Source organism: Oncorhynchus clarkii, chromosome 27, assembly GCF_045791955.1.
Source record: "Oncorhynchus clarkii lewisi isolate Uvic-CL-2024 chromosome 27, UVic_Ocla_1.0, whole genome shotgun sequence".
Lineage (NCBI taxonomy): Eukaryota > Metazoa > Chordata > Actinopteri > Salmoniformes > Salmonidae > Oncorhynchus > Oncorhynchus clarkii.
The window spans coordinates 10,557,225-11,710,657 of record NC_092173.1 but is presented as its reverse complement, the minus strand read 5'-3'; the positions used below and the strand labels follow the sequence as shown (position 1 = coordinate 11,710,657).

Sequence of the window (1,153,433 nt, the reverse complement as noted above, 5' to 3'; positions counted from 1 at the left end):
CGATACAAAAGAGAGGTTGAACAGACTAGTAATAGGAGTTGCAACAATGGCGGCGGATAATTTTTAGGAAGAGAGGGTCCAGATTGTCTAGCCCAGCTGATTTGTAGGGGTCCAGATTTTGCAGCTCTTTCAGAACATCAGCTGTCTGGATTTGGGTGAAGGAGAAGCGGGGGGTTTGGGGGGCTTGGGCCAGTCGCTGCGGGGGGTGCAGAGCTGTTGGTCTGGGTTTCCTAGTCTCAGTGCAGTGGGCTGCTGGGAGGAGGTGTTAGGAAGCTGCTATCACTGACTGTTATCATCATCTACCATCAATAACAAGTCTCCAGACATAATCTCCTGAGAAATGGAGGGTGGAATGGAGAGGGAGGGGAGAGAACAGTGCAACAAACAGGCGGAGGTGACTGCCCATATGGTTTGATAAACAAAAACAAAGTTATACAATGAATACATGAGAGTGGTCAACAGAGGAACAGAATAGACAAATAGAGACACAGTGGAGTGATCTCCACAACAGTCAACAAATCCTTTGACTGTGACCCCATTCCTGTGGGTCACGTATCCTTCCTCCTCACTTATGTCGCCGTTAGAACACCATTATCTCAGTCATTATCTATCCGCTGATAATGAATTATTGTTAGAACTCTAACAGAGGTCAACTGCATGCCAACACACAAACTGCACTTCAACAAAAGTATGGAAATGGAATTTAAGTTGCTTGCTTTGTACAATCCCCCATTTTACGTTAAGCTCTCTACTGTACATTTTCTGGACTCTTGTTTCTCTCACCTTTGCCCTTCTTCCCGATGCCCCTCTTTCTTCTTAATGCCCCTCTCTCTCTCTACCCTCTGAACCCCCCTCCTCCCTCCATCACTTTCAGTAATTCCACCACTCTCCCAGCATCCTAATCCAGCGCTGACCTCAATCCAGTGATGTAATGGGTCATGTGACGCTGGCGTGGGGAACAGGGGAGGTGAAGTGGGGAAACATGTCTTAATCTCTGCTGCCGGGACGCGGTGACCAATCACAGATGGCGAGGCGGGGGTGTATTTCCCTTAAGTTTCAAAATATCAGAGAGGACCTTTTGGAACTTCCAGTCAACATGTTTATTCATGATGACTCCAATGATTCCATGAGACTCATGAGACTCTGTGTCTGTTGATTTTCGATAATAAAGACAACTGTCAGGGTTAGACAAACAAGTACAGACACGGTATTCAGAACCAGTGTTCTCAATTTATACAGCTCTAGAACAACAAAAATAATACTTTATGTTACAGACTCTTCATTAAGCATAACTCTACCAATACCAGTTTGCCCGTCCTTTTTGGGGTTAATTTCAACTATAGGAAAATGTTGTCAGAATACACAAAGATAGTTACCAACTATACTAAGCTTGTCCTGTATAGGCCTTTTGATACTTTTTTACCACATGCCCGATCACAAATGGAGAAATGTTCAGTAATGACTTACTGGTCAATTGGCACTTTGAATGGCATGAGATGACTGACTAGTCAAGCCATTATAAAAGAGAAAAACAGTTGCCGAGACAATATGATTGGATAGAGCAAATTCAGACTACAGTGGTGTTTGCACCTCAAACACATTCTCATGTTATAAAACTAGTCACAAACAATGGGCTGTCAATACTATTAGACCGATGAGGGCCATGTTGTATTTAGGTGCTATAACAACAGCAGTCAGTTGGGGGAGGCCTAGAGTCGTGAAGTCAATGACACAGTGAGGTGGAGCCAACTGAATCCTCTGGCACGTGCTCAACCCACTCCCTCCCCTTTGGCCTGGCCTACTACTGGAACAGTGAGACCTGAGGAACACATGGTCCGGGAGCCAGTGTGAGGGCCAGTGTGAGGGCCAGTGTGAGGGCCAGTGTGAGAGTCCTGAACAATAACTCTGTTACTGTAGTCATATTCCAGCACGGCCGATGACCATATTCAATCAAACCCGCAATAACAATGTTGACAGTGTATTTGTGCGCACACACACACACACGCACTAACACACACACGCGCACATACACACACATCTATTTTTAAATTGGAAGTTGTGAGGGGAGCCTACCTGATTGGTAGTAGTAGTAGTAGTAATAGTTGTAGTAGGAGAGATAGTAGTAATAGTAGGAGGAGTTGTAGTAGTAGTAGTAGTAGTAGTAGTAATAGTAGTATTAGTAGTAGTTGTAATAGAAGTAGTGTTAAGAGTAGTAGTTGTAGTAGTAGGAGTAGTTGTAATAGTAGTAGTAGTAGTAGTAGTAGTAGTAGTAGTAATAGTAGTAGTAGTGATAGTAGTAGTAGTAGTTGTAGTAGTAGTAATAGTAGTAGTAGGAATAGTAGTAGTAGTAGTAATAGTAGTAGTAGGAATAGTAGTAGTAGTAGTAATAGTAGTAAAAGTAATATAAATAGTAGTAGTAGTAGTAGTAATTGTAATAGTAGAAGGAATAGTAGTAGTAGTTGTAATAGTAGTAGGAACAGTAGTAGTAGTTGTAGTAGTTGTAATAGTAGTAGTCATTGTAATAGTAGTAATAGTAGTAGTAGTAGTAGTAATAGTAGTAGTAGTAGTAATAGTAGTAGTAGTAATAGTAGTAGTAGTTGTAGTAGTTGTAAGTTGTAATAGTAGTAGGAATAGTAGTAGTCGTTGTAATAGTAGTAGTCGTTGTAATAGTAGTAGTAGTAGTAGTAGTAGTAATAGTAGTAGTAGTAGTGGTAGTAGTAGTAGTAGTAGTTGTAATAGTAGTAGTAGTTGTAGTAGGAGTAGTAATAGTAATAGTAGTATTAGTAATAGTAGTATTAGTAATAGTAGTAGTTGTTGTAGTAGTAGTAGTGATAGTAGTAGTAGTAGTAGTATAGTAGTGATAGTAGTAGTTGTAAAATAAGTAGTAGTAGTAGTAGTGATAGTGATAGTAGTTGTAGGAGTTGTAGTAGTAGTTGTAGTTGTAGTAGGATTAGTCTAAGGCGTCTAACACAAGACTATAACACATACTTCCAATAGGGTTGTTGTGTCAATAGGGTTGTTGTGTCAATAGGGTTGTTGTGTCAATAGGGTTGTTGTGTCAATAGGGTTGTTGTGTCAATAGAGTTGTTGTGTCAATAGGGTTGTTGTGTCAATAGGGTTGTTGTGTCAGCATGTTTCCCATAAACTGGACTGTTGTGTTTAAGTTTACTGCAGTCTATATCGTAGCATGCAGTAGAATCCTAAAATCTCAGAATACATTGAATGATAATTTCTCTTTTGCCTCAACCTGTTACATTTCAGTATAACCTTACCAGTAGCATGTCAGTATACTTGAATGTGTGACATTTTAGTGTATATGTCAATACTCTCTGAACTATACTATCATTGACTCTAGGTAAGACTAAGGTCAGTCAAAGTATGATGGGTTAATAATATATGCAGTATAATGTAGACTCCAGAATCAGTATGCTTCCCAAATGGCAACCTGTATTTTGAACTACTTTTGACCAGAGCCCTATGGACCCTGTTCAAAAGTAGTACACTATATAGGGAATACGATGCAGTTTGGACACGACCATAGTTGTTGTGGGGCCAGGTTGTGCTGTTGCTCGTGGCTGAACAAGGTTAATCTCCTGGCCCCCCCTCCCCCTCTACCCTCCTCATCTCTTTGTGCACTACGCCGTACTAATCTCTCCATGCCTCCTTGTGCTGCTCTAATCTGCCCCCCCCGCCCCCACCGTCTCTGGCACTGCTCTGATAATCTCACTGTATCTCCTCCCCTCCTCTCTCTCCCTGGTCCCTCACTCCCCCAACTCGTTCTGCTGCTGGTGGAGGCAGTGCTCTGATAATCACGCTGTGTCTCCTCCCCTCCTCTCTCTCCCTGGTCCCTCACTCCCCCAACCCGTTCTGCTGCTGGTGGAGGCAGTGCTCTGATAATCTCACTGTGTCTCCTCCCCTCCTCTCTCTCCCTGGTCCCTCACTCCCCCAACCCGTTCTGCTGCTGGTGGAGGCAGTGCTCTGCTAATCTGGGGTCTGTCCGTCAGCACTTTGAGAGGCAGACAGGCGGATGGGGCTGTAATCCCTAGAGTGACACAGATGGAGCGGCACTATGCAGACCTTGGAGAAGGTGAACACAAACACACACATGCAGCGTCCTGTTTTGGACCCACTAGGTTGACAGAGACCACTCACTGCTGCCAGACACACACACACAGTGTGCACACACCTGCTGCAGATACTGGTGAATTTAATAGCGTTTGGCCAGTAGATGAGAGGTCACTGGTTCGAATCCATGAGTCGACTAGGTGAAAAACCTGCAGACACTTAACACTAATAACTCTGGATAAGATAATTAACTAAAATGTAAAAATAAAAAAGATACAGTCCCTAATCCTCCAGCTTGATTTCATAACTAAATGATTATGAAGTTTGCTTTTTTTCTGTAAGAATATAATCGAGCGAATATTACAAGTTTACTGTAATCTGCCACGTACAAAGTTTCACACAAGTGTTTTAATGAATGGTATACTTCATGTACTCTACTTTAGACATAGGCTGTAGTGTGTTGGTGTGCTGTTACTGTAGTAAGCTGAGTAAAGGCCTTAGATGTACTGTAGTGTAAATGATCTGGGTTTTGATGTGAGGGTGCTCAGGTGAGTTAGCCATGATGATCTGTCTAGATGTAATCTACTGTACTACAGCTGGCTGCAGTTACTACCTGTCTGCCTGGACATGCCCAGATAAATACAGTGCAACACATGGCCAAGTGGTTAAGAGTGTTGTAACAGAAGGGTTGCTGGTTCGAATCCCCGAACAGGAAAGGTGGGGAAATGTGCTGTTCTGCCTTTGAGCAAGGCACTGCTCCCCAGGTTGTCGATTAAGACAGCCCCTGCACCTCTCCGATTCAGAGGGGTTGGGTTAAATGCGGAAGACACATTTCGTTTGAATGCATTCTTTTTCCCAATGAATCCAAAACCTATTTTCACACAACAGCCCCATCACCTGTTGCATTTTCCCTTTGGATTACAGTAGCCTAATATAAACAGTGGCACCCTGCAGCCTTAAATGCCCATAAAACGTCATAAAGACCATCCCATGTCCTTTTTAGCACAACAATCCAATACAGTCCAGACAGTTTGCATGGTACAATTGTTTCAGACTGTACAGGCCGTTACTTTAATTTACATTCAGTTAATTCAGAAAGTAAACTGAAATTCCAATTCCAATGTGCTCTATAAAAATGAAGTTTACTTACTGAACTGCCTGAATTTGAATGGAATTGACCCTGGATACTAGGTTGACTGACTCATTGCACTATTCCCCTTTAGTTTTGACAGAATGTGTTTTCATAAATTAAATCTGGAGTGCCTGAGTGTTCTCCGAGTGTGCTCTTAGCGTTCGTAAATTCAGAGCTGTTGTCAGACTGTCCTAAATTCAGCGCGTTTTGCTCAGCGCGTTTGGAGCGCACACTGAACGCTCTGGCCGAGGAGTAGGGTCGATCCGAGCGTTCTGGCCTCACAAAAGCAGTCAAGCACCCAAACTAACTGGATAACATTGGATAGCTTACTAGCTACTTCAAGACACAAATGAGAAAACAGCTCACTCTGAAAATTGTACTCGCCCTAGTAGAGCTCGTTCGGCTGTTTTCATGTTATACAGAGCGAGGGTGACTGTAACTGTGCTGCTGGCAACAATTTAATTACGCTTTTTTTTGCCAACGTTGACTGATACCCGGACCACATTCAACCGGTGTTGACCATATTCAACAGATGTTGAGCGTTCATAAATTCTGTTATTATCTGTCATTCTGCGCTCTGGCACACTCAGACGAGAGTGCTCTGAAACCGGAGTAGATAGCTAGAGTGAATTTACGAACGCGCCCAGTGTTGTGTCACGTGCTGTGACAGTGTTGTGGCGGTGAGGCCCATTCAAAACAACAGGATTAGAATTGTGTCTTTGATTCGATGTTTTTTGTGTCTGTATGTTTCACTGTAATGAATATGGCTGAGGCTGGCTTTATCCCAGGGGTTTACTCATCTACAATGGAGGATGGCATTTGCACTGTCAGAGTGGGGGAGATTGGTGATGATGTTTGGGTCGTAGTGCTATATTGTACGGAATAATAATTTTTATCAGACAGGGTCTATGTCGAAATGCTCCCCATATCTATCTATACGGTGCACTACTTTTGATCAGGTCCTATAGGGCTCTGGTCAAAAGCAGTGCACTACATAGGGAATCATATTCTACCATTAATAAACCTAAATTATAAAGCACATATAAATGTAGCGTGGCATTATCAACAGGCAAAAAAAAAACATCAACATGGCTATATGAAGTACCAATGAGGCACATGTGCATGCCTTGTGCTGAAGTGGCAGCAAGGCCACAAAGGGAAGGATATCACAAGTTAAGCAACATCGCTCCCCACTGGTTATCTACTGTATGTGAACTGAATTCCTATTTCCCTGATACCTGCTGAAACTCTGATCATTATCTCAATAGCACCATCTACTGGCCCAGTACTGAAGTGTAGCCTCCTACAGTGGGATTCAGGGAAAGCGTGTGGAACAGAGAAGTGAGGTCATGGCCAGTGGGAGAATTGTAATAGAATGTGTGTGTCCCTCATTTGTGCATGGATTATTGTTTGATGTCTGGGCCCATATTCACAAAGTGTCCCAGAATAGGGTTAGCTGATCTGAGATCAGGTCCCCTCTCTTTTTCATTATGATTTAAAAGGACAAATCGATCCTAGATCAGGACATGTATCCTCAAAGCGTCTCCAAGTACAAAATTGGTCGGAAGTGCTGAGAATAGAGACATTTTACACCTACTCTTATGGGTAAAAATATAAGCTATGCATGAAGCCTCTTTCGTCATAAGAGTCCCACCTAGTCAACATATATTTAGGACACCTCGTGATACCAGTTAAAAGTTACCAGCAGGTTTCTTGATAATAGAAAAATGCAGTGAGTCAGTGCTTCTGGCGTCACATGCAATTGCTTTGGAGTAGTTAGAATGTTTTGATATTTCTATATAATCAATCTATAAATAATCTAGACCTACGGATAAACACAACTGTCTCTCTTGCACTTTTGACAATGACTTCACATGAGGACTATTTCACATGATATCCCTAAATACTTAGAACCACTAGGCTAATCAATAATCAAGTTTTTCTTTTGATTATTTAATGAACCTACATCAAGTTAAATCAGGTTATCCCGTTGAAGAGCAATATCACATTGTTTAAAAATATGCCTAAATTGGGCATGACGATAAGTTGGGCCACTGAAGCCATCTAGGGCCTACGTTAACTTTGATTGTGTTCGATGAAAATGGAAGACCTTTCAAACGTTTTATGCAACATTATCGGCAAGTGACTTAATGCCTACTGTGCCAAAGCGATTAGGAGTTGTTAAACAGGAGTGACGAGTGTGTTGATATAATGGTAATATGATAAAAATTCCACTTTTTACAACCATCAGAATTAGTTGTTTTTTTAAAAAAGAAGATGGATGCTATTAGGCAAGAATTAAGAGTAGGCAAAGTGATCGCATCCAGCATATATCGTTTTACCATTGCAACATTTGATGGTTGTCTGAAACATGCTATAGAGTTCACAGCTGGCGATGCCTCATCACCAACGGTTATTCCCCATCATATGCAACAACGTCAATGAGCGTCATCACTATCTGTCCTTTGTGGTAAACTGTTGTGATTACCAGCTGAGATAAACTTTTATGAACAGATTTTACTCCTGGCTCAGAGATTGTCTGAGCAGTGTCTTAATAACATCATCCTAAAACCTACTCTGAGCTGGGAGTTTTTGTGTGTGTGTTAAAACACGTTTTAACAGGATTCCTAGGACCTTTACTGAGACGCTTTGCGGATACGGCCCCAGCACCACTACTCTAAGACACGTTGTGAATATGGACCCAGAACTCCAGTTACACGTGACGAATCAAATAAATACAAAAGGTTAAGCACTACTGTATCTTTTGTGATTCTACAGAAAACATCGAAGCATATCAGAATAAAAAAGGGATATTAGTGTTCTTTTGTTTTACTCGATGTGTTTTTATTCTGTTAGACAGTGTTTCTGTAGCAGGTGATAGATGACATGAGTAATGCTCTGGTCACAGGTAGCTAAAACCCATTTGGTGGTCATGAACAACGAGGTTCAATGAGATACAGACAATAAATAGGATGGATGAAACGATCCACACGATCAAACCATTCCAACAACAACCGAAGTCTAATTACGGCCTGGCTGTATGTCCTAGGAGCTTAGATATGCAGACTGAAGGTGAAAATCAACCTGTGCAGATGTAAATAGCTGGAAAGTAGAAAAATATCCTAGAATTGTTTAAGATGGGACCTTCTGCAACAGCAGTCTGAAGAAGATCTACTGCAGTAGTATTAATGTCCAATTACTGAACCACTAGGTTAGTTAGTCACCCTGATCTACTGTATGTGGATGGCTGCACCTCTACTCCCGCTCAGCAATGGCCACCAGGTGGGTGTCGATCTCTGTCTCAGAGAGTGTCCTGTGAGGGGGAAGACGAGAAGATGAGAGTGGATGTTAGAAACAGGATTGGGGAGAGAGAAAGAGAGAAGGATAGATGAATTGCATATTGATCACTTGGCTGTTGTTCCCTCGTCTAAAACCTTGATCATTATCATATGAGCATATGGAAAAGCACAGTGATGACGAAATGCAGTTACTGTGATAGTATAGCACCTGAACTTGGGGCTTTCCTTAGTCACCACACCCACTTCAATTTCACTGGGCTTGAAGTCCATGGACAGAATTGAAGAGAGACAGGAGATGGCCAACTATAGGAGAGGGAAAGCAACAGAGAGAGAGAGACTGAATACTGTACAGATTTTCACTTTTCGCCAGATGTTTCCATGAGTATCCAGGGGCATCCATCCGCCTACCTCCACAGTCATCTCATATGACAGCTCCGGCCTCTTCTTCAGTTTCTTCTCCAGGTAGCTGTTAGCCTCTGTCTGCTTGGCCCCCACGCTAGTGGCCCTAAAGCCACAGAAGTAGCCTGCCGGGTCACACTTATACAGCATGGGACCCAGCTGGGGGTCAATGGCCACAAAGATCATACCTGGAGATATGGGGAGGAGATGGTTATGGGTCTGTGTCCTCTGTGTGGGAGTGAGGACTCACCTACTGCACTTACTGTTTTTTTCAATCACTTTGATGCCATTTTCACAACTCTAAGCACAAAAATCTAAACAGATCATCAAAATGGCTCATGTTTCAAAACTCTAAGCACATTTTCAGTTAACTGAGTGCAGAACAAAGTGAAAAGAGTCACTCTTTGCGCTACCATTTGGAATTCTAGTGTGGTGAATCAATGGAGAGGAAGAGGAAAGAGAGACCGGGTGACGGGACGACACCACTCACAGCATCCCAGAGGTCTCATCTCAGCATTCTGTGTGTAGACCTGGGAGATGTCCGCCATTCTCCGACACAACATGTCTGCTGTGATGTCATAGCCAAACTTGTACTTCCATTCGGCGGCCTCCACTCGTGCCCTGTGGACCTGGGATCGACTGTCCGCTGAGGGGGGAGAGGAAGAGAGGGTAAACGTGTGTGTGTGTGTGCGTGTGCGCGTGTGTGTGTGCGTGTGATGTGTGTGTGCGTGTGCGCGTGATGTGTGTGTGTGTGTGTGCGAGCGTGTGCGCGTGTGTGATGTGAGATGTCATCTGTGCCATTGTACACACCATTGTGTCCTGTCATCACACATCCAATGCGTGGGGTAAGTGGGTACATGTTGGTCAGAGTGGCAGAATCCAGCAGCTTGTCCTGTAGTATAATGACAGGGTCACATATATACACACATATAATAGATGATACGTCATTGTTGTTAGGAATATTGGGTTGGTTCCACAATACCAGCTTTCCTTGGACAAGCTTTAACAAAACCATGGCTTGTGTCCTGTCAGCAGGAACCCTCGAGACACCACTCGGTCATGCTTCACTGTTCATGACTGACTCTTTCTCTCAAGCCAGATATCGGCGTTCTTTTTCTAATTTGGATGAAGACAAAGACAACCAAGAAAGAAGCTCCTGGTACCATGGAGATGTAGCTAAGGACCGACGCGGAATATCTTACCGGCACTTTCTTCTGTGTGACCACCACAGCACAGTCTGTCCCCCGCACGCCCAGTGATGTCAACCCACCCTGCGCGATGGCTTTGAAGGCATACTCTGAGGGGCAACACATGAGAACATGAGATTATACTTCTTAAATATAGGCTAACTTTTAAAATCTGCATGGGGTAAACAGGGGACTTTGAATACTATACTTCTAAAGGTGCTCTTGGGAAAGTCTCAAACATTGGTAGATCGCTTAATTGACGAACAAATAATACCACAGACAAGAAAAGCACATTTAAAACATTCGTCCCCCCGACATATTCTATGTGAAATACACAATCACTCTATGTTTACAATCACAATATACTACACGTTTGGCCTATGAAGATGCTCAACATCGGATACAGCGCAACATATTGCGAATATCTTACATTTGAGATGCTACAGAACGATACCTATACGGAGGCTAGACTAGCCTAGGTCATCCGCTGCATGAAGCAAAACCGGAGGAATGAAGCAAAATATCTCACCGACTTGATAGAGGCGGCCCTCAGGAGAAAAAATCGTGATGTGTCGGTCAAATCCAGCATTCGAACCACGGGACATTGCTTTGCTTCAAATGATGGTCACCAGAAGTGAACTTTCGGCGAGATACCTGTTACCTTTTCTGCAGTAGCCTAATAACCTTATAGGACTATATTCATAGTTTATTTTTATTTTTGTGGTACAAAAAAAGAAGATCACTCTACAATAGAGAGCAGAGGACGATAAAGACGTTTGTAGAGCTTCCCGGAGTTTTACTTTCTCTTTCTTTTTTCAATGAATCATGAGAAGGTTGGCACATGTGTGTTGTGAACAACATTAGCGTGAGCAACAATAGTGGACTCGGCGGGTTGCCTTCAAAATAAAAGTCCAGAATTGAAACTAAAGCAAACGGATAACAATTGTAGAATCATGCCACAATTCGACTAAATTGCTAAACAAGGTTGGAATGTTGCTATACAAATTCAACAAAAGTTAATAATGAGTTAATTTGACAAAAATGTAACATTTGGTTGAAATTGCACTGTGGATATATTAGACTTCAGAATTGCATTGGGGGCATACTTCCATTCCAATGTACAGCCTAACCTATGGATCTTATGTCCATGAAATGGGGCATCAGCCTACTCAGTGACATTCACAGAACAGCTATGCTAGTCAATATGATGCAAAACGCAGAATCATAAGATGCACAATGCATCATACCGGCTGTATTTCTGAATTTTGAAAGTGATATATCTTAAAAACTTGATTGCTGACATGGAAAACAGTTTGGGACTATATCAACAACAGACCAATGAAACAAATACCAAAATATATTTTTGGGGTGGATTTTCCTTTAAATTCATTCAATAAGAGCTATGATGCTAATATTTGTGTACACTCTACATAGTTATGTTCTGTGAGTGTCACTTAGTAGGCTGACACCCCATTTCATGGACCCAAGATCCTTAGGTAAGGCTGTACATTGCAATGTAAGTATGCCCCCAATGCAATTCTGAAGTCTAATACATCCATATTGCGATTTCAACAGATTTCAACAAATTAACAAATTATTATCTTTTGTTGAATTTCTATAACAACATTTCAACTTTGTTTAGCATGATATAGTCCAGTTGCGGCATAATTGTACAATTTGTACCCGTTTGCATGGTTCATTTGGGAACTTTTATTTTGAAGGCGGACCACCGATTGTACTATTGTTGCTCACGGTAATATTGTTAACAGCACACTGGTAAGGCTGGTTATAATTTGATCGCAATAAGGAAGTTGTCTGTGGAAGGATATAGGCCTACTGGCAAAATAAATCATGAGAAAACATGTATCTTATTCAACAAATGATGGTAGGGCCCCCTACAGCAATGGTTCCCAAACTTTTTCACTCAGGTCCCTCTTCCAGCATTGGGGAACACCCCCACTGTTCATGACACAAACTGTTCACACCCCTCTTGTTGATGGAGAGAATCTTTTGCAAGTTTAACGCTTATTTCTTGCCATTTTACATGTTTTGTCATGGGGTGAAGTGAACACTTTGAAGTTTTAAAGCACATTTTCATGCAATTCTATATATTTTGCAATGTGTAATGTGTATTTTTATTTATTTTTTATTTTATTTTTTATTTTACCTTTATTTAACCAGGCAAGTCAGTTAAGAACAAATTCTTATTTTCAATGACGGCCTGGGAACAGTGGGTTAACTGCCTGTTCAGGGGCAGAACGACAGATTTGTACCTTGTCAGCTCGGGGGTTTGAACTCGCAACCTTCCGGTTACTAGTCCAACGCTCTAACCACTAGGCTACCCTGTGACTCAAACATTACAGCAAAATATATGGGCTAAAAAACGTTAGCTGACACGGGCTAGCTGATCTGGGAATTACTTACAGTTCTTAGAGCTACTTACTAAATAGCTCTAAGATCTGCAATGACTGACATGACAAGAGGAAAACTGACGGTGCACAACCCAATTTAGAAATTGCACCTTGTAAATTCTACTATTACAACTTTCAAGAGTGAATTGAAGGCTGACAGAGTTCCTTAAAAGTTTCTGAACCACTGCCCTTCAGTATATGAAAACCAGTGCCTACTCCCATTTCGTAAAGAAGAGGTCTCTTTCTCGCTCTCTCTCTCTCTCTCTCTCTCTCTCTCACTCTCTCTCTCTCTCTCTCTCTCTCACACTCTCTCTCACAAACACGCCCTGAAGTCATCAGTATTGCCTACCCTTTGCACAACCAGCCTAGGCATTGCTCCTCTGCCCAAATGTCTAGACGCAGGGTAGGTTTCTGTCTGAGTGATAAGAAACGGAGACAAATTAATCTGGTTGCTTTTGCTGAGCTTTGTGCGTAAGTTTAAACTTTGAATTTATGATATTGTAAACATAATACTACTGTAGGCTAAAATGGAGCTTCTCCTGCAGCCTTACTCATATGCGTTCTCCTCGGTGTAACTGTCATAAATTGTCACCTAACATTTTCACTCAACATTGAATCCCCGCTGGTCAGGAGCCACAGTGTTGAGGTGGTTGAGGTAAGTCATTTTCCATTACATTGCATTATGTTCTCAGGTTTGTGATGGAAGACATGAGAATACTGTCATTATAAGGTTGTAAAAATACAAATTGTAGGCATGTGAGTAATACATTGGTAATTGCTTTATAGTGTAGTTGGGTAACAAGTTATGCCAGTTGAACAATTTCTGGTTTTGTTTGTATGTTAATTTGTGTCACATAGACACACATTCACACATAAAATAAAGTGTATTCCTTTGTCTAAGTTCCTTCTGTCATTCCTTTATTTGTCTAAGTTCCTTCTGTCATTCCTTTGTTTGTCTAAGTTCCTTCTGTCATTCCTTTGTTTGTCTAAGTTCCTTCTGTCATTCCTTTGTTTGTCTAAGTTCCTTCTGTCATTCCTTTGTTTGTCTAAGTTCCTTCTGTCATTCCTTTGTTTGTCTAAGTTCCTTCTGCCATTCCTTTGTTTGTCTAAGTTCCTTCTGTCATTCCTTTGTTTGTCTAAGTTCCTTCTGTCATTCCTTTGTTTGTCTAAGTTCCTTCTGTCATTCCTTTGTTTGTCTAAGTTCCTTCTGTCATTCCTTTGTTTATCTAAGTTCCTTCTGTCATTCCTTTGTTTGTCTAAGTTCCTTCTGTCATTCCTTTGTTTGTCTAAGTTCCTTCTGTCATTTCTTTGTTTGCACTTTTATTACCTTACCCCCATCTCCCTCTCCCTCTCCCTCTCTCTCTCTCTCTCTCTCACTCTCTCTCTCCCTCTCTCTCTCTCTCTCTCTCTCTCTCTCTCTCTCCCTCTCCCTCTCCCTCTCTCTCTCTCTCTCTCTCTCACTCTCTCTCTCTCTCTCTCTCTCTCTCTCTCTCTCTCTCTCTCTCTCTCCCCTCTCTTTCTCACTCTCTCTCCCTTTCTCTCTCTCTCGCTCTCACCCCCTCCCTCTCTCTCTCTCTCTCACCCCTCCCTCTCTCTCTCTGTCTCTCTCTCACCCCTCCCTCTCTCTCTCTCTCTCTCTCTCACCCTACCCCTTCTCTCTCTCTCTCTCACCCCCCCCTCTCTCTCTCTCTTGCTCTCTCTCTTTCTAACACACTCACTTACTCCTCCTTCTCTCCCTGTCTGTCTCTGTCTTGTCAGTTTCAGATGTCTGACATGCCAGTCGTTTCTGTCACTGCCACCTGCAGTCACCTGCTTGGAGGTCCTCTCAAACAGAGGGGAACAATAGCTTTTGCCTCACAAGTGCATGTCATAGCATTACATTTGAATGTCTACACATCAAGTTGTACCTGAGGCAGAGGATATTTAATTCACACTTCCCTTTCTCTTCGGATACAGATAGATCTCAGTCAGCCATTGGAGTCTCAAGGACCTTTTGCGGTCATTGTACACAAGCTCTCTGATGTCATTGTCAAGGCCGAGTATGACAGCCAGTCGCAACAGCTCCTTGACAACTTCCAGGTATGGTAAAATGACACATTTAATTCGATTCAACAGTGATAACAACATCATATTTTATCATACTAAAGTATATGTTTTTGTTTTAGGGTTATGTGTCCACCCATCCCCATACTGTTCTCCTGGACCCCCTTCCAGCAATGAGCCAGCTACTGGATCGCTTTGCCTCCTATCGGATTATGAGCCAGCTCCAGAACTCCCTGAGAGGTACAGTACAGTAGCCTCACTGTCCTTCCTCTAGACATCTACCAAGCCAAGCACTCTCTCTCTTTATGCTCTTCCTGATCCCGCCCCCATGTAGACTGGCGAATCAGCAGCCCTCCCTACCTGGAGATCAGCACCAGTGACCTGTCAGTCATCCAGCAGGACGTGGAGAGAAAGGGCCTCAGCTTCCCTCTGAGTCAGTGAGGGACTGTCTACAACCAAACACATAAACATACACCTAATTAATCTTATTATTATATACAGAGGCTCCACACTGAATCACTATGGTGATTCAGTTTTTGGCAAACTTCTTTGGTCTAATTTACAAGACATTTACGGCCGATTCCCCGTGATACAGATTCAGCCTAGTCTTGGAATAAGAAGCATGTTCAATGAAGATTGTCCATTGAAAGTGATTTTTAGTCTAGGACTAGGCTGATCCTGTGACTGGGAAAGTGTCCCATAAGATCGCGTGTTGTATTGTGTCTCCTCACACCTCACTATTCCTCTTCCTCTTAGTCTGTAAAACCAGGGTGGCTCATGGATCCTGTTCCCATGACGTAAGAGACTGCCTGTCTTTCTATTGAGTCTTTTTTTGCATATTTTCCCGTACATTCCATATATAAAAAATAAAATAAAACCAGTTCTGCCTTTTTGTGTGGCTCAGTGATTTTCTGCTTTGTTGACACTGTGAACTCTCTCTATAGAAATGTATTGGTGTTTCGTGGCCCATGGCTCTCCCTCTAGTTCTTCAGAATTTAGTGTCCCTGTTCTCTCACCATACCATAGATGTCTCTGATCTTCAGCATGGCTGGTCTGTCAGAGGCCCGCCCTCCATGTGTGCTGCAGAGCTTCGTCAACCACGGTGCCGTGCTGCACAAGGTGTTTGTGGTGGGAGAGGACCACTTCACTGTGGAGAGGCCCTCGCTGAAGAACTTCCCCCCTGGACCCTATGGTTAGTGTGGACACACCCTCACCTCTTTCTCCCTCTTCTTCTCCCTCTCTCGATATTTCTCATTCTCATGCTTATACTGTTTTTAATCATCTGTTGCAATATAACTTCTTCCTAATGTCTATGGCGTGTTTTGTGACTCCAGAGAGGAAGACGATCTTCTTCAACAGCCACGAGGTGTCCAAGCCAGAGTCCTGCTCCCACCTCACTGCAGTTAGTACGACCTCCACTCTGACAATCAACTCTGTTCAATTTGATTCACTGGCACTGATTCCTGTACAATTGAATTCAATCTCCTTTACCCTGTTCTACTTGACCCACTGTGTGCAATTGGCCTTGTACTATCCAGGGCCCGTATTCATAATGTGTCTCAAAGTAGTAGTGCTGAGCTAAGATCTTTAATTTGATTTTTTTTTTTAGATCATAACGATCACATAGACAGGGGGACCTGATCCTAGATCAGCACTCCTACTCTGATACACTTTGTGAATAGGGACCCTGAACAGATGAACTGATCATCTGTCCTGTGGTGTTGTGTCTCAGCTGGATGAGAAGGTGTCGAGCCTGCCTCCCCCCAGTGGTGAGGCCATGGTGGCCCTAGTAAGAGAGCTGAGGGCAGAGCTGGGCATGGCTCTGTTCGGGGTGGACGTCATCGTCAGCATCGACACACACACCCTTACTATCATCGACATTAACATCTTCCCAGGTCACTGGGCCATCCTTCATCTCCATTTGTCATTAACAGACACTTTTATCCAGAACGACTTACAGTCATCAACGTCACTTTATTTTGCTATATTTGCTTCCATGTTACTCTTTCACTCTTACTCAATTTAATGTTCTCTTTCTAGCTCTCTCCCTCATCAACCATATCTTTCCGTCCCTCTCTTCCAGGCTATGAGGGAGTGCCTCAGTTCTTCTCCTCCCTCCTCAGTCACATTGAGTCAGTATTGGACAACCAGGAACTGGAAGAACCCCAGGCAACATGTTCTCCTGCTCCCTCGACTCCCTAGGCTGACCTCTGAACTCTGACCTGGGTTCACCGTTCACCCTTGACCCTGACCTGGCTCATCGTCTCTGATACATACTGTACAGAAAGCTCCTGGAAGTAGGAGACCTAATTGACAACGGTTGCCTTTAAATAAATCTCATAATATGGGTCTGAGTCACCTCTCCTTGCAGACACATACAGTACCAGTCAAAGGTTTGGACACACCTACTCATTCAAGGGTTTTTCCTTCTTTCTATCTTTTTTAGTGAAGACATCAAAAATATGAAATAACACATATGGAATCATGTAGTAATCAAAAAAGTGTTTAACAAATCAAATATATTTTATATTTGAGATTCTTCAAAGTAGCCACCCTTTGCCTTGATGACAGCTTTGCATGCTCTTGGCATTCTCTCAACCAGCTTCATGAGGTAGTCACCTGGAATGCATTTCAATTAACAGGTGTGCCTTGTCAAAAGTACATTTGTGGAATTTCTTTCCTTCTTAATGCGTTTGAGCCAATCAGTTGTGTTGTGACAATGTAGGGGTGGTATACAGAAGATACCCCTATTTGGTAAAATACCAAGTCCATATTATGGCAAGAACAGCACAAATAAGCAAAGTGAAAATGACAGTCCATCATTACTTTAAGACATGAAGGTCAATCAATACGGACATTTTCAAGAACTTTGAAAGTTTCTTCAAGTGCAGTCGCAATAAGCATCAAGCGCTATGATGAGACTGGCTCTCACCAGGACCGCCACAGAAAAGTAAGACCCAGAGTAACCTCTGCTGCAGAGTATAAGTTCATTAGAGTTAGCAGCCTCAGAAATTGCAGCCCAAATAAATTCTTCACAGAGTTCAAGTAACAGACACATCTCAACATCAACTGTTCAGAGAAGACTGCGTGAATCAGGCCTTCATGGTCGAATTGCTGCAAAGAAACCAATACTAAAGGACACCAATAATAAGAAGAGACTTGCTTGGGCCAAGAAACACGAGCAATGATGATAAGACTGCTGTAAATCTGCCTGTTGGTCTGATGAGTCCAAATTTGAGATTTTTGGTCCCAACGCTGTGTCTTTGTGAGACGCAGAGTAGGTGAACGGATGATCTCCGCATGTGTGGTTCCCGCTGTGAAGCATGGAGGAGGAGGTGTGATGGTGCTTTGCTGGTGACACTGTCAGTGATTTATTTAGAATTCAAGGCACACTTAACCGGCATGACTACCACACCATTCTGCAGCGATACACCACCACATCTGGTTTGCACTTAGTGGGACTATAATTTTTTTTTCAACAGGACAATGACCCAGCACACACCTCCAGACTGTGTAAGGGCTATTTGACCAAGAAGGAGAGTGATGGAGTGCTGCATCTGATGATCTGGCCTCCACAATCATTCAACCTTAACCCATTTGAGATGGTTTGGGATGAGTGAAGGAAAAGCAGCCAACAATTGCTCATTATATGTGGGAACTCCTTCAAGACTGTTGGAAAAGCATTCCAGGTGAAGCTGGTTGAGAGAATGCCAAGAGTGTGCAAAGCTTTCAAGGCAAAGGGTGGCTACTTTGAAGAATCTAAAATATAACACTTTTTTGGTTACTACATGATTCCATATGTGTTATTTAATAGTGTTGATGTCTTCACTATTATTCTACAATGTAGAAAATAGTAAAAATAAAGAAAAACCCTTGAATGAGTAGGTGTGTCTAAACTTTTGACTGGCACGGTAGGTGTCAGAATTTTGTATGAATAGATAAGAGACAGTGATCAGTCAATGAAGACAACCAACCACTACTCTTATAGAAGTAACAATGATTGAAAAATATCATACACTGTGATTTTATTGATTGACATTTAGCATTTAAGACACAGCAGGCACAGATGCAGGACTCTGATTGGGCCAGTACAATTACAAATGTTGACCTCCAGTAATTGGTCCTTTACATCCCACTTACAAACCACAACCCTTTTCTGATGAAATACATTTGGTAAATATATTTCTAAATGTTGAAATGGCATACATTCTTGAGTAAATCTCACAACATGTAGTGAGTAGCCTGTTTGATTCCTTACATGGTGTTGATGTTTTATATATTAATTTTATATGCGTCTCAACAGTTACCAGTGTTACATAATTAAGCAATAAGGCCCGAGGGGGTGTGGTATATGGCCATTATACAACGGCTAAGGGCTGTTCTTATGCACGACGCAACCCGAAGTGCCTGGATACAGCCCGTAGTATATTGGCCATACACCACAACCCCCCAAGGTGCCTTATTGCTATTATAAACTGGTTACCAACGTAATTTGAGCAGTAAAAATAAACGTTTTGTCATACCTGTGGTATATGGTCTGATATACTACGGCTGTCAGCCAATCAGCATTCAGGGCTCGAACCACCCAGTTTAGAATTGTAAATCAATGTTCGATAGAAAAGGAGTGTTTACATTTAAAAGTCAATTCATGATGCATTTTAATTACATAATAAAGTACATTTACAGAGAATCATCATCATACATTTTGCTTTAATATGTACATTTTTATAACTTTATTGGTTTGAATAAGTTGTCTTAATATTCCTCTTCTTCTTCTTGTATTGCAGTTATTGTTATTCCTCCACATGTCATTAACCACGCAACTTATATTGATTTAACATGTGGGGGCACTGTTTCCTAATATTTCTTATTCAAACATGGCTGCGTAACAGTGGAGATCCCAAACTATGAAAAAGGATGACGGTGAACATCAATATCTTGCCAATTTAAAAAAAGTTTTAGAACTGTCATTGTTTATTAGGACCACATACCAGAGATGTCTTAGTGATGTCACTCCCCTTGCTAGACTTCCTTGGCTGGTTAAGATAGGAGTGCAAAGTTGGGAGAAGAGCTGGGGTGCCACCCTGGCCATAGAAATATAATTACTAGAACGGACATTTCCATTCATTCTATTTCTATGTCTCTTGACCACCTTGGTGACCCGAACTGCAAAAATAAAAAAAATAAACTTCAGGAACAATCATGCTCTTCTTATTATAGAACATTATGTTATGACACACTGTACATCAATACTAAAGAGGTTTCCGTGGTCACACGCCGTCTCTTTCTGAGGGAAGATCTCAATTGCATACTCCTCACGTCCTCATCTCCTTCTCAAAACCCATTGGATGAGAAAGACAGACGCTCTCCTCTCTGACCGTTTTGAGAAGGAGGTGAGGAGAGAATACGCGAGGAGTATGCAATGGAGATTGTCCCTGAGTGTCACCCCAGTTCTTAATTAACAGTCTGCTATTAACAGTGCATTAGCCAGATAGCACAATCCTCACATTTTGTTCATATACACATGGAAATCAATCACAGAAATCAATATGTCAATATTATTAATAACAGTGTAAGTTAATTGTAATAACAGTAATAACAGTGTAATAACAGTGTAAGTTAATTGCTTACATTAACAGTCTCAATTACCATAACAAATCTCACACATAGATTTTTAATTATTGCACAAAATATGTACACGAGACATACCGTAAAGGAGATGTCTTTCCCACTTAACGACCTTGTATCATGAGATGTAGAGTAACGAGAGCTTTACATGTGCAGGTTGTACATATTGCCTACTAAACAATCTTTGATAATGGCAGCACACAGACAGACACATCTAAAGAGCTTGTAATCTCTGAATGCAGGGATGGGGAGAATTGTACTTGTTTGTTTTTACTCAAATGCAACTACTTACAGAACTACATCCCATCAAAAGCATTATGATTATACTATGTTACTAAGTATGTTAGTTGTGTGTGTTTCTGTGTGTGATAGCATGAGCGAGAGTGCTGCACTGGGTCGTTATCTGTCTGTCTTGTGTTGTGTGTGTGTGTGCATGTGTGTGTGTGTAATCTAGAACTTAACGACCCCTGTGAAGCTCCCGAAGCTCTGCAGCCACTTTTCGCAGCTCTGCCTCAATCTCCAGAAGCTCCTGTAGGCACACAGAACAGATCAGAAAGTGTGTTAGGTACACACACACACACACACACACACACACACACACACACACACACACACACACACACAGAGAGAGAGAGACATAGTCAATTAGCAATTACAGTATCAGCTTTACAAGCTCAGCCGTGCTAAATCCTGTTGACTATCGCCCACTTACTTCTCCTTCATCCTGCTCAACATCCTCCTTTTTATCCTCATCCTCCTCTTCCTCTTCCCAATCCTCATTGTTTTCAACCTCATCTGCCTCATCTGCTTCTTCATCATCGTCATCGTCCCTGTTCCTCTCCTTTTCAAACTGACGGGTCGACTCATCACTTGCTTTCTCCATCACTCTCTTCTGCTGAGGATCCTTAACCTCCTCACTCTCTCCCGCTTTCAACTTCTCCAATTCCTTGCGAATCTCTCCCTCCTTCTCACGCTCATTGTCCACTTTCGCCTCATCCCCGGCAGTTTCTCTCTTCTCCTCTTTTCTCTCCTCCTCCTCCTCTTGCACACGTTTCATCTTTTTGAGGAGCTCCGCTAGTTCCTCCTGTTTTTCCTCCCTCTCTTTCTCCTTCTCCACGTTCTTCTTGCTGTCCTGTTCCTCCAGCAGCTCCTTGAGCTCCCGCTCCACCTTCTCTTTCTCCACCAGCAGCTCCACCTCGTTGTTGTTCCTCTCCTTGCTGCGTTTCCTTTCTTCAATCTCAAGAATATCTAGCTGCTCTTTCTCTCCCTTTTTCTGCTCCTCCCCCTCATCCTTGTTCCTCTCCTCCTCTGCTTCTGACCCACTATGGAGCTCTTTCTCCTTCACCGACTCATACCTTTTCTTCTTCAGCTCCTTGAGCAGCTCCTCAAGCTCCCTGTCCTCTTTTTCCTCCTCTCCTATCTTCCTTAGCTCCCTTGAGAAGAGCTCCTCCAGCTCCTTCGAGTTCTCTTCCTCATCCCCTCTTTTCTCCTCCAGTCTGGGCTCTTCTCTCATCTCCTCATTCGTTCTGTCCTTCATCTCCACCTTCTCCTCCTCTACCCCTTCTGCCTTCATCTCTTTCTCTCTCAGTTCTTCTTTCTCAGTCTCCTTCTGGTCATCATTCTGCTCCTCCTCCTCCCTCCTCTCTCTGTCCCTCTCTCCCTCGGCCTGGTTCTCCTCATTTTGCTTTTTCTCCCTCCCATAGTCTCTCTCTCTTTCCCTCTCTGTAAGAATAAAATACATTGAGGAGGTTAGTTACTGTACAATTTAAAGCATATTACAGCAAGTTCAACAAAACATGTTTAGGAAGATTTTTATCTTGATTTCCATGTATATTTACCTGACTCTGAAACCAACATAGCATAGCAAAGATATTGCAACAATTAGACTGTTTCTCTCAACAAGTCAGTATGTTATGATATTCCATATTACTGTGATGATGACACCATTGGCAGGGCTACTTCCAGAGATGGGCTGGTCCATTTGAAGCCCAATGGGCCTTTCTCATTTGGGGGTTTTATAATTATAATTCAAAGAAAAAAATTGACAGGTGTGTTAGAAATACTCAGACTAATTTCTGATCCCAGTCTGTCCCTGGGTACTTCAGTAGTAAAGTATTAGCTAATAACTGTAGTCAGACTTACCCTCCTGGGCCAGCTCCTGCAGCTCCCTCAGGAGACCCTGGTGCCTGTGGACAGCATCATCTGCACAACAGAACACAACACTGGTTGCTCAACACTGACCATGTCCATCTTATCAGACTAGACATAATCATACCTATCCGCCTCAGTGACAGGTGTTGCCATGACTATTTGTAATGGAAGATTGATTGAATTGATTAAATATTGAACCACATTATAGTCAAATGTAGCAAGATGAAATAAAGGGTATTCCTCATGTACAGTAATCAGTGTCATGATTCCATTGCCATGATAAACTAAATCTAAATTTGGACGCATTACAATTATAGTGAATATAGTTGAATAAGTGCACTGTGTGGTCTAGTGCATATGTGCAGCTGAAGGAGGTTATGTCAGATAAGAGAAATAGATAGGAGTTGTCACCAGTTTTCAGTTTGTCACAGCCAGGATGTGGCACACCGCCATTACTATTCAGGGAGTCCTGAATACAGTCAGCAACCTGAGGGCACGAGCGCGCGAGCGCGCGCGCACGCACACACACACACACACACACACACACACACACACACACACACACACACACACACACACACACACACACACACACACACACACACACACACACACACACACACACACACACACACACACACACACACACACACACACACACACACACAGAGACAATTATCAGTTACCGTGTCAATATCAATTACACACAATATGTTAGCAGTGTTATAATACACTCAAAATAAACATCATAGAGATAACACAAATGCTTTGTCTCTGACCTTTCCAACCTGTAGAGAGGAGGATAGAGGCAGGCATCCCACTAGAGAGAGAGAGAGAGTGAGAGTAGAGAGAGAGTAGAGAGGGAGATACAAATGTAATCTTTCCAAATAATTGTATATAGTGTCTGCTGAATGTTAGTTTTTTTGCTGTGTTTGCTCATTTAAACATTGTGTCTATCTCTGATAACATATGTAGCCTTAGAAATAAGGTTCACGAGGCCTCCCAAGAGGCGCAGCGGTCTAAGGCACTGCATCGCAGTGCTTGAGGCGTCACTACAGATCCGGGTTCAATTCTGTGTCTCAGCTAGCTGCGACTGAGAAACCCATGAGGCGGCGCACAATTGGACCAGCATTGTCTGGGTTAGGGGAGGGTTTGGCCGGCAGGGATGTCCTTGTCTCATCGTGCTCTAGCGACTCCTGTGGCGGGCCGTGCTCATGCCCACTGACACGGTCACCAGTTGTACGGTGTTTCCTCCGACACATTGGTGTGGCTGGTTTCCGTGTTAAGTGAGCAGTGTGTCAAGAAGCAGTGCGGCTTGGCAGGGTTGTGTTTCGGGGGACGCATGGCTCTCGACCTTCGCCTCTCCTGTGTCAATACGGGAGTTGCAGCGATAGGACAAGACTATAACTACCAGTTGGGGAGAAAATGGGGTAAAAAGTTCCAAAAAATGTATCATTAAAAATAAATAAGGTTCATGAAATCAATAACTTGCTAACATCTTGCTAACATTTTTACTAATACTGTAGAACTTTGTTCTAAAGCTGTATCTGTACCCATTGGATGCAATGATCACAGTATAGTGGCTATATCCAGGAAAGCCAAAGTTCCAAAAGCTGGCCCTAAAATATTGTTTATGAGATCACACAAATTATTTTATGTGGATGATGTTAAACATATTTGGTGGTCTGATGTGATAAATAAGGAGCATCCAGGTGCTGCACTTGATGAATTTATGAAATTGCTCCTTCCAATTACTGATAAACCTGTTAAGAAACTGACTGTTAGAACTGTTAAGGCTCCATGGATTGACGAGGAATTGAAAAACTGTATGGTTGAAAGAGATGGGGCAAAAGGAGTGGCTAATAAGTCTGGCTTCACATGCGACTGGCTGAAACCATTTGATGTTGCCAATTATAATATTTGAATGATTAGTTAATTGGCAAAGTGGGCCAACTTATGCAGGAAATGCTTACAGCGAACTGTGAGCCATCGTATTCATTCATAAAAATACAAATAATGAAAGAAAATCATTGCAAGTTTGTATTTTGTAAAGTTAATGTGGGAGAGGAGGAAAAAATATTGTTATGATTCAATAATGACAACCCTCCTGGCATTGAACACTTATATAGATGGAAAGCTACTAAAGATTGTAGCTGACTCTATAGCCGCTCCTATCTGTCATATCTTTAATCTGAGCCTTGAGGAAAGTGTTTGTCCTCAGGCCTGGAGGGATGCCAAATTCATTCCATTAAGAGTGGTAAAGCGGCCTTTACTGGTTCTAACACTAGACCTATCAGCTTACTGCCCAGCCTGGTCTCATAGACTAGACGTCACATAGTAAACGTAAATCTGGGACACTCAGATTAGTATAATATGTGACATTACATAAAACAGATAATTACTTAAGTAGGGTGGTTGGTTTTGAGTTCAAATCTCATCATCTACAACTTTAGCAATTTAGCTAATTAGCAAATACTCTACTACTTTTTAGCTACTTTGCAACTACGTAGCATTTTAGCTAACCCTTCCCCTAATCCTAACCCTTTTAGCTAACCCTTTCCCTAACACTTACCCTAACCCTTTAACCTAACTCTTAAACTTAAACCCTAACCTGAACCCTAACCTAGCAAACATTAGCCAGCTAGATAACGTTAGCCACCTAGCTAGAATTCGTAACATATCATATGTTTTGCAAAGTCATAACATATTGTAAGTTTTGATCATTCATAACATATTGTACGTTTTGTGAATTCGTAACATATAATACAATGAATACATAGCATACGATTGTAACTTATCATACTAAATGGAGTGTCACTGATTTACATACAGAATAATATGAAATGCTCCAAGACCAGGTTGTGCTGCCAGCTCTTAGCAAACTGTTGGAAGAAATTGTGTTTGGCCAAACAGAATGCTATTTCTCTGTAAAGAAATTAACAACAGACTTTCAGAATTCTTAGAAAGGGCACCAAACATGTACTGCACTAACACAAATGACTGATGATTGGTTGAAAGAAACTGATAATACCAAGCTTGTGGGAGGCGTAATGTTAGATTTCAGTGAAGCCTTTGAGTATGTGGACACCTGCTCGCCGAACAGCTCGTTACAAAATCATAGGCATTAATATGGAGTTGGTACCCCCTTTGTTGCTATAACCGCCTCCACTCTTCTGGGAAGGCTTTCCACTAGATGTTGGAACATTGCTGCGAGCACTTGCTTCCATTCAGCCACAAGATCATTAGTGAGGTTGGGCACTGATGTTGGGCAATTAGACCTGGCTCGCAGTCGGTGTTCCAATTCATCCCAAATTTGTTCGATGGCGTTGAGATCAGGGCTCTGTGCAGGCCAACCAAGTTCTTCCACACCGATCTCGACAAAGCATTTCTGTATGGACCTTGCTTTGTGCACAGGGGCATTGTCATGCTGAAACAGGAAAGGGCTTTCCCAAAACTGTTGCCACAAAGTTGGAATTGCAGAATCGTCTAGAATGTCATTGTATGCTGTAGTGTTAAGATTTCCCTTCACTGGAACTAAGGGGCCTAGCTTGAACCATGAAATATTCCATTATTCCTCCTCCACCAAACTTTACAGTTGGCACTATACATTGGGGCACTTTGGAACTCAGTAGTGAGTGTTGCAATCGAGGACAGACAATTTTTACGGGCTGCGCTCTTCAGCACTCTGTAGTCCCATTCTGTGAGCTTGTGTGGCTTACCACTTCACGCCTGAGCCATTGTGGCTCCTAGAAATTCCCACTTCACAATAACAGCACTTACAGGTGACCGGGGTAGCTCTAGCAGGGCATAAATCTGACTAATTTAATTGTTGGAAAGGTGGCATCCTATGACGGTGCCAGATCGAACATCACTGACCTCTTCAGTAAGGCCATTCTACTGACAATATTTGTCTATGGAGATTGCATGGCTGTGTGCTCGATTTTAAACACCTGTCAGCAACAGGCGTGGCTGAAATAGCCGAATCCACTAATTTGAAGGGGTGTCCACATACTTTTGTATATATAGTGTATTATTGACGACAACCTGTTGTTGAAAAAATGTTTGTGTTATGGCTTTTCCACCTCTGCCATACTGTGGATTCAGAGCTATCTATATAATAGAACTCAAAGGGTTTTCTTTAATGGACGCTTCTCTAATGTCAAATATGTAAAGTGTGGTGTACTGCAGGGCAGCACTGTAGGCCCTCAACTCTTTTCTATTTTGACCAATAACCTGCCACTGGTATTTAAAAAAGCATGTGTGTCCATGTAGGCTGATGATTCAACCATATACATGTCAGCAACCACAGCTAATGAAGTCACTGAAACCATTAACAGAGGCTTGAACTCAGATTTGGAATGGGTGACCAGCAGGGGTAAAAGTAAGGCGGTGAGGTCCGGTACGGTAGTGGGGGTATACCTACTGGTAAAACATGAGCCTATCACAATTAATACAACATGCCCCCCAAAAATATAGGCTATTACACCATTATTTAACATTACTACATGTCAGCCGCATTAGAAACATTGTGAATTGACTGGAAACCGGGTGGCATTCGCTCCAAATTGTGTTGGGGTTTAAGGAGAACACACATTTTTCAAGGCGGAGATGAGTGGCCGAGACAGAGATGCATGTGGACAACAATGGATGCATCAATTCAGACTACAAGTGTAGGCCTAAGGACAATCACAGAATTTCATTACACTATATATAGGTGTTTTGTAACAGTCTCTTTCCATTCATCAAATTGCAGGTGCACTGTGCACTGTTGGGGTTTGGATTCGGAATGTGCGTGGGTAGCCTACAGGAGTGCCTTTGTTAAGTGATAGGAGTGCCTTTGTTAAATATCATGACTGGTCGATTTTATTCCACATTAAAACGCATAGGCGATGCGTCCATAAGGCTAGGGGAAGCTTCCCCTAAAGTAAATTGAATTAAATAGCCAAAATTATATATCCTTATCAGCAATGCAGAATTAAATCAAAATCATTCAAAATAGGCTACTACACCAGAAAACATGATTTGGCCACAGAGGATCATTCGCTTCTTTAAAAGAAAGCTGTGGATTGTTTTAAATCACATAGCCCACAGTCCGAAGATCCTGCAATATGGGCAGTGCGCCCTGCAAATATCAAATAGATGATTGTTGAGTTGCGACTATCAGTGAAAAGCAGAGAGGCCCAGCCAGATATATCGCAATATTGAAAAATATAATTGCGGAAAAACTGTTTGGAAAGCAAATGGCTACCGCTGTAAAGAGATGAGAATGAAAAGACTCCAATCTGTGTTTTAGTGCCACTTTTGTTTGTTTTTGGAGAAGAATTTCCTCCTCCAGGTTAGATGAGCGTCATATTGTATTTGTGTCTCCCCTTTTTGTAGGGCGATTATATGGATCAGACAACATCGTTTTCATTGATCTGTTTGTCAGTGTCAGCAGAGTAGGCTGCCCTGTAATTTTTGTAGTATAAAAAAAATGCATGCCTGCACGTGGGTGTCCCGTACCGTAAGAAATGCAATCTTCTTTGACCCCTGGTGGCCCGTAATAAATTGGTCCCGAACATCTCTCAAACAAAAAGCATTGTATTTTGTACAAATCATTCCCTAAATTCTAGACCCGCCGAAGTCGGTCCCTCTCCTTGCTCGGCCGGTGTTCGGCGGTCGACGTCACCGACCTTCTAGCCATCGCTGATCCATTTTCATTTTCCATTGGTTTTGTCTCGTCTTCCTTCACACCTGGTTCCAATCCCATCAATTACATGTTGTGTATTTAACCCTCTGTTTCCCCTCATGTCCTTGTAGGAGATTGTTTGATTGTATGTTATATGCAAGTTATGTTTTGGTGTGCGACGGGTTTTGTACCCACTTTTATTATTTTGTATATTTTTGTTTTCAGAGTTTTGTGAGCCCTTATTAAAGGACTCCGTTTATACCAAGTTCGTTCTCCTGCGCCTGACTTCCCTCCCACCAACACGCACCCATTACAAGACCTCAGCTTAATCTGGTAATAAATGGTGTGGCTTTTGAACAAGTTGAGGAGACTACATTACTTGGCATCACCTTAGATTGTAAATGATCATGGTAAAAACATATAGTTTAAATGGTTGTAAAGATGAGAGATCTGTCCATAATAAAGAAATGTGCTGCTTTTTTGACACCACACCCACAAAGCAAGTCCTGCAGACTCTAGTTTTATCTTATCTTGATTGTTGTCCAGTCATATGGTCGAGTGCTGCAAAGAAAAACCTAGTTAAGCTGTTCCAGAACAGAGCAGCACTTCTTGCTCTTCATTGTAATCAGAGGGCTAATATTAATAATATGCATGCCAGTCTCGCTTGTCTAAGAGTTGAGGAAAGACCGACTGCATCACTTCTTGTTTTTTATAAGAAACATTCATGTGTTGGAAATTCCAAATTGTTTGCACAGTCAACTTACACACAGCACTGACACACAAACTTACTCCACCAGACATGCCACCAGGGGTCTTTTCACTGTCCCCAGGTCCAGAACAAATCCAAGAAAACAGTTATCTATGCATAGTCACTTTACCCCTACCTACATGTACATATGACCTCAATTACCTCGACTAACCTGTACCCCCGCACATTGACTTGGTACGGTACCCATAGCCTCGTTATAGTTATTTTATTGTGTCTCTTATTTTTTTATTTTAGTTTATTTCGTAAATAATTTTTCTTAACTCTTATTTTTCTTAACTGCATTGTTGGTTAAGGGCTTGTAAAGTAAGCATTTCACGGTGAGGTCTACCTGTTGTATTCGGCGCATGTGACAAAAAAAAACATTTGATTTGATTCGATTTTTATTATACAGAGCCATGGAGCTCCCTTCCATCTCATATAGCGCAAGTGGACAGCAAACCTGCCTTCAACAAACAATTAAAGCAACACCTCCCGGCACAACGCCTCTCCCCCATGTGCCCTACTTGTTGCGTGTATGTACTGACATGTATGTGTAACTAATAGATGCACACACACACTACATGCTCATGTTTTTAAATGTATGTAAATTGTAAAGTATTGTAATGTCTGTGATGTCTTTTTCGTTAAGTGTCGGACCCCAGTATGATTAACTGTCGCCATTGGCGTCGGCTAATGGGGATCCTAATAAATCAAAAACACACACATAGTGAGGTGATTGAACACTGCCAGGAAATAAAAGGAAAGTCATTGAATTGTTCGGCCTAAAAGTAGCAGGGTCTATTTTTAAGGCCAAGACAGTCACATGCCAAGCAGCTAACAGGACAGGATCTTATAATCGTCCCTCAAACAAGGAAGTGGAAATGTCCATGTTATTAGTTAACAGCCTCACATGGCATCCAATGAATTTTACACAAGTGCTAAACGACTCTGAGTCATATCCCCTGACATATCTCATTAAGGTAATTGAGAATGGAGGTCAATGGTAGGCCTTAATTCAAAGGTACGTGCGAACAACAGGGGCTGTAGGTTGCGTGGGAGAGAGCGCGTTCCTCCTAAACTGGGACACAGGTCCTTTAAAGCTGCAATCCCATGTTGATTGGCTTGGCAGACCTCCCTTCACCCTCTTTATTCACAAGGCAATTGGCAAGGAGACTGGGGTCTGTCTGTATGTTCACATGCACATTGGTGATTGTAACGCCTCTAAACATTCCACTATACACAGACCATTACCCTTAAGCTCAGTTATATTTTTTATACAACACTGTTATATAATACATGTACAGTCCCCCCCCCCCCCCTTCTCACAACATTACATCTTTACTCCCAAAACACTCCCTGAAAGGCCCCAACACCGATGCAAAACTAGTCACGTCAAACTATGGTGATGGGGTCAATGTTTGCATATTCAAACAGGACGTGGTTGTAACACCGCGCGCATTATTAATAGGTTTAACAGTTACAGGAGCGTACGTGCCCTGCTTTCATCGCGTCTTGCACGACAACATAATTTCCTTTTAGGTTGGCTGATGTAGAAATACCCTTAATTTATGATGTAATTCTTACATAAGGCTATTTCCAATACACATGCATTCAATAACAATCAATATGTAGTCACAATGCCCGGGGAAAATGTATAGCTAACGGACAGATTTTGTGACGGACTGGATAAGGTGCGCTCTAAACAAATTATGTAACAAGTCTATCTTGATCCTAAATCTTAAAAGCTAAGATATATTCTACCAATTGACCTTTTTGTACTTTTCTCCTCTTGGTTTAATTGTCGCACAATCCATTATCCCCACCGTTTTATTGATAAGCTATATTATAAAAAATGGAAACTTCCTCTAAATAACATAAACATTCCGCTTAACTGCAATCAATAGCCCACAATCACACGTTCTGGCTAATGTCCCAAGCAAAGCTATAACTAAAAAGGCTGTTAGAACAGGCAGGCTATGGATTCGGCTAACGTAAGCGTTATCTAACACTGGATACGCTCATACATTGATTGATCAGCAGCCTCACAAATGAAACCCTGATTTTCCTTACCTCCACTTAAGGTCCAAAACAACGCCGTGAAAATAAAAACTCCCATAGGATCTGAATATAAAGGCCTTAAAGAGAAGGAAATAACCTTGAAAGAATAATACCGCGACCTTATTCTCAAACCGAGCGAGCAAGGACCCGCTAAAGAGCTGATAGGCGCGTATGCTTGGCTCAAAGGGCCAGGTAAATGCAGGAGGACAGGTCGGGAGAGTGATGCCCCGTCAACGTGTAACAACTAACGCGGTGATAACGAGAGGATTGCTCGCTCCAAGCTGAGTTGACCACATCTGACCGGAGGTAACGCCAATTCCCTGCTGTTCAATCTCATGCCTCAGCAGCAGGTTTGTATTAATAAAACACATAACCCGCTATGATGTAGGCATGCATGCTTTATGTAAAGAGGGGGAACGGAGATTAAAACATGTAATTTGACAAGTAGTGTACATTTCCATGATGTGTTATTATAGGAGTGTCTAGCACAATTAATGACACATTTAGAGTTGATGACAAGTAATGCCCAGTCTAATGGGCACAGCATTTTGTCCACATCTTTGCCGGTGTTTTCTGGCTATTGGAGGGGCACGTTATACATCTGGGCTTCATTACCAATTCTATTCTAATCCATTTCCCAACATTAAGGATAGGAACACAGTCATTACAGCTCTGTTTGGAGCCTCTTCATCCAGTAATCCCAGTGTGCTAGTACTTCGAGGCAGTGGGTGTGAAGGACCCTGTGATCTCACTCCTGAATGATTAGCCCCTGATAGAGCAATCTGTTCAGCCACAGGCTCAGCACTGCACCTATGTGGGGCATAAACAGGGGCCCAATGAATGAAACCACCACATCTGAAATACTTATTTGCCGTAATATGCTGTTTCTGAGTATATAATAAGAGTCTAGATTTGTTAGAACGGAATTGTGTTCTCTGAAGGTAGCCCACTGTGTGGTTGCAGGTCTGGAATTCTTTAATGATCAACATGAGCGGTGAGAAAACATTATGACCTTTTAATTTAATGCAGTTTTAATCTTTTGCGGACCAAAACAGGACAGTTTATGATAGTGTCATCGTGACACACATTCACAAACAGTATGACGTTAATATATTTACATGGCAGAGGCAGAGCTACACAGAATAAGTCAACTTGTAGATGCAAAGGTTTCAGTTGTTCTCTTGATGTACAGTTGAAGTCGGAAGTTCACATACACTTAGGTTGGAGTCATTAAAACTCGTTTTTCAACCACTCCACAAATGTCTTGTTAACAAACTATAGTTTTGGCAAGTCGGTTAGGACATCTACTTTGTGCATGACACAAGTCATTTTTCCAACAATTGTTTACAAACAGATTATTTCACTTATCATTCACTGTATCACAATTCCAGTGGGTCAGAAGTTTACATACACTAAGTTGACTGTGCCTTTAAACAGCTTGGAAAATTCCAGAAAATTATGTAATGGCTTTAGAAGCTTCTGATGAATGATGTCAATTAGCCTGAGTCAATTGGAGGTGGACCCGTGGATGTATTTCAAGGCCCACCTTCAAACTCAGTGCCTCTTTGCTTGACATCATGGGAAAATCAAAAGAAATCAGCCAAGACCTCAGAAAATAAAAAATTGTAGACCTCCACAAGTCTGGTTCATCCTTGGGAGCAATTTCCAAACACCTGAAGGTACCACGTTCATCTGTACAAACAAGAGTACGTAAGTATAAACGCCATGGGACCGCGCAGCCGTCATACCGCTCAGGAAGGAGATGTGTTCTGTCTCCTAGAGATGAACGTACTTTGGTGCGAAAAGTGCAAATCAATTCCAAAACAACAGCAAAGAACCTTGTGAAGATGCTGGAGGAAACAGGTACAAAAGTATCTATATCCACAGTAAAACAGGTCCTATATCAACATAACCTGAAAGGCCGCTAAGCAAGGAAGAAGCCATTGCTCCAAAACCGCCATAAAAAAAGCCAGACAACAGTTTGCAGCTGCACATGTGGACAAAGATCGTACTTTTTATAGAAATGTCCTCTGGTCTGATGAAACGAAAATAGAACTGTTTGGCCATAATGACCATCGTTATGTTTGGAGGAAAAAGGGGGAGGCTAGTGTTAGTGTTGCATCAATTGAATCTGGTATCAGGACAAGTAGAACACTAAGTTACGGATTTTATTCTATGTCTGCTTTTTATTACAGTTTTTTCCAACTGCTTACACACAAAATATTTTCATGTCACACGATTTTTGAAACCTCTCACTCAAAGTGCAAAACTACACACCAAATATCCAAAACCATAGGCTATTTCTCAGCCTTTGACTCAGTTGTCAATTACATAAAACACTTTTTTCAAAACACTACACACAATTCTCTACCTAAAACACAAAAATCTAACAGGAAGTGACTTGCTTTCCTTTTCCAAACACAACCAATCAAAATGCTACACTTATTCACCAGGTCACACACACACTCCTCACATGTGCAAACACTAATAGCTTAACTGATCACTAACAAATCACTGCTTTACTGTAGTATAGGCCTATAAATAGTTCAAAGGTCAGATTACCTGTTTTGAACAATGGATGCCAACAATGGACAGAGAGCAAGAGGAGTAGGAGGGACAGGAAGAGGAAGAAGAGGACGAGGGCAAAGAAGAGAAGGAAGGAGAGCCATCTCTGATGAGATTAGGGCAACACTTGTTGATCATGTGATCAACCACGGTTTGACCATGAGAGAGGCTGGACTGAGAGTCCAGCCCAATTTGAGTCGATTTACAGTGGCGTCCATAATTCGAACCTTCAGAAATGAGAACAGGTATGCAACTATCTAATGACTATTTTAGCATTACAGTAATGTATTGTAAAATACGTATGACTGCATAGTATTGCATAAACATTTGTAATTCTAAGCCATCCATTTACTGCACTGCATTGAATGAGGTTGGTTATCATGCTGTACTACATTTTGTTGTACATTGTTTACAGTTCCTATGCTGAACACATACTGTGTTTGAATTCTGTACAGAGTGGAAAGGCAAAGACATCATGGAGGACGAGGACGCTTGTTTACAGATGTACAAGAGACTGCAATTATAAATATGGTTTTGGCCAACAATGTAATTGAGATTTGAGAGATAAGAGAGCAAATCTTGAATAATGACACCATATTTAACAACATCAATGCTGTCAGCCTGTCGACCATACAACGCATCCTCCAACGGCACCGAGTGACGATGAAACAACTTTACAAGGTGCCATTTGAGAGAAATTCTGACAGAGTCAAGAATATGCGACATGACTTTGTAGAGGTATGTATGCAACACTACTTCCAGTACTTCAGACATACCATATTTCCTCATCTGCATATCCTTTTGTCTTTTACAGAGAGTATTGGAGCTGGATGCCCATGTAATTCGCCATGAATTTATTTATGTGGATGAGGTTGGCTTCAACCTCACCAAAACTAGGCGCCGCGGAAGAAATGTAATTGGACAGAGGGCAATTACCAATGTCCCTGGACAGCGTGGGGGTAATATAACTATGTGCTGCCATCACTCAAAACGGGGTCCTCCATCACAATGCCACACGTACAATATGCTCACTTTTTTGGATGCAATTTACACAATGCTTGTCCCTGATCCAGATCAGGAGCCTGCTAGATTTGTGGTTTTATGGGCCAATATTAGTTTTCACCGGGCTGTTCTGGTCCAAAACTGGTTTGCCATCCATCCACAATTTTGTATAGTTTTGTACCTACCCCCATATTCACCTTTTCTAAATCCCATAGAGGAATTCCTCTCAGCCTGGCACTGGAAAGTGTATGATCGCCAACCCTATGCCCGCATGCCGCTTCTCCAGGCAATGGAGGACGCATGTGGGGACATAGAGGTTGCCTCTGTCCAAGGTTGGATACGCCATGCTAGGAGATACTTCCCTCGATATTTGGCAAGAGAAAACGTATCTTGTGATGTGGACGAAGTACCCCACACACACAATTGTGTATATTCTAAAGAATATACTTTTGGTTTACATATGGTTTTGTTGTATGCTACTGTATACAACAGTAATGTTTGGCCTAATAAACATTTTCTGTTACTACATTGCATTGGTGTTTACAGTGTACTTGTTACCCCTCTCAGCAGATTACTTTCACTGTAGAATATTGTATTGAAATGTAGATATAAGCCTATGAAAGACCAAAGAGCTTTAGATTTAGAACAACAGTGTTTACATGGTATATCCAAAAATGTACTATTATGAAAGCAGTGTTTGCCATTTGATGCAAATGCTTCATTCTGACATGTGTTTATGTCATTTTGAATGCAGTGTTACATTTTGAAGGAGATGTGAGGCATTTTGCATTTTGTGTGTGCAGTTTTGGAAATTGTGTGTAGAGATTTGAAAAAAAGGAGACAGTTTTGAAAACGTGTGTAAACAGTTGGAAAAAAACTGTAAGTAAGCAATAAATGGTAAATGCAATTTTCGTATATACGGGTTCAATGTGTCACCACGCAGGGTTAACAGAGAACTAACTAGAAGTAAGTATACAGCTGTTCTTATACTGTGATAGACGTAGTTCCAACTCGTCTGTTGGCCTATCACAGTAGAGGCTGAGCGTGGTTTAGACTTGCTCAGCCTATCGTAGGCGCTCAGGCTGGTCCCCACCTCTTGGAGTCCTCCCTCCATCGATGTATAGATTCTTACTGTTCTGGTATCACATTCTAGTTGCTGCAACTACTCCGTTCCTGTTATCTTGTCATTGTGTTACTCAGTATTTCTCCACATCAGTTAAACCTCGTGATGAGCCTCCCCTCCCTGTACCCGCATATCTATAGTTTTGCAACATACAGCAGTCACACCACGTTGCTCAGTTCTTGTCACACACACACACACAAAGACAAAGCAGCTGTTGAGCGGTTATCTACAGTTTTGCAACACACAGCAGTCACACCATGTTGCTCAGTTCTTGACACACACACACACACAGACAAAGACAAAGCAGCTGCTGTTCAAACAATCAATCTTATGTAATATGTATATCCTAGATGGCAATAGATGGCACCATGAGGAAAGAAAATGATGTGGCTATATTGAAGCAACATCTCAAGACATCAGTCAGGAAGTTAAAGCTTGGTCGCAAATGGGTCTTCCAAATGGACAATGACCCTAACCATTCTTCCAAAGTTGTGGCAAAAGAGTTTAAGGACAACAAAGTCAAGGTATTGGAGTGGCCCTCACAAAGCCCTGACCTCAATCCTATAGAACATTTGTGGGCAGAACTGAAAAAGCGTGTGCGAGCAAGGAGGCCTACAAACCTGACTCAGTTACACCAGCTCTGTTAGGAGGAAATGGGCCAAAATTCACCCAACTTATTGTGGGAAGCTTGTGGAAGGCTACCTGAAACGTTTGACCCAAGTTAAACAATTTCAAGGCACTGCTACCAAATACTAATAGAGTATGTCAACTTCTGACCCACTGGGAATGTGATGAAAGAAATAAAAGCTGAAATAAATCATTCTCTCTGCTATTATTCTGACATTTCACATTCTTAAAATAAAGTGGTTATCCTAACTTACCTAAAACAGGCCATTTTTACTAGGATTAAATGTCAGGAACTGTGAAAAACTGAGTTTAAATGTATTTGGCTAAGGTGTATGTAAACTTCCGACTTCAACTGTAGATGGAAAGGCTTCAGTTGTTCTGTTGATGTAAGTGTGTTGGTGCATGATGTCATCTGGGCTTTGGGACAGGGCGGGGCATGCGATTGGGCTGGTTCGGTCCGATGTTTTTCAAAAGGAGTGTACTTTGGCTTTTCAAATCACCTCCATCCCCGGGCAGGGCTGCGAGGCACAAGGCACACACACTGTCCCCTTCTTGAAAATGGACGTGAAAAATCTGCCGTTTCCAACTACAACAGTCATTTACAACATTAACAATGTCTACACTGAATTTCTGATCAATTTGATGTCATTTTAAATAAAATAAATGCTTTTCTTTCAAAAACAAGGACATTTCTAAGTGACCCCAAACTTTTGAACGGTAGTGTATATGTAAATATATGGCTATGGTGTGTACAAATGTCAAACTACACTGTACAGTGCAACTCAAAGCATAAGCTATGCATCTATCCAGCAACATTGAGTGTATGCAGAGAGCCAGAGAGGAGCACTGACCTATAGTGGAGCTCCAGGGAGGAGATCTCCTTCTGCAGGGACAGGAACTCCTCCGGCATCTGAGAGCTCTCCTCCCCAGTCTCATCTGCAGTCACACCAAACATCTCCACCTGGACAGACACAAGCAGAGGATGAGGACACAAGGGTATTTTAACACCACGCATCAAATACGGCGGACGACTTGGTCCTTGGTTGATTCTAAAAGATTTGGCTTTGTTTCCCGTTACCTTGTTGAAGTGATGTACTCTGTAAAGGCCCCAAGTCTCTCTGCCTGTGTCCGTCTCAGCCCTGTAACACAGGCCTACAATGGAAAAATCGGACCATTCATCTCTAATAATAACACATATACACTTGTACGTTACACTGGGTTGTCAGCAAATCAAACCTAATACACAGAAAGTGCCTCACATGACAGGAAGGTCCTTCCAGTTAACAGCATGGTCCATAAAATAACCTAGAAGAGAAAAGGAAACTTTGTTGATACAGCGACAACTGCACACTAGTATATCGCTGCTAGTCATTCTGGTTTTTCCATGGCATGTCCATTCCCACCCACACAGGTGACCTTACCCCACAACCTCCCCATCGCAGCCTAACTCATGGCCTCACCTGCTACGCCCATCTCCCCCGTGCCAGCCAGGTTGAGGTCGGGGAAGCAGGTGGGGTCCAGAGAGTACACCTGAGACCTGTGGGCATGAGGCTGGATTTCACAACCCTCCTGTATGTATGAGTGAGGAAGATTGAGAGAGAGCCAGAGAAGGAAAGAGAAAAATAAAGAGAGAACGTGTCAGTTTGGAGAAATGTTACTTGTGAAAACTGGCTCAAAACTAGGTACACACATCTCTGAATGCTTCACTCTCTTTTTCCAGTTTGAATATTGTTATGCATGCATGTCTGCCGTGCATACTGTAGTGTAAATGAAGGATAGAGTCAGATACTCACAAATACAGCCCCCTTCAGCATGTCTGGCACAACCATTGGTATGAACCCCTGAGAGAGAAGGAAAAAAACAGATTTGCTTTCAAAGTAGGGAGACATTTATTAATCACTGCTATAGTTGTTATGATGTATATAGTGCTGTTTCAATTTGTTGTTTTTTTATGACCATTTTCATTATTTTATTTCACATAGTCCTGCATGTTGGTATTCAAAAATGTCTCCCTATAGTTAAAGGTCTAGTAAGGTGTGTATTCTCACCACATTGTGTGTGGTGTTGGGCAGCCTCAGGGCTCAGCCATAGTGTTCTCGGGGGTAAAGCTGGCTCAGCCGGTGGCGGATCTCCCGACCGTCCTTCGTAGCCTCCTTGAACTCAGGAATCTGAAGAAGATAATGGTTTACTTACTCCACAAGGGTATTCTTTCTATTCAGCCTTTAAGTGAAAATACCATAAGGTCACAGCAGGCAAGACAGAACATACAGTACATTAGCTAGGGCTTTCTTGTAATTCTGATCCTGTGAAGAGAAGGAAAATGTTGATCACAATAATCCCACAAAATAATATCTCATCATAACATGAAAACAATGTTTCGAGGCACAGTTATTGGCATCATTGTCAATATATCAACTGACCACAAGAGCCCGAACTCTGTGACTTATCACTTTCTTCTGCACCTCCAGCTGTGAAATTTCCTCAAGCACCACCTCAAGTTGCTGCCAAACACACACTTGCAACACACACTTGCATCAGAAACACACCACTGATGACGTAGGCCTATAGAGACCAGGCAATGTGCTTGATACAAATGCAGTAGCCTACACTGCCACATCCAGGGAGGCTGTATTCATATGAATGTACTTCAAGGCAAATGACAGACAGAGCATTTGAAAGCACAGAGGCAATCTCTCTTGCACATCAAATACACTTCAATGACTTGATGGTCAAGAGAGCATGCAAAGCGCATGTAACTAGGCTGCATCTACAGTATTCAACATGGTGTGGGGAGATGGGATATACAGAAACGCTTACAATCTCCCTGACATCTTCTCCCCGTAGATCCCCTTTCCGAGTCTCCACATTGGAAATGACTTTGTAACTCTCCTCGCGGACATGTTCGTACAGACTACTTCGCATCTCATGTTTGGAGCGGCTGGGGGTAAATACTTTCGTTCCCTGCCTTGTAAAGCGTCTTGAAACCGGTTTTAATACGTTCTATGTGCAAAGCCGGGTAACCATGCCAATGCAAGTCGCCATGTTTCAATGCGGAAGTAGGTTGGTAAATAGAGGCGGAACTAAATGAGACAACCAATGAAATGACGGGACCTGAAAAGTAAATGAGCAAAATCTGTAACAAATGTATTGTTTAGAAAGTAGAAAACAAAATATCGCTTAAATTTGCTTTAGTTATCAAATAAGGCGCACGAATGAGTCCAAAACAAAACGTCACATCCGTGCACCGGTTCAAAGGCTAGCCAATGAGACTAGCTGAACTATTGCATTGCGGTAATGCAGTTGGGACAGGGGGAAAAGTGAATTGTGCGGCCGACAATAGTCAGGCAGGTCCTGGGACAATACAACCAGTTTTTCATATTTTTAACAACTGTAATGCGTTTGAGTTGTTTGTATTTCTTGCCATGATTTACTGATTCCCCGGATAAGACAGAAAGGGGTGCTTTGGCTGCATTCAGCAGTTGCTAACTAACGTTAGCTAGCCGCAGCTGGTTCTGAGAACCATGAGCCGTGCTGCACCCCACACTGGAGGGTGGGACACACGGATGGCAACTGTCAGCTTCCCTTCTTGACTGACTACAGACAATCGGGCTTAAAGGTGAAGCTACTAACTGTCTGGCCCCTGGTGACATACACACAATCGGAGCCCAGGACAGGATCACCAAGTAGGGTAGTCTCCCTTTAATCAAGGTAAAGTCAACAACATTGTTGTCATTTTGTGTCACTATTCCTGAATGTACCCTGTTGATTTTCTCAATAAGAGAGAGGACTTGGGAATGTTGCCTTTGAGAGCTAATTACTCTTAAATAGATTACTAAGATCTACCTACATCAAATCATAATTATAACTGGCCACCATCTTGTGTATCTGGAAATAATGTTTTTTGTTGTTAAAGTTTCCTGATATTCCCATGTATATTATGTCAACGCTTGACTATCTTCAGATGAGTGCAGTCCGTGGAGGAACGATCACCTGGCGGCCACAGCCCTGGCAGGATGGGGACAGTGGGGGCGGGGAGCCCCTCTCGGACAGCGACTCCGAAGAAGAGGACTTTCCTGACGACAGCTCCACTCCTTTAGGAGACTACGTCACACATGGTCCGGTGGAATGGGAACATCCAAATGAATGCATCACTCATGTGCTGCCTATATCATATAAGTCTCTTTCTATCTCCTCACTCTTTACTTCTTCTCTCCGTCAGGGTTGAAGCAGCTACTGGATGCTCAGCAGCTGTGTGACGTCACTCTGTTAGTGGAGGGGAAGAGGTTTATGTGTCACAGGTAGGGTCAATTATCTTCTCTCAATTCTAGTGTACTATAGACATCCAGACAGTGCATGTTGCTACACACAAAGGAATATGTGACACATACTCAGATGCCTGCTGCCGTTTCAGTACTCCAGTGTCCTGCAGTTCATTGTAGTTACACCCTATCTCACCCTTATGTGAATGACGTCGTGCTTCTGCCTCTCTTCAGAGTCCTCTTGGCAGCCGTCAGCCCGTATTTCCGTGCCATGTTCACTAGCCCGTTGGTGGAGTCCCGTCTCACTGAGATCCGATTGGAGGAGGTGACGCCGTCAGTCATGGAGACTGTCATCCAGTTCGTCTACACTGGGGAGGCGGGACTCTGCTTGGACACGGCCGAAGACCTGTTTGTGGCGGCCAATCGGCTTCAAGTAATGCCCCTGCAGGACCTGTGCTCTAGGTAACTATATAGTCAGTGCTGCCTAACACCGATACGTTGTTTTTTCCCCGGTCCAGAATGCTGCTGATACTCTTAATAAGCCTGTGCAGTTCATTAACTGACAGAGTTTTGATAGCATTTTTAAAAGCCATCTTTTATTGTCTGGTTTTCCATCCTCAAACATCTGTGTGTGTCCATAGGTTCCTGTTTGAACACCTGTCTGTGGACAACTGCCTGGGCATGTACTCTCTGGCCCGCTCCCACCACGACCAGCTGCTCCTGAGGGCCTCTCTGAGGCTGGTGGCCCAGCACTTCCCCCGCGTGGCCCGCCAAAAGGACTTCCTCCTGTTGGACCCAGGTACCCTGGGTAGCCTGCTGGGATCTGACCGCCTGGGCGTAGACTCTGAGGCAGAGGTGTATGACGCGGCACGCCGCTGGGCCGAGCACCGGCCCCTGGACCGTTACAGCCACATGCCGGCCCTGCTCCACCACCTCCGCCCCGGCCTGCTGTCCCTGGAGGAGAGCCGGCGGCTGAGCCAGGAGCTGGGCTCTGCGGCAGCCGGGGAGGGCCTGGGAGGCCCACTGAGGCCCCGGGAAGGCATGTTCGAGAAGAAGATTGTGTGTGTGGACCTGAAGCCGCGGGAGGATGAGTCGCTGAACGAGAGGGACTTCACTGTGGACTGCTTCGACCCACGTACAGGGAAATGGGAGAAGTTGGCTGCCCTGGGCTCTCTGCTGTGCCCAGGTTGCACGGCCATCGGGGGGCGGCTGTTCGTAGCGGGGGGCATCCTGCGGGGGGGCACGGTGTCCACGGAGGTCCATGAGTATGACTCTGTGTTGGATCGCTGGCAGGAGCGGTCGCCCATGGTGCAGCCCCGGGCCATGCTGGGTCTGCTGGGCTGTGGGGAGTCACTCTACGCCCTGGGGGGCTGCAACAGAGGAGCCATGCTGGACTCCTGTGAGATCCTGGACCTGGCCACTCTTCAGTGGGGCCCTGGGCCCCGTCTGCCCCTGCCGCTGCGCTCCTTTGCCTGTGCCGCCCTGCGCGGCCGCATTTACCTTCTGGGCGGCACCACGCTGGAGCAGAACCGGGCTGTGGTGCACGCTGGCGTGCTAATCTATCACACCCTGACTGACTCATGGACCCGTGTGGGACTGGACTCTGGCGCCACCTGCCTGGCAGGAGGGGTGGCGGTGCGGGGAGGGGTCTGTGCCATCGGAGGCTACATGAGGGACGCCACGAAGTTTATAGATGGAAACTACACCCATCTGGAACCTCTGGACGCCACGGGGCGGGTGCTGTTCTTCAGGGAGGGCCGGGGCTCAGGGGTGGAGCGGGAGGTGACTGGGGCGGTGGTGGCAGAGAGGAGTGGGGGGAGCGACCGAGCCCCTAGTCCAGTGGTTTTCCCAGGGCTGCCGAGGCGGATCGCTGCCGGGGGCGTGGCCAGGTGGAAACGCAGGATATACGTGCTGGGCGGGGAGAACGGTTCCCGTTTCTATGACAGTGTGTACTGTTGGAAGCCTGGCTGGCGCAGCTGGGTCCAGAGACGGGAGAAACTACCCGGAGACACAGGGGGAGTCAGCCAGTTCGGCTGTACCACCCTCAAGTTCCCCAAGAAACACATCCTGTCCCGACTGAGACTGGCTCGGGAGGACCGCAATCCTGATGATGACTAGCCACAGCAGGACTAATGAGCTGTGGCTAAGACCAGCATTCATGGGGTTTCAATAATGAAATGAAATGTTATTAATTTTTAACACTTGAGACAGTGGGGGGGACTCGCGTCTGAATGTAACCACCGTATGCCACAAAAATGCTCAAGTCCTTCTCAAAAATGATTTGAATGCATTTAAATGGTTTGAAAATTGTTTGCCTATTGAACACACATCCTCAGCCTTTGCCAATTTATAGGCCTATGCAGCCGTTAAATTCCTATGTTGTGAATGTTTGGCAGGGTTTACATTTGTTTATTGAAATTTGATGAGGTGTTTTCATTTTTTATTTATTTTCTATCCCAAACTTTCTGAAATTCACCAAAGGATCCCACTTTCGTGTAACTTTAGTCTTTCACTATCCAGTGATTCCAGGGCCCCATGTTCAGTAGGCACCAAACAGAAGAAAATGAGCTGAAACAGGGAAGGACCACCTACCTGGACTTGTCCAATGACCTATACATTCATTTTTGGTTTGCGTTGCAACGTGTTTTGTATTTAAAAAATAATAATTCTCTAATAAACATGACCTAGATTTTAGTCACTTGTTATTTTTGGTCAGTTTCTCTTCATCGCTATTCACCCTTAACACTCCTCCAATCAGATTGTGTTATCATCAGACGGGATAGTGTGGTTTTGTAATCACTATTGCACCCAAGTCTCCACGCTCAAACAACTGAGTAATCCAAGCTAGAATTTTAAATATTAAGGTCTTAATACAATTCATTTCTGAAAATTCTGTTTTTTTTGGTTCAGATTACAGACCACATAATTAGATGTAATTTCCAGATGTATGGTTTACTTACTTACCACAGGAGCAGGCAGATCCTGCAGAATACCTGACACCTTTTGGTTTTTAGACGGCCAAGTTTATTTGGGATTTTAGTTGAGCACGTCCCTTCGCTCCATAGAGCTGTGTGAAGAGTGCAAATGTGTTTGGGAGTGAACGTTGGATTATGGTATGTAACAACAAGGGATCCCCCCAATACCTCATACCCCTTAAGAAAAACATCCCCTCACTCATGTAATCTGATTTATGTTTTTGAACTGAAAGACAAGTTGATAATTTGATGACAGTTATTCTATCAAATGATTAAAGGACATATTTGCTTAAGATTTTTGGGATTATTCTCCTGTTTTACAATGTTCCTCTCTGGGCTACGACAACAGGTCCATCGGTCCGTTTGTCATTCTGTCATTTTGTGTATGTTACTAAAAAGAGAAGAAATCATTAACCCGAGTCACATTTAGAATGGACGGTCTCGTAGTCACTCATGCAGACATCTCGTAGTCTCGCTCAACACATTTACAGCAGGGTCTTTGTAGTGGTGTAGCCTTTGGTCAGAGACCAATATGACAGCGGATGTAGTCTTTGTTCTTGCTTTAGGCACATTTTGGGTCACGGTAAACCAAATGTTAACACCTGTAACAATTGAATTAAGTTACCAATATAACAATTTTCACATGGAAGAGAAAATCAAGTTTGTTCGACATGTTTACGATAGAAGGTTGGACTGAACTAATGGAGCTTTAATTTTTTTTACTAGAACTAAACCATGTGTATAAGTGAAGAGGCCTGCGTTAATTATTACTGTCATTAATAAACTCCTTGAGTCAGTCTCTTTTCCTGTTGACCAAAGGTCTTACTGACCATCCACTCTGACCATTCTCTCCTCTCCTTCACCTGGCATTTCTCTTATCGAACGTTAGGGAGTGAGCCCACTATTTAATAGACACTCGTATTATCATTATCCTTTCCTCCAAGTCTTGGACTGATACCCTTTGGTTTGACATTATTAGGCCCGTTGACGCCGTTGAGAAATGGAGAACCACACGTCTGAGACCACGCCGGCGACGAGGACCATTAATAATCTAGCTGATATCTTGGTCATCATCGGCTACTTCATTCTGGTCATTGGCGTAGGCGTCTGGGTTAGTAGTTACACCTATCTGGATATCTGTCTGTAGCCTACATAGTTGTAAGTTATACATGATTCTTTCCATGTATAATTTATCATAATGATGTTATGTCAAACTGGGTATTTGTATAGGTCATATTCCACTTATTGACATGTACAATACAGTCGAGTATGTCATGAGGTAAACCATTGCCTAGGGCTTACATCCAGTGAATGTCCTGTCTTCCAGTCTATGTTCCGGACCAACCGTGGAACTGTGGGAGGCTACTTTTTGGCAGGACGGACCATGACATGGTGGCCAGTGAGTTCAACTTGACCTTTAACTCCTTTGACAACTCTTGTATTTTAACTAACCCTTTGGGTCTCTTCTTCTGCTAGTTTTAGCTTCCAGTCACCTTTCCTGTCTTGCCCAGTCCCATTGTATACATTACAGCCTGTATGTGTGTTCAAGGACAATTCCACTCAAAAACTGTATTTTGGTATTTGTTTAATTAGTCCACTGTTGACACAGTCCCAATATGTGTTTCATGTCAAAAGTCAAGTTTTCAAGATATAAGATTTTCCAGAAGCAAAGTGTCACATGCCACATCATGAGGATGTGTTTCTCCTTGAACAGTTCTCCCCTGTGTCTCTCTCTCTCTCTCTCTCTCTCTAGGTTGGAGCATCACTGTTTGCCAGTAATATTGGTAGTGGTCACTTTGTGGGCCTTGCTGGTACCGGAGCAGCCAGTGGAATTGCTGTGGGGGGTTTTGAGTGGAATGTAAGTATAATTTGCCCCCTTAAAATAAGTTATGACATGTTATTACAGAGTTTTGAGTACAATACACAGTGACAATACTTTGTACCGATCAGGAAATTAAGATTCTTCTGAAATTGGAGCCCTCTTTCTCTACCCAGGCCTTGTTTATCGTGCTCCTATTGGGCTGGCTGTTTGTCCCCGTTTACCTCACAGCGGGGGTAAGTTACACAAGACCATTATATGCCAACTAACATGGCATACTGCAGAGATTTGTGTCCATTTGTCTGAAATGTATGCATTTCCCGTTGCTTAGGTAATTACAATGCCTCAGTACCTGAAGAAGAGGTTTGGGGGAACCAGGATCAGTCTGTACCTCTCCGTCATTTCTCTGTTCCTCTACATCTTCACCAAAATCTCTGTGAGTCTAGGACAGGGCTCCCCAACCCTGTTCGTGGAGAGCTACCGTCCTGTAGATTTTCGCTCCAAACCTAATCTAGCACAACTGATTCTAATGATTAGCTGGTTGATAAACTGAATCAGGTTAGTTACAACTGGGGTTGGAGCGAAAACCCAAAGGAGGGTGGCTCTCCAGGAACAAGGTTGGAGAGCCCTGGTCTAGGACAGCACTATGGGGCACTGTTTGTAACATGCTATGAACGTCCCCCACAGTCCTTTATCATGACATTTTCTTCAATATTGATTGTATCTGTGGTATTGCTATGACTCCCGAGTTCTGTATGTTTTATTGAGGTATAAACATAGCCGTGGACCAGTCTGACTGTCTCCTCATCTCTCTCTCTCCAGGTGGACATGTTCTCTGGGGCTGTGTTCATACAGCAGGCTCTAGGCTGGAACATCTATGTGGCTGTGATAGCCCTCCTCTCCATCACAGCTCTGTACACAGTCACAGGTGACATCTGTTTGATCAAATGATGCACAGAATGCTTTCATTACATTCAATCACATTGCGGTTTGGACAGGACATATTTTAAGCAAATAGGGCAGGAAAATACATTGAGATAGACCCTTTATTTAACCAGGCAAGTCAGTTAAGAACAAATTCTTATTTTCAATGACGGCCTAGGAACAGTGGGTTAACTGCCTGTTCAGGGGCAGAACGACAGATTCGTACCTTGTCAGCTCGGGGATTTGGACTAGTAACCTTTCAGTTACTAGTCCAACGCTCTAATCACTAGGCTACCCTGCCGCCCCAGATAAATAGTGATTATATAAGCATTAAAATGATTAGTGAAAATAAATAAGTTGCAGTTCTTAGGGATGGTAAATTACTGTAAATAATGTATTCCACACTATGCAACATATATTAAATGATTGATGTGACTGATTTTAAGGTTAACCCATGTTATTGTTAGATAAAATACAGTGGACTCTAGAAGGGAGAGATTTCATTAGTACAGAAAGCACATGATATGGTTAGCATTCGTTTTGGCTTCATTTGAATACTAGAAGATTTGTATTTAAATAGTATAAAGTGGACAGGGATATATGACATCTGTGGTGATTCAGGATCATTGATAGGATCAAGATAACCTTAATCAACCTATGTAAGGACTTTAGAAATTGACACCATAGACATGTTTTTTTCCCAAAAAAATCCATGAGTTCAGATAAAGCCAAACAGTGAGACACTTTGTTAATAAAGAGCTACAGACAGATAGGAAAAAGATAGGAAAAAGATAGGAAAAAGATAGGAAAAAGGGCAGACAGAGGAGTCCTCCCCGCACTGCTGAGACCTTGAAGGTTTGAGAGCAGAGAGGAGAAGGGGGCCAGGAAATAAGCAAGATAGGGGTGACACCGAAATAGGAGCATTGACTAGTGTCTGTGAAATAAGAAAGGAGAGAAAAGGGTCACTGTTTAAATAGATAAATATATCTACAATTAAGAACATACAAAGCAGCACAGATAACTCTTAAAGTAGATAAGACACTTGACAGTGAATTGATACAGGATAGACATGAATGGACGCCCAAGGGAGAATTGGACATGTGAAAAATGAAAGGAGAAGAAAAGGCTGTCCGCGATTAAAGAGAGGGCATGTTTGGAAAAGATGACCCATAGGGAAAAAACAGGGCCTCAGGCATTTTGTCTGTTACCCTCAACCCAAAGAGGTTGTAGGGTCACCTAGAGGTGAATAGATAATCATTGTATTGTGTGTGTGTATCCTAGAGGAGTGTTTCCCAACTCCGAGTTTGGGAAACACTGTCCTAGATGACCTCAGTGGTTTGTTCATTAACTGGGTTATTGTTGTCTAGTCACCTTACCTCTATACACATCTACCTCTATCACTCCAGTATCCCTGTACATGTAAAGATGGTATTGGAACGTATGCTTACTTATTTACTTTATTGTGAATTTCATATTTCTTATTCTACTTTCTTGTGTTTTTTTTCTTCTAGTAATACATTGTTATTGATCATTGCATTGTTGTGTTTTGAGTTGTCAAGAAAGGCATTTCCCTGTACTAGACATTGAAACTTTCAAACGTATTAATCTGTGTCGCTAGGGGGCCTAGCTGCTCTGATGTACACAGACACCGTCCAGACGTTTGTCATCATCGCTGGCGCCTTCAGCCTCACAGGTTTCGGTAAGTTCAGAGTCCTGTGTCCAGAGTGCCACACATTCCATCTTGTTGACTCCACTTGTTACTCAACACATGACGGAGTAACAAGAAATGGAGAAGTTTTTGTTTATGCATTCATGTGTATATACAGTGCATTCTGAAAGTATCAGACCCCTTGACTTTGTCCACATTTTGTAACGTTACAGCCTTTTTCTAAAATTGATTAAATAGTTTCCCCCACATTTACATAAGTATTCAGACCCTTTCCTCAGTACTTTGTTGAAGCACATTTGAAAGCGATTACAGCCGTGAGTCTTCTTGGGTATGACGCTACAAGTTTGGCACACCTGTATTTGGGGAGTTTCTCCCATTCTTCTCTGCAAATCCTCTCGAGCTCTGTCAGGTTGGATGGGGAGCGTCGCTGCACAGCTATTTTCAGGTCTCTCCAGAGATGTTCGATCAGGTTCAAGTCCGGGCTCTGTCTGGGCCACTCAAGGACAGTCCGAGACCTGTCCCAAAGCCACTCCTGCGTTGTCTTGGCTGTGTGCTTAGGGTTGTTGTCTTTTTGGAAGTTGAACCTCCACCCCAGTCTGAGGTCCTGAGTGCTCTGGAACAGGTTTTCATCAAGGATCCGTTTGTACTTTGTTCGTTCATCTTTCACTCGATCATGACTAGTCTCCCAGTCCCTGCTGCTGAAAAACATCCCCACAGCATAATGCTGTTACCACCATGCTTCACCATAGGGATGGTGCCAGGTTTACTCCAGACATGATGCTTGGCATTCCGGCCAAAGAGTTCAATCTTGGCTTTATCAGACCAGAGAATCTTGTTTCTCATGGTCTGAGAGTCCTTTAGGTGCCTTTTGGCAAACAGCGAGCTGTCATGTGCCTTTTACTGAGGATTGGCTCAGGTTCTTGGGGACCTTCAATGCTGCAAAAATGTTTTAGTACAGTTCCCCAGATCTGTGCCTCGACACAATCCTGTCTCGGAACTCTACGGACAAAGGGTCTGAATACTTATGTAAATAAGGTATTTCTGTTTTTTATTTAATACATTTGCAAAAATGTTTTCGCTTTGTCATTATGGGGTATTGTGTGCAGATTGATGAGGAAAATATTTGATTTAATTCATTTTAGAATAAGGCTGTAACTTTACAAAATGTGGAAAAGGGGAAAGGTTCTGAATACTTTCTGAATGCACCGTGTACTAACTGATACCAATGATGTACAGATGATGTCATGTATTATGGGTACTGTACCTACAAATGAAATACTGTACCATGTTTTGATTATGACTGCATTTAGTGTCTCAAAACATTATTTCAGCGGTCCACAATGTGTAAAAAAAAAATGTGTATTTTGTATTGTCATCTATTGTATCATTGTGAAGTGACACTTTAATAAATGTTTCTAACTCATGACTCAACTGGTTATGTTCAATTAGCTGACGTGTCTAGTGAATCTGTTAGTGCACCACTCAGTCACTCCTTCATCCAACCTCCCTCTCTCATCCACCCCCACCTTTAGTAAACCACTTCCTTGACCCAGCCTCACTGTAGACCCACTATAGACCTCCCAGTCCACTCCTCTTGACCTCTGCTCCCTATGTGACATTGTGTGTGTGTGTGTCCCTCTTCCTTTCTCATCCTTTTCCTCAGCCTTTTTTGAGGTGGGGGGCTACAATGCTCTGCTGGAGAAGTACAAGTTAGCACTGCCCTCCACGTACCAGTCCCTGGAGCCCCAGCGCTACAACATCTCCCCCCAGTGCTTCACGCCCCGAGACGACGCCTTCCAGCTGCTCAGGGACCCCGTGACCGGGGACCTGCCCTGGCCGGGGGTCCTTTTTGGCATCGCCATCGTGGGTGGCTGGTATTGGTGCACCGACCAGGTAAATAAGCTCATAGGAACACAGTGGATGGAATTCATATGTGGGTTTATTTCATAGTGCATTTAGTGTAGATGACCCATTCAAAACTGCACATTGCTGACTGGATCTAATTTGACATAATGCTGATGTCCCCTCTGCTCATTCTGTTGCTATGGTGAGAGATACTTAAATTTGATGGATGTGAAACAACATGGATCAAATGGGAAGATTAAATCGTTGGTTGAGTTGATCTGGTATCTTCCCCCATGTCTGTGTGTATAGGTGATTGTGCAGCGCTGCCTGGCGGCACGCAGTCTGACCCATGTAAAGGCGGGCTGCATCATGTGTGGATACCTGAAACTGCTCCCCATGTTCCTTATGGTGTTCCCCGGAATGATCAGCCGCGTGCTCTTCCCAAGTGAGTTCCCAAAAATATGCCATCATAGGATTGACACAGAGTTGAGTGGAGAGTTTCATGAACAGGGAAACGAGCACGCAGCAAAGGACTCTGTAAAAGACAGTTTGTTACACCTCTTTTACCCTGAATATGTGTGTGTGGTGTTCCCTCTTTTTTCCTCCTGTCATTATGGGCTCCATGGTAACAGCCTGTCTTCTCTCTGTTGACAGATGAGGTGGGTTGTGTGGTGCCAGAGGTGTGTAAGCAAGTGTGTGGGACGGAGGTGGGCTGCTCCAACATCGCCTACCCCAAACTGGTGGTCTCTGTCATGCCCAATGGTGAGAAGTCTCTTTCCTCTGCTGAACTAGTCGCTCAGATCTGAGTGACACTTTTATCGTATTACATTTCTTTTTTTTTACACACACAATTTGTCTCTCTCCCCCGTCTCCTCTCCTCTCCCCCCGTCTCCCCCCCAGGTCTGAGGGGCCTGATGCTGGCGGTCATGCTGGCGGCCCTGATGAGCTCCCTGGCTTCTATCTTCAACAGCAGCAGCACCCTGTTCACCATGGACATCTGGACCCGCTTCAGACCGCAGGCCAGAGAGAGCGAGCTCATGGTCGTTGGCAGGTCTGGGCCTTTTTTCACTTGGTTTACATAGAAAAACTTGGTTTAGGTAGAAAAGTTCAGCTGTCCCAGACCATTAGCTGGAGTTGGTCAATATAACGTATGTTCCAATAAAATGTCTGCCTCTCACTGACTCCGTCTCTCCCTCTCAGAGTGTGGGTCCTCGTCATCGTAGCCATCAGTATCTGCTGGATCCCTGTGGTCCAGGCGGCCCAGAGCGGTCAGCTGTTTGACTACATCCAATCAGTGACCAGCTACCTGGCCCCGCCTATCGCCTCAGTCTTCTTCCTGGCTGTGTTTGTGAAGAGGGTCAATGAGCAGGTGAGGTCAGAGGGTGTGTTGTGTTCTAGTTACATTGTTGTGAGAGGACATAGTTGAGAGAGACATAGGGAAAGCATTGGCAATGTAACCTATGAATGTGAGAGAGACATCTGGGCCCGTATTCACAAGGCATCTCAAGGTAGGACTGCCGATCTAGGATCAGGCCCTCCCCCCGTTCATATAACCTTATTCAATGTGATCTGAAATGCCAAACTGATTCTACATCAGCACTCTTACACTGAGACTCTTTGTGAATACAGACATATACCACTGGATGAACTTTCCCTTCTGTTTACTTTGGTACTACATTTTTATTTCTTTCAGGGGGCTTTTTGGGGCCTGATGGGGGGCCTAGCTATGGGGCTGTGCCGTATGGGGCCAGAGTTTTGGTTTGGCTCAGGCAGCTGCCTGTTCCCCTCAGACTGCCCCACTCTGGTGTGTGGGGTCCATTACCTCTACTTCGCTGTGCTGCTCTTCTTCTGCACCTCCATCCTGGTGCTGCTTGTCAGCTACTGTACACCGGCCATAGACGACATACATGTGAGTGCTCGTTGGCAGAATAGTGCGCCTCAACATTCTGTTTTATCAAATGCCTGCATCCATTAGATATTAATGCAATTTACTATAAACTCAGGATGAATAAACCTATGGTAGTATGCATCTACTCATGTAATGCTCTGTGAGTGATTTCTGATAGAACTGCTCTTCTCCTAGCTCCACCGTCTTGTGTTCAGCCTCCGCCACTCCAAGGAAGAGAGGGATGACCTTGACTGGAAGCAGGAAGTGAAGGGGAGGATAGCACGCAGGGAGGCAGAGGAGAAAAGCAGAGACAAGTCTGAAGACAGCCCAGGTATGAGAGAACATACTTCCACTTCAGTGTCAACTCCCCCCACCACTACAGTCGTGCAGATCAAATCCATGATGCGTTGTGGGTAAATTGGGACTGACTGATCTACGATTAGTTTATTTATTATGTGAGGGGATTTGTAGATTGTCTTGACGCACCTGCAATGTCTAACAAGCCCATCATCTTGTTTTATTTCCTTTGTTAGTGGATGCTGAAGAACCCAAATCAGGTATCTGTCGTCTCATTGGCTGGTTCTGTGGCGTCAGTGGCGCTCAGGTCCCAGAGCTCACAGAGGAGGAGGTTACTGAGGCATCCAAAGAGCTGCCTGACATCAGTGAGGAGCCCTTCTGGAAGCATGTTGTTGATGCTAATGCCCTGGTTATGATGGCTGTGGCAGTCTTCCTCTGGGGTTACTATGCATGAGGGGGCTAGTGACCATTGATGAAGTGCACTTTCGGTCATTCTCACACTTTGTTTAATTCAGAATCTAGTATGTCATTCGATGGGGACACACACATCTATTCATGAAAAATAAAGTAGTTCTGTGTAGCCCCTTTCTTGTAATATCATCATTATGAAATTGGGTATAACAAATAATCCACACTCCTGTGCTAAACCTGAACATTAGCACATCTCTCCCCTCTAGTGGCCATTGCATATATCAAGCGTCAACTAGTCACGTGGAGGACAAATGGTTTGCAAAAGTAAATCAATACATGTTCAAAAACCCCTACACCAGGGGTGGGCAATTTCAGTCCCCCGGGGCCTGATTGGTGTAAGTTTTGCCCCAGCTAGTACACCTGACTCCAATAATCACCTAATCATGATCTTCAGTTTAGAATGCAATTTGATTAAATCAGCTGTGTTTGCTAGAGATGGAGAAAAAGAAGAACAACAATCTGGCCCCTGAGGACTGTTTTCCACCCTGTAGCAACTTCTCTATCAAAATAAACATGTTACCAACACAGGTCATCATGCAGAAGGAAATGTCAAGGGTCAAATTCCAGTTTTAATCATTTCTGTTTATTTGAGAAGCACATTCCCATTAGCATTGTACAACTGAAACCTACAGTGGCCTCCCCTACCCAGTCAGAGGGGTCAAGTGAACAAAGTTCTCTATACTGTATTTGTCAAGGTTTTGCAGATGTAGGGATTGTGAGCAGGACCAGTGTGGTTAAGGCTGGAAGCTGGTGTAGAGAGCTCTATGGTCCGTGTTTCTTTTCACCCGCATTGACGCAAACGACGGCTTTGGCAAAGACTGCCCTCTGCCGACTAGCAGGTTGGGACTGGGGGTTAGTGGGGAGGGGCTAAAAAAATAAGAGGTGGAGGGAGAACAGTCCTAAAAAAAAACAGGAAATAACAGCAAACATTCGCTCACACACCAAAAAACTAAAATAATTGATAACAAGCAGTCAAAACTCGTACAAAGTGACATCAAATTGCCCTCTCTTGCCCCACATTGTTAGTCTCATTCATTAAAAGGCCCAGTGCAGTCAAATGTGATTGGACTGTTTTACATACATTTTCACAATATGCGGTTGCAATTATACTGTGCAATTGTGAAAATGCCCTTTTAGTGCAAGAGCGGTTTAAAAACACAGTCTGAAATTTCAGCCCATTTTCGTGGGATGGATTTTGGCCTGCCCGGTGACAACGGGTAGTAAATTTGTTAACAGACCAATAAGAAAGAGTTCTAAACCTCTCTGCCAATAACAGCTAGTTTTCCCCTCCCGAGCAGAACAGTCCCATACAATCCTATCAAAAATTGTTGCTTGAGAAATTGCTCTTTACCAAGATTATATTTTTGTTTCATTTTGACCAGTTTAATTGAACACAATTACAGTAAGGTACCTAATTGTTACCTAGAAATGATTTGATATTGAGATAAAAACAGCTGCATTGGACCTTTAAACTTTCAGTGGCTGGCCCTCTGGTCAGTAAAGTTGAGGTCAGCTCTAGCATTGACAGCATGGCTAGGACACGACTGTCAGTTGACCAATAGGCAGAAACGTTGAGCATCAGTCCCCATGCAGCACCATACCACCAAATTGGGCCCACTCATCATGAGTCCAGTTTTCACATGTACTAACATCCGAGTAGGGAGCTAGTCAACTGCTAAGAACTCAGAACAAGGTGATAACGAGCAGAGAGAGAGCTGACAACACAGGAGAGAACCCCCAACCCTGGTCTTTAGTTTAGCACCAGGGGGCAGTGGGGTCTAGAGGGAGTAAGAGGGGTGCTGGGGAGGGCCCCTTTACCTCCCGTCCTCCCTCTTAGCGCGGGTCTGCACCAGCTCGCAGGGCTGCAGTACCCAGTTGTTATCATGCAGCCCCACACGGCAGCCTGGTGTGTCCTTGTCCGTGCGCCGGCAGCACATCCAATAGGAGCGTCCATAAGGCAGGTCGTGGTGGTAAGGTTTGGGGTGCCAGCGACAGAGAGACACGTCGCCCCGTTCGTACTGCCGCTTGCACTGCTTGCAGGGGTCGTCGCGGTACAGCGGGTCCTGGTTCCAGCGCGAGTCGGTGGCAGGCACACCGTACATCTCAATCAGAACCTTGAAGTCGTAGCAGGTGCACTTGAGGGCGGCCAGCGAGCGGGTGGGCAGGTAGCTGAAGATGTTGACCATGATGTGGTCGGGCAGTAGCAGCATGTACTGACGAGGCTCCAGCAGCCGCTGGATCTGGAAGCGGATCTCCAGGAAGTCGTGAGAGACGTGGCGGTAGAGACGGCACAGAGAGGGGTCCGAGCAGTCCTCCACGCCGGCCAGGGGGGAGTCCGGCCGGTCAGCAGCATCCCCAGCAGGATTGTTGTTATTGGTGCAGTCCAAAGAGCACATTCCACTGCTGCTGCCGGTGCCACTGTCCTCGTCAGACCCTCTCTGGGGCTGCAGGAAGAACAGCTGGCCTGGAGGGGGGTCCTCTGAGCCGTCGGCAGGGCTGACCCCACTGGGCATGGCGAAACACACTGTCTCCTCTTGCACATTCTCTGTGCTGTCCTTGCCATAGAACACACATTGGTCTACAGCACCCGTGACAACCACCTCTACGTGGAAGCCAGTCACCCTCTCCCGGGCCACAGACTTCTTCTCCCCAGAGCCGAGCTCCAGGCTGGGGTCCGGGCTGCTGGAGGCTGGCCGGTCTGTATGGCTCTCCCCATGGGGGTCAGCTTTTGGAGAGCCGGACAGCAGGAGGCTGGGGTCCCGTGACGTGGGGCTGACCAGCTGGTAAAGATCACAGGTGATCTTCTCGTTGGCTCGGGCCCCCGCCTGGCCCCCTCCTCCCCCACAGCTCATGAACATGCAGCGGGGCCGGCCTGCGGGCTCTGACTGTGAGCCAGGATCTAGGCTGGATACCCGGAAGGCAATCCTCACTTCACCTCGGCCGTGGGTGGGCCCAGAGTCCCCGCTCCGCTCCCTCTCCCTGGGGGAGTCCAGGCCCGACACGGGCCTCAGTGTGTTGTTCTCCAGGAGCTGATGTTGGGACTCAAAGTGGGCTATGGCCTTAGCCACACGCCACGACTCCTGCTGCTCCTCCTCCAGGACACCGCGTGGGGGGTCAGGGCTCTCTGACAGGAACACCATGGGGCTGGGGTCGGAGACTGTGCCCTGCAGGAGCGTGTGTCCGGGGTGTTCTGTGGCAGTCTGTTCCTGGGTCACCATGCCCTGCAAGGCCATGGCTGTACGCTGCTCTACCAGGGCCACCATCTCAGCAACGGACAGCAGGTCAGGCTCGCTCACTCCCGGGATGGCCTCTGGGGTGGAGGCTTCTGGGGGCGGGGTGGCGGGGATAATGTTGGTCTGGGCCCGGGCGGGGGGGTCATAGGAGGAGCAGCGCCGCCTACGCTTGGCCTTAGTGCAGTCCGTGGCCCAGTTCCCTTTCACCTTTATGGCGCTGGGTCGAGGCAGGCCCACCCCACTGAACTGGTGGGCCACGAAGAAGGCAATCTTCTCCTTGGTGTTGCCCGGCTTGATGACGTACCAGGTGTCCAGCAGCACCCTCCCATCCTCCATCTGAGTGGCGCCGGGAGGGGTGGAGGGAGCCTGCAGTGCCGAGGCCGGGTCGGCGTCTGGGGGACTGTTCTCGGAGCCGGCATCCTCCTCCTCCTCCTGGCCATCCACGCTTCCCCCGACCTCCAGCGACGTGCGCCCCGCAGTGTCAGCCTTGCAGAGGAAGGGGGCTGCCCCACTGCCCCCTGTACCTCTGGGCTTGTTCTGGGAGTAGGTGCCAAAGGGGCGTGGGCACCACAGTCGGATGTGGGAGAAGGTGTCTCGGTCCATCACGGGCCGGAGGGAAGCATATCGGCGGCGTCTAGGCTGGGCATCTGCTGTGCACCACGTTACTCATTCTCTCTGTGCGAGACAGCAGGCACCGTCACAGGAAGAGGGCATACAATCTGAAGGGAGAGAGAGCAGTTTTATTACAGGAGCAGTATTACAATATTCACCATCATAGGTCATCTAGCCGGGGGCTAGATTTCATCAAATTGTATTCATTACACATCTTCTAAAAATGTAATTTGAGGGAGACTTTCTTCCCATGCATTCTACATGTTGCATTAGTATTAAGTCCCTAAAATGACCTCATCTAATTGTGACATGCTGATTCAGAAGCCACCACTATGGAAGGTTATTTCAACTCCTAGCCATTCAATACAGCAAGAGCACAGCAAATGACAGGCAAATCAGCTCCTAGCCTCTTGGCGGTTCAGAAACAAAAGGTCACAGTGCACAAGTCAGGAAGACTCATGCTTTCAGACAGCCTCAACAGCTAAATTCAATTAGTCATTACATACGCTCACTGTAATATAAATTCTCTCGCCTTGAAGGTTTTCAATCTAATTAAAGGCTTCCATTTCAGGGACTTGTGTTGTCTGGGGCAGATGAAAGGAGATATAAAGGAGGGGATGAGGGGAGGAAAATGGATCCCCATCCTGACGCTTCAAAGAGGACCTGCCTAATAGGAAGCAAGGAAGGCATATGCCTAACCTATTTTTAGAAGGGGAGAGTAGTGGAGTTGATGTTGAGAGAGTAAAGGACCTTGGCCTCGGCCTGCAGGAAAAGCGTTTACGCAGGGTGCCCGTGCCATTACATGTTACCATGCCAAAAATGTGGCACTGGGGGCTTAAGAGGAACAAGTGGCGCAAGACTGTTTCAAGACATTTAGACCTCTGATGGTGTCTGTTAATATGGTTTTGTAATTTCGTATATTTTATGTGTCTGATGCATGTAGGGCTCATCTGTAAAATACACCCTAGTCTCCGTATGACGACCCTGTCAAAAACATAACGTTTAAAAGTGAACAAAAATATTTGTGAGACATGCTGATTCAGAAGCAACCGCTATGGAAGGTGAGACTTTCACTGGATCAAATTTCACCTTCTAGCCATTCATTACAGCAAGAGCACAGCAAATGATAGGCAAATCAGCTTCTAGGCAGTTCAGAAACCAAGTCACAGTGCACGTGATATATATCTATATCAGCAATGGGTGTGGCTGAAAAGGCCAAATCCACTAATGTGAAGAGGTTAGAGGTGTCTACACATACACAGGGCCTTCATGAAGAGCTCAGTGACTTTCAACGTGGCACCGTCATATGATGCCACCTTTTCAAAAAAATATCTGCCTTGCTAGAGCTGTTATTGGGAAATGGAAACGTCTAGGAGCAACAACGGCTCAGCCGCGAAGTGGTAGGCCACACAAGCTCACAGAACGGGACCGCCGAGTGCTGAAGCGCATAAAAATTGACTGACCGGTAGTCTGTATATAAACATTCCAAAACCTTTGGTACTGTTTATATACAGACTATCGGTCAAAGGTTTTAGAATGTTTATATACAGACTACCGGTCAAAGGTTTTAGAACACCTACTCACAAGATTTCTTTATTTTTACCTTTTTCATCATTGTAGAATAATAGCAAAGACATCAAACTATGAAATAACACATATGGAATCATGTAGTAACCAAAGAAAGTGTTAAACAAATCAAAAATATTATATACATTTGAGATTCTTCAAATAGCCACCCTTTGCCTTGATGACAGCTTTGCACACTCTTGGCATTCTCTCAACCAGCTTCACCTGGAATGCTTTTCCAACATATGCTGAGCACTTGGCTGCTTTTCTTCACTCATCCTAAACCATCTCAATTTAGTTGAGGTCGAGGGATTGTGGAGGCCAGGTCATCTGATGCTGCACTCCATCACTCTCCTTTGTAAAATAGCCCTTACACAGCCTGGAGGTGTGTTGGGTCAAATCAAATGTTATTTGTCACATACACATGGTTAGCAGATGTTAATGCGAGTGTAGTGAAATGCTTGTTAAATGACTGTCAGAAGTGGGATATGAACCCACGCCTCCATGGGAGACTGCGAACTGAACGATGCGCCTTAGACCGCTCCACCATCCTGACTAAATTCTCTCGCCTTGAAGGTTTTCAAAAACAAATGATAGTGGGACTAAGTGCAAACTAGATGGGCTGGCGTATCGCTGCAGAATGCTGTGGTAGCCATGCTGGTTAAGTGAGCCTTGAATTCAAAATAAACCACCAACAGTTTCACCAGTAAAGCACCGCCACATGCAGAGATCATCCATTCACCCACACCGCATCTCAGAAAGACACAGCGTTTGGAACCAGAAATCTTCAATTTGGACTCCAGACCAAAAGACAAATTTCCACCGGTCTAATGTCCATTGCTCCTGTTTCTTGGCCCAAGCAAGTCTCTTCTTCTTAAATGGTGTCTTTTAGTAGTGATTTATTTGCAGCAATTAGACAATGAAGGCAGTTTGCGCTGTTCTGTGAAGGGAGTAGTACACAGCGTTGTAAGAGATTCTCAGTTTCTTGGCAATTTCTCACATGGAATAGCCTTCATTTCTCAGAACAAGAATAGACTGATGAGTTTCAGAAGAAAGTTATTTGTTTCTGGCCATTTTGTTTGAGCCTGTAATTTAACCCACAAATGCTGATGCTCCAGATACTCAACTGGTCTAAAGGCCAGTTTTATTGCTTCTTTAAACAGAACAGTTTTCAGCTGTGCTAACATAATTGCAAAATGGTTTTCTAATGCTCAATTAGCCTTTTTAAAAATGATAAAAACTTGGATTAGTTAACACAATGTGCCATTGGAACACAGCAATGATGGTTTTGCTGAGTTTGCATAGGCGCACAAAACAAACTTCCCTTTTTCAGGACCCTGTCTTTCAAAGATAATTCGTAAAAATCCAAATAACGTCACATATCTTCATTGTAAAGGGTTTAAACACTACTTCCCATGCTTGTTCAATGAGCCGTCATACTGCTCAGGAAGGAGACGCGTTGTGTCTTCTAGAGATGAACGTACTTCTGCAAAAAATGCAAATCAATCCCAGAACAAAAGCAAAAGGACCTTGTGAAGATGCTGGAGGAACCAGGTACAAAAGTATCTATATCCACAGTAAAAGGAGTCCTATATCAACATAACCTGAAAGGCTGCTCAGCAAGGAAGAAGCCAAAACCGCCATAAAAAAGCCAGACTACAGTTTGCAACTGCACATGGGGACAAAGATCCTCTGATCTGATGAAACAAAGATAGAACTGTTTGGCCATAATGACCACCGTTATGTTTGGAAGAAAAAGGGGGATGCTTGCAAGCCGAAGAACACCATCCCATCTGTGAAGCATGGGGGTGGCAGCATCATGTTGTGGGGGTGCTTTGCTGCAGGAGGGACTGGTGCACTTCACAAAATAGAGGGCATAATGAGGTAGGAAAATTATGTGGATATATTGAAGCAACAACAAGACATCAGTCAGGAAGTTAAAGCTTGGTCGCATATGGGTCTTCCAAATGGACAATGACCCCAAGCATACTTCCAAAGTTGTGGCAAAATGGCTTAGGGACAACAAAGTCAAGGTATTGGAGTGGCCATCACAAAGCCCTGACCTCAATCCTATAGAACATTTGTGGGCAGAACTGAAAAAGTATGTAAGAGCAAGGAGGCCTAAAAACCTGACTCAGTTACACCAGCTCCGTCAGGAAGAATGGTCCAAAATTCACCCAATTTATTGTGGGAAGCTTGTGGAAGGCTACTCGAAACGTTTGACCCAAGTTAAACCATTTAAAATCAATGCTACCAAATACTAATTGAGTGTATGTAAACTTCTGACCCACTGGGAATGTGATGAAAGAAATCAAAGCTGAAATAATTCTCTCCACTATTATTCTGACATTTCACATTATTAAAATAAAGTGGTGATCCTAACTGACCTAAGAAAGGGAATTTTTACTAGGATTAAATGTCAGAAATTGTGAAAAACTGTTTAAATGTATTTGGCTAAGGTGTATGTAAACGTCCAACTTCAACTGTATTAAAAAAAAAAAATAGTAAAAAGACTGAACAAGCCCCACTCTTTCCATCCTGTGATCCCAAACAAGTTGAGACAGACAGCACTAGTATAACACCTAATTTTCTCGACTCTTACCAGGAAAACATAGGCCGATATCTAGCCTATCTATACTTGTCGCCAGTTGTAAGCATGATAATATGAAATGTGTACCTTCAGCTGAATAGGAATGTCTGACTAGTCTGCTACCCAGGCTGTTTGTGTGTGTGCGTCAGAGGCCAGAACTACTCCTGGGCTGGTTAAGGGCTTTATAATCACACAGCTCCAGCTAAGAGCCTGCAGATTACTCTCTGTATGAAGTACATCCCTGGGCCACCACCCCACCGATAAAAAGATTGGATGGCGTAACAGGGACAGTGAGCGTCAGTCCATCTTTGTGACTAAAACAGGCACTTCCTGAAGCAGTGAGAGAGAGGCAGTGAGTGGCAGCCAGTGCATGATTGAATGGCTCTAGTCAGATTCCCTCCATTGACCAGTATCTATTATTCAGAGCCAGCCAGCCAACAGTGCTTCAGAAGATGGAAAGATGGAAGAGGGCGGGGGAAAGAGTCCACTACCAGTCATCCAGAGTCAGTAGCTTTAATCCATGCTGTAGTCTTCGTTGTCAATTAATAGGCTATTTGACGGTTTACCCTGTAATTTAATTAGGAAATAAGGTGGCCGATGAACAGGTGATAGTAAAATGCTACGATGGAAATAGATGGCATGCAGTACTAATGACAGGCCTAGTAGCCTATAGGCTAACTATTTTACACTTGTCTCCATACCAGGTGTTAAACAAAGCTGAACTCTGCAAGGAGACCCATCATATACAAGATGTTTAAAGACATCTATACTGGCTTAATATCAGGTAATGAGTAGCCTGAATTTACGAGAAAGTCCACATAAAATATGAGGACATGAGACGAGAAGTCCATTCATTGTATTCGAATGATATCCACGGGCCAAAACATGGCCCTGATGTTGCCGACAACCTGTATCCATGAAGAATTAATTCCGACAGATGATAAAACCTCTGTAAATGATAATGCCGTTTTCATTTCTCATTTTAAACAATTCCTGCAAATTAAGGCTGGTTTTAATCTTTTTGCATAATCCACCAAATCCTGTCCATGCCCAGCAGCAGTACAGAAATCGCTGAGTGGCGCGCCAGAGGCTCGTCTCTCACTGGCTCCCCAAGTTGTCCGACCTCTGAACTACACACACACCAATGCAGGAGGATTCATTCCTCCATCATGACCTCGCTCAAACAATCCAGAGGCTTTCTGTTGGAGGATATTCAGCAGGCTCAACATCATAACACAATGCTCCAGATTAACCAGGGAATGTATAGACACAAAACAGTTGTCAATTGGCCACATGACAGCCACAGAATAAAATGTCAATTCTAAAACTTGAGTTTCTATCTGGAGCATTCGAAAACATTGCGCCCACTAAAATACCACTGTTAGAATAGTCTCAGGCATTGAAGGAATGTTCAGCACTACACCATTCCTATTACAGAGAAAATGTCATATTGAAAAGACAACTTAGGCACAGTAAACAGGGAAGGACCTTTCAAACAAACAAAAAACACATTTTTCTTCTTCCAATTCCAGGCTGTCCTCAGATAATTCAGACAGGCCCCTCATTCACCTCTAGCGCTATACTCCCTCTCAGAGGCTTTGGGAATGGTGGACAATGCAGGGAGGTGATAAATGGCGCTCGCCTTGGCTGCGCCTGCAGAGACAATACAGCAGTAGCCCGGGCAGCAGGTGAGGCTGATGATGCTCGTCTACAAGAACAATGGACTCCACCCATCCCCGATAAAATGAACCCAGAGTGCCTTCGTCAAGAGAAGGTCAGGCAGACAAGTTGGCTATAGAAGTGTTTGGTCTGTCAGCTGTGCTTCTCTGGTAGTGAACAGAACTGCATTGAACTGCAATGGATATCGATGCACTCCTTTTAAACTATAGCTCATCAGTTTTTTCTTTCCACCATTTGGCTTCAACCAAGAGTTCATCATCCACCCCCTTACTCAAATAGTGTTGGTTGTAAGGGCCAGGACAGTGGTTGCCAAAATGGTGAATTGTTGTTTATCTGTAAACATTGGAATACAAACCCTGTCATTACAAAACTGATACACAGGCTATTCTGAGAGGATTTTAGGCTGAACCAAGCAGGATCATCAATGGATGTTCCCTGGAACTTAACTATTGAATATTTTTGGCATCTTCATGCCAAAGGCTTTCCATTTCAATACTTCTGATTCTAAAGAACCAAAATAAAGATGTATAGGCCTAGTTCTCAGTTGAATAACAGATACCAGCTCACCAACAACAAAGGTGCTCATCCTGTAGTTTGATTACTGATTTTGTCTTTGAGAAAAGATTAACGCCCACAGATTATTCATTTTTGGTCCGGTCCAGACCGGCCTTTTTTTTATAGCACAAATAGACATCCATGATTGGTCCAGACTATGTTTCACAAGTTTTTCAGAGCACAACACAAAAAGTTGAGTACAGTATACTTCAGTACAGCAGAGTAGAATAGAGTTCAGTTCAGTACACAGTAAAGCACACTAGAGTACACTAATGTACTGTGCTGAACTACTAAAATATTTAAGTGCCTTTGAAAGGGCTATGGAAGTAGGTGCCAGGCGCACAGGTTTGTGTCAAGAACTGCAACGCTGCTGGGTTTTTCAAACTCAACAGTTCCCTGCGTGCATTGAAAATGGTCCACCACTCAAAGAACATCCAGCCAACTGTGGGAAACATTGGCCAGCATCCATGTGGAACACTTGACACTTGACACCTTGTAGAGTCCATGCCCTGGCGAATTGAGGCTGTTCTGAGGGCAAATGTGGAAACAGACATCAGTGACTGGTTCAGATTTGGCCCAGTCCAACCAAATTTGGTCTCATTAAAATAGCCAGTGTGTAGAATAATACCCAAATATGCATATTTCTACATTTGTGTGCCTATTTAGGATACAACACCTTAATATCCATAATGATGCATGTATTTATGTGTAGGACAGATCAGGGACCTATGATGAAATTCTGTTAACGCAATTCTAAATCAACTTTACATACTGTAGTTTAATAACCAAAATATATTTTTCAATAACCAAAATATATCAAGGTGTCATAGCTGACACCTCATTGTTTCTGCAGACATTGTTGAATCTTAATTCAGAGTAGATATTTAACAGTGTTTGGAAAACGTGGTCACCTAGCCAATGCTAAATCAAGAAGCTGAAAAAACAAAATAGACAGAAACGGTACTGCACTGAGGAAGTACAGGTGACATGGACTCTAGCTATAAACAAAGCGCCTTCAGAATTGAAAGGCACATTTCCATTAGGTTGTAACTTACAGGTGGTCAGCATGGGTAACCATGATTAACCAAGGACTAATTATTGACATGCTCATTGGTGTTCATTCAGTTGTCTAACGCTGATCAAATTGTCAGTTGAAATGTGCAAAAATGACAATTTTACAAGAATTGCGCAATCTAGCTAGGAACAGGACGAAACAGAAATCCAGCCTGTGTGGTTGAACTATTCTTACAACTACAGTAACGTTAACTAAGTTCACCCCCGAGGTCCATATTAATAAACCAAGTTGGTTAACTAGCTAACTAATGTGTGCTTACGTTAGGTTAGTTCTGATAATCACTTATGCTAACTAGCAACTATATGATGTGCAGGCCAAAGAGGTAACGTTAAACACTCATGTTAGCTAGGTAACGTTCGCTAACCAACTTCATTTCTTAGCTGCTAGTTTAGCTTAACGTTAAAAAGTTAACGTTGGCTGTCTATCTAACTAGGCTAAGTTAGCTAGCGCGTTATAGCCCAAAAGGCCAACAACAATCTCGTTGTTACATTGATGTTACAAACACTCGCCAAGGCGCGGCTAACTGATAGGCACCAACAGATCGTCTTTGACGAAAATAAAACGAGTTAGACAACTGCATTAAGGGGTGTAACGTTGTGTGCTGACTAGCCAAACAAAATTGCAATGGAACCCATATTGTGTGTTGCTGGCTAACGACGTTGACTAGCTTTGACCCGAATTTAAATACAGCTAAGCTTCGCTAAAGTGAAGTAATTCATGTTTCCGTCATCTTACCTGTAGATCCGCAAGCACTTGACCGGCAACAGTGCTGATGACAGTAACGTTACTAGCAAGCCCCCCCCCCCCCCCCGACGGTCGTAGGCCTGTTTTCCACTCAACAACCGACCGATGAATCAGATTGAGCAAGGATAGGGGTGCAGGTGACTCGGGTTATCTTTTACTTGTCCACGTAAATTAGCTAGCTATCTGGCTGCAGAGTATCAACCTAATGTTAATATCGAAGCCTACTGTCCGTTTTTCAATTGTACACAACCTATCTATACTGATCCTGTTTCACACTCTTCCTCGTTCATCTGGCTACCTTTTCAGAGCTGACACAGGCTGACCTTTACGGTATGTTCTCTGAACAACCAAAATAATCGGAGTCGGAACATCGGTGGAGAGGAAGGCCATCTTGTTGACAGGCAGCTGCACAAGGCCCACAGCCAATAGCAAGGCAGAGTCGATGGTGTGCCCATATATGGCATATATGGCCCCACTCAACCCCCTTCGTAGGTCTCACTCCTCCGCATCTCTCTCAATTCAGTTCAATTCAATTCAAGGGGCTTTATTGGCATGGGAAACATATTGTAATGAAACAGGCAGGGAGCAGGCCTCGAACCCTCGACCTTATAGCCCGAAGTCCAGCGTGCTATCGACTGTGCCCCAAAAGCATGCTCAAGCGGCAGAATCGATATCTGCACTTATATACCAAGGGTCATTACAATATGTTAACATTGCCAAAGCAAGTGAAGTACATAATATACAAAAGTGAAATAAACAATAAAATGAACAGTAAACATTACACTCACAGAAGTTCAAAAAGACAATAAAAACATTACAAATGTCATATTATGTACAGTGTTGCAACGATGTACAAATGATTAAAGTACAAAAGGGAAAATAAATAAGCATAAATATGGGTTGTATTTACAATGGTGTTTGTTCTTCACTTGTTGGTCGTTTATTGTGGCAACTGGTCACAAATCTTGCTGCTGTGATGGCACACTGTGGTATTTCACCCCGGTAGACATGGGAGTTTATCAAAATCGGATTTGTTTTCAAATTCTTTGTGGATCTGTGTAATCTGAGGGAAATATGTGTCTCTAATATGGTCATACATTGGGCAGGTGGTTAGGAAGTGCAGCTCAGTTTCCACCTCATTTTGTGGGCAGTGTGCACATAGCCTGTCTTCTCTTGAGAGCCAGGTCTGCCTACGGCAGCCTTCTCAATAGCAGGGCTATGCTCACTGAGTCTGTGCAATGACAAAGCTTTCCTTAAGTTTGGATCAGTCACAGTTGTCAGGTATTCTGCCACTGTGTACTCTCTGTTCAGGGCCAAATAGCATTCTAGTTTGCCTTTTATGGGGGCAGCAGGGTAGCCTAGTGGTTAGAGCGTTGGACTAGTAACCGGAAGGTTGCAAGCTCAAACCCCCAAGCTGAAAAGATACAAATCTGTTGTTCTGCCCCTGAACAGGCAGTTAACCCCCTGTTCCTGGGCTGTCATTGAAAATAAGAATTAGAATTATTAGGAAATGGAAGACATACAAGACCACTGATAATCTCCCTCGATCTGGGGCTCCACGCAATATCTCACCCCGTGGGGTCAAAATGATCACAAGAATGGTGAGCAAAAATCCCAGAACCACCTAGTGAATGACCTGCAGAGAGCTGGGACCAAAGTAACAAAGCCTACCATCAGTAACACACTACGCCGCCAGGGACTCAAATCCTGCAGTGCCAGACGTGTCCCCCTGCTTAAGCCAGGACATGTCCAGGCCCGTCTGAAGTTTGCTAGAGAGCATTTGGATGATCCAGAAGAAGATTGGGAGAATGTCATATGGTCAGATGAAACCAAAATATAACTTTTTGGTAAAAACTCAACTCGTCGTGTTTGGAGGACAAAGAATACTGAGTTGCATCAAAAGAACACCATACCTACTGTGAAGCATGGGGGTGGAAACATCATGCTTTGGGGCTGTTTTTCTGCAAAGGGACCAGGACGACTGATCCGTGTAAAGGAAAGAATGAATGGGGCCATGTATCATGAAATTTTGAGTGAAAACCTCCTTCCATCAGCAAGGGCATTGAAGATGAAACGTGGCTGGGTCTTTCAGCATGACAATGATCCCAAACACACCGAAGGAGTGGCTTCGTAAGAAGCATTTCAAGGTCCTGGAGTGGCCTAGCCAGTCTCCAGATCTCAACCCCATAGAAAGTCTTTGGAGGGAGTTGAAAGTCCGTGTTGCCCAGCAACAGCCCCAAAACATCACTGCTCTAGAGGAGATCTGCATGGAGGAATGGGCCAAAATAGCAGCAACAGTATGTGAAAACCGTGTGAAGACGTTTGACCTCTGTCATTGCCAACAAAGGGTATATAACAATGTATTGAGATAAACTTTTGTTATTGACCAAATACTTATTTTCCACCATCATTTGCAAATAAATTCATTAAAAATCCTACAATGTGATTTTCTGGATTTTTTTCTCATTTTCTCTGTCATAGTTGAAGTGTACCTATGATGAAAATTACAGGCCTCTCTCATCTTTTTAAGTGGGAGAACTTGCACAATTGGTGGCTGACTAAATACTTTTTTGCCCCACTGTACATGCCTTCCCTATAACATTCTAAGTAACAGTAACAACAATCGTTTTACTTGCTATGACTGTGATATGTAGTTGTTTCTCTACCTTAGTTAAATGCTGCATATCATTTTGCCCCACTGTAGTATCATTGCGCAAAATAGTAAGCAGCATCATCTGGATATGTGTCCAAACAAAAGTTCAGCATTTGCCTTCTGCTACCATTTCTGCCAAGCCGTCTACCAGACAGTTTGACGCTTACGTTCGATAAATCCAATGGATGCACCACACAAAACGCACTGCAACTGCCTCTGCAACGCAACGCTGCAAGGCAAACACAGTGTTTCATTGGAAATTAATATAATCCTGGTGTACTGTACTAAAACGCAACGCCTCTATCGGTGTGATCGAAGGGTACTCTTTTTGAGCAGACGCTGGCGCTGGCTGGCTGCTGCAACATAGCATCCGATAGATGGGCTACACATACAGAGACAGAGGGGCGTTGTATCGCTCGCTCGTCTGCTTTTTCTGATGAGATACATTCAGCCTCTTGTGAATTGAATGTCTTATGAAAGACAGAGAGACGAAATATACATTATTTTATATTTGGTCAAATTTTCAAACACAAATACACGCCACTAAGCATCAGCACCATCCTCATGATTTTGTAACTGCATTCCAAACACTTGCATTTTGGTCCTGCTCCAACATGATACACCTTTAAAAGTTATTGGCCATTGGGTTGCCGTAGCTTCTCCTGTCACTTCTCTGATTTGTTCAGTGGACATACTTTCATCCATTAATCGTACGTTAAATAATTTAAACGTGCCGTATGATTGGTCTAATTATATTATGCCCGCCTTCTCATATTTTGCCGGGTGCAATTGGACCACAGGCACGTCTGTCAATTTAGTCAAAGCTCTATTTCCGGGTTTGAAAGTTGTTGCAAAACAGCGTCTATCTACTTCACGGGCAAGAGGACAGCCGTCTGTTACTCCACGGTTTATAGGAAGCATCCCTTCTTCTATAGTAAGTGACTGACAATTCCTCTGTATATTTTAACTAGCTAAAGTTAACTAAGTGATTAATTAGCTCTGGTGATGGGGTGTGAAGCCTAATATAGTAGCTAGTGTGAACAACAGGCTTGGGTTAAATGTATGCATTCAACGTTACCCAACTAAATGTTTTAAGTTTGCACCACTATCTTCACTCGGTAATCAAACGGTAACGTCTTTGGAAATTATGTAAGTCACTTAGCTAGTTAAAGCCTTAGCTCATGAGTGCAGGTCTCAGTCACACGTGTCTGTATTACATGTCATGCTCACTGAATCATCTTCAATGATAAGCGAAGCTTAGACTAAATGTATTGGTAGCTAGATTGTTTAAAGTGTGCATGTGTTTGTCTTTCCAGTGATGCTAGCTGAGGTGTTTCAGGTGCTGCGAGGAGCAGGGAAGGTTGGCCATGCATTTGCCAACACACAAGGGGAGATGCTGAGGCTAATGGCCTGTAACTCCACTCTGGGCACTGGGGTCAAAGCTGCCCAGGAGGTGGTCGAGGGCGTGATGGGCACAGTCATGGGTGGTGCTGCCATGGTATGTTCAAATGGGAGAGAAGGGGGGCCTTTCTGCACACATCAAATAGATAGATGGACATTGGAGACATAATCACAGTTCAATGTCCTTTACAGCTTTTAGGCTACATAAAGTGTTATAATACTCTGCCAAATACAATTGTATGCAGCATGGTGTATATTGCCTGGAGTGACATTGAATGAGGCACTGAATTTGACTTTTTCCATATTCAGCAACAGTCCATCAAGGAGGATGTGTTCCCTGATGCTGAGGGATGGGAGGAAATGGATCCGGACGAGGCTGCTAAATGGGCGGTGGGCTCTGAATTCCCACCAGGCCTAGAGGCCACAGAGATTCCCAGCGGAGCGCCTCTCAGCCCAGCTGGGGGTTCAAGGGGAGCAGGCTGGCCCGGCCAAAGTGCCCGGTTCCTGCACATTGCCTCGACGCAATGGCACAGCAGGTTTTTCCATGACTCAGTAGTGGCCAGACTTACCCCAGAGGACATCAAGAAGGCCAGGGAGTCCAAGCAGGCATTTGCCAGGCCTATTGTTAAGCAGAAGGTCAGTGGCGTAGGCTTACCTCCTGATTGTCTTTGATCTCATGTGTGGGTTGTTCCACTGACTGGGTTTTGGGCTGATGTTGTAGGTGTAAATTATGATGGGGACATTGGGGTTTAAGTTGGTCTGTGCTATATTAGGAACATTTCCCCATGTCTAAAGAAGTATGCAATGGCTGTTTTTATACGTAGGCCTACTGTATTGTGCTTCTCATGAATATTGTAAATCTAAAAATCTTTGGGATGAACCAATTTGATATATATACACACACATGCTGCGTGCACAATTATTAGGCAAATTGTATTCCTCAGGATTCATTTTATTGTTGAACAAACAATTTCTCTCAGTCAATCCAAAATGTTATAGAACCAGCCTCCCGGGTGGTTAAGGGCGCTGTACTGCAGGGCCAGCTGTGCCACCAGAGACTGGGTTCGCGCCCAGGCTCTGTTGCAACCGGCCGCGACCGGGAGGTCCGTGGGGCGACGCACAATTGGCCTAGCGCAGTCCTGGTTAGGGAGCGCTTATTTAGTCAGCCACCAATTGTGCAAGTTCTCCCATTTAAAAAGATGAGAGAGGTCTGTAATTTTCATGATAGGTACACTTCAACTATGACAGACAAAATGAGGGAAAAAAATCCAGAAAATCACATTGTAGGAGTTTTAATGAATTTATTTGCAAATTATGGTGGAAAATAAGTATTTGGTCAATAACAAAAGTTTATCTCAATACTTTCATTGCCAACAAAGGGGAAATAACAGAGGTCAAACGTTTTCTGTAAGTATTCACAGGGTTTTGGCACACTGTTGCTGGTATTTTGGCCCATTCCTCCATGCAGATCTCCTCTAGAGCAGTGATGTTTTGGGGCTGTTGCTGGGCAACACGGACTTTCAACTCCCTCCAAAGATTCTCTATGGGGTTGAGATCTGGAGACTGGCTAGGCCACTCCAGGACCTTGAAATGCTTCTTACGAAGCCACTCCTTCGTTGCCCGGTGTCGTGGAAATGTCCTCTATTTACCAAATCATGGGAGCAAACCACAACACAAGTCAGAGTTAGTTATCAAAGTCCATATTTTAATTATATGAGCTCTATCACAGTCCTGTGACTCTCAGGCAATTCAGTGTCTAACCATGAATTCTCTGAGAGCCCCTTCCACATTTCAAATGAGGTCCTTTATAGCAAAGACACACACATAGTCAGACAGCATAGACATAATAAATCGTTCAGCTTTGTCTCCTTACTCAAACCCCAGAACCATAAACCAACCCTCCATATCAACAGGCAAATATCAAATTGTCATTTAGATACAACCAACTCTAAATACAACCAATCCTATCTTGACAAGATCACAGAGACACACTGACATTGTGGAGCCAAGAGATATGTTTACACATGATGATACTTTGACCTCTCCCCTCTCTGCGGCCCATGCAACTTAGTCTTGACATAGAACAGATACTGCAACCCTGCCACAGTATTATACAAAAATAACATTCTTGATGAGAAGTAATTTACAAACATATGATGAATATGAAAAACATCTTACATGTGTTACCAACAAATTCTGATTCTTCCACGACACCGGGCGGTGTGTTTGGGATCATTGTCATGCTGAAAGACCCAACCACGTTTCATCTTCTATGCCCTTGCTATGGAAGGAGGTTTTCACTCAAAATCTCACGATACATGGCCCCATTCATTCTTTCCTTTACACGGCTCAGTCGTCCTGGTCCCTTTGCAGAAAAACAGCCATAAAGCATGATGTTTCCACCCCCATGCTTCACAGTAGGTATGGTGTTCTTTGGATGCAACTCAGCATTCTTTGTCCTCCAAACACGACGAGTTGAGTTTTTACCAAAAAGTTATATTTTGGTTTCATCTGACCATATGACATTCTCCCAATCTTCTTCTGGATCATCCAAATGCTCTCTAGCAAACTTCAGACGGGCCCGGACATGTCCTGGCTTAAGCAGGGGGACACGTCTGGCACTGCAGGATTTGAGTCCCTGGCGGCGTAGTGTGTTACTGATGGTAGGCTTTGTTACTTTGGTCCCAGCTCTCTGCAGGTCATTCACTGGGTCCCCCCGTGTGGTTCTGGGATTTTTGCTCACCGTTCTTGTGATCATTTTGACCCCACAGGGTGAGATCTTGCGTGGAGCCCCAGATCGAGGGAGATTCAGTGGTCTTGTATGTCTTCCATTTCCTAATAATTGTTCCCACAGTTGATTTCATCAAACCAAGCTGCTTACCTATTGCAGATTCAGTCTTCCCAGCCTGGTGCAGGTCTACAATTTTGTTTCTGGTGTTCTTTGACAGCTCTTTGGTCTTGGCCATAGTGGAGTTTGGAGTGTGACTGTTTGAGGTTGTGGACAGGTGTCTTTTATACGGATAACAAGTTCAAACAGGTGCCATTATTACAGGTAACGAGTGGAGGACAGAGGAGCCTCTTAAAGAAGAAGTTACAGGTCTGTGACAGCCAGAAATCTTGCTTGTTTGTAGGTGACCAAATACTTATTTTCCACCATAATTTGCAAATAAATTCATTAAAAATCCTACTATATGATTTTCTGGATTTCTTTTCTCATTTTGTCTGTAATAGTTGAAGTTTACCTATGATGAAAATTACAGGCCTCTCATATTTTTAAGTGGGAGAATTTGCACAATTGGTGGCTGACTAAATACTTTTTTGCCCCACTGTGTTTGTGTATATATGAATGTATGTATGTATGTGCGTATATGTGTGTGTATATATAACATGTCTTAAAGTGCTGTGTTGTCCTTTGGCATTAGCTCAAATTAGCAAATTTGATTGTTACCGTTTTAACGTTCTCATTTTTACAGCTTAGTGATCGTGCAAGAGAGAGGAAGGTCCCTGCCACGAGAATCAGCAGGCTGGTTAACTTCGGGGGTAAGTGTTTCACTGCAATTAATGTAAATCACCCCCAGATATTGAAGTTGTATTAGGTACACCTGTAGGATTCTATTGCTAGAATGACATACAACTGATGTCTAAGGAAACATGACCCAGCCAGCATGCAGCTATATTACAATCAATCAATATTTCTAATACTTTCTTAAATCAACTATTATAGTCATGATGTCATTGCACAGCCCTACTTGAGTCAAATATACCTCTATACGATCACTTACACCAAGCTCTCTGTGACTCATCTTAAATGGTACATGTTACTGTGTATGATCGGTGTGTCTCAGAAGTGAATGCATATAGTGGTAGGCACACTTACCGTAGTTCCTTATGTCTGCCTCCTTGGCAGGTCTGGCAGTCGGGCTGGGACTAGGTGCCATTGCAGAGGTGGCGAAGCAAACTATGGGCGCCAAGCGTGCAGGTAGGTTCCTCTATGCATCTCTGAAACAGACCCTGAGATGAAGAAGCTGCATGATAAATGGCTCTGGAGGTTGTACGGTTGGCTGCCAGGCTGGACTGACTGAAGTTTGTTTTGTTTTGTAATAAACTGTAATAAACTCCACCATGTCTCTCTCAGAGGGTGCCCTGTTGGACTCACCTCTCTTGTCTGAGGCCAATGCTGAGAGGATAGTGAACACCTTGTGCAAAGTCAGAGGGGCAGCCCTCAAAATAGGACAGATGCTCAGTATACAAGGTATAGTGATCTACCCTCCCCTCTGTCACCCACCACATTAACTTTGATGAAATTACTTGGAATACTTGTTCGATGGTTATGCTGCATCTAAATATTCAGACCACCTGACTTTTTACACATTTTGTAAAGTTGCAACCTTATTCTAAAATGTATTTTTTTCTCTCCCTGAATCAATACACAATGACAATGTTAAAACAAGTTTAGACATTTTTGAAAATGTATTACAAATGTAAATCACATTTGCATAAGTAATCAGACCCTTTACTCAGTACATTGTTGAAGTACCTTTGGCTGCGATTACAGCCTTGATGCTTCTTGGGTATGACGCTACAAGCTTGGAGTTTCTCCCATTCTCTGCAGATCCTCTAAAGCTCTGTCAGGTTGGAATAGGGAGCATCGCTGCACAGCTATTTTCAGGTCTCTAACAGAGATGTTTGATCGGTTTCAAGTCTGGGTTCTGGCTGGGCCACTCAAGGACATTTCGAGACTTGCCCCAAAGCCACTCCTGCGTTGTCTTGGCTGTGTGCTTAGGGTCTTTGTCCTGTTGGAAGGTGAACCTTTTCCCCAATCTGAGGTCCTGTGCGCTCTGGAGCATGTTTTCATCAGGGATCTCTCTGTACTTTGCTCCGTTCAGCTTTTCTTCGATCCCGACTAGTCTCCCCAGTCCCTGCCACTGAAAAACATCCCCACAGCATGATGCTGCCACCACCATTTGTTTTATTTTACCTTTATTTATACAGGTTTTTCCTGTAAAGAGAGACCTGGTCTCCAAGAGAGACCTGGTCTCCAAGAGAGTGTTTTTTATTTTGAATACATTTGCTAAAATTCCCCCCAATTTCTTCCCCCTTTGTCATGAGAGTATTGTGTGTAGATTGAGAAAACAAATAAATATTTAATCAATTTTAGAATAAGTCTGTAATGTAACAAAATGTGGAAAAAGGAAGGGGTCTGAATATTTTCTGAATGCACTGTATACTAGGTCAATTTAACACTTGTTGTGTTCTTCCCGGTAGATAACTCCTTCATAAACCCCCAGCTACAGAAAATCTTTGAGCGGGTCCGACAGAGCGCGGACTTCATGCCCGCCTGGCAGATGAATGTGCGTCATGCGTACACTCATATCTTCAGTTATTGTATAGTACAGAAAGACATTCCATATATTTGACTGTTTGCAAGTCATATTGAAATTGTGTTGGACTTCTAAACTGATGTCCACTCTGCTGGGTATGTGACTGCAGAAAGTTCTGGAGGAGGAGCTAGGTGCGGGCTGGAGGGAGAAGCTGTCGTCGTTTGAGGACAAGCCCTTCGCTGCCGCATCAATTGGCCAGGTGCATCACGGGATGCTGCAAGATGGCAGGGAGGTTGCCATGAAGATCCAGGTGAGGGATCCCATAAATATCCTTTGACATCCAAAGAAAACCAGGCTCCAATTCCAGGTTCAGTAGCTATAGTAATGGTAGCTTTAGTATAGTAATGGTAGCTTTAGTAATGGTATCAGTCACTGACCCATGAATAGAGGAGGTTTAATTTGTCATTGTAAAATCTTTGGATGAAAAAAAAACAATCTCCTTAACATCCCGACCCCTAGTTAGTGGTTGGGGGTGTTTTTTTGTTGTTGTTAAACATTAACTTGTAAAAAAAAGGTTATTGTTCTGGTGAAGAAATTCTCGCTGTGTTTTGTCATGGGAGCTCTAAGATTAAATGATTGATATTCTCAGTCTTTGATCTTCTCTCTCTCTCTCTCTCTCTCTCTCTCTCTCCATTGCAGTACCCAGGAGTAGCTGAGAGCATCCACAGTGACATCAACAACCTGATGTCTGTGCTGAAGATGAGTCTTGTTCTACCAGAGGGTAAGGGTTCAGAATCAGTTGAATTTATTCAACTTATATAGCGCTTTTCATTACAAAAATGATCTCAACGCTTAAATAATAATTGGTCCTCTGTATTGAATGCTTTGTAGTGAGAAAGTCCCAAGTGCTTGGGAGAATGCCGTGAGGAGGCTGCCTCACTGATGTTGACATTTATTTTCTTGCAGGCTTGTTTGCAGACAGTAGTCTAGAGGTCCTTCAAAGAGAGCTGGCATGGGAGTGTGACTACAAGAGAGAGGCGGAGAGTGCCAAGCATTTTAAGTAAGCCCTACACCTCTGAGTCTGTCATAAAGCATGAAGTCTCTTCAGAAGGACTGCTCATTAACTTGAATAGCCTATAGTAGTCATCTTGGTGTATCCAAATGTTACTATACAGTGACTATAAGTTAAATACCACTTAAAATACCACTTTCCTCAGATGGGGATGCTGGCCCTCATTTTATTTTCTAGATTTATTTAGTTTAGTTACTATCAAGATGATACTCTCTCTAATGCACTGTGAATCTGATGGTAGTCCACTTTGTGTGCCTGTTGTATAGTGATTCATAGTAATGTACCAGTTTAGTCCTGTTGAGCAGATTTTATTTCTGTCTGCCTCAGGTCACTTTTGGCTGATGACCCATTTTTCCACGTGCCATTTGTGGTTGACGAGCTGTCAGGAAGGAGGGTTCTGGCCATGGAGTTGGTGTCAGGGGTACCGCTGGACAGCTGTGTAGATCTGGACCAGGAGACAAGGAACCAGGTAAGAGCTGACCTCTTATCTCCACCCAGGAGAATAAACATGGGTGAATGTGGTGAATGGTCTTTTTCCTGGTAGCGCTGTGGGGTGATGTTGTGGCCACATCATTACCTACCCTTAGTCTAACTCGGTGACTGGTTGACTGACCGGAGACCTTTTTGTAGCTATGACTGCCCTTAACCCAACTTTCCCAAGGCGTGCAAGTTTTGTTTTTTGCCCTAACACTACACCGCTGATTCATATTTTCCAAGCTTCATGATTAGTTGATTATTTGAATTAGCTGGGTAGTACTAGGGCAAAAACCAAAACGGGCACGCCTTGGGGTCCTGAAGACTGGGTCTGGTAAAAGATAATACAAAGAAAAAAAACATGCGTTTTTTAAAATATTTTTATATTTGAAATGCAAGGGAAAGGCTACAATGTATTATTCCAGCTTAGGCGCAATTTAGATTTTGGCCACTAGATGGCAGCAGTGCATGTGCAACGTTTTAGGCTGATCCAATGAAACATTGCTTTTCTGTTCAAAATGTTGTATCAAGTCTGCCCAAATGTGCCTAATTGGTTTATTAATACATTTTCAAGTTCATAACTGTGCACTCTCCTCAGCAATAGCATGGTATTCTTTCACTGTAATAGCTACTGTAATAGCCACTGTAGCGCACGTTAGCTCAACCGGCCCACGGTGAGGACACTGATCCTGTAGAGGTTAAAAGGATTCTCTAAAACCACATTTCTGATGCCAAACTATGCACATGGCTCATTTGACCAGCAGAGGGCCGTAACCCGAGTTAAGTGGTGACACTATTGCTCACTATGTAGGGATGTGTCCAAAATGTCACCCTATTCCCTATAAGGTGGAATAGGTTGCCATTTGGGATGCAGGCTAAGAGTGATAAACTGACCCCTGTGGTCTCAAATGTCTCCCCCCCAGATCTGCTTCAACATCCTACAGCTGTGTCTGAGAGAGCTCTTTGAGTTCCGCTTCATGCAGACGGACCCCAACTGGGCCAACTTCTTTTACAACGCTGAGCAGAACAAGGTGAGAGGGCGAGTGATCCTGTGACAAGATGCTGGGGACGTCCCATATGGCACCCTATTCTCTATATAGTGTGCTACTTTTGATCAGAGCCCACAGGGTGCACAGATTATGTAGGGAATAGGGTGCCATTTGGGTTTCAGAGCTTTGTCATTCATCAATACCATGACTCTGACCTTCAAGCTAGTTTTTGTATGAAATAGCTTCATAATGAATTTATAACAGAATACATGTACAAAAAATGTAACATTCATTTTCATGAGAACATACCACATATTCCCCGCATTTATGAACATGTACGGTGGCTATTGTTGTGTTGGTGGGGATGTGATGTAGTTTAACCTCTGCCCACTGTGTCTCCAGATTATTCTGTTGGATTTCGGTGCGTGCCGGGATTACCCTGAGGCCTTCACAGATGATTACGTACAGGTAAATTAACCTCAGTCGTCTGCATTAACACCAAACGGAGGAAAATGGACTGAAACAGGGACAGGCTACCTGGACACCTTTTTGCTACGTGTGACCTAACAATTACAGTGCATTCAGAAAGTATTTAGACCCCTTGACCTTTCCAAATGTTACGTTACAAGCGTATTCTAAAATAGATTAAAATAAAAATACTCCTCAGTCTACACACAATACCCCATAATGACAAAGCAAAAACAGGGTTTTAGAAATGTTTTTCTAACGTATCAAAAATAAAAACTGGAAATATCACATTTACAAAAACCCTTTACTCAGTACCTTGTTGAAGCAGTGATCACAGTCTTGAGTCTTCTTGGGTATGACGCTACAGTCTTTGCACACCTGTATTTGGGGAGTTTCTCCCATTCTTCTCTGCAGATCCACTCAAGCTCTGTCAGGTTGGATGGGGAGCGTCGCGGCACAGCTATTTTCAGGTCGCTCCAGAGATGTTAGATCAGGTTCAAGTCTGGGCTCTGGCTGGGTGACTCAAGGACATTCCGAGACTTGTCCCAAAGCCACTCCTGCATTGTCTTGGCTGTGTGCTTAGGGTTGTTGTCCTGTTGGAAGGTGAACGTTTGCCCCAGTCTGAGGTCTTGAGCTCCCTGGAGCAGGTTTTCATCAAGGATCTTGCTCTACTCTGCTCTGTTCATCTTTGCCTCGGTGCTGACTAGTCTCTCAGTCCCTGCCGCTGAAAAACATTCCCACAGCATGATGCTGCCACCACCATGCTTCACCGTAGGGATGGTGCCAGGTTTCCTCCAGAAGTGATGCTTGGCATTCAGGCCAAATAGTTCAATTTTGGTTTTATCAGACCAGAGAATCTTGTTTCTCATGGTCTGAGAGTCCTTTTAGGTGCCTTTTGGCAAACTCCAAGCGGGATGTTGTGCCTTTTACTGAGGAGTGGCTTCCGTCTGGCCACTACCATAAAGGCCTGATTGGTGGAGTGCTGCAGAGATGGTTGTCCTTCTGGCAGGTTCTCCCATCTCCACAGAGGCCCTCTGGAGCTCTGTCAGAGTGACCATCTGGCTTTTGGTCACCTCCCTGACCAAGGCCCTTCTCCCCCGATTGCTCAGTTTGGCCAGGTGGCCAGCTCTAGGAAGAGTCTTGGTGGTTCCAAACTTCTTCCATTTAAGAATGATGGAGTCCACTGTGTTCTTGGGAACCTTCAATGCTGCATACATTTTTATGGTACCTTTCCCCAGATCTGTGCCTCAACACAATCCTGTCTCGGAGCTCTATTGACAATTACTTCAACCTCATGGCTTGGGTTTTACTCTGACATGCACTGTCAACTGTGGGACCTTTATATAGACAGGTGTGTGCCTTTCAATATCGTATACAATCAGTTGAATTTACCAAAGGTAGAATCTAATCATGGCTTTGATTTTGTTCTCTGTAACCTTTTTGATGACTTAAGTTGGTCCGTCTGTGTCCAGGTGGTGCACGCAGCCTCTATCGGAGATAGGGAGACTGTCCTGGAGAAATCCAAGGACCTTAAGTTCCTCACAGGGTTTGAGGCCAAGGTAAGAGGGTAGTTTTGTGCAGTGGTAACTATGGTATCATGAAGCGCATACATTTTTGATGTGTGGTTTATGACATCCCTTCCCCCTCTCGCTCTCTGTTCCCTCTATCCTCTGTTTCTACTGGGGTATATACATTGTCATGTACTGTTCTATACTTCTGAGTTAGTAAAAAAAACAAAGGGCCATGACTTATTAAAGTGTATAATATTATAAGCCATAAAGGTGCATGCATGGTTATAACAAGTAATAAAGCGTTATAGATGCAGAGTGTTACTGAGTTGTTGTGTTGAAATGCCCTCTCTCCCCAGGCGTTCCAGGATGCCCACGTGGAGGCGGTGATGATTCTGGGCGAGGCCTTCACCAACTCTGACCCCTTTGACTTTGGCACCCAGAGCACCACGCAGCGGATCCAGAGCCTGATCCCCGTCATGCTGCGTCACCGCCTCACCCCGCCCCCGGAGGAGACCTACTCCCTGCACCGCAAGATGGCCGGCTCCTTCCTCATCTGTTCCAAGCTTGGTGCCAAAATCGCCTGCAAGGACATGTTCCTGGACATCTACAACTCCTACCAACAGCGGCGGCTGGAGAAGGAGAAGGCTGCCTAAATTTAGGCCTAGATAGGGTCAAAGGTCATTACTAGTGGTCCCCCTCTCTGACTGCACCCTAGTGGGCAGAACTGACTGTCCAACTCCCATGGTTGTGTACTATGTTTATTTAAGATATATGTAAGATATACAGGTGATACACAGACTCCCAGCACTTTGACTCTGTCAGTGACTTGATGCCACTCAAACTCAGTGAGATGGTCTGGCAGTAAGGAGTGGGAGGCAGAAAGAACACAGAAAGAAACTCTGTAGCATTTGTATGATTTGAAACACTTGAGATTAGTGTTAATAATAATTGTGTATGGTCCAACTTGATGTACAAATAATTGATTTGAGCTGTCTCTCTGTTAAGGGAAAATGTCATGTTTTGAGTGTTGGATTGTGTTTTTGATGTGCCCTGGTCCAATGGTTTCCATCGAACTGTAATTTTTAATGCTAATGCCACAAACATCGCCTTTGTTTCTGAAAATGGCAGTGTTTTTCCTCAAAGCAATTTTTACACTGAAAGTGAGGTGGATGTTATTGTAACACACTACAAAGATTGCTCTTTCAGATATTGTTGCAGTCTTCAACAGGTGTTTTTTTTTTTTTTTTGCCAAAAATATAATGTAGGGAATATTTAATGCTGGAAAATAACTTCTATACAAGGCTTATTTCACTGCCTGTTTTTGGTTGCATTATTATCTGTCTTGTGAATGTATTTCCATGGCATGTTGATGAGCGTTGTTCTACGTATTTTAAAGGACTGTTTGATGGAAACCCTAATGTCCTCAAACAATATGATAAAATAGTCCAGCTAGATGACGCCGTCTGTAAAAAGCATCCGCATAAATGTGTGCGTTGATGTTCTGTTCCATGCACTTTGGGACCATACTCCACCTCCATAAGACATAATCAATTATTATTCTGTGGGTCACCATCCTTGCAATAAACAGTTGACTAAAAGGGAGACATTTTGTCATGGGATAGCTGTTTTAAAATGGGTTCAATTCAGAGTATGACGATGTAGTACTTTTTCCACCTCTGCTTCTAAGGACATTTATCAAATAAGATGTAATGACTGGCACATACACTGGGAAAGGAAAGGCTCAGTGATGTTGTAGTTTTGTGTAATGGAAAGTTGGATTGCAATGGTGCTAATAATGACCAGCTGGTTTTAGTTTATATTGGCATGAAAATTGACATTTTGGCCCTTAAACACACATTTTATTAGGCACCACTTTTCTTGCTAAATGCTGATGTCTACTGAAACAAAGTAATTTGTGGAAAAATGAAACATTTCTTATAGAAGCTAAATCTGGAGACTTTTTAGGATCTTCACAGTCAGAATTTATCTCAGAAGCTTTTTAGAACACAGCCATTCAGTAGATTCTCATCCACAATCTTGAAGGCAGGACATCATGGCATCTTCTGCCTGACAAGAACACATTTGTCAATTTAAAGGCCATTTATTGTAGTCTTCGACATCAGTTTAGGTTTAATATAATCCAATTTGAAAGAAAAGTTCTGTCACTTCAGCGCAGTCACTTTTAAAAAAAATGATACAATCACACGGTGGCGCTGTAGAGTGTGAAACATGGGTCCGTGGTGTTTTTGTAAAACATCAATGGGTAGAGTAAATTTCCATGTCCGGGCGTCTGTGCCAATAGGCTCGCTCAGAAGGCAGGGCCAGCGATTGGAGTTGGGAGAGGAACCCAGTCTGTGCGGCAGTAAGTGCACAGTCAACTAAAGCATAAAGATTACAAACAATTTATTGAAATCGTTCTTTACTGCTCTGTCTTGTTTTTTTGTTTTATTTTATCACAATCGGATTGACTCGTTCAAGTATTGGTATCAAGAAGACCACTTGCCCGCATCGAATCATCGCTTCATCCAATGTTCATGAAGACATTCTGAAATTACATGTTCTTCCATATTTCGTTGGGATTGGATTACACAAAAGGCGGCACGGACTCACAATTATTCACTCTTCTCATTGGTGAGTTCTCTCTATATTCCCTATACCGTTATTTATGGGGACTTGATGTTTTGTGGATTGTTAATGGTTAATAATGAATTAATCTCCGCGCGTGCATGTCTCCGAAGTCTTTCGTTTTCAAATCCAAGAAATGGGATCAATTATTATGAACAAGATACGAAACAATTCAGATCTTTTGAAAAATAACTGCAGATAATATTTTGAAATAGGCTATTTATATGCATGTAATATATTAAATGAATTGCGGTGCCTGCAGTAACCTATGGTTCAATCAAGACCACCCTTACAAGCCCCCCTCTGCATGGGTTTTATTTAAAGGTAAACTATGAAATATCTGTGTCCGGTGTAGCAGAGCCATATACCCACCTTCTATCGTGTTCTGTGCGGCAGTAGTTTTTGCCTATTCATCTCTACAGTAATACATTTCAAAAACGCGCCCTGCATTTTTATACGACGCATGCCTGCAATGAACCACCTTGTATTGTCATGTAGGCTAACTGTCAGCATCCTTTGATATGGCAAAGTGAACAGTCAACTGGGATAGTATAGGTGCGGCTGAAAGGAAGTGTAGTTTGCCTACTGTATCCTATTGTAATGGAATGATATAAAGCACATCAGTTCTGTGGACCTTCCTTCTGGCCATATAGGAATGGGTCAAGAAAGACCTCAGGCCAGGGCTGGTATGGAGGGATCGACACTAACATTATGCAGAATATATGACTGGTTTGTAAGCCGAATACTATGGTAATACTATGGCAATACTTTGACACAATGACTTGAGGGTTCTGATACCCTGGTAGGATGGCTGAGATATTTGTCCAGACCAGCGTCCAGACATTGACCCCAGATGTCCCCCACACAATACACTCATCCTCTTGTTAAAGAAACCAATGGTTGTTGAGGCTGGGGATGATGATGAGGATGCATCAAGTTTCTTGTCATCCCATCATGGCCATACTTATGCGCCCTGACATTGGGGCCGTGACCATTAGGCAAAATATGTGACTCAGCAGCCTGTCTGAAAGGCACGGATGACTGTAATACATTGACAGGTGGTGCGTATCTGCTGTATTGACCTGTTTCTCCGCCCCGAGACAGAGAACAGGGGTAGATCTCAATTGCGTTGTCCTCGCGTCCTCTCTAATCTCTCCTCGTCTCCTTCGCAAACCCCATTGGATGAGAAAGCCAGAGGTCCCTCCCCTCCTTGAGGCCAAAGTGTTGACAGCTCAAGACAAGTTTTACATCGATGCCACCCACCCGTGGAAAAACTCCCACTGTCAAATGTGCAAAGCCAGGCTAGGAGTACCCTATGTATTTGTAATTTAAAATGTAAAAAAACGGTTTAAATGCTTGAGTTGACATGTAGGTATGCATATCATATACCGATAAACAACAGTGCGTGAACATTCTTTACACGTGTCTTGATTGCATACCTTACATTCTTGTGCACAGCGAGTCATGTTATTTCAGGGGTCTGTCAGTCTGTTGGCCTCTGAGTGCTGTGGTTTCCACTCCTTGGTGTCACATTCCGAGTATTAACATGGGGACAGTGTGGCTTAGCCCAGGATCCAGGACCACCTCCCTGGATAGCTAGACAGCTGCATGGGCAGGAATCTCTAGGCCTGGGCTGGGTCTAACCTGGGTGCAGCACTGTGGTACAATGACTTTAAACTTAGGTCTATTGTCTTGGCTGGTATCAGACCATTTTAATGCAGTTAGTAAGAAATGGATGAGGATTTGGGTGAGGAGTATGTACAGCTGAATAAGCAACTGATTGCCTGGCAACCTCTCATCTCCCCAAACTGTTTCCCCTTCCTTTTAGTTAGATTGCAGCATTTAAAGTTGGCACCCTTTTGTTAGCCAGACGGACACACGGAGGGACAGACCAGCTGGGCTCACAAAGGGAGGGGGTCAAAGGTAATCCAATCAGTGGCGAGCTGAGCGGCAGCCAGCAGTGGAGGGCGTTGCTCCCTTTGTGATAATCAGGGTGTGACTGCTGAACAACGGGCTGAACTTCCACCCCGCTCTGACCGGCAGTGTTTGAATATACTGTTTAGGGTTTTGGCCTTGTAACTTCCAGTCTAGAACATGGGACGGGCCTTTTTTGTCTCTGAAACCAGCCCAGTGATATATAGGTTACTAAAGGAAGTGACTTTGAGATGTGCTATTTTTGTCAGCCTCTTGTCAATTCTCATGTTTGTACTCTGAGTCTGTGTGAAAGGGACTACGCTCTACTAGTAACCTAGCATTAATTATAGCAGTCTATTTTGGGTGGCTGAATTAATCACAGAAGAAAGAGGAGGAGAGAAAGAGAGAGATGGGAATTAGCCAACGGGGGAAACAGCTATTTGTCTCCTGTTTCTCTCTATGCCCGACAGAAAAATCCTCAGGTCATTGGAAATGATTACATCAACATGTGCATAGCTTTGAGCCCGAAGATTCTCTTGTCTTCCTCAATTTGTATTTCTGTCATCTGCTGTGGCCCACAATTTTGTACACAGACATTCGTACATCTGGACTTTCTTCTCTTTTCTGTGTCTATATGCTAAGTTGAGTGATTGGTTTTCTTGCTAGTTAATTGCATTCAGCCTATTGTGTCATTTTCATTAGAGCACTCAATGGCTACGTACAGTGCATTCGGAAAGTATTCAGACCCCTTGACTTTTTCTACATTTTGTTACGTGACAATCTTATTCTAAAATTGATTATATTGTTTTTTTCTCTTCATCAATCTTTCATCAAGCATCTTGCTCTGTTCATCTTTCCCTCGATCTTGACTAGTCTCCCAGTCCCTGCCGCTGAAAAACATCCCACAGCATGATGCTGCCACCACCATGCTCCACCGTAGGAATGGTGCCAGGTTTCCTCCAGAAGTGACGCTTGGCATTTAAACCAAATAGTTCAATCTTGGTTTCATCAGACCAGAGAATCTTGTTTCTTTTGGAAAACCCAAGCTGGCTGTCATATCATGCCTTTTACCGAGGAATGGCTTCCGTCTTGCCACTCTACCATGAAGTCTGATTGGTAGAGTGCTGCAGAGATGGTTGTCCTTCTTGAAGGTTCTCCCATCTCCTCAGAGGAACTCTGAAGCTCTGTCCGAGTGACCATCGGGTTCTTGGTCACCTCCCTGAGCAAGGCCCTTCTCCCCCAATTTCTCAGTTTGGCCTGGCGGCCAGCTCTAGGAAGAGACTTAGTGGCTCCAAACTTCTTCCATTTAAGAATGATGGAGGCCACTGTGTTCTTGGGGACTTTCAATGCTGCAGACATTTTTGGTACACTTCACCAGATCTGTGCCTCGACACAAACCTGTCTAGGAGCACTACGGACAATTCCTTCGACCTCATGGCTTGGTTTTTGCTCTGACATGCACTGTCAACTGTGAGACCTTATATAGACAGGTCTGTGCCTTTCCAAATCATGTATAATCAATTGAATCTACCACAGATGGACTCCAATCAAGTTGTAGAAACATCTCAAGGATGATCAATGGAACAGGATGCACCTGAGCTCAATTTCGAGTCTCATAGCAAAGGGTCTGAATACTTTATATTTGTAATAAATTAGCAAAAATGTCAAAACCTGTTTTCGCTTTGTCATGGGCTATTGTGTGTAGATTGAGGGGGAATATAATTTGATACATTTTAGAATAAGGCAAAATGTAGAAAAAGTCAAGAGGTCTGAATACTTTCCGAATGAACTCTGTCCAACAGGCATATAAGACATTTGTGAGTATGTGTTTGTGTGTGTATGAGTGAAGTGATTGGTGCGTGAGAGCAATCATACAATTTTGTTTGCGTCTGCCAATTTCCCCTGGTAATCAGTGATTCCACTGCACTGTTGGTTAAGGGCTTGTAAGTAAGCATTTCACGGTAAGGTCTACACTTGTTGTATTCGGCGCATGTGACAAACAAAGTTTGATTTGATTCTTCCGCTTCAGTGACATTTTGGCTGCAGATAACAAGTGAATTGCTGTTTCTTAGCAAGGCCAAGTAGGATGTGGTCGGCGTGTGTATGAATGCTTTGCCATCGGTGAAATAAAAAAATCGGTGTGACAAACAAGTGCAATCCTCAAAAGATGATTGGGGTCGTGATCTTGTGTGATATACAGGTTCACGGTTGAACAGGTCTGACTCTGTGCTGCATGGTGGGCTTAGTTTGAGGTAGAGCTCTCGGTCTTCTGACAGGAGAGAAGTGGAGCTTACCGGGACTTTCTGAACCACAATCTGCCAAGCACAGAGCACGTTATTCATCTCGCTCCGTCAAGAGTGGAGAGAAGGGAGACAGCGGGGGTGTGGGTAGGGTCGGTGAGGCTGGGTGCTTTTTGGATGGGGTTGGGGTTGAATTGGATGGCTTCACAGGCTGAATTATCCCAACTCATCCAGGCAAGCAACTCTGAACAGAGAGGAAGGGATGGTATCAGCCAGCAAGGAAGGACTTTTTCTGGGGTTAACAGAAACAGTAGGTCCCTGCTAGGTTGTGTGTGTGTGTGTGTGGGGGGGCTGTGTGTGTGTGTGTCTTGGTGTGCATATCTCCGTGTGTGTGTCTCAGAGCACGTCTCTGCTCTGTCAAGCGTCTAATTTTGGAACACGGTTGGTGGTTAAACATTTTTGAGATGATATTCTCCATCAGGGCCTGTCACTCTAATCACATCTGAGACGGAACTGAAGATTGACCCCTGCTCCGTCATGTCCTCCCTCACCTGGGAGGACCAGAGGACATTATCACAGTTCCTCATTTGATATTCCAGAGAAAACGACTCTAGCTATAACCTTAGAAATCAAGCTCAAGACATGATTAGTCATTGAGGTTTCAATCTTTCTCCATTTGGAACAATACAGTTCAGGCCACAGATCTGAGGCAGCTTTCCAAAATCACGACACCAGCACCTACTCAAAAGTAGTTTGGATGACACCAGTCAAACTTATTTTCCTCATCTGAAGATACTTGACTGAAGATACTTGACTGAAGATACTTGTCTGAAAGGAACTCTATATTGTTTAGTATATGCCTTTGTCTTTGGGTATTATGCCTTTGAAAACAGTGCTTTAGAAGCAATGTTTTCTACCTTTCAAGCCAGGCAGAGAGCAGAAATTGAAGAGACTGCTTTAGAAGAGACAGGTAATTGAGATCCAAAGCAGATGTGAGTGATCCCTCCAGCTGTGTAGAAAGTCAGACAATGACTCATGCCCTGAGAAAAGGTTACAACATCAAAGTTACAAAGTTACTTAGTCTGAGATGCACTCTGGCTGCACATCATCTCTGTACATCATCTCTTATCCGGTTTCCACCCATTTTAGGCTTGCTTAAATATTTTTGTTGGTAGAGTCTGCTGGCTTTGGATGACTTCTGGTTGTACAGTGCCTTGCGAAAGTATTCGGCCCCCTTGAACTTTGCAACCTTTTGCCACATTTCAGGCTTCAAACATAAAGGCTTCAAACATTGTGTCCCACAACAAGTGGGACACAATCATGAAGTGGAACGACATTTATTGGATATTTCAAACGTTTTTAACAAATCAAAAACTGAAAAATTGGGCGTACAAAATTATTCAGCCCCCTTAAGTTAATACTTTGTAGCGCCACCTTTTGCTGCGATTACAGCTGTAAGTCGCTTGGGGTATGTCTCTATCAGTTTTGCACATCGAGAAACTGACATTTTTTCCCATTCCTCCTTGCAAAACAGCTCGAGCTCAGTGAGGTTGGATGGAGAGCATTTGTGAACAGCAGTTTTCAGTTCTTTCCACAGATTCTCGATTGGATTCAGGTCTGGACTTTGACTTGGCCATTCTAACACCTGGATATGTTTATTTTTTAACCATTCCATTGTAGATTTTGCTTTATGTTTTGGATCATTGTCTTGTTGGAAGACAAATCTCCGTCCCAGTCTCAGGTCTTTTGCAGACTCCATCAGGTTTTCTTCCAGAATGGTCCTGTATTTGGCTAAATCCATCTTCCCATCAATTTTAACCATCTTCCCTGTCCCTGCTGAAGAAAAGCAGGCCCAAACCATGATGCTGCCACCACCATGTTTGACAGTGGAGATGGTGTGTTCAGGGTGATGAGCTGTGTTGCTTTTACGCCAAACATAACGTTTTGCATTGTTGCCAAAAAGTTCAATTTTGGTTTCATCTGACCAGAGCACCTTCTTCCACATGTTTGGTGTGTCTCCCAGGTGGCTTGTGGCAAACTTTAAACGACACTTTTTATGGATATCTTTAAGAAATGGCTTTCTTCTTGCCACTCTTCCATAAAGGCCAGATTTGTGCAATATACGACTGATTGTTGTCCTATGGACAGAGTCTCCCACCTCAGCTGTAGATCTCTGCAGTTTATCCAGAGTGATCATGGGCCTCTTGGCTGCATCTCTGATCAGTCTTCTCCTTGTATGAGCTGAAAGTTTAGAGGGACGGCCAGGTCTTGGTAGATTTGCAGTGGTCTGATACTCCTTCCATTTCAATATTATCGCTTGCACAGTGCTCCTTGGGATGTTTAAAGCTTGGGAAATCTTTTGTCGACACGAGATCTTCGGCATGCTCTTGCTCCCACTTCACCTCGTACTCTCCGCCCCTCTCTGCCCTCCCCTGCCCCTCTCAGCCCTGCCTCCCGGTGTGCCTGTCTGAAAACCCCCAGCTTCTCCCCAGATGTGTCCGAGTCACCCAGCTGTTACGCAGAGTTCCACTGGGAAGGAGAAAGAATGGGGGTTGGGAGAGAAGGATGGAAGGAAGGAGGAGGGATAGATTGGGAGGGAAAGATTACATCTCTCTTATTTCACAATCAACACCAATCCTTCAGCTGCAGAAGAGGCCAGATCCTAGTTGTTTGCTCCTATCGGGTCTAGAATGTGTTACTCTTGACCCCAAACCGCTGGGTGGTTTCCTTTTTAAGATGTCCGACCATGTTGTCCTCCACAGAGGGTGTGGGAACTGCATGGGAACCAAGTTGAAGTGGAAGGTTATTGCTGTGTGATGCAGAATCAGAAAGAAACCTGGTCACATTGCCTGGGAACTGTGTACATTCACCGTATGAAGATGTACAGTAGGCATACATGGTCAGGTCCCATTATTGGTGTCTTACAGGGACAATCATGGTTGCTCATTAAAGATAGCCTCCTACTTAGTCAAAAATGAGTCAGAGAAACACATTATTCTGCCGATTCTGCAGATCGTTGCACTTTAAACTGAGGACCTGCTGTATCCCTAAGAAACCTCAGGGATTTGAATGGAGAAGTTGGCCTTTTCAGGACATTGACTACAGCTAACAAGCCTGCCTGCCTGCCTCCCAATGCCCCCCTCTGGCTGACCCTGCCCTGTGACTGTCTGTCACTCACATAGACCTAATCCCTCGGCATCTAGCATTATCAAACGGGTGGAAGTGGTCGTTCCAAGACAGGGAGTCTGCCCCTACAGACAAACAGATCTGCCATTGTTTGTCGTGCTTGCATGATGAGCACTGGGGCCATCCAGGGTTTCAGTCAGTAGGCCAGTCCACAGAGAGAGGGAGAGAGCCAGCGAGAGAGCTCTGGCCAGACAGGGCTCCAGGGCTGCATTGCATCCATCACTGGGGATCAATTAACAGTAGCAGCAGCAGCAGAGAAGTGACCTCTGCTCACACACCAGACCAGTGCACTCTCTCTGCCCATAGGCTGAGGAAGCACTGATACAGAAGGTTGAGATGGAGGGGGCATGGTGAGGGAATTGAAGAGGAAGAGGGGAGAGGGGATAGAATGCTGGGGGAGCATTAGATTGTGTCTGCTGATATCTTCAGCACCCATCCTGAGTAACGAAAGCTTACAGGGACAAAGGAAAGGAGCACGAGTTGAGCTATGCAGGAGAGGACATGATAGATTTTGTAGAGAGGTGGGATGGTGGGAAGAAAGAGAGAGAGAGAGACAGACAGGCAGCTAATACATAGTGCATATGGGCCGTGGGAGATTTTCCCATTCTTCCCATTCCTCCTCTACATACTACATGTCTACCCATCATTCTAGTAGGTTATTCTAGGAGGAGTCTCGCTCATAAAGCCAGCCCCTATTGCTCTCCCTCCCTATCCATACGATCTCCTTCCACCTGCTTGTAGCCTATAGTAGTAGTACACAATCTCACAATGCCTTCCACCAGCTAAGCCAAGTGAATAAGCAGTCTCGTGTTACTGTACTCCCAGTCCCAAGGCTCGTGCAGGAAGCCTGGAATCGGGGCTAAATAGCTAAGTGACTATGAATAGCATACTGTATGTCGGTCAGTTCATGTTTCCGGTTCCTGTACTGTTGTTGACATGGAGGGGCCTGTGTGTTACAGTTCCGGCTGCTCAACATGGGGAATTTGTTATTGCTCCAGCTTCGCGGCTTGGCATTCCAAGAAACCCAGAGGAAAATCATAACCCCAAACGGCACCCTCCCTCCTCCCGCTCCTCCTCCTGACTGCATGTCTTTGAACCCTCAATCCCCGCCACAACCACACTGGTCCTTTCATAATGGGTTCTGTTGACATCCTCACAACAGCCTCGCACAATGCTTCTCTCCACAGTCACAGAGGAAGCTGTTCAGGTCTGCCTGGTCCATGTACTCGCTCTTTCCATCCACTGCCTGTGTCCATTTCCATAGAAACAGGGTTTGACATACAGCGCAGCACAGTTCCAATCCCCCAGCAGCAGCACCCGCACAAACACACACGGTGTTGGTGGCATGAATGTAGCCGGCAGTTGGGAGATATGCCTCTGTCGTTTTTTTTAGCCCACTACTACACTGTGTATATGTGTGTGTGTGTGCGTGTGCGTTTGTGTGTGTCTGCCCTTACTGAACTCCTCTGTGGTTAGTATTGGCAGGAGATTGTTGCTGTTCCAGTTCAGCTGATGAATCCAACTGATTCGGAGGAAAATCCCTGCTTGTGATTCATGGCAGCAGAGTGTTCTCCTCCCTCAGACAGATCTTGTGTACTCCTCCCGTCTGGCTTCCCATTTACAATGCAGCTACATGAATAACAAGGTGTTTAAGTCACAATGTGATCTTCATGGTATATAACTACACACATTTCGTCGGCCAGAGAGGAATCTCACAGAACAGCTCAGATCCCAAGGCTGTAGCCAGTAGGCTAGACACCCTGTATCCCATATTCATAGAGCGCTACGGAGTAGGAGTGCTGATCTAGGATCAGTTTTGAATAAGATTAGGCTATATGGACAGGGGGGACCTGATCCTAGATCAGCAGTCGTACTCTGAGATTTTTGCTTTGTGAATATGGTCACGGATCTTTTTTTGTTTTCGTTTTTTTGCCATTTACTACGAGCTGCTGCAGGGAATCCCAATCCAGGGAGTCTCACATTTCCAAATATATGAGTAGTAAAGTGGAGCCCGAGGCCCCTCCTTGAACTGGTGAAATTAAAGTAATACACTATGACTCTCTGGCTCTGTAGGAGACCTCATTTCCATCGATGAGTGATTCATTTTGCTGTGTGGGCCTGATAATGTTATTCACTAATAAAATAACACCATCGCTGCCATACTATGAGGCACTTAAGAGCCACTCTCTTCCATTCCGTCATGTGGAAATGGAACGTGGAGTGTATGCAATGTCGGTTGTTTTCCCATTCCTCAATACGATCTCTCTCAGAAGCATTGTGCTTTTTTTTTTAAAGTACAGGAAGGTGTGATCTGATCGACGTACTGTTTTGTCACCATCTCTGTCTCTTTCTCTGGGTAGTCTCAATTTAACATGCAGCTAGGAGTTGGACCAGACACGCCTGTTGTGTCTGTACTGGGTAGGTGTGTCTGTGGTTGTGTTCGAGCATCCTCCATTCCTCTCTCTCCATGGTGGTGTGTGATCTTCCCTGAGTCATGCTACTCTGCCTGGCCCTGCTTCTATCTGGGTCCCGGGCCCTTATCTAATGCAATCTGTCTATCTAATATTCAGCCATGCTGCCCCCAGGGAGAGGAGATGGCCATGGCCTCCCTCCCTCACATCGATCCGATCCAAGAGGAGAGTGAAGAGGAGAGTGCATGCCTGGCGGTAAACTACAGTCTTTCCTGGAAGACTCTCCAGGTCGTTGCATGGAAAGCCGACCAAGCTTAGATTGACAGGAGTAGGGGGCATACAGGGCTGCTCGTATAAAGATATTTAGCTATGATGGTATTCATGAGTTACTTTATTATAGAAAGCTCTATTCATTTCAGAGGAAGTAGATGGATAGAGTGGGGGGTAGAGTTGGCACACACCTCCATATGTGTTATTTCATAGTTTTGATGTCTTCACTATTATTCTACAATGTAGAAAATAGTAAAAATAAAGAAAAACCCTTGAATGAGTAGGTGTTCTAAAACGTTTGACCGGTAGTGTACATCGTGGTGGTTGGTTGGGGATTGGCCAGGTGGGAGTCTGTCTGAGGTAGGTTGGGTTTTAAGGTGCTTTTGGAAAAAATATATCCAGACACTATAGGCCTAACATGTATTTAGACTTCAAATTATCTTCAGGTAGCATTACACTATACCCAAACATGGGCCTAAATGCCTGACTGCCCAACACTAAATCAGACTTCTACCACCCCCAGAATGTTACACATTATCAAGATATTTAATTATATTTCCATTCTAGTGTTATAAGGATGTTCAAATACTGCCCGCACTGCATCTCAGTGCAAGAGGCGTCACTACAGTCCCTGGTTTGAATCCAGGCTGTATCACATCCGGCCGTGATTGGGAGTCCCATAGGGCGGCGCACAATTGGCCCAGTGCTGTCCGGGTTTGGCCGGTGTAGGTCGTCATTGTAAATAAGAATTTGTTCTTAACTGACTTGCCTAGTTAAATAAAGGATAAATACAAAAAAAATCTGAACCAAAGCCATGCTAATGCTACTTGCTAACACTGACTTCACTGACCCAGCCCTACTTGCATTCCCTGAACACTTACAGTAAGTTGCTCCTTTCTATCCCTCTGCAGACAGTGCAGTCTCTCTATAAGCACCCATTCACCATTGTACTCGTCCTCTGAGAGACTGGGCCAAGGCCTTGCGTAACAACTCCCCCATCCATACCCCGTCCCTGCTTATTCTCTGGCAGCAAAATTAGGTCTTTGGCCCACTTGTCTCCTCCCTCCCTCCCTCCCTCCCTCCCTCCCTCCCTCCCTCCCTCCCTCCCTCCCTCCCTCCCTCCCTCCCTCCCGCTTGCTCTCTCTCTCTCTCTCTCTCTCTCTCTCTCTCTCTCTCTCTCTCTCTCTCTCTCTCTCTCTCTCTCTCTGCCTTTCTGTGTTTCTGCTCCCTGTTAGGAGAATCATGTGAGAATAGTCAGACAGATAGACACTCGTTTTTCTTCCATAACTACACGTTTTCAAGCTGAAGTGGATGTGGACTGAGAGACAGGTATGATTATGATTAGTACAGAGAATGACTATGAAACAGATTCTCTGCTGTGCTGTTGTCTGTTTCTGCTGTCCGTGGTGTTTCTGGAGCCTGTAGGGCCTCATATAGTCCTCTGGGCCTCACTAGGCCTCACTAGGAGGAGGAGGAGCTGGTGTCCAGGTGCTTTCCAGTTGTCCATTCTAGAAGAGATTTCTGGGGGAAACTCTGGCTGTGGCTGGTTCAGTTGATGTTCGTCTAATGGGACGTGGTGGAAATTGCTGCAAAAATGTTGTCAGTATAGGGGGAAATCACATGACATGACAGACACGCTCTCCGACAGATGGTTGGTTGGCTTTTCTGCTTCCTTTGGCCTGTCATTTTCGTCTTCATCCTCAGCATCATTCTCCAGTGCTCACTCTAAGCCACGTGCTGGGTTGTCAAGGGAGACTGCATGAGGCTCAGTGTTAAGAACCGGGGATAGATGACCACATGCCGTGGGTTTGAGGAAAACTCCTCTCCTTAAATCCCTGTTCGCCCCTCTCCCCAGCCTACAGCTGGCTGTGTTTGGTTGGGGAGCAGTGGAGGGGGAGGGGAGGGAGGGTCATGAAAACACAGCTGGTCTGACCCCCTCCAAAACCAGCTGCTGTCACAAAAGACCCCTGTCAAGCGTTTGGAGAGGTGGCCTAGCTGCCTGCCTGAATCTGCATCTCTTTCCCTCCCCTCTTCACTTCCTCCCCCTTTCTCTCTCTTCATTGTGTCCCCCCAGACCCCACCCAGCTGTTCCAGGGTTTTTACTTTCCTTCTCCTCCGACTGAACAAACCTGACTACACACACACACTTACGCACACACACACTTACGCACACACACACTTACGCACACACACACACACTTGTGCATGCACACACACTTACGCGTGCACACACACTTATGCACATTCTCATTATTCTTGAGTGACAGATAAATAAAAAAAAACACCTTATGAAACAGTGGGGACTGTGAAGCAACACAAACATAGGCACACACACACACACACACACACACACACACACACACACACACACACACACAATAACATACGCACTATACACACACGTACGTACACATGGATTTTGCACTGTAGATATGTGGTAGTGTTGTAGTAGGGGTCTGAGGGCACACAATATGTTGTGAAATCTGTAAATGTATTGTAATGTTTTTAAAATTGTATAAACTGCATTCATTTTGCTGGAACCCAGGAAGAGTAGCTGCAGCCTCGGCAGCAGCGAATGGGGATCCATAATAAATACAAATACACACCTATGCAATCCCCCTTGAGACAAATGTTTGATCAGTCACACCAAAGGCTGTGGCTTAGTATTGGCTGTGTGCCTCTGAGGCCTCCAGGACTGGTAGAAGCCTGGAGCTGTAGTTACAATCCAGTGGCTGGCTGTGAGGCCTTGAGGGTGGGCTGTTGCGTGCTGGCCTGATGCCACACCCTCCCTCCCCTATCCCGTTGTTACAATCCCTGACAAGTTGCAAGTGCCTCTCTATTCACGCTGACTGTGGGGGGTGGGCGAGCCTTTGTGTGGCAGCCATTGCGTCGGACACACGCTCTCATTTGATAGACGCGTGCTGACAAAAGAGAAAAGGGGGACACTTCGGTTAATTATTTGCGGCGCTACAGTGAAAAGGGTAGAAGCGGCGGCCATCTGTTATTCGTGCTTCTAATCTATGCTTTTCCCAAACTGTGGACCCACACTCCTCCCGTGATCCCTCCCACCCTCCCTCTCTGCCCCAAAATCCCTGCTTTTGTCCTGGCACGCTTGTTTAGGGAGTATTTTCATTGTTGTGGTTAGCCTGTCTTCTCACTGGGTTTTGGGAGTGGACAGACATGGTGTTGTAAGTGTCCTGGGCTCTGAGTTATTCCTTTCTGCCTTGGCCATTCTGCAGGGAAGAGAAGGTCGACGTTCTCTCCTCTCACTTCCTCTCCTCCTCTCTCATGTCCTCTCTTCTCCTCTCTGCCTGAAGAGCTGAAAGTGTCTTTTGTTGATCCTGGGCCACTCTCCACTCTGACGCTTTGTTTCACAGCAACGAGACTAAACAACTGGTCTGATCTCTCTCTTTCTCTCTCTCTCACTGGATAAGTGCTTTGACTGGCACATGCTCCTCTGCCCTGTTACAAGTGTTCATTGACATTGACACACGGCAGCCCTGGTGTAGCCCACTAAATGTTTGAATCTCTGTTTATCTGCACCAATCAGGCCATTCGTTTGGGATCAATACTGTTTTTGTAGCCCGTCAAGGTCATTCAAGGCTCGAGTCTAAAACACCACCTACCAAACTGCAATCGATGTTGTTGAAGACAATTACCTCTCCTCTTATAGGGTGCAGTGACCGTTCTGAACTAAACACTTTCACAGGACTTTTTTTAAGTCGCCCTTTTTTTGCGTGGCACCAGATGTTCGTTGACGAGTCTGGCCCCGCTGGGCACAGACGTCACTTCAACGTCTATTCCACGTTGGTTCAACGTAATTTAATAGAAATGTGGATTCAACCAGTGGTGCTTTTCTGCAAGAACACTCTCCGTTAAATGTAGGATTGGCTAGGGGATGTGACTGGCTGCCTGCTTTTAGGCTGCTGCTGCCGGGAGCCCCGCTGTTCTCGTTGCCCTAGAAAATTCTGCAAGCTTTTCTCTCGGCTGCCAGTGAGAGCGCCCGCCTGTAGACAGACAGTGGAGGGAGACAGAGTCACAGAGACATGCTGACTTAAAAGCTTATCGATCTCTCAGAGCTAGCCTGACTCCACTCTCTCCAACTCCACTGTCTGATCTCCCAGTGGGTCACTACAACAGACTGCCCACCCGTCCAGGGAGAAAGCATTCCTGGCTGCCTCGCATCGCATTTGTGGGTTCACTTGGGGCCAAGGGTCACAGGCGAAGAGGGACCTGGCTTTATGGTATTTTTTGGCACGTGGGGGTGATTGTATGGGGCTCACTCAGCCTCCTTTGTGTCCCCCTCCTGTCTGGTCCCATACCCCACCTCCGCCCCCCACCACCCGGCAGCTGTCCCCCCTCCATTAACATGACAAAGTGGCGCGGTTCTGTTCCACACCAGGGGTGCTGCTAGCTTTCATGGTGGGGCCATTTGGGCCAGCCCTGCCCTGCAGTGGGCCATCTGTGTTTGGCCTCTACTCTTACTCTCTCCTCTCCTACTGTGAGTCACTCAGAGCAGGGCAGGGTGTGACAGACAGTCAGACCACTGGGGCCTCCTAGAATACCATGAGGTAATTCACATTACACCCAATCAGAGCGAGACAAAGTTAAACATGACATTGTCACTCCAACTACAGCCTTAGAGGGATGATGTAAGAATGTGAGTGTCGTTTTTAAACCAGAGCCGCATGAGGTAATGGTATGGCCCAGGCAGACACAGAAACACCCGCCACCACTGCCTCTCCATCTTTCCCCATTGAAGAGGGGCGTGTGGATGAGATGGAGAGGGAGAGGGAGGGACAGGAAGTCAATCAAGTGATGTCATACGTGAAACCCGTTGAGGAAGAAAGTGGAGACTGTAGGAACTGTCTTTTGGTAGCAGTTTGTTTTCTTCTCACTAGTCTCTTGCGGTCGGTTAACTGCTTTAGGGGATATTGTGAAATATATGTTCTGGATGTTTCCATACTGAGTGTGATGCATAGGAAATATCCTGGGGCTTGAAAGCCACACACCTTCCTCTCTGCTGAAATAGAATTGTGTCATATATTTCTACACTGTTGCATTGATATGCACTCTTATTTCCCAGCACTGTGTAGCAGTTAGTTCATCGGGTGACTAACTAGCTGGTGATCTCACTATGTGCCTCTAGGACGGTTCAGCCTATCATATCTCAGGATTAGATTCACACACCCTCAGTAATACACGACCGGTGCTTGACCCTGCGGTGTTATTTCTCTGTGCTCAGTCCTGGATGTAAATGTGATGCTCGGCCAGCAGTGGAAGCTTTAATTAAAAGTGACCGGTGTTCTCTGAGGAGACCCTAATCATAGAGAAAGGAGTACTAGGATTACTTCACTGATATTTTCCCTGACCCGGTCTGTAATACCAACTTGCCCCGTAGCACTCACATATATAGCCATTAAATGCTTTGAAAGGCTGATCATGGCTCACATCAACACCATCATCCCAGACAGCCTGGACCCACTCCAATTCTCATACCGCCCCAACAGATCCACAGATGGCACAATCGCTAATGCGCTCCACACTGCCCTCACCCACCTGGACAAAAGGAATACCTATGTAAGAATGGTGTTCATTGACTACAGCTCAGCGTTCAACACCATAGTCCCCTCAAAGCTCATCACCAAGCTCAGGACCCTGGAACTGAACACCTCCCTCTGCAACTGGATCCTGGACTTCCTGACGGGCTGCCTCCTGGCGGTGAGGATAAGCAACAACACATCCGCAATACTGACCCTCTACACGGGGGCCCCTCAGGGGTGTGTGCTTAGTCCCCTTCTGTACTCCCTGTTCACCCACAAATGCGTGGTCGTGCAAGACTCCAACACCATCATCAAGTTTGATGACGACACGAAAGTGGTAGGACTGATAGCTGATGACGATGAGACAGCCTATAGGTAGGAGGTCAGAGACCTGACAGTGTGGTGCCAGGACAACAACCTCTCCTTCAACGTCAGCAAGACAAATAAGCTGATCGTGGATTACAGGAAACGGAGGGACAAGCACACCCCCATCCACATCAATGGGGCTGCAGTGAAACAGGTTGAGAGCTTCAAGTTCCTCTGTGTCCACATCACTAAGGAATTAACATTTACATTTTTTTTTTAACCTTTATTTAACCAGGCAAGTCAGTTAAGAAGACATTCTTATTTTCAATGACGGCCTAGGAACAATGGATTAACTGCCTTGTTCAGGGGCAGAATGACAGATTTGTACCTTGTCAGCTCGGGGATTCGATCATTCAACCTTTTGGTTACTGTTCAAACGCTCTAACCACTAGGCTACGCTGCCACCCCAATGGTCCACACACACTCACACAGTTGTGAGGGCACAACAGCGCTTCTTCCCCCTCAGGAGGCTGAAAAGCTTTGGCATGGGCACTCAGATCCGGAGAATTCTACACCATTGCTGCACCATTGAGAGCATCTTGACTGTCTGCATCCCCGCTTGGTATGGCAACTGCAAGGCCCTCGACTCAACAATGGGTGGTGAGTACAGCCCTGTACATCACTGGGGCCGAGCTCCCGGCTATCCAGGACCTCTATGAGTTAAGCTGTAAACCATACTATTTACCAAATAGTTTTCATCTATATTTTACAGGCTATCTGCATTGACCCTTTTTGCACTAACTTGTTGTTTACGAAGCATGTGACGAATAACATTTTGATTTCACACACACACACACACACACACACACACACACACACACACACACACACACACACACACACACACACACACACACACACACACACACACACACACACACACACACACACACACACACACACACACACACACACACACACACACACACACACAGACACACACATGCATACTGATGCTACGCACATACACACATACAGTGCCTTCGGAAAGTATTCAGAACCCTTCAATTTTTACACATTTTGTTACATTACAGCCTTACTCTAAAATATATATATATATATATGTTTCTCATCAATCTACACACCAGTGGTCCCCAAACTTTTTATAGTCCCGTACCCCTCCATATATTCAACCTCCAGCTGTGTACTCTCTCCAGCATCAGGGTCAGCGCACTCTCAAATGTTGCTTTTTGCCAACATTGTAAGCCTGCCACACACACACACTATCCGATACATTTATTAAACATAAGAATGAGTTTGAGTTTTTGTCACAACCCGGCTTGTGGGAAGTGACAAAGAGCTCTTATAGGAACAGGACACAAATAATAATATAATAATAATTAACAATTTTGCTCTTTATTTAACCATCTTACATATAAAACCTTATTTGTTTCTACAAAAATGGTGAATAACTCAGCACAGGTTAATGAGAAGGGTGTGCTTGAAAGGATGCACATAACTCTGCAATGTTGTATTGGAGAGAGTCTCAGTCTTAAATCATTTTCCACACAGTCTGTGCCTGTATTTAGTTTTCATGCTAGTGAGGGCCGAGAATCCACTCTCACATAGGTACGTGGTTGCAAAGGGCATCAGTGTCTTAACAGTGCGATTTGCCAAGGCAAGAAACTCTGAGCGCAGCCCTATCCAGAAATATGGCAGTGACTTCAATTTCACAGAACCACTTGTTGCAATTTCGATGAGGCTCTCTTGTTGAGATATCGGTAAGTGGACTGGAGGCAGGGCATGAAAGGGATAATGTATCCAGTTGTTTGTGTCGTCTGTTTCAGGAAAGTACCTGCATAATTGCGCACCCAGCTCACTCAGGTGCTTCGCTACATCACATTTGACATTGTCCGTAAGCTTGAGTTCATTTGCACACAAAAAAATCATACAATGATGGAAAGGCCTGTGTGTTGTCCTTTAGGGAGAAAGAAAGGAGCGCCAAATTCTTCATCATAGCCTCAATTTTGTCCCGCCCATTGAATATAGTTGCGGAGAGTCCCTGTAATCCTAGATTCAGATCATTCAGGCGAGAAAAAAACATCACCCAGATGGGCCAGTCGTGTGAGAAACTCCTCATCAGGCAAGCGGTCAGACAAGTGAAAATTATGGTCAGCAAAGAAAACTTTAAGCTCGTCTCTCAATTAAAAAAACATGTCAATACTTTGCCCCTTGATAACCAGCGTACTTCTGTATGTTGTAAAAGCGTTACATGGTTGCTGCCCATATCATTGCATAATGCAGAAAATGCATGAGAGTTCAGGGGCCTTTCTTTAACAAAGTTAACCATTTTCACTGTAGTGTCCAAAACATCATTCAAGCCGTCAGGCATTCCCTTGGCAGCTGGATGCTGCAGTGTATCCAAGTGGCGTTGGGAGCAACTGCTTGCAGGCGCGTTACCACTCCACTATATCTCTCTGTCATGGCTTTTGTGCCATCAGTACAGATACCAACACATTTTGACCACCAAAGTCCATTTGATGTCACAAAGCTGTCCAGTACTTTAAAAATATCCTCTCCTGTTGTCCTGGTTTCCAGTGGTTTCCAGAAGAGGAAGTCTTCCTTAATTGACCCCCCATAAATGTAACAGACATATACCAGGAGCTGTGCCAGGCCCACCATGTCTGTTGACTCATCCAGCTGTAACAGACATATACCAGGAGCTGTGCCAGGCCCGCCACGTCTGTTGACTCATCCAGCTGTAACAGACATATACCAGGAGCTGTGCCAGGCCCACCATGTCTGTTGACTCATCCAGCTGTAACAGACATATACCAGGAGCTGTGCCAGGCCTGCCACGTCTGTTGACTCATCCAGCTGTAACAGACATATACCAGGAGCTGTGCCAGGCCCACCATGTCTGTTGACTCATCCAGCTGTAACAGACATATACCAGGAGCTGTGCCTGGCCCACCATGTCTGTTGACTCATCCAGCTGTAACGCATAGAATTCACTGGCTTGTATGGAAAGCAGGTATTGTTTCAAAACATCTCCTGCCGTGTCACTGCTGTGTTGTGAAACAGTGTTGTTTGATGAAGACATTGTCCCAGCCATATCCTCGGCAGCAGGAAGTATTAAGTCCTCCACAATAGTATGGGGCTTCCCTGTCCTAGCCGCTCTGTAGCTCACCATATAAGACTCTTCTAGCCCCTTCTTATTAATGGTATCTGTTGCTTTTATACGTCTTACTACTCGAAAGTCGTCTTTGTTCTCACTCAAAAAACTCCTGTGGCTTATTTTTCAAATTGTCACGTTTAGTTTCTAAATGTCTGAGCAAGAGTGAAGGTTTCCCACAAGAGAGTAACGGTTAATGTGATTGGATGTTAATTATTTGACCAGGCTACCTGTATTTGACATTGTGTTGTTATTTTGCTGAGCACTAGATGGTTTAATTGTATTTTTGGCAGTGAAACGAGGCGTACCCCCAACGGCATTGCCCCTACCCCAGTTTGGGAATAACTGCTACACACAATACCTCATAATGACAAAAAAAAAACAGGTTTTTAGAAACATTTGGAAATGTGTGTTTCGCTGTGTGTGGGAGGGAAAGGGTTTTCAGCATCCTATTACTTTGTCTCTCAGTCCCTGTTTCTGTTTCTCTCATTCCTCTCTCTCTGCTCTGATCCTGCTCAGGAATAGGTATTGTTGCTATAAACACTGGCACATTTCCTCTTCAGCACACGGTTGTGCTTGCGTTCTGTTTCTTTCCCTCTCGTCTCATCTCAAGTGTAAGCAGCACCAACTTCATCAGAGAGGAGTAAAGTCCCAGAAGGCTGAAGGAATTAGGAGACGAGAGAGAGAGAGAATCACACACTGCACGACTAGGAAAAACACAGGAGAACGAGGGCAGGAAGGAGGGAGGCTACAGATAATCGAGTGGCAAGGTGTACAGGAGACACGTTTTGAGAGGGACTGAAAGAGGCGACATAGGTCTGTACTCTGTTACTAGAGGGTAGCCTACCACTCCAGTCCTCAGGTGCTGAAAACAGGCCTGACAGAGAACTCAACGTAGGCTGAGGGCTCCCCTCCATGGCTATTACTCTGAAAACTGTACCATGGTCAGTGTTACAGCCGTCTGCAATGACCTGCCTTGTGGACACAATTAGAGGTTGAGTGGCCCACGTGTAATAGCTATTGTGTGTGTGTGTGTGCGCGTGCAGGCGTGCGTGTGTGTGTGTGCGCGTGCAGGCGTGCGTGTGTGCGCGTGCAGGCGTGCGTGCGTGTGTGTGTGTGCGTGTGTGTGCGTGTGTGCGCAGAGCACTGGTGTTGCATATCAGGTCTCAGGCTCACTGCTGCCCCTTTGTTAGCCCACCAGACATGTGACCCAATTCAGTCTGCCTGCTCCCTCTACACACACATACGTGCACACACACACACAAACACACACACCCTGGAGAGAGGAAAGCCATCGATCCTCTCTCTCTCAGGCAATTTACAGTCGAGAGCCACAGTTTATTTACCAGACTGTAAAAAAAGAAAGGCTGAAGCATTTCCTTCATGGTTGGTTGGTGCTGTTAAATAGGCTGCATTCTGAATGTTTTGGGATGCCGCAAGGAGGTACACACACATACTCACACATTTCTCTATCCTCCATAGTTTCTTTTACCAGATTGGTGACAATGTGTCTTTGTAGTGGGGAACAGAACAGGCTTTTGGTTGTAAAGGGGGAGAGAGAGGGAGCGAGAGGGATAGGCATTGAACAGAGCCACACATCGATCCCAGTGCTTTTCAGATGAGTGTCTGGACTTGGCTCTGGCCAGCACTGGACCGGACAGTGGGGCTGTGTCCTGAAACTCAGAAGATGATTGGACAGGAGGAGAGTCACAAGTTATTTACTTCTGTGGGCTTAGTTGATTGGTATCTGATTTGCGACAATCGTTAGGAAAGTTGAGCTCTATCTCATACAGTGTGGCAAACAGGAATTTTGGATCAAACCATTCCCAGACAATTGATACACACACTTGACATGAGCCTGGTTGAAAGCACACTTACACTGGAGCTCATCCATGCACATAATGTTTGAATCATAGTAGCACAGCAACACAAGTCAACTGCATACATAGTTACTTTCAAACTGGCCCAGTGTATCTTTAGTGTACTCTGTTCGTATACTCCTAACAGTAGAGTGCATTTGAGTATGGATGTACTTTGTGTGCACACACACTTGCTGTTGAGGTTTGGGAAATGCCTGCGGCTTGTGGTATGTTTCAGGAAATGACATCATCCAGGAACAGTTGGTGCAGGTTTCTAATTTCCATCCCAAACCCATGGAAATAGTCTGTCTGTTTGGGCTTGCCATAATATTGGAAGAATCGTGTGCAATAAAGATGAATACAAAAAGAAAACACAGGGCTATATTGTTGTCATAGACTGTGTATAGAATAACAACCACCGTTTGTCTAAAATTTGGAACGAGAGTAGGAAGAAGAGGATGATACAAGGAGGGGGAGAGTTGTGAGAAGAGATGAGGAATCGCTGACATGGATAGAAAAATGGAAAGAGAGGAAAAGAGATGCCTATAGGAGAGAGTACATGACAACTATGTACATACAATGAAAATAACTGCCAGAGTTTGAGAATGGAGAGATGAGCACTGAGGAGGAGATGTCTCTTTTGTGCCACTGAGTCTGGCTTTAATTCCATGTCTACAAATTAAAAATGGATATGTTGGATTCATTCATTCATTTTTGGTTGAGATGGAGACATGAATCCAACATATTAATTAACAATTGAAGATTACATCTGAAATCAGTCAAAGCTTGAAACCCTAGGCCTGTTTTGTCTATTTTTAGTTGAACCCTGGGTTAAATTGAAACAATAGCTGTTGATGACTCATCGATATTTAGGCCGATGTTGGATTTGCTGATACATGACGTAGAAAAGATGGTTCCGTTTCATTTGCTCTGTTAAATCTACCCTTTGGAATGCATTTGATAGCAACAGTGAATCTAGTTATAGTAAGAAATCTTTTGCTTATCATTCTCACAATAGCGCATTGCTATTAGTCAGTGACAAATATGGAAGTTAAGTAGGACTGGACTTGGTTAAAACCCTGCATGGGAGATCAAATGGAGAGCTGTACATAAATCAATTCTCCAGTAGGAAGTGCTTCCCAGCTTATTTATTATTTGTTTTGACAGTGGACATAATGTTGGAGATCTGACATTGTTTCAAAGGTACAAATTCAACATATTTTATGAAAGATTGGACTATGTTAAAAATGGGTTACCAATTGGTTACCATAACATAATCCTGTGGTTAAAATGACACCCTCAAAACAACAGTTGATGATTTTTTTTCAAATCCAATGCATTTTCCATGTAGATTCCACGTCACTATTTTTGACAAATTATGTTAAAACAACGTAGATTCAACAAGTTTGTGCAGAGTGGGATGTGTATTGTGGGTTTGCATGTGAGTCTGTCATGTTTTTTTCACAAGCACAAATGATTTAGTTTCGAGCGTTTGTACAGCACAGGGGGTTGGTGGCACCTTAATTGGGGAGGACGGGATCATGATAATGGATGGAGCGGACTCCGTGGAATTGTATCAAATCATCAAACACACATTATTATGAGCCGTCCTCCCTTTAGCAGCCTCCAGTGTTGTACAGGTGGGCTATTTGATCGGAATTGCGTGAGTGTGTGTTCGCATGCGAGCGTGTGTCTGTTCATGGACATTAAATAATATGTCTACCACCGCAGGTCCTGTGCTTACTCGAGCATAGTTAAACATCAGTAAAACATTGGAGTTTACAAGTTGCGCCACCACACATAAATACGTAGCATTGAGGCCACTCAAAAGTGAAACATCAGAGTACACACACACACACACAGCTTTGTTTTCGTGAATTTTTGGGGAGTAAAAATGTGTTTCCATTCAAAATCCTATTTTCCATAACCCTTAACCGAACCTTAACCCTAATCTGACCTCTAACGCTAAACCTAACACAAACCTAACCCTAACTGTAAACCCAAACCCTAAACCTTTCAAATTAGTATTGTATTCCTACCTTGTCAGGACATTGTGGTCTTGATAATGTAGGAAAACATGTACACACACACACACACACACACACACACACACCAAGCCAGCTCTACTGGTGGGCCCTCATTTGGGTCATGAGAAATTCAATTAACAACACCGAGCAATCAATGTTAACAGTGCCTAGGGCTCAGCACACCACCCCACACCACACCACCCCATACCATACCATACCACCCCATACCACACCACACCACCCCACACCACACCATATCACACCACAGCACACCACCCCACATCACACCATACCACACCACCCCACACCACCCCACACCACATCACACCATACCATACCATACCATACCACCCCATACCACACCACACCACCCCACACCACACCATATCACACCACAGCACACCACCCCACATCACACCATACCACACCACCCCACACCACCCCACACCACACCACCCCATACCATACCATACCACCCCATACCACACCACACCACCCCACACCACACCATATCACACCACAGCACACCACCCCACATCACACCATACCACACCACCCCACACCACCCCACACCACATCACACCACACCACACCACACCAGGCTGCATGGCTATTTCTGTTGGGGTAAAACCTTTACTCCAGGGGTAGACAACTAGATTCAGCCGCAAGACCATTTTTGTCGATGTGGATGGTCGGGCGGTCGGAACATAATGATAATATTTTTTAGACTGCAAATTGACCACAACTAAGCCCAAAAATAGATTTATTTGAAAATAAGAATCATTATATACCTTGATTACATTGAGACACGATCCCATATGTCTCTTTTTTATTTTTTATAATATAATATATTTTTTAATTATCACTCACAGGCTGTTTGGCCCGCGTGCCGCCAGTTGCCTGCTCTTCTCTTCTCCATGATCCCATGGGAAAACAGAACAACAACACAGTTGGAAAACCATAAATATCCTGTATTCTAATTCCTAATTTAAATGCAATCCACAGGGGAAGATTACTCATAGTTTCGTTTAGGTGTGCACTCCAGTTAGCTCCATAGAAAAAGAATGACTATATTCTAATTCTATGTGTAATCAACAGCAAGAACAGGGCTCTGGCGAGTGGTGAACAGCAGAGCTAGTGTTACCATGGGAATGATTAGGGTGTGATGGTGATGTTAAAACACTGGTTGATTGAATTCTTTGGAAGCCATTTTTGTTACGTAAGGAGGAATCTGAGCAGTATGTGTTCCCATCCAGCCTGTGAGGTCATCGTGTTCGATAACTATACCATTAATAGGCTTATGGGAGAGCTCAGCCCACCGCTGTACGCTTTGCCCACAGTGAATTATCAAGCTAATCTCTCTATATGACACAACACAGATGGACACACTTTCCTTCTGGCTGTCTCCCATTTTGTGAAGCTATCTCTCTTTCTTTGTCCTCCTCTCATGCACTGTCTATTTTTACAGGTCTAGCTATCTCTCGCTCCCTCTTTCTCTCCCTTCATCTCTCTTTTCTCCAGCTGAGAGAGAGAGAGAGAGAGAGAGAGTTGCTTCCTTGTCTTTGGAGCATTATAGTGCTTAGTGAATGAATGGCTCCCAGGCAGAGGTGAACGTGTGACCAGGCAGGCTGCAGGCACAGAAAAGTCCCCCCATCCCAGACCCCTGCCTACAGCCTTCAGCCTCACTGGCCATCACAGATGGACGGATGAAACTGTGTCACCGCTAGCCTAATCACCTCTACGCTCCGCAACGCTCCGCTCCTCCCCCTCTCACTCTTTCCTCTCTCATCCTCTCTCATTCTCATCCTCTCTGTGTCCCCCTGTCTGTCCTCTTCATCCTCCCATCCTCTCGGACAGGTTTTGGAGAGGCTGAAAATGAACCGTCCCTCTCACAGGCAATTCAGACAGGAGTGTGTGTGTGTTAGAGACACACGTACACATTACACACACACAGCTACAGGGGTCTGTGTGAATGTGTCGGTTGCCTTCTCTCCAAGTTAATCTCTTAAGAAGAGGTGTGGTTCTCTCTCTCTCTCTCTCTCTCTCTCTCTCTCTCTCTCTCTCTCTCTCTGATCCCCAAGCAGATTTTCATCGCATGTTGTATTAGTTGAATTCTCCTCCGCTGCTGCTGCTGCCGCTGCGAGTCTCAGGGCGTTCTCTTTTTCGCATTTTTGAACACCCATCATCATCATCTCTCCACTTCTTCTTCTACTGCTCTCTGCCTCTTCTTCTGCTTTCACTAGTCTGAGATGAGTTTGAGCGCTGAGATGGGGGAGGCCATCGAGCTAAGGTGAGTGTTTGTGGCTGGGGGGATTAGGGGGGGGGGGGGGGGTACAGTAGGATAGGCTGATGTGTTGCAGTAGCTGTGAACACAGGTCAATAGCCTAGCTCTAGCGTGTCTGTAGTTAGCGATAGCATTAGCCTTGGTTATTATTGGCCATAGCCATTTCAGCAGCTGTCAAAACTGACGGGGCGTCTACTAGCTTATTCCAGGAGCTCATAGTCTTAGCGGCTCTATTAGCCCCCGCGCCCATATGGACCCGATTAGAGTCTCAATTGATATCCCAAAATACCTCATATTTGTTTATGTGCCGCTTGTGCGACATTAAATGTTAAGGGATGTTTTCATAGCAGAAAAGGATGAATCTTAGTAATCTTACCACCACAGAAGTAGAAGAAGAAGAAGTAGCAGCAAAAGCCAAGTTAAGCAGACACAGGAGAAAAGTGGGACTGTTTTTGTCTTTTTGTTTGAGTGATTGGCAATGCAACACTTCTCTTATGTTGAGAAAAGGGAAATGCTTTTCACACGTTATTTCCTGAGGTGTGTGTTTGAGAATTGTGAGATGTGAGTGCTGTCTGCACACTTGCTCTTGTCTGAATGACTCCTTGTGGATAGAGAGCCTGTGGCCTGGGTCTAGCCTGGGCAGATAAGAGCATGTGAGAGGTCTTCACATGGCTGCTGTGTTTTAACATTAGTCCTGCTGTTTAGGGAGCCCCTACGAACACCCTGGACCAGCTGGACCGCCCACTGCAGCCATGCCCGCTCTCTCTCTGCCCGCCTGCTCTCTCTCTGCCGACTCTCTCTGCCGACTCTCTCTCTCTCTCTCTCTCTCTCTCTCTCTCTCTCTGCCCGCCTCCAAGGGCACAGGGGGATTTAGGTGTTTCTGTTGTTAATCTCCATGTCTTGGAGCACACACACAGGCGTGTGTATCTCATCTCCACTCAGAGGCCCTCGGCTAAGAGCTTAGCCTGTGTTTGTGAAGAAAGGAGGGAGGGACAGAGGAAAGAGGAGTATGAGTAAGCTATGAGGGCACAGCTGTGTGTTTGGGAGGGACATTACATTTATCTTTATTTAACTAGTCAAGTCAGTTAAGAACAAATTCTTATGTTCAATGACAGCCTAGGAACAGTGGGTTAACTGCCTTGTTCAGGGGCAGAACAACACATTTTCTTTTACCTTGTCAGCTCGGGGATTCAATCTAGCAACCTTTCGGTTACTAGTCCAACGCTCTAACCACTAGGCTACCTGCCCCCCCTAACACTGGGAAGAGGGAGGGACATCAGACAATCTTGTGGTAGGATTTACTCCACCCACACAGATGATAAGTCAAAATGTTCTGATTTTGTAGCAGGTCTATGAGATGAGAAAAGGTGACATGGCACATAGGTTCTACTTGCACCATATGTCTCTGTGTCATAGAACGTCTTACCTTCACATCGCAAACATATTACCGTATTACCGCTACCCTTTAGCTTGTTATTCCCAAGCCTTAATGCTCCCTAACAGGTCTCACTGTGGTTGTATCCCAAATCACCACCCTATTCCCTATGTCAGTGGTTCTCAATCCTGGTCCTGCGGACATAATGGGGTGCACATTTTTGTTTTTGTCCTAGCACGACACAGCTGATTCAAATCATCAAAGCCTTTTGATGAGTTGATGATTTGAATCAACTGTGTAGTGCTAGGGCAAAAACAAAAATGTGCACCCCATTGGGTCCCTGGGAGCAGGCATGAGAACCAGTGCCCTATGTAGTGCACTATTTGGGACCTGGTCAAAAGTAGTGCACTACACAGGGAATAGGGTGGCATTTGGGACATGTCCACCTGTCTCTCTCAGTGATCATATCCGAAAGGCAGAGACAATACTGGATCATTGTTGGTCTCAAGTTGCTCCTGTCCTGTTTGATATTGATGTCCTTGATTAGTCATCATTTTGAGATCACTTAGCAGAGATGCAGGTTGGGAAGGCAGGTTGATTTGTTGCCAGAAAATGAAATAGACACTGCTGCTGTATCTTTACTGTAAACACATGACACTCTTTAGACACTGCTGCTGTATCTTTACTGTAAACACATGACACTCCTTAGACACTGCTGCTGTATCTTTACTGTAAACACATGACACTCCTTAGACACTGCTGCTGTATCTTTACTGTAAACACATGGCACTCCTTAGACACTGCTGCTCTATCTTTACTGTAAACACATGACACTCCTTAGACACTGCTGCTGTATCTTTTCTGTAAACACATGACACTCCTTTGACACTGCTGCTCTATCTTTACTGTAAACACATGACACTCCTTAGACACTGCTGCTGTATCTTTACTGTAAACACATGACACTCCTTAGACACTGCTGCTGTATCTTTACTGTAAACACATGGCACTCCTTAGACACTGCTGCTCTATCTTTACTGTAAACACATGACACTCCTTAGACACTGCTGCTCTATCTTTACTGTAAACACATGGCACTCCTTAGACACTGCTGCTCTATCTTTACTGTAAACACATGACACTCCTTAGACACTGCTGCTGTATCTTTACTGTAAACACATGACACTCCTTAGACACTGCTGCTCTATCTTTACTGTAAACACATGACACTCCTTAGACACTGCTGCTGTATCTTTACTGTAAACACATGACACTCCTTAGACACTGCTGCTGTATCTTTACTGTAAACACATGGCACTCCTTAGACACTGCTGCTCTATCTTTACTGTAAACACATGACACTCCTTAGACACTGCTGCTCTATCTTTACTGTAAACACATGGCACTCCTTAGACACTGCTGCTCTATCTTTACTGTAAACACATGACACTCCTTAGACACTGCTGCTGTATCTTTACTGTAAACACATGACACTCCTTAGACACTGCTGCTCTATCTTTACTGTAAACACATGACACTCCTTAGACACTGCTGCTATATCTTTTCTGTAAACACATGACACTCCTTTGATACTGCTGCTCTATCTTTACTGTAAACACATGACACTCCTTAGACACTGCTGCTCTATCTTTACTGTAAACACATGACACTCCTTAGACGATGCTGCTGTGGCTTTACTGTAAATGCATTCTGATAGATGCTTTGATAAATTGGCACTAAATAGTAATGACCGTAATAGGAAGTCAATTTGCTCTCTCCTAGTTAGCAGTATGTATGCTTGGTAGTACTGGTCTGGGTGAGTGTATGTTAGAGAACTGGAAAGTCACTGCTATGGAATCTTTATGGAAATTCCAACTCGGCCTTGGCAGTTGGCACACTCACTCGACCCCTTCTTCGATGATGTGTATATATAATGGAAACAGAGAGCAGAAGTCCCCACACACACACACGCAGGCACGCACAAACACACACACACACACACACACACTGAAGCTCGACACCATCAACATACACATGCAGACGGTTATTTTGACCTGTAGCCTTACATGCTGACCAGACTGCACACGTTGATTTTGTCCACACACACCAGATGCGATCACGACACGCAGGTTGAAATATCAAAACAAACTCTGAACCAATTATATTAATTTGGGGACAGGTCAAAAAGCATGAAACATTTCTGGCAATTTAGCTAGTTAGCGCGCAGTTGCTAGTTAATTTGTCCTGGGATATAAACATTGGCTTGTTATTTTACCTGAAATGCACAAGGCCCTCTACTCTGACAATTAATCCACAGATAAAACGGTCAACCAAATTCGTGTCTAGTCATCTCTCCTCCTTCCTTCAGGCTTCTTATTGTTATTATTATTTTGGACTTAATATGCCGGTTGGCAAACAACTGTAGGTGCATTACCGCAACCGACTGGTGTGTGGACCTGAGCTCATCTTTCAATCCCCCCGTGGGTATATGCTCCCCCTAAAAACCAATGAGGAGATGGGAGAGGCAGGACTTGCAGCCCCTAAAGTGTAAAAAATAGAACCCATTTCTATTTTAGAGACTGGCCACGCAGACACGTGCTAGCAGTGTGGGTGCAATGATTGAATAACATGTATGTGTACATTTATTTTTGCAACATTCGCGCAGAATAGCAAGACATTGTTTACTGTGCCATACATTACAATGGGATTCAGTAAGGAGCTGTAAATGTTACTAATCTTCTGGAGAGAAAAATGCTGCCTCTGCAGAAACAAGACAAATAGTGATAAGGCACATTTAATGCCTTTTAGCGTTATGACTTAATGCATTTAATATTTGTTTGTTTTTTTGCGCCCTCCCTCACACTAGCTGTTTGCGCTTGAAATGTGTCTCCACGGCCATAAATAATAAATAATGTGACAACTTTAAAAATATTCCCATGACTGCGTTGTTAGGCGTGTTCAGTTCTAATATGGTGTTCTATTAGTGGGTTTGTGGAACTACTTCCAGAGAGTCCCACCACCACACCTGTTGTCATGGGGATGCACCCTATTCATGTACTTTATATGCTGCGGAATCCCAGAGATCAGCAGAGCAGAGCAGTGTGAGTGACAGGCAGTCAGAGACCAGGGCAGGGCATCCCTCTCATTATATTAACTGACTTACTCTCTGACCAGCCTGTGGTTCAGTCTAATTGAGTTTGGGCCTTGGACCTTCTCAGCAGTGGTCTTCTCAGAAGCCCCTCGGCCTGTGGCTTCTTCTTCCTAATTGCATTAGGAACCACAGGAAGGACTGATTGAGTGTTAGTGTCGTAGCCTGTTTAAAGCTAATTATGTCTGTTGCCATGCCGAGGTACATCAACTATCTGACCACAATAACAGATACCCTGTCTGTTCTGACCCCCACACCCATCCGGATCATCAGTGGTGTAAAGTAGTTAAGTAAAAATAATTTCAAGTACTACTTAAGTAGTTTTTGGTGGTATCTGTACTTTACTTTACTATTTATATTTTTCACAACTTTTACTTCACTAGTTTTCAAAAAAAAAAAAGAAGGTACTTTTTACTCCATACATTTTCCCTGACACCCAAAAGTAGTCGTTACATTTTGCATGGCTAGCAGGACAGGAAAGTGGTCCAATTCAGGCACTTACCAAGAGAACATCCCTGGTCATCCCTACTGCCTCTGATCTTGTGGATTCACTAAACACAAATGCTTCATTCGTAAATAATGTCTGAGTGTTGGAGTGTACCCCTGGCTATCCGTACATTTCAAAAACAAGAAAATGGTGCCATCTTGATTGTTTAATATAGGGAATTTGAAATGATTTATTCTTATATACATTTTAGCAATTACATTTACTTTTGATACTTAAGTATATTTAAAACCAAATACTTTTAGACTTTTACTCAAGTAGTATTTTACTGGGTGACTTTCACTTTTACTTGGGTCATTTTCTATTAAGGTATCTTTACTTTTACTCAAGTATGAAAATTGGGTACTTTTTCCACCACTGTGGGTCATCCGGGTCACCGCTGTTTGGAAGTGTGGGTGGGGGTAAGATTGTGTGTGTGTGTAGAGGGCAGATTGTGTGTGTGTGTAGAGGGCAGATGTGTGTGTGTGCGTGTGCGCACACGCGCTGCGTGTGATGTGTTTGTGTTGTGTCTCCGGTTATATATCTGTATAATCTACCTTACATCAGAGTCCACAGTCCTGGCTGTCGCCCACACTGTCATCACAGCCTACACAAGGCATGCATGGTCCATGTTACTGTGTTGGAGGGTGATTGAATTACGGCATGGCCTAATTGACATGAATGTAGATGTGGAATGACAGAGAGTGTCTGCTGGATGAACTATGAGAGGGAATGGGGAGAGAGACAGGGAAAGAGAGAGAGACAGGGATGGAGAGAGAGACAGGGATGGAGAGAGAGACAGGGATGGAGTGAGAGACAGGAAAAGAGTGAGACAGGGATGGAGAGAGAGACAGGGAAGGAGAGAGAGAGTGAAAGAGAGAGAGAGACAGTGAAAGAGAGAGAGAGACAGTGAAAGAGAGAGAGACAGGGAAAGAGAGAGACAGGGAAAGAGAGAGGGCTGGAAAGGTACTGTAGATAAGTGTGACGGTGGAATGATATATGATCGGGATTGAGGAGAAACAATGTTTAGTTACACAATGATGGGTGAGAGAGTGGTGCTATGTGATGGATGGTGGTGCTACAGGCAGTAGTTAGCATAGTGACAGTGGAGGAGAGAGCATTTTTTTAACGCAAAATGAAAATGTGCATTTCTTATTGGACAAGTTCAGGTATTCCCTCCCTGTTTCATCCTGTTTTCTTCCCTTTGGTGCATAATGAATAGGACCCAGTGCTGGTGAACTGAGGATAAACAGGGTTGGTGGGGGGTAGAGAGGAGACTGTCCCAGGCAGACAGGAAGTCTGTGCTGGTTAGAGAGAGTGTCAGTCCGTCAGGCTGAAGACTGCCTTTACACATGACAGCCTCTGTTCCAGCTGTCTCTCCACATCAGCTTTCACACACGCACACCCACCCACCCACGCACACGCACCAGCACACAGCCCACGCTCATTAAAATATGCGTAACCATCCCGTTCCAGTACACAGGCCTTCATACTGTACTGTAACCTCCAGAGCGTCACTGTTGTATTTGTTCAGTGTTTCCAGTACAGACTACAGATGGTGATGTATTAGCAGTGTTCTGATACAGTTATGTCTTGTCCTCTCCTCAGGGGTTTCTCTGTATCAAATGAACTATGGCTAATGTGACATCGACAGGAAGGGACCGCTGACCCCAGAGTTGCGTATCACTGGAATGAAGTGGGGCCGACCTCTTCTCCCAGGGTCAGACAGCAGTCAAAACACTGCTGCCCCTGTTTATGTGGGCTTGGTTCCGCTCCCTCATTCCACAACCACACACACACACACACACACACACACACACACACACACACACACACACACACACACACACACACACACACACACACACACACAGAGAAGGGGTGGAGGGAGGGGGGGTTGGATATGTGGAATGGGGGGAGCGGAAACAGACGGTTGTCGTGGGGACAAGCCGACTCTTCTCTGGGTCGCTCAGTATTTACATTTAGTGTCCGAGAGGCCCCGGAAATTGGATCATTCTGAGGCAGCACAGTGTATATGTGATCTATTAATAAAACGTCTTTCTCCACATCAAATACAACATTTTAAATAAATAAATAAAATGCAGTTAACATCATAAAGACGGTTCCTGTTTTTACACAACAGACGTTTGTTTCCTCACCACTCCCTCAGTAAATCATTTTTGACACGTTCCTGCAACGCTCCCTGATCTCTAGTAGAATCTAATCACTAGCTGTCTCTCAGTGTGGCGGCTGCTTACCCCCTGACCACGGATAGTTGGTCTATTTCTCACTTGCTTTGATAAACGTTTTCCCTGCTCCCTGCCCTGCGGTCAGGCTTTTCTAACTGTGGGAGACCATGATACTTTACCCAGATAACTATATTACCTCAGTAACGGTAATAAACTCAGTCAACTCTGTTGTTCCTCTATAGACTTACCATTACTGAATGAACTAGACTGATGTTCTACTAACCTAGTGTGTGAATGAACTAGACTGATGTTCTCTAACCTAGTGTGTGAATGAACTAGACTGATGTTCTACTAACCTAGTGTGTGAATGAACTAGACTGATGTTCTACTAACCTAGTGTGTGAACGAACTAGACTGATGTTCTACTAACCTAGTGTGTGAATGAACTAGACTGATGTTCTACTAACCTAGTGTGTGAATGAACTAGACTGATGTTCTACTAACCTAGTGTGTGAATGAACTAGAATGATGTTCTACTAACCTAGTGTGTGAATGAACTAGACTGATGTTCTACTAACCTAGTGTGTGAATGAACTAGACTGATGTTCTACTAACCTAGTGTGTGAATGAACTAGACTGATGTTCTACTAACCTAGTGTGTGAACGAACTAGACTGATGTTCTAATAACCTAGTGTGTGAATGAACTAGACTGATGTTCTACTAACCTAGTGTGTGAATGAACTAGACTGATGTTCTCTAACCTAGTGTGTGAATGAACTAGACTGATGTTCTACTAACCTAGTGTGTGAATGAACTAGACTGATGTTCTACTAACCTAGTGTGTGAATGAACTAGACTGATGTTCTACTAGCCTAGTGTGCGAATGAACTAGACTGATGTTCTACTAACCTAGTGTGTGAATGAACTAGACTGATGTTCTACTAACCTAGTGTGTGAATGAACTAGACTGATGTTCTACTAACCTAGTGTGTGAATGAACTAGACTGATGTTCTACTAACCTAGTGTGTGAATGAACTAGACTGATGTTCTACTAGCCTAGTGTGCATGTGGAGTGTTTTTTAAAATGTTGTTGTATTTTTACCCCAATTTCGTGATTACAATCTTGTCTCATCGCTGCAACTTCCCAACGGGCTCGGGAGAGGCGAAGGTCGAGTCATCGAAACCCCCGAACCTTCTTCACACCTGCACCAATGTGTTGGAGGAAACACTGTTCAGCTGACGACCGAAGTCAGCCTGCAGGCACCCGGCCCGCCAGGAGGAGTCGCTAGAGCGTGATGAGCCAAGTAAAGCTTCCTCGGGCCAAACCCTCCCCTAACCTGGACGATTGTGCGTCGCCCTATGGGACTCCCGGTCACGGCCGTTCATGACACAGCCTGGGATCAAACCCCAAGTTGTATTGACGTGCCAACGCGGCGGCACAGAACCTTAGACCGCTGCGCCACTCGGGAAGGCCTATATGGAGTGCTTTTGTTTCAAACACTGCTTCCAAAGTCTTGAACAGGAATACGCATTTTCCATAGACAAATTTAAATTATGTTCCTCTCAAATTAATTTAGGATGATTTATCTCTAAATTCACTATCTTTGTGTGTGCTCTGATGTTCCACTGTGGCCTCAATGCTGTGTGTTTATGTGTGGTGGCCCAACTCAAATGTTTTACTGATGCTAGAGTCCATCCTAGTTTTATTAGCCTGTTTAACCACTATCTGTCTCTCGTTTTTCCTGTTGTCTATCCTCTCACTCCTCCTCTCTCTCACAATTCAATTTCAATTCAATTTCAATTTAAGGAGCTTTATTGGCATGGGAAACATATGTTTACATAGCCAAAGCAAGTGAAATAGATAATATACAATACAAATTGTCTTTCTCTCTTTCTCCATATGTTTGCTATCGTTTACCTCCAACTACTAATACACACACACACACACACACACACACACACACACACACACACACACCTCTTTCTCATCTTTGTTTTGTCTTTCTCCCCATTTGGTTTCTCTCATAACTGCATACTGGTCTTGTTTTTATATCTTTTTACTTCATTTTCTCTGACACACACACACACACACACACTCTCCCTCCCTCCTGCCTGCTCTACTTCTCTGATTCCTGTTGTTAATATCGCAGAGGTTTATGTGCACCGTGACTGAGAGAGAAAAGAAAGCCCATGTAGCTGTAATCTAGTGATCTGATTCCAGGCTTGTATATCTGTGGCTAGAGCAAGGTGAAGGGAGGAGGAGGTGATGGAGAGATGAAAAGGAGGAATATAGGTCAGACTGACAGAGATGGAAATAGGGAGAAGGTTGATTAACTCACAGAGGAGAGAAAATCTTAGAAAAGGGTGTAAGAACAGAGGTATTCAACATGTCACGGTTTGTATAACAGATGCACAGAGAGATACAGGGCGAGAAAGGGAGACATTCAGAGAGAGAGAGATGTAGAAAGAGAGAGACAGGTTGCTTATGCACACTGTCACACAATAATACCCACCACCCAAAGCCAGCCCAATCCCATGTTGCATGTGGAGACACTGCCATACAGGGTGGTATGTTTCCCCACTAGCTGTGTGTCTGGATGGCTTACGGTAATGCTGGCCAGGGACACACAGTGGGAGAGGACTGTCGCTTTCCCAGCTCACGGCTGTAGCTTGTCTCTCTCTCTCTCTCTATTTATGTATCTCTCTCTCTCTCATTCTCTCTCTCTCATTTTCTCTCTCGCTCTCTCGTCGTTCTCTCTCTATTTATGTATATCTCTCTCTCTCGTTCTCTCTCTCTCTCTCTCTCTCTCTCATTCTCTCTCTTTATGTATCTCTCTCGTTCTCTCTCTCTCTCGTTCGCTCTCTCGTCGTTCTCTCTCTCTCTCTATTTATGTATCTCTCTCTCTCTCATTCTCTCTCTCTCATTTTCTCTCCCGCTCTCTCGTCGTTCTCTCTCTCGTTCTCTCTCTTTATGTATCTCTCTCGTTCTCTCTCTCTCTCGTTCTCTCTCTCGCTCTCTCGTCGTTCTCTCTCTCTCGTTCTCTCTCTATTTATGTATATCTCTCTCTCTCTCTCTCTCTCTCTCTCGTTCTCTCTCTATTTATGTATATCTCTCTCTCTCATTCTCTCTCTCTCTTTCTCTCTCTCTCTCTCGTCATTCTCTCTCCCACCCATGGAGCAGGTCTAACTCTCAGAGCGACACTCTTAAAGGGACAGGCCACTGCTGCAACTCCCTCCTGCAGCCTCAGACACAGACACATAAGAGAGTAGGAGGAGATGGATAGAGAAGATACCACTAATACACACACACACACACCTTTTAGGGTATCTGAGGGGGAGAGAGGATAGAGTCCTTGCGGCTGGTCTACAGACATTTATAGTTGCTGTTTTGTGTTGATAAGGATGACAATGAATAAAGCTAATACTATTTATTGGATTTGAATGTATATCTGAAGCCCACAGTTCCTCACACTGTACAAGACAATACACCTTAAGATGCAGGGAGGGTTGGACTTGGCATTGGAGGCTGACAGATGCAGCTTTCTCCTCCGTACAGGTTTCTTGGCGCGTTACAATGCGTTTTCTAGCGCCGCTGTGTTTGTGTCTGCCAGCCAAACAGTGGGAGTGGGTTTTAGGGAGGAGTGTGTATGAAGGAGGAGTCTGTGAGTGAGGACTGGTATATGTGTTATTGGCCAGCTGTGTGGTGGCTCCTCCTGGTTGTTTTGATTGGCTGTGATTGGTGCCCTGACAGTTTGCCCTCGAGCTGTATGCTGTTCTAATGGTGCTGCTCTGGCTGAAGGACGTACTCCACACACACACACACACACTCACCACACACACACACTCACACTCAAACTCTCTCTCTCTCTCTCCTGCCGCCAATGTAATATCAACATTGGGGCTAACAAACATGACTCCCAAGCTATAACTCGTATATTGTCACTGTTTCATTCAAAGGTCTCCGTTGCCAAACATGGAGTGCTGTGCAAAATGTTTAGATTAGTCTCTTAAACTGTGCTGTGCAATATTTTAGTAGTGTTTAAACAACGTGTTTCCTGCCTGATTAGTTGTGAATGTGAATCTCAGAGAGGCAGAGAGGTAAAGAGAGAGAGAGAGAGAGAGGCAAAGAGTGAGAGAGAGAGAGAGGCAAAGAGTGAGAGAGAGAGAGAGGCAAAGAGTGAGAGAGAGAGAGAGGCAAAGAGAGAGAGAGAGAGAGGCAAAGAGAGAGAGAGAGAGAGGCAAAGAGAGAGAGAGAGAGAGAGAGAGGCAAAGAGAGAGAGAGAGAGGCAAAGAGAGAGAGCGAGAGAGGCAGAGAGGCAAAGAGAGAGAGAGAGAGAGGCAAAGAGAGAGAGAGGGGCAAAGAGAGAGAGAGAGAGAGAGGCAAAGAGAGAGAGAGGGAGAGAGGCAAAGAGAGAGAGAGAGAGAGAGGCAAAGAGAGAGAGAGAGAGGCAAAGAGAGAGAGAGAGAGAGACAAAGAGAGAGAGAGGCAAAGAGAGAGAGAGGCAAAAGAGAGAGAGAGAGAGGCAAAAGAGAGAGAGAGAGAGGCAAAAAGAGAGAGAGAGAGAGGCAGAGAGAGAGAGAGAGGCAAAGAGAGAGAGAGGCAAAGAGAGAGAGAGAGAGAGGCAAAGAGAGAGAGAGAGAGGCAAAGAGAGAGAGAGAGAGGCAAAGAGAGAGAGAGAGGCAAAGAGAGAGAGATAGGCAAAGAGAGAGAGAGAGAGGCAAAGAGAGAGAGAGAGAGAGAGAGATAGAGGCAAAGAGAGAGAGAGAGAGAGAGAGAGAGAGAGAGAGAGAGAGAGAGAGAGAGAGAGAGAGAGAGAGAGAGAGAGAGAGAGAGAGAGAGAGAGAGAGAGAGAGAGAGAGAGAGAGAAAGAGGCAAAGAGAGAGAGAGAGAGAGAGAGCAAAGAGTGAGAGAGAGAGAGAGAGACATGAAGTAAGAAACAGGGTGAGGGAGAGAGCAAACCGGGAGGATATCTTCAGTCTACGGTAAACAAAATAAAGACAAAAAGCCATAAGTCATTCCCCGACCAAACACACTTTCCCAGTACAATGTACTCCAGATGTCTTCAAATGAAAATAGTGGGCGAGGTGCAACTTTTTGTTCGTAGTTGAAACTTGGCATAGACCCATACTGTGTGTGTGTGTGTGTGTGTGTGTGTGTGTGTGAGAGTGTGTGTGTTTATCCTCAAAAGGAAAATTCAGGGGACATTTCGCCGGGTCCCACAATGAAAAAGGTTATTTTAGACTTAGGGGCTAGGGTTAGAAGTTAGGGTTAGGTTAAGGGTTTGGGGTTAGGTTAAGGTTTATGGGTTAGGGAAAATAGGATTTTGAATGGGAATCAATTGTTTGGTCCCCACTAAGATAGTAAAACAAATATGTGTGTGTGTGTGTGTGTGTATTTTGTGTGCAATTAATATGCATGTGTGTCTTATTTATGTGAGTGATTTGTAGACTGGGATACTCACGCTCTCCTTTCTCCCTCTTTTTTACTTTTTGTTGTTGTGCTGAACTGTGAACTCCAGCTGGTTCTCATTGCAGGAAGGCGTTGGATGAGACTTGGGCCTAAGTGCATGTCTGTGTCTGTGTCTGTGTCAGTGTCTGTGTCAGTGTCAGTGTCTGTGTGTCGTTCTGTCTGTACTCAGCCGTGGAGATGCATGTTTTGTAAAGCTACAGTGGTCTAGGATGTTGGGGTGTAAAAGTGGATGAAGTGTTGTCAGTGCCAGTGTGCCGCTCTCTGAATGCCGGGTCTGTACTGACTGGGGTGAGTGGCAGGGCGCTGGGTGCAGGGGGTTGATACCCTGGCAGAGAGAAGCAAGCACCAACACTGTGACCTCAATCAGATCAGATTGAGATTTCAAAGTCTCCTCCCTCCCTCCCTCTGCCCCGTCTTCATCTTTTATTCCACTTCTCTTTTCCTCTCCTTTTCTGACACATTCCCTCCCACTCTCTCATTCCCCTCCTTCTCTGTTACCGTCTCTCCCTCTATCTATTTCTCTCTCTCTCCATACTTCTCGTTTCCCTCCCCTCTGTCCCTCTGCGGCCTCCTTGGCAGGAGCTCAGCCGTTAGGTCACATGACCTCATAGCAAGTCGATTAGATCAGCCCTGAAATTGGAGCACAACACTCAGAGCTTTGGCCCCTCCCTGCCCTGCCTCCCCCAGCCCTGGACCCTCCCTGTGCTGGACTGGTCCCCCATGTCCCGGGGCCTGTGGCAGGGTGCTAAGCCCACTCCACTGCTCCTTCCCTGGGGGGCCATCTGACGCCAGCCGCCCCCCTGCACCTGCTCCAGAGGGGGTGCCGGCCAGGTGCCATGCCTCACACCTGCTACCCATCCCGTAAGGTGACAGAGCTGTGTGTATGTGTGTGTTCCAGACTTATCTAATAGCAGTGTGTTTGAGTCAGTAAATAAACCTTGGCCTGTGTGTTTTAAGGGAGGAGAACAGTTCTACAGGGCTGACAGATCTAGATCAGCTGATTATACTTTCTGATCAAACTTTTGGGAACACTTCAACACACCAACTAGACAAATACTTAGTGAAAGCCAGGAGAAAGGAATGCCGAAGCTTGGGGCGTGATCGCTGAGATGCCCAAGATCTGAGATGCCCAAGATGGTAAGATCATTTGTCTGTTCCGCTTTAAACGGGCCGTGCGATATTCTGAGATGGTTCTTTTTTTCTAGTTCAGTGTTCATACTTGCAGAGTGAGAAACTGACTCCCACAAAAAAATGACTCATTAGCATTTTTAAACAGGACTTGTTTTGATGGTGTCATGTTTCATTATGAAGACGTTGAAATTACCAATGCAAAACAGGTATTCTGGCTGAATGACCTAATTGTGTGTGTGTGTGTGTGTGTGTGTGTGTGTGTGTGTGTGTGTGTGTGTGTTTTTTACATCCGGCAATAATTCCAATGTTCAAAGCCCACAGGATGAAAGGACCGTCTGGGGTTTGTGGACTAATCTACCTGTAAGCCTTTTGACTCTAAACATTGATGGAAATGTGATTAAACACATCTAATCGAGAGAGCTCTGTATAGATATTTAATGATGATAATATGGATTCAATTACTAGGTTGTGGTGGGTGTGTAAAACACTACTGTCATTCATTTCAAATCATCAAATCAAATTATATTGGTCTCATACACATAGTTAGCAGCGAAATGAGTGTAGTGAAATGCTTGTGCTTCTAGTTCCGACAGTGCAGTAATATCTAACAAGTAATCTAACAATTCCCAAACAACTACCTAATACACACAAATCTAATGGGGGAATGAGAATATGTACATATAAGTATATGGATGAGCGATGGCCGAGCGACATAGGCAAGGTGCAGTAGATGGTATAAAATACAGTATAAACATGTGATATGAGTAATGTAAGATATGTAAACATTATTAAGTGGCATTGTTTAAAGTGACTAGTGATCCATTTATTAAAGTGGCCAGTGATTGGGTCTCAATGTAGGCATTAGCCTCTGAATTAGTGATTGCTGTTTAGCAGTCTGATGGCCTTGAGATAGAAGCTGTTTTTCAGTCTCTCTGTCCTAGTTTTGATGCACCTGTACTGACCTCGACCTTCTGGATGATAGCAGCATGAACAGGCAGTGGCTCGGGTGGTTGTTGTCCTTGATGATCTTTTTGGCCTTCCTGTGACATCGGGTTCTGTAGGTGTCATGGAGGGTAGGTAGTTTGCCCCCGGTGATGCGTTGTAAAGACCGCAACACCCTACGGAGAGCCTTGCGGTTGAGGGCGGTGCAGTTGTAATACAGCCCGACAGGATGCTCTCGATTGTGCATCTGTAAACATTTGTCAATGTTTTGGGTGACAAGCCAAATTTCTTCAGCCTCCTGAGGTTGAAGAGGCGCTGTTGCGCCTTCTTCACCACACTGTGTGGGGGGACCATTTCAGTTTGTCTATGATGTGTACTCCAAGGAACTTCAAATGTTCCACATGTTACAGTGTTGTCTACACTTGATTTCTTTAAAATGGAGTTTGCCCCTCTGGGCCACCATAGTTGTCTCTCTCGCTTTCAGAGCAGAGGTGCCATTTCTTGTCATTGTCGTTTCACCTCTATGATAACACCCTCCCGCCCCTTCGCTGTCAAGAGTGCACCCTTAACACATACTGACCTCGCCCCCTGTGTGTCTTTGTCTCCATAGCAACAGGGAGCCCCAGACCCCGGAGATGAATAAGCTGCGTCAGAGCCTGCGCAGGAAGAAGCCCACCTACGTGCCGGAGGCCAGTAGACCCCACCAGTGGCAGGCAGACGAGGAGGCCGTACGCAAGGGCAAATGCAACTTCCCTGTCAGGGTAAGACTGAGACCCCTGTCCTGGGACCTGATCTTAAGCTGACTCTTAACTAAACCTCAACCTAACTCTTATCACTCTTAATCTTTTGGTTCAAAATATTGAGGTATAAGATTCAATTGGCATACTATCTGGGACAACAGGGAAGGAAGTTGTATTTCGTCTTAGAAAATCACGCCTAACTCTAGCCTTAGATCTAACTTAGTTCTGACTTTTACTCTTATCCTAACTCTTATCCAGACCACGAGAAACAATATTCTCTGGTCTGATGAAACCAAGTTGAACCCTTTGGTCTGAATGCCATACGTCATGTCTGGAGGAAACCTGGCACCACCCCTATGGTGAAGCATGGTGGTGGCAGCATCATGCCGTGGGGATGTTTTTCAGTGGCAGGGACTGGGAGACTACTTAGGATTGAGGCAAAGATGAACGGAGCAGTACAGAGAGTACAGAGAGATCCTTGATGAAAACCTCATCCATAGTGCTCAGGTCCTCAGACTGGGGTGAAGGTTCACCTTCCTACAGGACAACGGCCTTAAGCACACAGCCAAGTCAACTCAGGAGTGGCTTTGGGACAAGCCTCTGAATGTCCTTGAGTGGATCTGCAGAGAAGCATAGGAGAAACTCCCCAACTCTGCCAAGCTTGTATCGTCATATCCAAGAAGACTTGATTCTGTAATCACTGCCAAAGGTGCTTTAACAAAGTACTGAGTAAAGGGTCTGGCAAAAAAAAATCTAAAAACCTGTTTTTGCTTTGTCTTTATGGGGTATTGTGTGTAGATTGATGAGGGGGGAAAACGGTTTAATCCATTTTAGAATGAGGTTGTAACGTCACAAAATGTGGAAAAACTCAAGGGGTGCGAATACTTTCCGAAGCCCATTGGAGATATACCCTTCAGTTTCTCCAGGACCTGTGACTTTCTTTGGGACCTTCATCCATAGACAGGGTTGAGCAGATTTCACAGGTCTCTGAATCTGAGGTTAGGATACATAGAAATTAGACTAGGACTTGTTTCATTATTCTCAAGTCGTATAACATTTGATATTTCGTTGGAATTGTGTTTTTGTATTGTCATAGTTCTCTCTTTGGGACTGGAAATCTGTTCATTAGCTAATGAGCTTAGCTACTAGCTAGGTAGCTAATGTTGTTGTTTTTAGCAGATCAAGCTAACGTTTGTGTCATAAAAAAATATATATATATTGGATGTCTGTCTCTCCTATTTATATGTAGCAAGCTAGCTAGCTATCTGACGTTACCTGGAATAGATGGTTAACTTGATAAACATCTTGCCTGTGTGCTGCACATAATCCCAGTGCCACCACCTCCTGCTGCTAGCATTACTATCCATGCAGGAAATGCAGCCCGCTGCGATGCTTCTTTGGGAAATCTATAAACATTAATTAAAAAAACTAGATGAAACACTGGTTGCCAGGGCCATCCCACATGCAAATACTATGGTCAAAATGCTAATTGTAACCTTGAGAAAACCACTAGACCAGGGGTCTCCAACTTTTGTCTAGCATGAGAGATACTTTAAAAAAATATTGCAAGCTACTATTTTTTATAGCATTTAAATAGGCACATTCTTCTCTTCTACTCTACCCTGCAACTCATCCCTCTGTCCTTAGTGTACAATAGATGTCATTATAGCTGGTAAAATAGTCATTAATATACATTATCAAAATGATATTTTCTATTTTCCTGAATTCTGTTTTTGCTGGTTTATTTTTCCTGGTGTAGAATTTTTTTAAACTTTTTTACTCTCAAAAGTACATTTATTCATAGAGAAACAACGAAAATTGATCTTCTGAGTCCATGCTTAAATCAATGCTTAAATCACATCAGATTACATTTTTTTTAGGTAAACAAAGATTTTTGAGTGTAATTCCTTTTTAATTGTGCATCTAGCAAGAGAGGAATGTGTTGGCACAGAGTTTCTAAACCCAAAGGCGCAACTTCGTAAGACTTACAGGAAAGCTTGCGAAATAGATCAAACAGACCAGGCCAAGGTTTGGAGTTTGAGAAGTAATTGAGAGAAGTGCTTCCTTATTTGTTAATTTTCTCAACATCTAAAGGCACAACCTACATTCGAGACAATGTCTTAAGTAGTTGAACATGTTATTACTCCAACCTCGTGATTGACAAACTGACACGTTTTCATTTTGGTCAATAAACCACTTTATATCAAATGAGTGCCTTCCGTTTCACAGCCTGCACATGCGCAGTTCGGCGTGAGACGACCGTTTGACCCGATGACCTGTTTCTATGCAAGAGCTTAGCTAGCCATTGTCGCCATGACATCACCTACTAGTGTGATCAGGGAGTTCTATTGGAAAAGCAGTTTTAGCCTATCTTCATTCTGTACTCTCTCATCCAGGTGAAGCTGGTTGAGAGAATGCCAAGAGTGTGCAAAGCTGTCATCAAAGCAGAGGGTGGCTACTTTGAAGAATCTTAAATATAAAATATATTTTGATTTGTTTAACACTTTTTTGGTTACTACATGATTCCATATGTGTTATTTCATAGTTTTGATGTCTTCACTATTATTCTACAATGTAGAAAAAAGTAAAAATAAAGAAAAACCCTTGAATGAGTAGGTGTGTCCAAACTTTTGACTGGTACTGTAGTTCTGTCAGGTAAGCCTACTTTGCAGTTACCATTTAATTGAGAAGGTTATTGGGGAGTCTGTCTGTCTACCCACAAGATGGTTATCATTAGCATCGCTAACTGGCTACATGGAGTGATAAACAAACACGCACACAAAACAGACAGTTGGTAAATATTGCTGGAAATTCATTGGCAGATATTAGGGTGGGGAAATGTGAATGTGGCTTTGATTGGATAGTAGCCGGGAGCTTTATGTTTATGACAGTTTGTAATGGAACAAATGAAAAAAATGCAGGTACTTTCATAATTGCTTGGCGAGCTTCTGTTAGCTCGCGGTCTACCCCTGAAGTATACTAAGTACACTAGCTTAGCTAGCTAGCTGTTTACAGCCGTGATGGAACAGCTGTAAAAGAACAGCAGTTCTTTGGGACCTCTTCAAAAATCTGTTAAAAAGGTCTATACAAATTCAAGTTTATTGGTCGCGTACGGTAGCGAAATGTTTATAGAACAAGGAACAAGGCGACCATGTCTGTCGGTGCCATCTTGCCTCAAGAGCATAGCAGCAGTTGTTTGGAGCACATAGCAGCAGTGTTTGTAGGCAGGCCAAAGTCTACACAAGGTGTCTTTCTCTGTTTCTCTCTCTCTCTTTCTCGCTCCCTTTATTTCTCTCTCTATCTCCCTCTCGCCAATGTTCCCTCTAAACTGCGCGTGGGTACGCAGCACCCCTGGACTGCTGCACAGAATAAATATCAGCCTGCGCAGAGAAGCACAAGATTGAACTTCACTCAGCTTTCTAGAGTTTTCCCCGTCAGTTAACACTATCAACGGTTCCCTTTACTGTGGGAATTGTGATCGAAAATATTAGCCACTTTCAATGCAACATACCGAAACAAAACAAACTATGCAAGACTTAGTATGCAAAATTAACTATATAAGATATTTTGTTGTAGTCAGAACACATCAGAGTAGGATTCTATTGCAATAACACCACTACTCAGCCCGTACTCTACACAGACCGGTGCGCCATATCCAATCAAAGCTGCAGTAGCCTACTGTATATGCAAATAGACCATTGCCATATATGGATTTGTGCCATTCACTTTGAACTGGACTGTGTTTACAGCATCAGCGGTTGTGGGTAGATGCGCTTGTTTTGAGATCAAAGTGAGAGCTACATGTAGTGAGTGATGTGTGTACATTTGTTCATATCCTTTGCTAGTTAGTGAGTTATTACCCCAGTTATAGATCTTTTGTAGTCAGCAATGGGGGAGTGATTACTTCCTACAAGAACACAAAACGTGTGTATTTCTAGACAGCTTTTTTTTGTCTAAAATGGCAGTGTTGTATTTTGAGAAAGCTTATTCAAGCCTAAGTAGGCAATAGGCAGAGGGTAGCATCATTTGTCTAATTCTCTGTAATAATGGTATGGGAGTAATGCTGGTTTTATTTTGTAAAGTGGTTTCTTGCATCAAACAACACAACAACATGTTCAGTCACCTCCTTGTCTGAAGGACACGTTGATAAACAGGTTAATGTCAAGCCCTGCACGTTTTTTTCAAAAGCTTTATGTAATGTAGGCCTACATTGAACACCACTCATTGGCTGCTACTGTAGGCTGAATGTAGAACAGCTATTTCCATGTTAAAATGTTATTGTATGCGTTTTCTCCATTGTTAGGCCTACATTATGAGAGCCACAGAAGCTTACTTGACCACTGTTAAAACTAACTTAAAGTGGGTAGAGCCTCAGTGTTCACAGCAAAAGCACGCCGGAAGTTGCACAAAGTTGCACAATGTTCAAATTTGAGCTCAGCAGAACTGAAATTTGCTCAGTGATGAAACAATTTTGAGAGAACATTGCCTGTCTCTCTCTCTCTCTCTCTCTCTCTCTCTCTCTCTCTCTCTCTCTCTCATTTTCTCTGTCCACTTTCACTCAGCCACACAACTCTAAATGGGCTAAATAAAGTGACTCACTTTCAAAAGGCCTCTGCGGAAAGATAGTATACAATCTACTATATTTGAGGCAGCTTTTCTGTATGTTTTTCACTCTGCTGGCTTGGCTCAGAGGAATGGGTTTGTATTTTACAAAAAAAAGCTCTGGCAACCTAATTGTCTCTCCAAGGGCCTCCGATGCGCCACAGGGAACTCTGTGGGACAGAAAATCTAATCCCGTAAAAGGTCTCTTATCCTCCCTCATTCATCCTCATTATTGGCAACTAACACGGTCTGGTAGCTCACTTTGGAATGGAAGGACTCACACTATTTTGTGATAATGTGAATGCAGAGGGTATTAAATAGATTGCATAGGTTACTTGGGCATATTTGTGTGTTCGTGCAGTTTGTATGAATCTTCATAATAGCCTTTGCGTCTCCCTCTCGGTTTTAACATTTTTTCTCTCTTTCTGTTGTTGTTTCTATCCCTCTCTCTCTCTCTCTCTGTAGTACCTGGGTCTAGTGGAGGTGGAGGAATCCAGAGGGATGCATGTGTGTGAGGAGGCTGTCAAAAAGCTCAAAATTGTAAGTATCCCTCCACTCTAAACCCCTGCAGGTCCCTCTGTTGTATTTCTGTTTACGTAGGCAGCCATGTTTTGTTGTATAGGCAGGTATTCTTATCCTGGTGGAGTTATCAACTCATTATAAGATATCCTGCACCGTGCACGTATGCAGTAGTTCAACACACGCGCACACACGCACCGATACCACTGCAGTCTCCTGCTCCCTCTCGAGATTTTTTCAGCTTTTTTCACCCGTTTTGATTTTTTCCTTCCAATTCCCTTTTTTCTCCTTACTCACCTCTTACCTCTTATCCCCAGATCCATATCTCCTCTCCTCTTCTGCCCTCTACCTACCTCTATTTTGTCTTTAAGCTCAGCCCAATCCCACCCCAAGCATCTGCATTTAATTCGTAATCTAAGCCCCTTGCTCCTTCTCCTGGTGGAGCTGAGCCCTCCTTAGTCTCAGTAATGAGCTCAGCTACTCAGACCTGACCATCCCCGTACCACAGCTTTAGAACAGCCGCCCGCCACTCGGCCCTCTGGGAAGGCAGAGTCGCCCAGGCCGTGCGAACAGTGTGACACAGAACAGGCCGGGTCGCACAAGCACAAGCTGCAAACAGCGAGAAAGCGACCATAGCATGTGCTACTGCCCGGGCCAGTGCTGCTGAGAAGCCTGGTATACTAGACAGGGTCTTGGGGATAGGGTGGCATGCAGTCAGAGTGGGGTCAGGAAGTAGGGGACACCCCCCTGTCAGCTCCCAGGCTGGGAGAGCAGGCCTAGACCCATGGAGAAGCCTGGATGGCTCCGGTGTTTCACTGTTTTGTTTGTTTTCCCAGCCTGACCCTTTTTTTCTCATCGTCTTTCATGGGCTTTGTCCACAGCTCAGCAGGGTAGTTGTGTGTGTGTGTGTGTGTGCACTTTAGCGTGTGTGTATCTCTTCTATCCTTTAGCCTTCATCAGCAAGTCTGCTGCACCCCTGTCATCTCCTTTGTCACTTTTCTTGTACCTATAAACACACTCAGTTCCCTCTCTCTCCCTCTCTTTCTCTTTCTCTCTCCAATCTGCAGTATAGTGATTGGCTGTGATTCTGGCTGGTAGTCAGGGAGCAACTCTTAGCTTCTCTCGGAGGCTCTCCTCCTCTTCCTCTTCCACTACCTTCTCTCCATCGCTTTACCTTGTTTTTCACACGCTCCTCTGTTTTACATCGTGCTCCTCCACCTCTCCTCTAGTTCAGCTCTCTCACTGCCTCAACTCTCTTCCTTCCCCTCTCCCCTCGCGCTTTCTCTTTGGGATTATGCAAAATACTGACGCTTCATCGGTTTGCCACGCTTTTCAAAGTCATTTCCTGCAGCGCTCTCAGTCTCCCTCATCTCGCTCTTTCTCCTTCTCTCGCACGCACGCACGCACGCATGCACACACACACACACACACACACACACACACACACACACACACACACACACACACACACACACACACACACACACACACACACACACACACACACACACACACACACACACACAAATCTCAGCCCCTCAGCAGGAATACTGCTCTCCCAGCTACCCTCATATTTTGATGGTATTTTTAGCCTGGCCTTGTTCTGGTGCCCCCTGCTGAATAGATAGAGAGGCTTGTGAAGTGAGACAGCCAGCTGGCTCCCCTCAGTAGGATACCCGCCTCTATTTCTCTTTATCTACTGCCTCCTACAGAGAAACAGAACAACTGGGACATGCATTCCACTATTGCCACTTGAGGACAATGAAAACCCTTAGATCTACTATACAGCCATATGTTTTAGGCCTCTGGTGATCTGACTGCACCGGTCCTGCAGCATCAGTCAGATAAATTCACAATTGATGATGCCAGGCCAGAGTGATAGAATGGCCCTGTGGTGTGAGTGTGTTGGATGAGAGTGGTGCTCTCTCTCTCCCTCGCTCTCGCTCTCTCTCGCTCTCCCCCTCCCTCAATCCCTCCCTCCCAATACAATTAAATTTGAATGACTTTATTGTTATGATGTAACAATGTACATATTGCCAAAGCGTACTTTGGAAATGAAGTGATTCATTCATTTATAATATTAACACAATCAAAATAATAATCATCAAGATTGTTAATGGGACAATCAGTAACAACAATAACAATAACAATGGCATAGAGGACACGTGCAGGTTGGTTGGTCTGTCAGACACTGTGCCTCTTCTTATGGCAGGCAGCAATGTAGTGCGCTGTTCACCCACAGTTCTCTGTGTCATCGCCCAACCGGACTGGTAGCCTGTCCTCATCAGAGAGGTCTTTGAAACCTTAAATAAGGGTTTCACATTTGGTTAAATGACACTCTAATTGTTTTACACTGTATTTTGTACATTTTGTCAGGAAATGCCGCTCTGTCTCGAGTTCTGCTGGGGTGCAGTGGTTGCACAGCCTTTCCTCTATGGGGAGCCAGGTTTTCCTGTGTCTACCCTCCTCAATGGCAAGGCTGTGCTTACTAAGCCTGTACTTTGTCAAGGTTTTACTATGGTTTTGATCAGTAACCATGGCCAAATAGTTTGGCATGGTGTACTATTGATTTAGGGTCAGATAGCACAGCATTTTGCTTTGTGCTTGTGTTTCCCAATAGGTCATGTAGTCTTGTTTAGACTGTGTTGTAATTTGATTTATTCTGATTGATTGGATGTTCTGGTCCTGAGGCGTCAGTGTGTTAGTAGATTCAGGTTTGTGAACTCAGCCCCAGGACTCTTGGCATTGCAGAGCCTGGTAATAATATGTGAGGGGGTCACTGTATTTTAGATGTTTCCAAAACGTAATTGCTATTTTTTTGTTTTTTATTATTCAGTGGATATTGGCCTAATTCTGCCCTGCATGCGTTGTTTGTAGTTTTCCTCTGGACATGTAAGATCATCTTAAAGAACTATGCATGCAGTGTTTGTTCCATTGGGTGAAATCTTGTTTTGCAAGTGGACCCCACACCTCGCTGCCATTAAGTGCAATGAGACATTCAATTTGTTTTAGACAAATGTGAATAGGTATTTTTTTTTTTTTTTTTTTTTTTTATGGCGTAGAATGCCCTGTGTACTTTCTCTCTCAGTTCATTTACTGTCTCATTTAGGCGTCCAGTTGAGCTTATTTTTAAACCTAAGTAATTGTAGTGTGTGCAGTACTCTGTATTTTCTACCAATTGAAAACTTTGGTCTTATTCCCTGAGATCTGGATCATCTCTGGAAAATAATTAGGGCCCAGGTTTGGCAGTACTGCTCTAGCAGGTCCAGGCTCTGCTGTAGGTCATGTGCTGTGGGTGACAGCAGCCACAGGTCATCTGCGAATACCAGGCATTTAACCTCTGAATTGTAGAGATTTAGACCAGAGGCTGAGGATTTTTCTATAATATTGGCCAATTCTTTGATGTAAATATTGAAGAACGCGGGGCTGACATTGCAACCCTGTTGAAGGCCTCGTACCTGGTTAAAGAATTGTATTTTTTTCTTGCTCATTTTGATAATACTCGTATAGCCATTGAATTATGTTATATGTTACCCCCTACACCACTTTCATTAACTTTTAGAACAGTCCTGTATGCCAAAATAGAATCAAATGCTTTTTGGAAGTCAATAAAGCAAGCATACATTTTTGTCTTATTGTGGTGGACATGTTTATCTATCAGGGGGTGTAGGGTGGAAATATGATCAGCTGTGCGATGTTTTGGTATAAATCCAATTATTGAGGAAGTTTATAACTCTTACATTTATAATACTGCAGAAAACCTCTCTTTTTTCCTCTCTTTTCTCTCTTTTCTCTCTTTTCTCTCTTTTCTCTCTCTCTCTCTCTCTCTCTCTCTCTCTCTTTCCCTATCTTTTTCTTTCCCTCTCTCTCTCACCCCTCCTCTCTCTCTCTCCCTATCTCTTTCCCCCTCTCTCTCTTTCCCTCTCTCACTTTCTCTCTCTCTCCCTATCTCGGTCTCTCTCCACAGAGTGGCAAGAAGACAGTGAAAGCAGTGCTGTGGGTTTCAGCAGACGGTCTCAGAGTGGTTGATGACAAAACCAAGGTAAGAGTGTTTGCATAAAAGTGTGTGCTAATCATACATACAAACACACAAAGTCTGCTTCCAGATGTCAACAGTGACTAAACATGAAACAGCAGCCTGGGACCATAGATACTCCTGCTGGTGGTCTCTATCTCAGTAAGTCCAGAGTTCGTATGACAAAGCAAGTATACAGATGTAGGATCATAATTTGATCACTCTGATGCAGGATAACTTTCCTGCAATGCTGGACATTTGAAATGTGTAGTGTATTTTGAAGTTTAAAAGGCTTCTGAAGTTTGTAATGTCCACATGGAAATCTTTCAACCCCTACAAACATTTCCATAATAATAATCCACATAATAATTCCCATTTCTGGTTGCTGCAGGATAATTTTTACGCCGTAGCAAACTGCCTCAAATTAAGATCCTACATCTGTAGTAGGTAAAGTCTGTAGTAGGTAAAGTGTGAAAAAAAAAGAGAGAACTGCTCAGCAGGAGAGAAGCTGGCACTCCCCCTCTACCCTCCCCCTACTCCCCCGTTCGTCTTTTACTCTCCCCCTCTACCCTCCCCCTACTCCCCCGTTCGTCTTTTACTCTCCCCCTCTACCCTCCCCCTACTCCCCCGTTCGTCTTTTACTCTCCCCCTCTACCCTCCCCCTACTCCCCCGTTTGTCTTTTACTCTCCCCCTCTACCCTCCCCCTACTCCCCCGTTCGTCTTTTACTCTCCCCCTCTACCCTCCCCCTACTCCCCGTTCGTCTTTTACTCTCCCCCTCTACCCTCCCCCTACTCCCCCGTTCGTCTTTTACTCTCCCCCTCTACCCTCCCCCTACTCCCCCGTTCGTCTTTTACTCTCCCCCTCTACCCTCCCCCTACTCCCCCGTTCGTCTTTTACTCTCCCCCTCTACCCTCCCCCTACTCCCCCGTTTGTCTTTTACTCTCCCCCTCTACCCTCCCCCTACTCCCCCGTTCGTCTTTTACTCTCCCCCTCTACCCTCCCCCTACTCCCCGTTCGTCTTTTACTCTCCCCCATCTACCCTTCACTTTCACCACCCTTTCGGCTGCTACTCTCCCCCCTCTCGTTACCCACACAGCAGGTCTCTCTCTACCCCAGCACTTTCCCAGGTCACCTGCCATTCTCAGTCTGGGCTGAGATTGATGATGTCACTCTTCACACTCAGAGCACAAGGACCATACCTCGTGCCTGTCCCGATGACTGTGTTTATCCTCGCTGGCCAGATTAGACTTACTTTAGGCCGGACTGCTGAGTTTTCACACTTGACATTTAAAATGTAAATATATTGACAGCATGACTTGAATTTGACATCAAATTCGTACTTCGGCCTCAGACAGAGCCTGACTGTAAATTCCAGTTCTGTTCTTCCTCCTTCTCTCCGTTCTCTCTTGTGCACTCTCCCTCATGAATTTAAAAGGAATGGATTGGGGCAAGGAACTTCCTCCAGCCAACGTTTTCACCAGTCCGATGCTTTTATATACTTGGATGTCAAAGGGGGCTTTGGGGAGGGAGACACAGTACACACACACACATAACATTTGATTTGACACACACACAAAGAAACACACATGCACACCTCAGTACAGGACTGTCTGGCCGCCAGGGGCCCCTATTGCGAGTGCAATTACCCACGTTTCTTGTCAGGCCAGAGAAAAGAAAGGGGGGAGAAATAGTCCCACTAAGCAGTCTTTTTTGTTTCCTGTCTGGCAGTAGACAAATGGACCCCCCATCCCCCCTCAGCATCCCTCTACCTCCCCTCTTTATTGTAACCCCCTACCTCACTGAGTCAGCACAGTCTCCTAAAGACCCTCCCTCCCCTCCCTCTCCCGGTCCACTTAAAGTCAGCGTTAAAGAACACCACCGCCACAGAGAAAGAAAGCCCCCTCTGCCTCCGCCTCTGTATCTGACCCATGTGACATGACTCAGCACTGTGCCCCCTTTCAGTTTTTCAGTGACATGCCTATGAGTGATCCCCCACAACCCCACACACACCCCTTGCTATCCCCCTCACTGCCACCCACCCAGAGGTGGATCATGTTTTACATCATGTTTACATCGTGTTTTACATCATGTTTTACATCATGTTTTAGATCATGTTTACATCGTGTTTTACATCATGTTTTACATCATGTTTTGCATCATGTTTTACCTCATGATTTGTAGAGCTGTGAACAAGATCTAGTGCTTGAGAGTAACAAAGGTTGATTTTCGGTAGATTATCTTTCCTCACCAAATAATTACATTTGATATTTTAGTATGTGTGTTTTAATCATATGCATTCTCTATAGGCTAACATGTTATGTGTGATACGTTTCATTTATGACGTGGCAAAATCAGCCTTCTCTACAATGTAATGTCTTTGTCTTTAGGACCTCATCGTAGACCAGACCATTGAGAAGGTGTCCTTCTGCGCGCCCGACCGCAATTATGACAAGGCTTTCTCCTACATCTGCCGTGACGGCACCACACGCCGCTGGATCTGCCACTGCTTCATGGCCCTGAAGGACTCGGTGAGGGTGTGTGTGTGTGAGTGGGCCCAGGCCCAGCGACTAGTCCAATCCCCATATCGCTCACCCAGGGATTAAGATTAGGATTACTCTAGGGTTATCTCCATCTCAATTGCTTCTTTTAGCCCTATCCACTGTGACCTCCTGGCACTCTGAGACATACATCCTACAGGGTGATAACCACTTTTATAGTCATTGCTCAAAGACATGGCTTTGGTTTGATAAAGCATTTTCCAGTATGGAAATTGACTGGCTTTAGGCTATATTCAGATTTGTCAATCTGTATGTTTCAGAATTAGTGGCCATTCACACATAATAGAGTTTTACACACATGCAAACATGCATGCGCCCACGTACACACACAGGGGTGTTGAGGAGAGGTGTTGACCGGGTGTGTTGCGGTCACCAGGGCGAGCGTATGAGCCACGCCGTGGGCTGTGCCTTCGCCGCCTGTCTGGAGAGGAAGCAGCGGCGCGAGAAAGAGTGCGGCGTCACAGCCTCGTTCGACGCCAGCCGCACCTCCTTCGTGCGCGAGGGCTCGTTCCGCATGACGTCGTCCAGCCAGCAGGGGGGCGAGCGCGATGACATCACGAAGCAGCTGCAGGACAAGAAGAAAGGTATGACTCATCAGGAGACGGAGAGCAGCACAAACACACAGACAGTCACACCTGTCTCTCACATTCTAATGTATCACTGGAAAGTTACTGGAAAGTCAAATGTGGCCTGTGTTATAGAGCTAACAGGAACAGGAGGGTTCACTCACTGTCGATGGTTGTTGTTCTCCTCAATCACTCTGAAGTGTAACAACACATCTACTGTATGTTGGCTAGTAGTAACCCTTATCAGTGTTATTGGCTGTAGTGGTTACTGGTTGTAGTCCAACATTTACCCTGGTCATTGTAGTCCAACATTAACCCTGGTCATTGTAGTCCAAGATTAACCCGGGTCATTGTAGTCCAACATTTACCCTGGTCATTATAGTCCAACATTAACCCTGGTCATTATAGTCCAAACCTTAACCCGGGTCATTGTAGTCCAACATTTACCCTGGTCATTATAGTCCAACATTTACCCCGGTCATTGTAGTCCAAGATTAACCCGGGTCATTATATACCAACATTTACCCTGGTCATTGTAGTCCAAACCTTAACCCGGGTCATTGTAGTCCAACATTTACCCTGGTCATTATAGTCCAACATTTACCCCAGTCATTGTAGTCCAAGATTAACCCGGGTCATTATATACCAACATTTACCCTGGTCATTGTAGTCCAAACCTTAACCCGGGTCATTGTAGTCCAACATTTACCCTGGTCATTATAGTCCAACATTTACCCCGGTCATTGTAGTCCAAGATTAACCCAGGTCATTATATACCAACATTTACCCTGGTCATTGTAGTCCAAACCTTAACCCGGGTCATTATAGTCCAACATTTACCCTGGTCATTGTAGTCCAACATTTACCCTGGTCATTGTAGTCCAACATTTACCCTGGTCATTGTAGTCCAACATTTACCCTGGTCATTGTAGTCCAACATTTACCCTGGTCATTATAGTCCAACATTTACCCTGGTCATTATAGTCCAACATTAACCCTGGTCATTGTAGTCCAACATTAACCCTGGTCATTGTAGTCCAACATTAACCCTGGTCATTGTAGTCCAACATTTACCCTGGTCATTATAGTCCAACATTTACCCTGGTCATTATAGTCCAACATTAACCCTGGTCATTGTAGTCCAACATTTACCCTGGTCATTGTAGTCCAACATTAACCCTGGTCATTATAGTCCAACATTTACCCTGGTCATTGTAGTCCAACATTTACCCTTGTCATTATAGTCCAACATTTACCCTGGTCATTATAGTCCAACATTTACCCTGGTCATTATAGTCCAACATTAACCATTGTACTCTGTCTGTCTCCAGAGCCCCCGTGTACCATCCCAGCCATCCCCCCTGGCACCTCCTCACCCCCTGAGGGCTCGGCCTCGCCTGTGGGGCAGGGGGTGGAGCATGCCATCCCGCGGCGCCACGCGCCCATTGAGCAACTGGTGCGTCAGGGCTCCTTCCGGGGCTTCCCGGCCCTCAGCGGGAAGAACTCGCCGTTCAAGAGGCAGCTCTCGCTGCGCCTCAACGACCTGCCTTCCAACCTGCAGCGCAAGACCGCCGACTTCCAAAGCAAGAACCCAGGTTAGCCTCACCTGGTTATGTTAGCTTAGCTAAGTCTCTGCATTCTATGACCAAGGACAAAGAGTGGTTAGCCTCACCAGTATAGGACAACATAGTCCTGCAATGCCATCCTTCCATGTTGTGTTCATCACTCGGAGGAAGCCTGGAAATCAAGGCTAATGTCAACCAGAGCCTGGAGTTTTCCTACCTTCATGACATGACCAAGGCCAACTCAGGGCTTTTTCCTGGTCAGATCATGGGTCAGAAAAAACTCTGGACCCTTATGACAACGTATGGTGGTGTCTATAATTACACCAAAGTAGTATTTGACCAGGAACAAGTGAAGCCAGAGATTGATTGGGGTCATAATAGCAGTGGAGTTGATCATTAGTGTGTTATTAAGGATGTTGTTAATTGCTGTGGCTGATTGCTGAGTCCATGTAATGGTTATAAGTATGATAATTAGGATTCCCAGCACGGCTTTGTTCCTGCAGTAGTAAGGTAGATTAAACCACTCAGTTATGTTGATTATAGTTATTATGAAGCTGATGGTGGCAGGCCGTGGCTTTTAATAATTAATAAACACACATTTCTGAAGGTTGCAGCACAATTGTGCCTGACATCTATTTACATTCATGTATGCAGCAGTAGCAGTAGTAGCATAGTGTACAGAGACTCTCTCTTTCGTATAGGATCTGTACCTATTTGAATCCCACGCATGCATAGAAGACACCCACACACGCACTTAGCTAGCAATAAAAGCCACACGAGCATGAACACACGCAAGCACAGGACACATGTACACACACCCACACACACACAGTAGCAGCTAATTTCACAGCTCTCTCTGTGAACAATGTGTCTATGAGCAGTCTCCACTAGACCAGTCCCTCCACATCCCCTTAAAGCTGTCATGTCCACAGAGACAGCCCCCAGCCAGCCCCTCTCACAGCCATAGACCCAGAGATTGTAGTACACATACACACACACACGGATGCACACATGCATGCACACTAACACTACACTACTACACAGAGAAACCCCACAGCTGCTCCCGTCCTCTCTGAACCCTATGGGCAAATGAAATGTTCAGAAAGAGAGACATTACAAGGCAGTCATGAACAAGGCAGCAGGGCTCTCCAGACAGAAAGACACTCTACATCTGTACCGGGAGTAGTTCTTCTAAGCAAGGTCATATTCATTAGGCACCAAACAGAAGAAAACAGACTGAAACAGGGTGTGACTACTTAAACTTGTCCAATAAGAAATGCCCATTTTCGTTTTCGTTGCAAAAGGTTTTGCTACGGTGTGCCCTAATTAATAGGACCCAACAGAGAGACGATGCAGCAGCAGCTCCATAGGGATTACATCCACCACTGACCCCTCTGGTTCTGATTGGCCCCACAGCTCTCTCTGCTCTCCACAGGCTTTGCTCTCTCTCTGTCAGGGACAGGTCACTGATAGGGGAATTACACAAATTGTGAGCTATTTTTATCTACTTGCTATAGGTTGAGAGGTTTTCTGTTTTCTACACTAAGGATTTAGGCTATAGAAAATCTCATGCATGAATAACAGACTGGCCGGGTGTGTTACAGAGGAACTTTTATTTTCTGACTTTGAAGTACAAAAGATGATGAAGACCTCATAGGACCATGGGAACAGATTACTTTTCAATAAAAGGCTTAGAAATGTTAACATCCGGTGTCATGTACTTTAATCTTATATCATTATATAAGTGTATTTTTGGCCCAAGACTTTAATCTTGCCATCAAATCATCCAAAGGAAAGCCAATCCTCAACCCTTCTCCCCCTCTGTAGTCCCAGAGATGGATCTGTCCGTGTGTGGCGAGGCAGACAGCAGCATCAACGCTCTGTGCAGCCAGATCAACCATTCTTTCACCAGGCCCTCTGAGGAACTCTTCTCCAACCCCACCCCCAACGGCCTGCCAGCCTGCACTGTGCCCCCAGCCATCCCCCCTCCCCCTGCCCCCCTGCAAGGTAACTCATTGACTACCTTATCATTCTCTCTATGAGCTCTAGTCTGGCTTAACATGTAGTGTACAGCTCAACTCCAACTTTGTATTGCGTTTGTAATGTATTTGTATTGTGTTTGTAATGCGTTTGTATTGTGTTTGTAATGCGTTTGTATTGTGTTTGTATTTGTAATGTTTCTAATGCTCTATTGTTTCTAATGCTAGTAAGGCTGAATTGCCTGCGAAGTGTCAGTTATCTCTAGGCCCGGGATTCAGTCTGTGATGTGCTACGGTGCAGGTCACTATACAGCTGTCAATTGAGCTTTTTAAAGGCCCTTTACCCAATGTTTGTGGAGGTCAAATTCATGGTAAATGTTGTGCATGTCGGCTCAACCCTTAAAAGGTTTGTTGTATATATGGCACGCCTTGCATTGAGTCCCGGCCCTAATCAGAAAAGGCTGCCGAATAGGAAGTGTGTGTGTCCTCTGTGCTTGTCATGGTAAAGCTGTAGAGAGATCCAGCAGCAAGGTTGATGTAGCATGTGATTGACGTGTGGTGCTCTGCTTCTCTTCCACAGCCACGTCCTCCTGGGTGCAGGCGGAGCCCCCGGTCCAGTCCCCTCCACCGGTGGTCCACAGTGGGCACAGGAGGACGCCCTCCGAGGCTGAGCGCTGGCTGGAGGAGGTGGCCCAGGCCGTCAAAGCCCAGCAACAGACCCCCAACCTGCCCCCGCCACCCATCCAGCCCACCCCTGCCATTCCAGGGCCACCCATGTCAAGCACACCTATGTCATGTGTGCCCCTAATGGGGGCATCCATGCCAGGGGCAACCATGCCAGGGGTACCTGGCTCCCTGCCCACTTCCATGCAGCCCTTTCCCTTGGCGTTTGATGCCACTCCCGCGCCCGTGGGCATGTATACCCAGCCACCCATGCAGCCAGCGTTTGTACCCATGCAGGCCTACATGCCCGCCCTGGCCAACAGCATGGCGTACTCCAACGCCAGTGTGCCTGTGGTGGGCATCACGCCTTCCCAGATGGTGGCTAATGTTTTCTGCACGGCAGGCGGCTCTACCGGCGGGCCTTCCATGGGCATGGGCTCAGGGCCTAAAATGGGCACGCTCAGTGGCGGGCATCGCCACTCTTTCTCCGGCCAGCCGGGCGGGTTCCCTATGCCACCCTTTGGAGCTCATCCCACCGTCAACGGCCTCCCCCACAACATTCCCACCTCCTCCCTCGCCACCATCACGCAGAACGGCACTAGCAGCAACGGTGGCAGTAGCAGCAGCTGGCCACCGGAGAGCGCACAGCTGGCCAACCCGCCACCAGCCAATGCCCAGGAGGTTGATCGCTTCGAGGCAAAGTGGGCTGCGCTGGAGACCAAATCGCAACCCAAGGCGGCGCCCAACCCTTTCTCCAATGACTTGCAAAAGACCTTTGAGATCGAGCTTAAACTCGGTATTAACCCAGGTCAGGCCACTGCATAGACTATGATGATGCAGACCCCCAACCAGACTGAACCACTCCACTCAGCCCCCAGCCCCCTGCCCTAAATGCTTTCGCTACCCCCCTCTTAATTTTCTCCTCCTCTGTTGAGACCCTAGGGATGTAAATTGGGTCTGAATGCAGGGGGGACATGATGACTGTGTATGGGGCTCCTCGCGATACATTCCATGGGATTTCTAGCAATCATGTTCTGCGTGGGGATCTATGGAGGAGCCAGAGAATATGGACACATCACAGGACACTGAGATGAGACACCGAGAAATTACGCTGATGTTACCCAAGCACAGCAGAGGCCCTGGTTGACTAGCCAATGACACGACTCGACGGTAGAGACCCCAAAGGAGGCGTCGACCAATAAGAGTGACAGTTTGACGGCCAAAATTGTTTTATTTATTATTTTTACTTAGATTTTAACCGTTTTAGTTTAACATCATTTTATTTTTCTTCATCAGTGTTCAAAGGTTGTTTCTCCCTGTATTTATTTTGTGTGGAACTGGAAAGAGGAGGGAAATAACTAGCAACTGTAACTGGCAGCGGAGGGAGCAAAGAGAGGGAGTGAGTCATGAAACCAGAGGCTGGAAATGAGTGTAAATAGCATGCTTTTTTTCACCCTCTATTTCTTACCAATCCACGTATAACCGCCAATTTGCTATTCAACCCAAATGAGTCACTGTTAGCTAAATCACCATGGTGACCTAACACACCTCTGTCCCAGTGCCACTCCACCTGCACGACAGACACACTAGAACCCTAGAACATTCTGGAAAGGGTTCAAATGGTCCAGATTCCAACGTGGTTGGTTGACTCTCGTTATATTCTGAAACAGAGTAGTAGTCACCCCCAGTACGAGTTTAGTCAGTCAACACTACGAGGGTCTATTTGGGAATGCCGTCAATTCAACGATGGTTCAACTTCATTTAATTGAAATGACGTGGATACAACGTTGATTCAACCAGTGTGTGCCCAGTAGGCTGGGTCAAGCTGCACTTCTGACATAGTGGGACTACAGTCAGTTTGTAGAGGCTTCTGGATCCAGGCTCTTGTCCTGAGGCCATTGTGACAGGAAGACGTTATGGCACCTGCTGAATAAAGATGCCTAGAGGAAGTGATGAGTCATTTACCACTTTAAACAGACAGAGGAAGGCATCCATCTTTGTAGAGGGAAAACAAAGACATGAAAGTGATACGGATAGTCGGGGAAGAGGGAAAGAAAAGGGGAAGGTGAAAGGTAGACGGAGAGATCGAGGGCATACTTACGAGAATGAGACGAGGAAGTGGACTATTGAAGGACTGTGATGAACTGAGAAAAGACGAAAGAAGAAAAATGTTACGTTAAACAGACTGGTTGTTTCATTCCTTTAAACTCCTTTCACTACTCCCAAACAAAGGTACTTCTGTTAGAATGATACTCACCATGCATTTAGAGCTCCATAGACACAAGACTTTACTGTTTGATCACATTCTCAAAAGAGGCAAGCATTTCCTTCCGTGACTTTAGTTGAAACACACAAAGACAGTAAATGTGCAGTATACTATAGCTACAATCCCATATCGGAATTTTAGCCCATTTGGCAGGACTTCCAATGGCAAGTCAAGACGGGGCAAACGCATGTGCTTCGATGGGATGCTTTGTGCTATTTGCCATTATAATGCTTTATGTACGATCCTGCCCCAAACAACAGGAGTGTATGGGGAGTGAGACGGAGTGGAACCCAGGGGACCAGTGTTATTGAATCGACATCACAACTCGACAAACAGGCTCCATCCATCCCGCTCTCCTGGTCATTAACTCCTTAGGACTCGGCCAATCAGGCTTTGTCATTTTCACGTGGCACAATACTGACTGACATCCATTTGCTTTCCCAAAGATATAAAGCAGTAGTGAGGAGCCATGCTTTTGCTCGTTTAGACAAATAGATTTTCTAAATGAATTCTCTCCCCGTCTTTTAAGAGAAAAGACATAGTCATTCATGAAATTGCTGTTTTTATTTAGTTAAATTACCCTTGTTTGCACGCCCTTTAAATTAAACTGTAGGTTAATTATGTTCAAAATAAGAACTAAATTACCTCTTAAACTTGATTGTAAACCACAGTGTAGTGATAACAAACTAGTGGAGTTTATTTTTATTCTTTATTTACAGAATTTTGTATTTAAACCTACATATTTGTATTGTAATTACATTGTACAAAGATAAATAAATAATATAATATTAAACTCGTGTTGGTGTTTGCATTCTGTATCATTCTCGCCCTCCCTTTCTCCCAATGCAGGTCATGTACCTGTCTTATCCTTATCTTCACCAGTACTAGTAAATCAAATGTATCTGCACCCTGTGCCAACGGGGATGCGTGTACCATTGGCATAAAAAAGCCTCATGTATATAGTCTACTTTTAAAGATGGTCAATAGTTGAACAGCACCAGTCATTCAATTCAGTGAATTTTCTCCATAGCTGTATTTTATATCTCAAACCTACTGTATGCCCTGAAAGTCATGGAGTGAAGCGTTGAAGAATTCTCTCTCATTGTAGGCATTGACTACGCTTGCCAACTCTACCGCTGTTCACAGTACTTTCTCTGGTGTCTTGACAAAAGCTCAGGCCTCTAATGCGACCAGACAAGGCCCCTTTTCTTCCCCAAGGGCCATGAAAAAGAGGACAGCCACAGAACACTTGAGTCATTTTAGTAGTAACTCTCTCGTCATTGTCTTTCCGCTACTGCTTACTGCAGCGCTGAGGAAGAATCGGGACAACAGGAAACACAACAAAGACAGAGTTAGAATGAGGACAGGCCCCACTACTACAGAACAGTGCAAGGGAAATGGGTTGCCATGGACACAGCAGTGAAAGGGTAATTTATAAACATCCCAACACTGCCAGAGTAGGCAGAAAAAGCTCAGTACATATATAAATGAAACTGCCATAGGGAAAGAATGTTGTTGGAAATAAAAAAGCAGACTAATGTGCTCACGTAGGCCAAATCCTAGTGGTGTCTGTCTGGCCTGAGGAGAAGCTGTCATCTAAGACTTCTCACTGTTTCTATTATGGACATGCTGAACTGCAGGGCCCATATTCATAAAGCATATCAGAGTAGCATTTTATTGTGTATTACTGCTGCTACTTTACCCCAATTCAATGTATGATCTGGGTGCATAATCCCCTAAAGTCATTCTTTATATCAACTCCACAAAAAAACAACACAAATGTTTATCTGCTTTCAATCTGGTGCGTCACACAGTGCTGGTAAGTGTATGACGGCAGCATGTGATATCAGAATGGGAATCAGTAACTGTGTTTGTGTAATAGCGCTAACCCAGATATTGGAATGGGCAGATAATACATTCACTGCTATTTGTTTCTAGTGTTTTAAGATTGGTGTATGGATACTGTGGCACATCTGTTTCCAGTTCACGTCTGTTAAATGTTGCTTTGCCACCGTTAGAATAACGTTGGGAATTGCTATGGATGTGAAATGTAAGCACTCGCACGTGACCTTTAAAGTCCTTGAGGTGAGGGAGGTGATTAAGTCGATTGATTTCATACGTTTAGACATTGATCAGTTCAGAGTCCATTGTTCTCTTCCCTGTCGCAGGCTGCTAATCACACATACAGTCACTCAAAGAGGTCATTTGAACAGATGAAAGGTGTATTTTAATATTTATTATGTTTCTTAAAGAATCTTTTATCTTCAGTATAAAAATGGTGGCGCCTCATTGGCTCCAAGCAACCTCAAAATGTCAAAACACACAGACACACACACACACTCCGAAGGTATTCAGACCCCTTGACGTTTTCCACATTTTGTTACGTTACAGCCTTATTCTAAAATTGATTAAATAGTTTCAACCCCCTCATCAATCTACACACAATACCCGATAATGACAAAGCAAAAACAGGTTTTTAGAAATATTTGCAAATATACACAAACTACCGTTCAAAAGTTTGGGGTTACATAGAAATGTCCTTTAAAGCACATTTTTTGTCCTTTAAAATAACATCAAATTGATCAGAAATACAGTGTAGACATTGTTAATGTTGTAAATGACTATTGTAGCTGGAAACGGCAGATTTTTTATGGAATATCTACATAGGCGTACAGGGGCCATTTATCAGCAACCATCACTCCTGTGTTCCAGTGGCATGTTGTGTTAGCATTTGTGGGTTCGATTACAGGCTCAAAAAAACTCCCTTCACAGAACAGTGCAAACTGGCTCTAACCAGAATAGAAAGAGGAGTGGGAGGCCCCAGTGCACAACTGAGCAAGAGGACAAGTACATTAGAGTGTTTAGTTTGAGGAACAGACGCCTCACAAGTCCTCAACTGGCAGTTTCATTAAATAGTACCTGCAAAACGCCAGTCTCAATGTCAACAGTGAAGAGGCGACTCTGGGATGCTGGCCTTCTAGGCAGAGCTCCTCTGTCCAGTGTCTATTATTTTGCCCATCTTAATCTTCTCTTTTTATTGGCCAGTCTGAGATATGGCTTTTTCTTTGAAACTCTGCCTAGAAGGCCAGCATCCCGGAGTTGCCTCTTCACTGTTGACGTTGAGACTGCCGTTTTGTGGGTACTATTTAATCTAGGCTGCCAGTTGAGTACTTGTGAGGCGTCTGTTTCTCAAACTAGACACTCTAATGTACTTGTCCTCAGTTGTGCACTGGGGCCTCCCACTCCTCTTTCTAATCTAGTTTCTTGGCAATTTCTCGTATGGAATAGCCTTCATTTCTCAGAACAAGAGTAGACTGATGAGTTTCAGAAGAAAATTATTTGTTTCTGGCCATTTTAAGCCTGTAATCGAATCCACACATGATGATGCTCCAGATACTCAACTAGTCTTACGAAGGACAGTTTTATTGCTTCTTTAATCAGAACAGTTTTCAGCTGTGCTAACATAATTGCAAAGGGTTTTTCTAATGATCAATTAGCCTTTTAAAATGATAAGCTTGGATTAGCTAACACAATGCTCCATTGGAACAAAGGAGCGATGGTTGCTGATAATGTAGATATTCCATAAAAAAATCTGCCATTTTCAATAGTAATTTACAACATTAACAATGGTATACATACATGGGTATTTCTGATCAATATGATGTTATTTTAATGGACGAAGAAATGTGTTTTTCTTTCAAAAACAAGGAAATGTCAAAGTGACCCCAAACTTTTGAACGGTGTATAAAAAAATAAAAAAAACTGAAATATCACATTTACATAAGTATTCAGACCCTTTACTCAGTACTTTTTTGAAGCACCTTTGGCAGCGATTACAGCCTTGAGTCTTCTTGGGTATGATTCTATAAGCACACCTGCACTTGGGGAGTGTCCCATTCGTCTCTGCAGATCCTCTCAAGCTCTGTCAGGTTGGATGAGGAGCATCGCTGCATAGCTATTTTCAGGTCTCTCCTGAAAAATAGTCCCTTTCGCTGAAAAACAAAAACATCCCCACAACATGATGCTGCCACCACCATGCTTCAAAGTAGGAATGGTGCCAGGTTTCCTCCAGAAGTGATGCTTGGCATTCCGGCCAAAGAGTTCAATCTTGGTTTCATCAGACCAGAGAATCTTGTTTCTTTTGGCAAACCCCAAGCGGGCTGTCATATCATGCCTTTTTACTAAGGAGTGGCTTCCGTCTGGCCACTCTACCATAAAGGCCTGATTGGTGGAGTGCTGCAGAGATGGTTGTCCTTCTGGAAGGTTCTACCATCTCCACAGAGAAACTCTGGAGCTCTGTCAGAGTGACCATCGGGTTCTTGTTCACCTCCCTGACCAAGGCCTTTCTCCCCCAATTGCTCAGTTTGGCCGGGTGGCCAGCTCTAGGAAGAGTCTTGGTGGTTCCATACCTCTTCCATTTAAGAATGATGGAGGCCACTGTATTCTTGGGGACCTTCAATGCTGCAGAGTTTTTGGTACCCTTCCCTAGATCTCGACACAATCCTGTCTCAGAGCTCTACGGACAATTCCTTCCCCTCACGGCTTGGCTTTTGCTCTTATATGCACTGTCAACTGTGGGACCTTATATATTCCGAATCATGTCCAATCATTTGAATTTACCACAGGTGGACTCCAATCAAGTTGTAGATACATCTCAAGGATGATCAATGGAAACAGGATGCACCTGAGCTAAATTTCTAGTCTCATAGCAAAGGGTCTAAATACTTTCAAGAGCCCGGACTTGAACCCGGTCAAACATATGTGGAGAGACCTGAATAGCTGTGCAGCAACACTCCCCATCCAACCTGACAGCGCTTGAGCGGATCTGCAGAGAAGAATGGGAGAAACTCCCCAAATACAGGTGTGCCAAGCTTGTAGCATCATACCCAAAAAAACTCAATAATATATCGTGCTTCAACAAAGTACTGAGTAGAATGTTTGAATACCTATGTAAATGTAATATTTCAGAATTTCTAAAAACCTGTTTTTACTTTGTCATTGTGGGATATTGTGTGTAGATTGATGAGGGCGAATAAGGCTGTAATAAGGCTGTAATGTAACAAAATGTGGAAAAAAGTGTGGAAAAATGTGGAAAAAGTAATACTTTCCCAAATGTATATACAAAAGTGTGTGGACACCCCTTCAAATTAGTGCATTCAGCTATTTCAGCCACACCTGTTGCTGACAGGTGTATAAAATCGAGCACACAGCCATGCAATCTCCAAAGACAACATTGACAGTAGAGGGGCCTTACAGAAGGGCTCAGTAACTTTCAACGTGGCACCGTCATAGGATGCCACCTTTCCAACAAGTCAGTTTGTCAGATTTCTGCCCTGCTAGAGCTGCTCCGGTCAACTGTAAGTGCTGTTATTGGGAAGTGGAAACGTTTAGGAGCAACAATGGCTCAGCCGCGAAGTGGTAGGCCACATAAGCTCACAGAATGGGGCCGCCGACTGCTGAAGCGCATACAAATCATCTGTCCTTGGTTGCAACACTCACTGCTGTCATGACGTTGGCCTGGGGGGTTGGTTTATGACAGTCATAAATACCTCTTCCCCCCCTTTTCCTCTCTCTACCCTACTAAGGTTACATTTGCAAAACCCTTGGTTAACATAGAGATTCTGGGAACGTCAGAATGTGGGGGGAAATGAACTATATTCTGGTAATCCGAACAATTGAACATATGTGGTGGTACTTAATGAATATGATGTCAGTTTGGTTGTCATCTGAGACATTCTCATCAATGATAAGATGACATAAACTCTACAGTGGAAAGTCTATACATCAGAGTTATCAGATTCACATGGAATTGTTGTTCAATTTAAATGTTTGAATATGAAATTATTTGTGATGGGATGAAATGTGATATTTGGATTTTCATAAGATAGGGCTGCTCAATCAGTGGCCCTCCCCTGTGAAGGGACAAGGGCTATAAAACTTTTCAAACACATCCTCCTCTCCCTTCCTATATAAGCCCTTGACGACAACATAACTAACTATCTGTTCCGAGGATATGAGGATGACGAACCTATGTCAGAATGGTTCAGATAAAACTACAGAACGAAGCCAACATCAGCATGAGCTTTGGTTGCGAATGGTATGAACTTTGAACTCTTATTCACGACAGAAGTGATACCTCCTAGCCGTTGAGTTAGCGACCGCAGCTGAAAACACAGGTTAGGAAGGAACAGACAGAGTATCCCATCTACCACACAACGACGTTACTACAACTTGTCCAAGTTGACCACCAGAGACATTCTTCAAAGGACAGAGGACTCGGTTTGGCAACTCGGCCTTCCATCTACCACCAACCTACTGAAGCACAGCTCAGAGTAAATATTTATTGCATTTTCCTTTTCCAAATGGGCGGTAATTTAGAATGCATAAGATACTGTATTTACGATAGCACAGCTTCGCCTTTGTTCCTGTCTTCCCGTTCTTTTACTCAACCCAGCCCCTTTTCCTTTGTGTAACAAGCTGTCATATCTGTTCCGCCCGCTAAAGAATTATCCAGGTATAATTCATTCTTTGTATATGTAATTCTGTGTGATTAGTTAGGTATTTAGTAAATAAATAATTAAACCCAATTTTGTATTGCTGATTCAACTTGTTAGCCAGGGTTCTTGCAGATAACCAAGAATTTACAACTTTCAGATGAGACTGAATTAAGGTGACGATAGGTCTTTAAGAGTTTATTCGGAAGATAACAGCTCTATAAATATTATTTTGTGGTGCCCGACTCTCTAGTTATTTACATTTACATGATTAGCTCAATCAGGTGATATTAATTACGGAGAAATTATTTTATAGAATAGCATGTTTTAGCAATTAATCCGGCATAGCCAATGACACGACACTGCTGAGTTCCAAACTGCCTCAAGAAGCAATGTCAGGACAAGAACTGTTAGTCGGGAGCTTCATGAAATGGGTTTTCATGCTGTCCCTGGAAGGGGTGCGTCACCTGAGTGGGTTGATTCACTGATGTGGTCATCCTGTCTGGGTTGGCGCCCCCCCCTTGGGTTGTGCCATGGCGGAGATCTTTGTGGGCTATACTCAGCCTTGTCTCAGGATGGTAAGTTGGTGGTTGAAGATATCCCTCTAGTGGTGTGGGGGCTGTGCTTTGGCAAAGTGGGTGGGGTTATATCCTTCCTGTTTGGCCCTGTCTGGGGGTGTCCTCGGATGGGGCCACAGTGTCTCCTGACCCCTCCTGTCTCAGCCTCCAGTATTTATGCTGCAGTAGTTTGTGTCGGGGGGCTGGGGTCAGTTTGTTATATCTGGAGTACTTCTCCTGTCCTATTCGGTGTCCTGTGTGAATCTAAGTGTGCGTTCTCTAATTCTCTCCTTCTCTCTTTCTTTCTCTCTCTCGGAGGATCTGAGCCCTAGGACCATGCCCCAGGACTACCTGACATGATGACTCCTTGCTGTCCCCAGTCCACCTGGCTGTGCTGCTGCTCCACCGTGCTGCTGCTCCACATGATGACTCCTTGCTGTCCCCAGTCCACCTGACCGTGCTGCTGCTCCAGTTTCAACTGTTCCGCCCTATTATTATTCGACCATGCTGGTCATTTATGAACATTTGAACATCTTGGCCATGTTCTGTTATAATCTCCACCCGGCACAGTCAGAAGAGGACTGGCCACCCCACATAGCCTGGTTCCTCTCTAGGTTTCTTCCTAGGTTTTGGCCTTTCTAGGGAGTTTTTCCTAGCCACCGTGCTTCTACACCTGCATTGCTTGCTGTTTGGGGTTTTAGGCTGGGTTTCTGTACAGCACTTTGAGATATCAGCTGATGTACGAAGGGCTATATAAATAAATTTGATTTGATTTGATTTTCATGTCCGAGCAGCCACACACAAGCCTAAGATCACCATGCGCAATGCCAAGCTTCGGCTGGAGTTGTGTAAAGCTCACCGCCATTGGACTCTGGCGCAGTGGAAACGTGTTCTCTGCTGTGATGAATCACGTTTCACCATCTAGCAGTTCGACAGACGAATCTGGGTTTGGCGGATGCCAGGAGAACACTAACTGCCCGAATGCATAGTGCCAACTGTAAAGTTTGGTGGAGGAGGAAAAATGGTCTGGGGCTGTTTTTCCTGGTTCGGGTTAGGCCCCTTAGTTCCAGTGAAGGGAAATCTTAATGCTACAGCAGACAATGACATTCTAGATTAATCTGTGCTTCCAACTTTGTGGCAACAGTTTGGGGAAGGCCCTTTCCTGTTTCAGCATGACAATGCCCCCGTGCACAAAGTGAGGTCCATACAGAAATGGTTAGTTGAGATCGGTGTGGAAGAACTTGACTGGCCTGCACAGAGCCCTGACCTTAACCCCATCAAACACCTTTGGGGTGAATTGGAACGCCGACTGCGAGCCAGGCCTAATCGACCAACATCAGTGCCTGACCTCACTAATGCTCCTGTGGCTGAATGGAGGCAAGTCCCCGCAGCAATGTTCCAACTTCTACTGGAAAGCCTTCCCAGAAGAGTAGAGACTTTTATAGCACCAAATGGGGACCAACTCCATATTAATATACATGATTTTGGAATGTGATGTTCGAGGAGCAGGTGTCCACATAGTTTTGGTTATGTAGTGTATCTAAACGCACGCATGCTTGCACATGCATGTAAATGCACACACAACCATGCAAACGCATGCTTTCATGTGCACGCACCCACCCACCCACCCACACACACAAAGCCTCCACCATTCTAGAAGGTTGGTTGATATTGTTGCCTGTGAGGCCTGACTGGTTGGATACTCAGTGCTTTTTCCTCACCCCTCCCACTCTTTTCCCCACCACTGTGTCCAGCCCTGTAGCTCTGACTGGCGCCCTGGCACTGCCCAACTGCACTGGCGCCACTTCATCCCCTGCCAGCTCCTACCGACCCCTGCCAGCAGCTGTCATTCATAAATAACAAGCCTGATAGCTGCCAGGGTGTCCCAGGGAGGGCATGATGCCCACATAGACTACCCATAGACCAATATGGGTAGTCTACAGTATGTGGACATGACAATATGCATACAACTAACCTATATGTACCTGTTCCAATAGGGGACTATTGATTACGACCATAATTGGGAATAAGATGGAGACATACAGTACCAGTCAAAAGTTTGGACACACCTAATCATTCAAGCCTTTTTCGTAATTTTTTACTATTTTCTACATTGTAGAATAATAGTGAAGACATCAAAACTATAAAATAACACATATGGAATCATGTAGTAACCAAAAAAAGTGTTAAACAAATCCAAATACATTTTATAACCAGCATGGCTACCACAGCATTCTGCAGCGATATGCCATCCCATCTGGTTTGAGTTTAGTGGGACTATCATCTGTTTTTCAACAAGACAATGACCCAACACACCTCCAGGCTGTGTAAGGGCTATTTGATCAAGAAGGAGAGTGATGGAGTGCTGCATCAGATGACCTGGCCTCCACAATCACCCGACCTCAACCCAATTGAGATGGTTTGGGATGAGTTGGACCGCAGCGTGAAGAAAGTGCTCATCATATGTGGGAACTCCCTCAAGACTTTTGGAAAAGCAATCCAGGTGAAGCTGGTTGAGAGAATACCAAGAGTGTGCAAAGCTGTCATCAAGGCAAATGGTGGCTACATTTTGATTTGTTTAACTTCTTGACGATACCCATCCCTTAAGCGGGATAATTGTCATCAGCAACCGCTGAATAGCATAGCGCCACAGTCAAATAATATTACGAAAAAATATTAATATTCATGAAATCACAAGTGCAATATTGCAAAACACAGTTTAGCCTTTTGTTAATCCACCTGTCGTCTCAGATTTTGAAATTATGCTTTACAGCGAAAGCAATCCAAGCGTTTGTGTAAGTTTATCGATAGCATAACAAAACATTATGTACACTAAGCATTTAGTAGCTAGGTCACGAAAATCAGAAAAGCAATCAAATTAATCGTTTACCTTTGATGATCTTCGGATGTTTTCACTCACGAGACTCCCAGTTACACAACAAATGTTCCTTTTGTTCCATAAAGATTATTTTTTATATCCAAATACCTCCGCTTGTTTGTTGCGTTATGTTCAGAAATCCACAGGAAAGAGCGGTCACGACAATGCAGACAAAAATTCCAAATAATATCCATAATATCCACAATATAATCGATAATATATCAACCGCAAATGTCTTTCACAGTAGGAGAGGGAAAAACAATAGCTGTCCAAATTCTGTTGCGTGAGCAAAACTCATGTTTTTCAAAATAAATGCCTGAAACTATGTCTGAAGACTGTTGACACCTTTAGGAAAAGGAATCTGATTGATATCCCTTTAAATGGAGCAATGGGAGGCTATGGAACATGGAGTTTTCAAAATAGAAGCCACTTCCTGGTTTGATTTTTCTCAGGGTTTCGCCTGCAATATCAGTTCTGTTATACTCACAGACAATATTTTGACAGTTTTGGAAACTTTAGAGTGTTTTCTATCATAATCTGTCAATTATATGCATATTCTAGCATCTGGTCCTGAGAAATTGGCCGTTTATTTTGGGAACATTATTTTTCCAAACATAAAAATAGTGCCCCCTAGCTTCAAGAGGTTTTAACACTTTTTTGGTCAATACATGATTCCATATGCGTTATTTCATAGTTGTAATGTCTTCACTATTATTTTACAATGTAGAAAATAGTAAAAACAAACTAAAACCCTTGAATGAGTAGGTATGTGCAAACTTTGGGCTGGTACTGTACATAGTTGGAACAGTTGCCTATTACCTTTGAAACGTAATGCTTTGATTTTTCACCATCTTCATTGCAGTCCGAATCTGTGTACACAACAGATGCAAGATATTATGCAATTGTTCAAAGCTCCTGGTACAGTATGTGATGCAGTAAGGGTCATCACTAGTGTGTTTAATCTGCCGTCTGCCATCCTCATCTCATGTTGCCTGCTTCTACATGTGATTAATGTATTACAGTAAGTCAACATGGATAAATGTTGGTATGTACATCAAACGGTCATCATTCAAAACAGACAAGATTAAATTGAATTAACAATTTCTGTCAAAACCTACCATGGTTCAATGATATCAGTAGTTATGTAGGCCATAGTGGTTAAGAAATCCCTGTCCAATCACTGACACTTTGTCAGCCACTGCGTATTGATGCTGCAGGCAGGGAAAGACATTGCTATTGATGTACCTCCACCTAGTGGCAAGAAAGGATTATTGCGCATTATACAACTGATCCATTTTACATTAGTCATTGTAGGAGCATCATCTAACATAAGAATATTTTGTCCCATATCCTTCAGCAGGTTGACTCTGTCTCATGTCAACACAAATGAAGTAGTTGGAGTAGGAATTGTAGCACTGTGTGTGTTTTTGTGTGCATGACTACACTACGCATTTAATTTCTCTCCTGTAATTATATAATATAGGCCCCATAACCTCTCCATTATGCTCCAGAACTCACAAATCACAGTGGACCGTGCTTTCAGTGTGCTATGTCATGAATTTAATGGTTGGGTGGTGTTCTGGGGGCAGTTCACTGTGGCTGCATTCACACAGGCAGCCCAATGCTGATTTTTTTTTTTACTAATTGATATTTTGACCAATCAGATCAGTGTTGAAAAAGATCTGTGAGAAGTTCTGATATGATTGGTCAAAAGATTAATTAGTGGAAAGAATTGAGCTGCCTGTGTAAACGTAGCCTTAGATCCCTGCTATCCTGCTCACTGAACCCTCCTACTAATCACAATGCCACAAATGGATTATTAGAACAGAACCATACATCAAGATAAAGTTCAACCTTTATGCTGGTTCAGGTTCATTTAATCCAGTATTTTATCTTAATCCAGACCATAATGGATATACAGTAGGTGATCAGGTGCTGTACTTTTGACTTTCCTCTGTTTACAGTGCGCTACAATTCAGGGGTCAGTGAATTCAGGAAGTGATTTTAATTCATGTAAAAAAACTTTTTATACAGTAGGTTCTCCATTTTAGTTTATCGAGAAGTCATTGGAAATATTAGACTATTTTTCAATTATTGAATTGGAATTTCAGTTTTCTTTCTGAATTGACTGACTTCAATTCCAATTGACCCCAACCCTGCTAAAATGCTAAACCTATGAGACAGTTTTTCCACATTTTGTTACGCTACAACCTTACTCTAAAATGTATTGCATTTTTTATTCCCCCTCATCAATCTCCACAAAATACCCCATAATGACAAAGCAAAAACAGGTTTTTAGAAATATCACATTTGCGTAAGTATTCAAACCTTCGACTCAGTACTTTGTTGAAGCACCTTTGGCAGAGATTACTGCATCGAGTCTTCTTGGGTATGAAGCTACAAGCTTGGCAAACCTGTATTTGGGGAGTTTCTCCCATTCTTCTCTGCAGATCCTCTCAAGCTCTGTCAGGTTGGATGGGGAGTGTTGCTGCACAGCTATTCAGGTCTCTCCAGAGATGTTTGATCGGGTTCAAGTCCGGGCTCTGGCTGGGACACTCAAGGACATGCAGAGACTTATCCCGAATCCACTCCTGCGTTGTCTTGGCTGTGTGCTTAGGGTCATTCTCCTGTTGGAAAGTGAACCCTCGCCCCAGTCTTACGTCCTGAGTGCTCTGGAGAAGGTTTTCATCAAGGATCTCTCTGTACTTTGCGCCGTTCATCTTTGCCTTGATCCCGACTAGTCTCCCAGTCCCTGCCGCTGAAAAACATCCCCCCGGCATGATGCTGCTACCACCATGCTTCACCATAGGAATGGTGCCAGGTTTCCCCCAGACGTGACACTTGCCATTCAGGCCAAAGAGTTCAATCTTGGTTTCATCAGACCAGATAATCGTTTCTCATGGTCTGAGGGTCTTTACGTGCCTTTTGGCAAACTCAAAGTGGCCTGTTATCTTTATTTTACTGAGGAGTGACTCCCGTCTGGCCACTCTACCAAAAAGGCCTGATTGGTGGAGTGCAGCAGAGATGGTTGTCCTTCTGGAAGGTTCTCCCATCTCCACAGAGGAACTCTGGAGCTCTGTCAGAGTGACCATCGGGTTCTTGTCACCTCCCTGACCAAGGCTCTTCTCCCCCGATTGCTCAGTTTGGCCGGGCGGCCAGCTCTAAGAAGAGTCTTGGTGGTTCCAAATTTCTTCCATTTAAGAATGATGGAGGCCACTCTGTTCTTGAGGACCTTCAATGCTGCAGAAATTTTTTGGTACCGTTCTCCAGATCTGTGCCTCGACACAATCCTTTCTCGGCACTCTACAGACAATTTCTTCGACTTCATGGCTTTGTTTTTGCTCTGACATGCACTGTCAACTGTGGGACCTTAATAGAGACAGGTGTGTGCCTTCCAAAATCATGTCAATCAATTGAATTTACCACAGGTGGACTCCAATCAAGTTGTAAAAACGTCTCAAGGATGATCAATGGAAACAGGATGCACCTAAGCTCAATTTCGAGTCGCATAGCAAAGGGGCTGAATACTTATGTAAATAAGGTATTTCTGTTGTATATTTTTTATAAATGTGCTAAAAAAATGTAAAAACCTGTTTTCGCTTTGTCATTATAGGGTATTATGTGTAGATTGATGACGGGCAACCATTATTTAATCCATTTTAGAATAAGGCTGTAATGTAACAACATTTGGAAAAAAAAGTTCTGAAGGCACTATTCAAAATCAATCTATAGCTCATTTCCTGTTGATGTCTCAGCATTACATGGGAATTGTGGGTAATAATGTGTTCCTTCTGTGAAGGAGGCATGTTTTCCACGAGGGGCATGAAACTCCTCATGGAATTGGGCCAAATCCATTTATATACTGTAATTGGTATGATTCAAGGAAATGGTTGTCATTTCATGGCTCTTAGTCTGATTTTACCACCCTGTTTTCTCTGAGAAACCTACACAGAAAAACAGACCAATCACCTTCACATGACCTTGGGTCTTTCAGGAACTAGCCAATCTGTGGAATAAAATAGAGTGATGGTCCAGGGCACTCCGTCAACAGAACCTCCACCTATGTTCCCAGGTCAGTACTTATACCTTCGCTCCACTGTGGCTGAGTTTTTATACGTCACATCAGTTCTTATGCAACTCAATTCTTTCTAGCTTGACCTGACGTTTCTGAAGAAGGTTGAGGTTGGATAAAACCAGATGGAGGTTCGAGAAATGGCAGGGCTAATGGCCTATATGTACCCAATGGAGACAACCTCTCTGCCAGGCTGCTTTCTAGAGCCAGTACTGTTGGTGTCTGCCTGCCTATCCTCCTACTTACTGGCTCTGCTACTTGTGGTGTCGTCTGAATGTACATTAGCAGTGACCTTCGAGAAAGGTGTAGGAAAAACAAATGATGTAGCTATATGTATTATTCACATATTCTATATGCAGTATGAGATTACATTTACCTAATTGGGAGAGAACAAAATACATCCCACTGGTCACACACTGTTTAAATTGTATTTTAATTTACCTCTTTATTTACGTTGTTGGCATGACGTTGACACAATGACATTGATTCAAACATACCATTTTAGTATCAACATTGAAACAAGGTCAAATAAAATGTCATATGAATCATGTGAAATTCAACAATTTCAACCACCCCAATATACTGTATATTGAATACAGGATGTGGAATTTAAAATGCAATTTCAACATATACATAGTTCTGATGATTAGGTTGAAATTAGATTGATGTAACATCCTGTTAGTCAGGTTAAGTCATTGTACAAGTTGAAGTTTTACCCAAATTTCAATGTTTACAACGCTGGTTAAAATTAGATGAAAACAGTACTGGTTGACTTTTTGCAAATCCAAATGTGTTATCCACGCCAAAATAGGTTGACAAATAACGTTGATTCAACCAGTGTGTGCCCATGGGGATAGCTTAAGTTATTAAAAATTCAGACAAGTCTGATTACATTTTTTTTTTTTTTTAAATCAAGATTGTCATATACACAGAATCTGATAGTATACACACATGGAATAAAACAACAATTGGTTATAACTATATAGAAGGCCAGTATTATAGGATCCAGTACTTTGTAAAGATAATGTCTGATGGAGAAAAGAAAATCCCACATCAATGGACACTGGATAGATGAGATTACAAATAATCTGTGCTTTTCATCAGCAAGCGAATCAATTAGATTTCTTCCAAAAAAATAACACTATCATAAAACTGGTCGTTTGGCTCCAGGATCCCCGCTAACAGTCCATCATGACATGTTCATGTTGCTGTCAGAATCATCTCGTCTTTATCTCAACTTGCTTCCAGACTAGAATTTATTTAGATATAGCATGGGTTAATATTAACCTTGCCTGACAGACCTTGGAAACAATGTTTAACTCTTAAATTTCCATCTCTGTAGTACCCATACATAGAGTGAAAGGTGCCTAGACGAGATCACTTTTTCAGACCAATGCAAAAATCACACATCAACGTCATCATCATGGACAAATCCAAGTAAATGCCAATAGAAAACAGCTCAAACAAACGAAAATGCAGCTAGTGTACTGTCATTCCAGGTTCAATGTTTGACGTGACCGAACTGAAGTTGGCTAGCTATGGACACGAACGTTATCCAGCCTGCATAGCAACCATTTTGTTTAGCAGAACAGACGACCGTCCTTTTGCATAGCAACTACGCAAAAAAAAAAAAAAAAATGAACGACTGGTTCGCATCTGTAGCAACATGACCGAAAGAACCAAGCAGATTTCTGTCCGCACTATATCTACTGGTGGAAGAAAGACATTTTATATATTCACTTATCAAAATAAAGTTAATGTAAATATGTGAGTCATTGTTATTTTAATATGTTGGTAACACATTTCTAAAAGCAATAAGGCATGCAAGGCAGTGCTGCATTATGAATAGTCACAGGCAAATGGGTTGACTCCGTTGGGCCGAACAACGCCATTTACCTGTGACTGTATTCATGATACACCACTGCCTCTTGTGCCTTATCACTAACTAAACCCTCAGTATTCATTCAAATGATGTGCTTGTTTCAAACATCAATGGATCCCTAGGGTGCCCCCCTTTTAAGATAAGCAGAGCCTATATTAACATACTATACCGCTTTCACACTAGTAAGCCCACCCGAGTTGCTGGAACCATGCTGGAAAGGACAATGTCAAAGGAAAATACGAGCCAGGAGACAGATGGGATCAGCACGACAGTGTGAAAGAGGGTACTAATGTAAACTGGAATGTCTGTATGGGACATCTTTATTAATTTTCCTGACTCAAACCATGGCACGCACTGCCTGAGATCGCATCAGGGAGGAAGATTATGTTGCGATGTCATTTCCTGTGTCTCCTCTTTGTCGGGTTACCGTGGTTACACGCTGTTACTCCTTGGCGTTGTCTGAGGCAAAGGCTTGGCTGGCCACTACAACCCACACCTGAATTAAAATCTAACCTAACTCATGAATGTTCAGCCATTCCCAACAGATAAGAATGATATTAAGACTGCCTCTGGTGCCTTATCACCAACCAAACCCTCAGTATTCATTCAAAATGATGTGCTTGTTTCAAACATCAATGGATCCCTAAGGTGCCCCCCTTTTAAGATAAGCAGAGCCTAAATTAACATACTTAAGACTGCCTCTTGTGCCTTATCACTAACAGAAAAGTTGTTGCGCTAATGTCTTTCAGTGCCGGCAGTGGGTAGTTTGGGTTAGAGGGGATTGGGGTTCTCTCAGTCTTCTACACTCAGTCAATTACAACTGTCTTGGCATTCCAGTTTTCAGAAGTCCAGTTCTTGTCCCGCTAGTCCAGTTCTTGTTCCTGGTTTTAGGCCGTCGATATCAGATGAGGCAGTCCCATGTTTAGAGTGCTACTCCAGGACATCAGTCGAGTGCCACTCTAGGACATCAGTCGAGTGCCTTCCCCATAGGACAGGGCTCATCTGGATTTCTCTCTTAAAAGGTCAGTGGCTCACAGTGCACAGGGAAACAAAGATAAGCAACATGTAGTGTGCCGTGGCATCCGACTAGATTTCAGATGCCCGGCAGAATGGTGTCCCAGGTCTCTGCCCTGACCTCACAGGCTGCCCTTGCGAATGGCGCAGACGTCACAGACGCGGACAGGGTGGTCCCAGCCACGGGAGGGCACGGGGCGGCTCTTGGAGGAGCAACCGCTGCAGACACCCTGGCCACACGCCCGGCAGTGGTGCTTGGACATACTGGGGGTGAAGGCTTTGCTGCACCTGTGGCACTGCACGATCTGGGGGTCGGGGACCCAGTAGTCAGGCCGGGCCACTCCTTTCACAAAGCCTGGAACATGGAGGACAGAGAGAAATAAATAGCTCTCTTTATAAAGTAGTTGCCGTTGAGTCAGAGCAGAGGATAAAGACTAATCTTTGTGAATATAATATTAAAATGCTGTATCTTGTAGATTACTATCTGCATATGCTGTAAAATGTCTATGGTTTCCAAGTGTTTTTGTGAATACACAGAGACATGTGTACTAGCTAGCTTTATTTGTGATGCATTTCTTAAACACGACGCTGGCCCCAACATGACGCTAGCCGTACTCACACAGAGGGTAGTCCACTGCAGTGGTGACCATGTCTAGAGTAGACTGGGCCACCTCTGTCACCCTGCGGGCCATCAGCCCCCGCGGCTCCACCACAGCCACTACAGGACACAGAGAGGGACCAACAGAGCCATCAGGACCACTGGAATACATTTTCTTTTAACCTCTATTCAACCAGGAAGTCCCTTGAGATGAGTCGTCTCTTTCTCGAGGGAGACATGAATGAACACTTACTATTCACATCCAACACCTCGGTTGTCTCCCAAACAGAACCCTATTCCCTTTGTTAGTACTACTTTTGTCCAGAGTCTAAGTAAGTCAAGTAAATAGGTAAGTCTTTGGCAAGTAAGCGTAGTCCGACCCAGAACGGCCCACCCTGGTCAAACGTAGTGCAGTATGAAAGGAACTGGGTGCCATTTGGGATGCAACCCTCATTCATTCATTACAAAAAAATAATAATACATTTGACTAAAAACTGATCCTGAATCAGACTAAGGAGGAGGTAACATCAGCTTGTCCATTAACATCCATGACCAAACACTGATCCTGAATCAGACTAAGAAGGTAACATCAGCTTGTCCATTAACATCCATGACCAAACACTGATCCTGAATCAGACTAAGAAGGTAACATCAGCTTGTCCATTAACATCCATGACCAAACACTGATCCTGAATCAGACTAAGAAGGTAACATCAGCTTGTACATTAACATCCATGACCAAACACTGATCCTGAATCAGACTAAGAAGGCAACATCAGCTTGTACATTAACATCCATGACCAAACACTGATACTAAATCAGACTTTGGGGGAGGTAACATTAGCTGGCATCCTGACCCTGGTTGGTGGTGTCGGTCCCTCCCTGGCGGTGGCAGGCGTCACAGACCCGGACGGGGGTGCTTCCCCAGCCCCTCTCGGGTACGGGCATCCTGCGGGTGGAGCAGGCCTGGCAGAAGCCCTCGCCACACGAACGACAGTGATGCTTTCTCTCTGCCTCCTCAAAGGGCTTCTTACAGCAGTGACACATCTGGGGGACAGGCACAAAGCACAATAATGATTAGAATGTCAAGAGCCAGTAGTCAGAACTATACACTCACAACCATACCAAACAACTCTGTTCAGTGCCACCTTTGAGAATTACAGCCGAGTATTGATTTCATTCACTATAATGATATATTGGGTTTAGAACTAACGCTGCACTGGGTCTATTGCCTCAATAAAAACAGCAATTCTTAGGGCTCTGCTATCTGTTCAAAAAGCCTGTGAGTGTGTTGCTGGTCTAGATGCCGTGTTGCTGGTTCGATGATGCTGTGAGAGTGATGACTCACGATGATGTCCGTGTTGGGTCTCCAATAGTGCGGGGCCACTTGGTCAGTGAGCCAGGACGTGACAGCCTTGGTGGGGCCCGTGCTGTACTCAGACACAGACTGGATCACAAAGTTCATCCCATCCAGCATCCTCTGGGCCGCATTCTGGTGGTCTGTCAGGAAGGCCTCAGACTGGACACACAAAGACAGGCAGAGCAGAGGGAGGTCAGAAGGAGGCCATCTTTGAATGCATTTGATATCCATGTTGGCAGTACGTGTTCATCCATTCATAACCGATGATGACCGTGACACATTGAAGTACAGTGTGCAGAGTTGACGTTGCCAGTGAAAGTAACATCATCTTTATTAACCTTTGACAGGTGACATACTTTGAAAGTTAAATATATTCCAGAGACTTTGCGCATATATTACAACCTGCTGTCTCAAATTCCTCTAAATATTCTCACTGATACTTCAATTGAGCTTGAGTGACGGTTTGCATGTTGTGCCCATCAGTACAACGAAGAGTGTGTTGGACTAGGAAGCTCTGCTCACCCCGTCCCAGACGTGTTTGACCTCGGGCCGCACCACGCCGCTCTCTGGGTCCTGGTTGCCCAACCAGTACTGCCGGCTGCGGTAGATGATGCCACAGCTGCCACACTCCAGGACATACCTGGCAGGACAGGGGCACCGTGGTGGGGGAAAGGATGAGAGGGGGAGGAAATATATAGTGAATTGGCTTCGATGGCAGAGTGGATTCCGTGTTTGGACGTGTGTGTATATCTGTGTATGAGTGGTACTTCATTGAATGGATTCGAGAGCCCTGGTTAAAAGGGACATCTTTAATGCCATCGTAAAAGTTAATATGTGTGTGTCTCAGTGTCTGCAAAGAGTCCAGATTACGTCGGCAACTCACCCAGACCAGGCGTACTTCGCCAGCCCAAACCAGGGGTTGTCTGTGGAGGCTGAGGTTTTAGGGATGACAATAACCTCCCTGCCCCCCTCATAGCACCTCTGCGTGGGTAGGACCAGATCAGGGAGAGAGCACACAACATATGATTACGGCTAGGTTCATGCATTTCGCTTGTACTACAAAACTGTTCAACACCATCTCCACAGGATTCAAGCCTATATCGTATATAGAAGAACACTACTGTCAACTTTCTTTTCAGATCACATTAATAAGTCTTTATTGCTTTCAACTGAACGTAATTTCTCTCTCGTGTCCCATCACAGACATAGACCATATGTGAAATGGAGATGAGGACCTTGCAGATGAGGACCTTGTTGTTGTACTGGTGAGCGTACTGACACAGTCCGTCTGCCAGGTGAGGGACCCTGTCTCTGAGATGGTTCATCCCGTTCTTACAGCGGATACTGAGGGGAAAGAGAACAGGGAAAACCCCTATACAAATCAGAAGGACGGTTGAATCCATCCATCACAAACCTAACACCCAAGTTACTTGTGTAAAACGTGAAGGTGTACAGAAAATATTTGGCTGAACATCTGTGACTAACGCTCCCATGTTGGTGGATGGCCAAAAGGCACTTCTTCTTCTCTCCTAGCGGCTTAACACGTTAGACGTGCATCATAACACATTTATAACAGGGACAAACAAGGCTTTATACTCAAGCAGCGAGAGCCTGTTAAACCAATACCTATTTCTGGATATGAACACCAATCCGTGTGTTTAGGGAAAATATTTGGTTTCTAATCTAGCTCAAATTTCCCAAGTGAAAGAAGACACTCTACTGTACAGAATGAATACCCATAGAGGGGTATGATATCCATATGACAAACCGACTTTTATGCTTCCTTTGTGGCAACCCATCTGGGAGGGACACATATCCTAGCACTATTTGCTCGCGTGCAGCATGTGAATACACCATTCATTAGTGCACACTGTATCAAAACGTTCTGCAGTGGAAAATGGTTTGCAACGAAAACGAGAGCTTCTATTGGACAATTTCAGGTTAGTCCCTCTCCATTTACTTTTGATTCATGTGATAGAGTTACTCTGGGCAGATACATGCAGCAGATGCAGGTAAGTCACTTACTTGCAGCTGAGGCAGACTGAAGAGCAGGTGAAGTATTCGTCAGGGAAGAAGGAGTAGAGGGGTATCTTGTCGTCAAAGATCTCCCCACAGAACCTGTCACTCAGGGCCTGGAGAGGAGGGGAGAAGGAGAGAGATGAGGAAACCAAGGGGTGGAAAGGGAGGAGCCAAGCAGAGTCATGAGGTCAAAAACAAACAATCAGTGGGTTTTGGAAAGGCCTATTTACCCAGACAAGCACCCAATTCCCATAAAAATTCACTAGTACTGGCATTACCTGTCTATCAAACAAATGAATTATGCAACAATGCAAAGAGATATCAACACACACAGACCTGCAAGGCACTGAAGACGATGGCCGGTTGGCGGGGCGATCGGGTGGCAGTGTTCCTGACTTGCTGGCGTACAGCCTCCAGGAGCAGAGAGTAGTTGGTCGGTGGAGTGATGGTCTGTGTGCCCACGTACTGCACTGAGCTGAAGGCCTCTGTACCCAGGCCCAGGTCATGGAAGCGCCTCTGGAGCTGAGTGTCTGCATAGCCAGGGACATCTGTTCGCTCTGTGGGGACAAAGTAGGACATCGTCATGGGTTGAGTTCACCCACCCACCTGACTGCTGTGTAAATGGTGTAGTATGTGTGGGTGTGACTGAAGTAGCTGGGGAATCTGTATCTGTGGATGTGTCTCAAACAGTGTGACGGTTAAGTATGATTCTGACCGTACATAAGAAAATGTTGGTGTGTTGTTGTTAATTTCAATAATAAAAATGGATGTTATTTATCCCTAAGGGGCTATTACTTTGGGCAGATGAGTCTGCAACAACATGACAGCATACCCCAACCATACCACAATGTGTTGCCTAACAACTCAGGAGCAAAATGTTGTGTAATGCATGCACAGAAACAGATGATTGCATGTGGTGCATGTTAGTGACCGGGCCTCTCCTGTACATACCATGGCCCAGTAGCTGGGTGTGGGTGGTCTCCTGGAACACAATGACCGCGGGCCCCAGGGAGGAGAGGGGAACGTCCATGCCACAGCGGCTGGAGAGGGCGCGCAGCTCGGGGGTGAAGTGCTTCAGGTAGGCCCCTGAGGCGCTGCTTAGGAACTGGAACATATCGTTGTGCAGCCTCTCTGCCCGCGTGCGGTACACCACCACGTCCGATACGGCCAGCACCTTCAGCAGCAGACGCATGCGCTGGTTCTGGTTGGCCGCCGCCCCCAGCAGGCCCTCTGTGTCCAAAGCCACAAGGCCCAGCCCGGGGTCAAAGGCGGCCCACACACCCACCGTGCAGGAGCTGGGGGACTTGGAGGTGTAGAACACAGTATCCCCGCCAAACAGGATGTGGTTGAGGGTGTGGGACTTTCCGTCGCCCGTGTTGCCGAAGATGGAGAGGACCTTGACGCCCAGCATGTCCCCGCAGCCCAGCCTCTCCAGGAACTGAGCCTCATCATGGACCTGGGTTAATGTTGGAGAGGATGGGAGATCAAACTATGTTATAGGCAGCTGTAAGATGTTATGTTGGCAGATACATGCCAAATTACTTTACCTGTAGGAGCAATTTTGGCTTATGTAGTTGTTGTGTTGTGTATATAGTTTGTCTATATTTATTCAATTTAATGTGAACACTAGGGGGCACTATATCAACTTGGGTCATGGGTCAAATGTATAGGCACACAGGTGACCAGGAAGTATGGATGTACAGAGGTATGGAGAAAAAACATGCAGATGTTATTACCGTAGGTGCATATTTTTAGTTTGAATGTGTTAATGGTGAGCAGGGTAAGAAACCCACATAAATAGGACAAAATGGCTCCTACATTACCATTTGGCCTAACAATTATGTTATGAAAGAAGGCGACATTACACTGACTATAGTGATTAGTAGCCACAAGGCTCAACCTTACCCTTATTCGTGACTCAAATTGCATTTCATTACATTGAGCCATTGCATGTCCCCTTTAGTCTTGCGGAGAAAATGTCCCGACGATACCCAAATCATCTGTTTAAATGCAAATACGCCTCGCATGCGTTCCAGTTTTTGAAACATTTGAAATTAGAACTTAACATTCATATAAGCGAGAGTTTTTACAATTCTAATACACAAGATACTAACTGTATGACGTTTTAGGAAAGTTGCAAAAAACTATCAAAGAAATGCATACAAAGATAACCCCAACCCAGCGAAAATTATTTATGCCTGTTTGAGTAGAAAGTGTACTCTTTCGCTTAAGGATTATGTGCTCGCCAGGCATCAATGGGGTTGTAATCAGAGAGTATATGCTGGAGAGTGTGGATTGTAGTTGTTCTTATTAGATATTTCCCACGTGTCCAAAATACCATTCATGTCTGTCCCATTAACCAGATGGAATTCAGTTAACTCGAACAATATGCTGTTCAGAGAATCAAAAAATGTAGGATCATATGAATTTGAAATGTACACATTAATAAAAAGGTCATTTTCTTTTTAAATATTTAATACAAATAAAATGTGATTTGATTCACACTGAATTGCACACATACGCAACCCATGTCTCAATTGTCTCGAGGCTTAAAAATCCTTCTTTAACCAGTGGATTTAATAAGTGACATGAATAAGGGATCATAGCGTTCAACTGGACTCACCTGGTCAGTCTGTAATGGAAAGAGCAGGTGTTCCTAACATTTTGAACACTCAGTGTATGTGCTCTATACTATGTACAAAAAAGCATGAAGATGTATTTGTGAGAACACTGCTGCCAACCGAGACTACACTTCCTGCCCTCCATATTCAGCTTCCAACGACCCCAATGGAGCAGAACTGGGACGGAAGTTTAGTACCTCGACTGGTGGCTGACGGCTGTGCTTTTGATAATTATGTCTGTGCTTTTGATAATTATGTCTGTGCTTTTGATAATTATGTCGGGTGCAAACAGGATACAACATCGATAAACTGCATACAATATGTGTATATTTTGTATTTGAAAGACCTTGATGTGAACGTTCCAACGGTTTCCAAAACTATATTGCAAGCAATGATTATTCATGTTTCTAAATGTTATTAAACAAGAGTGTCGGAATTGTAGTTCATTGTAGGTGTGGTCCTGATGTTCAATTGTGAACTCAAGGACTAGGTAGCTAGCCACAGCCTCTTGGGCTCCAGAGAGCTAGGCTCAATTCTACAAGACAGTTAATTAGCTTTAGCCTAGACTTGCATGTGGCTTGCTGCTTTTAGCAAAACACTAGTGTTGCTCCCAATTGTATTGGGTTGCACAAAAACAGTACACAAGTTATATATAATTCCATTTCAATGGTGCTGGTGGGCAGGATGGTTTGTGATTATGGTGGTGGGAATGAGATACAGAATATCTAAAGGATCACATTATTAAACAGGCTTTACAAATGTGGGTCTGTTGATGACCCACTTCCTCTCTGCATACCTCTAGTCAAAACGATCATTTCGATATTTTGTCTCAAATCCCCCCCAGTCGTAGTGACCAACCATCCTAACCACCGGTGCAGTAAATCAAAATGGAATTGTATTTAATTTCCGGAATTCCTGCGGGCTGTTTTTGTGCAACCCAATATAACTGGGATCAACATGTATGTAAATACACAATCATTGCTAAAAGCGTTTGCACAGCCTGATTCATTAGGGACTTTCCTGAAAGGAAACAAACAATACCAGGCATACTGACATATCATAGACTTAGATAGAGGACTAATATTTATATATGTGCCATTATAGTGTCTGTGATAGTATGGGAAGCGCCATTGAGGCTACAACCCATAGGAATCCCCACCCAGTTGACTACTTTAAAATGGCGGAATCCCACAATGGCGCTGCCCATGTTAAAACGGCCCTTTGGCCACTAGAGGCCTCTATAATTATCTATGTAACAGACATCAAGGTATAATACTCCTGCCCTTTTGAAAACGAACCATCTTTAACGTTAACATTGACTAGCTAGTCATACTTACATGGTTAAAGTTCCTTTCAAGTTAACTGCGCGTCGACCATTTCGATGAATTTGCTACAAAACAAGAATAGCCTACCAGTACTGTTCAATGGCTAACATTACCCGTCGTAATGTTAGCTTAGGTTAGACGAGGCCCATGTCAAAATAATGAGTAACGATAGCTAACTAACACCGTAGTTGGCTGTTAGTTGTGCAAGACGGGATGGCAACGTGACATATTTAACTTTATTAACACAAACATTACAACTGGCTAATGTTACCCTTTGGTCAACCAGATGGGCTTTGTTTTCATTCTGCCTAGCCAGTGAACGTTTGTTGCGTGCTAGCAAATCGACGTCGTTACCTGTAGGTTTTCTTGTTCGTCAACCAAAAGAAAACTCCGACCATTTTCCGAGTGTTCTTCTGTTGTTTTCATGTGACAAAGCGATACCTCCTCCATTTCTTTCATTAGTACTTCGGACATTGTTATTAAACCATCCCTGGCCTGACCGTAGCAGAAACTTCCCCCACTCCGGACAACAACAATACAACGCGTGGATTGGCGAGGGAGGAGCCATCAGCAACAGAGCACGGAAAAGACTACGTAGTTACGTGAGGAGCGTTCTGTCGTATGCTGAGCAGCAGCACCATCTTGTGGTATATATATGCAAGTTGACACGATTAGTGAAAACCACTGAACGCGAGGGAAGAGAGCACACACAATTAAATGCTGGACCGTTTAGAGTCGAAATAGAATAATACAAAATCCCCATACGAATCCGTCGGTTTAATCTAGAGATATCTGTTGTTGTTTTTTTGCATGGGCTGCGTCTCAATATACTGCGTCCGCTGATGTCAGCCTTCCTTATCTGCGGTGAAAGGTGGCAGAGCTACAGCAGTGTTTGTCAGACCATGAGACTTCCCGAAAATCGGTCTTCTCACGAAAACATCTGGAGCGTTCAAACGGTTATAACCCATAACTATTATGACCCCTTTGTGGAAAGTAGAGTAGTCTACATGTCGGGTTTGCTCTAGGACGCTCAAAAGACTCATCTGAAGGTAGCCCGGTACCAGTTTTAAAAAATGAATATTAGTATTGTATATGTCAATATATATATAATTACACATATTTTATTGATCTTATATCTCTGAGATATAGGAAAGACACTTCAAAACAAACATTTGTTTCCTTGAATATTTTTTGTACATATTTTTTGATAACTAAAGGGGTCCTAAAATTCTAAATCAAATAACTAAATGTTCCTTGTTATAACAATCTTTAAAAACAAATCCATATGTTAGCTTACCTGCTTCAGGTGATGGAAATCTGAACAAACTACCAGTGCTTTGAAAAGGAGATTTAATTTAATAATTTAATATTGTCTCACATTCCTACCGCCAAAAGGACCAGCCGCACAGACAATCGGCAAAGTACGTTAAAATATAATTTTAATCAACATTCTGGCTTGTTGAGGTCGTGAGAGGAAACTTTCCTGATTCAAACGCTCACGTCTGCCCGACATAGAATTCAAGGCAATTCAACATTGGGTTTCCAGGCAATGCCCTACCAAGCAAACAAGCAGTAACTGCTAATTGAGTGGAACTGAGAAAAATGGCAATACCTTTTTTGAAATTGTCCAACCAAATGAGTTGAGTAGAAATGTCTTATCTGTTATCTTACTATCAGGGAATTTTTTATTATAGGCAGTTGCTGCCTTGTTGCTTGGTACACCCACTGGGATATATTTCCATACAAAAGTTTGTGGACACCCCCCTGGCTATTTCAGCCAGACCCGTTGCTGACAGATGTATACATTTTTTCATATATATACTTGTTTTATTTCATCTTTATTTAACTAGGCAAGTCAGTTAAGAACAAATTCTTATTTACAATGATGGCCTACCAAAATGCAAAAGGCCTCCTACGGGGACAGGGGCTGGGATTAAAAATACAAATAAATTAAATACAATTATAGAACAAAACACATATTACGACAAGAGAGACAACACAACACTACATAAAGAGAGGCCCAAGACGACAACAGAGTGGCAGCAACACAACATGACAACAACATGGTAGCAACACAACATGGCAGCAGCAGAACATGGTAGCAGCACAAAACATGGTAGAAACATTATTGGGCAGAGACAACAGCACAAAGGATAAGAAGGTAGAGACAACAATACATCGCGCAAAGCAGCCACAACTGTCAGTAAAAGTGTCCATGATTGAGTCTTTGAATGAAGAGATTGAGATAAAACTGCCCAGTGTGAGTGTTTGTTGCAGCTTGTTCCAGTCGCTAGCTGCAGCAAACTGAAAAGGCGATCGACCCAGGGATGTGTGTGCTTTGGGGACCTTTAACAGAATGTGACTGGCAGAACTGGTGTTGTATGTGGAGGATGAGGGCTACAGTAGATATCGCAGATAGGGGGGAGTGAGGCCTAAGAGGGTTTTATAAATAAGCATCCAGTGGGTCTTGCGACGGGTATACAGAGATGCCCAGTTTACAGAAAAGTATAGAGTGCAGTGATGTGTCCTATTAGGAGCATTGGTGGAAAATCTGATGGCCGAATGATAAAGAACATCTAGCCGCTCGAGAGCACCGTTACCTGACAATCTATAAATTATGTCTCCGTAATCTAGCATGGGTAGGATGGTCATCTGAATCATGGTTATTTTGGCAGCTTGGGTGAAAGAGGAGTGATTACGATAGAGGAAACCAATTCTAGATTTAAACTTTAGCCTGCAGTTTTGATATGTGCTGAGAGAAGGACAGTGTACCGTCTAGCCATACTCCCAAGTACTTGTATGAGGTGACGACCTCAAGCTCTAAACCCTCAGAGGTAGGAGAGGGGCATTCTTCTTACCAAACCACATGACCTTTGATTTGGAGGTGTTCAGAAGTTAAGTTTAACACAAGTTGAGCACGCCGCCATGCAATCTCCATAGACAAACATTGGCAGTAGAATGGCCTTACTGAAGAGCACAGTGACTTTCAACATGGCCCTGTCATAGGATGCCACCTTTCCAACAAGTCAGTCCGTCAAATTTCTGACCTGCTAGAGCTGACCCCGGGCAACTGTAAGTGCTGTTATTGTGAAGTGGAAACGTTTAGGAGCAACAACGGGTCTGCGAAGTGGTAGTCCACACAAGCTAAAAGAACTTGATCGCCGAATGCTGAAGCCCGTACAAATTGCCTGTCTTCAGTTGCAACACTCACTGCCGAGTTCCAAACTGCCTCTGGAAGCAACATCAGCACAATAACTGTTTGTTGGGAGCTTCAACAAATGGGTTTCCATGGCCGCACACAAGCCAAACATCAACATGCGCAAAGCCAAGTGACGGTTGGAGTGGTGTAAAGCTCACCGCCATTGGACACTGGAGCAGTGAACATGTTCTATGGAGTGATGAATCACACTTCACCCTCTGGCAGTCCGATGAACGAATCTGAGTTAAGCAGATGCCAGGAGAACGCTACCTGCCCGAATGCATAGTACCAACTGTAAAGTTTGGTGGAAGAGGAATAATGGTCTTTCATGGTTCTGGCTAGGCCCCTTAGTTCCAGTGAAGCGAAATCTTAATGCTACAGCATACAATAACATTCTAGACGATTCTGCGCTTCCAACTTGTGGTAACAGTTTGGGGAAGGCCCTTTCATGTTTCAGCATTCCAATGCCCCTGTGCACAAAGTGAGTTCCATACAGAAATGGTTTGTCTAAATCAGTGTGGAGGAACTTGACTGGCCTGCACAGAATCGTGACATCAACCCCATCGAACACCTTTGGGATGAATTGGAACTCTGACTGAAAGCCAGGCCTAATCGCCCAACATCAGTGCCTGACCTCAATAACGATATTGTGCCTGAATGGAAGTAAGTCCCTGCAGCAATGTCGCAACATCTAGTGGAAAACCTTCCCAGAAGAGTGGAGGCTGTTAAAGCAGCGAAGGGGGGACCAACTCCATATTAATGCCCATGATTTTAGAATGAGATGTTCGACGAGCAGGTGTCCACATATTTTTGGTCATGTAGTGTAGTTTGATACTTGTATCAGCAAAGAGCAAGCAATAAAACCAAGGTAAACCGTAGACACTGTAGCCCAAAGCTTGGTTTCACCAAGGTAAACCGTAGACACTGTAGCCCAAAGCTTGGTTTCACCAAGGTAAACCGTAGACACTGTAGCCCAAAGCTTGGTTTCACCAAGGTAAAAAGCAGTGACTGACGTTAGTGATTGCAGTTACTGCCTTTGTTCTTGGTTTCACTGTAAAAAAAATTGCAGTTACTGTAAAAATGACCTCCCATTTTCTCCATAACACAACACAATGGAGGCAAGATATTTTTCCACATGATAAAGCATGTATTGAATGTATCAAAAATGTCAGTAACACATTTTGGACCGAATGTGCAGTTAATGCTCTTTTTCTCGGTATGACATGCACTCCACAGTAAATTCAGAACGTTTTGTGCCTGGGTATATTTATTGGAATAGTCCTTCCATAGACTGAACTTGCTAATGTTCATTAAATATTTGTTAACAGAGATGTACAGTTGAAGTCGGAAGTTTACATACACCTTAGCCAAGTACATTTAAACTCAGTTTTTCACAATTCCTGACATTTAATTCTAGTAAAAATTCCCTGTCTTATGTCAGTTAGGATCACCACTTTGTTTTAAGAATGTGAAATGTCAGAATAATAGAGAATGATTTATTACAGCTTTTATTTCTTTCATTCACATTCCCAGTGGGTCAGAAATTTACATACACTCAATTAGTATTTGGTAGCATTGCCTTTAAATTGTTTAACTTGGGTCAAACGTTTCAGGTAGCCTTCCACAAGCTTCCCACAATATGTTGGGTGAATTATGACCCATTCCTCCAGACAGAGCTGGTGTAACTGAGTCAGGTTTGTAGGCCTTCTTGCTCGCACACACTTTTTCAGTTCTGCCCACAAATTTTCTATAGGATTGAAGTCAGGGCTTTGTGATGGCCACTCCAATACCTTGACTTTGTTGTCCTTAAGCCATTTTGCCACAACTTTGGAAGTATGCTTGGGGTCATTATCCATTTGGAAGACCCATTTGCGACCAAGCTTTAACTTCCTGACTGATGTCATGAGATGTTGCTTCAATATATCCACATAATTTTCCTACCTCATGAAGCCATCTATTTTGTGAAGTGCACCAGTCCATCCTGCAGCAAAGCACCCCCACAGCATGATGCTGCCACACCCGTGCTTCACTGTTGGGATGGTGTTCTTTGGCTTGCAAACATCCCCCTTTTTCCTCCAAACATAACGATGGTCGTTATGGCCAAACGGTTCTATTTTTCTTTCATCAGACCAGAGGATATTTCTCCAAAAAGTACGATCTTTGTCCCCATGTGCAGTTGCAAACTGTAGTCTGGCTTTTTTAACGGCTGTTTTTGGAGCAGTGGCTTCTTCCTTGCTGAGCAGCCTTTCAGAGGATGTCGATATAGGACTCATTTTACTGTGGATATAGATACTTTTGTACCTGTTTCCTCCAGCATCTTCACAAGGTCCTTTGTGATTTGATTGGCACTTTTCACACCAAAGTACGTTCATCTCTAGGAGACAGAACGCGTCTCCTTCCTGAGCGGCTACATGGTCCCATGGTGTTTATACGTGCACACTATTGTTTGTACAGATAAATGTGGTACCTTCAGGCGTTTGGAAATTGCTCCCAAGGATGAACCAGACTTGTGGAGGTCTTGGCTGATTTCTTTTGATTTTCCCATGATGTCATGCAAAGAGGCACTGAGTTTGAAGGTTGGCCTTGAAATGCATCCACAGGTACACCTCCAATTGACTCAAACTATGTCAATTAGCCTACCAGGAGCTTCTAAATCCATGGCATAATTTTCTGGAATTTTCCAAGCTGTTTAAAGGCAGTCAACTTAGTGTATGTAAACTTCTGACCCACTGGAATTGTGATACAGTGAATTATAAGTGAAATAATCTGTTTGTAAACAATTGTTGGTTAAATCACTTGTGTCATGCACAAAGTGGATGTCCTAACCGACTTGCCAAAACTATAGTTTGTTAACAAGAAATTTGTGGCGTTGTTGAAAAACAAGTTTTAATGACTCCAACCTAAGTGTATGTAAACTTCTGACTTCAACTGTATAAATATCACATCACAGAGTGGCTTCAGTGGCACCACTGCTGCTAAACTGAAATGGAGAGAAATTCCATCACTGCTGTGCCCACTGTCTTGGTTCAACAGATGAGGCAACTCCTAAAATAATCAATTATCTTCCCTACTCCACTGTCTCCCAAAACGATCAATTATTAAACCTCTTCAGCATCGGCTCACCTAGAATAGATTATATCATTATCAATTGGCCTATCAACACATCTTAGTTATCCCTCTTCCAGAACACCCTCGCCCCTTTCTCTCTCTTGCTAAATTCAGTCTAACAGGATTAAGTAAAATACCCTTTAGTGTATTCGAAAGCTGTCCAAAAGTAGATCTCAAAATGATATTGGATTCAAATTCTTGGAACATTTGGGGTGTGAAGGTTATCACTGATGTTAATGTTGGAAATGAGTCCAGCACGAACAGTAAACTCTATGTAGTAGAATCTTGCACAATTGATTTATGACATAAAAATGACAAAAAAAAAGTAATATGTAATTCACCTTACATTCCAACCTGGGCACTGTCCAAGACAGGGTGCAATTCTGATGTTGGTGAAACATAAATCTACCATTTAGCATCTTATATTTGAAACATTATTTCAAAAATGTGCTATTATTATGTTGAAACTGAACAGAACTCCTTGTGGCATCCTCTCTGAGAGATGGTGCGCATACAGCCTCGCCCTTAAAATGTATTTCTATATCTGCAAGACAAGGAAACAATGCATCAATTAGAATGGCAGCTACAGACTGACAGTCCAGTAGCACACCAACCTTGACATTACAGTAGACGGTTTGGCTTACCCATAGAAGTCCAAGGCGGGACCGTTATACAGTTGACCGCGATACATACTGGTAGTTGTAGTGCATTGACTCCCAGCATGTTACATAGTGACATGTGCAAAAACTACATTTCCCCAGACCTGTCACTGAGCGTTCCCGCTCCTATTGGCTGGCAGCTCCAGCCGCAGCCCCAGAGAATGAATGAAATTGAAATTGCTGGTATATTACATGTGCAATACCGGGATCTGCAGTGTTACATTGTATCTATCATACTATATCAAAATGGCCACAGTGGTACAGAACCCCCTGAAATCGTAAGTGCATACATTTTATCTTTGACATTTTTAGGGATACATTTGTGGATGCTGTCAGTCCATGTAGCCTAGGTAATCGTTGACAATTTTATGCCTCCGAAAGAAGTATCCTGCCTATAGGCTACATCGCTATTATATAGCAAGCTACAAATATTTATATGGAGTGTAATAGCGATGGAAAGGTATATATGAAACAGCTTTATGTTTTAGCAAGCCGGGTTATGTTCCAAAATGTAGAGCTGCCTATGCATGCCTAGAAACAATTTCACTGAGCCAGTAATTAATTACATGAGGACGCTATGGTGGAATGTTGAGGTACAATTTATGACCCGGTGTCCCTAGTCAATAGACAAGATCGCAGCCCACTTGCATGGCTGGTCAGGTAGCGCTTACAATAGCGAAAAATAGCGAGTGGCAGTGTTTTTTTGAAAAGGTTGTGCTTGATACCTGTTCACATTATTGCGTTAGGCTGTAAACAGGTAGGTAAAACATAGCTGGTGGGAGCCTATGTCGGCTGAAACCTAATGCCCTTTGGACATCATTTTCTTGGCGACAGACCTCTTGGCAAAATAGCCTACGTGCTTGCGATTATAATGGCAGCAGTGTTTACAGGCAGCGCATCTTCGCTCCAACAAGACACGCGTTCCTATCTGCAAACACCTGATACAATATTGTGTAAGCTTGCATCATATAAAATGGTTAACTTATGTGCCGGGAGTGGTTGCTTTTATTAGACTAGTGTCATCTCTACCAGTCGCGTTGAACGGTGAACATTCCATCAAGTTTCCATTCGATTCCTTTGTGCAGAATTTACACAATAACATTTCAACGTGCGGAATTCAGCCTGGGCTCGTTTCCAAAAGGTGGCTGTGCGTCTGTCCGCTTGGTGAGATGCAGTTGACACCTTTTCGATTAGAAATAATTGAAAACATAATAAATCGACTCTCGAATATGTATTTTTGGAGTGTTGTTTGGATAAATTGAGGTATTTGCAGCCTGTCTAACAAAGAACGTGGTAGCTTACTGTAGCGCGGAACACATCGGATGGTACCTGAGCGGGAATGTAGTTGAGATGCAGTCGATGCTGTGCAGTCAGCGCTATCTGAAATCCAGACAGGCGACATTTCATATAATTCATGACAACCCATTACCTTAAGTATACGAATAGCCCGTTACAAGCAACAGTGAACTGCTTTAATTAATGTTTTTGTCTTCAACATCATTTATTTGATTCCGTCGATGCGCGACAGTGATGGCATTCTAATTATTGGGGAAACTGACACAAGTTAGGCTATTTGTTGCCATAGGATATGGCCAACTAGTCTAAAATGTTGGGTTATTCATATATGCGTAAATAAAATGGTAAATTCGTGTGTGAGTTTTAGTAAGGCAAAACTGCACCTCTTAAAACGTATTAAATCAGCCTATTGCCTAACGATACTGATCGTGAACAGCACAGGAACCTGAGGTGAAAGATGGTGCTGGAGGCCTGAGCTATGCCGCTCATTTTCTCATTATAATATTCTCCGTTTAGGCTGCCCCATTGTTATACGAGAGTAACTAGAACATTTTAAATGCATTTGTTGCTTTTGCTGTTGCTGTTTTTAAATACATTTTAAGATGACTATTTGGATCTTGTCCTGAAAGCAGACAGAATTCACACAGTCACACACTGTTTAGGCGAACCAACAGTAGCCTACCACCCATTTGGTCATTTATCAGTTATTAGTTGTGAGTTCCATGTCATGGCAGTGTTTTAGCAACCCGCGCATATCTGCTCTCCCAGTGATGCGCGCGCGGCTGAGTTCCTTTCTGTTGGTCTCTGGCTGCTCAATTACTGGGAACAAGTGGGGACATAGACACTCCCAGAGGCCTTTGCAAGGCCATTTCAAGGGGATTCGTTTGACTTATTTGCCTGAAAAATAGGAATGAGGGTGAGCAAAGGGAATGGCATGGGATAGGAGCCATCAATGGACTAGGAACTGATTAATTTTGACTTGAATGTTTCTCAGTAAGGGTCTAGTTAATACCCTCTACCACTGCTCCGCTGCTTATATAATGGTATCTAGCCTACTGAATGCACTAGTTATTGAGGACAACACTGATTTAGAGTTTTCGGAGCTCACTACTCAAATGTTGTCCAATGCATCTCAGAGGTTCAAAGAGTTCAGTGTGTGTAAGCACATCCTCTGGGAACCATCAATCTACTGGGCATTCCCCTAACCTCTCCAATAGTCCTCCTTTAATCTCTCTGCTACTCTTCTTCTCTCTCTCTCTCTTTCTCTTGCTCTGTTTCTCTCTCTCTGTCACCCACCCCTTGCTTCCCTCATATTGCCATCCCTGACTCACAGCTCAATTCTCAGTTTTTTAGGGGTCCCTCTCTCCGTTCATTCTCTTGCCATCCATCCTCACACCTACCCCTTGCCCATATCATGTCTCTTTGTTTTTAACTCTTTCTCTCTTCCTCCATTGTCTGCCCACCCCCCCCCCAACCTTTCATTCTGTCAGTCTACTTGGAGAAGGAGGCCATATGCTGACTGACTGTTGTGATAGTTATTCTGCCGTGCCTGACTGATCCGAGGGAAATGAATTCCACATAATTCTGTGCTCAGGCACTGTTTAAAGGAACAGCCAGGCCTGCTGAGTTCACTGGAGCCTGAGCATCCTCTCTCTCTCTCTCTCTCTCTCTCTCTCTCTCTCTCTCTCTCTCTCTCTCTCACTTCCCTCTCTCTCTCTCTCTCTCTCACTCCCCTCTCTCTCTCTCTCTCTCTCTCTCTCTCTCTCTCTCTCTCACTCCTCTCTCTCTCTCTCTCTCTCACTCCCCTCTCTCTCTCTCTCTCTCTCTCTCTCTCTCTCTCTCTCTCTCTCTCTCTCTCACTCCCCTATCTCTCTCTCTCTCTCTCTCTCTCTCTCTCTCTCTCTCTCTCTCTCTCTCTCTCTCTCTCTCTCTCACTCCCCTCTCTCTCTCTCTCTCTCTCTCTCTCTCTCTCTCTCTCTCTCTCTCTCTCTCTCTCTCCACTCCTCTCTCTCTCTCTCTCACTCCCCCCTCTCTCTCTCTTTCACTTCTCTCTCTCTCTCTCTCACTCCCCTCTCTCTCTCTCTCTCTCTCTCTCTCTCTCTCTCTCTCTCTCTCTCTCTCTCTCTCTCTCTCTCTCTCTCTCCCTCTCTTTTTGTTTGGGAATTTCTTTTCTGGTTTATTGCCATCAGTCCCCCTTTTTCCCACATAGACGTTCTTCTCTTTGTCTTCATGGGAAGACTAGAGAGGGACACAGATACGTATTTTTAGCTCTATGACCTATTTCTCCATTGCTACCTAACCGACTGTCAGTCACTTCCCTGTGCTTTGGGATCCAATATGGTCACCAGCTGTAGTCAAGTTGTAGTTCAGGACAGGGAGAATAGGAACTACAACTATTTCACTTAGGAAACCTCCATGGGATGTGCAAGAAAGACACAGGAAGTAGTTCTAGTATGCCATGCACAGCAATGAGAGGGCTATGAGTCATCAGCCATGTTGTCCAACATAGTTTGACTGGTGCTGGAGTAGTAGGGTCATTTGGATAAGGCATACGACTGTGGGGGGACGGTCGGGACATGGATCTAGCTGTGTGACTGGGAACATTCAGAAGATCCCCTAAAATAGTCAGATTCAGGCTGACTGAAAGGAAGACAGACGTGTAATAATGAGGGTAATGAAGGGTAATGAAAGGGTTGAATGAAGAAGAGAGGAGAGCGAGGCCGTCATTCCAAACATGCATGTATTTGGATGGATGCCTTTTGGCAGTTTTTGTTTTGTGTGCAAAAAATGCTTTGGGGTTATAAACATGGTACCTTTGCTTTATTGTCATTGACTGAGACTGTGACCATGGCAGGTAGGGATGGAACGAACAGGGCGATGCAAGGTATCCGCTGACAGAAGATGGGCTTGGTGCAGTGCATGCAATGCAACTGACTGCACAGAATAGGCTGCAGCAATAAACATGCTTGAATTGCATTGCACATTTGCATGGCACAGAGAGAAGGTCCCTCCTTATACATCACGGGGAAAGAAACCCCATTGGAAGAAATAATGTCACTAGTGTTTGTAGACATTTTGATCAGTGGTAAAGCGAGTGTTGTGGACATCCACCAGTGGAGGCTGCTGAGGGGAGGGCGGCTCATAATAATGTCCGGAACAGGGCAAATGGAATGGCATCAAGCACATGGAAACCATGGAAACCACGTGTTTAATGTATTTCATTCCATTCCAAAGATTCCGCTCCAGCCATTACCACAAGCCCATCCTCCGCAATTAAGGTGCCAGCAACCTCCTGTGACGTCCACATGGCATAACAATCTACTTCTACGGGCATCCTTAACAGTCCTACAATAATCTCAAAGTATTCCTGCTTGTCCTCTCCCGAAACATTCTTCTAATCCCAGTCTCTGGTCATCACTACACTCTTATTCTCACAGACAGACAGACAGACAGACAGACAGACAGACAGACAGACAGACAGACAGACAGACACACACAGACAGACAGACAGACAGACAGACAGACAGACAGACAGACAGACAGACAGACAGACAGACAGACACAATTCTGTACATTCTGCAGTAGTCCCATTCCACAGAACACTATTTCCTCTGAGGTAATTCCTGTAGTTCCGTTGTCTCTGGCCACTGGTATGGATCTCTGCTAGAAACTGGTGGGTGGAGTCATGTGAAGCAAATTAGTATTTCCTCATGCAGCACGTTAATAATGTTGGAGAGAGAACGAGAGGGAGAGGAGAGAGAGCGAGAAGGGAGGAAGGATCCATCCACGTAATAACAGCAAAAGTGCAGAGTCAATAAATCTCACCTGAAGGACCAGTGTTCAGCCACGGTGGCTGGATTGCCATGCCCTGATGTACTGCCCGAAATGCACACTCCGACTCACGGTACAAATACACAGAATATACAAACACATAGACACAGAATATACAAACACATACAAACACATATACACAGAATATACAAAGACAAATACACAGAATATACAAACACAAATACACAGAATATACAAACACAAACACACAGAATATACAAACACATACACACAGAATACACAAACACACACACACAGAATATACAAACACATACACACAGAATACACAAACACATGCTTTACACACACAAGCTCCAGACACGAACGCACAGACACACAATATACAGACACACAAGGAATATGTATTGTGCATAAACAGACTCACAGCATCAGCAACACCCAGCTGTAGCAGTGTTGTCCGACTCCAGTCCTTGACTACCCCTAACAGGACACGCCTTTGTTGTAGATCTGGCCTAGCCATCTTGTTTCAAGAGGACCACAATGGAAATAAGTCCCAGACTTTAGTGTGTGTTATCCTACGGCTTTTTCAAGTTTTACGCGTGCTTGTTTTTTTTTCCAAATTATCGAATGAATAAACTAAACTAAGCCCTGGACAAACAAACCTGATTCAACTCACTGAGGGCTTGATGATTAGTTGACAAGTTGAATCAGATGTGCTTGTCCAGGGCTACGGTGAAAAATGTGTACTGTTGTGGGTACTGGGGGACTGGAGTTGGGAAACACTGTCCTGTAGAATACACTCACATAGACAGACACACAGATATTTCACTTTATGCAAAACCAGAGGCCTGTAACATGGCAACAAGGTAGTTACGGTAACATGCAGATGAATACAAAACATACCAAACACAGACCTATAGATACATGGACACACCTGCTGTACAGATGCATTCTCTCTCTCCACACACATCTGCACACACACACACACACGCACGCACACACACACACACACACACACACACACACACACACACACACACACACACACACACACACAAAGTGATGGGCGGGAAAATCGATACAGTTACACAGTTACATTCCACAATGTTATTTTTGCGCTGCTTGGCTCTTCCTGCACCAAAACTCACAGCTTGTTCTCCATCCTCTTTTTAAATAGGGAGACAATTAGTTTTCAGCACTTTTATTAACATGACTGATCAAACGTTGTTTTCTCATGCCTCTCGCTCGTCCCTCTGCAGAAGACTGGTGAATAATGTGTTTAGAACATCGAATCGCAATAAAATCACAGCATCGAATCACAATACATATAGAATGGTGAGAATGGCAATACATATGGTATTGGCACCTAAGTATGGTGATAATATTGCATGGTGAGGTCTCTGGTGACTCCCAGCTCTACACACACTATGCCAAGCTGTATTTGTCTCAGGGACATGGTACTTTAACAGATGAGCTGGTCGATAGTCCTACAGTGGTGCAGCTGTCTGTGTTGCTGTCTGTTGATGTGTCAGCATCAGCTTAACATCAGCACTGTGTGTGTGTGTGTGTGTGTGTGTGTGTGTGTGTATGGTGGTGCGTGCAGGCCTGGGTGTGTGTGTGTGTGTGTGTGTGTGTGTGTGTGTGTGTATGGTAGTGAGTCCAGGCCTGGGTGTGTGTGTGTGTGTGTGTATGGTAGTGCGTCCAGGCCTGCTGGGTGTGTGTGTGTTTGTGTGACAGCTCCTGGTGAACAACGCCACAGCCCCCTCAACAGCCCAACGTGTTCCAGCTGTTAGAATGGCAGATGCTAGTCTAACAGCTAGTCTAACATACATACATACATACATACATACATTTGGGCAAAAAAGTATTTAGTCAGCCACCAATTGTGCAAGTTAAAAACTTAAAAAGATGAGAGAGGCCTGTAATTTTCATCATAGGTACACTTCAACTATGACAGACAAAATGAGAAAAAAAATCCAGAAAATCACATTGTAGGATTTTTTATGAATTTATTTGCAAATTATGGTGGAAAATAAGTATTTGGTCACCTACAAACAAGCAAGATTTCTGGCTCTCACAGACCTGTAACTTCTTCTTTAAGAGGCTCCTCTGTCCTCCACTCGTTACCTGTATTAATGGCACCTGTTTGAACTTGTTATCAGTATAAAAGACACCTGTCCACAACCTCAAACAGTCACACTCCAAACTCCACTATGGCCAAGACCAAAGAGCTGTCAAAGGACACCAGAAACAACATTGTAGACCTGCACCAGGCTGGGAAGACTGAATCTGCAAATGGTTTGAAGAAATCAACTGTGGGAGCAATTATTAGGAAATGGAAGACATACAAGACCACTGATAATCTCCCTCGATCTGGGGCTCCACGCAAGATCTCACCCCGTGGGGTCAAAATAATCACAAGAACGGTGAGCAAAAATCTCAGAACCACACGGGGGGACCTAGTGAATGACCTGCAGAGAGCTGGGACCAAAGTAACAAAGCCTACCATCAGTAACACACTACGCCGCCAGGGACTCAAATCCTGCAGTGCCAGACATGTCCTGCTTAAGCCAGTACATGTCCAGGCCCGTCTGAAGTTTGCTAGAGAGCATTTGGATGATTCAGAAGAAGATTGGGAGAATGTGATATGGTCAGATGAAACCAAAATATAACTTTTTGGTAAAAACTCAACTCGTCGTGTTTGGAGGACAAAGAATGCTGAGTTGCATCCAAAGAACACCATACCTACTGTGAAGCATGGGGGTGGAAACATCATGCTTTGGGGCTGTTTTTCTGTAAAGGGACCAGGACGACTGATCCGTGTAAAGGAAAGAATGAATTAGTGCCATGTATCGTGAGATTTTGAGTGAAAACCTTGTTCCTTCAGCAAGGGCATTGAAGATGAAACGTGGCTGGGTCTTTCAGCATGACAATGGTCCCAAACACACCACCCGGGCAACGAAGGAGTGGCTTCGTAAGAAGCATTTCAAGGTCCTGGAGTGGCCTAGCCAGTCTCCAGATCTCAACCCCATAGAAAATCTTTGGAGGGAGTTGAAAGTCCGTGTTGCCCAGCAACAGCCCCAAAACATCACTGCTCTAGAGGAGATCTGCATGGAGGAATGGGCCAAAATACCAGAAACAGTGTGTGAAAACCTTGTGAAGACTTACAGAAAACGTTTGACCTTTGTCATTGCCAACAAAGGGTATAAAACAAAGTATTGAGATAAACTTTTGTTATTGACCAAATACTAATTTTCCACCATAATTTGCAAAAAAATTCATAAAAAATCCTATAATGTGATTTTCTTCTCATTTTGTCTGTCATGGTTGAAGTGTACCTATGATGAACATTTACAGGCCTCTCTCTCCCTCTCTCTTTTTAAGTGGGAGAACTTGCACAATTGGTGGCTGACTAAATACTTTTTTGCCCCACTGTACATACACACACACACACACACACACACACACACACACACACACACACACACGTCATCACAGCATTGTCACCGATGGTCATCCTAGCCATGAAAAAGACCTAGGTTTCATGCTACATGGCGACGTCGAAGCCGTCTCCCAAAGTGACAAGTCGTTGTGCTTGTCTGTGTACGTTGTTTTTATTATGCACAAAGTATATCCACTGTCAACAGTTGGAGAGTGAGTTTGGGTGGACGCAATGCATACAGGCTACAGTTGATTATGTTTGGATGGAATTAATCTCCTTCCTGTAATGTACAGTCAACTCTTGCCCTCACATGGTTTGATAATACTGCTAAGTATGTCTTTTCTGCAGCTTGTACATGTCGGCCCTCATTTTCAGGGTCTGGCTGGGCGTGTGAGGCAGCGGCTGGGTTTGGTGTCTGTGCTGTTCAGTTCTGAGCTGATCTGCTCACTACACCAGGCCTATAGCTTTACACCTCCTAGTCTTCAGCAGCACAGCAAACATTACTGAGAGTACTGAGAGACCAAGAAAAGGCAGTCACATCTGTAGAGGGGGAGAAACAGAGATAAATCATTTCTCTGGGTACTGTGAAAGAGAGGGTGGGGGGGGGGAGAGATGGAGGAGGTGGAATGGGTAAGGGTGATATTGCATAGTGTAATCTGCAGACTGGGTGTGGGGGGATGGGTGCACAGATTGCCTTTCCTCCACCAGGCAAGGCAGAGCCTGCCTCACACTGCTGTGCTGTGTGGACCAGAGCAGTAAAGCATCAGTACTGAAGGCCTATGTCCATGGTCCGAAGGCTAGTCTACAGGCTGTTCACCACACTGCTGCCTTCACACACACACACACACACACACACACACACACACACACACACACACACACACACACACACACACACACACACACACACACACACACACACACACATACACATACACACACAGGTCTACACACCTGGCGATCTGCACACACACACACACACACACACACACACACACACACACACACACACACACACACACACACACACACACACACACACACACACACACACACACACACACACAGGTCTACACACCTGGCCATCTGCACACACACACACATGACCATCCACACAACCCACTCCCCCATATGTGTGTGTTGAACATATTGGTTCAAACCTTATGATAGAGAGAGTGCTTTTGTGTACGTAGCTGTCTCCTGTAGGCCTACGTGATGTGAAATCATCCTTCCTTGATAATCCATCAGCTCAACGCCATGCCATTTCTCTTGCAGCGTCATTATGCGTACATCTCCAAGTTAGAAATCACCATTAGGAAGTCATCCCTTTTCCTAATTTCCATTTTGTAATTGTAGCTTGGTTTTTATGACTGGTTCATATTTTACATGGTGAGGTTTCATTTTCCAATGACCTGACTTTCCCTCTAGGTGGAGCCCTCTGTTTCTCTTTCATTCAAGCCACTGCTAATTGAGGCTAATTGGAGAGTGGTCAGGGGTTGGAGTTCTGGGTATTGTAGTTTGTAAATTGTGGTCATAGCATGTACTGTGTGTAGGTGTGTCATTCTGTGGACTGCAGTTTATTGCTCTTGCTTCCAATGCCTTAGAAAGTGGGTTATAGAGGGCGTTACGGTGGGGGGGTTGTGCTATCTTGGAGGGTTGTATGTTTGCCTGTCTGTGTGTGTGTGTGTGCGTGTATGTGTGTGTGTGTGTGTGTGTGTGTGTGTGTCTATGTGTGTGTGTGTGTGTGTGTGTGTGTGTGTGTGTGTGTGTGTGTGTGTGTGTGTGTGTGTCTGTATGTGTGTGTGTGCTCCCAGCCATATGCTCCTTTCTCTGCTCTGCTTTTTGTTTGGACCAATCGCTCCCCTCTGTTTGCCTGGTGTCGAGATGCTCTGTAGGTTTAAGATTGTTAAAAGAAAAAGGCACTCGATGCTCCAGGCTTTTCTCCTTCTTTGTGTGTTTTTGTGTCTGTGTCTGGATCAGTGACTGGTCTGAAACCTGCTAACGTGTCTATCCTTGTGTACTATCTGTGTGGTTTTGTGTCTGTGTCTGGATCAGTGACTGGTCTGAAACCTGCTAACGTGTCTATCCTTGTGTACTATCTGTGTGGTTTTGTGTCTGTGTCTGGATCAGTGACTGGTCTGAAACCTGCTAACGTGTCTATCCTTGTGTACTATCTGTGTGGTTTTGTGTCTGTGTCTGGATCAGTGACTGGTCTGAAACCTGCTAACGTGTCTATCCTTGTGTACTATCTGTGTGGTTTAGTACAGTTTTGTTTCTGATTGTGTAGGGCTGCTGATGGATGGTCATCTCACACGGATCCACCCTATCTAGCAGCGCTGTGCTCCGCTTGTTTAGAACTACACTGGCCGTAGAGTTTCGTTGCTGAAACAGCTTCCTCCTCCATGCTTGTGGCCATAGAGTTGATCAATTATTTCCCCCCTCGGTGAAACATAGCCGTGCCTTTCCTGTCCACTTCAGCCTGCCTCACAGAGTCCCTACTAAGCCCCCGGAGCTGAAGGCAGGCCAGACCACCAGTACAGGCCCTCAGGTCCTCCATGTTGTAGTAGGCCACTGGTAGAAGGACTCTCTGGATGCTGACAGTGGACAGAATAGAGAAGCTTGGTCATGTCTGTCTCTGCCTGGTTTCCCTGGTGATGTGGTATATATATTCAGCTCTCCCAGCCTAGCTTCCACTAACCCCAAATAGTTTTTTTTTTTTTGTTAAACCTTCAAGGGCAAACAGCCGCGGCGTAATGTAATGAGATTGCAGGCAGAAGCGACCAAACTGAAAGCAGCCATTTTCTACAGCTGTCAACTTCTTGTTGAAAGGGCCGACTTATTCCGATAGCTCGAATGGCAGCGCCAGGGTGACGGGGTGGGGGAGGGGATGAATTGGGGAGTGTGTGTGTGGGGGGGGCAAGGGTGCAGAGAAGAGAGGGGCGCAGGGAGAGGAGGAGGGAGAGGGTGGAACCTCCGGGGTTATAGCTGCTTTGCATATTGAATGTTTTCTCTCCTCTTACCCCGTTGCAGCCCGTTCCTGTCCTAGCAGGACTAGTGCAGCCTTTCAGATCAAGCCTATTTCCACACCTCACGCTCAATATTTTAAAAGCTGGGTGCATAGCTTTGCGTGTGTATGTGTGCACGCGGCGTGCCCGTGTGTCCTTCTGCCTCTTTTGCATTTAGGGGTATTTATTTGTGGGGACGTGTGCGTTCTCCCCGGCCAGCGTATCCATGGGTTTTGTCTAAACAGGAAGATTGATGGGAAACATTATGTCTGTGTTGTCATCTTGAAGAATGACACATATCTAGTGATTACCCTGATGTTTCCACCGTCATCGAAGCTCTGCTGTGGAATGCCAACAGGACAGTGGAACGCCAACAGGACAGTGGAACAGTACGTGAAGAATATCCCACTTCCATACACAACCACATCATCCACTACCCCCCACCCAGCACCACTCAGCCTCAGTTGAACTGATATCCCTGCTACCACCATGGCTAAGCTTCATCCCAAATGGCAGACTATTCCCTATATAGTGCCCTGGTCAAAAGCAGTGCACTATTAGGCAACATGGTGCGGATTGGGACATAGTCTAAGTCCCTTAGTCTTGTTCCAGTCGCTCCCTGCTGTGTGTTACATTTGGTCCTCTGGTATCCAGGCCTCCTCTCATCCCATAGGAAGCACTAGTGAGTGACCATAGGTTGGACTGCCAGGGAGGGAAGGGGGTCACAAAATATCCCTTTTAATGCCCAGCCAGAACATCTCTAATCCCCAGTGCAGAGGTCGGGTCTGATGGTATAGTATGGAGTGTTAGGTGTAGCCAGTCCCAATATTCTGTCTTGTCTGTTACACTGGAATTTGTGCTATATTTCCTATATACTACTGTATGGATGACACACTTATGTACTGTACAGCAGTATACTGTATGGATGACACACATATGTACTGTACAGCAGTATACTGTATGGATGACACACGTATGTACTGTGTACAGTATACTGTATGGATGACACACGTATGTACTGTACAGCAGTATACTGTATGGATGACACACATATGTACTGGGTACAGTATACTGTATGGTTGAGATTGTATGCGCTGTGTACAGTATACTGTATGGATGACAAACATATGTACTGTGTACAGTATACTGTATGGTTGAGATTGTATGTGCTGTGTACAGTATACTGTATGGATGACACACATATGTACTGTGTACAGTATACTGTATGGATGACACACGTATGTACTGTTCAGCGGTATAGTATGGATGACACACGCATGTACTGTACAGCAGTATACTGTATGGATGACACACGTATGTACTGTGTACAGTATACTGTATGGATGACACACGTATGTACTGTTCAGCGGTATAGTATGGATGACACACGCATGTACTGTACAGCAGTATAATGTATGGATGACACACATATGTACTGGGTACAGTATACTGTATGGTTGAGATTGTATGTGCTGTGTACAGTATACTGTATGGATGACACACATATGTACTGTGTACAGTATACTGTATGGATGACACATGTATGTACTGTACAGCAGTATACTGTATGGATGACACACGTATGTACTGTACAGCAGTATAATGTATGGATGACACACATATGTACTGTGTACAGTATACTGTATGGTTGAGATTGTATGTGCTGTGTATGGTTGCAAATCTATGTATTAACAGTCATTTGATCACTCTTTTATTTCTGAGAAATGCAGATGAGCTTTGTGATTGACATAAAATCCCTGAAAACACACGGTTATACTAACAGTATTGCACTTTTCATGTAGCCTCATTTTGACCAGCTAATAGACCACCAATCAAGCAACGTTCTGTATTAAGATGGTTGTGATCCTATATACTGTATGTTGTATGGTTGTGCTCCTATATACTGTATGTTGTATGGTTGTGATCCTATATACTGTATGTTGTATGGTTGTGATCCTATATACTGTATGTTGTATGGTTGTGATTGTCACGTTCTGACCATCGTTCGTGTGTGTTTTCCTTGTTTTAGTGTTGGTCAGGACGTGAGCTGGGTGGGCATTCTATGTTGGATGTCTTGTTTGTCTATTTCTATGTCTGGCCTGATATGGTTCTCAATCAGAGGCAGGTGTTAGTCATTGTCTCTGATTGGGAACCATATTTAGGTAGCCTGGGTTTCACTGTGTGTTTGTGGGTGATTGTCCTTAGTGTCCTTATGTCCGTGTTCCGTGTTTATGAGCACCAGTATTAGGCTGTTTCGGTTTTCGTTCCGTTTATTGTTTTGTAGTTTTTGTATTGATTCATGTTTACGTTGTGTTATTAAACATGGATCGAAATCTACACGCTGCATTTTGGTCCGACTCTCCTTCTACCGAAGAAAGCCGTTACAGTGATCCTATATACTGTGTGTTGTATGGTTGTGATCCTATATACTGTGTGTTGTATGGATGTGATCCTATATACTGTGTGTTGTATGGTTGTGATCCTATATACTTTGTGTTGTATGGTTGTGATCCTATATACTGTGTGTTGTATGGTTGTGATCCTATATACTGTGTGTTGTATGGTTGTGACCCTATATACTGTATGTTGTATGGTTGTGATCCTATATACTGTGTGTTGTATGGTTGTGATCCTATATACTGTGTGTTGTATGGTTGTGATCCTATATACTGTGTGTTGTATGGTTGTGATCCTATATACTGTGTGTTGTATGGTTGTGATCCTATATACTGTGTGTTGTATGGTTGTGATCCTATATACTGTGTGTTGTATGGTTGTGATCCTATATACTGTGTGTTGTATGGATGTGATCCTATATACTGTGTGTTGTATGGTTGTGATCCTATATACTGTGTGTTGTATGGTTGTGATCCTACATACTGTGTGTTGTATGGTTGTGATCCTATATACTGTGTGTTGTATGGATGTGATCCTATATACTGTGTGTTGTATGGTTGTGATCCTATATACTGTGTGTTGTATGGTTGTGATCCTACATACTGTATGTTGGTTGTATGGTTGTGATCCTATATACTGTGTGTTGTATGGATGTGATCCTATATACTGTGTGTTGTATGGTTGTGATCCTATATACTGTGTGTTGTATGGATGTGATCCTATATACTGTGTGTTGTATGGTTGTGATCCTATATACTGTGTGTTGTATGGTTGTGATCCTACATACTGTATGTTGGTTGTATGGTTGTGATCCTATATACTTTGTGTTGTATGGTTGTGATCCTATATACTGTGTGTTGTATGGTTGTGATCCTATATACTGTGTGTTGTATGGTTGTGACCCTATATACTGTATGTTGGTTGTATGGTTGTGATCCTATATACTGTATGTTGGTTGTATGGTTGTGATCCTATATACTGTGTGTTGTATGGTTGTGATCCTATATAATGTATGTTGTATGGTTGTGATCCTATATACTGTATGTTGTATGGTTGTGATCCTATATACTGTATGTTGTATGGTTGTGATCCTATATACTGTATGTTGGTTGTATGGTTGTGATCCTATATACTGTGTGTTGTATGGTTGTGATGTGTGTTGTATGGTTGTGATCCTATATACTGTGTGTTGTATGGATGTGATCCTATATACTGTGTGTTGTATGGTTGTGATCCTATATACTGTGTGTTGTATGGTTGTGATTGTATGTTGGTTGTATGGTTGTGATCCTATATACTTTGTGTTGTATGGTTGTGATCCTATATACTGTGTGTTGTATGGTTGTGATCCTATATACTGTGTGTTGTATGTTGTGATATATACTGTATGTTGGTTGTATGGTTGTGATCCTATATACTGTATGTTGGTTGTATGGTTGTGATCCTATATACTGTGTGTTGTATGGTTGTGATCCTATATACTGTATGTTGTATGGTTGTGATCCTATATACTGTATGTTGGTTGTATGGTTGTGATCCTATATACTGTATGTTGTATGGTTGTGATCCTATATACTGTATGTTGTGTGGTTGTGATCCTATATACTGTATGTTGTGTGGTTGTGATCCTATATACTGTATGTTGTGTGGTTGTGATCCTATATACTGTATGTTGTGCGGTTGTGATCATATATATTGTGTGTTGTATGGTTGTGATCGTACATACTGTATGTTGTGTGGTTGTGATCCTATATACTGTATGTTGTGTGGTTGTGATCCTATATACTGTATGTTGTATGGTTGTGATCCTATGTACTGTATGTTGTATGGTTGTGATCCTATGTACTGTATGTTGTGTGGTTGTGATCCTATATACTGTATGTTGTATGGTTGTGATCCTATGTACTGTGTGTTGTATGGTTGTGATCCTACATACTGTATGATGGTTGTGATCCTATATACTGTATGTTGTATGATTGTGATCCTATATACTGTATGTTGTATGGTTGTGATCCTATATACTGTATGTTGTAAGGTTGTGATCCTATATAATGTTGGTTGTATGGTTGTGATCCTATATACTGTATGTTGTATGGTTGTGATCCTATATACTGTATGTTGTGTGGTTGTGATCCTATATACTGTATGTTGTGCGGTTGTGATCATATATATTGTGTGTTGTATGGTTGTGATCCTATATACTGTGTGTTGTATGGTTGTGATCCTATATACTGTGTGTGGTATGGTTGTGATCCTATATACTGTGTGTGGTATGGTTGTGATCCTATATACTGTATGTTGTATGATTGTTGTTACGCACGCCTCTATGAAGAGGGAACGCAACACCCTGCTACAACTAAACTCTCTGTGAAGTGAAAAAGGTATGGACTGTAGGTGCGAGTAAGGATGACAACAGGCAGAATGTGGTACCGTTTTACAAGGACTTTATTCCTGTACACGGTAATATGGGGAAAAGGGGCTGGACGGAACCAAAGCAAAGAAAGTAAATCTCAAAGCCCCCCCTCTCCTATCTTACCTGCCTACCCACTACTTACCTAATTTAGCACCACCTGGTGCCCTAACCAAAATACAGGGAGTGGTCCGCCCAGGTCTTACCTAGTGTGCCTAGACAATGAATATACTACGGGTATATGTATGCCCGCGGGCCTCTTGCCTAAGCACTCCCAAGGTGCCTTCCCCTTCTCCCCTGGGAACAAATGAAACAGAATATTACACAATTTTACAAACAAACTAAGAAACAGAGGACGTCAAATAAGCTCTACCTGAGCAACAAACTCACAGAACATACCCACTCTCAGCAATGAACTCCCAGCAAAATCAACCTCTAACAAAACTCTCTATCACAAACAATCGCTCAGCAATGAGCTCAGCAAAATCTCTCTCAACAATCCCTACCTCCAAAATCTCTCTCTCCTGAACAGAACACTGGCTTTTATATAGCTTCTGAATGAATGTGTAACTGGAGACAGCTGTGTCTTGACGAGGGGGCGGGGTCAGCTCTCCAATTAGCCTTGGAGTCAACCAATCAGCTGCTTGAGGGATTTCAGGAAGCCATTTCCTGAAATAAAACACATGCAAATACACAACCTACAACACAAACTGGGGAACGTAACACGCCCACCACAAAAATTGCAAACCTAGTTTTGCAATAACAAAAGCCATCGCTTCCCCAGTTAGTAAACCCGCATAAGGCGGCGGTTCTGGTTGTACATTTGCTTCAAGAACACCAATGGATTATGGTCCGTGAAGACCATAACAGGCAAGGCACTGGAGCCCACATATACCTCAAAGAACTGTAAGGCAAGCAATAACGCCAGCGTCTCTTGTTCAATTGTAGAGTATCTTGACTGACACGAGTTGAACTTACGGGAGAAGAAACTGACGGGCCGATCCACTCCGTCTTCATCTTCCTGTAAGAGAACCGCACCCACCCCCACTATACTAGCATCTACCTCCAACTTAAAAGGTTTGTCAAAGTTGGGGGCGGCAAGCACTGGGGCACTACAAAGTAGCGCTTTAGCGGACTCAAAAGCGTAGTTACAGTCCTTGGACCACTTGAATGGTACCTTGGGACTAAGCAGAGATGAAAGGGGAGCTACTACCGTTGAGAAATTCTTACAGAAGGTACGATAGTACCCTACCATCCCCAGGAATCTGCGCAACTGGCGGCGAGTAGTGGGAGCAGGAAAAGCAACAATTGCTTCCACTTTGCCAGTTACTGGGCGCACTTGACCTTGTCCCACTTGTTTACCTAAGTAAGTCACTGTAGCCTTTCCAAACTCACACTTGGCCAAATTGAGGGTTAAAGAAGCATTCTCCAACCGCTGAAACACACTTTTCAAAGTGGAGAGATGATCAGACCAAGTAGACGAATGAATCACCACATCGTCAAGGTAAGCAGTACAATTTGGCAGATCTGCAAACACAATGTTAACTAGCCGCTGAAAAGTAGCAGGTGCATTACACATGCCAAAGGGCATCACAGTGTATTGTACGAAGTTATCTGGCGTAACAAAAGCCGATATGTCAGAAGCTTGAGAGGTCAGAGGCACCTGCCAATAACCTTTTAACAAATCTAACTTACTAACGTAAGCAGCAGAGCCTATTCTATCAATACAGTCATCTAAGCGAGGTAGAGGAAAATAATCAGACTTTGTAACTGCATTTACGCGACGATAGTCCGTACATAAGCGGGATGTACCGTCAGGCTTAGGAACAAGAATACATGGGAAACTCCAGGAGCTGTTAATGGGTTTTGCCATGTCATTCTGTAATAAATAAGCTACCTCACTTTTCATTACCTCCCTTTTCTTAGCATTAACCCGGTATGGATGCTGACGTATAGGAACAGCGTTCCCCACATCCACGTCATGTTCCAAGATGGATGTGCGACTTGGAATGTCCTGAAACACACTGAGAAAACTGTTTATCAATAGGATAAGATCCTTAGTTTGATCATTATCCAAATGTTCCATTTGAGAGGGTAACTTCTTCAGCATCTCTGAATTACATAAGCGTTCACCTTGCTGTAACGTATGGCGTAACTCCAACCCGTCCTCCTTATCCTCATCTAGGTCCCAGCCAGGCTTCAGCACCACCGCAGCCACACTGGAGACGGCGGCTGGACCGGCTTACTTGAGGAGCTGTCGGGAGAATCGCGCACATAATATGTTTTCAGCATGTTAACATGACACACACGGGAAGAACGCCTTCGATCTGGTGTCTTTATCACATAATTGGTGTCATTGAGTTTCTTTTCCACCAGATATGGTCCAGAAAAACGTGCTGACAGAGATGAGCCAGGGATTTGCAACAAAACTAAAACTTGATCCCCTGGTGCAAATGAACGACCAACAGCCTTTTTGTCATAATGCAACTTCATGCGTTTTTGAGACGAGGAGAGAGACTTTTGGGCTAACGCACATGCGGTGTGCAGTCTCTCCCGCATCTTACTGACATATTCCAACACATTTTTAGGGGCGCTACTGGGTGTAGGAGATAAGATATGCTCCTTCAAAACTTTCAGCGGACCCCGTGGGGTGTGTCCAAACACAAGGTCAGCAGGGCTGAACCCTAAGGACTCTTGTATCGTTTCCCTTATAGCAAATAGGACAAAGGGTACCCCCTCATCCCAATCAGTACTGGTATCCATACAATACTTGCGTAGCATTGCCTTCAGCGTCTGATGCCAGCGTTCTAGAGCCCCTTGACTCTCTGGATGATACGGACTAGAGACCTGATGGGAAATACACAATGTCTTTAACACATTTGAAAACAGTTTAGACATGAAGTTGGATCCCTGATCAGTTTGGATTACTTTAGGGAGTCCAAACGTAGAGAAGAACTTCACTAGTGCCTTCACCACAGTCTTAGCCGTTATAGTACGGAGAGGAATAGCCTCTGGGTATCGAGTAGCACTGCACATTATTGTTAGTAGGAACTGGTTACCTGACCTGGTTTTCGGCAATGGACCTACACAATCAATTATCACTCTTTCAAACGGTTCCCCCACCACAGGAATCGGGCAGAGTGGCGCTCGTGGAACTGTTTGATTCACTTTCCCAGTGAGTTGACATATGTGACATGTTTTACAAAATTGGACCACGTCAGACTTCAAACCTGGCCAGAAGAAATGACGAAGGACCCGGTTATAAGTCTTTGTGATCCCCAAGTGTCCAGACCACGCCTGGTCATGGGCGAGTGACAACACCTGCTGTCGGAACGGTGTAGGAACAACCACTTGACACACTTCACTCCAGTCATTAATGGTGTCATGAGATGCCCATTTACGCATCAAAACTTCTGCTTCCATAAAGTAGGCGGCCTCACTAGTTTTAGCTTCCTCAATGGAAATTACCAAAGCAAAACACTTGCGAAGACTGGTGTCTTCTTTTTGACATTCAATCACCTTCTCAGGGGTGACAGACAAAAGAATGTCATGTAATTGGGGCACAATTTCGTTTTCCCCTGCCTTAGTTTTTACGGGTGTAAAAACTGTCGGCATTGCAGAAGGCATACTCGGTGCATGGTCTTCTACCTCAACGTTCTCAAAAATAGAACTAGCCAAATCCACCACATCTCCTAGCTTGCGAGATTGTGCCCTCGTTAACACACAAGCAGGAAAGACATGTGGAAATGCTTGAACCAATTTCTCATCTGTAGTTCTGATTTCTGGATTGTCTACTACCTCTAACACAGGAATGACATTACCACCAGCAATATCATTCCCTAGTAGCAATGTGACTCCTTTTACTGGCAGTGTAGATACTACACCAACACGGAAACGTCCTGATACCAAGTCTGACACTAAGTGGACCCAGTGTAATGGTACAGGTATGGTTTTTGTGTCTATCCCCTGTAATATGACATGTGAGCCACAATACGTTTCAGAAGACCAGGGTAAAGCATCAGTAATGATTACTGACTGCGCCGCCCCAGTGTCTCGTAGGATTTGGATAGGCTTTTGATCAGCTTGTTCTCCTGTTAAGGAAACATAACCGGTAGAGATAAACGGAGCATAGACAGGATCCGGTTTCTCAAATGCTGAATCAACAACTCGATCCAATGGACGAGCCAAAGACTTGACTAAACCCAAACTTTTCATTTTTGGGGACGGTGACTGGGACTGTTGCGGTTTATTTTTCAAAACTGGGCAGTCCGCAATCACGTGACCCTTTTGGTGACAGTAAAAACATTCACGGACTTCATGAAAAGGCTTAGGGTTGTCAGAGGAAAAGCGACCTGAACGAGGAACTGATGACGTAATCGTCCGGCCTTCAAAACGAGGTGCACCAAAGACAGTCTTGTGTGTCAAAGCGTACTCATCTGCCAACACTGCTGCTTGGGCCAATGTCACCACCTTCTGTTCATTTAAATGAACTACAATTCTATCTGGGAGGTTGCTTTTAAAGTCCTCCAACAGCATCAACTCCTTAATATCAGCAAAGGTGTTAGCTTTGCTGGCTGAACACCAGCGACTAAACAGAGACTCTTTGTCCCTAGCAAATTCAACAAATGTACGTTGAGAGAGTTTCTTGTGGTTCCTGAAGCGCTGTTTATAAGCTTCAGGCACCAACTCATAAGCCCGCAACACGGTAGTTTTAACTGTATCGTAGTGTAAACTGTCTTCCAGGGAGAGAGCAGCTACTACTTCCTGGGCTTTCCCAGACAATTTACATTGTAACAGGAGCGGCCAAACCTCGAGTGGCCAATGCAGCGCAGCGGCTACACGCTCAAACGCAGAGAAATAAGAATCAACTTCCGACTCTCGGAATGGAGGGACTAAAGCTATGTTTTTACTCACATCGAAGTGGGTTGGATGATGAGCAGCTTGTGGAGTCGCACTGGAGCGAGCGTCTAGCTCCAGTTGTCGGATCCTCACCTCCTTGTCAGCTTCCATTTTCCTAATTTCAAGTTCAAAATTCATCTGTCTCTCTTTATCTTTTTGCTCCATTTCTAACCGAGCCAGCCTGACCTTCAGCCTAGCAGTTCCATCTGAACGACCCGAAGCAGAAGATAAAGGATCGAATCGGGGCAATGTAAAAGGGGTACGAGGAACCCCTTCCTCCGCCTTGTCCTCCGACTTGGCATCAGAAGGTCTACCCGTCTCCTCTCCTTGCAATGAGAGAATCCGTTCTCTCACTAAACCCTCCCTGACTAGCACCAAAAGCTCAGCCTTTAGGGCTTTCTCAGGGACAACAAATCCATAATGGTCAGCTATAGCTTTAAGGTCTACTTTACAAAACCTACCCAAACAATCAATAGAGGGCGCTAAGGCTGAGGCAGCCATCTTATACAATGCAGTCTCCTGAACACACTAACTAAACAAGTCATCCAAACTCACAACCTACCATCACACCTCAATCACTAACCACAGAGAGCTCAGAGCAGCAGGGTCCGGTGGGTTTAATGGAAATATCCCGGATGAGCCCCCATTATGTTACGCACGCCTCTATGAAGAGGGAACGCAACACCCTGCTACAACTAAACTCTCTGTGAAGTGAAAAAGGTATGGACTGTAGGTGCGAGTAAGGATGACAACAGGCAGAATGTGGTACCGTTTTACAAGGACTTTATTCCTGTACACGGTAATATGGGGAAAAGGGGCTGGACGGAACCAAAGCAAAGAAAGTAAATCTCAAAGCCCCCCCTCTCCTATCTTACCTGCCTACCCACTACTTACCTAATTTAGCACCACCTGGTGCCCTAACCAAAATACAGGGAGTGGTCCGCCCAGGTCTTACCTAGTGTGCCTAGACAATGAATATACTACGGGTATATGTATGTCCGCAGGCCTCTTGCCTAAGCACTCCCAAGGTGCCTTCCCCTTCTCCCCTGGGAACAAATGAAACAGAATATTACACAATTTTACAAACAAACTAAGAAACAGAGGACGTCAAATAAGCTCTACCTGAGCAACAAACTCACAGAACATACCCACTCTCAGCAATGAACTCCCAGCAAAATCAACCTCTAACAAAACTCTCTATCACAAACAATCGCTCAGCAATGAGCTCAGCAAAATCTCTCTCAACAATCCCTACCTCCAAAATCTCTCTCTCCTGAACAGAACACTGGCTTTTATATAGCTTCTGAATGAATGTGTAACTGGAGACAGCTGTGTCTTGACGAGGGGGCGGGGTCAGCTCTCCAATTAGCCTTGGAGTCGACCAATCAGCTGCTTGAGGGATTTCAGGAAGCCATTTCCTGAAATAAAACACATGCAAATACACAACCTACAACACATAAACTGGGGAACGTAACAATTGTGATCCTATATACTGTATGTTGTATGGTTGTGATCCTATATACTGTGTGTTGTATGGTTGTGATCCTATATACTGTATGTTGTATGGTTCTGATCCTATATAATGTATGTTGTATGGTTGTGCTCCTATATACTGTATGTTGTATGGTAGTGATCCTATATACTATGCACTGTAAGAACAATATACTGAATGTCTGCCATGGCTGGCAACCTTGGTGTTGTGACTGTTAGAGAAGCACCAGGAATAACATCGGTGATGTACAGGAGCGAAGGAGAGGAGGGAAGGAGAGGAGGAAGGCAGTGACTCACAGTGGCCCTCTATCTTTGTGTTCACAGGCAGTCTGGAGGATCCGTCATTAAGAACAGGTAAGGAGGAGGAGGGGAGGAGGGGCGGAGGGAGAAGGGGGGGAGGAGGGGCAGGGGAGGAGATGGTTGCACAAGATAACAGACTAAATAAACTCTACAGGATACACAGTTACATGTACTACATAGACTTGCATTCACTTACAGTACAAATACACACACATATTTACCATCAAGTGCCCACATGTACAACACACACACACACACCACTGACATTATGTTGTCTAGCAGTGAACAGTTCTATTCTACCTCATTCGGCGACGCTGATTTCCTCGCTCCGTTCACACATTCAGAGCACTGTGTCTCACCTTTCATGTGTCACTACATGCACTGTTTGTGCGTTTCACTTCTGATGAGTCTCTACGTGCCCTGGCACCACACAGCCCAGGTCCTTCTGATGAGTCTCTACATGCCCTGGCACCAGACAGCCCAGGTCCTTCTGATGAGTCTCTATGTGCCCTGGCACCAGACAGCCCAGGTCCTTCTGATGAGTCTCTACGTGCCCTGGCACCACACAGCCCAGGTCCTTCTGATGAGTCTCTACGTGCCCTGGCACCAGACAGCCCAGGTCCTTCTGAGCCCACCAGACAGCCCAGGTCCTTCTGATGAGTCTCTACGTGCCCTGGCACCACACAGCCCAGGTCCTTCTGATGAGTCTCTACATGCCCTGGCACCACACAGCCCAGGTCCTTCTGATGAGTCTCTACATGCCCTGGTACCACACAGCCCAGGTCCTTCTGATGAGTCTCTACATGCCCTGGCACCACATAGCCCAGGTCCTTCTGATGAGTCTCTACATGCCCTGGCACCACACAGCCCAGGTCCTTCTGATGAGTCTCTACATGCCCTGGCACCACACAGCCCAGGTCCTTCTGATAAGTCTCTACGTGCCCTGGTACCACACAGCCCAGGTCCTTCTGATGAGTCTCTACATGCCCTGGCACCACACAGCCCAGGTCCTTCTGATGAGTCTCTACATGCCCTGGTACCACACAGCCCAGGTCCTTCTGATGAGTCTCTACATGCCCTGGCACCACACAGCCCAGGTTCTTCTGATGAGTCTCTACGTGCCCTGGCACCACACAGCCCAGGTCCTTCTGATGAGTCTCTACATGCCCTGGCACCACACAGCCCAGGTCTTCTGAGAAACCCACGACCAGACCCAGAGAGAGACAAAAGAATGATACTGTACTTTGGAAAAACAGATTCCCCATCTTCACTTTCTCACTGTAGAGTGTTTTTAATGCAATGTCGACGTGTGGGTCCTGAAGTGAAATGACCTAGGTTAACAGGGCTCTGTGTCTCTCTCTTGCCTCCCTGTGCCCGTTGTGTGCCACCCTGTCTGTGCCAGTCTGGGCGAGGAGTTCTACAGAGAGGCCATCGAGCACTGCCGCAGCTACAATGCCCGCCTGTGTGCTGAGCGCTCCATGCGCCTGCCCTTCCTGGACTCCCAGACCGGCGTGGCACAGAGCAACTGCTACATCTGGATGGAGAAGAACCACCGCGGCCCAGGTGTGTGTGTGTGTGTCTGTCCTTGTGCGTGTGTGAGGTCTAGGCTGCGTGCATGTGCGCGTGTGTGTTCGTGGACAGCATGTTAGAGTGTGTTCCAATGCATGAAGCCCTGTAACAAAACACAGGGTAAGAGGCAGCATGAAGAGGTATGAGGCCTGGGGTAGGGAGGTCTGGAACACAGCCTCCAGGCGTTCTGAGTTCAGTTCTCCTCTGCTCTCAGCAGCCCTGTGTCCTCTGTGTTGTTCTCCCATCTTCTCCCTCTCTCTATCGTTCTCTCTCCCCTCTTCTCCCTCTCTCTATTGTTCTCTATCCCCTCTTCTCCCTCTCTCTATCTTTCTCTCTCCCCTCTCCTCTCTCTATCTTTCTCTCTCACCTCTACTCCCTCTCTCTATCTTCCTCTCTCCCCTCTCCTCCCTCTATATTTCTCTCCCCATCTTTCTCTCTCCCCTCTCCTCCCTCACTCTATCTTTCTCTCTCCCCTCTCCTTCCTCACTATCCTTCTCTCTCCCCTCTCCTCCCTCACTACATCCTTCTTTGTCCCCTCGCCTCTCCTCTCTCACTCTATCCTTCTTTCTCCCCTCTCCTCCCTCACTCTATCCCTCTGTCTCCCCCTCCTCCCTCACTCTATCCTCCTCTCTCCCCTCTCCTCCCTCACTCTATCCTTCTTTCTCCCCTCGCCTCCCTCACTCTATCCTTCTCTCTCCCCTCGCCTACCTCTCTCTTTCTCTCTCCCCTCTCCTCCCTCACTCTATCCTTCTCTCTCCCCTCTCCTCTCTCACACCTATCCTTCTCTCTCCCCTCTCCTTCCTCTCTATCTTTCTCTCTCCCCTCTCCTCCCTCACTCTATCATCCTCTCTCCCCTCTCCTCCCTATCTCTTTCTCTCTCCCCTCCCATCCCTCACTATCCTTCTCTTTCCCCTCTCCTCTCTCACACCTATCCTTCTCTCTCCCCTCTCCTTCCTCTCTATCTTTCTCTCTCCCCTCTCCTCCCTCACTCTATCCTCCTCTCTCCCCTCTCCTCCCTCACTATATCCTTCTCTCTCTCTCCCCTCTCCTCCCTCTCTCTTTCTCTCTCCCCTCTCCTCCCTCTCTCTTTCTCTCTCCCCTCCCCTCCCTCACTTTCCTTCTCTCTCCCCTCTCCTCTCTCACTCTATCCTTCTCTCTCCCCTCTCTTCCCTCACTCTATATTTCTTTCTCTCCTCTCCATCTTTCTCTCTCCCCTCGCCCACCTCTCTCTTTCTCTCTCCCCTCTCCTCCCTCACTCTATCCTTATCTCTCCCCTCTACTCCCTCACTCTATCCTTCTCTCTCCCCTCTCCTTCCTCTCTATCTTTCTCTCTCCCCTCTCCTCCCTCACTACATCCTTCTTTCTCCCCTCTCCTCCCTTGTCCCCTCCCCTCTCTTCCCTCACTCTATCCTCCTTTCTCCCCTCTCCTCCCTCACTCTATCTTTCTCTCTCCCCTCTCCTTCCTCACTATCCTTCTCTCTCCCCTCTCCTCCCTCACTACATCCTTCTTTCTCCCCTCTCCTCCCTCACAATATCCTTCTTTGTCCCCTCCCCTCTCCTCTCTCACTCTATCCTTCTTTCTCCCCTCTCCTCCCTCACTCTATCCCTCTGTCTCCCCCTCCTCCCTCACTCTATCCTCCTCTCTCCCCTCTCCTCCCTCACTCTATCCTTCTTTCTCCCCTCGCCTCCCTCACTCTATCCTTCTCTCTCCCCTCGCCTACCTCTCTCTTTCTCTCTCCCCTCTCCTCCCTCACTCTATCCTTCTCTCTCCCCTCTCCTCTCTCACACCTATCCTTCTCTCTCCCCTCTCCTTCCTCTCTATCTTTCTCTCTCCCCTCTCCTCCCTCACTCTATCCTCCTCTCTCCCCTCTCCTCCCTATCTCTTTCTCTCTCCCCTCCCATCCCTCACTATCCTTCTCTCTCCCCTCTCCTCTCTCACACCTATCCTTCTCTCTCCCCTCTCCTTCCTCTCTATCTTTCTCTCTCCCCTCTCCTCCCTCACTCTATCCTCCTCTCTCCCCTCTCCTCCCTCACTATATCCTTCTCTCTCTCTCCCCTCTCCTCCCTCTCTCTTTCTCTCTCCCCTCTCCTCCCTCTCTCTTTCTCTCTCCCCTCCCCTCCCTCACTTTCCTTCTCTCTCCCCTCTCCTCTCTCACTCTATCCTTCTCTCTCCCCTCTCTTCCCTCACTCTATATTTCTTTCTCTCCTCTCCATCTTTCTCTCTCCCCTCGCCCACCTCTCTCTTTCTCTCTCCCCTCTCCTCCCTCACTCTATCCTTATCTCTCCCCTCTCCTCCCTCACTCTATCCTTCTCTCTCCCCTCTCCTTCCTCTCTATCTTTCTCTCTCCCCTCTCCTCCCTCACTACATCCTTCTTTCTCCCCTCTCCTCCCTTGTCCCCTCCCCTCTCTTCCCTCACTCTATCCTTCTCTCTCCCCTCTCCTTCCTCTCTATCTTTCTCTCTCCCCTCTCCTCCCTCACTCTATCCTTCTCTCTCCCTTCTCCTCCCTCACTCTATCCTTCTCTCTCCCCTCTCCTCCCTCACTCTATCCTCCTCTCTCCCCTCTCCTCCCTCTCTCTTTCTCTCTCCCATCTCCTCTCTCACACCTATCCTTCTCTCTCACCTCTCCTTCCTCTCTATCTTTCTCTCTCCCCTCACCTCCCTCACTCTATCCTCCTCTCTCCCCTCTCCTCCCTCTCTCTTTCTCTCTCCCCTCCCCTCCCTCACTATCCTCCTCTCTCCCCTCTCCTCTCTCACACCTATCCTTCTCTCTCCCCTCTCCTTCCTCTCTATCTTTCTCTCTCCCCTCTCCTCCCTCACTCTATACTTCTCGCTCTCTCCCCTAACCTCCCTCTCTCTTTCTCTCTCGCCTCTCCTCCCTCTCTCTTTCTCTCTCCCCTCTCCTCCCTCACTCTATATTTCTTTCTCTCCTCTCCATCTTTCTCTCTCCCCTCGCCTACCTCTCTCTTTCTCTCTCCCCTCTCCTCCCTCACTCTATCCTTTCTCTCCCCTCTCCTCCCTCACTCTATCCTCCTCTCTCCCCTCTCATCCCTCACTCTATCCTTCTCTCTCCCCTCCCCTCCCTCACTCTATCCTTCTCTCTCCCCTCTCCTCCCTCACTCTATATTTCTTTCTCTCCTCTCCATCTTTCTCTCTCCCCTCGCCTACCTCTCTCTTTCTCTCTCCCCTCCCCTCTCCTCCCTCACTCTATCCTTATCTCTCCCCTCTCCTCCCTCACTCTATCCTTGTCTCTCCCTGCTCCTTCCTCTCTATCTTTCTCTCTCCCCTCTCCTCCCTCACTACATCCTTCTTTCTCCCACTCCTCCCTTGTCCCCTCCCCTCTCCTCCCTCACTCTATCCTCATCTCTCCCCTATCCTCCCTCACTCTATCCTTCTCTCTCCCCTCTCCTTCCTCTCTATCTTCCTCTCTCCCCTCTCCTCCCTCACTCTATCCTTCTCTCTCCCTTCTCCTCCCTCACTCTATCCTTCTCTCTCCCCTCTCCTCCCTCACTCTATCCTCCTCTCTCCCCTCTCCTCCCTCTCTCTTTCTCTCTCCCCTCTCCTCTCTCACACCTATCCTTCTCTCTCCCCTCTACTTCCTCTCTATCTTTCTCTCTCCCCTCTTCTTTCTCTCTCCCCTCTCCTCTCTCACACCTATCCTTCTCTCTCTCTCCCCACTCTCCTCCCTCTCTCTTTCTCTCTCCCCTCTCCTCCCTCACTCTATATTTCTTTCTCTCCTCTCCATCTTTCTCTCTCCCCTCGCCTACCTCTCTCTTTCTCTCTCCCCTCCCCTCTCCTCCCTCACTCTATCCTTATCTCTCCCCTCTCCTCCCTCACTCTATCCTTCTCTCTCCCTTCTCATTCCTCTCTATCTTTCTCTCTCCCCTCTCCTCCCTCACTACATCCTTCTTTCTCCCCTCTCCTCCCTTGTCCCCGCCCCTGTCCTCCCTTACTCTATCCTCCTCTCTCCCCTCTCCTCCCTCACTCTATCCTTCTCTCTCCCCTCTCCTTCCTCTCTATCTTTCTCTCTCCCCTCTCCTCCCTGACTCTATCCTTCTCTCTCCCTTCTCCTCCCTCACTCTATCCTTCTCTCTCCCCTCTCCTCCCTCACTCTATCCTCCTCTCTCCCCTCTCCTCCCTCTCTCTTTCTCTCTCCCCTCTCCTCCCTCACTCTATCCTCCTCTCTCCCCTCTCCTACCTCTCTCTTTCTCTCTCCCCTCCCCTCTCCTCCCTCACTCTATCCTTATCTCTCCCCTCTCCTCCCTCACTCTATCCTTCTCTCTCCCTTCTCCTTCCTCTCTATCTTTCTCTCTCCCCTCTCCTCCCTCACTACATCCTTCTTTCTCCCCTCTCCTCCCTTGTCCCCTCCCCTCTCCTCCCTCACTCTATCCTCCTCTCTCCCCTCTCCTCCCTCACTATATCCTTCTCTCTCCCCTCTCCTTCCTCTCTATCTTTCTCTCTCCCCTCCCATCCCTCACTATCCTTCTCTCTCCCCTCTCCTCTCTCACACCTATCCTTCTCTCTCCCCTCTCCTTCCTCTCTATCTTTCTCTCTCCCCTCTCCTCCCTCACTCTATCCTCCTCTCTCCCCTCTCCTCCCTCACTATATCCTTCTCTCTCTCTCCCCTCTCCTCCCTCTCTCTTTCTCTCTCCCCTCTCCTCCCTCTCTCTTTCTCTCTCCCCTCCCCTCCCTCACTTTCCTTCTCTCTCCCCTCTCCTCTCTCACTCTATCCTTCTCTCTCCCCTCTCTTCCCTCACTCTATATTTCTTTCTCTCCTCTCCATCTTTCTCTCTCCCCTCGCCCACCTCTCTCTTTCTCTCTCCCCTCTCCTCCCTCACTCTATCCTTATCTCTCCCCTCTCCTCCCTCACTCTATCCTTCTCTCTCCCCTCTCCTTCCTCTCTATCTTTCTCTCTCCCCTCTCCTCCCTCACTACATCCTTCTTTCTCCCCTCTCCTCCCTTGTCCCCTCCCCTCTCTTCCCTCACTCTATCCTTCTCTCTCCCCTCTCCTTCCTCTCTATCTTTCTCTCTCCCCTCTCCTCCCTCACTCTATCCTTCTCTCTCCCTTCTCCTCCCTCACTCTATCCTTCTCTCTCCCCTCTCCTCCCTCACTCTATCCTCCTCTCTCCCCTCTCCTCCCTCTCTCTTTCTCTCTCCCATCTCCTCTCTCACACCTATCCTTCTCTCTCACCTCTCCTTCCTCTCTATCTTTCTCTCTCCCCTCACCTCCCTCACTCTATCCTCCTCTCTCCCCTCTCCTCCCTCTCTCTTTCTCTCTCCCCTCCCCTCCCTCACTATCCTCCTCTCTCCCCTCTCCTCTCTCACACCTATCCTTCTCTCTCCCCTCTCCTTCCTCTCTATCTTTCTCTCTCCCCTCTCCTCCCTCACTCTATACTTCTCGCTCTCTCCCCTAACCTCCCTCTCTCTTTCTCTCTCGCCTCTCCTCCCTCTCTCTTTCTCTCTCCCCTCTCCTCCCTCACTCTATATTTCTTTCTCTCCTCTCCATCTTTCTCTCTCCCCTCGCCTACCTCTCTCTTTCTCTCTCCCCTCTCCTCCCTCACTCTATCCTTTCTCTCCCCTCTCCTCCCTCACTCTATCCTCCTCTCTCCCCTCTCATCCCTCACTCTATCCTTCTCTCTCCCCTCCCCTCCCTCACTCTATCCTTCTCTCTCCCCTCTCCTCCCTCACTCTATATTTCTTTCTCTCCTCTCCATCTTTCTCTCTCCCCTCGCCTACCTCTCTCTTTCTCTCTCCCCTCCCCTCTCCTCCCTCACTCTATCCTTATCTCTCCCCTCTCCTCCCTCACTCTATCCTTGTCTCTCCCTGCTCCTTCCTCTCTATCTTTCTCTCTCCCCTCTCCTCCCTCACTACATCCTTCTTTCTCCCCTCTCCTCCCTTGTCCCCTCCCCTCTCCTCCCTCACTCTATCCTCATCTCTCCCCTATCCTCCCTCACTCTATCCTTCTCTCTCCCCTCTCCTTCCTCTCTATCTTCCTCTCTCCCCTCTCCTCCCTCACTCTATCCTTCTCTCTCCCCTCTCCTCCCTCACTCTATCCTTCTCTCTCCCCTCTCCTCCCTCACTCTATCCTCCTCTCTCCCCTCTCCTCCCTCTCTCTTTCTCTCTCCCCTCAGCTCTCTCACACCTATCCTTCTCTCTCCCCTCTCCTTCCTCTCTATCTTTCTCTCTCCCTTCTTCTTTCTCTCTCCCCTCTCCTCTCTCACACCTATCCTTCTCTCTCTCTCCCCTCTCCTCCCTCTCTCTTTCTCTCTCCCCTCTCCTCCCTCACTCTATATTTCTTTCTCTCCTCTCCATCTTTCTCTCTCCCCTCGCCTACCTCTCTCTTTCTCTCTCCCCTCCCCTCTCCTCCCTCACTCTATCCTTATCTCTCCCCTCTCCTCCCTCACTCTATCCTTCTCTCTCCCTTCTCATTCCTCTCTATCTTTCTCTCTCCCCTCTCCTCCCTCACTACATCCTTCTTTCTCCCCTCTCCTCCCTTGTCCCCTCCCCTGTCCTCCCTTACTCTATCCTCCTCTCTCCCCTCTCCTCCCTCACTCTATCCTTCTCTCTCCCCTCTCCTTCCTCTCTATCTTTCTCTCTCCCCTCTCCTCCCTGACTCTATCCTTCTCTCTCCCTTCTCCTCCCTCACTCTATCCTTCTCTCTCCCCTCTCCTCCCTCACTCTATCCTCCTCTCTCCCCTCTCCTCCCTCTCTCTTTCTCTCTCCCCTCTCCTCCCTCACTCTATCCTCCTCTCTCCCCTCTCCTACCTCTCTCTTTCTCTCTCCCCTCCCCTCTCCTCCCTCACTCTATCCTTATCTCTCCCCTCTCCTCCCTCACTCTATCCTTCTCTCTCCCTTCTCCTTCCTCTCTATCTTTCTCTCTCCCCTCTCCTCCCTCACTACATCCTTCTTTCTCCCCTCTCCTCCCTTGTCCCCTCCCCTCTCCTCCCTCACTCTATCCTCCTCTCTCCCCTCTCCTCCCTCACTATATCCTTCTCTCTCCCCTCTCCTTCCTCTCTATCTTTCTCTCTCCCCTCTCCTCCCTCACTCTATCCTTCTCTCTCCCTTCTCCTCCCTCACTCTATCCTTCTCTCTCCCCTCTCCTCCCTCACTCTATCCTCCTCTCTCCCCTCTCCTCCCTCTCTCTTTCTCTCTCCCCTCTCCTCTCTCACACCTATCCTTCTCTCTCCCCTCTCCTTCCTCTCTATCTTTCTCTCTCCCCTCTCCTCCCTCACTCTATCCTCCTCTCTCCCCTCTCCTCCCTCACTATATCCTTCTCTCTCTCTCTCCCCTCTCCTCCCTCTCTCTTTCTCTCTCCCCTCTCCTCCCTCTCTCTTTCTCTCTCCCCTCTCCTCCCTCTCTCTATATTTCTTTCTCTCCTCTCCATCTTTCTCTCTCCCCTCGCCTACCTCTCTCTTTCTCTCTCCCCTCCCCTCTCCTCCCTCACTCTATCCTTATCTCTCCCCTCTCCTCCCTCACTCTATCCTTCTCTCTCCCTTCTCCTTCCTCTCTATCTTTCTCTCTCCCCTCTCCTCCCTCACTACATCCTTCTTTCTCCCCTCTCCTCCCTCTCTTTCTTTCTCTCTCCCCTCTCCTCCCTCACTCTATCCTCCACGCTCCCCTCTCCTCCCTCTCTCTTTCTCTCTCCCCTCTCCTCCCTCTCTCTTTCTCTCTCCCCTCTCCTCCCTCTCTCTTTCTCTCTCCCCTCTTCTCCCTCACTCTATCCTTCTCTCTCCCTTCTCCTCCCTCACTCTATCCTTCTCTCTCCCCTCTCCTCCCTCACTCTATCCTCCTCTCTCCCCTCTCCTCCCTCTCTCTTTCTCTCTCCCCTCTCCTCTCTCACACCTATCCTTCTCTCTCCCCTCTCCTCCCTCACTCTATCCTTATCTCTCCCCTCTACTCCCTCACTCTATCCTTCTCTCTCCCCTCTCCTTCCTCTCTATCTTTCTCTCTCCCCTCTCCTCCCTCACTACATCCTTCATTCTCCCCTCTCCTCCCTTGTCCCCTCCCCTCTCTTCCCTCACTCTATCCTCCTTTCTCCCCTCTCCTCCCTCACTCTATCTTTCTCTCTCCCCTCTCCTTCCTCACTATCCTTCTCTCTCCCCTCTCCTCCCTCACTACATCCTTCTTTCTCCCCTCTCCTCCCTCACAATATCCTTCTTTGTCCCCTCCCCTCTCCTCTCTCACCCTATCCTTCTTTCTCCCCTCTCCTCCCTCACTCTATCCCTCTGTCTCCCCCTCCTCCCTCACTCTATCCTCCTCTCTCCCCTCTCCTCCCTCACTCTATCCTTCTTTCTCCCCTCGCCTCCCTCACTCTATCCTTCTCTCTCCCCTCGCCTACCTCTCTCTTTCTCTCTCCCCTCTCCTCCCTCACTCTATCCTTCTCTCTCCCCTCTCCTCTCTCACACCTATCCTTCTCTCTCCCCTCTCCTTCCTCTCTATCTTTCTCTCTCCCCTCTCCTCCCTCACTCTATCCTCCTCTCTCCCCTCTCCTCCCTATCTCTTTCTCTCTCCCCTCCCATCCCTCACTATCCTTCTCTCTCCCCTCTCCTCTCTCACACCTATCCTTCTCTCTCCCCTCTCCTTCCTCTCTATCTTTCTCTCTCCCCTCTCCTCCCTCACTCTATCCTCCTCTCTCCCCTCTCCTCCCTCACTATATCCTTCTCTCTCTCTCCCCTCTCCTCCCTCTCTCTTTCTCTCTCCCCTCTCCTCCCTCTCTCTTTCTCTCTCCCCTCCCCTCCCTCACTTTCCTTCTCTCTCCCCTCTCCTCTCTCACTCTATCCTTCTCTCTCCCCTCTCTTCCCTCACTCTATATTTCTTTCTCTCCTCTCCATCTTTCTCTCTCCCCTCGCCCACCTCTCTCTTTCTCTCTCCCCTCTCCTCCCTCACTCTATCCTTATCTCTCCCCTCTCCTCCCTCACTCTATCCTTCTCTCTCCCCTCTCCTTCCTCTCTATCTTTCTCTCTCCCCTCTCCTCCCTCACTACATCCTTCTTTCTCCCCTCTCCTCCCTTGTCCCCTCCCCTCTCTTCCCTCACTCTATCCTTCTCTCTCCCCTCTCCTTCCTCTCTATCTTTCTCTCTCCCCTCTCCTCCCTCACTCTATCCTTCTCTCTCCCTTCTCCTCCCTCACTCTATCCTTCTCTCTCCCCTCTCCTCCCTCACTCTATCCTCCTCTCTCCCCTCTCCTCCCTCTCTCTTTCTCTCTCCCATCTCCTCTCTCACACCTATCCTTCTCTCTCACCTCTCCTTCCTCTCTATCTTTCTCTCTCCCCTCACCTCCCTCACTCTATCCTCCTCTCTCCCCTCTCCTCCCTCTCTCTTTCTCTCTCCCCTCCCCTCCCTCACTATCCTCCTCTCTCCCCTCTCCTCTCTCACACCTATCCTTCTCTCTCCCCTCTCCTTCCTCTCTATCTTTCTCTCTCCCCTCTCCTCCCTCACTCTATACTTCTCGCTCTCTCCCCTAACCTCCCTCTCTCTTTCTCTCTCGCCTCTCCTCCCTCTCTCTTTCTCTCTCCCCTCTCCTCCCTCACTCTATATTTCTTTCTCTCCTCTCCATCTTTCTCTCTCCCCTCGCCTACCTCTCTCTTTCTCTCTCCCCTCTCCTCCCTCACTCTATCCTTTCTCTCCCCTCTCCTCCCTCACTCTATCCTCCTCTCTCCCCTCTCATCCCTCACTCTATCCTTCTCTCTCCCCTCCCCTCCCTCACTCTATCCTTCTCTCTCCCCTCTCCTCCCTCACTCTATATTTCTTTCTCTCCTCTCCATCTTTCTCTCTCCCCTCGCCTACCTCTCTCTTTCTCTCTCCCCTCCCCTCTCCTCCCTCACTCTATCCTTATCTCTCCCCTCTCCTCCCTCACTCTATCCTTGTCTCTCCCTGCTCCTTCCTCTCTATCTTTCTCTCTCCCCTCTCCTCCCTCACTACATCCTTCTTTCTCCCCTCTCCTCCCTTGTCCCCTCCCCTCTCCTCCCTCACTCTATCCTCATCTCTCCCCTATCCTCCCTCACTCTATCCTTCTCTCTCCCCTCTCCTTCCTCTCTATCTTCCTCTCTCCCCTCTCCTCCCTCACTCTATCCTTCTCTCTCCCTTCTCCTCCCTCACTCTATCCTTCTCTCTCCCCTCTCCTCCCTCACTCTATCCTCCTCTCTCCCCTCTCCTCCCTCTCTCTTTCTCTCTCCCCTCTCCTCTCTCACACCTATCCTTCTCTCTCCCCTCTCCTTCCTCTCTATCTTTCTCTCTCCCCTCTTCTTTCTCTCTCCCCTCTCCTCTCTCACACCTATCCTTCTCTCTCTCTCCCCTCTCCTCCCTCTCTCTTTCTCTCTCCCCTCTCCTCCCTCACTCTATATTTCTTTCTCTCCTCTCCATCTTTCTCTCTCCCCTCGCCTACCTCTCTCTTTCTCTCTCCCCTCCCCTCTCCTCCCTCACTCTATCCTTATCTCTCCCCTCTCCTCCCTCACTCTATCCTTCTCTCTCCCTTCTCAGTCCTCTCTATCTTTCTCTCTCCCCTCTCCTCCCTCACTACATCCTTCTTTCTCCCCTCTCCTCCCTTGTCCCCTCCCCTGTCCTCCCTTACTCTATCCTCCTCTCTCCCCTCTCCTCCCTCACTCTATCCTTCTCTCTCCCCTCTCCTTCCTCTCTATCTTTCTCTCTCCCCTCTCCTCCCTGACTCTATCCTTCTCTCTCCCTTCTCCTCCCTCACTCTATCCTTCTCTCTCCCCTCTCCTCCCTCACTCTATCCTCCTCTCTCCCCTCTCCTCCCTCTCTCTTTCTCTCTCCCCTCTCCTCCCTCACTCTATCCTCCTCTCTCCCCTCTCCTACCTCTCTCTTTCTCTCTCCCCTCCCCTCTCCTCCCTCACTCTATCCTTATCTCTCCCCTCTCCTCCCTCACTCTATCCTTCTCTCTCCCTTCTCCTTCCTCTCTATCTTTCTCTCTCCCCTCTCCTCCCTCACTACATCCTTCTTTCTCCCCTCTCCTCCCTTGTCCCCTCCCCTCTCCTCCCTCACTCTATCCTCCTCTCTCCCCTCTCCTCCCTCACTATATCCTTCTCTCTCCCCTCTCCTTCCTCTCTATCTTTCTCTCTCCCCTCCCATCCCTCACTATCCTTCTCTCTCCCCTCTCCTCTCTCACACCTATCCTTCTCTCTCCCCTCTCCTTCCTCTCTATCTTTCTCTCTCCCCTCTCCTCCCTCACTCTATCCTCCTCTCTCCCCTCTCCTCCCTCACTATATCCTTCTCTCTCTCTCCCCTCTCCTCCCTCTCTCTTTCTCTCTCCCCTCTCCTCCCTCTCTCTTTCTCTCTCCCCTCCCCTCCCTCACTTTCCTTCTCTCTCCCCTCTCCTCTCTCACTCTATCCTTCTCTCTCCCCTCTCTTCCCTCACTCTATATTTCTTTCTCTCCTCTCCATCTTTCTCTCTCCCCTCGCCCACCTCTCTCTTTCTCTCTCCCCTCTCCTCCCTCACTCTATCCTTATCTCTCCCCTCTCCTCCCTCACTCTATCCTTCTCTCTCCCCTCTCCTTCCTCTCTATCTTTCTCTCTCCCCTCTCCTCCCTCACTACATCCTTCTTTCTCCCCTCTCCTCCCTTGTCCCCTCCCCTCTCTTCCCTCACTCTATCCTTCTCTCTCCCCTCTCCTTCCTCTCTATCTTTCTCTCTCCCCTCTCCTCCCTCACTCTATCCTTCTCTCTCCCTTCTCCTCCCTCACTCTATCCTTCTCTCTCCCCTCTCCTCCCTCACTCTATCCTCCTCTCTCCCCTCTCCTCCCTCTCTCTTTCTCTCTCCCATCTCCTCTCTCACACCTATCCTTCTCTCTCACCTCTCCTTCCTCTCTATCTTTCTCTCTCCCCTCACCTCCCTCACTCTATCCTCCTCTCTCCCCTCTCCTCCCTCTCTCTTTCTCTCTCCCCTCCCCTCCCTCACTATCCTCCTCTCTCCCCTCTCCTCTCTCACACCTATCCTTCTCTCTCCCCTCTCCTTCCTCTCTATCTTTCTCTCTCCCCTCTCCTCCCTCACTCTATACTTCTCGCTCTCTCCCCTAACCTCCCTCTCTCTTTCTCTCTCGCCTCTCCTCCCTCTCTCTTTCTCTCTCCCCTCTCCTCCCTCACTCTATATTTCTTTCTCTCCTCTCCATCTTTCTCTCTCCCCTCGCCTACCTCTCTCTTTCTCTCTCCCCTCTCCTCCCTCACTCTATCCTTTCTCTCCCCTCTCCTCCCTCACTCTATCCTCCTCTCTCCCCTCTCATCCCTCACTCTATCCTTCTCTCTCCCCTCCCCTCCCTCACTCTATCCTTCTCTCTCCCCTCTCCTCCCTCACTCTATATTTCTTTCTCTCCTCTCCATCTTTCTCTCTCCCCTCGCCTACCTCTCTCTTTCTCTCTCCCCTCCCCTCTCCTCCCTCACTCTATCCTTATCTCTCCCCTCTCCTCCCTCACTCTATCCTTGTCTCTCCCTGCTCCTTCCTCTCTATCTTTCTCTCTCCCCTCTCCTCCCTCACTACATCCTTCTTTCTCCCCTCTCCTCCCTTGTCCCCTCCCCTCTCCTCCCTCACTCTATCCTCATCTCTCCCCTACTCCTCCCTCACTCTATCCTTCTCTCTCCCTCTCCTTCCTCTCTATCTTCCTCTCTCCCCTCTCCTCCCTCACTCTATCCTTCTCTCTCCCTTCTCCTCCCTCACTCTATCCTTCTCTCTCCCCTCTCCTCCCTCACTCTATCCTCCTCTCTCCCCTCTCCTCCCTCTCTCTTTCTCTCTCCCCTCAGCTCTCTCACACCTATCCTTCTCTCTCCCCTCTCCTTCCTCTCTATCTTTCTCTCTCCCTTCTTCTTTCTCTCTCCCCTCTCCTCTCTCACACCTATCCTTCTCTCTCTCTCCCCTCTCCTCCCTCTCTCTTTCTCTCTCCCCTCTCCTCCCTCACTCTATATTTCTTTCTCTCCTCTCCATCTTTCTCTCTCCCCTCGCCTACCTCTCTCTTTCTCTCTCCCCTCCCCTCTCCTCCCTCACTCTATCCTTATCTCTCCCCTCTCCTCCCTCACTCTATCCTTCTCTCTCCCTTCTCATTCCTCTCTATCTTTCTCTCTCCCCTCTCCTCCCTCACTACATCCTTCTTTCTCCCCTCTCCTCCCTTGTCCCCTCCCCTGTCCTCCCTTACTCTATCCTCCTCTCTCCCCTCTCCTCCCTCACTCTATCCTTCTCTCTCCCCTCTCCTTCCTCTCTATCTTTCTCTCTCCCCTCTCCTCCCTGACTCTATCCTTCTCTCTCCCTTCTCCTCCCTCACTCTATCCTTCTCTCTCCCCTCTCCTCCCTCACTCTATCCTCCTCTCTCCCCTCTCCTCCCTCTCTCTTTCTCTCTCCCCTCTCCTCCCTCACTCTATCCTCCTCTCTCCCCTCTCCTACCTCTCTCTTTCTCTCTCCCCTCCCCTCTCCTCCCTCACTCTATCCTTATCTCTCCCCTCTCCTCCCTCACTCTATCCTTCTCTCTCCCTTCTCCTTCCTCTCTATCTTTCTCTCTCCCCTCTCCTCCCTCACTACATCCTTCTTTCTCCCCTCTCCTCCCTTGTCCCCTCCCCTCTCCTCCCTCACTCTATCCTCCTCTCTCCCCTCTCCTCCCTCACTATATCCTTCTCTCTCCCCTCTCCTTCCTCTCTATCTTTCTCTCTCCCCTCTCCTCCCTCACTCTATCCTTCTCTCTCCCTTCTCCTCCCTCACTCTATCCTTCTCTCTCCCCTCTCCTCCCTCACTCTATCCTCCTCTCTCCCCTCTCCTCCCTCTCTCTTTCTCTCTCCCCTCTCCTCTCTCACACCTATCCTTCTCTCTCCCCTCTCCTTCCTCTCTATCTTTCTCTCTCCCCTCTCCTCCCTCACTCTATCCTCCTCTCTCCCCTCTCCTCCCTCACTATATCCTTCTCTCTCTCTCTCCCCTCTCCTCCCTCTCTCTTTCTCTCTCCCCTCTCCTCCCTCTCTCTTTCTCTCTCCCCTCTCCTCCCTCCCTCTCTATCCTTTCTTTCTCTCCTCTCCATCTTTCTCTCTCCCCTCGCCTACCTCTCTCTTTCTCTCTCCCCTCCCCTCTCCTCCCTCACTCTATCCTTATCTCTCCCCTCTCCTCCCTCACTCTATCCTTCTCTCTCCCTTCTCCTTCCTCTCTATCTTTCTCTCTCCCCTCTCCTCCCTCACTACATCCTTCTTTCTCCCCTCTCCTCCCTCTCTTTCTTTCTCTCTCCCCTCTCCTCCCTCACTCTATCCTCCTCTCTCCCCTCTCCTCCCTCTCTCTTTCTCTCTCCCCTCTCCTCCCTCTCTCTTTCTCTCTCCCCTCTCCTCCCTCTCTCTTTCTCTCTCCCCTCTTCTCCCTCACTCTATCCTTCTCTCTCCCTTCTCCTCCCTCACTCTATCCTTCTCTCTCCCCTCTCCTCCCTCACTCTATCCTCCTCTCTCCCCTCTCCTCCCACTCTCTTTCTCTCTCCCCTCTCCTCTCTCACACCTATCCTTCTCTCTCCCCTCTCCTTCCTCTCTCTCTTTCTCTCTCCCCTCTCCTCCCTCACTCTATCCTCCTCTCTCCCCTCTCCTCCCTCACTCTATCCTTCTCTCTCTCTCCCCTCTCCTCCCTCTCTCTTTCTCTCTCCCCTCTCCTCACTCTATCCTTATCTCTCACCTCTCCTCCCTCACTCTATCTCCCTCTCTCCCCTCTCCTCCCTCACTCTATCCTTATCTCTCCCCTCTCCTCCCTCACTCTATCCTTCTCCTTCCCTTCCTCTATCTTTCTCTCTCCCCTCTCCTCCCTCACTCTATCCTTCTCTCTCCCCTCTCCTTCCTCTCCATCTTTCTCTCTCCCCTCTCCTCCCTCACTCTATCCTTATATCTCCCCTCTCCTCACTCACTCTATCCTTCTCTCTCCCCTCTCCTTCCTCTCTCTCTTTCTCTCTCTCTCCTCCCTCACTCTATCCTCTCTCTCACTCTATCCTTATCTCTCTCTCCTTCCTCTCTATCTTTCTCCCTCACTCTATCCTTATCTCTCCCCTCTCCTCCCTCACTCTATCCTTATCTCTCCCCTCTCCTTCCTCTCTATCTTTCTCTCTCCCCTCTCCTCCCTCACTCTATCCTCCTCTCTCCCCTCTCCTCCCTCACTCTATACTTCTCTCTCCCCTCTCCTTCCTCTCTATCTTTCTCTCTCCCCTCTCCTCCCTCACTCTATCCTCCTCTCTCCCCTCTCCTCCCTCACTCTCTCTTTCTCTCTCCCCTCTCCTCCCTCTCTATATTTCTCTCTCCCCCTCTCTCACACCTATATGTAGTATCAGTGTACAGAATGTGTACATGTGTACAGAGTTTAGAGTTTGTTTGTTTGTGTGTTTTGAGCGTGTATGAGTGACACAGTGTTGTTTTTACTAACATAAATGACCGATGGAGGTATAGGTTTGTCAAGCACAGAGACTGATGGAGGTATAGGTTTGTCAAGCACAGAGACTGATGGAGGTATAGGTTTGTCAAGCACAGAGACTGATGGAGGTATAGGTTTGTCAAGCACAGAGACTGATGGAGGTATAGGTTTGTCAAGCACAGAGACCGATGGGGGTATAGGTTTGTCAAGCACAGAGACTGATGGAGGTATAGGTTTGTCAAGCACAGACACTGATGGAGGTACAGGTTTGTCAAGCACAGAGACTGATGGAGGTATAGGTTTGTCAAGCACAGAGACTGATGGAGGTATAGGTTTGTCAAGCACAGAGACTGATGGAGGTATAGGTTTGTCAAGCACAGACACTGATGGAGGTACAGGTTTGTCAAGCACAGAGACTGATGGAGGTATAGGTTTGTCAAGCACAGAGACTGATGGAGGTACAGGTTTGTCAAGCACAGAGACTGATGGAGGTATAGGTTTGTCAAGCACAGAGACTGATGGAGGTATAGGTTTGTCAAGCACAGACACTGATGGAGGTATAGGTTTGTCAAGCACAGACACTGATGGAGGTACAGGTTTGTCAAGCACAGAGACTGATGGAGGTATAGGTTTGTCAAGCACAGAGACTGATGGAGGTATAGGTTTGTCAAGCACAGAGACTGATGGAGGTATAGGTTTGTCAAGCACAGAGACTGATGGAGGTATAGGTTTGTCAAGCACAGAGACTGATGGAGGTACAGGTTTGTCAAGCACAGAGACCGATGGAGGTATAGGTTTGTCAAGCACAGAGACTGATGGAGGTATAGGTTTGTCAAGCACAGAGACCGATGGAGGTATAGGTTTGTCAAGCACAGAGACTGATGGAGGTATAGATTTGTTGATGGAGGTATAGGTTTGTCAAGCACAGAGACCAATGGAGGTATAGGTTTGTCAAGCACAGAGACTGATGGAGGTATAGGTTTGTCAAGCACAGAGACTGATGGAGGTATAGGTTTGTCAAGCACAGAGACCGATGGAGGTATAGGTTTGTCAAGCACAGAGACTGATGGAGGTATAGGTTTGTCAAGCACAGAGACCGATGGAGGTATAGGTTTGTCAAGCACAGAGACTGATGGAGGTATAGGTTTGTCAAGCACAGAGACTGATGGAGGTATAGGTTTGTCAAGCACAGAGACCGATGGAGGTATAGGTTTGTCAAGCACAGAGACTGATGGAGGTATAGGTTTGTCAAGCACAGAGACTGATGGAGGTATAGGTTTGTCAAGCACAGAGACCGATGGAGGTATAGGTTTGTCAAGCACAGAGACCGATGGAGGTATAGGTTTGTCAAGCACAGAGACTGATGGAGGTATAGCTTTGTCAAGCAGAGAGACTTATGGAGGTATAGGTTTGTCAAGCACAGAGACTGATGGAGGTATAGGTTTGTCAAGCACAGAGACCGATGGAGGTATAGGTTTGTCAAGCACAGAGACTGATGGAGGTATATGTTTGTCAAGCACAGAGACTGATTGAGGTATAAGTTTGTCAAGCACAGAGACTGATGGAGGTATAGGTCTGTCAAGCACAGAGACTGATGGGGGTATAGGTTTGTCAAGCACAGAGACTGATGGAGGTATAGGTTTGTCAAGCACAGAGACTGATGGAGGTATAGGTTTGTCAAGCACAGAGACTGATGGAGGTATAGGTTTGTCAAGCAGAGAGACTGATGGAGGTATAGGTTTGTCAAGCACAGAGACTGATGGAGGTATAGGTTTGTCAAGCACAGAGACTGATGGAGGTATAGGTTTGTCAAGCACAGAGACTGATGGGGGTATAGGTTTGTCAAGCACAGAGACTGATGGAGGTATAGGTTTGTCAAGCACAGAGACTGATGGAGGTACAGGTTTGTCAAGCACATAGACTGATGGAGGTATAGGTTTGTCAAACACAGAGACTGATGGAGGTACAGGTTTGTCAAGCACAGAGACTGATGGAGGTATAGGTTTGTCAAGCACAGAGACTGATGGAGGTATAGGTTTGTCAAGCACAGAAACTGATGGAGGTACAGGTTTGACAAGCACAGAGACTGATGGAGGTATAGGTTTGTCAAGCACAGAGACTGATGGAGGTATAGGTTTGTCAAGCACAGAGACTGATGGAGGTACAGGTTTGTCAAGCACAGAGACTTATGGAGGTATAGGTTTGTCAAGCACAGAGACTGATGGAGGTATAGGTTTGTCAAGCACAGAGACTGATGGAGGTATAGGTTTGTCAAACACAGAGACTGATGGAGGTATAGGTTTGTCAAGCACAGAGACTGATGGAGGTATAGGTTTGTCAAGGACAGAGACTGATGGAGGTATTGGTTTGTCAAACACAGAGACTGATGGAGGTACAGGTTTGTCAAGCACAGAGACTGATGGAGGTACAGGTTTGTCAAGCACAGAGACTTATGGAGGTATAGGTTTGTCAAGCACAGAGACCATAAAAGCTTGTAATTTCTGTTTGCACAAAAAACAAACATGTCCCTTCTATTTAAAGTGGATAACATCATCACCTTAACCCCTTCACTATAGTTTAGTCTTCTTTAGCAGTTTTTCACGACTTGTTGCATTGTTCTTTGTTTGGCCCCCAGGTTTGGCCCCAGGACAGTTGTATACTTACCCTGCGCGCTGCTGGCGCAAGAAGAGACGGCTAAACATTCTGGAGGACCCGCGCCTCGGACCCATTGAGTTTAAGATCGGTACGAGACAAGAGAACTGGAAAGGAGGATGAGGAGGCCGTAGAATGACGGAGAAAAAACACAGGAGGCTGGTGGCTTTTTAGTTGTGGAGAACGGGCTCCTGGTAATGGCTTCAGTGGAAAAAGTGGAATGGTACAAAATACAAAAACATGGTTTCCATGGTTTCCAGGTGTTTGATGCCATTCCATTCACTCCATTCACTCCGTTCTAGACATTATTACATTATTATGAGCCGTCCTCCCCACAGCAGCCTCCTGTGGTGTACTGTAGTTGTACTTGTGTTAGTCTGTCAGGGCAAAGGGAAGTGTTACTGTAACGTACGGTATGGTGTGTGTGTGTGTTCAGACTACGAGGCGTCTCTGAAGAAGGAAGGGGGCTTGCCGGAGGGGCCGGTGTTGGAATCACTGCTCAGTGGAGAGACTCTGGACAAGAAGGTAGAGACCAAGGAAGAGGAACCTATGAGCGAGTGCCAGGTAAGAGGAGCTTAGAATAACTCATGGTGGCCCACACACACACACACACACACACACACACACACACACACACACACACACACACACACACACACACACGCATACACATACACAAGTACGCAAGTTCTAGTTTCCCTTTGTCATGCTCTCTTGGAGCCCTCTGACCATTCCTCTACGTCTTCACCTTGGAGTTGCTGTGTAGTTTCTTCATTCTCCTCTCTCCCTCTCTGGTTCTCTCTCTCCCTCTCTGGTTCTCTCTCTCCCTCTCTGGTTCTCCCTCTCCCTCTCTGGTTCTCTCTCTCCCTCTCTGGTTTTCTCTCTACCTCTCTGGTTCTCTCTCTCCCTCTCTGGTTCTCCCTCTCCCTCTCTGGTTCTCTCTCTCCCTCTCTGGTTTTCTCTCTACCTCTCTGGTTCTCTCTCTCCCTCTCTGTCTCTCTCACTCTCTCTGGTTCTCTCTCTAGCTCTCTGGTTCTCTCTCTCCCTCTCTGGTTCTCTCTCTCCCTCTCTGGTTCTCTCTCTCCCTCTCTGTCTCTCTCACTCTCTCTGGTTCTCTCTCTAGCTCTCTGGTTCTCTCTCTTCCTCTCTGGTTCTCTCTCTCCCTCTCTGGTTCTCTCTCTCCCTCTCTGGGTCTCTCTCTAGCTCTCTGGTTCTATCTCTCCCTCTCTGGTTCTCTCTCTCCCTCTCTGGTTCTCTTTCTCTAGCTCTCTGGTTCTCTCTCTCCCTCTCTGGTTCTCTCTCTAGCTCTCTGGTTCTCTCTAGCTCTCTGTTTATCTCTCTAGCTCTCTGTTTCTCTCTCTAGCTCTCTGGTTCTCTCTCTAGCTCGCTGGTTCTCTCCCTAGCTCTCTGGTTCTCTCTCTCCCTCTCTGGTTCTCTCTCTCCCTCTCTGGTTCTCTCTCTCCCTCTCTGGTTTTCTCTCTAGCTCTCTGGTTCTCTCTCTCCCTCTCTGTCTCTCTCACTCTCTCTGGTTCTCTCTCTAGCTCTCTGGTTCTCTCTCTCCCTCTCTGGTTCTCTCTCTCCCTCTCTGGTTCTCTCTCTCCCTCTCTGGTTCTCCCTCTCCCTCTCTGGTTCTCTCTCTCCCTCTCTGGTTTTCTCTCTAGCTCTCTGGTTCTCTCTCTCCCTCTCTGTCTCTCTCACTCTCTCTGGTTCTCTCTCTAGCTCTCTGGTTCTCTCTCTCCCTCTCTGGTTCTCTCTCTCCCTCTCTGGTTCTCTCTCTCCCTCTCTGTCTCTCTCACTCTCTCTGGTTCTCTCTCTAGCTCTCTGGTTCTCTCTCTTCCTCTCTGGTTCTCTCTCTCCCTCTCTGGTTCTCTCTCTCCCTCTCTGGGTCTCTCTCTAGCTCTCTGGTTCTATCTCTCCCTCTCTGGTTCTCTCTCTCCCTCTCTGGTTGTCTTTCTCTAGCTCTCTGGTTCTCTCTCTCCCTCTCTGGTTCTCTCTCTAGCTCTCTGGTTCTCTCTAGCTCTCTGTTTATATCTCTAGCTCTCTGTTTCTCTCTCTAGCTCTCTGGTTCTCTCTCTAGCTCGCTGGTTCTCTCTCTAGCTCTCTGGTTCTCTCTCTCCCTCTCTGGTTCTCTCTCTCCCTCTCTGGTTCTCTCTCTCCCTCTCTGGTTTTCTCTCTAGCTCTCTGGTTCTCTCTCTCCCTCTCTGTCTCTCTCACTCTCTCTGGTTCTCTCTCTAGCTCTCTGGTTCTCTCTCTCCCTCTCTGGTTCTCTCTCTCCCTCTCTGATTCTCTCTCTCCCTCTCTGGGTCTCTCTCTAGCTCTCTGGTTCTCTCTCTCCCTCTCTGGTTCTCTCTCTCCCTCTCTGGTTCTCTATCTCTAGCTCTCTGGTTCTCTCTCTCCCTCTGGTTCTCTCTCTCCCTCTCTGGTTCTCCCTCTCCCTCTCTGGTTCTCTCTCTCCCTCTCTGGTTCTCTCTCTAGCTCTCTGGTTCTCTCTCTCCCTCTCTGGTTCTCTCTCTCCCTCTCTGGGTCTCTCTCTAGCTCTCTGGTTCTCTCTCTCCCTCTCTGGTTCTCTCTCTCCCTCTCTGGTTCTCTCTCTCCCTCTCTGGTTCTCTTTCTCTAGCTCTCTGGTTCTCTCTCTCCCTCTCTGGTTTTCTCTCTAGCTCTCTGGTTCTCTCTCTCCCTCTCTGTCTCTCTCACTCTCTCTGGTTCTCTCTCTAGCTCTCTGGTTCTCTCTCTCCCTCTCTGGTTCTCTCTCTCCCTCTCTGATTCTCTCTCTCCCTCTCTGGGTCTCTCTCTAGCTCTCTGGTTCTCTCTCTCCCTCTCTGGTTCTCTCTCTCCCTCTCTGGTTCTCTTTCTCTAGCTCTCTGGTTCTCTCTCTCCCTCTGGTTCTCTCTCTCCCTCTCTGGTTCTCCCTCTCCCTCTCTGGTTCTCTCTCTCCCTCTCTGGTTCTCTCTCTAGCTCTCTGGTTCTCTCTCTCCCTCTCTGGTTCTCTCTCTCCCTCTCTGGGTCTCTCTCTAGCTCTCTGGTTCTCTCTCTCCCTCTCTGGTTCTCTCTCTCCCTCTCTGGTTCTCTCTCTCCCTCTCTGGTTCTCTTTCTCTAGCTCTCTGGTTCTCTCTCTCCCTCTCTGGTTCTCTCTCTAGCTCTCTGGTTCTCTCTAGCTCTCTGTTTATCTCTCTAGCTCTCTGTTTCTCTCTCTAGCTCTCTGGTTCTCTCTCTAGCTCGCTGGTTCTCTCCCTAGCTCTCTGGTTCTCTCTCTCCCTCTCTGGTTCTCTCTCTCCCTCTCTGGTTCTCTCTCTCCCTCTCTGGTTTTCTCTCTAGCTCTCTGGTTCTCTCTCTCCCTCTCTGTCTCTCTCACTCTCTCTGGCTCTCTCTCTAGCTCTCTGGTTCTCTCTCTCCCTCTCTGGTTCTCTCTCTCCCTCTCTGGTTCTCTCTCTCCTTCTCTGGTTCTCCCTCTCCCTCTCTGGTTCTCTCTCTCCCTCTCTGGTTTTCTCTCTAGCTCTCTGGTTCTCTCTCTCCCTCTCTGTCTCTCTCACTCTCTCTGGTTCTCTCTCTAGCTCTCTGGTTCTCTCTCTCCCTCTCTGGTTCTCTCTCTCCCTCTCTGGTTCTCTCTCTCCCTCTCTGTCTCTCTCACTCTCTCTGGTTCTCTCTCTAGCTCTCTGGTTCTCTCTCTTCCTCTCTGGTTCTCTCTCTCCCTCTCTGGTTCTCTCTCTCCCTCTCTGGGTCTCTCTCTAGCTCTCTGGTTCTATCTCTCCCTCTCTGGTTCTCTCTCTCCCTCTCTGGTTGTCTTTCTCTAGCTCTCTGGTTCTCTCTCTCCCTCTCTGGTTCTCTCTCTAGCTCTCTGGTTCTCTCTAGCTCTCTGTTTATATCTCTAGCTCTCTGTTTCTCTCTCTAGCTCTCTGGTTCTCTCTCTAGCTCGCTGGTTCTCTCTCTAGCTCTCTGGTTCTCTCTCTCCCTCTCTGGTTCTCTCTCTCCCTCTCTGGTTCTCTCTCTCCCTCTCTGGTTTTCTCTCTAGCTCTCTGGTTCTCTCTCTCCCTCTCTGTCTCTCTCACTCTCTCTGGTTCTCTCTCTAGCTCTCTGGTTCTCTCTCTCCCTCTCTGGTTCTCTCTCTCCCTCTCTGATTCTCTCTCTCCCTCTCTGGGTCTCTCTCTAGCTCTCTGGTTCTCTCTCTCCCTCTCTGGTTCTCTCTCTCCCTCTCTGGTTCTCTTTCTCTAGCTCTCTGGTTCTCTCTCTCCCTCTCTGGTTCTCTCTCTAGCTCTCTGGTTCTCTCTATCTCTCTGTTTATCTCTCTAGCTCTCTGTTTCTCTCTCTAGCTCTCTGGTTCTCTCTCTCTCTCTCTCTCTCTGGTTCTCTCTTTCCCTCTCTGGTTCTCTCTCTAGCTCTCTGGTTCTCTCTCTAGCTCTCTGGTTCTATCTCTAGCTCTCTGGTTCTCTCTCTCCCTCTGGTTCTCTCTCTCCCTCTCTGGTTCTCCCTCTCCCTCTCTGGTTCTCTCTCTCCCTCTCTGGTTCTCTCTCTAGCTCTCTGGTTCTCTCTCTCCCTCTCTGGTTCTCTCTCTCCCTCTCTGATTCTCTCTCTCCCTCTCTGGGTCTCTCTCTAGCTCTCTGGTTCTCTCTCTCCCTCTCTGGTTCTCTCTCTCCCTCTCTGGTTCTCTCTCTCCCTCTCTGGTTCTCTTTCTCTAGCTCTCTGGTTCTCTCTCTCCCTCTCTGGTTCTCTCTCTAGCTCTCTGGTTCTCTCTAGCTCTCTGTTTATCTCTCTAGCTCTCTGTTTCTCTCTCTAGCTCTCTGGTTCTCTCTCTCTCTCTCTGGTTCTCTCTGTCCCTCTCTGGTTCTCTCTCTCTCTCTCTGTTTCTCTCTCTCCCTCTCTGGTTCACTCTCTTTAGCTCTCTGGTTCTCTCTCTCCCTCTCTGGTTCTCTCTCTCCCTCTCTGGTTCTCTCTCTCCCTCTCTGGTTCTCTCTCTCCCTCTCTGGTTCTCACTCTCCATCTCTGGTTCTCTCTCTCCCTCTCTGGTTTTCTCTCTAGCTCTCTGGTTCTCTCTCTCTCTCTCTGACTCTCTCACTCTCTCTGGTTCTCTCTCTAGCTCTCTGGTTCCCCCTCTCCCTCTGGTTCTCTCTCTCCCTCTCTGGTTCTCTCTCTCCCTCTCTGGGTCTCTCTCTAGCTCTCTGGTTCTCTCTCTCCCGCTCTGGTTCTCTCTCTCCCTCTCTGGTTCTCTCTCTCCCTCTCTGGTTCTCTCTCTCCCTCTCTGGTTCTCTCTCTCTAGCTCTCTGATTCTCTCTGTAGCTCTCTGGTTCTCTCTAGCTCTCTGTTTATCTCTCTAGCTCTCTGTTTCTCTCTCTAGCTCTCTGGTTCTCTCTCTAGTTCTCTGGTTCTCTCTCTAGATCTCTGCTTCTCTCTCTCCCTCTCTGGTTCTCTCTCTCTCTCTCTGGTTCTCTCTCCCCCTCTCTGGTTCTCTCTCTCTCCCTCTCTGGTTCTCTCTCTCCCACTATGGTTCTCTCTCGCCCACTATGGTTCTCTCTCTCCCTCTCTGGTTCTCTCTCTCCCTGTCTGGTTGTCTCTCTCCCTCTCTGGTTCTCTCTCTCTAGTTCTCTGGTTCTCTCTCTCTAGCTCTCTGGTTCTCTCTCTCCCTCACTGGTTCTCTCTCTCCCTCTCTGGTTCTCTCTCTCCCACTATGGTTCTCTCTCTCCCTCTCTGGTTCTCTCTCTAGCTCTCTGGTTCTCTCTCTAGCTCGCTGGTTCTCTCTCTAGCTCTCTGGTTCTCTCTCTCCCTCTCTGGTTCTCTCTCTCCCTCTCTGGTTCTCTCTCTCCCTCTCTGGTTTTCTCTCTAGCTCTCTGGTTCTCTCTCTCCCTCTCTGTCTCTCTCACTCTCTCTGGTTCTCTCTCTAGCTCTCTGGTTCTCTCTCTCCCTCTCTGGTTCTCTCTCTCCCTCTCTGATTCTCTCTCTCCCTCTCTGGGTCTCTCTCTAGCTCTCTGGTTCTCTCTCTCCCTCTCTGGTTCTCTCTCTCCCTCTCTGGTTCTCTTTCTCTAGCTCTCTGGTTCTCTCTCTCCCTCTCTGGTTCTCTCTCTAGCTCTCTGGTTCTCTCTATCTCTCTGTTTATCTCTCTAGCTCTCTGTTTCTCTCTCTAGCTCTCTGGTTCTCTCTCTCTCTCTCTCTCTCTGGTTCTCTCTTTCCCTCTCTGGTTCTCTCTCTAGCTCTCTGGTTCTCTCTCTAGCTCTCTGGTTCTCTCTCTCCCTCTCTGGTTCTCTCTCTCCCTCTCTGGTTCTCTCTCTCCCTCTCTGGTTCTCTTTCTCTAGCTCTCTGGTTCTCTCTCTCCCTCTCTGGTTCTCTCTCTAGCTCTCTGGTTCTCTCTAGCTCTCTGTTTATCTCTCTAGCTCTCTGTTTCTCTCTCTAGCTCTCTGGTTCTCTCTCTCTCTCTCTGGTTCTCTCTTTCCCTCTCTGGTTCTCTCTCTAGCTCTCTGGTTCTCTCTCTCCCTCTCTGGTTCACTCTCTTTAGCTCTCTGGTTCTCTCTCTCCCTCTCTGGTTCTCTCTCTCCCTCTCTGGTTCTCTCTCTCCCTCTCTGGTTCTCTCTCTCCCTCTCTGGTTCTCCCTCTCCATCTCTGGTTCTCTCTCTCCCTCTCTGGTTTTCTCTCTAGCTCTCTGGTTCTCTCTCTCCCTCTCTGACTCTCTCACTCTCTCTGGTTCTCTCTCTAGCTCTCTGGTTCCCCCTCTCCCTCTGGTTCTCTCTCTCCCTCTCTGGTTCTCTCTCTCCCTCTCTGGGTCTCTCTCTAGCTCTCTGGTTCTCTCTCTCCCGCTCTGGTTCTCTCTCTCCCTCTCTGGTTCTCTCTCTCCCTCTCTGGTTCTCTCTCTCCCTCTCTGGTTCTCTCTCTCTAGCTCTCTGATTCTCTCTGTAGCTCTCTGGTTCTCTCTAGCTCTCTGTTTATCTCTCTAGCTCTCTGTTTCTCTCTCTAGCTCTCTGGTTCTCTCTCTAGTTCTCTGGTTCTCTCTCTAGATCTCTGGTTCTCTCTCTCCCTCTCTGGTTCTCTCTCTCTCTCTCTGGTTCTCTCTCCCCCTCTCTGGTTCTCTCTCTCTCCCTCTCTGGTTCTCTCTCTCCCACTATGGTTCTCTCTCGCCCACTATGGTTCTCTCTCTCCCTCTCTGGTTCTCTCTCTCCCTGTCTGGTTGTCTCTCTCCCTCTCTGGTTCTCTCTCTCTAGTTATCTGGTTCTCTCTCTCTAGCTCTCTGGTTCTCTCTCTCCCTCACTGGTTCTCTCTCTCCCTCTCTGGTTCTCTCTCTCCCACTATGGTTCTCTCTCTCCCTCTCTGGTTCTCTCTCTAGCTCTCTGGTTCTCTCTCTCTAGCTCTCTGGTTCTCTCTCTCCCTCTCTGGTTCTCTCTCTCCCTCTCTGGTTGTCTCTCTCCCACTATGGTTCTCTCTCGCCCACTATGGTTCTCTCTCTCTAGCTCTCTGGTTCTCTCTCTCCCTCTCTGGTTCTCTCTCTCCCTCTCTGGTTCTCTCTCTCCCTCTCTGGTTCACTCTCTCTCTCTCTAGCTCTCTGTTTCTCTCTCTAGCTCTCTGGTTCTCTCTCTAGTTCTCTGGTTCTCTCTCTAGATCTCTGGTTCTCTCTCTCCCTCTCTGGTTCTCTCTCTCTCTCTCTGGTTCTCTCTCCCCCTCTCTGGTTCTCTCTCTCTCCCTCTCTGGTTCTCTCTCTCCCTCTCTGGTTCTCTCTCTAGCTCTCTGGTTCTCTCTCTCCCTCTCTGGTTCTCTCTCTCTCCCTCTCTGGTTCTCTCTCTCCCTTTCTGGTTCTCTCTCTCTCTCTCTCTCTCTCTCTGGTTCTCTCTCCCTCTCTGGTTCTCTCTCTCCCTCTCTGGTTCTCTCTCCCTCTCTGGTTCTCTCTCTCCCTCTCTGGTTCTCTCTCTCCCTCTCTGGTTCTCTCTCTCCCTCTCTGGTTCTCTCTCTAGCTCTCTGGTTCTCTCTCTCCCTCTCTGGTTCTCTCTCTCTCCCTCTCTGGTTCTCTCTCTCCCTTTCTGGTTCTCTCTCTCTCTCTCTAGCTCTCTGGTTCTCTCTCCCTCACTGGTTCTCTCTCTCCCTCTCTGGTTCTCTCTCCCTCTCTGGTTCTCTCTCTCCCTCTCTGGTTCTCTCTCTCCCTCTCTGGTTCTCTCTCTCCCTCTCTGGTTCTCTTTCTCCCTCTCTGGTTCTCTCTCTAGCTCTCTGGTTCTCTCTAGCTCTCTGTTTATCTCTCTAGCTCTCTGGTTCTCTCTCTAGCTCTCTGGTTCTCTCTCTCCCTCTCTGGTTCTCTCTCTCCCTCTCTGGTTCTCTCTCTCTAGCTCTCTGGTTCTCTCTCCCACTATGGTTCTCTCTCTCCCACTATGGTTCTCTCTCGCCCACTATGGTTCTCTCTCTCCCTCTCTGGTTCTCTCTCTCCCTGTCTGGTTGTCTCTCTCCCTCTCTGGTTCTCTCTCTCTAGTTCTCTGGTTCTCTCTCTCTAGCTCTCTGGTTCTCTCTCTCCCTCACTGGTTCTCTCTCTCCCTCTCTGGTTCTCTCTCTCCCACTATGGTTCTCTCTCTCCCTCTCTGGTTCTCTCTCTAGCTCTCTGGTTCTCTCTCTCTAGCTCTCTGGTTCTCTCTCTCCCTCTCTGGTTCTCTCTCTCCCTCTCTGGTTGTCTCTCTCCCACTATGGTTCTCTCTCGCCCACTATGGTTCTCTCTCTCTAGCTCTCTGGTTCTCTCTCTCCCTCTCTGGTTCTCTCTCTCCCTCTCTGGTTCTCTCTCTCCCTCTCTGGTTCACTCTCTCTAGCTCTCTGGTTCTCTCTCTCCCTCTCTGGTTCTCTCTCTCCCTCTCTGGTTCTCTCTCTCTCCCTCTCTGGTTCTCTCTCTCCCTCTCTGGTTCTCTCTCTCCCTGTCTGGTTGTCTCTCTCCTTCTCTGGTTCTCTCTCTCTAGCTCTCTGGTTCTCTCTCTCTAGCTCTCTGGTTCTCTCTCCCTCACTGGTTCTCTCTCTCCCTCTCTGGTTCTCTCTCTCCCACTATGGTTCTCTCTCTCCCTCTCTGGTTCTCTCTCTAGCTCTCTGGTTCTCTCTCCCTAGCTCTATGGTTCTCTCTCACCCACTATGGTTCTCTCTCTCCCTCTCTGGTTCTCTCTCTCCCTCTCTGGTTCTCTCTCTCTCTAGCTCTCTGGTTCTCTCTCTCCCTCTCTGGTTCTCTCTCTCCTACTATGGTTCTCTCTCTCCCTCTCTGGTTCTCTCTCTCCCACTATGGTTCTCTCTCTAGCTCTCTGGTTCTCTCTCTCTAGCTCTCTGGTTCTCTCTCTCCCTCTCTGGTTCTCTCTCTCCCTCTCTGGTTCTCTCTCTCTAGCTCTCTGGTTCTCTCTACCACTATGGTTCTCTCTCGCCCACTATGGTTCTCTCTCTCCCTCTCTGGTTCTCTCTCTCCCTCTCTGGTTCTCTCTCTCCCTCTCTGGTTCACTATCTCTAGCTCTCTGGTTCTCTCTCTCCCTCTCTGGTTCTCTCTCTCCCTCTCTGGTTCTCTCTCTCTCCCTCTCTGGTTCTCTCTCTCCCTCTCTGGTTCTCTCTCTCCCTGTCTGGTTGTCTCTCTCCTTCTCTGGTTCTCTCTCTCTAGCTCTCTGGTTCTCTCGCTCCCTCTCTGGTTCTCTCTCCCTCTCTGGTTCTCTCTCTCCCACTATGGTTCTCTCTCTCCCTCTCTGGTTCTCTCTCTCTAGCTCTCTGGTTCTCTCTCTCTAGCTCTCTGGTTCTCTCGCTCCCTCTCTGGTTCTCTCTCCCTCTCTGGTTCTCTCTCTCCCACTATGGTTCTCTCTCTCCCTCTCTGGTTCTCTCTCTAGCTCTCTGGTTCTCTCTCTCTAGCTCTATGGTTCTCTCTCGCCCACTATGGTTATCTCTCTCCCTCTCTGGTTCTCTCTCTCCCTCTCTGGTTCTCTTACTCCCTCACTGGTTCTCTCTCTCCCTCTCTGGTTCTCTTTCTCCCACTATGGTTCTCTCTCTCCCACTATGGTTCTCTCTCTCCCTCTCTGGTTCTCTCTCTCCCTCTCTGGTTCTCTCTCTCCCTCTCTGGTTCTGTCTCTCCCTCTCTGGTTCTCTCTCTCCCTCTCTGGTTCTCTCTCTCTAGCTCTCTGGTTCTCTCTCTCCCTCTCTGGTTCTCTCTCTCCCTCTCTGGTTCTCTCTCTAGCTCTCTGGTTCTCTCTCTCTAGCTCTCTGGTTCTCTCTCTCCCTCTCTGGTTCTCTCTCTCTAGCTCTCTGGTTCTCTCTCCCACTATGGTTCTCTCTCGCCCACTATGGTTCTCTCTCCCTCTCTGGTTCTCTCTCTCCCTCTCTGGTTCTTTCTCTCCCTCTCTGGTTCACTCTCTCTAGCTCTCTGGTTCTCTCTCTTGCTCTCTGGTTCTCTCTCTCCCTCTCTGGTTCTCTCTCTCCCTCTCTGGTTCTCTCTCTCCCACTCTGGTTCTCTCTCTCCCTCTCTGGTTCTCTCTCTCCCTGTCTTGTTGTCTCTCTCCTTCTCTGGTTCTCTCTCTCTAGCTCTCTGGTTCTCTCTCTCTAGCTCTCTGGTTCTCTCGCTCCCTCTCTGGTTCTCTCTCTCCCTCTCTGGTTCTCTCTCTCCCACTATGGTTCTCTCTCTCCCTCTCTGGTTCTCTCTCTAGCTCTCTGGTTCTCTCTCTCTAGCTCTATGGTTCTCTCTCTCCCTCTCTGGTTCTCTCTCTCCCTCACTGGTTCTCTCTCTCCCTCTCTGGTTCTCTCTCTCCCACTATGGTTCTCTCTCTCCCACTATGGTTCTCTCTCTCCCTCTCTGGTTCTCTCTCTCCCTCTCTGGCTCTCTCTCTCTAGCTCTCTGGTTCTCTCTCTCCCTCTCTGGTTCTCTCTCTCCCTCTCTGGTTCTCTCTCTCTAGCTCTCTGGTTCTCTCTCTCGCTCTCTGGTTCTCTCTCTCCCTCTCTGGTTCTCTCTCTCCCTCTCTGGTTCTCTCTCTCCCACTATGGTTCTCTCTCTCCCTCTCTGGTTCTCTCTCTAGCTCTCTGGTTCTCTCTCTCTAGCTCTCTGGTTCTCTCTCTCCCTCTCTGGTTCTCTCTCTCCCTCTCTGGTTCTCTCTCTCCCACTATGGTTCTCTCTCTCCCTCTCTGGTTCTCTCTCTAGCTCTCTAGTTCTCTCTCTCCCTCTCTGGTTCTCTCTCTCCCTCTCTGGTTCTCTCTCTCTCTCCCTCTCTGGTTCTCTCTCTCCCTGTCTGGTTGTCTCTCTCCTTCTCTGGTTCTCTCTCTCTAGCTCTCTGGTTCTCTCTCTCCCTCACTGGTTCTCTCTCTCCCTCTCTGGTTCTCTCCCTCTCTGGTTCTCTCTCTAGCTCTCTGGTTCTCTCTCTCTAGCTCTATGGTTCTCTCTCGCCCACTATGGTTCTCTCTCTGGTTCTCTCTCTCTCTAGCTCTCTGGTTCTCTCTCTCCCTCTCTGGTTCTCTCTCTCCTACTATGGTTCTCTCTCTCCCTCTCTGGTTCTCTCTCTCCCACTATGGTTCTCTCTCTCTCTGGCTCTCTGGTTCTCTCGCTCCCTCTCTGGTTCTCTCTCTCCCTCTCTGGTTCTCTCTCTCCCACTATGGTTCTCTCTCTCCCTCTCTGGTTCTCTCTCTAGCTCTCTGGTTCTCTCTCTCTAGCTCTATGGTTCTCTCTCGCCCACTATGGTTCTCTCTCTCCCTCTCTGGTTCTCTCTCTCCCTCTCTGGTTCTCTCTCTCCCTCACTGGTTCTCTCTCTCCCTCTCTGGTTCTCTCTCTCCCACTATGGTTCTCTCTCTCCCACTATGGTTCTCTCTCTCCCTCTCTGGTTCTCTCTCTCCCTCTCTGGTTCTCTCTCTAGCTCTCTGGTTCTCTCTCTACCTCTCTGGTTTTCTCTCTCCCTCTCTGGTTCTCTCTCTCCCACTCTGGTTCTCTCTCTCCCTCTCTGGTTCTCTCTCTCCCTGTCTTGTTGTCTCTCTCCTTCTCTGGTTCTCTCTCTCTAGCTCTCTGGTTCTCTCTCTCTAGCTCTCTGGTTCTCTCGCTCCCTCTCTGGTTCTCTCTCTCCCTCTCTGGTTCTCTCTCTCCCACTATGGTTCTCTCTCTCCCTCTCTGGTTCTCTCTCTAGCTCTCTGGTTCTCTCTCTCTAGCTCTATGGTTCTCTCTCGCCCACTATGGTTCTCTCTCTCCCTCTCTGGTTCTCTCTCTCCCTCTCTGGTTCTCTCTCTCTCTAGCTCTCTGGTTCTCTCTCTCCCTCTCTGGTTCTCTCTCTCCTACTATGGTTCTCTCTCTCCCTCTCTGGTTCTCTCTCTCCCACTATGGTTCTCTCTCTAGCTCTCTGGTTCTCTCTCTCTGGCTCTCTGGTTCTCTCGCTCCCTCTCTGGTTCTCTCTCTCCCTCTCTGGTTCTCTCTCTCCCACTATGGTTCTCTCTCTCCCTCTCTGGTTCTCTCTCTAGCTCTCTGGTTCTCTCTCTCAGCTCTATGGTTCTCTCTCGCCCACTATGGTTCTCTCTCTCCCTCTCTGGTTCTCTCTCTCCCTCTCTGGTTCTCTCTCTCCCTCACTGGTTCTCTCTCTCCCTCTCTGGTTCTCTCTCTCCCACTATGGTTCTCTCTCTCCCACTATGGTTCTCTCTCTCCCTCTCTGGTTCTCTCTCTCCCTCTCTGGTTCTCTCTCTAGCTCTCTGGTTCTCTCTCTCCCTCTCTGGTTCTGTCTCTCCCTCTCTGGTTCTCTCTCTCCCACTATGGTTCTCTCTCTCCCTCTCTGGTTCTCTCTCTCCCTCTCTGGTTCTCTCTCTAGCTCTCTGGTTCTCTCTCTCCCTCTCCTGTCTCTCCCTCTGGTTCTCTCTCTCCTCTCTGGTTCTCTCTCTCCCTCTCTGGTTCTCTCTCTCCCTCTCTGGTTCTCTCTCTCCCTCTCTGGTTCTCTCTCTCCCTCTCTGGTTCTCTCTCTCCCTCTCTGGTTCTCTCTCTCCCTCTCTGGTTCTCTCTCTAGCTCTCTGGTTCTCTCTCTATGGTTCTCTCTCGCCCACTATGGTTCTCTCTCTCCCTCTCTGGTTCTCTCTCTCCCTCTCTGGTTCTCTCTCTCTCTAGCTCTCTGGTTCTCTCTCTCCCTCTCTGGTTCTCTCTCTCCTACTATGGTTCTCGCTCTCTCTCTCTGGTTCTCTCTCTCCCTCTCTGGTTCTCTCTCTCCCTCTCTGGTTATCTCTCTCCCTCTCTGGTTCTCTCTCTCCATCTCTGGTTCTCTCTCTCTCTCTCTCTTTGCTTCTCTCTCTCCCTCACTCTCTACCCTTCTCTCTCCTTCTCTAGTTCTCTCTCCCCCTCTGGTTCACTCTCTCTCCCTCTGTCTCTCTCGCTCTCTCTGGTTCTCTCTCTAGTTCTCTCTCCCCCTCTGGTTCACTCTCTCTCCCTCTTTCTCTCTCTCCCTCTCTGGTTCTCTCTCTCCCACACTCTTCAATGCCTTTCTCTCTCCCTCTGTCTCTCTCGCTCTCTCTGGTTCTCTCTCTCAAGCTCTCTCTCCCTCTCTGGTTCTCTCTCTCGATGCCTTTCTCTCTCTCTCTCTCTCTCTCTCTCTCTCTGCCTCCCTCTCATGGCCCTGTGTGTAGTATCAGTGACTCTGGTTGGCAGTGACACATCCCCTGCAGCTATGACACACCCCCACTGGCACAGTTCCTCTCCTCCTCCCCAGAGAAAGTGTGTGTTTTGGAGGGAGGGAGAGAGAGAGCATTGATGTGTGTGTGTATGTATGTATGTGTGTGTGTGTGTGTGTGTCTGTGTATTTGAGCGAGCATCAGTGTCTGTTGGTGTGTGTACTGTATGTGTGAATGTCTTTGTGTGTGTGTATGTATTGAATGTGTGTTTCTGTGTGTGTGTGTGTGTGTGTGTGCCTGCCTGCCTGCTTCCTCTTCCGGATGAGCTGTCATCTCCTCTCTGTGAGCTCTGTCTCCAGTCCCTACCCCACCTGCTCCAGACGTGACAGTCTTCCTTCCCTAAGGTCGACAATTAGCCAATTAGCACTTCAATAAATGGCCCACGCAGCAGGCCCAGGGCTCCACTGTGGGTAGGCCTCTGAACCTGGGCCTCGCCTAGCTGCCGTATCCAGCAGGAAGCTAACAGAGGAGGACTTTGGTTTCCTCCTCCATTACAGCTTCTCTCCATATGCTCCTTTTAAGAGTTTGTTATTTTGCCTCTTGTGACACTTGTGTTTTTGTCACCTCTCTTTCACAGACCCATGTGTTGTACTTTTTATTTGCGGAATATGTTGCTACTTGTTTTGCCGATGAGAGGAAGTGTTTCTTTCACTCCTACGTTTTAGGAGTGAATGAATAACAGCACAGTGTTCTCCTGGTCACTAGCAGTTGTAACAGGGGGGATGTTTGTGTTAAAAGAAGGGAAGGCCACCCTTATTGGTCTAATGGAATGATTGTCCTTTGGGCTTATTTTATCTCTCTCTGTCTCTGTCTGTCTCTTTGTCTCTGTCAATTCAATCCAAAGGGTTTTATTGGCATGGGAAACATATGTTAACATTGCCAAAGCAAGCAAAATAAAAAATAAACAACATTTAACTAAACAATCCAAAATGAACAGTAAACATTACACTCACAAACGTTTTAAAGGAATCGAGACATTACAAATGTCATATTATATATATGTACAGTGTTGTAACGATGTGCAAATGGTTAAAGTACAAATGGGAAAATCAATTAACATAAATATGGGTTGTATTTACAATGGTGTTTGTTCTTCACTGGTTGCCCTTTTCTTGTGGCAACAGGTCACAAATCTTGCTGCTGTGATGGCACACTCTGGTATTTCATCCAGTAGATATGGGAGTTTATCGAAATTCGATTCTTTGTGGATCTGTGTAATCTGAGGGAAATATGTGTCTCTAATATGGTCATACATTTGACAGGAGGTTAGGAAGTGCAGCTCAGTTTCCACTTCATTTTGTGGGCAGTGTGCACATAGCCTGTCTTCTCTTGAGAGCCAGGTCTGCCTACGGCGGCCTTTCTCAATGGCAAGGCTATGCTCACTGAGTCTGTACATAGTCAAAGCTTTCCTTCATTTTGGGTCAGTCACAGTGGTCAGGTATTCTGCCAATGTGTACTCTCTGTTTAGTGCCAAATAGCATTCTAGTTTGCTCTGTTTTTTTGTTAATTCTTTCCAATTTGTGTTTGTTGATTTGGTTGGGTCTAATTGTGTTGCTGTTGCTGTCCTGGGGCTCTGTGGGGTGTGTTTGTGTTTGTGAACAGAGCCCCAGGACCAGCTTGCTTAAGGGGACTCTTCTCCAGGTTAATATCTCTGTAGGTGGTGGCTTTGTTAGGGAAGGTTTTGGAATCGCTTCCGTTTAGGTGGCTGTAGAATTTCGTCTCTTTTCTGGATTTTGATAATTAGCGCGAATCGGCCTGATTGTGCTCCGCATGCTTTATTTGGTGTTTTAAGTTGTACAGGGAGGATGTTTTTGCAGAATCCTGCATGTCTCTCTCTCTCTCTCTGTATCTCTCTATTTGTCTGTATCCCATGTGTGACATAGTCCCTGTTGTATTGTACAGTTGCAGTAGCAGGATCTCACTGGGGTAGCTGGGCATTATTTATTGTGGGTGCTAATGGGGTGCTAGGTTTATTCTGGAGCTTCAGCACTCCCTGGAGCCCCTCCTTGCTGATATCTCCTCTGATGTTCTGGTGTCTTTGCTGCTCCAGAAGCTGCTGGTCGGTGATTTCCCCCACGAACTGGAAGCGGAGGAGATGGAAGAGGACGTCCCCAAACGCAAGAACCGCAAGAACCGCGAAGGACGGGTAAGACAAGGGAGACGCACAGGAACGTACAGACACATACTGTCCCTGTATTGATGGCACTGCAAAGGGCAACATTGTCCTCTCGCAAATACACAAGTGTTACGAGTTCAGATCTGATACTTCAGCTTGCAGTTTCATTGAATGTACAGGGCGTATCCTTGTGGATACCAAAACTGGTCCAACTCAACTTCCTTCTCACATTTCACTCAGGTTATAATTTCACTCATCCGGTCTATTTGAAATGTTACTTTAATTTCACACATCCTCTCTTTTCTGTCAAGATACGTAACTTGTAGAAATACAATTGAAGGATTGTTTTAAGGTGGAGATATGGTTATTCTGTTGTAGTCATGCTCAATGCTGTTGGTTGGTCATCAATCAACAAGATAATTGAAATAAACATGCTTATTTTATTTCATAATATGCACCATTTAAAATGGCCAAACTCTATTCACAACAGTATTCAGTTGGTAAGAGACAGACATTCAGTAAACACTAGGAATAGATTGTCCACCATCTACAGTTGAAGTCGGACGTTGACATACACTTAGGTTGGATTCATTAAAACAATGTCTTTCAACAACTCCACACATTTCTTGTTAACAAACTATAGTTCTGGCAAGACGGTTAGGACATCTACTTTGTACATGACACAAGTCATTTTTCCAACAATTGTTTACAGACAGATTATTTCATTTATAATTAACTGTATCACAATTCTAGTGGGTCAGAAGTTTACATACACTAAGTTGACTGTGCCTTTAATTAAACAGCTTGGAAAATTCCAGAAAATGATGCCATGGCTTTAGAAGCTTCTGATAGTCTAATTGTCATCATTTGAGTCAATTGGAGGTGGACCTGTGGATGTATTTCAATATCTACCTTCAAACTCAGTGCCTCTTTGCTTGACATAATAAGAAAATCAAAAGAAATCAGCCAAGACCTCCATAAGTCTGGTTCATCCTTGGGAGCAATTTCCAAATGCCTGACGGTACCACGTTCATCTGTACAAACAGTAGTATGCAAGTATAAACACCATGGGACCACGCAGCCGTCATACCGCTCAGGAAGGAGACGCGTTCTGTCTCCTAGAGATGAACGTACTTTGGTGCAAAAAGTGCAAATCAATCCCAGAACAACAGCAAAGGACCTTGTGAAGATGCTGGAGGAAACAGGTACAAAAGTATCTATATCCACAGTAAAACGAGTCCTATATCGACATAACCTGAAAGGCCGCTCAGCAAGGAAGAAGCCACTGCTCCAAAACCGCCATAAAAAAGACAGACTACGGCTTGCAACTTCACATGGGGACAAAGATTGTAATTTTTGGAGAAATGTCCTCTGGTCTGATTAAACAAAAATAGAACTGTTTGGCCATAATGACCATCGTTATGTTTGGAGGAAAAAGGGGGAGGCTTGCAAGCCGAAGAACACCATCCCAACCGTGAAGCACGGGGGTGGCAGCATCATGTTGTGGGGGTGCTTTGCTGGTCTGGTGAGACTGGTGCACTTCACAAAATAGATAGCATCATGAGGTAGGAAAATTATGTGAATATATTGAAGCAACATCTCAAGACATCAGTCAGGAAGTTAAAGCTTGGTCGCAAATGGTTCTTCCAAATTGACAATGACCCCAAGCATACTTCCAAAGTTGTGGCAAAATGTCTTAAGGACAACAAAGTCAAGGTATTGGAGTGGCCATCACAAAGCCCTGACCTCAATCCTATAGAACATTTGTGAGCAGAACTGAAAAAGTGTGTATGAGCAAGGAGGCCTACATACCTGACTCAGTTACACCAGCTCTGTCAGGAGGAATGGGCCAACATTCATCCAATTTATTGTGGGAAGCTTGTGGAAGGCTACCTGAAACGTTTGACCCAAGTTAAACAATTTAAAGGCCATGCTACTAAATACTAATTGAGTGCATGTAAACTTCTGACCCACTGGGAATATGATGAAATAAATAAAAGCTGAAATAAATCATTTTCTCTACTATTATTCTGACATTTCACATTCTTAAAATTAAGTGGTGATCCTAACTGATGTAAGACAGGGAATTTTTAGGATTAAATGTCAGGAATTGTGAAAAACTGAGTTTAAATACATTTGGCTAAGGTGTATGTAAACTTCCGACTTCAACTGTATGTGAAAATGTCATCGTATTATAAATGTGTATTTGAATGTTTCAGGACTCGTGGAAGATTAGTCCAAACGATGACTAAAAGAGAGATTAATCAAATCAAATCAAATCAAATGGAGCTAAAACAGCCAGTGAAATGATCCATCTCTCTGAATGGGACAGTCACAGGCTCCCTCCCTCCATCCAGTTCCCTTAACATTTCTGAGAGCTAGCTGACTCTCTTGTCTAGTACATAGGACCCACTGCAAGTTATGCAAACTCAAGCCTCTCAAGTAATGCTATCAATTCCTTGTGGAAGCCCTCTCTCTCTCCTCCTGCTGTACTGAGAGGGCGAGGGGAAGCATCGGCAGCTTCTTAGTCCATTCTAGCTCCTCTCCTCTGCTCTGGCTTGCTCTCCTCTCCTCTCCTCTGCTCTGGCTGGCTCTCCTCTGCTCTGGCTGGCTCTCCTCTGCGCTGGCTGGCTCTCCTCTCCTCTGCTCTGGCTCTCCTCTCCTCTGCTCTGGCTAGCTCTCCTCTCCTCTGCTCTGGCTGGCTCTCCTCTCCTCTGCTCTGGCTAGCTCTCCTCTGCTCTGGCTGGCTCTCCTCTCCTCTGCTCTGGCTGGCTCTCCTCTCCTCTGCTCTGGCTGGCTCTCCTCTCCTCTGCTCTGGCTAGCTCTCCTCTCATCTGCTCTAGCTGGCTCTCCTCTCCTCTCCTCTCCTCTCCTCTCCTCTCCTCTCCTCTCCTCTCCTCTCCTCTCCTCTCCTCTCCTCTGCTCTGCTCTGCTCTGCTCTCCTCTGCTCTGCTCTGCTCTGGCTGGCTCTTCTCTCCTCTCCTCTGGCTGGCTCTCCTCTCCTCTGCTCTGGCTGGCTCTCCTCTCCTCTGCTCTGGCTGGCTCTCCTCTCCTCTGCTCTGGCTGGCTGGCTGGCTCTCCTCTCCTCTGCTCTGGCTGGCTCTCCTCTCCTCTCCTCTGGCTGGCTGGCTCTCCTCTCCTCTGCTCTGGCTGGCTCTCCTCTCCTCTCCTCTGCTCTGGCTGGCTCTCCTCTCCTCTGCTCTGGCTGGCTCTCCTCTCCTCTGCTCTGGCTCTCCTCTCCTTTCGGCTCCCCTCTCCTCTCTCCTGCCCGCTCCTCTTCTCTCAGCCTGTCAGCGGTACAGTAGCAGCCGTGCTCTGAGTACTAAGGAGACATTCTTTTCCCTCTCAGCTTTAAAGATAAAACAGATACCAACTCATATCTCAGTTCACTATACTCAATTCATACATTTTGGGATGGAGGGTGGAAACAAGTCATTTTTGTAAGTGTGTTAGTAGTGTATGAATTGTGTGGGCATTAGATACAGTACAATCATGTGGGCATTAGATGCAGTACACAGTACTTGGATAAGCAGTGAGTTATCAGATTGTATACATGGATGCATTTTAAATAACTCTTATTAGACGAGAAAGGCTTCTCTCTCTCCATCTTGTGTGGAGCCTCGCCGCAGGCTGTAACGCTGTATCTGTCATCCAAACAGTCATGTTGTTCATTGGAGCTTGAAGTTCCCTGTTAGGTGTCATCAACCCCGCCTGTCTGAGGAAAGGGTGATTAGAGAGAGGGGGGCACCTGTTAAAGTAGCAGATGATTATGGTGTGTAGGAGTGTGAGTGTGAGTGTGTGTGTGTGTGTGTGTGTGTGTGTGTGTGTGTGTGTGTGTGTGTGTGTGTGTGTGTGTGTGTGTGTGTGTGTGTGTGTGTGTGTGTGTGTGTGTGTGTGTGTGTGTGTGTGTGTGTATAGAATGTTAACTCCGTTCACCCGTCTGTGTTTTCGCTGCAGGCCTGTGGTGTAGGGGGTATGAGGAAGAGACAAGAACCCAGCACCATTGAGGACAGGGACAAGCCGTACGTCTGTGACAGTGAGTATCACACACGTGCACACACACACACACACACACACACACACACACACCATGTCTAAGAGCCATAGACAACATTCTTACTGTAAGCTAAACTACGCTGGCAAGCATATGGCTGCTGTCTCCACTCTGCACAAAGAAAACAATTCTCTCACTGCCAATGTTATGGGGACAACTCCTCTAGTGGGAATGAGTCTGCTAGAGCAACAAGCACTAACGGAACACTATAGAGCAATATTCCAACTGAAACGGTGACATCGCATTAGCTCGTGATGGATACAGCATTCATTCATTGTGAGTGTATCTATTTACAGTGGAGCACAATGTATAGATAGATGTATAGATATGTTATCATAATTGGGCTACATTTAGTTCTGTCTCTTGACTTTGTGTGTGTGTGTGTGTGTGTGTGTGTGTGTGTGTGTGTGTGTGTGTGTGTGTGTGTGTGTGTGTGTGTGTGTGTGTGTGTGTGTGTGTGTGTGTGTGTGTGTGTGTGTGTGTGTGTGTGTGTGTGTGTGTGTGTGTGTGTGTGTGTTCCAGTCTGTGGGAAGCGCTATAAAAACCGCCCGGGCCTGAGCTACCACTACACTCACACACACCTAGCGGACGAGGAGGGAGAGGAGGACTCTGAGCGACACACCCTGCCCTTCCAGCGCAAGAACAACCACAAGCGTGAGTCCATGTGTTACAGCGGGCTCTACGCTCTACCCTGAGGCTGGCTGCTGCACTATGTCATGTGTTACAGCGGGCTCTACGCTGTACCCTGAGGCTGGCTGCTGCACTATGTCATGTGTTACAGCGGGCTCTACGCTCTACCCTGAGGCTGGCTGCTGCACTATGTCATGTGTTACAGCGGGCTCTACCCTGAGGCTGGCTGCTACACTATGTCATGTGTTACAGCGGGCTCTACCCTGAGGCTGGCTGCTACACTATGCCATGTACCCTCCACTCGCATGTCACGTCAGAGCAACCCAAGCTAGACGCAGTATCCTACAGAATGTTACTACACAGCAACTTGCACATGTCCTTTGCGGCACACAGCGTGTGAAGTACACGCTGATGTACAATGTAGTAGCGTTTATGTTTGTCTGCCTGCATGGCTTTCTGTAATGCTGTTTGATTAGCCTGGCCCTGAGTTGGACGGTGTTAATTGGCTGAGCAGGGACACTGAGAGGAAGGGTGGCGGGAGTGGGGATCTTTTTCTGTCCCCCTCTCTCCCCTAGCACATTCCATGTCCGAGCTGGTAATTTACACTGAGAGAGGTTGCATCCCAAATGGCACTTTGTAGGGAATAGGGTGTCATTTGGGATGCAGACAGAAACACAGCTGTAGTCCACATCAATGTCCTTGTAGAAAAATACCCATTTACCTCCTAGACTTAATTGGCTGAGCTCTGTTTTAAATTGGCCTGTCTTGGTGGATTGTCCGTCACTGGGTCCTGGTGCTGATGCCTCTGTGTGTGTGTGTTTGTGTGTGTGTGTGTGTGTGTGTGTGTGTGTGTGTGTGTGTGTGTGTGTGTGTGTGTGTGTGTGTGTGTGTGTGTGTGTGTGTGTGTGTGTGTGTGTGTGTGTGTGTGCGCGCGCGCTGCAGTTTTAGGGCTCTGCAGGGTGAAAAAGAAGAGAATGACTGCATTTGAGAGGTTTAATACCCTCCTCTCTTCTCCTACTGCTACACACACACACACACACACACACACACACACACACACACACACACACACACACACACACACACACACACACACACACATCAATACATACATCCACAAAACTAAATTCTCTTGTGAAATGCAAATAGAAGCCTAGTGTGTGTGTGTGTGTGAGTGAGTGTGAGTGAGTGTGTGTGCGTGTTTCTATCTTGTGGTTGCAGATGCACCCCCTCTTTTATATTACACCATATATAATAATGATATTAATATGAATGGTTATAATGAAACTGGTCCATACATTATTCATGTAATATTCTTCCTAAAATATGTCTAGACTAGAGTCTGTAAGCCTGGTTCACTCCACAAGGCAAATTTAAAGGAAAACTCCACCCAAAAACCATCTTTTGGCATTTGTTTCATTAGTCCATTGTTGACATAGTCCCAAAATGTTTTGCTGGTCAGAAATCAAGTTTAAGACATATATGTTTCAAAATGCAGAAACCGAGAGTGGAAGATCGCTGAAATCCAAAGTCTCGTTCTTCTCTTTCATTTCATTATTTTACCCCCCATTCATTCTCTCTCTTTCTCCCTTTTCCATCAGTTTGATAAATGACAGATTATTCCACTAGGAGATGAGATTCTCACACACACATTCCCCCTCTCATTCTCTCCCTCACTCTTCATCGCCAGTTTACCAGGCTTTCAATCTTTCCTTTCCCGCTTCTCTCTGAATCTCTCTCTCCATTTCTTTCTCTCCTCAACTCCCTCTCTCTGCTTTTGTCTTATGACTTATCCATCGCTTATCATTTTCTTCATTTTTTTCTGTATTTATTTCCGTTGCAGGAGTGGAAGCCGATTGTTAAAATGAACTGCAACATTCAAATTCATGGCTGCCTCTCAGTTTCTTCTTCTTCTTCATAAAGTGAGAGAGGCAGGGGTGGTGGGGGCCGGTTTTGGGCATTGATGAGATGGGGAGGAGGGAGGGGTGTTTACTTTAGAGGGCGGCCCTCTGGTGTGCACCTGAAAATTGGTTTTGTGAGCAGAAAGAGTCAAGCCAGTTCTTGTTACGTCCTCTCCCCGAATCAGAGTTGAGATTCCGAGTCTGGTTTATCTGGACGGACAGACGGTCGGAGGAGTGAGAGCAGGAGGGGGGGTGGAGGGGGGTAACATGTAATTGAGCCGTTTGAAGGTCAGCGTCCTTTCGTCCCTGTTGTTCTTTTTCTATATTTATTTATTTTCACATTTTTCTCCCCAGTTTCACCTCACTCACAAAATGGCTTCGCTCACCTTGCTCTGCCACTGTGAGAAGGAATCCTTGTGATCAGCTATAAGGACATAATGAATTATGTATCAAACCTAAAATGGCGTCCTGGCTGTCTCGGTTCTCTCTTTCTCTCCCTGTCTGTGGGGTAGGATACTATATGTGGAATGATATCTGTGGAGTGGTAGTTGGTTCTGTTCCAGCAGGTTCACATGTGATGAAAGTCCTGCAGTAAGAGAGAGAGGGTGGTCTTTTAATGAGGGTCTGGTGACAGTGGAGGGCCTGTATCATGGTAGGGACTGGGAATGTTCAGACAGCTGCACAGACACTATAGAGGCTCTAGTCTAGAGCGCCCAGTTCAATTGTATGTAATTGTTGAAATATTTTGTGAGTGGGCAACATGTACTATCATCCAAAATTGACTTGTTTAATTATTTTTGAAATATGAAATTATTTTATAATACGCTAATGTGGACAGTTTGTGTTACTTCCTTACACAAGCTCGCATTTTCACCTCATACAATTCAGTGATTTTTTATTTTTTTTTTACCTCAGATTGGTGATGTTAATGTACAAGTTTATAGTCATCAAGATGAGCCTAATTCGATTGCTTTAAACAGATTAATATCTTTGGTTTGGTCCGGTTGATTTGATCATACTCACCTGTCTGTCGCAGGGTTTAGAACGCAGTTGTGAAATTCACAAGGAGAGGAGTTGATATCGACAACTATATCTAGTATACCCAAGTTCGTTGTGGTTTGTATTTTAGAAGAGCGCAAATGGCAATGAATTGTCCCCAGTTCCATTGATTTCCATACAATATTGACGTGAGTGATTCATCTGTGCACGCTATTGATTACAGTAGAACAAGCTAATCAATTTCAATCTGGAATGACTGCTTGGTAAAATTGATGCGTGAGCAGCTTTTAAGGTACTAATTTAGCAAAATACAAGTCATCTGAACACAAGTGTGACACGTGTGTATAGGGAGTAATTGTATGTATTAGTCTTCAACATATCACAACTTATTTCAGAATATTGATTATGAATTTATTTTGACATTTAAAAACGGTGTTTTGACACTCGGCTATATAAAAAAATAGGAAGCAGCCGTATAATTTTCAATGTATGTTTTAGGAATAGAAATTCCACTTTGAACGTTGTTTTTTTCGACATGAGTCAACTTAATCAGGTAAAAACGACTGAATGAACCCCTAAAACGTGCTATGATTTATTTGATTTATGTGATTTTGCTGGTATTGGTGAAATGGTGAAAATGAGTTTGTCCTGACTAGTCATTCTGTCTGTACTGTAGCAGACAGGTGCAGAGCACAGTAAGTAGCCTATACAGGAGACTGAGTGGAGAGACAGGCTGGGTTCAGAGAGAGAGAGAGAGAGAGAGGACCGGGGTGGTGGGGGCGAGGCAGTACAGCCACGACCAATGGACCCTGAACATGCAACATACACACTATATGATCAGCTCACCACACCACTACAAACACAGAACATGTATACTGCACCTAACCATATACTATAAAGCTAAACATGGTCCAAATGACAACCGCTTTATGGGGTGGTTTCCCCCACAAAGATTAATCCTGACAAAAAAAAGCATTTTCAATGTAGATTCACTATTGAGTTTGCCTTTTATTCCAGGACTAGACTTAATCTGTGTCTGGGAAAATCCCCCTATGAGTTTACATGACTTTAGATTCTATAGTCCAGCTCAAACGGAGATCTATTTCGGTGTAGTCAGTCCCTTGCTTGCTGTAACCGGGGCTGGGACTTTGTCTACCAGTTTGCCCCACCATGGTAAGGAATGTCTCTTATTAGAGGGAAGACCTTTCTGGACTTACCAAGTTAATTATTCAACCCCGACCATCACCTTTAGCTGTTATTTTGGTCTGGTTTCTTCCTGAACTTTCCACATGCCTGTGCTGCTGGTGCCAGTGCCGGTACAGTAGCTTCCTGCATAGCCAGACCAGCTCACGCTGCCTGCCACCCCGCCACTCCACTGCCTCCTCTGCCACAACAAAGCAGGAAGAGAAACGGCTGTTGCCTAGCAATCCGGTTGCTATAGTGACAGGCTGGGATCCCTCCTAAAGAGTATGTTGTTATGTACATTGAGGAGGGAGGGGGGAGTGGAGTTTGGCATTGGAGGGGTTGAAACGGAGGGAGCAGAGGAGTTCATTAAAGGCAACAGAAAGGAGAGACAGAGTGAAGGAAGGAGAGTAAAAGTAAAGAATTCTCTTTATGATTTATCATATATATTACCCCAGACAGGGAGAAGGCAGGCTGATATTGCACTACCTCATTTGGTATTCTGTATTAACAGAGGAGAGGCTTGCCGGGTTAGGATTGGATCCTCAGTCATTTGGCCATCTTAGTATAACCCCATCCTGCTCATGAAAAATCTGTCTGTCTGTTAGAGCTTAGACACACACAGACACACAGACACATACAGACACACACAGACACAAACGGTGACATTGTGTGTGTGTGTGTGTGTGTGTGTGTGTGTGTGTGTGTGTGTGTGTGTGTGTGTGTGTGTGTGTGTGTGTGTGAATATATACAGTGGGGCAAAAAAGTATTTAGTCAGCCACCAATTGTGCAAGTTCTCCCACTTAAAAAGATGAGAGGCCTGCAATTATCATCATAGGTACACTTCAACTATGACAGACAAAATGAGAGAGAAAAAAATCCAGAAAATCGCATTGTAGGATTTTTTATGAATTTATTTGCAAATTATGGTGGAAAATAAGTATTTGGCTAAATACTTTGACTAAATACTTTTTTGCCCCACTGTATGTGTGTATATGCATACGTGTGTATGTGTATATATACCAATACGTGTGTATGTACTGTTTATGTATGTGTATCTGCTACAGACAGAGGCAGCCTCTTATGCTGCCACAGAGGCTGACATAGTGTGCAGGTCAGTGTGATTACACTGCAGCCATAGATCAAGTTTTATTATGCACCAAAATCTCCACCGTCCTCTCGCTTTGCAATGTCATTCTGTTTCAGACCCACAATGCACTGGGACTTACGCAACCTGCTGACTGGACAGGGAAGAGAAACGAGCATGTTATTGCATTGCGTCTTGCTGGTGTGTGTGCGTGCGCGTGCGTATATGCGCGTGTGTGTGTGTGTGTGTGCGTGTGCGTTTAAAAGAGAGATAAAGAGGGGGAGATAGAGAATTGAAGAAGGGGGTGGGGACAGATGGTGTAGGTATTTGTGTGACAATAGACGGATTGCAGAAGTAAAATCAAATTTCCTCTGTGAAAGAGAGAAGCACAGCCAGGGTGAGAGAAGAAAGGTACCTCATGAGATTTCTCATCTGTGACTGACACTTTTCGTCTGACTGACTCACAGTCACTCTCCCTGCATAATACTGAATCCATTGTCTCTCTGTGTGTGTGTGTGTGTGTGTGTGTGTGTGTGTGTGTGTGTGTGTGTGTGTGTGTGTGTGTGTGTGTGTGTGTGTGTCTGTGTGTGTGTGTTAGCTCCACGGTTATGGATGAAGATCGTCATGAAAATAAAATAACCGTCATAACATTTTTTTTTTGGGGGGGTGTAACGAACAGCTGACTGAAGACTGGACGGCCGGGCGGTTGTCTGTTTCTGCCGTAACATGGACTACAACATGATGACACTTTGTTGCTCCTTGCTGAAATAAGCTACGTGTTGTAGCAAACAAGTCTTCAGTTGCCTAGGCAATACCTTCCTCCCCCATTATATCATTAAATTCATGAAAACGTGGTCATTCAAGCTTGTAGCATCATACCCAAGAAGACTCAAGGCTTTAATGCTTCCAAAGGCGCTTCAACAAAGTACTGAGTAAAGGGTCTGAATTTTATGTGAATATTCTTTTCTTTTATATAAATTTGCAAACGTTTCTAAAAAAAACAGTTTTTGCTTTGTCATTATGGTGTGTAGATTGATGAAAAAACAAACAATTGAATCCGTTTTAGAATAAGGCTGTAGCGTAACAAAATGTGGAAAAAGTCAAGGGGTCTGAATACTTTCCGAAGGCACCGTAGAATTATATTCTTATTCGTGGATTAATTCACTTTTACCTGATGCCTTTCATGAAGGTTCTCGTTTGCTTTTACATTTACTTTTATTTTTACCTTTATCGATGAATACAAATATATCTTAAAATGACCCCGTTTGTCAGGAATTTGATGATATATAAGCCCAATCAAAAACAGTACGGGACTTGCACCAGTAAGTAGGTGGGACATTCATAGGGTATAGCAGAGGAGAGGAGAAAATGTGTGAGAAAACAATAGCTGTCATCCAAAATGTCACCCAAAATTCCATGACCGTCACAGCCCTAGTGTGTGTATGCATTGGATGAAAGCTGATACCGAAGGCTGGATTGGGGGCAGAGGGACTCTCATTCGTCACGCTAAAGAGAGAGGGTGGGGGTTGGGAGTGGAACGAGCCTTTAAAAGTTATGATGCAAAGATATGCTGGCTATAAATCTGTGTGTGTGTGTGTGCGTGCGTGCGTGCGTGTGTGTGTGCGTGTGTGTATTCGTGCGTGCGTGTTTGTCTCAGTGTGTACTTGCACATGTTCCGGTGTGTGCTTGTGCGCGTGTTTGCGCATGTGTGCGTGTATTGTCTGTGAATGTGAGTGTATGTATACATTATATAAGCGTGTATTTGTATCTGTGTGTGTGAGTGTGTGTATACATTATATCAGTGTGTATCTGTATGTGTGTGTGTCTAGATGTGGCGCTCCCCTCATTAAGCAGCCTGGCGACAGGAGTGCAGAGTGTGTGTTTTCACACTGACGCTCTGACACAGCAGCAGCCACTTCTTCACTTCCCTCTCCTCTTTGTGTTCTGCTCTTCCTCTCTCCTCTTCTGTTCCATTTGCTCCCCTGCCATGCTGCAATGTGTTTTGTGTTGTGGGGACGGCAGTGTGTTGGTGTGTAGGTGAGGCTAGGAGCTGATCTGTGTTTCTGTTGGTCTGGTTTGTTCACAGTGACATCATAGACAGCATCATCACTGGTTAACACTAGACTAGTAGGATTGCTTTAGTGAAACCCTGTTTTGTTGTCAGGTGCAAAACCACACTAACTAAGCTAACTAAGCTATCTAATTGTTGGCCCGGTGTATGAGTTTAAGCTCATTGTACTGCATGCTTGGACCTGTGTGAATAGGTTTGTGCTCAGAAAACAGAGTGAAGAGACATGGGTGAGAGAGCAGAAGGAGGAATGAAAGTGTGGAGGAGAGTGAGAAGCATAGAGAAAGTGAGACCAGGCAACAGGTGCTTGTGGGTATTCCGGCGGAAGTGTTAATTCGATAAGGCTGTGGCCACTTTATCGACCAGCCAGTGCGGTATGGCTCTTAGGGCCAGGGATTGTGCTGGAATGAGATTGTGGAAACTCCAGGAGCAGGCTGTATTGAGAATGAGGGAGTGAGAAAGGGAGAGTGAGTTGGAGAGAAAAAGGAGAGAGAGAGAGAGAGATCAGAAAAGAGGAAGAGAGAGGGGGATGGAGAGAGGCGGAGGGGAGAGGAAGAGAGGTAGAGAGGATTATACTGAGAGAGCGAGAGAGAGAGGTAGACGAAGAGAGGGGAGAGAGTTAGGGGGAGAGAAAGCGAGAGAAGGGAACGGAAGGGAGTGGGGAGATATGAGGGGGGTATTTGAGGATTCATCTCTCTCCCCTAATTCCCAGTGGGTCCCCGAGACACACTTAAAAGCTGTGAAGTGTGCTGTTCTGCCTGTATTCTCCCAGTAATTGGCGGGGTGTTACAGGAAAGGTGGAGCTGGAGTTGAGATGGAGGGAGGGAGGTGTGTATCACCCTTGACAACCTCAGGAACGTGCTACTTGTGATCATTTTTATCTACCTCTCTCGCGCATGTTCTTTGTCTCTGTCTGCCAGTTTTCTGTGTCTCTCTGTCTGGTTTGGTCTGTATGTCTCTATGTCTCTCTCTGCCACTCGCTTCGCTATCTCGCTCTCCCTTCCACCTTCTCTTTCTCTTTCACCCCCTATCTCTCTTTTCTCTCTGTCTGTCTTAAGGATGTACCACCTCAGGTTAGCGTCTCAGTCTTTAAGCATGGCCACAGGCAATTAATCATCGATGGGCTTTCCTTTCTGAGCAGGCAGGCCAGCGGGCAGCACTCTCACACACAGATGTGTCAGGGCCTGCTGATTCACTCTCAGGGGTCCTCGCAGCCTCACGGTCCACAGAGCCCCAGAGCAACACTGTTTGTAGTATGTGCCGTTTGGCATATAGTTGTATGTAATTGTGTGTGCATATACAGCTTTGCTCCCCAGGGACTGTGGTAAAGCACAGTCAGCAGCAGTCTGTTGAAATAAAATACACATAAAGAAGGGCTGTGTGTTTTTTTCACAAGGCCAGAGGCTTAAAAAGGAAAAACGTTACTCAAAGTGACGTATTTCATTAATAAACCTATTTTGCCTTGTTTTTAATGCTTGTACTGTACATGCATACTATATGTACCTGTTGTATATAGTCCATACATAGCTCAGTGCCCAAGTGGCAGGTGTTGTAGACGAAGGTGGGGATAGTGATATGCTTTCCACAGTCCTCTGAATGTACGTAATGTACCACTCCACTGTACATTACTGCCCCTCATTATACAATAAAGTACAGAGCTGCCTGGCTGGCTGCTGTGCTGGTACCACGGACAGCTCCTCTGCTCTTTTCTCCTCCCCCCTCTCTTCTCATCCTGATCAGAGCTGTTTTTTTTTTCCTCTGGGGTTTATTGACCAACCCTGTGGAGTAGAAAACCCAATCCCCCCCCCCCTCCGCCCTGCTCCACCCCCGCCTACTCACCCCCCACCCTCCCCCAGCCACAATCCACCCTGGGCTAGATTAATAACCTCGCTGGAGAGGGCCCTGGCTCTCCAAATCACACACCAGACAGCCACTGATTACTTCACCATGCCGACTGCTGCTGAATTCTCTGTGTGTGTTTGTGTGTGTGTTTGTTTGTGTTTGTGTTTGTGTGTGTGTGTGTGTGTGTGTGTGTGTGTGTGTGTGTGTGTTTGTGTGTGTGTTTGTGTGTTTGTGTGTGTGTTTGCGTATTCGGAATGAATTCCTGTGTGTGCTTGTCTAGTCTACTGTATACTGTTGTCTGTTTGTCTTCTTCTGTCTTACATGGCACGATGGTGAGTCATTGTGATGTTCCTGTCCATTGCATCTTAATACAGAAATAAAGGACACATACAAATACACTGTCCTGGTTACGTGATCAGAGCTATTAAAGTTATTATGCAATCGACTGCAGTCAGTGAGACAGAGAGGATGCATGCAGGGGAACGTTCCTCTCCATTAATGGTTATTCTAAAATGGCTTCCCGCCGCGCACCTGCCGCTTGATGCACAGCAAGTCTGTCCCAGCCCCCCACTGTTCCTTTGACAATATTTAACAGACCCCTGGGCCTCCCAGTGGAGTTCCCTTCCCGTCTTACTCCTCCCTTCCCTGGTTGAGCACGAGCTGGCGAGTCCCCGGCTTCAGCTGGCCTGCTGCTTGCTTTACCAAAACCAACATATGGAGGAGGGGTTTTATCCAGCTGGGACGCTCTGCAGTCTGGTTGGCTGGAAGTCTCATATTCTCTGTCTCACTCTATGTTTCCTGTCTCTGCCGCTTTCACTCGTTTCTGCTTACTCTCTCTCTCTCACCCTGTCTCTCTCTCACCCTGTCTCTCTCTCACCCTGTCTCTCTCTCTCTCTCTCTCTCTTCCTCTTTCCCTCTCCAAACCTGCGATGTTCCTCCTACGTCAGTCTAGTCCTAAGCCTGTTGAGTCCTCAGCTCTACACCAGCCTCAGTAGCAGGTCATCAGTAACCACAGACCACAGCCATAGAGTCTGTGCTCAATGGAGCTTCATAGAAATGCTGGATTACTCTTATATTCTAGAGCATAGAATATAAGAGTAATATGCAGCTTTTCTGTAGGAGAGCGTTTGTTAGGGAAAGAGCTCTATCGTATGTAACCTTTCCACCTGTGTGATTGCAGCTAAGAAAGCTGCAGATGGGTCGGTCATCCCTAACGGCTACTGTGACTTCTGCCTGGGCGGCTCCAAGAAGACCGGCTGTCCCGAGGACCTCATCTCCTGTGCCGACTGTGGACGCTCAGGTACGGACAGACAGACACTCCTATGGACACCGGTTTTAGTTGGTGTTAAATGTGTCATTATGACACAGATGTTATTATGTGTGGGTGTAGTGGAAACAAGCCCAACTTGATGACAACGACAGCGATGGTGACGAAGTGTAACATGAAGAGTGTGTATGTCCCTCTCTGTGTCCCCAGGCCACCCGTCCTGCCTGCAGTTCACAGTCAACATGACGGCAGCCGTACGGACCTACCGCTGGCAGTGTATCGAGTGCAAGTCCTGCAGCTTGTGTGGCACCTCCGAGAATGACGTGAGCACCACACGCACTCACACACACACACGCCCCTTCACACTCCCAAAACATCTATACTGAAAATATATATAAATGCAACGTGCAACAATTTCAAAGATTTTACTGAGTTACAGTTCATATGAGGAAATCAGTCAATTGAAATAAATTCATTAGACCCTAATCTATGGATGTCACATGACTGGGAGTACAGATATGTATCTGTTGGTCACCGAACATTTTTAAAAAGTAGGCACGTGGATCAGAAAATCACCATTTGCCTCATGCAGCGCGACACATCTCCTTGCATAGAGTTGATCAGGCTGTTGATTGTGACCTGTGGAATGTTTCCTCATCACAGTATCTCTGTGCATTCAAATTGCCGTCAATAAAATGCAATTGTGTTCGTAGCTTATGCCTGCCCATACCATAACCCCACCGCCACCATGGGGAACTCTGTTCACAACGTTGACACCAGCAAACCGCTCACCAACATGACGCCATGCACGTGGTCTGCGGTTGTGAGGCCGGTTGGACGTACTAACAAATTCTTCCCTATGGTAGGGAAGTAAAACATTTCTGGCAACAGCTCTGGTGGACATTCCTGCAGTCAGTATGCCAAGTTAGTGGCCTTTTATCGCCCCCAGCACAAGGTGCACCTGTGTAATGACCATGCTGTTTAATCAGCTTCTTGGCAAAGGTGAAATGCTCACTAACAGGGCTGTAAACCAATTTGTGCACAACATTTGAGAGAAATAAGCTTTCCGTGCGTATGGAACATTTCTGGGATCTTTTATTTCTGCTCATGAAACATGGGACCAACACTACATGTTGCGTTCATATCCCACTCTCCATTTACCCCAACACACACTCGCCTGGACTCTCCTCCTCCTTAGTAAAGGTTAATAACACGCAAAAAAATGGGTGCAATCTTTGCACCGAGTACAAACGCGTAGCAAATCTGGGCCTGTGTGAGTTATGTGTAGTATGTCCTATATTTGATTGATAATGTCATAACATTATTTGTGTTTGTGTGTTTCCTTGTTCCAGGATCAGTTACTATTCTGTGATGACTGTGACAGAGGCTACCATATGTACTGCCTGAGCCCCCCTATGGCGGAGCCCCCAGAGGGTAGGTACACTACAGGAGATGTGGAGGATATAGGCCTAGTGTAGTCCTATAGAATACTGTATAGTATACCTAGGCCGGCATATTGTCGGTAGTTGATGACCATGCAATGGCTGGGTTCATAATGTCACTTATACAGTAGATGCATTATAAGGGGAAAGGCCATGTGCTGCATGCTTGTGTCATCCGTAAGTCAAGTTGACATGGCTAAGAGATTGCAAATCTATCACACTACCTGACCACAGTATGTGGTGATGCACTCGCAATCAGTATTCAGTTTACAGTGGTAATTTATTCTGCAAGGGTTAATCCCTAGGCTTTCCAATAACCAGTGAACTTGTGAACTGTTGATCTTCCAGGGAGCTGGAGTTGCCATCTGTGTCTGCGACAGCTGAAAGAGAAGGCCTCGGCCTACATCACCCTGACCTAATCTACCACGTTACCCCCCCCCCGCCCTAAACATAACAACTGGACCAACTCCAATCTGAGAAGACACCCCCAACGCCCTGCAGTTTTTCCTCCTCTATGAAACGACAGCAGACGTCTGTCCACCTCTCCAGTCATCAGGTCTCCCAGCCCCAGCTGTTTTAACGTCAATGGAAGTACCTACATCCCAGGGTGCACCATGCTCCATCCAGGTGTCCCCCAGTCTGCCCCTGCTGAGGCCCAGCCACCTGCCCCTGGAGTCCCCTCCACCTCTGGCACCTCTGGCCCATGAGGAACCACCTTCTATCCCAGCAGCCTCAGCGGGGAGCATCTGATCATCAATAGCCTAACTGGGCTGCCCCCCGGGGCTTGCTGTCCCTCTACCGTCTGCCTCCAAAGAGCTGTTTATCAGTAGCCCACAAGGGCACTCAAGAGGCATGCTCTCCCCTGTGAAGGGTCCTTAGAGGAGCCCTAACGAGCATCAACTGCCACTGTGGCCCTATACTCCCATACACTCCCATACACTCGTCTGTGGCCCTGGCAGCAGAGTACACAGAGAAAGGGAGAAGCAGGCCGTAGTGACGACCAGAATCCTCGTTAGGTTTAAAGCAGCTGCAGCCCCGCCCCCTTCCTCCAACATGGAGTTGCCACTCAAGGCCTTTGAAAGTGAAGTATTCTGGGATTGATACCATCGCGCAGAGCTGTTGTGGCTTTATGACATTTGCAGAGGAGAGAGAGTGGAGAGGTCGTCACTCTGTCATCAGCCACTTAGATCAAATTTTGTGTCCAAAAAAATAATGAATTAGAGCAATGGTTTTCCTCAACTATGAACCTCTGGTTACCTTAATTTCCTTCAAAACAACAACTGAAAAAGCCAACATGAGACTGCTAGGACTTTGGCGGAGCTTGGTGTATTTTGTCTGTGTGTTTAGCAAGAATGTAGGTATGTTTTAAGTGTGGACAATGCAGGTTTTACTGTCTGGCCTTGTCAAAAATACAGGGCCCAAATGTTTTTTTTTACATTTTATTTGGTACTTTATTTGCATGGTGTTAACATTATAGTTTTTAAAGATATTTTAAGGATAAAATGTATTTAAGAAAGCACACTTAATTCGCAATAATGTGTTTGTGACCCATTTGGGTAAAGTTGTGTGTGTGTGTGTGTCCATCTGTATATGTGCGTGTGTATGCGTGTGTGAGTGAGGGCAAATGTGCCCTCCTAAAACTGCGTGGAAATGAGAGCCAACCGTAGCCAACCAGGTGCTAGGCAGGACCTATGGCAGGGTCAGGGAGCAGGAAGGGGAGGGGCTTCTGATGATTCTGATTCCTAGAAACACCACCATGACTTACTGTATTATGTTTTCTGTTGGACCAAACGAATTCAAGCCAGCTTGCGCCGTTTCTCTCTTCCGAGCCCTTGTTTTTTCTCAAAGGATAACTCATTTTTGTGGAAAGTCATCAAAACTAGTAGAATTGAGCTCTTTACTATCTGCAAGACTGCTTTGTGTGCTAGGAACTTGTAATATAATGTGCTTTCAAAGAGTAAGCTAAAAGCAGAGGACTTCTACTAACTGGGATGCCAGCATGTGAGTTTGTGCGCTTGCACTGAGACAAGTCTTTTTTCAACCCAAAGTCCCCTCCCCTAGTGGCCTATCTGACTGGACTATTGTATGAGGCTGCAACTTTGATTGGTCCAATGATCCCTCCTACTCTTCCTAGAGCTTTAAGTTGGAAAACATGTTGCTGTAAATAGATTGTCACTCTCTCTGTTTATCATAAAGACTAATTGCCATTTCATAATTCACCGTCTCAGTGCATATCGAAATAGGAACTCAAAAATACAATTTGTGTCTATTTAAATGCACTTAAAAGTGGATGTCCCATTTGCCTCCATATTTGTAATGTCTCTACTCCTCAAATGTATGTGTTTATATTCTACTATGGTATGATCCAACACACACAGCCATATTGGGGGGAAATGTTACTACCTGTGCTACCCAAAATGTATGTACCATCATTTAGGCATGTGTGATACCAGAAATTCTCATGATTTCATATTTTGATATCTACTTTATTTATTTTTCTCGAATAACTAGGGATGTTTTCACCTCTTCTCTCTCAGTAATGTTCTCTTATTTGTTTATGTCTGTGTTTTTCTACTTCAAACATTTTGCACAGTGTGTTTGTTTGTTTGGCATGTGTGTGTACGTGTGTGTGGCTATGTGTGTGAGAGAGAGAGGGAGAGACACTCAGGCGGACTTGAAGGCGCTGTCTGTCTGTCAGTGGTTCCGTTCCAAATGACACCCTTTATGGTGCACTACAGTGGCCATAGGGCTCTGGTGAAAAGTATTCACATAGGGAATAGGGTCCCATTTGGGATGCACACAGTCTCTTTAAACTCATAATGAGGTCCTCGAAAAACAAACAAACACAGTGAAAAGACGGTTATTATTTTTCAAACTTCCTCTCCATGACACAGTCAACACTAGTGTACTCCGCTAGAATGGGTACTGCTGAAGCCACAGTACTCGCTACCGTCGTTGGTCCCGAGTGACAGTAGCCTGATCCCAGATCTGTTTGTGCTGTCGCATGACAATGACCCTTGGAGAACAGATCTGGTATCGGGCCAAAGTGACAGAATGTTATTCTACTGAATTTTGGGCCCCTTGATTGTGATAAGTGCAATGTGTCATAATAGATTGTGTCCTAGCGGTGAATCGTTCAATAATTAAACTCTTCACCTTTTAATGGACAGGCTCTTCAAAAGACAATGTGAAAACCTTCACCACATTACTCTTTCATCCTTTTAAGTGTCCCACCAATATCCAATCAGAGTTGTGTTCAGAGCCAGTACTGAGGTAATAGCCGGATGATGACTTGTGATTCTGTGTGAGTGAGGTGAGCTGATCTGAAAGTGTTTACTGATAAGCCTTCTGAATTTATTCCTGGCACTTATGAGGATGGGGTGGTCAAACTACATTGATTGTACTGTCTGAAAAGATGCAGTTGCGGAAAGAGGAGTGACTCAAGCTCAGATATGACCTTTGACCTCGCTCCCCATCTTTAGACTGGGGGTAGGATCAGAAGGGAAAGAAGAATATTGGCCAGTCCTCAAACGAAGCAGGATTTTGGCCCTCTTGTAAATTGTCGTGCTGTGATCTTGCTTGCACTTCTTATTCCCCAAATAATAAATTCCTGTGTGAGTGTGTGCACATTTTCCTTTCTTGTAACTGTCTGTTGGAAAAAAAGAAACACTGGATAAAATGAATTTGTTCGTATTTAACCTGATGGAGATCAAATCTTCCTGGACACGTGGGTTGTTTTTTTCCTTCTCTGCTGTCTCCTACCTACCTGGGAACGCTTTGAAATATTGACTGCAACTGCATAGCTGTCATTCATTCACTGTAAATTCATCTTGTCTTTCTCCAGGCACACAATTTTCCCAAATTTTTCTCTCCTGACTCCTTTTTTCATTTACAAACAATCATTATTAAAAGTTGTAACTCCTGAAACCGTCTGCTGTGGTGTGTGTCTGTGTGGAGCTTCTGAACACCCACCAATTTAGCAATGTTTGTGTATTTCTGAAGAAAATGTGAAAAGCTGAAAATTCATCCATTATGTTTTAAGTATCATAAATACGCTATTTACAATAGATGGTTTGGAGCTTGGATCCATAAACCCAGGTGGGCACTTTTCTCCCAAAAATATAATGATCTACCACAGTATGATTGCATTACTTGAACCTCGTATGGCTTGAAAGTAAACAGGTTCTCTTTGAGCTATAATGTTTGTATGGGATAGATTGGAGAATAGGCATCTATCATACTGTAGTCCTGGAGAGACCTGGCTGAACAAATCCTGAATTCCATTCTTCACCTTCCAGAAGCCAGAATCATCGCTAGTGCACACTTTTTTTTCTTGGGGAAAATTTATATTTTAAAAAATATATATTCTTCCATCCATTTCTTGGCAAAATTCCCACTTCCACCTTATCCCAAATTCTGTATACCCCCCCCCCCCCCCGGCCATCCAACAAACAAGAGACTACTACTAGTCTACTCCCACCTCTCTTCCTGCCCACGTTATTCTGACCCCTTGTCTCCCTCTTCCATTTCCAAGGATGTCTGTGAAGCTTATGTGGATTGTGTTGGTGTGTTTATAGTACTGTATGCGTGTTTTGTGTTTGTGTGTATCTGTATGTGAAGTGGATGGGGGGGGGGGGGTGAGACTCCCAGCCAATTACCACATCTACCAGACAGGCTCAGACTGCCTCTGTGCCAGCCAACCAGAGAAGAGCTGCGCATAGCTGGGCCCATGGTGGTTGCCATGGTAACTCTAGGGCTGTTTGCATGATGGATGATGGAACATTGATGGATTACAGTGGGAGGGAGGGAGGGACTCATACATAAATATATTGGAAATGTATGAATACATCTTAAATTAATTGATGTTGAGAAATGAAGGGAGTGATTGGGTGATGGGGGTACCTAAATGTAGGCTACCTATTTGAGTGAGTGAGTGAGTGAGTGAGTCTGTCTTGTCTAGTCTAGTCTAGTCTAAGGCTTAAAGAATAGCCTGGGATGCAGTCTGACCTTTTGTCTCCTCAAGTCATTGGGCCATTAGGACCTTAGACTGTGCTCTGAATGATTTCCTCAGTCCAGCTATAGTCCACTGTCGGTCCAGCAGTAGCCTACCAGAAAGGTAGATAGATGACAATTTGTGGAAAGGGCTCAAGATTTAGAACACTAAGCACAGTTCAGATACAGTCAGTGGGCCAGTACTGCATCACTCACATGCTACACACTTAAAACTATACACACATTTTATTACACAGTATACACAACAACGGCTTGCAACTAACTAGGAAAGCAGCACTTCTGAACACACCATTGGCATCCAGACAGACAACTATTAAAGTAACAACCTGTCTGATCCATAAGCATTATTTACCCATAATCCATGTGATTAGTAACAAGCAATTAAAAACAAATGGGCCAATCAATTGAGTGACCAGGATTAATGTCAATGTAGGCACGTGTGCCTGTAAGTCCAGGAACGTCTATTCACATCCAGTAATGCAGCCTTGACAAATGAATGACTGGGCCTTAGAAACAGTTGTCATTATTTCACTTAATTGTGTTCACGTGTCACTCATGTTTAATAGCCACAAATGAATGCCTGGAAAAAAATCAGCCTGTGTGTTCCGTGCTCTTGCCTTCCCGGAAAACCAATTCTCGAGACAATAATTCTACATTTTGAGATGTAGCACATTTCAATTGTACAACAATGTCTACTGGATAAATGTATACTGGGTAAAAATTGGTACTGCTACTGCCTGCATTCTGGAATGTTGTTCCATGAGGACCATGGGACATATACAGTAGCCAGGCCTCCCTGTTTACATCCCAAACACCTGATACAAACCTGACATCTAGTGGCAGACTTTAAGAGCAGCACCAACCAACATTACAATATACTGTGTCGGTGTGAATGGGGCAACACAATTTGACAGCCAGCTACCACTTTGAATGCAACATGGTGTGAATGATTGATATGAAAGATGAGAGTGCGAGGCCAAAGCAAAGTACTTACTATACATGAGAAATCTAAGACTGTACTGTATACTGTAGATCTGAATGAACAAGGTTATAGTCAAATTATTTACTTGATGTAAGTCTCCTCATAGGCCTATTGTTGTGGAAAAACCATGCCTGGTTAAATCCCTTGTTTCACACTTTTGATATCTGTAATCTGATCGGCAGTATTTTCCCCTCATGCCTCTTAGGGTTTCTGGGCGAATGCGTGTGCCAAGAGGGTGAGACCAGACCAGGAATCGAGCCAGGTTTACTCTTGCCTGGGAAACCAACACGAAACGAGTTATACAACCAAGACTTAGCCACTGACTTTGACTACACCAACTATGATTCATAGAAGCTCTACCATAAGATTGACATGTGAAGGAGAAATGTGTGTGTCATTTAGAAGTTTGAACATAAAAATGTACAGTACCAGTCAAAAGTTTGGACACACCTACTCATTCAAGGGTTTTTCTTTATTTTTACTAATTTCTACATGGTAGAATAATAGTGAAGACATCAAAACTATGAAATAACACGTATGGAATCATGTACTAACCAAAATTCTAAATATATTTTATATTTGAGATTCTTCAAAGTAACCACCCTTTGCCTTGATGACAGTTTCGCACACTCTTGGCATTCTTTCAACCAGCTTCATGAGGTAGTCACCTGGAATGCATTTCAATTAACAGGTATGCCAACCAGTTGTGTTGTGACAAGGTAGGTGTGGTATACAGAAGATAACTCTATTTGGTAAAAGACCAAGTCCATATTATGGCAAGAACAGCTCGAATAAGCAAAGAGAAACGACAGTCCATCATTACTTTAAGAGATGAAGGTCAGTCAATACGGAAAATGTCAAGAACTTTTAAAGTTTCTTCAAGTGCAGTCGCAAAAACCATCAAGTGCTATGATGAAACTGTCTTTCATGAGGACCACCACAGGAAAGGAAGACCCAGAGTAACCTCTGCTGCAGAGGATAAGTTCATTAGAGTTACCAGCCTCAGAAATTGCAGCCATAATAAATGCTTCACAGAGTTCAAGTAACAGACACATCTCAACATCTTGTGGGGCTTCCGAGTGGCGCAGCAATCTAAGGCACTTCATCTCAGTGCTAGAGGTGTCACTACAGGCACCCTGTTTCGATTACAGTCTGTATCACAACTGGCTGTGATTGGGAGTCCCATAGGGTGGCGTACAATTGGCCCAGCATCATCTGGGTTTGGCCCGTGTAGGCCGTCATTGTAAATAAGAATGTGTTCTTAACTGACTTGCTAAATGTATGGCCTTCATGGTTTAATTTCTTCAAAGAAACCACTACTAAAGGACATCAATAAGAAGAAGAGACTTGCTTGGGCCAAGAAACACGAGCAATGGACATTAGACCGGTGGAAATCTGTCTTTTGGTCTGATGAGTCCAAATGTGAGATTTTTGGTACTGTGTCTTTGCAAGACGCAGAGTAGGTGAAATGATGATCTCCGCATGTGTGGTTCCCACCGTGAAGCATGGAGGAGGTGTGAGGGTGCTTTGCTGGTGACATTGTGATTTATTTAGAATCCAAGGCACACTTAAGCATTATGGCGACTAGAGCATTCTGCGGCGATACGCCATCCCATCTGGTTGCTCTTAGTGGGACTATCATTTGTTTTTCAACAGGACAATGAACCAACAAACCTTAAGGCTGTGTAAGAGCTATTTGATCAAGAAGGAGAGTGATGGAGTGCTGCATCAGATTATCTTGCCTCCACAATCACTCAACCTCAACCCAATTGAGATGGTTTGGGATGAGTTGGAATTCAGAGTGAAGGAAAAGTTGCCAACAAGTGCTCAGCTTATGTGGGAACTCCTTCAAGACTGTTGGAAAAGCCTTCCAGGTGAAGCTGGTTGAGAGAATGCCACGAGTGTGCAAAGCTGTCATCAAGGCAATCAAGGCTACTTTGAAGAATCTCAAATATAAAGTATATTTTTATTTGTTTAACACTTTTTTGGTTACTACATGATTCCATATGTTTCTTCACTATTATTCTACAATGAAGAAAATAATAAAAAATAAGTAGGTGTTTGCACACTTTTGACTGGTACTGCACATTGCTCTATCATTTTTCGGATTTAAAAATGTCAACTAAAATGTAAATTAATGTTACCAGAACTATCTGCACTGACCATACACACACGCATTTACTAGACTTTACATACAGTGCATTCAGAAAGTATTCAGACCCCTTGACTTTTTCCACATTGTTACGTTACAGCCTTATTCTAAAATTGATTAAATTTGATTTATTTCCTCATCAATCTACACACAATACCCCATAACGACAAAGCAGAAACAGGTTTTTCAAAATGTTTGCAAATGTATACAAAGAAAAACGGAAATATCACATTTACATACAGGTAGGTATTCAGACCCTTTACACAGTACTTTGTTAAAGCACCTTTGGCAGTGATTATAGGCTCGAGTTTTCTTCGGCATGATGCTGCAAGCTTGGCACACTAGTATTTTGGGAGTTACTCCCATTTCTCTCTGCAGATCCTCTCAAGCTCTGTCAGGTTGGATGGTGAGCGTTGCTGCACTGCTATTTTCAGATCTCTCCAGAGATGTTAGATCAGGTTCAAGTCCAGGCTCTTGCTGGGCCACTCAAGGACATTCAGAGACTTGCCCCGAAGCCACTCCTGTGTTGTCTTGGCTGTGTGCTTAGTGTTGTTGTCCTGTTGGAAGGTGAACCTTCGCCCCAGTCTGAGGTCCTAAGTGCTTTGGAGCAGGTTTTCATCAAGGATCTCTCTGTACTTCGCTCTGTTCATATTTGCCTCAATCCTGGCTATTCTTCTAGTCCCTGCCACTGTAAAACATCCCCATAGCATGACCCTGCCACCACCATGCTTTACCATAGGGATGGTGCCAGGTTTCCTCCAGATGTGACGCTTGGCATTCAGGCCAAAGTGTTCAATCTTGGTTTCATCAAAAGCAGAACAGCTGGTCTATGTAACACCACCTGAGAGAACCATGTACATTTGGATCTACCCAGACACTGTGACCTGCTGGTTAAACAGGCTATACGGGTTCAACCATTGGGCTCTGCTTCAGAGGCATAGCTTGGTGCAGGACAGGTGAGTGGGAAGACAGCAAGTCGTGACCAGAGAACACGAGGAGAAAGCAATCAACTAGGAAGTAGGAACGTCCCATCCAATGATGCCGATCCCAATAGCCCTGTCTGTATTCCTGGCTGGAACCCTGTCCCTTGTTGAGGGGGATGTGATGGCCAACTTCGAGGACATCCCAGAGTGTGTGGAGTATTTTTACCAGGGAAGGTACTAGGCTGGGGCGCTGACTCCCCCGGTGCTGCCCGCCTGTGCCAGCGCTTCTACAACAGGTACCACTTTGCCACGCTGTACGACACCAACCACCGCATTGCTGTGTATTCAGCCTAACGCTTCCAGCCCAGCAACGGAGGAGGCAGGGAGAAACGCTGGTTTGTGGAGCCACAGGTGGGTCATGAGAACAGGGCAGATGTGTCTGTGGCTAGAAACAGACATGCCATAGGACGGTCTCCTCAACAACTCACATCAATAACTCTATGTTGGTGACACAAATTGAAAAAGGCTCTAGATCACATATGTCAGAGTCAAGGCCCGCGGGCCACATCCGGCCCGCAAGAAGGTTTTTTACGGCCCCTGGGATGATCTTGATTTATTATTAGAACCGGCCCGCAGCAAGCCGGCAGCCCGCAGATCTTTTACACGCACCAATACTACATTTCCCACAATGCAAAGGTGACGCACCGAGCAGTAGGCTGCTTCATTTCAATATTTATTGGCACAGCAGTCGTCAGCATCACAGTAAAATTAACTTTCAGATACCCATCAAAAATGGCAAAACGGAAGGTGGATACTGAGAACCGGGGGTTTCAAACAAGGTGGGAGTCGGAGTATATGTTCACGAAGGTAGCTGGAAAACCTGTGTGTCTTCTGTGTGGAGAAAGTGTGGCGGTACTGAAAGAGTATAATCTGAGACGACATTATGAAACGAAACACGCGGACAAAAACAAGAATATGGACATGGAACAAAGGCTACAAAAGGCAGAGGAATTAAAACGAGGCCTCAAATCTCGACAGGCTCTGTTCAAAAAAGCCAAATCACAAGGCCAGGCTGCTGTCAAGGCCAGTTTTATTTTGGCAGAAGAGATCGCTAAATCAGCCCGGCCATTTACGGAGGGGGATTTCATCAAAAACTGCATGATTAAAGTTTGTGACGAAGTTTGCCCAGAAAAAAGGCAACTCTTTTTAAATGTGAGTCTGAGCAGAAACACCATTGCCGAGAGAGTAGACCAGTTGTCCATCAATCTAAAAGAGCAGCTTGTGAAAAAGGGAAAAGATTTTATTGCATATTCCTTGGCTGTGGATGAGAGCACCGACATTTCTGACATTGCCCAGTTGTCAATTTTCATCCGCGGAGTGGACTCCAACCTAAGCGTGACAGAGGAGTTTTTGGCTTTACGTCCTATGCATGGCACAACTACGGGGCATGATTTGTATGAAGAGGTGTCAAGATGTGTAAATGAGATGGAGCTGCCTTGGGAAAAACTCGTGGGTTTGACAACCGACGGAGCACCTGCGATGTGTGGACACAGGAGCGGACTGGTGGCGAAGATACGGGAAAAGATGCAAGAGGAAAACGCGACAGGTGAGCTGACAGCTTATCATTGTATCATACACCAGGAAGCGTTGTGCGGTAAAGCCTTGAAAATGGAGCATGTAATGAGCATCATCACGCGCACAGTTAACTTTATCAGAGCCAAAGGTTTGAATCACCGCCAGTTCAAGGCATTTCTGACGGAGTTAGAAACGGAGCATGGTGATTTGCCTTATCACACAGAGGTGCGATGGCTAAGCCAGGGAAAGGTGCTTCAAAGATGTTTCGAGCTTCGTGAGGAGATTTGTCTGTTCTTGGACAGCAAAGGGAAAGACACAACACAACTCCGAGACGAAATGTTTCTGTGTGAAATGGCTTTTCTGTGTGACATTACGAGTCATCTGAATGCAATAAACTTGCAGCTGCAGGGTCGGGATCGTGTCATCTCTGATATGTACAGTACAGTGAAGGCATTTAAAACCAAACTGACTCTGTGGGAGACGCAGATGCGGAAAGAAAATTTGAGCCACTTTCCCAGCTGCCAGACCATGAAAGAGAAGCTCTCTACCAGTGCGTTCCCGAGCACACAGTTGGCTGATAAAATAGGTATGCTTGCCGCTGACTTTCGACGCCGATTTGCTGACTTTGAAGCACAAAAAAGCAGGTTGGAACTGCTCGGTAACCCATTTGCTGTTGACGTGGAAAGCTCACCACCAAACCTCCAAATGGAGTTGATTGACCTCCAATGCAATGATGCACTGAGGGCAAAATATGCGGCAGTGGGTGCTGCAGAGTTCGCCAGTTTCCTCCCCGGCACAATGCCCCAGCTGCGCATCCAGGCTGCTCAAACGTTGTCTATGTTTGGCAGCACATACCTGTGTGAACAACTGTTTTCTTTGATGAACCTGAACAAAACATCACACAGAAGTCGACTTACTGCTGAACACCTCCACTCAATTCTGAGGATTTCTTCAGCTCAGAGCCTTACCCCGAACATTGATGAACTTGTGGAAAAGATGGGACACCACCAAGTATCACCCTCAACCTCAAACAAGTGAACATTACTGTGCAATCACATATTTAGAGTTTTTACTCAGTTCAAGTTTAAAAGTTAAAATTTAATATTTGTTTTCACTGCATGTTACTTCTCCTTAAACAAAGTGTTGTTTTTGATTAATAGATTTTTGCACTTTATTTTTTTGTATTTCAATCCAATTATATTTTAAAAATATTTCAGTTGAGTGGATGATAGAAAATTGCTATTATTGTTTTTTCTTTGAAGTAAATTTAGCCCACTTTTGCTAAAATAGAAAATATAGTCTACTGATGGTGCCTTGAATACCGGTTTCTTTCATTTAATGTTCATGTTATGGGGATATTTATATAAAGGAAATTTGTCTTTTGTGTCTGTTGAAAATTAAAGATTACTGACAGAGCCATAAGAAAATATTGCTTTATTTATCTGATCATATTGTAATATATTTGTTAGGTTTTCAGTAGGTTCAATTAGGTTCACTAGACTATATGCGTCATTTAAAAATTTTTCAATGAACATTCGAACAGTCCGGCCCTCGTCTTGTAGCTGATTTTTTTATTTGGCCCTCCGTCCATTTGACTTTGACACCCCTGCTCTAGATCATCATATTTGTTGTGTCCTGTGTTGTACGATACGGAGGCAGATTGTTGCCTAAATAAATTGGGGGAAAAAACATCGAAATAAACTGAGATGCCTAAAAATGCTTCAAGACAAATGATATTTTCTGTTTGAATTGATCTAAAACTTTGGGTTGTAACAGCAGTTTATTTTCAATCCCAGCCCGTGGGGTGGAGAGATGAAGGATGGGTACTGGCTGGGGAAAGATCACCCTGGGGTTTACCTGGGTGAGAGAAAGGCGCTCAACGAGGACTACACCCACTCTGACAAATTGCTTGAACCTACAATCTATCTCTCCTTTTTCCTCTCTTCTTAATCTCACACGGTCACCCACTTCCTTTTCCCCCCCAGTCGTAACGCCACCTTCACCCTGACCAACTTGGTGCCCCAGAACCCCAAGCTCAACCAGAACGCCTGGGCCCGCCACGAGTCCCAGCTCACCGACCTGTTCAAGGCCCAGTGCGCCCAGGCCTACGTGCTGGTGGGCGCCATCCCCTCCACAGACAACTGGATTGTCAATGACAACATCCGACGCGTCAACATCCCAGAGTACATCAGGAACGCCTACTGCTGTGTGGACAACAACAGTGAGCCTGTCCATAGCGGTGGCGCCACCACCCTCAACACTGAGCAGAACTGAGTGGACCAGCGCTCACTGCTGGAGCTGAACGTTTTCCTACAGCAGTACTCTAAACAGGGGACTTGTTTCACAACAACTGCCAAGCAGTGACGGAGAAGTAGTATCCCACTCATGCGTTTCTATTCATGATTTGACAGTGGCGAAGTGAGCTAAAACTACTTCACATACCAGTACCAGTCCTTCAGCCAAGTCCTGCTTCCTACTGTGAAAATGTAATTATGAACTACAGTGAATGAATAAAGAACTATGTTTGGAGAGATTTATTATTCTTTATACAGTGGGAAGAACAAGTATTTGATACACTGCCGATTTTGCAGGTTTTCCTACTTACAAAGCATGTAGAGGTCTGTAATTTTTTATCATTGGTACACTTCAACTGTGAGAGATGGAATCTAAAACAAAAATCCAGAAAATCACATTGTATGATTTTTAAGTAATTAATTTGCATTTTATTGCATGACATAAGTATATGATACATCAGAAAAGCAGAACTTAATATTTGGTACAGAAAACTTTGTTTGCAATTACAGAGATCATACGTTTCCTGTAGTTCTTGACCAGGTTTGCACACACTGCAGCAGGGATTTTGGCCCACTCCTCCATACAGACCTTTTCCAGATCCTTCAGGTTTCGGGGCTGTCGCTGGGCAATACGGACTTTCAGCTCCCTCCAAAGATTTTCTATTGGGTTCAGGTCTGGAGACTGGCTAGGCCACTCCAGGACCTTGAGATGATTCTTACGGAGCCACTCCTTAGTTGCCCTGGCTGTGTGTTTCGGCTCGTTGTCATGCTGGAAGACCCAGCCACGACCCATCTTCAATGCTCTTACTGAGGGAAGGAGTTGGTTGGCCAAGATCTCGCGATACATGGCCCCATCCATCCTCCCCTCAATACGGTGCAGTCGTCCTGTCCCCTTTGCAGAAAAGCATCCCCAAAGAATGATGTTTCCACCTCCATGCTTCACGGTTTGGATGGCGTTCTTGGGGTTGTACTCATCCTTCATCTTCCTCCAAACACCGCGAGTGGAGTTTAGACCAAAAAGCTCTATTTTTGTCTCATCAGCACATGACCTTCTCCCATTCCTCCTCTGGATCATCCAGATGGTCATTGGCAAACTTCAGACGGGCCTGGACATGCGCTGGCTTGAGCATGGTGACTTTGAGTGCGCTGCAGGATTTGAATCCATGACGGCGTAGTGTGTTACTAATGGTTTTCTTTGAGACTGTGGTCCCAGCTCTCTTCAGGTCATTGATCAGGTCCTGCCGTGTAGTTCTGGGCTGATCCCTCACCTTCCTTGTGATCATTGATGCCCCGCGAGGTGAGATCTTGCATGGAGCCCCAGACCGAGGGTGATTGACCGTCATCTTGAACTTCTTCCATTTTCTAATAATTGCGCCAACAGTTGCTGCCTTCTCACCAAGCTGCTTGCCTATTGTCCAGTAGCCCATCCCAGCCTTGTCCAGGTCTACAATTGTAACCCTGATGTCCTTACACAGCTCTCTGGTCTTGGCCATTGTGGAGAGGTTGGAGTCTGTTTGATTGAGTGTGTGTACAGGTGTCTTTTATACATGTAGGAGTTCAAACAGGTGCAGTTAATACAGGTAATGAGTGGAGAACAGGAGGGCTTCTTAAAGAACAACAACTAACAGGTCTGTGAGAGCCGGAATTCTTACTGGTTGGTAGGTGATCAAATACTTATGTCATGCAATAAAATGCAAATTAATTACTTAAAAATCATACAATGTGATTTTCTGGATTTTTGTTTTAGATTCCGTCTCTCACAGTTGAAGTGCACCTATGATAAAAATGACATGCTTTGTAAGTAGGAAAACCTGCAAAATTGGCAGTGTATCAAATACTTGTTCTCCCCACTGCATGTGCTTTCTAGGAATAAGTGAGAATAATATAATAATACAAATTAAGTAACAAGTGGTACACTTCTATAGCTTTGTATACAGTATCAAAAACATATGCGATTTCAGAATAAGGTGCTTTATTGGGCACATAACTACATTTGGAATGAAATAGACCCTGTAAAACATCTGACTTATGATGAATAAGGCACTTGCGCGGACTCTTCTGAAGTGCACTAGAATATACAATTGCATTTATAGCCAACAATAGACCCAATCTCCTCAGCCAGCCCTTTGTGATGACTTCAAAAACTGTTATAATTATTTATTTCTTTGCACAACAGACGCAACCATGATTGTTGCAGTAGCATTTCTACACCAGGCCAGCAAAGTCCTAATCAACACTCTTTTACCTTAACCCGTCACCAGACGGTACCTACCCTTCACCAGCAATCCCTGACCTGTGACCTCTGACCCCCAATTTAAGGGGGTGACCTCCCCTATAGGTCAGCCATACTGGGCCATAGGGTGGTCGCTCCACACCGGCATGTTAGAGAGCTTTTCCTCTGTAGCGGGCTCAATGGGCCAGCCCCAGGCCTTGAAGAAAGGAGCCAGGTTCCTCTCGACCGCCAGGGAGAAGGTCTCAGCATACAGGTTCATCTTTCCCTGGTTGTCTTTGGGCACGTTCTGCATGGTATGGTAGGCAGCAAACACCTTCTTGAAGGCGTCCCAGCCAAACTGGTCCTGGAGCTGGTGGGAAGGAGGACAACGAAGAGAAACTGTTTACACAAACTCAACCCTAGATAAAGTAAAAACATTTTTTAGATGTTTTACTGTTGCATCTATGCTTTCCTGTCTAACTACACATGCCTTTTCACAAGCACTAATTGTAGGGTTTGTACACAACATACTCTGCAGCAGGGCGTACTATACAGTATACGTCACTACAATCTCATGTCACCTGCATGTAGGTCTCCAGTGCCACCCACATGTCCCAGCTGGCCAGATTCCTGCCCCCTTTAGCGTACCCCTCGGCACGGCTCTGTCGGTTGGCCAGCGCCATGTTGGGGTGGGCCTGATCCCGTTTCACCCCCAACACCTCCTCGTGCACGTACACTGACCAGAGGTTACACGTGCACTCAGTGGTGTGCGAGGGGAACTCCCAGACTCCTCTCTGCTGGTTGTGACCCAGCTCGTGGATGGCTCCCCACAGGCCCGAGCTGCGGGCTGCCACAGGGTTCACCAGGTTTGGGGCGGAGGAGGATTGTATCATGATAGGGTAGCCTGCATGCATGAAGCCTGTAGGGGGGGAAGGGAGAGAGGAAGGAGATGGTCTAATTAATGTCTGGATACTAACAGGGCAGAGGTTGTGCAGCCCACTGCTATACACGGGTTCTCAAACGGGTTCTGTGTCTGTCCCCATGGGAGAATACTTTTTGGTTCCACGTAGCTCTGTGGAAAGGGTTCTACATGGAAGCAAAAAGGGTTCTACCTGGAACCCTATGGGGACAGCCAAAGAAATATGTTTTTCTCCTAAGAGTGTAGGTTACTTGCATACAACACATTTTCTACAGCACAACAACTTACTCACTTAGAAACTGTATCGGTACTGTCCTACCTGACTCAAAATACATATACATTTTTTGGGGGGGATATGTCTTTTCAGATAATCTCTCTTTTTCCTGTTCATATCCAGCAATGACACAATCCCTGGTTCCCTACCATAGTCAATTCCAGTCAAGACTGTTTGTCCATGCTAAGAAATAAGAGGGACAGACGCTGACCATGGGAAATCTGGACGTCGGCCACGAAGCGCTCCTTGCGGGGGAACTTGGCGGGGACGGCAGCCAGGTCAGCTATTCCCCTCATGATGTCATCCCAGAGAGCTGCCACCAGGTCAGGCCGATCCAGACCTCGGACCACGTCGGAGTGGACGGTCAGGATGATGTTCTCAAACTCCATCTCTGCCCAGGGGGACGGGGCAGTCCGCAGAACTGCCCAGTCTGCAGGCGTGGTCACCCCTAGAGACAGGAGAGAGGCAAGGGTTGGAGGAAAATACAGGACCATTTGACAGAATTGATCATTTTAATGAGGTGTTATGAGTGAGGTTTAGTGAGGTGCTGTGTGTGTCTTCATGATCAGTCAATCAATCTCATCTCAGCTTGGTATGCCAATTAGAGGTAACAGATAAGCCTAGCATAGGTGAACAACATACATTAAATGGCCTTCATGATGACTATTACCAGACACATCTTTGGGACAGTGTGATTTCCTACCACAATGATGAGTAAGTAGCACATTGCAAATCCATTCTCATAACAGCAGGGATTCAGCTTCAGTTTTAGTAACACAGCTGCAATGACACAGTCTATCTGAGAGCATAGCTGTTCTCAGCTTAGTTCATCTCTGTATTCTACAGATGTTTCATACAGAACAAAGGCTGTGTCATTTCCCCTTTTAATCTGTGGCAGCCTTCATCATTGTACATTCTAAATGGCAACAGCGAACAGGAAGCAACTCAATTATGTATTAGGAATACATGAATAGCAGATCAGAATACATGAATACAACTCCGAGAAATGAATAAAGATTTGATTCATTTACAAGAAATTGGGTACAAAAAGAGGTTAAAAAATATGAAATATTCTGCCTGGATGAAGTGAAAAGGTTCCCAGACAGATATATTGTAAATGAGTAAATGGGGGGGCTGGATGGAGTAATGGACTTTGTTCTCTTTATTGTGTATGTATCTTTTATTCACATGGTATTTATCCAGGTTAGTCTCATTGAAATACCCTCTCTGTGAAACTTTCTATGAGGCACACACATATAATAAATGGCACACTTATAGTGCATTATAACACTTGCTATAAGTGATCATAACAACTCATGGGTTATATCAACTCATAGTTGTAACACCCTTATAATACATCACTTGGATGCATTATAAGACCAAAGTGTAAAATGCATCATAGACTCCCACCTCTCCCACCCACTTACCAGTCTTGTAGTAGGGGGCCGGCACAGCCCCCTGAATAATGACCTCCACCCCCTCCACCTGGGTCTTAGGAGGGGCGATGAGATAGAGGAGACCGCCCCACAGGTTCCACACCTGCATCATCTCTGAGTCTATGGGGAAGCGCTCATGAACCACTGGCGCTCGCTTCAGCTCGTTCGAATTCCCAATGTTGTCAGTCTGACAGCCTATCTGGACCTGATGGTAACAGGGGCATCAGTCAATCAATCAATTCACAAAGTTCTTGAGGGCTTGATCTCAAAACAAATAAAACATTATTTGATTCAATAGAATTTATAATTATAAGACAAAACAAATAGCAGTATTGGATACCTTCCAGCCCTGGTTGACGAGTTGTGGTGGCATGGCCATGTACGTCCTCATCCCAGGGGAAAGGAACAGACCAGTGCTGAGCCACTCCTCTCCGCCTAAGACAATGTTCAGTAGTGGTTATATTCAAACACAACAGAATACAATAGTGAGAGTAAGGTTAGAAACACGTATTACCACGCTAACCAATGAACTTGCATATAAGCAGAGTAGCTATTGTGAAAAGTATTTTTTCGCACCCGTTTTAGCTAAGCCATTACTCCTGGTGTGTTTCATATTGGTTCCCAAGACTAAACCATCTCCATTAGACCCATGATCCTCCATTTTAGAGCTCATGTCCCATAAGAGAGAATGAGAGACAACTAACCTGCTGTATTACAGTTGATCCTAACCCTGGCATTGGACAAGGCAGGCATCATGGGCTGGTCCTTGATCAGGTAAGGCAGTAGGGCGTCTGGGTCCTGGCACACCTTGTACACCTCCGCGCCTACACTGAGCAGCAGGTGGTCCTTGGCGCTTATCACCGGACAGCTGTGGCACACCTGGGGGATGCCCGCCTCCTTCAGCACGTCAGTGAGCATGGCCACCACCGAGGTGTACGAGGCACAATCGTGCGCCCGCATGTGCAGGTAATTGGCACAGTCGCCGCCGAGCTTCTTCAGACCGGCCTCCTCATGCTCCGTCAGCGCCTCGCCCTGGGTCACGTGACCGGCAAAGCGGCGCAGCAGGTGGCGGAAGTGGAAGCCCTCAGAGCAGGTCTGACCCGGGACTGGGGCCTTGTAGCAGCCTGCATCCAGAGTGTTCCCCAACAGGCTGAGGCCCATCTTGTTGAGGATGCGGTTGCCTGCGTACCCTGTCATGGCTTTGTGGCCCGGGTTGGCCTGGGCCCAGTACCAGGCGTGGCCCCCGATCAGTAGGCCCCCGCCCTCGGCCACAAAGTCCTGGATTTCGTCGGCCTGAGCGTCGCTGTAGGAGGTGCAGACATAGACGCTGAGCTCCTTCCTGAAGCCGCTCTTCTCACAGCGCAGGCCAGACTTGCTCAGCAGGGTGTGGGCGGCGCCGAGCTGGGGCAGGACACCTACCAAGGCGTTACGACCCTGATCTAACCAGCGCACGGCATTGAGCATGAAGGGGGACATCTGCTCTCGGCCCAAGTATCCCTCGTGGGTGACCACGATGACTCGGCCCTGACCGTAGTATGCCCCGGCCAGAAAGGCCCTGCCGTCCTTTGTGGTGCCAATGGGGAATGCCAGAGGGCCGTGTACCAGCACCTCTGAGCAAATAGCCCCGCCCTGGATATCAAACTCAGTCACGCCCTCCAGCAGGAACTCCAGGTCATCCTTGAAGTCCATGCTCATCCTAGCGAAAGAAGAGAGTGAAAGTGTAGGTATGATTTGACAACTTAAGACATAAAAATAGCTCAAATAAACAATTGATTAAACATTTATTTAACCAGGTGATTTCTGGAGTTAAATAAACTCCGCTTTCTTGTTTTTTTTTTTACACCTGGTTATAGGAGGTGGTGATTTGAGGCAGAAAATACCACCATGTATACATTTCCGTTTTACTACATTATCTCTATATTAATATGCCACCGCCTTTTTCTCTTCTCTCTATGAAGTGCCAAATACTTACGCCACAGCCAGCCAGCTGGAAGGGATCTGTGGAGGCACAGGGAGAGTACCCAGCTCCCCAGGGTTCTCCGAGAAGTAGATGCCAGCCACGCTGGACACCTTGTTCCCAGGGAAACCCAGCAGGGTGTTCTGTTTGGGTCCCTCGGCCCAGCTACACGCCTGGCCAGCCATCAGCAGCCCACCTCCCGCCTTCAGGAACTCTACCAGCTCCTTCACCTCTGGGCCCACGCAGTACGCATCTGTCACATACACTCCCAGGCCCTCGCAGAAGCCCCCTACCTTGGGTTGGAGGCTGGAGTAGCTCAGATTGTCGGCCACGGCCTTACAGCTCTGGTGGACGCCCACGGTCGTGCTGTCACAGGACGAGCCTGTCAGCCAGGTCAGCGCATTCTCCACCAGGGCAGGAAAGGCAGTGAGGTAACCCTCGTGACCCAGCACCACCACCCGGCCTCGGCCGTAGAATGAGGCAGCCATCAGGACCTGGCCACAGGCGTTCATGGCCAGTGGGAAGGCTTGGTCGCCGATCAGTACTAAGTCGCTGGGTATGTTTGGCCCGTTGAGGTCCAGCTCCTTGACCCCCCTCATCACGGCAGTGTAGGCCTCCTCACGTAACATGCTGCTTTGGGTCATGGCTTAGTCTGTGGGCTGACGATCCTATTGGTGGTGGAGAAAAAAATGATTTTAAATGACAGATATGTTTAAAACAGTATAAGTACTGGAGGTTGACAATCCAGTCCATGTACAACTCTTTTCAAACTGTTGCTAGGAAATTAAACAAGTTTCTGAATTTTACTCTGCGGTAATCTCTACAACAAAAGCATCATAAATAGTTCAGAACAAACAACGGCATCTGTAAAACCTACCTAGAAACAAAGGAAAACCAACAGCTGAAGATCAGGGTCAAGCCAAAAAGTTCAGAGCAAGCAGAGCAGCAAGCTGTGTTACATTCTACTGAGCATACCTGGGGCACAGTCTGAATGAAGGGAAGAAAGAGATCATCACATCAGCAAAACAAGTTAAAGGAGCAGGGCGGGACATGTGTGTGGCCAATGACTGGCCACTGTGACCTGAGCAGACAGGGCAGGGGAAAGGCAGGCATCTGTCAACAGTGAGTCTGTATGAATACAGTGTGCTCACATGGGTGGAGTCAGCCAATTACCAGAAGGGTTGCCTAATACATCAGACTGAAACTAAGTCGCCCTAAAAAAGAAGCCAGAATGATGAATACAATGATATTTAAACTGACTTTACCAGTTGTCCGTGGTGTTGGTCCTTTTGATGATAGGAAGTGAAGATAAGATGTCCACAGGAAAGTATTATTAACCTGACTTTTTGGGGCACCGGTTTGGCTCTGTCGGCTTGTATTTCCAGTATGTATTTTTAATCTCTGATGCATTGCCCTGCCCTGCCCCTTCTCCCTCACTAACTTTAAGCATCAACTATCAGAGCAGCTCACAGATCACTGCACCTGTACATAGCCCATCTGTAAATAGCCCAGCCAACTACCTCATCCCCATATTGTTATTTATTTATTTTTGCTCCTTTGCACCCAAGTATTTCTACTTGCACATTCATCCTCTGCACATCTATCACTCCAGTGTTTATTTTCTAAATTGTAATTACTTCGCCACTTCGGCCTATTTATTGCCTTACCTCCCTAATCTTACCTCATTTGCACACGCTGTACATAGATTTTTTTCCTATTGTCAAATCAAATCAAATTTTATTTGTCACATACACATGGTTAGCAGATGTTAATGCGAGTGTAGCGAAATGCTTGTGCATCTAGTTCCGACAATGCAGTAATAACCAACAAGTAATCTAACTAACAATTCCAAAACTACTGTCTTATACACAGTGTAAGGGGATAAAGAATATGTACATAAGGATATATGAATGAGTGATGGTACAGAGCAGCATAGGCAGGATACAGTAGATGGTATCGAGTACAGTATATACATGAGGTGAGTATGTAAACAAAGTGGCATAGTTAAAGTGGCTAGTGATACATGTATTACATAAGGATGCAGTCGATGAAATAGAGTACAGTATATACGTATGCATATGAGATGAATAATGTAGGGTAAGTAACATTATATAAGGTAGCATTGTTTAAAGTGGCTAGTGATATATTTACATCATTTCCTATCAATTCCCATTATTAAAGTGGCTGGAGTTGAGTCAGTGACAGTGTCAGTGTGTTGGCAGCAGCCACTCAATGTTAGTGGTGGCTGTTTAACAGTCTGATGGCCTTGAGATAGAAGCTGTTTTTCAGTCTCTCGGTCCCAGCTTTGATGCACCTGTACTGACCTCGCCTTCTGGATGATAGCGGGGTGAACAGGCAGTGGCTCGGGTGGTTGATGTCCTTGATGATCTTTATGGCCTTCCTGTAACATCGGGTGGTGTAGGTGTCCTGGAGGGCAGGTAGTTTGCCCCCGGTGATGCGTTGTGCAGACCTCACTACCCTCTACCCTCATACTTATTGGGGTTGAGTAAGTTAACAAAACATACAACTCTATGCACAATGAGTACTTTTAACAAACAAAACACCTTTACTGGAAAAACTGCAGATGTAAGCTTTGTATCTGCACATTTCTTCCTGTATTTTTTTTTTTTTTTTTTTGTCAAATATTTGGTGGAAATTGTTCAAAGTACTCATTGTGCATATAATTGTGTGGTTTGTTAAACTTTTTTTTTTATACATAAAGTGAAAATCGGAGTATCATTTTAATTCCATTAGTATGGAATTGCCAAACGAACTACATTAACCTGAACTATCTCTTGAAAACCCTTCTCCGCATGTAACGTTAGGGTTTTCAGCAGTTAATGAAAAAAAATATAAACTCCTACAGTAAGTGTTGCACAGATCTGCGAGCTGTGTGCCTCTAATTGTCGAACTACACTTCCTCCCAAGTTTCGCTTGATTTATGCACAGGTGTTCAGAGCGAGCTAGATAGCTAATTAGCACAGATGGCAGCCTATGTCTTCTGTAAACAGGCGATGTAACATGGAGATAGGGCCTTGTGGGAACACTAACCATATTAAGGAGTGCAGTAATTTAATGTACCCTTTGTTCAACAGAAGACACTATGTCAATATGTGCTAAAGCAGTCCCGATTAGAAGATACTATGTCAATATGTGCTAAAGCAGTTAGCGTCTTTGAATTGGGTAAACCTCGGCTAGTCAGATGTCTGTTTCGACAAACCGGTTTTTCGGCAGGCAGGTATTCTAATAGCACTTCTGAGACTGACTCCACCCATGCGAGCAGTCTTATTGAGGAAAACGAATAGAGGGTATGCTGGCAGTGATAAAACATGGGAAAAACAAGCCCACTAGGTTCGGAACCATATATGAGAAGGATGTTTCTAAACGAAAGTGTTTTTGTGACAAACCAATTAAAGTTGGCAAGTGCCACCTTTTAAAGTGTTCTGCTTATTTCTCTACAATATTCCATACTTCCTCTTGTGTAGTTGTGAACTGAAAATAACGAGTACACTTTTGAATGACCGATGTGGATGTATTCACCACGCAAAGCTTGGCTTTGGCCCATGCATGACTACATGCATACATGGCTAGCTAGTAGCTAGCGTTTAATTTATAACGCTACATTAGTTATAATCGCTCTTGATTTAAGTCAAATTTGGCATGGTTAATTCACGTTACAGCCATTTTAAAATGACATGTTACGGACACCCTTACGTTATTTGTTGTTCACTACTGTCTCTTGTCTTTGCAGATGCAGCAGTGCACAGTAGTCAGTGCATCCGGAGTTTGTGTCCCACTAGCCGATGGCCCGAGCCGTGATCTTAGGTCGTGGTCCAGAGACTGGAGTTGTTGGCAAGATGTGCTCCCGAAACCAGGGTAAAAGGACTAGCTAGTTAACGTTAGATACCAATAGGTATCAATGGCTATGTTCGGATTATTTATATTTCCTCCCAAGGAGTGCGCACTTGTTCACTTTCCTTCATGGATTTTTAAAGGAATGGTATATGGAAACTTCCTCTAGCCCTTGCTTACACCAATGCAAAGCTTTTAAATGTGAGAAGAGTAGTGAATGAGTGTAGGCTTCAGGAGAAAGGACAGATTATTGGGATGCATATTTCTGTCGCATAATTTTAAATGGCTGTCTAGTGGGATTACTCAAACCGGCTATCTAAACTGCATAACTATATAAAATGTTTCATATTCCTTCTAGCGAAGCTGGTGGCCTGTTATGCAGACAAGGAGGTACTTGTAACACAGGTATGAAATTATTACATTGTGCCTGTTGATGAGGCCAACACTCTAATCTTAGTTAAACACTCAACACTACTGCTTAACCTGTCTGTAATTGCTGTCAAAGTAACAATAGTTTTCCTCTTCGGCTTGGTCCAAACTCCTTCCTTGGGCAGCGAGAGTCTTGGTAGAGGCAAGTCTGGCCGACTGACCCATGACAGCACCCTCTACCTGGTCAACCAGAGCCACCCCTTCAGAGTGTAGTTCTCTACTTCCAACGAAACCTCCTCATCCCCTGCCCAGAAGGAGAAGGCTGTAGAAAGGTTAAAAGTGTTGGATAAGACAAAAGGAGGAATGAACTACAGAGTTTCAGAGCACAGGTCTCAAACGCAGTATCCAATACTTTTTTGCTTCCTCTCCCGAGAAGGTATGAGAACACGTTTATCTTTAAAGGAGAAAATGGCATGCATTTTAATTTGTCTAGCAATATTTTGAGTAACCATGAGGACTGAACGTATCACTTCAACTGTTCAAAATACACCATGTTTTCACAATGCCAACCTCAATTTACTTTAAGTTTTATTTGACCATACCATGATTGCATTTTTGTTTTTGATGCAGGCATCCAAGAGGCCACGCAGTTCCTAGAAGGACCCGCGGGAGAAGCGTCGGAGGACTGAGGGCTCAGACAGTGGGGGCGAGGATGAGGCTGAGAAGCTTGCTGTGGAGAAGCTCTGACAGCTCCAAGAGATATCAGTGAGGGCTTCAGGGGCCATCAGAGATGGTTTCCAGCAGCAAGCATCAGCCTCAGCATATTCTCAAAGCCACTGGCAACAGATTGGAAACCTCATGCTCTACACAGCTGCTGGCATCACTGGAAGCACCAAGGTTAGAGGTAACTCTGTACAACTAAATATTTGATTCAAGCCAATTAATCTTTGTTATGTTTGAATGAGATGCTTTCTTTATTGTCCATCCAAGGATAACATTTTGTAGGCCTACATTTGAGCACTTTGGACCAACCAAGCAGTACAAACACAATTACTTTTAGTAATTTATTTTTAAAGCCGACCCATCTTTCTTCTTGGCCCAGACATTCTTCTGTTCTGTCAAGTCCTGGCTTTGCATACGACCTCCTCTCCCTTTGCTTGGTCTATCGCTCTCTCCTCATCCCTCTTCTTCGTCTGTTGACTTTTCCTTCCCTTTATTTGTTCTCTTATCTCCTTCACAGGATTCTCTTTCCTGAGATCCAGCCCAGACAGGCCAGCTTATTAAATAAAGGCTACAAGGTAGTGGCAAACATAAATGTATTGTCAAGCACGGACACTGCAAAGCTGTTTTATGAGACCTGCTTCTTACATGCTGACCACACCGCTCGCGTTGCAAAATAAATGTACACATACATGTTATTCAATCATTGCACCCATACTGCTCGTGCGCGCCAACGAGCGTCTGCGTTGCCAAGCACTAAAATAGAAGTCAGTTCTATTTATGACGCTGAACGCGGTGCAAGTCCTGCCTCTCCTATATCCTCATTGGTTTATAGAAGCAGATACCCACGTGCCATCTCCTCATTGGTTATACCCACGTGGGTGATTGAAAGATGAACTGAGGTCGGTCAGTCGGTTGTAGTAATACACCTTATTATGAAAGTTTGATGCCGATCGCCATATAAAGTCCAAAGCAGAAAAAGCCTGGAAGGAGGAGAGATGACTAGAAACGATACGGTTGACCTTTTTATGTGTCGATTAATTGTCAGAGTTGAGGACCTTGTGCATTTCAGGTAAAATAACAAGCCAATGTTTATATCCCAGGACAAATTAGCTAGCAACTGCAAGCTAGCTAAATTGCCATCAATGTTTAATGCTTTTCGACCTGTCCCCAAATTAATATAATTGGTTCTGAGTTTGTTTTGAAATTTCAACCTGTGTGTCGTGATCGCGTTTGGTGTTGGGGGACAAAATCAATTTGCGCACGTTTGTGCATGTGGATGTACACACGCGTCCAGTTTGGGCATGGTGTTATGCATCCTTTTAATGGTCATTTGTGTCTAGATGAATAGCTAACAATGTCCCTGTTGCCCCTCCCAGGTTCTGTTCGTCACCATTCAGATGGGTATCTCTATGGGGAAACTGAAACCTGAGGATTTCAAGTCTAAAGTGGAGACCATTCTGAAGACATTACAGTTCCCCGTACAGGTTAGTCAAGAAACATTTAAACACAAAAATGAAGCTTGGAAGCAGATACACTGTGTTGTATTTATGTGTTTGTCCGTGTTGTATCATGTGTAATTCAGATGTTGACACCTCAAACGGTGTGTGTCTCATGTCTTTGTGGTGTCTGGTTCTGGGATGTACAGGAAGTCAGTGATGGGGATGTGGGAGCACCTTTGTGAGAAGGGCTCTGATGGAGGGCCGCAGCGTGGTGGAGGATAACACCAATAACACCTGCCTCTGTGCTCCTACTAGTGTGTGGAGCACTTTTGGTTTGTAATTCATGAACAACCTAAACCACGTACATAGCAGATGGTGGTAAATCTGCTACATCCATGAACCTAACCCTCCAGGTATGATGCCGTCAGCCAGAGTTTGGGCGTGTCCTGTTGCTGCTTCAACTTCTCTGCCTCCCTGGAGCAGGCCAAGCACAACAACAGAGTAGGTCTCCTCTCTCCATCTACGGAACTGCGTATACCAGACCACATGATTCATTCTAGTAGAGTAGAAGGTAATGTGAACTTGGGACCTGATCGCCCACACAGTATAGCCCAATCTGGAACTTAAACTACAACCATCTGGTTCAATGTCCACTTCTTAAACCTTATAAAGTACAGGCCATGGGAGACACCCAGTTCAATATAGGCTCTGAGGTGCCGCCCTGATGCATAGTGTTGTTCATTATTGGGCTCTTCCTGTGCTTTACAGTTCCGTGAGATGGCCCCCTCACCGCTAAGCACCTCAGTCAATGGCATGATCTTCCACAGTCACAAGTAAGTGACATTGGATATTATCAAGGGACTTCACAGCATCACATTCTCAAAGTAGGGATTCACTGGCCTCCACATTGGGTTGAAAGGATCAGAGCACACTAATATACCAAATATGTCTTTATGAATTTTATGGTTTACACAGCCAGCCCAATTCTGATCTTTTGCCCAATAATTAGCAAAAGGGCTGATCTGATTGGTCAAAAGACCAATTAGTAGAAAAATATCAGAATTGGGTTGCCTGTATAAACGCAGCATATACATATGTCATGTAAAATAAATGCATGTCCGAAGGTATTTGCCCACTCTGAACAGACTTTCTCTCCGCACAGGAAGACGTTTGTGGCGCCCAGTCTATCGGAAGGTTTTTCAGAAATCCTGCAAGTTAATTTTGTCCCAACCTTTACAGACAATCAATAAGAGGCCCTCTTCAGGCAGTTCTCTGAAGGCTGATTGGGTGGCTGGCATTCAAACGCTATTCTAATCTAAGATTTGTCAGAATGTTATTGGTGCAGAGTCATTTCAGGAAAATAATCTAGCCGTTGTACCCTGTGGCTGTATGTAGCCAAACTATTTAGTTACCTGCTGCTAATCAACAAATCACTGTTATTACACTACATACGTTTGAAGGTACAGATGTTTTAACTAAATGTAACCACAGCAGACAGCATTTTTGTTTGATTTGCTTGAGTGTCATATTTTCTTGTCAGATATACAGTACTTGTTTCCAGAAAGCCTAAAAAGTAAAAAACCATGAGCAATGTTTAATTCATTTTATATTTTAATAGATTGTTATTCATTTGATTCATTTTACAATGGGTCCTATTCTGTAAAGTAGGGAAACGGAAAGGCATCTTTATCTGCTATTAAGCCACCTTCCTATATTGGCACTACTAAATCAATATTTTAAGCTTTTTGTGAGAATCCAAGTTGAAACTCAGTCGTCCATAGGTAGAAACTCCAGCTCCGTCCCCAGGTGCTGTTTTAACCATGGCAGCAAATGGAAGACACTAATGTGGAAGTCCCTTGCATCAGGAGGGGGCCTGTCACTACTGTCTTGTGGCTCACACACGTTCTTGGTGCCCCAGCTCACTACTCCCACCTGCAGGATAGATGGAATAGAACCGCGGGTGTGGATTAATTCCTACAGTTGAAGTAGGAAGTTTATGTACACCTTAGCCAAATACATTTAAACTCAGCTTTTCACATTTCCTGACATTTAATTATATAAAAAATTCCCTGTCTCAGGTCAGTTAGGATCACCACTTTATTTTAAGAAGGTGAAATGTCAGAATAATAGTAGCGAGAATGATTTATTTAGGCTTTTACTTCTTTAATCATATTCCCAGTGGCTCAGAAGTTTACATACACTCAATTAGTATTTGGTAGCATTGCCTTTAAATTGTTTAACTTGGGTCAAACGTTTCAGGGAGCCTCCCACAAGCTTCCCACAGTAAGTTAGGTTAATTTTGGCCCATTCCTCTTGACAGAGCTGGTGTAACTGAGTCAGGTTTGTAGGCCTCCTTGCTTGCACATGCTTTTTCAATTCTGCCCATTTTCTATATGATTGAGGTCAGGGCTTTGTGATGACCACTCCAATACCTTGACTTTGTTGTCCTTAAGTCATTTTGCCACAACTTTGGAAGTATGCTTGGGGACATTGTCCATTTGGAAGACCCATTTGTAACCAAGCTTTAACTTCCTGACTGATGTCTTGAGATGTTGCTTTAATATATCCACATAATTTTCCATCCTCATGGTGCCATCTATTTTGTGAAGTGCACCAGTCCCCCCTGCAGCAAAGCACCCCCACAACATGATGCTGCCACCCCCGTGCTTCATGGTTGCGATGGTGTTCTTCGGCTTGCAAGCCTCCCACTTTTTCCTCCAAACATAACGATGGTCATTATGGCCAAACAGTTCTGTTTTTGTTTCATCAGATCAGAAGACATTTCTCCAAAAAGTATGATCTTTGTCCCCATGTGAAGTTGCAAACCGTAGTCTGGCTTTTTTATGGCGGTTTTGGAGCACTGGATCTTCCTTGATGAGTGGCCTTTCAGGTTATGTCGATATAGGACTCCTTTTACTGTGGATATAGATACTTTTGTACCTGTTTCCTCCAGCATCTTCACCTTGTGAAGATTGATTTGCACTTTTCGCACCAAAGTACGTTCATATCTAGGAGACAGAACGTGTCTCCTTCCTGAGCGGTATGACTGCTGCATGGTCCCATGGTGTTTATACTTGCGTACAATTGTTTGTACAGATGAACGTGGTATCTTCAGGCGTTTGGAAATTTCTCCCAAGGATGAGCCAGACTTTTGGAGGTCTACAATTTTTTGGGGCAGATATTTTTTGATTCTCCCATGATGTCAAGCAAAGAGGCACTGAGTTTGAAGGTCTTGAAATACATCCACAGGTACACCTCCAATTGACTCAAATGATGTCAATTAGCCTATCAGAAGCTTCTAAAGCCATGACATCATTTTCTGGAATTTTCCAAGCTGTTTAAAGGCACAGTCAACTTCGTGCATGTAAACTTCTGACCCACTGGAATTGTTATACAACGAATTATAAGTGAAATAATCTGTAAACAATTGTTGGAAAAGGGACTTGTGTCATGCACAAAGTAGATGTCCTAACCGACTTGCCAGAACTATAGTTTGTTAGCAAGAAATTTGTGGAGTGTTTGAAAAACGAGTTTTAATGACTCCAACCTAAGTGTATGTCAACTTCAACTGTATATGCCTGGTCATTGAATAGAGTCATACAAAAAGTACACTTAGCTTGGCCTAATGAACCAAACACCAGATACTGGTACGTAGTTCTATATGCTAGTATGAAGTATGCTTATCATGGAGAAGATTTAGTGGAAGGGGTGTTTCTCACTTGAAAATACCGCAGTCTGTTAAGAAGGAACAGAGCGCCTCCAGAGTCACCTGTCAGGAAAAGTTGGATCATATCACACATGAGAATAACATAAAGGTTTATCCTATTATTTGTATATTAATTAATGTATGTGTTCCCGAGTTGTATAATGTGACTTCCCATGCTGTCTAATCCTACAAACATACCTTTGCAAGTTACTGCATCTATATGATCGGCAGATCCGCCCGAGCACAGAAATCTGTCTGGCACGTATTCATTCAGAGTTGCATCGTGAGGAGTTAGAAGTGTGTTCTCAGCCTGTTTAATACAGTCAGGCCTCTGCAAATAGGAACATCAAACAATGGTTCTACCAATTAACACCGCGCCCTTCATACGACACCCTTCACAAACATGCACATCAATTAGACATAATTTGCAGGCATACATGCAGAATAACTCTTATTCACAAAGTACATTTGTAGAACTTCACTCCTCATACACGAATGGTAGTAAATGCAGAGCCAACGATAGAGATTATATTGTAGAAGGCCTGTGGATTTGACCTATGACCTTTCTGAATGTGTGTTTGGTTGTTGAGCACCAGTAACCTTACTCCCTGTATGAATGTGTGTTTGGTTGTTGAGTACCACTAACCTTACTCCCTGTATGAATGTGTGTTTGGTTGTTGAGTACCACTAACCTTACTCCCTGTATGAATGTGTGTTTGCTTGTTGAGTACCACTAACCTTAAACCCTGTATGAATGTGTGTTTGGTTGTTGAGTACCACTAACCTTACTCCCTGTATGAATGTGTGTTTGCTTGTTGAGTACCACTAACCTTACTCCCTGTATGAATGTGTGTTTGCTTGCGTTTTGCATCCTTGACTGTAGCCCCCTTGTTGATGAAGTAGGCTCTGGTCTCCTCCATGGGTAGCAGGGCTTTCTCTGCAGACACACGCTCCATTAACCGGTTATTATACACTCACCAATGTATTATTTATTCCACCTCTCTCATTAATGAGCTGTTCTCGCCCACAGGACTGCCACTGACTGGATGGTTTTGTTTGGTACTGGATGTGGCTCACCAGGGGTGGCAGGTAGCCTAGTGGTTAGAGAGCTGGGCCAGTAACCGAAAGGTTGCTGGTTCAGAATCCCCGAGCTGACAAAGTAAAAAATCTGGCATTCTACCCCTAAACAAGGCAGTTAACCCACTGTTCCCCGGTAGGCCGTCATTATAAATAAGAATATGTTCTTAATTGACTGCCTGTTAAATAAAAATAAAGGCACCAATGATCACACCACGCTCAGTCACTTAGGTCACTTGTTTTGCCCATTCTAACATCCATTCAAACAGTAACTGGATGCCAGTCTGCCTCGTGACTCACTGTCTGAGTCATCCATTTTCATGAACTGGGTGGTGTACCTAATAAACTGGCCAGTGAGTTGGGCTTGTCAAGCAAAAAAAAAAAAAAAGGATTGCACTCTGTCTGCTTGTTCAGGAGGAGTAGTAATCATCTTACCGTGTCGTTCACAGGTGGAGTTGGGACTCATCTTCATGGCTCGGTTGGCAGGCTTGGTACACGGCAAGCAGATGGGCCTGTAGAGAACACATACCAGATAAACAACTCAGGGAGGTACAGGAAGTCATGTAGTTACACAAGAATAGAGTGAAATAAAGTACTCATATGTTAATATTGTAACAATGTCATTGCTGGTGAATGATTTGACCAAGTAGATGGAATCGTGGTGGTTTGGAATGAGAACCATTTACAAGGGAATGATTTCATGAGCTAGTGTTGCTGCTCAAACCCACCTCGCCGTCCATGACAGCTTGATTGTTTCAACCTTGACCAGAGCAATGTCGTAGTCATAGAACTCTTTCACCTTCTTGTGGCTGAGTCCGTTAACGTTGTACTGTGGGTGCGAGATCACCAACAGCACCTTTGCTGCCTTATCTCCTCCATAACCTGGGGGACATTGGCATGAGGTTGATCCTTACTAGTAAGCGTTACTTGGGGATGAAAGGTAGAATAGACATCACCTATTTAATCATCAGTAGTCTGTGCTATTTATCACCCGCGTTATAGATTGGTATTTCTAAATGGGCAGACGACACACTGCCAAATGACCCATGAACATTTTGAGGTCAATGCAGAGACCTATGTGCAAATTAGGTAGGCTACTGACCATGCTTCACAGTCACTTTCTCTTGGTCCACTTTCCCCTCAAATCTGATGGCAGAAAAGCAGTGAGCTGCGGTCAGGATCCAATTCTGGGTCACGATGGATCCCTGGCAGGTCTCAGACTTAACGCCAGTCTGTAGAGGGATGAATAGAGTAGATTGTGTTTACTGTACATTCCTTGGTACTGTATTGAGTTGTCTTTGATAGTGTGTATTGTGTACAGTCTTCTATGTTCTGTTAAATGAGGCTTACTGTGATGACATTGACATGCCACGGCCTGGTATAGGCTTTCTTGGTGGGCCCAAACACCTCCTGATTCTCTGACACATCTTCCTGTGCCACCCCACACATGGTCACACTTTTATCACCTAGAAATAAATGCATCCTCACTATTGCATTTGACTTCATTCTGCGTGGTTCCGACATTCTATTGCTAAATATACTACATACAACGACTTTGATACAGAATTTGTACCAGGAAATGATCAAATGCATTTGTTGCATCTAAATCTAATGATGATGCCAAGACAACCCACTGATCATGCTGTTGAACACTTCTCCCAGCTGTTTGTAGTCTTTCAGAATGAACAGGTGCTTCTCATGTCTCTTTCTAGAGGCAATCAGATTCAGCTCGTTCTTATTCACGTTGTCCCCAACACCAAACACGTAGACATCTGCATAAAATACACACACACACACACACACACACACAATCTGAGTAGATATTTATAAAGTCTTGAGTGAAGCATCATAGAGCTGTACGGTTGTCAGTGTGGCTCCCTGTGTAACTGACCTAGCAGCTTGTCTTCAGTGTGGCTCCGTGTGTAACTGACCTAGCAGCTTGTCTTCAGTGTGGCTCCCTGTGCAACTGACCTAGCAACTTGTCTTCAGTGTGGCTCCCTGTGCAACTGACCTAGCAACTTGTCTTCAGTGTGGCTCCCTGTTTAACTGACCTAGCAGCTTATCTTCAGTGTGGATCCCTGTGCAACTGACCTAGCAACTTGTCTTCAGTGTGGCTCCCTGTGTAACTGACCTAGCAGCTTGTCTTCAGTGTGGCTCACTGTGTAACTGACCTAGCAGCTTGTCTTCAGTGTGGCTCCCTGTGTAACTGACCTAGCAGCTTGTCTTCAGTGTGGCTCCCTGTGTAACTGACCTAGCAGCTTGTCTTCAGTGTGGCTCACTGTGTAACTGACCTAGCAGCTTGTCTTCAGTGTGGCTCCCTGTGTAACTGACCTAGCAGCTTGTCTTCGGTGTGGTCGAGAGCCGAGGTGCTGTACCCAAGCAGGGAGCGGATCTTAGCCAGGACAGCCAGGGGACTACCCCCTGTGTTGGAGTACCCTACAGGGCAGAGAGAATACACATGGATGCCTCTCTCCTCTCCCTACACAATGAACATTCTATTGAAAAAGTCATTGAGTAGGTTGAACCCTCCCTACAATGTACCATCTGTTTCAATGAGGATGACGTTCTGCGTCTCACTGAATCGGGTCTCGTTCCTCTCTCTCAGGATGGCCATGCGTTCATACACACGATACAGAGCAGCGTACAGGTTGGTGCCAGTCTTGTTCCCGTGGCCTGTAGGTGACAGGTAATTGTATCAAACCACATCAGGCACTCTACGCTAATCAGTCATGTATGCTAATCAGTCAGAAAGGGAGAGGTGCTGACATACTTCGGTGATCAAACGCTGCCAGTCTCTTTAGGACACTCTTTACGTTGCTCCTGACATGCTCATCCTTGCTGGACACAATGTCCACAATATCTTTGGCCTGGCTGGCGTAGGAGATCACCTGGAAATTCAGCTCAATCTCGTAGCTGTCGAGCTGAGAGAGAAACCTGTTAGTTAGACTTTTGCGTCTTTCAGCGGCTTACCATAGAATCGTGTGTTGTTTACCATCTGTGAGAAGTTTTTTAAGTTCTGAGGATTCTCAGGGCTGACTTTGCAGGCACAGAAATGAATCTCCATTGAAAGTGCTTTTTCAGTCTAGGACTAGGCTTAATCTGCATCCTCAATGTTTGTGGGGACATAAATTAAAGTAAGACCTTGCGTATGAGGTCAGCAATGGCGCCCCTGGCCAGGTTAAAGTGGGTCTTGGAGATGCTGCCTGAGGTATCCATCAGGATAAACACGTTCATACGACCATCAGCCACCCGCAGGGTCCTACCAAAGGTGACTCCTGGTACGCAGGGACAAGATAGGGGGTGTAATGATCTCAGCTTAAAGTAACACATATGACACATCGAGCATACACAGATACAGCATACTCACAAATGCAAGCACGTACACACTATAATGGATCACCTTTGTTTTTCTTTATGAACTCAGGTGACAGAACATCCATGACTCCAGACAGAGAGCCTCCCATAGCCTCTGCCACTGCACTGGGGGAGTCAAAGGCATACTGGGCTGTTTTGAGACAGATAATAGCATATTAGCATATGCAGAACTTTGACTCTGTAAATAACATTGGATTGAAGTGTACATAGAAAAATGTAGCATGTAGGTATGGCCATAATGTTGCAGAAATGTATTTGTCTAGCGTAGCCTGGTCCAGTCAAGGCACTGACTCTGGCAGCGTGTCTCTGAGCCGCTCCACTCCCTGGACTCCAGACAGACCCTCTCGGCTGAGCCCAACAGGTCCAGACCCATCTGGCAGCGGTACTGGACCTTCTCCCCTTTCCGGAAGCGGCCCTCGGACCTCAGGGCACCCGGGGGCACACCTGGGTTCTTACAGTCATCAGCTGAAATGAGAAGATTTTGTATGAGCCATGACACATGCACTAATCAAGACTAACTTAAATAATAAGATCCAAACACCTTTATTTGACTGATCCGGTGGTAAATCATGGAACAAGAAACGCTAAGGTTGTGGGATCAAGTCCCGCAGGGGTCACGTGTCGGTGTACTAAAATGCTTGTCCTCACTGTAATGTAAGTTGCTTTCCATAAAGGCCTGCTAAATGGCATATATTATTATATTATAGTACTGCAAAAAGCATATGCAGAGGGTTATAATGCATAATATGAAAAGCGCCATATAAAGCGCCATATAATGCATAATATGAAAAGCGCCATTCATCTCTGTACCTGTCAATTCAAAAAGCTTCTTATACCTAAGTATCATACCGAAGTAAGTGGGGCTCTATGCACGCCTGTATGCACTTGAACACAATTGGTGCAGCCAGCTCTCAACTAATAAATGCCCTCTCACACCAACCAGACCTCTGTAAGAGTGGGCATTGGCCTGAATGCACACAATATCAATATCAACGGTAGTTACAACTTTACCACTATGACAGAGTCCAAAATGGCAGCCTATTCCCTAAATAGTGCAAGGGGCCCTGGTCAAAAGTAGTGCACTATAAAGAGAATAAGGTGGCATTTGGGACGCACCCTATGTCTTCAGTGTAAAGGATGTGTTTATGTCAATAGAGCGGTAGTGCTTAGTCAGGATCGTTTACGTCCGGCCACAGGGTATATAGTGATTAATACATCATGCCCAGCAGTTTCATACAGGAAATCTGAGTGTTGAATCAGCTGATAGCCTCGGCTGATATTGAACCAATTAGATGAATCACACTACCTTAATATGGCGGTCTATTTAGTATACCAGGTTTGCACAAAAATTCTCTATGCGCTTCTGTTTTTGGTGACATGCCCATTTTTTTTTAAATTCATTTAACCTTTATTTAACTAGTCAAGTCAGTTAAGAACAAATTCTTACTTACAATAACGGCCTAGGGACAGTGGGTTAACTGCCTTGTTCAAGGGCAGAACGACAGATGTTTACCTAGTCAGCTCGGGGATTCGATCTAGCATGCTGTAACATGCACTACTCGCCATGCGTGTGTGCTTTCTGCTTTCGCACCCCAGCCTCCACCTGTTGGGGCTCTGCTTTTGTTTCGGTCAGGGGGATCGGTATAGGTACATTGTTCACTGCCTGTTATTAATATATCTTACATGATTTATGCTCTGGCAGTGAGCTACCCAGAAGGAGCAGGGCCTAATGCCAAGACTATTGTACATGTATTGTAATCTTCTAATAAATGGTTAAACGAATACGTGGCGTTTCCTGTCTGAACTTAGCTAAGGTAAAGTCCACTCTCTTTGGCACAGTTTTATGAATCAATACTGAGATTTTTTTGCACACAAGTTCTTTGCACCAAATATTACCTCTACCTTAATGTTTTACTTCTGATATGAATCCTCGTTCTACCACTTAATATATTGTGCACCGTACGGAGCAACACGTGCTGAAGCTTACTTTACCTGGCATGTTGTACAAGGGTGAGTGCTTCTCACCTTGGCTATCACACACTGGGATGGTGCCTGTCCAGTCTCCTAGAGAGGTGCAGTTCCTCTGAGCCGACCCAGACAGGCTGAAGCCACTGTGGCAGGAGAAACTCTGGCTCTCCCCTGGCTTCAACCACTGTTCCCTGGGCCAGAACTCACCATGGTCCAATTGGAGCTGGCCTGGACACAGTATCTCTGTGAGAGAGAAAGAGAGAGCGAGAGAGGGGGAGAAACACATTGTGTGAGAGAAAGAGATGGAGAGACAGAGGAGAATACAGCAGTAGTTTATCAGATACTAACTCATCACCTTCCTCCTTCTGTATCCCCCGGAAACACTACCTTTACAGGAGGCTCGCGACACTCGTCTGCCATCGGCCAGTCTCATGGAGGACCACTCCCCATCGGCGCTGCACACCCGTTGGCTGACGGGGTACGGGTAGTGTCCTGCCTTACAGTGATAGGTCAGCACGCTGCCCTCGGTACCTGCCTGAGAGTAGGACACGTTGCCGCCTCTGATCTTCTCAGCGATGGAACAGTTCTGGGGCTGTTCATCCTCATAGTCCCCGTAGTCTTCCCCCTGCATCCACACTGAAATACAGGCAGACATATGACTGAAATCCAGACATATTCCTGAAATGCAGACATATTCCTGAAATGCAGACATATTCCTGAAATACAGACATAATACTGAAATACAGACATATTCCTGAAATGCAGACATACTACTCAAATGCAGACATATTCCTGAAATGCAGACATAATACTGAAATACAGACATATTCCTGAAATGCAGACATAATACTGAAATACAGACATATGACTGAAATCCAGACATATTCCTGAAATGCAGACATATTCCTGAAATACAGACATAATACTGAAATACAGACATATTCCTGAAATGCAGACATACTACTCAAATGCAGACATATTCCTGAAATGCAGACATAATACTGAAATACAGACATATTCCTGAAATACAGACATAATACTGAAATACAGACATATAACTGAAATTCAGTCACAAATTACTGAAATACAGGCACATTACTGAAATGATTTAATATAGACCACATGGAGAATTCAATAAGTCAGATTTATTATATGAATAAAGACTTGATAATATGCCATTTTGACATGTCCCTCCGTGAATCCTTTAAGGTCAACCCTGTGACGTATGGTGAAACCTTCATTTTTTCTTTCAAAAGAAACATTAAACATGTAAAAGCAGGTGCCTGTCCAGGCCAGCTGGTATGGAAATTCTCTGGTGTTCTGTTACCCATAGATAGGCTAGAAATTGTTGAACCATTAGTTTTTTTTGTGAAGCTTGCATTCAAATGCCACTCCCTGTTGCACACAACAAGCTTCCTTTCCCGTTGTCACAAGGGGATTTTTATAGATTTATTTTACCTTTATTTAACCAGGCAAGTCAGTTAAGAACAAATTCTTATTTTCAATGACGGCCTAGGTTAACTGCCTGTTCAGGGGTAGAACGACAGATTTGTACCTTGTCAGCTCGGGGGTTTGAACTCGCAACCTTCCGGTTACTAGTCCAACGCTCTAACCACTAGGCTACCCTGCCGCCCCAGGACTGTTTTATGATGAAATCGCCAACCCTGTTCAACTTTATTTGGCACTTAATAGGCACTTACTATTGTGATTTTATTAATTTAACATCTTCAGATGGGATTTTTTAAATGAAGTGTGCTCTTTATGACAGAATGTTAAAAATAGTAATATTATTCTTTTTTTTTACAAAGTAAATACATATGTACATATGACTGAAATACAGACACATTACTGAAATACAGACATGACTGACATACAGACACATGTCTGACGGAAATTCAACATTTTACTGAGATACAAACACATTACTGAGAGATCGTGAACGGTGTTGTTGGTTACGGTAACTTCTGACTCGTGCATCTCCCTGACCATCTCAGTACTCACCCTCTTTGACAGAGCTGAAGGAGAAGGCCGCACACAACAACAGAGTGACAGCATGCATGACAAGTATGTGCTTACTCCTTTCCGTCTCTGTTGGTGTCTGACTTAAAATATATGTCTACAAACGATGTAGTTCTCTTGTTTGATGAGTGACTATCCATTAACGAACCACAGCAAACACAAAAGCATGGATTGAGTCACGTTTTCCCAGAACTGGGTGATTTCACTTTACATTTAGGATTCATAAAACACTATTATCCATGTGTTGGTATCTTTATTTGAACTATAATATCTTACTTTGAGACTCAAATAGCCTCTAATATTTAGAAATTGTTGCATCATCTACTGAGTCAGTAATAAAGGGGATGACCATCAGTGAGAATCAGAAATGAGAAACAGAAACTTAAATCTGAGATCAAATCCTTTTAACCCAGTTCCACTACAGGGTTCCCAACTTCACTCCAAGTTAGGGCCATGTTGCCAATACACTGTATGATTTGTAAATGACACAGTTTGTGCTTGCCATTGTTTGTGTGTGTGTAGTGTGTGAGAAACGTTTTAGGAGATTAGGTGATCATTATGCGTATTATAGAGAATTTACTCTGAGCGCCCCCCACACCCCACTCCACCCAACCCCCCTCCTGCCCCAGAGCTCAGTCCTCTCAGCTGACTCGGCTTTGTGGAACACTGTGAAGGAAGTTCTAGGCGTCTTTTATAACAAATTACTCACCCTCAACAAAACAAGAACAGACTACACATCTACCTACCTCACACACACAGACACGCCATGACTTAATAAAGTGATGAAAGGAGAACCGAACTATAAACACCGGGGGGACTTTCACTGGATTTTAAACCTCAAATTGGTGGACTAAATATTTTGTTCTTGTGGGATTTTTTACATTGTGGATTTATATAGATATATAAATATATTTGGGGGGCATTCGTAACAAAATGATGAATCAATCACTCTGGAAAAATACAGGCCTCTTTTATCTGTCACATTGAGATTTCCTGCTGAAACATGACCTTTTCGCCTTTCACATTCCAACACACCTGTTGTTGCTGTGCTCTTAACAACAACACAAGACTACGTTGTGGGTCGAGTGGGTTTTAGGATGTGGATTTTCAATGTTTCCCTGGAAGACTGAAACTGAACCGAAGATGACAGACCTCACCGAAGTATCTGTTTACTCAGAATCCTCTGACATTTACAAAGTGAGGACAGCGACAGCTTGTGTGGGCCTGGAATTCTGGTTTCAATTTTTATGTCAACCTTGTATTTCATGGTGGGAAGTTACTTGGTGTTCCATGTTATACCAATTGTCTTTTCTTTTCCCAGAACGTTTTCTGCAACCCCGCGTTTGAGCTTGAGGGTGAGCGTGAGGAGAAAGTGGAAGGATTCAGTTCTGCCAGTACTGTCATGTCCCCAGAACCAGTAAAGAACCAAGCAGCAAACAGTGAGTCTGACAACCTAGTTACCCCGTTCCATAACATCATATAACACCGGAGTTGGATATGCAATAGGATTGGTTGTTTCCAGATGCCAAGACCTATTCAATTTGACCTAGTTGTTGTCTTCCACAATAGGAAAGTGGAAACAAGAATTCTCTGAGGGACAGGAATGATACAACAACTTCAAGTTTCCTCAACCACCCATGTCTTTTCTCCCATCTTCCTCCGTGTGTGTGTGTGTGTGTGTGTGTGTGTGTGTGTGTGTGTGTGTGTGTGTGTGTGTGTGTGTGTGTGTGTGTGTGTGTGTGTGTGTGTGTTGGTTTGCGTGTGTGTGTGCATGCGTACGTGTGTATGTGTCCCAGGCCGAGGTGTGTTCAGTGTGTGTGTGATGCGTCTGCGAGGTTCGTGGTCTAGCTGGGGGGCCCTGGCAGTCTCTGCTGCTGCTGTGCTCCTGGTAGCAGCCCTGGTCCTGGCACTGGTGCTCATCTTCACACGTGAGGGATGGGACGGGGATGGGGACAGTGGGAGGAGTGGGACCACACAGATACTGTAAATCGATGTAATTCTATGGGTGGAACAGTGGGACCTCTGATCCTCAAAAGGAACTGATTACAGAGCATGGTGTACATACATTTCACTCATCTCTCAAACAAAGCAGGAAGAACCCTAATTTAAAAAAAATATCAACGTCATAGACACCTACATAATTATGGACACAATGTCCTTATTTAAACTAACATTGCCAATTCATACACTATATGGTTCCTTGAGCATGGAATAGCAGAACAGTACCTATGAACTTGTGTCATTCACTAATGTCCTCTTACTCTCTCTCTCACTGGGTTCTTCACACCACAGAACTAAAGGGGCAGAGTGTGGATGGGGAAGTGGTGTCGACCAATCCCCTGGACTTGTTGACTGGAGATGGATTGCCTCGTGGTCTACCCACAACCCCCACCAACCACAGTCAGAGGGACAGTACAGTGGCCCCACAGCCAGCCAGATACCCTACCCCTGAAACTAGTGGGTATTTATCTACTACAGTTGTATCCATAGAAAAATACTAAGTAATTATATTCCAATGATTGTACCTTACAGATGCGTACTTACCTACAAATAGTGTACGTACAACACAGTAATAATACACTACCCTGTACTTTTCTCACTGTCTGTCTGTCTGTCTCAGGATGTGGGGGCGTATTGACAGACTCACAGGGTAGCTTTAGCTCCCCCAACCACCCTGGGTTGTATCCCCCAGACTCTCTCTGTATCTGGGTGATACGGGCGCGCCCCCCATCCCTGGTCCAGATCCATGTGTCCTCTCTGACCATAGAAGGACCGTCCCCCTGCCTCTTTGACTGGCTGGAGCTTCAGGAGGAGACGGAGCAACCTTCTGTTGTCACCAGGTGGGTCAAACGCACTGTGTCTAAACCTGTTTCGAGGTAGAAGATGCCTTTAATCACAGATCTAGGATCAGATGAACCTATACTGAAGGGGATGTAACATATAGTGACTATGGACACGTTTTACATGCTTCTGAACCTAGTGCATGGCAGCCTCTTGAAAAAGCATCCTCTTCATGTCACACTGTGGCAGCTAGGTGGCATACAAGTTCTGTATAGGTAGCAACTCTTTCTACTTTATGCCCCAGACGTTTTGTTTTGCAGTTCTGCTGTTCAGGTATTTTAGGTGAAGAATAACGATACATTATGGTTGCCTTTTGGGGCAGACATTTTCAAAGTGAACGTTTCTCTCCACCCTAGGTTCTGTGGCAACGTGGCACCCCCTACTGTAAACACCAACAGCAGCACTGTGTGGGTGACCTTTCGTTCTGACGGGAGCATTGGAGGCAGAGGCTTCACCGCCCAGTACCACGCCATCACACCTGAACAGAGTGAGTACTGGGTCAGAGGTAGAATCAACAGGTACACTGAACTGATCTTTGCCTTAGGAAACATATATGTTCACAGTACATTAACACGTAACATCAGCAACGTGTGTGTGTGTGTGTGTGTGTGTGTGTGCGTCTGTTCTCAGAGAGCTGCTCCAGGGAGGAGTTTATGTGTGACCACGGGCGCTGCGTCCTGCCTGTGTCAGTGTGTGACGGTCAGCCCCACTGTCATGACCTCTCTGATGAGGCCAACTGCAGCCACAAGCACAAGGGTAAGAACAGGGTGTGCAGCACAGTACACACTCAGCGTCAGAGTGACTTACCTGCATACTGTCACGCCCTGGTCTAAGTATTTTGTGTTTTTCTTCATGTATTGGGTCAGGCCAGGGTGTGGCATCGGGTTTTTGTATTGTGGTGTGTTTTGTCTGGGGGTTTTGGTGTGTATGTATTGGGATTGTAGCTAGTGGGGTTATCTAGCAAAGTCTATGGCTGTCTGGAGTGGTTCTCAATCAGAGGCAGGTGTTTATCGTTGTCTCTGATTGGGAACCATATTTAGGCAGCCATATTCTTTGAGTTTGTCGTGGGTGATTGTCCTTAGTGTCATTATTATGTGTTAGTTTACACTAGTATAGGCTGTTTTGGTTTTCGTTACGTTTATTGTTTTGTAGTGTTTGTATTTAGATTCGTGTTTCGTTTGTTGAATAAACATGGATCGCAATCTACACGCTGCATTTTGGTCCGACTCTCTTTCTCACCAAGAAAACCGTTACACATACACACAGCAGCTACAAGCAAAATAAGGCTGTTATGTAAAATGGTAGACTCGCACTGTCATTCGTCTAAGTCTCGTTCATCACGTGGACAAAGTCGTGAGGAAGCCTGGTAATCAATTATAGTAAAAGGGCAATTGTTTGCTTATCTATGCAAAACAAATTATCCTTGTTTTTTGCTATGTTGTTGAACAGAGTGTGGGGGCCAAAAGACTGGACCCTACGGCTACCTGGCAACTCCAAACCACCCAAAACCTTACCCTCATCAACAGGTACTGTACCTACCTACACCTGATCTAGCAAATCACCAAAATCACCAACATGCATCGTATCTAATTGACATACCCAGCCATATACCCAGAATAGACTTCATGAAATCCTACCATGGTAAATGATGTTTAATTTACTCTTATTTCTCCGTCAGCTGTGCACATGGCGGATCTCTGTTGAGGAGGGTCATGTGATCAGGCTGAGTTTCCTCAACTTCAGTCTGGAGACCCAGGACGTGTGTGAGTTTGACTATGTGGAGGTGCATGATAGTGCTGACAGCGGGACCGGCAGAGTACTCGGACGGTAAAATCTGTTATGTCAGCTTCACAATGTGTTCTTTCATACACTACCTATAAATGAGCTCAGAAGGGTTGAAAAGGGATTGTTCAAAGCAAGTACATCCAGTCAAATGACATTTTCTGAAATCAAGCATAGAAATCAAGCAAGTATGACACTATATGACACTATATGTGTACCATAAAACATTCAAAACAGTAACAGCACTCTTAATTGATAAGGTGTACTGTAGTAGCCTGTGGTGGGGACTCCTATGGTTGCAAAACAGAAGATGGTCACAAACAGATCTGGAACCAGGCTAATTGTACCCTACTGTGCCACAGCCTGTAACACAGTACTACTGTTACTGTACCACAGCCAGCTCTAGCGTTCCTTCTCTATCCTGTCCCAGGTATTGTGGCACTAGCCTGCCTCCTGAGCTGACCTCCTCTGGGCCCCAGATAACCGTGGTGTTTGTGGCTGACGAGGGTGTAGCAGACAGTGGCTTCAACGCTTCCTACCAGGCCATCTCCCTTTCCGAGAGTGAGTCCCCCCCCATACACAGAAGAGTAGTGTTCAGTAGGAAAGACTGTAGCAAAAAAGTTTAGCAACAATAAACAAGGTTCCATTCAGGTAGTACCTCCCCGTTTCACTCTGTTTCAAAACGTTTCCTTCTTACTGAACACGACCCAGATCGGTATCCCTGTATCTAGTCTATTATGGCTCTTCTAATGTAGAAAATAAGCCAATTTATTAAAACATCTAACAGTGGTTTAAGGGATTTGCGCTGGAAATATGAGGAGTGGATCACCCGTTTCCTTGTTTGTGACAGGAACATGCAGTCCTCCTCAGTTTGCCTGCAGCAGTGGGGAGTGCCTGCACCAGGAGTGGCTGTGTGATGGCTGGACTGACTGTGCAGATGGGACAGATGAGCACGACTGTGACAACTCAACCTATCCCCCTTTCAGTGAGCCATCAATACACAACACACACATCATATAAACTCAGCAAAAAAAAGAAACGTCCCTTTTCAGGACCCTGTCTTTCAAAGATAATTTGTAAAAATCCAAATAACTTCATAGATCATCATTGTAAAGGGTTTAAACACTGTTTCCCATGCAACTGTGGAACGGTTGTTAAGACACTAACAGCTTACAGACGGTAGGCAATTAAGGTCACAGTTATGAAAACTTAGGACACTAAAGAGGCCTTTCTACTGACTGAAAAACACCAAAAGAAAGATGCTCAGGGTCCCAGCTCATCTGCGTGAACGTGCCTTAGGCATGCTGCAAGGAGGCATGAGGACTGCAGATGTGGCCAGGGCAAAAATCGCAATGTCCGTACTGTAAGATGCCTAAGACAGCGCTACAGGGAGACAAGACGGTCATCCTCGAAGTGGCAGACCACGTGTAACAACACCTGCACAGGATCGGTACATCCAAACATCACACCTGCGGGACAAGTACACAATGGCAACAACAACTGCCGAGTTATACCAGGAACGCACAATCCCTCCATCAGTGCTCAGACTGTCCGCAATAGGCTGAGAGAGACTGGACTGAGGGCTTGTAGGCCTGTTGTAAGGCAGGTCCTCACCAGACATCACTGGCAACAACGTCGCCTATGGGCACAAACCCACCGTCGCTGGACCAGACAGGACTGGAAAAAAGTGCTCTTCACTGATAAGTCACGGTTTTGTCTCACCAGGGGTGATGGTCGGATTCTCGTTTATCGTCAAAGGAATGAGCGTTACACCGAGGCCTGTACTCTGGAGCAGGATCGATTTGGAGGTGGAGGGTTCGTCATGGTCTGGGGCGGTGTGTCACAGCATCATCGGACTGAGCTTGTTGTCATTGCTGGCAATCTCAACGCTGTGCGTAACAGGGAAGACATCCTCCTTACTCATGTGGTACCCTTCCTGCAGGCTCATCCTGATGTGACCCTCCAGCATGACAATGCCACCAGCCGTACTACTCGTTCTGTGCATGATTTCCTGCAAGACAGGAATGTCAGTGTTCTGCCATAGCCAGCGAAGAGCCTGGATCTCAATCCCATTGAGCATGTCTGGGACCTGTTGGATCGGAGGGTGAGGGATTGGGCCATTCCCCCCAGAAATGTTTGGGAACTTACAGGTCCCTTGGTGGAAGAGTGGGGTAACATCTCACAGTAAGAACTGGCAAATCTGGTGCAGTCCATGAGGAGATGCACTGCAGTACTTAATGCAGCTGGTGGCCACACCAGATACTGACTGTTACTTTTGATTTTGACCCCCCCTTTGTTCAGGGACACATTATCCCATTTTTGTTAGTCACATGTCTGTGAAACTTGTTGTTGAATCTTATGTTCATACAAATATTTACACATGTTAAGTTTGCTGAAAATAAACACAGTTGACAATGAGAGGACGTTTCTTTTTTTGCTGAGTTTATTTGTAACACAACTGCTAAGCCTTCAAGAGAATGACTCCATTATGACAGACTAGTAGCCTTTTCTGGATCTGTCTCTCCATGCCTCTCCCCCAGGCTCGTCCTGTGAGCCCATCGAGGTGGAAATGTGCCAGGGCCTGAGCTACAACCTCACCTCCTTCCCTAACATCTGGCTGTCCATTGCTGACCAGAGAGAGGCAGCCACGCTGCTCCGCCAGTACATGGTGAGACCGCACACCTGGCCTGTCAACACACAACCACACCGAACAATAGCAATTTCACATGAAATTGATATTTTATTTAATGGGTTTTAACTTGAACATTATTTGTAACATAATATAGGTGCATAGCGGTAGAGGCTGCTGAGGGGAGGACGACTCATAATAATGTCCGTAATGGAATGGTATCAAACATGGTTTTCATGTGTTTGATACCATTCACTCCATCCCAGCCATTACACTTGTTTCTACCACGATAAATCAACTACACACTGAAGAATACCATAAATGGGATGTGCAGGACCTCCCTTAAGTGTTTGATTCTGATGGAACTAGATACCGTACAGCCACTCTCCTCTGTGGTTTGTGGTTATTACTAGGTGCTGACGGAGCTGGCGTGTTTCCAGCCTCTGCGCCGGCTGGTGTGTGGGATGTTCATGCCCCACTGCAGCCCTCAGGGTGGGGTGCTGCAGCCCTGCCGGTCAGTGTGCTCCTGGGCAGAGCAGCAGTGTAGTCAGGCCCTGGATGTATTCACCTTCAGTTGGCCCTTCAACTGCCACCTGCTGCCTGACTCCCAAGACCCTATGGAATGCTCCAGTCCCTGATGCCTCTGTAGCTTAGCACTTGCCCCCCTGAATGTGCTACAGTACAACCATAGTAATAAGAGGAATCCAACACAGGACTGACTAGAAGAACTCTTAAGAATACCATCAAAGCTCCAATCTTTTCAAGGAACCTCAGAGACATACAATAAAGAATCACAATGTTGCACTCTGCAGACTCAATATGGTGCTAGCGTTGTACAGCATAATACTGGTTGGAGTTTAAGTGGGAATAGAAAATAAATGTACATATTAACAAAAGCATTGTGGAATTTGACATACTGTGGCTTGATGTTTTGCAAATGTGTGTGATTGGACCATGCATTTTCTGTATAATGAATTTGACTGAATTATGTTTTCCTTTTCAACAACCAGAGACAATACCTGCATGTTGTACATCAAATGCACATTTGTTGCAATATATTTATTTTGGTCTGCATGTCATAAAATAATGATTGATCTTGTCCAGAAGCCTATGGAAATAACATTTAAAAAAGGATAGAATCAGAAAACATTTTCTGACACACCCGAAACATTGTGCGTTGCTTTCATAAGGTTAGTGAATGACAAAACTGTCAAGATTTGACCTTTCTAGGGAGTACTGCAGGTTATTATGTCAGTATTATAAAATACAGTGATATTACAATCCAGTGGCTTTGACATGGAAGGTGATCTCATATATTCAATATATCACTTCTGACATGTACGGTTGGTTATAAGGGATACATTGACTATAAGAAGTCATCAATTGATCTATAACCCCCAATGATTGATTTCACATATGAAACAAATAATCAATTATTCTATACTCACAAATACTTTACAACAAAAAAAACAGTATTGATGGCTGGCATGATTGGTTGTCATGGTGGCATGATGAGTTTGAGCGTGTGTTCGAGGGCTACGGCAGTGAGTCCCCACACGCGGTGCTTCCCGTTGCGGATCACAGGCAAGGTGTATCCATATCGCTCACCGGTACGGAAGTTGGTGTAGCCCCGATTCTGTGGGCTGCATACGTGGGAGACCGACAGGGTGAAGATCTCTTCTACCTGAGAGACAAAGGTAAATGTAATTTTAACTCCACATTAGGCGGTAAGTGTTATTTCAGCCCAAAGGGGAAAAAAGAATGATTGTAACATTTGAAAAAAAGAGTGATTGTAACTGTACCTCGGCAGGATTTGGCTTGAACGACAGCGCCTCCAGGGGCCCGAGGTTGGCCAGTACAGGGGCTATCATCATTCCAGACTGAGAGAAAATGTGCCATGATTAGAAAAAGCAGAAGATAAACAATTTACATAGTGATGACATATTAAGAAATGTTTCACTGAAAGAATACTACCCCATCTCAAATGGTGTAGAGCAGAGGGGAGCTACTAACTGTCAGTGCATCACACAGAAAGGGTTGGGGATCATGGAGGATTATGGGTAGGGTTAAGGTCCTCACCATATCCCTGAGTGGTTTCAGCACGCCCCAAACTTGGTTTGTTGCCACAGTGACACCCAGTTCCTCACCAGCTTCTCGCAGGGCGGTGTCCACAACGTCCTTGTCCGAGGGGTCACGCTTGCCCCCTGCAAAACTGGACATTCACACAGCACTGTCAATTTCCAGCCTTATGTATTACTTCATACATTCATTTACATGACAATATTGTCCAACCACACTAATAAAGTTGTCAATTTCAGAGTAATTAAGTTCTGTCAAATGACATCATAAGTCAAACATTAAATACCCCAAAGCAGTGGGAATGGTGCAGGAGTCTGTGGTTACCTGACATCACCCTTGTGTCTGCCCTTCAGAGCTGTGGATCTGAGGGTGAAGAGGAAGGCGGGCTCTCCCTCCACGGAGCAAAGAGAGACCAGCACGGATGCCCACTTCCCCTGGGCCTCACTGGACCCACTCTTCCCCCAGACGTCCTTCTCATAAAGAGCCACGTTAGGCCCCAGGCTCTGACGGCAACGCGCCTCGTTCACCAATGAAAGGCACTCCCTCAGAGCACCCACTGGGCAGGAGGCAGTTGCCTGGTGCAGGCCGCGGCTCTGGAGTGAAAGGCTTCTCTGGGGATCCACAGTCCACAGTTTGGGTGTGGACGCAAGCAGTCTGTGAAAAATGTCCTTGCCACTTTGAACAGGACTGTAACTATTACTTTTAACACTGAATGTGACGTTCACCTTCTCCTCAGCAGATAAACATTGGCTACCATTGTCAGTTTGCCTTCTTTGTAGAAGGCACTTGAGGTCACTAAAACATTCAGGGACTTTAGAATTGCCCAAATGTCCCAATAAAGTGGTTTTCCAAAGGTCACATGCTACAAGCACCGGCAGTCGTGGTGTACGTTTCAAAGAAACAAAGCTAGAGTCCTGAGACAATTGAGGACGGTTGGGAGGGGTGGCTTTTTGTAAGGGGTGTTGAGGTGCAGCATTTAGGAGACAACTCCCACAACAGGAGGTGCCTCTGCTAACAAGCTGTGAAGAAATGGCTGAAGAGGGGGATACTGCCTCCTCCCCTCCATCCCCCTGGCAGAGACTTCTCCCTGTTTTGGGTCCAGGCCACCTCTGACAGGCATGCTCAGGTAGGGCAGGAACGTTGGGGTCTCTGCCAGACAGCTGCAGGGGTCTGTGGGTCCTGACAGGGCATGTCAAGGCCAGAATCTGTGGACTCCTGAACATTCTAGAAAACAGAGACGAGACAAAATAATCATTTCTATTGCTCCACTAAACAAGGCTCAATGGTTATGTTAATACATTTAAAAAATAAGCCTATTTTGACATGAGTACAGTGCAAAGAAATAGGTTGTCTTCACTGCAGCAGTGGTTCTCAAACCGCTCCTCGGGGATCTCCCGCAGCTCGTGAATTTCCGCACCTGATTCAAATAGCAAATGAATCATAACCTTAATTAACTTAAGGGAATCAGGTGTGCTAACGTTACTTCGGGGCTACAATATAATTGTGACTTGTCTGGTGGTCCCCGAGGTGAGGTTTGAGAACAGTTATTCAAGACAACTGCAATTCAAAGAAGAAACGAAAAAAAGCGCAACATAGGTCATTTAAGATTGCACATTTTGTAGCTAACATTGTGCAACAACGCTGAAGGTTCAAGTTGCTGTCTGCTAATGTTAGCTGCTAACACAATGCAAACGCAATCTGGCAAATGGCTAGCTAACGTTAGTTTTATAACCAACGCTATTCAAGGTTACGTTAGTTAGCTAGTTAAGTTTCTTACAAGTCAGCTACTTTAAAAAGGGCTTAAAGGTAACGTTAGCTATTATCAAAGTTGTCAAACAAATCCAGTTCGGGTCTAGCTGTCTATAGCTAACGTTGCCGTTGTTTTAGCTAGTGAGGCAATGTTCCCAAGTTGTCATACATTTTGCTAGCAAGTTTTTGCATGCAACTAGTACGAACAAATGAAGTAAATCACATATCACAAGGATCCCAATCTTATTCCCGGTCCGGTAAGAAACGGAGGTTAATGAAACCCCCGGTGCACCCCCCTAAACAACTCAAATAAATATTACATAGCGGTAGAAAACTGACCTTGAACATTGACAGCTAGCTACTGCGCCAGTACCCAATATGTCGCTGGAAAAGCTTCATGTCAATCACTTGCCCGTACAAGGTGAAACGTTATCAACCATTTAGAGTTGCCATACCACAAATAATATAAGGCCTTTCAAACCATTAACTAAATATAATCGTGTATGACAAAGATTTTCAAAAGAAAATAGCTAGGACTATACTAATTTCTTAATTGAAGCAGGGCAATTCCACGGTGACAGAATTTCTTTCACTTAATGTATGCCATTCAAAAACCATTGCCTTTAAAAGTTTAACAAACCATAACTCTAAGCACAATGACTACTTTGAACAATTTACACTGAATATTTTACCAAACAACATTTACTGGAAGAACTGGGCAGATGCAAATGTTGGTAACAATTTCTGTAAAATCTCCTTTTATTAACCCCAAAATTTGACCATGTTTTCCATTAACTCTTAACCCTTTTGTTCCCAAATTTTCCCCAACCTTGCCACAAGGCAAATAGTATGCCATAACCTTGGCATGTAATCCTTTTTGTTTTGATATTTAAACTCAGCAAAAAAAGAAAGTCCCTTTTTCAGGACCCTGGGTTTCAAAGATGACTTGTAAAAATCCAAAAACTAAACAGATCTTCATTGTTAAGGGTTTAAACACTGTTTCTCATGCTTGTTCATTGAACCATAAACAATTAATGAATATGCACCTGTGGAACGGTCGTTAAGACACTAACAGCTTACAGCCGGTAGGCAATTAAGGTCACAGTTATGAAAACTTAGGACACTAAAGAGGCCTTTCTACTGACTGAAAAACACCAAAAGAAAGATGCCCTGCTCATCTGCGTGAACTTGCCTTAGGCATGCTGCAAGGAGGCATGAGGACTGCAGATGTGGCCAGGGCAATAAATTGCAATGTCCGTACTGTGAGACGCCTAAGACAGCGCTAAAAGGAGACAGGACGGACAGCAGACCACGTGTAACAACACCTGCACAGGATCGGTACATCTGAACATCACACCTACGGGACAGGTACAGGATGGCAACAACAACTGCCCGAGTTACACCAGGAATGCCCAATCCCTCCATCAGTGCTCAGACTATCCACAATAGGCTGAGAGAGGCTGGACTGAGGGCTTGTAGACCTGTTGTAAGGCAGGTCCTCACCAGACATCACTGGCAACAGCGTCACTTATGGGCACAAACCCACCGTAGCTGGACCAGACAGGCCTGGCAAAAAGTGCTCTTCACTGACGAGTCGTAGATTTGTCTCACCAGGGGTGATGGTCGGATACACTGAGGCCTGTACTCTGGAGCGGGATCGAGGTGGAGGGTCTGTCATGGCCTGGGGCGGTGTGTCACAGCATCATCGAACTGAGCTTGTTGTCATTGCAGGCAATCTCAACACTGTGCGTTACAGGGAAGACATCCTCCTCCCTCATGGGGTACCCTTCCTGCAGGCTCATCCTGACATAACCCTCCAGCATGACAATGCCACCAGCCATACTGCTCGTTCTGTGCGTGATTTCCTGCAAGACAGGAATGTCAGTGTTCTGCCATGGCCAGCGAAGAGCCCGGATCTCAATCCCATTGAGCATGTCTGGGACCTGTTGGATCGGAGGGGGAGGGCTAGGGCCATTCCCCCCCATCCCCCCAGAAATGTCTGGGAACTTGCAGGTGCCTTGGTGGAAGAGTGGGGTAACATATCACAGCAAGAACTGGCAAAACTGGCAAACAGTCCATGAGGAGGAGATGCACTGCAGTACTTAATGCAGCTGGTGTACTTAATACTGACTGTTACTTTGGATTTTGACCAACCCCCTTTGTTCAGGGACACATTATTCAATTTCTGTGAGTCACATGTCTGTGGAACTTGTTCAGTTTGTCTCAGTCGTTGAATCTTGTTAAGTTTGCTGAAAATAAACTCAGTTGACAGTGAGAGGACGTTTTGTGTGTGTGTGTGTTATATATATATATATATATATATATATACTACCATTAAAAAGTTTGGGGTCAATTAGAAATGTCCTTGATTTTTTTAAGAAGATCAAAGTTTTGTCCATTAAAATAACATAATATTGTTCAGAAATACAGTGTAGACATTGATAATGTTGTAAATGACTACGTAGCTGAAAACGGTAGTGTACAGAGGCCCGTTATCAGCACCATGTTCCAATGGCACATTGTGTTAGCTAATCCAAGTTTAGAATTTTTAGAAGTTTAATTGATCATTAGAAAACCCTTTTGCAATTATGTTAGCACAGGTGAAATCTGTTGTCCTGATTAAAGAAGCAATAAAACTGGCCTTTAGACTAGTTGAGTATCTGGAGCATTAGCATTTGTGGGTTTGATTACAGGCTCAAAATGGCCAGAAACAAAGAACTTTCTTTGGAAACTCGTCAGTCTTTTCTTGTTCTGAGAAATTAAGGCTATTCCATGCGAGAAATTGCCAAGAAACTGAAGATCTTGTACCATGCTGTGTACTACTCCCTTCACAGAACAGCGCAAACTGGCTAACCAGAATAGAAAGAGTGGGAGTACATTAGTGTCTAGTTTGAGAAACAGATGCCTCACAAGTCTTCAACTGGCAGCTTCATTAAATCATACCCGCAAAACACCAGCCTCAATGTCAACAGTGAAGAGGCGACTCCAGGATGCTGGCCTTCTAGGCAGAGATGCAAAGAAAAAGCCATGTCTCAGACTGGCCAATGAAAAGATTAAGATGGGCAAAATAACACAGACACTGGACAGAGGAACTCTGCCTAGAAGGCCAGTCTCAGATATTTGTATATGTGGACATACCCGTTGCTGACAGGTGTATGCAATCGAGCACACAGCCATGCAATCGCCATAGACAAACATTGGCAGTAGAATGGCCTTACTCAAGAGCTCAGTGACTTTCAATGTGTTTCAATGCACCGTCATAGTCAGTTCGTAAAATTTCTGCCCTGCTAGAGCTGCCCCGGTCAACTGTAAGTGCTGGTATTTTGAAGTGGAAACCTCTTGGCGCCTTAACGGCTCAGCCGCGAAGTGGTAGGCCACACAAGCTCACAGAACGGGACTGCCAAGTGCTGAAGCGCGCAAAAATCGCCTGTCCTCAGTTTCAACACTTAATACCGAGTTCCAAACGGGCACTGGAAGCAACATCGGCACAAAAACTGTTTGTTGGGAGCTTTGTGAAATTGCTTTCCATGGCCGAGCAGCCGCACACAAGCCTAATATCACCATGCCCAATCCAAGCATCTTCTGAAGTGGTGTAAATCTCTCCGCCATTGGACTCTGGAGCAGAGCAAATGCATTCTCTGGAGTGATGAATCATGCTTCACCATCTAGCAGTCTGATGAACTAATCTAAGGCCCTTTCTTGTTTCGTCATTGGCAAGGCCCCCGTGCACTAAGTGAGGTTCATACATAAATGGTTTGTTGAGATGTTCCAACATCTAGTGGAAAGCCTTCCCAGAAGATTAGAGGTTGTTATAGCAGCAAAGGGGGGACCAACTCCATATTAATGCCTATGATTTTGGAATGAGATGTTCTACGATCAGGTGTCCACATACTTTTGGACGTGTGTGTGTGTACTGTATGCAAAAAAATAAGTGTCACATTTGTGACCACTGCTCTGCCTATAATAAAATGAACACTTTCCCCGATATCTATTTACCCCAGCCCACTTACTTCCTATACAGCAAACAAACACCATCCTTAGTCTGAAGCTATTTTTTTACTTTCAAAAGCCAAGAAGAAAAATACATTACAATGATACATTTGACTTTATAAGGACTGAATGCTAAGGCTACCAAGCTTGCTAGGACAAAGAGATACAACTTAAATTACTTAAATTAAATTTGCACATTAGTTTATGTGTCGGGGGGCTAGGGCCAGTCTGTTATATCTGGAGTATTTCTCCTGTCTTATTCAGTGTCCTGTGTGAGTTTTAAGTATGCTCTCTCTAACTCTCTCTCTCTCTTTCTTTCTTTCTTTCTTTCTTTCTTTCTTTCTTTCTTTCTTTCGCTCTCTTTCTTTCTTTAGCTCTCTTTATTTTTTTCTCTCGGAGGACCCGAGCCCTAGGACCATGCCTCAGGACTATCTGGCCTGATGACTCCTTGCTGTCCCCAGTCCACCTGGCCGTTCTGCTGCTCCAGTTTCAATTGTTTTGCCTGCAGCTATGGAATCCTGACTTGTTCACCGGACGTACTACCTGTCCCAGACCTGCTGTTTTCAACTCTCTGGAGACAGCAGGAGCAGTAGAGATACTCTGAATGATCGGCTATGAAAAGCCAACTGACATTTACTCCTGAGGTGCTGACCTGTTGCACCCTCGACATCCACTGTGATTATTATTATTTAACCCTGCTGGTCACCTATGAACATTTGAACATCTTGGCCATGTTCTGTTAATCTCCATCCGGCACAGCCAGAAGAGGACTGGCCACCCCTCATAGCCTGGTTCCTCTCTAGGTTTCTTCCTGGTTCCTGCCTTTCTAGGGAGTTTTTCCTGACATGATATAATACAGAACATTAATAGACAACAGCTCAAGGACAGAACTACATACATTTAAAAAAATGACAAAAGGCACACGTAGCCTACATATTAATACATACACACAAACTATCTAGGTCAAATAGGGGAGAGGTGTTGTGCCGTGAGGTGTTGCTTTATCTGTTTTTTTAAACCAGGTTTGCTGTTCACTTGAGCAATATGAGATAGAACGGAGTTCCATGCAATGATGGCTCTATATGGTACTGTACGCTTTATTTAATTTGTTCTGGATTTCGGGACTGTGAAAAGACTCCTGGTGGCATGTCTGGTGGGGTAAGTGTGTGTCAGAGCTATGTGTAAGTTGACTATGAAAACCATTTGGGATTTTCAACTGAATTAATGTTTCTCTATAAAGACTTGAAGTGATGCAGTCAGTCTCTCCTCAACTCTTAATCAAGAGAGACTGGCATGCATAGTATTTATATCAGCCATCTGATTACAATGAAGAGCAAGACGTGCCGCTCTGTTCTGGGCCAGTGTAACCGATGTGAAATGGCTAGCTAGTTAGCGGTGGTGTGCGCTAATAGCGTTTCAATCGGTTTATCATTATTGATAGATAACAATAATTTTTCCACCTCTCCCACACTAACTTTACAACACCCAATGCTTTTCTTTTATTATTCATTTTTTTTATGCATGAATACGATGTCTCACTGTTTTTTGTTGGCATTTCTTGCCTAGGTTTGCTCACTTTGCCAATGAAGCAATAATTAAAATAATTGGCAATATCAAATGGTTTTGTGATGAATAAGGCATCTGATTTGATGAAAGATGGAGTTGAATTTGTCTTTCTGCCCATAATTTCATTTAATGTACTCTACAAGAAAAAATGTGATAATCATTATATAATTGATCTTGGCTTCATAATACAGTTTCTTCTTTTTGTTGAGTTTAGTCATATAATTTCTCAATTTGCGGTAAATTAGCCAGTCAGAGGTGCAGCCAGACTTATTAGCCACTCTTTTTGCACCATCTCTTTCAACCATACAGTTTTTCAATTGCTCATCAATCCATGGAGCCTTAACAGTTCTAACAGTCAGTTTTTTAACAGGTGCATGTTTATCAATAATTGGAAGAAGCAATTTCATAAATTCATCAAGTGCAGCGTCTGGATGCTCCTTATTTATCACATCAGTCCAACAAATATTTTTAACATCATCCACATAAGAGTCAGCTAAATCTTTTGTATGATCTCTTACACTAGTTTAGGCCCAGCTTTTGGAACTTTGGCTTTAATGGATATAGCCACTGTATTGTGATCACTTTATCCAATGGGTACGGATACAGCTTTAGAACAAAGTTCTACAGTGTTAGTTAAAATGTGATCGATACATGTGGATGATATAGTTCCTGTAGTGTTTGTAAACAACCTGGTAGGTTGATTAATAACCTGAACCAGATTACAGGCACTGGTTACAGTGAGAAACTTCCTCTTGAGCAGACTTTCCTCTAGGATCAGATTATAAAAAATATTGACAGAAAACCAGTCAATATTCAGGTCCCCAAGAAAGTAGATCTCTGTTTACATCACATACACTATCAAGCATTTCACACATACTGTATTATTTAGATACTGACTGTTAGCACTTGGTGGCCTATAGAAACACCCCAAAAGAAAAGGCAGTGTATTTTGTTTAACAAGAACTAGGCTATTTATATCCACAGAGAAGGTGAAAATGTGGTTCCTTCTTGGAGAAGGTGAAAAACCTGTTGGTCTACCTCCTTGAGATTATTTTAAAAATGTAGACAACTGAGGCGGGCCTGCAACTACAGTGTTTTTGCCTCATCAATGTGACTGTGACATTTTTTAACATTCATTTTTATTGAACCTTTATTGAAGGATCAAGGAAACCGCACAGTGCTCTTGATAGTATCACTGATGTTTAATTAGCTCACGTATGAGGCCGATACGTAAGCTAATTAAATATCAGTGATACTATCAAGAGCACTGTGCGGTTTCCTTGATCCTTCATCTTGTTCAACTGTTGCCATGCACCTGCAAATAAGATTGCTCAGATGTGTGAGTGCCTTTTGAATTGAACTTTTATTTAACTTGGCAAGTCAATTAAGAACAAATTCTTATTTACAATGACGGCCTACCCCGGCCAAACTCTTACATCAGTCAGAATGTTTTGGAAACTCCTTTCCGGTCTTACCTGTTTTTCCTGCTTCACCCAAGCCCAGCCCATTTCGGTTTTAACCAGCATGCTGTGACATTTGGGAAGCATTGTCAGTCTTACTTAGAATGACTGTGGTCCACTCTATCTCCAGGACCTACATTTCCCGCCACCATGGCCACTGCCGCATGGCCTGAGGAGGAGTTTGTGTGCTCTGTCTGTCTGGAGATGCTACGTGACCCTGCCACGTTGCCCTGTGGTCACACGTACTGCCTGCCCTGCATCCAGGGGCACTGGGACCGGAATGAGGCCAAGGGTCAGTGTAACTGCCCCCAGTGTAGACAGGTCTTCACCCCACGGCCCTCTCTGGCCAAGAGCACAGTGCTAGTGGAGGCCATGGAGAAACTGAGAAGAAAGGGCATCCAGGAGCATCCCTACCTCTCCATCTCGTCTGCCCCACCATCCATGCCTGTCTACCTGGAGGTATGTGCTGACACAGGCCTTCACCAAGGGGGGGTGTACCCCCAGCTGCCAGTCGTCAGCCACAGGCTTTGCCCTCAACACCAGCGGCCCCTAGAGCTCTACTGCCATGACGATAAGGAATGTGTGTGTGACGAGTGTTGTCGTCATGGACACAAGGGCCACCGTGTGGTTAAGCCAGAAGAGGAGAGAAAGGAGAGACAGGTAAAGAACCATGACTGTGTTTTGTCTGTTGCCACAACTATTTTATTTGAATATAACGGCATCATCTGAATTTGAGAAAATACTGGGTGCTTGAGAGAATCCGGTGTTTCTGTATACTGTGTCCCTATGTGCAGAGGGAGCTAGTTCCGATGCAGGCCGAGACACAGAGGAGGATCCAAGAGATGGAGAAGGAGCTCAAGGAGTTCCCACAAGCTGCCCAGCTCCACAAAGTAAAGGAAACCCCTCATCAATGACAGTATGAGTAAAATATGTTGTGGTTACAACATTTGTTGTCAGAGCCTAGTAGTTAGTCACAGTTTCATAACACTCTGTCCCCTCTTTCACTTCTTCCTCGTCTCTCCCCCTCTATTCATCCCTCCATTTTTGCATTGCTTCTCTCAATGTCTGTGTCCCCTCTCTTCTCAGAGCTCAGTCCATGCCCTACAAAAGGAGGGTGTAGAGCTCTTCTCTGAGCTGGTGAAGAGTGTGGAGCTGATGAGTACCCAGGTCGGGGAGCTGCTTTGTACCTATGAGGCCTCCATGGGCAGCCGGTCTGAGGGCCATATCCACAAACTGGAGCAGGAGCTGGCCCAGCTCCGCAGGAAAGACCAGGAACTCAGCAGACTGGCCAGCATGCAGGATCACATCTGCTTCTTAAAGGTACAAGGGGACAAGATAATGGGATTGAGATGATGACAGTTTAATTCAGACAAGTGCCAATGACCATCCTCACCACCAGGTGTTATTGTCTTAATCTATAATCCTTCACAGAATTTCTTCACCCTGGAGCCCCTCACACAGAATGGGGGCAGAGAGGGGTTAGGGCTGGGTGAGGAGGCCCTTGTGTCTGAGATTCAAACCGTGATGGAAGAGCTAAGAGATGGACTAAAGGATCTCTGTAAATCCAGCATGGCCAAGCTCTTCCGAACTGGTGAGTCCATGGGCATTTTCAATGGCCTGAAACATATACAGGGAAATTAGGACCTGTTTTCCTATTTTCCCTTTTGATTGTGTTGGTTCTGTTGAGAATGCTCAAAGGTTGAGCAATATATGCTTCTCAATATTACTGAAACTGTTTCTTGCTTGTAGTGAATGATGCCACTCTTAGTCCATCTCAGTTGTTCAGTGGTCAAGCTGCAGGGAACGGAGCATCTACAGACAACAATCAGGTGGCTACACAAAACACAGGTAAGCATCTACAAGTCATGTTTTTTTTAAAAAGAAAACACAGAAAGGTGCAGCTGCCATTTCCTATCAGAATGTTAGTCTTTTTTTATTTGTGTTCATCTCTCTGCAGTTCCCGAGGTGCCATCAAACCCTCGACTGAACACAGGTACATTTTTCATTCAGTCTTTGTATGAGAAGATTATCAAGTACATCAACCTTTAATAACAGACTAAAGATGCTTTCCCCTTATTGCATTTTAGTATGTGAAATAACATGAAACCCTTCACCTCTACCTGCACCTAGCCGATTCAACTCCACGGAGTTGAGCGGCGACTAGTGTCGGCGGACTGGAGCTCCAACGTCACATATAGACGTTTTATATTTAAAAAAAGATTGATTTCAGCTCCCAGAGAATAGCCCGCAATTACACACATTGTGCGCTATACATTTATTTTTTAAATGTATGTGACGGAGCTCCAGTCCACCCATACTCAACTTGATCATAAATCGTTGAGTTTAGTTGGCTACCTCCACCTAGACCTCAAGGTAAATAAATGCATTGAGTATTCTGAAAAAAGTTCAAGTTTGATAATAACCATAAAAACAGCTTTTTCTCACCTCTATTGCTTTTCTTTAGTGAATGAGGTGACATCCACAGTGTACTTCCAAAGTTTTCATTAAAATGCAAATAAAATGTTGACATTAAACATTTTTCTTTTCTCTCACTTTTAGTGAACCAGGTGACCACTGTTGGTTTGGCAAACCCAGAGCCAAAAACCAGAGAAGAAATGCTCAAATGTGAGTACCCCTTTTACTGCTTTCCACCCTTTAAATAGTTATAGAAATGTAGCCAAATTCACCATTGAAGCGTCTTTAGATCTTCATACAAAAAAAGTGAGTGTGGACTACAAAGGAAGACAATAGCATCACCAGTCTTTCCTGTATTTCTCCATGTAGTTTGCTTAAATCCGACATTCGACCCCAACACTGCGTACCGCCACCTGAAACTGGGTGATGGGGATCGTAAAGCCACTCTGAAAGCAGAGAAGCAGAACCAGCCGGAGCACCCCGACCGTTTCATCTACTGGAGACAGATACTGTGCAGGGAGCCCCTGGCTGGAAGCCCTTACTACTGGGAGACAGAGTGGACGGGCCAGAAGGTGTGTTATTACTGGCATAGAAATAGAATTACTGGAAGGGGCCCAGTGTCCCAGGCTACGACCACGCTTGACTCAAAAACTAATGCGTACACACCAGTGGAGGCTGCTGAGGGGAGGACGGCTCATAATAATGTCTGGAATGGAGTCGATGGAATGTTATCAACCACATGGAAACCACAAGTTTGATACCATGCCATTCACTCCATTCCAGACATTATTATGAGCCGTCCTCCCCTCAGCAGCCTCTACTGGTACACACTCAATCTAATTATATTTCTATGGTCGTCATTAAGATCACATCAACTTATGTTATGTACTTGAGAGGTGCCCTTGATTTGAATCTATCATCAATTGACTAGTTTTCACTATTTTGGCTATGACTATTTAACTTTTTTATTGTTTGTCACTCAGATCACTATCGGTGTGGCCTACAGAGACTTGGGCAGGAAGGAGGCTGACGACAGCAGCAGGCTGGGCTACAACGAGCAGTCTTGGAGCCTGAACTGGTCTGGGACGGGCTTCTCCATGTGGCATGCTGGGAAGGAGACCCAGCTAAGTTCAACCAAGGCTCGCAGGCTGGGGGTGTACCTGGACCAACATGAAGGAGTACTGGCCTTCTACAGGATCTCCAACAACCAGGCCCATCTCATCCACTCCCTCCAGACAGACTTTACTGGCCCCCTCTATCCAGGGTTCCGCTTCTGGTCAGGGGTCGGGGCGTCTGTGACTCTATGTCAACTGGACTAGGCTGGCAACTGGTCGTTCAGATCCATTCTGGAAACCATGAGAAGGAAGTGAGCAATGACAATACAGTGCTCAGTGCTTAAGAACAGTTTATAGAACTGATAGGAAAGTTCCAGTAGTAGATGCTGATTTGCTGATAGCTTGTTCCAGCCATATCTCAGCTGCTGTCCTATTGTCATGTGCCTTTTTGGATTGTGAGAATTATATTAAAATGCATGATAAATAAATAAAAAATAAGCATAAACAAAGTTGATTCAGGTGAATTTGAATTGTTTTCAAAATGCCAGTAGTAGCTTTCCACATAGGAAGAGCAACACTGGAATACCTGTCACTCATTTGCCCACTGTTTTTTTTTCTCCTGGTTTGAGATAAGATTTGGCCCACCAGCCCATAATGCACTGTCATGACAATGATCTTTTGAGCTTACACTGCATTCTGAAACTATTAAGACCCATTGACTTTTTTCACATTTTGTTACGTTACAGCCTTATTCTAAAATTTATTACGTTTTTTCCTCAATCTATACACAATACCCCATAATGACTAAGCAAAAACAGGTTTAGACATTTTTTGCTAATTTATTAAAAATAAAAATGTCACATTAACTGTGGCAATTTGGACACACCTACTCATTCAAGGGTTTTTCTTCATTTTTACTATTTTCTACATTTTAGAATAATAGTGAAGACATCAAAACTATGAAATAACACCTATGGAATCATGTAGTAACCAAAATAGTGTTGAACAAATCAAAATATATTTTATATTTGAGGTTCTTCAAAGTAGCCCCGATTTGCCTTGACTGCTTTGCACTGGTACTGTAAGTATTCAGACACTTTACTCAGTATTTTACTTTGTTGAAGCACCTTTGGCAGCAATTACAGTCTTGAGGCTTTTTGGGTATGACGCTATAAGCTTGGTATTTGGGGAATTTCTCCCAATCTTCTCTGCCGATCCTCTAGCTCTGTCAGGTTGGATGGGGAGCGTCGCTGCACAGCTATTCTCAGGTCTCTCCAGAGATGTTCGATTGGATTCAAGTCCGGGCTCTGGCTGGGCCACTCAAGGACATTCAATGACTTGTCCCGAATCCACTCCTGCATTGTCTTAGATGTGTGCTTAGGGTTGTTGTCCTGCTGGAAGGTGAGCCTTCGCCCCAGTCTGAGGTCCTGAGCATTCTAGAGCAGGTTGTCATCAAGGATCTCTCTGCACTTTGTGCCATTCATCGATCCTTCTCCTGACTACTCCCAGTCCCTGCCGCTGAAAAACATCCCCACAGCATGATGCTGCCACCACCATGCTTCACTGTAGGGATGGTGCCAGGTTTCCTCCAGACGTGATGCTCGTGATTCAGGCCAAAGAGTTCAATCTAGGTTTCATCAGACCCAGAATCGTGTTTCTCATGGTCTGAGAGCCTTTAGGTGCCTTTTGGCAAACTCCAAGCGGGCTGTCATGTGCCTTTTACTGAGGAGTGGCTTCCGTCTTGGCCACTCAACCATAAAGGATCTCTCTGCACTTTGTGCCATTCATCGATCCTTCTCCTGACTACTCCCAGTCCCTGCCGCTGAAAAACATCCCCACAGCATGATGCTGCCACCACCATGCTTCACTGTAGGGATGGTGCCAGGTTTCCTCCAGACGTGATGCTCGTGATTCAGGCCAAAGAGTTCAATCTAGGTTTCATCAGACCCAGAATCGTGTTTCTCATGGTCTGAGAGCCTTTAGGTGCCTTTTGGCAAACTCCAAGCGGGCTGTCATGTGCCTTTTACTGAGGAGTGGCTTCCGTCTTGGCCACTCAACCATAAAGGCCAGAGAGCTCCCTGATTGGTGGAGTGCTGCAGAGATGGTTGTCCTTCTGGAAGGTTCTCCCATCTCCACAGAGGAACTCTAGAGCTCTGTCAGAGTGACCATTCTCCCCCGATTTCTCAGTTTGGCCGGGCGGCCAGCTCTAGGAAGAGTCTTGGTGGTTCCAAACATTTCCATTTTAAAAATGATGGAGGCCACTTTGTTCTTGGGGACCTTCAATGCTGCAGAAATGTTTTTGTACCCTTCCCCAGATCTGTGCCTCGAAAACAATTCTGTCTCAGAGCTCTAGGGACAGTTCCTTCAACCTCTTGTCTTGGTTTTTGCTCTGACATGCACTGTCAACTGTGGAACCTTATTTAGACAGGTGTGTGCCTTTCCAAATTATTTACCACAGGTGGACTCCAATCAAGTTGTAGAAACATCGCAGGATTGATCAATGGAGGAAACAGGATGCACCGGAGCTCAATTTTGAGTCTCATAGCAAAGGATCTGAATACTTATGTAAATATGATATTTTTTGTATATGTATTTGTATAAATTTGCAGAAATTTCTAATCCTCTTTTTGCGTTGTCATTATGGGGTATTCTGTGTAGATTGAAGAGTAAAAAAAATGTTTCAATCAATTTTAGAATACGGCTGTATCGTAACAAAATTTGGAAAAAGTCAAGGGGTCTGAATACTTACCGAATGCACTACATATTTAGAACTCTTTGTCTAAATCTGTATTGATACATAACTGTTAGGAAGAGACTATCATCGTCCTTATATATTATTAAATGCTGCACCATAATTGGCAAGGATGAATACAGTTGCATGCATTTTAAGGAAACAAGACATGCAAATTGTAACTTTTGGGGGAAGTCACACATACAGTGTTGAAGACATGCCAATTCATTCCTAACTATACCTACTGGAAGATGTAACCAATTATTTTCTCTTCTCCACCACTTACTTTATTATCCAGTTTGTTGCTTAGAGTTACATTTACATACATGTAATCACTCACGTGTTTTGACAATCTCACCACATAGAACTTCTGAGAGGATTGTGCAGTAGATTTGATGGAATAGTTAGTATTATGTTTTACATCAAATCACACGTTTCACAACTTTGCTCTTTCTCCCTCTCTCTCTGATCTAGATGTTGGATACATGTATGGTGGAAAAAGAGTGCATCAGTGTAGACTACACTGTAGAGTGTCTGGCCATTCAGAGTAGTAGTAGTGGAATTCCCCCAAATGTCGGACTGAAGTTGGACAATTAGGCCTGGCTCGCAGCCGGCGTTCCAAATCATCCCAAAAGTGTGTGATGGGATTGAGGTCAGGGCTCTGTGCAGGCCAGTCAAGTTTTTCCACGCCGATCTCGACAGACCATTTCTGTATGGACTTCACTTTGTGCACTGGTGCATTGTCATGCTGAAACAGGAAATGGCCTTCCCCAAACTGTTGCCACAAAGTTGAAAACACAGAATCATCTAGAATGTCACTGTATGCTATAGTGTTAAGATGTCCCTTCACTGGAACTAAGGGGCCTAGCCCTAACCAAAACAGCCCCAGACCATTATTCCTCCTCCACCAAACTTTACAGTTGGCACTATGCATTGGGGCAGGTAGCGTTCTCCTGGCATCCGCCAAACCCAGATTTGTCCGTTGGACTGCCAGATGGTGAAGTGTGATATATCACTCAATAGAACACGTTTCCACCACTCCAGAATCTAATGGAGGAGAGCTTTACACCACTCCAGCCGACGACTGGCATTGCACATGGTGATCTTGGGCTTGTGTGCAACTGCTCTGCCATGGAAACCCATTTCATGATGCTCCCAATGAACAGTTATTGTTCTGACTTTGCTTCCAGAGGCGGTTTGGAACTCGGTAGTGAGTGTTGCAACCAAGGACAGACTATTTTTACGCGCTTCAGCACTCGGCTGTCCCATTCTATGATCTTGTGTGGGCTACAACTTTGCGGCTGAGCCGTTGTTGCCCCTAGATGTTTCCACTTCACAATACCAGCACTAACAGTTGACCGGGGCAGCTCTAGCAGGGCAGGACTTTTACAAACGGACTTGTTGGAAAGGTGGCATTCTATGACGGTGCCACGTTGAAAGTTACTGAGCTCTTCAGTAAGGCCATTCTACTAATGTTTGTCTATGGAGATTTCATGGCTGTGTGCTCAATTTTGTACACCTGTCAGCAATGGGTGTCGCTGAACTAGCCAAATCCACTAATTTGAAGAGGTGTCCACAAACTTTTGTATATATAGTGTACTTTAACACCAAACACCCTGACAACCTACTCCCCCTGCCCTCCCTTCCCAACATACTATGCTGGGAATGAGTTCACTGTTCACTGGGGCGGCAGGGTAGCCTAGTGGTTAGAGTGTTGGACCACTCCAGCTTGTGTGCTGGAGAGTGTACTGGAAAGTTGCAAGTTTAAACCCCCGAGCTGACAAGGTACAAATCTGTCGTTCTGCCCCTGAACAGGCAGTTACCCCACTGTTCCTAGGCCGTCATTGAAAATAAGAATTTGTTCTCAACTGACTTGCCTAGTTAAATAAAGGTAAAACATTTTTTTTTTTAACTCTTGCTGATCAGCGCAAATCCAACACTATCGCCTATCGCCCGTTGCATCAGGAAAGGGTCCCCTGACGACTACCTGACACTCTCACCATCTCCCATTAAAATACACAATGAGCAGGTGGGAGCTGTCTGACACCTGAAAACACAGGTAAAGTGTTGTTGCAGTTCAATGGGAACTACATGGTCCGGGTGACAGACAATACCTGTCCCACATATCCAGGACACAAAGCCTGTCGCTGCCCAGTCCACAGAGGACAGAGTGGGAGGTGGGGTTTATAGGCCGAGTTCCTTTCCTGGTGACAGTCTAGCCATCCCATCCCGCTATCTGTGAACATCGATTGCCATCCCCAAGCTGCAAAATGAGAGGTGGGCGTCTATGATTTCCTATATGACAGGCATACTGCAGATTTAGGCTCCACAGTGGTTGAATGAGGACAGAGGAGTTAAGCTTTTGCACAGGGGCATTGTCATGCATAGTGCCAACTGTAGCCAAGGGGGTGCACCAATCCTGTCCTGGAAGGCAGCAGTCCTGCTGCTTTTTGTAAGGTGAAACAATTTAACATATCACTGGAACATGCTGCTAGATCAGGTAGTCTATGAGAGATTCAAGTTACAACGACTATTCCATGGCTCTTATGTTTATACTTTCCCCATTCAAATACAGTCTGTTCGGTTGTGAGTGGTGTTGATTCTCTCTGCACGTACCATTTGTCTAAGATAGTGTGTCGCGGCAGGTGTGTGTACAGTATATGGGAGAATGCATACTGTGGTGTAACTGTGTGCTTACTCTCTCCATCACTGTAACTAACATGCTCTCTTCTCCTACAGCTACCGTACTGCTGTGGTTGCTGGGTCCCCAGCTGCAGGCCGGGGACAAGTTGTCCGTCACCCTGCCCATCGGATGCTTCCTGTGCGACGAACAGAGCCACTACAACACCTTTACCGGCTTTCTGCTCTGCTCCACTGACTAAGTCTGAGCTGAAGCTACTGAGGCTACCACACCCCACCACCTTCGCCCTGTCTTTGACTCCCTTGCCCAGTCCTGCTTCAGGAAGGGAACCTGGAGCTGGTCTTGAGGCTCTGTGATGAGAATGTGATCAGGGGCCAGCTCCTCCAGTGAATGTCAATCAGAACTACATTCATCTTTCCAGGACCAGAACTAGGCTCCCCCCAGCCTTGACCATCCCCCAACAACTTTGGTGTAACAACTTCTTACCTAATCAAGTTAACAGGTGATGTATGCCGTGATGGGAAAAATACATTTGCATGTGTTAGATTATTTACATTTTTATAAGCCATGATTATACAACAAGTACTTGGTCTGTGTATATCTTTTATATCTCTCTGTGTTATTGCATTACTGTATTCATACTAATACTAACATTACTTAATGATCCTAAGGGTCCACAAATAGAGACAAACATTTAATGTACTGAGATGAGTGGGGTGAAAGTACAGCCTCTTTACAATAAAGATAAATGCCAAATTAGCATTTTTGAGGGGAAAAAAATCTCAAGTCTGTCACTAAAGTGACAAATAAACGCAAACAGACAACTCAACTTGCCTTTGTATTGCTATGAATTCACTCAACTAAATCGTTACACATTGAAAGCGTACATTGTCCTTTTGAGTGAAATTGATTAATTTGACACCACTTTATGTAATCTGATCATATTTTTCAACTTGTTGCTATTTTCTGAGCTCTGTACCATACAGCTCAGCATGTTGTCAGGGATGTACAGGCTAGGGGTGTACAGAGCAGTGAATTTAAGCCATCTGCATTAATACTGTATCTATGTAACTCTATCAGTATCTGTCTCTGTGGCCATCAGACTCCACATGAGACAGATTTGACCTCAGTGACCTCAGTGACCCAAGAGATAATGTGCCAGAAAATCCAGGGAGGAGTTATGGACGAGATAATATAATTTGCATGAATCAAAACAATAGAGGTGCACAAGTGTAATACAATGTGTATTTGGCTCGGCAATAGTGACATGAATATCTTTACAGCTTTTCTTATGTCCCTTTCAGCAACACATTACTTAAATGCTATGTACTAGCTACATACTGTATGTAGCACAACCAGTTCACTGGTCCTTGACCATTATTTATGTGTCATATATTTATGTCATCAACATACATGCAGACGTACAATGCAACATTTATAAATATAAACGCAACATACAACCATTTCAAAGATTTTATTGAGTTACAGTTCATATCAGGAGATCAATCAAATGTAATTAATGAATCAAATTGAACTAATCTATGGATTTCACATGACTGGGAATGCAAATATGCATCTGTTGGTCACAGATGTAATCTGATAATATTTTTCAACATGTTGCTATAATCTGACATCTGTACCATACAGTTATGCTCAACACGTTGTCAGGAATGTACAGGCTAGGTGTGTAAAGAGCAGTGAAGTTTAGCCATCAGCATTAACACTGTGGTCAGGTGCCACAACGAGGGACTTGGGAAAATTACACTTGGCCCGGAACAGGGCAGCATCAGTGGCAACCCGTCATTCAGGGTAAAGCCCCACCTTGCATGTTATTTTGGCATTAATAGGTGTCACATATCAGTTCGCAAACAATGTAAAATAAAAATCATTGAGTTAATAAAGCTGCATACAAATATGATCTCTTTTTTGCTTTCTTGAGTAAGGCAGCTCCAAAATGCAGGTGTTTCAGCCTACTGCAGCTCAGTGCTTTCTGTGGTGGTGGGGCAGCCAGCGGAAAATACAGAGTGAAGGGGTTGGTAATGTTCTCTAGTTACGCCGTGATTGGCTCAGTGTTCTGTCACTCATGGGGACACTACATCACCGCAAAATCTATGGGGAGAGCTCGAAAATTCAAGCCCCTTGGATGCTACCATAGAGTTACATTAGAAGTGCCCATCCAAGAAGGCTCAAGGTCATTGGCCACAGATAAAATTACTTAAAATCACGTCATATCTACAGTAGCTTTAATTGGAATGATCATGTCAAGCTTGCAGTCATCATCATGAATCAAGTCAACAATCTACTGGCAAATCCTTTTCAATCCTTGTCATGTGAAGAGAAATTATGAAGAGAAATGATAGATAAAACGTATCAGTACTCATCGGCCATTGAACATAAACATTAGACAACAAGTTGGAAATTGCAAATTCAACAATTAGTAGTTTGAAGGTGTTAGCAGTTGATGTTCCTCTTCAGTAACACAGACCACAAAGCAAATCAGGGGGAGAAAAATAGGTTTATTCAACGAGGACAAATCATGGATGTTATGCTGAGGTAGATGTTCATTATCCCCTGTCCACAGTAATTCTCTCCACAGAACAAAGAGACAGAATGTAGTTTAATAACCGAACCCTAGCCTGTGGTTGACCAATTAGAATTCCTTGCAATAAAACCAAATAACAAGTATCCTGTTTCAGGCTCAATGCCGAGACAAATTCCTCCCATGTCTCTGACCCATTGATCATTAATTCCCTACTACATAAAAAACACTATTTCCCATTGATTGTTAATTCCCTCTTGACCATTAGTCCTCTGCGCTGTGTACTTATCTTCAAAATATTCTTACACTTCCCCCAAGACCATTTTAAAAAGAAATATACTTCAAATGTCTTTTTAGAAAACATTTAAAAAATGAACAGTGTTAAAAAGCATTAGCACTAAGCACAAAATCATTCACATTAAATACCTTGCATTTCTATAAAACAGAAAGGGCATATTTTACTTGCTGTTAAAACAATAAATAGATTTTAAACAAAGTTATAGAAAATAAGTATTAACATATTTATGATTCCTTCCACATCCTGTATTAAAAGATTGTCTGCAAGTATTTAGTCAGCCACCAATTGTGCAAGTTCTCCCACTTAAAAAGATGAGAGAGGCCTGTAATTTTCATCATAGGTACACTTCAACTATGACAGACAAAATGAGAAATCACATTGTAGGATTTTTTATGAATTTAAGTATAAGTATTTGGTCACCTACAAACAAGCAAGATTTCTGGCTCTCACAGACCTGTAACTTCTTCTTTAAGAGGCTTCTCTGTCCTCCACTCGTTACCTGTATTAATGGCACCTGTTTGAACTTGTTATCAGTATAAAAGACACCTGTCCACAACCTCAAACAGTCACACTCCAAACTCCACTATGGCCAAGACCAAAGAGCTGTCAAAGGACACCAGAAACAAAATTGTAGACCTGCACCAGGCTGGGAAGACTGAATCTGCAATAGGTAAGCAGCTTGGTTTGAAGAAATCAACTGTGGGAGCAATTATTAGGAAATGGAAGACATACAAGACCACTGATAATCTCCCTCAATCTGGGGCTCCACGCAAGATCTCACCCCGTGGGGTCAAAATAATCACAAGAAAAATCCCAGAACCACACGGGGGGACCTAGTGAATGACCTGCAGAGAGCTAGGACCAAAGTAACAAAGCCTACCATCAGTAACACACTACGCCGCCAGGGACTCAAATCCTGCAGTGCCAGACGTGTCCCGCTGCTTAAGCCAGTACATGTCCAGGCCCATCTGAAGTTTACTAGAGAGCATTTGGATGATCCAGAAGAAGATTGGGAGAATGTCATATGGTCAGATGAAACCAAAATATAACTTTTTGGTAAAAACTCAACTTGTCGAGTTTGGAGGACAAGGAATGCTGAGTTGCATCCAATGAACACCATACCTACTGTGAAGCATGGGGGTGGAAACATCATGCATTGGGGCTGTTTTTCTGCAAAGGGACCAGGACGACTGATCCGTGTAAAGGAATGAATGAATGGGGCCATGTATCGTGAGATTTTGAGTGAAAACCTCCTTCCATCAGCAAGGGCATTGAAGATGAAACGTGGCTGGGTCTTTCAGCATGACAATGATCCCAAACACACCGCCCGGGCAACGAACGGTAGCCAGTCTCCAGATCTCAACCCCATAGAAAATCTTTGGAGGGAGTTGAAAGTCTGTGTTGCCCAGCAACAGCCCCAAAACATCACTGCTCTAGAGGAGATCTGCATGGAGGAATGGGCCAAAATACCAGCAACAGTGTGTGAAAACCTTGTGAATACTTACAGAAAACCTTTGACCTCTGTCATTGCCAACAAAGGGTATATAACAAAGTATTGAGATAAACTTTTGTTATTGACCAAATACTTATTTTCCACCATAATTTGCAAATAAGTTCATTAAAAATCCTACAATGTGATTTTCTGGATTTTTTTTCTAATTTTGTCTGTCATAGTTGAAGTGTACCTATGATGAAAATTACAGGCCTCTCTCATCTTTTTAAGTGGGAGAACTTGCACAATTGGTGGCTGACTAAATACTTTTTTGCCCCACTGTACTTTTTCCCCCTCACTGTACATACATGCAGACACATACACATACTTTGTAACAGATCAACTCACTGGCATACTGAGCATGACAATACAAATGTGATAAAATGATGGAGGCAGATATTCAAACATTGATCGACATCTAAACTCAAATGCAATTCTACAAATAAATCATGCAACGACAATGTTCCAAGTGTGTATATTGGGTGTGTGTGTGTCTGTGCACCATTGTAACCAATAATATTCCATGTACAGTGAAATTCAGACAGTCTGCCTTTGAAATAGTATTGCTTTGAACAAAATAAAAGCTGGTTTGTTACATGAAGCAAGACACGTGCCATCGTGTGCTGTTTATTGTTTTTTGAAATAGCCCCTCAAGGGTGTGGTCTTTCCATAGGGTCTAAATTAATTAATTAATCTCTAAATGAACGCTGAGTTAATGAATAATAATGGACCTACAACCAAATAGGTATACAAGTTGATGATAATGAGCCTTAGGCTAGTGTTATTATGATTGGCTTGTATTTTGCTGTAGTTAGCGTAATTATTTAGAATTGAATCAGGGTTCCGACGAGTCATGGAATTGCTGTAATATCTTGGCATTTTTAGATGTGCATTTCAGACTGGTTAAGTCATGCGATTTAATAGAATAATTTCAGAAAATTTGGGAATTATAGGTCTACATACGGATCCCTGTTTGGAAATTAAATGAGCCTATCTTGTATTTTCGGTCGTTTTTTCACATGGCATTGTCCAGTGTGCTTTTGGTCTTTGTCTTGAAAATTCTTATCTGTAGTTCGCAAGTCAATAACTTTTTTATGTATGAATGGGAAACCTGTTAAATATGGGTCGCTGAAGACCACCAATCCATTTATTTAATACAACAAATCGAGATCAAATTTAGATGAGACCGCATTCGTTCATCTGCAGAAGGGAATTCTGATCGAAAACCACCTCTATTTTGACAACACAGACGCATTACGCTTTCATTGGACAGCTAAATGGTTGTGGCGCGCAAAAGTCAGATCAGAACAGGCTGGCTCAGGCAAGGGGTCTTTGCTTCAAGTTCTAATCAAAACAGTAGGATAATGATTATAGTCAATAACTTACGTTGGCAAGTTAAGTATGTAACAAGACACGTGATGTAAATTATATTCACCTAATTACATTGTAGGCCTACATGGGGGGAAACGGTGGCAAAGCTCTCGGGCAAAGCGCATGACTACATTTTAATTATGTGTATAGGATTTACATGAGGGGAAAAGCTCAGGTCTCGCTCAGAGAAAAGGAAAATATATTTGCATAGGCTACAATACCAATACAATTGGTATCAACTGTGTGAGGTGTGCTATAGTTCGACACGTGTCAAATCATTGGTGGACAGCGCTCTGCTGCTGCGGAAATGGTTCGAGACCCTTTAAGATTGGCAGTAGTCCACTTGAGTAAAGAATATGGCTTTATCTGCCTGACCGTGATAAGCCTATGTTTTTAGAGGTTTCTCTCTGATTTAGGGAATTGTATGTATTTACTGCTCGCCAAATTAGCCGTTTCTCTTGATTAATGGCCTATAGGACTTGGTATCATAATTTACAATTGACTAAACACTTAACTATCGTTATCTTATCTATTATTTTGTTAATATTAAAGTCTTGAAATTGAAACTCATTGACGAAGACCCATAGAACCATAGAAATAGATCTGATCAGATCAGAGCAAATGGCCCACATTGCAGTAACATTGTTGCATCCTGCCTAGAACACCGATTATTACTGAGCTTCATTGGAACAACTTGAATCAATTATGTCCTTGCAATTTCAACATCATTGGAACGTTTGAGCCTGTGATCTTCACCATTGGCACGGGTAAGAGTGAAAGTGAGCATGATTGTTATGTTAGTTGCTTCTCCCATTTCTCCGGAGGAGTTTTACAAATGTGTTGTGGATTCCACCGTTATGATTACAAACATCAAATCATGTAAAGTAGGCTACATAACAATAACTTGATTGGAAGGCCAGTTCACAATCCCCCGGTACTGGGATACCCAGGTTTGAGATCCGCAAGTGGAGTTGCACTATTGGTGTTCGCTAAAATCGCTACCTGTGTGGCAGCGAGGATTTAGTCTATTAGGGGCCATTTGAGAGGTGTGTTCACGTGAGCGACTTGCTATAGTGAAGTGTGGGGACAAACTCTCCAGACATCATAGAACACCCCAACATGTTTTTGATGGTGCATTTTTGTGTGATATAGCGTCGTGTTTCCTAGCAAAGAGTGGTGCGGTTTCTAATTAACTGTAAGTAAGGTAACTGCTTCGCCCTACAGTTAGCCAACGTGCTTACAATTAGTCAGCAACCCGTTTCTACACTATTTTAATAGCTACCGCCACTGCTCCAATTGTGGGTAGCAGGTATGCCTATGGGCTGAGAGATCCACAAGGATTGTTGCACTATTGCTATTTGCTAAAATCGCTACACTGGTGGCAGTGGTGGGATGGTCTCTTCGGGGCCATTGGAGTGGTGTGCCCACGTAGGGGAAACCTGTTTCAATCCCTCCAGCGAAAGGGTTAACTGTCATTGTCGCAGTGGTTTGCAGGACTGCCTACAATAATGGGATATGTAGGCAGTCCCTACCAAAAGATCTGCAAGAGGAGTTGCACTGTCACTGTTTGCTAGAATCGCTACGGCAGCAGAGGTGGAACATTACCTTGGGGACCATCAAATCAAATGTATTTCTAAAGCCGTTCTTACATCAGCTGATATCTCAAAGTGCTGTACAGAAACCCATCCTAAAACCCCAAACAGCAAGCAATGCAGGTGTAGAAGCACGGTGGCTAGGAAAAACTCCATAGAAAGGCCAAAACCTAGGAAGAAACCTAGAGAGGAACCAGGCTATGTGGGGTGGCCAGTCCTCTTCTGGCTGTGCCGGGTGGAGATTATAACAGAACATGGCCAAGATGTTCAAATGTTCATAAATTACCAGCATGGTCAAATAATAATAATCACAGGCAGAACAGTTGAAACTGGAGCAGCAGCACGGCCAGGTGGACTGGGGACAGCAAGGAGTCATCATGTCAGGTAGTCCTGAGGCATGGTCCTAGGGCTCAGGTCCTCCAAGAGAGAGAAAGTCAGGCTGGGCATACAATAGTTATAATAGTAATGCAACATTTTATCGTACAAATATTTATTCAACTTGATCAAATAGAGAACAAATGTTGTCTGAATGAAAAGATGGGGTTGGATAAAAAATAAAACCACATTGCCTCCATGGAACGACTATAGTTTATTCACCAAGTTCTGCCTGATGGACTCTGTCGCCGCCCTGTGGATGTTGACAGTTCAGCCTGAGTCAAGACAGATCCACCAGGTTAGGATTATAATGCAGCTCATACCTCTTACGTATTCCATGTGTAATAGAAGATAATATAATGTTATGACCTCTCTGCCCTATGCAAGTCCCAGGGTCAGCTGGCCTGGCTGTCCGTACCTGGTAAGGGCCCCTTGCAGGGTTACACAGCCCCCTCACTGCCTCATGAGCATTGTGGAGCTACTGGAAGATCTCAGACTGGGATCTTCACTATTGCCAGCGAGGAGAGTGACCATGATTTTGATGTTGTTGCCTCTACCATGTTTTTATTTGTAAAAAATGATTTAACTAGGCAGGTCAGTTAAGAACAACTTCTTATTTACAATGACAGCCTAGGAACATTGGGTTAACTGCCTTGTTCAGGCACAGAACAACAGATTATTACCTTGTCAGCTCGGGGATTTGATCTAGCAACCTTGCAGTTACTGGCCCGACACTCTAGCCACTAGGCTACCTGCCTGAAGGACTTTTACAGATCTGTTGTGGATTCCACCAAGAGCCCAGATGAGACCCATGACATCATGAGAGTATTACAATAAACTGGTTGAAAAGAGGAATGCATTGAACATAGATATTGGTGAAAGGGACCGCAACATGTAAGTAGAACCATTTTAATTTTTCTCAAAAAACAAATCAAAACAACAATTTATAATCAAAGTGTTCATTGGTACCAAACTCGGGTATGTGAGGCGCTTACATACACAAATCATGTGTGATAAAGTAGGCTACAAAACAGGACATAAACAAATCATAATAATTGAAAACAATTTCAACTCTATTGTAACTTGGGCCAGGATTCAAACAGTGGTGCATTGTCGAACAAGAACACTGCACTTGACTTCTAAAGGTAATGTATGCTTGAACCGAAGTGTGATGAAACGCCTTGGGCCCTATTAAATCAGATACGGTATAAGTAAGTATCTCTTGATTCTGTAGCGTGAGGCAGCTTGATGTACAAGTATACCCCCTGGATAGGACACTAGATTATCGCTGGGCCTTACCAACAAACCATCTCCTTAATGCTGAGAGCCAAGCAGAAAGGCATCGGGTACCATTTTTAGAGTTTTTGGTATGACTCAAACCGGGTATCAAACCTCCAACCTTCCAATCTCAGGGCAGACACTAACCACAAGGCCACTGAGTTGGTTAAAATAAGTATATCATAGAATCTAAAATAATGTAAACCTAAACATATTTAACACTGTTTTATTCACCAAAAATAATCAAAATGCTCATTCATGCAGTGTATAAAAGAATGTCAGACAAACCCAGAAACCAGCGTTGATTGAATAGGCCCCACTTTAATGCTAGTAGCCATCGCAGATACATAATACACTCTGTTGACTCGTTTTGCCCACTAGAGGGCACATTGAAACCCCAAATACTGTATTTCCTGAAATGGAAAACAGCAATGAGAGATGTTGAGCTAGAGAGATTATGGGGGATATTGGATGACATACTGTACATGTCCTCTGGCGGCATTGTGTAACCCTGTAAACACATGTCTTCTTTCACTGCTTATCCTAATTTATTATAAACCAGCGAGGGGCTGGATGTAAGCAAACTCCTCCACTCTTATAAACTCACTCTGACGTATGACCCTACGCACACGTATGCATACACAAATGCCGAACATCCACACACATGCACACGCTCATACACACATCAGATTAAAGTCTAAGAGCGTGAGGGTTTTAATAGAGGCATGGCGATCATTCCAGGGGACTGGGATTTAAAGGAAATGAGAGGGTGTTGCTTTGACATGATAATATGCATACTGTTACAGGTTCGTCTTGTTTCAATAAATGTATTGATGACGATTGAATGGCAATAGATCCATAGTGTACAGTATCATATGCTAAGGCACCCCCTCCCCTGTAAATTCACCATTCAGAAGGCGATGACAACCGTAAGAACACTGGTTTCATAGAAAGGCTGCGTGTCTTTTAGTCAAGCAAAACTCGTCAGCGGTTGCGGTTTGACGTGGGCGCGCAGGGATGAAAGAGTTTAGTTTCTGCTGCAGCATTCGCGCTAAAATATAACGCGTTGCGGCACTGCTTCACATAGAGAGAGTGCAAGAGAGTGGAGAGGTAATGCGTCTCACACATTTTGAGGTTTTACAGTACTTTTCACTATACAATAACCAAGTATTTATATGTAACTATCATTGGACTTGTGGTTAGTTACCGCCCAGGAAGATTGGGGGTTTGATCCCTGGTCGAGTCATACCAGACTCTAAAAATGGGACCTGCTTGGCAATCAGCATTAAATAGATGGATTGGGGGTAAGGCCCTGCGACATGGGGTTGTACATTAAAACTGCCTCGTGATGCAAACGGTAGGCTACTGCCATATGGGCCATTCTGTCTATATGCGCCATTCTGGCATTCTGACTTTGGCAGAGGGCTAGGGTCAGTCTGTCCTATCTGGTGTAATTCTCCTGTCTTATCTGGTGTCCTATGTGAACTTACATGCTTCCTCTAATTCTCCCATCTGTCTCGAACATCTTGAAGAACTATCTGGCCTTAATGGCCATGCAATCTTAGAATTTCTACCCGGCACAGCCAGAAGAGGACTGGCCACCCCTCGGAGCCTGGTTCCTCTCTAGGTTTCTTCCTTGGGAGTTTTTTCCTAGCCACCGTTCTTCTACACCTGCACTGCTTGCTCTTTGGGGGCTCGGCTTTGTTTCTGTATAAGCACCTTGTGACAACTGCTGATGTAAAAAGAGCGTTTATAAATAAATACATTTGAAAATTTAAATTTGTCCGAAGCTTACTTACATACCTGAAGGCCTTTGTGTTTTACTAAGTCTGGTTACTGAGACTGGTGATCTTTCTGGAAATATTCCACTTGATTGATTTCCAGATTCCAGACACAATGCGTGCCTGACAACTTCCAGAAGTGGTCAGGAAGATCCGATCACAATCAGATCACAAGGTATCGTTTAATCTTCTACACCTCTCCAAAAATGTGTGCACATTCAGAATGTAGACAAGATAAGAACAAAGGGTGCATGTTAGCACCAGTTTTAAAAGGGGCTTGTGATACCTTGGTGAGATGGGAGGAGACACAGTGGGACAGAAGTGACAACAACTGACTTAATGTAGGAAACAACGGTTGACATTGGGTGTGAGGCAAAGTGAGTTTACACTACTGGGGTCTGGCGAGAGAAGGAGTGTTGGTAATAAGAAGGGAATGTGTTACTAACTATGACATCCACACATCCTCTCTTCCCCACCCCCATTTCTCACCACACACACACACACACACACACACACACACACACACACACACACACACACACACACACACGTTTGCCCAAACACAACTCAGCAGGCCAGTTGAGGAGCATCCTGGACATAAAAGGTCTGCTGTGCTCTGATGGTGAGATGACTCGTCTTCACTCATTTATCTCTCTCAACCTCAGATTCCTTCACCTCCTCCTCCCTTTACTACTCCTCCTCCTCTTGCACGGCCCTCCCATCTCTGTGGTCCCCCCCCCCCCCCCTCATCAAATTTCTGACATCAATAACAGACTTTCGGTAATATGAAGGGGGGAAAGAACAGATGTGGTCTGTTGAAACAATCTGTGCCACTATCCATGGGCCTGATATCCTGATGGGCCCTTAACGACCACCTCTATTCATCACCTCCTCATACTCTAGCTCAAGCCTCCCTTTCCATCCTCTCTTTTTCTCTCTTCCCAGGCAGCGCCTCTCTCTCTCTGCTGATGGAGTGGTGTGGTGAAGTATTTGGAGTATTCCTGCTGACCAAACCAGAGCCTCCTGGCAGAGCTCCCCTCGCACTGAACAGGCCTTCCCAAATAAGGATGCACTTTTTTAACAGACAAGAAAAAAAGAGAAAAGTCTAGAAAGACAGGGGAGGAGAGAGGGAAAGCACTAGACAAAAGGAGGGAGGGATGGAAGGAGAGTAGACAGAAAGCCCATGCCCTTTTAAGGCTGTGGTTTCCTATTTACTCTCTCTCATTCTTAGCTAAATCCATGTTTATACATGGTGCTAACATGCGCCCTGAGTCCTGCTCTTGTCCACATTCCGATTGTGCCCAAATGTTTTGATAGGTGTAGATTAAAAGACACATTGTGATCTGATAGTGATCAGATCTTCCTGACCACTTTAGGAGGTAGTCAGACATGCATCATGTTTGGATATCAATCAAGTGGAAACAGATCTGAGTGGTCAAAGCATTTAACTCATCATTATACCGTCATTGACAGGTAGCACCATTTACTCATGGCTTCCGTAATGGTCTTAAAATAAATAAAATCAGATTATTTTGAAATCATTTCTGTCAAATAATTTGCATACAGGGAGCCACCAACTAATATAGTCACAAAACGGACACAGTGGACAGATAGGAGACACATTTTAATACAATGTGTAGACGTGACAAACCTTGATCAGATCGTGGTTGGATCATATTGATGAGCTCATGAAACTCACATGTTAGCACAAGGTGTAAACAAGGCTTACGAGAAGTGAAGTCATTTCAGCTTGTCTGGTCCTTTTAAGCCAGCACTTTTCCGAGGGAGGACTTTGCTGGAGCTAGAAGTATACAAACACTCAGTCACACACACACCTCCTGACCCAGCGCTTGTACAGAAGAAAGACTCTTCGCTTCATACTTTAACACAGTGAGTATATCTCTTTACTGTTGCTGCTTTTGGGTTCCAGTCAGAAGAGCACCTTGCTGAGAGGGTTGTCTGTCCGTCTGTCAGTCCTGTGATGGTATCCTGAGTGTACAGAGCTAGAGGACGCATATGGCTGTCTGTCAGCTGTCATCGGTTAAGACGTTGAGAAAAGTAACCTTGTCAGAGCATTGTGTTTCTCTAACCATGTTTCATTGTTTCACTAATCATCCATACTGTATGTCTGTGTGTCTCATACTCCATCCTGTGTGTGACTGGGAGTGAATAGACGCACAAACACTACTGATCTATGTGGGATGGTGTCTTGCTCAATGAGATACCAGGTGCTAGACGGATGGGATATGTAGTTCTGATATGAGCTAGCGTGTTTCTACTGTAGAATAACCATCCAAATCAGTCACAAAGATGTCAAGGCAACAGAGAAAAAGTTTGACCAGTTTGGTCATAGAAAGAGATCTGGGATAGGCAGCGCAGCAGCTCCTCTTGTAAGAGACACACTTGCATAGCTCTGTTTTCACTTCAAATGACTGAGTGCCATACGTTAGCTTTGGCTAGGAATTCAATAGCCAACACAAGTCCACGGCAGACGCACTTTCCAAAGAAGAAAAACACACGCACACAGACAAAGATGCAAACAAGTAACACAGCGGCTTTCATTGATCGTATGGGATTAATCAATACCGTTTCTCAGCCTAATGTTTTCTGTGGGTGAGCGGAAGTGTGTGTTTTTGAGAGGCAGAGAGATAACACTGGAGAACTACAGCAGCAGCTTCAGTAGCTGTGGAGTTATCTACAGTACAGTATGTCTAGCAGGAGTAAAGTCCCAGAGGATAGCTGACCAGCAGCAGGAGATAGTCTTATCTCGAGCTCCGTTTCAGTGGCACTGCAGCGCCGCTGGCAGTACGTCATGGTTTTAGCCACAGTTCACAGACCACAGCTTTCAAACTGCTTTATGGCGAGACAGCCAGCTGTGTTACCATGGCGAGACAGAAACACAGAAGTAAAAACAGACATGAAAGGAGAGATGGATGGTGATGTCATTAGGATCATTTTCATTAGGATAAGTGGACACTTTCATACTGTAGTACCAGTAGTTGAGAAGCAACATGTAATTCAGAGACTGAATGACAATACTCCAAACACATAGTCTACATGTCTTACCAAATGTAGAACTCACTATGATCAGGTCAAAATAGAAACATAGCTATGTAATTCACACACACACACACACACACATACATACAGACCCCCCACCACACACACACACACACATACATACATCAACCAACAGACCAGCCTGACATACTGTTCTGGACTGGAGATGTCAGAGACAGGGCTTGATGCCAAACCTAACAGTAGAGTAGGTCCCTAAGCACACATAAACACCATAATGGAACCAGGGTCCCGTCCCATGTGAAGTGACCTCTCAGGCCATCCATTTCACCTCTGTGGGGGGCTGTGACCTGTACTGCCAGTAGCACAGAGAAGAAAGGGGCTTTCCACATTGGAGGAACGTCAGTCTAATTTCTGTTGGTCGAAATGCTTGTTTATGAAGCATAGGTCTAGACCAACTGGAGTGAAAAAGTAATGACATGGCTAGCTGCCCGACATTCCTCACATTCCTCTGTAATGTTTCTATAATTATGCACTGTGCAAGGGTTTGACTGAGTGTGTGTTAGGGTGAGGTTGGGAGCTTATTGTGGTCTGACTGAGGAGGATGTGGGGCATATTAGGCAAGTTTCTTGTCTTTATGGTCGAGAGTTCATCTCATCACCTGTGAACTACAGTAGTCTGTCAATAAGGTTCCATGAAACAACTGGTTCCATAAAACAACTGGTTCCATGAAACAACTGAGCAGCTTGAAACACTAAAGAACCTCCTGTCATGTTTCTGTATTCTGAAGGCTTCATATTCGTGTGACTGAATTGTTGGCAGATAGTGTCTAGAAGGACTGTGCCTTGGTCTACTTCTTTGCATGATGGAGCAGCACTAATGTTTGACTGGGCCCAGTGCCAGACAGTCCAGGGCTGTGTGTTGATGGCTGCCAATCCAACACAATGTGGTGACACAGATACATGCTCTTAATGCCAATGTTCAACAAATGACAGCTGGCTCAGAAAACTAGGTTAATGGCAGCTGATCGATACGTTTTCTCTTAAGTGTTGCCTGACTTAAACTGATGAGTCAATATGGGAATGAGGAAGTGTAGGCACATAACGATTCAGGAACTCTTGGAGAGAATAAAATTGGAGCTGAGTTTCAAATGAATCTTTTTGTAGAAACACAAGAAAGAATAAGCATGAAGATTGAAGAATAAATATTGTCTTCCATTTGTTGCTTGTGTTGCTGCTAGTAAGGATTTTTGAGCTTGCTACAGGTCATCATTCAAATACTAGGTATGGAAGGGTCCATGCTGACCTTGTGGTGGCGTGTGAGTAGTTGGGTCCAACTAAAACTATGCAAATACACACTTAGACAAAAAGCTGCTATCTAGAATCTAAAAGGGGTTCTTCGGCTGTATCTACTGTATAGGAGAACCCTTTTGGTAGAACCCTTTTGGGTTCAATGTAGAACGCTTTCACAGAGAGTTCTACATGGAACCAAAAAGTGTTCTCGTATGGGGACAGCCGAAGAATCCGTTTGGAACTATTTTGTGTAGATAAGGCAACTGGCTCCTTGAGACACATGAAGTGGCCAGATCTTACTATTGCCATTGGCTAGCCCATCCAACAGCAGTCTGGGGAAGGACCGAGCATGACCTCCAATCAGGATGAAGATAAACTCCACATTTAACATTTGACCTTCAACCCCCAGGCACAACAAGTCGTGGTACCCTGACATCAAGATGGCAAACAAGGTGATAAGTGTGCATTGATATGGGCTTTGCGCTTGGCCCAAAAGCAACAGTTTTGCAAGCAATGGTGTTGATGGCGCCTAGTGTGTTTGAGAGAGGCAGAGAGACACAAAAAGAGAGTGATTCTGCTGATTCTAGGGCTCCCATTGTACAGCACTTTGGCTCCTGATATTTAGTTCTGTAATTAATGCAGATGGCTGAACTGGTGTGCATTCGGAGACAATCATCTTTGGGAGAGAGCGGCTCAAATACACGCCTTTATAAATGCATGACATCTACATGTGTGTAAGTGTTCGCAGGCGTATTTGTGAGTGAATGTGCCATTTGTCCAATGTCTTAATGTGTCCGCATGCGAATCTGCATATATCCACAGAGCTGTTGGAAATGGCTTGACTTGCAACTAAGGTAATCTCCGTTTCAGTCAAGGGCCAATGGAAAAATTAGTCCCTTTGTATTAGTCATGATAGCAGATTATAGCACAAGTGACATGCAAATGGAGGTGTACATGCTCACCTCAGGCACTACTTATATAGAAACTGTCATACAACATACATTATACATAGTCAATGTCACAATGTAATCTTAACCACGGAATACTTTCAGGTCTAATACCAGATCAAGATGTTCTCAGATATTATAGAACAGGGATCATCAACTAGATTCAGGCGCAGGACGATTATTTTCTTGAATGGATGATCAGGGGGCCGGAACATAATTACAAATAATCTGTAAACCTCAAATTGACCGCAAGAAGCCCAAACAGATATGATTTTACTAAAACAGTCATTTTAAAGCTTGCTTTACATTTGTATACAATTACATACTTTATATCTCTCTATTCGTGGGAATAATCAGGAACAAATTTCCAAAATTAAAATCACTTTTTTTAGTCTTATGTCCAACAATCAACTAATAACAAAAAATGGTCAGAAAACACCAGTTGGGGAATCCTATCATATAACAACTTCCCTTCCTCAAATAAATATACATATTTCCTCTATTTAATATCTGTTCTACTCCACTCCATCTTTCCCTCAATCCTTCTCTCCCTTTCGGTGGGAAAGGGACCTCAGGTAGGCATGGCCAACAAAGGTCCATCTTATGGCATGAGCCGTGTGGTGCAGGACAAGATTGACAAGAAGTACGACGCTGAGGTGGAGGAGCTTTTGGTGCAGTGGATTGTGGCCCAGTGTGGATCTGGAGTTGGGAAGCCTGAGGCTGGCAAACTGGGCTTCCAGGACTGGCTCAAGGACGGATGTGTGAGTACCAACCTAATGCTTAAGACCCCTCAGACTGAAACATACATTTTAACTTAACAGTATTCAGAATTCATATGAGCCATTTATTTGGACCATCTTTATTCAATCTAAAGATTTGTGTAGAGAACGGAGAAACAAACACTTTGGAAATCAGATGATCATATACAATTTAAAACAACAATGGGCCAAGTATCGAACCTTGGGGGACCCCACAAGAGTGTATATGACGGTACAGGTGGTTATTTTCTGCCAACTTACTCTTGTCTTTATGTTCCTATTCCCCAGGTCCTGAGTGAGCTCATTAACAGCCTGCATAAGGACAACAAGCCCATCAAGAAGATAGCCAGCTCAAGCATGGCCTTCAAACAGATGGAGCAGATCTCACAGTTCCTAACTGCTGCCGAGAGCTTCGGTGTCATCAAGACCGACATGTTCCAGACCGTGGACCTCTGGGAAGGTTTGCAAAGCATGTCCATCTGGCAGATCATCAAACAATCACAATGACAACACAGGGCATTCAATATGCCACAGATAACAGCAGATGTAGTGGTGGGCACATACAACGGTGTAGCTATGGTGTGGCGACTTATAAACCCTGCTGTGATTTTGTGGTGACAGGGAAGGATTTAGCTGCAGTCCAGAGGACACTGATGTCCCTTGGCAGTGTGGCTGTCACCAAGGATGACGGCAACTACCACGGCGACCCCAACTGGTTCTTCAAGTGAGTTAGAAGAATGTGAAGAATGCTGATGTTGCATTGCTCGTGTATTCAGCCAGTGCTGTGGCTGTTTTAAAGCTGGAGTGTGTATTGTGCTGTGCCAGTGTGTGTTTTTGAGTTCATCGTCCATGTGCCCTTGCAGGAAAGCCCAGGAGAACCGGAGGGAGTTCACAGACGACCAGCTGAAGGCGGGGAAGGGTGTGATTGGCCTGCAGATGGGCTCTAACAAAGGGGCCAGCCAAACTGGCATGTCGTACGGGGCCACCCGACAGATTCAATAATAAATACCAAACCACTGACCCTTGTCCTTTCCCCTCCCTTCTCCACCACACCCTGCACTGCCCTCTCAACCCCCCTTCGCCCTCTCACTGCAGCTACGACAGGCCCAACAGATTGTCTTAATGCCCCAACTCAACCTTATCCCAGTGTAGTAGGAACAGTCTCACTAGTATCACACACACACTATGACCAACCCAATCTTACAACCCAAATCTACACTACAAATGCCATATGTGAAAGGTGAGGCTTAAGGTGAAAGGGACAACATGCATATACAGCTGTCAATCACTCATCCTCAAATGCAATTCTCATGTTTACATGAGACTGATATTTTAATCTTAGAGAAGGCACTGAAGCAACTAACCTGTCTTCTTAGAACAAGGACATTCTATCCAAATGTAGAAACATTGAGAGATAATTTGAAAAATACCAAATAAAAAGGAAGGATATTAGGTTGAAGTTCATTGTGTCTTCATTGTGTCATGGATGACTTTAAGTTAACAGTGCAATACTGTATGTACCGTTCCCGGACAGCTGCTATGACCTCTAACAGACCCATATTTTTGTACATAGTCTTATTGACTCCATTTGTCCTAGGCCTCCCACAGTGAAAACTGAATTTTACTGCTTGCTCTGCCCTCATATTTAGCCTCACATTGAAGTGTTTTACCAGTGTCTTTTCAGGAAAACCAGGGCTTCCAAGTGGAAAAAACTATTTGACATAAATACTTGCATCCATGAGTTTTATTGACAAATGTCAATGCACAAATAAGGATCGTTAAGCAAAAAATGCATAAATGAAAAAGAATGCTGTAAGTACAGAAATTGTTTGCTCAGTGGGAAATGAATATCCAATTAGTCAGTGACAAGTTTAGAGTTTGTGACAGAAACTATATGAGCTTATTACAGTATAAGACTATGTCCTGGGATTTCCAATGATCTACGTAGAAGAACCTCTTGCCTTCTAACGACTAGGGTCAGCTTTTAATAGATTGTCGCTCACACGTTTTTTGTGAGAATAAACATTTTTCGGGATCCGCCCGTGTCTCAAACACCACTCTACCTCAACCCCCGTTAATCACACAGACTAATGCAACAACCCAGCTGTTGTAGGTCAGACAATGTTTAAAAAAGGGGTTAGAAGTCCAAAACACGCCGGCGATAGCACTGACTTCGTCCTAAATTGCTCTAGTATGATTGGAAGGGAAATTATGGGAATGATCCAGCCTGAAACTCCAATTCATTTTACTCAGTCAAGCTGTGACCGGAACAGGCTTCCAGTTTAGTCCAGTAAACACAAATAAAATCTGTTTCAGTTAATTAAAAAAAATCAAACTCTGAAATATTGTTGATTGTAACATATTACAGTTGATACAAAAAAAAATGAAACACATCCAACCCCCAAATCAAGCTCAAGTACCAGAAAAATGTATATATATATAGTATAAATAACATTCCAAAACCACCACGCCCAAACGGGAGGTCTGTTTACAAAATAATTAAGTAAAAGGTGCACTATGCAGAAATCGCTCCACCATTTCCTGTTTGCTAAAATTAGAATAGATCCCCTAATTTCAGTTTGTGACAAAACCGCCATTGTGTAGAGAATCATTGTACCATCAAAGTCGTTGTGAAATATATTTTCCATAACCAAAAATATTGTATATTCAGCTGTTTGAAGTTGGTGTCCAAAACCAAAAGCAAAAGAAGCAAAAACAAAACTTCAGAATGGGAAGCATAGAAATAGCACACATAGAACAGATCTACTGCTTCTTATACTGCTTTCAATAGGAATTAAATATCTCACATTTCTGTGAATTTGGTCAGGTCACCCAAATAGTTACATATTGTAGCTTTAAAGTTTCTACACAAAGGATTTATTTTTTGTATTGTAATTTCAGAAAATGTCCATAAAATATCTGTCGCTAATAGTGTTTCACAATATTATCGTACCTGTGATAATCTCCCACCAGAACAGCATCTGTTAAAATAGGAAAGCTGTTCTGACTTATCTAGTGGAAATTGCTTATTTCCTAGCTGCTCAAATTCTACACTGTTCGCTCAATTTATGTGCAAAAACAAGCATTGAATAGTGTTGGGAACCATTGTACCATCTCAATCGTTGCAAAAAATACATTATTTTACAGCTGTTTGAGGCTGGTGGATCAAAACCGAAAGCAACTTGTTCTACAACCCAAAGGACATCCAGTCAACTTGACAACTGTGGGAATAATTGGCATCAACATGGGCCATCATCCCTGTGGAATGCTTGACACCTTGTAGAGTCCATGCCCTGACAAAATGAGGCTGTTCTGAGGGCAAAAGGGAGGGTGCAACTCAATAATAGGAAGGTGTTTGTTTTGTACACAGTGTATTATGGACATTTTCTGAAATTACAATGCAACATTTTTATAAAATCCTATGAGTAACACCTTTAATTTAAAAAAATAACTTAAAGTAACCATAATCAAGAGCACTCACACACATCCTCAAAACCAAACACCATTTACATTTTAAAACACACACACAGCATTGTAATGCCTTCCCATGGTACACACCTAATAAACTTTAGAAGTTTGCCATAAACCCAGACTAAACCTAATCCTGACCAAGATTAGCCTTAATCGTTGTCCAGGAAACCAGCCCGGGAGTGATGCTCTGTCTGGTTGTCCAGGAAACGGCCCCGGGAGTGATGCTCTGTCTGGTTGTCCAGGAAACGGCCCCGGGAGTGATGCTCTGTCTGGTTGTCCGTCCCACACTAAAAGACCCAGGTATGGGACTGAACCAAACTAGTGATATATACTCCAAACCAAAGACCAAGTTAAACTACCACCTCTATAGCACTGCTAGGTGAGACCGGAGGGTCCTGAGAGATCCAGGGGGTTTAGGTTGCTCCACCGCAGTACACTTATTCACACACACATGGGGCACTGCAACACTGATAAAAGGCCACAGGATTGGGGAGCAATGGGTTGGCCAGTGAGCACACAGTTCCAGCCCACATAGTTCAGTCTCCAGTTCAGTTCAGTTGGCCCCACTGGTGCCAGGCCCAGACTGTTGAGCAGCGGGTGGGATGTCGTAAGGAGAAAGGACAGAGGTTTTCTCCAGTGTTATGTGGCAGTGTCGCCAGTGATGAAGGGCACCTTGTACTCTGAGTCCAACACACTCTGCATCTCCAGCTCAGAGCTGTCCCCCAGAGTTCCAGTGCCTCTCCCCCGGCCCCCGCGGGAGCCCCGCGTCCCCCTGCCCCGCCGACACAGTCCCCTAAAGTCCAGGTTGGCCAGGGTCACCTCCAGGGTGTAGTACAAGGACCAGAAGAGAGCAAAGCAGCCCAGCAGTAGCAGAGACTACACAGAGACATGGTGATGGGTGAGGGGAGGAAATTACAAAATTAGGCATATTTATTTTGTGTGAGTGTGTGTAACATACCTTGAGGCTCTTGGAGGTGAACGGGCTGACCGTCTCAGAGGGGATGTCCATGCCTGCAGGACAGGGCAGGGAGAAACTGCTGTCCAGATACTGCCCCCCCATAGCCTCCTCCACTACACTGTCAATCAAAACACACACCCAAATCAATGTTCACATCCACTAAGGGAGCACCAATGACTAAATATCCCTTCCCTTTAAAAATAGAGCATCCAAAAACACATAAATATAATTAGACATATTTTCTATTTATATCAATGCAGGCTGCTGTTTTAGCAGTGATGTGTCTCCTGACCTCTGTCTCTCCTTGACCTCTTCGAAGGACAGAGAGGAGCCGTACAGAGTGAGCTTCCAGTGCTTCAGAGAGCCCAGGGTCAACCCAGGGTCTTCTAAAAAACAAAGAAAGGGACAAAGACAGAGAGGGGGGGGGGGGATGATGACTGAGCAACAGAGAGCTCATACTGTGGCCAGGGTCATGTAGTAGTCAGTGGCAGACAGGTGAACGACAGAGAGACAAAGACTGGTCCTTACTGTGGTCAGAGACTTGCAGCCTGTACTGGCCCTCGGCTCTCTCCCCCCAGCAGCGCACAGTGGAGAACGTCCAGTCTGAGTAACCAGAGGTATCCCTGGAGTAACACACAAAAGGACAGAGGCAAAGATGTCATATTTTGTGCCATTTTTTTTTTTTGAGTAAGTAAATAGAATGTCAAACTAAAATCAGTGTGTACATGCACTACATGACCAAAAGTATGTGGACACCACCTCGTTGAACATCTCATTCCAAATTCATGGCCATTAATATGGAGTTGGTTCCCCCTTTGCTGCTATAACAGCCTCTACTTTTCTGGGAAGGCTTTCCACTAGATGTTGGAAGGGACATCGCTGTGGGGACTTGCTTCCATTTAGCCACAAGGGCATTAGTGAGGTCGGGCACTGATGTTGGTCTATTAAGCCTGGCTCGCAATCGGTGTTACAATTCATCCTAAGGGTGTTCGATGAGGTTGAGGTCAGAGCTCTGTGCAGGCCAGTCAAGTTCTTCCACACCGATCTCGACAAACCATTTCTGTATGGACCTCACTTTGTGCACATTGGCATTGTGATGCTGAAACATCAAAGGGCCTTCCCCAAACTGTTGCCACAAAGTTGGAAGCACCGAATCATCTAGAATGTCATTGTATGCTGTAGCGTTAAGATTTCCCTTCACTGGAACTAAGGGGCCTAGCCAAACCATGAAAAACAGACCCAGACCATTATTCCTCCTCCACCAAACTTTACAGTTAGCTATATGCATTTGGGCAGGTAGTGTTCTCCTGGCATCCGCCAACCCCAGATTCGTCCATCAGACTGCCAGATGGTGAAGTGTGATTCATCACTCCAGAGAAAGTGTTTCCACTGCTCCAGAGTCCAATGGCGGCGAGCTTTACACCACTCAAGCCAACGCTTGGCATTGCGCATGGTGATCTTAGGATTGTGTGCGGCTGCTCGGCCATGGAAACCCATTTCATGAAGCTCCCAACTAACAATTATTGTGCTGACGTTGCTTCCAGAGGCAGTTTGGAACTCAGTAGTCAGTGTTGCAACCAAGGACAGTTGATTTTTATGAGCTACGCGCTTCAGTACTCGGCAGTCCCATTCTGAGCTTGTATGGTCTACCACTTCGCGGTCGACCTGTTGTTGCTCCTAGACGTTTCCACTTCCCAATAGCAGCACTTACAGTTGACCGGGGCAGCTCTAGCAAGGCAGATATTTGTTGGAAAGGTGGCATCCTATGACGGTGCCACGTTGAATGTCACTGAGCTCTTCAGTAAGGCCATTCTACTGTCAATGTTTGTCTATGGAGATTGCATGGCTGTGTGCTTGATTGAATACACCTGTCAGCAACGGGTGTGGCTGAAATAGTATAATCTACTACTTTGAAGGTGTGCCCACACATACTTTTGAATATATAGTGTCTGTGTGTGCACTGTTATTACTAGTGATGCACTGATATTAAATTTTTGGCCGATACCGATATTTTCCTTGCTAAAACAAAGCTGATACCGATAACTTCTATAAAAAAAATTGGCGGCCTTTTAAGCATTCTAGTGCAGTTAAATAGTTAACACACACACACATGGATGCAGCGGTCTAAGGCACTGCATCTCAGTGCAAGAGGTGTCACTACAGTCCCTGGTTCGAATCCAGGCTGTATCACATCCGGCCATGATTGGGAGTCCCATAGGGCTGCGCACAATTGGCCGAGCGTCGTCCGGGTTTGCCCGTCATTGTATATAAGAATTTGTTCTTAACTGACTTGCTTAGTTAAATAAAAAAAAGGTTACACACACACACACTCCAGTCAGTTGTTCAAATGGAACTAGCTAGTGTGTTCATGTTTCAAACATGTTGTCAAATGCCATTGAAATGGCAGGACCGGCATGACAACCATGAACATGCAATACGACTTCCTCAGTACAAAATCCTTGACGACCCACTGTGCTGTCAGACTCATGGGGTTGATATCGCTGGTCCAAATGACAGTCGTAAAGCTAATAGCATTTTTTTATTTTTTTATTTAGCAGTGACACTATTACCGTTTAACTCCAGTAGGGAAACATCTGAAAAAGAGAGTACTAGGTAGTGTGTACTGGTGATCGACCAGTCGGCGAAAGCCAACATCACCCACGACAGAAAACGGTTGATTGTCAAGAGCAATGAATTCCATTATCTTGGCTTTAATGGATTTCGCCTTCGAGTTGTCACGCTGAAAATGTCTTACTCTTTCAAATGACTGCTCGACTTGTTGACTGCTCCATCCACACAGCAGACATTGTGGGCTAGGTTAGGAATGCTGTAGCACATGTAGCACTAAGTGTTACATGGCGTCATGTACCTACGTTATATAGGTATGCACGTCAGCTTTGACATCGGTCTTTCACATCGGCGTTAAACTAGACATCAGGCCGATGTTGGCATTTTTAGCTAATATCGGCCGATTCCGATATGTTCACCGATATATCGTGCATCCCTAGTTATTACTGCACTGTTGGAGCTAGAAACAAGCATTTCGCTGCACCTGCTATAACATTATCCAAATCTATGTACGCGACTAATAAGCTTTTCATTTGATTTGTGTGCGTGCGCTAACTCACATGTCCAGAGTACGGCGCGCCCCGATGAGTGAGGTCATGCCACTGGGGCAGAGTAGTACAATCTCCACGTTGCCACGGCGAGAATGGACCATCGTCAAGGTGACAGACACGTGCTCCAAGGTCTGCATCCCGGACTGCCTGAGGTCAGCTGCAGTGACTGGGGTGAGAGGAGCACAGAGATCCTAATGAATGACTATATGTCTTTCTATAGGAACGGCAGAGTGAGGGGAAGAGCAGAGGAGCCAATGAAAACTACATATAAACAGTGAAGGGTCGGCTGTGGCCACACGTGATTGACCTTTACTCTGGTTGCCCATAGGTCCAATCTTAATTAAAGGCCATCTAAGGCCATTCCATTTAGTGTGAAACTGTATTTCCCCATAAGATCTTTGTATATGCATCTGTCCCAGACACCTGCAATCTTGTTTTCGCCTCTGTTCAAGATCATGTATCACTGTCCTCATGTTTAATTGAAAGTTGTTGAAAGTGTCATCAGTCTCATATTACCCAGTGTCTGTAATGATGCATGTCTTCTTCATTCAGAATGACTATATATTGTTTTAGCAATTGTATCAGGTGCCTGTTGGGACATTCAAATACATTTTCGTAATTTGACTGCTGTCTGAGCGGTCTCCTTTTACACCCAAATCTTCCCCAGAAGCCTTTAACATTGTTACTGCACCATCCACTGTGCAATGGCTCTGTTGTCGATATTATACAGCCAATTCTTGTGAGGACATCTGGTAGTCACAAGTAGAGTAAAATGTTCACGCCCCCCCAGAGGAATACAATATGTCTCAGTCGTAGAACATGCAAGGAGCAGACAGACTTGTAAGTCCCTCACAGCAGAGCCTCCGTTTCACTCTGGATTCCTGACCTCCAGCAGCAGCGTACTGTAATTCACTGGCATTTCCTCACCCCCTGTTTGCTAATGGGCCTTAATGCCCCATTACCATCTAGGGAAAAACACTTCACCAGGCCAAGGAAGGAGAGCTGGAGGGAGGGATATACAAAGGTGTGGAGGAAGAGAGAGTGGTGGTGAAGGGGTGCAGAGAGAGGGGCAGAGTGTATAGGGGTAGAGCAGGATGGATGGAGGGAGGGAGGGGGGAAAGTATGGACTCTTCCTGGAGTCCAATCATCTGCCAAACATACAGGACTGGTAAGAGTTCCTCAGAGACCCTCCCACAAAGACAGTGACTTTTAATGAGAATCTCACTCCTCATCCACATAATCACAACTGGTGTGTTTTAAGAGTGTGTTACTGCCTTTTCATACACGTTTCATATTAAATGATGCACAAACTTGTTGCAACCCAAATGCTCCAAGCTCTGAAATGATAGAATCTTTTTCACCAATATGGAGGTCTGCATAATCAACTCAATGAAGCTAAATCAACACAACGGCTATGCTTCGCTTCTACTGTTCTCTCCCTCTCCGACACACGGGAAGATTAATTAGCCAGAGATTGTAGCTACATCCCAAGTGGTACCCCTTTCCCTAGATATTTGCATGACTTTTGATCAGAGCCTTATGAGCCCGGGTCAGACTTCGTGCACTATAAGAACAGAGTGCAATTTGGGATGCAGTTTGAATGGCAGAGGTTTTAATCAACGCTGGCCTGGCATGCACCCCATACATTCCTCTCCTGACAAACATCTTAAGACGTTTTTAACAGCGGCTTTTCAACAACACGCGCCTATCTTTTGGGAATCCAACGTTTGGGACTGAACACTCTAGTCTTCCCTTTTCACATGGGAAGAAAATAGTGATCACACTAACCACTGGACCTTAAGCTAATGGACCGGCCAAAACACATAGCAACAAGGACAACAAATAGCGATAGAGTAGTTTAACATAACAACCTGCCTCATGTATCGTTGGGAATAACCAAAACTAGCATACTTTTTAATGAACGGAAATATAATTTCCATGTATAAATACAAAGTCAATTTATATCTCGAATTTCATTAATTCAAAACGCATGTCTCACTTGGACTAAAACATTTAGCCTTTGTCAACAACTCCTCCTCTGCTTTGTCCTTAGGAACCCTAGTCACGTGAGACTGGACACACACACACACACACACACAGCTGTGCTGCAGCAGGGAAACGAAACACAGTGCTTCTGGCTCTGCTTCTGACCACAGAAAAGGCAACACACAGGCTGCATACGCTGGACTAGGAGGGAAGAAGAGAGAGGGAGGGAGGAGAAATACAGACATCTCTGCTGTGACACTGTGTGTGTGTGTGTGTGTGTGTGTGTGTGTGTGTGTGTGTGTCAGAGAGGGAGAGAGAGGGAACGTAGGGATGTGTTCTCTCCTCCATAGTTCAGTCAGTGTACCCAGTGACAGAGAGACTCTGAAGAACATTGCCTAATAAGGGCAGACTGTTGATTGCCTGTTGGGAGGGTCTCTCTGGAGAGCACTGGCAGAGAGAAGAGAAACAGCAAATATTCAGACTCGCTTGCTTGCTCATTCTCACACACACAAACGTTACCAACCGTTCCAGGTTAGGTTGAGTTGATCTGGATAGGCTGGGATAAGCTCCTCCTCCTTCAGCACTGGGCTCTGATAGGACACTAGGAACGGCACCATCTCCCACACCTGATTAATACACACGCACAAAACAAAAAACTTTCACGTATACCCTCAGTCTATTTTAAGTGAGCAGAACATTGAATTAGCTGAAAGAAAATCCCTACCACTCCTAACGGTGTCAGTAGTGTAGTTGGTAAAGCTTGACATTAGTGTGCTGCTGAGACATTAGGAAGGGAGTGGGTGAGGTGGAGAGGTACCTTGGCAGCGTTGACCAGCCGCCAGGCGTTGAGCAGGCCGAAGCCGTGCTGGTGACTGTGGTGGAAGCCCGCTCCATTTATTTTCCAATCCCCTTGCACATCATACTACACACACACACACACACAATTAGGAACTGTATGTGCTTGTGTAGCAGTGATTAATTCTACAGTACATAAAGGGGGGTCATACAGTGAGGTCCAAAATTGTATTGGGTCAGTGACTGTTTTGTTCTTTTGGCTCTGTACTCCAGCACTCTGGATTTGAAATGATACCAGACTGTCAGCTTTCATTGGAGGGCATTTTCATCCATATCAGGTGAACCGTTTAGAAACCAGAGCACTGTTTGGACATAATCCTACCATTTTAGGGGACTAAATGTATTGGGACAATATATCATAGCCCCCAAAAATGCTAACCTCCACTGTTATTGTAACCGGGAGAGGTTAGTATGTCAATGTCCCAATACTTTTAGAGCTCACTGTATGACATGACTGTGAAGTGTGCATGTAGGTGGTGTTGTCATGTAGATTGTACCTGTGTAGGTGGTGACGTCACTTTGTTGTCATGTAGATTGTACCTGTGTGGCTGTGTAGGTGATGATGTCACTCTGTTGTCATGTATATTGTACCTGTGTGGCTGTGTAGGTGATGATGTGCTGCACGTCTCTCCAGGTGAGACAGGGCCGGACCTGCAGCATCAGAGCCACCATGCCAGCCGCCAGGGGTGCCGCCGCCGAGGTGCCCGTGTGCCCGTCAGTACAGCCCGTGCCCTGCTGCAGTGACCAGTCTGACGTCACCTACACAGTACACACACACACAGAAGAATAGTCATAAACATGTATGCAGACAAAACACTCTCACACTATTACAAACAGTCAGTGGTAAGGAGCTATGCGATGACTAGGCAGGAAAATAAAACATGGAGAGAGTTGGAGATGGAGGGAATTAAGGTGGAGGACAAGGAGAGAGAAGTGCTAAAACAGACAGACAGGAAGTGGTGAAGGAGGGAGAGAGATTGATAGGACTACAGGGACAGGGAGACAGCAGGGAGAAAAAGGCTGCTGATGGGTGGGAGTCACTGATAAACATATCTGCCCGGGGGAAGGGGGTAACAGATAAAGATGCCATTTTCTCGCTTCACATGCATTTCTACCGGCTCTATAGACACCGTTTCAGCCTTACTGAATGATCACTGACACGATCAAGCATTTCAGACCTGCATACTAGTATAGATCCCATAGCCCTTCCAAATGGAGAGAAATTACTATGGTTGAGTCCCAAACGAGAGACTATTCCCTATTGGACTTGAGCGGGAAATACCCCGGACAGTCATGGGCTCAATATCTGACATAAACAAAGAGAGAATAACATATGAGCTCTGTGATGTGTGTACTTTTGGGTTAGAGTATAGGGTGTATTTTTGCATATGTACTAGCTTATGAGCATAAAATGCATGACAATGGTATGGTATGAGGTGTACTGAACCTATTGCCCATAATAAAGTGCATAGCGCTATGATAAACTACAGCCAATGGCTTCATTCAAATGACCTGCATACACATTTATATGAATGCAGCTGCCACTGTATTGAAGCCATTGGATGTAGTTTATCATAGCGCTATGCACTTTATTATGGGCAATAGGTTCAGTACACATCCTTTCATTTTGTATCAGAAAGTAACCTGGCCCTCTTTGAAGATCAATGCATTGCGCTCTTCTCGTCTATAAAGCCCTCTTGCATAAACTTCCGCCATACCTTGTCTCATTGTTAACCTACGTACGAGCTACCGGACCCGGGCTCAGGGATGGCCAACTCTGGACATCCCTTCCATCTCTACTGAGTTGTTTAGCACCTTACGGGTGGAACGATCTACAATACACTTTCAAAATGGAGGAATGTGTGCCTCTAGGGCATTTCAGATTGTTAGGGGACCTTCTCACTGAAGATTGTGTCTGTTTCTTATGATTGTGTTTGGCTTTTCGTGTACGGTAATGTGTATATGAATGTGTAGTTGAATGTGTTTATTGTATTGTGCATGGTGGTGCTATACAGGCCTCATCTGGAAAAAAGAGACATTGGTCTCAGCATCGACTCCCTGTCAAATTAATATAAAATATATAATGTACTATAAAAAAGGAAAACAAATCGGGAGCCACTTGGGACGCAGAATTGCAGTACAGATCCTAACAGTGCCGTCTAAACAGCCCGTCTTCCAGAGGAGTAAGGGACCTCTCTGGAGCGTTGGTGACCCAGACAGACAGCTAGGGGTGTTTGATCATAGGTGACGACGGGCCTGGTCGGACACCGAGAGGAGAGAGTCTGACGGGAACACGACATGCGGCCTCTCTGCTGTGGAGGGAAAGGGACGGAGGAAGAATCCACAGACATATGGTCAGCTAGAATGTCTTCTCTTATTTAAAGCAAAGCCATGACAGCACAGAGCGGAAAAGCGAGCTCACAGACTGCAGCACTGCTCAACATCAAATGGTATCCCATGTGTTGTGAATGTGATGAGGGAATGGTGCATAGCAGTGGTGGCACTGCAGAATAGCACATGGCAGCTAGAGGCAGTCGGGCTGGTGGGTGGATACGGTGTCTGTATCCCAAATGTCACCCTGTTGCGTATATAGCGCACTACTGGTCAAAAGCAGTGTACTATATAGGGAATAGGGTGCCGTGTGGGATACACACAGTATGTGCAGAGCACCCGTGCGACAGGGTAGAAGAGCTAGAGCCTAGCCCTAAAATCACTTGGCCTGGTGTTAAGTGGTGGATTTGGCTTTTCAGGAAGTCACAGATGCCAGTTGAGAGTTTGATGGTTTTAACCCGGGGCTTACATCACCCGGCCAAACCATGTTACCCAGGAGATGGCAACAAACAGCAGCAAACAGAGTTTTGCCTTACCTCTCTAGCTTCCTAAAAACCCTCTCCTTTGCCCTCGCTCAAAACGCAGCATCACATGATGCAAAATGCAGCATACCGACAGCATTTCTGTACTTTGAAAGTTATGTATCTTGAAAACTTGATTGCTGACATGCAAAGCGTTCTGGGACTATATCAACAATGGACTAAGCACCCAAAATACAGTTTTTGGGCAGTTTTCCTTTAGCTCACTAGCCATCAATGTGTCCTCTCTGCTTCATTCAAAGATGTCTGATGGCACAGTACAGTATCATCTGTCAATATCCCACTGTCTAACTTTCACATCAATCTATGTCTTAAGGGGCAAGGCACAACCAGTCTTTGGAAGGGGGATCCCATTGGTACCGTGGTGCAGTTCACTGCAGGTGAGAATGCAGTCCGGACCAAACACAGGAAAAGAACCAGAGGTGTGCAGTATTATTGGCTGTTTGACTGAGAGCATTTGATGAAATGCACGCAGTACCTCAACTTGGCACCTCTGAAACATTCTGTGAGTAGCAGCACATTTATGATTGCATCTGATGCGGATTAGGGGAGAGGGGAGGGGGCTATACCCGGGGATATAGGCTATGGAATATAGTTAGTGACTATTGAGCTGTTTAGTCCCGCATGTTGCTGGAAGACCAAAGCGAAAGTAATATGAAGTTTGGGACACACAGGTTATGCGTCTTGACATTTGGCGATGTAAAACCAAACGGACCAAAAGGAAAGAAACACAACATATAATGGAACTCTGATTCAAACTATAACTCAGAACTGTGTGATAACGCCCTAAATGGTGTGTGTGTTTGCTACTAGTAGACTCACAATACTGCGTAGCGTTCTGCCCCCACTGCTGAAGGTGACAGCCAACATGGAGGCACACTCCTCAGCATAGAAGGGCATCTTCCCTTCCTCATTTACTGCTCCTACGAGACACACACACACAATTAGAAAACACTCACCACCACACACACACACACAGACAGGCAACATTGCTCCTATTCACTTACCAATGGTAACAGTGTAGATTGAGTTAGCATAGCCATCGTAGTTGCAGTTGTCCTCGTACTGGCCTCCGTTGCCACTGGCGACGACAAAGATACTGCCGAAGCCCCTTCTGCCAGCAATCACGCCATGCTGCAGCGCCGCCTACAGGCAAAACAAGGAAACATTCGCTTCAGTCACGCCTAGTAACTTCTTGTAGACTTATACAGCCAATCAGAGTATATAGTAACATTTTAAAATGGTTAACAAGGGTCCTCATCGGTGAGCAGCATTCTCAGGCCTAGTCATACCTGAATATTCAATATTGAGTATACACATGCTCTTTCCATTATATAGACTGACCAGGTGAAAGCTATGATCCCTTACTGCTGTCACTTGTTAAATCCACTTCATATCAGTGTAGATGAAGGGGAGACCTTTTAAGCCTTGAGTTATTGATCGTGCATGTGTGCCATTCAGGGCGTGAATGGGTAAGACAAAATATTTATGTGCTTTTGAACGGGGTACGGTAGTAGGTGCCAGGTGCACTAGTTTATGTCAAGATTTGCAACGCTGCTGGGGGTTTTCACGCTCAACAGTTTCCTGTGTGTATCAAAAATGGTCCACCGGGCCTCCTCGCAGTGCTAGAGGTGTCACTACAGACCCGGGTTTGATCCCGGGCTGTGTCACAGCTGACCGCGACCGGGAGACCCATGAGGTGGCGCACAATTGGCCCAGCGCCGTCTGGGTTGGAGGGTTTGGCCGGCAGGGATGCCCTTGTCCCATCGTGCTCTAGCGACTCCTGTGGCGGGCCAGGCGCATGCATGATGACACGGTCGCCAGTTAGTGTTTCCTCTGACAAATTGGTGAGGCTGGCTTCCAGGTTAGGCGAGCAGTGTGTCAAGAAGCAGTGCGGCTTGGCAGGAACGTGTTTCGGAGGATGCGTGGCTCACAATCTTCGCCTATCCGTACGAGAATTGCAGCAATGGGATAAGACTAACTACCAATTGGATATCACGAAATTGGAGAGAAAAAGGGGTAAAAAGTACCCCTCTTTCCACCAACCAAAGGACATCCAGCCAACTTGACACAACTGTGGGAAGCATTGGAGTCAACATGGGACAGCGTCCCTGTGGAATGCTTTCGACATCTTGTAGAGTCCATGCCCCAACGAGGCTGTTCTGATGGCAAAAGGGGGGTGCAACTCAATAGTAGGAAGGTGTTTCTAATATTTGGTATACTCAGTGTATGTCACTATAATCCTATAACTATATGATCACTATGTGTGTATACCTCCATTCTTAGGTTTGTGAAAAGTTGGATGCTGCAGCTAGCATGAATTTCTATTAGACAATGGGGACTGGCTGAGGGGATTTGGAGGTTCTGATTCACTTCCACAGTGCCTGCCAAAGCCATTCAGAGAGTGGGGAACACGTAGGCAACGAACATGACCAGAAAAAGCCAGACACTCTGTCTCAATTCAGAATGTGTGTGTGTGTGTGTACGTGTGAGAGACGTTCTCGCTCTCTTTTTTTGGTCTCATAAGACACTCACAAACTGTGCCCTGTAGAGTGCAACAGTATACTGCCCTCTGCTGGAACAGAAGAGTGGCGCAAAAAAATGCATTCTCATAATGCATTTCTATAAAGAGACCAGGACTGGCAATATGTGTTAGAAATGGGTTGTGTGTAGTAACGTGTGTTGTATCCAAACCAACCTTGCCCAAGGGGTGTGGTCCATCAACAGTGCGGCCATCATCATCAGGACCCCAACTGAGGAGGAGGAAAGGGAAGAGGAGAGAACAGTTGAGTCAGACACATTTTTCCTACAGCCGCTGAAGAGAAGCAGGGGGGGGCCTAGAGCGAGAAGGGCATATCTTCATAACTATGCTTAGAGCGGTGGTTGGCTGTATATTACGCTTAGTAGTTTGCTTTACGCTGAGATTATAAGCAACCCAAGCATGTTCAGAGTCCTGTGAGGCTGAGCTGTACACTGTTGTACCTGCAGCTGTAGACGTCGTTGATCTGGTAGTGCTTGTTGAAAGCCACCGCCTCCATACTGTCTGTGAGCGGCCCATCCAGGACTCTGATACCTGAACAGACAAAACATGACGTGAAGAAAAAACTTCAAAAACATAAGAATCTCATAGCACCATCTACATAACTAGGGCCATGAGGTTTTTCTCAGCACCTGACCAGACCAAGGTTTTATTCACGAGGGGCCCGAATCAGACTTAGGAAATGTATGCCATTCCTACACATTTGGATTTCAGCACGTCTCAGTATGTGGTATTCAGACTTACCTTATGCAGGTGCGCAACGAGCTCTTTGGGAGAGGCATATTATGTGCACTGAATAGATTTAATTAAACTGCTGAAAACACTCCCACTTGCTGGCCAACAGATTTCCTCATGGAGTTTTCAGTACATTTATCTAAAGCCATCCGTTTAAAATTCGGTGTACCTTTAATTTGAATTCTTGATTGACAATATAATATATAGAAAATGGGTTCAGAATACTAGGGATAGATAAAAGACAGACATCTAAATATGCATACTTGTCTCCACAACAAATGGTTGATTTTAAAATACTCTAATCTTGTAGATAATTTAGGGTTAGGAAAGTATTTAAAAATCATGGTCTGGAGCCCTTTACGCACAAAATATATTGATGAATGAAAGTGGTTTACAGTGGTTTGATTCATCCTGAATTGTGCAATCCATAAAATATTGGAAGGTGAGAAAAGTGCAGAATAGGCTACTGATCATGGAACTGTACGATAACGATCCAGATGTCGTGAGTTCCATAACGATTCCCAAACTCGGTGCTCAGGACCCAGCAACATGCTGTGTGGATGTTTTTCAGAGGCAGGGACTGGGAGACTAGTCAGGATTGAGGGAAATATGAACTGTGCAAAATACTGAGGGATCCTTGATGAAAACTTGCTCCAGAGAACTCAGGACCTCAGACTGTTGCAAAGGTTCACCTTCCAACAGGACAATGACACTAAGCACACAGCCAAGACAACGCAGGAGTTGGGACAATTCTCTGAATGTCCTTGAGTGGCCCAGCCTGAGCCCGGACTTGAACCCAATTGAACATCTCTGGAAACCTGCAAATAGCTGTGCAGCAACTCTCCCTATCCAACCTGACAGAGTTTGAGAGGATCTGCAGAGAAGAATGGGAGAAACTCCCTAAATACAGGTGTGCCAAGCTTGTAGTGTCATACCCAAGAAGACTTGAGGCTGTAATCGCTGCCAAAGGTGCTTCAACAAAGTACTGAGTAAAGGGTCTGAATACTTATGTAAAGGTTATTTCAGTATTTATTTATTTTTTTATTAGCAAACATTTCTAAAAAACCTGTGTTTGCTTTGTCATTATGGGGTAGTGTGTAGATTGATAAGGGAAAAAACCATTTAATACATTTTAGAATAAGGCTGTAACCTAACAATGTGGAAAAAGTCAAGGGGTCTGAATACTTTCCGAATGCACTGTAAAAAGGCCCGAAATACATGTCATGTTGATATTATTTTGCTATATTCCATGATTGGTTTCACATTCGTCTCTAGAGATCATAAGGAAAAATACTCTAAAACAATTGCTATTTGAAATTACAATCCCCTTCTCCAAACAGATTACTCATTTACCTAGCTCTTATCAACTTCTACATAACCATGCATGGAGAAGGGTGTTATTTCTATCGGAAATAGTAGATGTTATTCCACTTTGAACAGACAGGTGCTCGACCTTATTCATGGCTTCCTTGCGCGTTAAGGTGGTGCGTTATGAGGGAATTAAGTCACGGTCAGAATACGGCGTACACCTCTGCCACCTCAATTTCTATGATATCCACCCCAAACCTTTAGCTGGCTGTCACATGCGTTTCCTGATGCCCAAGTTCAAGATCAGAATACTCATTGAGAGAAAAGTGCATAAAAAGTTAATAGAGTTCCATTTATGTGCGCGTAACTTGGGTCTGAATTCCCCTCTAGGCACAAAACTAAAGAAAACAGACAAACAGAGAGGAATTACATGTCCAATAAGCAACACAAATGTTCATTTTCCGTGCAAAACTATTTGCTACGGTGTGCACTAATGAACACAACCCTGGAAAAACTTCTGCCAGTTACCATAACCAAGCTTCCAAACACACAACGTACCTGCCACTTTACTGCCATAGGCCACGCCCACAGCACAGAAGCTGTTGTTGGAGACGGCGGCGATCTCCCCGGCGCAGCGCGTGCCGTGGTGGTTGTCACTGAGGGCGTCCGGGTGGGGCATGGGGTCCGGGTCGTTGGAGTTCAAGTCATAACTGCCCTCTGGACTCTAAAGGGACAGAATGAAGCACGACAACATTTGTATTTGTGAGAATGTGAATTTGGAAAATAACATACTAGATGATGACATGATAGAAAGAAAGTCACTAATTATACTCCCAAATATTTTATGGGTATCGCAACCAACGTTTCTGGCACAGTGCTTTTTTCAGGGCACTGAACCCTAACACTGAAGAAGGCACTGCGTGCCGGAACGTTGGTTTCGATACCCATGAAATATTTGGGAGCATAATTAGAGTGTGCTACTTACTTTCTTTTTATAGTTTACTCTCCGTTAGTCAGAACCTCTACAAAAGATTTTGAGGTGTGCGTCATCTTATGCTTTTTAACAGCAAAAAGCTAAAAAGGAAATAGGCCTAGACGTAGCCAGCATGAAACTCACATAGTTTGGCTGAATGTCCTGGAGGGTGTGTTGAACCCCATCATCCACGACCACCACTGTCACCCCTGTCCCTGTGATGTTGCGCTCCCATACACCAGTCACATTGATGTCCATGCCCTCCCTGACATCGTTGTGCTGCGGGTAGGTGGAGAGGAGGAGGAAGAAAGCGTGGATGGAGGAGGAGAAGAGCGGGGAAGTGACAATGGTTCGAGTCCAAGACATTGTTTGCAAATTAGGAATGAAAATAAATGTGGCATACAGGTGACTCAGTTCAAAAAGCACTGTTCATTCTTACAGATCTGAATCTTCTATAGGCTATAAGTGTGCCGTAAGTAGATCTAAATGTTGCTTATCTATGAAACAGTTCTGAAGAGGAAATAAAAGAAGACAAATTAGGCCCAATTCTCACCAGGTGCCACTGTAAGGGGTATCTGGGGTCGTTGAAGGCCATTGCCCTCTTGGAGCGGCTGAGGACCTGCTCCTGGGAGTGCCAGAGCACATGAGGGTGGGCTGCCAGCACGTCCCCCGCTCTGCCCTCCTCCTCGGGGCCGGCACAGAGCAGGTAGTGGCCCTCCAGCTGCCCTATCTGGCCCCTGTTCTCCAGGCCAGCCTGCTCAGCCACCATGCTGGCCAGCTCGTGCAGGGTGGAGCCGTCAGCCTCCAGCAGCTCTGAGTCTGTGTGCAACCGGACAGCCCATGACTGGCCCGGCCCACAGGAGGGTGGAGGAGCCGCGGGAGGGACGGACGTGTGGAGGGTATGAACAGTCAGACGGAGCATAGGGGTCAGGCCCAGGAGGAGCAGGAACAAGGGGGGTGAACCCATGGCAACACAGGCAGGTGCTCAACGCAAGTTCTGCTCCGCCTCCACATTAGGACCGGCAGCCTGAGGAGACACAGTGTGGTGAGGAAGAGTAGGGAAGGTAGCTGAACACACAGAAGGGAGAGAGATGGCTCCACTGCAGTGTGGTATTCAAAAGGCAGTAGCGATATTTCACAACAACAGCCCAGTTCTCATATTCAACAGCCCTCAAAGTAACACATTGGTACACACCCTTCATTGGCACACTGTTCATATCAGACCTCCAGCCAATCACTGCCCCAGCCCTATATAACATTGTGCTGTTAATGACACCAACACTGGAGAGGCGGCAGGTACATGTTGTACCATATCCATGTGACACTATGATCCTGCTAAGTATAGGCTAGTCTAACCACAGAATACAAGGACAACGCCATGTAGCATATGAATCAACTCAAGTTCTACAAAATGCCAAAGCCAACAACGCATATTTTGCCGAGTATTGACAAGCCATTTTTCTCTGTTAGGAAAGAATAGGACTATAACCCGACTAAGACAACCGACAACAGACTTGTGTCACGAATTCACACACATTGTGTTTTTTACTGGGTGTGGACAGAGGCCATTTCAACCCACTTGTACACAATCTGTCAAGCTTGTAAATTAAGATGGGCGAATTTAGCTACAAAGCAGAATAAGCTAGGCTACATCAACAAAGGGGAAGACTTGGGTTGTCACTTCTGGGTCGTTTGACCAGTTCAACCAGTTATTCAGTAGTAAATTAATTGAGTATGGATATCAATGTTGACAGATATTCGCAAATTAAGAAAAACATGTTTGTTAGCTAACGTTAACCATGTCATGTATGTGTTAGGCCTACTTCTACCAAACTAACTAGCTTACTCAGCCTCCTACATCCCAATTACAAAATACATGGAATCAACTTGACATAGCAGCTAGTAAGATGGCTAGATATCATACACCGATGTAAAACCCCATTATTGCTTGTTTCAAGAGTGTACAGAATACGTAGGCTAGCTAGCTATAGTACTGTAGTTAGCTAACGTTACTGTCCTAGCTACAGTAAAGCAATTTGGAAGCTCGTTTCATAACACGACAGCGACTGAAACGCAGCTTACTGTACTGTTTTTATTCAACAGCTAGTTAGCTATGTAAATAACTAGAGAAGTCGTTGGTGAATCTGATCATTACTAACGTTAGTTAGTGAGCTATAAACGGACAGTATGGCTCATTTGACATGCGGATGTTGTAGCTAGAGCTAGCCCACAACACGCAAGTATAGTATAATAACATGGCTAAATTTCATACTGATTTATGTATTTTACCTTTTCGTCGACGTCTTTATTGCACAGTTTAATTGTGGACAACAATTTCATTTACGATAGCTATTTCGCTGTCATCTGTCGTTTTCCGAAATGTTGTCACTTCCGCAACAACTTGGCCGTCTATAATTTGTTTCTCCACTTGGGGGAGATCTAGTCTTATTATGTGTACCAGTATGTTTAGCCGTCATTGCATTCCTTGACATGCTAAACATCTTTGGCTCATGACACGGAGTACAAGCAGTGGAATGTTAGCTAAACATACTGGGACCCAGGTAAAAAGTGTTTCCAACCTACATAAAATGTAACTGTCACGTCCGTTCGACTTCGCAGGTATACTAACCACTGGTCTTGGGATCATTATGCACACCTGGCATCAATCATTACACGCACCTGCCCATCATCATCAGGCACACCTGGACTCCATCACCTCACTTATTACCTCCCCTATATCTGGCACTACCTTAGGTTCTTTCTCCAGTCAGTATTGTTTATGCGACTTGTGATATTGTTTAATGTTCCATTTATTATTAAACTCACCACTTTCTTCCGACTCCCAGCGTATACGTTACAGAATTCTGACCCCAACAATGGAAGCAGCAGGAAAACAGAATATCTCCCAGACAGTCGACGAGCAGGGATACTTTCTACGTCAACGCCATAACCAGCTGGCACAACTGGGGACGGCTATGGAAGAGGCTCTTCAGAGTGCAACTTCTCGAACATGCCCGGAAGGCGTTGTCGTCAACTAGCGGAGGATACTCTACAACCAGTTGAGAGAGCCCATTCAGCAACCCTCTCAGGTCAGCAATGCCCATTTGTCCCTCCTGGATAAATATGACAGTGCTCCCTATAATTTACACACCAGATGGGAGCACCACCACCGAGAGGTCCAAGGTTGCCACAGTTATTTCTCTGCTGACTAGGTGGGTGTTGGAATGGGAAACGACCGTTTGGGGGAGAGGAGCTAGATTCAAATGAGGGGTTCATGGCTCTCTCCGGAGGGCAGAGAAGGGGGTGAGCGCTTACTTCAATTACGGCTGGGGGTCCAGACGGCTGCTGAGTACATGCTCACCTTCCGGACAGTAGCCGCATCCAGTGGATGGAATAAGCCGGCGCTTTATACGCTATTCAGAAGGGGTCTGTGTGAGGAGGTCCAGACGGAACTGGCCTGTCGAGACAACATCCTCTCCTTGGACGCACTCATTGCGATGGCCGGCTGTCTGAATAACCTAATTCAGGAGCTTCGGTACTCTCATCGCTTCTCTCCATCCCTCAGTGAACACTCGATCAGAGCCTGAACCCGTGGAGGTAAGGGGTCACACACCTCCCTGCGGTGGAGCAACACAGCTGGGGCTCTGTCTGTATTGTGGTCAAGGAGGGCTCCAGCATTGTCCGGCACTTCCCAATTCGGGATCCACGAGCAGAGGGACAGTCACGTGATCTTCCACCTCCTGGGGCAGGAGTGAGTATTTCATCATCACTTTCTGCTATGCTCTTTTTGGCATCATCACCCTAGTTGACTGCTCCTCACGTACTGTGTCTACAGCGTTAGTGGATTCTGGTGCCGCGGGGAACTTTATTGACCAGACCCTTGCTGCCACTCTTAACATATCATACCCGCGATCCTTTCCTAGTTCACGCCTTCAATAGTCGGCCATTAGGGTCCTGAACCATCACCCAACCACTCACCCTCACCGTGGAGTCCATTCATCAGGAGAACATCACCAGTTCACAAGATCATCCTTGGCCTGGCTTGGCTCCAACGCCATAGCCCCACTATCTCATGGTCAAGGATGAGAATCACAGACTGGTCACCTGAATGCTGGAGGACCTACTTCGCTTCCCCATCCCCTGTGGTTCCACGTTGGTTGAGGGTCCTATGGTTGCCCTTCAGCCCAACATCCCCGGAGGTTTACCAGGTCTTGCTGGAGGTATTCTCCAAGACCCGCGCCACTTGTCTTCCTCCTCATCGCCCCTTGGACTGTGCCATCGACCTGCTGGCAGGGGCTGTGCCTCCGCGCAGACGCATCTACCGTCTGTCGGTGGCTGAGACCCAGGCCATGGAGCATGTCCACTTCTCCTGCGTCTGCAAGTTTCTTATTCGTGGCCAAGCAGGATTAGAGGACTCAATGAAATTTCTACAAAGTACCATTACCCTCTCCCGTTGGTGCCGGTAGCTCTAGAACAGCACCGCGGGGCCCGGTTCTTTACCAAACTGGACCTGCGGAGTGCATACAATCTCATCTGCATCCAGGAGGGGGATGAATGGAAGACTGCGTTCAGCATGATGTCTGGTCACTACGAGTACTTGGTGTTGCCATTTGGTTTAGCAATGCTCCGTCAGTGTTCTAGGCATTCGTTAACAAGGTGTTCAGGACCTGCTCGGACGCCAGGTGGTCATGTATATCGATGACTTCCTGGTCTACTCGGCTACCCTGGAGGATCACATCACTCACGTCCGAGCAGTCCTGGAACGCCTCCTGGCTAACCAACTGTTCGTCAAGACTGAGAAGTGCCAATTTCATCAGAAGGCGGTCTCCTTAGGCTACCAAATCAGCCTGCGGGGATTGAGGATGGACGACATGAAGGCAGATGTGATCAAATCACTGACAGTCCCAACCACCATAAAGGGGTTACAACGGTTTTTGGGGTTTGCCAACTTCTACCACAGTTTCATCAGGAACTTCAGCTCCGTCGCCACCCCTCTCACCTCAAGGGTGGTCCCCTTCCATCTACTCAAGGGACGTTTCACATCCGCCCCATTGCGCAAACACCCAGATCCCACTATCTCCTTAGTGGTGGAGGTGGACGCTTCAGAGGTGAGCGTGGGGGCAGTTCTCGCAACGACAGGGTAATCCACATAAATTGTATCAATGTGCATATTACTCTAAGAAACTGTCCCCTGCAGAGAGGATGTTGGTGATCGAGAGCTCCTGGCGGTGAAGTTGGCATTAGAGGAGTGGAGACACTGGCTGGAGGGCGCCAAGGAACCATTCGTCATCCTTACCAGCCTATAATCCCATCCTCCCGAGTCGTATCCCCTGTGGTCTGGGACGTAGATATGGACATTTGCCAGGCTCTGGAGAGGGAGCCCTCACCCACTAACTGTCCTCCCGAGCTCATCTATGTTCCCACAGGGATAAGGGATCGGCTGCTGACCTGGGCACACACAGCTGTCGTTGGACATCCAGGTATTTCCCAGTGTGTGTTCTGGGTTTTCAGCTGGCCCTGGCTCCATGGACCCCGGGTCAGACCGACACTCCTACGGTTGATGAGTGGTTCAGGCTCGCAGTATGTGGAGCGACGCTCATGTGAGACTCCAGCGCGTCAAAAGGAGCAGGCAGACCGCCGCTGCAGTGAGAGTCCTGTGTACCACCCTGGGGATCGTGTCTGGCTTTCTACCAGGAACCTCCCACGCCGCCTGCCCTGCAAGAAGCTGATAGTGACATTATAGGTCCAGATGTCTGTATCTCACTCATTAAAGAAGGGGAATTCATGGCATGACACAGATTAAATTATATTTGTTACTTTATTTATTGGTAGTCAGTGCTGTGTCAGGTGCATCTATTTATTTACAGCAGGTCTATGAAAGAAGAATCTGTCTGTAATTGCGAAATTGTGTTTCATTTACATAAAATCATCACACAACGATTTATATTCAAGCACACCATGGGGATAGTGCAGTTGACTGGGGCACATGAATGAGTTTTTGTATGCGAGCTGTTAAAGGGTTGGCTGAGATCAAGCTGTTTGGAGGTTTTGAAGACCTCTGTATGTGTGAGAGAATGATTGTGTGTGTCTGTGCGTCTCTTTCTGTGTGAATTAGTACATTCACAAGCAGTGAGGTACCAACTTATAAAAGTGTCATATCTGATATTAACTGTATTAAATACATAATCTAAGCTTTTTAATGTACACCAAGTAACATGGCTTCACCATCAATTTCACTGCATCTGATATTTGAGTGCTAATTTTACACTCTTGAAAAGTTCACCCAATTAGCACTTATGATTAGCGTTGCTTAGCTGGTACTGTTGATGTAAAATCAAATATATTCATTTAGGTCCATCCTTAAATTCTAGATCACCTCGTGTATATGTGATCAATAAACACACAGTACCCGCCAAGTTTGGACACACCTGATTCAAGGGTTTTTCAGAATTTTTACTATTTTCTACATTGTACAATAGTGAAGACATCAAAACTATGAAATAACACATATGAAATCATGTAGTAACAAAAAAGTGTTAAATCAAAATATATTTTATATTTGAGACTCTTAAAGTAGCCACCCTTTGCCTTGACAGCTTTGCACACTCTTGGCATGCTCAGGTAGTCACCTGGAATTTATTTCAATTAACAGGTGTGCCTTGTTAAAAGTTTGTGGAATTTGTGGAATTGAATTCCTTAATGCGTTTGAGCCAATCAGTTGTGTTGTAACAATGTAGGGGTGGTATACAGAAGATAGCCCTATTTGGTAAAAGACCAAGTCCATATAATGACAAGAACAGCTCAAATAAGCAAAGAGAAATGACAGTCAATCATTACTTTAAGACATGATGGTCAGTCAATCCGGAAAATTTCAAGAATTTTGAAAGTTTCTTCAAGTGCAATCACAAAAACCATCAAACGCTATGATGAAACTGGCTCTCATGAGGGCCACCACAGGAAAGGAAGACCCAGAGTTACTTCTGCTGCAAAGGATAAGTTCATTAGAGTTACTAGCCTCAGAAATTGCAGCCCAAATAAATGCTTCACAGAGTTCAAGTAACAGACACATCTCAACGTCAACTGTTCAGAGGAGACTGCGTGAATCAGGCCTTCATGATCTAATTGCTGCAAAGAAACCACTACTAAAGGACATCAATAAGAAGAAGAGACTTGCTTGGGTCAAAAAACACGAGCAATGGACATTAGACCGGTGGAAATCTGTCCTTTGGTCTGATGAGTGCAAATTTGAGATTTTTGGTTCCAGCAGGCGTGTCTTTGTGAGACAGAGTAGGTGAACGGATGATCTCTTTATGTGTGGTTCACACCGTGAAGCATGGAGGAGGAGGTCTGATGGTGTGGGGGTGCTTTGCTGGTGACACTGTCTGAGATTTATTTAGAATTCAAGTCACACTTAACCAGAATGGCTACCACAACATTCTGCAGCGATATGCCATCCCATCTGGTTTGCGCTTAGTGGGACTATCATTTGTTTTTCAACAGGACAATGCCCCAACACACCTCCAGGCTGTGTAAGGGCTATTTGACCAAGAAGAAGAGCGATGGAGTGCTACATCAGATGAGTTGGCCTCCACAATCACCTGACCTCATCCCAATTGAGGACTGCAGAGTAAAGGAAAAGCAGCCAACAAGTGCTCAGCAAATGTGGGAACTCCTTCAAGACTGTTGGAAAATCGTTCCAGGTGAAACTGGTTGAGAGAATGCCAAGAGTGTGCAAAGCTTTCATGAAGGAAAAGGTTGACTACTTTGAAGAATTTAAAATATATTTTGATTTGTTCAACACTTTTTTGGTTACTACATGATTCCATGTGTTATTTAATTGTTTTGATGTCTTCACTATTATTCTACAATGTAGAAAATAGTACAAATAAAGAAAAACCCTTGAATGTGTAGGTGTGTCCAAACTTTTGACTGGTGCTGTTCATACATACATACATACATATACACACACCTCATACAATCACGAACACTCACACACATCTATAAATACTGTATATTTATATCATGCCCTTCTATCAATAAAGTTGTCCACTGAGTCCAGGAAGCCATTTAACCCAGCTTGCTGGTATATCCACCTTTGATGAATCCAAAGTAAGTGGCCATGGGCTTGTTTGGTCATTGTGCTACCCTCCCAAGCCACAACTAACACCATCCTACATGTTAATCTGTTTCTGCATTACTCAATGAGGCTGATGCGTCCTCAATAACCATTAGAAAAGCCTCCATCTCCATTCCTGGTAGGCTTGCCTCTCCTGTGTACTGTATTTCCATGCCTTTCTATCATTTGAGGAGTGAGATATTATCAGCGAAGTCCCCAGCTCCGGATGGGCGGAGACAGCGGGAGAAGCGCCACTGGCACAGCATGAGGCACAGTGGCAGCATGAAGAGGGCACAGATGCCTGCCATGATGTAGGCAATGGTCATCAGGGTGGACTCGTCCGTCTGCGGGATGTTGTAGCCGCAGTCCTCCAGATCCACGCCGTGGAAAGGCCCCTCGACGGAGGCCGTACGGAACTCATCGTGCACTGTGGCATAGAAATACACATGGATCAGGAACATACATACAGGCACGCACACACATAAATCCATCTTTAATCTGTCTCCTCCACTTCATCTACACTGATCGAAGTGGATTTAAAAAGTGACATCAATAAGGGAACATAGCTTTCATCTGGATTCACCTGGTCAGTCTATGTCATAGAAAGAGCAGGTGTTCATAATGTTTTGTAAAGTGTTGGACCCATGTTTCATGCTCTGAAATAAAAGATCCCAGGAATTTTCCATACGCACAAAAAGTTTATTTCTCTCCAATTTTGTGCACAAATTTGTTTACATCCCTGTTGGTGAGAACTTATCCTTTTCCAAGATAGTCCATCCACCTGACAGGTGTGGCATATCAAGAAGCTGATTAAACAGCATGATCATTACACAGGTGCACGTGTGCTGGGGACAATAAAAGGCCACTCTAAAATGTGCAGTTTTGTCACAAAACACAATGACATAGATGTCTCAAGTTTTGAGGGAGCATGTAATTGGCATGCTGACTGCAGGAATGTCCACCAGAGATGTTGCTAGATCATTTAATGTTTATTTCTCTACCATAAGCCGCCTCCAATGTCATTTTAGAGAATTTGGCAGTACGTTCAACTGGCCTCACAACCAGCGGTGGAAAAGTACCCAATTTTCATACTTAATAAGTAAAAGTAAAGATACCTTAAAAGAAAATTACTCAAGTAAAAATGAAAGTCACCCAGTAAAATAATACTTGAGTAGCAGCCTAAAAGTATTTGGTTTTACATGTACTTAAGTCTCAAAAGTAAAAGTATAAATAATTTTAAATGTCTTATATTCAAGAAACCTTTTTAAATTTACGGATAGCCAGGTACACAGTTCAACGCTCAGACGTAATTTACAAACAAAGCATTTATGTTTAGTGAGTCTGACAGATCAGAGGCAGAAGGGATGACCAGGGATGTTCTCTTGATAAGTGCGTGAATTAGACCATATTCCTGTCCTGCTAAACATTCCAAATGTAACGAGTACTTTTTGGTGTCTTTGGGAATATAGTAGAGTAAAGGTAAAAGTTGTAAAAAATAGTAAAGTACTTAAAAGTATATTTATTTACTTTACACCACTGCTCACAACCGCAGACCATGTGTAACTAGGACAGCCCAGGACCTCTACCTCCGGCTTCTTCACCTGCGGGATCGTCTGAGACCAGCCACCTGGACAGCTGATGAAACTGAGTAGTATTTCTGTCTGTAATAAAGCCCTTTTGTGGGGAAAAACTCATTCTGATTGCACTCTCTATTGCACTCCACACTGCCCTTTCCCTTTTGGAACACCTATGTGAGAATGCTATTCGTTGACTACACCTCAGCGTTCAACACCATAGTACCCTTAAGCTCATCACTAAGCTTAGGATCCTGGGACTAAACACCTTCCTCTGCAACTGGATCCTGGACTTCCTGACAAGCCGCCCCCATGTGGTAAGGGTATGTAGCAACACATCTGCCACGCTGATCCTCAACACAGGAGCTCCCCAGGGGTGCGTGCTCAGTCCCCTCCTGTACTCCCTGTTCACCCACGACTGCATGGCCAGGCACGACTCCAACACCATCATTAAGTTTGCAGACGACACAACAGTGGTAGGTAGGCCTGATCACCGACAACAACGAGACAGCCTATAGGGAGGAGGTCAGCTACCTAGCCGGGTGGTGCCAGAATAACAACCTATCCCTCAACGTAACCAAGACTAAGGAGATTATTGTGGACTACAGGAAAAGAAGGACCATTCTCATCGACGGGGCTGTAGTGGAGCAGGTTGAGAGCTTCAAGTTCCTTGGTGTCCACATCAACAACAAACTAGAATGGTCCAAACACACCAAGACAGTCGTGAAGAGGGCACAACAAAGCCTATTCCCCCTCAGGAAACTAAAAAGATGTGGCATGGGTCCTGAGATCCTCAAAAGGTTCTACAGCTGCAACATCAACAGCATCCTGACCGGTTGCATCACTGCCTGGTATGGCAATTTCTCGGCCTCTGACCGCAAGGCACTACAGAGGGAAGTGCGTACGGCCCAGTACATCATTGGGGCTAAGCTGCCTGCCATCCAGGACCTCTACACCAGGCGGTGTCAGCGGAAGGCCCTAAAAATTGTCAAAGACCCCAGCCACCCCAGTCATAGATTGTTCTCTCTACTACCGCATGGCAAGTGGTACCGGAGTGCCAAGTCTAGGACAAAAAGGCTTCCCAACAGTTTTTACCCCCAAGCCATAAGACTCCTTAACAGGTAATCAAATGGCTACCCAGACTATTTGCATTGTGTGCCCCCCCAACCCCTCTTTTTACACTGCTGCTACTCTCTGTTCATCATATATGCATAGTCACTTTAACCATATCTACATGTACAAACTACCTCAATCAGCCTGACTAACCAATGTCTGAATGTAGCCTCGCTACTTTTATAGCCTCGCTACCGTATATAGCCTGTCTTTTTACTGTTCGTTTTATTTCTTTACTCACCTATTGTTCACCTAATACCTTTTTTGCACTATTGGTTAAAGCCTGTAAGTAAGCATTTCACTGTAAGGTCTACACCTGTTGTATTCGGCGCACGTGACAAATAAACTTTGATTTGATTTGATGGTTTGTCATAGGGCATAGCGTTATGTCTTATAAGCATCCGGGTTAGAGTCGCACTCCTTGAAAGCGGCAGCTCTACCCTTAAGCTCAGTGCGGATGTTGCCATTAATCCATGACTTCTGATTGGGGTATACAGTGCATTGCGAAAGTATTCGGCCCCCTTGAACTTTGCGACCTTTTGCCACATTTCAGGCTTCAAACATAAAGATATAAAACGGTATTTTTTTTGTGAAGAATCAACAACAAGTGGGACACAATCATGAAGTGGAACAACATTTATTGGATATTTCAAACTTTTTTAACAAATCAAAAACTGAAAAATTGGGCGTGCAAAATTATTCAGCCCCCTTAAGTTAATACTTTGTAGCGCCACCTTTTGCTGCGATTACAGCTGTAAGTCGCTTGGGGTATGTCTCTATCAGTTTTGCACATCGAGGGACTGACATTTTTTTCCCATTCCTCCTTGCAAAACAGCTCGAGCTCAGTGAGGTTGGATGGAGAGCATTTGTGAACAGCAGTTTTCAGTTCTTTCCACAGATTCTCGATTTGATTCAGGTCTGGACTTTGACTTGGCCATTCTAACACCTGGATATGTTTATTTTTGAACCATTCCATTGTAGATTTTGCTTTATGTTCTGGATCATTGTCTTGTTGGAAGACAAATCTCTGTCCCAGTCTCAGGTCTTTTGCAGACTCCATCAGGTTTTCTTCCAGAATGGTCCTGTATTTGGCTCCATCCATCTTCCCATCAATTTTAACCATCTTCCCTGTCCCTGCTGAAAAAAAGCAGGCCCAAACCATGATGCTGCCACCACCATGTTTGACAGTGGGGATGGTGTGTTCAGGGTGATGAGCTGTGTTGCTTTTACGCCAAACATAACGTTTTGCATTGTTGCCAAAAAGTTCAATTTTGGTTTCATCTGACCAGAGCACCTTCTTCCACATGTTTGGTGTGTCTCCCAGGTGGCTTGTGGCAAACTTTAAACGACACTTTTTATGGATATCTTTAAGAAATGGCTTTCTTCTTGCCACTCTTCCATAAAGGCCAGATTTGTGCAATATACGACTGATTGTTGTCCTATGGACAGAGTCTCCCACCTCAGCTGTAGATCTCTGCAGTTAATCCAGAGTGATCATGGGCCTCTTGGCTGCATCTCTGATCAGTCTTCTCCTTGTATGAGCTGAAAGTTTAGAGGGACGGCCAGGTCTTGGTAGATTTGCAGTGGTCTGATACTCCTTCCATTTCAATATTATCGCTTGCACAGTGCTCCTTGGGATGTTTAAAGCTTGGGAAATCTTTTTGTATCCAAATCCGGCTTTAAACTTCTTCACAACAGTATCTCGGACCTGCCTGGTGTGTTCCTTGTTCTTCATGATGCTCTCTGCGCTTTTAACGGACCTCTGAGACTATCACAGTGCAGGTGCATTTATACGGAGACTTGATTACACACAGGTGGATTGTATTTATCATCGTTAGTCATTTAGGTCAACATTGGATCATTCAGAGATCCTCACTGAACTTCTGGAGAGAGTTTGCTGCACTGAAAGTAAAGGGGCTGAATAATTTTGCACGCCCAATTTTTCAGTTTTTGATTTGTTAAAAAAGTTTGAAATATCCAATAAATGTCGTTCCACTTCATGATTGTGTCCCACTTGTTGTTGATTCTTCACAAAAAAATACAGTTTTATATCTTTATGTTTGAAGCCTGAAATGTGGCAAAAGGTCGCAAAGTTCAACCTCCATCCCCCCTCACCATGGCAGGTACTGACGGCAAATCCGATGCGTTTCCTCTGGCGGTCAAACACCACATAGAAGCCCTCCATGATGACGGCGCCCATGACGGTGCCCGTGCTGGACTGGGACACGGCAAACTTATAGCAGTCCTCCTGGGCCGAGGCCACGTCCTCCACGGGCCGCAGGTACTGCTGCAGGGGGCACAAAGAAACAGAGGACAGTCAGTAGAGAACACCTACAATGTATGTTAAATATAAACCAGGAGAAATACAGCAATAGGCTAATAAGCTCACTGCACTGTTTTGTGCTTGTCTATGCAGTCTGGGTTTGGTGTAAGCATGAATTAACCAGTCCACGCATGAGTAAGGAATTTACTCACTTCTTTCACATTTTTATACAAGCATATTATCAATGTCAACTGTTGCTAGTCAAAGGTTCAAAGCCAGAGCTGGCTGCCTCTACTGTCCCAATACAAGCTGCTCTCCACTTCTATCTCATTTCCATTGAAACAGGGATTCCACTAATCACCACTATCTCCAAGGTCCAGTCTCTCTCATAGGAATAACATACATCAAATATTCTCTGACGTTCTCAACACATCTAAATTGAATGAACAGTGAAAGGAGTTTAAGAGAGGATCATCACTAGCTCATTGAATTGATGAATTGACGGTAAGTACACAGACAGATACTGTTACCTGTGGGAGAATGGAGATGCGGAAGGACTGGTTGCGGTTCTCACTCATGAGGTAGAGCGAGATGACAGGGAAGATGTGCCACGGGGTGGAGCCAGCCTGCCAGCACACCAGCTGCTCCCCCAACCAGAACCCAGAAGGAAACTGCTCTGTCTGATAGGGAGACATGGGGTTTGTGTGTGTGTGTGTGTGGGAGAGAGGGATAGAAAGAATATTTAGCAACAGCAGAAACTAGAAACTAGAGAAAGTTGATAGCCATGAAAGTATTACAGACATTAGACCTGTGAAAGGGGATATCACATGACACTAGCTGAAACTGGCAGCTAGAAAGATGAGAAAGAACAAAACAACAGAGAGGGGGAGTGTGAGAGAGAGGAGAAAAGGTATGAGGAGGAACTCACAGACGAGGCAGCCTCGATGGCCTTCACGGCTGCCTGGAACACTTTACGAGGGAGCCGGAGGTTAGTGGTGCCACTGTCCACAATGCTCTTATCATAGTTGTACTGATAGAACCACAAGCCAAGAGAGGAAACAAATTGTCATTATTTATTCACTGTCACTTACCGCACCAGTATTAGTGATAAAAGGTAAACAGACAGATATTCTGGGTTAAATAAAGAGAATACAGGAGCAAACTAAAGAGAAAAAGAGAAGGGACCACTCATACTTAAAATGTACGCACACATGACTATACGTCGTTTTGGATAAAAGCATCTGCCTAATGGCATATATTATATTATTATATTAAAGAGAAACATTTAATGAAATAGAGAAGAAAATATTGATTGAAGGATCATCAGAAAAACAAAATGTTATCAGCAAAACCGTTAGCTCCAGTACCTCCTTGCAGTCCATGTTGAGATCCTGACCATTGACCTCAATGCGCACAATGATGACCTCATAATACCACTCCCGGCGGATCGGGGTGTACCACAGGTCTCCAACATAGAGAGAAGAATCCACTCCACCGATGATCTAAGGAAACGGAAATTAGACAGTATCATAGGATGGGTCCAAATTCTCAACACACTTTCTATCTCATATTGCCTTTGCAATACAGATTATAACTAAACAATACCGACATACAGTACCTACCTGGCACATACCATCTCTATATAAACTCAGCAAAAAAAAGAAACGTCCTTTCACTGTCAACTGCGTTTATTTTCAGCAAACTTAACATGTGTAAATATTTGTATGAACATAACAAGATTCAACAACTGAGACTTAAACTGAACAAGTTCCACAGACATGTGATGAACAGAAATGGAATAATGTGTCCATGAACAAAGGTGGGTTCAAAATCAAAAGTAACAGTCAGTATCTAGTGTGGCCACCAGCTGCATTAAGTACTGCAGTGCATCTCCTCCTCATGGACTGCACTAGATTTGCCCGTTCTTACTGTGAGATGTTACCCCACTCTTCCACCAAGGCACTTGCAAGTTCCTGGGCATTTCTGGGGGGAATTCCCTATCCCTCACCCTCCTATCCAACAGGTCCCAGGTGTGCTCAATGGGATTGAGATCCAGGCTCTTCGCTGGCCATGGCAGAACACTGACATTCATGTCTTGCAGGAAATCACACACAGAATGAGCAGTATGGCTGGTGGCATTGTTATGCTGGAGGGTCATGTCAGGATGAGCCTGCAGAAAGAGTACCACATGAGGGAGGAGGATGTCTTCCTTGTAACGCACAGCTTTGAGATTGCCTGCAATGACAACAAGCTCAGTCCGATGATGCTGTGACACACCACCCCAGACCATGACGGACCCTCGATACCGCTCCAGAGTACAGGCCTCGGTGTAACGCTCATGTCTTCGACGATAGACGTGAATCCGGCCATCACCCCTGGTGAGAAAAAACTGCGACTCGTCAGTGAAGAGCACTTTTTACAGTCCTGTCTGGTCCAGCAACGGTGGGTTTGTGTCCATTGGTGACGTTGTTGCCGGTGATGTCTGGTGAGGACCTGCCTTACAACAGGTCTGCAAGCCCTCAGTCCAGCCTCTCTCAGCCTATTGCAGACAGTCTGAGCACTGATGGAGGGATTGTGCGTTCCTGGTGTAACTCGGGCAGTTGTTGCTGCCATCCTGTACCTGTCCCACAGGTGTGATGTTCGGATGTACCAATCCTGTGCAGGTGACGTTACACGTGGTCTGCCACTGCGAGGACGATCAGCTGTCTGTCCTGTCTCCCTGTAGCGCTGTCTTAGGCGTCTCACAGTATGGACATTGCAATTTATTGCCCTGGCCACATCTGCAGTCCTCATGCCTCCTTGCAGCATGCCTAAGACACATTCATACAGATGAGCAGGGACCCTGTGCATCTTTATTTTGGTGTTTTTCAGAGTCAGTAGAAAGGCCTCTTTAGTGTCCTAAGTTTTCATAGCTGTGACCATAGTTGCCTACCATCTGTAAGCTGTTAGTGTCTTAACGACCGTTCCATAGGTGCATGTCAAACGACCTCCTCTCATCACTGTAAAACGCTCCCTGAAACACTTCAGCGAGCAGGCCTTTCTAATCGACCTGGCCGGGGTATCCTGGAAGGATATTGACCTCATCCCGTCAGTAGAGGATGCCTGGATATTTTTTTAAAATGCCTTCCTAACCATCTTAAATAAACATGCCCCATTCAAGAAATTTAGAACCAGGAACAGATATAGCCCTTGGTTCTCCCCAGACCTGACTGCCCTTAACCAACACAAAAACATCCTATGGCGTTCTGCATTAGCATCGAACAGCCCCCGTGATATGCAGCTGTTCAGGGAAGCTAGAAACCATTATACACAGGCAGTTAGAAAAGCCAAGGCTAGCTTTTTCAAGCAGAAATTTGCTTCTTGCAACACTAACTCAAAAAAGTTCTGGGACACTGTAAAGTCCATGGAGAATAAGAACACCTCCTCCCAGCTGCCCACTGCACTGAAGATAGGAAACACTGTCACCACTGATAAATCCACCATAATTGAACATTTCAATAAGCATTTTTCTACTGCTGGCCATGCTTTCCACCTGGCTACTCCTACCCCTGTCAACAGCACTGCACCCCCAACAGCAACTCGCACAAGCCTTCCCCATTTCTCCTTCTCCCAAATCCATTCAGCTGATGTTCTGAAAGAGCTGCAAAATCTGGACCCCTACAAATCAGCCGGGCTAGACAATCTGGACCCTTTCTTTCTAAAATTATCTGCCGAAATTGTTGCCACCCCTATTACTAGCCTGTTCAACCTCTCTTTCGTGTCGTCTGAGATTCCCATAGATTGGAAAGCAGCTGCGGTCATCCCCCTCTTCAAAGGGGCGGACACTCTTGACCCAAACTGCTACAGACCTATATGTATCCTACCATGCCTTTCTAAGGTCTTCGAAAGCCAAGTCAACAAACAGATTACCGACCATTTTGAATCTCACCATACCTTCTCTGCTATGCAATCTGGTTTCAGAGCTGGTCATGGGTGCACCTCAGCCACGCTCAAGGTCCTAAACGATATCTTAACCGCCATCGATAAGAAACATTACTGTGCAGCCGTATTCATTGATCTGGCCAAGGCTTTCGACTCTGTCAATCACCACATCCTCATCGGCAGACTCAACAGCCTTGGTTTCTCAAATGATTGCCTCGCCTGGTTCACCAACTACTTCTCTGATAGAGTTCAGTGTGTCAAATCGGAGGGTCTGTTGTCCGGACCTCTGGCAGTCTCTATGGGGGTGCCACAGGGTTCAATTCTTGGACCGACTCTCTTCTCTGTATACATCAATGAGGTCGCTCTTGCTGCTGGTGAGTCTCTGATCCACCTCTACGCAGACGACACCATTCTGTATACTTCCGGCCCTTCTTTGGACACTGTGTTAACAACCCTCCAGGCAAGCTTCAATGCCATACAACTCTCCTTCCGTGGCCTCCAATTGCTCTTAAATACAAGTAAAACTAAATGCATGCTCTTCAACCGATCGCTACCTGCACCTACCCGCCTGTCCAACATCACTACTCTGGACGGCTCTGACTTAGAATACGTGGACAACTACAAATACTTAGGTGTCTGGTTAGACTGTAAACTCTCCTTCCAGACCCATATCAAACATCTCCAATCCAAAGTTAAATCTAGAATTGGCTTCCTATTTCGCAACAAAGCATCCTTCACTCATGCTGCCAAACATACCCTTGTAAAACTGACCATCCTACCAATCCTCGACTTTGGCGATGTCATTTACAAAATAGCCTCCAATACCCTACTCAACAAATTGGATGCAGTCTATCACAGTGCAATCCGTTTTGTCACCAAAGCCCCATATACTACCCACCATTGCGACCTGTACGCTCTCGTTGGCTGGCCCTCGCTTCATACTCGTCGCCAAACCCACTGGCTCCATGTCATCTACAAGACCCTGCTAGGTAAAGTCCCCCCTTATCTCAGCTCGCTGGTCACCATAGCATCTCCCACCTGTAGCACACGCTCCAGCAGGTATATCTCTCTAGTCACCCCCAAAACCAATTCTTTCTTTGGCCGCCTCTCTTTCCAGTTCTCTGCTGCCAATGACTGGAACGAACTACAAAAATCTCTGAAACTGGAAACACTTATCTCCCTCACTAGCTTTAAGCACCAACTGTCAGAGCAGCTCACAGATTACTGCACCTGTACATAGCCCACCTATAATTTAGCCCTATCAACTACCTCTTTCCCAACTGTATTTAATTTATTTATTTATTTTGCTCCTTTGCACCCCATTATTTTTATTTCTACTTTGCACATTCTTCCATTGCAAAACTACCATTCCAGTGTTTTACTTGCTATATTGTATTTACCTTGCCACCAAGGCCTTTTTTGCCTTTACCTCCCTTCTCACCTCATTTGCTCACATTGTATATAGACTTGTTTATACGTTATTATTGACTGTATGTTTGTTTTACTCCATGTGTAACTCTGTGTTGTTGTATCTGTCGAACTGCTTTGCTTTATCTTGGCCAGGTCGCAATTGTAAATGAGAACTTGTTCTCAACTTGCCTACCTGGTTAAATAAAGGTAAAATAAAAAAATAAAAAATAAAAAATGTTCATTAATTGTTTATGGTTCATTGAACAAGCATGGGGAACAGTGTTTAAACCCTTTACAATGAATACCTGTGAAGTTATTTGGATTTTTATGAATTATCATTATAAAGACAGGGTCCTGAAAAGGGGACGTTTCTTTTTTTTGCTGAGTTTATAACTCTCTTGGTTACACTAACACAATACACCGCTTCTGTGTATTTCCCTAAAACAGAAAATGTGTCTGTGTCTTTTCCTATCTACTCTATGTCTATTTCTCTTGCTCTATCTCTCTCATCTCACCATGCTGCCACCCACGGTAGCACTGCCCAGGCTGTAGTTCTGGGTGAACCCTGCACCACACATCTGCAGGGAGAACAGGTTAGGCACGGGGGTCTGCCGCACCAGCGAGTCAAAGAAAGGCTCCAGCATCTCATCAGGCTAAACAGAAAGGGGGGGGCGGGGGTTAAAGGATTTAAAAATGGGAAAAGGATAACTACATTAAAGTGAGGGGGAAAACATTTAAAACAATCCTGTGGTCATTTTAGCCATCTTGTTGACAACAAGCCTAAACTGATATTGTATCTCCACTGTGCATTTTTCACATTACTGAATAGTGCTGTCTCTCTACCCTCACCAGTGACCCTCTAGCTGATCACTCTCACCCTCCCTTTTCATCTCCCTCTTCCCCCCTCTCACCCATGTGTTTTCTACCCAGACCATTTCCCATTCCCTCCTTCTCTCTCCCCTCCTCTCACCCGGGCGATCTCGGCGTAGGCCAGGCCCAGAATGCCCTCCCAGTTGGATCCGTTGATGAAGAAGCGGTCCGACTGGGTAATGGCAGCGATGTTGGCACGGAGCGAGGCGTTGGGGCCGTGTGGCACAGACACCAGGTCAGTGCCCAGCTCACCCTCCCAGCGGCCCTGGGTGTAGGGTACGTAGACACTGCGCCCAAGGTCGCGGTAGGAGTTAGACCTATGAACAGCAGCAGAGAAAAGGGGCTTACTGTATAAGCCCACCAAGGGAAGTATGTGCAGAGTCATCTAAAAGGGAGAGATCCCACTGAGATTCACTCTTCAATGGGATTCATATTTAATATTATATTTAAAGGGATAGTTTACTCAAAAAACATATTTTAGTATTTTGCCCATCCAGCCACTGTTGATAGGGTCCCAAAGCATTGCGCATGTCAGCAGTAAAGTTTTCAAGAAAGAGCACTTTCAGTGTATTGTAATAAGATCCCATGGTACTCACAGTGAGCGATGGTAGTATCTGCAGAGGAAAGGGTGAGCAGCTGCCCCGACTGCAAAGTTACTGCTGCCTGTGTCCACCAGAATATTCAACTGATTCCCAAACACACAAACACAACATAGTTGTCATTACATATTCACTGGGCATTTTTCCAATGCTAGGCCTATATTATGTGGTAGCTATATGTGGTGTATGTAGGTGTGTGTGTGTGTGTGTGTGTGTGTGTGTGTGTGTGCGTTATCGAGTATTCCAGTGTTAAACGACAGAATACATTGAAATACACTGATGATAAGGACATTATTCCGGTTACCTTGGAGACAACCATGCCTATTCATAAAATGATTCCCTGCAGCTGCTGCTAAAAGCACTTCTTCATTTCAGCCATTTGGAGTCACTTTCTCTCTCCCTCACCTCCTGGCATTGTGGTACTGGCAGTTGAAGCTCATTTGCAACTGGCAGTTGCTATGTATTGGTTTCTTTTGCTCCAAATGTCCTTCTCTTTTCCTTTCCCTCTGCATCCAACCCCTAGGCTGTTCTCGTATTGCCCTCTCTCTCTCTCTCTCTCTCTCTCTCTGTCTCTCTGTCTCCCACCTTCCCTCTCCTTTCAGTGTGAGTATCACATTTTGCGCAGTCAGTCAATCAGACTGGCAGCCATGTTGTCTCTCTGGTGACCAGCAGGACCCTGATCAATAATAGATCTGCTCCAGAAATATCCAGGGATGCATCCTCAACTGGCACCCTATTCCCTATATAGTGCACTACTTTTGACCAAAGCCCAAGTAATGCACTATGTAGGGAATAGGGTGCCATTTGGGACACAGCCCAGGAAAGTTATTCTTCTCAGTGGCAGAGCCAAGAGCCTGAAGGACTGTGTGCATGGAAGAACCCCCAGCCTGCCTTAGTCTCTCACCCGGTCCCACACACACTCTCCACACAAATGCCACATGCACACACACACACACTCCCACTAACAGAAACATGTCACTTGAGATACACTCATCACATGCACCCTGCTGTTCCATAACATATCCATGTCGTCTTCTAACCCTCTATCACAGAAGTGTTAATTGGGTATGGCAGTCGCCCTACCCTACAACACAAACAATTTAAAATAGGCTACTAAAATCATTTAAATCCCGATTAGAAGGCAAATGCATTTTTCCGGAACTGCCTGGCTGACTTTAGGACCATGCAGACACCTGGGAGCAGGAGGGATGGCTGTTTGTATGGATGGCTGGCTGGCTTTATGGAGAGAGCATCACGCAGCTGCAGGGAACAGCGCCACTCTTTCTCAAAACAGTGCAGAGGTACAGATGGATGCAGTAGATTGCTTTGGCTAGGTAACTGCTGTTTGACTTGACATGAAACTAAACTAGAGTTTTAATCCCGGTGCTGAGCTAGTGAGTAGCAGCTAATTATTGTATGACGTGTTTGTAGCACAGGAGGCTGGTGGCACCTTAATTGGGGAGAACGGGCTCGTGGTAATGCCTTCAGCGGAATTGGTGGAATGGCATCGAATACATCCAACACGTTTCCATGTGTTTGATGCCATTCCATTTGCTCCATTCCAGCCATTAAAATGAGCCGTCCTCCCCTCAGCAGCCTCCACTGGTTTCTAGAATGTTCAGTCCCCTATTGACTGAGGTGAATGAAGCTACAGCAACAAACTGATCATGTCTGGAGTCATGTAAGCTTGTTTTTGCTGTGCTCCAAATGCATTTTAGAATTTTTACATTTTGTAGAAATACAGCAAATGAGCTTCAGTTTTCTAAACATTGCTTAGAGGAGCATGTCCCTTTACCATCCATTCCCTGGGTTTCCAGCAGCTGAAATGATGTTCTACAATGTACACACATCACATCAAAACACTAAGCCATGCAAACACAGATACATTGCAATGAATTGTGGGGGAAACCCATATCAAATGTAAATTAAAGAGGGTTACTTGAGAGATTGTGCATAACAGTCTGTGTGGACCCATTTGCATGTTAAATGATATTGAAATAAATAAAGAATCACCTTAGCATTATGAGGTAGTACTATAAAGAGTGATTTAACTTTAACCTGCATAAACTCTCCCTCAGTCAGCCTCTTGGCCCGCTCTCTTCCCTTTCTCTCTCTGATTGTAGTGTAGCGGGTGTATTTTGGTGAGGAATACGCTGACGGCTCACAATTGATTTGTCCTGCCCGCATCCTGCTTCCCTTCAGACACACCACCCGAGACGCCTGGCCCGCGGCTGCATCCTGACACACACACACACACACACACACACACTTCACTCTTGCTACGACCCTTCTAAACTTCCTCTAGCTGGCAGAAGCCTAGAATCCCTGTTGCAAACCTCATCTATTATTTTAGGGACTGTATGCATGAAGCATCTCAGAGGAGTGCTGATTTAGGATCAGTTGAGCCTTTTAGATCATGAATAAGATTACAGGGGGGACCTGATCCTAGATCAGCACTTCTACTCTGTGATGATTGATACATACAGCCCCTGGTTTACATCTTGAAGTTAACAGTCACACATTTAAGTCTTATAAACTCAGCAAAAAAAGAAACGTCCTCTCACCGTCAACTGTGTTTCTTTTCAGCAAACTTAACATGTGTAAATATTTGTATGAACATAACTAGATTCAACAACTGAGACATAAACTGAACAAGTTCCACAGACATTTGACTAACAGAAATTGAATAATGTGTCCCTGAACAAAGGGGGGGTCAAAATCAAAAGTAACAGTCCGTATCTGGTGTGGTCACCAGCTGCATTAAATACTGCAGTGCATCTCCTCCTCATGGACTGCACCAGATTTGCCCGTTCTTATGATATGTGATATGTTACTCCGCTCTTCCACCAAGGCACCTGCAAGTTCCCAGACATTTCTGGGGGGAATGGCACTATCCCTCACCCTCCGATCCAACAGGTCCCAGACGTGCTCAATGGGATTGAGATCTGGGCTCTTCGCTGGCCATGGCAGAACACTGACATTCCTGTCTTGCAGGAAATCATGCGCAGAACGAGCAGTATGGCTGGTGGCATTGTCATGCTGGAGGGTCATGTCAGGATGAGCCTGCAGGAAGGGTACCACATGAGGGAGGAGGATGTATTCCCTGTAATACACAGCGTTGAGATTGCCTGCAATGACAATAAGCTCAGTCCGATGATGCTGTAACACACCGCCCCAGACCATGACGGACCCTCCACCTCCAAATTGATCCCGCTCCAGAGTGCAGGCCTCGGTGTAACTCTCATTCCTTCAAAGATAAACGCGAATACAACCATCACCCCTGGTGAGGCAAAACCGCGACTCACGTTAGTGAAGAGCACTTTTTACAGTCCTGTCTGGTCCAGCGACGGTGGGTTTGTGAGGACCTGCCTTACAACAGGCCTAAAAGCCCTGAGTCCAGGCTCTCTCAGCCTGTTGCGGACAGTCTGAGCACTGATGGAGGGATTGTGCGTTCCTGGTGTAACTAGTTTTTGCAGTTGTTGTTGCCATCCTGTACCTGTCCCGCAGGTGTGATGTTCGGATGTACCGATCCCTGTGCAGGTGTTGTTACACGTGGTCTGCCACTTCGAGGACGATCAGCTGTCCGCCCTGTAGCTCTGTCTTAGGTATCTCACAGTTCGGACATTGCAATTTATTGCCCTGGCCACAATTGCAGTCCTCATGCAGATGAGCAGGGACCCTGGGCATCTTTCGTTTGGTGTTTTTCAGAGTCAGTAGAAAGGCCTTTTTAGTGTCCCAAGTTTTCATAACTGTGACCTTAATTGCCTACCGTCTATAAGCTGTTAGTGTCTTGACAACCGTTCCACAGGGGCATGTTCATGAATTGTTCATGGTTCATTGAACAAGCATGGGAAACTGTGTTTAAACCCTTTATAAAGAAGTTATTTGGATTTTTACAAATTATCTTTGAAAGACAGGGTCCTGAAAAGGGGATGTTTCTTAGTCTATACAGTAGGCCTTTGTGGCACTTTGTTTGGTTTGTATTACTGTAACAAAGCAGTATGGTAATGGTATCCCTTTGAGTGTATTTTAGTGTGTTGCATAAATAGTTATTAACACTGGATTCATCTCTATGGTTGTATTTGTATCAATGTCTCTAAATGTTAGTGAGTGGATGGAAGCCAGTGATGGTTTATCCTCCTAGTGGCATAATGAGAGTGTCCTAGGCAGGGCATAACATTGGCTCTGTCACACAGTAATCCCTGTGGTGTGCCAGTCTGTACCCTGCAGCTGCTTAGCTGCATCACACTGGGAATTATCCCCCCCCCCCCCCCCCTCTCTCACTCTCTGCAGAATTAAAGGCTTCATTCTCTCCTTCTTTCTCTCTCCTTCTCTCACATGCAAACACAGGCACAGACACACACATTTATTATTGTCATTCTCCTTCTTCACCCTCTGTCATTTTAAAGGCCAGGTTACCAAGGTTTAGGAAGGCCAGTGTTTCTTAACAAACAGGTGTACATGTTTTTTCCCTACTACTCATCACCTGATTCCACTAATCAAAAGTTTGATAGGGTAGGTTTGACGTGCCACAATGCAGAGGATATAGGGCACAGGTGCGCAAAACGTCATACAGGGTCAACGGAATGGGCGTCTCAATAAGAGAGAGAGAGAGAGAGAGACAGAGAGAGAGTGAGAGCGTCAGTCAGTCACCTTCTGTGGCGGTGAACCCACTGCCATCTCCACGTAGTAGCCCTGTCCAGATTTCCCACGTAGGTTGTCGATCATGTCCACGAAATTGATGCCCCTGACCCCTCTGCGCCTTCGCGCAGCCCTCGAGGAGCGTTGCGGGGCCACGTGCGGGGGTTGGGTTTCGGAGAGAGGGCCCTGCCGCAGTGGGAAGTGGAGAGTCAGTGGACCAGAGGTGTTTGGTTCAACTTCAGCCTCGTTGGTGCCGAAGCTGACACCCACAAACAGGGCGACAATCGTCCATAAAAATACCATCCAGCGAGGACAAAGTGCATCCATTTTGAAATGTTATTTTAGGCTTTATATTTTAGGACACTTAATTTGCGCGCTCGACCGTCTCCTTTCGGTTTGGCATCATTAGAAATGCTGCAGAGTTGTTGTTTATAGCACCAAGATCAAACGCTGATGCTGCAAAACAATTGATAGTTGCAGCCATAATGCAATAATGTTGACATCTTTATTAAAATACAGCGGAGTTCCCTTGATTTGAAGATCTGTCCGTGTACAGATGCTGTCGTAACGAGCGCTTTGCTGCCGCGACCATATACCTTGTCCACACCTTATAAGAAAAATAACAATAATTTACAAAATCTTTGATAAACGATAGAAATATCCATGTGCCAATAGTCTATAGTTGTCGACAAAACAATCCAATTCCGTATAATAAAATCAACAACTGCGCAAATAGGGCGATAATAAAAGAAAACAGAGAACGCCTGAATTAGAGATTGTCCAAAAAGGGCTGTAGTCCCAATATCAACAATCTAGAGGCCCGTCCCGTCACCCGTCCGATCATCGTTCTGTCACACGACCAAAAATCCCAGTCAAATAGACCAACATAATCCGCATCACTCCTCTGTGCATTCTCTCCGCTACCTTCCCGCATTCACCCGCTTCCTCCATCAATCCTGCATCATCTTGTAATTGAGCGGAGCATCTCCTTGCAAGCGCAACCTCAGTTGGGAAATAGGAGCGCACAGGGCATTGTGGGTATAGTAGTTTTTCTATGTAATCATTGGCATAACAGAACAAATAGCCTTTAATAAAAATAGCTTATATTAAATCATAAAGCAAAAGAACAAATTATTTTAAATTGGTCTTTATTGACATAATTTGAATAACAATATTTTCCACTTTAAACAATTAATTCCCCTATATTGCCTTGTGTGCTTTGTGTAAAAAGTCATATCTAAAATCACCAGCCCAAGATGAAACAATCAAAGAAAATAGGCTAAATGATTGAGCTCATAATAGAACATTTTCACTTGGTTCCTTTGAGAAATAATGAAGAGAGATATTCACATATTGAAGGAGAATGCGGGCTACTGTAGGAAGATCTTTAGCAATGGAACTATGTAAGACATTCCCTCCTCTCATCCCAGGTTCAGTCTCTCTGAAATGCCTGGACATTCCCAGAGAGTGGGAAGGGGGATGAAAGTCAAAGGTGGAAAAATATTATTCTCCACATCCTTTCTCTCACTGGTACAGTTGATGTCTTCCCTGCAGTGGTGGCCTAGTTCACGATGCGCTGTTGATAGAGAGGCAATGTTTTAATCCTCTAATCCTACAGAGGAGGAAACCAAGAGCACCTATGTAAAATATAATTTCTCTGACCAAGATTAGTTCACATTGTGGAGTGACAGTGACGTATTAAGGGCTGCATATTGCCTTAAAAAAACTCAGTATTTCATTCCTGGGTCTCAGTCGCTCACTTGATAGACTCTTTAGGTTCTGTGCTCGCTGCTCTCCCGACATACTGTCAGGCTCGTGGCTGCCCTCCTGTGGCTGCCAGGTGGGCAGAGAGTGACGCAGGGGCCTGGCACTGCCCACCCTGAACACACAACAACACACAGTCACATTACAATCAAAGGAGTGTTAGGCAGAATTGCAACAGGTTCAAAACAGATTACCACCATTAGTCACCTTTTATCCGATCATGGTACGCTTGGCTTTAGTAACCAATGGCTTACTTTATCAAGCCTAATTGAGTGTCTGCTGTGTTGTCATATGTAGAGGCCAGAGTCAAAGTTCAGGTATCATATTGCGATTGATCCTTAACCTGAATATCAGGTGATAAGGGAGAGAGCGATAAGGATGTACAATGGTGCAGTTATTATTTAGTTGAGCGTTTTCGTGGAACAATCTAGATTTGATATTAACTGTAGGAGGGAAACCCCCTGAATCCAACAATCAGTCCTCAATGTCTGAATGTGGTTGTTGTTCTTTGACTTTTGTGTTCAACGTATCACCAAAATCATTCTGACATTTTAGACACTAACGAACAAAGAACATGTTTATTTATTTTACCAGGCGTCAGGATCAGTAGTTCGGAAGCCCTTGGCAAACGGGTTACTGGCTATCTTCAACTGGGTGATCTGAGAGAGAGAGAGAGATTTTGGATTTGAACAGGATCCCTCGTCAATGGCGACAGCTAGTCTCATTGGGGTCTGACACATAATGAAAAAGACATTATAGACAAAAGACTTTAAAATGTACATACATTTAAAAACATTAACATGTAGTGTGTGTGTGTTTATCAGTTACACATACATTTCAGCACATACACACAAAAAGTAGGTCACATGGGAGGCAGTCGTTTTGCCGCGAGGTGTTGCTTTATTCGCGTTTTGAAACCAGGTTTGCTGTTCACTTGCGCTACATGAGATGGGAGGGAGTTCCATGCAATCATGGCTCTTTATAATACTGTACGTTTCCTTGAAATTGTTCTGGACCTGGGGACAGTGAAAAGACCCCTGGTGGCATGTCTGGTGGTGTAATTTTGTGTGTCGGTGCTGTATATAAGTTGACTATGAAAACAGTTTGGAATTTCCAATACATTATTTCTTATAAAAAGAAGAAGTGATGCAGTCAGTCTTTCCTCAACTCTTAGCCAAGAGAGACTATCATGCAATAGTATTGATATTAGCCCTCTGATTACAATGAAGAGCAAAACTTGCCGCTCTGTTCAAGGCCAGCTGCAGCTTAACAAGATCCTTCTTTGCGACACTTGACCATATGACTGGACAATAATCAAGATAAGATTAAACTAGAGTCTGCAGGAGTGTGGTCTCCAAAAAGCTGAGCATCTCTTTATCACGGACAGACACTCCCCATCTTTACAACCATTGAATCAATCTAAGGTAACAAACACTAAGTAATTTAGCCTACTCAACTTGCTAAACAGCCATGCCATTCAGATTCAGCTGAGGTTTAGAACAGGGAATGATATACATGTACCAAATAGAATGCTCTTAGTTTTAGAGATGTTCAGGACCAGTTTATTACTGGCCACCCATTCTAAAACTGACTGTAACTCTTTGTTTAGGGTTGCAGTGATTTCTCTAGCTGGGGTTGCTGACACGTACAGGAGAAATCATCATACAGGCTTTGTTTAATGCCAGTGTTAGGTCATTTTACATTTTACAACACTGTTTAACATTAGAGAAGCTTCCATTAAAGAAAACCCACTGTGTTCTGGTTAGATAGCTCTGAATCCACGATATGCTGAAAGTCTGTTGTTAATTTGTTTACAGAGAAAAGCATTGTATTTGGTCAAACACAGTTTTTTCCTACAGTTTGCTAAGAGCTGGCAGCAAGCTGATAGGTTGGCTGTTAGAAACAGTGAAGGTCCATTCTTTGGTAGCGGAATGACTTTGGCATCCCTCCAGGCCTGAGGACAAACACTTTCCGCTAGGCTCAGATTAAAGATATGACAGATAGGAGGTTGGACATTATTGATCGATAACAATCATTTCCCCACCTCTCCCACACAAACTTTACCAAATACAAACGTATAATGCTTTTCTTTCATTATTCATTTTTTTATGCATGAATACAATTGTCTCACTGTTTGTTGTTGGCATTTCCTGCCTAAGGTTGCCCACTTCACCAATTAAGTAATCAGTAAAGTAATTGGCAACATCAAATGGTTTTGTGATGAATAAGGCATCTGATTCGATGAAAGATGGAGTTGAATTTGTCTTTCTGCCCATAATTTCATTTAAAGTAATGTGATCATCTTTATATCATTGATCTTGGCTTCATAATACTGTTTCTTCTTCTTTTTGTTAACTTTAGTCATATCATTTCTCAATTTGCAGTAAGTCAGCCAGACTTATTAGCCACTCCTTTTGCCCCATTTATTTCAACCATACAGTTTTTAAATTCCTCGTCAATCCATGAAGCCTTAACAGCTCTAACAGCTTCTTAACAAGTGGACGTTTATCAATAATTGTAAGGAGCAATTTCATAAATTCATCAAGTGCAGCGTCTGGATGCCCCTTATTTATCACATCAGACCAACAAATATTTTTAACATCATCCACATAAGAGTCAGCTAAATCGTTTGTGGGATCTCTTACACAATATTTTAGGCCCAACTTTTGGAACTTTATCCAATGGGCACGGATCCAGCTTTAGAACAAAGTTCTACAGTGTTAGTAAAAATGTGGATGATATAGTTCCTGTTGTGTTTGTAAACAACCTGGTAAATTGATTAATAACCTGAACCAGATTACAGGCACTGGTTACAGTGAGAATCTTCCCCTTGATGAAAATCTGTCAATATTCAGGTCCCCATGAAAGTAGACCTCTCTGTTTACATCACATACTCTATCAAGCATTTCACATTTTAACTTTATTTCTAAGGCTACATATATTAATATGGGGTATTTGTTGCCCTTTCCTAGGTAAAGAGAGAGAGAGAGAGAGAGAGAGAGAGAGAGAGAGAGAGAGAGAGAGAGAACATTATCTGTCATCAATTTCAAGTCAGCATGTAGGGTGAATCTCCAATAGACATAATTCATACAAGACTGGACTATTTTGTCTCTGCAACATCATATGTAGTGACAGTTATAATATAGTCATTACATTACCCTGTGGTTCTGGTAGGCAGTGACGGCTATGAAGCATGTTTCCGGGAAGGAGAAGGTGCAGAAGTTGCGGTGGGCATGAAGCTGGCTATCCCGCCGTGGGTCCACATACACCACATGGAATCGAGGCTGGTAACGATGCATGGAGTTCAAGATCATCTGGGTGTTTGACAAACAATCACAATGCACATTACATCCACACACAGGCACAAAGACTCAGAAATACAAAGAATGTATAAAGAACACGAGGAAGTACTGATTGTAAAGATGTGTGTGTCTGGACTGGTCGGTGTGTGTGTGTGTCTGCGTCTGGACTGGTCGGTGTGTGTGTGTGTGTGTGTGTATGTGTGTGTGCTTGTCTTACATGTCCATTGTCATCCAGCAGGTTGTTGGTCAGTTTGAGTGCGTCGAAGGACACCATCTGTTTCATCCACTGGGAGCCTCTGGCGGGGGAGTCAGGGTGGAAGTGCATCCTCCCCGGGGCCGCCACGTCGGCCCGGCCTGCCACCAGCCACGAGGAGCTGTGGAACGCATATCTACATACAGTAGAGCAAAGATACAATATTCATTGGTTGCAAGTTGTGTCACTCCACTAATGAAAGTTCTGTTACATCAGGCTGAAAGTTCTACTCAATACATTCTCCATTGGCGCTGATTAAGATTTTGTGCATTATCTGGTACATATTATGTGGTACAATCAAGAAGAGGCTGCCAGGGTATGTACTGTACACCATAACCACAATATACCATATGATGATTCCACACAAACACTATTATGTGTAGATCTAGTGTATGTCTCTTATGCTAGCAGAGTGTGGGTAAAACCACAGAGCCTATAAATCACATTCTATGTAAGTCTATGGAGAAAACTCACCTGTATCTCTTGTCATCCACAGGGATGAAGTCCATGAGCAGCACATACTCCGCTGCAGGGTCCATCCCTGAGATACTCACCTGGAAGGTAGGGAACATCCTCCTACAAGGACCATGCATGACTCAGCAGCAACACAGTGATATGTGATTAGTTCAACCACAGTGAGTGTGTGTGTTTATGTGTGTGTGTTTACGTGTGTGTGTGTGTGTGTGTCCATTTGTGTTAGCATGTTCCTACCTCCCAGCCTTGGTGACGATCATCTCTGTGCCCAGCTGGTCAAACTGCTGCCACAGCGTGTGCATCTCCAGCTGAACTGTGACCCCCGTGACCTGGGGGGCTTTGGCACAGGTGGCCCCACCAGCTTCTGCACAGCAGGGCAGCGTGAGGGCACACCTGTGAGACAGCTGGGGAACTGGAGAGGAGAGGAGGAAAAAACACATGAAAAACAGGATTTCCCAAGGAAAGTCAGGTAGGAACCAATGAATTCAAACTAACGCAGTAAAGCTCCAGTACCATCCATACTGTTTGTGTTACAGTCAGAAGCTCCAGTACCATCCATACTGTTTGTGTTACAGTCAGAAGCTCCAGTACCATCCATACTGTTTGTGTTACAGTCAGAAGCTCCAGTACCATCCATACTGTTTGTGTTGCAGTCAGAATCTCCAGTGGTGGGGAAACGCTTCAGATTTCTCCACTTTCAATTTCCATCAATTGGTCTTCTGTTCCACTGTTCACTGACCAGTCTGATGTCCAGTTTAGAGCAGAACTGTGACCACATCAAATCCCCTGCTTTAGTCTCAGACCGTTAGCTGTCCTTGGAGAAGCAGAGTGTCTGTGTGGTTGAGGGTACCACTGACTGGGTCTGGGACACAGAGGACTGGAACACCAAGCAGGCTTTATACAGGCTGGGACACTCAAGGGACCCTCGATCCCACCTCATCCATTACACTGTAATAAAGCCCACTGACATGCAATATTAACATACTCGCACACACAAGGACACACACACGCACACACACTGAGAGGGATAAAACACACACTCTGCACATATACATAGATACATGCACATGATATGTGACAGAGGAGGAATGAAAACATTCACTACGGCTTTCAGACAATTCTTTACAGTTTTATACCATGATAGGATGCACAAAGTGTTATTTTCATTGAGATGCACTTCACTTTTTAGAAGTGGGTCATTAATTACACTAGTTGTCCTCCGTTATTGAGTGAGGACAGACATCCGACAGAGAGCCACTGCTGCTATTGATTCAAAAAAAAAATCTCTTCAACACCATGCTAATTGCTATCTTCAACTCTAATCTAAAGTTGCCTTGAGATGGTCACCAAAAGAGCTTCACCGTGTCTGGTCTGGGAGGAATTCTTATAAATTCTTATAAAGATGCTTTTATCCAAAGCAACCTACAGTCATGCGCGTATATATTTTTCCTATGGGTGGCCTGGGGAAGCGAACTCAGTCATTAACAACAACAAAAAGAACAGTTAAGACAAACCACGAAAACGTTGCAAAACACATTTAAAAACAAACCAAAAACCAAATAGCAGTGGATACAAGTTTATAGTCCAGTTAGTACAGGTTTAATATCAAAACTATTACAACTGAGCAGTAGATAGCAGCAAATAAAAGTTTATAGTAGAATTCACGTAGGTTTATTATCAAACTATTACAACTTAGCAGTAGATAGCAGCAGATATTATTTGATAATACTGTCGGTGCAGATAACAGCACCCACAATCCTGATGTTAGAAGCACCATACTCTACCAACTCAGCCGTTGAAGGCCCATTCCTACCCTCTTGCTTATTATCAAGGATTGTTACATGCGAGGGGACAGAAGTTGGTTTGGTGGAAGAAGTCTACTCTATAAAGAACCAACTTATGTTTAGATGGCATGACTGATAGTCAACCGTAGAAGTCAAGTGTAAACTCAAGAAGTATTTTTTTTCCCTCCACAGTCATACCCCCTCCCAATGCTCCAGTGTGTGTGTGTGTGTGTGTGTGTGTGTGTGTGTGTGTGTGTGTGTGTGTGTGTGTGTGTGTGTGTACTCTGTGATGGGAGGGTGATGATGGGGCTCAGCCTGAGAGGTGCTGAGTAGCACCCCATCCATCTAACACCGTCTCTAATGAAACTCTACGGGTCACAGCCTGCCAACACACTGACACCTCCTCCTTATTAACCCATTCATCAACCCTCTATGGCTATTAACACCACGACTCACATGAACTCCCATGATCTCCATGAATGGTCGCTGGTTTTCAGAGAAAATGATTAGAAAAGTCCATTCGTTAAAAAAAATCAAACTTTCAGATGAACCGTTCTTTTAAACCAATACTGTTACAGTGACGTGATATCCGTGTAAGAGACGTTCGTTCATTTCATTACATGCAATAGTTGCATCACTTCATATTGATCATGTTGCGATCATAGAAAATAGAAAAATCATAGAACGCATATCGTTTTAGAACACAGAAGTGTGTGATACGAGACGTTCATACATAAACCCAACATGGTTATTTTGTCACAGAGCGCATGTTAGTTGTGAGAGCCACATGTAAAAGCTTGTTCTAAACAATATACAATCCAAAGAAGTCAAACTCAGAGAATGAAATAGTATGAAACAGTATGATGTTTATTGAGCTGTTTTGGAGCACACAGCTATCTTGAACAAGCAGCAACACTAGAATATTCACACTTGATGTTCATAGTACAGTCAACATTATGCAGGCCCAGGATTGTGCACACAGGCCCTGAACACAACTCAAAACTGAATGTATGCAATAGTGCGTTAGTGTCTGCGCTTGCGTGTGCTTGAGCGCATATGGTGGTGCGTTAGAGAGAGCAAGAGTCCTGCCATGCCGCTGCAGAAATGCATCAGTTTGGCATTGGCGTGGTACGTATGGTGTGTGAGTCAGTGTGAGTGAGACGGGAAGGGAGGGAGGGTCCGGCTGAGAGCGTGTTTATGCCTTCATGGCCTGGCTGATGGTCTCGTAGAAAGCCAGGAGCTTTTGCTTGGCCTGTTCGGCTGCGGGGCCCACCTGGCCCTTGAAGTCCTCAGACAGGGGAGACACCTTCTCACGCACCTCTCCAACAGCCTTGATCATCTGCTCCTTGTACTCCTCAGCGTAGGGGGCGGCCAGGGTCCTCAGCTCCTCCAGACGCTCGGTCAGCTTGGCACGGACAATCTCCACAATGGGCATGAGCTTGGTCTTGGTCTCCTCCACGTTGATGGCCACCTTGGCGCGCAACTCCTCCACAACGGGCTCCATCTTGGCCCTGAAGGCCTCCATCTCGGTGCGGCGCAGTTCGATGTGCTCCTTGATCAGGGGCTCCAGCTTCTTGCGGTACTCATCTATGTGCTTGTCCAGGACTTCCTTGAGTTCGGCGCGCTTGGGCTCCAGCTGGGAGCGCAGCTCCTCCACGTCCTTCATGACCTCAGCGCGCACAGCGGCGGTGGCGTCAGTCAACTGGGTGCCGAAGGCTTCGCTGTAGGGGGCCAGGGACTGGGAGGTGGCATCAGCATACTGCTGGAGGTTGTCAAGGCTCTGGGTCAGCTGCATCCTGAGAGGAACACCAAGAAGAGGAGAGAGAGAGAGGGAGAGAGGGAGAGAGAGAGAGAGAGAGAGAGAGAGTGAGAGAGAGAGAAAGAGAGAGAGAGAGAGAGAGAGAGAGCGAAAGGGAGATAGAGAAGAGGGAGAGGGAGAGGGAGGGAGAGAGAGAGAGAGATATAGAGAGGGAGAGGGAGGGATAGAGAGGGAGAGGGAGGGAGAGAGAGAGAGGGGGTGGGAGAGAGATATTGGTTTAGTTATCTGTGGAGGTTGGGCACCATTGAATTGAACCTTTTAAATTTGAATGGAGTGAGTGAGTGAGTGAGTGAGTGAGTGAGTGAGTGAGTGAGTGAGTGAGTGAGTGAAGAGGGAACGAGAAGATAGAGAAGACTAAATGAAACATGTCCTTACTTGTACTCTTTGTACTCTGTGTCATCCAGAAGGTCAATGGACCTCTGTGCGGTCAACTTCACCTGAGCTATGTACATGCTCAAGGCTGCCTTCACATGCTCCAGCTGAGAGGGAGCATCAGCCTGCATAGGAAAAGCCTGGGTACCTGGGAGAGGAGAGAGAGGGTCAGACATTGGTTGGGAAACAGTGGTTAAAATAATTGAGTAAGATTTCATTTTGAATTGTTCAATATACCAGAGCATGTTACACACACACACACACGATGCATTAAAATGTCATTACTACATGATCAATTCGGCGGCACTATGACAAGGCTGGGATACTAACCTGCGGCCAGCAGGATGGTTAGTGCGAGAGCCAGGAATTTCATGATGGAGGTCTGAGAGGAAAGAAGAGAACGGATGGTGAGCAATGAGCCCGACAAGAATTCCAATATTCGCAATTGAAACAGTGAACCATGGAAAGTCAAGATTGAATGGTTAAAAATACATTTAGAGCTAACAATATTTGAACAGTGCAACAAATGACTAATTGCAAAACACTCTAAATTAAACTTTAAATGTCACCAAAACCAAACAAGCCAATAATTCAAAGTCATTCTCCAGTTATTTGGAGAATCACAAGGAGCAAACCCACAAAGACACGCAACTCCAGGCTGCCCTCAATCAGTTCACCCCATGCCATATGTCAGCCTATTAAAAGGACCTCTAATCTGGTCAGATTACACAGAGCTGGATAGAGTTATACTGTTCCTACAAAGAGATTAACCCTCAACTCCTACCACCTAATCCCCAATCCCTGCACTAAGACAGACACATCACTGGATCACTGTGGCCCGGACAGAGGTTACACTTAAACAGTTGAGAGTAATTCCAGAAAACTATTGGCATAGGAAGAGAATTAGCGACATATTTTTTTCTAGGACATTTAATAGCATTATTTCTCCATTGTTCCCTTCCATTTCTCTAGTAAATTATAGTAAACTGTCTGAAAGAAGTGTTGCTAAAGCGATAACTGCTGCCCAATGTATTTGTAACAGTTCATATCAAAGTGGTAATAAGCGTTCCAAATAACAGACAAAAAAAGTTTCCTGAAAAATTCGAGTCTGCATTTCCCTCTCCTAGTTCCTCAGTCCTCTGCGTATGCAGACCAAGTCTTTGGCCTCTAGCCCCAGCCCTTAGCTCTCCCAGTCTGTTCTCTTACCTGGTGGGTGATTGGTCGTTATGAGACTGGGGAACAGGAGAGCCAGCTCTGTTTTTTTATAGGGCTGGAGCAGGAGGGGGGAGAGGTGTGAGAGGTTGTGTGCCTCCGTGGAGGTGGACCTCACCCCCACACCGTCTCACAGGGAGGAGCCGGGTACAATGGTCACCTGCTGAGTGCATTCAAGGGGAGTCAGCAAAGTGAAATGCTGTGGACAAACACTCCCACGCTAGTGTACGCGCGCACACACACACACACACACACACACTCGTACGCACACACACTTGTCTGTGTGTGCATTATCTTGGATAATCAAATGTTCTTGTGTCTTTCTAAATGGCTATCTATTCTAATTGGGATATGGTTTAATTTTTAGGTGAGTAATTACAATCTCCACTCTGGCTGTGCTCCCAATGCCACATTCAACTCAATCACCATGTGTGATGGTAAAACTTTCACACGCACAACAACCACCATGTGCTCCATGATTGCTTGGGACATTTGGCCTCCAGGACAATGGCCATTCTTGCCTGGTCTTGCTGGTCGACCTGAGCTGCTATCTCTTGTGGCATTACTGTGAGACATGAAAGGGCCAGACATACTGAGCAGGAGCCAGGGAGACGGGCCAGACAGCATGGGAGAGAGAGGTGACAGGAGCACCCTGAGGATGCGTTAGCATCTTGATGCTACCAAAGAACATTCACCATTCAAGGAGGAACATCTGTACCCTACGATGTAACTGCAATGATGAGATAGATGTTCTTCTTCTTTGTGTCATACCGTGTTCGACCGCGTTGGAACTTGTCTAGCCATCTTGTCTTCCATTTGTATTTTAGGCAAGCCAGTTAAGAACAAATTCTTATTTGCAATAACGGCCTACCCCGGCCAAACCATGTGCCGCCCTGTGGGACTCCCAATACACCCTGCATGTCTCAAGAGGAGCACAATGGAAATAAGTCCCAGACTTTATTGTGTGTTGTCCTCCATGATTTTATTCATGTGCATGTATGGCTTTTTCAAGTTCTATGTGTGCTGTTTTTTTAACTAAACTTAATTAGCCTCAAGCTATCTTGTTCATTTGTTCACTGCATTGTTCACTAAAGATAGAATGGATTATACATTATTGGAGGGGTTAGGGTTACCAAACGGAAATAAGGGACCAAATGAGGGACACATGAGATTTGTCCCTGATTCAACACTGAAATAAAGCAAAAATAAACATACTAATATATAATAAGATTTTAAAGAGATAAGTGAGAGTTGTCTAGTTTTAAATACTGAAAGGTTTAAAATACTGCATTATCACTATTGGTTGCCTCCATGGTTTGATTTGTGGAGGCCTACAGTACGTCAGAGTGTACATGTATCGCTTTCTTCATTTTTTTTTAAGGTACCAGTTATTTAAATCTGGTAGAACTTTGGCAACCTTGTCAAAGAGAAGAGAGTTAGTTGAATGCAATCAACCCAATGACATTCTGCTATCCATTCTGACTCCTTCTCTTGTGTGTTGACTGTTGCGTTGGAGCCTGTGTGGGGGTTGGACAGCGTTTGCTGTCTTGATCGAGATCACTGATAAGACACACAGAGAGGGCATCAGGTCCAGGGCCATAAACCCCAGTGTCATAGAGTATGTTGTAAGTTCCATTGGAACACAGTGTTTCTATATCACTCCATTAAAAGTATTGCCAGTTGTGTGTGTGTGTGTGTGTGTGTGTGTGTGTGTGTGTGTGTGTGTGTGTGTGTGTGTGTGTGTGTGTGTGTGTGTGTGTGTGTGTGTGTGAGAGAGAGAGCGAGAAAGAGAGACTGAGAAAGAGAGAGAGAGAGAGAGAGAGAGAGAGAGAGAGAGAGAGCGAGAGGGAGCGAGAGCGAAAGAGAGAGAGAGAGAGAGAGAGAGAGAGAGAGAGAGAGCGAGAGAGAGAGAGAGAGAGAGAGAGACTGCATGTTCCATGGTGATTAATAGGTTAAAGGTTCAGTGTTGAGCTGTGACTTGTTCCGTCATCGACGGACTTTGTCACTATGGCTTCATGTCAATCGGAGGAATTGGAATTTCTTTGCGGATAGAGGATTGAGTGTGTCATCGTAGTGTTTGTGTGTCATCAGATATCCATTGATATATTGTACGCAAACTTGTATATGGCCTCGTTATTGTTTTTATTGTGTTACTATTTCCTTTTTTCTCAGCAAACATTTGTCTTACTTTATTAACTCTGCATTGTTGGGAATGGGCTCATAAGTAAGCATTTCACTGTAAAGTCTACACTTGGTCACAGATAGCCTGCGAATGTAACCGATACACTTGGTCACAGGTAGCCTAGTGGTTAGAGTGTTGTGCCTATAACCGAAAGGTTGCTGAATCGAATCCTCTAGCTGGCAAGGTAAAAATCTGTCCTTCTGCCCCTGAACAAGGCAGTTAACCCACTGTTCCTAGGCTGTCATTGTAAATAAGAGTTTGTTCTTAACTGGCTTGCCAAGTTAAATAAAGGTAATAAAAAAAATGGGTCTCTAAAGTGGTGCTGCTGTCTAAGGCACTGCATCTCAGTGCTAGAGGTGTCACTACAGACCCTGGTTCACAACCGGGAGTGATTGGGAGTACCATAGGGGACACACAATTGGCTCACTGTCATCTGGGGTAGGCCGTCATTGTAAATAAAAATTTGTTCTTAACTGACTTGCTTAGTTAAATAAAATTAAACATTTTTAAATTGATTTGAACTTCTAGTTTTCCACACTGAATTGGTGAGCTCCATAGAACTTGTTCATTTATTAGTGGGACAACCATGCAGACCCCTGGGCTTGAGTTCTAGCTGAAATTTGAGCGTTCTGTGGTATGAAAACAGTTCATGAAGAATATAAATTCTAAAACAATTTGACTGGCGTTGTATAAAGTGCATTCAGAAAGTATTCAGACCCCTAGATTTTTTCCACATTTTGTTACATTACAGCCTAATTCTAAAATGTATTAAATAAAATAAAAAAACTAATCAATCTACACACAATACCCCATAATGACAAAGTGAAAACATTTTTTTTTCGTTGCTAATTTATAAAAAATGTAAAACAGAAATATCTTATTTACATAAGTATTCAGACACTTTGCTATGAGACTTGAAATTAAGCTCAGGTACATCCTGTTTCCATTGATCATCCTTGAGATGTTTCTACAACTTGATTGGAGTCCACCTGTGGTAAATTTAATTGATTGGACATGGTTTGGAAAGGCTGTCTATATCACACCTGTCTATATCAGGTCCCTGTCACGTTCTGACCTTTATTTCCTTTGTATTGTATTTATTTAGTATGGTCAGGGCGTGAGTTGGGTGGGCAGTCTATGTTTGATTTTCTATGTTTTGGGTATTTCTATGTTTCGGCCTAGTATGGTTCTCAATCAGAGGCAGGTGTCATTAGTTGTCTCTGATTGAGAATCATACTTAGGTAGCCTGGGTTTCACTGTGTGTTTGTGGGTGATTGTTCCTGTCTCTGTGTTTTGCACCAGATAGGGCTGTTTTTGGTTTTCCACATTTATTGTTTTGTAGTGTTCGTGTTTATCCTTTTTGTTATTAAACATGAATCAATATAACCACGTTGCGTTTTGGTCCGCCTCTACTTCACCACAGGAAAGCCGTTACAGTCCCACAGTTGACAATGCATGTCAGAGCAAAAACCAAGCCATGAGGACGAAGGAATTGTCTGTAGAGCTCCAAGACAGGATTGTGTCGAGGCACAGATCTGGGGAAGGGTACCAAAAAATGTCTACAACATTGAAGTTCCCCAAGAACACAGTGGTCTCCATCATACTTAAATAGAAGAAATTTGGAACCACCAAGATTCTTCCTAGAGCTGACCGCCCGGCCAAACTGAGCAATCTGGGGAGAAGGGTCTTGATCAGAGAGGTGACCATGAACCCGATGGTCACTCTGACAGAGCTCAAGAGTTCCTCTGTGGAGATGGTTGTCTTTCTGGAATGTTCTCCCATCTCTGCAGCACTCCACCAATCAGGCCTTTATGGTGGTCAGACGGAAGCCATTCCTCAGTAAAAGGCACAACAGTCCGCTTGGAGTTTGTCAAAAGGCCCCTAAAGGACTCTCAGACCATGAGAAACAAGATTCTCTGGTCTGATGAAACAAAGATTGAACTCTTTGGCCTGAATGCCAAGCGTCCCGTCTGGAAGAAACCTGGCACCATCCCTACTGTGAAGCATGGTGGTGACAGCATCATGCTGTGGGGATGTTTTTCAGCGGCAAGGACTGGGAGACTAGTCGGGATTGAGGGACAGACGAACGGAACAAAGTACAGAGAGATCCTTAATGAAAACCAGCTCCAGAGAGCTCAGGACCTCAGACTGGGGCGAAGGTTCACTTTTCAACAGGACAATGACCCTAAGCACACAGCCAAGACAACACAGGAGTGGCTTCGGGACAAGTCTCTGAATGTCCTTGAGTGGCTCAACCAGAGCCTGGACTTGAACCCGATCGAACATCTCTGGAGAGACCTGAAAATAGCTGTGCAGCGACGCTCCACATCCAACCTGACAGAGCTTGAGAGGATCTGCAGAGAAGAATGGGAGAAACTCCCCGAATACAGATGTGCCAAGCTTGTAGCATCATACCCAAGAAGACTCGAAGCTGTAATCGCTGCCAAAGGTGCTTCAACAAAATAATCAGTAAAGAGTCTGAATACTTATGTAAATGTGATATTTCCGTTTTTTCTTTTCGATATATGTGCAAACATTTCCACATCTGTTTTTTGATTTGTCATTATGGGCTATTGTGTATAATTGATGAGGGAAAAAAACAATTTAATCAATTTTAGAATAAGGCTGTAACGTGGAAAAAGTAAAGGGCTCTGAATACTTCCGAATGCTCTGTATGTACTTCTCAGATGAATACACCAAGACTGATAGTCATTTGTTGAATGCCAAATCAGTGTGCTGAGGAAAATACATTTCATCCATATCTTTTCTCAGAATGGTCAAGTATGTAAAACAGGATAAATGTGCTGGAATGCACTTTGTCTAGACTAGAGCAGTCAGCAACTGTATATTATAATGACACAGCTGAGGGTTACATTGGATAGCTAACATTACAGTTCCAATAGGTGGCTGCTATCTGGGAAGGTCCAGAGCAGTCATTGGACATGTGTGCAATAACTGTAAAATAGTTCAGCGTTCCTACTTAGGAATTAAGTATAATTTATAATAAAATACCACTGGGGAAAAAAACAGGTTGAATCAATGTGGAAAACTGATTAGATTTGCCAAAAGTCATCAACATAAGGGCATTTCTGCCTTATTTCACCCAACATTTAACCTAAATCCAATGACAATTGTTCTGTTGATTTCACATTCAATACACGTTAGTTGACAACTCATCCAAATGTCAATCAAAACTAGACGTTGAACTGACGTCTGTGCCCAGTGGGATTTCATCCCACTATTTCCTTCAAAACAATTTAGAACTTGATAGAGAGATGGCGACTACAGCACAGCTTCTCGTGCAACATGCAATGTATTTCAACCAGGGCTGTCAAATTATTAGAAAACATTTATTGAGTTAATCGCTGGATTTGCTGTGATTCATCATGATTAATCGCAAATTCGGAATTTGCTCAAATTGAACTTTAATTTATGATTTTTTTAATACAAAAAGCACTACAAGAATATTGACGCCTTGGTTTTGTCCAAAGTAACGGTTATAAAAATTAGGTACATTGACAAACGTATCATTTCTTTAACCTCAATGTCATCTTGTTTTGACATCACCCTGTTCTGATTGTTATAGATGTACTTTGGATATTTTCAGTGCATTTTGAACGCTTTCAGACAATAGGATTAATCCCAATAAATAAAAATAGTTTTGCATTAAAATGAACTAGTGTTATTTGATTAACTCTGACAGCCATAACTTCAACACATTGTAATTGTTGAGTTGCATGGAATTACACCTCCTTTGACAATGGTGGCTCTCAGCACCCATTGTGCCCCACAAAATCAGTGAGATGACTTTCTTCTGCATGTAATGGCTCATATCACGATCTGTATCACACAGCTCCTGTGGTATATTTGAATGTGTTTCCTTTCCAACCTCTGTATGGTTATTCTACTGAACATCTATTCTTTCTCAGCCTATTCAGATGCCCTATTTCCTGTTCGCACTTCTTCTTTTCTTATGCTTATTTTCACACTCATTCCCGTGTCCTCTTTTACCCCCACCTCTCCCTCGTTGAATCTATTCTTCCTGGATCACCCCCCCTGTTGGTCACTGAAACCCCATTGAGCTTTATGAGCGGTTGAAGACAGGGCGGCTGATGGGGCCTGTCTCCTGTCTTGTCACCTGACCCAGCCTGCATGACTCCACCTAGGAAACTGGCCTTGGACTGTTTTACCATTTGTTACCTGATATGAGATGAAATAAAATAGGAAATAACAATATTAGTATCAAAATCTTTCCACTGCCCAAAAACTGGTTGAATGAACGTTGTTTGCATATAATTTCAACCCCAAAAATCTATTTGATGACATTGATTCAATGTGGGAAACTGGTTGGATTTGTAGTCATCAATGTAAGGGAATTTCATATTTTTTTCACCCAATGTTTAACCTAAATCAAATGTCATGGTGACATTTTTTGTTGATTTCACATTGAATTCAAATTAGCTGACAACATAACTAAATGTATATAAAAATAGACATTGAACTGACTTCTGTGCCCAGTGGGATCCTTAGTAGCCTATACAAACCTAACCGTTTATAACCTCAGCCCATTTTTTTATTTTATTTTATTTCACCTTTATTTAACCAGGTAGGCTAGTTGAGAACAAGTTCTCATTTGCAACTGCGACCTGGCCAAGATAAAGCATAGCAGTGTGAACAGACAACACAGAGTTACACATGGAGTAAACAAGTAACAAGTCAATAACACAGTAGAAAAAAGGAGAGTCTATATACATTGTGTGCAAACATTGTGTGCAAAAGTCATGAGGAGGTAGGCGAATATTTACAATTTTGCAGATTAACACTGGAGTGATAAATGATCAGATGGTCATGTACAGGTAGAGATATTGGTGTGCAAAACAGCAGAAAAGTAAATAAATAAAAACAGTATGGGGATGAGGTAGGTAAAAATGGGTGGGCTATTTACCGATAGACTATGTACAGCTGCAGCGATCGGTTAGCTGCTCAGATAGCAGATGTTTGAAGTTGGTGAGGGAGATAAAAGTCTCCAACTTCAGCGATTTTTGCAATTCGTTCCAGTCACAGGCAGCAGAGAACTGGAACGAAAGGCGGCCAAATGAGGTGTTGGCTTTAGGGATGATCAGTGAGATACCTAACCGTTTATAACCTCAGCCTATACAAACCTAACCGTTTAGTTTATAACCTCAGCCTATACAAACCTAACCGTTTATAACCTCAGCCTATACAAACCTAACCGTTTATAACCTCAGCCTATACAAACCTAACCGTTTATAACCTCAGCCTATACAAACCTAACCGTTTAGAATCTCAGCCTATACAAACCTAACCGTTTATAACCTCATAACTTTTATAACCTCAGCCTATACAAACCTAACCGTTTATAACCTCAGCCTATACAAACCTAACTCAGCCTATACAAACCTAACCGTTTAGAATCTCAGCCTATACAAACCTAACCGTTCATAACTTCAGCCTATACAAACCTAACCCCTAGAATCTCAGCCTATACAAACCTAATAATCTAGAATCTCAGCCTATACAAACCTAACCCCTTTAGAATCTAGCCTAGTGGTTAGAGCGTTAATAACTGACAAGGTCAGCTGTCGTTCTGAACAGGCACTGTTCCTAGGCCGTCATTGAAAATAAGAATTTGTTCTTAACTGACTTGCCTGGTAAAATAAATGTAAAAAATTAAAAATCTCAGCTTATACAAACCTAACCCCTAGAATCTCAGCCTATACAAACCTAAACCTTTAGAATCTCTTGCAATAACTACGAATAGCCGAGGCATTCCTTTCATCATCACTCAGTCAGAAGTACAACAAGTATTGCATGGTCATATATCAGTGATGTATGTTTTTTTATACATTTAGCTTTATAAGACTAACCCATCACACCTCTTTTTTTAAATCCATTCACGTAACACAGATCTTATGCTGCTTCATATGCCTATGGACAACAATGCAAACTAAACTGGCTTTGTATTAGATGTAAGATGGAGACGGTGGGTAGGGTGAACATCTTCCCACTCGACTTGACATTTTTAATGTCTATTTTTGCGTGAATTATTACTTTGTTTGCTCCTGTATTTCTACCGAGCTCATTTAGTTTAGAGTTTTTTATTCCGATTTTTTACTATTTCTTATTGTTGTCGCATTATCGAGCGGGAACCTGCAAGTAAGCGTTTCATTGGACTGTGTGCATACTACAGTATGTGTATCCTGTGCGTACGACAAATCAACTTTGAACTTGTACTAGTGGTCTGCAGAAGCCCACAGTCAGTTCACTATTCCAGGGCACCAAACTGGCTTTAGCTGAGCATGAGGACCAACCTTTTATTGGCATTGATGGTAGACTATCATAGCAAACATTCTACTCTGTATAAGCTGTGCGGGCCAGATAAACAAGGCATGGATGTTCATTGAATGAGCGTTATCTTAACAACCTTTGAAACTGCTATCATTGCACCACATTTATCCTGACAGAGGTTGCCGTCGAGATTACAGGGCCATAACGACTTTATCTAAGAACCTCTGCATTTACTGCCACAATTATTCAGCTAGGTAATTTATGATAGCAGGCTTAGAACAAGATAGTAGAATATAATTATTACATTCTATTAGAAGGGACATCTGTAAGAGCAACTATAAGCACAGTGACAAATGACAGGGTAACACTGTCAGGGGTATTTCCACTGTCGTACTACAGCACATGGGGTAAAATTGCCATAAGCTATAAATATTTAGTTAGCCAATCACCACTTCATCAGATGTTGGCCTGAGTTCGAAGGTCAAGTTGTTTGATCTGCTCCATCCAGCTGTCCCTGTGATTGAGCATTGCTCAGAACCAGCAGGGAAGGTTTTCCCACTAAAACCGAACATATGGCTGAATGGTGACCCCCTCCCTCACTTTTTACTGATTGATCTCCACTGTGACAAGTAGCATTGCAACCACGCATCTGTTGGAGACCAGGTGACGTCTTCGACTTCAGAAGAGATTTGAATTCCCCTTTTCCCTATAAGTTTATCAACATGTAGAGATAACAGAAGCAAAGCAACAGAAGTTGTATTCACCCTGCACTTGAATAACCTCTTGAATGGTAGGATCCCCACTGGGAACAGAAGTCAGTTCAACATCTAGTTTTGATTTACATTTGGTTGAGTTGTCAACGTGAAATAAACAAAAAAGGTCACCATGTCATTGAATTTGGGTTAAAAGTTGGGTGAAAAAAAATACAAAATTCCCATACGTAAGTTTTCCACTTTGATTTAACGTCATCACATTGAATTTTGGGGTTGAAATGACGTGGAAATAACGTTGATTCAACCAGTTTTTGCCCAGATGGGTGTTGGCGATAAGGAGACTTTAGGATGAGATACGGTCACATACAGTGCCTTGCAAAAGTATTGATCCCCTTGGTATTTTTCCTATTTTGTTCCATTACAACCTGTAATTTAAATAGATTTTTATTTGGATTTCATGTAACAGACATACACAAAATAGTCCAAATTGGGGAAGTGAAATGAAAAAATGACTTGTTTAAAAAATGTAAAAAAAATGTAAACCAGAAAAGTGGTGATTGCATATGTATTCACCCCCTTTGCTACGAAGCTCCTAAATAAGATCTGGTGCTACCAATTACCTTTAGAAGTCACATAATTAGCTAAATGAAGTCCACATGTGTGCAATCTAAGTGTCACATGATCTCAGTATATACTGTTCTGTATACCTCAGTATACCTGTTCTGAAAGGCCTCAGAGTCTGCAACACCGCTAAGAAAGGGGCACCACCAAGGAAGCGGCACCATGAAGAACCAAGGAGCTATCCAAACAGGTTAGGGACAAAGTTCTTGAGAAGTACAAATCAGGGTTGGGTTATAGAAAAATATCAGAAACTTTGAACATCTCACGGAGCACCATTAAATCCATTATTAAAAAATGGAAAGAATATGGCACCACAAAAAACCTGCCAAGATAGGGCCGCCCACCAAAACTCAAAGACCAGGCAAGGAGGGCATTTATCAGAGAGGCAACAAAGAGACCAAAAATAACCTTGAAGGCGCTGCAAAGCTCCCCGATGGAGAGTGGAGTATCTGTCCACAGGACCACTTTCAGCCGTACACTCCACAGAGCTGGGCTTTACAGAAGAGTGGCAAGAACACTTTTGGTGTTCGCCAAAAGGCATGTGGGAGACTCCTCCAAAATATGGAAGAAAGTACTCTGGTCAGATGAGATTAAAATTGAGCTTTTTGGCCATCAAGGAAAACGCTATGTCTGGCGCAAACCCAGCACCTCTCATCACCCCAAGAATACGACCTCCACAGTGAAGCATGGAGGTGGCAGCATCATGCTGTGTGGATGTTTTTCATCGACAGGGACTGGGAAACTGGTCAGAATTGAAGGAATGATGGATGGCGCTAATTACAGGGAAATTCTTGAGGGAAACTGTTTGTCTTCCAGAGATTTGAGACTGGGACAGAGGTTCACCTTCCAGCAGGACAATGATCCTAAGCATACTGCTAAAGCAACACTTGAGTGTTTTAAGGGGATACATATAAATGTATTGGAATGGCCTAGTCAAAGCCCAGACTTCAATCCAATTGAGAATCTGTGGTATGACTTAAAGATCGCAGGACACCAGAGGAAACAATCCAATTTGAAGGAGCTCGAGCAGTTTTGCCTTTTGCAAAATGTGATGTGCCAAGCTGATAGAGACATTCCCCAAAGACTTGTAGCTGTAAAAGGTGGCTCTACAAAGTATTGACTTTGGGTGGGGGGGTGAATAGTTCTGCATGCTTTTGTTTTGTCTTATTTCTTATTTGTTTCGCAATTTTTTAAAAAGTGGTAGGCATGTCGTGTAAATCAAATGATACAAATCGCCCAAAAATCAATTTTAATTCCAGGTTGTAAGGCAACAAAATAGGAAAAATGCCAAGGGGGGTGAATACTTTCACAAGCCACTGTAGGAAGACTGAACCAGGCCAGCATTTGGTAACACATATCTGTGAAGTGTAAATAATGTAAATAAGGACACGACCAGAGCAACCTCGGTTCCAACGACTCACAGTGGAGTTCTCTGCATCCTCAACTGATATCTTCTTTGTGTGGAATTTATGTTTGCGAATCAGTGGGTCCAACTATTATCTCCTTCAGATGCCGTTAAGCAACACAAAATCGTCCTTCTTGCTATTTTTTTTAAACCTTTCTTAACAACACTCTTGCACTGGTTCTATGCACAATCACTAGACTCAACCCACACTGACACTCCAACATACACACGCAACACACACATGCGTATTTATGCCAGACACATACTCAGACATCGAGACACTTTCACACTCTTCACATAAGCTGCTGCTGCTACCCTGATTGCCTAATCACTTTTACCCATATCTACATGTACATACTGTATTCCCTCAATGACCTGAACTACCTCATACCCCTGCACATTGACTCAGTACCGGTACTCCTTTGTATATAGCTTCCTTATTTTAATTTTGTGTTACTATTTCCTTTTTTTTTGTGCAAATAATTGTCTTACTTTTTTAACTCTGCATTGTTGGGAATGGGCTCGTAAGTAAGCTGTAAAGTCTGTTGTATTTGGCACGTGACCCACACATTTGATTTTAATCTACGCATTACTTTTTTAAATCAATCTGATTTTTTCCATTTCTTGAAGTCTGAGTACTCGAGATACAAGAACTCAAATGTATACGCCAGAGATGCTGTTTATTTAGCTGTGTAGATGTTGTTATTACATTTCCAAGGCCCGTGTTTGTGTACTAGTGCCTATCACTGCCGGGAATTAGGGGGCATTCACCTAGGACCTCGACCAAACCACCTACACAATACTTAGTACAGAAAATAAAGATAAAGCCGTGTCCAATTCAGGGGCCAAAATACAGCAATGCAAAATTCATATACTGTTCCATTTTTTTTTTTGCTATCTAGAACCAGGAGAATCCTTTGAAGAACCCTTTTGGGTTCCATGTAGAACCCTTTGTTTTTTTTACAGAGAGTTCTACATGGAACCCAAAATGGTTCTACTATGGGGAAAGCTACAGAACCCATTGGGAAGCTTTTTTTCTAAGAGTGTGGATGCCATCTCTCCATTTTGGAAACAATTTGGCAAACTTTGCCACAGATCTTACACAACCGTGACATTGACCATCAGTCATTGACCTTCAGATTTGACCGATACTAGATCAGGGATATGCTGAAAATACCCGTGGAGGGTTAACATTAACGCACTTTTTTTTTTTTTACAGGCATTAAACAAATAAACATCTACCACACAAACTGAACCAGTCATGCCAACTGGGTGTGAGGCTTTCATTCCATCAGAGTGATCTAGGCTATTTCAAGATCTTTATCTATTTCTCATAGCAACAGAGGACTGCAAAGCCAAGAATTGAATTACTGTGTAGATTAGGCTACTGTGTAGATAACATCTCACGTTCAAGTTCCTGGAGGACATGTTCAAAGACAGCTACACAATCATAATAGTTCTGAAAATCTGATTGGCATTCATGCCTAAATTCTCGGCTGCCTTGACATACAATGTCACGCTGGTATAAAGGATATGGAGACAGGCGCAGGAATACACAATATGGGTTTTCAAATACACCCAAAACAAATACATATACAAAAACACTGGGCTGTACCCAAACAAAAGAGCGAGGGTAAACCTTGTTAAACGACACGGGACGATACCCGTAATACACAATATATATGGCACGCAGCATAACAGCTGCACCAACGCATAGGCACTCACATGACCAACGGACATGGGAACAATAACCGACAAAGACAACAGAGGACACATATATAACATACTTATCAGGGGAAATGGGAACCAGGTGTGTGTAATCAGACAAGACAGCCCGGGGTTGGTGATAATGAATCCCGTTCAGTGAAGCCTAGAAAGCCTGCGACGTAGACCTCCGGAACTGGTGAACAGAATGAGCAGCAGTACCGGGGGATCCGTGACAAACAAGGCCTATAAACAATTAGCTCATTGATTTGTCTTCTGTAATTTTAGGAGGGTCTTACGGTATAAATGGCCGGTGGGTGTTTTTTTTTCCAGAGAAACAAGGCATTGATGGAAAGTGATGATGACACAGGAGCATCTCTCAGATTTTCATTAGGAGCAAAGCCAATGAATATGCTTTCGCAATGATTTCGCTCAGCGGCGAAAGCAGAGGACTTCTCTGATTGATTTGCTGCCACCTTATGGAAAATGCATGTGTTGAATTAGGGGCCAAACATACTGCATGTAGCAATACCCTGCAAAAGAAAAACTACATAGACCAGCATACATTTCAAGCTTGTCCATGCTGGTCAGTGCTGGTCTGATGCTGGTCAAGTTGGTTGGAACAGCATTGCCTGGTCTATGCTGTTTTTTTCAGTAGATATTGTGACAATGTTTTTGAAATCAGATGATACTTTAAAACTATATTATTGTTATTATTGAAAAGGAAGCACCAATTCATGGATTCAGAAAAGACAAACCAATCTATAGTGTTGCAATGTAGAATATACTGTAAAAAAAAAGGCATCATTTTGGTGACAAATTAATGGAGGCTAAACTGAGTGCATATACCTTTTGGTTGCTGTCGAAAACATCACTTTACCCACAACAAAGCAGGATGCATTCGTCAAGGAACCACATAATTTAGAAGACGTTTTATGACAACTGTTTGACACCTCCTCATACTGGAAGGCTCCTATTGTTGTTGCACTGTTGTTGATGTCATGTGGAAGTGGCACTGCAATTAATGTATTAATTGCATGCAAAATAGAGTCTTCAATTGTAACTAATCTGACCTGTGTTTAAGAGAGAAACACTGCCACTACCTCACTCTCTAACCAAGGTGCATGAATTGAACTAACACTTGGATAAAGGTTGGGTTTTAAAGAAAGAGAAAATACATTTTCGAATGGCCTACTATGGGCTCAGGGACCAATCACAGTGGTAATACAAAAACCCCTGATGTGATTGGTTACATTGCAGAAATCCGACCAATCATTTGTTACATGGACTGACCAATAGATTGTGGTTACATGTGTTTTTCTACGTTTATTCATGTTTTATTACATTTTCGGCCAAATGCATTCATGTTTCCAATGAGAATGTGGAAATATGAAAGCACTAGCATATTACACTATAAGATTACCTGCTAATGGGATTATACTGTACTAGTTAATAAATTACAGTACTGTAAATAATTTGAGGGGCGGGGATTAGGTCCAATGAGAGGTGTCCTCTGCATCACAGTTGTCCAATCTACTAGTACTGCGATATTTCTGAGTGACTTTCAGCTCATACAAGGAGAAGACTGATCAGAGATGCAGCCAAGAGGCCCATGATCACTCTGGATGAACTGCAGAGATCTACAGCTGAGGTGGGAGACTCTGTCCATAGGACAACAATCAGTCGTATATTGCACAAATCTGGCCTTTATGGAAGAGTGGCAAGAAGAAAGCCATTTCTTAAAGATATCCATAAAAAGTGTAGTTTAAATTTTGCCACAAGCCACCTGGGAGACACACCAAACATGTGGAAGAAGGTGCTCTGGTCAGATGAAACCAAAATTGAACTTTTTGGCAACAATGCAAAACGTTATGTTTGGCGTAAAAGCAACACAGCTGAACACACCATCCCCACTGTCAAACATGGTGGTGGCAGCATCATGGTTTGGGCCTGCTTTTCTTCAGCAGGGACAGGGAAGATGGTTAAAATTGATGGGAAGATGGATGGAGCCAAATACAGGACCATTCTGGAAGAAAACCTGATGGAGTCTGCAAAAGACCTGAGACTGGGACGGAGATTTGTCTTCCAACAAGACAATGATCCAAAACATAAAGCAAAATCTACAATGGAATGGTTCAAAAATAAACATATCCAGGTGTTAGAATGGCCAAGTCAAAGTCCAGACCTGAATCCAATCGAGAATCTGTGGAAAGAACTGAAAACTGCTGTTCACAAATGCTCTCCATCCAACCTCACTGAGCTCGAGCTGTTTTGCAAGGAGGAAAAAAAATTCAGTCTCTCGATGTGCAAAACTGATAGAGACATACCCCAAGCGACTTACAGCTGTAATCGCAGCAAAAGGTGGCGCTACAAAGTATTAACTTAAGGGGGCTGAATAATTTTGCACGCCCAATTTTTCAGTTTTTGATTTGTTAAAAAAGTTTGAAATATCCAATAAATGTCGTTCCACTTCATGATTGTGTCCCACTTGTTGTTGATTCTTCACAAAAAAATACAGTTTTATATCTTTATGTTTGAAGCCTGAAATGTGGCAAAAGGTCGCAAAGTTCAAGGGGGCCGAATACTTTCGCAAGGCACTGTATACACTTTCTATATATATATACACGCCCCCATTATATATATATATATATATATATATATTTTAGCAAAGTATAAGGGAAATACATACCGCACCAACAGATGCACAGATGATGCAATCTCTATTGCACTCCACACTGCCCTTTCACACCTGGACAATAGGAACACCTATGTGAGAATGCTATTCATTGACTACAGCTCAGCAGCGTTCAACACCATAGTGCCCTCAAAGCTCATCACTAAGCTAAGGACTCATCACTAACCCTGGGATTTAAACACCTCCCTCTGCAACTGGATCCTGGACTTCCTGACGGGCCGCCCCCAGGTGGTAAGCGGAGGTAACAACACATCCAACACGCCGATCCTCAACAGGAAGGCCCCTCAGGGGTGCTTGCTCAGTCCCCTCCTGTACTCCCTGTTCACTCATGACTACAAGGCCAGGCACGACTCCAACACCATCATTAAGTTTACTGATGACACAACAGTGGTAGTAGGCCTGATCACCAACAACGATAAGACAGCCTATAGGGAGGAGGTCAGAGACCTGACTGTGTGGTGCAAGGACAACAACCTATCCTCAATGTTATCAAGACAAAGGAGATGATTGTGGACTACAGGAAAAGGAGGACCGAGCACGCCCCCATTCTCATCGACAGGGCTGTCGTGGAGCAGGTTGAGAGCTTCAAGTTCCTTGGCGTCCACATCACCAACAAACTAACATGGTCCAAGCACACCAATACAGTAGTGAAGAGGGCACAACAAAACCTATTCCCTCTCAGGAGACTGAAATTATTTAGCATGAGTCCTCAGATCCTCATAATGTTTTACAGCTGCACCATCGAGAGCATCCTGATGGGTTGCAACACTGTCTGGTATGGCAACTGTTCGGCCTCCGACCGAAACCCACTACAGAGGGTAGTGCGTACGGCCCAGTACATCACCGGAGCCAAGCTTCCTGCCATTCAGGACCTCTATACCAGGCGGTGTCATAGGAAGGCCCTAAAAATTGTCAACGACTCCAGCCACCCTAGTCATAGACTGTTCTCTCTGCTACCACACGGCAAGTGGTACCGGAGCGCCATGTCTAGGTCCAAGAGGCTTCTAAACAGCTTCTATCCCCAAGCAATAAGACTCCTGAACAGCTAATCAAATGGATACACCCCCCCCCCCCCCCCCCCCCACCACCACACCACTCTGTTATTATCTACACATACTCACTTTAATAACTCTTGTAAGTTTGTAAGTAAGCATTTCACTGTAAGGTTTACACCTGTTGTATATTCGGCGCATGTGACAAATACAATTGGATTTGATTTAATTTTATACTCCAGTGTAGTAGGTAGCGGTAATGCAACATATGTTGGATGCCAACCGCCGTTAATCCTCATTGAAGAAGAAGAAGAAGAAGAAGCAGTCTACGTGGTTGCTAGGGTGTTAGAACCAGATACTGAATAAAGCGTCCCTGGAAGCTCCATCAGCGGATTCTGTTTTGATATGTTGTGGTTGTTTAGGTAGCAGACCCAGTGCAACTGTTATACTCATTTGTAAGGGAAAATGTCGATTATAATCGCACTTGATTGATCTTACCCTTACTGGGACAAGAGAAGAACTTGTAGTTAGAAAGGTAAATCGTATAATTTGTTTGTCCAAGTTTAAGTTTCTAGCTAGCTAATATGCTAACGATAGCTAACTACAGTAACAACTAGCTAACGTTTTCCTCTGAGATGACACCACCCTGCCTTGATCTGTCAGGGAATTTAACGTTAGCCAGCTATCTAGCTAGTTATTCTAATTTAAACGGCCAACTAGCTAATGTAGCTAACTAGCTCGTTAGGTAGCTAAACTGACGTTAGCCAACTACATTAACGTACTAGCTAGCTAAAAAGCAAAGTTAAAACTACTATACTGTCGTTTTAACTCGCTAAGTTAACTAATTCATGTTAACTCCCGCTACCCCGTGTAGTTTTATATTGAAAAGGTTTCCCCTTTTAACTGTGGTAAAGGGTTCTTCATTGTGACTAGATACACTTAGCTAGCTAGCTACCCAACTATTATAGCTAACGTTAACGTTACGTGGATAGAGTTTGCAAAACCCGATAATAGCATAGACCCACATAGGCACTGGTGTAAAGTACTTATATTTAGTTTTAAATATATATATATATATATATATATATATATATATAAAAATGTAAACCCTTATTTTACCAAGTAAGTTGCCTGAGAACACATTATAATTTACAGCAACGACCTGGGGAATAGTTACAGTGGAGAGGGGGTGTGATTAGGTGGCCAGATTGGGAATTTAGCCAGGACACCGGGGTTAACACCCCTACGCTTACAATAAGTGCCATGGGATCTTCAGTGACCACAGAGAGTCAGGACACCCGTTTAACGTCCCATCCGAAAAACGGCACCTTACACAGGGCAATGTCCCCAATTACTACCCTGGGGCATTTTTTAGACCAGAGTGTGCCCCCTACTGGCCCTCCAACTACTTGGGTAGTTTTTTGGGTAATCTGTACTTTACTATTTATATTTTTGACAACCTTTACTTCACTACATTCCTAAAGAATGCTTAGCAGGACTGGAAAATGGCCAAATTCACGCACTTATCAAGATCCCTGGTCACCCTCTGATCTGGCAGACTCATTAAACAAATGCTTCATTTGTAAATGAGCTACAGGCAGTTAGATTTGGGTATGTAATTTTAGACGAAAATTGAAAGGGTCCGATCCTTAAGAGTATATTTAAAACCAAGTACCTTTATACTTTTACTCAATTAGTATTTTACTGGGTGACTTTTACTTTAGTGATTTTCTATTAAGGTATCTCTACTTTTACTCAAGTATGACAATTGGGTGCTTTTCCCACCACTGCCCATAGGACTGTACACAAATAGAGGTCCCATATGGGATTTGGTTTGTAGTGATGCATGCGCTACTTGCAAATGCAATTCAACCGAGCTAAAATGTTCAAATAGCATCTACAACATGACTATTCCCCACTTTAGTAACAATGACAGCAGCAGCTGCTCTACAGATTGGAGACCAGCTGATCCTGGAAGAGGACTACGATGAGAACTATATCCCCTCCCAACAAGGTAGAGAGGAATGATACAGAAGGGGCAGTATGGCTCCCTTTCTAGTTAACAGACCAATAGACTGTACACCGCATTGCTGAAACAGAACTACACAAGCATGGCGCAAACTATTGTAGTGGGCATCAAACACATAGGCACATCTCAAAACCAAGTAATGCTCTGTTTTACATAGACATGCTGTGCTTCATGACACATTCACTAACTTATTTTGGTTGTGTGAGAGGTCATGTAATGTTAGCTGGATATTTTCCTCACTGCTTTCTTCCCCTCCCCTGTCAGAGATCCACGAGTACGCACGAGAGATTGGCATTGATCCCAATCAGGAGCCGGAGCTCCTATGGCTGGCCAGGGAGGGCATTGTTGCCCCACTGCCTCCCGAATGGAAACCCTGGTAAGCAGGCAGGCGTCTGCCACTATACCAGAAATGGAGTCTGAACCTGGTGGCGTCGGTCGGTAACATCCACTCAAGTGAATTTGAAACCGAACACAAATATTCTCACCTGTGTGGTGAATATGTGTATGGATGGTCAACATATTTGTAGAGGGGGGATGCTTTTTGTGTTACCCCAATTAATTGCAGTAAAACAGTACTTTTTATTTTATTTTTAACAATACTTTTTTGATGGTGATTCATTAAGCAAAAATAACACCGATTTGGTCATACTGACTAGTCACAATCTCACCTTTCTCTTGCATGGATCAGTTGTGTCTTGGTCGGGGTCTCGATTCACAGTCTTTTTACTGTGATCTGAGTTTGAAGACACCTGACATTGACTCCATCTCTGGCCCCTAGCAGTGTATCAACAGTGGTAGACTGCCCAGTATTCCCAGACACCATATACACCTACAATCTACCTCTTTAGAGGAAAACCTCTTTCTTACTCTCTAGATCCTTCCTAGCTGGCCTAGTTCAGTAAGTGGTTTCTCAAATCCCACCTATTAGTCCCACTGTTATTTTAACGTTCACTGGTCTCTTCTCCCTTCTCTGGGTTCTGAGGTGCTGAAGTGACCCCCTCCTCTCCCTCCTCTCGCAGTCAGGACGTGTCGGGGGACGTGTACTACTTCAACTTCTCCTCGGGCCAGTCCACCTGGGACCACCCGTGTGACGAGCAATACCGCAGCCTGGTAAAACAGGAGCGCAAACGAGCCGGCACCCAGCCCCACGGGCCCCCCACCACCGCCGCTAAGAAGAAGGAGAAGAAGAAAAAAGACAAGAAGGAGCCAAAGAAGAAGGCGAAAGACCAAGAGCTCCTGAAGCCACCAGGAGTGAGTGGGCGTTGTTATGTTCTGAAATACACCAAGCGCATGAAGTGACTCACAGATGTCTCAGAACTCTGCACTGCTGTTGTGTGTAGATGTATTGGTCTGGAAATAACTTCAACTCTAAATAATGTCAAAGAAGCATGGCTCTTCCACATAGTCACTGAGGCGTAGCAGAAAATACTGTATATTGTAGAAAGGAAACAAAGTACAAAGATGAGGCCTTTAAGAGTGGCTTGGCTGAACCAATATATTATTATATTATTGTCTTGGTCATCAACACAGTCACATACTCATGCTTGGTTGCTTCATGGCCCTAAGTTGCTAAGTGATACAGTTATACCGATATAGGGATTGTCGTAGTGATAATAGAGTTGTAAACAAGTCATTGTCCTAAGTCATTCTCCATTTGCTATGTGTATCCTTTCAGTCTGTAAACAAAGGGGAAAGTCCTGCATTGAAGGAGAGCCAGACAGAAACAGGGAAGGCCACTCTCGGATTACAGGGACCCTCTGCGCCCACCCAGCCCCCTCTCTCCCCCCTGAACGCCCTCTCTAATACAGCACCCCCCAGCTTGGCTCCACTATCCCACCTGTCCACCCTCCCTCCTCTCACCTGGGCTGTATCTCCTCTCTCCCCACTGGGTGGGTCTGTCCGCTGCAGTAAGGCCCTAGCGGATGCCCAAGAGATCCTGGGCCTTTCTCCTGGCTTCTCTAGAGCTTTCTCTGACCCAGTCCCAGAGACTCAGCCTCCACCTGCCTCCTCACACCCTCCCAACACCCCTGGGAGGGGGTTCGAACTGACTTGGGGGCTAGGCCCATATGATGAGGAATGGGACAGGGCAGTGGGGTTTGGCCTAGGGCCCACTGATGACACACAGAGCCAAGCTGATGCAGTTAGTCATGGTAGTATCGAGGGGGGAGCAGAGGGCTTTGTCACTGAGGAGGTGGTGGAATGGAGGGAGGCAGCAGAAGCGGGCAGGGATAGCAGTAGTGATTTCAGTGACAAGGTGGTCTGTTTGGAAGTGGAGGTAGAGGAAGGAAAGGCTATTGAACCCCAATTTCCTTCATGTGGTCATTCTACACCTGGGGCAGTGATGACCGAAACATATGAGGGAATAGAAAGCCAAGCCAAGCAGAAGGGAAAGTTCATCCCAGGAGTTCACTTACTTGATGCCAGGGACAGTGAGCAGGACCTCGTCACCTACCTGGCCCCTCTCTGTCTCTCCCCGAGGCCCATGTCCCCCTACCTCTCAACCGAGAGACAGGAGATGAGAGAGAGCATGGCTGATCCCGCAGGGCAGGGCAGTGCAGGGAGTCGGCAGGTAGGACCACAGATTACAGACAGGCAATAGTAAAACAGGCTCAGAGCGTAAAGGACCTGTTGTAGTCATAGAAGGATTGGTAGAAGCAGGTGAATGATGGGAGCAGTATACCAAATTTGACTCCATGAATTGAATCTCCATTGAATATCATGATGATTACTATAAACCTGACCCCTCTCTATACAACATATTTGTTCACGTGTGTCTCTCTCTCTCTCTCAGCCGTTGAGCTTGGCCCTTGGGCCTCTGCAGGCCCCATTGGGGAGCCTGGGGAGCCTTGCTCCTCTACGGGGTCTTGATGGCGCAGCCTTGAGGGGGTCCCTGGGCAGCTCTGGAGGGCTGGAGTCCCTGAAGAGTCCGCTTGGGGTAAGAGCTTTCACCTTGACGAAAAATCATGATAGTTATGTACTGTATTACCTTTATGCTTATAGTGTGCTGTTCAGAGTCCTTAACCTTTTTACCTATCTCTTTCTCTCCTCCTTCACTTCCTCCCTCCCTCCCCCAAGGGTCCTCTCTCAAGCCTGGGGTCCAGCCTACTGGGAGGGCGACAGGAGGAGCGCTTGTCTTTCTCTCTACCTGGGTTCGAGGATGATGAGGGTAACATCTCAGAGGATGAGCAGCCGGTACGTCTTTCAACTGGCAATGTGCATACCAGCCCTTTCAGGGCACTGTGAAGCAGAATGTTTTGAGAACAAAAGTGTTTCATTTGTGGAGTATACAGTGCCTTGCAAAAGTAGTCATCCCCCTTGGCGTTTTTCCTATTTTGTTGCATTACAACCTGTAATTTAAACAGATTTTTATTTGGATTTCTTGTAATGGACATACACAAAATAGTCCAAATTGGTGAAGTGAAATGAAAAAAATTACTTGATAATTATTATTATTTTTAAATAAATAAATACAGAAAAGTGGTGCGTGCATATGTATTCACCCCCTTTGCTATGAAGCCCCTAAATAAGATCTGGTGCAACCAATTACCTTTAGAAGTCACATAATTAGTTAAATAAAGTCCACCTGTGTGCAATCTAAGTGTCACATGATCTCAATATATATACACATGTTCTGAAAGGCCCCAGAGTCTGCAATACCACTAAGCAAGGTGCCCCACCAAGCAAGCGGCACCATGTAGACCAAGGAGCTCGCCAAACAGGTTAGGGACAAAGTTCTTGAGAAGTACAGATCAGGGTTGGGTTATAAAAAAATATAAGAAACTCCCACGGAGTACCATTAAATCCATTATTCAAAAATGGAAAGAATATAAGAAAACTCACGGACCAGGTAAGGAGGGCATTAGTCAGTGAGGCAACAAAGAGACCAAAGATAACCCTGAAGGAGCTGCAAAGCTCCACAGTGGAGATTGGAGTATCTGTCCATAGGACCACTTTAAGCCTTACACTCCACAGAGCTGGGCTTTACGGAAGACTGGCCAGAAATAAGCCATTGCTTAAATAAAAAATAAGCAAACAAGTTTGGTGTTCGCCAAAAGGCTTGTGGGAGACTCCCCAAACATATGGAAGAAGGTACTCTGGTCAGATGTGACTAAAATGTAGCATTTTGGCCATCAAGGAAAAATGTCTGGTGCAAACCCAACATCTCTCATCAACCCGAGAACACCATCCCCAAACATTTAAATGTCTTGGAATGGCCTAGTCAAAGCCCAGACCTCAGTCCAATTGAGAATCTGTGGTATGACTTAAAGATTGCAGGACACCAGCGGAACCCATCAAACTGGAGCAGTTTTGCCTTGAAGAATGGGCAAAATCCCAGTGGCTACATGTGCCAAGCTTATAGAGACAGACCCCAAGAGACTTGCAGCTGTAATTGCTGAAAAAGGTGGCTCTTCAAACTATTGACTTTGGGGGGCGTGAATAGTTATGCACGCTGAAGTTTTCTGTTTTCTTGTCTTATTTCTTGTTTGTTTCACAAGAAAAAATATTTTGCATGTTGTATAAATCAAATGATACAAACCCCCCACAAAAAAATACATTTTAATTTGAGGTTATAGGAAAAATGCCAAGGGGGTGAATACTTTTGCAAGCCGCTGTAAGTTAGATGTATTACTGTGATGCTGTTTGCAGAGTCCTCTTGGCTCGGCCAGACTGTTACAGAACTTGCACCTGGACTTGGATGCGTTGGGAGGAGGGCTGCAGTATGAGGTACACCCCCTTCTTCACCATGCACAACAACACAGCGCAAGAACATCAAATAGGGGTCATTCCACACTTATAACAGAACACATACCATGCTCATAACATTACATAGCACACCTACCACTCACCTTCAACTGTGAACCATTTCCCTGAAAATGTCTATTTTACAGCATAACCCCCTTAGGACTTTTCACCTACTTTCAACTCCATCAGTGATACCAGTGCAGACAAGTCCGTGTCATTATTACATTAGAAAACCTCTCTGTGTGTGTTGTGTTTCTAACAGGACAGCGAGGCCAGTGGAGTGGCCCCACCAGAGGAGAGGACAGAAGCAGAGCTACGGGACCTGGCCCTGTCTGGAGAGCACAGCCCTGGGCCCCCCCCTCAACAGGTAACATCAACACTACTGATGTGGCTCAATCTATTATGTCTCTCGCTGTCTCTTTCTCTCTTTTCATCCCACTGTCAATCCTGCCGTGTATGTCCGTTGTAGGACTTTCTAGTAGATTAAACTACACACTTAGATATATTGAACCGTCTCTAACTCATGACTATGCTATCAGATCACAAGATGCAGACCTAGATAGAACTGCTCTTGTGTACTAGATTGATTGCCTTGAACCAAAAACAACGCTTGAGGGATGGAAAGTGTAAGCTATCATTGGGAAACGAAGTAGGCCTGTTCATTCATTGAGACATAAAATCTTTGTCATTTATCAACTCTCATAAGTGTGTGTGTGTGTGACTCTAAACACGTGTTTCGGTTCTTGTCTCGATCTCTTCCTGGTTGTGTAGCTGCTGTGTCAGTGGGAGCTGTGCTATGGTCACGGCTGCCACTGTTTCTTTCTGTTGGTCCTCTTGTCCTCATACTGTCACTGTTATTGCTTTGCCTTCTGAGTCGTTCATTTGATCACCCCTCCCCTTTAGTCTTAGTTCTTTCTGTGTGTGTGTGTGTGTGTGTGTGTTTAACTGTGTACTTCCTCTGATTTTGTCACACTTCTCTGTGTTGTTTGTTGTTGTTGAGATGACTGTTCTCTTTCGATTACCTCTACCTATGGAATGCGTGAGTGGTTTGCATGCTGCTCAGGTCCCTGTGTCTTCTCCTTGTCACAATATTTTGTCCCCCTACTTTCTTTTTGTGTTTGTCTATGCACGCCTTCCCTCTCTTTCTCTCCGGGTGCCACCATCCTCATCTTCCAACCAAGGACTCCCTTCGTGGACGCCACCTCCCCTCCTGTCCACCATGCGGAGGCAGCAGGGACTGCCCCCCTACTCCAGACCCCCAGCATGCTAAAACTAGAGACAGTGGAGAGGAGGAGGAGGAAGATTATGAGGAGGGGTGGGGAGAGGATGGAGAGAGTGTGGTTGAGGAGGAAGGAGGTGAAGAGGAGAACCAGGGAGAAGAGGGACAAGCGAGTGAGAAGAAGAATGGAGAGGAGGAGGAGGAGGGCAAGGACGTTGAGGCTGAGGTCACTGAGGAGGTAGAGTGTGTAGAAAAGTTGGAGGAGGCAGAGGAGCAAAGTGATGAGGTCATAAAGAGGTGTGTAAAAAGTGAGGAAGGGGAGGAAGAGGGGACTGGTGACGTAGTTGAGAAAAGTGTGGAAAAAGTCAATACAAAGGAGGAAGAACAAGGAAGTGATGAAAAGATAGAGAGATATCTTGGAGAGCAAGAAGAGAGGGATGAGGTAGTAGAGCAATGTGTTAAAAATGAAGAACTTGATAAACAGGTAGAGGAAAGAAATGAGCTGGTTGAGAGCGGCGTTAAAAGTGAGGGAGAACAAAAAGCAGAAGAGAGTGATGAGGGAGTTGACAGACGCAATACAAGTGAGGAAGAAGGAGAGGAAAAAGAGGGGGAACAGGAAGAAGAGAGTGATGAGGTAGTAAAGAGATATTTGAAAGAGATGGAAGGAGGCGATGAAGAGGAAAGTGAGATAGTGGGGGAGAGAGATTTGAAAAGCAAGCATGTGGAAAGGAAGGAAGAGACTGTCAGAGACAGTGTAGAGGAGAAGAAAGAGGAGGACGATGAGGCAAAGGGAGATGAGGATAGTGATGAAGTGTTTGAGAGGTGGTTGAAAGAGGAGGAAGGCAAAGAGGAGGCTGAGGAGGGTGAGAGTGAGGTGGTAGAGAGATGTGTGAAAAGTGAAGAAGAGGAGGGTGAGAGTGGGGTGGTAGAGAGATGTGTGAAAAGTGAAGAAGAGGTGGACGAGGAGGGTGAGAGTGAGGTGGTAGAGAGGTGTGTGAAAAGTGAAGAAGAGGTGGGTGAGAGTGGGGTGGTAGAGAGATGTGTGAAAAGTGAAAAAGAGGTGGACGAGGAGGGTGAGAGTGAGGTGGTAGAGAGGTGTGTGAAAAGTGAAGAAGAGGAGGGTGAGAGTGGGGTGGTAGAGAGGTGTGTGAAAAGTGAAGAAGAGGAGGGTGAGAGTGGGGTGGTAGAGAGATGTGTGAAAAGTGAAAAAGAGGTGGACGAGGAGGGTGAGAGTGAGGTGGTAGAGAGGTGTGTGAAAAGTGAAGAAGAGGAGGGTGAGAGTGGGGTGGTAGAGAGATGTGTGAAAAGTGATGAAGAGGTGGACGAGGAGGGTGAGAGTGAGGTGGTAGAGAGGTGTGTGAAAAGTGAAGAAGAGGAGGGTGAGAGTGGGGTGGTAGAGAGATGTGTGAAAAGTGAAGAAGAGGTGGACGAGGAGGGTGAGAGTGAGGTGGTAGAGAGATGTGTGAAAAGTGAAGAAGAGGAGGGTGAGAGTGAGCTGGTAGAGAGGTGTGTGAAAAGTGAGGAAGATGTGGAAGAGGAGAGTGAGAGTGAGGTGGTAGAGAGGTGTGTGAAAAGTGAGGAAGATGAGGAGGGTGAGAGTGAGGTGGTAGAGAGGTGTGTGAAAAGTGAGGAAGAGGAGGGTGAGAGTGAGGTGGTAGAGAGGTGTGTGAAAAGTGAGGAAGATGTGGCAGAGGAGGGTGAGAGTGAGGTGGTAGAGAGGTGTGTGAAAAGTGAAGAAGAGGAGGGTGAGAGTGAGCTGGTAGAGATGTGTGAGGAAGATGTGGAAGAGGAGGGTGAGAGTGAGGTGGTAGAGAGGTGTGTGAAAAGTGAGGAAGATGTGGAAGAGGAGGGTGAGAGTGAGGTGGTAGAGAGGTGTGTGAAAAGTGATGAAGAGGTGGAAGAAGAGGGTAAAGAGGAGGGTGAGAGTGAGGTGTTGGAGAGGTGTGTGAAAGGCGAGGAAGTGGAGGAAAGTGACAAAGTCTTGGAGAGATGCTCACCGAGTGAAAAACGAGCTAGTGAAGGAGTGGAGAGCAGTGAGGAGGAGGTGGAGGGGTGCATCAAAAGCGAACGAAAAGAAAAGGAAAGAGACAAACTTGAAGAAGACAGTGATGAGGTGGTGGAAGAAGTGCAAGCCTCACTGAAACCCAAAACATCCACAAGCTCAGACAAAGTAATCGAGAGATTTGAACCACAAACGGTCCAAGTTAGGTCACTGGGGCAGAAGAAGAAGATAGCGGACCTTAAACGAAGTGACAACATGGAGGTGTATGTGGGGAAGAAGAAGAATGTGCCCAAACAAAGCCCTCTACCAGCAGAGGTAGGGGTTTGGTGTGCTTTGACCATGTCGTGGCCCCTGCCCTGTGTGCTCCCCCTCTGCATGCACCTCGCCCCTCTCTCAGTCAAAGGAGACACCAATCCACTCCCTGAGGGGCTGTGTGTGTCCCAAGTCCCAACCCTGATGAATCTAGCCCCCCATGGTCTCCCTCGCACATCACATTGGTGTCTTTGGTCTTTACACACATTTTTGCCAGTCTAGTAAACCTCCAGCCATTGGGCTTCTAACACTTCAGCCCCTGAGGACTGGATTGGAATATTCTGGTCCCCTTGTTGCCAGTTTTTCCTCCATCCCTCTTCCTCCAGAGCTGAGCACTGCAGCCCCACCTGTCAGGCAGCCCCATAGACAGTCCCATCCTCTTCTCCAGCCCCAAAGGCAGCCCTATCCTCTCACACAAACCTCTAGGCAGCCATATCATCTCAGACAAACCTCTAGTCAGCCCTACCCTCTCACACAAACCTCTAGGCAGCCATATCATCTCAGACAAACCTCTAGGCAGCCATATCATCTCAGACAAACTTCTAGTCAGCCCTACCCTCTCAGACAAACCTCTAGTCAGCCCTACCCTCTCACACAAACCTCTAGGCAGCCATATCCTCTCACACAAACCTCTAGGCAGCCCTATCCTCTCAGACAAACCTCTAGGCAGCCCTATCCTCTCAGCCATACCCAAGGCAGCCCCATCCTCTGTCAGCCCCCTAGCAAGCCCTATCGTCTCAAACAGCCCACTTTGTGGCCCCATCCTCTAAGTCTACCACCAAGGAACTCTAATACTTTCATCCAGCCCCCAACCCTCTCTGGCAGCCCCACCCCCTATGACAGCCCCCAAGGCAGCCCCACCCTCTAAGACAGCACCCAAGGCACGCCTACCCTCTCAGACAGCCCCCAAGGCAGCCCTGTCCTCTCATTCCAAACTTGCAGTACTGTAGCCTTTGTTTCTCTGTCTCTACTACCTGCTTGACCAGCCATGTGTTTGCGTGGTATGGGCATTTTGTCTGACTCTTTGACGCTTGTCTTCCCAAGCTTTGCTCATCAAGCCATGGGATGGCTGCTCTGTGCTGTTGGCTAGTGTATTGTCCCTTTGCTGCTGTACTTGTTTTGCCCTACTACGAGAGCCTTCATAGTTGCTGTGTGTCCTCCTGTGTGACTGGGTGTGTATTGCTGAGAATGGCAGCATACATCCATGTCTGGTCTGGTCTGGTCTGGTCTGGTCTGGTCTGGTCTGTTCTGTTCTGTTCTGTTCTGTTCTGTTCTGTTCTGTTCTGTTCTGTTCTGTTCTGGTCTGGTCTGGTCTGGTCTGGTCTGGTCTGGTCTGGTCTGGTCTGGTCTTGTCTTGTCTTGTCTTGTCTTGTCTTGTCTTGTCTTGTCTTGTCTTGTCTTGTCTTGTCTTGTCTTGTCTTGTCTTGTCTTGTCTTGTCTTGTCTTGTCTTGTCTTGTCTTGTCTTGTCTTGTCGTGTCGTGTCGTGTCGTGTCGATACAGTGGCACTATGCTTCCTGTCGGTGACTGAGTGTGTGTTTACATCAGCAGTCCGAGGCCAGCGAGCACATGGAGGTGGCCTCCTCCTTCACCAAGGACCTCAGGGTACTTTCTATGGCTTGACAACATGCTTTGTAATGTAACATTTAAACAGATATTATCAAGGGGTGTGTTCAGTAAACACTAACAGTGTTCTGTTCCATTTTCCCTTTAGTCTGGTTTTGGCTCCAAGTTGTCAGAGAAAGTCCTGGACCTGAAGGATCTCTCCCCTGCTGTTAGTCCACTCTTCCAGGTACCACACTTTCTCCTCCTCTTCCTTTCTTTTCTTTTTCTCCCTCGCTCGCCCCTCTTCACCCTGGCTCTCCTCTTCACCTCCTTCCTCCTCAGCTACAGTCTCTCCTTCCTCACTTGGATGTTCTCAGTCACAGGGGTTCTCTGTAGAGTCTGTAGGCACAGTTTGTACCGTTGTTTTATTTTGAGAGTAACACTCACATCATGCCACGTGGAGTTAGATGTTAGCATTTGCTATTCATCTAAAAAAAAATATATTCCGCAGGATGAAGAGGGCAAAGTGAAAGTCAGTGCGGCAGAGGAGAAGGAACGGAGGAAGAGGGCAGAAGCTGCAGAGAGGTTGGCAGACAAGACTTTCTGATTCTGATAAATGCCCATACTTCAGTGGAATGTCCTCTCTGAATTTGAAACACACATTGTGATACAAGCGTATTGTCACTGTCACTGCTGCAGTAGTATGTCTCTCGCACAGATCTGCAGTCTAGAGCTGAGCCAAATCATTTATCTGACTTCCCTCCCTCGCTGTCTCTTTCTCTCTCCACTCCCCCCCCCCGGCCCCCACTCTGCAGGCGTCTTCAAGCTGCAGGCAGGGAGGATCCAGCAATGGAGGACAGGCACCCCAGCCAGTCCAGTGAATCCCAACAAAACACAGGGTCCTCCCATTCTGAGCCGGAGCCCCGGCCGCGGGCCGAGGGGGTCAGCACCAGTGCCAGCCTAGGTGTGCCGGGGGTCCAGGGGGTCAAGCGTCCTGACACCTCCAGAGGCCGCCTAGTTAGGAGCCCCCACACCCACTACAAGGAGGAAGCCCCCAGACAGGGGGAGGACAGCAGATGGGCCCAGGAGGAGAAGAGGGACAAGGAGAGGAGGGAGACTGGGAGGGAGATAGAGGAGGAGAAGGAGCGTGCGCTGCGGGAGAGGCAGGAGAAGGTGCGCCTACTTCAGGAGGAGCTGAGGCGGGAGGAGGAAGAGGAGGAACAGAGGCTGAAGGAGGAGAGCGAAGAGAGGGTCAGGTAGGCATCCAAGCAGCAGGCCACGGAGTGGTCAACCTCCCTCAATCTCCACTAATGTCCACTTTTATAGTAGTATTTGTGAGCTGTGATGCTCCCTGTGAGAGGATATGACTCAGTGTTGATGCTTAGTGCTGTGTGACAGTGCTGCTTATCTCACCCGCTGCTGTGTGTGTGTTCTGGTCCTGACCGGTCTTCCAGGAGCCTGAGGGAGAGGCTCCAGAGTAAGGGGAGGGAAGAGGAGAGCAGGCTGAGTGTGGAGTCTGAAAGCAGGCTACTGGAGCTGAGGGAGATGGCCCGGAGGGAGAGAGAGAACCAGCAACGCAACGTCAGGTGACTCATCTCTCTCTTCAATTCATCCATCTGCTTAAGCGCACACACACACACACACACACACACACACACACACACACACACACACACACTTATTCGCACGACAGCAATCGCCCTGGAGTGCTCCAGTGACCCTTAGATCACACGCCCAGCGACCATAGCCGTATGAATATGACACTACTTCACATAACTATTCTGTGCTAAGGCAATACATTCTTACTGCACATACAGTAGGTATACCATACCGCTTGGCCACTGGAGAAAAACAAGACCAAAAAAATATTTGAGCTAGGAAATGATTGTGTGTGCGTGTTTGCTACGTTCGCGTGTGTTTGTTGTTTTTATCAGGGAGGAGGGCGAGGCGATGCTGAGGCAGCTGCGTGCCACCCTGGAGGCGGAGAGAGAGGCGGAGCGAGAAAGGATAGAGGCCCAGAGGAGGCGGGACCTAGAGCGACTGAGGGAGGAGTCAGAGGAGGAGCTACATGCAGAGAAGCGGAGACTGCTTGGGGAGCGGGAGGAGCAACTCGACTCCCTCAAACAGGAGGTGGGGGAAGGGGAGGTGGGAGAGTGGCGGTGGGGGTCGGAGAAGGGAGGGGTGGAGGTATAGGAGAGGGGCCTTCCAATACACACGTGCACTTGAAACAACTGAATGTGTACTGTCTGGACTCATGTGTTTGGGTTTTTGTGTGGGGAATGCGTGGAGGGAGTCTAGGATAGTGTGGTGTGTGTCACACTGATGATGGTTGAAGACAGTGTGTTGTTGTCTTAGGGGAGAAGCAGTGCCAGTGAGAGGCGGAGGGAGTTGAAGAGCCCTCGTAGCCCAGAGCAACATCTAGCAGAGTACCAAAAAGAGGTGATAGAGAACACACACACACTACTTCCCACCTTTCGTACACAAACTTTTAGCCCCTCATTTCACTGACGACATATTACCATAACAGTGTCAGTCTAAACCCTATGAAGTGTTGTGACATTATGTATCCCTCCCACTCACTGTCTTGGTCCAGTTGGGAGACGTGCTCCAGGAAGTGAGGGAGGAAGTGCAGCGTGACCACGGCAGGAAGCTGGAGCAGCTCAAAGACGACCACCGCAGAGAACTCAACTCAATCAGAGACAATTATCTGGACCAGGTGAGACACAGTTCAAGGGTCACAGCTTCTTGTAACTCATTATCTATTTGTGTCTGTGTGTGTGTCTGTTTGTGTGTGTGTCTGTGCGTCTGGATGTGTCTGCATGTGTGTGCGTTTGTCCTCCAGGAGGCTGTCCAAAGGGAGCAGTTGCTGTGTGCCCTGCAGGAGGAGAGAGATCGCCTGCTGGCCACCCACAGCGCCCAGCTGGAGAGACTCCGTACACAGCTAGACTCCCAGCTGTCCAAGACCCGCCAGACGCACACACGCAAGGTGAGGACAGAGAGACACACACGTGCGGCACGAACACACACACACACCGTGTATCATCTCCAAACACCTATGTCATCCTTTAGGAGGCAGGGATTCAGGAGCTGGGGGACAAGCTGGAGCTGAGAGCCAGAGAACTGAAGACCCAGGAGGCAATACTGAAGACCCAGGTAGTCAATCAATCACTGTTGCACTGATATGTGTATTCATGACTACCTGGAAGACGTAGGGATGGCCTAGGCTATGGAATGGAATGAACTGTATGTGTGTGGTTGGGCGCTGTTGATTAAAGGAGATGCACCTTTCAGGCAGCAAATTTGAAGAAGAGGCGGCAGCAGCTTGGGGATGAAGAGAATGAGATAGACAGAGGAATAGAGGTGAGGATTCATCATCATCGTCACCACCTCTGTCTTTGTCATGCTGTAGATTTTAAGCCTGTGATGTTTTTAGGCTCTGCCTGGAGTCATGCAGGAGAGAGATGGACTGAGAGAGGATCTGGAGCGGGTGGAAGGACAGAGGGACAGGGCGAGGCAGGAGGCGGAGAGAGCGAGGGAGGAGATGACCAAAGTGAGAGACGAGTTGGAGACAATTAGGGAGGAGAGGGACAAAGCGAAGGAGGAGAGCAGGAGGATGAAGGAGGAGCGGGACCGGCTAGAGAGCAAGGTGGAGCTGCTGCAGGAGCGCTGTGATCGGCTGTGCCGCAGAGTCAGGTACACACACACACACACACCTGGCCTGTTAGTTCGGGTCAACCTCCGTTCACTCCTGTTTTATTGTCAACTTGCAACTGACAGTAGCATGTCTTTCAGACTTAGTGGGAGACTTCATGTCTAGCTTGCCAACTTGAATAAGTTTTGTAGTGCCCTCTTCACAAGTGTCTTGGTGTGCTTGGACCATGTTAGTTTGTTGGTGATGTGGACACCAAGGAACTTGAAGCTCTCAACCTGCTCCACGACAGCCCCGTCGATGAGAATGGGGGCGTGCTCGGTCCTCCTTTTTCTGTAGTCCACAATCATCTCCTTTGTATTGATCATGTTGAGGGAGAGGTTGTTGTCCTTGCACCACATGGCCAGGTCTCTGACCTCCTCCCTATACACTGTCTCGTCATTGTCGGTGATCAGGCCTACCACTGTTGTGTCATTGGCAAACTTAATGATGGTGTTGGTGTCGTGCCTGGCCGTGCAGTCATGAGTGAACAGGGAGTACAGGAGGGGACTGAGCACACACCCCTGAGGGGCCCCTGTGTTGAGGATCAGTGTGGTGGGTGTTGTTACCTACCCTTTCCACCTGGGGGTGGCCCGTCAGGAATTCCAGGATCCATTTGCAGAGGGAGGTGTTTAATCCCAGGAAGAGGTCGGCCAATTTCAAGTTTTCATAACAATCGGTAATCGGCAGTTTTGGACGCTAATTACCGATTACATTGCATTCCACGAGCAAACTGCGTGGCAGACTGACCACCTGTTACGCAAGTGCAGCAAGGAGCCAAGGTCAGTTGCTAGCTAGCATTAAACTTATCTTATAAAAAAACAATCAATCTTCACATAATCACTAGTTAACTACACATGGTTGATGATATTACTAGGTTAACTAGCTTGTCCTGCGTTGCATATAATCAATGCGGTGCCTGTTAATTCATCATCAAATCACAGCCTACTTCGCCAAATCGGTGATGATTTAACAAAAGCACAACCGTTGCACGAATGTACAGTTGAAGTCGGAAGTTTACATACACCTTAGCCAAATACATTTAAACTCAGTTTAAATTCTGACATTTAATCCTAGTAAAAATTCCCTACCTTGGGTCAGTTAGGATCACTACTTTATTTTAAGAATGTGAAATGTGAAATGTTAGAATAATAGTTGAGAGAATGATTTATTTCATCACATTCCCGTTGGGTCAGAAGTTTACATACACTCAATTAGTAATTGGTAGCATTGCCTTTAAATTGTTTAACTTGGGTCAAATGTTTTGGGTAACCTTCGACAAGCTTCCCACAATAAGTTGGGTGAATTTTGGCCCATTCCTCCTGACAGAGCTGGTGTAACTCAGTCAGGTTTGTAGGCCTCCTTGCTCACACACGCTTTTTTTTTGTTCTGCCCACAACTTTTCTATAGAATTGAGGTCAGGGCTTTGTGATGGCCACTCCAATATCTTGACTTTGTTGTCCTTAAGCCATTTTGCCTCAACTTTGAAAGTATGCTTGGGGTCATTGTCCATTTGGAAGACCCATGTGCGACCAAGCTTTAACTTCCTGACTGATGTTTTGAGATGTTGCTTCAATATATCCACATAATTTTCCTTCCTCATGAGGCCATATATTTTGTGAAGTGCACCAGTCCCTCTTGCAGCAAAGCACCCTCACAACATGATGCTGCCACCCCCGTGAATCACGGTTGAGATGGTGTTCTTCGGCTTGCAAGCCTCCCCCTTTTTCCTCCAAACATAATGATGGTCATTATGGCCAAACAGTTCTATTTTCGTTTCATCAGACCAGAGGACATTTCTCCAAAAAGTACAATCTTTGTCCCCATTTGCAGTTGCAAAACTTAGTCTGGCTTTTTTATTGCGGTTTTGGAGCAGTGGCTTCTTCCTTGCTGAGCGGCCTTTCAGGTTATGTCGATATAGGACTTGTTTTACTGTGGATATAGATACTTTTGTACCGGTTTCCTCCAGCATCTTTACAATGTCCTTTTCTGTTGTTTTGGGATTGATTTTCACTTTTAGCACCAAAGTACGTTCATCTCTAGGAGACAGAACGCGTCTCCTTCCTGAGCTGTATGGCGGCTGCGTGGTCCCATGGGGTTTATACTTGTGTACTATTGTTTGTACAGATGAATGTGGTACGTTCAGGTGTTCGGAAATTGCTTCCAAGGATGAACCAGACTTGTGGAGGTCTATCGTTTTTTCTGAAGTCTTGGCTGTTTTCTTTTGATTTTCCCATTATTTCAAGCAAAGAGACACTGAGTTTGAAGGTAGGCCTTGAAATACATCCACAGGTACACATCCAATTGACTCAGATTATGTCAATTAGCCTATCAGAAGCTTCTAAAGCCATGCCATCGTTTTTTTAGAATTTTCCAAGCTGTTTAAAGGCACAGTCAAGTTTGTGCATGTAAACTTCTGACCCACTGGAATTGTGATACAGGGAATTTTAAGTGAAATCATTTGAAGTGTATAACTACAACCTAAAACTTCTTAACTGGGAATATTGAAGAACTGGGAATATTGAACCACCAGCATTCGCATGTTCTGAGGAAGGAACTTAAACATTAGCTTTTTTACATGACACATATTGCACTTTTACTTTCTTCTCCAACACTGTGTTTTTGCATTATTTAAACCACAATTGAGCATGTTTCATTATTTATTTGAGACTAAATATATTTTATTTCTGTATTATATTAAGTTAAAATAAAAATGTTAATTCAGTATTGTTGTAATTATCATTATTACAAATATATATATAGAAATAAATCTCCCGATTTAATCGGTATCTGCTTTTTTTGGTCCTCTAATAATCTGTATCGGCGTTGAAAAATCATAATCGGTCGACCTCTAGTCCCAGGGTCCTTAGCTTATTGATGAGCTTTGAGGTCACTATGGTGTTGAACGCTGAGCTGTAGTCAATGAACAGCATTCTCACATAGGTGTTCCTTTTGTCCAGGTGGGAAAGGGCAGTGTGGAGTGCAATAGAGATTGCATCATCTGTGGATCTGTTAGGACGGTATGCAAATTGGAGTGGGTCTAGGGTTTCTGGGACAATGGTGTTGATGTGAGCCATGACCATCCTTTTCGAAGCACTTCATGGCTACAGATGTGTTTGCTACCAGTCGGTAGTCATTTAGGCAGGTCACCTTAGTCATACTGAAGGTTCAATGTTATTCCAATGCCAGTACTATTTCAGTTACTAACATGTGATTTTATTGCAGTGATTTGGAGCAGAGTGAGATCAAGAGGCCTACTACTAGACTGGACAGAACAGAGGAGGAGGCGGCGAGGAAGGAGGAGAAGGATAGCGAGGCACCGCCCTCTACTGCTGGACGGGAGAAAGTGCTGCATGTGGAAGATCTGAAAGAACCTCCTGTCTTGGATGAGTATGTGTGTGTGTGTGTGTGTGTGTGTGTGTGTGTGTGTGTGTGTGTGTGTGTGAGAGCATACATGTTGCACCCTTCAATCCTGACTAACTTCTATGTGTGTGTGTGTGCCTCTCTCTCTCTTCCCTCTCCCAGCTTGCGTCAGTATATCTCCTCTGAGGGGCTGTCCCTGCAGAAAGCCCGGCGCTTCCTGGAGAGGGAGAGTGGTCGTCTGAGTGAGAGACAGGCAGCGCTGCAGGCAGCTCAGGCCCAGTCCAGCTCCTCTCAGTACCCCAACACCACCAGCCACGCCCAGGCCACACAGGAGATGTACAGGAACCTGCAGCAGGTGCGTGTAAGTGTGACTCCCTTCCTTATCCCTTATAGACTCCTACGCCCGGCCCTAGTGCCCTTGTGTCGAACATTTATGAAGTGAGAGAGTATACATGACCTCCGTATGTAACTGTCCCTGGATCATCTTTCTCCCTCTCTTTCCCCCACTCTCTGTCTCTCTCTTTTGTTTCCTCTTTTCTTCCTCAGGAGGCCAGTGACGTGGAGGAGTTGAGGGTGACTGTGAAGAGGGGGAACTCGCTGCTACGCAGGAAGGAGGAGAGACTGCAACAGCTAGAGAGCTCCGTAGCTGAAGAGGTGCCTTAGTAGTACACCATAACACCTTTATATACCACATATCCTGCCCCCTGTACTACATACCATGCCCATAACATTAGGCATACTGGAATAGCTAATAAACACACTGTACACTGAACGGACAAAACATTAAGAACACCTGCTCTTTCTATGACACAGACTGACCAAGTGAATCCAGGTGAAAGCTGTGATCCCTTATGGATGTCACTTGTTAAATCCTATGTAATCTGTGTAGATGAATGGGAGGAGACAGGTTAAAGAAGGATTTTTAAGCCTTTAGACAATTGAGACATGGATTGTGTATGTGTCATACACGGGGTTGCTGGGCAAGGCAAAATATTTCGGTGCCTTTGAACAGGGTGTGGTAGTAAGGGCCGGGCGCACCGGTTTGAGTGTGCCAAGAACTGCAACGCTGCTGGATTTTTCACGGTTTCAGCACCTTGTAGAGTCCATGCCCTGACGAATAGAGGCTATTCTGAGGGCAAAAGGTGGTGCAACTCAATATTAGGACGGTGTTCCTAATGTTTTGTAACGCTCACTGTATGTACGCGTTTACATTTTGGTCATTTAGCAGACACTCCTATCCAGAGAAACTTAGTCAGTGCATTCAACTTACGGTAGTTAGGTAAGACAATCGCATACCACAGTCATTGTAAGTTAAACTTTCAGCGAAGTCAATGATAGTAAGAGAAAACGTGTGTTAGAGTTAATGGCAAGTACAAAAGTATACAAGTTTATAAGTTTTTTCTCTTGCTTTATCTTGCCCAGGTCTCCCCTCATCACTACTATGATGACCCGGACAGACTGGTGACTGATAGGAAGGTGGCCTTTGATGTGACTGAATCGGATATGAGCAGCGTCAGCAATGGCCTTGATGGCCCTGGTGAGAGAGACAGACATACTGGAGTATTCATAGCAGGCCTGTACTCCTCCTCTGCCAAATTATTATCATACTCTCTCTCCCTCTTTATTATTCCTCCTTCCCCCCCCCTTTCACCCACTCCTTCCTCTCTTTCACAGCTCATCCCTTGTTCTTCATGTGTTCTGACATTGCCTCCCTTTCTCTCTTGCACTCTCTCTCCCTTTGTCTTTCCCTCTCTATCTCTCCTCTCCAGGTGAGGATCCCACAGTGCCTGCTAAGGTGCAGCACTTAGCCGAGTCGCTCCAGCACATCTCTGGCCAGCTCAGCACAGTCCTGGGGGCCCTGGGCTCCCTGACCCAACGCCAGACCCCTTACCAGCCTCTCCCCCTACCCCTGCCCCTCTGCCAGCCCCGAACCCCCACCTCAATGCCTCTTTCACAGCTCTCCATGCCTCTGTCTGGGCCCTCCTGGGCGTGGGCCCCTCACAGCACCTCCATCCAGCCACGGGGTTCTGAGGACCTGCTCAACAGTCGCTGGGCCAAGCTCTTCCCTGGTACATCTCAGCCAAAGAGATTCAATATCATATATGTTATTAAATACGCGTTCTGTGGACTGAAGAACTCTGTTCTGTGTAGTTTCAGGTAGGGTGAGGAGTTAGTTTATTGGTTTAACAAGACTTCACTTCTCTTTGTCCCTTCTTCCATAGGGGCTCCTATTGAGTCCATAGCCACCAGTTCCTTGAGGACGCATATGCTTTATTCAGAGTACAGTCCTGCAAGGTAAATAGGGAAATGATTTGTTATAACCGTCACTCATCCCTTTCACAGTAGTCTGTCTTGTTGAGGGAAGGTACTAAAGACATGTGTGTTTGTGTTAGCGAGCAGGCTCGTAGTCTGTCTTGTTGAGGGAAGGTACTAAAGACATGTGTGTTTGTGTTAGCGAGCAGGCTCGTAGTCTGTCTTGTTGAAGGAAGGTACTAAAGACATGTGTGTTTGTGTTAGCGAGCAGGCTCGTAGTCTGTCCTCCATGCAGCCTAAGTCGGTGGAGATGGATGGCCAGAGGCTACAGGGTCTGATCGACGGCAACAAGAGATGGCTGGAGACACGCAGGAAAGACCCCAGTGTGTATCCTTCTGTAAAAATGCTCACACATTACCACATTGCACAACTTTATAATGGAGCTTGGTTCAGTCTTGTAAATGTCCTTAACAGGTTTTCATCAGACCTCTGTTCACGCGTTATCGGACCCCCCCAACTATGAGTGGACTGGTCCAGCTGAGCCTGGATGACAACAACCAGATTAAAGTGTACCATTACTAAAGGGGGGTGGGTGGAGTTACATACGGAGCAAGGATCAACACAAGCAGATAAAGATGTACTGTTACTGAAAAAGGGCTAAGGACAGGGGTGGGTTTTTAAAATTAACTTGGGAGTAATGCAGGGATCCCTCTAGCTCTGGTCCAGGGCGTTACTAGAGGAACCCCCTGTGGACCAAAGGAACACCCTGGACCAGAGCTAGGATTCCTCTACAACCAGGTTTACATATCAGATTACTGTAAGAAACATTTTTAAGACGTCTGTCCTCTGGTGAACTCCGCTTTAGCTGTGATTGTGTTTCAGTGGACTCATTTTATTCCATTGGCATGCAAGGGTGAATAGTTTGGGATTATGGAGACAATAGCCCTGTAGTCAACAAACCAGTTTGTTTCCCAATTTTTTGGCCTCTGGCTATTTAAATGTTTCAAAAGCAGATTGCATAGTTGTGACATATACAACAGGTGCTTCACTTTATTAGGAGAGACATCTCGAGGTTGGAGTGAGATACTGTTGATAGCTGACATAAGATCATTGTCATGGTATCAGGTTGTATAAGAGACGCATCACTCATTCCGCTGTGTGAGAAGTTCAAGCCATACCATAATAACCACTACAAGGACAAGACAAGGTATTCGCAGTCTTTATGAAATTCTGGTAAGAGGGACTCTTCCAGTGTTTTACTGTGCAGATATATGTGAAATTTTTACCATATTTTTTTTATAAGAAACGTTTTAATAAATGTAAAGTAGTGTATATTCATAATGCCAAACTTTCATTCTTTTTCATGTTTCAGTATTTCATTTGTCTACATTAAAAAGTGATCACCAGCTTTGTATTCATTGGGACACCCAACAGAAAGTGTTGCAACTTAAATAAGAATTTCTTGGACAAGTTCAGGTAGTCCCTTCATGATTGTCAGTTACCTTCCGTTTCGGTGCCTAATGAACACAACCCAGGACCTTAGGTCTGGATTTCCTCTTCATCCTGCTTGTCAGTTACTTAAAATGCAAAACCTAGAGACAGATTGTACTAATGCGAAGACTACACCTTTATCATCGTGGACACAAACTTTATTCAGTAGTCACATAGTCCCAAGTTCTTATCCTACAGTGCAAAATCTATTTTTCTCACCAGCTAAGGACGTAGTTAGTTTATTTTTTAAATGTTACCTTTATTTAACTAGGCAAGTCAGTTAAGAACTAATTCTTATTTTCAATGACGGCCTAGGAACAGTGGGTTAACTGCCTGTTCAGGGGCAGAACGACAGATTTGTACCTTGTCAGCTCGGGGGTTTGAACTTGCAACCTTCCGGTTACTAGTCCAACGCTCTAACCACTAGGCTACCCTTCCGCCCCGGACGTAGTTAGTAATTAAAATACAATCGTTGATCTCTCTCTGGGACAGATCCATCCAGTATCAGACAGCCATAGAAAAACAAACCACGCGCATGATCAGAACATTAAAGGCCACAGACAGACTGGACATGGAGTGTTCTCACTCCCCTCCCACACACACACACACACACACACACTTATGCTCAATCATATATACATAGGCACACACACACTATACACGTTTAAATGCATTGATGGAGTTGCAGGTGAATAATGATGCAATATAAATTAAATTCAAACCGTTATCAGCAATAAGAAAACACAACGACCACAGTAGTATTGGATGGCAGTAAGGAGAAATGTCAGCATGTCCTGGTTAACCAGACTCATTGATTGGCACGCCAAGTGTCCATACAGATTCCAATTCCGGGGAGGGCGCACCGTCCTTCGCCAGCTCTTTGATTGGCTGAGAGATGCCCAGCCCGCCTGCAGTCAGGGAGACATGCCATTGGGTGTCTCAGTTGCCAATGTGTCACTACTGGCCAGCAATAAATGTTAAGGCGGAGCCAGAGAGTAGCTTTCTCAGAAGACGAAAATCTTGTCTCTCTGGACGTCGTCCAAGTCATCGTCCATGGTGAGGAGAACCTGGCAGAGAAAGCAGAGGAGTCAGTCACTATATAAGATGTTACTATCTGGGTATGTATGGGTCAGGAATGGGGTCTTCATCAAAGCTCAGCCACTTATGACGTGTGCAGTAACCATGTCCACGGTGTGAAATCTGTATTCCCCTCCAATTTATAATACTATGAAATGAGTGTCACATGGCCCTCCCCGGAGGTGTGCGCACACATACACACACTCACCAGGAAGGAACCAAACATGGCAATGGAGGACAGGAAGTGCCAGATGTCGTGGTCGTCGAAGAAGGAGAGCACGATGCAATCACGGTTGTGTTCCCGGGACTCGGCAGGGGTTTTCTACGGCAGGGGGAGAGGGGACAAAGCAGTCAGCGCCAAAGTGACATGAGAATGTTGGGGTTATGTGACCATGGCATGTGGTGTGTGAGCATGTGATGTTTTCAATGTGGTACTACAGATACCATGAATCCCATTGGGGCAGGAGTTGCCAAACTTCTCGTCGGAAACCCCTAGAACTTTCACTATTTTATTGTAGACCTGAACTAGCATACCTGAATCAACTTACCTACACAGACAAGGGCTTGATGGACTAGTTGAATCAGGTGCGTTAGCTCGGGAACAGTTTGAATACATGGAACGGCTGGGGGGGTCCCCCGAGGAGGTCTGAAAACACCCTGTCATGGGGGTGTGTAAGGCTGACGTGTGGTGGAAGCCACTGATCTGTAAGGTCATTGTGTGTGTGTTGTGCTGACCTGCCAGGTACTGAGGCCCTGGAAGAAGAAGAAGAGAGCGAAGCCCCACACCACGGCCGTGAAGAGGATACACACCATGGCCATGCACTGGATCCTCTCACCACTGCGGAGCTACACACACACATCATCATCATCTGTGATTGTACATGCGGAACATGTTCTACGTTGTTTCATGTGTCAGATGTGCACTTTCTATATCCAAAACTGTTAGAATATGGCAACAATCAAACAAAGCACATTTGGTAGAATGTTTGAATTTAGAATGTCTGTTGCTAAGAGTTAAAGTCATTCATGATTTCAAATCCTTTCATTTCCATGGGGATTCTAAATCATACAAATACATTGACATTTGACTATGATGATATCACAATTGAATAGAGCAACTATAGTGGAATGTTGTGAATTTAGAATGTTTGGTTGTTAGATGCCAATGTTGATTTGGAACTCAGTTTTGGTGGCAACAACCTCAATACTAGAAGTGTGACTTGCTCCTGCTTTTGAAAGATTCATTATTGAGAAATGGATCAGCAACTACATCCAGCGATTTGTCCAGGGTGTACCATGGATGGCATCATGGACAGCACAGGTGGAAGCGGGCAGCCTGGGTCTGTGGGAGTACGAACAGTACTGGACAAAACCAGCTCAGACACATGGCCATGTTCCTTGAGAACAGCCAGCACCTGCCTGAGCAGGAGGAGAGCAGTCTGATCGACTTGTACAGGGAGGTGAGGCGCGGTTTTCTCTTTTACAGAGTGACAGTGAGAGAGACCCTGAACACGAGACGACTAAGGCTTTGGTGTGGGAGGAGTGACGAGCAGTGGCTCTTTGATGAGGAGATGGAGGAAGTTGGGAGCTATTCCGAGGGTGTTGGAACTGCAGAGAAGGGCTTCTTGTCTGCCTACGAATCACACGGATTGACAGATCTTTATTTTGTAGTGGATTTAAAATACGATTTATTATCTATTTTTTAACCATTAACCGTGCCCCCACGGAAATAGAATTAACATAATCTGTTTAAGATCGAGATATCATTTTCTTTGCATGGACTGCATCTCAATCCACCACATCTGCCAATATCGCGGTGAAATGTGGCAGAGCTAGAGCGGTGTTAGTCAGACCGGTCGACATCCCGAAAATTGGTCTTCTCACAAAAAAGTATGTGGCGTCCGAACGTATTGACTACTCTATAGACTAAACTCTCACGAACACAATGGTGTTCTCCATTTTGCTCTAGGGTGCCCACAAGCCTCACAAGACGGCCTGAAGGTCCCTGGTACCAGTTAAAAAACAATAATGGAAGTATATACAGTATCGGGATAGTTTAGTGCCTAAAATATGCAGATAAATACATGCCTTTAAAAAAATATATATATAGCTTCCTGATCTTATATCTCTCAGATATAGGACAGACACTTCAGAACAAACTTCCTTTCGATTTTTTGGGGGACTATCCGTGGTCTTCAAGATCAAAATCAAATAGCTAAATGATTCTTGGTATGACCATCTTAAAACAATTCCATATTTAGCTTAGACTCCCTCCCCCAGCTTAGACAGGGTTTAGACTCTAGAGGGTTAATGACTTTTTGAGTGAGATTTGTCTATAGAAAGTGAACAAACACACACACACACACACACACACGCCTACCTTCATGATGATGTAGAAGGCAAAGTAGAGTAGTAGGTTGCAGATGGCAATGGCCAGCAGGTAAGAGGCAAAGTCATTGGGTGTCTTTAGTAGCCCATAGGCAGCCCTGGAAAGACCGAACAACAACCACACAATGTCAGTGATGAGATGTCTACTCTACTCTCCACCCATGGTTGTGGGTGAGTAGTGACTATTCTACAAACTAAATGGATACCTTGCCTCATCAGGCTGAGTGGGTCGCAATAAAATCACATTGACAGAAAGGGACTTACATTAATCACTTAATAGTTGTGAAAGACCTTAGGTAAAAAAATATATAAAAAAAAAAACACTGCATGATGATGTCAAACAATGTACAGATCTACCATCTTAATTTGACCACATTTCTCACAGCAGGAAAACAAATCCTACGGCAACAGGAAATGGTCATTATTACGTGGATTATATTAAATCGTTTTTTTTTTTAAGGGTTGATACATTTTTCGTTAGGGCAAATCAAGTCTGATATTTTAAAATGGAATTTAAACTTTAAAGCCCTTTTAAACCCTAATACACTACAATTAGCATTTCATGCCGCGCAGGAAAATGCTCTACGACAAGTGATCAAATTAAGATATCACATTTATAGAACACTGCAGTAAAGGCAGTCCAGTCTGAATAAGATGGTGAGTGAATGAAGGAAATACTCACAGAGACCAGTTCACTATGTTTCCCATCACTAGCAGAACCATTCGGTCCTAACAGAGAGAGAGAGAGAAACATTTACTTGTGGATTTATGAATCTTTCGCGACATTAGAGTGAGTCTCCATACAGTATGTGTATGTATAGTCTACCATTTACTGTATATATATATATGAATGGACAAAGCCATCAATCACGTATAACCATTCACTTCTGTGAAGACTCAATAGCGTATTGAAGCCAAATGAAGGCTGTTAAGATGGTGTGTCTTGGAGACACAAAATACGCAATTTGAGCTTTATGAAGTGACATTGCAGCCTAACTCAGTACTGCCCCCTCAATTTGAGTAAATCAAGTAGAAAGGCCGACCGGGGTACTGCAGGCTGGACATACTGTACATCGGATGTATTAGAAGCAATTATTGCAACCATGATTGCCTTCTAAACATTTTTTTTTTTTTTTTTACACAAAGATTGATATTTTTCCATTCACTATAAATGGGGGATCCTGTTTATGCAAACAATGCCTGCAGTACTGCGGTCAGCCTTGAACCTTCGTGGTTTCAATAAGTGGGCAGTAGTTCTCCCCTGATGTATACTCACAATATACATGGGGCCACTGCATTGGCGGATACAGTCAGTGTAGATCACATACACAATCCTGCGCAGGATGCCAGAATCTGAAAGACAGACAAATAGAATAGACTGACACGTCCATAGCCCCTGTAACATTACAAGGTAAAAGCTAACCCTGACCCCAGGCCTGTTCCTAGCCCTTACTCCTAGGTTTCTTCCTTCTAGGTTGTTTTTCCTTGCTTGCTCTTGGGCTTTTGGGTTGGTATCTGTAAAGGACTTTGTGACAACTGCCAACGTAAAAAAAAGGGCTTTTAAAAATAACAAATAAATGTGATTGATTGATTGACTCCTTACCCAGTCTCCAGCGACCCATGTAGTAGAGCTGGGTGCTGAGCAGCATGGTGGCCAGGATGTGGAGGACAGAGAAGATGATCCAGAACACCATGTTGCCCTTCCCAAACACCTGGACACAACACACACAGCCATCAGGAATGTTACACTTGCTGAATGATGATTCTATGGGTGGGTTGCACCAACATGGTTTAAATTAATCTAGGATTAGAGATAATCTAGGTTTATAATTAACTCAGAGATGTGTTGTACCACTTCATTTTTTATCTGGATCAGTAAATCTATAATTAACGGTTTTAAACTATGATTATGATTAGTGACATGTTACACCAATATATGAGGTATTTCGAGAGTTGAAACGAAGTAGCTAGCCTACTTGTCAAATGAGGCCACAAAGTTTCTGTTATAACATAATAACAATGGAACTACTGCAACTCCATCGTGAAAGGTTCTCATGGGTTGGCTGATTTGAAATAAAATCTGTTATTTGCCAGTACTAGACAGAAAATTAATTTGTTAGCTACTGTATCTAGCTAGTTTATAAACCAAGCTAGTTGGCATACAAGCTAGTTGGCATACAATATTATTTATTATTGCTATTACTTAACGTTATTTAGCCATTTATTATTTGTCCGCTAGCCACCTGATCATGGCACGTCAAAGATGATACATTTTCTCCGCTTATGAAAAAAAAAAATGTTTTCGGGGCTGATGGAGGAATTTAGTAAAGTACTGGAGGATACAAAGACAGACAACACAAATGTCAAAAAGAAGGAAGGCACCTGGGCCATTTCGTGCGACAAAAGTAATGGATCGACATGGATTAAAGAGTGACCCAAATCAGATAAAAAGCGCACTGGAAAAAAACTTAAAACCCAAAAAGGATGCCGCAGAGGAGAAGCGGGGGCTATTTCAGACCGGAGCCGGGCCTCCGTCCATGGAAATTGATCCTACCACCCAGAAGATGTAGGAGATGATTCCCCAACAGTTTGCCCCTCTCCTTCACCCCTATGACGACGACAGACAACTTGACCCACCAATATTTTGTAAGCATAAATAACTTAAATATCAATGCCTTTAATGCTACTTCACTACAATGTTACCGTTGCAGTTTAGAATTAATCTCCAATCAAAATGTTTTTTATTTTTATTCATTGAGCAACAGACTTAAAATTAATCTAGGTTTAAAGTGACTAGACTTAAACCTAATCAAGGTTTAAACTTCATTTAGATTAGAGGAAGGATTTAATTTAACTAGGATTAATTTAAAACTAGGTTAAAAATTGGGTGCAACAAGATTAATAGATAAATCTTGATTTAGCCCAGTTTAAGAGTTAATCCATGTTGGTGCAACCCCCCCTATAGGTTGTGTACGTCAGAGTCTACTGCTGGGTGTTTGTTGTGTTTCTGTCTTGGTCTCTGTGTGGTGAGTATGTCCCTAGTCACTCACCACTCCTAGGACAGAGAAGAAGATGACAGCAGCCAGACAGGCGTAGGCAGTGTAAGCGCTGGCATTGATATCTGGGTGTCTCTTCTGGTACAGTTTTAACACACACAGCCCAGCGATCATATACATGAAGGAGGTGTCTGACCGACAGGGAGAACGAGGAGGAAAGGGTGACATTAATGACATTTCTTACAGTACAAAATATCTTCCAGTAAAGTTATTGGGAAGTAGCCAGAATCCCAGATCTGTTTGTGCCATCCTGCAGTCACAGCAATGCAGTTGGCATGACAATATGAACCGATCTGGGACTGATTGAGAAACCCATCTATTGAGGATATGTGTTAGTGTCTTCAGGATCTCCCAATTAGCCAACCACTACATTAGTCTCACCGAACTGGAAGTTGGTGTAGTTGGGGCAAACGTGGTAGCAGGCACTCAGCAGTCCCTCCATCATCAGAGCTGTGCCCATGGCGTAGAACAGCCCAAAGTGCTTAGGGATGCCACACTCCTGGAGACCGGCAGAGAGGGAGAGACAGAGGCATAAAAATTATAGAAATTAATTGTCACTAGCTAGGTTCCCATCCAATTGGCGACAGATTTTCATGCAAATATTCAAGAATGTTCATGCAAATATTCAATATGTGCATTTTCCCACCAGAGATCGGTTTCCATCAAATTGACTTGTTGTGGATATAAAAGGCTTTGTATGAAAATGTAGCGAAAAGAGAAGAATATTCACATCCAATGTTCATGCCTCTAGAAGTTATTTAGGTAGGTGTGTTTTACAGTGGTGTTATGACCTGACAAAGATCCAACTCGGATGGAATCTGTGTCTTTATACCGTGTCTGATTAACTCACCCTAGGAGCATACCAGAGTTGTGGACATTATTTTTTTCTTTGATAATGTAATACACATTAAAAATGACTTTCCCAGTTAAATTCCCATGTTCGGAATAAAGAATACAAGTTAAAATGACTTTCCCAGTTAAATTCCCATGTTCGGAATAAAGAATACAAGTTAAAATGACTTTCCCAGTTAAATTCCCATGTTCGGAATAAAGAATACAAGTTAAAATGACTTTCCATTGCATTTTCAACCCTACTAATGGTCATGTCCTTATCCCCCTTATCTCAGCTCGCTGGTCACCATAGCATCTCCCACCTGTAGCACGCGCTCCAGCAGGTATATCTCTCTAGTCACCCCCAAAACCAATTCTTTCTTTGGCCGCCTCTCCTTCCAGTTCTCTGCTGCCAATGACTGGAACGAACTACAAAAATCTCTGAAACTGGAAACACTTATCTCCCTCACTAGCTTTAAGCACCAACTGTCAGGGCAGCTCACATATTAATGCACCTGTACATAGCCCATCTATAAATAGCCCAAACAACTACCTCTTTCCCTACTGTATTTCATTCATTTATTTATTTTTGCTCCTTTGCACCCCATTATTTTTATTTCTACTTTGCACATTCTTCCACTGCAAATCTACCATTCCAGTGTTTTACTTGCTATATTGTATTTACTTTGCCACCATGGCCTTTTTTTTGCCTTTACCTCCCTTATCTCACCTCATTTGCTCACATCGTATATAGACTTGTTTATACTGTATTATTGACTGTATGTTTGTTTTACTCCATGTGTAACTCTGTGTCGTTGTATGTGTCGAACTGCTTTGCTATATCTTGGCCAGGTCGCAATTGTAAATGAGAACTTGTTCTCAACTTGCCTACCTGGTTAAATAAAGGTTAAATAAAATACAAAATAAATGTCACAGAGATTTTTTGCGTTATATATCGAATGTGCCCACTCCGGTCTTGGCACGAGTGCTGTAGCCAACAGCTTGCAGATACAGTGCGGGCATAGCCTACATGAGATTTTATGGACAAAAGAGTGATTATTTGTCAAATGGCAGCCAAGCATCGATCATCATGTCACCAGAATAAGATATTTTTTGGAAGTCGGAAGTTTACATACACCTTAGCCAAATACATTTAAACTCAGTTTTTCACAATTCCTGACATTTAATTCTAGTAAAAGTTCCCTGTCTTAGGTCAGTTAGGATCACCACTTTATTTTAAGAATGTGAAATGTCAGAATAATAGTAGAGAATGATTTATTTCAGCTTTTATTCATTTCATCACATTCCCAGTGGGTCAGAAGTTTAAGTTTAAATTGTTTAACTTGGGTCAAACGTTTCGGGTGGCCTTCCACAAGCTTCCCACAATAAGTTGGGTGAATTTTGGCCCATTCCTCCTGACAGAGCTGGTGTAACTGAGTCAGGTTTGTTGGCCTCCTTGCTCACACACGCTTTTTCAATTGTGCCCACACATTTTCTATAGGATTGAGGTCAGGGCTTTGTGATGGCCACTCCAATACCTTGACTTTGTTGTCCTTAAGCCATTTTGCCACAACTTTGGAAGTATGCTTGGGGTCATTGTCCATTTGGAAGACCCATTTGCGACCAAGCTTTAACTTCCTGACTGATTTTTTTTTGCTTCCATATATCCACACAATTTTCCTTCCTCTTCCATCTATTTTGTGAAGTGCACCAGTCCCTCCTGCAGCAAAGCACCGCCACAACATGATACTTCCACCCTCGTGCTTCACGTTTGGGATAGTGTTCTTCGGCTTGCAAGCCTCCCCCTTTTTCCTCCAAACATAATGATGGTCATTATGGCCAAACAGTTCTATTTTCGTTTCATCAGACCAGAGGACATTTCTCCAAAACGTACGATCTTTGTCCACATGTGCAGTTGCAACTGTAGTCTGGCTTTTTTATTGCGGTTTTGAAGCAGTGGCTTCTTCCTTGCTGAGCGGCCTTTCAGATTATATCGATATAGGACTCGTTTTACTGTGGATATAGATACTTTTGTACCCGTTTCCTCCAGCATTTTTACAAGGTCCTTTGCTGTTGTTCTGGGATTGATTTGCTGCGTGCTCCCATGGTGTTTATACTTGCATACTATTGTTTGTACAGATGAACATGGTACCTTCAGGCGTTTGGAAATTGCTCCAAGGATGAATCAGACTGAGGTCTTGGCTGATTTCTTTAGATTTTCCCACGATGTCAAGCAAAGAGGCACTGAGTTTGAAGGTAGATCTTGAAATACATCCACAGGTACACCTCCAATTGACTCAACTTATGTCAATTAGACTATCAGAAGCTTCTAAAGCCATGACATCATTTTATGGAATTTTCCAAGTTGTTGAAATGCACAGTCAACTTAGTGTATGTAAACTTCTGACCCACTGGAATTGTGATAGTGAATTATAAGTCAAGTAATCTGTCTGTAAACAATTGTTGGAAAAATGACTTGTGTCATGCACAAAGCAGATGTCCTAACCGACTTGCCAAAACTATAGTTTGTTAACAACAAATTTGTGGAGTGGTTGAAAAACGAGTTTTAATGACTCCAACCTAAGTGTATGTAAACTGCCGACTTCAACTGTAGTTTTGTCGCCGTTTGGAAAGTTTACTGACAGATTTTCAGTTTACATCTGGCATGTCATGAAATGTTTTATACCACATGTACTTAAGTTTGGATGGATACCGGCTTACTGGTGTGGAACGTTCCTTAGTGTATAGGAAATATCAATTTGGACAAAACCCTCACGTCAACATCATGGGTGGTGATATGAATTCCATACATGGAAATACCAATATGAGCATTTCATGTTCAATTGCTTATCCCACTGCTATAATACCGATCTGTACCAGGGGTTGGTTTAGAGGTTGGGTTGCCACCCCTGGAACACATATTTCCCCTGGAGGTAGCGGTTTGATCCCCCAGTTCGGCCACTCACACTCTGTACTTCATCCCTGTCATCTTTCTACACATCACATACTCTAATCTACACCTGTCAATAAAAACAAAACTAGGATTATTGCCACCATAAGTTCTAAGTTCTAAGTCCTGTCATCCCAAAAAAACTACAAAATACCCCCCCCCCCCGAAAAAATTTAAAAACAAAAGCACCATCTCAGTTTGATCTCTCACCAGTGCGTTGAGGTCGTGGCGGTCCAGCGCTCTGCTGTGGATGATGTCTCTCTGCAGCACAATGAGCAGGAAAAGGAGGCCCAGCATCACGTAACCAAGGTTACTCAGTATGTTGTTGAAGGCACTGCACACCAGAGGGTAGAGAATGGATGTCATGGATGACACAAGTCATACATTACATGCCCAGCCATAGGTGTTTCCCCTTATTACACACACACACACACACACACACACCTCAGATTCCCCAGGGGGTGTGCACACAGGAAGTTGTAGTAGCAGATGTCCTGATTTCCTGTCACGTTGACAACCTGGAGGAGAGAGGAACATGTCAACAACAACACACTACCCACCCACCCACCACGTGTGGATTTTAGTCATATCTACTCACTCGAAGCCAATTCCTTTACACACTACAAATGCACTCGTTGTAACTCTGTAATAATGTAGCTATAACTCTGTAATAATGTAGCTATAACTCTGTAATAATGTAGCTATAACTCTGTAATAATGTAGTAAATCCGCAGTTGGAGTGTGAGTGAGGGCAGCACACAGTACCGTTTGATAAGTGATGACCAGCTGGATGACAGGGAGGGCATAGAACACACCTATAGTGGCAATATTCCTGAGGAGAGGAACACTGACATTAACTGCCATAACACTGACAGTTGTATGATTACTGTACAATCTGACTGATACAAAACAAACCTACACCCTATATCCAAAGAAGCAATTGTTATCATGCATTTGACTAAAGTACTGATAGTGTGGAGGGTGCCAGAGGGTTATAGCCCCCAGCATTGATGTACAGATTTTGAGGCAACTCTCTGTCCCACTCACCAGAAGTAGATCTGGTACTTTTTACTCAGAACCCTCTTGTCCTTGCGAGCGAGGTCCGACACACACAGGTACTTCTGCAAAAGGACAAGCGACCACAAAGAGTTTCATTGGGAGGGAAAAACTCAACAAAAACAACAGAGGATAAGGCTAATATTGAGTGATGCACAGGGGAGGAGCAGTAGAGGGGGAAGGGATGGATGAGAGGTAGAGGGGGGAGGGATGGAGGAGGGATGGGCCAGACCTTGGTGCGGACGATGTTCTTGTCCGAGTCGATGTCGGCCAACGTGTCATAGTCATCCTCCTCTATTGAGCTCAGAGACTCCTGTCGACTACGACCCGTAACGCTCTCCAACGAACGCTCTGAGAGAGGAGGAGACCGAGAGAACAGCAACTACCTTTACAGTATGTCAGTGACTGAAGGTTATATTTTTAGATTTGATTCGTTTTTGTTGGTTTTACAGCTTGGATTTAAAAAAATAAATATGATTTGAGACGTATTCAATAGATTGGTGGTTCTGGCCAAAGACGCATTCCTGATAATCACAAAATGTATCATTGAAATTGTTCTCGACATTCCATCTTTATCTCTGCGTACAGTCAAACATGATTGTTGACCATATGTGATCGTTTTGGTCGCCGCCTGTGGTCATCAGAGCGTTAAATTACATCAAAAGGCGGATAGATCTTGAACACATTCCGAATTGATTGACATGGTGCTGATTGATACAGTGAAGGGGTGCGATTGGCTGGCTGATTAAGGCAGTGAGTGTCACCAATGCAGATGGCTACGTGGTGGATGGCAGTTAGGAATGGTCTGCGTTTCAAAGTCTCCTGTCCTGATAAACAAACACAGATAAACCAATAAGAAACAAGAGCACTCCGCAGCCCTCCAATCAAGAGCCAGTTTGGTGGTGAAATGCTGTGCAACATTACTTGAAGACAGATGTTGTGCCATGTGGACCCCATTGTGTGCATTTGCACATCTGTGTGTGTACAGTATTAGAGTGTATGTGTCTAATTATGCATCTGTATTTGGTCATCTTGCTCCATACCCATGTATCCGTAGTTGGCATCTGATGCTATGCTGTCTGTGATGGCCTCTGAGCTCAACGTGCTGGCGTTGTCCGCTGTAGAAACAACATTAAAGAGGGCTTGAAGTGGTGTAAGTATTCACTTTGGCTGTGTCCCAACTCTCTCTCCTTCCTCCCAAAGTGTTCACTTCCCCTCGCTGATTTAAAGGAAATGACTGGCAAAAGAAATATGGTGGAATGTGCAACTAGTCCATGACTCCCCCAGTCCAATGCTTTTAGAATTGTGGGAAGTAGTGAAGGAGTGCACATTCACGAGGAGACTCATGTGCAGAAAGAAAAACAACGAGACACACGGCAGAACTGGAACAGTGAAAGCCCTGTCTTACCCAGCTAGCTACATTGATTGTCAATATTTAACTCAAAACCTTTCAAAACATTGTCACACTTGTAATGTAAATGAGCACACACACACACTCACCAAAGGAGCCGTATTCATAGGGGGAGACTGGAGTCACACCTGGCTTTCCTGTGGTAACAGGTAGAGATCGTGTCACAAACACACACCAAACACATGCAACAATATTAGTTAGTAGTCTACACACAACCACGGCATCTAGATGAATGGTTAGTCAGAGAGGACACACCATGCCCTGTGGGCTCAGAGACAATGTTGAAAGTGAGGCAAGGGTTAATGCACGGGTGCTAATCAGTACCCTTGGGTGTGAGTCCAACGGGAGAAAAATAAGTCAATTTCAGTCAAACTCCCATTGGAACCAAACCACCGTAACCATAATATCATGACCATGGCCATGGTTGAATCATATTAGTCATCCCCCACCATGATAAGGGTTTTTGTGACTGGACAATGCAGGCAACTCAGGAAGTGAACTGAAATTCCAATACAATAATTGAAAAGGGGGGTTCTATTTTCAATGACTCCTCAATAAAACGACGAAGGAGAATACATTGATTTCAAATGTTTTTCCATATTTTAAATTTAAATCACTTCCCGATTTCAAATTGACACCCAACCATGGTGAAGGTCATTTATTAGACATGCATGTTGATGATTTCCTCATCCACCCAGATCATACTGGTGATATTGACTGTGAGATGGGTGTAACTATTAATATAGCGTGCACGAAGGGTAATAAGTAGTGTGACATTGTGAGAGAAGCTCAGACACAGGCAATATCTCACAACTCCAACTCCATTCTTACCCAGTAGAGAGGCTGAGCCAAAGAGTAGCATGGGGAAAAAGCATGAGGAGAAAGCGAGACAAATTCAACACACAAAGACATAGAAACCTAGAGAAATAGATCAGTAATCCTTCATCCGATGGGGCAACTGTTAATGGTTCGCATCCATCTTAAACTAGTTTTAAATCTTAAATACACAGTTAGTTCTCTTCACTGTAAACCTCTCTGGAAAAAAAAATACAACGGAGTGTGCCGTTGTGGTGGGTTGCTGGGATACCTGTCTCCGCGGGCGACATGTCCGCTGGGTTCAGAAGCCCCTCCCTCCTCCTGTGCATCCTGACCAGAGAAAAGACCCAGAGAGAAAGAGAGACACTTGAGTTCCAAAGCTTCTATATGACAGTGTATGAAATAATGTACTTACTGTATATGACAGTGAAGCGATCGACAGACCTCTTGTTCTCAACACAGGCCACCAGGAAGGTGAGCAGGTAGAAGGAGAGGAAGATGCCCAGGCAGAACAGCATGCCCATCACGTACACATCCGCTGAGACGGAGAGAGGGAGAGGGGGGGGGGTGTAGAGAGAGAAAGGAAGGAAAGAGGAAGAGATGTTAGAGAGAAACAGAGAGAAACAGAAAGGGAAAGAGAGAGAGACATGAACACTTCTCTCTGCTACATTGGGAATGATGTACTGTTTGGCCCGCCTGGCTGAGTGACTCACAGCTGATGGCGGGCGAGACGACCACGTCCAGAGTTTTACTGCGGTTGCCGGCATCAATGAGTTCATCTGGACGGAGGGGGTAGAAGCGCAGGGGACCCCCACATGCCTCGTCCTCCGTCTTCACCACCACCACCACATAGAAACTGTTACTGGGGAAGTCCTTCCTCTGAGAGCCACAAGAGAAAAGGGGAGAGGGAGAGTAGATGAAATGGTTGCCCATTGTGGCAAGTGAGTTGTAAACATTTATTTATTGATCAATTACCTGATCTCTCCAGTGTGTGTGTGTATTCTACCTGGACAGTGATGGCAGCTGTCTTGGTCATGGTTTGATACATTCCAATGAAGGCCACGTTGTTATCCAAGTCATACACTGGGCACTGATAAGGTAGAACACAGCATTTAGCAATCAGAGAGGAACGAGTGTCTGTCTGTATGTGTGTGTGTGTCTGCCTGTCTGTCTGAGCAGAGAACAGGTGCAGTCACGGCTAATGTGGTTTCCACGGCAACAGGCACCTCTGCACTCCCCATCAAGTGTGTGGAATGGAGATTTCTATATTGGCCGACATTTCAGGGACACCCCCAATGTGAGCTATTACACACCAGACAGAGCTTTACATAGCGTTTTAGTAACGCCTCTCTTTCACAGCTTTAAGCTGCTTTAGGGTAAATTCTGTGCATTTCCCAAGTTCATTCACAGCTGTCTAGTGGTTGCTGGGGTGCTCAGAATGAACTCAACACTGCCCTTGTGTGGTGAGTCAGAGGCTAGCCATTGGAGACAGGCTGAGGGAACCACAGTTCAGTGATGTCATGTGAGGTCAGTGGATGCAGGTTGATGTAAGGTCATGGCCGTATTCATTAGGGTACACCATAGCAAAATGTTTTGCAACAGAAAACTTAAGCAACTGTTTATTTTAGCGTTTCTGAACAGTCTCTCCACCGTTTCAGTTCGCTAACTTCCGATTGGTGTCGAACAGAGTTGTGAACTCAAAGTCACATGACTTGAGACAGTATATAAAATAAAATAACTTGAGACTTGACTTGGAGCCTCAAGACTCGGGACTCGACTTTTGACTTGAGACTGATGACTTGACATTTTTCTGGCCAGGTTTTGTATTGTTTTGTCTGTCACTCATTTTGTGGAAGAGAGTCTACATCGATTATTCCACATGCAGCCCGAGACAGTACCCGCAGCCTCGCCCTTGCAAAAAACCCTGCCACAGATTGGCTAGTGAAACGCACACTCGGCACTCTGACTGGATCAGCAAACTGTCAATCAACACAGGTTGGGTGAGCTAGCAAACATCAAACTGTAAATAAATCAATCTGCAGCTCCAAAAATTGTTTGGTGATCAAGAATTTGAACTGTTTACATTGCAAGCTAATCAGTAATGGGGCAACAATTACTAGCATAAGCCTACAGGTCTTTAGGTATGTAACAATTGCTTTAACTTGTGAAGATTGCATTTGGAATTTGTTGTTAAAATGAATTATTACTGTGGCGAAGACGCACCATAGGCGCGGCTCTTCACTTACGCTCTCCAAACTTGTTTATTTATTTTCATTTTTAATTGAACCTTTATTTAACTAGGCAAGTCAGTTAAGAACAAATTCTTATTTACTTATAATGACGGCCTGTTTGATAGGACTACGATACATTTTCATTTAGCCAACCATTTCTTACCCTCAGTGGAGTGATGCTTATTTAATTCAATGTATGGTTTCCTTTGTTCATATTTTCCCGGTTATGCCGGAGTTCCGTATCTGTGTCCTATGGCCGCGTTCAAAACAACTGGAAACCCCGAACTCTCCGACTTCAGTGCGTTCAAGACAATTGGGAACTCGGGCCTCTTTCACTGATGTCATGATTTGACCTCCGATTTTTTGGAGTTCCCAGTTGTCTTGAAAGCACCATTAGTCTCGGTCATTCTGGTTGTACATAATAGGAGCGTGCAAGGCCTCATAAAATAGGCTTTGGAGTCAGAACGTTGAATAAGATCAAATGACTGTTCCATGTATGCATGGTGTTGAAATATCATTAATAATCATTAACTCTGAGTAAGAGAAATGTAGCGATGTGGAAATGGCCTTTTACATTGTAGAACCAGTTTATTGGTTGTAATTGCCAAATTGGGTAATTGTGTGGTCCTGGGGGCCAAGTGCTTGTATTATTTATGCAGGCCTACCTGTTTGAGCTCCTGTTAAGACAGAATCAACTTGGTTTCTCAAGGGGAGGCTGTACAGTCTTGCCCTCTACCTGTGTCCATTCAGATAGGACAGGTTAAGCCTGACACAGAGGCTATTTCTTTTGGACTATTGCCCGTGTACATTTGGTCAATCTACTTGTATATTTTGTATGATATGGCACTTTCACCACAGGATCACCAAGACCTGTGAATAAATGTACACTCTGAGCACGTCAACCTGCCTTGCCTTCTGCTGATGGCATGCCCTCACGACTGCTACAAGGTCTCTATTTTGCAATGACATGGGATTCTTAAAATGTGTCGTAGACAAAATAATGAAAAGGGCTGTCTGGTAGCCTCAATAAATATACACATATATGTAGCTGAACAAGTCGTTGCATGTATAGATTTTTTTTTACTTGACTTGAGACTTGAAAACGTATGACTTGATCTTAGAACGCACGACTTGGGACTTGACTTGAGACTTGACCCGTTCTACTTGGGACTCGAACCTTGTGACTTGGTCCCACCTCTGGTGCCTAATGAACAGGTTTGGTCAAGTTAGTTTACCTGGATGTCCTGGATGGACATGACAGAGCACGGAAAGGTCATCTCAGAGTTGACCTTGACGATGGCCGTGTCCACTCCGTCAGGGAACACATATTTGAAGTACTGAGAGAGAAAAACAGAGTTAGATTTTTTTTAAAAGGTTCACATATATATTGGAATTAAGTCCTAAATCAGCCGAGTGAAAGAAAAATATATAAAAAATAAAACAATCTTCCTAACAATACTATTGTATTATGTAGATAGATCTACCGTTTTGAAAGGGCAAATCTTGCTTCGAATACAAACGCACAACATGCACACACAAAATGTATGAAGTAACAATATACATTTTCTAGTGTCTCTTTCTCTCCATCTCTGTCACGCAACAGCTCAACAGATCAGGCACACACATTTGTTTTTTTAATATCAATCCCCTTCTTGGCCCTGGCCTTTAGACTTAGGCACAGTAAAGAGGTAGTACCCAACCGTCTTCTCCACCCACGCACACATCTCATGGTCACGTGCAGTATAAGGGTTTCACGGGAAATATGCTATGTGCGTATGTACGCAAGTGTGCATCGGTGTGAGTGGCTATGTTTCTTACCTGGGGTTGGGATGGTGAGGCAGTGAAGCTGAACTTTTTGTCTGTACTGTAATGAAGAAGACGAGAAACACTCAACAAATACAACAGCCATATTAGCCAGTCAGGTCACATATACAGTACGCCATCTCTACTCTATGAGTGATGCTGCTACCCAGGGTGTCTCTTGGCTTGCTGTAGAGATAGGCAGTCATGAGTGTGTGTATGCAAAAAGGCCGCATTCAATGCAAATTAGACCAGCTCTACACAGTTGCATAATAGTGATATAAAATATGATGACTCAAGAATATTGAATACGTACTGCTGTGGGAGGCATGTAAGCTCTACAACCAGATATCATGTATTCGCTCGGCTAGCTAGCATGAAGCTAATGATCCCTGATGAAGATGACTCACTGCAGGGTGAAGCTGTCCACGCGGCTGATCCTTAGCTGGTAGTGGGTGCCCAAGCTGGACAGGGTGGACACGTCCACAAAGAAGTACTGGGTCTCGGAGAGGGTGCGGGTGGGGGGTTGGCAAAGCGTTCGGCCCACATGGGCATAGGGGTACTTCCTCTGGTACCTGTGGCGGGGGCGGGGGGGGGGGGGGGGGGGGCAAAGAGATATCACTTCTCCACTCATTTTCATTGAGGTCTTTTATAAGGGAGACCTGGCCAAGAGAGTAGCTCAATATACAAATCATGATCACATACTTGGGCTCATAGAACAGAAAAGGCTTATATTAGACTAATGATAAGAACAGGAGGATAAGAAGAGCCACTGCTAAAAAAGGGACTGAATTGGCCTGTTGAATTGTGTCAACTACAGTCCCACAAAAAAACGGTGTTAATGACAGAAGAACCAACAACTTCCCAAAACACAACAACCTAGCTAGTACTGTAATTATAGCTATTGTCTATGGGAAATTAGGCCTATGCTTTATGTTTATGTGGAAGTGAAAGCTCAAGGTTCAACGATGACTCACTCTCAACTAGATGGCTTTACCACCTGACACAGGTGTTCTGGTATTGCGCAAGTCCGTGGATTATGTTACGCCATGAAAGACAGACTACTGTAGCGTTCCCCAAACACGGTCCTCGCGACCCCAAGGGGTGCACGGTTCGTTTAAAAAAAACAACCAAAATGTGCACCACTTGGTGTCCAGAAGACCGAGTTTGGAAAAACCCTGGGCTACTGTATAATAGAACAAATTATACACTGATCCAACAGGTAGGTTCTGCATGCAGGCTAAACACTTAGACCTAGGCTATATCATATTAGGGAGTGATTATATAGTCCAATTTGACTGTATGTACAAGTGGGTACCCTGTACAGGTGTGAAGTGGAAAAGTGTTTTTTGCATATCCCATTGAGACACCCTCGGAGAGTGGGGTCACGGCCAGGGATCAGCCATTATTGACAGCAACTCTGGAGCAATTAGGGTTAATTGCCTTGCTCAAGGGAAGAATGGCAGATTTTACCTCGTTGGCTCAGGGATTCAAACAGCAACCTTTCGGTTACTGGCCAAAACAGGATTTGCTGTTTTCTTTTCATGTCTTATTGCCCTGCCGTCACTCCCTTCAGTTAACCCATTCAGTACTTCTACTGCACATCTCTCTGTACTGTTTATAATACAGTGAGCTCCAAAAGTTTATGGGCAGTGACACTTTTTTGTTTTGGCTCAGTACTCCAGCAATGAGGGAAATTATACATTGACTATGAGGTTAAAGTGCAGACTGTCAGCTTTAATTGTAGGGTAATTTCATCCATATTGGGTGAACCGTTTAGAAATTATGGCACTTTTTGTACATAGTCTCCCCATTTGAGGGGACCAAAGGTATTGGGACAAATTCACTAATGTATTAAAGTAGTCAAAAGTTCAGTATTTGGTCCCATATTCCTAGCATACAATGATTGCATCAAGCTTGCGGTTTGTGTTGGTTGTGTTTCAGATTATTTTCTTCCCAATAGAAATTAATGTTAATAATGTACTGTCATTTTGGAGTCACTTTTAAGAATAGAATATGTTTTTAAACACTTCTACATTAATGTGAATGCGACTATGATTACGGATTAACCTGAATGAATCGTGAATACTGATGAGTGAGACACACAAATACCATACTCCCAAGACATGATAACCTCTCATTCATTATAATAACAGGGGAGGTTAGCATTTTTTTTGGGGGGGGGGGGTATGATATTTGTGCATCTGTAACTTTCTCACTCATCATTATTCACAATTCATTCAAGATTATCCGTAATCATGGTATCAGCCACACTAATGTAGTGTTTAGAAACATATTATATTCTTATTTACAATAAAACTGACTCCAAAATGCCACAATACATTATTTACCATTAATTTCTTTGGGCACAAAATAATCTGAAACCAAAACAAACTGCAAATGCATTCAACAAGTTTGTAGAGTCACAAGCTGGATGTAATCATTGCGTGCTAGGAAAATGGGACCAAATACTGAACTTTTGACTACTTTAATAGACATAAGTGAATTTATCCCAATACTTAAAATGTGGGGACTATTTACAAAAAGTGCTGTCATTTTTCTAAACGGTTCACCTCATATGGATGAAAATACACTCAAATGAAAGCTGACAGTCTGAACTTCACGTATCATTTCAAATCCAAAGTGCTGGAGTACAGAGCCTAAACAAACAAAAAAATGTGTCACTGTCCCAATACTTTTGGAGCTCATTGTATCTTCACCCGCGACTAAGCCAATATATAGCCTACATAATGAAGAGAAACACAGCAAAAACAGACCCAAGGAGAAACAAAACCTCTACAACATCTAGGCTACACAACTTCAGTTGTTTTCTTTGACTGAACAATTTAATACCAAAGCACAACCACGTATCGCGCTTCCCTTCCACTCTAGATGAATATGGCCAGCTGTATATTGACATAATAAATTGTGGTGACATAATACAGGGACAGGACCAGGATGTGTCAGGGTTGCGTTCAGTAGGGCACAACGTTGTAGATAGAAATGTCCTGTATAGAGCCGACTTGAGTCCTTATTCTACATGTCAACGATGCATGTTTTTTCTACATAACACATTGCTTCTGTCCGAACGTTCCACAACATTGTGTCCTACTGAACGAGCCCCCAGGTGTACCAGTAGGGTAGGCTACTCACAGTCCACGCAGTATGAGGGGGACCTGGAAGGACAGCACGGCCTGCTTCTGTCTGACCACAAACAGGATGGGACTGCTCTCTGCCCCCTCCGACAGTACATCCACAGTCACACGGACCCCCTCCGTCTGCCAGGGCAGGGAGAGAGAGGGCGAGAGGTTTAGAGAAACTCACGGAATCTAAGTAAAACGACAGTACATACATACAAACACACACCCATCACAAGCATAAACCTGCACACTCAAGTTTTGTATTGATCACTTTTGCAATCTTATTTTACCATAAAACCAAATTAGGCTACTCATAGCAAGACAGCTGTTCAGTGTTCTTCAATCCTAGTACTGGGGACGGAATGCGCCGGTTTAATTCCAGCCCAGTACTAACATGATTAGTTGAAACAGGTGTGTTAGCAATAGGCAGCAACAAACGCCAGAACGTGGAGGTCTGTGAAAAGCAGGTTCGAAGAACAAAGTGGGATTTGTGACTTGAACTATGTACTCACCTTGTTTCGGGAGACGGTGTGATTGAAGGCGTAGATGGTTTGGTTGTCACTCGTGACTGTATCGTTGTAGGTAACATCAAACTCTGCATCCTTTTGGACCACCGTTTTAGTTTCTGCCCGTGCGCACCGCAAGTGGGTCACACATAACAACAACAGGGCCAAATAACCAAGCCGGAACAAGACTGAAACGGGGCCAAATTTACAACAGCTCCTCAAAACCATTTCCTTGCGATTTGTCAACAATAGCTGTGCTAGCTGATCAAAACGACCTAAATGCACTTACTGACACGTTGGATGATAATAATAGCAATGAATGGCAAACCTACCTAACACGTTAGCTAACTAGACTAGAGCTCAGTTGTAATTTATCATTCACAACAACAGAACAGTTGATTGCGAACGACTAGCTAGTGAGGTAATCTAGCCAGCTAGCTACATTTGCTTGCTAATGATTAATGTATTACATTCACAACGCTCCTCCTGTTTCACCATCACCAGCTGGCAAGCTAACCACTCCTCGGTACTGCGACGTAAACTAACGTTAGCTAGACGATAACAACACAGCTACTACTCGTTAGCTAGATCCCGAATGATTTAATGTCCGCGTTTTTTTACAGCTAATGTCATCCGCATTTTATCATTTAGGTTGACATATGCCTGTATAGTGTTGATTATTTCGAGTATCGTAAAGTGAACGTTGTTTGCATCTGTTGAATCGACTGACCACATTTGAGGGGTTAAATCTGTGTCACCCACTCCCTCCCTCCACACGCAGAAAACAAACCAAGAACGGCGTAATGAGGTCATTATTTACGTCCCAAGCATAGAAATATAATGCATATTAATTAATTTATTATTTAACTAACAAATTCTTATTTACAATTACGGCCTACCAAAAGGCCTCCTGCGGGGACGGTGTCTGGGATTAAAAAAATAAATACAATGTACATATAGGACAAAACACACATCACAACACTACATAAAGACAGACCTAAGACAACAACATAACAAGGCAGCAACACAACATGGTAGCAGCACAAAAACATGGTACAAACATTATTGGCCAAAGTCAACAGCACAAAGGTCAAGAAGGTAGAGACAACAATGCATCATACAAAGCAGCCACAACTGTCAGTAAGAGTGTCCATGATTGAGTCTCTGAATGAGGAGATTGAGATAAAACTGTCCAGTTTGAGTGTTTGTTGCAGCTCGTTCTAGTTGCTAGCTGCAGCGAACTGAAAAGATGGATGTGTGCGCTTTGGGGACCTTTAACAGAATGTGACTGGCAGAATGGGTGTTGTATTTTTTAATTTTTTATATTTGTTTAAATTTCACCTTTATTTAACCAGGTAGACCAGTTGAGAACAAGTTCTCAATTACAACTGCGACCTGGCCAAGATAAAGCAAAGCAGTTCGACACATTCAACAACACTGAGTTACACATGGAATAAACAAACATACAGTCAATAATACAGTAGGAAAAAAGTATATATACAGTGTGTGCAAATGAGGTAAGATAATGGGGGTAAAGGCAATAAAATAGGCCATAGTGGCAAGGTAATTACGATGTAGCAATTAAACACTGGAGTGATAGATGTGCAGAAGATGAATGTGCAAGTAGAGATACTGGGGTGCAAAGGAGCTAAATAACTAAATACAGTATGGGGATGAGGTAGTTGAATGAGCTATTTACAGATGGCTATTTACAGGTGGGCTATGTACAGGTGCAATGATCTGTGAGCTGCTCTGACAGCTGGTGCTTGAAGTTAGTGAGGGAGATAAGTCTCCAGCGATTGTAGTTGTCCACATATTCTAGGTCAGAACGGTCCAGAGTAGTGATGCTGGATGGGCGGGCAGGTGCAGGCAGCGATCGGTTATAGAGCATGCACTTAGTCTTACTTGCATTTAAGAGCAGTTGGAGGCCACAGAAGGAGAGTTGTATGGCATTGAAGCTCGTCTGGAGGGTTGTTAACACAGTGTCCAAAGAAGGGCCAGAAGTATACAGAATGGTGTCGTCTGCGTAGATGTGGATCAGAGAATCACCAGCAGCAAGAGTGACATCATTGATGTATACAGGGAAGAGAGTCAGCCCGATAATTGAACCGTGTGACACCCCCATAGAGACTGCCAGAGGTCCGGACAACAGAAATCCATCCAAAATTTTGACATTTTCACTTAGGGGTGTACTCACTTTTTTTGCCAGCGGTTTAGACATTAATGGCTGTGTGTTGAGTTATTTTGAGGGGACAGCAAATTTACACTGTTATACAAGCTGTACACTCACTACTTTACATTGTAGCAATGTGTCATTTCTTCAGTGTTGTCACATGAAAAGATATACTCAAATATTTACAAAAATGTGAGGGGTGTATTCACTTTTGTGATATACTGTAGGTCTGTAGCAGTTTGGGTCGAGAGTGTCTCCCCCTTTGAAGAGGGGGATGACTTTGGCAGCTTTCCAATCTTTGGGGATCTCAGACAATATGAAAGAGAGGCTGGCTAGTAATAGGGGTTGCAACAATTTCGGCAGATAATTTTAGAAAGAGAGGGTCCAGATTGTCTAGCCCGGCTGATTTGTGATTTGTAGGGGTACAGATTTTGCAGCACTTTAAGAACATCAGCTATCTGGATTTGGGTGAAGGAGAAATGTGGGAGGCTTGGGTGAGTTGCTGTGGGGGGTGCAGGGCAGTTGACCGGGGTAGGGGTAGCCAGGTGGAAAGCATGGCCTGCCGTAGAAAAATGCTTATTGAAATTCTCAATTATCGTGGATTTATCGGTGGTGACAGTGTATCCTAGTCTCAGTGCAGTGGGCAGCTGGGAGGAGGTGCTCTTATTCTCCATGGACTTTACAGTGTCCCAGAACTTTTTTGAGTTTGTGCTACAGGATGCATATTTCTGTTTGAAAAAGCTAGTTAGCTTTCCTAACTGCCTGTGTATATTGGTTCCTAACTTCCCTGAAAAGTTGCATATCATGGGGGTTATTTGATGCTAATGCAGTACGCCACATGATGTTTTTGTGCTGGTCAAGGGCAGTCAGGTCTGGAGTGAACCAAGGGCTCTATCCGTTCCTGGTTCTACATTTTTTGAATGGGGCATGCTTATTTTAGATGGTGAGGAAGGCACTTTTAAAGAATAACCTCTACTGACGGGATGAGGTCAATATCCTTCCAGGATACCCGCGTCAGGTTGATTAGAAAGGCCTGCTCGCTGAAGTGTTTCAGGGAACGTTTGACAGTGATGAGGGGTGGTCATTTGACCGCAGACCCATTACGGATGCAGGCAATGAGGCAGTGATCGCTGAGATCTTGGTTGAAGACAGCAGTGGTGTATTTGGAGGGCAAGTTGTTTAGGATGATATCTATGAGGGTGCCCGTGTTTACAGAATTGGGGTTGTACCTGGTAGGTTCATTGATCCTTTGTGTGCGATTGAGGGCATCAAGCTTAGATTGTTGGATGGCCGGGGTGTTAAGCATGTCCCAGTTTAGGTCACCTAGCAGCACGAGCTCTGAAGATAGATGGGGAGCAATCAATTCACATATGGTGTCCGGGGCACAGCTGGGGGAAGAAGGTGGTCTATAGCAAGCGACAACGGTGAGAGACTTGTTTCTGGAAAGGCGGATTTTTAGAAGTAGAAGCTCGAATTGTTTGGGCACAGACCTGAATAGTATGACAGAACTCTGCAGGCTATCTCTGCAGTAGATTGCCACTCCGCCCCCTTTGGCAATTCTATCTTGTCGGAAAATGTTATAGTTAGGGATGGAAATTTCAAGGTTTTTGGTGGTCTTCCTAAGCCAGGATTCAGACACGGCTAGGACATCCTGGTTGGCAGAGTGTGCTAAGGCAGTGAATAAAACAAACTTGGGGAGGAGGCTTTTAATGTTAACATGCATGAAACCAAGGCTTTTACAGTTACAGAAGTCAACAAATGAGAGCGCCTGGGGAATGGGAGTGGAGCTAGGCACTGCTGGGCCTGGATTAACCTCTACATCACCAGAGGAACAGAGGAGGAGTAGGATAAGGGTATGGCTAAAGGCTATAAGAACTGGTCGTCTGGTACGTTCGGTACAGAGAGTAAAAGGAGCACGTTTCTGGGCGCGATACAATAGATTCAAGGCATAATGTACAGACAAAAGTATGGTAGGATGTGAATACAGTGGAGGTAAACCTAGGCATAGAGTGACGATGAGAGAGATATTGTCTCGAGAAACATCATTTAAACCAAGTGATGTCACCGCATGTGTGGAAGGTGGAACTGAAGGATTAGCTAAGGCATATTGAGCAGGGCTAGAGGCTCTACAGTGAAATAAGACAATCACTAACCAGAATAGCAATGGAGAAGGCATATTGACATTAGGGAGAGGCATTCGTTGCCAAGTCATCATAGGGGTCCAGTGAGTAGTTAAGCTGGCTGGAGACACGGCGATTTAGACAGCTAGCGGGCTGGGGCTAGCAAGCTAGCAGAAGGGCCTTAGAGGTACGTTGCGACAGAAGAAGTCTGTTGTAGACTCCTCGTGCAGATCCATCGGCAGACCAGCCGTGATGGATTAGTAGGGTTCCGTGTAGTAAAGGTACCCAGTCCAATTGGCAAAATAGGTGTAGTGGCCCAAGAAATTGTCCGATGGACCTATTCAGCTAACAGTCCAATATGCTCTAGACAGCTAGCGGGCCGCGGATAGCAGGCTAGCAGATGGTCATTCAGGAGACGTCGCGAAGGAAGGGCCTGTTGCAAAAAGAACCCTCGGGCAGATTGCGTCGGTAGTCCAGTCGTGATGAATTAGCTGGGTTTCGTGTAGTAAAAGGGGTCAGGCCAATTGGCAAAATAGATATTGTAGCCCAAGGAGTGGATGATGGACCTATGTGGAGAATGAGGGCTGCAGTAGATATTGCAGATAGGGGGGAGTGAGGCCTAAGAGGGTTTTATAAATAAGCATCAACCAGTGGGTCTTGCGACGGGTATACAGAGATGACCAGATAACAGAAGAGTATAGAGTGCAGTGATGTGTCCTATAAGGAGCATTGGTGGCAAATCTGATGGCTGAATGGTAAAGAACATCGAGAACAACCGCTCGAGAGAACCCTAACCTGCCGATCTATAAATGATGTCTCCGTAATCTAGCATGGGTAGGATGGGTCATCTGAATCAGGGTTAGTTTGGCAGCTGGGGTGAAAGAGGAGCGATTACGATAGAGGAAACCAAGTCTAGATTTAACTCTAGCCTGCAATTTTGATATGTGCTGAGAGAAGGACAGTGCTCTGTCTAGCCATACTCCCAAGTACTTGTATGCAGTGACTGCCTCAAGCACAAAACCCTCAGAGGTAGTAATAATACCTGTGGGAAGAGGGGCATTCTTCTTACCAAACCGCATGACCTTTGTTTTGGATGTGTTCAGAACAAGGTTAAGGGTAGAGAAAGCTTGTTTGACACTAAGAAAGCTTTGTTGTAGAGCATTTAACACAAAATCCGGGGAGGGGCCAGCTGAGTATAAGACTGTATCATCTGCATATACATGGATGAGAGAGCTTCCTACTGCCTGAGCGCTGTTGTAAATTGAGAAGAGCGTGGGACCTAGAATTGATCCTTGGGGTACTCCCTTGGTGACAGGCAGTGGCCGAGACAGCAGATTTTCTGACTTTATACACTGCACTCTGAGAGAGGTAGTTAGCAAACCAGGCCAAAGACTCCTCAGAGACAGCAATACGCCTTAGTCGGCCCACAAGAATGGAATGGTCTGCTGTATCAAAAGCTTTGGCCAGGTCAATAAAAATAGCAGCACAATATTGCTTAAAATCAAGAGCAATGGTGACATCATTGAAGACCTTTAAGGTTGCAGTCACACATCCATAACCTGAGCGGAAACCAGATTGCATACCTTAGAGAATACTATAGACATCAAGAAAGCCAGTCAGTTGATTATTGACAAGTTTTTCCAACACTTTTGATAAACAGGGCAAGATAGAAATAGGCCTATAACAGTTAGGATCAGCTTGATCTCTCCCTTTAAATAAAGGATTAACTGTGGCTGCCTTCCAAGCAATGGGAACCTCCCCAGAAAGGACAGACAGGTTACAAAGGTTGGAGATAGGCTTGGCGATGATAGGGGCAGCAAACTTAATGAAGAAAGGGTCTAAACCATCTGACCCAGATGTTTTTTTGGGGCCAAGTTTCAGGAGCTCCTTTAGCACCTTGGACTCAGTGACTGCCCAAAGGGAGAAACCTTGTAGCAGGGCAGGAGAAAAAGAGGGAGAAGCATCAGGGATAGTTGCATTAGAAGGGGTGGGAGATGAAGAAATGTTGGACGGGCAAGGAGGCATGGCTGAGTCAAATAGGAATCCTGACTTAATGAAGTGGTGATTAAATAGCTCAGCCATGTGCTTCTTGTCAGTAAAAACCACATCATCAACATTAAGGGACATGGGCAGCTGTGAGGAGGAGGGTTTATTCTCCAGGTCTTTAATTGTTTTCCAGAACTTCTTGAGGTTAGAGAGAACTGCTCCTTAAAGTAGCTAACTTTGGCCTTCAGGATAGCCTGAGTGCACTTATTTCTAATTTGCCTGAACGATAGCCAGTCAGCCTAAGTATGCTTGTGCCAAGCCTTTCGCCAAATGCAATTCTTGAGGTGGAGTAACTCTGCAAGATCACAGTCGAACCAGGGGCTGAACCTGTTTTTAATTCTCATTTTCTTTATGGGGGCGTGTTTGTTAACAATACCACTGAAAATATAAAAAAGAAGGTCCAAGCGTCTTCGACAGAGAGGATCAAGCTGATTTTATACCATTTTACAGAGGCCAGTTCATGAAGGAAGGCTTCCTCATTCAAATGTTTTTGCAAGCGTCTATGACAAATCAGGACAGGTCGTTTCACTGAGCAGCCATTACGAACACAGGCTGTAAAACAGTGATCACTAAGGTCATTACGGAAAACATCAGACTGATACCTATCAGGATTATTTGTGAGGATAACATCGAGGAGTATAGCCTTTGGAGTCATATACCTTGTGGGATTGGTGATAATCTGAGAAAGATTTAGGGAGTCCCATTGCTTTAGGACTTGGTCAGGTGGTTTAAGCATGTCCCAGTTTAGGTCACCTAGCAGGACAAATTCAGACTTAGTGTAAGGGGCCAGGAGAGAGCTTAGGGCAGGTTGGGTACAGGCCAGTGCTGATGGAGGACGATAGCACCCAGCAACTGTCAACAAAGAGCTATTTGGAAAAAAAAATAGCATCTTATTTATAGGTCTTCCTGCTCTCTTGAGAACCTTGATTATCTCGAAATGGAGTCAGTCGGCCGTGGTGAGTTCTCTGAAGTTGAGCTAGTCCAGGATGTAGTGATCCTACCTGCGGCGAGAGATATGGTAGAGTCCTCCAACATTTTGAGAGAAGAGTTTTGAGAGAAGGGGTTCCATCCTCACAGGCAGATGCCCTGGTGTAGGATCGTTTAGGGCCAGGTAGTGGGATGGGGTGGTGGGTTTTTCTGAGTTAGATGTTGGTGCAATTTAAGTTTTTCCCATTCCCCTATTTTCTGGGTGACCAAATTGTGCATTTCGCACTCCGACCTGCTAAAGGCAGCAATACACAACACAGCGTCTAGTCTGCCGGAAAGCCACACGAAGAAGAAGAAAGTACATTCAGTCAATCCCAGTGACTGTCTTGTTTACCTCTCCACTAACCATCCCAGGGGGACTATATAAACTATTATTTAAACCATAATGCAACTCACATTAATTTAATTTAGATTAATAGACATATTCTGTGTCCAGGGTAAATCATTTAACCTAACTCATTTACACTATCACAGGAACAAGAAAAGTCACAGGTCCTTCATATTATTCCCATAATCCTGGAACTAATCCTGTAATTATTGGAACTCTGTTCATGCGACACATGACTGAAGCCTGTGTACACAGGCCTTTCCTGAAAGAAATTAAGCCTTGCCTGGATGCAGGATGGGTCTTCCACCAGCAGAGGCACTGTTTCCAACTGAACTGCCATGTCATGATCAAATCACAGGCTTTGTAAAGAATCGATGTAGACTAACAGTGAAATGTTTACATATGGGTCCTTTTCCAAAAATGCAGAATTAAAGATGAAGATTAAAAAAATACAAATAAAAAATAGAAATAGTGATATGAGGAATAAATACACAGTGAATAACGAATAGCAATAACAAGTAAAAAATAACATGGCTATATACAGGGAGTATTTTGTATTTTATTAGGATCCCCATTAGCTGTTGCAAAAGCAGCAGTTACTCTTCTATAGCCTGCATATCAATACATACCAACAAACAATCGAGATCAAAATAGAGGAGAGGCGTTGTGCCGTTTATCTGTTTTTTTAAAACCAGGTTTGTTGTTTATTTGAGCAATATGAGATGGAATGGAGTTCCATGCAATAATGGCTCTATATAATACTGTATACTTTCTTGAATTTGTTCTGGATTTGGGGACTGTGATAAGACCCCTGGTGGCTTGTCTAGTGGGGTAAGTGTGTGTGTCAGAGCTGTGTGTAAGTTGACTATGCAAACAATTTGGGATTTTCAACACATTAATGTTTCTTATAAAAAGAAGAAGTGATGCAGTCAGTCTCTCCTCAACTCTTAGCCAAGAGAGACTGGCATGCATAGTATTTATATCAGCCCTCTTATTACAGTGAGGAGCAAGATGTGCCGCTCTGTTCTGGGCCAGCTGCAGCTTAACTAGGTCTTTCCTTGCAGCATTCGACCACACGACTGGACAATAATCAAGATAAGACCAAAACTAGAGACTGCAGAACTTGCTTTTTGGAGTGTGGTGTCAAAAAAGCAGAGCATCTATTTACTATGGACAGACCTCTCCCCATCTTTACAACCATTTGAATCTATATGTGTTGACCATGGCAGAGTACAATCTAAGGTAATGCCAAGTAATTTATTCTCCTAAACTTGTTCAACAGCCACACCATTCATTACCAGATTCAGCTGAGGTCTAGAACTGGAGTTACAGTACTGAATTGATGTGCAGGGGTACGAGGTAATTGAGGTAGCTATGTACATAGGTAGGGGTAAAGTGATTAGGCAACAGGATAATAGACATTAGCAGGGTATGTGGTGAGTGTGAAAGTGTGTGTTTGTTTGTGTGTATGTATGTGTGTGCATGTTATGTGTGTGTGGGCGTGTGTATGTAGTGTGTGTGTGTGTGTGTGTGTGTGTGTGTGTGTGTGTGTGTGTGTGTGTGTGTGTGTGTGTGTGTGTGTGTGTGTGTGTGTGTGTGTGTGTGTGTGTGTGTGTGTGTGTGTGTGTGTGTGTGTGTGTGTGTGTGTGTGTGTGTGTGCATAGAGTCAGTGCAGGAGAGTTACTGCAGAAAAGTGTACGTGTGTGTTTATGTTTATTGACCTGGAGGCGAAACTGAACTATTTCCACTAGATGGGCCAGCTGCAAAGTCAAATTTGGCTATATCGTATAAGTTCATGGTCTTAATTTAAGGTTAGAGTTCGGCATTAGGGTTACCAATGTAGTTAGGGTTAAGGTAAGAAATGTTATGACTTTGTCAGCTAGTGATCACTCTGCAGAGCTGCCTCCAGAGCAAGATTCATGACAATAAATGCCATCCTGTGATAAATGGGTCTACTAGAGACTTGACTGATCAGCATCCTATTGACAACCCTAATAGGATAACATCTGAAAGTAAAGTATTTTCAGTGTCCATTAGAATGAGTTGAAGTCCAACCATGTGATGTTACACTCGACAGACGTGTGAAACTGCACCGCTGTCTTCCCGGTTATAAACACACACAGACTTGTACTAGTGCATAATACGCAGTTCTGTCGCCAAGACAACCGTTTCTGTGGATGAAGTCATTGTTACGCTGATAGTTGCTATAGTTACAACCTAGAGAGGGCGCTGCGGAGGGGCTATGTACGTAATATGACGCAGCGTGGGGGCGTGCTCGCGATGCGCGCTGCGCAAGGCTGGTTGTTGTTCCCGCAGAGAGGCGAGAAGATGGCGGCCGTGTCAAGCGGAGGTGCAGCTGGGTCCGCTGCGGCCGGGATTACGCACTCTACCCGACCGGCCCACGCAGGCATGGGCACCCAGAACCGAGCACAGCCGTCCTCTGGGATCAGCCACTCCAATCGACCGGCCGCGGGGTGCATCACCAACCCCGGCCACCCCTCGTCCGGCAGGCCCCCCCTAGCCCGAGTGGGCTACTACGAAATCGAGCGGACCATCGGCAAGGGAAATTTCGCCGTTGTTAAATTAGCAACACACATCATCACCAAAGCAAAGGTAGGATGATTAATACAAGGCTTTTGAAGGAGATCAATTCCAGGTTGTCAACGATTTGTACTAATTTGACTTATCGCTGTCACTCTCATCCAGGCTGAAGATTGGGCCTTCGGGCTTAGAGCGAGTAACGTTATAACGGCTAGACCGCTTTTGGTCGCAGTGCGGGGGTGTAAACATGGGGCATCATAAGCAATCATTCGCCTTGTAGTTTTTCACCTGATAGAACCAGTTCTAATGTAACAAGGGCAGCGGTGGTGACTTGTCTACGGAGATGAGGGTACCGCTGGGATGAAAGAGAGTAGAGGGGCGCTTCGAGCGTGGACTGCGTTCGTTAACTAACCAGCTATTTTTGGCATTATGTATTAACTAGGTAGAATCACAAGCATCATGTCATCAGTAGTTTACACGTATCATTTGCAAGCAACTAGATATATATATTTGGGATATTTTGAAGTGAATGCGCCTTTGGAAAGTTAGTTAAGTTGGCTTGGTAGTTAACTAAAATAACAAACCTGCTTGACAGGCAGTAAACATATTACTGGCTGGCCATATCTCATCCCTAAAGATTTGTTCACTTACAACGTATTTTCTCACTGAAAAAGCTCATGTTTTTCATTTTCTCACGGTGTATTTATTTGATTTAGTGGTTTTTTCAGGGGCTGGTATTTTAGTTTTAGCCTGGTTATGTGGTATCTCCATTTGAGTATAGGCAGAGGCTATGGGAAAATTTGCAGCCTCCGATATGTCATAGCTTATTGATATCCCTTTGAGTGTGCTTATGTTGTTGCATAGTGTGGGCGTCTGTAGGCAGACGCATTGCTGGTGGATAGTCACTGTCCGCTTGACACTTGTTTTTCAATATTGAAACAAAAAAACAATCATAGTAGTCGCAACTTTTACCTACATATCATTTCTCATCCTTATTTAGTTGCGAGACCTTAGCATGAACAGTGAACTACTTTTTTTTATCCACATTTAGCCTTTTCACAAATTACCATTCCATTTAATTTTCCCAGGTATCTTATTGAGAAGTGGTTGCATCCTCCCCCCGCACCTCTCTGATTCAGAGGGGTTTGGGTTAAATGTGGAAGACACCTTTCAGTTGAATGCATTCAGTTGGACAACTGACTAGGTATCCCCCTTTCCCTTTCAATGTTTTTCTCTCAATAACGACTTGGGTGGCCAAGGAGTAGAGCGGGCCAATTGATAGCCTACCCACTCTGGCCATACTTTTAAGCCTGTGCCAGTGCCACTAAGATGACATATCTCCTAGTAATAAGACTGGATCTGCAACACGCTCATGGAATCGAACTGAGGCCAGTCATCAGAGAGGGATAAACAGAAGGCTACCTGTAAGGACATCACGATTGTAATGTGTGTGTAGAAGACCGAGAACACGTGACTACTTCCATGTGTGTTGTGTGAAGGAGGCTGACTATTCTGATAGATTAGCTCACATGGTGACATGGGACATTATCAAAAACACATTAGGCTGTGGCCTAAGCAGCGTAGGCTAAGCCACAGAACTTGTGAAAATGTATTTATAGGGAACCACATATTAGTGCTTCAAAGTTACTTAACGATTCATTGATAAAACACTAACCACTAAAAACTACAATCTCTCCATTATTAGGCCACGTTTTTTGTTGAGTGATTCTTTTGCAAAGGGGGACTCCACACAGGCCCTGATATTTTGCATTCTACTGGATTGGTAGAATGGATTGCATTAGTGCAATTTGAAAATGACCCTTTCTAGGCAGAGGTCATTGTGAGAAATTACATTTGATTTCTCTCATTTAATACATGTATAATTAAATAGGCCATGCTGAATCACAGGGGCAGGTCAACACATGACTGGGCATTTGGCTAGCTAACTGTTGCTAGCTAGTTTTTCCTGGTTGATGAACATTGGGTTGTTATTTTCCCTGACATGCATATGGTCCTCTTTTTAGCCGGTTCTTTGTAGAATTTTGACTCGGAGTCGTACAAAATTGGGTGTTACTCTACTCCAACGATTAAGGGAAACCAACTAAAAACAAACTAGGTTTTCCTTAACTAATCTCTCGTCGTTTGTCTTTCAAGCACCCACATGGGTTTGTATTTTCCCCATATCCAATAAGGAGGGGACTTGCAGCTTGTGGAGTGTCTCAAATAGAACCAAGTTCTATTTTAGCGCTTGGCCACGCAGACGCTCATTCACGAGCGTGAATGGTGGGGGTGAAATTATTGAATAACCTGTATGTGTACATTTATTTCGTGGCCAGTGTGGTTTCTGTGTAAGTAGCTGCTCCAAGTATGATTGTTTTGGGTTTGGCATTAAATGTACCACCACCCAAAACCTTATTTTTTTCCAATCTTTTTTTTACCCCTCCAATTGCATCTTATGAACCATGACATGCTTCAGTTTCACCTGGTGTATATGTACAATTTAAATGGGACTAGATAATGTTTTTCTTTTTTTAAAGATGCTCAAACATATGAAACCAGTGCCTTGGTGCTGCCGTCTCACCAACTCAAGATTATAAACACTGATATTTCTGGTCGTGTTTATGAAATTCAAAGTCCCAAAAAGGGCACATTATGCAACCGAAGAGCTACTGATGTCCCGATTTAAGAGAAATTGCATCATAATGGAATAATAAACAAAGTTGCCGCTTCTAGCTACATCAACATTTCTTCTGAATTCAAACAGTAGCCGATCTATTCATTTTGCTCACATGTATTGACATGACACCCTCCCTAGTCAGTTAGCCGACGTAGAAGTGAGCAAATTCAGTATATTTGGACAGATCTTCGCACTGCACACCTTTTCCACCAGCATTAGTCATGCCTAATCACTGGTGTGAAAGACAGGAGCTATAGCTCAATGCTTCGGTCCGCAAAGCCAGTTAGGGAGAAGGGGTTTGTGGAGCCGTGGTGTTAGACTGAGCCAAGCGTCACAGCTATGGAAGAGGAACTGTCTTAGAGCCGTTAGGGCAGACCTGACAGGCTCGGTACTAGGGTCAACAACAAAACACACACCTGAATAAAAAAAAGTGTTTCTAAACCTAAATGTGTCTCCCAGCTGACTAGCTCCCTCCTCATCAGAAGACGGGGCACCTCCTCTTGGCTCCACTACAGTCAGACAGGTATGGCTAAAGAAGGCAGCCGGCGTGCTCTGGCTTGTCTGCGGTGCATCGCACCGTCTCCTCATGTTATACTGCATCTATCCAGACTACTTCTCCCCCTATCGCCGCCGCCTCAGCTTAGATTTGCATCGAGGAGGAGCAGCAGCCGCGATGGCCAGGCAATGTTAGATAACGGGCCTAATGCACGTGTCATGCGGTGATTTCATTTGCATTAATAATTTGACAATTGTGGTGTTGCTGCTTGACCTACCTTCATGTCCCATAGTTATTGGGTTATGCACAGAGAGAATCTGATTCTGTACGCCCATCTTCTCATGTTCTTGTTGGTGCGTTCAGTACTAGCCCTAGTGGAATCTGTCCTAGGTCTAACTCATGTCATTTAAAAAAAAATCCAAAACCAGTAGTTTTTGACAGGCAATTTCATACTACTTCCAGTGCATTCGGAAAGTATTCAGACCCCTTGACTTTTTCTACATTTTGTTGCCTTACAGCCTTATTATAAAATGGATCAAAAAAATATAAATGTGCTCATCAATCTACAAACAATACCCCATAATGACAAAGAAAAAACAGGTTTTTAGAAATTTGCCATATCTATTAAAAAAAACTAAAACATAAAGTATAATTATTCAGACCCTTTGCTATGAGACTCGGAATTGAGTTCATGTGCATCCTGCTTCTGTTGATCATCCTTGATGTTTCTACAACTTGATACCTGTGGTAAATTCAATTGATTGGACATGATTTGGAAAGGCACACAACTGATGATATAACGTCAGACAGTTGACAGTGGATGTCGGAGCAAATACCAAGCCATGTTGAAGGAATTGTCCGTAGAGCTCCGAGACAAGATTGTATCGAGGCACAGATCTGGGGAAGGGTACCGAAAAATGTCTGCCCCAAGAACACAGTGGCCTCCTTCATTCTTAAATGGTTGAAGTTTGGAACCACCAAGACTCTTCCTAAAGCTGGCTGCCTGGCCAAACGGAGCAATTGGGGGAGAAGGTCACTCTGACATCTCTGCAGCACTCTACCAATCGCACCTTTATGGTAGAGTGGCCAGACGGAAGCCACTCTTCAGTAAAAGGCACATGACAGCCCGCTTGGAGTTTGCCAAAAGGCACCTAAAGACTCAGACCCTGAGAAGCATTTTTCAGTGGCAGGGACTGGGAGACTAGCTGACTGGGGCAAAGGTTCACCTTCCAACAGGACAACGACGCTAACACACAGCCAAGACAACATTTAGGCTTCGGGATAAGTCTCTGAATGTCCTTGATCTAGCAACCTTTAGGTTACTGGCCCAATGCTCTAACCACTAGGCTACCTGCCGCCCCATGCTTTTAGCGTCATACCCTAGAAGACTCGGCTGTAATCGCTCCCATTGCTGCTTCAACAAATTACTGAGTTAAAGGGTCTGAATACTTATGTGATATTTCAGTTTTTTTTCTTTTTCATAATGGATTTTATGTCATAATTATTTTAGAATAAGGCGGTAAAGTAACAACGTTGAAAAAGTCTAGGGGTCTGAATACTTTAGTGTATCTATGTTTAGGCTGTTTGGTAGTAGCTTAGCTAGATTATGGTGACAAAACATACTCACTCATATACAGTAGACCAGCCATACTCAACTGGCGGTCCAGACCCAGAAAGAGGTTAATACGGACCACGGCTCCAGAGTAAAACTAGGTCAGCTTTCGACCCCTGGTATCATATGAACACACATAAGACATGGATTTTTTTTTTTTTTAATTGCAGGAAATTAGCTTGAATCAGAAAAAATCTCTGGCCCATGCAAAATGTTTAGAATTGTGGGAAATTAGCTTTAAAACTGCAACATTTTCTCTCTGCCAACAACAGAGCTGTGAACAGTTTGGGGTCACTTGTTACGAGGTGGGGGTTTGTTAGTATGCCGATAATTGACGATATCCATCCAAGCCTTTGCCACCTAGGTCTGATACCATTCTCCAAACTCACCCCCTTTTACCACAGAAAGGTTCCTCAGTAAGCATCCCCATAATGGAAACTTTCACCTACATTCAGGTCTTACTGACTGTATGGTTTTGGTCCATGCCTTACAACACTGTATCATCAGCTATATTTAGCCCCTTGACAAATAGCCCCACGGCATCGCCTTCCTGCGTGTGCCAGTCCGGCCAGTCCCCCTCAAGAGTCAGTTGGCAACACTGACGACATGATGCGTCTTTCACAGAGGCTTACACATTGGAGTCACTTAACTTCAGTGAGTTATCAATGTCAGGTGCCCCGGGAATGGTAATTCCATTGGAATCTTGTTGGTATCCATAGAGACATTGGCCATGTGTTGGTGAGAGATGGAGGACTACGGAGACTTGACCCCCTCCATGTATGGAGCTCAGCTGCTGCAAGGGGGCCCCAGTCATTGGTTGATATCAAGATCCAACGCAAACTCTGTCTACAGAAAAACTGTCAGATGGACTAAACCACCCACATAACCGTTGACATTAAAGCAATAAGGCACTAGAGACTGTGGTATTGTGAATAGGCTATATCATGATGATACACACGACTGGATCACGAACTGAGCCAATCAGCATCCAGGACTGGAACGACCCATTTTTATCATACAGATTATCCCCTGTGTTGTATCTGTTGGTGTTTTATGCCTCTTTGCTCATCCCGGTTTTGTTTGTTTGCTTTGGTTTTTTAGAACGACTACGTCTTCTTGATTTTCCCCATTGTCCATTTAGGGTATTGGCTGCCTCATTGATGAATGAGACCTATTCACAGTTAAAATAGCACGTGCACTCCTGATCCGCACCTACATGAATAGGCCCATCATTTGGTACACACACTCGCTCTACAGTACAGACACATACAAGAACATCTGAACGTAGACTCATGACTTAGCTGAGTCACCCACATGCGTGACACACACACACACACAGAACATTGTCTTTCGCTCTCCCTGGGGGAGTGTGTAAAGCCTGTGGCTCCGCTGTGTGGTTGAAGAGCAGGGAGACCATTTTGTTGTTAGCTAGCACGGGGTGGCAGGTAGCCTAGTGGTTAGGGCAACCGTAAGGTTGCTGGAACGAATCCCTGAGCTGACAAGTTACAAATCTGCCGTTCTGCCCCTGAATAAGGCAGTTAACCCAGTGTTCCTAGACTGCCATTGTAAATAAGAATTTGATCTCAACTGACTTGCCTAGTTAAATAAAGGCTAAAAAATTACTACTAATATGACGATACCACCCCCCCCCCCCCGTTGAACTTTCAGCCTGTGTGGTGACCGTCCCCAGATGATGAGAAGCAGGGGTGAGGACCTCGCTTGATTGGAGTAGAAGGTCAACCCTCTACAACAGGGAACCCAGCGGGCTAAGCTGATAGAGATGACGTTGTGATGATGATGTCATTTCGACCATCTTTAACTGGTGGAAATGTGAATGTTTTTGATCTCAGTGTTGGCAAGTGTGTGTGTCCCCCCCCGCCTCCCCATACTAGAACAATGTCACACTGATCATCTCTTGCTCACGCACAGCAGAATACAGCCACGTGCATGCTTCACGGTCACTCACATGCACATGCTTGTTAGCACTCTGTGCACCCAAACCAACCCTATCCACAATCCCACTCATGCTGACTCATACTGACTGTTATATGTTTAGATGCACTGTGTGTGTGTGTGTGTGTGTGTGTGTGTGTGTGTGTGTGTGTGTGTGTAGGCTATGTTTCTATGTAAGAGTATGTTTGAGTGTGTCTTTAGGGGGGGGGGGGGGGGGTCTTGGTCTAGTCTCCTCTCAGATGAGGACACAGCCCTGGTCTCTGTTGGTTAGCATTGCTTCTGAGCCAAGCGGCTTTGGGCCTGACTGACTAAGGCAGTAAAGATTCAACTTTGACTATCCTCATTGCAGACGGCTGAGATGGTGTCTTTATGGCTGTGTCTTTTTTTAAAAAGCTCTCACCTGTTAGACTACTTACTGGTATCCCACGTGATATTGTTAGAGGTTAGGCTAAATCCACACATGACACCATCACCAATGTGTTTCATTTGGTTTGTGTTAAACTCCTTGTTTTGTTCTTAACTTTTATTAGACTCTTTGAGCCATCATTTTTATTCCATCTTCGATTTCCAGATTGCGTTTTTTTTCTTTTTCTTCCCATATTTGCCTCTCTGAGCTCTCCGCAGTCATACGCTGTTCTGTAAAACATAAAAGGAATTTAATGACGGCAAAGTCGTCATACCAAACTTGAAAAGTCCTCTTGTCCGCATTCCTTTTGATGTAATTGTCAGCAGCACAGTCGTGTTGTTTAGAGTGCCTTGCCCCAAATAATGTCAGTTTACTGGTCTGCTTGTGTTGGAGGCCTATCTATCTCTCCTGTTCATGTTGTAGGCCACTTGTCTGTTCCTGGTTGCTAAGTATCAGCAGTGGCGCGGTGCTATGGTTAGGTCAACAGTCGTGTGATCGCGGGGGGCTATATGACACTTCAGCTTAACTGACTCTGTATCCATGTCTTTCAATGGAAAATTCCAAAGTAATGCAGGCCAGACAGTCACCCCTCCAAGTAGATTACTGTAACTATAACTGTACATTATAAAACCAGCCAATAGTTCCAACTACAACTGGCCATTTGAATTGTGTGTGTGAGGAAATAACTTGTGCTAGTCATTCGGGTAGCTTGTCCAAACTCCTCTGTGTGCTCAGCTTATCAGGCCAAATGATGTTCTATCAAACATGATGCTGGCACCAGCTTTTATAGGCCAGCATAGCCCTCTCTTCCAGTTTTGATTTTGCACCCGATTTCCTTATTTTCAGTCCATTTGCATGGAGAGGGACTTGATGTTCCCAAAGAATTTGGGTTTGTGGCGTGAGACCGGGAGTGTGAACTCACAAGGCCTCATGACCTTCCTCCCTCATTTGGGCCTTTCTGTTTTTACTGTATAATACGTAGTGTGTGTTTTTCAAGTGTCTCCCTGTTCCAGATGTTGGCCATCGTACCCACGATGCGGGGGGGGGAGTTTACATCAACACAGCTGGATGACTGCCAGAGCAATAATAGCCCAATGAGGCTTAAAATACCACAGAGATGGACATGCACACAGGCCTAGTGAGGAAGATGGACCCATCACACACACACACAGGGTTCAATGCTAGAACACCATGTGCCTGGCTCTTCCTTTTCCTGTCCGCTAGCCGGAAATGGGCCGCAGCTTGCTTTCATATGGTCCCATTCTATTATCTCGGCCAAGAACAGAGAGGGGGAAGAGTAGCTTAACTAGTATTCCCAGAACGCGAAGCCAGCTCACAAGGAGGTTTAGGCTTGTGTAAGAGCAGGTTATCGTCTCATTCTAAACAGATCACCCCATTACACTCATTACACTCATTTATTCATTAGCCTAAAACCTGACGTCGAGCTGACACGTCACAGTTATTGGTAAAAGAAAGCACCGCCAGAATTGGTTAGATCAGCATGGTGTCAAACTCAATTCCTGGAAGGTCGTGCGTTTGCGAGTTTTCGCACCTCCCTTGTACTTGATTAATCAATTAAGGTAATTGATTAGTTAGGAACCCCTCACCTGGTTGTCTAGACCTTAATTAGACACAAAAGGAAATAAGAAAAACAAGCAAACACAGAGCCTTCAGAAAGTATTCCCACCCCTTGACTTTTTACACATGTTGTTGTGTTACAGCCTGAATTCAAAATGGATTTAAAAAACTATTCTCAGCCATCTACTCATAATAGCCTATAATGACAAAGTGAAAACATGTTTTTAGAATTTCTTGCTAATTTCTTGAAAATGAATTTACATAAGTATTCACACTAGAGGTCGACCGATTTATAATTTTTCAACTCCGATACCGATTATTGGAGGACCAAAAAAAAGCCGATAACGATTAATCGGCCGTAATAAATAAATAAATAAATATATATATATATATATTCATTTATAATGACAATTACAACAATACTAAATGAACAATGAACACTTTTTTATTTTAATATAACACATAAATAAAATCTATTTAGTCTCAAATAAATAATGAACATGTTCAATTTGGTTTAAATAATGCAAAAACACAGTGTTGGAGAACAAAGCAATATGTGCAATATGTGCCAAGTAAAAAAAAAAGCTAGCGTTTAAATTCCTTGCTCAGAACATGAGAACAGCTGGTGGTTCCTTTTAACATGAGTCTTCAATATTCCAAGTTAATAAGTTTTAGGATGTTGTTATTATAGGACTATTTCTCTCTATACCATTTGTATTTCACAGACCTTTTGACTATTGGATGTTCTTATAGGCACTATAGTATTGCCAGCCTAATCTCGGGAGATGATAGGCTTGAACACATAAACAGAGCTGTGCTTCAAGCATTGCGAAAAGCTGCTGGCAAACGGAGGAAAGTGCTGTTTTGAATGAATGCTTACGAGCCTGCTGCTGCCTACCACCGCTCAGTCAGACTGCTCTATCAAATATCAAATTATAGACTTAATTATAATATAATAAACACAGAAATACGAGCCTTGGGACATTAATATGGTCAAATCCGGAAAACGTCATTTCGAAAACAAAACATTAATTCTTTCAGTGAAATACGTAACTGTTCCGTATTTTATCGAACGGGTGGCAAACCCTAAGTCTAAATATTGCTGTTACATTGCACAACCTTCAATGTTATGTCATAATTATGTAAAATTCTGGCAAATTATTTACGGTCTTTGTTAGGAAGAAATGGTCACACAGTTCGCAACGAGCTAGGCGACCCAAACTGCTGCATATACCCTGACTGCTTACACGGAACGCAAGCGAAGTGACACAATTTCAGGCACCGCATTGATTATATGCAACGCAGGACAAGCTAGTTAAACTAGTAATATCATCAACCATGTGTAGTTAACTAGTGATGATGTTAAGATTGATAGTTTTTTTTATAAGATAAGTTTAATGCTAGCTAGCAACTTACCATGGCTCCTTGCTGCCTGCACTCGCGTAACTAGGGGTGGGCAGCCTGCCACGCAGTCTCCTCGTGGATTGCAATATAATCGTCTATAATCGGCGTCCAAAAATGCTGATTAGTGATTGTTAGGAAAACTTCAAATCGGCCCTAATTAATAGGTCGACCTCTAATTCACACCCCTGGGTCAATACATGTTAGAATCACCGTTGGCGTCAATTACAGCTGTGAGTCTTTCTGGGTAAGTCTAACAGCTTTGCACACCTGGAATGTTCAATATTTGCCTGATATTCTTTTCAAAATTCTACAAGCTCTGTCAAGTTGATTGTTGATCATTCATAGACAACCGTTTTCAAGTCTTGTCATAGATTCCATGGCGCCGGAAGAGATGGCTGCCGTTTTTCTATATAGTGTTTTTTTTCTCTCGTTATTTTTAACTTATTTTGTACATAATGTTTCTGCCCCCGTCTCTTATGACCGAAAAGTGCTTATGGATATCAGGACAGCGATTACTCACTTTAAAGAGTCGGACGCAAAGGATTTACTTCAGACACCCAACAAGGCCCAAATCCCAGTCATTTGCATGAAGAAGAGACCGAGATATCAGGGACGTAGGTTGGGGTGCCTTGTAAGAATCCGACGGCGTGTGTGTAATCCCTCTCTACCATCAGTCCTATTAGCCAACGGGAAATCATTGGATAACAAATTGGATGTGCTCCGATCAAGATTTTTTTAAATGGTACCCGTAAAACACGAGTCTCAACATCAACAGTGAAGAGGCGACTCCGGGATGCTGGCCTTCTAGGCAGGATTCCTCTGTCCAGTGTCTGTGTTCTTTTCCACATCTTAATATTTAATTTTTATTGGCCAGTCTGAGATATGGCTTTTTCTTCGCAACTCTGCCTAGAAGGCCAACATCTTGGAGTCACCTCTTCACTGTTGACGTTGAGACTCGTGTTTTGCGGGTACTATTTAATGAAGCTGCCAGTTGAGGTCTTGTGAAGCGTCTGTTTCTCAAACTAGACACTAATGTACTTGTCCTCTTGCTCAGTTGTGCAAGGGGGCCTCCCTCTCCTCTTTCTATTCTGGTTAGTGCCAGTTTGTGCTGTTCTGTGAAGGGAGTAGTACACAGCATTGTACGAGATCTTCAGTTTCTTATTAATTTCTCACATGGAATAGCCTTCATTTCTGAGAACAAGAATAGACTAACTAGTTTCTAAGGAAAATTATTTGTTTCTGGCCATTTTGAGCCTGTAATCGAACTCACAAATGCTGACGCTCCAGATACTCAACTAGTCTAAAGAAGGACAGTTTTTTATTGCTGCTTTAATCAGAACAACAGTTTTCAGCTGTGCTAACATACGTACAAAAGGGTTTTGTAATGATCAATTAGCCTTTTTAAAATGATTAACTTGGATTAGCTAACACAACTTGCCATTGGAACACAGGAGTGATGGTTGCTGATAATGGGTGTCTGTACGCCTATGTAGATATTCCATAAAGAATCTGCCGTTTTCAGCTACAATAGTCATTTACAACATTGTTAATGTCGACACTGTATTTCTGATTAATTTGATGTTATTTTAATGGACAAAAAAATAGGTTTTCTTTCAAAAACAAGGAAATGTGTAAGTGACCCCAAACCTTTGAACAGTAGTGTGTGTGTATCATATATATGTGTGTGTGTATTATATTTGCGTATATATATACACACACACACACACACACACACACACACACACACACACACACACACACACACACACACACACAGTTGAGTTCGGAAGTTTACATACACCTTAGCCAAATACATTTAAACTCAGTTTTTCATAATTCCTGACTTTTAAAACTTAGTAAAACTTCCCTGCCTTAGATCAGTTAGGATCACCACTTTATTTTAAGAATGTGAAATGTCAGAATAATAGTAGAGTGATTTATTTCAGCTTTCATTTCTTTCATCACATTCCCAGTGGTTCAGAAGTTTACATACACTCAATTAGTATTTGTTAGCATTGCCTTTAAGTTGTTTAACTTGGGTCAAATGTTTCGGGTAGCCTTCCACAAGCTTCCCACAATAAGTTGGGTGAATTTTGGCCCATTCCTCCTGACAGAGCTGGTGTAACTGAGTCAGGCTTGTTGGCCTCCTTGCTCACACACGCTTTTTCAATTCTGCCCACACATTTTCTATAGGATTGAGGTCAGGGCTTTGTGATGGCCACTACAATACCTTGACTTTGTCCTTAAGCCATTTTGCCACAACCTTGGAAGTATGCTTGGGGTCATTGTCCATTTGGAAGACCCATTTGCGACAAAGCTTTAACTTCCTGGCTGATGTCTTGAGATGTTTCTTCAATATATCCACATAATTTTCATGCCTCATTATGCCGTCTATTTTGTGAAGTGCGCCAGTCCCTCCCGCAACAAAACACCCCCACAACATGATGCTGCCACCCCTGTGCTTCACGGTTGGGATGGTGTTCTTCGGGTTGCAAGCCTCCCGCTTTTTCATCCAAACATAACGATAACAGTTCTATTTTTGTTTCAACACACCAAAGGGCATTTCTCCAAAAAGTCTGGCTTTTTTATGGTGGTTTTGGAGCAGTGGCTTCTTTCTTGTTGAGCGGCCTTTCAGGTTATGTCGATATAGGACTTGTTTAACTGTGGATATAGATACTTTTGTACCTGTGAAGATGGTGGAGGATACAAGGTCCTTTGCGGCTGTTCTGGGATTGATTTGAACTTTTTGCACCAAAGTACGTTCATCTCTAGGAGACAGAACGCATCTCCTTCCTGAGTGGTATGACGGCTGCATGGTCCCATGGTGGGACGTGGTACCTTCAGGCATTTGGAAATTGTTCCTAAGGATGAACCAGATTTATGGATGTCGACAATTGTTTTTCTGAATTCTTGGCTGATTTCTTTTGATTTTCCCATGATGTCAAGCAAAGAATCACTGTTTTTGAAGGTAGGCCTTGAAATACATCCACAGGTACACCTCCAATTGACTCAAATGATGTCAATTAGCCTAACAGAAGCTTCTAAAGCCATGACATAATTTTCTGAATTTTTTTCAAGCTGTTTAAAGGCACAGTCAACTTAGTGTATGTAAACTTCTGACCCACTGGAATTGTGATACAGTGAATTATAAGTGAAATATTCTGTCTGTAAACAATTGTTGGAAAAATTACTTGTGTCATGTACAAAGTAGGTGTCCTAACGGACTTGCCAACACTATAGTGTATGTAAACTCAGGACCCTTCACTGTCTTCTTGGTAAGCAACTCCAGTGTAGATGTGTCCTTGTGTTTTAAAGTTATTGTCCCGCTGAAAGGTGAGTTCATCTACCAGTGTCTGGTTGAAAGCAGACTGAACCAGGGTTTCCTCTGATTTTGCCTGTGCTTAGCTCCATTCTGTTTAGTTTTTTTTATCCTGAAAAACTCCCCAGTCCTTAATGATTACAACCATATCCATAACATGGTGCAGCCACCACTATGCTTGTAAATAGGGAGTGGTACTCCCTAATGTGTTATATTGAATTTGCCCCAAACATTACACTTTATATTCAGGACAAAAAAATGAATTGCTTTGCCACATTTTTTGCAGTATTACTTTTTTTGGTAAGATTATGATATATTTTTTTGCAATACAAAGCATACACATACAAACAACAACATACAGCACACAAACATCCACAACATAACCCCTGCCCAGAACCACCTGCGCACACCACCATCTCCAGCGCCAGTATCACTCTGTCACATGACCTCAAACCGCACCATTTTGTTTCTGTCTGTAGCCCATGCACCTTCAACATTTAGATAATAAAGCATTTGACCTTTCCATTGTGTTAATGATGGCGAATTTGTTGATGTCCATTTTTTAGGTACATGTTTTTTCATGGTGATTGAAGAGAAAAGTATTGTCCAAACCCATAGGGTATCTCACTGCACCCTCATGTGCCATGTCTTGAAATATGCAGAAAGACGTATTAGAAGTACATTTACATTGTAATACTTCTGACAGCCAATTTTGTAACTCCGCCCTTAATTGTATGATTTTATAGCATTCCAAGAAGCCATGGGTTATCAGTGTTGCCATGTTCTCGGTTTTCCAGCCAAATTGGGCTACTTTGAAAACGATGTCCTGGGTGTTGAGTTTTTGGGCTACTTCTAAATTGCACCATTGCTTCCAATGTATTTATTTTAGAAATATATATATTTCACGGTGACCTGCTGCTGCTGACTATCAGGCTGTGAGTGAGTGAGTGAGTGGTGGAGGGCCGGAGCGGTGTGTGTGCGTTGAGAGAGTGCTGCAGCTGAGTCACGGAGACAGAGCAGCAAGCGCACACGTCGTGACAACTTTTTTTTTTATACCAGTTGCAGGTAGGCTATTTAGATTGGTCATTATGGAGACACCCTTTTTCCATAAAACATTTTACCTCGGTAGAACTTATGTAACGGTGACAAAGAATTGGAAAAAGTTTTTTAGGCCACAAGCTCTTTAGATCAGTTCGCTCAGAGGTGGTTTAAAATAAACTGCTTTCTAATGTCTACTTTTCTTATGGATAACCGTATCAAGCGAAGGGTTTTACTCATGCTCATTTCTAGGGTTTGGAGCGCTGCGCCAGTGGACATTTGAGATGGATGTTGTTCAACTCCTTCGCCTGCTTGTGTTGTGGGAAAAAGTGGACAATGAAAATGACATTAAATGTTTCGAGGCTAAATTTGCATATTGGCCATGAATGTATATTCCATTATAGGCTACTGTAGCCTACCATTTGATATAATATGTTGAAATGACGATATTACTGGAGTCATTGCAAATACATTTTGTGGCACTTGTGTAGCCTACCTGGAGCCTGTAAACGGATGAAATAGCCTATAACTCAGTTTGTTGTTGAAGCCTTGTGCTATTATGCAATTATTAATGGCCTTGTTTAGTTCATTTAAATTGGAAGTTATCAATTGTGATCCCTGTCACAGCTCATTCTCCACATTTTTATTAATGTCAGTTTCATTGTGGACCTTTCCCTGAAATTAGATGATGGCCTATCTGGCTGTAGGCTACTTGCATCTAGCTCAGCAAACCATGGCAAAATAGAATTACAATTATAAACCCGGATTCTAGTCAGTAGCCTATGCCTTTTGAAATAAATCAATTTGGCAAATAGGCCATTTATAACGGTTTTTAGTGTTTACATTTGATGTCTTAACATCTGTCACATGATAACGGCACAATTGCCAGAAAATAGCCTAACATTTAAGTTCGTCAAAGTGTTTCTTGCACAGAGATTGAGATCCTCTGTCCAATTTACATCAATCAGACTCCCCTGTCATATTTATCTATACATGGGCAAACAGGATTTATTAACAATTATAAACTGGGTGGTTTGAGCCCTGAATGCTGATTGTTTGAAAGCCATGGTATATCAGACATGTACCAAAATGAAAAAAACGTACTATTGATTGTTCTAATTAAGTTGGTAACCAGTTTATAATAGCAATAAGGCAACTCGGGTTTGTGGTATATGGCCAATATACAGTACCACGGCTAAGGGCTATGTCCTAAGAACAGCTCTAACTGTGCTATATTGGCATAGACCACACCACCTCAGGCCTTATTTTTTTTTAAATTTTATTTCACCTTTATTTAACCAGGTAGGCTAGTTGAGAACAAGTTCTCATTTGCAACTGCGACCTGGCCAAGATAAAGCATAGCAGTGTGAACAGACAACACAGAGTTACACATGGAGTAAACAATTAACAAGTCAATAACACAGTAGAAAAAAGGAGAGTCTATATACATTGTGTGCAAAAGGCATGAGGAGGTAGGCGAATAATTAAAATTTTGCAGATTAACACTGGAGTGATAAATGATCAGATGGTCATGTACAGGTAGAGATATTGGTGTGCAAAAGAGCAGAAAAGTAAATAAATAAAAACAGTATGGGGATGAGGTAGGTAAAAATGGGTGGGCTATTTACCGATAGACTATGTACAGCTGCAGCGATCGGTTAGCTGCTCAGATAGCAGATGTTTGAAGTTGGTGAGGGAGATAAAAGTCTCCAACTTCAGCGATTTTTGCAATTCGTTCCAGTCACAGGCAGCAGAGAACTGGAACGAAAGGCGGCCAAATGAGGTGTTGGCTTTAGGGATGATCAGTGAGATACACCTGCTGGAGCGCGTGCTACGGGTGGGTGTTGCCATCGTGACCAGTGAACTGAGATAAGGCGGAGCATGGACTTGTAGATGACCTGGAGCCAGTGGGTCTGGCGACGAATATGTAGCGAGGGCCAGCCAACTAGAGCATACAGGTCGCAGTGGTGGGTGGTATAAGGTGCTTTAGTGACAAAACGGATGTCACTGTGATAAACTGCATCCAGTTTGCTGAGTAGAATGTTGGAAGCAATTTTGTAGATGACATCGCCGAAGTCGAGGATCGGTAGGATAGTCAGTTTTACTAGGGTAAGTTTGGCGGCGTGAGTGAAGGAGGCTTTGTTGCGGAATAGAAAGCCGACTCTAGATTTGATTTTCGATTGGAGATGTTTGATATGAGTCTGGAAGGAGAGTTTACAGTCTAGCCAGACACCTAGGTACTTATAGATGTCCACATATTCAAGGTCGGAACCATCCAGGGTGGTGATGCTAGTCAGGCGTGCGGGTGCAGGCAGCGAACGATTGAAAAGCATGCATTTGGTTTTACTAGCGTTTAAGAGCAGTTGGAGGCCACGGAAGGAGTGTTGTATGGCATCGCCCGCAGCAAGAGCAACATCATAGCAGTCAAAGAAGTTAAATCGTTGATATTCCTTCTTAATTCACTTGATAACGTTACGGGATAAAGGGTTTATTGGATAAATGTGTCAACTCCTTTTTTTTCTAAGAGATTGTCAGTTGGATAGGCTCTCTGCAAGGTTTTGTACGTCTTACCTATCATATGAACATCATTTTCTGACTAAAAAAAAGGTTCCCTCAAGATGATTCTGTTGTCCAAAAGATTTCAAATATAAATTTCTTGATATTAAACTTTGAAGTTGCATATATTTTAAAATATCTACATTGGTCAGTCCATAATTGCTTTTCAATTCTGTCATGGAAATACATTTATTTCCTATTACCAATTAATTGACGGTTTCTATGTCTATAGTTTTCCATGTAGACCAATTTATCTGTGAACTCTGAAAAGCTATCAAAATATTGTTCCATAGGGTTGTTTTTTTAGGGACTGATATTGGTTCTTGTAGAATACGTTCAATTTTCTTCCATATGGTTATGATGTTTTTAACTGTGAATTTGTTCTTAGCTTTGTCCTTAAAATTAGACACGTAAAAAAAAAATTCTGAGGATGAGCATGCTCATCTTCAATATATATATACCCATTGTTCCTCTTCAGTGTATTTAACTATATGTTGCAAGTAAAATCCCTAGGTGGGAAGTTGATACAATTCCAAGTCTGGAAGGTTAAAACCAGACTCAGACTCAGGAACAGGTCTTGTATTTTGATTCTATGACATTTATTTGTCCATTTAAAGTCTGTTATGACTAAGTATACTTTTTAAAAGAATGTCTTCGGTGGGGTAATTGGTAGTGCCTTGTTGCAAACAGGATGAATGTTTTGGAATATTTTTGTTCTATACAGGGTTCCTTCTTTTCACTCTGTCAGTTAGGTTAGTATTGTGGAGTAACTACAATGTGGATCCACCCTCAGGAGAAAACTATCACAGCCATTCAACTCGGAACTGTTTTAAAGTCACCATTGACCTCATGGTGAAATCCCTGAGCGGTTTCCTCTCCGTCAACTAAGTTGATACACCATCCAGAGTTTAATTAATAAGTTCACCATGCTTAAAGGGATATTCAACGTCTGTTTTTTTCCCTTCAATTTTACCCATCTACCCAAGGCATTGGAAAACCTCCCTGGTCTTTGTGGTTGAATCTGTGTTTGAAATTCACTGCACGACTGAGGGACCTAACAAATAATTGTATGTGCGGGGTACAGAGATGAGGTAGTCATTCAAAAATCATGTTAACACTAGTATTGCACACACAGTGAGTTCATGCAACTTATTATGTGACTTGTTAAGAACATGTTTACTCCTGAACTTATTTAGACTTGTCATAACAACGGGGTTGACTACTTATCGACTCTATGCATTTCAGCTTTTCATTTTTAATGAATTTAGAAAAATATATTTCCACTTTGACATTATGGGCTTATTTAGTTCATTTTAAATTCAGGCTGTAACATGACAAAATGTGGAAAAAGTCAAGGGGTGTGAATACTTTCTGAAGGCACTGAAGCACTAAAGGAATTGAGTTTTGCACCCCTGGATTATATACATGGACTTGGTATTTTAGTGGCGTTTTGTAAATGATCCCCCGCCCTAAGGTCACTGACATCTGAGGCATTGTCTCTCTATGTCTGATTAGCTGCCGGGTTCAGCTTGGTTGTAGGAGCGTGCCCTCTTTGGGTCTTTGACGAGCGCTAAGCTATTTATAAAACCCATGTATTATATGATGAACCTATTAGGCTAATTCTTAGGATCCTGGCTTTTGCGGATGGTGTGAGATGGGTAGGAATCTTGGCTTTCTATGTCCCAGTCTTGGTGTCCAAGTGGTTCTTTATCTAAGCCAAAGGAAGTAACTGATTGTTCATATCTGACAATCTGTCTGAGTTTCAAATTGCACCCTTTTACCAAGACAGTGACCTTTGACTAGAGTCCTTTGAGCCCTGAACAAAATGAGTGGAGTAAATAGGGAAAATGGTGCCACTTTGTCCCTGATCAGTGCTCTGACTTTGACCTCCTGTTGTTGAGTCGATCGAGTATGGTCACTCGTTGATGAATCATTTCGCTCAAATGGTTTTGGTTCGCTTGAAATGGTTCAATGAATATCTTGTCCTACCCCCACTCCATTGGCTTTCTGTCTCTGTTCAGGTGGCCATCAAAATAGTGGACAAGACCCAGCTGGATGATGAAAACCTGAAGAAGATCTTCAGGGAGGTGCAGATCATGAAGATGCTGAGGCACCCCCACATCATTCGTCTCTACCAGGTCAGTAGATCCACAGCTCCGGGGTGGAGTTTGCAGATCTAGGGTCAGCATCCCCTCCCCCAACCACAACCTTTACCATTTGTATGGACAAAGCAAATCTGACCCAAGATCAGTGTCTATCACCGGATCCACACCGCTGATACCTTGTGTGTAGTATTGTTGACTGCAGCGGTTATATTGTCAATGCAAATGTCTGTCCGTGTCATCAGGTGATGGAGAATGAGAAGATGATCTACCTAGTAACAGAGTATGCCAGTGGTGGGGAGATTTTCGGTAAGTTTCTGTCTCTTTTGTAGTGAGCTAGTGTCTTTTTTTGTATGCTCACATTGTCACATTTGACCTCTCCTCCTGCGTCCAATTGTATGGCTTTGCTACCTATGTCAATGGCTCTGACTAGTGACGATCTGTTTCTCTGTGATCCTGGGTTTGACGTCGTCATTGTTTCAGTGTTGATTTATGATGTAAAGTGGTGGAGCTCGGGGAAAGGCAAAGCAAACCTCCTCCTTTCAAAGGAAAATGAACTGAATTCGAACTTTGACCTCTGACCTGTCTGTGTTCAGACCACCTGGTGGCCCACGGCAGGATGGCGGAGAAGGACGCGCGGCGGAAGTTCAAGCAGATCGTGGCGGCCGTCCACTTCTGCCACTGCCGCAACATCGTCCACCGAGACCTGAAGGCCGAAAACCTGCTCCTGGACCACAACCTCAACATCAAGATTGCAGGTATAGTACAGTGTGTGTGTGTGTTCGAGTGTGTGTATTTTTTCCACTGGATTTTTAGGAGTGACCAGGTTGATTTTCCCTGACCCCCCTCCCCCTTTCTGTACTTTCCTGCTCCTCCTCTGTCCGTGGTAGATTTTGGCTTCAGTAACCTGTTCTCCCGAGGCCAGCTGCTAAAGACCTGGTGTGGAAGTCCTCCCTATGCAGCCCCAGAGCTCTTCGAAGGGAAGGAGTACGACGGACCCAAGGTGGATATCTGGGTCAGTAACCTAGTCTTAGCAATCCTAGTTCCTATAAGGAACAACCACAGCTGCCTGTCATAGCATATCGTGGACCATGGCTACGTCCCAATTCTAGACCCTTTTCTTAACGTGTGCATTTGTCTTGCACACTTCCCAGCATGGATTTAACAGTGGTGGACTGACCCTCCAGCCAAATACTTACACCCCAATCCAGTGCTTTCAAATCAATGACAGGGGAGTGTGCATGTGCCCACTTTTGAGAAAGGGTGGAGAATATCACCCATGAGGATTACTTCTCATCCTCCTTTTCCCCCTTTCTTTCACTCTCCCTCTCTCTCTCTCTCTGTGTAGAGTTTGGGTGTGGTGCTGTATGTTCTGGTGTGCGGTGCCTTGCCTTTTGATGGCAGCACCCTTCAGAACCTGAGGGCCCGGGTGCTGAGTGGGAAGTTCCGCATCCCCTTCTTCATGTCCACAGGTGAGACCTGATGCCAGTACTAATACCTTGTAAGGTGAAACAATGGTGTCTTCTACGGGGTCTGACTGGCTGCTATGAAGTATGTCACTAGCATCAGTGTTGCTTCTGCCCTTGTGTTCTGTCTGACAGACTGTGAGTACCTGATCCGACACATGCTGGTGCTGGAGCCCAGTAGACGCCTCTCCATGGAGCAGATCTGTAAGAACAAGTGGATGAAGCAGGGAGACCCCGACCCAGAGTTTGAGAAGGTGAGTTCCCAAACTCTTGGTCCATCGAGCTGCTTTTGGATGATCTGGCAAGACATCTCTGGTCTCCATGAAGAATGGACCCAGCGTTTGAATGGATTTTCTCTCCCTGTCTCTCTCACTCGTTCTCTCTCGCTCTCTTTCTCTCTCAGTTGATCGTGGAATGTGAGCAGGTGAAGTCTGAGCGGGAGACAGAGCTCATTAACGAGCAGGTGCTGATGGCCATGTCTGAGATGGGACTGGACCGCGAGCGCACGCTCCAGGTGGGACCAACACACACATTATACACATTGTTACAGTGGACAAACGCTGTAGTGCATATGAAATGCCATTGGCTTACCTCTGTCTTGGCTTGTTTCACCCCGTCTCTCCAGTCTCTGCACACTGATGCGTACGATCACTACAGCGCCATCTACAGCCTGCTCTCTGACCGCCTGAAGAAACACAAGACCCTGCGCATGGCCCCGCCAACGCCCCGCCCCATTGTCTACCCTCTCAACGCTGTACAGGTAACCTTTGCCCCTCAGATCTACAGATTCTAAGGAATCTGATTGGTTACTAAGATTATATGAAACAGATACCATATCATGGTTAAATTAGGTTTCTTTATTTGGGGGGGGGTTAGAAATATGTCATGTGTGGAGCAAACTGGCCTAATATTTAGTTTACTTAATAAAAATACAAAATAAATAAATGGTTATTTCCTTTCTCCACTTTGCATCGGCTCACTCTCGCTCCTTGCTCCAGTATCCTCTGCCAGTCACTACTTTACCTCAGATGCCAACGTACGTCAGTGAATGGGGAAGCCTTCCAAGAGAGGAATTGCAATGTCTCGTTGCAGCCAAGGACCCATCACTGACATTATATAGCGATGTTTTAACTAAGTTGGATTGTTGTCTTTGATGACGAACGAACTGAGTAGACAGCTTGAGAAGAAAATAAATGCTGCGGTTTAATTAAATACCAACCCGGAGAGTGGAACAAGTGGCATAGCTGCTCTACTACCAACAACGTTACCGGTCAAGCCCAATTGTTTAAATATTTAACTAAACCCGTGCCGTCTGAGGTGAAGAGTAGGATTGCCGATAGGGTGGCAGATATGTGCGCAAAAGACCTCCGGCCATTTAATCTGGTTTGGAGCAAAGGTTTCGAAATTGTGGTCCAAAGGCCAGATCTATGAATTCATCCGACTCTGGGTAAGTAGAAGGGCTGCCTTCATTGCCAAAACCTCGTAATGTGGTTGTTATTATCAGCTGTGTGTGCAGGCAACTGTCTCGTGAGCGCTGAGCAAAAGCCAAACGGAGCAGTTGCTATGGCTACTCATACGCAGAGCGGCGCGGGGACAGACAGACAAGCAGCAAACGGGAGGAAGTTATTTCTTATTTCTGCACTTAAAAATGAGTGATTTTTATCAGGACGGGACAGGAAAGTTCCGGGGTTATAGAACTGTTGCGGGATCAGAACAGTATAGGAAAAAATTGACAAGACTGGACAGGAATTCATTTTCACTCCCTTGTCAACCTTTAAAAGACAGAAGCGAACGTGACTACTAAGTACACTGAATTCAGAGCTCACACTTGTTTAACCCATGTGAGAGATTAGTGCCTTTTCGTATTTAATGTTTTAGTGATTAGTACGTTACTGTCACTCCAAGATTTTGAGGGTATTGTTTTTGCTGTCCAAAATATTTGCAGTCAAAAATGCTTGATTTTGCCGTTGGCCATTCTGACATTTTGCATGGCAATATGCAATGATTTTGTCCAATTTAGAACAAAAATGCACTGACAATGGGAAATGTTTTTTTTGACGCATTGCTTGATTGAACTATTGCTTGATTGAACCATATTATGTGGTGATTGGTTGAAAATGCAAGGCCTATTTTTGTACTATGGTGGTCAGTTTTATGCTAAAATATTGTGATGATTTGACTGTTTTATGTGGAAATAGTGCAGTGATTGGTCAAATTGTCATGCCCTCGCATAATATGCGGGCAATTGTTGAATAAAAAAATATATAAAAATGGAATCCTGGAGGGACTAACTTTAGTACTTTAGTGGTCCTCTGTAGCTCAGTTGGTAGAGCATGACACTTGAAACGCCAGGATAGTGGATTCAACTCCTGGGTCCACCCCTATATAAAATGTGTGAAAGCATGCAAGTGCCTTCAGAAAGTATTCACACCCCTTGACTTTTTCCACATTTTACTGTGTTACAAAGTGGGATTAAAATTGATTTAATTTACATCATTTTTTTGTCAACAATTTACACACAATACTCGGTCAAAGTGGAAGGAAATTATAAAATGTGAAAAAAATAAGAAAAACATAAGAAAATGCTAATATATCTTGATTAGATTTAGATATGTGCTCAAAACCCTGAGTTAGAATCACATTTAGCAGCGATTACAGCTGAGAGTCTTTTTGGGAAAGTCACTAAGAGCTTTCCACACCTGGATAGTGAATATTGCTGTAATATATACATTTTTTAAATTCTTCAAGCTGTTGATCATTGCTAGACAACCATTTTCAGGTATTGCCATAACTTAAATCTGCTTGAAATCTAACTGTAACTCGGCCACATTCACTGTCTTCTTGGTAAAAAAACTCCAGTGTATATTTGGCTTTGTGTTTTAGGTTATTGTGCTGCTGAAAGGGGAATTCATCTCTCAGTGTCTGGTGGAAAGCAGACAACCAGTTTGTCCTCTAGGATTTTGCCTGTGCTTAGTTCATTCGGTTTCTTTTTTATCCTGAAAAACTCCCCAGTCCTTAACGATAACAAGCATATCCACAATATAATGCAGCCACCACTATGCCTGAAAATATGTGGAGTGGTACTCACTAATATGTTTGGGGCAAATCCAATACAACACTTTGTATTCAGAACAAAAAGTGAATTGCTTTGCCACATTTTTTGCAGTATTACTTTAGTGCCTTGTTGCAAACAGGATACATGTTTTGGAATATTTGTATTCTGTACAGTCTTCCTTCTTTTCACTCTGTCAATTAGATTAGTTGTATGGAGTAACTACAATGTTGTTGATCCATCCTCAGTTTTCTCCTATCACAGCCATTAAACTCAGTTACTGTTTTAAAGTCTTCATTGGCCTCATGTTAAATCCCTGAGCGGTTTCCTACCTCTCCAACAACTGAGTTGGGAAGGATGCCTGTATCTTTAGTGACTGTGTGTATTGATACACCATTTAAAGTGTAATTAATAGCTTCACCATGCTCACAGTGATATCCAATGTCTGCCAATAAGTGCCCTCTGCGTATCATTGGAAAACCACCCTGGTCTTTGTGTTTGACATTCACTGCTCGACTGAGGGACCTTACAGATAATTGTATATGTTGGGTACAGAGATGAGGTATTCGTTCAAAGATAATGCTAAACACTATTATTGCACACAGTTTGAGTCCTTGTGACTTGTTAAGCACATTTTTACTCCTGAACATATTTAGGCTTGTCATAAAAAACGTGTTGAATACTTATTGACTCAATGCATTTTGTCTTTTCATTTTTTATTAATTTGTAAAAATGCCAAACATAATTCTACTTTGACATTATAGGGTGGGCCAGTGGCAAGAAATCTCAATAATACATTTTTAGTTCAGACTGTAACACAACAAAATTAGTAAAAAGTCGAGGGGTGCGAATACTTTCTGAAGGCTCTGTGTGTGGCTTTGGAGAAAAGCGTCTGCTAATTGGCATATTATTGTAAAAAGGCAAGTTTTGAAAGAAGGTTGCCTGTGAGTGACAATCCTCATTTCCATCTGTTATGTTGAGGTGAACTGAGTGAAACACATCCACTTAGCAGCAGGCCAGAGCAGATTGCGAGCCAATCAGTTCAATCCTTGAGTAACCTCACCTGTGTGTGTGTGTGTGTGTGTGTGTGTGTGTGTGTGTGTGTGTGTGTGTGTGTGTGTGTGTGTGTGTGCGTGTGCGTGTGTGTGCGTGTCTTTTTCCTGCAGACGGATCAGCAGGGTAATCCTGTTAGCATGAATGTCCCACACGTCCAGCTGATCAACCCAGAGAACCAGATCGTTGAGGTTAGTGAGTCCACCCACATCCATTACACAATCCTGCAATGCAGCTGGTCTAGTGACACTGACATGGTGGCCTGTTTGCTATGATCGCTTTAAGCTTAGCCTCCTAGCACACTTCTTTAAGGTTCAATGCCATTCTGGGTAACAATTAAGTACCTCACTGTGATTAGTTTTCAATTTAAAATAGCCACAAAAAAAATCTAAAATTTTGCTTGGACTGTGGTCTGATTCGGGAGGGGAAAACTAGCTATTGGCAGAGAGGTTTGGAGCTCTTTTTCTGATTGGTCTATTAACAAATTTACCTGGCAGGCCAGGACTCTATCCCACAAAAACACACTGAAATTTCAGGCTTTTTTTCCAAACAGCTCTTACACTTAAAGGGCATTATCATAATTTTCACAATTTCACAGTATTATTCCAATCTCATAGTGTTGAAGTATATTAAACTGCACTGGGACTTTTTAATTTGGGAACATTGTATCTAGGCAGCACAGCAATTGTTTTGTAAGATCCTACACTAATATATCCCTGTGATTCATATATATATCCAACTCTGAATAACCCAGACACACAGGCATACACATACCACATACACAAATGTAGAAACAAATGCATTTTTACACATACAGATATTGTTTGTCGTTTGCTGTGTAGCCGGACGGAAACATGGCCCTGGACAGTGATGACGCGGAGGAGCCGTCTCCAGAGGCCATGGCTCGCTACCTGTCCATGAGGCGTCACACTGTGGGCGTCCCAGACCCCAGGTACTGTATACACCTTGTCTGTCCGTCCGTTTTGTCTGTCTCCCTGGCTGTTTGGCTGTCTCTGTCTTGCCATCTGTGTGTGCTTGCATCTCCTTACTGACGGTGTTCTTCTCTATCAGGACGGAGATGCAGGAGGATCTGCAGAAGCTGCCCCCTGGGTTCCCCCGTGTGGCCCCGCAGCCCCCCTTCCCCATGCCCCCCACCATGGGCCACATGCACACACTTATGCCCATCCAGAACCCACACCTGCAGCCCACACAGCAGCTGGAATACAAGGTGAGGGATCAGAAGGGATGTGTGTGTGTTTGGTGTGACAGAGTATAGTTACATACTCCTGACACCTCTCCCTCTCTCTGTCCCTCCAGGAGCAGTCCCTGCTGCAGCCCCCCACCCTGCAGCTGCTGAATGGCATGGGACCTCTGGGCCGTAGGGCCTCAGACGGCGGGGCCAACATCCAGCTGCACGCCCAGCTACTGAAGAGGCCACGTGGACAGTCCCCTCTGGTTGCCAACCCTGTGAGTCCCTGCCCCTCCCCCCAAACCCCCAATGTGTGTTTGTGTTTAAGAGCCAGAACTTCATTCAAATATATGTGTATTTGATTATTTGTTATTTAATACTTATTTTCTATGTATAATGTAAATATAAATAAATAATATAGCCGGAATCAACTATTTACAGTACCAGTCATAAGTTTGGGACACACCTACTCATTCCAGGGTTTTTCTTTATTTTTACTATTTTCTACTTTGTAGAATAATAGTGAAGACATCAAAACTGTGAAATAAAACACATGGAATCATGTAGTAACCAAAAAAGCGTTAAACAATTCAAAATATATGTTATATTTTAGATTCTTCAAAGTAGCCACCCTTTGCCTTGATGACAGCTTTGCACACTCTTGGTATCCTCTCAACCAGCCTCAATCTACCTCAATCATGAGTCACCTGTAATGCATTTCAATTAACTGCGTTAATTCATTTGTGGGTTTTCTTTCCTTCTTAATGTCTTTAAGACATGAAGGTCTGTCAATGCAGAACATTTCAAGAACTTTGAAAGTTTATTCAAGTACAGTCGGAAAAACCATCAAGCGCTATGATGAAACTGGCTCTCAATAGGACCGCCACAGGAATGGAAGACCCAGAGTTACCTACGCTGCAGTGGATAAGTTCCTTAGATTTACCAGCCTCAGAAATTGCAGCCCAAGTAAATGCTTCACAGAGTTCAAGTAACAGACACATCTCAACATCCAACTGTTCAAAGGAGACTGTGTGACTCAGGCCTTCATGATCGAATTACTACGAAGAAACCACTACTAAAGGACACCAATAAGAATAAGAGACTTGCTTCTGCCAAGAACCTGTGGAAATCTGTGCTTTGGTTTGATGAGTCTAAATGTGTGATTTTTGGTTACAACTGCCATGCCTTTGTGAGAAGGAAAGTAGGTGAATAGATGAACACCGCATTGTTTGGTTCCCATCGTGAAGCATCGAGTAGGTGGTGTGATGGTGTTGGGGTACTTGTTGGTGACACTGTCAGTGATTTTATTTAGAATTCAAGGCACACTTAACCAGCATAGCTACCACAGAATTCTGCAGCGATACGCCATCACATCTGGTTTGCGCTTAGTTGGACGATCATTTGTTTTTCATCAGGACAATGACCCAACACACCTCCAGGCTGTGTAAGGGCTATTTGACCAAGAAGGAGAGTGATGGAGTGCTGCATCAGATGATCTGGCCTCCACAATCAATAAAATGTATTTATAAAGCCCTTCTTACATCAGCTGATGTCACAAAGTGCTGTACAGAACCCAGCCTAAAACCCCAAACAGCAAGCAATGCAGGTGTAGAAGCACAGTGGCTAGGAAAAACTACCTAGAAAGGCCGGAACCAAGGAAGAAACCTAGAGAGTCTAGTGAACAGGTCAGGGTTCCATAGCTGCAGGCAGAACAGTTAAAACTGGAGCAGCAGCACGACCAGGTGGACTGGGGACAGCAAGAAGTCATCAGACCAGGTCGTCCTGAGGCATGGCCGTAGGGCTCAGGTCCTCAGAGAGCGAGAGATAATTAGAGAAAGCATACTTAAATTCACACAGGACACCGGATAAAACAGGAGAAATACTCCAGATATAACAAACTGACCCTAGCCCCCGAAACACAAACTATTGCAGCATAAATACTGGAGGCTGAGACGGGAGGGGTCGGGAGACACTGTGGCCCCGCCTGACGATCCCCCCAGACAGGGCCAAACAGGCAGGATATAACCCCACCCACTTTGCCAAAGCACAGCCCCCATACCACTAGAGGGATATCTTCAACCACCAACTTACTATCCTGAGACAAGGCCGAGTATAGCCCAAGAAGATCTCCCCCACGGCACGAACCCGAGGGGGGGCGCTAACCCCGACAGGAAGATCACGTCAGTGACTCAACCCACTCAGGTGATGCACCCCTCCTAGGGACGGCATGGAAGGGCACCAGTAAGCCAGTGACCCAGCCCTTGTAATAGGGTTTGAGGCAAAGAATCCCAGTGGAGAGAGGGGAACCGGCCAGACAGAGACACCAAGGGCGGTTTGTTGCTCCAGTGCCTTTCCATTCACCTTCACACTCCTGGGCCAGACTAGACTCAATCATAGGACCTACTGAAGAGATTAGTCTTCAATAAAGACTTAAAGGTTGAGACCGAGTCTGCGTCTCTCCCATGGATAGGCAGACGATTCCATAAAAATGGAGCTCTATAGGAGAAAGCCCTGCCTCCAGCTGTTTGCTTAGAAATTCTAGGGACAGTAACGAGGCCTGCGTCTTGTGACCCATAGCGTACGTGTAGGTATGTACGGCAGGACCAAATCGGAAAGATGGGTAGGAGCAAGCCCATGTAATGCTTTGTAGGTTAGCAGTAAAACCTTGAAATCAGTCCCAGCCTTATCAGGAAGCCAGTGTAGAGAGGCTAGCACTGGAATAATATGATCAAATTCTTTGGTTCTAGTCAAGATTCTTGCAGCCGTGTTTATCACTAATTTAAGTTTTAGTGCTTTATTCGGGTAGCCGGAAAGTAGAGCATTGCAGTAGTCTAACCTAGAAGTGACAAAAGCACAGATACGTTTTTCTGCATTTTTGGACAAAGTTTCAGATTTTTGCAATGTTACGTAGATGGAAAAAGCTGTGCTTGAAACAGTCTTGATTTGTTCATCAAAAGAGAGATCAGGGTCCAGAGTAACGCCAAGGTCCTTCACAGTTCTATTTGAGACAACTGTACAACCATCAAGATTAATTGTCAGATTCAACAAAAGATCACTTTGTTTTTTGGGACCTAGAACTAACATCTCTGTTTTGTCCAAGTTTAAAAGTAGAACATTTGCCACCATCCACTTCCTTATGTCTGAAGCACAAACTTCCAGGGAGGGCAATTTTGGGGCTTCACCATGTTTCATCAATGTACAGCTGTGTGTCGTTCGTATAGCAGTGAAAGTTAACATTACGTTTCCGAATGAGATCAGCAAGAGGTAAAATATATATAGTGAAAACAATAGTGGTCCTAAAACGGAGCCTTGAGGAACACCGAAATGTACAGTTGATTTGTCAGAGGACAAACCATCCACAGAGACAAACTGACATCTTTCCGACAGATAAGATCTAAACCAGGCCAGAACTTGTCCGTGCTGACCAATTTGAGTTTCCAATCTCTCCAAAAGAATGTTATGATCGATGGTATCAAAAGCAGCACTAAGGTCTAGGAGCACGAGGACAGATGCAGATCCTCAGTCGGAAGCCATTAAAAGGTCCTTTACCACCTTCACAAGTGCGGTCTCAGTGCTATGATGGCGTCTAGAACCAGACTGAACCGTTTTGTATACATTGTTTGTCTTCAGGAAGGCAGTGAGAATGCTGCACAACAGCTTTTTCTAACATTTTTGAGAGGAATGGGAGATTCGATATAGGCTGGTTTTTAGTTTTTTATATTTTCTGGGTCAAGGTTTGGCTTTTTCAGGAGAGGATTTATTACTGCCGATTTTAGTGAGTTTGGTACACATCCGGTGGATAGGGAGCCGTTTATTATGTTCAACATAGGAGGGCCAAGCACAGGAAGCAGCTCTTCCAGTAAACTCTTAAAGACCTAGTAATATTTTACATCAATAGCAGTCAATATTTATCGTCACCTTAATTCAGTCTCATCTGAAAGTTGTAAATTCTTGGTTATCTTCACAAACCCTGGCTAACAAGTTGAATCAGCAATACACATTTTGGATTCATTATTTATTTACTAAATACCTAACTAATCACACAGAATTACACATACACATAATTAATCATAACTTGATTACAAATGACGTCATAAAGGAAAACGTCTCTAGCGGGCGGAACAGACATGACAGCTTGTTACACAAAAGAAAAGGGTCTGGGTTTGAGTGAAAGAGCGGGAAGATTGAGGAACAAGGGGCGAAGCTGTGCTATCGTAAATACAGTATCTTATGCATTCTAAATTACCACCCATTTGGAAAAGGAAAATGCAATAAATATTTACTCTGAGCTGCGCTTCGGTAGGTTGGTGGTAGATGGAAGGCCGTGCTGCCCAACCAAGTCCTTTGTCCTTTGAAGAATGTCTCTGCTGGTTAATTGGATACGTTGTAGTAACGTCGTTGTGTGGTTGACAAGATACTCTGTCTGTTCCTTCCTAACCTGTGTTTGCAGCTGGTGTTGCTAACTCTACGGCTAGGAGGTATCACTTCTGTTGTGAATAAGAGTTCAAAGTTCATACCATTCGCAACCAAAGCTCATGCTGATGTTGGCTTCGTTCTGTAGTTATTATCTGAACCATTCTGACATCGGACCCTCGTCCTCACATCCTCGGAACAGGAAGTTATATTGTCGTCAAGGCTTTATATAGGAGGGGAGAGGGGGGCGTGTTTGAAATCTTTTATAGCCCATGTCCCTTCACAGGGGCGGGCCACTGATTGAGCAGAGCCCTAACCAAATCTCACATTTTAGAAGCTAAAATCATATTTCATCCCATCACAAATAATTTCATATTCAAACATTTAAATTGAACAACAATTCCATGTGAATCCGATAACTCTGATGTGTAGACTTTCCACTGTAGAGTTTGTCATCTTATCATTGACGAGAATGTCTCAGATGACAACCGAACTGACATCATATTCATTAAGTACCACCGCATATGTTCAATTGGTCGGATTACCAGAATATAGTTTATTTCCCCCCACCTTCTGATGTTCCCAGAATCTCTATGTTAACCAAGGTGTTTGCAAATGTAACACCAGTAGGTCAGAGAGAGGAAAAAAGGGGGAAGAGGTATTTATGACTGTCATAAACCTACCCCCAGGCCAACGTCATGACAACAGTGAGTAGGTCCGGAGACATGTTGGACAAAACCCACTGAGTCGATGATGGCTCCGAAAGCCTTTTGGAGTGGCTCTGTGGACTTTTCCATGTGAATATTAAAGTCTTTTTAAATTTTATTTAAATATTTACCCCGTTTTCTCCCCAATTGTTTAGTAGCTACTATCTTGTTTCATCGCTACAACTCCCGTACGGGCTCGGGAGAGACGAAGGTTGAAAGTCATGCATCCTCCGATACACAACCCAACCAAGCCGCACTGCTTCTTAACACAGCGCACATCCAACCCGGAAGCCAGCCGCACCAATGTGTCGGAGGAAACACTGTGCACCTGGCAACCTTGGCTAGCGCGCACTGCGCCCGGCCCGCCACAGGAGTCGCTGGTGCGCGATGAGACAGTCACATCAAGATTATGATCAGTGATTAGTTCATTGACTATAACTGCCTTGGAAGTGAGGGATCTAACATTAAGTAGCCCTATTTTGAGGTGTGCGATATCACAATCTCTTTCAATAATGACAGGAATGGAGGAGGTCTTTATTCCAGTGAGATTGCTAAAGGGAATATTGCCATGTTTAGTTTTGCCCAACCTAGATTGAGGCACAGACACAGTCTCAATGGGGATAGCTGAGCTGACTACACTGACTCTGCTAGCGGCAGACTCCACTAAGCTGGCAGGCTGGCTAGCAGCCTGCTGCCTGGCCTGCACCTTATCTCATTGTGGAGCTAGTGGAGTTAGAACCCTGTCTACATTCGTAGATAAGATGAGAGCACCCCTTCAGCTAGGGTGAAGTCCGTCACTCCTCAGCAGGCCAGGCTTAGTCCCGTTTGTGGGTGAGTCCCAGAAAGAGGGCCAATTATCTACAAATTCTACCTTTTGGTAGGGGCAGAAAACTGTTTTCAACCAGCGATTGAGTTGAGACTCCGCTGTAGAGCTCATCACTCCCCCTAACTGGGAGGGGGCCAGAGACAATTCAAATCACCTGACCTCACCCCAATATAAATGGTTTGGGATGAGTTGGACCGCAGAGTGAAGGAAAAGCAGCCAACAAGTGTTCAGCATATGTGGGAACCCCTTCAAGACTGTTGGAAAATCATTCCAGGTGGAGCTGTTTGAGAGAATGCCATGAGTGTGCAAAGCTGTCATCAATGCAAAGGGTGGCTAATTTGAAGAAATATAAAATATATTTTGATTTGTTTAACACTTTTTTTTGGTTACTACATGATTCTGTATGTGTTATTTAATAGTTTTGATGTCTTCACTATTATCCTACAATGTAGAAAATAGTAAAAAAAATAAAGAAAAACCCTTGAATGACTAGGTGTGTCCAAACGTTTGGCTGGTACTGTACATTGGAAGCTTTTGACGTATTTATTATTTACAAATCCATTATTTCAAATACTTGGTTCAAATGCATGGGAGTATTTATTTGTATTTACACTGTGTATTTGAGTATTTTTAAATACATGCCAGTACCTTCCCAGTGTATTTCCAAATACATTCCAATATTCAACTACTTGTTTTTTCAAATTAAAAATATCAAAATATGTTCTTCCAAATGTCTTTGAAGGTAATTGAAATACCCTAAATTTGACCGCATGTACAGTGCCTTGCGAAAGTATTCGGCCCCCTTGAACTTTGCGACCTTTTGCCACATTTCAGGCTTCAAACATAAAGATATAAAACTGTATTTTTTTGTGAAGAATCAACAACAAGTGGGACACAATCATGAAGTGGAACGACATTTATTGGATATTTCAAACTTTTTTAACAAATCAAAAACTGAAAAATTGGGCGTGCAAAATTATTCAGCCCCTTTACTTTCAGTGCAGCAAACTCTCTCCAGAAGTTCAGTGAGGATCTCTGAATGATCCAATGTTGACCTAAATGACTAATGATGATAAATACAATCCACCTGTGTGTAATCAAGTCTCCGTATAAATGCACCTGCACTGTGATAGTCTCAGAGGTCCGTCAAAAGCGCAGAGAGCATCATGAAGAACAAGGAACACACCAGGCAGGTCCGAGATACTGTTGTGAAGAAGTTTAAAGCCGGATTTGGATACAAAAGATTTCCCAAGCTTTAAACATCCCAAGGAGCACTGTGCAAGCGATAATATTGAAATGGAAGGAGTATCAGACCACTGCAAATCTACCAAGACCTGGCCGTCCCTCTAAACTTTCAGCTCATACAAGGAGAAGACTGATCAGAGATGCAGCCAAGAGGCCCATGATCACTCTGGATGAACTGCAGAGATCTACAGCTGAGGTGGGAGACTCTGTCCATAGGACAACAATCAGTCGTATATTGTACAAATCTGGCCTTTATGGAAGAGTGGCAAGAAGAAAGCCATTTCTTAAAGATATCCATAAAAAGTGTTGTTTAAAGTTTGCCACAAGCCACCTGGGAGACACACCAAACATGTGGAAGAAGGTGCTCTGGTCAGATGAAACCAAAATGGAACTTTTTGGCAACAATGCAAAACGTTATGTTTGGCGTAAAAGCAACACAGCTCATCACCCTGAACACACCATCCCCACTGTCAAACATGGTGGTGGCAGCATCATGGTTTGGGCCTGCTTTTCTTCAGCAGGGACAGGGAAGATGGTTAAAATTGATGGGAAGATGGATGGAGCCAAATACAGGACCATTCTGGAAGAAAACCTGATGGAGTCTGCAAAAGACCTGAGACTGGGACGGAGATTTGTCTTCCAACAAGACAATGATCCAAAACATAAAGCAAAATCTACAATGGAATGGTTCAAAAATAAACATATCCAGGTGTTAGAATGGCCAAGTCAAAGTCCAGACCTGAATCCAATCGAGAATCTGTGGAAAGAACTGAAAACTGCTGTTCACAAATGCTCTCCATCCAACCTCACTGAGCTCGAGCTGTTTTGCAAGGAGGAATGGGAAAAAATGTCAGTCTCTCGATGTGCAAAACTGATAGAGACATACCCCAAGCGACTTACAGCAAAAGGTGGCGCTACAAAGTATTAACTTAAGGGGGCTGAATAATTTTGCACGCCCAATTTTTCAGTTTTTGATTTGTTAAAGTTTGAAATATCCAATAAATGTCGTTCCACTTCATGATTGTGTCCCACTTGTTGTTGATTCTTCACAAAAAAATACAGTTTTATATCTTTATGTTTGAAGCCTGAAATGTGGCAAAAGGTCGCAAAGTTCAAGGGGGCCGAATACTTTCGCAAGGCACTGTATGTTAAGAGCATAGTTTTTTTTTGTCCAGTCTACGATGCCATGTTCTGTCAGTGCCAATGTACCTACTCTGTCTACTGAGTTGACAGTGGTTTTATACATCACCCACCTGTTTTCAGAGTTTCGCTGTCCAACATTTTTTTCCCTCATCGTGTTCTCTCCATCTCCTCCCGTTCACGCTGTCCCTCCCTCTCGCAGCACCCAATCCCGGCTGTGGCTCCGGTGGATGAGGAGGGTTCTGACGGGGAACCCGACCAGGAGGCGGTGCAGAGGTAAGCCTGGGACGGGCACAGGGCCCGGGGGGCTTTGAGGCGTGACTGTAGAAGCGCTAGTGTTCCTGGGTTACTGGGAGTCGAGGTGCAAGTAGGCTGCAGCACTGCTTTCTGCCACCGGGGGACTGGGCCACTGTTGTTCCGGTGTCTCCCCCCCCCCTTCTCCATCACGCAACTGGCTTTCATTAGGCAATCAATCAACTCTTCTCCAACTTCTACCAAATCTACCTCTCTAAATATCCTCTTAAAATATGTCTATCTCTCTCATTTCAAATTATGCCGCCAAATTATCTCGCCACGGCTTCGCTTACACTAAGCTTGCTCAAACAATCCAATCCTCAAATTGGAACGGGGGGTTGTGGGAGTTATCTGATATGTGATTCGTCCTGCCTGAAGGAAGGGGAGGGTGGTTTTGCCCCTTCCCCACGCAAGGGCCAATGAGGACAGAGAGCTGACCAGTGCTGCTTCCTGTCTCCCTCCCCGCGGCCCAGGTACTTGGCGAACCGCTCCAAGCGGCACACGACGCACGCGCTCATGAGCACAGCGCACGGCGCTGAGCCACTGGCAGACTCGCAGAGGCCCCAGGGCTCCCGGCAGAGGGGGTGGGTCCCGGAGCAGCACTGCCGGTGAGGGTCCCCACACTGAGGCTGACAGACACCCCAGGCCAGGGGGGGCATGCATGGGCCCCAGCACACAGGGACAGTAATAGAGGGACACGAGCACTAAGATGCACAGACACACATACACCCCCTTCACTATGCATGGACCCCATCATTCAGCGAGGCAGGGATAGGGGCATGGGAACTTTTAGGGACATTCACAGAGACAAATATTCTCACTTTATAATGAGGCAAAAGTCCACACCGGGGGGGGGTTATGCATGGTCCCCAGCCAGCACACAGGAGCAGGGACACCAGTGCACCGTGCCGGTTACACTATCACAGTCACCAGCTTGGAGCATACGACATGAGGACTTCTAGTAATCCAGGGGTAGGCTAGGTAACAGAACAGTTATCAGAGCCTTGCGCTGGGCTCTGAGATCTCCTCCTGACCTGCAGGTCAGCCATTGGACAGTCTGTGTTGTGGAGAAGCTGCCGTCTCATTGGATGAGGTCTGTCTATGTATCAAGCGTCTCAGAGTAGGAGTGCTGATCTAGGATCAGCTCTCCATCTGATTTCATTCATTGTGATCTAAACTGCAAAACTGATCCTAAATCAGCACTCCTACTCTGAGACGCTTGATACATATGGCCGGCCGCTGGTCTTCTGATACTGATTGAACACGTTCAACTCTGTTTCTGAGAAACATCTTTATTATTCCAAACGATTCATTCTACAGCCAGTTTAAGTTAGCCTAGCTATTCTCTGATTTCTCTAGCTTGCTATTCTCGATATAGTAAAAGAAAGATGTTTCGGTTTTTTGACTGCAGCTGAAGGACGCTTAGATGTTACAGCCAGGTATGGGATTCTCCAAATGATCCTGTCAATCAGGTCTACGTTTGGATTGGATATGATGACACAGTGGTGCATTCCTGCTGTGTATCCTGTGTTCACGGCTCTAAGATCAGCTCTGTGTTTACAGTGGCATTCGGATGCAGAGAGACCAGACTAGCTCATGTAAATGATTTTTATTTTATTTTTCCATCTGTGTATGACTGTGTGTCTGTGTGCGACTTCACCTCTGTATCCATTTCTGTGACCTCACCTGCGTATCCATTTCTATCTATATCTGGCTCCTGTCTATGCATCTGGATCGGTGTGTCTGTATGTGTGCGGCTCTGCGCACCTCCCCAGGTCCAGCTACAAGGACTGTAACACCCTGCACTTGCCCATGGAGCGTTTCTCCCCCGTGAGGCGCTTCTCCGATGGGGCCACCACAATCCAGGCCTTTAAGGCCCACCTGGAGAACAGCAGCCTCATCAGGCAGCTCAAACAGGTACTATACACCCCCACCTGGCTCTGTACACCCCCACCTGGCTCTGTACACCCCCACTGGCTCTGTACACCCCCACCTGGCTCTGTACACCCCCACCTGGTGTTGTAAACCTACACCTAGGGCTGTTACGGTGACCGTATGTATTACCACAGTCAAATTCCACGTGACCGTTTTGTCAAGGTAACTAGGCTTGTTGCACAGCATTTCTATAGGCCATGCAACTGTATTTAGAATTATGTTATTTCTTTCTGTATAGACAGGAATAGGCTAATTTGGCAATATATTTGTGGCAATTTAGATTTGTGGAAATCTTAGCTTCCACTAGCCTTATGGAAGAACTGCCTATGCTAGAATATTAATAACGTATCCGCATGTAACCTCCATTCGCTGTTCGAGTGCAGGTTACAGATGACAAGTTTTCTTTTTGTGGGCTATTCTAAATCAAAAGTCATTCTACACACTCGCTGGCACGAGAACAGGCACGAATGATCAGTTCCCAACGAAAATTGCAGCGCGGCGCAAAGTTCTGCACCCATCCCCTTCAAGGAGAATAGATTAAAAGGGAAACAGTAGCCCTTGTAGTCGATAAACTGTATTGATAACCAATTGCTCTGAGACACGTAGACGGTAACTAAATATTACAACGTTCCCGTAGAGGAGTTGAACAATGGAACACCCATACTATCCGTGGTAGGGATTGTAGTAACAAAATATATCACATATATAGGAAAGCAATAAAATACAACAATTGATAAAGAAATAAACCACAACTACACTATACCATTCAAGATGGTAGGGAATGTTGTAAAACAATTAGTATTCGGCTTTCTATTCATAGTATTTTATAAATAGATAAGACAGCATTAGACGAAAGGATAATTAGCTAAATAGTACATCTTCAAAAATAAGGAACTGGAAACACAAAAGTACTCAATCAACATGGTAGAGATAAAACACATAGGACATAGAAGGCACAGTATGTGGGTATGTGCAGGTGTATTGTGATGGAAGGGGGGGGGGGGGGTGGTTGTGTTTGGGAAAAGTGTTAAGTGAGTGAAAGAGGAAAATGGTAGCAAATCCCAGAGCCCATGTGTGTCTGCGAGCAGGGGTTGTGAGAGAGAGCTTTCAATCTTGTGCAGATATGGGATATACATTTTAAAACAAATGTATAAATCTAGGTTATTGATTTGTTGGCCAATCATGAGACCATCCCCAACCCTATATCCTATACACCCACCTGAGCGACCCATACACTAAGGAGGAGTCCTTATCTGTTTTAAGTGCCTACTGTAACTAGCCTATACGCAGCCAAATCAGAAAAATGAATACGGTCGGAGACCAGCTAAAGCGGCGCCGACCCTGCTCTCTGATGGGTGAGCATAATATACAAAGAATTTCTCCATCAGCTAGGACTTGACATTGGTTAATCAAGTCTCCCCATTTTTGCATGCCTTCTCAAACAGCTGCAACTGTATTTGCATTTGTACATCAAGTCCTTTCTGGAGTTGGGCTCGAGGATGGAGCAACTGGAACAACATCTGAGCTTGTGGTTGTTTGTGGAGCAAAGGGTGGAAAAGTGGAGAACAATTGGAGGTTAACTTAATAATAGCAGTGCAGATATCATGGTACAGCTATATGGACACTCAGTCACTATGGTACTTTTTTTTTTTTTTTTTTTTTTTTTTTTAACTCTGTTTATTAAGTTTTGAACATACACACACACAGACAAGACAAAGCAATATAAATAATATACTCAACTAGAAAAAATAATGGTAAGTTGACAAACATATATTATGATAAATTGAATTGCAACTTGTATCTCATTATGGTAAATGGGGAAATAAGTCAATTCTAATTGTAATGTCTTAGCAGATAATAAGAAAAGATTGTCAGTATTTACCTGGATAAAAGAAAAGTAATATAATATGTATTAACAGGAAACTCATTCAACAATTTGGGGGGGGGGGGGGGGTATATTTCTTCCATGGGCAAAGAAACTCTAAAGGGTTGATGATCTTAATAAACAATCATTTTGATCTGAATCTGCAAATTGTCCAAACAGATCCTCAAGGTAGATGGATGATTTTAAATATTTTATGGGACCATAAACAGATTTGGCTCATTAATATATACGGTCCAAATAATGATGATCCATGCTTCTTTAAAAATATATATAATCATTTATCAAACCTACAAGCAATACAATGGTGGTAAATTATAAACGGGATCTTAAAGGAAATCACGCTACAAACTACCACCCTCATGCACTTAAGGAAATCACACTACAAACTACCACCCTCATACACTTAAGGAAATCACGCTACAAACTACCACCCTCATGCACTTAAGGAAATCACACTACAAACTACCACCCTCATACACTTAAGGAAATCACGCTACAAACTACCACCCTCATACACTTAAGGAAATCACACTACAAACTACCACCCTCATGCACTTAAGGAAATCACGCTACAAACTACCACCCTCATGCACTTAAGGAAATCACACTACAAACTACCACCCTCATGCACTCAAGGAAATCACACTACAAACTACCACCCTCATGCACTTAAGGAAATCACGCTACAAACTACCACCCTCATGCACTTAAGGAAATCACGCTACAAACTTCCACCCTCATGCACTTAAGGAAATCACACTACAAACTACCACCCTCATGCACTTAAGGAAATCACATATGTCATTGATATATTGAAACTAGTGGAAATATGGAGGCTTAAATATCCTGACCTAGTGAGTTATACATGGCGGAGGCTCAATCAAGCTAGTTGTCTTGACTGCTTTCTTATGTCATTCTCGCTGGCACCCAAGGTTTTTTTTTAAGTGTTGAGAGGGGACCGAATGCAGAATACATTACTCGTACAGAATTCCCACGTGGGTGAGAATATTGGAAATTTAATCAAAGCCTATTGGATGATAACTTTATTTTTAGCTAAGACAGAATCATTTAGAACTGACTTTTTCCAAAATAACATAGGTATAGCAGATCCCCTTATTGTATGGGACACTTTTAAATGTGCCTTTAGAGGCCATACAATTCAGTACTCATCTCTAAAACAAAGCAATTTAGGTAAAAAGAGCCCATTGTAACAAAGGAAGTAGGACTAACAATACAGACGGATAGCAATAAAAACTGTAACATAGGCACAGAATAAGTGAGAGGAAAAAGAAATTGAAGAACTTATTCAAGAAAAATCGAGTGTAATATATTATAAAAAATAAAGCGACCTGGATGTAATATTGGAAAAATGCCCCAAATTGTTTATTTAATCTTCAACATAGAAATGCTACCAAAAATAATTTACTGAAACTTCACCAAACAATATTTTGAAAGGAAGCCAAGTCCTTTTAAAGTATGTTTTCGTATGTCTCCTCTGTCTCCACTAACCAACGTTAAGTTAATTGTATGTATTTTTTTTCTTTCTATTAATAATGTAAAATGAACTAAATTAACTTTAATTACCGAAAGGCTCATGTGAAGGCCAAATTACAGAGGAGGAGCCTTTAAGTCTTTTTAAAGCCTTTAAGTCCGAGGAAAACTCCAGGTGGAGGTATACCAAACCTTTTTTGATATACTCAGAGGACCGTTATTAGCATGTTTTTTAACCACTCTTGTAAAAATAGTAGATTATCAGATACTCAACAAGAAAGTCTGATTTTCCTTATTACTGAAACCGAATCCAAGTGGTAAGTACAAAGATCCAGTCCATTTAAAAAAAAGTGAGTTTCCTTACACTTCAGTGTTGTGATGCAAAAATTCTAGCATTGTGCATAGAATTTAAAAGGTATTGTCAGACATTATTAATCCTAATCAAACAGGTGATTTACATGGACTTTACATGGGCATTGAAGATAATATAATTAGTAGACACAATAAAACACTATGAAAAATCTGGGAAACCAGGCCTGATATTTATAGCTGCCTTTGAAAAGGCTTTTGACAAAGTACGATTGGAATTTACAGTGCATTCGGAAAGTATTCAGACCCCTTTATTTTTTCCACATTTTCTTATGTTAGTTTTTTTTATCTTATCAACCGACATACAAAACCCCATAATGACAAATCAAAAACAGGGTTTTAATATTTTTGTAATTTTTATTAAAAAATGAAAACTGAAATATCATATTTCCATAAGTATTCAGACCCTTTACTCAGTACTTTGTTGAAGCAACTTTGGCAGCGATTACAGCCTCGAGTCTTCTTGGGTGTGACGCTACAAGCTTGGCACACTTGTATTTGGGGTGTTTCTCCATTTCTTTGCAGATCCTCTCAAGCTCTGTCAGGTTTGATTGGCTGCACAGCTATTTTCAGGTTTCTCCAAAGATGTTAGATCATGTTCAAGTCCGGGCTCTGGCTGGGCCACTCAAGGACATTGAGACTTTAATGGCAAAACACCAGTCTCATTGTCAACTGTGAAGAGGAGACTCCGGGATGCTGGCCTTCTATGCAGAGTTCCTCTGTCCAGTGTGTGTGTTCTTTTGCCCGTCTTAATCTTTAATTTTGATTGTCCAGTCTGAGATATGGCTTTTTCTTTCTAACTGTGCCTAGAAGGCCAGCATCCCGGAGTCACCTCTTCACTGTTGACGTTGGGACTGGTGTTTTGTCGGGTACTATTTAATGAAGCTGCCAGTTGAGTTGTGAGGCGTCTGTTTCTCGAACTAGACACACTAATGTACTTCTTGCTCAGTTGTGCACCGGTGCCACCCACTCCTCTTTATATTCTGGTTAGAGCCAGTTTGTGCTGTTCTGTGAAGGGAATAGTACACACCGTTGTACGAGATCTTCAGTTTCTTGTCAATTTCTCGCATGGAGTAGCCTTCATTTCTCAAAACAAGAATAAACTGACTAGTTTCCAAAGAAAGTATTTGTTTCTAGCCATTTTGAGCCTGTAATCAAACCCACAAATGCTTATGCACCAGATACTCAACAGTTTTATTGCTTCTTTAAACAGACAACAGTTTTCAACATACTTGCAAAATAGTTTTCTAATGATCAATTAGCCTATTTAAAATGATAATCTTGGATTAGCTAACACGACGTGCCATTGGAACACGTGATTTGCTGATAATGGGCCTCTGTACGCCTATGTAGAGATTCCTTTAAGAATCTGCCATTTCCAGCTACAATAGTAATTTTCAACATTAACAATGTCTACACTGTATTTCAGATCAATGTTATTTTAATGGACAAGAAAATGTGGTTTCTTTCGAAAACAAGGACATTTCTAAGTGACCCCAAACTTTTGAACGATAGTGTGTATGGGTGATACAACCATCCCAGCTCTGCAGATTTTGCTGTGAAGAGACGGGATCATTTGTTTTGGTATTGTCCATATGTAGCTTGTTTTTGGTCGCAGGTCCAGGAATGGCTGAAGAATTGCATATCTACCTGGAGCTAACTGTGCAGGTAGCACTACTGGGTGATTTGAAAAGTCATAGTCAATCGTTCAATTTTATAATAATACTTTTGGTAAAAATGTTTATCTTTAATTTAAAGTCGGTCAACTGTCAGCTGGTCAAATTGTGAATGAGCGATTGTGAATGAGCGATTGATGAAGTGTGTGAAGCCTGCACAAGAAACTGCAGAGCTCAAGCGTTTCATGTGACTTAAAACAAAATGTGTCGCATTATGCAGCCTTAGAATGTGTTAGATCAGAACATATAGCCTAATGTTTGTATCACACCTAAAGTGGATTTATTGTGATGGTGTAGGCTATATTACATGGATTTATTGTGATGGTGTAGGCTATATTACATGGATTTATTGTGATGGTGTAGGCTATATTACATGGATTTATTGTGATGGTGTAGGCTATATTACATGGATTTATTAGACTTGTAGATGTTCCAAAGGTCTGCATCAGTGGCTTATAGGTTATGCGTGGAAGCCAGGAGATGCTAAACATGTTTGTTAATTACGTTCAATTACCTGAGACCGACAGTATACTTCCATGATAATCACTGGCTGACAAAATGTCATGAGCGCCACAACACTACCCCCCCACCTGGTTTATACGCCCAAACCTAGAACTATAAACCCCCACCTGGTTCTATACACCCCCATTTAATGTGTTCTTCTTTCACGAGAGACTAGTCCTGATTTACCTCTACCTGCAGCTCCTAAGCATAGCCCTGCCTTACCCCGTACCTGCGCCAATGTATCTACCTGCTGCTCCTAAGCATGCATGCATCCTACATCGGTGCCCGGACTGCCCACAACCCCTGGGGCGCAAGTGTGAATGCCACACAAGCCTCCCTTGACGTCATCCACTCACTTTCCATGTACTTCCTCTTAGTTTGTTTTCCTACACAGTGAAAGGACAGGCGTGCTGTGTTAGATTTAGATCCTGAGCCTCTCTAGACAACAGATTCAGTGTGAACATCTCCACCTGGTGTTGTACTGGTGTTTAATGCCTGGCCCCTCTATCGTCATACCAAACAGTCTGGCGTCACTGGAAAGTCTTATGAATGCATTCAGGGAAAAGAGCGGGTCTTACCGTGTCACAATACAACCACGTGCGTACGCACGCAGCTAGATAGCTTTCCAAGTGCTTGACTTGTACCCCTGGAGGGTCCAGGTGGTGTGAAACATGGACTGGCTCTTCATTGAGATCCCATCGATTTAAATGCCTCTTCTCATTCTGTCACATCCGTGCTGGTCCTTATTTACCCTACCCACCTGATCCTGCGGGTCCTGCCTTACAATGGAACAGGTAGGTACGGGGTATAACCAGTGTAGAGAGAGGGTGCAGACACTAAAACGCATTTTGGTTCTTGTTTAGTCTGTTTACTTAAAGATCCCTCTCTCCCATCCATCTTTTTTTTCCAGAAACCATACCGTTTTAGTTTTCCCAGAAACCACACATTTTTAATTTTCTGCTTTTCATTCAATATTTTTCCATGTAAAGAACTAGTCATCGGCCCACTTTTCCGGCTTCATTTTTCCATATTTTTTTTGTCAATTTCTCCCCCTACATTTTCTCACCTGCACAACTCCAGGGCTGGCTGAACTATATTGAAATATGTAAAGACAAACTTGTATTTTTTTGCGTTGATCTGCGGTCTACAATACTTATTTGGGTAAGCCCTGCAGTTCCTAAGCATTGTCCTGCCTTACCCCGTACGCTTCTGTCTCATTTTATCTTCCTTCTGCACCTAAGCGTGCAGGCAGCAGCCTACAGAAATGTCCATGCTGTAGAAGTGTGAACAAGTTTCCATTGATCTCATCCACTTACTCCCACTTAACCTTCAATTAGTTGGATTCCATACACATTTTAAGGACTGATTGTGCAGCGTTGGATTGAGACACTGAATTGCTTTAGCCAAAGAGTCGCTTTGTCATACAGTACCAGTCAAAAGTTTAGACACACCTATTCATTCAAGGGTTTTTAAAAAAATGTATTACTTTTTTCTACATTGTGGAATAATAGTGAAGACATCTCAACTATTAAATAACACATATTGAATCATGTAGTGACCAGAAAAGTGTTAAATGAATCAAAATATATTGAAGATTCTTCAAAGTAGCCACCCTTGTCCATGATGACAGCTTTGTACACTCTTGGCATTCTCTCAACCAACTTCACCTGGAATGCTTTTCCAACAGTCTTGAAGGAGTTCCCACATATGCTGAGCACTTGTTGGCTGCTTTTCCTTCACTTTGCGGTCCAACTCATCCCAAACCATCTTAATTGGGTTGAGGTCATGTGATTGGAGGCCAGGTCATCTGATTAATCACTCTCCTTCTTCGTCAAATAGCCCCTGAGCTTGGAGGTGTATTGGATCATTGTCCTGTTGAAAGACAAATGTTAGTCCCACTAAGCGCAAACCAGATGGGATGGCATATCGCTGCAGAATGCTGTGGTAGCCGTGCTGGTTAAGTATTCCTTGAATTCTAAATAAATCACAGACAGTGTCACCAGCAAAGCACCCCCACACCATCACACCTCCTCCATGCTTTACGGTGGGAACCACATATGCAGAGATCATCCGTTCACCTACTGCGTCTCACAAAGACGCAGCGTTTGGATCCAAAAATCTTTCATTTGGACTCATCAGACCAAAGGACAGATTTCCACCGGTCTAATGTCATTGCTCGTTTCTTGGCCCAAGCAAGTCTCTTCTTAATATTGGTGTCCTTTTAGTAGTGTTTTTTTTGTTGCAGCAATTCAACCATGAAGGCCTGATTTTCATCTTAACAGTTGATGCTGAGATGTGTCTGTTACTTGCACTCTGTGAAGCATTTATTTGGGCTGCCATCTGAGGTGCAGTTTTATATAATGAACTTATCCACTGCAGGAGAGGTAACTTTGGGTCTTCCTTTCTTGTGGCGGTCCTAATGAGAGCCAGTTTCATCATAGTGCTTGATGGTTTTTGCAACTGCACTTGAAGAAACTTTCAAAGTTCTTGATGTTCCGCATTGACTGACCTTCATGTCTTAAAGTAATGATGGACTGTCATTTCTCTTAGCTTATTTGAGCTGTTCTTTCCATAATATGGACTTGGTATTTTACCAAATAGGGCTATTTTCTGTATACCACCCCTACCTTGTCACAACCCAGCTGATTGTCTCAAACGCATTAAGAAAGAAAGTAATTCCACAAATGAACTTTTAAGAAGGCACACCTGCCAATTAAAATGCATTCCAGGTGACAACCTCATGAAGCTGGTTGAGAGAATGCTAAGACAGTACAAAGCTGTCAAGGCAAAGGGTGGCTGCTTTGAAAAATCTAAATTATAAAATAGATTTTGATTTAACAGTTTTTGGGTTACTACGTGATTCCATACATGTTATTTCAAAGTTGTAATGTCTTCACGATTATTCTACAATAGTACAAATAAAGACAAACCCTGGAATGAGTAGGTGTGTCCGAACTTTTGACTGGTACTGTAAATCCAAGGTGGGGGCACCGAGGGGGGTATCAAGAGGTTAGAGGTCCCTGGCCAGGGTAGGATGGGTATAGAGGGTTTAAAGGCAGGTTGAAGGGGATATTGGGATTGGCCACGGGTGCTGATGTAACTAGTGGTAATTAGGAGTAATCCCATAGACTCAAGTTTCAATGGTGACGTGGTCGGAGTAAACACTAGGCTGCTGGGTTACGGGGGTGAGTCAACACAAAACAAGCTGCCGTTGATGTTGACGGCACCTCTGCCCTCGGTCAGAGCTAGAGTTATCTCGGCACCCAAAACCACTTCAGCTATCCTTGTGCCAGATCTGTTTGTGCTGTCATGTCAACTCTTTGTCATGCCGAAAGGATAGCACAAGCAGATCTGGGACCAGGCTAGATATCAGCTAATCAATTTAACAGTTTAATGTCAAGGTTGGGATGAGAAGTGGCGGAGGGATCTCCAAGGTCATTGTAACAGTGCACAACAAAGCAATAGCGAACATGAACATTTGACAATTTCAGAACCGGTCTGTATTATGGAGTCAACAGTGATTTTAGAAGTGTAAGGAAAGACAACATGCCTTATATACAAACCTCATGGACTCTGAAATGTATTCAATTTAATTCAAAAAGCTTTATTGTCCATCAAATGTACATAAGAAAGAAATGGTCTTTTGACATCAAATCTTATTTGCCACATGCGACAAATACAACGGGTGTAGACCTTACCGTAAAATGCTTACTTACAAGCCCTTTAACTCTTATTTTTCTTAATACTGCATTGTTGGTTAAGAAAATATTTACTAAATAAACTAAAGTAAAAGAGCAACAATAAAATAACAGTAACGAGGCTATATACGGGGTACCGGTACCAAGTCAATTGTGTGGGGGTACAGATTCGTCGAGGTAATATGTAAAGTTGAAGTCGGAAGTTTACATACACCTTAGCCAAATACATTTAAACACAGTTTTTCACAATTCCTGACATTTAATCCGAGTAAAAATTCCCTGTTTTGGGTCCGTTAGGATCACCACTTCATTTAAGAATGTTAAATGTCACAATAATAGTAGAGAGAATGATTTATTACAGTTTTTATTTCTTTCATCACATTCCCAGTGAGTCAGATGTTTACATACACCCAATTAGTATTTGGTAGCATTGCCTTTTAAATTGATTAATTTGGGTCAAATGTTTCGGGTAGCCTTCCACAAGCTTCCCACAATAAGTTGGGTAAATTTGGCCCATTCTTCCTGACAGAGCTGGTGTAACAGAGGCAGATTTGTTGGCCTCCTTGCTTGCACATGCTTTTTCAGTTCTGGCCACAAATTTCCTATAGGATCGAGGTCAGGGCTTTGTGATTGCCACTCCAATACCTTGACTTTGTTTTCCTTAAGCTATTTTGCCACAACTTTGGAAGTATGCTTGGGGGTCATTTTCCATTTGGAAGACCAAGCTTTAACTTCCTGGCTGATTTCTTGAGATGTTGCTTCAGTATATCCACATAACTTCCCTACCTCATGATGCTATCTATTTTGTGAAGTGCACCAGTCCATCCTGCAGCAAATCACCCCCACAACATGATGCTGCCACCCCTGTGCATCACGGTTGGGATGGTCTTCTATGGCTTGCAAGCCTCCCCCTTTTTCCTCCAAACATAACGATGGTCATTATGGCCAAACAGTTCTATTTTTGTTTCATCAGACCAGAGGACATTTCTCCAAAAAGTACGATCTTTGTCCCCATGTGCAGTTGCAAACCGTATTCTGTTTTTTTTAATGGAGGTTTTGGGGCAGTGGTTTCTTCCTTGCTGAGCGGCCTTTCAGGTTATGTCGATATTGGACTCGTTTTACTGTGGATATAGATACTTTTGTACATGTTTCCTCCAGCATCTTCACAAGGTCCTTTGCTGTTGTTCTGGGATTGATTTGTACTTTTGGCACCAAAGTATGTTCATCTGTAGGAGACAGAATGCGTCTCCTTCCTTAGCGACATGATGGTCCCCTGGTGTTTATACTGGCACACTATTGTTTGTACAGATGAACTTGGTACCTTCAGGCATTTGGAAATTGCTCCCAAGGATGAACCAGACTTGTGGAGGTCTGCAATTTTTCTTTTCTGAGGTCTTGGCTGATTTCTTTTGATTTTCCCATGATGTCAAGCAAAGAGGCACTGAGTTTGAAGGTAGGTCTTGAAATACATCCACAGGTACACCTCCAATTGACTCAAATGATGTCAGTTAGCCTAACGGAAGCTTCTAAAGCCATGAAATCATTTTCTGGAATTGTCCAAGCTGTTTAAAGGCACAGTCAACTTGAATGTGAATGTAATCGTCTGACCCACTGGAATTGTGATACAGTGAATTATAAGTGAAATAATCTGTCTGTTAACAATTGTAGGAAAAATTACGTGTCATGCACAAAGCAGATGTCCTAACCGACTTGCCAAAACTATAGTTTGTTAACAAGAAATTTGTGGAGTTGAAAAACGAGTTTTAATGGCTCCAACCTAAGTGCATGCAAACTTCCGACTTCAACTCTACATGTAGGTAGGGGAAAAGTGACTATGCATAGATGATAAACAGTGAGTAGCAGCAGCCTAAACGGGGGGGTTCAATGCAAGTAGTCCGGGTCGCCATTTGATTAGCTGGTCAGCGGTCTTATGGCTTTGGAGGTAAAACCTGTTAAGAAGCCTTTTGGATCTGGACTTGGATTGATTTGAGTCTCGTTTATCGTTGCATTCTATTGTCATTGGATGGGGCTATTCTGAGTGAACGTGACAGCAAATAATGCTATTCCTTATATTCCGGGTGCCACCGTCTTTCTTTGTGTGGTCTCTAACGACAATATGTTTGTGTGTTTGTGCGCGTATGTGTACCAGGAGTGTGAGCAGCTGCAGAAGATGTACGCTTTCCCCCAGGACGAGAGGCTGCTTGAGCACACACAACAACAGCATTTCCTGTACCAGCAGGAGCAGCAGATTCTACACCAGCAGATACAGGTCACTGTGACACACACCGACATGGACACACACACACGCACACACACACACACACACAGAGAGAACGACACGCGCACTGCATGGTTTGTACCAGTTGGAGCAGCAGATTCTACACCAGCAGATACAGGTCACTGTGACACACACCGACATGGACACACACACGCACACACACACACACACACACAGAGAACGACACGCGCACTGCATGGTTTGTATCAGCGGGAGCAGCGTTTTCTACACTAGCAGATGCAAGTCACCATGACCCTAGCCTTGACATTTCTGTCCCCATCTCTTCTCTCTCTGAAGACACCATGAAAGGCTGGTCGATGTGACACAAATACAGTAAACACTTGCCATGATGTGTTCCTAAATAGTTTTTCCATTGTCTGAATCTTTCTCCCCCTTCTGCAGGCCCTGTCTTTGGGACACGGAGAGTGCCAGCCCAGTCACCTTACCCACCAGCTCCAGAGGTGAGAACACCACACACACAACAACTCTGAGCGAGAGACTAATGATAATCATTAGTGACTAAAAACAATACATTTATTTTTAGACACCTTGGTTCAAAATCACACACTCAATGGCAATTGTCTGCTAAACACATGTAGTGCAGCTCAGAGAAGCTCCACCAACAAGCCAGGCTTTTGTGCCGCTCTATTAATGAGTGTTATTTACATCCCTGTCTGTTCTCTCCCTTCCCTCAGGTTGCGTATCCAGCCCTCCAGCCCACCGCCTACACATGCCAGCAACCACTTGTTCAGACAGCCCAATCAGAGTCCCCCTCCAACAGCGATGATGCAGGGCCATGGTGAGTTCTAACTCCACCCCTTAGCCTTACTTGTCTTTCTTTATTAGACTAAAGGACGATAAAGGTCAATATGACTCAATTGTTAATGATCCCTTATTAGGACGAAGTGATGGTTGAAATAGCCAGTTTGTAGGTACAGTAGCTCTCTTCTGACTGACTGATCTCTCCCTCCTTCCCACAGGTGTGCCATCAGCGGTTCAGTACCAGCACGGCCCCGCCCTCTATCAGCCCTCCAGCGGGAGTCCTCCCCCTTGCGGCCTGCGCCCCGTCACCCTGCCTCCGCAGCAGCAGCCCTGCTCCTCTTCCCGTGGCGGGGGCGTCCCCATGCCCCAGCAGCAAGTGACTATCCAGGTGCAAGAGGTGGAGCTGGGAGGGGGCGGGGCCCAACAGCGCCAGCAGCATGCCTTCCTTTCCACGCCGTGTGCCCACCGGGTCCTGGGGAAGCAGCTGAGTGCAGACAACGCCGAGACCCACAGGTGACCCTCACACCGCTGCTCACTTTGTGCCTGAACCGGCATGCCTTTGCACATCTTTTTCTGCCAGCACTTTTTTTCAACTTTCATGTTCTTCAATTCTGTGTTTTGGACTTTCTTTGTGAATTCTTCCATTTCATTTTTCTCCCCACCTTTTTATTTTTCGTTTTCATAATGTTCACAGTTTTTGTAGATTTCAGTCTCTCATACCTCAGTCAACCCTAGGAAACCATGTTCCTGAAGCCAAAAACTCACTCATAGTAGAGTTTTATAAACTGTGTTGCCCGTGGCACCCTATTCCCTATATGGTGAACCATTTTAGACCATGTGCCCTGATCAAAGTACTCTATATAACAGGGGTGTCAAACATATGGGCCCATCAGCTCATTCAATCCTGTCCTTTTGAAAACAATCTAGACAGTCGGGGATCATAGAAAATCCCAAAAGCTATGGATAGATGCTTATGTTATGTTTTGCACATTTTGACTGTGAGGAAATATAACCAACGTTAGGTGTGGCCCTTGGGACCTCGGGGAAGACTGAATGCGACCCGCAGGGAAAATTCTTTAGACACTCCTGCCATTTAGTGACACACAGAGTCTTACACCTGATAGGCTAGTGGACTTCAGACACATCCTTGTGGGTTTTTACATTGAGAAATACCGTTGATAACGGTATTATTATTGATAACCCAAAACAACGTACTTGGCTGAAGAAGAAGAAGAAGAAGAAGACGTCACCACCTGAATCCTCCACTGAGATTGGCTGACTAAAATGGACGTAGGTGGTGGGATGACTGCTAACGGCAGTAGTGTCACCAGACTGTAGGAGCTATAGGCAGCTCTGCACCTACCAGTCTGTGTTGTATTTAGCCAAGCTTGGCAGTTACATCATCCTTTGATTTTCTTGTCATTTCCTCTGGAAAAGCTACAGCATTTGTGTGTATTTTACGGCTTGCACACCCCTCAGTGGACTTGTGACCTTTAAAACCGTACGGGTTTCTGTGCTGATTTTGACCCATAATAGCGGGGTTGCAACCACAGTGTTGCAGTTAAGTGTAGAAGAACATGTCGAACTGTATTGTCACTATCAGGTAGACATATTTGTGTTTTGTGACATACTCCTCTCATACTGTTCATAAATAACTCCTTTCAGTTTTATACTACTAATAATAATAACTCATGTTTTTCTTGTATACTTCCTTAATCCAGAATACTATCTCAATGGTATATTTAGTTTTTTTCCTCGAAGAACTCTCTCAGTATTTGCTGGAGTTTGTGTTGGACGGTACATTTGGTTGCAAATGGCATTAGCTGACTATTCTCCCTCTCTTCCCTGGGTCCCTAACTCCCCAGTCGCAGCCTCGGACGGTTCAACACATACGACCAGGCCGCCTTCAACAACCCCCATCTGTTCAGTGAGGGATCTCGGGCCTCGGGGGTGGTGGGTGGCTACAACCCCTACCTCCAGGGGACCTCCCTTAAGGTGCCAGGGATGGAGGCCTACCAGGGTGGGGTGGTCGGTGGGGCCGGAGGCGGAGGCTACGGGAGCCCCTCTGCCCTGCAGCAGGCTCTCCTCTCCCCCACCCCCCTGGAGTACCGGCCCCAGCAGCACGTCACCCCCACCCTACAGGGTCTCCTCTCCCCCCGCCACTCCCTGACGGGCCACGCCGACCCCCGCCTGCCCCCCCAGGACCTGGCCTCCTTACTGAAGAGGCAGAGCCCTCGACCGGCACCCCCCACACCCCCCAATGTGCCCCAGGACTACGGGGAGATGCTGCTGCGCCAGCTCGGCCAAGGGGAGTCTCTGGAGCCGGGGAGCCCCTACCAACACCTCCTCCAGATCATGCCCCTAGACGTCCAGCCACCCAGCCTACCCCACTCTGAGAGCATGGAGGAGGATGACCTGCCGCCCGGCTACCATGAGGGCCTCCTGGCCAAGGCCCAAGGCTGTGGGGACGGCCATGACCTACTGGGCCCCCCCCGGGGAGGGACGCCCCCCTACAACTCCCCCACACACAGACACGGCTACATCAGAAGCACCACCACGACCAGAGGTAATGGCCAAGCAGGCTCAACCACAGACGTAGAACCTAGTCATTCTATTTCTGTAGTCTCAAACAGCTTTCACGTCACTGATTGTTAATATTCGCATGCGTTTTACACGCTCTCCTGCTTCGGTTGGACAAGCTACAGTCTACATTGTTAACTTCACTAATCCCTGCCTCCTCCTCTCCCCCCCTTCCAGACAATGAGCATGTTGACTGCAGGACCCAGGGGCAGCAGGTTATGGAGCAGGGCGTGCCTGACCATAATGGAGTGGGCTACTCCACCAGGGTCCCCCAGGGGGACGGCTATCGGCCCCGGGGCCAGCTACAGCGCCACCACACCATCCAGACCAGCGACGACGCCTATGTGAGTTTCTCACGGTGCCATAATGTGCTCTGTTTGGGACCTTAGAAATAGAATGTACAGAATTTCTCAGCCTCTTATGTAGATCTCAAACGATTGGATAGTTTCAATGGATAGGTCTTAATTTACCTAGCCTATCAGAGGGCACGATGCACCGTGTTGCTCATACCTATCTTTTCAGATCTGTATGGCATGCCTAGGGGTAGGGACTAGGGGTTGATTTGGAATTGAACATTGCGTGCATTTATGTACTTAACGTGTCTTTCTGTACCTTCTCAGGACCAGGCCGAGCCCATGACTGGGATGAGCCTATTGGCTGGCAAGGCTCTGAGCTCCGCCCGCATGTCTGACATCCTCAACCAATCACCTCTGACAGGAAGCCAGCAGCTCCACCAGCGGGAAGAGTCGGGTCAGTGTCACATACACACACCAAATGGGTTAAAGTGAGTGAAACATGGCAGACTCGGTCAAATGTGAACTCTTTAAAATAATTTCTATCACATGACTAATGTATAGTGTAATATGTGTCATTTTAGCAGATGCTTCTATCAAAAACAACTTACAGGGTCAGCCATAGTAATACACCGCCCCTGAAGCAAATTAGGGTTAAGTGCCTTGCGTAAGGGCACACCGACAGATTTTCACCTTGATGGCTCGGTTATTCGAACCAGCGGCCTTTTGGTTATTGGCCCAACGTCCTAACCGCTAGGCTACCTGCCGCCCAACTGAGCCACGGAGGATCATGCTCATGCACTCACAATACCCACCAAATACCTGCCTTGAACATGGAGGAGTTCTTCATTCTGACAGGCTGTGTGTGTGTTTTCTCCTGGCAGTATGTGACGTGGAGGGAGAGCTCCACGCTGGAGCCTGCTACCCGTCGTCCTGCACCAGCAACATCCTCCACAGCTACAAACCCCCAGACCTGCAGTACAGCATGGAGCAGGCCGGGGTCTAGCACGGGTACGCACATGCACTTAGCCTGCGTCCCAAATGGTGCCCTATTCCTTGTGTAGTGCACTACGTCTGACCAGGGCCTTTGACCAGTAGTGCACTATATAGGGAATTGAGAGCCATTTTGGACAATCTTACAGTATGACTCTGTTGCACTACACTCCGTCTACAGTGAGTGAATGTCTGTAGCCAGACTCATGTCAATGGTTGTCCATACTGTTGTCACTGTTTGTTAATGCTGTTCTTAGATCAACTGTCAGTTAGTTAAACCTTACTTTTGCCAGGCAGGTCATTTTTGGCCTGATTCTCATTCACAGTACCGACTTTGTTGGTCAAGAGGTGAACATGATAAAGCACAGTACTTGACCTGTTAGTGCTCCTAGCTAGGGGATATCGAGGGTGAATCTCAATAGTATTACCTTGGTTCCTCACATCCTCTTTCACCGCCTTCTCTAAGTGCACTGGAGGAGAAGGACCGTGGGGAGGAACCTCAGATCTGCTCTTTCAATGTGTTTTGAGATGAGGGCAAGATGAGGGAAAGACAATTGGGATTCACCCCTAGCGTTAACTCTGTCCCTCTGTGTTCTCTCTCTCCTAGGAGCGTGTCCTGTGTATAAAGGTCCACATCAGCCACCTGTGTTGAGCAGCATCACGCCAAACCGCCATTGTCTGTCTGGAGGGGGCACTCTCTGTCAGTCCTGGGGGAAGGCAGGCTGCCTGCAGGCTGCAGTCCGGGGTGGGTGGGAGGGGATTGGCTGGGTGAGGGGAGTCGGTCCAATGCCAGCATTCTGTTCTGCACAGCCATCTAGCAAGCATTGCCATCATTGGCTCTCTCCATTCCTGCTCTTCCATCCGATTGGATAGATTGGGCTCTGCCACCCCCATTCACTTCTTCCTTCCTACCCCTTGTTGTCCCCCTCCCCCAACTGTTGCCATAGCAACATACTCATGCACCTCAATGTCCCAGGCAGTCATACAGGCAAAATATATAGATCACATAAACATACACGTGCAAACACTCAGCCACAAACCCAAAGTATTCACACCAAGTCTGTGCGTGGGGATTCCTGTGAGGTTCTGTCCGCTCCTCCCTCTCCCCTCCGCTGTATTCCGGTGGACCATTCCGGAGCGGACTGTGATCTCAGATCCTATGAGGCTCTCTCTCAGAATGACCCATTACGTTGGGCTTGCGGGGATGGGTTTGGTTCAGGCTCAGGGGTGCTAAAAAAAACAAACAATGGAGCTCAGTGACATCAAGGATTGCACAGCACAACCAGCTCTCATTTTTACATTTTATTTTCCTGTTCTGTCGTTCTTTTTCTTAATTGTTTTTAAAATTAATTTTTACGGCTAATGTTCATCTAGAAGTTATGATCATTATTGTTACTATTATTGTTATTACTGTTTACTGTAAAATAAGTTTTATTGTTATTATGATTATAATGACAATTATTATTAAAGAAAAAAAAATGTTCTGTGTTGCAAGGAGGACAACATTTTAGTTTTGATTACTTACGTAATTCTGCACTTTCAGTTCAATGCTATCTTTTATTCTTCTCCCTGTTTACCCTCTCATACTGCCTGTTCCTTTTCTCACTCCCCTGTTCTCTCATGTTTTATGCCCTTCTCCCCCCCTGTTCTTCATTCCATCCTTCCTCCCTCTTTTTCCACTCCCCATCACTCCCCTGCCCCCTCTTGTGACAGTGTGGCATTGTGGGTAGTTTTAACTGACATTCTTCCCCTTCCTCCTCTGTACAGCGACACCATGTATAGATTGCAATTTCTGTATCATATTTTTGGGGGGAGGTGTTGGGGAGGCATTTTTATATTGTTATTATTTTGTATTTTTGGATGTCTTCAGATGTCAAATTTCTTTTATTTTTTTATTTTAGGGGGAATATTGAGATTTTTAGCCAAAAGAGTACAGGGAGAAGTCTCCTTCATTGTCATAAAAAAATATTGTTCTAAGTGTTTTATTATCGAGACACTTGAAGAGGAGAGTGATTATTTGTGTTACTTTTTATCATTTCAATCATTGATGCCGTTGCCATTGTTATCGTTCTCTGCTTTTTAGGGGTAGATTTTGCAGGCAAGGGGTTGTAGGGTGGTTCGGTGCTGGGAGTGCAGAAAATGAAATGGAGTGGAACTGTAATATAGCTGACATATCATCCCCATCATCATCATAAGACATTTAGAGGTGGAGAGAGAAAGAACCCTTCTCCTCTCGCTCCCCCAATCTGCAGTGGTACCCTCCGTCGCCGACCTCATCGCCCCCCTTATTGGCCGACACACAATGGACATAGCTTCTCCTCCCGACTCTGGCCCCGCTACGGCCACATCTCCAGGAGGAGACTACTACTCTGCACATGTGCTGCCTCCCTTTTCTATCTCTTTCTCGCTCTCTCATTCCCTCCCTTTGTCACATGATCAGCAAGTGAGACCTACTCCAGCCCCAATACTGGATTCAGTCCTCCATCGCTTCAGAAGGAGAGAAATGAGGAACTGACCATATGCTGAGCGGTCTCGAGTTTTGACCCCAACGCAGTATGTACAGTTCAGATAGTGTATCCTCCCCCTTGTCCGCAAGGACTCCCAGTGCATCATGGTCCAGCGAGGGACTGTGTGTGTGTTGCTGATGAGGGACCACCTCCTCGTTTTCTTCTTCCTTATCTGTTTCTGTCTGACTTCCCCCTCATCGTCTGTAAACCAGGTCTCTGCTCGGCACCTGTATCCTATGTTCTCTTTTTCTATCCTTTCATTTTTTTAATCTTTTTTTTTTTAGTACAAAAATACTAAAGTGCAACAATGATTAAATAGAATTCCAACCAAACTGAGATGAATTAAATAAATATATATAAATAAATAATTTAAAAAGACAATGTGTTTGGGTGATGTTCGATGCGTTTAAGGAATCTGTATACCACCTGTGTGGAAAGTTTGCTTGTATTAATGCTCGTCTTTTGCCAGTCTGAATGTCATACTGATTGACTCGATAGAAAAGATAGAAGTTATTGTAATGCAGTTGAGGAGAAGACTTAATGATGGTCAAACATGTACACCGACGGCAAACATCTTTATGCACCATTGTAACAGGGCTGCTTTCTATTCCAGTTCAATAAAGTCAATTCAGAAATTAAACAGACATTCCCACTGGAATTGGAATTTCAGTTTACTTCCTCAATTGACTGCATTTAAAAATGATCAACCCTGACATATACTCCAGATTTGACAGTATGTGATACATTGGGCACAAACCTGAAATCCTCATGGGTGAGAAGAATAACTCCACTAGTTGTATTTGTCAGATTTAAGGAAAGGACCTATTTGCCACTGACACAGGAGCACTGTAGGGATGAATGGGGATCATTGGGTAAGCTATTGATCTACATCCCTCTCTCTACCTCTGTGCTGCAGTGCTCTGTGATCATCTTCTTTGGTCTGTCTGTAGAGCTGCACTGCAGTTGCTTTTCAGGCAACGGTAGCTGAGCACAGATCTATGGGAGCCCTGTAGTATTATAATAGGGGAGGGGCAGGCAGGGATGCTGCTATTGGAAGATGGACAAGGATTATGGATACATTTAGTCCCTGTGCCTTAAGACTGACACCTTGCCCCCTCATCACTCTCCTTCCAGCCATCTCGCCCACCTTGGAATACATGGCTAGTGGCTCATTAAATGACGGATGCATTGCGTAGCTTGTCCCATTTTCCTCTCGCTCCCCCTCTCCCCTTGTTATCTGTGTGGCGACAGCATGACTGCCTGCGTCAGCCACTAAATGCTGCTTGCTGCAGTCGAAGGATCGTGTGTGTGTGTAGTTGAGTGAGCCGGGGGGGGGGGGGGGGGGGGGGGGCTGCCTATCGTCTCCTCTACTACCCTACCCAGCATGCATGGAGGACCGACAGGCCACCGCCTGTGCCGAGAGAGAGAGAGAGAGGGAGAGGAATGGGGGAAGAAAGATTAGGACTGTTATGTGTTGTTTGTTGGTGTATCTGAGTTTGAAAGACAGTGCTGTGTGCATTGCTGTGTATGTGTTTGGGTGGGTGTGTTTAAGGACACTGCATGCATCCCTGCACAGCAGATTAAGTGTGTTGTGCAGAGTCTAGCCCACTCTTGTCCGTTACTCCCTTCAATCCTTCGTGCCTGTGCTTGTTATGATGACAAGCTTCCACTCCTCTATTTACTAGACTGATTGCACAATTGTTGATTTGGGGAATACTATTCTCATGCCGTCAGCTTTATATGTTGATGTCATGCTTACATTCCTGCTTTAGTGGAAGGCATTGATCATGTGACTATGACCATCCGGGATTAATAGTATCAGGCGTTTTGTCATTTCTGGTGCCTTTTCACACATTCATTTGCATATGTGTGGTGTGAAATCCCGGACTTCTTTTAAACAGGCCTGTGTTTTTAATCTACTGATGGAGACCTACTCAGAATTCACACTGCAGCTCCTCACAAATCAAATTTGGACAGCCAGCAAATGATTGAATACTTTGGATTCAGGGTCTATTTGTGAGGAGCATAATCAACTCTTGCTCTACCTCTCCTCGTCACTGTTCATTGTGTCTTTATATGCCTATGGTCCCATGTGGCTCAGTTGGGAGAGCATGGCACTTGCAACGCCATTGTTGTGGGTTCGATTCCCACAGGGGACCAAAAACAAAAAAAGTATGGAAATGTATGATCTCACTACTGTACGTTGCTCTGGATAAGAGTGTCTGCTAAATTACTCAAATGTAAAAAATAATTTGAAATGCACTTAGGCTATTTCTGTGTCTTTCATAGACTGTTGTATCCTCTCTGATTGGCTGTTCCTTTGTATTTTTTAATGCATTGTCCAAGAAGCTACTGCTCCTCTGTTGACATTCTGTTCACATTAGTTGTTTATCTGTCTCAACTTGTGTTCACCACATTCTCTTTGTCTCTCATAGGGATCTATCCTCTTTATTCCGGTGTGTTTTTACTGTCTTCGTTCCAGTTTCTTTCCTTCTGTCAGTGTTTTCTTGTCTTTCTTTCTAGGGCTAATGTAATTCTTACATGTCAGTGTTCGCTCTCTCGCACTCTCTCCCTGTCTTGTTTCTGTCTGTTTGTCCACCTCTGTTTTCCTTGTCATTCTCTTGTCTGTGTAATCCCTCTATTCAGTCACTGGAGAGCAATCACTGTCCTGTCCTGTCCCGTCCGTCCGTCCGTCTGTCTCTGTCTTAGCAGCTGGGTGTTGGTGGTCCTGTGGACGAGCATGGAGTGTCTGATGCAAGGGCCAGGCACCACTGTCCTGCTGCTACACACTTTGGCTTGCGCATGGACAGGTCAGTAACAAGACTGGATCATGGAAAATATACCACCACACAGTATACTACTCAGTACTTTATGAGTTACAATATATTGATTAAGGATAAAGATTCTCATGAGAAACAGATGAAAAGTACATTTAAATGGACACTGGGGTTCAAGTGCACATATTTTGAACATATAAACTTCTCTACATCCAGGTGCGATCGAACATGATCCCAAGATTGATGGACGGCATCAGGCTGCACTAACACTGAAAGAGAATGTCACCTACAAGTTCAACTGCCAGTCAGAGGGTTGGAATCCTAATGCCCCGCCCCTGCTGACGTGGTATCTCAACGGGAAGCGACAGAGACAGCCGGCAGACAAACGGACACCTGGGCGCCTGGTGATGACATCAGTGGAGGAGTCTGGGCTGCTCAAATCGGACTCCAAGCACAACATCACCTTCTCTCTAAGAGCCAGGAAGTGGGATACAGAGCTGGTGTGTGCCGCCTCCAGCCCTCGCAGTGGAGAGAGCTACAACTCCACCGTCACCCTCAATGTGCAGTGTCAGGAGGCTCGTTGAATGATCTACTGATGTGTTGTGGGGAATGTGTTTATATGGTTATATCTTGTGGCTGTTAAGGTGTCATAACCAAATACAGTATTAACCCCAGTCCTTCTGCCTACTCAGATCTTCTCATTGAATATCAATATCCAATATGATCCCACCACTGTAGGTTATTTAGACCCAGTAATATTGAACTGATGTGATGCTCAGTTTCCCTCGATTTGTTATGTTCCCATACCTTTTCTATCCCAGTCCTGCCGGAGATTCTGCGTGTAAACGCTCACTACACTGAAACCTCAAACCCTGGCCTCTCCCTGGTCCTCTTTGCCTTGGTACGGTCCAACCCTCCTGCCCACATCACCTGGGTGGACCAGTCTGGCCAGCTGGTGGCCAACACATCGGACTTCCTCATCCTGGACTCGCGGAGCTACCCTTGGCTGACCAATCACACGCTGCAGGTCACCCTGAGCAGTCTATCAGGGAACGTCTCTGTGAACACCAGCAACAGTGTCGTTGCAGCTCAGAGCAACCTAGCTCTGGCAGGTCGTTATCACTTTTACCCTTTTCTCACTATGGTACCGAACCAGACTGTCTTGCAAAGGGTGGACGCGTAACCAGGCCACCTGAGCATAGCTTGGTTTGGCCCAGCTCGGTTCCACTCAATAGTGTGAAAAGCCCCTTTTTCTACTACAGTCCTGTATCTCTATTCTCCAGTGTTCCTCCAGTCCAGGGTGGAGGTGCCGGTGCTGGGCATCCTGACAGGGGGCGCAGTGGGCTTCATTACCCTTCTCATCCTCTGTCTTCTGCACAAGGGAAAGACCGTCATCGGTGAGACAGGGGAGCAAGGAGGGTGGGAGGAACTGTTGTATTTTCATGATTCAATGAATGAGGTACTTTAAGTCTCTGAAAAATGTCTGTGCCTGTCCTTTTTCAGATGAGCCAGTCGAGATTATAATGGCGGTAGAATGGTAACGTACATTATTTGGCTAGTTTATCTGTTGTTTGTGTCAGTTGTCAGCGTAGGTGTGGGTTTAAAATGTGTCTTTCTTTGAATATGAAAAAAAAAGGTAAAGTGGGAGGGAGTATGAAAATGTCTGCATTCACCACTACTGTAAGTTGCTCTGGATAAGAGCGTCTGGTAAAATGACTAAGATGTAATACCTACGTATTGTATTCAATGGTATATATTTATGCATGAGCATGCTCCTCTGTTTGTATTTACAGTACAGTATATAAGGCAAGTGTCTGTATAATAATATACTTTACATGTATGTATATGTATTCACTAGGAAACAAACGGAAGCACACAGGCCAAAACGGGGAGGGGCATACCTGAACTTATCCAAGAAGAGACTGATTTTCATTGCTTTGGTTTGCGACGGTGTGCACTAATGAATACACCCCATGATTCTTGTTTCAGTGTCGAATCACCTACTATGAAGGTAGACAAGATATACCTACCCAGAGAGAACATGTCCTTCCAACATGCAACTCAAGGACCTCAGCACCCTGCGTAAAGGTAAGACACTACTGCTGAGAGACAGATACCTCATTAGAACCGAGGTAGAAGTCTCATCAATGGTGCAAAGCAATTCCAAAACAGGAAACAGAGTGGCCATGTTGGTGCCCTGGGCATTGGCACCTGTCCCGGTGGTCTTTTCCATGACTCCATCCCATCTGTTATTCTACCTCCTCATCACTATGTCACTCTGTAGCACGAGAGGCCGCCAAACACCACCTTGGGGAAAAGATGAGCGAGGAAGAGGAGGATCTGTCTGCTGCCTATGCTGTGAGGGGTAAGACAGGGTTCAGAAGTTTAGGGTTAGCTTACCTGTTGAATGGAAATGAGTTGGCCCACTCCACACTAATGTAATGTTACATATTTTCAGGCTGTTACAAAGGGTGTGTGTGTGTGTGTGTGTGTGTGTGTGTGTAACTATTGTTTGTGTGTATATACCGTGCACCACATATGTCCATCCGTACATTGTTATAAAGTTTGTTGTTGACACCCCCTCCAGGCTTTGCCCGGTACTCCATGGTGGGCGACATCTAATAAGGTAAACAGCAAGAGCAGTGATGAGATCTCTGACTACTATGCCACAGTCCCACCACTGGGTGGTCAAACCACAGTTCAACCAGCCAATAGGAACCTGTGAACAACTGCCTGTCAGCCAATCTCATCTTCAAAAAGGACCAATAGAGATGCTGAGATGATTACAGGCGGAAACCAGCAAGAGAAACCGATCAGGGAGATACCATAGGTAGCTATCTCACTCTGGGTTTATCCAGATGAACCTATTACAGCAGGTAATCACATTCCAACTTGATTCAGTTAAAATCAGAAACCCAGAATATCAGGTCCTATGTTAATTGTTTAGTGTATTTCAAGCTGACTGGAATAAATCTGTAGCCTGGTCCTATATCTGTTTGTGCTGTCTCTCTGTTTGGTGTGACAATATGTCATGAACAGATCTGGGACCAGGCTAATAACTCTGACTGCCATGAACTGAATCATCAAAAGGTGCAGTTGTAGAATCAAGTTAACGCATTTAGATGGCTCTAAACACCTAAACTGATGCTCCATGTGGGAAGTATACTGTGGCTCTAAACACCTAAACTGATGCTCCATGTGGGAAGTATACTGTGGCTCTAAACACCTAAACTGATGCTCAGTGTGGGAAGTATACTGTGGCTCTAAACACCTAAACTGATGCTCAGTGTGGGAAGTATACTGTGGCTCTAAACACCTAAACTGATGCTCAGTGTGGGAAGTATACTGTAACAGTGTTTTAGATGGCTCTAAACACCTAAACTGATGCTCAGTGTGGGAAGGATACTGTACCAGTGTTTTAGATGGTTTACACTGACTGACAACTACCACATCTCTGGTCCTGAACGTCTCTAAAACGGAACTAAAACTATTGTATTTGGTACAAATCCTTCCTTGCTAGACCTCAGCTGAATCTGGTAATGAATGGTTTGGCTGTTGAACAAGTTGAGAAGACTAAATTACTTAATGTTACTTTAGATAGTAAACTGTTGTGGTCAAAACATATAGATTCAATGGTTGTAAAGATGGGGAGAAGTCTGGCCGTAATAAAGAGATGCTCTGCTTTGACACACACTCCAAAAAGCAAGTTCTGCAGGCTCTAGTTTAGTCTTATCTTGATTATTGTCCGGTCGTGTGGTTGAATGCTGCAAGGAAAGACCTAGTTAAGCTGCAGCTGGCCCAGAACAGAGCGGCACGTCTTGCTCTTCACTGTAATCAGAGGGCTGATATAAATACTATGCATGCCAGTCTCTCTTGGCTAAGAGTTGAGGAGAGACTGACATCACCTCTTCTATTTATAAGCTGCTTTTGCAACAGCTAATGGGGATCCTAATAAAATACCAAATACCAAATCTCCATATACTACAGTCTGTTGATCACATACCATAACCATAAACTCCTGTTGCATTACAGAATGCTTCATGTTCTTTGTATATCATAAGAATGTCCAAGACAATTTATGTGAACTGATATTTTTCTATGGATATATACATAAACAATAGATATTTCTCTAAAAGTATATAACGTGTACATGTACATTTGTATTTATATGTATATGTGTATAAAATACATCTAATTAAGATTAATATGACTATGGATTTGACTATGGACAGTCAATTCTGCTTTTGCTTTTATTTAACCAGCAGGGGGCACTAATCTTACCCTGTCAAATACCCAGGTTGGAGACTTAAGAAATCAACTGTCTATTGATTTACATATAATGGTCTATCTTCTTGTCATATTAATGCTGTCATAGGTCAGCTGTGCTTTGCAGGTCAGGACTGGGCAGCATCAGGGGACAGTGCAGGGCTGGCCTTCACTGATTCTGCTGTAATGGAGCTAGTGTTAGCCCATATCAGTGTGCTGAGCCAGTGGGAGGAAATGCAGCCTGACAATTATATCTCAGATTGTGTTCATTTGACACTGATGGTAGGGAATTGATTCTGCTCTATCTTTTATGGTTCTGACACTGCTGTCTGAGTATATGTGATTGTGTGTAATAAGACTGGCCAAAATCAACATTTTTCTAAGAAAAGTGTTTTCTGTCTTGTGGTTAGTGCATTGTTATTTGTGTCGAACATAGGGGTGGTAGTGTTTGAGGCATAGGGGTGGTAGTGTTTGAGGCATAGGGGTGGTAGTGTTTGAGGCATAGGGATAGTACTGTTTGAGGCATAGGGGTGGTACTGTTTGAGGCATTGTGTCTTAGTGCCTGGGTGAGAGTGTAACTGTTCCAGGTGCCAGTTGTAGGTTACAGGGTGTTGTGGTCTACCGTTGCCAAGCAGGAAGCTGTTGTCTCTTTGTCTTCCTCACATGGCTCCTCTGCACTCTGCAGAGCAGTAGGGATTTTAGGTTTTCAACAGAATTATTGGAACTAAACTTAAAGATCTGTGATTATTATAATCATGTTTTACTACATTGTAAAATCATACTACATACTAAAACCACTACTCTTACATTATTTTTTGCAATTTACTGTAGGCCCATATGTAATTCTTCTTCTTGGTATTAAACATTGGGACATTGTTGTTTCAAAAGTGATAGTACTTGCCAAAGCAGCATGTTGAAGTTGATCTGTGGCGTCACCCATAACTCAACACGGTCTCATGTTGCTGAGGTATTAAATAGGGACAGACACAGCGCTGGTGTTAATGCAAGATAATCATACACACCACCTCATAGACATAGAGACAGACACACCCCATGAGAAGGTGACATTTTGAAGACTTTTTGAAAACCGACAAGGAAAGGGTAAGTTTTAGGTTTTTGATCCCCTATTCTAAAGACCCTTTTATTTGTTTTACATTTTTAAAACAGTTTTGGTGGGGTAGATCGGGTTTAATATTGCAGATAGATTGTAGCTTCCGTCAATGTAATTGTCTGCATCACTTCCAATCCCCCATATATTTTTTGGCAAATATATATATACACACATATATGTATGTGTGCATGTATAGATTTATGTATGTATATGTATATACACACACACACACACGTGTATATATATGTGTATGTGTATGTATATAGTTGAAGTCGGAAGTTTACATACACTTAGGTTGGAGTCATTAACTCGTTTTTCAACTCCTCCACAAATTTCTTGTTAACAAACTATAGTTTTGGCAAGTCGGTTAGGACAGTCATTTTTCCAACAATTGTTTACAGACAGATTATATCACTTATAATTCACTGTATCACAATTCCAGTGGGTCAGAAGTTTACATACACTAAGTTGACTGTGCCTTTAAACAGCTTGGAAAATTCCAGAAAATTATTTCATGGCTTTAGAAGTTTCCGTTAGGCTAATTGACATAATTTGAGTCAATTGGAGGTGTACCTGTGGATGTATTTCAAGGCCCACCTTCAAACTCAGTGCCTCTTTGCTTGACATCATGGGAAAATCAAAAGATATCAGCCAAGACCTCAGAAAACAAATTGGAGACCTCCACAAGTCTGGTTCATCCTTGGGAACAATTTCCAAACGCCTGAAGATACCACGTTCATCTGTACAAACAATAGTATGCAAGTATAAACACCATGGGATCATGCAGCATACCGCTCAGGAAGGAGACACGTTCTGTCTCCTAGAGATGCATGTACTTCAGTGCGAAAAGTGCAAATCAATCCCAGAACAACAGCAAAGGACCTTGTGAAGATGCTGGAGGAAACAGGTACAAAAGTATCGATATCCACAGTAAAACGAGTCCTATATCGACGTAACCAGAAAGGCCGCTCAGAAAGGAATATAAGCGACTGCTCCAAAACCGCCATAGAACTGTTTAGCCATAATGACCATCGTTATGTTTGGAGGAAAAAGGGGGAGGCTTGCAAGCCGAAAAAACCCATCCCAACCGTGAAGCACGGGGGTGGCAGCATCATGTTGTGGGGGTGCTTTGCTGCAGGAGAGACTGGTGCACTTCACAAAATAGATGGCATCATGACGTAGGAAAATTATGTGGATATATGAAGCAACATCTGAAGACATCAGTCAGGACGTTAAAGCTTGGTCGCAAATGGGTCTTCCAAATCGACTATTTTTATTTTATTTTTATTTCACCTCTATTTAACCAGTTAGGCAAGTTGAGAACGAGTTCTCATTTACAATTGCGACCTGGCCAAGATAAAGCAAAGCAGTTCGACACATACAACAACACAGTTACACATGGAGTAAAACAAACATACAGTCAATAATACAGTAAAAAATAAGTCTAAATACAATGTGAGCAAAAGAGGTGAGATAAGGGAGGTAAAGGCAAAAAAAGGCCATGGTGATGAAGTAAATACAATATAGCAAGTAAAACACGAATGGTAGATTTGCAGTGAAAGAATGTGCAAAGTAGAATAATGGGGTGCAAAAGCGCTAAATAAACAAATATAGTAGGGGGAGAGGTAGTTATTTGGGCTAAATTATAGATGGGCTATGTACAGGTGCAGTAATCTGTAAACTGCTCTGACAGCTAGTGAGGGAGATAAGTGTTTCCAGTTTTAGAGATTTTTGTAGTTCGTTCCAGTCATTGGCAGCAGAGAACTGGAAGGAGAGGCCACCAAAGGAAGAATTGGTTTTGGGGGTGACCAGAGAGATATACCTGCTGGAGCGCGTGCTACAGGTGGGTGCTGCTATGGTGACCAGCGAGCTGAGATAAGGGGGGACTTTACCTAGCAGGGTCTTGTAGATGACCTGGAGCCAGTGGGTTTGGCGACGAGTATGAAGCGAGGGCCAGCCAACGAGAGCGTACAGGTCGCAGTGGTGGGTAGTATATGGTGCTTTGGTGACAAAACGGATGTGGACTGTGTTAGACTGCATCCAATTTATTGAGTAGGGTATTGGAGGCTATTTTGTAAGTGACATTGCCGAAGTCGAGGATCGGTAGGATGGTCAGTTTTACAAGGGTATGTTTGGCAGCATGAGTGAAGGATGCTTTGTTGCGAAATAGGAAGCCAATTCTAGATTTAACTTTGGATTGGAGATATTTGATGTGAGTCTGGAAGGAGAGTTTACAGTCTAACCACACACCTAGGTAGTTGTCCACATATTTTAAGTCAGAACCTTCCAGAGTAGTGATGTTGGACGTGTGGGGAGGTGCAAGCAGCGATCGATTGAAGAGCATGCATTTAGTTTTACTTGTATTTAAGAGCAATTGGAGGCCACGGAAGGAGCGTTGTATGGCATTGAAGCTTGCCTGGAGGGTTGTTAACACAGTGTCCAAAGAAGGGCAAGAAGTATACAGAATGGTGTCGTCTGCGTAGAGGTGGATCAGAGACTCACCAGCAACAAGAGCGACATCATTGATGTATACAGAGAACAGAGTCGGTCCAAGAATTTAACCCTGTGGCACCCCCATAGAGACTGCCAGAGGCCCGGACAACAGGCCCTCCGATTTGACACAATGAACTCTATCAGAGAAGTAGTTGGTGAACCAGGCGAGGCAATCATTTGAGAAACCAAGGCTATCGAGTCTGCCGATGAGGATGTGGTGATTGACAGAGTCGAAAGTCTTGGCCAGGTCAATGAATACGGCTGCACAGTATTGTTTCTTATTGATGGCGGTTAGGATATCGTTTAGGACCTTGAGCGTGACCATGATCAGCTCTGAAACCAGATTGCATAGCGGAGAACGTATGGTGGGATTCGAAATGGTCGGTGATCTGTTTGTTGACTTGGCTTTCGAAGACCTTAGAAAGGCAGAGTAGGATAGATATAGGTCTGTAGCAGTTTGGGCCAAGAGTGTCCTCCCCTTTGAAGAGAGGGATGACCGCAGCTGCTTTCCAATCTTTGGGAATCTCAGACGACACGAAAGAGAGGTTGAACAAGCTAGTACTAGGGGTTGCAACAATTTCGGCAGATAATTTTAGAAAGAAAGGGTTCAGACTTTCTATCCCGGCTGATTTGTAGGGGTCCAGATTTTGCTGCTCTTTCAGAACATCAGCTGACTGGATTTGGGAGAAGGAGAAATAGGGAAGGCTTGGGCGAGTTGCTGTGGGGGATGCAGTGCTGTTGACTGGGGTAGGGGTAGCCAGGTCTTCAGTGTAGTGGGCAGCTGGGAGGGAGGTGTTCTTATTCTCCATGGACTTTACAGTGTCCCAGAACTTTTTTGAGTTTGTGTTGCAGGAAGCAAATTTCTGCTTGAAAAAGCTAGCCTTTTCTAACTGCCTGTGTATATTGGTTTCTAGCTTCCCTGAAAAGTTGCATATCACGGGGGCTGTTCGATGCCAATGCAGAACGCCATAGGATGTTTTTGTGTTGGTTAAATTTCTTGAATGGGGCATGCTTATTTAAGATGGTGAGGAAGGCATTTAAAAAAAAATAACCAGGCATCCTCTACTGACGGGATGAGATAAAAAAAAAAAAAGTAGAAGTTTAAATTGCTTGGTTACAGACCTGGATAGTAGGACATAACTCTGCAGCCTATCTTTGCAGTAGATTGCAACACCGCCCCCTTTGGCTGTTCTATCTTGTCTGAAAATGTTGTAGTTAGGAATGGAGATTTCAGAATTTTCGGTGGTCTTCCTAAGCCAGGATTCAGACCCGGCTAGAACATCCGGGTTGGCAGAGTGTGCTAAAGCAGTGAATAAAATACACTTAGGGAGGAGGCTTCTAATGTTAACATGCATGAAACCAAGGCTATTACAGTTACAGAAGTCATCAAAAGAGAGCGCCTGGGGAATAGGAGTGGAGCTCGGCACTGTAGGGCCTGGATTCATTCATACATCATTGAAACCAGGTGATGTGGGTGGTGGAACTGAAAGGTTGGATAAGGTATAATGAGCAGGGCTTGAGGCTCTACAGTGAAATAAGCCAATAAACACTTACCAGAACAGCAATGGACAAGGCATATTGACATTAAGAAGAGGCATGCTTAGTCGAGTGATCAAAAGGGTGCAGTGAGTAGTGAGGTTGGTTGGGGTAACGGCAATTCAGACAGCTAGCCGGGCCATCGGTAGCAAGCTAGCATAGGATGGAGGTCTGTTTTTAGCCACCTCGTGCGTTTCCGACGGTAGATTAGTGGGGTTCCGTGTAGTAGAGGGGATCAATCCAATTGGCAAAATAGATATAGTTATAGTGACCCAAGAAAAATAGTCCGATAGACCTATTCAGATAGCAGCCGATAAGACAGCTAACGGTTAGCGGGGCCGCAGATGGACGTTCAAGTAACGGAGGGGCCAGTTGGATAACTCCCTCGGGCAGATAACGTCGGTAGTCCAGTTGTGAAGGCCCGGTGGGGCTCCGCATCAGCAATAAAATGGGTCCGGATAGGTGATTGTAGCCCAGGAGTGGCTGATGGAACTCTTCAGCTGGCTACCTCCGGAATAATTTATGTTTGCTCCGGGATCGACGTAAGCCAATAGTCACACGGATAGCAGCTAGCTAGCTGTGAGATCCATGTGTAAATGTCCAGAGCTTGCGGTTGAAATCCGGGGATATGGAGAGAAAAATAGGTCCGGTATGTTCTGGTCTGAGTCGCGTTGTACAAAACTGGCGATAGCTTTTCGAGCTAAAGGATAGCTGATGATCACAAATCGTGGTTAGCTGAATACTAACGTTAGCCAGTAAACTGGCTAGCTTCTGGTTAGCTTCTTGCTAAGGACGTCTGACTTCTATGCCATAAGGACATTAAAGTCAAGGTATTGGAGTGGCCATCACAAAGCCCTGTCCTCAATCATATAGAACATTTGTGGGCAGAACTGAAAAAGTGTGTGCGAGCAAGGAGGCCTACAAACCTGACTCAGTTACACCAGCTCTGTCAGGGCCAAAATTCACCGAACTTATTGTGGGAAGCTTGTGGAAGGCTACCCGAAACGTTTGTCCCAAGTTAAACCATTTAAAAGCAATGCTACCAAATACTAATTGAGTGTATGTAAACTTCTGACCCACTGGGAATGTGATGAAAGAAATAAAAGCTGAAATAAGTCCTTCTCTCTACTATTATCCTGACATTTCACATTCTTAAAATAAAATGGTGATCCTAACTGACCTAAGACAGGGTGTTTTTTACTAGGATTAAATTTCAGGAATTGTGAAAAATTGAAGCTTTTTATTTTGGCTAAGGTGTATGTAAACTTCCGACAACTGTACATATATATATATATAAATATATATTTTCCTTTATTCCTTTCTAACCCTACCATTCCTCTCCTAATTGGAGTAAACTAGTGAACAACATCGCTTAGGCTTCTACTTACAAATTATACATACTATATACATTTTATGGACACAGTTCATTTTACAATTGTTCTATTTTGTTTGTTTTTACTCTGTGTCCTTCCTCTACCTCTCCCATTATTTCTAATGTCCATCCAGTTTGAATTATATTTGCTGTATCTTTCAAACTGTGCTCTTTGACAAACTTTCTTAACCTATTTATGTTTTACAGACACTATCTTTTACATGAGTTATCTTGTTATTGGTTGCTATTAGTCCCAACCTTCAGCTCCATTCAACCCCTCCCATCTATCTCTTAACTATCTCTCTTTCTATTTGCCATATATTTATCATCTGTGCTTTGATGTTTCACAAAAGTTCTGAACATTTCTATTCTCATTGTTTCTACAGATTGTACATTTAATTTTTGGTTTTTGCTAAAATTATTATTATATTATTGGTCGATTGACTATGACTTTTCAGATCACCCAGTAGTGAGATCTGCAGGGTTAGCTCAAGGTAAATATAGCAATTCTTCATCCATTCCTGGACCTGTGACCAAAAACAAGCTACATATGGACAGTACCAAAACAAATGGTCTAATGATTCTGTCTCTTCGCAGCAAAATCTGCAGAGCTGGAATGGCTGCTGTATCCCCATATATATAACATTCTATTGGTTGCAAGAATTTTGTAAATAATTTAAATTGAACAATTCTAAGTTTTGAATCTGGCGTCGTTTTCCGTATCAGTTCATAAGCCATGTGCCATGGAATCGGTACGTCAAAAAAAATCTCTTCCCAACTATTTTGCGATCTATATGGCACAGCTGTCAATGTTTATGGTCCTTAAATGAAACTGGTATAGCTTTTTATTTATCACAATTTTCTTTAACCAATTTTGGTCTTTAATGCAGGGCCGACAGACAAGTTCCTTACTTTTCCCCCTTCCACTTTCCTTTTTTATTTTTGCGGTAATGCTGCAATTAGTTGGTTGTAGAGCAGACATTTCCATATATTTTTGTTAGCTGCATGTGTGACAACTCCACCTGTCCTATTTATGATATAATTTACGAAGATTATACCTTCTTTTTTTAAATAAAAAACATTTATTTAAATTTTTTATCAATTAGAATATTTGAGTTTAACCACAATATTTGTTGTATTATTTTTTCTGTCTTTTCTGGTGGATTAAATTGAAATTGATAGAATCGCAAGTTTTCATCACTGACATGAGAAAGATTTATTTACAATTGAAAAGGTTTGTAGGAGACACAAAATAAAGATAAATCAATATCTTTGTGTGAAGGTGTTATTTCTTGTAACATTTCAGGCCTAAATTCAGTAAAAATATATGTATTTTTTTTGTTTTACTATTATACAAAATTGAAGTTTAAGACGAACTACTCACTCACACGATGCCATACACATGGTCTGCGGTTGTGAGGCCGGTTCGACGTACTGCCAAATTCTCTAAAACAACGTTGGAGGTGGCTTATGGTAGAAAAAATCTGGCAACAGCTCTGGTGGACATTCCTGCAGTCAGAAAAGCTCCCTCAAAACTTGAGACATCTGTGGAATTGTGTTATGTGACAAACTGCACATTTTAGCGTGGCCTTTTATTGTCCTCAGCGCAAGGTGCACCTGGGTAATGATCATGCTGTTGAATCAGCTTCTTGATATACCACACCTGTCAGGTGGATGGGTTATCTCGGCTAAGGAGAAATGCTCATTAACAGGGATGTAAACTAATTTGGACACAAAATTTGAGAGAAATATGCTTTTTGTGTGAATGGAACATTTCAAGGATCTTTTATTTCAGCTCATGAAACATGGGACCAACACTTTACATGATGCTTTTATATTTTTGTTCAGTGTATTTAGAGGTCTTTTGGCTTGGGGGTAAAAACTGTTCAGGATCCTGTTGCTTCCAGACTTGGTGCATCGGTACCGCTTGCAGTGCGGTAGCAGAGAGAACAGTCTATGACTTGGGTGGCTGGAGTCTTGGAGAAGTTTTGGGGCATTCCTCTGACACCACCTGGCATAGAGGTCCTTGAAGCCCCCTCCTGCTGTTCAGAGACTGGCATTTTCTACAAGAGATCTGCCTCCAGAAATAAAAGCTTCTCCCAAGTGGGTGTGACACCTACTCCCATTGCCTGCTGCTTGGATTCCACCTGGCGATCTGTTCACCATCTGCCCTGGTTGTCTCCCCCTGTCTGGTACAGGGGGAGACATGGCGCTAGATGTGTATCTAGTTATATAGAAACTACAGTGGCAATGTCATTTATTGTAGCTGGGGATTTTCTCTCTATTGGTTAGACAGACTTTTGGCCTCCCATCCTATTCTAACCACCTCTCGCTGGCTTTGTATTCATGTTACCTGATGAAATTGCTACAATATGATCTTGTTGCCATCTGATGCACATTCAGATTTCATAAATCAACACTGCAGAGCTCTCTCTGTCCTATGCCTTGATTGTATTACTGTTGATGATATCTGGAAATGTGGATGTACTCCCTGGCCCATCTACTGTTGCTAGCCCCAATTCCTATTTGTGCTCTGATATCTGCTTCACTGATTTCTGCTCTCGCAAAAGCCTGGGTTTTCTGCATGTGAACACTAGAAGCTTATTACCTAAAATGGATCAATTGAAAGTGTGGGTTCACAGCTCCAATCCAGATGTGTTGGTCATTACTGAGACGTGGTTAAGAAAGAGTGTTTTGAATACTGATGTTAACCTTTCTGGTTATAACCTTTTTCGGCAAGACAGATCTTCTAAAAGGTGGGGGAGTGGCAATCTTTACCAAGGATCACCTTCAATGCTCGGTTGTCTCTACCAAGTTGGTCCCTGAACAATTTGATTTGTTGGTTTTAAGTATTAAACTTTCAAATAGCTCTTTGTTGACTGTTGCTGGGTGCTATCGTCCTCCATCATCACCGGCCTGTACCCTACCTGCCCTAAGCGCTTTCCTGGCCCCTTACACTAAGTCTGAATTTGTCCTGCTAGGTAACCTAAACAGGGACATGCTTAAACCACCTGACCAAGTCCTAAAGCAATGGGACTCCCTAAATCTTTATCAGATTATTACCAATTCCACAAACACCCAGAAAATGCTAATCTTCTTGATGTTATCCTCACAAATAATCCTGATAGGTATCAGTCTGGTGTTTTCTGTAATGACCTTAGTAATCACTTTTTTACAGCCTGTGTTTCGTAATGGCTTCTCAGTGAAACGACGCTTGCTAAAAAATGAGCAAGCCTTCCTTCATGAACTGGCCTCTGTAAAATGGTATAGAATCAGGTTCAGCCTCTGTTTCGACATTGATCTTGCAGAGTTCTCCACCTCAAGAATTGCATTTGGTGAATGGCTCGGCACAAGCATACTCAGGCTGACTGGCTCTTGTTCAGGCAAATGAGAAATAAGTGCACTCAGGCTATCCGGAAGGCCAAGGTTAGTTACTTTAGGGAGAAGTTCTCACTCTGTGGGTAAAACCCCAAAAAGTTCTGAAAAACGGTTAAAGACCTGGAGAATAAACCCTCCTCCTCATAGTTGCCCATGTCCCTTAATGTTGATGATGTGGTTGTTACTGACAAGAAACATATGGCTGAGCTCTTCAATCCTGACCACTTCATTAAGTCAGGATTCCGATTTGACTCAGCCATGCCTCCTTGCTCGTCCAACACTCCCCCGTATCTGAGATACAGTGCCTTGCGAAAGTATTCGGCCCCCTTGAACTTTGCGACCTTTTGCCACATTTCAGGCTTCAAACATAAAGATATAAAACTGTATTTTTTTGTGAAGAATCAACAACAAGTGGGACACAATCATGAAGTGGAACGACATTTATTGGATATTTCAAACTTTTTTAACAAATCAAAAACTGAAAAATTGGGCGTGCAAAATTATTCAGCCCCCTTAAGTTAATACTTTGTAGCGCCACCTTTTGCTGCGATTACAGCTGTAAGTCGCTTGGGGTATGTCTCTATCAGTTTTGCACATCGAGAGACTGACATTTTTTCCCATTCCTCCTTGCAAAACAGCTCGAGCTCAGTGAGGTTGGATGGAGAGCATTTGTGAACAGCAGTTTTCAGTTCTTTCCACAGATTCTCGATTGGATTCAGGTCTGGATTTTGACTTGGCCATTCTAACACCTGGATATGTTTATTTTTAAACCATTCCATTGTAGATTTTGCTTTATGTTTTGGATCACTGTCTTGTTGGAAGACAAATCTCCGTCCCAGTCTCAGGTCTTTTGCAGACTCCATCAGGTTTTCTTCCAGAATGGTCCTGTATTTGGCTCCATCCATCTTCCCATCAATTTTAACCATCTTCCCTGTCCCTGCTGAAGAAAAGCAGGCCCAAACCATGATGCTGCCACCACCATGTTTGACAGTGGGGATGGTGTGTTCAGGGTGATGAGCTGTGTTGCTTTTACGCCAAACATAACGTTTGCATTGTTGCCAAAAAGTTCAATTTTGGTTTCATCTGACCAGAGCACCTTCTTCCACATGTTTGGTGTGTCTCCCAGGTGGCTTGTGGCAAACTTTAAACAACACTTTTTATGGATATCTTTAAGAAATGGCTTTCTTCTTGCCACTCTTCCATAAAGGCCAGATTTGTGCAATATACTTGTTGTCCTATGGACAGAGTCTCCCACCTCAGCTGTAGATCTCTGCAGTTCATCCAGAGTGATCATGGGCCTCTTGGCTGCATCTCTGATCAGTCTTCTCCTTGTATGAGCTGAAAGTTTAGAGGGACGGCCAGGTCTTGGTAAATTTGCAGTGGTCTGATACTCCTTCCATTTCAATATTATCGCTTGCACAGTGCTCCTTGGGATGTTTAAAGCTTGGGAAATCTTTTTGTATCCAAATCCGGCTTTAAACTTCTTCACAACAGTATCTCGGACCTGCCTGGTGTGTTCCTTGTTCTTCATGATACTCTCCGCGCTTTTAACGGACCTCTGAGACTATCACAGTGCAGGTGCATTTATACGGAGACTTGATTGCACACAGGTGGATTGTATTTATCATCATTAGTCATTTAGGTCAACATTGGATCATTCAGAGATCCTCACTGAACTTCTGGAGAGAGTTTGCTGCACTGAAAGTAAAGGGGCTGAATAATTTAGCAATTTGAGCAGTTTTTGAATTGTTAAAAAAGTTTGAAATATCCAATAAATCGTTCCACTTCATGATTGTGTCCCACTTGTTGTTGATTCTTCACAAAAAAATACAGTTTTATATCTTTATGTTTGAAGCCTGAAATGTGGCAAAAGGTTGCAAAGTTCAAGGGGGCCGAATACTTTCGCAAGGCACTGTATCTACTGCAGCCCTCATTCTCCACATACACACCCGTTCTGCCAGTCACATTCTGTTAAAGGTCCCCAAAGCACACACATCGCTGGGTCGCTCGTCTTTTCAGTTTGCTGCAGCTAGCGACTGGAACGAACTGCAACAAACACTCTAACTGGACAGTTTTTATCTCAATCTCTTCGTTCAAAGACTCAATCATGGGCTCTCTTACTGACAGATGGGCCTGCTTTGTGTGATGTATTGTTGTCTCTACCTTCATGTCTTTGTGCTGTTGTCTGTGCACCGGGATGTTTGTACCATTTTGTATGCTGCTACCATGTTGTTGTCATGTTCTGTTGCTACCATGCTGTGTTGTCATGTGTTGCTGCCTTGCTATGTTGTTGTCTTAGGTCTCTCTTTATGTAGTGTTGTCTCTCTTGTCGGGATGTGTGTTTTGTTGTCCTGGCACCACACTGCCAGGTCTCTGATCTCTCAACGTGTTCTCCAGTCTCATAAAACATTTTAGAAAAAGGCTACTTGTTATTACTTGTTAAACAAAATCTATTTCTCTGAGAAATTGTATTAGTATAAAATACTTTTTTTAAATGTAGAATACAATATAGCTCAGTATTTGTATTATTTATTTTATACTGACTTCTTTGCTGATCTTTATCAAGGGTGCCAATAATTATGGACCTGACGATGTCTGCCTAGAGTATATGCATTTGCTTAAATAACAGACACAGAGCATGAGGGTTAAGTTGATCGAGAGAAACATTAATATACTGAAAGGGTTTATCAATCTATTTGATCAAATGCTGTTTTTTCTATATATTTAGTTCAGCTGAAAATACACGTGGCAGAATCCTCGGACAAGATCACACTATCACGTGTTGATGGTTTCACTTTCAGCCCTAATAATGAAACTACTCATATATTGGATTACAAGGATGAGAACACAGGGGAGTTTGTATGCAAGAAAGACGGAAGGGAAGATCGCAAAAAATCTATGTGAAATGTCGGAGTAAGTACAGTACTGCCCCTTCCCTCAATGTACAATGATATGGCACAATAATTTTTTAAGAACTCAATATTTGTTTGTGTGTATGCCATTATAATACACGTCATTATAATGTACATGTGTGTAAGGGATTGTGCGTGCATTGTGTGTATGTATGGCGTGTTTGTGTGTGTCCCCAGCCTGTGATAAATGCATTAAACTGGATACAGCTACGGCTGTAGGGATGGTTGTGGGAGTCCTGGTGGCCACTGCCTGATTGGAGTAGCTGTTTACTGCATCGCCTCACAGCCCAAAGCAACTCTAACCACCGGCAAGAAAAGTGAGTGACCACACAAAAGAGAAAAAACATAGGAGTATGTCAACTTGAATTTGAATGGTACCTGACGAGCCCCGACCCACTTTGTTGTTTTCTTTGTATATTGTGCATTGATTTTTGAATACTCAGAAGTGAACACTTCTGATTTAGCTATTCATAAAAATGAAATGTTTTACAGTAAACATACAAAAATCATGCACATGAAGACCATAACCAATCATGTAAAGCAATATTTAATTTCTCTCTTTCATCCCTAGCATCTAGCAAAATGGGTCTCATCCACAATGAGGCCAGTGTCAACAAAATAACTTGTCCACAATGAGGTCAGTGTAAACAAAATAATTTGTCCACAAGGAGGTCAGTGTTAACAAAATAACTTGTCCACAATGAGGTCAGGGTTAACAAAACAACCTGTCCACAATGAGGTCAGTGTAAACAAAACAACTTGTCCACAATGAGGTCAGTGTTAACAAATCAACTTGTCCACAATGAGGTCAGTGTTAACAAAACAAATTGTCCACAATGAGGTCAGTGTCAACAACACAACTTGTCCACAATGAGGTCAGTGTCAACAAAACAACTTGTCCACAATGAGGTCAGTGTTAACAAAACAAATTGTCCACAATGAGGTCAGTGTCAACAAAACAAATTGTCCACAATGAGGTCAGTGTTAACAAAACAAATTGTCCACAATGAGGTCAGTGTTAACAAAACAACTTGTCCACAATGAGGTCAGTGTTAACAAAACAAATTGTCCACAATGAGGTCAGTGTCAACAAAACAACTTGTCGAACTCTTTAAGTTATAGCCATGGATTGATCCATTTGTGTCTGACGGTCTGTCTGTCCTTTCTTTCTTTCTTTCTTACAGACAGATCTGAATACAGCACTCTGCCGGAAAGGAGATGAGAATAATAAAATATGCTCAGTGCTACATTACTTTTACCACCCCTCAGAATAATAGTTGTAAAGCATTGAGAAATCAGGCCCACAATGTCCATGACAAGTCTCTCAACTGTCAATTTGATGTACAGAACCATTGACTGTACAAGTTAATGCCATTCGGATGTACATACATTGCCTGTTTGCTCAGTTGCTTTGTTAAGTTTGCGCTACTGTTTTGCATGAACTAAGATTTCCTTCTGGAACCATATATCACACGTTTGTTGAATTATATTTATTTATTTATATTGTAGAGAAATTGTTTATGGACATGCATACATTTTCCACGTATTTAAAAAAATAAAATAAAAACATTTTAGGCTGTTTTGTTATTCCATGTAGTAACACAATTTTTTATTTGCTTTTATAATCCGAGCATATCATTTTTTTTCAACCTGTGTACAGATAATGTTTGAAGAATTAAGGTGTACGACGGTTAGTTTTGAACTCCAAAGCTCTCGCTCATCACTGTACCCTCTGCATGAGAGGGAGCTGGCCTTTCTTAGCTCTTTGGAGACATAGTCATTGGTACGTCTTCATCGATAAGGCCATATTGAGACAGCTTCCCTTTTGCCTGTGTACCTACATTGCCCAGCAGACAAATGACACCTATCAGCTCCGCTCAGAGGACGGTATCTTGTTGACTGTGCCCGGACAGAGCTGGGTAAAAAAAACATTCTATTTCTCTGGCCCTTCCACTTGCTACAAGCTACAGAAGGACAGGAAATTACAGGAGCTCGTGTTTTTGAATTAGTTTAAAGATCAGGTCAAATCTATGGTGGACAATAAAGTGGGTGGCTGTCAATGTTTTGACTCCTAGATGCAACACACCTCACCAAATTCATTTAAATTGTCGTGCTTTGTGTTTCATGTTGTAATTGTGTCTGAAGCAACTATTTTGGCCAGGTCTCTCTTGGAAAATAGGTTTTTAATCTCAATGAGACTAACCTGGTGAAATAAAACCGAAAATAAAGAAATAATGAAATGGAAAGTTGGTCACAAAATAACGACTGCAATTGTAACAATAAATCATTTACTTTTACATGTTCCCTGATTGTGTTCTGTTATTTCTGGTTTCATCCTACGTTTTAGCAGATCACCAAGTGAGTCAAAGTAATTTTGTTCTATCAGACTTTCCACATAGAGCAACTTTAGTGGAGGGTTTTCTCTACCGGAAGCCCGAATGTGTCAGATATTCTAATGGAACAGAGCGGATGATACATGCAATGCTTTTCGAGTGTAGTTATGGGGGTTTACTGCTGCTAGTCTACAAAGTGCGGTTTCCTAACGGAGCTTCGAGAGGAGATCAAACGGAAGAGCTCAAACAACACAGAGCTCACAGTGTACACAACCAACCCCCACACATCCAAGCTCACATCACCCCCTCACACACACACACACACACAAACCAATCAACCAAACTTGCAAACATACACATTTATCAAACAAGACTCAAATTTCCCAAAAGAACCACTGTTGATCAGGTCTAACAGATACCATTCACTTCAGTGTTCCAGGTGTGCACGCTCCATGTTCATGGTCTTCACTCTGGACCATAATTAGCTGAATCAGCTGTGTAAGTTCAGGGCCGGATTGATCTACAGGACCTAGTCACTCGTTGATACAAAACTGTGGGAAACAACTGTAGACACCCACACCTGAACGTTCTAAGAAGGGCTTTATTCTTGTCAAAAGAGAAAATATATATATACATCAAATAGACATGATTTCCACTTCATTCTAGCTATAGAAAGTTTGAGTAAGGCAAAAAATACATTTATTTCCACTGATGCGGGTAAGTAGTCTGTCTACAGTCATATGTGAAATGTTTCCGGTGAGATCATCATGATTAGCAACAGAGAGACCTGGCCAATCATCCACCATCGTTTACTGTAAGCGTAAGGGGTGCAGGCATCTGTGTCTTAGACCATGAGAGCTGACACTGAAGATAGAGAACCGCAAACTAGCTAGACTCTTTAGTCGCATGGCACTACACTTCATAAAACAAACATTTCCTTTGTGTCCCAGTGGCTCACAGTGAAGTAGATAGAATCAATGCAAAATATAACGTACATGTGCTAATACACTGGGTGCACAAAACATTAAGAACACCTGCTCTTTCCGTGGCATAGACTGACCAGGTGAATCCAGGTGAAAGCTATGATCCCTTACTGAAGTCACTTGAGTGATCCACTTCAATCAGTGTAGAAGAAGGGAGACAGGTTAAAGAAGGATTTTTAAGCCTTGACATGGATTGAGTCATGGATTGTGTATCTGTGCCATTCAGAGGGTGAATGGGCAAGACAAAATATTGAAGGGCCTTTGAATGGGTAATGGTAATAGGTGCCAGGAGCACCGGTTTGAGTATGTCAAGAACTGTAACACTGCTGGGTTTTTCACGCAGCATCCCTGTGGAACTCTTTCAACATCTTGTAGAGTCCAAGCCTCAATGAATTGAAGCTGTTATGAGGGCAAAAGGAGGTGCAACTCAATTTTAGGAAGGCGTTCCTAATGTTTTGTACACTCAGTGTATAGACAGGCAGCAATAACATTGTGAAGAGGAACAACTTGGCTGGCACCTGCAAACATTAATACCATTTTACAGCAGTTGATCAACACAGCTACGTACTTGTTGTTTTCAGCACAGCAAACATCTAAAAGTCTTTACAAAGATCTCCCTGTCTTTATATCTCTATTTTCCAGAGCAACACTACGTTGATCACTATTATCACTAGTTCCAGTAATTCTAAACTACAGTTTTAACTAAATCATAATATCACACATTTTACACATCATGCTAAAATAAAAAGCCAATTTAAGTCTAAGCTAAGCACTACAGAGCCTTCTCCCCTCCTCTTTGATGGCTGGTTGAGCTGAGGTCTGCTGGTCCGGGGCATCAGAGGAGTCCTAGAGAACAGGTGTGGTCTGGTGAGAGGACAGTCTACCCAGTCCTGTGGGTAGCGTAGATATCTCTGCTGCGGGTTGCCAGACTAAGGGGCTGTCAGGGGGAAAAGAAAGGCTTTAGGTGACTGATGTAGCTGTTTGGTGTTGTTAATTAAGTCAGATTCACAGATCAGTTTCCATTGCAACACCGCTATTTTTTTATGCATCTCCACCGGAAGTATTGTGAATAGCTAGCCTAGATCATCTCCCTAAAATACTGACAGACGTTAGCTAACCAGGAGATGTGGAATGAAGGATAGGTAGGAGATACGGATGGAATAAAAGCAAATAATACAGACGGAGAGCTAGACAAGAGGTAGTGGTAGACAGCCTACCTCATAGTCAGGACTTGGCACCACTGGTGGGCCACGGCCTGCTGAGCGGGAAGTGGCTAGGGGGAAAATCAAATATAAGTTAGTATCAATTCATAAATAAACAAACACAAATATTTAATAAATAAACAATTCACTATACTTAACGTTTATAACACATGGTCGATACCCTATGTGTACTATGTCACAGGGAATTTAGATTTTTATGATCTCTGAATACTTTGTTGTTGAGTACTCCTGGGTATGGTCAAATTAAATAGTCAAGATCCTTCCTTATCACCAAGTGCCACTGTTGGCGGATGCATAGTCAGATGGTAACAGTGTTACGTTTTTGGGGTGCAGCAGGTCCAGACTTCTTCCGAGCCCTGAGATACACAATGAGGATGACCCCTCCTGTCACCAGCAGGTCCCCAATGATGGCCCCGGCAACCAGAGTCGGATTCAGCTCATAGCAGTCCTTACACACTGTAACACCAACAACACACAGATAGGCATAGGGGCAGAAATAATGTGTTGAAACGACCACTCAAATGGGATGGAGAAAAGAGGTTGGGGTGCATTCAGGGAGAGGGAAAGATTTGATTTGAAAGGTCCAGTAAATCATTTGCCAATAACCAGAGATACAGAGATGAGTGCTGAATCTGAGGCTCCGCACACGGTTATACTAAACATAATGATGTCTTTAGGACACTTTTACTCACCCTTTCCTTTAAAGTAAAACTGATAGGTTGCTGTTTTTTCAGGACCAACCTGATGATCATGCTGATATTCACAGTGGTAAACTCTTTTCTTGCTTTCATCATAATTCTCTTCGATATTTTGACTGTTCTTGTCCATTTTGGTAGTGCCGTCATACCATTCCCCTATACCAGGACAGGTCATTGTGACTGTAGTTCTCCAGAATGACACATATCCTAAATAAAGAAAACACAACAGATGCTTTAACGCAGGGGTGACAAACATACGGCGAGGTGGTCCAATCCAGCCCAGAGGTCATTTGAGTATTAAACTTTTTTTTTCAAATAATATTCAAATTACTAGCTTTTATATTATACACTGAGTGTACAAAACATTAAGAACACCTTCCTACTATTGAGTTGCCCCCCCCCCCCCTTTTCCCTCAGAACAGCCTCAATTAATCAGGGCTTAGACTCTACAAGGTGTTGAAAGCGTTCCACAGGGATGCTGGCCAATGTTTACTCCAATGCTTCCCACAGTTGTGTCAAGTTCTCTGGATATCGTTTGGGTGCTGGACCATTCTTGATACACACAGGAAACTGTTGAGCATGAAAAACCCAGCAGCATTGCAGTTCTTGCCCCAAACCGGTTCGCCTGGCACCTACTACCGTACCCCGTTAAACGGCACTTGCATTTTTGGTCTTGTCCATTCACCCTCTAAATGGCACACATACACAATCCATGTCTCACTTGTCTCAAGGCTTAAAAATCCTTCTTTAGCCTGTCTCCTCCCCTTCATCTACACTGATTGAAGTGGATTTAACAAGTGACATCAATAAGGGATCATAGGTTTCACCTGGATTCACTTGGTCATTCTAAGTCTTTGGAAAGAACAGGTATTCATAATGTTTGTACACTCTGTGTATTATATTTCGGAAAATATATGTAAATAAACAGTACGGTATTGTAAATAAAACATTTTATGTCTGATTAAACACATAATGGTATATTCACCAACACAATAAAAATAGTATGCAAAATTATCTTATCTTAGGGTACATTTTTATACAATTCAGCAATGTTTTGAGTCTGTAATTGATAAGAAAAGAGTCAATGTCGTAGAGTAAAAGACAGGGACATTTTTTACATTACCGTTACCCTCCACAGTAGTCATGATGAGGAGGAGGAAGACAAGCCCGCCATAAACGCCAGCTCTGTTCATTTTCTCTACTTCTCAGACAGACCTTTGATTATCTTGATTTTCAGCAGTCAAAAACTTAAATTCTAGCTTACTAGGATTGTATCTGAAACAGAACAAAATTAGAGAGGAGACAGAAAGTTACGGCAAGTCAACAAAAGTCATCCAAAGAGCTCTCTCGCTCCCTCTCTCTCGCACTCTCTCTCTTACGCTCTCTCTCTCTTCTCCCCGTTGCAACAGGAAGTGAATGCTTGTATGCAATTGTTATGTGCACTCTAGAAATTAGGGGTTAAAGACGGGTTCTTCTAAGATCCTCAAAGTTCTTTGAAGAACCTTAGTGTTCTTGGCACTGAATATTGCCCAGAAAAGTTTAGTCCAAGAACCCCATAGGAGGTGGGGTTCATCGAGGAACCTCCTTAGTTGGTGGGGGTTCTTGCAGGAACCTAACTGCCCAACTGAAACATTTGGATTTGAAAGGACAGCAGGTGCAGGCAGGTGCAACTTAAAAATGTAAAGATCTCCTTAATTTAAGGTTTGTCCCTTGTATGATCTAAATTGATGTTGTTTTATAATGATACTATCTATCTTTTCATAACTTTCTAAAACAGAAAATGAACACAATTCAATGGATATCAATCAACAAAGAGGTAAGAATATGTAAACTATAAGAATAGGTTGAATTCTAGATGTTTTGGGTGCATATGACTAAACTGCTTACTTTTGTGTCTGTGTCTGCAGGTATACAGATGAGGAGGCATACAAAGGTATGTCAATAGGTATTGGTATGTTATGCAGATCATCCTCCTCCCTTACTTCTTCAATGAAAAGGTATGTGCATGAATACCATTATCAAAACAGTTTTTTTCATTCATATTTACCACAAAAACCAAGGTAAAAAATAGTGCTGTATGCATGTTTTGTTAATCATCTGTATAACTACTATTTTTGGGATTCACAGACTTCACCCTCCCTACACCTCTGATGAATATATCAGGAAACCTGTTCGATCACCATGCACTGCAAAATCATTCGGTCTATGGATACGGAGAACATCAACACATCAACATCAACAGGACAAAGGATATACACATTGGACTTGGGGCTCTGCTGGGAGTTTGCCTCATATTTAGATTTTTAAAATTCTGCTTTGCCACTAAAATCCTAATAAACACTGACAACTAAAATATTGTATTATTGTTATGCGTATTATAATAATAATTAATAATAATTGGGGAGGGGGGTAGTTCAAAAATGAACCCCAAAAGGTTCTTCAAAAGGTTATTTGAGGATCCGTTAAAAGGGGTTCTTTGAAGAACTTAAGGGGTTCCCACCCAGTTTCAATTTGAAGAACCCCTAAAGGATACTCCAGAAACCTATTTTTAGAGTGTGGTTATACTGTAAGCCTATCAAAGATGGTGGATGAATGAAGATGTCTTATTCAGGCAGTTTACCATTGGAAAAAATGGTCAAGGTTCCTGTCTGTGTAAGTTGGCGTTCCCATGTGAGACCAATGGCTCTGGTCTACTTATTGTCTCTCCCCGCTCTTCCCACCCACAGTGGGTCTTGCTTTCTCTACCGCCTCTGGGTCTATACCGTATTAGTTACCCCTAAATGTACCTATTGGGGCTTTGTTTCCATCCCACATAATTGCTTTTTAAAGACAATACATAGGCCAGTACCTAAATTATTTTTACAATACCACACACACAATGGTTTTGACTTGTAGATATGACTGAATGATTTTGTCACGTTGTTTCTTATTGTGTTGCTGTAAGCCTATGTGTAGGCCTGTGTTTTGTCTATTACAATAAATTGTTTGAACTAAAGTCTCTCATTTGAAATTAATAATATGAAACGCGATGTTTGTATATTTGACAGGTTTGGATGAGCGCATCAGTGGTACTTTGTGTGGAACCTTGATGATAAGGACCAGAGAATATAGCTCGTTTGTGCCCCCTGTTATCACAACTTTGAACTGACATAAAGCCAGTGGCCACACCAACAAAATTGAGGGAAACTGGAAAATTGTTTTACAAAGGCTCAATAAAAACAAACATTGGTCTCACAACACATAACTATACATAAAGCCTTAAAAGCATATTATTCTTCATAAGCACCAGGCTTAAAAATGCTTTGCAAATTATGTTATAGGCATAAACATACAATAGGGGGATATAAACAGCCTTTGGTGTTGTGCCAAATATGGCATAACTTGTTGCCTCAGGTATAGACTACAGCATCAACATGTCATTTTATGAAGCTTTAAAAATGTTTTATGCTGATGTGTTTTAATTTCACTGTTTACATTTATGTTGGGGGCACCATTTTAGTCTGGATATAAATTTGCCACTGACAAAAAAAATAATTAAGTAATGGAATGGCAGTAAAATCTGAAAAGTTTGGTGCCTCAACAGGTTGGAAAATAATATAAAAAATGTTTTATTCGTCAAACTTCAGCAAGTGAAAATTAGATAAGAATAGAGTGAAGGTTTGTTACTCCGCTCGAAAAAGGTGGGAGACCGTCAAAATGACGAGGGCAGGATCGAGTTGAGACGTGTCCCACATCGTCTGAGACCGCCAGTCAGTGCGGATAGGATTGGGGTTTACAGACAGTCTAAACTCCAGGTCCAGAAGAGTTCAGCGAGTTTATAGCATCGACGTGTCCAGTCCATTTTGATTTTATTCAGTGGGTTGGTGGGGACACCACAAGGGTCTAGGCAATTTGGTCGACTCCGGACACCTTTTCCAATGAGCGTAAACCATTTGTTTCTCCTCGTCCTCTTGTCCGGACTGGCAGCTTCAGGTGAGTGTGCGAAGTTGTTTTGATTTATGCTCTACTAATTTTGAATTAATCCAAACAATGGAAACTAGTCCAAGAGAATAGTAACTGTGGGTATTATTAATCTCTGGTTATAGTAGTTTAGATCATATGGTTAGGTTATTTCGTGTCAGTAATGTTTCTCCTCCATCCTTCACTCGACACATCATTACGATGCTATCGTGAGATGTTGGAGTAGCTGTTCTATGCATTAGAGAACTGAAGTGGCGAAAACATTATGAATACCGGAAGTCTCCAACCTGACCCGAGTGTCCGATGTGCGTCAAAGGGAAGTGGGAATTTGGCTCCATGCGTTGCTACCGTATAGGGTTGGTCGCCTGAGCGTTCCTACGTGATTATAAAATGCAACTTGCTTATAGCCCCTTAATGACTTTACATTATTTGTCGGTATTGAGAAAAAGACGCATTGTTTTGAAGCTTCATGCAACATAATTACTTTCCTTCTTTTGATCATGTGTATCCGTGCTTGCGTGCAAGCCAAGGGTTCTCGAGATGTTGACCGCCGGATAGGAAGGTCCACCTGTTTCCCGTCAACAAGCCAAAGGATGTCGCTAGTGTATCATATGAGCTGCTATCTTGGCACATACAAAGACCCTCAGTGGATATGTTATAAACAGATGACACTGAAAATAGTTCACATTTTTGGCTATTAAGTTAACATGTATACAACGGAACCTGCTGGACTAATTGAAGTTAATTGACACGTTTTTAGTTTCATGCACTGGTGGGCATCATTGATATTCCTCTGGAGAACAGTAGGCCTATTTAACCTTGACGTAATCTCTAGAAGTGTCCAACTGTATGCTATAAATGGATTATATGCATAGGTGCAAGCAAAGCACACACTGCTTAGGTTTACATTGACAGCATGTGCCAAGCAATAATTCCTTCATATTGACAGAGTGCCTGACTAATTGTGCAAATAAAGATTGACAATATTTTGTATTTGTATTTATTATGGATCCCCCATTAGCTGCGGCCAAGGCAGCAGCTACTCTTCATGGGGCCCAGAAAAAATTAAGACAGTAATATACATTATAACTCAAATTTTAAACATTAAAACACATTTTACAACAGATATCACAATACATTAAGTGTGTGCTCTCCGGCCACCCCTCTACTACTACACACAGTCCAGGTGTACGTGTGTGTGTGTATAGTGTGTATGTTATACAGTGGCGTGCCGTGGGCCTGGGGCCTGGGCCTTCAGTGAAGTCCTACACAGTCCCATCCGAATTAATCCACCTCTTATTACCATCATTATGGTGCCATGGCTCTAGACACTATACATTTAGACAGAAACGCAGTATAACCAGGCGTTGCGTCACCTTGAAATTGACATTTTTATTCAGAGAATTGCAGGGGAAGAGTACAATATCTTTTCATTGTGCAGCTTCGTTGCCCTGGGCGCTTGTTCGTTGAGCTGTAGATCCACTCGGGTGTCCCCAAAAGTTTTCAAAAGCACCATTGCTTGTAAGTGCCCAGTGCCCAGTACTTTGGTGTCTCGTTGCTGCCTTGGTTAGACAACTCAGGTTTGCAAAGCCAGTGTGGCTCCAAACACCAAATCGATCACTTGCAAATAATAGGCATTCCCAGCAGTACAGTTTGCAGTGCTTCTCGGAGCCTGTGAGCCATTGATAGCGCTCGTAGTTGGAACTTTGAAAGTGGCGAACGAACCCCTTTCCCGCCTGTGACAGGCTTTGTAGCGTCGGCGTCGACCTCTCCTGACAATGTCTAACTTTTCTTGAAAAGTTTGTCTTGAGAATGGCGTTATAATTATATCCCCACACCAAATCGATATCTTCTCCTTCCGCCATTGTGGGTTGAAAAAACAGCTTAGTAGTACGCAAATTAATTTGTTTATCAAATTCAGTTTCCTAGTTCTGAGATTCTGCATAGACCTGCCCATATAGGACCTGCCTCTCAATATTGGTAATCCAATCAAAAGATGTGCACGCACTACGCCTGCTAGCTGGCTCCTGTGTAACACTGGAGCCAGCCAGCAGGCGTACAATAGCCAACTCTAAAGCTGATTGGTTGACACAAAATTTTAATTTCCATTCACTTTAAGCTACAAGCGCCCGCACTGTTGATTCTGAAGGCCTGAGGGCAGATTTTAGACCCCTGGCAACACATGATGGCTGAATATGATTGGATAAAAGATCTAACATAAAGACCAGCCCTCCAAATCTCAACCTGGGGCTGGAAGCAGTGCAACCAAGAGGAAAGCTATGAAATGAAGAGTATAACTCTTACTCTGGGGAATAATTGAATACATATTTGTGGGAAAATATATTTAAAAATATATATATATTCTGATGATGTTTAGGCCAGCAGAGAAGGCCTTGCTGGCCCTGACGGCCCACCACTGATGTTATATGTATTTGTTGTTGGGTGTTTGTACCTGTGTGTGTGACTTTTCACTGTCCTCGCTGTTCCATAAGGTGTATTTTTTATCTGTTTTAAAAATCTGATTATACTGCTTGCGTGAGTTACTTGATGTGGAATATAGATCCATTTAGTCATCGCTCTATGTAGTACTGTGCGCCTCCCATAGTCTGTTCTGGACTTGTGGACTGTGAAGAGACCTCTGGTGGTATTTTTTCATGTATTTTTTTTAAAATTTTACCTTTATTTAACCAGGTAGGCCAGTTGAGAACAAGTTCTCATTTACAGCTACGAACTGGCCAGTATATAGCAAAGCAGTGCGACAAAAACAACGACACAGAGTTACACATGGGATAAACAAACATACAGTCAATAAAACAAATGAAAAATGTGTATACAGTGTGTGGAAATGAAGTAAGACGGTAAGGCAATAAATAGGCCAATAGCGGCAAAGTACTTGCAATTTAGCTATTTACACTGGAGTGATATATGTGCAGATGAGGATGTGCAAGTAGAAATACTGGTGTGCAAAAGAGCAGAAAAACAAATATGGGGATGAGGTAGGTAGTTGGTTGGATGGGCTATTTACAGATAGGCTGTGTACAGCTGCAGCGATCGGTAAGCTGCTCTGACAGCTGACACTTAAAGTTAGTGATGGAGATATAAGTCTCCAACTTCAGTGATTTTTGCAATTCGTTCCAGTCATTGGTAGCAGAGAACTGAAACGAAAGACGTCCAAAGGAGGTGTTTGGGGATGACCAGTGAAATATACCTGCTGGAGCGTGGTGCTACGGGTGGGTGTTGCAATGGTGACCAGTGAGCTGAGATAAGGCTATACCTAGCAAAGACTTATAGATGACACTATAAGTCGCCAGTGGGTTTGGCAACGAATATGTAGCGAGGAGCAGCCAACAAGAGCATACAGGTCGAAGTGGTGGGTAGTACAGTCGTGGCCAAAAGTTTTGAGAATGACACAAATATTAATTTTCACAAAGGTTGCTGCTTCAGTGTCTTTAGATATTTTTGTCAGATACTATGGAACACTGAAGTATAATTACAAGCATTTCATAAGTGTCAAAGACTTTCATTGACAATTACATGAAGTTGATGCAAAGAGTCAATATTTGCAGTGTTGACCCTTCTTTTTCAAGACCTCTGCAATCCCCCCTGGCATGCCGTCAATTAACTTCTGGGCCACATCCTGACTAATGGCAGCCCCATTCTTGCATAGTAAATGCTTGGAGTTTGTCAGAATTTGTGGGGTTTTGTTTGTCCACCCGCCTCTTGAGGATTGACCACAAGTTCTCAATGGGATTAAGGTCTGGGCAGTTTCCTGGCCATGGACCCAAAGTATCAATGTTTTGTTCCCTGGGCCACTTAGTTATCACTTTTGCCTTAAGGCAAGGTGCTCCATCATGCTGGAAAAGGCATTGTTCGTCACCAAACTGTTCCTGGATGGTTAGGAGAAGTTCCTCTCTGAGAATGTGTTGGTACCATTCTTTATTCATGGCTGTGTTCTTAGGCAAAATTGTGAGTGAGCATTTGAGAATGCTTGGTTGAGAAGCAACCCCACACATGAATGGTCTTAGGATGCTTTACTGTTGGCATGACACAGGACTGATGGCAGTGCTCACCTTGTCTTCTCCGAACAAGCGTTTTTACAGATGTCCCAAACAATCGGAAAGGGGAGGCATCAGAGAAAATTACTTTACTTCAGTCCTCAGCAGTCCAATCCCTGTACCTTTAGCAGAATATCAGTCTGTCCCTGATGTTTTTCCTGCAGAGAAGTGGCTTCTTTGCTGCCCTTCTTGACACCAGGCCATCCTCCAAAAGTCTTCGCCTCACTGTGTGTGCAGATGCACTCACACCTGTCTGCTGCCATTCCTGAGCAAGCTCTGTACTGGTGGTGCCCCGATCCTGTAACCATGGTTGACAGAGGAAGAAAATTGATTCCAAGCACCACCCTCCTTTTGAAGCTTCCAGTCTGTTATTTGAACTCAATCAGCATGACAGAGTGATCTCCAGCCTTGTCTTCGTCAACACTCACACCTGTGTTAACGAGAGAATCACTGACATGATGTCAGCTGTTCCTTTTGTGGCAGGGCTGAAATGCATTGGAAATGTTTTTTGGGGATTCAGTTAATTTGCATGGCAAAGAGGGACTTTGCAATTAAATGCAATTCATCTGATCACTCTTCATAACATTCTGGAGTATATGCAAATTGCCACCAGTCAAACTGAGGCAGCAGACTTTGTGAAAATTAATATTTGTGTCATTCTCAAAACTTTTGGCCACGACTGTATATGGGGCTTTGGTGACAAAACGGATGGCACTGTGATAGACTGCATCCAATTTGCTGAGTAGAGTGTTGGAGGCTAATTTGTAAATGACATCGCCGAAGTCAGGGATCGGTAGGATAGTCAGTTTTATAAGGGTAAGTTTGGCAGCATGAGTGAAGGAGGCATTGTTGCGAAATAGGAATCCGATTCGAGATTTAACTTTGGATTGGAGATGCTTAATGTGAGTCTGGAAGGAGTTTACAGTCTAGCCAGATACCTAGGTATTTATAGTTGTCCTGATATTCTAAGTCAGAACCCTCCAGAGTAGTGATGCTAGTCGGCCGGGAGGGTGCGGGCAGAGATCAGTTGATGCATGGGTGTTCGAGCTGTGTGCTAGCAGTTTAAACAGACAGCTCAGTGCATTCAACATGTCAATACTTCTTACAAAAACAAGTAGTGATGAGGTCAATCTATCCTCTACTTTAGCCATTAGAGATTGACATGCATATTATTAATGTTAGTTGTATGTGTCCATTTAAGGGCCAGCCTGTTCTGGGCCAGTTGTCATTTTCCCAAGTCCCTCTTTGCGGCACTTGACCATGTGACTGGGCGGTAGTCCAGCTGCGACAAAACTAGAGCCTGACGGACCTGCCTTGTTGATATTGTTGTTGAGCAATTTACTGACAACAAACTGTTGACACTTTTGAGCATCACTCACGCAACTGTATAAACTCTCACTCTTTCAAATGTTCACATTCATGTAGCATTTTTCAAATCTATTGCATTTAGGCTAAGAATCAATCTCATGCCTGTCCTCTACACTATAGGAGCCTAGGCTGTAGCAGCACAACTGTCGAGGCAAAATCTTATTTTAGACCAATAAAGAGGAGCTCGCAGGCAACCCTGTTCATGGAGTGCCGCAGATATAATAGGATTTTGTCCCAACTAGACACCACACCTGACCAACTGAGCTAATTGATCAGTTCAGTGATTGTCTAAATTCAACACACCTGGTCTTCCAGGACGGTTAAATCAAAAACATCAAGTGCCTGCGGCCCTTCAGGACCAGGGTTTCCTACCCCTTCTCTAGGCTCTTTTGGACTACTCTGGGCCAGAGAGAAACGTTGTTTCGATATTGTAAATATCCCTGTTTCCCCTCTTTAGCCAAAACATGAACTGGAAGCCGTCCCAATACTCTCTTAACCATTATGTGATATTCTGCCATTGGTGATAAATGTTCTTTCTTACCATGACTGAGTTTCCTTTCATAAGTATATACCTACACTTCCTTCCTATCCTTTCCTATCAACCAGCCTTGTGTGCCTGTGACCATGAGAGCTCACAGGCACACAACCATGCATGTGTCAGCTTGTTTTGAAATTCAGGTTTACCATCTAGACACACACAGACACGTGAGTTCAGATCAATAGTGAATTGCCTGTGCTGGTTATCTATCCTCCAGATATTTGGGTGGCAGTTTGGCATAGTTGATAACATCTAATTAGCCATAATAGAGAAAGGTCTCTTCTGTTCCACTACTGACCCCCTCTGGTATTAGTACATGGTCAATATCACTAAGGAAATCTGTGTGGTTTTTGACATGCTAAACAGTCAACACACCTTTTATGCAGAAAGTGAATGGGCAGCCCAGGGGCACAGTTGATAGACCAAGTGACCATCTCAAGTTGCACCCTATAAGCTAGCCTCATAAAGTCAATGGATGGACCTGCTTTCCCGGGTTTTCAATGCAAAGCCACTCTTAAAACTCCTGATTATTTTCATGAGAACGGTTTTGTCCCTAAGCTGAAACAATGGTTTGATTTCATATGTACTTCCTTGTGCATGACAAAGTTGTTGTGGGGCCTGTTCTATTGTTCTCCAAACGATTTGTCAATAATGTAAACGAAAGAACTTCCAGTTAACTCTAGTGGGTTTCCTCGGGGAAAAAGAAATCAGTTCCAGTAACTTCAGACTGCTCATCTGACGTCGTTAGAGCCAGCAGGAAATTAGTCAAGAACCAGCTAAATAGAACCAGCTAAATAGCCAAGTGACGAACGTTGATGAAGGCCTTTACATGTCAGAGCATGAGAGAATTGTCGCTGTGAGAGACTGCATGTATTATGTCAAATGTTTTATGGAGTCCCTGTGACAAACTTACATATTCAAATGAATTGATCCATTCAATTATCTGCTCCAAAGTCATCCTCCACCTCTAAGGCGCTATGGAACTAAACAAAATGTCTACCTGTAATTTAAATATGGTGCGTGGAAAAGTCTTCTTCCGCGCATTAGAGCGTTATTGGTGTGGGCGGTAGTGATTTTGTTGGGTTGGACCTAGGCCCACTTAAAATAATGAATCCAAATCAACAATCTGTGGAGAACGTCTTGAGTCAGCGTTGAGGGAGAGCAGGTTTGATGGATTAAACGTTTATCCTTTCTTATCGTAAACAGACTTCTCCTAGCCAATACTACAAGATTCATTATCGTATGTCAGTTCACCCCTAAATTCAGAAATAAAGGTAGAGAGGGGGAAGTTGAGAGATAGAGAGAGAAGGGGGTGGAAAAGAGTGGGACTCCCTCTAGGGCTGTTGTCGGGACCGTATTACCGCCACACCGGCAGTCATGAATCATGACCGCAATGAAATCCCATGTGACCGTTGAGTCACCGTAATGCTAACTACCATCAGGTCCTAATGGCCCGGTACTCAGGACTCTATTGTCCCTCTAACCACTCTGACATCAATGCAAATGCAATGGAAAATCACATCACACACTTATCATCAAAACAGTAGGACCATCCTACTTTTAAAAATCACCTCACTGTGATGATCAATTTGAAGAAAGAAGATCAACAGCAGGTTGAGACAGTGCAAAACATGGTGGTTGTGGATGTTTTTTCAAAGCCCAACAAAGAAACGGACATCGCTTTTTAAGTTGGTGATTAATTCAAAACCCCCATATGCATATTAGAGCTTATTCTTATGTAAACCCGGGAAAAAAAACTGAATTAAAGTGATGGTTATGTCGTTATACAAACATAGCCTACCGCATGTTACGCATGTCAGTAAAACATAAAACTGATTTAAGATGTCGTTGGTACATAATTGGTCTAGCCTTTGAGTGTGGACTGTATTATTATGCATACTGGATGGACTGGTTACCTTATGCTACAGTATGCTCCAAAATGTCTATCCACGAGTCTGGGAGAGAACGTATAGCCCTGGGTGATGTTGATGGTTCATTGATTGTGCAGGGCGGTTTACAGTTAGCCTACAATTATAGTGAGTTGTATTGTATTTGATTTTGAATAGCCTAGTAATAGGGCATTTAAACAAATATTTTCATAATTCATTGAGTGACATATTACCTTGAGCTATATAGAATATCTCACCACCATGCATTTCCATCTCCTCTTCCCTCTCCTTTATTCCTTCCTTCGAGCATGCAGGCGGGCTGTCAACAGTTTAGTGAAATATGTTTTGCTGCGAAAACATGTTACTATCGATGTTCCCAAACAGATTTGACTTGCTTTCCAAATGAAGCACTGGGTCGTTGCAGGAACAAGGTTGGAGAGTCCATGGCATACAGAGTTTGGGCGGAATATCACCTGTCGGGCAGCGAGAGCATGCTCCTCAAACAGTGTTTGATGAATGGAGTGAAATACGTGTTCTTGTTTTTATTTCTCAGTTACTCATCTTAAGCACACGATCCTCTATAAAACCCAAGTATCCTACAAAACGGACTGGAGGGAAAGCGTGAGGCCTCCATTTGCTATTTGAGTGCATACAGATGACATGTGTTTTTGCTAAATCGAAAGACAAGATTCAATTGAGAATAGTCTGAACATATGATCACTTGATGAGAGAACAGCTGTGCAGCCTGGAGCAAGGAACAGAGCGCATACTTATTTTGCTACTTTCTCAAATCATCAATAGTCTATAGTGGCATCATGCATCCCATATATGTTTTGATTTCTAGGACATTCTAATGTTTGTATCATTCACAACTAACGTTGCCAAATAACTCTAAATTTCCACTTAGGACCTGTTTCAAATGATCACTTTTACGCTCAACATAGACACTTCATCTGCGTACTTGCTTTGTAATGGTAAAAAAATCCTTTCTATTTTATTCAGCTAAGTTCATTTATTTTGTTCGTACTATAAAGTCATTTAAAAATGATGGCACGGGACTTCTAAGCATATCTTGTCTGCTAAATGAACAAGCCTACAGAGCCCATGGCATGGAGCATAGCCAGATAACTAACACACAGTAGGCCAACATATTCTGTTCTTCTGAAATACATGTTCTTCATATCATCATGTTTTTTAAATTTTTTTAACCTGCGTAAAATAAAGAATGGATTTATTGGGATGGTGTCTATTAAATTGATGGCTGGCAAAATGGCATGACCGCCACAGCTCTATGTGGGAGGGATTGAGGGAGAGAGACAGAGTGACAGAGAGAGATAGTGATAGTGATAGTATGTAGCCTACTGTGCAAGGGGGAGCTATCCCACCATATATTTTGCACGCCACCACTGGAACACTCAACACCCCTGGCCCTGCCCCTCTCTCTGTAGCCCTGGCCTGAGAATACAGGTTGATACCTGAACTCAGCTCTACTCTCCCAATATGAAAGAGCTCTTGTAAATGTAACCTGGGCTTGTGAAATCTCTGACCACAAAGGAGAGAAGAGAGTCTTTGTAGTCTTTTTAGGCTTTGTGTTGTTGTGTGTAGGAGACCCGGCCCAAGTGTATCTTCCTCCAAACCTGTAAGAGAGTCAGGTTTCCTCCTGACGGACTAGGAGTCTGGTCATGAAGTTGGAAGAAAAAGCAACTCAGACACGACCTTGGAAATAAGTGAGTCCGAGGGGAGAGCCGTGCCGATTGGTTGATTTGCCTTACATTGTTCTTCCAGATCCAATGTAAATCCCACCGGTTATGAAAGAGGCAACCATTCCTTGTACATTACGTAAAAACAGCTTGTTAGATTTGCACAAGTGCAAGCCCTCAACTGGCAGCTTCATTCAATAGTACCCGCAAAACACCAGTCTCAATATCAACAGTGAAGAGGCGACTCCGGGATGCTGGCCTTCTAGGCAGAGTTCCTCTGTCCAGTGTCTGTGTTCTTTTGCCCATCTTAATCTTTTATTTTTATTGGCCAGTCTGAGAGATGGCTTTTTCTTTGCAACTCTGCCTAGAAGGTCAGCATCCCGGAGTCGCCTATTCACTGTTGACGTTGAGACTGGTGTTTTGCGGGTACGATTTAATGAAGCTGCCAGTTGAGGACTTGTAAGGCGTCTGTTTCTCAAACTAGACACTCTAATGTACTTGTCCTCTTGCTCAGTTGTGCACCGAGGACTAAACATCAGTGCCACAGGTAACTTCCACAAAGCTGTGAACGATCTGAGAGACAAGGCAGGGAGGGCCTATGCCATCAAAAGGAACATAAAATTCAACATACCAATTAGGATCTGTCTAAAAATACTTTAATCAGTTATAGAACCCATTAGTTGTGAGGTCTGGGATTCCAATCACCAACCAAGGATTCACGAAATGTGACAAACACCAAATTGAGACTCTGCATGCAGAATTCTGCAAAAATGTCCTCCGTGTACAACAAAAAACACCTAATAATGCATGCAGAGCAGAATTAGGCCGATACCCGCTAGTTATCAAAATCCAGAAGAGAGACGTTAAATTCTACAACCACCTAAAAGGAAGCGTTTTCCAAACGAATCCATACGTTTCCTGGCCGGTAAAACAAGAAGGGTTTAATTACAGACCGTTTCTTGATATCAGGTTACACCCTATGATGCTCGCCATTGGTCCGTGGCCATTTAGTTCGCATCGGGGACAATAGTTGTTGACAACTGTAGCATTGTAGCTAAGTCTAACCCTAACTCTTTTCCTAACCTTAACCTCATTCTCCTAACCTGCCACACTAATTCACCTAACTTGCCATGCTAATTATCCTAACCTGCTATGGAAGCAAATCATCTGTGTCGAGAAACCATCAGAACTGACCAATGGCAGGCACCAATGGGCGTTTCCTTATATCAAGGAACGACCACATGAAGAAACGCCCTGAATTGTGGTGTGCAATCTTTTTAACGTTTTGTGGAGATTCTGACAAAAAAAATGATTTGGTTTCCTAAAAGTTTTCCTGGGAGGTTTTATTAACATTTTGAGAACGCAAATTATTGTCACGCCCTGCTCTGTTTCACCTGTCTTTGTGCTTGTCTCCACCCCCCTCCAGGTGTCACCCATCTTTCCTATTATCCCCTGTGTATTTATACCTGTGTTCTCTGTTTGTCTGTTGGCAGTTAGTTTTGTTATTGTGAAACCTACCAGCGTTTGTTCCCCCTGCGCCTGTCTGTTCTTGCTCCTGTATTCTAGTCCTTTCCAGGTTTGACCGTTCTGCCTGCCCTGAACCTGCATGCTGTTCTATACCTTGACCCACCTCTCTGGATTATTGATCCCTGCTTGCCCTGACCCTGAGACTGCCAACCGTTCTGGACCTTTGCACCCTCTCTGGATTACTGACCTCTGCCTGACTTGACCTGTAGTTTGCCTGCCCCTGTACGATAAATAAACGTTTGTTTCTTTGACACTCTCTGCATCTGGGTCATACCTGAAACCTGATTATAGGTTATTATAGGTTATAGGTTATTTGAAGGTAATTAAATAATATTATCAGAAAATGTTTCAATAAGACTTCGTTTGGGTTAACTGTATTGAACTTCAAGCACAGATAGGGTAATGGAAATTAATTTGCTTAGGCATTAATCATGCAAAAACTTATTTTTATTGTGGCATGGTATCAGTGAGATTTGACCCTATGCTCTCGATCCATGGAATTAGTCCACTGCACCACCAAGATGGAGCTACCATGCCATGGTTTTTAATTTCATATAAAGCTGTTCATTTTAGTAATTTCAAACAGACTGAATTTCAAAGGAAACAAGCACTTAAGATCAGGTGTGGCTAATTGTTCCGAGAACGTTAACAAAACTTTCCAGGTAAACCACAAAACATGAGCAATGTTTAAAAACATACTCATTCTGTTCTCAGCGTCAACAAAACTCTATCCTCTATCTTAAGTATATTCAGGTGTGATGGCCACACCCACTAATTGGCCACACCTGATCTTAATGAGCCCACAACTTTGTATAAAAAAAATAGTAGAAAAAAATATACAACAATTTTTGGGGGGCATTTAGCAGACACTCTTATCCAGATCAATTAGGGTTAAGTGCCTTGCTCAAGGGCACACCAACAGGTTTTTCACTTAGTCAACCTTTGGCCCAACACTCTTAACCACTAGGCTACTTGCCGCACTTCATGGCATGCTAGCTCCATCCTGGTGGCGCAGTGGACTGTTTCATGGATACAGAACAGGTTTGAAACTCACGGATGCTGTGCCACCATAAAATAATAAATGTGTTTGCATGATTAATGCTTAAGGAAATTAATTTCCTTGTGTCTTATCTGTGCTTGGCGTTAAGCAGTTAACACAAACTAAGCTAGCATTGTGTTCTCAGAACAGTATTTAATTACCTTCAACTAACCTATCATTTATTAAAACCTCCTAGGAAACCTTTCAGGGAACCATAGTAAAATGTTGTCAGAACCTCCCTTCAATATAAAAATGTTCCCTGAGCAGGTGGAATTTTCCCTTCTGTTCTCAGAACGTGGAAAAAACATTCAGTTTTACCAGCCAGGAAACTTATGGCTTCATTCCCAGAACTGATGAGAAACCAAAACCTTACGTTCCCACAACTTCCAAGGAACCGAATGTGCTAGATGTGCAGCTTATAACATCAACAATTGCTTTCATTTGAGTAATGTGCCTTTTTGTAATTGTAACTGTCACTAATTCCTCATTAAATAGCATATAATAACATATATGATATGCTATTAAAGTAATTGGTACACACTTTACAAGCTTTTTTAAAATCTCTATTAAAACCCAAGTTAGATTCAGAAATCCTGAGAAGTAATTGTTTATCAGTAACACTGGAATCAAAAAGCTACTGCATTAGCAGAAGGCGTCATCTCCGAATTAAATCAGGGCCAATTATTTAATGCCAGAGAAATAAGTGCTATTTATGCTTCTAATAAATGAAAGGAAAATTATTAAACATTTGTACACAAATTCAAATGATGTGCGGCTCATAGTGTGATGTTTAAGATGATTCCCTAACATACTTGAGTTTGGATGAACCTACTGTAAATAAGTACCATGTGAGAGCCAATTTAGTCCACCTCCCCCTCGCATTCCGCTCTCCGCTCTCCAACACCCCCCCCCCCCCCCCCCGCTCCAGTTTCCTGGTGGAGAATAAATGTATTGGGGTGATGCCTGGCTCACAACAAAGCCAGTGTGGAGTCTGCTGTGGACAGACAGACTGATTGGCCCAGGTCTGAGCCTCTTCCTCATCCTCCTTCTGCCAACCACGGTCATTAACTGGGACTGATAGAGGCCTAGCTAGCCAGCTCAGATCTATTAAATACAGGCATTTTTCCCATCCCTGAGAATTTTGCCCTGTTTCTCAAGGCAGGCCCAATTTATTATTATTATTATTTTTAAATGTAATCTTTATTTAACTAGGCAAGTCAGTTAAGAACAAATTCTTATTTTCAATGGCAGCCTGGGAACAGTGGGTTAACTGCCTTGCTCAGGGGCAGAACAACATATTTTTACTCAGCGATTCAATCTTGCAAGCTTTCAGTTAGAAGTCCAACGCTCTAACCACTAGGTTACCTGCTGCCCCAATCAGTCTGCCTCTACCAAACCCCCCCGCCCCCCACCCCAAAGACAAAACAGCCAACTAAACTCCCCCCCCCACCCCCCAATGATTTTGGTCAATTTAAAACACATTAGGGCCAGGGGGAACTCCTCTGGTGGGGGTGAAGAGAGAGGGCCCTCTCTGTCTAATGTACAGTGGGGCTGGTTACTAGTGTGGCCTACAGGAATGTGGCCTACAGGAAGCCCTCTGCGCTGCTGATAAGGATGAGATAGGTTCCTGGGGAGCTGAGCCCAGCAGCTGTTTTCCCAGCTACATGAGTGAACGCATTAGATAAACAAGCATCCAGTCTATATGGACCCATAGGCTTATATCCATTTCAAACGCCCTCTCAGTGCGGGAGGGATGCATGCATGTTGAGGCAAGATCCATTAGAGCCATTAGTATTATGACAGTATTTGGTTGCCAGCCATATACAGTAGTTACCCAGTTAAAGTGAAGATCACATGTAGCTGGTTCAAGTGCATGTGTTTGCCCCTAAAGGACCTTATAGACCCTGGGTCATATTCATTAGCACCAAACAGAAGAAAACAAATTGAAGCGGGAAGGTGACTGACTACCTGTACCTGTTCAATTTTGTTTTCTGTTGCAAAACGTTTTGCTACAGTGTGCCCTGATGAATACAACCATGTACTTCCGATCATATCTTTCCAGAGGTTTAAAGGACTAGGTCATGTTCTGCTTGGTCATTGGGTTGGACAACACCCCTGTTGCCTACCCTGTTAAAAAGAGGTATTGCACTTTCTATAAAATTTGTTTTTTTCCCCCATCCATTTCAATGACAGAACACTACTTCCAATTACACTGAACAAAAATATAAAGTGTTGGTCAAGCAAAGTGTTGGTCCCATGTTTTGTGAGCTGAAATAAAATATCCCAGAAATGTTCCATACGCACAAAAAGCTTGTTTTTCTCAAATGTTTTGCACAAGTGTGTTTACATCCCTGTTAGTGAGCATTTCTCTTGTGCCAAGATAATCCATCCAGAGTGGAGTTGCTGGGCGGGGCATAGAATGACGGTCAAAGATAAAACAAAAAAAGTCCAAATAAACAAACAAAAAGAGGGGCAACGCCGTTATGTCCAATGTCTGTCTGCATGAGGCCGATGTCGCCAGCTGCTTGTACGCGTATACACATGCTTTTACTCACACTCAAACGCACACGTGTGCACACACCGACACATACACACATGTAAAAAGTGCCACACATGTACTGAAACATACACACTTGACCTTGCTGTTTTGATTTTTGTTGGCCTTGATGTGTTTGGTTTTTGCATTGTTGTTTTCTGTTGTTGTTTTACTTTTTAAAACTTTTTTTCTATCTTGTTAATTTTGTTGGTTGTTGGTTGCTGTTGGTTTTTGGGGGGGAGGGGGGGGGGGATCTTGGATGGTTGGTGGCCTGGCGGTTTAAGAGCCTGGGCCGGTGGCCGATACGTCGCTTGTTCGGTTCCCCGTCTTGACTTGGTGGGAGATCTGTCGACGTGCCCTTGGGTGGGGCGCTTGATCCTGGTTGCTACTGTGAGTCGCTCTGGATGGGAGACGGTTAGATGACTGAATGTAATGTAATGTAATGTTGAGTGGCTTCACTGCAGGTAGGTGAAGCCACCTGAGAGGTTTGGCATATCAAGAAGCTGATTAAACAGCATGATCGTTACACAGCTGCACCTTGTGCTGGGGACAATAAAAGGCCAGTCTAAAATGTGCAGTTTTGTCGCACAACACAATGCCACGAATGTCTCAAGTTTTTAGGGAGCTTGCAATTCGCATGCTGACTGCAGGAATGTCCACCAGAGCTGTTGCCTAATAATTTAATGATCATTTCTCTACCATAAGTCGCCTCCAACGTTATTTAAGAGAGTTTGGCAGTACATCCAACCGGCCTCAGAACCGCAGACCATATGTATGGCATTGTGTGGGCGAGTGGTTTGCTGATGTCAGCGTTGTGAACAGGTGCCACATGGTGGTGATGGGGTTATGGAATGGGTAGTCATACTGTTAACTATGGACAACAAACACAATTGCATTTTATCGATGACAATTTGAATGCAGAAAACTACCGTTATGAGATCCTGAGGCCCATTGTGAGGTCCTTTTTTAAGGTATCTGTGACCAACAGATGCATATCTGTATTCCCAGTCATGTGACATCCATAGATTAGGGCCTAATTAGTTTATTTAAATTGACTGATTTCCTCATATGAACTGTAACTCAGTAAAATCTTTTAAATTGTTGCATGTTGCATTTACATTTTTGTTCAGTAAAAATGGGTAAACATACACTCTTAGAAAAAAAGGTGCAATCTAGAACCTAAAAGGGTTATTTGACTGTCCCCATAGGAGAACCCTTTGAAGAACCTTTTTTGGTTCCAGGTAGAACCCTTTTGGTTCCAGGTAGAACCCTTTCGGGGTCCATGTAGAGCACTTTCCACAGGGGGTTCTACATGGCTCCTAAAGGGTTCTACCTGGAACACACACTCACTCAGAACACAAAGCAAACAGGGCAATCTTAACTCGGACGACACCTGGACAGAATAAGCAGGGCTTATGATTTAATTGGGGACAAGATCGTTTAGTACAGTTTTTTTCAATCACTTTGGTGCTATTTTCACAAGTATGTGGGGAATTTTCAAAACTCTTAGTACAAAACTCCAAACTGGTAACACCTGTAACGCAGCAAGTCTTATATTCAAAACCTTTTATTGTGCAACCATTGATCCAAAATATATATTTTACCGATATAATTACAACATAGGTGTCCTGTAATAAAATTCAACTAATTAAATGAATGGAAAAAATATCACGTTTGGCAGGTACTAGTTTGCAGCAAGCCTGTCTGGAGCATTTGGTTCTCATCTACATTGTAGTAAATGTCCAGGGCCGTATTACCAAACAAGCCTGACATAGGTCTGGATTCGATGTCATTGCATGCCTCATCCATGGCCTGATGGAGGATGGCACGCTCATGTCTTATTTGGCTCAGTTAGTAAGAGCATGGCACTAGCAAGAACAGAGTTGTGGGTTCGATTCACACTGGGGTCACATACAAAAGTGTGTGGACTGTTGTCACTTTGGATGAAAGCGAAAATGGCATATACATGTAGTATTGTATTAGAGTACTGCGTTTTCCAATGCAATTTTAGTAAAGCAGTGTGACCCCCCCCCAGCAACCTCATTTTGGATATATATTTACTGTATATTTTTACATTTTGTTACATACAGTTATAGCTGTGCACATAATCCTAATACCGCTTCATGGACTACGATTGAACATATTCTTCTTTTAGGATGTGAACAGCTATGGTCAGATTTCATTAAAGAGTTATTTTAACAATGCTGGTTATGCATCTAGCTAACATTCATCCAAGGACACCTTGACTTGGATTACACACCCTCACTGCAGAAACACTTGTCATGAAATCATGTAACATTTACAGTGCATTCGGAAAGTATTCAGACCTCTTTACTTTTTCCACACTTCGTTACATTTCAACTGTATTCTAAAGTGGATTAAACTGTTGTTTTTTTCATCATCAATCTAATGACAAAGCAAAAGCAGGTTTTTAGAAATGTTTGTAAATGTATTAAAACAAAAACATTTAAATATCACAAACATAAGTATTCAGAGCCTTTACCCTGTACTTTGTTGAAGCACCTTTGGCAGTAATTACAGCCTTGAGTCTTCTTGTGTATGACGCTACAAGCTTGGCACACCTGTATTTGGGGAGTTTCTCCCATTCTTCTCTGTCAATTTGAATGGGGAGCGTTGCTGCACAGCTATTTTCAGGTCTTTCCAGAGATGTTCGATCGGGTTCAAGTCCGGGCTCTGGCTGGGCCACTCAAGGACATTCAGAGACCCAATGCCACTCCTGTGTTGTCTTGGCTGTGTGCTTAGGGTGGATGTCCTGTTGGAAGGTGAACCTTCGCTGTACCTGCTCCATTCATCTTTCCCTCGATCCTGACTAGTCTCCCAGTCCCTGCCACTGAAAAACATCCCTACAGCATGATGCTGCCAGCAGCATGCTTCACCGTAGGGATGATGCCAGGTTTCCTCCAGATGTGATGCTTGGCATTCAGGCCAATCTTGGTTTCATCAGACCAGAGAATATTGTTTATTTTGATCTGAGAGTCCTTTAGGTGCCTTTTTGCAAACTCCAAGTGGACTGTCATGTGCCTTTTATTGAGGAGTGGCTTCCGTTGGCCACTCTACCATAAAGGCCTGATTAGTGGAGTGCTGCAGAGATAGTTGTCTTTCTGGAATTTTTTACCATCTCCACAGAGGAACTGGAGCTCTGTCAGTGTGACCATTGGGTTCTTGGTCACGTCCCTGACCAAGGCCCTTCTCCCCCAAGCGGCCAGCTCTAGGAAAAGTATTGGTGGTTCCAAATGTCTTCCATTTAAGAATGATGGAGGACACTGTGTTCTTGGGGACCTTCAAAGCTGCAGAAAAGTTTTGGTACCCTTCCCCAGATCTGTGCCTCGACACAATCCTGTGTGTGCCTTTCAAAATCATGTCCAATCAATTGCATTTACCACAGGTGGATTCCAATCAAGTTGTAGAAACATCTCAAGGATGGTGTGTGTAGATTGATGAGGAACATTTTTGAGTTAATCCAATTTAGAATAAGGCTGTAACGTAACAAAATGTGGAAAAAGGGAAGGGGTTTGAGTACTTTCCGAATGCACTGTAAGTAAGAGAAAAGGATTCCTTTAAACGTGCCCTGCTACAAGCAGGAAACAAGAAATGTGACATCTGTTTGATAGTTCACACATTCGTCATTCAGGGTTACTATCTCGTAATCTTTTTGGCTAACCACATGGGAACATTCTAGTCTTTAAGGACAACTAATCAAAAGGTCAACCACTAATCTTTAAGGCAGAACAGGTTTAAGCAAAGTATAGTGTCATTGTTTCAGGAAGGTGTTTCCACGGCGATAGGAGGGACAGGAGGCAGACTAAAGGCAAGGGCAGGGCATTCACCTGAACTGCCCTACAAAGGCAAAGAGCAGTCTTATTCACCTTATTTAGGCTGCTGTAACAAAGGGGTTTAATCATTATTTACTCAAGAAATGTCAGCTTTTAATTTTTTATTAATTTCAATACATTTCTACAAACAAAATTCCACTTTGACATTATGGGATATTGTGTGTAGATCACACCTTTACTGTAGTCAAATGACCTAGGAGCATCATGGGTGGAATGTTACTAATATTTTTCATAATTAATAAACATATATTTTTTTTAAACACTGAAAATCTGGTATTTCTATGTCAAACAGTTTTGTTATAATTCAGTCCTCTGTGATGTATATAAAGTGTAATATTGTGATGCAAACTCAAAATTGAATACATTTCAATATCTGACATGGTACAGGTGTCTTGTTTTTTTTAAGCCCATAACCATGTGTGTGCGGTGTATACCTTTGTTTCAAAGTAGTTTTTTTTAAGACTACCAAGAAACACACTGTGGGGACCCTGGTTTAACCCATTCTCCCTCAACGTCAGTAAGACAAAGGAGCTGATAGTGGACTACAGGAAACGGAGGGCCGAGCATGCCCTCATTCACATCGATTGGGCTGTAGTGGAGCGGGTCAAGACCTTCAAGTTCCTCTGTGTCCACATGACTAAGGATCTGTCATGGTCCAAACAGACCAACACAGTCGTGAAGAAGGCACTACGATGCTTCTTCCCCCTCAGGAGGCTGAAAAGATTTGGCACGGGCCCTCAGTTCATCAAAAAGTTCTACAGCTGCACCATCGAGAGCATTTTGACGGGCTGCATTACCACTTGATATAGCAAGTGCTTGGCATCTGACCGCAAGGCGCTACTGAGGGTCCAGTACATCACACAAAATTGTCAAAATTGTTCTCTCTTGTACCTCACAGCAAGCTGTACCAAAGCACCAAGTCTGGAACCAACATTACCCTAAACAGCTTCTACCGCAAGCCTTATATTTAAAACTGCTAAATAGCTAATCAAATGGCTACCTGCATTGACCCTTTTTTTGCACTAACTCTCTTGCACTGACTCTATGCACACACTCACACATACTTAGAGTACACTGACACCCCAACACACACACTTTATTTAACTAGGCAAGTCAGTTAAGAACAAATTCTTATTTTCAATGACGGCCTAGGAACAGTGGGTTAACTGCCTGTTCAGGGACAGAACGACAGCTCAGGGATATGTACTTGCAACCTTTCAGTTACTAGTCCAATGCTCTAACCACTAGGCTACCCTGCCGCCCGCTCACACATACCATGCACACACATGCATACTGACTCCACACCCATACACACACACACATTTTCACACACCCATACACACAATAGACTCCATGTCTATTATCTATCCTGGTAACTAGTCACTTTAGCCCTGGCTATATGAACAGTAAATTGCTACCTCAATTACTTCCTACCCCTGCACATCGACGCATTGCGCTACTGTATAGTATAGAGTATAGAGACCTATTATTTTAGACTCCCTAAAATGTTTAGAGCCATGTTATTGTGACTCGTTATTTTTATTCGTTGTTCACTGTGTATTTATTTATTCCTTGTGTTACTATTTCTATTTTTTACTCACTGTTCTATCTGGTCTTTAACTCTGCATTGTTGGAAAAGGCCCCGAAAGTAAGCATTTAACTGTAACCCGTTGTCTACCATGCATGTGACAAATACAATTTGATTTGATTAAGTAACCCTAAATGTATTTGAACAAATGAGAAGACAATCATGTCAAAAGTAATGTGAATTTTGCATTGTGGAAAGTAATTGCTTCATATGAATGCGTATTGCAATGTGAACTGTATTTCTAAATGATACACTGATTACGTTGGGTGGAAAAGTATGATTGATTTTGTGTGTTGCAATTAGTCAATTAAAAATGTGCTTATAGTTTTGAAGCAACTGCCTTGTGAAAATGTAACACATACTTGTGAAAATGTAACACATACTTGTGAAAATGTAACACATACTTGTGAAAATGTAACACATACTTGTGAAAATGGCACCAAAGCGATTTAAAACCAATGTAATATCAGAGGAAAACAGAAATAATCAGCCGAGCACTGATTTAATGTTGTTTGTCGTGAAGCAGGAACTGGGGAGTGATTAAGAGTGTGTGTGTGTGTGTGTGTGTGTAGACCAAACTGCACTCCATTCTGTGGGTGTCACTCAATCCATTATCTGGAGCAGGGAAAATGCAGCCAATTTTTTCATTTTCCAGCATTTTCTCTGTAATCTGTTTCTGTGGGGGTCTGTTTGTACACAAACATCGATAACATACAGTATTGATGTTGTATGTATGTTTAGCAGAGTTTCTGTTGCATAACTACTGTGCTGTGCTGTGCTGTGTTCCTGTGGCTTCAGGCTTGTTACCGGTCAGTGGGCTGAGGGTGGAAACGTCACGGGAGGTGGAGGCAGTGAACGGTACAGATGTGTGGCTGAAATGTACCTTCCAGAGCAGCTCGCCCATCACCCCAGCAACGCTCACGGTCTCATGGAGCTTCCGACCCTTCGGACCTGGCCGGGAGGAGTCAGTGAGTCAGCCTGGCTAATTGTGGAACCCTCTGGGCATCCTCGAGATGTAGTTCAGAAACCGTGTGTATGTGTGTGTGTGTGTGTGTGTGTGTGTGTGTGTGTGTGTGTGTGTTTATAGTCTGTATTTTGTAGTTTGTCAAGGACCTCTGAGTCAACCATCAACCTCCTTGTCAGCGTCATTTTGAAATCTGTCTGAACAGTTTAGAAAAATGACCTTGTTTCGGAAATGCTATTGTTGGAGAAAGTCAATCAGAGGTGACAATTAAGTCAATTAGATGCAATTAACTACCCGCTAATGAGGTGCAATGTGATCTCATTAAGCATTGTGCCAATCTATGTCAGGTGTTCTATTACCATGAGAGGCCTTACCCTCCCCCAGATGGGCGTTTCCATAAGCGGGCGATATGGGCAGGTGACATCATGGGGCGGGACGCCACCATCGTGGTACGTAAGGTCAAGTTCACTTACAATGGGACGTTCAGCTGCCAGGTGAAGAACCCTCCGGACGTCCATGGCAACGCGGGGGAGGTGAAACTGACCGTGGTCACCACAGGTTAGTGTCTGTCTACTGTGAAGCGTTCAAGGGTGCTGGGTTAAAATATACTGTAGCCGTGTCTGCTGTCCAATCTTTGGCCTCGCGCTGTGAAAACCTCCCAGCAATCTTTACAAAACCAATCTGACCCATTTGTCATTTATTCCATCCAGCAGCTCCTTTCTCACAGCAACAAGAGGTACTAGCCGACATTGCTACTGTAGTGGGATAATATGTATACTGTTGATGCATTTAAAAGAATCCTAACACATCCCATAAAATCATCATCATGTACCTCCCCTGGGAACCAGCCATCTAGTCTTGTTTGAATAGATAAAGTGACAGTTACCTCTTTGTCTCATTTCATTAACCCCTTTTCCCTTTATAGCCTCCTTCTCTGAGATGATCATGCTTGCTGCAGCCATCGGGGGCGCCATCGTGCTGATGGTCATCTTCCTCGTCATCATCATGTCAATAAGACGATGTCGCGAGAAGAGACGGGAGGAAGAGGGGGCGGAGGAACTACCTCGCAGACAGAGAAAGGACCCTACTGTGTGGTAAGACAGAGAGAGAGAAGGAGCAAGAGAGAGTGGGATCTCTCCACCCGGTCTCCCCACTCTGGGCTGTGCGGTGCTCACCTCTGGGACTGTGCTCAGTCAAATGCTTTGTCTGCTTGGACACTCTCCTCTGAACCTAGCTTTGGAACCAAAACCTGGACCTATAATTGGGCAGACATTTTTACAAAGAGCAGACTTAAATGCTAAAAGTGCCTTAGAATACTACTGTAGATGATCCATCTGCTGGATCCTGTATCTTACCGCCATGCACCTTTCTGGAAAGACAGTATGCCTGCATTCATATTTATCTGTATTTCCTGTACAGTGTTTCTATTGTTATTGTCTACTAACCAGTTTCAAACTCTAACATCTGCCCAATCAATTTCCAATTGCATAGCACTTAGTAAGCCAATGCCCATGGTTGTAAAGGTGCCAGCAGTCTCTCTCTCATCTGGTTCAATTCCTTTCAACCACAAGTCCACAACAAGATGTCTTTACATTTCCGTCTCGGTTTACTGCTGATCAATGATATTATTTTGTTTTGTTCTGAAGTGATTTTGTATTTCTAAGCAGATGTTTTTTTTTTTAATCAGTAAAAATGTTCAACTACTGCAGAAATACTCAAAATAATGTCAATATTCACTGCAAGACCCAAGGCACTTGTTTAAAACAGACATTTATAAAATATTAGACTCAACATAAAGTTCATTATTTTCAAATGCATAAAAATTTCAAAGAATTGACTATTTCACTATGACTGTCACTGTATTGCAGTTTTTTTAAACCTTTATATAGTTGACACCCGATGTCTCTGTTTTAGACAGTGCATTTATGGTCACTTTCTATTTGATTTGGTGTCTATGGCATACACAATATATCAGTAGGGTTCCAAATCTATGGTCTGTGGGTGAAGGGACTACTTTGCCTCTCATTCTGTTGGGTTTTCTGATCTCTGTGCATTTTGTGCTTCTTTAGGTTTACATGTAAACAATGTCATGTGTAACCACAAATGCAAAATAAATTGCCCTTCGAATCTCACCAACAAAAGCCAACTCTACATGGAAGGATTTTTTTTTTTCAAACAACAAAATCCAGACCAAATGATTAATCCAGAGCAAACATGGTGTTCCAAGATGGCTTCGCTTGAAAATGTGTTATTTTCCCCTCATCTAAAAGGCCAATTCCTGCTCAACCTTTCCCGTCTTTGGCCTCTGACTGCGGCTTTGTCTGCGTGTGTGTATGTTTGTGATTGTGTGTGTGTGTATGTGTGTGTGTGTGCGTGTGTGCGTGTGTGTGTGTGTGTGTCTTAGCCACCCTGCACGGGCCATCCACCTGTATGTGGACGATGACGTGCTAGAGGTTGACAGCTCGGACGGTATGATCTCGGAGGCCAGCACCAAGGACCCCAGTTCCTCTGAGGAAGACGACAGGAGCTCTGACTACGGCGGAGGCGATGACTCTGACTGAGATGGGGACAGTGAATGTTGGCTTTATTTTAGGCTTTACCTCTATGTGCTTGTGGTAAAACTTAATCCACAGTTGTTGTTTTTTAAACTATTGATCTTCCGTGGCTACATGCTCTGTGGTGTATTTTAAAAATTGAGAGTGGGCTCCTGTGGTTGGATAGAATATATACAGTTTATATACACTACAGTTCAAAAGTTTGGGGTCACTTAGAAATGTCCTTGTTTTTGAAAGAAAAGCACATTTTTTGTTCATTAAAATAACATCAAATTGATCAGAAATATAGTGTAGACATTGTTAATGTTGTAAATGACTATTGTAGCTGGAAACAGTCGATTTTTTATGGAATATCTACATAGGCGTACAGAGGCCCATTATCAGCAACCATCACTCCTGTGTTCCAATGACACGAGCCTGTAATCCAACCCACAAATGCTGATGCTCCAGATACTCAACTTGTCTAAAGAAGGCCAGTTTTATTGCTTCTTTAATCATAACAACAGTTTTGAGCTGTGCTAACATAATTGCAAAAGGGTTTTCTAATGATCAATTAGCCTTTTAAAATTATAAACTTGGATTAGCTAACATAACGTGCCATTGGAACACAGAAGTGATTGTTGCTGATAATGGGCCTCTGTACGCCTATGTAGATATTCCATAAAAAATCTGCCATTTCCAGCTACAATAGTCATTTACAACATTAACAATGTCTACACTATATTTCTGATCAATTTGATGTTATTTTAATGGACAAAAAATGTGCTTTTGTTTCAAAAACAAAGACATTTCTAAGTGACCCCAAACTTTTGAGCGGTAGTGTAAACAGTACCAGTCAGATGTTTGGACACATTTACTCATTCAAGGGTTGGTTTGGGATGAGTTGGACTGCGGAGTGAAGGAAAAGCTGCCAAAAAAGTGCTCAGCATATGTGAGAACTCCTTCAAGACTGTTGAAAAGCCTTCCTCATGAAGCTGGTTGAGAGAAAGCCAAGAGTGTACAAAGCTGTCATCAAGGCAAAGGGTGGCTACTTTCGAAGAATCTGTATATGGTAATGTATATATTCAAGTCATAAATATTATTTTTATACAACGGTTTACCAACATACTTAATTAATGATTGGCATATTTACATTGAAAATGTTATTTTGATGAATTTATTCATACTATTTCATCCTTCCACAAGATATAGTCCACAGACAAATCTAGGGTTGCTACCCAAGTTGGCTAGTCGTTCGTTCTATTGGTTTGGTTCTCAGAGACGGATCCAGTCGTTCAGTCTTTTTGTTCTGTATCTATGGACGCGACCCAGTCGTTTCTTCTAAACTACAGCTAATTTACAGTCACGTCAAACAGTGCAGCCAGAATAGAAACAGTATGCATTTGCATTTGTTTAAGCTGTTTTCTAGTGACATTTTTTTTGGAGACATCCATAACAGTGAGCTAATGAGGCCCGATTTCGCCTGGCATAGAAAATGTGCTCTCTTGTCAGGGAACTGTTGTTCAGAGGAGCTAGCCAACAACACAGCTAGCACACTCACTTCAAACTGAAGCTGAAAAGACAGCAGACTTGCTGCACTTCATTTCGTTTTACCTTTTTTCAATTTACATTTCTTTGTATATATCCATAAAAAATTATGCCAGCTGATTCATGATTTCAACTGGCCGAGTGCCTGTCTTGTCTCGTCCTGACTCCCGACACGTTCATTATTATGGAACAGCTGGAGATCGAATTTGAATATTGAAACAATGTTGCAAATGTCAGAGACAGACAGCAAGGTTTATACAAATCTCTGCTGTTGAAAACGAAATGTTAGTCTAAAAGACATGTGAGATAATGTCCAGATGCTTTTTATAGTGGAGTCAGTGGATGTTTTTTACTGATGAGACAGTGGATTGCGCAGTCGGATGGAACAGAGTGAATAGGAATTTTAACGTCATAGATTTAGCCGGTGATAATTTGTGGAATAGACACCGGCAGGAATGCGGTTTTAACCAATCAGCATTCCGGATTAGACCCACCCGTTGTATAAGTAAATATAATGCAGGGGTTTACAGTGACTGAAGCCCCTGGGCCCAAGCCTATGGGGGACCCAAGAGACAAAAAAATATAGATATAGACATTATATCATATTTTTTTTTTATTCAACCGCAGGAGCCCACTCTCAATGTTCAAAATACACCAGAGAGCATAATTTAGCCACAGAGGATCGAGAGTTTCAAAAAATAGCTGTGGATTAAGTTTTATCACAAGCACATACAGATAACTCCTAAACTAAAGCCAACATAAAGTGTCTTAAAAGGCCTAGATTCTACAAGTGGACCTGAACCATGCCAGGAATATGCATCCCAGACCATAACATATACTTTGTGTCCCTCATTACTCAAGTGTTTCCTTTATATTGTCAGTTACCGGTATGCCTCCAGCCTCCATGTGCGTCAAATATACAGCTTGTTGCGTTGTGGACATAGAAATACAATCCATAGAATGGTTTTTGGAACCTCTTACCCTGGCAATTTGACTGTTAAATTCATGGGTACACTAGCAATGGCTGCCAGTCCTGATTTGAATGGGAACTGCCATCTATGGATTATATTATATATGGATTATATTATATTTCAAAATGCAATCGAAGGGAAAAAAAATGACAGTTTGTAAAGCAAATGCCTACTGCTGAAAAGAGAACACTAAACTGTCTATAGAACCAATGGAAACATTTTTCTCAACAACTGCGAACATCAGCACTGTTTTTCAAAGGAGCTAATCTTGAGATAGACTATTGCCACGACAAACACGTCGGCCAGCAGAGGTGAGTAGCCTGTCTTTATCTTTGGGTGAGTCAGTGTGCCACTGGAAAGTTTATTTAATAGCCTACTGTATATATATATATATATATATATATATATATATATATATATATATATATATATATATACAGTGCCTTGCGAAAGTATTCGGCCCCCTGGAACTTTGCGACCTTTTGCCACATTTCAGGCTTCAAACATAAAGATATAAAACTGTATTTTTTTGTGAAGAATCAACAACAAGTGGGACACAATCATGAAGTGGAACGACATTTATTGGATATTTCAAACTTTTTTAACAAATCAAAAACTGAAAAATTGGGCGTGCAAAATTATTCAGCCCCCTTAAGTTAATACTTTGTAGCGCCACCTTTTGCTGTAAGTTGCTTGGGGTATGTCTCTATCAGTTTTGCACATCGAGAGACTGAAATTTTTGCCCATTCCTCCTTGCAAAACAGCTCGAGCTCAGTGAGGTTGGATGGAGAGCATTTGTGAACAGCAGTTTTCAGTTCTTTCCACAGATTCTCGATTGGATTCAGGTCTGGACTTTGACTTGGCCATTCTAACACCTGGATATGTTTATTGTTGAACCATTCCATTGTAGATTTTGCTTTATGTTTTGGATCATTGTCTTGTTGGAAGACAAATCTCCGTCCCAGTCTCAGGTCTTTTGCAGACTCCATCAGGTTTTCTTCCAGAATGGTCCTGTATTTGGCTCCATCCATCTTCCCATCAATTTTAACCATCTTCCCTGTCCCTGCTGAAGAAAAGCAGGCCCAAACCATGATGCTGACACCACCATGTTTGACAGTGGGGATGGTGTGTTCAGGGTGATGAGCTGTGTTGCTTTTACGCCAAACATAACGTCTTGCATTGTTGCCAAAAAGTTCAATTTTGGTTTCATCTGACCAGAGCACCTTCTTCCACATGTTTGGTGTGTCTCCCAGGTGGCTTGTGGCAAACTTTAAACGACACTTTTTATGGATATTTTTAAGAAATGGCTTTCTTCTTGCCACTCTTCCATAAAGGCCAGATTTGTGCAATATACGACTGATTGTTGTCCTATGGACAGAGTCTCCCACCTCAGCTGTAGATCTCTGCAGTTCATCCAGAGTGATCATGGGCCTCTTGGCTGCATCTCTGATCAGTCTTCTCCTTGTATGAGCTGAAAGTTTAGAGGGATGGCCAGGTCTTGGTAGATTTGCAGTGGTCTGATACTCCTTCCATTTCAATATTATCGCTTGCACAGTGCTCCTTGGGATGTTTAAAGCTTGGGAAATCTTTTTGTATCCAAATCCGGCTTTAAACTTCTTCACAACAGTATCTCGGACCTGCCTGGTGTGTTCCTTGTTCTTCATGATGCTCTCTGCGCTTTTAACGGACCTCTGAGACTATCACAGTGCAGGTGCATTTATACGGAGACTTGATTACACACAGGTGGATTGTATTTATCATCATTAGTCATTTAGGTCAACATTGGATCATTCAGAGATCCTCACTGAACATCTGTAGAGAGTTTGCTGCACTGAAAGTAAAGGGGCTGAATAATTTTGCACGCCCAATTTTTCAGTTTTTGATTTGTTAAAAAAGTTTGAAATATCCAATAAATGTCGTTCCACTTCATGATTGTGTCCCACTTGTTGTTGATTCTTCACAAAAATATACAGTTTTATATCTTTATGTTTGAAGCCTGAAATGTGGCAAAAGGTCGCAAAGTTCAAGGGGGCCGAATACTTTCACAAGGCACTGTATATATATATATATATATATACACACACTGAGTGTACAAAACATTAGGAGCACTTGCTCTTTCCATGACAGACTCACCAGGTGAATCCAGGTGACCTGTGATTTCTTCAACCGCCCCTGCTGCTAAGCATGGCAGCCGGGATGACATAACAGGAGAGGAGAACATGAATGGAATGCCTTTAAAGTATTTTATCTCAAGCTGTGTTTGAAGAAGAGTTTGAAGAGTCTAAAACAAGAATACATCTGAGAATCCTATTGGATGAAGATGATGATGAAGTTTGAGAGGGGAAATAGGAAGCACCAGGCAGCATAGCAGACTAGTATGTCCCAATGCAGGACATAAGGACAGGGAAAGGGACAGAACACTGCTACCTGAATGAGTTGAGTGGAGCTGCGGAAAGAAAAAACTGGGATCTCACAATGCGCTGTACCAAAGAGAATGTATCACATCAAGAATGTTGGACTGATTTGAATAGTGTTACATTTCTTTGGAAAATAACAAGTACCCATAGAGCTAAGGCACCTGTCTCTGTTGTTGAAAATATCCATACTGTACACAATAATGGTCCTTCTTTGGTGTTTTCTGCTCTGTCAATGGATCCTAGTGCTACAGTAACCACTGTACGTCAAGCTATTAGTGCTGCACTGCCTAATGAGGCATAGAGATCTCGATGTCTACAGACTGACAACCTGACACTGCTTGAGATAGCCTGATGGTGATTGTGTGTGTCTGTCAATTGGTGGATTAGGTAGATGCCGTGGACATTCATTGATCTGGCCAATAAGGACCAATCAGGTTGATTCTTATGATTCACTATAGGGCTGACCTGAACTGTTCTGTACAGATATTTTCTTTTCACATTGTCCTTTTCAGCACAGTTCCCGCAACTATAGATGCGCAATCAGCCCCAGCCAGTACAGCTGGGCGGTTCGGTTCGGTTTGCCTTAGTATTGTGAAAAGAGTATTAGAGCAAGAATAGTATTTATTTATTTTTTTACCTACCAGCATCTTAGGTATCTACTGTACTGCCTTCACAGCCAGTGAAACTGAGTGGCAAATAGCCATGGTCCAATCGTCGACAGAAAGAATCTTCAAATGTTCTTATATTACAGTCTTAGAACTAAGATGAAATGTCATCAATGCTTGCCAGGGTGCGTGGGAGTTGAAAAGAGTCGCATGCAGTCAGATCTGAAAACCCTTAGATTCCAAACTTGTCCTTGAGACTTTTTTATTTATTACATTTTACTGTACCACTCTTTTATGTATTTTTTGTTTGTTTTGTTAAACTGAGAAATAGTTGTTTTTTTATGTCTCTGAATTTTAAACATGCAAAAAGTATTTTATCCTGTTGTTTAAAAAACTCCACGTTAATGTTAACTGTTTGATTTATAATAAAAATGACCTTTTACTGAATTATTGCTGGTCTTGAAGCGTGATGATGCGTCTCTGCTGAAATTTGAACTTCGGCAACTATAGCTGTTAAATTGATGATTGCTGACATCACATACATAGTAGATAGACAAATAGCATGTACATACTATCGCATCAGGAATGCATCGTTATCTATCACTTGTTGTCTCTAGTGGTCTATCAACTGATGTGTGCTTAGCTGTAACTGTTGCCCTAGTGCAATGCATTGTTTGAGCTGTAATCACGAAGTACGTTTGTCCATGCATCTGCGAGTTGCGTTTGTGTGTGTGCTTGTAGGATGAGAGTGTTTGCATGTGAATGTCGGAGAGTGTGTGTGTGTTGTGTATTGATCAAAGTCTATCCCCTCTGGTGCGGCTTTGGTTACTGACTGACAGAGCACGGAGAGAAGGGAGAGAGGAGGGAGGGAGGGAGCGACAGACTCGGGGGATAATACCCTAGAAGGGAGTCTAATGATCCAAGATAATTGGATCTGTTGTTGCATTCTGTAGTTAAGAATGGCAGCTCTGTTGAATGAAAGGCAACACTGGTGTAATCTGGGCTCTCTCCAGTATCACCAGGTTCCAGGTGATTATCCACTCAACGCTAAATTCATTCCTGATTTGATCACTTAATCATCTCTATAAATAAACAGGTTTTCTCCTCAAAAAGTCTTGGAGAAAAAATGTGATCTTGGGTCAAAAGACTATTCAATGGTTATGAAGAATTGATTCAATGTCATGACATGATTGCTGCAATTTTCTGTTAAAACGATTATTATTATCTCAACCAATACATTGGCATCTTAACCAATATATTGGTTTCAACCAATACATTGTTTGGGTAACAGTTTAGTTGTCTTTATGGCTTGTAGTAACTGAGTAACTACTTTGTTATCTCCAAAATGTTATTACTCAGATAAACATAGTAACTATACAGAACAAAAATATAAACGCAACATGCAACAATTTCAAAGATTTTACTGAGATACAGTTCATATGAGGAAATCAGTCAATTGAAATAAATTCCTTAGGCCCTAATCTATGGATTTCACATGACTGGGAATACAGATACAGTTGAAGTCAGACGTTTACATACACCTTAGCCAAATACATTTAAAATCAGGTTTTCACAATTCCTGACATTTAATTCTAGTAAAAATTCCCTGTCTTAGATCAGTTAGAATCACCACTTTATTTTAAGAATGTGAAATGTTAGAATAGTAGAGAGAATGATTTATTTCAGCTTTTATTTCGTTCATCACATTCTCATTGGGACAGAAGTTTACATACACTCAATTAGTATTTGGTAGCATTGCCTTTAAATTGTTTAACTTGGGTCAAACGTTTCGGGTAGCCTTCCACAAGCTTCCCACAATAAGTTGGGTGAATTTTGGCCCATTCCTCCTGACAGAGCTGGTGTAATGGAGTCAGGTTTGTAGGCCTCCTTGCTTGCACACGCATTTTCAGTTCTGCCCATTTTCAGTTCTGCCCACAAATTTTCTATAGGATGAGGTCAGGGCTTTGTGATGGCCACTCCAATACCTTGACATTGTTGGCCTTAAGCCATTTTGCCAAAACTTTGGAAGTATGCTTGGGGTCATTGTCCATTTGGAAGACCCATTTGCGACCAACCTTTAACTTGTCCATGTCCTGATGACTTGAGATGTTGCTTCAATATATCCACATAATTTTCCTATCTCATGATGCCATCTATTTTGTGAAGTGCACCAGTCCCTCCTGCAGAAAAGCACCCCCACAACATGATGCTGCTACCCCTGTGCTTCACAGTTGGGATGGTGTTCTCCCCCTTTTTCCTCCAAACATGAAGATGGTCATTATGACCAAACAGTTCTATTTTTGTTTCATCAGACCAGAGGACATTTCTCCAAAAAGTACGATATTTGTCCCCATGTGCAGTTGCAAACTGCAGTCTGGCTTTTTTTATGGTGAATTTGGAGCAGTGGCGTCTTCCTTGCTGAGCGGCCTTTCAGGTTATGTCGATATAGGACTCGTTTTACTGTGGAAATAGATACTTTTGTACCCGTTTCCTCCAGCATCTTCACAAGGTCCTTGAAATACATCCACAGGTACACCTCCAATTGACTCAAATGATGTCAACTAGCCTAATAGAAGCTTCTAAAGCCATGACATTATTTTCTGGAATTTTCCAAGTTGTTGAAATGCACAGTCAACTTAGTGTATGTAAACTTCTGACCCACTGGAATTGTGATTCAGTGAATTATAAGTGAAATAATCTTTCTGTAAATAGTTGTTGGAAAAATGACTTGTGTCATGCACAAAGTAGATGTCCTAACCGACTTGCCAAAACTCTAGTTTGTTAACAAGAAATTTGTGAAGTGGTTGAAAAACTAGTTTTAATGACTCTAACCTAAGTGTATGTAAACTTCCGTCCTCAACTGTATACATCTGTTGGTCACAGATACCTTAAAAGAAATGGGCCTTACAATGGGCCTAAGGATCTCATCATGGTATTTCTGTGCATTCACATTGCCATCGATAAAATTTTATTGTGTTCGTTGTCAGTAGCTTATGCCTATACCATAACCCAAACGCCACCATGGGGCACATTGTTCACAACGATGACGTCCGCAAACCCCTTGTCAAAGTGACATCATAAACATGGTCTGAGGTTGTGGGGCCGGTTGGAAGTGCTGCCAAATTCTCTAAAACGATGTTGGAAGCAGCTTAGGGTCGAGAAATTGACATTAAATTGTCTGGCAACAGCTCTAGTGGACAATCCTGTAGTCAGAATGCCAATTGCAGGCTCCCTCAACACTTGAGACATCTGTGGAATTGTGTTGTGTGACAAAACTGCACATTAGAGGGGCCTTTTATTGTCCCCAGCACAAGGTGCACCTGTGTAATGATCATGCTGTTTAATCAGCTTCTTGATATGCCACACCTGTCAGGTGGATGGATTATCTTGGAAAATTAGAAATGCTCACTAACATGGACCTAAAATAAATTTGTGCACAAAATGTGAAAGAAATAAGCTTTTGGTGTATGGAAAATTTCTGGGATCTTTTATTTCAGCTCATGAAACATGAGACCAATACTTTACATGTTGTGTTTATATTTTTGTTCAGTGTAGATAAGCATAATGGAAGAATGATCGAATTGGAATGTTAGAAAACCATTCAAATTCTGGCTGTCATATCAGTTACTACTTACTATGTAATTACATAAATACAAGATACATTAACTGTATGGTATCTGTTAAACTTAATGACATTTTCATCAACATTTGTGTTGAAGTATATAATCATGTAAACCTAGATTTGTGATTAAGACCTCTCTGTGTTGTGAGTCCTTTAATCCTCCCTCACACCTACTGAACTACTCAAGACATGACTAATATAACACGGCTTGGTTAAAATGAATGAGGGGACAGTTAGACAGACAAACAAAGAGACAGTAAAATTCTCTTCCACAGATCATTCCACACCCAATGATGGATTGTACCAGGCACAGACAGTATTTCGTAAAAATATCATGTCACAGTTCGCTCCGGAACTTTCATTACGCACACCTGGCCCCTATTGCCAGGGATTAGTAATTGTATAAGTGTGTCCTTGGTTTACCATTGTCCTGTCGATTATTGTTACTATGTCCGTTGGTGCGTGTGAGTACCTGTGCTGTGTGTTTTGGGCGTTCGTGCCCTTGTGGATTGCGCAGATGATTACGGGTCTCTTCCCGTGTGTTAATCATTGTGTGCGTGTTATTTATTCGATGTACTCCTCGCTCTTTTGGTTTGGGTTTCTACCCTGTGTTGTGTTACATGTTTGTTTGGCCTTCGTCCATGTGCCTTTACACGGCACGCCTTAATTTGGGCTTAATAAAAAAACCTATTACGCATTCCTGCGCCTGTCTCCCGATCCTTCATGCCAGCGTGACACATCACCCTATTGGTGCCCTTTGCCACAAATGGGCTGGGCTTGGCAGGTAGCACCAGCAGCAATAATACACACTTCACCATGGGAATGTAACAGCACAGCTGAACTGAAGACTTGACTGACGACTTACAGCGTCCCCTGGCGAGAGCGTGCACTCTAACTACATTATGCTGGGAAGAGACATGAGTAAAATAGGATTCCATCATTTTTCAAGAGGAGAGTCAACACTATGTTCCTTGGGTGTATTGTCCACAGTGTGAATTCCGACAGATGTTGATTGAGTCTGCCATTCGTTGCTTTGACAATTTTGACAGCTCCAGTTTGTATGTATACCTCTCAGGCTTCTGTACACATGAAGAGATAATGTCCACTATCAAAAGTTGAGAGGAGGGCCATGTACTTTTCATCAAAGCACTGCACAATCACATACACCTGGATAATCAGATGCACAGTCTGGATGTTGTAACTGAACTCCTTTTATTAGTTTCCCACATGTTGACATCTGAAGAATAAGTCCTCTGTTGCCCGTGCCACCATGGAGACAGTGAGAAGTGAGGGTCCATTCATTTTCACTGGGAAGGTAGAGCTGAAATGCACACCACTGTACCAAACAGAGGCATCTCTATGCATACACTTTACAAAAATACAAAGTGGCACTGTTGGAAACACACTCAGGTAATACCCAGAGGCCAGAGTCCTTCACATTTGCAACTAAAAGTACATCCCTGAAACTCTGTCCATGTAGAAATCTGATTGTGATGTATTTCTCTTGTCGGTGTAGGAGGTGCATGCCCCCGGGATGGATAGTGGTGCACTATGGACGTAATGGTGTCAGAGTTAAATTAATACATAAATAACTTCAAAGGGCTCTCTAACGTAGGCGTGTACACAGGGGTAAACTGTGGAAGAGAGAGACAAATATCCCACCCATTAAGGATAATTACAAAGTTAAAGACTGTGGCTCTGGGACAGGGGTATTGTACTCTAGGAATAGCTGGCTGTTCCCACAGGGTAGCCAGAAGTTTACAGAGAGGGATGTTTGGCTGATGAGAAAGGATGATTAGACACACAATGTCACATAAGGTGATGAGTGGCATTTAAAGAGGTTTAATTTACATTCGGGAGTGAAAAAAATGCTTTCCAATTGGGTGATGTTGCTACTACAAAGACATAAAGACAAGCACATTGCCAACGTAAAAATCATGCAGGCCTACTCAGGTAAGTGCAAAAGATGAGACTCTTCTTTTGCTCTCTCAAGCTCCTCCTCCTCATTCTTGTCATTGCAACAGAAGTTTTGCTGAACGAACGTAAAAAACGCGCTAAGAATCTGTGATGCCAAAGATGGTTAATACATTAAGATAGTTCACTCAGGCCGTTTACCATTGGAAAAAAAAGCAAGTTCCGGTACTTAACTGGGTGTGTCTCCCATAGACAGCAATGAAATAGCAGCTGGGTCTGGTCTACTAAATTCATTGAAAAAACGGGTGAACAAACAGCGAGTGAGGTGTCTCGCTTCCTAGTTCTTCTTTGGCCAGGCTGCGCAGTGTCTGTCATACTTCCTGAAACACCTGTTTGTCAGTTAGTGGGCACTGGACAGGCACAGCGGAGCAAATGAGTTACACAAAAACATGGACGACGAGTCCCTGGAATACAATTTATTTTAATTCCCTACCTCATTTTACTGAAATGGTTCGGCAACAACATATACGTTTGAACATTGTATTGTTGCTGTATTTAATGGTTTGTTTTGGTGAGTACAGCCCTCTCATTTGTCGAGCTCGTTTTCAATGTCACAGATCGCCGAATTTGCGACACAAACAAATTAAACACAAACATTCGTTTATTTGTATTTTTATAGAATCCTGAATTTGTACCCTGTATAATTGTCTAGGCCTACTGTTTTTATCATACAGACTCATTCATTGTGAATTATTGTTAGAATTATTATAATAAGCCTCATTTTTACCTTCACATTTAACATAATATATACAACATTTTGATTAGGCTACTATGTATCCATTTGTGAATAGCCGCTACCAAATAATTATACTGCATGTTCACAACAAACCAAATTGCGCCGGAGGCCTATGCTCCTTACAACAGGAATGCAGTACCCTGTCATGTGAAATTCATGAGACCCATGGCGTTGACCTTTTTCCTTGTTTTCAATCTCCCTCACGTTTTGTTATTGAGCTTAAAGTGGCCTGCGTCCAATGCAAAGCATCCATGATCTATAACTGTGAATATGACTCTTGGGTGAGGTCTATTGACATTGATCAGATTTATATAACAATTCCTATTCGCATATTTACTGGTTGAACAGTAGGAGGAGTCATTTCCTGTATGTTTGAGACATATGTGGATAAATGCCAATGGGTTGCCAACTTTCCCATCAACAGTTTAAATGTTAACAGCTATCAAGCATCTGCTACTCGAAAGGCTCTTCAACTTGAAATATTATTTATTATTTAAAAAATAAATTCTACCTTGTTTATGAGATTAGCTTGTTCATTTCCAGTCCACTTTACAATGAGGTCTTTTTAAATAGCGCAGGATTTCTGCATATTAATCCTATGTAGATCACAGTACTCAGACTGTCTCTGTGTCCATAGTTTTTAAAAAAATGTCTGCTTTGGATGTGACCTTCACTTGTCTCTGTGGGGACAGTGTCCAAAGGCTTACAGTTGAAGTTGGAAGTTTACATACACCTTAGCCAAATACATTTAAACTCAGTTTTTCACAATTCCTGACATTTAATCCTAGTAAAAAATCCCTGTTTTAGGGCAGTTAGAATCACCACTTTATTTAAGAATGTGAAATGTCAGAATAATTGTAGAGAGAATTATTTATTTCTGCTTTTATTTCTTTCAGCACATTCCCAGTGGGTCAGAAGTTTACATACACACAATTAGTATTTGGTAGCATTGCCTTTAAATTGTTTAACTTGGGTCAAATGTTTCGGGTGGCCTTCCACAAGCTTCCCACAATAAGTTGGGTGAATTTTGGCCCATTCCTCCTGACAGAGCTGGTGGAACGGAGTCGGGTTTGTAGGCCTCCTTGCTTGCACACACTTTTTCAGTTCTGCACACAAATTCTCTATAGGTTTGAGGTCAGGGCTTTGTGATGGCCACTCCAATACCTTGACTTTGTTGTCCTTAAGCCATTTTGCCACAACTTTGGAAGTATGTTTGAGCTCATTGTCCATTTGGAAGACCCATTTGCGACCAAGCTTTAACTTCTTGACTGATGTCTTGAGATGTTGCTTCAACATATCCACATAATTTTCCTATCTCATGATGCCATCTATTTTGTGAAGTCCACCAGTCCCTCCTGCAGCAAAGCACCCCCACAACATGATGCTGCTTCACGGGTTGAGATGGTGTTCTTCGGCTTGCAAGCCTCCCCCTTTTTCCTCCAAACATAACTATGGTCATTGTGGCCAAACAGTTCTATTTTTGTTTCATCAGACCAAAGGACATTTCTCCAAAAAGTACGATCTTTCTCCCCATGTGCAGCTGCAAACTGCAGTCTGGCTTTTTTATGGCAGCTTTGGAGCACTGGCTTCTTCCTTGATGAGCGGCCTTTCAGGTTATGTCGATATAGGACTCCTTTTACTGTGGATATAGATACTTTTGTACCTGTTTCCTCCAACATCTTCACAATGTCCTGTGCTGTTGTTCTGGGATTGATTTTCATTTTTCGCACCAAAGTACGTTCATCTCTAGGAGACAGAACGCGTCTCCTTCCTGAGCAGTATGACGGCTGCGTGGTCCCATGGTGTTTATACTTGCGTACTATTGTTTGTACAGATGAACGTGGTACCTTCAGGCATTTGGAAATTGCTCCCAAGGATGAACCAGACTTGTGGAGGTCTCCAATTTCTTTTCTGAGGTCTTGCCTGATTTCTTTTGATATTCCCATGATTTTCTCAAGCAAAGAGGCACTGAGTTTGAAGGTTTGCCTTGAAATACATCCACAGGGCCTCCCGGGTGGCGCAGTGGTTAAGGGCGCTGTACTGCAGCGCCAGCTGTGCCATCAGAGTCCTGGGTTCGCGCCCAGGCTCTGGCGCCCAGGCTCTGTCGTAACCGGCCGCGACCGGGAGGTCCGTGGGGCGACGCACAATTGGCCTAGCGTCGCCCGGGTTAGGGAGGGCTTGGTCGGTAGGGGTGTCCTTGTCTCATCGCGCACCAGCGACTCCTGTGGCGGGCTGGGCGCAGTGCGCGCTAGCCAAGGTTGCCAGGTGCACAGTGTTTCCTCCGGCGCATTGGTGCGGCTGGCTTCCGGGTTGGATGTGCTGTGTTAAAGAAGCAGCGGCTTGGTTGGTTGTGTATCGGAGGACGCATGACTTTCAACCTTCGTCTCTCCCGAGCCCGTACGGGAGTTGTAGCGATGAGACAAGATAGTAGCTACTACAACAATTGGATACTACGAAATTGGGGAGAAAAAGGGGTAAAAAAAAAGAAAAAAAAAAAAAAATAGAAATACATCCACAGTTGCACCTCCAATTGACTCAAATGATGTCAATTAGCCTAACGGACGCATTTTTTGGAATTGTCCAATGTTGCCAAGCTGTTTAAAGGCACAGTCAACTTAGTGTATCTTCTGACCCACTGGAACAGTGAAATAACCTGTCTGTGAACAATTGTCGGAAAATTACATGTGTCATGCACAAAGTAGATGTTCTAACTGACTTGCCAAAACTCTAGTTAGTTAACAAGACATTTGTGGAGTGGTTGAAAAACGAGTTTTAATGACTCCAATTTAATTGTACGTAATCTTCTGACTTCAACTGTATCTACTTGCTCCAAGGCAGAAGAATTGTTATGTACTGTTGAAATGTGAATCACATGCAGACCTTGCTGTATGTTAAATGATACATTTGCATTTCCCTGTGTGGGTTGGAATTCACATGGAAAATACAGTATTGGATATTTGGGGGTGGCCCTGTTTTGAAATATGACACACATTATTTAAATCTTTTGTATTTTTATTTATTTATTTTTACATTGCACAATGTCTGCATTGGCGACGCTCATCACAAGGAATACTATTACTACTACTACTGTAGGCTGTGTTGTTATTGCCATGTTTGCTAGTAGTTGATGGAAAGATCAACAGATTGTTGTTTGCTTGCCAATCCAGGAAGTGGTAAAGGACTATTTTACAAGTGCCACTTGTACATACACTTGTTATGGAAATCATTAGAACATTTCCACACATTATACAACGTGTGTGCAGTGCTTGTTTCGTAGGCAGAACAGCTATTAAATGGTTGAGATTTTGATTAATTGCTTGGAATGCTTGTGGTTGTTATGTCTGTATGTTGCCAATGCCAGACTCTCAATGTCAATGAAAAGATAACAAGGAAAGAAAGAGAGAACTAGGACACTTACTGCTACAGCTATTCTTGAGTCGTCTGGTAGTCTTGTTGTCAGATGATGCCAGGCAAACAATGTCTCCCATGGAAAATGCATTAGATTGTGTAATTCCAATTAATAGCAGGCAGTGTACAGATGTTTTAATGTTGCCACCTGGGTACTGGATTAATACTGGGTCAACAATGTGGGCCTTTAGGGGTACCTTTGACATTGTAAAATGAGACATTTAGCTTTATTCTGTTTATTTTTGTTTTATTTATATGAACTACCTTTCTTCCAAATTATTAATCTTTTGACTATCACAATGTATTTAGTTCCCAACTGGATTTCACTCAAAATTCTGTACAATTCCTCCTCCTGAATCTATCTTCCTCATCTGACCACCTCACCCTCCCTGCCCTGCTGTCTCCCTCAGTGCTGTGCCCTGTGTCAGGCATAACAGTGAGCTCCCCTGCGGAGGTCCATTCTGTGAGGGGTGATGCCGTCACCCTGACTTGCACCTTCACCTCTACCAGCCGAGCCACCAGCCGTATGTCAGTGGACTGGTCCTACAGGCCTCAGAGCGGAGGCCCTCCGCAGGCGGTAAATATCCACCATAGAAAATGAATCAGTATATTGAGTTGATTGATAATAAAGCGCATATTGAATGAAGAATTACTGTGCTTTTACAGCCTGGCATGGGTACACTTAATATGGCTGCCACCGGCCCTCCCATCCCAATACATTGACTTGAATTGTGATGCCCGTTAGAGTAATTCTATTTCTATGGTACACTTAACCCCTGGAAATATGACTCAGAAACCCCAGGCAGTTAGGGGCAGGAATCAGGGTCACTCTTCTACATCTTGGTGATGTGGTAAATGTATGTTAAGTTGCGGTTAGGTCTCTGACACCAAAGCTCCCCTAGATTCAATTTCCTTGTCGATACTCTTAGCAGCTGACCGCGTAAGTTTTTAATTCCATTTCGAGGGCCGATAATGTATACGCTATGTAGTTGTTGGCATATCATATCCTATAGGAGCACTCAGAGCTAATGTGCTGCAGCTCCCTTGATGAGGTGATAGGAGCTGTTGGTTTAGTCATTAAGATGTAGTAGTCAGGCCTACTGCTGTGTCAGTGTCAGCAGATAGTGTGGGCTGTTACGTCACCCAACACAAACTCTTCATCCTAGGTGTGTCGGCTGTATAAGCATAACATGGTTGTTGGTTTAAATTCCTTATTTACTCGAAAAAGTTTGTTTTGTGCAACTATAGATGGATAAGGAAACGTGGAACTTTTTGCCGCATAGCCCAACAGAGCTAGCCAACACAACAGAGCTAGCCAACACAACAGAGCTAGAGAGTGAATTTGTCTCTCATAGTACATTTATTTCTATCCAATTTCATTAGCAGATTTGGACACATTTATTGCCACAATCGTATATCAAAAGGCACTGTGAATAAGTATTTGAAAACTCAATCAGAAATATAATTTATCAGCCAATGCTTGAGAACTATGAATTGGTGGTGTGCTTCAGTCTCCCTGCATAATTATCAATATCTTGATGAGAATGAATTTCCAGGGTTGAAAAGGCAGCTCAAAATGTCCAACGATTAAATCACATATCCATAGCAACGGATAGCAAGGAAGGACTTGGATGGCTTGTGATTAAATTCCTCTGAATGACACTGAATGAACACCTCCAGTCAATCAATGTCCTGTATAAGACATGAGCAAATCAATTCAATATCCATTTTGATGGCCATGATCCATCAGGTTTTTATTCGGTGAGTCACTACCGTTACGGTAACCACAAACCTTTGAACCACAGACCCTAACATTTGCACCCCGAGAGACGGTTTCCCGGACCCAAATTAGTCCTGGATTGAAAATCATTCAATGATGATTCTACATTGAAAGTGAGTTTTAGTCCAGGACTAGTTTTAATCTGGGTCTGGCTCTGAATGTTTCAGAGGTACTTGGCTAGTTGTAACCTGTCTGAGGTAGGCCTAAGTATCTTTCTGGGTTGACTGGGTGCAGTGATTGGGTTTAGTGTGCTGTCAGTCTCAGCTCTATGGCTGTCTGAACTGAAGTGCCTCCTGGAGAGCCCAGCCCATACAGAGCTATAAAACAAATATAACTGCTAAGCACCATTGATTGTTAACAGCCCTGCCGTGTGTTGGTCTTTGTACATTTTCCTGTGCCGTTTATTCACTATGTGTAATTAGTTTTCTTCAATGTGTCTATTTGACACTTCTTATTGTCTATTTGTCGGTGTGTTGTCGTCTGAGTAAAGCCCTATTTTAGCTTTTTGAAACCATTCCCAGCCTTCTACCCCCGCTACTTTTCGAAATGCGGTAATGGTTAGTGTGATTGATGCTGTATGTCTGTTGTCTGTGTCTTGTTAAGTGGCTCTGTTGTTGCCAAGGTCTGAGTAACACTGTACTAACCCTATGCCCAGAGTCATCCCAATCTCTCCTCTTCTCTTTGTTCCCCAGTTCTTCCACTTCTCCTCTCTGGTGTTCCCTCCGCGGGATGGCCAGTTTAATGGGCGTGTGAAGTGGCTGGGTAGCCCGGCCCGGGGCGAGGCCTCCATCCAGCTCCTCAACGCCTCCCTCAGCGACAACGGCACCTACACCTGCTCCGTCAGGAACCCCCCCGACGTCCACGGATTCCCCACCTCACAGACCGTCCTCACCGTGACGCCCGAAGGTGAGGCAATTCCTCAGAGGAATGTATATTTAGGGCCAAATTCTAACTTGAGATGGGTACATGTGAATCATGCACTGATGTTAATAGGACTTTTGAGAACATTTTCCAGTAAGAACATTTGTGTGCGTCTCAAGTCAGAATTTGTCCCATAATTGAGAGGCAGGAGTTTAAGATTTGTTAGTAAAGGTGAGGTGTGGGTTCACCCTGTTGACCTGTTGACCTTAGGAATGATGATGTGTAGAACATGACTGTGTGGGAATTGTGGCACTGGGGAGATTTACTTCTCATTGGGCAGTAAAACCTACCTCATGTTCAATACTGGTATGGTCGGTCACATTTATTGATGCCTTTTCGAATACTTATAGATTTCAGTACGTGTGCGCTACACATTGTCACATTTTCCACAAAGCTAAAACAATCCATCTTTTAGAAGCTTTTGAGGACAGGATGCAGATTTATTTTACAGGTTTATTAAAGCAATTGCACACAAAGGCATGCTAAACTACGTTTTTAGTACGGCTGTGCTGAGGTCATACAAGGCGGATCTCATAACTAAAGGGATTAACAAATCTTTACCCTCTCCACTTACGCTGAGTGTGTATGTGGTTATGATGAACCCTCTCCTCTCCACAGTGCTCGCGGTTCACTTCTCAGATGTGGCGGTGCTTTTAGCCTTCATACTGCTTCCTTCCACCATCATCACACTGGCTCTGCTGGGTCGCATGTGCTGCCCTCCGAGGGACAAGAGCCAGACCCAGGGTTACCACTCCCCTATTGAGGTCACACCTGGGTGAGTAGATTTACTCCTCAATCAGTGCACCAGTTCTTCATGGCCTCCTTGACATATGGACATATGTTTTTAAAGAAGTGATATGGTTTTGGTAAAGAGAGCCCCCATCGCTGACTTGCTGAGTGGACACTATGGCTTTTTCTCTAATCTTTCCTTGATTCATTTTGTCCTCTCTCCTCGCCTCCTTCTCAAAATGCATTGGAGAAGAGGTTCCAAGGGGAGGGACAGTGGACCTTCTCCTCCAATACGATTGAATAGAAGCCGAGCAGAGATGACGCGAGGAATCAAGGAAAGATCAATTGAGAAACTGTTTTGTGATTTGACCAATTTGAACTCTACCATCTTTTTGACAGAGAGGAGCCTGGCTTCAAGCAGATCCACAGCAAGGAGAAAAACATGACATGCTGCCACGTATATTTGCTGGTATGGCATGTTTCTTTTTGCTTATGAATTAGTTAGGGGCACATGTCTCCCCGAACAATTTGATTTGAAGTTGAATTTCTCACATGCGCCGAATTCAACAGTGAAATGCTTACTTACAAGCCCTTAACCAACAATGTAGTTTTAAGAAAAAATAAGTGTTAAGTAAAAAATAACAGTAACATATATATATATATATATATATATAATTAAAGAGCAGCAGTAAAATAACAATAGCGAAGCAACAGTTAGTCAAGGTAATTGAGGTAATATGTGCATGTAGGTAGAGTTAAAGTGACTATGCATAGATAATAAACAGAGAGTAGCAGCAGTGTAAAAAAGGGGGGTAATGCAAATAGTCTGGGTAGCCATTTGATTAGCTGTTCAGGAGTCTAATTACTAGGGGGTAGAAGCTGTTAAGAAGTCTTTTGGGCCTCGACTTTGCGCTCCGGTACCGCTTGCCATGAGGTAGCAGAGAGAACAGTCTATGATTAGGGTGGCTGGAGTCTTTGACAGACACCGCCTTGTATAGAGGTCTTGGATGGAAGGAAGCTTGGCCCCGGTGATGTACTGGGCCGTACGCACTACCCTCTGTAGTGCCTGGCGGTCGGTGTCCGAGCATTTCCCATACTAAGCAGTGAAGCAACCAGTACTGTCAAAAGGTATAGCTGTAGAACCTTTTGAGGATCTCAGGACCCATGCCAAATCTTTTCAGTCTCCTGAGGGGAATAGGCTTTGTCGTGCCCTCTTCACGACTGTCTTGGTGTGCTTGGACCATGATAGTTTGTTGGTGTCCACATCACCAAGGAACTTGAAGCTCTCAACCTGCTCCACGACAGCCCCGTTGATGAGAATGAGGGCGTGCTCAGTCCTCCTTTTCCTGTAATCCACAATCATCTCCTTTGTCTTGATCATGTTGAAGGATAGGTTGTTGTCCTGGCACCACATGGCCAGGTCTCTGACCTCCTCCCTATAGGATGTCTCATCGTTGTCGGTGATCAGGCCTACCACTGTTGTGTCATCGGCAAACTAAATGATGGTGTTGAAGTTGTGCCTGGCCATGCAGTCATGAGTGAACAGAGAGTACAGGAGGGGACTGAGCATTCACCCTTGAGGGGCCCCCGTGTTGAGGATCAGCGTGGCGACTGTGTTGTTACCTACCCTTACCACCTGGGGGCGGCCCGTCAGGAAGTCCAGGATCCAGTTGCAGAGGGAGGTGTTTAGTCCCCGGGTCCTTAGCGTAGTGATGAGCACTATGGTGTTGAATGCATTCTCACATAGGTGTTCCTTTTGTCCAGGTGGGAAAGGGCAGTGTGGAGTGCAATAGAGATTGCATCATCTGTTGGAGCGGTACGCAAATTGAAGTGGGTCTAGGGTTTCTGGGATAATGGTGTTGATGTGAGCCATGACCAGCCTTTCAAAGCACTTCGTGTTACAGACATTAGTGCTACTGGTCAGTAGTCATTTAGGCAGGTTACCTTTGTGTTCTTGGGCACAGGGACTATGGTGGCCTGCTTGAAACATGTTGGTATTATCGACTCAGTCAGGGACAGGTTGAAAATGTCAGTGAAGGCACTTGCCAGCTGGTCAGCGTATGCTCAGAGTACACATCCTGGTAATCCGTCAGGTATTGCGGTCTTGTGAATGTTGACCTGTTTAAATGTCTTACTCACATCTGCTACGGAGAGCGTGATCACACAGTCGTCCGGAACAGATGATGATCTCCTCATGCATGTTTCAGTGTTACTTTCCTCGAAGCAAGCATAGAAGTCATTTATCTCGTTGGGTAGGCTCATGTCACTGGGCAGCTCGCGGCAGGGCTTCCCTTTGTAGTCTGTAATAGTTTGCAAGCCCTGCCACATCCAACGAGCGTCAGAGCCGGTGTAGTACAATTCAATCTTAGTCCTGTATTGACACTTTGCCTGTTTGATGGTTTGTCGGATGGCATAGTGGGAGTTCTTATAAGCATCTGGGTTAGAGTCCCGCTCCTTGAAATCGGCAGCTCTACCCTTTAGCTCAGTGCGGATGTTGCTTGTAATCCATGGCTTCTGGTGGGGGTATGTACTAGAGGTCGACCGACCATGATTTTTCAACACCTATACCGATTATTGGAGGACTAAAAAAAATCCGATACCGATTAACCGGACGATTTATAAAAATAAAATAAAAAATGTATTTGTAATAATGACAATTACAACAATACTGAATGAACACTTGTTTTAACTAATATAATACATCAATAAAATAAATTTAGCCTCAAATAAATAATGAAACAACAAACAAACAAACAATAATGCAAAAACAAAGTGCTGGAGAAAAAGGTAAAAGTGTAATATGTGCCATGTAAGAAAGCTAATGTTTAAGTTCTTTGCTCAGAACATGAGAACATATGAAAGCTGGTGGTTCCTTTTAACATGAGTCTTCAATATTCCCAGGTAATAAGTTTTAGGTTGTAGTTATTATAGGAATTATAGGACTATTTCTCTCTATACCATTTATATTTCATTAACCTTTGACTATTGGATGTTCTTATAGGCACTTTAGTATTGCCAGTGTAACAGTACAGCTTCCATCCCTCTCCTCGCCGCTACCTGGGCTCGAACCAGGAACACATCGACAACAGCCACCCTCGAAGCAGCGTTACCCATGCAGAGCAAGGGGAACAACTACTCCAAGTCTCAGAGCGAGTGACGTTTGAAAAGCTATTACCACGCACCCCGCTAACTAGCTAGCCATATCATATAGGTTACACCAGCCTAATCTCGGGAGTTGATAGGCTTGAAGTCATAAACAGCGCAATGCTTGAAGAATTGTGAAGAGCTGCTGGCAAAACGCACAAAAGTGCTGTTTGAATGAATGCTTACGAGCCTGCTGGTGCCAACCATCGACCAGTCAGACTGCTCTATCAAATCATAGACTTAATTATAACATGATAACACACAGAAATACGAGCCTTAGGTCATTAATGTGGTCGAATCGGGAAACGGTCATTTTGAAAACAAAATGTTTATTCTTTCAGGGAAATACGGAACCGTTACGTATTTTATCTAACGGATGCCATTCCTAAGTCTAAATATTGCTGTTACATTACACAACCTTCAATGTTATGTAATAATTACGTACAATTCTGGCAAATTAGTTCGCAATGAGCCAGGCGACCCAAACTGTTGCATATACCCTGACTCTGCGTGCAATGAACGCAAGAGAAGTGACACAATTTCACCTGGTTAATATTGCCTGCTAACCTTTCTTTTAGCTAAATATGCAGGTTTCAAAATATATACTTTTGTGTATTGATTTTAAGAAAGGCATTGATGTTTATGGTTAGGTACACGTGTGAGCAACGACAGTCCTTTTTCGAGAATGCGCACCACATCGATTATATGCAACGCAGGACACGCTAGATAACTACACATGGTTGATGATATTACTAGTTTAACTAGTGATTATGATTGATTGATTGTTTTTTACAAGATAAGTTTAATGCTACCTAGCAACTTACTTACCTTGGCTTCTTACTGCATTTGCGTAACAGGCAGGCTCCTCGTGAGGCAGGTGGGTAGAGCGTTGGACTAGTTAACCGTAAGATTGAATCCCTGAGCTGACAAGGTAAAAATCTGTCGTTCTGCCCCTGAACAAGGCAGTTAACCCACCGTTCCTAGGCAGTCATTGAATATAAGAATGTGTTCTTAACACTATATATATATATATATATATATATATATATATAATTTTTTTTTAATCTGCAAAATCGGCGTCCAAAAATACAGATGTCCGATTGTTATGAAAACTTGAAATCTGCCCTAATTAATCGGCCATTCCGATTAATCGGTCAACGTGTAGTATGTACGTACAGTCACTGCGGGGGGGACGTGATCGGTGCACTTATTGATGAAGCCAGTGACTGATGTGGTGTACTCCTCAATGCCATCGGAAGAATCCCAGAACATATTCCAGTCTGTGCTAGCAAAACAGTCCTGTAGCTTAGCATCTGCTTCATCTGACCACTTGTTTTTACTGACCGAGTCACTGGTGCCTCCTGCTCCTGAATCAGGAGGATAGAATTATGGAAAAACATCCCCACATGGATGGTATTCTTCGGGTGATGAGAGGTGTTGGGTTTGCGCCAGACATAGTTTTCCTTGATGGTCAAAAAGCTCAATTTTAGTCTCATCTGACCAGAGTACCTTCCATATGTTTGGGGAGTCTTCCACATGCCTTTTGGTGAACACCAAACGTGTTTGCTTAAACGTGTTTGCTTATTTTTTTCTTTAAGCAGTGGCTTTTTTTCTGGCCACTCTTCTGTAAAGCCCAGTTCTGTGGAGTGTACGGCTTAAAGTGGTCCTATGGACAGATACTCCAATCTCCACTGTGGGGCTTTGCAGCTCCTTCAGGGTTATCTTTGGTCTCTTTGTTGCCTCTCTGATTAATGCCCTCCTTGCCTGGTCTGTGAGTTTTGGTGGGCGGCCCTCTCTTGGCAGGTTTGTTGTGGTGCCATATTCTTTCCATTTTCTAATAATGGACTTAATTGTGCTCCGTGGGATGTTAAAAGTTTCAGATATTTTTTTATAACCCAACCCTGATCTGTACTTCTCCACAACTTTGTCTCTGACCTGTTTGGCGAGCTCATTGGTTTTCATGGTGCTGCTTGCTTGGTGGTGCCCCTTGCTTAGTGGTGTTGCAGACTCTGGGGCCTTTCAGAACAGGTGTATATATACTGAGATCATGTGACACTTCGATTGCACACAGGTGGACTTTATTTAACTAATTATGTGACTTCTGAAGGTAATTGGTTGCACCAGATATTTTTTAGGGGCATCATAGCAAAGGGGTGAATACATATGCACGAACCACTTTTCCATTTGTTTTTTTCCCCCTTCATTTCACTTCACCAATTTGGACTATTTTGTGTAGTCCATTACATGAAATCCAAATGAAAATCAGTTTAAATTACAGGTTGTAATGCAACAAAGCACAGTACGTGCTTGTAGTTCATCTATTTCATTATCCAGTGATTGTACGTTGGGTAATAGGATCGATGGTAAAGGCAGATTACTCGCCGTCGGATCCTTAGAAGGCACCCAGACCTACGTCCCCGATATCTCAGTCTCTTTCTCCTGGAAATAATGGGGATGAGGGCCTTGTCTGGAGTAAATTCTTTGCGTCCGACTCGTTACAGAAAAAAAAGTATTCTTCCAGTACGGGGTGAGTAATCGCTCTCCTCATATCTAGAAGCTAATTTAGGTCATAGGAGACGGTGGCAGAAACATTATGTACAAAATAAGTTACAAATAACGCACAAAAAAACACACAATAGCACAATTGGTTAGGGGACCGTAAAACGGCAGCCATCTCCTCCTGCGCCATTATAGCATACTCTAAATGTGGTTTATGTCTGGCAATTTGAGATGTTGCTGAAATATGTATCTGTTACCCCACTTCCTGTCTCTAGGATTCCGACTATGAGGATTACTACGTCCACAAAGAGAGGCCTCCGGTTCAGGGAGAGACCATGGCCGAGTCTCAGTGCTAGAGATCCCTGGTGGCGGTGGTCTGTAAGAACAGCTGCCCCCTCCATGCCTTGCCAATGGGAGGGGTTGAACGGAATTCTCCCTTAAACTGTTAAAAATGCCAAGATTCCTGGATTTGGCTCTGTGGAAGGGGCAGTCTCTCACACACACCTCCCTTCTCTCATGGCTTGTCCACAGCTGATTCCGCTGGTGGGATAAATGTGAGTCCTGTGCCAGACACACACACACATACGTTTAGCACTATACTCTAAACATTTCTGGATGGATTTTCTTATTTTGAAGGAGATGCATATATTATTAAGTTATTGTCTGCAATTAATATTATTTTAAACATGTCTTTAGAGTTAGTGTCACATATGAACCCATTCATATGACTACATTCAGGAGTGGACATATTATGACCTCACATTCTGAGGTTGAATGAATTTACAGGATTTGATTTACATGTTAGAATTTGGATGTACAGTGTAGTGAATGTTGTTGAATGCATGTATGTGCAAAATGTATTATAATTCTGCTTAATAAAATACATAAATGTTCTTGTCTGTTGGTTAAATGGTTAGTCCATATACCATGTAAATTGAACTACAGCACATTTTCAACTTAAAAACGTGCACCCATGTTTGAAATCCCCATCCATGTTGCTGGTGTGAACTACACTGAACATAAATATAAACGCAACATTTAAAGTGTTAGTCCCATGTTTAATGAGCTGAAATAAATGATCCCAGAAGTGTTCCATAAGCACATTTCTCCTTTGCCAAGATAATCCATCCACCTGACAGGTGTGGCATATCAAGAAGCTGATTAAACAGCATGATCATGACACAGGTGCACCTCGTGCTGTGGACAATAAAAGGCCTGGCTGCCAAGTTGGTGGGCCTATGCCCTCCAAGGCCCACCCATGGATGCACCCCTGCCTAGTCATGAGAAATCCAAAGATTAGGGCAGAGTGAATTTATTTAAATTGACAGATTTCCTTATATGAACTGTAATTCAGTAAAATCTTTGAAATTGTTTCATGTTGCGTTTATATTTTTGTTCAGTATAATAACCAATAGCATGTGTTGGATTCAGTGATTCCATATACATCTAGAAGGACCACTGGGTTTATGATATTGAGTGTAACTGTAATATTACAGTTTGAACATCTTGAAGAACAATCTGGCCTTATGATCTGTCCTTATGATCTCCACCTGGCACAGCCAGAAGAGGACTGGCCACCCCTCAGAGCCTGGTTCCTCTCTAGGTTTCTTCCTAGGTTCCTGACTTTCTATGGAGTTTTTCGTAGCCCCTATGCTTCTCCATCTGCATTGATTGCTGTTTGGGGTTTTAGGCTGGGTTTTTGTGTAAGCACTTTGTGATATCTGCTCATGTAAAAAGGGCCTTATAAATACATTTGATTGATTCAGTCCAAATAATAATAATAGATTGGAGTGGCTGGCTGGCTGGCATGCAGGCCAAAGTGGTGGATGGTCATTCAGTAGAATATTGTAATGATTTCCCTGTGAGGAGGGGATGTGGCATTATCCTGAAGCACATGTGAGGACAGAGTAGAGCCCCCTGGATCCTGTCTTCGTGTGTCTGGAATCTGCTCACCCCCCTCTCTCTGGTCAAAGAGGGTGTGGGGGCTTCATCACAGCATGCGTTGTGCCTGGTCATCGCAACAGATTCTGCGCAAATTTGGGCTGAGAGGAGGGAATGGAGCCTGGCTACTGCCACACCCGGCCTTCCTCCTCTCCTCCATGGCCACAGCACTGTGAGAGCTGGTACTGTTTCCATGTGAACAGAGCACTGAAGAGAAATTGACATGTGTAAGCATTAGCACTCTGTTTCACACATCCTCATTGGCAGCAACATGCAGGTGTCTCTGCCAGAACAGGGACTTGGCATTGGTAATTTAGACTGGAGCTTGGTTTATTTATTGATCCTTACTAACAGCACTGACTGAGTGGGATTTAAGCAGGAAAATCTCCTCTTTAATATTAAAGCTATTCAACAGGACCACGGTCCCAGTGTAAGGAGGGACTCAAAAAAGGGAGAAAAAGCCAAAGAATGGGAATTGTCTGTTGACAGATTGTATGTATTTAATCATTCATACTTGGAGACGTGTATAGGGTGGGGTTGTAGCTCTCGCTAGTGCAAAGCTGCATGCCGGTCGCCTGTGGAGGAGAGAGGGGGAGGTAGAAGAGGGGGATAGGTTCATCACAGAGCGAGAAGGAGGGGGTGTCAGCATGAAGAGAGGGAGGGGAAGGAGGGGTTTTAAAGGGTGGGCTTGTAGTCATTGTTAGCCAGCAAGTCAGAGAGAGGCGCGAGCAGGCAGACAGTGAGTGTGTGTGCAAATTGTGATGAGTAAAAGCATTAGGCGACTCAGCTGTTGATACAGCAAGTGAGCGTGTGCAAGAGCGCGAGAGCGAGGGAGTGAGAGAGAAGTGTAAGGCAAAAAGGAAGGAAAGAAGGGAAAAGAGAGAAAGGATATTACAAGTATGCTGTGCTGCATAAGAAGAACAAAACCGGTAACTGCTTTCTTTACAGATTCTCTCATTCATATGTCAGTTTCAAAATGTGTCTAAATTGTTCAACGTTTGGACTAACTACTTCAGTAACTGAATTGAGGTTATGCTTATCTCATTGTCTTGTCTTCTTGGCTCACTGGGACTTCAGTGATGTCTCAGATGAAAAACGGACACGCCTTGTTAATGTAATTATGTTTGAATGAGTGTAGTGGCCACAATGCTTCCAGACCTCATGCTGTAAAAGCAGTAAGATAAGCCTGTAACATGATGCTGAGGACTTTTATACTATTATCGATCCACTACTTTAAACACTGAGAGATGTATTGATAGACACTTGATGCACCTGTTTGCTGCCTTCTGTGATTGCCTTGACTTCTTTGTACTGTAATCAGGGGATACATGAAGACTGGGGATACTTCCTCCATTGAGCACAATACTGTCTTAATTACCTCAAGGCTGCTCTTAATTGATGTACTACTAAAAAATCCTATTTCGGTGTTATCTCTAAGAAACAAGAGGACAGAGAAGCATGTTTGCAGAGGAAAAAGGGTGGGGTAAGGCTCCACTGACTAAGACTCAACTCCTCTGGCCACGGTGTCTCCAGGGATTTCAGTAGGAAATTGGGATCTTAAAGGGATTAGCACGGTTCGGGGGTTAAAAATGTATATTGTCAATTAGGTCTACACATGTTTATGGGTGCATAGTTGTGAGAAAAACAGATGAATACATAGCAGAGAATACTTTCTCAGAAAAGGAAGGTGGTTTCGAATCTACGGGTGGGTCTTGGAGTTGTACATTATGAGATAGTACCTTGATGTAAGTAGCTACCAGAAGGTATTTTTTTGTTAGCGCAGAGCTATCTATCTGCAGAAGCTATCTAGAGTGATCAGGATTTTATCGGCTTCATAAAGCACTGGATTCCATCAACACCTGATTGCTGCTTAAATGTCAGCATGTATGAGTCATTTTAGCTCAGTCAGGCTGCACATTGCACTGAAGTGGGTGAGGCATCCCTCTCTCTCTCACGCAGCTTTAATACTGCATTAAACCCTATCTCCACACAATGCTGTTATCTGAATCGTAACCTACTCTCACCACAGGGATAACCGCCTCCCATGCAGCATCCAGCCCTTAGACTCTGCTTTCTGCTTTAGATGACTGGCTAATGAATGAATGAAGTCTCTGGATTTAGACAGCATATGGTGCAACAAGAGATTGCTCTCAGCTAGATGTTAAAAGCACAGAGAGCTACACACCCATACAGCAGTAGCAGCAACCTAGGTTTTTCAACAGAGCCACCAGCGCACACTGTAGACCAGCCGTGATTGTGGAGCCTTTGTTCAAACGAGAGAGAGCAGCCTATTTAATTAAATGAGGGCTATTATGGCTGAATATTATCTGGTTGCGAACATCATTCTTGGGGCCATCGAAAACATGTACAACACCGCTCATTAATTCACCGTCCTGGGAATAAGGCGTGTGTCGGAGAGGCATGGGGCTGTGCGGGTAGGTTGAATGTATTCTCCTCCACCTGAACCCCCCCCCCCTCTCTCCTGCAAGAGGAGGGAGAGGAGAAGAGACAGCTGGATGAAAGGGTGTGGTGCTGTGTGAGTGGGTAGTAGCAGCTCAGGGAGAATGGGGGAGATTCAGTTGCATTCCCATCCACTAGAAAACCAGACATATTTCTATCAAGATGAGATTTATTATACATTTACTGGACATATTGCGACAGACACCATATATTTCTTGGCAGACTTCTCCCTGTCTGGTTTCAGTGGTCATGTGTAAGTTACACTGTGAGAGCCAAGCTATCTTTTTATTACACACACTGATTCAATTCAAACACACATACAGATCATTAGCGTTGGTTTCCTGGGATAAGGGCTGTCTTTGCGTCAGCATGCTGCATTCACCTATACAGAGGAGCTAGGGAGCGTCTGCTTGACCGAATAAGAATTAAAAGAGGATACAAATACCGGCTGTGTGCATATTGTGCAAGCAGCAGTCTCATTTCCCTCTTGTGACAAAGTCCCTGATGGTTTCCAAACTGAGACAGCGGTCTGACGTGGGGGGGGGGGGGGGGGGGCTACCGTTGAAAGATCCATCCATAAACCCACTGTGGGGTGTGGTTCACACAGGGTTGCCCACCCAAGGACAGTGGCTGGGGCCCGAGATGTACAGTTGTCTTTCAGATACCTAAGCCTGGCTTTCATTGGTGGTGTATCATCTACAGGCAATCGGCTATCTAAAAGGGCAAATGCAACTAGTGTTCCTGAGAGACAGTTTTGAGAGATGCTCATTTGATGAGTGGAAAGATCATGCACTGAGTGACATTAAGGAATCTGATTGTTGTTTGAATACAGTTGTCTGAAGCCGTCTCAGGAGTCCAGGTGTCAATTGACATGCCGATGCTTTTTAACATCGATTGATTATTCAATTATTTTTAGATCTTCAATGATTGAGGTTTAAAAGGGATATACTGTAGGTTTGTAGGAAAATACCATTGGCACTGTCTATATTGAACTCTCCCCAGACATCTGATTGGAAGACATTTCCTAATGTCAGATTAAATCAGTTTGATATGGCTCTCAAAATGATGTTCTATATTGTTGTAGGTACATTGGTTAACGTCAGACATTAACATGTAAATATATTGCTTTGGACATTCTACCATTCATATGTCTGGGAAGCCACCTTATAACATGGCTAGTAGACTATACAAATTGATTGTTTGGTGGGTTGAACGAACAATATAAATAGGTTGATTGTGGTAAAATCAGTGTAATGAGTTCTATTCTCCTATTTGAAAAATTATAGCTGGTCTCAATATGTTTATCTGAACGAACAAACAAAAAACCCACCTATTATCCCCAAATGGACAATGAAATATCTTCCCTTAATACCAAAATAATGTCATTTCTCATATTCCCAAAACAGTTTACAAAACATTTTCCTTACTGGTCCTCTGTGGGAATTGAACCCACAACCCTGGTGTTGCAAGCACCATGCTCTACCAAATGAGCCACCTGGGACCCACATTTTTCTTAGATTGTTCTGTGAATTCAAAATTGTTCGCCATTTTTAGGAGATGCTCTTATTCAGAGCAACTAGGGTCAAGTGGCTTGTTCAAGGGCACAGCGACAGATTGTTAACCTAGTCAGCTCAGGGATTCAAATCAGCAACCTTTTGGTTACTGGCCCAACGCTATTAACCTCTATGCTACCTGCCGCCCTTCTCAATCGCCATAAGTCATTCTATTTGAGCAAGTGCTCATACATATTTGGCATGAGATCATACATATTAAAGATACCATTACGGCTGTGAGGGTGTGCCTGCTCTAACAGTCTATCAAATCTCACTGTTCCATTAGCACATCACTTCACTAAATTATTCCAAACTAATACATAGTCATGGCTTTAAAAACATTATATATTTATTGGTAGCAGGTGATTAAGACATCTTTCTCCTCCTAAACGTGCCACACACACACACACGCACGCACACACACACACGCACGCACACACACACACACACGCACGCACACACACGCACGCACGCACACACGCACGCACGCATGCACGCACACACGCACACATGCATGCACACACGCACACACACACACACCCTGAACAAACGCCCTGACCGATGGAACAGCCAGCTCCTCCCTGCTACTCTGATTAGTAACCTGATTTATGGTTTCCTATTGGCTGCTTCCCCAGGGGGTCAGGTGTAATGTGAATAATAGTGACATATTGTCTTTCATAGCCTAAACCAGTAGTTTTCACCCTTTTTTGGTTACCATACCACCAACAGAATTTTGCTTTGCCCAGAGTGCACCTGAAGTACCCACTCATGTGCATTTTAACAGTAGGCCTATTGTCTCATGAGTCTTCTCAAGTACCCTCTGTGGAAAGGCCAATTGCGACTACGAGTCCTAGTACCCCTGGTTGGGAACCACTGGTCTAAAACAGCAGACAGGGCACTGAGTGATGAGTTACATGTAGCACTCTGGTTGTCAAGGTAACGTTTGATTGTTCAGGGGGAGGATGGCTGTGCATCTTGACAAGGTAGCAACCAAAGATGGACCCACAAAGCAGCTTTCAGGGATCTAGTAATTAAACAATGCTGTACGCCATTTCTGATGTTATTATGACTATGTTATTGATGATAGTAGTGATAGTAACCGATTACAGTATCTAAAAACATGGCAAAACAAATACTAATTGGAAATGAGATGAATCGTCAAGATGTGACTGCTCCACATGCAGCACTCTTTGGCTTGTTATGCAATGAGACCAAAAATGTAGCGTATTTGTAACAAGAAGCAAGAATCCCTCGGGAAAACATCACATTGGGAACATCGTGAAAGACAAAGCATGTAACACTCTTAGCTACATCATAGATTTAGAATCGCAGTCTCGTTGATTTGGTTTAGTCCACACTGCCAGTTATGTTTCCTTTACATTGGTTCACACTATTATTTTCAGATGAACGCAGTTTGTCTGTGCGAGATAAATGCATAATTCAAATCAATACAATCTGTTTATTTATTTATTCATTTTGAATGCATTGATCATTTTTGCTTGCTTTGTCAATTTCAACGTCATTGTTTATTTTTTTTCCTTATTTCACTTCATTTCTTTTTCATTAGATTTATAAGAGTCATAACACAGCCCTCTGTTTGATGGACCACTCCAACTATGGATCCAGATATCAAAGGTAACATCTTGACGCTCTGTACAGGCTCCAACACCTATCCCACCTATCCCACTCCCATTCCTCACCCCACTCCCATTCCTCATCTCTTCCTAAATTCTGCTCCAGCCATGGCCACCAACTTCTTACACCCAAACCTGAACAACCGTGCTCAGATCCACATCCCACTCTCACCGCCTGCTCGGACTGTACCTTCTTCTGCCTTGAACAATCCACCTTTTATTCATTTCCCTTGATTCTGCATATAATCTCGTGTCTATTGTGGGTGGTGGGTATGTTGGTGGGATATGTTGTTGGAGATGCCTTTTGGAAGTGTTCTTCTTCAGAACCATTGGGATTGTATGTGAATGACATCCAATGGCGTTCACCACAGTGGAATGCTATCTGTTCATCTGCCACAATAAGAGACGCTATTGGTTGGATGTTGATAGAAAAGGGCTTCATATAACAGTTACTGTCACTCACTATCTAGCAGGCCCGTTGAGTATGGGCCTCTGATACCACTTAATTGGAGACCTTTCACATTTAGCCATGAGGATGGGATGGAGCAGCTTTCTAAGAGCTTGGTAGGTCACCGGAAGGGTACCTGTTTGTTTCTTTGAAGCGGCAATTGAAATTCTTGTTGGTTAGATAACAATAATATTGCTTCATTTTAGGGCAGACACAAAATGTCAATAGTAAGTCCTTGGTGGTTTGTTGTCCTCTAATATGCTCATGACTTCTTGACATCCTGTCTCTTTCCCAAGGTTGAGAAGAATGAAGAGGCTGACCAGGAAATCAAGCAGGATGAGAAGAAACCAGAGGACAAAGCCCACAAGGCGGCCACCAAAATCCAGGCCAGCTTCCGTGGACACATACTCCGGAAAAAAATGAAAGATGGAGAGGAGGATGAGGAGGCCAGTCCAGCTGTCCCAGAGGAGGAGGCAAAGGAGGTGGCAGATGGAGAAGAGGAGAAGGAGGACGTCCCCACTGCGGCTGAGCAGGCTGCCGAGGAAAAAGCCCCCCCTGGGATTAAAGAGGAGGAGACGAGCCAAGCCAAAAGCCCCATCTCAGAAAAGGCAGCAAACTCTCCTGCCCCTGTCGCCACCTCTCCCGTAGCCGCAGCAGCAGCTTCTCCCACCGCGGCGCCTTCAGAGCCTTCCAAAGAGGAGGCCAAGGCGGAGCCCGGCGACACCAAGGAGAAGCCCAAAGAGGTGGACAGCAATGAGGTTCCGGTTTCTGCCCAAAACCCCTCTACTGATTGTGCTGAAAAGAGTGTGGAGGGTGGTGCTGCCCAGGAGGAGTCCAAACAAGCCGACGTGCCTGCTGCTCCTGTCAGTGAGACGGCTGATAAGGAGGAGCCTCACCAAACACAAGACAAAAAAGGTAGGCCTTATTGTAACCCAGTCTCTGAGATGCCCATCCACGTAGATGAGCTTAGAAATAGGCTACAAACATAACACAAACAAAATAGGCTACACAATAGCTTGAATAATACATTTATTATTAAGAATAAAATTGTCTGTGAGTCAAATTTACAAAATGACATAATGTCAAGCTGTTACTCATAATCTTTTTACATGATCTTTGATTGGTTGAGTATGAGAGAAAAGGGCAAAGGCTCAGTAGGTTATCTTGTTCCAGTCCTCGAACTCCCAGACTGTATGATGTAGCCTACCTAATGGAATATGTGCAGAATCCTCTACAGGAGGATCAGTGTCTTTGCCCTAAGTGGCACCCTATTCCCTACATAGTGCACTACCCTATGGGCCCTGGTTAAAATTAGTGCACTTTACAGGGTACAAGGTGCCATTTGGGACAGAAGCTTAGACAGGACTGGGATTAACTAGGTCATAGGGGCTGCACTGTCTGCAGGTTGTCATAGTTACACATACTTGGCTACTGGTGTAGACCCGGGATACCTGGCCATGGTTTTCAGACTTACCGAATGATAAATTACTCAAACTGGTCAATTAAGACAGAAACCAGCAGACCGTGAAGACATGCATGACCTGGAATGGCTAACCATCAAATGAGGCACTAGTTTAAGTCATATTGGGGCGGCAGGGTAGCCTAGTGGTTAGAGGGTTGGACTTGTAACCGGAAGGTTGCAAGTTCAGACCCCCGAGCTGACAAGGTACAAATCTGTCGTTCTGAACAGGCAGGTAACCCACTGTTCCTAGGCCGTCATTGAAAATAAGTTGTTCTTGACTGACTTGCCTAGTTAAATAAAGGTAAATTAAAAAGATATATTTAGGTCATAAAGTCCAACATAAAGGATATAGTACAAATGGAATTCAGTATTTTAGTGGAGTTCAGGTGGTCCTTCGAGCTTCAGCAAACAAAGAAAAGGAGGGGTGCTCAACAATATGGACAAAAACGACGTTTTTTCATATTCAATATGTAGCAGTGGAGGTGTTTATATGATCTGTCCGGTATATTCAGGGTCTATACACAATCAAACACAAGACAGTGTTGTTGGAAGACCTTTCACAGGAATATTATTGATGGAGACTTTTATGAGTTAATGAATGACTGAAATCAACTTTACTGATCCCCAGAGAGAGAAATCGGGATAAATAATAAATGAGCTCGTCTTCTAGGATGGGTTGAAATGTCAATATTTTCACAGTGATTGCGTGGTTACCACTCCCTTACCTGAAACCTGCCCATTGATTGCCCGTAGAAAGCCAAGTGCTGTGTGAGTCATCTATCATGAGTCACATACACGCAAGTCTAGCGCCATCTCTGATTCCCAGTGGATGACTAGCAAAGATGATGTCATGCTGATGATTAAAGTCAGTGCAGTCATGATGACATCATTACCTCCAGGAAATTAGGAAAATAGCTTTGATAGGAAAGGACATCTACATGTCATACTAACAACTCATAGGGAAAATATGCCTTAACCCTGTGAGACCCAATGTTGCAAAAATACATTTCCTAAATTGCATCCTGTACAGGTCCTCAACAAAGCAATTGCACTACAAAGTGCATCTCCTTAGACCCAGATGTACTGTATCTCTTAGAAGTATTTGTTGTGTGTTGGTATGGTTATTGTGGCGTCAGTAGCCTCTGAAACACTAGAAAACGGTCCACTCGTCTGAGACCACACTGGTCCCCTACACAAGCAAATGTTGTAGGCCATCCATGCAAGTACATGACTTGAAATATTTTTCCTGTCTTCTCTAAGATGTAGTGATTATGTAGAAAAAAAAATATCAAGAAAAAAACTTTTTGAGCTAGAGGTAGTTTTGTAAGTGCTGCAAAAATGCAACATTAGGTTTGAAGGGTTGCCAAAGTGAGACATTGTTTCCCTTCCAAATTCTGCAAGTAATATGGACAACTTAATACTTCAAGAGTAACTTTGATGTCCCTTCGACACATCAAAAGAAGAAAAATGAATATACATTAAAAGAATAGCGCCATTTTCTGGTAAAGAAGTAAGATAGATTATCTCTCCAAAACAACCCAAAAAGGACAACCAAATATCTTATCCATACACATAAAAAAAAACACAAATGGTTTATTCTGTTTGATAGCAAAATACAAACATTTTAATTGGTCAAGTCGATCAATTTGCCTATTTCAGACAAAATATGACTTAATTTCGAATGTATGTACCATTAGACAATATTTTCCCTCACATGTAAATATTTTTTATCCATTTTGATGTGATTTTCATGTCATTTCCGTTTTCTTACCACACATTTTTGCTGCCATTTGAAGCCCAATGTTGCATTTTTGCAACATTTTCAGAATTTCTTTCTACAAACTTCAAATTCCAATAACGGATTATTTTCATTATCTTAAGTATTTAAGTATTTCTGAAGGGTAAAAAAAATCAGATTTGGATCTATGGTTAGGTCTCACAGGGTTAAAAATCTGATGTAGATCTATGCTTAGGTCTCACAGGGTTAAAATCTGATTTGGATCTATGCTTAGGTCTCACAGGGTTAAAAATCTGACTTGGATCTATGCTTAGGTCTCACAGGGTTAAAAATCTGACTTGGATCTATGCTTAGGTCTCACAGGGTTAAAAATCTGACTTTATAGTACAATTGCAATAAAATAGTACAATTGTAACAAAATAAAAAAAATTAAAACTTAGATATTGGTGTAAATGTAGGCCAGCTGTACCAAAAAACAGAGGAGATTTCTTTAGATTTAGTCTTGGATTTGAGAATCCCATCTAGCAGGTTCTGAGAGGAATGAACTGTTGCTACTCTCTCTCTTTCTCTCTCTTTCCCCCTCCTCTTCCCTTCCTTCCTTCCTTCCTTCCTTCTTTCTTTCTTTCTTTCTTTCTTTCTTTCTTTCTTTCTTTCTTTCTTTCTTTCTTTCTTTCCTTCCTTCCTTCCTTCCTTCCTTCCTTCCTTCCTTCCTTCCTTCCTTCCTTCCTTCCTTCCTTCCTTCCTTCCTTCCTTCCTTCCTTCCTTCCTTCCTTCATTCCTTCCTTCCTTCCTTATTTCTTCTTTCAGATGGTGCCGAAGAATCCCAACCAGCTGAGGCTCCAGCAGAGGCAGTCCAGGAGGAGTCCAAGGAGGACCAAGCGAAAGTTTAACATAGAGAAAAAAATACTATGATTACAAATGAATTTAAAGGGTGACTCTTCTCCTTCTGAATGTGAAGGCAGTCCATTTTTATTTGTTTGTCATTTTTTGTGTGGCGATGATTTTCTTACGTTGGGAGAGTTTCCAACATGCGTTTTTTGGTTCAAGCTATAAGTGGTATGATTTGGGTATGTTCTGTATCTTACATTATTGATTCGATGGTTGGACCTATCCACATTTTGAACTGAGTTTCAAAACCTTACAAAGCGGGACAGGACATTTTCATATTCTGCTTGAGTTGATCAAGCTTGGTTTACGTTCTTTGAGTAACAGGTCCTTCTCCTTCCGCACTTATAAAACGAACAAGTCTGACATGATTTTCACGACTTTACGGAAAACAATGAGTACTATGACATGTTGTTGACCCCACAACTAAAATCCCCCTTCCAAATGACATGATTAGCATGAACCATCTAACAACTTGCATGGGAACTCTTCTGCTAAGAGGAACTTTTCGCAGTCACAATACAAAAGAAAATGTGGCTTCTTTTTGATGTCCTTGGTGTTGTTATGACAGTTTGATATGAATTGGAATTACTCTTGCACTGATGTTAAAAAGAAAATCAAACAAACAAAACTAAAAAACGTTTCCTATGTTCCAGTGAGTGCAATGTCCAGTTTGAATCTAAGGAGTTAAATTGTGAGAAAAAAAAAATGATTTCAATGTCTGTTTTCAAAATAAAGCAATGTGCCAATTACCATCATAAAGTTGTGGAATATATTTCACCTGCCAAACAAAATATTTGCTGATGAAGCCACTTTCACATAAAGACTGAATTGGAGTAGAATAGTATTATTATTAATGAGATCTAGAGACATCTAGTGGAGCGTAGTGGCACCTGCAGTTTAGGGCTTGGTGCACGATTCAAATTCGTATTGCTCAGCACGATAGCGCGATTGAAATTCAAAGGTAATTTCTGATTGAGTCTACCAATGCAGCGTTTACTGTGAATGCAGTCCACTCTGGAACAATGGCTTTACATTTCTGTTGTGCTGTATGGCAGCTCTTCAGCACTACATATTGAATTCCTGGCATGAAACGATACCCAGCTATTAGATTATTAGTAACAAATGCTATACTTTTGGGTCTTGACTCAATCTGAGGTTCAGCGCTATAGCGCACCTGAAATGTAAAGGTTATTACCTATTAGAGCCGACATATGGAGTGTTTACAGTGAATGTAGTCTCCGTTAACGCAGGAACATTGCCTTTAAATATCAATCAAACTACAACGCAGATCTTCAGCACTACGGATTGAATCGATGGGTTAGCTACACCCATTTTAATACTCCCAGTATTTGGCACAACTTCCAGTTGGTCAGCTCTGTGTTGAGGGATCAGCTAGGGTTTCATAATCACCAGAAAGATTTCTCTTGGAGGATAGACTGGTAACCTACATGTGTTGTCCAGGGTTGAGGTCAATTCCACAAATTCAATTTTAATTAAATTCTCTCTCCCTGTAAATTCCCACATAGTTTCATTCAAATTCTAGGTCAGTCTTTGAATTCAGAGAAAATTAAATTCCTCTGAATTCCAATGTTAGATAAATTCCACAAATTCAAATTCAAATTCCTCAGGCGTTCAGGCTTATTAGATCACTGTTCAGGCTTATTATATCACTGTTCAGGCTTATTATATCACAGTTCAGGCTTATTATATCACTGTTCGGGCTTATTATATCACTGTTCAGGCAGCCTATCTCTGCTGGAATACAGGTTGAAATTATTCAAAACAAATCTTGCAGTTAATTTCTTATATACAAACAATGGAATTCTAATTCAATTCCAAAACTTGAAGATTTTTCTAATTAGAATTTAATTCAACATAAATTCTCCACTTCATGAGTGAATTCAAGAATTTAATTGGATTTTCAAATTCAATTGGAATTGACCCCAACCTAGCACTACATTTCAAAAGCTACGTAATTACACCCACCCCTTCCTGAGTCCTCTGATGCCAGAGCATGTCTTTTCCTTGAGTCTTTATCTCAATGGGGCCTACTGGTTTAAAGGTTAGATAAAAACGCTACAAGGCTCATAGCAAATCAATTGACTCCATCCATTTCAGGAGTTCATCGGTGTCCATAACAATGGCCCTTTCCTTCTATAAAGCCTATCATTTGAGTCAGACAATGCAAATGCCTGTACCTACTGGCAAGAGTTCTCCTTCCAGGGATCACACTGTTCAGATAGATTTGTCAGTGTCAATTTCCAAGGTCCAGAGTTAACTGGCTAGAAAGTGTCACAGAAACCCATCTAATTTTCCAAAACAGATTAGAATTTGTCAAGCACTCCAGAAATATATAGTATAGGACACAAATCTCCCAATGAGAATTAACAATACGTATATTATTTTATTTGCATGTTACATGGTGATAAACACAATTGTACCATGAAGATACTGTGTTTCAAGCGTTCTCCAAAAAGATTACTCATCGACATCTCAATCCACATTCAAATACAGAACACTGAATTCAAACAACTTTATTTTGCGTCAAAACGTTTTCGTGTATACCTTTACATACCATTTTTAGAAATCAATCGCAATAACGTTACCATTAATCAAAGCAAATAGAAAACAGGGACATTGCTGTGTGATGATTGTATAATTGTCTAGGAATTCCATTCTTGTGACAAAGGGAAGTACAAATGTGACATTCCTCTGTGTCCTACAGTGGAGTATTATCAACAAAGTGAACTTAGGGATAGACTCAGCTTAAATATATTCTAAAAACTGTTTATATACAGGTGAGGTAAATCATAAGATGGTGGGTTACACATGTAACCATAGCTTGGTGGGATGGATAAACATGTGGCCAATGTAAATGACTGCTAATTCATGCCGCATGTATCTCTTTCAATGGCTTAAAACAAGCCAAAGTAACTCAACAGTGTGTGCAGACACACAAGCCAATTTTATACAGCGATGGGATGCAATGTTTATTATTAGAAATAATCTAGGTAGACATATCAGTCCCCTTCAGTTCCCCAGGTATCAGTCATAAGGGATCAGGGGCTGTATTCATAGGCAGGGTATAGCGCAGTCAGGTGAGACCCCTCATCTTGGGAAAGACTTCAGCTCAACATCTGATGGCTCACTGGCTGAGGAGACTGTCAATCACTGCAAGACCGCCCACTGCTTTCCCCCAGTGCTTTAGCTTTGACAGGTAGACATGTACAGTACGGTGCTATAGTCCACATGCCTTCCCATTCAGACATGTAAAAACACTTCCCATTAAATTATAATACATACCCCTTTATTGGAGTGTTAATAAACTATCGTCCAGAGGCAGGATGATGTACAGTAGGCCTAGCGTCCATTGTTTTATGGGTAATTGAAAATACAGAGATGAGACACAGATAGATTTTCAGTATAGCACTAAGGCTAACATACAGCAAGTCTGTTTTCTAGCAAAGAACTCTGACTGCTTAGATGGACAACTACCATGGTTCCAAAGCAGTATGAATACAGTGGAGGTTTTTAAAGATGATGAGATTTCAGAGAGCATTGCTTACATTACAGGTTGGTTTTGTGAACACACGGACTTGACAGACAGCGGTAGACAACGTCGTCATGAGACCGATCTGTTTTTGTTGGCCTTTGTTGTTCGTCAATTCATTTTGGCATTCAGCTCACGGTCACTCTCCGTGAGCTTTCATTTTAGAAACCAAACACATCTATGTACCCAACTCAAAGAAAAACTAAAACAATGTTGTAATTGGAAAGGTACAATAAATGCACAAACTTGACCTTATTAAACCCTTTTAAAAACATTGTTCTCTAGTGGTTTTACTTGTATGGTGCAAAGCGCTGTTGCCATGGAACCCTACAAGTTAATTATCAACAAATGACTGACTTATTAAGAAATGTGGACATATTAAATGTGTCTTTATATATAAGGACATTGGATTCAAGTATATACACCATTAACGGAAATTATTGAAAATAAATCCATAAGTTATGAATTTCCTTATGTTATTATGAAAAGACACATACAGAAAAGAAAAGCACATCATTCATGTCATACATTTCTATCCAAATTCCAGCAGTATAACTGTGGTAGCTCAAAATTTATTGGAGAAAGTCGACACCATAAAAGCTAATATGGCAGGCCATTTCTGAAGCTAAATACAGTTTGCCATAGAGAAACTGAACAGCATGTAATTGGTTTGTAATCATACAAGCAACATACACTGTAACAATAATTACTATTTTTCTTGTTACAGTGGTGAAACAAGTTATTTTTATCATATAGAGACACTTAAAAAAAAGAAGAAGTTATATACAGTAACACATCAATATTACGCATGTTTTGTTTGATGAAGGTCAAGAAAGTAGGTCTTCCTTTTCGACAAAGACGATTTCACATTTCAAGCGTTTCTATCAAGGTTTGCACTGATGCAAACCATGCTAGTCCACAGTTACTGTGTTTCTCCTTTGATGGGTCCAAAAATCAGGCAGTTAATATAGAGACAACTAGCCCTGTATCTAAAGTAGCTGAGGCTGTTTGCTCCCGGCTTATGATCCCAATACTCTTGAAATGAAGTATACCAAATATAACATGTTCTACTGTTTTTCTGTAATGTTGACTGGAGTACGTTGGTCTTGGACATAATGCGTATTATAAACACTTTCAAATCTACTGTTTTGTATTTTTCTTAATGTCAATTCTTGGACATATATTGGCGTATTATTGTGTGATGATGCACTGGTTACAATGACCTTTTAGTCTAACAATACAGTAAAATTACATTAGGAAAGTAACAGTAACTTGAATGTCTCAGTGCTTCTCATAGATATCCATGATTGTTGTACTTGACCTGAAATCCCTGCCATTTGGGAGTTTAGACTTACGTATTCATGGGGACAAAATACAAATGGACCACACCCAATCCCCCACAACTGAAACAAGAGTAATGACAGCAGAAAAGCAAGACTTCAGCATCTTCAAATGGTAATAACTGTTTCTTTAAAAACAAAACAAAAAAAACACTTTGTTCCATTTTCTCCATTTCATATTTTTTTGTTACTAAAACTTATTAATAAGCCCATTCTATCTTCTTATTATCTAGTTTGGTGCGTCGAAGCACATCAGGATTTTTGTTACGTTATGCAAACAGTCTCAATGTAATAACCGGGTAGGTAATAACAATGGTAGGTTGGTGGTGCTATTAACACTTGAAGAGAAGGCAGGTGATGGAAGCCAGGAGGAGCCACAGTGACTGGGATAGGCAGGCGGCGCCGTTGATGTCTCGACCCGTCCCAGGTCCTGGAGGGAGAGAGAGAAAGATTCAGAGGAAGACAAGTTAAAAACTAACATATTCATTTTGTTGATGTTTCATTCAATATATGTCACTTCTATGTGATATAATAATGTGTAAATGTATACATTGCTATGCCTGTCTGAGTAACGATACTGCTGCTATGACTCTACAGGAATTGATTTGTGTGCAGTGAGTGACATCTGGTGGTCAGACCATGTATTACAGACTTTTCTAGTCCCACATCTGAAACGGAATGGGCCTAGAATTTGTAACATTGTATAATGTGTCTAATTTCAGAGACATTTACTTAAGATATTTGGGGGACTGCATATTATTCCAAAGTCACTTACTATAGAGGAAGAGACTAGCATTTTGGATCCCGAGTTTGTTGGTTGCAACACATGTGTAGTTTCCATAGTCCTCTTCTGTAACGTTGGAGATCATCAGGACAGTTGTGGTCCCTACGATCTGGATGCTGATTCCCTGGGCGTTGGATAGCCTGGACAAGACGGCACATCACGTTAGGCATTATAACACAATATGCATAAGACTCAGGACATCTGATTAGTCTGCCACTTTTGTCTTTAGAATACATACTGTACAGTACTAGTCAGCTCGTTTCAAAAGAAAAGTGAATATGAAATTCAATATTCACACAGTTCCTCTCCTACATTTACATACAAATAATGCATTATGATAACATTGGTTTGCCTTATCATAGAGTCTATTGACACCGAGTACACACAACATGACATAGACTGATCAGGTGAATCCAGGTGAAAGCTATGATCCCTTACTGATGTCACTTGTTAAATCCACTTCAATCAGCTCAGATGAAGGGGAGGAGACAGGTTTAAGAAGGTGAATGGGCAAGACAAAAGATTGAAGTGCCTTTGAACAGGATATGGTAGTAGGTGCCAGGCACACCGGTTTGTGTCGAGAACTGCAACGCTGCTGGGTTTTTCAACCTCAAGTTTCCCGTGTGTATCAAGAATGGTCCACCACCCAAAGGACTTCCAGTCAACTTGACACAATTGTGGGAAACATTGGAGTCAACATGGGCCAGCATCCCTGTGGAACGCTTTTAACACCTTGAAGTGTTCATGCCCCGACGAATTGAGGCTGTTCAGAGAGCAAAAGGGCAACTCTATATTAGGAAGATGTTCCTAATGTTTGGTATACTCCGTGTATAATACATTGTAGAAACACACTTAAGGTGACGTATGAAGGGCTTCAAACTAATCCAACCTCTAAGGTGCTAGGACAGCTGAGACTGACTTAAGGAAACTAATCCAACCTCTAAGGTGCTAGGATAGCTGAGATTGACTTAAGGAAACTAATCCAACCTCTAAGGTGCTAGGACAGCTGAGACTGACTTAAGGAAACTAATCCGACCTCTAAGGTGCTAGGATAGCTGAGACTGACTTAAGGAAACTAATCAGACCTCTAAGGTGCTAGGATAGCTGAGACTGACTTAAGGAAACTAATCAGACCTCTAAGGTGCTAGGATAGCTGAGACTGACTTAAGGAAACTAATCTGACCTCTAAGGTGCTAGGACAGCTGAGACTGACTTAAGGAAACTAACCCAACCTATAAGGTGCTAGGATAGCTGAGACTGACTTAAGGAAACTAACCCAACCTATAAGGTGCTAGGATAGCTGAGACTGACTTAAGGAAACTAACCCAACCTATAAGGTGCTAGGATAGCTGAGACTGACTTAAGGAAACTAATCCGACCTCTAAGGTGCTAGGATAGCTGAGACTGACTTAAGGAAACTAACCCAACCTATAAGGTGCTAGGACAGCTGAGACTGACTTAAGGAAACTAACCCAACCTATAAGGTGCTAGGACAGCTGAGACTGACTTAAGGAAACTAACCCAACCTATAAGGTGCTAGGACAGCTGAGACTGACTTAAGGAAACTAACCCAACCTATAAGGTGCTAGGATAGCTGAGACTGGGCAGTGGGTTTGGTTTTGTGCTGACACACGGTAGTATAAAACATTAGCATAAAAAGGAAAGTGATTGCACATCATGAGACAGCATAATCTGGTGGCGGGGAAGCAGGAAGTTGAAGAAGTGCTGAGATCCTCCTAGTGGGACACATTGGGTGGAGTATGGAGGGACTACAAAACTTTAGTGGGACACATTGGGTGGAGTATGGAGGGACTACAAAACTTTAGTGGGACACATTGGGTGGAGTATGGAGGGACTACAAAACTTTAGTGGGACACATTGGGTGGAGTATGGAGGGACTACAAAACTTTAGTGGGACACATTGGGTGGAGTATGGAGGGACTACAACACTTTAGTGGGATTGTTGACACCAACAGTGATGATAAGGCCAATGAAGAAATGTGGCTCATGTCATGGAAAATGGTATTAGACCAAAATACCAAACCTGGGCCAGGTGACTCCCTTGACACTAAAGGCACTATGGGATTTCAGAACACATGCATGCTGTTAGATGATTGGGTGTGGTTCTAGCAGCACAGCATGGTATGGTTCTCTAAGACAGAAAGTTAACTGAGGCAAAAACAACATGAGGGAGGGTAGGTGGTTGTTTGGGGTGGATGGGTGGGCATATAATGCAAATGTCTAGCAATCCAAAGGTTGCGTGTTCGAAGCTCAGTGGTCTGGACATAAGCAATTGTGTGAAGTCTGAAGCATCCAGTGAATGGATCCAAATAATACCTAGTTCATTGCACCATCATCTTCCACTGGCAGATGGCAGCACACGTCTTTTAAATGACATATTAACTTTAAGAAGTCACAGCCATTCTTTAACAGAAGGACAGATTTGATTCCAGTATTGAAATGGGGCAGAGGGCACAGAGAGGGTGACTGGTTTGAACGGGAATGTGTCAAACAATCAGGCAGACACATCTCATTCCTCGACTCTCCAGTTGGCATGTGGGTGCATCTAAAGTAGGCTATTACAGGAAACGGTGGGTGACAGAAGTAGGATGTCTACAGGCTGTTGATAAAGGAAATCAACAAGACGTGTCGAGCTTTGTAGGTGGCAGGGAAAATGAAAAGTGTTCTCAAGTGGTTGTGACAGCAACTCATGTCAATGGGGAGAAACAAAAACGCTGTCCATTATTCAACACTGTCGGAATATCAGCCTCTGAACACCACAGGAGACTGAACAAGAACCAACCTACTGTAACTAGCCTGGTTAAACCCGACTGAACTCCACGATCACCATCGTTTCAGTTCACAATGAGCGAGTGCAGTGTTCAGTCAGTGTTAACCAGGCTATACTGTACTACCCCCCTCTCAGGGCAGGTGCCAAGACGTGGGATGTAATCAGAAACTAGAGACTAATAGAGGACCGGGAGGTTCCAGATCAAAGGACCAAGCAGCAACAACAGTAATGAGCCTCAGAATTCCCAGTAGAAGATTAGGAGGAGCGGGTCAGTCTTGGGAAATGCTAATTGCTACACTATCAATAAGCACTACAGGATTCCTATACATCAGATGCCACTGGGAGATGGTGTGGAGATTTCAGTGGTAAAGTAGTTCAAATATAACAGCAGTCGTGGGCAGTCGTGACAAGGTCAGTGCTGGTAAGGTTAAAGGAAATTACAGGAAACAAGTTGGGGAACAAGCCTCTTGCAATGTGGAAGTAAATATGCTTGATAAGGTTCGTTAACTTCATGGTTAAAGACAAGACATAAAATCAGCTGGCCGAGCATGATTTGATATGATGATATTGTATTACATTAAGCAAGTTGTTGAAGGAGATAAAATAATAACACTGTACATCATGCAGAGGTAAGGAAGGGAACTTAAAGGGATTTCAGAGTTTCAATTCAGAGTGTGACAGATGTTTTCTGACCTCAAATGTCAACACGAGTCCACATCCCATGCCATTGGCTGTGTAGATCCAGCTATATTACTCAACTCTAAATGAAAAGATAAGCACAGCAAATCTGGAAATTATACGGTGCTTATCTTTCATTTTGGATTGTGGCATATCGCTGGATCCACAAAAACAGATGGCATGAGATGTGGATTTATCTCAAGAAATAACCAAGCCAGGAGTTCAGGGGAACAAAACAACTACAGCAAGATTGTAACCCACAAGGTTCCATGGTTCCTTGAGATGTGTAGGTTGTTGGCGTTGTAATAATCGAATGTCAGCCAGACAGCCACTCACAAAGTAGACAACCGTTCGTTGTCCATGGCGCTGAAATTGCAACATGTCTATGCGGCTGCATGCCTATCGAACCGACGGCAGCCTATCGAACCGACGGCAGGCTTTCTATGGTGCCAATGTTTATTGGAAGCCCTGTTTGGTCGTCATTTTCTCAGGTTAAGCCTAACATTTCACGAAGCGAAACACGGTGTCACAATGCTGCCATTTACACTGCTGGCTTGTGGTATAATGTAATTACTTGTTCAGTAATTAAAGTTGGAAATTCCAACAAAGCAGATTGTCAAATACATATTCGATACAACAGAACACCAACTGATTTTTTTGTTGTCGAACATACAGCTGTCCTGGACAGGCTACCTGAACCTACCTGAACTAAGCCGTCATCGCTCTCTCTTCCAGCCTGTATAAAAAGTTGCGCGTAAAACCAGTCTATTAATGCCAAATAATGCATTATTTAGTATTTATTTCACCTTTATTTAACCAGGTAGGCAAGTTGAGAACAAGTTCTCATTTACAATTGCGACCTGGCCAAGATAAAGCAAAGCAGCTCGACACATACAACGACACAGAGTTACAAATGGAGTAAAACAAACATACAGTCAATAATACAGTATAAACAAGTCTATGTACGATGTGAGCAAATGAGGTGAGATAAGGGAGGTAAAGGCAAAAAAAAGGCCTGGTGGCAAAGTAAATACAATATAGCCAATAAAACACTGGAATGGTAGATTTGCAGTGGAAGAATGTGCAAAGTAGAAATAAAAATAATGGGGTGCAAAGGACCATAATAAATACAGTAGGGAAAGAGGTAGTTGTTTTTGGGTTTGGGGATGACCAGAGAGATATACCTGCTGGAGCGCGTACTACAGGTGGGTGATGCTATGGTGACCAGCGAGCTGAGATAAGGGGGGACTTTACCTAGCAGGGTCTTGTAGATGACATGGAGCCAGTGGGTTTGGCGACAAGTATGAAGCAAGGGCCAGCCAACGAGAGCGTACAGGTCGCAATGGTGGGTAGTATATGGGGCTTTGGTGACAAAACGAATTGCACTGTGATAGACTGCTTCCAATTTGTTGAGTAGGGTATTGGAGGCTATTTTGTAAATGACATCGCCGAAGTCGAGGATTGGTAGGATGGTCAGTTTTACAAGGGTATGTTTGGCAGCATGAGTGAATGATGCTTTGTTGCGAAATAGGAAGCCAATTCTAGATTTAACTTTGGATTGGAGATGTTTGACGTGGGTCTGGAAGGAGATTTTACAGTCTAACCAGACACCTAGGTATTTGTAGTTGTCCACGTATTCTAAGTCAGGCGGGCAGGTGCAGGCAGCGATCAGTTGAAGAGCATGCATTTAGTTTTACTTGTATTTAAGAGCAATTGGAGGCCACAGAAGGAGAGTTGTATGGCATTAAAGCTTGCCTGGAGGGTTGTTAACACAGTGTTCAAAGAAGGGCCAGAAGTATACAGAATGGTGTCGTCTGCGTAGAGGTGGATCAGAGACTCACCAGCAGCAAGAGCGACATCATTGATGTATACATATAAGAGAATCGGTCCAAGAATTGAACCTTGTGGCACCCCCATAGAGACTGCCAGAGGTCCGGACAGCAGACCCTCCGATTTGACACACTGAACTCTATCAGAGAAGTAGTTGGTGAACCAGGCGAGGCAATCATTTGAGAAACCAAGGCTGTCGAGTCTGCCGATGAGGATGTGGTGATTGACAGAGTTGAAAGCCTTGGCCAGATCAATGAATACGGCTGCACAGTAATGTTTCTTATCGATGGCGGTTAAGATATAGTTTAGGACCTTGAGGGACCTTATAAGTCCCCCCTCAAAACAATTGTTTCATTATGCAGTCTATTATCTATAGCTGCGAGTTAGGTGCGATCTAGGTGCTATTTATAAACTTTTAATCAAAATTACACATCAAATAGCCTAACAATGGGGGAAAACGTTGTCGGTTTGAGGATAATTTCAGCTACTATTTTTTGTTTAACTCAGTGGGTTTTGTCTGGCAAATAGCCTACACAAATGGACTGCAATATTCAAGGAAAATTAAATTAGGACTAAATCAAATTATATCCAACTTGAGAGTCTCGTGTGTTTTCACCATGGCCTGTAGGTCCATGTTATGGCCCGACTGTGTTCTATACTGAGTATTGCCACTCCAGATAGTGTATAATGCACAATGTCTCAGGAAAGACAAAGTGCACAAAACATGAAGAACACCTTCCTAACATTGAGTTGCAACCCCTTTACTCCCTCGGTACAGGCTCAGTTTGTTGGGGCATTGACTCTACAAGATGTCAAAAGCGTTCCACAGGGATGCTGGCCCATGTAGACTCAAATCAAATCAAATTTTATTGGTCACATACACATGGTTAGCAAGATGTTAATGCAAGTGTAGCGAAATGCTTGTGCTTCTAGTTCCGACTATGCAGTAAAATCTAACAAGTAATCTGACAAATTCACAACAACTACCTTACACACACAAATGTAAAGGGATGAATAAGAATATGTACATATAAATATATGGATGAGCGATGGCGTGCGGCATAGGCAAGATGCAGTAGATGGTATAGAATACAGTATATACATGAGATGAGTAATGTAATGTAGGATATGTAAACATTATTAAAGTGGTGTTATTTAAAGTGACTAGTGGTACCTTTATTAAGTCTGTTCATTTAAGTGGCCAGAGATTTCGAGTCTGTATGTTGGCAGCAGCCTCTCTATGTTAGTGATGGCTGTTTAACAATCTGATGGCCTTGAGATAGAAGCTGTTTTTCAGTCTCTCGGTCCCAGCTTTGATGCACCTGTACTGACCTCGCCTTCTGGATGATAGTGGGGTGAACAAGCAGTGGCTTGGGTGGTTGTTCTCCTTAATGATCTTTTTGACCTTCCTGTGACATCGGGTGCTGTAGGTGTCCTGGAGGGCAGGCAGTTTCCCCCCCGGTGATGTGTTGTGCAGTGTGCAGACTGCACTACCCTCTGGAGAGTCTTGCGGTTGAGGGCGGTGCAATTGCCGTACCAGTCCGTACCAATCAGCCTCCTGAGGTGGCCTCCTGTTCTTCACCACGCTGTCTGTGCGGGTGGACCATTTCAGTTTGTCCGTGATGTGTACGTGATGAGGAACTTGAAACTTTCCACATTCTCCACTACTGTCCTGTCGATGTGGATGGGGGGGGGGGGGGTCCTGAAGTCCACGATCATCTCCTTTGTTTTGTTGACGTTAAGTGAGAGGTTATTTTCCTGACAGCACACTCCGAGGGCCCTTACCGTCTCGTTGTTGTTGGTAAACTAGCCTACCACTGTAGTGTCGTCTGCAATCTTGATGATTGAGTTGGAAGCGTGCATGGCCACGCAGTCATGGGTGAAAAGGGAGTACAGGAGAGGGCTGAGAACACACCCTTGTGGGGCCCCAGTGTTGAGGATCAGCGGGGTGGAGATGTTGTTTCCTACCTTCACCACCTGGGGGCGGCCCGTCAGAAAGTCCAGGACCCAGTTGCACAGGGCGGGGTCGAGACTCCAATGCTTTCCACAGTTGTGTCAAGCTGGCTGGATGTCCTTTGGGTGGTGTACCATTCTTGATACACATGGGAAACTGTTGGGCATGAAAAGCCCAGCAGCATTGCAGTTCTGGACATGAACCGATGAGCCTGGCACCTACTACCACACCCCTTTCAAAGGCACTTAAATCTTTTGTCTTCAACATTCACCCACATGCACAATCCATGTATCAATTGTCTCAAGGCTTAAAAATCATTATTTAACCTGTCTCCCCTTCATCTACACTGATTGAAGTAGATTTAACAAGTGATATCAATAAGGTATCATAGCTTCCACCTGGTCAGTCTATGTCAATGAAAGAGCAGGTGTCCATCGCACTGCACACAATTTAGTCTTGAATGATGAATGCCAATATACATATACCAGAGATAAGGGACTGTTGATATTGCAACCACACAACTCAAACGACAGTTCACCAGTATGAACTAAAATTCAAGAACTGTTGTCTGCTAAATATGATAACCCGTTTGCATCTACCAATGTTTTAGCTGTCCAGCATCCAGACAACCTGCCCCCAGAGCTTCCTATATAGTTAATCTCTTTCCGTAAGGTGTTGAGGCCGGGAATTAAGGCGAATGAGAGGCTGAATTAAAGATGTTGCTGAACTGATGCATTTGAAGCACCACTCCCGGCTTCTGCCCAGTTTCCCTGATGTTGCTACGGCAATCAAGCTATTTTTATCCATCCCTGTAACTGTCGCTTCTACGGAGAGATGGTTTTCTAAACTAAAAATCATAAAGAACTACCTAAGGCTCTCGGGTCTGATATGCGCTTTTGAACACCTGAGTAAGCGCCACACATTGCACTGGCGCTGTCGTAGCCTTAACCGCGGCCTTTGTTTGCCGATATACTCCTAATACTTTCAATCAGTTTAATTTGTTAGTTTTCAAGACCTGGGCACTTTTTCAGTCACATTCCTGAAGCCCAATAAATAAAATTATTAATATTTATGAATGAATGACAATTTGGAGGGTTACAGCCAAAATTATTATTTTAAATGACATTGATAACAGGCGTAAGACCTACACAGGATTCATGACCCCCCCATCTTCGGGGGTGTCTGATAAAACTGTGCAGTAAAAGTATGTTCTGCATTTGTAAAAAAAAAAAATTGGGATAATAATTAAGTTTTCTTTTACCTTTATTTCACTAGGGTAGTCAGTTATTTTCAGTGACGGACTAGGCACAGTGGGTTAACTGCCTTGTTCAGGGGCAGAAGGACAGATTTTTACCTTGTCAGCTCGGGGATTTGATCTTGCAACCTCTCGGTTACTAGTCCAATGCTCTAACCACTAGGCTACCTGCCCCCCCCAATAGTTGAGTGTTAAAGATTTCCAAAACCGTATCGTAATCAAGGATCAATTTCCAGATAGAGCGTTTCACACTTGACCAAATCACCTCCGATCCGTTGTTATCAGATCATGGTACTGAACAATTGAAATATCTGAACCATCATCAATTCTAGTATCTAGACTACTTTTGCTCCTCAGTTTACATTTTTTTTAAAAATCAAAATCATCGACTTGACTTAGAGCTTACAAAGACTGTTTAGTGTGTGTTATTTTATTTTCATGAATATCACCATAAATGACTTTTCTGCTTTGCATAGCCACTGAATATGTTACAGTGAAGCAATCTCAGAGGTTATTACACGACTAGTGCTAAGAGAAAGGAACATGGCTGTCATTGCTTAGTTGGAATATGATCACATACAAATGTCCACCTACAGTTCTCCTCTATGAAAGTGTCCTCTCTGTCACAGGTGCGAAAATGGTTCCCTAGACAACTTTTACATTTTCACATGATAGGCAGAGGAGTCTGGTGGGAGGAGCTATAGAAGCACGGGTTCATTGTAATGGCTGGAATGGAATCAATGGAACGGAGTCAAACGTGCTTTCCATATGTTTGATACCATTCCATTTATTCCATTCCAGCCATAACAATGTGCTCATCCTCCTATAGCTCCTCCCACCAGCCTCCTTTGATGATAGAGCAGGTTCTTCCCCCATTAGGACGAAAGGATATGTACTAAACAACATCATAATGCTTACCTCTTGTCATCTCTGTACCACTCAAACTCTGGTTTGGGCACTGCGGCCGCGTCACACTGAAGAACCCCCATTCGGCCCACCTGGGTTTCAGAGCTCTTGGCATTCTTGATGGCGGGAGGATCTGAGGATCCAATCACAACAGTTCATCTTGGTTATATTTTTTCCCTCTCTGCATAAAACCAATCATCAAGTAATGAAAGACATATCATGGATCTCAATGTAGTAAAAGCAACTGGGTGTTGTAAAAAATAAAACGTAAGGCCAGGAGAAACAGGAGTCATCCCCCAAAATGAACCTACAGTTGACGACAACATTGACGTATTTGACATCCGGTGTGGCCACGTCATTGCTGGCTTTGCATTCGTAGCGGCCCGCCTGGTTCCTCATGATCCCCGATATATCCAGGTACTCCTCCCCATCTAGAGAATCGGCTGTGGGGAGACACAGAGAGAGAGAGACAGAGAGAGAGAGGGTGAATGGAGGACAAAGGGAGAACAGAATAGCTTCCAGGTAAAGCAGAACACTGTTCAATGCAGCTCTGATACTTCCAATGAGCCGGAGTAATGTCGGACCAAATGTTTTTTTTAAATGGAGCATCAAATAGACAAACCTGAGACAGCAGTTCCCTTAATTAGTCACGTATGTCTCCCGAGTTTCTCTCATTTAGCCTATCTACTCAGAATATGGACAGATCTAGGTGTGATCAGGATGAGGAGAATGCCAAGCTTGTGGATAAGAAGCTGACTCCGCAGTGCTGTCTTGGGGTGATTAGATACCGGTCCAATTGCTACATACTGTACAGTGCCATGGGATAGCATTGACGAAGGTACCATGGGGTAACATTGACTAAAGCTGTTCACAAATGTACTGTATCAACATTTCTCTTGGCATTGCTAAATGGATATTGATTGACAGGAACAATAGCCTGCAGTGAATGCATGAAGACTCCTGAGACATATTTAACCTTATAACCAACATGTTTTTCCCAACCCCCTCAAATGTGTAGAAGACAGAGACAGTGTCTGAAAAAAACCCCAGCTAAACCTCCAAATGCCACCGAACCCGACTAAATAAAACAATGGGCACGCCTCAACTGAGCTGACACTCAGGGAGCAAGGTCTTCTACCCTGTGAAATTAAGTAACAACTCTGGAACTTGAATGTGGAAGGCTGTTCCAAAACAATTTATATGCTTTGTGAACACTGATGGGTTCTGACTTCTAAACGTAAAAAGATGAAATATTCTCATCCATGTCACCGAGGGAGAGAGGGGAATGCAGAACGTTTACATTCTGCCAGAACATGTTATTGTTAGACATCAGGTATCCTATGGAAACTTGATACAAGTCAACAGGACAGCCGTGAGTTGGGGAGGAGTGAGGAATTTGGGCCGAGGTCAGGTCAGATGGCACGAGAAAGAACAGGCATCACTAAAGTCCTGTCTAGCAACAGAGATGCATTGGCTGTCCAGATGTGAAAGGAGGAGACTCTGCATAGGACAAAGGTTTAAATACAAGTGCTGGTGTAAATATGTCTTGGTCTTATGCAGCTGTGTGGCCCACTGGGTGAATAAACCTGGTTTGAGCTTCACTAATCGTCCGTGAGTTTTAACTCTGTTTATTTAGAACCTAACAACACACACCTACCTACCTTGTCTTAAATAACAAAACAAAAAGACAACAATTGACATATCACATTTCTCCAATTAGAGATTCAAGTTATTCTCCTAGATTTGTTTGTGGCTAAATCCGAAATGTGGTCTCAGTAAACATACCTAACAACCTCAACTTCAAGTCTCGAACTGCAACGCAGCAGCATTCACAGCTGCATGCCCAATGTATCAAGCTCTTTCTCTGCTACACCCATAGAACTAGAACACTAATCATTTATTAGTCATTTAGCAGGATCTCTACGGCTACGCCTCTGTTTCTCTGGTTGGTATTATTGTCTTGTGTAGTTCAACGCTTATGAAAAGAGCAATCAGATCAAAGGGTCCTCCTAGCATGACCACAGCAGCCATGTCAAACACGCTCATCGCGGACAAAGGATGCCATGATTGGAAAAGTAGGATTGAAATCAGTTGCCATGGAAATGCATTGTGGCTGCTTGGTCGTTTTATCGTTAAGGCAGTTGGACTTCACCTGAATAGATATTTCTTGAGGGGATAGAGAGAGAGAGAGAGAGAAGAAGAAGAAGATGGCTTGGCTACAATCTACAATACTGTAGCTTACGCACAGAATCTATCTAGGTAACACTTTGTTTGGATAGTCAGTCTGTAGAGCAACTACAGATGGACTATCAGTAAAATGTATACTATCTACTAACCCTTACCCAAGCTCTAACCTCAACCCTAACCTTAACCCTTACCCAAGCTCTAACCTCAACCCTAACCTTAACCCTTACCCAAGCTCTAACCTCACCCCTAACCCTAACCCTAACCCTAACCCTAACCCTAACCCAAGCTCTAACCTCAACCCTAACCCTAACCCTAACCCTAACCCAAGCTCTAACCTCAACCCTAACCTTAACCCTTACCCTTATTCTAAACCTAACCCTGACTGTAACCTTAGCAAGCAGGTTTCCATCTACAGATCTACAGGCTATCCAAATAGAGCGTGACCAAAATTATTAGAATAATGAAACGTATTTACTACAAGCAAACTGGAAATATTAAGTAAATAACACAGCAGGGTCCAGAAACAACTGTGTTATGAACATGACCCGATTGTTTTTGTTTAATTCATTACTCTATTGGATAAAAAAAATGTCGCTCAGGAGGCTTGAGCAGCCTCTTGATAAACATGAACCTCTTTACATACACTTCAAGTATTAACTCTCAGTTCACCAGGAAACAACCTGTTTCTATAGCTATTCTATCTCTGTGTGGATTCAGCAGGCATACGTCACTGCTTTCCATGGGCCCCATGGGGAATGGAAAAGTGATTGATTTGGAGCACATTCAAAATCCCATGATGGCACAGCCATACAACTCTATGCTAATCCAGTGAGTGAGCGAGAAGCCCAATGAGGTGGGAGAGCATGGAGTGCACATTTCTTATTTCACATAATCATCTTAGAATGTCGGAGCAATAAATCAGCTTGAGTGGGAAAGAAAGAGAGGAATCCCAAATCACAGACATCGATAGTTTGCGTGGGTGTGTATGCTTTTGTTCGTGGCTGTGTGTGAACTGTAGAAAACGGAAGACAGGTGTGCGTGTGCGAGAGAGTGTGTGTCTATGCCTGTATCCTGTTCTGACTGGGTATACAAGTTTAAGACATGAATAGGTGTTATCTACCATTCTCCCCCTAAAGTCCTGGGCTCACTCAGTTAAAAACAAAGCCAATGATGTTGCCTTGACGCAGACAGACCCCTAGGAGAAGTGTCCAAGACCATCCCGTTGAGCGGCTAGCTCTGCCTAGCATTGCTAAACATCCCCCTTCACTTCAGCTTATTGTGAATACAGGCAAAACGTTTAAGGTCCAAGACATTCAGCACTGCACGTCTCGAACTTGCCCGGATGTACTTTCGATCGGCCCCGTATCTATCTTGCTAAGCCGCAAACGCATGACAAGCTATGACAATTAAATAAACCATTTCCACTTCATGACTCTCCCCCATTTATGATGAACGGTGTTTATTATGAAAACGGAACTGAAAAACTTCTCTACGAAAATGGCACTTAAAATTCAACTTTGATGAAAAGCTCAATTTTGCTTGTGCCATGCTTTGAATTTATTATGTTGCCTGTGCACCAGCAACAATGAAAGACAAGGCATATAATTATCTTCCAACAAATTCTAGTCCTGAATAAGAGGCGTACGACCCTAGGGCTATCTAGCACCAGGATTGGGGAGCAACATAACAGTGCAGTGGTCCGTGAGCCTCACACTCATAAATGTGTGGTGAAAGGTTATTTGCATTGAACCGTATTGGGATTGTCTCAACAATTGAATTGCCTTCAATTCTTGGGAAAGCAACGACATTATGGTGAAGGCACAACAGAGAAGGAGAGAGCTTCCAACCACAGAGGGTTACTGAGGAGAAGACAGCTCATAATAATGACTGGAATGACATTACCGGAACGGATTCAAACACATCCATGTGTTTGAGACCATTCCGTTTATTCCGTTCAAGCCATTACTATGAGCCATCCTCCCCAATTAAGGTGCCACCAACCTCCTGTGTCCCCCAATCCACTACCACCTCCCAACCACTCCCCCAGACACACACACACAGAGTCAGTCCCCTGCCAGGAGGGAGCTGAGAGCCTGCAGCAGCATATAACTCCTCTCAGAATGAATCAGATGGGACTGGGTAGGTCAACTCTAATCCTGTTCACATTAGCATGGAATCATAGAAATTCCACTCACGTTTGAGCCTCGTACTGCAGCACGGAATGCCCACCTAGCCAAAAGAGTCCTTATACTTCTGATGACATGTTCCCTTGAACAGGGTAGTTCAACTGTGTGTGTGTTTGTGTGTGTGTGTGTGTGTGTGTGTGTGTGTGCGAGCGTCTGTTGGCGAGCCAGTGTTTTGGACAGACCTTTCATAAGGGAATTAGAAGGCAGATTTGAGACACTATAGTGAGCAAAGCACAAACCACCAGTGAGGAGAGACTCAGCATCAGGTAGCAGCGCAACTGCAGTTGGCAACTAAATCCTCATTTGCATGACCATGCATTATTCATGAGCATCATTTACCACTATGCGAAATGTTAGATTTATTTTGTGAATACTAATTTATGCTAAGCAGTTGATTTGAGGAGAACTTGGGGAGAAGGGTCCAAAATGGCTCTGCAACATTTATTTTCTTTTGTCTCCGCTACTTTCCAAGTGTTGTCAAATGGCAAACGCTCGGCTTTATCTTTCCCAAACCCATGGAGTCAATCTTTTTGTCGGGCCATTGTCTGATTTCGATGATGAGGGGTCAATACATAATTACCCCAGCCTGTTCTTTAAGACTCTTAGTGGGAAGATAATGAACAAGTGACTGAGCTGAAGCACCACCCCATCTCGATCATTATGTTGGTCACATCAGCAGTTAGAGGGCCAACCTAAATGAAAACAACCACATGCTTACATATACTGAGGTCTTTAGGGAAACATTTTCACCTCAGTGAAAGACCACTCTTAGATAAAAACCTAAAAGCTCAAAACCATTTTACAGATATCATTCCCATTAGTGCAGGCTTGCCGTATCACGCTGACCAGCGCATCAGATAAACAAATCTATTTTATTGAATCATAGACTACACATTATTCCAGCATGGCTTCTAATTTCCTGAGTCTTTATGGATTGGTCAAATAGGGTGGCCTTGGGACACGCTCTTTGTGTTGACCAAGGACACTCAGGTCACATCACCCTTAGCACATCCCATGATGCACCACATTGTGGTCACAAAGGCCTGGGGGGGAGCTGAGAGTGATGATGGGAGAGAGTCACACAACAACAAGTGTGCCTCTTTTTACTGAGTGTGGCTGGGTGGTGCTAATGGTGTGTGTGTGTGTGTGGACGGGATAAACCTTCAGTGACAGTGGACAGGTCCGGGATCAGCTGCAGTGCCAGATGAGGCGCTCTCTCTCTGTCTCTGATCCCTGGGGAGAGCACTTAATCCCCTCCCACGAGCAGCCCTCTACATGTGTCACACCCGCTGCCAGGGCTGAACCTGAGCCACCCTGACAAGGGCCTGTCACATCTCACAGTTCACAGCCTTCTCAGGGACAGCCTGGAGAATGTCAGCAAGGCACTGCCTGTTTCCTGCACTGAGCACAGAGGAGCAGTGAGCCCTCCATGAACATGCAAGTCAGGGACCTTGGGATTGTGTGGCTAGTTCTGGGAAGTTCTCTACTTTAATCTCAGGGCTGACAGAGGTGGGGACTGGAGTGTGTAGCACGCTGAGCAGTGCTGGACAGGGATGAGTGGTGTATTGTTGAGACCTAGTCCAAGTCACTCATAGTACAGAGAATGGCAGGGACAGACTTTGACCAGAAATAGATCCGGGCATCTCTAACACCCGGACCATTGTTTCCCTCAAGGCCGCCACACCGGCCCGAGTCTCACATGATTATCCAAATAATTATAATCTTGTTAAAAAACAGCAACTATTAATACAGCCCACTGTGTTAAAGATGGACCAGCCCATCTGGTATTTGCACTATGGCTAGTCCACCCTGGAGCATGGCTGGTTTCAGAGTAGTATGGGGAGAACACCCTTATTTAACAGCTAGGATGTTGTTTTAGAATACATTTGAATCTAGTCTGATTTTAACATCCCTGTCTGAGCATAATGGTTAATTGGTTTGACTAGATGTCTACTAATGTGCAGTACATTTGACATTCTAGTCATTTAGCAGACACTCTTATCAAGAGTGACATAAAATTAGTGCATTCATCTTAAGATAGCTAGGTGAGACAACAACACATCCCAATCGTATCAAGTACATTTTTTTCTCAACAAAGTACACCACAAGATGTAAAGGGATTTGCAAGAATAATTATTGTGCAAGAATAAGTCTGGATGTTGGGAGGGGCGAGCCATCATCCCTGCTTGTCCAGGTGTGTGAGTTCTCATCAGTAGAGCGGAGGTTGATCCTGGCTATACCCCTGCAGCATTAAATGAGTGCCAAAAGGCATTATACCAGGGGCGGGAACATCAAATGCATAATTTAACATGAATTAACTGCGCTCAGCTCTTGAATTATCCAATGATGTGAGTGATCACACATTTAATGAGATCTCTTATTCGCATACTTAAACATACCCCTCAAAAACATAGCTTTTTCCCTCAAAAAGACATGTACCACTGATGTCTGTGAGTGGCTTCCCATAGCCTAAAGCGTGTAATATGAAGAGCACCAAAGGGCATGTATATTTCATACTTGTCTGACTTCCATTTTGGTGGCCTGGGAAGCGTGCACTGAAAGATTCCTTGCTTTACCAAGAGTTCCACTTTCTTCGCAGCATTTTCAGTGTGGTGCCCTCCGCCCCCGCCTGTGACCTTTACAGATACACTTCAGAAATAAACATTGGGTGGGGTGGAGACACACTGAAGCAGAGCACAGGCCCAGAGAGAACGGACGCTGTACGCCTTGCTCTATTGATCACATCCCCACACACAGTAAGCCCGGCAATGTTCTGCGTCCCAGTCAATATCAGGGACAACAACATCCCACGTCCTCAATGAATACAACTATTGGCATAAAATGCAATAGCTGACACTTTCTTACTTCCAATCCCAATGTGTGTACAACGTGGAAATCTTTAAAATATCTGAATAAATAGCACATACTTTTGCTAAGCCTGCATTTTCCCTGTATCTGCATCTTTTCAGGAAGGAAAATAGGGGCTAGAATTTGGGAGGGAGACAACAGACTAATGTCATGGTTTCTGTCTGTAACTCTGGGAAGCGAATAGTGGCGATCCCAGACCATGCAGGGAGAGCTGAAATAGAAAATGACAGTTCTTTCATCCAATACATCATTTTAAGTCATGTTACGTTTCAATTGTGCTCTCTGTTATACTCTGCTAGAATAATGAAGAGGCACTCCTCTGTCAATCTGACAAGTCTGAAAGAATAACATCAATCTTGACTCTGATGGAAAAGTGGGGACTGCGTGTTTTTCTACTGTTCCATTGTGTCTGCTTTTTTATTAGACGCAAAAATTCCAACGCTAAAAATAATGATCTGCTTGTAACCACTATCGAAATCATAGACAGAGCCGTCAAACGAGATCAAAATGATAGCTTTAACCAGGCTTTGAAGCTATAAAGTGTTTGCTTACAAAATACCTTGTTGACAAACAATGGAGAAAGACGAGCTTATATTTTGGGGTTCTAAAAGGGTCCAACGGTTAACCTCAGCTCATTAGGCATTTATAAGTTATCTTCTTAAATAATCAATGGCTATACATTGCTACACTAAAAGTTTGAAAAAATGCACTACAAAGGTCTGAGCTGCAGTTTGATAGCAAAATATTAACATTTCAAAATGGAGTATTGGAAAATAAAATTCCTGGGATAATTGGCTGTAATGGTTTGATTTAGAGCAACCACAACAACATATTGGTTTCATTATTGCAATCTGTTAGAGAGCTTTCACTCGAAAGAAATTGCATTGTCAAATCATCCAGTTCTGTGTTTGAATGAAAGGGGAGTGCGAGAAGCTGCAGGTGTGTCTCAGGAATGTATAGGTGTTCTTCAGGCATGCACAACTCAATGAGATGATCACTACCTTTGGGGAACGAGGCAAACGAACCGTGTTGACCACATCCACAGGGAGACAACAACATTAAGCAACGGGACATCATTACTCTCCCTCTCTTCAAGTCTACTATCTTTCTCTTTCTTCCTTTCGCTCTCCCTCTATCTCTCTCAGAAATAATAAGCATCCTGTATACCTGAAATAAACGTAACCTAAAGAATTGACTGGAGGATTGCACATAGAATAATCCTAAAACATGGAGAAACAAGGACGAATACCCCGTTTCATTTTAAACACAGGAACCCTCGCCCAACTCCCAACCCCATCCCTCCCCTTCATGTCTGAGAACACAGATATACGGTGATAAGCAACAATGACAAAATGCTGGCCTTTGATAAGAGTCAGATGCTGCTGGGTGCTTATTGGCTCTTACCTGATGGATTGAGCAGTCGCCAGGTGATTGATGGATCTGGCCTCCCATTGGCTAGACAACTCAATGTCACATTGCTGCCTTCGTTCACAGTGATGTCTTCCGAAACTTTGTAAATGTTTGCCGGAACTGCAAGAGAAAGTGCCATTGGTCATTGTTTATTAATGTAATAGTAAAAACATGAAGAGAGTAGCATTTCATCTAAAGCAGATATAGTGGCTGTAAAAACAGACATACATTTTTCTAATATCAGTAGAAGCATTTTCATTGGTAGGACTCGAGTCTTCCTAAGAAGCGTGTATTTTTCGAAGGCAAGAATAGGAACCACAGCGTAGTATTACATTGAATGAAGTATATGGTTTATGAAATACTCACATACTACTAAATTGTGTCTACATGTCAAATGTAGACATGAGCAATTATCAACAACATTACGCAAACGGCTGTGGCATGAACATAATTCTTTACAATACATTTGTCGCTGTGGAAGAGGCTATATGTCCATTTTTTAAGTATAGTTGAATGCAAAAGTTTGAATTCAAAAGTATTGCAATGTTAATTCAACAAGACAAGGGAAGTCGAGAAGCAACTTCAAATGGAAAAGAGTTTCTGTACCTCAACCCAATCCATTACCCACCAAAAGATTCAATTAACTGAAACGCTAGGTGCATGACTTTGACTGATGTTCAAAGAAAGCCGAACGTTTGTCATCTGAATGTAATGTTTAATCGGCCTTCTACCTCTCAATTCTGATTTACTCCGCACCTAAACAAATAAAACAGGGAACGTATTACTCAGATAAAACTGCTCTGACAAATTAAGAAAGCGAGGTGCACTCCATTTTCTCATTGGTCAGCAATTCAATTGTAATCAATCTGAGTGCACAGAGAGGGCATACAGACATCATTGTGAATTTCAAAACTGTGGGTGGATGGAGGCGAGGTGTTGTATACGCATATCTTTGCTAGAAACTATTGATCAATGACTTGTAAATGATGAATGGGGCCAAAGTACATAGAGTCATACAGAAACATTTCATTGTAGAAGTTGAACAAGTAGCTCAACGCTTACAAATGCACATATACTGCATATGTCCATATACCACTCTCAGGTATAATATGTTCTATCGCATTCCCATGTCACCTAAAATAAGACGTGTTGTCGTCAAGGTGAGTCAAACTTGTAGTTGCCATGCAGTTTGATACTTGACAACATGGAAAATCTGTTCTATTTGTTGTCAAATATGACAGAGGAATTATCAATACATCAGTGTGCCTCTGGATTTCCCCCCCAAACGGTCTGTTTTTATACTGATACTGACCATGCAACGTCCCTTAGCTGATGCTTTATACTCTTCCCTAGATTCCCTCTCTTTGGCCAGTACAGCCTGTCCCTTTAATGACATCTGACAACATAGCTATTTTATTGCCAAACAACATTAAATTAAGCCATACAGAGTTATTGCATGAGTCAAATGACCACAGAAAGTGAAGATGTGTTTTTCGATAAGGGAAGGATTGAAGTGACAGGGAATCCAATAGCTTTTTCTCAAAGAAGCGGGCTGGAAATATCAATGGTCTGATTGGCTGAATGAGAACCCGAGCATTAATCCAAACCAGGCCAGTCGCACAAATAAAAATTAGTTTGAGAGAAAACAACAGCTCCCAGACAGATAACCCTGTCACGTTCTAAACAGAAATAGTCGAGGCGGTTCATGAGTCAAATGAATAAAGAGTGTAAACTCTAAACCATTTCAACATAGTGGCTATAGCTCCCAGCAAGGATTGCAATCTTAGTCATGGGTCAGCCTTCAAGGAACAATATTTGAAAGGGCAGTTCTTTGAAAAACTCTTTCCCTGGCTGCCCAGGATTCTAAAGCGACGTACAAGGGATTGTGTGAGGTCGATCTGACACACGAAGCCTAGAGAAATAATTTGCTGTTCCTGGTTAAATGGGATCAAATCGTAGCTTTAGCTTCTGCCAAAACATTTATTTTGCCTTTCAAGAAACACATCAATGATTTCATCTACAGGCTGAGAGAAGTAGTATCACCTTTTAACATTTCTTTCCCACATTTTTTTATTTGAGCATTTTCAAATTTCTTCAAATGATTGTAAATATTTTTTCTTTCCAACCTCGTCAACATGGTCACATTTTGTGTCAGCTTATTATATCCCAAAGACCAAGTGGTCCTAGAAAAAGTGGAAAACAGATGCATCACGCAAATGCAAACGTATCACGCAAATACATTGACCCATGCTTCAACTTTGATAACACAACTGCAAAGCCTTGGAAGCATGAGAAACTACAACATAATTAGAAGAAGCTTGTTGTATCACAAATCCATGTGATAATATAACCTGACAGTCAGCTTCAGGCTTTTCCCGGATTCCTGACGAGCCAAACCACCCAGGGAGGTAGCGATGATCAAAGTCCCAGAATGGTTAACCTCAGAGAAGTGTAAAGAAACCCAGCTGCACCTCCAGTGTCACAGATGTCCTGATCAATGTGTTTACTTTCAAGCCACAGCCTTTTAATCTAGCTATGACTCATCTTTAGCTGAAAATGGTGGACAGAGAGAGAGAGAGACACACACAGAAAATAGAACAGAATTAGCTTGGTAGCCGATTAAGATTCTCACTATCGCACTCTGCCTGGCACATGCATGCACGCACGTACAACCATTTCAAGGTACTATGCATGAAATGAGCCTTCCAGTTGAAAGAGAGAGGATGACAACAACAGGTATTCCCAGACAAAAATGTCTCACACCTGCATTGTATAATGTCTCAAACTAACATTGAAGAAAAATATAAACGCAACATGTAAAAAGTGTCGGTCCCATGTTTCACGGGCTGAATTAAAAGATTCAAGAAATGTTCCATACACACAAAAAGCTTATTTCTCAAAAAATTGGGGAACAAATTTGTTTACATCCCGGTTGGTAAGCATTTCTCCTTTGCCAAGATAATCCAGGTGTGGCATATCAAGAAGCTGATTAAACAGCATGATCATTACACCGGTGCACCTTGTGCTGGGAACAATAAAGGGCAACTCTAAAGTGTGCAGTTTTGCCACACAACCACAGATGTCTCAAGTTTTGAGGGAGCGTGCAATTGGCAAGCTGACTGCAGGAATGTCCACGAGAGCTGTTGCCAGATAATGTCATGTTCATTTCTCTTCCAACGTCATTTTAGAGAATTTGGCAGTAGGTACAGCCGGCCTCACAACTGCATGCCACGTGCATGGCATTGTGTGGGTGAGCGGTTTACTGATGGCAAAGTTGTGAACAGAGTGCCCCATGGTGGCGGTGGGGTTATGGTATGGGCAGGCATAAGCTATGGACAACGAACACAATTGGCCCATTATGAGGTCTATTTATTTTAACAGATGCATATCTGTATTCCCAGTCATGGGAAATCCATAGTTTAGGGCCTAATGCATGTATTTCAATTGACTGATTTCCTCATATGAACTGTAACTCAGTAAAATATTTGCATGTTGTGTTTATATTTTTGTTCAGTATACTTGCTATTCATGTAAAAATACAGGCGCATCATGCCAGGAACGTTGACCTTCCTACAAAATAATATCCTTCTATCGGTTATTTTTCCTAGTAGCAGTTTTTTTTGTGAAAGTCCTTTTCGTATATGATCAGTCGAAACAGCCTTTGGGTTAGTCTGGGTTAGTCTGCTATCAAGTAGAGCACCACACTTTGACGTACTCCATAGTCAAATCAATAACAAATCACAGTGAGGTATAACAGTACAACCGGTTAAAACAGAGATGTTTATATTTCCTTGAACACCAGTAATTCAGAGCTCTTTGAATGACTCTACTACCATACCAACTGACCTCTGCGGATCGCTCCTTCTGTCTCTCCACCCACGGCATCCTGCCACGTTCAGACATGACATTTGGACCGCTGATGTTACAGGCCCAAGTGTTGTCGAGGCAATTATGTTTCCGTAATTTGAATCATTAAAGCATAATCAGCGGAAAGCGCTCGCAGCACTGAGTTCTGCTTTTAGCACTAGCTGCCAATTACTTTCCTCGATGTGCAAAAAGGTCGTTAAACCGGGAACCTTTCAGATGACACAGAACAACCTCCTGAATGTTGTGACACCTCTGAAATGTAATAAAATCACCTCAAACAAGCTCATGACTGGCGGCTGGGTGCCTCCCCAAACCTTGACCCAAAGAGGCAATCTGTTACTGCGGAAACAGTGAGAATGACAGCCAGGCAATCTTGTCCATTCAAGGTCTTTAAAGGAGAGGCAACCATCAATTTAGTGGGCGTCTTCAGGATTGGGACTTTTGCGGTCAAAGTGTTTATGCATAAAGCCTACACTCCTCTTTCAAAAGCCCAGAGGACATGACACATACAAACATGAGTACGCTCTTGAACACTGTCATTGTGAGTCTGCTTGAGTAAGGCAGCATTGAAAAGTAAAAAGAACAGACACAATTAACCAAACTGTTAATTTAAAAAAATCCTCCTAACAGATTCTGTCAATAGAAAAATATTGTTGCAGGGAAGTAGAGCCTTGTGATCTGATTCATCGTTAGTTTGTCTGTTTTTGTAAGCATACGCTTACATTTTCAATGCTCATAAGCCTATGACTCATTGATCCTAGCCCCTTTGAATTCTTCATGGTGTCAATGTGAGTTACCACTATGACAAATCAGTATTTCACTAAATATGAACAAACTCTGGAGTTTGCCAGTTTCCTCATAATAACAAACAAGAACGCGACGCCAACATGTCTGATCAGAGACCTCGGGGTGCGTTTTTTTTCTGCAGCGGCTGCCACTGTGGAGCTGAAAGAGATGGCACACTTTTAACCGGATACTGCGGTGCACAGAGCCACTGAGCAGTGGGTGCCTCGGCCCCTTTCATTGTGCACTTCTGGCAGAACCGCTGGAGCTGCTGCTCGTAGCTGCTCCACCAACATAATCATCGCCAGCAGCACTCCATGATCTAAACTAAAGCTCTCTCTGAACCTTCAAAGGGGAGCGAGGACGTCAAATGGACTAATACCCATTGGAGGCACTTTTGAGGAAGGCTTTGTGTGGATGTGGAGAGACATTTGGAGGCAGTTCCTGCTGGCCAGATAAAGGTCTTCTTGAGGACAAATCCCCGATTAATTCAAATGTAGCTTTTTTTCTTTAGAGATGTTCCAGTGGAGGGCGGAGAGGTTTCCACAAGGGCAGAGACTCGTAAATCATACAAACAAATAATTGGTGTTTGTGTTGAAAGGAGAAAACAATGGGAAGGGAAAAGGTAGCGGCATTATTTCTAACAAGCCAACCGAAGCCCCAGCAGAGAGAAATGCATTGGCGCCCAATGAGCAGGACTTCACCTCGTGAAAAATTGTTGCTCTTTACAAATTCTACAAGCTATAATTCTTATCTCAAGTAAACTTGAATAAATGTACTGCCAGTTCAAGGCAATGTGTACTTTTATCCTTGGCGATCATCCGCATCGTTCAGGACGGCGTGCCAAAACCCCCAGATTCAATTTGTATTCAACACATATCATGATTTAATACCTTATAAAACGGAATGAGATGATAAGAAAACAAAGAGAGGAGATGACAACAGCTGGCTGGAGGAGAAACTCTTAGTGGTGACCTTTCCTTTTTAGAGGAACTTGGGTTTAACACTCCTTCCTGCTCTCTTGAGCTCTCAGTCCTCCAGCAAACTCATGGAACTTTCTGTAAAGCAGTGCTTTTGTTCATCCCTTATCTGTATGACTTAAAAAGTTACAATACATGACCAAAAGTATGTGGACACTTGCTCGTTGAATATCTTGTTCCACAATCATGAGCATTAACATGGAGTTGGTCCCCCCTTTGCTGCTAAAACAGCCTCTGTTCTTCTGGGAAGGCTTTCCATTAGATGTTGGAACATTGCTGCGGGGACTTGCTTCCATTCAGCCACATGAGCATGAGTGAGCTCGGACACTGATGTTGGGCGATTAGGACTGGCTCGCAGTCGGAGTTCGAATTCATCCCTAAGGTGTTCAATGGGGTTGAGGGCAGAGCTCTGTGCAGGCCAGTCAAGTTCTTCTACACCAATCTCGACAAACCATTTCCGATCTCGACAAACCACTTTGTGCACGGGGGCATTGTCATGCTGAAATAGGAATGGGCCTTCCCCAAACGGTTGCCACAATGTTGGAAGCACAGAATCGTCTAGAATGTCATTGTATGCTGTAGCTTTAAGATTTCCCTTCACTGTAACTAAGGGCCCAGTCCGAACCATGATAAACAGCCCCAGACCATTAATCCTCCTCCACAAAACTTGACGGTTGGCACTATGCATTGGGGCAGGTAGCGTTCTCCTGGCATCCGCCAAACCCAGATTCATCCGTTGGACTTCCAGATGGTGAAGCGTGATTCATGACTCCAAAGAACCCGTTTCCAGTGCTCCAATGGTAGTGAGCTTTACACCACTCCAGCTGGCGCTTGACATTACCCCTGGTGATCTTAGGCTTGTGTGGGGCTGCTCAGACATGGAAACCCATTTCATGAAGCTCCCGATAAACAGTTCATGTTCTGATGTTCCTTCCAGAGGCAGTTTGGTACTCGATAGTGAGTGATGCAACCGAGGACAGACAATTTTTATGCGCTACGTGCTTCAGCACTCAGAGGTCACGTTCTGTGAGCTTGTGTGGCCTACCACTTCACGGCTGAGCCATTCTTGCTCCTAGACGTTTCCACTTCACAATAACAGCACTTACAGTTGCCCGGGGCTGCACTAGCAGGGCAGAAATTTGACGAATTGACTTGTTGGAAAGGTGGCATCCTATGACAGTGCCACATTGAAAGTCACTGAGCTCTTCAGTAAGGCCATTCTACTGTCAATGTTTGTCTATGGAGATTGCATGGCGGTGTGCTCGATTTTGTACACCTGTCAGCAATGGGTTTGGCTGAAATAAATTAATCCAGTAATTTGAAGGGGTGTCCACATACTTTTGTATATGTAGTGTATTTCTGGAGCAGGACAGCTATTTCCCTAGAACAAGCAAACAGCTACCGTTAGCATTGACCATTCGGATCAATTGTCTTAATTAATAACCTATGGAAAATATGCCAATAAGAATAGGAGGACACCTTACAAACTCAAGTGCAATCCAAGTTCAATTGAGGCTATAAATATAAGCTAATCATCATGTAATCTTATTGGTCAATGTGAACTGACAAATTATCGTAAATGGCCACGCTCACAAACAATCCTCCATCCAACCCCCCTCAAGTGAAAACTATAGATAAACTGTGTTATAGATTCCTATAACAAACCATGGTTTAGATTCAATCAGTTCAGCACTAACTCGTTGGAGCTCTCACATCTGTGAGTGGACAACGCTTCGTTGGAGCTCTCACATCTATGAGTGGACACTCGTGTGGTCATTGCCACGAAGCCACAACCATCCCACTCGCGTTAGAAGTTAAGAACGAGAAAGTGTAGGCTATACATAAATAACGACCCTCAAACTGAAAATCATGAAATAAAATAATGAGGAATTCTATCAGCCTAATTGAGGTGTAGATTACATCACACATTCCAGTGTTCGATTTCTTACCAATGCAAATCTGTGCAGCCAATGAAATATCCACAATAGGTAGGCTATAATGTCTGCACCCGTTTGTGGATTTCACAGCTCTAACGCAGTTCCACCTATAAAACTGTCATAAAAACAGCACTGCAGTGTGTCGGCTAGCAGGAATCTGATTGAATCTAGCCCCATGTCCTGATTGAAGCCATGCTCACCTGCCCCTTTGGCAAAACATTTCTACAGCTAAAAGCACCAAGAACGCAGATTCTGGCAGTCAAACCAGCAATCAGAGCAGGTAATCAATTTCCCTTGATTGCTCTCCGTTCTGTGTAATAATGTTGGATTAGGTAAAGTGCAGGCTGGGACAAGCCCTTTGAAACCCTGTACTTTACAGTCATTTGGATTAAACAAGCAACGGGATCAAGGTACTTTATTCAATTTAGTCTGATTGATAGCTAGGGTTGGGGAGTAACGGATTACAAAAAAAACCTGTAACTGTAATCTGTTACGTTACCTGCAAAATTGTAATCAGATTACATTAATGTTTGAAAAACTAGATGATTACTTTGAGGATTACTTTTAAATTCAGAAAGGATGTTTGCGTAAAATAATATTTGACACACTATTTTCTCAATGACATTCAAATCAGCATTGAAAAAAGGCGCAAGTTTAAGTTTGTTCCACCTGAGCGAGTCTGACCACAAGTCAGAGACCACTATGATGACACACCAAATGTGTTTGATGGATCTCAGGAAAAGAGCAGGAATAGGCTTTTGTAGGCTACAGTCCAAGCTATGTCTTCCAATGGTGTGACTGCTGCCGACATCCAAAGATTATCCAATTTGAACGCTTGGAGGTAATGATGACTGCAGTGGTGTCGTCTATGGCGATACGGATATCACTTATTATTGATATCTAAATAGCGCATTGATGTGAATCACACTTCTGCTCTCTCATTTAGCTATTTGTGCCTTACAGATTGTGGTTGTTGTGGATGGCTGTTCACAAATCTACATGTGTATTTGAACCCAATAATGGTTGAATTGAGGAAGTTTAAACGGCCTATCAATCATTGTTTTTGAAACCAGTGACCAGTGAAAAATGAGCTCTTGCAACAGCTGCATAGTGCGGATCCCAGCCTATTGGAATAAAAGTTCAGGCTTTAATTGCTCAATTTAATTCATGCTGATAAAAAAATATCCATAGGCCTAATGGACACATGCTCAAACTTGCACACTTTAGATAGACTTAAAAAGGGCAATCTGTAGTTGCTACATCCATTTTTGGATTTATGGGATTACACTAAGGAACCCGTGCAACAATGTTATCAATGTAAGCATTCCTTTCCTTTGCCTTAGGTTCAACTGAATATCACATGCCTATCAAACAGTTTTGTTGTTGTCTTTGGTTTGTGCTTACATCTGGTAAGAGACCACCGTTGAGTTTAAAAAAATATATATTTCATGCCAACGTACATTGTTATATTTACAGCAAAAACATGTATTTTTTTTACTGTGTGGTCAAATAAAATAGCAAAATGGATGTTCCAATTCTCTGAATAAGAAATGAGAAAGCTATGGCAGCAATCTGTACAGAAAGACTACATAAACACTGTTAAAGCAGGACTGATTGGACCACCAGACTCCAAGTTGCACTTGATTATCAAACAAGAACAATGCAGTTCTTGGTTAGTATGCGGTTCTCTTCTATTTCCATTTCAACTTGATGTAACGAGAAGCAATCTGAACAAGAATCAACCAGACCCAATGGCATTGACTGAGTGACTGATGTTTCTATCCAGACTATTAGCCTGGCTTGAGCTTCATATACTCTGACTGCTAGTACTGAACAGCTGTGGTAGTGGGGAGACCAGGGAGATATCTCACTGTATCTGAAAACCTCCCAGTGTCAAATCTGTCTGCTGTTTTGGTCGACTGCCTTCATTAAGGATGGATTAGCCTACTCCTCTCTGTAATGCCTTAGGCATACATACATGTACTTACCAAGTGGCAGTGGTGGAAAAAGTACTTCATTTTCATACTTGAGTAAAAGTAAAGATACCTTAATAGAAAATGACTCAAGTAAAAGTCACCCAGTAAAATACTACTTGAGTAAAAGTATTTGGTTTTAAATATACTTAAGTATCTAAAGTAAATGGAATTGATAAAATGTCCTTAAGTATCAAAAGTAAAAGAAAAAGTATAAACCATTTCAAGTTCCTTATTGTAAGCAAACCAGACGGCACAATCTTTTTTATTGACAGATAACCAGGGGCACACTCCAACACTCCAACATAATTTACAAACAAAGCATTTGTGCTAAGTGTGTCCACCAGATCAGAAGAACAAGGGATGACCAGGGATGTTCTCTTGATACGTGTGTGAATTCAACCATTTTCCTGTCAACATGTAACTAGTACTTTTGGGTGTCAGGGAAAATGTATGGAGTAAAAAGTACATTATTTTCTTTAGGAATGTAGTGAAGTAAAAGGAAAAGTTGGCAAAAATATAAATAGTAAAGTAAATATACCCCAAAAAATGACGTAAGTAGTACTTTAAAGTATTTTTTACTTAAGTACTTTACACCACTGCCAAGTGGTGCACTTGAATAGCTTTTCAGCTGAAAGAAGAAATAACAAGCACGGACACAATATGTACCAGTACACTTAATAACTAACCAATACATTGAAAGCCTCTCCATTTAATAATTGTACATCATCTGTTGAGGTATAGTATTGTAATTATAGCTAGTTGTGTGTCGTTAACAACAGCACTCACACATCTATGTATAAACCATAAAAGACTGTAATATCATAAATGCAGAGACAGTTTCCTAACATACTGCACCTAATGGCAGAATAACCTAGTACAATGATGATGGTCTATATCTACAGAGAGAAAGGGAGTGGGAGAGAGATGGAGAAAGAGAGAGACTGAGGCCTCTAATGACTCATAATCATTACTGAATTCTCTGTAACATTTCTCATAAAACCTAAAGTAACAACATATTATCTCAAATGTCTACAATATTGGCAGAACAACAACTCCTGGAAAACCTTTAACATGCATTTTCTCTCTCTAATATTGAGTTGCACCCCCCCCCCCCTCCCCCCAGACCGGCCTCAATTCGTCGGGGCATGGACTCTACAAGGTGTCGAAAGCGTTCCACGGGGATGCTGGCCCATGTTGACTCCAATGCTTACAAACGTTGTGTCATGTTGGCGGGATGTCCTTTGGAGGGTGGACCATTCTTGATACACTCAGGGAACTGTTGAGCGTGGAAAAACCTGGCAGCCTTGCAGTTCTTCACACACTCAAACCGGTGCGCCTGGCACCTACTACCGCACCCCGTTCAAAGGCACTTACTGTAAATCTTTTGTCTTGCCCATTCACTCTCTGAATGGCACACATACACAATCATAATCAGTCATAATTACCTTGAGGCTTAAAAATTCTTCTTTAACCTGTCTCCTGCCCTTCATCTACACTGATTGAAGTGGATTGAATAAGGGATAATAGCTTTCACCTGGATTCACCTGGCCAGTCTATGTCATGGAAAGACCATGTCCTAATGTTTTGTACACTCAATGTATATTCCAGAAGGAGTTTGTAGATATACACTCGACAAATTGTGTTAATGTGTCAGACTCAAGTGTTCAGAGCAGCCAAAGAAGTGTACTGTAGCCTACAGGTTATAATAGGGGAATGTATAGTGAACACACGTCTTGAGGACTTAGTGTGGAAATGCTATATCAGTTTTATGGCCAAACAAAATGGCCCTCTAGACAGCTGGAGAACGGAGAACTATTTTAGTCTGTGCAGTCAACTAACACATTTATTAGAAAACGCCTAACATGCCAATGAAACACAAACTAATAACAGGTGCCATTGCTGAGTCTAAGCTCTCTTTTCTACTATATTTAGATATGCGTTGGATGCTAGTCAACAGGCTATTTTCTGATAATAATCTACAGCTGTAGGATCTTAATTTGAGCCAGTTTGCTACAGCAGGAAAAAAAAGTGCAGCAACAGGAAATGTGAATTATTATGTGGATTTTAATTAAGGGATTTTTTTGGGGGGGGGGGGGGGGGGGGGGGGGGTTGATACATTTTCAGTTAGGGCAAATCAAGTCTGAAATTTCAAAGTGGAAATGACAAACTTTAGAAGCCTTTTTAAAACTCAAACACAGTACAAGTTTGCATTGTACAAGTGCATGAGCATTCTCCGCAACAAAAGATAGATCAAATGAATATCCTTCAGCATTAGTGCAATAAGAATGTTCAAACTACAAGCTTTCATAACTGATCATTAGCATTCGTCACTTAACCCCATTTTGTGTGTGTGGTTATGAGTGCAAAAGTCAATGTCAAAACAAAGTGAAGTAAAAAAAAAAGGTGATCTATTCAACATTTTGTGCTGTCACCAAAACAACATCCTTAATGACAGGTGCTACCCTATTTCGGAGTGATGCTATACTATGCTTGGCACGTAACCACCAATGGATGTTAAAAATCTAATGCATCTGTTTTTATCTCAATATCAAATCATAACAATTAAGTACCTTTAGTGTGACTGTTTTCAATGAAAATTGTTAAAAAATAAACTAAATAGCTTCGTAGCAAAGAGCAATTTCTCAAGCAAGAATTTTGCTAGGACTGGGAGTGGTCTGAGTAGGGAGGGAAAAACTGAAAACTAGCTGTTATTGGCAGAGAGGTTTGGAACTCTCGTGTTGGGTTAAATGCGGAAGACACATTTCCGTTGAAGGCATTCAGTTGTACAACTGATGAGGTATCCCCTTTCCCTCTCTTATTGCTCTATTTACCAATTAACCGCCTGGTGATACAGAAACTGAAATGTCAAGCAGTTTTTTTAAACAGCTCTTAAACTAAAAGGGCATTATTATAATTTTCACAATTCCACAGTATTATTCAAACCTCATAGTGTGGATATATATATATATATATATATATATATATATCCACACTATATATATATGTGTGTGTGTTATTTCATAGTTTTGATGTGCACTATTATTCTGCAATGTAAAAAATAGTAAAAGTATAGAAAAACCCTTGAATGAGAAGGTGTGTCCAAACTTTTTACAGGTACTGTATACAGTTTTTCCAACAATTGTTTACAGACAGATTATTTCACTGTATCACAATTCCAGTGGGTCAGAAGTTTACATACACTAAGTTGACTGTGCCTTTAAACAGCTTGGACAATTCCAGAAAATTATGCCATGGCTTTAGAAGCTTCTGATAGGCTAATTGACATCATTTGAGTCAATTGGAGGTGTACCTGTAAATGTATTTCAAGTCCTACCTTCAAACTCAGTGCCTCTTTGCATGACATCATGGGAAAATCAAAAGAAATCAGTCAAGACCTCCAAAAAATTGGAGACCTCCCAAGTCTGGTTCATCCTTGGGTGCAATTTCTAAACGCCTGAAGGTACCACGTTCATCTGTACAAACAATAGTATGCAAGTATAAACACCATGGGACCATGCAGCCGTCATACTGCTCAGGAAGGAGACGCGTTCTGTCTCCTAGAGATGAACGTACTTTGGTGCGAAAAGTGCAAATCAATCCCAGAACAACAGCAAAGGGCCTTGTGAAGATGCTGGAGGAAACAGATCCAAAAGTATCTATATCCACAGTAAATCGAGTCCTATATCGACATAACCTGAAAGGCCGCTCAGCAAGGAAGAAGCCACTGCTCCAAAACCGCCCAGGTGCAGAGGACAAAGATTGCACTTTTTGGAGAAATGTCCTCTGGTCTGATGAAACAAAAATAGAACTGTTTGGCCATAATGACCATAGTTATGTTTGGAGGAAAAAGGGTGAGGCTTGCAAGCCGAAGAACACCATCCCAACCGTGAAGCACGGGGGTGGCAGCATCATGTTGTGGGGGTGCTTTGCTGCAGGAGGGACTGGTGCCCTTTACAAAATAGATGGTATCATGAGGGAGGAAAATTAAGTGGACGTATTGAAGCAACACCTCAAGACATCAGTCAGAAAGTTAAAGCTTGGTCGCAAATGGGTCTTCCAAATGGACAATGACCCCAAGCATACTTCCAAAGTTGTGGCAAAATGGCTTAAGGACAACAAAGTCAAGGTATTGGAGTGGCCATCACAAAGCCCTGACCTCAATCCCATAGAAAATGTGTGGGCAGAACTGAAAAAGTGTGTGCGAGCAAGGAGGCCTACAAACCTGACTCCGTTACACCAGCTCTGTCAGGAGGAATGGGCCAAAATTCACCCAATTTATTGTGGGAAGCTTGTGGAAGGCGACCCAAAACGTTTGACCCAAGTTAACCAATTTAAAGGCAATGCTACCAAATACTAATTGAGTATATGTAAACATCTGAACCACTGGGAATGTGATAAAATAAATAAAAGCTGAAATAAATCATTCTCTCTACTATTATTCTGACATTTCACATTCTTAAAATAAAGTGGTGATCCTAACTGACCTAAGACAGGGAATTTTTACTAGGATTAAATGTCAGGAATTGTGAAAAACTGAGTTTAAATGTATTTGGCTAAGGTGTACGTCAACTTCCGACATTCACAGTGTAGGTTGGAAAAACTATGTGAACCCCTAGGCTAATGACTTCTCCAAAAGCTAATTGGAGTCAGGACTCAACTAACCTGGAGTCCAAACAATGAGACGAGATTGGAGATGTTGGTTAGAGCTACCCTGCCCTATAAAAACACCCACAAAATGTGAGTTTGCTATTCACAAGAAGCATTGCCTGATGTGAACCACACCTTGAACAAAAGAGATCTCAGAAGACCTAAGATTAAGAATTGTTGACTTGCATAAAGCTGGAAAGGGTTACCAAGTATCTCTAAAAGCCTTGATGTTCATCAGTCCATGGTAAGACAAATTGTCTATAAATGTAGAAAGTTCAGCCCTGTTGCTCCTCTCCCTAGGAGTGGCCATCCAGCAAAGATCACAGAGCAGAAAGCTCAATGAGGTCCAGACGAATCCTAGAGTGTCAGCGAAAGATTTACAGAAATCTCTGGAACATGCTAACGTCTCTGTTGACGAGTCTATGATACGTAAAACACTAAACATGAATGATGTTCATGGGAGGACACCACAGCGCTAATGGCAAATTATTCAGTGGAAAGATGAAACTACAGTTGAGGTGTTTGGAAGGAACACACAACACTATTTGTGGAGAAAAAATGGCACAGCATACCAACATCAAAACCTCATCCCAACTGTAAAGTATGGTGGAGGGAGCATCATGGTTTGAGGCTGCTTTGCTGCCTCAGGGCCTGGACAGGTTGCTATCATCGGCGGAAAATGAATTCCCAAGTTTATCAAGACATTTTGCAGGAGAATGTTAGGCTATCTGTCCGCCAATTGAAGCTCAACAGAAGTTTGGTGATGCAACAGGACAACGACCCAAAACACAGAAGTAAATCAACAACAGAATGGTTTCAACAGAAGAAAATAAACCTTCTGGAGTAGCCCGGTCAGAGTCCTGACCTCAACCGGGTTGAGATGCTGTGGCATGACCTCAAGAGAGCAGTTCACACCAGACATCCCAAGAATATTGCTGAACTGAAACAGTTTTGTAAAGCGGAAGGGTCCAAATTTCCTCCTCACCGTTGTGCAGGTCTGATCCGCAACTACAGAAAACGTTTGGTTAAGGTTATTGCTGCCAAAGGAGGGTCAACCAGTTATTAAATCCAAGGGTTCACATACTTTTCCCACCCTGCATTGTGAATGTTTACACGGTGTGTTCAATAAAGACATGAAAACGTATAATTGTTTGTGTGTTATTAGCTTAAGCAGACTGTGCTTGTCTGTTGTTGAGACCTAGATGAAGATCAGATCAAATTTTCTGATCAATTTATGCAGAAATACAGGTATTTCCAAAGGGCTCACATACTTTTCTCTTGCCACTGAATGTGTGTGTGTGTGTTTGACTGCACAACGCCTTTAAGCTCTCATAGGATAATCATTATTTTGTTCATTTCAAATAAAGTTAATTGTCTGTAGTGGTAATAATATTAATAATATAGCTCTTTTGATTATACAAAAATAACCTCAAAGTGCATATGATGGGCTGAAGGGAGATGTGTGTCTGAATGAGCAGAATCAGTCAACTAATCCAACAATAGCACAGACCCCTTCAACAAAAAGCTACTATTGGGTTGTAGGAGTGAATGATTGATAGGACAAGACATTTACAGTTCTGGGGCCTAAGTCTTTTCAGTCCTGAAATTGGACCATTGGCCAGCTCTTTCACAGTTGACGATAAGAGTGAGAGCAAGGCCCTAACAGTGTGAACGACCTGTGTTGAGTGGCAGAGTGCCCAAAATGAGCATACTGCTGACCTGAGGACTGTTGTAGGGCCGAGACAGCCTGACATAGGTGAAAGGACCCTATTGAAGCATAGCTGGGGAGAGGATATTGTCAGACCAGTTGCCAGGTGAGACAGAGAGCATGTGGCCAGGACAGCACTCAATTTTCCATACATAACATCTAAAGAGGTTGGCCATCTATATTACAGTCTTGAAAAGGGGAAAAAGGAGAGGCTCTCCAGGAATGATGGGACGGACCTGTACTTATCCTCTGAAACATGGCAGCCCTACACCTGAAGCCCTATTGATGTGTCTGAAGTCACGTGTGTCCGCGGGATGGCCCCATTTAAATGCATGAGGTGCCTCTTCTACCGAGCATAAAAATGATTAAAGGAGATGCCTTTTTCCCCCTTGATTTCAGCCAACTCAGCCAAAGAGAAAACGGAATACTAAATTGTTTCTTTCATTAAAACATCAAGGAGTCCGTTTCGTTAAGGGGTTCAAAGGCGACAGACAATATCTGCAGTTGTGTAGTGTGTCGCGTTCTCTTCCTCCCATACAGTCGCTGAAATAATGGGCAAGGAGAAGACAGCCATTCTACTCCAGGGGGGTGGACTGGCGGCGGGGAACAGCCACCGATCCACTTGGTAGCGGAAGTGTTAAAGCCGCCACCAAAAAGACAGACTAGTAACACAATATGTCTGACAATGGCCTTGGCAATAAGGAGCCTTTCAGCAAGGAAAGGTGGGTGGGGGAGATGGCTTCCTGAAGGACCACTAAAAGGTTCCGACTGTCCCATGATAATTGGTAAAGGTCAGTTCCTCCTCCTTGTGCAGACTTCAAAGTAGAACTGCTTTACACCCCCCACCCGCTCTTTAGAGTGGCACACTGCCTTCACCATCTCCTTAGTAAGTGCCTCGGTTCACCCCGTTAAATACCACACCATTGTGATTCAGGGCTAAATGTGGACAAAGCCATTGTGGATCACCTCTGTATTGATCGGAGATAAAGGAATCACTATGGAGATCCTCTATGACGATGATTGAGATGAAACTACACTTATCTATCGCTATGAACACAAAATTGGAATTAGCTCGACAGCTATTTTTATGACCAAATAAATTGAATGTCAATCAATTCCGGTCGCAGTTGTAAATGAGAACTTGTTCTCAACTTGCCTACCTGGTTAAATAAAGGTGAAAGAAAAAAAGAAAAAAAGAATTCCTTTCATTAACTGCCACTTTGATTGACTCAAAATGTGGCATGTGGACTTCATCCTAATCATGAACTAAATAGCCAAACCTCATGCATTGAAAGACAGCTGAGGAAACCCAGGTGGAGGTTGCTGACGGATATACATACGGCGACGCTAAAGCAAACACAAAGTAGTTCAAATCTCGGATCGGACTTATTCGGTAAACAAGTAGGGGTTTACAGTAGTATCTCTACTCACTGCACGGTGGATCTGTGTGCTTGTCTGCTAAGACCCCGCGTTGCTGCTCGGCACTCTAATTTAAATGATTTTGATTTCTTAACAAAGAATGAAAAATGCTGACATTAATTTATAAGCGACCAAAATCAATTCTGATAAAAAAAAAATATGCTGACAAAGCAGTGCTGTTTGCTGCACAAAAAAACAGATTACTGCTGCCTGCTGCAATAGGAGGCATCACGGGATCTATTTTATTGACAGATTTCAATGGTCTCAAACATTTGGCACATGACCAGCATACACTAATGCACAAATTGCTCTTGACACACTGTCATATGCTCAGCAAACACCAAAGTCAACCAATGGTGTCGGGGTATCCTAGTCACACAGATTTTCAATGCCTCCACGTCAACGGCTAGCTCGGGTTGCCTCAAAATCAAAAGCGAAAGGGTTGGGAAAATCGCCATATTATGATTCATATCATGTGCAATGACCCTGTCTTTAAAGCACCGATGCCTAGAAGCGTGCTGCAAATCCATGGCTTTATTATTCACAGAAAATGTACTTTGTCTGATCATTTGTTTTCCAATTACACTGGTGTCCCTGCTTGCAGACATTGTGTCAGCTGCGGTGACATGAGCATGGTCTCTGATAGCTAACTAGCTGGCAGAGGCGGCGTTGCTGCTGCGGTTGGAGAAATGTTCATACCGTTTCATACCACTTTTTTTTTACTCAGCTTTTGGATTTTCTTGTTTGTGTCGTTGGAAGGGAAACCACACCCACTTCATCCAGGCAGACATTCCCCCTTAAGCTATGTGCAAAAAAATGTTGGATTCAGCAGTAAATGGGTGAATGGGACGGTGTGACTTTCTCCTATCGCCAATCCGAATTCTACTATTACTAACACAGTGGGATGTGATATGGGCTTTCAATATGAAGCCATAGTTTCAGCATGAGGGGGAGAGGAAATTAATTAAATGCTTCACATAGGAAGAAGTAAGCTGTCACATTGTTATAAAAATCACCATAGGAGTTGGCAAGACAGCATAAACAGATCTGGGACCAGGCTAATGTCAGCCCATATCCACATAACAGTTGAAGTCTACAGTAGGACTATTGGAGAGAAAAAAGTAAAGAAGGACGAAATACAATGTAGAATCAATGTTTAGCTCTAAATGTCAAAGTCATGAAATATGTGCAGATAAATCGAAATACAGGAAGACTATATGAGAAATACCAATGATCAAGCAGTGTCTAATAGAACCCAATGGGATTCTGGTAACAGGGAAGAATTTGCTGGGACAGATCCACTTAGAACACGGCACAAGCATCAATTCATGTATTGAACTTTTAGTGCTATTAATAGACCAGCTCGTAAGTTCATCGCTATGTGACGGCGTTCTCCTGTAGCTTTTGTGTGGTAAAATGCTATTTTAGGATCATTTCCATCCCTAATCACTATTTGTCTGAGATGAATTTCCAATAGGGGGTGGTGCTGCCATCAATGGGGATGTTAGACAAAAAATAGACACAATTATTGCACAAACTATTATTGCACAAACTATTATTGCACAAACAAACACATTATAGCACATACTAATCAACGTTAATGGGTTAACTTGAATTTCAGCTTTAGGTTTGATGTGCAGCGCAAGTGTACCAAGATAAAGATAAAGAACTACTGGAAATTGCTTCAGGGGAAACGGCAAGAAACAAGACCTCACAGTGAGGGCCTCAGATCTACATTCTGCCGGGCAGACAGACATCTCCTTGTCTTCCATACTGTGTGGACAGTTGATAAGGAGTTCTTGACAGCTAAAGATAACTCCCTGTCAGCTGTCCAAGTAATATGGAAGACAATGAGATTACAGAGACCTATAGGTGGGCTGCTGGTTGACGGAGGACGATGGTGGGCTGTCAGTCTTGAGACAAGCAGCCATGCACATGGTTACCATACTATAACGTATTGATTACTTTACATGCATAAGGAATGCACATGTTAGGGGTCAAGAAAGGGTCAAGAGGAACTAGTTGGGTGGAAAGTCACTTAGTGATATGGAAAGTTACTGAGTGAGAAAAGGGGAAGTGCAGAAAGGTCATTTCTGTTCAAATATGCTACTGTTGAATATGAATGTTCCTAAGGAGGGAGGCAACGGGCGACAGTCTAATTTCAGTTCTTGATAAGGTAGACCCGTTTCTGAGGAACCAGGACCATGAGGAATGTGGAAGGGATGTGGAACAGATGAAAAGAGAAGACACTGCTGGGAGGGGGGCCACAGGGGCCTGAAGGTAGAAAGATGGACTTGTGTGGCTTGTATGTTGTCTTTGCAGCTGTATGACACAGTGAGTAAACTTGGTTAAAGCTTTTTCGAGTCGTCCGTTTCAGTTTTTACTCTGTTTATTCCGAACCTAACAATGGCCAGGTTACTGTAAACTTTTACTGTAAAATACACTTTTTGGATTGATTGATTGGTTGATTGATTGGTTGGTTGATTGATTGGTTAATTGTGCTAGTGCCTACCTTGGACAATGAGATGGACATTAGAGGTCTTGGACTGCTGTTTGGTCTGGATGGAGCATGTGTAGGAGCCCTCGTCGTACACATCCACTTTCTGGATGCGAAGGCTGTACTCCAGCTGGCCCTTGTTCACCAGGTCCACACGCGGGTCCAGCGACCACTTGTCCTCCCCAGCGAAGATGATGTTGGATCGGTTAAGCCAGGCAACTTTGGACACCTTATCATCCACGTAACACCTGGAAGGAGAAAAGAGAGAGGAAATTAACCAAGTTACGAATCAGGTCGATTTGAAAAGAATTATGCATCAGAACCGCGTGAAATTAATATTCAAATCTATGTAGGTCTATTGTATATAGGCAGTCTATATGTAGTGACCAAAGATAAACAAAAGATGAATTATTGGAATGAAAATTACTCCTCCTAATCTGAGGCATCTCTGAGGGATAGCTGAGAACATGCTAGCAGATACCCAGAGACTTCCAGTCATTGCTCTAACGCTAGTTAGCAACTGCGCAAGCGTTAGTTAGCAACTTTCTTCAAACTACACGCACAAGTTCATCTGACTCTGGGGAAGTAGATCTGACAATATCCCTTTAAGCTCGTTCCTATCTCTCTAGTTCTTCCTGCTTTGCTCTCTCTTCTGATAAATGTATAATATATGCCATTAAGCAAATGTTTTTATCCAAAGCGACTTACAGTCACACGTGCATACATTTTTTCATATGGGAGGCCCCAGGAACGAAACCCACTATCCTCAGTTGGTAGAGCACTCTGCTCTACCAACTGAGCTACAGAGGACCACAGCTATATGTAGGTGAACAGTGATGGTTCTCCTCTTGATTCAAAAGGACATGGGTATCCTCTTGTTTACCTCGGCTTGTTGCATGCTGTCAGAGCATTACGCCGTGTATAGGTATGACGTCTACGACTGTGTGTTGGAGCGCCTGCTTAATGAATAAATGTAAGGGGACGTCTGAATCGATGAGAATGGATATCATGCATAATATAACATGGCAGACATACGCCGGAAATGCAAATTGAAAACTCAGCCGCTCGACACAGTATATCGGGTGTATTCAAAACAGAAAGTGAATTAGTCGGGGAGCAGAAGTTGTTTCACAATGACCCTGAGAGATTCTCACATGCAGTAGTCACTACTGTGGCCTTTCCTATTTTAGGAGAGGTGGTTTATCAGCAATCGGGGAGGGTCACCATCTTAATAACGGCCCGTATTTGTAAAGCGTCTCAGAGTAAGGATGCTGATCTAGGATCAGTTTTGTCAGAAGGGACCTGATCCTAGACCAACACTGCTACTCTGAGACACTTTTTTTGGAATATAACCCATTCCAAAACAAACTACACAAATAACCCTAATAATACCCAATAGCCATGACATCACTTCATGACATCTGAGATACTGTACATGTCTCTTAAATAAAGCTTTTTCCAACGCCTTTATCAGCCAATAGGAACCCGTTCTAACCCTCTGCCCTCCAATCAGAAACACCCTGGACTCCCCGTCAGGTGAGCAGAACTACAGCAGGAGCACAGTAGTTTCCTCATCGCGCTTCACAAACCCTCCGCAGGCCCCCAACGCTCCCTGGCTACTGCATGCAGGGCGCCAGCCAAACCTTTTTCCTGTTCAAACTAATAAGCTGCTGGCCTAGAAGGCATGTGGCTCCTGCCTCCCTCCCTCCCTCCCTGTCTCTAAGCAACCCCTGTTTTGGCGCGCAGCAGGCAGGTGGTGAGGCAGGCAGGATGACAGGGGTCTGGTGGGTTTGACGGATGCCTGTGCTACTGAGCTGAGCTGGGCCGCGGCCATGCTGCAGGGTTCGCTGTGGGGGAAGTCCACAGCTCCCAGTACAGGCAGCAGATGCAGAGTGGGAGACTCTAATGAGAGGGGAGAGGTGCCACGCTCTGGCAGACAGCTACTCCCCCTGTACTACATACTTCCCCCAGCAGAACTGAACCATGCTGAGGGGGTGTGAGGGGGTGCTGGGAGGCACAGCTGCTCTACAGGCAGGATACAAAAAACACTGAAAAAACAACCAGCTCACTTACATAATCACACCTGCTCTCTCTCTCGCAATCAATAAACCTGACCATACCCCCCGTAACACTGTTTTGATTAAAAGAATGGAGAATTATGTCGGCAGGTCATGGGCTAACTACCTTTCTACTTTAGTTTGTGAGGGGGGCTGTTCCTTTAACAAGTCTTTCTGTTTGCACGTGGCACACAGAGGAAAAAGGCAAAACCAGGTCATATCTTTTCCCCTTACAGCATTTCCTCGCCCCAGATACGTTCTCGGGAGCAGGTTAAGTGTATTTCCGGGAAGGTGGTCGGTATTCTCCAAGGACAGAGGGAACATTCGCTTCAAAACGAGGAGGAATAGAAAACCTATGGTAAAAGAACAGAGCAGACGGCACCGCGTCGAATGCCAGATAAAAACGTCTTTAGAGGACTAATGATTTCACACGTTCATAAACAACCAGGTGATTAATTAGCCATGTTTGTGTATAGTGTACATAATAATCAACCTACTAATTAATTTCACATGTCTGCCATTAAGAAAATTTGGTTAATATTACCGACGCTAGGAACAACTGGCATGCTGTTGAATCGATGCAGAAGACTAAATTAAGCAAAGTGGGTTGAAACACAAATCATTATTATTCTTGTAAAATTGTGTTGACAGAGTTTTATTGTGAGGGTCACATTAATTGCTTTGATTCAAAAGGAAAGTGTGATGTTTTTGAAGGTTGCTTATGAAATCCACCGAATGTAATGATGCATTTAAAAGAAAGATGATGAGGGTGAGAAAAAGTATCCTTTTATTTATAGACTTAAAAGGAATTGATATCATTAGGGGGGGGGGGGGGGGGCGGACCCAATGCCCCCTGGATCCGAATCTAGCCCATAGGGTGAAACCTGCGGGAAATAAATCTATCCTAGATGATACAAATACAACAAACATAACTAACTGTACAAGGAAATAAAACCCACAGTGGCAACAGAACACACATGTTGTACACTGAAGAAAAGGGAGAAATGGGGAGAGAAAAAAGGAACAAAAAGATTGGAGGCTGCTGGTTACCTGAGGATGCTCCTTTCACCTTTTGGTGCCTCCTTTGAATTACTTTTTCCCAGAACACTTAGCGCTTTCTGTTCAACATGATTCACTCAGAACAGCCCCCAGAGGAAGAAGCTGTGTGCTTGTGACATAAATGCATCTGGAAAGATTGAGACCCTCTCCTTTGTCTTTGGGCATTTTTCCACAACAAAGCCTTTAAATAGCCACAAAACATTGGAACGTTTCCCCATCATGCACCTTTTCTTGCTCTCCTGGTTCACATACATCACTGTCTGAATAATCAGTCAACTAGGAGATTATTATTTTGAGATGCATCCTTATAGTACAGTGACTGCTGGTTTATCTGTCTTGCAAAACCAGTCGTGGAGGTGAGAAAAGATTGCTTGAGTATAACAACTGTGAGATAGATGATACCTCTGAGAATCCTAGTCAAGGGGATGTAAGGCAAGGGCATCCTGCTTCGATTAAACCTCCTGAGATGCGCTCTCTGCACATTGTGCCTCCATAACAGAGGATAAACCTGAGATGAGTAACCTCTTCCCTCACCGTAAATAAAGCATTATATACATTAGAAAATAATTTGCTGTAAAACGCCCTCGGTATGATCCATAGGGAAAAACAATTGAGGACATGTTAATACTGTACTCTGAGGAAGAGAATGTAACAGCAAAGGAGGTAAGGCTTCTGGACAGCAAGGGTATTGGAGTATGCTACTGTGAATGATTAATATTCACTCTACATATCACTGGCTGTGGCTCCATTAGCACAGGTCCCTATGAGGCCTTTGCAGTAGCGCTCTCTCTGCTGCTTGTGGCTTTGAGGGAGGGCTAAAGGTTAGATTGCCCTGGCACAGAGGCCTCTAATTACCAAGACTTGACAAGGCACCTGTCATCTTGAATAAGAAGACCACTCAAGTCTTGGTATGAGTGGTACTGTTGAAATTGCTTACTTACAGTATTACTTGTCTGGAAAGTTGAGAGGTTGGCAACTACAACGGCCATCTTCTCCACATTCTGAGCGCTCTGAAGAGGTTGTGAGGTGCACCTAAGGTTTTTATGAATACACTCCAAGATGAATTGATAGGCTTATGCAAGATAAAAATGTACCTTAAAGCTGTATTATGTAACTTTTTGGGCGATCCAACCCAATTCCCAGACATGCTAGTGATAGATCTGTCATTCTCATTGAAAGCACGTCTAAGAAGCGGTAGATCTGTTCTGTGTGCGCTATTTCTATGCTTCCCATTCTTGAGCTTCGTTCTTGCATCTTTTACTTTTGGTTTTGTACACCAGCTTCAAACAGCTGAAAATACAATATTTTGGGTTATGGAAAATATATTTCACAGCGGTTTAGATTGTACAATGATTCTCTACACTATACTTGGTGGTTTAGTCACGTAAACTGAAATTAGGCGAACTATTAGAATTTTAACAACCAGGAAATGGCGGAGCGATTCCAGCATAGTGCACCTTTAATATCTAAAGCGACCGTTTCCTTCAACCTTGGGGTTGCTGTTTGGTCAGTCTGTGTCAGCTGTAAAAAAAAAAAAAACTAAAGTGGGTGTTTGATTCTGTCCCTCATCTTGGTCCACAAGTGGAAATACCCCACATCGAGTGTTATCCAAATAAAAGGCTATTCTCCTCCCAGTCCGGACAATGGCTAAGGTTTCTCTCTACTCTCAGCCAGCCAGTCCTGGTGCTGGCCAATCAAAGCCCAAGAGAAGTGTACAACAGTTCTCAAGTTTGAAGGTCCACTAAGTTTCATTTGTGATAAATGTCCTTACTGTACACAGTCTTGACACCAGCAGTAAAACATGCAGTACAAAGTTGGATTGTTTGTTACCTATGTAGACAATTGCAACAAGACACAGTAGTCTGTTCTGCCCGACAACAGTGTTGTGTTATTTATTTGTGTTAATGCAGTGGTCTTTGGGTCCAAGGCAGAGAGCTACCTTGATTAATAAGTAAAGAATTATTAATACATTAAATGTTATAGTGCTCCCAATATCTCCATAATTGTGTGTGCATGCATGAATTAATTGAACATGCGTACATTAGCCTAATGGTTACATGGTTTATGCAGAGTTCTACATCCTGTGTTATTGATGTTACTTTATGATTAAGTTATAAGTGCTATGATTATACACTTTCCATATTCAAAGCATTTCAGTTTTTTTTTACAGGCTATATCTTTAACTGAAAATCATGAAACAATATGTCAGGTACGTAAAAAAACAAACACGGTCAGTTAAAGTGATTATTTGTAAAGTAAAGAGTCACACATCGCAGCCCTGACCGACTGAGGTGAACAAAGAAAGATGGCTGGTATGAAAAAGTGGAGAAACCGGAGCTAAATTTGTCGTAAGCGAAAGCCTGGCTATGGTCTGGATAAAAGTGTGTTCTACAGTCGATGTTTAAAGGACACATCTGGCATCCCTCAAAATGCCTCATCTCCATATCTGAAAGGTGGATAGATTGGGAGAAATAATGAGCGTGGTTGGAAAATGAATGATCCATCCAGCTGTACATTATATATCCACACTATTTCAGCCACGGTATATACAAGCTTACAGATATTCCATTAATTGCTTTCTGTCTGAGGAGGGCAACGGAAGGGGTGGTGTGGCACTGTTCCATGAGATAACGCCAAGACGGTCCTGGTGTGTGACTGCAAGAAGAAGTGGTTTTCCGTGCTTGAATTCATGCTTTCTCTCACTATGAAAGAGTGGAAAGCACAAGGAATATTAATAACGCCGTGAAATGCATGGCTGCCACAAAATAATACACACAACGGAATAAATGCAATTTTATCAGGCTGATAATTAATCACAAAGGTGTCGACGCTCGCAGTAAAATTTTCCTGGGTGTAAATCTGTCTTCCTGCAAATATTCCAAGTTAGACAAGGAGGAAGTGAGTTTCTCAGGACAGATGCCACCCAACACACTACAACAGATTGCCTCAAGACAAACCTACCAGTCACCCAGATGATTACTGAGAGAGCAACCACTTAAATTACTCTGAAGTTGCTGATTTTTATTTCAGTTGACAGCTGGCGTTGAAGCACTCGCTCATTTCAAGTGAAAAACCCATTTTGTGGGCCTCAGCGTTGCCAATTTCTTGCTGTCACAGGTAGCTGGGAATTGACTGTGGAACATGCGGCATATCACTTTAAAGTGACGGGGGAAACTGGTAATCGCTTTACGCTGGCCACATGCTCCTGTCGCCTCTTATAAGAACCTTGTTCACTCAGGAAAGAATCCTTAAACCTAAACGCACTTGGAGGGGGAAGAATGAGGATTCGCCCACTATTGTCTCGCTAGCTCTGGCTCTGGAGTGGAGGGGTGTAGAGATGGACCATACATTACAGACACAACCAAGAGGTTTCTGGCAGACACCATTACACCATATGAATTAACAACAAGGTGAACCAGGACCGGAACAAACACAGTTATCAATTGAGACAGGCCGCTGGTGTTTTGGGTAACTGTTTTTACATCCAGAACAGGTTGAGATTGTTTCTACGGTAACAGATTGTATCAGACATGTGTCTAAACCATATCTGAAAGATCATTTACAGCAACTTTTAAAACCAATGTATATTAATAATAGCATACACATGATCTCCCGCAAGAGTGGAATTTCACTGAATTTGAGATTGGGGAATAATTATGTTAGCAGAAAATGCAGTTTGAGAATATGAAGAATTGACAACATCAGCAAGATATTACAGTGTTGGGTTGATGAGTTGAAGGATTGTCTGTTATTATGCTAAAAGTAGGCCTCATTTACACTCGTGACCTATCTGCGCAAAGCACACTTCTGAAATATTGAGCATCAATGTTTTCCCATCCCAGATCTCAGAACTGTTTTGTAGTGAATTCTTCTTTCATAACCCATTAAGGTCCTCACCTTTTAAAGGTATCTAAAGTGCAGAGTGTGAAAACCCTGAAACATTTGTAAATCAGTAAGTTTGGACACACCTACTCATTCTTTATTTTTAGTATTTTCTACATTGTAGAATAATAGTGAAGATATCAAAACTATGAAATAACACATATGGAATCATGTAGTAACCAAGAAAGTGTTAAACATATATTATATTTGAGATTCTTCAAAGTAGCCACCCTTTGCCTTGACGACAGCTTTGCACACTCTTGGCATTCTCTCAACCAGCTTCATGAGCTAGTCCCCTGGAAGGCATTTCAATTAACAGGTGTGCCTTGTTAAAAGTACAATTTTGGAATATCTTTCCTTCTTACAGTTTTTTTATAATCACTTTGGCACTAATTTCGGAACCTTGATGTAATTTTTCAAAACTCTAGACACAAAACTCACAACCGATGATCAAAATCCACATTTTTCAAAACTCTAACACTTTTTCCAATTGCTTGGATACAATACACATAAAGCTAATATCAGTTCATTGAACTAAAATCACCTGTTCAAAATAACACAACTTAACATCAAAGTATTACCATTTCAAAATGCAATTCACACATTACATCTGAGATGACTGTCTATTCATTTAATTACAATGATCTAACTATATTCCATGTTTAGATCATGAAAGTTTCAGGATAACGAGATCCACTGACACCAATTACCGAACCAATTGGAATATATTATCTATGGATGTAATATTTCATCATCATTCTTGATCAGACACTGTTTCCATGGTCCCATGTACCACTTTTCCAGACCATGTTTTCAGATTTGACATTATTGTACACTCACTGGCCACTTTATTAGGTACACCTACCGAGTACTGGGTAAGACCCCCTTTTGTCTCCACAACAGCCTGAATTATTCATGATGTTGTACGTTACAGTAAGAGATGCCCTTCTGCACACCACTGTTTTAAACAGCTGTTATTTGATCATGTGTGGCCTTTCTGTTAGCTTGAATGAGTCTGGACATTCTCCTCTGACCTGTGTTTTTGCCCACAGAAATGCCGCTCACTGAGTGTGTTTTGTTTATCGCACCATTCTCTGTAAACTCTAGAGATTGTAGTGCGTTAAAATCCCAGGATGGCAGCTGTTTCTGAGATGCTGGAATCACCATGTGTGGCATCAACAATCAGACCACGGTCAAACTGGCTTAGATTACTCATCTTGCCTGTTCTAATGTTTGGTCGAACAACATCTAAAGCTCTCTACTCTATATACTCTATATATTGAGTTGCAGGCAGCCACATGATTCGCTGTTCGAATGTAACTTTCCTTGATGAGCTAAATCAGGTCTGTAGAGCTGATGACATGACCTATGTAATTGTGTGGGATAATGTCAGGCTCCACCATGCTCAAATGGTGCAAGCATGGTTTCAGGCCCAACCACAGTTTTACCACCCTGTACTTACCCCCATACTCTCCTGTCCTTAACCCGATTGAGGAATTTTTCTCCACATGGATGTGGAAGGTATATGATAGGCGCCCTCACGAACAAGCCGCCCTTCTCCAGGCCATGGATGACGCATGCAATGACATCACGGCAGACTAGTGTCAGGCCTGGATTCGCCATTCCCGAAGATTCTTCCCAAGATGTTTGCTAATGATAACATCCATTGCTGTGGATGAGAACCTATGGCCAAATCCACAAGACAGGGTTGCGGGAAATATAGAAGTACAGTAATCAGCCCTTTGTTTGGCTTTTTACAGTAAGCCAGGTGAGGAACACTGCAGTTGATGTTTTACTGTAGTTTTTTCCTTTTTTGGTAGCTTAGTTTTGATTTGATTCCAAGAAACCTATGTTGTGATTTTATAATATTTTATCAATACATTTCAGATTTTGTTCAATGATTCCAGTGTCTGTAATATTCTCTCTACTAGTCCTTTTACAGTGATGTATTTACATGTAGTAGCATATTGAAACATGTATCACATATGTTGTACTACAATATTTAATGATTGTACAAACAACTACACAGTGAAACTATCGGTATCTTGTGTGTGGGTGATCTAAATGAATGTTACTATGGTATTTCATGATAAATGAGTTATTTGAACCAATGATTCTGCAAGTGCAAGGTTTCTTTAAAGATATGAATTCATAATGCAATGTTTTGAACATTGGACAGCGTGTCTAGAGTTTTGAAAAATGACCACTATGTTCTGAAATTAGTGCCAAAGTGATTGTAAAAAAACTGTAATGCGTTTGAGTCAATCAGTTGTGTTGTAAGGGTGGTACACAGAAGATAGCCCTATTTGGTAAAAGACCAAGTCCATATTATGGCAAGAACAGCTCAAATAAGCAAAGAGAAACGACAGTACATCATTACTTTAAGACATGAATGTCAGTCCATGCGGAAAATGTCAAGAACTTTGGAAGTTTCTTCAAGTGCAGTCGCAAAACCCATCAAGCGCTATGATGAAAATGGCTCTCATGAAGATCGCCACAGGAAAGGATGACCCAGAGTTACCTCTGCTGCAGAGGATACGTTCATTAGAGTTACCAGCCTCAGAAATTGCAGCACAAATAAATGCTTCACAGAGTTCAGTAACAGACACATTTCAACATCAACTGTTCAGAGGAGACTGCATGAATCAGGTCTTCATTGCTGCAAAGAAACCACTAGTAAAGGACACAAATAATAATAAGAGACTTGCTTGGGCTAAGCAACGCGAGCAATGGACATTAGACCGGTGAAAATCTGTCCTTTGGTCTGATGAGTCCAAATTAGAGATGTTTTGGTTCCAACCGCTGTGTCTTTGTGAGACGCAGAGTAGGTGAACGTATGATCTCTGCATGGAGGAGGAGGTGTGATGGTGTGGAGGTGCTTTGCTGGTGACACTGTCTGATTTATTTAGAATTCAAGGCACACTTAACCATTATTGCTACCACAGCATTCTGAAGCGATACACCATCCCATCTGGTTTGTGCTTAGTGGGACTATCATTTGTTTCTCAACAGGACAATGACCCAGCACACACCTCCAGGATGTGTAAGGGCTATTTGACCAAGAAGGAGAGTGATGGATGCTGTATCAGATGACCTGGCCTCCACATTCATCCGACCTCAACCCAATTGAGATGGTTTGGGATGAGTTGGACCGTAGAGTGAAGGAAAAGCAGCCAACAAGTGCTCAGCATATGTGGGAACTCCTTCAAGACTATTGGAAAAGCATTCCTCATAAAGCTGGTTGAGAGGATACCAAGAGTGTGCAAAGCTGTCATCAAGGCAAAGGTTGGCTACTTTGAAGAATCTAAAATCTCAAATCTATTTTGAATTGTTTAACACTTTTTTGGTAACTACATGATTCCATGTGTTTTATTTCACAGTTGTGATGCTAACGGCACCAATCTATAATTTCCCTCCCCGTAGACAATGTGATATTTTATTTTATCTAGCTATTTTGGTTTGGAATACCCCTGAGGTTTGACCACAAAGATTCTGCTTAAATTCACTTTTTTCAATCATGAGTGGTAGACAGAAAAATATATCTCAGCACAGATACAATATAAAGTCCTTAAATACACATTTCTGGTGAATCATGTAAGTGCCAGTTCTTTGTGTAGCCTGTGTAATTTGAGAGACATTGTATTAGAGAGCTGGTGTGTGTGTGTGTGTGTGTGTGTGTGTGTGTGTGTGTGTGTGTGTGTGTGTGTGTGTGTGTGTGTGTGGGTGGGAGACGTGAGAGTGGGATCGAAAAATTACTGTGTAATAGTCATGACATGGGTTGGTGATGAGAGGGACTGTGTGTGTAGGACCTGTGACCGTTCTGATGGTGTGTGTGTGCGCGTGCGTACGTGCTTTCCTTCGTTCATGTGTGTGTGTGTGTGCTGGTGGTTTCAGTGTGTACAGGAGCAGCTGTGGGGGTGTGTTCTGATCCTCTGAGGGACAGTGTGGGAGGGTGATGTGAGGGACAGTAGTTTGAAGGTGAACTTGGGGTTCAGAGAACTCTCAAACAGCTCTATGATGGATTCGGGAGCGCAATTTAAAACACTTCTACCGCCGAGTCCAGCGCAAAGAGAGCCGTTAATCACCATGACAGTACCGAGCTTTATGTGTCAACAGGAGGGGAAACTGTGGCAGAGAGACAAGGACTTCACAGGTTAAAATATTGTTCTTTTAGAAACTCCTAGAACCGGTGACTTCTAACTATTTTGTTCTCTCTACTTTTTCAGAGCGAGATAAGCAGCGTTTGATGAATCTAATATTAAGAATGGACAATAATAGCTGGCACACTGTCCACACAGCAAAACGGACATAACTCCCTGCCAAAATGAATGGGAGATACCGTGTTTAAGAATTCTGATATTATGTTAACCCCCTTATGGTCAACATTTTATTTTGAAAATTAGTCTGGATCTCCTATGGAAAATGCCCGACTCCTGCGAAATTTGCATACAGTCATGTTGAACGGATCTCCAAAAAAGTGAACAACCAGTGGGCCATAATGGTTCATATTCCAGGTGCAGCTGAGAACCTGGAGGCTGTGTGGTGGGGTGGAGAGTAACAATGATCTAAATATGACAAATCACCTCTCATTTGGAACCCGCCCCCTGTTGACTCCTCTAGCAGCTACGGTCAGCAGTCCTGGGATCAGTTCAGTCCTGGCTGGAATATTAGATCTCTTCATTGCTGCAGACTACATTTCAAAGCAGCATGTCTATGAGCCTAGATTCTCATCCTTAAACTGCCACTGGTAAGTACCTCTGTACCTCTGCCTTGTTCCCCCATTCACTTTAGGTGATAAGAAAACTATGAATAAATATAGCCCCATTTCCAACATCAATACAGCCCAAAGTTGCCACTCGCCGATCAGTATCTAAGAGATATAAGAATCCATTATTTTCGAGGTGCTGTGCCTAAATCGATGAAGGGTTACTTTAGATGTCAGTTTGCGTTTCGGTGCTGGGGCTTTGAATGGAGACCCCTGGCAAGGTGCATTGAAGTCAGTAGCAGGGATCTCAGGCACTGGGCTGATCAGCCCAATCTTCTCACTAAGAACAGTGGGAATTGGACTTATCATCAACGCGACACCTAATCCTCCAGGGGGGGCCTTGCCCCCCCCCCCCCCCCCCCCCCCCCCCTTAACTTTACTTGTTTCCAAAGTAATTACAAATAGCAATGTTTTCTACCAGGAGAGAGGAGGAGAGGCTAGCAATTATCCCAGTGAGCCTTCTCTGAGGTGACTGACACCGGCACCTATTCCCCGTGTTGCCGGCGCTTGCGTTTGAACTAGTTTGAGAGGCTGCAAAGGTTTCTGTCAGCCCTTCTCTCTTGCTACATTATTAATGGGAGACTGTTGTGTATGAGGCGCCAGGCAGCGAGTGGCTGCGTCCTCTAAGGCGAGGCAGAGCGTCCAGAGCTGATTACCCAGCCTACTAGCCTGGATCGCGGTGGCAGCTGGACGGCTTCAGCATTTAGGCCACGGGCTAATGAAGCATCCAGCGGCGTAGCCATGTTTGATAAAGCCATCGTGGAGACCGTTTGCCAGGTGGAAAGCCTGAGAGAGATACACCCCAAAAATGTAAATAGATAAATATGTTGTATTGTCACATATACCGGATAGGTGCAGTGAATTGTGTTGTTTTACAGGGTCAGCCATAGTAGTACAGCACCTCCATAGTAGTACAGCACCTCCATAGTAGTACAGTGCTTCCATAGTAGTACAGTGCCTCCATAGTAGTACAGTGCCTCCATAGTGGTACAGTGCCTCCATAGTAGTACAGTGCCTCCATAGTAGTACAGCGCCTCCATAGTAGTACAGTGCCTCCATAGTAGTACAGCGCCTCCATAGTAGTACAGCGCTTCCATAGTAGTACAGTGCCTCCATAGTAGTACAGCGCCTCCATAGTAGTACAGTGCCTCCATAGTAGTACAGTGCCTCCATAGTAGTACAGCGCTTCCATAGTAGTACAGTGCCTCCATAGTAGTACAGCGCTTCCATAGTAGTACAGTGCCTACATAGTAGTACAGCGCTTCCATAGTAGTACAGTGCCTCCATAGTAGTACAGTGCCTCCATAGTAGTACAGTGCCTCCATAGTAGTACAGTGCCTACATAGTAGTACAGTGCCTCCATAGTAGTACAGCGCTTCCATAGTAGTACAGTGCCTCCATAGTAGTACAGCGCCTCCATAGTAGTACAGCGCTTCCATAGTAGTACAGTACCTCCATAGTAGTACAGCGCCTCCATAGTAGTACAGTGCCTCCATAGTAGTACAGTGCCGGCAGATTTTACACCTTGTCGGCTCAGGTATTCCAATCAGCGACCTTTCGGATATTGGCCCAACAGTCTAACCACCTGCCTCCCTTTATGTGGCCCTCATGCAGGAGTTGGATAGGGAATGGCTTGGAAAATGATAATTCAGCAAGCGATGAGTTGGTGTAAGTTTGCGAAACAAGAGATTTTAGTGAGGAAAGGAAATACAAGACATCGGTGTGGCTTTGTCAATAACATTACATTTACAATCTAATTATCTTAGAACATTTTGTGAAAACTCCCAATTAAGGTAATAATATGAATGTTCTACAGTGCCATGATGTCATTCACAAGGATTTGCATGCCATATTCCTTGGCCACAAATCAAATGGCAAAAAAAAAAAAAAACTCATCAGGTTTTTATCACGTTGAGGCTCATCTCAGCATCTCTGAGTTCAAAAGGCATCCCTTTGCCTTGCAAGATGCGGTAGGAGAAGCAAGCATCTTTACACTGATGTCATTCAGCATGTACGAGAGGAATTAAGTGGTGTAGGTCTCCAGAATGAATGAAAGGGCCCCAGGCGTGCCCAAGGACACTTCCTAGAAGCTTCCCAGAGCAATGGGGTTGTCACTAATCTCGTGACAAAGACAGAGGGAGAATTATTTACATACAAATGTGATGGTTGCCCTATACTCGCTTATTTAGTGTTTTTCCAACAAGTAGAACCAAAATGTCTAACTGTAATTGTGTTATATTTAGCCGCTTCAGTTACAGTCTGAGAAAGACGTCAGTGTACTTCTCTTTGCATTCTGGGTAAGGCTTTTGATGGACTTCACATCCTCACCCACTTCCCTAAAACCTCTTGCAAGACTCCCTCATTCACACCTGGCAACCACAGTTTATAGAGCTGATATAAAACAGCTCATTCCTCTACTTCTCATACTACATGTATGAGCTATGACTAATATGAAATTATTACACTTCAAATGTAATTACAGACCAATATAGCAAATTATTCTGGTCTATTCTGGTATGCGTGTCTCAATCTGGTAATATACTGTATTGCCACTACCATGTGGATAGCTAGGTGCTTCTGAGTTTGGGTGCTTAGGAACCTTCTAAAGGTTACAGTATTTTCATCACCACTGCCACTGAGTTTAGGCTAAAGTGTTGATTAATCAAGTTTAATGCTCTGAGCCAATCACAAGTAGAAGTACAATCACCTACATACAGTACAGGCTGCACGACTGACTGAAAACATGACTGGCGAAGATGGGCACATCTAATGTTCATTATCACTGAGAAGCTACCATCCAAACACTTGCTATAACTAGGATTGTTAACACATTGTTCATAGCCCAGACTGGCCTCAAAGTTAATTTACTTAATGTATGTACATTACATTCTTTAACAGCCCCAGATGTCTCACGATAAAGCTTAATGTTCTCTGCTGGCTTGATAAAGCCATCTTGTCTTCTTGACTCATCCTTCCATTTACATTTTAGTAATTTGCCAGATGCTCTTATCCAGAGCGACTTACAGTAGTGAGTGATTCCCTTCCTCTCCCTCCTCATGGTTGTTATTATCGTACAGATGTACCCTCTGGACTCAGAGGTGCTATCTATGTCTTCCCTCACCACGGGCCATCCAAAATCCCCATTAGATTTGACTTAAGGGGAAGCCACTGTTAAAATAGAAGAATCCCACCCACTCAGACAACAACATGAATAACTCAGAAGCATTTTCTGAATTTACAGCCCCCCCCCAACATCCTTCTGGCCAGACTGTACTTGAACTGCATCAGAGGTTGTTGTTTGCTGCCACTTTTAAAGCAAACAATGCAGGAAGACAGCGGGATTTCATTTTGTTATTTTGCACAGATTAAAGCATTAACAGAGAAGGCGACCAGCTTCCAAGCATGAAATCCTGGTTGGTTCAAAACACTGGCTCTCTTTGTGTATCCGACGCGGTAACTCCTACGTGGAGAAAGAAACCAATGGATTCGAAGCGACCACAATCGCTGTGCATACTTTCAATGCATTTAAATGGGTTTGTTGCTGTCAGTCACGGGGCGTGAGAGATGCCTTTCATTTTGTCGCGGCCTGTGTATCATTTCTCTTCCACTGCCGAGAAGAAAACGACGCTGCAGGTAAAACAACTTAATGTTTGCCAGTGAAAAGAGGCTGGTGAGAAATGGGGCTGAAGTGTTATCACTCTGCGCAGGGATGACAAGGGGAGACGCTTTTTCAGGGCCAATCTCTCACATGTCCTTGGGGCTGGTGCAAATGAGAACTGCAGATGACTCACAATTAGCATTAGCATCCTCTGCTTTGGGTATGGCAGCCCGCCGCTCGCCAAATGCAAGGAGAAAGAACACGTCTTGATAATCTTTCGTGTTGGCAGTGAGCGGCCTCCTCCCAGTGATAGGGGGGAAAACAGCAGTCAGTTAAATGTTGAATTAGCTCCAGTGCATTGGGCGTTGTAAGGCCAGACAAGGCACCCCTGTGTGGGGAGCTGCTCAGCTTCACAATGAGAGAGACAGGCACATTCAAAACATGTTTGCACCCCCCCCCCCCCGCAGACTGATGCGGCTGCGTAACGTACACTGGACGGCTTTCCTGTTGAACACTATGAAATATTATAATCACTGTGTGGTTCGGCTGTGTTCTGGTATGGCTCTCTGTTCACAGTGCAGTATCGTACTCTGGTCATGATCACATCGACAACCACAGAAGACGGGCAACAAAGTGCTTGCCTCTGTAGCTCATCCATATCAATCCAGCCCAGCTTCCTAGGGCTGGCATCTGCCCATTCTAATCTCATTAGGGATTTGAGTGTTCCTCTTCCTTTATTGACAGTTGAGAGGATGGCAGGTGGTCACAGGCACCCTTTCATATGAGCTACAGAAGCAATACGAGCGAGAAGAATGTGACTTTGGTATCTATTCACGAGGATTCAAATGAGTGAACTATCCTTAGCAGCCTGACAGTGAGAGACAAAACAAAGGTGTCTAAACCTCGGCTTTGAGAGTAGAGTTTCCCTGGAAGTCCTGCATGATAAACAAAAGCACACAGGTGACATGCTGGAGAGAAAGGCATTTGGGGTGGGATGAAAAAGAGCTGGGAAGAAGAGAGCAAGAAGAAAATCACCTTTGATGATTTTCCAAACTGACATGAATGAAAACAAAAATGCAGTGCAGTAGCACTCTCCATAAAAAGTGGCACTCAAGATCAAAATGTGTTTCTTTCTTTCATCGAAATGAGATCCTACCTCATACCGCAGAGGGACTTTGGTTCTGTGGAGCGCTCAACGCTTTGCTGGTTTAATTACACAAATAAATGAAGTCCAGAACACCAGGAGCGAGCCCCACAAGACTCCACCAGACTCCCATAACTTCCTGCCTGCAGTTGCTGGCCCATGAAACCACAGCAGTAGCTAAGCATTATGATGTAATGGGAGGATGGGAGTGGATGTCAGGTGGTGGAGGGGAAACATCTGTTCAATTTCACACCTCTTCCCCCAACGCACACCTAACCCCTCACTACACACACACACACACACACACACACACACACACACACACACACACACACACACACACACACACACACACAAACACACACGTCTGAATATGCGGCAATGTGTCTCAAAGCAAAGAGTCTGTGCTGAAAGCAGCCTCTCCAGAACTTCAGACTAGCGCCGGAATAGCACTGGCACAAACAGTGCCGTCAGTACAGCTACTGACAGGAAACACACCTCACCCTCAGCACAGCAACACTGACCCAAACACATTTCTCATTCACCACAGCACTAAGACACTTCTATTATTCATCAAAACACTCACTGACAGACGGTATAACTTAACTCTGTCGTCCCCGCTCTAGCCGAAATAGAACAGCAATAGAGTTTGGGCAGGTAGCCATATAGCAATGGGCAGATCCGCAAGCATGCACACACACGTGCAAGAAAACGGGCACGCGCACGGACTGATGCATCCACGCACATATAAGCGCACACGCACGCACACAATAAAAATCTTTCAATAACTCAGCAAGGCACACAAATAAAAAGCAGTGATTGAGCACAGATCAGCAGAGTCACACACACATGCAGCTTTTGGCAGAGGTGCATGCAGGGGCAGGGTGTCCCCAGGAGACGACCTGGAGGAAATGGCGGTAGCCCACTGAGAGAACGTGCCATCCAAGGCAAATCACTTGACAGTTTCGTAGGTTGCTAGTTCTCTTTGAGCACATACAGCAACTTAAAGATCAGCTGGAGTTCCCAGGCCAGTGAGGGCGCGAAAGAGAGAGAGAGAGAGAGAGAGAGAGAGAGAGAGAGAGAGAGAGAGAGAGAGAGAGAGAGAGAGCGAGAGAGATGGGGAGGGGGGTGGGTTGCTGACACTTAAAATGGATCTCCAATATCATGCAATCCACTCAACGCTGTGTGAAGCACATTTCCAAGGCAGAAAGCTCTCGTGGCATGTTTCATCTCCGTTTGATAATTTACTGGGAAAACCAGAAGTTTTGAGAGGCTACAGATCTTGTCTCACCACGCCCCTCTCTACAAAATATATAGCTACCATATGAATGGACTGAAGCTTGTTACATTGTAAGTGTAGATGTAAGATACAAACCGCACAATTTCCACAGGTCACCTTACTGTTGACATGCTACCTATCCAGCTAGGTCATTTTATCTCCCTGTTTTGCTGCTCAGGGCAGAGGATGAAATGGATAAGAACATGCTAGTCATTTATACTGTATGAGTTTAATAGCACTTGCACATTGAACATGATTACTGCTTCATTAGCAGCTCGGCTACTCCTTTTTCCTCTGTCTGAGAGATAGCAAATAGACGTTTTAAAAGCCCCCTGTTACAGATGGCTTGGAAGTGATGGGGATGACTTGTGGCACCAAAGCAGTAAAAGAGCAATCAAATGAGCTCATGTAGACCCTGCAGTGTTGCCGAATAATTATGTTAGCTAGACACTCAGCAAAACGTGGGACAACCCCTGAGGTAAAGGTTAAAGTAATAGCAGCTGTGGTAAAAGTATGTGGTCATGACAAATGAGTATTCTCCTTGACGTTGCTTGCTCTAGTACAAATAACTGTGAAAGTATAGGACAAACTTGACTTATTTGGTCAACAGATAAATGTTTATGGTCAATGTCATAAAGTGTTCCCCCAACAATCTAATGGTCCATTTTTGTCTTTGGGTTCCAGACAGCTGCCTATTACCGAGTCTGATCTGAAGCAACCTCCTGCAATCAATGAGCTACATTATACCACAGCAGGGAAATGCCTGACAAGATGTGGAATGGTCTCATTATAAGCTGGTATTCATTATTACAAGCTGTATTCAGTACCCAGCAAAGATCACAAATGTACATCAAAACTGTATAAACATATGCCACACAGACAAACTGCAAGGGCCCTCGCATTCCTCCAATGCAGGCAAGTGTTTCAATTATCTGGGCCTGCTGGCATTGCAGCTTCTGTCAGGCGCGTGCCACCCACCCTCAAAACGTCAAAACAATTCATTTCTCGCAGTCGAACAGCTTCCACATCATTCCTTTAGCCACAAAGCAAGTGTCGTGAACTTTCATAGGGGGCATATGGGAATCAAGCACTGGAGTGAACTTCTACCCTCTCATACGCCTGTCAAGTGACCAAATGGCCATTACATGTCGGATAAAGGAGCTCAATTCCCAAAATGTGAAGAATTTAAAATATCACTCTGCCAGGGTCCTGACAGGCTTTGGCAGCCAGCCGTCCCTCCCACCAATAACAGGCCCCGCATTCACAAGACAGGAAACACGAAAATGAACAAAGCCACCAAACTACAGGGTTTTTGTCAGCTTGTTGTAAACGTCTCTTACCCACAATTTTTTTATTTTTTTTATTTTATTTAACCTTGGTGGAAATCTTTTCCTCACTTTTCTTTTGGTTACAAAATTATTTGTTACCTCTGGCAACAGGCCAGTTGATGTGGTTTGCCGTCTACACAAAGCAGACCGGTGGAGGGAGAGACTAATAAAATTCTCTGGCTGTCGCTGCCCATCCCCTTCAGATAAGACGGATCACTTTAGATCCACTGTTGGGGCTCTGATCCCTCTATGTTGACACTACTGTGGGTCTCCCCAGTGAAATGTTTCCAGACGGCATGCTAACTACAAGAACGTCAACTCTCCACTGTGGCCTGTACCAAATGGAGGAATCATAACTTTCATATTTTAGTGCCAAAAAAGGTTGTGGTACTCAAAAAATGTAACATTTGAGTTGCTGGTATTTTGTACCAGTGTTAACCGTCACAATTCAAGCACTGGGGGGAAACAGCATATGATTTTTCAATATTATGTCCCTTTATCAACAAGCTCGCTCAGCCTCCAAACAACAGCCACCCGAGGACACAGTCACGGACACCCATTGATACACTCAAGCTAATGAGATTGCCGGCGGCTAAATGACGTTAGCAAGGAAGAGGAGCCGCTGCTACACGATGGGAAGCAGCTCGATCCAATAAAGTGAGGTAGCGATGCAAAGCCAGGCCGTGGCCCGCCAAGTTCTTTAAAGTGAACTCTGGGGTAAAAAACAAACAAAAGAATTCAGTTGTCTTTGTATTCACACTGCCCTGGCCTTTGAATGAGGACTAAACTCTTTTGCCAGTTCACTTCCAACTATTTTGTGGTCCGAGTCCTCTTTGCATTCACATTGTTATGTTTAGAAAGGAACCAAGAGGGGTGGCAGGTAGCCTAGTGGTTAGAGTGTTGGACTAGTAACTGAATGGTTGCAAGATTGAATCCCCCAGCTGACAAGGTAAAAAAGTGGTTGTTCTGCCCCTGAACAAGGCAGTTAACCCACTGTTCCTAGGCCGTCATTGAAAATAAGAATATGTTCTTAACTGACTTGCCTAGTTAAAAGATATATATATTTTCCAACATGAACTCTGGGTTTTTACAAAGTGTAGGACAAGCCATTCAATAAGAATGTGTTGTCAGACAGCTCGATATTCCTACTTACATTGTGGAAGCTAATAGATTGCATGTAGTTCAAATCTGAGACTTAATAATTGCAATCAGAAGATACTATTAATATGTACATTTGATTGGTAACAGAGAAATTGCAATAGAATAACTGCATAACAAATAATGCTGCAATTGAAAATGGTACACCTAAGTTAGGCTACTGCCCCTTTAAGAGCTACAATAGACGTTGTACCCCATGTGATTCTTAACAACTATACACTTCATGACCAAAAGTATGTGGACACCTGCTCGTCGAACATCTCATTCCAAAATCATGGGCATTAATATTGAGTTGGTCCCCCCTTTGATGCTATAACAGCCTCCACTCTTCTGGGAAGGCTTTCCACTAGATGTTGGAACATTACTGCGGGGACATTCTTCCATTCAGCCACAAGAGCATTAGTGAGGTTGGGAACTGATGTTGGGCGATTAGGCCTGGCTCGCCGGTCGGCATTCAAATTCATCGAAAAGGTGTTTGATGGAGTTGAGGTCAGAACTCTGTGCAGGCCAGTCAAGTTCTTCCACGCCGATCTCGACAAACCATTTCTGTACGGACCTCGCTTTGTGCACAGGGGCATTGTCATGCTGAAACAGGAATGGGCCTACCCCAAACTGTTGCCACAAGTTGGAATCACAGAATTGTCTAGAATGTCATTGTATACTGTAGTGTTAAGATTTCCCTTTACTGGAACTAAGGGGCCTACTGTACTATAGCCTAAACAATTAAAAACAGCCACAGACCATTATTAGTCTATCACCAAATTTTACAGTTGGCACTATGCATTGGGGCAGGTCGGATTCTCCTGGCTGATGGTGAAGCGTGATTCATCACTTCAGTGCTCCAGAGTCCAATGGCGGCGAGCTTTACACCACTCCAGCCGGCGCTTGGCATTGCGCATGGTGATCTTAGGCTTGTGTGCGGCTGCTCAGCCATGGAAACCCATTTCGTGAAGCTCCCGACTAACAGTTCTTGTACAGACATTGCTTCCAGAGGCAGTTTGGATCTTGGTAGTGAGTGTTCCAACCGAGGACAGCACTCGTGGTCCTGTTCTGGGAGCTTGTATGGCCTACCACTTCGCAGCTGAGCCATTGTTGCTCTTAGACGTTTCTACTTCATAAGAACAACACTTACAGTTGACCGGGGCAGCTCTAGTAGGGCAGAAATCTGACGAACTGACTTGTTGGAAAGGTGGCATCCTATGACAGTGCCACGTTGAAAGGCACTGAGCTCTTCAGTAAGGCCATTCTACTGCCAATGTTTGTCTATGGAGAATGCATGGCTGTGTGCTCAATTTTATACACCTGGCAGCAATGGACTGAAATAGCCAAATCCACTAATTTGAAGGGGTGTCTACATACTTTGTTATATAGTGTATTTTCTCACACTATTCAAACCCCACAATCAATAAACAGCTTATGAAGCTCTCTTAGCCTATAGATCACATATTGCAAACAAATAATCTGAACTAAAAACCAAACATTTTGGAATTTCTGTGCGTCCTTGACAATCGCTAATCAATATCCAAAAACGGCACCATTTTTTTCCGCAAACCTGCGCATCATTGTCTTCTCTCTTTTGTGGCACCAATGTGAGGGTTTATGTCAGGGGAAACAGTGTTGCAGTAGTCTAGTGTGAGGGGTTATGTCAGTAGTCTAGTGTGAGGGGTTATGTCAGGGGAACAGTGTTACAGTAGTCTAGTGTGAGGGGTTATGTCAGGGGAAGCAGTGTTGCAGTAGTCTAGTGTGAGGGGTTATGGCAGGGGAAACAGTGTTGCAGTAGTCTAGTGTGAGGGGTTATGGCAGGGGAAACAGTGTTGCAGTAGTCTAGTGTGAGGGGTTATGTCAGGGGAAACAGTGTTGCAGTAGTCTAGTGTGAGGGGTTATGGCAGGGGAAACAGTGTTGCAGTAGTCTAGTGTGAGGGGTTATGGCAGGGGAAACAGTGTTTCAGTAGTCTAGTGTGAGGGGTTATGTCAGGGGAAGCAGTAGTCTAGTGTGAGGGCTTATGTCAGGGGAAGCAGTAGTCTAGTGTGAGGGCTTATGTCAGGGGAAACGGTGTTGCAGTAGTCTAGTGTGAGGGGTTATGGCAGGGGAACAGTGTTACAGTAGTCTAGTGTGAGGGGTTATGGCAGGGGAAACAGTGTTGCAGTAGTCTAGTGTGAGGGGTTATGGCAGGGGAAACAGTATTGCAGTAGTCTAGTGTGAGGGGTTATGTCAGGGGAAACAGTGTTGCAGTAGTCTAGTGTGTGGTGTGGGAATAATGAGAGGCGAGCCTGAGGAGCTTTGCGTTTACATTGTCCTAAAAAAGGGAACCGGACCACAGAATTCAAGCGAACCAAACTCAGACCAACTCTTGATATGGAGTATTCACATTGCACAAAAAAATCAGCGAACTGCACTGTTCACACACATTGTCTGAAAGGGACCAAATGTGAAAATACCCTAAGTCATTAGCTGCCATTTAAGGGCATGCAGAGGGTAGAATCTTGCATTGTGTGTTAGTTTTAATTAGTGGAGGTGCATCAAGTCCTCATGATCAACAACAAAATGCAGCTGACTGGGTGGGAGCCTAATAGCGGGAAAATTGATTTCTGTGTGGGCACACACAGCTGCTCGGTTGTCCTGGGTGGATCCAGCTCAGCAATTGTGTACCATTGTATTGTGCTGGTCATATGATTGAAGGACAAATGTATCGCAAAATATGCTAAATGCATGACATTCAGCAGGGATATAATTATTATTTGAGTCTTGGACTGTAATTGTCTCAAAGTTCTCAGGTCAGAATCCAGCTGTGAAATAAGTGTATTGTTTGTGTGTGTGTGTGTGTGTGTGTGTGTGTGTGTGTGTGTTTACGTGGAGTATTAACTACTTTTAGGTTTGCACTTATCCACCTACAACTGCAAATTACTAAAATGGCTTTAATTAACTCCAATTGAATAGCTTTCCATTTCTCTCCCAAGTTCCGGCACCATGGTCCATAATGAATGCTTTGCTGCCACCCTCTCACTACAATCTAATACAACTTGCAAAGTGCTCTGTGACAGACTGTGATATACATAATAAAACTGGGCTGATTGATTGAGTTCTGCAATCAAATTGGCAAGCATTGATATTAAAACCTCCCTCCCGCTAACATCAGCTTTTTTCACTTTTTTTCTGATGGTACAAATTTACTCTGCTTTTAGTCACAGCTAGCTAAGTTTTCAGCAGACTACAGACTAGCCTACTCACTGCATCAGGGTGTAAAATGACACATTCTATTGAAATGCACCTCTCAGCAGCAAACTCTCCATCCATATCCTTAAAATCTTCAGAAACATCATGCCACTCCTCCCTTCACTAACAAATAACACATTTCTATTCAAACTCATTTCATGGTTTGAGATGGTAAATATAAATCATACAATGTCATTAGGTACGGTATTGTAAGATCTTAGCTGCGTTGAAATGCTTCAACATCACACGGCTATAGTAAAGTAGATCAAACAGTCGTGGCCAAAAGTGTTGAGAATGACACAAATATTAATTTCCACAAAGTTTGCTGCTTCGGTGCCTTTAGATATTTTTGTCAGATGTTACTATGGAATACTGAAGTATAATTACAAGCATTTCATAAGTGTCAAAGGCTTTTATTGACAATTACATGAAGTTGATGCAAAGAGTCAATATTTGCAGTGTCGACATTTCTTTTTCAAGACCTCTGCAATCCACCCTGGCATGCTGTCAATTTACTTCTGGGCGACATCCCGACTGATGGCAAACCATTCATGCATATTCAATGTTTGGAGTTTGTCAGAATTTGTGGGTTTTTGTTTGTCCACCCGCCTCTTGAGGATTGACCACGTTCTCAATGGGATTAAGGTCTGGGGAATTTCCTGGCCATGGACCCGAAATATCTATGTTTTGTTCCCCGAGCAACTTAGTTATCAGTTTTGCCTTATGGCAAGGAGCTCCATCATGCTGGAAAAGGCATTGTTCGTCACCAAACTGTTCCTGGATGGTTGGGAGAAGTTGCTCTTGGAGGATGTGTTGGTACCATTCTTTATTCATGGCTGTGTTCTTAGGAAAGATTGTGAGTGAGCCCACTCCCTTGGCTGAGAAGCAACCCCACACATGAATGGTCTCAGGATGCTTTACTGTTGGCATGACACAGGACTGATGGTAGCGCTCACCTTGTCTTCTCCGGACAAGCTTTTTTCCGGATGCCCCAAACAATCGGAAAGCGGATTCATCAGAGAAAATGACTTTACCCCAGTCCTCAGCAGTCCAATCCCTGTACCTTTTGCAGAATATAAGTCTGTCCCTGATGTTTTTCCTGGAGAGAAGTGGCTTCTTTGCTGCTCTTCTTGACACCAGGCCATCCTCCAAAAGTCTTCGCCTCACTGTGCGTGCAGATGCACTCACACCTGCCTGCTGCCATTCCTGAGCAAGCTCTGTACTGGTGGTGCCCCGATCCCACAGCTGAATCAACTTTAGGAGACGGTCCTGGCGCTTGCTGGACTTTCTTGGGCGCCCTGAAGCATTCTTCACAACAATTGAACTGCTCTCCTTGAAGTTCTTGATGATCCGATAAATGGTGCGATCTGGCAGGCTATTCAGATTGTTTATCAGACTGTTTAAATGTTATTATTATTATTTTTTTTAAAGTTAGTCCCCCTTCACTTCTAAAACCAAAGTTGCGCCCCTGATCCAAACTGCCCCTCTCTATTAGAGTTCTCTGTTATGTGTTTCTTTGCTACTCTGTACAGTCAATGACTGACCGGCCCTGCTCACCGCACATCAATCTCACAGTAACAGTCAACACTGAGTGGAAGTGTGGACGTGGGGAGAGTATCAGTGGTGTGTGTGTGTGTACCTATGTGTGTGTGTTTGTGTGTTTGTGTGTGTGTGTGTGTGTGTGTGTGTGTGTGTGTGTGTGTGTGTGTGTGTGTGTGTGTGTGTGTGGAAACATTACCACAGAGTACTAGCAGTTCCCAGAGTGTGATTCCCTGCTACTCCGGGCAGAAAGACTGCAGATAATTACCCAGGGCTGGCTGGTTGTCTGGTGGCTCCCTGACAGACAAGAAAATGCCAGCAGGCACCAATTGCACTGCTGCATTTACGAGCACATGCAGCACTCTAACAGTCAACCTCCTGACCATTTAAAACACACAAATTAAGTGACCGAAGTGGTAAGTCACTGGGTTTCCTGGAACTGGATCAGTTCTACGCAGTTCATATGTATCGAAGGTGGCATCTATTGGAAAGGAAGTAGATAGTCTCTAGGAAAAGACATGTGAGATCAGGACATATGTAGCCTGTTCACACACATCTGCTTGTGCTTTAGCCAAGTTCTGTCGGGTTTGTTGTCATGCCAAACATGTATGACATGAAGTTTGCTCGAGCACAAACAGCAGACGACCAGGCTTGGCCATATGAACATCCGTGATATGCCTGCTAGAAGAGTGCATGAAGCCAAGTGTAAGGTTTACTGTCAATCAAGTTCAATATCCACAAAACATTTTCAACCCTCATCCTTTAGTTAGGGATTCTCACATATGGTAAGAGGACTGTTTGTAGAGAGAGTAGCAGACTGGCTCCATTTCATTTATTCATTTATTGTCTTAATGGAGTACAGATTGAGTGCAGACTGGAGAGATTTGGCATGGGTCCCCAGATCCTCAAAAAGTTATACAGCTGCACCATCGAGAGCATCCTGACCGGTTGCATCATCAACTGGTATGGCAACTGCTCGGCATCCGACAGTAAGGCGCAACATAGTTCAGTGCATACGGCCCAGTACATCACTGGGGCCAAGCTTCCTGCCATCCAAGACCTATATACTAGGCGGTGTCAGAGGAAGGCCCAAAATATTCTCAAAGACTCCGGTCACCCAAGTCATAGACTGTTCTCTCTGCTACCGCACGGCAAGCACTACCGGAGCTCCAAGTCTAGGTCCAAAAGGTTCCTTAACAGCTTCTACCCCCAAGCCATAAGACTACTGAACAATTAATCAAATGGCCACCCAGACAATTTACATTGACCCCCATTTGTTTTTACACTGCTGCTACTCACTGTTTATCTATGCATAGTCACTTTACTCCTACCTACATGTACAAATGACCTTGACTAACCTGTACCGCCGCACATTAACTCGGTACCAGTACCCCCCTGTATATAGCCTCAGTATTGTTATTTCCTTGTGTTACTTGATATAAAAAATTCTACTTTAGTTTATTTAGTAAATATTTTCTTAACTCTATTTCTTGAACTGCATTGCTGGTAAACATGTGACAAATAAAATTTGATTTGAGATGGATTAATCCTCATTCTCAGCCTTCCAAGTCAGTTTACCAGCATTCTTTTACTGACTGATGTCGAAACCTTTGCAGACAATAGGCCACCCATTTTGATCAAGGCACAATATTGATTAGGGACTCCCGAGTGGCACAGCGGTCTAAGGTGTCACTACAGACGTCACTGAGGCGGTCTGAGGCGTCACTACAGACCCTGGTTTGATTCCAGGCTGTATCACAACCGGCCGTGATTGGGAGTCCCATAGGGCGGCGCACAATTGGCCCAGCGTCGTCCAGGTTAGGGTTTGGCCGGGGTAGGCCGTCAATGTAAATAGGAATTTGTTCTTAACTGTCTTGCCTAGTCAAATAAAGGTTAAATATATATATTTGTTTAAAGAGATGTCTTCATAAATTAACTCCTCACATTAACATGAGTAAAATTTACCTGTGTGGCAAAGAGAAGTTAATTGTAACAATGTGTTCCTGTTCAAAGGACATTGACGAAAAACAGACTGGTAAAACATGCAAACTAGTACAGCCAGGAGGTTTTATTAAGAGGGGTAAAACAGTTCATTATTTATGTTATACTTGTTATTATGGTGACTTCTTTTTTTTGACTATTCATCAGAATTCTGCTCGCTATGGGGATTTATGAAACTTGTATGAAAAGCCATTCAGGAAAATATGATAAGACCTGACACTAACAACACATTCACAACATTATTCTTTGCTATGAATAGTGAAATTGGTTTGTTGCTATGGAAACACTGCATACTATGGCAATTTATATTGCTCTCTGACAATAAGGTATTTTTCCTCCCAACAATGGATTTGTAAGTACACACTCTGCTCTACAAGCAAGACGGATGCTGTTTAATTAGCTTGCTGTTCATTGCTAAATGCAGGTAAACAGACAAAGTAGGAATAAGCCTTTATTTTTTTCTAGAATTTTAAAACCCATAATCATTTAACACCAGCAGGAACAAAAAAAACCCTGCTTCAGTCTGGAAAGCAGGGAGGAGCCCCCAAAACACTGAAGTTTGGGAGAAATCTGCAGCTAAGCTCCCCTATAGTACAACCTCATTATAAGCCACAGCAGACAAACTGGAGTTCCATCTGTCCCCAGTCTACTTCCTTAATGAACTTTTAGTTATTCAGAGCACTGAGCGGGGCCTAGTGTTATTCATTGGAGGCGCCTATCCCCAAGAGTTTGATTTTTGTTGCATTTAGTCCCATCATTTGAAAGCTTGAAACACCAAGCCAAGGACAAAAAAGCTTTCCCGTTGGCACGTGGCAACACTGCACCTGATCTGGCTTCTTCGTGATCAAAGTTGTTGAGCCATGAAGAAATTTAAGTGGCAGGAGAAATTATGAAATTTCAAACGTTTTTGACTCAGTGAAAAAGGCTCAATATTATTTCCTTCACGTCGCTTAGTGGAAATGCCGTGAAATACAGTCCATTTCACAGGCTGCTAGTTACAGCAGGGGCTAATGGCAATTTTAGCTATTTACCCACTCTCAATTAAACACTTCAACCAGTCTACTATGAAACACACAGTGTAGAATAGATTTTTGGAATTACTTTGCTAGATAACATGGTTTAAATGGATCATGTCCAATGAACACAATATTTTAAAAATCTTACTGTGAGCATAGCAAACAAATGGGGCATAGGTAGGAAATATGACGCATTACTTTGTCAGGGAAGTAAAATCTTGGTCTATGACCCCCCCCCCCAAAAAAAAAGACATGCCATTAAAACCTTGCTCTAGACCTACTGCAGACCCAACTTGATGTTGTGGCTATGTGTGGGAACAGCACAGCAGAGCCAGAGGCAGTAGCTGTACTGTAGGTCCCTTGGAGAATCAATAGTGAGGCATTGTTGACATCTATTAACTAGAAACATGCTGGGCCAGCTTGTCCCCTGCAGGGCCGGACAATCTTTTTCGAATTTCCAACCTGTCAAATAATAGTCACTCTGCCAGTCATGGAGGAGCAAAATGTAAGTATCTATTTTCTAAAATGTATTTTAGGAGTGCTAAACGTATTCATGGACTTTGTGTATTTATTGGTTGCATCTAAATTACCCCACATTACCCCCATAATGGCTTTTTGCCTACATTTTCCCCCTCTATTACCTACTGTGAAAAATGTGGATCATTACTTTGCGCTTGACCATCCTTTGTCAAGGTAATTGTCACCTCTCCTTGGAACAGAAACACATCCGTCAACAGGGATCAGATATGCCCGGCACGGAGCCTTGACACCTGAATGGTGACTGAAGTACTTAACCACTTTAACTGCATGCATACTTCAAACTCATAGCCTAAGTCCTTCACTGTACATTTCTCTTAGGAGCTGCTGGCGATAACATCATCCGGCACCTTGTGTCTGCCTCCAGGGTTTCGCCATTGTGTGTTCCTGAATGTAGTGGAATGACTGAGGGTATCTTAAGGGGAAAAACAGAGATGCATTCCATTCACCACCATATCTGTACACAGGTTCAGACCCTTCTCACCTCTCTACCATACTTTTCACTTTTGCATTATTCATGTAGGCTTCCTCAGTACTTCAACTAGGAAAGGGAGATGTCAAATTCAGGCCTTACTTTGTGACTCGTGTGGAATGTGGTTGTCTTATCCCTTGATATACATCATTCTTCTTCTTCCACAATATATAGTAGGTCTATATGATAATATTCAATCAATAATTAATGGTCTGAAGATCCAGGAATAACAACGACAATAAATCAGTCATGTTTGTACACCATAAATGTGTCCTTTAGGGGTTATTGCGTGTTACACTTTGTTCCAGAGCAGCTATATGAAGAAAAAACACGGATTGTACTTTGCACATCTGTACTCTGTCTTGTTCTTTACTAGCTTAACTCAAACACAGAGATTCAATCAGGTAGGCTATTTCAAACTTTTAAACAACTTTTTGAACATGAAATGAAAATGGGAACGCTACGAAGATGACAACAGGTTTCTAAGTGACCCACAGTTTTTATCCCGGAGAAAAACTCGCCATTACCATGTCTCCCGGTCGTAAATAATTGGCATGAAGAGACGTTTATATAGCTTCATCAGAAGAAAAGAAAATAATTCATTCCATCTGTCCCCCGTGAAAGTAGTTTACATATCATATTGATATGCAAGTTTAAGGCATAAGGAAATGCTGAAAGAAACCCAAATGTGAGCTTAGGAGAAACGAGGCTGCGCTCCAGTTGACTGGTTGTAATTAGGAGGAATGTTGAACTGGATGAAGCTTATGTTAACTGATTACCCTCTTTAATCAGTTCTAATCTCTAGTCATTTTCACAGCACAATACATTTTTCTTCCATAAAGTCAAATGAATAAGTCAAAATATAGCTGCTCCTTCAAAAGCATCTTTGGTTAAGTCTGTAAGTGCCTCCGATATGTTTCTTAATGATTAGATCTGTTCCTCAGGAGAGACCAAGCATTCAGGACCACAATTGCAGTGAAAATCCCTTGATATATATTTTAATACGATTTGATCATTAAATGGGAGTAATGAGTAAGAGAATGACCATCCCTTGTGTCACGAAAATAATTTCCATGAGGGGTGTGGGGTGATGAGGTGCGAGAGTTGGGGTCAACCTGAGCAAAATATAGTGGAATATAAATGTCCAAATTAGATTCAATATTCAACCTTCACGACTTGATTTTATTACGGAAGATTCAGGGGAAAACAGTACCTGGGACTTTCTAAGCCCCGTGCTGTTTTGAAGCAACGTGAGATGCAGCATTGTGACCAAACAGAGGGGAGCACGAATAGGGTTCACATGGTCAGCCAGCACACCTGATCCACCAAGGGAAAGAAAGAGAAGGTCCAGATGTGTGAGACAGAGAAAAGGAAGTAAGAGAGAGTGAGGGGGCGAGAGAGAGTAAACGGGAACAAAAACAAGAGAGAGAGAGAGCAAGGGAAAGAAAGAGGCAGAGAGAGATGATTAATTGGTTGAGTGAACATAAGAAAACGAGAAAGAAAGAGGGAGCTTTTAGATGAGACATCAGGAGGATTACCAGTCGTCTACTCCACCAGGGTATGTATATGAGCTGACTTGGTGGAGGGTGGAGACAGAGACAGACAGAAAGAGTGAGAGAGGGAGAAAGAAAGAGAGAGACAGAAAGAACGAGAGAGAGAGAAATAGAGTGAGAGAAAGAGAGAGACATATGCAGAAAAGTAACTCATAACTGTAAAATATGTTGGTGCTTCCACTGGTGCTGGGGCACTTGTTAAGGTCAACGGCATTTGCTGTGTGCAAATTCTGTGCAACTTCCTGCTCGCATTTACTGTGAAACCGAGGCCTGCTTCAGGTTAGTCTTAACAGTAGTCAATTAGGACACTGCGGCTATTTGATCATAATGTAGGCCTACCGGAGTGGCTTACCATCATCAAAAACAATGGAGAAAATGCATCCCATAACATTTTAACATGGAAATAGCTGTTCTATAGTTCAGCCTTTAGGGCTAATACCTCAACTAGCAAAGGATATGAACAAATGTTGCTACATGTAGCTCTCACTTTGATCTCAAAACAAGCGCATCTACCCACAACCGCTGATGCTGTATACACAGTCCAGTTCAAAGTGAATGGCACCGATTGATATATGGCAATGGTCTATTTGCATATACAGTAGGCCTACTGCAGCTCTGATTGGTTATGGTGCACCAGTCTGTGTAGAGTAAGGGTCCTGCGTGTCAATGCAATAAAATCCTACTCAGATGTGTTCTGCATATACATCAAATCTCTTGCATAGTTAGTTTTGCATAATAAATCGTGCATAGTTTGATGTTTCGGTATGTTGTATTGAAAGTGGCTAATATTGCATTGATTCGATCGCAATTCCCACATTAAAGTGGAACGTTAATAATGTTAACTAACGGGGACAACTTGAGTGAAGTTCAATGCTTCTCTGCGCGCACTGATATTTATTCTGCGTGGCAGTTGCAGGGAGCTGCGCGCCCGTGCACAGTTTAGAGGGAACATTGTCTGGAAAGATTCTATATAGAGGAATGGCATAAGATCCCTCCCAATTGTTTCTCCAATCATAATTTTTACCCCCACCAATATAGCTACGTTTTTTATTATTTATTTCATACAGTAATTTTTGCTCATCTTTATCAAGGGTGTCAATCATTTCCGACCCCACTGTAGATTCCTCTGTGTTACGTTCGTCATAATGATCGGACCAAGGACCCACAAACACAAAAGGGAAAATGGCTACCTAAATATGATCCCCAATCAGAGACAATGACAAACAGCTGCCTCTGATTGGGAACCATATCAGGCCACCCTAGACATACATATTACCTAGACCTACAAAAACCCCTAGACATACAAAAACCCTAGACAATACAAACACTAGCATACCCACCCTCGTCACACCCTGACCTAACCAAAAAATAAAGAAAACAGAGATATCTAAGGTCAGAGCGTGACACTGTCACTACAGGAGATGCATACAGATATCTCGTCTTTGTTAGTTTCATGACAGTTCATTCTAAGGTGTACAGTATGATACCACCCCATAGTAAATCCTAGCGACTCTTTTCCATTTCATTGGGCGTTTATATAGCAGATATGATTGTTGTTTTGTTACATGTATGTAGTATGATGGGTGGAAAAAATGTATCTACTCTATTAGAAAGTTAGAACAGTGCACTTTAGAAGGCAGATGGAATGTTTGCATTTGACTTAGGTTTAGGGATAGAAAGTCATGTATATAGGCCTCCTGGGTGGCCAGGTGTGCCACCAGAGACTCTGGCTTCGCGCCCAGGCTCTGTCGTAAACGGCTGCGACCGGGAGGTCTGTGGGGCGACGCACAATTGGCCTAGCGTCGTCCGGGTTAGGGAGGGTTTGGCCGGTAGGGATATCCTTGTCTCTTCGCGCACCAGCGACTCCTGTGGCGGGCCAGGCGCAGTGCGCGCTAACCAAGGTTGCCAGGTGCACGGTGTTTCCTCCGACACATTGGTGCGGCTGGCTTCCGGGTTGGATGCGCGCTGTGTTAAGAAGCAGTGCGGCTTGGTTGGGTTGTGTATCGGAGGACGCATAACTTTCGACCTTCGTCTCTCCCAAGCCCGTACGGGAGTTGTAGCGATGAGACAAGATAGTAGCTACTAACAATTGGATACCACAAAATTGGGGAGAAAAAGGGGTAAAAATAAATGTAAAAAAAGAACGTCACGTATATTTTGTGTTTCCCAGGTGCAATTTGAATGAAGGAAAAGTATAGCAACTCTGTCCAGGTGAGGCAATATCACAGAGACCCTGAGGGCTGTGTGTTCTTCACACATTCCCAAGACTTGTTCGCTTTGGCTGACTGCGGTTCAAGCTATATACCTGTGATGTTTACAAATAGGATTACTCCCAGTTTCCCACAGAAGTCTCCCAGAAATACCACTAAATCCATGGGCGAGGTGTACTAAAGCAGCCGGGGAGTTTGATACACTGGTCCCGCCGTATAACCTTTTTCATGTCCCGCTTAAGCCGCTCCCTTATCTAAATGAGCAGAACAGCCTCCTCATCCAACATGGCGTTTCCATTTCCCCCAGAACACACTCATACAGTGGGACCGGAGCACACAGGGAGCATGCAAGGGCGCAACAGAGGGGGGTCAGAGAAATGAAATGCACTGTAAATATACAGTAGTATTTTGGCATTGATGATAACAGCAATTAAAGCTGAAAGCACAGTGGTAGACCACTGGAAGAAGCAATGATGATTTATGAGCAAAACAAATATGAAGGCAAAACATGCAGTTAAGCAAGGTGAAGTGCCACATTTCAAATGTATGAGCGAATGTTCAACATGACTGTCACGCCCTGACCGTAGATTGCTTTGGTTCTCAATCAGGGACAGCTGTCTATCGTTGTCTCTGATTGGGAATCACACTTAGGTAGCCTGTTTTTCCACTTTTAGTTGTGGGTAGTTGTGTTTCTGTTTAGTGTTGGTTTCACCTTGCAGGACTGTTTCGGGTTTTCCTTTTCTTATTTTTGTATTCAGTGTTCAGTTCCTTATAATAAAGATGAACACGTATCCCGCTGCATTTTGGTCTGACGATTCCTCTTCTTCCGATGAAAGCCGTTATAGAACTACCCACCACAAACGGACCAAGCAACGGGGTAACTGTGAGCAAAAAGTGTTGGACTCATGGAGCTGCCAGAATCTCCCTGCTGTCTGGAGCTGCCAGACCCTCCCTCCTGTCCAGAGCTGCCAGACCCTCCCTCCTGTCCAGAGCTGCCAGAGTCTCCCTCCTGTCCGGAGCTGCTCTTCAGTCCAGAGGCGCTCTTCTGTCCAGAGGCGCTCTTCCGTCCAGAGGCGCTCTTCAGTCCAGAGGTGCTCTTCAGTCCAGAGGTGCCACTCACTCCAGACTCGACCATCAGTCCAGTGGCGTCCTCCAGTCCGAGGTCGGCGGTGAGAGTTCCCGCTCTACATGCATTACCGAAGTGGGCCAAGCCAGAAGTGGAGTGGGGTCCACGTCCCTCACCAGAGCCGCCACCGCGGAGTAATGCCCACCCAGACTCTCCCCTATAGGTTCAGGTTTTGCGGCCGGAGTCCGCACCTTTGGGGGGGAGGGGTACTGTCACGTCCTGACCATAGATTGCTTTGTATGTTTCTATTTTTGTTTGGCCAGGGTGTGATTTGGGTGGACATTCTATGTTTGTATGTCTAGATTTTGGTATTGCTATGTTTCGGCCGGGTATGGTTCTCAATCAGGGACAGCTGTCTATCGTTGTCTCTGATTGGGATTCATACTTAGGTAGCCTGTTTTTCCACTTTTAGGTGTGGGTAGTTGTGTTTCTGTTTAGTGTTTGTTTCACCTTGCAGGACTGTTTCGGGTTTTCCTTTTCTTATTTTTGTATTCAGTGTTCAGTTCCTTATAATAAAGATGAACACGTATCCCGCTGCATTTTGGTCTGACGATTCCTCTTCTTCCGATGAAAGCCGTTACAATAACCAGCTGCATTTGAATAACTGAACAGAGATACATGCAAAGCGTTTAGAGTAGTGATGTGACAAATTGATTTTTTAAATTTTTTTAATGGACATTAAATGGACATTTTTCGTTTTTTCCATTAAAAATAAGATTCATAAAATGCAGCAATGATTTTTGTCTCACAGTGCATCCATTCAGATGGTTAAGCATTGCACCTGTACTACCATTCATTTACCTAAATTCCATGACGCAGTGTGCATTTCCTCCTCATTTAACTTATCAATGTTTTGAAAAACTAGACTTTGCTGCTGTCATTTTCCCAACTGTTAACGATGATGATGTAGTGGTGGAGAGTCAACATAATTGATTCCTCAGCTCAACTTGCACGTTGACTCCCGGTGTTGACTCCCGTTTCTAAGTGTCAAGATTCCTAAGATTCAGTATTTTTGAAACAGAGGAGACTGATTAGTTGCCGTACTTCCGAAAACACAAACACTAGCATTTTTCATAGTGAGCTAGCTAGGGACAGAGAGAGAGGGGGAGGAGCACAGTATAGACATAACCGTGCACTAAGCCTATTTGCAATCAAAATCTGTATCTCACAATGGAATGCTGTATCTTGCAATTTATTGGCATGCATTGTCTCGCAACTTCAGTAAAGCAGGGCCTATCATCAATTAATAGGCTAGGTTATTCTAAATGAAACAGACTGAAGACATGAACACACATTTCCATCATTAGCAAAGAGAAAGAGCAGGGGTGTAATCATTAGTCCAAACAGTTTCAAAACTGAACATTTTGCAACTAAAACAAGAGTTTCTATTGGACAAATGTCCCTCCCAGTTTCGTTCCGTTTGCTTCCGTTTAACAAATGTTTTGCAACAGAATTGGCGTAATGAATACGCACCAGGCAGGGAGAGAGAAGGGGGCAGGAAAAAATAACCGTGATGCGCATGTTTCATTTCCAGCGCAAATGAACCAAGTAGCCTAAAGTTTGCCTCTTCCTCTCTCATTTTATTTAAATTACACAACTTAGGCTATAACATGGAAAATCATAACTGCACTGTGATTAATATTGAGGTGGAGGAATAGGGGAATTAGAAAGGTTCTGGACAGGTTTCAATCAATATTTCTGTGTACAGCGCAACATCAATTGCTTGACACTCCCTAAAACCACTGGTTGTTCTGAATCATATGCACTATTGAAAGTGCAGCTGTGAGGTTTACAGACACAGGAAATCGTCTATTTGCATAGGGAAAGACATCACATTTTCTGGCCTATCCAGACAAAGGAACGATTTCCTGTGCCTTTGGACATCGTAGCTGAGCTTGCAATTGCTTAAATGAAACGAGAGAGCCTAGCGGAGGCAACAATTCATCTCGCTGTGATGTTCTCAGATTGATGTATAGCTATCAATAGGAAAAAATACAAAATGATTGTGTAGCATTGAAACAAGACCACTTTCTCCTGGTGACAGTAATACGAAATCACTTGGTGCGTAAAGCTGATGTTGTAATGAGTCAGCACACATTTGAATGGTGTCTCTGCATTGCTCAGTGGACATTTGGCAGAAAAGTCTCTGTCGTCAGTTACATGAAGTGGTATCAATATTGTATTGTCATTAAGTATGATCATTTTTATTTTATAGTTATAAGAAAGGTGAAATCTTATAGTACGTCATTTATTATTTGATTATTTAGAAAGCATTTCAATAGTTTCAAGCCCTACTGCCCCACATGATTTTTCATAATATTTGTACAGTGCATTCTGAAGTATTCAGACCCCATGACTCTCTCTACATTTTGTTACGTTGACGACTTATTCTAAAATTGATTAAACTACATTTTTTCCTCATCAATCTCCACACAATACCTCATAATGATTTGTAAATGTCTTAAAAATTAAAACATAAATACCTTATTTACATAAGTATTCAGACCCTTTGCTATGGGTCTCAAAATTGAGCTCAGGTGTTTCCATTGATCATCCTTGAGATGTTTCTACAACTTGATTGGGGTCCACCTGTTGTAAATTCAATTAACTGGACATTATTTGGAAAGGTACACACCTGTCTATATAATGTCCCACAGTTGACAGTGCATGTCATAGCAAAAACCAAGCCATGAGCTCGAAGGAATTGTCCATAGAGCTCCAAGACAGGATTGTTTTGAGGCAATGATCTGGGGAAGGGTACCAAAACATTTCTGCAGCATTGAAAGTCCCCAATAACACAGTGGCCTTCATTATTATTAAATGGAAGAATTTTGGAACCACAAAGAGGGCCTTGGTCACGGAGGTGACCAAGAACCCAATGGTCACTCTGACAGAGCTCCAGCTCCTCTGTGGAGATGGGAGAACCTTCCAGAAGGACAACCATCTCTGCAGCACACCACCAATCAGGCCTTTATGGTAGAGTGGCCAGACGGAAGCAAAGCCTCAATTAAAGGCACATCACAGCCCGCTTGGAGTTTGCCAAAAGGCATCTAAAGGTATCTCAGACCATGAGAAACAAGATTCTCTGGTCTGATGAAACCAAGATTGAACACTTGGGCCTGAATGCCAAGTGTCACGTCTGGAGGAAACCTGGCACCATCCCTACGGTGAAGCATGGTGGTGGCAGCATCATGCTGTGGTGATGTTTTTCAGTGGCAGGGACTGGGAGACTAGTCAGAATCTGAGGAAATATGAACAGAGCAGTACAGACAGATCCTTTTAAAAATATTTATATTTTATTTTGTACTTTTACACCTTTTTCTGCCCAATTTCATGATATCCAATTGGTAGTTACAGTCTTGTCACATCGCTGCAACTCCCCTACGGATTCGGGAGAGGCGAAGGTCGAAAGCCATGTGTCCTCCGAAACATGACCCTGCCAAACCGCGCTGCTTCTTGACACACCGCTCGTTTAACCGGGAAGCCAGCCGCACCAACGTGTCACCACAAGGAGTCACTTGAGCGCAATGGGACAAGGAAATCCCGGCAGGCCATCCCCTCCACTAAGCCGGATGACGCTGGGCCAATTGTGCGCCACCTCATGGGTCTCCCAGTCACGGCCGGCTGTGACACATCCTGAGATCAAACCCAGGTCTGAAGCACCACTCAAAAGGCCTGTACAGACAGATCCTTGATGAAAACCTGCTCCAGAGCGCTCTGGACCTCAGACTGGGGCGAAGGTTCACCTTTCAACAGGACAACGACCCTAAGCCCACAGCCAAGACAACGCAGGAGTGGCTTCGGAAACAAGTCTCTGAATGTCCTTGAGTGGCCCAGCCAGAGACCGGACTTGAACCCAATCTAACATCTCTGGAGAGACCTGAAAATAGCTGTGCAGCGACGCTCCCCATCCAACCTGACAGAGCTCGAGGGTCTACAGAGAAGAATGGGAGAAACTCCCCAAACACAGATGTGCCAAGCTTGTAGCGTTCTACCCAAGAAGACTCAAAGGTGCTTCAACAAAGTACTGAGTAAAGGGTCTGAATAGTTTCTGAATGCACTGTACTTTAGCTTGTGTCCTCAAAAGTGAGCACACCTCAGCAATTTATAACTATTATTACCAGAAAGGTGAGTTCAAGACATTTAAAAAACTATGCAGCATTACCAGTTATTGTTTGGCTATGTCTATTTTGACGGAAATGTACATTTTGCCCTAACGTTCAAGTGAAGACTTCGGGAGTACATACTATATTATTGCAATTTTCAAAACCTAGGCATATCTCTTTGATAAGATATTTATCTTAATCATTCATTGAAGGGGAAGCTGCTACAGTAGTCCTGTGGTAATTCACAAAAATAATGGCTCCCTATTAAAATAGATATAGTTTGTCTGGCTGTTATCCTGCTACAAATGCACTGATTTGGTAGAAACACAATCAATTGGCCATTGTTTCACAGCCATGTGAAAGAGAGGTCCTACTCTCATCAGTTATCCTGTTGAGTGTAGGGGGCAGGATTATCGTTTTTGGCTAAAAAACGTACCCATTTGAAACTGCCTATTTCTCAGGCCCAGAAACGAGAATATGCATATAATTGTCAGATTAGGATAGAAAACACTCTAAAGTTTCCAAAACTGTCAAAATATTGTCTGTGAGTATAACAGAACTGATATTGCAGGCGAAATCCTGAGGAAAATCAAACCAGGAAGTGGCTTCTATTTTGAAAGCTCCATGTTCCATAGCCTGCCTTCGCTCCATTTAAAGGGATATCAACCAGATTCCTTTTCCTATCACTTCCTCAAGGTGTCAACAGTCTTTAGACATAGTTTCAGGCTTTTATTTTGGAAAATGAGCGAGAAAGATAACATCTCATCAGTGGATAGCTGGGTGTTCGCATGAGTTTTGCTTGCGCAACAGAGTGGGGCAGCCATTGTCTCTCCCTCTCCTATTGAAAAAGTGACAGTCCCGGTTGATATATTATCGATTATATATTTTAAAAACAACCTGAGGATTGATTATAAAAAACGTTTGACATGTTTCTATGGACATTACGGATACTATTTGGAATTTTCGTCTGCGATGTCGTGACCGCTCGAGCCAGTGGATTTCTGAACAGAACGCGCCAAACAAATGGAGGTATTTTGGATATAAAAATCATCTTTATGGAACAAAAGGAACATTTATTGTGTAACTGGGAGTCTCGTGAGTGAAAACATCCAAAGATCATCAAAGGTAAGCGATTTAATTTACTGCTTTTCTGACTTTCGTGACCAATCTACTTGGCTGCTAGGTGTTTGTAATATTTTGTCTACTGGAAGAGATGTTCTTACATAAACGCTTGTTATGCTTTCGCCGAAAAGCTGGAATTGAAATCTGACACGCCAGGTGGATTAACAACAAGCTAAGCTGTGTTTTGCTATGTTGCACTCGTGATTTCATGAAAATTAAATATGTTTAGTAATTTAATTTGAATTTGGCGCACTGCAATTCAACGGGTGTTGATGAAAATGATCCCCCGGGTGTGTCAAGAAGATTTATCTGATGCAAATACCCACAAGGTTGACCTCAAGAGGAAAAAAAATGTCTGTAAGTAATGTGCAAATCATGATGATAATCATGGTAAATTGTCACTGTGCAGACTAGTGTTAATGCAATCCTTGAAAAGGATGGCTAAGAGCCAGGGGCTATATCAGGTGTTTGGTTGCTAATGAGAATACTGTACCTTATGACTCAGTGAAGCTCCATCCTGCTTGCTAAGACAAGCAAGAGGAAAGCACAATAGCAAGGTTGTGCAAAAAGTTCCACAACTCTCAATCTATGTTTGGGTTAGCAAGGTCATTTCAATACGTATCAATCACTTGCAATTCAGAGGAGCACCTTGGAATAGTTTGACACATTCGGTAGGATAACTTTTCGCCGTGCTTTCAAATCTCCCCTGGTCTCAATTTAGATATACACCAAGTGGAATTTTGGACAGATGGAAGCTACAATTATTTTTTCATCAGAGAAATGTCTGTAATCTGTCTCGTTGAGAACACTTAAATCTCCCAATAGGAAATGTGATCTAAGGGTGTGACAATAGATTAGGACACATTAGTATGAAATTAAACCGCTGTGTATAAATACAGTGGAAATAAGTCTGGTGATGTATCTAGCTTGAATGTTCATTGACACATGCAACTCGACTATGTGATAGCTGAGTGGGGTTTCCTTACCTGTGATTGGTTTAATCAGAGGTGGGTGGAGTTACATGACCACGGATGGACACAAGGCGAACAGCCAAGAACATAAACAGAGAAAAGACAGAAGAGACATTGTTAGACTAGACATTTTTGTATAATTTATGCAAATTAAAATATCAGATAGGATGACTGCTTGGACAGTTTTCAGTGGGTCGATATGACGTAGCTGTGGCTTTTAGGGATAATGGACTGTATTCCTACGCCCTTAGACTTGAGTGTTTTCTGTATGACAGAGCAGAGGCAGTTAGCAATTACATTCAAACATATTGCTTATGATTGTCTCACGGTACAAATGGGCTCAAAAGAGGGGTTGAATGGCCATTGTTCCTTATTTTTTGTATTGTGTAGGCATATTATGGAAACACCACAAAGAAGAGTCTCTCCACAATCAAAAACCAACGACAAGAGTGCTGTCGGGCTACAATTTGAAATGCATTGAGAGGGCCACAGCGGTGGCCTGTGGCGTGTGGATAGAGCAGCAGTTTATCCCAGTATTTGACACTTTTTCACAAAGGTGCATGAAAACACAGAAACCTCAAGCCAGCATGATTGAAGTCCTTGATGATTTCCCAGAGTTCATTTCGGGGTCACATGTGGCTGGATAAGTATAATTCCTTCCAATGGCTTGGACGACAGCAGCCAAACTCAACAGGCGGACCGCAGTCCGTGTCCGGACCCAGAGACATGTCAATACAGACCGGACAACATCACATTTTGTTATATTAAAGTCAATCAATTATTTTTAGACAGCTTTCAAAAATCAACCTGACACAGCGGCCTCTCTAACTCAGCAACCTCTCTTTCTCTCTCGAAGCAACGCCCACCTCTACTAGTGCCCTGTCTAATCCAATTGCATGATTATACGCAAATACAAGAGGCCGTGTCTTGTCAAATATCTGCAAATACAGTGGGATAAGCAGGCAGAAAGAAACAGAAAGATTAAACCGTAGTTCAACTGTTAATATCACAGATATGAGCTTAGTTGGCAGTATCTTTGTTATTATTGCTTGAAAGGAAAAAAATGGACGCTGAAAACCGTATATTCATAGACGAGTGAACAGATAAGTATATATGAATTCTCCTCGCAACTAGCACAAAATCAATGTGTCTGATATGCAGCGAGTCCGTAGCCCTCGTGAAAAGTGCCAATGTTAAACTCCATTATGACACCAAGCATAGCAATTTCGATCAGACGTATCACCTGCACACGGAGGGGAGAACAAACAAGATGAACCAACTCAAATCCCAATATGAGAGGTCCACCAAAGTCATTGTCAATTCCCTGACAGTCGAACAACATTTTCTGACGCTGAGACGGTGAAAGAATGCATGTGTGAAGTTGTTGACACCTCGCTTGAAGGTAAATAAAAAGACGTCCGATTCCACAGCAATGAGGAGAACTGAAATATTATCTGAAGATTTAACTTGATGAGGTCATTCAGAACGCATTTCATTATCTGTGGATGAATCAACAGATAACACTGATAATGCCCAGCTTCGGGTGTTTGTCAGATTGTATAATGAAACAAAGAAGGACTTCTGTGAGGAGCTGTTGGGCTTAACAAATCTAGAAGTGCACACATGAAGAGAGGATATCCATGAGACCATTAAAGGGATGCTAAGATGGAACTCCAGCCATGATAGGAAGAGGGAGGGGACTGGTTGCACGTTTGAAAGAGGACCACCCTGACCTGACATATCACTGCATCATCCATCAGTCTGGGAAAATAGTATTCTGAGGTCATGACGATGATGAAACTGATCTTGTTGAGAGCAACATCATCCCTACAACACCGCCTGCTACAAGGCTTTCTGACAGAGGCCAATGCCTGTTTTGATGACTTACGACTGCACAACAATGTCAGATGGCTCAGCAAAGGCGGGGTTTTGGAACGCTTCTGGGCCATTCTGGAGGGAATCAAAGCTTTCTTATCAGAGCAAAAGAGTGACAAGGCAACTCGGTTTTCTGAGTTTTTGGAAGATGAGGGGAAGATGGAAACAGTTGCATTTTTGACAAACATTACATCACACCTTAATCGACTGTGTGTTAAGCTGCAGGGATGGGACAACACAGTGTGTGATATGATAACAGCAGTCCGGGCTTTCCAGATGAAATTGGAGCTTTCCATTGAACACCTGCACCAGTGTCTCAGAGTTGCTCTCACACCATTTGTGCCAAAGTTCAATTCATTGGCAGGTGCCAAAAAGTGTCAAAACATTTATTTAATTGATGCAAGGGCAAGGCCTAGAGTGACTTATACATTAATATTGTATGGCCCACAGTGACTTATACATTAATATTGTATGGCCCACAGTGACTTATACATTAATACTGTATGGCCCACAGTGACTTTCTGTGCATTCAGATGATTATTTTGGTTCAACTCTCCTTTGTTCTCCAGAAAACATGCACTTTATTTTATTTTTTAAAGAAACATGTCATTCCTGAGTTCCTACTGTAATGGTTCACAGTGCACGTTTTGTATAGACAATTATGCAACCACTTTTGTTCTTCGGCAATGTTGGTGCAATGATGCACATGTTAACATTCAAAATAAAGAAGCTGCAATGAATTCACATTCTTATTCTCTCATTTCATGTATTGATGTAGATGTTATATAACAACATGTTTCCTAAGTCGTAGACGACTAGGTTTGTTACTACTCTGTCCCACAGCTCCAATAAATTATCATATCCATCCAGGCTTTCGCCACCTAGGAAATTTAGACCTTCTCAAATAGTAGTTGAGTACCCCTGGACGACAGCATGCAATGTTTTGGAGCGCAACACAATATTAGTTTACACAGAGGTGCGTAAAAACACACAGACAAAAAGACAGACACACACACCTCCCAGTCATCAGCTGCTATATCAGTTACCCTAGTGACATCATCAGGAGGACCCTGGTGAATTAAATGGTGTGAATGTGCGCACCCCTAACAAAAAGATAAGGAACATTAACCATGATAAGAGACTTATTTCCTGGGGCCACGACACCACAATATGATGAACAGCCCCAGCTGACAGATGACTTCTCTGTGGTATAGCTCACATTTCCTGAATGCTTTCGTCAATAGCTTTAACCTTTCACTCATTCACATCTCATCTTCAGGGCCCAGCAGTGATTCTCTGTCGCTGATTTCCTGGTATCTGCGAGGTGAAATCGGTTTCATTGGACATACTTGTCATGCTACTGTGCTACATGGAGCCTGTCTCAAGGTAAATGGCAGAGTATTGATTGGGAGGCTAAAAGCCTCAGGAGCGGTAGATATCCTTGGGCAAGGTCAGAGACGACCGGCAGAACCGGGGTGCACTCTGCCTCAACGACCATTAGTCACTATTTGTGAGTTATAACGCCATCATAAACAGCCCCGAGTTCTTAAATTAATGACTAAAATGCTTACTCCCAATCGAATAACCACATCATATAGCTCTATTTGTGGCTAGTTACCTAGAAGAAGATGCCAGAAGCACGGCCCAACAGGTACAGTTGAAGTCAGAAGTTTACATACACTTACATTGGAGTCATTAAAACTCGTTTTTCAACCACTACACAAATGTCTTGTTAACAAATTATAGTTTTGGCAAGTCGGTTAGGACATCTACTTTGTGCATGACACAAGTAATTTTTCCAACAATTGTTTACAGACAGATTATTTAACTTATAATTCACTGTATCACAATTCCAGTGGGTCAGAAGTTTACATACACTAAGTTGACTGTGCCTTTAAACAGCTTGGAATATTCCAGAAAATGATGTCATGGCTTCAGAAGCATCTGATAGGCTAATTGACATACTTTGAGTCAATTGGAGGTGTACCTGTGGATGTATTTCAAGCCCTACATTCAAACTCAGTGCATCTTTGCTTGACATCATGGGAAAATCAAAATAAATATTTATTTTTTTTACACCTCCACAAGTCTGGTTCATCCTTGGGAGCAATTTCCAAACACCTAAAGATACCAGATATCTGGTAGAAGATATCAATCCCAGAACAATAGCAAAGGACCATGTGAATATGCTGTAGGAAACAGGTACAAAAGTATCTATATCCACAGTAAAAACCAATATCAACATAACTTGAAAGCCCGCTCAACAAGGAAGAATCCACTGCTACAAAACCACCATAAAAAATCCAGACTACGGTTTTCAACTGCACATGGGGACAAAGATCGTACTTTTTGGAGAAATGTCCTCTGGTCTGATGAATTAAAAATAGAACTGTTTGTCCATAATGACCATCGTTATGTTTGGAAGAAGAACACCATCCCAACCGTGAAGCACGGGGGTGGCAGCATCATGTTGTGGGGGTGCTTTGCTGCAGGAGGGACTGGTGCACTTCACAAAATAGATGGCATCATGAGGTAGGAAAATTATGCGGATATATTGAAGCAACATCTCAAGACATCAGTCAGGAAGTTAAAGCTTGATCGCAAATGGGTCTTCCAAATGGACAATGACCCCAAGCATACTTCCAAAGTTGTGGCAAAATGGCTTAAGGACAACAAAGTCAAGGTATTGGAGTGGCCATCACAATGCCCTGACCTCAATCCCATAGAAAATTTGTGGGCAGAATTTAAAAAACGTGTGCGAGCAAGGAGGCCTACAAACCTGACTCAGTTACACCAGCTCTGTCAGGAGGAATAGGCCAAAATTCACCCAGCTTATTGTGGGAAGCTTGTGGAAGGCTACCTGAAACGTTTGCCCCAAGTTAAACAATTTAAAGGCAATGTTACCAAATACTAATTGAGTGTATGTAAACTTCTGATCCATTTAGAACACTGCATGTGATGAAAGAAATAAAAGCTGAAATAAATCATTCTCTCTACTATTATTCTGACATTTCACATTCTTAAAATAAAGTGGTGATTTTAACTGACCTAAAACAGGGAATTTTTACTGGGATTACATGTTAGGAATGGTGAAAAACTGAGTTTGAATGTAGTTGTCTGAGGTGTATGTAAACTTCTGACTTCAACTGTAGCTGTGACAGGTCTATGGCCTGTTTACATTAAAACATTAGTGAATTACACTTAACAAGAGAGAGGGGGTATTGTGGTGATCATTTTTTATTTTTTTTTAATGATGAACAGTGAGTCGGAATTCATCTACACTCAGGTAGAGTGGCTTTTTAATAGTTAGTTTGTCTTTTTATTAATAGTAGTTTCATTACATTAGTGAAGAATGAAAATAACATTGCGGTAATGAAAAAAGGAGTCATTGAATAGTTTTAAGAAAATTTACTGTGTATACAGCGGTAATATTTCAAGTGTCATTCATGACACTAATATTCTTTTCACTTCATATCAAGGAAACTCACCTTAAAAAGGGATTGTCAGCTCAAACCACATTAGAATGCACTATGCAACATACAACCATAACACAGGGGTGTCAACATGCATGCAGGCATAACTAAAGCTCACGGCCCAACGGGAGGTAATAGACCGTGTTGTTTTCATAAGGTCATCCGTGTGAGCGGGCTCTGCATTTACAATAAATTACTCTCACCAGAACATGTTAAAACACCATCCACCCAAAAAACAGGTCTGTTGGTGCATAAATTATTACGCCAGGGCTGGTTGAGCTCTTTCAGTGTGAGTAAACATTTCCAAAAGACGGACGTATGAAAAGGTTAGTTTGGCTGACATATTGAATGCCTAAGGTTAATGAGCATTGTGGGGAGAAGGAATAAGCACACCAGACATTTAATTATGTCTGATATTCCTGCAGGGTTAATTCCATTTAGAACCCTGCATATTGCAGCCAGAATGAAAGGTCCCCAGGCATATCCTTTGTTTGTGAGTTACAGCTTCGGAACACAATTCTTTCAAAAATTACACAAAAACTACTGGCACACTTCGAAAGCAGTCCTGCTATGTAGCACAGCACAGTTCCAGTATGGATCCATGCCTACTGTAATGTTTGCCAATAAAATTGAGAGATTGTTTGAATAATGCTCTTTATTTGTGTGTTAAATTAGCTTCTAATAGTTTGGCTTCAGTCTCTGCACTGTCAATTGCTATCTTCCTTGTCTTTCATTAAGTTGAACATCTACTTGGCACACGCTTTAAATTGTAGATCGTTTCAGGCATTAATACACATCATATGTGGGTTTTTACTGGCTGGAGAGGACATGTGATTCTATTCCATATGATTTTTTACGATCTTGTTCGATTAGTTATGTCTTCACAGGACACCCCACTAACCTACCATTCGACCATCATATTGTTTCAATTCTACCTTGGGATTGGAAAGCTGTTTAAATCTGCAGGCAATCTGACAGTGTTCATCTCGGAGACAGCATTCTCCTCTCTCTCAGTGAATACGGGTGCAGATGAAGATGAAGCGAGAACATTGACAACCCGCAAGAAGCCAGAGTTTCACTTTCTAGATGCCACTCTAAATCAGACTTGCAATGTGATATCCTGTAAGCTTATGACAATCAGGGATCTGAACTGCCACATGTTCCACTTTTATGCTACATGGAATAATGATGCGCTGTTCTCAAACATCAACCACCCCGCCGCTGCACCCCCCCACATACTCCCCAACTCTCTCCAATCAATCAGTCTGACAACTCGACTCCACGTCATTGGAGAGAAAAACATGAAGAAATCAATACATTGACGATGAACCCTAAAATAGCTACCCTGCGCTTTACCATCATGGTTAAACCTTTCCAGTGAAATCCAACCTCACGCAGGGGGGGGGGGGGGGGGGGAATACCAGGAAACACCATGTTTGGAAGTGTTCTGATGGGGACAACGGAATAGTACGGTGTGTTCGCCAATAATCGCCTGCAGGCCAGATGTTAGTATCAGGGGATTTTTCTCTCTTTGGGTAGCAAAGGAAGTAGTGGTTCAGGCATTGCAGTAGACCGCATACCTCAGTACTCAGGTCCTTCCTGCTGATGCTCCCTACCCATCCCTCTGTGGACTCTATAATCAACGGTCCCACGCACTGGTCCTATCAGCTACCCTGGGCTTATCTACAGTCTTACCCCATAGAGAAACGAGAGGAGGAGGCGGAGAGTGGGAGTGGGAAAGAGGTGGTGTGAAAAGTAGAAGAGAAGGAGGAGAGGAAGAGAGGGAGAGTGTAGGATGGAGAGTGGAGTAAAAGGAGGGAGTGGTAGGAGAGGAGAGGACAGAAGAGGACAGGAAGGAGAGGAACTACACGGACAGCAGGATCACCCAACCCCTCTGACACTAATAATCCTCCCCTCTGTTTTATAAATCATAACCCTCTTCCAACAGTCAATAGAGCATCCAGAGTCCCTGAGATGCCACACACACACACAAACACAGAGAAAGTGTTGGGGCCTGTTTTACATTCCACCCTATCCCTGGGTTAAGAGGAGAGGAAATGTGAGCAAAGGCATTCTGACATGCTTAATATCCTTTACTTTCTCTTTATTTTCTTACTGGGGTGGATTACCGTTATCCAGCCTCCCCTGTTTACAATTTCTCATTGTTTGATTTGGCGGCTGTTGAAGTCGGAAGATAATTGGTATTGCTGTCACCATACCTGAGAGCTCATCCATTAACACTGACCCTAGTGAATGTTATTCTTAGTCATTTCAGAGAACTCTATGGTTGAGCAGATAAAATCTCCTGTAAATGACTTATGTTCCTCGCCCAACCTGAGGCGCGGACAGTTCCACAAATAGAATGCTGTTGTGTGATGCCGTACTCTCAATGAGAGACAAGGAGATCAATGCACGGGGCCTCTGCACTGTTTACCTTTGTCAAAGGGCAGTGCAGAGAAGACCAGGGTGTCACTGTGTGTCTTTACATGGGACATAGAGGGCTGAACTGAGCCTCTGACACCCACAACGCCTGGGCAAACCTGTAAACAACCCGCCCCGCCTACTCCCTGTATCTGTCTCTCTCTCTCTCTCTCTCTCTCTCTCTCTTGTATTACTCTCTCTATGTTCCTCTCTCTCTCGCTCATGTACACACACGCGCGCACCAACAAACAAAACGGAGGTGTGTCAGTGGAGGATGGAGCACAGGGGATTTAAGTAAACATGTGGCCTGACTAGACAAGACCAGATGAGGATGGTGTGTGTGTGTCCTCCATTTTGAAAGACAGGTCAACGCTGAGCCCCAGTACATTCTGTTCTACAATAAGCCCCTTTAAAAAAGTAGAAATTGATTATTAGATTGTATAAAGAGAATGCCTTTTGATTATGTTATGGATTTATATGTAAAGTATATGTTAGGTTAAATGGAGACGCTCCATAACTCATGTATTATGGAGGCCGTTATGATAATTGTTACCTACAGTAACGTGTTCTCGAAAGGTTAAGAGTTTGAGGATACAAATGTTCCTTCATACAGAAACAATTTAAATGGCATGCGTTTTCCAGTCAGGTGTGCCGACCTTTTAGCTGTGGATTAGATCAACTGTAGCGAACTGCATTGAACCACTCAACCTGAAATGTAAAATCCAGTCAAAAGCCATGCTCACATAATCATTTTCACTGTTACAAAAAGCAGACTGACTGAATCCAAAATGATGAGTACTTCAGGGTTTGAATCCTGTAAACACTGAGGCTTTCACTCTGTGTCTCTCTATTTCAATGTTGGACCTTCAAGAACAAAAAAAATAAATGATTAAATAAAAGGATTATGGATTTTGATGTATCAGCCCACCATCTTTGGTAGGGTAATAGTGAAGCCCATCACCTGGGCATCCACCAAACCCAGAGGGTGCAAAGCTCCTTGACAAACAGGCCTGTCTTTATTGAAGACAGAGATTGATTACCGTCTCAAGGGAGCTATGAGCAATAAAGTTATTACTAATTTAAATTTCACAGAGGAACACAAACCCCACCACAGGAGCTGTGCTCACCGCTCACACAGACACACACCACACACACACACACACACACACCACCTCTGCATCACTCACACAGGAAGTGCTCCACTGACATAATCAATGACTACAGAAAAGCATATTGCATGCATAATGCACACCCTCGCCTGACCGACTCTCTGATATGTGTTACATACAAGGAAGCTAGTCTTCCTCCCTTTTCTCTATCTTTCTTCCTATCGCTCTATCCCACCTCTCCCTCTTTCCATTTTTTTTCTCCCCCTCAGGGTGATCTCCTCCATGCTGAGTAGGAGGGTGTTTGCCTGTCTTGACCAGGCTAAATACCTTAATCCCTGTGTGTGAGGACCCTTCATGATCATTAGTGAAAGGGAGGGCTGAGCGCTCGTCTCCCACCAACCATCAGGAGATCAAATGCCTCAAAAAGCCCCCCAGGAGCAAAAAAGCACAGGCCGCTGAGCCCGGCTGACAGTTTTAATGTTCTAATTTAGAATTACCCACGAGGCACTTTACGTAATGTTATTGAATACGCACACACGCTTGATGGCATGTGCAATGTGCACAAGCAGTACACATATATTGAAATTCATAGGCCTGTCCACTCTGTCTCACAAGCACACAGCGAATATATTATATTCACCTCAGGACCTCCTTGGCTATTAGCCGCTGTACATTTCTGGCTGTTTGACAATGATCAAACTCAGGGCACTGAGAACAGTTCATCAGCGATTGGTTTGGAGCCGAGAGCAAAGAGGCAGCGCAAATGGCTCCTTAGGGAATTAGCAAAGCAGAACAATCGATTTCAACGACTGGCTAAAAGTACAAAAATATCTGTGTGTCTTTCTCTATCCATAGTGTCATCTCAAACAATTAACTGGTGCCTTGACTGGGGAACAGGCGAGATATGACCTACAGTAACTTTAAGAAATGCACATAGTTTGCTTTCTGGTGTCTGTAATTGTTCCAGGTCCTCAAGACATCAGCCACAAATTGGAAGTTGTAACATATCATACAATTAGCAAATGCATAGCATATTGTATATTTTGCAAATTCATAAGCCGAATATAGATTTACCGTTCCAAAGTCCTGCTACAGTCTCTTTCCATTGTGAACTCACATTCCTATCATATTATTAGATATGTTAAAGTTGTATACCGGAATCTCTGTTTGCCTTGTCTTTTACAATGGCTATCATAACCATCAATACCCCACCATTTTCTGTTGTCCATGTCATCTGATACAAGAAATGTTTACAGAGACCACTGAAGATTATATTGATTGACAATCACAGCAGCGAGTTAGGAGTATATTCATCCTAACGCGTGATAATCCTTCGATAAAAAGCACAAATAATAAACGAGACTCGACGGAATTACATCGTTCTCCTTTGCCATGCATCTCATTACAAAGCACTTTGGAGGTTTGTTAAACTACTTAAGAAGAGAACAATTAGCATCGGGCTGTATTTCCCTCTCCCTCCACAATCTCATAAGAGCTATCAATTTAGCACTTAAGATAAACAAGGAATAATTTGAGACGGAAAACATTGTAACGCAAACAATAGCAAAATAACGAGGGGAGGGGATCCGTTTCTCCAGTGTAAGTGATCTGCCTATGTGTCGAGAATCGAGATAAGCAAAGCTGTTTTCTTTTTCTCATTGCCTACTGTTTGAAAAGGGAATTATACACACTTTGAACAATGGGAGTGTGATGAGCAGCTACAGCGCTTCCATCTTCTTAGGCCTTAGCATTGTTTTTCTAGCGCTCGGCATCAATGACTTGTGTGATGAAAGAAGGAAACAGTGATTCATCCTTGAGATGGTTTGAATCTTTTCCACCTGAAGAATCCAGGGAAGAGCTGGAAAAACAAGACCTTATTAGAACCTGCTGCATAGAATGAAATATGAACAGTCGACTACGAAAGTGTAAAAGGGAGACTGGAATATCTCTGAGGATAATTGTTTTTCACCTTGCCAATTGATACAATTTACTATACAGTCGCCTTCAGAAAGTATTCCCACCCCTTGACTTATTCCACATTTTGTTGTGTAACAGACTGCATTCAAAATGGATTACATGTATTTTTTTCACACCCATCCACAACCAATACCCCACAATGACAAAGCGAAAACATGTTTTTAGACATTTTAGCAATTCATTGAAAATAAAATACAGAAATATTTCATTTATATACAGTACCATTCAAAAGTTTGGACACACTTCCTCATTCAAGCATTTTGCTTGTAGAATAATAGTGAAGTCATCAAAACGATGAAATAACACATATGAAATCATGTAGTAACCAAAAAAGTGTAAAACAAATCAAATATATTTGAGATTTGAGATTCTTCAAAGTAGCCGTCCTTTGCCTTGATGACAGCTTTGTACACTCTTGGTATTCTCTTAACCAGCTTCGTCTGGAATGATTTTCCAACAGTCTTGAAGGAGTTTCCACATATGCTGAGCACTTGTTGGCTGCTTTTCCTTCACTCTGCGGTCCAATTTATCCCAAACCATCTAATTTGGGTTGAAGTCGGGTGATTGTGGAGGCCAGGTCATCTGATGCAGCACTCCATTTCCCTACTTCTTGGTCAAATAGCCCTTACACAGCCTGGAGGTGTGTTGGGTCATTGTCCTGTTGATGATAGTCCCACTAAGTGCAAACCAGATGGGATGGCGTATCGCTGCAGAATGCTGTGGTAGTCATGCTGGTTAAGTGTGTCTTGAATACTAAATAAATCCCAGATAGTGTCACCAGCAAAGCAACCCCACACCATCATACCTCCACCTCCATACCTTTGGACTCATCAGACCAAGGACATTTTTCCACCGGTCAAATGTCCATTGCTTGTATTTCATGACTCAAGCAAGTCTCTTCTTATTATTGGTGACCTTTAGTAGTAGTTTCTTTGTATAAAATCAACCATGAAGGCCTCTGAACAGTTGATGTTGAGATATGTCTGTTACTTGAACTCTGAAGCATTTGCTTGGCCTGCAATTTCTGAGGCTGGTAACTCTAACGAACGTATCCTCTGTAGCAAAGGTAACTCTGGGTCTTCCTTTCCTGTGGCTGTTCTCAAGAGAGCCAGTTTGTCATAGTGCTTGATGGTTTTTGTGCCTGCACTTTTTTTAAATGGCCTTCTAACCCTAACCCTTAAATTAATGATGGACTGTTATTTCTCTTTGCTTATTTGAGCTGTTGTTGCCATAATATGGATTTGGTCTTTTATCAAATAGGGCTATATTCTGTATACCACCCGTCACAACACAACTGATTGGATAAAATGGATTTAGAAGGAAAGCAATTCCACAAATGATCTTTTAACAAATCTTAATTGAAATGCATTCCAGGTGAATGAAGCTGGTTGAGGGAATGTCAAGAGTGTGCAAAGTTGTCATCAAGGCAAAGGGTGGATAAGAATCTCAGATATCAAATATATTTGATTTGTTAAACACTTTTCTGGTTACTACCATATGTGTTATTTCATAGTTTTTGTCTTCACTATTATTCTACAACACCCCTAAGTTAATACTTTGTAGAAGCACATTTGGCAGGGGTTACAGTTGAGTCTTTTTTAGGTAAGTCTCTAAGAGCTTTTCACACCTGGATTGTGCAACATTTGCACTTGATTATTTTCAAAATTATTCAAGCTCTGTCAAATTGGTTGTTGATCATTGCAAGACAAAAAATTTCCGGTCTTGCCATAGATTTTCAAGTAGATTTTGGTCAAAACTGTAACGCAGCCACTCAGGAACATTCATTGTCTTTTTAGTAAGCAACTCCAGTGTAGGTTTGGCCTTTTGTTTCGGGTTATTGTCCTGCTGAAAGGTGAATTCATCTCCCAGTGTATGGTGGAAAGCAGACTGAACCAGGTTTTCCTCTAGGATTTTGTCTGTTTATTTTTATCCTGAAAAACTCCCTAGTCCTTAATAATGATTACAAGCATACCCATAACATGATGCAGCCACCACTATGCTTGAAAATATGGAGAGTGGTAGTCAGTAATGTGTTGTATTGGATTTGCCCCAAACATAACACTTTGTATTCAAAACAAAAACGGAATTGCTTTGCCACATTTTAAGCAGTATTACTTTAGTGCCTTGTTGCAAACTGGATGCATGTTTTGGAATATTTGTATTCTGTACAGGCTTCATTATTTTCACTCTGTCAATTAGGTTAGTATTGTGGAGTAACTACAATGTTGTTGATCCATCCTCAGTTTTCTCCTATCACAGCCATTAAAACTGTTTTAAAGTCGCCATTGGCCTCATGGTGAAATCCCTGATGGTGAAATCCTTCCTAACTCTGGCAACTGAGTTAAGAAGGACGCCTGTATCTTTGTAGTGACTGGGTGTATTGATACATCATCCAAAGTGTAATTAATAAGTTCACCATGCTCAAAGGGATATTCAATGTCTGCTTTTTTTTAAAACCCATCTTCCAATAGGTGCCCTTCTTTGTGAGGCATTGGAAAACATCCCTGGTCTTTGGTTGAATCTGTTTTTGAAATTCACTGCTCGACTAAAGGACCTTGAACATAATTGTATGTGTGGGCTACAGAGATGAGGTAGTCATTCAACATTCATGTTAAACAATATTATTGCACACAGAATGAGTCCATGCAACTTATTATGTGACTTGTTAAGCACATTTTTACACCTGAACTTACTTAGGTTTGCCATAACAAAAGATTTGAATACTTATTGACTCAAGATGATTCAACTTTTCATTTTTTTATTCATTTGTAAACATTTCGACAAACATAATTCCATTTTGACATTATGGGGTAATGTGTTTAGGCCAGTGACACATTTCAATGCAGGCTGTAACACAGCAAAACGTGGAAAAAGTCAAGGGGTGTGAACACTCTCTGAAGGCTCTGTAGATTTGGAGGAGTAACTGAACAAGACCGCACCAATATAAAAGAACCTCAGATTCTGTGCTCCCAGATAAATTAAATCCTTTTTTTCATCAAATTATAAACATATATTTTACTAAAATATGACAAACATCTCAACATATTGGCCTCGTTTATTTTCCAACGTGGTTTTAGAGCATTTCATATTAATCTATACATAAATCTGAGGCACTCCATTTAGTATGATATGTTTCATATGGTATGTATCAATTTGTGGATGTCCATCATACATTTCATTTGATATGTTACGATTTACAATTCGTATTACATGTTATGAATTGCAATTCGTACATTATCTTACGAACATGCAAAATATACAATATGCTATGCATTTGCTAATTGTATGATATGTTGCAAGTTCCAATTTGTTGTGGCTAACATTTTCTAAGTGGCTAACATTAGCTAGGCTAGGGGTTAGAATTAGGGTTCAGGGTTAGTGTTAAGTTTAGGGGTTAGGTTAAAGGGTTAGGGTTGGGAAAAGGATTAGCTAACATGCTAAGTAGTTGCATTGAAGCTACAAAGTTGTAAGTAGCTGCAAAGTTGCTAATTAACTAAAATGCTAAAGTTGTCCATGATGATATTCGAACATGCAACATTTGGGTTGCTAGACATTTGCGCTATATCTTATGTCACCATACCAGACGTAACATATCAAACTAATTGGACTGTCCTGGATTTACGTTTAATATGTAACTTCTAGTCTATGAGACCAGTCTGTTATTTTCTTATAACAAAACCAAATCGTGCACTAACCCACAGCCTCTACATTTCAATGACATTATTTGGATTCTTTTGACACTCAAAATATTTTGAACTCTGCTTAGTAATCAATAACCACTGGTTCTATTACAGTATGTCGCTAACAATACAAGAAGTTGAGTTGGTGCTGCTTTTTCATGGTTCGACCTGCTGCTATGCCTGCATAGCCCCCAAGCTATTATCAAGGTAGCTGGGGTTGGTAAACAAACTGTCCTTCAAGGACATAGGTGTTTTCTTTTTATTCTTCACATACAAGGCCATTCTCAGGTGGAGGGTTTTCATGCTGAAATGGCTGTGATTATTGCAAAGCAGAATATTATTTTATCCGCCTGCGATGAGGTCCCAAGAAAATGTGCCAACTTGTTCCCTGATTTCAACATCACTTAACATCGATCTGTCTGTGCATATATCTACCTACTGTATATTCCCAGCGCGTTGGCCAATGCAGAACCATAACAAATGTATATTCTGTATACTGGGCCAATGTGTTGTTGAAAACGATATAGCTGCATATTATATTTAGTGGTGAGCTGTCATGCTGAAGTTTGACAGCTACATTAACAGTAAAACAGCATAGGGGTTTTTGAATGTCTGTTTTGATTGTGTTGTTGCCCTCTAACATTCTCCACCACCAACACATCAGCTACCTGTCTATCTCCTCTTCTACCCCCAGTATATAGCTGCCATGACTGAAATTCTCACATTCACACCTTGGTTTTCCAACACAGAGGTGAGCAGCTGTGTTACTATTGCAATTACAGTTAAACCTCACACTTTGCTGAGCTCACACAATTATTCCTGGGAAGAACCACAAACTGCTTGAATGAATTTGCCCCCTGTGAGCTATGGATCAATAACGGCAAATGATAAGGCAATAATATCCAATGGTCATCAACACGAGAACACATAGGTATAGATACATTATAATCAAATGGCATCCGTCTGTAGGGGAACATTTGTGATTATCTGAGAAAATCGAAATACTCAACCAGAGTTTGCATCTGAGTTTGGAATAGTGGGGTTATTGATGTGAACGTGTGTTTAAACAGTGTCATCAAACGTCAGATTTAAAAACCATACAGGTAGAAGAACATAATGGTTAATGCGTAGTACGCATAATAGTATCTGGCATTGAGGTCCTGAACATTTTCTCAATAGAAAGACAACTTGCCGGAAACATTTCTGTAAGATTGACTGATATTACAGAAAAGATGGTTAGAGGCGCCTACACAACCATAAATACAGAGGCTGACTCACATACACTGTGTGACTGACTGTGAATCCCTGTTGAACCTACAGTGCATTCGGAAACTATTCAGGCCCCTTGACTTTTTCCACATTTTGTTACGTTACAGCCTTATTCTGATGTCTTAAATACATTTTTCCCCCTTATCAACCTACACACAATACTCCATAATAACAACGTGAAAACGGGTTTTCAGAAATGTTTGCCAAAGTATTCAAAATAAAAAACAGAAATGAGACCCGGAATTGAGCTCAGGTGCATCCTGTTCCATTGATCATCCTTGAGATGTTTCTACAACTTTATTGGAGTCCACCTGTGATAAATTCAATTGATTGGACATGATTTAGAAAGGCACTCCCCTGTCTATATAAAGTCCCACAGCAAAAACCAAGCCACGAGGTCGAAGGAATTGTCCATAAAGCTCTGAGACAGGATTGTGTCGAGGCACAGATCTGGGGAATGGTACACAGTGGCCTCCATAATCCTTAAATGGAAGAAGTTTGGAACCAAGAAGACTCTTCCTAGAGCTGGCAGCCCGGTCAAACTGAGCAATTGGGGGGAGAAAGAGGTGACCAACAACCCGATGGTCACCCTAACAGATCTCCAGAGTTCCTCTGTGGAGATGGGAGAACCTTCCATAAGGACAACCATCTCTGCAGTACTCCACCAATCAGGCCTTTATGGAAGAGTGGCCAGACGGAAGCCATTCCTCAGTAAAATACACATGACAGCCCGCTTAAAGTTTGCCAAAAGGCACCTAATACTCTCAGACCATGAGAAACAAGATTCTCTGGTCTGATGAAACCAAGATTGAACTCTTTGGCCTGAATGCCAAGCATAGGGCTGTTGCAGTGACAGTAATACTGCCACACTGCCGATCAAGAGTCACGAAGGCAGTCAAATTCCCAATGTGACCGTTTAGTCACGGTAATTAGGCTTCTCCAAGCTCTAATGCTGCTCATGGTCATTAGTAGCCTACAAAACTTGCTAACGGCCTGGTACTCAGCAATCTATTGTCCCTCCAATCACTCTGACATCAATGCAAATGTATTCGAAAATCTAATCAAACACTTCATGAGAGCCCATGAGCTCATGTTGAGCAACATTTCTATAGGCTATGCAGTTGTGTGACATAACAGAGTGATGGCCTCTTTTAAAAACAGAAGGATCCCATCAGATTTCTATAGGCTAGGCCTACTAAATTAATACTCCTATATTTATTTCTCAACTTTCCTAATATTAAGCACATTACTGTTCTTTACAACAGCTTACCTGGCTGGCGTGAAAATTAACCACGGGAAAATTGTCCATTCTAAATCAAAACAAATTTCACACATTTATTATTTAGTATATGTAAAGACAAGATTAAATTAAGAATAGTCTGATGGGTGACAATATTAGCCCATCAATTGAATGATATATTATCACTTGTGAATGATGCTCAGCATAGAAACCTTTTCAAATCATAGGTGCACACCCCATGTAGCCTAGCCCATAGGCCTATATGTTTTGATAAGGTTTGTATCACAACTAAAGTGGCGAAATAACTTCTGAAAATGAAGCACATTAATCTGCTTTACAATGGGTTTGGAGCCTAACTGGCATACTTAAGCAGCGGGTAAGTTTCAAGTTTGGGGAAGATCATTTTCACCACAAAAAAAGCACCTTTATAATAGAAGCATTACATGCATAATTGCAATTTCGGTCACTTTTGATAATGGTGTTTTCCAACTAATGGAACATTACCGCTTATAGCCTACTGGCATGTGCGCATTGCTGTGCTGATAATGTATAAGGTCAACTCAGATTATGTTATTCGCTTCTTTTGAAATAGACTACATTTTCTCACATCATACTTCTTTAGACCTGTCTAAAATAAATAATGGATTTATTGTGAAGGTGTAGGCTATGTAGATGTTCCAAAGGTCTGCATCAGTGGCTTGTAGGCTATGTGTGGAAGGAAGGAGACGCTAAATGTGTTAACTAACGTTCAATCAACGTGAGACGGACTGTTATCTGCTTGAAAATCACTGGCTGACAAAATTTTGTGAATGGCACTGCCCTATAACCTGGTACCATCCCTACGGCGAAGCATGGTGGTGGCGGCATCATGCTGTGGGGATGTTTTTCAGCAGCAGGGACTGGGAAACTAGTCAGGATCAAGGGAAAGATGAAAGTATTGAGAGATCTTTGATGAAAACCTGCTCCAGAGCACTCAGGATCTCAGACTGGGATGAAGATTCAGCTTCCAACAGGACAACAACCCCAAGCACACAGCCAAGACAACGCAGGAGTGGCTTCGGGACAAGTATTTGAATGTCCTTGAGTGAGTGGTCTAGCCAGAGCCCGATCGAACATCTCTGGAGAGACCTGAAAATATCTGTGCAGCAACGCTCCCCATCCAACCTGACAGAGCTTGAGAGGATATGCAGAGAAAAATGGGAGAAACTCTCCAAATACAGGTGTACCAAGCTTGTAGCATCATACCCAAGAATCGAGGTTGTAATCACTGCCAAAGGTGCTTCAACAAACTATTGAGTAAAGGGTCTGAATACTTATGTAAATGTGATATCAATTTTTAATACATTTGCAAACATTCTGAAAACCATTTTTTTCTTTGTCATCATGGAGTTTTGTGTGTATATTGATGAGGGAAAAAAACTATTTAATACATTTTAGAATAAGGCTGTAACATAACAAAATGTGGAAAAAGTCAAGGTGTCTGAATACTTTCTGAATGCACTGTATATTAGGCTCGTCTTTCTGACTGCAACATCTTTCAAAAGAAGCTATTGTTACTGAATACGAAGAATGATGTGTTGCAGCCATAAAATAAAATATCCTCTGTATCATCTTGAATTTAACTATACATTCGTATTGAGTAAATTCCTCCATGGAGAGTGGTACAATCTTCTTGGGTGCCATATTCATGTCGGAGAAGCAATTGAAGGATCGGTCAACAATTCCTTTCCCTGGAACATCCATTAAATCATTAGCATGTTTTTAAAGAACTGCTCTGAAAGTAGGTAATAGTAGAGCTACACTCCATGCACTCTTATGAAACATCTTCAGTGAATCTCAGCTAACCAGTCAGATACTGAAAGTGCCTCAAGGCTACTTAACCTTCCTGTGCACACCTAAGCTGAGCATGAGCACGCAGCTCTGTTACTTGGGACCCAAGGTGTAAAACGTGCATTAAATAGTGCTGCAGATATTCAGATCTCTCACCTTCCCTCTTTACATAAACTCTTGTGTCTATAAATGTGGAATTGGTTACCCCTTTCACTCCCCGTTCATTATGGAGCGCTAGGCAAGTCTGAAAGGGTTAATCTTATGGCCATGTTTTTGTCCGATCTCACTGCTGTGGTAGTGGGCCACGTCGGTGGCACTGTGTTATTCTCAAAGAGGGCGAAGAAGGTGTTTAGCTTGTCCAGAACCAAGACGTCGGTGTCCGTGACGTGGCTGGTTTTCTCTTTGCCACGTGTCTGAGCCGTTGAATTGACTCCACTTTGTCTCTGTAGTGACATTCTGCCTGTTTGAGGGAATAACTACACTGTTCTAGTATTCTAGTCCTGAGTCGGACTATGTATGTAGTAACAAAAAAAGTTCTGGGCTAATAATGTAAGAAATAATACACAAAAAAACGAAATACTGCAAAGTTGCTTAGGAGCTAGAAGCAGAGCTGTCATATCTGTCATTGCACAGCGAATTCCACAACAGTGCGGGCTTTGTGCCTCTAGAGCCATTCACGTTCCTACCAATGAGCTGAAGCCATTCCTATTTGTGCAGACACATTTACTTCATTCCTTGCAAATGAATAAATTAATTCACTAACTCATCCGCAGTCAAGCCTTCCTAATAGCTACATTGCAGTGCTCCGCCTCTTCTCTGAGAATCTAACGTTGGGTCCTCCAACCTATAATCATGTCGGCACTGATTACACGACAGAAGATCAAACTTCACACTCTGTAAAATGTATCTTAAAAGGTTATAATTGTATACCTCTTAAAGTACTCCAGTTACACACACACACACACACACACACACACACACACACACACACACACACACACACACACACACACACACACACACACACACACATCAGCAGACATGTAGCTATTTTTAGAGGCGATATTGATATGTTTTGCTTTATTTTACTCAGTGCTTTGAGTGGTGACTACAATCTGACTGCTGGGAATAGAGATCTCAACATACTAAAGAAGAAAAAGGAAGCCAGTAGGTGTATGGGATCTGGGATCTGCAGCTTGGTATGGACAGACATGAAAGAGGTCAACTTAGAATGACACAAAGTCCATATAGCTAAATTGTAGCAGTTATTCCCTTTAGAGCGAAAGCTCAATGTGACTACATCCGTGTTTAGATGCAATTGAATGTTTAATTTCTTTGACTTTTATTTAGTTGGCAAGTCAAGTTCTTATTTACAATGACGGCCTACCCCGGCCAAACCCTAACCCGGACGACGCTAGGCCAATTGTGCACCACCCTATGGGACTCCCAATCAAGGCCGGTTGTGATACAGCCTGGAATCGAACCAGGGTCTGTAGTGACACCTCTGCACTGAGATGCTGTGCCTTAGACTGCTGCTGCGCCCAGAAAGACTGTTACTCACAATACTTTAAGTGGTAAACTGGTATTTCAAAACCTCTGTTTGTGCAACATCCATAGGAAGGTGGTGAACACTTATTGAAGTTTAAAGTGTTGGTAAATGTCATGCATGTGCAATGTGGAAAATGTCCAAAGTCATCGACAGTTTCTCAGTATGATCATTTTATTGAAAATGTACAACATAGAAAGCTATCAGTTCTCCTCAGGCTGATGACGAGACAAAAAAACAGTGGGTATTTCTTATGTCAGACAGAGACGGCCAACCCCAATTTTCCCTCATCGATATGTCCTCTTATTTAATTGTTCTGACAACTGGGTTTAATGACTTGGTTCCTGCCCAGTCAGACAGCGTGGCTCCACTTAGCCTCGTCCTTAATGGGCCTAATAAGGCCATTTCTTTCCCTCTGTCATAGTGGCCGTGCAGCGCCATCCCTCATGGTCTGTCACACAGGGCCAGGCGGGCGAGGGAGACGAAGCTCTCAGGAGGGGCCACAGAAGACACAGAGAGAGGGAAGAATGTTTACCCACATTAATTGAGATAGCTGTCTAGTTCAGCGACAAGGCCAGGCCATTTCAGACCTGTGGGAAAGTTGGAAATGCACTGTAGGCTACATAACACCCGATCCTGCATAACCATCCCACCGGGGAAGTCATTACTTGCGATACATGTGTAGTTGTGTAGCCAAAGCAGGAGACCATGTCAGGTTTGTCCTTGAGGAGTCTTTTCTCATGATGTTCCTCATTGTCCACCACTGCATTTCGAAAACAGTACCAAACTAAGGGTGTTCTTTTTAAGGAAGAATAATCTAAGAGTATTGTGTGACACATTGTGTAGCTACAAGCAATTCCATCCGGCAGTATCCATTGTGCCACTTGTCTGTGAGAACTTCTTGGAGGTCACTGGATAAACGTTCCACTGTGGGGAGCGAGCTGCGGTATCTGTCCGCATCTAAAGGCTTCCTCTCCGAGCCAGCCACACTTCGTTCACTTCCTTTTATTCAGGGCTGCTTCCCTAGCTGTTAAAGACAGGCCGTCTTTCCGATTCGACTTATTTTCCAAGAAAGGAAACGTTTGCAGAAAAGAAGATGACAGGAGGACTCCACTCCTCTTTTGGTCGACAAAATGACCTGGACAAATTGGTCCCCAATGCTATCTCATTCAGGATGGAATAATGGCACCAGAGAAGGAAAGATATGAAAAAGTGACCAAGATTGTAACACGACATCATTAAAAGTATGCATAACAATGTGTGTAAAATGATTGCCCCCCCCCCCCCTCCCATGTTGAGACACATAAAACTTGGGGTATTGTTTTACCACAAGTGTGTAGGGGGCCAAAGAGGAAACTAATCGTTAATTTTCTTCTCACTTCTACATTTTACATTACATGAGGATGGATCAATCTAGAAATAGGTCAAAAATAAAACTATAACCATATGGTAGAATGACAAAAGTGAATCAACATTTTGCATGTGCTGCCCTGAATATGTACATAGAATACATGCATCTACCTTATGCTACAGTTACAGTAACAGTAAGTGCCATTAGCCCACTGATTTTTTACATATTTTTTTATTTCACCTTTATTTAACCAGATAGACCAGTTGAGAACAAGTTCTCATTCACAACTGCTACCTGGCCAAAATAAAGCAAAGCAGTGCGACACAAACAACAACACAGAGGTACACATGGAGTAAACAAACGTACAGTCAATAACACAATAGAAAAAATATATATACAGTGTGAGCAAATGAGGTAAGATTAGGGCGGTAAGGCAATAAATAGGCCGTAGTGGCGAAGTAATTACAATTTAGCAATTAAACACTGGAGTGATAGATGTGCAGAAGATGAATGTGCAAGTAGAGATAGAGTCTCAGCCTCCAGTATTTATGCTGCAGTAGTTTATGTGTCGGGGGGCTAGGGTCAGTTTGTTATATCTGGAGTACTTCTCCTGTCCTATTCGGTGTCCTGTGTGAATCTAAGTGTGCGTTCTCTAATTCTCTCCTTCTCTCTTTCTTTCTCTCTCTCGGAGGACCTGAGCCCTAGGACCATGCCCCAGGACTACCTGACATGGTGACTCCTTGCTGTCCCCAGTCCACCTGGCCGTGCTGCTGCTCCAGTTTCAACTGTTCTGCCTTATTATTATTCGACCATGCTGGTCATTTATGAACATTTGAACATCTTGGCCATGTTCTGTTATAATCTCCACCCGGCACAGCCAGAAGAGGACTGGCCACCCCACATAGCCTGGTTCCTCTCTAGGTTTCTTCCTAGGTTTTGGCCTTTCTAGGGAGTTTTTCCTAGCCACCGTGCTTCTACACCTGCAATGCTTGCTGTTTGGGGTTTTAGGCTGGGTTTCTGTACAGCACTTTGAGATATCAGCTGATGTACGAAGGGCTATATAAATAAATTTGATTTGATTTGAGATACTGGGGTGCAAAGGAGCAAAAAAACAAAAAACAATATGGGGAGGTAGTTGGATGGGCTATTTACAGATGAGTAATGATCTGTGAGCTGCTCTGACAGATGATGTTTAAAGTTAGTGAGGGAGATATGAGTCTCCAGCTTCAGTGATTTTTGCAATTGGTTCCAGTCATTGGCAACAGAGAACTGGAAGGAAAGGTGGCAAAAGGAGGAATAGGCTTTGGGGGTGACCAGTGAAATATACCTGCTGGAGTGCATGCTACGAGTGGGTGCTGCTATGGTGACCAGTGAGCTGAGATAAGGCGGGGCTTTACCTAGCAAAGACTTATAGATGACCTGGAGCCAGTGGGTTTGGCGACGGATATGAAGCGAGGGCCAGCCAACGAGAGCATACAGGTCGCAGTGGTGGGTAATATATGGGGCTTTGGTGACAAAATGGATGGCACTGTGATAGACTGCATCCAATTTGCTGAGTTGGAGGCTATTTTGTAAATGACATCGCCGAAGTCAAGGATCGGTAGGATGGTTAGTTTTACGAGGGTATGTTTGGCAGCATGAGTCAAGGATGCTTTGTTGCAAAATAGGAAGCCAATTCTAGATTTAATTTTGGATTAGAGATGCTTAATGTGAGTCTGGAAGGAGAGTTTACAGTCTAACCAGACACCTAGGTATTTGTAATTGTCCACAAGGCAGAGTCGTCCAGAGTTGTGATGCTATTTTGTATAAATTTGCAATAAAAAATGAACCTGTTTCTCATTTTGAGGAGACTATCTTGTCTCATCGCTACAACTCCCGTACGGGCTCGGGAGAGACGAAGGTTGAAAGTCATGCATCCTCCGATACACCACCCAACCACTGCTTCTTAACACAGCGCGCATCCACCCCGGAAGCCAGCCGCACCAATGTGTTGGAGGAAACACCGTGCACCTTGGTTAGCACGCACTGCGCCCGGCCCGCCACAGGAGTTGCTGGTGCATGATGAGACAAGGATATCCCTACCGGCCAACCCCTCCCTAACCTGGATGACGCTAGGCCAATTGTGCGTCGCCCCACAGACCTCCCGGTCGTGGCCGGTTACGACAGAGCCTGGGCACGAACCCAGAGTCTCTGGTGGCACAGCTGGCACTGCAGTACAGCACCCTTAACCACTGCGCCACCCGGGAGGCCTTTGCTTTCTCATTATCGGGTACTGTGTGTACATTGATGAAGAAAATGTTTTACTGAATCAATTTTAATATAACGTAACAAAATGTGGAAAAAGTCAAGGGGTCTAAATACTTTCCGAATGCACTGTAATTAATGGACATTCTTGTTGGAGTTGACACATTTTTAGGGAATTTCATGTCGGAAATTTCAGAGTGGAAATGACTAACTTTAGAAGCCTTTTTAAAAATGCAAATACACTACACCTTTGCATTTCCTGCTTTTCTCTGGATAAGAGTGTCTGCTAAATGACCAAATGTAAATCAAATTACGATCCTACATCTGTAATAAGGTCAGCCAATGTGTTGACCTAGTCCACCAGCTAGGCAGACGACCCCACCAGCCGAGCTGTAGTGCATGTCACAGACACCATTTGATCAATAATATCCTCATGATTGTGTTTCCAGGACTCTCTCTCTCTCAGAGGGGTGTCCTATTTTGCTAGAATGGTTTGCCTGCGGGTTAACGATCTGTACGTCTCTCAACATAAGGGTCTTGTCTTCTGAAATCCACCAGTTCGCTTGTTCTGTTCTACCCTGAGTGCCACCAGCTTGTGTTTCCGACAGGAGATAAATTAATTTACATAGTCGACACGAGAAATGTAGAAAAAAACAACAACAGGTATATTTCTACTCTTTCACACACTTAAGAAGAGCATGGTTGTAATTAATTGTGCCTGAGGTTGGAGGCTCCAGCGAATCCGAGAGTGTCAATACGGGCCCCAGCCTGTCGTGTAATAAGCTGACATAGTTACGTTTTGTAATTGGCTGGTGCAGTCAAGCGACAAGGGCAAGCCGGATGGAGGCGCTGACCGTGGCAAATTAAAGAGGGTGGTTAAGATTGATCACTGAAAACTCCCGTCAGTCCTGATAATGACCCAAAAGAATTACTGTATGTCAGGGATAATCTGCAGAAATGCATAATTGCTGCCTTCCATGATATCTGGCCATATGGTATTAAGGATTTGTAAAAGTAGACTGTAATCGTGTCTATGTATCCAATTGGGACAGAAAAATGAAAGAGACAAAACGTTTGTCTTCAATGAGTGCCACTTTCACCTTCTATGCTGTCTCCAATACCAAGTGTCAACTAGCTGGATGCTGTGTCTCTCTATACTCGTCCACCAGCTCAACACCAGCAGAATATACTATGTAGCATAACATGACGGTGTCTATTGGCAGGATGAAGACATAACTTGAGTCCGTCCCCTCAGGACTCCTGCTGGTATTGACAGCTTGCACAAGCACGCTACTTTCCTCTAATTGGAATAGTGATTTACATATAAACAGGTAACAAATTGCTACAAATGACGTGTTAAGTGTGTGTGCATAATGCAAATTGGGCCCAAATAGCTCGTGAGCACAAATTGTGGGTATTCTCTCCGGACAAGATGTGAGAAGGAGTGGCCCAATTACAGACAAAGGGAGGGGAGTATGATGAACCCCTCTTGGAGGGGAGGGATGATGAACCCCTCTTGGAGGGGAAGGATGATTATCCCCTCTTGGAGGGGAGGGATGATTATCCCCTCTTGGAGAGGGTAATCCAGTATAACGTGTGCATAATAATGATTACCCTTCCCCCTCTCATGAAGGTGTCCTGGTTCTCTTGCCTTTTGCACTTCAAGTGGTGCACGACACACATGTTCATTGGCCTCTCGACTCGGAAGAGCTGCCACAGCAAATCTCTCCCTTCTCTGACTCATGGCTCGCTGCTGCGTGACAATGTAATGCATAGAGTGTAGAGAGTGGTTTTTCTAAGCACAGCTAATTGGGAAACCTGTCTCCCAGTCTCTGAAGAATCTCTGGATTTACATCATCATTAGATCTGTTATGAAAGTATATGTGTAGGTAGTTTACAAGGATGTGGTGGACTTCGCTAGCAAACACTAGTCAATGAAGGGTATGTGTTGGAGCTTTCCGTTGTGTGGGATGTACTTTATTCTAGTGAGGGCTGTATTTTATTCTAGTGAGGGCTGTACTTTATTCTAGTGTGGGCTGTACTTTATTCTAGTGTAGGCTGTACTTTATTCTAGTGTAGGCTGTACTTTATTCTAGTGTGGGCTGTACTTTATTCTAGTGTAGGCTGTACTTTATTCTAGTGTAGGCTGTACTTTATTCTAGTGAGGGCTGTACTTTATTCTAGTGTAGGCTGTACTTTATTCTAGTGTAGGCTGTACTTTATTCTAGTGTGGGCTGTACTTTATTCTAGTGAGAGCTGTACTTTATTCTAGTGTAGGCTGTACTTTATTCTAGTGTAGGCTGTACTTTATTCTAGTGTGGGCTGTACTTTATTCTAGTGAGGGCTGTACTTTATTCTAGTGTAGGCTGTACTTTATTCTAGTGTAGGCTGTACTTTATTCTAGTGTGGGCTGTACTTTATTCTAGTGAGGGCTGTATTTTATTCTAGTGAGGGCTGTACTTTATTCTAGTGTAGGCTGTACTTTATTCTAGTGTGGGCTGTACTTTATTCTAGTGAGGGCTGTACTTTATTCTAGTGTAGGCTGTACTTTATTCTAGTGTAGGCTGTACTTTATTCTAGTGTGGGCTGTACTTTATTCTAGTGAGGGCTGTATTTTATTCTAGTGAGGGCTGTACTTTATTCTAGTGTGGGCTGTACTTTATTCTAGTGTAGGCTGTACTTTATTCTAGTGTAGGCTGTACTTTATTCTAGTGTGGGCTGTACTTATTCTAGTGAGAGCTGTACTTTATTCTAGTGAGGGCTGTACTTTATTATAGTGAGGGCTGTACTTTATTCTAGTGAGGGCTGTACTTTATTCTAGTGTGGGCTGTACTTTATTCTAGTGTGGGCTGTACTTTATTCTGGTGTGGGCTATACTTTATTCTAGTGAGGGCTGTACTTTATTCTAGTCTGGGCTGTACTTTATTCTAGTGAAGGCTGTACTTTATTCTAGTGAGGGCTGTACTTTATTCTAGTGAGGGCTGTACTTTATTCTAGTGTGGGCTGTACTTTATTCTAGTGAGGGCTGTACTTTATTCTAGTGAGGGCTGTACTTTATTCTAGTGTGGGCAGTACTTTATTCTAGTGAGGGCTGTACTTTACTCTAACGTGGGCTGTACTTTATTCTAGTGAGGGCTGTACTTTATTCTAGTGTGTGCTGTACTTTACTCTAACGTGGGCTGTACTTTATTCTAGTGAGGGCTGTACTTATTCTAGTGAGGGCTGTACTTTACTCTAACGTGGGCTGTACTTATTCTAGTGAGGGCTGTACTTTACTCTAACGTGGGCTGTACTTTATTCTAGTGAGGGCTGTACTTATTCTAGTGAGGGCTGTACTTTACTCTAACGTGGGCTGTACTTTATTCTAGTGAGGGCTGTACTTATTCTAGTGAGGGCTGTACTTTACTCTAACGTGGGCTGTACTTTATTCTAGTGAGGGCTGTACTTTATTCTAGTGAGGGCTGTACTTATTCTAGTGAGGGCTGTACTTTACTCTAACGTGGGCTGTACTTTATTCTAGTGAGGGCTGTACTTATTCTAGTGAGGGCTGTACTTTACTCTAACGTGGGCTGTACTTTATTCTAGTGAGGGCTGTACTTTATTCTAATGCAGGCTGTACTTTATTCTAGTGAGGGCTGTACTTTATTCTAGTGAGGGCTGTACTTATTCTAGTGAGGGCTGTACTTTACTCTAACGTGGGCTGTACTTTATTCTAGTGAGGGCTGTACTTTATTCTAATGCAGGCTGTACATTATTCTAGTGAGGGCTGTACTTTATTCTAACGTGGGCTGTACTTTACTCTAACGTGGGCTGTACTTTATTCTAGTGAGGGCTGTACTTTATTCTAATGCAGGCTGTACATTATTCCAGTACTTCTATATTCCCTCAACACCCCATTAAAAATGATCTGTGTTCGAATTCATATGCAAGCCTTTGTCGCAAGCTTTTTTGTCATTGATTATGACATATATTTTTGTCATGGAATAGCATGAAATGCCGTGTGATATATAGTCATAATCCTATTCCCTTCAGTCCCTCTTATAAATCTAAATGAGGGGGCGGGTGGTGTCACCGCGTTTGAGGGGCAGTGTATATAAAGGAGTTATGATATCGGCATAAACATGGCCTATTTCTGACATTAATGTAGCTATAATGAATGCCCCCCCTGACTATCATACATAATACATGACTATCATCCAGACTAACACTGACGAATCCCACTACATTTGACACTGTGGCTGAGGGTGTCCTAAAATGTGCACCGTACTTTAGATCGGACAACTATTTAAAACATCATGAATGGCCCTTAAACTAAAGGATTGTGCAAATAAATTGAATTGAATCACTTTATTTTTCCTGTGAGGGAACTCCTTGTCTGGGCCCCATTAACACTATATAGATGTATGAAGAGGGCTCAGAACATCAGTATGGCATGTGCAAAGACACAGACTAACCTTTTTATCCCACCTCTCCCTTCTATGCATCTCTATGTTATTCTCTAGAGTTTGTTTAGAATTGATGAAAATCTGTTTTTTAGTTATTTCATTCAAAAAGCTGGATATACTGGTCTTTTAATTCATCAGAGAAGGATTGAGAGAGCTAAAGAGAGAGAGAGAGAGAGATGTAAACAAACACAGCATCACTATGTAGATATTTTCTCTCTTGAACACCACTGAGATGGCTGGAATTGGAAACAAGACCTGTCTCCCCACTACATATGACCCGTCTACCCACTATATATGACCTGTCTCCCCCCTTTAGACGTCTGAGTGTATCAGCACCTATAGGGTTAATAGTAACACTGGCCACAGCTTGACTGAGCATTAGTGAAAAACAAATACACAACATTCTAGGAGCCCCTGTTATGAGGCAATAAAAGTGAAATCAATACGTTCGCATTTCCCTTCTGTACATAAAAGCAATACTAGACCGAAGACAGGAAAACTGGGGAGAGGTCATAAGATTCAAACTCACACAATGGACGTGGCTTTATGTGGAGACCGTCTGTAACTGCGACAGTGATAACCAACATTGTCATCGTCTGAGAAGTCCTACTCTTCTAAGACCAGGAGGTAATCAGAGAATGGAGAGAATACCAATTTATCCAGGAATATAGATCATATCGAGGAGAGGTCGTCATAATGAGACGTTTCATTACAATGCTAGAATCATTCTAGTACATGACTACCATAATAACGCTGTGAGTCAGAGCAGGTAATACTTAATCATCTCTCAACTAAATACATCCATTCAAAGGATTGAACGTGCTTATTAGGTTCCTCTAACACACCTTGTCCACCAAAGTAATTCAACTCATCCCTGATCAGAATATACAGTGCTGCCATATGCTAAAACAGCCTACTTATGAAAAGACTAAACTGAGATACAGCAGACATACTTAACGGTTAGCTTCTGTTACAACAGAATTGGAGAAATGATTAAGAATCCCTGAATTTCATTTTTTTAATGCAGAAAATGTCCTGTCACTGAAAATATTAATTGGTAAAGTTCTTACAAAAGACATATACTCTTTTGGAGGTGGCAGAACTCTCTCCTGAGAGGAAGAACGAAGCCCTTAACCTCCAAACACATTTACAGTATGTATCCCTTATGTACCCTTATCCGTATCCTTATCCTCTGCATGAGCGTGGCTACAGTAGGGGAGGTCAAAATGGGTGTACCTGGGCAAATCCACTGTTTTGTGTTAGTTATTGTTGTGTTTTGAACTGATTACTCATAGCAAACAGAGTTGGGTCCCGGGAAAGATCACTCAGGCTGTACAGTTTGTGCCTCTTTCAGTTTAGTAGAAGTAATGGATAGTACCAAGTCAATTGATGTTGGACATGTTATTTGCCCCAAAGCTGCTTACGTCAGTCTGAAAAGGAAGACTAATGGATGCCTGTACAATTTTAACATATACTCATCCAAATGCTACTGACGACATAAAATGTACCAATACAAGCATTCAATTCTCATTCTTAACTAAAAGACAGTAGTCAGGGCTAGAGTCATAGAGGTCATTCGTGTTCATTAAGCACTGCATATACAAGAGAAGGCCAATCAGGGATCTAGAAAGACCTAGTTGGGAACCATGTCAGTTTTCTGACCCTGATAAGGCTACGGTTTAAAAAATGTTTCTGTATTCTTATTTTTCTTCTGTAATACACAGCAACAACTAATTATTCCATGCTTTCTCAATGCTAAATGCATTGTGGGGCCATTCTTTAAAGTGTTTTTTCCCCTTCCTTTTCCTGTAAACATTGCTTTAAAAAATTACCCCTTTGTGTCATGTACATTTAAAATTGTGTTTCTGTTGGAGACGAGCCAGCGGGCCACCAAAGTCAATCAAAGGGATCATGTAAGACAGGCAGAGAATGAAAGGGAAAAGCTGTGTATTTACAATGGATGGCGGATGCTAATTGGGCTGACACTCCATGGGGAATTATAGTTGTTATAAAGCAGAATAGGTGCCATAAAAAAAAAACATACAAAATGATGACGGTTTGGTCTCAGTTCAGCTAGGGACACATTTAGCATTTTCACATTTTTGTCCTTGTTCTTCATTTCAATTGTTTAAGTACAAAAGGATGCAATATGATTTCAAGTCAATTCTAGCAAGCCCACTGTGGTTCTGGAGATGTTGGCAGTATGGTGCTGCAATTACCGTAGGTGGGTGTTATTATAACAAGCTGGTTCAATATGAACATAATGGCCATGCATTCTACAACTCAGGAAAGTGCCCGATATCTTATGTGGTTTTCACTCATTGTGATTACATGCAAATTGAAGTGGAAATGATATGACTGACAAACATGTTGCATTTTTGTCAAACAAATATGGGACAAACACATCCTAATATCTCTTTGTGTTAATTAGTCCTTCCTCTCAGGGCCTTTTGTAATTGATCAGTGGAATCAGAAGACTTAACACGCATGCTTCACACAGGAAATGCAGTTATGTTATCTGTACCCTTCTTAGTGCATCTTTAACAGAATATCAAATAAATATGATCTCAGCGTAATCTTTCAACGCTACATATTTTAGACGTTTCATAGCTGGTGGGCGCTGACAGCTCTTCTGCTGCAGCCTGCAAACCCCCAGAATCCTCATTAGCCTACGACGATGTCCCGATGAGAACAGACTGGATCCTTCTCACTGAAGTCTATGTTGGGAAGACAAAGCTAATGTTTTTTAATCATACCGTACCTTGAGCACAGTTCTGCGCCTTTGCAGCTATCCTGCCTCGCACTCGCTTTTAATTTGTCTACGCAGAGGCTAATCCGTTTATAATTCAAACTTTACCCTAGGCTTAGTTATTGTCGGGTTTGTAACGTAGGCAGAGGGATTCTGAGGGAGGATAAGCGAAGATGGCTGAACGTTCTCTCTCTCCTTTGGGGAAGGGATAACCTGGCGGAGCAGAGGACAGGGAGTCGGTGTGCTTCAGCTGTCATCCTGATAATAGTCACTAGTGGTGTTTTGACACAGCTTGCCTGCCTCTCCCCTCATCATAGACCTGGAACTAGGAGGCAGTTACTGCATCTCGCCATCTCCTGCTTCAGCACTTTCTCACTAGTAATGTGTGTTTCAGCCGATATCTCCACAGCGTGCCAAGGCAATTATGTAGATAAACAACATATTTCACAACCCGAGGAACTACTGTACCACAGATAATTTTTACACCGCCCGTCCCATTACCGTTTCATTACGTACAATATAAAATGCAAAGGAAGTGCTCATTTATCGTGGCATTAACAGATGAAACGATGGTACAGTGTAAATCGGGTGCTGTGTGTGGTACTTGGTGAAGGGGGAGGAGGGGGGTGAAAACGTGAATATCTAGGCCAGTCGTAATGACTTTTCACAGCAGCAGTAACACCACGCTCTCTATGATCTATTTCCACAGCGCCACTGGTGTCTTTGTGGACTGGATTTAGTGGACCTAGATTAATGACTGCTATCCACCCAAACTTTAGCGCTGAAGATCCATAGCGTAAACAAACCCATTGTTCCACTCAAACTGAACCGAGCACTGCATTCCTACAGTAATTGGGATAAATCAAAAAGGCAGTTGACAACATAATTCATTCCAAGTCTCAGGTTTCATGGTGCATACAGTGACAAGCACACTAAACAGAAATATCATGGGAACCACATACTATAGAACTATAGCCACACAACCACATGAATACAAAATGACACACACACACACACACACACACACACACACACACACACACACACACACACACACACACACACACACACACACACACACACACACACACACACACACACACACACACACACACACACACACACACACACACACACACACACAGACACAATATTATAAACACAGTCCAATATGTTCTAACATGTAGGTCAGCAAAATGCCAGGCCAGGGTTGCTGCACCACTGGGTTACAGCAGAATCAGCACTTCTCTTCCTCCCTCTATTATACACAGCATAGGAGTCAAAGCCTTTTACCAACCTTAACCAAAGCACTGGGCACTTTTCACACTATTCTCTCCCCGTTCCCTCTCGATTATGCACACACGTGGGTGGGTGTATGAAGTCAGTCGACTGACTGCTGAACCTCCCAGTGCTGTGACGCGGTTGTTCCCATAGTGCAGGGGCCTGTTGTTCTCTTCTCCAAAGCTGTTGAAGCTTTGGCTAAATTACAACTGTATATCACCACAAAACACACCGCCAAACATATTAAGGTTGAAAGCAGCAAGGAATAAAATGGGGATTTATTTTAAAGAACAATACCCTTCACAGTTTTGCCCATTCTAGAGCCTGTAAGGGAAGTGTACTTCAAACACACACGGATACAACTCAGGGAAGGCATCATCCCAGAAACACAGATTTATGTCCTGGCATCCTCTGCAGGTTCATCTCTGGGTTGGGGTGTTATTATTGCAGCAGGAGGCATTTGGCTAATCAAATCTATGGTCAGCCCCATGTTTTTTTGTTGTTGTCACTTCACCATTGGAGTATGCCAATTTTCCAGCTGATTTGGATTGATCTGCTTTAATCTCCGGCTACTTTGGGCCTAATCAGCGGGTTATCTATACCCATTATGCATGATAGTCCAGATAACTGGACACTCGTCTACGTGACCTAGATGTTTTCAAAACCACAGATAGATTTCCAGTCACGCCGCCTTGGTTCAATTCCATCTTGGACACATTGGTTCTGCTGAACAAATCCCTCGGTTTAGGCCATCCGGGTGGAAATCTGAAGAGGCACACACTTCAAACCCATAGGTGGTCACATTGCTAAATAAATGCATACAACATTATGTGTATAGTGCTTAAATAGATTAGGGAGATTGACATAGAGGCCACAGCTCCTCATTAACTGCCTATGAGCAAGCCATGAATAAACAGGGGAGATGGGCATTTAAATAGGTTTCTGAAACCTGGCAGTTATTTCCTGAGAGTGCATTTGGAGAACCAAGTGAGTAGTGCATCCTTGTAGGAGCATAAACTAAGGAGAGTACAGTATAAAAATAGATCCTACCTAAAAGCTTTGTTTAACTTAAGAAGGAATCTGGATATATAGTAGTTGCTTGTTTTTTTACCACTTCTTAAAATAATTGCTTTTTTTCCCTAACATAAGACATACAGTACTGAGTAACCCTCTTAAACGTGTAGCCAGAAGTTAGCCATCCACCTGTTATCAGGATTTTATCCATTTTCTTCCACATCGCTTCTTCATAACTACGGACGAAGAGGGTGACTATGAGTTCCAAAACAGCTGTTATAACACAAAGACTCTCCATTTCTCAGAAATGGAGGAAATTGCAGTATGATAATGCTAGAAAATTACCAGTAACACTAGCATATAACAACAGACCCAAAGAGCTGTCTTTCCATGTGTGTTGGTGTACTAGTCCATCCCCATAAATTACTGGTTAAGCGTTTGCCAGCCTGCCATTTTGTTTTGCAAGGCTGAAGTGGCTTAATTGGACAGCTCCCATTCTGTTTAGCAGTAGGGTGGCTGAGGCACATATCCTGCTTTAGATATGGCTGCTTTTGAGACTGATTACAATTATGGACTCTTGTACAGACTCCATTCGTGGATGTACAATTGGAGCCATTTGAGAGCTTAAGGAGGGCCTTCCTCTCCCTGGTCTGCCCTTGAAGAGTTGGTTTGGAAGGCTGGCAATAACAGTCAATTAGGGAGAAGCAGGGGGCTCTCCGGAGAAAAGAGGAGGGTAGAAGAAGAGAATCTGACAGTGGGAAATGAGAGGAGAGAGAGTGTGAAACAGAACACCAACGGCACATCTGCAGAATGCACGGCCTGGAGAACAGAGTGACATTTTCAGCGAGGCAATCAATATTTCCTCTCGTCAACATCATCCCAGCAATTTTTGGGGATTCAATATGATCTAGATGTGATGTGAGGCTGGATCATATTGCAAAGTGGTTTGTTTGTAGTCCAAAAGGGTGAATCGGCTATATTTATATCTTTTGAATTGTTTTATTTATTATAGGATTTAAAATCACTGTATACAAACACAATGTCATGAAATAATAATTTGTATTAATAGTTCCACATATGTTCATGTTAAATATGTCCGCCCTGCACCTGGAAGAGGCGCTCTTCACATTTGGCAATGGAAACTTTCTATTCATTGTGAGTTAGAGCTTAAGCTATTTTTAGTTTCTGTGCAGCAAATGTTTTCCTCCATCATTTGTTCTTCACCATCCCTGATGGGATTTTCAATTGTAGTCAACGGTTGTTGAGACAGTGACTCAAAAACAGAGAACACGGTGTTTAATAGTGTCCCATAACACACACACATGCACACACACACAGCTACTACTACTAGTACCAACACAAGCACACTACAAACTCGGCGTGGCTTCTGCGAGATAGTTTTGTACACGCCTATTAGTCAACCCTTGTGCGATACTTTAGAAGCAGAAGCCACATCTCAACAATGTCCCTCAGGTTTTCCCCTGTTTGTTCCACTGTTGATTTGGTTTTGTTTTGCGTATCCTGTGATCTCTCCCTCCGTTTCCTTCCAAAGCATACAAGCAGAACGTTTATCACTCAATTCAGCGAGCTCCATATGGTGGATTAGAAGACTGAAATTAGAGATAAGAGCGGAGACAGGAAATGTTGTTTTATGTTTGGCAGACTTGCAATGTCTTGTGCAAGTGAAAAACAAACACCTCTAAGACAAGTTATTTTTATTTAAAAAGCAGGGCTTGATCCGGATAAACAACCCATAGGCTTTACTTAAATAAGATAAGTTAAATTCAGTTGGAAGAGCTCTCTCTCTCTGAATTAGGAGCTAAATCCATTAAGGATGAATTATGAATCAATCTAAGGCTAGACATGAAACACTAAAGCTGGCTACCTACTCAGGCTGTAGTATGATGCATACGTACTAGCTAACGTGGTTTATTATGTTCGGAGAGATTTACACAGGAGTACTTTGTTATTCCCATGAAACAAAATGTTTGATTTTCTAAGGCTGTGAAGAGTCCCCACTCGAAGGTGTTATCTCCTGTATTGTATCAGTGATAGTAGACAACTGGAACCAACCAGAGAATTCCACCCAAAACATTCTGTGAAATAGCATCTGTCTCCTGGGGCCTTAGATGAAATCCTACCTTTCATCACATAGTCGGATGTTAAGACATCATTACCAGCTGGAAATCAGTGAAGCTATGCAGGTCCAAGAGACTATTTACTATCGACCTGCTAATCACGAGTTAATACATGCATGATGGACGCACTCTGGCAACAAAACCCCTCCAAGCCTCTGTTTTACTTACAACCACAAAACAGCTCCTTTTCCTGACTCTTCATAGTTCTGACCGATTGTGAGGATGTTCGCAGGCTAACCGCTAGCTACATTTGACCCTGGACTGAGGTCAAATGAAAGAAAATGAGATTAGTGATAATCTGGGTCTAGGACTGCAGCCATAAAAGGAAAGAGCTTGGCTTGACAGCTCCCCAACAACCTCCCCCCTTCACCTCCCCCGCACTGATGTCCCTGCAAGGCTAATCCCTCCAAAATGGTTTGTTGGAAATGAAAGTGCTGATCATCATCATCATCATCATCATCATCATCATCATCATCATCTCAGATCAGACAGTGAGACTGTGTTGAGGCTGTCTGTGCATATGTTACCAACATCACTGAAATAGGTTTGATTGACCTGTGAGACTGTTCCCACATGGTTGCAGTATATGACTGTCACTGTATTTTAACATACTGTCACATTTCATTTGATAGCAACTATGAGATGGTGAGGTGAAATCATCATAACTCTGCATTTTAAAAAGGGAGTGTTAAAATAGGAAAACAACTTGAAATGATACTTCCTAGACTTTATGTACCCAAGCAATGAAAGAGCATCTTGTACTTTTCATCATTTTTATTTCACAATCTTCACCAATCGGGATGCGATTTGTCACACTGTGCAAACATTTTCTCAGCCTCACACAATCTCTGCAAACCCTGTTACATAAAATAGCACATAGGGCCGTAAATACTTAGGCCATAACAAAAGAGCTATCAAAGGAGCTCTTTTCTACGGCCCTCTCACTATTTGATTGAAGTAGGGGACTTGTTCTGTCCTCTCCTTGGCCTTTGAAATACCCTAGTGTAAAGGAGTACGGGAGCTGGCCAAGTAAATACACTGAAGTGAGCTGAACTGAAGTGATTAATCCTCTAAAATGGCGCTGAAGAACAGTGTACACAGAAAGTGCAGACAACTAAATTGGACCACTGAGCTAAAGACAGAGGTCTCTGGACTCCCTGGGGCCTAGTGGCACCAACATCCACTCACTGCAGACATGATATAATGCAGATATTTGTTATAATGCACAATATTTAGCACAAGCTTCAGTCATTTCCATTTGCAGTCCGTGTCATCGAAGTAATGACAGAAGTAATAGGAAAACAAACATTGTGATCTGTGGTGAAGTCGGAGTAGAGACTGTCACTGTATAAGAACATAGTTTATCCTTGTAAAAAACTACTGATTAGGTTCAATACTTCCATAGAAGGCACAGAAGAAGGCACAGTTTGTTTCCCCCCCAATAGCACAAGACAAAGAACCTGAACACATTGGAGCATATGAACATCCATATAGTAATGGAACCAACTTATCATCTTTTAATCAGATCTCAGGGAGCTTCCCAGCGTCGAGAACACTTGACCTAATGTGCTTTCAGATAGATACCTTGTATGAATTAAAGGTCCATGGTTATCAAACCTGCAATTTTTCTTAGCTCCTGCGTTTTACGGGCGAATTGACAGAGACAAATGCTACCCAAAGTCCTTTGGGGCGAGAATCCATCAAATACAAGCAGCATGTGAACCAAGAGAACTCCAGCGTTCTTTAGTCAATGAGGCTTAAGTGGCTTTGAACACAGGGTGATGTTAAATCAGTCATACCTCTTGTGCAAGTCAACATTCTGTGATGTCACCTGTGGTGTGGGGTACTGCCACCAGCAGGGTATTTTAGAGGGCTGAGGCATGGCAAGAAAAACACAGGGCATCTAAGACAGCATTGCTCTGAAGACATCTTTCTGGGCACAGAAAATAGCTTCTCAAGGAGGTCACTAGCAAACTGAGTGTCAAATTTTGATGTGAATCAATGGTTAGACAGACATAGGCAGTCATTTTTATTTATAGGTTCAAATCTCTCTCTTGGGAAGGACCAGCAAACATGCTCTGCGACACTAACTTCTCCACCTTGACTGTATCCAGCAATCCTTCAGTCTTAATCAGGCTACTTGCTATGACTGCCAGTTTACAACAGTCCTACTTCTAGCAATGGTTATCCACCACTAGATGCAGATTCACTACATATTTTTATAATAGAAACCTAGGGCTAAGACCAGGTTAGTGCCAACAACAGCCGCACATACTTTCGGTTAGATGTTTACCTTGTCATAAATGTGTATGGGCTTAGCCCTTGATGCTTATACTTTTAAAGATATTCAAACACCTCCCTCTGCAACTGGATCTTGCACTTCCTGACGGGCTGCCCCCAGGTGGTAAGGGTAGGTAACAACACATCCGCCACGCTGATCCTCAACACAGGGGTCCGAGTCATCGGCCGCATGGCCGAGTCATGCATGGCCGTGCAGTCATGAGTGAACAGGGAGTACAGGAGGGGGCTGAGCATGCACCTCCTGTACTCCCTGTTCACTCATGACTGCACGGCCATGCATGACTCCAACACCATCATTCAATTTGCCAATGACACATCAGTGGTAGGCCTGATCACCGACAACAACTAGACAGCTTATAGGGAGGAGGTCAGAGACCTGGCCATGTGGTGCAAGGACAACAACCTCTCCCTCAATGTGATCAAGACAAAGGAGATGATTGTGCACGCCCCCATTCTCATCGACAGGGCTGTAGTGGAGCAGGTTGACAGCTTCAAGTTCCTTGGTGTCCACATCACCAACAAACTAACATGGTCCAAGCACACCATGACAGTTGTGAAGCGGGCACGACAAAACCTATTCCCCCTCAGGAGAATGAAAAGATTTGTCATGGGTCCTCAGATCCTCAAAAGGTTCTACAGCTGCACCATTGAGAGCATCCTGACTGGTTGTATCACTGCCTGATATAGCAACTGCTCGGCCACCTACCACAAGGCACTATAGAGGGCAGTGCGAACGGCCCAGTACATCACTGGGGCCAAGCTTCCTGCCATCCAGGACCTCTATACCATGCGGTGTCAGAGGAAGGCCCTAAATATTGTCAAACACTCCAGCCACCCTAGTCATAGACTGTTCTCTCTGCTACCACAAGGCAAGCGGTACCGGAGCGCCAAGTCTAGGTCCAGGAGGCTTCTAAACAGCTACCCCCAAGCCATAAGACTCCTGAACATCTAGTCAAATGGCTACCCAGATTATTTGCATTGCCCCCCCCCTCCCCTCTCCACACCACTGCCATTCTCTGTTGTCATCTATGCATAGTCACTTTAATTAACTCTATCGACAAGTACATACTACCTCAAATAACCGGTGCCCCCGCACATTGACTCTGTACCGGCACCCCCCTGTATATATTGTTATTTTTTAATGCTGCTCTTTAATAACCTTTTATAACTAGGGGGCAGTATTTTCATTTTTGGATAAAAAACGTTCCCGTTTTAAACGGGATATTTTGTCACGACAAGATGCTCGACTATGCATATAATTGACAGCTTTGGATAGAAAACACTCTGACATTTCCAAAACTGCAAAGATATTGTCTGTGAGTGCAACAGAACTGATGTCTTTTTACGCATTTATGTTGAAGATTAGCCGTAAGGGACCACATTTAGCAAGTGGTCACATGGTGGCTCCCGCAGAAAATCTTGCGTAAAGTACACAAGTAGCCATTTTTCCAATCGCTTCTTATGAGAAACCAATTGCCCCGATGGATATATTATCGAATTGTTATGTGAAAAACACCTTGAGGATTGATTCTAAACAACGTCTGCCATGTTTCCGTCGATATTATGGAGCTAATTTGGGAAAAAGTTCGGCGTTGTAGTGACCGCATTTTGCGGTCGATTTCTCAGCCAAACGTGACGAACGGGAGCTATTTCGCCTACAAAAATTATATTTTTGGAAAAAAGGAACATTTGCTATCTAACTGGGAGTCTCCTGAGTGAAAACATCCGAAGTTCTTCAAAGGTAAATTATTTAATTTGATTGCTTTTCTTATTTTCGTGAAAATGTTGCCTGATGCTAGCAGAGCCTAGCCATAGCATTAGGCCATGATAAACTTACACAAATGCTTGTCTAGCGTTGGCTGTAAAGCATATTTTAAAAATCTGAGATGACAGTGTGATTAACAAAAGGCTAAGCTGTGTCTCAATATATTTCATTTGTGATTTTCATGAATAGGAACATTTTCTAGGAAGATTTATATCCGCTGTGTTATGCTAATTAGTTTGAGGCTACGTTATGCATGCGGGATGGGTAGTATCAAGAAGTTTTTTAATTACATGTTACTTTTATCTCTTATTCTTATCCGTATTTTTTGAAACTGCACTGTTCGTAATGGGCTCGTAAGTAAGCATTTCACTGTAAGTACCTGTTGTATTCGGCGCATGTGACTAATAAAATTAGATTTGAAAAATGTATTTGGTGTGTATATTGGCTTTATCATCTGAAATGGACATCCTCTCCGCATCTCAAGCTCTTTCAAGTTAAGAGTGATAAATGAACATATACATCAACATAAAACATTTTAGTGATGTGCAAGTAAATATACTTTGATTTGTAAAGATAGTATCGAAATCCAACTGGAAATCCCGCTACATTGAACTAACGTAGGGTGATTCAGTTTGCATTTTGAGGCTAGTGAGGTGCTTTTGTCCTCATAAATGTATCTCCTGTGTTTATAATTCCTATGTAACAATTCACCCACTTTAACTGTAAGTGGGCGCTGGGCAAGCCAGTTGGGGTGTGGAAGCCCAACTAACCGGCAGGAGCGTGAGCCGGCTGAGGCATGGAAGCCCGAAAATCCGGCTGAGGCAAGATGCCTGTCGATCCCGCTGCTGAGAAGGATCCCGGAGATCTGGTGGAGTGTGGCGTGGGATGGGAAGCCGCCGAGGCAAGGAAACCTCTTGAGCCAGCCAGGGAATGAAAGCCCGACAGGCTGGCTTAGGCATCCCTGGTTCCATTGGCGACGTAATCCACCCCGACTTCACCAACAAAACAAAAAACAAACAAAAAATCTCCTGGACTGGCTGGGCGAACAAGAACTGACGATCCGGCTGAGGCCCGACGTGGGATGGGCGCCAACCGAGCCAACCGGGGCAAGGAAACCTCTCGAGCCAGCTAGGGCGTGGAAGCCCGACGAGCTGGCTAGGCACCCCCGGTTCCATCGATGGCGACCCAGAGCCAATGCCACCATACCAACAGGAACGCCAGTACTCCCCGATGCTTCGTATGTTGGCTTCTGTATTCTGTCACGTGATGACGCTGGAGAGACGAAGCAGGTACGGGGAGTAAAACATTTCATATAGAACGGACATGGAACGAGACAGTAACAACATCAGCAAGCAGATAATACAGGCAAAAAACAATCAATACAGAGCTGGGGGACTGAGAAATATAGGGGGAGTAATAACAGGTGATGAGTGAGTCCAGGTGAGTCCAATATCGCTGATGCGCGTGACGAGGCAAGGCAGGTGTGCGTAATGGATGATAGGAGTGCGTGATGCAGGGCAGCCTGGCGCCCTCAAGTGCCCGGGGAGGGGGGAGAGCGGGAGCAGACGTGACAAATATGAAGTAAACAATAAGTCACTTATGAGAACATTCCCTCTATGTAACGCTTCAATCTGCTTTGAATCTAAATGGATGTATACTAAATACACCTGCCCTGTAACCAATGGTAACCAAAAATAATACCACGGGTGCTATCAGATATGAATCTGATTCTTTACTTTGATACTATCGGATCCTCTGTAAAGAACAAAACCCTCTCAGTGTATAGGATCTTTAAACTACAAATTCTCTACAGAAAGAAACTCCTCTTCAATCATTTTAGTTGCCTTCTGAATGGCTTTAAAAAAAAATGTGTTTTTGTCTTCTCCCACAATTGAGTGGATTCCTGATCAGACTATAGTCTCTATTGGTTAACATCGACTTTGAATGATTGTAAAATTGGGACAACCCACTTCTCGACCAAAATCCTTAGTAAAGTAAACTACATGAGTGACTAAGAGCGAAAGCCTGCTGCATGTGGGGAGTCGAAACAGCTCTTTACCAGTGGACTTGAGTGTGACACTGACAGACAAATTACATGTGCTGTACAAAGGATTAAATACATCTAATGTGAACTGATTCTTTAAGAAAATAATAAAATGACAAATCCCCTGTACCAACATGGGTAACATAATTAAGACGATAAATTCATTGTAGGGATGTAATGATTCACCGATACGGATCAGTGCCTGGTTAAAATGATTAAGATACGAGTGCATCGGTCTGTGTGAGACCAAACTGATCCAAATTTAGCATGCATGCATCGGTCAGAATACCAATTTAAATGTTAGGAATCGCTGATCCACTTAAGTTTTTTACTCATATTGTTTTATTCTGAAAATACCTCTTATCTGTTGTGACTGAATTGATGTGTCCTCTCCTTCAGTTCAGTAGCCTATCAAACTTGATGCATGTAACCGAGTATGACTGCCTCATCATAAGCACTCTGTTACATTGCATCGGATGTCATTCATTTGAATGGGGACCATCCACAACGGAGTGGAAACCCAACACCCCCTTACAGTAAGAAGGCTCTGGTGTGGGCTGGACGCCGGATACTTTGAACGTCTTCCAAACTCTCCAGTCAGAGTCCATCAAAGAAAAACAAGTTACCAAACCACAGAAGATGAAAATGTGGTTTTCGAAGATAAGTTTATGGGATAGCTAGCAACTTGCAAACATTTACCCATTAAGTAAGTGCTATTTTAATAGTACAAGTATGTTAAAAAAAAATACACATTGGTTGTTAAGCCAATTATACTTTGACTGTTGCCTCCTGTTTTAGGTTATTGTGATGGTAATGATGTTTGTTTTTGATAATAATTATTAGGTGGAGGTCGCTAGCTACAGTACAGCCAAAGCAAAGCTTTTAGCTAGCTAGCTGCTCTGTAATACAGCTTGACTTGCTAGAAAGTTATACAAACAAGTTGAGGAAAAAATAACTAAACAAAACATGTTTTATTATCAACAGAAACAACGAATGAAAAGGTCATATTTTGTAAATGCGATCTCTGACGAGAGACTAGGCTCTCCTCCATTTTGTCTTACGTTGTGAAACGCTATTCTGTACTGTACATCCAGTAGCGGAACGAGCTTGCATGAAGTTGACGTACGGCGTAATGAAATATGTCACAATGTAAATGGGTCGTGCAGAGTGCACGAGACACAGCTTCTTGCGCCAACGAGAGGTAGCCCGATCCCTGTTCTAATAGGCTATTTGTTCATCTGGCACCTTCAGCATTCAGATGCTTGTAAAATGGCTTTCACAATAGCCTACAAGAGTGGACGCAACTCACGTCCAACTGCTGATTGCGGTTTTCAATCATCCAGATTTGATTTAGATTCAAGTTCACCATAAGAAATCGTTTTGGTAGAGAACCTCTTCGTGAAATTCCAAACGGTCTAAACCATTCGCTTTCGAGACGGGGTTAAACATTTCTAAATGTAAATATTGACATTGTACTAGCTCAAAATATCTTCAATCAGCAAAGTTAACTAGTGGGTGATAGAGATTTCAGATAAATGGTGGTGACAAAAGGCATACATTTCTTCCCACCCCTAATCTGATTGTGGGGTGGTACTGTAGATGCACAGTTTGCCCGATGGCTCAGCTCAGGTGCCTATACACACCATTGACACCCCTCACACACACACACACACACACACACACACACACACACACACACACACACACACACACACACACACACACACACACACACACACACACACACACACACACACACACACACACACACACACACACTAACAGAGAGCCACTCATCTCAGACAGATCCAGCTCAGAGAGGCTCAGCTCCTGAGCTCCTATCAGCTGCAGATATGAATTTAAAATGGAAAATGAATGTGTTCATGCAACAACAAAAAAGGTCACCGCATCAATTCGTTCCCCTAATCAAACCAAATGGCACCGAATCGTTTCAAACTCAAAATATATCGTTCCTGTATCGGATTGGTGCCCATGCATCTAAATACGTATCGAATCATTCATGAAAGGAAAGATGCACATCCCTAATGAAATGATATTTGAACAAAGCTAACCATTTTGTATTGTGTACTGTTAGAGTAATTGGTGTGATCACAAACACTTGCAGGTTGCCTACTTTCTGAACTGTTCAGGAGGTTGGATGCTGGTGTAATGATAGAGATTAGGCTTGGCCGGTATACTGTATACCGGGCAATTTTGAAATAGCCAAGGAATGGTTTTTCAATACCGTAAATACCGTTGAAACCATTTCTTTGAAGTTTTTCAATAAATTGTAATATGTGTAGCTACTGCAGTCAACTTGTGCAGTACCTTAGGAGATAAAGCAGATCACGTTCTTCATTTCACTGTCACATTATTTTACATCATGAAACTTATCATAGTTCCCCAGAACAGTTGAGTCAGTCACGTATTTGTTTGTAAATGGCACAATGGGAGAAAGCGGGAGCAGGTCCAGCTTTGTATTGACAGGGGTCGCGTTTTATATTGAGAGTCAATTGTGTTTTAAAAAAAACTCAAATAGAAAGATCAGGGATGTGCAACTATTGTTTTCCTTTACAGATAATTCATGACTGCAACACATTCGGCAGAAAATAGCTTGATTTTCATCAGATGACAACAGAAGTGCATCACTATTTGGCTGGCAGCCACGCGAATAAATGAGCTTACAATGAAAAGCAAGGTCTTTTTTTGCAAAAACAATGCATGGCCATCATATTTCTAATGTTTAGCATAGAAAGAATGTAGCCGGCTACATTTCCTAATGTTTTGTTTAAAGTTAATATTTCATTTTTACCTGAGAAAAGTAGGCTGGCAACACCCAGAAAAGTACAGGAGAAAAGTAGCTACACATCAGTAAGAGCGCTGTCTTTTCATGGAATGCCCGTTCATGAATTCTTATCCGAGTGGAGGAGTGCAACAGAAGCACAACATTTGACTGATGTTGAGCAGAAATTACAAGAAGCATTTTATATCTGCTCTTACAAAACACAGCAAGAGATTTATGCATTCTCAAAAAAAAAATCCTGTGTGAAAAACACAGATTTCTGCATTAACGTGACCCCTAAGTTTAACTTTCTAGTTATCTAAGCAAGTGGCTGAACCAATAAGGTGACAATGCATCGTATAGTGTTTACTTTCTGCTCTGTTTGAGAAGTCAAAGCCCTTTGGATGAGTTATTTGTACAGCTGCCACTGCTTGATTTTGTTGCGTTTTTTCTCCTCAATGTTCTCGGCCCTTCTGCTCCTCCCCCATCTTCTCCAAGCAGAACAGGCAGGCCCGTTTTCCTAGCAACTCCAGACAGACACAGTCTGTACACATGCTGCTTCAGAGCCAGTACTGTTCTTCCTTCAGACAAGCATATGTCAAAACTTTCTTCATTTGCACAACGTCCCTAGCTCATATTCGCTTGTAAATGTCCAAACTCCCCAAAAATGATATTGGTTAGCTACTACCTATATATGCATAACTTTAGGAGCTTGATTTCCTGTCTTTGCAATTCATTTATTTTCATTTGCACTTGTTAGCATATTTAGCTAGCAAACTCCATGTAAATTCGCTATTACATGTGCTAATTCTGATAGCTTTCTCATAATCGACACTCAATGGGATTTTTCAGGCTTTTTTTGGCACCCCCTTGTGTACTAAGCTGGTAATACCGTAAATCCTGGGATGAGAGAAGGATGGTATGACGATATAAAAACCTGATAGATATGTTAATATGCACAGTGATTTTGACACATCACCAGGCTGAAGGGAGCTCAGGGAATTCTGGGAAGCTGAGAGAAAGTTTGAGGACAGAGAAAACAAACTAGGCCTGAGCCAAATAAATGCCTAACTGTCAAGCAAAAAACTGCCCCAGTAACCTCTAAAATGCCTTTAGAGTAGACATCCATCCAGGTGAGAGCACCAACACGAAGATCGGCCAGCCTAGTCAAAAATAATGTCATCTTCACAATAACAACTACACAACGTGCACAGCCTTCGACCGCTTCAACTCCAGTTCAGCATGTGACACAAACAGAAGGCTCTCAGATGGTTCAATCTCAATGACGCAGAAATGTCTCAACTGTCGGCAAAACTTCAAATTGGGGAGATGTCCAACCAAACACCCCCATCCCCCACTACGCTACCCCTCCCTTCAACCTCAAAACAAAATGGGACAGGGAGATAATGACGAAGCTGGCAGCCGCACATCTTTTCAAACTGTAACCGCATCATGGGTGAAAATGAAATTGATTTGAAAATCCTGGCTCTGCCAGGGCAGAAGCAGAGAGGATTATGTGGTGATTGTACTAATGCTGTCTGTCCCTGGTCTCCCCGGCTTTGAATCAGGTCACTACCCCATCAGAGCAGCACTGGACAGCACTGTGAGAGATGCTAAAAGCCCTTGGGAGGCTCTAAACTGTAAAAAACCTGCACTCAGTCAGATGACTTGTTGAGAGATAGCGGTCCTTCGGGGGGGGGGGGGGGGGGGGGGGGGGGGGCATGTGAAATTGTGTAGCACGGTTTCTCTCCTTATGTTCCAGCCAATGTTTTTTCCTATTTAAAATGTGACAATGCTTGTGATATGGTTGCGGCATGTATAAGCATAGTAATAGTTGCAAAACATTACTAATAGTACCAAAAAAGTTTAACTTGACCCCATTTGTTATTTAAGATAAATATTTCTACAATAGGATCTTGAAATAACAGGAACACAAAAACCATTTCACCTATTCAAAGTCATTGAATTCACATTTTTCAAATCAGGACACAAGAGCCATTCATGTCTCATAACTGAATTATGTAAATGTGTTCAGATTTGGTTTATTTTCTATCATCTATCCCATCTATGGCACACAGTGATGTCCTCTGTGGGTTACTTGCCAAGGATTCCTGGTAGAGTGTTAAGCCCCTATGAACATTACAGTACTGGAGACGAACACTTACAGTAAGTGCCCTCCTTCTGAGTATGCTAACGAACTACTTATCAATAACTGCTCTTCCAAATTGAAAATCCATGTTTGGAGTCAATGACGTGGCAATTGTTAGAGGTAATGGGTGATTTATATGGTCATAATAACACAACCACATCACTCTAATAGATTTAGTGGATCTTTTGGACTTGACAAAATGTGTCTAAGAAAAGTGACCCACACAGAAAACAGACAGGATAATCAGTCTGGTATTTACAGTAAATTATCAATGTGCAGTTCTTAAAGAGAACAATGAAAATGCATTTTCGGTAGTGGAATTATGCAAATGGTCATAATCTCTTAACTGTGAGGTTTGGATTTGGATCGGGATCTGTGAGTCAACAGTTAGCGAAGCCATTCATTTTCTGCTGGGATCAATAGCAGCTATATTGTAATCAACACTTGAATAATTCTCTATTGTAAAATCCTTCAACACTCAGAGGCAATCTCTTTGTAAATCCCACCACAAACCAAAAAGTAGATAAACTTAAAATAAAACGGCCTGCTCATTATAATGAGAATTGACGACATTCCAACACTTATACTGGAGAGGTTTGGGTGTGTTTCAGTAGCCTTGAAAACAAATACTATTAAATAAGCTGAAAAGTGTTCCATCCTTCCATACACTTGAAACTATGCCCCAAATGACATGGAACCAGTATTGAGTAGGCATCATTTATCTGGTTTCATCCTCAAAAGATGGAATGTCTGACATACTGTAGATAGACCATATTCCAGACACTGACACACTTACAGTTGAAGAAGTTGGAAGTTTACATACACCTTAGCCAAATACATTTAAACTACATTTTTCACAATTCCTGACATTTAATCAGAGTAAATATTCCCTTCCTGTCACGGCCTGACCTTAGAGCCTTTTTATGTCTCTATTTGGTTTGGTCAGGGTGTGATTTGGGGTGGGCATTCTATGTTTTGTTATCTATGATTTTTGTATTTCTATGTTTTGGCCGGGTATGGTTCTCAATCAGGGACAGCTGTCTATCGTTGTCTCTGATTGGGAACCATACTTAGGTAGCCCGTTTTCCCTCCTTTCTTTGTGGGAAGTTGACTTTGTTTAGGGCACATTGCCTTTAGCTTCACGGTTTGTTTGTAGTGTTTGTTGTTTTTGTCGGCATCATCTTCATTGCTGAGTGGCGTTTCAGGTTATGTCGATATAGGATTTTTTTCTGAGGTCTTGGCTGATTTCTTTTAATTTTCCCATGATGTCAAGCAAAGAGGCACTGAGTCTGAAGGTAGGTCTTGAAATACATCCACAGGTACACCTCCAATTGACTCAAATGATGTCAATAAGCCTATCAGTATCTTCTAAAGCCATTAAATAATTTTCTGGATTTTTCCAAGTTGTTTAAAGGCACAATGTCACGTTCTGACCTTTATTTCCGTTGTATTGTATTTATTTAGTATGGTCAGGGCGTGAGTTGGGTGGGCAGTCTATGTTTGTTTTTCTATGTTTTGGGGCATTTCTATGTTTTCGGCCTAGTATGGTTCTCAATCAGAGGCAGGTGTCATTAGTTGTCTCTGAGAATCATACTTAGGTAGCCTGGGTTGCACTGTTTGTTTGTGGGTGATTGTCTATGTTAGTGGCTTGTCAGCACAGGTCTCATTTTGTAGCTTCACGGTCGAATTTGGTTTGTTTTTGTTACTCTTTTGTATAGTGTTCAGTCTTTCTTTATTAAAGATTTTACCATGGACACTTATCACGCCGCATATTGGTCCTCTGATCCTTCTCGCCTCTCCTCTTCAGACGAAGAGGAGGACGACCAAGACAGAATCACCCACCAACCAAGGACCAAGCGGCGTGGTAGAAAACAGCGACGACAGCAGCAGCAGCAACAACAGCGGCCGGTATCACAGGACTCCTGGACATGGGAGGAGATACTGAACGGAGAGGGACCCTGGGCACAGGCTGGGGAATATCGCCGCCCCAAAGCAGAGCTGGAGGCAGTGAAAGCTGAGCGGCGGCGATATGAGGAGGCAGCACGGCAGTGCGACAGGTACGAGAGACAGCCCCAAAAATGTTTTGGGGGGGGGCACACGAGGGGTGGAGCTAAGCCAGGTAGCAGACCTGCGCTCACTCCTTGTGCTTATTATAAGCAGCGAGATACTGGGCAGGCACCGTGTTATGCGGTTAAGCGCACGGTGTCGCCAGTACGTGTCCATAGCCCGGTGCGCTATAGGACAGCCCCCCGAGAGTGTCATGCGAGTGCGGGCATCGAGCCAGGGCGTATGGTGCCTGCTCAGCGGGTCTGGTCGCCGGTACGCAGTTTTGGCCCAGGGTATCCTGCGCCGGCTCTGCGTGCTGTGTCTCCGGGGCGCTGGGAGGGTGCAGTGCGTCCTCTGCCCGCGCTCCGCTCGTGCCGGGCGAATGTGGGAATGGAGCCGAAGGGAGAGGTGCGTGTAGTAAGCACTAGATCTCCCGTGCTTACCCACAGCCCGGTTCAACCTGTGCCTGCCCTCTGGACGGTCCGGGCTAGAGTGGTTATCCAGCCTGGGGAAGTGGTGCCAAGGTTGCGCACCAGAGCTCCAGTGCTCCCCCACAGCCCGGTCTTTCAGGTGCCTCCTCTTAACCCCAAGCCTCCTGAAGGTCTTCCCAGCCTGGTGGTTCCTGTGGCAGCCCCACGCACCAGGCTGTCTCTCTCTCCTCCCTGCAGGTGGTCCTGTCTGTCCGGCGCTGCTGTCGGAGTCTTCCGCCTGTCCGGCGCTGCTGTCGGAGTCTTCCGCCTGTCCGGCGCTGCTGTCGGAGTCTTCCGCCTGTCCGGCGCTGCTGTCGGAGTCTTCCGCCTGTCCGGCGCTGCTGTCGGAGTCTTCCGCCTGTCCGGCGCTGCTGTCGGAGTCTTCCGCCTGTCCGGCGCTGCTGTCGGAGTCTTCCGCCTGTCCGGCGCTGCTGTCGGAGTCTTCCGCCTGTCCGGCGCTGCTGTCGGAGTCTTCCGCCTGTCCGGCGCTGCTGTCGGAGTCTTCCGCCTGTCCGGCGCTGCTGTCGGAGTCTTCCGCCTGTCCGGCGCTGCTGCCGGAGTCTTCCGCCTGTCCGGCGCTGCTGCCGGAGTCTTCCGCCTGTCCGGCGCCTCTGCCGGAGTCTCCCGCCTGTCCGGCGCCTCTGCCGGAGTCTCCCGCCTGTCCGGCGCCTCTGCCGGAGTCTCCCGCCTGTCCGGCGCCTCTGCCGGAGTCTCCCGCCTGTCCGGCGCCTCTGCCGGAGTCTCCCGCCTGTCCGGCGCCTCTGCCGGAGTCTCCCGCCTGTCCGGCGCCTCTGCCGGAGTCTCCCGCCTGTCCGGCGCCTCTGCCGGAGTCTCCCGCCTGTCCGGCGCCTCTGCCGGAGCCCCCCGCCTGCCCGGCGCCTCTGCCGGAGCCCCCCGCCTGCCCGGCGCCGCTGCCGGAGCCCCCCGCCTGCCCGGCGCCGCTGCCGGAGCCCCCCGCCTGCCCGGCGCCGCTGCCGGAGCCCCCCGCCTGCCCGGCGCCGCTGCCGGAGCCCCCCGCCTGCCCGGCGCCGCTGCCGGAGCCCCTCTGCCCAGAGCCGCTGCCGCCCCTCTGCCCAGAGCCGCTGCCGCCCCTCTGTCCCGAGCAGCTGCCCCTCTGTCCCGAGCAGCTGCCCCTCTGTCCCGAGCAGCTGCCCCTCTGTCCCGAGCAGCTGCCCCTCTGTCCCGAGCAGCCCCTCTGTCCAGTGGGGTCATTGAGAGGGGTGGTCATGGTGAGAAAGCCACGGAGGCGGACAATAAGGCGGACTAAGACAATGATGAAGTGGAGTCCGCGTCCCGCGCCAGAGCCGCCACCGCGGACAGACGCCCACCCAGACCCTCCCCTATAGGTCAAGGTTTTGCGGTCGGAGTCCGCACCTTTGGGGGGGGGGGTACTGTCACGTTCTGACCTTTATTTCCGTTGTATTGTATTTATTTAGTATGGTCAGGGCGTGAGTTGGGTGGGCAGTCTGTTTGTTTTTCTATGTTTTGGGGCATTTCTATGTTTTCGGCCTAGTATGGTTCTCAATCAGAGGCAGGTGTCATTAGTTGTCTCTGATTGAGAATCATACTTAGGTAGCCTGGGTTGCACTGTTTGTTTGTGGGTGATTGTCTATGTTAGTGGCTTGTGTCAGCACAGGTCTCATTTTGTAGCTTCACGGTCGAATTTGGTTTATTGTTTTTGTTACTCTTTTGTATAGTGTTCAGTCTTTCTTTATTAAAGATTTTACCATGGACACTTACCACGCCGCATATTGGTCCTCTGATCCTTCTCGCCTCTCCTCTTCAGACGAAGAGGAGGACGACCGTGACACACAGTCAACTTAGTGTATGTAAACTTCTGACCCACTGGAATTGTGATACAGTGAATTATAAGTGAAATAATCTGTCTGTAAACAATTGTTGGAAAAATTACTTGTCATGCACAAAGTAGATGTCCTAACCGATTGGCCAAAACTAAATCAATTTTTAAAATGATATTTAATGACTCCAACCTAAGTGTATGTCAACTTCTGTACAACTATACAGCAGAGAAGAAAAATCTTGTTTTGACAACAAATGTTACAGGAAAATGTCAAATAAAATGAGATTTCCTTCAAACGTGAGCTGAACTATAAGGAGATAGTAATTCCCTAGATAGCATTGCACCATCCTTTCAAGGCCACATTAGCTATCAAACCACAATGTATTCCAGTCTGATCCTGATCCGATGCATACGGGGCCATATTAAAGCTATTGTTTGGGATTCTAAAAACAACAAAACAGCCAGACATTTTGGTATACAACTGAGGGATGAGGCTGATGAAATGTAACCTTTTTTATATGTACATATGAATAATTGAAATTACCATTATAAGGATTCCCAGATCCCAAATTGTAGCTTTAAAATGCTACACAGGGCCTGCTATGTCGCTACATCTCTATGAGAACCTGTTTCACAGGTCTTGATATCTGAACCTAGCAGGTTTCAAACGCACTGAGCCTTTCATACTTTAATTGAAAAGGGATATTCGGGTGTCTGACATCCGGGCCTAAGGGCAAAACACAAGCCCGCAATGATCTCCACCCAAATACCACGAAAGGGAGCGGATATTGTCAAATCAATGATAATTGACCCGGAGGAGAGCAATCCCAGTGTCTGTCATTAATGCTTTAATAAGCAATTGTCAATTTTCTGCGCTTCTCCCACATCAGAACGCACCCTGCAGGCCATGGACTGCCAACTAGTGAAAAAGCAATTAAAAAGTAAAGCATTGTGACACAAATGCTGCAAAGGGATACAAAATAACTTTGAGATCCAGCCGTGATACTCTGACTGAGAAGGATTAATTTGGGTTGTTGAGGTGGTATCAATCTCGAAGTAGTTCAGTATGTGGGACACTTTCACTGCAATCTAAATGTTTGGGGATGTAACAAGACGTTTGGGATATGAATTTAGTTGAAGCACGCAGAGAAGAAAATGTTCAACTGGTATTAAGTCAAATGTCAGCCAAAGACGTCAATAAAACGCAATCTGCATGATTCTAAGCCACAGTGGACTTCTACAGTACTTAATCTAAGGAATGCGTCAACATAGACTGCTGTACTAAAGCATTCATGTCATGTGAATCTCATCTCTTGTATACGAGACTGACTTAAACATTCTTAGGGTTTAACAGATTAACTAGCCAAGCAAATGAGGTTAAAATAACCTTTACAAATCCTTTATTTTAATCAATATCAAAGTGTTGATGCTGAAAAAGGACAATTATTTTGGTAACTTTACTTGCATGTTTTATAAGGCCCTTTTTCTTTCTCATCTTAGGAACATTGTTACTAGTACACCACAGCTACTGTGTAACAAAAATTGTTTCTTTAAGGGTTCAGCTCCACCTATGCCTGTAATGTCATAACTAAGCTGCAGGCATCGGTAATGGAGTCAAGGCTATATTATTTCTCTAGGCCACGGATATCCCAACAGCACAGCAAAACCAGCTTATGGAATCACATTGGCTACACTTTCTCATGCAACAAATGACTACCCTGGGGCCTCCCCCCCCCTGAAAGTTCTCTCAGTGGCCCTTGTTCTTTTATATATATTTTTTTTATCCGATTTGTCTGTTGAAACTGGGGAGTGAAAAATGCATGTTGTTCGGTCGGGCTACTGGGCACACAACTGCAGTTTGTTGTGTAGTCATTGATGACTGAGTTAACTGTTAAAAAGTCAACTTATGTTCACGAATGCAACTTCAGGAATCATGTTTTAATATTAGGCTCACTGAGTGACACTGTATGGAAGGAAACAACTAGGCACTGAGTAGAACATATATTACTGTACAGGCCAGGTGACGGCTAAACTCACTCTTAATTGAAGGAAATGAATGCACTGAGTAAACTGATTGACTGGATTTTTAAATGGATATCAATTGGTGAGCCTTTAAAAGTAACCACGTTGGAATTTGATTGACTTGATGATCAAGTAATTGAATTGATGGAAGTGATTAGTGAGAGGAAATCCAGTAAGTGGATTATAGGTCCTAAACCTGCTGGGCCTGGCTGTGACAACACCAGAGTGATCAGCACACCTTTTGACCTACAGGTTAACAATATAGGCTACCACAGGTTTTTAGATATTCCCATTGCTGCACTACTGCATCACCATGAGAGGATCAAGTATATCGTTCTCTAAACTGAAAGTTAAATTGTCACTTTTTTGGTAACTTTCAACAGGTTTTACGTCAGATGATGACGTTAATCTGTACAATCCTTCACTCCTTACAGACGACAAGTGCGACAATTAATTAAATGGTAGTGTGATATAAATGTTCAGGTCTAAAGACGCTAGATAATTATTGAATTCATGTCTTCAATATAATATCTGAATGTGATTTGCCATTAGAACATGATGGTGTGCTCCGATAGTCTTATGTAGGAGAACATTTACAGTGAATTGATACAATATACTTACAAAAGTATGTGGACACGCCTTCAAATTAGTGGATTTGGCTTCCAGCCACATTTTATACAGGTGTATAGAATTGAGCACACAGCCATACAATAGACAAACACTGGCAGTAAAATGGCATTACAGAAGAGCTCAGTGACTTTCAACGTGGTACTATCATAGGATGCCACCCTCCCGTAAAATTTCTGCCCTGCGAAAGCTGCCCCGGTCAACTGTAAATGCTGTTAGTGTGAAGTGGAAACGTTGAGGAGCAACACCGACTCAGCCGCGAGGTGGTAGGCCATAAAGGCTCACAGAACGGGACCACCGAGTGCTGAAGCAGGTAGCGCGTAAAAATTGTCTTTCCTCGTTTGCAACACTCACTAACGCATTCCAAACTGAGCAACGTGAACTGTTCATCGGAAGCTTCCTGAAAAAGGTTTCCATGGCCGAGCAGCCGCATACAATTGTAAGATCACCATGCGCAATGCCAAGCGTCGGCTGGAGTGTTATAAAGCTTGCTGACATTGGACTCTGGAGCAGTGGAAACGCGTTTTCTGGAGTGATGAATCACGCTTCACCATCTGGCAGTCCGACGGACGAATCTGGGTTTGGTAGATGCCAGGAGAACGCTTCCTGTCCCAATTCATAGTGCCAACTGTAAAGTTTGGTGGAGGAGGTTCGGGCTCCTTAGTTCCAGTGAAGGGAAATCTTAACTCTACAGCATACAATGACATTCTAGACAATTCTGTGCATCCAACTTTGTGACAACAGTTTGGGAAAGGCCCTTTTCTGTTTCAGCATGACAATGCCCTTGTGCACACAGCAAGGTACATACAGAAAGAGTCTGAGTTTGGTGTGGAAGAACTTGACTGGCCTGCACAGAGCCCTGACCTCAACCCTGACTGCGAGACAGGCCTAATCGCCCAACATCAGTGCCCGACCTCACTAATTCTCTTGTGGCTGAATGGAAGCAAGTCCCTGCAGCAATGTTCCAACATCTAGCGGAAAGCCTTCCCAGAAGAGTGGAGCCTGTTATAGCAGCAAAGGGGGGACCAACTCCATATTAATGGTAATGGTTTTGGAATTAGATGTTTGACGAGCAGGTGTCCACATACTTTTGGTCATGTAGTATGTGTGTTGATATATATATTACAGCTTGGCATGCAGAGGCACTGTAAGGCAATACAGCCCAGTAGGGGCGTGTCTGGGTCAATGATTCCCAAACTCCATAGACAACCCATCTACTGCAGTCAGCGAATATAAAACAATACTCTCTTTGTCTCTGTCTGGTGCAATGCATGCACCCCACAATGGGTATAAAACCTAACATTGCTTTATAAAGATCAGATTGCTCTCATTTAACATTACACAAAAATAAAAATATCATACATAACATCAATAACGCAAAATTCCTAGCTATGTTTACAGACATTTCAGTCATTATGGTTCATTCTTAACCATGTAGGCTGTGCCACAAATAAACTCTACATGAGCATATTTTTCAATTCAGCGGTAAAAAAAAATCAGCAGGTGTGTGTGAGGGAGAGTGAGTTAAAGAGAAATATTGTTGTTGTGTCTTGCATAATTAGTTTTGGGGAGGGGTAATCATAGCCCCTCACTGACCTGCCAGTCCAAAAACACATGGCTGTGACCACGTGACTAATGACATCTGTGTCCAACAATAACATAATAGCCTTAAATTGACAGCTTGCATTGTCTGGGAGGTGATTAAGTATAAGGCTAAATCTACTCCCGACGTAATTGGCACAAAGAAAATATGGATTTCATTCACAGTGAAGCGCTTTGGACTTATTTTTCATAACCGGGTAATATGGGCTGTTGTGCAATTCGGAAATCAAACTGCATCGTTATGTATTGTAGGCTACCCCACGCAGCACTTGCCTGTACTCTCCCCCATTGAAAAGAGTAGCCTCCTATAATCTGCCGCTTCCCGGGCATCATTTTGGGGCAATTCTATGACACACTTAACGTTTTCAGTGATTTCCAATAAATACCAGGGCAATGTCGTTTAAATTAGGCTACATCATTGTTTTGCAGTTTGGGGATGTAATGTGACTGTGGCATAGACTACTTAATAAACCAGGCTACGGAGCAACATCAAATCGCATATCAGATCAAAATGAAAATAAGACTCTATAAGAATAAATATGCATATTTTTATCACTACATTTATCATACCCTACTGATGAGTATTTAACTTAGTTGATGTCCTATTTAATGTAAAACACCCCATGTGACATTTCAATATTTTAAATGAGATAACATTAGGCATCAATCAGTAGCCTACACATTAGCGAATGTGTCAATTGTATCATTGATAATTTCATTCCATGCTGGTTCTATGCTTTGCATACAAAACTCAGCATGACTTGGAGGCTGCGGATGAATAGAAAGTTGGACAGGGACCTTACCTGATAACCGCTGTATCACCCTGGCGGATAGTAATGTTGTCGGTCGCTCGCTGCATATCCACACTTCGGACGGGGAACCCTGTAGGAATAAGACACAGGAGTCTGAAAAAAGAAGCCTGCAATTGCCTCCAACACGGTCTCCTTCCGACCAGCATTTCGAACTGGGCGCGCAGAGATCCCAGAGAAAGTGTTTGGACTTATAAAAGGGAATTGAAGTGGCGCTCCGACCCTTGGCAATAACCTACTCCACGACAAAGTGTGACCAGTGGTTTCTATGATGTTGAGGAAGATAAATACGCGTTGAAACAACGAAAGCAAAATGGCTTGGAGGAAAACATATATTCCGTAAACCCTCTCTGAAAGCCCTGTATTCCACTGTGCTTTCAGCTCCCGCGTAAAGGCTGCGATAGACAGGCAGCAGAGTTCTTTAGAGGTGGGGAGGAAATTCAGTCCTCTCCAGTCACCAGCGCCTCTCACTCTAGAGCTCTCTCTACCCGATTACCCCACCCCCGCTTATACATCGCACTGCTGCCCCCTTCACGAGAGTCTGATGCGCCTTTTTTGGTTGTCACGACAACAGCACCAGCTGAGGTCCCTTTCTACTAGACACAACTGCGGTCGGCAGCTGAGAGGAGAGGAAAGTCATTGGCTATGTGTCTAAGTAAATGCCTCGCTTGTTGTTCTAGGTCCACAGTTAAGACTACATGCCAACATGGTCATGACGTAACCCAAATAAATTAGAAGGAACATTTAGTTAATTAAATCATATTTATGGGCTTACAGGTTCACATTTTAATTGGTTGATATAATATATATTTATATAAAATATGTGCGGCAGGCTTTTCAGCTGTAAAAACCCACAGTATTGAATGCATTGTGCTGGCTTTCCCTCATACATATAAATAGAATGATAATTATATTATAATTCTGTCATTCTATTTCTATGATCCCATATAGCCTATTTCAGGTATTTCAAGATGACTGTAGGGCCACCAGTATAGCCCAGCTATGGAGCTTAATTGCTCAACACTGAAGACCTTGTCGAGCGGTATGCAGTATAGCCAGGTAAGGTAAGGTGACAAGGTGCACAACATCCTTGCTTGTCTAATGTCACCTCAATTCACCTCTGGAGGTTACCATCCTACTGCTGACACCAACAGAACTGTGCCATATAGGGGTCTGAATGCCAAACGGCTTCTTAACATCTTCTACCCCCCCAAGCCATAAGACTCCTAAACAGCTAATTAAAGGGCTACCCCCAGACCCCTCTTTTACGCTGCAGCTATGTTTATTATCTATGCATTGTCACTTTAACTCTACCTACATGTACATATTACCTTAATTACCTCGACTAACCGGTGCCCCCGCACATTGACTCTATACCAGTACCCCCTGTTTATACAGTAGCTTCACTGTTGCGTTTTACTGCCTCTGTTTAATTATTTGTTACTTTTCTTTTCTAGTTTTTACTTATCTGTTTTTTTTACTTAACACTTTTTTTTCTTCTTAAACTTCTTTAAAGCATTAAGGGCTTGTAAAGTAAGCATTTCACTGTAAGGACTTGATATAGCTTATGTTAGATTTTTTGTTGTCTCAAAATATTATTTACGTGTTCTATTTAGTAAGCTAATATATTTCTTAAAAGGCTACAGGAACATATTCAACAGTGAACAGTGAATACACTCATCACATTTAGCTTGGATAAAGTCACTTAAGATGAAAGAGCTGATGGGTAGAGTTGTTTATTGTTTATAGGGTCATGCCCAATCTGTCATCATAAAACTGTGTCTAGACACATTGGCTTTGATTTTGACAAGGATGGTAATTATAATCACTTTGGCTGTCACTGGAGCAAGGGCAAGAGATGCAAGGGCATGCCTTCAACTTCATCAGAAATGTAAATGTGCCAACCCCAATGTGCCAACCAATAAGTTTTTTTTTCTTTCTTGCTAATCAGGAAACAGATTTAATAGGCTGTGTCCTTATGTTCAATCACTCCACAGTTTAATTAATTGTTAAGTGAAATCATACAGTATTGCACAATTGATCACAGTGGGAAAAAGAGTCAAAAGCATCAGCATTCACTGCATGGCGTCTTCATCTGCGACATTGAACCTGGGTTTATATCCTGAATAAACACCACTATTTGTTATTATGATTAATGATCAAATGTAATCCTTTGTTGACTGCCAATGTAGCCTACAGCAGGGATCATCAACTAGATTCAGCCGTCTGACAATTTTTTTTTTTCTTGAGCGGATGGTCAGGGAGCCGGAACGTAATTATAAATCATTTGTAGACTGCAAATTGACCGCAAGAAGGCCAAACAGATTTCCCAAATTAAAATCAATTGGAGCTGATTTGCTGGTGTTTTTACAGTATTTTATGTCCAATTTTAAAAAAAAAATGCAATAAAAAATTACTCAGAACTTGGGGGGCCAAATAAAATCACACGCGGGCCAAATTCAGCCTGCGGGCCAAATTCAGCCTGCAGGCCACCGATTGGGGAACCCTGGCCTACAGGAACCGTCTGTGGTTCAAATAAATTGTAAAGTATGGCACTAAAACACACTTGGCTTCTCAGTTTTATCATCAGCAGCATGGTGCAATGAGGCTTCAGTGTGAGATTAGTCCAGAATGGAACTGCATCTGTGAGAGATTGGAGCATATGAGCATAATTAATATGGGACAGTTCATGGAAGTGCTAATATTAGTGCATTAGAGGGAGCACTAAAATGCTTTCCGCTGTGGATCATCCTCATGCTCCTTAGAACAAAATGTCAAACTCCATCTTCCATTTTGAAAAGTAACTGAGAAGTTTTTACCATTTTAGAGACATAATAGTTTGCACACTGCCAAGCTCTATGCATACTAAGGCCCATTGATTTTAAGTATGGATAAACTCTTCTATTCAAATGCTGGGCCAGATTAATTAAGCATGTGAATAAGGCTACAACATTAAAGTAGATCAATAACACATTAATATTAAGATAATTAATGAAACATTAAAGTGACAATCATTTTTGTGATTCACTCACTGTTGACTTTCATGTTCTAGCTTTGCTCTTGTACTCCTCGGAAAATGATTGATACATATTTTGTACCAGTGCAAAACATTTAACTTAACTTAACCTGGTCCTAAATATACCATTTAAACATTATGCTCATTGTCATAGGCCTTCCACTGATACATGGCCAAGATCATTTATAGCTACACCCCCTCTCTCTTCCTCCTTCAGTCTGTACATTATCCTACTGCAGTACAGTTACGTGACTGAGCACCAAGAACACAGAGAAGACAGGGAGAGAAAACGCCCCTCCTCCCTTTCTTTCCTCCTTATTTACCCACCATACCGTCAACATATGATATGGTTACTGTTCACCTATTGCCGAGCCTGAACAAATGGTCAGTGATACTCCACTGCTCCTGTCCGATCACCCTTCCCTCGTCCACACACTAGACTAGAGAAACCCACTCAGCCCACCCCGCTCTTCCCCACATACTGTACACTGCTGACAGAAAGAAGCCTGACAGACCTAGTACCATGCTATTGGGCAGCTCCAAGCTCAGGGGATACCAGAGGGGTATTTTGAAACACTGGAAAACCCTGTTGCATGTTGGGAACTACATGCTGTGTTATGCAAGTCACATGGTAATACAGTATTGATAGTACTAGCTAGTGAATTTGGATGTTAAAGGTACAGTATTGTCACGAATCTCGCCGAAGATGGTGCCTCTTCCTGTTCGGGCGGCGCTCGGCGGTCGTCTTCGCCGGCCTATTAGCTACCATCGATTCCCTTTCCGTTTGTTTCTGTTTATTGGGTTTAATTGGGTACACCTGTTTTGAGTTAGTGTTTGTTTGTAAGCTATTTAAGGGCACTAGGCCCGCTGGGTATTTGTGCGGGCTTGTTCTCTGTTATTTTGGTGTTGGTGTATAAGTGTATTCTCATTATTTTCCGGACAGTTTTAGTCCTGTGTATTTTGGACGGGTGGTTTCTTACGCCCTAGTGTTGGCATGTCCATGTCTCCGTTGTCGTTGGAATAAATAGATTCACGTACGATATTACCTGCTCTCTGCGTTTGACTCCTCCACCGCACCATTTGTAGAAGTCGTAACAAGTATGAAAAGTTATAAGTCCACATGCATGAAGGATAGCATTTTAGAGATTAGAAAAACAACCGTAATCCTACTCACCTATTTAGCATATTTATGCTTACTCATAACATGCAGCATTGTGAAGATTTGTCATGACTATTGCAATTTGCTCCACATGTCTGGAGAAAGCTTTGTTCCTCTGTCTTTGACCAAACTGTTATTGCCTAAGAGGAGAATGTAGTGAGAGAACACTGAGTGAGTGAACTGTATTGAGAGAACATTGAATGAGATTCAAATGTAGAACCTGAAATGAGGTGCACCAATATTTTTAACGGTTGTCTTCCTCCTCCTCTGAGGAGGAGGAGTAGGAAGGATCGGAGGACCAATGCGCAGCATGGTAAGTGTTCATGATATTTATTATAACTCAGAACACTAAAGAACAAAACAATAAAGCGACAACGAACAAAACGAAACAGTCCTGTACGGTGATAGCACAAAACAGAAAAGAATCACCCACAACTCAAAGGTGAAAACAGGCTACCAAGGTATGGTTCTCAATCAGGGACAACGATTGACAGCTGCCTCTGATTGAGAACCATACCAGGCCAAACACAGAAATCCCAAATCATTGAAAAAAAAGAACTGCCCACCCCAACTCACGCCCTGACCATACTAAAACAAAGACAAAACAAAGGAACTAAGGTCAGAACGTGACAATATGCCTGATTGAGGCCCATTTAAAGCCTGCCAAGCTGACCAAAGAGTGTCTGTTATCCCCTCATTAAACAATCCCCCTCTCCAAAATCACAAACTCATAAATATTGGAGAAGCAATTTCAGGTAAAAAAGGGTTCATCATTATTGAACTCTGCCAGGCATGATTCTTCATGAACTGTGTAGGGTAACCTGGTTATGAAAACCAATGGTTCTATGACTATTACTAAAATTTGGGTGATCAATGAGGCATTCTCACCCATGAGATCACGCTATTAACTAACGTACTATGGCCCGTGTCAAAAGGGAAAAGGGAACATTAACGAACACGCCCACCTACAGTGTGTTCTGATTAATTCCATTCTCTTTGTGGGGAAAAAAGAGTGGATGCATAATTTACCTTGACATTCCCGTCATACCCGAGCTCCTGGCAGCGAAATGCATGATATGCAGGAAAAAGGATACGGTACCCGCACTCAGCAATATATCACAGGAGGAACACATTGAATTACACCTTGGCCTGATGAGCCGTGTGTCAGCAAAACTCAAGCTGGCAGCAAAGACAAAAGAGAATGGCAATGTTGTTCTCAAAGTGGTGATTGACCTCCTTTTAGGGTTTCTGATGAGGGAGAAACCTTGTCAGGGCCTCAACTAGTACTGAATTCCAAATCAACTACCTTGGCACTACCGTAGGATATTGCTGAAAGTATCAGATTGATCAGGTTCAGGATCAGGTGTAAAATGATTGGTGGGATTTTTGGCACATTATTTACACCGATCCAATTGTTTCAGATCTACAGGAATGCGTAGGAAGTATGGGCTAGGAATACATTTGGAAATCAGCAAAAGTGTGGTTTGCTGTTAGTGTAAATCTCTGCCTATTTGGTGACGTTTCCTCTGTCATCAAATGCTGTCCAGTGAGTCATGAGATCTTTATGCTGACGTCAGTGCTGATAATGTCCAAACTGATATTCAAATGCACGGCGAGCAAGTTTGTTTTCATTCCCAGCCATATAGATTGATTACAAGCCAAGCCAGATAAAATAAATAATCATATTGTGTGTGCAGTGTTTGGATCCAAAACATCAGTCACACCAATGTGTTCTCTGGTAACAGACATTCCTTAAATATTTGGCTTGGCAAAAGCTATCATGGTTCCACCACAAATAGATTGTGTCACACATGGAATAAACAACAAAAAAAACAACTTGGTCGACATACAGTTGAAGTCAGAATTTTACATACACATAGGTTGGAGTCATTAAAACTATTTTTTTTCAACCACAAATTTCTTGTCAACAAACTATAGTTTTGGCAAGTCGGTTAGGACATCTACTTTGTGCATGACACAAGTCATTTTTCCAACGAATGTTTACAGACAAAGTCACTTATAATTCACTGTTTTACAATTCCAGTGGGTCAGATGTTTACATACACTAAGTTGGCTGTGCCTTTAAACAGCTTGGAAAATTCCAGAAAATGATGTCATGGCTTTAGAAGCTTCTGATAGGCTAATTGACATCATTTGAGTCAATTGGAGCTGTATCTGTGGATCTATTTCAAGGCCTACCTTCAAACTCAGTGCCTCTGCATGACATCATGGGAAAATCAAAATAAATCACCTCAGAAAAAAAATGGTAGACCTCCACAAGTCTGGATCATCCTTGGGAGCAATTTCCAAATCGCTGAAGGTACCACGTTCATCTGTACAAACAATAGTACGCAAGTATAAACACCATGGGACCACGCAGCCGTCATATCGCTCAGGAAGGAGAAGCGTTCTGTCTCCGAGAGATGAATGTACTTTGGTGCAAAAAGTGGAAATCAATCCCAGAACAACAGCAAAGGACCTTGTGAAGATGCTGGAGGAAACAGGTACAAAATAATCTATATCCACAGTAAAAGGAGTCCTATATCGACATAACCTCAAAGGCCGCTCAACAATGAAGAAGCCACTGCTCCAAAACCGCCATAAAAAAGCTAGACTATGGTTTGCAACTGCACATCTGGACAAAGATCGTACTTTTTGGAGAAATGTCCTCTGGTCTGATGAAACAAAAATAGAACTGTTTGGCCATAATGACCATTGTTATGTTTGGAGGAAAAAGGGGGAGACTTTCAAGCCGAAGAACACCATCCGACCGTGAAGCACGGGGGTGGAAGCATCATGTTACTTTGCTGCAGGAGGGATTGGTGCACTTTACAAAATAGATGGCATCATGAGTTAGGAAAATTGTGGATATTTTGAAGCAACATCTCAAGACATCAGTCAGGAAGTTAAAGCTTGGTCGCAAATGGGTCTTCCAAATGGACAATGGCCCCAAGCATACTTCCAAAGTTGTGGCAAAATGGCTTAAAGACAACAAAGTCAAGGTATTGACATGGCCATCACAAAGCCCTGACCTCAATCCTATAGAAAATGTGTGGGCAGAACTGAAAAAGCGTGTGCGAGCAAGGAGGCCTGTAAACCTGACTCAGTTACACCAGCTCTGTCAGGAGGAATGGGCCAAAATTCACCCATCTTATTGTGGGAAGCTTGTGGAAGGCCACCCGAAACGTTTGACCCAAGTTAAACAATTTAAAGGCAATGCTACCAAATACTAATTCAGTGTATGTAAACTTCTGACCTACTGGGAATGTGATGAAAGAAATACAATCTGAAATAAATCATTCTCTCTACTATTATTCTGACATTTCACATTCTTAAAATGAAGTGGTGATCCTAACTGACGTAAAACAGGGAATTTCTACTCCGATTAAATGTCAGGAATTGTGAAAAACAGAGGTTAAATGTATTTGGCTAAGGCGTATGTAATCTTCTGACTTCAACTGTAGCTAGGCGGCCAAAGATATTTACCTTCATAAGGTTGATCACAATGCGAAAACACAACTCAGAAGTGAATGCTACAGTAATAAGCATATGCTTTCATTTTTGTTTTCACACAAGATGTTTTTCTCCAAGCCCTTTATTCCGTGCAGAAAATCCATGCTACAATCTTACACAAGGTTAAAATCCTCAGACATTATGTACGGTTTGTGAGGTGAACAGGGACTAAGGTGTGAAAACACTCCGCATTCTCTGATATATGAACATACAGATGACTAGATCGGTGCATATGGTACAATTGCTGAAATGATAACTCACATGCAACCGAGAGCCAAATCCACAGTGCACAACATTCTCCAAGACCAGGCCAAAAGACTTGTGAATTACTGTTCCAACAATGTATTCTGTGATCAAATGGAATCAAAAACATCTGATATGGGTCAATCTCCATGCAAATGGGGATCCTGACATTACGGTCGATGGTTGGAGAAGGTAATTCTGAAGGCGAGACGGTGGGAGTTTGACCTTTCTCAGAGTCTTAGCTTTATGTATCCCGCCGGAGATGATCGCCTCACGTACTGTAGCAGCAACATTATCTTCTCCAAAGAGTTAATATCCAACCCTCAGGTCATTCTTTTGCTATTCATTTCACAAACAGGCTGTCCACATAGAGGCGTACCAAATAGATGGAGCCATAGAAAAATATTGTATTGAATGCGAAAGCACAAGGAGAAAAGCAACTGAACACTGAGGTGTCGACGAAGGCGTTGACATACTGTACAGTGCACATACTATCATACAGGTTTCGCTGATTGTTTATGTTTTGTATACTGCAAATAGCTATTACTTGTTAGACTCAATGCCACAAACAGCCAATGCAGACACTATGTGCTAACACTAGACTCACCGAGTTTCAGTACAGACATTAAGATAAACATTGCGACCAAATCAAGCTATACAAATCTGAGCACCCACTGTACCTGGCACTATCTACCTCATAGTATATCTTATACACCCTATTTTGGCAGCTTGGATATCCGTTACGATCAACAACGATTGTTCATTTTACTGTTTCGACCACTTTTAATGTATCCGTTTGTTACGTTTTTTGCCTCTATTTAATGTTCAGCTTCGTGAGTTGTTGGTGCTTTCAGTTCTTACTTTTCTATGTGGCCTCTTCCACTATATGGGCATGGGAATAGTGGATGACTTGAAGGCAAATCTATGAAACCACAACAAAAACATACCACCGCATGAGACTTGAAGGTTTCACAGGAAAATGGGTTTATTTTGTTTTTGTTTTGATTGTTGATCTGCAAAAGGTCAATCTGGTGGAAAACAAATCCCTCGGGATGTACATTTGAATTTAGGCCAAGCACATGTCCTCCAAAAGGATACCTTCTTGTAGGGATCTGCTGACAAACATCAGGCTAGGTAGTATCATGTATCAATCCTTATGTAGCCCCAGGGAAACATTTTGAATGATGCTCTGATGCTTAACTCCTGGTCAACATTCCCGTTTACAGGCTGGTTGAGGATCTAGTCCTAGGGGTGATCTTTTAGCACCTGCTTAGAATTATAGATGAACATGTTCATCATGCGTGACCACACAGAAGTGCATTAAAATGCAGATTATGAATTGTTGTATTTTAATGAGAGGGAAACATTGTACCATTATTCAGCTACTAAGTCACTTTAATGGATGTAAACATTAGTTTGATGGGCTAATGCATTGATTATTACATATGCGTGGTGAAAATGGAACACTGGCTGAGTTAAATGCTCAAAATCAAGCAAATATCACTATGGTTAGAGTGGCTGTTAGTGAGAGCCAAGGGGGATTTAATCCATGAATGAACAGTAAAGATGGGTTAAACCACACATGAGAATTGGTTTCCCAGCTCTATGACCACAAATATGAAGACCTTTAAAGCCACACTGTAACGTGGGCCACCAACACATTTAACAAAGGAGTAAATTAATGACAACAAACAACTGCACATTGCATATACACAGATCACACAGCAAAGCAAACAACATGCGCACTCATTCTCATGAAAACAGTAGAAAGTCAGTAGAAAGTGGACTCTTCCAGCCCCAGATGAATTATGCAGTGCTTCTCCATATAAATGGATAGAGTCCCTTAATAAAGACTGAACTTCCTGGGATCTCTGGAGACAGAAGCCCCAAAGACCTATCTCCAGGTCCCCAGCCAAAATCTGCATTATTAAAAATGTTCTAATTAGTATACCATATAAAAGTACAGAGCACGAATTGTACAGAGCACGAACTGCCATCCCCACCCATTTCTTTACACATGGAACGTTTGCTTTAACTTGTTATATTTTTCACGTTCGAATCGAACCCATGAAACAAACGTTGTTGCAGTGCGAAGGAGACATCAGCAGCATAATTTGAGGGGACCAGGGAGGAGAACTCCCTAATAGCCAATGAGTACACACACAGTCTTAAGAAATGTACACCCCCTGTCACTGTGTCAGCTAATAAGAGGAAATTGAATTAATTTGAATTATCATAGCATTCAATTATCATACAGCCATTACGCCAAGAGTGGAATCTACTATTGTTCCTTACGATAGATCAACACATCTAAGCTTATGGTACAGCTAATGCTAGGAGGAGACAGTAGTATCTTCCACCCATTTGCTATATGTTAGACTCTAGACTGATCCATTTTCATCTACACCACCTCTATGCACAGACACCCGTAGTAACTACAATACTGTATGCTAATCCAATAGTTTACTCATAGATTGTTTACCGCTGGAGTAGCTGGATGGATTATGTGACTCTTGACCTAAGGAGAACCTGCAGCCCTTCCTACAGCGCTAATTGCTCTGTCTGTCCTCAGCCAGAGCTGGGTGCTTCTGTTCTGCTCCCTGTTGGAAATGGACCGGTGCGTGATGGAAGGAGGGACGGGAAGGGAAGGTCAGAAGGGAGCGGAGGTGACCTATAATCCATCACCGTGTTATTACTCAGGCCTCATGCATAATGACCCAGAGCAAGGCGCGCTGACACCAGCCAGCGGTGAGTCCTGGGGTGCACAGCGCAGTCAGAGCAGCTCCTCCATCTGCTGTAGCTGCACCATGCGAGCTCAGCCAAGGGCAAGGACACCTCAGTTTGCACTGTGGTATCATTACTATTTCACAGGTCCTACAACTACCACTCAGCACTCTCATAGGGTTGCCACTGCTCCGCCTTGTAGAATCACAGGGTTGTAGCCGTCTCATGGAAGAACTACGTATGTCCCACAGAATATTTTCATCACGGTTACATAACGCTGAGGTGTCTCAGACCTTCTACAACTACAGTGGCTGGCTTTCAGACATCAACTCCGTCTTGAAGAACCACTATCCCTCATGAGCCTCACAGCATCTGTCTTACAGAGTCAGTCTCACTCTGTCCATTTTTCTCTCTCTCGATTTACCTCGAACAATCAGTCTCAGAGCAGTCTCAAATCAACTTGCAGAATCGCTGTCTCACTGTCCTAAAATCCCTGTCAGTCTTAGGGAGGAGGAGCTCTGGTCTGTCTTACATGATCGCAATCTCCTAGAGTGGTGGTCTGTAACAGCTGGGCCTAAACCCGCTCTCACTTTATCACAATCTTATTGGAGTCACTGCAACACTGTCGGGTTGAGACCACTTTGCTGTCTGAAAGCATCATACTAGCAACAAAATTCCTCTGTCTCACATATCACCACCTTGACGCATTATTTCCGGCTTTAAAATGGATTTCCATCAATATTGTATGACACCATCATGTTCAGTGTTACATTTTATGTGCTTTGTGCAGGGGAGAGAGGAGCTTGCGTTTTGTTTCCGCTGGCAAACAAATTATGAATAAAAAACCTTTGTCACATGAAGGCAATTAAGTTATTTAAATTACAAAGCAATGCATTGTTGGCGACAGAAGCTATTTCAAAAAACAAAGAAGATTTACTTAGAAATAACCAGGGGTGAATGTACAGCATGAATGAATAATGGAGATTGTGATGGCAAATGTATAGAATCGGGACAAGAAGAGGGAAGGAAAAGGATAAGGGGAGTTTGTCTAAAAGCAATACAATTATTTGCAAGTCCTAAAACAACCAGAAACCGGTATTTCTAAGAAACAAATAACGTAGTAATAAAAGTAATAGGTACACGCCCACATTCAAATCAGGAAAAAGATTATGAATGAGCTGGACATCTCCTAAAATGATTTACACTACAAGTCAAAAGTTTGGACACACCTACTCATTTCCAGGGTTTTTCTTTATCTTTTAAAACTATTTTCTACATTGTAGAATAATAGTGAAGACATCAAAACTATGAAATAACACGTGGAATCATGTAGTAACCAAAAAAGTGTTAAACAAATCAAAATATATTTTATATATATAAGTAGCCACCCTTTGCCTCGATGACAGCTTTGCACACTCTTGGCATTCCCTCAACCAGCTTCACCTGGAATGCTTTTCCAAGAGTCTTGAAGGAGTTCCCACATGCCGAGCACCTGTTGGCTGCTTTTCCTTCACTCTCCGGTCCAAGTCATTTTAAACCATCTCAATTGGGTTGAGGTCAGATGATTGTGAAGTCATCTGATGCAGCACTCCATCACTCTCCTTCTTGGTCAAATAGCCCTTACACAGCCATTCATTCCTATGGAGGACTGCTCCTACTGGAGAGTGCCAATATGGCCGACCGGTGGATTCAAAGCCTCTCAATGGCCAGTACATAGCATTAGCAATCCAGGCTTTATATACATCCTTGCTCTCTTAAGGGTATCTGTCTGGAACCAACAATCTTCAGAGAACTCTCCATGCACGCAAAGCAAAATATTTAAGAAGTCCAAGTAGAGTTCCGCAACGTCCCCACGTGGGGCATCCATGGATTGTTTTGTAGTTCATAAAGCTTCCAGGGATGGTCGCCAGTCTGAACACTAGGAGTGGTGTTCACACATTCAGTTTATAGTCCTGGAACCAGGAAGAGTTGAGGCCTCTCGGGTGAGGGAAAGGTTCCAGGGCTCATAACGTATTCCATCGTCTGTGTGAAGACTGTGTGGTCCTACAGATACCAAACAACATACATTTCCTTGGAGCGTAATACCTGTTAATTGTCAGGAAAATATACAGTATCATACCTAAAATACAAGGTCTTATTATACACAAATCTCAACACTTGTAACCATGTCATTTTCAGTCCGTTTACATTGTTTCCTTGAGAAAATAAGAGTTTTTGAGGCACTTTGTGTGCAGTTAGTTGCTTTCCAATGGAGAAGCTCCTTGACTGAGCCACAGTCATCCTCAGTATTTATCGGGACCCAGCTGAGTCTGTCTCAAGTCTGAGTGCGATTTGCTTCAAACCTGCCGCCCTTGTTGCTGATAGGAGAAGCTTTGAAGTAGATAGGAGGCGTGAGAGAAGGCAAAGGCGGAAGGGAGCCTGCTTGTACCCTTCTGGCCCTCTCTCTTTGTGCTCTCTGGCCGGTAAAATGGGGTTTGGTGTGTATTCCCTTTGTCCTTGTCGTCTGGCGTAGATATGTTGGTGCATCACTGCTCTACAGATCCTTACAGTAGCTAGGTCTGTTTGAAATAATTGAAATAATAATAATCATAATACAACCATAGTCAGCCCTCAATTAAATCCGTTTTCAAATGTGAAAATATCCTCTGAGATAGTATTTAATGTTTCAGAGTTTTCACAGAGGACTAATTACAAAGTTAACGGGCTCAAAGGCAGGGGAGGATTGTTAGGTGTTCTCTATTCCCTTATTTCAGAGAGACAACCGTGCCTATCCAATTTCTGAGCCTCTCATTTGAAGTCGAAAAAAATGAAAGAACAAAAACAAAGGCTCAAAGAAAGTCAGTCACAGCACACAGGCCATTAGAAGAGCGCCATCAGCTGCATCAACGAAAGCATACTCAATTGAGTCAATATCTGCGCTTATCAACACATGGTCGCTAGAATATTGAAGTGTAATACTACAAATCTACCGCAAAAGTATGTTTAAATGAAATATTGACTCCAGAAATGGCATAGTATAGACCCTTTCTAATAAATCAAAACTTTTAGGATTGCCGTCTAATGAAACACCTTGAAAAATAAAAGCAACAGGATACAATACTGGTGGATCCTTGTAAAATAAAGGTGCTCTTTGGTTAAGAAAAAACCCAAGGAGGACCTATAAGCATTCTTCATTAAGTTAAAATGCCTTTTTGTTATGTTGCCATGTTCAGTAGAACAAAATCAAAAAATATCAGACGGGATAAGTTTTTGGCCTGGTCTTCGTCAATAACGATACAATGACACAAAATGCAACATGTCTATGTTCATGGTGATTGGATGCACCATAAATGGTAGTTCTATCTTTGGGGATGGTACATTTTATTTTAGGTAATGAAAGGATCATATTACCCCAAAAGCAGTGCCATGTGACAATGACAGACTGGTAAAACAGGATCGCCATACAATGTAACCAAACACCTTATGTAGTAAGTTTCACTCAGAACGGCCACTTTTGAATAACAAATCTTTTGTAACTGTTTTAGAAACAAAACTCTCCATGAGCCCTTGTCTTGAGGTAATGACACTTAAAAGCATTCAACCGCGAGTAGACTAATCACAGCACGGATTCATGACACCCTAAAACTTGGCCTATTTAAAAAGTTCTCCCAGATGAGTCTTGCTTTCTCGTTTCCAAAAAATTACAACCAGCACTTTAATAATCACAAACGTCACACATTTCTATTTCCATTTTTTCTATTGCGTGAAACACTGCTTTGGCTTTTATGAAAATCTGTTACACATTGTTAAAGAAAATATATTAACATGACGTGAAAATACTGGCTTTCATATTTTAAAGGGATAAGGATCAGCCTGTTATCAAATATAAATGACACCTTTGTCTATTTTTATATCAGGGACATTTTATACAACTCCCAGAGGTGTCTCATACTTCTTGAGCACCGATATTGTGTATGCAAATACTGTATGTCTAAAAAGCACTGAAAAAGATCAAGACACTGAACTGTTCAGTGCAGATACAGTACTTTTTGTTTTCTTATGAGAAACAAGTCTTGTCACTCTATGCCTCTTCTTTTTTTTTTTTTACTGAAGCACATCTTCCTTTATTTGGTGAAGGGGAGCCATCAACAACTAGAATATCATTTTGTTACCCCATTGGAGATGGAATTTCTTATTTTTGCTCTACTACCAACCCTCAAATGTGTGGGATATTCATGATTTTTTGAGTCGTATTCACAGTTCTCCCACCGTTGTCAGAAATGTCAAATATAACTTACTTGTTGCCTCTGTCTTGGTGGAGGTGCATCATCAGATGTAGGGGGATGCCTGACACGAGTTGTCAGAGCTGTAAGTCCTCTGGCTATACTGATTAATACGACTGACATGGGGGTAGAATTTCATTACAACGTTAGCCTTACATCTACCATAAATTACTGGACAATTTCAGAGTAATAATACACTGTCTGAATGCTTAAAACAAGTAATTTACATAAAAATGGCCTCACATGAAAAGTTTAGACCTCTCCATCACACGACTAGGAACACTTATCAGCACCATCTCCAATTACCCAAGAGTCTGCCTACCTCAAAGCATGTTATTTACAGTCACATCCACCCTTCGCTTCCCTTGCCATTATACAGACAAAATAAAAATAGCATGATACAACATACTAAGCAACCTCAATTGAATCCTACATTCTATTCTCAGCTCCACCCATGGCCAATGAAGGGGGTTTGTGTACTATCATACTGAATACATTTCCAATAACTGATGCACCTGCCTAAAAACCTGTGTAGGGAAGGGAAAGGGGATACCTAGTCAGTTGCACAACTGAATGATTCCACCAAAATGTGTTTTCCTCATTGAACTAAACCCCTCTGAATCAGAGAGGTGCGCGGGCTGCCTCAATCAACATCCACGGCGCCTTGCTCAAAGACAAAATGGCAGATTTTTCCAACTTGCCGATTCAGTGATTCAAACCAGCGACCTTTCAGTTACTGGCCTAATGCCCTTAACCGCTAGGATTGCAAAGGGAGGGTATGTTACTGGAAACTTTCAAAGATTACCAGTAAACTACCAGAATTTTGGTATCTTTCAAGGATTTTATGTAATCTATCACAAGACATCTAGTGGCCCTTTTGGGTAATTCAGATTGTCACAGATGTTCTAATCTCTGGCCATCTGTTGCCTTATCAAGTGTTAAATAAAAACAAAGCTGTAAAAAAAACTCCTAAATATAAACCATAGTGAATACCATTTGTGTTTAATATGAGGGTTTCAGCATGAAATATCCTTTACAAACTTATTTAAAAAAATATGTCAATATGTATTTGTTGTGAAAAAAAAGTCAATAGTTGGAAGAGTTGCAGAGTTAATTGAAAATAACGGCATTGTTGATTTATATGCTTTGTTCATTAATTAGGCTATTTTCTGTTGAACCATATGGTCTATTTCCTAGAAACTCATGGACAATATGGACACATAATAAATGAATACTATACATTTAAACAATTTTGTAAAAGTTTTTCAAGTATACATTCCCAAAGTTAGATCAACCATAGATTTCCTGTTAATTACCCAAATTAATGAAGATTCCGGTAACTTTGCTAAATTACCAGTAGCTTTGCAACCCTAAACACAACACAAGAGGAGAGAGGGGACAAAATGAGAACAACAAGAGTGAAGTCCAGGTGAAAAAGGGGAATGAAATGACAAGGAACAGAAGGCACTGAAACCTGGGATAGAGATGGCAATCAGTGAGAATGAAGAGAGGAGAGAGAGAGAGCAGAGGGTAGTGAGAGAGAAACATAAGAGGGAGGCAAACAAATGAGAGCGGGAGGAAAATGAGAACATGAGCGATGTGTGAAGAGGAGGAGAGAAAGATGAGACAAAAACAGATGAAGAGTCCAGATATTAGGTAAGGTCAGGACTTGTAGAGACTGTGATGAAGCTGACCCTTATAAATTGTTTAGCGCGTTCACGTTTCCCCATATATGTAGTAATTCGTTTCTCCTAAATGTACAGCCCATAATGACAAAGCAAAAACACATTTTTTAATTTTTTGTTGCATATTTATTACGAATAAAAGACAGAAATACCTTATTTACATAAGTATTCGGACCCTTTTCTACGAGACTCGAAATTGAGCTCAGGTGCATCCTGTTTCCATTGATCATCCTTGAGATGTTTCTACAACTTGATTGGAGCCCACCTGTGGTAAATTCAATTGATTGGACATGATTTGGAAAGGCACACACACACACGTCTATATAAAGTCCCAAAGTTGACAGTGCACGTCAGAGCAAAAACCAAGCCATGAGGTCGAAGGAATTGTCCGTAGAGCTCCGAGACAGGATTGTGTCGAGGCACAGGTCTGGGGAAGGGTACCAAAACATTTCTGCCGCATTGAAGGTCCCCAAGAACACAGTGGCCTCCATCATTCTTAAATTGAAAAAGTTTGGAACCACCAAGACTCTTCCTAGAGCTTGAAGTTGAAAAATTGAAGTTTTGAATTGATAAGATATCTCGCAAGAGGTTCTTGATAGTTTAATTGCTTGTAAAGTTGTTTTTCTTCTACTAAGGGTTCGCTGGTACATCGCTCATATTTTATTAATTCCCCTCTATCATCAAATTATTCTGAAAAGTTATACAATTCATTGAAGTTGTTTTCACGCAAAAAATAATCATCAATGCCATGCAACAAGCAATTTCTTAGCAGTCTTAACCATGTCAGCAAAAGTTGTATTTTTCAAGTCATATCAAAATGCAATGTTCAAAGATATATTCAGAATATAGCTTGAATTTCACAATATTATAGTGTTCTAAGGGTAGAGACATAGGCTGACAATCAGAAAGTTGCAAAATCATTATTACTGGAATTTTTCTAATATCTCATAACTGACCCAAGCATGTGAGTTTCATGTGCATCTGAAGTAAGAATTCTACCAAATTATAGTATGGCCACTCTCACTCTCTCGTTTGCCTCTCATCTGTAGATTACCATTATTCAAATGTTCTCATTCATTGCCTGTCACTCCCATTTCTAAATATCTATGTGATATCACCCTCCAGTATGCTGCAAGCGTGGCTACCCATCCAGCTCTCATTGTAAACTCAGGACACTTACCCTCTGGAATGGACCAGATGGAGACAAACCACATCTGGCTACTACACCCAGTGTGGATACCCAGGGGAGGAAGCAGGAGTCACAGGGGGCATGGTGGAGCATGGGAACACAGATCACCCTAACGAGGACCAGGGGGGTTGTTTTCTCCTCCACCTCGACAGTCTGTCAGACTCTGACATGGTAATCCATCCTTGCCGGTAACCTGAAGCTCTGGTTCAGCTCTGGTTATTCAGGAGACAAATCAAGAGGCAGTGGAGCGGGCATGTTGGAGGGCACAGGCCTGTCTCCCCGCTAGACTCTTCACAGCTGCTTCTGACGATTCCTCCACTTCACAATGTTAGTTAAGAGGCGAGGGAGTTTTTCTATATCGCCTGTGATTAGGCTATATGAAGATTCAACTACACTGAGATGTGGTCACTTGATTTCCTCCACATTTTGACCAATGTGAATTTCCCTCTGTGGTTTGACAACTTCAACAAACTCTACCTCACGCTGACCAACCACAATCTTGTGTTTTAGTTCTGATATTTTTCTAACATAATTCACTATGGTATATGGCCTTGCTATCCAAGGTACTTTAATAGCACGCCCTCTGAAGTACTAAGATCAGGCAGACATTACAAAGACCATGAAAAGACTCGGATATCCTGGCACGGCATGTATGTAAATGTGATCCATCCTCAAAATAATGACTTGTTATTTTACACAATCCCAAAAATGTAAGTCATTGGAAGTGCTTTGTATGGAAAACAAATGCCACTTGGCAAACACAAAGACTTTCCAATGAAACTGATTTTTAGAGTTCTCCCCAAGGTGCTCTCAGACTAAGTTGAAAGGAAGGTATGAATGTATAGCATCAATATTTGGCTTAAAATTATTATCTTTAGTCTGCTTCTTAAAATGTGATTGTAAATACAGTACCAGTCCAAAGTTTGGACAGACCTACTCATTCAAGGGTTTTTCTTTATTTTTTTTACTATTTTCTACATTGTAGAATAATAGTGAACACATCAACACTTTGAAATAACACATATGGAATCATGTAGTAACAAAAAAGTGTTAAACAAATAAATTTATTTTATATTTGATATTCTTCCAAGTAGCCACCCTTTGCCTTGATGACAGCTTGGCACACTCTTGGCATTCTCTCACCCAGCATCATGAGGTAGTCAACTGAAATGCATGTTTGGAAAGTTTTCTTCAGGTGCATTGTTCTGAGGAGACTGTGTGAATCAAGCCTTCATGGTCAAATTGCTGCAAAGAAACCACTTCTAAAGGACACCAATAAGAAGAGACTTGCTTGGGCCAAGATTTCCAAATGTTACATTTTTGGTTCCAAACGCTGTGTCTTTGTGAGACGCAGAGTAGATGAATGGGTGCTCCCTGCATGCATGGTTCCCACCGTGAAGCATGGAGCAGGAGGTGTGATGGTGTGGGGGGTGCTTTGCTGGTGACACTGTCTGTGATTTACTTAGAATTCAAGGCATACTTAACCAGCATGGCTACCACAGCATTCTGCAATGATACGCAATACCATCTGGTTTACGCTTAGTGGGACTATCATTTTTTTTTCAACAGGACAATGAACCAAAACACACCTCCAGGCTGTGTAAGGGCTATTTGACCAAGGAGAGTGATGGAGGGCTGCATCAGATGACCTGGCCTCCACAATCACCGGACTTCAACCCAATTGAGATGGTTTAAAATGAGTTGGCCCGCAGAGTGAATACAAATAAAAAGCAGCCAACAAGTGCTCAGCATATGTGGGAACTCCTTCAAGACTGCAGGAAAAGCATTCCAGGTGAAGCTGGTTGAGAGAATGCCAAGAGTGTGCAAAGCTGTCATCAATGCAAAGGGTGGCTACTTTGAAGAATCTCAAATATAAAATATATTTAGATTTGATTAACACTTTTTTTGGTGACTACATGATTCCATATGTGTTATTTCATAGTTTTGATGTCTTTACTATTATTCTACAATGTAGAAAATTGTAAAAATAAAGAAAAACCCGGGAATGTGTAGGTGTGTCCAAACTTTTGACTGGTATTGTATATCTTACACTGTCGAAATGTTGGTTATTAGGTTATTAAATTATTGCATCTGAGCACCTGTCTCCTTTTCTTTTTCAAGTGTACAGTGCCTTTGGAAAGTATTCAGACACCTTGACTTGTTACACATTTTGTTACGTTACAGGCTTATTCTAAAATGGATTTAAAAAATCTACACACAATACTCCATAATGACAAAGGGAAAACAGGTGATTTGGAAAGGCACACACCTGTCTATATAAGGTCCCACAGTTGGCAGTGCATGTCAGAGAAAAAACCAAGCCATCAGGTCGAATGAATTGTCTGTAGAGCTCTGAGACAAGATTTTGTCGAGGGACAGATCTGGGGAAGGGTACCAAATTTTTTTTTGCAACATTGCAGGTCCCCAAGAAAACAGTGGTCTCTATCATTCTTAAATGGAAGTAGTTTGGAACCACCAAGAGTCGTCCTCGAGCTAGCCGCCCAGCCAATCTGGGCAATCGGGGGAGAAGGGTCTTGGTCAGGGAGGTGACCAAGGACCAGATGATCACTCTGACAGAGCTCTAGAGTTCCGCTGTGGAGATGGGAGAAACTTCCAGAAGGACAACCATCTCTGCAGCACTCCGTCAATCAGGCCTTTAAGGTAGAGTGACCAGATGGAAGCCACTCCTCAGTAAAAGGCACATGACAGCCCACTTGGAGTTTTCCGAAAGGCACCTAACAACTCTCAGACCATGCGAAACAAGATTCTCTGGACTGATGAAACCATGATTGAACTCTTTAGCCTGAATGCCAAGCGTCACATCTGGAGGAAACCTGGTACCATTCCTACGATGAAGTATGATGGTGGCAGCATTATGCTGTGGGGATGTTTTTCAGCGGCAGGGACTGGGAGACTAGTCAGGCAAAGATGACCAGAGCAAAATACAGAGAGATCCTTGATGAAAACCTGTTCCAAAGTGCTCAGCACCTCAGACTGGGGTCAAGGTTCACCTTCCAAAAGGACAACGACCCTAAGCACATAGCCAAGACGACGCAGGAGTGGCTTTGAGAGAAGAATCTAAATGTCCCTAAGTGGCCCAGCCAGAGCCCGGACTTGAAACCGATTGAACATCTCTGGAGAGACCTGAAAATAGCTGTGCAGCAACACTCCCCATCCAACCTGACAAAGCTTGAGAGGATCTGCAGAGAAGAATGGGAGAAACTCCCCAAATACAGGTGTGCCAAGCTTGTAGCTTCATACCCAAGAAGACTCAAGGCTGTAATCGCTGCCAATGGTGCTTCAACAAAGTACTGAGTAAAGGGTCTGAATACTTATGTAAATGTGATATTTCCTTTTTTTTAACCTGTTTTTGCTTTGTCATTATGGGGTATTGTGTGTGTATATTGATGAGGAAAAAAACAATTTAATACATTTTAGAATAAGGCTGTAACCTAACAAAAGTCAGGGGTCTGAATACTTTCCGAAGGCACTATACAGTATGTCCTTAATAAAAGTGGCTATAAATATGCAATACTACATTTTCATTCTGATCAAAACCCTCATATTACCTCAGACTTTCCGCTCTCCCATTGGATGAGTCAAATCAAACATGATGATGTATCATTGGCCAGTCCATTTATCATGATATTCTCCAGTCACACCAGAACCCTCAGAGTTGGTTCACATCAAGGAGAATTACACAATCTGCAAAGGCTTCAATAGGGTAGGGGTCAAGAAGACTTACGGCTGTAATTGCTGCCGAAGGTGCTTCAACAAAGTACAGAGTAAATTATCTGACTACTTACTTATGTAAATGTGATATTTCAGTTTTTTATATTTAGTAAATTAGCAAACATTTCTAAAAGCTATTTTTGCCTTTGTCATTTTGGGGAATGGTGTGTGTGTATATTGCTGAGGGGGGAAACCGATTTAATCTACTTTAGAATAAGGCTGTAACCTAACAAAATTTGGAAAAAGTCAAGGGGTCTGAATACTTTCCGTAAGCACTGTACAGTAGTGGCCAAAAGTTTTGAGAATTACACAAATAATAATTTTCACAAAGTCTGCTACCTCAGATGGTATGATGGCAATTTGCATATACTCCAGAATGTTATGAAGAGTGATCAGATGAATTGCAAATAATTGCAAAGTCCCTCTTTGCCATGCAAATGAACTGAATCCCAAGAAAACATTTCCACAGCATTTCAGCCCTGCCACAAAAGGACCAGCTGACATCATGTCAGTGATTCTCTCTTTAACACAGGTGTGAGTGTTGACGAGGACAAGGCTGGAGATCATTCTGTCATGCTGATTGAGTTGAATAACAGACTGGAAGCTTCAAAAGGAGGGCGGGGCTCTTCCTCTGTTAACCATGATTACCTGCAAGGAAACACTAGCTATCATCATTGCTTTGCACAAAAAGTGCTTCACCGGCAAGGATATTGCTGCCAGTAAGATTGCACCTAAATCAACCATTTATCGGATCATCAAGAACATCAAGGAGGGTGGTTCAATTGTTGTGAAGAAGGCTTCAGGGCACCCAAGAAAGTCCAGCAAGCGCCAGAACCGTCTCCTAAAGTTGATTCAGCTGCGGGATCGGGGCACCACCAGTACAGAGCTTGCTCAGGAATGGCAGCAGGCAGGTGTGAGTGCATCTGCACACACAGTGAGGCAATGACTTTTGGAGGATGGCCTGGTGTCAAGAAGGGCAGCAAAGAAGCAACTTCTCTCCAGGAAAATCATCAGGAACAAACTGATATTCTGCAAAAGGTACAGGGATTGGACTGCTGAGGACTGGGGTAAAGTCATTTTCTCTGATGAATCCCCTTTCCGATTGTTTGGAGCATCCGGAAAAAAGCTTGTTCGGAGAAGAAAAGGTGAGCGCTGCCATCAGCTGTGTCATGCCACCAGTAAAGCATCCTAAGACCATTCATGTGTGGGGTTGCTTCTCAGCCAAGGGAGTGGGCTCACTCACAATTTCCCTAAGAACACAGCCATGAATAAAGAATGGTACCAACACATCCTCCGAGAGCAACTTCTCCCAGCCATCCAGGAACAGTTTGGTGACGAACAATGCCTTTTCCAGCATGATGGAGCACCTTTCCATAAGGCAAAACTGATAACTAAGTTGCTCGGGGAACAAAACATAGATATTTTGGGTCCATAGCCAGGAATCACCCCAGACCTTAATCCCATTGAGAACTTGTTGTCATTCCTCAAGAGGCGGGTGGACAAACAAAAATGCACAAATTCTGACAAACTCCAAGCATTGAGTATGGAAGAATGGGCTGCCATCAGTCAGGATGTGGCCCAGAAGTTAATTGACAGCATGCCAGGGTGGATTGCAGAGGTCTTGAAAAAGAAGGGTCAACACTGCAAATATTGACTCTTTGCATCAACTTCATGTAATTGTCAATGAAAGCCTTTGACACTTATGAAATGCTTGTAATTATTCTTCAGTATTCCATAGTAACATCTGACAAAAATACCTAAAGACACAGAAGCAGCAAACGTTGTGGAAATGAACATTTGTGTCATTCTCAAAACGTTTGGCCACGACTGTACATATACCCTAACAAAGTATCTTATTTCCTCCAACAGAACCTCCAACATGGAAGCTGAGCTTTATGATGTTGCTTATTTGATGCTTTGTCAATGAAACACTGAGCATAAACAAGCCAAGGAATTAGAATGACCTGAGAGAATGTAGTTTATGAACAAAGAGAGAGAGAGAGAGTCCCAATAAAAAGCCACCCCAAAGTCACTCAACATCTTCCGCATCGTAATACCAACTGAAAAGGTTTCCGACACACACGTTCCAACGTCATATGATCTCGCCAATCGGACAAAAAGAGATCCCTAGTACAATAGTTACTAACCTAGAGTTCAGGGTGGATTCATTTCAAAATTTGGGTACAATTGCTTTAAATGTCTGCTAGGCATATTCCTGTACATTGGTGGTATTATTCCAGGTCAGAGGATCAATACGGTATGCTCTGGTGCGAAATAGGGCTAAGTCATAATTCACTGTCATGAAGCATACTGTAAGTGATCCCATTTTAAAAGCAGGTAATGAGGTTACAGCGGGACTACATCCTAATGTTTTAATTGTCACAGCAGTGTCAGCGCTATAAGTATGGATGAGTAGATTGAAAAATAATGAGTACATTGCCCAAACTTCACTGAAGAGGCTCCAGGCTATTATATTCAAAAGCTCCCCGCTAATCTTTGCAGAAATCTCATTAATTTAAGTGCAGTCTTGCACAACAAATACAGGCAAAGCATGCAAAGCGTTTCATGAATAATCACCACATGTGTTGCAGGGCCCAATACTGTACTTCTTGACTGTATGAATTATGTTTTTTTTTCCTCCAAGTATATGTCCTACACCGGTTTATTAGGATTCCATCATACAAAATGGTGAACAAATGTTCAGTGCTCCTAAATGAGACACTGTATGCAGAAATGGTAAGACATGTGAAGTAACAAAACAACCCACTTGAACTTTGCAAAGCAGAATATATTTGTTTGTGTTGGGATCTGTGTTATGCAGGTAAAACACAACTTAAGTGTTCTATGGGGCACTTTGGGAAGCTATTACATTGGACTTCTGATAATAGACACTGTTCTATTGCTGTGTCTGTGGAATAACAGTGTAACAAGTTGTCTAATGTCATACGAGCGGCCACAATTCCATATTTCTCCATTCAACTACAGTGGGACAAAAAAGTATTTAGTCAGCCACCAATTGTGCAAATTCTCCCACTTAAAAAGATGAGAGAGGCCTGTAATTTTCATCATAGGTACACTTTGACAGACAAAATGGATAAAAATGGATAAAATAAAAAAAATCCAGAAAATGACATTGTAGGATTTTTATGAATTTATTTGCAAATTATGGTGGAAAATAAGTATTTGGTCAATAACAAAAGTTGATCTCAATACTTTGTTATATACCCTTTGTTGGCAATGACAGAGGTCAAACGTTTTCTGTAAGTCTTCACAAGGTTTTTACACACTGTTGGTGGTATTTTGGCCCATTCCTCCATGCAGATCTCCTCTAGAGCAGTGATGTTTTGGAGCTGTTGCTGGGCAACACGGACTTTCAACTCCCTCCAAAGATTTTCTATGGGGTTGAGATCTGGAGACTGGCTAGGCCACTCCAGGACCTTGAAATGCCTCTTACGAAGCCACTCCTTCATTGCCCGGGCGGTGTGTTTGGGATCATTGAAAGACCCAGCCACGTTTCATCTTCAATGCCCTTGCTGATGGAAGGAGGTTTTCACTCAAAATCTCACGATACATTGCCCCATCCATTCTTTCCTTTACACGGATCAGTCGTCCTGGTCCCTTTGCAGAAAAACAGCCCCAAAGCATGGTGCTTCCATCCCCATGCTTCACAGTAGGTATGGTGTTCTTTGGATGCAACTCAGCATTCTTTGTCCTCCAAACACGACGAGTTGAGTTCTTACCAAAAAGTTATATTTTGGTTTCATCTGACCATATGACATTCTCCCAATCTTCTTCTGGATCATCCAAATGCTCTCTAGCAAACTTCAGACGGGCCTGGACATGTACTGGCTTAAGCAGGGGGACACGTCTGGCACTGCAGGATTTGAGTCCCCGGCGGCGTAGTGTGTTACTGATGGTAGGCTTTGTTACTTTGGTCCCAGCTCTCTTCAGGTCATTCACTAGGTCCCCCCGTGTGGTTCTGGGATTTTTGCTCACCGTTCTTGTGATCATTTTGACCACACGGGGTGAGATCTTGCGTGGAGCCCCAGATCGAGGGAGATTATCAGTGGTCTTGTATGTCTTCCATTTCCTAATAATTGCTCCCACAGTTGATTCTTCAAACCAAGCTGCTTACCTATTGCAGATTCAGTCTTCCCAGCCTGGTGCAGGTCTACAATTTTGTTTCTGGTGTCCTTTGACAGCTCTTTGGTCTTGGCCATAGTGAAGTTTGGAGTGTGACTGTTTGAGGTTGTGGACAGGTGTCTTTTATACTGATAACAAGTTCAAACAGGTGCCATTAATACAGGTAACGTGTGGAGGACAGAGGAGCCTCTTAAAGAAGAAGTTACGGGTCTGTGAGAGCCAGAAATCTTGCTTGTTTGTAGGAGACCAAATACTTATTTTCCACCATAATTTTCAAATATATTTTTTTTCTCATTTTGTCCATCATAGTTGAAGTATACCTATGATGAAAATTACAGGCCTCTCATCTTTTTAAGTGGGAGAACTTGCACAATTGGTGGCTGACTAAATACTTTTTTGCCCAACTGTACATACCATACATTTTGAAGACAGATTTACATAGTTATGGTTTGTCAGAGTGTCTTGGCTACACAATTCAGTACAGTACATACTTTAAAAAACAAACATTGTTTTTTGTCATTTTGTATTGCATTGACTTTTAAAGACTCAATACTGAATGTGGCACCTTAAGGCTAATCATATCAAATCACTCAATTTGAAATGTAACCAAATCATCCAATCGTGGTAAAAAATAAATAAAAATACATACAAATCTGGATGAAGATCAGATGTTGTCCTTTTCTTCTTTATAGTGAAAAATAAAGAGAAATAAAGCACAAAGAGCATTAGCAGCAAATGTTTCAGCTCATGCTATTGTATCATGTGGCTTCCCATGACGGCTTTTATCTGCAGCTGTACTGTTGCCTAGAGGTGCAATTCACTTGGACTAATTAGCATGCATCCAGTTACCTTAATGGGGGCAGAGATTGTACTGTACTTAACCAGTGAGGCCAGATTTCCTCAACTACTTCCAACGCAGGCAGGGTGAAAGTGGAGAAAGAACAAAGATAAGACATACTCTCTAGGTCTATGCCCAAACAGTTCGAGCTTCTAATAAATAAAAAAAATCTCCCCAGAAATAAGTCTCTCACTGTTGCCGCCTGTTATAGACCCCCTTCAGCTCCCAGCTGTGCCCTAGACACCATATGTGAATTGATTGCCCCCCATCTATCTTCAGAGTTCGTTCTGTTTGGTGACTAAAACTGGGATATGCTTAACACTCCGGCCATCCTACAATCTAAGCTAGATGCCCTCAATCTCACACAAATCAAGGAACCCATCAGGTACAACCCTAAATCTGTAAACATGGGCACCCTCATAGACATTATCCTGACAAACTTTCCCTCCAAATACACCTCTGCTGTTTTCAAATAGGAACTCAGTGATCACTGCCTCATTGCCTGTATTCGCGGTGGGTCCGCGGTCAAACGACCACCCCTCATCACTGTCAAATGCTCCCTAAAACACTTCTGCGAGCAGGCCTTTCTAATCGACCTTGCCGGGCTTCCTGGAAGGATGTTGACCTCATCCCGTCAGTTGAGAATGCCTGGTTGTTCTTTAAAAGTAATTTCCTCACCACCTTAAATAAGCATGCCCCTTTCAAAAAATGTATAATTAAGAACAGATATAGCCCTTGGTTCACTCCAGCCCTGACTGCCCATGACCAGCACAAAAACATCCTGTGGCGTACTGCACAAGCATCGAATAGTCCCCACGATATGCAACTTTTCAGGGAAGTCAGGAACCAATACCCACAGTCAGTTAGGAAAGCAAAGGCTATCTTTTTCAAACAGAAATTTGCATCCTGTAGCTCTAACTCCAAAATGTTCTGGGACACTGTAAAGTCCATGGAGAATAAGAGCACCTCCTCCCAGCTGCCCACTGCACTGAGGCTAGGAAACATTGTCACCACCGATAAATCCACGATAATAGAGAATTTCAATAAGCATTTCTCTACGGCTGACCATGCTTTCCTCCTGGCTACCCCAACTCCGGCCAACAGCTCCACACCCCTCACAGCTACTTGCCCAAGTCTCCCCATCTTCTCCTTCACCCAAATCCAGATAGCAGATGTTCTGAAAGAGTTGCAAAATCTGGACCCGTGCAAATCAGCTGGGCTAGACAATCTGGACCTTATCCTTCTAAAATGATCCGCCACCATTGTTGCAACCTCTATTACTAGTCTGTTCAACCTCTATTTCGTATCGTCCGAGATTCCCAAAGTTTGGAAAGCTGCCGCTGTCATCCCCCTCTTCAAAGAGGGAGACACTCCAGACCCAAACTGTTACAGACCTATTTCCATCCTGCCATGCCTTTTCTAAAGTCTTTGAAAGCCAAGTTAACAAACAGATCACTGAACATTTCGAATCCAACATACTTTCTCCGCTGTGCAATCTGGTTTTCGAGCTGGTCACGGGTGCACCTCAGTCATGCTCAAGGTACTAAACGATATCACAACCGCCATCGATAAAAGACAGTACTGTGCAGCCGTCTTCATCGACCTGGCCAAGGCTTTCGACTATGTCAATCACCGTATTCTTATCGGCAGACTCAACAGCCTTGGCTTCTTCTCAAATGACTGCCTCGCCTGGTTCACCAACTACTTCTCAGATAGAGTTCAGTGTGTCAAATCGGAGGGCCTTTTGTCCGGACCTCTGGCAGTCTCTATGGGGGTACCACAGGGTTCAATTTTCGGGCCGACTCTTTCCTCTGTATATATCAATGATGTCGCTTTTGCTGCGGGTGATTCCTTGATCCAGCTCTATGCAGACGACACCATTCTGTATACATCTGGCCCTTCTTTGGACACTGGGTTAACAAACCTCCAAACGAGCTTCAATGCCATACAACACTCCTTCCGTGGCCTCCAATTGCTCTTAAAACGCTAGCAAAACTAAATGCATGCTCTTCAACCGATTGCTGACCGCACCTGCCCGCCTGACTAGCATCACTACTCTGGACGGATCTGACTTAGAATATGTGGACAACTACAAATACCTGGGTGTCTGGCTAGACTGTAAACTCTCCTTCCATACTCATACTAAGCATCTCCAATCCAAAATGAAATCTAGAATCGGCTTCTTATTTCGCAACAAAGCCTCCTTCACTCAAGCTGCCAAACATACCCTCGTAAAACTGACTATCCTTCCGATCCTTGACTTCGGCAATGTCATTTACAAAATAGCCTCCAACACTCTACTCAGCAAACTGGATGCAGTCTATCACAGTGCCATCCGATTTATCACCAAAGCCCCATATACCACCCACCACTGCGACCTGTATGCTCTCGACGGCTGGCCCTCGCTACATATTCGTCGCCAAACTCACTGGCTCCAGGTCATCTATAAGTCTTTGCTAGGTCAAGCTCCGCCTTATCTCAGCTCACTGGTCACCATAACAACACACACCTGTAGCATGCGCTCCAGCAGGTATATCTTACTGGTCATCCTCAAAGCCTACACCCACTTTGGCTGCCTTTCCTTCCAGTTCTCTGCTGCCAATGATTGGAACGAATTGCAAAAATAGCTGAAGTTGGAGACTTATCTCCCTCACTAACTTTAAGCATCAGCTATCTGAGCAGCATTCCGATCGCTACAGCTGTACATAGTCCATCTTTAAATAGCCCACCCAACTACCTACCCCATCCCCATATTGTTTTTATTTACTTTTTTGCTCTTTTGCACACCAGTATTTCTATTTGCACATCATCTGCACATCTAGCAATTCAGTGTTAATTCTCTAAATTGTAATTACTTTGCTACTATGGCCTATGTATTGCCTTACTTCCTTACTCCATTTGCACACACTGTATATTGATTTTTCTATTGTGTTATTGACTGTACTTTTGTTGATCCTATGTGTAACTCTGTGTTTTTTGTCGCACTGCTTTGCTTTATCTTGACCAGGTCGCAGTTGTAAATGAGAACTTGTTCTCAACTGGCCTACCTGGTTAAATAAAGGTTAAATAAAATACAAAATAAAAAAGGCATAAATATACCTCTTGTTCCAATGTGTCTAACTTTAAAATGTTATTTTACTAAATCCCTCTCCTGGCATGTTTGTATGTCGGCTAAATAAAAATGTAATACATTTGTAATTGTCTCATTCTGAATTCATGGCCCTAATTTATGGGATAACAGTAGAAATTGTGCATAACATGAATATTAGTCAATGTCTAGCATTACAATTGTATTTCACATAGTACACACAGAAACTAAATGAGCAAAAAAAGGTTAAATTCCCAATTAATCTTTTTAGGCCACAAATGCTCAACAATGGTAGTAGAGAATTGGAAGGGCAAATTTGGACAAATGTATGGTTATGTTCAATATATTTAAATATACTTTACTCACTGCTTAGGTGCAAGTGGGCTATTATTGATTGTAGTGATAGACAGAGTAGGCCTACTTGTGATTTTGCCTGGCTGGTTATAATCTCTCATATCATTATCCAGGGAAACTCTGTAACCAGCTTATAATAAGAGGAGATATTACGGTAGAAACTGCATTCATACCCCAAATACATGACTTGAAGCCTTGATATGATGAAGCTTAGCAGCACCTGCTTTGTGAACTGTGTCAAAAGTTAAGATGCAATGAAACTAGGCTAGCAATAAATTAATATGGAGCAACATCCCTGGCTATTGTTGATCAAAAACAACATTGCTTTCTGACGATAACTCTTTGATTTCAGATTTGCATGTATTTCAGACTCTCTTCATGCTTCCAATTGGCCACCCTCCCATTTGATACACTCCAATTCTGGTTTCACATGCAGACCTCTGAGTTCGAGAGCCGCATCTCATTTATTAATGTCCGCCCATGAGATCTAGGCTTGGCTGGCAGCTGGTCAGTGCATCGCCAGTTTGCTGAATGCCAGACTTTCTGGGCTTCTTTCTCCCCCCCTCTTAAAAAGTTAGTATCTGAAAAGGCAGCATCAGTGCTACAGTAGGACTACGCTTTTTGCATTTGAAAGTGGCGGAACTGTGCTTTGGAAGGGCCTGGGGACACGCAGAGCTCAGATTGACATCCACACTTCTCTCCCCGCTGGATTAGCCAGCTCTATATTAGCATGACCCGGGGAGCTGCACCTTGCATTGAAGAGTGCTCCTGTTTTTTAGGACACCACTTCGGAACCCCCTGGAGGACAGTATTTGAGGGGGGAAAGTCTCTCACAATGTTCTTAAAATGTCAAATGTATACAGGTAGAGGAAAGACCTTGTAATTTCCCTGACATGCTAGTTTGAGTGTGTGTATGTCTGTGTATGCGTGTGTGTGTGTCTGTGTATGAGTGTGTGTATGTCTGTGTATGCGTGTGTGTGTGTCTGTGTATGAGTGTGTGTATGTCTGTGTATGCGTGTGTGTGTGAGTGTGTGTATGTCTGTGTATGCGTGTGTGTGTGAGTGTGTGTATGTCTGTGTATGCGTGTGTGTGTGAGTGTGTCCAATAAACTGCCCCATAAACTGCAGATTTGACAATTGTCCAACAGGTCATTTAGTCATGTTCTTTGGATCAGATAATGATAGAAATTGTGTAAGTCATGCTGTCAATAAATGATTTACCAGAGTAGCACTCTCTTTGAAGGACTTGTATTCATGCATTTATGGTAAGGAGTCAGGTGCCTGCCTGTGTGTAAAGCATACATGTGTTTTACAAATGTATTTATGAATGCATGTACACTGAGTATACCAAACATTGTGAACACCTTAGTAATATTGAGTTGCACCCCCTTTTGCCTTCAGAAAATCCTCAATTTGCCAGGGCATGGACTCTACAAGTTGGCAAAAGTGTGTTGATTCCAATGCTTCCCACAGTTGTGTCAAGTTCTCTGGATGTCCTTTGGGTGGTGGACCATTCTTGATACACACGGGAAACTGTTGAGCGTGAAAAATCTAGCAGCGTTGCAGTTCTTGACACAAACCAGTGTGCCTGGCCCCTACTATCCCGTTCAAAGGCACTAACATTTTTTTGTCTTGCCCATTCACCCTCTGAATAGCACACATACACAATCCATGTCTCAATTGTCTCAAGGCTTAAAAATCATTATTTAACCTGTCTCCTCCCCTTCATCCACACTGACTGAAGTGCATATAAAAAGTGACATCAATAAGGGGTCATAGCTTTCACCTGGATTCACCTGGTCAGTCTGTCGTGGAAAGATAAGTGTTCTTAATGTTTTGAGGTGAAATGCAGCATTATAAACACATTCCTAATGGATTATAGAGAGATGATTAACAGAAAATGTTGCCTATGTATGAAACATTTAGTTTGTATTGGTTTAGCAACATGCTCCGGGAGTCAATTTGATGCTCACAACATACTCCGAGCCATCAGCTAACTGATAGCTGGTTCCTCTGAGAGACAGTTGACCCTTAGATTTCAGGAAGGTGATGTCACAGTGCAAGACAGTGGGTTAACTAGTTTGCCTCCGCTTGATCAGCGATGTCTTAGAGCAGGTATTCTCAAACTGGGGTACGCCAAATCATTTTTATTTTACATTTTTTCACATTTTCAAACAGTCCATTTATACTTTCCAATGGGGCTATACATTTGGGTGAGTTTTTTTTCTCTCGCATGAGTAGCCTCGTTTCACTGTCAAAAATAAATTATACCATCTAGTGTTCAGCAAAATAACAACACAATGTCAAATACAGGTAGCCTAGTCAAATAATTAACATCCAATCACATTAACCACATTACTCTCTCGTGGGAATTCCACTAACGGTCTATGTAGCCAAATGTAGCTGCTGCTCATGTTGGCATCTGTACTGATGGCGCAAAAGCTATGACAGGGTAACGCGCGTGCAAGCAGTTGTTCCCGACAACACTTGAGTACATTGCAGCATTCACCGAGAGGCTCTAGCTGCCAAGGGAATGCCTGACAGCTTGAAAGATATTTTGGACACTACAGGGAAAATGGTTAACTTCGTTAAAGCAAGGTCCTTGTACTCTTGTGTATTTTCTGCACTATGCAATGTTATGGGCAGCGACCATGTAACGCTTTCATAACGTACAGAAGTGTGCTGGTTATCAAGGGGCAAAGTATTGACACGTTTTTAAAAATTGAGAGACAAACTTAAAGTTTTTTTTACTGACCAAAATTTTCACTTTTCTGATCGGAGATTCTCTTCAAAACAATCCAACATTGCAGAGTTATGTGCATCCTTTCAAGCACACCCTTCTCATTGACCTGTGCTGAGTTATTCACAATTTTAGATGAACAAATAAGGTTTTATATGTAAGATGGTTAAATAAAGAGCAAAATTATTGATTATTATTATATTATTACTTGTACCCTGATCCTATAAGAGCTCTTTGTCACTTCCCACGAGCCAGGTTGTGACAAACTCACACTCATTCTTATGTTTAATAAATGTATTGTATAGTGTGTGTGTGTGTGGCAGGTTTACAATGATGGCAAAAAACAACATTTGAGAGTGTGCTGACCCTGGTGCTAGAGGGGGTACGCAGCTGGAGGTTGAATGTTTGAAGGGGTACGGGACTATAAAAAGGACCTTATGGGACAGGCAACACAGTGGCTTCAAAGTCGACAGATTTGTTTAGATCTTCCAGAAACAAATGTGTGGCTTGGTTGAATCTGAGTGACAGCTCAGTTGTCTCCTGAGACACACAGTATCTCTATATTTGACATCCCTAATGAACCGGTGTCCTATGATGACATCCCTAAGTTTCCAACTTGCAGTGTTGTGATTGTACTGATTGACAGAGCCAGACTCGGCTACGCAAGCCCACTCCTCGCAGTCTCCATCTTTAACGAGTCTGCCTTGATTAGGGCTCCATGGGACATCAGTCTCTCAGTGGTCTAGATATGATGTATCAGACAGTGACACTTCAATGGGGAAACTAGATGAATAATCGTGGCTAATTATTTCCCATCCCTGGCTGTGTGGCTGTGTGGCGTCTTCCTCCTGGCCGTCGAGGAAGTCGAGAAGTGACTATCACTATCGCAATATTCTCACGGTGTACAGATATTGCAAGAGCAGTGTGCGAGGGTATGACTCGAAGCACTTCTCTGATGGATTCTGGGAAGCTATAGAGCCTACTGTAAGCCAGTCATTAACAATCTCTTCAATAGCATCACAATCATTTGACCGTGGGGATCAATCCATAAGACTCAGTTATGTTGAAAGTCTTGGTCATCCCAAAAGTTAAGTTCTAATGACTATACAATAACAAATAGAAAAACGATGACTCTGCCCGTCTAACCAACTTATGCACGGCCCATGCCAGAGTCACTACCTTGAATGTCATTTCAAGGGACTTTGTACCTCTGAGTGTTGCCTAAAGGGACCGTTTCACCGGGTTTGAAGTGAAATAGTGTTTATTATTGGATGCATTAGAGGTGTCCCACCACTCCCATTGATTTACACACAAAAAAGCTAATTCTAAGTGTGGATAAGCCTGGCATATTTGGTGGCTGACACACTATAGATTACTTACCCAGTATCAATACAATACAATCAATACAATAAGAGCTATCCCTTTAAACTTGTAAAAATGGGGGTTTTGAAAAGTGCCATGAAAACCAAATGAAATCTAATTGAATGTTAAACTTCCCCATTGTGCTCTGTCTAACAAGGCCAACTAGGATGTAAAATATATAAGTATATCCTCAAGGATGTGGGCTCTTTTCAACGCATTCATCGAATAAACCTTTGATTTATCATTTATCATCAATTTGAAAATAAAGTTTTGAGCACAGGCAAAGCTGATTAGAATAGCCACCAGTGTGTGATTTTCTACCAGCGTTGTAGGCCAGAAGACTCCATAGAAATGAATCAGAGAGCAAAACATGTGATCTGGTCTGACACAGTATAACCCCTGATCCAATCCCCCAGTCAGTCAAAAACAGTGCTCCCTTTGATCTTGAACACTTTGAACATTCTGTCGGCCTTACACTTTTATGTGAAAAAACCTCTAGGAGGAGGCCGCTGAGATGAAATGCTTATGCAACATGCCACCAGTGCGTTCGTTCAACTTTCCTTTCTTTTTTTATTTTTTTTTTATACATTTAGTCGAAAGGAAGGAAGTTGAGGAGGGGTGGTGTTGGGAATTGTGAAAGTGGAGCGAAGAGAAGACAACATGCATATGCAGAGTATGTCCTAAAGCATGCCCACTGGACTTGCTGTTCCTTGACTATGCATATGCTTTTACTGGGAACAATACAGTGCTGATGATAACACAGCCAGCCCATGTTCCAGTGCATAATCTCAGCCTTACAGCTGATGCCAAGCCTGCCTGCAGAATGTCAAAAACAGACATGAGCGTTTGTACTCACAGCTAGATCATTAGTAGGCTGCTTTCATGTTGGCTGTTAAACAGTCAGAAGCGCCACAGTCAGAAGAAGCATGTATTCTTGTTTGTGCACAATGTAAAATACAAACACTCACATATTGTAGGAAGAGGGATTATATGGCGACTTTTATAGGACTAGTAAAAATACATTTTGGGTCGGCTCAAGTAATGACAATGAAACACAATTCATTTGGATTTTTTTCTCTCCAAGTCTTCAAAGGGACTCATGCATGTGAATGAATGAATGCATTGTTTTCAGTCTTTCAGGATTTATTTAGAGTTTTCCTCCCATCCTTTCACCTCTCCGTATTTGTAGATCCGTTGTTTAAGTAATATACAGTACCAGTCAAAAGTTTGGACACACCTACTCATTCTAGGGGTTTTCTTTATTTTTACTATTCTCTACATTGTGGAATAATAGTGAAGACATCAAAACTATGAAATAACACATATGGAATCATAAACAAATCTAAATATATTTGAGATTCTTCAAAGTAGCCACCCTTTGCCTTGATGACAGCTTTGCACTCTCTTGGCATTCTCTCAACCAGCTTCACCTGGATTTTTAAAATATTTTTAAAATTTAACCTTTACTTAACTAGGCAAGTCAGTTAAGAACACATTTTTATTTACAATGACGGCCTACACCGGCCAAACCCGGACAGCGCTGGGCCAATTGTACACCGCCCTATGGGACTCCCCAATGAATTCCAGGTGACTACAATACCTCATGAAGCTGGTTGAGAGAATGCCAAGAGTGTGCAAAGCTGTCATCAAGACAAAGGGTGGCTACTTTGAAGAATCTCAAATATATTTTGATTTGTTTAAACTTATTACATAGTTTTGACGTCTTCACATAAAGAAAAAGCCTGGGATGAGTAGGTGTGTCCAAACTTTTGACTGGTACTGTATGTCAAACCCATCAACTCCGAATTGTCCTTATGCACCTGTCTGTTTTTTCCCCCTCTACACCTGTCTGTTTTTAGTTTCCATATACTTTCTGTAATCAAATCAGCATTACAGCACTGTTCAGCCACATCGGGACTTTGGGTGGTACTCTATCAAACACCAGTCGATATACTGATTGAATGGCAGATTGATTAGAGGCAAAAACAAGTCAGGCCCCATTTGTGGTTACTGAGAGCAGCATAGTTAATGCTGTGTGGGAAAGCTATAACCTGGCTAGATAAATAATAAGAACAGGAAAAAGTGTGCATACTCAATAATATATGCGTGAATAGCCTACCAGACATTCACAACAACATCACTTTTTTTTTTACGGCTAAAGGGCAAACATGATGCATTTGTCCACATGGAAATAATGTCGGGATCAATTGCTGTAAACACTTTTAATCAAATATGTTTTCACCGATGTCAACAAATATTAATACTAAAATGAATTAGATGAATTAATCCCATACTTGTTCACAATGTATCATCAAGTAGTGCAACACAATATCTGCAGTGTAAAGAACATTATACAGTATCACTATCCGCCATGTCTTTATTTGTAATCAGAGTTGTACAGTAGCTTCATTTTGGAGTGCACAAAGGTCTTTGGATTGCAATTCAGTGAGCTCCCAGTGCTAAGCCCCACACCACAACACAAATGATTCAATTATTTTTTCTACAACCAGTGCTGTCTCCAACTGACAATAGCTGAATCATCAGGAAATGCCTGTAAAGGACCCATCCTCATTAGGTCTAAAGACTATAATGTATCCATAGATAGCGCGAACAGAGGGATAAAGCAACACCATGTACAATGCATGAAGCTCATTCCTCTGCTCTACAAACCCCTCGCTCAATGAGTTGTTGTTCTTTAACCTTGTAGCTAATGAATGGACATACATCTCTAACACTTGGGGCTTGAATTTAATAGCGCTACGTGTTATAGAAATGACAACAACCTAGTATTTAGCGGCAATGTCACAGGTTGCTGAATAACATTAACAATTTTCATAACTTGATTTCATTACACTGCTCACCCTTTCTTGACCTGTGAAAACATAGCTGCTCTGAAACATTACTGCCAATCCTGTTTTCAAGATGAACTGTTCAATAACATATCAAGTGCAGTATCAAAATTGCAGTGGTATCGTCCTACTGTAATATAATATAAGGCAGTGGATGTTCAGTAATAGTCTCTTAGAGAGGGGGTGGTTCAAATTAAAGCTGGCTGGATAATTCTAATGTCATTGATAATGAAATTATCTCAGATTTGCTATTTGGCCATGGCACTCCTGTGAATTGAGATGCACGGATTGTTTTTCGCCATGCAGTGACATCAATCATTATTTTGCTCTAGTGGACAGCGGTGCCCTTGCCCTATCCATATGTCTGTGTGTTTGTTGGTCAGTATCTCCCCATGGTATTGCTTTCCAACTTCCCCAGATGTTTTTCAGCTTGTGTTTGCTCGTCCTGTTTATTGTGCTGCACGACACACCATCAGCATTAAAACCCCATCTGGCTTCTTAGGCACCAGGAGGAGAGATAGCAGGGATTCTTTAACATGTCTTTGAAGATATAGGTCTCACTGTTACTGTAGATCGTCTTTTTGATATTTTTACATCCTCCTCTTGAGCTTGGTAAGTGAACGAGGTTGAGTGTGAATTTGAAACAAACCTGTGGATTCTGCAATGTGTGTGTCTATGGATGTGCTTGTCTGTGCTATTTTTCGTCCTATAGCTGTTCTCTATATTATTTGGAAATCGTGAACCAACATGTTTTCAGTACTTTTATTTCCTTGAATGATCAAAGCTTGTTTTCTAATGCCCTCGTCTCTCTGCAGCAGAAATATAGTGAGCAATATTTTTGGAACATCAAATCACAATAAAATCGCAGTGTCGAATCGCAATACATACAGAATCGTGAGAATCGCAATGCTTATAGAATCGTGAGAATCACAATGCTTATAGAATTGTGAGAATTGCAACACATATCGAGTCGGAACCTAAGTATCATGATAATACCGTATCGTGACGTCCCTGGCAATTCTCAGCCCTAATGGTCACGTGTGTGTTAGGCAATACATACAGCAAGCAGAACCTTTAATGCCACTGTTGAGTCCATACCAACGTCACTGAGCCACACAACTGAACTAACCAGGCCTTTCTGAGAAAATGCAGTCTTTCCCATCATAGCAATGTCCTGGATGTAGCATCCAATCCCCCCCCAGTCATTGTACAGACACAAGCCCCAAAAGCATCATCTCTAGACAGACGCAGAAACTCTAGCTCTCTAGCACTGGATCCCATATAATGATGTGAGGATGTTGTGTGAGAGAGAAAAGGCAGTGTGTAAAGGGAAGATGAAAGAGAAGAGAGGCTATATAGAACACACTGGAAGAGAGCTCAGAGAAAACAGAGAAGAGGAGAGAGGTCTATCCTTGGGCGATAAGAAAAAGTGCAAGAGGAGGAAGAGAGTGAGTAAAAGTGGAGAAAAGAGAAGAAAGGCTGTTCGTGTTAAATGCCGTAGAATATCCTTTGTGGAACCTGGCACTTCAAAATTTGAAACAGTAAAATTGCTTGGAAAGAGGCACATAATTAAAGAAAAAAGCCATCCCAAATGAGTCTTGTGCCTCATTTTTTCTAAACAGGTATTTTGGTACAGTAGCTTGTTTTCTGCACATAATGGAAAACAACCCTTTATGCCTTTACCTTTCTAATGCCAATCATTTCCTGCTACTCAATTTACGTCCTTTGAGCAAGTGAGGTCATTCTGAAGTAAAAGGTTGGCAGACCATGGTGCCACTCTCCCCCGGCCCCAGCTGAGTCCTATTCCCAGATTTAGGACTCAAAACCCTCCTATCCAATTCTGATGGCAGCGAATATATTTTGCCTAATGCCTGATGTTTCTCCTCGCTGATAGTGTTCTGCATTTGATGTCAGTGGGTGTAAATCTTTTTGCACAGGAGATAGCAGCAGACAAAGGAGACAGCTGCCAGTCTGAGCCCCTTCCTGCCGAGTGCTAGTCTCAAACAGAGAGCAGCCAGCTCTCTTCTACTCCAAACCTCCCTTTGTTCAAAGCAGGGAATGCAAGGAGAGACGGATGCTATCATACTATTGCAGGCACACTCCCTTACTGGCTAATCAGGTACCCAAAGAACAAGCGAGGAGGGGGCATGAGAGCCTCCCCCCAAGAAGACATAATTGTAAATATTTCACTCTTCATGGAAAGTTGGGAAATGTTGTCATATTGGCTCTGCAGCCTGCTGGGTTAGGAACAACGGCAGTGAGTGATGGGTGATACATGTGAAGACTAATCCGTTTATCCGGCGTGGTGCATGTCATAGGATTCCATTAAGGTTTCATTGTGTCCCCATAACATCCTGTGGTAAAGAGTTCTACTGTAATGGAATGCATTGCATGTCAGGTGATAATGGTTCAGTAGCTTGAGAACAACTGACCCTTAGCTAAGCCCCTCCCCAAAATTTGGGGCAACTAAACTGTCGCTAACCAAGCTTGTGTCCAACACATTCGGACAAGCTCTAGTGTCAAACACATGAAAACCAATGAGGGCAATGGCAAAAAGAGTTTTTATTTAAACGCAAAATAAGTTAACAGTGCACCAGGGGTACTTGTGATTGTGATTCCTGAAATGCAGAGCCTACTGATGGAGTTTATTTGAGCAATTCAACCTTCGGTGGTTAGCGGAAAGTGAATTGTTACTCAATGTACAGTATATGAACAACAGGGACCTCACGTTACTTACCTGTAATTATGGTACATTGTAATGATACATAATTACGCTGCTTTCAATTCAGTTACATGGTAATTGCATGGTTAAATGGTAGGATGGCTTTAACCCACTTATTTGTTTGCTAATTGCCTATGCTTTGCATACAAGCGTAAGTTGTGTTTTCCATGGCCAACATGTTTCAAAAACATTTAGATAACATCATATGCTGTTAAATATATATTAGCAGAAAGTATCCCTTCAAACGCAAATCATTAATATTTTCCTCTGCTCCGGCACTGAGGGATTTAGTTAGCACTGACCTTGACCACCACTGTAAATTGAGAACATTTGCATTTAATTTCCAAGACACCTCAAACTTCTTTGCAAACGCATGAGGATTTCTGGATTATATTAAAGAGTTGGAAAAGATTAAAAGCCTACTTTATCACAAATCCACGCTCCCAATTATCCCCCTCAAAGGTTTGACCTAACCCTGACACATTTGATTAACCTTGGGTATTTAAACTATGTTTTATGTTACCTTGGTATCTAAGGTCCCTTGTTATTGGGCCGTATTTCCGCTTAGACCGATTTGTTTTATAGGCAGCTTAAATTGATTGTTGTGGTCACATTTAAAGGGCAGTGCTTAATTCAGCAATTCCTCTACAAACCTTGAAGGGTGAATTTGCCCTGTTTACGTTACTAGGCTTTTATTAGAGTGAATTGTGTAATGAAATTAATCCTACCCAAGCTATGGGGCCAATTACATGAAATTTAAACGTGGCCTCCAAAGTGAGTAGGCAATAGCAGGCAGCCTTGGCTTAGCCAGCATAGGTCATAGGCCTAAAGCATAGCGAGTGAGGTATTGGCACATTCATTTCCTTCTTGTTGCATTATTGATCTAACCAGGAGTGGGAGAGCCATGGACATACTACAGGCTGAGCCAGGTACATGCTACCCATACTGTATATTGACTGTTTCTTACATAGTGCTTAAAGGGGCAGTGCAGTTAAAAATGATATATATATATATATATATATATATATATATATATACCCTACCATTCAAAGGTTTGGGGTCACTTAGAAATGTCCTTGTTTTTGAAAGAAAAGCACATTTTTTGTCCATTAAAATAACATCAAATTGATCAGAAATACAGTGTAGACATTGTTAATGTTGTAAATGACTATGGTAGCTGGAAACAGCTGATTTTTAATGGAATATCTACATAGGCATACAGAGGCTCATTATCAGCAACCATCACTCCTGTGTTCCAATGGACCTTTATTTAACTAGGCAAGTCAGTTAAGAACAAATTCTTATTTTCAATGACGGCCTAGGAACAGTGGGTTAACTGCCTGTTCAGGGGCAGAACGACAGATTTGTACCTTGTCAGCTCAGGGGTTTGAACTAGCAACCTTCCGGTTACTAGTCCACCGCTCTAACCACTAGGCTACCCTGTGTTAGCTAATCCATGTTTATCATTTTAAAAGGCTAATTGATCATTAGAAAATCCTTTGGCAATTATGTTAGCACAGCTGAAAACTGTTGCTTCTTTAGAAGCAATACAACTGGCTTTCATCAGACGAGTTGAGTATCTGGAGCATCAGCATTTGTGGGTTTGATTACAGGCTCAAAATAGTTAGTCTATTCTTGTTCTAAGAAATGTAGGCTATTCCATGCGAGAAATATCCAAGAAACTGAAGATCTCGTACAACGCTGTGTACTACTCCCTTCATAGAACAGAACAAACTGTCTCTAACCAGAATAGAAAGAGGAGAGGAGGTCCCGGTGCACAACTGAGCAAGAGGACAAGTACAGTACATTAGAGTGTCAAGTTTGAGAAACAGGCGCCTCACAAGTCCTCAACTGGCAGCTTCATTAAATAGTACCCGCAAAACACCAGACTCAATGTCAACAGTGAAGAGGCAACTCCAAGATGCTGGCCTTCTAGGCAGAGTTGAAGAAAAAAAGCCATATCTCAGGCTGGCCAATAAAAATAAAAGATTAAGATGGGGAAAAGAACACAGACACTGGACAGAGGAACTCTTCCTAGAATGCCAGCAAATCTGCCGTTTCCAGGTACAATAGTCACTTACAACATTAACAATGTCTACACTGCATTTCTGATCAATTTGATGTTATTTTAATGGACAATTCTTTACATTTTCTTTAAAAAATAAGGACATTTCTAGTTGACCCCAAACTTTTGAACGGTAGTGCATATACAGTTGAAGTCGGAAGTTTACAAACACTTAGGTTGGAGTCATTAAAACTAATTTTTCAACCACTCCACAAATTTCTTGTTAACAAACTATAGCGTTGGCAAGTCGGTTAGGACATCTACTTTGTGCATGAAAAGTAATTCTTCAAACAATTGTTTACAGACAGATTATTTTACTTATCATTCACTGTATCACAATTCTAGTGGGTCAGAAGTTTACATACACTAAGTGGACTGTGCCTAAAGCCTCTAGTGACTCCCCATCCCGCATGCGGGAGCGTAATCATCGCCTGACACTAATTAGCATTAGACATAAATATCCCTAGAAAATATTCCTATTCATGAAAATCACAAATGAAATATATTGAGACACAGTTTGGCCTTTTGTTAATCACCCTGTCATCTCAGATTTTCAAAATATGCTTTACAGCCAAAACTAGACAAGCATTTGTGTAAGTTTATCTATAGCCTAGCATAGCATTTTGTCCAGCTAGCAGCAGGTAACTTGGTCACGGAAATCAGAAAAGCAATCAAATTAAATCGTTTACCTTTGATGAGCTTCGGATGGTTTCACTCACGAGACACCCAGTTAGATAGCAAATGTTCATTTTTTCCAAAAATATTATTTTTGTAGGCAAAATAGCTCCGTTTGTTCTTCACGTTTGGCTGAGAAATCGCCCGGAAATTGCAGTCACGAAAACGGCTAAATGTATTCCAAATTAGCTCCATAATATAGACAGAAACATGGCAAACGTTGTTTATAATCAATCCTCAAGGTGTTTTTCAAATATCTATTCGATAATATATCAATCGGGACAATTAGTTTTTCAGTAGGACCGATTGGAGTAATGGCTACCTCTGTATTTTACGCGAGAATCTCTCTGGCAGCATCAGGTGACCACTTGCGCAATGTAGCCGCTTACGGGTATTCTTCAACATAAATGCGTAAAACTACGTCACAATGCTGTAGACACCTTCGGGAATACGGAGAAAGAATAATCTGGTTGATAGCCCATTCACTGCTCAATAGGGACTCATTGGAACGCAGCGCTTTCAAAACATGGGGCACTTCCGGATTGGATTTTTCTCAGGCTTTCGCCTGCAACATCAGTTCTGTACTCACAGACAATATTTTTACAGTTTTGGAAACTTTAGAGTGTTTTCTATCCTAAGCTGTCAATTATATGCATATTCTAGCATCTTGTCCTGACAAAATATCCCGTTTACTACGGGAACGGTTTTTTTTCTCCAAAAATGAAAATACTGCCCCCTAGTCACAGCAGGTTTTAAACGGCTTGGAAAATTCCAGAAAATTTGAGTCAACTCAGTGCCTCTTTGCTTGACATCATGAGAAAATCAAAAGAAATCGGCCAAGACCTCCGAAAAGAAATTGTAGACCTCCACAAGTCTGGTTCATCTTTGAGAGCAATTTCCAAACGTCTGAAGGTACCACGTTCATCTGTACAAACAATGGTACGCAAGTATAAACACCATGGGACCACGCAGCCGTCATACCGCTCAGCTAGGAGATACGTTCTGTCTCCTAGAGATGAACATACTTTGGTGCGAAAAGTGCAAATCAATCTCAGAACAACAGCAAAGGACCGTGTGAAGACGCTGGAGGAAACTTCACAGTAAAAAGAGTTCTATATCGACATAACCTCTAAGGCCGCTCAGCAAGGAAGAAGCCACTGCTCCAATACCGGCATAAAAAAGCCAGACTATGGTTTGCAACTGCACATGGGGACAAAGATCATACTATTTGGAGAAATGTCCTCTGGTCTGATGAAACAGAACTGTTTGCCATAATGACCATCGTTATGTTTGGAGGAAAAAGGGGGAGGCTTGCAAGCCGAAGAACACCATCCCAACCATGAAGCACGGGGGTGGCAGCATCATGTTGTTGGGGTGCTTTGCTGCAGGAGGCACTGGAGCACTTCACAAAATAGATGGCATCATGAGTTAGGAAAATTATGTGGATATATTGAAGCAACATCTCAAGACATCAGTCAGGATGTTAAAGCTTGGTCGTAAATGGGTCTTCCAAATAGACAATGACCCCAAGCATACTTTCAATGTTGTCGCAAAATGGTGTAAGGACAACAAAGTCAAGGTATTGACATGGCCATCACAAAGCCCTGACCTCAATCCTATAGCAAATTTGTGGGCAGAACTGAAAAAGCGTGTGCGAGCAAGGAGGCCTACATCCTGACTCAGTTACACCAGCTCTGTCAGGAGGAATGGACCAAAATTCACCCAACATATTGTGGGAAGCTTGTGGAAGGCTACCTGAAACGTTTGACCCAAGTTATACAATATAAAGTCAATGCTACCAAATACTAATTGAGTGTATGTAAACTTCTGACCCACTGGGAATGTGATGAAAGAAATAAAAGCTGAAATAAATAATTCTCTCAACTATTATTCTGACATTTCACATTCTTAAAATGAAGTGGCGATCCTAACTGACCTAAGCCCGGGAATGTTTACTAGGATTACATTTCAGGAATTGTGAAAAACTGAGTTTAGATGTATTTGGCTAAGGTGTATGTAAACTTCAACTGTATACATAGTTTTTCTTCAGATATTTCAGGTTGAATTAACACTCTGAAATTGTGAAATGATAATGCCCTTTTTGTGTAAGAGCTATTTGGAGAGAACAAAATGGAATTTCAGCCTGTTCGTTCGGCTGCAAATTTGGCCAGCCACATAACGTCACCTGGTGATCTGATTATAATAGACCAATTAACATTCATTTATTATCATATTCCCGTCCTAGTTTTGGTGTTGGTGCTGCCCAAATGCAGCAGTGAATAATCAGTCTGATTTGGCTTTGATTTCTTTTTCATAATCAACTGTCAGAGAAGTTCAATCGAACCTCCAGCACAGCACACTTTGCCCAGGACTACATTGTAAATAAGGCTAGGTACACATGTATAATTCCCAGCAGCTCCATCAAGCGTTGCATGGAACTTGAAATCGTCAGCAGCAGCAACCATTCATGAAGTGTCTGTCTATAGTTCTTTTTCTATTATAAGTAAAGGACATGCTATTCATGGGTTATATGCTTTATCACAATATTGTTTTGAATGTTGAATTGAGGACTGATGCCTGAATGAACGTTCTACTTGCTGCTCAATGGCATTCAATAAGCCGCCATCTGCTGATGGAGGTTTAGTCAAAAGCGCATTATAGTGACTTGGGAAAATTATGACATTTCTAAAACCTTATGTCAACATTGTGATGTTTTAAGATCTACTTTAGATGGAGTATAACTTTGGCTAGCTAGCTAAGATTGAGGGACAGGACTGGATTTTAGCTAGCTACGGTTAGCATTGCTAGCTAGCTATTTTTGACTAACTTTTAGAGCTATGGCAATTGCCATCCCTCTGAAGTATATTTGACGAAATGATAATGATGGCAAAATTGTTTCCTACTTTAGCAATGTCATCGTATTTTCAGGACACTATAGCATCTCCTTAGATAATGTTAGCTAGATTGCTAGCTATTAAAGTCTGTCAGGTAACTAATAGTAGTAGCCTGTTGACAGTATTTGTCATTAGTTGTTAGACTTAAAACAAATTGGCTTGTGATTGGATAGTAGCTAGTAGCCTGGCAGCCAGAAGAGAGAGGGTTGTTATTATGATTAGTGATGCACCAATATGACATTTTCGGCCGATACTGATATCCGATGTTGTCCATGCCAAATAAACCGATACCGATAACCGACAAATATTTTTAGAGGCCTTTTAAGCATTCTAGTGCAGTTAAAAAGTTAACACACACACATGGACGCAGCGGTCTAAGGCACTGCATCTCAGTGAAAGAGGCGTCACTACAGTCCCTAGTTCGAATCCAGGCTGTATCACAACCGGAAATTGGGATAATTGGGAGTAATTGGGAGTCCCATAGGGCAGCGCACAACTGGCCCAGCATCGTCTGGGTTTGGCCGGGGTAGGCCGTCATTGTAAATAAGAATTTGTTCTTAACTGACTTGCCTAGTTAAGGTTACATACACACACACACCACACTGACCAAAAAGTTATTTTGTTGGCATTTACGTATGTTCCCATTACCAGTAAAACATAATCAAAACCTATTTCTTTCACTTACTTGCTGTGCTGTGCTGTTTCATTGTTAATTTGTTCAGTCGTTTCATTCTCAACCAGGATTTCTGTGGAACGCCGTTTGGGTCTTTGCATGTCAAGTAACACTATTTGACGTGTCAAATAAGATTGTTGACCAATCAGGACATGAATATGACTGCACAACACATAATAATTTAACGCATTAATTTATTTTTTTACGTAGTTATTACACATTGATTACACTATCACTCATATTTCATATGTCACAACGATTCATCGGTACCTATGCTAGTAAAGTTGCCTCGCGCACCTACAGTGGTGGTCATAAAAAAGTTAGCTAGCTCATGGATGCAAACAATGTTCTTCCCCGAAAACATAGCAAAATGACATATGTTTCAGTAGCTACAGTTAGCTAGCTAGGTGTCATTATCTAAAATAACCCTAATTTATAAGACAGTTCTTATTTGATTAATGGTGGTCGGACCCATCTATGTGAAGCTAGCCACAATAAGGATTAGCCACAATAGTTTCAAAATAAAAGTATGGCATTGACAATGATGCAAATGAATACAAATAAACTCCACAAAAATGGTTGTTAAGACACTAACAGCTTACAGACGGTAGGCAATTAAGGTCACAGCTATGAAAACTTAGGACACTGAAGAGGCCTTTCTACTGACTCTGAAAAACACCAAAAGAAAGACGCCCAGGGTCCCTGCTCATCTGTGTGAACGTGCCTTAGGCATGCTGCAAGGAGGCATGAGGACTGCAGATGTGGCCAGGGCAAAAAATTGCAATGTCTGTACTGTCATACGCCTAAGACAGCGCTACAGGGAAACAGGACAGACAGCTGATCATCCTCGCAGTGGCAGACCACGTGTAACAACACCTGCACAGGATCGGTACATCCGAACATCACACCTGCGGGACAGGTACAGGATGGCAACAACTGCCTGAGTTACACCAGTAACGCACAATCACTCCATCAGTGCTCAGACTGTCCGCAATAGGCTGAGAGAGGCTGGACTGAGGGCTTGCAGGCCTGTTGTAAGGCAGGTCCTCACCAGACATTACCGGCAACAACGTCACCTATGGGCACAAACCGTTGGGAAGAAATATCTTGGGTATTGAGTAGACTGTTACCACATTTCATTGATCCCCAATCCTTAGGTAAAGCTGTACAGTGCAATATGAATGTCAATACACACAATTGGCTGACTGGGGAGGTGATTTCACACAGTCACAGTCCCGCAATAAGAGCTACAATGCTAATTTGTATAAACTCTTCACAGTCGTGTTCTGTGGGTGTACACCGCAGACTGATATCCCATTTCATTGCTTCACATTCCAACCTTGTTTAACATTATCTACTCTAAATATAGCACCAATTGTAACCTTCTGCATCACTTTCAAAGAGGTACTTTTATTTTGAAGGCAAACTGCAAATTCCACTATTGTGCCTAATCCTTATTGTGGCTAGCTTCACAACACATACCCCGGTCAGGTCGAACCTCACTAGCTAGATGAAGCTATCTGGCTGCTTATAACGTTAGCGTTGGGCAACAGGGCTAAGTAGCTGGCTAGCTATTTATTTTCATGAACTGGAGTTCAATTTCAATAGGCGAACAACAAATGGCTACCTAGCAAATACTTACAAGGATTCCTAAATCATTGCTAAGAATAGTGAAAATTACTGGAGTTTCTACTGGTCATTGTTTTCAGGCTGGTTGTATTGGTGCTACCTAGTTACCAAGCTAAAGCTAGCTTGCTACCTCAGAAATTGCAGTCAAACATATAATGCTTTTATTACCAACGGGGTGTTTGCTTGTTTGCAGTGGCTTGCACGTGCAAATACTCTTTCAAATGACTGTTCGATCCACACACCAGACATTGTGGGCTAGGTTAGGAATGCTGTGTTGCACGTGTAGCGCAACATCTTACGTGGCGTCATTACGTCATGCACCTACGTTATATAGGCATGCATGACAGCTTTGACATCGGTTTTGAACATCGGCGTTAAACTAGACATCGGGTTGATAGCAATGTTGGCATTTTTAGCTAATAGCTTTTTTAGATTCCGGTATGTCCACCGATATATATATATCGTGCATCCATAATTATTATTATTATTATTATTAGCTGACTAGTTATCTCATTAGTTGTATGCACAGACAGAAGGGGTAACCCAGACACGTCACAGGGGTTATAAAGCTGAAGCATCCATTTAGAATGTTTTCACCACCACCAAATATGGCAGTGAGAGGAAGTCCAGTCGCGGGTAGTGGGAGAAGACGGAACTAGGTGAAACTGGGCCGCAAATTCTATCATCGATGAAACATCTCAATAAAGGTTTCTGTTCCCAAAACTACAATCTGTTACGAACACAGCGTACTAAGTTTTATAGATTTGACGCTTTGCCAAAGTTTTTAAAAATTGCAAGATCGAATTGAGTTTGTTCTCACATGCACTTCAGAGGCGGCATTCCCTGCTACAACGCTCCAATAGGATATCGCTAGCTCATGCTTCTCTTTACCCACCTCCTTGCTTGCTCTGCCCATTGTGTTTCATTTGCTCCCACTTTAAATGACATAGATGAACTTTCTTGTGTTAGTTATACATACAGTATCTTTGATGTATGTTTTTCTGTGATATGCTTCCTAAATAATAGTAAGCCTTCTGGCTGGAATGCAAGAATGAATGATAACCATTATGCTAGATCAAATTAATTATGAAAGCTCAGGCTGGAGGTCTAGCTGGTTTGACTTGGCTACAGGCAGATATGATAATATTATTATAATATTCTAATTATTATTTATTAATATTATATTATGATTATTATTTCAGTTATAGACTTATTATTTATTAATATTATATTATGACTATTATTTCAGTTATAGACTATCAGATATTACGTTATGTTACATTTTCTCAAATGTGACTGTGAAAACCTTAGGATTATAAAATGGAACTTTGTCACCTTGCCAACAGGCTGATAACTTGTAGCTACACAATTCCCTTCCATTCATGATCCCATTTCTGATGTGCTAAAGGGTCATCACTGAGAAAGGCCTGCAGGATGAGGAGGACCATGAGGTCATGGACTTTCTGGAGGAAGATGCTTTTGATGAGAAGCTACTTGAAGACCAGGATGAAGAGTATGAGACAGACAGACAGACAGACACACACACACACACACACACACACACACACACACACACACACACACACATAGATGAACATCCACTGGCAGAAAAGCAGCTGGACTGGTTAACCCTTCTAGGTTTATGCTGGAGGTGGCTGCTGTACATACCAATCTGGTGGTGCGATAGTCTGGTCCCAGATCCCTCTAGTCTGGTCTGGCTAATGCCTAATGTATGATAGTTGTCATGATATGTTAAACATAGGAGTTGGCTATACATAAGAGTTGGCTATGTAGCACAAACAGATCAAAGAACAAGCTGACATTTGGCTGATTGTCAGAACAGAAAAAATGACACTTCAATGTACTTGAGGACTACTCTAGAAATTGCTGGCTTTGTTACAGGAAAGATAGAAAAGAGAATATGACGTGGTTTGCTTGTGCGACACCTGAATACAAGGGCAAGCGATTGTGTATGATGTTATGCTTATGATAGTCTAATCAAATCAAATGTTATTAGTCACATGTGCCGAATACAACAGGTGTAGGAGACCTTAAAGTGAAATGCTTACTTACGAGCCCCTAACCAACAATGCAGTTGAAAAAAAATACGGATATGAAATCAAAGTAACAAGTAATTAAAGAGGAGCAGTAAAATAACAATAGCGAGACTATATACAGGGGGTACCGGTACAGAGTTAATATGAGGGGGCACCGGTTAGTTGAGGTAATCTGTGCATATAGGTAGAGTTTTAAAGTGACTAGGCATAGATGATAACAACAGAGAGTAGCAGCGGTGTAAAAGAGCAAATAGTCTGGGTAGCCATTTTATTAGGTGTTCAGGAGTCTTATGGCTTGGGGGTAGAAGCTGTTTAGAAGCCTCTTGGACCTAGACTTGGCGCTCTGGTACCGCTTGCCGTGCGGTAGCAGAGAGAACAGTCTATGACTAGTGTGGCTGGAGTCTTTGACAATTTTTATGGCCTTCCTTTGACACCGCCTGGTATGGAGGTCCTAGATGGCAGGAAGCTTGGCCCCAGTGATGTAATGTGCAGTTCGCACTACCCACAGCCTCTGACTGTGGTGGTATGTAAATAGCTACAAAAAATACAGATGAAAACTCTGTAGGTAGATAGTGTTGTCTACAGCTTATCATGAGATACTCTACCTCAGGCGAGCAATAGCTTGAGACTTCCTTACATATCATGCACCAGCTGTTATTTACAAAAATACATAGTCCGCCGCCCTTTGTCTTACCAGACGCCGCTGTTCTATCCTGCCAGTACAGCGCATAACCAGCCAGCTGTATGTTGATAGTGTCGTCGTTCAGCCACGACTCCGTGAAGCATAAGATATTACAGTTTTGAATGTCCTGTTGGTAGTTTAATCTTGCGCCTAGGTCATCGATTTCATTCTCCAAAGATTGCACGTTTGCTAGCAGAATGGAAGGAAGTGGGTGTTTATTCGATCACCTACGAATTCTCAGAAGGCAGCCCGCCCTTTGGCCCCTTTTTCTCCGCCTCCTCTTCACGCAAATCAGGATCTGGGCCTGTTCCTGAGAAAGCAGTATATCGTTCGCGTCGGGCTTGTCAGACTCGTTAAAGAAGAAAAAAAGGATTCTGCCAGTCCGTGGTGAGTAATCGCAGTCCTGGTGTCCAGAAGTTATTTTCGGTCATAAGAGACGGTAGCAGCAACATTATGTACAAAATAAGTAAAAAGACGTGTTATAAACAACGCAAATAAACTAACATAAAAACACAATCGGTTGGGGACACGTAAAACGTCTGCCTTCTTCTCCGGTGCCATTTTAACATCAAGTGATGTAACTTGCTCTGTGTTTTCAGGTTTGAATGAGACAATGCATTCCCCTAAACTTATTCTTTCAATAAAGTTATTGTTTTATTAATATTTATTACTTGTATATGTCTGTCCTTATCATATGTAAAGACTCAATGCTTTCTGTCATTTGGTTTGGTGCAGATATATGTTTAATTTACTATCTGGGTAAGAAAATAATTTTAGAAAAGTACCATCAGTCACTAAAACTGCTGTTATTTTGTAAAGATCAGAATAAAAGCACCTTTTACAAATAAAATCAAATGTATTTATAAAGCCCCTTTTACATCAGCCGATGTCACAAAGTGCTATACAGAAACCCAGCTTAAAACCCCAAACAGCGAGCAATGCAGATGTGGAAGCACGGTAACACGTTTCCAGATTTAATGTCATGTGCACAAGTGCAGTGAAATGCCTTTCTTGCAAGCTCTAAATCCTACAATGCAGTAATCAATGTACTGTAGTACTAAAAATAACATATGGTAGAACAAAAACACACGAGGAATTTAAATAAACAAGAACACAATGTGCAGGGATACTGGAGAGACAGGAGATATGTATAGGGGTAAGGTGACTAGGCATCAGGATATTTGATAAACAGAGTAGCAGCAGCGTAAATCAAGGTTGTGTGTACGTGTGTGTAGAGTCAGTATGAATGTGCGTGCATGTTATGTGTGTGTGAGCAAATGGTTTGTGTGTGTGAGTTTGTGTGTGTGTACCATTTTAAGACCTTAGTGATTTGGACCCCGAGGAACCTGAAGCTCTCGACTCACTCCACTGCACTTTTTGTTGTAACAACCTTTCATTGCAATTTGCTTTCTTATTTACTTTCAACAACAGAATGCAAGTGTTTACTCATTAGAAAAATGTAAGTAAGTTTTAATCTCGAGTATCATCACAAAGTCTATTTTGCTAAATGATGAAATAGACTTCGAAGATACTGAAGATTATACCATGGGCAATTGCGTCTCAGAGGCCTAACACAGCAAGTAATACTAAGTCTACTTAGTATTGCTCACTGTGTTTGGCCTCAGACGCAGAAGTCTATAGTCTGCTCTTTAGATAATCATGCCATTCTGCAATGAATAGTAGGCAGACAGGGTATAGGCCAGGATGGTCCACCACGCAAACCGGCTGATCTGGTTCTGCATCTTCTGGTGAGCAATCCAACAATGATATAACAAATGCAATTAGTTGATTACAAAACAAAGTAGCCTCCACACCTGTGGAAGTTAGTGCGTTCAGGGTCCAACTCCAGCTCCAACTGACAGGTTGAATACCATGTGCCTTTGTTGTTGTTTTTTTGAAGGGGTGAGGGGCTGGGCTCTAGACAATTCTATCAGCCAATCAGGCTGTATATGTAAATCAAATCAAATAAAATCAAATTTATTTATATAGCCCTTCGTACATTAGCTGATATCTCAAAGTGCTGTACAGAAACCCAGCCTAAAACCCCCAACAGCAAGCAATGCAGGTGTAGAAGCACGGTGGCTAGGAAAAACTCCCTAGAAAGGCCAAAACCTAGGAAGAAACCTAGAGAGGAACCAGGCTATGTGGGGTGGCCAGTCCTTTTCTGGCTGTGCCGGGTGGAGATTATAACAGAACATGGTCAAGATGTTCAAATGTTCATAATTGACCAGCATGGTCGAATAATAATAAGGCAGAACAGAATATCTAAAATATTTAATTTCATATTCAATTTTGTATCCTAATGCCGACTCGATCAGAGTGAGCATTTCAGAGCCCCAAGAAGGCTCAGGAAAATAAATTATTACACAGTGATTTATGAGACAAAGTGATGATTTGAAAATAAAATTAAAAAGACTACATGGGGGCTTTAAAATGACCAGCATTACACAAGTTCGGGCATAGCATATGCATAGTACTGGGTTAATTTAAGGCATATCCCAATCCCTCCCTTCTATTCCTCTCATATGTAGATTTTCCTGATGTTTTTTCTATATCAAATATCAGACTTTCTAAATATGTCCAGGTGAAGCAACATAAGTCCTGGTATTCTATTTCATGCTTCCCTGACTGAAACACCTTATCTCGATCTATAGATTTTGTAACATCAATAGAGGATACATTCAACACTGCCCTCTTATCTTGATTTGACTAACAAAATGACCTTCTATGCCAATACAATTGGGAAGGTGCACTTTTTGTTGTAACAGTAGTAGACTGACATTTAAGATCAAAACAGTAATGTAATCCAATTTTAGACAGCGATAAAACCTGACCACATTAAGCCTGGAGTAGTGAATGTAATTACACTGGCCTACTGTTCACACTTAGCAGATGAAACAACAAAACCACGCCAAACTACGTCTGGACAAACAGTACATCACTATAGGTTTCTGACTTTGTAAAACCCTATTAAATGCAACTCTTCAAAACCTACAGTAACCCAGTGACATGAGATAGTGTATCATCGAAAGGCAATTCAGTATGACTGTTCTCAATAATAATACAGGGATCCAGCATGTAACAAAAGTATAACTCTACACTGATTCATACAGGTCAAGACTCCACATCTCTAAAGCCCATGATTGTCATCTTCAAGGTTGTATAGGCTCTATTGCAGCATGTGAAAGCCTTTCACGCATGTGACAGAAGGAGGTGTGAATGAGTGATACACTCTGACAGAAAGCGAGAAAGAGGGGCAGCTCAAAAACGGGCCACGGTACTTTGTCAATTCGTGAGACAATCAGGGTTCCATTTTCATGGGGTTGTGCTGTGCTGGTGCCGGAACCCAGTGGAGAGAGACATACAGCTTCATGAGCACAGCTGAACTTGGGATGTTAAAAGCAGGACTCAGCAGGAGCAGAGCTGAGCCCATATTCTAATCTATCTGTCTGTCTGTCTGTCTGCCTGTCTGCCTGTCTGCCTGCCTGTCTGTCTGTCTGTCTGTCTGTCTGTCTGTCTGTCTGTCTGTCTGTCTGTCTGTCTGTCTGCCTGCCTGCCTGTCTGTCTGCCTGCCTGCCTGTCTGTCTGTCTGTCTGTCTGTCTGTCTGTCTGTCTGTCTGTCTGTCTGCCTGCCTGCCTGCCTGCCTGCCTGCCTGTCTGTCTGTCTGTCTGTCTGTCTGTCTGTCTGTCTGTCTGTCTGTCTGTCTGCCTGCCTGCCTGCCTGTCTGTCTGTCTGTCTGTCTGTCTGTCTGTCCCGACTCCCACCTCCTAAGATCTCAAAGGAAATGCAGCAGAGAAATGCTGCGATGAGAAAGCGTTTTACAGAATTTCACTCAACACCTCCATAGTAATTACCCTTTGAGACCTCCCATTTCCCACACCTTAATCAAAATCCTAAAATGGAGGGGGGGGCATTGTTGCCCATTTCTTCATGTCATTGGGATTCACATTAACTCTTAAACAGAAATAAATTGTAAGCGTTTGACTGTAATAATAATCTAAAATAGCAGGGTGAGGGGTTGAAATATTGGGCACCAGTAGACTATTCTAAGTCATGAAGATTGTTATTGTTGGCACACAACGTAGCGAGTTGACTAAATACATTTTTCTAAGCAAACGGAATTCACAAAATCATTAGTCAGAAATGCAACATAATATTTTTATGCAGTTCGCATTTTTTTCCTCATTATTTTCTAATGAATTGTTGGTTTAGGAGATTAGACAGCGAACCAGCTCTTCATATTACATTTTCTCTCTCTCAGGAGTCATTGATCCCCAGTAGATAAGCGTGATTTGGCTCTGACATAATAAAGCTCAAAACAGAACCCCCACTGTCTCACCAAGTGATACAGCCGTGTAAATCAAAGCGGATTTAAATGGGTCTAACTATTGTAGAACACTATGTTAAGAGACTTTCTCTAATGCCAAATGTGTATCAAATATGGGCCAAGATGACAATAACTCCAGCTACATAGGTTTACTGACGATAAAAAAAAATATAGTGTGAAATGCACATGTAAACCATATGTAAATGTAGGTTATTTTTGATGGGTGGCCATAGCGTGATTTTAACCCACATGGGGGATGAGTCTGTGACGTTTCCATGGCTCTGATCACACGCAGTCAATGTAGTATTGCACATGAAATAGTACAACCAAATATGGTATGATGCATGCTGTTGGTGAGACTACTCATGGCTGCATGCTGGTTACTGCCCCACCATGTGTTACCCGTATCCTCCAGATACACTCTGCTCTCCAATATTCCAATGAATAAATCATGATACAATATAATACTCTCAACATGGGCAAGTTCTGTCTTCAAACTCTTGGTTGGTTGTCTGTCTGTCTGCCCGTCTGTCTGTATGTCAAGAAAAGGCTCAAGGCCTCAAGGAACAATCAGCATCCATGCTTACCATATTGGTAACTCTGCCAGGGCTGCTCAACCTTCTGAGCATGATGATGAAGATTAAGGCTTGATTTTACTGACACATGGTTTAAACAAGCATTGCCCATGCAATATACAGCGTATCCCCGCCGAGCCAGTGAATTACGACATACTAAAACAGAGCCCTCCAAAAAAACAAAACAATAAGTAACACCTAGATTGAGGAAGATCATCTCCATGCCAATAAAACCAGAGGCTTCTTCTCCAAATGAATGAGAGCTATGCTTTAATATGGAGCTTGTTCCCATAGTTACTAGTGATTGGAGACACATTTATGTCACTTACGTGTGCAAACTTAGGGTAACAATCCTGCATGAATCTTCACTTGCTAGAATTAGCATAGAGATTGAAATCTGAGGCAGGCTAGGATCGTTCTGTTCTCAGTTCAACTTCCTCCTGACAGAGGTGTTTAATTTTCAGTTGTCCATCGTGTCTGCCTTCAAAAAGACATTGAAAATGTGGGCCTTCCTCGCTGAGGACATGCTCCTCCGTTATACTCTTTGAGTGCCATGTGGCTACAAATGTCATAGAGATTGAACTGTGTTTTGCCTGCAACTAATCTATGAAAAATAAAAAACAAGAGAAATCTGTAGAGAGCACTTTTAACAAGGACCAAAGCAAAGCAGTTGTGCTTAGGTTGTACCTCACAATCGGCGACAATTAATTCTAATTTAAGACCTATCTACCAATTTTTTTTTTACAGTGGATCTGTATCGACTCTCCCTTCTCTGAAAACCCACTGAAGTCTCACTTTCCATTTTAAACACAAAAAATAAAATGAAAATAAATGACATTTTCTTAAGAAAGCGATTTGAAAAAATAGAGAAGGATTCACATCACGTTGATGAAAACTGACAGCTCTGTATTGCGTCTGACTGCATTCGGTTGGGTCACTAGCTAGAAGACTGAAATAAGGAATATCACTCTTGAGTTTCAATCTTTCAATAAAGACAATAGCGACTAAAACAGATGAGCGCAGACAGAGAAAAAGGAGATACGAGGTAGCATTAATCCTCCCCTCCGGCCACGTTTATGCCATTTCATTTAATAAAAGGTGGCCAGTCAGGGGACACTCACAGACTCCTCTCCCATTTAGGAGAACTTGGGGGATCATCAAGGTGTTGAAGACAGTCTTTAGGGAGATGCTCAGGGGATTTATCTGGCTGTTGGTGAGCTAGGCTGGTGATTTAAGGCCTGCTACTCCCCAAACGCTAATGGAGAAAGCATCAATTCCAGAGTGGAGGGACTGAGAGGGAGGCCGATGACAGAAGGAGAAATGCATTACTCTGACTCACAAACAGTACTGACACTTCCTCTGGAAAAGACTGGCTGACTGTTAGTCATCAAGCACCCATGATTGGGAATATCAGTAATTGTCAGAGAGAGAGCGAGATAGAGAGAGAGATCGAAAGAGAGAGATATAAAAATATAACAATACCTTACTTGTAGTACTTTTATGCTTACAGTAAACATTACAATACAGTATGTATTGCTATTTCAATCATATTTGATTTGACAGTTGTGCAACGTCTCTGGTGACCCGTACTCTTGTCATCTACTCAGAGAAAGTAATATGTTTCTAGACTACATTTTTCTATTATTAAAATGTTATTTGATCATTTTAATTGGTACATTAACAAACATTAACATTTTCAGGCCCGATTTAAAAATTATTGGTTGAATAACAAACATAGAACTCAAAATGGATAGTCTATTTCTAAAAACAAAACAACTTTGACAGCACAAATAAGTTATTAAAGGTAGCTAGGAGAACAGAATGCGACTGAGCAGAATTATATCAGAGTTGGTACACTATTGCAAGCTGTTCTTATCCTACGGCCCATTAACTTCAATAATATTAAAGCCAGATCTGCAGACATTAAATTGCCTTAGCAAAATATTAAAGATGGCAGGAGTGGGCAATAGCTGTCCAGTCATCAATTACACTGTGAGGTGATTTGTCATTAAAATGGCTTTTTGGAATGGCTGGCATTGGTAATTCAATTCATGGGGTTAATAAGAGACCGTTTATATTGAATTATTACATCCGTTGTATGTTGACCTTGTTAATAAACGAGGGGCATTGCATCAGCACACACGAGTGCAGTGTCTGTGGTACTAGCACTGTATACAGTACCGTAATCATCCATGCCACATCGAGTCTCATTAGACAATCTTTATATCGACAAGGATGACAAAATAAACATGTTGCTAATTTGAACAAATGCTTGGAATAGCTAATCCAACATCGCTAATGGACTAATGGTTGTGAATGTTCATACTACACATGGCAGTGTGTGGACACAAGCTCTATATGCATCTTTTCAGAAGAGAGTGATTGGAATAACAAAAAGTAAAATGGAAAAAATGGATGGATGTCCAGTCCTCATTTACTAGCCTCTGACCCCAGGTGCCTCGCGCTTATTCCGCCTAATGAGTGAGGAGATGAAGGACGTGGAACTGATGCTAATCCACTCATCACCTGAGAAACAGAAAGAGGGAGCGGAGTCTGGCTGTGTGTGTCTCAGAGAGGCTGGTGGGCAAAGATAGAGGAGGACGGGCTCCTTGTAATGGGTGGAATGGAATGAATGGGACGGTATCAAACACATACCATTCCGCTGATTCCATTCGAGCCATTGCAATGAGCCCGTCTGAAATGCCCGCCCACCAGCCACCACTGCTCTAGCTGCTCTACTCAAATGCTGTGATATTACTGAAAGTTAGAAGGAGCTGAACTCTTTCGATAGCTGGAGAATGGACGAAAAGGGTAACAGGCAATACCAGGTGTGCACTAGCAGGAAATACCTGCAGTAAGTAAACATGTATTTCTGTGTAGCTTCACGTCGGGCTTGATTAGCTGTAGCTGAGTGAGTATCTTTTTTAGATATTAAAATGGTAAATAGTATTTGATATCTATTACAATAGATCAATAAAACAAATGATCAAATATAAATGTCATACCACCAGCCAAGTCTTCTGACACGGAGCTGCTAACCCTATTAGCACTATTTTCCCTTCATGTCTGAAAAGTCCTCAGTTCTTAACCATATCAAGGCCCTTGGTTAAGAAACCGATAGGGACGAGTCAGTTAGATGATGGACATCATTTGAGAAGTGGTGTCAGAGCTTGTTAAAAGCTTGGCCCTATCCTTGGTCTATGTACACCCAAAGGCATTTGCACTGCTATAATGAGGCCATGTGTCCAAAGCTCTTAGTTTGTAGGGAACAGGGGCTTATTCCCCAGCACCTGCAATCGGCAACATCTGCACAAATCCCTAATTCACGTCTAAACACATCTGCCCTCTTATATAAGTCAGTGTACCATGTTATATAAAATACATGTTTTATTATTAAGAGGGTTGACTCATAAGAGTACCTGCAATTCAGAAAATCGGTTAAATTATCTCTTACGATTTGGTAAATCCTTTAATTTTTTAGGATCTAACTTACAGTATTCTTTGTGTTTATTTACTGACATTACATTATTTTAATATAGTCCATGTATAATTACTCATAATTGAGTAGTATTAATTATCTCAACATCATCTTTTGCCCAGACGTTACGTCAGATTCAGTTGTAGCAACACCAGAAAAGCAATAATATTAAATTGTGCTTTGCCATGTAGCTACAGGTTTTTAAATAATGATGTTTTATTTTTTATTTAACCTTTATCTAACTAGGCAAGTCAGTTGAGAACAAATTCTTATTTACAATGACGGCCTTCCCCGGCCAAACCCGGACGACACTGTGTCTGGAACTCTATTGGAAGGATGCGACACCATTCTTCCACAAGATATTCCATAATTTAGTGTTTTGTTGATGGTGGTGGAAACGATGCCTCAGGTGCCGCTCCAGAGTCTCCCATAAGTGTTCAAATGGGTTGAGATCTAGTGACTGAGACGTCCATGGCATATGGTTTACATTGTTTTCATGTTCCTCAAACCATTCAGTGACCACTCGTGCCCTGTGGATGGGGGCATTGTCATCCTATGGGGGTATACTGTAGCCATAATAGCCAAAATAATGGTCTGCCCAGCATTTTTATACTTGATCGGTTAAATTAGCATTTTTATACTTGACCCTAAGCATGATGGGATATTAATTGCTTATTTAACTCAGGAACCCACATATGTGGATGCACCTGCTTTCAATATAATTATTTTGTCAGTTACCTGTAGAGTGCATCAAAGCAACAGCCCTGTGTTTTTGTTGATGTGTGATGTGCGTGGCTCTAGTTTTTATCCTTCCCTTCCTTTGTATAACTGTCAGAATGCATATCCTTGATATGTCTAACGGAACAACCATTCCATGTGATCTTATCCAGGGCTTGTTGCCCTCCCCTTCCTCTTGAGGGCCCTCTTGTACCCAGAGGCCATCTCGTCCGACAGTCCAGATCAAAGTTCCAGCTACTTCTCCACGTCCAGCCAACATGGCCTGAATATTTCTCTCCCATCTGAGAGAGAGAAATTCCAAATGACGAAAAGGGAATTGAAAGGAAAAAGAAAAGAGAGATTGTTCTTCCTCTGAGAAATGAGCAGCTTTTTCGCCCGGGGAGGGTGAATGGCAGCTGACAGAAATTGGACGCTTGTAGCCCCGCGTGGAGGTTGCACCAGGTCAGTCTGCCTCTCCTATCAGGCCCCATGAAAGGCAGAGGCAGATGATGTGCCAGAACAGAGAGGGCATGTAGTGCGTCCTCGACAGCGGTTGTACCCCATCACCATCTCTCTCTTCTGTAGCCAATCTGTGTGTGTACTGGCCGTTCAGGATACCAGTGAACACAGAGCCCAGGACTGAAAGGGAGTGAGAGTCTGCTCTCTGGTTTCAATCAGCTGCCAATGTTTGCCAACAGCTACAGCCCCTCCACCTCATAACAGACCAGAGGCTGAATGGGTCAATCCTATCAGGGCCTTAGCTTTGGCCTCTTTCAACAAAAAATAAAAAATAAGTCAACCTTGCGAATTATAGCTAGTATCTGAAACATATAAAGTATATCACAAAAGTGAGTACGCCCCTCGTATTTTTGTAAATATTTGAGTATATCTTTTCAAGTGACAACACTGAAGATATGACACTTTGCCACAATGTAAAGTAGTGAGTGTACAGCTTGTATAACAGTGTAAATTTGCTGTCCCTTCAAAATAACTCAACACACAGCCATTAATGTCTAAACCGCTGGAAACAAAAGTGAGTACACCCCTAAGTGAAAATGTCCAAATTGGGCCCAATTAGCCATTTTCCCTCCCCGGTGTCATGTGACTCGTTAGTGTTACAAGGTCTCAGGTGTGAATGGGGAGCAGGTGTGTTAAATTTGGTGTCATCGCTCTCACACTCCCTCATACTGACTGATCACTGGAAGTTCAACATGGCACCTCATAGCAAAGAACTCTCTGAGGATCTGAAAAAAATAATTGTTGCTCTACATTAAGATGGCCTGGGCTATAAGAAGATTGCCAAGACCCTGAAACTGAGCTGCAGCACGGTGCATCAAATTGGTCTGCATGGCTGTCGTCCCAGAAGGAAGCCTCTTCTAAAGATGATGCACAAGAAAGCCCACAAACAGTTTGCTGAAGACAAGCAGACCAAGGACATGGATTACTGGAACCATGTCCTGTGGTCTGATGAGACCAAGATAAACTTATTTGGTTCAGATGGTGTCAAGCGTGTGTGGCGGCAACCAGGTGTGGAGTACAAAGAAAAATGTGTCTTACCTACAAAGGTGTCTTGCCTACAAGCATGGTGGTGGGAGTGTCATGGTCTGGGGCTGCATGAGTGCTGCTGGAACTGGGGAGATACAGTTCATTGAGGGAACCATGAATGCCAACATGTACTGTGACATACTGAAGCAAAGCATGATCCCCTCCCTTCGGAGACTGGGCCGCAGGGCAGTATTCCAACATGATAACGACCCCAAACACACCTCCAAGACGACCACTGCCTTGTTAAAGAAGCTGAGGGTAAAGGTGATGAACTGGCCAAGCATGTCTCCAGACCTAAACCCTATTGAGCATCTGTGGGTCATCCTCAAACGGAAGGTGGAGGAGTGCAAGGTCTCTAACATCCACCAGCTCAGTGATGTCGTCATGGAGGAGTGCAAGAGGACTCCAGTGGCAACCTGTGAAGCTGTGGTGAACTCCATGCCCGAGAGGATGAAGGAGGTGCTGGAAAATTATGGTGGCCACACAAAATATTGACACTTTGGGCCCAATTTGGACATTTTCACTTAAGGGTGTACTCACTTTTGTTGCCAGCGGTTTAGACATTAATGGCTGTGTGTTGAGTTATTTTGAAGGGACAGCAAATTTACAAGCTGTACACTCACTACTTTACATTGTGGCAAAGTGTCATATCTTCAGTGTTGTCACTTGAAAAGATATACTCAAATATTTACAAAAATGTGACGGGTGTACTCACTTCTGTGAAATACTGTATATCGCAAACACTGCTGCTGAAACGGCCAACTCTAAAATGACTCCTGAGGATCACCCACCTGAGCCAGGCCTTAAGCCAAGGAATAACCAGTGGAAAACCTGAGCTCAACTGCTATAAAATACCACATTTCTGCCCTCTCCTGATCCTAGGAGATTGACCAGAGCTGTGAAGTAGAACCATAATGGTGTCCTAGTTCTTCAGCTTCACACAAAGTGTTTTCCAAAACATGAAATTAAATCGGTTTCCAAGTGTGACCAAACTTTTGAAATGTCACAGCCATGGTCACAAAGCGGCTTCATCCAGCAACTAGATTCTAGCCACAACTTTACACATCTCCTCGACTCCTCCTTATACTGTATATAGTGCGTTCGGAAAGTATTCAGACCCCTTGACTTTTTCCACATGTTACAGCCTTATTAAAAAATGTATGAAATCGTTTGTTTTCCTCATCAATCTACACATAATACCCCATAATGACAAAACAAAATCTTTTTTTTACACATAAAAAATTAAAAACAGAAATATCACATTTACATAAGTATTCAGACCCTTTACTCAGTACTTTGTAGAAGCACCTTTGGCAGTGATTACATCATTGTCTTTTTGGGTATGACGCTACAAGCTTGGCACACCTGTATTTGGGGAGTTTCTCCTCTCTTCTCCTCTCAAGCTCTGTCAGGTTGGATGGGGAGTGTTGCTGCACAGCTTTTTTCAGGTCTTTCCAGAGATGTTCGATCGGGTTCAAGTCCGGGTTCTGGCTGGGCCACTTAAGGACATTCAGAGACTTGTCTAGAAGCCACTCCTGCGTTGTCTTGGCTGTGTGCTTAGGGTACTTGTCCTGTTGGAAAGTGAACCTTTTCCCCAGCTTGAGGTCCTGAGCTCTCTGGAGCAGATTTTCATCAAGGATCTCTCTGTGGAGATTTGCTCCCTTCATCTTTGCCTCAATCCTGACTAGTCTCCCAGTCCCTGCTGCTGAAAAACATCCCCACAGCATGATGCTGCCACCACCATGCTTTACCGTAGGGACAGTGGCAGGTTTCCTCCAGACGTGTTCTTTCTTGGTTTTATCAGACCAGACAATCTTGTTCCTCATGGTCTGAGAGTCTTTAGGTGCCTTTTTGGCAAACTCCAAGTGGGCAGTCATGACTGCCCTTAAATGAGGAGTGGCTTGCATCTAGCCACTTTACCATAAATGCCTGATTGGCTGGAGTGCTGCAGAGATGGTTGTCCTTCTGGAAGGTTCTCCCATATCCACAGAGGAACTCTAGAGCTCTGTCAGAGTGACCAGCAGGTTCTTGGTCACTTACCTGACCAAGACCCTTCTCCCACGATTACTCAATTTGGCCGTGCGGCAAGTTTAGGAAGAGTCTTGGTGGTTCTAAACATCTTCCATCTAAGAATGTTGGAGGTTCTTGGGGATCTTCAATGGTGCAGACATTTTTTGGTATCCTTCCCCAGACCTGTGCCTCGACACAATCATGTCTCGGAGCTCTACGGGCAATTCCTTCGACTTCATGGCTTGGATTTTGCTCTGACATGCACTGTGGGACTTTATATAGACAGTCGTGTGCCTTTCCAAATCATGTTCAATTAATAGAATTTACCACAGGTGGACTCCAATCAAGTTGTAGAAACATCTCAAGGATGATCAATGGAAACAGGATGCACCTGAGCTCAATTTTGAGTTTCATAGCAAAGGGGCTGAATACTTATGTAAATAAGGTATTTATGTTTTTTAGATTGCTGAGGATTTATTTCATTGAATCCATTTTATAATAAGACTGTAAGGTAACAAAATGTGGAAAAAGTCAAGGGGTCTGAATATTTTCCGAAGGCACTATATTATCCCTCACCCAATCTATTCTATAAAGTATGCTTCTACCATTTAAAAAACCCTGAACACACAACACAACAAGTACACAGGTGGTACCCAGAGGCTAGCCTTGCCTTATTTCAACATAAGTCCACCCCTCTGCAAATTGCTTGTTCATGCTTGAGTCTTAAAGGAGAGGATATGCCAGGAGAGGAAAATATAAACAGTATGTAGCAGCACTGCCTGAAGCACCAGCACTGTTATTACTGATTGTCCAGAGAACAGCTTGTTAAGTCGACAGTCATCGACAGCGTCCATACCTGACACAGTGCCGTGAGGAGAACAATTTGCCCCCTGGTGTTAGATGCAGACACAGAGAGTGGCATGGCTGGTTTCTGTTGTTTGGTCTACTTAACAGCTTCTTTGAGGCTTCCTCTGGGTTCTATGATAGATACTGTAACATGAAACCTGGGATATGTTACCAGATATACGGATGTTACTGTTGCAAAAAACTGCTTAACTTGATGGCATATTTTCAATGGAAAAAATACCAGTAGTTTCTGGTAGTGGACAGTGTCTGCATCCACCACTAAATAAAGAAGTTAGGTCTATTTTTATCAAGTAATTTTAATTATGCAAATTATTATGTAAATCTTCCCTTTTAAAAAGGATGATGCAAATTAAATGCAATAATCCCCCCAAAAAGAATTGCTACTTCAGCAAAGATAGTTCACACACCAAAATACAGTTGTGGTGGTGTTATAATTAGCGAATATCAAAGTCCTATTTTGTGAAAATACAGCAATGCTACACCTTCAGTACGTGCAGATCAGGAAGAGAGAGAACACAGAGAAAAGACAGAACATCAATATTCCGTGATGACTGAATCTGTGTGGATCTTGACTAATAATTTGAAAGGAACACACACAACTCCTCTAATTTGGCTTCTTTACATACTAATTGCATAATTCATTTGGTCTGCCACTGAGGGGAGAGAGAGTTTGAGCAAGCAGTTCACGTATCTGTCAATAGTGCAGGCAAATGATCCTCTCAGTCAATTTACCCAACAGCGGATTAAAACTCTGTGTGAAGAGGGAGAAGTCTACAGTTAGAGTCCCTGAGAACCGTACACCCTTAACGCCTACTGACTGCCGTGAATTACACTGTAACTTCTGTTACAGTGAAAAATACATGAAAAACCCAAAAGTTCCACATAAAATAATCTTTATTCCTGGTAATTTGCCAATGTAACCACTCGAGGGTTAAAATGAGGAGGTTAATTTGCTACTGTACGACAGTATTGTGCTCTTTTCAGACAAAGGGAATAAGAATCCCAAAATAATCTTTGCAGCAAAACAATTGTTGAGTGTGCTCACACAGGAAGGGTGATGCCGCACACCGTTTCTTAAGGGTTCTTGTTGTTTCCTTGCCTTGTACTTCCTTAACCCTTCCTTGGCCTCCATTTGATCAAATGTCAAGTAATTGATTTCCCCTCATGCTATCTAGGCATGAACTACTAATGTCCTCCAGTTTTTCTCATCATCACTTCAGCGTGTGACAAGGACGCTCATAAAATCATGAATTATTAGACTTAAGCTGGATTAAGCTCTTTGTCATGACATTGCTGAAGGATATTTCACAAATCCAAACATGGACTGATTTGGGCATTGTATGGCATTGACCTTGGATCAGTTCTCTCTCTTTTGGTTTGGGGATGAAAAAAAGGAGAACGGATTAAATGTCCGTGTGTTAAGGTCAATCTAAACACTCACCTAGGCTACTTTGCATGTTTGTCAGAGTTTATGAGAGATGGATTGACACATTTGAAGAGGCTTAATAACAGATTAGAATTATGATATAAAGATTATTTTTTAGAATTACCCCTTAATTTCATAAACTAAGGATACGGTCTCTACTTCAAGCATTTGTGAAAATTAACAAAATAAACGGTAAACTTTGGTTTATCTACAAATGCCCAGAGCCATACTATTAATATGATGGAACATTATTTCTGTTCCAGTGCCAGAAAATACATTTGCATCCTTGCATCCTGAATATGATGGCTGAGGTCACACACGGTTTTTCACTGACATTAATTTCTCACAATCAAACAAATGCTGGAGGCTACCGAAACCTTATAATTTAAAATTAAACAGAAGCTAAAATGGTTCAAGAACAAATGACTCCAAAGGAAAGCTCAACTACCATATTATACAGTGAACAGCTGGGTACTTTTCAGTTAACTCAGTGAGAGTTTGATTTCAATGGGGTGTCAGGTCTTTCATTCTTGACTTTCAGGGACTGTAACACCTGTTATCATAGTTTAAGGAAAAACCCTCTCATGTTCTCTGATGTTTTAGCACCTCTCCAGTCCAGACATGATAGCTGACGCCAATGAGCATGCCTGTCAAGCTCAACTTAGTCATCCACTGAACCTAACATATGGTTAACTGACATCAAGATGAAGTCAGCCAACTTGATCGACATTTCTCTTTATGTGTTGAGCCTTCAAACACAAACCTCTTCCTTTCAACTTTACTTGGCGCCAACAAGATGAGCAGTGAGTTGAAAAGTACCAAGTTATCTCTGTGGGTATATGGAAGTGGGTATGTTCACTGTTACTTTGACCTATTCTGTGCCTATGTTTTAATGACCACAACTATGACTTCAAGTGAGAGCAGCTCTGATATTCTGTCCAAAAATGTTGTGTATTCTACCCCCGCTAGGAGTCTCAAGCTTGGTCCAAAATAGATACAAAGCAATGGAAATTGGAACACAAACATTCAGTATTACTTTCTGGTCATCATGCTCCAGACTTAAGTCTCAACAGAGTAGTTCACAGAAAAACAACAAGACGTATGTGGGAGCTTGAAGAATTCTCTACAGCTGAGTGATACTGTAACGTTAGTTTGTCTATTTGTCCCAATTTTGGAAATATGCTAGTGATAGTGGCACTTATCGAACTTTAACTAATTTACAGTCACTCCTTGACATCTGCTCTCTAAAGTAGCAGATGCACCGAAACCAGAGAGACAGCCATTGTGTGGTATTCTTTCAACGGCAACTGGAAACCTGTGGTTTGCAAGGATGTCATGTAATAAGTAGCTGCAAAATGTCACGTTAAACAGAGAAGCTGAGCATATGGAGGCGATAAGCCCAGTGTTTAATTCGGCTATCTGCTATTCATCAGATTTGCTTTGTCCCAATGAACAGCATACAGCTTAAGTTCTATTTTTGGAATGGCTTGCATTGCTGTTGTGTGGTGATATTTTGCTGTCGGCAGTAAACGGAGCGCCTGACAGAGCAGGCAACGTGCTATGCATACGTGATAACCACAAGAGATTATTTAGCCTTATGAATTCCATATGATAGCATAATGCTAGCAACTAGCATGGAGAAGCTCAGTATGTTGTTCAGGCATTCATCTAGGTCCAACATGTCCAACAGCAATGCACAGACTTTTTGTTGAAACAATGAAGGGTCTTCAATCATAACACCAGTGAATTGACCAGGTGCTTTCTTTATTGTTGTAGGGAGTGCACCTTGAAAGTAAATCCTTGCAGTGAACAAATTAGGTTGGCATCAGTTAAGCTCATTTAATATTTCTCTATTAATGTCCAATCTCTCTGAACTAAAAGTAACAGCAATGTTTATGAATCATCCTTAGAACATCATAATAGAGAAAGGACTACACCACGCTAGAACATCAGAATAGAGGAAGGACTACACCATGATAGAACATCAGAATAGAGGAAGGACTACACCATGATAGAACATCATAATAGAGAAAGGACCACACCATGATAGAACATCATAATAGAGAAATGACTACACCACGCTAGAACATCAGAATAGAGGAAGGACTACACCATGATAGAACATCAGAATAGAGGAAGGACTACACCATGATAGAACATCAGACTAGAGGAAGGACTACACCATGATATAACATCAGAATAGAGGAAGGACTACACCATGATAGAACATCAGAATAGAGGGAGGACTACACCACACTAGAACATCAGAATAGAGGAAGGACTACACACCACACTAGAACATCAGAATAGAGGAAGGTGTCACGCCCTGACCTGAGATATCTCTGTTTTCTTTATATTTTGGTTAGGTCAGGGTGTGACTAGGGTGGATACGCTAGTTTTTGGATTGTCTAGGGGTTTTTGTATGTCTAGAGTATTGTAGGTCTAGGTATTTGTATGTTTATGGTGGCCTGATATGGTTCCCAATCAGAGGCAGCTGTTTATCGTTGTCTCTGATTGGGGATCATATTTAGGTAGCCATTTCCCTTTGGTGTTTGTGGGTTCTTGTCTATGTGTAGTTGCCTGTCAGCACTCATTTGCATAGCTTCACGTGTCGTTTTGTTATTTTGGTTAGTTTGTTCAGTGTTCATTCTTATAATATTAAAGAATGTACGCATACAACGCTGCGCCTTGGTCCGATTCATTCGACAAACGTGACAGAAGAAACCACCATAAAGGGACCAAGCAGCGTGTTCAGGAGGAGCAGACATCATGGACATGGGACGAGATTTTGGACAGTAAAAGGACCCTGGACGCGGGAGGAAATATTGGCAGATAGCGCAGGAGGAACAGCGACGATACGAGGGGACGCAGTTAGCACGGAAGCCCGAGAGGCAGCCCCAATAAAACATTTTTGGGGGAGGGGGCACACAGTCCGGGGCCTCCAGCGACGATCCCCAGTCCGGGGTCTCCAGCGGCCTTCATTCAGTCTTCATTCTTATAATAATAAAGAATGTACTTATACCACGCTGCGCCTTGGTCCGATTCATACGACGAACGTGACAGAAGGACTACACCACGCTAGAACATCAGAATTGCGGAAAGACTACACCACACTAGAAAATCAGAATAGAGGAAGGACTTCACCACGCTAGAACATCAGAATAGAGAAAAGACTATGCTAAAAAGTACAATCTAGACATATGATCAGATTTTCTCTGCCTTACTTGGTCAAGTTGTTGTTTGTGATTAATTAGCTTTACACAGATGTATAGTGGACTACAACAGTACATTCAGGTTATCATACCAGGTTTGTTATCATTCGATTGCATGGCTTCATACAAGACGAGCAGCTCAGAAGGTGACTGTGTCCAGTGTAACAGGGACATCTGGTGGCCGCCAGGAGTCTTACAATTCAAATTTCTAAAGCTTCTGAAAGTTTCTCTCCTCAATCAACATACAAGTCACTTTGGAAAAGGATACACTGTAGATGGATGCTTGATCTGAGTCCAATTAAGAGTATAGCTCATTCTGAATGACAGTCTTATATATACTATTGTAGGGGCCAACACCTGAATCTGTCAAGTGTTACTGTCAAATAGGTAGCAAAAGACTATCCTCCAAAATGCAGGTAGGCCAAGGCTGCATAATATTCAAACGGAGAGAGTTGGCAGTTTTCCCCCACTTCATGTACGGTTTCAGTGTCCGTCAGTGTCAGGCACTCTCACTCTCCTTCCACACTCTGAACAGTGTGTTTTAATCCCAGAACATTCAGACTTGGTACCTGTGCTACTCACCGCTCTCTGAGACATCTCCAGAACGATCCAGTTACAGTGTTGCAACTTCCGACAACACAAACCCAGGAACTCGCTCGAGTCTGTTTTCAAGCGGTCTTAAGGTTGTTTAAATGTAACAGTAGCAGTAACAGACAAAAGGACCTCCTTGATTTGAATAGATTCCTATTAGTGGCACATACAACGAGGTAGTAGAATTATATTTTTTTCCTACCCCAAGTGGAAAACTGTCAAATAGGTAGCAATTTTGTTAACTTTCGGCAAAAGAGACGGTGCATTATGCCGCTATAAGCTTCCAGGAGCATGTTTTGCGTTTGCAGCCAACAAGGAATCGAGCTTTGTGGGGAGTGGAGTAGAAATACAGTCATGGTTTAATATAATATGTTCTTACAGAGGTAGTTCTGACTGCTGCAACCTTTTTTCACACTGTTTACTTACTCGAATAAGTGGCTCCCTCTCACAGATATTAATAGGGAAACGTTTCAACATGAAACATACTCTAGAATAGGCCTAACTTGACAGTGGTGTTTTATGTTAGCAAAAGGCAGCCCCTAGGCCCCAATTTAAAACAAATTACAGATAAAGGGAAACCACACGAAAGGTTAACATGTTTATGATGTATTCTAAGGATAGGTGTGGTTTTGTGACGTGAGAAGAACAGCTTGGGTGGTGTGTTGGAACTACTTTGGTTAACACCTCAGTGTGCGTGTGTGTGTGTGTGCATGCGTGCATACATGTGTTTGTTGCGAAATTAAATTTAATTAAATTAGCTCAGTGTGTGCAGTAGTTGCGTCAATCCACAGATTCATCTGCAGATGCTCTATTGGTTTAATTATTTAATCACTTGGCCAATCACCTACGTCCAAATATCAAAACATATGTTGCCAACCTATTTCTTGAGAGATGGCCATATTTGAAATGACTGTTTGCTGCCAGTGCCAGCACGGTCTGAGTGGAATTAATAAAAAAACACTATGCCTCCCCTTCTGCTAAGCGAGCCTTGGCGCTCCTGTGGTACCATACAGTACCTGCATTTAGTTTCACACATTGGGGCAATTTGAGAACGAGAGAGTCCAATTCAATGAATGAAGAGTTGTTAGTGCAGATGCAGTATTGAAGGGACATCTGTTACTCGAATAGAGATAGTCAAATGGGTACAGAGTACATAGGCAAGCAGCTTGCGAGGAATGTCGAAATGAACCCCAAAATTTAATTGGTTTGTTCAAGAGCCATACAACTGTTGGAAACCCAAATACAGTGAAACGCATGAAAACTAATCTGGTTTTATCAAAGGATAAATAAACCTCTTATTAGCTATCCAAGCGGTCACACATAATTCCTGTCAGTAATTACAACAATAATACTGTATATTCTAACTGTATATTCTAAGGCATGTGACTCTTTTTTTCTCATCTACTGTTAATTTCCAACACAAAGGGACGTGTAATTGAAAATAATCCTTTCTTTCCTATGCAAGCCTGTTTCTTTTCCCGACAACGTCAGGCCGCCTGTGAATCCTGAGAGGGCCCTTTCTTCCTGTTACTGGATGAGGCTGTGGTTGCCACGGTAACGGCATGAGAGAGACACAGGCTGCCTTGGTCGTGTGCAATTTCACAGCAGACTGATGAACGGGGGCCTAATGAGGAGAGTGTGTGCGAACTCACAACTCAGATGTGCCGCAGCAAGGTAAACCAACACAGTGGGTCCAGGTCTGTCTGTTGCCTGCCTACACACATGCACGCACACATTTATTTTTCTCCCAAATTCCTGCTGCCATAGCAATACAGTACGTGAGTTTAAATCATCCCACAAAGGTTCACATTGCAATGTGATAGGCTATGTATAACTCCATTGGGTGCTACATAAACACAACCTATTTTCACTTGGTAATGACTAGTGTGGTCATGACATTTTTTGTCATTTGTAACTAACTGCTAGAGAACTAACTGTCTAATAACCATGATGAGTTGTGATGTTTTGGTTCCTGTAGAACATGAAGGCCAGGATTCAACCCAATGCGTGTTATAGATCAGTGCACTAGACAGCCAACAATGCACCTTTAAAAAATAAAATGAAATTAAGAAATATATAAATATTAGGACGAGCAATGTCGGAGTGACATTGACTAAAATACAGTAGAAGAGAATACAGTATATACATATGAGATGAGTAAAGCAGTATGTAAACATTCTTAAAGTGACTAGTGTTCCATTATTAAAGTGGCCAGTGATTCCATGTCTATGTTTATAGGGCAGCAGCCTCTAAGGTGCAGGGTTGAGTAACTGGGTGGCAGCCGGCTAGTGATGGCTATTTAAAAATTAACAATGGCTTCCTGCCATCCAGGTCCTCTATACCAGACGGTGTCAGAGGAAGGCCATAAAAGTTGTCAAAGACTCCAGCCACCCTAGTCATAGACTGTTCTCTCTGCTACCGCACGGCAAGCAGTACTGGAGCGCCAAGTCTAGGTCCAAGAGGCTTCTAAGCAGCTTCTACCCCCAAGCCATAAGACTCCTGAACAGTTAATCAAACAGCTACCCAGACTATTTGCATTGCCCCTCCCCCCTCTCCTACTCTGCTGCTACTCTCTGTTATAATTTATGCATAGTCACTTTAACTCTACCTACATGTACATATTACCTCAGTTACTTCAAAACCGGTGCCCCCGCACATTGACTCTGTACCGGTACCCCCTGCATATAGGCCTGCTATTGTTATTTACTGCTGCTCCTTAATTATTTCTTAATCTTATCTCTTACTTTTTGGGGGGTATTTTCTAAAAACTGCATTGTTGGTTAAGGGCTTGTAAGTAAGCATTTCACTGTGCATGTTACAAATGCAATTTGATTTGATTTAAATTTGACCTTGAGTGTTGACCTTGAGATAGAAGCTATTTTTCAGTCTTTCGGTCCCAGCTTTGATGCACCTGTACTGACCTCGCTTTCTGGATGATAGCGGGGTGAACAGACCGTGGCTCGGGTGGTTGATGTACTTGGTGATCTTTTTGGCCCTCCTGTGACATCAGGTTCTGTAGGTGTCCTGGAAGGCAGGCAGTGTGCCCCAGGTGATCCTTAGGTCAGACTGCACCACCCTCTGGACAGCCCTGCGGTTGTCGTACCAGGGGGTGATAAAGCTGACAGGATGCTCTCAATTGTGCATCTGTAAGTTTGTGAGGGTCTTAGCGGCCAAGACAAATTTCTTCAGCCTCCTGAGGTTGAAGAGGCGCTGTTGCGCCTTCTTCACCACACTGTCTGTGTGGGTGGACCATTTCAAATTGTCAGTAATGTGTACGCCAAGGAACTTGAAGAGTTCCACCTTCTGCGCTGTGGTCCCATCGATATAGATAGGGGCGTGCTCTCTCTGCTGTTTCCTGAAGTCCACGATCAGCTCCTTTGCTTTGTTGACGTTGAGGGAGAGGTTTTTTTCCTAGCACCAATCCACCAGGGCCCTTATCGCCTCTCTGTAGGCTGACTATCATTGTTGTTAATCAGGCCTCCTACTGTTGTGAGGTCTGCAAACTTGATGATTGAGTTGGAGGCATAAGTGGCGATGCAGTCATGGGTGAACAGGGAGTACAGGAGGGGGGCTGAGCGAAGTGGAGGTGTTGTTTCCTACCTTCACCACCTGGGGGTGGCCTTCAGGAAGTCCAGGATGCAGTTGCACAGGGTGAGGTTCAGACCCATGGCCCAAGCTTAATGATGAGCTTGGAGGGTACTATAGTGTTGAAGGCTGAGCTATTGTCAATGAACATCATTCTGACATAGGTATTCCTCTTATGCAGATGGGATAGGGCAGTGTGCAGTGCGATGGTGATTGCATCGTCTGTGGATCTATTGGGGCGGTAAGCAAATTGAAGTGGGTCTAGCGTGTCAGGTAAGGTAGAGGTGATATGATCCTTATCTAGCCTCTCAAAGCAATTCATGATGACAGAAGTGAGTGCAACAGGGCGCTAGTCATTTAGTTGAGTTATCTTTTCTTTCTTGGGTACAAGAATAATGGTGGATATCTTGAAGCAAGTGGGGACAGCAGACTGGGACAGGGATAGATTGAATATGTGGCTAGGGATGCCGTCTGGGCTGGCAGCCTTGCCATCTTAAATGTCTTACTCACGTCGGCCACGGAGAACGAGAGCCCACAGTCCTTGGGAGCGGGCTGCTTTGGTGGCACTGAGTTATCCTCAAAGTGGGCGAAGAAGGTGTTTAGCTTGTCTGGGAGCAAGATGTCACTGTGTGTGACGTGGCTGGTTGTCCCTTTGTAATCCGTGATTGTCTGTAGACCCTGCCACATACGTCTTGTGTACTGACGTTTGTCCTGTTTGATTGCCTTACGGGGTAAAAACTACACTGTTTGTATTCGACCATATTCCCAGTCACCTTGCCATGGTTAAAAGTGGTGGTTCGCGCTTTCAGTTTTGGCGAATGCTGCCATTTATCCACGGTTTCTGGTTTGGGTAGGTTTTATAGTCACCATGGGAACAACCTCCCCTATACACATCCTGATGAATTCAGTCACAGTGTCCGTGTATATGCCAATATTATTCTCAGAGGCTACGCAGAACATAACCCAGTCTGCATGATCAAAACAATCTTGAAGCATGGATTCCGATTGGTCAGACCAGCGATGAATAGACCACAGGTACTTCCTGTTTGAGTTTCTGCCTATAGGAAGGGAGGAGCCAATTGGAGTCATGATCTAATTTGCAGAAGGAAGAACGGCGGAAGACCGTTAGGCATCTCGAAAAGTTGAGTAGCAGTGGTCTAGTGTTTTTCCTAAGCGAGTACTACAGTCAATGTGTTGATAGAACTATGGTAGTGTTTTCCTCAAATTTGCTTTGTTAAAACCCCCAGCTACAATAAATGTGGCCTCAGGATATGTGGTTTCCAGCTGGCATAAAGTCCAGTGTAGTACCTTGAGGGCCGTCGTGGTATCGGCTTGAGGGGGAATATACACGGCTTTGACTATAACCAAAGATAATTATTTTGGGAGGTAATACGGCCGGCATTTGATTGTGAGGTATTCTAGGTTGGGTGGGAAAAAAGGACATTCACATAATGAGTAGTTAATCATAAAACATACACCACCGCCTTTCTTCTTTCTGGAGAGTACTTTATTCCTGTCCGCTTGATGAACTGAGAACCCATCTGGCTGTATGTATGGGGACAGTATATCCCAAGAGAGCCATAATTCAGTGAAACAGAGTATGTTATAGTCATTGATGTCTCTCTGGAAGGAGATCCTCGGCCTGAGCTCATCTACTTTTTTATCCAGAGACTGAACATTAGCGAGTAATATACTCTGAAGCAGTGGATGGTGTGCATACCTCCTGAGTCGGAGTAGAAGTCCACTCTGAATACCTCTTCTCTGCCGGTGGCGTCTTGGAACAGCCTCTGGGATAAGTTCAATTGCCCTGGGATCCAATTCGGGAAAGTCATATTCCTGGTCGTAATGCTGGTGAGTTACCGCCACTCTGATATCCCAAAATATTTCCCGGCTGTATGCAATAACACAAAAAACGTTCTGGGCTAATAATGTAAGAAATCACACAGAAAATACTGCAAAGTTGCTTAGGAACTAGAATTAGAGCTGCCATGTCTGTCAGCTCCATCTACTTAAGTATTACTTAAGTAGTTTTTTTGGGTAGCTGTACTTTACTTTACTATTTATATATATTTTTTACTTTTACTCCACTACATTCCTAAAAAAAATGATGTACTTTTTACTCCATACATTTTCCCTGACACCCAAAAGTATTTGTTACATTTCAAATGCTTAGCAGGAAAAGGAAAACTGTCCAATTCATACACATAAAGAGAGAACATCCCTAGTCATCCCTACTGCCTCTGATCTGGTGGACTCACTAAATACAAATGTTTAATTTGTAAATGACGTTGGAGTGTACACTGGCTAAATAAAAAAAAACAAGAATATCATGCCATCTGGTTTGCTTAATATAAGGAATGTGAAATTATGTATACTTTTATTTTTGATACTTAAGTACAGTGCATTCGGAAAGTATTCAGACCCCTTCACTTATTCCACATTTTGTTACGTTACAACTTGATTCTAAAATGGATTAAATACTTTTTTTCTCTCATCAATCTACACACAATAGACCATAATGACAAAGCATTACAGTTTTTTAGACATTTTTTGCTAATTCATAATAAAAAAATGAAATATGACATTTACATAAGTAATATGGGGTACTGTGCGCATATTTTACTGTATATTTACTGTACACTGTATATTTTAGCAATTCCATTTACTTTTGATACTATTTGATAAACCAAATACTTTTACTCAAGTAGTATTTACTGGGTGACTTTTACCCAAGTATGACAATTGGGTACTTTTTCCACCACTGTAGATCGCACTGCGTATGTCAGCTCAAGCGTAAGTATGTTATAGTGCACTGCTTAATAATGCACCTTGAATTGAATCCCGGCCTATATTTTCCAAGTAATCCTATTACAGAGTGAGTGAGTCTTGTATGTGCCAATATTGGTAATTTGTTCAACATCATATTATGGTGTTTAGCGACTCTGCACTATTACAGAGACGGCTGGGGGGAGGCTTTGTGTTTGTTGATGCATACTAAATGTTTTGGCGTGCAGTTGAGCGGAGTTCGACTGTTTTTGATTCTCCCAGATCCACCCACACTTTACCATGTCACTTAGCAACTTCATAGTAACCCCGCCAGAGGAAAAATAACCTTGGTTATCTTGAGTATGTGTCAACTGATAAAACGCTTTCAAAATTCATGTAAGGCAAATGCTCAAAGGGTTACGTTTCACCTCACTAAAGTTATAAAGACAAGGACATACGGTACGTTGCAGATCTAAATTCAAACACCGTATCAGATAAATTATGAATCAAATCCAAATAGTTCTTGTCTCACTAACATTTCCACTACAGTGTTTCACAGTGCTCCTTTACATGGTCAAGTATCAGCTGTATCACTCACTATCATTATGGTAACTGACTCAGAACCCGCTCTAGACACATCCCTTGAGCGTACATACATACATCTATCTAGATTAAACATCTCCCCAAGTCATTACTAAAAGTTGCATACTGTATAATTGAGGGATGTTCTGTGTAAATTCTAGTACAATGAATCATGGGATTTCTGCACAGCAATGTCTGTTCCACTGGAGGGCAGTGCTGTCTTACTTTTCAAAAAAGGAAATAGGAAAATACACTGATTTCCCCTAATCAGTCTGAAATAACACTGAAATGTGTGTGTGTGTGCCTGTGTGTGCGCAGACATATGTCTCCATGCTATAACATAAAAATATACCACATCCTAATGCATTTACAAAATAATTTGAAAATGTTATCCTGTCTATGCTCAGACATTATGGTTGCCTCCACTTTTCAATAAGCACTTTCATAAACCAATATCATAACGGCAGTAGCAATTACTCATCATTCATTACAAGAATGAACATTTTTAACGTTCAAAGTGGTACTCAGTCTCTGCTATGTAACGTTACAGCGGGGATATTACATGGTCTGTGGCTGACCGTGGACATATTGCTCTGAGAAGTGGGTTCAGTCTGATGGCTCCGGTGATGGATAAAAAATGCACAGCGTATGTGTCATTTCAATGACTTCCTGTATCCATCCCGATCACATCCCATTTAACTAATGACATTTAATCCATACAGGCCCCTCCATAATGCAGTTGTGATCAGCGTGAATTAACCGACGCTGAAGTTGGAAATTGACGAGAAGGTGTCCTCCGCCTCCCATCTCAACCCATTGGAACACACTGGGAATGTGGAATGTTCAGCGAGGGAGCTAAAGTTCACCTTAAATCAGAGCATGGTTTATCAACTCAATAATCAGGACCTCAACAATTTCCATTAGGGTAAAGTCACTAGTTTATCTAGGGCTTTGTCCCACATGGAATCCCATTCCCTATGTAGTGCACTGGTCAAAAGTAGTGCACTACACAGGAAATAGGGTTTTTCCTATGATGTGCACTACTTTTGACCAGTGCACTATATAGGAAATGGGATTCCATTTGGGAAGCAGCCGAGATGTGGCATGCAGGCATGGACTATGACATCTACAGAGGGATGGAATTTTGGGTAAACATTGTCACATTATGGTTCATTAAGTACTGTACAGGGAGAGAAATGCTGGGTGGCAATTCACAAAGAACAGCATTGATTTCTTCATATCTATCAGTATATCTAATAAGAAATCACCCCACAATACATCACTGTTTTGTCAAATTCTCTCATGCAATGAGTCTATTCTATTATACAGTATGTTGTATGCAGTATATCTTAGACAGAGTAGGATAGGCTGCATACTCATGAGAACTAATGCATTCTCCATACTCAGTCTCTAATAGTGACGTGATGTGCTTGATATGAGATGAGATATATTCACAATCTACTAGTAACTCAGAATCGGCATGAAAATGTGGGTGACAGATTTCAGTGTGTGTCCCTCAACAGCAGAGTTAAGTTCATTCCTGATCTGTACTAGAGTCTGAACACTCAGTAAAAGCTGGACAGCTGCAAGCAGCAGATGGACACCCCCTTTAATTGCACACAACATCATTTCTACTAAATATAAAAATTCATGACAATAAAGGACATTATAGACTCTGGGTCCATGGGTATGTGGACGAACAGTGTGTATATACAGCAGCCAGGTTTTCATAGAGTTTGTTGGTCTCCATAGATCTCTCAAGTAAAATATTAAGCTGTCAACAACAACCACAAAAACAGATCAATCCCCCATCAACATGATGATACCTTAAAACTGCAACAAGAAATTAGTTATCTACAAGAATGAGGAATACACAACTCCCTGACTCCAGTCCACATGCTCAAATCAACGCCTTGCATCTGTCTGTCTGTCTAAAGGTATTCATGTGTCCTCTGTTGAAACTGAGTATTTCTGTCTGTAATAATATTCTGATTGGCTGGGCCTGGATCCCCAGTGGGTGGGCCTGGCTCTCAAGTGAGTGGGCCTATGCCCTCCCAGGCTGTGCCCCTGCCCAGTCATGTGAAATCCGTAGATTAGGGCCTAAATCATTTATTTCAACTGATGTATTTCCTTATATGAACTGTAACTCAGTAAAATCTTTGAAATTGTTGCATTTATATTTTTGTTCAGTTTATATATGATTGGATGTACAGACATGATGGGCTGTATATGGATAGAATATGTAGTATATGTGAAGGAATAGTATATGTACAGCAATAGTTAAAAATTATAGGCCTTGACTAGAATACAGTATGTGTATATGAAGTGGGAAAAACAGTGTTCCATTATTAAAGTGACCCTTGTTCCATGTCTATGTCTATAGGCAGCAGCCTCTAAGGTGCAGGGTTGAGTAACCGTGTGGTAGCCGGCTAGTGACAGTGACTAAAGTTCAGGGCAGGGTATTGGGTGGAGGCCGGCTAGTGGTGACTGTTGAACAGTCTGCCTAGAGATAGAAGCTGTTCTTCAGTCTCTCAGTCCCAGCTTTGATGCTCCTTTACTGATCTCGCCTTCTGGATGGTAGTGGGGTGAACAGGCCGTGGCTCAGGTGGCTGAGGTCCTTGATGATTTTTTTTGCCTTCTGTGACACCTGGTGCTGTAGATGTCCTGGAGGGCAGGCAGTGTACCCCAGTGATGCGTTGGATAGAACGCACCGCCCTCTGGAGAGCCCTGTGGTTACGGACTGTGCCGTTGTCGTACCAGGCGGTGATACAGCCCGACAGGATCCTGTCAATGGTGCATCTGTAAAAGTTTGAGGTTCTTTCTTCAGCTTCCTGAGGTTGAAGAGGCGCTGTTGCGCCTTCATCACACTGTCTGTGTGGGTGGACTATTTCAGATCGTCAGTGACGTGTACGCCAAGGAACTAGAAGCTTTTCACCTTCTCCACTGCGACCCCGTCGATGTGGATGGGGGCATGCTCCCTCTGCTGTCTCCTGAAGTCCAAGATCAGCTCCTTCATTTTGTTGACATTGAGGGAGAGATTATTTCCTGGCACCCCTGTGCCAGGGCCCTCACCTCCTCCCTGGAGGCTTCCTCGTCTTTGCTGGTAATCAGGCCTACATCTGTTGTGTCATCTGCAAACTTGATGATTGAGTTGGGTGAACAGGGAGTACAGGAGGCGGCTGAGCAAGCACCCTTGTGGGGCCCCTGTGTTGAGGATCAGCGTAGTGGAGGTGTTATTGCCTACCTTCACCACCTGGCGACAGCCTGTCAGGAAGTCCAGGACCCAGCTTCACAGGGCGGGGTTCAGACCCAGGCCCCCGAGCTTAATGATGAGCTTGGTTACTGTTAACATAGACAGTCAATATTCTGGTCTACCTGACGGGTGTTTAGTGTGTCTTTAACCATAATACCACTATCACTATCAATTTCACTTCCACCTAGTCCACTTCCTGTTTGCTGTGTGTTTGTGTGTGCCTGTCTTGAGTGTGGCAATAAATGTGTCTCTTACTGGTAATTTCCATCCTCTTACTGGTGGGAAAGTTGCACCTATATCTAAACCGGCACCTCTATCGGTGTCCACCACCAGTAGGTGGCACTCTTTTTCAGGTACTATGCTGTTGAAGGCTGAGCTGGAGTCAATGAACAGCATTCTTACATACATTACCGTTCAAAAGTTTGGGGTCACTTAGAAATGTCCTTGCTTTTGAAAGAAAAGCATATTTTTAGTACCCGCAAAACAGTGAAGAAGCGACTCCGGGATGCTGGCCTTCTAGGCAGAGTTCCTCTGTCCTCTGTGTTCTTTTGCCCATCTTAATCTTTTATTTTTATTGGCCAGTCTGAGATATGGCTTTTTCTTTGCAACTCTGCCTAGAAGGCCAGAATCCCGGAGTCGCCTTTTCACTGTTTTGCGGGTACTATTTAATGTCTCTATTTAATGAAGCCACCAGTTGAGGACTTGTGAGTTTCTCAAACTAGACACTCTAATGTACTTGACCTCTTGCTCAGTTGTGCACCAAGGCCTCCCACTCCTTTTTCTATTCTGGTTAGAGCCAGTTTGCGCTGGTCTGTGAAGGGAGAAGTACAGCGTTGTACGAGATCTTCAGTTTCTTGGCAATTTCCCACATGGAATAGCCTTCATTTCTCAGAACAAGAATAGACTGACGAGTACTAGAAAAAAGTATTTGTTTCTGGCCATTTTGAGCCTGTAATCGAACCCACAAATGCTGATGCTCCAGATATTCAACTAGTCTAAAGAAGGACAGTTTTACTGCTTCTTTAATCAGAACAACAATTTTCAGCTGTGCTAACATAATTGCGAAAGGGTTTTCTAATGATCAATTATCCTTTTACAATTATAAACTTGGATTAGGTAACACAACGTGCCATTGGAACACAGGAGTGATGGTTGCTGATAATGGGCCTCTGTACGCCTATGTAGATATTCCATAAAAAACATCTGCCGTTTCCAGCTACAATAGTCATTTACAACATTAACAATGTCGACACTGTATTTCTGATCAAATTGATGTTAGGACATTTATAAGTAACCCCAAACTTTTGAATGGTAGTGTAGGTATTCAGCAAATGACTGATGTCTGAACACAACAAATCTGATTTGGTCACTGTTTGGACAGTCAGTATTCCAAAATGGATTTGAAAAACAAAACTGATTTGAGCATTAAGGCTATGTGAACAAGGCTATAGTGTCCCATTGATACAAATATCTAGCTTGACAAATAGACATTGGAAGACTGAGATCGTGACAGTAGTCTCATGACACGTCGTGACCCATCTAGGTTGAATTCTTTGGAGATATATGTAAAAAAATATTGACAGCTTTTGTAAAAATATACAGGGAGACGTGGCATTTCCTATCATTGTGGCGCAGCACAGGAAATGGAAAGCAATAAACCACATATAAGGGCATCCAGCCTGTACCTGGGATTTGGTGACTCAACAGCTGCTCTACACTGCTTGATGGACTTCTTTGATAAGACTATTTTACTGTTGCATAACCAACCCTGGGAATGAAAACATGAAATTATTTTACATCCCAGAGGATCAACAGCACAGCACCCTGGGCTTCCCGTTAAGTTCTTAATGTTCAATTCAATGTATCTTAAATCTCATAATATATTGTCTGTTTCCGTTTTTTCTTTATATAGAGCTAAAGATTTGCTTGTATCCAGAAAACTCCCTGTGAACAAGTCATGTTTGTGTCATCTGTTCTGTGTGTTTTTCTTCTGCTGCATTCTTGATAGTTCTTAAAGTGTCATGTCTGTTGTCCATGGCTGCTCGATCCATGTCCATTCTCCCAGTGTGATTGCAATACACATGTCGTCTATGCATTGTCTGCGCTGTCAAGAGGCTCTATGATCCTGAGTGTGCTGCCAAGCCTACTGTACCGTCAATGAGTGTCATGGCCATGTCTGAACTGTCATGAACGGCTGGTCTCTCATCACAAGCTCAGCCTTTCTGTTCGAGATATTCTTCTATCCTCTATGGATCTAAGTATGGTGGGTGCTTGCCAAGCGAATGCATCTACTCTGTGTAGTTTGAGCTACATAGCGAGCAGGAGCAGAACACGACAAAGGCCATCCATCAAAAAGACAAACCATATGCTGTTGCTGGCAAATATACAGCCACATAAGCAACATTAAATGTAATCCATTCCCAGCGCAGTACATTCCGACTAATATGTCATGTGATGCTTTCTCGTGCTGTCATCAACTTTGGCTTGACTTTGGTGAGCTTCATTCCTGGGACTCCCATGGGATCTGGCTTTTATTGTAAAGATGGCTTTATCCATCCTATCTTTCCCCCGGACTAATGTTTTACTATTCAGACTCTAACCATGTTCAATAATTCAATCACATTAAATGATTAGGAAAGATCAATATTTCAGTGTGAAAGTGCTCATGTGAGCACAGAGTCTGATGTACTGTGTCTGAAATACAGGAAGAGCCACACACACCAACAAAGATGGAGGCATGGCTTGTTCCCAGACTCTTCCCCTCACTACCCTTCAGAGAGGAGATCAAAGACAAGAAAAAATAGGCTTGGGCGGTATACCGTATATACTGTATACCGGGGTATTTGGAAATAGCCAAGGGATGGTTTTTCAATACCGTCAATACCGTTGAAACTATGTTTTTCAATACATTGTAGTATTTGTAGCTACATTTTAAGTAAATACCTGCAGTCAACTTGTGCAGTACCTTAGGAGATAAAGCAGATCACGTTCTTAATTTTACCTGTCACATTATTTTACATCATGAAGCTTACTATAGTTCCCCAAAATAGTTGAGCCAGTCACGTGTTTGTTTGTAAATAGCACAATGACTGAAAGCGGGAGCAGCTGATTTCAGCTGTGTATTGACAGGGGTCTCGTTTTCCATTGAAAGTCAACAGTGTTTTTTATGCTTCAATAGAGTGATCAGGGACGTGCAACTATTGTTTTCCTTTTTAGAAAATACATTAGTGCAATACATTTGGCTTCATTATCATCAGATGACAACAGATGTGCAAAGCTATTTTGCTGGCAACCACACAAGTAAATGAGCTTACAAATGAAAAGACAAGGTATTTTTTTGCTAAAACGATGCACGGCAATCATTTCTAATGATCATAGAAATAATATAGCCAGCTACATTTCCTAATCTTGAATTTTACAGGAGAGGTAGAAAAAAGCTGCATATCAGTCAGAGCGCTGTCTGCTGATAGAATGCCCATGAATTCTCAGAGTGGAGAAGTGCAACTGAAGCCCAAAATTATTCTGATGCAGAGAAGAAATTATAATAAGAAGCATTTTAGATGTACGTTTACAAAACGCAGCAAGAGATTTCACACTCGTTTGAACTTTTCTTCCTAAGTGAAAAATAAAGAATTCTGAGTTAACGCAATCCCTTAGTTTAACTTGCTAGTCATCAAAGTAAGTTACTGAATAAATAAGGTGATGAATCATCATATTGTAGAAGCTTTCTGCAGGGTTTGAGCAGTCAAAGCCCATTGGGTGAGTTATGTGTACAACCACTGCCCACATGCTCCTCCCCCATCTTCTCCAAGCAAAGGAGGCAGGCCCTTTGCCCTAGCGACTCCAGACAGTCACAGCGTGCTCACATGCTGCTTCAGAGCGGACAAGCATGCATCAAAACTTTGTTCATTTGCATAATGTCTCTCATTCACATTCGCTTGTAAATGACCAAACTCACCAAAAATGACATTAGGTTGCTCCTAGCTATACACTAACGGTCAAAAGTTTTAGAACATCTACTCATTCAAGGGTTTTTCTTGATCTTACTATTTTCTACATTGTAGAATAATAGTGAAGACATCAAAACTATGAAAGAACACATAGAGTGTAATCATACAGTATGGAATCATGTAGTAACTAAAAAAGGTGTGATACTGTCACGTCCTGACCATAGAAAGCCTTTATTTTCTATGGTAGAGTAGGTCAGGGCGTGACTAGGGAGGTTAGTCTAGTTTACATTTTCTATGTGGGGTTCTAGGTTGTTTTTTCTATGTTGGAGTTTTTGGTATGATTCCCAATTAGAGGCAGCTGGCTATCGTTGTCTCTAATTGGGGATCATACTTAAGTAGCATTTTTTCCACCTGTGGGTTATGGGATATTGTTTGTGTTAGTGTGTTTGATCACTACGTTGTCACGGGTCTTTGTAAGTTTTGTTATTTTGTTTCCAGTTTCACTTTGTAATTAAAGATGTGGAACTATACTCACGCTGCGCCTTGGTCCGATCATTATTACAAACAACGTGACAGAAACAAATCCAAATATATTTGAGATTCTTCAAATAGCCACCCTTTGCCTTGATGACAGATTGCACACTCTTGGTATTCTCTCAACCAGCTCATTTAAAAAATATATATTACCTTTATTTAACAAGGTAAGTCAGTTAAGAACAAACTCATCCTGTTCCGACTCATCCCAAACCCTCTCAATATGATTGAGGTTGGGGGATTGTGGAGGCCAGGTCATCTGATGCAGTACTCCCATCACTCTCCTTTTTGGTAAAATAGCCCTTACCTAGCCTGGAGGTGTGTTGGGTCATTGGCCTGTTGAAAAACAAATGATAGTCCCACGAAGCCCAAACCAAATGGCATGGCGTATTGCTGCAAAATCAGAGACAGGGTCACAGGCAAAGCACCCCCACACCATAAGACCTCCTCCTCCATGCTTTACGGTGGAAAATACACATGCGGAGATCATCCGCTCACCCACACCGCGTCTCACAAAGACACAAGGACAAGTTACCACCGGTCTAATGTCCATTGCTCATGTTTCTTGGCCCAAGCAAGTCTCTTCTTCTTATTGGTGTCCTTTAGTAGTGGTTTCTTTGCTCTGGGTCTTCCATTCCTGTGGTGGTCCCCATGGGAGCCAGTTTCATCATACTGCTTGATGGTGTTTGTGACTGCACTTGAAGAAACTTTCAAAGTTCTTGAAATATTCCGTATTGACTGATCTTCATGTCTGAAAGTAATGATGGATTGTCATTTCTATTTGCTTATTTGAGCTGTTCTTGACATATTATGGCCAAATAGGGCTATCTTCTGTATCCCCTAAATTGTCACAACACAACTGATTGGCTCGAATGCATTAAGAATGAAAGAAATTCCACAAATTAACTTTTAAGAAGGCACACCTGTTAATTGAAATGCATTCCAGGTGACGACCTCATGAAGCTGGTTGAGAGAATGCCAAGATTGTGCGCAGCTGTCATCAAGGCAAAGGTGGCTATTTGAAATATACTTTGATTTGTTAAACACTTTTTTTTGGTTACTACATGATTCTATATGTGTTCTTTCATAGTTTTGATGTCTTCACTATTGTTCTACAATGTAGAAAATAGTAAAAAATAAAGAAAAACCCTTGAATGAGTAGGTGTTCTAAAACTTTTGACCAGTAGTGTATATGTATAACTTCATGAGCTGGATTGCCTGTCTTTGCAATTCACTGGTTTCATTTGCACTCGTTAACATATTTAGCTAGCAGCTTCCATGGACATTTGCTATTAAATCACGGAATGAAAGAAGGACAGTATGACGATACGGAAATCTGTAAACCGCCCAACCCTAAATGAAGAGAAACCACAAGGATTGACAAAATAAGATGAATGGGGGAAAGCAGGAGGCAGATGGCATGACAGAGCTGCAATTACAGGACCATGTGGGTTGTAATGGGGGCTTCATCACCCCTTAACATTTCCCTTTCGATTAGCTTGACCTGTTCTGTCCCCATGCAACAATGGCGCAAGGGCAGTCTCTCATTTAATGCCATCCCATCCGCTCGTTATTATCCATCAAACACATTGACATAAATTGCACAATCATATCACCACACACATACACACGAAATCATCATCATCTTCGTCATGATCAAAACATTTTTGTTCCCTGTGTACCAAGATTCAATGGTCCAGAATGGAGCAGGCCAACGAACAGGATTCCCTCAAAAATGACAACACCAAGACAACACCAAATGAACGATTACATACATAATTACATACATAATAATGATTACATACATTACATAATTTTATCAAATTGACACTTGATGTAAATATTCTGGAAAACTAATTCCTTATCGCTGCTAAAACTGAGCAGTCCTGTGTACAAACTATTGAGTTGATTCCTCTCCTTGGAATGAAGGTTGATAGGAACTTTCTCATGCCAAGCGTAGCTTCTATGCCAGACCTGATTCATTTGGCATAGCAAGGCTTGTCCAATTGCCAAGCCTGAAAGGCCTCACAGGACCAATGCTGATTTGGTCCCAGTCTCAATTTCACACGTGCTACTAAACATATGACTAGAAAATATCCCTGTTCACATTGACAGCTCTCAAACATCTCCTTTTCTATGTATCAGACAGTGAGTGAGTCATTGTAGAGGGGGCGTAATCACAGTTTCTTCTTAGGATACAAGGAAAGTTATTTGAAAAAAAGAAACGATTTCAATGCTCAAATATAAGTAAAGCAATAGGTTAATAGTGCTTAACAAAATCCATACGTTGGTCAGAGACAATTTATGAAAAGGCTTGAAGAAATAAACCCAGTCTCAGAGAATGAAAATACAGCACAAACAATCAAATATACAGCTCTAAAAAACATGAATTTTGTGCTTTTAATTGAAAGAGACTTCTGCACACTGGTTGCAGGCATTGCACATTTCACATCTGTCTCACATTAATGGAAAAATGAATAAGTCTGATTTAATGTTAAACACTGCACAACTAAAGTATCAATATTCCTCACAGTCCCTGATATAAATGGCATCTGTTGTGACTGTCCAGATAAAAGACCAGGCCACCTTTAGCCTATCTGTAATCTGGGCATCTGTCTGACAACAGCAGCGGATTATTGTCCTGGAATACCTGGGAGGGGATCCTCCAGCTCCAGTCCAGCCAGTGTTTCAGACCCAAAGACTGCTGAAGCACTGGCTTCCTGGGAGGAGGAGAGCAGCATTGCTGAAATGTCCTCAGGGCAACACTGTGTGAGTAATGAACACTCGCTCAGCATCATGGAGGATGGAGGAGAAACTCAGCATAACAACCCACTCTGTAGCATCCACTAAAGAAAGAGAAGAGAGAGAGGAGAGTGGGCAAGTTACATCTACCACTAAATAAATCTAGCCAACAATGCCACAGAGAGAAAGAAAAACCCACTAAAAACTGTCCTGAGACTTTTTTTTAAAAGAGCGGGAAGGAAAGAAATAGAGGGAAGGAGGGAGAGAGAGGGGAGGGAGGGGAGGGAGGGGGAGAGAGGGGAGGGAGGGGGAGAGAGGGGAGGGAGGGGAGGGAGGGAGAGAGAGGGGAGGGAGGGAGAGAGAGGGGAGAGAGGGGAGAGAGGGGAGGGAGGGGGAGAGAGGGGAGGGAGGGAGAGAGAGGGGAGGGAGGGGGAGAGAGGGGAGGGAGGGGAGGGAGGGGGAGAGAGGGGGAGAGAGGGGAGAGAGGGGAGGGAGGGGGAGAGAGGGGGAGAGAGGGGAGAGAGGGGAGGGAGGGGGAGAGAGGGGAGGGAGGGGGAGAGAGAGAGGAAAGGCATTCATAACAGACACTCTCTCCGACATCATGGGAGGAACGATTTGGTGTCTAAAATAAATAGTATGTTGCATTTGCACACTCACCATTCTCTCGCCTCCTTCCATCCAGAACTTTCCACCAGACAAACAGTGAAAAGGAAGGGGGGCAATAAACTACTTATCACACCATGTCTCTCAAATTACAGTAAACCCATTGGTGAAGTGTCTCTCTCAAATGCCAAGGTAATTTATTTCATTAGAACATCCTAAAACACCAGACTGCACTTAGCACAAGCTGACATGGTCACATAATAATTTCATGGCATAAATCCACAACGGAATGGAATGACTGTATCAAGACACTAGTCAAGTACTGAGGGATTAATGGTGAATTGTCAAGAGACATTCTCAGTGATGAAACTGACAGACTGAGGATTGTCTGATATTAATGATGAAATAAGACTGTGGCATCTCATTTGTTGCACACACACATACACACACACACACACACACACACACACACACACACACACACACACACACAATGTTGACACAGGTTTATGAACTGCGGTTCTAGCTTTGACTTCCCTTTAAGTGACCTCTGAAGTGCAGTCACCAAAGCGACAGCCGCCATTATGGTGCCCACATGAACAGAATAGCACCTGTCACCTCAAATAAAACAGCACCATAAAGAGGGGGAAGTGCTGATTAAAATTCTCCAGCTATAGAGCCCCACAGTGGAGGTGTCATAATACCCATAAAACCTAGCGGTCAAAGAGGGAAATGGTTCCAATTGTTTTTCCACCATTCATTTTTCACATGGGGGATTTGGATTTTGGAAACACTTAAAATTAGGGCTGTGTTTAGTGCAGTCATACCCTGGTGTGACATTTTGATAGCTGTGTAAATCACTCTAGGATAAGGTGACTTTTATCAATATATTCGTCTCTATCAATGGTGGAAAAACGATTGGAACCATTTCCCTGTTTGACCGCTAGGTTTTATGGGAATTATGACTCATACTGTGGTACTCTATTGTTGGTGTTGATGGATCTTGGTCTGCCTGGTCCCTGTGACTGAACACTGTAGTCGTTGAACATAGTTTTCCACCTATAAGAGCCTGTTCAATGCAACCCTGCCACTGTGATTTACTGCAAAATTAAGTCACGGTTAAATCCAACGCAGCAGGAGTCAATATAACACAATTGAACAGCGCTCTGCGCTGACAGAACAGAGCAAACTGGCTCTAACTAGAATAGAAAGAGGAGTGGGAGGCCCCAGTACACAACTGAGAAAGAGGACAAGTACATTAGAGTGTCTAGTTTGAGAAACAAACGCCTCACAAGTCCTCAACTGGCAGCTTCGTTAAATAGTACCCGCAAAACACCAGTATCAACAGTATACAACAGTAAAGAGGCGACTCCGGCATGCTTGTCATATCATTCTAAGATTGAGAGTACTTTCTCCTCAGTTTCAAAAATACTCAGAATCGGTCCATTCTTTACCTTTGATTGTACTGACCAACGTTTGAGGAGCACTGACTTGCTCTGTGAAATGGGACACGTGCAACAATCAAAGGACTATGCCATTCTCGCTCTCCTCTTGGCATCATAGTGTTGAAATAGCCTAATTTCACAAACACACTCAAATGCCATCTATACAGGATAGGCTCAATTGAAAACCTACTTACACATGTCTGATAATGTGTCTGAGGGGGTGGAAAACGTCTCAATATCCCTGTGTAAATATCTGCTTTAGTTATTTAATTTTCCATGGAGGCTCTCACTAGAGTAGCCCTCTGTCTACAGACAGCTTTAATGAGCTGTTTGAAACTAGCTGATCCATATGAATGAGATGAAGACGCAGTTGTGTTTATCAGTCATTGTGATTTCAGGCCAGGATAAAAGGGTCACTAGAAAACACACTGGGCTTACATATATTAATACATTTACATGGTACTTATGGCAGGATGAAATGATGCTGCAACCACTATGTTTGAAATATGATGGTTGTATGGTCTTCTATGTTAAGCAGTTCTCGGGAAAGACGCCATTTGAACTCAATACACATAATCGGCTTTCATGTTTATGCAGCAGAATGCACAATACTGCTATCAGAAAGATTGTAGTATGTTCCAGTGTATATCTAATTCCACATCCCCGTATCACACTATGCTATGCATAATAGCTACACTAAAACTAGAAATACCTTTATGTTTTGATAGAAACCCTAAAAGAGCAAAAATATAAATCATAGCCACTTTTCCTTTGTGTTCAAATATGTTTAGATTGCAAATATTCTGTCAGATTCTGTTGTTTACCATTTCTTGTCTACAATCAGAGTATAGTTCCTTAGGCGTGAGAGAAGATGTATTGCCACTGAGCCCGAGAGAGACAAAAAAATATCTAAGATCGGGATCTCTAGGGAGCAGAGAGGTCTTGTCTAAGTCTTGAAAAGATCTGATAAGGGGGTGCAGCTTGACCAGGTCAAAATGTTATCAATAATGGGATGGACCTCGAGATCAATTCAGTGCAACAGGAAGCTCTCTCAAGTGAGGCATAAGACGGAAATGCCTTCTTGAACATGTAAACTTTCATGTGCCTTAATAACAAACTCATTGGTGATCTGGAAAAATAAATTGCAAATGATCCTCTCATGGAGAAACAAAGGATTCTTCAAAACAAATAAAATTGTATTTGTCACATGCGCCGAATACAACTTGCGTACACTTCATTGTGAAATGCTTGCTTACGAGCCCCTCCCAACGATGCATTTTGCTACTGCAAAATGTAGTTCAATTACCAGTTACTATTACTATATATAGTTCACTACTCCCAACACTGCTTTCTCATGTTCTTATTTCTATTTCTCGTGTTTTTTTTTGTTCTACTTTACTTTATTTTATAGTATAATATTTTTACTACAGATATTGATTACTGTATTGTTGGGAAAGAGCATGCAAGAAAAACGATTCACTGTACTTGTGCACATGACAATACATCTTGAAACTTGAGATGCACTGTAACCAAGTTTCAATCCAACTGCTTCCATATGCATTTATTCCTATTGAAGAACAGGTTCACAACTAAAGCATTGGAAACAGCAAAGGTGTTGCATTACATTTCACCTGGAGTGTATCCTTGAAAGAGTAGCACAAAGATGGATGTGTCATGTCTGTGACTATCATTAAATGTGAACAATGTTATTTTATCAAATCAATTCTCTATGTGTAATTATTATTTTGTGATTAAACTAATCATGTAAACTTTAATTAACTAGGAAGTCGGGGCACCACGGGAAAATGTTTATAGAGTCTCTAGTTCCCGAATTGACTCTTCAGATATTTTTTTTATATCTTATCGATTAGTCGTTCTCATCATTAATATATTATTACCTCATCAGTCTCATATCTGAATGTCGCAAACCCTTGGATATCTGCACGAACCCTAGTCTCCATAATGAATCAGCAATATACAAATTGACTTAATTATTTATTTACTAACTAACTAAACAAATCACAGAAATACATAAACAAACAATATAATTATTGGTTACTAACACTGATAAGTCCCTAGTCGGCTAAACCGGTATGACGGCTTGGTAGACAATGGAAAGGGGTGGGGACAGATAGAGTGGGGAAGACAAAATGGATTCACTACACGCAGTTGATCATTATATTCATTGAAATGCTAATCCTTTGCACATGAACAGCCGCTCATTTGAAAATAATTGCAATGTATATACTGTATTTATGCCCAATTGTCGTTGTAGTCTTTCTTCTCTGTTGGAATCGCAAGTCCGTCTGCTGGAGAGTCAGTTCATCAGAGAGTCTGGTTAACTTTCTCAGAAGTCACAATGTCTTTCGTGGTTGTAGCTTTCTCAGTGGCTCTGGATAGTGTCTGTTGTCATGGATGCGTCAGGATATGGTCGTTGCACAGAATATATACTTCTGCGGTTGTCGGTATTCTTGTACTAGACTTACGTCATTTCCAGCTGCAGACTAGTAAGTCTACGTCTAGGATATGCTCTTATTCTGGAGTGATCGATAGTCTCAGAGTTGAACCATTTTCAGCTGTGTAGCCAACACCACACGCTGTCTGGTCTCCTGGGCCTATAGAGTGGTAGCCATTTCAATGTCGGGACGGTTGTTTGACTTCAGTTTGTAGATTCCTTAACCATTCCAACATGTAGCGACAGCTCCATATTTTCTGGTTCTATATTTTCTGGTTCTATAATGTAAATTTCATCAGGAGCCGACATAATGTCTATGCTCACGTGGGTGTGGCCACTGATTTGGTTAACTTTATACGAAAGCCCATATTTTCTCATTTAGAAGGTTAACATCACATTACATCTCTTCACAAATAGTTTCCTGTGTTTTTTATATATATTTTTTTTATTTTACCCCCTTTTCTCCCCAATTTCGTGGTATCCAATTGTTAGTCGTTACTATCTTGTCTCATCGCTACAACTCTCATTCACAATATTCACAATACGTTTCACAATATTTAGATGTAGACCCCATAATTAATGAGTATACACAACCAAAGGCACAGTAATGATTGTTTCCTGTCCTTCATGAGATCACCAAAATGAAACACACTCGTCATGACTGTCCCTTAAGTGTCCACGGACCACTCTCACATTCTCAAAAATATAAATATTGTTTAACCTTTTCACACGTACCAACACAACACACGGGTGTGATCATTCTACAGTGGTCTCTGTAGAGTATGATCAATCCGGTGTAATTAGAACGCATATTTAGAACGTCCAGGTTCAAATGACGCAACAATCAGCATTTGAGCTGGCCAAACTTTTTTTCCGAAACATTTTGCACAAACACAGTCCTTACAAAGTTATGTCCAGAATGTGAGCAGTTTATTTGTTCAGATTGTGAACATTGCATATGTTCAGACATTCACAGAAGTAGCTACAGCATAAAACAATCATCCAAACCGGAAAAATGTAGGCTACATTTATTGTAGCGCTAACTGAGGCAAGATTGACATAACACAAGCGGTCAAATTTTTATAACTATCGGCTGACAGAAAGTACAACATGAATTAGCTAACAGCAATTACTATTTATAATTAATCACATCACGGATGAGCTCACCATTGATCTAAATAATTGAGTGAAACACTTTCTAGAAATCTAAAGTAATCTGACTATGGGTAGTTTGTGCGTGCCGCCATGCTTGTGTTTTTGGCATCAACCAAAGACAATAAGAGGAGACAAGATGAGTTTGGTGTGTCGTCTACGATCATTCCTTCACCTCAATATAACATCTTTGGTCTGCAGATTATGTGACACCCAGAATGCATTGTATAATGTCAACAAACATGGCGCCACACATAGCTGGCAAATAGCGTAGGTCATTATAAGCAGTACAACCTTCAAAAAAGTATTTTACACACATCATAGGTGTCCATTACAATATATGCAATAATCGAAATGCATTATTTGTCACCAGTAATTGAAAACATGTGAGTAAAATTGTAAATACATTATGCTCCATACATACAGTGGGGAGAACAAGTATTTGATACACTGCCGATTTTGCAGTTTTTAATTTTTTTTTAATCATAGGTACACTTCAACTGTGAGAGACGGAATCTAAAACAAAAATCCAGAAAATCACATTGTATGATTATTAAGTAATTAATTTGCATTTTATTGCATGACATAAGTATTTGATCACCTAACAACCAGTAAGAATTCCAGCTCTCACAGACTTGTTAATTTTTCTTTAAGAAGCCCGCCTGTTCTCCACTCATTACCTGTATTAACTGCACCTGTTTGAACTCGTTACCTGTATAAAAGACACCTGTCCACACACTCAATCAAACAGACTCCAACCTCTCCACAATGGCCAAGACCAGAGAGCTGTGGAAGGACATCAGGGATAAAATTGTAGACCTGCACAAGGCTAGGATGGGCTACAGGACAATAGGCAAGCAGCTTGGTGAGAAGGCAACAACTGTTGGCGCAATTATTAGAAAATGGAAGAAGTTCAAGATGATGGTCAATCACCCTCGGTCTGCGGCTTTATGCAAGATCTCACCTCGTGGGGCATCAATGATCATGAGGAAGGTGAGGGATCAGCCCAGAACTACACGGCAGGACCTGGTCAATGACCCGAAGAGAGCTGGAACCACAGTCTCAAAGAAAACCATTAGTAACACACTACGCTGTCATGGATTAAAATCCTGCAGCGCACACAAGGTCCCCCTGCTCAAGCCAGCGCATGTCCAGGCCCGTCTGAAGTTTGCCAATGTCCATCTGGATGATCCAGCGAAAGAATGGGAGAAGGTCATGTGGTCTGATGAGACAAAAATAGAGCTTTTTGGTCTAAACTCCACTCGCCGTGTTTGGAGGAAGAAGAAGTATGAGTACAACCCCAAGAACACCATCCCAACCGTGAAGCATGGAGGTGGAAACATCATTCTTTGGGGATGCTTTTCTGCAAAGGGGACAGGACAACTGCACCGTATTGAGGGGAGGATGGATGGTGCCATGTATCGCGAGATCTTGGCCAACAACCTCCTTCCCTCAGTAAGAGCATTGAAGATGGGTCATGGCTGGGTCTTCCAGCATGACAACGACCCGAAACACACAGCCAGGGCAACTAAGGAGTGGCTCCGTATGAAGCATCTCAAGGTCCTGGAGTGCCTAGCCAGTCTCCAGACCTGAACCCAATAGAACATCTTTGGAGGGAGCTGAAAGTCCGTATTGCCCAGCGACAGCCCTGAAACCTGAAGGATCTGGAGAAGGTCTGTATGGCGGAGCGGGCCAAAATACCTGCTGCAGTGTGTGCAAACCTGGTCAAGAACTATAGGAAACGTATGATCTCTGTAATTGCAAACAAAGGTTTCTGTACCAAATAGTTCTGCTTTTCTGATGTATCAAATGCTTATGTCATGCAATAAAATAAAAATTAATTACTTAAAAATCGTACAATGTGATTCTCTGGATTTTTGTTTTAGATTCCGTCTCTCACAGTTGAACTGTACCTATGATAAAAATTATAGACCTCTACATGCTTTGTAAGTAGGAAAACCTGAAAAATTGGCAGTGTATCAAATATTTGTTCTCCCCACTGTATATACATACATATATACTGTATGTGCCTACAGTAGAAACAACAACACAATATACAGAAAATAAAGAACTTACTTTGATAGGAACGCACACGTCCAAAGTTATTATGTGTAAGGAAAACAACGAGGAAGGCAAAGTGTGCCCCATCCATAAAATGTTCAAACTCTTGCAATTCTATACAAAAAGGTATTTAGTCAGCCACTAATTGTGCAAGTTCTCCCACATAAAAAGATGAGAGAGCCTGTAATGTTCATCATAGGTACACTTCAACTATGACAGACAAAATGAGAAGAAAAAAAATTCAGAAAATCACATTGTAGGATTTTTAATGAATTTATTTGCAAATTATGGTGGAAAATAAGTATTTGGTCACCTACAAACAAGCAAGATTTCTGGCTCTCACAGACCTGTAACTTCTTCTTTAAGAGGCTCCTCTGTCCTCCACTCGTTACCTGTATTAATGGCACCTGTTTGAACTTGTTATCAGTATAAAAGACACCTGTCCACAACCTCAAACAGTCACACTCCAAACTCCACTATGGCCAAGACCAAAGAGCTGTCAAAGGACACCAGAAACAAAATTGTAGACCTGCACCAGGCTGGGAAGACTGAATTTGCAATAGGTAAGCAGCTTGATTTGAAGAAATCAACTGTGGGAGCAATTATTAGGAAATGGAAGACATACAAGACCACTGATAATCTCCCTTGATCTGGGGCTCCACGCAAGATCTCACCCCGTGGGGTAAAAATGATCACAAGAACGGTGAGCAAAAATCCCAGAACCACACATGACCTGCAGAGAGCTGGGACCAAAGTAACAAAGCCTACCATCAGTAACACACTACGCCGCCAGGGACTCAAATCCTGCAGTGCCAGACGTGTCCCCCTGCTTAGGCCAGTACATGTCCAGGCCCGTCTGAAGTTTGCTAGAGAGCATCTGGATGATCCAGAAGAAGATTGGGAGAATGTCATATGGTCAGATGAAACCAAAATATAACTTTTTGGTAAAAACTCAACTCGTCATGTTTGGAGGACAAAGAACGCTGAGTTGCATCCAAAGAACACCATACCTACTGTGAAGCATGGGGGTGGAAACATCATGCTTTGGGGATGTTTTTCTGCCAAGGGACCAGGACGAATGATCCGTGTAAAGGAAAGAATGAATGGGGCCATGTATCGTGAGATTTTGAGTGAAAACCTCCTTCCATCAGCAAGGGCATTGAAGATGAAACGTGGCTGGGTTTTTCAGCATGATAATGATCCCAAACACAGCGCCCGGGCAACAAAGGAGTGGCTTCGTAAGAAGCATTTCAAGGTCCTGGAGTGGTCTAGCCAGTCTCCAGATCTCAACCCCATAGAAAATCTTTGGAAGGAGTTGAAAGTCCGTGTTGCCCAGCAACAGCCCCAAAACATCACTGCTCTAGAGGAGATCTGCATGGAGGAATGGGCCAAAATACCAGCAACAGTGTGTGAAAACCTTGTGAAGACTTACAGAAAACGTTTGACCTCTGTCATTGCCAACAAAGGGTATATAACAAAGTATTGAGATAAGTATTTGGTCAATAACAAAAGTTTATTTTCCACCATAATTTGCAAATAAATTCATTAAAAAAATCCTACAATGTGATTTTCTGGATGTATTTTTCTTATTTTGTCTGTCATAGTTGAAGTGTACCTATGATGAAAATTACAAGCCTCTCTCATCTTTTTAAGTGGGAGAACTTGCACAATTGGTGGCTGACTAAATACTTTTTTGCCCCACTGTATATGCATACTTGATCTGCACAAACATGCGTGAAGAGCTTGTCTGCAACGCTGAAATGGACTACTTCTATGTGAATTAATGAGGTGGAACACACCTCAATTAAAACTGTTATTGGAAAATATAACTTGTTAAAAAATTACTTGAAATTGACTATTTGAAACATGGCCTATAGATAATCAGCAGGCAGCGCGTGTTAACTGTCCTGTTACGTAATAATCACATTTTGGAACAGTGAGTGCATTCTGACATCACGTGCATAAAACAACTCATGCTGGGGGCGACCATCAGAGATATTTGGAACTCACATGTGAAAAGGTTCATTATTCAACATTTTGAAGTCCAAGGGTCTCTCTGTGTTCCACAGTTTACATTCCAATCTCAAACACTTCAGAGCATAGAGGCGGGCGTATTTTATGACCGCCATAGAGCGGACCCACTGTAACCTGATCCTTCAGATCGTCACAGGAGCGTTATGACAAATGAGAATTCAAATGATTAATTATCTCTATTGGTTGATAGGATTTACAAGTATACTGTCCCTTATGGAGTGCTACAATCAGTGTATACCTGTTGCACTGGACGGGGGACTGACCTGTGGAGACTTGACACCTGTTTAGTGACTCACAGATGAGTAACATTGAACGGGGTCAACAAGGGGTCAGAATCCTTTTCGTGAAACACCAGGCTAAATGACATTTTCAGGGTTTGTACTTTTGCATAAAAATGTGCCATTTAGAAAATAAACTGATATTGCGCATGAGGAACAATTTAATGAAGAGACAATTGCTGTTGTATTTTTGTTGGATAACCATGGCTGTTTTCTCACTGTCTTTTACCAGATCGCTGTGCTGTGCAATGGGAAATTAGGGAACCATCTATTGCTAAAGTTTCCTGAACATTACAATTTAGATTGTTAGGTTTACTTTGGTACAGTTTCTGATGAAGAACATTATCAAAAGACAAGATGAATTATAATTATAGTACTACAATAGGTTTATAATGTCAAGGTGTGTCTAAAGGCGAAGTCAGGTGCAGGAGAGCAGAGTATGATAAATAAAGCTCACTTTATTAAAGTTCCAAAACGGGAGCACAACAAAACAAACGCACTCAAAAACACGGAACAACAAAGTAATGCGCCAAAGAACATCGTATGACATTACACACAAAACGTGATGGGAAACAAAGGGTTAAATACTATTAGATTGATTGGGGAAATGAAAACCAGGTGTGTATGAAAATCAGACAAGACAAATGGATATATGGAAAAATGGAGCGGCGAGGGCTTGAAAGCCGGTGACGTCGATCGCCGAACGCCGCCCGAACAAGGGGAGGAGCCGACTTCGGTGGAAGTCGTGACATATAAACATTGTTGTAACAAGTAGGCCTAAGTATTAGTAGTATTTGGTCAAATAAATGTTTAAGAAATCTAAATGTGCTCAGCTTGATGCCTTTTGGAAAATGTAAGAGGACAAGTTATATTCATTTCCACAGACTTGGTAAAGCAAACCAGTGTCCACCACTGGTAGATTCAAACAAACCAACATTGTAAAAATGAGGAGAACCTATTTTCTTTGGACACACAGAAGCCATCCTATTTCCCTCTACTTCATAAATGTTGTATTGGGTCTTTGCTTTGAAGCCTTTGTGGTGGTACAAGATAAGAAGTGCCCTCCTTAAAAATAAATGTAAGAGTGGTTGCCTCAGATCATACAGCGTTCAACACCAAACATGGCAAACATTGGAGGAGCGCCTTGTACCTTGAAGTGAATACCAACTCTGTATGTTGTTATATCACTAAATATGGTCTCGAATCAACATCTTCACAGGGGTGTTGTGTAGAAATATTTGATCTCGCAAGATTTATGCAATTGTAGATTTTTATGGTGACCACAGCAAGGATTTCAGACACATTTGGTAGTAAACATCGTGGAAAGGGGATTGACTTGAACCTGGGGATATTTGTGGTTTCTAATGATATGGTTATGTACAAATATGATGTATGCCATGGATATTAACTTGCAAAGTTATAATGAACACAGCTTATGGAGCATTATAGTGTGCTGTTGACGGAAACTGATCATCGTTTGTCAGATAAACGCCTCGAAATTGAAAAGGAAACACTGTCAATTTAATAACGTGAAAGAAATCAGTGAGATCCAAAATTCGGAGCAAATTGCATTCGAGCAATCTCTGCCATCTTAATTTAACATTGCCAAGTCCTTGAAATATCAACACTTCTTTTAAAATATCAGATGAGTCCTTGGAAAGGCAATATCTCTAATTATTTATCTATTTTCTTATGCATTTCAAGATGTAAAGCCTAGGTTATACTGGTTTAAAACGCTGACACATCTGATTACAAATGGAAGTAATCAACTTGTTTGTCACCTCAGACAGATTCAACCAAGGTATTTTCTTCCATGCAACAGCGCTCCAATTTTTCATTTATAATTTCGCAGAAAGAATAATGTATATTTTCAGCCAACAACCCAAGTGAGTATTTTTCTTACAGTGTGTGAGCTGGTAGAATACACACATACATACAGTAACCTTCAGAAAGTATTCAGACCCCTTCACTTTTTACAAATGTTGTTACATTACATCCTTAATCTAAAATGGATTAAATGAAAACATTTCCTCAGCAACCTACACACAATACCCCATAATGACAGAGCGAAACAATTTGTTAGACATTTTTAGAAAACAAAGACAAAACTAAATACCTTATTTATATAAGTATTCAGACCCTTTGCTATTGAGCTCAGGTGCATCCTGTTTCCATTGATCATCCATTTTTCTACAAATTGATTGGAGCCCACCTGTGGAAAATTCAATTGATTGGACATTATTTGGAAAGGCACACGCCTGTCTATAAGGTCCCACAGTTGACAGTGCATGTCGGAGCAAAAACCAAGTCATGAGGATGAAGGAATTGTCCGTAGCGCTCCAAGACAGGATTGTGTTGAGGCAAAGATCTGGGGAAGGGTACCAAATCATTTCTGTAGCAGTGAAAGTCCCCAAGAACATAGTGGCCACCATCATTCTTAAATGTCACAGGACTTCACAGGAGAGCCATTTTAATGTTTATTTTTTATCAAAATGAGTTTTTGTCAGAAATGCCTTCTGGAACATGTTAACTTTCATGTGCCTTAATAACAAACTTGTATGCCATCTGTAAATACAAATAAAATGGATAAATTACGGTCTGGACATGCAGAGAGAGGAGTACCGATTGGTCAGCCATGTAGAAGGCTTCTGTCTATTTGAGCTGGTCAGTGTTGGTAATCCTGTCGAACACGGCTTTAAAAAAATGGATTGTGTATTGGAGCTGCATAAGTGTTGCTCACCACTTTCTGGAGGATCAAGTTTTAAAATCAGTGGAATTAGAACATGATAGCTAAAGAAATGGAGAAAACACCTGTCTCCAGATTACATTTTCAAACTAAGGGCAACCGTGGCATGGCATCCGTAACAGGGAGACGCGTCCATCATGCATGATGATGTATACAGGTAAGATAGTCTAGCTTTAGCTAGCTACATTTTCAGATATTAGACATTTCTAATTTTGACAGAAAGTGGTTTCATTAGCTAAAGTTAGATGGCTGGCTCCCTAGCTGACTTTATTATTCGTATCCCAGAGCTGTTTGCTTTGCTAGCTAGAGCCTAATGTTAGTTATCTAACATTTAACCTTGTTGGTTAGCTCCCAGCATATTCATGCAGGGTAGTAACAACATGATCTGGCACTATGTTCATTGTTGTTTAACTAGCTAACGTTAGCTGGCTGGCTCGTTAGCTAACATTACGTGATGTGTGTGATCTTACAAGTTGTTAACCTAGCTAGGTTCATTGTTAGCTACATAGCTTAAGCTAAAGTGTACAACCGTTGAATATGGCCAGTGTCAGTAAATGTCTGCAAAAAATCGTAATGAAATTGTTGCCAGCAGAGCTGGTTAAGCTGTTTCCATGTTATCCATAGCAAAACAAATTATCGGCCATAGTGTCAAGTGCACGCTCTGAACGCTACGAGAGCAAAAAAGAGATGGGTGGGGCTAAAACTTAAGAGGGTGTGAACGATGCTGAATGGGTGTAGACAAAGAAGAGCTCTTCAATAGATACCAAAACATTCAAAGGCCATTTTCTCAAACGTGAGTTTACAAGTTTATCAACTTTCAAAGCTGAATTACTTTCCCATTGTTCCTCAAAAATACAGTGTATGACATACGATTTTGAAGCTCTGTGTCTCTCCTTTTATCCAATGTAAAAAACACAATTTAAAATGTTGCTACATAAGACCGAATCCAGGTTGTGAGACACAAATGGAAGAAGTTTGGAATCAACAAGACTCTTCCTAGATCAACTTTTTTGCCGCCCGGTCAAACTGAGCAATTGGGGGAGAAGGAACTTGGTCAGGGAGGTGATCAAGAACCTGAGTTCCACTGAGTTCCTCTGTGGAGGTGGGAGAACCTTCCAGAAGGACAACAATCTCTGCATCACTCCACCAATCAGGCCTTTATGGTAGAGTGGCAAGACGCAAGCCAATCCTCAGTAAAAGGCACATGACAGCCTGTTTGGAGTTTGCCAAAAGACACCTAAAGACTCTCAGACTATGAGAAACAAGAATCTCTGGACTGATGAAACCAAGATTGACCTCTTTGGCATGAATGCCAAGAGTCACATCTAGAGGAAACCTGGCACCATCCCTATGGGGAAGCACGGTGATGGCACATCATGCTGTGGGGATGTTTTTCAGTGTCAGGGACTGGGAGACTAGTCAGGATTGAGGGAAAGATGAACGGAGCAAAGTACAGATGAAAACCTGCTCCAGAGCGCTCAGGACCTCAGACTGGGGCGAAGGTTCACCTTCCAACAGAACAACAACCTTAAGCACACAGCCAAAACAATGCAGGAGTGGCTTTGGGACAAGTCTCTGAATGTTCTTGAGTGGGCCAGCCAGAGCCCGGACTTGAACCCATCGAAAATCTCTGGAGAGACCTGAAAATAGCTGTGCAGCAACGCTCCCCATCCAACCTGACATTGCATAAGAGGATCTGCAGAGAAGAATGGGAGAAACTCCCCAAATTCAGGTGTGACAAGGTGCTTCAACAAAGTACTGAGTAAAGGGTCTGAATACTTATGTAAATGTGATATTTCCTTTTGTTTTACCTGTTTTTGCTTGTCATTATGGGGTATTATGTGTGTATATTGATGAGGACAAAAACAATGTAATACATTTTAGAATAAGGCTGTAACCTAACAAAAGTCAAGGGGTCTGAATACTTTTGAAGGCACTATACAGTATTACCTTAACAAAAGTGGCTATAAATATTACATTTTGATTCTGGTCAAATCCCTCATATTACCTCAGACTTTCCCCTCTCCCATTGGATGAGTCAAATCAAACATGATGATGTATCATTGGCCAGTTCATTTATCATGATATTCTCCAGTCACACCAGAACCCTCAGAGTTGGTTCACATCAAGGAGAATTACACAATTACACAATCTGCAAAGGCTTCAATAGGTTCGAGGTCTATGAAGAGTTGTCTTTTCTCCATCATTACTTGCGACTATGGGTGCCACGTCAACTCTACAGAATAATGTGTGTTAGAGGTTAGTGATCTATTTACTAAACCTGGAGTGTTTTGCATATGCAGATCATGGCAAACAGTCTGGACTGTGAAATAGTGACGGGAAAAAGTGTTAACAGTCTAAATAAGCAGGAGAGAGTACATATCTGATTCTTGAACAAAATCCAGTTGAATGGTTCAACTGAGTGCTGGCTTCTCACTTGAGTTTGTCCTTCAAATAGACTATTCCGGTTTGGGTTTAGCGTGATTGAGAATACCAATTGAAGTTTGAAGGGTATGCACAAGCACTTCAGAACCATTTCTGCATCAAATCTGGGGACAAACACTCATCCAAAACCTCTCCAACAAAACAGACACTACCCAAGTCAATCAGAGAGGAAAACAAACCAGTTAATCTTTTACTCGTCAGACAATGGAACACACAGCCTCCAACTTTCAGTGGGTTTGGAAAGCATCACATGCTAAAACCTAGGTCTCAAACAAACACTTCTAATCAACTTGTACATTTTCAAATATTCAATATGATTCAGGGCTATAAATCATTACAGATTACAGAGGAAACAAAACCAAAGCCAACCACACTTCCCCTGGCAGAGATCCAAGTGAGTGATGTAATAGAAAAAAATCACAGCCACCTGGATCAAGCAGTTCTCACACACTCTGAACGATCAAATGTGAACCCTGTGAAAATACTAGCGTACACTCTCATACAGTAGGTGGTTAAATCAAATCAAATCAAATTTTATTGGTCACATACACATGGTTAGCAGAGGTTATTGCGATTGTAGCAAAATGCTTGCGCTTCTAGTTACGACAGTGCAGCAATATCTAACATGTAATCTAACAATTTCTCAACAACTACCTAATACACACAAATCAAAGTAAGGAATGGAATAAGAATATATACAAATAAATATATGGATGAGATCATCAAGGACAACAACCACCCGAGCCACTGCCTGTTCACCCCGCTACCATTCACAAGGCGAGGTCAGGTGCATCAAAACAAATATATATACTGTATTTTATACCATCTATTGCATCTTGCCTATGACGCTCTGTGCTATGACACAGATGTACATATAAATATATGGATGAGCGATGACCGAGCAGCATAGGCAAGATGCAATAGATGGTATAAAATACAGTATATACATATGAGATGAGTAATGCAAGATATGTAAACATTATTAAAATGGCATTGTTAAAGTGACTAGTGATCCATTTATTAAAGTGGCCAATGAATTCGAGTCTCAATGTAGGCAGCAGCCACACTGTGCTAGTGATTGCTGTTTAACAGTCTGATGGCCTTGAGATAGAAGATGTTTTTCAGTCTCTCGACCCCAGTTTTGATGTACCTGACCTCACCTTCTAAATGATAGCAGGGTGAACGGGCAGTGACTCGGGTGGTTGTTGTCCTTGATGATCTTTTTGACCTTTCTGTGACATCGGGATCTGTAGGTGTCCTGGAGGCCAGGTAGTGTGCCCCCGGTGATGTGTTGTGCAGACCGCACCACCCTCTGGAGAGCCTTGCTGTTGTGGGCGGTTGCCGTACCAGGTGGTGATACAGCCTGACAGGATGCTCTCAATTGTGCATCTGTAGAAGTTTGTTAGGGTTTTAGGTGACAAGTTAAATTTCTTCAGCCTCCTGAGGTTGAAGAGGTACTGTTGTGCCTTCTTCACCACAATGTCTGTGTGGGTGGACCATTTCAGTTTGTCCGTGATGTTTACGCCGAGGAACTTAAAACTTTCCACCTTCTCAACTGCTGTCCCGTCGATGTGGATAGGGGGGTGCTCCCTCTGCTGTTTCCTGAAGTCTACAATCATCTCCTTTGATTTGTTGACGTTGAGTTATAGCAGCAGCTCAGGTGTACTATACCGTGTGTGTCATGTAACGTGTGTCATGCTGTGAGAGCAGTTGTCCAGGGAACATTGTACTCATCATGGCAAATCTCTACGCTCAAGTGCCTTCATAGGGCACTGATCAGCGGGGAGCGAGAAAACCGCTATTGGGAGAAGTGAGGAGACCGCTTTTGTGAAGCAATGGAGAAAATCACCTTTGAGGATTGATCTCTTTGCCTGCCAAGAACACAAAGAAGTAGCTACCCTACTGAGTCCCACACACATAGTTGGCCTCTTGCTGGGTTAACCCTAAACAATCAGTGTGATGAAATACTGGCCAACAGTGAATCCTGTCCTACATAATTCAACATGCACTCTGATGGGGATGCTAAACACATGGCAGGAATGAGGTTGGGCCAAAGTAGGATGGAGGTTATTCACTTTACCACCATCGGGTTTACCATACTTATTTCAATCAATACAGAAAAACATGCAACGATCTGACTGGAATTCATAATGAAGAGCATCCATTTTCTTTTGCCAGGTGCTCTCGTTAACACCCTGAGCATGGTGCATACATCAAACACAATCTATATTGTGAGTGAAACCCCCTTTTTTTTAGCACAATTGCTTGAATATAATGAATAAATATACTGGCTATCTTTACCCTGAAACTGTAGCCACTTCCAGAATGCAGAGAAACGTCTCATCTTCGAACACAAGTTAGGTTAATCAGTCCCTCCAAGATTCTGTGATCGCATATTTCAATGCAAAATCAACCAATCAGCGCATATTATGCGAGAGCTCGCAATTTTAACCAATCACCACACCTTTAGTGCATAAAAGGGTCCAATAAAAAGTGGGTTCGTAATTTTTATCAATTACTGCACTGTTACTATGGAAAGTTTTTTCCCCCTGGCCTGTCAGCGTATTCAAGTGCGAAAATGATGGGTGATGGTTGATGGCTGACAGGCAGTACAATGAACAGAAATCAATCTCATTTGCCATCAAATATAACAGCTAAAGACCGTGCAAAACAATGACCAAATGTTTTAGGAAACAAGAGAAAGTCGACAATCAGCAGTCACTTCGAATCAGCAAAGCATATGAGAATGTCAGAACAGTTCCCACAGCAGCGGCAGATGACCCTGACTGAAGTGGTAGCAGGGAAGAATGTGGCAAGTGCTGAAAGATTCAACTTGAGTGGTGTTTCACTCAAACTTTTACTCCAGAACCTTGGCTTTAGTAGGGTGGTCGACACACTGCTCTCCCCAGTCTGACTATGGAGAGCGCTGCTCAAAGCGCTGAGTGCAATTTGTCCGTTTTGCCGTTTTAAACTCTCTGTAAAACTTAATACGAATCACAAATAATCTTTCAGGATTTTTTTGAAATGGTAATACTGTTATAAAAGTGCATATCAACCACAATACTATATTTTTATGTTTTCTGTTCTTTATCTCCCTCAAGACCCCTTGAGAAAAAAATAACAATCAAGTATTTTGAAGACAACTTGTGCAAAATAAATATCGATCCTCAATTTGAAAGTGATTGATCAGCTTTGCATCTATTTGGGGGGGGGTTCTGAGAGAGAGTGTGAGTGGGAATGGGATGTGCATCTCGTGTTGATAGCAAGCCCAAAGCCTGATGGAGAGGAGAGGTGTGAATGTGTGATTATGACAGAGCTGTTTGTTCAGAAAAAGAAACAAAAGTGAGCACTTTAGATGTTTCTAATCATTTTTGTATTATGTATTCTGCTTAAAATCATCTTAAAACTGAGCACATATGACTTTATATAGCTTTAAATGAAAGTAATGTGAAAAAAAACATAGCAAAATAAATGTATCACAGAATTTCAGAAAAGCTGCCGCAAAATGAAGCATTTTCAATTCACAATTCTTTTTAGCCAAATCCTGGAGGGACTGGTTAATAATCTATACCAGACAACCTGCAGAATACTCACACATTATGCTTTTTCCGTAAAGTTTTTTTGAAATCTGACACAGCGCTGGCATTAGGGAGAAGTCTATCTTTAATTCGGTGAATAACACTTGTAAATTTTATCAATGTTTATTATGAGTATTTCTGCAAAATCACCTTATGTTTTGGAATCAAAACATTACTGCACGTAACACGTCAATGTAAACTGAGATTTTTGGAAATAAATATGCACATTATCGAACAAAACATACATGTACTGTGTAACATGATGTCCTATGAGTGTCATCTGATGAAGATCATCAAAGGTTAGTGATTAATTTGATCTATATTTCTGCTTTTTGTGACTCCTATCTTTGGATGGAAAAATGGCTGTGTGTTTTTTTGACTTGGCTATGACCTAACATAATCATATGTTGTGCTTTCGCTGTAAAGCATTTTTTAAATTGGACACGATGGGTAGATTAACAAGATGTTTATCTTTCATTTGCTGTATTGGACTTGTTTTTTTTTTGAATTTTACCCCTTTTTCTCCCTAATTTCGTGGTATCCAATTGTTGTAGTAGCTACTATCTTGTCTCATTGCTACAACTCCCGTACGGGCTCGGGAGAGACGAAGGCTGAATGTCATGCGTCCTCCGATACACAACCCAACCAGCCGTACTGCTTCTTAACACAGCGCGCATCCAACCCGGAAGCCAGCTGCACCAATGTGTCGGAGGCTACACCGTGCACCTGGCAACCTTGGCTAGCGCGCACTGCGCCCGGCCCGCCACAGGAGTCGCTGGTGCGCGATGAGACAAGGAGATCCCTACCGACCAATCCCTCCCTAACCCGGACGACGCTAGGCCAATTGTGCGTCGCCCCACGGACCTCCCGGTCGCGGCCGGTTACGACAGAGCCTGGGCGCGAACCCAGGGACTCTGATGGCACAGCTGGCGCTGCAGTACAGCACATATTGGACTTGTTAATGTGTGAAAGTTCCATATTTAAAAAAAATATTTTTGAATTTCGCGTGCTGCCTTTTCAGCGGAATGTTGTAGAAGGGTTCCGCTAGCAGAAAGCCTGTGCTAGAAAGGTTAGGATTGGTCTGCAGCACGCTTCTGTCTATAATATGAGTTTCTCAGTATGTGTAGATAATCCTTGCTACCGCAGCTTTTTTGAAAGATATAACGTTAGCCATGGATCTGAAAAAGTGTTTCTACTGCTCTCAACAACATTTCTGCCCAGAATATAGCAGGTGCTATCGACAAAGATCAGTGGAGGAAAAAGTTGTGATGGAATACTTTTCCACACAAGGTCAGTGTGAACTGGAGTAAACGGACACAACAATGAGCCAAACAAGCTGTAGCTAGCTACTTTTAAAAAATGTTTTATTTCACCTTTATTTAACCAGGTAGGCTAGTTGAGAACAAGTTCTCATTTGCAACTGCGACCTGGCCAAGATAAAGCATAGCAGTGTGAACAGACAACACAGAGTTACACATGGAGTAAACAATTAACAAGTCAATAACACAGTAGAAAAAAAGGGGAGTCTATATACATTGTGTGCAAAAGGCATGAGGAGGTAGGCAAATAATTACAATTTTGCAGATTAACACTGGAGTGATAAATGATCAGATGGTCATGTACAGGAGGAGATGTTGGTGTGCAAAAGAGCAGAAAAGTAAATAAATAAAAACAGTATGGGGATGAGGTAGGTGAAAATGGGTGGCTATTTACCAATAGACTATGTACAGCTGCAGCGATCGGTTAGCTGCTCAGATAGCAGATGTTTGAAGTTGGTGAGGGAGGTAAAAGTCTCCAACTTCAGCGATTTTTGCAATTCGTTCCAGTCACAGGCAGCAGAGTACTGGAACGAAAGGCGGCCAAATGAGGTGTTGGCTTTAGGGATGATCAGTGAGATACACCTGCTGGAGCGCGTGCTACGGATGGGTGTTGCCATCGTGACCAGTGAACTGAGATAAGGCGGAGCTTTACCTAGCATGGACTTGTTGATGACCAGGAGCCAGTGGAAGATGACCTGGCGCCAAATGGAAAAGACATGCTGCCGTGAAGCGTTCTTCCATGTATATGAGTAAGAGTCTAGCTACATTTTAAAATATTATTCATATATTTGTCAAGAAGTCGTTTTCATTGCAAGTTAAAGCGTACTGTTAGCTAGCTAGCGAACATTGGCTTTCTGGCTAACGTTATGTGTATTTATTTTATTTATTTTATTTTTATTTTACCTTTATTTAACCAGGTAGGCAAGTTGAGAACAAGTTCTCATTTACAATTGCGACCTGGCCAAGATAAAGCAAAGCAGTTCGACAGATACAACAACACAGAGTTACACATGGAGTAAAATAAACATACAGTCAATAATAAAGTATAAACAAGTCTATATACAATGTGAGCAAATGAGGTGAGAAGGGAGGTAAAGGCAAAAAAGGCCTTGGTGGCAAGGTAAATACAATATAGCAAGTAAAACACTGGAATGGTAGTTTTGCAATGGAAGAATGTGCAAAGTAGAAATAAAAATAATGGGGTGCAAAGGAGCAAAATAAATAAATTAATTAAATACAGTTGGGAAAGAGGTAGTTGATAGGGCTAAATTATAGGTGGGCTATGTACAGGTGCAGTAATCTGTGAGCTGCTCTGACAGTTGGTGCTTAAAGCTAGTGAGGGAGATAAGTGTTTCCAGTTTCAGAGATTTTTGTAGTTCGTTCCAGTCATTGGCAGCAGAGAACTGGAAAGAGAGGCGGCCAAAGAAAGAATTGGTTTTGGGGGTGACTAGAGAGATATACCTGCTGGAGCGTGTGCTACAGGTGGGAGATGCTATGGTGACCAGCGAGCTGAGATAAGGGGGGACTTTACCTAGCAGGGTCTTGTAGATGACATGGAGCCAGTGGGTTTGGCGACGAGTATGAAGCGAGGGCCAGCCAACGAGAGCGTACAGGTCGCAATGGTGGGTAGTATATGGGGCTTTGGTGACAAAACGGATTGCACTGTGATAGACTGCATCCAATTTGTTGAGTAGGGTATTGGAGGCTATTTTGTAAATGACATCTCCAAAGTCGAGGATTGGTAGGATGGTTAGTTTTACAAGGGTATGTTTGGCAGCATGAGTGAAGGATGCTTTGTTGCGAAATAGGAAGCCAATTCTAGATTTAACTTTGGATTGGAGATGTTTGATATGGGTCTGGAAGGAGAGTTTACAGTCTAACCAGACACCTAAGTATTTGTAGTTGTCCACGTATTCTAAGTCAGAGCCGTCCAGAGTAGTGATGTTGGACAGGCGGGTAGGTGCAGGTAGCGATCGGTTGAAGAGCATGCATTTAGTTTTACTTGTATTTAAGAGCAATTGGAGGCCACGGAAGGAGAGTTGTTTGGCATTGAAGCTTGCCTGGAGGGTTGTTAACACAGTGTCCAAAGAAGGGCCGGAAGTATACAGAATGATGTGTAGAATATTATTTGTGTCTCAGAAAACCATTTGCAATGCTAGTTATAGCCTAATGTTAGCTAGCAAAAGACTCGCAAGAGAATGATTACATGACCAATCAAACATGCCAGTTGTGTCTGGGGGTGATTACAGACACCTATTGTATTTCATGAATGTGTACATGTCTACAAAACAGTGACCCATCCACTTAGCTAGATGTGGCTGGGGGGGGGGGGGGGGGGGGGGGTTATAGCATGTATTTCACATGACCCATCAATTTATACAAGAGTCTGGGTAAGCATTTTCTAGTAATTATAAAATTTTAATACAATATTTTTATCTGGACACTTTCAAAGTCAGATTTGGATATAGGCGAAGGACTAGATGAAGTGTATTTTACCTGGAGTTGTTCCTTATTGTAAAGAGATAGGTGGGGCTAAGGCTTAAGAGGGTGTGAACGATGCTGAATAGGTGTAGACAAAGAGCTCTCCAGTAGATGTACCAAAATATTCAAGGGCCATTTTCTCAAAAGTGGGGATAAGTGTTTATCATTTTTCAAAGCTGAATTACTTTCCCATTGTTCTTCAACTGCAGTGTATTATATACCATTTTGTAGCTCTGAGTCTCTACTCTCTTATCCGATGTAAAAAACACAGTTTCAAAAGTTGCTACAGAAGACCAAATCGAGATGGTGGGTCACATTTGTGCTCTGTGAGGTTTATTTATTGGACTTCAAAAGTCATTATCTTCCAGCGTTAATGGGATTTCTGGGGGGAAAAAGAGACAGGAGTAGAGAATCTCTCTTTTTGGGTTGTTTTTCAAGAAAAACATAGAACTCTTCTAGGTTGAAAGGTAGTGCCCAGATTCTTGGTGATGTTTTAAATAGAAAATTGTTATAAACATTTTATAGACCAAACACTTGAAATGACAACTGAGTGATAGAGCTCCTATCAAATAACAGACTCAGAAGAGATTAAACAATGCTTAATATTTCATGTTCTATCATACAAGTCCCCATAAACTCCCTCAAACAGCGGGATTAAACAAAGACATTCCTGTTTCAAATGCAAAGTGTGCCAAGGCACTAATCAAAGGGCACTGTGTCACGCCTGTGAAATTGACAATGTGTTGTGCTTATTACAGACCCGGAACAGGAGGGGATAAATGCTCTCCAACCGGCAGGACTGATTTACACAGAAAACAGGCTGGTGGAGCTGTATGACTAATCTGCTTCAACAATCACGCTAGTTTCTGCTATATTATACATTCAACAGTTACTGGGGTTACTGCAGACTAGTTCTACCACTAGGACTTAAAGCAGGGGTGTCAAAGTCAAATGGACGGAGGGCCAAATAAAAAAATCAGCTACAAGACGAGGGCCGGACTGTTCGAATGTTCATTGAACATTTTTTAAATGACGCATATAGTCTAGTGAACCTAATTGAACCTACTGAAAACCTAACAAATATATTACAATATGATCAGATAAATAAAGCAATATTTTCTTATGGCTCTGTCAGTAATCTTTAATTTTCAACAGACACAAAAGACAAATTTCCTTTATATAAATATCCCCATAACATGAACATTCAATGAAAGAAACCGGTATTCAAGGCACCATCAGTAGACTATATTTTCTATTTTAGCAAAAGTGGGCTAAATTTACTTCAAAGAAAAAACAATAATAGCAATTTTCTATCATCCACTCAACTGAAATATTTTTAAAATATAATTGGATTGAAATACAAAAAAATAAAGTGCAAAAATCTATTAATCAAAAACAACACTTTGTTTAAGGAGAAGTAACATGCAGTGAAAACAAATATTAAATTTTAACTTTTAAACTTGAACTGAGTAAAAACTCTAAATATGTGATTGCACAGTAATGTTCACTTGTTTGAGGTTGAGGGTGATACTTGGTGGTGTCCCATCTTTTCCACAAGTTCATCAATGTTCGGGGTAAGGCTCTGAGCTGAAGAAATCCTCAGAATTGAGTGGAGGTGTTCAGCAGTAAGTCGACTTCTGTGTGATGTTTTGTTCAGGTTCATCAAAGAAAACAGTTGTTCACACAGGTATGTGCTGCCAAACATAGACAACGTTTGAGCAGCCTGGATGCGCAGCTGGGGCATTGTGCCGGGGAGGAAACGGGCGAACTCCGCAGCACCCACTGCCGCATATTTTGCCCTCAGTGCATCATTGCATTGGAGGTCAATCAACTCCATTTGGAGGTTTGGTGGTGAGCTTTCCACGTCAACAGCAAATGGGTTACCGAGCAGTTCCAACCTGCTTTTTTGTGCTTCAAAGTCAGCAAATCGGCGTCGAAAGTCAGCGGCAAGCATACCTATTTTATCAGCCAACTGTGTGCTCGGGAACGCACTGGTAGAGAGCTTCTCTTTCATGGTCTGGCAGCTGGGAAAGTGGCTCAAATTTTCTTTCCGCATCTGCGTCTCCCACAGAGTCAGTTTGGTTTTAAATGCCTTCACTGTACTGTACATATCAGAGATGACACGATCCCGACCCTGCAGCTGCAAGTTTATTGCATTCAGATGACTCGTAATGTCACACAGAAAAGCCATTTCACACAGAAACATTTCGTCTCGGAGTTGTGTTGTGTCTTTCCCTTTGCTGTCCAAGAACAGACAAATCTCCTCACGAAGCTCGAAACATCTTTGAAGCACCTTTCCCTGGCTTAGCCATCGCACCTCTGTGTGATAAGGCAAATCACCATGCTCCGTTTCTAACTCCGTCAGAAATGCCTTGAACTGGCGGTGATTCAAACCTTTGGCTCTGATAAAGTTAACTGTGCGCGTGATGATGCTCATTACATGCTCCATTTTCAAGGCTTTACCGCACAACGCTTCCTGGTGTATGATACAATGATAAGCTGTCAGCTCACCTGTCGCGTTTTCCTCTTGCATCTTTTCCCGTATCTTCGCCACCAGTCCGCTCCTGTGTCCACACATCGCAGGTGCTCCGTCGGTTGTCAAACCCACGAGTTTTTCCCAAGGCAGCTCCATCTCATTTACACATCTTGACACCTCTTCATACAAATCATGCCCCGTAGTTGTGCCATGCATAGGACGTAAAGCCAAAAACTCCTCTGTCACGCTTAGGTTGGAGTCCACTCCGCGGATGAAAATTGACAACTGGGCAATGTCAGAAATGTCGGTGCTCTCATCCACAGCCAAGGAATATGCAATAAAATCTTTTCCCTTTTTCACAAGCTGCTCTTTTAGATTGATGGACAACTGGTCTACTCTCTCGGCAATGGTGTTTCTGCTCAGACTCACATTTAAAAAGAGTTGCCTTTTTTCTGGGCAAACTTCGTCACAAACTTTAATCATGCAGTTTTTGATGAAATCCCCCTCCGTAAATGGCCGGGCTGATTTAGCGATCTCTTCTGCCAAAATAAAACTGGCCTTGACAGTTGCGTCCGCGTGTGTGTCCGCGTGTTTCGTTTCATAATGTCGTCTCAGATTATACTCTTTCAGTACCGCCACACTTTCTCCACACAGAAGACACACAGGTTTTCCAGCTACCTTCGTGAACATATACTCCGACTCCCACCTTGTTTGAAACCCCCGGTTCTCAGTATCCACCTTCCGTTTTGCCATTTTTGATGGGTATCTGAAAGTTAATTTTACTGTGATGCTGACGACTGCTGTGCCAATAAATATTGAAATGAAGCAGCCTACTGCTCGGTGCGTCACCTTTGCATTGTGGGAAATGTAGTATTGGTGCGTGTAAAAGATCTGCGGGCTGCCGGCTTGCTGCGGGCCGGTTCTAATAATAAATCAAGATCATCCCAGGGGCCGTAAAAAACCTTCTTGCGGGCCGGATGTGGCCCGCGGGCCTTGACTCTGACATATGTGACTTAAAGGACTGTGTCCTCTACAGTCATTTGGTAACTTACAAATCAAATAAAAAATAAATTGTCATAATGAGCCGAATACAACAAGTTTAGACCTTACTGTGCAATGCTAACTTACAAGCCCTAACCAACAATGCAGTTGTAAGAAAAATAAGTGTTAAGTAAAAAAAATAGATAAATAAAAATAAATAGTAGCGAGGCTATATGGATCTATTGAGCAAGGCAGTTAACCCACTGTTCCCCGTGCGCCAAAGACGTGGATGTCGATTAAGGCAGCCCCCGGCACTTCTCTAATTCAGAGGGGTTGGGTTAAATACTGAAGACACATTTCAGTTGAAGGCATTCAGTTGTACAACTGACTAGGTATCTCCCTTTCCATTTCCCTATATACAGGTACAGAGTCAATGTGCGGGGGGGCACAGGTTAGTTGAGGTAATTGAGGTATTATGTGCATGTAAGTAGAGTTAAAGTGACTACAATCATCTCCTTTGTCTTTATCATGTTGAGGGAGAGGTTGTTATCCTGGAACCACATGGCCAGGTCTCTCCTCCCAATAAGCTGTCTCATCATTGTCGGTGATCAGGCCTACCGCTTCTTAAGACAGAGTGCATCCAACCCGGAAGCCAGCCACACCAATGTGTTGGAGGAAACACCATGCACCTGACAACCTTGGTTAGCGCGCACTGTGCCCAGCCCGCCACAGGAGTCTCTGGTGCGCGATGAGACAAGGATATCCCTACCGGCCAACCCCTCCCTAACCCGGACGACGCTAGGCCAGTTGTGCGTCGCCCCACGGACCTCCCGGTCGTGGCCGGTTACGACAGAGTCTGGGCGCCAAGCCAGAGTCTCTGGTGGCACAGCTGCCGCTGCAGTACAGCGCCCTTAACCACTGCGCCACCCGGGATGCCCTGGTGTTGGAGTCTTGCCTGGCCATGCAGTCATGGGTGAACAGGGAGTACAGGAGGGGACTGAGAATACACCCTTGAGGGGCCCCTGTGGTGAAGATCAGCGTAGCAGATGTGTTGTTACCTAGGGTTTCTGGGATAATGGTGTTGATGTGCCATGACCAGCCTTTCAAAGCATTTCATGGCCAAAGACGTGAATGCTACGGGTCGGTAGTCATTTTGGCAGGTTACCTTAGTGTTCTTGGGCACAGGGACTATGCTGGTCTGCTTGAAACATGTTGGTATTACAGAATCTGTCAGGGACATGTTGAAAATTCCAGTGAAGACACTTGCCAGTTGGTCATCGGATGCTCGGAGTACACATCCTGGTAATCCGTCTGGCCCTGCGGCCTTGTGAACGTTGACCTGTTTAAAGGTCTTACTCACATCGGCTACGGAGAGCGTGATCGCACGGTCGTCCGGAACAGCTGATGCTCTTATGGATGTTTCAGTGTTGCTTGCCTCGAAGTGAGCATAGAAGTAATTAAGCTCATCTGGTAGGCTCGTGTCACTGGGCAGCTCGAGGCTGTGCTCCCCTTTGTAGTCTGTAAAATATTGCAAGCCCTGCCACATCCGACGAGTGTCGGAGCCAGTGTAGTATGATTCAATCTGCTTTGCCTGTTTGATGGTTCGTCGGAGGGCATAGCGGGATATCTTATAAGCGTCTGGGTTAGAGTCCCGCACCTTGAAAGCGGCAGCTCTACCCTTTAGCTCAGAGCGGATCTTGCCTGTAATCTATGGCTTCTGGTTGGTGTATGTACGTATGGTCACTGTGGGGACGACGTCATCGATGCACTTATTGATGAAGCCAGTGACTGATGTGGTGTACTCCTCAAGCCATCGGAAGAATCCCGGAACATATTCCAGTCTGTGCTAGCAAAACAGTCCTGTAGCTTAGCATCTGCATCATCTGACCACTTCTTTATTGACCGAGTCACTGGTGCTTCCTGCTTTAGTTTTTGCTTGTAAGCAGGAATCAGGAGGATAGAATTATGGTCAGATTTGCGAACTAGAGGGTGAGGGAGAGCTTTGTACGCATCTCTGTGTGTAGAGTGAAGGTTGTCTAGAGTTGAACATGCTGGTAGAAATTAGGTTAAACGGATTTAAGTTTCCCTGCATTAAAGTCCCCGGCCATGAGGAGCGCCGCCTCTGGATATGCGTTTTCTCTTTTTGCTTATGGCCTTATACATCTCATTGAGTGCACACTAATTGCCAGCGTCGGTCTGTGTTGGGAAATAGACAGCTACGAAAAATATAGATGAAAACTCTCTTGGTAAATAGTGTGGTCTACAGCTTATCATGAGATACTCTACCTCAGCTGTTGTTTACAAATATACATAGACCACCACCCATTGTCTTACCGGAGGCAGCTGTTCTATCATGCTGATGTAGCGTAAACCCTGCCAGCTGTATTTTATCTGTGCCGTTGTTCAGCCACGACTCTGGGAAAAATAAGCTATTACAGTTTTTAATGTCCTGTTGGTAGGATATTCGTGATCGTAGCTAATCTATTTTGTTATCCAATGATTGTACATACGTTGGCTAATAGGACTGATGGTATAGGCAGATTACCTGCCTGAAGTAAATATTTTGCGTCCGACTCGTTAAAGAAAAAATCTTTGTCCAGTACGAGTTGAGTAATCGCTGTCCTGATATCCAGAAGCTCTTTTCAGTCATAAGAGACTGTGGCAGAAACATTGTGTACAAAATAAGTTACAAATAACGCAAAAAAACACACCCAATAGCATAATTTGTTAAGAGCCCATAAAACGGCAGCCATCTCCTACTGTAGACCCCTAATGGTATCTGATGCACTGGTTATTATGAAAAGTCCCTCTAAGGTTTTAATAAGGGTTTTCATTATTCCAAATGAAATAAACCTTCAAGATGATTGATCTCAAAGTAAAGAGAAGCTTTACAGTGCATTCGGAAAGTATTTAGACCCCTTTACTTTTTCTACATGTTGTTATGTTACAGGTTTATTCTAAAAGGTATTAAATAAAATATATTAAAGGTATTACATTTTGTTCGTAGAGCCATTCTAAAATGGATTCAATTGTTCGTAGAGCTCCGAGACAGGATTGTCTTGAGGCACAGACCTGGGGAAGGGTACCAAAACATTTCTGCAGCATTGAAGGTGCCCAGGAACACAGTGGCCTCCACCATTCTTAAATGGAATACATTTGGAAACACCAAGATCTTCCTAGAGCTTGCCGCCCAGCCAAACTGAGCAATCGGGTGAGAAGGGCCAAGAACCCGATGGTCACTCTGACAGAGCTCCAGTGTTCCTCTGTGGAGATGGGACAACCTTCCAGAAGGACAACCATTTCTGCAGCACTCCACCAATCAGGTCGTTATGGTAAAGTGACCAGATGGAAGCCACTCCTCAGTAAAAGGCACATGACAGGCCGCTTGGAGTTAGCCAAAAGGCACCTAAAGGACTCTCATTCCAAGAGAAACAAGATTCTCTGGTCTGATGAAATCAAGATTGAACTCTTTGGCCTGAATGTGAAGCGTCACGTCTGGAAGAAACCAGTCACCATCCCTACGGTGAAACATGGCTCAGGACCTCAGACGGAGGCAAAGCTTCACATTCCAACAGAGCTTGAGAGGATCTGCAGAGAAGTGTGGGAGAAACTCCCCAAATACAGATGTTCCAAGCGTGTAGCGTCATACCCAAGAAGACTCGAGGCTGTAATCGCTGCTGTCGTGTCTTTGGCTATGCCGGATTAAGTGATATGACATGCTATTCAATAAAATAATTTATCCGTAATTAATATTACCTGATTGAGCTAATCATGTAAATGTAATTAACTAGAGAGTCGGGGCACCATGAAATAATATTTATAGAGCTGTTATCTTTCGAATATACTCTTAATAAAGACCTAGCGGGAAGACCGAGGAAAAAAGTGCAAAGCTGTGCTATCATAAATATTACCGCCCATTTGGAAAAGGAAAATGCAATAAATATTTACTCTGAGCAGCGCTTCAGTAGGTTGGTGGTAGATGGAAGGCCGTGTTGCCAAACCGAGTCCTTTGTCCTTTGAAGAATGTCTCTGCTGGTAAATTGGATACGTTGCAGTAACGTCGTTGCTGCTGTTGCTAAGTCAACGGCTAGGAGGTATAATTTCTGTAGTGAATAAGAGTTCAAAGTTCATACCATTCGCAACCAAAGCTCACGCTGATGTTGGCTTCGTTCTGTAGTTATTATCTGAACCATTCTGACATCGGACCGTCGTCCTCACATCCTCGGAACAGGAGGTTACATTGTCGTCAATGCTTTATATAGGAAGGGAGAGGAGGGCGTGTTTGAAAAGTTTTATAGCCCATGTCCCTTCACAGGGGCGGGCCACTGATTGAGCATAGCCCTAACCTTATGAAAACCCAAATCTCACATTTCATCCCATCACGAATAATTTCATATTCAAACATTTAAATTTAACAACAATTCCATGAATTGTTCCAATTCCAATTCCTGATGTGTAGACTTTACACTGTAGAGTTTATGTCATCTTATCATTGACGAGAATGTCTCAGATGACAACCGAACTGACATCATATTCATTAAGTACCACCGCATATGTTCAATTGGTCGGATTACCAGAATATAGTTCATTTCCTCCCACCTTCTGATGTTCCCAGAATCTCTATGTTAACCAAGGTGTTTGCAAATGTAACATCAGTAGGGTAGAGAGAGGAAAAAGGGGGGAAGAGGTGTTTATGAATGTCATAAACCTACCCCCCAGGCCAACGTCATGACACTGCCGAAGGTGCTTCAACAAAGTAAAGGTTCTGAATAAGTATGTAAATGTACATTTTGCTAAATGATGAAAAAAACAAACATTTTTTTCTAAGGCTGTAACGTATTAAAACGTGGAAAAAGTGAAGGGGTCTTAATGCTTTCCAAATGCACTGTACATTAATGAAGGCATATCTCATATTGATTAATCGTACAGATTGTGAACACAAGTAGAAAAACGTCAATGCCCTAGCCCAAGTGCCAACTGTTCAAGACATGTTCACTCATACGAGGGTACATTGTATTAGACAGAAGAAACAAACTGGCAATCCTTTAATAAACCGTGGTTTCACTGTTCAACTGTCAGAGAAATGTTCCCTCTCTTCCAGCCATCCCACCAATCACATCCTATTGAGAGAGAAGAGACACACAAGTCATCTTATAGTGAGGCAGGTCACACACACACACGTCTGTATCTTGGAGCCCCACAATAGCTGACCAAAATCTTTGCAACGGTCTGACATCACTTAGTAGTGTCCATTACAGGAATCTATCTATCACCTCCACTTTTTGTACTTGGCTCCATTTTGGCTAGCTGAAATGTATGCTTGACTGTGAGGCTATTCTGTATTACAGGTTCTAGAGGGCATTGTAGGAATCAAGTCACAAGAAGAATGTCACCTGTGCATCAGCAGTCATTATATCACAAGCTCTTCTATTTTGAGGACCAGCTCACTGTCATAGCCATTACCAGTGACTATTATGAAGGATACAGTGGCTTTGGAACTACCGTGAATCTCAATATAGCAGAGAGATTGTGAGTTTTCTGGATATGAAATATTCCACGTACCCTTGAGCAAAAGACCACATATTGATATCATAAACTCCAGCATGTGCATCTTCCTTTGGAGCGTTTTATTAATCATTCTCATGGATGAACTCCTAACAATGCGATTTTATATCTACTGCTGGGCATGAGCCGTAAGGCCTGTTAATAATGGAAGGGTATTGTTTGGTACTATGAGGGAGTGTAACTGATTTGGCATCAGCCATGTTTCCTGTTGGAGAAAGGCAATCATGGTGGATTTAGGGGAGTTTTCTGTCCAAACACTAATGTTCCTCTCTGGGTGGAAGGGAGCAGTGAAACATGACACTACACTACATGATGACTCTGGGAGAACAGAGAGTGTGTCTAGTGTAACCAGCTCTATTCTGCTTCTGGTGATGGCCAGATAACAAAGCATGACATTAACCTTTTCCTGACACTAGACTTTTTATCTCATAAGTTTTGTTCTGTATACCTTTACCCTTATCTCTCTCTTTTCAACTTCAAGTGTACCTTGGATTTGGAGGTGTCAGACGACATCTGCGTTTCCCTTAGATCTCCATCGATGCAAAAAGCTGTGAGCGTCTCTTCTTTAGAAGCGCTCTTGATTGACAGATTGTTGACCCACTTTTCCCATGGGAAGCTCAGCATGCAAAGGTGGATGTGGCAGACATAACAAGCATAGCCTAATTTTAAAACCTGCTTCACAGATCTGAGATTAAGCCTTGGCTGTCTTTGGGCAAAGAGATAATGTGTACTTTCACACTTTAACTGATAATCTGATTCAACACTGCTCTAAATTCTACCCAAACATCAAACTTTATTTGCCTTTGTTAGCGAGATTAATGGATTTTTATCTCTTACCGATATATAGGGCCTTGGAAAGCTATTCTCTTCAATAGAGAAAAAAATAATGTTTGTATCATCCCATCTCCAAGGCTTTTTGATCTAATCCTCCTGCCAATTGCAAACAAAATATAATAGTTTTTCTCATAGTGAAAAAAATGTGACACTCACACAGTAATAATGTTGTTGTCATTTCCTGTCTGTCATGTCAAGAATTCCTCTACCTATTGAAGTCACTTACCAGAGGAGTTCAGTGTTCCTTTCGCTGAATCTGTCTGGCTAATATTATATAATATTTTATGACAAAGCCCCTGTAGAGGCTGTTCCTTACATCTGAAGACAACAATGGAAGTACTTTCAGAGGGCTGTCTAAACTGATGTAGTAGCTATTGAGAAAAAGCAGATAAGGTGCGTCCGTCATTGGAGCCGGGCTGACCCGGAGCTGCCGTTTCTCTCTCTGCTCTCTGGGCCTAGCAGTTCTGGCTTTGTGACAGCTCTCCTCTCCTTCTGCCATGATAAGCCAGAGTGCCATGAGATCCTCCTCAGCCCTGTGTGATAAACAAGTCCTCAGAGAGCCCTAGACTGGGCCCCAGTCATTCTACATTCACTCTAATGTCTATTTGATGTGATGCCTCCAAACTGCAACCCATACAGGCTGAGTATGGAGTGCAGCAGGGGTGTCCACTGTGGCTAGATAAGATAATATACCACGACCAGATTATGAATGATAACTGTAGCTGTACGAGCATGAATGATATCATATCAGCAGACAGTAATGCTTCAAAAGGCCTACATCACTCCTTGATTCCTTGAACAGGGTGTAGGGTTGGATTCGCACAATCATACCCCTTAAAGCATATAAATACTGTACGGCAGTCATTGCTACACGTGACAGGAATGAATATTAATCCATCCCATGTTAAATAACAAGCCTTAAGTGTCTGAACTTCCATGATATCATATTCTATCGCATACGAAAGATAAACTGAAACCCCAAGTGGAACTCGGGGACTTCAGTTGGGTTTTAGCTGTAAATGTTTCAGATAGAACGTCTGGAAAGTGCAGCTGAATGTAGCTGGTTGTCATAACAACACCTCTGTCCCTGCAGTGCCCTTAGATCTTGATCAATAAAATGTCACAATAAGGTGCTGAGTATTAGATTTGCCAACTGGGGGGCAAGGAGACCCGCAGCTCTGCAAAAACCATTGACAACTGCGTGCCCTTTTCAAGGGATTGTTAAATAAATGTAAATGATTTGGTTGAAATATCATTACCTCTCGAAGAGCATAGAGGGCTTGTAGTTGCGTCACAAATCACCTATCAATCGCACCAGGTGCCATGTTGGAAGACCAGTCACTCTGGTGAAAGTCCTCCAATCGTCCACACGGTTGGCTGCGTTATGCTACCACCGGAAACTTCAGGAAAGTGCCCCTTATTTGATTTTTCTAAGGACACAGAAAACTGAGGCAGTGGGAGAACCTATTCAAATAAGTAAATATGTTGAGAAAATTATCAAAATTAATATATTATTAGCTAGCTAGCTTGCTACAGAAACTTAGTGTGCAAGCTAACTCAAATGAGCTGCTAATGTAATGTTCGCTAGTTAGCTAGCTAGTTAGTTATCTTGATGTATTTATCTTTGTAACTCTAAATTCATTTGTAGCTAACTAAGAGCAATGGAACAGGGTGAAAGGATTAGCTAGCACTTCCAGCAGTCAGAGAAGGGAGAGCAGCCTACTCTGGATAGGGCAGGGACATTTGTCTGAGAACATTTTGAAAAGAGTCTCCAGTTCCAGTCCTTAGCGACAAAAACTGAGGACAGAGACATATAGCAATATAATATGCAGTGTTGTTATAGCCTAGTGGTTAACGCGTTAGGCCAGTAACCGAAAGGTTGCTAGATCAAATCCCTGAGCTGATAAGGTAAAAATCTGTCGTTCTGCCCCTGAACAAGGCAGTTAGCTGTTCCTAGGCTGTCATTGTAATTAAGAATTCGTTCTTAACTAACTTGCCTGGTTAAATAAAAATTGAGCGTGATGTTTTCTGTCCTCAGATACAGAGAGGTGTGAAACCCTGTCTGCAGATGAAGAGGTCCCAAGAGAATAAGGGATACCATGGATTATATGTGTACCTATGTTAGCAAATGTTGTAAACAAAACAGCAGTTTAAAATTCACACAATGTATAAACCTATTACAACTGGAGCAGACCAACCCTGCTGGGTGTGCACACGTTTGTTCCAACCCAGCACTAACACACCTGATTCAATGTATCAAAACAAATTAGTTAATAGTCAAGTGCACTATTGCTGGGCTGGAACAGAAGTCTGCTCACCCAGTAGATCAGGGATCAGTGGAATGAGGTTGGCCAGCTCTGGGATTGACTTTTTTGTTCTTCTGAAATTCTGCTTTAGTAACTACAGCCTACTTGTTTCTAAAATGTCAAACCTTTCCATGAGTTAGCTTACATGTACACTTTGAAATGATATGAAATAGTGTTGATTGTTAACTTGACTATTATTCAAGATGAACTAGTCATGATGTTGAATAATCACAGATCACAATCGTGCAATAAAAAGGAGAATGGAATCTGTCTCTTATTTGTCTGTGTTTCTCTATTGTATTCTCCAATGAACATTACCTGTTTGTTCAGTCATAAGTTCTACAATTAGTTTTATTTGATTGTCACACTTTTTTCAGGATATCAGCCATGTGAACCCATTTTGTAGCTGATAATGGCATGTAACGCCAATGCAGCCATAGGCCTACAGCAGTGGTTCCCAACTCCAGTCCTTGAGTACCCCCAACAGCACACATTTTTGTTATAGCCCCGGACAAACACAACTGATTAGTTAACAAGTTGAATCAGGTGCGTTTGTCCAGGGCTATAATAAAACTGTACTGTTGGGGGTATTTGAGGACTGTATTTTGGGAACCACTGGCCTACAGTATGATGGCATTAGCCTTAAGGGCATTTGCAATGCACCCCTTGATATTGTGCATCTGATGCAAGAAAAGCTTAACTCGTACATTGTTTACATATTGTTCAGCTATTTGTTCTCCCCCAAAAACGATACCAGTAGACAATGTATATGAGGCTAATCATTATACTCGATTTTGCACATGCCTTTTTTATCAGATGGGATTTAAGCAACTAAACCTGCATTTCTAATCAATGGTTCTTGTAATGAGGTTGTAATAGGCCTTATATTTCTCAGAGGAATGAACAATAGAACAGAACAGTTTGCTCAGTTCATGACCTGCGCATCATAACTATAGGGGTGGTGGTAGCACAACCGCCTTCCCAGGCTTTAGCAATTCTATTAGCTATTATATTTGTGGAATTGTTATGTGCTGAAAATCCAAGGAAATCAGACAGAAGTTTACAGAGGAGCATTGAAATATTCAATCCACTGCATGACCAATAATAACCAATGCATGGTGGGTTTGCCATGTTCTACTTATACAGATGTGGTTCTCTGTAGCTCAGTCGGTAGAGCATGGTGCTTGTAACACCAGGATGGTGGGTTTGATTCCCAGGACCACCAGTACGTAAAATGTATACACACATGACTGTAAGTCACTTTGGAAAAAAATGTCTGGTAAATGGCATATAATGTTGTTATAATACAGACAAATGTACAGGCCCTCATTGACCGTTGGTTAACACACTGAGTAACATTGAGAGTGCTTAATTGAATTAGCATTTGCTTAATAGGAGAGGAGATTGAGGGGGAAGATACTTCAACGCGTTCAAATCTAAGAAGAATAGCCTAAGTGTTTAAATCACAAGATGAACACGATCCTCAAGGGTACAGATAAGACTAGCGGTAGTCCGTTTCTAACTGCTTATCATCCTAGTTAGTCAGCTGGAACGCTTCCCTGCTACAGCCACAACGCATCACAGGGACTACAACCCAACAGCAACTACAGCTCAGTGTTAACAGGGTGAGCTATGGGGCCATTGATCCTACTCTAGGGCCATAGCGCGCACGCACGCACACACACAGGAGTCTCAAAGAACAGTGAGTGGGCTATAAGGCCATCAAACACCAGCACATGAAAACAGAAGTGCAGTTAATTCATTCTAAGACTCAATCATGGACACTTACTGACAGCTGTGGCTGCTTTGTGTGATGTATTGTTGTCTCTACCTTCTTGCTGTGTGTGCTGTTGTCTGTGCCCAATAATGTTTGTACCATGTCTTGTGCTGCTGCTATGTTGTGTTGCTACCATGCTGTGTTGTCGCCTTGCTATTTTGTTGTCTTAGGTTTCTCTTAATGTATTGTTGTGTTGTCTCTCTTGTTGTGATGTGTGTTTTGTCCTATAGTTATATTGTATTTATTTAAATCCCAGACCCTCTTCCCCGCAGGAGGCCTTTTGGCCGCCATTGTAAATAAGAATTTGTTCTTAACTGACTTGCCTAGTTAAATAAAGGTTCCATATATTTTTTTATTTTACTTAATTCTACTAGAGGGTAATAAAAAGAGCATACAACCGATGAACAACTGGGTCATCATATACACAAAAACAAGTGAAACTACACCTGATGTGGGCCTACATCCCTCACATCCTCCCTGCTGCTATCGGCATAAGCATACCTCTGCAGGCAAACACAAATAAATGACAAGAAACCTATTGAGGGGTGAATAATGCTAATCAAGTCGAGGTGTTTTGTGTTGGTGTGTGACAGCACAGAGGAGGCATAATGCTGTGATTACATCTGCTCTCCAACCCTATTGATGGCAGATACACAGGTACAACTGTAGCCACAGGCAACACATACAGGAAAGAGTGGATCTTAACAGAGAGGAGCATGGAGGTTCAAATCAGGAAACGTGTCTCAGCAAGGATGTTACGACCGACAGTAACTCACTATCAACGTTCACCTTTTGATGGATAGGAAGCCATTGAGAGTTTTAAAGAGGCTTCCGCCCCTAAACGACAGAAAAGCCATTCCTCACTGTCTTCTCCTTGAAGGTTGTTAGCAGCACTGACTTACCTGAAAGAAAAGACAAAGAAAAGGAAGTGACATTAGGTGGTGAAGATCACACAGTCATACATTATTAGTGTGATTTGAACCAAATTGTTCAGCATCATGTTTTCCATTTATTTTAAACAGGAGAACAATATGAGAGATGCATTAGCTTTGCACCTGTCCATAAACTGTCTAATTACTTTTGACAAATTCTCTCTCACTTGGTAGTGAAAGGTGACACATACAGTACAGTATATGTCCTTGACAACAGCTCTCCATTTGTGGCATAATTAGTTTCAGATATCACTGTTAAACCTATATTCCCTCAGAGAACATGAATTATCTGTCAAATCACCTTCTGGCCTTGAGTGCAATAAAAAATATTTTTGATTATTATTGCAAAAAGCAACAAGGATCTCAAAACTGAGTTGACATCCTATTTGAAGAGGAAATGTATCCAGGCTGGTGTATGACAGTTAAAATACAGCTAAGAAGACAAGTCTGCTGTTTAGGACACTATAAAAGGTATATTTTAGTAACTTTTATGTTTTTCCTAGGACACTTGAGGTGAAAACGCGTTGGCATATTAAACTTGATTTGAATCTTGTCAGATATTACATAATGTCAGACACTTCCTATTATACCTCATAGAAAGAGCAGACTGAGCATTAATTTCATAGTTCATATTCCAAATCGCCTTTCTCTACAGGGTGAGGGATACTTTGTCAGTTTAGAGACAGACCCATTAGCTTCCTTGAGAGGCCACATGCACTGTTAATCAAAATGTCATCGGCCCATACATTCTCTTTTATATACCTATGTATCATGCAGGTGAAAGCACTGTATTTGTAATTTTGCCAAACCTGATAATAGAAGAACGATGCTAAGCGTCAAGACCGACAACGTCAAAATACATTAAATGACTCCGTAAACAATTGTTCTAATGAATCCTACGAGTTAAAAAGTCATCCTAACCTGAAACCTATTCATGTTTAGAATCTACAATTTTACTCAGTAATTGACCAGAAGCCGTTAAATGACAGTGTATTCAGGCAAAGCTCAGTTTGCCAGACATAACTAAAGTGTAATGTAAATGTATGTACAAATCTGCTTTGATAATAGTTTCCATCAGATTCATTTAACAAAGAGATCCATTGGGTGCTATGTTGAGCTTAAGAGCAAGTACGGACAGCTCGGTACCACATTTGATTGAAGGGGTACATGAAGATATTAGCCAGAGAAACTACAGTTTCAGCAGAACATTACTTCTGCCAGTCATAAACGGTCAGTGCTGCCACGTAAAAAGAGGCTAGTAGTCCCATTTGCATTTAGAGTGAAGCTCTGGCAACGTTTCATTGGCCAACAAAACTCCTGACTTCTTTGACTAAGGGGTCATGCATCAGTCCGGTTTCGGTGGAGTGACATGAGGTCAGCATCGTAAAACTAAATTGCTGTCAAGCACGTCAACAGAACTGCCATGGATGAAAGAATGTTCACCTCCTGCTCTCAAAGGTAATTACACATACTTAATGGCTAAATCTTGAAAAGGTGAAAGTTTTTCAGCGAGAGCGAGACAGGGTTAAGAGAGGTTGAGTGACACATCTCTGACAACTGTGTGCATCAGTTTGAAAAAAATAAAAAACAAGGTATTTTTTGTTGTTCTGTGAGTTATTCAGTCCAGTCTTTATATGTCATGGTAATCAAATGGATAACTCCCAAAATAGCTGTAATTTGTGTAAATCTGTTGCTATAATGAATCGTATTGAACAGGGGTTGGAACCAGTTCAGGGAACAGAACCGAAAACAGGGAAAATAACTAATCAAAACCAGGACCGAATGTGATCGATACTACTCTGGAACAGAAAAGTTATTTTAAAGGCAAAGCCCTCAATATCATTCCAGTGTCTGCCTGCCAGCTGACAATCTTTGCCAATGTGTGTGCATGTAGGCTACCTGCCCCTCCCCTTCCGAAGCGTAGTCTACTAGCCTACTGCTGACGTTAATTAGGGAGAGAGATTTTTAATGAGTAAATGGATTAACTTTCTAAACGCTAGTTGAGGATAATATAGTTGTCACGTTTCACATTGGCTATATTAACTACAAAAATGTCAAAAATGTTATTTTTCATTCTGGTTCTGCTCTGCACACACAAGCTTGTTAGCTCGCAAGCTAGCTAGCTATTTTTGGTCCAAAAATAAACCAACTCTCTGAAGTTTAAAAATATTAAAAGTGCCTCTATTGAAGCCCGTCCTACGTATGGAAAAACTATGTGGGTCTAATTCAGATAATGTCATAAAAAGATGGCCAGCTTGTCAAAGCAAGCCTCCTACACCACCCTCTGTCGCTTTATCCCCACCCGCAAAATTTGAGTTGCATCTCGCACCCTATACTTGCATGTAAACAATTATAGCTTTTCCCCACTCCATTGCAAGCTGCTCTATTCGCAGTGATTAGTGAAGTAATTTAATGTCGAGCTAAATGTAAAACTAAAATCAGTTTCAGAGGTTTCAAAATGAATAGGAAGGAACGATATAAACTGTTACTTATTTGGGGTTCGAACCGGTTCAGAACTATATTTTGCTGGTCGGAACAGTGGAACGGAATGAAAAAAATAATGGTTCTGTTCAGAATGAAACGATTGGAAAATAATTTAGGTTACAACCCAATCTTGAATTACATCCTCATTCTTATTATAGCTGTGAAGTGAGTCAAAAACATCTTATGATCATCTCTGACAGTGATTGACTCAAGAACACAAACCCACAGTATGCTATAGTGAATAAACTGTTGCTGTAGTTGTCGACATCAGCATTATAACACTGTGATACTCCTCTCAATTGTAGTTATAAGATGTATTGCTTTTGCCGAACAATCCCCTACATTACATGGTGCCCCGTGTGAGGACAACCCCCTCCACTTATGACATTAAAGTTTAATTGAGGTCCTTTCTGATACAATTCAAGACAAAATATAAAACACTGATAAAAAGCAGTGGATTATCTTAGAGAGAAGCTGGAGAAAACTATTTTGATAACTCATTAGTGAAAGTGCTCCCACGCCTGCTGTCAACTGTTCAAAGATGTCAATTTTCTGATCAGTATGCAATTTATAGCTCTTAGACTCCTAATTCATTGGTAATGTTGGAAGGGAATTAGTGGACCAGGCACCAGGGACAAGCCCTTAAGAGACACGTTTCTGATAAATTATGTTTTCTGCAAACTCCAATGAACAAGGGCTCGCCATTTTGAATACAAACAACAGACAGACAATGGGAATCAAAAAATGTGCAAGCATATACAAAGGAGTTACAAAACAATGCTCTCTTTAACGTTTAGACAAGCCATGTCCAAAATTCCTTCCTTATTTTGACAAAATTATACAGAAAAAAAAGCTAACTTTCAACTGACAGTATTTTGGAACAAACATATTTTATGTCAGTAAGCTGGCACCCCTTCAGTATACAGTTGCTGAATTTAGACTATGACAGCATTTCAGTCTATGTGTAAAGTCTTTGTTCATGACCATGAGGGTGCTGTACTAGATTGAGACTCTTGTCAAACAGAGCTGGTCCCTCTCTATATTCATCTCTTTTCCTAGTGGTTAGAGTGTTGGGCCAGTAACCGAAAGGTTCCTGGGTCAAATCCCTGAGCTAACAAGGTAAAAATCTGTCATTCTGCCCCTGAACAAGGCAGTTAACCCACTGTCATTATAAATAAGAATTTGTTCTTAACTGACTTGCCTAGTTAAATAAATATTAAATAAAATAAAAAACACTTGGAGGATGTTCACATTCCCACTGTGCAAACCCCTCAAAAGACTGGTTGGTAGAATACTTACACAAATAGGCAGGTTTAGGGCTACGGCGGTTAAAGCTAATCTTAGACCAGTGTTTAGGGCAGGGGTGGGCAATTCCAGTCCTCGAGGGCCTGATTGGTGTCACAGTTTTGCCCCAGCTAACACACCCGACTCCAATAATCAACGAATTATGATCTTCAGTTTAGAATGCAATTTGATTAATCAGCTGTGTCTGCTAGAGATGGAGAAAAAGAGTAACAACAAAACAGGCCCTCGAGGACTGGAGATGCCCACCCCTGATTTAGGGAAACGTTCCTTCAGAACTACTTGTGAATTCTGGGCTTAAGTGTCCCATGTCTCTCTGACCAGCCATCAGTGTGCTTTAGCCCAGCCTTTTGAAGCAGCCCAACACATTTGCTGTAATCTCTTCTGTGTTATCCTCCTATCCTCCTGTTTCATCTCTGTCACACCTTAGGAGACCTCACAGGGGTTTTATGTTCCACGATGTATGGCTGAAACATCAAACCTGAAGGGATGGAGTGAGACGTAACCTCATTTCATGCTGCATTGATTCCAAAAGTGGGAGTAAGGCAATGCCTTTGGTTTTAATGTATTGTGATATCTGATAAAGGCCACAATAATATGTCTCACTTTACCAATGTACGCCAAAGACCTAAAGAATGTTCAATGGAAAAGGTATTCCAAACTAGCAGTCAGCAGCTGGATTTTATTTGTTTTATTTCACCTTTATTTAACCAGGTAGGCTAGTTGAGAACAAGTTCTCATTTGCAACTGCGACCTGGCCAAGATAAAGCATAGCAGTGTGAACAGACAACACAGAATTAATGTGTTATTAACAAGTCAATAACACAGTGGGAAAAAAAGAGAGTCTATATACATTGTGTGCAAAAGGCATGAGGAGGTAGGCGAATAATACCATTTTTGCAGATTAACACTGGAGTGATAAATGATCAGATGGTCATGTACAGGAGGAGATGTTGGTGTGCAAAAGAGCAGAAAAGTTAATAAATATAAACAGTATGGGGATGAGGTAGGTAAAATTGGGTGGGCTATTTACCGATAGACTTTGTACAGCTGCAGCGATCGGTTAGCTGCTCAGATAGCAGATGTTTGAAATTGGTGAGGGAGATAAAAGTCTCCAACTTCAGCGATTTTTGCAATTCGTTCCAGTCACAGGTAACAGAGAACTGGAACGAAAGGCGGCCAAATGAGGTGTTGGCTTTAGGGATGATCAGTGAGATACACCTGCTGGAGCACGTGCTACGGGTGGGTGTTGCCATCGTGACCAGTGAACTGAGATAAGGCGGAGCTTTACCTAGCATGGACTTGTAGATGACCTGGAGCCAGTGGGTCTGGCGACGAATATGTAGCGAGGGCCAGCCGACTACAGCATACAGGTCGCAGTGGTGGGTGGTATAAGGTGCTTTAGTAACAAAACGGATGGCACTGTGATAAACTGCATCCAGTTTGCTGAGTAGAGTGTTGGAAGCTATTTTGTAGATGACATCGCCGAAGTCGATAGGATAGGATCGGTAGGATTGTAGGATAGTCAGTTTTACTAGGGTAAGTTTGGCGGCGTGAGTGAAGGAGGCTTTGTTGCGGAATAGAAAGCGGACTCTAGATTTGATTTTAGATTGGAGATGTTTGATATGAGTCTGGAAGGAGAGTTTACAGTCTAGCCAGACACCTAGGTACTTATAGATGTCCACATATTCTAGGTCGGAACCATCCAGGGTGGTGATGCTAGTCGGGCGTGCGGGTGCAGGCAGCGAACGGTTGAAAAGCATGCATTTGGTTTGACTAGCGTTTAAGAGCAGTTGGAGTTGGAGGCCACGGAAGGAGTGTTGTATGGCATTGAAGCTCGTTTGGAGGTTAGATAGCACAGTGTCCAAAGACGGGCCGGAAGTATACAGAATGGTGTCGTCTGCGTAGAGGTGGATCAGGGAATCACCCACAGCAAGAGCAACATCATTGATATATACAGAGAAAACAGTCGGCCCGAGAATTGAACCCTGTGGCACCCCCACAGAGACTGCCAGAGGACCGGACAGCATGCCCTCCGATTTGACACACTGAACTCTGTCTGCAAAGTAGTTGGTGAACCAGGCAAGGCAGTCATCAGAAAAACCGAGGCTACTGAGTCTGTTGATAAGAATATGGTGATTGACAGAGTCTAAAGCCTTGGCAAGGTCGATGAAGACGGCTGCACAGTACTGTCTTTTATCGATTGCGGTTATGATATCATTTAGTACCTTGAGCGTGGCTGGGGTGCACCCGTGACCGGCTCAGAAACCAGATTGCACAGCGGAGAAGGTACGGTGGGATTCGAGATGGTCAGTGACCTGTTTGTTGACTTGGCTTTCGAAGACCTTAGATAGGCAGGGCAGGATGGATATAGGTCTGTAAGAGTTTGGGTCCAAGGTGTCTCCCCCTTTGAAGAGGGGGATGACTGCGGCAGCTTTCCAATCCTTGGGGATCTCAAATGATATGAAAGAGAGGTTGAACAGGCTGGTAATAGGGGTTGCGACAATGGCGGATAGTTTCAGAAATAGAGGGTCCAGATTGTCAAGCCCAGCTGATTTGTACGGGTCCAGGTTTTGCAGCTCTTTCAGAACATCTGCTATCTGGATTTGGGTAAAGGAGAACCTGGAGAGGCTTGGGTGAGTAGCTGCGGGGGGGCGGACCTGTTGGCCGAGGTTGGAGTAGCCAGGAGGAAGGCATGGCCAGCCGTTGAGAAATGCTTGTTGAAGTTTTCGATAATCATGGATTTATCGGTGGTGACCGTGTTACCTAGCCTCAGTGCAGTGGGGAGCTGGGAGGAGGTGCTCTTGTTCTCCATGGACTTCACAGTGTCCCAGAACTTTTTGGAGTTAGAGCTACAGGATGCAAATTTCTGCCTGAAGAAGCTGGCCTTTGACTGCGTGTATTTGTTCCTGACTTCCCTGAACAGTTGCATATCGCGGGGACTATTCGATGCTATTGCAGTCCGCCACAAGATGTTTTTGTGCTGGTCGAGGGCAGTCAGGTCAATGTCAAGGGCAATATCTGTTCTTAGTTCTGCATTTTTTGAACGGAGCATGCTTATCTAAAATGGTGAGGAAGTTACTTTTAAAGAATGACCAGGCATCCTCAACTGACGGGATGAGGTCAATATCCTTCCAGGATACCCGGGCCAGGTCGATTAGAAAGGCCTGCTCACAGAAGTGTTTTAGGGAGCGTTTTACAGTGATGAGGGGTGGTCGTTTGACTGCGGATCCGTAGCGGATACAGGCAATGAGGCAGTGATCGCTGAGATCCTGGTTGAAGACAGCGGAGGTGTATTTGGAGGGTCAGTTGGTCAGGATGACGTCTATGAGGGTGCCCTTGTTTACAGATTTAGGGTTGTACCTGGTGGGTTCCTTGATGATTTGTGTGAGATTGAGGGCATCTAGCTTAGATTGTAGGACTGCCGGGGTGTTAAGCATATCCCAGTTTAGGTCACCTAACAGAACAAATTCTGAAGCTAGATGGGGGGCGATCAATTCACAAATGGTGTCCAGGGCACAGCTGGGAGCTGAGAGCGGTCGGTAGCAGGCGGCAACAGTGAGAGACTTATTTCTGGAGAGAGTAATTCTTAAAATTAGTAGGTCGAACTGTTTGGGTATGGACCTGGAAAGTATGACATTACTTTGCAGGCTATCTCTGCAGTAGACTGCAATTCCTCCCCCTTTGGCAGTTCTATCTTGATGGAAAATGTTATAGTTGGGTATGGAAATCTCAGAATTTTTGGTGGCCTTCCTGAGCCAGGATTCAGACACGGCAAGGACATCAGACATTAGCAGTGTGCTAAAGCAGTGAGTAAAACAAACTTATGGAGGAGGCTTCTGATGTTGACATGCATGAAACCAAGGCTTTTTCGATCACAGAAGTCAACAAATGAGGGTGCCTGGGGACATGCAGGTCCTGGGTTTACCTCCACATCACCCGTGGAACAGAGGAGGAGTAGTATGAGGGTGCGGCTAAAGGCTATCAAAACTGGTCGCCTAGAGTGTTGGGGATAGAGAATAAAAGGAGCAGATTTCTGGGCATGGTAGAATATATTCAGGGCATAATGCGCAGACAGGGGTATGGTGGGGTGCAGGTACAGCGGAGGTAATCCCAGGCACTGGGTGATGATAAGAGAGGTTGTATCTCTGGACAATCAAACCCACTAATGATTGTTTACACATGTCTGCACACTTATACAAAATTAATTGAGTAGTTGTTTGAGTACCTGTATAAAGTACACTAAGTCATTCTGTCTTTTTATGTGACCATGGTTAAAAAAAGCTACTGGATAAAATGCAGGTTTAAATTAATTGAGCACCAACTAATTTTACAAGCACAACCATGAGTAATGAACTAACAATGTTTTTTTTGTCTATAAATAGGTGCTGTTGTTCTGGTCAGAGCAGATTGTGGTAGGATTTATTTTAAAAAACAGTACCAGTTGTTTTGAGTGTCTGCAATGGATGACTGCACCTGTGTATGACCGAGTGGTTTTAAATGTTTCAAAAAATGAAATCATCATATGTGCTTTTTCCATTATAGGAGTATCAGCTGAACAAATCTCTTAGTAATGAAATATGCATATTTGATGACACGTTCAGAAATGTGCAAGCTAGGCTGTGCGCCAGCCTTTCATCAGACCGTGAATGAAAGTTTGCGTGAGGTCTGATGCAAAGAACGAAGCACGAAGCACAAGGGCTTCTGTCTGTGCTGCAGTGCCGAGCAACAAGCTGGTGGATTATGGCATGCTGACTAACAAGTGGGTTGGATTTCCAGAACATAAAGACCATCAGCATCATCGCATCCTTTCAGGATTTAACATTGTTGTTATTGTTGAGGCTCACCAGATTTTCACTCACATACGTAAATTGGAATAAAGTAATTATTGTAGCAACCGAAGGTTGAGAAACGTGCAGTGCATCTCCTTCAATGTTTCAGGACCACATATTTGGCTCTAACTACAAGCTGTCAAATGCACAAACTCCTCTGTGTTACTGGAAAGGGATAATTATAATAATAGTCACTGATAACAATATGAGAGGGATAGCAAGACAGAGGCAATTTAATTGTATTTTTATTTTGGTGGTTTATCACTGGTAAATTAATTTTTGTGAAACTGAGTGTGGAAAGTTGATAAAGAATGTGCACATAAATATGGATATTCCCCATAAAATGAGTGGTAAAGTAAGAATGATGTGTAATAAATGTATATTCCTTAGAGCAAGCCAAATCTTTAACTGTGGGAAGAGGCTAATCAGCCATCCTCCAAGACAGTTTGCTGGCAAGAAAGAAAGACAAAACAGAGACTAAATTCATTCCTCTTGATTCAGTTGAGCGATAGTGTAGGCCTGTATACTGTATAGGTTTGAGTTTTTTTCTGCAACCAAACAAGGAGAAAAATATGACAATCCAATTGCAAATGTACACATACCATGTGTTTTTTTGCCTGGTGAGGGTTTTTCTTGTTCAATTTTCTGTCACTCGCAAGACAGAATAAATAAATGTTAGTTCAAACTCATTAGTAACCATTGCTGACAGCCCCTGGGTTCTTGAAAAATTGTTGCCGAATCCATTTGTGAGCCCCACAGTGTAGGTTTATCTCCAACTGACTGCTCAGAGGCAGTATCTGTGCTAAAGGCTTTCCCCAGGGGACCCCTTGGAGCCTGGGAGGGTTTATACACTAACGCAACTGACAAGACAGTAGTCTAAAGTCTTCTGCCTCAACTTAACAACAATGCACCATTCCTGTAGCATTCACAACAGTCATTTGGTTACAAACTATTGGTCACAATACTTTGATGTCTACATGAAGGGTTCTTCTATGTATATTTGGCAATTCACTTTGTGTTTGTTCATTAGACATGTCATTTTCTGATAACCCATCATCAGGGATGTAGAGTTTAACTTGTCGTTCTATTTGCTTCATGTATCACACTGTGCAAACGAGCGACCAAAGGCTGAACGAGAGGTGATTGGCACATTTCCACTGACAGCATCACCGGGGGGGATCAGCATAAGATAAGGCATTAAGGACTCAATGTACTGTATCTACTATATAACTGTATCAATTAAATATAACTGTATCTATTATATAACTATCTTTTATATAACTGTATCTATTAAATATAACTGTATGTATTCAATATAATTGTATCTATTATATAACTGTATCTATTAAATAGAACTGTATCTATTAAATGTAACTGTATCTATTATATAACTGTTTATATTATATAACTGTATCTATTAAATATAACTGAGGGGCTGTAATATCCTGTCTCCTCATGTGTTCTCCACAGAATGTGCCTTTGTGTCATGCGATTTTGACTATTACAATCCCAGCCCCAACTGGAATACAGGGAGATGTATGAAAAGTGCTCGTGGCAGAATAATCTCAGTGTTTATTCAATGATCGTTTCCTACAAGTAAATATATTTGACAAACAACAACACTGAAGGTCAAAGCATTCACCTGAGTACACACACGCACACACACACACACGCACACACACACACACACACACACACACACACACACACACACACACACACACACACACACACACACACACACACACACACACACACACACACACACACACAGTACGTATAATTAATAAATGATTCATAACTGCTAACGTAATTGTGGAAATAATGGAAAAAATCATCCATTTGAACTACAGGAAAACACCCCAGCTGATTTCTCCAGATTAATTGATTTTAATGAGAGGAAATGGCTACCTCCTTCAGAAAAAGAGAGAAAGAGGGAGAATAAAAGGAACCTAAAAATGTACATTCAAGAGCAGACCCTCAGAACACCAATTTAGAAACACTCTTCAGACTGAAAATAAGACGCCAGGATTACAATGATAAACATGCACCCACTTTCAGCATCAAAATGTGAAATTAGTTGAATATAGTTAATTGACAATATGTGTGTAACTACATGCTGCGGGCTGTGCGGTGTAGTTTTCCCCCGGTGGAATTGGGACTGTAAATGCTCGTTGAGTACGTCAAAATAGATTTAATCCAACTGAGCCCTGGGGTAGCCATGTTATTAGACTGAGATTAAATAAAGCTGTAGAGTACACCAAGATGAGACCACATGTCATTCATAAAACAGCCTGAATAAACCTTTTGTTTGTGTTGAAGGTTAACAAGTAACTTTGAATTATCTTGAACTTGTTTTCACAATAAGCTAGCAAGTATCAACCCCGATGTGACTGAATGTATTAGTCCAAAATTAATAACAAAGACTTCTTAAACGTATCAGACTGAAAACTAATAAATAGAAAGTACATTACCCAAGTAACCTACAACCCCTGTCGTAATTCACCCGAGCCCATGGTAAAAGCAAAGACAAACAAGTCATCATAGCAATAATCTGTGCCAGATGCAGAAACAACAAAGATTCTCAGTGACAACAAAGATTCTCCCTGTGTCTAAAAATGATAAAAGGTGTCCTTTCTTTCCTCATGAATAAATGAATAAATGTTTCACCAAACTGTCGAGACATTTCTTCCCACAAAACTTGTATTTCTGTTTCTGAAATCCACTCTATAATTCGGAAAACCTATTTCCATGAAGTCAAGAATGAACAGTGTGTGGAGCTGAATGTGTCATTTCGGTGACACTGATGGTTTTTGGTCTACTTAGTGGCGTCACATGAAAAACCCAAGTAGAGAGAGAGAGTATGCCAACCATCTAAGAGGCCTTCTGCAGTGAGCCCCTACTACTGTACAAGTACGAATTTGAATAGAGGTTAATACATGCGGCATGGATGGTTAATTACCATAATTAACCATCCATAATTCTAATGATCACCCTATTTGAGTGATCAATCTGAATGAGTTACACCAGTGGTTCCTAAAATGTTTTGCATTGTGACCCACAAAACCGCTATAATTCTCTGCTGACCCAGATAAAGCCATTTCTAACCACAACCCAGGCATCAGCTGTAGCCCAACAGAGACTGGCTGTGAGCCACTATTTGGAAACTACCCATGTTTACACACCAATGTAAAATCATTCACTATTACTTTATTTATACAATACAGTCTCTTCTTGAAGTATAATACAGCCTACTGTAATTTACATTAGTGGACATGGTTAAATGGCTTGCTAATTACATGGGTATTATGACTCATATCTCAAATGTTCTATTAAATATAGACAATGTTGCTTTCCATTAGAGAATACAACCACTACCATTGTGACTGTGGCTTGAAGGTTGCTGAGCTACAGCAGCAAAGGCCAAACAACAGTGTTCCAGCCGTGCTCAACCTGTTATGATTCAGTCTCCTCAAGCCCAATTATGTTTGGCAAATCTACCAGCAGCCCACATAAACCAGTAGTCTGAAACACTGCATCTAAAGGGTAGTGTCATACAAATGTAATTATCAGAACATGCATCCTCATTCAAATTAATCAGGCCTTATTCTTAGTGTTCAGAGAGGAAATGTTGCATGGGTTGAAGCTGGAATCCGTAGTGGTGAACCTGCCACATCCGTTTGTAACAAAGATTTTACCTCAAACAATGAACACTACTTTTGTCCCTCAAACATATTTGTACATCATTGCACACGCGATAGTGCATACTCTGCTACTCTATGATTTTTCCCCCCACGATGCAGGATGCTTTGTCAGAGTGTGCGCAACTGGTCGAAGGAAGTCAGGTACAGGAGAGCAGAGATGAGTGAACAGGCACACTTTAATCAGGCAGAGGAAAACTGCCGGACGCAACTGCATCACAACACACAGGCCCAAGGGAAAAAACACAAATAGGTACAAAATAACAAAACCACGGGTTACAACAATACCTGGCGCAAAACCAGCCTGTAGCGTCACACACGTAACGAACGAACAATACCACACACAGCCATGAGGGGAACAGAGGATAATATACATGTAGAGTAATGAGGGGATGTAAACCAGGTGTGTGGGAGAACAAGACAAAACAAATGGAAAATGAAAGGTGGAGCGGCGATGGCTAGAAGACCGGTGACGTCGACCGCCGAACGCCGCCCGAACAAGGAAAGGGACCGACTTCGGCGGGAGTCGGGACAATGCTCCTCTGCCCCATCGAAAACATGACAAAAACAACAACAAATGCGCCTGGGGAGACCTGTTTCACCTTATGCGGATTTCAGCTTTAAGAATACCAATACAATTATTTTTTTAAAGTAGGAAGTTGCCAATAACTTCTGCTTTTTGAAGAGTTCTTCTGGAAATCGATTTGGCTCCAAGCGATCATAGATCGATTGTTTTCGGCCCGGGGTGATAAGGAGAAACAGATTGAGCTCCCTTTATATAGGAGGTAGAGATAATGTTTCTCCAGCGCTGTAGATTAGACTGTGTTCATCCTAGTGGGGATCCAACTAGAACCATGTTCTCACTACACCTGGCCCTCATCTGACCAACGCCAGAGCAGTTTGTGTCCTCAGAATAGAACATCCTTTAGTCAGAACTCAAATCACCCTCCTAGCCCATGTCTTCCATTTAACTTGCAGTTGGGTAGTAATGATTGTGTTTGTTGCATTCACAGTACAGAGTACTCATAGGGACGCCAGCTAGTTTGGAAAAAACACCATTACTATCAGTTTTTTACAAGCACCATTATATGGGCCATTGACTTCACCCTATGTGGGTCCAACTGAACAGTCCTAGTGGTTTCATTTTCACAAGCTAATGCTGATAAACCTAGAGAAATAGAGGCTTTTAAACCACACTAATGTTAGTATTGATTACCGTTTACAACGCTACAGGAATACAAATTTTACTTTTTTCATAATGGCTACACACCATTCAACTAAACCAGCTCTGGGAGAAGATGAGATAAAACAGAGAGGAAACTTACTTAAAGTAAATCCAAGGCAACATCTTCACGAGGGATAAATAAATGCAATGCAACACAATTTAAAAAATAAACCGTTTCCTGTGTCTATCAAGAATGGACATCCAGCCAACTTGACACAACTGTGGGAAGCATTTGAGCCAACATGGGCCAGCATCCCTATGGAATGATTTCAAAACCTTGTCAAGTCCATTCCCCATTTAATTGAGGCTGTTCTGAGGGCAAACGGGGGGTGGTGTTCCTAATGCAGGGTAGTTTTATTTGGCACCTTAAGTTTTCCGAGCAAATAAGAAAAACGTTTATTCTTATTTATTTTTTATTTTTGGACATTAAAGATCATAAAAACACCAGGAAATCAGCTCTAAGTGATTTTAATTTTGGAAATTCCCACAAATCATAGAGAGACACGTGATCGTTTTCAAATACAAGCAAGGTTTGAAATGATTATGTTTTAGTCAAATATTATATCCGTTTGGGATTCTTGCGGTCAAATTGCAGTCTACAAATGATTTGTAATTATGTTCCTGCTCCCGACCATTCACTCCAGAAAGAAATCCGCCTGATACTGAATCTAGTTGATGATCCCTGTCCGAATGTTTGGTATACTCAGAGTAGAAAAGCCACTCCAGTTATTGCAACACAGTTGTCTATTCTGTTCTCTGATAGAACTAAACACATTTAATATGTTATGTGATGAATGACATAAATTGCATCTCCAATATACAGTAGGTTTCCAAATTTGAACAAATACCATACAATCCCGCCAGGTCTCCTGTGAAGCTAAGTAAGGTTCAGCATGGTTAAGACTTGGGAGACCATTTAGAAAAAACTGTTTGGATTTTTCAGTCTGCTGGAAGTGGTGTTTGATGGCCAATGAACTTCCTTAGTTCTTCCTCTGAACAGAACCAATATCTTCGATGACCGTGAATTCTATCTCTTCCCTTCACCATCTTTTCACTTCTCAGAAAGCAGCAGATAAACCTTGAGCTGTACAGAGGAGATAAACACAGCAATTTCACCTCTACCTTCCGGAATCGACTTGGCACACAGCAGAAATTGAGGCTGTGCTTTTTTCCCACCTGTAAAACAACCTAAGGTCAATTCAAAATAATGACTTTTATGACAGTGTTCTAAACTGTAGTTTTGTGGTATTAGGGTGAAACATGGATGGAAATTAAATCAAGTTAGAGAGGAAAATAACAAGATTTTATCAAAGTGACTCCACACAAGGCAATGGTTGTTGGCAATGTTAAGTGTGTAAGGGGTGACATGTGACAAGTTAATGACTAGAAGCCTACTGTATCTCAGGTTGTCATCCCTTTATTCTCAGTCTCTGTGTGACGGCTAAGGAACTATGAAAACAATGTGATGTCTAGTTACAGATCACACAAAAGAAAGGAAACTCAACCTTGTGCTAGCAGGGAGCACATTTTGTTCTTGCTCACCCAATGGTACACAGGGCATTTCCAATGTGGATGTGGACTTACTGTACAGTAGTGATCATGAGTGGATATTCATATTACAGTACCAGTCAAAAGTTTGGACACAATGATTCACAGATTTCAAGTAACAGACAGATCTAAAAATCAACAGTTCAAATGAGACTGCGTCAAAGAAACCACTACTAAAGGACACCAATAATAAGAAGAGACTTGCTTGAGTCAAGAAACACGAGCAATGGACATTAGACCGGTGGAAATCTGTCCTTTGGTCTGATGAGTCCAAATTTTAGATTTTGTTGAGACGCATAGTAGGTGAACAGATGATCTCTGCATGTGTGGTTCCCACCGTGAAGCATGGAGGAGGTAGTGTGATGGTGCTTTGCTGGTGACACTGTCAGTGATTTATCTAGAATTCAAGGCACACTTAACCAGCATGGCTTTCACAGAATTCTGCAGCGATATCATTTGTTTTTCAACAGGACAATGACCCAACACACCTCCAGGCCGTTTAAGTGCTATTTGACCAAGAAGGAGAGTGATGGAGTGCTGCATCAGATGACCTGGCCTCCACAATCACCCGACCTCAGCCCAATTGAGATGGTTTGGGATGAGTTGGACCACCGAGTGAAGGAAAAGCAGCAAACAAGTGCTCAGCATATGTGGGAACTCCTTCAAGACTGTTGGAAAAGCATTCCTCATGAAGCTGGTTGAGAGAATGCCAAGAGTGTGCAAAGCTGTCATCAAGGCAAAGGGTGGCTACTTTGTAGAATCTCAAATATAAAATATATTTTGATTTGTTTAACACTTTTTTTAGTTACTACATGATTCCATGTGTGTTATTTCATATATTTCATAGTTTTGATGTCTTCACTATTATTCTACAATGTAGAAAATATTAAAAATAAATAAAAACCCTGGAATGAGTAGGTGTGTCCAAACCTTTGACTGGTACTGTACATCAGAGTTATACTCCTCATGTACAATGCATGACATGTTCCTTCCAAGTGCCTGTCTTTTATTCTTCACCTTGATCACGGGTGGTCTATTAATACGGGTGGTCTATTAATGTAAGCATTGGACAATGCTGTGTCCAATATTGAGCAACAACTTAGAAGTTGACTTTATTGCCAGTTATCATCCACGTATATCATTTCGTTAATCAACAGAAACACCCATTGATGAGGATACTAATTAGGACTATTTCACTATTTATGACATTGTACTCCAGTTTAAGTTCCATCAAAGAGTTTTGGAGCACAGCAGGGACTGTGGGTGGTGTGGATCTGGAATAGTTTAGGTTAAGGTGATAGTATAACGAGCCTACATCGTCAGGGTCTGGCATGAAAATTGCACAGACAGATCAATCAGTTGACAAGTATACATTTTCCCTGACACCCAAAAGTACTTGTTACATTTTGAATGCTTAGCAGAACAGGAAAATGGTCCAGTTTACGCACGTATCAAGAGAACATCCTTGGTCATCCCTACGGCCTCTGATCTGGTGGACTCAATAAACACACACATGCTTGGTTTGTAAATGATGTCTGAGTTTTAGACTGTGCCTCTGGCTATCCGTAAATACAAAAAAAAGAAAGAAAATGGTACCGTCTGGTTTGCTTAATATAAGGAATTTGAAATGATTTGTACTTTTGATACATAAGTATATTTTAGCAATTACATTTACTTTCAATACTTAAGTATATTTAAAACCAAATACCTTTAGACTTTTACACAAGTAGTATTTTACTGGGTGACATTCACTTCTACTTAAGTTCATTTCTATTATGGTGTCTACTTTTCCTGAAGTATGAAAATGCAGTACTTTTTCCACCACTGCAGCTGAGTAATTAAAATAACGCTATCTATTTGTTGGCCCAGGAAAAGCCATGTCACTAGATACGGCTGTGTAGCCCGCCACATTTCACAGTCCACTGCATAAAATACAGGCTCTCTTCTCCTGACAAGGCATACGTCTCTCCCAAATGGAGTTGTCTGTGGAAATTATTTCCGTTTCACAAAGCTGTATTTTTTAAGGATGCCATACTTTTTGGGCACAATTGTGTCAGCAGATCTGAAAGTGTGGCCATGGTTTACTGCATTAAAACATTGAAAAGGGAACCAATGAGCTTGGTGCTACCCCCATCTACTCAACAATTACACTCAATTTATTACACTGACAATGCAACGATCTAATTTTGGCAGCAAATTAACGCCCATAATTCCTTCTGACATAAAGCCGTTTGTAAATTATCTGTTTTCTCTGGTGATATAAAAATTAGTAAGAGACAGAAACCTAATACTTTGTGTCGCCTAAATGGACTCAATAGCCATTCAGACCAAGTGGTTTCAATGCTGGAGGGATCCTGTCGAATTAGTTTCTTCACACATTTTTCAATAATTCTTTCTTACAGGTCACTATTTGTTGGAAAAAACATGTTTATCTCTTCCAATGCTGTTACACACTTTTTAGGCTAGATAGTCAATCTGTGAGATGTACTTACATGGTCTTGGCTGTTGTAATATAATGTATGATTATTTTTCTCTTGGAAGCGGACGGAATTGAATTGCGGGCAGTAGTAGCTGTACTCATTGTGGCTTATAAGAGGACTATAGTGTGAATATTGCATATTCATTTATGTGACCTACTGGATTATCTCCTGGTTGCCCAAGGATTGATAAACAATGTGTGGCATCCATTTGAGTTCACCCCTGAGCCATGTAAATACCAGAGTTTCATTCAGATGTACTAATATTGCTCTCAGTCTCAAAATAATTGCAGATGGTGTAGAATGCTCCTACTCTTAGATAAATATATTTTTAATTATTATTTCAGCACTCCAAAATATTTTCTGTGTTAGGTATTCATACTGTTAAACTCAGTTTAAATGCCTGACATTTAATCATTGTAAAAATTCTCTGTTTTTGGTCAGTTAAGATCACCAATTTATTTTAAGAAAGTGAAATGTCAGAATAATAGTAAAGAGAATGATTTCTTTCAGCTTTTATTTCTTTCTTCACATTCCCAGTTTACATAAACTCAATTAGCATTTGGTAGCATTGCCTTTAAATTGTTTAACTTGGGTCAAAGTAGACTTCCACAAGCTTCCCACAATAAGTTGGGTGAATTTTGGCCCATTCCTCCTGACAGAGCTGGTTTAACTGAGTCAGGTTTGTAGGCCTCCTTGCTCGCACACGCTTTTTCAGTTCTGCCCACAAATGTTCTATAGGATTGAGGTTAGGGCTTTGTGATGGCCACTCCAATACCTTGACATTGTTGTCCTTTGGAAGTATGATTCGGGTCACTGTCCATTTGGAAGAACCATTTGTGACCAAGCTTTAAATTCCTGCCTGCGTCTGTCAGGATTTGGCCAGGGTTGTTCCGGTTTTGGGTCACTAGATGCCCCCATTGTGCTTTTTGACCTTTTGTTTTCCCTTGATCCCCATTATTATTTGCACCTGTGCCTCGTTTCCCCTGATTGTATTTAAACCCTTAGTTTTCCTCAGTTCTTTGCTCTGTGTTTGTATGTTAGCACCCAGCCCTAGTATTCTGTGAACTCTTGTTGATCCCGGTGGACTCTCTTGTGGAATTCTGTTTTTGTTCTTGTTTATTTATTTTTGAGTATCTTTTGAGGCTTTTTTATGCTATTCCTACCACCTTGTGGATTTACCTTTTTGTCTTGAAGGATTACCTTTGTTCTTGTGGAATTCCTTTTGAGGTTGTGAAGTTACATTTCCTGAAGGACTTTTTTACTTCATTAAATACACCGTCTCAAGTACTGCTGTGTCTGCCTCATCTTCTGGGTTCTGCCGACTATTCGTGGCTCAGTAGGTTAAGTGACTGTTTCTCACTCCGGAGACCCGGGTTCGTAACCGGGTCCTGACAGCGTCTTGAGATGTTACGGCTCTCGTTTGTGGAATGACCAGACCAAGGTGCGGCGTGGTAGGCGTACATCGTTCATTTTATTGATGACACCAAAGCAAAATAACAATGACAAAAATGAAAGTGCACAGTTCTGTAAGGCAAAAAAAAACATACTGAAAAAAAGATCCCACCAAAACCCAAAAAGAAAATGTCAACCTACGTATATATGATCCCCAATCAGAGACAACGATAGACAGCTGCCTCTGATTGGGAACCATACTCAGCCAAAAACACAAAGAAATAGAAAACATAGATTTTCCCACCCGAGTCACACCCTAACCTAACCAAACATAGAGAATAATAAGGATCTCTAAGGTCAGGGCACCAGTCCCTCCTGCAGCAAAGCACCCCTAATAACATGATGCTGCCACCACCGTGCTTCACGGTTGGGATGGTGTTCTTCGGCTTGCAAGCCTCCCCCTTTTTCCTCCAAACATAACGATGGTTATTATGGCGAGCAGTTCTATTTTGTTTCATCAGACCAGAGGACATTTCTCCAAAAAGTATGATCTTTGTCCCCATGTGCAGTTGCAAACCGTAGTCTGGCTTTTTTATGGCGGTTTTGGAGCAGTGGCTTCTTCCTTGCTGAGCGGCCTTTCAGGTTATGTCGATACAGGACTCGTTTCACTGTGGATATACATAGATACCTTTGTAACTGTTTCCTCCAGCATCTTCACAAGGTCCTTTGCTGTTGTTCTGGGATTGATTTGCACTTTTCGCACCAAAGCACGTTAATCTCTTGGAGACAGAACGCGTTTCCTTCCTGAGCGGTATGAGGGCTGCGTGGTCCCATGGTGTTTATACTTGAGTACTATTGTTTGTACAGATGAACGTGGTACCTTCAGCGATTTGGAAATTGATCCCAAGGATGAGCCAGACTTGTGGAGGTCTACATTTTTCTTCTGAGGTCTTGGCTGATTTCTTTTGATGTTCCCATGATGCCAAGCAAAGAGGCACTGAGTTTGAATGTAGGCCTTGAAATACATGAACAGGTACACCTCCATTTGACTCAAATGATGTCAATTAGCCTATCAGATGTTTCTAAAGCCATGACATTACTTTTTGGAATTTTCCAGGCTGTATAAAGGCATAGTAACTTAGTTATGTAAACTTCTGACCCACTGGAATTGTGATACAGTGAATTATAAGTGAAATAATCTGTCTGTAAAGTAGATGTCCTAACCAACATGCCAAAACTATAGTGGGGCAAGACTAATAAATATAATTTTACTTTATAACAATGCGCTTTCTCCCGCGTTGGATACGGTTGCCGTCCGCGGTTCTGTGACATAATCGTCAGTGCACTGTAGAATTGGCACCTTTCTCTATGTTGCTATGTGCATAATAGCAAAGTTAACCAGCACATTGGGATTGAGAACAATGTGGTGGGGGCAGGAGCAGCAGAGACGAGGAAACAGCCCTTGCCTTAGACTAATTGTCTAAGAAAATTGAGGAGAGCGGAAATCCCAATTTATTTAGGTCTATAATCAATAGCCTAACTGTAAAATGTGCCTGGCTTTATAAATTATCCATACATATCTACAGAAATTATACTGACCTTGCTTCTGTGGCCTGTTTGAGTGTTTGTTTAAAAGACCACTGAATGCGTAAGCATCAAGCCACATGCAACGGTAAAATGTTGGATAAGGCATTTTCACAGATTCGGCTGTTTTTAATATTTGCTATGCCGTAACAAAGTCTTTCCAATTTGTTTATGTTAGAACAGACTGGTATAATTTATTCAGTGTTCACACTGTTCCAAACAGCCAGAAAAATATTGTAATCTATTTGTCACACATAATATGCATGCAGCTCTTGCTCCTATACCCTCATTTTTTTCATCTCCCTCTTATTTTTATTATTACAATAATTATTATGGTCATCATGATACTCATGTCGTTATCATTATTGGTCTTTGTATAGTAGCCTTGTATAACCACCTGTAGCTGTAGGACTAAGGGCGTGTCCTGTTAAGTCTTAATACCGTAACTTACTTACTATATTTCGATAGGCTACTGTATCAATCAATTATTCATTCATGCCATGACACAGCATATGAGACATTCATGCTTTGAAATGCAATCAAGACATTATTTTAAAAATGAAATAACAAAGCAACCTTTGAATAATTATCCTTAACAATAAATAAACAGCAATTCACGAATGCATGCAACTGTTTTTAGTCTGCTGTAATAAAGGCTTTATGTATCTGGTACACCTGTTTATTTATTAGTGTTTTTTACACTGTTCCAAATGGTCAGAAAACAATTATATTGTAATATATCGGCAATAGTTTGGCACACATAACATTAACTTAAAATGACACAACGACTAGGTTCAACGTTCACTAAAAGGTATTTCCACAATACATGGTTGCCATTGCACTCAGGCCAAGTCCATCAACAGTGACACGCCTACGCAGGAGTACTAATAACAGAATCTCCCACTCTTCTTTAAAGACAAAAATACATCAACAAAAAATGACAAATGCGCTGTGTGACAAAGCTTTATTTGTATGACTCAAACTACCACTTCCCATTACTTTCCTTTTTTTTTTTTTTAGGAGCACAAGACCTGATCCTCCATTTTTAGTCAGACAGTCAGCCAGCTGTTTCTTTGTGGCCGACCACAGAATCCGCTGGATTCCTTGTGCTTGAATAAATTCCTTGATGCTGCGAATCTCAAGAAAGTATTTTCTCTGTGACAGACTTGGTTGACTTGACAGAGTCAAGTAAGGAGTAGTTGTTAGTGACACAAACTAAAGGTAGAATGTGCCGTTTGTCTCACCAGTGATAAGCTCTGAGAACAGAGTTGCCAGAAAGATGGCATTGTCAATTTCATCCGCAAGAGCAAGGGTTTCCCCTGCAAGTGTGCTTCGAACAACTCTTCTGATCCGTTTTGACTGCCAACAGATAGGTGAGAATCTTCCTTCTTCAGCCATTAACACGATTAGATGTCCACCTTGTGTGCCTCCATCTATAAGGTTCTAGGGAAGCATCACTGAAGACAACTAGTTTCAGAGAGTCATCTTTTCCAACATGCTGAAACTTTTGAGTCACTTTAAAGTGATGGCGCCGGAAGGGAAGACTGCCATCATATTGGCTCTTAACCAACCATGCTATTTTGTTAGTTTTTTTGCGTTGTTCGTAACTTGTTTTGTACATAATGTTGCTGCTACCGTCTCTTATGACCAAAAAGAGCTTCTGGACATCAGAACTGCGATTGCTCACCTCAAACTGGACGAAAAGTTCTTATTCAATAAGTCGGAAGGGAGGGATATAATACAGACACCCAGCCAGGCCCAGATCCACGTTATTCGCTGGAGAAGGAAACGGAAAGAGATCAGGGTGCCTTGTGAGCATCAGGCGAAGAGTGGCTAATCTGACCTTGCCTTCCATCCTGCTAGCCAATGTTCAATCGCTGGAAAATTAATGGGACATGATGTACTGAAAGCACATTTATCCTACCAACAGGACATTAAAAAACTGTAATATCTTATGTTTCACAGAGTTGTGGCTGAACGACAACATTAAAAACATACAGCTGGCGGGTTATACACTCTATTGTCAGGACAGAACAGCAGCCTCTGGTAAGACACGGGGTGAGGGTCTATGCATATATGTGAACAACAGCTGGTGCACGATATCTAAGGAAGTCTCAAGGTTTTGCTCACCAGAGGTAGAGTATCTCATGATAAGCTGTAGACCACACTATCTACCTAGAGAGTTTTCATCTGTATTTTTTGTAGCTGTCAACATACCACCACAGACCGATGCTGGCACTAAAATGCACTCAATGAGCTGTATACCGCCATAAGCAAACAGGAAAATGCTCATCCAGAGGCGGTGCTCCTACTAGCCGGGGGCTTTAATGTAGAGGGGAATAAAATGTAGACCACCTTTACTCCACACACAGAGATGAGTACAAAGCTCTCCCTCGCCCTCCATTTGGCAAATCTGACCATAGTCCTATCCTCCTGAAAACTGCTTAGAAGCAAAAATAAAAGCAGGAAGCACCAGTGATACGGTCTATTAAAAAGTGGTCAGATGAAGCAGATGCTAAGCTGCAGGACTGTTTTGCTAGCACAGACTGGAATATGTTCCGGGATTCTTCCGATGGCATTGAGAAGTACACCATATCAGTCACTGGCTTTATCAATAAAATCATTGAGGACGTCATCCCCACAATGACTGTACCTACAGTTGAAGTCGGAAGTTTACATACACTTAGGCTGGAATCATTAAAACTCGTTTTTCAACAACTACACACATTTATTGTTAACAAACTATAGTTTTGGCAAGTTAGTTAGGACATCTACTTTGTGCATGACACAAGTCATTTTTCCAAAAATTGTTTACAGACAGATTAGTTCACTTATAATTCACTGTATCACAATTCCAGTGGATCAGAAGTTGACGTAAACTAAGTTGACTGTGCCTTTAAACAGCTTGGGAAATTCCAGAAAAAGATGTCATGGCTTTAGAAGAGTCTGATAGGCTAATTTACATAATTTGAGTCAATTGGAGGAGTACTTGTGGATCAATTTCAAGGCCTACCTTCAAACTCAGTGCCTCTTTGCTTGACATCATGGGAAAGTCAAAAGAAATCAGCCAAGACCTCAGTCTGGTTCATCCTTGGGAGCAATTTCCAAATGCCAAAAGGTACCACGTTCATCTGTACAAACAATAGTACGCAAGTATAAACACCATGGGACCATGCAGCCATCATACTCCTCAGGAAGGAGATACGTTCTGTCTTCTAGAGATGAAAGTACTTTGGTGCGAAAAGTGTAAATCAGTCCCAGATCAACAGCAAAGAACCTTGTGAAGATGCTGGAGTAAACACTTAAAAATATATCTATATCCACAGTAAAACAAGTCCTATATCGACATAACCTGAAAGGCCTCTCAGCAAGGAAGAAGCCACTGCTCCAAACCATTATAGAAAAGCCAGACTACGGTTTGCAATTGCATATGGGTACAAATATCGTACTTTTTGGAGAAATGTCCTCTGGTCTGATGAAACAAAAATATAACTATTTGGCCATAATGACCTTCGTTATGTTTGGAGGAAAAAGGGGGAGGCTTGCAAGCCGAAGAACACCATCCCAACCGTGAAGCACATGGGTGGCAGCATAATGTTTTGGGGGTGCTTTGCTGCAGGAGGGACTGGTGCACAAAATAGATGGCATCATGAGGGATGAAAATGATGTAGATATATTGAAGCAACATCTCAAGACGACAGTCAGGAAGTTAAAGCTTGGTCGCAAATGGGTCTTCCAAATGGAAAATGACCCAAGGCTCACTTCCAAAGTTGTGGCAAAATGGCTTAAGGACAACAAAGTCAATGTATTGGAGTGTCCATTACAAAGCCCTGACCTCAATCCTATAGAAAATTTGTGGGCAGAACTGAATAAGCGTGTGCGAGCAAGGAGGCCTACAAACCTAACTCAGTTTCAACAGCTCTTGTCAGGAGGATGGGGGCCAAAATTCACCCAACTTATTGTGAGAAGCTTGTGGAAGGCTACCTGAAACGTTTGACCCAAGTTAAACAATTTAAAGACAATGCTACCAAATACTAATTGAGTGTATGTAAACTACTGACCCACTGGGAATGTGATAAAAGAAATAAACTCTGAAATAAATAATTCTGTCTACTCGTATTTTGACATTCCACATTCTTAAAATAAAGTGGTGATCATAACTGACCTAAAACAGGGAATATTTACTAGGATTAAATGTCAGGATTTGTGAAAAACTGAGTTTAAATGTATTTGGCTAAGGTGTATGTAAACTTCCAACTTCAACTGTACAATCCCCAACCAGAAGCCATTGATTACTGGCAACATTCACACTGAGGTAAAGGGTAGAGCTGCCGCTTCAAGGAGCGGGACTCCAACCCGGACGCTTATAAGAAATCCGGCTATGCCCTCTGACGAACCATCAAACAGGTAAAGCATCAATACAGGACTAAGATCGAATCATACTACACCGGCTCTGATGTTCATCGGATGTGGCAGGGCCTGCAAACTATTTCAGACTACAAAGGGAAGCACAGCCGAGAGCTGCCCAGTAACACGCGTCTACCAGATGAGCTAAATAACGTCTATGCTCGCTTCGCCGCAAGTAACACTGAAACATGCATGAGAGCATCAGCTATTCTGGACGACTGTGCGATCACACTCTCTGCAGCCGATGTGAGTAAGAACTTTAAACAGGTCAACATTCACAAGGCTGCAGGGCCAGACGGATTACCAGGACGTGTACTTCGAGCATGTGCTGACCAACTGGCAAGTGTTTTCACTGACATGTTCAACCTCTCCCTGTCTGAGTACCAACATCTTTCAAGCAGACCACCATAGTCCCTGTGCCCAAGAACACTAAGGTAACCTGCCTAAATGACTACCGACCTGTAGCACTGACATCTGTAGCCATGAAATACTTTGAAAGGCTGGTCATGGCTCACATCAACACCATTATCCGAGAAACCCTAGACCCATTCCAATTTGCATACCACACCAACAGATCCACAGATGATGCAATCTCTATTGCACTCCACACTGCCCTTTCCCACCTGGACAAAAGGAACACCTATGTGAGAATGCTATTCATTGACTACAGCTCAGTGTTCAACACCATAGTGCCCTCAAAGCTCATCACTAAGTTAAGGACCCTGGGAGTAAACAGCTCCCTCTGCAACTGCATCCTGGACTTTCTGACGGGCCGCCTCCAGGTGGTGAGGGTAGGTAACAACACATCCGCCATGCTGATCCTCAACACGAGGGTCCCTCAGGGGTGCGTGCTCAGTCCGTTCCTGTACACCCTGTTCACTCATGACTGCCCGGCCAGGCACGACTCCAACACCATCATTAAGTTTGCTGATGACAGAACAGGCCTGATCACCGAAAACGATGAGACAGCCTATAGGGAGGAGGTCAGAGACCTGACCATGTAGTGTAAGGACAACACCCTCTCCCTCAACGTGATCAAGACAAAGGAGATGACTGTGGACTACAGGAGAAGGAAGACCGTGCACGCCCTCATTCTCATCGACAGGGCTGTATTGGAGCAGGTTGAGAGCTTCAAGTTCCTTGGTGTCCACATCACCAACAAACTAACATGGTCCAAGCACACCAAGACAATCGTGAAGAGGGCACGACAAAACCTATTCCCCCACAGGAAACTGAAAAGATTTGGCATGGGTCTTCAGATCCTCAAAAGGTTTTACAGCTCCACATTCGAGAGCATCCTGATTGGTTGCATCACTGCCTGGTATGGCAACTGTTCGGCCTTCGACTGCAAGGCACTACATAGGGTAGTGCGTACCTCCCAGTACATCACCAGGGCCAAGCTTCCTGCCATCCAGGACCTCTATACCAGGCAGTGTCAGAGGGAGGCCCTAAAAATGGTCAAGACTCTGGCCACCCAAGTCATAGACTGTTCTCTCTGCTGCTGCACGGCAAGCGGTACTGGAGCTCCTTGTCTAGGTCGAAGAGGCTCCTAAATAGCTTCTACCCGCAAGCCATAAGACTCCTGAACAGCTAATCAAATGGCTACCCAGACTATTTGCATTGTCCCCCCTCCCCCCTGGAACGCTGCTGCTACTCTCTGTTATTATCTATGCATAGTCGCTTTAATAACTCTACCTACATGTACATATTACCTCGACACCGCACATTGACTCTGTACCGGTACCCCTTGTATATACCCCCCGGTATTGTTATTTACTGCTGATCTTTAGACATCTGTTATTCTTATCTCTTACTTTTTTTTAGGTATTTTTTTAAAACTGCATTGTTGGTTAAGCGCTTGTAAGTCTACTCAGGTCTACTCTGTCTAGCAAGCAATATAATTTGACCTATCTTTGACCTCAATTGATCAGCTTCAATTCCACACAGAGGGGAATTCCTTATACGGCTCTTGAAGAATCCATGTGGATGGGTTGAAGATTCTTGATATGGCTTTCCTGTTGCATCAGTATTGTTCCGTCAACTGTAATAAACTTTATGCCAACATAACAAAAACTATCATGCTCCTTTCGGCCAACTTGGAAAAACAGCTTTGAGGTGTGGAATCACAGTTGTAGCAAAGGTCTGTGAGCCACCACGGATGAAGTCATCAACATGACAGGAAAGTACTCCAGTCACATTGCTGTCTTGATCAAGCTGATAGAAGACTGCAAGATCCATGTGTGACATTTTTCCACCTGTACTCAGCATTGTTGCCTTGACTTTGTTGTACCAGTAGTGATGCATCTTCCAGGACATACACACACTTTTTTAGTTTCCACAGTGTTCCTTCGCTCTTAGCTTCAGGCAGAGGTCATATGTGAATATTCCTTGACAGCTCTGTTCCCTGCAGAAATGCAGATGTGTCTATGGAATGAAGTTTCAATTACTTCTGGCAGTTCACTGTCAGCAGCAATCTGAGTGACTCTGAGGTGCATGTCATTGAGTCTTTTGGGAGTTCTTTAGCAGCCAGCTCCTCAAAACCTCTAGCCACTAGATGTGATTTTGGCACTATTCCAGGTAAGGATTCTTTGAGGGTATACACCCACCTTGTTGAGACACATTTTTGGTCAATGTCTTTGACTTCCTCAAACACCCAATTTTTCCTCCAATTACTGAGCTCATATAGTTTAGCTGAGTCAAACAACACGTCCTTTGTTTCAAGTACATCATCATTTTGAATGTCATTATTTTTTCCCAATGGTTCAATTTTGAGATTATCTACAAACTGACCCTGTTGTACCAGAAAGTGTAGCTGGTTCCGAGTACTTCAAATTGTACCAGTTCTGCTGTTTTACTTCGGCTTTTCCTGCTCGTCCAATGACGGTTGCTGTGTGTGGAATACCACTGTCTCTGTCATATATTTAACAGTTTGTCCAGTTTTCAGATTGGAACAACCATGTTGTCTTAACACATGTGGCTGTTGTTGAATGTTTTCTTCATTTGAACACTGAACAGTATTACCTGTGTCATGGTTGAAGGTCTCTGCTCCATTTCCTGTGTCAGTTTCAGTGTCCATATCATTCGATTAGACATCTGATAGGTTTGTGTCTGTTAATGTGTCCTTTTTGACATTTTCATTAGGAGGCTGATTCTCAGCAACAGTCCCTCCATCTGGTTGATTATTTACATTCAGCAATCTTGAGTGATGTACCCTGACAATGGTGCCTCTGTGGCTCACAAATATCATCACACCATCTTGGTCAATGACTACTCCCGGTCCTTTCCACTCTTGACAGTCAACTCGTTTGTAGTACACTTTGTTTCCAGTCTCGTACTTCTCATCGGTGGGTCGAAGCGGTTTACGCAGAGCCCTGTGAATTCTCTCTGAGCACTCTGCTTCAGTGAACGCTTGTCTCACTGCATGTAGTGCTGAAAGGTGCTGTCCCACCCATGCACTCACACTGGTCCCTTCTAGTGCTGGTGGCTGGTCAACCAGTACTGAGGGAAGATTAGGGTTCTGCCCGAACACTAGTTGGTATGGGCTGTAGCCATGAACATTGTGCATTGAGTTTTTCGCCATCAAAACCCAATCTAGGGCTGTTTTACAGTCACATCCATTGTCTTGCTTCACTTTCAGCATAATCTCTGTGAGTGTTTGATTATGTCTCTCCAGAGGTCCATTGCTCCATGGACTGTATGCCGCAGTTGTTTTGACTTCCATGTTGAACTTCTCAGCCATTTCTCTTATTTCATTATTATTGAATTCTCCTCCATTGTCACTGTACAATTTCTGGGGCGGGCCATATCACTTATCCAGGAATGAATGAAGTGCTTGACGATTTCACCGTTTTTTCTTTTGTATTCACAATGCTTCCAGCCCTCAAGCGTGTGAAGTGGTTGATTATGTGAAGGTACCACACCCTTGGTCCTAGCTCATGTAGATCTACAGCCACTGTTTCATTGTAGTTGGAAGCCAGTGGCAAACGAACAGCTGGTCTGGGCTTAGGTTTGCTCTATTTCTGGCATGTCTCACAACTGTTATCTATCTGCCGTTTAATGGAAATACTCTCATCATCATTATCATTATTCCCAGAACTGTAGCATGTCCAAACTGTTTGTGAAGTTTGAACAATACTCTGTGGTTTTCCTCTGTGGTTATGTTCTCTGGGACTGTCAGAATTTTCATGTGCTCTGTGTCCGTCAGAATCTCATTTTTACATGGGCTCTGTGTGATGTCTTTGTCTAAAATGTTTACACAATAGTGGCCTGAGGTAGTAAGTTCATAGGTCACTGGTTGTTTAAACATCACTGCCCTGTCACTTTTTGTCTAGTGCAGCTCAGCCTTCTTGAGGGAAGCTTTGCTTAAGAGTAAGGGGATATCTGCAGGGACCACCTCTGTTTCAATGTGACACTTTAGTCTGACCTATTTTTGCTGGTATCTTGACTCTCTTGGTAGAATAGATGACTCTCCCATCTCCAAATGTGAAACATCGGTTGCTTGGTGTGTCAATCATATTTTGTATTTCATATTTAGTCTATAAGCACAGCTGTCAAGACATTTTGCACCACACACTGTGTGTGTACATGCAGTATCAATCACAGCAGATCCTAAGGACTATAAAGAGCTCAGTATCGGAAGCAGATTTGTTTGAAACAGTTTAATGTTACACTGCTCTCTGTGTTTACATTTTCCTCTGTTAGTTTAACTTGTTAATTTTTATGAGGACAGTCTAACCCAATGGTAACTGCTTTGACCAATAGCACATTTTGATCTCCTTCCATACCTGTCCAGTGGATTTGGATTTGTGCTGAGCAATGGCACCCTCGTCTGCTTGTCTTGAGAACGTGACTTGTCGGCACATTTTCTCAGCTGCTCAGTGTAATATGCTGCATCACTCACTTGTGATTGGCACGACAGACGTCTTTTCACCCCCAATTTTTTTTAGTACCAACTTCATTGAAGCTAAAGTCAGCACAGTACAAGCAGTCTCCCTACCATCCAGACAGGCAGTATCTAGCAACTTGAAGGGCCAACACTGCATCCGGGAGAATCATCTCGTAAGTTGCGCATCCTATTGTACCTCTGTCCAAAATCAATTATGTAGTCCGTCATTACAACCGAAATGTCTCTAGTAACACTGTCAAAGCCTCGTAAGTACAGTATCCAGCGCTCTGATCAAAGTTCCCATACCGGCATCCTTCAAATCCTCAACGGATATTTCCAGTGCTGCATCTCTCGCTTTTCCCTTGAGCGATAATACCACCAAAAATGCTTGCTTTTTCTTGTCCAGATTAGTAACCCGTGTCCAGATTCCAAGTAAATATTTCCAACTTTCATATGACCTCTTCTCGTCGTAGCGAGCTGGCATAATTGTAGTTATTAGCCATCCTTTGCTACCAATGTTAACTTAAAATGACACAACAACTAGGTTTCGGTTTAACAACCTTTACTAAACCGTATTTCCACAATACATGGTTGCCATCACACTCAGGACTGGTCCATCAACAGTGAGACTCCCACGCAGGTGTACTAATAGCAGAGTGATAGCACCGTAATAACAGAAATATAGGAATGCTCAAAACATCAGCCTAACACATAGTACTCATGCAACGCTTGCTCCTATGCCCTCCTTTTTCTTGATCTCCAGTAGTTTCCACAAGTACGTCAAATGTCTTCCACAGATCTGACTTCCCCTTTCCTTCCTGAGCAACCAGTAAACAGTCGGCGGTTCGAGTTTCTTTTCATGTCCTCCGCATCCATTTTGCTGTCGATATTACTGTGTTTGGAGTTTGTTATAACCAATTTATTGATGTGATTATGTTAGGCTATAGGTCAGGCCCTATTGGTCACATGCATGCGATGCTTACATGTTTCACATAAAGAGAGCAAGGGTTGAGGGAATAGGGGATGTTTTCCGTAAGCAAATTAGGGGTTTTGATAACAGCTTCAGCATGGACAGAGTGATAAACACTTGTTGTGTTGTGGTGCCTTTTCGCTGCAGTAGGGAGGAGAGAGAGACAATGTGCGCCAGTCACACAGGCACTCTGTGTAAAAATGTTTTTACACAGTGTGACCTTCGGGCTATTTCTGAGTCATTTGTGTGTCTTAATTATTTCATCAAACAGTGTGCTAAGCAAGCTCAGTGCATATGTAGTTGATTTTCTTCAAACACAGAGGGTGTCTGTCTATATATGGAAAAATAAGTTTAAACATTTGATTGGTCAAAAGAACAGGACTGCTCTGAGTCAACCGATATGTTGTTTTAGTCAGTGACAGCCCTAAATGAAACATAATATGCAATATACTTAATTCTTCCTCCTCTCATATGGTAAATTGTCAGAAACACAAATTAAATGTGAATTGATTGTAATTAGACTCTGGCTCATAATGATAAACAAAATTATAAATAAAAATGTTTTAGTTCAGCACATTTTGTTAAAGCCACCTCTGTCCCAGATCTGTAGGTATGTGCTTTAGCCAAATCCTATGACTATTGTTGTCATGCCATGATATCATCTGTTTGTTGTTGTTTATAGTTAATGACCACTGCTGAGATTGTACCAAAGCCAAACTGTCTCTACAGTATATGGTCTTCACCATACCTTTCCTCAATTGTCCATTGCTCCACCCATCTATCTATAGGGGTCTATGGTTGATAATCCCAGCACTGCTAGTCTCCTTTTACCCCATAATAATGAGCCCTCCTGTGAACCTTTTTAACTGTGACGCTACGGTTGCTCTGGTTCTACTCAGCAGCACTGCAAAGCAACTCCTTGACCTTCTTAGATCTCACACCAGGGTGAAACTATCTTAATCAAACAGTCATCCAACCTGCTGTTTGTTTTCCTGATTTACTGCCTATTTCCTCTGGGCACCTCAAGTAGGGGTTTTCAGATGAGTGATTATGTGACACTGATAGCAAAGTTAACTTCAAAACAAAGAGGGGTTGTAATGTGGATCTATGTTTCTTGTCCTGAAAAACAAAGGGTTATGTTGACAAATCAACAGGGGTCTGTTTATAGTGTGGGCTGACGACCATAGGTCTTGCTCAGTGATGATAGTCTGACTTCAGTTCATGATTGAGTAATGACATAGGACATCTATGGACCTCATTGACCCTCTAAATTCTCCATAAAATCAGAGCATGAAACATCTAACCAGTTTATTGACATAGACTGAAGTACTTTTGTCTACTTTTGAACATGTTTATAGTATATTGAGATGTAGTTGGTTGCTGTTATGGAGTAAAATACTTCACTAATGATCAGGTGTCAGGCTATACATACACTAAAGTCTATACAGCGAGTATACAAGGTTACTAAAGCTAAAAATCATTGCAAGCATTGTCAAATTGGTGAAATTATAGACAGTATTTTCCTAGTCAAAGGAGAAATAGCAGAACTTAAATATGTTTATCCTATGAAACTGTGGGTTAAAAGTTAAACAGCCATCAACATTTTTTTAGGCTGAATATCAGACCTTAAAGCTGAAATCCTTAATGGTGAAACAGCCATCTCAGTTTGCGATATTGCAACAAGGGGAGGCTATTCCATAGACAAATGCCTGTATAGAACAACGCGCTCCTCGCAGTACTGATTACTCTTGGGATTTTACAAGACATAACACTAGCTTTGGTTTTGTAACTGTGTTGGTCATAGACCATATCAACGTGTTTTTTCCTGGGGCACAATCATTAAGATGTCAAACATATGATTGAGTTTAAGTTGATCCACTCTGGACTCCAAAGGCAACAAGCCCACCTCCCGGAACTCCTGTACCCCTATGTGGTCCTGGGGGGGACATTCAGCATATACCTGATAACATTATTTTGCATGACTTGCATTCCCCTTTTCTGCTTTTTTGATTGCCCACTATACCAAGCAGAGCAGGCATAATGAAAATGACACTGACTCAAGGTTGAGACAAGCAGTTTCCTAACTTTGATGTTAAAATATCTATTGTTATGAAATACTAATTTGAGTTTGTTTGCCATTTTAGAAAGGATTTTAGCAGGAATTAGATCTTCAGAAAGGGATTGATCTAGGGACATGCCAACATAAATTACACTTGTCTTAGGTTAGATTTCTTTGTCTGCACAGTTTACCTTTAACTTGTCAGCCCTAAGCAATCTACGTTTTGTTCTAAACAAAATCTATTCCGTTTTCCCCAAATGTAGAGACAATTTTGTCTCATTGCTGCAACTTGCCAACGGGCTCGGGAGAGGCGAAGGTCGAGTCATGCACCCACCGAAATATGACCCGCCAACCATGCTTCTTAACCTCCACTCGCTTTACCCGGAAGCCAGCTACACCAATGTGTCGGAAGAAACACTGTTCAACTGACGACCGAAGTCAGCCTGCAGGCACTAGGCCCACCGCAAGGAGTCGCTAGAGTGTGATAAGCCAAGTAAAACCCCCCGGCCAAACCCTCCCCTAACCCGGACGACGCTGGGCCAACATTGTGCCGCCCTATGGGACTCCCGGTCACGGTAATGACACAGCCTGGCTGGAGTCATCAGCATAAAGCAGGAGTTCGCACTTTACTGTATCTGGTATATCATTGACTTATATAAGAAATAAGAGAAGCCCTAAAATGTATCCCTGCGGTACTCCACAGGATATTTATTGGGGGCCTCTGACAGAACATCACCAACATTACATACTTCTGTTCTGTTGGTCAGATAAGATCTAAACCAATTCATTGCTACATCATTTAGACTCATGCATTTCAGTTTCAGCAGGACAATATCATAGTCCACAGTGTCAACAGCTTCCTGCAAGTCTAACATGACCATATCTGTATAGTTCCCCTTCTCACTTTCCAGCTTGATGTGGTTAAAAAAGGTGGATACGGTATCAGTGGAATGATCTGTTCTAAAGCCAGATTGGAGTTCATTAAAAAGAACAAGGTACTGTATCCCTCAAGTTGATGAATAATTACTCTCTCAACAACTTTGATAAGGTGCTGAGGATCGACACAAGCCTGTTCTTTCCAACATCTGTTTTATTGCTCTTATTGTGGAGCGGAACCACCCTGGCTGTTTTGAGATCATTGGGGAATTTACCACTACTAATCGAAAGGTTTGCAATATGCGTTATCATTTTAGCAGTGACACAGGCATTACCTTTTATGAATCTTTCAGGAATGTTAACCAACCCAGCTCAAAAAAGTCGTTTGTGATACCTTTGCTATGGTAAAAGTTGTTAATGAAAGACTGGCCATAGTGTCCAGAGCAGGTCGGTAACCTCATAGCCAGAGATGAGGCTCTAGTGGCAAAAAAAATGTGTTGAAGTAATTTGCAACCTTTGCCTGTTCATAACATAAAACATCAACAATATCCAGGCCAATAATATAGGATTTTACCTTATGGGCAGTTATTGTCTTAAAATGTCTTAAAATGTTCCACAGTTTACGAGGCTAATGTAAGCTGTCATTAACAGCATCCATGTAATGTTGGGATTTTGGCCTTATCCATTTAAAAAAAATATTTCCTGTTATCTACAGTTAATATAACCATCACAATCTTGTTGTAGATTTGTCCTTTTCAAGGTGGCCAGGTAGCGATCCATTTTCCTTATGAGGTCTAAGATCTTGGAAAAGATCTATTTCCTTGACATCTGTTTGATTAGAATTTTTCATCGGAGACAAAGAATCGAGTGCAGACAGAAATATGTCTTTCAAAAGATACCAAGCTTGATCAACATTATCACAGTTTAGTACATCAGACCAATCGAAAATTCCAAGGACTTCTACAAAATGCTCCTTAGAGTATTGTTTCAGAGACCTTACCTACACTTAGTTATTACCTGGCTCAAGTTTTTTTTTACACCTTTATTTAACTAGGCAAGTCAGTTTAAGAACAAATTCTTATTTTCAATGACAGCCTAGGAACAGTGGGTTAACTGCCTGCAGAACAATAGATTTGTACCTTGTCAGCTCGGGGATTTGAACTTGCAACCTTCCGGTTACTAGTCCAACGCTCTAATCACTAGGCTACTGCCGCCCCACCACTAGCTACCTGCAGATTCATACTACATAATTTCATGCATGGTGGATAGCTATGACAATCAGTTTGCACTGTAGCTATGGGTTGGGATTAGGCTTCATTGTTTAGCCGGGTAGCTACATGTCTAAATAAAACAATCCACTTCGCCAGATGATTATATGACCCATCAAGTTAGTCAGCCATCTATTGTATTTAATGAACATGTGTACATGTCTAGACAATAGTGACCCATCCACTAAGCTAGATTTGGCTGGGGGGTGGTTATTGCATTTTTTTCACATGACACATACATTTATACAAGTGTGACAGGGTAAGCATCATCTAATAATTCTAACATATTTATATAATATTTGTATCTGGACACGAGATGTGACTGCTCTGGAGGAAGTATGAGAGCAGGGTTGATAATTGCATTGACAGAATGAAAGCACATGCTATTTGCATTTGATAGACATTAAGAGTGGCAAGGGCTGAAATCTAGGTGCGCTTGTGGTTTATACAAGACTTGCAGTGCATTCAAAAAGCATTCAGACCCCTTCACTTTTTCCTCATTTTTTTACGTTACAGCTTTATTCTAACATTTATTAAATACATTTTTTCCCTCATCCATCTACACACAATACCCAATAATGACAAAGAGGAAAACAGGTTTTTAGACATTTCTGCAAGTGCATAAAAAATAAAAAAACATAAATACCTTATTTACATAAGTATTCAGAACCTTTGCTATGAGACTCGAAATTGAGCTCAGGTGCATCCTGTTTCCGTTGATCATCCTTGAGATGTTTCTACAAATTGAATCCACCTGTTGTAAATTCAATTGATTGGACCTGATTTGGAAAGGCACACACCTGTCTATATAAAGGTCCCACAATTGAAAGTGCATGTCAGAGCAAAAACCAAGCCATGAGGTCGAAGGAATTGTCCATAGAGCTCCGAGACAGGATTGTGTCGAGGCACAGATCTGGGGAAGGGTACCAAAACATTTCTGCAGCATTAAAGGTCCCCAAGAACACAGTGGCCTCCATCATTCTTAAATGGAAGAAGCTTGGAACCACCAAGACTCTTCCTAGAGCTGGCCGCCCTGCCAAACTGAGCAATCGGGGGAGAATGACCTTGGTCAGCGAGGTGAACAAGAGCGGGATGGTCACTCTGACAGAGCTCTAGAGTTCATCTGTGGAGATTGGACAACCTTCCAGAAGGACAACCATCTCTGCAGCACTCCACCAATCAGGACTTTATGGTAGAGTGGCCAGACGGAAGCCACTCCTCAGTAAAAAGCACATGATAGCCCGCTTGGAGTTGCCGAAAGGCAACTAATATACTCTCAGATGAAGATTCCCTGGTCTGATGAAACAAAGATTGAGCTCTTCAGCCTGAATGCCAAGTGTCACGTCTGGAGGAAACCAGGCACTGCTCATTACCTGGCCAATACCATTCCTACAGTGAAACATGGTTGTGGCAACATCATGCTGTGAGGATGTTTTTCAGCGGCAGAGACAAGGAGACTAGTCAGGTTTGAGGGAAAGATGAACGGAGCAAAGTACAGAGAGATCCTTGATGAAAACCTGCTCCAGAGCGCTCAGGACCTCAGACTGGAGCGAAGGTTTATCTTCCAACAGGACAACGACCCTATGCACACAGCCAAGACAACACAGGAGGGGCTTCGGGACAAGTCTCTGAATGTCCTTGAATGGCCAAGCCAGAGCCCGGACTTGAACCCAATCGAACATCTCAGGAGAGACCTGAAAATAGCTATGCAGTGACGCTCCCCATTCAATCTGACAGAGCTCGAGAGGATCTGCAGAGAAGAATGAGAGAAAATCCCCAAATACAGGTGTGCCAAGCTTGTAGCATCATACCCAAGAAGACTCGAGGCTGTAATCACTGCCAAAGGTGCTTCAACAAAATAGTAAGGAAGGGTCTGAATAGTTATGTAAATGTAATATATTTCCGTTTTTTTTATTTTATGATTTTGCAACAACAACAAAAACTGTTTTTGTTTGGTCATTATGTGGTTTTGTGTGCAGATTGATGAGGGAAAAACAATTTAATACAAATACAAAAACAAAACAATTTAGAATAAGGCTGTAATGTAACAAATGTGGAAAAAAGTCAAGGGGTCTGTTCACTTTTAAACATGAATTTATTTTTGTTGTCAGAGAAAGTTTCTCAGCAAAACAAAAATCTAAGGAGCATATGGTTATAAATGCATTTCCATTTGCTCCCCATCTCTTCTGTCAGATCGGCTCTCAGAGCTGAAGAATGACAGAGTGACCCATATGCACTCACGTGGGTGAAATGCACTGTGCACTCTCTGGTATATTAAACTTTAGTTGGACACACACACACACACACACACACACACACACACAATATTGTAGATGAATAAGTAATTGGACTTTGTTTGCTCTATGTATTGTTAGTGTAAGTCAAAAGCTCTGGGAGTCTGTGGGGAGATTGGAAAGGCGCATTGGAAAGGCTGCTGCTGCTACGACTGGGCCTCCCAAACAAGTTTCTCCGGATCTCACTAAGATCGTACTCACACACAAGCACGTGGTGTCTCACCCCCATTTTTGTGCCTCAATTATGAAGGCAACCATCCTTAATTGTGGGGACTTCCATCTTTTAAAAAGATCCACTCCACAAGTGGAATAGTATTTCCCAGTGTCTTGTGTAGCCTGAGAGAACCATGCTGCCTCATTCAAAACCACCCTCATGAATAACCATATTAGTGCATGAGTGATGAAGAGGCCGAGAGTTAATGCAGTCCGATTCGTCCACAAAAAGCTTTTCCATTCCACTGATCAATCCTTTCACCACATGATGGCAGATTAGGACCTTTTTCCCACCATTGACATTTGTACGGTTGGACTTGGAGATCTGGGGAACCGGTTCTGTGTGGAAGCGGCAGATTCATTAGTATGCCACGAAGGCCTGGTGTTGCAGGTGTTCTTGATGTGTGCCGCTTATTAGATACACTTACAGGCCATTCCACCGGCAGCGTTCGTCCAGGAGTTGTGTACCAATTTGGAGCCCATTTGTCACCATGCTGTTCTCAACATTAGAGAATAATTGATTCTCTGTTCAGGCTTTATGTAAGTGAAAATTGGATGAGATCAGCCTGTGTTAAATCCACTCTCTTGGTAATTGTTGGGAAGGCATGGCAAAGGACATTGCCATTTTATTGGAAACACTCTACTAAGGGTTTAAAATGTACAATACATCTAATCAGTTTTGATTACCACACAGAGTTGGTTGAACCAGGTTTTACACTTAATTAGTTACATAATGATCTAAACATTTCAGTGCAATTGGACTCCTCCAGTGGTACCCAATTGTCATACTTGAGTAAAAGTGAAAGTCACCCAGTAAAATACTGCTTGAGTAAAAGTATATGGTTTTAAATATACTTAAGTATCAAAAGCAAATGTAATTGCTATACTTAAGTATCAATTGGAAATTTGTCAATTTTTTAAATTAACGGGCACACTCCAAAACTCAGACATAATTTATAAACAAATCATTTGGGTTCAGTCCATCAGATTAGAGCCAGTAGAGATACCCTGGGATGTTCTCTTGATAAGTGTGTGAATTGGACCATTTTCCTGTCCTGCTAAGCATTCAAAATGTACAAGTACTTTTGGGTGTAGGGAAAATGCATGGAATTAAATGTACATTGTTTTCTTTAGGAATGTAGTCAAGTAAATGTAAAAGTTGTGCAAAATATAAAAAGTAAAGTAAAGTACAGATACAAAAAAAAACTGAAGTAAAAATACTTTAAAGTACTACTTAAGTACTTTACACCACTGGAAGCCTTCTATAAATGTGATATGAGTTTAAGAGAAGTGAGAGAAACGCTGGTGGAGCAGACTGTGGATTGGTTAATGTTTGAATGCCTTTTCATAACAACTGGAAAGATAAGTAAAAAACTTTATCCAGTGAAGGAGTTTCTTAGCCTTGGTGCCAGCCTTTAGGGTCAGACTTTATTTTCTTTCCTCTCACTTCCTCTTATTCAATTGAATTGCAATTTTCCAGGACAAAGAATGTCTTATAAAGACAAAATCTGATTCATATATATACGGAAAAGCAAAATTACATCAGCATTGCTGATGTGTAAACTACTACAGTAGCCAAGTAATTCAGATTTAAAAAAAAGTTCATTGCTAATGCATTTGCCTAGGTGGTCGCACCTCTTATGTCAACAGGGATAGCAAACAATGTTGATGCTTCAATATAGTCTGTTTTGACTGAGTTAGCCCAGATGACATATTTCTGTGTGAAATTAACAGTTTGCAGCACTGACTGAGGGTATTCATCAGGAAACGGTGAACAAATCATTAAAAACCTGCCCTGTATTGAATGTATAATGCCTGTAATTAGTGAATGTTTAGGCCTTTACCAGCATCCAGCAAGTGACGCAACATTCTAAGAATATATTTTTTTTTCGATATCCCCTGCATCTCCATGATCAGTGACACTGAAGGGGTCCTTTTAGTCCGATCAGCATCTTTTGAATCTACACTTGACAGCTAACAGGACAATGTCTGTTTTCAGCTGCTATGAGGTCTGCATCACCATCATGCGATTGATCACTACCCTTTTGTGTCCTTCTGCTCACAGCTGGGTTAATGTGACAGACTTTGAGGTCCTCAGGGAAAACAGTGCCATCAAAACATTCGCTGCAATGACATACTTAATTAATCCAACTGGCACTTTTTTCTTTCTACATTTTTTTTGCAGACACTGTTATCCAGAAGGACTTACAGAAGTGAGTGGATACATTACTTTTTTAAAATACTGGTCCCCCATGGGAATCGAAACCCACAACAGACACGGCACGTGCTTTGGAAGGGACACCTTCCCCTGATATTCCATTAGTGATACATCACTTAATACGCTGCCTTATGCATCACAGTTGGTCATAATCCCCCTATCTCATGTAATACTTTGACAGCTCCATCTCCTCACATTTAGGCAATCAGTGAGAGGAACTTTTTATGGATTGAAGAGGAGGACGTTCCCACTGAGAACACATCTGGTGTACTTAAATGTTGGCACCCTTTCAGTAAAGAGAAGGTCATACTTGTGGTAAGCACACAGGGAAAATGTGAATTTTCTGATACAAAAAAGCATGATAAATGATTCATTAGATGCAGATTTCTGTGTGGGTGCACATGCACATCTGTGTGAAGGAGTGCAGTGTGTGATACAGTCAAAGTCAGAAATTTACATGCACCTTAGCCAAATGCATTTAAACTCAGTTTTTCACAATTCCTGACATTTAATCCAAGTAAAAATTCCCTGTCTTAGGTCAGTTAGGATCACCACTTTATTTTAAGAATGTGAAATGTCAGAATAATAGTAGAGAAAATTATTTATTTCAGCTTATATTTCTTTATTTCTTTCTCAGTGGGTCAGAAGTTTACATACACTCAATTAGGGTTTGGTAGCATTGCCTTCGTAGCATTGTTTAACTTGGGTCAAACATTTCAGGTAGCCTTCCACAAGCTTCCCACAATAAGTTGGGTGAATTTTGGCCCATTCCTCCTGACAGAGTTGGTGTAACTCAGTCAGGTTTGTAGGTCTCCTTGCTCGCACACGCTTTTTCATTTCTGCCCACACATTTTCTATAGGATTGAGGTCAGGGCTTTGTGATGGCCACTCCAATACCTTGACTTTCTTGTCTTTAAGCAATTTTTCCACAACTTTGGAAGTATGCTTGGGGTCATTGTCCATTTGGAAGACCCATTTGCGACCAAGCTTTAACTTCCTGATGGACATCTTGAGATGTTGCTTCAATATATCCACATAATTTTCCTACCTCATGATGCCATCTATTTTGTGAAGTGCACCAGTCTCTCCTGCAGCAAAGCACCCCCACAACATGATGCTGCCACGTCATTATGGCCAAACAGTTCTATTTTTGTTTCATCAGACCAGAGGACATTTCTCCAAAAAGTACGATCTTTGTCCCCATGTGCAGTTGCAAACTGTAGTCTGGATTTTTAAGGGGGTTTTGGAGCGGTGGCTTCTTCCTTGCTGAGCGGCCTTTCAAGTTATGTCGATATAGGACTTGTTTTACTGTGGATATAGATACTTCTGTACCTGTTCCCTACAGCATCTTCACAAGGTCCTTTGCTGTTGTTCTGGGATTGATTTGCACTTTTCGCACCAAAGTACGTTAATCTGAAAATCAAATCAATTTTATTTGTCACATACACATGGTTAGCAGATGTTAATGCAAGTGTAGCGAAATGCTTGTGCTTCTAGTTCCGACAATGCAGTAATAACCAACGAGTAATCTAACCTAACAATTCCAAAACTACTACCTTATACACACAAGTGTAAAGGGATAAAGAATATGTACATAAAGATATATGAATGAGTGATGGTACAGAACGGCATAGGCAAGATGCAGTAGATGGTATTGAGTACAGTATACACATATGAGATGAGTAATGTAGGGTATGTAAACAAAGTGGCATAGTTTAAAGTGGCTAGTGATACATGTACTACATAAAGATGCAGTAGATGATATCGAGTACAGTATATACATATACATATGAGATGAGTAATGTAGGGTATGTAAACATTATATTAAGTAGCATTGTTTAAAGTGGCTAGTGATATATTTTTACATCAATTTCCATTATTAAAGTGGCTGGAGTTAAGTCAGTGTGTTGGCAGCAGCCACTCAATGTTAGTGGTGGCTGTTTAACAGTCTGATGGCCTTGAGATAGAAGCTGTTTTTCAGTCTCTCGGTCCCTGCTTTGATGCAGGGACCTCGCCTTCTGGATGATAGCGGGGTGAACAGGCAGTGGCTCGGGTGGTTGTTGTCCTTGATGATCTTTATGGCATTCCTGTGACATCGGGTGGTGTAGGTGTCCTGGAGGGCAGGTAGTTTGCTCCCGGTGATGCGTTGTGCAGACCTCACTACCCTCTGGAGAGGCTTACGGTTGTGGGCGGAGCAGTTGCCGTACCAAGCGGTGATACAGCCCGACAGGATGCTCTCGATTGTGCATCTGTAGAAGTTTGTGAGTGCTTTTGGTGACAAGCTGAATTTCTTCAGCCACCTGAGGTTGAAGAGGCGCTGCTGCGCCTTCTTCACGACGCTGTCTGTGTGGGTGGACCATTTCAGTTTGTCCGTGATGTGTACACCGAGGAACTTAAAACTTACTACCCTCTCCACTACTGTCCCGTCGATGTGGATAGGGGGGTGCTCCCTCTGCTGTTTCCCGAAGTCCACAATCATCTCCTTTGCTTTGTTGATGTTGAGTGTGAGGTTATTTTTCTGACACCACACTCCGAGGGCCCTCACCTCCTCCCTTTAGGCCGTTTCGTCGTTGTTGGTAATCAAGCCTACCACTGTAGTGTCGTCCGCAAACTTGATGATTGAGTTGGAGGCGTGCATGGCCACGCAGTCGTGGGTGAACAGGGAGTACAGGAGAGGGCTCAGAACGCACCCTTGTGGGGCCCCAGTGTTGAGGATCAGCGGGGTGGAGATGTTGTTACCTACCCTCACCACCTGGGAGCGGCCCGTCAGGAAGTCCAGTACCCAGTTGCACAGGGCGGGGTCGAGACCCAGGGTCTCGAGCTTGATGACGAGTTTGGAGGGTACTATGGTGTTAAATGCTGAGCTGTAGTCGATGAACAGCATTCTCACATAGGTATTCCTCTTGTCCAGATGGGTTAGGGCAGTGTGCAGTGTGGTTGCGATTGCGTCGTCTGGACCTATTTGGGCGGTAAGCAAATTGGAGTGGGTCTAGGGTGTCAGGAAGGGGGGAGGTGATATGGTCCTTGACTAGTCTCTCAAAGCCCTTCATGATGACGGAAGTGAGTGCTACGGGGCGGTAGTCGTTTAGCTCAGTTACCTTAGCTTTCTTGGGAACAGGGACAATGGTGGCCCTCTTGAAGCATGTGGGAACAGCAGACTGGGATAAGGATTGATTGAATATGTCCTTAAACACACCAGCCAGCTGGTCTGCGCATGCTCTGAGGACGCGGCTGGGGATGCCGTCTGGGCCTGCAGCCTTGCGAGGGTTAACACGTTTAAATGTTTTACTCACGTCGGCTGCAGTGAAGGAGAGTCCGCAGGTTTTGGTAGCGGGTCGTGTCAGTGGCACTGTATTGTCCTCAAAGTGGGCAAATAAGTTATTTAGTCTGCCTGGGTGCAAGACATCCGGGTCCGTGACAGGGCTGGTTTTCTTTTTGTAATCCGTGATTGACTGTAGACCCTGCCACATACCTCTTGTGTCTGAGCCGTTTAATTGTGACTCTACTTTGTCTCTATACTGACGCTTAGCTTGTTTGATTGCCTTGCGGAGGGAATAGCTACACTGTTTGTATTCGGTCATGTTTCCGGTCACCTTGCCCTGGTTAAAAGCAGTGGTTCGCGCTTTAAGTTTCACGCGAATGCTGCCATCAATCCACGGTTTCTGGTTTGGGAATGTTTTAATCGTTGCTATGGGAATGACATCGTCAATGCACTTTCTAATGAACTCGCTCACCGAATCAGCGTATTCGTCAATGTTGTTGTTGTTGGAAGCAATGCTTCCATATCCCAGTCCACGTGATCGAAGCAGTCTTGAAGCGTGGAATCAGATTGGTCGGACCAGCGTTGAACAGACCTGAGCGTGGGAGCATCTTGTTTAAGTTTCTGTCTGTAGGCAGGGAGCAACAAAATGGAGTCGTAGTCAGCTTTTCCGAAAGGAGGGCGGGGGAGAGCCTTATATGCGTCGCAGAAGTTAGAATAGCAATGATCCAAGGTTTTACCAGCCTTGGTTGCGCAATCGATATGCTGATACAATTTAGGGAGTCTTGTTTTCAGATTAGCCTTGTTAAAATCCCCAGCTACAATGAATGCAGCCTCAGGATATGTGTTTTCCAGTTTGCAAAGAGTCAAATAAAGTTTGTTCAGGGCCATCGATGTGTCTGCTTGGGGGGGAATATATACGGCTGTGATTATAATCGAAGAGAATTCCCTTGGTAGATAATGCGGTCAACATTTGATTGTGAGGAATTCTAAGTCAGGTGAACAGAAGGACTTGAGTTCCTGTATGTTGTTGTGATCACACCATGTCTCGTTAATCATAAGGCATACACCCCGCCCCTCTTCTTACCAGAAAGATGTTTGTTTGTTGCGTGAAGAAACCAGCTGGCTGCACCAATTCCGTTAGCGTCTCTCGAGTGAGCCATGTTTCCGAGAAGCAAAGAACGTTACAGTCTCTGATGTCTCTCTGGAATGCTACCCTTGCTCGGATTTCATCAATCTTGTTGTCAAGAGACTGGACATTGGCGAGTAGTATGCTAGGGAGTGGTGCGCGATGTGCCCGTCTCGGGAGCCTGACCAGAAGACTGCTTCGTTTGCCTCTTTTACGACGTCGTTGTTTTGGGTCGCAGGCTGGGATCCATTCTGTTGTCCTGGGTGGAAGGCAGAATAAAGGATCTGCTTCGCGAAAGTCATATTCCTGGTCGTACTGATGGTGAGTTGACGTTGCTCTTATATTCAGTAGTTCTTCCCGACTGTATGTAATGAAACCTAAGATGACCTGGGGTACCAATGCAAGAAATAACACGTAAAAAAAACAAAACACTGCATAGTTTCCTAGAAACGCGAAGCGAGGCAACCATCTCTGTCGGCGCCGGAAGTACAATAATACACAGAACCCGTCTCCTTCCTGAGCGATATGACGGCTACGTGGTCCCATGGTGTTTATACTTGCGTACTATTGTTTGTACAGGTGAACGTGGTACCTTCAGCCATTTGGAAATTGCTCCCAAGGATGAACCAGATTGTGGGGGTCTCCAATTTTTTGTCTGTCTTGATTTCTTTTGATTTTCCCATGATGTCAAGCAAAGAGGCACTGAGTTTGAAGGTAGGCCTTGAAATACATCCACAGGTACACCTCCAATTGACTCAAATGATGTCATTTAGCCTATATGAAGCTTCTAAAGCCATTACATAATTTTCTGGAATTTTCCAAGCTGTTTAAAGGCACAGTCAACTTAGTGTATGTAAACTTCTGACTCGAATTGTGATACAGTGAAGTACAAGGGAAATAATCTGTCTGTAAGCAATTGTTGGAAAAATTACTTGTGTCATGCACAAAGTAGAAGTACTAACCGACTTGCCAAAACTATAGTTTGTTAACAAGAAATCTGTGGAGTGGTTGAAAAACAAGTTTTAATGACTCCACCCTAAGTGTATGTAAAACTCCGACTTCAACTGTATATGGTAGGCCAGTCCGACATTGTGCACCGTAGATAGATTCAGTACTCAGCACTTCAGCACCACTGTCCAGAAGATTCTATAGGTAATGGAAGTTACATAACTACTGGTAAAACAGTATGGTTCATAGGGATATTCTTGTCACAAATATTATCCAAACACATTGGAGAACTTTGCCAAAGTCGGATATTTCAGGTGGCTTGAGTATCGTGGTGCTAAACATACTTTGATCTTGCTGTCCTTAAAGAACTAGTACAGTTTTCCACTTAGTGCTCTTAGTTCACAGTTGAATATGAGACATGGATTCCTAAAGGATCCAGTGTTCTGTAGAAGACAGTAGGAGGTAGAGAAGGAAATTCAAAGCCCAGCATCCGATGAAGCATCCTGGTGCTTTTCACTCCATGTGGGACTTGCAGGTTATGACATTTATTGATGATTGATTTCTTGGGCGTATTGTACACTTAACAATGCTGCATTATAGAGAGAATGGCAGAACAGTTATGCATTTCCAGGTTGGTAAAAAACTAAATGGTTGGATGCAGTCTTTTGGGATATAGGGAGGGTTTGCAAAATAAAATGGTTCTCAGTATAATGGCGTGGATAAAGGAGTGTTTTTCTTTCCTGAATCTTGATGCAAGAGGTTAGTCAGCTTCTGTTACTAGTTACTCGTTGATGCATCTATGAAGAATCCACAGGGTGTCTGGATAAAGCAGGGCCAGCAATGCTGAATAGGAATTCACGTGGCTTTTATTCAAATAATCAATAAAACACTGTATACAATCAGTTTTTTTTGCATTCAGCTGATGATTAGACCTAACCCTTATTCAATATGGTTGATTTGTGAACATTCCCTCAAGTATTAGTCTCAGGAGGTATAGTGGACAATCTCCTAGGGTCAGATGGTACGGTATTCAGCCCAGATAACTTCCACCAAGACATGTAAGGTCAAAGACATTGAATAATATATAAAGCTTAGCTACATTGTTTGATATGCCAATAAACCAGATATTTTGTTACAGGTTATGTCTTGGTTGGCTTGAGTTCCCCCTATCCCTCACCCACACTCACACATACAATATGCTGTGTAATGCAGTCTTTCCCATGCAGCTCCATAACGTCATGTTACCCATAAAGACCTCTGACTGCTTCAATTGGCCATAATTGATTCCAATATGAATAACAGTCTTTGAAATACGGAAGTGCAGCCCTACATTTCCAATATAATTCAATTTTGGCAACTCTGGCCAGTAGAAATAGAACTGACAGTAGCTCCCAGTGACTTAACATCTTTAACAAGATTTATAGAAAAAAATGTGAGAGCAGACTTTCTTCCAGGAATCAACATTTCTGGCCACTCTAGACTCACTTGGAAAAAGCAGGCAAATAGCTTCCCAAATACTCTTGAAACAGGACGGATGATGCACTTTAAAAGAACAGCTGTTGAATTCAATTCAGCGAATTCACTCTCCCAATAGTTTTTTAAAAGTATTTTCCCATGCAGTTGGGCAATGACATTTCAGAGATTTCTTTGTTGAATGAACACACACAAGGGGAATATTTCTGAGCGAAAGATGTGGGCCTATTTCATGCAATGAAAAAGTAGCCTTTTTCTCAAGGTTTGTAGCAGCACAGCTGAGCACACCCTTGTAGTAAGGGAAATTGGGTTTTGGATGGATTGTAGGTCCAGCACATTGCACCTCAAACGACAACACTTTCTTTCATCTGGAGGTCACATAGCATGTGAAGCCTTATACACCTCAAAGAAGTGTGGAAGAAGTCTATATTTGTATGGTAATTATGGGAAGGAAATGCATTATGACTTTGCCACTTTCACTTTGAGAAATTGCCTCTTTATTCTTATTAAGATAAGGCAGGATTCATCTCGTCACCATAACTCTTATTAGGTGGATTTTCCTGCCCGTATTAGGTCAGAACCTTCAAAGGATTATTTCTCAGCCTGCTATTTGTGGTACTGATGCTTGGCAACATGTCAGTAGCACTATGCAAGGGAACATGTAGCTGTTAAATATTCCCATATAATCATTAAACTGTTTATATCTCTGTGACTAACATATCTCCCACACCAGGATGGAGTAAGTCCATGCCTAAACTGTCCATTATGATCGTCAGTAGAACGACTTAAACTGGAAACCAGCATGAACTTGTAGGATAATAATGGGGCCCAATATTACCACAAAAGCACTCTATTCTATTTGATTGTGGAGCCATTGATGAACCCAAGTCCCCAGGGGATCAGTCTGTCACAGAGTGTTACAAAAGGGTTAGGCAGGGGACAGAAACAACATTTTCCAGACTGCTAAACAGTATCAGCCAAACATCCAAACCGACTGTCAATATGATCAATACTCGTAATTTACTAGCCCCACTTAGGTACCCCTTTACAATAAATTCATATTTTCTTCTGGCATGTGGAATGAGGCCAGCCCAGGAAGAGTTCAGTAAAATGTCTGAGGTAGGGTAGTTAACCAACGTCACTTTTCTTTTGAAAAGTGTACATTACATGTTTCAAGGTTTTGTTTCATATGTGTTTTATATGTGAACCTTTTGAAGGTGAAATTAAATTAATTGAAGGATGCAATCATTAAAACAGAAATGAGTATGGCTCTTTTAAAAACCGTAAAGAAAATATAGCAAAACAGAAATACTGGAGAACTTTGAAAGGACAGACATGACCTCAAGTCATGTTCTCTAACTTAGTAAATACAATGGAATCTCCTATAGTGAGCCCAATGCCAGATACTATTTTATGTGTAGGTGAAACCATTGCATGAAGACAATCTAGTTAGTGTTGATGTTTTCATGGGGTTCTGTTCAGTCATAACAAACAGGATTTGTACCATTAACACAAACAGCCCTGGGAATGTGTGCAGGGCCAAACAATTCAAATGGTGGAAACATATGTTTTGTGCAGGCCAGCCAACTGAACAGAGGTGATCATTCGGTCAGTAGAATAAAATAGAATAACCCTGAATCATGGTTGGCTACAATCAGAGGTAGGACCGAAGGTGCTGCAGCTGTTGATTAGTCATCATCTGAGGGCTGCCAGGGCTGAGAGGCCATGGAGGATTATTTGTACTATCTTCCATTAAATCAGAAACGGTGAGAGGGCACCCTTGTCTAACACCACACTGTCCTCACAGATGAGAGAGAACGCCTGCAGATTTGAGATGTGATTTCCAACATGATTTGATGAAGAGGATGGTCATCATGATCAGCATTCAGGACAAGGTCTTCTTTCCCTTCTCTTTTTCTGGCTGACTTCTACTGAGGAGGCGCAGAAAGCATCAAGGTTATTGAGTCACTGTACACATCTAGGAAATTATTAGGGGAATTCAGTGTGACCAAGAGAATTCTGGTGCAGGCTTTAAAATACATATGATTTGAATGTCAGAGTGCATGCATAAAAACATATTACGACAGTGCAGTGTTTCAGGAGGGACAAGACAACAATTCACTCTCCCAAGGTTATGATGCCAATGTAATGCCTCTCTATAATTCAGATAGACCTGCTTTTCTTTTTTTTTTTTTTTTTTGAATTTTACCCCTTTTTCTCCCCAATTTCGTGGTATCCAATTGTTTAGTAGCTACTATCTTGTCTCATCGCTACAACTCCCGTATGGGCTCGGGAGAGACGAAGGTTGAATGTCATGCGTTCTCCGATACACAACCCAACCAAGCCGCACTGCTTCTTAACACAGCGCGCATCCAACCCGGAAGCCAGCCGCTTCAATGTGTCGGAGGAAACACTGTGCACATGGCAACCTTGGTTAGCGCGCACTGCGCCCTCCCCGCCACAGGAGTCGCTGGTGCGCGATGAGACAAGGATATCCCTACCGGCCAAACCCTCCCTAACCCGGACGACGCTAGGCCAATTGTGCGTCGCCCCACGGACCTCCTGGTCGCGGCCGGTTAAGACAGAGCCTGGGCGCGAACCCAGAGTCTCTGGTGGCACAGCTGGCGCTGCAGTACAGCCCTCAACCACTGAGATCTGCTTTTCTTATACAAATTAGTAGCAGTTGTGAATTGTAGGTGTATCTTTATAACAGGAACCGCCAGCATTCAAATTACCAACGTGCTTGAAAAAAAACAACTGCATTAGCTATTTGAGATATAACAGCGACATAACTCAATTAGCCCAGTGAAAAGTTTTTCTAATAGCATACTAAGTAACTCTACCTTGACACACCGCATTTACAGATCCATCTGTAAATGCTTAATTAGGGTAATTGTGCTCCTCATAAAAGCATCGGAAAGAGGAGAGCCAGAGGTGACTTTGGATGGGATGAACTGCTGCCTGAATAATAAGTCATATTATATCCATCTACATGAGCACCTTTATCAGTTAGTCTATGAGGAAACCATTGAGAAGCTTTTGATCTTTCTTTCTCATCTCTCTGTGCTTGGCTGTTGTATGCATATCAATGCCCTGGCAAGCCCTGTGAGTTTCACTGAGGACCTCGGTCCGTGGAAGCGTTCATTCACTGGGATGTCGTTTATACACTCAACTATCAATTGGATGGGGACTTTAATGCTGAAAGCAGCGAAACATGTCTACCACTGGATTGTTGTCCCACATAATTATCAAGCAAGGTACATTTTTTCACCCTCTCCGTTTTGGAAACGTAAATAACATTGTTCCGGATCATTTTGATGGGGTGGACTGTGTGAACTGGAGGGAAATGGGAGTTAAAGACCCGGTGATTGGCACTCGGCCTCTCCCCTTAACTTTGTAGAGCTCTGTTAATCTAGTTGAATTTAGGAGGGTGGGGGTTGAGTGCATTAAATTGCATGATCTGGCTGCCCAGTTCAATGGTAAGAGATTCTATCAACACCTGTCGCCAACACAACATCCCTCAAAAGATCAGGCCCCATAAGGACCCAGATGGTAAGGGAATGAAGGAAATCCACTACATTAATAGAAAGTCAACTCTTTTCTCTGTGCTGTGGTCTTTTTAAAGAGGCTTAATAAGCACTGCCGTTATTTATATGCTAATTCTTAAGGCAACACGTCATGCATTACCTGCTGTTCAATAAAATGGAAATGAGACTCAATGAGGAAAATATCTCTGTGCATTTCTTTAGTGTCACATTGTATACAACAGATATCATTTGGACCTCCAGGAGGTTGCTATAATTCCGTTCCCTTTGCTACAGCCACTTCTTCATGCAGTATTAGAGGTGCTGATGGATTAACATGGATTGTGAATTCTATGCCTATCTAGCATTGTGAAATAAGATTACCCAAATTATTTTGGCAGCAATTTGTATGGCTTTTTGTTGAACAAAACAACGTGAAGCCATATTACCCTGCCCATGCAGGACCTGGCCAGTGCTGGGATTTTTGTTAAATCCATTTTAGAGACATTTAACATTTATTATTATTTCAGTAATGTACAGACAAAAAAATTATTGGATGAATTTTCACAAATTTTCACAAATGTTCACTAATTGATAGAATGAAAGACTATGAGGGAGCAGGTCAACACCTACTTCCTTTCTGACTGTGCTCGCTACAGGAGTCACTGCTTCATGTTCAGGCTTAACAAATTAATAGTTATTTCTTTATTGCACATCAAGATGTGTTTAATTTCCACAGAATTTGTCACATTCACTATTTCAGTTCAACTAAGTGCATCCATCTCAAGTATAAATGTGAAGTTCCCCCCCTTGTTAAGACAGTGACTATCCACACCATTGGGAGCCTGTAGACTTACCTTCCTCTTAAACGAGGGACATTCAGCCTCTCTCGTTCTTTGTCAGGAGAACGTGAAGAAACAGCATGTGCTGAAGTGTGCTGAACTGAACTAGAGAATCAGCTTCCCCCGGTCACCTCAGAGACATTCTAACTCTCCCTCTCTCAGTCTGAGGAAGAGGAAGTGTTATCTAGTTAATTTCCTGTCTGTCTGTCTGCCTGCCGAGAGAGAGACAGACACACAGGCTCAGCGGTGACAGGAAACATCAGGGCGGGAGAACGCCTCCTCCCTAATGAGACCCAGTGTGAGATGTGGGCCCTATAATCTTCTGGTGCTCAGGTTGCTGTCAATACAGGCAGTGGGACTGTAACACTGCCAAGACCTTAGAAGGAGCTTAGACACAATCAAAGGTACGTCAACAGTTGACACATCAGACACACCCTAAATCTAACCCCCCAAAACACACGCTTCTTCCTCCTAAAGAGGAACAACAGGAACTCAACCTCTCGGTGCACCACGATGGGTGTGTGCATTGTGTAAGCTATTCATTAGAGGGAACGTCCCCCAAACAAAGACGTGCAATCGCTTTCAAAATGAGTGTAATGGCGGATAGCTTGATGGATTTGTTATTCATTAGATGGCTTGATGAAAGTGTAGCGTAATCCATTGTCATGGATGTCCAGTACAACACAGGATAAAAAGGACATTCATTAACATGGTTAGGGACAGTGGCACACACCCAGATTTTACGCCTATTATGACTGGACTAGAAAGAGAGATGTTCTGACCTTTCCAAGGCCTAACAATGTACAGGAAAGTTATTACTCTTTCTCTGGGTGAAACTATACTGCAATTCATAATGGTCTGTAGGCAATGTGAATGCACAGAGCATAGCAACTAATATACATCATAGGTTTTTCCAGCAATCTAATTAGTGTAATATCTGCAGATACAGCCTCTTCTGGGGGGCAAGGTGTGTTGTTCAGTAGAGAATTACGTTTGGCAATGTCTGAAGATACATTAACATCAATCTTAGTGAGGATTGACCTTGTGGAATTACATGTATGATGTTTGCAGGGAAATAAATTATTTATTCAAGATAATTCCTCTAGCATTTATCCACTTAGGGGTATAAACACTAATCTATCTATACGTCTGCAGACGTAATTGCATAGTGTGGTTTAGTAACCTATTTTAGAGACATCCCTACGATTAGTCTGGATACAAAGTGCTGGAGAAACATGCCATTGTGAACTTAACAGGCTATGTTCAACTACTGCACAGTTGTGCTCTCTCTCTCTCTCTCTCTTTTTCTTCCTCCCACCCACAACAAAAGCCTATCCCACAAATAAATAGCATTAAACCATGTCACAGAGGGTGATAAAGAAAACCCGCGTATTTTAAGAAAAGTCGGACAGAAAACGACTTCCATCTGGGCACAACAATTTAAACCTATTTAAATAATCATTACTGGTTCACTGATGTACTGTACGTGTTGGTTGGAGAGAGAAACAGTCCCATTTTCAGATCAAAGGATAAAACAATGAAATATCCTGAAGGATGATTTTGTCTAAGACTGTATTTCCACGCTCTGTGCACAGTACACAATCCCTTAGATCAACAACAACGTGATACACCCCCTCAAAGAGCGACAACTAAAATAACCATCTGTGAGCGCTAAATAAAATGGTTGATGGCTGCTCAACTCCAAATCTGCTGATAGCTAAAAAAGACAGAGGAAGCAGTGCACTGTGAGAGAGGCGTCTAAGTGACTGTCATTGACAGGCTTACTGAATAAAGACACAACATCCCTCAAAAGATCAGGCCCCACAAGGACCCAGATGGTAAGGGAATTGAGGAAATCCAGTGTACTGTGAGAGAGGCGTCTAAGTGACTGTCATTGACTGGCTTACTGAATAAAGACACAACATCCCTCAAAAGATCAGGCCCCACAAGGACCCAGATGGTAAGGGAATTGAGGAAATCCAGTGTACTGTGAGAGAGGCGTCTAAGTGAATTGTCATTGACTGGCTTACTGAATAAAGACACAACATCCCTCAAAAGAACAGGCCCCACAAGGACCCAGATGGTAAGGGAATTGAGAAAATCCAGTCTAAGTGACTGTCATTGACTGGCTTACTGATCTTTTTACTGCCAAAGTATGGACTTGGTCTTTTAACAAATAGGGCTATCTTCTGTATACCACTCCTACCTTGTCACAACACAACTGATTGGATCAAATGCATTTAAGAAGGAAAGAAATTCCCCAAATTAACTTTAAAACAAGGCATAAAAAATATGTATATTTGGTTTTGTTTAACAATTTTTTGCTCACTACATGATTCAATATGTGTTATGTCATAGTTCGGATGTCTTCACTATTATTCTACAATGTAGAAAATAGTCAAAATAAAGAAAAACCTTGGAATGAGTTGGTGTGTCCAAACTTTTGACTGGTACTGTATTTGTACCACTGTAGATGCTGTGTACAGGAAGAACAGTATTCCTGGTCTACTGTCCTCAAACACACATTTCAGCAGATTTTTGAATTGTAAGAATGGATTTCCTTTGCCCCTCTAAATGCTATATTTTATAAATGAAAATACAACATGATTATTGGCCATATGATTAACACTAGTGAACAATGCCCAGTCCACTGTTTTACCATTATCGAAGTCTGAGTCTCTGTGAAATTATTAGTCCTGAACACCAGAGCATCTCCAGAGCAACGCAACTGATTCAGAACACAGTTTCCCCATCGTAATCAGGATTAAGACTCAAAGGCTACTATTGATGCCAATATTACTCATTCAACGCTGTCTACCTTTTTCATTGTGTTTCAAATAGCTTTAATTCTGCCAAGACAGGCTTGGAACCCCTCCATTAATTACTACCACTAGCTTTTCTTTCTCTTTTCCTCAGAGCCACAATACCAGGAAGATTAGTCTGCTCATATAGTCAATTATAGCCCTGTCACAGCTGATGCAATGCTAGAAGGACACTGAGCTGGATAAAAAACTAGCTGAAATGCTTTACTTTGCTGTTAGTTTTGGATCTCTGGAAGCAGTGAGTGTGATCAGCTTTTAGACTAAATTAGTCTTTTTTTTGGTCATAAGAGTCAGATCTGATATTTTGCTTTAGATCATTATAATTTTCTATAATTTCCCATGAAACCCAAATACATACTAAATGCTACGCACCCCCGAGGATGTTCAGTGAAAATGTCAGGAAACCACTGTTCAAATCAGGGTATTCCAGAGATTAGATTATCGGAGGCATCAGGATAGGACCTAACGTCAGCGCACTCTCGCTTTTACCCCAGAGTCCTGCTAAACCCATTACTTTCCAGGGTTGTCATTTGATTAACAGTGGTTATTGATTCCCAGAGGAAATATGTTAATTTCACCTGATCAAAGCTGTTCTCTTTCTGAGAAATTGGGTGGAATATCTGACGTCATCAGAGTGCGCAGCTGAACACTGTATACTGGAAACGGTTTGTTATTTTAAATAAAACATAACCAAACTTTGTTAAACATAAATACCAAACTCGTTATTTGCATGTATTCTGCGTCGCGGTCAGCTTTTAACAGCTAGGACCGTTACTTCTTGTCCCGGAATCCTGCTTAACTGACAGGTTAAAGTCTGCTTGAAAGAGCTGCTAACCTAGCTAAGCTAATAATGTTAGCCATCAAGCTAACGAAGTTAGTCCAGATGAGTTTTCCAATGGCGCCCTCTTTGTCTGGAGAGGTAAATGAACGGTTCCAGCGCTGTATCTACTACGCTTTGTTTTTGGGACAAACTGGACCACTCAGAATTCCAATGCGGCAATTATTTGCTTGCCAGGGATTATAGGCTTGAGGTGGCTTCCTTGATCAAGCAGGTAGCCAGCCTACGTAAGAAACTGGGGAAAATGCGAAAGGTGAATGTTTACCTTTTCCGGTGGCTGGACTGCATTCGCGCATGTTGGATGCATCTCCGTCTTGTCATTTGTCGTTATCCGACTGGCTGTTCATTTGCCTTTTTCATTTTCATGCCTCTCCTCCCCCATCTGAGTCGAAGGAGCAAAGCAAGAGGAGCATGGCAATCAATGATGGTCGCATGTCACGAACCTTGGAAGCCAAAGACAGCGGCCTGCCGCAAAGCAGCCTACACCTCCAACGAGAGGCCTGGAGCGGATACAAACAGCGAATAGTTTCGCCTCCCTGGAGCGTGATCTTCCTGTACCTTCGTCGCTGAGGGTCCCTGTGTCTGCGGCCGCTGAGCCTGCTCCTACTCATTCCCCTATGATTTCGAAATCGACGTCGGCAACCTTCCATCCCTGCTCTGGATCGAGCAGGGTTTCTCCATCTGTCGGAGGCCTGCACCATACTGTGAAGTGTGGGAGTGGGCGGATTTCCTCATCCTTCTCGCCATCCGTGATATTGGGCAGCTCCTTGGCAAGAAATGTGACTGTTCCTGGTGTCCTATCCCGGAGCTCAAGTAAATTACTTTACTAAGCTGCTCCCGAATGTACTACGCCAGGATATGGACATCGATTCTATCGTAGTCCATGTGGGATTTAATGACATTATGAAGGGCAGCCCTGAACAAGCATTTCGCTACATCCACAATAGCATCTGCTAAACACACGTATGTGACCAATACAATTTGATTTGAACAGTTGAAAATATAATTAAATGAGCTGATTGACTCTCTGCTAGACACTAATAAAAGACCCATCATATCTGCCCTGTGCCCTCTCTGAATCGTGGCATTGAATGCTTTAGCAGGATTCTTTCTCTTCACAACTGGCTATGTGATTATTGCAGCTTAATGGGTTTAATTTTTGTTGACAATTTCGACACCTTTTGGAAACAAAGCACATTTTTTTAAGGAAGATGGGATCCACCCAAATCATTTGGGTTCCTAGATCCTTTCACAGCATTATAAGGCTGCGTTGAGATAATGACTTATCAATGACCCAAGCCCAGCTTAGATGCTTTAGTAAATGTACATTATACCAAGGGCTTTGGTAGACACCATGTAAGTAACCTAATTTATGTCCCTCTAATAGCCCTGTATGCCTCTGCTGATCCTACAGCTACTGTATGCAGCAATCATATGTCTATGAACCAAATTTATGCTGTTAGCATTGAGGCGGTGTGCCCTAGTAGTAAGTCCACTGTATGCAGCTCACTCTGCACTAACATTTATGACTTGAGAATATCCACTTCTGCTAAGCTTCCCAGTAAAGCAATGAAAACAAGCATGCATCCCAGAAAAGTTTTCAAAATAGCCCACGTTAACATATGTACGTAGCTTAAGAAACAAAAATCATGATTTTAATAACATGCTAGTAACAGATGACATTATCTCTGAAACTCCCTTAGACAATACCTTTGATGATACAGTGGTAGCAATACCAAGGTTATAACATCTACAGAAAAGACAGAAATGCCATTGGTGGAGGTGTTGCTGTTTATATTCAGAACCACATCCCTGTAAAGATTAGAGAGGATCTCATCTTAAATACTATTGAAGTAATATGGCTACAGGTTTATCTGCCTCACCTAAAGCCCATTCTGGTGGGAAGCTGCTATAGACCACCAAGTGATAACAATCAGCATATGGATAACGTGTGAAAGGTAGGTATATTTTTGGGTGATTGAAATATTGACCTGCTTTCATCAAGCTGCCCACTCAAGAAAATCTTAAAACTGTAACTAGTGCCTGCAACCTGGTTCAGGTTATCAGTCAACCTACCAGGTTAGTCACATCTTTACTAATGCTGCAGAAATGTGCTTGAAATCAGTATCCAGATCCATCGGATGTAGTGATCACAATATAGTAGCCATATATAGGAAAACCAAAGTACCCAAGGCTGGGCCTAATACAGTTTATTAGAGGTCATACAATAGGCAAATAAGTCTGGCTACACAACCAAATGTACTGCAAATTGAGAAATCATGTGACTAAAGTGAATAAAAAAGAAGAAAATACACAATGAAAGAAAGATAAATTATATAAATAATGATAGTGAAAAGCATTGGAGCACCTTCAATTACATTTTGGGAAAAAAGGCTAACTCAGCTCCATCATTCATTGAATCAGATGGCTCATTCAATACAAAACCGACTGACATTGCCTACTACTTTAATATTTTTTTAATTAGCAAGATTAGCAAACTTAGGAATGACATGCCAGCAACAAACGCTGACAATACACATCCAAGTGTATCTGACCAAATTATGAAAGACAAGAATTGTAATTTTGAATTCCGTAAAGTGAGTATGGAAGAGGTGAAAATATTATTGTGGTCTATCAACAATTACAAGCCACCGCGATCGGACAACTTGAATGGAAAATTACTGAGGATAATAGTGGATGATATTGCCACTCCTGTTTGCCATATCTTCAATTTAAGCCTACTAGAAAGTGTGTGCCCTCAGGCCTGGTGGGAAGCAAAAATCATTCCACTACCTAAGAATAGTAAAGTCCACTTTACTGGTTCAAATAGCAAATCAATCACCCTGTTACCAAACCTTAGTAAAGTTTGGGAAAAAATTGTGTTTGACCAAATACAATGCTATTTTACAGTAAAGATATTAACAACAGACTTTCAGCACGCTTATAGGGTAGGACATTCAACAAGGACAGCACTCGGGGCTCCCGAGTGGCGCAGCGGTTCTAAGGCACTGTCACTACAGACCCCAGTTCGATTCCAGGCTGAAACACAACCGGTCTTGATTGGGAGTCCCATAGGGCGGCGCATATTTGGCCCGGCGTCGTCCGGGTTTGGCCGGGATAGGCCGTCATTGTAAATAAGAATTTGTTCTTAACGAACTTGCCCAGTTAAATAAATCAAATAAATACACAAATGACTGACAATTGGCTGAGAGAATTTGATGATAAAAAGACTGTGGGGCTGTTTTGTTAGACTTTACCGCGGCTTTTGACATTATCTGCTGCTGAAAAAACTTGTGTTACGGTTTTACACCCCTGGCTATATTGTGGATAAAGAGTTACCTGTCTAACAGAACACAGAAGGTGTTCTTTAATTAACTTCTTGATACTACCCACCCCGCATGCGGGAGCGTAATCATAGCCTCAAACTAATTAGCATATCGCAGCGGACATAAATCTTCCTATAAAATGTTCCTATTCATGAAAATCACAAATGAAATATATTGAGACACAGCTTAGCCTTTTGTTAATCACACTGTCATCTCAGATTTTTAAAATATGCTTTACAGCCAACGCTAGACAAGCATTTGTGTAAGTTTATCATGGCATAATGCTATGGCTAGGCTCTGCTAGCATCAGGCAACATTTTCACAAAAATAAGAAAAGCAATCAAATTAAATCATTTACCTTTGAAGAACTTCGGATGTTTTCACTCAGGAGACTCCCAGTTAGATAGAACATTTTCCTTTTTTCCAAAAATATTATTTTTGTAGGCGAAATAGCTCCGTTTGTTCTTCACGTTTGGCTGTGAAATCGACCGGGAAATGCAGTCACTACAACACCGAACTTTTTCCAAATTAGCTCCATAATATCGACAGAAACATGGCAAACGTTGTTTAGAATCAATCCTCAAGGTGTTTTTCACATATATATTCGATAATATATCCGCCGGGACAATTGGTTTCTCATAAGAAGCGACTGGAAAAATGGCTACTTGTGTACTTTACGCAAGATTTTCTGCCGGAGCCATCATGTGACCGCTTGCTAAATGTGGTCCCTTACGGCTATTCTTCAACATAAATGCGTAAAAAGACGTCACAATGCTGTAGACACCTTGGGGAATACGTAGAAAATGTAAGCTCATTCGTAGCTCATTCACAGCCATATAAGGAGTCATTGGCATGAGGCGGTTTAAAAATTGATTGGATTTTTATCTGGGTTTTGCCTGTAACATAATTTCTGTTGCACTCACAGACAATATCTTTGCAGTTTTGGAAACGTCAGAGTGTTTTCTATCCAAAGCTGTCAATTATATGCATAGTCGAGCATCTTGTCGTGACAAAATATCCCGTTTAAAATATATCCCGTTTTATCCAAAAATTAAAATACTGCCCCCTAGTTATAAAAGGTTAATGGAAGCCTCTCCAACATAATCCAGGTAGAATCAGGAATTCCACGGGGCAGTTGTCCAGGCCCCTTACTTATTTAAATCTTTACTAATGACATGCCACTGGCTTTGAGTAAAGACAGTGTGTCTGTTTTCCGATGACTCAACACTATACAAGTTATCTACTACAGCAACTGAAATGACTGCAACACTTGACAAAGAGCTGCAGTTAGTTTCAGAATGGGTGGCAAGCAATGAATTAGTCCTAAATATTTCACGAACTAAAAGCATTGTATTTAGGACAAATCATTCACTAAACCCTAAACCTCAACTAAATATTGTTATAAAAAATGTGGAAATTGAGCAAATTGAGGTGAATAAACTACTTGGAGTAACCCTGGATTGAAAACTGTCGTGGTCAAAATATATTGATACAACAGTAGCTAAGATGGGGAGAAGTCTGTCCATAACAAAGATCTGCTCCATCTTGTTAACTGCATTATCAACAAGGCAGGTCCTACAGGCTCTAGTTTTGTTGCACCTGGACTACTGTTCAGACGTGTGGTCAGGTGCCACTCAGAGGGATTTAGGAAAATTGCAATTGGCTCAGTACAGGACAGTACGGCTGGCCCTTAGATGTATACAGAGAGCAAACATGAATAATATACATGTCAATCTCTCCTGGCTCAAAGTAGAGGAGAGATTCATCATTACTTGTACACGTTGAAAGCACCGAGCTGTCTGTTTAAATGACTAGCACACAGCTCAGACACCCATGCATACCCCACAAGACATGCCATCAGAAGTCTCTTCACAGTCCCCATGTCCAGAACAGACTATGGGAGGCACACAGTACTCCATAGAGCCATGACTACATGGAACTCTATTCCAAATCAGGTATAGTTGAAGTCGGAAGTTTACATACACTTGGAGTTAAAGTCATTAAAACTTGTTTTTCAACCACTCCACAATTTTCTTGTTAACAAACTATAGTTTTGGCAAGTCGGTTGGGACATCTACTTTGTGAAGTAATTTTTTCAAAAATAGTTTACAGACAGATTAGTTAACTTATAATTCATTGTATCACAATTCCAGTGGGTCAGACACTTACATACACTAAGTTGACTGTGCCTTTAAACAGCTTGAACATTTCCAGAAAATGATGTCATGGCTTTAGAAGCTTCCAATAGGCGAATTGACATAATTTGAGTCAATTGGAGGTGTACCTGTGGATGTATTTCAAGGCCTACCTTCAAACTCAGTGCCTCTTTGCCTGACATCATGGGAAAATCAAAAGATATCAGACAAGAGCTAAGAAAAAAAATTGTAGACCTCCACAAGTCTGGTTCATCCATGGGAGCAATTTCCAAACGGCTGAAGGTACCACGTTCATCTGTACAAACAATTGTACGCAAGTATAAACACCAGGGGACCACGCAGCCATCATACCGCTCAGGAAGGAGACGCGTTCCGTCTCCTAGAGAAGAACACACTTTGGTGCGGAAAGTGCAAATCAATCCCAGAACAACACAAAGGACCTTGGGACAGTTGCTGGAGGAAACAGATACAAAAGTATCTATATCCACAGTAAAACCAGTCCTATATCGACATAACCTCAGCAAGGAAAAAGCCACTGCTCCAAAACCGCCATAAAAAAGCCAGGCTACGGTTTGCAACTGCACATGGGGACAAAGACCGTACTTTTTGGAGAAATGTCCTCTGGTCTGATGAAACAAAAATAGAACTGTTTGCCATAATGACCATCGTTATGTTTGGAGGAAAAAGGGGAAGGCTTGCAAGCCGAAGAACACCATCCCAACCGTGAAGCACAGGGGTGGCAGCATCATGTTGTGGGGGTGCTTTGCTGCAGGAGGGACTGGTGCACTTCACAAAATAGATGGCATCATGAGGTAGGAATATTACGTGGATATATTGAAGCAACATCTCAAGACAGCAGTCAGGAAGTTAAAGTTTGGTCGCAAATGGGTCTTCCAAATGGACAATGACCCCAAGCATACTTCCAAAGTTGTGGCAAGATGGCTTAAGGACAACAAAGTCAAGGTATTGGAGTGGCCATCACAAAGCCCTGACCTCAATCCCATAGAACATTTGTGGGCAGAACTGAAAAAGCGTGTGAGAGCAAGGAGGCCTACAAACCTGATTCGGTTACACCAGCTCTGTCAGGAGGAATGGGCCAAAATTCACTCAACTTATTGTGGGAAGCTTGTGGAAGGCTACCCAAAAAGTTTGACCCAAGTTAAACAATTTAAAGGCAATGCTACCAAATACTTATTGAGTGTATGTAAACTTCTGACCCATTGGGAATGTGATGAAAGAAATAAAAGCTTAAATAAATCATTATTTCTTCTATTATTCTGACATTTCACATTCTTAAAATAAAGTGGTTATCCTAAAACAGGGAATTGTTATTTGGATAAAATGTCAGGAATTGTGAAAAACTGAGTTTAAATGTATTTGGCTAAGGTGTATGTAAACCTCCGACTTCAACTGTAACTCATGCAAGCAGTAGAATCAGATTTTTAAAACAGAAAATACACCTTATGGAACAGTGGGGACTGTGAAGCAACACAAACATAAGCACAGACACATGCATAATTACATGACATTGCCCTCTTTGGGTACAGAGAGCACTATCCCCCTCTCTCTGCACTATCCCCCTCTCTCTCTTCCCTCTACACCAGGCTCTGTTAGGCAGGTCATACATTTCTGGAGGAGATTCTTCCTCATGGCCAGACAGTATAGAGTGAGTTTTCATAGAGAGAACAAAGGAACTTCTTACACCTCACAGAACTTGAGTACAGAACAATATTAATGTTCTGCAGAATGTATAAAAGGTCGGTGAAGTTGCCAGCTACGAACCTGTCCGTTTGGTACAATTTTGTGAAACTCATGAGAGACAATACAGCCACATTACCATAACCCTGTTTATACAAGAGCCTCAGTTGTGAGGCTTGCATCTAATTGTTGTATAAAATGAATGAGTAAAGATTAAACTATTTGTGAAATTATGTAATGAGATTTTAAACTGTTTAATGAAGGAAACTCCAATTCCCTTTGGAGTTTAACGAAATCATAGGCCCGACCCATGAGCACAGACATTGATCTGGCATCGTGGGACAGCCCCTTTCTGCTCTTCCGAATATAACCCCCACCTTGGGAATTTATCTTCAGACCATGCTTCTCTCAATTACAAGAGGGCTAAGGTTTGAGTAGAGACCATACTTTTCAGTATAGAGTGGGCTAAGGTTTGAGCCCATTGCTGAATTCTTAACCATACCATGTGGTTAAACTCTGAGACTATCGAACTGACAGAATAAGAACACATCTTTGATACTAATTACTAGTCTGCAGCTAGAAATGATGTACTTGGGAACGCGAGGCCCGACAACCGCCGAAACATCTATTCTATAAAACATTGCTGAATGTTATTCTGAACTATCCATTCTAACCACGGCAGAGAGAGAGAGAGGGCGGACAAACTCTCCAACAGAAACAAACTTTCCAACAGAGATCATGACGACACACTGAGCGTAAATATATATATGGATTGCAATTATTCCTGAACGAGAGAGCGTTCATGTGCAAAGGATTAGCATTTCAATTGTTATAATTATCAACTTTGTAGTGTCTTTTATCTCAGTCGACTTCCCCTTCCCTTTTGTCCACCAAACCGCGATACCGGTTTATCCCACTAAGGAAACTCCGCGATCATGTCCTTGTAACTATATCTGCTGTCTGTTAGTTTGTGCATTTCTGTGATTATTTAGTTAGTAAATAAATGATTGAGACAATTGATGTATGGATGACTCATAGTGAAGATGGGGTTCGTGCAGATAACCAACAATTTACGACGTTTGGAATGAGACTAACGTGTGGTAAAGAATAATTAATTAATTAGAAGACTAATTGATCAGATATTAAAATATCTGAAAGTTATATTAGGGAAATTCTAACTTTGTAATCTGAATATTTTCATCGGTGCCCCGACTTCCTAGTTAATTACATCTATCTGATTAGTTAATCATGTAATAATGATTACAGCGAATTGATTTGATAAACTAAACAGTAGTCTTCAGTTTAATGATGCCAAAGACACGATAATACACACACATGATAACATATGCACTACACTGTACACAAACATACACATGGATTTTGTGTTTTAGATATGTGGCAGTGGAGTATGGGCCTGAGGGCACACACTTAGTGTGTTTTGAATTATTGTGAATTATTGTAATGTTTAAAAAATGGTATAACTGCCTTAATTTTACCCGACCCCAGGAAGAGTAGCTGCTGCCTTGGATAAATACAAGTGCTGCTGGAAATTATTGTGGGAGGGAAGCCACACTTTCCTGTGTTGTGTTTGGTTCAATTATAGCTCATATTAGCCCCAGGGTTCACATGTTATGCCGAAGCAAAAGATAGCGGAATCAATGTTTTAAACTACAGTATTTTGTAGGGCTGGGATTACCTACTTACTGAAGGTGCCGATACGATTTGAATTGCGATTCTCATGATTCTAACGATTCTATATCTATTGCGATTCGATACTGTGATTTTATTGCAATTTGATTTAGAATTGTTTTTGTTCACAATATGTCTGCTATAGAGGGACAAGAGAGAGCCATGAAAACACGTTTTGATCAGTCATGGAAATAAAAGTGATGAAAACAAATTGGAAGATGAAGAACAAGTTTTGGAGCAGGGACCGCCAACAATTCCCCCCCCCCCCCATAACTAGCATTTTGTGGACAGTAGGGGATTTATACATTGCCTATTTTTAGATTTAGGGATGATTCCCAAAAAATTGAAATGCCTTATTATAATTAAGCAAAAAGCCCCGAGGGGGTGTGGTATTTGGCCAATATTCCACAGCTAAGGGCTGGTGCACGACACAATGCAGAGTGCCTGGATACAGCCCTTAGTCGTAAAAATAAATGTTGTCATACCCGTTGTATACCGGTCTGATATACCACGGCTGTCAGCCAATCAGCATTCAGGGCTCAAACCACCCAGTTTATAATAACAATTATCTGCTAAGCATTTTTGTGTATTTCTTAGTTCCCATGTGACTGGGAGCAAGGCCGAAATATACCAGGCACAATGACAGTGGTAGAACTAGGAAATGTTCTATTCTAGTAATCATAAGAGTGCCAGTGGCTCTGTTGTTGGGTAGGCGCCTGCCGGAGGGTCACAGGTGGTTCTGGGGGATGGATATGAGACTGTGGTGAAGAGAGTGGAGAGTTAATTGGCACACAGCAGAGACGCTGACGTCCAGCAGCAGGACAATTGACAGTGCCAGATGCGAGCTATCAGCCGCACAGAACACTGTCAGAGGGGACGAACAACACAACTGGCATACAAGAGCAGGCTGGGCTGCCCAAGGAAAAATAACCAGGCTGGCATTGCCACACAAGCCCTAAAAGGGAGGTGCAGGGGTGGCATGGCACATGCAACAACAATCTGTCCCATAAGATGAATAACAGGCTGGCATAGAGAGGATGTTAGGCGGTAGAAGCCAACCTGGCACCAAGAACTCTGTCTTCATAGGTGAATAGCTTGGCTGGCGCATGTTGCACTGCTCTGTGAGTTGAGCCAGAGATAGAGCTGTGAGCTCTGAGGTGGGGAATATTATGGATCCCTCCTGTTTCCTGTGTCAGTGCATCAGCTTCCCTGTCACTATTGAGTTATTAACAAAATAGCAAAGTGAACAAAATAGCAAAGCCCCTCACTGGGATCAGTCCCTCATGATTTTGTTTCATACTTTTTTAGTTTGCTTCACAAGGCGTCTACGCTATGAAACCTATCCCCGAACACGGATGGTACACGCACAGAAAAATATACAACTTTTTAAAATGCTAAACGTGTCAAACTCATAGGCAAAGGGAGAAAACTGAAATACGGATTGATAATGAGTCTTAAAGACACCAATCAATATTATCTTTTAAATCACTACTGTTTCTCAGAGTGCACACAAATTATGTACTGGTAAAGTTAAATGGCATTTCATTTTAAAACTGGTCCATCTTGGAACAGCAAATGCAACAGCACTTTCTGCTGTATGTGAACATTTATGGTAAGTAGTCATAGCACTTTTTAAAGGGCTGTTAGGATACTGAAATGGGAGCCCAAACAATACGCTGCTTCCCTATCCAAAAACCCACAGTATGTTCGTCACATTAACACAGTGACAGCTCTGCCTGAAATCAGTGTGGCAACAGTAGTAAGGATTTGATGGAATAGAACCATTTTCTTGAAATATATTATTATCATTATTCAATTTGCCATCATTGTATTAAGAAATAATGGTCAATTAATCAAACTCTATTTGATTCAGATTATAATGTTTTATACAGTCACCAAATGTGACCAACCAGCTCGATTCAGTCTTATGTATCAAAATTTGAAATGGTGTTTTTCACATTGGATAAAGAGCTAAAAAAAATGTATATAATACAGTACAGTTGAGGAACAATGGGAAAGTAATTCTGCTTTGAAAGTTGATAAACTTGTAACCTCACTTTTGAGAAAATGGCCCTTGAATACTTTGGTACACTTACTGGAGAGCTCTTCTTTGTCTACACCCATTCAGCATTGTTCACACCATATTAAGCCTTAGCCCCACCCATCTCTTTAAGGATTGACATGTGAGGCCATATATTAAACAACCAAAGGCTGGTTTATACTACGGGTGTGTTCGTAAATTCAATCTGGAGTGCCAGAGTGTGCTCAGAGTGTGGTCTGGGCGTTCGTAAACTCACAGCGCTGTCAGATTGTCCGTTCATCAATTCAAAGCCTTTCGATCTCGGAGCGTTCAGAGCGCACACTGGACGCGCTGGCCGAGGAGTAGGGTTGATCCAAGCGTTCTGACCTAACAACAGCAGTCAAGCACCCAAGCTAACTGGCTAACGTTGGCTAGCTTGCTAGCTACTTCCAGACACAAATGAGGGAACAGCTCACTCTGACCATTTTACTCACCTTAGCAGAGCTGGTTAGGCTGTTTTTATGTTATCCAGAGCATTGGTGACTGCAACTGTGCTGATGGCAACAATTGAATTACACTTTTTTTTGCCAATGTTTACTGACACCGGCCATATTCAACGGGTGTTGAGCATTCGTAAATTCGTCAGTTATTTTGCGAATTTACCACCTACGTCTATCGACTGTTGTCGCAGTGAAATTATGAACATTCTATTGAAATTGATACTTGCATAGTGGAGTATTTTGTTTAGAAATGTAGCTAGCTAGCTAAACAATGAACCATAATCTCAACTCATAACGTTACTACCCTGCATGAATCTGCAAGAAGCTAACCGACCAGGTTCAATGTTAGCTAGCATTAGGCTATAATTAGCAATGCAAATGGCTCTAAGATACAAATAATATTACTATACAAGATCATACAAGTAACATTAGCTAGTGAGCCAGCCAGCTAGCTAATGTTAGCTAGCTAGTTAACAGTACACTTGAAATGAAAACAACTTTCTGACAAAATTAGAAAGCGTGTAATATCTGAAAATGTAGTGAGCTCGACTATCTTACCTGTATAAATGGATGGACGCTTCTCCCTCTCTGTCACAGATGCCATGGTTGCCTTAGTTTGAAGATATAATCTGTAGACAGGTGTTTTATACAACAGCCTTCTGTGTGTTCTCTTATTGACTGAGTCTGCATATTTGCAATGAAACGCCAGAATTTTCTCCATCTCTTTAGCTATCATACTCTGCTTCCACTAGGCATTACACCCATTTTAAAACTCAGTCCTCCCGAAAGTGGAGAGCATTAGCAACACTTTTGCAGTTCTTTGCGATATCTTTCAAAAAAACAGCATTAAAAAATATTACCTACACATACTAAGCAACTCATGTTAAAGACAGAAGCATGCTACATGGCAGACTAATCCGAACTCATCTCTCAGCATGTCCAGCCCATCCAATAGCTCAGCCAATCATGGCTAGCGGGAAGGTTCCTGGCTTTTTCTGTGGCTAAACCAACTACGCTTGTAATTTTAAACCAGCCCACTTGTGACTTAGGCCAGCAATGCTTCAAGCACAACCAACCCCTGGCCTCTGGCCCCTCTCCATTTATGACCCGTTTTCAGCTCAACTCCCTGACTCTCTGCAAAATAGTTGCTATTCAGATTTTGTATTGTATAATTTCTATGACCAGGGGGGCAGGAGTGCAGTAGAATACCGCTCCCTCACTCGCATCTCACAATAAATATTTATGAACACATTTGAATAATGTGCTTTTATAATTACAAAATGTCATTTGGATCTGTGCAACAACAAAAAAAGACACCAAGGAGGAGAATGGCATCCTACACAGGAAAGGGAAATCTTCAGATGTGAGTTAGATTAATTTGGGGTCATGCATGGTTAAGTGGCCCAGAAACTAGGTGGATGCCCATAAGCAAAGCCCAGCACACTTGGGTTACTATTTGTGAAAAGAGAATATATCCAACCTATCAATGATCACCAGCTTCGTTAAATAATAATGCCTGCATGGCAACAGCCAAGGCTACCATATTTCCTGCTCAGTATGCATGGCCTGGGATTATGCTTCAGTGTCACATGCCTTTGTATCTTGTGTCATATCCAGGGGCGACCCGTCATTCAGGGCAAGTGGGGAACCAGCTGTTTTGGGTCCCACCTGTTTAGCATGTTATTTTGGTATTAATACGTGTCACATATCAGTTTGCAAACAATGTAAAAAAAAACATTGAGCTAATAAAGCAGCATTCACATTTAGTCTCTTTTTTGCTTTCTTGAGTAAGGCAGTTCCAAAAATGCAGGCGTTTCAGCCTACTGTAGCTCAGTGCTTTCTGTGGTGGTAGGGCAGCCAGTGGAAAATGCGGAGCGTGCTCAACACTCTGAACTGGGAAATCTGACTACAGTGCATTCAAGACAACTGGAAAAATAAGTTTTGAACGGTCATCCAACTCAGAATTGCAAGTCGGGAACTCGGGCCTCTTTCTAGAGCTCAGACCTGAAGATCACTGACTTCATCATGATTCAACCTTGTTTTTTCAGAGTTCCCAGTTGTCTTGAAAGCACCATAAATCCAGAGATTGCCAGACTTTGATGACAAAGTTTGATGAGAAAATTTGCCCACGAAGGACCGCCATGCCACCTTCCTATTCAAGTGAGCACAGCACAACAAGAGTCCAAAAAGGACTTGTATGAGGCTGCATAAATTATGTAATATGCCAGGGAGAAATGTATACTGTAGCTAAGAAAGTAATACTAAGTATGTTGTTTTGTAAGCTGTTAGTTGTTGGTGGTGCACATGTAGCCTGTAGCCTGTTTTATTGAAAGGTCATCATTGAATATTGTAAGAGCTTTCATTGTATGCTTATATGCCTCCTTTATTTATCCTACGGTTCTGACTTGGTGTACAGGGAGAATACTGTAAGAATGGCCCATGTTCTGAATTCTGTCGTTGTACATTTCAAAAGTGCTGAACAAATAGTTATATTGACTACGTCCATCCTAACTCGCTCATTGTCTTAATCAAAATTATGGATTGCCTCTTATCCGCTCGTCGTCCCCTTATGCCATAGTTTGTACATCTCAATTGTCTGACGAAACCACATTTTAAGCAAGTCAGCCATATGACCTATGTATTTTTTAAAGGGAGTAAATGAGGCTGAATGAACTGTTTCACTGCCAGACAAGGCTCCGCTGATAACCAGGTGTAGCAGTGGTAAGGAGTTGGGACTCTGCTGTTGAGACAGCTTTATGTGGGCACAGTTTGTCACCGTTATAGTGCAATTAATGTATTGTTTAGTGTTGTGGCTCCCCCCCCCCCCCCCCCCCCCCACCAATATTTACATGTTAAAATCGCTACAGGTCATATCTAATGAATAGAACCAGATGTGACCTAGTTTGGGTTCACCAGATATCCACCTTTGTTTTCCCTTTAAAAGGGAGAATGTGTATTTTGGGGACAGCCTGAATCATAGCAAATATCAACTCCGTGGCATAAGTCACGCTGGGACATATGGTAGATTTTGGAGATGGGCATGCTGCATCTCCCAGGGTGTAACACATTGCATTGTGTGAAAAATGACACATTGCAATGTGCATTACAAGGCCCACTCTGGAGAGACAGTGAGAGGGGGATGACTGGACTGGAGTGGAGGAAAGGGAGAAGATCAGATCAGGAGGTGTTTTAGGGGAAACTTGATAAAGATGTAAAATGTGAAGAGGTGCTCCAGCCTATACCAATCTCAGTCTACAGAGCTCTATTTGCTAGGTCTGGATGACAGGTGCTCCACTAGCTAATGGCTGGAGGTCTTATGTTTCCTGGAAAAAAAAGAAAGCCAGATCATTAGTTAAGAATAATAGCAAGACGGGCTTGTAGTGCTTTCGACTGAATCGTGATTGTCTAATACCGTTCAGAAATATGGCTATTCAGAGTATGAAAACGGTGGATAATATCCATATACAGTATACAATATAACACCCCACAAGACACACCTGTGATTTATAATTGCTGGGCTGTTTCATTTCAGGTTTTCACTCCTTTTAACTCCCGTCACTCACCCCGGATCTGCCAAAGACCTGCCCTTTCTCATGCAAAGCTGATGCAAGTCAAACTGAAGAAAACCCTTTGGCACTCACAAGATTGAACCCTGTTTAATCTCCGAGAACATTCATGGTTAGGTATTTTTCTTAAAATGGTATTGTTGGTTAAGGGCTTGTAAGTAAGCATTTCACTGTAAGGTCTACCTACACCTGTTGTATTCGGCGCATGTGACAAATACAATTTGATTTGATTACATAAATGTTGCTTTGTGATTTACTTCAAGCACTGAGCTCATGTCTTCAAGTGATCCAATGTACGGGTTTATGGGTAAAACAGTTTATGGCCAGGATTAGATTTTATAAAGCCAAATAAATAATAATAAACCAGACATGATTGGAAAGTTAATTACTTGCATGCTAAGAGAGTAATCAAAGGCCGATGAAATGATGTAACCTTGCCTCTGATTCGAATTGTTCAACATCTTTATTCTGGGTGGACATCTTTCAGATACAGGTGTCCAACCGAGGTCCCTTGTAGCTCATGGCTCTCCCTCTTGGCTAGTCACTGAAATGTGGCTATACTGTATAGCCCTGGTGATTACTCTCTTTTACAGAACAACAGAGAGCTGCAGTTGACGTCTTTTAATGGCCCTTATCTACCTTTCCCCTTGCAGCTTGTGTCAAATCCAATCTTCTGGATCTGGTACAGCTTGTCTGCATAAATTCAAGATATTTTAACGTGCACTGGAAGATTAATAGCTGGCTCGGGTGTTAACGGTTGAAATGCATTGATTTCTTTTAGATTTCCTTTGAATATGGAGACATTAATTCTCCATGGCCATTAGGGTAACCTTATAGCCACAGCAGCACAGTTCCCATACTGACTGAAGCAATAAATCGTGTATCTAGTCTGGGATTCTGCAATATTCATATCAATAAGACTGTTTTAGTGGCTGTGGGCTGCTAAAGCCACAGAGCGCACACAATGCATTCATATTTCATTGGGATACTATAGTGTGTAACTAAATATGATTTTGAGGGTCAATATCAAAACACCAGTGGCTACCATTGTTGAATATCTGCCTATATAGCTTAAATCACTTGCAAATGTTACAACATTGACTTGTGTACTGGGCAAGTTTCATGTGATTGACTTTAAAGCAGCTTTAAAAAAGCTAAAAATACAAAAGGAACATTTTGATTTTGAAGCGCGAGGCTGGGACACACACCCTCTTACTGCCACACACACCACACCCTCTTACTGCCACACACACTCTCTTACTGCCCGCTATGGGAGCCTGTAGCTAAATGCAAACTTGGCAGCAAAAGAACCAAAAACCAACAATGTTTAAGTATTCTCGTGACCATATGACAACAGACTAATTAGAAACGGATCTACGTCATTGAACCCCATAATGAGTTCTGAGATGTTAATGCAATGTTGTTCAGAGATTACAAGGTAGGGACAACATTATGAATTGTAGATTTTCGTTAAATTAAATGGCCTTTAAGACCTTGCAAAGCAGCATGTTGAATGACCTTTACATTGGCATGCACCTATCAAAATGTAACCTCATTCATGTTCCAAACCAAGCCCATATGAATGTACTCCTGTCCTACTGCTAGATTCTTGCACTGATGCAGTCCTGTACACCAAGCCCCTTCCACCTTGGAGGTACTTATTAACGAGAGAGGGCTCCATGCAGTGAAGGATTATTGGCTACACGGGAGGGAGTAGTTAAAAGTGATCTATAGGACGCTCCTTAAGGATATTTGCCAGGCGGAAAGCGGCCAGTGACTTTGGAAATAATGATCCATCAAAGCCCAAAAACAAGTCATTTGTCACAATAGCAATGTTATATTTTTGTAAGCACACAACAGCAACATGGCTACATACACAACAGCAAAATATTGTTTATCTCCAGACGATAGGCTTGATATTAATCGTTACCCTGTTGACAATGGTGGATAATCTAAAACTAATAGATATTTTTACAAATTAAAATATTTAAAAAGGGGCAATCCGGGATTGGCACATCAACTTTTGGACTTTAAAAATTAATGATATATACCAATTGAATATTGAAGAATATAACTGTTGTATTCAATCAAAACCCATAAGCTTGTTTTACTACAATGTTAGTAAACAATACAATTTCCAAACACCTACATTTTTGATCTCATGGATGGTCAGTACATGCATCACTGTAGCATCAGATGTATCATGTCATGTTCCCTTATTAGGAACATCAAAGTGTAATAATATTTTTGATTGACAGCATGGAACATGGAAAGTAATTGTACTTTTTTTTAATGGAGAACTCTACGCAATTGACCATGAAACTGTATGTAATCCAATGAGGCCCATTCTATAGAAGGTCCGAAAAATAAACTAACTGGATTCATTCAATCATTTGTTATGGACCATGCACCTGATCCATTGCAACATATTCAATGCTAGCTCACTCCACTCTACAGTGCTTGATGCTGGGTAATCAATGAAAGTAATTAATAAAAGTGCCAAATCTCTCTAAAAAGAGCAGAACTAGATTTTTATTACAGCTGCCCACTAGTTTTCAATGGAAAAACTTCATGAAATGAAAACGATTGGCCTTACTCCCGTAGGCTTATGATGTAGCCTATTTCTCAGAGTCTCTCTCTCACTCCTCCACTACTGACGGCTAGCCTATTCCAAGTTGGCAGAGAGAGAGAGCATAATCAAACAGTCAGGGATGATACAGATGTACACTGCTGCTTTGAGGATGTATTAAATATTGATTTACCAAGAGGCTAACATAAAGTCCTGGTGATTTCTCTCTACATTTACTCCCCTATTGGAATAGGCGGCACAATACAATGAACCATATAGTTTAAGGGACTAGCAACCATATCATTATCAAGACTTTGTTGAGAAAATCCTTATAATTACTAATGCAGATGGAAAACACTATTCATGATCAACAATTAGCCACAGTACCACTCTCTGACCTGTAGCTCAGGGGATATTTTTATCTCATCTGAGACATAAAGATTCCAACTGTGGATCTAAATCACATGACACTAAATCACTTCACCAGATAAACCAGCTCACTCTAGATTACAGAGAAATTCATGAGCAGGGCTACGTACAGAAGCAGTGGTTCTGCTACAAACACTTTCAAGTGGACGTCCAATGTTCCCCAATGAGGGGGAGTTAAAGCTGATATCACTGCCATTAATCTGGAGTTCAGTGTACCTTCCTTTGACATCAAAAACGGATCATTCTGGTGGCAGGGTCGCTATATCTTATTCCACCACTAGCGAGGATGATTTATGGAAAAACTGCATTTAATGAGATAAGCACTTCACACTTCTCTTTTTGTTAAATATGACTTGGATGTAATTCTCACAGTTGACACAAGCCTAGGCTCCAGCTCCAACCACTGTTCACGGTCACCCTAAAGATTAATATCCCTACAAAGAGTTTAGGAGGCTAAGAAATAGGTGACTAATTTGAGGAAACTAGGCGCATGTCGTCCGTCACTACTTCACAGGAGAGGCATTTGAACGTAAACATGTATTTTTTATCAAAATGCATTTTTGGGCAGAAATGCCTTCTGGAACATGTGAACTTTCATGTGCCTTAATAACAAACTTGTACTCCATCCGTAAGCCACAGAAAAAGCCAGGAACCTTCCCGCTATCCATGATTGTCTGAGATAATGGATGGGCTGGACATGCCGGTGGGAAAGGGCAGTGTGGAGTGCAATAGAGATTGCATCATCTGTGGATATGTTGGGGCGGTATGCAAATTGGAGTGGGTCTTGGGTTTCTGGGATAATGGTGTTGATGTGAGCCATGACCAGCCTTTCAAAGCACTTCATTGCTACAGATGTGAGGGCTACGGGTCGGTAGTCATTTAGGCAAGTTACCTTAGTGTTCTTGGGTACAGGCACTATGGTGGTCTGTTAAACCATGTTGGTATTAGGGCCTCGGACAAGGAGAGGTTGAAAATGTCAGTGAAGACACTTGCCAGTTGGTCAGCGCATGCACGCAGTACACGTCCTGGTAATCCGTCTGGCCCTGCGGCCTTGTGAATGTTGACCTGTTTAACTTCTTCGTGACAGGGGGCAGTATTTTCACGTCTGGATGAAATGCATGCCCAAATTCAACTGCCTGCTACTCATCCCCAGAAGATAAGATATTCATATTATTAGTAGATTTGGATAGAAAACACTGAAGTTTCTAAAACTGTTTGAATCATGTCTGTGAGTATAACAGAACTGATTTAGCAGGTGAAACCCCGAGGACAAACGATTCAGATTTCTTTTTTTGAGGTCACTCTCTTTTCAATCAGGTTTTATTGGGAATCCAGATTTCTAATGGACCTTCTTCCAGTTCCTACCGCTTCCACTGGATGTCACCAGTCTTTAGAAATTGGTTGAGGTTTTTCCTATGTGTAATGAAGAAGTACGGCCAACTTGAATGAGGGTAACTTTAAGTGTACTGTTAGATAGAGGCATCCTACAGTTTGTTTTCCTCCTGTATTGAACACAGATCATCCCGTCTTCAATTTTATCGATTATTTTCGTAAAACAATACCTAAAGTTGTATTACAAAAGTAGTTTTTTGGCAAAGTTTACAGGTAACTTTTGAGATATTTTGTAGTCACGTTGTGCAAGGGTAGCCTAGTGGTTGGAGCGTTGGACTAGTAACCGGAAGGTTGCAGGTTCAAACCCCCGAGCTGACAAGGTACAAATCTGTCGTTCTGCCCCTGAACAGGCAGTTAACCCACTGTTCCTAGGCCGTCATTGAAAATAAGAATTTGTTCTTAACTGACTTGCCTGGTTAAATAAAGGTAAAATAAAAAATAAAAATTGGAAACTAATAATTGATTGAATATTTTGGATATATATTGACGGAATGATTCGAACAAAAGGACCATATGTGATGTTATGGGAGATATTGGAGTGCCAACAAAAGAAGCTCGTCAAAGGTAAGGCATGAATTATATTTTTAGTTCTGCGTTTTGTGTCTGCGCTTTGTTTACGGAGGTGCTATCCTCAGATAATAGCATCGTTTGCTTTCGCCGAAAAGCCTTTTTGAAATCTGACATGTTGGCTGGATTCACAACAAGTGTAGCTTTAATTTGTTATCTTGCATGTGTGATTTAATGAAAGTTAGATTTTTATAGTAATTTATTTGAATTTGGCGCTCTGCATTTTCCCTGGCTTTTGACCAGCTAGCGTCCCACATATCCCAGAGAGGTTAAAGGTCTTACTCACATTGGCTGTGCAGAGCGTGATCACACATTCTTCCAGAACAGTGCTCTCATGCATGTTTAAGTGTTATTTGCCTCGAAGCGAGCATAGAAGGAGTTTAGCTCATCTTGTAGGCTTGTGTCACTGGGCAGCTCGAGGCTGTGCTTCCCTTTGTAGTCTGTAATGGTTTGCAAGCCCTGCCACATCCAATGACCGTCCTAACCCATGTAGTACGATTCAATCTCAGTCCTGTATTAACACTTTTCCTGTTTGATGGTCCGTCGGAGGGCATAGCGGGACTTCTTATAAGCTGCTGGGTTAGAGTCCCACTCCTTCAAAGCAGCAGCTCGTGCCTTTAGCTCAGTGCGGATGTTGCCTGTAATCCATGGCTTCTGGTTGGGGTATGTATGTGGGGACGACGTCATCAATGCACTTACTTATGAAGCCAATAACTGATGTGGTGTACTCCACCAGAGGAATCCCGGAACATCCAGTCTGTGCTTGCAAAACAGTCCTTTAGTTTATGGCCTAATTCATTTATTTCAATTGACTGATTTCCTTCTATGTAGTGTAACTCAGTAAAATCTTTGAAATCATTGCATGTTGCATTTTTATTTTTGTTCAGTATAGATGTGGCTGGGGGGTGGTTATAGCATTTCCTTCACATAACGCATCAATTTAGACAAGTGGATATAAGCCAAGGACTAGATAAAGTGTATTTATACCTGGAGTTTTTCTTTATTATAGGCTACTACTTTTAGTCTTGAAATCTTTGGTTGTTTACTAAACTACTGTTTAGCACATGGCCTCACATGTCAAGTCCTTAAAGAGATCGGTGGGGCCAAGTCTTAAGAGGGTGTGAACAATGCTGAATGGGTGTAGACAAAGAAGAGCTCTCCAGTAGGTGTACTAAAAACATTCAAGGACCATTTTCTCAAAACTGGGGTCACAAGTTGATCAACTTTCAAAGCAGAATTACATTCCCATTGTTCCTAAACTGCGGTGTACGATATACAATTTTCAGGCTCTGAGTCTCTACTTCAACTGTTGCTACGTAAGATCGAATCGAGGTGGTCGGTCACGTAATGTACTACTGGCTAGAGGTTCAAGCACATCGGCTCGTGCTCATTAGGGAAATCAAATTATAAAAATAGAAGCAAATTGGTGCACTTTTGAAAATCTAGGCATTTAATGGAATTGCACAATATTTGTGTGTTGTTGTCTGGTAATCTTTTAGACTATATTATGTTTGTATCAAATATACAACGCTTGGTGTATTTAAATATCCTGTTTTGTATTGCAGGTTATTTTTACATTGTTGCGCTAACTAACTTTAGTTCAAAAAAGTAATTTCAGGGCCTCCTGAGTGGCGTAGCGGTATAAGTCACTGCATCTCAGTGGTAGCGGCGTCACTTCCGATCTGGGTTCGATCCCGGGCTTTGTTACAGCGACCATGAGACCCATGAGGTTGCACACAATTGGCCCAGCGTCGTCCGTGTTAGGGGAGGGTTTGGCTGGCTTGGATGTCCATTGGCCTAAGCAAGTTTCTTCTTCTTATTGAGGTCCATTAGTAACTAGGCAAGACAGATAAGAACAAATTATTATTTACTATGACGGCCTACCCCGGCGAAAGCCAGACGACACTGGGCCAATTGTGCGCCTCCTTACAGTGCTTGATGGTTTATGCGACTGCACTTGAAGAAACTTTCAAAGTTCTTGACATTTTCCACATTTCCAAATTTTCCACTGACCTTTATGTTGCTTCTCTTTGCTTATTTCAGCTGTTCTTGTCATAATATGCACTTTTACAAAATAGGGCTATATTCTGTACTGTACACCACCCCTACCGTGTCACAACACAAATGATTGTCTCAAACACAGTAAGGAAAGAAATTCCACAAATGAACTTTCAATATGGCATACCTGTTAATTGAAATGCATTCCAGGTGACTACCTCATGAAGCTTTTTTAGAGAATGCCAAGAGTGTGAAAATCTGTCATCAAGGCAAAGGGTGGCTACATTGAAAAATCTAAAACCTAAAATATACTTTGATTAGTTGAACACTTTTTTTTGGTTACTGCATGATTCTATATGTGTTATTTAATAGTTTTAATGTCTTCATTATTATTCTACAATGTAAAAAAAAAATACAAATAGAGAAAAACCCTGGAATGAGTAGGTGTGTGAACGTTTGACTAGTACTGTATGTATTATTTCAAGTTTGGCTTTTTAAGTTCAAGTTGAATTGAAGTCACAGTCACCATTTGATGGTGGTCACAGTAAGTGCAACGCCTTGTAGAAGTGGGTTCAACCAGCAGTCAAGTGCAATAGTGATTAAATAGAATTGTGAGCTTGTAAGACTTGTGAGATTGTAAGATGGAAAAGTATCAAAGTGGATTTGGATCCAATCACAGATTTACATATTCAGGACTTTTTTCAGAGACCCAGCTAACCTATGGTCGGAAGTCGGAAGTTTACATACACCTTAGCTAACTACATTTAAACTCAGTTTTTCACAATTCCTGACATTTAATCCTAATAAAAATTCCCTGTCATACGTCAGTTAGGATCACCACTTTATTTTAAGAATGTGAAATGTAAGAATAATGATTTGATTTGTCCCCATGTGTAGTTGCAAACCGTAGTCTGGCTTTTTTATGGCGGTTTTGGAGCAGTGGCTTCTCCTTGCTGAGCGGCCTTTCAGGTTATGTCGATATAGGACTCGTTTTACTGTGGATATAGATACTTTTGTACCTGTTTCCTCCAGCATCTTCACAAGGTCCTTTGTGGTGTTCTGGGATTGATTTGCATATTTCGCACCAAAGTACGTTCATCTCTAGGAGACAGAACGCGTCTCCTTCCTGAGCGGTATGACGGCTGTGTGGTCTCATGGTGTTTATACTATTGTTTGTACAGATTAACGTGGAACCTTCAGGCATTTGGAAATTGCTCCCAAGGATGAACCAGACCTGTGGAGGTCTACAATTTTTTTCTGAGGTCTTGGCTGATTTCTTTTGATAATTCCATGATGTCAAGCAAAGAGGCACTGGGTATGAAGGTAAGCCTTGAAAGACATACACAGCTACACCTCCAATTGACTCAAATTATGTCAATTAGCCTATCAGAAGCTTCTAAAGCCATTACATAATTTTCTGGGATTTTCCAAGCTGTTTAAAGCCACAGTCAACTTAGTGAATGTAAACTTCTGACCCACTGGAATTGTGATACAGGGGAGTATAAGTGAAATAATCTGTCTGGAAACAATTGTTGGAAAAATTACTTGTGTCATGCACAAAGTAGATGTCCTAACCGACTTACTGTCGGCATGACACAGGATTGATGTTAGCACTCATCTTGTCTTCTCCGGACAAGCTTTTTCCGGATGCCCCAAACAGTCGGAAAGGGGATTCATCAGAGGAAATGACTTTACCTCAGTCCTCAGCAGTCCAATCCCAGTACCTGTTGCAAAATATCAGTCTGTCCCTGATGTTTTTCCTGGAGAGAAGTGGCTTCTTTGCTGCCCTTCTTGACACCAGGCCATCCTCTAAAAGTCTTCGCCTCACTGTGCGTGCAGATGCACTCACACCTTCCTGCTGCCATTCCTGAGCAAGCTCTGTACTGGTGGTGCCCCGATGCTGCAGCTGAATTAACTTTAGGAGACGGTCCTGGCGCTTGCTGGAGTTTCTTGGGCGCCCTGAAGCCTTCTTCACAACAATTGAACTGCTCTCCTTTAAGTTATTGATGATCCAATAAATGGTTGATTTAGGTGCAATCTTACTGGCAGCAATATCGTTGCCTGTGAATCCCTTTTTGTGCAAAGCAATGATGACGGCACATGTTTCCTTGCAGGTAACCATGATTGACAGAGGAAGAACAATGATTTCAAGCACCACCCTCCTTTTGAAGCTTCCAGTCTGTTATTCAAACTCAATCTGCATGACAGACTAATCTCCAGCCTTGTCCTCGTCAACACTCACACCTGTGTTAACGAGAGAATCACTGACATGATATCAGCTGGTCCTTTTGTGGCAGGGCTGAAATGCAGTGGAAATGTTTTCTTGGGATTCAGTTCATTTGCATGGCAAAGAGGGACTTTGCAATTAATTGCCATTCATCTGATCACTCTTCATAACATTCTGGAGTATATGCAATTCTCCAAAATAGAAACTGAGGCAGCAGACTTTGTGAAAATTAATATTTGTGTCATTCTCAAAACTTTTGGGCATGACTGCATAAACTGACAAGGACAATAAACCCAGCAACTGAAATATATAAACAGTCTGGTTTATTGATGTCACATGAGAAGGAAGGATGGTAACATGTCACATAATCATGTCAAATATATCTCCTCAGTCTAACAGTATATAAATGTCACCCAGTAATTAGACTGTATCGCTCAGACACAATATGAAAAGTGTTTTTATTATTTTTCTGCACTTATCCTCCACTGAGTCCTCTTAGGAGCTGTGGTAATGACCCACCTTTATTAATTTTTCAAAGCAACACTGTTCCCTTTGACATTGTGTGCTTCCTTCCTGCCTCACTCCCTGGTCCCGCACAACACACAGCTCCAGTTGGAGGCCCTAATTAAGTGTTTATGTGGTCCACAGTTCTGTAGGCAGGGGTCAACGGGCCCAAAACACACTCCAGGTAGCATTCTCTCTGAGTAAGCCTGTGTCCTCAGTTTGTTACAAATCACAAATTGCAAAAGTGAAAACCTACAGTATATACAGTACCAGTCAAAAATTGACACACCTACTCATTCAGTCATTTTTAAAACTATTTTCTACTTTGTAGGATAATAGTGGAGACATCAAAACTATGAAATAACACACATGGAATCATGCAGTAACCAAAAAACTGTTAACTTCTTCGGGCTAGGGGGCAGTATTCGGAACTTTGGATGAATGAGGTACCCAAAGTAAACTGCCTGTTACTCAGGCCCAGAAGCTAGGATATGCATGTAATTGGAAGCATTGGATCGGAAACACTCTAAAGTTTCCAAAAATGTCTGTGAGTATAACAGAACTGATATGGCAGGTGAAAACCCGAGGACAATCCATCCCAAAAAATTTTCCAGCTCACCACTGATTACAATGGTTGCGAATGGGAATATAAAACGAAGACCTCCCAGATTGCAGTTCCTAGGGCTTCCACTAGATGTCAACAGTCTTTAGAAAGAGTTTCAAGCTTGTTTTTAGAAAAATTATCTAGAATTTGTAGTTTTCCTAAGTGGCTCCCATTTTGGCTGTAGTGTACGTTGCGCGTTCCGGTGAGGGCGTGCACTTAGTTATTTATCTCCGTTAATGGTCTCCGGTATTCTCTGTCTTAAATTTGATTGTTTATTTACATATTAGGGTACCTGAGGATTGATTAGGAATGTTGTTTGATATGTTTGGAAGAAGTTTATTGTAACTTATGGGAATCATTTGTATGCATTTTTGAACGAGGGAAACCGGTGGATTACTGAGTCAAGAGCGCCAATGAAACATACTTTTTTTTATCGAACAAAAGGACCATTTGTTATGTAGCTGGGACCCTTGTGATTGCAACCAGATGAAGATCTTCAAAGGTAAATTATTTATTTTATTGCTATTTCTGACTTTCGTGACACCTCTGCTTGGTTGGAAATGTATGTAATCCTATTGTGGGCGCTATCCACAGATAATCGCATGGTGTGATTTCACCGTAAAGTCTTTTTGAAATCTGGCAAAGCGGCTGGATTAACAAGAAGATAAGCTTTTAACTGATGTCTAACACTTGTATATTCATGAATGTTTAATATTACAATTTCTGCGATTTGAATTTCGCGCTCTGCGTCCCAATGATCCGTTGAAGTTAAACAAATCAAAATATATTTTATATTTGAGATTCTTCAAAGTAGCCATAATTTGCCTTGATGACAGCTTTGCACACTCTTGGCATTCTCTCAACCAGCTCCATGAGGTAGTCACCTGGAATGCATTTCAATTAACAGGTGTGCCTTGTTAAAAGTTCATTTGTGGAATTTCTTTCCTTCTTAATGTGTTTCAGCCAATCAGTTGTGCTGTGACAAGGTAGGGGTGGCATACAGAACATAGCCCTATTTGGTAAAAGACCAAGTCCTTATTATGGCAAGAACAGCTCAAATAAGCAAAGAGAAACGACAGTCCATCATTACTTTAAGACATGAAGGTCAGTCAATCCCGAAAATGTCAAGAACTTTGAAAGTTTCTTCAAGTGCAGTCGCAAAAACCATCAAGCACTACGATGAAACTGGCTCTCATTAGGACCACCACAGGAAAACAAGACCCAGAATTACCTCTGATGAAGAGGATAAGTTCCTTAGAGTTATCAGACTCAGAAATTGCAGCCCAAATAAATAGTTCACAGAGCTCAACATCAAATGTTCAGAGGTGACTGCGTGAATCAGGCCTTCATGGTCGAATTGCTGCAAAGAAACCCCTACATGAGGACACCAATATGAAGAAGAGACTTGATTGGGCCAAGAAACAGGAGCAATGGTGCGGGGGTGTTTTGCTGATGACACTGTCGGTGATATATTTTGAATTCAAGGCACACTAAATCAGCATGGCTAACACAGCATTCTGCAGCGATACGCCATCCCATCTGGTTTGCGCTTAGTGGGACTATCATTTGCTTTTAAATAGGACAATGACCCAACATACATCCAGACTGTGTAAGGGCTATATGACTAAGAAGGAGAGTGATGGAGTGTTGCCTCAGATGACATGGCCTCCATAATCACCCAACTTCAACCCAATTGAGATTGTTTGGGATGAGTTGGACCGCAGAGTAAAGGAAAAGCAGCCAATAAGTGCTCAGCATATGTGGGAACTCCTTCAAGACTGTTGGAAAAGCATTCCAAGTGAAGCTGGTTGAGAGAATGCCAAGAGTGTGCAAAGCTGTCATCAAGGCAAAGGTTGGCTACTTTGAAGAATCTAAAATCTAAAATATGTATCTTAGTTACTTTTTGGTTACTACATGATTACATGTGTTATTTCATAGTGTTGATGTCTTCACTATTATTCTACAATGTAGAAAATAGTACAAAAATAAAGAAAAACCCTTGAATGAGTAGGTGTGTCCAAACTTTTGACTGGTACTGTAAAATGGAAAATAGATTACATTTGTTTTCTACAGACTTAGGTAGCAATATGAAAATGGATTTAGGCCCCTCCAAGCTGTTTTCATTGTTGTATTATTCTCTTTTTGTGGGCTATTGCTACCTAACATTGGGGTGTTGTGGTATTCAAATGACACAAACCACGGATAAAATACTAAATAATGGGCCAAAAATAATCAAATCAGCAATCAGAAATAGGATAAGAAAAGATAAGTCACTCATCAACCTTTAAATCTTTACTGAAGACTCATCTTTTCAGTAGGTCCTACAATTGAGTGTAGTCTGACCCAGGAGTGCGAAGGTAAACGGCAAGGCACTGGAGTGACGAACCACCTTTTCTGTCTCTGCCAGGTCGGCTCCCCTCTCTCCACTGGGATTCTCTGCCTCTGACCCTGTAACGGAGGCTGAGTCACTAGCTTGCTAGTGATCTCCCATGCCGTCCCTAGGAGTGCATCACGTCTTGCCAGGCTTTTTTCACTTACCTTGACTTGAATGGGTTGAGTCACTGACGTGATCTCCCTGTCTGGTTTTGTACGCCCTCGGGCTTGTGTGGTGGGGGAGATCTTTGTGGGCTATACTTTGCCTTGTCTCAGGGTAATTAGTTGGTGGTCTGTTGATATCCATCTGGGCGTGCGGGGGATGTATCGTCAGACGGGACCACAGTGTCCCCCCATCCCCCATATCTCAGTCTCCAGTTCAGTCTGTCTTATCTGGTGGAATTATTCTGTCTTATCTGGTGTTCGGTGTGGTCTTATGTATGTTCCCTCTAATTCTCCCATCTTTCTCTCTCTCCCCTCCAGGAGGACCTGAGCCCTAGGGCAATGCGTGAGGACTACCTGGTCTGAGGACTCCTGGCTGTCCCCATCCTCAGTCCACTTTGTCGTGATGCTGCTCCAGTTTCTGCCAGCGGCTACGCAACCCCGACTTGTTCACGGACGTGCTACCTTTTCACAGACGAACGGATGGTTGGAAGGTCTGTGTTGTTTACTCTGGCTTGTGTTGTGTACACCTCACCATACAAAAGTTTTGAAAGCCATTGCTTTGAGGGGTAGAAGCTGAATTGGCATGTGTGAGTTAGACAAAGATACAATAGCTAGGATTCCTCTGTAAGGGGCAGAAAGTCATGCCAAGAAAGCCTGCTTAACTACTGTAGGTCAGCCACAAAGCTCCCCAAAGCTCCCCAATTCCCATGTTACCCAACAAAACACAATGTTTAACACAACATATTTAACACAATGTTCACAGTACAGCCATTTTTACAACTGTTGTTAGCAACAGTGCACACATTGTCTGTTTAATAGCAAACATTCACTTCAAGATGTTCTTAAAAATGAAGCATAACGACATATTCTGCTTAAAATCGTACTAGAACTGAGCACATGTGGCTTTGTAATGCTTTATGTGAATTATAATCAACGAGGGGCTATGCGTTATATGGAAAATAATAAACAATGTGGAAGGTGTGTTCAATGACGCGCTAGCGGAAGGCAACTGACATTCCACAGAATTGTACTATTTTTAAGAGAACGCATAGAGCCCCGAGTTGATTATCCATTCTATACCATGGCTATAATTTAACACATTTGCCAGTAGAAATGTGTTCAACATCCACTGAAGTAGCTAGCAAGTTTACTAGAGAGCTACAGTGGTTGCTGTGGTAACATACTTGCTAGTTTAGCTAGCCAAACCATCAGTCACTCCTAGCAAGTGGTGCACACTCCAGGATTTTTGGAGTCGACTCTGACTCCTGTGGTTTGGAGTTGACCCTTGCTTGACTCCCGAAACAAGCTGAAACGGATGCGCACACATGTCCACACCACATTATTTCAGAGTCCTACTAGGAAGACAACATTTGCATTCTAGAGGACTGAAATGAGCATGATGCTGCCCATTTGCTCATAAACTAAGCCAATAAAAAGCCTGTTTTCTTTGAATATAGATGGTGATGTGTAGAAACTACCAACACAGTGAATGGACAGTGAATGGAACATTTGATTACAAAGGGAACTCCCTCTGCAGGTGATTTGTTGAATTCTAAATTAGGGCTCTGGTTGGTTAATATGTCAATGTCTATGTATAAAATGGGTCATTTCATTCAAAGTACCAGAGAGCCACCCTGGAAATGTGATGCGTTTAAAGAGTATATTGTTTCAACCAATGTCAAAAAATAAGCTAAATCAAAAAGGATAGTTTTGAGATATTCATATAAATATTTTTAACATTGAATACATTTATGTCAACATTTGTATTTCAGAATCCAGACATACTCCATATGTTAAAGCACAAAATAAGGAGTATAATGGCACCAAGATGTTGTCTGTATCTTGTACGGTTCACGGATCATACGGTCTTAGAGGAAGCATATATAGGTCTCAAAATGGACTAAAATGGCCAATTTCATCACGATTTAAAAACAAAATACATTTGTGATACCAATTTTAATGTCGAACATCTAACTAAGATACCAATTAAGAATGTCGAACATCAAGCATGTCAAATGTTTATATGTGAGAATTGCCAGAACAATCTGAGATACCCAAAATATTTTCATTTTCCTTTCCTGCTGGCGTGGAATCGGCCTTAGGTCTAAGTAGTCAATTAGGACATTCATGCTCATTAGTGCGATGGTGAACGTTTTGCTGTCGCTTTGACCTGCAGCAAGTACAGAAGAGTACATTAGTTTACATTGTGAAGTGTTCGCCCACATTGACACTGTGAAAACCCATCGTAGTCTGCCGAGGCCCTTACTGGTGCAAAGATTATTCATATATCACCAAATATATGACCTCAGTAGGTAGGTGAGAAGAATGGGATAAGTTCTCTGCTGGAAACCTTAACCTCTTTACTGTGTAGGGAGAGGGATTTGTTATTTTCTTCAACTATATATTGAATTCACATTCATGGCAACCATGCAATTTCAGTAGTAACATTGACCTAATATGGATAACTATGAATGCTGAATATCAAACACACTGGTAATGTACTGTGGCACATAGTTAAGTAGTCAGGCTACAGTAGTTTGGAAAACACGAGTTGATTTCATGTTAGTATCATGTTTGATTTTCAGTGTTGTAATGTTCAAAGGCCATAAATGCTCTCAGTACAGCCCTAAAAAGCTAAACCAAAAGGTCATTAATTTACATAAAGAATTGGCATCGGTTGCCAAATATGACACATGGGAACCTGAATTCTACTTTACAAAATGCATTTGTTACCCATTTTCAAAGATGTAATCGTTTCATTTGAAACAGTGGAAAATTTCCCTCATGAATATTCATACTAGTGCTCAGTGAGGATGACTGCCACACCCTCATGAATATTCAACAAGGTCCGGACAACAGTAAAGGGCCCACTGATTTCTGCACCCGATTGCAATACAGCATCGGTGATCTATCCTGAGGTAGCCATCCAACGGATACCTCTCATAAGTAAGTTAGTGTATAGTGCATATATCATTTGCTGAGTTGGTAAATTATTGAAAGAGCTTTTAAATAATGCAAGGCCAAGTATCAATCAAAGCAGATTTTCAGCAGTACAGTTTTGTCCAGTTTATAAAATTTTGACCAAAATCTCAACCTATTGGAGATTAATATAATAAGGAGTAATCTAAACAAAACAATCAATTCCATGATAGATTCACATGGCTTTGTCCCTGAACCCCTGGTTTGATTTGAACATCATGTAGCATATCCCTTCCTGTTGATATTTTAATGAGGACTACTGCCCAAAGCTCTCTCTCTGTGTCTCTGTAGACCTGACAAGGAATAACATTTTAAAATATTGAATTACCTGGTGTTTCTTGGGATCCATTTAATTAGCGATAAGAACACGCACAAAGCAACGTGTCTTTAGAGAAAGTAAAACAATCAACCTTGGAATAGCAATCGCTATAGACATAGCAGTTCACCTTGAAACAACATTTCTTTGGCTTTGGGGCATGGATTGTTCTCTGGTCTAATCAAATTAGATTAAATTGTATTTGTCACCTGCGTCGCATACAACATTCTTACTTACAAGCCCTTAACCAACAATGCAGTTCAAGAAACAGGGTTAAGAAAGTATTTACTAAATAAACTAAAGTAAAACATTAAATAAAAACGAACACAATAAAATAACAATAAGGATATACAGGGAGTACTGCTAACGAGTCAATGCGCCGGGGTACAGGTTAGTCGAAGTCATTTGTACATGTAGGTATGGGTATAGTGACTATGCATAGATCATAAACAGTGAGTGTCAATGCAAATAGACCGGGTAGCCATTTGATTAGCTGTTCAGAAGTCTTATGGTTTGGGGGTAGAAGCTGTTAAGAAGCCTTTTGGACCAAGACTTGGCGCTCCGGTAGCGTTTACCATGCGGTAGCAGATAGAACAGTCTATGACTAGGGTGGCTGTAGTCTTTGGCAAATGTTAGGGCCTTCCTCTGAAACCACCTGTTATAGAGGTCCTGAATGGCAGGAAGCTTGGCCCCAGTGATGTACAGGGCTTTACGCACTACCCTAACACCCTCAGTAGTGCCTTGCAGTCAAAGGCAGAGCAGTTGTCATACCAGGTGGTAATGCTCTCAATGGTGCAGCTGTATAACTTTTTGAGGACCTGGGAACCCATGCTAAATATTTTCAGTCTCCTGAGGGGGAATAGGCATTGTCATACCATCTTCATAACTATCTTGGTGTGTTTGGACTATGATAGTTTGTTGGTGATGTGGACACCAAGGAACTTGAAGCTCTCAACCTGCTCCACTACAGCCCTGTCGATGAAAATGGGGGCGTGCTCGGCCCTCCTTTTCCTGTAGTCCCCAATCATCTCCTTTGTCTTGATCACGTTGAGGGAGAGGTTGTCATCCTTGCACCAAACTGCTAGATCTCTGACCTCCTCCTTATAGGCTGTCTCATCATTGTCGGTGATCAGGCCTACCACTGTTGTGTCGTTGGCAAACTTAATGATGGTGTTGGAGTCTTGCTTGGCCATGCAGTCATCGGTGAACAGGGAGTACAGGAGGGGACTGAGCATGCTCCCCTGAGGGGCCCTGTGTTGAATATCAGCATGGCGGATGTGTAGTTACCTACCCTTACCACCTGGGGGAGGCCGTCAGGAAGTCCAAGATCCAGTTTCAGAGGGAAGTGTTTACTCCCAGGGTCCTTAGCTTAATGATAAGCTTTGAGGGCACAACGGTGTTGAATGCTGAGCTGTAGTTAATTAATAGCATTCTCACATAGGTGTTCCTTTCGTCCAGGTGGGAAACGGCAATGTGGAGTGCAATAGAGATTGCATCATCTGTGGATCTGTTAGAGCGGTATGCAAATTGGAGTGGGTCTAGGGTTTCTGGGATAACGGTGTTGATTTGAGCCATGACCAGCCTTTCAAAGCACTTCGTCGCTACAGACGTGAGTGCTACGGGTTGGTAGTCATTTAGGCAGGTTACCTTGGTGTTTTTGGGCACAGGGACTGTGGTGGTCTGCTTGGAACATGTTGGTATTACAGACTCGGTCAGGGACAGATTGAAAATGTTAGTGAATACCCTTGCCAGGTGGTCAGCGCATGCTCGGAGTACAAGTCCTGGTAATCTGTCTGCTTGTGAATGTTGACCTATTTAAAAGTTTAACTCACATTGACTACGGAGTGTGTGATCACACAGTTGTCCAGAACATCTGGTGCTCTCCTGCATGCTTCAATGTTGCTCTACCACATCCGACGAGCGTCGGAGCCGGTGTAGTACGACTCAATCTTAGTCCTGTATTGACGCTTTGCCTGTTTGATGGTTCATCGGGGGCATAGCGGGATTTCGTAAAGCATCAGGGTTAGAGTCCAGCTGCTCAGAAAACTGTTTACTCACACCAACAGGGTTGTATTTTCTCTTTCAGAGGGATTATCAAAGTCTGGCCCAAACACACATTTACTATTGTGTAGCTTGTTTTACAGGCAGAGTCCACCATCCACCTGGTCACCTTCTCCATAGCTGATAACAGAAGAGAGACATGCTCTGATTGCCCTGACATGGCTGAGAGAGGACCACGGACGTCTTTGTAAAATACTTGCTCCATTGTCCAGCATGGGATTATAGCTAACTAGCCTCTCAGACCCATGATATGATTGTGTGAGCCAGGTCGTAGAGCGCTGCAGATGGAGCCTGAGTGGGGCAACCCTCCGGAGAACAAAGGACCCTGTCTAGTCTTCTCAATCCCCCAGGTGGTGTAGGGGAGTGCTGGGGCTGCTAGTGACAGATGGGTATGGCTGGTTCATCTCTGATTCAGGTGGTACACTACAGTTGTCTCAGTCCCAGTCAGGGAGCCTAGAGTGGGGGAGACTAGCACCAGCAGCACATCACCCACTGTCATACCAGGCACAGGGAGAGAGAATGATTAGTAGGACAAGCTCTGCAGTCAGCCAAGATTGATGGGCACCTGCAAGGCTTACAGTCACACTGTGTGATGAGATGGCTAGCTCCCACACAGCAGACTGCAACACACAGACTTAGTCAGAGAGGAAACCAGGGGCATGTTTAGTTACCTAATCAACACACTGCATATACTGAACAAAAATATAAACGCAAAAAAAATCACAGAAATGTGTAAAAAGTGTATTTCCCTCAAAATGTGTGCACAAATTGGTTTCTCCATTGCCACAAAATAATCCACTTGACAGTTGTGGCATATCAAGAAGCTGATTAAACAGCATGATCATTACACAGGTGCACCTTGTGCTGGTGACAATAAAAGGCTACTCTAAAATGCACAGTTTTGAAAGAATGAAAGAAAGAAAAGGAGTAGGCTCAGAGACTCTAGCCACAAGGAACCATGGAGCCGTAACACACCAGCCAGGAAAACCTTAGAGGAATAAGTATCTAGTCCTTCATCCATGCTTACTATAAATTAAGGAGCTGGGGCGACATCTTCCGTCCACTACACTGCGCTGACGTGGACAAAATAGGCATAGTGTAATACTTGCAGCAGGAATCCTGTCTTTTTAGCAATAAAGTCCATGAGATGGTAGCAATTATTTACTTTAGATCTGCATACAACTATGTGAAATTGGTGCATTGGATCATTGGATGAATGTAATGCACGTAATGCAACTGCAAACTGCTGTATTCCTCCAAATTTGTTTCATATAAATGACCCTGACGTCTATGTGAAATTAAGTTGTTTGGGAGACATATTTTTAGCAGACAGAAGATGTCACCCCAAGGGAACGATAACTTGACCATCCCACCACAGTTGACCTGACAAAACCACTTCAAGTTAACTTCGATCAAAGTGATAAATATAGTCATCATCCTTATGAATATGAAACAAATCAATAATGTATTATATTTGATAGATGGTCACATGGTACCAGTTAGTTTATTAATGCTTTATGCTTAAGTCATTTCTAAAGGATTTAATGAGGTATAGTAATTGGTCCAGCTTCATGGGAGGGGATTAAACAAAATACATGGATTGTTTCAACAGACAACAACACATCACAACAGGCCATACAGAGGCATCCTTGCATTGCAGTTTTAGTGTAATCTTTACGTGGTGCAACATGGTGTCATTAGAAAATGTCAAAAGTGACATTTAACCATTGCATTTATACAGGGCCATCAGACATTATTCACAACCATTAACTTTGTCCACATTTTGTTGTGTTACAAGGTGAGATTAAAATTGATATATTTGCACATTATTCATTTTAAAAATGTTCAAGCTCTGTCCAGTTGGTTTTTGATCATTGCTACACAGCCATTTTCAAGTCTTGCCATAGATATTCAAGCCAATTTAAGTCAATATTGTAATTAGGCCACTCAGGAACATTCAAAGTCGTCTTCGTAAGCAACACCAGGGTATATTTGGCCTTGTGTTTTAGGTTATTGAACTGTTGAAAGGTGAATTCATCTTCTAGTGTGTTGGAAAGCAGACTGTACCAGGTTTTCCTCTAGGATTTTGCCGGTACTTTTTATCCTAGTCCTTGCCGATGACAAGCATACCAATAACATGAAGTAGCCTAAACCCTGCTTGGAAATATGAAGAGTGGTAACCAGTGATGTGTTGTGTTGGATTTGCCCCAAACATAATGCTTAGTATTTAGTGCATAAAATATCATTTCTTTGCCACATTTGTTGCAGTTTTACTTTATTGCAAACAGGATGCATGTTTTGGAATATTTATATTCTGTACAGGCTTCCTTATTTTCACTCGTTCATTTAGCTTAGTATTGTGGAGTAACTATAATGTTGTTGATCCATCCTCAGTTTTCTCCTGTCACAGGCATGAAACTCTGTAACTGTTTTATTGGCCTCATGGTGAAATCCCTGAGCGGTTTCCTTACTCTCCGGCAACTGAGTTAGGAAGGATGCCTGTATCATTGCAGTGACTGGGTGTATTGATACACCATCTATAGTGTAATTAATAGTGCTCAAAGAGATATTCACTGTCTGCTTTTTCTTTTTTACCCATCTATCAATAGGTGCCCTTCTTTGCGAGGCATTGGAAAACCTCCCTGGTCTTTGTGGTTGAATCTGTGTTTGAAATTGACTGCTCGACTGAGGGACCTTACAGATAATTGTATGTGTGGGGTACAGAGATGAGGTGGTCATTAAAAATTCATGTTATACACTATTATTGCAAACAAAGTGAGTCCATGCAACTTATTATGACTTGTTAAGCACATTTTTACTCCAATAGTTATTTATGCTTCCCATAACAAAGGGTTGAATACTTACTGACTCAGGACACTTCAGCTTTTCATCTTTAATTAATTTGTAAAAAACACAATAAAATAACAATTCCACTTTGAGATTATGGGTTATTGTGTTTAGGCCAGTGACGTAAAATCTCAATGTAATCCATTTTAAATTCAGGCTGTAACACAACAAAATGTGGAAAAAGTCAAGGGGTGTGAATACTTTCTGAAGGTACTGTATGTCACCTTGGCTGACATACTGTATTAGTTATAGCCTATGTCAGCTTTATGACTGTTGTTGGCTACATATTGGTGACGCCTAAATTACAATGAAAACATACAGGCACCATTTCACAACTGTTTTCTTTCTCGGTCACAAGAGGTACAGTGGAGGAGAACAAGTATTTGATACGCTGCCGATTTTGCAGGTTTTCCTACTTACAAAGCATGTAGAGGTCTGTAATTTTTATCGTAGGTACACTTCAACTGTGAGAGACGGAATCTAAAACAAAAATCCAGAAAATCACATTGTATGATTTTTAAGTTATTAATTTGCATTTTATTGCATGACAAAAGTATTTGATCACCTACCAACCAGTAAGAATTCCGGCTCTCACAGACCTGTTAGTTTTTATTTAAGAAGCCCTACTGTTCTCCACTCATTACCTGTATTAACTGCACCTGTTTGAACTCGTTACCTGTATAAAAGACACCTGTCCACACACTCAATCAAACAGACTCCAACTTCTCCAAAATGGCCAAGACCAGAGAGCTGTGTAAGGACATCAGGGATAAAATTGTAGACCTGCACAAGGCTAGGATGAGCTACAGGACAATAGGCAAGCAGCTTGGTGAGAAGGCAACAACTGTTGGTGCAATTATTAGAAAATGGAAGAAGTTCAAGATGACGGTCAATCACCCTTGGTCTGGGGCTCCATGCAAGATCTCACCTCGTGGGGTATCAATTATCATGAGGAAGGTGAGGGATCAGCCCAGAACTACACGGCAGGACCTGGTCAATGACCTGAAGCGAGCTGGGACCACAGTCTCAAAGAAAACCATTAGTAACGCACTACATCTTCATGGATTCAAATCCTGCAGCGCACGCAAGGTCCCCCTGCTCAAGCCAGCGCATGTCCAGGCCCGTCTGAAGTTTGCTAATGACCATCTGGATGATCCAGAGGAGGAATGGGAGAAGGTCATGTGGCCTGATGAGACAAAAATAGAGCTTTTTGGTCTAAACTCCACTCGCCGTGTTTGGAGGAAGAAGAAGGATGAGTACAACCCCAAGAACACCATCCCAACCGTGAAGCATGGAGGTGGAAACATCATTCTTTGGGGATGCTTTTCTGCAAAGGGGACAGGACGACTGCACCATATTGTGGGGAGGATGGAGGGGGCCATGTATTGCGAGATCTTGGCCAACAACCTCCTTCCCTCAGTAAGAGCATTGAAGATGGGTCGTGGCTGGGTCTTCCAGCATGACAACGACCCGAAACACACAGCCAGGGCAACTAAGGAGTGGCTCCGTAAGAAGCATCTCAAGGTCCTGGAGTGGCCTAGCCAGTCTTCAGACCTGAACCCAATAGACAATCTTTGGAGGGAGCTGAAAGTCCGCATTGCCCAGCGACAGCCCCGAAACCTGAAGGATCTGGAGAAGGTCTGTATGGAGGAGTGGGACAAAATCCCTGCTGCAGTGTGTGCAAACCTGGTCAAGAACTACAGGAAACATATGATCTCTGTAATTGCAAACAAAGGTTTCTGTACCAAATATTAAGTTCTGCTTTTCTGATGTATCAAATACTTATGTCATGCAATTTGCAATAAATTACTTAAAAATCATACAATGTGATTTTCTGGATTTTAGTTTTAGATTCCTTCTCTCACAGTTGAAGTGTACATATGATAAAAATGACAGACCTCTACATGCTTTGTAAGTAGGAAAACCTGCAAAATCGGCAGTGTATCAAATACTTGTTCTCCCCACTGTATGTCTTCATCTCAGAACTGACATTTCAGTCACATCCTCTAACTTCAATCGGTCACTGTTGTGCCTCAGAGGCTAGCAGACGTCCATGTGTCACCTGCTTTTAGCAAATATTCCTGGGGAAAAGAGGCCAGCCTCATCTTCCTGAGCCACACGTCCTACATCCTTGTACGGGTGACATAATAGAAGCGGACACCTGAGTCAAAGACAAGGCCTAGAACCATTTTATTTAACACAAACCCCGACGTCTGACGCCCATGGCAATCCCGCTAAAGAAGGTCTACTTAGCAAAATAGAGCAATCCTCTGGGCTCCAGTGCATACTATGACCACCACAGAGCCTAGAATAAGGAAAGGTGCCCCTCTGCAAAAAATCGTCTTGAGTATTACTTGGACATTGACCAAAATAAAAGTTCCTAGTTTAAAGTAAAAGTTTCTGGTTCAAGTTAATTACAAGTTCAGAGTGATAATATGCATACTATACATGAGTAACTATAGTACTGTATATGTACTTTAGGTAATGTTATCCCTATCTATCATCAAAGGTAAAATATCATCAATCTCCCAATAATAGGATCTCAAACTAGGTGTCCGCCCCTAGTACCCCATCAAACATGACTATCAATAGCATGTTAGATTTTCCCAAATCATCCCAATGTGACTCAAAGTCCTAATTAAACAGATTCAAATGCAATGTTCAAATAACATGTTCCTCTTTGTGTGAGGTATACAGGAGAGAGAAGCAGAAGAGCAGGAACATCATGTAATGCTGAGTGCTGAGTACAGCGAGGAGCTGTTGTCTTACTGTGTCTCTTCTGAAGTCCCTGAACACCCAAGAGGATAATGTTCCTCCGTTTCCCCCCTGGCACACACACAGGTTTAAAGAGCTCTCCCACTTACCTAGAACAAGAACAAGGTAGACAAACATAAATGATGCTGCACTGAAACAGTGAATCAAGTAAATCTTTCAGCTTGTCACACTATAGGTACACTGGAGGCGATGCATTAATTTACAATGTGAAAACACGAGGAACTATAAATGTTGTCAATGTACTACATAAGGACTAATACCTTTAAACAAGGATTTACAGTGCATTCGAAAGTATTCTAACCCCTTGACTTTTTCCACGTTGTTACGTTACAGCCCTATTCAAAAATGTATTAAATAAAATAATTTCCTCATCAATCTACACACAATACCCCATAATGAATAAGTGAATTATTTTTGAGATTCTTCTACAACTTGGAGTCCACCTGTGGTAAATTGAATTGATTGATCATGAGGTCCCACAGTTGACAGTGCATGTCAAAAACCAGGCCATGAGGTCGACGGAACTGTCCGTAGAGCTCCGAGACAGGATTGTGTTGAGGCAACGATCTGGGGAAGGGTATCAAAAAATGTCTGCAGCATTGAAGGTCCATAAGAACACAGTGGCCTCAATCATTGTTAAAATTAGTTTGGGAGCACTAAGACTCAACCTAGAGCTTGAAGTCCAGAAAAACTGAGCAATCGGGGGAGAAGGGCCTTGGTCAGGGAGGTGACTAAGAACCCGATGGTCACTCTGACAGAACTCCAGAGTTCCTCTGTGGAGATGGTAGAACCTCCCAGAAGGACAACCATCTCTACAGCACTTCACCAATCAGGCCTTTATAGTAGAGTGGCCAGATGGAAGGCACTTCTCAGTAAAAGGTACATGACAACCCCCTTTGGAGTTTGCCAAAAAGCACCTAAATATTCTCTGGTCAGATGAAACCAAGATTGGACTCGTTGGCTGAATGCCAAGCTTCACATCCAGAGGAAACTGGCAGCATCCCTACGTTGAAGCATGGTGGTGGCAGCATCATGCTCTGGGGAAATGTTTCAGGGGCAGGGACTGGGAGGCTAGTCAGGATCTAGGGAAAGATGAACGGCGTCAAGTACAGAGAAATCATTGATGAAAACCTGCTCCAGAGCACTCGGGACCTGAGACTGGGGTGAAGGTCCACCTTCCAACAGGACAACGACCCTAAGCACATAGCCAAGGCCATGCAGGAGTGGCTTCGGGACAAGTCTCTGAATGTCCTTGAGTGGCCCAGCCAGAGCCAGGACTTGATCAATCATCTCTGGAGAGACCTGAACATTTCTGTGCAGCGATGCTCCCAATCCAACCTGGCAGAGCTTGAGAGGATCTGCAGAGAAGAATGGGAGAAACTCCCCAAATACAGATGTGCCAAGCTTGTAGATTAATACCCAAAAAGACTTGAGGCTGTAATCACTGCAAAGGGTGCTTCAACAAAGTACTGAGCAAAGGTTCTGAATACTTATGTAAATATGATATTTCTGTTTTTTAACACATGTTTTTGCTTTGTCATTATGGGATATTGTGTGTAGACTGATGAGGGGGAAAAAACTATTTAATCAATTTTAGAATAAGGCTGTAACTTAACAGAAGTGGAAAAGGTATACTGTAATCTGAACATCAACCTGAAATCTGTTTCAGTTGAACATGTTAAAATACATCATAATGCTATCATAAAGTAGAATATACAAGAAAATAACATGGTACATTTAGTAATTGTGCCCTTAAAAGGCAATTCACTGAGTAAATATTAAAAAGATTATTAAAATAAAAAAATATCTATAAATGTAGTTTTTTTTCAAAAAGATACATTTACTTGCATACACATTTCGTAAATAAAAAACCTATATTTCAAGTTCAAACACTTACAAAACAGTGTGACATTGAGCCATTGAATTCAACTTTAACCTTCATTGGTTCAGTGAAAGTTAAAGAATACATGTCACAGTGGTTCTCAATATCTGTTTGGCAAGCACGTTGAGAAAAAAATACTTCATATTTCATCGATATTGCCAACCCCCCAAAAACTCTCAACCTTACAACCTGAAATCACTCAGCCAAATATAAAGTCAGCCCGATACACACAATGGTGCCACTGCTGTACTGTGTAACCTTTACACAGATAAAGTAGGAGAGCAAAGGCATCAGCCATTTACAAAATGCTTTTGTCAATGTAGTGAGCCCATATGAATTTATAGTCCCCAATTTAGCGTTGCAAGAAAACAGCAGCGTGGAGGGGCTTAATAATTCCTGAGAGCCCAAGAGGAGGCCGTAAACCTTTCTACAAATTGATTCAGGTATAAATGCTGTTATTCTAATTTAGATTAGATGTGCCTGTATTGAACCATTTTATCTCAAGAATAATGCTAAAAGCCCAGAATTTAATCCATTAAAAGCAATACGTTTCTGGGAACCTTGGCCTCAAGCATCTGTTACAGAGGACAACGTCCAAAAGTGTTTAACAACACGCAAATTATACATACACACATGTATAACATGACCATGTAGATTTGAAGAACACATACTGTTCAAAATTCTACCCAACATCTAATAGAAACGTGGAGGGATGACTCACCAGACAGAGGGAGATGAAAAATACAAACCAAACAACCACAATATAACAGGAAGGGAACATAGAATAATTGTCTCTTTGAAACTCAAATAATGTATGTTCAGATATCCACAAGGCTCTAAACCCAAGCTATTGACCAAGCTCTCCTCCAAAATGTATGCTGAGTCCTTTGAGGAGAGAGTGCCTCTATATGTGAGCTACATAATCTACATACATTTGTAAGAGAGCTGGAGCGTCCCCTATCCATTTCAAGCCATTCCATTATTCAAACCCAGCATTGATTCTTTGACAATCTTAGGCAGAAATCAATGGTTTCCAGAAGGCATCTTTATTTTGGACCTTCATTTGGATTTCAAATGACATTGGCTGGCAGGTATCCTGGACATTTCTTCTCCCCCTTCCCTTCCATGTTCATCTATCCATTGTCAGAAACAGGGTTGATGTACTGACTGCTAATAGTAACAGACACAGGAGACAGTGACCTGGGATGCCTGAAACACCTCCGAAACCTGAACGAATGTAAAAGAGCAACAACACAAAGAGACTGTTCCGCCGCCAAAATGCCAGATCCTCCTCAAAGTGTGTGCTGATTAATACATTTGTTATGAGGCAACGTCTTCCTCTTCCTGTTCAAGCTCCTGTTTTTTTTTGCCTGTCAGTGAAATGCATTAAAACCCGGCTCTGTACTCAAATCATGGGGAGCCAAATGTAAATGAGGTCGCGGGGAACAAATTGAGTGGAGTGACGATGTCCCAACCACATTATTTTCACAACATGACTACAGATCCCTTTCTCCTGATATAAATATGTAACTAAGCTTTCGTAAATCAAATGCAAATCTAGTGGCAGAACAAACCCTTCTATTTCAAATGTTCTATTTGTGTTTCACACTTCAGTATTCCATTAAGATCTGTGATTTTCCATAAGACCACCACACTGACAACCTGGAAACGATGCATTTGGTGGCTTATTATCCACCTACCACACCAGGAAAACAGTTCCACAGCAAGTTCAAGTTTGATATCAGAAAACACAATAAATTCACCCAAACAAAAGCAGAGTCGTTTATTATGTATCTCCGGGACCATGCTACAAATTGGCGACATTGTGTGGAAGCTGTAGGCGTTTACAGGGGATTCGCATAATACATACATACAATACGCACAATACATTGAATGGCGGACGAATATTTTTACCAGGGATTTTTACTCCTAAACACGTTATGTTATAGCCACAGACCCGATTTAACCCGTTTTAGAGACTTCAGAGTGTTTTCTATACACACATACTTATCATATGCATATACTATATTCCTGGCATGAGTAGCAGGACTTTGAAATGTTGCGCGATTTTTTTACAAAAAGCTGCGAAAATTCACATCATCCATAACAGGATATCAGAAAACACAATAAATTCACCCAAACCAAAGCAGAGTCGTTTATTATGTATCTCCGGGACCATGCTACAAATGATAATGCGGGATTGAAAAATATTGATGAGAGAGTGATGTAGCAGTACACCCTAGAGAACAAACAGCCGACGGACCACCCCCGACGTACCAGGTGAATTCAGGTGAAATCTATAATCTCTTGTTGATTTCACTTGTTAAATCCACTTCAGTCAGTTTAGATGAAAGGGGGAGATATATGTTAAAGAAGCATTTTTAAGCCTTTAGTGAATTGAGACATGGATTTTGTATATGTGTGTCATTCAGAGGGTGAATGGGCAAGACAAAATATTTACAGTTGAAGTCGGAAGTTTACATACACTTAAGTTGGAGTAATTAGAACTGGTTTTTCACCCACTCCACAAAATTCTTGTTAATAACAAACTTTAGTTTTGGGAAGTCAGTTAGGACATTTACTTTGTGCATGACACAAGTAATTTTTCCAACAAGTGTTTCCAGACAGATTATTTCACTGTATCACAATTCCAGTGGGTCAGAAGTTTACATAGACTAAGTTGACTGTGCCTTTAAACAGCTTGGAAAATTCCAGAAAATTATGTCATGGCTTTAGAAGCTTCTGATAAGCTAATTGACATCATTTGAGTTAATTGGAGGTGTACCTGTGGATGTATTTCAAGGCATACTTTCAAACTCAGTGCCCCTTTGCTTGACATCATGGGAAAATCAAATGAAATCAGCCAAGACCTCAGACATTTTTTATAGAACTCCACAAGTCTGGTTCATCCTTGGGAGCAATTTCCAAACGGCTGAAGGTACCACGTTAATCTGTACAAACAATAGTACGCAAGTATATACACCATGGGGCCACACAGCCTTCATACCGCTCAGGAAGGAGACACGTTGTGTCTCCTAGAGATGAACGCACTGCAAATCATTCCCAGAACAACAGCAAAGGACCTTGTGAAGATGCTGGAGGAAATAGGTACAAAAGTGTCTATATCCACAGTAAAAACGAGTCCTATATCGACATAACCCGAAAGGCTGCTCAGCAAAGAAGAAGCCACTGCTCCAAAACCGCCATAAAAAAAGCCAGACTACGGTTTGCAACTGCACATGGGGACAAGGATCGTACTTTTTGGAGAAATGTCCTCTGGTCTGATGAAACAAAAATAGAACTGTTTGGCCATAATGACCATCATTATGTTTGGAGGAAAAAGGGGAAGGATTGCAAGCCGAAGAACACCATTCCAACCGTGAAGCACGGCGGTGGCTGCATCATGTTGCGGGGGTGCTTTGCTGCAGGAGGAAATGGTGCACTTCACAAAAAAATGGCATCATGAAAGGGAAAATTATGTGGATATATTGAAGCAACATCTCAAGACATCAGTCAGGAAGTTAAAGCTTGGTCGCTAATGGGTCTTCCAAATGGACAATGACCCAAGCATACTTCCAAAGTTGTGGGAAAATGGCTTAAAGACAAAGTCAAGGTATTGGAGTGGCCATCACAAAGCCCTGACCTCAATCCTATAGAAGATTTTTGGGCAGAACTGAAAAAGCGTGTGCGAGCAAGGAGGTCTACAAACTTGACTCAGTTACACCAGCTCTGTCAGGAGGAAGGGGCCAAAATTCACCCAACTTATTGTGGGAAGCTTGTGGAAGGCTACCCGGAACGTTTGACCCAAGTTAAAAAATTTAAAGGCAATACTACCAAATACTAATTGAGTGTATGTAAACTTCAGACTCACTGGGAATGTGATGAAATAAATAAATGCTCAAATAAATCATTCTCTCTACTATTATTCTGATATTTCACATTCTTAAAATAAAGTGGTTATCCTAACTGACCTAAGACAGGGAATTTTTACTAGGATTAAATGTCAGGAATTGTGAAAAACTGAGTTTAAAGTATTTGGCTAAGGTGTATGTAAACTTCCGATTTCAACTGTAAGTGCCTTTGAATGGCATATGGTAGTTGATGCCAGGCTCACTGGTTTGTGTCAAGAACGAAAAAGCTGCTGGACTTTTCACACTCAACAGTTTCCCATGAGTATCTAGAATGGTCCACCACACAAAGGACATCCAGCCAACTTGACACAACTGTAGGAAGCATTGGAGTCAACATGGGCCAGCATCCCTGTGTAATTCATTCGACATCTCGTATAGTCCATTCCCCAACAAATTGAGGCTGTGCTGAAAAAAAGTGTATGCATCTCAATATTAGGAAGGTGTTCATAATGGTTTGTACACTCACACCATATACACTCAACGGGTCGGACCCCCCTTTAGTCCAGAACAGACTGAATTCTTTAGGGCATTCTACAAGGTGTCGGAAACGTAATACATTCATGCATACCTTCTTGATACACATTGCAAACTGTTGCCTGTGGAAGTTCTTGACACACTCACTCAAACGGGTGCGACTGGCACCTACTGTTCAGAGGCACTTAAATATTTTGTCTTGCCCATTCTCCCTTTGAATGGCACACATACACAATCCATGTTTCAATTGTCTCAAGGCTTTAAAAAACCTTATTTAACCTGTCTCCTACCCTTCATCTACATTTATTGAAGAGGATTTAACTGGTGACATCAATAAGGGATCATAGCTTTCACCTGGATTCACCTGCCCAGTCTATGTCATGGAAATAGCAGGTGTTTTTAATGTTTTGTACAATCAGTGTATACACCAACTTCAGAATATCTGAAACATTTCGGACATTCTAAATCGATAGGAAGGAATATATATTTTCCTGTTTTGAAATGGTGATACTGAATGTAACGTTTTCCTTTGATCTGATGGAAGTAAGTCAGTAAATAAGTGGTTTGGCATTGTGCACTTTTGCTTAATTTGTATTTAATTTCATTGGGCAGGCAATTTGAGTGAGCATACTGTATGCCAACAACTAGATTATAACAGCATAGAATATGAGGTCAAACTGGCTGATCATAATGCTTGAGTGTTCCCAGAAACAGTTCAATCTCTTTTAGAATAAATTCAAGACAATACAAAATAAGAGGATATTTGTCACGCCCTGGCCTTAGTTATCTTTGTTTTCTTTATTATTTTGGTTAGGCCAGGGTGTGATATAAGTGATTTATGTGTTTTATCTTGTCTAGGGGTTTTTGAAGATTTATGGGGTTGTGTTCAGTTTAGTTGTCTAGGTAAGTCTATGGTTGCCTAGATTGGTTCTCAATCAGAGGCAGGTGTTTATTGTTGTCTCTGATTGGGAACCATATTTAGGCAGCCATATTCTTTGGGTATTTTGTGGGTGATTGTTTCCTGTCTTTGTGTTTTATTGCACCAGTTAGGACTGTTACGGTTTTCACGTTTATTGTTTTGTAGTTTGTTCATGTTTGAGTTTTCTTATTAAAGAACCATGAACTATAACCATGCTGCGTTTTGGTCTGCCTCTCCTTCCCAGCAAGAAAGCCGTGACAAGATTACTGCAGTGCTGAACACCAGATGCTGGGGAAAATAGAGGCAATTTTATGGAGGAAAACAACACATACGTGTTGCTGTGTGTTTCAGGCAGACAGTCATCATAACAATTATCATCAGTTAAAATATTCCAGTTTATGATGTAGCCCTCTCTACATGTACAGTACCAGTTAAAAGTTTGGACACACCTACTCGTTCCTTATTCTTACTATTTTCTACAATGTAGAATAATACTGAAGAAATCAAAACTAAGAAATAACACATATGGAATGATGTAGTAACCAAAAAAGGGTTCAACAAATCAAAATATTTATTATTTGAGATTCTTCAAAGTAGCAAGTCTTTGCCTTGACACCTTTGCACACTCTTGGTATACTCTCAACCACATGAAACACCACATGAAAACCAGACCCAGAGTTATCTCTGATGCAAAGGATAAGTTCCTTAGAGTTAACTGCACATCTCAACATCAACTGTTCAGAGGAGACTGCGTGAATCAGGCCTCCATGTTTGCTGCAAAGAAACCACTAACCACTACTAAAGGACCAAAAAATAAGAAGAGACTTGCTTGGGCCAAGAAACACGAGCAATGGACATTAGACCAGTGGAAATTTGTCCTTTAGTCCGATGAGTCCAAATTTGAGATTTTTGGTTCCAACCGCTGTGTATTTGTGAGACGCAGAGTAGGTGAACGGATGATCTCCAAATGTGTGGTTCCCACTAAGAAGCATGGAGGAGGTGGTGATGGTGGGAGTTGCTTTGCTGGTGACACTGTCAGTGATATATTTAGAATTCAAGGCACACTTAACCAGCATGGCTACCACAGCATTCTGCAGTGATACGCCATCCCATCTGGTTTGCGCTTAGTGGGATTATGATTTGTTTTTCAACAAGTCAATGACCAAAAACACTCCTCCAGGTTGTGTAAGGACTATTTGACCAAGGAGAGAAATGGAGTGCTGCATCAGATAACCTGCCCTCCACAATCCCCTGACCTCAACCCAATTGAGATGGTTTGGGATGAGTTGGATCGCAGAGTAAAGGAAAAGCAGCAAACAAGTGCTCAGCATATGTGGGAACTCCTTCAAGAATGTTGGAAAAGCATTCCTCATGAAGCTGATCGAGAGAATGCCAAGAGTATGCAAAGCTGTAATGAAGGCAAAGGGTGGATACTTTGAAGAATCTCAAATATTATATATATTTTGATTTGTTAAAAAAAATGGTTACTATATGATTCCATATGTGTTATTTAATACTTTTGATGTCTTCACTATTATTCTACAATGTAGAAAATAGTAAAAATAAAGAAAAACCCTTGAATGAGTAGGTCTGTCCAAACTTTTGACTGGTACTGTATATTGAGATTGATGTAATGATTGGGTAGAGTCAAGGTGGCTGAGTCAATGTGTCCATTCATACAGTGAGCCTATTCATGGACATAATCTAATACTAAAAATACTGTTTATCACAGACGGTGATGCAGAGCTTTTAAATGGAAATTCTCTGCCGAGAAGAGAGTATTTCAAAAGGACTAACGGAAATTAGAGGAGAACTGTTCAAAACAATGACATTCAATTACTGTGAAATTACGAGGCAGACAGCTAGGTTATTTGACAGACAGATCTCAGACGTTCACTTCCCTGCATTCGCTCTAACTTGTTTTTACATTTCTAGTTAACTATTGGTGTAAATAGGGCGAGTTGACTGGTCTGATTGTCATAGGGAAATGGGTCTGCAGATGGAGAAAGCAATTTACAAAAGTGCAGCGGGTTAGTGATTTCTTGTCTTTGGAAGGCTAGGACAGATGGAGGAAACAACATTTGTTTACAGGGCCCAAAACACTATTCATTTTCATTCAGGTTAATGAACCCTATTTACCAGCGATGAGACTATGTAGTGGGGGTCTGTAAAAGGCCAAGGGGACTGACCACATGAAGTATAAATACTCCCATGGGATGGAAGACATGAAACAACCTGCATGGCATTATATACGCCTTTGCTGATCAAATGAATTCAATGAGAAACATGACTCATAAGAAATGTATTTCAGATATACAGCATTCATCTCTTAAATGCTAGAACAGTTGAAGCTATGCATACGCTCCCTCCTTTTATGCTACATTAAGAAGTTTGAAGTGTTACTTTTGATTGATTGATGCAACTGGGATAACTGCCGTAGCAGAGCACGCTGGAACCACAATTCACAGAGGCATTATCATGCAACACTTATTTATAAATGGACTATTAAAGGACATAGACAGTATAAGGACCTGAGATGTACAAGTACTGTAAGGTTGAGCAGGGGCTGCTACAATGTGTCAAAACAAGTCCCCATGGTCCTCCAAAGTATGACATAAGATGACCCCACACTATCCAGTGGAGGCAGTGGATTTAAAACCAAACAGTCTACAGATATTTCTTTAATGTATCAGTTGTTGCCGTTACACAAAACTATAGTCAAAATCAAATTATCATATCTAGTAAAATTCGTTGATTAGTGAACTTGTGCTAAATAATCCATCTGATTATCGAAATCCTAATAATTAACATGTGTGAGATTCTGTCAATTCCGTTTCCCAGAGTCAGTTGAACCATGGATCCCATTTTTATGTCTCGGCGTGCAGTATGAAGGAAGTCAGAGGTATGCTAGCGGCACCTGTAGACTTCCAGACATTGCGCTAGCGCTAGTTAGCATTGGCTTGCAAAACTACCTCTAACATCGTTCATATTGCACGCAGAGACAGAATCTCACACAATCCATTTAATAATCGAAACAGTATTAGAATGCATTAATTGTGAAGTGGTATCCTAGAACAGGGATTCCAAAACTCGGTCATGGTGCCCCCCCTCTCGAGGTAGTGTCTAAAGGTAGAGTACATCATGATAAGCTGTAGACCACACTATCTAACAAGAGAGTTTTCATATATTTTTTTCTGTTGCCATCTATTTACAATCACAAACCGATGCTGGCACTAAGACCGCACTCAACAAGCTGTATCAGGCCATAAACAAACAAGAAAATACTCATCCAGAAGTGGCGCTCCTAATGGCCGGGGACTTTAATGCAGGCAAATTTAAACTCATATGTGCAACCAGAGGGAAAAAAACTCAGAGATGCATACAAAGCTCTCCCTTGCCCTCCATTCGGCAAATCTGACCATAATTCTATCCTCCTGATTCCTTTCAAGCTAAAACTAAAGCAGGAAGTACCAGTGACTAGCTCAATACGGACGTGGTCAGGTGGTCGAATGCTCCACTACAGGACTGTTTTGCTAGCACAGAATGGAATATGTTTCAGGATTCTTCCAATGGCATTGAGGAGTATACCATCTCAGTCACTGGCTTCATCAATAAGTGCATTGACGACGTCGTCCCCACAGTGACCGTACGTCCATATCCCAAGCAGAAGCCATGTATTACAGGCAACATCCGCACTGAGCTAAAGGCACGAGCTGCCACTTTCAAGGAGAGGAACACTAACCCGGGTGCTTATAAAATAATCCCGCTGTGCCCTCAGACGAACCATCAAACAATACAGGACTAAGATTGAATCCTAATACACCAGCTCTGATACTCGTCGGATGAGGCAGGGCTTGCAAACTATTACAGACTACAAAGGGAAACCCAGCCAGTGACACGAGCCTACCAGATGAGTTAAATGCATTTTATGCTCGATTTGAGGCAAGCAACACTGAAGCATGCATGAGAGCACCAGCTGTACCGGACAACTGTGTGATCACTCTCTCCGTGGCAGATGTGAGCAAGACCTTTAAACAGGTCAACTTTCACAAGGCCACGGGGCCAGATGGATTATCAGGACGTGTACTCAGAGCATGTGCGGACAACTGGCAAGTGTCTTCACCGAGTCACAGAGTCTGTAATACCAACATGTTTCAAGCAGACCACCATAGTCCCTGTGCCCAAGAAAGTGAATGTAACCTGTCTAAATTACTACCGACCTCATGTCGGTAGCCATGCACTGTAAGGCTGCTCATGGTTCACATCAACACCATCATCCCAGAAACCCTAGACCCACTCTAATTTGCATACCTCCTCAACAGATCCACAGATGACACAATATCAATTGCACTCCATACTTCCCTTTCCCACCTGAACAAAAGGAACACCTATGTGAGAATGCTATTCATTGACTACAGCTCAGCGTTAAACACCATAGTGTCAACAAGGCTCTTCACTAAGCTAAGTACCCTGCAACTAAACACCTTCCTCTGCCACTGGATCCTGGACCTCCTGACGGGCCGCCCCCCAGGTGGTACGGTTAAGCAACATCACATCTGCCACGCTGATCCTCAACACGGGGGTTCCTCAGGAGTGCGTGCTTAGTCCCCTGCTGTACTCACTGTTCACCCATGACTGTGTGGCCAAGCAAGACTCAAATAACATTTTATTTGCCACATGCGTTGAATACAACAGTGAAATGCTTACTTACAAGTCCTTACTTACAAATAATTAAAGAGCAGCAGTAAATAACAATAGCGGGGCTATATACAGGGGTTAACGGTACAGAGTCAATGTGCGGGGTACAGGTTAGTTGAGGTAAATGAGGTAATATGTACGTACATGTAGGTAGAAGGGGGGGGGGGGGGCAATGCAAATAGTCTGGGTAGCCATTTGATTAGCTGTTCAGGAGACATATGGCTTTTGGGTAGAAGCTGTTTAGAAGCCTCTTGGACCTAGACTTGGCACTCTGGTACAGCTTGCCTTGCGGTAGCAGAGAGAACAGTCTATGACTAGGGTGGCTGGAGTCTGACAATTTTTAAGGCCTTCCTCTGACAACGCTTGGTATAGAGGTCCTGGATGGTAGGAAGCTTGGACCCGGTGCTGTACTGGGCCGTTAAGTTTGCTGACGACACAACAGTGGTAGGCCTGATCACCGACAACGATGAGACAGCGTATAGGCAGGTCACAGACCTGGCAGTTTGGTGCCAGGACAACAACCTCTCCCTCAACATGGAGCTGATTGTGGACTACAGGAAAAGGAGGGCCGAACACACCCCCATTCACATCAACGGGGCTGTAGTGGAGCGTGTCAACAGTTTTAAGTTCCTTGGGGTCCACATCACCAACAAACTATCATGGTCCAAACACAACAAGACGGTCGTGAAGAGGGCTTGACAACACCTTTTCCCCCTAAAGAGACTGAAAAGATTTGACATGGGTCCCCAGATCCTCAAAAATGTCTACAGCTGCACCATTGAGAGTATCCTGACCGGTTGCATCAAGGCCTGGTAAGGCAACTGCTCGGCATCCAACCATAAGGCGCTACAGAGAGTAGTGCATATTACCCAGTGCGTCACTGGGGCCAAGCTTCCTGCCATCCAGGACCTATAAACTAGGTGGTGTCAGAGGATGGCCCAAAGAATTGTCAGACTCCAGTCACCCAAGTCATAGACTGTTCTCTCTGCTACCCACGGCAAGTCTAGGTCCAAAAGGCTCCTTAACAGCTTCTCTCCCCAAGCCATAAGACTGCTGAACAATTAATCAAATAGCCACCCAGGCTTTTTACATTGACCCCCCCCCCCCTTGTTTTTACACTGCTGCTTGACTCGGTACCAGTACCACCTGTATATAGCCTCGTTATTGTTATTTTATTGTGCTACTTTTAAAAAAAATGCTACTTCAGTTTATTTAGTAAATATTTTTTTTAACTCTATTTCTTGAACAGCATTGTAAGTAAGGTCTACACATGTATTCGGTGCATGTGAGAAATACAACTTGATTTGACCCTGGTGAGGACGACCAGCATGCAGATGAGCTTCTCTGAGACGGTTTCTGACAGTTGGTGCAGAAATTCTTTGGTTGTGCAAACCCACAGTTTCATCAGCTGTCCGTGTGGTTGGTTTAGATGATGCCGCAGGTGAAGAAGCTGGCGTGAATGTGTCGGCCTGACTAACTATTTGAATAATCCAGTTAAATTCAAATTATTTATGACTGAACCATTTAATTTCCAACAAAGTTCAAAATGGAATCAGTCTCAATGCCAACGTGACCTAAGTATGCTTCAGAATCCAAGCATCCCTACCCTGTGTGTGGTCAAGTCTAAACCAACATCCCTACCCTGTCTGCCGGCTATGGTAAGACTCTGGCAGAAGAAGACCCTGTTGAATGCAGCCAATCTCAGAGATATCTCCAGTTCCTGAGCTACAGTAGCCCAGGCAGTAGCAGAGAAGAGAGAACGGTCCATCTCCATTCCCTTCATCATTACACATTTCTATATATTGTTCTAAGAGGGCCTCCTCAGAGCGTCGGTCCAGGGATCAGTGACAAAGCTGGGAATCCATGGACACAGGCTTCCTTTCTCTCTGTAAATGTCAGATCACCTCAGCTGAGCCGGAGAGGCTATTGTGTATTGAGTGGGCAGGCACTATTTACAGTCGGATTGAGAAAAATACCAAATGTGGAGATGGGGAAAGCTCTTACGAGGCCTGCTGGGGGACAATTATTCCATGGCTCGTCAAAACGACTAAACGCTCCATGCAACAAATGTGTTTCTCATATGCCATATGATTGACCAGGGAAACCAATCAAGTTATCACACTCCTGCATTTCTCCCTCTCCTTTGTTTCCCAAACCATTGATCCCCACTGTGAAAGATATCCAAAGACACATTCCACTTCAAGGTAAGATACCATCATGGCTTTTGTTATTTGAAAACTTGACTGTTTCAAACACCGACTTATCTCTGGTGGCTCTAATGATTTCTGCATGCTCTTTCGTTGTTTACATATGGATGCACTTGGATAAACTCCTGAGGCTCAAAAAGTAAGCCAATCTACTGCTTAAAGTCGTGTGAATTGCTTGGTTCCGTCGACATTAGATGAACAACCTTATCCATCAGTAAAAGCCATTCTGCATATCTGTCTGCAAAGAACTCACACCTAAAAAAACGATCTATTGTTTGCAAGACAATAAGAGAAGTGAAGCAACACAGAGTTTAGAAAACAACTGGCCCGGAGGTTATATTGAGAAAACAGGACATGCCATGTGTTAGAAAAGATCAACACATAGCAGAAGAACATTTCAAAAGCATTTGTCAACCTTGAGAGGCTTAAAGGGATACTTTAGGATTTTGGCAATGAACTTGTGGATACAAATTTCATGTCTGTGCGTGCAGTTTAAAGAATGTTGCTAACTAGCTTTAGCACAATGACTGGAAGTCTATGCTAGTAGATACCATAGACTTCCAGTCCTTGCGCGATCACTGGTTACCATTGGCTCGCAAAACTATATCTAACTTCCTTCATACTGGATGCAGAGACATAAAAATGGTGTCCAAGAGTTCATCTGACTCTAGGCAAGTAGATAAAGGGTCTCATTGTCAAAATCCCGAAGTGTCCCTTTAATGAAAAAAATCGACCAGAATCACCTTGCATACCAATGGAGAGTAGTTATAAAGCACGTGTCACAGCGTGTGTCTGTGGGTTTTCGCTCCACCCTTGTACTTGATTGATGAATTAACCTCTCTGGGATATTCGGGACGCAAGTGTCCCACCTCAACAACAGCCAGTGAAAGTGCAGGGCGCCAAATTCAAAACAACAGAAATCCCATAATAAAAATACAAAATTCTGCAAACATACAAGTATTTCACACCATTTTAAAGATAAACTTGTTGTAAATCCAGCCACAGTTTCCCATTTCAAAAAGGCTTTATGACGAAAGAACACCAAATGATTATGTTAGGTCAGTACCTAGTCACAGAAAAACACAGCCATTTTTCCAGCCAAAGAGAGGAGTCACAAAAAGCAGAAATAGAGATAAAATGAATCACTAACCTTTGATGATCTTCATCAGATGACACTGATAGGACTTCATGTTACACAATACTAAAGTGACTAAAGTGGTGAAAACGAATTAAGGGGAAAAGAAAACTGTACAATACTTGATATGAAGAAGGTGAAAAATCATTGTACACACCAAAAGAATGGAAGAACCCCTTCAAAGGCTGAAGTAGCACCTTATAGACGTGTAAGATGTTTTGTTTGAATAAGTTCATATTTATATCCAAAAATCTCAGTTTACATTGGCGTGTTACGTTCAGTAGTTCCAAAACATCCGGTGATTTTGCAGAGAGCCACATCAAATTACAGAAATACTCATAATAAACATTGCTAAAAGATACAAGTGTTATGCATGGAATTTTAGATCCACTTCTCCTTAATGCAACCGCTGTGTCAGATTTCAAAAAAGCAACAGGACCGGGATTCGTCGGACAAGGCAATGTTTTTCCACTCAATTATCCAGTGTTGGTGATCGAGTGCCCACTGGAGTCCCTTCTTCTTGTTTTTAGCTGACAGGAGAGAAACCTGGTGTAGCCGTCTGCTGCAATAGCCCATCCGTGACATGGACCGACGAGTTCTTCACACCCCTGTTGTACTGAACCGTCATTTGTGGCCAGTCTGTTTGCTTGCATGATTCTTGCCATTCTCCTTCAATCTCTCTCAATAACGAGCTGTTTTCTCCCAAAGGACTGCTTCTCCGTAAACCCTAGACAGTGTCGTGCTTGAAAAGCTCAGGGGGCCGGTAGTTTCTAAAATACCGGAACCGGTGTGCCTGGCACCGACAATCTTACCACGCCCAAAGTCACTTAGGTCACTCGTTTTGCCCATTCTAACATCTGCCTGCTTTTTACAGCAAGCCACGGCCACGTGACTCACTGTCTGTAGGAGCAAACCAGATACAACATCAAGGAACATCTAGAAGTTCATGATGGCTAGTAGTTTGCATAAATAAGAAAAATTAATTTAAAAAAATAGAGTTAGACTGTAACTGTAGATTACCCTAGTTCCATTATCCAAACCACAGAACCAGTCTCATTAAATCAGAACTGCCTTCACAGAGAGTGGGAATACTTAGCAAGCCAGGATTTGTGTACTGTATACAAAGGAAGACGTAGAGCAGCATGGTTACCTCTTATTAATGCAGATGTGAAAACACACAGACTTGGATATTCTAGATTGACTCTGCCAGCCCTCCTGAGGAACCTTCCCTGGTATATGCTACTAATGCTCTGAGATAAATAATCACTTCTCTGCAGTATGTCAAGCATAATTCAATGATACACAACACAAGCTACGATTATTGCTTACTGCACTACAGTATGTCTTAACTATTTGTCTGGAAAAATGAGAAAGAGGATAAGAGCGTCTGCTAAATGACTAAAATGTGAAATGTAAACTAGAAAACGGTGTACAGGGATGCTAAATAATGCAACACTTGTACAGTATTGTAGACCTGCTGTTTTCAGGGTTCATTCATATTCTGGTTATGCTCGGTGGTAATCCAGATATTTTTTACTGGTATGGCCACTGACACACGCAGGATGTCCAAGCAGCAGGAAGGGCAGGGCCATGCTGAAGACTTGCTGATTGACAGACACTAATGGTTTAGCTTGTTATACAGGTCAACAAACACTTCAGATTGTTGTATATTTGAAAATGCAGGGCTAGTTAATAAGGTTGGGAGGTATGCTGCTCAGTCGGAGTCTACAGATATCATAAAGAATGGTTAAAAACTCCCCAAATGCATACCAGTACAGAGTAGATTTGAAAGATGAAATCATAAATGTATGATATGATTTATATGATCTGTCTGCCTGTGATCAGGGTTGCCATTTCTATCTGTGTTACATTGATGCCCTCGGAGTATTTGGGAGATTAATGATCACATTAGCGGCATTCATTTTGACACTATTCTTTATAAACTATTTTGACATTTAGTGGCGCACAAAAACCCTGTGAATCCCTATATTTCTGAGACATTAATTTCTGCAATAACAATGAAGGACACACACCAAAAATGAAGGAATAGGGTAATCTGGGACAAGATCTGCAATTGTGGAGACAAATACAACCGCCAGCTTGATAGGATTTCAAAAGGAATCAACACCTGCGCTGGTAAAGATGTTCATCTGCGTGTTTCCTGGCTGACTGGGGTCATGGGACCAAAGACAACATGGCTTACATGACTGCGCAACTAGAATGGTGCCCTCTCAGTCACCCATGCGAGCCCGAGTTTGGCAGCTGACACATTTGTACTTCCCAGTGAGTTGCTGAGCAAAACAGCGTTCACCCAGGATGTGTTCATCAGGGAGCCTGGGTAGTGTGTATTTCATGTTTTGGAGAAAAGGCAAGGGGACAGAGCCCATACATAAAGCTTTGTGGCCCAGAGAGAACACAGAGAGAGCAGGAGAATTTAATAATGTTGTACAGTTTTCTGGTGTAATAGCCTTATTGATTACACTCCCATAGCCAGGAGGGCTGTCTAAAAGGGTTGACTTGTATTTCACAAGAGTAAATAACCTCAAGGCTCACACAAAAGGAAGCCGCCTCATCCAGAACCGGAGGAAATGAGGCAGTCAAGAAAACATGGAGCCAAACAAATCTGTTATGTTAATGTGTCGTCACTGATGTCCCAACAGTGAAAGGATTTTGCAGATGTGTTGACAGCACTATCAGTTGGAGAAATGGAAATTAAATAATTGCTGATTCATGCATGCCTGTTCGGGGACTCTAATAAAAGTGTTGGTGAATAAATTATTAGCAACTTCACCGATGCTATTAAAAGCAGGCTCATTGACTGCAGGCAGGAGAGGTTGGTAATTTGATAACAGTCCTGGATGTTGGGTTGACTAACAGCATTTTTTAAATTCTCGATTTAAAAAATATATATTTTCCATGCTACTCTGTTTTGCCCGTGGACTAATGATACACATTTTTACGGAATGCTCGAATAAACCTTATTTTCTTGCCATCAGCCCCATTGCCTTGAAATATGACTACCAAAGTATTGCATATGCTAGATGAAATGTGTGCTGCCAACAGGCAAATGCGCTATTTTTACTGACTTTATTAAATCAAATCAAATTGTATTAGTCACATGCGCCGAATACAACAGGTGTAGTAGACCATACAGTACTTAGTTATGAGCCCCTAACCAACAGTGCAGTTTCAACAAATACAACCATTCATTCCACCACTATCGATCCTTCTATAATTACTGCACTTTATGGATCATTTTGTATGTGTGGTCGTCTTCCGCACAAAGGTTATTTTGTAATGGTTTTGACATGCAGGCCTGATGCTGGAACCCATTATAGGACTATTGTAATCTGTTTACCATACAGGCTCTTTATCATGCCATAGGACTTTATCCGGTTAACTGTTCCAAATGTCCGAACTGAATTTGGTAAAAGGGCTTTTATGTACTCTGTGCAATCGTCTTGGAACACCTTACAAAATACTTTTAAACTGGAAGAAGTTGTCCCGATTGGTATTTTTAAATCACTGATGAAGGATTTTGAGACTGATTCCCTGACCTGTTTTTGATTTTGTTATACTCTTGTGAATTCTATGGTTTTTACTAGATTACTTGTAGTTTTTCATGTTGTTTGTCTGTAATTTTTGTAATGACTTGGTGCTGCCTATCTTGGCCAGGACGCTCTTGAAAAATAGATTTTAAATGTCAATGAGCCCTTCTGGTTAAATAAAGGTTAAATAAAATAAATAAATAAATAGGAGAGTATTCACACCTGTAGTCTGGACCTCAGCCCCTGTGCCAGCCAAACTCCACTCTAATCCACGCTTCATGTGGGGAAAACTAATGAAGTAGGAGAAAAAGCCCTGTGAAGGTTGCACACAGCTACAGATGCAGGATTGTAATTTGAGCCAGTTTGCAACAGCAGGAAAATAATTCTGCAGCAACAGCAAATGTGAATTAGTATGTGATTATAATTAATGGACATTTTTGTAGGGGTTCATACAATTTCTGTTACGACAAATCAAAGTGGCCTTCTAGCTGCTGCCGAACCTACTGCTGGCACACGCCCTTCACTCATCATCCCCGGACTTGTCTCGTCATCATTACACACACCTGGTTTCAATCCCGACTCTATCAGTGTATATATACTCCCTCTGCCTATTGTCTTTGTCGGTCACTGTAAATGTTACTTGTTTTCCTGAGAGGAATCTATCCTACTATGTCCTGAGTGCTTTATATTTTGCACTTTGGAGTCGCCCTGTGCCTTTTTGTTTAGGAAGATATATTTTGAGCACAACAGCGGTTGGGTTTCGTCCCGCTTTGATCTATTGTACTTTAAAAAATTCAGTAGTTCTTAACCTGTGACTGCCTCCTGCCTACTCCTTTCTACACCAGTGACAATTAAAATCTTTAGAAGCCTTTTTTAGTCCCATAGGCGCCCCATAAGACAGCGCACAATTGGCCCAGCGTTGTCTGGGTTAGGGGGGGGGTTTGGCCGGAGGGGCTTTACTTGGCTCATTGCTCTCTAGCGATTCCTTGTGGCGTGCCGGGTGCCTGCAGGCTGACCCCGGTCGCTAGTTGAACAGTGTTTCCTCCGACACGGCGGCTGGCTTCCGGGTTAAGCTGGCGGGTGTTAACCTCTACAGATCGGTGTCCCCCCCATGGGACGGTTGAGCTAACGTAGGCTAATGTGATTAGCATGAGGTTGTAAGTAACAACAACAAAAAAATCCCAGGACATAGACATATCTGATATGGACAGAAAGCTTACATTCTTGTTAATCTAACCGCACTGTCCAATTTACCATAGCTATTAAAGTGAAAGAATACCATGCTATTGTTCGAAGAGTGCACAATTATGAACTTGAAAATGTATTAATAAACCAATTAGGCACATTTGGGCAGTCTTGATACAACATTTTGAACAGATATGCAATGGTTTGTTGGATCAGTCTAAAACATTGCACATACACTGCTGCCATCTAGTGGCCACAATCTAAATTGTCCCTGGGCTGGAATAATACATTATGGACTTTCTCTCTTTTTTTTGTATTATATTTGACCAGATCTAATATTATATTCTCCTACATTAATTTCACATTTACACAAACCTCAAAGTGTTTCCTTTCAAATGGTATCAAGCATATGTATATCCTTGCTTCAGATCCTGAGCTACAGGCAGTTAGATTTGGATATGTAATTTTAGGCAAACATTTTAAAAAAGGGTCCAATCCTTAGATTAGGTGCGCGGCTAGGTGGGTCATGTTTCGATGGACGCATGACTTCACCTTCGCCTCTCCCGAGCCCGTTCAGGAGTTGCAGGCAATGAGATTGAAATTGGAGGAAAAATACAAACAAAAAAAATATCAAGTGTGAAATTTCCAACCATTACAATGCACACCAAAAGTAGGCTACCTGAGTTGCATCTTGGTGGAAATTAACCACAGCAAGCTGCAATTTGGATTGTCTGTGTGTAAATCGTGTACGTGACACAAATAAGAGAAAACATTAGGAGATAAAGAAACACCATAAGAGAATGCAGACGTACAGTATTTCCCCCAAAATGAACTCAGAGACTCAATGAAAGCATTCACCAACATGAATCCCAGTAACATATCAGAAGATACGACAGCTGTCACTGAAAATGTTGCAATTCAGTTGACATGCTGATGACTGTGAAGTTTATTGGACACTGATAAAAATGTGTCAATCAAGTTTTTAAGTATAGATAAGGCCATGACCCTGATGCCTGGTGCCCGATTTACCAGATGTCTGAATATTTACATACTGTCCTGTCTCAACGCTATAGAAAAGTCATCATTACACTGGTTCCTGAAAAACTTGTAGACCTGTTGCACTGACTTCAATAGTTATGACCTGCCTTGAGCGATATCTAAGATGTAAACAACTTGCTGGACCCTTTCCAATGTACTTGCAGAGACGGTAAACATGATGCAAAGTTTGGTTTGGCTTGGCAACTTCAGTTAAGTTAAGTTCTCAAATTGCCCATCTGATACAAACTGCCATGAAAATTATGGATGTGAGACAGCTTTGCTATGGGCAACTTTTCAGTCTATTCCCCCCAAAATGTATATATACAGTTGCATACCCCTCCAATTCTAAGCACTTGTTTCTGAAAACTAGCTTCTGCCCTTAGGCAACTACGGCTTTCAAATAGTAGCTTGTTGAACCGGTACACACATTACTCTGTGCCTCTGTCAATCAAACATATTAATGTGAATATGAAAAAATATATCAACATGCTCCTGATTCACAGACTGTACTGAAGTGTCTATGCAGTACATACTTAGTGAGTAAAATGTAAATTGAAGCTATTTATATTTCTTGATATACTGTAGTAGCCTTGTATGTAGGCCTACAAGGCTACTACATATGGCCAATCATGTTAATTTCATCTTATCCTATACGGCATTACAGGTAGCAGTATTAGCAATAGTCTGAATAAATCCAGGGCTCCTACTGCTTTACTTTTAAAAACCCACACCAGTGGAAAGTGTATTGGGATCGTCAATATGCTGCCGCGCTGGACTCAAAGCAGACCATGTGAGGTATTAGAATAACTCTTCTTTCCAAAGTGAAAGTCCCCTGCCTGGTAATTTATGTGCCTACGAAATTAGACAACTCCATCACCAGGTTCGGAGTTAAATTTGTTATTGTGTCTCTCTGCAGTTTATCTCAGATGATAGATGAATGCACACCTTCATTACATCCTTCAGCCTCACAATCAAGTTGTCCCTCATTTGTCAAAGCTTTTCTCCTTCATTCTGATTGACATTTATAAGCCAACTTGTTTAAATGAGAAAAGTAGAGAAACCCTTGTGGTAATTCGTTAGGTTCGAAATGGATCGAGATAGCATTTGTGGCGGTCTTTTGGATGTGTGGCGTTGTAAAAAACTTTGAGGTCCTCCGTGCATAGGACAAAACCCCATTGCCAGTTGCCATACAAAGACTATCTGGAGGCAATACAGAGAAATTAACCCAGCGCTTTTCCTTTTCCTACTACTTTTCATTTCACTTCCTCTTTGTAATGAGATCATGTTTGAAAAAAGCTTAATTTCGTTTTAGGATTACACAAATGAATATCTCAAAGTGCACCCAGAGACATTTGTTTATAATCCATCATTGACAAAAATATAATTGGATTATAATGGTGGAATTTATTTGCATATCTTACTCAATTATTTTTTTTAATGTTTAAGTGGGATGACACAGAGTTCATCTTGGCAACAGAGGAGAGGGAGGAGAACTTGGCTTAAGAAATTCCATAGACAGCAGTGTCATGTTCACTCACCTCCTAGAAGACGTTCACTCTTGCACAGCAAATCAATTAAATCGGTTCACGACTTTCCTTCAATGGCAGCAAGACACAGACAAGAAAATACCCTGGAAGCATATGACCTCATGTACAGTGGTTCTTCCTTTAAAAGACGTGGTGTACTGCAGCACAGCTTGCGGGGTGCCACAGAATTCTATGGCATGTTATTTAACTGTCAGCCATTGTTGCCGTCAAAGTTAGTTAGTGCTAGTTTAACCACCAGAGGGCAGAGAAGCTAAGCTATTGAAATGACGTGGAGCTGCAGGCCTAAGGGTCCTGTGTACTGTAGCTGTTTTAGCGTAACTTATCTATTGGCAAAGCATACAAGTCATCCATGTCTTTAAATTCATTCAAGCACTTCAGTTATAAAACAAAATAGGGAGGGAAAAAAAGGGAGCATTGAATAAATAAACATGTCGGCTAAAGCGATTGAATTCAAGAATGGATTTTACTGTTTTTATTATTGGTTGTACTAGAGACTTTAAAACCTTTTTTCTGTTTGAACAGACTATAATGGGATTTATTTTAGAAATGTAGCTTAATTAATTTCTTTACGCCGCCCGAACAAGGAGAGGAACCGACTTCGGCGGAAGTCGTGACAGTACCCCCCCTTTGCCGCGCGGCTCCAGCAGCGCCACGAGATCGGATTCAGTGGCAAACCCGGAGGGCGAGGTCCAAGGTGGTCTGGACGGAGACGGTGAAACTCCCGCAGCATTAAAGGGTCCAACACGTCCTCCACCGGAACACAGCATCTCTTCTCCTGACTGTACCCCTCCCACTCCACGAGGTACTGAAGACCCCTCGCTTGACGCCTCAAATCCAGTATGGAGCGAACAGCGTATGCCGGGGCCCCCTCAATATCCAGAGGGGGAGGAGGAACCCCCCGCACCTCAGACTCCTGGAGCGGACCAGCCACCACTGGCCTGAGGAGAACCACATGGAACTAGGGGTTAATGCGGTAATCGGGGGGAGCTGTAACCTGTAACACACCTCGTTTAGTCTCCTCAGGACTTTGAACAGCCCCAGAAACCGCGGACCCAGCTTCCGGGAGGGCAGGTGGAAGTGCAGGTTTCGGGTCGAGAGCCAGACCCGGTCCCCGCCTCACTGCGGTGACGGTCTACACTGGCTTTCTGGCGCAGCATGGCTGCTCTACGCGCCGGAACCAGTCGTCCACTGCAGGAGCTTCGGTCTGACTCTGATGCCAAGGAGCCAGAACCGGTTGGTACCCCAGTACGCACTGGAAGGGGGAGAGGTTAGTGGAAGAGTGGCGAAGTGAGTTCAGCCTGGACAGTGCGTCTGCCTTCACGTTCTGGGAACCTGGTCTGTACGAAAGGGTGAAAACAAAACGGGTGAAAAACATGGCCCACCTTGCCTGGCGAGGGTTCAGTCTCCTCGCTGCCCGGATGTACTCCAGGTTGCGGTAGTCAGTCCAGATGAGAAAAGGGTGTCTAGCCCCTTCAAGGAAATGTCTCCACGCCTTCAGAGCCTTGACGACAGCCAAAAGCTCCTGGTCCCCCACGTCATAGTTACGCTCCGCCGGGCTGAGCTTCCTCGAGAAGAAGGCACAGGGGCGGAGCTCCGGTGGCGTACCTGAGCGCTGAGAGAGCACGGCTCCTATCCCAGCCTCGGACGCGTCCACCTCCTTTATGAACACCAAAGAGGGATCCGGATGGGCCAGCACGGGAGCTGAGGTAAACAGAGCCCTCAGGTGACCAAAAGCCCTGTCGCCTCAGCCGACCACAGCAGACGCACCGGTCCCCCTTTCAGCAGTGAGGTAATGGGAGCCGCTACCTGATCAAAACCCCAGATAAACCTCCAGTAGTAATTGGCAAACCCTAGAAACCGCTGCACCTCCTTTACCGTGGTGGGAGTCGGCCAATTACGCACGGCTGAAATGCGGTCACTCTCCATCTCCACCCCAGAGGTGGAAATGCAGTACCCTAGGAAGGAGACGGAATGTTGGAAGAACAGGCATTTGTGATGACAGAATGACGCAATTTACCACAATCTGCCACCATCTACCACAAACGGTCGAGACATAGGCTCAAAACTTTTAAAGAAAGAACCATTGTGCTGTATCTATTCTCTCTTATGAACAAAAAAAGCTAAGCAAGACGAGCTGGCATGCGACGAACAGTGAACTGTCCTGGTAAAAAATGTATCTATGGATGAGGTCACAGACCTCAAGAGAATGTGAGACATCTGACCAAAATTACCCCTTTGGCTAATTTGCCTTGAGTTCCCGTAAACAAAACACAGCTAATATCTTCTGATAACAAGTATACCCATAACATGATGTTGCCACCACAATACTTGAAAATACAAAGGGTTTAACTCTGTGTTGTGTTCGACCCAACCTTGTGGTCTTTAATATAGGCCAAAAAGTGAATTTATTTGTGGTGTTGCCTTGCAGTATTACTTAACAGCGTTGTTGCAAACAGAATGGATGATTTGGAGTGTTTTTTTTTAAAACACAGGCTCATTTCTTTTCACTTTCATACAGGCCAGTAGCACGAAGTGAATGCAATGTATTGTGGTGGCAGCATCATGTTATGGGTATGCTTGTCAGGGACTGGGGAGTTTGTTAGGATCAAAATAAATATGAATGGAGAAAATCCCAGGCAAATCCCACAGTCATCTGAAAACCTAACCCTGGGTTTTCTTTTTGGCAGGACAATTACACACATTTGTTTGCAAAAGGCACACCAGCATGGCTTTCCAAGAGGTCTTCAGTGTTCCTGAGTGGTCTAGTCTCAGTCCTAAATATCGCTGTCCATTAATGATCCCCAAAAAAATGTACTGAGCCTGAGCAATTTTGACAAAAACTATGGATATGTTGTGCAAAGTGCAAATTTGGTAGAATCTTAATGAAAATGATTCACAGCTGTAATGGCTGCCAAAGGTGCTTCCACTAAGTATTTAGTCAGGGGGTGTAGACTTTTATGATATTTCAGTTTCAATTATTTTTCTTCATTTTAACAATTTTCTATGGGGTGTAGAGTTTCCATAGGCACTGTACCTATCAGCAGTGAGATTCTCAGTGTGTTTCATGATTTAGAGAGATAGAACAGGTAGTAACTGTATATAGCTCTGTTTTGAAGCATTACAATGCGCTCTGTTACAGTTTGGCTCTGGCAAACTTTCTTGTTAGGGGGAATTTTCTAATTGATTTGAGTATGTGGAAGGTTGGGCTGAACAGTGATAGGGGTTGCCATCCACCCACTGCAAATCAACCTTTTCCAAAGGAATGTTAATAACAAAGTAACAGTAATTAAGAAGAAAGGTGGAGAAAAACACAAAAAATCCAATAAAGACAATATTGTGTTACAAACACGTATTTGATAAAAAAAACTAAGAACATTGTGATCATCCGCATTAAAAAGTGCTCATTATCAGTTTAACATAAAAAAAAACATATTTCAAAATTAAACGTTAATGTTCTTCTTAGGATTCAAATTCTACAGTGGATGAAATAAAACACTGCAGTGGGGCTGCAAGATGAACAAACACACAGTATATCATAGGAGGTACGGACATGTCATTGCCAAAATCCAAATGGGCAAAAGGTACATATTAATTATATAATTGCACTAGTTGGGGGAGACAGTGTTCTGATTACTATACCTGTGAGAGAGAGTTACAGAAGCTAATCAAGTCTCCACGGTCTGATGTTTTTTAATTGAACTAGGCAAGTCAGTTAAGAACACTTTCTTATTTATAATGACTGCCTACAGGGGACCAGTGGGTTAACTGCCTTGTTCAGGGGCAGGACGACAGATTTTTACCTCGTCAGCTCAGGGATTTGATCCAGCAACCTTTGGGTTAGTAGCCCAACGCTCTAACCAGTAGGCTACCTGCCTCCCCTCATAATCTCATTGGACGCCCTTTCAATTGGCGCTTAACTCAAACAGTACATTCTAAACAACATACAAAAACACTGACTATACTGCATGCCGATACCTAAATAGCAGACACACACATTTGAATAATGGATAACTAAAAGGATATTAAGACTTCTTACTGGTCATTCCTGACCAGTAAGACTAATCTTCAATATATAGCTAAGATATACCTAAATGAAAGAATCATGGGTGAAAGCGATGCCTTGATGAATCATCATCCTGTAAGGATTTGTGGTCCGTGCTAATTTTGCAATCAGGTGACATATTAAAGAAAGAAAGTTGGAGGTTTGGAGTGAGGAGACAGGCTAAAGCTGTACTTTAAATTAATTCACAATGCTAATTTTGGCCCGCTATTCCCAGAGACGAAGCCCCAGTGTAGGTGTTCTGTGTCAGGCATGCTTAATGGCTTTGTCATTGCAGCTCAAAATCGGGACATTATTTCCAGAATCCTAAACTCCTGTAAAGTGCATCACCTGACCAAAGAAGACACAGCAGCCACAGGAAGACACTATGTCAAACACCATTATCCTTGCCCAACAAAGCAGAGCAAACCCCTTCTACAAGGTGGTCTATTAGTGAGAAGAGGAACTTTGATCGGCAGTGTGTGGTCTTCCTTTCCAGAGACAATGCACACTATTAAAACTCAGAATGACCTTCTGTTAGCCAGCTTGGCGTGTATAGAACATCCATATTAGGAAGTCTTAGCCAGCTTGGTGGGTATACAGCATCCAGATTAGGAAGTCTTAGCCAGCTTGGTGGGTATACAGCATCCAGATTAGGAAGTCTTAGCCAGCTTGGTGGGTATACAACATCCATATTAGGAAGTCTTAGCCAGCTTGGTGGGTATACAACATCCTTATTAGGAAGTCTTAGCCAGCTTGGTGGGTATACAACATCCATATTAGGAAGTCTTAGCCAGCTTGGTGGGTATACAACATCCATATTAGGAAGTCTTAGCCAGCTTGGTGGGTATACAACATCCATATTAGGAAGTCTTAGCCAGCTTGGTGGGTATACAACATCCATATTAGGAAGTCCCTTGCCATATGGGTGGACTTGGTCATGTGATCAAGCAGTGTGTTCCAGAAATAAATTAGCACACAAGGACACATTTGAATTTCAGAACAGGACATACAGTCCTTCTCATGTACTTGGAAGGACAAGGAAAGCAAGTTTTGAAGCAGTCTTATCGATCCTTGATATCAATACGACTGATGGAGTGAACCACTGAGGAAGAGATGGGCACCTCAACACATTCTGCCTCTCCATTCACTACCATGGATGAGTATGTATGCAAACTAATTTCCTGCTCAAAGGTAGTTCAAAGGTCAAATGTAATTACATGGTCATGATGATGTGATGGAAGTGTGTTTCAAACGTACAGTAATTAGCGAATACTGTGTGGCAGAGCTCAGAGCACAAACAGGTTATGTAAGGAAACAGGCCATGTCACAAACACACAACGTCGTGGCCTCGAAAAAATTAAAACAAAAAGCGATCTAGCAAGCTGCTGCAAGCCAACAAGCACTGTGTGGGATTTATCATGTTTAATGAATCCAAACAATGGGCAAGTCCTAACTTGAGAACTGCATGTGTAATTAGAACTTTGCATGAATCAGGCGTTGATCTTGTGTCAGGATTGTGCTCATTGTGCTGTGGATTTAGAGGATGATAAAGTGGAGGGAAATTTAACAAGACAAGACCACCATCTGGATATCAACATGACAGAACTGTCGTTACAAAAGAAAACAACTAAGGGAGAAGAACTACTGGAATAGAAGAAACAGTGAAATCAGATCCTGCCCATGCATAAATACTCTTCAGTACACCTCTGTCATTTTAAATCTCACCACACTCACACAAACTCCACTGGAAGATCTCCTTCAATTCCATGAAGAGATAGAGAGCTGTGAGTCAGCTGTCAGTAAAACGGACACGTGAGTGGCAGGTCGTGGACCGACAGGTAATATGTGAATCTATGAAGCGTCCGGGAGCGCTGTGATGGAGTATCCATCATTGGGAGGAGGGCTATTGATTGGAAGCACAGAGTCAGTTCCAGGCAGTGCAGAGATGAAGCTACTGCATATGGCAGTGATGGATAAGGCACTCTCCTGTACCAGGGCTAATAGTTCCCTCATGTTGATATCCAGATGGTGGTCTTGTTAAATTTCCCTCCACTTTATCACCCTCTAAATCCACAGCACACTGAGGACAATCCTAACACAAGATCAACGCCTGATTTATGCAAAGTTCTTATTACACATGCAGTTCTCAAGTTAGGACTTGGCCCATTGTTTGGATACATTAAACATGATAAATCCCACACAGCGCTTGTTGGCTTGCAGCAGCTTGCTAGATCTCTTTTTGTTTTTGTTTTTGAGGCCACGATGTTGTGTGTTTGTGACCTGGCCTGTCTTAAAACCTCTCTAGGGTATGTGGGACGCTAGCCTGGCCAACATCCAGTGAGATTGCAGAGCGCCAAATTCAAATACAGAAATACTACAACTATTTTACATAGGTTTAAGGATTAACTTCTTATGAAACCAAGTGTCCAGATTTCAAAAATGCTTTACGGCGAAAGCATACCGTACAATTATTTGAGAACATAGCCCAGCAGACAAATCATTACAAACAGTAACCAGCCAAGTAGAAGAGTTACACAAGTCAGAAATAGAGATACAATTAATCCCTTATCTTTGATGATCTTCATATGGTTGCACTCAGAATACATTAATTTATTCAATATATGTTCCTTTTGTTCGATAAAGTCTCTTTATATCCTCACGTTTTCTTCAGTAATCCACAGGCTCAAACGCAGTCACAATAGGCAGACAAAATAATCAAAATTGTATCCGTAAAGTTCATAGAAACATGTCAAACGATGTTTATATTCAATCCTCAGGTTGTTTTTAGCCTAAATAATCGATAATATTTCAACCGGACAATAATGTCGTCAATATAAAAGGTAAACAAGGAAGGCACTCTCTCGGTCGGGCGCATGAAAAAGCTGTGTGACACGGCAGGGTCCACTCATTCAGACGGCTCTTACTCCCTCATTTTTCAGAATACAAGCCTGAAACAATTTCTAAAGACTGTTGACATCTAGTGGAAGGCATAGGAACTGCAAATTGAGTCCTAAGTCATTGTAATGTAATGGCATTGAATAGAATACTACAAAACAAAACAAAATCCTACTTCCTGAATGGATTTTTCTCAGGTTTTCGCCTGACAAATCCATTCTGTTATACTCACAGACATTATTTTAACAGTTTTGGAAACTTTAGTGTTTTCTATCCAAATCTACTAATTATATGCATATCCAGTCTTCTGGGCCTGAGTCGAAGGCAGTTTAATTTGGGCACGCTTTTCATCCAAAATTCCAAATGCTGCCCCCAACCTAGAGAAGGCCCTTATGTTCCCTGATAAAAAGCAGGAATAGGGTGCCATTTCATACTAACCTTCTCTCTCCACACTGATTCAGGGGCTTCTCCAAGCACACCAAGACAGTCGTGAAGAGGGCACGACAAAACCTATTCCCCCTCAGGAGACTTGGCATGGGTCCTCAGATCCTCAAAAAGTGTTACAGCTGCACCATTGAGAGCATCCTGACGGGTTGCATCACTGCCTGTTATGGCAACTGTTCGGCCTCCGACCGCAAGGCACTACAGAGGGTAGTGCTTACGGCCCAATACATCACCGGGGCCAAGCTTCCAGCCACCCTAGTCAAAGACTCTTCTCTCTGCTACCGCACAGCAAGTGGTATCGGAGCGCCAAGTCTAGGTCCAAGAGGCTTCTAAACAGGTTCTATCCCCAAGCAAAAGGCCTCCTGAACAGCTAATCAAATGGTTACCCCCCCCCCCCTCCCCCTCTACGCTGCTGCTACTTTGCTATTATCAATGCATAGTAATTTTAATAACTCTATCTATATGTATATATTACCTCGACATCGGTGCCCCCACACATTGACACTGTACCGGTACCCCCTGTATATAGCCCCGCTATTGTTATTTACTGCTGCTCTTTAATTATTTGTTATTCTTATCTCTTCCTTTTTTTTAAGGTATTTTTCTTAAAACTGCATTGTTGGTTCAGGGCTTGTAAGCAAGCATTTCACTATAACTACCTGATGTATTCAGCGCATGTGACAAATAAATCTGATTTGATTCTCCCCACAAATCTACCATGAGCAACCCCAAATACCAACTCCCGCTTTTATTCCATTGAGCGGAATGATAAATCACCGACGCTGTGAAGCGCTTCCTGCAGTAGCCCCACTGAGTGGCTTTTCATCAAACAGCAATTATAATACCAATAATTAAACAACTCTAACGCAACAAAGTATTACAATTATTCCCCTGCAATTGAATACTGTCCATTAGCATTAGATAGTATCCCAACCTGTTATTATAAACATTCACAGAAATGTACATTGGCATGTTTGGTGTGTCAGAGAGCAGTATGGAACCAATGCAACGTTCTGAAAGTTCAGTGAACCCGCCTAGATGAATCCTTATGTAACCTATCGAGATGAAAAAACACCCCTCTGTGTTATTCATTGAACTTCAGCTAATAGATATTCAGATGGAACTGGGTGGAATAGAGCATTCCATCATTTAACTGGGCCTATAACAGCCCAAATACATCACTCTTAACTTCAGGAAGCAGCAGTGGCCATCCCAAGTTTACTTAGAGCAGTGGTTCACAACCTTTATGGGTTATTGTACCACCAACTGATTGTTGCTCTGCCCTGAGTACCCCTGAAGTACCCCCTCATGTGCATTTTACCAGTAACCCTGTGGACTCCTGAGTCTTTTCAAGTACCTGCTGTGGATAGGCCAAGTACCCCTGGATGGGAACCACTGACTTAGAGCATGACTGCCCTTGAAGAGGAGAGGAGGACTAGATCTGGGGTAACATATGTCCACCCATTTCTTATTGAAATAAACCAAATAGCTTTTCTTATGCAAGATTAGTCAGATACTGGATACTTTCATTATGGACAGACTATAGGTCCTACCATACTATACTAGGAGAGGTTGGGTAACAGATATTATAAATCTGGTATGCCCTACTGTTTCTGGATTGAACATCGTTGCCTTGCCTGACAGTCTGGAAATAGTCCTCATGTCAACAGTCTGTCAACAGGAATATTAGACTTATTATGAGACAACGTTCCATCAGTTACTGAGACAATGGTTCATCCTACAAAGCAGGAATAAACTGGCACCAAAGCTATGAAAATAGCACCACTGCCTTTAGGAAAACTATTTCAAGTCGTATTTGTCATGGGGGAGTTCCTTCATTAAAACACACATTACTTCTTGGACAACGCATTGTTTTTTCATTATTAAGAAAACTAGTCCAGTCATCCATACAGATATTCTTTACTTCTATATTGGAAAAACAGTCAGCTGGCAGTATATGACAAAGATGAGAGTTGTATGTTGTTGTAGTAAATATGAGGTTGTCTGTTAGGGCTCCCCTGATGTACAGAACTGTCAGAGAACACAGAAACTCAAAGTCCGCCTGGCATCTCCCTGCTGGTCCTGCCGTCGTGACATTTTCACTCCTGAGCAGATGGTCAAGAGCAAGGAAGTGAGGAGAAACAGAGGCTTTCAAAAGGTATCTTCTGAAGTAAAGGAAAGTGGAATAAAATAACATTATTGACCCCTCTGTGTTTCTGTTTTCCTGCACTAATAATGAATGATAACATCGACAATTCTCTAGACTATACCCTAATTGCACTTGGTCTCTTTCAGGCAACTGTGCCAACAAGCATTTGTGACAAGCCACTCCACACAACTACAAGCCTTAATGCTCAGTGGTCTACTTAAGCACGGAGCAGTAGTGCAGTCAAGGTGCAAAGATATTGATCACAACACCATTATGTGTAATTTCACACGAACAATAACATCTCAAAGGTGATTGAAAACGCTCTAATATCCAGTTCAACGGATCTGAAAGAAACGTTTTTCTTAACACTAGAGCGGTTTGAAAGCCGAGAGCAGCACATCCTAATTCTGCTCGTAATTAGGAAAAAGAGGCCATTGCTTGGCTCCAAACTACACAGCTGCTGCCATAGAGACCGGTGCACTATAAAGAAGAAAGTGCACTTCAGTATGCCACTATTTGGTATGGTGTGGAGGGGTTTTGACTGTAGTTCTATTCTTGGTCAACTTGGTCTGTGTCCTCACAGCCTAGATTCCATGTTCAACATAGTATTGTAACAAATACAATATAATACACAGTAGAATAAATAATACATTGAGGAGTGATGTCATGGGCTGGTTCCAAGAACTGATTATGGATACTGACAAGTCCTCTCTGTATAAGGTCTTACAGAGGAATAAGGTACATTAGGAAAGTCAATGGGTTGTTTGTTGACGTAATGTCCTTACTACAGACACCTCTGAAGTGCAAATGCCAAGCTTCAAACGACTGTTAATTTTGCTCTTCTGTTTGCATCTCTAGTCGGTAGGTGTTTGTCTCAGTACAGCACATGGCTAGAGAATGACAAGCCCCTTTCAAAAAGCATTTCATAATATTGTGTCTAAGCTACAGCACTCCTCTTCAACTTAGCTTCGGGCTACTGAGGTCCCTTTAGATCTGAGAAATGCAACCCACCCCCCTGAAAAAAACAGAAACAAACATTTATTTTTCCAAAAATGTTTCCCCGTAAAATATGACAATCAATATAGACTGCAGAACACAGACCACAATTATTTAGAAACATTCTCATCTAAAAAAAAACATTTAACGCACAATATATTTTCCAGGCTGATCCTGTGGGTTTTCGGAGCTGAGCACAATAAGATGATCTCTGAGCTCTCTGTAGGCTTTAAACAGGTTTTCAAAGAGAAAGCTATACAGACTCCCCGCCTGAGAGGGCCTACAGTATTCTCACCACTGCTGCTAATTGCTCTGTGTCGCAAACTTAATGAGGCAAATGTCGTCCTTTCATACATGCATTCTTCTAAAAACGGAGTGTATTCTCATCCACTACAATAGTTATTAATACAGTAGGGCTGTATCTATTTAAAACTTCAACAATGTGACTGCTTTAAGCACTTGTTTCTCTAACTTAATCATCTTCTGTTCTTTGATGTACTAATCACATAGAAAAAGTAATGTTGACATCAGGGTGATCTCGTTGCAGGTATATTCTTGCAGCAGTAAACCAATTTGAATCTTAGAAGCCAAGCTGAGTACTTTGGCTCCCATTCATGTGTATTAGAAAGGACCCAATTATTTTTAGCAGGCTCTGAATGCACAAATGTAAGCAAACGCCTTGTGTAATTCCTGCTTTAATCCTTTGCTTACTCAACTGACAGTGACAGGGAAAAGAAGACAAGAGTTTAACGAAATAACGTGGGATGACAAATACGACAGTTACGAGACAGGACATGTTGTGAGGAGGTCAAGTCCTGGGAAGGGAAGAAACATTCAGTGTCAAGGCGCGAGGGGCAGGGGCCGTCCACTGTGTGTTTGTATATGTGTGTGTGTGTGTGTGTGTGTGTGTGTGTGTGTGTGTGTGTGTGTGTGTGTGTGTGTGTGTGTGTGTGTGTGTGTGTGTGTGTGTGTGTGAGGGGAGAGAGAGACACTGTTTTTTTAGAACTAGACGTGTGGGTTGAAAGAAGTTTGACCTCAACAGAAAAGTCTGGGACAGCACTTCAGAATGGGTACATAGTAGAGCAGAGACATTTTTGTCCATATCGTCCAACTCTAGCACACACATTTAATTGAATTACTACTTGCTTGGATATAAAATTGACTGGCTTACAGTAGCAACTGGGTTTTTTTATCAAATGTCAGAAACAAATTAATTATTTATTATGCTTTAAAATTCTAATTGAATGTACAACAACAAACTGACCTTGAGTGAGCAGAAATGTGATTGGAATAGTGGGCTACTGTTTTACAGTGCATTCGGAAAGTATTCAGAACCCTCAACTTTTTCCACATTTTGTTACATTGCAGCCTTATTCTAAAATGTATTAAAAAAACAATTAATCATTGATCTACACACAATACCTGTGGTAAATTCAATTGATTGGACATGATTTGAAAAGACACACTGTCTATTGAAAATACTGTCTATATAAGATCCCACAGTTGACAGTGCACGTGTCAGAGCAAAAACCAAGCCACGAGGTTGAAGGAATTGTCCGTAGAGCTCCGAGACAGGATTGTGTCAAAGCACAGATCTGGGGAAGGGTACAAAAACATTTCTGCAGCATTGAAGGTCCCCAAGAACACAGTGGCCTCCATCATTCTTAAACGGAAGAAGTTTGGAACCACCAAGACTCTTCCTAGAGCTGGCCGCCCGGCCAAACTGAGCAATAGGATGAGAAGGGCTTTGGTCAGGGAGGTTACCAAGAAACCGATGGTCACTCTGACAGAGCTCCAGAGTTCTTCTTTGAAGAGGTTACAACCTTCCAGAAGGACAACCATCTCTGCAGAACTTCACCAATCAGGCATTTATGGTAGAGTGGCCAGACGGAAGCCACTCCTCAGTAAAAAGCACATGATAGCCCGCTTGGAGTTGCCGAAAGGCAACTAATATACTCTCAGATGAAGATTCCCTGGTCTGATGAAACAAAGATTGAGCTCTTCAGCCTGAATGCCAAGCGTCACGTCTGGAGGAGACCTGGCACCATGTGTTTTAGTGGCAGGGACTTGGAGACTAGTCAGGATCGAGGGAAAGAAGAACATAGCAAAGTACATCGAGATCTTTGATGAAGCACTCAGGACCTCAGACTGGGGCGAAGGTTCACCTTCCAACAGGACAATGATGCTTAACACACACAGCCATGACAATGCAGTAGTGGCTTTGGGACATGTCTCTGAATGTCCTTGAGTGGCTCGGCCAGAGCCCAGACTTGAACCTGATCGAACATCTCTGGAGAGACCTGAAAATAGCTGTGCAGCAAAGCTCCCCATCCAACTTTACAGGGCTTGAGAGGATCTGCAGAGAAGAATGGGAGAAACTCCCAACATAAAGGTGTGCCAAGCTTGTAGCGTCATACCCAAGTAGACTCAAGGCTGTAATCGCTGCCAAAGGTGCTTCAAAAAAGTACTGAGTAAAGGGTCTGAATACTTGTAATATTTCTGTTTATTATTTTTAATACATTTGCAAAGAAATCTAAAAAACAGTTTTTGCTTTTTCATTATGGGGTATTGTGAGGGAAAAAATATATTTAATCAGTTTTAGAATAAGGCTGTAACGTAACAACATTTCGAACAAGTCAAGGGGTCTGAATACTTTCCGAATGCACTGTATGTGAGAACGCTGGGTCTGTCATTAAAAACAAATACAAAGCATGAATATGTTTTTGTAGGAACCATTATGTGAATGCATTTGAACAGAACATGCACAGAGGAGGTTTAATGACTGAGTAGATTCTACCATCATGTCTCTTTATGGTAGAGTAGATTTCTGGTACATCTACACAGGAATATTTCCCTGAGGCAATTTCGGCCATATCCTCATCTGAAGATCCAAAGAGCTACCCTTGCTAGTCAGATGGCCATTTACCATACTGACTCCCACTACGAAGTTACATTTGCATGAATTGATGTTATAAAAGGACTACAAACTATACAACTAATGTATTTTCTGTGTTACCTGACAGTTAGATTTTCTTTATCTTTTTATGTTTTGCTCACTAGAGCCAGAGGCCATCTTAGTTTCTCAGGCATTTTTCAATGGACAATGGATAGCCTATACTGTATTAGATCTTTGTGTTTATAGAAACTGAAGGAGATCTGTGTCTTTCTCATCTACAAATAGAGTTTTGGTTTATGATAGTATATGGAAAAAAGGTTTGATTGTATTAAATCATTAAACTGCAAATGTACTTTAAACCAAAATGCACCCTGGCCTTTTAGGTGAAGAGTGCAACTCTTCATTCACTTCAGCATGTGTTTGAACATGAAAAGGATTACTCATGAAAATTTGTTTCTGAAACCTTGTTCAAGAGTAGCAGAGCTGTAGTTTGAAATCAGTGGTGCAAAAATATCTGTCCCTAGTGTTACAATGATTGCACTTTAAATACAAATACAAATGAACTCCATTGAGCGTATTGATTGGGAACGTCTACAAGATGCTTTCATGAGGTGCTTATAATTGATGCAAACAGTGCTTGATTTCTTTATACACCACATTGGCAAATACTATCCCAACAGGAATGGTGCAGTGCATGCAAACTAAAATAGTGATTTAATTAGTGTCAATTACTTCACTTTAGTCTAACTAAAGTTAGAAACCCATGAAAACAAGCATAGAAATAAATGTGTTGCTTTAGCCAGACATGGTAAAGTAAGGAATAATGCTCTTCTAGGGTTTCCAATTCTAAAAGACATCTTTGGTCAATCTAAACTGTTGTATTAGAAAAGGGCTAAGAAGCACTGTAATGAGAGATTACGTCTCCACCATTCTTTATGAAACTAGTGAAGAGCATGCTGGTGTGATGATCATGTAAAACTGAACAATTGTCATATGAGCAAATGCATGGTTGAAGTTCCGCACCAATATTCAGTGTGGGAACAATTTAGCCTTGAATTCAAAACCACCTGGCTCTGGAGCTGGTGAATAACACGACTTAAATCACATCAACTCATTTCTTTATAAGGGCAATCATTTCAAGAGAGAATAAAACGCTATAATTACATTTTTGAGAGGCGATGGAAGTACATTACAATACAGATCCTTCCCTTATCAATGCAAATGAAGATACATATAGCGCCTTCGGAAAGTATTCAGACCCTGTTATCAATCTATACACAATAACCCATAATGACACATTTTTGTAAATGTATTAAAAATAAAAACAGAAATACCTTATTTACATACAGTACCAGTCAAAAGTTTGGACACACCTACCCAGAGTTGTTCTTTATTTTTACTCTTTTCAGCATTGCAGGATAATGGTAAAGGCATCAAAACTATGAAAAACACATATGGAATCATGTAGTAACCAAAAAAAGTGTGAAATAAATCTAAATGTATTTTATATTTGAGATTCTTCAAAGTAGCCACCATTTGCCTTGATCACAGCTTTGTACACTCTTGGAACGCATTTCAATTAACAGGTACTCCTTGCTAAAAGTTAATTGTGGAATTTCTTTCCTTTCTAATGCGTTTGAGCCAATCAGTTGTGTTGTGACAAGGTAGGGGTGAAATACAGAAGATAGCCCTCTTTGATAAAAGACCAAGTCCATTCTATGGCAAGAACAGCTCAAATAAACAAAGAGAAATGACAGTCCATCATTACTTAAAGATATGAAGGTCAGTCAATATGGAACTTTTCAAGAAAACCATCAAACGCTATAATGAAACTGGCTCTCATGGGGACCACCACAGGAAAGGAATACCCCTCTGCTGCAGAGGATAAGTTCATTGGAGTTACCAGCCTCAGAAATGGCAGCCCAAATAAATAAATAAATAAAGTAACAGACATCTCAACATCAACTGTTCAGAGGAGACTGCGTGAATCAGGCTTTCACGGTTGAATTGCTGCAAAGAAAGCACTACTAAAGGACACCGATAATAAGAAGAGACTTGCTTGGTCCAAGAAACACGAGCAACGGACATTAGACCGGTGGAAATCTGTCTTTTGGTCTGATGAGTCCACATTTTTTGTTCCAACCACCGTGTCTTTGTGAGACACAGCGGAGATGAACGGATGATCTCCGCATGTGTGGATCACACCGTGAAGCATGGAGGAGGAGGTGTGATGGTGCTTTGCTGGTGACACTGTCAGTAATATATTTAGAATTCAAGGCACACTTAACCAACATGGCAACAACAGCATTCTGCAGCGATACGCCATCCCATCTGGTTTGCGCTTAGTGAGGCTATCATCTGTTTTTCAACAGGACAAAGACCCAACACACCTCCAGGCTGTGTAAGGGCTATTGGACCAAGAAGGAGAGTGATGCAGTGCTGCATCAGATGACCTGGCCTCCACAATCACCCAACCTCAACCCAATTGAGATGGTTTGGGATGAGATGGACCGCAGAGTGAAGGAAAAGCAGCCAACAAGTGCTCAGCATATGTGGGCACACCTTCAAGACAGTTGGAAAAGCATTCCAGGTGAAGCTGGTTGAGAGAGTGTCCAAAGCTATCACCAAGACGAAGGGTGGCTACTTTGAAGAATCTCAAATATTAAATATATTTGGATTTGTTTCACTTTTTTGGTTACTCATGATTCCATATGTGTAATTCCATAGTTTTGATGTCTTCACTATTATTATACAATGTAGAAAATAGTAAGAATAAAGAAAAACCCTTGAATGAGTAGGTGTGTATAAATAAGTATTCAGACCCTTTAATCAGGACTTTGTTGAAACACCTTTGGCAGCAATTACAGCTTCAAGTCTTCTTGGGTATGACGCTACAAGCTTCTTCTCTGCAGATCCTCTCAAACTCTGTCAGGTTGGATGGAGAGCGTCACTGCACAGCTATTTTCAGGTTTCTCCAGAGATGTTTGATTGGGTTCAAGACTGGGCTCTGGCTTGGCCACTCAAGGACATTCATAGGCTTGTCCCGAAGCCACTCCTGCATTGTCTCGGCTGTGTACTTAGGGGTTTTGTCCTGTTGGTAGGTGAACCTTTGTCCCAGTTTGAGATCCTGAGTGCTCTGGAGCCTATTTCCATCAAAGATCTCTCTGTACCTTGCTCTGTTCCTCTTTCATCAATCCTGACTAGTCTCCCAGTCCCTGCCACTGAAAAACATCCCAACAGCATGATACTGCCATCACCATGCTTAACCATAGGGATGGTGCCAGGTTTCCTCCAGGCATGACACTTGGCATTCAGGCCAAAGAGTTTAATCTTGGTTTCATCAGAACAGAGAATCTTGTTTCTCATGGTCCGAGTAATTTTGGTGCCTTTTGGCAAACTCCAAGCAGGCTGTCATGTGCATTTTTTGAGGAGTGGCTTCCGTCTAGCCACTTTACCATAAAGGCCTGATTGGTGGATTGCTGCAGAGCAATGGTGGAAAAAGTACTCAATTGTCATACTTGAGTAAAAGTAAAGATACCTTAATAGAAAATGACTCAAGTGAAAGTCACCCAGTAAAATACTACTTGAGTAAAAGTCTAAAAGGCTTTGGTTTTAAATATACTTAAGTATCACAAGTAAAAGTAAAATATAAATAATTTCAAATTCCTTATATTAAGCAAACCAGACGGAACAATTTTCTTGTTTTTTATTTTATTTACGGATAATCAGGGGCACAATCCAGCACAATCTGACCAAGGCCCTTCTCCCCCGATTGCTCAGTTTAGCTGGGTGGCCAACTCGAGGAAGAGTCTTGGTGGTTCCAAACTTCTTCCATTTAAGAATGATGAGGCTACTGTGTTCTTGGGGACTTTCAATGTTGCAGAAATATTTTGGTACCCCTCCTCAGATCTGTGCCTCGACACAATCCTGTCTCGAATCTTTACAGACAATACCTTCGACCTCATGGCTTGGTTTTTGCTCTGACATGCACTGTCAACCGGGGGACCTTATATAGACAGGTGTGTGCCTTTCCAAATCATGTCCAATCAACTGAATTTACCACAGGTGGACTCCAATTAAGTTGTAGACACATTTCAAGGAAGATCAATGGAAACAAGATGTTCCTGAGCTCAGTTTCGAGTCTCAGAGCAAAGGGTCTGAATACTTATGTAAATAAGGTATTTCTGTTTGTATTTTTTTATGCATTTGCAAAAATGTCTAAAAAACAGTTAACGCTTTGTCATTATGGGGTATTGTATGTAGACTGATGAGGGAAATTGTTTATCCATTTTTGAATAAGGCTGTAATGTAACAAAATGTGGAAAAAGTCAAGGGGTCTGAATACTTTCAGAATGCACTGTAGATTGAGATTTCTCGGGTTACGATTAATTTGGCAATCCCAAAATATACACACTAAACATAGGCTACACATTAGTACCATCCTAGAGTTAACTTTACACAACACTCATCAATGCTATGTCTTTTAAAAGTTGTATTGCCACACCTAATACATTAGCAGTCATTGCTAGACACTTTTGAAAGACAAACAGTGTTAACACTGTTAGCATCTTTAAATCAAATCAAATGTTAGTCACATGCGCAGAATACAACAGTGAAATGCTTACTTACAAGCCCCTAACCAACAATGCAGTTTAAAAAATACGAATAAGAACAAGAAATAAAAGCAACAAGTAGTTAAAGAGCAGCAGTAAAATAGCAAGACTATATACAGGGGGTACCGGTACAGAGTCAATGTGTGGGGGCACAGGTTAGTCGAGGTAATTGAGGTAATATGTACATGTAGGTAGAGTTATTAAAGTGACTATGCATACATAAAATCAGAGAATAGTAGCAGCATAAAGAGGGGGGGCAATGCAAATAGTTTGGGTAGCCATTTGATTAGCTGTTCAGGAGTCTTATGGCTTGGGGGTAGAAGCTGTTTAGAAGCCTGGACCTAGACTTGCCACTCCGGTACTGCTTGCCGTGCGGGGAATAGTCTATGACTAGAGTGGCTGAAGTCTTTGACCTTACTCTGACACCGCCTGGTATAGAGGTTCTGGATGGCAGGAAGCTTGGCCCCAGTGATGTACTGGGCTGTACGCACTACCCTCAGTAGTGCCTTGCAGTCGGAGGCCGAGCAGTTTCCATACAAGGCAGTGATGCAACCAGTTAGGATGCTGAGGACCCATGCCAAATCTTTTCAGTCTGCTGAGGGGGAATAGGTTTTGTCGTGCCTTCTTCACAACTGTCTTGGTGTGCTTGGACCATGTTAGTTTGTTAGTGATGTGGACACCAAGGAACTTGAAGCTCTCAACCAGCTTCACAACAGCCCCGTTGAGGAGAATGGGGGCGTGCTCGATCCTCCTTTTCCTGTACTCCACAATCATCTCCTTTGTCTTGATCATGTTGAGGGAGAGGTTGTTGTCCTTGCACCAGGTGGGAAAGGGCAGTGTGGAGTGCAATAGAGATTGCATCATCTGTGGATCTGTTAGGGCAGTATGCAAATTAGAGTGGGTCTAGGGTTTCTGGGATAATGGTGTTGTAAGCCAAGATCAGCCTGAATGTTGACCTTTAAAGGTCTTACTCAAATCGTCTGTGGAGCGCGTCATCACACATTCGCCTGGAACAGCTGGTGCTCTCATGCATGTTTCAGTGTTATTTGCTTAAAAGTAATTTAGCTCGTCTGGTAGGCTTGTGTCACTGGGAAGCTCTCGGCTGTGCTTCCCTTTGTAGTCTGTAATGGTTTGCAAGCCCTGTCACATCCGAAAAGCGTCAGAGCCGGTGTACTATGACTCGATCTTTGTCCTGTATTGACACTTTGACTGTTTGACAGTTTGTCGGAGGGCATAGCATGATTTCTTATAAGCTTCCGGGTTAGAGTCCCGCTCCTTGAAAGCGGCAGCTCTAGCCTTTAACTCGGTGCGAATGTTTTCTGTAATCCATGACTTCTGGTTGGGGTATGTACGTACGGTCACTGTGGGCTCGACTTCATCAATGCACTTATTGACGAAGCCAATGACGGATGTTTTGTATTCCTCAATGCCATTGGAAGAAACCCGGAACTTTATGCAGACTAGCTCCGACATCTCCAAGTTGGGGAATTAACCATCTAACTTCAGGAGCGTCAAGGAGATGTACATGTGTAGGTTCCACCCACGTTCTCCTGAAAAAACAGTTGCAAGCCAAAGACAGCTTGTCACAAATGATTGTCTTCTTCCTCCCAGCCCCAGCCAGCAGATTGTGAGACTATGGGAGCAGTGGGGTTTCCCAAGTCTTGTAAATTAGCTATGGGTCTCAGGCAGGCACCGTTCTCTCCCTGCTCATCAGCACTGCCTGCAACAATTAATCAATCAGATTTGACTTCCTCCAACAAGAGCACAACTTCTAATTTGGCCTCCCGATGCAGAGAGAGGTAGAAGGGGGTTATTAATATTCTCTCAATTAAAACCATTACAATCAAATTAAAGCACTGCTCTTACGAGAAACCTTTCCTTTTCCATGTGGAGGATTTAGCCGTGTTGTGTAATTTGATGGGACATTAATGAGCTCACGATTACATATATCCAATGGTAATGAGTAACAATAATCGGGACTTTATTAACACACGCTGATCTTCCTTTTTTCACAAATAACAAATTGCACCATTTTATCCAGTGAAAATAATCGCCATTTCTTTGTTTAATCGTTCATGGCGCCTAATCAGAATGTGTCATTACAAGTTGAAGAGGGGAACGGAAAAGACAGAGGGGCAGAAATGTTCAGTTATTAGTTATCTAACAGTGATAGCATTCAGGTCAGTCTGAGTGGCCAATCAGCCATCTCATTTCCATTGGGATTGGGTTTTGTGTTTTATGCACTTTGTGAACATTTGTAGACTGTATTGAATCGTTTGCCTGTGGAAGGCAGCACAAAAGACTGATCAATGCAGAGCTGTCAGTGCATTATGTTATCCAAATTGGGAAATAATCTTATTACCTCACAATTCAATGGAAAAAGATCAGTCAAAAGGCAAATCCAAAATCTGCTCTCATTCAAACCACTGAGGCCAATATGGAATCAAAGCACTGCCTTGGGTGAATACAGACAGAATGCACGGTAATAATGATGCATCTTAGACACATTCCCATTCCATAATACCTACCCTTGGCAGTGACACGTGGTGCACAGCACAACATGTCCTTGAATTGCTGTGTCTGTTTTCCCCGGCAGAATGACGTTGTGTGGAGGATGGAGGAGAGGAGCCCATTAGGCTTCTAGCCGTCACCTGTGAGCTGCTGAGAGACATCTGTCACTCCATCTGTCACATAGACCTGGGCCCAGGTGGTGGCATTGGGGACATTTGGGGACAGGCCCAGTGGTCCCTTATATCCCCGTTCAAAAGAAGCCTGACTGTCACTCTGTAATGACATCACAGTCTCCACAGGCACTTCCTGGTCCTTTTGCAGCTTCCTCGTGGAAAAAATAACAACTTTATTATCCCCCAAGCCCTGGCAATAGATGAAGAAGCCTATATGGCTCCAGCAGCCATTATGCTCCAACATTATTTAATGTTCAATAAAATGTATTTATAAAGCCCTTCTTACATCAGGTGATGTCACAAAGTGCCATACAGAAACCCAGACTAAAACTCCAAAGAGCAAGCAATGCAGGTGTAGAAGCACCATGGCTAGGAAAATGTCCCTAGAAAGGCAGGAACATAGGAAGAAACCTAGAGAGGAACCTGGCTATGAGGGGTGGCCAGTCCTCTTCTGGCTATGCCGGGTGGAGATTATAATAGAACATGGCCAAGATGTCAAATGTTCATTGATGACATTTGTAGACTGTATTGAATCGTTTGCCTGTGGAAGGCAGCACAAAAGACTGATCAATGCAGAGCTGTCAGTGCATTATGTTATCCAAATTGAATTCATTTATTATAGATGAAAATAATAAAATAGAGAACTAGTGGATTGATGAACGTATTCTACTTGATGCATTTCCCTAATCTATCTAATTATTGTGCCTTCACAATAATATGGTGCTTTTAAATGGACTTTTCTAGTCGTCAAAACAGTATCAACAACAGCAATTTCAACACTAGCCATGTATAACACAACACCTTTAGGTTACCCAGTTAGTTACATTGGCGCCATGACTCAGTTGATGTCTATCCTCTGCTGAGGTTACTGTGTAGGAGGAATAAAAGGCTTCACAGCCTTGAAAAGCTCAGGTCTGACACCTGATTGGCTATAGGTCCAGAGAATACTGCAGGCTGACATGTAAAAATCCAGTGTGAAATAGATCCCAATCGCTCTGATTGTGACATCATGCTGTAAAATTTCTCCCAGCGTGAAAATGTTTCCAGTTCAATATTTGCACACGCATCTCTTTTTGTGGACCTAAAAGTTAATCTGTTCGTCAAGGAGACAACAGACATTCTGTGGCAGCAGACACATTCTCTCTGAGCCATTTAGTTTTAATACCTCATGTCTCCTCTGCTACACAAATGTACTGGCTGTAGACCTAGGGAATGACAAGCAGTCTGTTTGTGTGCCTGTCTCCAAACCAGCAGGGACATACTGTGAGGAACAAAGGCAGTTTTGGACAGACAACTTGTTCAGTGTCTCACATTCAGCTTAATCACCCCACTCTCTTAATGCCAAGTTCCCAGCATCCAATTATGTCCTTGCTCACCACTAGCGCACAGCTAGTGGTGGGGCCAAGATGGTTAGAGGACAGGTTCTACTTTCCAGGAATTGGGCCACAGTCACTGCTGCTCATGACCCATCGTTACTCACAACGTGTTGTGGAGCTTGGAGAACACATCGTCAGGGGAACACATCAATGAAGAAATGTGACTCGTTTCAAGAAACTCGGCCAGGAGAACCATGAGGCACAGCCTGGGATCGAACCTGGGTCTGTCACAGCCTGGGATCGAACCCGGGTCTGTAGTGACGCCTCAAGCACTGCGATGCAGTGCCTTAGACTGATGCGCAACTCAGGATGCATTTTTGGCAGAAATGCCTTCTGGAACATGTGAACTTTTAAGTGCCTTAATAACAAACTTGTATTCCATCCATAAATATGAATACAATTGTTAAAATTACGAGCCTAATTGGTTAAGCCATGGAAAATGGCAGGAAACTTCCTGCTAGCCATGATTGGCTGAGATAAGGGATTGGCTGGACATGCCGGAGGTTTGGATTGGTCTGCCATGAAGCATGCTTCTGTCTATAACGTGAGCTGTTCAGTATGTGTTGACAGTCCTTTCTACGGTGCCATTTTTGACGATATAATGTTAGGTTTTGCTACTTTTCTCAACAACATTGATGCCCTGACTTTAGCAGGCGCAATCGACAGATCGATTGGTATAAGTGATGGGCTAATTTCTGCACACGCCACGGTCAGTGTGAACTGGAGAGACGTAAAACAACACTGGCCAAACATGATGTAGCTACAAACAAAACAGAGTTAAATGGTTCCAGTCTGCCGTGAAGCTTCACATTTTGTTAGAAAACTGTTTTTATTGTAAGTTAATGCGTAATGTTAGTTAGCAAATGTATGAATTGACACGCAAAACTATGCCGGATTCAAAACATCGAATTTTTCAATTTAAATTATTATACAAAATTAATGCAAACAATAGAATGTTATATATATCTGGGATACAACCTTCCCAGCTCTTCAGATTTTGCTGAGAGGAGGCAGAGTCATTAGATCAACTATTTTGGTAATGTCCACACGTAGCTCGTTTTTGGTCACAGGTCCAGGAATGGCTGAAGAATTGAAACATTTACCTGCAGCTTACGCTGCAGATAGCAATACTGGGTGATTTGAAAAGTCATAGTCAATCGATCAATAATATAACAATACTTGTAGCAAAAAACATTTACCTTTCATTTACGATCTGTAGAAACTATGAGAATAGAAAGGTTCAGAACTTTTGTGAAGCATCACAGCACAGTTGAAAAATATATGGAAAATATAAATCCAATATGGATGGTGTTAAGAGACAGATGGGAGGGGTTGAATGGAGTTGAAGGGCGGGAATAATAACAACAAGATAGCGAATGTAAAAGATACTGTGGCGGTAAATTGTATATAGGTTCAGAACTTTTGTGAAATAGCTTAGTTAAAAAATACATAAAAAACATATGGCAAATAGAAATCTGGATGGACATCAGAAATAGAGGAAGACCAGGACTAAAAACAAACTAAATATAATGATTGTAAAATTGATTGTGCCCGTAAAATGTATATAGTATGCATAAGCTGGAAGTAGAAGCCTAAATGTTGTTATTTTTTCATTTACTTCAATTAGGGGAGGGGTGGTCGGGTTTGCGAGAAATAATAAAGGGCAATATATATTTAAAACATTATAATAATAGCAATTAAATAAATACAGTGGAAGTCGGAAGTTTACATAGATCTTAGCCAAATACATTTAAACTCAATTCCTGACATTTAATCCTAGTAAATATTCCCTGTCATAGGTCAGTTAGAATCACCACTTTATTTTAAGAATGTGAAATGTCAGAATAATAACAGCTTTTATTTCTTTCATCACATTCCCAATGGGTCAGAAGTTTACATACACTCAATTAGCATTTAGTAGCATAGCCTTTAAATTGTTTAACTTGGTCAAATGTTTCGGGTGGCCTTCCACAAGCTTCCCACAATAAGTTGGGTGAATTTTGGCCCATTCCTCCTGACAGAGCTGGTGTAACTGAGTCAGGTTTGTAGGCCTCCTTGCTCGCACATGCTTTTTCAGTTCTACCCACACATTTTCTATAGGATTGAGGTCAGGGCTTTGTGATGGCCACTCCAATACCTTGACTTTGTTGTCCTTAAGCCATTTTGCCACCACATTGGAAGTATGCTTGGGGTCATTGTCCATTTGGATGAACCATTTGCGACCAAGCTTTAACTTCCTGACTGATGTCTTGAGATGTTGCTTCAATATATCCACACCATGTTCCTACCACATGATGCCATCTATATTGTGAAGTACACCAGTCCCTCCTGCAGCAAAGCACCCCCACTACATGATGCTGCCACCGCCGTGCTTCACGGTTGGGATGGTGTTCTTCGGCTTGCAAGTCTCCACCTTTTTCCTCCAAACATAACAATGGTCATTATGGCCAAACAGTTCTATTTTTGATTCATCAGACCAGAGGACATTTCTAAAAAAATTACAATCTTTGTCCCCATGTGCAGTTGCAAACCGTAGTCCTGCTTTGTTATGGCGGTTTTGGAGCGTCATGCTTGCTGAGCGGCCTTTCAGGTTATGTCGATATAGGACTCGTTTTACTGTGGATATTGAAACTTTTGTAAGTGTCTTCACAAGGTCTTGTGCTGTTGTTCAGGGATTGATTTGCACTTTTCGCAGGAAAGCACGTTCATCTCTAGGAGACAGAACACGTCTCCTTCCTGAGTGGTATGACGGCTGCATGGTCCTATGGTGTTTATACTTGCATACTATTGTTTGTTCAGATGAACATGCTACCTTCAGGCATTTTGGAAATTGCTCCCAAGGATGAACCAGACTTGTGGAGGTCTACATTTTTTTTCTGAGGTCTTGGCTGATTTCTTTTGATTTTCCTATGATGTCAAGCAAAGAGGCACTGAGTTTGAAGGCCTTGAAATACATCCACAGGTACACCTCCAATTGACTCAAATGATGTCAATTAGCCTATCAGAAGCTTCTAAAGCCATAACATCCTTTTCTGGAATTTTCCGAGCTTTTTAAAGGCACAGTCAACTTAGTGTATGTAAACATCTGACCTACTGGAATTGTGATACAGTAAATTATAAGTGAAATAATCTGTCTGTAAACAATTGTTGAAAAAATGACTTGTGTCATGCACAAAGTAGATGTCCTAACAAATTTGCCAAAACTCTAATTTGTTAACAAGAAATTTGTGGAGTGGTTGAAAAACAAGTTTTAACTTCTTCGATATAGGGGGCGCTCTTTTAATTTTTGGATGAAAAACGTTCCCGTTTTAAACAAGATATTTTGTCATGAAAAGATGCTCGACTATGCATATAATTGATAGCTTTGGAAAGAAAACACTCTGACGTTTCCAAAACTGCAAAGATATTGTCTGTGAGTGCCACAGAACTGATGCTACAGGCGAAACCAAGATTAAATTTAAAACAGGAAGTGCCCCAGATTTTGAAGGTGCTGTGTTCCAATGTCTCCTTATATGGCTGTGAATGGAACAGGAATGAGCTTACACTTTCTGTTGTTTCCCCAAGGTGTCTGCAGCATTGTGACGTATTTGTAGGCATATCATTGGAAGATTGACCATTTTACACTACATCTACCAGGTGCTCTCTTGGTGTCCTCCGTCGCAATTATTGCGTAATCTCCAGCTGCGTGTATTTTTCCGTTTGCTTCCAAGGAGAAACCCAACTGCCACGAATGATTTATCATCGAATAGATATGTGAAAAACACCTTGAGGATTGATTCTAAACAACGTTTGCCATGTTTCTGTCGATATTATGGTGATAATTTGGAAAACAGTTCGGCGTTGTAATGACTGAATTTTCGGGGGGTTTTCTTAGCCAAACGTGATGAACAAAACGGAGCGATTTCTCCTACAAAAATAATAGTTTTGGAAAAAATGAACATTTGCTATCTAACTGAGAGTCTCCTCATTGAAAACATCCGAAGCTCTTCAAAGGTAAATAATTTTATTTGAATGCTTTTCTTGTTTTTGTGAAAATGTTGCCTGCTGAATGCTAGGCTTAATGCTATGCTAGCTATCAATACTCTTACACAAATGCTTGTGTAGCTATGGTTGAAAAGCATATTTTGAAAATATGAGATGACAGTGTTGTTAACAAAAGGCTAAACTTGTGAGTGAATATATTTATTTCATTTAATTTGCCATTTTCATGAATAGTTAACGTTGCGTTATGGTAATGAGCTTGAGGCTATGATTACGCTCCCGGATACGGGATTGCTCGACGCAAGAAGTTAATGACTCCAACCTAAGTGTATGTAAATATCCGACTTCCACTGTATATGTATTTATATAAGTGGGTATGTGCATGTGTAAATATATATATATAAAACCCCAAAAATATGTGGGGGATTGGAAATTATGCAGACAATTACATTGATGGAAGCTATTATCTGCAATATTAAAGCTGATCTACCCCCTCAAAAAAGAAGGAAAACAATCGCTAACATTACATGTATGATCTGTGTAGTAATATTATTGGAAAACAACTATAACAATGTTTGTATTGGTAGTAGTATGAGTTGGCATTATGTCGGTTCATTGTTTACCTAGCTAGCTACATGTCTAAACAAAAGACTCCTCTTCAGGCCTGATTATTACACAAACCATCAAATTAGCCAGGTGTTTCTCAGGGTGATTACAGCCATCTATTGTATTTTATGAACCTGTGTAAAATGTCTAGATAATAGTGACCCGTTCAATTAGCTAGATGTTGCTGGGGGGTGGTTATCGCATTTCATTCACATGACCCATCAATTTAGACAAGTGTGGCGGGTAAGCGTCATCTAATCATGTTAAAATATTTTATTCAGGGCACTATGTTTTTGGTATTGCTACTATGCAAGTAACCACTTCACTGTACCGTTTACACCTTCTGTATCCTGTGGAATAAACTTAGATTTCATTTGTTACAGCATGTGTTTACCACATGGCTTCACAAGTCTTTAAAGAGATTGCTTAAGAGGGTGTGAACGATGCTGAATGGGTGTAGACAAAGAGCTCTCCAGTAGGTGTACCAAAATATTCAAGAGCCATTTTCTCAAAAGTGGGGCTATCAACTTTCACGGCAGAATTACTTTCCCATTGTTCCTCAACTGCAGTCTATGATATAGAATTTTCTAATTGTCACGATCGTCGTATTGAGTAGACCAAAGCACAGCGTGGTGTAAATGCATACTTTAATTCAAGACGAAAAAAAACACGAAGTACACTAAAACAAACAAACTAACAAACTAACAAACTAACAAACTAACAAACTAACAAACTAACAAACTAACAAACTAACAAACTAACAAACTAACAAACTAACAAACTAACAAACTAACAAGACGACCGTGACTGCTAACGAAACACTGTGCTAACGTATAACATAGACAATAACCCACGAACCACAATACAAAACAGGCTACCTAAATATGGTTCCCAATCAGAGACAACGACAAACACCTGCCACTGATTGAGAACCATATCAGGCCAAAACACATAGAAACAGACTAACTAGACATGCAACATAGAATGCCCACTCATATCACACCCTGACCAAACAAAACATAGAAACAAACAACGCAAATAATGGTCAGAGTGTGACACTAGTTCCATGTCTCTACTTTTATCCAATATAAATAACACAATTTCAAATGTTGCTACATAAGACTGATTGGTGAAATGTATATAATCGCTGACCTTAATAGAGTGTTGTCATATGGAGTAGGTGGTATACAGTGGGGAGTAAAATATAAATGAAAATAAATATTGGTGGATGTTCAAAGATCGTGTTTGCTACAATCTCCATTGAATTTGTACACAGACAACTGGATTTTTTTTTTTACATGACTCTGAAATACTATAGGGATGCATGTTATAATAATTCAACAGCCGTTCCAGTAATGTAACAGCATCAGTAGTACAAAGCTCTGTGACCTGTACTCAAATAAACAGAAAGGCAGAGATCTTGCTATTTTCTGGAGATAAACTTTACAATGAAAACAGTACAAACCCACACGGCTACTTTAACAGTATATATTTTCCTACCAAGATTTCTTCAGTGTTGAAATGACATGGACAACCAGGAATGCTTTATAAACAGTACATTTTGTTTCCTGCCAGGATTTCTCCATAATATGCATTTCCGACTGTTCATTTAATTTCAACATACTGTATAATGGATTATGTAAAATGGTTTAAACTCACACTGACAGAATACAAATTCAGCTAAAGAGTTTGTTTTTGGTCATGTGGAGATTTGGCCCTTTTCTGGAATATGGTCACCTTCAGTGTCACTAGAGATTGACATCCTGCTGTAGCGTCTCAGTGACCTCGGAAACAAAAGCTGCTGTAACAGCTGCCAAAAAGAAAAAAGAAGTTGTGTACCCAAATTATTATCCATTAAAGGCTCTTGTATTTCACCTGGTACAATGAATGGAGAGTAATTCAGAGATATGAAAAACTATTATTATTTGAATTTGTTGTATGCCCAGTCATTCATTAGCAGATAATTGAATCAATTACAAATAAACATATAGTGAACTAATTAATAATTCATAATTAATTAAAAACGGTGGATCAAATGTAGTCATATGAAATATAAACACTCAGCTACAAACAGCTGCAGGTAGGTTATAATGAGTGTAATGAGAAAAGTCAGCATCATTATGCACCTTTAGAAACATCAGAATGCATGCTGGATGTACCAACAGTAAACATATATCATATGTCACTGTCTGTCACCTCAAATTTCTCTCTCGACCGGTGTGCACCTACATTGTGAACTTTCATTCATAGGCTAGCTTGTAGCCACCTCATGATGGGTATATGAATGGAATATGAATGACAGTCATCCAATATGCAGTAATAGAAATAAGGCCATGCTCAACAACAACACAAATATCATCCTCCCTCATCTTCAATGGCATTGACCGTCACTGCTATACATTCTCTCCACACACACACGTGTGAAAGCTTTTTCCAAGCATCCAGTCATCACACCTTTCCTATATTTTGCTAGGTGTTCCCAAAAATTTCAAAACAAAACAAACACAAAGATTCAGATAAAGATTTCAGACATTGTAGATTGATAAGTGGAAAGAACCGAACGACTGAGTTCCCTGACAAAATAAATGAGGAAACATGCAGTATAGCGCTTCGAGGTGCCATAGAAGCTGACAAAATCTTTGTTTGACAGCTTTTTAGGGAAAATGTCTGGTCTGTTATCACATTTGACAAGGCCAATTTCTGGAGTAATTACATGGCGACTTATTCTAATGTGTTAAATAAAAGCAAAGGTAAATACCAGGCTAATATCTACGTGAAATTGAAGCACATGAAGCCACAACTGATAAGCAATGTCTCTATTAAAGTGACACCTATATTTGTGACACCTATATACAATTCAATGTGAAAATGATGTGGCAATGACATAAAAACCTTGCGTGAACCATGGAGAACTCTGTTTATTCCTGAACACACCAAGTCAAGATATCATTTCAAAGCCTATACAAACTGGATGAGGCCTTCCAGGAAGAAGCACTGGAGATGCACTTACAGGAGAAAAGAGGCCAAAACAACATGCGACCAGGGAGAAAACATTTCAGCCTTACTAACCATGTCACCAGTAATCATGTTAACTTCAGAGTTTGCTTGACTCCTCTGACGTTACTGACTTCCCCTGTCAATGTGAGGAGCTCTGGGCCAGGAGCTACTGATAAAGCCTTTTGTACAGAAGCTCACAGGGCTGTGTCGCCGCAATACAGGACTGAATAGAATGAGAAACCATCTGACCCCGTCGACACCAGTAAAATTACATATTATTTCAAATCGCTCAGACAGTGAGGTCGGAGGTTTCTGTTCAAGTGTCTGATCGTGATTGGCTGCGGATGACCACCTCCGGAGGCGGTTGAGGAACCATTCGAAACATCAGTTGTTAAATGCAATGAGACATTTGTTTTAATGTTTTAAATTAGGGATTGAATACATATACTGGAATTAGTTATGGCATGTTGTGATGCGAGCCCTGTGCTGAACACTATTGAACCAATTCTCACTGAACTTACATAGTTCATAGCATTACATACTGTAACTTCAGTCAAGAAACAAGTAAAACCCCATGGGCACATCAGGCCTACTGGGGTAAGAGAGTGTGATCAGCCTATCAAAAACTTGATGTGTGTCTATGTGCGTGCACACATGCATGAGGGCTTACGAACGGTGAGTGAGTGACTGAGAGCGAGTCAATTACTGTACAAATGGATAGCTGTAGTGTAACAAGACACAGTACAGACCCAGAAATGGAAAGTTTCACTGTATTATCCATCGACGAAGGAGCAGAACATTTCCCCTGGCTAACAACAATATGCTCTGCAATGGAGGCTAACACATATTCTAATTTTGACTGTATTTTCTCCTAAAAAAAAAGCAATATTCAGACAATGCCAATTTGAGAAGGAATTAGAGAGGAATGCATCCCAGGGTTCTGCCTTGAGGCAACACTAGTAATTAGCTAGCATTGAACAACAATGTTTATCTGCTTTCCCATTCACAAGTGTTCCCCAATTATTCTAGATAGCAGTAACAAGAGGAAAGGGAGTGGGCAGATGTGTGTGTGTGTGTATGGAGTAGGGATGGGATGAGTGTGTGTTTTCCATTTGAAGCAGCTTGAGTGCAAGTCTACTCCTCCCCAACATGTTGGATCATATACAAAACCTAGGTAAGTGGCAGATTTTTACTATAGTATAGGTAAATGTAGGTTTGGCATGTAGGCCTTCTTCCTCATTGTCACCAGCTCCCCCAGGCTCCAATGAAAGTGGGGAAAATACAAGGATATTTCAAGACAATACCCTATCCTATCGAGACTCTTTTTTTCTCTTTTCCAGTTTCATTTTTAAATGTTTATGCAATTCAAGCAAAGGCAAATCTCGGCATTGAGATGATGTTAATCGTTGACAGTTATACATAGTTCAAAAGCAGAAATGTGATCTGAAAATGACAATGCACCATAAAATATTCTTCTTCAAGTATACTATAGTACAGACAATTTATTCTGACAACAAAAACACAAACAATTCACCAAATTACTTATGGGCACCATAAGCAAAATATTCCAGAACTCGCCTTGGCTTAAATAATACCAGGCATGTGTCAGCACTGTAGCTATGAGGCCACCCATACCTATTGTCACACCAGCACTATTCAATGAGCCTAGTATAAGCCTGTCTCTTTGTTTTGCTTTAAAAACGTCATGCCACAGCTCTATCAGCCATTGTGAGCCATTGGGATGATTTGAAATGCGAAGCTCACTCACCACCTCTATTCTATTCTCTACAGAGGAAGCTGAGAGAGAGAGAGAGGGAACAACAGAACATCTGAAAACTGCAAAGATGAAATCTATCACTGCCTTAAACACTGCTTACTGCACTTCAAACGTAAATGCAGTTAAAGAGGGACTCCACACAATTACATCAGCCTCCATCACAAACTAATGAGATAGGAATCAATGGGTGAGTTCTCAGGTTTACTGCATTAGCTGCTTGCTGCACCGGCCACGAGAAAAGGACTGGGCTGAACAATGAACCTACCCATATGCTGAGAAGAATAGTCGTTGCTATGAATTTTTAAAAAATTTTTATATTTAGTTGGTATACGAGGAGTCAAAGGGGTATCTATGGCTACAGGTAGGCAAACGATATTGTTAGAAATTAGAATTCTGTAACACACGCTGGTCCAAACGCCTTTGACAACAACAAGCAAGAGATTTTATCTTCAGATGTAATTTACAGTGTCACCCAAATTACCAGACGAGCAACCTTTCCCGCTTTACTAGGAGATCCTGTCAGATCAAAGTAAGCACTGAGGAGGCTGTTGGGTGCCGTTGATGTAAATCACGAGAGTGACATTCTCTGAAATATATTTCACAGACAGAGGAAAAATAACTAACATGATAATGAGCCTACTACTACAAACTGTGTGTGTGCACGTGTGTCATCAATGAAGGGGAGTAGCAAAGGATGTCCTGACTCCTCACCTCTTCAAAATCAGTGAACATCAGAAGGAGCCTGGCTTGTGTGGGCCGACCATGCCCCATACTGCACCGCTGCAGCCCCCCTCATCATCTCTCCTAACAGAGTCATCATGCGCCTTTAAAGCGGCTCGTAGGCACAGGCAGCCAACTTCAGCACATCTAAATACTGACGCAAATGATACTTTTGCCACAACAAATCATAATTTAGGCAGAGTTCCCCGCTTTTGGTCAGGCCGGCCTCCACCACGCTAATTATTACCCACATCCTTTAATGGGTCTTTATCCCCCACGATGCTGTATCTGCCACGCATGCCATTAGTCCTGTGTTACAGATGTCAGGGCTTCCTGAAAAAACACTACACGTCTATCGATCATTTATGCATGTATTTATTAACGTTTGCATAACTATGCATTAAGTGACTGCTGCCATTTACAGAACAGCAGCTGTTACACACACTGGGAAAATAACATATACCTAGAATTGATCTGAAGGGTTTTTAGGGTTGCGTTTCAACCAGCGGAGCCTAATTCAATCTAAAAGCTCTTACTATACAAATGGATAAGTGAATGGTTTTTGAAAACGGAAATGGACTCTGAAGGAGTAGTAAAGAGTAGCCTTTTATGAGTCAATAAAGACCTTTCCCTCACATTTACAGTAATTTGTATAGGTTTCAGTGCTGACCTTGCAAGTATTAATGGAATTACCATAAGGTGTCCATTTTAGGACTTCCTTCCTAAATGGACTCCATTAGTTCACAGCATCAGGTTACATCGTCAGACCAACAAGTACAGTAAGAGGTATCTGCTTCAGAGATACTAAAGGCTGAAAACACAGGCATCAAATCTTTGCAGAATTGTTAGTGGAAGAACATGAATCTACTAACAAAATAGTATATTTGTTCCTGTGCGATCATCTTCAAACAACATGGGCATGCTGAAAGGGCTTTATGAATTCATATTCAAACACTGATTGTTGCTTCTGGGATTTACCCAACTTGGTGTAGAACATTAGAATACATCAATTTATTTTCTAACTCATTTTCACAGTAACATTTTCCTCTGGTCATGGGATTGTGTGCTCTAATAAAGTTAGGCCTCGGATGCATCACAGTTCCTGTTTAGGCTTACAATACCGGTGGACCCTGATTGCATTTACATTTCCCTTCAATATGCATTTCAGTAAGTCATTCTATTTCAATTATTTTATTTGCTTCCATGCAAGGGGAGTAAAACAAACCATATTATATAATTAAAACTTCCTGGAAAGCATTAACAGTTCACCATGGTACCAAAACCCTTGTAATCCATCCATTTAAGGCTAAGTACTGCACTCTAAGTTGGGAGAGTAACCATCATGAAAACAAAGGATGGGGACTAAAGCACAATTTGTTGTTTGACTTATGCTGTTTTTTTGAAGGCCCAAAGGTCAAAAATATAATGGTTTCCTCTTATAATTTGGTTTTGACGCTTCCTCAAATTATCACGCGTGTCAAGAGATACATATTGCACGTATGACTAAATTCGGCCTGGAGCCGTTCTCGTAAAGGTCATTGAACAGTGAGTAAAAATACTGGGACCTTTTAAATCGTTGGCTTAAAAATGCAGTTTTGTGAGTGTGTGACTCAGGGTCTACCTGGAGCTGTTTAAATGTCTTCTCTGTTGTTCAGCCATGCATTATGCATCACAATCTGTTGAAGGTCAAATTCCTTAGGATTCAAATGTTTCAACATATTACGGGCAGAGGAAGCATGGGAGCGGCATATGGGGACTAAACTTAAATCTACATAATAAATGTTGGAGACGTTATGGACATTGAGCTTAAAGTGAGAACCGAGCAAATTACTTTTGACTCAAGAAACACCTGGAGCATACGCATGGTGCGCGGTATGGACAAGTTCTGCCAAAATGCAAATGTGTGTTAATTAAGTCAGTGCACATGGATACCAATTCAACTGACAAATTATGGACATTACTTTAAGAGAGGGCTAATTACATGTGGTGACATTAAATGACGCAGACAATGCAAATTACATAAAAAAAACGGATTGAACTCTAAAGCAAAGACTTACTTTTCTTTCCCATGCAGCTGACAATAACCATCAATCTCCCACCAGGCATTGCTTTAGTCTGTTAGTAAGATTCAGTGGAGTTCCTAGTAATAGGTAGGTGGCCTTATAAGGGAGATGGAGTGATGATGATACAGAGCTGTGCTTTCTGAACCTGACACCAGCATACAGTCATGCTGCCTCTTGGCTATTCTCAAACAGCCCTCTGTACTAGGCCTTGTGGGAACATCTCCCCTCAGACTGTTTATGGTGGAAACTTCACTCTTGAATGTGTTGCTCTTAAACTCAGCCAACAAGCAAAGTCCCAAGAAGGTTACACTACAGCTTTTCAAAACTCTAAAATAGGTGGAAACAAAGCAGCTGCCATTACGAAAGAGTAGTTTTATCACAGCAATACATACACATTTGTATTTTTACCTAGGGCCTATAAATGTGATTTCACTTTTTAACTTTTATTTTATAGACAATAACATTGGAGTGGCCTAAGCTTGTATTTATATGTGACTCGTTTCAGGAAACTAGTCGTATGCTGTGCATCACTACTTCACAGGAGGTTCTTGCTAACATGCGCTAATGTGACTAGAATGACGTTGTATACAACAGCTAACTTCCCGCGACATAGACATGGGCAGAAAGCTTAAATTCCTGTTAATCTAACTGCAGTGTCCAATTAACAGTAGCTATTACAGTGAAAAAATACTGTGCTATTGTTTGAGGAGAGTGCACAACAACAAAACACATTTATCACGGCAACTGGTTTGATACATTCATCTATGAAGGTAAATAATGTACTTACATTCAGTAATCTTGCTCTGATTCGTCCCTGAGATAAAATGTAGCATAGTTTTGTTTGAAAACATATATTTTTATGTTCAAATGTAGGAACTGGGGTCTACAGTTTGACCCCACTGCTGTCTCTGGCTCCACACACACCCCACCCAGCCATCTAGATGTGTGAAAGTTAGTGTATAGGCTAATGATCCATCATGTATGACATTCCTGGGAGTGTATAAACTTACATTTGTTATTACCATGGCATTTGTGTATGTTCTCTATAGTTATGTACCTGAAAATATATCAACTGACCAATTCAGCACATTTGGGCAAACTCCTGGCAGACTTGATTCAACATATTGTGCAGTAATGTAATTATTCAATGGATCAGTCTGAAACTTTGCACACAAACTGCTACCATCTGGTGGCGAAGATCTAAATTACAACTAGACTCTTATCTGAAAGTATGGCCTTTCTCTTGCATTTCAAGTATGTCATATTTTTTTATAAACTCAAGTTTTTTTTGTTTGTATTATCTTTTATCTGATCTAATGTGTTAAATTCTCTTACATTAATTTCACATTTCCACAAACTTCAAAGTGTTTCCTTTCAAATGGTATCAAGAACATGCATATCCTTGCTTCAGGTCCTGAGCGACAGGCAGTTAGATTTGGGTATGCCATTTTAGGCGAAAATTGAGGAAAAAAAAGGGTACGATCCTTAAGAGCTATTAATAACAAACGTGTATGCCATCTGTAAATAAGAAATAAAGTGTTAAATTACGAGCCTAATTGGTTTAGCCACGGAAAAAGCCAGCAACTTTCCTGCGAGCCATGATTGGGTGGACCGGACATGTCGAGAGATGAGTTCCGATTGGTCTCCCATGTAGCGGGCTTATAATATGAGCTGGTCAATAGGTGTAGGTAATCCTGTCTAACACAGATTTTTCTTTTATATATCACGTACTGTAGTAGAACTGCAAAAGTGTTGCTCTCCATATTTTGAAATCAGTGGAATTAGAGTACGTAAACTAAGGAGATGGAGAAAATTCTGCCGTTTGATTGCAAATATGCAGAGGGAGTCGAATAGAGAACACACAGAAGGCTGTTGAATAAAACACCTGTCTCCAGATTACATCTTCAAACTAAGGGCAACCATGGCATCCGTGACACAGAGGGAGAAACGTCCATCCATGTAAGATTTTCAGATATTAAATGTTTCTAATTTTGTCAGAAAGTCGTTTTCAAGTTAGTGTACTGCTAGCTAGCTGGCTAACGTTACTTGTATGATCTGTGTCGTAATATTATTCATCAGAGCCATTTGCACAGCTAATTATAGCCTAACTTATGGTTTATTGTTTGGCTAGCAAGCTACATGTTTAAACAAAAGACTCCACTATGAAAATAACCAATTCAATAGAATGTTTATGATGTCACTGCGACAACTTTTGATAGACATAGCTGTTAAATTCCCTCTGGCTATCTACTCTGATTTCATCGTCTGAGAGTACCAGAGCGCAGAATGACTGTCAAATTTACAAACCCTCAACACCCGTTGAATATGGCCAGGGTCAGTAAACGTTGCCAAAAAAGCGTAATTCAACTGTTGCCAGCGGCACAGTTGCAGCTACCAACGCTCTGTATAACTTAAAAACAGCCTAACCAGCTCTGCTAGGAAAAGTAAAATGTTCAGAGTGAGCTGTTTATCAACTTTCAAAGCAAAATTACTTTCCCATTGTTCCTCAACTGTAGTGTATTATATGTATTAGGCATTAACAATGCTGTTGTGAGAGAAAGAATCAAGAACAAACTGGAATATGTTCCGGGATTCTTCCGATGGCGTTGAGGAGCACACCACATCAGTCACTGGCTTTATCAATAAGTGCATTGAGGACATCGTACGTACATACCCCAACCAGAAGCCATGGATAACAGTCAACATTCGCACTGAGCTAAAGGGTAGAGCTGCTGCATTCAAGAAGCAGGACTCTAACCTGGAAGCTTATAAGAAATCCCTCTACGCCCTCAGATGAACCATCAAACAGGCAAAGCATCAATACAGGACTACGATCGAATCATACTACAATGGCTCCGACGCTCATCGAACGTGGCAGGGCTTGCAAACTATTACAGACTACAAAGGGAAGCACAGCTGCAAGCTGCCCAGTGACACGAGCCTACCAGACGAGCTAAATAACTTTGATGCACACTTCGATGCAAGTAACACTGAAACATGCAGGAGAGCATCAGCTGTTCCGGATGACTGAGTGATCACGCTCTACGCAGCCGATGTGAGCAAGACCTTTAAACAAGTCAACATTCACATGGCCGCAGGGCCAGACGGCATACGCTGGTAAGTGGCTTCACTCACATTTCCAACCCCTCCCTGTCTGAGTCTGGAATACAAACATGTTTCAAGCAGACCACCATAGTCCCTGTACCCATGAACACTAAGGTAACCTGCCTAAATGACTACCAACCCGTAGCACTCACGTCTGTAGCCATGAAATGCTTTGAAAGGCTGATCATGGCTCAAATCAACACCATTATCCCAGAAACCCTAGACCCACTCCAATTTGCATACAGCACCAACAGATCCACAGATGATGTTCTCTCTATTGCACTCCACACTGCCCTTTCCCACCTGGACAAAAGGAACACCTATGTCAGAATGCTATTAATTGACTACAGTTCAGCGCTCATCACTAAGCTAAGAACCCTGGGACTAAATACCTCCCTCTGCAACTGGATCTTGGACTTCCTGATGGGCCGCCCCTAGGTGGTGAGGGTAGGTCACAACACATCCACCACGCTGATCCTCAACACAGGGGCCCCTCAGGGGTGCGTGCTCCGTCCCCTCCTGTACTCCCTGTTCACTCATGACTGCACAGCCAGGCACGACTCCAACATCATCATTGTTGATGACACAACAGTGGTAGGCCTGCTCACCAACAACGATGAGACAGTAAGTAAGTAAGTCTTATAGTAAGAAGGTCAAAGACTTGACCGTGTGGTGCAATGACAACAACCTCTCCCTCAATGTGATCAAGACAAAGGAGATGATTGTGGGCTACAGGAAAAGGAGGACATAGCACGCCCCCATTCTCATTGATCGTGCTGTTGTGGAGCAGGTGGAGAGCTTCAAGTTCCTTGGTATCCACATCACAAACAAACTAATATGTTCCAAGCACACCAAGACAGTCGTAAAGAGGGCCCGACAAAACCTATTCCCCCTCAGGAGACTGAAAAGATTTGTCATGGGTCCTCAGATTCTCAAAAGGTTTTACAGCTGCACCATCGAGAGCATCCTGATGGGTTGCATCACTGCCTGGTATGGCAACTGCTCGACCTCCGACTGCAAGGCACTACAGAGGGTAGTGCGTAAGGCCCAGTACATCACTGAGGCCAAGCTTCCTGCCATCCAGGACCTCTATACCAGGCGGTGTCAGAGGAAGGCCCTAAAAATTGTCAAAGACTCCAGCCATCCTAGTCATAGACTGTCCTCTCTGCTACCGCATGGCAAGCGGTATCGGAGCGCCAAGTCTAAGAGGCTTCTAAACAGCTTCTACCCCCAAGCCATAAGACTCCTGAACAGCTAATCAAATGGCTACCCAGACAATGTGTATTCCCCCCCCCCCCCCCCCCCCCCCCTCATCTACACTGCTGCTACTTTCTGTTACTGTCTATGCATAGTCACTTTAATAACTCTACCTACATGTATATATTACCTCAATTACCTCGACACCGGTACACCCTGTATATAGCCCCGCTGTTGTTATTTATTGCTGCTCTTTAATCATTTGTTTTTCTTATCTCTTAGTTTTTGTTGCTGTTGATATTTTCTAAAAACTGCATTGTTGGTTAAGGGCTTGTAAGTAAGCATTACACTGTAAGGTCTACACCTGTTGTATTCAGCGCATGTGACAAATACAATTTGATGTATATATAAATCTCTAGCTCCGAGTCTCTACTTTTATCCAAAACACTATTCCAACCACACAGCGTTCACAAGGCCTAGCCCACACTTCAATCTCCACAAATAGATGAGTGAGATGTATCTTTATAGATGGAGGAGGGGGTATGACAGTGGTACAATCGGCTGGTTTAATGTCAGCCTTGACTGGGAGAACATATTTTCATGTCTGGATTATAAAATGGCGGTAACTTTCTCATGTGCTCCCGAGTGCGGCAGCGGTCTAAGGCACATCTCAGTGCTAGAGGCGTCACTACAGACACCCTGGTTCAAATTGGCCCAGCGTCGTCCCGGTTTGGCCGGTGTAGGTCGTCATTGTAAATAAGAACTTGTTCTTAACCTACTTGCCTAGTTAAATAAAGGTTCAATAAAAAAAGTTGTTATTAATTAATTTGTTTCATGTCTGAGGCAGTACCTCTGGTAGAAAAACTGAGATGGGAAATTAACAAAGAAAATAATTATGTTATTCCATCTGAACTTTCCCCTGCTAGGCATTAACAATGCTCTTGTGAGAGAAAGAATCAAGTACTGCAGACGATTTCAACCAGTTACAGTATGAGTAATGCTTTATAAATAGGTGTTCGATAGTGATTTATAGACTAGACTGTAGATGCATTTAGCTCCAGCCACACAGGTATTACTGTAATCTTGGTCAGTCATTTGCTCAGGCTTGGGCCTAATGTTTTTCTGTGGTTCAGACTACACAGAGATCCAGGCCACCCAACTCAGCCATGGAATATTCACATCCAGCAGCCCATTAGGAAAATCCTTCATTCAAAATGCATCCACAGCTGAACTGTGGGTTACACTACAGAATAGGCCGGGGTGGTTCAGTAGAGCTCCATAACATTTAGTTATTAGCAGTGAGAGGCAGGGCGGTTGGTGAGTGTGACTGACTGACTGATTAAAATGGCATTTCATGTGGCATATGTGTACTGTAGGGGGATTTCACCTCTCACACAGCCACTGCATAAAATATCTACAAAAATAATGTAGATCTACAAACGTAATGTAGAGCATCAGACCTGTTGCTCTGGAATATCATTTTTACAATGGACCAGCTAATACGCCTCGTCAAGTGTCAGAAGTGATCGGCGTGAGGTATTACTTTACATTATACACAGTCAGAGAACGACTACTCATAGGGGATTGGAGAAGCCAAGATACTTGCTCATTCTCACACTACTAAGATTCTCAGCTGTACTGAATCCATATTAGGAACACTCATTCCTCCTGAACAGGTGAAGGGTGAACATTTCCTAATATGAATTCTGTACACCTCCTAGTCTACATTAGTAAAGCTAATACCTGACAATCGATAGACATAACCACAGTCAGGAGTGTGGCCACCCAGCCAGATGACCTTGGTTCATTGGTAGAGTGAGTGAGTTGGTGTGTAAGCAGGCAGTAGCACAACCCTGTAGAAATCCTGACCACCCTTATGAACCTGGACTGACATGAATGACTATGGAACATAGACAATGTTATCACTGTGCAGGAGAGGAAAGATGACAGAGGCAATGTTAAACATGTCAACACACAGGACTATGGAACATTGACATGTGTTCACATGGTGTAAATGAAAGGAAAGGTGACAGGATTAGACATTGTCAAAGGGCTATTGTAAAACATGTCCACACACAGAAACATGGTCTGCCATAAGGCTGGTGTGAATCAGTAGGGTCTAGCTAGCTTTAGGACTTTGGACAGCGGTCACCGACTCATCTCCCTGCCATAGAATATATAGCTAGGCCACCTGTGGAACACACAGTTTAATCCATAGCTGTCTGTCACAAAGCATTTCCTATTCCGAGGGGACATCTTCTGTGGCAAGTCTTTAGAGCATGGCATGCAATCTAAATGAGAGGAGCAACATTTTCACAAGGTTATAGTTTTTGTTTGTGGTCAAGGAGCGTGGTTGACACCCTGCCCTGCTTTATGTGTTTTGCAAAAAAGCAGGTTAAACTAGTTTGATAAAATAATTAAATGATTACATTAGTGGATCTTATGGTTGTGGAAGACTTATATTTGGAGACTCATATCTCCCTCACTAACTTCAAGCATCAGCTGTCAGAGCAGCTTACAGATCATAGCACCTGTACATAGCCCATCTGTAATTAGCCCCCCAACTACCTCATCCCCATACTGTTATTATTTAATTTTTCTCCTTTGCACCCCAGTATCTCTACTTGCACATTTATTGCCTTACCTCCCTAATCTTACTTCATTTGCACACACTGTATATAGACTTTTATATTGTGTTATTGACTGTACGTTTGTTTACTCCATGTGTAACTCTGTGTTGTTTGTGTCGCACTACTTTGCTTTATCTTGGCCAGGTCGCACCTGGTTAAATAAAGGTGAAATAAAAAAATATATATATATTTATCCTAGGGTAAAACTTCATTAGACTATTGCTGACTGTTTGAAATGCTGTGTATTTTACCTTTAAATTGTACAACAAAGCTTATTTAGAGAAAACATTTTTAAAAATGAGATGTTGTGAATCGCCCATAAGTAAAAAAATAAAAAAATAAAAAACGAGATAGGATTTTTAGGTTATATCACCTAGCTCTACCATGACCAGAATGACGAGATCTCAGTGACTTTAAACAAAGGGTCTCAAAGGAGCATAGATGTTTTAAAGTGTGTGTGTGTGTGTGTGTGTGTGTGTGTGTGTCACCAGATCTCAACCCAATTGAACACTTACGGGAGATTCTAGAGTGGCGCCTCATACAGCGTTTTGCTACACCAACAAAACACCAAATGATGGATATTCCCATGGAGTTCCAGACACTTGTGGAATCTATGGCAAGACACATTAAGGCTGTTAAGCCAACTCGTGTGGGCCCAACACTCTACTAAGACACTTTATGTTGGGGTTTCCATTAATTATGGCAGTTACCTGTATTTTAGTCAACCTGATCTGAGAGTATTCCAATGCACAGAGGCAATTTACATTTTTAGAAATGGGAAATTAAAACTTTCACTCAGTGGACTGTGAAGGATTAAATCCTAAAATGTAAAATATAAGAAAAGTACCAATGTGACTAACATTACCCAAAACAAATTATCTGGAAATGTAGACACAATCAGCTCCAATGGATATGCTGCTTTTCTCAGGTGGGTGTTAACTGTCTCAACTGGTGTTAGCTATTAGCACCATTTCCCTGCTAAATCATTAGCATGAGTCCTGTGAAATTCATTAGCATCCTTTTGGAAACAAAGAAATGACTGTTGTCATAACAGCAGTATATCCCATTGAGCCTTGATTACATTTAACAGTGGTTCAAGATATCCTTTGTCCGGTTCATTGAGTATTGGCAACACCAGAAAACAAGGATAGACACAATTGAATTGTCATACAAAAAAAACAATTACAGTGGGTTGTGTGAGTCAGTCACCCTCAAAGGTGAGTATGAGGTGAACTGAAAATGTGCAACATTACTGGAGTTGCATAGCTGTTTTGGAGAAGCTGTATATTTGCTTGTGAGTGTGTGTGAGTGTGTCATGCCAGCGGTGGTGTGAAGGTGTGTGATCAGAAGGCTGCTGATCTCAGGCTCAGGTGGAACCCTGCTGTTGTGCCCAGGAGCAAGGTACTCACCCTAATTGCTTTATTAAATATCCGGCTGAAAAAAATCATAATTTATTCAAACGTAAGCCCTAGGTAAGGGCATATGCTCTGCCAATACAACATTTTTTAAAAACTATTTAAATCAATTTAACCCGGAAACACAACAAACGGTCAAGTTTATCAGTAGCTTAACTAAGTGGCGTGTTGCACCCTCAAACACGACTCAATGAAAGAGTTCTATCCCTTTTAATCAGTGCCTTACTCCAGAAATCACCAGGACATAGGAATGACCCTGTGAAACGCAGCCAATCAACCCGCGTCAGAATCGATTCCACTGGATCGGAAACATTAGTGAAGTCAAGTGACGCTCAGGCGTCTTGTTGAGCTGAACATAAATCCTTTCAATTGTGCTCTGAACGGTGATAAGGGCGAAAAATGGTACATTTCCATTTCCATTATGAACTTTCAAGTGAAATATTGAGATTCTAAATGGATATTAATGAATTAATTCCAATTCAAGTCAATACATGTCATTACCAAGCAAGTAAATAAACACAACCTCTTGATAAATGGAAAAATATACAGTCACTTCAATTTGAGAACCTTTCAATGTGGTCCATGACACACTGTCTTTGTTATTATAAACCTTAGGTTGTCAGCTATCAGGTTAAAACCTCTTCATCCTACCCCCTCCTTTTTTGAAAATTCTGTTAAAAATCGCGCAACTTTTCAGCGTCCTGCTACTCATGCCAGGAATATAGTATATGCATATGATTAGTATGTGTGGATAGAAAACACTCTGAAGTTTATAAAACTGGTTAAATCACGGCTGTGACTATAACAGAGCGTGTGTTTCATTGAAAAACGCAAGAAAAACTGCTCTCTGAAAGCAAAAAATAATTTCCATAAGTCACTTCCACCAGTTGTTAAAGGAGAACAGAATTTAATGGGAATTTGCCTGCACCATCTACAAATTCCGCACGATGGCGCCATTGTACTAATTTTCAATCGAATTAATTGTTGGAAAATCCATCTGTCTGACCCCAAGTTCTCCAGTCTTCACCCGGATGCAGTTTAGCGAGAGATCAGATTGCATTGTTGTTGAAGTGAGGACCTATTGAAGAGACATCGCCCTGTAATCGTTTTGATAGATTATAAACGTTTACTAATACCTAAAGTTGGATTACAAAAGGATTTCGAAGTGTTTTGTGAAAGTTTATCGTCGACTTTTTTAATTTTAAAAAATTACGCAGCGTTTAAAAACGATGAATTTTTCTGAATGACACTACTTCTATACAAAGCTATTTTGGGTATATATGGACCGATTTAAACGAAAAAAAGACCCAATAGTGATGTTTATGGGGCATATAGGAGTGCCAAGAAAGAAGCTCGTCTAAGGTAATGAATGTTTTATATTTTATTTCTGCGTTTTGGGTAGCGCCGTCTATCGCAAAATCTGTTGTTTACGTGTCGAGCTGGCATTTTGGGGGGTGCATGCTATCAGATAATAGCTTCTGATGCTTTCGCCGAAAAGCATTTTAAAAATCTGACTTGCTGGCTAGGTTCACAACGAGTGTAGCTTTAATTTAATACCCTGCTTGTGAATTTTGATCAAGGTTTGAGTTTTAACGAGTACATTTAGCATTTAGCGTAGCGCATTTGCATTTCCAGGTGCCTACTTGGGACATATGCGTCTCAAGTAGGAGCAAGAAGTTAATTGACTCTTCTCTCAAGAGACCATACGCTGCCACAGCCACCAACATGAAAACCTAGCTGAAGCATACTGGCAATGAGGACAAGCTGTTTTCTAGCCTGGTAATAGAACATTTCTTCTATTAGCCTCTTGAGGACGAACCAAGGTTGTGTTCCACCACCACAGCAGAAAAGCTATGACTGATTCACACTATAGGGCCGACCCGAACCATATTGTGCTGGCTTGGATATTTTCTTCGCATATTATCCTTTCCAGCATGGTTCCAGCAAGTAAGGTGGAAGCGTAAGCACTAGGCCAGCCCAGTACAGCTCAGCTCAGATTGGCTCGGTTTGATCATCAGTTTGGCAAACAGTCTGGAAAACATCATCTTTCCAATCTAATAAATGTCTTCGAATTGAATTCAATATCACTGAGTCACAGTAGCATGGTAATACGAGTTTACAATCCTGGCATTAGGGCATGACAGGAAGGTCATTGTGTGTTCACAGTAATACTGTGTCACCACGGGTACATCCTCTGACCCTGCAGCTCTGTTGCTTCACAAACTCAGGTGCAACACCAAGCCACAGTGTGATCAGACAGAGTCAGTCAGACAGACAGGCTGGCGGTGGGATGAAAGTGTTTGTGAGCTTTGTCTGTTGATACGTAACATAACAACAGGTTCCGCAGGAAGTCAATTTGTCACAGTGCGGGACTTACAGCCACACTTTGGGGCTCTAACCAAACAATGTCATAGTGGCCCATTAATTCCCCCAGCACCAGGTAATAGTAGGGGATGGAGAGAGAGGAGAAATAGAGGATCGATGGGGTAGAAAGGCAATCAGGCCTGCCATGTCAGGAGTCCTGCCTTCCAGCACTGTACAGTTTGAGACTCAGCACAGGCGTTAGTGGAGCAGTCTGGCCAGAGGAAACACATACACAAGCATGTACGCGGGCACAAACACACATACACTTACAGACACACACATACTGCAAGTCGAGGAGAATATTGTTACCCCGTCTTTAAGTGTGTGAGTTCCACATGCACACTCATTATTTCTGATGGTAGTGCAGAGACAAGTAGGTCCTTGCTCCTGTGTCATTAAAGGTCCTTTATGACCCTAATGTGACTGGTTTAATGTGAGAGGTAGAATCTACAAGCACCCAGTGGTGAGGTAAAACAATTTACAATAAAAACAATGTGATGGGTGGTATAAACCTACAATTTGTAACTGCACAATCACAATCGATGCCTCTCCTTGTTCGGGTGGTGCTCGGCGGTCGACGTCACCGGTCTTCTAGCCATCATTGATCCATTTGTCATTTTCCATTGGTTTTGTCTTGTCTTCCTACACACCTGGTTTCAATCCCATTCACTACCTGTTGTGTATACAAGCAAGATTTCTGGCTCTCACAGACCTGTAACTTCTTCTTTAAGTTGCTCCTCTGTCCTCCACTCGTTACCTGTATTAGTGGCACCTGTTTGAACTTGTTATCAGTATAAAAGACACCTGTCCACAACCTCAAACAGTCACACTCCAAACTCCACTATGGCCAAGACCAAAGAGCTGTCAAATGACACCAGAAACCAAATTGTAGACCTGCACCAGGCTGGGAAGACTGAATCTGCAATAGGTAAGCAGCTTGGTTTGAAGAAATCAACTGTGGGAGCAATTATTAGGAAATGGAAGACATACAAGACCACTGATAATCTCCCTCGATCTGGGGCTCCACAAAAGATCTCACCCCGTGGGGTCAAAATGATCACAAGAACGGTGAGCAAAAATCCCAGAACCACACGGGGGACCTAGTGAATGACCTGCAGAGAGCTGGGACCAAAGTAACAAAGCCTACCATCAGTAACACACTACGCCGCCAGGGACTCAAATCCTGCAGTGCCAGACGTGTCCCCCTGCTTAAGCCAGTACATGTCCACGCCCGTCTGAAGTTTGCTAGAGAGCATTTGGATGATCCAGAAGAAGACTGGGAGAATGTCATATGGTCAGATGAAACCAAAATAGAACTTTTTGGTAAAAACTCAACTCGTCGTGTTTGGAGGACAAAGAATGCTGAGTTGCATCCAAAGAACACCATACCTACTGTGAAGCATGGGAGTGGAAACATCATGCTTTGGGGCTGTTTTCTGCAAAGGGACCAGGACGACTGATCCGTGTAAAGGAAAGAATGAATGGGGCCATGTATTGTGAGATTTTGAGTGAAAACCTCCTTCCATCAGCAAGCGCATTGAAGACGAAACGTGGCTGGGTCTTTCAGCATGACAATGATCCCAAACATACCGCCCGGGCACCGCAGGAGTGACTTCGTAAGAAGCATTTCAAGGTCCTGGAGTGGCCTAGCCAGTCTCCAGGTCTCAACCCCATAGAAAATCTTTGGATGGAGTTGAAAGTCCGTGTTGCCCAGCAACAGCCCCAAAACATCACTGCTCTAGAGGAGATCTGCATGGAGGAATGGGCCAAAATACCAGCAACAGTGTGTGAAAACCTTGTGAAGACTTACAGAAAACGTTTGATCTCTGTCATTGCCAACAAAGGGTATATAACAAAGTATTGAGATAAACTTTTGTTATTGACCAAATACTTATTTTCCACCATAATTTGCAAATAAATTCATTAAAAATCCCACAATGTGATTTTCTGGATTTCTTTTCTCAATTTGTCTGTCATAGTTGAAGTGTACCTATAATGAAAATTACAGGCCTCTCTCATCTTTTTAAGTGGGAGAACTTGCACAATTGGTGGCTGACTAAATACTTTTTTGCCCCTCTGTATGCACACGATTGTGAAGATGCGCGCTACATGTCAGACCAATCCGGACTCAACTTTCAGCATGTCAAGCACACTAATTACCTCAGCCAATCATGGCTTGCGGGAAGGTTGCTGGCTTTTTCCGTGGCTAAACCAACTAGGCTCGTAATTTAACAATTGTATTCATATTTACAGATGGCATACAAGTTGCTTATTAAGGCACATTAAAATGTTTTAATCAAAATGTATGTTTTGTTTTATTAAATTACTCCATTTGACCAAGTTTAATTCTCCTGCGCCTGACTTCCCTGCCACCTATGCACACGATTGTGACAGTAAGGAATCTATCCAAGACAAAAGGCAATTTTCTGGGTAAAATAATCAGGCCCTCATATTGCTCTGCAAAAATTACTGACTAAACAACAAATTAACTTGAAATATCTCCTCTTTTCATTATTTAGTCGTATGAAGTGAGCACATAGTGCAAACTTATTCCACAGAGGAGCTGACACAGAGCTTAGTCAAGTTTAAAAGGTTGAGACACGGACAATTAAACCAATCATTTGTGATATCATGCTATCTTATCGCCAGACTAAGCCACATCCAAGCCTGAATCCACAGGGCACATCAGGTCGTCTCACTCCCACACATACAGATTCCTACAAAGCTCCTTTTATCCCTCAGCATCCTACATTATACCAGTGATGGAAATCCAGCACTAACCATGACTAATGACTGAACAGACCTTTGCTGGCTACAATATTAAGAGTCATTATCAATGGTGTTGATGCCAGTGTTACTATAGATACCTGGGCAACAATGGCACAGACTACAATTTGTAGGAAGGGTACATCTCAGAAGTCAGAAGGGTACATCTCCACTCGTATTTAAACATCTTGATATTACAAATAGTTTGGGCCAAAGGTTTTTCCTGAATAATGTGGTCAGACCAGGAAAAACTCTAGACCCCAAGTATCAAATGTTCCTAGTCAGGTCCTACATTCAGTTAGCCCCTGGTCTTATCAAGTCTTGGATTAAACTAAACTCCTGGCCCTATCTATTTGTGGGTAGTACTGTTTAATAAAACAAATGTTTTACAATCTCTATAGTCATATAAGAGTTCTATTTGGATTTGTCTAAATTAATTTGTGACCGATTCAGTCTTAAGTAGAAAATATTTATTGTGTTTTTTACATTGGATAAAAGTAGACTCTGAGATAGAAAATGGTATATCATACACTACAGTTGAGGAACAATGGGAAAGTAATTCTGCTTTGAAAGTTGATAAAAATAACTTTTGAGAAAATGCCCTTGAATGTTTTGGTAACTACTAGAGAGCTCTTCTTTGTCTACACCCATTCAGCATCGTTCACACCCTCTTAAGCCCCACCTATTTCTTTAAGGATACACATGTGAGGCTATGTATTAAACAACCAAATATTTAAAGACTAAAGGCTGTCTTATACTACGGTTGTGTGTTTGTAAATTAAATCTGGAGTGCCAGAGTGTGCGGTGTCAGATTGTCAGTTCGTAAATTCAGAGACTTTCGCTCTCAGAACACACTGGATGCTCTGGGCCGAGGAGTAGGGTTGATCCGAGCGTTCTGACCTTGCAGTCAAGCACCCAAGCTAACTGGCTAACGTTGGCTAGCTTGCTAGCTACTTCCAGACACAAATGAGAGAACATCTCACTCTGACCATTTTACTTGTCCTAGCAGAGCTAGTTAGGCTGTTTTTATGTTGTCCAGAGTGTTGGTGACTGCAACTGTGCTGATGCCTTCAATTTAATTCAGCTTTTTTTGCTTACGTTTACTTACACCGGCTATATTCAACGGGTGTTGAGGGTTCGTATATTCTTCAGTTATTCGAATTGACCAGCTACTGTACATCTACCGACAGTTGTCGCAGTGACATCACAAACATTCTATTGAAATAGTGATGACTTTTGTTTAGACTTGTAGCTAGCTAGCTAAAAAATGACCAATAATCCCAACTCATAACGTTACTACACTGCATGAATTTGCCGGTAACTAACCAATCAGGTTCAATGTTAGCTAGCTAACAGGCTATAACTAGCAATGCAAATGGCTCTGAGATACGAATAATATTACTACACATTACATACAGAAATTGTTAGCTACCTAGCCAGCCAGCTAATGTTAGCTAGCTATCTAACAGTACACTTTAACTTGAAATGAAAATGACTTTCTGACAGAATTAGAAATGTGTAATATCTTCTCCCTTTCTCTCACGGATGCCATGGTTGCCTTTAGTTTGAAGATGTAATCGGTAGATAGGTGTTTTATACACAGCCTTTTGTGTGTTCTCTTTTCGACTCTGTCTGCTTATTTGCAATCAAACGCCAGAATGTTCTCCATCTCTTTAGCTATCACACTCTAATTCCACTGATTTCAAAACTCAGTCCTCCAGAAAGTGGAGAGCAACACTTATATACTTCTACTATGTGATATCTTTCAAAAAAGCTGTGTTAGAAAGGATTACTTACACATTCTGACCAGTTCATATTATAGACAGATGCGTGCTACATGTCAGACCAATCCGGACCCAACTTTCAGCATGTCAAGCACACTAATTATCTCAGCCAATCATGGCTTGCAGGAGGTTGCTGGCTTTTTCTGTGGCTAAACCAACTAGGATCGTAATTTAACAATTTTATTCATATTTACAGATGGCATACAAGTTGCTTATTAAGACACAATCCATTTTTTTAAAATCAAAACGTAAAGTTTACATTCAATGGCGCTCCTGTGAAGTAGTGACGCGCGACATATGCCTACCTAGTGTCCTGAAACAAGTCACATTTGGGGTTCTCTCTGTGAACGCTGTTGTGTTTACAGGACGTTACATTTGAAATTGAGGAAATGGCCTCCTAAGGAAGCATCCAGACAGGGTTTCCAAATTTACTGTCATGAATTTCTTATGCTAATAGGGACAGTGGCTGCAATCCCACATAGACACACACACTTAAAGGAAGAAAGGAAGTGCTGACTCTCACTTACAAAGAGAAGAATACAGACAAACAGCTGATACCATTTGCAGCTGAGGAAACACTTTATTACAGTCAGTATATCTATAGCAAATCATACTATTTTATTATGTCTGTTTGTATACTGTATTAGTACTATGGAGTGTTTTCTATGTTTCACCAAACTCCAACAAGTTTTGATATGTCCTCCACACAATATCAGTTAATTGACAGCAACAGAGAGCTCTGACACAGTATGCCACTGTGTGGGGGGCTCTTTCAGCCAGTTGATTGGAGCTATCGGATCTCCCTGCAATTTAGCACTCCCTGAAATGCAATCAGCTGTTACAGGTTGTGCGCTAAGCTAGTTAGCTGGGGATAGAGAATGAGGAGAGGATCTGTATGCAGAGGCATACACCCACACATGCCACATCTCAACTACTCCATCAAATTGACTTACCATACGCCATTTCAACAGCAAAACACTTCCATTCCCTAACATCTTCATTTCACCATGGGCATATTATACAAATGAACCACTCTCCCGAAGACAAAGACATTTAACAGGAGGGGCCCACCGTTCAACTTGACAATGTGATTTTACGTTATGCTATTGAGAACCAATGATTCCTGTCAGCCAAGAAGTAGGGGATTAGATAAATACAACATGAATATGTCAAATGTATTGTAATAATTACCAGTCATTATTCAAGCAATATCGACAACAGTATTTCCCTGAAAACCGTGGTTCAGCAGTATTCAGTGCTGCTCTGTCACTGTGTATTATTTACAGAGCAGGATGTATTTGCCATTTCAAGTTCTTCACCTCTGCTCAGTGCTGCATTTTTTACAGAGGCATTTCTTTGTTTGTGTCTGTATACAGTATATCGACATCATCCCCCTGTTTTAATATTCAAGGGAGTTTACCAGTGGAGGCTCCTCAGAGGAGGAAGGGGAGGAGCATCCTCCTTAGTAAATGTAATATATATATATATTTTTTTTACATTTAAAAAGTTATCCTTTTTAGATAAAACTAAATACAATCACATCACCAAATAATTGAATAAAACACCCTATTTTGCAATAGTAGCCTCAACAGCACTCTATAGGGTAGTGTTGTCCACTCAATCAAAGGATCAGAGAATGAATTGAAAGCATATGCTACAGCTAGCTACCAGTTAGTTGAACAGCTTTGAATTAATTAAATTAATTTCTTCCAAAATGGAGAAGCAAGAGAGAGATTGTTATTTTTTTTTTTAAAGTTTCCCTTAGCTAGCAAATGCAGCTAGCTAGTTTAGCCTACTCAAACACCCTGCCCAAATAGAGGGATGTTATGTTAGCTGGTTATGAGTTTCAAGTCAAGGTAAGCTTTTGGTTTAACTAATTTATTGCCACCGGGGCATGTGATAAACTGCTTACTGACTATACACTAACATTACTGCATGAGTGTAGCAGGTTTACTAAGGTGTTAGTGATCTTAGCTATGTTGACTCTGACGTTACTTTAGCTAATATGGTGACAACAATGTAGGCTGTGCGTAGTGGTTATGATGTGGTTTGGCTTGGGAAGTTTTTTTGCCTGGTCGCATACAGATGATGTGATGTTCATTGAAGGAATACACACGTGGCTGCTATGAAAGTGAACTGTGTTTACGTGTGATCAGAGGTGTATTCATTCCGCCCATTCTGTGGAAAAACGTTTCTTAAACCGATGCAAATAGAATAAAATGTTCCAATAGAAACTCTCGTTTGCAACTATTGGACTAATGATTACACCCTATATCAGCTAGATGCAGGCAAGTGTGTGCAAGGAGATAATGAATATGTCACTGTCACGTAAAATATTTATCTCGACCTGCGTGCACCTATGTTGTAAACTTTCCTTCATAGGCTAGGTTGTAGCAACCTCATGATGGGTATAGGAATAATTTTGTAGCCTAAACCTATCGCTGTTGCATTGAACTGGGTGAAAGGAATATGAGTGACAATCATCCATTATGGTGAAATAATTAAAAAAGCCATGCTCATGAAAAAAAAAATAGTCCTCCCTCATCTTAAACGGCACTGACGGCCACTGGAGTTTACACAGCTTTACTCAAGGTTACAGGGCTGTGATAATGAACAAACAGCAGCAATATCAGGCAGTTTGTCGGCTTTTCTGTGCCTGTGTGTATCTGAGACTGCATTCTGATAAACCAGGGGGAATATCTGAACAGATCTCACACAACAAGCACTATACTGTAGATAGAAGACACTTGCAATGTACTATAAGATGAAGCAGTGCCACTTTTTAATCTAGGAATGCGTGTAGGTCTACCAACTTTACCTTTTCTCCTCTGAGCATAGTTTAATGGTTTCAAACATCTCCAATCTGTATTTTTAACAACAAAACAACATTGTGACTTTCTCATCTAGAGTGCTCATATCAGAATAAGAAATCTGAGGGCTTTTGTAAAGCTGATGAAGGTGTAAATTAAGTGTTTTTAAATGCTTTTGTCATCACCCCTTCACATCATCCCCAAAGTTTGGCGTCTGCCACAGTCCCATGATGAAAATCCCCAATTCACTAGCACATGTGAGTCAGTTAAGAGCATCACTTTAATGTCTGTTTATCTGTTGTTATTGCCGTCTGTTTGTGTGTAGTCATTACCTCTGAAGAGCACCACTAACCCTGTGAAACTTTTAGGAACAAACAACTCGTTTTTCCATCGAAAAGGAACTTTGTCTACCTTAAAATAGTGTCTTGATTATCTTGATGTTTATTTGCAGACATCCATTGCCGCTCACTTTTGATCTCAGACCGTGTTCATCTCATTTAGAGAATGAAAACAGAACATTAACACAGCAAAACAGAAAACTACACAGATAGTCAATCTCATAGGACTTGAAAGGCAAGTCTCCAGATGTTTTACATGTAGAGATCAGTGATGTAGTGGTAAAAATTAGGTGGGAAAACGCTGGTTCTCCGTTTCGCGGTGAATATAGGTGTTTACCCTCCAATATACCAGTGGTGGTGATACAGTAATTACACTGAAACTGGTAATATGTCATTATATAGCAACATTTAATGTAGGTAAAATGTCACCGTAAGTGTCTTATATAATAATATATGCCATTTAGCAGATGCTTTCATCCAAAGCGATTTACAGTCATGCATGCATATATTTTACATGTGGGTGGTCCTGATAATCGAACCCACTATCCTTGGGTTGCAAGCACCATGCTCTACCACAGTGTTTCCCAAGCTCGGTCCTCGGGACCCCAGGGGGTGAACGTTTTAGTTTTTGCCCTAGCACTACACAGCTGATTCACATAACCAACTCATCATCAAGCTTTGATTATTTGAATCAGCTGTGTAGTGCTAGGGCAAAAAACAAAAACATTCACCCCTTGGGGTCCCGAGGACTGAGTTTGAGAAATGCTGCTCTACCAACTGAGCTACAGAGGACCATTTCTATAGAACATTTTACCGTGAGTAAACATCATTAATATGTCAGCTAAGGTGACTATATTAGTGGTTCATATAAAAACGGTGCTAAGTAATGATACAACCAACTGCCTGCTAAGCTTGAGAAAATCTAGTGTTTTCCCTAACGCCTTTTAAAAAGACCAGTGACCAGAATTGTGTGTCTCATTGAAATATAGTCCTTACTATATTTGGAGCCACATGAAGAATGTGACATTGAAAGTGCCAGAGAGCCACCCAGCCAACAACTTCAATGAAATGTGATGCCACTTGAAATGTCTGAGATTCTCTCTGCAGTTCCTGTAAGCTTTTAACATTGCAAAAAAAAAAATAGGGCCTCCCGAGTGGTGCAGTGGTTTAAGGCACTGCATCACCGTGCTAGCTGTACCACTAGAGATTTTGGGTTCGAGTCTAGGCTCTGCCGTGAACAGGAGACCCATTGGGTGGCACACAATTGGCCAGGCTTCGTCTGGGTTAGGGGAGGGTTTGGGCGGCAGGGATGTCCTTGTCCCATCGGGCACTAGCAACTCTGTGGCGGGGTGGCACAAGTGCATGCTGACACGGTTGCGCGGTGTTTCCTCTGACATATTAGGTTAAGTGGGCATTGCGGCTTGGCTTGGCTGGGTTGTGTTGTGTTTCGGAGGATGCACAGCTCTTGACCTCCCGAGTCTGTAGGGGAGTTACAACGATGATACAAGACTGTAACTACCAATTGCGAAGAAAAAGGGGTAAAAATATATAATAAACATTGCAAGAAATGATCAGTATCAATGCAGCATAGCCTGTTTGTTGACCAAGTGTTTTCTAGCTACTGTCAAATGGAATTCATGAGAAAATAGCAAAGATCTGAAAACAAGCTTTTGTTAATGTTATGATGTATTGATACAGGTTTGGGAAAGTGATATAAAAAAATAACTATATAGTAGCCTATATTCTAATCCTTTTCAATATTGGATTAAATACTACACTTTTGCTTGATATTATTGGCACAAGGGTAAATCCATAATTACTTAAATGTACATAGTTTGCTGTGAAGGAAATCCTTGTGTCATGGGGGTTTGTGGCAACAAACCCCCAGATCCAAATCAACAGAGTTTGGCAGTTTGTTGTCAGGTGCATTTACAGCATATTAAGAGCACGGCATGATGCAACGACAAGGGAAAAGCAGGCATCATTAAGCACTTTGACAGCGTGCATCTGTTATGATGTGACACGCAGTCTTGCAGGAGGCTGGCTAACAAACCCGTATATTATCTGACAGCACATCATTGCCTCGCTCTCAGTGATCGGACCCTCCTCTCTACTGACAGAAGGCCTAACAGCTAAGCTGTGTGTGTGCCCGTGTGCGTGCAGCCTCAATGGATGGGAGGGAGACAGGGGGTTAATGCCTGAGCCCCAATCCCAGCGGGGGCCCATACCCCACTGTCTGTCTAAGTGAAAAGTCTTCTCCTCGGCATCAACAGATGCTCCTGTCTACCTCAAACATGCCTGGGACTGAAGCACATATTATACACTATCTTCTGCATAGGTAATTGGAAAATCCCAATTACTGATTTTTCCTTAGTACAATGACACTCAAAGACAGTGTGACATTTAGGCACTTGATACAGGAACATTCACTATAGAGTAGCAGTTTAAGAATCAACAATACAGAATCCCACAATACCCACCCCAGGGTAGCAACACCGGCTTTAGCATGTATTCAGATGCAAAGTAAAGCTGGATGGGCCAAAACGTATTTCATACCCTGCTATCAGCCCATCCAGATATTCTAGAGAGCTGCCTAAGAGCACAAATCATCTGTGCTCCGCAACTTTTACAGATTCATCACGCCAGGACAGCAATGTGGCAACGGTCAAGTGAACAATAAAACAATTATTAAAGACATCCACTTTGGAAGCTAAAAGGCCATTGGCCCCACAATATGTGCTTTGGACTGTAAATACAAATCATATACAAGCCAACACGGCAAAGATACGAAGTAGGTGCGGCCAGCGAGGCCCGTCTAAAAGCATTGGAATACTATTAAGTCTGTAACAAACCACTGTCGCTGTTGTAGAAGCCAAGAGTTACATCTGGAGGAAACCTGGCACCATCCCTATTGTGAAGCATGGTGGTGGCAGCATCATGCTGTGGGGATGTTTTTCAGTGGCAGAGACTGGAAGACTAGTCAGGATCGAGGAAAATATGAACGGTGCAAAGTACAGAGAAATCCTTGATGAAAACCTGCTCCAGAACACTCAGGACCTCAGACTGGGGCGAAGGTTCACCTTAAAACAGGACAATGACCCTAAGCACACAGCCAAGACAATGCAGGGGTGGCTTCAGGACAAGACTCAATGTCCTTGAGTGGCCCAGCCAGAGCCTGGACTTGATCAAATATCTCTGGCGAGACCTGAAAATTGCTGTGCAGTGACGTTCCCCATCCAACCTGACAGAGCTTGAGAGGATCGGCAGAGAAGAATGGGAGAAACTCCCCAAGTACAGGTGTGCCAAGCTTGCAGCGTCATACCCAAGAAGACTCGTTGCCAAAGGTGCTTCAACAAAGTACTGAGTAAAGGGTTTGAATACTTATCACATTAACATTTCGTATTTTTTTTACAACTTTTAATAACTTTGGAAATATTTCTAAAAACCTGTTTTTGCTTTGTCATTATGTTTATTGATGTGGAGGAAAAAAACGATTTAATCCATTTTAGAACAAGCCTGTAACAAAATGTGGAAAAAGTCAAAGGGTCTGAATACTTTAACCTCTTGAAGCTAAGGGGCACTATTTTTATGTTTGGAAAAATAATGTTCCCAAAGTAAACAGCCTATTTCTCAGGACCAGATGCTAGAATATGCATATAATTGACAGATTAGGATAGAAAACACTCTAAAGTTTCCAAAACTGTCAAAATATTGTCTGTGAGTATAACAGAACTGATATTGCAGGTGAAACTCTGAGAAAAATCAAACCAGGAAGTGGCTTCTATTTTGAAAACTCCATGTTCCATAGCCTCCCTTTGCGCCATTTAAAGGGATAGCTTCCTCAAGGTGTCAACAGTCTTCAGACATAGTTTCAGGCTTTTATTTTGAAAAATGAGCCAGAAAGATAACATTGCATCAGGTGGTCACATGAGTTTTGCTCGCGCAACAGAGTTCGGACAGCCATTGCCTTTCCCTCTCCTACTGATGAAGACATTTGCAGTTGACATATTATCGATTATATATTTTAAAAACAACCTGAGGATTGATTATAAAAAATGCAGTCACTTACAACGCCAAACTTTTTTCCAAATTAGCTCCATAATATCGACAGAAACATGGCAAACGTTGTTTAGAATCAATCCTCAAGGTGTTTTTCACATATCTATTCGATAATCTATCAGTGGTGGCAGTTGCCTTCTCATCAGAAGCAAACGGAAAAATACTGCAGCTGGAGATTACGCAATAATTGCGACGGAGGACACCAAGCGACCACCTGGTAGATGTAGTCTCTTATGGTCAATCTTCCAATGATATGCCTACAAATACGTCACAATTCTGCAGACACCTTGGGGAAAACGTGGAAAACGTAAGCTGACTCCTAGCTCCTTCACAGCCATTATAAGGAGTCATTGCCATGAGGCGGTTTCAAAAAATGCAGCACTTCCTGATTGGATTTTTATCTGGTTTTTTTCTGTAACATCAGTTATGTGGCACTCACAGACAATATCTTTGCAGTTTTGGAAACGTCAGAGTGTTTTCTTTCCAAAGGTGTCAATTATATGCATAGTCGAGCATCTTTTCGTGACAAAATATCTTGTTTAAAACGGGAACGTTTTTCATCCAAAAATTAAAATAGCGCCCCCTATATCGAAAAAGTTAACAAAAGGCTAAGCTGTGTTTTGCAATATTGCACTTGTGATTTCATGAATATAAATATTTTTAGTGATATTATGTGAATGTGGCTCTATGCTATTCAGAGGTTGTTGCCACTGCAAACAGTTTATTTGTGGTTCCACTTTTTTTTATACATAGACCCAAACATAAACAAAGCTCCATCTATAGGTCCGCCCTCTCCCTAGTTGGACCGACCCGAGCCAACGTGTCAAGAGTTACTGCAGGAGTTCAAGGACAAAACAGTGCAGCTTTGCCACAGTGTTGTGTGTCTCCTGGTGAAAGGAATTCTGTCCTCGACTGCTTTGCTTTCACACAATAGAATGCCAGCACTACAGGGGACCCCAAGCACCAGAATGAGCCAAGGACATTTGCGAAGTAAAAGTAAACAAACATACCATCCCACAGATTGAGATTCCTTCTGTTTCTGGGGTCTCACTTGGCTGTGTGTGTGATCGATGCCTGGCAAAGTCCTCTCACTTCCTTCCCCCAATCCACCCTCCCAGAGCGTGGTCGGCCACTTTACCCACCAAGAACGTAGTCTTTCCGGTTTTGCATAAAGCCAGTGTGGCTCTCGTCAATGCGATGGACACAGGGCTACGGAACACCTTTCGTCATTGATGAGAGGTATCCTCTCCAATATTTTGATTTGATTTTGGATGCACCAGGATGCCACACTGGGTTCAAAAACACTCACTCCAAATCAACAAATGTGTGTGAGAGAGACAGCAAGTCTAAACCAAATAGCCCCTTTCTGTGTTTGCAAACATTGATGCACGAGGACGATGCTCACAAGTTGGTGGCAGAACTCAGGGGAGTTCTTATAGAACGTCAACAAAAAAAGGGGCTATTTACATGTTGCTTATTAGAATGAGATTTTAAGGCTCCTATGAATGTCCTTAATATAATGTTTGTGTCATGATCGCAAATCAAATGCATTATACTTTAAAAACCCTTCCACTCCAACCAGTAAAATGTATCTTCATCAATGAGCGTTAGCAAACAAGCTAACAAATGCTTCATCTACAATAGTTATTTTGCAAGTATCACGATCAAATATACACTACCGTTCAAAAGTTTGGGGTCACTTAGAAATGTCCTGGTTTTTGATTTAGAAAACCCTTCTGCAATTATGTTAGCACAGCTGAAAACTGTTGTGCTGATTAACGAAGCAATAAAACTGGCCTTCTTTAGACTAGTTGAGTATCTGGAGCGTCAGCATTTGTGGGTTCGATTACAGGCTCAAAATGGCCAGAACCAAAGACCTTTCTTCTGAAACTCATCAATCTATGCTTGTTCTGAGAAATGAAGGCTATGCTGTGTACGAGAAGTAGCCTTCACAGAACAGAGCAAACTGGCTCTAACCAGAAGAGAAAGAGGAGTGGGAGGCCCCGGTGCACAACTGAGCAAGAGGACAGGTACATTAGAGTGTCTAGTTTGAGAAACAGGCGCCCCACAAGTCCTCAACTGGCAGCTTCATTAAATAGTACCCGCAAAACACCAGTCTCAACGTCAACAGTGAAGAGGCGACTCGGCGATGCTGGCCTTCATATTAAAGCATATCGACTGGTTCACTGTCATCGCTGCTTGCGGCATATTCATCATCTGATAATCTACCAATTTCAAATCTCTACAGTCAAATGAATGCTTCCCGGGAAAACATGATGCTAATTTGGCTGCTAAAAGTGACAAAATCCTAATTATAGATCATGATGGAGTCGCATTAGTCTCAGATTCTCATGTTGATTAACAATTCAAAGCCCAGGGTTGCTACTGAGAGTTTCCCATAAACAAGTCAGTAAATTATTCAAGACTGAATTCGTGCTGGCTCATGGTGACACATTTGTTTATTATTTCTGGAAATGTAAGGGGCATCTGCGAAAATGCAAATCTCATTTAAAACAATATCAGCAAGACATGTTTGATCACCAAAGCAAGCTTGACCAGCAATAAGACAGTGGTAGATGTGGGAAAGATAGCATGATTAAATGTGATTAAAAAGATTGTCTTTTCTATTTCTCTGGACATACAGTATACATAACAAAGACAAGAGAGTCTTTAGAACATGCTTTTTGTTATGTGGTATGAATTTACCCTTTTAACAATGGTAGAAACATGCTTCAACTGACAAAAAAAAAAATTCAAGGCTTGTGCTCAAATGAATGACCGCTAATGCACAATGCTTTGTCTTTTACCCAAACATAAGGGCTCATGGTAAAAGCCAAGCACATCATAAGAGAAACTATGGCTGTCTGAAAACGTTACTAGCTGTCAAATCCTTGCTTCCACTGTCCTTGTTCCTCAATCCTTTCAAAATGTATTTGAAATTGAGTAAACAAAAGGAGGCAAGAACTTGAAGGCTAATAACACTTTCAGAAGCAAGCATATTTAAAATCTTAATGCTTGTTTCATACCGTCAACATAAGTGCTAGGCTTCAATTCTTTTTCAAAGTCAGTGCCTCTAGTAATAATTCCCCACCAACCACTCTGGGGTAAGATGCTTGTATATTTTGAGAACGGGAGCTTGGAGTATTCAAGCCGCCAAAGGTGTTCTTTCTTAGTAGATGCACATTGCTCATTGAGGCACTGCAAAGCAGTGGCAAAAATACAGGATGAAAGGGAAAGCGAATGTAACAGCTGACCCTACATGGGGTGGAAGCCTCATTAAGATTGCTGTGATAACTGGGGGAGGAAGAAGAAAAACTGGGCTACTTCTTTATTTTGGATGTGGTTCCAAATGCCTTTTCAAGTCTCTCTTTTTCCCTTTCTCAGGCTCATTTTGGCTCCTGAAGGAGGAATGCTGGGCACGATGTCATCCAAGCTCACCCAGAATTTCCTCACAAACCAATTAAGGATTCCTCCCGTGTTGCTGCTGCCAGCTCTCTGCTCCCTCTCCCCGCTCCCTGTAGGAATGAGCAGGAGCAGGACCGAAGCAGTCATGCCTGGGAAATATAATACATCTTGAATGTGTTACTAGTGGCTGTCATAATGAAGAAATTAAGAACAGACTGCCAAACGCAATGACACAGACTGGCGTTGCAGTTCTTAAAAGGATCACCGTGTCAGCATACTGATTAAGAAAGAAAGAGAGATGAACAGCCCATAAGTATTATCAGAAGAAGAATGTCTGTCCTTGAGCGCTCTAACAACAGTACTCTACAAGATGTGTTTATGCACTTGTTATACAGTAATACATCTCACAGATTCTTGATCCTTCTCAGACATACTGCTCTGTTACCTCATATTGTGCTACTTTGATAAACTACCTTGTTTGGAAGACTGTAGATATCTAAAGTCACACCTTCTGGATATATATAGATATTCCTGTTGACATATGATTGGTAAACACAAACACACGCACCGTACATCTAAACCCGCTGTTCTCTTCACTCCTTAACATTGTCAATAATTTATCTTCAGTTAATTAGCCGACATCACAAAGGGATCATGGGATGGTAAATTACCATGAAAAATAACGTTGTTACATTAATTGATACAGTATCAAGACACCTGAGCAAAACATTGATATGATGCCATTACAGGTGCTGTGTAGTACCTATATGTATTTTGGCAAACATAATTATCTTCCTCTGTGTGTAACTGTACATTTCTTATAGTCCAGGTAGGCCTCTGAGCTTCAACAAACAAAGGAAATAGGAGGGGTGCTCAACAACAATGAGAATCATCCAGTGATAGAGCTTACCCAATAAAAACTTCACAAAAAGGACTACTTCCTGGTAAACAAGTTGGCACACTCAAAAAACAGGCAGAGATAAATATCTTCTTAACTCTAGACTTTATTCTATGATTGGATGTATACAGGTACGGAGGTTTAGCCGTCACATGACTTCTTTATCAGAGATCCTGTCACACCCTGACCATAGTTTGCTTTGTATGTTACTATGTTTTGTTTGGTCAGGGTGTGATCTGAGTGGGCATTCTATGTTACATGTCTAGTTTGTCTAGTTCTATGTTTGGCCTGATATGGTTCTCAATCAGAGGCAGGTGTTAGTCGTTGGGATTGGGAACCATATTTAGGTAGCCTGTTTGGTGTTGGGTTTTGTGGGTGATTGTTCCTGTCTTTGTGGCACCAGATAGGACTGTTTCGTTTTTTTCACGTTTCTTGTTTTGTAGATTGTTGTACTTTCATCTTGATTAAAGATGTACAAAAATAACCACTCTGCATTTTGGTCCGCCTCTCTTTCACCAGAAGAAGACCGTTACAGAATCACCCACCACAACAGGACCAAGTGGCGTGGCAAACAGCAGCTGCAGCAAAAGCAGCAGCAGAAGAAGGAACAGAGGCAGCAGCAGCAGGAACAGCAACAGCGAGGTCAGGATTTCGGGACATGGGAGCAGAATCTGGACTACACAACTTGGGAGGAGATAGACAGGTGGGCGGTCGACCCAGGGAGAGTGCCGGAGCCCGCCTGGGATTCGATGGAGCAGTGCGCGGAAGGTTACAGGAGAATGAGGTTGGCGAAGCAAGCACGGCGGCGCGGACGGAAGCCCGAGAGTCAGCCCAAAAAATGTATTGGGGGGGGGGGGGGGGGGGCAGCACAGGGAGAGTGTGGCAGAGTCAGGAGTCAGACCTGAGCCAACTCCCCCTGTTTATCGTGAGGAGCCAAGGAGGAGCTCAGAACCAGAGCTGGTGTTGGAGGTGAGCGAAGCAGAGACTGTGAAGGAGTTAATGGGGAAATTGGAGGAGAGAGATATGAGGGAGTTGCTGGTTTGGTGCATGAGGCACAACATTCGCCCGACGGAGCATGTCAGGGATTTAATGGCACCTGGGTCAGCTCTCCATACTCATCCTGAGGTGCGTGCTAGTTGTCTGGTGAAGACTGTGCCAGCCTCATGCACCAGGCCTCCTGTGCATCTCCCTAGCATTGCACGTCCTGTGCCATCTCAGCACTACAGTGCTCCTAGCAGTGCTAACCGTGGCGGGCGTGGTGCTGGTCAGGCACCGTGTTATGCGGTGGTTCGCACGGTGTCCCCAGTACGCGTGCTTAGCCTGGTGCACTACTGTTACGGATACAGGTATCCTGTGTCTGTGTGTGTGTGTATCCTGTGTTCTTTTCTCTCCTTCTCCCCTCACAGGTGAAAATCATCACTCCCCAATCAGTCACCAATCCAATCAACAATCAGAAGACACACCTCCTCCTGTTTCCTACCCTATCACAGTTCCTTTCCCTTGGTTTAAAAACCCCATCAGTTGTTTGCTCTAGAGCTCAATCTCTCTGTAAATGCCATGTATGTAGATCTCTCTGTTTCACTCTCTTTATGTATTGAGCTATCTTTTGTTTGAGCACCTCCATAGCACTTTGTCATCACCTGTGAGTATTGTTTTTGGTTATGGTGTTTGTGTTTGATTGCTGGTGGGAAAAGGGGAAACCAAGACAAGTCGCCCATGGGCATACACTACCCGTAGCTAAACTAGAACTGGGCGGACCACCCACTGTATTTTTGGTTAGTTAGTTAGCTGTTGTTAAAGTAGGCTAGTCTAGCTTAGTTTTTTTTTGAATACTTATTGTTTCTTTCCTTGGGTCCAGCTCAGCCCCTTTTCCTGCTCCCCCCATTACCGTGTGTTTTCAAATAAACCCTGAGTTTGACGGTAGATTTCAGTAGTCGTGGTTATTTCGTTCACACTTACTTTGTCACTATTATAATTTGCATGAGTTATGTTACGGGTCTCATTACCATCCCCCCTAGACTGTCGGGCCAAAAGGGATTCGTAACAGCTACATCCCAGCTTCCCACATCTGCCGGGCTAGGGTGAAGATCCAGCCAGGGCGGTTGGTGCCAGCCCTGCTCTCAAGATCTCCAGTGCGCCTTCACGGTCCGGTCCATCCAGTACCACCTCCACGCATCAGCCCTCCGATGACAGCTCCCCGCACCAGGCTTCCTGTGCGTGGCCTCGGCCCAGTACCACCAGTGCCAGCACCACGCATCAGGCCTACAGTGCGCCCCGCCTCTCCAGCGCTGCCAGAGCCTTCCTCCTCTCCAGCGCTGCCGGAGTCTGCCGCCTGTCCGGCGCTGCCGGAGTCTGCCGCCTGTCCGGCGCTGCCGGAGTCTGCCGCCTGTCCGGCGCTGCCAGAGTCTGAAGAGCCCCTCTGCCCAGAGCTGCCAGAGCCCCTCTGCCCAGAGCTGCCAGAGCCCCTCTGCCCAGAGCTGCCAGAGCCCCTCTGCCCAGAGCTGCCAGAGCCCCTCTGCCCAGAGCTGCCAGAGCCCCTCTGCCCAGAGGCGCCAGAGCCCCTCTGCCCAGAGGCGCCAGAGCCCCTCTGCCCAGAGGCGCCAGAGCCCCTCTGCCCAGAGGCGCCAGAGCCCCTCTGCCCAGAGCTGCCAGAGGCCCTCTGCCCAGAGGCCCTCTGCCCAGAGGCCCTCTGCCCAGAGCTGCCAGAGGCCCTCTGCCCAGAGCTGCCAGAGGCCCTCTGCCTAGAGCTGCCAGAGGCCCTCTGCCCAGAGCTGCCAGAGGCCCTCTGCCCAGAGCTGCCAGAGGCCCTCTGCCCAGAGCTGCCAGAGGCCCTCTGCCCAGAGCTGCCAGAGGCCCTCTGCCCAGAGGCGCCAGAGCCCCTCTGCCCAGAGGCGCCAGAGCCCCTCTGCCCAGAGGCGCCAGAGCCCCTCTGCCCAGAGGCGCCAGAGCCCCTCTGCCCAGAGGCGCCAGAGCCCCTCTGCCCAGAGGCGCCAGAGCCCCTCTGCCCAGAGGCGCCAGAGCCCCTCTGCCCAGAGGCGCCAGAGCCCCTCAGCCCAGAGGCTAGTTCTATGTTTGGCCTGATATGGTTCTCAATCTGAGGCAGGTGTTAGTCATTGTCTCTGATTGGGAACCATATTTAGGTAGCCTGTTTGGTGTTGAGTTTTGTGGGTGATTGTTCCTGTCTTTGTGTTTGTGGCACCAGATAGGACTGTTTCGGTTCTTGTTTTGTAGATTGTTGTACTTTCATCTTGATTAAAGATGTACAAAACTAACCACGCTGCATTTTGGTCCGGCCTCTCTTTCACCAGAAGAAAACCGTTACAGATCCATTTTTAATGTCTCACTTCAATGTGTGGACCAGCTTACCACACAGCCCAGGTACCTCTACAATGGCAGTCATTGTGTGTCCCACTTTCCTCTAAGCAATAGTAATCGAATTCCATTAGTGCACTGTGATTTGATTTATTATCGGACTGGAAACAAGATCATGTTCGAGGAAAACAGAGCTTACGACTGAACTCAAAAGAGAAAAATGTACTAATTAAAATTACAAAGTGAAATTTCCTCATATTAAATCTCTGGAGGATAGGTTCGGCACCCCGATAAACAATAAAATAGAAAACACTCCCTGTTCCACGCATGTCAAACCAACATGCTGTCTGGCTGGTGGAAAAACTGGAAATAGAGCTAAAACTAAAAGCTGTAGGTTTATAACAACTCTCCAAAGCTCAGAGTCTAAATATTGTGAAACAGAACACTCACCAAGACAGCACTATCTGTCAGTCAATGGTTGTTTCTTATAGTCTATTACGAGGGAAATCGTGGTCTGAAACAGATCCATTCACAATTATAAAGTCAATCTTAATTACGGAGCTTTGGGAAAACAGGTAAGGGTCTGGATTCCAGAGAAGGATGGCGGTGGATATTAAATGGAACATGAGACAAATTGCTTTCCTTCAAGGTTCACCACACCCTAACATTTTGTATAATTTTTTATAAATCGAGAGAAAAAAATAATAATATTATGTTTCCGAGCCTATTCTGGAGTACCTGAAGCACATAATTATGTATGCCAGGTGTTGTAGAGAGGACTGGGAAAACAAAGGCTATATATTACTCCAGGCACCAAACAGAAACATACTGTATGTCTCAAAATATGTGACTGACCGCCTTGATTCGGTCTTATGTAGCAAAATGTGATTTATTTATATTTTTTACATTGGATAAAAGCAGACACAAGGCAAGGGAATATATATATTCGGAGAGCCTGTTTCTGACCTGCCCTTGACTTTGGTGCAGGGCATATGATGTCCATAGCCTCTTCGTCGCAAAATTCCCTGGTCTTCTCAAAAATATACGTTTGTCTAGCTGTGTCCAGTCCAGGTGCTGCTTGTACAGGCAGACCATCTATGGGAGGAAGGATGTCAGTGATACACAGCAGCTGAGTCTGAACACTCCTTGGAGACAACAACAACAGGCTCCAGAGCATTGAAGCTCTAAAACAGGAAATAACAAAACAAATGAGAATACATTATAACCTTGCATAACATCAATTCACCTCCCAAGTTGAGATAAGAATAACTTCATACAATGGAAATTATATTCACCTGAAGTGCTGGTACTGCTTGACCTGTGGCAGCGGCCTGAAGTACAGAGACAAGTGTTGTTGCCAGCCATAGCTTTCTACCAGCACAGTACCATCCCCCAATCCAACCAGCTGTGGGATGTTGACCCCTGTCACAGTGCTGTCCTTCACAAACCTGACAATCTCAGACAAAGTGTTCACTCTGGTCTTTCTGAAGCGAGGCTTGATGAGGTCGAAGCACCAGTCGGGGGCAAACTTGGTGCGGCCTGTGATCAGGAAGTGAAGGTCCAGACCATGGTGGAGCTTGTGCATGGTCCACCAGGCACAATACCAGAGCACAAACATGTTATTTTTCTGGCCACTGCAGTTATCACAACTCAGGTCCACACATGTTTCCCCAACTCCGTAGTTGGTGAAGAAATGGTGCATGTAGTTGAGGAATATGCTCCTGCCTTTGCTGGATGACATGGCTTCATCAATCAGGTAGTTGACTTGTTGTGGTATTCCTTCACAGCAGACACCAAACAAGCCAGCCTTGCGACGAGTTAAAAAGTAGATGGGACCGGTTGCATAGGGTCGGAAGGATAGTGCACCTAGAAGGCCAGCATCCCGGAGTCGCCTCTTCACTGTTGACATTGAGACTGGTGTTTTGTGGGTACTATTTAGTGAAGCTGCCAGTTGAGGACTTTTGAGGTGACTGTTTCTGAAACTTGACACTCTAATATCCTCTTCCTCTTGCTCAGTTGTGCACTGGGGCCTCCCACTCCTCTTTCTCTTCTGGTTAGAGACAGTTTGCACTGTTCTGTGAAGGGAGAAGTACACAGCGTTGTACGAGATATTACGTTTCTTGGCAATTTCTCACATGGAATAGCCTTAATTTCTCAGAACAAGCATAGACTGATGAGTTTCATAAGAAAGGTCTTTGTTTCTGGCCATTTTGAGCCTGTAATCAAACGCACAAGTGCTGATGCTCCAGATACTCAACTAGTCTAAAGAAGGACAGTTTTATTGCTTCTTTAATTGACCAACAGTTTTCAGCTGTGCTAACATAATTGCAAAAAGGTTTTCTAATGATCAATTATCCTTTTAAAATGATAAGCTTGGATTAGCTAACACAACTTGCCATTGGAACACAGGAGTGATGGATGCTGATAATGGGCCTCTCTGTATGCCTACGTAGACATTCCATAACAAACCAGTTGTTTCAAGCTACAATAGTCATTTACAATATTAACAATGTCTACACTGTATTTCTGATCAATTTGATGTTATCTTCTGGTAGACAGACTGATCACGTTGAACAAGTGCTTGCTTGGGCCAGCTCTCTTTTTGATGGGAGGCATTAGACCATTCTCCTTGTATGACTGGTGGAGGAGATTCAGGTGTGTTCTACTGATGCTGAAAGACAAATTCCAGATACAAGTATTTTAGCATTATTATACAATAGATAGCCGTAATCACCGTCAGACACACCTGGTTAACTTGATGGGTCATGTAATCATCTGGCGAAGTGGAGTCTTTTGTTTAGACATATAGCTCGCTAGCTAAACAATTAACCATAATCGCAATCTATAGAGTACTAGCAATACAAACAGATTGTCATAGCTAGCTAAAGTTAACCAAATAGGTTCAATGGGAGCTAGTTAGCTAGCTAACATTAGGCTACAACTAGCAATGCAAATGGCTTTCTGAGACAATGTTACTCCACAGATCATACAAGTAATGTTAGCTAGCGAGCCAGCCATCTAACGTCAGCTAGCTAACTAACTTGCAATGAAAACAACTTTCTGACAAAATTAGAAACGTATAATATCTGAAACAGCAGCTAGACTCTTACCCGTATACATGGATGAACGCTTCACGGCAGACTGCAACCCCTTTTATTAAATAAGACGTCCTGTGTCGTTTCCGTTTTGTTTGTACAGCTTGCTTGGCCATTGTGTCAAGTCACTCTGGTTCACATCGTCTGATTCATTTTCAGTCAGAGAGAGCCAGCATGGTACGATCGTGCTCCTGAAAGAACTCCTTCACAACTTTTTCCCACTGACCTTTGTCGATAGCGCCTGATAAATTCAGGACAGCAATATTATTGAGAGCAGTAACAACACATTTTCAGTTCTCCATGGCTAACGTTATTTCTTTAGAAAAAAATGCAGTAGAAAGGATTATCTACTCATAACGAGCAACTAATTTCATAGACAGAAGACAGAAGCTCCACGGCAGACCAATCTGAAACTCATCTCGGCATGTCCAGCCCATTCATTATCTCAGCCAATCATGGTTAGCGGGAAGGTTCCTGTTCTTTTCTGTGGCTAAACCAACCAGGCTCATAATTTAACAACTTTATTCGTGAGGCACATGAAAGTTCAAACGTTCAAGAAGGCATTTCTGCCCAAATTTTGGGGGGGGGATAAAAACATTTAAATAGACCTTCAAATGCCTCTCCTGTGAAGTCGTGACTTGCGACATAGTCCTAGTTTCCTGAAACGAGTCACATATGTCCTTTCCCCTGATAAAACCTAAAGTGCCCGTGTGCATGTAACACACACCAACAACATCCTAATCCAGCCAGACAGCAAACAGCTGGGAAACAACTGCAATTAGCATTGGGTTGATGAAAAATGCAGACGGGTGGCTGAGTAGGCCGGTTATAGAGGTCAGTAATCAGGATCAGACGGGCTTGTTCAAGACAGGCACAGAAGGAGTACTGCTTGCTTCATTACAACAGTGGTACACTACTTATAGACAAGCAAGAAGATGATCCTGGATTTGCATCACTATGAAAGGAAGTAAAACCTCTGAAGTTGGACTTCAAGATGAGATTCAGAAACAGAGATAACATAATGTCAGGGACTGGAAGGCAGAGGAATAATAATACTAATAAGAGTCTCCTCATTTTATCTTCATATAGTTATTAGAATACTTTCTATAAACATAAGTAGTACAGTATAGATCTGCTGAATTATGAAGATAAATTGATTTGATTTTTGCATAGGGGTATACTGTATTTTGTCTTCCCTCTACACATTCGTACAGCTTTTCCATTCTCCAACTTCAGCCGTGATGCATAAGTCAGTTTCTCTTGTAAGAGAATAAAGTATGTTGATTCCAACCTGTATGATAGTTGTTGTGATTCTAATTGGAATATGAGTACTCCGTAGAGTAGAGAGATACAGCTAGTCTTCCTGAAAGCTTATTGGTTATGATGATACTGAAATCTAATTAGAGTTTACACTTAGAAAGGGATTTTGTATGGATGTTGATTAGAAATGCATCACTTGAATCAACAACAAAGATACGCGAACTGCCAGAAGATGGACTCGTGGAGTTTATAAAAGGCCTCTGCAAATCATGTCGCCACTGCATCCGCCACGCGTGCTTTCACTTTGTGAAGGAAATATCAGATAAATGCAAAGTGATAACAATAAAATGTGTTAGTAAGAGAACTAAATGCAGTCAACCCTATCATATATTACACAGGTCTGGGGACATAAAGCCTAAGAAGGTATACAGCAGATTCTTCTCCTGTGCCCACTGGAGGTATTGAAGAGAGTTTAGCGTAAGCTGCTCAATGGAGGTGTTAGCAGTCGATGTTATTCTTCAACAACACAAAAAAAAAAAAAAGCAAATCAGGGAGAGAAAAATAGATTTATTTGAAAAGGACAAATCATAGACGTGATGCTGGGAGTTAGATGGTTGATGTTCATTCTCCCTGCCCTCAGATTTTCTCCACAGAACAAAGAAACAGGATACTATTTATAACCCCCCACCCTAGCCTGGGGTTAACCAATCAGATGTCCTTGCAGTACAACTGGGCCAATGGCCAAATAACAAGTATCCTGCTCCAGACTCAATGTACAGAACAATGAAAACGTGGCACACGTAGCTCTGAGTTCAGGACTGACATTCCACAGAATCTAAACAGCTGTTGAACTGAAGACCAACTATTTACATTGACAATTCTCTATTGACTATTAATACTCTATTTTGTTTTTAGTACTCTCGTCCTCTGCGTTGTGTATGTATCTTCAAAATATTCTTATAGAGGCAAGCCTGTGCTCTGGAAAACCAACAACAACCACACTGAGCACATTGACCTGAAGGGATGAGGAGAGAAACCTTACCAACAGACACCACGTTTACGGTTAGCGATCTGTGTTTCACCCCAAACTACCAGAGGATCACAGGCACCAGAAGACTTGTACAGGGTACACAGAGATAATTGCAATTTTCCTTGGATAGGGCTCTGAGAAGTGGAGTGTTGCGGACATTAAAGAAGCCGTAATCGAGGTGGCGCGGGGGGAGTATAAAGAATTACAGTTTATTGCTGCGATTCTGCTCTATTGTGTTTTATTCCAGACCCAACTCAGCCCTGTCTCTGTTTCCCTCTCTCCCTCCCTCCCTCTCTCCCTGTGGCCACAGTACAGTATTTACATAATTCCCCAGCTCATATCATCTCAGAGGAACCCCACCACATCCTGCCTACAACCAACCACAGAGAGACATGGTTGGAATTTAGGAAGACCCCCAAAAAACACACAAGTCAATTCAGTTGGATCTGTTTCAATAGGGGGAGTCTGTGGTCTCTCGTGAGGGGGAAAAGCATGAGTCCCCAAAGAGAGATCAACACAGACTCCAGTGAAAGGCCAGGCGAGAGAGAGCATCAATACAAATCTTCTGATTGCATTAATTATTCGGACTGTTTAACTCTCTTTCCAATTCACTTCTGAATGTGTGTGTACTCCCTGTGTGCCTGATATTCTGAAGGTTTATTTAATGGGTATGGGGTAATGTTTCTGAGTTCTCCATCCAACGCTGTATTGGGGTTAATCCCAGAAGCCATTCCAGATTACAGAATCTAGCATACTCTGTCTTTATCGAAGGATAATTTCACTTGTTTCGAGGCGAGGTCACTATTTTCCTTAGAATAAGCATATTTCACAATCGTTTTCCTCCCAGGAAACTAGTGTGAATTGATCACCACATGAAAGGCAATTATTTGTATTACCGGAAAAATAGGAAATAAATAAAATTCTATCCACAGTTATCCAACTCCATTTCTGCTATGCCATCTCTGGATAATTGACAAAAGTCATTTTTCCTCAGAAAAGTTTAACAGCATCAACACCATTAAACAACTCTGTACCTCAAGGTTCATAATTCTTCCCATCAGAAAAGGATGAACCAAAAAACAAAGAAAGAAAATGGAAGGCACAAAGCCAGACTGCTGTTTTCTTCCTCTTTTTTCAACATACAGTATGTAAGGGAACAATCCACTACTGGATATGATGTGCTATGAAAGCCCCAAATAGTACATGTGCTCTATGAAGAGAAAATACAGTACATGTGCTCTATAAGGACGAAATACAGTACATGTGATCTATGAAGAGAAAATACAGTACATGTGATCTATGAAGAGAAAATACAGTACATGTGCTCTATGAAGAGCAAATACAGTACATGTGCTCTATGAAGAGAACATACAGTACATGTGCTCTATGAAGAGCAAATACAGTACATGTGCTCTATGAAGAGCAAATACAGTACATGTGCTCTATGAAGAGAAAATACAGTACATGTGCAATATGAAGAGCAAATACAGTACATGTGCTCTATGAAGAGCAAATACAGTACATGTGCTCTATGAAGAGCAAATACAGTACATGTGCTCTATGAAGAGAAAATACAGTACATGTGCTCTATGAAGAGAAAATACAGTACATGTGCTCTATGAAGAGAAAATACAGTACATGTGCTCTATGAAGAGCAAATACAGTACATGTGCTCTATGAAGAGAAAATACAGTACATGTGCTCTATGAAGGGCAAATACAGTACATGTGCTCTATGAAGAGAAAATACAGTACATGTGCTTTATAAGGAACACATACAGTACATGTGCTCTATGAAGAGCAAATACATGTGCTCTATGAAGAGAAAGTACAGTACATGTGCTCTATGAAGGGCAAATACAGTACATGTGCTCTATGAAGAGAAAATACAGTACATGTGCTTTATAAGGAACAAATACAGTACATGTGCTCTATGAAGAGCAAATACATGTGCTCTATGAAGAGAAAGTACAGTACATGTGCTCTATGAAGAGAAAATACAGTACATGTGCTCTATGAAGAGAAAGTACAGTACATGTGCTCTATGAAGAGAAAATACAGTACATGTGCAATATGAAGCAGCCATACTAAATACTTTACATTCTCCTGACTTCAATAGTGATCTATGGTGCAGTTTCATTACTAGTTAACCATGTTGGCTGTACTGCACTCAGAAGAGGCTCCATCTCCAAAGATAAATTAACAGTGGGCATTTAGAGCAACATGTTGACTTGCCTACACCAATTCATTTAACATATGAGCATTATGTTAATACAACAAGGGTAATTTAAAGTTAGATGAAGAGGAAAAGTGGGCCAGCGAGGAGGACCAGACATGGTCGAGGCCACCAACCTGTGACACCGCCCCTAGGCGTGAGACATGGCCAGACTGGTTAAGCATACAGGGTTCTGTTGGAGATCAAAGTGAAAATGCTGCTGTGTCTCTCCTGCTGTGGTTCCATGTAAATAGACCTTGGCAGGGCTCTCCTGACTTTTACAAGTTGAAAAATGGAGTCGCACACAAAGAAATATAGGAGCACAATGAAAAATATTTGAGATATTAAAGTTAGAATCTTACAATTTTCTAGGTGCACTGTGGCTCCTAAATAAAAAGCCCTGCTAGTGTATATTAGGAAGACCTCATACGACATCCCCTGGCAGTTGTCTATAACACACATTCTGCTGTCATGATAAGGCTAAATCATGCATTGCATTTCATAGAGAATATATTAGACATTAACATAAGTTAGTGCTGGAAGCCCCTAGTGTTGTTGACCTGGAGGTTGTGGTTTCATTCAAAGCCATTTCCTAATTAAGCCCCATTGAGTTGTTTATTGACTACTGTGCTGGATTTCACAGCTCACCATAAATGCACACACAACTCCTTTAGAATCAGACAATTAACAAACTACTTCAATAGTCATGTCACAATGGAAATCATTTACCAAATTAGAATAAGTCTGCACACAGGGGTCCTTGGGTACATGGTCATCATCAGGAACACCCAAAAGAACACTGAACCTCTTGGCAACCGCATACAAAAGGGGTTGGACTGAGAGCCAAAAGGTAGTTGGTTCAAATCCTGTGCAGGCCAACCCTCAAATTTGCTATATTAGTGTTAGTAGTGGGATGCTGCCATGAGGGCATCAGGCATAAGGTACTTTAGCCAAGCTTGTTACCTGTCTGATCCTACAGTGAGATCTCCCAACAAAGTAGAAAGTTTAGTAGGCTGCAGTGACATCTTCGAAAGCTACTAAAATAAGCCAGACATGATGAGTGTCATCCGTTCTATAACCACAAAGGGGGGCACAGAAAAATATAGCGACATGATTCAAACTCGGCAGGGACATCACAGACAAGTCACTTCAGAAATAATTTAATAACTGGTGGCTATAGCAATGTCCTATGAACTCTCGCCACTGAATGCCCCCCCCCACACACACACACACTTTGAATCGTGTTGGTGTCATCTCCAAGTACTTTTCAATATATTCTCCTTTACGTGTGCGTAAATACAGTAGTTGTGTCAATCGAAGAGCAATGGATAGGCAACGATGAACGTCATTAATATAGGGGATAAATAAGTCGTAGAAGACACCAGAGGTAGCCAGCCGATCAAAGATGCAAAAGCATCCGTACACTAGTTATGTCAATCTAAGAGCAATATATAGGCAAGGAAGAACGTAATAAATATAGGGGCTAAATAATAAGTCGTAGAAGACACCAGAGGTAGCCAGCCGATCAACGCTGCAAAAGCAGCGGCTCGGCAGGCGTAGGTACATACAAATAATTCCTCTGTAACTCCAAACTGAGAAGAGGAATGTGACTGGTAATCTAAAGCAACACAATTATATAAAAAATGAACTAGAACACAACCCGTACCTTGAAATCCAAAGAAGAAAAAGAACCCTGGTATCCAAATTGTGTATATCCAGAAGGAATTCATGTTGTCCTAGTCAGCTCCAAAACCTTTCCTCTCTTGCAATAATTTCGTGAGCAGGCAGTATCGTTTTTTGGTAGATATTATGCTCAGAGGGCGTATAGCACCAACGCTGTGTCCTAATGCTGCAGAGCTCTATAACTACAACTCAAGTGCTCGAGCGCTAAACGCATCCTTTTTGCAATCACTTCAGCACGTGCCTGTCCCGGTCGTCACTGCCACCTAGTGGATAAGCAAGTACCTAGAAAAACACCAGTTGGACATCGTCTTCTGATTATTGATGAGGATAAGGACTCACGCTGCACGGCTGAGTAACCGTCCGGCTTTTGTTCCAACTGTGTTAATTGTGTAATGGAATTGATATTTCAGCAAGCTTTATGGATCGACAGCCTGTCATCTAGAATAGCATTCTAAAACATTTATTTCACATCTGACATTCTAATGATTGTGTTTCTCACTGTCTATATCCATGTACATGCTTCCATTATCTATATTCCCTGTTAACACCACTGTAGCTACTCCAGCCATAACCTTCAGATCTCTCTGATGCATAGGCTACTATAAAACCAATAAAAAAATCAGGACAAATGCACACAATTACAGTTATTTCAGCAACTTAATCCAGATTGATTCTCTCATTAAATGTGATATGCAATCTGTGATAACAATACCATTATTTCCTAAATAAAGTACCAGAACCCATGCTGGTTGAAAGAGATCTCTCTAGCTACGTACTATGAACCCTTCAACACCTCCACAGCCACGCAGCAGTCCTCAAGAGAGGTGCAACCTTTGGCTACCCTCTGTAAACCAATGACAAAGGTCCTCTGTACCGCATGAGGTGTGTCCCTACCAGAGGTGAGGCTTGGCAGAGGACAGGAAAGGAAGATAGCAGCAGCATGGAAATCTATGGAATACTAATAGTGACATGTGGTAAGAGAGCTTCATTCAGCCAGCAGGCAAGGTGGGTGCGGGCTGTTGGTAAAGACACTCTATTCCTCTCTCTGCCAGCCAAACACTGTCCTCTCATCTACTGTTTTACATGTCCACAACTGACAGCAAGGCTAATACAGACAAAACCTGCAAATTCATTCAGTGTGGCAACCCTGTCTTTTTTTGTGATAAAGCATTGTTTTTTCTTACTGAATCGTACTAGATTTGATTGTGATAGCAATGAAAGCAGATGCTGCCTGAACATGCCGTTGTATTCCTGCTTCTAAAGCCCAGTCTCCTCTTGTAAGCCCTGGTGAGCTACATGACTGGTGTTGCTGAATTTAATTATGCTCAGATCTTAGTCATTTGTTAAGTATGAATGCCAAAGACATTACAGCTTCAACAATTGAAAAGAAAAACAAAGGTGGCTCATGAGGATGTCTGGATGTGATGTTTAACACACCTTATTGAATATTGAATTACCCTTGTTCTCCACCTGTTCTCCACCACCATGTGAACCACAAGCTTTTCATTATGAAATGTTCTGCTAGAGAACCCTTGTGTGTACACTATTCCCATTCATATCTGAATAGTATTTCAGTTACTGTCTGAAATAGTACTCAATGAGATCCCTGCAGTTTAGACACCATCCCATTAGATTGTATTTACGAGCAGCATGTACTGTAAGAGCAACTGGCCAAGGACTGCAGTCAGTTGTCATAATGTTCTCAGTTGTCAGTGCAAATGATTTATTTCAACAAAACCTCTCATGTGTAGGCTCTCTCTATGACTTTGTCATTTCATTGGGATATTTAATTGAAGACATGCAGGTCGCAGTGAACAACCATGAGGTCACCACAGCTTGCTGTTGAGGGCTTCTATAGCCCATAGAAACGCATTGACATTTATTTACATTTATTTAAAAAATAAATTAGAAGGGATAAGGTGTCTATTCTTTAACTAGGAAATATAAGAAAGCTCAGGAAATACAGTACATATATCTTTTGGGACACATATTTGACCCCTTATTTTTGTTGGCACAAAACTACCTCCATCCTTCCATTCGTTTGTATGGTTACCTTCAAACGAGTACCATGACATTTGTGAGGGTCATAGAGCAAAATGCAGAACACCATCCTGTTTGTGAGTGTCTCCGCTTTCCACAGTGGGGACATATTAGTTTGTTCAGACGCTACAGACAGAAGTTGGCACATCAACGTTACAGACTTCAGGCCAAACCGTTCAGACGCTACAGACAGAAGTTGGCACATCAACGTTACAGACTTCAGGCCAAACCGTTCAGACGCTACAGACAGAAGTTGGCACATCAGCGTTACAGACTTCAGGCCAAACCGTTCGGACGCTACAAACAGAAATTGGCACATCAACGTTACAGACTTCAGGCCAAACCGTTCAGACGCTACAGACAGAAGTTGGCACATCAGCGTTACAGACTTCAGGCCAAACCGTTCAGACGCTACAGACAGAAGTTGGCACATCAGTGTTTCAGACTTCAGGACAAACCATTCAGACGCTACAGACAGAAGTTGGCACATCAGTGTTACAGACTTCAGGACAAACCGTTCGGACGCTACAGACAGAAGTTGGCACATCAGTGTTACAGACTTCAGGACAAACCGTTCGGACGCTAGGAAAGGAAGTTGGCACATCAGCGTTACCGATTTCAGGCCAAACCATTCGGACGCTACAGACGTTTTCGTGAGAAGACTGATTTTCAGGATGTCTCATAGTCTGACAAACACCGCTGTAGCTCAGCACCTTCCACCACAGATGCAGAAGGCTGACATAGGTGGATAAGGTGGATTGAGACGCAGCCCATGAAAAGCCCCAGATATCTCTAGTTTAAAATTTTGATGGGGATTTTTATATTATGTTACTTAGATTCACACACAGGTGCGTCAATAGACTCTCAAGGATTCAGAAGTAACGGTAAGGTCCTTAAGAGTACATCTTGGGCTAATATAGTGCCTGTTTTAAAAAGCTACTGTCACAGTTTTTTTTATATCGTATGTACTGTTGTTTGGAAGAAAGCAAATTTTGAAAACTGTAATCGAAATACCCAAACCTTGAGAACTAAAAATAATCTGCCATGATGGGGACAATCTCAAAAACGCAGGACAATATTTGCTATCCCCTACCACAATTACCCCTAAGGCTGTGGACACACCGAGCTGTATAAACACAGATGGACAAGTGTAGACGAGCTGCATCTGTCAAAAGACAACCCATTTGTGTGTTTTTTTGTTGGAAATCATCCCATTGTCAATGGATGACTTCCATTGAAAAAGTATTAGCTCCATCTGAAATTGTCAGACACAAAATCCTAAAGAGTCTACGGATATTCCTATCGTGGTTTGCATTTTTCATGGCTGGAGCCCAATTCAATTATGAACTTTTTTGTCCCTCCACATTTCTTTCATTCACAACAATACAGACAGGCTCAGTGTGACTAACACGTGAATGCAATTTGAGTGGCAACTATTTGAGGGTGTGTGAACAAAGTGCTTGGAATTGTGGGAGACCACTCATAGTGCAGGGGTACTCAAATCTTACCCTGGAGGTCCAGAGTACAGCTGGTTTTCTGTTCTACCTTATAATTAATTGTACACACCTGGTGTCGCAGGTCTAAATCCCAGATTAGAGGGGAAGAATACAAAAAAAATAGTGGAACTGGCTTCAAAAGGTACAGATTAGAATTTGATGGCCATAGTGAGCCTACCTAAAGGAACACTCAAAAGAGGATTAAGGGCTTTTTTCTTAAAGACCATTTATTTTAAGACTTTTTCACTGACTATGCTTCTCTGAGATCTTTCGGGTTGGCCGCCCCACATATTCATCTTTGAGTAATGTGTGTGTGTGTGTGTGTGTGTGTGTGTGTGTGTGTGTGTGTGTGTGTGTGTGTGTGTGTGTGTGTGTGTGTGTGTGTGTGTCTTGAAGGTATTTCTGGACAACACTTTTGTTTTGAGTCTACAGCTACATTTTTATGAACTCTAAACGAATGAAAGGCCCCAATGAATGAATTAAATTGGCCAACAAATGATTCTATCCAGTTATTCTATCCAAATCTACATTACTAAATGTTCCCCCCAATTACCATCATGTCAGAACACTCTTTCTGACAGGTTATGGATCACAATTAGAATATTAACAACATTTAGCCAGGACACATACAGTACAATACTTACCCCTGATAGTCTTTTGACTGAAAACAGCATTCAGAAGCTAAGGTGACTACAGATGAAGAAATTAGACAGACTCTCAGGAGCATCTAATCCCAATTCAGTTTGGTGAATATCCGATGGTATTTCCAATTCGAATGTGTATGTTTTATTAAAAAACCCTTTGGCCTGGAGCTAAATTCATTCCTAATTTAGATTTCCTCTGCCAATCTCTATATAGTGTCTCAACTCCCACTTTACCATATACAGTATTATATTTGTCGATGCTCGTGGGCCATCTCCAATTCACATTTAATATTGTTGTCACAAATGTGTCATATTCATAATGAATTGCGATGCTTTGATTGACATAAACTACACAGTTTGCTATCAAATTATACTGCAGGAAACAGATATTTAGGTTAGAATTTACATGAAATGGCATCCTAGCCTGGGTACCTGTTTGTTTGTGACATCATGCCACTCCTTGCCACTCCTTGTCATACCAAGTTTGGATGCAGTACACAACACCAAATGTATCACACTAATTTTAGGTACTACTGAACAATATAGATACTGTGGGTGCCATTAGCCCGGTCCCATATCTGTTTGTGCTATCATACTGCTACCCATGTTTGGCATGGCAAAGAGTTGACATGATAGCACAAACAGATCTGGGATCAGGCTCGTGGCACCCAGGGGCCAGGGCATCCAAATTGTTCTGTAGTACCCAATAGTAGTGTGATTCATTAGTGTGTTACATACAGTACCCGTAGGAAATCAAAAGCCATCCAATTATCCAATTGAAACAAATATAGAGGGAATCATTTTACCCCAACCTACATGTACAAACTACCTCGACTAAGCTGTACCCCGGCACACTGACTCAGTACCGGTACCCCATGTATATATAGCCTCGTTATTGTTATGTAGTCATATTGTGCTACTTTACATTTTTTACTTTAGCTTGTGATTTGAATGATCAATGCTCAAATGTTGCAAAGTTTTCCTCTCATCAAATCAAAGGTATTTATATAGCCCTTCTTACATCAGCTGATATCTCAAAGTGCTGTACAGACACCCAGCCTAAAACCCCAAACAGCAAGCAATGCAGGTGTAGAAGCACGGTGGCTAGGAAAAACTCCCTAGAAAGGCCAAAAGCTAGGAAGAAACCTAAAGAGAAACCAGGCTCTGAGGGGTGGCCAGTCCTCTTCTGGCTGTGCCGGGTGGAGATCATAACAGAACATGGCCAAGATGGCCTCTCATGAGGTCTTAGGGAGGAACAGTAGGCCTAGAGGATCTCGGCTTCATTTTCCACATTTCACAAAAGTTCACTTTATAAATTCTCTCTGACATCTGCCCTCCCAAGTACCGCAGCGGTCTAAGACGCTGCATCGCAGTGTTCTTCAGGGCAGCAGGTAGCCTTGTGGTTAAGAGGATTGGGCCAGTGACCGAAAAGTTTCTGGTTTGAATCTCAGAGCCAACTGAGGGACAATATGTTGATGGCGCCATTAAGCAAGGCATTTAACCTTAATTTCTCCTATAAGTCGCTCTGGATAAAAGCGTCTGCTAAATGACAAAAATGCTCCTCCCTGGGGCGGCGATATTCCCCAGCCTGTGCCCAGGGTCCCTTACCGTCTAAAATCTCTTCCCATGTCCAGGAGACCAGAACCCTCTGCTCCTGGTTACCACACTGCTTGGTCCGGTAGTGGTGGGTAGTTCTGTAACGGCTGTCGTGGGTTGAAGAAGGTGAAGAGGACCAAGGTGCAGCGTTTCTATGTTTAGGCCTGGTATGGTTCCCAATCAGAGGCAGCTGGTTATCGTTGTCTCTGATTTTTTTATTTTACCTTTATCAGAGACAATGATAACCAGCTGCCTCTGATTGGGAACCATACCATGCCTAAACATAGAAACACAACACCTAGACATACAACATAGAATACCCACCCACATCACACCCTGACCAAACTAAAAATAGAAACATACAAAGCAATCTACGGTCAGGGCGTGACAATACTTCAACGTTTAGAAATACACTCTCAAGGACGTACACTGTAAATACAGACAATATTTAGAGTTTGCTTGTAAATTCAGTTGGAGCCCGGAAGATGTGGGACAGTTAGACAGTGACAGTTATTCTGCTGTGACTGAACCTACACAAATGTAACCAATTCACCGTGGTTCCAAGACACAAAGGGTGTTTGCTGTGGCAATAAGGCAGTATGGAGAAGCACAATGTGTCTTACCTAAATCAATCATCTGCTCTTTTCCACTGAGCTACAGTGGCGGTCTGAGTTGATGTGGAAAGCAGGTCATTAGAGAGAAAGAAATTTAACCAAAGTACTGCTAAACTCACTGCTTACGGTTGGAGGACAGGGGAGTTGTTACCACATTTATGGAAAAACGTTTGGTAGGGACGTACAGGGACGTACAGGAAAGTTTTGTGATTCATAAGTACTACCAGTTTACCATGACAAGGTGATAAGACAGTACAGTCTAAACCACATATCAAACAAGGATCTAAAAATATCTCTTGTATTATGAATTCTGTATATTGCCAAGAAGGTGCAAGATACATGACCAACGAAATGCCACATTTCTCTTTGAGGCAGAATACAGATTCAAAGAACACGTCTTGTAAATGATGCCTGGCCTGGGAAATATACTTTCATTAACAATTCATTAGTCGACTTTGTATCTGATTGAGAGAGCATATGCACACTGCTCAAAGAGGTGTGCATGCAGTGTAAGAGGAAAGAGGAACATAAACATAAGATTCATGGGTGTGACTTTTAACACTAAACCTCTTGTCAAAAGCAACAGTATGTCCTCAGTGTAAAGCCCATCACTCATAACAGATATGGGGATGGGCTTGCTACTAGCAAAAAGGCAGCTGTAGCAATTACATGTGAGATGTGAAAGATTCTTCGAGTGTGAATTCCTACATTCTAGCAAAAAGGCAGCCATCCATTGTACCATAGCAATGTCATGTGTGATGTGTAGCATGTTTTTCTCTAGTCATTTCTCTCTAGCCAAGGTTCTTCAAGTCTGAATTCCAACATTCTAGCAAAAAGGCAGCCATATATTTTACCATAGCAATGTCATGTTTATGTTTGTGCAGCATGTTTTTCGCTAATCATTTCACAGTAGCTAACACTGTGTCTGTAGCATAAAGCCAAGCTTTGTCAAAACCCTCATTCCCCTGCTTTTGAAACCCTTTTGAGCTAATTATGTTTAACATCACCATTAGACAAAGCTTTTGAAACAGAAAACATTTATATTTATCTGAAGCCATGATCCTAGGGTTGGTTGTAGAGTTGGAGATTTGACTGTGAGAGTGGGATGCATTAGGACAGGTAATTCATCATTGCCAGGATGCATTGAGACTACCGCTGTCCTCAGGGGTTGGACACTGGACTGGATCACTTTAGTTTCCTCCAGATTGGGCTTCAGCCCCTCGTCGGAAAGAGAGAGAGAGTGATAAGTGTTAACTTGAACCTGTCTTGATCTGCAGAGGATGATAGATGATAATTGTATCAGAAGTACTGCTTGAATCAGGTTAAAATTGGGACAGAAGAATAAGTCCTGTCTCCAGTTGTGAGTTTAGCCAGCTATCCATTGTAAAGCCCACAGGTTTCTTCCCTGTTGGCTAATACACGCAAAGAATAGCATCGACTGTTCAGATGTTTTTTTTTTATCTTATTGCTGCCGGGATCACGTGACCCTTGAATGAGATGGCCACATGAACTGAGAGCTCCGCACAAGTCATTTCCAATTCTTAATCTTTTCTCCGCTTCAAGTTAAACCCCATTAGCTTTAGTCAGAAATGCCATGGCGGTTACAAAAGGCGACATTACATGTGACATTTTTACCCGGACTCAAGCGATAGCTGCGGAAAAAGCCTCCAAAGAAACATGTAGCTTCAGAAAAAACTAGCTCCATTAGCCATGAGCAAGAGGACCCGTCCCTTCCCGAGGCCCAACAACTGCCAACCTCGTCCTCTGTCGAAGACATCTTTTCTGAGCCGAGATCCAAAAGTACAAAACTCAACATCAAACTAGATGTCATTAACTCTCAGCTCAGTGCGATAGAGGGCAAGGTGACAACCCTGGAATATGCCTTGACTAACATCAACAACAAGATTAATTAATTAATTAAGATTAATGCGGGGTGTAACCATTATCCACCTAGAGATGACTTGCACTAGAGTTTGATTACCGTCCGATGACTAGTACCTTAAATCTACTGACATGGAACTGCCATGGGCTTGGTCATGCAATAAAATGGGAAAGGATACGATGTTCTCTCAAAAAGGAAGAAGCAGACATTGCACTATTACAAGAGAGACACCTCTGTGATGCCGAACTTGCCAAACTCCGCAGAGCTTGGGTGGGACAGGTGTATTTCTCATCTTTCAAATCAAGCAATAGATGCACAGCCATACTTATCCATAAGCATGTTCCATTCATAATTGACAAAATCATATCTGATCCAGAGGGGAGACTTATTCTAATAACTGGGTTCATGTATGGGTCCCCAATTACTATCTTAAACATATATGACCCTAACACTGATACTCCTGCTTTCAAGTTGAAAATGATAACCCTGTTCAATGAGCATTGTGTTTCCTTTGGAGTGCTGGCTGGAGATTTTAATTGTACCCTCAACTCAACTCTGGACAAATCATCTCAAGTCCCCACCACAAACCCTAGATTGGCAAAGATTTTGAACGCTCTTACTAAGGGACTGGCAGATATCTGGAGAGAGGCTAATAGCTCATCTATGGACTATGCATACTACTACAATGTCCATAAAACTTATTCTAGTATAGATTACATTTTTTCCCCAAAGATTTTCATAAATTCTGCCACTTGTACAATTGGACCCATTGCACTTTCAGATCACGCCTTTGTCAACCTCCACTTCGACCTCTGTAAAAACATTCCAAGGTCAAAGAGCTGGAAATTCAACACCTCCATGTTATCAAAAACAAAGCGTTCCATACAATGGTTACGACATGGATAGACAACTACACAAGACAACAAAGACTCTGTTTCTCCGGCCACAATGTGGGACGCTGCCAAAGCCACACCAAGAGGTCATCTAATTGCATATGCTTTCTCTAAGAAAAAAGCTATGGAAGCACATAGGTTAAATCTTGAGAGGGAGCTGGAACGCTGCAAAAAAAAGTACATAAACAATCCCCAGAGTTCGCCTCTTGGTGTCAACTTAAAGCAGCCAAACTAAACGTGGACCATACTCGGGTGAGTAAAGTAAAGTTTTCTTTACTAAACAGAAATACCATCGGCCTAGCAGATTGCTTGCATACCAATTGTTTTTAAAGCAGTCATCCGAACAGCAGATGATGATGTCACGTGTGATTTTAGATTTTTTTACTGCAAATTTTTACATGATTTTTACTGCAAATTATATTCTTCTGAGAGAAAACAAACAGCTGCAGAACTCCATTCCTTCCTAGAGGGATCTCGCTACCAAAACCGTCAGAGACCAACCAAGAAGATCTCAACTCCCCTTTCACTCCCGAGGCGGTCCAAGAGTCAATTACCTCCATGCCACCTAACAAGTCCCCAAGCCCAGACGAAAGCTTTTTGGCCCCAGCTTACCCCTATTTTCATGACTATGCTGGATAATTTTAGCAAAAACTGACGTTTCCCAGATTGTACGTATGTAACAGTATAGCTTCCATCCCTCTCCTTGCCCCTACCTGGGCTTGAGCCAGGAACCCTCGGCACACATCAACAACAGCCACAGCTCTTGCAGAGCAAGGGGAACAACTACTTCAAGGTCTCAGAGCTAGTGATGTCACTGATTGAAACGCTATTAGCGCGCACCACTGCTAACTAGCTAACCATTTCACATCTGTTTCACATACACAGCCCACATTACAGTGTTGCTCAAAAAAGACAAGGACCCTCTATCCTGTTTGTTGGATTTCGACTACAAAATAATTACCAAATTGCTCGCCAAAAGACTAAACACTCTTCTTCCCAAAATGAAAAAAAAAGCGGACCAAACTGGATTTATTAGAGACAGGTACTCTTCTGATAACATTCACCAACATTTTTAAATATTTTTGATCAAGTAAACGCACAGAAGACCCCTGTCCTACTGGCTTCACTGGATGCGGAGAAGGCGTTCGACAGGATGGAGTGGAGCTTTCTGTTCTCAGTCTTAGAAAAGTTCAACATAGGCCAAAACTTTATTCAATTGATTAATACATCTCTATTTTCTCATCCAAATGCCATGGTGACTACTAATGGTCTGAATTCTGACAGATTCCCTTTAGGACGTGGCACAAGACAAGGATGCTCGCAGTCCCCCCTGCTCTACTTGTTGGGAGCGGAGCCTTTGGCAGAGTTGATAAGGAGCAATCCAAGTATTATTTCTGCAGGCGGCCTTCCGCACAAGATGTCTCTCTACAGGCAAGCCCCATACTATGGTGGAGGACTTCCTGCTACCGCAGATATGGCTAGGACAATGCTGGGGGAAAAGGCCCAAAAAACAACACAGACAATGCCTTCATCAAACAACACTGTTGCATGACGCATCAGTGACACGGCAGGAGATGTTTTGAAACAATTACTGATTTGCATACAAGCCAGTGAATTCTATGCATTACAGCTGGATGAGTCAACAGACGTGGCGGGCCTGGCACAGCTTCTGGTATATGTCCGTTATATTTATGGGGGGTCAATTAAGGAAGACATCCTCTTCTGCAAACCACTGGAAACCAGAACAACAGGACAGGATATTTTTAAAGTACTGGACAGCTTTGTGACATCAAATGGACTTTGGTGGTCAATATGTGTTGGTATCTGTACTTATGGCGCAAAAGCCATGACAGGGAGACATAGTGGAGTGGTAATGCAGGTGCAAGCAGTTGCCCCCAACGCCACTTGGGTACACTGCAGCATCCATCGAGAGGCTGTTGCTGCCAAGGGAATGCCTGACAGCTTGAAAGATGTTTTGGACACTACAGTGAAAATGGTTAACTTTGTTAAAGCAAGGCCCCTGAACTCTTGTGTATTTTCTGCACCATGCAATATTATGGGCAGCGACCATGTAACGCTTTTACAACATACAGAAGTGCGCTGGTTATCAAGGGGCAACGTATTGACAATTTTTTAAAATTTGGAGACAAACTTAACGTTTTCTTCACTGACCATAATTTTCACATGTCTGACCGCTTGCATGATGACGAGTTTCTCACACGATTGGCCTATCTGGGTGATGCTTTTTCTCGCCTGAATGATCTGAATTTAGGATTACTTGGACTCTGCCACCCCCAGGTGGTGAGGGTAGGCAACAACATCATCTCCACCCCGCTGATCCTCAGCACTGGGGCCCCACAAGGGTGCGTTCTGAGCCCTCTCCTGTACTCCCTGTTCACCCACGACTGCGTGGCCACGCACGCCTCCAACTCAATCATCAAGTTTGCGGACGACACAACAGTGGTAGGCTTGATTACCAACAACGACGAGACGGCCTACAGGGAGGAGGTGAGGTGTGGTGTCAGGAAAACAGGAAACAGCAGAGGGAACACCCCCCTATCCACATCGATGGAACAGTAGTGGAGAGGGTAGTACGTTTTAAGTTCCTCTGCGTATACATCACAGACCAACTGAATTGGTCCACCCACATAGACAGCATCGTGAAGAAGGCGCAGCAGCGCCTCTTCAACCTCAGGAGGCTGAAGAAATTTGGCTTGTCACCAAAAGCACACACAAACTTCTACAGATGCACAATCGAGAGCATCCTGTCGGGCTGTATCACCGCCTGGTACGGCAACTGCTCCGCCCACAACCGTAAGGCTCTCCAGAGGGTAGTGAGGTCTGCACAACGCATCACTGGGGGAAAACTACCTGCCCTCCAGGACACCTACACCACCCGATGTCACAGGAAGGCCATAAAGATCATCAAGGACAACAACCACCCGAGCCACTGCCTGTTCACCCCACTATCACCCAGAAGGCGAGGTCAGTACAGGTGCATCAAAGCTGGGACCGAGAGCCTGAAAAACAGCTTCTATCTCAAGGCCATCAGACTGTTAAACAGCCACCACCAACATTGAGTGGCTGCTGCCAACACACTGACTCAACTCCAGCCACTTTAATAATGGGAATTGATGGGAAATGATGTAAAATATATCACTAGCCACTTTAAACAATGCTACCTAATATAATGTTTACATACCCTACATTATTCATCGCATATGTATACGTATATACTGTACTCTATATCATCTACTGCATCTTTATGTAATACATGTATCACTAGCCACTTTAACTATGCCACTTTGTTTACATACTCATATCATATGTATATACTGTACTCAATACCATCTACTGTATCTTGCCTATGCCGCTCTGTACCATCACTCATTCATATATCTTGTACATATTCTTTATCCACTTACACTTGTGTCTGTCTATAAGGTAGTAGTTTTGGAATTGTTAGCTAGATTACTTGTTGGTTATTACTGCATTGTCGGAACTAGAAGCACAAGCATTTCGCTACACTCGCATTAACATTTGCTAACCATGTGTATGTGACAAATACAATTTGATTTGATTTATATTAAATTTGCAAGACAAATTGAGGCTATGATTAAGAAGTTGGAGCACTTCTCTGTCTGCATTAACAAGGACAACACACAGGTTTATCCATAATTGTATGATTTTTTGTGTGCAAATTAACTCAAGCTTACGGACAATGTAAAATGTGATATAGTGAAGCACCTGAGTGAGTTGGGTAATTAATTACACAGGTACTTTCCTGAAATGGATGACACAAACAACTGGATTCGTTATCCCTTTCATGCTCTGCCTCCAGTCCACTTTCCAATATCTGAACAAGAGAGCCTAATTTAAATTGCAACAAGGGATTCAGTGAAAATATAATTTAATTAGAAGCCACTGACAGATTTCTGGATTGGGCTGCGCTCAGAGTATCCTGCCTTGGAAAATCGCACTGCTAAGACACTAATACTCTTTGCAACCACGTACCTATGTGAGAGTGGATTCTCTGCCCTCACTAGCATGAACTAAATACAGGCACAGACTGTGTGTGGAAAATGATTTAAGACTGAGACTCTTTCCAATACACCCAACATTGCAGAGTTATGTGCATCCTTTCAAGCACACCCTTCTCATTAACCTGTGGTGAGTTATTCACAACTTTTGATGAACAAATAAGGTTTTATATGTAAGATGGCTAAATAAAGAGAAAAACTATTGATTATTACTATATTATTATTTGTGCCCTGGTCCTATAAAAGCTCTTTGTCACTTCCCACGAGCCGGGTTGTGAGAAAAACTCACACTAATTCTTATGTTTCATAAATGTATCGTATAGTGTCTTACAATGATGGCAAAAAACAACCTTTGAGAGTGCGCTGACCCTGGTGCTAGAGGGGGTACGCAGCTGGAGGTTGAAATATTGAAGGGGTACGGGACTATAAAAAGTTTGGGAACCACTGCTCTACATGATCGGTCCCCGTGGGACGGTTGTGCTAACGTAGGCTAATGTGATTAGCATGAGGTTGTAAGTAACAAGAACATTTCCCAGGAAATATCTGATATTGGTAGAAAGCTTAAATTATTGTTAATCTAACTGCACTGTCCAAATTACAGTAGCTATTACAATGCAAGCATGCCATGCTATTGCTTGAGGAGAGTGCACAGTCATGAACTTGAAAACCTATTAATAAACCAATTAGGCACATTTGAGCAGTCTTGAAACAACATTTTGAGCAGAAATTCAATGGTTCATTGGATCAGTCTAAAATGTTGCACATACAAATGTAGCTGTTCCTGAAAGATATACTGTGGAATAAGAATGGTTAACATTTAAAAACTATGTCATATCACTTTACTTTGTTGACATTGCATAGCTAACATGATGTTATATATATTTTTTCTCAATACAATCACTCTCTATCAGTGGAACATCACAAACCCAATACTAAAAGGTTTTGAAATGGAATCTGGGACGTATTGTGTACATGACTCCATCTCAGGAATTGGCAGCTGAGAACTGAAACTCTATACCTCATCTTATTTCATTTGTGCAGATGTGCGAATGAGACCAAAGAAGGGAAAATGCATGGCTGGCCAACAGGAGAAGCATACAAATAAAAAAAAAACAAGAAATGGAAACTAGGGAGCCCAGCCTGAAGAGGAACACTCAGCCCTGGCAGAGGAACAAGAAAGACAGAGACTGAGAAGGCAGACTTACATCTTTAGATCCAACTTATTTTTGAACAGACAAAAAAAAGAAATGAAGAAAATAATGTCTGTTGGCTACAGCAGTGAACAACATATCAAAGAAAGCATTGGTATTTGAAGAAAAAAAAGCCCAGAGGGAGACTCATTTCAACCATGATGATTTTTTAATGTTTTATTTCATACTCTATACTTTGGTCATCAAAAGATATTACTTCTGGTATTTGTCTGTACACAATACATTGCAGCACCAATATAGAGTAACACAATTACACTGACTGTGCCACAGTATATTGATCAATGGTGGGCTTCAATCAGAAACCAGACCTCCTGGAACTGGTCATCTTGATCCACAAAAACTTTGTGAAAAATCCTTCAGTGTCATTGTATCTTTTTGTGAGGAGTGATTCATTGTATGTTTGTGACTTGTGTCTGTGTCAGTCAATAACGATGCTTATAATTCCAGCTTTTTACAGTCTTAACATAAAAACAACGTCTCAGAGACCTTCCATTATTTACTGTCAGTCAGATGAAGACTCCTAAGTGCTCAGTATTTAACCATCATAGACATATAGAGCATTCGGGAAAGTATTCAGACACTTTGACTTTTTCCACATTTTGTTACATTACAGCATTATTCTAAAATTGATTCAATTGTTTTTTCCCCTCATCAATCGACAGACAATACCCCATAATGACAACGCAAATCAGGTTTTTAGAAGTTTTGCAAATTGATTAAACATTAAAAACTGAAATAGCACATTTACATAAGTATTCAGACCCATTACTCAGGAACTTTGTTGAAGCACCTTTGGCAGCAATTACAGCCTTGAGCCTTCTTGGGTATGACACTACAAGCTTGGCACACCTGTATCTGGGGAGCTTCTCCCATTCCTCTCTGCAGATCTTCTCAAGCTCTGTCAGGATAGATGGGGCACTGAACAGCTTTTTTCAGGTCTCTCCAGAGATGTTCGATCGGGTTCAAGTCCGGGCTCTGGCTGGGCCACTCAAGGATTTTTTCCCAAAGCCACTCCTGCATTGTCTTGGCTGTGCACTTAGGTTGTTGTCCTGTTGGAAGGTGAACCTTCGCCCCAGTCTGAGGTCCTGAGCGCTCTGGAGCAGGTTTTCATAAAGGATCTCTTTGTACTTTGCTCCGTTCATCTGTCCCTCGATCCTGACTAGTCTCCCAGCCCTTGCCACTGAAAAACAGCCCCACAGCATGATGCTGCCACCACCATGCTTCACAGTGGGGATGGTGCCAGGTTTCTTCCAGACCTGACGCTTGGCATTCAGGCCAACAAGTTCAATCTTTGTTTCATCAGGCCAGAGAATCTTGTTTCTCATTTCTCATATACCTTTTACTGAGGAGTGGCTTCCGTTGGGCCACTCTACCCTAAAGGCTTGATTGGTGGAGTGCTGCAGAGATGGTTGTCCTTCTGGAAGGTTCTCCCATCTCCACAGAGGAACTCTGGAGCTCTGCCAGTGACCATCGGGTTCTTGATCACCTCCCTGACCAAGGCCCTTTTCCCTGATTGCTCAGTCTCTTTTCTCTGGTAACATCTCATCATGACCTACAGCTGGATGTGAAAGCAAGCCAATCTTTTCAATTTCTGTTTCTTGATTTAGAGATATATTGTATGTTGGATGCGGATTGGAATATAATGTTACCTACACGAGGATTCATGCAATGTAAAGATCTCACAAATATATCCTCTACACAATCCTGTCTTCAAGTGGTACAAGGATGTAGTAGTGTATATAGGAATTACCATCGAAGGAAAGAAACAAGGTGAACACAAACAGGAAATGAATTGCACTGGAGTGGCTCCCATACAACCCAGAGATAGGATTGTCCCACACAGCTGTTTTACTGATTGGAAGTGCCAGGCACAATGGGCCTGTATAGAAGTCAGTCCAACGAATGAAGACATGGGTCACCGGCCTGGCCCAAATCACCTCTCTAACGCTGAGATTAAGCTCTCTGTAATGTGGTGGACTTGACAGACAAGATAGAGATAGACAGATGTACCTGTACTGGTTGTGTCTGTGACTGAGATCTTCCCCTCAGAGTTGGATTCTAGCTCTATCGAAGACATGATTTCCCCCCAGGTCAGTCAGGGGGTTGAAGGTCTTTAGGAAGTTAATGTAAGTTATAATTATTTTCCTCGGGGGAAAGCTTCTCAACTTCAATTGTGTACCCTCTGTATATCTGTCATTTCCACTGGGCTGAATGTGAAGTCTAATAAAAAGAAGAATGTGAAGTAAATAGGTTTTACAAGTATAGTAGTTGTCTATTTCTGATGAAAACGTGGTGGTAAAAAAGCCTCCATGTGGTCTGTGTTGTTTTTACAGTGAAAAGTAAAGACCTCGGTGTGTCTGGATTCTAAACAAACCATTCTGAAAACCTGCTGTTTGCTGTCTGGTGCATTTAAATGAGAAAGCCGTTAAATAGAGCAATTTACAGGAGCTATGTGCCTGCCCCTCAGTGGAAAAAACACTGAACCTCAGACAGGATCTGTAAGATTGTACTTGATACATTTTGTACAGGGAGTCTTATCTAAAACAGTATAATCTTGTTTTGCAGACATAATTTAACGAGCATAACTCCAACACCATGATATAAACACATAAAGCGTCACTAATATAGCCTCACATTTGGAGAGTTAATTTTACAGATTGCGTGTTCTATCTAAATGATGATACATTCCATATTCATGAAAAATGTATAGATGGCGATATTATGTAGTGCCTGTGTTTTTCTTGGAAAACGTCTACAAAGAAATGCAGTCTCCTCTCGTAAATTTGGAGGGAAAGACAAATTCAAAGCAAGACAGTGAATCATAGCATTTATTGGGCTAAACATGTGAACAACACCGACAAATGTTGGACGGCCCATTTGTCTTGTATCATATAAGTGGAATATCTCTCTGACTGACGAATAGCTATATTGCTTTCCTCTCGCTAGGAAGGACAAGGACACTGAGGATGTTTTTAGTCATTTACTTAGAGGATTTGATTAGACAAATATGAAAGCATAATGAATTAAACATTAAAATATAGAAAAGCAAAGGGAGACAAACATGAAATAGCCAACTTTTGGGCTGATTTGAATATGATTTGCATTGCATAAGTCTTCATCAGAATACGAGTGTGGGCTTCTGTGACACAGACATTGAGCTTGAACAGCCCTCTCCAGTCGCCACCCTGTTTATCTGAAGAGAGCTCGGTTGGGCAGCTTGGCAGGAGGATTATAATAAGCAAAAAGTGTTGTTTGGAGATGGTGGAGAGATAATGTTTCACACACACACACGCACTGCACTGCACGCGCACACACACAAACATATACAGGAGTGTGCCTGCACACACCCGCACACACTATATCTCAAGCTACCGTAATTAGCTCCCCTCTCTAAGAGTTGGCTGGCCTCAGGATGTGTTATTTCATCCACCAACACACGCTATGAGTAATAGAAATGAAAAGAAACATAGTAAATTGACATACATTGATACATTACTTGAGTTATTTTGAATAGGTGTGATAAAGAACCTTGAAGTATAAAACATACTGGTAACGTAGGCGAAGGAAATTAGCTAAGGGAGAGTGAAGGCAAAATAAATGAGCCAACAGTTCAATTCTAATTTTATTAGTCACATGCGCCGAATACAACAGGTGTAGTAGACCTTACAGTGAAATGCCCACTTACGAGCCCCTAACCGACAGTGCAGTTTAAAAAAATACGGATAAGAACAGTGGTATGGAGAGCGGAATGTTAGAGAGAAAAGCAATGGGTATGGGGTGGATTGTATTTAATGACACAATGAAAGAAAATGGATGCCGAGGATCGCTATGTGGGAGATGAAGTGACCAATCTGTGTGAGCCAACAGCTGTGATTTTGTTTTTTGACTGAATGAAGTTTCACTTCAGATTCCTCTGTGGGAAGTTGGGATTGGATTGCAGGGGCATGGATAGTGTGGGACCCAGGGCAGATTGACTATAGCTATAGGTCACGTCCAGAGGCGAAGAGGTGGGCAGACTAAAAGTCCATGGGAAGACATGGTCAACTGTGTTTTTCTCCGTAGCTGTTATGATTTAACCCTTTGACAATGCTAACTGTCAAGATAGAATCCTATGAAGTGTCTCCCTTCGAACTGTCTCCCTTCGAACTGTCTCCCTTCGAACTGTCTCCCTTTGAACAGTCTATCGCAATTTTATTCTGACAAAAGTAGTATCTCACCATAAGTGATGTCAACGCAGGTGACATAACTACAATGGTTAAATATCACTATTTGACATTAACGATGCCATGTTGGCTAAGAGCTACTTGTCGTTATTGTAGTGATATCTACATGATTGCATGTCACTTTTAATTATTTTGTTTCTCTTAGACAGATAAAAGTCAACTTAACCGCCTCATTACTGATCTTGTAAAATGTAATAAACCATATCAACCAATTTATCTGTTTCAGGAATTTGATCTGACTACAGTATATAGGGAGAGGTGCCATTTCATTCCGCAGCGGTAGATATATGATGAATTGTTAAGTAACTAGTCTTCCATGTAATGGTCATCTGCAATTCAAATCTGTGAACAGCAACAGAATTATTCCAAAGATCCTCGTTTCACAGTTTGGAATAGTTCTAGTGACGTCTCACAGAGGCAATCTCACCGAAACTATTGTCTTGTTCATTCCTGCGCTGAATTTGCTCAACCCATCTAATTTTACTCCGTTCCATTTCATCTCAGACAGACTTCAGATGGACTTTTTCGACCTCGGCTCTCAGGTTAACAACCTGCTCAACCCTCTCCGTCTGAGTTCCTTTGAACACAAGGGGAACCTGGGGACAACAACAGGGACATTGTCTGGTAGACAAAAAAATGTGGGAAAAAATAAATAACAATTCTAGTCTCGATGCATCCAGGGTAGTGCTATGACTGATACCTAAAGGACTTCAGCTCATTCTGATAGGCACAAAGGTAGTTTTTGACAGAGAGTACTGTACTACTGTCAGCACTGTTATTGTAAGGCCGTAGGATACCAGAGGGTCTCGGAAGGACGATTAATGAGCAACTTTAGTTAATTGTTGTCATTCATTTTATTAAGGCTACAATATTGTAATCAATAGCATTATTCCTTACTAGTTTTTACATTTATGTAAAATGTTACAATCACTGTGTGACAACGGGTACCCTTTTCAGGGCATATCATGGGGTGGCAGGTAGCCTAGTGGTTAGAGCATTGGACTTGTAACAGCAAGGTTGCAAGATCAAATCCCCGAGCTGGTAAGGTCAAAATCTGTCATCTGCCCCTGAACAAGGCAGTTAGGCCGTTGTTGAAAATAAGAATTTGTTCTTAACTTACTTGCCTAGTTAAATAAAAATATTGTGATAAAAGTGTGTCTGCCTGTTCCAATGGAGAGACCTTATAAATGCATTGACGCGAAGCTGTTGTTCAACTGCCTTGAGAGTTATTTAAGTATAGTCCTCCGTGTACCTTTCAGTGGAATCCAATCCTTCCTTACAAAGCAGTCACCAGAAGTCTGCAGTCCAATTTCAAACAGCTCTGTTGTGTCTCAGGGTGTCACACTCCCCAACAGTCAAGATTTTCAATTAGATATTTTATGGCAAGAGCAACGAGCCATCTGTGTAATCCGTGCAGTCAGCTGGTCTGCGAGCTCCTTACTTCGTATTTCAGCTTCCCCTTTCCCAAAGAAATCTGATCCCTCAAGTCAAACAGAACTACTTAAATGGGGTAAAGGTAGATTATGATAACACACTACTGAAACATTTCACAAAATTCCACAGCCAGAGATAAAGATTATCAATCAATTGAATTACTTTTTGCGGATGACAGGAGAATGCTACCTGCCCCAATGCATAGTGCCAATTGTAAAGTTTGGTGAAGGAGGACTAATGGAATGCGGCTGTTTTATATCGTTCGGGCCGGGCCCTTAGTTCCAGTGAAGGGAAATCTTAACGCTACATCATACAATGACATTCTAGACGATCCTGTGTTTTCAAATCTGTGGCAACAGCTTGGAGAAAGCCCTTTCCTGTTTCAGCATGACAATTTCACCATGCACAAACCGAGGTCCATACAGAAATGGTTTATTGAGATCGGTGTGGAAAAACTTGACTGGCCTGCACGGAGCCCTGACCTCAACCCCATCAAACAGCTTTGGGATGAATTGGAAAAACGACTGCAGGCCAGGGCTAATCGCCCTACGTCAGTGCCCGATCTCACTGATGCTCTTGTGGCTGAAAGGAAGCAAGTCCCTGCAGCAATGTTCCAACATCTAGTGAAAAGTCTTCCCAGAAGGAGGCTGTTATAGCAGCAAAGGGGGGGGGACCAACTCCATGTTAATGCCCATGATTTTAGAATGTTTAGATGTTTGACAAGAAGGTGTCCACATTCTTTTGATCATGTAGTGTTTGAGTTTGTAAGGATGTAAACACAAGCCCCGGGGCTTGGTCCTCCTGTCAATGACAAGGTTGATTTGTTGTGTTCATGTTAGCTGTGTGTTTATCACAGACACACAATGAGGCTCAAATAGACAGGCCAGATGTCATTCTCCCTCTGTATGGGGGAGAAGGTGCCACCAGAGTCAAGTCACTAATGATAACAGACAAGCACATCACCAGGCCCTTCCTCAAGTCACCCATATTTGATGAAGGCCGGCCGTGTCACTGCCTACATTAAGCGCTCAATGTGACTTTCTGAAACGTACCCGCTTTAACCACACACAGAGGGAACGCCACCCGCCACCCGCCACCACTGAGCATCTCTCTTCTGACAGTGTCAACAGTCATGTTTGACGTGCTAATCGCCTGTGTCCCTCTTCTTGAAGACTCCTGGTTTTAATGGATGGCTGTTAAAATCCTCCCTGGGATCCTGGCAGGTTTGTTTCAGGTCTCCTCTCAGTAAACAACAGTGTCAAGGCTGACCGATGGTGATAGATCCCAGAGTGACAGATGTGTGAGGCTTTTGTGTGTTTGTCCATGAGCGCAGGGGAGATTGTGTGAGCATACATGTGTTTGGGTCATGGCATTGTACATGAGAGAAGGGATAGATCTGAAAGGATATTTGTGGATGTATAGGCTGTGAGATGACGAACAAACACACACACACGCGAGCTAGCGTTAATTAGCAGGCTGTCTATGGGGACTAACTGGGGATGGCGCTTGTCACCAGGTTTACTCTGGAGCCTGTCGTGTTCCTCAGATGCTCTGCCATGATTACCAGCCCCTGCACCCCCACATTTGTTCACCTTCAACATCTCCTGGCTGAACTTGTTCTCCGCTCTCCTGCAGTTCATTCTCAGGCTGTCTGATATGTCGGACAGGTATGGACCTTCCTTCACTCAGTATGCTGACTTAACAACAGCCTGTTAATATGGAAGCTTATGTAAATGATGTTATTCTCTTGATGAATGGAATAATTTTGGTTGTTGTCGGTAATCTATTGGCAGAGCGCTCCATAAATCATAATTCCAGAATAAGTATGGCAATTATTCTTAAGGTAATTAGCTTTGGTTCACCACACAATGGGAAACCAATATTTTCCAGTCAGGTTTATAACATAATGTGTGGGGCCTCTCAGAGGCACTTTGAGGTTTACCGATTCTACAACGTGTGAGTACTCCTAAGTCAATACTAACCATGTGTATATAGTATTTCATTTTTAGATGCTGGGAGGTGGGGATAACGATCACTGGCTGCTCCTAACAGGTTAAGAGCATATTGAATTAGGTAAGGAATAGTTAAATCATCAAAACAATTCAGGTTGCGGATGGCGTGTCCACACCCACTTGACTGTGTGGCTTGTTTTTACTGAAATCCCTTTCAAGGCCATCCTAACCCTGGCTCGAATTTCTCTAAACAGTCACTACAAACCGTTATCTAAACATCAATTGGAGTGATAGGGGCATGTGTGCAATTGCCAATTTTATGAGCAAATCAACTGAAATCAACTCACTATTAGGTTTGTTGTTATTTGGAAAATCATACACACATGCTCCTATCACTTCCAGTGGTTGTTATCTAGTGGCAGGAGGAATGGGAAGGGGGCAGGAGGAGGACAGGAGGAATGGGAGGGGGGCATGAGGAGGAATGGGAGGGGGGGCATGAGGAGGAATGGGAGGGGGGGCAGGAGTAGGGGGAGGACAGGAGGAATGGGAGGGGGGCATGAGTAAGAGGACAGGAGGAATGGGAGGGGGGCATGAGTAGGAGGAGGAACGGGAGGGGGGCAGGAGTAGGGGGAGGACAGGAGGAATGGGAGGGGGGCATGAGTAGGAGGAGCAGGGGGAAGCAGGAGGAGGACGGGAGGAGCGCAGGGGGGAATAGGCGGAGGAAGGGGAAAAGCAGAAGGATGGGAGGAGAGGAGGTAAGGAGGAGAGGAGGGGAGGAGGAGCAAATGAGTAGGGGGAAAAGGACAGGAGGAAGAGGAGGGTGAGGAGAGAGAGGGAGGAGGACAGGAGGAGGATTAACTTAGTTAATCTATTTAGTTATTAAGTGGAAAACTCTCAACAATCATTCCATTGATCTCTTTAAAGCATTTATTGAAAGTTCCACAATGTTCTACAGCTCTACACTGAAAGGACTTCTCTGTTCAAGGCGAGGCACCACAGGCTGAAATTATATTTTAGCATCTACTTATCAATTTTGAGATTTGTAGGTATTTTGGTCCCTTAATATTCAGTATATCAAAAAGTAAACATAAGAATGTAAACCTTGATGTACATTTGTTTTTTATTATGTTTATCATAGCCTACTAACGCCATAAAGTTGTCATGAATTTGAACCACATTCAAATGGTCATAAATCCATTGTTTTATGGCGCACCACATTTAATCATACATCATTAAAAAAACATTTCATAGAGAGTGTTACAAACTGAACTATATTCAGTAACTTACTTTGAAGAGATGGTGATTGGGTTTAAATAGGCGTTTGGCGTTTGGTAGTCTATATTCAGTGTACTTGTCTTTAACTGCCATTTCCCGAAAGTCACTCATCCCACACGCCAAATTATATTTCTCCGCTTCAGAAGCATCTGCAGTCACAAAATGTTGTGTGGTTTTCCTTAGATATACTGTATTCTCCAGACTTGGCCAGAGGGAATTGTAGATTGTACACTTTTTTATTCTAGATAACATTTTCTTTGGAAAAATCTGTCAAAAATGTATTTTCTGTAAGTGTCTTTAGTGTTTTACAGGTAGAAAGATTAAATAAGTACTTATCCACACTCTGCTCTGAACAAAATGAAACCATATATTTAGGCATCCAGTTTCCAGAAAATGCTATTTGGGTGATGTGCAAATATGCAAATATTTACTTAGATATTGCCAAATTTGCATATTCTAGTAAAATCTTTCACAAAATAATTTTACAACAAAAAGTATTATATTTGTGTCCACATTCAACTGGTTAAAGTTGAATGTGATATGACCTTCAAATTCATTTGCAACTCATCTGGTGTGAGAAAGGACAGATATTTCACCTTTTGTTCCACCATTATAATTTCTACAGCCAGAAGAGCTCGTGAATAACTCCTTTGTCTATGTATTGGCTTGTTATTAGTCCTCATTATGGAACACTGACTCGTGGCAATATGAAACAATACTGACTCAACAGGTCAGCCGCTGCTTTTCAAATAAGTTATTTATTTATTATTAGGCTCTAAAGCTTCTGGAGCAGACTGTGTGTAATGAAGCACCTCTTAATGGCACTCGTGTTCCAGTAGCTAGCTGAGATCAAGCCAGAGTAGACCACTTGTGAGTTGCGACGTATTCAAATGTCACAGATGTGCAGAAACTCGTAAAAACCCACAGACATCTTGAATAGCTATTAGAATAGATTTTAGACCTACAAGTAGGCCTTCAATACAACGCCGGGATGAACTGCTGTCCATTTATGAATCTACTTCCCATTTATGCACATGTATCAAGGACACAGGACTTTATACATAATACAATGGCGCTGAAAGGAGTTCTTGCCCATTCACCCTCTGAATGGTTCACATACACAATCCATGTCTCAATTGTCAAGACTAAAATATCCTTCTTTAACTGATTGAAGTGGATTTAACAAATGACATCAATGAGGGATCATAGCTTTCACCTGGTCAGTCTGTCATGTTCCTAATGTTTTGTACACTCAATATATGTCTGCATTACAGGAGCGTTGTTTGGCTGCCTAACTCTGAGTATAAACCTAGAAACCCCACTGGGCATTGCAAGCAATCACAAGTTTCCAAATCAAAAACATATAAAACACCTTCACTGAAAAATCAAGGTTTTGTTTGTTGTCAAGGAAGTGCATGTCATTGTGCATGTTTTGTACCCAGTCTTTTTCGAGAGACAAGGCTTTCATGAGCTTGCCATTTTAAAAACAGCCAGGAGACAGCTTCTCTTTTATCTCACTGACTTCTGTTGCTCCAGATGTAATGATTATTTTTCTCTCTCAACACATCATCCACCTCAAGCTGGAGCTTACTTTCTTTTGAAACCCACTCTTTCTTTCATTTCATAATCTTTCACCCGCTATCAAAGGAGCATTCAATCATTGTGTAAAATCCAACACATATATTTCATCATTTCAAGATGGCAGTCGTCCACTTCCTGTTTACAATTAAAGATTCAGATTGAAGGTGCATGACCTCATTTAAACAGCTTGTGAATTAATATTAAATCACTTTACTAATTGTCAGTCTGAGACTTAAAAGGCAACAAAATGCTTTACCTCGATGCCCTAAAAGTAAGATTCAGCTGCCTTTGGGTTGACAGTGGCTGTAAGTCTCTTGTCTAACTAATGGAGCTCTAGATCCTCCTCTTCATCATTGTACCATGTCTGTGAAATGCATTGCTAATATAGCAACCTTAACAATAAACACAAAAGGCTTGGATAAATGGTTAAACAAATGTACTTTAGAATAACTAGGAACTAGGAGCTTTTACAGCCTGAGAAACACGACCTAGAATCATACTTATACATTCAGCATATGTGCCGACCCTGAAAATGTGTAATTTACGACAAAAGTGGATCCTTTGCACCTTCCTCTCGGAGACACACAGCAGTTGGAGCATAACACTGTGTCTACACTTGACACTTACATGCAACTTCTGCTATCAGAGTACGAAGATCGTATTGAAAAGACCGGTCTAGACGCATAAAAGTCGGATTGTGGTCGGATTCTGTTCAGATCTGGCTGACCACCTCAATCTGGATGCAATCAGGCTACTGAAAGCACATAGAGTCCGCCCACAAGTCTCCAGAAAACGTGTGTTTTGGGTGTGAGAGGCATCTTTGCATTATAATGTCGGAGAAAATACATTCCTAGTGTGTGAGGAACATGTTTGCCGACCTCATAAATGCTAGCCAGCTAACTAATATTTATATTTTTTTGTTTGGCTAGAGTTACGTTATGGTAACCTGTTTGCAAACCCTTTAGCTTTGCTTGGTAGCTTGCTGGCTTGCTACAGAGGTGGGCTGGCTAGTTAGCTACATTAGTTCGCTACTGCCATCAAGTTGTTGTTGTGTTATCATGTTTTGCTTATTCCAGCGTTGCAGAATGCATACTGGCATTTGAATATAGCGTGGGAAAAGGGAATCCGGGCACAATGCGCACATGGCGGACACATTTAAATGTAAGTGTAGGCGCATGAAGTGTTCGGAATTTCATGATCAGAACTGCATGATCATAATACAAAAGCTCATGAACTGTCAAGTCTGGACAACGCCTAATGAATGTTGGAGCTCCAGTTTCATTTGCAACTCTTATTCTGTGTCCTCCATGAAACATTCCTTTGTCTATTTTCAGTGATGCTGCCCAGTGGGCTCGGTCACATGGCCCCCACTGTTGATTATTTCCGACTCTGTGGAGAGCATTTTGACTAATGAGTGTTTTCCTCCTATTATACATGGACACTGTGCATAACATCGCCTCTGGTCTCAGCAACGGTCGCATGCAGCAGCTCCTACAGTTAGACCGTTTCATACGGCTCTCCAGAGGGATGAGGCTCATTCAACGCCCCAATACACAGAGAACGCTACAAGGCGGTCATTTTGGCTCCCTGTTTCAATTGAAGTCACAGAAACGTGTTTCCTGTCACCATGCTCTTAGACTATAAGGGTTTGTCGTCTCTTCTCCTGCCTGGACTGAGAAGCAACCAGGCTAAGGGGAAGAAACAAGACAGAGAGGGAGAGAGAATTGCAAGAGTTAGTTCAAGAAGAGTAATTCCAAAGTGCTCATTCTGCTCCACTGATTTTTCAATACAGAATAGTGTACCACATCAGTGAATGAATGCAGCTAGAACCCATATTCATAGAGCAGGCACAAGGTAATGAACAGTTGATCAAATTGAATTTAAGAAGAGTAGGAGGCTCGTTTCTAGCATTTTGGGGGCACTAAGCAAGATTTGGTTGGGAGGCCCCCCACCAATCGGACAAACCATTTTTTTTGGCAGTGGAGAGGAAATGTGCAACTCTAAAAGTTAATTGTCCTGCATTTCTACAAATGTTACCATGAGGCAGAGATAATATCTTGCCGTTTTAAAACTGCAGTGAACAAAAATATAAACAAGGATTTCAGAGAGTGCATTCTTACAGTATATGACCATTTAATTTAGAGGCCCTGCATCACTAATCACTTCCACAGTCAGCCTTCCCAAGTCATGAATAAGAAAGGCATAAATGGGTCAATAGTAGACACCCAGACAGCGAGACAGCCAGGCAGGAAAATAAAAATGAAACCATAGCTCTGGGCCGGCTATTATGTGCTGGGTGTTCTGTAGTCACACCACTGCTGCTAGCAGAAATCAATTCGGATTTGGGCATGTAATGGATGTTCAAGTGCTTTCCTGAGAGAACCACTGGCATTCAAATTGAAACCAGAGGCCCTCTGATTGGCTCACCTTGTCCCTGGTTACCCATTTGCCTTTGAGATCATGTGATGGATAACAATTGGGTGTGTCGCTTTTGGGTAGTGGTTTGGGAATATGGCAATGTTCCACTGTCAACATAGCACCAATTACATTACTATAAAAAGGCATTAGGAGTTGGGCATATTTTGACTTCCCATGTGGTAATACACAGTATTATAATACAAAATATGTCCATTGAAGGAAAAGTTATTCTAATGTTTTTCAAGAAATGTTTAATGTTATACTGCAATTAACATTTAGGAGAACAGCTGAAAAAGAGTTTGCCATTTGTTTGAATTCAGACATCGCTCTCCAATGTCCTCAGGATGGAATAAATGTATATTTTACCCAAACGCAACTATTCTACAGGAAAAAGGAATACATGGAAATGCTATTCAAAAGGGCCTTTGGAGTTTTGAGAAAGTACATTCAACATTAGAAACGTTGTTATGGATCAACATTGATAAGCAAAACCTGTTTTGTGCCTTTTGAAAATATCAAGAATGTCTGTCTGTCATTCACTTGTAAATCCTGAGCTATATATTTAAAAGATGCTATGATACACTATGAGATCTACAGAAAATGGGTCTTCTCCAGCCAATGTAGAAAAGCCCCATATTCAGTGTCCCATCAGCATCTCATTTATAGCAGCGGTATAAGGCCACATTGATGGCATCTCATGTAAAACGCTGTATGTCCAAGGCCGGGCATAAAGCATGGCCGTGCTCTGACAGTTTAATACAGTTAAAAGGTTTCTGCAGTGATCAACAGTGGCAGGAGCTTAACATATATACTAACGATTGTCATTCCTGGCTGTAAAGACATCTAGCAGGGTAAAGAAGGAGAGAGCAGGGAGATCAAGGATAAAAACACAGCTATAACCAACCCTTTTAGAGACATGACCCAATGTGGAGGTTGACAATATGTAGTGTTTAAACATTTAGTTGATTCATGCTATCCAAGTTCTGGAGAGAAGGTTGTTAAACCCCAATATTTTTTACCACATATCCACCACACAAAAGTGCACACCCACTAATACCAATCTCAATTTCTCTTAACACAACAGAGCTAGTGCCTCTGTTACAAAACATTCCTCACAGGATTACTTTGGAGGAGGGAAATAGAAAAACACTAAAGACGTAGTATATACTGTAGTATATGGCGAGCAACACCTTGAGGATTTTTGTGATTAAAATGTGCTAATTGAACATTGCACCAATATACAAACATAGTTCATTACTCAAACTAACTGCAGAGTACGTACTTAGCTAATCTAAATCCATCAGCAACAACCATTCAAACCAAGAAATCCATTAACATCCAAAAAGAATATGGGTCCATTTTAATTACCAATATCACTGTTGTATCACAGTGTATTAACTTACTTATTCAAAATTATTGCAGGTCGATATTAATTTGTAATTATTTAATGTGTTTGATTTAGTTGCTTTTTTTGTCCAACCGGCTCATATTGGATAGTGACTATATATTATTATTTTGGAAGAGCAGCTTTGAAGAGGAGGAAATAGTTTAGCTCTTCAAGGAGTTTGGATGGGGCATGGATCAGTAAGTATGCTCTGCCTTCCAATGGGTTGTTGAAGCATTGCATTTAGAATCAAATCACATGCTTCGTAAACAACAGGTGCAGACTAAACGTGAAATGCTTACTTACGGGTCCTTTACCAACAATACAGCGTTAAAGATACAAAATGAAATAAAAAAAAGGAAATAGTGATGAGGAAACAATTGCACAGTGAATAACAATAAGGAGTAGAAAGAACATGATATATACAAGGAGTACCACTACTGAGTCGATGTGCAGAGGTATGATGTAATCGAGGAAGCTATGGACAGTTGAAGTCGGAAGTTTACATACACCTGAGCCAAATACATTTAAACTCAATTTTTCACAATTCCTGACATTTAATCATAGTAAAAATTCCACGTCTTAGGTCAGTTAGGGACACCACTTTATTTTAAGAAAGTGAAATGTCAGAATAATAGTAGAGAAAATGATTTATTTCAGATTTTATTTCTTTCAGCACATTCCCAGTGGGTCAGAAGTTTACATACACTCAATTAGTATTTGGTAGCATTGCCTTTAAGTTGTTTAACTTGGATCAAATGTTTCGGGTAGCCTTCCACAAGCTTCCCACAATCAGTTGGGTGAATTTTGGCCCATTCCTCCTGACAGAGCTGGTGTAACTGAGTCAGGTTTGTAGGCCTCCTTGCTCGCACACGCTTTTTCAGTTCTGCCCACAAATTTTCTATAGCATTGAGGTTAGGGCTTTGTGATGGCCACTCCAATACCTTGACTTTGTTGTCCTTAAGCCATTTTGCCACAACTTTGGAAGTCCATTTGGAAGACCCATTTGCGACCAAGCTTTAACTTTCTGACTGATGTCTTGAGATGTTGCTTCAATATATCCACATAATTTTCCTACCTCATGATGCCATCTATTTTGTGAAGTGCACCAGGCCCTCCTGCAGCAAAGCACCCCCACAACATGATGCTGCCACCCTCGTCCTTCACGGTTGGAATGGTGTTCCTCGGCTTGCAAGCCTCCCCCTTTTTCCTCCAAACATAACGATGGTCATTACGGCCAAACAGTTCTATTTTTGTTTCATCAGACCAGAGGACATTTCTCCAAAAAGTATGGTCTTTGTCTCCATGTGCAGTTGCAAACCGTAGTCTGGCTTTTTTATGGCAGTTTTGGAGCCGTGGCTTCTTCCTTGCTGAGCGGACTTTCAGGTTAGGTCGATATAGGACTCGTTTTACTGTGGATATAGACACTTTAGTACCGGTTTCCCCGAGCATCTTCACAAGGTCCTTTGCTGTTATTATGAGATTGATTTGCACTTTTTGCACCAATGTACGTTCATCTCTAGGAGACAGAACACGTCTCCTTCCTGAGCGGTATGATGATGCATGGTCCCATGGTGTTTTACTTGCGTACTATTGTTTGTACAGATGAACGTGGTACCTTCAGGCATTTGGAAATTGCTCCCAAGGATGAACCAGACTTGTGGAGGTCTACACTTTTTTTTCTGAGGTCTCGGCTGATTTCTTTTGTTTTTCCCATGATGTCAAGCAAAGAGGCACTGAGTTTGAAGGTAGGCCTTGAAATACATCCACAGGTACACCTCCAATTGACTCAAATGATGTCAATTAGCCTATCAGAAGCTTCTAAAGCCATGACATCATTTTCTGGACTTTTCCAAGCTGTTTAAAGGCACAGTCAACTTAGTGTATGTAAACATCTGACCCACTGGAATTGTGATACAGTGATAAGTTAAATAATCTGTCTGTAAACAATTGTTGAAAAAATGACTTGTGTCATGCACAAAGTAGATGTCCCAAATGACTTGCCAAAACTATAGTTTGTTAACAAGAAATTTGTGGAATGGTTGAAAAATTAGTTTTAATGACTCCAACCTAAGTGTATGTAAACTTCCGACTTCAACTGTACACACTGTATAGGGAGGGTTAAAGTGTCCAGTCTAAAGGGTAGATAATAGACAGTAGCAGTAGCGTATGTGAAAGTGTGTGTGTGTGTGTGTGTGTGTGTGTGTGTGTGTGTGTGTGTGTGTGTGTGTGTGTGGGTTGGGTTGGGGTATCAGTGTAAGTATGGGTGAGTGTGTGGGTAGAGTCCAGTGTGTGTGCACAGAGTCAGAGCAAGAGAGTTAAATGCAAAAAAGGGTCATTGCAGGTAGTCCGGGTAGCCATTTGATTAACTTTTTAGCAGTCTTGTTTAGACGTCTTATTGCTTGTGGGTAGAAGCTGTTCAGGGTCCAGTTGGTTATAGACTGGTTTCGCTTACCAGAGAGCAGTCTATGGTAGCTGGATTCTTGGACAATTTTTGGGGCCTTCCTCTGACACCGCCTGGTATAGATGGCCTGGATGGCAGGGAGCCCAGCCAGTCAAGATGCTCTCAATGGTGCAGCTGTAGGAATTTTGAGGACCTGAGGGCCCTTGACACATCTTTTCAGCCTCCTGAGGGGGAAAGGGACTGTCCTGCCCTCTTCACAACTGTGCAGGTGTGTGTGGACCATGTTAATTCCTTAGTGATGCGGACACCTTGAAGCTCTTGAGCCACTCCACTGCCCGTGCTCACCACTCCGTTTCCTGTAGTCCATGAGTCCATAAGCTCATTTGTCTTGCTGATGTTGAGGGAGAGGTTGTTGACCTGGCCTCACATCACCAGGTCTCTGACCTCCTCCCTATAGGCTGCATCATATGTGGCAGGGTCTACAGTCAATCACGGATTACAAAAAGAAAACCAGAGCCGTCGCGGTCACTGACGTCTTTCTCCCAGACAAACTAAACAACTATTTGCTTGCTTTGAGGACAATACACTGCCACTGACACGGCCCACTACCAAAACCTGCTGGCTCTCGTTCACCGCGGAAAACGTGAGTAAAACATTGAAACGTGTTAACCCTCGCAAGGCTGCCGGCCCACAAAGGTGCATTCTCAGCCCTCTCCTGTACTCCCTGTTCACCCATGAATGCGTGGCAATGCAAGCCTCCAACTCAATCATCAAGTTTGCAGATGATTGTGGTAGGCTTGATTACCAAAAATTACGAGATGGACTACAGGAGGTGAGGGCCCTCGGAGTGTGGTGTCAGGAAAATAACCTCACACTCAACGTCAACAAAACAAAGGAAATTATCGTGGACTTCAGGAAACAGCAGAGGGAGCACCCCCTATCCACATCGACGGGACAGTAGTGGAGAAGGTTGAAAGTTTTCAGTTCCTCGGCGTACACATCACGGACAAACTGAAATGGTCCACCTACACAGACAGAGTGGTGAAGAAGGCGCAGCAGCGCCTCTTCAACCTCAGGAGGCTGAATAAATGTTGCTTGTCATCGAAAACACTCACAGACCTTTACAGATGTACAATCGAGAGCATCCTGTCGGGCTGTATCACTGCCTGGTACGGCAACAGCTCCGCCCACAACCATAAGGCTCTCCAGAGGGTAGTGAGGTCTGCACAATGCATCACCAGGAGCAAAATACCTGTCCTCCAGGGCACCTACACCACCCGATGTCACAGGAAGGCCAAAAAGATCATCAAGGACAACAATCACCCGAGCCACTGCCTGTTCACCCCGTTATCATCCAGAAGGTGAGGTCAGTACAGGTGCATCAAAGCAGGGACCGAAAGACTGAAAACAGCTTCTATCTCAAGGCCCTCAGACTGTTAAACTGTTAAGCCAAATCAAATCAAATCAAACATTAAGTGGCTGCTCCCAACATACTGATTTAAATCTCTAGCCACTTGAATAACTAACAATAGTTTAACAATGCCACTTTATATAATGTTTACATACCCTACATTACTCATCTCATATGTATATACTATACTCTATACCATCTACTGCATCTTGCATATGCCGCATGGCCATCGCTCATCCATATATTTCTATGTACATATTATTATTAATTCCTTTACACTTGTGTGTATAAGGTAGTTGTTGTGAAATTGTTAGATTACTTGTCAGATATAACTGCACGGTCGGAACTAGAAGCACAAGCATTTCGCTACACTCGCATTAACATCTGCTAACCATGTGTATGTGACCAATACAATTTGATTTGATAGTTGTCAATCCTACCACCGTCGTGTTGTCAGCAAACTTGATGATGGTGTTGGAGTCGTGTGCGACCTCGCAGTCGTGGGTGAACAAGGAGTACAGGAGGGGACTAAGCACACACCCCAGAGGGGCCCCAGTGTTGATGGTCAGCAAGGCGGATGTGTTCTTGCCTACCCTCACCGCCTGGGGGGATCAAGTTGCAGAGGGAAGTGTTCAGTCCCAAAGTCCTGAGCTTGGTTATAAGCTTGGAGGGGTTCATTGACTACGCTGAGCTGTAGTCAATGAACAGCATTCTCCTTTTGTCCAGGTGGATGAGGGCAGTGTGGTGTGCAATAGAGATTGCGTCGTCATTGGATCTGTTGGGGTGGTTTTGCGAATTGGAGTGGATCCAGGATGTCTGGGTTTAGGGTGTTGATCTGAGCCATGATGACCCTTTTCATGGCTATAGATGGGAGTGCCTCGGGGCGATAGTCATATAGGCAGGTTACCTTGGCATTCTTGGTTACCATGACTATGGTGGTCTGCTTGAAGCAAGTTGGTATTACAGACCGGGTCAGAGATAGGTTGAAAATGTCAGTGAGGACACGTGCCAGCTAGTTACCACATTCTCCAAGTACGCTTCCTGGTATTCCGTCTGGCCCTGTGGCCTTGCGAATGTTAACCTGTTTAAAGGTCTTACATACCCTAAGTATACAGAAGTGATGCACCATTATTGAAGTTAGGAGATCCTTTGATAATTGCATTTTAACACCAAGTGTAATGTAATTGTGGTAATACTGAAGTATAACAGGGGGATGCTGTGGGATTATTTAAGATTATCTTTGAAGAGTTAGGTTTTCAGATGTTTTCGGAAGATGGGCAGGGACTCTGCTGTCCTAGCTTTAGGGGGAAGCTGGTTCCAGCATTGGGGTGCCAGGACAGAGAAGAGCTGGGGTGTGAGGGCCAAGTGACCAGAGGTGGCAGAACAGAGTGCTCGGGTTGGGGTGTAGGGTTTGAGCGTAACCTGAAAGTAGGGAGGTTCAGTTCATCTTGCTGCTTCGTAGGCAAGTAACATGGTCTTGCAGTGAATTCAAGCTTTGACTGGAAGCGAGTGGAGCAGTGGAGGCTCCTCAGAGGAGGAAGGGGAAAAAGTTATGCTATTTAGATAAAAAATATATTAAGGGGGCCTCCCGGGTGGCGCAGTGGTTAAGGGCGCTGTACTGCAGCGCCAGCTGTGCTATCAGAGTCCCTGGGTTCGCGCCCAGGCTCTGTCGTAACCGGCCGCGACCGGGAGGTCCGTGGGGCGACGCACAATTGGCCTAGCGTCGCCCGGGTTAGGGAGGGCTTGGTCGGTAGGGCTTTGTCTCATCGCGCACCAGCGACTCCTGTGGCGGGCTGGGCGCAGTGTACGCTAACCAAGGTGGCCAGGTGCACGGTGTTTCCTCCGGCGCATTGGTGCGGCTGGCTTCCGGGTTGGATGTGCGCTGTGTTAAAGAAGCAGTGCGGCTTGGTTGGTTGTGCATCGGAGGACGCATGACTTTCAACCTTCGTCTCTCCCGAGCCCGTACGGGAGTTGTAGCGATGAGACAAGATAGTAGCTACTACAACAATTGGATACTATGAAATTGGGGAGAAAAAGGGGTAAAATTAAAAAATATATATATATATACTAAGTATAATAACAATTCAACAAATAATTGATTAAAACATTCTATTTTGCAATCTTCTACAGTAGCCTCAAAAGCACTCTGTAGGGTAGTACCATGTTGTAGCCGGAGGACAGCTAGCTTCCGTTCTCCTCTGGGTACATTGACTTCAAGACAAAACCTAAGAGGCACATGGTTCTCATACCCTTCCATAGACTTTCACAATAATAATGACAACTTCCGGAGGACGTCCTCCAACCTATCAGAGCTCTTGCAGCATGAAACGACATGTTGTCCACCCAATCAAAGGATCAGAGAATGAATATAGTACTGAAAGCATAAGATACAGTTAGCTAGCACTGCTGTGCATGAAATGTGAGAGAAAAACAACAGTGAACAGTTTACGAAGTAAGAGAGAGAGATTTATTTATTTTCACTTTCAGTTTCACTTACTTAGTTAGCAAATGCAGATAGCTAGTTTAGCATTGTCAAACACACTGCTCAAACAGAGGGATGCTATGTTAGCCACAGTATCTTGCGAAAGTATTCGGCCCCCTTGAACTTTGCGACCTTTTGCCACATTTCAGGCTTCAAACACAAAGATATAAAACTGTATTTTTTTGTGAAGAATCAACAACAAGTGGGACACAATCATGAAGTGGAACGACATTTATTGGATATTTCAAACTTTTTGAACAAATCAAAAACTGAAAAATTGGGCATGCACAATTATTCAGCCCCCTTAAGTTAATACTTTGTAGCGCCACCTTTTGCTGCGATTACAGCTGTAAGTCGCTTGGGGTATGTCTCTATCAGTTTTGCACATCGAGAGACTGACATTTTTTCCCATTCCTCCTTGCAAAACAGCTCGAGCTCTGAGGTTGGATGGAGAGCATTTGTGAACAGCAGTTTTCAGTTGTTTCCACAGATTCTCGATTGGATTCAGGTCTGGACTTTGACTTGGCCATTCTAACACCTGGATATGTTTATTTTTGAACCATTCCATTGTAGATTTTGCTTTATGTTTTGGATCATTGTCTTGTTGGAAGACAAATCTCCGTCCCAGTCTCAGGTCTTTTGCAGACTCCATCAGGTTTTCTTCCAGAATGGTCCTGTATTTGGCTCCATCCATCTTCCCATCAATTTTAACCATCTTCCCTGTCCCTGCTGAAGAAAAGCAGGCCCAAACCATGATGCTGCCACCACCATGTTTGACAGTGGGGATGGTGTATTCATGGTGATGTGCTGTGTTGCTTTTACGCCAAACATAACATTTTGCATTGTTGCCAAAAAGTTCAATTTTGGTTTCATCTGACCAGAGCACCTTCTTCCACATGTTTGGTGTGTCTCCCAGGTGGCTTGTGGCAAACTTTAAACAACACGTTTTATGGATATCTTTAAGAAATGGCTTTCTTCTTGCCACTCTTCCATAAAGGCCAGATTTGTGCAATATACGACTGATTGTTGTCCTATGGACAGAGTCTCCCACCTCAGCTGTAGATCTCTGCAGTTCATCCAGAGTGATCATGGGCCTCTTGGCTGCATCTCTGATCAGTCTTCTCCTTGTATGAGCTGAAAGTTTAGAGGGACGGCCAGGTCTTGGTAGATTTGCAGTGGTCTGATACTCCTTCCATTTCAATATTATCGCTTGCACAGTGCTCCTTGGGATGTTTAAAGCTTGGGAAATCTTTTTGTATCCAAATACGGCTTTAAACTTCTTCACAACAGTATCTTGGACCGGCCTGGTGTGTTCCTTGTTCTTCATGATGCTCTCTGCGCTTTTAACGGACCTCTGAGACTATCACAGTGCAGGTGCATTTATACGGAGACTTGATTACACACAGGTGGATTGTATTTATCATCATTAGTCATTTAGGTCAACATTGGATCATTCAGAGATCCTCACTGATCTTCTGGAGAGAGTTTGCTGCACTGAAAGTAAAAGGGCTGAATAATTTTGCACGCCCAATTTTTCAGTTTTTGATTTGTTAAAAAAGTTTGAAATATCCAATAAATGTCGTTCCACTTCATGATTGTTGTTGATTCTTCACAAAAAAATAGTTTTATATCTTTATGTTTGAAGCCTGAAATGTGGCAAAAGGTCGCAAAGTTCAAGGGGGCCAAATACTTTCGCAAGGCACTGTAGCTGACATTAGGCCCTAATCTATGGATTTCACATGACTGGGAATACGTATATGCATATGTTGGCCACAGATACCTTTAAAAAAAAGGTAGGGGTGTGGATCAGAAAACCAGTCAGTATCTGGTGTGACAACCATTTGCCTCATGCAGCGTGACACATCTCCTTCGTATAGAGTTGATCAGGCTGTTGATTGTGGCCTGTAGAATGTTGTCCCACTCCTCTTCAATGGCTGTGAGAAGTTGCTGGATATTGGTGGGAACTGGAACACGCTGTCGTACACGTCGATCCAGAGCATTCAAAACTGCTCAATGGGTGACATGTCTGGTGAGTATGCAGGCCATGAAAGAACTGGAAAATGTTCAGCCTCCAGGAATTGTGTACAGATCCTTGCGACATGGGGACGTGCTTTATCATGCTGAAACATGAGGTGATGGTGGAGGATGAATGGCATGACAATGGGCCTCAGAATTTCATCACGGTATCTCTGTGCATTCAAATTCCCATCAATAAAATGCAATTGTGTTCATTCTCCGTAGCTTATGCTTCCTCATACCATAACAACGCCGCCACCATGGGGCACTCTGTTCACAACGTTGACATCAGCAAACCTCTCGGCAGACAAGATGTCTTGTCTGCCATCTGCCCTGTACAGTTGAAACTGTGATTTTTCCGAAGAGCACACTTCTCCAGTGGCCATCGAAGGTGAGCATTTAGTTTCGACGCCGAACTGCAGTCAGGTCAAGATCCTGGTGAGGACGATGAGCACGCGGTTGAGCTTCCCTGAGATGGTTACTTACAGTTTGTGCAGAAATTCTTCAGTTGTGCAAACCCACAGTTTCATCAGCTATCCGGGTGGCTGGTCCCAGATAATCCTGCAGGTGAAGAAGCCAGATTTGGAGGTCCTGGGCTGGTGTGGTTACATGTGGTCTGCGGTTCTAAAGTCGGTTGGACATACTGCCAAATTCTCTAATACGAAGCAGAAGAGAAATTAAATTTACATAAATGATTTGGAATTAGCTCTGGTGGACATTCCTGCAGTTAGCATTCCAATTGCACGCTCCCTCAAAACTTGAGATATCTGTGGCATTGTGTTTTGTGACTGAACTGCACATTTCAGAGTGGCCTTTTATTGTCCCAGCACAAGGTGCACCTGTGAAGTGGTCTGTATTCATGGATGCCAAGGGAAGTCAGGCTTTCCCAAAAAAACAAGTGTGAATGATCCTGATGCATCCCCCCAAAAATGTCAAGGTAAGCCAGTTTGGATTTGGCTTCACTCAAATCACATTGCATCGAGCGCATACAACATTGACAGAAACTCGTTGTGCATCTTGTGTTGTTGTCCTACCATGGCTAGCTAGCTATCTAAAATTGGTCCTTTCCTTGAATTAATGGATGAAGGTAGGGATTTGGACTTGTTTTTTAAACTTAATTCTCCGTACTGGCCAATGACAATAATGCCGGTTTTTATCCAATCATAAATTCATATATTGTGCCCCTGGCCTGAGTGGATGGAATATCAATATGTAGCTAGATGTAGAAGGCTAATGTTAAGTAGCTAACCTTACCCATGAATGGAAGTTAGGCTAGCAAGCAAGCATTTTAGCCAGGTAGCCTAGGACAACAAAACATAAAAGCTGTACTGTATAACAGACTGATAGATCATTTCGTCAACATGAAAGGCAGGAGGATGGCATTGGAGTGTCTCTACAAGTAGGAGGAGTCGACACACACACACACACAGAGAGAGAGAAATCAGGACCATGGACAGCCACATCATATTTTACTTACACCGATTGGACTACAGCTGTCGCTGTATTAGACTAAGCAGAGGTGATTTGATGATGTTGAAATGTTGAAGTTGAAATGGTGCTGGAATAATGGAGGCAGCTCCTGTTTTCTTTGCATTTTGCAGTAACGCTCTGTGGTTCTAAATCAATAGTTGTTTAGTGGTCCAAAAATGTCACAAACATTAACTTGCTTGGCCATGCTATAGGTCATGTAACTGTTTGTTAAATGCAATATGCTTTTTGGACTTCACTGGACAGAGGTTGATCTTTGGTTTTGTGATGAAACAAAGGTGTGATTCAAGTTATTCTGCCACTGTGTCTTCTTATTGTTTCAGCCTTAGGCCTATAGATCCCATTCGTAAGGCATACAGTATGAACTAACAGGTCATAGAGCAAGCAATGCAATTATCACAACACATATTCTCTCCCTGGGAACAGGACCGACAAAGTGCAGGGTTTGAATGGGATTGGACCACGATATGGGCAATATTTGTACCTCTTCTAAGAGGCTCACCCATAACTGTATTAATTTCAAATTTGCTCAAAGGTTTTATTTTACCCTAGAGCGAAGGTTCAAGATGAAGCTTGTGGATAGTGACTCATAATAAATGCACCCAATCTGAGGTGGGCAATTATATGCATATGTTTTAGAGCTGTGTAATGGTGAAGCCTCTTTGGGTTTATGTTGTTAATATTTGAAATGTTACTCTTGGCAGGAGCCTACTTGTTATCCCATCCCTCCTCCTGCTGAGTTGTAGACCTAGCATTTTGTTATCTTATCAAGAGAGGCAGATTGCTATGGCATCAATAACTGTAGGCAAAACAAAAATCTATTCTAAGTAGTTGGTTTGAATCCTTTGGAGATTCTGTTTAGTTGGACATTGCTCAGCTGGAAAGATCCACTGCCAGACTGCGTGGGGCCAAGCCCGAAACTCTGGTCAATTGGTCACATGCCATCTCCCACTTGTAAGAGCTAATTTAACAACAATGTTGGGTCTTACGGATGGGAGATAGCATTAGCATGCTCTGCCATTTTCCTGTTTTCTTATGTGGCTCTGGGTTGGTAGCCTTTGAGAATGAAATTTGAATAGACGGATTTCATTTTTTGGAAACACTGAAACATACTGTATGTCTTTAATCAGTTTTGTTCATTTTTTATAGATATGGAGTTTTTTTTTAAAGGTTTTTATATTTTGTTTGTTTACCCCGTATTGAATTGTATATGTTTGTATGTGTTGTATCTTGAAACTGTCTAAGACATGCAAAAAATAAATAAACAATAATTGTTACATTTTTTAAAGTTAATGTAAACATTCTGGATAACTAATTCCCCATCACTGCTAAAACTGAGCAGTCGTCTGTACAAATAATGAGTTGATTTCACCCCTTAGAATGGAGGTTGATAGGAACTTTCCCATGCCAAGAGTGGTTTCTATGCCAGGCCTGATTCATTTGGCATTGCAAGGCTGGTCCAATTGCCAAGCCTGAATGGCCACATAGGACCAATGCAGATTTGGTCCCAGTCTCACTATCACAAGCGCCAATAAACACATGACTAGAAAATATCCCAGTTCACATTGACAGCTCTCAAATATTTCCTTTTCTATGTATCAGACAGGGAGTCATTTCAATGCTCAAATAAAAGTACATCAATGGAGGTTAACAGTGCTTAACAAAAGTCCTACGTTGGTCAGAGTTCTATTCTGCAGTAAGTCCAGACAATTCTTGAAAAGGCCGGAAGAAATAAACCCAGTCTCAGAGTAATAAAATAGAGCACAAACAGTAAAATATACAACTCTAAAAAACATGAATTCTGTACTTTTAGTGGAAAGAGACTTCTGCATATTGGTTGCAGGCATTACACATTTCACATCTATCTCACATTAGTATGACTACTTAAAAATGAATAAGCCTGATTTAATGTTAAACACTGCACAACTAAAGTATCAATATTCCTCACAGTACCTGATATTAATGGTCCCTGTTGTGACTGTCCAGATAAAAGACCAGGCCACCTTTAGCCTATCTGTAATTTGGGCATCTGTCTGACAACAGCAGTGGATTATTGTCCTGGAATACCTGGGAGGTGCTCCTTCAGCTCCAGTCCAGCCAGTGTTTCAGAGCAAAGACTGCTGAAGCACTGGCTTCCTGGGAGGTGGAGAGCAGCATTGCTGAAATGTCCTCAGGGCAACACTGTGTGAGTAATGAACACTCGCTCAGCATCATGGAGGATGGAGGAGAAACTCAGCATAAAAACCCACTCTGTAGCATCCACTAAAGAAAGAGGAGAGTGGGCAACTACCACAACAATAAATCCAACCATCACTGCTACAGAGACACAGCAAAACCCTCACTAAAAACTGTCATGAGACTGTTAAAAAAAAGAGGGAAGAAAAGAGAGCGAGAAGGAGGGATAGAGAGGGGAGGGAGGGGGAGGGAGGTGAGAGAGGGAAAGAGAGAGAGGAAAGGCACTCATAACAGACACTCTCTCAAACATCATGGGAGGAACGATTTGGTGTCTAAAATAAATAGTATGTTGCAGTTGCACAATCACCGTTCTCTCGCCTCCTTCCTTCCAGAACTTTCCACCAGACAACCAGTGAAAGGAAGGGGGCAGTAAACTACTTATCACACCATGTCTCTCAAATTACAGTAAGCCCATTGATGAAGTGTCTCTCGCAAATGCCAAGGTAATTTATTTCATTAGAACATCTTAAAACACCAGACTGCACTTAACACAAGCTGACATGGTCACATAATAATTTCATGGCACAGATCCACAACAGAATGCAATGACTGTATCAAGACACTAGTCAAATGAGTACTGAGCGATTAATGGTGAATTGTCAAGAGACATTCTTAGTGATGAAACTGGCATACTGAGAATTGTCTGATATTAATGATGAAATAAAGACAGTGGCATCTCATTTGTTGAACCATTTTTGTTTATATGTCCCTCACTTGATCATAAAAATATATTTTTTTATTTTGGGGGGAATTTGTTTAGGATCCCCAAAAGCTGTTGCGAAAGCAGCGGCTACTCTTTTTTTTTAAACAATGTTTGAAGGAGACAGATTTTGGGGTGTATAGTGGGACCATTAGTAGCCCCTGTGGAAGAGGTGTGCATGGTGTCTGTGTGATTGTATTCCTTCCAGCGCCAGCCAGCCAGGGCCATGCGTACGTGCACAGACAGACAGACAGACAGACAGACAGACAGACAGACAGACAGACAGACAGACAGATAGACAGACAGACAGACAGACACTAATACCACAGATGATGAGTTTTATGAACTGCGGTTCTATCTCCGACTTCCCTTTAAGTGCCCTCTGGAGTGCAGTAAGCCCAGCGACATCCGCCATAATGGCGTCCACGTTAACTGAATAGCACCTGTCACCTCAAATAAACTGCCGCCATAAAGAGCGGGAAGTGCTGATTAAAAATCTCCAGCTATTGTTGATGGTTACTGCTCTGTTCTGCCTGGTCCCTGTGCCTGGACACAGCTCTGATTAGATCTGTCTTTCATCTCGTTAACAGTTTGCCACCCATTTGAGCCGGTTTAATACAACCCTGGCTCTGTGATTTACTGCAAAGTCAAGTCACAGTTAAATCTAATGCAGCGGGAGTCAATATAACACAATACACTGATCAAATGTCTCTTGAACTAAAATTGATGTGACAAAATGGTCAATATTGCGAGTAATTATGAAACATCTCGATATGTAATTGTGGTAAAGAAAAGAGAAAAGTGGGCAGAAGCCAGTTCTGCTGTGATTTATGAGTGACAAGTTTCTATTTGTCTGCTGATAACCTGGTCGGGTTGTAATGAGTTCCTGTTGGAAATATTGAACAGATGGTATGGAAACACATTACGAGTTGTTTCAAGTCCACCTTTTCCTTTGATGGATGTATGCTAAAATGTAAATATTACGGTATCCACAATTAAACAGATTTGTGTAAACCCGACCTACCGGGATGAGGAATGAACATCAACTGTATTCATGTTTACAACGATAGCAATAATATTAAAAAAAAGCCATTTTTACTGACTATGTAGCAAAACAAAAGGACGATACAAAGACAACTAATTCAGGTGTTATATGACTTAACTGTTTTCCTGTCAAATCAAATCAAATGTTATTTGTCTAACGTGACGAATATTACGAGTGTAGACTTTACCTTTACCTTGTCCTGTTGCAAGGCCCCAGTCTGAGGTTCTGAGTGTTCTGGAGCAGGTTTTCATCAAGGATCTCTCTGTACTTTTCTCCGTTCATCTTTGCCTCGATCCTGACTAGTTTCCCTAGCATAATTCAGCATAATTCTGCCACCACCATGCTTCACCTTAGGCATGGTGCCATGTTTCCTCCAGATGTGACACTTTGCATTCAGGCCAAAGAGTTCAATCTTGGTTTCATCATCAGAGAATCTTGTTTCTCGTGGTCTGAGAGTCTTTAGATGCCTTTTGGCAAACTCCAAGCGGGCTGTCATTTGCCTTTTACTAGGGAGTGGTTGCCATCTGGTCACTCTACCATAAATGCCTGATTGGTGGAGTGCTGCAGAGATAGTTGTCCTTCTGGAAGGTTTACCCATCTCCAAAAATGAACTCTGGAGCTCTGTCAGAGTGACCATCAGATTATTGGTCATCTCCCTGACCAATGCTCTTCTAACCTGATTGCTCAGTTTGGCCCTAGGAAGAGTCTTGGTGGTTCTAAAATTCTTAATTTTAAGTATGATGGAGGCGACTGTGTTCTTGGGGAACTTCAGTGCTGTAGAATGTTTTTGGTACCCTTCCCCAGATCTGTACCTCAACACAATCATGTCTCAGAGCTCTACGGACAATTCCTTTGACCTCATGGCTTGTATAGACAGGCCTTACCTTATATAGACAGGTGTGTGTCCAATCAATTAAATTTTCTACAGGGGGACTCCAATCAAGTTGAAGAAACAGCTCAAGGATGAACAATGGAAACATGATGCACCTGAGTTCAATTTTGAGTCTCATAGTAAAGGGTCTGAATTCTTATGTAAATACAGTATTTCTGTTTTTTATATTTTATAAATGTGCAAAAAAAATCCCAAAACTGGTTTTGCTTTGTCATTATGGGGTATTGTGTGTAGAGGGGGGAGGTAAACCATTCATCTAAACCATTTTAGAAAAAGGCTGTAAGGTAACAACATGTGGAAAACGTCAAGGGATCGGAATACTTTATATGGTACTTATGCAGGGCTGAAATGATGCTGCAACCACTATGTTTGAAATATGATGGTTGTATGGTCTTCTATGTTAAGCAGTTCTCAGGAAAGACGCCATATAAACTCAATATCCATAATCTGCTTTCATGTTTATGCAGCAGAATGCATAATAGTGCTATCACAAAGACTGTCGTATGTTCCACTTTATATCAACAAATATTAATCAGAAACCCTTTTCATAAACCCTTTTCTGTTCAAATGTGTTTAGATTGCAAATATTCTGTCAGATTCTGTTGTTTACCATTTACCGTCTACAATCTGCCACTGAGCCCTCGAGACACTAAGAATATCTAAGATCAGGGTCTCTGGGGAGCAGCGAGGTCTTGCCCAAGTCTCGGAAAGATCTGATAAGGGGGTGCAGCTTGACCAGGTCAAAATGTTATCAATAAGGGGATGGACCTCGAGATCGATTTTGAGTGCAACAGGAAGCCGAAGTGGCAATGTAAAATGAGGTGAAGCTGTTTTAGGATTAGCTAGCTTAGCATGCTGACGAAAACGGCAGTTTAATTAAATACTAGCAGTATCATTCTGGTCGTTGTATAATTTTAAATAATCCATTGATTGAGGTACGTTTCCTGAGCCATATCTCGCACCGGCTCCGTGGTGTGCTGATCAAGGCAGTCTGCCGTTCAGACCTTACAGGGAAGAGGGAATTACAGCGACCGTAACGCCCAAAGCTTTAGGTTAGCCAAGGACTGAGCCCCGGAGGACAGGGATTTTCCCTCTAGCTGGATTTGAAAGAGATTGAAGTGTCACAAAGTAAAGGAAGAAGTGAGACGCCTCACATCACCTGTATCATAGGTCTATTCAGATATGCCTCCAAAATATCACAATGTAACTACAGAGGATTCTGTGAAGTTTCACTGACAACAAATCAATCCCAATTCAGTGGTAGGTACAGTAGGAGTTGTAGGTCTGTGGTGGTGGACCATGCTTTTATTGTAAATGTATGTACTAGTCAACATATAGTAAATGTTCATACTCAGTAAATGTCAACATAACTAACATCTTTTACATATTTCTCATATTTAAAAAATAAACCCAGTCACAATAGATATGCAATGACAATGTAGCTGCTTATATAATAACCATGTAAACACATGATGTATTCCATATAAAGTGGGAGTGCAAAGTTACAATACCAAAGTATTTTCTATTCTGGAGAGTAAAACATAATGCCAGGGATTTGCACTGTTTAACATGATGTCCACATGTGCACTCCAGTTCATGTTCCTAATAACATTTATTTCACTGAGTAAAATAAGCAGTAACAATGTCTCTCTCTTCTCTGAATACATACCTGTAGGTGGTAGTTTCGGTCCTTAATTTATGAGAACATTTCCAATGTCTTGAATCAGCATAACTAAGTGTAATTAACACAGAAATTAATGCTTGGTTAAAAACTAAAGGCTATATAATTTCCTGATATCAGGTGATTTAACGTTCATTTCCTCCATTATAAACGGTCATCTGGCTCCATCTGCTCCACTCCAGTGTTTATCAATGGTGGAGACCTGAAGCAGTGTAATGGGATCAGACAGGCATGGAGAGAGACAGCCAAAGAAGGGTACAATACTACACCCACTGTACTAAGTTACTGCCAACAATTCTGTTTAGCTACACAGCCATGTATGTCAAAGTAAACATCCCACCCAACCATCCATATAGACACAGACATAATGTACACCAAGAGAAAATACAAAATAAGACATTCAATTACTCAGCATGTTTTAGGAGAACTTAATATTTCCTGTGAATCCCTGAGATCTAGATGTAATCTGGTAGGGCCATTAGACTGCTCACCAGGAAGGTTAGATAGGTATAGGATATCAGTCAAAAAAAATAAACTAAAACAGAATTCTTCATGACCTTAATCATACTGAACTCAATAGAATTCCTGTATATTGAATACTCACAACAGAAGCACAAGAATACATACATCATTTTATGTAACAGTTTTCTAGTTTGACCAACAAGTTTATATTTAACCCTATGAATTCTAAGCAGTGCTGTTAGAAGAATGTCAAAACACTTCAAAGTTATGTTTGAATGTAAGCTTTCTGAGAGACTGATTCACAGGGGTGATATCGCAAACTTTTTTAAATGTAGAATTTCCCTGCAAACTTCAAGGAAAGATCAGCTATGCTGCTTTGATGTCTGGAGCTAATCTCATTTTAGCTGTCATGGCCAAAAGCATTCAGTACTCAGCTTAGGTGGAGAAATCTTAGTCATATTCTGGATACCCTGTGCATACACTCTGGCTCTACTAAAGTATTAGAACTAAGAGTACAGTGTAAATTACAAACAGGGTAACCAGTAGCCAGTACTCTGATTCATAGAAAAATCTTTGTCCATTAAATGAATGGTCATTTGTTTCTTTTCATAACATGATTTTTTTGTATGGCTTTGTATGAAACTAACAGTGTAAAAGTGTGATCAGTGTTTGTTTCCAGGTAGTTGCTGGTTGAAAATACAATCTACACAGGACCTTCTATTTAGCAGGCTTTGCATGGGTGGAGTTTCGGCTTGCCTTGTGGCAGGTGGCATAAGATCCAAATCCCTTTGACAATAACAGCTAGTTTTTAGGTTACATATCCCTCCCATTAGGCCCCTCTGTTCTTGTCCCTTCCCTGCTACTCAGACAACTTCCAGACAGTACTAGCAAAACGCTTGCTTGGAAATGTATATTTTGCTAAAAAGCTATTTCAGTTTCTTTTTGACCATTTTCACTGAAAACTATTACAGGAAGTAACTTAATTGTTATCCAGAAATGATTTGATACTGGACTGCACTAGGCTTTTCAGCCTTTCCACTTATGAGTTATAATTAGCTAACAAAACGGCTACAATATCTGCATTGACCCTTTTTATTTTATTTACATTTTTGCACTGGCTCGATGCACACTCACAGGACTCTACACAATCACTCACACTCTCTCTCTCACACACACACACTCACACACACACGCACACACACTCTACTTTATTTGACCTTACATTATAATAATTTTACTACTGATATTGATTAGTGGATTGTTGGGACAGAGATTGCAAGAGAGGCATTTCACTGTACTTGACCACGTGACAATAACACTTGAAATTTGAGATGCACCCTGTAACCAAGTTTCAATCCAGCTGCTTCCATGTGAACACAATCCTACTGGGGAAAAAGTTCACAACAGAAGCATTGGTACAGCAAAGGTGTTGCATTACATTTGTCCTAGAGTGTATCCTTGAAAGAGTAGCATAAAGACTGTCATAGATGATAATTCATATTATTCATAATTTTTATTGAGGATCCCTCCTGACAAGAAAGGTTGATAGGATTTACAAGTATACTGTCCCTTATGGAATGCTACAATCAGTGTATACCTGTTGCACTGGATGGGGGACTGACCTGTGGAGACTTGACACCTGTTCAGTGACTCACGGATGAGTAATATTGAACGGGGTCAACAAGAGGTCAACGTCCTTTTCACAAAACATCAGATTAATTTCAATTTTCAGGGTTTGCACTTTCGCATGAACATTCCTGTCAATTTGAAATGGAAATTAAATTGAGCACGAGGAATGCTTTAATGAAGAGTTGTATAGTTGCTGGATAACCACGCCTGTTTTCTCACTGTCTTTTACCAGACTGCTGTGCTGTGCAATGGGAAATTTGAGAGCCATTTAATGCTAGAGTTTCATGAACATTTGATTGAGATTGTTAGGTTTACATTGGTGCAGACAAGATGCATTTTAATTATAGTTCAACAATGTTATACACATTTTTTAAATACTTTTTGAAGCAGTCTAATGTGCTCAGCTAGTTGCCTTTTGGAAAATGTAAGATAACAAATATTACTTTGCAAAGACTTCGTAGTTATTACCTTGATAAAGCAAAGCAGTGTCCTACACTGGTAGATTTAAACAAACCAACAGGTGACAGGAACCTATTTTCTTTGGACACACAGAAGCCATCCTATTTCCCTCTACTTCATAAATGTTGTATTGGGTCTTTGCTTTGAAGCCTTTGTGGTGGTACAAGATAAGAAGTGCCCTCCTTAAAAATAAACGTAAGAGTGGTTGCCTCAGATCATACAGGGATCAACACCAAACATGGCAAACATTGGAGGAGCGCCTTGTACCTTGAAGTGAATACCAACTCTGTATGTTGTTATATCACTAAATATGTCTCGAATCAACATCTTCACAGGGGTGTTGTATTTGATTTGAAAAATATTAGATTTTTATGGTGAACGTAACAAGGATTTCAGACAAATTGGGTAGTAAACATAGTGGTTGTTTTGGAAATATCAGGTGGAAAGTGGAAATGGAGAGTGACTAGAACCTGGGGATATTTGTAATGGTGGTTTCTAATGATATGAGTATGTACAAATACAATGTATGATATGAGTGACATGGATATTAACTTGCAAAGTTATAATGAACACAGCTTATGGAGCATTATAGTGTGCTGTTGATGGAAACAGATCATCGTTTGTCAGATAAAGGCCTCCAAATTGAAAAGGAAACACTGTCAATTTAATAACGTGAAAGAAATCAGAGTCAAATTGGATTTGCAATATCGCTGCCATCTTAATTTAATGTTGCCAATTCCTCAATGCTTCTTTTAAAATATCAAATGATGAGTCCTTGGAAAGGTAATATCTCTAATTATTTCTCTATTTTCATATGCATATCAAGATGTAAAGCCTATATTGGTTTATATTACCTGTCATCCGATGTATTAAAATTTTGTTAAAAAGCTGACATCCCATATTAAACTGAAGTAATCAACTTGATTGTCACCTCAGACAGTTTCAACCAAGATATTTTCTTCCATGCAACAGTGTTGAAATTTTCCATTCATCACTTCTCAGTAAGAATAATGGATATTTTCAGCCAACCTCCAAAGTGAGTACTTTTTACAGTATGTGAGTTTGTAGAATATACAGTACATGTACATACAGTATGTCCTTAATTAAATGTGGCTATGCAATATTATGTGTGGGTTCTGGTCAAATCCCTCATATTACCTCAGACTGTCCCTCTCCCATTAGATGGGTCAAATCAAACATGATGATGTATCATTGTCCTCTGGGAATATGAGGCAAGTCCATTTACCATGACATTCTCCAGTCACATCAGAACCCTCAGAGTTGATTCATATCAAGGAGAATTACACAATCTGCAAATGCTTCAATAGGCTGTGTGTCTATGAAGAGTGGATGTGACCCTCAAAATCATTGTCTTTTCTCCATCATTACTTGCGACTATGGGTGCCACGTCAACTCTACAGAATAATGTGTGTTAGAGGTTAGAGATCTATTTACTAGACCTGGTGGGTTTTGCATATGCAGATCAAGGCAAACAGTCTGGACTGTGAAATGGCGCCGGGAAAATATTTTAGTCTAAATAAGCAGGAGTGAGTACATATCTGATTCTTGAATGGCTCCACTGAGTGCTGGCTTTCCACTTGAGAATATGTCCTTCAAATAGACTATTTCAGTTTGGGTTTAGAGTGATTGAGAATACCAATTGAAGTTTGAAGGGTATGCACAAGCACTTCAGAGCCATTTCTGCTTCAAATCAGAGGACAAACACGTCATCACCTCTCCAACAAAATAGACACTACCCAAGTCAATCAGAGAGGAAAACCAACCGGTTCATGTTTTACTCGTCAGACAATGGAACACACAGCCTCCAACTTTCAGTGGGTTTGGAAAGCATCACATGCTAAAACCTAGGTCTCAAACAAACACTTCTAATCAACTTGTACATTTTCAAATATTCAATATGATTCAGGGCTATAAATCATTGTCATTGTAATGTTGAACACAGTGTCATTTATTTTAGTATGGCATTTGCCATCCTAATAAAATGCACACTCCAAAATGACATGGAATAACAGTTGACACTCTGGGCTCACCAAACAGTTTAAAAAGAGCATCATTTTAAAGTAAAAATTGAATGTGGTTTTCTTCATTTTTATTTAACCTCATGTTATCTTGAGGTGTGAGCCTTTTCCTCAAGATACCTGGCTAGGGCCTCCCGGGTAGCGCAGTGGTTAAGGGTACTGCAGCGCCAGCTGTGCCATCAGAGTCCCTGGGTTCGCGCCCAGGCTCTGTCCTAACCGGTCGCGACCGGTGAGGTCCGTGGGGCGACGCACAATTGGCCTAGCGTCGTCCGGGTTAGGGAGGGCTTGGTCGGTAGGGATGTCCTTGTCTCATCGCGCACCAGCGACTCCTGTGGCGGGCCGGGCGCAGTGCGCGCTAACCAAGGTTGCCAGGTGCATGGTGGTGCGGCTGGCTTCCGGGTTGGATGTGTTAAGAAGCAGTGCGGCTGGTTGGGTTGTGTATCGGAGGACGCATGACTTTCAACTTTCGTCTCTCCCGAGCCCGTACGGGAGTTATAGCAATGAGACAAGATAGTAGCTACTACAACAATTGGATACTACGAAATTGGGGAGAAAAAGGGGTAAAAAAAAAAGAGACCTGGATAGACAACCAGGATGCTTTATACAATGACAATACATTAACTTTGCTTTGGCAGATTTTAATCCAGCCCACTGTGCTTGATATAGTTATGGACAGTAGTGGTTTACATTAATACTGTGGTCAGACAGTCAAGGAAGTGGATGGGAAATATGACAAAAGGACCAAAACCAAAGCCAAACACACTTCCCCTGGCAGAAATCCAAGTGATGTAATAGCATGGTTCAAATCACAGCACCCTGGATCAAACAGTTCCCACACGCTCTGAACGGTCAAATGTTAACCCTGTGAAAATACTAGTGTAGACTCTCATACTGTACGTGGTCATAGCAGCAGCGCAGGTTTACTGTACCGGGCATGTCATTTAACTGGTGTCATGCTGTGAGAACAGTTGTCCAGGACACATTGTACTCATCATGGCAAAGCTCTACACTCCAGTGCCTTCATAGGACACTGATCAGCGGGGAGCGAGAAGACCGCTATTGGGAGAAGTGAGGAGGCCGCTATTGGGAGAAGTGAGGAGACCGCTATTGGCGGGAGTGAGGAGACCGCTATTGTGAGAAGTGAGGAGACCGCTATTGTGAAGCAATGGAGAAAATCAACTGTGAGGACTGATCTCTTTGCTTCCCAAGAACACATAGACAGAGCTACCCTACTAAGTTCCACACCCACAGTTGGCCTCTTGATGGGTTAACCCTAAACAAGCAGCGTGATGAAATACAGGACAATAGTGAATCCTGTCCTACATAATTCAACATGCACTCTGATGGGGATGCTAAACACATGGCAGGAATGAGGTTGAGCCAAAGTAGGATGGAGGTTATTCACTTTACCACCATCGGGTTTACCATACTTATTTCAATCAATACAGAAAAACATGCAACGATCTGACTGGAATTCATAATGAAGAGCATCCATTTTCTTTTGCAAGGTGGTCTCGTTAACACCCTAAGCATGTTGCATACATCAAACCCAATCTATATTGTGTTTCATGCTGCGTTCGTAACCAAGTGGGAGGTAGGAATTTAGCCAGTTGTGAAGTCGTAAATACCAGTCGGATGCATTCATGGGCTTTGAAGTCTTTGAGAAATGCTGATTGGCTATTGGCAAACAAGCTGTGTGAAGCATAAACTAAAAGTACAAATATCATGCTTGTAAACAAATTATAGTGATCAAAAGTCACATTAATAGATTGCTTTTTATGAATAATATTTTGTTGTATTTAACTGCCGAAAATGCTGCTATCGAAGTTGTTTCCTTAGTAGGTGACGTCAGAGGTCAGCATGAGGGACAAGTTTCCCACTAGTAATTACCAGTTGGAGGGCCATTCAAGTTGATTTTTCCCAGTCATATGTGGTAAATTCCCACTTCCCACTTTGTCACAAACGCAGTACTAATCTTGATTAACCCAGAAGTCAAATCTTGTGTAATTTGGTCAGCTGTGGATTCATTTCTAGGTCTATACATGATAGAAATGGACAGTTTGGACAAAAACAAAGTCTCCACCCTCGCAAATGGAAACTAACAACCAAATATGTCAATAAAAAAAAGGTCTGCCAAAGCAAACACCTGATAAAAATGTTTTATGTGAATTCAATAACTACAAACATTGTTTGCTCCCTGGAAAATGATTATCCAACTTGTCAGGGACAACTGTGTGGAGTTTGTGACAGCAACTGTGTGAGATTATAACAGTATTATAGACACTATGTCCTGGGATTTCCTATGATCTATGTAGAAAAACCACTTATCTTCTAACGACACTTGTGCAGCAAAACATGTTACATGTGGGTGTTCTTGAAAGTCTCAGCTTTTCATAGACAGATTTTAGTAGTTTGTAGCTCAAACCATACAGACTCTTACAGATGTTTTTGTTTTATTTAAATTTTAAATTTGATTTAACCTTTGTTTTACTAGGCAGGTCAGTTAAGAACATATTCGTATTTACAATGAAGGCCTATGAACAGAGGGTTAACTGCCTTGTTCAGGGGCAGAGTGACATATGTTTGTTTACCTTTTACCTTTGTGAAAGGACCCGGCCCCGGACCCTTTCGGGTTTGGCCCTTGTCTCACAAACACCGCTCTAGCTCATCCCTCATTAATCACAGACTAATGGTAGGTATCTACGGAAGCAGAGGAAATAGACACATCCAATGTTTAACTCACCTATTTAGTTGTGAATAGATCTTCCGATAGTCATTTTCACGATAAAAAAAAATAGAAACATTTATTTAACCAGGCAAGTCAGTGAAGAACAAATTCTTATTTACAATGACGGTCTACTCCGGGGAAATCCGGACGACGCTTGGCCAATTGTGCACCGCAAACCAGGTACTGCAGTGACGCCTCTTGTACTGAGATGTAGTGCCTTAGACCACTGCGCCACTCAGGAGCCCAATGCAGAGTAATGCGGAGAAAATGGGGCTCATCTTCCCACACAAGTTAGGTTAATAATGTATGCCAGACAACCTGCAGAATATTCACACAAGTGGAATGAGGTGATTACTCTGACACTGGCAGGGCCCTAGCTAGCATTTGTGCTCTGCAAGGTGTTATTGGAGTTTCATAGCCAGGTCTGCATCCAGGCAGGCTAAATTACCCCTGATACTTTCCCTAGTAAATTTGAGGCCTTGTGTATTTTTAGTGAGATGGATAATTAGGAGTTTATTTCATTTATTTGACATTGCATAGTAATAGTTGCATAAAACTAGGGTTCTGCATGACTTCACAAGTCATTATCTTCCAGCGCTAATTTGATTTCTAGGGGGAAACACAGACACAGGAGAGAAACTTTCTCATTTTGGGCTGTTTTGTATGAGAAATGGAGAACACATCTAGATTGAAAGGTAGTGCCCAGATTCTTGGTGATTTTTTGAGTAGAAAAATGGTATACAAAAATGTTGTTATTTTATTTTATAGACCACACACTTGAAATGACAACTGAATGATATAACCCCTATGAACATGACATAATCTATCATGCAAGTCCCCACAGAAACTCCTTCAAAAATATCATAGGTGGATGGGTGTCTATTGACACAAATGTCTCCACAGCATGTATAGCACACGTTTTTACACAGGTAGGAGGCTTTGAGATGAAAAGCCAAGAGTGACCCTGACCCCATAATACTACATCCTCATGGCCCAATTATTGTTTACGTTCCATAAAATCAGGTTATGACTGGCATTTACAGAGCCCTTATCTACAGATTCCTCTGCCATACTAATCTAAATGTCAAAAATCCACTTATGACAACCCCTTTCTGAGTGAGGGTTGTAGAAAGAGGTTTGATGAAGATGAACAATGCACCATTAAATGCCTAAGAGGGTGCTCATTATTTATTGCGGGGGAAAACACATGACATGACACATGACATCAGAGAAACGCAGCAGTGACATAATCAGGTCTTAGTTGATATAAATAAAACAGGGAGGCAAACTGATTAATGCGGCAGGGATATTGTCCCTCGTTTGTCTGGAGGACACACTCCATCTTCCCCTCGCTGACGGAGTGATCAAAGAGCTTGTTGGGAGCAGGTGCCAAACTCGGAGGAGTTGCGGCGATGAGTGTGGCGCAAGGATTAAACAAAACCATTCCTGTTTTAAACACAAGGTAAGCCCAGGCACTAATCAAAAAGCTCCTGTGAAATTGACACTGTGTTATGCCTATTACCGACCCAGAACAGCAGGGGATACATGCTCTCCAACCGGCAGAGCTGACTTATACAGAACACAGTCTGGTGGAGCTGACCTCATACTCTGTATGACTAATGTGGTTCAACAATCAAGCTAGTTTCTGCTATATTATACATTCAACAGTTAAAATGGCCGACTGCAATGGGGTTACTGTAGTCTTATGCACTCTACAGTAATTTGGTAACTTACTGTAGCTCCTTATCCCCCCTATATCTGATGCAATGATTATTATGAAATGTCCTTATATGGTTTTAATAACAGTTTTCATTACTGGAAATTAAATAAACCTTGATGACGATTGATCTCATAGTAAAGACAATATTTCATGATTAAAGGCATAACTCATATTGTTAATCATAAAGATTCTGAACAGCAAGTGGAAGAACGTCAATGCCCAAGCCAATATGCTGTTCAAAGCCTGTTCACTCGTAAGAATTAGATAGAAGAGACAGACTGACAGTCCTTTAATAAACTGTTGTTTCTCTGTTCAGCTGTCAGAGAAATGGTCCCTCTCATCCAGCCATCCCACCAATCACATCCTATTGAGAGAGAAGAGACACACAGGTCATCTTATAGTGAGGCAGGTCACACACACACCTCTATCTTGGAGCCTCAAAACAGCCCAAAATACAGTAGTCTGACCAAAATCTTTGCAAGGGTCTGACAATACTTAGTAGCGTCCATTACAGGAAACTATCACCACTTTTTGTACTTGGCTCCATTTTGGCTAGCTGAAATGTATGATTTACTGTGAGGCTATTCTGTATTACAGGTTCTAGAGGGCATTGTAGGAATCAAGTCACAAGAAGAATGTCACCTGTGCTTCAGCAGTCATTATATCACAAGCTCTTCCCTTTTGAGTACCAGCTCACTGTCATAGCCATTACCAGTGACTATTATGAAGGATACAGTGGCTTTGGAACTACCATCAAACACAATATAGCAGAGAGATTGCATTTTCTGGATCCTCAATATTCCACATTCCCTTGAGCAAAAGACCACATATTGATATCATAAACTCCATCATGTGCATCTTCCTTTGGAGGGTTTTAATAATTCTCATGGATGAACTCCTCTAACTATGAGATTTTATATTTACTGCTGGGCATGAGCCGTAAGGTCTGTTAATAATGGAAGGGTATTGTTTGGAACTGTGAGGGAGTGTAACTGATTTGGCATCAGCTATGTTTCCTGTTGGAGAAAGACAATCATGGTGGATTTAGGGGAGTTTTCTGTCCAAACACTAATGTTCCTCTCTGGGTGGAAGGGAGCAGTGAAACATGACACTACATCTGGGAGAACAGAGAGTGTATCTAGTGTGACCAGCTCTATTCTGCTTCTGGTGATGGCCAGTTAACAAAGCATGACAGTAAACTTTTCCTGACACATGACTTTTATTCTCATAAGTTTTGTTCTTTATACCTTTACCCTCTGCCCTTATCTCTCTCGTTTCAACTTCAAGTGTACCTTGGATTTGGAGGTGTCAGATGACATCTGTGTTTCATGCCCCTTAGATCTTCATCGACAGAAAAAAGATGTGAGCGTCTCATCTTTAGAAACACTTTTGATTGACAGATTTTTAACACACTTTTCCCATGGGAAACTCAGCATACAAAGGTGTATGTGGCAGACATAACAGGTATAGCCTAATTTTAAAACCTGCTTCACAGATCTGAGATTAAGCCTTGACTGCCTTTGGGCATTGAGATTATGTGTACGTTCACACTAACTGAAAATCTTATTCATCACTGCTCTAATTTCTACCCAAACATCGCACAGGGTTTCACACTCCACTTTATTTGCCCGCGCACGCACACACACACACACACACACACACACACACACACACACACACACACACACACACACACACACACACACACACACACACACACACACACACACACACAGTAAGCCCCTTTACCTTAAGAGCCAAGACATGGAGTGCAATATTGAGCAGCGATAATGGATTTTTATCTCTTTCCAATATATAGGGCCTTGGACAGCTATTTTCTTCAATGGAGAAAAAAAATAATGTTTGTATCATCCCATCTCCAAGGCTTTTTGATCTAATCCTCCTGTCAATTGCCATCAAAATATAATCGTTTTTCTCATAGTGAAACAATTGGACACTCACACAGTAAGAATGTTGCTGTCATTGAATGTCTGTCATGTCAAGAATTCCTCTACCCAATGAAGTCACTTACCAGAGGAGTTCAGTGTTCCCTTCCCTGAATCTGTCTGGCTAATATTATAGAATATTTTATGACAAAGCCCCTGTAGAGGCTCTTCCTTACATCTGAAGACAACAATGGAAGTACTTTCAGAGGGCTGTCTAAACTGATGTAGTAGCTATTGAGGAAAAGCAGATAAGGTGCGTCCGTCATTGGAGACAGACTGACCCGGAGCTGCCGTTTCTCTCTCTGCTCTCTGGGCCTAGCAGTTCTGGCTTTGTGACAGCTCTCCTCTCCTTCTGCCATGATACGCCAGAGTGCAATGAGATCCTCCTCAGCCCTGTGTGATAAACAAGTCCTCAGAGAGCCCTAGACTGGGTCCCAGTCATTTTACATTCACTCTAATGTCTAATTGATGTGATGCTTCCATACTGCAACCCATACAGGCTGAGTATGGAGTGCAGCAGGGATGTCCACTGTGGCTAGAAAAGATAATATACCACGACCAGATTATGAATGATAACTGTAGCTGTACGAGCATGAATGATATATCAGCAGACAGCAATGTTTCAAAAGGCCTACATCATTCCTTGATTGTAGGGTTTGATTCTCACAATCATAGGCTACCCCTTAAAACACATACAAACACTGTAAGCCAATGCTGTAAACCAATCGGGCGGCTAGTAGCCTTCTGGTTAGGGCGTTGGCCAGTAACCGTCACATATTGTCGATCAACTGAAACCCCAAGTGGCACTCAGGGACTTGAGGTGGGTTTTAGCTGTAAATGTTTCAGACAGAACATCTGGAAAGTGCAGCTGAATGTAGCTGGTTGTCATAACAACACCTCTGTCCCTGCAGTGACTATAGGTTGTTATCAATAAAATGTCATAATAAATGAATGAGTGTTCGATTTGCCTGCTGGGGGGAAAGAGACTCGTAGCTCCACAAAAACCATTGACAACTGAGTGCCGTTGGGATTGTTAAATAAATGTAAACTATTTGGTTGCATTATCACCTCATATTTTTCCATTTTCCAAAACACTTTTTTTGAGAGCACATTTTGCTCTATCATCAGAGTTATACAGTAAGTAACTGCATGCATTCAGTGATCAGTAAATATCAATTGATCATGTCATTTCAGATATGTGAGGGTAGGTAACCTCACGGTATCTCTCCATATTGGCCACTATTAATTGGATATTTGAGTGTTAAAAAATAAAAGTCAACTATACCTGACAAGTATGAGTGGTTTATGTTAATTTCAATTCACAGTCTGCCTGTCAAGCAACAGAAGGGAAAGGGGGATACCAAGTCAGTACAACTGAATGGATTCAACTGAAATGTGTCAAAGGGTGCATTTGTTGATGTAACGTTACCATTAGCTGATCATGTTCACTTCGCAAGCTACCGGTAGAAATGTTGTACAGTTGGCTAAACATAGGGGTAAGTAGACCTAATGTACTTTTTTTCTCCGACCAACATAGGCCTATCTGGAGAAGTTCGCTAACATTGTCCCACATTGTTTTTAAATAGTGTTTAATCCAAATTGCTACTGACAGACATGATAGGCTACAGTACATTGATTGACGGACCATGTCAAATTGGCTAGCTAGCTAATCCTACTCCTCCTCCGGGGATGTAGAGGTTTAACCCAGGTCCTGTAGCCCCCAGCACCACACCTATTCCCCAGGCGCTCTCATTGGTTGACTTCTGTAAAAGCCGTAAAAGCCTCGGTTTCATGCATGTTAACATCAGAAGCCTCCTCCCTAAGTTTGTTTTATTTACTGCTTTAGCACACATGTCCTAGCCATGTCTGAATCCTGGCTTAGAAAGGCCACCGAAAATTATGAAATTTCCATCCCCTACTACAACATTTTCTGACAAGATAGAACTGCCAAAGGGAGCAAAGTTGCAATCTACTGCAGAGATAGCCTGCAGAGTTCTGTCATACTATCCAGGTCAGTGCCCAAACAATTCAAGCTTCTACTTTTAAAAATCCACCTTTCCAGAAATAAGTCTCTCACCGTTGGGGCTTGTTATATAGACCCCTCTCAGCCCCCAGCTGTGCCCTGGACACCATATGTGAATTGATTGCCCCCCATCTATCTTTGGAGTTTGTACTGTTCGGTGACCTCAACTGGGATATGCTTAACACCTTGGCCGTCCTACAATCTAAGCTAGATGCCCTCAATCTAACACAAATGATCAAGGAACCTACCAGTTACAACCCTAAATCCGTAACCATGGGCACCCTCTTAGATATCATCCTGACCAACTTGCCCTCTAAATACACCTCTGCTGCCTTCAACCAGGATCTCAGCGATCACTGCCTCATTGCCTGCATCCGTAATGGGTCCGCGGTCAAACAACCACCCCTCATCCTCATATAGCCCTTGGTTCACCCCAGACTTGACTGCCCTTGACCAGCACAAAAACATCCTGTGGCATACCACATTAGCATCGAATAGCCCCCGCGATATGCAACTTTTCAGGTAAGTCAGGAACCAACATACACAGTCAGTTAGGAAAGCCAAGGCTAGCTTTTCAAACAGAAATTTGAATCCTGTAACACTAATTCCAAAAAGTTTTGGAACACTGTAAAGTCCATGGAGAATAAGAGCACCTCCTCCCAGCTGCCCACTGCACTGAGGCTAGGAAACACTGTCACCATCGATAAATCAACGATAATCGATCATTTCAATAAGCATTTTTCTACTGCTGGCCATGCTTTCCAACTAGCTACCCCTACCCCAGCCAACAGCTCTGCACCCCCTGCAGAAACTTGCCCAAGCTCCCCCCAATCTCCTTCACCCAAATCCAGACAGCTGATGTTCTGAAAGTGCTGCAAAATCTGGATCCCTACAAATCAGCTGGGCTAGACAATCTGGACCCTATCTTTCTAAAATTATCCATTGAAATTTTTGCAACCCCAATTACTAGCCTGTTTAACCTATCTTTAATACTGTCTGAGATCCCCAAAGATTGGAAAGCTTTCGCGGTCATCCCCCTCTTCAAAGGGGGAGACACACTAGACCCAAACTGTTACAGACCTATATCCATCCTGCCTTGCCTTTCTAAAATCTTCGAAAGCCAAGTGAACAAACAGATCACCGACCATTTCGAATCCCACCGTACCTTCTCCACTATGCAATCTGGTTTCCGAGCTGGTCATGTGTGCACCTCAGCCACGCTCATCAACCTGGCCAAGGCTTTCTTATTGGCAGACTCAACAGCCTTGGTTTCTCAAATGACTGCCTCGCCTGGTTCACCAACTACTTCTCAGATAGAGTTCAGTGTGTCAAATCGGAGGGCTTGTTGTCTGGCAGTCTCTATGGGGGTGCCACAGGGTTCAATTCTCGGGCCGACTTTTTTCTCTGCATATATCAATGATGTCGCTCTTGCTGCTGGTGATTCTTTGATCCACCTTTACGCAGACGACAGCATTCTGTATACAACTGGCCCTTCTTTGGACACTGTGTTAACTAACCTCCAAACGAGCTTCAATGCCATACAACACTCCTTCCGTGGCCTCAAACTACTTTTAAATGCTTGTAAAACTAAATGTATGCTCTTCAACCGATTGCTGCCAGCACCCGTCCGCCCGACTAGCATCACTACTCTGGACGGTTATGACGGTTATGAATATGTGGACAACTACATATACCTAGGTGTCTGGCTTGACTGTAAACTTTCCTTCCAGACTCACATTAAGCATCTCCAGTCCAAAATGAAATCTAGAATTGGCTTCCTATTTCGCAACAAAGCCTCCTTCACTCATGCTGCCAAACATACCCTCGTAAAACTGACTATCCTACCGATCCTTGACTTCGTTGATGTCATTTACAAAATAGCCTCCAACACTCTACTCAGCAAATTGGATGTAGTCTATCACAGTGCCATGTGCTTTGTCACCAAAGCCCCATATATTACCCACAACTGCGACCTGTATGCTCTCGTTGGCTGACCCTCGCTACATATTCGTCGCCAAACCCACTGGCTACAGGTCATCTATAAGTCTTTGCTAGGTAAAGCCCAGCCTTATCTCAGCGCACTGGTCACCATAGCAACACCCACCTGTAGCACGTGTTCCAGCAGGTATATTTCACTGGTAATCCCCCAAAGCCAACACCTACTTTGGCCGCCTTTCCTTCCAGTTCTCTGCTGCCAATGACTGGAACGAATTGCAAAAATCACTGAAGCTGGAGACTTATATCTCCCTCTCTAACTTTAAGCATAAGCTGTCAGAGAAGAACTTACCGATCACTGTACCTGTACACAGCCCATCTGTAAATAGCACACCTGTCACGACTTCCACTGAAGGGGGCTCCTCTCCCTGTTCGGGCGGCGCTCTGCGGTAGTCGTCACCGGTCTATTAGCCACCACCGATCTCTTTTTCTTTTCTGTTGGTTTTGTCTTGATTGTTTTCACCTGTTGCTTATTTTGGTTCGTCAATAGTCTATTTAAATGTCTAGAGCCCGCCTGCTTTTGTGCGGGCTTATCCTTACTGTCTGTGGTGAAGTTGTTTTTCGCCTGTGTATTTTGTTGCATGTTCTTTTTATGGGTTTTGGAGACATACTTGATTTATGGTCATTGCCTGATTGTTGGCTAGACAAAGCGCAATAAAGGCATTCATTTGAACGCATTGCTCTCTACACCCACCACACCTAGGAATCCACGACAGAAGCCCCCACCTTAACATGGAGTCAGCAGGAGCAGCTGCGCCCCCCCCCCTCCATAGAAGGGCATGTCCTCCATCATACAGACATCCTACACCGGATTGGGATGGCGATGGATCAGATGATGGAGAGATGGGAGAGGAGCGGCCTCCCTACTTCGTCTCCAGCTCCTCTTCAGCCTGCGCTACCTACTTCTCCGGCGGCGTCCAGACCAGTGCTCTTCGGCTCGCGCTCCCGAGGGAGTACGATGGAACGGCTGCCGGGTGCAAGGGGCTCTTACTCCAGCTAGAGCTTTACCCGGCTACCGTTTACCCAACTCCCTCGGGAGAGGAGAGTGTGAGGGTCCTCGTCTCCTGCCTGACGGGCAGATCCATGGAGTGGGCCAACGCGGTCTGGGAGGGTCCAGACTCAGCCCCGGGAAGCAGCAGGAGCTGCCAGTTAGCCACCACATCTCAAAGGGCTAACTGCTATCAAGGGTGATCTAGCTATCTAGGCTATAAGCCGGATTTCATTTTGGTCTGAGACAGATCCCCTGGAAAATGTCTGGACATTCAACAGATCTCAGAAGGTTAGAATGTACATTCATTAGAATGTACATTATTTCAAAAGGTAATCATCATTATTCAAGATCCATAATTTCAGTTTAAAATATGACCAAACATTATTTGTCAGAATGTGATTAAACTACATGGATAGACTATTGAGTTCAGGTGCATCCTGTTTCGAGACGTTTCTACAACTTCATTGGAGTCCACCTGTGGTAAATTCTATTGATTGTACATGATTTGGAAATGTCTATATAATGTCTATGTAAGGTCCCACAGTTGACAGTGCATGTCAGAGAAAAAAAACAAGCCATGAGGTCGAAGGAATTGTCCGTAGAGCTCCAAGACAGAATTGTGTCGAGTCACAGATCTGGGGAAGGGTACCAAAAACTTTCTGCAGCATTTAAGGTCCCCAAGAACACAGTGGCCTCCGTCACACTTAAAAGGAAGAAGTTTGGAACCACCAAGAATCTTCCTAGAGCTTGTCGCCTCTGTGGAGATAGGAGAACCTTCTAGAAGGACAACCATCTCTGCAGCACACCAACAATCTCAGAGGAATCAACAATATTTAGAACAGTTTCCTCAGCTCATGACCTGCACATCTTAACCAGAGGGGTAGTGGAAGCACAACTGCATTCCAAGGTATTAGCAATTATATTAGCTATTCTATTTTATGGATGTATTATTTGAAATATTAAACCCACTGCATTACCAATGTATGGTGGGTTTGCCATGTTCTATTTATACAGACAAATCTACAGGCCCTCATTGACCGTTGGTAGTAACATTGAGAGTGATTAATTGAAAGGTGAAGTCTCTTTTCTGCATGGGAGAAGAGATTGTGGGGGAAGATACTTCAACATGTTCAAAAGAAAGAAGAAGAATAGCCAAAGTGTTTAAAACTGAAGATGAACACGATCCTCAAGGGTACAGATAAGACTAGCAGCAGTCCATCTCTAACTGCTTATCTACGTTAGTCAGCCGGAACGCTTCCCTGCTACAGCCACAACGCATCACAGGGACTACAACCCAACAGCTACTACAGCTCAGTGTTAACAGGGTGAGTTATGGGGCCAGTGATCCTACTCTAGGGCCGTAACGCACAGACACACCCACACCCACACCCACACACACACACACACACACACACACACACACACACATCCTCCCTGCTGCTATTGGCATAAGCATACCTCTGCAGGCAAACACAAGAAATGACAAGAAACCTATTGAGGGGTGAATAATGCTAATCAAGTTGAGGTGTTTTGTGTTGGTGTGTGACAGCACAGAGGAGGAATAATGCTGTGATTACATCTGCTCTCCAACCCTATTGATGGCAGATACACAGGTACAACTGTAGCCACAGGCAACGCACACAGGAAAGAGTGGCTCTTAACAGAGAGGAGCATGGAAGTTCAAATCAGGAAACGTGTCTCAGCAAGGGTGTTACGACCGACGGAAACTCACGATCAACGTTCACCTTTTGATGGATAGGAAGCCATTGAGAGTTTTAAAGAGGCTTCCGCCCCTAAACGACAGCAAAGCCATTCCTCACTGTCTTCTCCTTGAAGGTTGTTAGCAGCACTGACTTACCTGAAAGAAAAGACAAAGAAAAGGAAGTGACATTAGGTGGTGAAGATCACACAGTCATACATTATTAGTGTGATTTGAACCAAATTGTTCAGCATCATGTTTTCCATTTATTTTAAACAGGAGAACAATATGAGATATGCATTAACTCTGCACCTGTCCATAAACTGTCTAATTACATTTAACACATAATCTCTCACTTCTCCTGATATCACATTCCACAAAGGTAGTGAAATGTGACATACCTTTCACTACCTTTGTGGAATGTGATATCAGGAGAAGTGAGAGATTCCTTGCCAATAGGTCTCCATTTGTGGCATACTGTATGTAGTTTCAGATATTGCAGATGAAGGTCTATAAAAGCTGTAGTCTCTCAGAGAACATCAATGATCTGACAAATCACCTTGTAGTTAAATGTGCAATTAAAAATCTACTTGATTATCACTGTAAAATGCAATTGACATCCTATTTGAAAGTGATCGGTTGGTGTATGACAGTTATCCCGGTTGGTGTATGACAGTTAACCCGGTTGGTGTATGGTGTATGGCACTCTAGGTGAAAAAGCATTTGCGCATCAAACTGATCTGAATCTAGTCAGATATGAAATAATTCCAGTCACTTCCTATTATACCTCATAGAAATAGCAGACAGAGCATTCATTTCATAGTTCATAATCCAAATAGCTTTTCTTTACAGGGTGAAGCATACTTCATCATCATCAGCTTAGAGACAGACACATTACCTTCCGTGAGAGGCCACATGCACTGTTAATCAAAATGCAATGGGCCCTTACATTCTCTTTTATATACCTATGTATCATGCAGGTGAAAGTACTGTATTTGTGATTTTGCCAAAAGCTGACAACTGGCGCTAGTCCCACAACATTAAAATACATTTAATTACATAATAAAAAGTATTCTAATGAATACTACGAGTTAAAAAGTCTACCTAACTTGAAACGTATTCATTTTCAGAATCTATAATTTTTTTGAATAATTTAGCATAAAGAGTAAAATGACATTAAATTCTGGCAGTTACTCTTACTGAAAGAGCTCAGTCTGCAGACATGTACAAATCTGTCTGAAAGTAATATTTTCCATCATATTCCTTTAACAAATATCCATTGATTACTACAGTATGTAGAGCTTAAGAGCAAGTAGGGCCGGCTCGGTGCCACATTTGATTGAAGAGGTACATTAATATATTCGCCATAGAAACTACAGTTTCAGCAGAAGATGACTTTTCCCTTATAAACGGTCAGAGTTGCCACATACAAATAACCTGGTACTACAATTTGCATTTAGAGTACAGCTCTGGCCATGTTTTTTTTTTGGCAAAAAATGTGACATAAAGTCATTTACTCCTGACCCCTTTGACTAAGGGATCCTGAATCGGTCCAGAGGGTTTTAGTGGAGTGACATCAGGTCAGCCTTGTACAACTAAATTACTGTCAAGCATGTCATCGGAAATGGCAAGGATGAAACATTTTTCACCTCCCACTCTCAAAGGTAATTAATTACACACTAGAACCGCTAAAACAGTCATTTTGACTGCTCATTAATTGTTTTGTTTTATTACTCTGACATTTTTTAAATCATGCCCCCTTCCGTCCTTGACTTTTCCTAAATAAGTCTATATAACACACTGTCAGTGTTAGAATCGTAATATCACAAACAGAAGAGTAACAACCAGTTTTAGGAGGGCATGTCATTTTAAAAAAATGGTTTCCCCCAGTTGACCATCCTTCTCCCAACACTAGGGCCTGCTCCACTCCTTCTTCCGACAATTGAAATTGCAGTGCCCAGTTGATAATCACCCCGATAAGTGCCTCGAAAATAAATCTAAACTATACCGAAAGAATGTCACACATATAAGAATAGATTAAATAAATTATGTAAAGTATGATGGGGAGAGAAAGGGGGAAAATGGGCGAGTTAATGAGAGACGGGAAGCGAAAGATGCATAATTATGTCATCACCAACTGTGAATGAAGAACAGTGCGGCATTCTATTGTATTGATCCATTCTAATTCTAATCTTAAAATGGTATGTACCCTATCTCAGTCCAGCGAATCAAAGCAGTTGTATCAGTCTACTCTGGCCTACTTGAAGTAGGCTACACAGTGAGTGTCTGCATAGTTGTACATGCTGTGAACGGCTTTGAATATCTGGGAAAATATCCACATCGGGCAGCGGGTGAGCGAGTGTTGGAGAATGTGGTGATGAGGCTTGTGGAACCTTACGTTGGCAAGGGGAGAAATGTCACCATGGACAATTTCTTTACTTCACTGTCATTTGCGAACAAGTTGCATGCAAAGAAAACAAGTCCGGCAGGCACCATGAGCAAAGTGAGTCGGGAGCTCCCTCCCTCTGCGCAAAATAAGGCACCTGCACAGCCATACAACAGTGCTGAAGAATGACAAGATGAGGGGGCACAATAAATAGAAAACCGGAGAGACTATTAAGCACTACAACCAAACAAAAGTTTGACAAATAATATTTGATTTGATTTGACAATGAGTGTCAAAGGAAGTGAAAGTTGTGAAAATTGTGTCAACTGTTAGGACAAGGGATAACGGCTAAATGAAATCCTACTGGTGGCATTGCGTGAAGACACACACAAGCACGAGCTGACAATAATTTACTATTTTTGACTGCTCTTCATATCGACACGTATATTTATCATAATGGCATTATTGCTTTTGTGCTGAGTTGCACTATTTATCAAGGCCGCTTGGCACATTAAATTATGTTTAGGCTACTGACGTTTTCACCATTTGACCACGTGTCTTGGTGGTTGGGGTTTTTAATTTTATTTTGTCCTTGTGAAAAGAAGCTGTTACCATGTTCCAACACATTGGTTTCTGTTTCATAGTTGTAACAAAGTCACTCCACAAATAAAAACTATTTAACGCTTGAATGTTGGTGTTTTTTTGTTTGTTTTTGTTTTTACATATAGCCTACAGTCACAAACGAATCAAAATGCTATTGTGTTATTTGAAAAAAAAATAACGTATTCTAATGTTAAACACAACCAAATTATTATGTTTGTGAAAGCATATATGAAATATATTAATTACACTGTTAGAAAGTTGCAGTCAGAATAACTGCTCATTTGATGGAAGGGGGATCTGTCGAGACCCAGACGCTCTATGGTTAACGGCTAGAGTGCATAAATCTTGAAAATATGAATGTTTTTCAGCGAGAATGAGACAGGGTTAAGAGAGGTTGAGGGACACATCTTTGACAAGTATATGATTCAGTTTGTAAAAAACATAAAACTAAAAAGGTATTTTTGTTCTGTGAGTTATTCAGTCCAGTCTTTATACGTCATGGTATTCAAATGGATAACTCCCAAAATAGATGTCATTTGTGTAAATCTATCTGTTGTTATAATGAATAATCTTGAATCACATACTCATTATTTTTAACAGCTGTGAAGTCAAAAACATCAGTGTTATGATCATCTCTGACAGTGTTTGATTCATGAACACAAACTCACAGAAAACTATAGTAAATGACACTGAGATACTCGTCTCAATTGTAGTTGTAAGACGTATCTCTTTTGTTGAACGATCCCCTACATTACATGGTGCCCCCTACACTCTTGTAAAACATGGTACCATCTAGAACCCAAAAGGGTTCTTCAGTTGTTCCCATAGGAGAAACCTTTGAAGATCTCGTTTTGGTTCCAGGTAGATCCCCTTTGAGTTCAATTTAGAACCCTTTACACAGAGGGTTCTACATGGAACCCAAAATAGTTCTACCTGGAACCAAAAAGCGTTCTACTATGGGGACAGCCGAAGAACCCTTTTGGAAACCTTTTTTCAAAGAGTGTACACTTATAACAGTCAAGTTTAATGTAGGTTTTATCTGATACAATTCAAGACAAAATATAAAAATGATACTAAACAAAACACTGGATTATCTGAGAGAGATGCTGGAGAAAACTATTGTGTTAACTCATTAGTGAAAGTCGTCCCACTCCAAACTGCTGTCAACTGTTCAGAGATGTCAATTTGCTGATCAGTATGCAATTAACAGCTCATAGAGGCCTGATTAATTGGGAATGTGGGAGGGGGAACTAGTGGATCAGTCCCCAGGGACAAGACATTAAGAGTCACTTTTCTGATAAATTATGTTTGGCTCAAACTTCAAAGAACAAAGGCTCGCCATTTTGAATAGAAGTAACAAACAGACAATAGGAATCAAGAAAGGTGCTAGCATTTACAAAGGAGTTCCAGAACAATGGTCTCTTTTACTTTTAGACATGCCAAGTCCAAAATTAATTTCTTATTTTGACAAAACCATACAAAAAAAAGGTAAACTTTCAACTGACAGTATTTTGTAACAAACATCTGTTATGTCAGTAAGCTGGCACCCCTTCAGTATACAGTTGCTGAATTTAGACTATGACAGCATTTCAGTCTATGTGTAAAGTCATTGTTCATGACCATGAGGGTGCTGGACTAGAATGATACTATTATCAGACAGAGCCAGTCCGTCTCTCTATTAATCGCCTTTCAAATCAAATCAAATCAAATGTTATCGGTCACATACACATGGTTAGCAGATGTTAATGCGAGTGTAGAGAAATGCTTTTGCTTCTAGTTCCGACCATGCAGTAATATCTAACAAGTAATCTAACAATTTCACAACAACTACCTTATACACACAAGTGTGAAGGAATGAATATACACTTGAATGTACATATAAATATATGAATGAGAGATGGCCAAACGGCATAGGCAAGATGCAGTAGATGGTATAGAGTATAGTATACATATGAGATGAGTAATGTAGGGTATGTAAACATTATATAAAGTGGCATTGTTTAAAGTGGCTAGTGATACATTTATTATATCCAATTTAAATTATTAAAGTGGCTAGAGATTTGAGTCAGTATGTTGGCTGCAGTTAGTGATGGTTGTTTAACAGTCTGATGGCCTTGAGATAGAAGCTGTTTTTCAGTCTCTCGGTCCCAGCTTTGATGTACCTGTACTGACCTCGCCTTCTGGATGATAGCAGGGTGAACAGGCAGTGGCTCGGGTGGTTGTTGTCCTTGATGATCTTTTTGGCCTTCCTGTGACATCAGGTGGTGTAGGTGTCCTGGAGGGCAGGTAGTTTGCCCCTGTGATGCGGTGTGCAGACCTCACTACCCTCTGGAGAGCCTTACGGTGGTTGTGGGCGGAGCAGTTGCTGTACCAGGCTGTGATACACCCCAACAGGATGCTCTCGATTGTGCATCTGTAAGAGTTTGTGAGTGTTTTGGTGACAAGACAAATATCTTCAGCCTCTTGAGGTTGAAGAGGCACTGTTGCGCCTTCTTCACCACGTTGTCTGTGTAGGTGGACCATTTCAGTTTGTCCGTGATGTGCATGCCGAGGAACTTGAATTTTTCCACCTTCTCCACTACTGTCCCGTTGATGTGGATAGGGGAGTGCTCCCTCGTCCATGATCATCTTCTTTGTTTTGTTGACGTTGAGTGTGAGGTTATTTTCCTGACACCACACTCCGAGGGCCCTCACCTCTTTCCTGTAGGCCGTCTCATCGTTGTTGGTAATCAAGTCTACCACTGTAGTGTTGTCTGCAAACTTGATGATTGAGTTGGAGGCGTGCATGGCCACGCATTCATGGGTGAACAGGGAGTACAGGAGAGGGCTGATAATGTACCCTTGTGGGGCCCCAGTGTTGAGAATCAGCGGGGTGGAGATGTTGTTTCCTACCCTCACCACCTGGGGCGGCACGTCAGAAAGTCCAGGACCCAGTTACACAGGGCGGGGTCGAGACCCAGGGTCTTGAGCTTGATGACGAGCTTGGAGGGCACTATAGTGTTAAATTCTGAGCTGTAGTCGATGAACAGCATTCTTACATTCTTATTCCTCTTGTCCAGATGGGTTAGGGCAGTGTGCAGTGTGATTGTGATTATTATTTTATTTAAGGGGTGGATCAGCTTAATATTGCGGAAAGAATGTTGCTTCCATTATTGTAATTGTCTGCATCATTTCCAATCCCCCATATATTTTTTGCATATATACATACCTATATAGACATAAAAAACACTTTTTTTAGAATATACTGTACCTATTGGGGCGGTAAGCAAATTGGAGTGGGTCTAGGGTATCAGGTAGGGTGGAGGTGATATGATCCTTGACTAGTCTCTCAAAGCACTTCATGATGACGGAAGTGAGATAGTCGTTTAACTCAGTTACCATAAATTTATTTGGAAAAGGAACGATGGTGGCCCTCTTGAAGCATGTGGGAACAGCAGACTGGGATAAGGTTTGAGTGAATATGTCCGTAAACACCCCAGCCAGCTGGTCTGCACATGCTCTGAGGACGCGGCTGGGGATGCCGTCTGGGCCGGCATATGATATATGACTGTGATTATAATCGAAGAGAATTCTCTTGGTAGATAATGATTGTAAGGAATTCTAGATCAGGTTAACAAATGATCACACCACGACTCGTTAATCATAAGGCACACACCCCCGCCCTTCTTCTTACCAGAGAGATGTTTGTTTTTGGCGGCGCGATGCGAGAAGAAACCAGGTGGCTGTACCGACTTTGATAACCTATCCTGAGTGAGACATGTTTCTGTGAAACAGAGAATGTTACCATCTCTGATGTCTCTCTGGAAGGCAACCCTTGCTCAGATTTCATCTACCTTGTTGTCAAGAGACTGGACATTGGTGAGTAATATACTCGGGAGCGGTGGGTGATTTGCCCGTCTACGGAGCCTGACCAGAAGACTGCTCCGTCTGCCCCTTCTGCGGCGCCGTTGTTTTGGGTCACCTGCTGGGATCCGATCCATTGTCCTGGGTGGTGGACCAAACAGAGGATCCGCTTCGGGAAAGTTGTATTCCTGGTCATAATTTAGGTAAGTTGACGTTGCTCTTATATCCAATAGTTTCTCCCGGCTGTATGTAATAAGACGTATGATTTCCTCGGGTAACAATGTAAGAAATAATACATTAAAAAAAACTAAATACTGCATAGTTTCCTAAGAACGTGAAGCGAGCATCTCTGTCATCTCTGTCGGCGCCGGAATGGTGCCAAGTCAGTGAACACGCTGTCAAGAGGATGTTCACATTCCCTCTGTGCAAACCCCTTGAAGGGCTGGTTGGTAGAAGACTTACATAAATAGTCATGTTCAGGGCTAAGGTGGTTAAAGCTAATCTTAGACCAGTGTTAAGGGAAATGTTCTCTCAGAACTACTTGTGAATCTGGGCTTAAGTGTCCCACGACTCTGACCAGTCATCAGTGTGCTTTAGCCCAGCCTTTTGAAGCAGCCCAACACATTTGCTGTTATCTGTTCTGTGTTATTATCATATCTTCCTGTTTCATCTCTGTCACACCTTAGCAGACATCACAGGGATGTTATGTTCCATGACGTATGGTGAAACATCAAACCTGAAGGGATGGAGTGAGACGTAACCACATTTCATGGTGCATCGATTCCAAAAGATGGGAGAAAGACAATGCCTTTGGTTTGAAGGAATTGTGATATCGGGTGTAGACCACAATAATATGGCTCACTTTACCAATGTACGCCCAAGACCTAAAGAAATGTTACATGTAAGAATTATTCAAAACCAGCAGACAACACCTGGATTTCAATCAAACCCACCATTGAATGCATTTACATGTACAGTGCATTCGTAAAGTATTCAGACTTCTTGACTTTTTCCACATTTTGTTACATTTCAGCCATATTCTAAAATGGATTCAATTGTTTTTTTTCTCCCCATCAATCTACACACAATACCCCACAATGACAAATCAAAAACAGGTTTTTACAAACTTTTGCTAATGTATATATATATTTAAAAAAATCGGAAAAATCTCATTTACATAAGTATTCTGACACTTTACTCAGTACTTTGTTGAAACAACTTTGGACCAGGTTTTCATCACGGATCTCTCTGTACTTTGCTCCGTTCACCTTTCCCTCAATCCTGACTAGTCTCCCAGTCCCTACCGCTGAAAAACATTCCACAGCATAATGCTGCCACCACCATGCTTCACCTTAGGGATGGTGCCAGGTTTCCTCCAGACGTGATGCTTGGCATTTAGTCCAAAGAGTTCAATCTTGGTTTCATCAGACCAGAGAATCTTGTTTCTCATGGTCTGAGCGTCCTTTAGGTACCTTTTGGCAAACTCCAAACAGGCTGCAATGTGCCTTTTACTGAGGCGTGGCTTCCGTCTGGCTACTCTACCATAAAGGCCTGATTGGTGGAGTGCTGCAGAGATGGTTGGCCTTCTGGAAGGTTCTCCCATCTCCACTCTGGAGCTCTGTCAGAGTGACCATTGGGTTCTTGGTCACCTCCCTGACCAAGGCCCTTGTCCCCCGATTGCTCAGTTTGGCAGGGTCGGCAAGCTCCAGGAAGAGTCTTGGTGGTTCCAAACTTCTTCCATTTAAGAATGATGTGGCCACTGTATTCTTGGGGACCTTCAATGCTGCAGACATTTTTTGGTACCTTCCCCAGATCTGTGCCTCAACACAAGTCTGTCTCGGAGCTCTACGGACAATTGCGTCGACCTCATGGCTTGTTTTTTTCTCTGACATGCACTGTCAACTGTGGGACCTTATATAGACAGGTGTGTACCTTTCCAAATCATATCCAATCAATTGAATTTATCGCAGTTGTACTCCAATCAAGTTGTAGAAACATCTCAAGGATGATTCATTGAAACAGGATGCACCTGAGCTCAATTTCGAGTCTCATAGCAAAGGGTCTGAACACTAATGTAAATAAGGTATGTGTTTTTTATTTTTAATACATTTGCTAAGATTTCTAAAAACATGTTTTTGCTTTGTCCATATGGGGTATTGTGTGTAGATTGATGAGGAAAAACATCTAATCAATTTTAGAATAAGACTGTAATGTAAAGAAATGTGGAAAAACACAAGGGGTCTGAATACTTTCTGAATGCACTGTATCCATGAGGGAAATCTATATTATGTGATAGTTTGAGTAGGTGTTTACAGTAACTAAAACCATTCTGTCCTTTTATGTGACCATGGTTTTAAAAAACTACTGCAGGTTTCAATTAATTGAGCACCAACTAATTTTACAAGGACAACAATGAGTAATGCATTGACAATGGTTTTTGTCTATAAATAGGTGCTGTTGTTCTGGTCAGAGCAGATTGTGGGAAGATTTAGAAAAAAACTGTAACAGTTGTTTTGAGTGTCTGCAATGGATGATTGCACCTGTGGTTTTTTAATTTAAATTATTTAAATGATCATATGTGCTCTTCCCATGATAGGAATAGGAGCTGAACAAATCTCTTATCGCTGAAATATGCATATTCAATGACACGTTCTGAAATGTGCCAGCTAGGTCTGTGCCAGCCTTTCATCAAACCGTGAATTAAAGTTTGCGTGACGTCTCATGGATTCAAGAAATCCTCATCCAGGACTAAGCACAAGGGCTCCAAAGCACATCCCTTCAAGATTCCATATCATTGTTTTTGTTGAGACCCACCAAATTTTCACTCATGTAATATTGGAAAAAAGGAATAATTGTTACAGAATGGTTACTAATACTTCAAATGTATTAGTAACCATTGATGACAGCCTGTGTTCTTGATGCACAATAGTTGGCTTAAACCATTTGTGAGCCTGACAGTTTAGGTTAATCTCCAACTCACTGCTCAGAGGCAGTATCTGTGCTTTCCCCAGGGGACCCCTTAGAGCCTGGGAGGGTTTATACACTAACACAACTGACAAGACAGTAGTCTAAAGCCTCCTGCCTCAACTTACCAACAATGCACCCATTCCTGTAGCAATCACAACAGTAATTTGGTTACAAACTTTTGGTCACAACACTTTGATATCTACATGGAAGGGTTCTTCTCTATTCACTTTGTATTGGTTCTTTAGACATGTCATTTTCTGATAACCCGCCATCATGGATATAAACACAGCGTGTTTTAACGGTTCTATTTGCTTCATGTATCACTCAGTGCAAACGAGCGACCAGCGATCCACATAAGATGAGGCATCAATGACTCAATGTTCCGTATCTATTATTTATCTGAGGTGCTGCAATATCCTGTCTCCTTGTGTGTTCTCCACAGAATGTGCCTTAGTGTCATGTGATTTGGATTATTAAAATCCCAACCCCAACTGGAATACAGGGAGAAGTATGAAAAGTGCTTGTGGCAGAATAATCTCAGTGTTTATTCAATGATCGCTTCCTACAAGTAAATATATTTGACAAACAACAACACTGAAGGTCAAAGCATTCACCTGAGTACACACACACACACACACACACACACACACACACACACACACACACACACACACACACACACACACACACACACACACCAGTACGTATAATTAATAAATTATTCATAACTGCCAACGTAATTGTGGAAATAATGGAATAAATCATCAATTTGAACAACAGGAAAACACCCCAGCTGATTTCTCCAGATTAATTGATTTTAATGAGAGGAAATGGCTACCTTCTTCAGAAAGAGGGAGAATAAAAGGACCCTAAGAATTTATATTCAAGAGCAGACCCTCAGAACACCAATTTAGAAACACTCTTCAGACTGAAAAAAAGACGTCAGGCTTACGAGGTGAAAGCCAAATGGAAAATGACAACTAATGCAGAAGAGAAATACGGTTTTTATGTGCCCTGACTGCTGAGAATCTCCCCTCTGCTTTTGAAAGACAATAACCTAAACCATGTCCCGGTTCATTCTCTAAACCTGCATTTAATATACATTCACAATGGCAGGGTCCCTAAGCTGCAGCCTCCTACACAGACACTGATTGATATGAGATTTTATTGGGGACACAGATTTAAATCTAAAGAGGTGGCACACACGGGTTCACAAACATAATAAAAAATACATTACATCAAAGATGACCCTTGAAAAGTCAGCTTGAGTGTCAGATCAACATAAGCGGATTCCACAAAGGCACTCGGCTATAAAATAGGAAAACTATGTCAAACATAGATAACACGGATAATTTTGCAAAACAGATGGTGTGTGCCATTTTATTCAAAATTCAAAAAAGAACAAAACAAAAGAAGAACATATAAATTCATTTTGGCTGCACATCTTGAGACCACCCACCCCTTTGACGGAACAAACTTCTCCCTAAGCCTCACTTTTTATACTGGGTTAATGAGCGATTTGTACGTGTAAATGTCCCATTATACTATTACCCTGACAACACGTCAGGATCAGAGAATAACCACAAGGTTTGTTTAAGACCTCATTACACTAGGCTTGGGGCTTTACAATGAAGAGAGCATACTGTGTCATACCGCTGGTAATCCTGGCTTATTTACAATGCCCTCTTCTCTAATTACCCATCTCCTCCCCTGGGTGTGCTGTATCGTGTCTGAAGATGAAATCTGATGAAGACCAGAGAGTTATCCCCCTGTGGAATTGGACTGTAAATGCTCATTGAGTACATCTAAATATACGTAATCCAACAGAGCCCTGGGGTAGCCATGTTATTATAGCGATATGGAATAAAGCTGGAGCATACACCAAAATGAGACAAGTCATTAATGAAACAGTCTGAAAAAACCTTTTGTGTGTATTGAAGGGTAACAAGCAACTCAGACAGTTTCCACAATCCGCTAGCAAGTATCAACCCAGACGTGACTGAATATAATAGTAAAAATTAATAACAAAGACTTCTTAAACTTATCGCATTGAAAACTAAAATGTAGAAAGTACATAACCCAAGTAACCTACAACCCCTGCCGTAATTCACCCGAGCCCATGGTAAACCGCAAAGACAAACAAGTCGTCATAGCAATAATCTGTGCCAGGTGCAGAAACAACAAAGATTCTCAGTGACAACAAAGATTCTCCCTGTGACTAAAAATGATAAAAGGTGTCCTTTCTTTCCTCATGAATAAATGTTTCACCTAACTGTCAAGACATTTCTTCCCACAAAACTTGTATTTCTGTTTCTGAAATCCACTCTATAATTCGGAAAACCTATTTCCATGAAGTCAAGAATGAACAGTGTGTGGAGCTGAATGTGTCATTTCAGTGACACTGATGGTTTTTGGTCTACTTAGTGGCGTCACATGAAAAACCCAAGTAGAGAGAGAGAGTATGCCAACCATCTAAGAGGCCTTCTGCAGTGAGCCCCTACTACTGTACAAGTACGAATTGAATAGAGGTTAGTACATGCGGCATGGATGGTTAATTGCCATAATTAACCATCCATAATTCTAATGATCACCCTATTTGAGTGATCAATCTGAATGAGTTACACCAGTGGTTCCTAAAATGTTTTGCATTGTGACCCACAAAACCGCTATAATTCTCTGCTGACCCACATAAAGCCATGTTTCTAACCACAACCCAGGCATCAGCTGTGGCCCAACAGAGACTGGCTGTGAGCCACTATTTGGAAACCACCCACGTTTACACACCAACGTAAAATAATTCCCTCACGCTATTTATTTATTTGTACAGTAGTCTGTTCTTGAAACATAAGTTTACATTATTGCTCAAATCTCAAATGTTCCTGTATTGCTTCCTATTAGAGAATGCAACCACTACCATTGTGGCTGTGACTTGAAGGTCGCTGAGCTACAGCAGCAAAGGCCAAACAACAACAACAGTGTTCCAGCCGTGCTCAAGCTGCTATGATTCAGTCTCCTCATGTCCAATTATGTTTGGCCAATCAACCAGCAGCCCACATAAACCAGTAGTCTGAAACACTGCATCTAAAGGGTAGTGTCATACACATGTACTTATCAGGACATGCATCCTCATTCAAATGAATCAGGCCTTATTCTTAGTGTTCAGAGAGGAAATGCTGCATGGGTGGAAGCTGGAATCCGTAGTGGTGAACCTGCCACATCCGTTTGTGATATTACTTCAACCAAAAAAACACTGTTTTTGTCCCACAGACATCATTGAACACACAATAGAGCAGCAGAGTATAGAAAAATAAAGAGAGTCGCACACTCTATATATAAACTCCCAGTAATGTATTGGGTAAATCGCCAATGTTTCAGCTTCACTGTGACTTCTTGAAGAAATGATGCCGAAACGTTGATGATTTACCCAATAAATTACTAGGAGTTTATGACACCTCCTGACCCCTCCTGTCTCAGCCTCCAGTATTTATGCTGCAGTAGTTTATGTGTCGGGGGGCTAGGGTCAGTTTGTTATATCTGGAGTACTTCCCCTGTCCTATTCGGTGTCCTGTGTGAATTTAAGTGTGCTCTCTCTTTCTCTCTTTCTCTCTCTCAGAGGACCTGAGCTCTAGGACCATGCCTCAGGACTACCTGACATGATGACTGCCTGCTGTCCCCAGTCCACCTGGCCGTGCTGCTACTCAAGTTTCAACTGTTCTGCCTTATTATTATTCGACCATGCTGGTCATTTATGAACATTTGAACATCTTGGCCATGTTCTGTTATAATCTCCACCCGGCACAGCCAGAAGAAGACTGGCCACCCCACAGAGCCTGGTTCCTCTCTAGGTTTCTTCCTAGGTTTTGGCCTTTCTAGGGAGTTTTTCCTAGCCACCGTGCTTCTACACCTGCATTGCTTGCTGTTTGGGGTTTTAGGCTGGGTTTCTGTACAGCACTTTGAGATATCAGCTGACGTACGAAGGGCTATATAAATACATTTGATTTGATTTATATATAGAGTGTGCGACTCTATTTTTTATAGCTTATCCCCCGTTAGTCAACACTTCCATGTAAAATAATTTTCTCTGGGTGTGTACCAGCTCATGTTTTTTAATAGCACAGTTAAAAAAAAAAAAACTATAACAAATGTGCTTGGGGGCGACCAATGGCACTGTTTCACCTTATGTGGATTTCAGCTTTAAGAATACCAATAACGCCTGGTTTTCAAGAGTTCCTCTGGAAATTGATTTGTCTCCGGGTGGTGATAGATGTATTTCAGAATTAAAATTGAATGTCTGGTTGAGGCCCGTGCCCGGAATCATCTATCACTTGTAGTAAGACAAACCACCACACTATCTCTGCTTCTGTTTGCTTAGCTCTTGTTTTATTAATTTTATAAGGCTAAAACCACATTTACAGGTTATGCATTAGCAAGTACATATTAATTAACAAAATGTTTCACTTGAAATACCCCTCTTCAAAGTCCATTACCCAAATTTTTCGAATGATTGTTTTCAGCCCGTGGTGATAAAGAGAAACAGATTGAGCTCCCTTTATATAGGAATGTTTCTCCAACACTGTAGATTAGACTGTGTTCATCCTAGTGGGGATCCAACTAGAACCATGTTCTCACTACACCCGGCCCTCGTCTGACCAACACCAGAGCAGTTTGTGTCCTCAGAAAGAACATCTTTTAGTCAGAACTCAAATCACCCTCCTAGCCCATGTCTTCCATTTAACAGAATCTAACTGACAGTAAAATGATGATCACAACATCCCAACCCCTAAACATATGTGTATGATGCATCAACACAGTGCTATAGTAGCCTCTTTCACAAAGCAGTCAGACTCTGGTCATTTGGGTGCGACTTCCTCGCTGTTACACTATTTCTTGTCTATTTCAGCCATAGTCTGAAACACCTACCGACTGAGAAACAGAAGAATATGCAGTGAGAAATCATGTGTTTCATGGACACAATGTCCACCCCTCATGATCTTTTTCATTGACAAATTCATGTTAGCTTCCACACAGGGTGATTTATGTGGTAATTTGCAGTTGGGTAGTTATGATTGTGTTTGTTGCATTCACAGTACAGAGTACTCATAGAGACACCAGCTTGTTTGGAAAAAACACCATTACCGTCAGTTTTTTACAAGCACCATTATATGGGCCATTGACTTCACCCTATGTGGGTCCAACTGAACAGTCCCAGTGGTTTCATTTTCACAAGATAATGCTAATTAGCCAAGAGAAAGAGAGGCCTTTGAACCCCACCAATGTTAGCATAGATTATTTTTGAACATGAGTTACCGTTTACAACGCTAGAGGATTAAAAATGGGACTTGTTTCAGAACGGCTACACACCATTAAACTAAACCATATATCAGCTCTGGAAGAAGAAGAAATAAAACAGAGAGGAAACTTGCTTGAAGTAAATGGTGAGATGTATGTTGAAGAAAGATGCATGGTGGAGGATGCTCAAAGAGACAGGAGATTGACAATCAAGAGTATATCAGATGAGACACAACCACAGGTCTTAAAGATATCCTCTACTGTGAATGCAGCAAACTCAAATGCAATGAAAAATGGGATTTCTTTCAACAAGAATTTGTGAAACTCCTGATCTATTTAATTGCAGAAAGCCTGCAATTAGAGAAAAAGTCAAATGTGTTTTTTTGTGTGATTGTTATACATGGAAAATACAAGACATTAAGAATGCCTGCTATTTCCATGACATAGAGACAGGTTAAGAAGGATTTTTAAGCCTTGCGATAACTGAGACATGGATTGTGTATGTGTGCCCTTCAGAGGGTGAATTGGCAAGACCAAAAATGGAAGTACCTTTGAACGGGGTATGGTAGTAGGTGCCAGGCGCACCGGTTTGTATCAAGAACTGCAACGCTGCTGGGTTTTTCACCCATAACCTTAACAGTTTCCCCTGTGTATCAAGAATGGTTCACCACCCAAAGGACATCCAGCCAACTTGACAACAGTGGGAAGCATTGGAGCCAACATGGACCAGCATACCTCTGGAATGCTTTCAAAACCTTGTAGAGTCCATTCCCCAAAAAACTTAGGCTGTTCTGGGGGCAAAAGGGGAGGGGGGGGGGGGTGTTCCTAATGTAGGGTTCCCCAACTGGTTTGAGCCGAATTTGCCCGTGGGTACTTTTATTTGCCCCCCAGGTTTTCGAAGCAAATTGGATTGTGTATGTGTGCCCTTCAGAGGGTGAATTGGCAAGACCAAAAATGGAAGTACCTTTGAACGGGGTATGGTAGTAGGTGCCAGGCGCACCGGTTTGTATCAAGAACTGCAACGCTGCTGGGTTTTTCACCCATAACCTTAACAGTTTCCCCTGTGTATCAAGAATGGTTCACCACCCAAAGGACATCCAGCCAACTTGACAACAGTGGGAAGCATTGGAGCCAACATGGACCAGCATACCTCTGGAATGCTTTCAAAACCTTGTAGAGTCCATTCCCCAAAAAACTTAGGCTGTTCTGGGGGCAAAAGGGGAGGGGGGGGGGGTGTTCCTAATGTAGGGTTCCCCAACTGGTTTGAGCCGAATTTGCCCGTGGGTACTTTTATTTGCCCCCCAGGTTTTCGAAGCAAAAAATATATATAACAAAAAACATTTTAAGTTCGGAAATCTGTTCCCAAGAATTTCCATCGATTATAGAGAGATCATATACAAATACAAGCAAGATTTGAAATGATCATGTCTTAGTCAAATATTACATATGTTTGGGATTCTTGCAGTCAAATTGCAGTCTACAAATGATTTGTAATTATGTTCCAGCCCCAGACCACCCGCTCAAGAAAAAAAAATCGGCCCAGAGCTGAATCTAGTTGATGATCCACGTCCGAATGTTTGGTATACTCAGTGTAGAAAATCCACTCTAGTTATTGCAACACAGTTGCCTCTACTGTTCTCTGATAGAAGTAAACACATGTAATCCTTTATGTGATTAATGACATAAATAGAATCTCCAATATATATATGGATATTATGCACTGTTTTATTACTCTGAATGGTATTAGACAATCACGATTCAGTCGAAAGCACTACAAGCCCGTCTTGCTATTATTCTTAACTAATGATCTGGCTTTCTTTTTTCCTCCAGGGAACATAAGACATTCAGCCATTAGCTAGTGGAGCACCTGTCATCCAGACCTAGCAAATAGAGCTCTGTAGACTGAGATTGGTATAGGCTGGAGCATAGAATTAGGAATTAGAATACTAGAATGGAAAAAGCTCTGTAGACTGAGATTAGTTAAGGCTGGAGCACCTCTTCACATTTTACATCTTTATCAAGTTTCTCCTAAAACACCTCCTGATCTGATCTTCTCCCTTTCCTCCACTCCAGTCCAGTCATCCCCCTCTCACTGTCTCTCCAGATTGGGCCATGTGTCGCACATTGCAATGTGTCACTTTTCACACAATGCAATGTGTTACGCCCTGGGAGATGCAGCATGCACAACTCCAAAATCTACCATATGTCCCTGCGTGACTTATGCCATTGCTATGTATCAGACTCCCTGAAAAATACACATTCTCCCTTAAAGGGAAAACAAAGGTGATATCTGGTGGAGAACCCAAACTAGGCCACATCTGGTTCTATACGTTAGATACGTATGACAAGATACAAAGGCATGTGACACTGAAGCATAAACCCAAGCCTTGCATACTGAGCTGGAGGTATGGTAGCTTTGGCTGTTGCCACACAGGCATTAATATTTGGTGAGGCTGGTGAATCATTGATAGGTTGGATATATTCTCTTTTCACAAATAGTAACCCAGGTGTGCTGGGCTTTGCCTGCTTTGCTCATGGGCATCTGCCTAGTTTCCGGCCACTTAACCATGCATGACTCCGAATGAATTTAACTCACGTCTAAAGAGTTCCCTTTGCTGAATAGGATGCCATTCTCCTCCTTAGTGCTTTTTTTGTTGCACAGATCCAAATTACATTTTGTAATTATAAAAGCACATTATTCAAATGTTTTCATTAATATTTATTGTGAAATGCGTGTGAGGGAGCGGTATTTTCCTCCACTCCCGCCGCCCTGGTCATGGAAATGATGCAATACAGGATCTGATAAGCAACTATTTGCGAGAGCCAGGGGGTTGAGCTGGAAACGGGTCATACATGGAGAGGTTGTGCTTGAAGCACTGCTGCCTGGGTCGGAGTCAAGGCCTTCTCTCTCTCTCCCACTCTGTTCTGCTTAATCCCTGTGATAAAGCCTCTTGTTTGGCTGTCGTCAGGTCCAGCACATCTGCCAGTCTCTGTTCCAGGCTGGCAGTGTCCAGTTAGGAGAGTCTGGGTGGAGTCAAATGGCAGATTCACCACATGGTATTTTTTGTACTTGACAGATGTGAAAGTGATAAAAAGTTCCCTGTAAGAGGGTGAATTACCACTACCTCCAGTGGTTCGAAACAGTTTGTGTTTGTTTCATAAACGATAATGCCAATTTATGTAAACGATAATACATCGGTTTTTAGACTATACAGCCCATTTGGTGACTGCATAAAATATTAGAATCTGAATCAAAGAGTCTATAATTAATTGACCATTCTTTCATGATTTCTTAATGAAGTAATGGCAAATTTAATAATGATTATCTCTTCAGAGAAAATGTTTCTATTTCATCAAATCCTTATTGATGTTGCCTCAGTGATTTTAGGCACAGCTGTTACTGTGTTAATGTGAGGAACATACTGTGGGTGTTTGGGTATGGAAGCAGCGTACTGTTTGGGCTCCCATTTCAGTCCCCCAACAGCCGTTTAAAAAATGCTACACTACATGACCAGAATTGTGGACACCTGCTCGTCGAACTACTCATTCCAGAATTGGGGCCATTAATATGGAGTTGGTCCCCATACACTTTTCTGGGAAGGCTTTCCACAAAATGCTGGAACATTCTTGCTGGGACTTGCTTCCAATAAGTCACAAGAGCATTAGTGAGGTTGGGCACTGATGTTTGGCGATTAGGCCTGGCTCGCATTCGGCATTCCAATTCATTGCAAAGGTGTTCGATGGGGTTGAGGTCAGAGCTCAGTGCAGGCCAGTCAAGTTCTTCCACACCTATCTCAACAAACCATTTCTGTATAGATCTTGCTTTGTGCACTAGGGCATTGTCTGAAACAGGAAAGGAACTTCACCACATTGTTGACACAAAGTTGGACGCACAGAATCGTCTAGAATGTCATTGTACACTGTAGCGTTAATATTTCCCTTCACTGGAACCAAGGGGCCTAGCCCGAACAATGAAAAACAGCTCCAGAGAATTATTCCTCCTCCCCCAAACTTTAAAGTTGGCACTACTATAGGCATTCGGGCAGGTAGTGTTCTCCTGGCATCCGCCAAACCAGATTAGTCCGTCAGACTGCCAGATGGTGAAGCATTATTCATCACTCCAAATAAAGCGTTTCCACTGCTCCAGAGTCCAATGGTGGCAAGCTTTACGCCACTCCAACCAATGCTTGACATTGTGCATGGTGTTCTTAGGCTTGTGTGTGGCTGCTCGGCCATGAAAACCCATTTCATGAAGCTCCCGATGAACAGTTCTTGTGCTGACGTTTACGTGCTACGTGCTTCAGTACTCAGCTGTCCCATTCTGTGAGCTTGTGTGGCCTACCCCTTTGCGGCTGAGCCGTTGTTCCTCAAAGTTTCCACTTCACAATAACAGCACTTACAGTTGAACAGGGCAGCTCTAGCAGAGAATAAATTTGAAGAACTGACTTATTGGAAAGGTGGCATCCTATATCGGTGCAACTTTGAAAGTCACTGAGCTCTTCAGTGAGGGCATTCTACTGCCAATGTTTGTCTATGGAGATTGCATGGCTATGTGCTCGTGTGGCCGAAATAGCCAAATCTACTCATTTGAAGGGGTGTCCACATAAGTTTGTGCATATAGTGTATGACTATTTTACCATACAGTAGAAAGTGCCCTTGCATTTGCTGTTCTGAGAAGGACCAGTTTTAAATTAAATGCCATTTGTTTGCACTGATTTAAAATATAATATTGATTGGCGTCCTTAAGACTGGTTGTCAATCTATTTTTCAGTTTTCTTCCTCTACCTATGAGTTTGACACGTTTAACATTCAAAAAAGTTTCATATTTATCTGTGAATGTACCATACATCTCCGGGAATAAGTTTTATAGCGTGGGCAGCCGGGCGAATCAGACTAAAAAAATTCTGAAAAAAAATCATGAGAGTCCGAGCCCAGTGAGAGGCTTTGCTATTTTGTTCACTTGTCAAGTTATTATTTATTTATATCTCAACTGTGACCGGGAAGCCTGAAGCTTCTCCTGAGGCACTGACAGTAAACCGCAGGGATCCATAATATTCCCAACACCTGTGTGTGTTCCACCTCAGAGCTCACAGCTCTATCTCTGGCTCAACTCACAGAGCAGCGCAACATGCGTCAGCCAAGCTATTCACCTATGAAGACAGAGTTCTTGGTGCCAGGTTGGCTTCCACCGCCTAACATCCTCTCTATGCCAGGCTGTTATCCATTTTATGGGACAGATTGTTGTTGCATGTGTCGTGCCACCCTGGCCACTTCCTTTTAGGGCTTGTGCGGCAATGCCAGCCTGGTTATTTTTCCATGGGCAGCCCAGCTTGCTCCAGTTGTGTGGTTCGTCCCCTCTGGCAGCATGCTATTTCCCCTCTGGCAGTGTTCTGTGCTGCTGATGGCTCACCTGTCAATTGTCCTGATGCTGGAAGTAAGATTGGTGGGTGGGGGGGGGGGGGGGGGGGGTGACAGTAACCAGTTCACTGTCACACCCTGATCTGTTTCACCTGTCTTGTGATTGTCTCCACCCCCTCCAGGTATCACTTATTATCCCTGGTGTATATATCCCTGTGTTTCCTGTCTCTCTGTGCCAGTTCGTCTAGTATGTTTTTGAAGTCAACCAGCGTTTTTGCCGTACTCCTGCTTCTATTCTCTTTTGCTCGTCCTCCCGGTTTTTGACCCTTGTTTTTGACCCTGTTTTCTGGACTCTGTACCCGCTTGCTTGACCATTCTGCCTGCCCTGACCTCAAGCCTGCCTGGACTCTGTCCACGACCATTCTCTTGCCTACCCCTATTGGATTGTTTAATAAATATCAAGACTCAAACCATCTGCCTCCCGTGTCTGCATCTGGGTCTCGCCTTGTGCCCTTACAGTTCACACTTTCATTTTGTTCTTTTTGTTCATTTTGTTCTACTCTCTTTACTCTTTAGTATCAACTAATGCAGTGGTTCCCAAACGTTTTATGGTCCCGTACAGCTGAAAACATTCAACCTCCAGATGCGTACCCCCTCTGCGCTGACTCTGGTGCTACTGTCAAATGTTTTTTTTTGCCATCATTGTAAGCCTGCCACACACACTATACGATACATTTATTAAACATAAGAATGGGTGAGGTTTTTGTCACAACCCGGCTCGTGGGAAGTGACAGAGCTCTTATGGACCAGGGCACAAATAATAATATAATAGTCAATCATTTTGCTCTTTATTTAGCCATCTGACATATAAAACTGTATTTGTTTATCAAAAATGGTGAAAAACTCACCACAGGTTAATGAGAAGGGTGTGCTTGAAAGGATGCACGTAACTCTGCAATGTTGGGTTGTATTGGAAAGAGTCTCAGTCTTAAATAATTTTCCACACACAGTCTGTGCCTGTATTTAGTTCATGCTAGTGAGGGCAGAGAATCCACTCTCAATAGGTACGTGGTTGCAAAGGGCATCAATGTCTTAACAACACGATTTGCCAAGGCAAGAAACTCTGAGCGCAGCCCTATCCAGAAATCTGGCAGTGGCTTCTGATTAAATAATATTTTCACAGAACCGTTTGTTGCAATTGTTGCTCTTGTTCAGGTATCGGTAAGTGGACTGGATGCAGGGCATGAAAGGGATAATGTATCCAGTTGTTTGTGTCGTCCATTTCGGGAAAGTACCTGCGCAATTGCGCACCCAACTCACTCAGGTGCTTCACTACATCACATTTGACATTGTCCGTAAGCTTGTTCATTTGCACACAAATCATACAATGATGGAAAGACCTGTGTTGTCCTTGTTAATAATGCAGACAGAGAAGTGCTCCAACTTCTTAATCACAGCCTCAATGTTGTCCCGCACATTGAATATAGTTGTGGAGAGTCCCTGTAATCCTAGATTCAGATCATTCAGATCACATCAACCAGATAGGCCACTCTGTCACGAATCCCGCCGAAGATGGTGCCTCTTCCCGTTTCGGGCGGCGCTTGGCGGTCGTCGTCGCCGGCCTACTAGCTGCCACCGATCCCCTTTTCTGTTTCATTTAGTTGTGTCCGATTAGTTGCACCTGTTTCTTGTTTAGGTTTTGGTTGTGGGCTATTTAAACCCAGTAGGCCCGCAGGCTTTTGTGCGGGCTTGTTTTTCTGTTTATGGTGTGTGATTATTTTGTGGTATTCATCTTTCCGATCAGTTTCGTCCTGTTTGTTTGGACTGGGTCTTTACGCGCCCTTGTGTGTGTGGCATGACCGTCTCTCTGTTTTTTGGGGGAAAATAAAGATCCACATCTTTTGAACTACCCTGCTCTCTGCGCCTGACTCCTCCACCCAATACTTATAGAAGCCGTGACACAGTCGTGAGAACTCGTCATCATGCAAGCGGTCAGACATGTGAAAATGATGGTCAGTAAAGAGAACTTTAAGCTTGTCTCTCAATTTTTTAAAAACGTGTCAAAACCTTGCCCCTTAATAACTAGCACACTTCTATGTTGTAAAAGCATTACATGGTCACTGCCCATATTTGCAGAAGAGGATGTCTTCCTTAATTGACCCCCCATAAATGTAACAGACATATACCAGGAGCTGTGCCAGGCCCGCCACGTCTGTTGACTCATCCAGCTGCAACGCAAAGAATTCATAGGCGTGGCTTATTTTTCAAATTGTCATGTTTGGTTTCTAAATGTCTGCGCAATATTGAAGGTTTCCCACTAGAGAGTAACGGTTAATGTGATTGGATGTTAATTATTTGACTAGGCTACGTATTTGACATTGTTATTATTTTGCTGGACACTAGATGGTTTATTTTTATTTTTGGCAGTGAAACAAGGCCACTCAGGCGAGGGGGAAAAAACTCACCCAAATGTATAGCCCCGTTTGAAAATGTGAAGAATTATTATAAAAAAAAAAAATGTGAATCACATTTTTATTTGGCGTACCCCTGACGGCATTGCGCGTACCCCATTTAGGGAATACCTGAACTAAAGGAATGTTATTTTGTCTCCAGAGGCTTTTGCATGCCCAAAACTCGAATATCCAAAAAGTGAATAATGGAGCAATAATTCTAACATAACGATGTGGGAAATGGTCAGTGGGGAGATGTATAAAACTAATGCCATAATGTTTTTCATTTTGTGATTTTATTAAAAACTGCATGGACCAAATTCTGTAACCTGGAAAGGTTAGCCCCTTATCTGTCAAGTTTTCATCCAATATGTCGGACATAGGATATGATAAATTATGAAAGCAATTTTGTTAAGATATGAATGTGGTTTTAGAAGTCATAAGAGAAATTCAAATCATATCCTTTGCACATTAAGTAGCCACACCCCATGTGAGGTCAAAGAGCTTGTCAGCATGACGGAACACCCCTTTTGACCAAGAGTGCATAAAGGCTTGGAACAGGAATCAACCTTTAGACCAGGAAACTTGAGGCAGGTGGCTTCATGTTGGAAATAGTTGAAACGTTGAACTTGAACACCTGTTGAAGAAATAAACTCACCTAAACTCACCTTCAAGAGACGAAGAGCTACAGCTCATGTCCATCGTGGTCCGAATCCGGAATACCAACACGAGGAGAAAGATGCAAGAAACTCATCTCAGACAACCACTGGTACAGCTGATTAGCTGTCTTAAGTCAGATATAAGTGTCTCCCGACCCCTCAAGTCTCAGCCTCCAGTATTTATGCTGCAGTAGTTTATGTGTCGGGGGGCTAGGGTCAGTCTGTTGTGTCTGGAGTATTTCTCCTGTCTTATCCAGTGTCCTGTATGAATTCAAGAATGCTCTCTCTAATTCTCTCTCTCTTTCTTTCTTTCTCTCTCTCTCTCGGAGGACCTGAGCCCTAGGACCATGCCTCAGGACTACCTAGCCTGATGACTCCTTGCTGTCCCCAGTTCACCTGGCCGTGCTGCTTCCCTAGTTTCAACTGTTCTGCCTGGCACAGCCAGAAGAAGACTGGCCACCCCTCATAGCCTGGTTCCTCTCTAGGTTTCTTCCTAGGTTCGGGCCTTTCTAAGTTTTTGTCTAGCCACCATGCTTCTACACATGCATTGCTTGCTGTTTGGGGTTTTAGGCTGGGTTTCTGTACAGCACTTTGAGATATCAGCTGATGTAAGAAGGGCTTTATAAATACATTTGATTTGAGATATCGAGAAAAGCGAATCTAATTGAGACTATCCTATTATGCTCATCACCAATGGGAACTGTTGACATGGCTGCTTATCTTCCAGAGTGAACAACAGTAGAAGACAAGAAAGGGGAGGCCCCTTTCGGACAGCCATACAGCTGGAAGGCCAACAACTTAACGAGAAGGCTTGATTCCGACCGAGATAAACGGCATTCAACACTTAAATGCATTCATTATTAATTATTTCTTATTCCAAATGGGAATTATTCCAAATTCCCCCCTCTCCATATATTTTGTAACAAGCCATCATATCTTGTCAGTCAACTAGGGACAATTGTCTCATGTAAGTGTGTATTTGTATTCTGAGTTATTATTTAGTTAGCTAGTAAATAAATAATTAAACCAATGTGTGTAGTACTGAATCATTCAGAATGTGTATTTGATAAGAGGTAATGATTAATAATATGACCGTTTATCGATGAAATAGGTAAAGACCTTATAGAGATTAATTCGGAGATGGTAACTCTCTCAACAACTTCTTCAGGGGTGCCCCAAATCCTAATGAGTTAATTGTTACATGATTAACTTAATTGGGTAACAATTAAACATAGTTAATGAATTAAATAAATAACAGTCATCAGATTAATGACAGTAAAGTCACGACACTGGTATGGCCTCCCTCCCACAATCGTTTCCAGCAGCACTCCCCCATTAGGGATTTGACAGCTTGATCAGGTGATTTTCTACTTGATTAATTTCCTAAGGGAATCAATGACCACTGTTAATCAAATGGCAACCCTGGAAAGTAATGGGTTTAGTAGGACTCCGATAATCTAACCTCTGGAAACCCCTGATTAGAACAGTGTTTTCATGACCATTTTCACTGAAATAAGCCAATCCCTGGTATTGCATAGCATTTAGCATATAGTTGAGTTTCATGTGAAAATTCAAATGATCTAAAGCTACTGTGAATTCAGTGGGTATTCAGACCCCTTGACTTTTTCCACATTTTGTTACATTACAGCCTTATTCTAAAATTTATAAAATTGTTTTTTTCCGCCTCATCAATCTACACACAATATTCCATAGTGACGAATCAAAAACAGGTTTTTAGAACATTTAGCAAATTTATAAAAAATTTAAATGGAAATATCACATTCACATTAGTATTTAGACCCTTTACTCAATATCTTGTTGAAGCACCTTTGGCAGCGATTACAGCCTTGAGACTTTTTGGGTATGACGCTACAACCTTGGCACACCTGTATTCTTCTCTGCAGATCCTTTCAAGATCTATCAGGTTGGATGGGGAGCGTCACTGCACAGCTATTTTCAGGTCTCTCCAGAGATATTCAATCGGGTTCAAGTCCAAGCTCTGGCTGGGCCACTCAAGAAGAGTCAAAGTTTCTCATGGTCTGAGAGTCTTTAGGTGCGTTTTGGCAAACCCCAAATGGGCTTTCATGTGCCTTTTACTGAGGAGTGGCTTCCTTCTGGCCACTCTAGCATAAAGGCCTGATTGGTGGAATGTTGCAAAGATGATTGTACATCTGGAAGGTTCTCCCATCTCCACAAAGTAACTCTTAAGCTCTGTTAGAGTGACCATCGGATTCTTGGTCACCTCCCTGAACAAAGTCCTTCTCTCCCGATTCCTCAGTTTGGCAGGGCGGCCAGCTCTAGGAAAAGTCTTGGTGGTTCCAAACTTCTTCCATTTAAGAATGATGGAGGCCACTGTGTTCTCATTTACAACTGCAACCGGGCCAAGATAAAGCAAAGCAGTGCGACACAAACAACAACACAGAGTTACACATGGAAAAAACAACTGTACAGTCAATAACACAATATAAAAAAAGTCTATATACAGTGCGTGAGGAGGTAAGGCAATAAATGGGCCATAGTAGCGAAGTAATTACAATTCAGCAGACTAACACTGGAGTGATAGATGAGCACATGCTGATGTGCAAGTAGTGATACTGGTGTGCAAAAGAGCAGAAAAGGAAAAAAAACAATATAGGGATGAGGTAGGTAGATTGGTTGGGCTACTTACAGGACTATGTACAGCTGCAGTGATCAGTTAGCTGCTCAGATAGCTGATGTTTAAAGTCAGTGAGGGAAATGTAAGTCTCCAGCTTCAGCAATTTTTGCAATTCGTTCCAGTCACTGGTAGCAGAGAACTGGAAGGAAAGGCGGCCAATTGATTTTCTGGCTTTGGGGATGACCAGTGAGATATACCTACTGGAGTGCGTGCTACGGGTGTTTGATATGAGTCTGGAAGAAGAGTTTACAGTCAACTACAATTTGTAGTTGTCCACATATTCTAGGTCAGAACCGTCCAGGGATGCTAGTCGGGCGGGTGGGTGCGGGCAGAGAACAGTTGAAAAGCATGCATTTGGTTTTACTAGCGTTTAAGAGCAGTTGGATGCCACGGAAGGAGTGTTGTATGGCATTGAAGCTCATTTTGAGGTTAGTTAACACAGTGTCTAAAGAAGAGCCAGATGTATACAGAATGCTGTCGTCTGCGTAGTGGTGGATCAGTGAATCACCCGCAGCAAGAGCGACATCATTGATATATACAGAGAAAAGAGTCGGCCTGAGGATTGAACCCTGTGGTACCCCCATTAGAGACTGCCAGAGGTCCGGACAACAGGCCCTCCGATTTGACACACTGAACTCTTGTCTGCAAAGTAGTTGGTGAACCAGGCGAGGCAGTCATTTGAGAAACCAAGGCTATTGAGACTGCCGATAAGAGTCGAAAGCCTTGGTCAGGTTGATGAAGACGGCTGCACAGTACTGTCTTTTATCAATGGCGGTTATGATATCGTTTAGTACCTTGAGCGTGGCTGAGGTGCACCCATGACCAGCTCAGAAACCAGATTGCACAGTGGAGAATGTACGGTGGGATTCGAAATGGTCAGTGATCTGTTTATTAACTTGGCTTTCGAAGACTTTTGAAAGGCAAGGCAGGATGCATATAGGTCTATAACAGTTTGGGTCTAGAGTGTCACCCCCTTTGAAGATGGGGATGACCACAGCAGCTTTCCAATCTTTAGGGATCTCGGACAATACGAAAGAGAGGTTGAACAGACTGGTAATAGGGGTTGCAACAATGGTGGCGGATAGTTTTAGAAAGAGAGGGTCCAGATTGTCTAGCCCTGCTGATTTGAATGGGTCCAGGTTTTGTAGCTCTTTCAGAACATCTGCTATCTGGATTTGGGTAAAGGAGAAGCTGGGGAGGCGCGGGCAAGTTGCTGCGGGGTGTGCAGAGCTGTTGGCAGGGGTTGGGGTAGCCAGCCGTAGAGAAATGCTTATTGACATGTTTGATTATCATGGATTTATCGGTGGTGACCGTGTTACCTAAATCATGTCCAATTCAATTGAATTTACTGCAGGTGGAATAGTTTCTGAATGCACTGTTAATGCTGTATCAGATCTGACTCTTATGATCCCAAAAATTACTACTTTAGTCTAAAAGGTGATCAAATTTACAACAAAACATTTCAGCTAGTTTTTTATCCAGCTCAGTGTCCTTCTAGCATTGCATCAGCTGTGACAGGGCTATAATTGACTATATGAGCAGACTAATCTTCCTGGTATTGTGGCTCTGAGGAAAAGAGAAAGAAAAGCTAGTGGTAGTAATTAATGGAGGGGTTCCAAGCCTGTCTTGGCAGAATTAAAGCTATTTGAAACACAATGAAAAAGGTAGACAGCGCTGGATGAGTAACAATGGAATCAATAGTAGCCATTGAGTCTTAATCCTGATTAAGATGGGGGAATTCTCTGAGACGTTACATCATCATTTGCAGGTAACAGTTGTCTTGTGATGAAAATTGCTGAGTGTTCTGAATCCGTTGCAATGCTCTGGAGTTCAGGACTAATGATTTCACAGAGACCCAGACTTCAATCATGGAAAAACAGTGGACTGGGCATAGTCCACTACCGTTAGTCATATGGCCAAAAATCATGATGTGTTTTCATTTATTAAAGAAAGAGATGTCAATATGGCATTCAGAGGAGCAAAGGAAATCCATTCTTACGATTAAAAAATCGGCTGAAATGTTCTTTTGAGTGCATTAGAACAGGAATACAGTACTTCCTGTAGCTTGTTCTCCAGAACATTCACAACTGAAGTCCGGAGATAAAACATGTATATAATAGACTATGTACCTCATACATAGTTCATAGATCTTTATGAATGAAACCTGTTATTACAGCACCAACGTATAGGGCTGACAAGTGGCTTACTGCCATTGATGAGATCTACAATGTACAAAATTACATTATATGTTTTGTGATGAGCTATTACTAATGCATGACCTATGGAAACTAACCACACCATGCTTTTCCAGGTGTCACACAGCTCTGTTTGACATCAGTATTCAGTAAGCCAGTCAATGACAGTCTCTTACAGTACACGCCTCTCTCACAGTAGACCGCTTCCTCAGTCTTATTTGGTATCAGCAGTTTTAGAGCAGTTTTAAAGTGAGCAACCATCAACCATTTTTTTTACCACCCACTGATGGTTATTTTATTGGTCGCTGTTTGAAGGGGAGTATCACGTTGTTGTTGATCTAAGGGATTGTTAACTGTGCACAGAGCATGGCACTCCAGTTTAAGTTAAAAATCATCGTTTAGGATATTTCGTTGTTATCCTTTGATCTGAAAATGGGTCTGTTTTTCTGTCCAGCTCACATTCTCAATACATCAGTGAACCAGCAATGAATATTTAAATAGGTTTAAATTGTTGAGCAGAAATGGAAGTCGTTTTCCACCTGACTTTTCTTAAAAGGTGCTGAAAGGGGTTTCCTTTGTCACTCTGCGATGTGGTTTATTTGTGGGATGGGCATTTATTGTGGGTGTAGAGGGAGATCGAGCGCAACTGCACAGTAGCTGAACATAGACTTTTAATTAGGATTTGGTGTCCCGTCGACGGGACAGTTGTAATTCATGCAGTGTTCCGTGTCACTATCGCAGATTTTATAGAAACAACAAATGTCGGTACATATAAGTGTCTTATATCAGCTGAAAGCTTCAATTCTTGTTAATATAACTGCACTTTCCAATTAACAGTAGCTATTACTGCCCAAAAAAATGCCATGCTATTGTTTGAGGAGAGCTCCTAACAACAAAATCACCGCGATAGGTTTGATAAATTCACCTCTGAAGGTGAAATGTGTACTTACATTCTGAAATCTTGCTCTGATTTATCATACAAAGGGTCCCAGAGATAACATGAAGTGTCGAATAGTTAGATCAAATCCCTTTTCATATCCTAAAATGGTCCATATAGCATCGATTTTGTATTTCCACCTGTTCAATTTGCAAAGAAAGGAATCTGTGAAAATATCACCCTAAATGTTGTTTCAACCAGTCAAATCACGTTCGTATATATTCTTCAGAGATCCTAGAACGTAACAAGACTTCACTATATCATTAGGGGTGTAGTATATCCTATAGGAATTACAACCGGAGTGATGGCTGGGGTTGTTTTTTTCTTTGTATTTTCTTCTACCAGATCTTTAGTGTTATATTCTCCTACATTCAATTCACATTTACACAAACGACAAGTGTTTCCTTTCAAATGGTACCAATAACATGCACATCCTTGCTTCAGGGCCTGCGCTACAGACAGTAAGATTTGGGTATGTCATTTAGGCTAAAATTGAAAAAGGGGGTATCTCCTAAACTCACAAAGGCATGTTTCTCCAGCACATTTTTATACTTGCTAATCTAAGGGATGTCTCTAAAAATAGGTTACTAAACTGCACTATACAATTACGTCTGCAGACTTAAGGGGAGATCTATCAGTGTTTACACCCCTAAGTAGATACATGTAAATGCTAGAGGAATTGGCTTGGATAATTCATTTACCTTTCCCTGCAAACATAATATAGGTAATTCTGTAATTCCACAAGGTCAATCCTCAGTAAAATTGATGTTCATGTATCTTCAGACATTGCCAAAAGTAATCCTCTACTGAACAACGCACTTTCCTCCACAGAAGAGGCTGTCTAATCACAGTTAATACACTAATTAGATAACTTAAAAATCTATGATGTGCAGAAATTGATATGCTCTATGCATTCACGTCACCTACAGACCGTTAAGAATTGCAGTGGAATTTCTCTCAGAGAAAGCTTAATAACTTTCCTGTACATTGTTAGGCCTTGGAAAGGTCAGAACATCTCTCTTTCTAGTCCAGTCATAATAGGCGTAAAATCTGGGGGTGTGCCACTGTCCCTAACCATGTCAATGAATGTCCCTTTTATCCTGTGTTGTACTGGACATCCAATGACAATGGGTTAAACTACAGATTCATCAAGCCATCTAATGAATAACAAATCCATCAAGCTATCCGACATTACACTCATTTTGAAAGCGATTGCATGTCTTTGTTTGGGGGACGTTCCCTCTAATGAATAGCTTACACCTACGCACACACCCATCGTGGTGCACTGAGAGGTTGAGTTCTTGTTGTTCCACTTTTGGAGGAAGAAGCGTGTGTTTTTGGGGGGTTAGATTTAGGGTGTGTCTGATGTGCCAGCTGTTGACGTACCTTTGATTGTGTCTAAGCTCCTTCTAAGGTCTTGGCAGTGTTACAGTCCCACTGCCTGTATTGACAGCAACCCGAGCACCAGAAGATTATAGGGCCCACATCTCACACTGGGTCTCACTAGGGACGAGACGTTCTCCCGCTCTGATGTTTCCTGTCACCGCCGAGCCTGTGTCTGTCGGCAGGCAGAGAGGAAAGGAACTAGAACACTTCCTCCTCCTCAGACAGAGAGGGAGAGTTAGAATGTCTCTGAGGGGACCGTGGGAAGCTGACTCTCTAGTTCAGTTAGACACTTCGGCACATGCTGTTTGTCAATGTTCTTCTGCCAAAGAACGAGAGAGGCTGAATGTCCCTCGTTTAAGAGGAAGGTAAGTGTACAGACTCCCAACGGTGTGGATAGTCACTGTCTTAACAAGGGGAGGGGGGGGCGCAACCACTCTAATACTTGAGATGGGCGAGCAATTTCACATTACTACTTGAGATGGATGCACTTAGTTGAACTGAAATAGTGAATGTGACAAATTCTGTGGAAATGAAACATCCTGATGTACAACAAAGACATAACTATTCCTCTGCAAAGCTTAAACATGAAGCAGTGACTCCTGTAGCGAGCATAGTCAGAAAGGAAGTAGGTGTTGACCTTCTCGCTCATGGTCTTTCATTCTATCAATCCGTGAAAATCAACCAATACTTTATTTCTCTGTACATTATTGAAATCATAATTTAGCTCAGTTTTATTACAGAAACTCTATGGCTACACTTCCTCTCAGATCAACCCAGTGTGCAGCAAAAATAAACCATTTAGATTACATTTGTATTGTTACTAAGCATAAATGTTGAATGTCTCAATGGATTTAACAACAATCCCAGCACTTGCCAGGTCCTCTAAGGCAGGGTAATACTACTTTCTCTCTGCTGCTATTCACATTGTTTTGTTGAACAAAAAGCCATAAAAATGGCTGCCAAAATAATTTGGGTAATCTCATTTCACAACGCTAGATAGGCATATAATTCATAATCCATGATAATCCACCAACAGCACTGCTAATACCGCATGAATAAGTATCCGTAGCAAAGGGAACGGAATTATAGCAACCTCCTGGAGGTCCAAATTATATCTGTTGTATACAACGTGACACTAAAGAAATGCACAGACATATTTTCCTAATATTTTCACAAGTCTCATTTCCATTTTATTGAACAGCAGGTAATGCATGACGTGTTGCCTTAAGAATTAGCATATAAATAACGGCAGTGATTATCAAGCCTATTTAAAAAGACCACAGCACAGAGAAAAGTGTTGGCTTTATATTAATGTAATGGATTTCCTTCATTCCCTTACCATCTGGGTCCTTATGGGGCCTGATCTTTTGAGGGATGTTGTGTTGGCGACAGGTGTTGATAGAATGTCTTACCATTGAACTGGGTGTCCTGATCATGCATTAGTGCACTTAAACAAAGGTTTCAACACCCTTCTAAATTCATCTACATTAACAGAGCCATACAAAGATAAAGTGAGAGGATGAGTGTAAACAGCTTGTTCTTTCAACTCCCATTTCCCCCATGTGCCCACCGCCCATCCCAACCAAAGGTACCCGGCGCAATGTTATTGACGCCTCCAAAACAAAGAGGCTAAACAAAATTAACTTGCTTGGTAATTATATGGAACAACAAGCCAGTAGTGGACATGTTTCGCTGCTCTCAGCATTAAAGCTCCCATCCAATCAATAGCCGAGTGTATAAACGACATCCCAGTGAATGAACGCTTCCATGGACTTACCGAGCTCCTCAGTGAAACTCACAGGGCTTGCCAGGGCTTTGATATGCATACAACAGCCAAGCATAGAGAGATGAGAAAGAAAGATTGAAGGCTTGAGTTAAATGTTGCTACGTTTCGTAAATGGCAAAGAAAACGTGTACGTTAAATTGACTTACCTTACAGATTTCAAAGTCAGCTAATTTCCAAGTCCAATTGGTAGTTACAATCTTGTCACATCGCTGCAACTCCCAAACAGATTAGGGATTGGCGAAGGTCGAGAGCCATGTGTCCTCTGAAACACGACCCTGCTAAGCCGCACTGCTTCTTGACACACTGCTCGCTTAACCCGGAAACCAGCCGCACCAATGTGTCAGAGGAAACACCGTCCAGCTGGTGACCAAAGTCAGTTTGCAGGCGCCAGAAGTCATCTTGCAGACGCCTGGCCCGCCACAAGGAGTCGCTAGAACGTGATGGGACAAGGAAATCCTGACCGGCCAAACCCTCCCCTAAGCCGGACAACCTTGGGCCAATTGTGCGATACCTCATAGGTCTCTTGCTCACCGCCGGCTGTTACACAGCCTGGGATCGAACCTGGCAGTTTAGTTTAGACATGGACTTATTCCATTCTTGTGTAGGGGATATCTCCTACACAAGAGATATAAAACATGTCCAGAGATATAAAACATGGGACCGATTATGCAGGAATATTTAGCAGATATGTTCCTTAGCATTAGCAAATAGCAGGCTGAGCAATAATCCTTTGAAAGGTATGACTAAATACGGGCAAGAAAATCCACCTAATGTGAGTTATGGTGACAACGATGAATCCTGCCTTATGTTGATAAGAATAAATAATTTCTCACAGTGCATTTCCTTCCCCAACACTTCTTTGAGGTGTATAAGGCTTCACATGCTATGTGCTATGTGATCTCCAGACGAAATAAAGTATTGTCATTTGAGGTGCGTTGCTGGATCTAAAATCCATCCAAAAAATCATCCATCTAAAAAATCCATTCAGCTGTGCTGCTACCAACCTTCGGTACTAGGCTACAAAAAATATCTGAAATGGCATTGCCGAAAAGCAAAAAAATACTTTTAAAAAGTGTGTCAGTGTGAACTCGCTAAATTGAATTCACCAGCTGTTTTTTTTTAAAGTGCATCATCTGTCCTGTTCCCAGAGTCCTTGGGAAGCTGCTTGCCTGCTTCCTCCAAGTGAGTCTAGAGTGGCCAGTCATTTTGATTCCAGGAAGGAAGTCTGCTCTCACATTTATTTATATAAATCTGGTTAAAGATGTTAAGTCACTGGGACCAACTGTCAGCTCTTTTTCTCTGAGACAGATTTGCCAACATTGAATTACAGTGGAAAGGTAGGGCTGCACTTCAAATGTATTTCCAAGACTTATTCATATTGGAATCAATTATGACCAATTGAAGCAGTCAGAGGTCTTTATGGGTAACATGACGTTATGGAGCTGCATGGGAAAGACTGCATTACACAGCATATTGTATGTGTGAGTGTGGGTGAGGGATAGGGGGAACTCAAGACATAACCTGTAGCAAAATATCTTGTTTCTTGGCATATCAATGTAGATAAGCTTTGTACGTGATTAATTGTCTGACATTAATACATGTAGGCTGAATACCACACCATCTGTCTGTGTTCTATGCTCTGTGTTTTGGATTGTTTTTATTATTATTATTAAATGTTTTTGCAACTTGGGTGTGAGAATAATTATTATAATCATCTTCTCACCGGAGGATATTGTCCACTATACTTCCTGAGAATACCTCAGACAGAGAATCCTGTAGGGCATGTTTGCAAATCAAACACTATCTAATAAGGGATGGGTCTAATCATTAGCAAATGCTAAAACAATGATTGTACACAGTGTATTGTTGAATCCTTGAATGAAAGCCATAGCAAAATTTCCTTTTCAGCATTGCAAACCCTGCTGAAACACATTCTTGTTGATTCCTCATAGGAGCATCAGTGCTTGCAACTACTAAGAGAAGCCGACTAACCTCTTGCGTCAAGTCAGCAAATAAAAACACTCCTTTATCCACACCCTTATACTGATATCCCGATCGTAAACCCTCCCTACATCCCAAAAGACTGCATCGTCCAAACATTTGAATGCTTTTACCAACCTGGAAATGCATACCCAAATGCAGCAGTGTTAAGTGTGTGCAATATGCCCAAGAAATCAATCATCAATATATGTCATAACCTGCAAGTCCCACATGGAGTGAAAAGCACCAGGATGCTTCATTGGATGCTGGGCTTTGAATTTCCTTCTCTACCTCCTACTGTCTTCTACGGAACACTGGATCCTTTAGGGATCCATGTCTCCTATTCAACTGTGAACTAAGAGCACTAAGTGGAAAACTGTACTAGTTCTTTAAGGACAGCAAGATCAAAGTATGTTTAGCACCACGATACTCAAGCCACCTGAAATATCTGACTTTGGCAAAGTTTTACAATGTGTTGCAATGCTTTGGATAATATTTGTGACAACAATATCTTCATGAACCATACTGTTTTATCGGTAGTTATGTAACTTCCATTACCTATAGAATCTTCTGGACAGTGGTGCTGAAAGTGCTGAGTACTGAATCTGTCTACGGCGCACGATATAGGACTGGCCTACCATATATCACACACTGCACTCCTTCACACAGACGTGCATGTGCACCCACACAGAAATCTGAATCTAATGAATCATTTATCATGCGTTTTGTGTCAGAAAACTTACATTTTCCCTTTTTGCTTTTCCCTTTCCACAAGTATGACCTTCTCTTTACTTGAAAGGGTACCAACATTTAAGTACAACAGATGCTTTCTCAGTGGGAACGTCCTCACTCTTCAATCCATAAAATGTGCCTCTCACCGATTGCCTAAATGTGAGAATATGGAGCTGTCAAAGTATTACGTGAGAGTGGGGGATTATGACCAACTGTGATGCATAAGGCAGTGTATTAAGTGATGTATCACTAATGGAATATCAGGGGAAGGTGTCCCTTTCAAAGCAAGTGCCCTGTTGGATTCATTACGTATGTCATTGCAGCGACTATTTCAATGGCACTGTTTACCCGGAAGACCTCAGAAAGTCTGCCACGTTAAACCCAGCTATGAGCAGAAGGACACAAAAGGGTAGTGATCAATCACACGATGGTGATGCAGACATTAAACAAATAGCACCTGAAAACAAACATTGCCCTGTTTAGCAGTCATGTGTAGATTTAAGAGATGCTGCTCGGCCTAAAAAAGTATCCTTCACTGATCATAGAGATGCAGGGGATATAGAAAACCCCTATTCTTAGAATGTTGCATCCCTTGCTGGACACTGGTAAAGGCCTAAACATTCATTAATTAGAGGCATTATACATTCAATACAGGGCATGCTTTTAATGATTTGATAACCATTTCCTGATGAATAACCCCAGTCAGTGCCACACAATGTTATTTTCCCACATAAATATGTCATCTGGGCTAACTCAGACAAAACAGACTATGTTGAAGCATCAACATGGTTTGCTATCCCTGTTGACATCCGGTGCATCCAACTTGATGCATTAGCAATGAACTGATTTTTTAAGTGATTTCTTTATTACTTGAAATTACTACAATAACAATGGCTACTGTAGTAGTTAGCACACTGGCAATGCTGATCCAATTGAGTTTTTCCTAGTATATATATGAATCAGATTTTGCCTTTATAAGACATTCTTTGTCCTGGAAAATTGCAATTCAATTGAGATCGAGGAAGTGAGAGGAAAGAAAAAGAAAGTCTCTGGCACCGAAGACTGGCATCAAGGCTAAGAAACTCCTTCACTGGATAAAGAACTGTTACACACAAAATAACAATATTTGACATATATTTACAGAAAAGGCATTCAAACACTGGCCATTGAAGCTCTTCCAGCACATTTCTCATTACATGGTATGCATCCATACTGAATCCACACTCTGCTCCACCAGCGTTTCTCTCACGACTCTTACAGGTATATCACATTCATGGGAGGGACTTCTTACTTTTACTTGTTATTTTCTATTAAGGTATCTTTAATTTTACTCAAGTATGACAATTGGGTGCTTTTTCCACCACTGGAGGAGTCCAATTGCAACGAAATGTTTAGATCATTATGTAACTAATTAAGTGTAAAGCCTGGTTCAACCAACTCTGTGTGGTAATCAAAACTGATTAGATGTGTTGTACATTTTAAACCCTTAGTAGAGTGTTTCCAATAAAATGTCCTTTGCCACGCCTTCCCAACAATTACCAAGAGAGTGGGTTTACATCTCATCCAATCTCCCCATACACAAAGCCCTAACAGAGCATCAATGATTCCCTAATGTTTGGAACAGCATGGTGACAAATGGGCTCCAAATTGGTACACAACTCCTGGACGAACGCTGCCGGTGGAATGGCCTGTAAGTGTATCTAATAAGCGGCACACATCGAGAACACCTGCAACACCAGGCCTTCGTGGCATACTAATGAATCTGCCGCTTCCACACAAAGAGAACCGGTTCCCAAGATCTCCTCATTTTCCAAGTCCAACCGTACCGATGCCAACGGGGGTAAAAGGTCACACTCTGCCTGCATGTGATGAAAAGGATTGATCAGTGGAATGAAAAATATTTTTGTGAACGAATCAGTCTGCATTAGATTGGCTCAGCCTCTTCATCACTCGTGCACTGATATGATTATTCATGAGGGTGGTTTCGAATGAGGCACCGTGCTCTCCCAGGCTAAACAAGACACTGGAAAATACTTTTCCACTTGCAGAGTGAATCCTTTTTAGAAATGGACCTCCTGACAATTAACACTAGAACTGCCTGGCCTTTAAGCCTTCAAGTACCCTGCTAGAGAACGTTGCTGGGTGGCCCATTTAGTGTATGCATCAGATCCATGTCAACCCACAAGGTACGTAAAAAGTAAACAACTCTTGATAAATAGTGCATAATAAATAGATATTTGTTTAGATAGTCAAAGATATGTTTTGCATAATTCTACATAATCCTAGAAAAAAATATAGCCTATTTGAGTTTCCTTTACAATAAAAACATTAGTGTAATCCATTTGATAAAATGTATTTGTAGATTAGATTAGTAAAAGTTATAGTAATTTATAAAGTCGAGTTACAGCTTCTTTTTTGAAATGAAAAATATAATAATAATATAACCAGCCAGGTGCACAGGTGAAATGATTTGCTGTTTTCCCTAAACAAAAGCACCAGTGCATCAACAATTGTAAAGGCTGAATTGCATAAATAAATAGCATATTCAAATGTTATTATGTTACTAGTTTTTGCTTAGTAGCCAGAGTAATGCTGCCGTGCGAGTGTTCATTTGCTGAATGCATGGACAGCAAGGATATTCTTGGAAAAAGTGAAATTTGCAAATAGAGCTGCACCTCTTGAATTATGATAGTTATTTGACAAAGGTTAGTGTAATAGACTGCAAAGTATGTTCTTTATGAGGACCCTGTCTTTCAAAGATAATTCATAAAAATCCAAATAACTTCCCAGAACTTTATTGTGAAGGGTTTAAACACTGTTTCCCATGCTTGTTCAATGAACCATAAACAATTAATGAACATGCACCTCTGGAATGGTCATTAAGACATTAACAGCTTACAGACGGTAGGCAATTAAGGTCACAGTTATGAAAACTTAGGACACTAAAAAGAGGCCTTTCTACTGACTCTGAAAAACACCAAAAGAAAGATGCCCAGGGTCCCTGCTCATCTGCGTGAACGTGCCTTAGGCATGCTGCAAGGAGGCATGAGGACTGCAGATGTGGCCAGGGCAATACATTACAATGTCCGTACTGTGAGACGCCTAAGACAGCGCTACAGGGAGACAGGATGGACAGCTGATCGTCCTCGCAGTGGCAGACCACATGTAACAACATCGGCACAGGATCGGTACATCCGAACATCACACCTGCGGGACAGGTACAGGATGGCAACAACAACTGCCGGAGTTACACAAGGAACGCACAACCCTCCATCAGTGCTTAGACTGTCCGCAATAGGCTGAGGGAGGCGGGACTGAGGGCTTGTAGGCCTGTTGTAAGGCAGGTCCTCACCAGGCATCACTGGCAACAACGTCACCTATTGGCACAAATCCACCATCGCTGCACCAGACAGGACTGGCACAAAGTGCTCATCACTGATGAGTCGCAGTTTTGTCTCACCAGAGGTGAAGGTCGGATTCGCGTTTATCGTCGAAGGAATGAACGTTACACCGAGGCCTGTACTCTGGAGCGGGATCGATTTGGAGGTGGAGGGTTCGTCATGGTCTGGGGCGATGTGTCACAGCATCATCGGACTGAGCTGTACGCTGTGTGTTACAGGGAAGACATCGTCCTCCCTCATTGGGTACCCTTCCTGCAGGCTCATCCTGACATGACCCTCCAGGGTGACAATGCCACCAGCCATACTGCTCGTTCTGTGCGTGATTTCCTGCAAGACAGGAATGTCAGTGTTCTGCCATGGCCAGCGAAGAGCCCAAATCTCAATCCCATTGAGCACGTCTGGGACCTGTTGGATCGGAGGGTGAGGGCTAGGGCCATTCCCCGCAGAAATGTCCGGGGACTTGCAGGTGCCTTGGTGGAAGAGTGGGGTAACATCTCACAGCAAGAACTGACAAATCTGGAGCAGTCCATGAGG

General features: G+C 43.0%; 27 protein-coding genes, 1 non-coding gene and 5 pseudogenes across 40 annotated transcripts; 18 read left to right on the top strand and 15 right to left on the bottom strand.

Annotated features, from left to right (window-relative positions):
- Nucleotides 1-8,019: 8,019 nt before the first annotated feature.
- On the bottom strand, nt 8,020-10,934 carry LOC139385661 (proteasome subunit alpha type-6-like). Its single transcript, XM_071130907.1, has 7 exons — nt 10,612-10,934; nt 10,098-10,192; nt 9,706-9,787; nt 9,386-9,541; nt 8,905-9,083; nt 8,705-8,799; nt 8,020-8,510 (listed from the first exon to the last, which is right to left on the bottom strand). Exons 1-7 carry the CDS (start codon nt 10,685-10,687, stop codon nt 8,453-8,455), a joined length of 741 nt encoding a protein of 246 aa, XP_070987008.1. The 5' UTR covers nt 10,688-10,934; the 3' UTR covers nt 8,020-8,452.
- Nucleotides 10,935-12,881: 1,947 nt separating this feature from the next.
- On the top strand, nt 12,882-16,738 carry LOC139385414 (inositol-tetrakisphosphate 1-kinase-like). Its single transcript, XM_071130470.1, has 10 exons — nt 12,882-12,964; nt 13,124-13,148; nt 14,450-14,572; nt 14,659-14,776; nt 14,871-14,969; nt 15,293-15,333; nt 15,563-15,728; nt 15,871-15,938; nt 16,269-16,431; nt 16,620-16,738. The coding sequence occupies exons 1-10, from the start codon at nt 12,882-12,884 to the stop codon at nt 16,736-16,738; spliced, it is 1,005 nt and encodes a 334-aa protein (XP_070986571.1).
- A 2,441-nt stretch (nt 16,739-19,179) lies between these two features.
- LOC139386203 (glutamic acid-rich protein-like) lies at nt 19,180-31,110 on the bottom strand. Its single transcript, XM_071131679.1, has 6 exons — nt 30,802-31,110; nt 23,095-23,135; nt 22,727-22,802; nt 22,307-22,366; nt 20,877-21,886; nt 19,180-20,693 (listed from the first exon to the last, which is right to left on the bottom strand). The coding sequence occupies exons 1-6, from the start codon at nt 30,845-30,847 to the stop codon at nt 20,622-20,624; spliced, it is 1,305 nt and encodes a 434-aa protein (XP_070987780.1). The 5' UTR covers nt 30,848-31,110; the 3' UTR covers nt 19,180-20,621.
- Nucleotides 31,111-36,908: 5,798 nt separating this feature from the next.
- On the bottom strand, nt 36,909-39,028 carry LOC139385413 (serine--tRNA ligase, mitochondrial-like; annotated as a pseudogene).
- A 380-nt stretch (nt 39,029-39,408) lies between these two features.
- LOC139385918 (kelch-like protein 12) lies at nt 39,409-43,533 on the top strand. 2 transcript variants are annotated; one of them, XM_071131213.1, is made up of 5 exons: nt 39,409-39,814; nt 40,068-40,221; nt 40,326-40,404; nt 40,600-40,827; nt 41,007-43,533. In XM_071131213.1, the coding sequence occupies exons 2-5, from the start codon at nt 40,068-40,070 to the stop codon at nt 42,481-42,483; spliced, it is 1,938 nt and encodes a 645-aa protein (XP_070987314.1). In that variant the 5' UTR covers nt 39,409-39,814; the 3' UTR covers nt 42,484-43,533. The 2 variants fall into 2 exon arrangements, with proteins under 2 accessions (XP_070987314.1, XP_070987313.1); XM_071131212.1 differs by lacking the exon at nt 39,409-39,814 and having other exon boundaries at nt 40,035-40,221.
- Nucleotides 43,534-44,239: 706 nt separating this feature from the next.
- LOC139385454 (solute carrier family 5 member 2) lies at nt 44,240-52,306 on the top strand. Its single transcript, XM_071130508.1, has 15 exons — nt 44,240-44,451; nt 44,668-44,739; nt 45,094-45,198; nt 45,336-45,395; nt 45,491-45,595; nt 45,982-46,087; nt 47,702-47,782; nt 49,416-49,645; nt 49,907-50,042; nt 50,252-50,359; nt 50,498-50,648; nt 50,798-50,966; nt 51,291-51,506; nt 51,681-51,816; nt 52,019-52,306. The coding sequence occupies exons 1-15, from the start codon at nt 44,341-44,343 to the stop codon at nt 52,234-52,236; spliced, it is 2,004 nt and encodes a 667-aa protein (XP_070986609.1). The 5' UTR covers nt 44,240-44,340; the 3' UTR covers nt 52,237-52,306.
- Nucleotides 52,307-52,814: 508 nt separating this feature from the next.
- LOC139385452 (F-box only protein 46-like) lies at nt 52,815-64,727 on the bottom strand. Its single transcript, XM_071130507.1, has 2 exons — nt 64,300-64,727; nt 52,815-56,205 (listed from the first exon to the last, which is right to left on the bottom strand). Exon 2 carries the CDS (start codon nt 56,087-56,089, stop codon nt 54,068-54,070), a length of 2,022 nt encoding a protein of 673 aa, XP_070986608.1. The 5' UTR covers nt 56,090-56,205; nt 64,300-64,727; the 3' UTR covers nt 52,815-54,067.
- A 3,068-nt stretch (nt 64,728-67,795) lies between these two features.
- LOC139386173 (atypical kinase COQ8B, mitochondrial-like) lies at nt 67,796-79,799 on the top strand. 2 transcript variants are annotated; one of them, XM_071131643.1, is made up of 15 exons: nt 67,796-67,895; nt 68,278-68,459; nt 68,672-68,998; nt 71,836-71,902; nt 72,270-72,341; nt 72,498-72,614; nt 73,628-73,713; nt 73,853-73,993; nt 74,383-74,464; nt 74,650-74,743; nt 75,083-75,224; nt 76,153-76,260; nt 76,621-76,686; nt 78,159-78,245; nt 78,554-79,799. In XM_071131643.1, coding segments are annotated over exons 1-15 (1,869 nt in total). In that variant the 5' UTR covers nt 67,796-67,894; the 3' UTR covers nt 78,851-79,799. The 2 variants fall into 2 exon arrangements, with proteins under 2 accessions (XP_070987744.1, XP_070987745.1); XM_071131644.1 differs by lacking the exons at nt 67,796-67,895; nt 68,278-68,459; nt 68,672-68,998 and adding an exon at nt 69,385-69,504 and having other exon boundaries at nt 78,554-79,093.
- A 710-nt stretch (nt 79,800-80,509) lies between these two features.
- Nucleotides 80,510-141,048, top strand: LOC139386108 (numb-like protein). Of its 3 annotated transcripts, none has more exons than XM_071131536.1 (9): nt 80,510-80,828; nt 121,389-121,539; nt 126,586-126,660; nt 130,607-130,681; nt 133,044-133,184; nt 133,591-133,798; nt 135,112-135,375; nt 137,173-137,352; nt 137,905-141,048. In XM_071131536.1, the coding sequence occupies exons 2-9, from the start codon at nt 121,414-121,416 to the stop codon at nt 138,810-138,812; spliced, it is 1,977 nt and encodes a 658-aa protein (XP_070987637.1). In that variant the 5' UTR covers nt 80,510-80,828; nt 121,389-121,413; the 3' UTR covers nt 138,813-141,048. The 3 variants fall into 3 exon arrangements, with proteins under 3 accessions (XP_070987637.1, XP_070987638.1, XP_070987636.1); XM_071131537.1 differs by lacking the exon at nt 80,510-80,828 and adding an exon at nt 97,268-97,352 and having other exon boundaries at nt 137,905-141,046; XM_071131535.1 differs by lacking the exon at nt 80,510-80,828 and adding an exon at nt 105,913-106,043 and having other exon boundaries at nt 137,905-141,046.
- A 13,621-nt stretch (nt 141,049-154,669) lies between these two features.
- LOC139385606 (zinc finger FYVE domain-containing protein 1-like) lies at nt 154,670-165,653 on the bottom strand. The gene is made up of 11 exons (XM_071130813.1): nt 165,428-165,653; nt 162,079-162,583; nt 161,464-161,684; nt 161,134-161,240; nt 160,344-160,452; nt 159,992-160,089; nt 159,631-159,748; nt 159,097-159,267; nt 158,606-158,795; nt 157,770-157,868; nt 154,670-157,505 (listed from the first exon to the last, which is right to left on the bottom strand). Exons 1-11 carry the CDS (start codon nt 165,545-165,547, stop codon nt 157,273-157,275), a joined length of 1,971 nt encoding a protein of 656 aa, XP_070986914.1. The 5' UTR covers nt 165,548-165,653; the 3' UTR covers nt 154,670-157,272.
- A 6,551-nt stretch (nt 165,654-172,204) lies between these two features.
- On the top strand, nt 172,205-247,314 carry LOC139385632 (zinc finger protein neuro-d4-like). The gene is made up of 12 exons (XM_071130862.1): nt 172,205-172,317; nt 195,096-195,125; nt 196,474-196,634; nt 214,629-214,736; nt 215,082-215,209; nt 230,277-230,372; nt 234,300-234,378; nt 234,919-235,050; nt 245,286-245,405; nt 245,583-245,695; nt 246,725-246,806; nt 247,163-247,314. The coding sequence occupies exons 1-12, from the start codon at nt 172,205-172,207 to the stop codon at nt 247,231-247,233; spliced, it is 1,233 nt and encodes a 410-aa protein (XP_070986963.1). The 3' UTR covers nt 247,234-247,314.
- Nucleotides 247,315-255,999: 8,685 nt separating this feature from the next.
- Nucleotides 256,000-259,834, top strand: LOC139385412 (endonuclease domain-containing 1 protein-like; annotated as a pseudogene).
- Nucleotides 259,835-261,713: 1,879 nt separating this feature from the next.
- LOC139385816 (TRPM8 channel-associated factor homolog) lies at nt 261,714-267,529 on the bottom strand. Its single transcript, XM_071131063.1, has 8 exons — nt 267,429-267,529; nt 266,567-267,219; nt 265,299-266,290; nt 264,935-265,029; nt 264,586-264,799; nt 263,370-263,606; nt 262,547-262,884; nt 261,714-262,335 (listed from the first exon to the last, which is right to left on the bottom strand). Exons 2-8 carry the CDS (start codon nt 267,193-267,195, stop codon nt 262,093-262,095), a joined length of 2,748 nt encoding a protein of 915 aa, XP_070987164.1. The 5' UTR covers nt 267,196-267,219; nt 267,429-267,529; the 3' UTR covers nt 261,714-262,092.
- A 2,773-nt stretch (nt 267,530-270,302) lies between these two features.
- On the top strand, nt 270,303-273,216 carry LOC139385411 (bifunctional polynucleotide phosphatase/kinase-like; annotated as a pseudogene).
- A 1,320-nt stretch (nt 273,217-274,536) lies between these two features.
- On the bottom strand, nt 274,537-285,213 carry LOC139385495 (complement factor B). The gene is made up of 18 exons (XM_071130597.1): nt 285,062-285,213; nt 283,448-283,696; nt 283,118-283,303; nt 281,384-281,557; nt 281,118-281,222; nt 280,859-280,992; nt 280,488-280,638; nt 280,259-280,390; nt 280,049-280,153; nt 279,352-279,489; nt 279,068-279,183; nt 278,820-278,949; nt 278,446-278,599; nt 278,153-278,229; nt 277,471-277,577; nt 276,839-276,971; nt 276,654-276,703; nt 274,537-274,866 (listed from the first exon to the last, which is right to left on the bottom strand). The coding sequence occupies exons 1-18, from the start codon at nt 285,117-285,119 to the stop codon at nt 274,702-274,704; spliced, it is 2,364 nt and encodes a 787-aa protein (XP_070986698.1). The 5' UTR covers nt 285,120-285,213; the 3' UTR covers nt 274,537-274,701.
- Nucleotides 285,214-285,706: 493 nt separating this feature from the next.
- On the top strand, nt 285,707-293,429 carry LOC139385493 (membrane frizzled-related protein-like). The gene is made up of 13 exons (XM_071130592.1): nt 285,707-286,276; nt 286,401-286,518; nt 286,876-287,007; nt 287,372-287,536; nt 287,700-287,919; nt 288,277-288,407; nt 288,551-288,676; nt 289,370-289,446; nt 289,599-289,747; nt 290,133-290,263; nt 290,553-290,687; nt 292,243-292,370; nt 292,745-293,429. Exons 1-13 carry the CDS (start codon nt 286,190-286,192, stop codon nt 292,967-292,969), a joined length of 1,824 nt encoding a protein of 607 aa, XP_070986693.1. The 5' UTR covers nt 285,707-286,189; the 3' UTR covers nt 292,970-293,429.
- LOC139385494 (uncharacterized) lies at nt 293,358-296,731 on the bottom strand. 3 transcript variants are annotated; one of them, XM_071130593.1, is made up of 5 exons: nt 296,499-296,731; nt 294,735-295,634; nt 294,411-294,543; nt 294,134-294,211; nt 293,358-294,015 (listed from the first exon to the last, which is right to left on the bottom strand). In XM_071130593.1, the coding sequence occupies exons 2-5, from the start codon at nt 295,631-295,633 to the stop codon at nt 293,830-293,832; spliced, it is 1,296 nt and encodes a 431-aa protein (XP_070986694.1). In that variant the 5' UTR covers nt 295,634; nt 296,499-296,731; the 3' UTR covers nt 293,358-293,829. The 3 variants fall into 3 exon arrangements, with proteins under 3 accessions (XP_070986694.1, XP_070986695.1, XP_070986697.1); XM_071130594.1 differs by having other exon boundaries at nt 296,383-296,505; XM_071130596.1 differs by lacking the exon at nt 296,499-296,731 and adding an exon at nt 295,768-295,824.
- Nucleotides 296,732-303,286: 6,555 nt separating this feature from the next.
- On the top strand, nt 303,287-307,105 carry LOC139385410 (finTRIM family, member 86; the record flags this gene model as incomplete). The annotated part of the gene is made up of 9 exons (XM_071130469.1): nt 303,287-303,835; nt 303,970-304,065; nt 304,262-304,495; nt 304,607-304,766; nt 304,925-305,083; nt 305,133-305,168; nt 305,735-305,800; nt 305,960-306,162; nt 306,574-307,105. Coding segments are annotated over 9 exons (1,839 nt in total), but the record flags the coding sequence as incomplete, so codon positions are not given.
- A 16,993-nt stretch (nt 307,106-324,098) lies between these two features.
- On the top strand, nt 324,099-330,217 carry LOC139386391 (transgelin-like). Of its 2 annotated transcripts, XM_071131958.1 has the most exons (6): nt 324,543-324,633; nt 327,463-327,505; nt 328,567-328,761; nt 329,047-329,218; nt 329,380-329,482; nt 329,622-330,217. In XM_071131958.1, the coding sequence occupies exons 2-6, from the start codon at nt 327,494-327,496 to the stop codon at nt 329,758-329,760; spliced, it is 621 nt and encodes a 206-aa protein (XP_070988059.1). In that variant the 5' UTR covers nt 324,543-324,633; nt 327,463-327,493; the 3' UTR covers nt 329,761-330,217. The 2 variants fall into 2 exon arrangements, with proteins under 2 accessions (XP_070988058.1, XP_070988059.1); XM_071131957.1 differs by lacking the exon at nt 327,463-327,505 and having other exon boundaries at nt 324,099-324,633.
- Nucleotides 330,218-330,484: 267 nt separating this feature from the next.
- Nucleotides 330,485-349,993, bottom strand: LOC139386390 (proprotein convertase subtilisin/kexin type 7-like). Its single transcript, XM_071131956.1, has 16 exons — nt 349,862-349,993; nt 348,126-348,599; nt 347,717-347,851; nt 347,158-347,323; nt 345,000-345,090; nt 344,716-344,770; nt 343,025-343,163; nt 342,840-342,940; nt 339,739-339,906; nt 339,110-339,214; nt 338,816-338,918; nt 336,316-336,472; nt 333,716-333,810; nt 333,480-333,573; nt 333,188-333,305; nt 330,485-333,105 (listed from the first exon to the last, which is right to left on the bottom strand). Exons 2-16 carry the CDS (start codon nt 348,537-348,539, stop codon nt 332,869-332,871), a joined length of 2,178 nt encoding a protein of 725 aa, XP_070988057.1. The 5' UTR covers nt 348,540-348,599; nt 349,862-349,993; the 3' UTR covers nt 330,485-332,868.
- Nucleotides 349,994-355,469: 5,476 nt separating this feature from the next.
- Nucleotides 355,470-373,049, bottom strand: LOC139386233 (beta-secretase 1-like). Its single transcript, XM_071131719.1, has 9 exons — nt 372,092-373,049; nt 367,436-367,524; nt 366,940-367,156; nt 366,485-366,622; nt 362,006-362,140; nt 361,567-361,668; nt 361,169-361,318; nt 360,491-360,662; nt 355,470-356,115 (listed from the first exon to the last, which is right to left on the bottom strand). Exons 1-9 carry the CDS (start codon nt 372,404-372,406, stop codon nt 355,871-355,873), a joined length of 1,563 nt encoding a protein of 520 aa, XP_070987820.1. The 5' UTR covers nt 372,407-373,049; the 3' UTR covers nt 355,470-355,870.
- Nucleotides 373,050-373,303: 254 nt separating this feature from the next.
- LOC139385409 (T-box transcription factor TBX1-B-like) lies at nt 373,304-378,392 on the bottom strand (annotated as a pseudogene).
- Nucleotides 378,393-380,502: 2,110 nt separating this feature from the next.
- LOC139386145 (apolipoprotein A-I-1) lies at nt 380,503-383,255 on the bottom strand. The gene is made up of 4 exons (XM_071131596.1): nt 383,054-383,255; nt 382,178-382,229; nt 381,851-381,995; nt 380,503-381,452 (listed from the first exon to the last, which is right to left on the bottom strand). The coding sequence occupies exons 2-4, from the start codon at nt 382,218-382,220 to the stop codon at nt 380,852-380,854; spliced, it is 789 nt and encodes a 262-aa protein (XP_070987697.1). The 5' UTR covers nt 382,221-382,229; nt 383,054-383,255; the 3' UTR covers nt 380,503-380,851.
- Nucleotides 383,256-401,608: 18,353 nt separating this feature from the next.
- Nucleotides 401,609-422,077, top strand: LOC139386377 (centrosomal protein of 164 kDa-like). Its single transcript, XM_071131920.1, has 30 exons — nt 401,609-401,694; nt 401,974-402,085; nt 402,729-402,960; nt 404,501-404,644; nt 404,785-404,901; nt 406,357-406,434; nt 406,715-406,819; nt 407,634-408,798; nt 409,354-409,422; nt 409,507-409,988; nt 411,532-411,588; nt 411,698-411,775; nt 412,040-412,113; nt 412,344-412,784; nt 412,983-413,114; nt 413,463-413,658; nt 413,884-413,967; nt 414,122-414,244; nt 414,371-414,514; nt 414,598-414,681; nt 414,820-414,888; nt 414,962-415,221; nt 418,442-418,606; nt 418,742-418,940; nt 419,126-419,233; nt 420,002-420,116; nt 420,349-420,648; nt 420,802-420,874; nt 421,097-421,219; nt 421,318-422,077. The coding sequence occupies exons 1-30, from the start codon at nt 401,610-401,612 to the stop codon at nt 421,412-421,414; spliced, it is 5,511 nt and encodes a 1,836-aa protein (XP_070988021.1). The 5' UTR covers nt 401,609; the 3' UTR covers nt 421,415-422,077.
- On the bottom strand, nt 422,036-444,374 carry LOC139386376 (SID1 transmembrane family member 2-like). The gene is made up of 25 exons (XM_071131919.1): nt 443,592-444,374; nt 443,093-443,217; nt 440,350-440,514; nt 439,958-440,003; nt 439,375-439,476; nt 436,915-436,998; nt 436,622-436,787; nt 436,353-436,446; nt 436,180-436,238; nt 435,182-435,229; nt 434,725-434,799; nt 433,914-434,032; nt 433,673-433,746; nt 433,391-433,457; nt 433,070-433,143; nt 432,836-432,959; nt 429,226-429,343; nt 428,839-428,975; nt 427,392-427,500; nt 427,065-427,141; nt 426,471-426,517; nt 425,781-425,886; nt 424,136-424,246; nt 423,609-423,722; nt 422,036-423,390 (listed from the first exon to the last, which is right to left on the bottom strand). The coding sequence occupies exons 1-25, from the start codon at nt 443,811-443,813 to the stop codon at nt 423,328-423,330; spliced, it is 2,526 nt and encodes an 841-aa protein (XP_070988020.1). The 5' UTR covers nt 443,814-444,374; the 3' UTR covers nt 422,036-423,327.
- A 9,145-nt stretch (nt 444,375-453,519) lies between these two features.
- Nucleotides 453,520-508,249, top strand: LOC139385584 (serine/threonine-protein kinase SIK3 homolog). Of its 4 annotated transcripts, none has more exons than XM_071130763.1 (25): nt 453,520-453,852; nt 472,841-472,957; nt 473,167-473,230; nt 473,518-473,679; nt 473,812-473,936; nt 474,270-474,393; nt 474,523-474,641; nt 474,791-474,901; nt 475,013-475,147; nt 478,606-478,683; nt 479,335-479,444; nt 479,564-479,720; nt 479,810-479,959; nt 488,215-488,288; nt 488,780-488,914; nt 490,082-490,223; nt 502,014-502,133; nt 502,545-502,603; nt 502,838-502,941; nt 503,123-503,417; nt 504,770-505,470; nt 505,662-505,828; nt 506,105-506,234; nt 506,662-506,788; nt 507,378-508,249. In XM_071130763.1, exons 1-24 carry the CDS (start codon nt 453,520-453,522, stop codon nt 506,781-506,783), a joined length of 3,834 nt encoding a protein of 1,277 aa, XP_070986864.1. In that variant the 3' UTR covers nt 506,784-506,788; nt 507,378-508,249. The 4 variants fall into 4 exon arrangements, with proteins under 4 accessions (XP_070986864.1, XP_070986865.1, XP_070986867.1 ...); XM_071130764.1 differs by having other exon boundaries at nt 453,565-453,852; nt 490,082-490,225; nt 502,007-502,133; nt 507,378-507,509; XM_071130766.1 differs by lacking the exon at nt 488,780-488,914 and having other exon boundaries at nt 453,565-453,852; nt 507,378-507,509.
- Nucleotides 508,250-510,135: 1,886 nt separating this feature from the next.
- On the top strand, nt 510,136-515,261 carry LOC139385408 (transmembrane protein 25-like; annotated as a pseudogene).
- Nucleotides 511,362-511,437, top strand: trnaa-ugc (transfer RNA alanine (anticodon UGC)). Its single transcript has one exon. It is a non-coding gene; the product is annotated as a tRNA-Ala (tRNA).
- Nucleotides 515,262-532,038: 16,777 nt separating the features above from the next.
- Nucleotides 532,039-535,770, bottom strand: LOC139385831 (T-cell surface glycoprotein CD3 epsilon chain-like). The gene is made up of 5 exons (XM_071131081.1): nt 535,483-535,770; nt 534,354-534,566; nt 533,980-534,117; nt 533,656-533,711; nt 532,039-533,375 (listed from the first exon to the last, which is right to left on the bottom strand). Exons 1-5 carry the CDS (start codon nt 535,550-535,552, stop codon nt 533,319-533,321), a joined length of 534 nt encoding a protein of 177 aa, XP_070987182.1. The 5' UTR covers nt 535,553-535,770; the 3' UTR covers nt 532,039-533,318.
- A 2,323-nt stretch (nt 535,771-538,093) lies between these two features.
- LOC139385830 (myelin protein zero-like protein 2) lies at nt 538,094-562,088 on the top strand. The gene is made up of 5 exons (XM_071131079.1): nt 538,094-538,331; nt 559,212-559,381; nt 559,725-559,935; nt 560,303-560,471; nt 561,782-562,088. Exons 1-5 carry the CDS (start codon nt 538,277-538,279, stop codon nt 561,936-561,938), a joined length of 762 nt encoding a protein of 253 aa, XP_070987180.1. The 5' UTR covers nt 538,094-538,276; the 3' UTR covers nt 561,939-562,088.
- Nucleotides 562,089-573,381: 11,293 nt separating this feature from the next.
- On the top strand, nt 573,382-587,159 carry LOC139386303 (myelin protein zero-like protein 3). The gene is made up of 6 exons (XM_071131805.1): nt 573,382-573,559; nt 577,603-577,769; nt 579,665-579,878; nt 580,512-580,668; nt 581,022-581,091; nt 586,541-587,159. The coding sequence occupies exons 1-6, from the start codon at nt 573,421-573,423 to the stop codon at nt 586,619-586,621; spliced, it is 828 nt and encodes a 275-aa protein (XP_070987906.1). The 5' UTR covers nt 573,382-573,420; the 3' UTR covers nt 586,622-587,159.
- A 1,768-nt stretch (nt 587,160-588,927) lies between these two features.
- LOC139385989 (neuromodulin-like) lies at nt 588,928-599,129 on the top strand. Of its 2 annotated transcripts, XM_071131305.1 has the most exons (5): nt 588,928-589,135; nt 593,787-593,854; nt 594,324-594,417; nt 594,598-595,216; nt 598,309-599,129. In XM_071131305.1, exons 1-5 carry the CDS (start codon nt 589,106-589,108, stop codon nt 598,389-598,391), a joined length of 894 nt encoding a protein of 297 aa, XP_070987406.1. In that variant the 5' UTR covers nt 588,928-589,105; the 3' UTR covers nt 598,392-599,129. The 2 variants fall into 2 exon arrangements, with proteins under 2 accessions (XP_070987406.1, XP_070987407.1); XM_071131306.1 differs by lacking the exons at nt 593,787-593,854; nt 594,324-594,417.
- Nucleotides 599,130-600,908: 1,779 nt separating this feature from the next.
- Nucleotides 600,909-1,051,610, bottom strand: LOC139385471 (limbic system-associated membrane protein-like). 2 transcript variants are annotated; one of them, XM_071130529.1, is made up of 8 exons: nt 1,051,527-1,051,610; nt 738,134-738,212; nt 641,958-642,190; nt 622,123-622,248; nt 613,789-613,920; nt 613,490-613,610; nt 604,055-604,203; nt 602,465-603,709 (listed from the first exon to the last, which is right to left on the bottom strand). In XM_071130529.1, exons 1-8 carry the CDS (start codon nt 1,051,588-1,051,590, stop codon nt 603,612-603,614), a joined length of 1,002 nt encoding a protein of 333 aa, XP_070986630.1. In that variant the 5' UTR covers nt 1,051,591-1,051,610; the 3' UTR covers nt 602,465-603,611. The 2 variants fall into 2 exon arrangements, with proteins under 2 accessions (XP_070986631.1, XP_070986630.1); XM_071130530.1 differs by lacking the exon at nt 1,051,527-1,051,610 and having other exon boundaries at nt 600,909-603,709; nt 738,134-738,613.
- Between the last annotated feature and the right edge of the window lie 101,823 nt (nt 1,051,611-1,153,433).

What these genes read in the sequence shown, in the direction of transcription:
- LOC139385632 (XM_071130862.1), top strand. Translation starts at nt 172,205, where the DNA reads ATGAAATTGAAATTGCTGGTATATTACATGTGCAATACCGGGATCTGC. An exon ending in GGATCCGTCATTAAGAACAG is followed by an intron (nt 195,126 to 196,473) that starts GTAAGGAGGAGG and finishes TGTCTGTGCCAG; the next exon opens with TCTGGGCGAGGAGTTCTACA. An exon ending in GCAAGAACCGCGAAGGACGG is followed by an intron (nt 230,373 to 234,299) that starts GTAAGACAAGGG and finishes TTTTCGCTGCAG; the next exon opens with GCCTGTGGTGTAGGGGGTAT.
- LOC139385454 (XM_071130508.1), top strand. Translation starts at nt 44,341, where the DNA reads ATGGAGAACCACACGTCTGAGACCACGCCGGCGACGAGGACCATTAAT. An exon ending in GGTATTGGTGCACCGACCAG is followed by an intron (nt 49,646 to 49,906) that starts GTAAATAAGCTC and finishes CTGTGTGTATAG; the next exon opens with GTGATTGTGCAGCGCTGCCT. An exon ending in GAGCTCATGGTCGTTGGCAG is followed by an intron (nt 50,649 to 50,797) that starts GTCTGGGCCTTT and finishes TCTCCCTCTCAG; the next exon opens with AGTGTGGGTCCTCGTCATCG.
- LOC139386376 (XM_071131919.1), bottom strand. Translation starts at nt 443,813, where the DNA reads ATGGTTTTGAGGAGCTGTTGTAAATTTGGCCCCGTTTCAGTCTTGTTC. An exon ending in GCCACGACCTCAACGCACTG is followed by an intron (nt 429,344 to 432,835) that starts GTGAGAGATCAA and finishes GCCGGTCTCCAG; the next exon opens with GAGTGTGGCATCCCTAAGCA. An exon ending in CCTTCTACATCATCATGAAG is followed by an intron (nt 424,247 to 425,780) that starts GTAGGCGTGTGT and finishes GTGTGTGTGTAG; the next exon opens with CTCCGCAGTGGTGAGAGGAT.
- LOC139385831 (XM_071131081.1), bottom strand. Translation starts at nt 535,552, where the DNA reads ATGAACAGAGCTGGCGTTTATGGCGGGCTTGTCTTCCTCCTCCTCATC. An exon ending in GTTTTACTTTAAAGGAAAGG is followed by an intron (nt 534,118 to 534,353) that starts GTGAGTAAAAGT and finishes TTGGTGTTACAG; the next exon opens with TGTGTAAGGACTGCTATGAG. An exon ending in TGCCAAGTCCTGACTATGAG is followed by an intron (nt 533,376 to 533,655) that starts GTAGGCTGTCTA and finishes TCCCCCTGACAG; the next exon opens with CCCCTTAGTCTGGCAACCCG.
- LOC139385471 (XM_071130530.1), bottom strand. Translation starts at nt 738,288, where the DNA reads ATGCTGGTCGGAAGGAGACCGTGTTGGAGGCAATTGCAGGCTTCTTTT. An exon ending in GGTGATACAGCGGTTATCAG is followed by an intron (nt 642,191 to 738,133) that starts GTAAGGTCCCTG and finishes TTCTCCTTCCAG; the next exon opens with GTGTTACGTGGATGATAAGG. An exon ending in TGTCCATCTCATTGTCCAAG is followed by an intron (nt 622,249 to 641,957) that starts GTAGGCACTAGC and finishes TTTCTCTTGCAG; the next exon opens with TTCCGGCAAACATTTACAAA.
- LOC139386233 (XM_071131719.1), bottom strand. Translation starts at nt 372,406, where the DNA reads ATGGATGCACTTTGTCCTCGCTGGATGGTATTTTTATGGACGATTGTC. An exon ending in CTACCGTGGGTGGCAGCATG is followed by an intron (nt 362,141 to 366,484) that starts GTGAGATGAGAG and finishes CCGTTTCCTTAG; the next exon opens with ATCATCGGTGGAGTGGATTC. An exon ending in TCAACATGGACTGCAAGGAG is followed by an intron (nt 361,669 to 362,005) that starts GTACTGGAGCTA and finishes TGGTTCTATCAG; the next exon opens with TACAACTATGATAAGAGCAT.
- LOC139386390 (XM_071131956.1), bottom strand. Translation starts at nt 348,539, where the DNA reads ATGGGTTCACCCCCCTTGTTCCTGCTCCTCCTGGGCCTGACCCCTATG. An exon ending in GGCTGGTCAACGCTGCCAAG is followed by an intron (nt 338,919 to 339,109) that starts GTACCTCTCCAC and finishes TGTATTAATCAG; the next exon opens with GTGTGGGAGATGGTGCCGTT. An exon ending in GAGGTCAAGGAGAGACAGAG is followed by an intron (nt 333,306 to 333,479) that starts GTCAGGAGACAC and finishes TTTGATTGACAG; the next exon opens with TGTAGTGGAGGAGGCTATGG.
- LOC139385493 (XM_071130592.1), top strand. Translation starts at nt 286,190, where the DNA reads ATGTTTCCCTGGAAGACTGAAACTGAACCGAAGATGACAGACCTCACC. An exon ending in AATCCTCTGACATTTACAAA is followed by an intron (nt 286,277 to 286,400) that starts GTGAGGACAGCG and finishes TTCTTTTCCCAG; the next exon opens with AACGTTTTCTGCAACCCCGC. An exon ending in AACCTTACCCTCATCAACAG is followed by an intron (nt 289,447 to 289,598) that starts GTACTGTACCTA and finishes TTTCTCCGTCAG; the next exon opens with CTGTGCACATGGCGGATCTC.
- LOC139386108 (XM_071131535.1), top strand. Translation starts at nt 106,003, where the DNA reads ATGAGTTTGAGCGCTGAGATGGGGGAGGCCATCGAGCTAAG. An exon ending in CTGTCAAAAAGCTCAAAATT is followed by an intron (nt 126,661 to 130,606) that starts GTAAGTATCCCT and finishes CTCTCTCCACAG; the next exon opens with AGTGGCAAGAAGACAGTGAA. An exon ending in CTTCCAAAGCAAGAACCCAG is followed by an intron (nt 135,376 to 137,172) that starts GTTAGCCTCACC and finishes CCCCCTCTGTAG; the next exon opens with TCCCAGAGATGGATCTGTCC.
- LOC139385830 (XM_071131079.1), top strand. Translation starts at nt 538,277, where the DNA reads ATGAGCGTAAACCATTTGTTTCTCCTCGTCCTCTTGTCCGGACTGGCA. An exon ending in GTCCGGACTGGCAGCTTCAG is followed by an intron (nt 538,332 to 559,211) that starts GTGAGTGTGCGA and finishes CTGTGGCTTCAG; the next exon opens with GCTTGTTACCGGTCAGTGGG. An exon ending in ACTGACCGTGGTCACCACAG is followed by an intron (nt 559,936 to 560,302) that starts GTTAGTGTCTGT and finishes TTCCCTTTATAG; the next exon opens with CCTCCTTCTCTGAGATGATC.
- LOC139385661 (XM_071130907.1), bottom strand. Translation starts at nt 10,687, where the DNA reads ATGTCCCGTGGTTCGAATGCTGGATTTGACCGACACATCACGATTTTT. An exon ending in GATGAGACCTCTGGGATGCT is followed by an intron (nt 9,084 to 9,385) that starts GTGAGTGGTGTC and finishes CCATATCTCCAG; the next exon opens with GTATGATCTTTGTGGCCATT. An exon ending in CATATGAGATGACTGTGGAG is followed by an intron (nt 8,800 to 8,904) that starts GTAGGCGGATGG and finishes CCTCTCCTATAG; the next exon opens with TTGGCCATCTCCTGTCTCTC.
- LOC139386391 (XM_071131958.1), top strand. An exon ending in ACTGGCTCAAGGACGGATGT is followed by an intron (nt 328,762 to 329,046) that starts GTGAGTACCAAC and finishes CCTATTCCCCAG; the next exon opens with GTCCTGAGTGAGCTCATTAA. An exon ending in GACCCCAACTGGTTCTTCAA is followed by an intron (nt 329,483 to 329,621) that starts GTGAGTTAGAAG and finishes GTGCCCTTGCAG; the next exon opens with GAAAGCCCAGGAGAACCGGA.
- LOC139386377 (XM_071131920.1), top strand. Translation starts at nt 401,610, where the DNA reads ATGACAGCAGCAGCTGCTCTACAGATTGGAGACCAGCTGATCCTGGAA. An exon ending in AAAGCCCTCTACCAGCAGAG is followed by an intron (nt 409,989 to 411,531) that starts GTAGGGGTTTGG and finishes TGTTTACATCAG; the next exon opens with CAGTCCGAGGCCAGCGAGCA. An exon ending in AGAGCTCCGTAGCTGAAGAG is followed by an intron (nt 419,234 to 420,001) that starts GTGCCTTAGTAG and finishes TATCTTGCCCAG; the next exon opens with GTCTCCCCTCATCACTACTA.
- LOC139385918 (XM_071131212.1), top strand. Translation starts at nt 40,035, where the DNA reads ATGTATATTATGTCAACGCTTGACTATCTTCAGATGAGTGCAGTCCGT. An exon ending in AGGAGACTACGTCACACATG is followed by an intron (nt 40,222 to 40,325) that starts GTCCGGTGGAAT and finishes TCTCTCCGTCAG; the next exon opens with GGTTGAAGCAGCTACTGGAT. An exon ending in CTGCAGGACCTGTGCTCTAG is followed by an intron (nt 40,828 to 41,006) that starts GTAACTATATAG and finishes GTGTGTCCATAG; the next exon opens with GTTCCTGTTTGAACACCTGT.
- LOC139385452 (XM_071130507.1), bottom strand. Translation starts at nt 56,089, where the DNA reads ATGGACCGAGACACCTTCTCCCACATCCGACTGTGGTGCCCACGCCCC.
- LOC139385989 (XM_071131305.1), top strand. Translation starts at nt 589,106, where the DNA reads ATGCTGTGCTGCATAAGAAGAACAAAACCG. An exon ending in GCATAAGAAGAACAAAACCG is followed by an intron (nt 589,136 to 593,786) that starts GTAACTGCTTTC and finishes CTTTTTCATTAG; the next exon opens with ATTTATAAGAGTCATAACAC. An exon ending in AGCAGCTTTCTAAGAGCTTG is followed by an intron (nt 594,418 to 594,597) that starts GTAGGTCACCGG and finishes CTCTTTCCCAAG; the next exon opens with GTTGAGAAGAATGAAGAGGC.
- LOC139385494 (XM_071130593.1), bottom strand. Translation starts at nt 295,633, where the DNA reads ATGTTCAGGAGTCCACAGATTCTGGCCTTGACATGCCCTGTCAGGACC. An exon ending in TGAAACCACTCAGGGATATG is followed by an intron (nt 294,212 to 294,410) that starts GTGAGGACCTTA and finishes ATTTTCTCTCAG; the next exon opens with TCTGGAATGATGATAGCCCC. An exon ending in TCAAGCCAAATCCTGCCGAG is followed by an intron (nt 294,016 to 294,133) that starts GTACAGTTACAA and finishes TTTGTCTCTCAG; the next exon opens with GTAGAAGAGATCTTCACCCT.
- LOC139386303 (XM_071131805.1), top strand. Translation starts at nt 573,421, where the DNA reads ATGAGTTACACAAAAACATGGACGACGAGTCCCTGGAATACAATTTAT. An exon ending in CCTCACCGTGACGCCCGAAG is followed by an intron (nt 579,879 to 580,511) that starts GTGAGGCAATTC and finishes TCCTCTCCACAG; the next exon opens with TGCTCGCGGTTCACTTCTCA. An exon ending in CCTATTGAGGTCACACCTGG is followed by an intron (nt 580,669 to 581,021) that starts GTGAGTAGATTT and finishes TCTTTTTGACAG; the next exon opens with AGAGGAGCCTGGCTTCAAGC.
- LOC139385495 (XM_071130597.1), bottom strand. Translation starts at nt 285,119, where the DNA reads ATGCATGCTGTCACTCTGTTGTTGTGTGCGGCCTTCTCCTTCAGCTCT. An exon ending in CTCAGAGACACGCTGCCAGA is followed by an intron (nt 281,223 to 281,383) that starts GTCAGTGCCTTG and finishes GTCTCAAAACAG; the next exon opens with CCCAGTATGCCTTTGACTCC. An exon ending in CACCGAAGACAAGCTGCTAG is followed by an intron (nt 279,490 to 280,048) that starts GTCAGTTACACA and finishes TATTTTATGCAG; the next exon opens with ATGTCTACGTGTTTGGTGTT.
- LOC139386203 (XM_071131679.1), bottom strand. Translation starts at nt 30,847, where the DNA reads ATGGGAGTTTTTATTTTCACGGCGTTGTTTTGGACCTTAAGTGGAG. An exon ending in CCTCTCTACAGGTTGGAAAG is followed by an intron (nt 22,803 to 23,094) that starts GTCAGAGACAAA and finishes TCGTGCCCTCAG; the next exon opens with GTTGCTGACTGTATTCAGGA. An exon ending in GCAGGAGCTGGCCCAGGAGG is followed by an intron (nt 21,887 to 22,306) that starts GTAAGTCTGACT and finishes TTATTCTTACAG; the next exon opens with AGAGGGAAAGAGAGAGAGAC.
- LOC139385606 (XM_071130813.1), bottom strand. Translation starts at nt 165,547, where the DNA reads ATGTCCGAAGTACTAATGAAAGAAATGGAGGAGGTATCGCTTTGTCAC. An exon ending in ACAAGGTCCTCATCTGCAAG is followed by an intron (nt 160,090 to 160,343) that starts GTCCTCATCTCC and finishes CTACCCACGCAG; the next exon opens with AGGTGCTATGAGGGGGGCAG. An exon ending in GACCCAACACGGACATCATC is followed by an intron (nt 158,796 to 159,096) that starts GTGAGTCATCAC and finishes CCTGTCCCCCAG; the next exon opens with ATGTGTCACTGCTGTAAGAA.
- LOC139385414 (XM_071130470.1), top strand. Translation starts at nt 12,882, where the DNA reads ATGTCTAGACGCAGGGTAGGTTTCTGTCTGAGTGATAAGAAACGGAGA. An exon ending in AGCTCCTTGACAACTTCCAG is followed by an intron (nt 14,573 to 14,658) that starts GTATGGTAAAAT and finishes TTTTTGTTTTAG; the next exon opens with GGTTATGTGTCCACCCATCC. An exon ending in GCTCCAGAACTCCCTGAGAG is followed by an intron (nt 14,777 to 14,870) that starts GTACAGTACAGT and finishes GCCCCCATGTAG; the next exon opens with ACTGGCGAATCAGCAGCCCT.
- LOC139385584 (XM_071130763.1), top strand. Translation starts at nt 453,520, where the DNA reads ATGCGCGCTGCGCAAGGCTGGTTGTTGTTCCCGCAGAGAGGCGAGAAG. An exon ending in CAGTGGTGGGGAGATTTTCG is followed by an intron (nt 473,231 to 473,517) that starts GTAAGTTTCTGT and finishes GTCTGTGTTCAG; the next exon opens with ACCACCTGGTGGCCCACGGC. An exon ending in GTGGGCGTCCCAGACCCCAG is followed by an intron (nt 479,445 to 479,563) that starts GTACTGTATACA and finishes CTTCTCTATCAG; the next exon opens with GACGGAGATGCAGGAGGATC.
- LOC139385816 (XM_071131063.1), bottom strand. Translation starts at nt 267,195, where the DNA reads ATGACCCAAAGCAGCATGTTACGTGAGGAGGCCTACACTGCCGTGATG. An exon ending in TCCAGCTGGCTGGCTGTGGC is followed by an intron (nt 266,291 to 266,566) that starts GTAAGTATTTGG and finishes TTCTTTCGCTAG; the next exon opens with GATGAGCATGGACTTCAAGG. An exon ending in TCGTCAACCAGGGCTGGAAG is followed by an intron (nt 264,800 to 264,934) that starts GTATCCAATACT and finishes TGTTACCATCAG; the next exon opens with GTCCAGATAGGCTGTCAGAC.
- LOC139386145 (XM_071131596.1), bottom strand. Translation starts at nt 382,220, where the DNA reads ATGAAATTCCTGGCTCTCGCACTAACCATCCTGCTGGCCGCAG. An exon ending in AACCATCCTGCTGGCCGCAG is followed by an intron (nt 381,996 to 382,177) that starts GTTAGTATCCCA and finishes CTCCTCTCCCAG; the next exon opens with GTACCCAGGCTTTTCCTATG. An exon ending in ACAGAGTACAAAGAGTACAA is followed by an intron (nt 381,453 to 381,850) that starts GTAAGGACATGT and finishes TGTTCCTCTCAG; the next exon opens with GATGCAGCTGACCCAGAGCC.
- LOC139386173 (XM_071131643.1), top strand. An exon ending in TGCCCGCCTGGCAGATGAAT is followed by an intron (nt 73,714 to 73,852) that starts GTGCGTCATGCG and finishes ATGTGACTGCAG; the next exon opens with AAAGTTCTGGAGGAGGAGCT. An exon ending in ACAACGCTGAGCAGAACAAG is followed by an intron (nt 76,261 to 76,620) that starts GTGAGAGGGCGA and finishes CTGTGTCTCCAG; the next exon opens with ATTATTCTGTTGGATTTCGG.